The sequence below is a fragment of the Cygnus olor genome, chromosome 6 (assembly GCF_009769625.2).
Source record: "Cygnus olor isolate bCygOlo1 chromosome 6, bCygOlo1.pri.v2, whole genome shotgun sequence".
Taxonomy (NCBI): domain Eukaryota; kingdom Metazoa; phylum Chordata; class Aves; order Anseriformes; family Anatidae; genus Cygnus; species Cygnus olor.
Genome location: NC_049174.1, coordinates 31365016 through 32415531, shown reverse-complemented (window position 1 = coordinate 32415531; position 1050516 = coordinate 31365016). Strand labels below are relative to the sequence as shown.

The following is a 1050516-nucleotide window of genomic DNA, read 5'->3' as shown; positions in this document are numbered from 1 at the left end:
CTACTTCATTCTGTAACTGTTTTTTTCCCATTTTCTTTCAAGTGGTGGCATACAGGAGACAGCTCTGCGTTTTAAATCTCTGGTTTTTCTGCAAGAAAATACCATGTAGATAAAAAGTGAAGTGAAAACGATCTCTTTCTCATTCTTTCTAGGAAGAAAGCTTCATACTTGCAATTTCTATTAATGTTTGATGATGGAAAACTCAGATTTAGACACTTCTGAACTCACAAATGTAGTTAAGACTGTTTACGTAGAAGACCACAAGAGGGAGATCTCTAGGTTTCTTCTACAAAATTCAATATTCCTCAAGTTGTCTTTTTAGAGAGAAGCTCTTCAATTGCCAGAGCTTTCAGTTACTTCAGAGCATGATAAACGAGACTCCAAAACAAAGCTATATATGGAAAGCTGGAAAGCTATTTTTACAGTAAACATTACAAAACTTGGATGTGCTGGAATTGAATAGAACCTTGGTGCAAACAAACAAAAAAAGTTAAATAATTGTATTACAAAACTATTACTAATCTCTCCTGATCAATGATACATTTTTTGTATACCTGGCTTTGAAAGGTTGTCTTATAGTGACTTTTTGAGTAACTGCTGACTAATTCATGTGGTAAGACACACAGACAACAAATACATGTAGAATATATTTACTGTATATAAATAACTATATATAATATATATATTAATATATATATATATTATATATTATAGTAATATAAAACTGTATTATGATTTAGTGGCTGGATTTCCTGATACATGGCAATGACCTGAAGATAAGGCAACTTCTTAAGACAGACCCAATTTCTGGGGAAACAAATTTACTTTGAAGACTTATTCCTGAAACACAGATACTTAGATTCCTCTTATATATGTGTAAAATTGCCTGGTAGTCTTGGCAGGTAGGGAAACAGTCTCCTCCAGTAATTCCCACAGGTGCGTATGTGGGGGCCCGTATATTTTGTGGTTGAACTTTTGGAAACCAACATGACTGACAACTGGACCACATTGAGTTATGGTGGAAGAGAAGAGGTGCCACTTGCATGCCTTCATGCAGGCATGCTGCCCGTGCACTGGAGAGCAAAACCTTCATGCCAAGGCTAGCCGCTGGTTCTGTCAGTGCCTTGCTGGCTGCTGCAGGTCTTCCCTGCTGCTGGCAGAGCACATCTGGATACCTCAGGGAACTCCACGCATGGTGGGCTGCAGATGCCTGCAGCTTGGTGCAGCTCGGGCTGGGCTGGGCTGGCTTCCTGCATGCTATCGGGCACTGCTCGCAGCAAGGGGGTGGTTGGTCTGCAAACAGCTGGGTTAGAGAGCGGAGGTGTCCAAATGCTCAGAATTTGGACATGATTGGTCACAAGGAGAAGCAGGCAATTCTGTAATGTGTTTTGGCAGCTGGGCTGTCGCGGGAGGGGGGATAGGTGAGACCAGGCTGTCCCAGGAGGGGATGGTGACTTGCAGCCTGACAGTGTCAGGCAGTTCTCTTGGGTTGGGATTTCAGGAATGCCTGCTCCCCAGTGGCAGGGAGGCCTCTAGAGCTGGATTTCATGTCTGACTCAATAATAAGTGCATTGACAAACAGCGCTCACGTTAAGGAAACCAGCCAGATCATACAGGAGCTCTTTGACAGGAGAGAATTGACATTTGAGCCTGGAAGCTGTCAGGCTGAGAACAGGAGTTGCTGCCAAGTGTAAAATGGGTGGATTATTGCCTTACAGCTGTATTTTCAATGAGGGTACTGCTACAGGTACTACTGAGTTTTTAATCATGGATTTGATATGTGCAGGAGTGAGGCCAGGAGGCTTTTCCTAATCTGAGGGATGCCTCCTGCCTGCAGTGAATGAAAGCCGCTGGAGCGGTGCAGGACAGCGTGGCTTTGGGCATCCCCCGCCAAACTCTGGATCCTTGGCACAGAGGTAGGTCCCATGCTGCGACAAGAAGCTGCGTGGTCTCAGCATCACCTCACTGTGGCCGATGCTCCCAGGGAGCAGGTACCGCATATGTCCAAGTGCTGCTGCACAGTCCGTGTGCTGCATGCCTCTCAGGTGGGACGTAGCTACCTCCACAGGAATTGCAAAATCAGGGATGCAGAAGCTCAGTCTTATTAGACTTGTTTGTCCCAATGTGCGTTCGTCTTTGCTTGGCTTCAAGAGAGATGCTCTAAGCTCGTTTAGTCACTTGCGGAAGAGAAAGGAGGGGGAAGTACCCTTGCCCTTACACAACACATTTTCTTGTAGTTGTAACTGAAAATAATGTTAAACTTACCATAAAATGAAACAAGTGAGTGTCTTTCATAATGTATTTTGTATTTCTTATACCCTAGACATCATGGAGAAGGCATGCAGGCATTGCTACGTTCTCATGCACTGGGGAACTAGAAATCTATGAGCAGCTCTCATTAATGACTTGGATTGATGACTCTCTGTTCAATACTTAAACACCCAGGTGTGATATTCAATTATAGTCTTCTATGTTGGGGATAACTTGAGAAATGGCTTACATCACTCTGTGCCTATAAAGCTGGATCCAAGTCCAGGCTGCCATTTTGGTGCTGCACACATAAAACATGCCCTGCCAAGGTAATTTCAGAAAACCTTCTGCTCTTAAAATTGTACCCACTGCTGTTCTTCTGTGCTGGGTTGAATATAAAGCATCCAAAAGATTAATTGCAAAGGCAGGTGTTTAAAAAAAAATAATTGGTGTTTTTCTTCTAAAATTTGTTGTCAGGAGAGGTTACATAAAGAGACAATTAAAAAATTTGCACCCCTGTACAAATTAAGCTCTTTTTTTTTCTTGGTTTCAAAGTCGTGTTGTGCTGGTAATTAGCAGGTAGCTCGGCCCTCACCTCCCCGTGCAGCCCCCCAGGCAGGGGTACTGCTGGCACAGCGAGTGCCCAAAATGCACACAGCTGAATGGATCAGAGAAGAAATGCGAGGCAGCAAATGCAGGTCACGCTTGCTGTATAGCGGAGGGTTTAACAGGATTCAAGTTTACAGTGCATCATAAAGGAAAATCATAATTTTATTGTCTTAGTGACCAGCAGCCAAGGTAGTTATGCACGGAAAAGTCCCAGGGATGCTGAAAGCTTGAAGATTGGCCTGCCTGAACCTGGCTAGCTTTTCTAACTTCTGGGAGTTTGCTTTTCCTGGGGGAATAAATCAGAACCCCAGTTTTAATTGGCTCCGTGTGTCAAAAGCTTTTATTTCCATGTAGCTCAACTTAGAATAAACCAGAGGTCACTGCCATATCAGTTCAGGCTCATCTCATTTTATGAAAATTGCTCTTCTGAAATCCTTGGTCACATGAAAGGTTTCATTAAAATTGTATCTTAAGTATCCATGGAAACAAAGATATTTGGACCGAAACGTCCTTCCTCTCAACGTGTCACCCAAATAGAAGGCATGGTGTGGCCAAATGATGTGTTACTGGGAGAGCTGACCACAGGTGCCCACTGGACACAGGGCTGTTTGTGCCATTGCTGCTGGCTGGTAGCGAAGTGCTTTTTAAGTTTGCTGGCTGGTACCCATTTCGTTGTTTGGGCAGGCTGAACATTTGTTCACAAAACTCTTGTGGCAGTAAAATGAAGGGAAATGTGTCATTGTTTAAATATTTTTCCCCTCTCCAGAAGAAGCAAATGATGTAGGGTGGTGATTCTGTAGTCCAGATTTCACTTGTGATTTAACTTTTGACAGAGCTGTAATAATCATATCCGAGTGCAGGTCCCCTTCCCTGTTCTGGTCCATGCCTCTGGCTTCCTTGTTTTGAGCAGCAGCTGGGCCATCCAGGACAGCTCGCTGCTTCCTGAGTATTGCAGATGCCTCTAATCTCGACATTTTTATCAGAAACTTAACTAAAGGGAAAAGACAGGCTGACCTGAAATAGTTGCACGTGGAAGAAGTGTAAGGAGTGGCCTGTGTTTTGCCCCAGTGTTTCACTGTGGTTTGGAAAGCTGTCATCTGCTCCAATTCACAGTAAAATGCAGAGTGGCTGCAGGTCTGAGAAAAAGAGCTTAGAGGGGTTTTAGTGTAAATGCATTTAGTGCTAGAGAATACAGCAGCAGTGAGTTTATAGGAACCAAAAGTCACAGAATCATAGAATGGCCTGCGTTGAAAGGGAGCCGCAAGGATCATTGACTCCAACTTGTGTATGTATGGCGTAGTGTAGAACAAGTGACACCAATACTGTTTAGAAAAGAGTCAAGTAATTAAACTTTTCCTGGTTTCATGAGCTGAAAGAAACACCAGTAAAGGTGTGTCATTTGAAAGACAGACCAGTGCAGAAGCAGCATTTTTCAGTTCTCCAAAAGTGAGAAGACACCTGGTTTCATGGGCATTTAGTTTGTTTCAGGGTAAATCCTCTTAGCATCTTTTTGAAGTTGTTCCAAATTTTTATTTTAAACAAAAAAGCATTAACTGGAGCAGTGGCTGAAATTTTCTCCTTCCTGCTAGCTAACTGCCCTGACTACAAAGCTACAGGATTAGTGTTTTTACCCTGGTTCTTGTTTGCGTGACCAAGCCTGGGAGAAGGTTTGTGCTGCCACTCGGGCCTGTACCTCCTTTGTCCTGGGCTTCCCATCAGCCGAACTCAAGTTCTGTCCCCTTTGGAGGCTTGTGGGGTGTGATGGCACTAATGGTCTTAGTGGGGAGCTGCCGGCCCTTGTTCTGCTCCGGCCTGGGACCTCAGAGCCCCCTTATGTGGGTGCCGACCTGCCTGGGCCCTCTGCTCCTGCCTCCAGACCCTGGGGTTCAGCCAGGCCTCAAGAACAGTGACAAGCAGCAAGGGTTGTCCCGGGGGAATAACAGCAGGTGATGCCTACCAAGCGTCCCCATAAAACTAGGAGGAAGCCAGAACATAATGAAGATGTGAGGGTCAGGCTGTTTTAATTCAGGTTTGTGGCCAAAAGGAGCGCTGGAGGCAGGTGGTGGGCGGTTGGCCTTATCACGGGGAGGCTGTGCTTAGAGCCTTGCTTATTAATGTAATAATATTCCACCTCAGTATTTCACGGAGGTGGCTTTGGCTGACAGTTCTGAGGCAAAGTAGCGAGGGTTTCACACTTAGCCACGGGAGGGCACCTTCCCACAAGAAATCCAGCATCAGCACAGCCAGGAAAGCCTTTTAGGAGGGAGCCTGATGGAAAACGTTCAGGGAGAGGAGGGTGCCTTAGCGATGCCCAGGTGAGGAGGACTGGAGTGTTGCTGGAGCCAATAAACCAGCATCTCCCTGCAGGTGTGGGTGCCTGGACCCCTGCGAGATGCTCCAGGACAAATGGTGAGAAGTGACCCAAGGAGGCAGGGCCGGACCTGCACCCTCCACCATCGGCTTTGGTGTCCCCGTGCTGAGCCAGAGCTGAGTGTTGGGGATGCCCTGGAGGGGGATTAGCATAGGGGAAGATGCTGCACACAGTATGTAAAGCTAACTTAAGGAGCTGCCTATGAAGCTGTACTCCCATTGCAACTCAGCTCTGAATTAATTTGACCTGTCCCTGCATCTGGCCATGGGCAGGGCACAGGAGACAGCCTGGGGTGCTGTGGGTGATGCTGAGGCTTTGCAGGACCTGACACACCCATGCATGGGGGTTGAGCCAGGCAGAGTGGAGGTGAGAGAGTTTTGATAGTTTTGTTGTAGCTGGGTGCTGTTGTTGCATTGTACTTGTCACCCACAAAGTGCAGATAATGGTAATATTACCCTAATGTGATGATACTTACTGCATGGATGTCACAGGAATTTTGTCACTGTGGCTTGTCAGACATTTCTGAGCAAAATAGGCTTTTACCTGAGTGTTAGTTTATATATTAAAAAACAAAAACGTGTTTTTCAGAAGTTTACCGTTATGGTGATGCTTCTGTCAGGAAGTTTTTCTGGTCCTGGATCACGTTCCCAGCCAGGGTCTGACCTCGTGCTCCCCCAGAGAAGCCTGCGCCCTGAACATTGCCCTCCTCTTGCTATAAAGGCAGCCATGAAGGCAGGCACTACCCACATCTCACTCATGTCTCTTGTTTCCCACAGGACCCTGAAGTTGCCAAAAGAGAAATGGTAAGATATGGAGTGGGTGCAAAGATGTTGTGGGGACATGATGCTCACCATGCTGGATCCCGAAATGCAGCCTGGCTGCTTCCCTGGGGATTGTGAGAGTTCCAGGGGTGTCTTTCAGGTCCTCGCTGCAGGCATGTGCTGTGCTAGGAGGACAACCAAGCCTCTGAGTTGTGAAACTCAGGTAACAGGAGCTTCTGCAGGCACAAATGGTGCTGCCTAAATACTCGCATTTCTCGCCTGCTTCTATTCTTCCCTTCTGTGTAGGAAAAGGGTTCCTTGCCTATCATCTTTGCCTTGTGGAGCTATACAGGTCAAAATTAATGATTAAATAGCAGGAGATAATGCTTCACAAAATGTGGGGTTAATGTCTTATTTTGTAGCACTTTCTCAAGATCTAAAGACTTTCTCAAGATAGTGGTTGTCCAAGACCACACACCTGTCCTGCAGATCAAACAGCACCTTCAGGTCTTTTGGGAAGAAAGGCAATGTGTAAAAATACTGCACTGACTACAAAAAAAAAAGCATTAGATTTTTTTTATTTGTTTTTGCTTTGTCCCTGTAGCAGTGGATTTGTTTTTGGCTATATGCCAAATAAATATATATATAAAAAACCCAAACCAAGTTCTTGCTTCCTTCAGAGCCTTTTCAGTATGATTTTGTTGACCTTTTTTGGGCCCATTTTACTTAGTCATTCAATATAGAGGTTAGGTAGTGATGCTGCCGATCTTCAGTGGTCCCAACACATTTACATTTCTCCAATAATAACAGCACATTTACCTGTGTTTCAGCAAAATTGGTGGTAATTTTTATATCTTGTGCTGCATCACAGCTGGGTTTTGGACTTTTACAAAGAATCCACGGGGAAGACCCGTCCAAGGGGAATGCAACATTGGCACTAATCCAGTGTACGTTCTTACATTATCGCTTTAGAGCGGAATGCTTCTAACTGAAAAGCAAGGGAATAGTGCTGCTGTCGTGTGGGCTGGGGGCAGCAGTTGCCAACAGGGCTAGTGGGAGCAGAGGGAACCAGCTGCAGTTGTTTAATGTGGCTGGAAAATGCTATGAGTAGATAGAAATGTAAATTGCTGCTTGAGATCACTGTGCAATAACTGGTCAAAGAGCCACGTGTCCTGAAATCTACATTTTCCCTTCTATGTGTGTAAGATGTCTATTAATGCATCTTCTCTCTGTTCCTGTCTCATATCAGCTATTTTATCTGTGAAGCCTGATGTTGGACATGGATGCTGATACCGTATCGGTCAGTTCTGTAGGTTGTTCCTCTCCGCGTGTCCACTCTGCAGTGCTGCTTGGGGAAGACCACAGAGGTTTAGGGATGAGATGTGCAGTGGCAAAGCTTCCTCATCACTTCCTTGGCTCACCTGAGCTTTGAGTACAATTTTCTCTTAAACCAAGCCTGCAGACAGCTGGGTGTAATTCAGCCTGCAGCTTGTACTGCTGTAATTCAAAGAGATCAAGGTATAAAGTAGGAACCTATAACTGACCTATTTCAGCTGATGGCTTCCTGAGCAGGGTCTCACAAATACAAGTGGCCTGAAACAAATCCCAGGATAACTGTGTGCCACAGAGTAATGTCACATGCTTTCTGTACTCAGGTATCTACTGTAGCTAATGACCAACTAACATAACTGCATAGTTTGTCAGGAATTTTCACATACTGAATACTTAACAGATTTCTTGTCCCTACCTGTGTAATTTTCTCTCATCCCCAAGAGAAAGCTATATAATGTTCATCATATTTGTTTTTAGAGTTGCAATGTGCCAAAAGTGCACCTCAAACTTCCTAAACTTCAGGAGATGATGTCCTACTGCACCTCTGGTGGGGCTGCAAATGCAGGCCAGGTGGTTTTGCAAAGCAGGACCTTCACCCGGGCTTCCCCTGACACCGCACATAGCATTGGTTAGCTATAGCACAGTGGCATCACTAAATCAGCCCAAATAACCCTTGGACAACTTTTGAGATATTTAGGGTTTTCAGTTTCTTTTTTTTTTAAGGGCTGTATTTTTAAATAAAGCATGATTGAAAAATGCTTTTCCAACGTGGTCTTGAAGAGATGTGTGCTTTTTTTTCAAGAGCTTTAAGAAATACTATATTTAAATAAACAGAATGGTCACATGCATAATTATTCAGCCTACTTTATAGGCAAGTAATTCACTATTTCAGATTCCAGTTTGAGAGGAAGAAATAAATTCTGGTGGCTCTTGGAAGAAAATGAGCCTGTGTGCGTCGGTGTCTGCAGAAGGAGGGAAGGGAGCGATGTGGGTGTGAAGGGCAGAGAGCACTTGCTTGCTGAACGAGGAGGGGTGCTGCTCATGTTCATTAATCACACTGATTACAGCAGCCAAATATTTGATTAAAAGGATGCATAAAAATAGCCATTGAATCAAATAAGCTTGTGGGGTCTTTTCTGCAGTGCCAGGGCAGGGAGTAACCCTGGAACTGAAAACCCTGCAAGTGAAAACTCCCTTAAGTGCCCACCTAAGGGACCTGTGAAAATTAAACAGCCACAGCTGTGCTTGGGCAAAGGGGATGCTGCCCATCGCCTGGGGGTGCTGCCAGTGAAATGCCTCCTTCAAAATACACTGGAGAAGTTGCTGCCTTGAAAAAACATGCAAGCAAAAAAGCTTTGATGATTTGGTGGCAGAAATGGGGGAAATCAGGGCTCTAAATGTTCTTTTAAAGCTCCATTTTCATTACTACTGCTAGAGGTAGCTTAAAAAAAAGGGCCATGTCCAATGTTTTTTGCAGATAGGAAGTGTAACAAAAATCCAAACAGACATTTAACAGCAAGGAAAATTGCTATTTCTTGTGAAGAAAAGCATACTGTCTTGCTATGGACAGAAACGAGTAATTGTCTAAAAGCTGGCATTTCTGTAAGGATTTTCACACTGAAGCTACCCCAAAACTGCAGATAAAGGGAAGCACGAACGTTTCCATTCTACCTCCACAGAAGTGTGAGCCTGCTAGGGGTGATGTTCTTTGTGCTCTGTGGCCATGCTCAGGTGTGTGGTGCTCTGGCCCTGTGCCTGGAAACTGCAGGGTCCCACAGACAAATTGTCCTTGTGGCCGGGCAGGTTTCTGTGTTCATTGGGGTGACCGTCTCTTCTGCTCTCCTGCCACATGCTGCTGTCAAATTTGCTTGAGTCTCTGCTCTGGATGCTCCCAGTTTTCAAAATCCTTCAGCATGCGTCTCCTGTGTGGCCCCTCCAAGCCGGTTCTTGCTGGTCCTCAACAACTTTGCAGTCCTGCCCCTTCATCCCTCTGGTTTTGATGCTGCCCCACCACGTTCCTGCAGCTACCTCAGGGAACGGTCAGGAATCGGTGGCACCAACCAGTTTCTGCTTGTACTCGCTTCATTTGTTGTCCATTCTTCTTGGATTTCTTCTGTATTATCATTTTCCAAGCTTTGCTTTCTATCTGAATAAAAATGTCACATTTTTGGATTATATTTCCTACATATACAAGCTAGACTTTTCTCAGTCTCATTTAGCTGGTATCCATCTAACTTCATTATCCTCTCTGGACCTAGCCTCTGAATTAGTCTCTTCTACAAATGCCATGAATCTGCCACTACCTCCCTTAGCCACATCATGAGGGAGTGTGTTAAATAACTCTGGTCCTAAGCAGTCCCTTTGGCACGCTGCTAACGCTTTAGCCAGTGCTGTTGTGTTAAATAAGAGGCAATGAAGCCAGGGCCACCTCACCCTCCGAGGGAGCATGGCAAGTGCTGGCACGTGATGGGAGCTGCACTCCTTTCTTTTTGGGGCCAGGGAGAGGAGGCAGCTCATCGATGTGGCTCATCCTGCAAATCCTTCTCCTTTTCTTAAGCAGGTGACATGGCTTGCACCTATTAATTGTCTGCATTTCACATCCAGTTGAGCTAGAAGAGAAACCTTGAGTCTAAACAAGAATCGTAATAAAATAATAATTCAGCGGGGAATACAAATCCCGGGAGTGCGGGTAAAATGCAAAGCCTTTTTGCTAGATGGACTGCAGAGCCTCAGCGTATCCTGGAGAATTTCATAAATCTAATGAAGCTTTCACACCTTGGGGGACAGGGCTGGAGCTGCTGGGCTGCCTATCCATCTCGGGATCAATAGCGCAGTTAAGTAAAAATCACCTGCAAATAAAGAACACGGAGCTGGGAGTGCAGCTCATCTCTCATGGAGGAAACAGAATAATAATCAAAAAGCCTGAGCCAGCGATTTTCAAACCCAGGGCTGCATCTGTGATGGTGCTTTTTCTGTGGGATGCCCCAGCAGTATATCAGCAAAGTGGCAGCAAGCATCGCACATGTAGGAGGACCTTCTACAGAAGTGTGAAGAACACGAGTGTGGGGAGGTGTGTGAGACAGAAAAGCTGTTTGTGACCCCTGCACACCGCTTGGCTTTGGGGGCTATGGCTTCAAGGCGCTCAGCAGAAGGCAAGCTCTTGACCAAGACACCAAGCCTGGTGGAGCTGGCTTGTAGGGGCTACGCAAGACCCTTGGTAGGAGATGCCCACAGACACTGGCAATACATCCGGGATGCGCAAACATTCAGCTCTCACAGGTAGGACCCATCCTTCCCACGCAAATACAAAAAAAAAACCCTCAGATTAATCACCCAGTGACTGAGGTAGCTTACGGCACAATTTTCTGTGTTTCCCTGTGACTGTGGGATTGCTTTTCTCCCTCACACCGCGCAGCTTGGCCCTGGCAGTGGGTGAGCGCTGACATAATGGAGTGGGAAGGGGCCTGCTTTTGGAGAGCAAGTCACATTTTTGCTTTTGCCTTTGCAGGGATGGGAGAGCTGTAAATTTATTCGTCTCTTAGAGGTCATTGCCTGGCAGTGCTGTGCCTTTCACTGAAAGGAAAAAATCAACATTATATTCCAGAGGGTAAAAAGCAAGGGAGCCGACGGTGGTTAAACATGTCGTGTATCTTGGGTTATCTAGCTGGCACAGGCCTGCGTGAGGCCCGGGAGTGCAATCAGAAGGGCCTGGTGAGGGGGGAATCAGCAGAAAAAGGGACAGGAAAAGAGGTCCTGGGTGGGACATGACACAGCAGGACACAAAAACCTCAGAAATGCCAGACAGTGCCCAGAGCACACACAAATTGGAGCAAAACAATGAGTGAAGTGATTGAGGCTCTGCCACGCTGAGTTGGGGTCACGGCGAGATTTGTTTTTGTGCTTACTGCGGTAGTTGTAATTTCTAGTTTAAGTTTGTGCACAAAATCAATAGCTCCACAAGTGAAAACCTGCCAGCCTGTCTACAGGATTTATTTGACACACCGGGAACTTGAAGCTGGTGTGAGTTTGAGGCGTGGGGAGCACCGTCCTCATCCCGGCACCACAGCCATGTAGGCCGCAGCGGTGGCGAGCTCCTGGAGGCCTTCAGGGCTTGAGACCTTCTCTTCCTTAAGGAACTCTGGATTTCTACATCTAATATCTCTGCTTTGTTATATTACTTGTTATAGAGTTCATGACTTAGAGACCTGAAATCACTTTTAAGACATTTGAATACACCAAAAGGTGAGCTAGTCCCCCAGATGACACTGCACTGGACACGGTCCTTCAGGAACACAGCAGCTCTTGGGCTCACCCAGAAAGCTGCCAGGGCTGGAATTGGCTCTTGTGAGAGCTACCCAGAACTGGAGAGACACTTTTTGTCCTTCAGGGTTAAGTAACACAAGCTAAAGAGTTGGGAGGAAGGAACAAAGGTTCCTTTGCTCTTGTCAAAACAGGTGGAAGAACAAACAAAGCGAATAACTGTATAGTTACCTTTACCATCTTTCTTTACAAAGGAAGTGGGAGTTTCATTTCTTCCCTAATTAATACTTTTGACTAAATTGCTCGTGTACATAAAATGTTGGACAGTATGTCTTAGAGGAACGTTTGGCAGATGGTTTCCTTGCTCCTCTGAGCAGCTGATGTGTGACCACAGGTGACCGGTCACCCGAACACCATGGCTTTGGTTCTGTTTGCTAACTGCCAAACTTGTCCTTTACACATCGCATCCACCTGGAACTCACTGCTCTGCAGTGAAGGATGGGAAATTAAATGTATCATTGATACAGGCTCAAATTTCATGGGCCATCGGTATCCCTTGGTGCATAGGGCTGCATGTCTGAGGTTGTCAGTGAAGGGGCTGCTCACTGCAGGGAACGGGGATCAGCCATCCCTCCTTCTTCCAGAGGCTGTCTCCAGGCAGGATTTTATCTTAAGACACAAAGAATTAAATGTAACTTTTTCTCCCTCTTCTTTTTTTTTTTTTTATTTTCTTTTCCTTTTGCTTCTGTTCCCAGTCTGGCACCAAAGCTGGAACATCTACTGCTGGTAGATGTATGACATCTACAGGGGCAGCTTGTAGAAGACTAATGACTGAAAAGCACAAGATCTGCTGGTAACTGCTTAATAACACAGTGTTTTAAAGTGCTTCTCTGACACTTCCATTTTTTATTTACAGAATGTGAAATACATGCAAATATAGCATCTTCGGGATGGCATGCTGAGCCCTGGGGCATTCACAGATCCCAGCTATAAATCTGGAATAAGGCAATGCATACTGGCTATGATATTGCTGTTGCTGTAATAAACTTGATCTGTTTGCTCTTTTCACCCTTTCCCTCATTCAAGATAATGCAGATTTCTACTGCCCAGTCTGGTACAGCCACATCTAAACCATCAGGTCAGCACTGAGCTGCTTTTTTTCCCCTTAAAACCAATGGAAATTGGGGTCCAAGTTCTCAAAGGTACATCATTCCCTAGCCCCAACCGCTGTTAGTACTTATATCAGCACCAAAACCTTGTCAGAAAAATAAATTAAAATGTTGAAAAACGTAAGATCTGGGGAAAACAGAAGGGGAAATGTAATCAGTAAGATGATCATACAGTCAAGTCAGGAGGATAATGTAGAATAACAGGACTGGCAGAAATAGCAAGTGCCTGGAAATACAAAATAAATGATGAGTAATAAAATTATAGGATAGTATGAGAGGAGATGTGTAGGAGAGTGTAAGATATGATGAAATCCTATATAGCAAGCTTAAAGAGACAATAACATGTAGGATGGTGTAGACAGGATAGAGAGGAGTGATGGAGGAAGATTTAAACTGAGGGTTTCTGGGGCTGCAGAAATAATGAAGACAGATACTGTAGCTGACAGAATGAGATAGAAAAAGGATATCATGCAGAATTACACAGAAAATGGCATATTATTCTGCGCTCTCCTAAATATGAAACAGACTTAAACTTCTTGTTTGATCTCCAGAACTTGGAAAAGTCGTGTCTGCTGTCTGATGAAACAAAGTCCTGAACGCCCCAGGAAGTGACAGGAGCGCTTGATACCACTGCCTGTGGGGTGGGCTGGCCTGGGAGCAGATACAAGTGATGGTGGTCTCTGTGTGGTCTGTGGTGGCATTTTTAGTAACACCTATTCTGCCTCCAGCCTTTTCTCTGAGCTTTGTATTGGTCTTTTTGTGTTGGTCTAAGCTAAGGATTGGTCTTTTTTATTTGAAAAAGTGAGCTGGGAAGTCATGCATGAAGAGAAATCTTTGCTCAAGGAAGATCTTGAACTGGAAGCACATATCTCAGTTAAGCCCCCTTTTCCTCATTATGTGCCTCTTTCCCAGCTCTGCACCAACCGATGGCAGCGCTGGTGATCAGTGAAAGCTTTCAGCTCTCCCTCACTCAGCCGTACCCTCGTATGGATATCTCTGCATAGAAGCAGGACATATGTGCCATTTTTCTGTATGAAACTAATGGATATCAGGAAAGTTAACAATGAAATTCAGTTTGAGTTTAAATAGCCAGGAAAACAAAACACGCCAATTCAACATGTACATCTTAAATGGTGAAAATGATTCCAGCTAAAAAAACACTGCAAGAGACAGAATAAGTTCAGGAATCCAAATAAATAATATGTCAAAAATTAATAGCAATAAAATATATAGGACATCATAGCTCTTGCTGTTTTCCTTTAGAAATGAGCAAACTGCCAATAACGTTTCAGAGAAAAGGAGGGTTGTGTCTTTGAAGGGATTACTGCCCACGTCTCACAGGGTGTCTTGGATCATCAGAGAGTATTTCTTTTTAGAATAAAGTGTTCAGATATGTCACTTGGCAGTGAGACCCACTGCTGAAATCCTAAAAGAAAAGGTTTGTAGGCAGTAACCAGACTGGGCCTTAACTGGCCCAGCTGCAAGGTCTTGCCTGGGAGCACTGACAGGCAAAGCCATCACTTGGATCTGTGAGTTGTGTCCCAGCGTGACTCTTGAATGATGCCAAGGTACAAAACGCACATTTTTGGTAAAGCAAGCAGTGTGCCTGAGCCACCCTGGGGCCTTTGCTTCGCTGTGCTCCAGGCCCTGTGACTGTGTGGCTGGGGAGAAGAGGGGACCTTATTCATCCTGCCCAGGCGCACAGGGACCATGGGGCTGTGGTTGGAGGTGTGGTGCAGAGCAATTCAGAGCACCTCAGTTGGTTCAAGCTTGGAAGTGCTCACCTGTGAAGGTACCTAAAGGAAGCTCAAGAACAAACGAGTAATAGCGTACTGAAATACAAAATACAACTGAGACAATATCACCTAGAGCCCAGCCAAAATGTTCAGTTAGGGTGGAAGAAAATGTCTGTCCCAAGGGCAGCGCAATGGGACTGCCAGTGAGGAAGCTGCTGTGCCCAAGCAGGTGTGTGCCTACCAGAAATACCAGAGAGCTGGGCTTTCCTCATTCTCCCCTCTTGCAGACAAAACTAGAAAAAATATCCTCCTGGTTAACTCCACTTACAAGCATGGACATAGTTCCTGCTGCCCAGCTGCTCCTAGTAAATCTTCCACTGAGGTAACTTGTTTCTGTGTCTGAATCCCTATTTAAAGTCCAATATTTTGTGCTTACTTGCATTTCTCTAAATCTCAGCGTGCTGCAGGAAAGGAATCATTCTAGTGATCTATAACTGAGGTCTATGGAGTGAATTAAACATGCTCTGTATCGGTTGGCATTATTGCTGAAAGAAAAAAGCAGAAAACCACAAAGAGGGTAAAGAATGATCAGGCTTAGTATTTTAAACAACATTCTGAGGGGTTTTAAAATGGAAGAGTATTTCAGTTCAAAAAAAATAAGAAAATGAGAATACAACCCCCCCTAAAAACAATTATGTGAATCAGCAGCACAGGCTCAAATCTGTTCCATGTTACTTTGAATTTTCTAGTAACTTTTAAAATCCTGAGTATTGATCCAATCATTGCATCCAAAGGAGAGCCACAGCTTGCCACCGGGAGCACAGCGGCACCACGCAGGGGATGTGGCCGAGCTGCTGCTGGTCCCAAATCCAGGCTGAGGCTGGGGCAGCCCCACGAGGCACTGGGCTGCTCGGCCCTGCCAGACAGGGCCGGGTCGGGGTTTGTGCTCAAGGCCACATGAGCTAAAAACACAATGCATCTACAGAGCCGGGGGACATGTAGAGTTAAGCAGTAGCAGAGCAGGATTTTACAAAGTCACAGAACTAGATATAAATGTCTGAAGCCCACCTGAAGCACCAGAGGTTTTGCATTTGACCCCATGGCACTTTGGCGACACAGGTGGCCCACGGCACTTATGTGCTCAGGCTGAGCAGGGACACACAGGCTGGCAAGCTGGAGCCCTCAGGCTACTGTAATGTAGAGCAGTGGTATTTTGTTTTATTTTATTTTATTTTATTTTATTTTATTTTATTTTATTTTATTTTATTTTGTTTTATTTTGTTTTATTTATTTTATTTTTCTGGTAAGCCACTAATAAATTAAATTTCTTCTTTAAAAACATATGAACCTCATCTCCTTGCTATTCATGCATAAATGAGTCACGGCTGATGGGAAAAAAAAAAACCAAACGATTTTATATATCAAAAAGGTTAATTGCTAATTGCCCCATTTCTAATATGCACTGGGCATGGGAACACAGAAAGCCCTGAGAGACCCAGTGAGACCCTGTGAGACGGTGCAGCCCCGGTGGCGTTGGGGAGCAGCAGCTGGAGTGGCTTTGGGGTACAAGAGCACATTTGAGTCACTGCAGCTAAATCTAACAGGTCTCAGGACCCAGAGCACGTATTTTGCTGCTTGGTACATCAAAGCCAACCCAAGCAGCCTGCTGGGCTGCGTGTAGGAGAAACACAGTGTGTTAAACCATGCTGGAAGAGGAGGGACAGGACATGGGGCTTTGACTGCTTGCTCCCCCTGGCCTGAGCCCCAGTGGGTTTGCATGATGCGTTTGGAGTCCCCGCAATGTGGCTGCAGCTCTACAGACCTGTATCCCCCTCGCTACAGCGCTCTTCCCCCATCCCTGGGATTTTGTCCAGATTTAGCTCCAAGTTTTGACCTGATTAGCTCCAAATAAACATGCTGCCCCAAAACACAGAAGGCAGCCGGGGCTACGGTGTGCTCCCCAGGCTTCCTGCCAGGGCTTCGCTTAGTGCCACTTTTTGCTCTCTGCGGCTCCGGATGAGCATTTCTTGTAACTGTTGCTCTTCTGGGAGCAAAGAGAGCTAATTTCTGTAGCTGCAAAATGAAAAATATGTTCCAAACTTGAGAAGGCAGCAATGTAACGGCTGCACCTCTCACGCTGACAGGATGACCTAGAGGTGGAGTCATTTGAATTAAAAATCAATTCCGGTAAGTACCAGACAGAAGAAGAGTCCTCGTCCGGGAAAAAGAATAAAACCAGAAAGAGCTTTAGAAGTTCCCAAACTGTTCAAAAAATATATCTCATCACAAAGAATAAAACTGTCCAGGCTTTTAGTGCGAAGTGATAGGGAAAAGGAGAAATCAGCATGTGGCCACCCATATTTTAGCCGTGGCTGTCGGGCCGGCCGTGCCACGCACCCAGCACCCAGGCAGGTGTGTTTCCTCCAGCCCCAACGCTGCTGCTCCCGGTAGCTTTGGTTTTGTTAGCAAATAAAACTAAAATTACAGATGTGTGGTTGGAGGGGGAGGAAGGAAGACAGCTTGGCATTTGGTGGTGGCTTCTCTGATACCAAGCTTACCTCCAAAAAACAAAATCTAAACCAACTCTCTTAAAGTATTAACTGTCTCCCTCCCAGAGCACAGAAGGTCAGGCAAGGCTCCTCTATTATCTTTAGCTATAAAAATCTAAATATTAACTCGTGCTTTGCATAGTGCTGACCCCTCTGGGCCACGCAGAGGGGTATGCATGGCCAGGAACCAACTCCTGTCTGCCCGCGTGCCTCTCTGCCAGCCGCCCAGCTCTGCACACACGCCGTCCCCTATCTGCCAAATTACAAGCTACAGCAAGTGCCTGAGGAGCGGCTGCCCTGACTTAAGATGTGAGAAGCAAGGAGCTGTGGAGAGCTTCTGACAGAGACTGTTTCCCAGATGATTTCAGTGATGGAAAGATGCTGTCCTGTTATTTCCCTGAGGAAGCCCGGCAAGCTCTGCCTGGTGCTCCCATTTACAGAAGCTACCTTGTGATCAGCATGGAAATAGTGTCTTTCTGGCACTTGTTTTATTTTTATTATTTATTTTGGCTCTGCTTTCTAATTCCGCAGCTGCAGGTCCCATGAAATGTATATGCTAAAATGCATTACTTGCTCCTGATGCAAGGCATGCATAAAGGTGAATCCTGGAGGGATTTCACAAGGCACAGAGAAAATACAAACAGATCTTTCATTATAATCCCATTTTCCCTAATTTCCCCAGAGATGATCAAAATGCCATTGAATTACAAATATGAACCCCAGTGGGATAGCGTCCACAACCCTGGAGATGTTTTCTCTTCTAAATATCTGGAGTCCAGAAGGTCGGGCTGGTAGCCAGGGCCATCACCCCGTCTGCAAAAACCGGGGCTTCAGGTGCAGCAAGGGGGATTGCACGAGGTGGCAGGAGAGGTGTCAGAGGCACAGAGCAGCACCTGTGCTGCCACCCCTCATCCTTCGTCTCCCCAGTGTCCCTCCTGTGTTGTAAATTGCAAGTTTAGCTAGGCTATTAAGATTAATTAAGGAGCTATCTCTGAGCTTTCTATCTGGAACAAGGTGGATGCTCTAACAGTACTGGAAAGCAAAAAAGATAGTGCACCTGGGGAAGTATGGTAATGGAAAAATATGACACCTACTGTAGATTAAAAAAAAGGAAACCTGTAAAATGTTAAACAGCTGAAGCTGGTCTCAGCTGCACACATGCTCATCTCAGATCTCCTCATTAGCAACGTGATACTGGTGTACGGCAATGGGAGCTCAGACTGCACCAAAGACACTTCAGCAAGAAACCTGTGTGGCGCGCCTTGTTTGTTTTATTTATCATGCTGCCTGCAGAGGTAGTACACCAACAGATGCAGAGGAGTGTAAATCCCCTTGTAATACACGCACCCATCGGTCTTGTGAGATGGCTGGAGTGGATCCAGAGGGGTGCAGGGGCCCGGCTGGCCGCACTCTGCGGGGTCAGGGACAAGCCCAGGCAGTCCCTCGGCTGTCACGGGAGGGATGGGTCACAGCCACACGGAATTAGACTTAGGTAAAGGCAGATGTCACAAAAGATTAAATTTATTGGGGCACTGCACGGGCACTGGGTATGGAGCTGCCACCCAACCCAGGCAGCTGTGGGGTCAGCGGGGAGCAGCACGGCAGCACTGCTGCCCTTCATCAACGTAAATGTAACGGCACGGGCTGTGCACCTGTGGCTGACACAAAGCCAGAACTGGCACGAGGAAGGGGAAGTCTATTAAAGCTGTGCAGATCACTTGGGAAGCCGGGCTTATTTGGGCAAAATGCATTTTAATCTGATTTTAATGAGACTGATATTTTAAAAGGATGATGAAGAACACTAGTGGGGATACGGAAAAAAAGCCATTCGTAGAATTTTAGGCTGCAGGATTTTTGGGACCCACCTGAAAGTGGCAGCCTTAATGAGTTTATATTGTTTAGGTTATCAAAAACGAGATGTAGAGGTAATGTGACTACGGTATAAACCCACATGGAAAAGGTAATGGCTATGACAGAGTTAAGTGGCTCAGGAAGAAAAGGTATAAAAAGAATGAATAACTGAAAGCTGAAGCCAAATAAATTCAAATGAGAATCCCAGCACAATTTTTAGCAGTGAGGATGATTAATCACTGGAACAAATTACCAAGTGAAGCAGTTGATTCACAGTCTCTCAATGCTTTTGAATCACAACCAGTTGTCTTAAGCCCAGAGAGGATGTCTTCAGTTAAACAAAAAATATTGGGCTTAATAGAGAGGTAACAGAGTGGTATTTAATTACTCTGGTAGGTCGGGCTGGACCTGCAGATTTTGGCAATCAGACATGAGGCCCCTCCTACCTCTCTCCTTCCCCCCAGCACAGGGGTACTGGGCTCTCCTCGCGATTCCCCAGAGGGGTCCAGGGATGGGGCTGCCACTGAGACCAGGCGCAGAGGCTGCCAAAAGTCCCCTTAAACCCCACTTCTCGCAGCTCCAGCCCTGTCAGGGCCCCAGGTACCTCCTGCAGCCACCCCCATGATACCCCATCCTGCTGGATGCGTCCTCAGGGACAGCTCTTGAGAGCCACCCACCTAAACTAGCCCGGGACTTGTTTGGAAACAAGTCTGGACTTTATCTCGCTGTTGCATTGCTTGCCACTTTTTGCTCGGTTTGTTAAACACAGTTAAGTTTTAAACATTATATAGAAATTTGCACCGGAGTTCTCCCAGTCAGGAAATGCACCCAAATGCTCTGAGGGATTCCCACATGCAGGGCAATAACTGACAACTTCCATCTTTCTTCAGCTGCAGTGCAACATTTATGACATTATGCGAAGCTATGCGAGGAAATAAGTACCACAGCCATCCTCCCACAGCCTGGCACAAAGTCCATTAAGAAATCCTGTTGGCTCTCCAGAGAACACTCGAAGCACAAGCACTAAGATGCTGCTTTTAGAAAGATAATGGATAACGATGAAATCAGTTTTTCAGATGAGTCTTCTCTTTCCATAGGGGCCGTCTTTATGGTTTCAATGATGTAGAATAAAAAGAAAGAGTATTCGCTTCCTAATGAAATGAAAAATTTCATTAATTTGGGGATATTTATTCCTTTAAGAGCTTCACTCCTTGAGTTCATTAACTCTGCGGATGTGGCTTGTGCTGATGCTGCTCTGCAGTCCTTGCCAGGATCTGCTTTCTGTTCACCGCCCTGGGCCAAGACGGAGAGGGTTTGCCAACACCCAGCATAATGCCTGTGGTTACCGAGCAGATACACAGAGAGATTTCCTACACAACGATGAGACATTCTGACATTCTCAGCTACTGCCCAGGGCTGACATTTCAGTCTGGCTGACTCCTGCAGCAGTTACTGAGATCATCCTGGTCCTGCAAAGAGTCCAGAGCTTGGGAACTGGGGGAACTTCCACAGACAGCTGTGTTAGCTCTTGTTTGCCATGAACCACACAAGACGTGGCAGTGCTCCCAGGCGAGCGGTCGGGACGGGCTGTGCACCAGCACTCTGCAGAGCTGAGGCTCCTGGGGAGTGTCCGTCACGTAGACCCCCCATTAGCAACACTGAGCATTGGCTGCTGGGTCACTTCATGTACGTAGACTTCAGCGTGTGCAAGGTTTCAGAAGCAGCACGGGATTTGAAGAGTTTTTCTGTTTGTAGCAGCTGGGGTGGGCCATAGGATAAGCACAAATACTTCAATTACAAAAATGATTTGTGAAACTGATTTCTGTGTGGTTGAAATGAAGAATAACAAATGGTGAAGAGGAAGGTGCTACAGAGGGAATTTCTGATCGTCACCCTCCTCTGTCTTTTCTGTCCCATTTCTCCTAAAACACACAGCATTCTTGAGGTTTCATGGTCTTTTCTTAGCATTAGTTAAACAATTTTTTTTCTTATTCTCTTTCAAGGGATAGCAGATATTCTGTAATAAAGATGTGAAGCCTTGTGAGTTGATTAACATGCTTATGTAGCTTTGCATTGTGGAAATAATCTTCACTGTACAATTCTACAGGAAACAAACCCTAGAAATCAAAATAAATACAATTCTGGACCAAAACATGCTATTATTCCCTAAGGAAAATGTACCTTTATTGAGTGGGAGTTCAATTATCACAGGATCAGCAGGATTTGGTCTCCTGTATTCAAAGGAACTGTCATATGATAGGCATATGAAATTTTGCAGCATTTGTGGATTTTGTTTTTTAAAACTAACAAATAGTGAAAACATGTCTCCAGGAAACCAGACTTTGGTCAAAAGAAGGCCATTTATAATAAAACCAAAGGAAAATGCACTAAAGGGAATAGATTCTGAGGAACTAATTTTATTATTTATAAAATTAAAACTATTTATATCTGTCTATATATATCCACAAAACTGTCTATATACATACAGATAAATGTTTTCTGTTCTTGTTCTACCAATATTTAAAACAACAAAACAAAACACAACAACAACAAAACACAACAACAACAAAAAACAAAAGTGTATAAGTATGTTCATCTGGTTCCAAAATACTGTGATTATGTGCTTCTCACCAAACAATACTTTTGTGAGAACATGCCCTCTTACATAAAATATCTAGCCTAGAGTGATTCAGTCTATGGAAAAAAGGTGATATGAAAATCAAAATAGTGTTTAAAATATAAATGTTGGAAAGAGTATCTTTGTAATTTTGCAAACTAGTAAATGAGATCTGGGACTTAGGAACAGATCCTTGAACAAATATACAAGAATAAGAGAAGTGGTGATCGGAATTTACATAGTCAAGGTAAGCACTGGGAAGGACAAGAAAAAATGAAGTCCATTTTTTACAAGAATCTTAAGAATTATAAGATTCTTAAGAATCTGGTGTGCATACTACTCTGGGGGATAAGGAAAGGGAAGGAACCAAGGAAGGAGCTGCATTACTTCTTTGAGATCCAGAAACTCAGATGCGATAAAGCCACTGAAAGTCTCTGGATAAATGTAAAAGGAATGAAGGATACACATGGCAGTGGTAGGGGCTGAGGTAAGCATGCCAGGTAGATGGGAACTCATGTAACAGCGAATAGCATCATCTAAAGGAAGAACTGGGACTGATGGGAGACTTCATGGGAGGAACAGACTGCTCCAGAACACAGACTGGGGTTTCTGAATTAAGCTGGAGACAACTTTGGACAGAAAAGCAGAGTGGACTCATCTGGCTTTGAACCGATCAGCAGAAGGGACTTGTTAAGAACAGGATGGTGAAAGGCAGTTTTGGTAACTGTATAAAAAGATAGAGATAGTGTTCTTGGGAAGGCAAAAAGGGTGAAGATAAAAAGGATGAATTCAAGACAGCACACGTTGCTTCCCTCCAAAAATTGGTAGGATTTCTCCATGGGAAACAAATCTACAGTAAATAGGTACTCAGGAGAGTTGGCCATTCCTTAAGGAATTTGAGAGCAAAGTATCCTGCTGTGGAGAACAGGACATGAAGTTAAATTGTGAGTTTTAATGAGCTGAAATTTTAGAAGCAATTTTTACAGAAATTGGAAAGTAGGTGACAGATATTTCTAAAAAGAATATTTGAGCCACACTGAGTTACCTTCCAGCAGTTTTCCTCTGTCAGGGAAATCATGAACATCATACTCTTGTTCCTTTCCTTTCCTCTGAAATAAAAATGGCAAATATTGCAATATGTAAGTAGGTACATGGCATTTAAAATGTTTGAAGTAGTCTTTACACAGTGCTCTGGGGAAGTCTTGGCAGGTGTAATTGGTGCTGTACTTAGTAATACGAAGTAAACCTCTTCGGAGCTATGGACAGTGAGATGTATGAGCAAAGACTGAAGTGCTGCATCTGTGTCCTGTAGAGGAGAGAGGATCGATCGAAGATCTCAGCCCTGAAATACATTCGAGAAAAAAACTGCAAAGAGAAAGGAACTGTTTCCAGGCCTATGACAGCTAAAGGAAGAAGTGCTGGACTGAAGCTGCAGCAAGGAGAACCCAGGCATTAGGAAGAAATTTGTACTTTTGGGCTTGCTGATTCTAGGGGGAAGCTCAGAATACATCACAGTGAGCTAAAATATAGCCCAAATCAGCACTTCCCAGGGTGTAAGCTGGTTGATCTATCGCTCTCCCTTGGTAAAGTGGTCATAGGCAAGGATTTTATTTCTCCATGCCTCTTGTCCATTTGAACCACAACTAGGGAAGGTGTAGAACTTCCCCTGCTGAGGTTTAAGTTAGAGTTTGAGTTAGGCAGGTTTGCCAGGAATCCATCTACCTGAAAAGCAAGACGAATGACTGGATATCTGCATGTGTCAGTTTAAAGAAGAAAAAAGTAAGGATTTGGAAGCTGTAAGAGCCTGACTCCATCCAGTACTTGTGGTACTTTCGCACTGGCAGAGCTGGAAGGACATTTTCCTGGGTGTATGGCAGATATGCAAATGTTCTGGAAAGGCTGGCAGGACTTGGTGGTAACATCCCTTTTCAGGGGAAGTCTGCCCTGTGGCAGATCTGCCTTAGATCTGAGGAACCTGGCAAGGTCTGCCTGGAAATCAGCTCTGATCTGGGAACCAGGCCGAGGATTCAGCAAAACTCCGCTGAGCGCAAGATGTTGAGAGAAAAATATTTCAGTCTGCATGGCCATCGCTACCTTCTGATTAATGTTTCTGATTAAATTTGACCGGTTTATGGCAGGATCTGTTTGTTGCCTCTAATCTCAGAAATGCATTATTTAACAGCATTGAATTCCCTGGAAATCAGATGGGGAGCTGACAGGAGGCAAGACTCAGGCTCCCTGAAGCGTCAGCATGTAACGTGTGGCCTGCCATGCCATTGCAAGGGCATGTGGGCCAATAATCCTAAATGTTGTGCTTTCAGCAGCAGGGAAGGGGGAGGTATGAAACACACCATGCTGTAAATAATTCAATAAATGACTTGCAGTATGATATCCACCATTTCGGTGCGCTAAAGATGTACCGTGCACACACAGGGCTTGCTCATGCTAGCAGTGGTGGCAGCCTGTCCTGTATGCAGGTCAGGAGGTGTGTAGGGCGGCTACCTTCATACTCTGGTGTTTTGTACCCAGCACTATTTTCCTCACCCTTCACTGCTCTGTTTTGCCCTTTCTTAACTGTGCTGTCCCTGAGGTGCCACCAGCGTGGCTGAGGGGCTCAGCGGCCCTTTGCAGAGCCAGCTGGAACCAGCTGTGTCTGGCACAGAGCAGCTGCGGCATCTCCTCATAGAGCCTTCTGCCCACACACGTGCCCACATGCGTGCCTGGCATGACTTTACTAGAAACACTTGAACTTTTAGTCAAAAGTTAAAAAAAGAGCGTTACAGGTGAGCAGAGAAGTGCACTCTCAGCTGAGATTTCACAAGGTGATAGCTCCTCCTGCTCAGCCTGTGGTCCTCAGTCACATCCCTGTCACCAGGCAGGGCTGAAGGCTCGGGGAACAGTTGGCACTTTGTTGTCCAATTCTAACCTCTGTTTGAACCAAAATCCTGCAGGAGAGCTGGCGACCTCCCAGGGGGCACTGCTGTCAGGAGAGAAGCTCTGGCACTGCTCACTTTCACCTCAGTGACAGAGATCAGACAGGGAGCCCACACTCCTTTTTTTTTTTTTTTTTTTCCAGCTCTTCAATGACTCTCAGACATCCCCTTTCTTTGGGAGCTGAGTTTAGGAAAGCAGCGCTTCTTTTGAAGTAAGGCCCACACCTGTGGCTAACTCAGGTCTCTTCCCAGGTTATCCTCAAATGGCTGCCGCCATCTGGCACCCTGGCTGCCCCAACACACGGCTTCCCCAGCTGGGTTGTTTCCCCCTCCAGCAACACCTGGGCTTGCTGAGGCCGCACAGGTGAGAGGAGCTTTGGGGAGGGTCGGGGTTTATCAGCCCCTCTCAGACAGTAGCCAGTTTCCCTCAGACAGGCCTTAGGAGTGCAACAGCAGAGGTTGAGCCGAGCTGGGAAATACAGAGCCCTGTCTGAGGGAGGAAGGAAGAAATGAAGTGAAAAATAAAGGTATGTGCATGTGTGCTTTGGGAGACCCTTGCTGCATCGCATACAGAAGAAAGAAGTTGCCTATGCTGATGCCTGTGCAGAGCCAGCCTCAACTGTGTGGGACAAATAAATAAAGGTGGGCTATATTACCCCCACAGTTTTACACAAAACTTTTGAACAAATGTTCAACAGTGTCTCTCCTGAGTCTTTGGTTGGCAGTGGTCAGTGGCCTCCTGATGTCACAAAGGTCTATGTTGTCTATGGGACAGAGAAACCTACTAGCAGCCACCTGCGCAGTAGGTAACAAAGTCCCATTGTGAGCCAGCATCCCCGTGGCACTGGTAACAGAACGAGTGGTGTGCCCATGGGGCAGTGTGACCGATGGCTGGAGAGGTGTGGGGAGGCTGGGGCAGGTGGCCTCAGCACGTCAACTTGTCCTCTTCCTTCAAGCGGATCTCTGCCTTACAGCAAAGGGAGGCTGTGGAAGAAGTGACTGCTTCAGGTATGCTCAACTTGTTTTGAACTTGTACACGCTGCAGTGCTTCTCACTGATGCAAATGCCATAGTCACGAGAAAAGAAGTTAATTGAAAACACCTTTTCCTTATTATTTTAAAGCAACTATACCTGTTCATAATTACAAGAGAGACACTGTTAAAATGATAGGGGAGAAAATATATCTGAAAGGTAGCAATTAAGGCTTTAAAACTTAACATTCATATAAAAAAAAAAATCTCTGGCAAAATTTGAACTGTACTCTGAATTGTTAGCTGTATGGAGTCAAAACTTTCAAATATTTCCTATTTTATCATAGTGAAGACAGGACCGTTGAGCGCTGGCATGATGTCACAATTAGTCTAATTAAATTCGTCATTTCTTCTAATGTTAGATGTGGTCTAGCATCCAGACTGAGTAGTATGACAATTTATCATCAGTGTGGGCATTTCCAGTAAAATAGCAAATCTAATAAACCATAATTACTTCTTGGCATCGGAATTGCTATATTGAAACTCATTATAGTAATCATTGATTTCTGTCTTTAAAGATCTTGAAGTATTTGTTTAAAAAATAAAAACATCGGCAAAGCAATTTACCTGAAAAAAATTAGATTTTTTTTTTTTCCTATGATGAGGTGGCAATTGCAGCACAAGAAGTTGTGGGTCTGAGTTTCTGCAGTGTGGTCACAGCTTTGCATAGGCTGTGGCAGCAATTTGTTTCATAAAGCTGAAAACAGCAAGCAGGATGCCATTCAAATAGAAGGTGTTATAATTGGTAATAACGTTCTAGCTTACACTTTAGTTTTCTTGTATTGGGTAACTTTGTTCTTTAAGTTTTCTACTTCTCTAAGAGGTCTTGTAATTGACAGTGAAACATCTTGAGCTTTTTTCAAGCATCTGTTTTAGCTTCAGTTATGATTTTATGCAGTGGGGCAGTATTTACTTATTTAGGCTGTTATGCAGAAGCAAATGTGGAGATGCATGATAATAAAGTCAAGTTTCAGAATGCACGAAATTACAATTTCACTGCTTGGAAACAGGCAAGGATTTTTAAATTTAAGGTATCAGACTTTTTTTTCATTATCCTCAAATGAATAGATGTGTTCAAGGTCTGCTATTGTTCAAATGCTTTTATACCGAGGACCTCAGTTCAGCCAACACTTACCTCTACTTGCCTGTGAGTACTGTAGGGTTTAAGCACGTACTCATATTTAGCAGGTGTCTGGCAGCTTCTCTGAGCCTTAACAGCCTAAGATTGCCTTTCTATCAATAACACAGTGATTAAGTTACCCATACCAAAATTCCCTCCTGACTATATCTTAACAGATAAATGTATATTGTGTGCTAGCTGAGTGTGATAGCAAAATTACTTTTTCCTCTAAGTTGCTTCTTCCTTAAATGAAAGTGGCTTATTCATCCAAAAAGAGTTTAGGAAAGAAAATCTTCTGACATTTCGTCTTTGTGTTTTCAGAGACTGCTGATAAATGTAGCCATAAATGCTTTTATTTTGTGATTTAAATGAAAGTGATGGCCTAGGTATCTGTAGTCTGACAAGCTTTGCAGCTCCTGGCTGGTGAAGGCATTGGCATTTCCTTGGGGGTGCAGCGGTCCCAAGAAGGCAGGATGCTAACGTGATTGCAGTGGGAAAAAGGTTTACCAGATCGCTGCAGCAAAACACTTTTCTTTCTGAAATAATCTACCAAGTGTTACAGCAGAGATTGAGAAGACCCTACTCATCCAGCGGGGACATGGGCAACAGCTGCTGTATCTTCAAGTTGTGCGTGGGTGGCAGTGCACACGTGGGTTGGTTTCTCAGTTTGGATGGGCGCAGCAGCGAGGAGCGCTGAGTCATCTGGAGAGACTTTCTCTGAGTTTCTTTAAAATAGAAAAGGAGGGGGAGAAAAATATTGTTTCGAAGTGGTTGCTTGGAATTGCTTCTGGTAGGGGCAGATTGCAATTACAGATGTGCTGAACGCTGCCTCAGCTCTCTTGATAAATTCAGTATTTGTGCTGCTGTCCACAGTATCTATTTCAGACAGCTTGAGCCATAGCGTTCTGCCTGTAAGACAGAGTGTGAGCAGAGCTTGCAGATGCTGACAGAGCCTCATGTTTGTGTTCCTTGCTTAGATTTGCACTGATTGGTGTAATGAAGGGACCAAAGGATTTTAAAGTCAGGGCACTATCAATGTGCACTTTGCTCTGTAAGTTCTGTGTCTTTCTGTAGACAGAATGGAAATTGAAGCTTGAAGTGCACCCTTCTTTGCAGCTAGGCTGTTTAGCCTTTCCTTATATTCTGAAAGGGTTAATATTGATCTGAGGGCATTACTCCTGTTCTAGTTTTTTCTATCACGTTTTCTAGGCATCCAATTATTTGATTGGATTTTTTTGACTGTTGCTGTGCCTGGACCAGAGATTTTTTTTTTTAATTCGTCTACTCAGAAAGATGCTTTGTGAATTTAGAGTTGTGCAGCACGCACAGGTAGCTCTTGCAGAACATCTTAGCTTGCATTACTCAACACAGATACCTATCTGTCCTGTGTGAGTAGAAAGGGTAGCTAAAAACTTGAAACCTAGCTTCCTAACAGCCAGTGCTCCTAAGTGTATGCTTTCTTTTCAGGTGTGTTAGAGATGAGGAAAGTTGATGCTTCATAAAAGCCACTTGCAATTTTAACTAATCTTAACCTTAACCTTAATGTGACTTTTTTTTGACTCCACCGCTTATGGTGTTATGAGAACATTGTCTTACAGATATGGTTGATATGCACATGACAGAAAAAAAGTGGCTGACTTCAACGTACTTTTTGCATAGTATTTTTTCCTGAAAGCAGACTTTAAATCTCAGTATGGTTTGAGAAGAAATTTTCAGGAAGGTCCCTCAATACCGAGCATGCTTTTCAGTCCTTCAGAAAACAATCCTAAACTATTCTTGTAGCTATAAACTGGTTTCTTGTGAGGAGCTGTGCATTCAGACTTGGTTTGAGTCATGTTTCATTTCTAAACATGACGTAAACGAAAGTCAAGGTCCTCTGCAAGGCAATAGCACCCTTTCTGTACTGCCTTCTGTGTTACTCCCAAAGTGGCTGATGCAGGCTGCATGGCTAACAGCAGAGGATGGGACTGCATTTGGTGTCAGTCAGTAGTCTGTATCTCACCTGTTGTCAAGTGATGTGCTGTTGAACAATAAATAACACCTTAGACCAAATGCAGCCTCAGCTGAATTGCAACCGGAGAAAGGGAATGATCAGAAGGGAAGTATACATCAAAAGTCAAGAAGGTCTTTCAAAACACTCTTGAATGCTCTGCGAACCTCTAGGTAGACTGATGGTCTTTCAGATGAGAAGGGAAAGATGTGAAATAGAGGAGTGTCTTGTGTTCTGGGACATGGGGAAGGATGAAAAAGCAATTTTTCACTGCTTTGGGTTTCATAGAACTTCTGGAGTTGTATGCATTGCCTCTTCTGTCTGTTGATGATATTCTCCACCAGACAAAGAAGTAAAAAGCAATTGTCATTTAAAAATAAGTGTCTGAAGCTTAAAACTGCTGAAATACTTTTTTTTTCCCTACTTTTTTAAGGACCATTTGGTAGTTTCACTACATTGTTTTCCTCAGGTCTGTCATGGTTTACAGCCTGGTTGGAGTTGAAATTTGTGATGCGCTGAAGCTGAAAAATTTCATAGGTTCTCCTTCCTATTTTTTCATTAGGTAAAGTGGCTTACCTAATGAGATGTACCTTTAACTGAAAGTTAGTAAAGATGATAGTTTAAAGTGTTTCTACTCTGTAGGTCCGAGCGCTGTTAACCCAGGTATTTAGGATGTAATTAGAAATGAGTGCTAAAGTTTGGCTGTGTCAGTGACTACTGACCTGCCTCGTCCTGAAGATGGGTTGCAGTGGCCGTCTCTCCTGGGAGAGGAGCAAGCCAGGCCAGGGTGAGGTGGGAGATCTCCAGTGTGTGTGTGCTTGAAGGATAGTGGAAAGGAGTGCGGGCAGTCAGAAGTTGAACAAATTTGTCTGAGGCTCCTTGCAGTTGCCTTCTCACACCTGAGAATATTTTAAAATGCCAGTGAACTTTAATCCCGTATTATTACATAGCGCCTTACAAAATCTGTTTGCATTTTTGAAGTTGCTCTCTTACACGTTGCAGAGAACTGGCAGCTGCTGGATGGTCTGCACCACCAATTCTGCCACACTCTGGCACCTCTGCTTAGCCATGGCATGGTTACATATCCAGTAAGACCTAAGAATAGTTCGTATTTCTACCTTCTAAAATAAATTCATGAAGTTCACCTGCAGGCTTCTACCCTTGTTACTCCTATCTCCCACCCTTACTTCAATGCATGTTATACTAATTTGCAATTACATTGCACAGAACTAATGTAGTTATTTTGCACAACTGATTAGTGTCTAATACCCGTTTTATTTCTAATTTAAACAACCACCTTAAAATTATTCATGAGGACAGCATTGTGATGATGTTTCTAAGACTAATCCCTCCTTTGGCATTATTGGCAGTGCAGGTAACAGTTCCTGGTTGTATGTTTGTTTCTTTCCTGAGGACCATGCTTTTTCTTGCTTATAACTTTGTCCAACTACCAGTCCTTTACACAAGACTTTTTTTTAGAAGTGCTTCAACCAAAATTGTTGGATCAGAACAAAGTTCAGGGAAAAAGGATCTTGTTTTGCTCCTGCTAAAAATGTTCTTATAGCTGTTTCCAGTGGTGTTAGTAGGCTTCTCAGTCATCTGCAGGCAACAGAGCGCTGAAAGAGTCAACCTCGTATATGAAGAGATCTAACCTCAGTCGGTAGCAGGGGAGATGTTGGAAGCAAACCCCAGTGCAATCAATCTAACCTTCCCAGAATTTCAGTGAATTGATTTGTGCAGTGTAGCTAGAGAAGTGTTCCCTTGTCTGGGGGAGTGTTTCTAGCTGACAGGGTCCTGGCCCACAGTACTGAGCTCCTCCTGATGCTGCTCCTGCTGTCGCTCCTCCCTGGCTGCCGGGCAGGATGGCTGCAGGATGCCTGGCTCCCCTCTGGCTGTCCCAGCTGGGGGCTTTAGATGCCAAGTTCTGAGCGTGTACAAACTGAGGTAACAAAAGATCTGGGAGGTTTAGATGAATATGGGTACACTTTTGTCAAAATAGCAAGAAATGTATCCGTAATACTATTCTGTTCTCTTAGCTGATGCTTCTCTGCCACTTAAAAGCATGGAGACAGCTGGAAATCTCAGCTAACCACACAGGAAAATATTGCCACTGATGAAGAAACATTGTTTTTACCAGTCTTGCTTTCAGATGAGCCAAGTTTAGGAAAGACTTAAATCCAATTTAAAATAAACATCACAAAATTGTCAATCCAACTATCTACCCTAATTAGAAATGAACAGGGTGGTGCTGTCCCCTCCTGTTGGAAGTACAGACATGCCATGAGGGGGAGCACTCAGGGGAGGTGGAGACCTCTGAGAGTTAGCACCAAAGGAAGTATTGCAGTAAAGAGATGTCAGTAAAAACAGGTGAGCTGTATGTCCTTTAAGTACCTACCCTATATGTTAGGAGAAAGAACAATCAATGTTCTAGAGGAAAGTACTTCATGGGTGAAGGTGTTGGTGAGACCTTTGAGAAACAGTATCTAAACCCTCTACAAATTTGCTTTTCATTTTAGCAAGAAATAACTAGGTGTTGATCTCTGCATAATTGCTTCTATTAAAATGTCTAAATTCTGCAACTAATCAAATACACTTTGCAAATATCAAGGTTTTATTAATGTATTTCACAAGGTGTTGATGCACTAATCTTTGTTATGATAATTGCTGGTTGAATGAATTTTGTATGGTAAATTGTCTAATGGGGTTGTCCTGTTATTTTAATCTCATAACATCCTTTATAGGAAAGGTGAACAAGTTGCCACTTGAAAATCTGCCTATGTCTCTAATAGCCGTATTGCTAACAAGAAAAAATGCTGCAACTTAGGCTAACTGAAAGGATGCCGATGTCTTGAGAATAGCACAAGTGTTTTTCCCCATGCTAGTCACCACTTTTTTCCTACTGTAGACAAGTTTTTCAGCCATACAAGTGAATCTGTCTGCTTCCCTTTGTGCCGTCCCTTGTAAGCAAATAATGGCTTCTGTGCATGTGAAAGCTCTATCTTAAGCCTCTTCCTTTTTCTAAGTCCACTTGACATTGGTTCTGAAATATTAAATGATCATTCTTTACAGGTCCAGTACTACTGAAAAAAGGGAGGGCTAAGGCAAGAACAGAACAGGTTAGAGTCCCTTCTTAAATAGACCCTAGTTATAGCAGTGATGTACTCAAAGAATAAACATTTAAGATAATTAAACACAAGTTGTCATAGTTAGGTTTTTCACCCTTCTTTACCACAGGTATGATTTTACAATGTGCATCAATCACTTTTGGATGTCTTTTTATATACAGCTGTATAAAAATGCATTTTTTCCTGCTACACATGGCAATTTGGAATAAAACAAGTGCTGCCACTTAAAATGTTTTCAGTGCCCTTTTGCTGAGTTTAGGCCGTTTCAAATGACATTTCATAGGTAGCACAGGGACAAATCATCAGCAGGGCAGTCATGTTTAGCTGCTCATTAATGGAATCAGTGTTATGAAGCATGGACTGCCAGAATGAACAAAGCTAAAGCAATTACTAAACTCTCTGCAGAAATGTGTAGAAAATTGAGGGTCTCATTTAAATTGTTAACATCTTACCAATATTAGATTTGAACCCAGAAACAATTAATTTGATCATCTGCCATACATACAAATTATAATGCGGCTGAAACAGTGGAGAAGAGGCTTATATTCTCCTTTGGTGGGAAAAGGAGTAGGAAAATAATGTAATATATAGTTGGTAGGGCTGATTTTAAACTGGGAAAAGCATATCGAGTCACTTCTCTTGAGCAACTTCCCAGCTTCTCATTGTTTTATGTTATAAAGTGTTTATATAAGCTGCTCATCCTGCTCCTTACCTCTATTGAAGTCTTTTTTTTTCTTGCAGTAGTAGATGTTGAGGTCTTGCACACAATTTTTTACCAGCAGACAGATTGGTGAAGTTTTGTCCAGGTGTACATAAGTGTGATGTTTTGCTAATGTAGGTTTACCACATCTGTAAGTAATAATACTTAAAGTAAAGCAAAAAGAAATCTCTCTTTAAGGGTGTTAGCCCAAACATGTCTAACTCCTAGGAGTCAGCTCTGCTTCAGTAACGTTTTTACTTCCTGCAAGTGAATACACACCAACATATACTGCTGCTTGATGCCATGATCTCAGCATTCCTGTTACCATCTGTTTCAGATGGCATGTTTTGGCATGGAAAAGGCAATGCGTGAGGTTGGCTGAATGCAGTGTGGAATAAGGAGCTTTTTCCTACTAGTGTGTGCAGGGGGCATGGGTGACCAGAAAGCAGAAAAGCATGTGCTCTTGTGGGCATCAAAAGTGCTGTGTTGAGATGCATTGCTGAAAGCACCTGGGGAAAGATCTGTGCAGCTGAAAAGGGCTGGTGGGGTGTCCTGAAAAGCCAGAATAACTGGAGACATGCTGGGGAGGAGGTCTGTCCTGAGGGGTTAGGTGGAGGTGTTTTGTGTGTGTTGTCTTGTTCCCTTTGAAAGGGCGGAGTTGTTGGGGGGGAGAGGACATGGTGGGAAACCAAAGGGAGGGCACACAGAAGGTGCCCCTGTGCTGCACTTGGCTGCCTGTGCCTTAATTACGGTCACTAGTTGTGACCTCAGAGCAGCAGGGCTTGCTCATCAGAGCTAGCTAATCACCAGCAGAAAGCATTCCAGTCTTTCTCAGGTGTGAGTTGCAACCTGGCCAGTTACTAATCCAGAGCCCCTTGCAGGAGCCCAGGCTAGGCACCACTAACATCTCACACCACAGCAGCCAAGCGATTAATGTGCTGATTAGCAGTGGCTCTTACAAAAAGAGACCAAACAGTGCATTACTCCCAACATAAATCTCTTGCAGTGGTGCTAAATTGGGTAGGAGCAAGGGAAACAGCCCAAATGAAGCTCATACCTTGCTAACAGGCCAGTTAGATAGACAGGCTATAACTTTTGAACAGCCTGGAACAAATCTGTGGTGTATATGGTTCCTGAAATGCCTACATTATCTATTGCTTAATCAGTAGTTGTGTAAGAAATCACTGTGGTTATCGGAGCATGGGAAACAGCTTTACTGCTTCCATTAAGAAGTACCATTATGCTATAGCAACGCGTTATCTTCATAAATCATTTGTACCGGGGATATATTTGTCAGGTTTCAAACAGATTGTGTAATTATCACATAATTTTATTTCAAGGGCTCATAACAGGGAATTAGATATGACATTTGGTAATATAAACAGTGCAATTGACTCGCATAGCAGTTAGCCATAAATGTTTAAAGAACTTGGCTCTAAAGGATTTTCATAATGCTGTTCGACAGCAGGTTCTCAGAATTCATATTGTACCTATGGCATATATAAGGACAGCGTGTGAGTCGCTGGATCGGCGATGGGATGCGCTGAGCGTTGGGAGGTGAGCACAAGCACTTTGCAGCATCAGGGCTGCAAACGGTGCCCACAGTGCTCCTGATGGGAACAGCTAAAGGGGAAAAAAAGCAAGCCTAGAAAAGGTTAGAACTGTAAAACTTCTTACATTTGTTAAAGAGAACCTCTTAAACGTGGAAGATTCAGGAATTTGAGTGGTAATAGACTGGTAGTTAGAGTACTAATGATGTCGTTAATATTGCTTTGTATGCTAGATCTGTTTGTGCAATGTTTTCGCAGAAATACCTTGATGGATGTAACAAAATAACCAGTTACTTGTCCTATGTCTAGCTCTGTCACCTGCTGCTGAAACCCAGTAGTGTCCAGAAACTTTTTTCCTTCAAGTAATGGGGCTCTTCGTTTACTGTACCCTCGGTATCTTATGGAGCTGCGGTATGGCATGTAGGGGTGCCAGCCCTCCTCATGGTAATTCACTCATTTGCTGAAGTGTGGCAAAGTGTCCTTTAGCAAGTTGCTTATTTTCATTATTATTCCGTTTGTTCCTCTGTAAAATGAATGTGAAATCTTTTGCCTCCTGCAGGTGTCCAGAGAAGCTGAAGTAAGTGAAGTCCTCGGGTACCCACAGGGTAAATGCAGGGCCTTATTTTTATGGTGCGACGAGGCTGTATGGCACGTTTACAGAGGGAGAAGCTGTCTGGAAGCACAAGTACTTGCTCTAGCTCCCAGGCTGACAATAAGGCTGGATGTCCACATTCATTACCATGCACATCCTGCCTTTTGATTCCTGTATTACATTGCTAAATGTGACTGTGTGATCTCCCCAAAGTAACAGCTTCCCATCTTGTTCTCCTGGTAGCCCTTTAAATCTGTGATCCACAACCACGGAGCTGATAGCTCTGAAATTAGGATGTTTTTCTGGAATGTCTTTTTTAATAATCCTTAAGTAGGGATTGATGTCAGAACGGACATCTGCTGTTGCACTGCACCCACTGGAGTGACAGCAGGGTGCAAATAAAAATTACTGTTATTAAGCTTTTTTCTAGAAAGTTTTCATGTAAACCCTGGCCTTCACTGCTTTTGGACTGTTTGTCTCTGCATTATGTGGTACGCAGTAAATGTTTCATACTTCTCAGCATTTACAAATTAAATAGCACGGATTTCAATCATTGTTATAGCCCTGAGTAATACAACTTTCACAGAAATAGCTTTTGCTCCCCTTACGTTTCTGTAATTGCTTTAATACCCAGAGTTATGATAAAATACTAATGTGTAGCTGAGTACTCCAAATGCTGACTTCTGGTGAGAAGGGTCTGGCAGTGGTGCTTTAACCTGCTTTTCACCACGGTCCTGGCAGTGATACCAGGAGAGCAATACCCCTGTGCTCCCACCTTTTTCTGTGGGAGAATCTCAGAAAGTGAGACAGGAGTGGTCTCCTGCAGGTCCAGAAGTTCGGGCCAACGCTGCACAGGGTGTTTCCCAGAGCATCCTGCTCTACCTATATTCTGAGGTTTCCTGACATATCTCAGTCCCCCGTTGCTCTGGATAAAATCACCTATGAAATCAAGTGGCTTAAGAAACACTGATGCTTAGTTTCAGCATTATTTTTGCATTTTTTTATTTCAGAAATAGAGATCATAGCTGGCTGCTGCTGAGGCTTTTGCTAGTTCATTGTTTACCCAAGGCAATATATTTTTTTTGCTTCTGTCACTGTCAATTACAGCAAAATCCATTATCCTTGTGATTAACAACAGGGCTTTATTTCCATCTCAAAGACTAAAGGCTGCAGCAAGGAACTTGGGAGCTTGGCAAATTGGGTTGATTACAGGAGTGACACATGGGTGATGTCCTTGACACCAACATACAGATGGTGATACTGCCAGACTCTTTATGTCTGATTAATTGAGCGAAGGCCTTTAGAGAAGCAGTATATCCTGAAGGCACTATGACTTGCATCTTTGATATATTGTTCCAGTTGGCTCTCTGCAAAGATGGTTAGCATTTTATTTTTCACAAAAGCAAGTGGGATAACTTGATGCCAGAAGTTTTAACTGAAATTCCAACAGGCTAATGAGAAACAAGCTATGGCTATGTAGTTGGCCTTTCTATTATTTTGAACTTGTGTTACATTTAATTTTATGTAAAGTCACATAATAGTTGATAACCCTCTCTCTTCCCACTGTAATGGGGGCTAAAAGCAACTGAGGAAAACAAGTGTTTAAAAGGAGTGAATTCACAAAGTTTGAGAATCCTAATTAAGGAATACAACAAATAAAACTACTGCAATAAAAACATGTACTAACACACTCACAAACAAGATCTCAAACAGTGTCAGTCCAGGGAATCTGAAACATGAAAAAACACTGATGGTTGTCAACTGGCCTGCAAGGGGTAAGTCCTGCCCAGTTTCATTTATTAAACTGAAACTAAGTGGAAGTCTTATTTATTGCACTCCAGATGAACAGGAGCTTGAGGTCAGGGAGCAGGACTGCAAGGCCGAACCCTTCCTTGGTTACCGAACCGGTGAAGTGGCGCTTTGGTTACATGACTGGTGGTGCATCCGGCAGACCCACCTAACCCCCTCCCTGCTTCCAGATGTGCCAGGGCTGGCTTTGGACTGACCTTGCTACCCCCAGGTACTCTGACCTGTGCCGATCCCATCCCTCAGATGAAACTTGGTCAGGTGTGAGACAATCAGCGTGCCTGTAGCAGTTTGTCTGTGAAAGAGGGTTTTCCTCAGCATTATCCTGTTCTTCAGCTGAAGGCTGTGATCTATATTGACTTGCATTCTTGTGAAATAATGTAAGACCTTCTCAGTGGCATACTCAACTCCATTTGCATTAGTGCATCCCCACTGTTCTTTGCTGTATTTTGTCTTTGCTGTATTTTGTATTTGCTGTTTGGGATGGGAGCACGGTTTTGGTCTCTATTTGCACAGCACTCAGCACAAGGGGTCCAGGCTCAGGACCAGGTACTGTGGAAACACCCACAGGTCCTCCATGTGACGCTAGGTTAAGCAGCACTCTGCTTGTGAGGGTGAGTGAAAGAAATCAGTTTTAATGTCAGCCTCAGCTGTGTTAGGTGACTAATAGGGATTGTGTCTCTTCTGTGTGAGATATTCATGGAATTACAACACCCCTCATTCTGCAGCACTTCTTATCCCGTGTTACTTCAAGGTATTTAGCAAACCCTGGGCAGGATTTGGTGGCGTGCAGGAGGCAGAGTACCAAAGGTGCAGCCCAGGGACAGAGGGATTCATATGGCTTTGACTGCTCTGGCACCCTCTGATCGTTCACTGCTCCGGGGCTGTATGATGTGAGCCACCGCTGCATGCCAATAGCAGAGCTGCACAAAGCCACTTGCTCCTGACGCGACCTTTCCAGCAGCTGCATTCCTGGCACACCCCTGGGTTGCAGTTTGCAGGAGAGTGGCCTGGGAAGAGCCTCTGCAGGGCTCGTGTTAGGGCTCCTCTGTGCGAGCCAGTGCTTTCGTAGGTTGTTCAGAGACTTGGGCATGGCAAAGATATTCCCTTTTAGAAGTATGCCCAGTGCATAAATAATGCATGTCCCTGTGTAGCAGCAGCTGGCAAAAATGCTTGCAGCATATCAGGAGCTAAATGATACTGGTGTGAAAGACACAGAAGCAAACATTTAACTGTAGCATTTTGCTTTAGTAATTTGCTTATTCGATGTGCGCTGGGGGTAGAGAACCTTCTGTGTTGTTTTGGCCTTGTCAGACAAGATCAACATTTTAGTCACTTGGATTATTTTATTAAAGGTTTCTCATGTCTTGGGAGATCTCTGGAATCCAATATATAGCAGATCTTTACCAATTCTTTTCCACCCCAAATCAAGTAACCCACCACAAGCATGTGCGCTGAAGTAATTACCAAAATTTTTGGTCTCTGGTTCACAGGGGACTGGGTAAATATGAATTTCAAAGGCCAAGGACACTCTCTCTCTCTATATTTTTTTCTTTAGTAAGCTAACAAAGCTCATGAGCTTGACTACAGCCCCAGCAGTTATGATAGGAAATGGAGAGGTGCAAGGGTAATTTAGGGCTCTGTCTGGTAAAAACCAACATCTTTGAATCATTTGGGAACCTGCAAGAAACAGGCTTGTACTGCTTAACACACGAGCTGCCAGTTTCTTCAGGACCACTCCTAATGCAGTTATTAATCTCTTTGTAAGATGCTGAGGCACAGGTGTTTGTTACTTGGCACCTCCTCTTGCAAAGGAAGACCGAGTCTTTAGGTGACTCTTAGCAAGGAAGAGGTTGACTTGGTTGTAGTAGCTGCTTGGTCTTTCATCAGTAACTGAGAGCAGATGAGAAGCCCAGGAGGCATGTCTTTATTTGATGTCTTTATTTAGACCCTTAGAAATAGGCAGTATCTGATTTTCCATTACCACCGGGATCAGGTTATCTAGCAGCCTGTCTGTGCCATGTCGAAGCTATCAACCAGATAAGCAAGGGTGAGGGAAATGCTGGATCTCACTACAACCTTTACAATACTCGTAATCAAAACCAGAGCATACTCAGCCTAATCTCAACTCATATATGCTTTGGTGCTTTCGTTTGGAGGGGTAATGAAAGAAATGTGCAGGAATATTTGGTTTGCAGGGGCGAGTGATTGATGTTATAGCAGCAGTGACAGCATTGGTGAATAACAAGTGAGTAAGAGCAACACAGTCTCTGAGCAGCAGATGATGCTCTAGAGAAACAAGATTTTTTCTTTCTGGTCTCTGATGGGGTGAATGCTTGATGCCAAGTTTGCTCCAACTGTTTTCAGCAAGTGCTGGAAGAAAAACAGCTTGGGGTTGCCCTGATGCCTTTGCAGCCTGCAGAAGGCTGTGTGGCTGTGCCTGCTCAGCCCAAGCCAGCTGCTGTGCACTCCTGGTGTCATGCTGGGTGCAGCGTGGGGTTAACGCTGGGCAGGCAAGTTGGCCTGGACTGCTTCTCCATCGATGTGTGCCACTGTGGGATGTACAAGCTGCTGTGGTGTCTGTGCTTAAGGCTATGGTGAGGGTAGAAAGCAACTTTTAGAGTCTGCTCCTTGGCCTCCACTTTCTCAACAGCAGAGAAGTAAAATCATGTTATCTGCCTTATCTTGCTTCTTAAAGGAAGTGAAGTTATTGCAGGTAAGCCCCAGTGAAGGCTCTGTCAATGAATATACAGGGAGCTAAAACAAAATCCTCTTCCTCTGGGAAAATTCAGTATAAAATGAATGGTACCAAATCATTCCTGCCAGGGAGGATTTATCCCCGGTAACTCAGAGGTAATACCGGAGAAAGATTTTTTTTTTTTGTTGAATTGTACAGTGTAATGCTTTCTCACTGTTCTTTGACAAGATATTTTGTTCATAATTACAAAAACATCTAATCCATTACTCTCAGCTGTATTTCAAGACACAAATTGGACCCAAGGCTTCCTCATACCATTGGAATGTGGGCTTTCTTTTAAAAATAAACATCTTGGGTAATTTTTCCCTCTAATTTCATGGTATACAGCAAGATAGGGAAGGTTCTTTGGAGTGAGAAATCATAAGAACAGGTTTGCCCATTTCTTGCTGTTCCTCTACCCATGCACACGAAGCTATCAGAGACTATGGTGGGCTTCACGGAAATGCCCGGTAACTTCAATAAAAGCTACTGCAGTGCTTTGGTCTGGGTAATTCCTGCCTGTCTTTAGCCATTCAGTGTAAATGTTGAAAAACTAAAATGTCTGTGGGTAATGACTATCACACTGTACACCCAGAGTGCTGGCACCCTGGGGGTCCTAACTGGCTCCCTGCCATTATTTGAGCCTCTTCTGCAGTGCCGGAGTAGTAAAGGTGGTAATTGATATCAAAGGCATTTTGTTAGTTTGGAAGGTAATACCACTTTGCCACTACCTCTGGGAAATCTAAATGAATTTATTTTAATTGCTAATTCTGAGTGTTGATGGATTTTCTTAAAGAATTTAGAGAGAAAAGTACTTCACAAACTTCATAGACTTTCTCTGAACTGGAGATTGATTTTTCTACACGGATTTAGATGTAGACAATGAATGGGATATAACTTGATCGTTCTAATTTTTGTCCTAAGGGTTTTTGAGTTACCTTGAGGCAATTTGGCTTAACTAGTCTGTGATGTTTGTTGTCACTGTTAGGACTTTACTATGGTTTCTCAACAAATGGAGAAAGTATGTAATATAGCATTTGCTTCTAAGCATATTTCAGTTTTTGTATTATAATTCAAAGCAGGAAAAAAAATGTCCTACTTTGCTATTGAAGCTATCAGTGCTAGGCTTGTTAGAAAGTTGTTCTCAATTTTAAAATTAGGTCTTAATTTTTCTTAGCTTGGAAATCCAATATCATGTGTCTAAGTCACGTTTTAAAATACTGACCTGCTGTGCATGCAGCAGTAGTTTCCAAATCCTGATTCAAAGGAAAATCTCTGTGCAGTGTCTCAGCGCTGTTCTTTACCTGAATTTGATGTGCAGAGCTCTAGGATGGGCTGGAATCTGGGGGGCAAGAGGAGGGTGCTGGGGAGAAGTGGTTGGAGGTGGGTCAGGCACCAACTGGAAACACCTGGAGCTGCCTTTCCCCACTGCTGTGGCTGAGGCTCTGTCAGGGGGTGCGATGCTGAGGGACCCCAGCGCTGTGGGGGGGGAAAGCCCATGTTTTGGGGAGGTGACGGGGCTTTTCAAGGGCTCAGGCAATGCAATGGGAGCGGTTGGTTTGGAGCGTTTTCTTGCCTTGGCATAGTATTGTGTATTTACCACCAATTGCTTCAGTGAAGTTAGGATAATATTGTTAACATGTGTTTATGGAAATTAAACATACAGATAAAAGCATCCTGAATATCACTTAGATAGATTTACTCCCCAAAAAAGCATTTGAATATATTTGTTTCAAAGTCAGTAGCGTTAAACAGGCTAGAAGCCTATATTTAGCTCAGTCTACTCGATGAGTTTTTACCCCCCAAAACTGACTGAACAGATTACTCGGGGACAAATAATGCAATAGAATAATGTGTAAAATAAGTCTCGAGGAGAAACAGGACTGAAAAAATACAATTATACCTAAAGAAGAAACTTTATATGACAGCAACCTTTTACAAGAGGCGGCTTGTGATGAATTTCCATTCTTCTAATGGAGTCCTGGTGGATGACAATAAACACTGTCAAGATCTATTTGTGTAGCGAAATCACACTGAGTGAAGCTATTTAGAAGTTTTTTGAAGGCTCGGTTCTCCATCAGAATATGCCAATTTGTCATAAGCGAAATGCTTCACGGAAACATGCTGAATTGGATTCATTTTTCAAGGCAGGGCAGGCTGTGCTGGAAGCTCGCCCAGCTGCGGCTCTGAGCTGGGACCTGGCAGGTGCTCAGAGCTGACCTGGGCTGCATGGGCTGCTTGCAGGAATGTGTTGCAGCTGGAAGATGCTTGCTTGGGAAGATATTTTCTTGGAGAAATGTCGCTTTCTTTCTGGAAATGTCAAAATATCACAGAACTCTGAGGTTTTTTCATTTTTTTTAATTTCAATTCCATTTTTCTAGACAGCTGTAATACAGAGCTCTTCAGAGAAAACAGATGTGGGGATTAGCCTGGCTGGTTTGCCCTGACCCATGCAGCAGATAAGCAGAGAGACGATCTCTGGACATAGATATTCTCACATTAGGTTCTGTTTTGTACTGTCTGTTCTGTGAAGCAGTATCTCCCAGTGCTGGGAATGAAGCCTTTCAGCAAACATTGGAGTGGGGAAGAAACATAATTACCAGCTTCAGATGAATTATGGTGAAGAATTTATGGAAATACCCGTTTGATTTGGAAAAGAATCATATTTGGCAAACTTCAAAAAATTGTTTTCCAAAGCCATCCATTACACTTACTTTTATTGGTGAGGTGTTACTGGAGCGCAGTTCCAGGTTTCAGACTTCTGTGCTTGGGGCTCTGGCAGAAGCGGCACCACCAGGACATGTTTGCTATTGAAGGGAAAACATGAGACAAATGTTCATCCAGTCAAATGTTCTGTCTGATTAGTGCTAATCAAGCCAGCAGAGGTGATTTAGTAATACTTGGTTAAAAGGTTATAAGGCTTCATTTTGAATAATATCCAACCAGCAACTGTATTAAAAGAAAAACTGAGATTTAATTTGGCAAATAGCTTGCAGTGAATAATTAATCTCTTGCAGTTACATTTAATTTTCTCTTCTTACGTTATCCCTCAAAACATCATTGTACAGCCCTCATCTCTGTCAGCTTACTGAATTGAGCTGTATTTTGGCAAATAAGAACCACGCTGTCACTGCTTCAGCTTGGTAGCTGCTCGCAGACGTGCTGGGGAGAGCTTTGCTCTTACCGGTGCGTGGCTGTCAGCTGTGAGCCTTGGGGACGCTGGTGTCTGATACCACCTCACGCCAGCCAGCTCAGTAACTCAAGAATATCAAACAATACGAAATGCCGCTCTGAGAACAGCAGTTTGGCCCAACAGCAAGCCATGCTTATCTGTTCAGCTGTATTTTCCATTTTCCTGTGCTGCAGAGGATGGGGAGGCAGCGCTGGGGGGGACTGCTGTAGCACGTGCTGCTGCTGGAGGAGGAGGCTGCTGTCTGCCTGGAGCCATGGCCTTGGGCGTGCCGAGAGGCAGCAAAATTCAGCCTCGTCTCCTCCTCCCTTTGAAACTACTGAAACTGAGAGATTAGTAAAAATGATAGAGAAATGAGAGGTTTGACCTAGGTCTTTTAAACGCATGGAGGTGTTCTGGAGCCACTCGCTGCCTCGGAGCTTGTGATAAGAGGCTTTTAGGATTGAGGTCCTGTGAAACTTGTAGAACCTTGCAGTGAGGGCAGCTTTGCCTTCAGCTGCTGTTGCATCACTTGGAGGGTGAAACTCGGGGTGGGGAAAATCATCTCCAACAGATTTATCCTCGTCTGCGGCTGACAGCCACATCCTGCAGGAGATATGGGTCATGGTCCTAGGCCACAAGGTAATGTCCCCAAAGTTTTCTAGGAGCATTCAGCTGAGGGTAGTACATGAGAACAAAAGGAGTTCATGTGTCTTTTGGATTGTTGCTGTCTGGAAGTCTCACAGCTTTGTAAAAGTTGGAGGAGATGCTCTGCACTCATGTGCTAATGGACTCCCCTGCGAGCAGCTGTGTGGCTGAATGCCTCAGTCTCTGAAAATGGTGTTTTTTTTGTTAAACATTTTCTTAAAGTACCTGGCAAAACATGTCAACTAATAGGAGGTGAGGCAAGTACTCTTTACTCCGGCAGTGAAACCAGCTGGTTATAGATTTAAGAAAATGAGTTGTTGTGTTCTGTGTCTTAATCCTCGTTATTACTGTGTAAATGACTCCATCCAATTAAACTCTAATGTGTTGACTTTATTATGTGGTGGCAGATTGGGCTGATGCTCTAACAACCACTGTAGCTCATTGGAAAATAGGTGTGCTCAAAGCACAACAATGCTCTGTTCAGACAAACGGCACGAGTGAAATTGCTTTCTCACCGTGTGTGTTACAGGGCAGACCTTACAGAGCTCTTCCCGTTGCCTTCTCCGGGCTTGTTGTGAAGCCGGTAGGAGCCTTGCCATTGATCTCGTGGGAGTGGCACTGTGTGACACCACGGGGCGGCTTGATGGGCTTGGGTCGCCTCGCAGGGACATCCAGGGATTGAATTCTCTGACAAGTGGGGTTAAGGCTTCCTCTTCTCACTTGTTTGTCTCTACATAGACAATGCTCTGAAGTGCTTACAGTCTCTTCTTGTGGCCATGGGAGCTTCTTGTTCTGTTTTTTTTTTTTTCCCTGGCGTTTTTGAGGCTTGGTTGTAACATGCTCTTAAATTCAACTCATCAAAACATCCTTAGAAACTTTTTAGAGCTACTTATCCAGTTATCAGCCTCTGTTCCTATTGTATGCATTAAAAATTTGAAGTCTCAAAAGTTGTCTATAAATATATGCTCAGTTAATGTGAGAATGTATTGCTTCCTGAATTTGACAACACGCACTGCACTTAATCAGATAATGATGTTATGAGTGCAATTTATAGAAGTAAGTACTTGAAGTAAAGTCTTCTTTGCAGTTTTATAAATACAAAATTAATTTTGATCTGCTAATTTCCTCAAAAAATAACTATTGCAGATAGCACGCGAGTCCACGTGGATACCCACTCATCCAAATCTCTACAGCACTTGGTAGTATCAGATCAGAGACTTTAACTTCTGTTAAGATTACATCCAGCTACTTGACTGAAGTTGAAAATATTTTCCAAATTCATTAGATATTTACATGGAGCTGGAAGATAATATCTTCAAAAGAATGATTTCAAAGGTGATTTTCCCCTCTTTTGCTAATCAATGTGCAAGCTTGTTCTCGAACCAGAAATAAAACCCCATCAGAAGTTCAAAAGGAACAATCTCGGTGCATTAGAGGAAGGGTTCATCCCTGTGAAAGGCTTTGATGGGGGATGTGGGAACCTTGTTGCAAAACAGTACCTTCCTCCACATATGTTTTAGGCTGTCCCTGCTTCTTCACGGCACAGGCTAGCCTCGCAACAGGGTGTGTATGTTTAGGTTGTATCTGTGAGCCAGATAGAGGAATCCAAATACCAGGCAAAGCTGGGCAATTGGAAGGCTTGTTGTTCTGTTCACGTGCACGTCGGGAATTTTGGCTGCAGCTTCTGCTTGCCCTGGCATCATCTCCTCGGTGCTGGAGGCTCTCTGCTACGGGGAAGTCTTGTCTGAGTGGGTGAGTTACTTGTGGGGGCTGAGCGGGATGGTCTGGACCCTGCAAGCAACAAGGGTCACAGCGCTGGCAGAGCTTGGGTGCTGAGCCCATGTGCGTGCGGCTGTGCTGGTAGAGAGCCTGGGACCTCGTACCATCGGCCTCTCTACCTCTGCCTGGCTGTTTTTTATCAAAGCCTTTGAGAAATCTGGGCTGTTATCTTCAAATGGGGCTGATGGAGAGAAATGTTTTGTGTTCTCCTGATTTTCAGACCCACTGTGGATTGGTTTGTGTGTTTTCTTATGTAGGGAAGCATGCTCCTTAGGAACTATTTTCTCTGCTGTGTAACTGATAGTCACTAGCCTAGACAAACGTAGAAACCTGTTTTTTAATACAAGGTCATGCCATGCTTTTCTATAAAGTCTATTTTTATTTTTATCTTTTCAACCAAGTGCTATATCTGAAAAAGATCCATGAGATTTAAACGATTGTGACCCCAATCCAAAACCCAAGACTGAAGTTCATTTATTGCATGTTTGGGTCCTAGGTGGTTTAGTTAAGTAAACTTTCGTTATTTTATCCCTTGTAATATTTGAATATGAGTTGTAAGGCATTACTTATGCATGACTTTGTTTTAAATATATGACCAGCAACTTATTAATATTTCTGAGTTCAGATGTACCTAATAACTTGTGTTGCATTATGAATCACCCTGTTCTTTCCTGTGAGTTTCCATGGCAGGGAGGGACGCTTGGGGACTACTAATTGTAGTAAGAGATGCAGAAAATCAGAGTATGGAGCAATTTTTCAAATTTTGCACAGATTCAAATGAAATATCCCCTATTCCTTCCAGGTCATTAGTTTAAAAGGTCCTTAAGTTAGGATAACTGTGTTAGTCAGGAGAAGGCTGTATTAGGCAACTTGAAAATTGAATTTATTATCAGTGTTATGAAGAATTCTTCAAGGATGTGGAATTTTTAATAACCTTCTTTTATGTTGAACTGCCTGCTGCAGCCTTCTTGGGAAATAGGAGCTGAAGATAAAAATGAATGCTGCCGTGTCTGCTTCCTGGCTTTACCTTAGCAATTTTATAACTGGCAAGAAACACAAAATCCCTTTTTTGCTGTAAATCAGTGTCTTCAAAAAGAGCCCTGGGATGGTACAATGGGTTACAGTTATTCCGTGCTGTGCTAATGGAAAGCTTAGAACACAGTTAATTGAGAGAGCAATCACTGTACTTTTTTCAAAAGTCAAGATAAAATCATTTTTCATAATGAAAGAGGAAATAAGGAGCATTTCTGGTGTTCAATGCAGTCAAGCTTTTATCTGGCTTTCAGCTGACATCAATCTTTGTGCACAGGCCACCAAGGCTGAAACCTATCACAACCTGCCCTCCGGGGGGGCTTTGCTGGGGAGGGAATGGCGAGGAAGTAAAGGGGAGCAGCAGCTTTGCTCAGCAGCCCAGGTGGCTGTGGGCATGATGCGGGGACCTCTGGGGCTGTGCCCCAGGCGAGGGAAAGCCCGTGTCACCCCGGGGAGCTGTGTGGCTGGTGTCAAACTGAGCAGGATGCGTGCCTGGAGGCTGAGAAATACCTGGGAAAGCAGCTTTTCACCCATATTTGGTGCCTTACTGAAAACTTTGGTTTCTTGTTTCTTCCAAAAATAGACTTTTAAGTTTCAGTTATTGGGGTTTTTCTGTTCGATCCTTCCCCGTGCTTTTCCTTTGTGTATCTTGGTTTCCTTCCATGTGACCTTAGCATGTGCAAAGTCTTAGAAACGGGCATTCAAGGAGCCCCTGTTCCTGTCTGTGCTGGCTTCGTAGCATTCGTCTGAAAGCCAGCACTACAGAATTTGCAGGGGAAACGCAGCACAGCATTTAATAGTTGCAGGTCTACTGCTGATGCTTTTTGAAGTATTCCAGCTTTCAGCCTGTCGTATTAAGGGCTTTGAATAATGAAATGGGGCAGGATTCATATACAATTTGGGAAGTAGTGATGCTGAATGTTTTCTTGGATGTGGAACAAAGCAAGCTCTCTTCCTTTCATGGTTGGCTCTTGCTGATTCCTCCCTCTTGACACGGCGTCAGATTCACTCCGAGAATGCTAAATACAGCTCAGACAAATGCTGTTTTTCAGTTTTTTCAGTTCTGACAGCTTCCTATATGAAGCACTTCTGTGCTGTACACAGGCTTATGAAGTGTGTTCAGAGGTGGCTTAATTACGTGTGGTGGTATGCATGTTGAGAGAGGGTCCAGGCAGAAACAAAACTAATGGTACCTTTAAAAAAAAAAAAAGGCAGGTATAATATAAGAGTAACCAAAGAATTAAATATCTGCTTAATAGCCTTAACTGTTAAAATTTTCAAGGCCATCTATGTGATTTGAAAATTTAGCCATTGTGCAAGTGGTTGGAACTTCAGATCTAAATCCTTTGTTTGGCGTTGAAAGTCTCAGCTTGTCATGGAGGCGTGGTTCACAAAGAAAAGTAAATACAAACACTTTTTCTCATTTTCATTATGTACATAATTAAGTGGGTTTTTATTGTTATTGGCATGTGATAAGTGTTTTCTGTTGGATAGTTATTGTAATAAAGATACCGTCTGGGGGAAATCTTCATGTATTTATGGGAGAACAGCTGTCAACAGTAGCAGATAAGACTCAGACTCCTCTCCGCATGAACAGAAAGTGCTTCTGTGCTATGTCTGTGGCACTGGTTGTCCACCAGCACGGGGACCTGTGCCTGCCAGCTGCACCATCTGTTTCCCAGGTGAAAGTGATGTGACATCTGCATGCTCGCCATCAAGCTGCATCCATTACTCTTTTTCTGGTGTTCCTCTTCCAAGGCTAGTAGGGAAGCATCAAGAGCTTCTTCATGTTAACCCCTGAGGAAGTCTTTGCTGAAGCTCTTGATGGCATGCGTAGCTTAAATTTCAAAGGCCATAGTGGAATATCTGTGAAAAATTCACGTGCAACGAACTGAACAACCCTTTGGTGACTTCCAGGCATCACTGTGAAAATGGTTGTTGAGCTTCTGTTAATGTTTCCTGGTGGCTTCTCCATAAGTTTCCATTTGAGCTCATAAGAACTACTGCTCTCTTGGTGGTGCTACCTGTGGATTTAACCTCTGATTTCAAAGATTTTCTTACTTAGCACTGAGGAATTTTTCTTTCTTCCCTGAACAGGAGTCGCAAGAGCAGGAACACTAGGTGTGTTTTTCAGGCGAAACAGATTCAAGGAAAATAAACTACAAAACCTGCATGTATTTGAAAGGGATTCCCTGTTGTGCACTAACAGATGTGCGTGCACCATGTTTTTATAGCTAGAATATGTATATTTACATACTTGCATACCAGTGTAGCCGTACGACAGTGAATTGGGGGTTTGGAAATGTAAATCTTCAAAAGTATTGTTACAGAGAAATAGTCTTGGTATGCAACTATTCCATCTGTCTCTGACAAGGGGATCTCTCTGAAGTGCCAGAATAGCAAGCAGGTTTGTGCTTGGCCCGTTTTTACTGCTATGCATAAAATATATGAATGCATGTGTATGCATATATTGACATTGCTGTGTATACAGTGTGCGTTCACACCTGCAGGTTAGTAGATGGCAGCCCTTCCTTGGGCTGGATTTCCACTTCTGCTTCTGGGGTGCAGTTGCTCAAAGTCAGAACTTGCTTGGCAAAGTACAGAACTGGTGAGTGCAGGTGGGAAACCTTTTCACAGCTTGAGAATTTTCTTGGATTTTGTACCCCGCTTCTTACCGTGATCTTCAGAGATTTACGACAGAATTACCAGCTGTTTATTTTGTAATCCACAATACTTGTTAAATGTTCTTTACTTTAAGATTCAGGCTGAAGAAAATACCCAAGTGCAGAAACCTGAGGGGAAAGTGCTGATCCTGATGTCTGCTGTGCCAAAGCGCAGCATTTGATCACAGGCTTCGCCTTTTGGTGGTTATTACATTAAATAGTGTGTGCAGCTTGTAGATCAACAATAGATTTCCACTGTTTTGAGTGTTAATCTAGCTCAGAAAGACAATCTGGTCTCTCACTCTACAAGAGATCCTACACCTAGAGATAAATTCAGCCTGAATAGCTTTGGTTTTAGATTTGATAGCCACGACTCCTTTCCAGGAAGCTCGTTTAGGTTTTACTCCCCTCCATGCCAATTTAACCAGTCTTTTCTACTTGAGCTTGGCAAGCAGAAAAAGAAGCAAGAAACCAGCTTTTAAGTTGTTACCAGTGGAGAAAAAAGGTAGGACTGAATTTGAGAGAAACCTGGTCTTGGAAGGCTTTCACTTACTGCTGAGTCTTAGAGGATTTGGATAATGGTAAGAAAAACAATTAGTGAATTAGACTCCAAACCTTTAGTGTCTCTCACATGCTGTTGAATGAGGGACCAAAATACCTTTGAGTGTTTATTGCTTGATACACGTACTTAGGATGGTAGCATGGTAGAAAAGAGGTGGGAAATTTTGGACTGACTGAAGAAAGATGCAACATTAACAAATCACTGAAAGCTGTTACAAAGCATTTCTGTCCTCTCCTTGGAGAGGGTCCTGCTACTTTTCTGGTTTAAAAAGCATTGTAGACATAAATTTATAGTTCCTTGCTGTCCCAAGGTAGCTTATTCTTAAGCCATTTGACATCAAATCAAAGATTTCTGGAGCTGTTAAAAGCAACTTTGTTGAGTGCTTTGTAGTTTAGACTTTAATACCTTTTGGTAAGGCTGCTGGATTTTTCTTTTATTTCTTCTTGGGCTTCTCAGTCAATGAAACAGAAAGCACTGAGACTGTGAAACAGCCTGGAAATGTTTTCTCTTCCATCAAGAAACACAACATGTCCTTTCAAAGCTTAATTGAGCAGTACAAAGCTAATTAGCTGTCCGAAGACATGCCATTTAATTCACAATCCAGCATTAATTTGTTCTACAGACTGAGCTTATCTCATATATAAATGCCTTTGCCCTGTGGCTTTCCAAACAGCTGCAATACACAAAAAAGACTGATAACTCTGTCATTTGAATGTTGCTTGCTTCCTTCACTTGTGCATAAAATACCAAACTGCATGTGAATTGTAACTGGAAAGTTTTCACTGTCACAATGAAAAAAATAATTTGTATTTTTATTCCCTTCTAGCTGGGAATAATGTTATCACTCTGGGATGCAAAAGCCATCATTCGAGGTTTGTGCTAGATTATCATTTACAACCTGCTAATCTAATGTGTGATTTTGATGGTATGTTGAATAAATCGTTTCAAAGTTTTTTTTGTGGATAGTAACTAATTGCCTTATCGCTTTCTCTTTATTGTAAAAACCCTGAGTATATTTGTTAAGCTATTACAGCACAGATGAATTACTACAGTTAATGTGAAAGAAGTTTTATGCTGCTAATCTTTGAAGCATATAGTATCACTTTCTGAGACTATTTAACAAATTCTTTCCCTTACCCATCTTCAGTAAGAATGTCCTGATTTTCTTAGGATATGTAATGAGTGAGTTCATGAAGTATGACTTCTCATGCCCAAATACTAAAGCCTATAATGTTACACTGGCTGCTTTGCTGAACTCGTTGTTCTAGCAAATGTTTGCAATTAATTTCTCCTCCTTCGTATGAGTTGATGCCTTTGTACATTATGCTATCTGTGAAGAGACCCATTAGGAAAGATGTTCAGAGCCTCTTTCTCTTTGCAAAGCCAAATGATATGCTTGGTCCTTATAAAAACGTTTGCAGTAAGGATCTTGCCGTAAGGATATTTTTAAACATCTGTGTCCAAGATTTTGGAGGTGCTTGTCTGGGCCTCCAGGCTTTCCCCAGGCTCTGCCATATCCTCAGGGGCCAGCCACTGGCAGAACTTCCATTTTAGGATGGGTCCTAAAGGCTGAGGGGGCAGAGGTGCTGCTTTCCTGGGCTGCCAGCAACTGGGAATAGGGAAAGAGAATGTGAAGGGAGGGAGGAATGAGAGAATTGTTGTGGAAGAGGCTAGAAGAGACAAATGCGTTAATACTTTTTGCCAGTAGAGTGAGATGTAACTTCCCGAAACTTAACCCTAATCCACGTAAAGCAACTCTGGGTAGGAAATGAAGATTTATCTCTTCTATTAACATTTTTTTCATGGAACCCTTTCTCACAAATGGCTTGTATGGTCCAGCTGGCAAGCAAGTAAAATATAATTCCCTGTCAGCATCCAAGTGCATGACTGTGGGGTCTGAGTACTTTGGGGTTTGAATTTCAGCCTTGACTGGGTATGGCAGCCCAGGCCAGTGGGACTTTTCTTTCCCTTAGGTGGGCTGCAGGTTTTGGCTGCCTTGTGAAGCTGGAATCTGGGACCTGCCTTGTTCACTCAAGCCCCAGCTGTCCCCAAGGTCCCATCCCAGGTAAGGGCTTGCTGTGCTCCAGCAGGGCTGACCTTCCTCCAGGCTCACTGTGAGGGCAGCCCCAGCGGGTCACTGCTGGGCTACCTGTGTTACTGCCACTTGCTTGTCCTAGGGAAGATGGCACTATTCAGGCAAACCAGGGCAGATCTGGGGCCTATCCTCTCCCTTCTGAGACAACCCCAGTGGAGGTCTGCGTGATGTGAGATGTCTGACAGCAGATGAACTGATTGCGTTCACCAGTTGTGACTGGTGTCCTAGGAGCTGCTTACCTACACCTGTTTGAAGGGTTAATGCTTATCCACTGAGCTCAGACTTCTGGTGCAGATGCAGGAGACCACTACATGAGCTGAGGTGCAGGTTTGCAAGCGGGAAGAGGTAGGAAGGCAAGCAACAAAACTTGAGAGCAAGCTCCCATAGAAGCATTAGCAAAGGCAGATATCCTGGCCCATGCAAGCTGTGTGCTGTGCTTTATCCAACACACAAACCTGACTGTGCCTCTGATTTTGCAGCATGAGCTTTTTATTTGTAGTTATCCCTTGATTTTTTTTCCAAATGAAGACAAACTGGCAGATTGAGTTTATTAGAAGTGTGCCTAAGGGGGTCAGGCAAGCCACTGTAATGGCCACTGTAATGGTCTGTTCTGGTATGTGGATTAGAGGGAGTGGATATTAAGCTGCTGCCTGTGAGCATGCCACACTGTATTTGACTGCCCCTTGTACCCTCATTGGCATTCTCTCTGACCAATGTGTCTTTATCCTCTCCTCCAGGGAGTTTCATGTCTGCATCTTCCTTGGTCATTGAGCTGGTCAGCTCTGTGAGGGGAAAAAAATGAAATTGCATTATTATTTGCTCATATAAATTGGTTTCTCAGAGTAGACTAATGGAGTGCTAGTGATTTATAAAGCTGATATATCAAGAAAAGAGATAATGGGAAGATACTTTCCATTTTTAAACCTTAAACAAAAAAAAAAGCATCCCTATGAGTTTTATGGCTGGCTCATAATGCATCTTTCCTGTAGGTAACGTATCTCTATATTTAGAGAAGCCAGCGCTGAGTTTCAGGATTTATAGGAAGCTGTGGGCACTGTCCTCCCAACCTCAGCCTGCAGCTGCACTCAGGGATGAGGTCTCTGGGGCAGCCGGCATTCCTCAGCATTGTCTGGTCCTGTGTGCTGCCTCCTGCAACCCCACACCGTATTAACATGAAGTCTCCTGGGTGCTGAGCTCCCACCCCTGCCCTCCTGCATGCAGAAAGGTGTCTCTCCTGAACAACAGAGGTGATGGTCCAGTTGCCAGCTGGCAGGAGTGCTGGTGGAAAGGAGGATTTCTACCCGGCCGGAAGGTAACGGACAAAATTTCACCTTCCCTGGATAACAGCTGGGAAGGTGATCAGTCCATCTGCTGATCAGTTTTCTTGGTAGCATGATATCCTGCTCGTACATGTTGATGTTGTTGGTGTATTGAGCTGTAGTCTCCCTTTGTCACTGCTGGGACTGCAGCAGCTCCAACTGCGAGGCCTGGGGTGAGTAGCTGGGAAAGGACTTTGCTGCTGGGTAGAAGTCCTTCAAAGCACTTGTACACACTGTATACCTTGTCTTGTTTTACAAAAATGTTATGAGAAAATGTCAAAAAATTATAAAGTCCTGATACATTACAAAAAAGGCACTTGTCACTTTGAGGTGTTAAAGTTTGAAAGTGGATTAAATAATGCACAAAGGTCCCCTAGCTGGGAAGAAACTGAGTCTGTTAAACTGGTCAGTGCTGGGGCAGAGAGCTGAAAGGTAACCTGACTGCTGTGAGAGGCAAAACTGTGATTCTGGTTAAGACATTGTTTGGCTGTCCTGATGATTCCTACAATCTGTGTGTGTTTATCTGTGTAAGTGCTTGAGCACTCAGTCTACACACCAGCTACCTCTTGCAGATAGGTTCCTATCCATCAGTTCTTGCTGACTGTGTTTGAAAGCCGGTTTCTTCAGATTTTTGCTGTTGATTTTTTTCAGCTACTCATGACAGTAACTTCTCTTCTGCTATGTGTTTTTATAAATGTGGTGCATACCTGGCTGTGGTCACAAGAGCTGCAGACTTGAAGTAGCAGTCTCCATGGTGGTTATTTAAAGTTGGTATTTATCTCAGCAGTAGACAGAAAAATCTTGAAAGAGAAAAGAAATTTGACAACATCCTGATGGTCTGAGCTAAGCAGGACAGGACTGAGAGAAGAATGCTTCTTTGGAGATCTCCCATTCAGCCTTTTTTTAAATTTTGTTTTTCCGAGCAATTTTCTAGGTCTTTGAAATACTTGGAGAATGAGTTAAGTTTATTGCAACTATTTATATTTCAGAAGTTTGGATTATCTATCTTATAATAAGTAAATTAGTTTCTTTTTGATGCCAAACTGTTATCTGCATAAATAACTTCACTGCGCATTGTCAGTTGCAGCAATCCTTCATTTTGGCACCTACTTTAATATCATTGTTTATTTTTATCTATTATGTTCCATGTGAGATTAAGGAAAGGTTTATTTTTTTATTAAATGGCAACGTTATTGCTGATGGATGATAATTTACAGCTCTGCTACCAGTAAAAAAGAAATAAACCTTTTGTTTTTATTATGCTCTTGGAACTGATTACTGGTATAAAAGAAATAAAACTACTCATACATCCAGGAAAGCTTATTGCATTATCAGGCAATACACCTGCCTAACTGATGAATAGGACTCAGTCACACAGTTAATAAAAGCCTGGAGTTATTTCAGGCTGAAATATAGTAGAATAAAACAACACAAATATTGTCCATGACAATTTTACCATCATAAGAGAATCAGAGATGCAAGTTGAGTTGAAGGTAGTGAACATCCTGCTCTAAGTCTGGACTTCTGGCTTTAGATTAATCTTTTGTTTAGCTTTCTAAATATCATAATAATTGCTTTGACTTTAAGATATGTTTGCAACTGACTTGGTACTAATGTATGTGTTTCAAATACATAAAATCCTATACCTTTTTTTCTTAAAATGAAAAATGAAAAGATTGTCCAGATAACAGACTCCAGTCATCCCAGCAACAGCTAATCAACAATTGCAAAATTTTGCTCAGCAGTATCTTACAGCCCATCGTTAGACTACCATCTGGTGAAGGAAAATAAATATCCCAGTAGAAGCAAATCAAATTTTTCCCCTTCCGGGCCTCCACTGTTGCCCACAGCAGCAGCCCTGTATAATGGACTACACAAGTTGTACAGATGAGAAGAAAGAATGGGAGCAGGATGAAGAGAGCTCATAAAGAAAACCCAAAACAAATGATCCCCACCCCCCATCTCTAAGACAGAAATACTCTGACTCCTTGTGATACCTATCGATGTTACTGAGCTTTTGGTGAGACATCTTCATCTTGAGCCTGGGAGAGCTCAAGGGCAAGATTTTCACTCTCTCCTTTCCCTCCTTGCTGACTTCCTTGCCTTGCTGTTTGGTACCTGAAGGAAGGATTGGGCTCATGAGATGCAGTTTGAAATGATTCAAGTGTCCAGTCTCAAAATGTGGCATTACATGTCATAACATTAATGGGAAACACAAAGCCTTCTGCTATGCCACTCTACACATTTCACAAATGACAATTCTCAGCTAGTTGTTTCCATAATTGTTTGAATTACATTTGAGGGAGAGGGTGGCATTAAAATTTTTAGGTAGAAGAAATTTATGAAGGCTTTTTTATTTTCCTTGAGTGCCTAGGGCAAGGTTTCTTGGATGATCTTGCAAAGGAGAGTTGGACTTGGTAGCTTACAAAGTCAGTGAAATTTTCTCTCACCTTTTTGTCTGAAATACTTATACCTTCAAAATAATTTTTAAGTAAGCTTCTGGGCTTTCTGTGGCAATTCTCATCTCCTGCATACAGAAAACCTTAAAAGTATAAATTGTTTCTTCTGACAGCTGCACCTCCATCTCTTTTTCACTAGTGTTTATGCTGTTTTATTTGTTCCCATTGGACACCACCTTCTAATTTCTGTCCCCTTTGAACGAGGAAGGGAAACCACATTTACTTTGTAAGTAGATATTTCTCTTACTGTAATGTAATTCAGGGCATTAAAATCAGTGCAAGTCAGCTCAGTGAAAGAACAGCTAGGTGACTTCTGACCCTTTTAAAAGCAAGCTAGAGAAATTACTGGAAAGTAGCTGTCAGGTTCAGAGGTATTTGGCTCCACATGGTATGTTTGCAGCTTCCTCAGAAGCTGCAACAAATTGCTAGGTATCAGGAAAAAGCAAACTAGGGCTCAACTCCCCTTCTCTTTACATCATTCTGAAAGATTAACGCATAAATAATTGTTGGAAGCAAGCAGATTGACTATTCAATGAAATAGGAAAAGAATTATCCTCTTGGGAGGACAAGAGCATAAAAGTTACAAATCTTTGAATCATTTCTTTCCAAGAGTCAGTCCCATTTCTCTACATGACACATTCTGGCTTCTTTCAGTCTCCATTAACAAAGAAAAGGTCCAAGAATGGCACTACAAATGTGTACAGGGCATTCTTGGTATCTTTGGGGAGTGTGGTGTGGTCTTCTCTGACTTTGGTGTTCCTCACTGCTGGGCAGTGTCTGGCACAGGGCAGCCCCCAGACTCTTCTCACAGAGGCCACCCCTGCAGCCCCCCACGGCCAATCCCTGCTACCTCTACCCCATTCTACCCCATGCAAGTACCAGAATAACTCCGTGCATGCAGAGCAGGTTTCTGTTCACAGGACTGCTGCATGGAGAGTACCACAATTTTTCAGGGCTTGTACTGGGAGCTGTAGAGAGACTTTGTGGCTTTTGGTAGAACTTGAGAACTGGATGTGTTCACAACTGAAACCCAGGAATGTTTTAGTGCTTTTGATGCTAAAATGCGTTAATTTTATAACAGACTGGCTTGTTAGGCTTTGTAGAAAACTGCCCATTGAAAATGCTGATGGTTTGCATCCCCATCTTCTGAATGGCATCTAAATCATTGTTATGTTGAACTCCCATCGCCATCAATAAGGCACATCAAAAGCGAGTAGAAAGGGAAGCCAAGTTTGTTTTATATGTTTGATGCTGTAGAGTTCAGACACAAGGCCGTATATCACTTCAACATGCAGTTCCTCTCAATTTACGTTAAATAGGGTTCACTGGAGAGTTGCCTGTCTCTTCTCATTCTTATAATGGACATTGAGTTTTCTAAAAGAAGACTGACCTAATTCTCTCGACAATTTTGATGGTATTTCTAAGGCAATCGAAAGAGTATAAATGAATATATCCCCTCTCATCATAAAAATCAAAGCAAGCGCCCCTCATTAACAGCAGGCTGACCCTGGAGTTTCAGTAACCCAAGAACGGTATGCATCAGTCAGGTTTTTCATGTCGAAGTCTCCAGCTGACCTGTAAGGTCTTGGTAGGGCCTTATGTTCTTTGTAAAGAGCTGACGTTTAGATTTGACAGACTAGGACACCGAGAGCTAGAGAAGTCCAGCTTTTCCTGCTTCAGTACCACACTGAGCAGCATCAACAAAACGCTTGTCAAACCTTCGGCTGCTTTTGTGCATGGCTTTCTCTTGCTTCTTTTTAGCTCCTCACAGTACTGCATGTTGGCATATTTCCTCCAAGGCGAGAGGTTTTCAGCATCTTGAGGTGGTTCCAAGGAAAATAAACCAGCTTCTGCTAAAGCTTAGGCCATCAAACAGAGTGGAGGTGAATGTGCTTTCTCATAATGCCTTCAAGGTTGAAGCAGATGAGATTTTTAATCACTAAACTCATAAGGAGGTTTCTCTTTCCCTTTTTTAGAATTGCAAATTCTCTTTGATCAGAGGGAAACTGATTTTCTGAATGACACCTGTTTTGTACGATGATTAAGATGTAATAACCTCATTTGTTCATAGCGTGACATCTCCTAAAATAACAGTAGCAGCTTTAATACTCAACAGTTTGACATTTCCATATTGCCTTATGGAATATATTTATAAAAGAACCTGCTAGAATTGATTGTGTAACACATAGCTTAGATCTGTGCAAGTTTTAAAATCAACGGTATATTGAAATGTCTGGAATTACAGTTATTTCATAAACTTGGGGAGATTGCTAAGTGTAAGCCTGTTTTGCTCTTTTATAACTGTTTATTACTGAAGTACTTAAGAGCAATCCTATAGTAATAAATCATTCACATGTACATAATAAAATGCAAAAAATACTGTAGTGTTTTTTTTAGTCTAGGGAAGCAAATAACTTCCAGAGGATTTTAGAAATAAGGCCGGGAGAAAAAGAACAGGATTTTAAAAATGAGGAAAAACATGGCACCTGGCACCTTGATGGTATATTTAAAACCTATCAGAAGAAAAAGCTGACTATATGTGTTGTCAGTGAGTAAACAAGTTAGTAAATTTACTGTTTTTCTCATTTCTTTAGGCAGGATCTAGCCAGGTAAAGTGCTACAGCTTTTTTGTACACGGTGTTATTTGGTCCTAACACTAGGTTGTGAGGTCATTTTCCTGCACGTAGGAGTGAATGTTCGGAGAATCAGAAATTCAAGTAGTTAAATCAGAAATCAATTCCAGCCTTTTAATTGGCTGAATGTTCTTTGCTGAGTACAGAAAATTGGATGTGGTAGGTTTTTGTGGGGTCTGTTTGTACGTTTCTTCTGTGGAATTGGGTTTACCAATTCTTGTGTTCTTGTGCCTGCAACGAGCTCTATCTGAACTGCTAATGTACTGCATGCATCTCATAAGCCTTCGGTGACTGTCATCTCTAGATAAAATAATGCAATCGGTTACAGATTTCTTTTTCTTATGACTTATTACTGCTCATCATATAATGTTTTACAATTCCTTAAAATTTTGCAGCTGCTAAATGAGGAAAAATACTTCTTCCAAAGAATTTGTCTTTTACTTGCACACAATAATGCTTCTCTGTGAGCCAATGCTCTGTCTCTTCCTATAGCTGGAGAAGACATTAGGATTTGGAGAAGAAATTTTATTTTAAAATAACCTATTTTTGCATTCTTGTCCCTGAGCATTGCTGAGATGGGGGAATGGGAGAGTGAGGGGTTGCTTTAGTAAGGAATGGTAAGGAAGCACTTGGAGAAGATTTTGGTGCCTCTTCAGCTGTTGCATGTGCTGTAGGAGTATTTCAGTGATCCATACTTTTTTGGTAATTTGAACCTTCAACTCCTTTGAATCAGCTATGATAACAATAATAATATAAATCTTTCTGAACTTTGGGGCTCATTTGACAGTTAACTCCTCAAGGTGAAGTGTCTCTGGGCAGGGCTTCCAGGAACACTCATCTGCCTCTTACAGATTGTGCAAACTGGAAGGGAAGCAAACATGAACATCCAACAAGACAAGCAGATATTAATAATTCAGCTCATTAGATTCCTGTTTTCCTATTGTCTGCAATAGATTTTTTTATAGTTTGATACATTTCTGTGATGTTGTAATTCAGCAATGTGCTGCTCCCGGCAGTACTGCTGGAGCCTCAGAGGGGTCTATACACATACTTAAATATTTTGCTGAACGAAGTGAAGAGTGGATTTGTATGAGTGCTTTCAGTTCTAAAAATTGCTGCAAGTATTAACACCTACTCATATTCAGGACTTACTGAACTACAAAGGGCAAACCCAGCCCTTTGCCTAACAACCATATGAGAAGGAAAAAGAAAATCCTCAGTACGTGCTAGAAGTGTGTTTGGTTTTGTTTGGTTTCTGCCATCCCCAAGTGGTGACTGGCTGCTTCTTGAGCCATGGTGCTGCTGGCAGTGGCTTGGCTGTTCTGCACAAGGACACCCAGTCCATGAAAGGCAAAACTTAGTCTACAGCTTTCCTAGTGAGCCCAAAGCCAGCATTAAGCATCTAGCAGCAATCTAACCATGGCAGCCCAGACAGGGGGCAGAAACCCACCCAGGATTTAGCATAGATATTTCCCAACTAACACCTGTGCCATGGCAGGACTTCTGGCATCAGTGTCTCGCGCAGTTGTCTAGCGCAAGGTTGCCTGTCTGAATTACAGCCCTGTCTTTGACTGAGCTGAGGACAAGTTCTGAGCATCAAAGTCACTTTTGAAGATGAGATTTAGGGGAGATTCGAAAATTGGATTTCCCTAGCCTATTGACAGGCTTCTAAAGGACCGGCCAAGTGGGCCAGGGAACAACTTTATAAATGAAATGTTATTTACTAGTGGAACGTTAGGGTTGCCTCTGGTGAAGTGTTTTGAATAAGTTTTCCACTGAAATCATTAATGAGCTGAATTCAGAAAGAAAAGCAATGGCTTCATTAGTTGCTATGATACAAAATAATGCAAAAATTCTCACTGTTATTACTGCTGGTGCTGTAAAATAAAACACTGTGTCTTATGGATCCTACATGTTTAAACCATATTTGCAAACCTTCCAGAATATATAAGCAGCTGTTATTTTTTTCCGTATCAGGTGCTTGAAAAGCTTATTACAGTCTGTTTCTGGGGCTTAGCAGCTGCTTTATAGCACAGTGACTGGTGTTTGATATATGAATAAATCAGACAAGATACACCACGCAATATAAAAGAATCGAAATGGGAATGCTCATTACCCCGATATATGCTCTCAGAGCTGCAATGAATACCTGACTAGTACTGGAAATATATGCAAAATTTCATGAATCAGTCTGTACTCGAGTGACTTTTACCAGCAAAGTGTTTAAGCTAAGGCAATTCTTTTGTACAAGCACAGAGCTCCATGAAAGTGTTTGTATCTGAATCTGAAATGAGAAGTTAGCACACAATTGGAGAAAGGCTCAGTGTCCTAAAAGATAAAAACATCTTCATAAGGAAAATGTTATTCTTTATTATTTGCATGGCAAAGCACCTAAGGCCTCATCTGAGATCAGGAGCCCATTGTGTTAAGTTGTTTATAAGCAAAATTGTATACATTTCATTGTCCCAAGTGTTTGTGTTTTTCTCTAAAAGACGTTTCCTGCCTCAGCCAGAATTTACGAACAAGGTGCAAGAACCGTTTGGTCAAGTTGTGCTTTGGGTGAGTCAGGTGAAGGTGGCCTGGAGGAGGGAAACAGTAAAAGTAATTATTTGTGGAGAAGTTCTAGAAAATACGCTGTGTGCCTTCAGAGGAAAAAAAAAAATACTGACGGCATTCACATTTTATTGTTTCATTGTTATTTTCCTTATGACATTTGGCTAAGATTGAGACATCCTGCCATAATGGAAAATGGCACCGTAAAATCTGCATTAGTCTGTGAAGGACCTTAGTGGAACTCCTGCATTTTTGTTGGGTTTAGGAAACCAAGGGCAATTTTTAAATGGATCTGCTGAGGGGCGCTTCAAGGAACTGCAGAGGAAAAAGAAGAATATCTTTAGCCATACATACGAATCATTCTCTCCACTTAATTTCAGAGTGTTAACCTTCAGTGGGCTGTCTCTAAGAAGACTGGAAACAAGTATTTAGCTAACCTGAAAGGTAGAGGAAGAGGTAAAACTCTTTTTAAAGAAAGTGTTCAGACTTTGGTTTTTCTTACTCCTTGTAAGCGAGCAGTATCAGCACTGATATGAAATGAGTGATACTGTGATACCAGGTATTGTAACTCAGCTCAACAAACTAGATTTGGCACTAGATCAGCCTGTACTTGAAAGCAAGTAAATCTGATAGTGCGTTTGGGACTTGAAAAATGTCATATCTGAGGCAAGTTTCTTTTGAATACTTGAAATTGTTGAAGACATGGATGGTGATGAGAAGACACTGGGCGAGGCCTAGATGACACCTGCTTTATAAGCCCAACTTCGTACTTCAGAAAATGTGCTGGCACAGTGCACCTGTGGTTCATGAAAAATGTTCTCTGCCCTTCCTCCTGCCCCATCTTTTTCAGATATTGAATCCATATGAGTAGTGATCAAAAAGTCATCAGTTTTCAGATGAATTCATCTCTTTCCCATTTGAAAGTTATTCATGTGAAGGTTTTGATGTGTGCTGGTGATGCAACGCTTTCAAAGGGTCTTGCAGACTCATGTACCCAATGATGTGCTGTGCCTGGGTGCTCATTTCTGATGCCTGGTCCCTGGGGTGATTATTTGCTGGATCATGTTTTTCTCTTTTAATTTTGCTCTTGTTCAGCATTTTTCAAGCACTCCATGATCATGGAGTGCTTATTTGGATCTCTCACCTCTGAAATGGATGAACTTATCAACTCAGATACCCTATGTCACTTCTTTAGAGGTGAAGATTTCTGCTCTGATGGTCAGCAAGTGATTCAGTCTTCCTTTTTCTTGACGTTTCTGTGGCCAAGGAGTCATTCTGAAAACTGATGTTGTCTTGCACCAGAGGTTGCTTTGGCTATTCCTACCCAAGGTGGTTCCCATAACATCAGCGGGTTGGGTAGGTTAACTTGGTTAGGGTAGGACAGGATTTTTGGAAGATCTACATCTGGTAGCAGCAAATCCTCCTATTCCCTTGTGGTTTTTTTCCAAGAGCTCTGGAAATGGAAAACAGGGTAAAAGTGATACAAATCCTTTGTATTGAAGGAGGGAAAATGTCCATTAGTTGTGTGGATGCTGCTGATGATCCCTGCCTTATTTCAGCGAGATGTCTCTTTGTATCTTGAAACGTGGATTCATCTTTCCCTTATGAGTTCTCTCAGAAATTACTCTTCAAAAAAGTGTCAAGCCATGTAATAGATTTGTGTGGCTATGACAAATTACAGGAAAGAACAAAAACATTTTTTTCATCTTACTAAAAAATAGGGCAATTTTGAGACACTTTTCACCAGGAGTAGTTTTAATTTAATGACATCTCAGTAGTCAGATCTTTTTAAAGCATATTCCATGACAAAACGTGAGACATTTGCAGTGGCCTTTGTGTCATTAAAGAAAGTGAACGTATTTAGATTTCGTGATGAATGCTCCTAAAATCATTCTTCAGTGTTCCTAAGGCTGCAACAATTTTCAAAGCAGTTACCCAGTATTTTTTTCAGCAGACATTGACGTTCTTGACTGTTGCTTCAATGTGCCCAAAGATTTCAGCAGTTTACATTGTTCTTCTCAAACCTGTGTTCACTGAGAGATGTCCATAGATGTGAAAACATCGTAGTCCAGGTGCAAAGAGGTGGTCAACCATTTTGGATGGTTCTGTCCAGTAGAAAGTTACCCTATACCCATGGACTGGTACCCCAGAAGACACCTGGGGAGCAGCCTGGTTGGCTCTTGGACTGGAGCAATTGCATTGGGTTTTGTGCTTCTTGTTGCTGTGTCAGGTGGGTGTCTGTGACCTCTCCAGAATTCTCAACATCTTTGGGCTGAGGCTACCTCTGAGAGCAAGAGATGACATGGTTGTCCCTGCTGCTTCTGGGGCAATTTTGCTTACGTGCTCAGCTGAAACTGAGGAAATGGGATTTTGAAGGTGGTGTTAGCAGGACTGTTTTCATCTGTTACATGTACCCACACCTGGAATTACTTTATTTGTTGCTTTTTTAAAAATTTATTGTTTGATCCTGATGAGGATGGACAAGGGGAGCCTCTTCTGGAGTTGCTGATGTCTGCATATTGCGAGTACATCGTCCCTGGGGGTTGGATCCTGGCTATGGGCTGTGTGGGATAGCTCTGTCCTCCCATGTGTGCACAAGCAGCCATTTATATTTAAAAGGATTTTCCCAATTGTCTTTCCCCTTCTTGCCACCACCACGGATCAATAAGATTCTCCACATCTCCTCCAGCTACTGTTGGTACTTGTAGGAGAGTACTGAGAAGGAGTGAAGTGTTTCTGGTGGAAATACTGACATCAAGGTGGGCTGACCAACCCCTACCCATCTGGGTCAGTGCAGGTGTGAGCCTGAGGTCATGGGACATGCCTTGGTTCAAGGTCTGAAAGAACAGAGACTATGACCCAGCTCCAGTGGGTCTCTCTGCCTTTTCTGAGGAGAGAAAAGTGTGTGAGAAAGCTTTGTGGTCCTCTTGAAGGAAACAGAGCGGTCACAATCCAATTATATCAATTTAAAAGGGAAAAGACTTTTGTTGGAAAGGAAATTGCTGGTCTCAGAAAATCATCTTATGGAAACTCTTGAGGGTAAAATCCTACTAGTTTTGAGAATATGTACATTCTCAGGCTAGCCCTCATTGCTCTTTGTGGTAGTTTTTGCCAGCTGAAGACTTCTTCCACCTACATGCGAAAGGGAAGAACAGCTCACATAATGGTAACAATTTCCCTCTTAGCCCCCCAAAAGATTTCTGTGCATCTGTTAAAAAGCCCACATGGCCATAATTACTCCTGTTTTAAGAACGTTTTATAAAGACTGTAACATCCTAAACTTGAACATAAAATATGAAATGGTGCCCTCCAGTCCTTTATTCCTGTGACAACTGAAAATCTTTGATACTGTTTTCTGGTGTGGGAAAGATAAGAATAAAGGATCAGCATGTTCTGCTCTCTCTGTACTGTTTATAAACCTGAACGTGTCAGTGTCAAAAGATTTTGAAGATTTTCCACCTTAATTTTCATTATATTCTTGAAAAAACAAAGCCAAAAGATCACTGGGACAAGCTTTGACATATATATATTCTTACCAATATTTCTGTGTCGTGAATACTGAATTGTTAGTACAGCTTTCTTGTAATACTGTACTTGTCACTGAAATGTTTTGCTTACCAGAAGCACTACAGAGAAAATGGGTCTTGTTTGAAAGAAAATACAAAAAGTAAATTGGTAAACATTCGCATCACAAATTTGGAAAGCTTTCTTATTAAACTTTGTTATATCTTTTACCACAACACTCAAGTGAGAACACTTAATTTCACATCATTAGCTTCTAAAATCTGGCTGGTTATTGGTCCTGCCACGTATCCAGCCTGATTTACAAAGGCTGTCAATATCTTTGGCTCCCTGTGACTTAAGTGGGACTTGCAAATGCTCAGCAAATTTAAATATCAAGCCAATATTTTTTTCAGCAATTTATTTTACCCTTTGATTTTTCTAATCTTTTATGAAATGGTATTTTGGCTGACAATCTTCACTGTTGGCTTGAATCCCCTTTCCTTCCCATGGGAAAGAAGGATGCAGCCAACTTCAGATATCTCATCCAAACGGTATATTTTAGTGCTATAAATAAATTAACTTAATCAATGTAGTAAGAAAGATATCTATGAGCTGCTCTTGGTTCATTATTCCACAGGTGCCATTTTTTGCATCTTCATCTCTGTTTTTCTCTTTTTAATCCCAGTTCTTTTGGCTATTCTTTCCTTTTGGACTGTTTATGCTACTGTACATGAGTATAGTTGGAAGAAAAAAATACAGAGCATTTAGTATGCAATGCTTGTTTATTTAACATGAGGGCTGTAGGTTTTGAGATGCCTAAAGAGGCAGATGAGTCTCTAGTGGGTTTTGGAATGGTAGTTATATGCATCCCTATGCCACTAAATAGTTTTAAAATGCTGACCTTTGAGCTGTAATGTTTTACAGAAAATGACAAAAAAAAAGAAGTCACGGGAGCCCTGTTGGTGTTACCCACAGCCAGGAGCTGCCTTGAAGTGTGGAGGTGTGCAGTCAGCTAGCAGCTCTCTGAGATTTTGCTTCCTGGTAGAAACTTCTGTTTCACGCTGTGTAGCAGCAGGAGCAGACTGGCTGCTGGCTGGGATTCCTTATGGACAAGTGGGGAGTGCCCCAAACTTTGTTTTGCCCCAGGTGCTTACACTGCTTTGTCCATGCTAGGAGTGGTGCTGCTGTGCCCGTCATCTGAGGAGTTAAAGCAACACCGCTTTTTATTTGCTTCCTGAATTACCCCAGCTGCAAAGCCAGCTTTGGTGTCTCAATACTCAATCCTTTCTACAGACCAGTGTGTCCATTACAGACATGTTTCTGTGTCATTTCAGCTTATAGCAGGGTAACAGCAGCAGGGTGAGCTTGGATCTGCCTGCAAACACCATTATTGGCTTGGCCACAGATGTTTTGCTGTTCTGCAGTTTTTATCTTGACTTTGTATTTTTACTTTGTATGTAGATTCTAAAGTTCTTTCTTTCTACCCCAAATTATTCATCCTTACAAGTGTGTTATTGAGTTTTTGCAAAATGCTTGGAGGTGCAGTTTTAATGAAAGGTGTATTAAAAACTTTGTGGGATTGTAGAAGTAATGATCTCCCCGAGGTGATATTAAATTCAGTCTGTGTCTACTTTGCTAATGATGGTCTGAGATATTGGCAATTAGATCTGTGTCCGTTGATTGTTTGAGAGGAAAAGAGACCAGGAGGAGCTGACCAGGGAGGGAGCAGGAAAAGGCTACACAATGGCTCAACCTTTGAGGTGTTTTGGAAGGTGTTTGTCCCTGTCCCCATCTTGCTGGCCTGTAAAGCAGACACAGGAGTAACAGGAAATCTTCAGAAAAACATTCAGAGGGATGTAAAACAGCCACAAGTAGCTACACTTGAGCGCAGCAACTGCAACCTATTAATAAACACCCAATTTTCTTTTCATATACATTGATGTTAGTAACAGAAACCCTTATGCAAGAAGCAGACAAGGGAAAGAGGAAAAGTCAGGAAAGAGATTGATTCAGATATGGGTGTAACGAGACAGAACTGGGAGCAGGAAGCTTAAAGCACAAGAAAGGTAAAAAAGGAAATAACACTGGAGGAAATAAAAGGAAGAAAAGTGGCAAAGAAAAAAAGGGGGAAGAAAGATATGAGAAAATAGGACATCCACGTGTTGCTACCTAAAAGCTGTGCAGTGGTACCCTCAAAAGATGAAATAAAAAATAAATGTTCATCAAGAGCAATCAGGGCAATTGTGTGCCTAACTTTGGTGGCTGCGTAGATATTGGGATCTTTCTTTTCCAGGGGTAGGTTTAAATCTAATCTATCTTTCTGAGGATCAGACAGGACCTCATGCTCAGATACAGGGCCACCTCTGTGGAGGTGTCAAGGATTTTCTAATTTTTATCAAAACATTACTTGCCTTGGGTTTGTTTTGAAACTGAGCCAAATGTACTTTTTGACTTCCCATGCCAGCATGTGAAACAACAGTTTTGTTTGGCTTTACTAAAATATAGAAAAAAGCTACCCCTGATGGTTGGCATGTAAACAGTGCTTGGAAAGGCATGTAGGAAGGGAGCATGTGAGGAGTTAACACGCTTAACAATCTCTGAGGTTGTCAGAATAATTAATGCTTCCAATAAACATGCTAATTAGTTGACGTGGAGAAAAATCTTCCCGGGCACATGTTGGACTTTCTCATATTATCCAGAATGCAAACACCACCTTATCATATCCTTACCTTTGAACGCTACCTCTACATCATTTCCTGGGTTTAGACACTTGTTATTGACTATACAAAGAGCGGCAAAAAGACTTAATAAAATCTGACAGCAGGCAGCTTTTCCTGCCTGGAAAGATTAAGTGCTCAGCACTTTGCATTTCAATTACCTAAAACTAATGGAAAAAATATTTTACATTTTAGCCCCTTATTTGGCAAATTGCTTGGAGGAAAATATATTTCTGAACTCGAATTACGTTATTCTTTTAAAAGTGCTTGAAAAGTGGATTAATCTATTGGCTGCAATATATAAGGCTGCATTTTTAATTAAGCAGATATTATGCAAATTTTAATCAATACTATTGTGTCTTCTCTTTGCTAATGTGGCCACTGCCAGAATTTTAGCACTTTCCTGATCTAAAAGTATATTTTAGAACTGGTTATATAAATTGTTTCCTATAAGTCATGACTATTCTCATCTTCACAAATTAGCTAACATCATTACTTATCCCTACCAAGGCCCATAAATGAATGTAATCAGTGGAGATTTTTCTGTTTGAATGGTCATTGTATGGAAGAAAACACCAGCTTGAATTCCTGTTCTCCATTTATTCTGTTTGAACTCAAAGTTTTTCATGCAGAAAGCTGGTTATTTAAAGCAGCACATAAAAATGACTTGAATCAAACTGTTTACTGAATACTGTCTCCATAATTTATATCTTTCTTTTTCAGTATTACATATTTCCGTTATAACAGGTGCAACAAATCTCTTGGCTTATGGATAAAGGACTTGCCAATTTCAGTATCTGAAGCATTCTCTTGCAGAGCAATCATGTATTTCTCCGCAGGTACATCATACTTTAAATATTGTTAGTAAGAGGGAAAATATCATTTTGATCTTGAAACAAATGATACAGCAAGTGGCTTGAAAATATGTATGAAAAATAGTGTAATTTTAAAGGCAAAATACCTGATGTTTCTGAGTTACTCAAGCAAATGTTCCCACTGTAGTTGGCAACTATCTCTCAAGTGATATTGCCCTTTTAGCCTGGGCAGTTGCCAGCATTACTTTCATTTATTCCCTTCCTTTGGGAGAAGAATTAATGTGGGTCAAGCGTTCCTTTGGCACAGCCACGTTTATAAACATGGATTGCATGCAATTCTGTGTCTGTGAATGCAGCGGAAAATGGGCTGCCTTTGCAGCAAGTCCTGCATCGGAAGGGATAAAACTCACTCTGGCCCATGCTTGACACTGCCTCTTTCTTTGCTCTGGGCATGTCCTGTTGCAGAGCAAGGAGCTGAGCACAGACTGCAGCTGCACAGCATCTCACTGGAGCTGAGCACCAACTGCTTTTGGGAACTCCCCAGACTCTTCTAAGAGGAGCTGCTCTCAGGTGTCCAAATGCATGGCTTTGAGCAAGGTCCTCCCGCCAAGAGGAGACCAACTCTGGTGCAAGAGGCGATAGGGGAGACCTGGAGCATCCCTTTGCCCCTAACTCAGTCTGTGCAGGCACACAAACCTGTCGCTTGGTTTCTGTATTTATATTTCTGTGAGCCAGCAGCTCATGGGTTAAAACAAAAGATGAGCTTTCCTTTAAAAATTCCTGCCTAACTTTGATTTACATTTTTGTGGTTAAGTTGCAGATGCATTTCTGTAGCTAGGAACAACAAAATGATGACAAAGTAGAATAAAATGGCTTTGGTATGTTCTGGTTTTGTACAAATCAGAATTAGGTCCTCCTTTCCACTGAGCTAGTTTTTTATTAAAACTTTAAGAGTTTTCAACATAATGAGAAAGTTTAAAGTTTCATATCTCCACATTATTTCATGGGATAGAAAAGCGCCTTAATATGTAAAAAGTAATAAAGGGTTTATAAATTGCTTCATGTGGACTAAGCAGCAGTCTGTCAGATGGCAAGGTTCAGTGGCTGGTGAATAGCTTTATGTCTAGCAAATAGCTGATGGATCATGAACTATTGAGTTATCTGCTACTATATATATATATATATGTATATTCATTTTTTTAGTAATTTTCAGTTGAAGAGCATCTAATCTGATGATCACAATTGTTTTGGAAAAAAAACATAGCACAGAATGAGAAAAATGCCTTTCCTCATGCCTCAGTTGAATACAGGTTTTGACCAGTTAAATACTAAGGGGAATTCCACTGGAGCGAGGACTTGATTGAAATGTGGCTCTGGCTGAACAGAACAGTGAGAAAACCATAGAGATGGATTTTGTGAGTGGGAACCCTTTCTCCCTCCCTCTCTCTCTCTCTCTCTCTTTTCTGGTTAAATTGGAGATATAAATACATATATATCTCCCTGGACTGTACTTGATGCAAACATTTTGTACCAGTCAAGATTTCTCTGCCTATTTTACCTCGCTGCACAGTCTAACACAAAATGTTCATTTTTGTCCCTAAGATTTTATTCAGAAAGGCAAAGTAATTTAATTAATCTTTCATTAGATATGCTGGTCTTCAATGGAAATGGCTGCATGCAAATTTGTTAGGCAGAGTTTGCTATCCATTTCCCAATTGCTCTGATGTATCTACTCCTGCATAATAATCTAGAGTTCTCAATCTGCAGCGTGGCAAAGATAACAGAGTGATTTGGGACTGCTGATTTTGACAGGATCCCATTCTTGTTCCATTTTTAAATCCCTCTACAGAGATGGAGATGGTAATAGGGAAAAAAGGGTGTTCCTCAGGCAGAATAGCAATGGGCAGAAGCTGACCGATAATCTCCCGTATCTCGTAAAGCGCTCTCATTACTGACAAACAAAACGGGCCACAGAGTATGGTGGAATTGAATTACAGCTGCTGTCACCCACTTGTCATGGCAACACGCGAGCATCACCTCTGAGACCAAAGCCTTGAAGCAAATAGATAGTTTCAATTATCTAATTTTCACAATGAATGAGACCTGTTTATTGGAAATCTATAGGTGCTTGGCAATGGCAAATGGTAACTGCGAATATATACAGTTCAGAGCGAGCTGATTTACAGCCTCTTCTGAACTACAGAGTAGCAACATTATTTCTTGAAATGAACGGATGTGGTGTAAGTACCTGAGGCAGAATAAGCAAACTTTGTCTGCTCCTTAATAGCTTTAAGGAGTTTGAGCTTGTATTTATTTGTAAGTGAGCAGTGGCTGGGGATCAGGACCCTTTGTGCCAGGATGAATAACTGCAGATAATCACTGCTTTTCTGGAAGGTCAGTCACATGATATAACAAGATGCCACGTGTGGAAAACGAGCGAATAAAGGTGACATTTGCCATGCTAACAACTTAATAGAGTCAAACAAATAAGCTGGTAGCAGCTTGCAACAATTTTACTATGAATTGTTCTCAAATATGCAGAGACATTTCACTTTTAAACAGCTTATTGTTTTGTTAGTTTTTGCATGTGGTTTTACGCTATAGTCCCTACATATCTGCCTAAATGTGCCTTAGAATACGTGCACTAAAAGGATAACCAAAGACTCGTTCGTGCCCTCCGTTTGGCACAGAGGCCTTCCTGCTGTGAGGACACTCTCAAGCGTCCTGCAAAGTCAGTGAGGGGGTGCTTCCCCCTCATCGGCAGCCCTTGTGGCACAAGGTGCCATCTCATTTGGATCATGGCCTTAAACCTGAAGCACCAGGAAATCTCTGAGATACGCAAGGTGACTGGAGGATTAGGGTGGGGACCTCACTGTGGCCAGGACATCGTCTGGGCAGCCTCTGGAAAATGGAGGACATCCACACTGGCTAATAACAGTTCTTGTGGTTGTGCACTCTTCACAAGTCCTGGACGTTGATGGCTAAGTCACTGTACAGACTCTGATACATCCAATGAGGGCACACAACTTGGTGCAAAGACACTGATTGATAAATATAAACCTTCTAGTCTGTGGGGGATTGTAGAAACTGTTGTCGCTGCTGCTGCCTGACAGGAGCGGGGCACTGTTCGTGGCTAGGCAGGTACCATCAGCCACGGGAGGGACCAACCTACGTCTGCAAACTTCTCACAGTTCTTCCTCCTGCCCAGGAGTGTGGCTTCCTCTTGGTGTAGATTCAGCTTTAATCCTTTGATCTTTATAGATGGATTGATCTTCTGCTGCTCCTTGTGGGAAAAGCGTATTGTCCATGTCTTGCTGATAGGGGAGTTCAGCTATTGCCAGCTTTGCTTTCTGTTGAGATATTGAGTAGGTCTCCATAAACCAAACAGCTGTGGCACAAGCACGATTTTCCTTCACTACTCCTAGGAATGTACCTTAAAGATAAGAAACTGATTAAAGAAATTAGGCATTCCCTTGCAGCTGAGCTGCTCCCAGGGGAAGCTGCGGCCCCTCCTCACCAGGCAGGCACAGGCTGAGCCCTGGATTGCTGTGATCTGCTGAATGCCACGGGGCTGGCTTGCTACCACTGGGACTTACACCCCTACCTCGGCAGGAGGGCAAATTGTTTGGGACAGAACTGGCTGTGAGACCTGAAATAGTTTTATGGCTTGTGTGTCCGCATAACCTCAGGGACATCCAAAGTCTTTGAGAAGTGAGGATTTTTTTATTTTCAAAGTAATTCTTTTCTTTCATGTGGGATCTCGCCAATGTAAGTGCTGAAATCTCCCAGGATGATAAGTCTGGGGTATTTCACCAGAGTGGTTGCAGTGCATCCCTGAATGCCTTCTGTGGATTTGTTTGCTCTTTGGTCTATAAATGAACATCAAAGGAGCATGGTACTCTTATAAGAGACTACTGATTTCACCTCACTTGAGTGGCTATTATTAAAGCCTGTCAAGGAACCAATTTGAGCTTTGGTAAAAAAAAAAAAAAAAAAAAATACAAAGGCAGTCAAATCCTTTGAGTAAATTGTTAGAAAGGCAAATGAATAGAGTTCTGTCTGAGCTAGACAGAAAATGTAGTGTGGGAAATGGCTGCAGCCAAAGGAGTGAAGAAAAGCCTTACAGAGCCCCCAGTGGTATGTGCATTGTTGGGGCAGTGCATTCACATGGGGAGAAGAAGCCACTGATGCTCTGCTCGTCTCCTGCAGGGAGCAGGTGAGCATCCGCGTTTTTTGTTGCCTTTGTAGAGTGGCTGAAAGATGACATCTTCGACTCTTTATGGGGCCTTTTCTTCTTGCCATCTGCATGGCTTAGTTATGATGAATGAGCAGCTAAAGAGAGCATTATTTTTTTTTGTTTTTGTTTTCTTGTTTTTCCTCGTTATTTGTAACCTGAACATGTACACCTTTTGTAATGTTAAAAGGAATTTCATAGGTAAATCAAGACCAAAACCAGACATTAAACATGGGTATTCCTGGTACACTGATAGCAGAGGGCAATTTGAAGAACTAAGGTTGTGGATTTTGTTGAACAATCACAAAGACCCTAGAAGCTGCAGTTAATCTCCAGTGTCAGTTATGACACTCGTGTATTTGATTTCAGATCTATTGAGCTAAAACTGGTCATTTTTTAGTAACGGATAATCACAGTTGAGGAACAGTGAAGGAAGTCAAGTCTCTGCTCATGCCCAACATACTCTCCTTAAAACAGGAGCTGCCTGCATTGGTGTTAAGTGTAGGAAGTTTCTTATTGATACCTTGCGCCTGTTTAGATACAAAGATAATCAGTCTTTCTTTCACTAAAATGGCAGCCTGATGTCTGGGTCAATAACTGTGTCTCTCTTAGTTTGGAGGACAGAGTGGACTCACCCTTTTGCTGATATTTTGTTTACAGATATAGAAAATGCCATCCAAAAGGATTGCATCTGCCCAGCTTTCACTGAATACTGATCAAAGGGGACCTAGCGTTTGTTAACCAGGGAAATAGGCTTGAAAAGAAAGAGAAATGCGAATGTTGCATTTGAGGAGCAAAAGGCTCAGAAGGAAATGAGTCAGAGGCAAGCGAACATCCTCCTTTGCTGGGGCCACTGGTCTCACAAGTCAGCCCTGCTGTATCCTCCCAGTCCTGCTGCCTGCCCGGGGTTGGGGTGTGATGGGACATGGATCTCTTGTGTATGAGCTGCAGCCAACAGCTCCTGCATGGCACCCAGCATCTCCTGTGGGCATCTAGATCACAAAGCTATTTCCTCCCTGTGCACACAGTGCAGATAAGAAGCAATGCTAGAAATCACATTTTCAAATGTAAAATGCTGGGGAATCCTTCTCTTCAACGGCAGTTTGGCCATGATAATGACCTCAGAAGAATATAGTGGCTGATGTATTTTCACTAAGGATTAGCCCAAGCTTCAATGTAGCTATCAAGCTGCAACCTTTCCAGTGCTTAGAGCTGTTATTTCTAGCTTTAGCTTTTTTCTACATTATTCAGATGACAAATTTTATTTAAATTTGATGTAATTACATCCTTCGCCTGTAAAAATCTGCATGGATGTTCTTAAGGTCAAGGATGGTGCAGACCCCAGATAAAATCACTTAAGCTGCCTGAGAAATGTGTCCTCAGTTACAAATCTTCATGGGTTTGATATATGATAGAATAGCATAGTCTGCAGTAGCACAGGGTGAGACTTGCCACACTTAATCAAGTTTTGTAACTAACGTTGCATCCAGTCTTTTCACTGAAATGAGACATGACAAAATGCGGACCTTTCCAAAGAGAATCCCAGAAAGGTGCATAAACAAGTATTGGAACCCACTGGAAAATAGATGGTGGTAGGTAATACCTAAAGGTTTATGTAGTGTCCTGCCAAAGCACTGGATACTTGAAGATAACATGAGAGAAGAGTGGTCTGTGCCATTATGCATTTAATTTCATTTTTATGGCACAGTTCTTCATACTGTACGTGATAACTGAATGCAGCAGCTGGATTAGAAACATTCATGTCTTGTTTCCTATGGAGGGAAATCAATCCTTTCCTTTCCTTGATGTATTTCCTATGGAAGAAAATCAATTTAGTGTATTTTCTTTTATGTGAGTTAGTTAGTGATTGTAGGAGGGGGAAAATGCTATGCTTAATGTGAACATAATGAAAGCAAATTTTTATGGTTGGCAATTAAAATAATTAAATTTAAAATGAAAACAAATCCCTTTTTGAGAAGGATCCAGGAATACAGTTTCTATGAGATCTGAAATAAACTTTGTAGTCAGCCAGGCCACTCATGTGTCAGCCACTGACATTAATTCAAGGAGACTGCAAGGAAATGAGGTTTACTGAAAGCCAAATTAGACAGGTGCCTAAACGCAGCTTCAGCCTCTTGAAGATGTTCCTCTGGCTCTTACTGAGGGAGGAGAATAAAACCCAGCCCTGCTGACAAACGCCCAGAAGATCTTTATAGGAAAAAGCTGCTGCTGTCCCTGCGGTGTGATTGCCTTGTTTTCTTTTTTCCCTAGAGAATGGATGATTGAAAACAGGGAGATAACTCATCGCAGTCTGGTTCAAGGCAAGAAGATGGGATAGACAGCAATGAAAAAATGTAATACAAAATAAAAATAGCCTGATCAAAACTATCTTGATCTCCGATGGAGAACTCTGCACAGTGCTGAAGGAAATGAAGGACGGAACTTCAAACACCCCTATTGCAACCACAGCCTCCCTGTCACCCTGCAGGTGTCCTGCCTGGTGTGCAGACAGGCATGGAGCTGGGGCCAGGTAGGGACACGGCACAGAAGCTGCCTCGTGTCGCAGCAAAGTGCATAGAAATAATGCTGTTAATGGATAGTAAACTGCACAGAGAAATCATCGTTGTCCGTGGTGGTTTAGTCAACGCGTGGCTGGGGCTAGAGCTGGCTTGGACCATTTCTTCCAAAGCAAAGTGCTTTGAAATGGAAACGTTCTGTTGAAAATCTGCACTTCTGCAGAAGTTCCTCTGCAGCTTTGGCACCCTGAAACAACCAACCAAAAAGGGGTTTTGCAAGTACATTCCCCAAAGGCAAGAGCAGATACGTTCTGTCTGTGGCATAACCATCGATGATTTTTCATCATTCCCAGCCATATTAGTGCTTTATCCATTGATAATTATTCAGCTTTAAACAGCAAAGTATTATTTACATACTGCAGTAATATTCTTTAAAGTAGTTCTCATAAAATGACATTCAACTTTTCTAGCCTATAATATCTTTCATGTCTTTGCAGCAAACGTGCTGAATTCATGAGTAAATGTTTTAAATGGTTTTCATTGCAAATCCACAAATCAAGTTCCATTCTGCTTGACAGCACCTCATTTGTAAAGACGTCAGTCAGTTCTCATCTTCGGCAGCATCACTCCTATGAAACTGTCAGTTAGGGAAGATTTCAGTCAAGAAACTAGAAATCGGGCCTTGGCATCTGCACGTAGTGTATGGATGGGGATGTAATAGAGGGCTCAGCACCTGCACGCAACAGCCAACAGGTGTGAAGTTCCCCCAGATTTTTATGGTGAAGAGGAGGCAATAAAGAAAATCCTGCATTGTTCATGAATTTAATGGCAAAATTTTACTGTCCTCTCTCAGACTGAAGGATTTCTTCCAGTATTCAGACACTTTATTTAAATAACCACACTAGAGAAGATTTGGGTCTCACTGAAAAGTTTTCATGTATCTGGAATTAATGTCCTGCAAAGAGTATAGAAAATAACATGGACTTCTTTTAGTTAAATAAACAAACAGGAGCAATTGTTAGATAGTGTTGTGTCGTGTGGAAATTTTGTTTTGTGTCGAGTTTGTTTGTCTACAGTGATAATATAAATTAAATAACTAGCAGAAATCATGTTTTTAGAAAAACTCATTCACACCTGTCTTATTATTAATGACACAGTTCAGATCATTGATTTTACCTCCCATATGGCTGGCTAATGATTACAGAAAGGCCTTCAAAGAATGTAAATTAATGATATCAATTATCGCGAGCGATGGGCTTTATGGATTGTCATGAATACCAAGTGCCTCTTAGGGTAGGAACAACAGGAACAGATGACATGTGAAGTTATGCGAAGCAGTTAAGGTCATGAAAACTTAGCTTCGTATCTCTTTTTTAAAAAGGTTACTCAATTATAATAATGGTCAATTCTCAGCAGATTAAAAAAATCCTTCATCTGGTTTCCTCCTGGGCATTTAGTAATGGAGCTCCCACCTGCTGTTTAACATTTTATCATGTCATTACCAGTGAAAACAATTTGCACCGGTGGCACTAACTGAGTGGAAGCTTCCAAACGTTATTTTTATAGGAATAGCTGTGCTGAATTTTACATGTCAACCGCATTCTTCTTCGCTATCAAATTGCTTGCTCATAGTAGGATTTTTTTAAAGTCTAATTTTACTCATTTTTTTAAAAGAAGAGACTGAAAAGCAGGGACCAGCCTGTTTTAGACTAGGCAGCCTGCGATGCCACACTGGTTGTGTGGGGCATTGAGCTTTGCTGGTGCCGACCCCACAGCCCCCTGCCGTGGTGCCTGGCTTTGCGTGGGGGAGCCTGGGAGCCCTGAATGGTGCTGAGGAGCCGTTCTGCTCCAGAGTGAGAATTACCACTTGTGGTTAATTGTCCAGTAATAAGCATTGGTAGTGAACACACAATCCATCAAATTTGCCAGCTCTCTGTCATCCGCTCCAGAGGTGTGGGATACGGGAGTCTGTGGTGGTTTTATCCAGCCACGTTTTACCCTGTCACGTAAACCCAGTAAAGGGTCACCATCTGTGGGTGGCATGCTGAGGGTGTAATCCTGCTTCTTGGTGAGAAAAGGGTTTCTATGTGCACCCGAAAAGTTGTGTAGGAGAAATAAAGCAATGTCCTGCATGAACCAGCTTGGGGTATCCTCTGCACGTGGGAGTGACTGAGGTATCTGAGCTATCTTCACTGTGGGCTGTGGATAGCTCACAGATCTTATGGTATTTCAGTGTAAAAAGAAAAAAAAAAAAGAAGGAAAAACAAGTTGTCTTTTTTTTTTTTTTTTCAGGTAAGGAGATGAACCATGAGATTTTTTCTCTTAGGAGCCTTCTAAATGCTTATGAGCCCCATGGATCTGTTTGTGCTCTGTTTGGTTGTGGTTTCCCTTTGAAGAGGGAGACTTTTGATAGAAGTGATGTACTTTATGCTGTGAGTGGGATTGATGTCGCGGTAAGATGTGAAATGCCTCGGCAGGTTGGGGAGCAAGGGCTTCACGTCCCCTCCCATGCAGTGTTCAGCTCACGGGCTGTGCTTTCTGCCACTGGGGTTTTCAACAACTTGTCTCCCAGTTTAAGCTGCTTTATCCCTTCTTCTCTGCTTGCTGTGCCACAGGGCTTGCCGTGGGGCTCTGCTCTTATGGACTGGCCCAAATTCTTCCTCCTACCTGCCGGCACCCACCCGCTGCAAGTTTCTTGGCATGGCGTTATTATTGAGGTTAACCTGCAGTTCTGTCTGGGGCCGACCAGCTGGCTCTGCCCCAGCGAGGGATTTGTCTGAGCCAAGTGTCTACGTGAGGATGGCTCAGTCACGAGTATGTTTGCTCGCTTCTACTGACTTCCAGAAGAGTGATTTAAAGTGTTTGCTGACTTAGTGCCCAGCGAGACTCGACTGGGGGTAGTTTGCTGCTGATGCTCAGTTTGTAGAAGCATGGGAAGAAGTTAAATCATGTTTTGGGCTCTGCAATGGTTTCTGTGTGGCTCTGGGAAAGCTGCTTTGCTGTCTCCTTACTTGAGAAATAGAAGGCAGCGATGCTCACCAGCTTCACAGAGAGTTTGTGATGATTAATGTTTGAAGATGAAAAGCTAACTTGATTTTGTAGCTGGGTTTTGGCTTCTGTGTCTGCTGGTGGGAGACAAGAAGAGCAATAGATGAAATTGCGCAGAGACAAAATCCAAATCACTTCAAACTCCACTGAGGCTTAAATAAAGCCGCTGTAGCACATTCATTTTCTTAGGGATACGTAATAACTTAGAAAAAGTATTTTAATGGATAAATATAGATTTTAAGTCTCACTCACACTGTTCAACCTCCTTTCCTGTGCAAGGATGCTATGAATTTTCACTGTAGCCTGACGACCACTGATTTGTCTTCACAGCATCCCTCACCACTAAACTTTGGGTGAGTTTGGTTTTAAAGCAAAACTCTGAAGCAGGGTTGGAGCTGAGATGGGCCTCTTGAATTTCATGCCTGAGCTGTAGTTGTCCTATGTAGCTTTTTAATATTTACTTCAAATGCAAACTCTATTTGTACTCTATAGTCCAGTATATCATCCTGGGCCCAAACTAATAACACTACCCAGGCCATCTTCAGCTGCCTGGCTTCGATGCTTTGACACTGCCTCATTCCTCTTCTGAACTTAGTCCAGGGCAAAAAATTGTAGTGTCATCTGTAACGGTGAAAAATAACACGGTTCAAACAGATTTCAGTCCCTTCATGGATCAAAAGCTTAAAAGATGAAAACGCAGCAAGTTAGAGGGTTGGAGTGTTGATTAGAGACGTGTCAGCCTCAAATTACATGCTTCTTTCTTGCAGTTAAAATGAAGCACAAAAGCCAGGTCAGGCAGAATCCAGAGCAAAATAAAAGGTCTTCCAACCATGCTGGTAGAAATCTTGGGCCCTCTGATCCCTTCCCACGGGGCTTGTGCCAGTGGTTATTTAACGCTTGGAGAAATGCTTTCTTTTGCTTTCACCCAGCTGACGTGAGCCATCGTGCGAGAGGAAGGCGAGCGTTCGGAGGTGTGTGCGTTGACACAGCGCTGCTGTGCTGACGCAGAAAGACGTGAAGCCATTTAACGTTATTAATTGCTAGCTGGCTGATTAGATTTACAAGGACTTGTCAAATCTTAAAACCCCAAATAATCATTTCTCACAACAAAAGAATATATAGTGCCATTAACTTTGTTCCTAGCAGGTTCTCCAAAAGTGAAATCACTAACTGCTGTAAAACTTTTATTGCATATTTTAATTTATTTCTCCCTCCAGTTAGGAAATGTCTCAAAGAGTTATTCTGGTGTTCTCTACTGTCATTATTCTTATGCATAAAGAACAATATTTGTGTTTACTTATTCAATCCGTTGTGATTTTGAAACCTATGCCGCTCAGGTACTGTCAAAGGCAAAAGCTCTTTTCTCCTTTCTGCTCCCAAAGGTCAGGGACAAGAAAAATCAATCAAGATTTTAGTTTTTAGGGTTTGAATGGGAAGGACCAGTTGCCTTCTGCACATCTGTGGCAGTAGGAAGGAAGAGGATGAACATTAATTCAATTTTTCCGTGTCCTGGGCAAAATACATGGCATGAAAGCAAAGCACCAGGCTTGCTTTTTATTGTGTTTGCGTGTGAATATGGAAAAAGGACCCGTGAGTGGGATCGAATACTACAGCGTGAGACCAGCTGAGTTTTGACCTCCACAAGAGGTGCAGCGGGGGTGAATCAGCTCCCACCCGGTGGGTGCAAGGTCCTGGCAGCCTCCATTTTCAACGAGGCTGTAAGGTCTCAGCATCAAAAAGAGAGTCTCTGATACCTGCAGGAGTAACTTAAAAGCTTTTGGCAGGGAGGTACGCAAACAGAGACCCGCATGTGTTTTGGTTGTATGAATAATGAATGTTTCCCAGGTGCTCAGTGAAGGATCTTATCTCCTGTGGTATAAGGGGCATCTCTGCGGACAAACTATCTCTGTTTTTATCAAACCATTTACTGTCAATGATACTCCTGGAAGATCTCCATCCAGTTGCAAGCAGTAGCTGATGTAAGAGAATACAAAAAAGATCACCATTAAAACCATCTTTAGAGCTCAGAAAAGCTAGGCTCGGGGTCAGGTTAATTTGAGCTTCAGAAATATTAAAACAGTGAAACAATGGTTGCCTCTCGGTGGGTTTGGCAGATGGACATCTCCACTGCACCTCGTCCAGGCTGCCAAACCCTTGAAGCTTTTCCCTCATGACCTGGTATTTGCCAAGCACTTTCTGTTCCTGCCTGGAAGTTTCTGTTGTTTGCTTCAGGCTCACTCATACCCCTAAAACAGAGGGATGAATGGCTGCTCATGTGCTTGTCAGAGCTGTTATATGCTCCCGTGTCCTTCCGATAAAGATGTGATTTAGTGGGCTACAGGAGCTGCTGCTGGAGCTAGGGACTTGTGTAAAGGAGCGAGCATCTCTGACAGCTGGAGTTGTCAGACTCCAGCCTTGCCGAGGAGGGTGTATGATTGCCTTTGAAACTTACTGCATCGGTCAAATTCAGCCCACTTTCTCCTTCCACCCTGTCAGATCCTGAGCGACTGTGTTTTCCCCTGCAGCTGATTGTCACTACGAGGTGCCCAAATAGGAAGAGTACACTTCCATTACTTACGTGTCAGGCAGAGGGATGCGGAGCAGAAGGAGATGATGGCAAGTATTAAATCCTTCAAGGAAGATGCTTAGGGAAGCATTAAGACCCTGCTAAAAGCAGCTGAGTGCTACGCCTCAGCATAGCAGCAGCTCCACTAACACCCCTGTGCTCGCTGCACGGGGCTGTAAGTGGGCAGAAGGTGGATGCAGGCAAAGTGTTAAACGGCGACAGTCTTCTGAAATGCTGTGTCCTTCATCCCGTGACGGATTACACAGAGAGCTTGTATGTTAGCCTAAAGGGACATGCAAGGCCTCGCTTTCCTGCCCATGCCTGGTGATCTCTGTGCTGGGAAGAGCTGGGTGCTGGCACGCTGTGCTCACTGCCGCTTCTCTTTTGCCGTAACCTTTGTAAAAATGGCTTTGCTGCTCTGCAGAGCTGCGGCTTTTGGAGCGGACAGACCCAGAGCGCTCTGCGGTGCCCGTGCACGCAGCGTGGCAGATACAGCCGTGCCCCTGCTCTGGCGTGCTCTCAGGTGGCTTTTGTAGACAGGTGAACTCTGAATGGGGTTCAGCTGTCAAAAAAGAAACAGCAACAACAACAAGCGCCAAGAAAAACATGACATTGAACTTCATGCTGCTCACAGCATCACAGAAAATTAATGGAAGATTATTTCCCACAGCCACAGACATCCTAATCTGGGTGCTGTCAGCTGCTGTGATGTTTTACATGAGAGCATGTGCAGAATGCTTTTAGAGGAAGAAAAATCTTTCTGGCTTTTTTTTTTTTTTTAATTTTTAAATCTTCTGTGCAGTTGCACAATTAGCAGTTTCAGCCCCGAATCTGTGGTTCATGAGTATGAATGTGCAAATGCTGTGACTTCACTGGAAGTTAGCATAACGATAGGAGCAGTACGTGTGTTCGTCAGTGAGAATGAGCACATGTAATTTTCTCTCATCATGAGAGTTGTTTTTAATGTCGTTAATCCTTTTTAGAAGATGAAAAGTTGACAACACTGTTATATTACTTGTGATAAGAAGAAATGAATATTGATTAATGTGGGAGACTTAATTTAAACTGAATCGTCACGTCACAGCACTTAGATTTCTTCTGAGTGATTTTAAAAGCAAGAGAGACTTCTGTGTTACACAAATACATGGCTATTTATATTTATTTTGAATTGCTTTTTCCATCTGTCTTCTTCAAGGCTTTCTTCATCTGTATGCACGAACCTCTCATCCTTGGTAAAACTCTCACGTAATGGCTTTTATCCAACTAAACTCGCCCTCAGTGTAACACGGTAGATCTCACCCTTACAAGGCTCATTCCTCTCTTTGTATATGTGTCCATATTTTCATCATGGCATTATGCTTGACCAGATACTTCAGGGATTTCTGAGGGTGGGGTGGTAAACATCTAATTAGATTTTAAACCTTCATTCTTTGATGTGCCTGAAGAGTTAAAAAATGTATATTTACAAAACCTGCTCCAAAGTTAGGTGATTCTTTCAGTTGCTTATTCACGTGTGTTTATGCAAACTAAGAAGTTTTTATTTATGTAATTTCTTAACATTTCCCTATCTCTTCACACATATATAAAAGAGAAAAGCATGCTCTGTAATTTTAAGTTTTTTTTTGAAGGTATAGAGATGGTGACAGGCCTGAATCTGTGGTCTGTTTAGGTGGTTTTGAATTAGTCCTTCGCAGTGTCGTGTAATACCAGAAGGGGAGCACAAAAATGAGACAGTGTTTATTGGGATTTTTAGGAAACACCATGTATCACCATGGGGAGAAGATCTGAACATCTCCAAAGTTTGATAGGAGAAAGATTAGAGGGGATGCTGTAGGAAATGCTGCACAGTTTCTCCATTTCCAGTGGAAAAGTGGCAAAAATACGCGTATCAGTTGAAGAAGAAATCGTAGCATCGCTACTTCCCATGCTGTGTGACAGGCACAGACAGTGTTGTGATGCGCTGTAAGTCTGCCTTGACAATTGCTTTCTGCTTCTTGGGCTACATTTTCTAGATCTCAAATCAGCTAGAGAGTGTAATCACATGCTAAGCCTGTCTTTATTTGCGATGCTCCCGAGGATGCTTATCTTTCAGAGACTTTGGCAGGACCGAGTGTGTATTCAACGCTGAGCACGCATTTAAGTGCTTTTCCAAAGTGATGCTTCCCTGAATCAGAGCTACGAAGCACAAGTGTTTTGGGGCAGGATACAGCTCCCTGCTATCTGCTTCAGCTCCGTCGCATCCCTTTGATCTTCAGCTGTCCGTATCTCTTTAGGGGGATGCCTTCTTTCCAAGCGTGCCTACGAAGTGTCTCTTGTCACTGCAGAGCAGTGGCTGGGAAGGGGGGGTCTGGGTGCTCTGGCGTGGCTGTGCCCGTGTGCCTTGGTGCAATCCAGCTCCCTGCAGCTCTGTTTCCTTTCCAAGAGCTGTAGCACAACTAACTAATAATAACAGTGCTGTTGCTGGGGGAAAAAAACATCCTTGTGCGGGTAAGTTCACATCAGATTGAGTGGGATGTCTGCAAACTTGAAAATTAGACCGGGGAGAACAAAGCAGAAGCTGTAAGCTTATTAGCTTCACAGAGGCACTTTCGTGCGAGCTTTCCCAGCTCCCTGGCAGAAGAAGTGCTTTCAAAAGGGGTTTGATTGCTAATCTGATTAAGGCAGCTCCGAAGTTAAATTGAAACATGAAATAAATGAAGGCTTTTGGAGTTATGAATTAATTAGAAAACTAATTAGGATGGATAAAAGAAATGCAAGTCAGTGAATTGTTTTTCTTATCTCGGAATAAGAACATTTAAATGGAAAGGATGATATTAAACAAAGCCTACAAACAACTGGAATTCATGTTAGTGGAAAGATAAGCACTAATAGGGGATTTTTTTTTTTTTTAAGTCATGATAAGGCTTCTCAGAAATGGTTTCGGGAGAAGGGCTCGCAGCTCGGAGGAGCAGCTGTGGGCAGGCTCTGGGCAGCTGGGAGTGTGCCAGGGTGTCAGGGCAGAAGTATTTTGGTGCTGTCCTGAGCCCGCACCGTGCACCTCTGCACTCAGCTTGTCCTTAACATTAATATATTCATCTCTTCTGACTGCATGAACATGAGAACAAGAACCGTAGAGGTGATATATAATATTCATATTGCTTAATGTGTTACAGGAAAGTGTTCAGTCTGGAGAAAAGACAGATAAAAGGACCAGTACCAGGCAGAAAATGAACGTGCTCCTAAAACGCGTTGCAGCATTGGGTGATCGCTCAGCCTGGATGACAGAGGCTGCGTGGCAGCAACCTGGCTCCTGCTGAATGACCTGGCTACCAGCTTGCAATGCCTTGTTGAATTGTATGTTAGCGGGCAAGGTTAAAAAATAAATAAAAAAGGAAGATAATTTCCTGAAGTAGTTTCTCTCTGAGATTTCAGTGAACAGCTTGGAAACAACGTATTCAAGGAATTACAAACAGCCCATAGATTACAGATTCAAACAGGTGAAATCATTTGCAGTGGTGCCTGCAAACAGATGATCTGTTTGGATGAGCTATCAAGCATTTAACGATGATTTAAGCCCAGGCTGGGAACTGTGATTAGGGTGGGGGTGAGATGCTGGAATAGCTTTGAGGACCATCACACCTGCCTTTTGGCTAAGCCCAGGCATGCAGCTATCGGAGCTGACATGACCCCGTGTGGGTTTTGCCTGTGTGTTCTCCAGCGTGATGAGCTGGGTTTGTACCTGCTAAGACACAGGTACATTTCTGCTGCGGGTTCCCTAAGCAGAAAGGCAAGCACTGTGTTTCATGGCGTGGATGTTGCTGGTGAAGCAGCAGAAGCGGTCTGTGCTTGTTGTCCTGGGAAAGTTTCCTTTTGTTAATTGTTTTTCTCATGGACTCGGGAGGGTTTTCTCCTGAGGCTGTACAAGGTTTCGCTGGGTTTGAAAATCCATTGGCAGAACAAATCAAGGATACAAGTCAGGGAGGGTTTTTTGGATTACTGCTCAGGTTTGGATGGGATGAAGGCAGAAGGCTTGAACCCCTAACCGTGCCAAGGGTAAGCGTTGCAGAGATGAGTGCAGGTACAGGGCTGAGCTTCCTGAGTCCTCCGAGGACCTTCAGGCTGGGTGTGCCCTTATGGCTTTGTTTTTTTTGATGAAAAGCTATATGCTGCATAAAGGGGATAATTGTGTAGGAGGGCAGTGCTTAATCTTCATTATTGTTTAGTCATTAATTTTTCATCAGTAGATTTGTATGTTTTCACTTATTCCAAGTGTCCCGTGTATCACTGCTCCAACAAATTTCAATTTAAAACCCCTCTGGGTTTAGGAAACAAAAAATACCTTAAGCTTTAGAAACTTCTGTTCACAGGAGGTGCAGGAGCATGGGCCAGGAGCAGGGGTCTGAATCCTGACCACTGGGTAAATCACGAAGTGTGTTTTCTGTTTCGTTTTCCTATGCACAGGGCTGAGAAGCAGCTATTTAGAGACCAGCGAGGCTGCCTGCAGCCGGCTGCTGAACTTTGTGCTTTGCAATTGCTGGGTGAGCGGCTGTGCGCTCGAGTGGCATCTGCTTCAGTCCCATCTCACGGTGAAGTGCCTCTCTTCGGCACTTCAGGTGCTGTAGATGAATTACAGACAATAGTCAGAGGAGCCTGTTAATTTTCTCTGAGTTAATAGTAGAGTTTTTTTTATTTTTTTTGAGTGTGCTCAAAATGTCATCATAGGGATGTCATTCCTAAAGTACGGCCTGAAGGGCGGGGACAGTCCCTTGTGCTTGCCCGTGCCTTCAAACCAGGCTTCCTAGCGGAGCAATCTGGGAGGTGAACTCAAGCACAGCCGGGAGGAGACAGACGCTGCCCTGGAACAGGCTTTGCCTTGCTCCAGGTGACATAGATGATGCAGCATCTCACCCAAGCAGGGCTGCGATATCCCCTTGAGGATCAGCTTTTGGGGCTGGCTGCTGCGCTGCCCCGGGGATGGCGTCCCCATTATTGTGCTTATCGGTCCATTGGTGGAAGCCACTTCAATTAAAAATCTCAGCAGCCCCAGTGAATGTCTGTAAGGAAGACTCATGCCAGCAAGTCAGCAGGGGAATCAAAAGGTGCTCTGGAATAATAAATGTATACACGTCTTTCTTTTCTTTCTGATATTTTGCACATGACGGGAAAGTTATCCTTCCCCTGAACTGCATCTTTTGTAAATCCAGCCTCTAACATGCATGCAAAAAGGTCTTGCTTGGCAGCTTGGAGTGAATCCTCTTCTTTTGTTGCTCTTTCCCCCACATCAGGAAGTTGATAGCTAGTATCCATCACAGATTACCTGATGTTTACATGATGCTGAGTAAACAGCATTTGGTAAGAAGATTTGAATTTAGTTTCCCTGAATATGGAGGCATGTGGCGCAGCTAATTCTTCAAGGGCAGCTGCTGTTAGCAGTGACACATGAAGGTGTCCCAGTTAGTTTCAGACAGGCAAGGCTGGAGATGGGAGTGTGGCTACAAAGGCAATTTGGAGATTATATAAGCCTTTAGGGCAGCTGATTTTAATCTTGACTTGGATATCTCTCAGCTGTCCTGTAGCTGTATGATGGGCACATGAAGTGTTAATGGCTGCGTGGATCAAGGGAATGGTTTTGAGACCTTTCATCTCCAAATGGGCAAACCACACTCAAGTCAAGACTTGTGGCACACCCGAGAGAATTGGCAATGCTGGGGCAGGGCTGAAAAGAGGGTTCAACAAGGAGATGATGCAGCAGTTATAAAGCGGCTTACCTCGGTGATCCAGGAGTTAAAAGAAAACAGACAAACTTGAAGGAGAGGTGCAACAGGAATTGCTATGATAAGATACACTCTAGGAAGCCTGAGAAACTGAAGCTTGGCTTAATTGACAAAAAGTGTCAGTGAATAAAGAATGTGGTTCAATAATTGATTTTCTCACATTTTAATATTTTAGTTCTAGTCAGATATTCTGCAAACTGGAGAGAGTGAAAGACTTTTTTCAACTCTCTGTTTCTTTGAAGTTTATGATAGGTTGATAGTTGCTGTTCAAAACATTTTTCCATCGTTATAGCCCACCAAAAGTAACACAGCTTGCTTTGGTTTTAGCAGTTTAGTGGACACAGCAAGAATTTGGATAACTATCAAAGCAATACGATATGCATCATGTCTGAATGAAGTCAGTCCTATGAATCTACAAAGACATGGCAGGAAAATATGATCAGAAACTCTTTAGATCAATAGGAGCAGTAATGACAGTCAATGTCAACTTTTCAGCGAGAAAAGTTCTGTTCCAGTTAAGCTCACTTACGCTCTGAGGAAGAACTCAAATGCTATCCATATTGATTGGATAAAACAGAATGGGAAAAAGGAGGATTTGGCTTCTGAATTTATATTTTTAGCCCATGCAAACCAATCTTTTCTGATCATAATCTGCACAATAAGTTCACCACTGCTAGAACTTCAAGCTCAAAGCTTGCAGGAAGACAGTATGGGGATTAGGCAGGTTTTTAAAAGTCCCTACAGCTCCGAAAACTTCCTCAAATGCTAATCTCCAAAAGGAGTGCACTCAGTCTTGCTTTTCAATTTAAAATAGTGAAGTAGCAGAAGAGAGAACATTTTTTTTTTCTTAAATTTAGAGCTAGGGCCTCCAAAATACACATTTGTTTTGCTCTGGCTATGGACTAGGCTACTTTATGTGTCCGTGAGAGCATTTACACCTCCTGGGTGACTGAGACATTGGACTGAAGCAGCTAGATGGGGTATTTTTAGCAGGTGTTTTCACAAATACTTAGAAGGCCTATTTTGGCCAAATTTATGGCCAGTGAGGCTAGGTTTATTGTCTGATAAGGGGTGAAATGAGAAGAGCTGTGCCAGCATCTCTGATTTGCCTTCCTGCCTGACACGGCAATATTCACTGCAAAGGTGCTTACAGTACCATTAAACAAGCCTCAGACTGCAGCACGGAGGTGGGTAGTGATGCTGCAGCAACAAATACAGTTCAGAAATAGTCCCAGGGGCTACCGGAGATTAAAAAAAAAAAAAAAAAAAATACTTCTGTATCCTGAGAGAGCTTATAAGGACAGCTGGGAGAGCAGCACTGCTGTATGGGGGGGTGGGGGGTGGTACCGCATAGCAGCAGTGAAGTTGTGCACCTCGAGCCTGCTCTTGAGCTCTGAAAAGTGCCTTTGGGTGCCTCGTGTGAGCTGAAGCCAGGGTGTGGATGTGCTACGTGAGCTCCCACCCTGCAGCAGCATCCTGCTGGGGCACAGCTGGGCCCAGGGTCTTGGAATGAAGAAATATGGAATAGGGCTGCCTGGATGCGATATAAATATCCTCAGTGTATGCTGAGCAAGCTGGATGAATCCTGGCTGCCCACGGCTTCCCGCAGGCAGGGGGTAAGCTGCTGTGGTGGTGCCTCTGCCATGCCAGGAACGCGGCTTTTCTGCTTTATTGGGATTGTCAGAGGCACTTGTCACCATCTTACCATGGAGATGGGGAAGGAGAAGGGCAGGGGCTTTTGAACCACTCGACCGCTGCCTGCTGTCTGCACAGGCTTACGCGGGGCGAGATGCGATGTCTGGATACAGACTTGTGAAGTGTGCGCTGCAGAGATGCAGGCATACGATTTTAAATTGATTTTTTTGAGACCAGAATATAGGAGGTAGACTCCTTCCCCCTCACTTCACAGAGGATGACGTGTGTAATGTATATGTAGTATAAGTACATATTTATATATAAACACAGACTGTTTGAGTAAACTAACTTATGCTAGAAATCTGCTTAGTGTCAAAATAGCCAAAGTGATATTAAACCATCAGCAATTTTCATTCATTAGCCTGATTTAAAGGCGACACCAAAGACAGAAACAAGCACTAATTGGATACCAAGCACATTTCAAGCATCTGCAATAAGCAGCACTAGCAGAAAACAAAGAGTAGGTGTTGCGTTCACTTGTCAGGGTTCCTCCTTTGTGCACTTTTAAGTCCGGACCACTCCTGGCTCCTAGATGTTTTTCGGAAATATGCTTCTGAGTATTATGCAAGGGTGAAATACAAGCTCTCTGAGATTATTTATTTGATAAACCAGATAATCGACCAACTTTGAGAATCAGAGTGTTTTTTTTCTGAAGGGCAGTTTGGGCAATCAGCACGTGCCATCCCGGCACGCAGCGAGCTGAATCACTCGTGATACAGACACTAACAAAACTGGCGGTAGTTAATAAAACAGGGTGGCTTGCTTAGCTTTAAAAAGGAGAATTACTGAAGGTGCTGCATAATGCTTATGAATAAAATAGGATTCAATTTAGGAGGCTGTTGCCAGCCTGAGCAGTAGTGATAGGAGAGGAACAAATTGGCTTCCGTGTGTTTTGTGTCTGCTAAGTGAAGAGCATTTTGCACAGTCACATTTGCTTTTATTTCTGACAGTTCTATGCTACAGCATAGTGTGATTGCTAATGACACGGGTCCTTGTCTCTATTGATGTGCTATGTGCATTACATCCATTAAGTAATTTGAGAAAAGATGTCCTATAATTAAAATTACAAAACCCAAAAAGCAGCTAGCATTATTTAGCCTGGTATCTGGTTCATGGCCTTTGCAGTTTATATTAAGTGAGTGATTAAAGGATCAGGACTGGTTGCTGGATCAGATCCAAAACAGTAACACATCCATCTGTCAAAGTGTGCTGTGCGTGGTCCTAAATCCAGACCTGTGCTCCTGAAAATCCTTCCTCGGTAGTTGCTGGGCAGCGGTGACATCTGAACTGGGTGCAGCACCCTCCTCGTTACTATAGGGACCTCAGCAGGAAGCGTCATAAACAATGTCCCGTAATTAAACATTTAGCAACTGTGCTACAGACGAACGACCTCATAAAGCCTGTGTTAGTTTTCCAAGGTAATCTGGGAAGGTGCTTGAAAACCTCTCCAGAGACGTGAGGGCTGCGAGATGGGCCAGGGGCAGGGCTCTCGGTTAAACCTGCCCTGAAAAGCAGAAAAAAAAAAAAAGGAAAAAAAAATCACCTTCTAAATGTCAGTTTTCATTTACCGGAGGACAAGAATTACTATCTGCAGACTGGCATTTTCTTATGGAAAGCTGTTTTGTGGGGAGCTTTCTGAGCAGCTGGAGCAGGAGCAAGCCTTGAGCCCGGCAGGAGGCGGTGCGAGGGGAGCAGGGGCACTCAGGACGTGGTCAGGGGCACATCCTGCACCTGTACAGGGGTGTGAGTATCAGATGGGTGGTTCTGCCAGCATCTTTTTAAGATGTGATCATCCATGTTTGGACGCCTTTCTAATTCCCTGTGTTTCTGACCACAGCGGCACTTGTAGCTGGGCTCTCCACCAGAAGTAAAGCTGCGGTGCTGAGCAGCCGATCACTTTGCGAGTCACCACCTTTCTGACATCTAGCTCGGGTTTGTCATTTCATAACGGGGTAGGTGAGTGACTCACGCCTTACTTTTTGCTTTCAGAGCTGACGTTTAAGGCAGAACGTCCCCAGCAGGACGGTGATGAAGTACCTCATTTCTGAGCCCTGCTCGGGCTCAGCCTGGCTCTTGTGAGGCCGTCTTTCAGGATGCAGCCACCTAAGGGAAAACACGATGATAAAGGACTTGTTTCTGCCAGTTCATTTTATATCCATCCTTTTGTTGGCCTTTCAAAATACAGTATTATGCCAGAACTTAATTGCAGTGCTGTTAATTGCATGCAGAGCCATAAACACCGAGTTAATGTATTGCATATGACTAGGTGTGTGCAAATGTCAATTACAGATTACTTAGCTACCTTTTTAGGCATTCAATTTGTGAACGTTCCTTAGGAAAGTAATCTTGCCAATATGAAGTCTTTCTGAGCCACAGAGAATTGTAAGCCACGAGGAGAGCTTGCTTGCCTGGCTGCAAACAAATCAACATTGGCATGGAAAAGTCTAACATATTAGTAATCGATAGCTCATCTCTGGGAGAGATTCCAATATACTTCTGTGGAAATTAATGAGGAATATTTCTTATGGCTTAGCAGTAATATTTTAAGACTGCTGTCAGAAATAATTTCACAGAAAAGGTGTGCTGAGCCTCTACAAATCATGGCCGGATCTAAATATAGCATTCGCAGATGTTTGCTTTTCCTGTGATTTTTTTACTTGTGTCATCTTTGTAATGTGCTGGTGCCATTCATCCAACGTGCTCCTGTGATCCCCGTGTTTTCAAACATAGCAGCGCAGCTGTACATCTCACTGTCCGCTCCTGGTGGAGAGTTGGTGTTCACATCCCAGGTACCAACCGGGATGTGCTGTGCATGGGGCAGAGGCAAGCTTGCTTCACCCTGGCGGTGTTGTAAGGTTTGTAAAGTTCTTAAATTCCATTTTCACGTTGTGAGAGCAGGGTGGTGTGGGTCAACATCTTCTGTCAGATTTTTTTTTTTTTTTTTTTGGGTGAGTGTCTGCTTTCTGCCAAAACCATTTTTTTTTAATCAAGAATTGATTAATCCAAATTAATCCAATTAACTGCTAATCCAAAACTTGGACTATTTCTACTTAGAAATGCTTCCTTTCGGAACACCACCACCGCCAGTTTAGGATTCTGTTACCAGCTCCTCTGTTTTTAGCATCGTTTTGTACTCAGTGGCTGCTGCTGCTCTTACCAGTGACCGCCTGCCTCCCTGACGGGCTCCTGGTGTGCTGCCAGCTGCCCGCCGCCTTCCTGGATTCCCCAGAAACCTTCCTGCAACAGGGGCTTGCCAGGGGTCCCCTTCCTTTTTGGGCCAAAAAGGGGCCAAGGGTGCAGTGGGCTCTCTGCACAGCTGTCGTCTTCCAGCGGGAGGAAAAGCAGCGATGCCACGCTGGGGGAACCCCATTCCAAATTACACACCATACACAACTTAAGTATTTGTGTGCATGGAGCTCACAAGCATTTACGGATATGGCTTTTCTCAAAACAAGAAGTTATCTCTTGGGATGGAGTCAAACACATTCCTTATCAAGTCATTTTGCAGAGAATTTCCATTTTTCATGCAAAGGAGGGATGCGTTTTAATAATTCTCTTAACTTACTCAAATCCTTCCTTTAGAAAGATGGAGCCAAACCAACAGAGCACAAACCTGCTCTCACATTTCTCAAATATTCTCAAATATTTGTTTACAGTTTGCTTTGAGCATTTTCCTGACTCATTTAAGAGCGTTCAAAGACTTGATATTTGTGCAGTGAGATATTCTTACTTTAAATCCTTGTGCTTTTCTAATATGGGAACAGAAATACAGAAAGGAGGCCAGCATAAACCCCATTATAAATTTCTTATTATTCAAAGGACTTCATACCACAGAAGCTAGTCTAGAACATGCAGTGATTTAGGTAAAATACATAAGTAAACCAGGTGTAAGGAGAGAGAGTTGTTTTTTTTTTCAGGTTCACCATAGCACACTTAATTTGTTTACCTGTCTATATCATCGGGCTCTCAAAATCGGGGCTAATAATAAATCTTTAAGGCAACTGTTTTTTGAGGATTGGCATCTTCAGTATGGTCAGGCATGGTCTGGACTTCAGGGACAAGAGAAATCAGTCTTGTCATCATGGAAAGTCCACAAGATGTGCGTGGGCAAGGATCAGTTGAAATCTTTGAAAAATTAAAGGGTCCATCTCCCTGGGCACAGGTTAGGGGAGCATCAGCTGATGGAGCCTGTCCCCGGGCTCTGCCTGCAGCTCTGAGCCTCACGGTGAGGATTTGGAGCCGAATGCTCCAGCTGATGCCCAGGAGACACGACGAGCCTTTGAGCTTGCCAGCCCTCGCGTCCCGGTACAGTGCCCTGCAGTGTCCCAGAGCAGAACCCAGCACTGCCGGGGTAGCTCCGGAGCAGCAGCGCAGCACTGGTGCGGCTCTAAACAGGGGAATAATTTGGCGCACAGATTAGGTAATGCTATTGAAACACAACGGCGATGCCAAGAAAGCTGCTGCTTGGAGGAGCCGAGAGCTTGCTTCTCTTCTGACAAAGTCCCATGGTATTTAGGTGCAAGGAGTTATTATGGAGCTTGAGGAAAGGGGATTTGACAGTCGTGCCAGCCGTGCTTCATTTTGCGAGCAATTTCAGGAGCAGAGCAGGGATCAGAGAAGAGGCCCAGTCTTATTCCACGGTATGTTTAGTACTGCAGGAACACTTTCCTCTTTCCCTGCCCTCCTCTCAATAAAAACAAACAAGCAGCATTAAAACACAGTAACAGGCGCTGAATTTTTTATGCACATGTAGTTTTGCCCTTGTTTTCTCTCTTCCTTGTCAGCTCAGACACAGTTTAATGATTCAGATCTGTCCTTTATGTAACTCTATTTTCTTCAGTTAAATTAAAACAGGGGAATTAGCCCCCTTGATATTTCTCTTCCAAAGCTGCTTGGAAGTGTTGTACATGTGGAAAATGAGGTTTTAAATGGAAGGAGAATGACTCATATTAATTTTAAACCCAAAACAAGGAGATACTTGCATATACTATAACTTCTGCTATAATGAGGGGTTAGTCAGAAGTGATCACATAAATTTTAAAGTTTGAATGTGTTTACGGGTTAAATCCCGTCCTGGCTGGGGGCATCCTGCCCCCTTGGCACAGGGCTGCAGCTGGATGCCCCAGCATTGCTTGGGGTGGGCTCAAGGATTTGCTGAGGACACTTTTTGGTTCCTTTCGCACCGGTATGCTCACTGCCCCAGCTGGGCTCACCACTTTTTGCCCAATACAATTATTTTTTTCTGCTTAAAGTTTCCCAGGCTTTGGTTACAGATTTGCCCTGTGAAAGCCAAAAAGCTTTCCCTGTTATCTTCCTCTTCCCTCTTCTTTTTGACCAAGGGTTATCCATTAGTTTGTTAAAAAGAGCAATTCCCTGTACAGATTAGCAATACTCACTGCGAATACCTTTTCTGTGTGACCTCTGGAAGAGACATCCTGTTGTGGAGATCCAGTCCCTTATTGAACTGGACTTACTGGGTTGATTTGAATTACAGAGGTAGGGCTAGTTAGCAATAGTTAAGGAAAAAAACTGTTATGCTGTGCATCAGCAAGTCAAATGCCTTGCAAAAATAGGTGGCTAAACCAGTATATGGGAAGGAATGATGAAAATGGTTGGTAAAATCACAGCAAAGCTCTATGCAACTATTTATTTCCAAATGCTGTGTATGCTGGAGTCTTGTTCCATCTCCACACAAATCATTCAGTCTTGCCAGTGCTGACAAACCAGGCCTTTTCTCAGATGTAATGTTGCTTTTTGAATGCTTATACTCATCTTACTGAATTCCCAGTTCTTAAAATAAAGCAGCAAAACGCCATCTCTCCCCAGCCCCAAGCCTTCTGTTCTGTGTGTACCAGAGTAGCTGTGGTTTAAAAGCAGAGGTTAGGCTTGAAGCGTCTCAGTAGAGGAGCGGTTTCTTTCATGATCTTTACAAAACTGAGTGTAACAGCAGCTCCGATATTTTCTTAGGTCTTTTTTGTATTATTAGAAGTATTTCACTGCTCTCTCCGTGCCATGCTGTCTTCAGTCTTGGCTCTTCTTGTTGGTGGCAGGTACTTCAAGGAAGAAACGCCTCGCGATGTTTCGGTAACGTAGAAGGGCATGTTCCCATCGTGTGGCATTCAGACCTTCTGCTGACATAAAAAGAAACGTTGCTTTCACAGAGGTGTCGGCGTGACAGCTCTTACAAGATAAAACCGATATGCTGCTGCTGCAGGAGGGTTTTTTTTTCCCTAATAGAAAGATTTAGTTCAAATAAGTGCATCCTGCACGAACTGACATTGCCCAGCTGGCTGTTAGGATGGGGACTCGCTCCTTCTGCTACCTGGGGACACCCCCAGCTGTGGAAGGGATGCTCGGGTACGTTCGAACAGTAAATGGATACATATGCTCACGTCAGACATTTCTGTTTTCTGCCGCAATTTGTTACACGCTAAATCGATTTTCTGGCTTCTTTTTTCTTGCAAATTCTCTCATTAAATTAAACAGTCTGAGAGGAATAGCCATTAACCGTTCATTCCTTATTAATTAAGTGGTTTAAAATCTAGGTCTTTGAACGCTTCCCTAATTAATTGTGTAAAGCTGGGTACAAAGCGAGCAGGGAATGAAAGAGTATTACCTTGGGGAAGCGCTTCGCCAGAAACTGGCGAGCTGTTTGCCCAGCAGTGCGGGACCTGCAAGACATTTGCCTTCCTGTAAGGCCCGAAAAAACAGGGAAGGTTCCTCCCTCCCACCCTCCAGACCCTGCTGTACCCCACTGCAGGGTCCCCTGGGGCCAGGAGGACGTCGGTGCCTCTTGTTCGTGGGCTGAAGGGCTGGGGCTCATGCATGGCACCCTGCGGGGTGGCTACTAGTTGAGTGCCGTGACTTTCAGAGGGGCTGTGCTCTTGCTTTCTGTGCTTTCAGGTTGCAAGGATTCCTAAGCGGCTGCAAAGGTCGGTTACACTCATTTCATAAAACTAGAACTTCAGTTTTCATCCCTGTAGTGTTTCAGTTGCCCATTCTTGGAGGTTATTTATATATATATATATTGTTAATTACAGATCACTTTGGCTTTGAATATATTCCTGCATAGATACTGAAGTTAAAGAGGTTAAACTGCTCGAGTACCTCATTAGAAGCTACATTTCCTACTCCTGTCATTCCTGCAGCTCTCCTCTTACCCTTCCCCAGCCTTTTCTGCAGCTCCTTTAAAAAATGTGAAAAAAAAATCCTTCCTGGGCAGTTTGGGTTCTGCAGCTTACGCAGCCACAGGTTTGCTTTGCCCTCTTGGTGGCAGCTTCTCAGGTGCAGCGGTCACATTTCCGTGGGGATTTTTTTGTAATGAGTTGCTTTGTTGCCAGCATCTCTGACCGTCCCATTTCCCACCTTTAAAGGATCTTTAATACACGACATTTTGCAGTTTTAAAATCCGTGTTACTCTGCCAATTGATTTACATAATTGAGCAGTTCCCAATGTTACTGACTACATCACTCGTTTTTAACGTTACCATAAATTTTATTAATGATCACTTATATCTTCTTCTAAATACAAACTGTACAGCTGCACTGAAGTAGGACAGATACTTACATTTAAATTTATGCCGTAAGATCTATCAGTTCTACAATTTTAATCCATTTAGCGTGAACTTTTTTGCGTAGTGTCAGAGTGCTCTTTTCAGTTAGAGCATCTCTGGAAGCAAATCAAGTGAGATACAGAATTGTGTTCCAGCAGCATGGCAGAGCTTGTACCTAAATGGCAAGACAACATGGCGTTGGGTGCTGAAGACCTATTTTCCATGAAGCCACATATATTCCTAATTCTCCGTTGGTTGTATCTCAGTGGGTATTTTTGATAGTGTGATGTTTGCTCCTTCCCAGAGCTCCAGAGACCGTGGGGCTCAACATGGGAAGCTGCCGCTGATGCTGCAGGTGCCTGGCACGGAGATGGGGAAAGCAGCGCTTCTGGAAGCTGTAGAAATGCTTGGATGAATTCAGCTCCCTATAAACAACCTTTTCTCTTAAAGGAGCCCAACACAGTAAAGTTGTCTCTTGGCTGCAGGATCCTCTTTGGATCTCTCTCTTTTCCCTTCCTTCCCAGTGCTTTCATATCCTGAGAGCGTAAAAAACACTTCCATCAAAAGTGTCTGGCATTTCCCACCCACCGACTGAAAAGTTTCTGTAGCTAGAAATAAAGCTACATGAGATGAAATGTCTTATGACACAACAAAGCAATCCATCAGCTTACGGAATGGCCTTCATTATTTGGTCACCTGCAGCAGCAAGGGACTGGACTGAATGCCCCAGAAAAGTCTTTTCAGACCAGTGCAAAATGATTAGAAACAGAGGAAATGGCAAATAAACGCTTGTGTTATCAGGTCTCTGCGGTGATTCTTCATCGAAGCCCAAAGCCAGCGCGAGACCTGTTGCACTGATAATCAAAATCCACGCTATTGCCAGACCAACTTCTTGCCACGGCTGTGTGCCATGAAAGCAAGAAAACTGTGGATAAAGATTTGTAGGACCACTGGGGTCATCTAATGCACTCCCTCGCAGCCACAGCTCCATGCAATAAATCATTTTCATAAATATATGAACACAGGACAAGACTGGACTGTGGAATGAACTCCTGCATGCAGTACAGGCAGCCACAGAGCCTGTTTTATCCAGAATTTACTGCAGAGTCTTACTCTTTCAGTCCAGTATTTTTGCCCTTGCCTCCGTTAACATTCCCCAACCCAGTTTTGATGTCTTTTGTTCTTTAGATGATTTGGAGAGGATGGGAGAGAAAGGGAATGCGTTACTGATGACACTTGGGTAATGCATTTCCAGATCCAGGCTAGTCCCTTGGCAGGTATCTGTCAAAAATAGGCAGGAATGAAACAGATCAGCACTGGGTGAGATCCCCAGGTGGCACACACAGGCACAGCTTCTTTGGGCAGCTAGGAAATGAAATTGTTTTCCACCTCTTGACAATGTGAGCCACAGACTGAAGCAGGATGAAGACTGAAAAACAAATGACCCTTATATATTTGTTTTTTAGTTTCAGAATTTAGCCCAAACCAGTCTCATTATGAGGTTTGCTTTTATTCTTTTTTTTTTTTCCCCTCTTTGGCATCCGTCTCTTAACAGACCATATTGAATACTTGCAATTTCTGAGGACTCTCTAATTAAAAAAATATGTTAATTTTGTTGCCACTCCCCCCCAAAAAAAAAGAGATAAGGAAAAGAAATCCAGCATGAGGCAAAGCGATCAACCCCCTCCGGCCTCCCTTTATGAAAACTGCTTGAATAATTCACTAGTCTTGTGTGTCATTAGCGGATCAGCTGCCAGCAGCCCAGGATCATGAGGAAGGGGGAGAAATCCCACCCAGTCACTTCTGTCTGTGTTCTTTCTCAGCAAACTCCATGCTCCCTGCTGAGAGATGCTGTGGCTGCCACCCAGGACCGAAGCTGAGATGTGCCGTGCAGGCAGCTCAGATGGTAACGTTTTTCCCTGATGCTACTTTACTTTTAAAAAAATCAAACAAGCAAAACCTTCAAAAAGCAGTTATCTTTCCCTCCTTCCTAAGCCAGTAATGCTCCTGAAGCCCAGGGGTGAGGCCAGCTCCTCTCCCTGGTCAGACTGACTGCAGACGCATTAGCCATGCAGATCGGATGCTGCACTCCTGTTGCACGTGCTGTTCTCGTTCAATTCATTAAAAACCCCCATATTTCCCTGGCAGGCCAACGTACATGGTTTGGTAGAGAAACAGAGGGCTGAGCAAGGGAGAAGAGTGAGTTTCCTGACCTTGAGACTGAAGTGGTGCGTGGCATCGAGGTGTTTTGATTTGATTTCCCAATCTTAAAAGGCGGTAATAACACACAGCTACACCTTAAAATGCTGGGGTGCGCAGTGATCCTTCTGGACCTGAACAGTGCCAGGGGGCTTTGCTCTTGCTGGCATCTATAACTCCCATTACAAAAGAGATCTTGTTTTCCAAAATTATGACTTTTGGAGGTCCTACAAAGTAAACAGCTCGTGCTTTCAGAGTTTGAGTGCTCACAAAAGTTTAAAAAGAAAATTTCTTCAAAAAAGAAAGGCAAAAGTCATGGCTTGTAATATAGAGAGAGCCGATAGCCCTTTTCTATGTGCAAATTGCCTTGAAAATGTAAACAGATTACCGGTTAATTTCTGAAATACACATTAGTGCAGTTCCCCATGCTGCCTTTCACCCAGCACCCCAGGGGTGCGCTTTGGGGGTTAGGAAACCAGCAGCAATTTCACACCTACATTTTAAGGTCAGTTTGTACCTCCATGGCCCCGTATTATTGCCAGTGCTGGGACTCCAGCAAGCACCCATGGACTGGCTGCTGTAATTTGCTGAGCAGCCGGTAGGTAAAAGATGGCATTTTGGTGCTAGCACAGACAGAGCGAGGCTCTGCCCGCAGGCCAGTGTTTACCCAGAGCCCAGATGGATCACAAGTAAGTCAGAAATAAATAAAACAGGAATAGAGAAGTAAGCGTAGAACTTGAAAGCTTTCTTTCCTCTTAATCCTGGTAGTCCTGTGGGCGAGCACCTCGTAAAGCTGGGCATGACATCCGACGGGCAGTGTTGTGTGCTCTCCTTTCTTAATATCTCAAACTCACTGACTAGAATTGAAGTTCAGAGCACACATTTTGGTATGGAACGAGACTGTTCCTAAATTTGGGACAAAGGCTGTCGTGGATTTGGTTCTGACTGCTAGTAGGATAGTGAGTTGATGTAAATTTTTGGTCTGCAAAGAGCTGCAGAGTTCAGAGCATTCCTCAATTCCCAACTAGCTCCCTGCCGTTATTGTTTTCATATCAACCACATCTGTATCGTGTATAAATTGCTTTGGGATCCTTGGGGTGAAAGGCTTTAGATAAGTGTAAATTACTGTGTTGCCTGTAATTATTTTTTAAGTGGTGATTGCTGGGCCATGCTTTTTGTTTGTGTTGTGGGGGGTTATGATTCCAGCATGGAGATATGGCAGATTTGGAATCGGAGAAGAAATATGTTCTGAGACTTTGATTTATGTTTTTCTATTCTGCTCTTTGAACATAAGTAGGAGGGCAAGAAGGAGAGCATGAATGTTTAGTGAACGTGCTCCCGCAGTGTAATTTATCTTTGAGACTGAAACAGCAGGTTTATAAACCTGGTTAAGCCAGCTCCAATTTCTCTGCTCTTTTTCTTCCACCTGCTGGAATTGCTTTTGACAATTCATGTACTTTAATAAAAACATATTTTCAGAATGATTTGGAAAATACACTGAAATCAAAATAATGGCTGGATTATGTGTTTAGAGCTACTGTCCTTTTACTGTGCATGCAGGACGGCTGTGTTACGTTTGTCTCAGAAGTTATCAGCAAGTGTAATGCTCAGCACTTGCCTACCGGTATCGGAGCTGTCACTGAAACCTGCATTTTGAGGCCTTCAGAATCACAAAAAGCATAAATTTTACTATCCACCACCTCAGGTGAGAAGTTTCTGGGTTGAGTTATTGCAAGAGTGAACAATTTCTGGAGACGCTATAAGCACACATACGACTTGGTCGGTCTCTTTGACAAATTCCTCCCAGCTCTGTGAGTCCCACAGGTCTTCAGTCTCTGGCGTACTGAAATCCCAAACCACCCCTCCGGGATGTAGTAAAAACCCAGGGGAAAGAAGAAGTTGTTCCAATCTCATCTCTTGTCCTTTGGTTAGTTTAAGCACTGTGATGTTGAATGTAATTTCCACTGAGAGTCCATGGTTCATTGCAAAGTATAGGAGGGGATGATCCACACTGCTTTTTCCCACATAGTGTTCTACTTTTTTTTTTTTTTTTTTTTTTTTTTTTATAACTGGAATGTAAAAAGGATGCTAAAATATAAAGAAATTATTTCTGTGCATGTTTAAGTGATATTTGAATGAGCAGCTGGCAGCAATGTTGCGTCTCATTAACAAGGCTGTATTTCCTAACTAGTTGGAAGCGCTATTTGATGGCATTAAAACTCACTGATGTATAAGTGTGAAGGTACTTTGGTACACAGCAACGAGATGCAAACACCTCATAATTCCAGCACAAGGAAATAAAGATGTTCACAATGATTTTGGGCAGCCAAAACTTTCACAGCTTGTCAGCTGAAGCGCGGCAGCAATCATGGTGGCTGGGTAATGGAGGCTTGTGCCTGACACACTTGTGATTGAAAAGAGAAAGAGAGAGAAGGGGGAATATAAACAATTTCTTATTGAAAAGGCATCACACATCTGAAGAGACTGAGAAAAGTTATGCATAGGGAGGAAGAGGACTGTCTTCCAGGAACATGCCTGCTAGCATCAGCGGTAAAAGGTACAGCGTGTCCCAGCCCCACCTTCATCTTCATAGCCCTATGGCAAGGGTTGTATCTAAAATGTGAGGTTTCTTGCCTAATTACTCGTGCTTTGATCACGCTCTTCCTTCAAATTCCTGTGGTCTGCCTTCTCCTAGCTTCATTAAGGAGGTTGTGTAAGATTTTTCCCCACCAGTGCCTTCCCTGCACCATCATGCGTTTCCTTTACTGAAGCAACAATTAGAGATTGTGCCCAATCCTTAGTTTACCAAGTAGGTTCGCTCTCAGCTCTCAGTGCTGCCAAAATGATTGCTGGCAGCCTGCATGAGGCTGCTGCTGTTTTCAGGCTGCTCGCCCTTGCCCCAGAGGTGGGTAGGCAAAGAGCTGTGCTCGTGATGGCCACCTTGGAAATTGGAGCCACAGGCCTGCTGGCAGGGATCTTGCTGTCCTGTCTTTCTTCTCTTTTAATTAAAATGATGGTTTCTGCCATGACATAGAAACACATACACAAACCACGCCCAGACAATAAATTAATACTGTGAGGGAAGAATAAGCCAGAAGATGAACCACTCGTCTGCTGTGTTACACGTGGCAATGAGTTAGAGCCTTTGGTGTCCTGAGAGTCTTGTAAAAGCATCTTTAAAGTGGGGAGACAGGAATGCACATCTTGTAGGGAAAGAGATTTGGGGTTGGCTTAAGGGGTAGAGAAAGCATCTTTTTGTTCCTGATGGTAACCACTCCCGTGCAGTGTTTTAGGGAAAATACGTGCTTGATTGTAGGTTACCTTTCACCTATGCTAAATCCATCATGGTATGTGTTACTAGATTTACCCTGAGTGAAGGAAGGGAGAGTGTTGATCTGTTTTTCAGTAACATTGAAGTATAATGCTGGGAATAATTATGGTTTAGTATTATTCTTCTAAAGACTTTTTTCTTATGCCCACAGGTGATAGCATGCCTTTAAAATTTTGCTTAGTTTTGTATTAACCCAGAAAGATAAAGGGAAAGGGTCTATACTAGCCAATTTGCATTCTCTCTCTCTCTCTTTTTAGCTGTTGTCCTGAGCTTTTCTGTTTTTGTTTAATCTGGAAAGCATTGCTGTTTCCTGCGGCCTCTGAGATCTAATGCAAAAAACTCCATCTCCACTTCAGTCTCCATAGCTACAAACTATTAATTAAAACTTCAAACCCTTTAAATACGCAATCTTTCTTTCTGTCAGGAAGCTACCTCCACATACAAGCGTCTTGGGGTAAAATTTCTCAGCCTGACACAATGGCTCAGAGTGAATTTAGCTCGTGGGTGGTATCTTGTCCTTCAGCCCAGATGCAGAAGGAATCATGGAGCAACTTCTTCATGTTGAGGGGACAAAGATTTTAGATTGAGTTCTGTTCTAATAAGCTTGGCAACGCCTTGACAAGTTTGTAGGACTACCTATGAGGTATGTAAATACTTGGAAAGCTGAATTTGGTCTGAGGGTGGGAATTTATATAATGTTTCAGAGGTTTAGCTACTAGCTGGGGACCAACCTTTAAAAAGGGGGATTGCCTCTGCGTGGCCCGTTACACATATTGCTTAGACACAGTACCCTTGGTCTTGACTGACATTTCATTCAAGCTTGTGTCCTAATCTGGACCTTCTCTAAAGCCCCACTGCACTGTGGATTTTGGATGTGGACTCAACCAGGGGCTCAGACCTTTCTTCAGTGAGGAAGAGCGTCCCTGGAGGACCAGCGATGGACACAGCTGTCATGCTCTTGCAGTCAAAGTGTTCTGTGTGAAGTTCAGTTTTTTCCACAGCAAGAAAGATTTTAATGCTTAAAGAAGCATAAACTGGTACAGAAAGGCACTTAACACAACTTTGGGCATGTCTCCAGTGTTTTGTGACAGCTCCTGAGTGCTGTGCAGTAAGCATGGGAACATTGCAAAGCTCACAGCAGGGAGGTGGTTAGCTGGGTTCCTCCAAGTCTTCAGGTGTGCAAAAACATTACTCATCCCGGAGCTCTCTGGTGGTAGAAATATTGAATCCTGTTAGGAGTGTGAGTAATAGTTTTGCATGAAATTAAATCTGCTTCTCAAATCAGTCAGGTTCACTTTTTTCTTTTTATAATGCAATAGCTCCTGCAGATACAAAGCTAAATGAATGAGAAAATTCTTTACGAAAACAGTAAGATGGAGCCTACTCCTCCCAGGGTCTGCTATGGACTTCATGGGAGATTGAAGAAAAAGGATTTGTTCTTTTTCGCTGAAGTTCCTTGTGTGCAAAAATGTTTCTCCTCATTTTCTAGCTAGTTTGTAAATGCTGTGTGAACAGGGTACAACTTTGGTCTCAGGCCTTTAAGGAAGGGCCGTAATGGAATCAGAAAGAGAAACTTGTGGGCTAAAGCAAATTAGTATGGCCACAAATGTATTTTTTATTTTGTTTTGCTTTCTTAAATCCTTTTGGCTGTTACTCTGAAGCATCCCCTGTCGAGCCTGGTAACACCGCACTCCTGTCAATAGCTGCCAACCTGTGTGAGCACAGAATTAGGCCCTGGGTATGTGGAACAGCAGTAAAAGGGAATTTTATGTACTTGCATGGAAGAGAAAAGAAAGCAAACAGCTATTGGAAAACATGTTGTGATGAAGTACATCTAATTACCAATACACACTTTAATGTTTTATTTCTTAAAACGGAGAGTATACAAGGTAATTCAGGAATTGTGGCTCAGAAAAAAAAATAAAGCTTTGTTGTTTTTTTTTTTTGTAAGAACATAAGGTTTAGAAAGCAAGCAAGCAAGAAAGCAGCAGGGAAATGTGCAGCCAGGGAACTGTACCGGGAATCACTGGCAGCAGGTAATGACAGGACAGGGACAGTGATGGGGGCCCAGGGAGATGTACCTCCAGCAGGAGGACCGGCTGTGTGCGGCTGCTCACTGCGTTTGGGCAGCGCGGCAGGCAGGGAAATGGGGACTGGCTTTTCATTTAAACTTTCTGGATAGTTTCATCAATTTTCCTGGCTGATCATGCTGATTTCTTTACTCTTTTTAAATATTTCAAGAAGGGGGGTTGTTTAGCACGCCGAAGGGCAGCTCTGACACCAGCAGGTACCACCTGCTCTACTGCAATATGTAAGAGAGGCATCTGCTCACAGCTTTCATATTCTCCAGCATATTTTGGTAATCACTCAGTTATTTAATTGTACCCTAAGGATGCTGAAACTTTTGAACAACTGCCTTGCAGGGCTAACATGGATACTTGTGTTCGCAGTTAACATCCAGGGTGAGGTGAGTTTGCTTGGCAGCCAGGTACCCAAGAGGATTGCCCAGGATGGAGGATTGGCAGCTGCATGGAGGAGCTCAAGGGTGGCAGGGGTGGCATTTGGGGGAGCCAGCAGCGCAGACGTTCTGCTGGCATCATGTGGAAACCTGCTCTGTTAACCTAGGTTGTTTCTGAGATGTGTTGTAATAATGAATGGTGCATTTATAGAGTCATTACAACTCCTGATCACCCTCATTAGGTTCATGCTGTAATAAGGTTGCACCCGGTAAAAGCAGGAGGTGAACCAGCAAAATTTATTCCTCCTAGGAACGTATAAATTACAATTTGTAGAAGTTAATTTAAAAACAATGCCAGCAAATTATTGATCTTATCTCTGACTGACAGCTTTTTACCCAAGCTGCTTTTTTATTGTTTTCATAAGGAAGAGATTTTTCCGTTAGCTTAAAACTGTTTTTTTTTTTTTTTTTTTTTTTTTTTTTTTTTTTGTGGCTCACATGGGTCAGCCACTATGAAATGTAACATCAAGCACAAAAACTTTACACAAAGTTCCCACAGGAGCTTACAAAACTCCACAGATACTTAGTCCAACTAAAAATATTGTGAGTTCATCCTTTTGGCTTCGAGTAGTTCCCATCTGAGATTGTCAAACACAAACATATTTCAAGATGAAGAAAAATGTGTCCTTGAAGCCTCCAGGTTATCCCGAATTGCTTCAGCTCCTGGTGCTGATAACACGCAGACTTTCTTTTCGGAAAACATTTGGGTATGAAGCAGACTATGGTAAAAGTAAGAGAGACTGCTAGCCTTTGCCCCAAACTGAAGTTTGCTTGCTCTGTCCCCCTCTGTACCAACTGAGGAACCTTCAAGTCCAGTCTTCAGTCCCATTTTTTGGGTAATATAGCTCTTGGTACGGTATCTGGACCTGGAGCCTCATGCAACGAGAGGCTCCAAACCTGCTCTTTCTTTGGGAGCCCCGAGCCACGGCTGTTGGCTCTGCTCGCTCCCTTCCTTCCTCGCTTCCTCCTGGCCTACGTTGCTGTGGTCTCACACACCCCTCGGAGCCTCCTTAGGCAGTTTCTCCAAAACCAGAGGTTATTTAGGAGTGTTGTGCATGTGCGGCACACGACATTTCGCTCGCTGTCAGCCCGGGGTGTCTCGGCCTGCCCACAGCGCTTACCTGCTGCCATGCCCGCACCCCCTTGGGTCCCACCTCAGGCCAGGCCCTGTGGAGAAGCACTGTGTGCGTGCTGCCCGCCGGCCGGCTTTGCAGATTACACCCCAAAAAACCCCCCAAGGAGCCATTTGGCCGGATCAGAGCCACGTTTATCACCGAGAGGGAAGGTTTCAGCCACCCCCCTCAGCGCTGTGGCTGCCGCCGCCCCGCACCTGGCAGCGCAGCGGCGCCGCAGCGGGAGCGGTGCGGAGCCCTCAGGACCACCAGCGGCCCGGTTCGGCCCAGTTCAACCCAGTTCGGCCCGTTTCAAGCCAGTTCAGCCCAGCCCAGCCCGGCCCAGCCCCGGCCCGGCCCCGGGGCGGTGCCGGGCGTCCCCCCCCTGAGGAGCCGCCGCCGTCGCAGCCCGCTCGGAGGCGGCGGGCGCCGCAGCCGGCACCATGAACCAGACGGCGACCGTGTCGCACCAGGGGCAGTGCCAGTCCTCCAGGGCCGTCAAGGTAGGGCCGGGACCCGGGCTCGGGAGGCTGGGGGGAGCCGGGGTGGTGGCCGTGGAGAGCGTGGGGAAAGTTTTCGGTTTCCTCGCCCCCTCGGCGGCTGCCCGAAGTTTGCCCGGAGGAGCTGCCGGCGTGCCTCGGGGGGGACGGGGTCGGGGTCTTGGGGGGACCGGGGCTGGGGGTGTCGCCTCCCCTGCCCCCTGCCTCTCCCCTGTCCCCCGGATCGATCGGGAGCTGCTTCCTCGGCGAGGTGTGTGGCCATCAGATGAAGTCCCCCGGGCAGGTTTGTATTCACTGAAAAGCCTCTCTGTAGAGAGAAGTGATTTTATTATTATTGTTATTATTGTTTCTCCCTTAGAAATAAGCTGGTAACACAACCAGCGACCTGCATTTGGTTATTGATGCTTAGCTGTGAAAATCTAACACCCAGAAACTTTGCAGCAGCGATTCGGCTGCCTCCAAGCATGCTGTGGGATGGATGGGTGCCCCTCGGGGGCCGGGGCGCTGTGGGGCCTTTGCCCCAGATCAGCCCTCCAGGACAAGGCTGCTTTGTCTGGTATCTGCGGGGAATGGGATTTGGGGCCGGGAGCTGATGCAGGAGGGGATGGAAGGGGTGAATCCTCCGGTGGCACCGTCGCTTCCCTGCCAGCTGGGCTCGTGGACGGGGTGGGATGGACCTGGGGCTGTAATGACGGGTTGGGTGATGCGTGACCGTGCCCACCGCGCTGCAAACGGCCGGTCACTACATGCTCGGATGTGCAAGGTCACGGGAAGCGATGAATTACAGCTGCCCTGGTCCTCTTCAGAGTCTCAGCATATGTAATGTTACATCGCTTGAAACCATTTCATCCTCTGCAGGTCTGTCTCTGAAGGTACCGGGGACCCGAGCAGTGTGGTCCTTGCTCAGGGAAGTATTCCTGTCCCATGTTTGCTACAGCTGATGCTAATTTTTCACTGACAGCAACGTTTAGTAAATTCATTTGACTGGACTTCTAACCCAAAGCAACAGCAACAACCAATATCAATACGCCATTAACAACAACAAAAAAAAGAGCGACCCAGACGAGTCAATAGTCTTCAAAAAGAGAGAACATGAATCAGAGCCTTCTAGACGTGAGTCCGTTTTACAACCGGCACAGTAATACTGATGCCATTAGAAAACCATCCCATTTTTCTGCACTTAATTCAATCTGTCAGGTGTAAAATGTGCTTTATACATAGTTTCAAGTGCTTCCATGCTAAGCAGGTGGCTATTCTGTGAGAAAGTGTATATGACAGGTAGTAGGTGCCCTATGGTAATGAGGGCATCGTATTGGAAATTATTTCTAAAATACATCATTAGTGACCAGACAAATATAAATTGCATATTAATCATACCTTGCCAAGAAATATTGTTAATTCCAGGAATTAAGAAAATGCAAGAAAAACAGGCTACAGAAATTCTTCACACCTGATGTGAATGAGATATATGAAGTCTTCTTTTCCTCTTTTTATTATGGCTTACATTTCTGTCCAGTACAGGAACCAGTAACATCTCAGTTCCTATGCGTTACGATTAATGTAATATTGCTTCTCGGTGTTTCTGGGACCAGCTACGCACTGCTCAGTAACACAGCATAAACTTTTGAGCCCCCATCACAAAAAGCAGCCTAATCCTCTTGTCCAGTAGGTTGAATCTTGAGGACTTGCCCGGGGAGGGTTCCTGGAACCGCAGGGAGGCTGGGGGTATCCTGCCCCTTTCTCACCTCCCTGCTGTTGAGGGAGGGTGCTGTGTTTGCATCCCTGAGCCCTGAGGATGCATTGTGCTGCATCTGAAGTAGTTTCAGTGACGCAGCAACAAATTGGCAGAGGAAATCTAATATAAAGCAGAAAAAAACCCCTTGGATAAAATGCAAAATCTCCTAAAGCCTTCTTTTACCTCTAAGTCTTTTTACAGCTTTTCAGAAATGATGGCAAATCTTACCACCTTGCTGGCACTACTATGGATAATGATCATTCACTCTGAGATCTGTAAGAAAAACTTTTAGGGTCTAGCTGGGAGTGCTAAATGCGCACCTTACTTGTCATTGCAGCCTGGGCTCCAGGAGCCCCCCGCACAACAGACCCGGTTTTGTTCTTTACATTCTCACTCATCAACACTGCGAGCAAATCAGATCTTCCAGGAGCATCACTCTGCTGTTGTGCATAGTTATATTGTACAAATAGCCAAATTATTATTATTATTTTTGCCACAGAGGAAATGTCTGTTAAAACATTGTTTGACTTGTTTGGAGGAATTAAAAAAAAAAAAAACAACACAAAAAAATGCACAAAAAAACTCCAAAAAAACAGAAATAGAAAATAATTCTTAGCTGTCCAAGGTCTGCCATTAGAAATTCTTTCAAATGAAACATTTCTACAGAAATTACAGGTACTGCAGAAGAGAAACACTTATGTCTTGCTTTTAACACAGTTGGGACTACGATTTGCACTTAAAAAAAAAGGAGTTAAGCTAATATTTCTGTGGTTTTCCACATTCTTTAATAGTAAAACATTCTCCACCAAATCATGGCTCTCTGCCTGTATCAACCTAATATTGATCTGTCTGTGAGCTGGATGATGGAAGGAGTTACTAATTGGCATTTCAGAAGCACATAATTACTATGTAATATAATATGTATGTTATCCCCTTTTACTCTACTCTTGCGTCTTTGCCTTCCTTTCGCTTTTATTTATTCATTAGCTTTTAGATTGTAAACTATAAAAGGCAAGTGCAGATCTGCCATCAGCAAAAATTCTGCTGCAAGTTCTGGCAGCATCCAGGGACAGTATCAGGAATGTCCATGTTTCAGGTTATTGTAGCAGTGTTTTAACGCTCACTAATTGATGAATAGTGGTTTATGAGTAGTTGTCTTATTCACACTTAGGTAGAAGAACATATATTTGAAGGGGGGTTGTGATGTTCCCTGTGGACTTTACATTTTTACAGCAACTGGGACTTTTACGCCAAAGCTGCACCTCAGCTGCAAACATCTGCCTGCTTCTGCAGGCTGCTCTTCGTGCACCTTCTCCTAAAGCCAGGGGGATAGGAATATGTAGCTGGCCGTGTTGATGAAGACAGCCTGGTAATGCTTCTTAGGTTGAAACCTCAGGTAGTTTGATCTCTAAATGTCCACAGGATGTGCGCAAAACAGGCTTTGTGCGTGTGTGGGAATGGTTCAAATCTACCAGCTGTTTGGGAAGTAAATCCCTTAAAATGAGAACAGTCTTTCTGAAATCCATTACATCAAAACCAAGTCGCTAACAGATAATCTCAGCAAACATTCAATTATGAATTATCCAGGGTAATATATAACGAAGGGCACAAGGAGTATTGTTGGGACAGCAGATGATGGCAGCTTAATAATGTTAAAAAAAAAGAAAAAGTGATACATTTAAAACTAAGAGGTTTGCAGGGTATTTTGATTAAGGCTTTGGATGACCAGAGCATCGCCGTGCTGCGTGTTGCCCGCTGGTGCTGCAGCTCCGTGCAGCTGTCTTGAAATGCAGCCTTAGGAGAAATCAGCTCTGTCTTCATGTAGGTGCAAAGTGGTAACCTCACGCTTGTAGGGGACACCAGCAGTGATTGTCGCACTAACCAGAGAACCTGGCTTGCAGCAGGATAGAGGTGCTGTGGGTCTTGTTCCCTGAAAGCATTTTGGGCTCTTCTGCATCCTCATCATTTGCTTTTCTTCCATTTTAGGGAACTGTTTTTGATCAAGTTTGGGTTGAGAGGAGTTGCGGGCATGTTTTATTTGTATTTTATGGACCAAAAATACAGCCACGATGGAGAACAAGCTTTCTAGCGTAGTCAGGTATTGCAGGTCTCTCAACAGAAATGTAAAGGCTAACCACAGCCTCTAAATCTTCCCATTTCCACATATTACCTTTCTGTTCCAGTCTCCCTGCCAACATCTGTACCACCACAGCAGAACCGGTGCCTTTTCCTTCTAAAAACATCCCTTCCTTCATAAGAAGATGTGCAGTTACAAACAAAAAGCTGCAAGAATGAGAAAAAAATTCTGGAATATTTATGTTTTCCCCTTCCCATCTATTACAACGCAATTGCTCCATGTCAAAGGGAACATGAAGGTTTGTTTTAGTTAGGTCACTTTTGATTGGGGCTGACTGGAAGAAAAACAGCTAATTAAAAAAGCAGGACGAGTTAAAAAACAAGGAAGTGGGGACAGATGAGGGGACGAAGTGCTATCTAGTCCCATGTGTGTGCTGTGAGCACACCGTGCTCGCACAGTGGATCCCAAGGGTGACGGCCCTGCGCTCCCTACCAGGGGGTGGTCGGGGTCTGTCCTCGCAGGGGAGCCTGGCTTCATTGCCAGCCGCAAACCTGCCAGCAGGTTACGTTTCTTGGCTGTTCCTTGCACGTACAAATTGTTAATGTGCCTCCAGAACTTCGCATTCTTAATTCCCTGCTCGTTTCATAAAAACTTAAAAGCAATTAGAAAAAAGCTGCTAGATAGTAGCATATGTTAAAGTATATATACAGATCCTGTGCTGCAGACTTTATGCACGTAATAAATAAAGCCACACACGCACCCCACTGTATTCTAATACGTTTGCAATTTATAACTTTTAACGATAATGCTGGGAATTTAGAAAAGGCATTCATTGTAAAACTAATATACACGAAAACACATGAACGTTATGATGAAGTATATTTAATAAGAGGTTAGTACTTTCCTGGGTTGTAATCATATAATTCTCCTACCCCAAATCATTACTTTAGGAAATAGGGCATTAAGTTTGATTCTCTCTGAAGCCATTTAAGATACGGGTCTGTGAGTGTTAGATAACACTTCCTGAAAGGACACCACATCACGGAAAATTTAATCTTTCTCATTCTGTAATCCAAAACTGTTCTACTAAAACATGCAAAAATAATTTTGCGCTTATCTTGTTCAGTATTTCGTTCTTAAACTGAGCATGGAAAGATTTGCATGCTGTCCCTCAACTAAACATTGCTTCGGGATGTATTTAGGACCTTTCATTTCTATAGATTTTCATTTCAGGTCCTCAAAGAGATTTATAAATGTTAAATCATGCAACACCCAGGTTAGTGATTGTGCTGTGTTAATCATCTGACAGTTTTCTGGATCAATAACTTCGACGTCTCATGCGTGTTGACAACACCCAGCGCCACTGGCAGCGTGTGCCAGGAGGAAGGAGTCATCGGCCCTGCGAATTAACCTCTGTGACCCTCAAAATGGGGTACCTGGCAGTAGCAGAATGCCTCAAGGGCTTCTTGTTTCAGAGAAACACAATTAGGCATGCAGGTTCGTTATGCAGCGAACGGAGCTAAGAGTGATTCACAGCAACCCCGGGCACCCGAGGAAAGGCAACAGCGGGAGTCGGTGCTCTGCTCGATGAGGGACCCCACGGTCCTCAGCCGTGAAGGTAATGCAGCTGCCGTGGGCGAGGGCAGGATTTGTTTCATCTCGAAGTTAACCTGTGGAATAGTTTGAGTGCGTTGTGCTGTGAAATGCTCGCTTCTTGGTGCTGGCTGAGGAGGGGCAGGCAGGGCCGTGGGCTGGTGGGACCCGTGGGGCTGACCCCAGCTGGGCACCCCGAGGGGAGCGGGACGGAGTCGGAGGGCAGACGGGGTCTGAGTGCGGCTGGTGAAGGAGATGGGGCTGGGACATTGCAGCTGAGCTGCAGCTAAGGAGAGCTCCTGGAGATGCTGGCTGCTAGATTCGATTGCGTTGCTAGATGTGGCCAGCTGCACCAAAATCGTCGCAGAAAGTCTCAGCCTTAAAGAGAGAACAGGAGCCAGGAAACCTTCCTCCTGGCTTTTTATTTAGGCTACAAATTTGAAGAAAGTTTTCAAATCTCAGAGGATGAAGTTTTGGAAGTGTCAGGCAATTGGGGCAAGAAACCTGAAAAAAACATAAACACAAGGTTGGTTGTGACTGGGCCCCTTGGTTTGTGTAACAGAAACAGTAACAAAAACAAGTTTGTTGGGAAAGTTACATCAATAACTATGTAGCTTTTCCCCTTTGGGAAATGTTTTGCAAGGATACAAAAATTATTTTGTATTAAGTTGCTGGATTAAGTTGCTTGTGCAGTGGTGGTTTAGCACTGCGACAGGCAATGACGGGCAGGAGTTAAATTCATAGTCTCTTCCAAACAGTAAGTTGTTTAAAACTTATTCTGTAATGTTTTAATTCATGTAGCTTATAAAAATGAGTATTCCAATAATAACAGTAAGCTCATTATTTCTTGTAAAACGAGAGCTACCTGTGTATGTAAAAGATATCAGACCGTAAACCAGTGACATTTCTGCTCGTAGATTTCTACCAGTTCCTGTGTTAACACAATTGTGGAGAAGTCAAACCGAAAGCTGTTTGGTTAACGGGAGCGTGCAAGCTCCTGTGATTTACAGCAGCAGACTTTGGAGGTGCTTAATGGCTTGCTAAGTGTGGACAAATTGATGCTATTATATTAAAGGACAGCATTTAGGTTGTTTTATTTTCCCATAGCTTGAGAACTCGGTACCACATGCCAGCTCTTAGTATCAAATTCGCTTTGAAGCTTATGTCATTAAAGAAGATGAACTTGGTGTCGGGAGGCGCGAGGAAGCTGCACAGGCACCGGAGCTGTGCTCAGGGGCTGATCCCTCTCCCGTGGGGGAAACGACAGAGAGCGACCCGGCCCCTCGGCGTGTCCTGCGCTGGATTTGCTCATCGATGCAACACTCAGGGCACGAAGAAACTTTGTTTAAGTGCTGTTGGTTTATCAGCCTTATTTATGCTTCAGAACTTGTGGTTTCGGCAGTGTAAGGCAAGCGTCTACCCGTCAGGTTAGTTTTCCCTGGATATTACAGATGAGCAGCAGGTTAACATTTCAAAATCAACTTTTTTTCTTTTGTGAAAGCAATTGCATAGGCAGGAGAATCCCTAACTTCCCAATTAAGCTATACACCTAAAAGAAATCATTTTTTCACCCCCTTCCCTTTAGAGCACTAAGCACTCAGCTTGCAATCCACCCGTCTGCCAGCGCAGGATTAATGCCACAAACATTTCTCTTCATATTTGCTGCAGAGGTGACCTGCAGACATGAGCATCATTTTAAAAACCAGCTTTTACACATTCTCGTGTGCGATGAGCCCAGCCACTTTCAGCCTTTGTGTCTCACTGGCTCACCGAGGGAGTGGGCAGGGGGCCGGGGAGCACCCGCGGTTCCCTCTGTGCTCAGCCTCTTGTGAGCGCACAGACCTGGAGTGCCAGCACCTGAGCTAGGCTGGTCCTGCTGAGCAGTGTGTAACTGCACAAGGAAGGTCTTCGGGCTTACATTAGCTTTTTGGGTAAATTTAGGGGAGGGCAGAGACGTTTTATTACTTTTTTCTTTAACCTGTTTGCCTGTTGGCAGTGTGAGTAAGTTTAGATGTGTGTTGAGATTGCGGTCACAGCTCCTGAGCTGGAAAGGAGTCAACCCGCAGAGCTTTTTGCTTTCCCATCACTCGCGTTTTACCCATACAAGCAAATCTGGCGTGTGCGAAGCCGAGCAGCAGAGCAGGCTGGTTGCTGAGTCTCCGTCCTACCTAACCTTGCTCCTCCGTGAGGCTGGAAGGAAATTGCCGCGCATCATCCCCTTCTGGGACGTATTAGTTTCTGCTGCTTGGGAGGATCCTTTTTCTCCCTCCCCTGCTAATCCGAACCCATAAAAGCATCTGCAATGACTGACTGAAAGTTTTCCTGCTGTAATTTATACACGTATCAATAATCACTTAGGTGACCTTTTGTGTGCAGGACGCAGCGGCTGATGGCTGGAGCTGAGAACGGGAGTTGGGGCAGACTCACCAGCTGCTCCCTCTGGGGCCAGCAGCGCTCAGCCAGGCACAGATTCCGCACAGGAACCCTGGGGTGACTGTATTTTTGGGGAAAAAGGAGCAAAAACAGAAAGGATGACAAGTGGCAGGAAAATACCGAGTCAGTCGTAATAAGAGGAGGAAGAAAAGTGAATGGCTCAGTTACTCTGTGACCTCAGGAGGCGTGCTTGCTGGGGGTGTGTTGTGCAAATTGCCCTGTGTGAATTGTCTTCGTCGTGCAGGTGTTAGACTCAGCTTGATTTTTGCTTTCAACCTGGAGATGACAGGACTGTGCCCATACAAGAAATATTTTCACCAATTTTTCAGACAAAGTCTCTGACTACTGCAAGTCATAATAACAAAGGATTTTTCTGTTTAAAGCCCAGATACAAGCTACTCAGGACTTGCTTTTCTGGTGATAATTTTTGAGCTGTGAATTCCCCGTGGTTGCCTTCAGTAAAACCTCAGTTTACATCCACAAGTACATGTATTTGTATAGGTTTAGTCTGGAGTTTGAAAAATCTCAGCTTTTAAAATTCAACAGCAGTAATGTGTTTTCTGGGAACGTTAATGTCTCTGAAACTCGATTATGCAAATATTTGTGGAGGGCAAACAAAAGCTCAGTGAAAACAAATCCATAAAATAATTAAGGAAATATTGGTGTTTTTCTATTTTCACAGTATTTACTCCTCTCTAAGCATTTCCCAAACTCTCTGGATGCTTCTTTAGCCTCAGTGATTTACAGAAATCTCTGGTGACAGTAGGTGCATCCCAAGCGAGGTCACATTTGCTGAAGAAACCCATCGAGCAGCTGATGCCATTTTAAGATAGAAGCTCTTTGGCAATGTTTTACAGCTCTGAATAACGTTACCTGTGTTCATAGGTTCAGGCAGAGCGTTCAGAAGGAGTGTTCTGTGGCAGGTGGTGTGCTGAAGTAACGCTCCTGATGCTGCAGGACAGCTAGCCGATAGAAAATTTGGGTCACCCTGCCTGAGAAGATTTCTGTAATTAAAACTCCTTTTACAGAGCATATCTGCCTTTTTGTTTACATGGAATATTTGAAAAAGCTTTTAAATCTCATCTAATCTATCCCCTTTCCCTCTGAAACATATTTTTTTTATCTTCTAACGTCAATTTAAACTTAGCATCAAATTCTGATAGAGGAAAAAATCATCACAGCAGGATTTTCAAAAACTCAGCTTCTCAGGTTGAGAAAGATTAATAAATTTTATTTTATTTTATTCTGCATATGTCATCCTCTAAGTACTCTGAATACAAATCCCTACAAAATAAACCTGGCACAGGTTATGTGCTATAGAAATAAAAAAAGATTCAGCTTGACTGAAAACACATTTAAGTCTCAAGATTTTTATGTTTCATGTTTAAACTGTAATCAAAGAAAGTACTGTATACTCTCATTTGAAGAATGCTGCACACACTGCAGAAAAAACACATTGCAAGACTTTGGAAAAGTGCCTGCGACTGATACAGAGGGTTTTGGACAGAATTTTAGTTTTATGGTGCCGTATTTTTAAAAAAGCTAACAATTCTTGAGCATTGTTCTTGCTCAGCTCAATTATTTTTTGAAGAGCAGCGGACTGTGCTCATTATTTCCCACTATTTCTTTGTTGTCACTGTGGCAAAAGCAGACAGTGTGTATCTGAAACCTCGCAGATCGGTCTTTAATGACACGTAGATTCAGAGCAAAGGAGTGGAATTAGTAGCGTTACAGTTTAGCACAAATTTGTGTTTCTGTTTAATAACTGCTTGCAATAATGACTGGTGTGATCGTGCTTACACAATTTGCATTCAGATTTTAATATTTTAAAATGAAATGTTGAATATCTATCAGTATAGCATCTGTAGAGCAGCAAGTGATAATGTGATAGTTCTCTGGAATAGTTCCGTGAATGTTAGACAAAGTCTCATCATGTCAAAGCTTAAATTATTGAGTAGCTACAATTCTGCTGTAGAAAAGTGCAGTGTAGATTAATAGACATAAAAGAAATCATGTTCCAGATGAAGTATCTGGGTAAATATATCATCTAAGTGGCTGATAAAGTAGCTAAATTGCTGTAAATAAACAATAAAACGTCTTAGAGGAGATGTCTCAGAAAAGTTGCGTATTGGAACACTGAGAGATAAATGCAAACCGCAAATATATAAAGGGGAAAGGCAGGGTGGCTGTTTCTTTGGTGTAATGTGTAGGCCCTCTTGGCAACTTATCTAATAAAGTTGCTGCTGAACAGTAATGAATATCCCCTCTGACGTGGAGTCATGCCCAGCATGTGGCAGGCAGTGCACGAGCTGGATACAAACTGCTTCTGCCACCAAAGACTACTTATAATGGAAATATCTCTGTGCTGTCGTATGAAAATGTTCAGTAAAAGTAAAATGTTGAGACTTTATACCTCATTAATCAATTATAAGCCCTCTTAATGCATAACGGAGTGAGAAATGGGGGTCCCTAGGTATATTTGTTTTATGAGTGAGGCCAGTCCTGCAGGGTATTGACTCACTATATACCACACAAGTAGCTTTCTTTTCCTTTATCATTGCCTCCATTATTTGAGTTTCTAAGAAAATATCCAGGCTGGGACAGATCATCATCTGCCTCCAAGGCTGAAGATGTCAAATACATGGTTTTAAGCCAGAAGGTGTTTGTGGAGGCATCAAAGTTCTTGTCTGCCAACCACTGGCTAAATGCCATTGTTAGCAGCTGGGAGTTTTCAAGACGTAACTAAAGTAGAGCCCTGTTGTAAACTGAAGTCTCATTTACTTCACAGAGTAGAAAAAAGGAGAAAATTAAAATTACTAGCAAAGGCAGCAAGGTTGTCAAAAATATTCCCTCCCATCTAACCAGAGGCAGCCTGGAAGGGCTGGAAGAATCTGCATGTCTTGTGGGATCGTGCCTTACTTTGTGCTAACTTTTTCTCTTTCTATTGTATTTTTCATTCTACTTCCAGCTGAGGACTCTCATGTAGATCAAAAGGTTGTGGTAATGAGCAGAAACTTTCAAAAGAAAAGGGTAGGAAAAAAAGATAAAATATCGTAACTATTTTCTATAAGGGGGCTTGCCTGAAAATATTACATTTCAGTTTCTTAGTGTTTTCTCAGTTTGATGTTTAAAAATATGCCATAAGTTTCCAAGAAAATGAAGGTAGTAAGAAGTACTGAAATCACACTAATTAGTCCTCTAAATTCAGGACTATTTGATGTATTTTCTTCATTACGGTTATAGAGAACATAGATGGCAATGAAAGATGGGTAATAGACTGGTATTATGCTTTTTTTAACAGACCTACTCCCCAAATCATTATTTAATCAAAACTTACTCTTTTCAGAAGTTTTCTTGTGTGTGGTGGTTTCCCAAGTAAGGTCTGTGATACTTAGAATTTTCCATAGGAGACAGTTTACATTTTCAAAAAACACCTTAAGAAATGGTCAACATGCCAACAGGACGAACAGTTAAAAATGATGAATTCCTTTTCAGAGTGGACATTGAGGCAAAGAGAACATGAGTGTCTTGCGCAAGGCTGCAGAGGAGTTAGTGCTAAAGATGATGAGATTTTTGAGGAATCCTATCTCATTTCAATACAACAGAAATACAGCAGCAGAAATAGAAGAATATTCAGGAGGAAAAGTACCGACAGCAGTTTATAAAACCCTGAGAAAAAAGATAATCAGAAGGTGGAAACTGAGCAAAATGAAGTGTTGCCCTATTTCAACCCATCCTCACCCAACGAAAGACAACTCCCCGGTCAGCAGAAACTCAGCGGGTGTCTCACCTGAGTGGAGAGCATTTTATTCCTTAGCAGAATTGCTCGTTTGTACTAGTTATCAGTTTTGCGTGTATTAGCCAATAAATAATCACTTTGTCCTCCTACACTGTGCATGTCTTGCAGTTTTTTCTCACAGTAGAAGTTCCTGAACAAAGTGACCCAGGGAAGGAGAGTCGCACATCCTTGTATGATCAGTCTCAACCCCCCCGATCTTGTTCAGTTTAAAGACCAGTGACAAAGATCCCATTGATTTTTAAGAGGACGGAGTCCCTGGATAGGTGAGTTCTGAATTCTCGCATTAAGACACAGTTACGCTATTAAAGTAAGGCATCTGAATCTAAGATGAATCACACCTGAACAAGGAAAAGCCCTTGGTGGGGAAAATACATCAAACCCCTTCCATAGTCTGAATTTGAATGGCCTCCAAAGCATCTCCTAGAATTTAGTACTTGCTGCTAAATCTCCAGGTATCCTATGAGCTACAGGTCAGCCTTCAGCTCTCAGGCACGGTGTAGAACAACGCTCTCATGTTTCTCCCTGTTCCCCTTACCTACAATACGGCCAGGCCTGTCCCTTTGCTGGTGGCACCGTGCCGTGGGGAAGAGTGGCTCATGGCCACAATTCGTCACGTTTGCATGCTGCAGCGAGAGCAGCGATGGAATGGCAGCGTTTGTGTGTGGGAGAACCTGGAACAAATGACTTTTGGGATCACATACTGTTCATTACTACTGTGTGGAAACTCGCTTGTAAACGTCCCACTTTAAAATTGTCACTTTTCCTCTAATTTCCTATTTGACTTTATTCTTGGTCTTCATCAATAATGGTTCTGGCAAGCCAAGAGATGTTGTAAATCAGACTCTTTCACTTTCTGTCCCTAGATACATTTTATGGATTTTTCAAAAACAATATCCCAATGCCTAGTTTTGTTTGTGTTTGTTTAATACGAGCAAAAACATTACTGTAGCAGTTCTGTTCTCAAATCACTTTTTTTTTTTAAGAGTTTGTCAGGATTTGTGTTATTTATGTGATCTAAAATTGGAGGAAAATTGTGTATAAATTATACTAGTATGGATAATTTTTAATTATCTTTGCATTGCCAAAATAATGAACTGATGTAGCTATGATCGTCATTGCTGCGTGAAAAACAGTAGGGATAAAAAAAATAAGCAAGACATCTAATGAAAATCTTCCCTTACCAACCACATTTGATTGATTTGCTTGCCTTTCATTGACAAATGCCACAGAGTTGGAAAATCTGTCTGGCCAGGTCTCTGCTGAAGAGTTTGAGTTATGTTTCTTAATAACGTAGCTTTATATCTAGTGGCGACTTACAAAGATTTTGCACTTCTTTCCCTGAAGGCAGCATATGATCCAAGTTTCCTGATCAAATGAAAGGTGATGCTGTTGAGTGTAATCAACATGTGTCAAGCGATCTTATTAGGCAACTCGGTAATACAGCTTCCCAGAGCCTGACTCTGGGGCTCACTGGGCACATCATTTCTCTGTGGAATCCTGAACATGCTGGAGGAATATATAGCATGTATAATGCATGCCGTAGTACACGCTGATGAAATATGGATGGAATCAAATGGTAAAATGGGAGTAATTGTTGAAGTCTGCTGCAGATCCTGGGCGTAATTGATAAATAACTACTAATAACCAAAGCAATGACAGTTTTGCTATGCGTACGTTCAGAAGAAGTTAATGTTTAAAGGGAGGCTCGAATACAGCTGGGTTTTGCGCAGGTTTCCATGGCGAGGCTGCACCCCAGCTGCCTTGCATTGCCTTTTTGCTGCACCGCAGCCTCACGAAGCCACGTTGGGAAGGGGAAGGTGCCACACAGCAGCCTTTCTGCGCTGTGCTGAACTCAGGGGTGGGAACACACAGACGGTCATACCGATTTGGCTGATATGTGGTGACCCCATCAGCTGCTGGAACGGGATCACCTCTGACCGTGGGTTGGCACCTTCGTTACTCGAGTTCAAAAGTGTTTTTGAAAAGATGTGATTCCTCTGGTAGTGACTGCACTGAGGTCAAGCTTGGGTGGTCTCTACTGTGGGAGAAAGACTTCAAGCACATTAAAGTAATACAAAATAATGTCTGACTTTATGTTTTAGCATGATGATAGTTCCCAGTGATTCCCTCCTCCTTAATCACGTTTGAGTAGGTGGCTCTTGGACAATTAATGCTAGTGGCCTGCCAATGATTATGTCAGTTTTAATGCCAGCTTATAAATTTTATGTAATTACTGTGAGATTCATTTCAGCTTTCTGATCCAGTAGCATTTGAGTAATTAGTGACCTAACAGACATACAATACCGCAGCAGTCATTTTGATGAATATTTTTGTTGGTTAGAAGATCAGATACCTTTGCTCTACCTGTATTTGACACGGAAATAGAGGACCAGTCCAGGCAGGGGAAGATCTTGCTTCCGTAGATGTGATCTGGTGGGGCAACTGTGTCCAAGGATTTTTCTTGCCCAGCTGGAAAAGGCTGGCGTGAAGGCTGGGCTAGTGATGAGGGAGGGCTGGAGGTGCAGCCACAAAGTCTGGGAAGGAACCACTGGACCCAAATGCCATCTTACGTACTGCTAAACTGGAAATTTGCTGAAGCCTTTCTAAAACAGATGTTTATATTAAATCTCCCCATATGTGTGAGAATTGAGAAGTTACTAGTTTTGATGAGTTGTTTTGTTCCAAAGAAATTCCTGAGGGAACAAAATGAAGATTTTGCCTTTTTTTTGTATTAATACTTCAGTTAAATATTTATAAACAGAAGCTTCTCTGCTTCACTTTGAAGCCAGACTGTTTCTTAGATATGTATTAGTGTCCAAATCTGTCACTGTAACATCCTAAATCCCTTAATTAGGTTTGCCAGTTCATAAGCAAAAAAAAGTTTCTACATCAGATGTTTATTTGAGACACAGAAGACGTTTCCTTGATGTTTTGGGTTATTCAAATTTTCTGCAATGCAAATTTTAGACACAGTCTTAAAGAAGGCTAAATTAGCTTGAAAAACAGAGGTCATATCAAAACTGGTGTAGAGCTGTGGCTTGCCGTTTGGGGCTGTTTGTTGTTGCTAAATAAATCTTCAGAAGTGAAATCTCCTTCAGCTCAAGAGCTCATACAGCAGAAATTGCTGAAATTCTGGTGGCTGAAATTCTCTCGTGGCAATAGACTTCCTTCCTTTCTTTCTCCTTTATTTATTTTTAATTCAGGTGTTACAGTATAAAATTCCCTATGAATTAACAATATAAAAATATACTTAATTGATAGACACTGCTACATTTTTCAGAAGGAGCTGTAGCATTTTATAGCAAGATCTTTGCAGATGGAAAGGCTTATCAGATTCAGGGTTGTTGGCTGGGGTGTGAAGCAGCTTAGCTACCGCGATGAAAGAGTCAGAGTCAGCATGTGGCTTGACTTCCTTCTCTGACAGGGCATATGTCAAAAAATATATAGAAAGAGAAAAAAGTGATGCAAGCTTTTACAGTGGGTACGAGGATGTACTATTCCACTGGGCCCAACAACGCTTGTTGTTCCAAGGAGCAGTATTTGAAAGATAAAACGTTGGGTTGGCTCATCTCAGGGGCCCTCAAGTCAAAAGAGTAAGCAGGATTTCCTTACTTGTCTACGTTCAGAGATATTTGAGGGGTAGGAAGGTCAGGATAGATTTTTATGAAAAATATTTTCTGAGTACTTCTGTGTTTTACATCGAAGCTTACCTTTAGAGCTGTAAGTTTTTTACTTTCATCTAAAATGGAAATGGGTCTTTAAGTAGAAGCAATCACGCTTTGCACAACAATGTACTGTCATATTTTACAAGCTCTTTGTGTTGAACTGAGGTCAAATTTCACATGCTGCAAACGAAGGTAAGATTCAGCTTGTAGAGAAAAGTTGATGATCGGGAACAGCTGATTTTGGTAACCAAGCGAAGACTTCAGAAAATACATCATAATGGTTCATTTCAGCATGGTTCCAGCTCACACTGGAGAATAATGTGACCAGTTATCGGGGGAAAAAAACACCAGTGAGGAATAATTTGGCAAAGAAGTTGTGTTTACTGTACAGTCATATACATAGGAATTAAATGTGACAGAATTTCTCTTGCATCTGAAACTCTTCATGTGATCCAGCTGAAAGATGTGATATCGCCTCCTATATAAATATACAGCCTTCAGGCTGATATAAGCTCGAGGAAGACTGATGAACATTTGCTCCAGTAACAATCCCACGTGTACTTCTCCCTGCTAAGATTCAGAATAACCTGACTCCAAAAACTTAGGCTTATCTTTTGACCTGAAGGAAGCATCAAATGGGATTGTAAGTGTAGATGTGCAAAGAAAATCAGAGGTGATAAAAACAGTATTTTTTTTGAGCACAGATTATTCTAATAATAGTTTAAGGTAAGAGTCGTCTGTAAACCTTTTTGAAGCTTTGAAGACATAGAGATTAAAATGCTATAAATGCTACACTTTTGGCTCTAAAATGAATAAGAAATCTGAAAGCTGGTTGTGTAACTCCAACATGACAACCTGTTCCCCCAGCTTAAAGCCATGGGGCATGTGGAGACATTTTAAAAATAAACAAATATGTATTCATTCTCTTTCCATTCCCCTCATTTGTTAGAGTTTGTAGGATTAAACAGGTGAGCAGCAGAAGGCTTACAAGGCTTTCCAGAAGAGGACCAGAAGGGTGTTGCAGTCAAAAATCCCTTTGAAAAATGCCAAGTATCTTTTACAGAAAATACAGTCTTATTAAAGATTATTTTACTAAAAATGGTGATAAAACACCTAATGTGCCACTTAATCTGCAAAGCAAAGTAGCTAGTTTTGACATCAAAGGATCAAAATAAATTCATAATACCAGAAAATTGTGCTTTACGAGGTGCTAAAAGTCTGCAGTTTCCTTCCACTGTCTGAGATGGTCAGAAGTTTCTGAATCTGTCTTCTAAAACTCTTGTTACTGCCTCACAGCAGTGCTCATAAATACAGTCCCCTCATGGGACCTTCTGTGAGGGTCTTTCTTGGAAGTAAGACTGATGTTTTCTTTAAATTCATTCCACGGCAGCCCTGAAGATATCTTTGGTTAGTTTTTCATTGGAAACCGGAGACTTAAAAACCTAGAAGCACCATATTAGAATCATAGATTCTAAGGCTTTTGCAGTCCTGTGATGACAATGGTACAATTTCCAGCTTTCAGTGAGTATTTAACATCAGTATTGGATGTTTTTTTTCTTTCAGCTGGCTTCTCAGGATGACCGGAGTAGGTTTATGAGAGGAGCAGGTGCTGGGGCTCCTTCCAGCTGTGCCAGCTCCAGCCAAGCCACTGCGTTGTGCTGCATAGCAAATAAAGTTTTAAAATTTGAGAAACTGAGCACCTGTGCGTTGAGATGGAGCGTATTCTGTAGTATGTCCTGTAAGTTGGTTTGGGAAAAGTACGGGTCACCTATGAACCTAGCACTGCGTCTGTATATGCAGTAAAATACAGGTAGCTGGAATATTTCATCAGAAGCAGCAACACATTTCAACAGCAACAGGATTTGTATAGAAGCATGTAATACAGGCCTGGCTGTAATGGACATGTTTTTGGGCAGTCCTGAGTCCAGGGAGGCAAAATTGATGGCACATTTCTGAAGCTGATTAATCATGACATATGCATAACCTTTAATAAGCTGTTAATCAGAAAGATGCCTGCCTTTACAGCCTCAACAGATACTTCAGAGCTGTGCTCTGGAATATCTGCTTATGCCTGAGTAGCATAGACAGGCAAACAGGAGGAGCTGGCGGCAGACAGAAACTGCAGGCACAAAAATCCCAACACTTGAATAAATGCAAAGAATGCATTAGCTTTCCATGAGGAATTTGTGCTGGAATTAGCATCCAGGTCACCCAACAGTTTTTTGTCTCAGGCTGGTGTACTTCTGTCTTCACCACCCCCGTGCTGCTCTGTGGAAGGATGTCATTAGTGATTACAACTTTTACATCTTTAATTACTGAGATACTTTGATTCAATCTGATATGAAATGAACTTAAGGCTCTGTGGATTCTTACTCCACCTCTTTTTTAAAGCAGGGTTTCGTAACAGAGCCTGAAATGTAGTTCACTGTGAACCTTGTCGAAGTTGGCAGCTATCAGTGACTTTGGGCCTAGTTTTGCCCAAGGCAATTTATGATTTCAGGGGAAATCACATGAAAATTTGAGGTTTTGGAGGAGTTTCCTATTAGTCATTTACTTCATGTGACAAGGGAAAGCCCAAGGTACAAAATTTTTCAGGTTACTGTTATTTTTTAGCCTAAGTCAGGAATTGCTTCTGTCCATAAAGGCCCTCCTAAATACACAGTCTGTATCTGCATGCTAAACAGCACGAAACAGCAACGAAAATACACACAGAGAGGAAAATGACTGTAAGTGGATTCATGGAGAGGCCAAAAATACTGCTGATGTACATGCACTAGTTTTTTCTCCTCTCTTCTCCAGTCCAAAGCCTTCACCGAGCCTTCCTGTCTCTCGACTCAGATGGGTTTAAGCAGTACCAGTGGTTTTTATATATAAATGCATTTATAACATAACAGCATTATATTGACAGATGTCTAATTTAAACAGGACTCTCTTACTAGTGTGCTTTATTTGTAGCAATGCATGTATGCAACGTTCAAGTTAGACATAGGACTCCATGGAAACAGGAACTGCACGTCAAAACAGGAAAGAAACGGTGCCTGACCCTGCAGAACCTGCCATCATAGACAAGAGGGGTAGGACATGGGTATCCAGCGTTATTTGGGATAGCCTGGGGTATCCCTTTTGTTGGTGTGTATGGCACAGTACCTACAGGAAACCCATGTCCTTCTGGGTCATCAGCTGGAGGTCAACCATGAAACCCTGAAGCATATAAAATGACCCTACAGACACGTTTAAGCACCAGGTTTCCTCCAGGGATGTCCTGTACATGCAGAGGGAGGTGTTTGTGAGAAAGCAGATACCATAAAGCCATATCATTATCTTAAAGGTTTAGGGAACACTGTGTCCTTCAAACATAGCTTGTAGATGTTTACAGGGAGCTGTCTGGCCAGGGAGACAGCACTAATTTATGTGCAGAGTTGTAGTGCATATAAGCAAAAAGATTTTCCTAAACACAGTTAAATGGCATTATCATGTAGGACAACTAATGCAAAATAACAATCTGATTATCTTCCTTTTGTCTTGTGGCATTCAGTATTGATCTGACACAAAAGCAGGAGCCAGATAAAGAGCAGCAGTGAGTGAGGTGATGAGTATAACTCATCCTCGTAGTTAAGCATTTCAAGAAAGAAGTGCTTATCTGGAGTCAGAACTGCAACTGTCTCTAAATTGCTTAAAGAAATGCCCTTGGTATAACTCTTAGAAGCGTGTATTTAATTTTGTTTAAAATATGGATGCTTAGCTTTGAAATGCAAAGAACATGACATAGCATAAAAGTAATTATAGAAGGACACAAAGACACCCAGATATTCTTTATTTTGCTGTGCTCAGCAATGATATTATACCTTATACCCATACTGTACCTGCCAGGCAAATGGAGAAATGGTGACGGATGGGCTTGCTGGAAAATGTCAAGAAAGAAATGTATAAATTACTAAGGGTATCTCAGTACTTTCCTTTGAAGGTTTTCCTTTAGGAGGGAACTCTAGGCTTCCTAAGGTACTTGAGAAGAGTGAGAAATCAAAATTATGCATGGAGTGAAGGTCTAACCACAGCTAGCTAATGGAATATATTAGAAAACAAGGATTTTCCTTGAACTCTTGTCGTCCCTTTAGAGCTTTAGAGAGGACCAGAGAGACCACTGCTTTTTCTCAGCAAAGGAGTTTTGAGGGGGAAACACCTACAGCTTCATTTCGCAGGGGCTGAAATCCCATTTTGTAAATGATGCTCCATACTGGGTGTGCTTCATGACATGAAGACTGTTCCCTGTCACCATTCCCCGTGGGGCAGTGGGGCTCTCTCCCTCCTGAGCCCCACACTGCTCCTTGAACTAGTCTGTGGCTTTGGGCTCTCTGTCCCAGTCAAGTCATTTTCTTACCTTCTGCATGCTCCCAGGATGGCCAAAGTCAAAGCCAGAAGACATGTGGTCCTACACACAATACATCCAGGGTATCCTTCCATAATTGTGTATCACCAGAAACTGATGTTTCATGATAACTAACCTGGATTATCAGTGTACAACATGGTTACTCTCTGCATCAGTACCAAACTGAAATTATTTGCACAACACTCTCTGAAACTAGAACCTAAGGAAACTGGCTGGCACTGCACCTTTTTGTTACTGTCAGCACCAGCAGCAGAAAAAGCAAGAGAGCATGAAAAATGTGGTCTGTGAACCTCCTGCGGGGAGACAGAGTGGGAAAAGAGGTGCCAGACTTCAGGCATAGCTAAGGTAATTCTGCAAGGGTCAACTGACAGCCTGGCACTACAATGTATTATAAATCAGTCCTGCACAGAAGTTAGCTACTGTTTTCAGCTGCTTCTGGTGAAAGCAACACGTACACCTTACCTTACCATCTGCAAATACTTAATAATAACCTTTTTCTGTAGAAGTTGACATTTTCATTGCTTTCGTGCTACCATGGAGGAACAATATGGTACAATATATCTTTCCATTTTTACTCTTTTACTTTGCTCTGATATTATACTAGAGTCTGCTGGGAAAGGAAATATAAATCTCTGTGCTCTACTACGTAGTTAAATAGAATTTTTGATATGTAAATTGAAAAGCTAGATGGAACTGTAAGTTCATTAGCGAGGTTAAAAGTTGTTTTCACAAAACATTTAATAGACTCTAACCACTAATGTTATCACTGGATTGCACTTGCTACATATATCAGTGAAATTTAGGGAGGCTGAATAGGAGGAAAGTGCCTTGGGTTGACAAGAGCAGCGCTGCACTGGAGAGAAGATGCAGTTCATAAACAACGTCTGCCTACACAGCAGAGGAGAAGAGAACCTCAGTATTGTCAACTAAAGTCACCAGAAGCCTTTGAGGAAAGATGTCAGGTTTCCCCAGCAGGGTGGCTGCTTGCTGTGTGCTACAAGACCTTTTCCATACAGCCATTTCTGTTCCTGGGAGGGATGGATCAGCACAAGCGGTGCTGGGAGGTAGATCTCCCGCCTCTCTGATCTGTGCCAAATATTTCTGTATTCCAAGAAGGGATGCGTAAAACATCCCAACTTGAATTCTCTGCTGTCTTCATTATTATATCTCTCTGATTCACCTTTTCGAAGCCAAATATTCACATTGTTCTGAATTGTCTTTTTTGTAGTGTCACAAACTTCATGCTTGGAGGCTCCTCCAGTACCATCTCCTGTAGATAGCAGACTTTCATGTTTGGCCTAATGACTTTTGTGTTGAGTCTGGTTAATTCAGTCTGGCTGCTGCACAGAGATCCTTGGGTATATAAATACTCAGTTTGGGCTACACTGACAGCAGTGCAGAGATACCCCCATGTTCCTGCTGCTCTGACTGGGCATCAGTCAGCTGAAATTTGTAGTCTGCTTTAGCCCACGTGCTTCACTCATCCAGCGTCTCATTTCCGCTCCTGCAGTGTTAGTGCAGGTGGATGTGTGCAGTGACAAACTGGGTGTTCCAGAACAGCCTGTTAACTGACAGATGAAAATAGTAGCTGTACTTTATTTCAGCTAAAATGAAACCGTTCAACATCCCTGGACCAAGATGCTTAATTTTATCTTAGTTGTACAGTAATCCATGCCCTCACGCAATAACGCACCATGAAAGCTTTAATTTTGATGCCACCAGCCAGACTTCTCTCCTAAGGGCTGGGTTCCTAGACCATGCTACAAAGAAAAAGAAAAAGAGTCAGAGACAGAGAAAGAGAGGTTTGAAATATTTCTAGAAGACTGCTATCCTATGAAACTTCAAAGGATTATAAACCGTATCAGTAGCTACTGAAATCTTTAGTCACAAGTATTTTGTGCAGAAAATGTCAGAAAAACATCACAGAATGTGCTAACTGTGACTTTCTCTTACTGCATGATCCTGAGTGTACATGCAAGTGTTAAAAATGAGTATTTTACCCCCCAAATTGGCAGCAGAACAGCTAGCATTTTCAGCAGCAAATGTACATTTCTTTTGATGTGGAATGTGTTAGCAAGAAGGGATAATCAGAAAATATCATTTACTCACTCAGAATCGTACCATATATAATTCTTTTATAAATAATTTTCTTCATATATGACTAGTTTCACACATTTTGTTGGCATTACCTGTTGCTGGTCTGGGATATGCTGGCAGCTGTAATTTCAGGTCTTTACCATTTGTTCTGATACCCTCTGTTTCGTTATTATTAAATCTTGCCTGATTGTTTCAAAAATTCGCCGGCATGGTTTATTCCCATATTCACACTATTCCTGGTTTTGCACAGTTTATTAAAACCTCATATAACATTACATGTTAAATCACAAAGCATGCATGGTTTTCCTAACAACAGTGCCAGTCGTTTGGACACAGATCCCTTGTCTAGCAGGCATGTGACCACACCAGGGACATAAAAGCCTGAGATTGTTGCACTTGAAGAAGACCATGCAAAAGGCATTTGGGCAAAACACTTGGCAGAGAGCACAGCCCATTGTACAGGTGAGCACTCCATAAAAACTCTCTTTAGATGTAAGCTGAGATACTAAAGAAACACTCAAGAAAAATGTGAATTATTTATTTCCCCATGTCATCCTTTAAAGGCACTTTAAGATCACTCCAAAACACTCCTGTCAGCACACAGTAACCTCAGAAACAGGAGGAGACGAAAGACATACTACCTGGGAGAGGCTTTGGAGAGTGGAAGTTCAGATAACTATTGCCTAAATGGGCCGGCACTGTTTTTCTCATGTTCTTTAGACACTGTGATAGAATTGAGACATTTATTTTAATTTGCAAATAGCTTTGCTTCAAAATCCTCAGGCCCTAGTGATCACCATATGACACTGCTCAGCTTACGTCCGTGCAGAGATCTTGTTGGGCCTCAAAGCAGGGCTCAGCTCTGCTGTTAGCCCCAAATCTTTCTTCTTGCTTGGATAAGCTGAGTGAGAATGGGTTTCTGTGCCCCAAAGGGACCTGAAAGAGCGTGGATCATCGCCCAGTTTCTTCCAAGAGAGACAGGACAGGCAGCGTAACAGGCCCTGAAATGACAGAAGTAATTTCCCTACCTAGCACAGAACCATGGCACAGGCAACCCCCATTCCCTCCTGCCATTTTCAGTTTGTCCTGACAGAGTAACTTAAAACAATTCTCTGAAAAATGTGAAAACAAACTTTGCTCCCTTCTAGGTATGCTGGGACCTTGCACTGTTCCCTCTGGATCTGGCAATCAGGCTTGAAAGGTAATTAAACACCATATGAGAGGTGATCCCTGAGAGTCATGCTTGCAGTTTGTTGTTTTGGCGGTCAAGATTTGTGGCAGCATTTATTGGCATATGTATAGGGTCCCTTACCTTGCTTCGGTGCTACTGAGGCGTGAGGGTGTACTCAGGTCTTGTCACGGAGCTGTCTTCATGCCTTCTTCATTCCTTTTCATCTGCCTCGTACTAACATTTATTTTCTTCCTTAAAAAGATAAAAGGAGTAGATCAGACAATTTATTCCTAGCATATAAACAGTGTCTGTCACTTTAAATAAACGGGAAATGAAGAGGATGAAATTCTGCGATAGTAAGTTGGGTGGAAACGTTTACTGCTAATGTGTGAAATTCTAAAATTCTCATTTAAAATGATGCATTGACCTTAAGATTGTGTTTTTAAATTGGCTTTTCCATACTGCAGAGACAGTGCAAAACAATTATTTGCACGGAGTTTCAAAAATCCTAAATGCGATTTACACTCTGTTGAAAATCAGTGGGATATTTTTAAAGTACTGCTGTGCTTCTGAAATCCCACCAGGGATGTGGGCTTCCAAGGATGCCAAAGTACTCATTCAGGTACTTCGATCTGTGATATCGTTTTGAGATGAACATCTTGCTCGCTATATGGGAGAGGAGATTTAGTCTCTTAGTCAGCTTTTTGATATCTGGCAGGAGGTGTTGGTGATCCAGCATTTGTTGGTGAAAGACGCATGCCTAACCACATCTGTTTTTGACAATCCCGGCTGCAGATCAGATGGCATGAATGAGGCTGGTGGTTACAATTCTGGCTGGCTGGTGTTCGAGCGGGGTCAGTGGATGTCGTGCCTTTCCTGCCAGAGCATGGTTTTATGTTAGCTGATACGGCCAAGGTCGCAGGAGAGAATACTGCAAAATTTGGACAGTTTTGTATGTCGATCGAAGCCATCTTTTTCCTTAAGTGCCAAAGTCATTCCAGGAATATAATTGAATAGCTGATAACCTAATTTGACCTGCGTTTAGCTGCCTGAATTTCCCATTAAAAACTATGGCATTTGATGCTACTGTGAATCAGGGAAAATATTCGTAACAGAACTGCATAAATGAAAAATCCTGATCTGTCAAATTGAGAAAGGTTTATTTTCAGTGTATTATCTCACTCATGAAATGAAAGAAAAAAACTTTGAAATTGTGGGAGTATTTTAACAATTTTGTGAAAAAAAATCATAATTAGTATTCTCTGATAATTCAGTTTGACGATTAGTATATTTCTAAAAATAAGCTGAAGTCGAAATAAAACATTTACAAAATATTGAAAAGAAACACCTGTCTCTTTTGAATATATGCATACTGGTATTTAAAAAACATTTTCCTGTTTTAAGATGAGAAAAAAACTGTTTCCCTTAGCTCTACCCAAACCTCTTAAAATGAGAACAATTCAGTGCATAGATAATACCTGAAAGCACTTAAGTGTGTCAGCTTACATTATACAGAAACATAAAGCCTGACTACAAAACAAGAAAAGAATATGGACTTCCTAGAAATGTTGTTGAAATTAAAAAAAAGCAACTCTCCTTCTCTTTCCGAAGAACCCCCTACAAGTCTCTTACATCGCTAAATCAACAGCGCACTGTCATTTTTTGGAGGTGACCTTGCAAGGATTTCATTTCCCCAGGTTTTCCAGTAACCTGTGCTCATAGGTTAAACGCGCTTTTCTCTTTCGTAATAGAAATATCCAGAAGACAAACCTGTGATATTTATTGCACTTGACTGAACAGAACGCTGTATTTCCCTTCCTAAAAGAAGCAGCTGAAATTATTGCATACAGGGTGGTTTACAGACCATAAAAGATAAATTGTGGAGAAGGCTCTGTCCCCTCTGAGGCACACAAGGTTTCATATGAAAAGAAAGCCAGACAAGCCAGTAATAAATTACAATGAAATTCAATTTGCTGTAGTTAGAATGTTGTTTTCTAGATGCACTACACGTCACGTTTACAAAATGTAACGTTACACGGGGTGCAAAAATTTTAAATATGCATAACTTCTAAGAGATGTGCTAAGTAGCCCAGGACTTGTGCATCTGTCTAACAAGTTAATGAACTATGCTCATCCTTACCTGCTCTCCCAGTGTTTTGGGAAGTACTCATTGGCTGCCATCTTTTTTTTGTTTGCTTTTAGGACATAAAATTTAGCCATATCTAGATTGGTGTCAGCTTCCCTACATGTAGATGATAAGCTTTTTACTCCTCCTGAAACAGCATTCAGCAAGCAAGAGGGAAAAAAAATAAATAAGGAAATGGTTTTGCATCTACTCCTCTTGGTGTAAGCTGGGGCCCCTGAACTCACCGAAGAGTTCTCCAGTTTAACCAGATGTAAATTAGGCTCTCTGGATTTTATCATTTCTTCTGAAGATGTTTTGCCTGGAATTGAACAGTCAACCAATTTTTAAATATGGAAAATCTATGGCTTTTGAGGTTTTCCCGGGGAACAACGATTATATTTCCCATAGCTTCGGATATGGTCATTCAGTCAGAGATTTTTAATCCACCGGATAGGAAGTAGTGGTCTCAAGATAATAAGCTCCTGCAAATTTAGGAACTCATGGCCAAGTGGAAGAGAGGAGCTGGTAATGCTGCCAGAGGGAGGAAAATGTCAGCGTGAGCTCAGAGAGCACGCGACTTCCATCCGGAGACCACACTCAAAAACACCTGCAAACAGGTTTCATCAGTTTTGCTGCTTGGGGAACTACCTAGTTATCTATAAAAATGCAATCTTTTTTGGCCAGTTTTTTGTGGTAGCTCTTTTAAGCTGGTTACAGCCATGGGGGCTCATAGCAAGTGTTTGATAGCAAAAGTTGGCATGCCAGCATGTTTTTTTCCCCATTTGCAGGTTGAGACAGACTCTGTGATCATGCTAAGATTTATTTCAAAGTGCTATGTGGGTATTTTAGCGTAAATTATTGGATTAATTAATACTTAGATCATCCACTAGGCTTAAGTTGGTAAAAGACCATTTCCAGCTACCAAGGTGGAGACTTTGATTTAGTGAGATATTTGTAAAAGTGAAGTAGGTTTTTGTAATGAATAGGAAGAGACTTGAGCAAAGCCAGGAGACATCACGAAAGGCTGGGCTTTAAATCAGAGAGGGAGGTGAAAAAATGAAATATTATGTCATTCACTTTCTATACTTCCTTATGAGAACTCCCTGAAATATTTTACCATTACATGGCATAAAGAGTTGGTCCCTACCAGGTAAAAAGCGTATCCTTTTAAAAAGGAAGTGGAGAGATTATTATAACTTGCTGTAATTATGTTTCTTCACCATACATCAGTGAGGCAAAGAAGAATGCAACAAGGTGACTAGGCTGGCAGATGAGAGCAAAGCCTCACGCAGGTCCCCCACCTTCCTGGGAGACGTAGGTAATCCTCTGGCACAGGGATGCTCTGTTCATTTTTTGCCCCCAAAGTAACAAAAGTCACATGGGAATGTGTTTTTTATTAGAAATTCCAACATTCTCTATAAAAACCAAGTTGATTGCTGTATGGCAGCCATGTAGAGCTGGGTCTCCTCGCTGGCTGCTGTGGAGCACTGTTGGGAACACACAGCATCTCGCTGGCCCTACAGCAGCTCCTGTCTGGCTGACAGCTTGAGGGAAGGCACCAGCAATGAAATTAATATGCTTAATATATATTGAGGAGAGCAACAGCCTCTGCTTGAGTCTCAGCAGGCTGGAGATTGCTTAAGTGGACTTCTCTGCAGGCAGTTTTTGCCCTTGTATGAAAGTCTGTAAATCTTTAATGGCAGCTATACCTCTCTGCCTTTGCTGGCTAATTGTTTTTCATGTAGTTGGGTTTGTCTTTCGGTTCTGTGAAATGATTTACATGTGTTAGGTTAGCAAATAACTCTTGGAAAGATAAGCTTTTGCTCTGTTAGCTGGAGCATTTCTTCCCATCCAGGAGAGCATTTGCTTTGTTATGGATGCATCTGTAATTCAATCCCCTGGAAAAAAAAAGGAGCAGGGAAGACCATTTAATGGTCTCACCACTTGCATACGTGCCTTTGAAGACACATCAAAGAAGCAGTTCAAGGGGGAAAGAATAATTATTTTATTTTTGTGGAAGAAGTTTGTAAAGCCAAGTTAGTCTGGTGACTATGGCAACAAGGGAATACGTTTGCTATTTGCTCTTAAGTAGATTGGAAAAAAATGTAATTATTTTCTAATATATATGTTTTATATTGGCAAAAATCTAAACAGTGTTGCTAAATATTTTAATGCCATACCACATCGTAACTTGCACCACCATGCAATGTTTTTTTTTTAAGAAATAATAGTTCAGGAACTTTATTGAAGATCTTAGTGCAAATATAAATTGAGAATATTTGTCATTGTATTAAATAATTGAATATGAAATAACTTATTTTCACAGAATTATTCTGTGAGCTCCTAAGTAATTTCTACCTGGAAATTTAGAGGGATGTCCTAATTAATTTACATGGAAATACTCTACATGGTGAAAAAATAACATCACTCTCTTATGCTGTAGTATGAATAAATATGACAGATTAGGGTCAAAATAATTAGCTTAACACTGCCAAAACAAGCATGCTAAATTTGGTGAGTTTACCCAGGTTAATTTTCAATGCAGAGCACATGCTTTGATTTGAGCAGTTAAAAAGAATCTGATGGAGTTTTAGTTCAAATCCATGCATGGCCAAGGGATAAAAATGAAACCAGTGGCTGAAAATGCAGCAGTGTTGCTGTAAAATTTGTTGCACTGTTAAGATTTTGATTAAACCCTTCATCCATGAATACTGGCAGAAAAAAATATGACATAAGGTATAGGGGACTTGATTGTGTTTTGAAGAAGACATTAATTGGTCAAGTATCAGGCTAACAAGTGAGTGGTAGAGTATTTTTGATCCACGAAGAATACCTATATATTTCCTTCATTACCACACATATTTATCTTCCATTTTGTTCAGATATCAATAAAAATAACAGTCAGTTTCTGACCACGCATCATTTGCAATATTCGGATGTTAGCATTGTGCTTTATTAGTTGTTTTCTTCTTCTTCTAATGAGGGGGTGTTTTTCTTCTGAAAATTGCTCAGTGGCTACTTTCACACTATTTGTTTAATTAGCGCCTCTTGCTAATGAATGAGGAACACCTTGCAAAGTGTGGTGTATATAAGCTTCTCCTGCAGCACATTACCTTATTTGCCCTTCTTTTCTGGACCTGTTTACAGAGGGCAGACTTTCTTTTAGTAGGCAAATTAATAATGTGGTCTCTGTTGCTTACGGCTGTTTGGCTGGTGATAAATAGGTAGGTTGATACAAAAAAGAGCATATATTATCAATATCATCACTTTCCCCAAACTAGGAATTTGACCTGCTTATAGGTGAACACTCAAGATCTTCAAAGGTATGAAATATGTTTATATGTATATTAATATATGAGCATATATATATATTTATATATATATATAATATTCTGCAGTATAATTTAGTTGTGAACAGTGGAGGTACTTGATTCATAGCACTACATGTAGGAAATAATTCAGATGTTTTTTTGACTTGTAGACTAACTTTCAGGGAGCAGAGCCTGTGTTTATTTTTCAGTTATGTTCAGGCAAAGTAATCTGCAAAATACGGCCTTGGGAAGCCAGTGTTTCTTGTAAGATCTTTTGTAGCTGCATGGATAAAATCTGTAGCATGCACCTGCTTGAGTTAAATATTATATAACGTGGAGTGGGAAGGAGACTGTAATTACAATACTCAAGGATTGTTTATTTTTTATGCCTTGTTACTCCTAGCAAAGGGGTAAAAACTAGCCAGCTTAATATGCTAAGTGTGATTTGCATAGTTGTATATACAGCTAGAAATCTGTGAATCAGCTTGTGGAGGCTGTGTGTTGTTCAACCATGTTTTGATAGCATCTAGTATCTAAGCCAAACTTCTGTCTCTAATATTGATGTATTTAAGATGCAATAAGAAAAATCCAGTTACCCATTTTACCCATTATATCTTAGAGGCCTATAAGGAAGATAATAGAAGCAGTTATAAATCTGATGTTTTCAGCTCAGGAGGGAAAAAAAAAAAGCTTGGAAAACCAAGAAAGATTATCTTATTGCTGAAGACGTGGGGTATCTGGTTTTTGGCTGTGTGTCATCTGAAAAGATAACAGAATTGAATGTTAGAACTACTGGAAACTCTAACTCTTGCTTTAGCTTTGAAGGTGTAAGCTTCCATTTCCTTATTCTTTCTCAACAGAGTCCCTGCTTTAACTTTTGGTATAATATTAATTTTACTCTAAACTGGGATAATTCAGAATGAAACAAATTTAAAAATGTGTAGACTTTTGTTAAAATATTTAGGTATCTAAGTGATGTAGCTACTTTTGAGTTAATGTGCACTTTGAAAATGGGAGGTAGTCTCTGAACTAATTTTTTAATATTTTTTTCTGGTCAGGAATATCTTCTTTTATTTATATTTCTTTATGTAATATATGAAAATATATTTTTCCTTAGTTAAAAGTCTTAAGTCAAATCAAGATGTCATATCTGTCAAGGGCTGTGACTCTTATTTTTACTGACTTGTTTAAATATACTCAATCTCCAGATTCCAATGCATGTAAACTCGCAGTCCACCTTTCCAGTCTTAAGTTCTTAAGCAAAGTTACCTGCTGCTTTTTCTGCCTGAAAGTAAAGAAAGTGAGTTTTTGTTTTTAATTGATCTTTACCAGGAGCCGAGGAGAGACAAAGCTCCCCTGTAGCACTGTAGTAATAGCTATTGCGTGTAACAATTTCAGTGTGGTTCAGTAGTGAGTTTTATGCTCATACACCACATGAATTAATCTTATTCAAATTTGTGGTGATTGTAAAGAATGAGCTCGGTGAATGTATGTTAAATGGCTGAATAGATTTATTAATTCGTAAAGTGTTCCTTGCTTTAAGTTGACTCTGACAAATATTGGAGACAAGTTGGAGGTTTGGAGAATAGTTGGTTGGTTTAATAAAGATTAAGAAAGTTTAAAGAAAGAAATTCAATATTTTCAGAGAAGAATATTTTGAGGTTTGTTTCAGATTAACATTTTTTTTGATTTGATCATAAAAATAAGTTTCATACCTATATGGATGGAGTTCACAATTACTGGAAGACCTAGCAGAAGTAAGTGTAATATTGTAGACAGCACTGATAACCTTATAGGTGTGCAGTTAATCAGGTCAGTGAACTAAGCCATTGGAACCTAATGCAGCTGGAAAACCCAGATGCTGGTGCAGTGCAGGAGAGCTCAGGAACCATTAGCTTGGTTGGGAAGTGTAGGGCAGCTGATTATGGGGAAGCAGCAACAGGTGATGATGGTTTTTTAATGGTGCTTCCAATAGATTGTTTTTGGGATCAATCCTGTTTAATATATTCATTGATGACCTTGGCACAAATATGAGCATACTTATACAATTTGCTGAAGACATAAAAGTGAAGAGGGTTTGCCAATAAGGATTGAAAGACCCTACAGAAAGAATTACATGACCTTGATGATTATGGGAATAAAAATGAAATTCAATAGTACAAAGTGAAAGGTCATTCCCTTGGCAATTAAGAATAAAAATTTTAGGTTAGGTATAGGTTGGGAGCAAATTTTGCTGTGGGATACAGGCTTTTAAGGTACATTCAAGACTTTTTATTCCACACTTTCCTGTTTTGCTTATAAAGCAGGGGGTTGTGAAGGAAGGTTCAGCTTATAAAGCTGGGGATTGTGAGGGAAGTTAGTGTATTTTGTTTTCCTAGTTAGTCATATGACAGCTATTTGTGTGATTAATCTGATTCATTCTCTTGTATATCTTTTTGTGTATATGCGTGTGTTTATGTATCTTCTGAACCTAGTGGGATGAATGAGGCAAAGAAACTATCCCTTTTTATTGTGAGACGGACTGGGGAAAGAAAGGGAGAAGAAGCAAAAAAAAAAAAAAAAAAATTCAGCATTCATATTTGCTCAGAAGCTTATTTATGTACTAGCTGAATGTGTCTTTTTCCTCCTCAAGATCAGAAGGTTTCTGTAAGAGCTCAAGGAAGTAAAGGGATGCTGAGGAAGGCTTTGAAGTTTCACTTTAATGCTCAAATCCACACAGCCTCCTGTGTATAAACAAAGAGGCCCCACAGAAAAGTCTAGGTGGACCCTGTGTGTGTGGTTTAACTCACCAGTGTGGGCTCTCCAGGGGCTGCAGGGAAGCACAGGCCTAGTGCATGGAGCACCTCCCCTCTTCCTCCTTCTCAGCCTTAGGTGCTCACAGGGCTGTTTCTCACACTTCTCCGTACCTTCACTGCCTTGAAGTGTTTTGTCCTTTCTTAATTATGCTGTCCCCAGGGTGCTGTCAGCATGGCTGAGGGGCTCAGCTGGGATGCTGTGGAGCTGCCTGCCTCCAGCATGAGGCAGCCCCGGCCTCTCCTCACAGAGTCCCCTGCCTGCACCTGGACACGTGTGACCAGTGGTACTGGATGTCAGCAATTTGAAGCCTCTGGTGCTGAGGTGTGCATACCACCTTTATGCCACCCTTCAAGAATTGGTTGTTACAGCTTTAACTGTGGCATGGCCTAGTGACAGATGGCTGTGAACACGAGTGTCAAAGGCAAATATGCTTTTGGTAAACCACAAGAGGAGACAGAAAGCTATCTGTGACTTGGGAAATAATGGTCTCGTCTGGGGTTAGCAGCTGGAGATGTCCAAAGAAGAGTGCACAGATCTGCTTGCTGTCCTGGGATAGCTGGTGTGTGGTCTGATGCTGCTGGAAAGAGGCTGAGGTAAGGCGTTTCTGCTGGAGCTGAGGGGTGTGAAGTGCTGCTTTCAAGTGATTGAGAGCCCAGACTGGGAAAGATACAAATATTAATGTGGTCTTTAGGGGCGAGGAAAGGTGTCCATGTAGAATTGGCAAGAATTTGGCATATTTTTTCCTAAAATATTAATTTGTATCTTTAAACTGGGACAGTAAACATCTGAGAATATACTTCAACCTAATGATACTGTTGCACAGGAGAGAAGGGTAATAAATTGATCTTTATTAAATTCAAGCTGGACATAAAATGCTGTTAACAAAAAATGTATTTCAAGTTTCTTAGGTATTTTTTTCCCCAACCTACTGCAGCTGCTTTTAGCTAGAGCCTGACATGAAACAGGGTATGAGATGTGCAGTACCATACAACAGGCAATAGGTAGCTCCAACTCATATTCAGTGGAAAAAAATAACAATACATATATAGTTAAAATTGCAGCAATATGTCTTGTTGATATGGCAATGATTCAGAAGTTCCCACTCTCCTGCACCACCAGTGGTGCTCCTCCAGTTGCAAGGTGAGCCTGTTTGGTGGACAAAATCCAGCTGATAACTGCTGTGGCTGAAAAAATTTAGAGTGGTTATGCTTCAGGTTGAATATCTTCATTAATAGCTTTGACATAAATATTACTAGTCTACTTATTTTTGCTTCTTCAGCAAATTTTATAAGAAACTTTAGAAGAATAAACCTGCTGACTTGGGAGACCTTGTTCATTTTTGGATGACCTGAAAATAATTTTTTCATCTCTTTTGGTCATTGAACTGAAACTGTATTTTTCACATTGTTCTAGTAATAAGTGTTTATTTATGTACTTTCCAGCCTTTGATACAATGCTGCTAGTGGAAGCAGAGAGGGAAGATGAACACAAATGTTTGTCTATTTCTGGGAGAAATTATAAGACTAAAATAAACCAAACAGGAGGGGAAAAACAGCATGTTCCAGCTAGTAAAGAGTAAACACCATGGAGAAAAATGTATTTCACGAAAGCATCCCAACATTGACTTATCACAGTGGAGAATTTTCTTCAGGAGTAAAAGCTGTTTAAGTTTTTAGTAAGATCTTGAAAGACGCACAAGACAAACATCTAGACATGATGTGTTAGTAACTGTTTCAGCTGTCCAGGGGAAATTTTGAAATTATTCATGTGTAAAGCTGGTTGTGTGAGTGCACTTCACTTACAGTGACCTATGTCTATCATGCTTCACCTTGGATGTTCTGACTGACAAGGGGGAATTAAAGCTAAAGCTTTAATACTTCTCACTGTTTGCTTGGAGGAGTTTAGTGCACTAATAAATAGTGGTTTGCTCCAAAATGGATACAGGGATGATCTGCACATCCTGGTCCTTAAGCCAGTCCATGGATGATTGAGGCCCCCTGCTCATTCCTGAGTTTGACTACTTCAGCTGGTCAGAATCCATGTGACCAATCAGGCATGGTGGGTTGACAATGAAGTGCTGATTTGTCTTGAAAATCTTGGCAGGAATGGTTTGCTTCTGGTAGGTATTTGGACCTGTGTGAGGTGTTTTACCTTTTTGCGGTGTTCTGACCACTGCAGGCATAGCCATTGATAGGAACCAGCTGAGCAGATGTAAGCCCTGAAGAGGTGGAGAGAGAGGGAGAGCCATGACATTCCTGAGGGAAAGGGCAGGGAGGTTAAGAAGTAACCTCCACAACAGGTTCATGTTCCTGCTACGGTGCTGTACCTGTTTCTTGATGAGTGTTAGACCTGTGATTCTGGTTATGGTGTTTTAATTCTGTTGGAGGTTATAGCACATATGATGGCTCTGCAGTCACCTGAGCTAAGAAGCAGGATATATTTTGCTGAGCAGCTCTAGGATCAGTGGAGGTGACCCATGTTGGCAGCCAAGATAAAGTGCTACTTAAGGAGCACCCTAAAATAGTATTATAGCCTTTATGTAACTTCTACTTTAAAAAAAAAAAAAATACTGAGGGAAGGCTTTGGTGCTGTACAGTAGATGTGCTTTGTAAGTCTTTGAGCATATCTGATAGTTTTCAAGGTTATTTTTCTTTATTGTACATTTATAGCAGCTGTATAACGATTATTGAATAATGACTGTCTGCTTTGTCTATGCAGAATTGATTTTTTTGGTGAATTACTGATTGGATTGATTTTATGCTTTAGATAGTATTGGACAATTAAGTGTATAAGTTACTTTGATCTCTGATACTTTACTTGATCTACTGTGGCAAGATCAAGCTTTAGGCATATTTATCAGAACAATTACAGAATCTAGAATGGAAAAGGCCTCAACTCCTCCAGTCCCTTTGACTAGAGAGGAATATTTTTTTATTATGTTTATTACTACTTTTCTTCCCTGCCCCTGCAAACCTAGACTTGTCAAGGCATGTGATTTTTTTTGTTTTGTTTTGTTACTCTTAGGACTAAACTTGGACTTTAGTTGGGATGATTTTCCTGGTATTCAGATTCAGGTCTGTTAGATTTTTTTGTGCTGTTTGGGTACCATGAGAGAAAGGGGAAAGTCTGACAGTCATCCATGTTAGTGGGATGGAGAAGTGGCTGTTAGATTGGGAGAGTTACATAGGTATTAAAGCAGAAGACAAGAAGCTCGCATCCAGGCAAGGGGGAGCACGAAAAGGGATTCACAATAGGTTTGATATAGTGTGAAGAGTACTGAAGTATCTGTACTTTGTATTTTTATTTGGAGGAACAGGAGGTAACCTAGGAGCAGTAACCTATTTTTTCTAGAGTGGATTTTTCTCTCCAGTGGCTGATTTCATATGGGTAAGTAAATGAATAACCATCTGTCCTGAATAATTTGCTTAATATGTTTGTATTTCCTGGGTGTTTCATTGTTGCTGATACTTGCACAACTGTGGTGTTGTCTTATTGATAGCACCTTAACATCTGCTCTTTTTGCCCTCAGTCTATCCTCCCCTCAGGGTATTATTATACCATTACTGTAATATCCAAACACCTCAGTCTTTTATGGCTCTTTCCTGTTCCCCTATGAATAGGGCAGATGCAATTATGCTCATTTGACAAACACAGGACTGAGGCACTTAAAAGCTAAAGGTGATATGCTGAGAGATATTTAGGCACCTAAATGTGTAAAGTGCCTAATGTGATTTTTTTCTAAAGCATCTAAATACATTAAGCATCCAACTCCTGCTGACTGCAATGGAAGTTAAGTACCTAACTCATCGGATGTTGTCAAAAAAATGTGGATGGCTGCCAATCTGTCTGGCTCCTTGTTTAGGTAAATATTTGAAAATACAAGTCCATGACTTGCTCTATACTACAGAGGGAGACCCCCCAACTGATAACCTATTACATTAACATTTTTCTTCAGCTTTTGTTTTATATTGATTAGTTGTTCTACTTATAAGATCATTTATAATACTTTATCCTGAAATATCATAAGCATGGTACTTTAGCTATCAAGTTTCTTAGCAATTCAGCAACAGTACCACACTTAGATTGAATCATGTTTAGATTATATCACTCCTAAACTAGCTATTCTCTTAATGGAATTTATCAAAGCATTTTTGGAGCTGTTATGTCTAAATGCTAGTGTACTTATTCAGTTAGTAGTTGAGTAGGTAGGAAAGGGATTGCGTACCGACATTTAGGTTTCTGGATAAAAACAATGTTTCATTTTTTCTGTGCTTTTTAAATGTTAATGGTACTTGCTAAAGCAGTAAAATACAAGAATTGCGTTTTTACACTTCTGAATTGAATTACTTAAGTCTGGCACGTTGCATTATTTCATCGTTATCTCAGGGTTTCTGGGGGCCTCCAGAGGGCTGGCATGTATGGCACGTATCTCAAGGCGGTGTGAAGGTGTGCACCCCTTAGCCTGAATGCTCACCCAGCCCAGCTGACAGCTCCTGCACCAAACATTGCCAACTTAGCTGCTTTGTGAGCAGCTGCACACCCGTAGATGGCGGCAGTAGATGTAAATGCTCACTCTAAGGATAATCAGCCAGCCACAAAGTGGTATCAAAGAGTAGCTGGGAACTGAAATAAGAAAAATCACCCTAAATCCTAAATGGTATCAGTTAGAACGGTTACATCAAAACTGAGGTCATAGTGGTAAGGAGGAGCTTTATGTTGCTGCACAGAGTAAGGGCAGGCTGACAAACAGGAAAACTTGTGAAACTGTTCTTACACAATGTTCCCAGTGCAGATTCAAATTACAAGCAGATCATCCTGCTAAAGCACTACCTTTACTTATCAATGAAGGGAAAACTTTATGGGCTACCTGGCAAATTGATTATATTGGGCCATTCAAATCCTCCGTGGGATATCGATACACCCTCACAAGACTGACTGGAGGGTCTACTTACCACTGATGCTATCCAAAGTGATAACAGCTTGCGTTTCTCATGCAAGGAAGTGCAAGATTGGGTGAAATAAGAAGGAATTCAATGGGTATTTCACAATCCACACTACCCTCAATCAAATGGGCTGGCAGAAAGAGCTAATGGCTTATTGAAAAGGAATCTCGAACCACGGGAGGCTTGCTGAGGTCCACGACTTTCCAAGGTACTCTACCAATTAAATGACTGATACTTCCCGACTGGAAGGTTGGGCTTTCTTCCTAAAAACGGAGTTTAGCGCTCCACCTACTGGGAAAAGAGAATATCATACGAAATTACAGCCGGGTCTATGCTTGAGAGGGTATCTCAGATTTGTGTAGAGTATTACATCAAACCCAGTAGCAAAAAGAATTGGCTGACTTCTGGCCCTGGCTGGGGTGTCCTGAGATGAGGCATTTAGCTGTGTCTGGGTCGTGGCACATCTGAGCTTGGGGTGAGGGCTCTGGACAGAAAAGGGCTGGGGTCAGAAAATGGCACTGGCACTTGCCCTCTCCAAAAACACCAAGAAACTTCTGGATAAGGCTTTCTGCCATATTAAATAACTATATTAAATATTTGACAGGTTCAGTTGTAAGGACCCCACCTTCAGGTGGTTAGAGGTCTAAAAAGCAGACAGTTGTGTCAGTGCCACTCAATGGTAGCTTTAATCTAAGCTACAGTATCTGGTGGTTGGAAGATGACAGAGCTGTCCTCTTAGCTGCGGATACTCTTCTTGACAAGACAGCTTGTTTGGTGCTGGCTTTCTGATCTGCCATAAAGATAATGAAATTAAACAAATGCGGGTCATTTTTAATACCTATCTTTTTAAAAAGTTTCCTCAAAATGAGAAATTCTTGAGGGTGCTCTGTCTTTTGTTATTTCATTCAGGCATTATTTTTGTTACATCTTTTCCTCCTCTGTATCCACAATGTGGAAGGGACTTGCATTGGAAGATTAATATTGAAGGGACTGCAACTTCCTAAAAGTAGTACCATGTCACTTTATCAGGCAATAATTTGGTTTCCAAGTGGCTAAAACATGCCATGTCGAAGTATTATATAGCAGCAAGCAACATGCATCTGCCATTGAATTCAGGTCCGTAGCCTACAGCAGTAAAATTGCAATAAAAAAGGTAGTGAAATAGGTATTCTAATCTCCAGTTAATAGAATCTTTGTTCTTCACTAATAAGGAAACTTCTTTCTACACCCCTGCAAGTATTTAATATTACCTGGTTTCAGCCAGGTACGTATACGATAAACAAAACCCATCCATCTTAAAAATAATTTTGTGGTTAGCCACTTCCTGTTGAACCATAGTCAGAGTTCAATTAAAAATATCTAAAATCCCCTCTGGCAGTGGATTGCTTTGATAGTTTTATGTTAACGTAAATTAGGAATTTGGTAAATAATTGAATAATTCTTTCATATCTTCTGCTGCTGAATCAAAACTGAATGAATAGATTTTCTAGCAATGGTCTTAAGGCAGGCTACTTGTGATCTAAAGCAGCAAGGAAAATTCAAAGTGCAGAAACGGGCCGTGCCTCCTGGTGGCAGCACGGTGCAATTCAGTTTTCCTGTCTACTGGAAGGATTGAGTAACTCGGAAGTAGTAGGTTATGGAGTATATTTTGCTGCATGAAACAGATTTTTCTCAACTTTAAAAGCAGTCAATACAACTTCCAGCAGATAAAGGAAATCAACGTGTCTTCCATTTTGCATATGGCTTTCATATTCAATGATATTTTCAAGAGTATATACCTCATTCTTTTATCTTTTGGAATTCAAGTCTTATAATAAAATGTGACATCTGTATCTTGTGAATGGGTCTTAGCTCTGTTATGTCTCTGGAAATTGGTGCCTGAAAGGAGATGGTCATATGTTCAGCTGATGTTATGCTGCTTTTTAAATCTGTTACAGTCCAGAGATATCTCACTGGAAGGGGCAACCTCATCCTCCTCACAGAGGAAGGCCAATCCATGTAGTTGTTCAGTCAGACCAGGGCATCGTCTGGCAGAAGAGCAATCAGACAAAGCCCAGATTTCTGCCAGGGCAGCAGTAGGAGAGGGAAGGGGTGTCTCTTGGCAGCAGGGTGTTCTCTTGTACAGTGGGAGGCTGGCACTGGTGGCTGTGCTGTAGGCTTGGAAAGCCCTATGCTGTGGGACATGGCTGCTGCCCTCGGGAGATGAGAGATGCTCCTCCAAAAGGCAGTTTTTAGGAATGAAATAAGGCTATTCATCTGAAGTGCTGGCAGAGCCCATCGACTGTAGATTGAGCTGTTGCAAACTCAATCTCCATTTTCAAATATGCTCCTGGGCTGTGGAGGGTGGAGATTTATAGGTACTGAGGCAGATATGAGGGCTGCAGCAGAGGGAGTTCTGTGCACATCATTTTCAATAATATCTTACAAGAGAAAACCTGCCTTCAGCATGCACTGTGGCCACTTAGCTCCCACCAGCACATTACCCAGCATTGTTCCCATGTTCTTTATGTTCACACAGTAATGTTGCACAAGGTACTGAAAGATATTACCTTTCTGTAATTTTTTCCATCAGCAAAGAAGCTATGCCTAAAAGAATGAGATTACCCTGCTAGGTGCAGCCTCTGCTTCTGCCTCCTCTTGGCTCAAATCAGACTTTGTCCTAAGTTTCCATGCCTGCTAATTTGTCTGATGTGTTTCTAGAGCAAGGAGAGAAACTATTGTAGTAGCTGTTGTTCAAAAATGTGGCATTTCCCATAAACATCGTATTGCAGTACCTGAGGTAATGGGAATGGTTCTTACCATGTCATGAAACTCGGTATAGTGCAAAGCCTGTAGTTGCTCCTGAAAGCTTCAATGCGCAGAGCTGTTTTATTGTACCAATCTTACTGATTTCTGTCTCTTATTTTTTTCAGTAAAATATCTGCAGCTTATGAAGAGATGAGGTTCATATTTAAGGGCAGAATGAAAAGGTGGTGCTGGACAACAGCTTGGAGACTCATAGCAAGTGTGGAAAAATGTGCAAAAATAGCTTGCTTTGAAAAGTACGTTAAACTTAGAATTTCAATTTTGTATTGGGGTGTGTTAAATAGCCAAACTTTTTATCATTTATTTTTCTTTCATTGGATGTAAAGCCATCACTACATCCCCAGTGTCTAAGTAATTTCAATTAACTGTTGCATGTCATCCACAAAACTAAAACACTTTGATACTTTTTATTTTCCCTTTTCCAAAATAGGCCATGTTTCTAAGGTTAAGGTACACAAAATATACATAAATGGAGAGAACTACCAAAATATACTTGCCTTGGTACATCCTGGAATAGAATCCTTTTTCACTAATTTCAAGAGATCTTTAATTTTATAGGAAGCTTAACTTGAAAAGAAAAACAGGAAATACGTTTTCTTCAGTGCTGTGTCAGATTTTCTGCCTGTTCATAGCTTTTCAGATAAACTGAAAGCAAAGCAAAAAAAAATTGTTTTATGGAAATAAGTTGTGTGCACAGACCTGTAGCCATGCTGTTATGGCAGATAAACACTGAAATCTGACTTTTTCCAACTATCCAGTAATAGTCGGAAATAAGAGCATTTTCTGTGGGAGAAGATGCATGTAGGGGAGACAAATTAATGATGGCAGTAAAAAAAATCTGAGTTTTTCAGCTGGAAGGTGTGTGTTGTGAAATGGCAGTTACTTGTGAGGGGTAGGGGGTTTGACTTCTCTGGTTGTGGCTTCAGGTGCTGGAGGTGGCTGCGATGATTACTACACTGAGAGCGACTTCTTTCAGTTATGTTTAAATAGTCCCTGTCTGAAAGAGTAATGTAGTTTGGGGATGGGCAAGTACTTGCTGCTCTTTAACTGATCAATGTTTCTTATATTGTATGTTTGTGGCATTCCTGTGGCAGTGTAGCCATGTCTTTTATCCACTTCTTTGAAAAGGAAAAAAGAAGAGAGCTATTTTTCTCCTCTGAGTGCATCACAGTTTCTCAGTGTGGCCGCTATCGCAGACAGTGAGAGGCTTGTCCCATGGAGAATTAGTTCAGAGCATTCTGGTGAGAGGTGCTGGACACAGTGTGGTAACTAACTGCTCGTGTGGAATATTTTGGCCTTGCTCTGAAACTTCACTCCACAGTGGGGCTCCTGTTGGAGCAGGAAGCGAAGAAGTGCATGGGTCTGCTTTCTCATCAGTGGTCCTTGCCTGTTGTAATCTCCTGCACTTTTCAAGTCATCAACCTTGATTTCAGATTCCAGATGGATTATTTCTTCTCTCTCATTAATCAGATGAATTGTGAAAAATACTGCCAATGGAGGAAAAAAAAAATCAGAAGTTACTATTTTAGGTTAAAATAGGTACACATTTCTTATTCTGTGACAGCAGTTTTGTTGTGAGCTGACTGAACTACCCAGAGGGGGAAAATTGCAGGGGTGGTGCTAATGCATCTTCCTTGAAAGGCTGTTGGAATATCCTGATCTGATGAGTTCATGGCAGGTCATATGGGGCAGGGAAGAAAAAAAGCTTAGAGGGAAAAACCTTTTCTTATAACTATTCTGGAGAGTCTTTATATTACCTAAAACAATGTCCTCTCAGTTTTGTCTCATTAATTTCTGAGTAAATAAAAAAAAAACACCCAGCTGTCTGCATTTCTTTAGCAGATTCATCCTGCTAAATTGTAAAATGATTTTAAGCTATGTTGTTCATGTGGTGTGAAAACACTGTCACTTACATTGCATATTTTCCTTTTTTTTGAAGATTAGGAATAAAGATTAGCTTTTTCCAGGGCTCATCAGAGTACCTTTAGGTCACAGAAATCTTATTTCAAACTGGGCCATGTTCTTAGTTCTCCCCATAGGTGGGGTAGTGAGGGGCATATTCCCAAACATTCACCCTTTCCTTTTGTGGGTGCAGCTGGTTTGAGAGTCAGCCTCAATACTTGCAGCTCCATTTAATTGTGAGAGCATCAGACAATTAGAGGGGAAATACTTCAATATGTGCTAGCAGTGGGCTCTGTTGCAAAAATGGTAATGTAGGTATTGGCTTTGACATTGGAGGCAATGACTGTTGCTGTCATTCAGTCTTTCCTTTCCCCTTACTCTTGGTTGGGTTTTGGGTCAGTTTTTTTGGGCTGGAGAAACAGGAGGTCTTCTCTAGTTAAAAGCATGCCTTTGTTTGTGGAAGCTAAGAAATACACCATTTTTTTGTGTGTATCTAATAAGTATATTATGGCAGTAGTCTTACATGGTGTGTTGGGCCTTTCCCTTTAACATCCAGAGTTAGCGTTGTACGTCACTGGCAGCAAACCAGGCTCTGTATTAATCACCTAAGCCTGTGAAGCAAGCATCAAAGCTTTTCTGTTTTGCAAAGTGTTTTTTGCTTTTTTAAAAAAAGTCTTGTCTCACTCTACACTGTCTGCTCCTGCTGGTTATACCCTGCCAGCTCTCAATCAGTTGTCCTCATGAACAGTTTTCATTGTGCCTGTCACATCCTTTGCTGTCTTGCCTTCACTTGAAGGATTTTATCTACTATATTCATCTGCTGCTTAAATTCTTCACAGGTTTGGTTGTATGACCCTCACTTCATTTTTTCTTGGAAAGACATCTTTGTCTCACCTTTCAGACACATCTTGCCTGGCAGATGGACAGCTGCCCCTTCCCCACAGTATGCTGTTTTGTTTTTTCACCTCCAAAGTCTGTTACTTATCTCCTTTCTGTAGCCATCGCAGATCAGTCCCAGGAGAAATCTTACATATGTAATTTCTATATCTTTGGGGCTAAAATCTCTTGGTGTTATCAGCACACTGCGCTCATGGGGAAGTGTAGTAGAATGATAGATTTCTAGTAACTGAGGCTGTAAACTATTTTTTTATTGCAAACATTTGTGAATCTTCTTTGGGCTGTGGTCATCTCATCTACCTGAGGGCAGACCAGAAATTGGGGAGACTGACTAAAGTTTGTTGCTATGAGAAATACTGGCAATAAAGGAAATATCTGGACACTTTCTTGATTTTAAACTCAGCTCTTGAGGGACCCTAGTCCCGATAATGAAATGCTGAGATAACTGTACTATATTGAAGCTAGCTCTTCTGGTTTTATGCAGATATGGCCCTGTGCAATCCTTCCAGGAAGGTGACAATGCTTTTGTTCTTTTGTCAGTCTGTCCCACAGAGACCTCCAGTTGTTGCTGTCCTTTTCTTCCACTTTTGTCTGTCTATTCCCAATTTCTTACTCCGTCTTGTTCTCTCAGTCCCTCCCTCATGCTCCTAATACCCTCCTCTATCGCTGCTGGCGAGTGGTGTCCCTTGGCATGATGTCCTTGTGCATGTCTCCTCCACATGGCTCAGACTTGACTTTTTTTCAGTTCCTGCCCTACAGCACTCTGGAAAAAGCAGATGGCTCTCTGGAAGCCTACTTTAGACATCTTAATATATCTCTGAAAAACAGGAAAGTGGAAGGCAAAACAAGGGCACGGCCATTAAATGGAGCAATGCTGAACTAGTAGCAGGGTTGAGGAACAAGCTTTAAAGTGCTGTAATTAAATTGAATTCCTCTTTACCTTGGTATACAAGAATGTTTCTTAGCAAGCAACTGTATGAAGATGCATGTAATATTTAATGCTATGCATTTAGTCCTTGTGAAAGTTAATTATCAGAGCAGCCATTATAGTCAAGAGTAACATGTTTCCTCTGGAGGGTCTTTAGAACTCATCTAAACACTTATTCTAAGAAAGTTATGTTGGAAAGTCTGCCTAGTGTGTGTTGTCTCTAGAGAACTGTGGTCTGATCTTCCCTTGCTCAAAGGTGTCTACTGCCACTGGTGTGCGTTGTTAGGGTTTATAAACCTTAATCTGTATGAAGCCACTTTCTTCTACCTTTTTCAGTTTGGTAATTCAGTAAGGTGATTTAGTGACTTAGCATATTAAGACAATCAAATTATTTTTGGGTCTCAAAATGGTTCCTTTCTGAGCTTTAGATATTTTTACTTGATATTTTTTTGATGCACAACATGCTATTTCAAATAAAATCAAGACAAACTGTTTTCAAGGAAAACAGTTTAAAACGGTTGCATTGGTCTGTACTCTCATTTACGGTTGCCTGAAGGTATATGCATCTCAGTCCTGAGCACTGACAAGTGCTTCCTAGGCACTGAGGTGTCAAAGTGGGGTTTGGAGAAGTGGCTTGTGAAAATCTGAAATTACCAAACCCATCAAAGCATTTTTGAAGAAATGAAGAATCACCAAGTTTTATTTACACTTTTTAAATTTTACTGCTGCTGTGGAGTTTTCTTTCAGAACTCACTTTTTTAGAAACTCAGATTCAGAACGTATTAAATCACACATTTTTAATAGTGGATGTTGTTACCTTCTCAACGAGAATCTGTACATAAAATTATTTTGTCAGTTCTGGCACCAGTGCTACTGTTGAAATGTTTGCTGGGAGGTTAGTCTTTGATCTGTCTTTTCAGTTACTTGTACAATCCAGTGCAGTGAGAAGCTCTGAATTTAATTTGATCAAATATTTGTTTTGAATGTAATGTTTAGAACTGTGAAGTAAATGAAGCTTCTATAAATACACTGTTGAAGGATGCTGTTACTGACTCAGTTTATAAATCAGCTCTGTTTTGTGCTGCTGAATATAATCCAAACGTTGGCAAAGGAAAAAATTGTGAAAACATACATCATTGCATAATGTTAAGGTATTTTATAGCCTGGAAAATGTGGTGAATTCTATAAAAGTGACAAATAACACAACACTAACAAATAGCCATGGTTTATGGATTGTGATTTGGGATTTAGATTCAAATGGATTTTTTCAGCAGGTTGAATGACATACTCCATCTCACCACCTCTCCATGAATTATTTTGATTTCCATATATATTTATGTATTCTAATTAGTTATAGCATGCACATTTTATTAGATATAGTAAAACTTAATCATATTTAAAAGGTGCATAAAATCACTTAATGTGAAGATAATACATTAAAATATGTGTTACATGTGTACATCTCCAATAGGACAAGCTTTGTCTTCGGTTAATTCACATGCCTGGTTCGTTGTCTATGTAGAATGTCTGGCTCTTACTGAGTTGTAAGTGAATGATTCAGGTATATGATACATCTTTATCATGGTATTTAAATCCATCCTTCTGGAAAAAAATATTTTTCTTACACTTAACATAAATATTTATAGGAAAGAAGTTGTATGAAACTCAAACTTGTTAAATTGTAGGATGAGTCTTCTGGAAAACAATGTTTTGGTTGCAGTCTTACTAATACTGGACAGATTACAGGGTATTTGCAGCTGATATTTTTGCTTTAAGTGAAAATGCATAGGTAAGTATTTTAGCTGCAAAAAATTATTAGAGGGTGGAAAACTGAACCAATATCAGACTTGATACCTCTTGGCTAATTAAGCAATGTAATAAGTAATCACGAGGCTAAAATCTGTAGGCTTTAAGTTATTCCATGAGTAGTTTGACTTGTAGAGTATTGCCCAATTAGAATTTGTCTGGAATATTTTTCATGGCTGCATTGTTCCCCAATGAAAAGTAAACTTTGGCTGCAATTATATTACTATTTACCAGACTAGAACAGATCCTACTCAGCCTTGAACAAAATTAACTTCTAATGGTGCATCACATTCAGGTTCAAAACTTCACTGCTGTGGGTGAATCAGCTTGAGTTGGTGTTAATAGCACAAAAGTCTTTCAGCTGGGCTCTGTTAAAAGGGGACATCACAAGTCTGCATAATGCCAATGTGCTCTGTGACAGGGAGGAAAAATGCTTGACATTCACAGTACTAAACGCAAATAGTTTCTAAGCGTATCAGTAGACCAATGTGGTTGGTTCACAACATCAGTTTGGAAGACTACAAGACAGCGTATCTGAAAACGAAGCCCACCCTTAAGAGAATGTTTTGCACAGGAGTTGCATCAGGCTGGGCTGCAGCAGAGCTAATTGGGTGTTCTGCCTGCAACTGTTGTGAGCAATGCTCATGTCAAGAGAAAGGTACGAATAATCCTGTCAGGAAATGTAAACATCGCCTTGGAAAATGCAGCCTGTCTCCCTGAGGTTGCCTTAAATTGTGGATTGTTAGTGTTTGGAGACTTTAAGGTTTTAATTAAATCTTTACTTGTAATTCTAGGTGCTTCAGTATACTTCCTACTGCTGTAAAAAAAACAACCACATGCAAAAAAAAAAAAGCAAAAGCACATAGGCTGCTCAAAATTACACTTACAAATTGAGGAAATGGGTTGCTGAGGGAAAGATCCAATATAAACAAAATTATTATTCATGGACTGTAGTTTTTTTGGATGGAGTAGTAAAATTTCAGTGAAATAACTGAGCAAATGCATCAGACTGTTTTAAGTCTGCCTTTTAAATGTTTGTAAATAAAGCACCTGTGCAACTAGAGTAAAATAGTGGTTTTATTTTTTACTCTAGAATATTAATATGGAAAAATTACCAAAGAGGAAAAGATATGTGAAACAGATTACTGAAGGATAAAAGAAGTAAACCATTGAAACAAAACACAATCTGAAGCGTAGTGGAGAGCACAAAATTAATGTGAGTCTCCTGCACTAGAGCTCAGCTCTGTATCTCAAAGCTTGAAGTAGCACAGTGCTCTGCTGATATGCTTACCATGGGGTTTCAATATAGTAATGTTTAGGAGCAGTTTAAGTGTCCTATAAAGATGTAAAGCTTCCCGTAGCTTGAATGCCTAAGACCCTAAGGAGGTGTTTTGCCACATTTTGTGGCTATTTAAGCTCCAGGTCAGTAAACCACTTGAACTGCTCTTCATTCAGTTTAAGAAGGCTTATCTGAATACAAGTAGAGCGTGTTGAGTCGAGGCAGGGTGTGCGCTCAAATGTGCCTTGAAATCAATGTTATTTGCTTGGCTTCAAATTGCCATAATTTCCCTATTTTTCATATAAAGGCAGTGCAGCTCTGTACTTTATGTGCTCAGAGCATCATTTTCTCAGCAAAAGTATCCAACCCCTGTATCTGTATCTGATCTTGAAAGTGAAAACTTTAGCTAAAGCAGGATCCTTTGGACTTGAACTACAGGAGCTGTGAAAGTATATTTTTCACTCAAGCATATTTTTGATCTAAGGCACTTATTCTAGAATGCCAAAGCACCAATAATTTTGATTTTTTTTCTGTCCTTGATAACCACAAACTAAAAATGAACAAATATTGACTATAAATGAGCAATTAAAACATGCCGTGGCAATGGTGTGTTTCTTCATGTAAACAACTGACCTTGCAGATTATTGGCTCAAAAATCTGTTATCTTCTGAGCCAGCTGATGCAGTGCAAGTCTGTGGCACTGCATGCTGCTGCCTGGCAGTCCTGAAGCTGTATTGCAGGGCTGAGTGAGGATGGACGAGTCCTTGTGCTCCGCTGCCATCTGCTAGCGTTGGTACCTGGTGCTGCTGCTCCTCCTTTTGAGAGAAAAGGCAAAAAGAACATTCATAACAGAGCAGCAGTGATTTTTAAAGCTTTTATGGTAACAATCTTGTGTACTGTAGTATATATTATAAATTTAGATGTTCTTTCTGTGTACCATTTTTCTTTCTAGAAGAGTAATGTGCTTATAGGTAGATACTAATGGTTTTACTCTCTGTATCCAAACCTGCAAAGAGGACTCAGTCCAGAGGCAGTTGAGAGATTTGCAATTTTCGAGTACCTGCTTCATGCTGTATTTCTACAGCTAAGAGGCAAATAGGAGCTATGTATCTCATGTTCCTCATGGCATTGCTGGCAGAAAGTAATGGAAGCAATGCATCCTAAAAGCTCAACTGCTTTTTGTGCTGTGTGCATCTACAGCACACAGATGCTTTTATCTTCTACTTTTGTTTTTAAAGATTTATTGCAAAATAAATTCATGCAGATTGAGAGTTAAAGATCTCTTATATTTGTAGCTGCAAGGAGTCAGTGAGATGAAAGTTCATTCATAGTGAACTTTCTTCAGAGAATCGCAGAACATCCTGAGTTGGAAGGGACCAACAAGAGTCATCAAGTCCAATTCCTGGCTCCACACAGGACCACCCAAGACCAGACCCCATGTCTGAGAGCGGTGTCCAAACACTTCTTGAACTCTGGCAGGCTTGGTGCTGTGCCTACTTCCCTGGGGAGCCTGTCCCAGTGCCTGACCACCCTCTGGGTGCAGAACCTTTCCCTAACCCCCAGCCTGACCCTCCCCTGTCCCAGCTCCATGCCGTTCTCTCGGGTCCTGTCACTGTCCCCAGAGAGCAGAGCTCAGCGCCTGCCCCTCTGCTCTGCCTGTGAAGGAGCTGCAGGCCGCCATGAGGCCTCCCCTTGGCCTGCTCTGCCCTGGGCTGAACAAACCCAGGGACCTCAGCCGATATGCATATGTCTTCATCTGTAGCCCTTCTCCAACTGCATAGCCCTTCTTTGGACACTCAGTTCTGTGTCCTTTTTGTACTGTGGTGCCCAAGCCTGCTGACAGTACTTGAAGTGCGTAGTAGAAGTTGAAAAAGTAGTTGAAGGCTTTTATTCCTTCTAGGTGGCTTGCTTTAAATTAAGCTATTTCAAACTTTAAGCATTTAGTTCATTAAATATGAAAAAAGAACATGTTTAAATGTTGACATTACAGAATTCTTTTGACATAGAGGGAATTTCATCCTGCTGCTCTATTGTTTGACATAAAGGAGATTTCATCCTGCTGCTCTATTGCTTGCACACTGATAATTTGTCTTGAATAAATGATCAAATATAATTATATAATGAATGATTTTGCTTTAAGAAAAGTCTTCATGGAATTATTAGGTGCTTTTGTTTTTGTTGCTATTAAAAAAATACCTAAGCTTGCAAAGATGTCACTGTGCCCAGATCTTGGAGCTGTCTCCCTTGATGGCAAATCTCATTCCAGTTTTTCAAAGCAATCTTGAACAATTAAAATGTATTCTAGTACTTTACTTTTTCATGAGAAGTGGTTACCTAAAATGTCCATTAGTAAAAAGCTTTTCAGTTGTTTGACAAACTCCCTACTGAGTATCACCAGGGGTCTGATGGGGGCGAGGAGGAAGGTGGGATTTATACTTGAGGGGCTGAGGTGCAGTCAGAGCAAGAAGGGGCATAGGGCAAGAAGGGAGGGCGAGATCCCACCTGACACCAGGTGTAAGCAATCTCCAGATCAAATTTGTGAGATTTAGGCATGTTAGAGCAGTCAGTCCTCTGTCCTGCCTTCACACAAACCCCAAGCAAGCCTTCCTACGAGAACAGTTGTTTCATCAGCCTCAAATAGACAAATGAAATTTTAACGCTCAGTTAAGATACTGAAACAGGAGCAATTTTTAAAAGGATAAAAAGAGCTGGTGTAACTAAGTTGAAATAGAAATTGCTGTGCTCTTCTCTAACCTTATAAATCTTGAGCTGCTGTTAGGGCATCAGTACCACAGTGAAGTACACGTGGTGAGAAAACACGCATTAAAAAAATCCACCCACATAAAAGCAGAAGTAAATCCCCTACCTTGCATCTGAGGGACTTGCAGGAGGAGGCCAGTGGGAATGGAAATTATTTAATGCATAGAAAGCATGAAGAACAACTGCAGATTGAAAGAAAGAGCAAAGAGGAGGACTTAGGTTAAAAAGGAAAAGGTGTATGGGAAATTGGAGTTGATGGTGGTGAGCCTCTGAGATTTAGTTGCTGCATTTCTGGCAGTAACAGGCTTATCTTCGATATATTCTCTGCAGGATAGGTAGATCAAGCATAGATCTTGCACTGTTTTCTGAGCTGTCTTTTTTGTGACTGAACACTAATTTGATGGCAGACCTTAGGAGAAGGTTAAAAATGCATAGACAATTCAAGATGAGGCATATGAACGCAGGCGCTGGTGTAGATAATGGTGGTGGCTCGGACAGTGCCTACCTGAGCAAGTGATGCAGCTACATGGTGGTAGTTCTGCACAGCAGGAGGAGGGTGCTACTGAAGTCCACGCTGACAGCTTTTGTGGACCGTGGGTGTGGGACTGAGCACCCTTCAGCAGCCTTCTGTGCGCTTTTGGGGCCACCTGGGAGTGGGCTGCCCACTCAGTACTGCAACCCTAGTATAGCGAAAGGGGTGTGAGGACAAGGAGATTCCCTCAAAAATGTACTCCTAACCCAAGTTAAAATGTTAACGTAAACTTACCCGCTAGCTGTAGCATTGGAAGGTTACCTTTTGACATCCACTTGTTTTTCCCTCTTTGCATCCCTGTTGATGTTGTAACTCTGGCCTTAGCAGTGGATAGAGAAGATCAAGACAAGGAAATGTTTCTTTTTTACCACTCTGTGAATCCTTTTACTTCTGTCCGTACTCAATCAGTGGATCCACTCCGTTGAATAATTGCTTGCTGATATATGCATACTACTATTTGTACAGATGCTCATGTGGGTATCTCTATAGGTATATGGGGAAAATTAAGAATTCATTGCAGCAAATATTTACTGTACCACAATAGTCCCTTATTAAGAAGTATTAATATAATGAACAATATTATTTATTCATGTAATCATTGCTTTTACAAGATGCAGCACCATAAAATATATATTGTAATAATTTATTGAATACTTAGCATATAAATTAACTAAAAAGGCCTTGGGCAAAAGTAAAGATCGTGAATTCTTGATAGTTTTTAGCTCTACAAAAAATCAGTATCTGAGTATTCACCTTACTACGCTGAAGGACTAGAACTGCACAACAAAGCACTGGAAGTGAAGGAATTTGTCAGTTTTGGAGGAGCTACACTGCTAATGCATTTTCTATGATCAATTACTTTCCTATACTTCAGTAACAACAGTTTGGGAAGAAATTTTACAGTAGGTTGCATACTGTATGTGTTATGTACAAACTATTTTCCCCCTCTGAGGAAAGGAGGGGCTGGGGGGAAGCCATAGGAAGGTGTGTGTTTTAATTGAAAGAATTAATGTCAATCAGGAGTCGCTATCCCAGCGTCTTTCAGGTAGGTTCAGATGCTATCATTCTCCCTGCAGGAAAACTACTTTTTGCCGCTAATGGGGTACCTGGGGAAGGCAGCTTGCTCTCATGCTTCTTTAAATTGCATAGTAGCTCCCTTATTAAGCCAACACAAATGTTAGATGAAGGACAGTCATTAACAGTTAAAGCATACCCATAGGGAAATAGGAGTACAAATGAATTATGCCTGAATCTAAGACGGGATAAAGTTCAGTAAGATATCTGAAAGACCAAAATATGGATTCCCTACCTCCACAGCAAGAGGAGGGCAAGGAGATTTGGCCCTGAAGTTTAGGAGTAGTGGCAACCCTCCAGTGTGGCTTGTTGTGTGGCTTGGCCGCATCCCTCTGTTCCTCATGCTCACCTGGTCTTCCTCAGCCTTTCCTCATAGAAGTGTATAGTAGAAATAGATAAACCAAAATTTGCTAGGTTGTTGTCAGGTTTGGTGATTGTCTTTGTGTGAGGATAGAACAATGACGGAAAACTCTGGAAGATCATAGAAAAGAATTGACTAGCAAGAAAAAACAAAGCTTTCTCAAAGATGTAAAATATCTTTAGTTTTACATTGAGAATCTGCCTACCTCTCTGCTTGGCTCCCTGCTAAAGGTTTACTGTGTCCTCAGAAGGAAAGGGTTATCTAAAAAATAACGTGAAATCACAATCTGACAAGTAAAAGTATTTTAAATTCACTGGACTAAACTTGTGCATGTGAATTAAACACAGTTCCACTGTATGCAAGCCTGGCTGCTGTTTCCTTAGCTTACTGTAAATGTGGGTGGGCTTTGGGGTAATGGATCTCTCTATTCCAAACAGTTCTAAGATCTGTCTTGAACCTCCTTTATACCAGAGAAGACTGAGCTTTGGTAGTTTTTGCGTAGTCCTGTGACAAAAAAACAAGTCATGTAGGACAGGAGGCATGCATCAATGCATCCCTTCTGCTGTGTTCCCAGTCTCTTTGCAGTCATGGAAAAGGACAGGACGGAGATGGTACTCAGAAGGGAGTAGTCAGAAGAACAGGAATAAATTTAGCAGTATGAACTCTTCCTGGTAGCTAGCATGTGGGGTCAGAGCAGGCATGACATGTATCTCCTGACTGCTCCTCCTGCAGTTGTGTGAGTAGAAATCCAGTCCTGGTAAGACCAAATTCTCCCATAGACCTTTATCTCAAATACTGCCTGATAACCCAATCTTGTACTTATTTATCCAAATAATTTGCGTCTTTTTACTTATAAACAACTTGACTGGTCAGAAAAATGTGTCCTCTTCAGAAATGACTTCGTTTTGACTTTGGCACCTGCAGCACCTGATAAATGCCCTGTGGACATAATTCCAATAGGTAAAAATAGAGAATTAGGACAGTCAGAAATGTTTAAATTTTTTTAGCTGGTCTGAGATATAGTTGTATGAATCAAGTAATGTTAGGCCAGCCAGAAGTGACAAATCCACTAACTTATATAAGATTTTATATTGCTGTGGGTTCGAGATTGCTAAAGGAAATATATGCATGTGTATTTTCAGCTAATAGGGTCCATTTAAATGGATTTGTTTGGAGAATGCAAGCTTTTTCCTTTTAAATATTACTTTAACAAAATTGCTTTTGGTAGCATAGGAATGAAAAATCTATTTTCGACCCATACTTAAGAGTTAAATAACATTTAATAATTTTAAATTGCTGGTAAATTTATACTGGCTTGAATTGTCAGGATGAGAGATTATTTTAATCTCCTGTAATGACAGAAAGTAGTTTAACATTTATAGGGCCTCAATCATTCTGCCTTATAAGGAAAATGCATTTTATCCATTTAATTTTTTTTTAAACTTTATGATGTGATAGTTTGGTTTGACTGATTCATTTTGGTTCTCCTATTTCATGTGAAGGAGAGAATCACCATGATAAATTGATGTATGATGGATTTGATGAATGGTTACTTTCCATTCAGTATAATTATCAGGCGATAGTTTCAATGAAAGATGCTGGGAAATGAAACTTTTCACTTCAGATAACCATCCACCCTGTCTGGCAAGAAAAATGGAGCTCTATTTTCAACATATTACTGTGGATCAAGGCCAACAGGTAGGGCAACTGTTTGTGAGTTGTGAAGGATAGATTTGATTTGAAGAAGTGCCTGTCTAAATGAATTTGCGCAAGAAATTGTTGACAAGAAATAAAATAGTACATGAAATGTTGAGAAATCTGATTGTTTAAGAAAGATGGTTTTATTTTGTATCTGGCAGAGAAAGGATTATCCATTTATAAAAGGCACCCAAATGTAGTGGTAGCCATTATTTTTTTAATCATATAGATAAAGGTATCTCATCCATTAATAAGTAGATGGGCTTAGAGGGATGCAGAAGGGACTTTGCACATTTTTCAATGGAGCTCTTTCCTTACAGCTGGTGGTTCTGCTGTAAAGGCATCACCTGTGTGATCTGTGTGCTCACTGAAGCTCTCTGATGCTACTTTTAGGGTGGTTTCATCCAGAATATGCAGATGGTATGTTTGGAAGAGTGCATGCATATTGTTTTTCCAAATTTTGAGAGACGGTTGTGGGGAAGCTTGGTGTAAATGGAGCAAATAGAAATACCAGGATTCAATCTGCTGTCTGTAAATGGCCACTAGATTTGTTTGTGTTTTGCAAATATTTAGATAGCAATGAAAGCGTTTTTGGGAATGAGACTGTGCTTGGGAGATGTTATAGTCTTATTATTGTCATTGGTTGCATGCAATTAACAGATAGAATAATAGCACATGAACTGAGTTTACTGTGAATGGAAGTAGGATAGGAGTTGAAACTATTCTGGTGAAATCTGAGATAATGTTTGCTTCTAGTGACTTCGAGTCTCAAGAATTTCTTCTGTTATCAAAATGCAGAATTTGTCATCTGCAAGAAAAATTCCTGCATGTTAAATTCATCAGGAAGTGTTCATGAGGATAAATTCAGGAAGAAGAAAGTTCATATTTTGTCAAAGATTGTTTTCAAAACAGGAAAATGATTAATGCTTTTAGTATTTTAGCTTCATGAAAGGAAGATGAAGCTCTTCAGAGAAGAGCAAGGAAGCTGGTGAAGGGACTCGAAAATGATGTGTAAGGAGCAGCAGAGGGACCTGGGGCTGTTCAGTCTGGAGAAGAGGAGGCTGAGGGAAGACCTCATCGCTCTCTACAGCTACTTGAGTGGAGGTTGCAGCGAGGTGTGTGTTGGTCTCTTTTCTCAGGTGGCAAGTGATAGGATGTGAGGAAATGGCGTCACGTGTTGGGTGGTGGGGTTTAGATTGGATGTCAGGAAGGATTTCTTCACAGAAAGTTGTTAGGCGCTCGGCCAGGCCCCTTAGAGAAGTGGTGAGGATGCCTTCCCTGGAAGTATTAGAGATGTGTGGATGTGGCACTTAGGGACCTGGTTTAGTGGTGGACTTGATAGTGTTATGTGATGGTTGGACTTGATGATCTTATGGGTCTTTTCCAACCTAAATGATTTTATGGTTCTGTTTCTAATTTTTCAGTTCCTTTCTAAAAAATACTTGTGTTGTAGTGTTGATAATATTTCATCAAAAACCAGAGAAACAGCAGACTGGGTAAGTTTTGCTGATGTTTACTTTGCCTCTTGTTATATATATAGTTAGAATTATAAGAATTTTATCTTATGTAAAGTTTTAGGGAAAGGGTATTTTCTCGTGCAGAATTGTGCCAAGACTTGCTGAGAGATGTTCACCTTTCCTATGTTAAGAACTATTACAAATGACAGATAAAAATATTCAATTTCTAAGAAATGAAAAAGCTTCTTTTCAAATGCTATCTTGTATGACTTAAGATGCAGCAACATTTTGTACTGTAAAAATCATTTTGGGAAAATGTATCCATCTATCAATTTGTGAGCACTGAGATAAGTTCTGTGTTGAACTCCACCAGTTGAGCTATAGTGAACAGGGATGGGCTGTCAGTGACTTCTCTATTATCTAGTAATTTCCCCATAGATCTTCATTTTAAACTGCTTCTAGATTTTATTTCATCTTAAAAAATAATCATTTTTGTCCTATCAATTTGTCTCCTTGTTCTTTTAAAGCGCATATATGGTAAAATCCAGCAGAATAAAAATCACTTTTTTTTCTTTTCAATTTTTCTTCTGAGCCTTGTTGTAAGACCAACCGCATGGGGGAAAAATACTTTTCAATTTGTCTTTTTGTTCTTTTAATGATTGGATATAGAAAAACTTAGCAGGCCCTCTATCCTTGACAATATTCTACTTAAAGAAGCACCCACTCTGTGGAGCATATATATATGTAAGCAGAGAAGGAGTTGAGCAGTGAAAGCATTACTTTGTATGTGTAAGTTATTTAAAAAATATTTTCCTCAGTAACTAATATTTAGAAATGTATATACTTATAAATTCTATTGATTTACATGGAAGTTTTTTGCACGTGAAGGAAGAAAGATTTAACACGTGGTTGCTGAGTGAAACACAATGCTGCCCTGGTGGAGTTGCTTCGGTGGTTAGGTAGAACGGGACTGCTTGGATTAATGCTTGTGCTGCCATGTAGCAAGCCTTCATTCAGGGTGTGTAGGTGAAATTTAGTGGTTTTAAAATACTTAACTAACAGAACGGGAGTGATTTGTACCATGGTAAAGCTTGCAGTTTATCAGCATTAGATGGTCAATAAAAAACAAAAACAAACAACATAATCAGAATAACTAATGGTGTTTATCTGGCAGTCTAGGCTGTAGAGATCACTAAGCAAATATTTCCATTAGCAGTGACACCACAGGGGACTGTTTGCCTGGGATTTTACAGGCTGAGGATGAGTTTGCATGCAGATTTCCTCATCTGTAGTAAGGAGTGAACCTACACGGCAGCTTGTCAGCGGGAGCACTTCTCTGCTCCTACCAACAGAAGATGGAGAATTTTTTGCAGGTTTGATTGAGACTCACGTAGGTCCAAATCACATTGGGGCAGTAAGGGCACAATGACCAATAGACACCACAGGGATGATGTCCACTAACCCTGATTTTCAAGCTACTCCTGTATGTTAAGAAATGATGGAATGGGAAATTCTACGCTGGAATATTGAAATAGAATTATTACCTTATACTGCTGTGTTCCAGTAAAATTAAATTTAACACTTGATCTGTGAAGGAGGAAAAATAAGAACAAGTAATTACAGCATATGTACTAGTGACACAATACTACAGATAAAGTTTAAGCATGTAAAACCAACATGAAATTATATAAAAATAAAATTAATAATTACGACTATGATGAAACAATTCTCCATTAATATAAGAATTTGATTGAACTTCAGTTTGAGTAAACAGGCATATTTTGTGTTCTATACTACCATAAGGTTTAAATAAGGACAAGAAAAGTTTGCACTTAGTTTTTCATATAATTTTCACATTTTAATAAAAAAACAACATTGATACTCTTATTTTCTTTGTAGAAAAGGTTATTTTGCTTCCTTCTATGAATTGTATTGTACTTGTAATATTCTGTTTATTAGTAAAACAGTTGCTTATTCTGTGGGATTTCTTTGGAAGAGTGCACTGGCCAGCTTTCTCCACTAGGGTGTACAAACAGCCTGTACAACTCCTGGCGGCGGGATAAACATGATCTTAATTCTGCATAAACTTCAATAGTAACAAGCCAGCCCAAATTAATCATTATTGTATAAAACAAGCAAGCAGATGGAAAGATGTTGATGTCTGTAGCAGGAATTTTTTGAACAAAATATAGAAAACATGGCATTTCGGAGTAAATTAAAGCATATATTTCAGTCTCTGCAGCCCCTCGAAACTTGACATACTGAGAATGTTACCATGCATTTCAAATCTCTTGAAAGCTACCATCTATTATGGTAAGATTAAAGGACTGAGAGCATTGTTGGAGTAAATCTCATATCTGTTTTGAGTGGAACCCTCAAACTAGTTGGGTAGGATACTTAAAAGGGGGTATCTACACATACAGATAAGAGTGCTGATCTTTATTCCTGTACTGGAGTTAACTAGACTATTTTAATGATGATTAGGATAAGAATCATAGCTTGAATGTATTTTTAAAGAAGAAAAGGCAAAGTTCTCACAAGTGACTATGGAGTTGATGACCTGAATTTTTATTTACCCAGCTTAAGTTACCTTTAAAAACTTGTTTTTCCAGAGGATTCTTGTTGTATAGGTTGACTTGAACTGCTAGCTGCTTTAGGATATGGTAGTGAAATATTAACTCTTAGTATGCTGTGTTCCTCATTTGTTCATTAAGGGAGCCTGTGCTTGTTAGTCATCTTTCCCCTATGCTTGTACCAGGTAGCTTTACTGGGGAGCTTGCAGACAGTCTGCTGCTGCTGGAAACACTGAATTACTGCTCTTGTTTAGTGACCAGACTGGTACTTGCTGGGTCAGAAACAAGGTCGGGGATGGAGATGTGTGTGCCAGGAGATACTCAAGAGAAAGGGGAGAAGTGTGGGGCCTGATCCATTAGGGAAGTGGTGTGCTGGGGCGGCAGCAGCAGGAGAGTGAATGCAAGTGCAACTTAGTGTAGTTAAGTTCAGCCTCTTCAGGCCACTTGTCTGCTGGAGTTGAGAATATGTTGGTGCAAAAGAGCTGCATTTTATGTGCCCTGTGACCAGGCCTGCTAGGCTTTTCTCTCCTGATGTAGTGCTTAATGCATCTAGACTGAGAATGTTAATGACTTAAGGATATCTATCTTTCTAGTTGCATGATCTAATTTAGCACATTCAAATTCCACACCAGTGTGCAGCCCAAATGCTTGAAAGCTATTTAGAAGCGAGAATACCAAAACAATACATCTGCTTTTCTGTCAGAAAATTGGTAATTTAATTAATCACATGGAGACACTTGAAGAATAAGGCCAGTCTTAAGGGTTTGGGGAAGAATGGGGGCTCAAAGTGCAGAGTAACGGTGCTGGTTGCACATTTCATGCAATTCATTATCAGCTCATTATTTTAAGCTGATAACTGATGCTTCAGCTGAAAAATGAAGTCAAGGGGATACAAAAGGTACACACACAACTCTGAGAAATGCCAGTTTGCACTGTTTTGTTTGCCAACGGAAAGAAACAGCTTGTTCTTACCTGGAGCAGTGTTGTATACAACTTGAGCAGTGATGGAGAAGTTGGGAGAGAAATGACATAGCTGAGTTCTCAAACTTGCAAGTTTTTATCATCTTGGGAGACATTTTGGGAAGCTACTAGCAGATAGCAAAAGATGTAGTGTTTATTTGAATCTAGATGCAGCAGATGTTCCTTCTTTACACATACAGCTGGGACTATTACAAAACTTGCACAGCAGTAGGCTGGGCTGACCATTTGGCTACTAACTTGAAATGGAAGGACTGTGGGTGAAGGTGGACTATTGGGCTCCACACTAGCCTCTGGCTGAACAGTTGACGTGGTGTGGGATTTTATGTATTATTGAAACAGATCTACTGTAATTTATATTATTATTAGTTTTCTCAACTTCAGCATAACAACTGTTTTTCCTCAGCTGAAGCATTGGTGAAATAAGGAAATAAGACTCCTAAGAGGAGAGATGCACAGCACAGGTCTGTTGAGCCAATTTGAGCAGTACCTCTTTACTAAGGAAAAAGAAGAGATGTAATTAGCTGTTAATTTAATTATAGATGTTCTGATGAGTATTAGTATTTTAACTTTTCATCTAAAAGCTCAAATACAATATCATAAAAGTAGAGAACATCAAAAAAATCTTGAATATTTTATACTAAAATATATAGCAGAACGCTCTGATTTCCAGTGTCACTGCAAATTAAGTTTTGCACAGCTATATAGAAGACATGAAGGAGTTTTGGAGAAACAAGTAATTTACTTGTGTGCGTGTCCCTGTTAGCAACAGTAATGGCAAGTAAGACCTGTAATACCAAGATGGTTTTCTCACCCCTTTGTAATCCACCTTTATGAGTTTAGGTGGTTCTGTGCTTTTGCAGTGTTATGAGAAATGAAACGTGAAAGACAGTCTTGGCTAAATTTGAGGTAAGATCAAAGCCTCGTAATACTTTCTTTTCTAAAATCTAATTTAGGTAAAAAAAAAAAAAAGTGGACTGAAACTTTCCTTCAATGCAAATATACAAAAGAGATGGTAAAATATTGATATGAAATCTACTGATCGTTTTTCTCAAGGTAGTTTCCAAATGCTGGTAACAAATACAGTTTATTATTAAATTACAGCTGGAGGTTAAGGCAGAGGTCTGTAGTGCTCTCTACCTGTGAGTGCATGAGTGCATGTAGGATATGGGTTTCAAGAAGAACCTAGTACTTTTGCCACATTTTCATATTTGAAACATGCCTGTGTGGCATCTTTAATGTGTCAGAGTAATGTACTTTGATCAAGGCTCTCAGTCTGACTTCAGCACTGCTGGCATTGGTAAGAAATTATCTCCTTGGAAGTGTTGATTAATATCAATAATTGATTAATATCAGTATGACTGATAAGGCAGGTACATTTGGATGGTGAGGGGGTGACTTTTGATTATTATTTTCTAATATTCCTTAGTAATAAGCAGAATTTCTTATTTCTGTTGTGGTCTGGTTCCCTCCAGCCTCTTGGCAATTTTTTTCCTTCTGTTCCTTCCCCAAGACACTTTATTGTAATCCCTGCTGCCAGCACCATATAGCAGCATCGTGGTGGAGTGGAAGAAATTCCAGTTCTTCTAAGTAGTCTGCCTTAAAGGCTAAGGCTGGCTCAGTGATTTGCTGCACTTTTGTTTTTAAACAGTAAAATAGAAATGATTGTAAATAACATGAAATATTCCCATGTAGGATTATATGAGTACTCTTACTCAAACAACTCCGCCTTCTTAGCGGTTGAAAGATAGTACTTGGAGAATTTAAGTTACCTACTTGATCTTAGCAGAGAACAAAAAACTGTTTAAGCCATCAATTTCTTCTCATAAAGTGTCTTGCACTATTTCTGTGAAAGACATTACAAAAGCAGGAATAGAGAATGCTATCAGTGATGGTTAAATAGGGACAATTTGGATGAATATATTGTAGGTATTTCTTAAATTCAAATTAAAATCATTGGAAGGGTAGGCCTCAGTTTCCATTTGCATCGCTGATGTAGTTCCAGGATACAGCTGTAGTGGTGTAACTGGAAGCCAAACTAATCCTTTTGTAATGCTCTTGTAACCTAAACTACTTGCTTAAATTGTGGCTCGTAGACTGCAATATATTTTAACACAACAGACAAGGAAAGTATTTAAAAATACGCGAAGACCCAATTAAGCATGTAGTAAGTGTAAAACAAATGTTTGTAAAAAAAAAAAAAAGTTAGAATAGTCCTTCTAGAAGTGCATGAATACATTGCATTATAGGTTTATTAATCTCTTAGAGCATAAAGATTGTTTTTGAAGTTGCCACTGTTAAAACACATAGCATATGCTTTTTCCTGAAATTATTATGTTGGTAAGTAATAACTTCATAGCTGTTATACGAATAATTTTACCTTTTATAACTTGGACTATAAACTTGCAGACATATATAGGTTGCACTTAGCTCTTAAGCCCATTAACATGAATCCATTGCCCAACTAAATGGGGAAAATGATCCAAATTATACCTTTTTTAATCAAAATCATTTTTTTCCCTGATGTACATCTCCTGTATATCAAGTAATTTTTAAGGCTAGAAAACAGCGTGGTGGAAGCTGTTGTCTTCCTTTACATAGTGTTATAGCTTTGTGTTGTTAACAGCTTGGTGTTGAGAGGGCTCTGCGCTAACAATTGAAATAAAAGGAAGGGAAAACCAGAGAGGAACATTTCTGACTGATTGCAGGTACTGTTCTTCCTCCTGCATTTGTTCTGCACCACTACATCTTGTCCAGTCATGCTTTGCTTCATAGAGAGCCTATAACTCATGGGGAAAAGGCCATCTGCTTCCCCTGTATTTGGAAAGCACTTAACACGACAGGGTCTCCGGGTAAATAATGGATAACTATTCTTTTTCTTGCTGTCCTTGTTTGCATGCCATGGTTCAGCTGGCTGTGTGGAGCTGTACATTAGTCATGTGGAAGAAACTGAGCCGTAGCGTTTGGAGGTAAGTCCCGGGTTGCAGCACTGCAAGCGGCTGACTGTGGGACTTGGAGAAAGCACAGCTAACATCAGATGTGCTGGCTGAACCTGAGCTCCTTTAGCCATGGCTACCGTGGCAAATAGCCAATATTAAGTTTAGTTTCATACTTCCAGGGAAGTATTTTTAGGTGCTTGTAGAGGAATTTTATCTCCGATTCTTGTTGATGTTTACGGGAACGTCCTAGCTAAATGTATGCGCTCTGTTTCAAATGCTAACTGCGACTTACTCAGCATGTGAGCTGGAAATGAAATACGAGAGAATTTTAAGAATTCACACCAGCCATATTGCAGGCCATCCAGGTGGGTGGATCATGAGAAGCATCTTTGAAGTGATAGGGTGGGTTTAACAAAGAAATCTTCGTATTTGAGATCAGAAAGTATGCATCACAGGACACAGGATTTTATAACCATGAGCTCAACAAGGATGCTGCACGCTTTGAATTTAGTCAGCAGAGAGGAAGGATTTTCCTTTCTCATCAGTTACTTACTATGGTAGAGAGAAAGTGAAGTGTGGTCTAAAGGTTGAAATGAATGCTATCTGGTGGTCTGGATTCAGTCCTCAACCCTGAGTGACACTCAGTCAATTTCTGTGTCTGGTCTGTTTCTGCTTTAGAAAGCCCTATATGTGACTAATGTGTGAGTAGTGAAGTGAAAAGCATGAAGTAGATGTCCTAAAGATTTGTACTTAATGTGCTGTCTTGAAAGATCCTTTCATTTTTGAATCTTTCTGTAAAGAAAAAATAAAAAGAAAAAAGAAAATAGAAATTACCGTTTCCCAAAGGGCAAAAGTCTTTCAGACATCAGAAATGATGGTTTTAGTATAATGGTTACTGTTAGGGGAAGAAAAAGACAAAATCAGAATAGATAACTAGTTATCTAATAGAAGTACAGTCTTGAGAAAACTGTCATCTCTCTAAAAAGCAAACAAAGGTTAGCGGACTTGGTTCTTCAGTGAGTGCTGTAAGTGTTGATTGTTGTAGACTAGCATGTGCCTAAACTGTAAGTCAGAAATAATTGCTGTTTAAGAGCAAAACAAAAGAACTGTGAAGAATGGTAAATAGAGGTGACAGTGATGCTGGAAACCCCAGTTTAAACACACTTGTTCTTCATCAGGAATCTTATCCATCGGTGGAATGAGCTGTCATTTTCCCTTTTGCCCTCTTGTCCCTACATGAGTACTCTTACATCTGAATTCCCGCCTCACCACGAGGGTGAGATAGCAGCCCACAAAGCAGGCTTTGGTAGTGTTTCCCTTCACGGATGACGACGAGGCATCTACACTTCGTGGCATTACAGGGTGCCAGGGGTCAGTTCTCCACTTCTGATTCTCAGGTGCTGGTCACCACCCAGCCAGTAGGGTTTTTTCGCTCACAGCATGAAGACCTGTCTGGCTAAGCTGTTTTGGACAGCTTCAAAGGGCTTGTGCCACTCCGTACAGAGGTTGTTTGACCTATTTCCAATTGCTGCTTAGTGTCCCATTAAGAAACTCCTGTATTTTCTTAATTAAGATAGTTTCCTGATATTGCTTTCTGGATGTAGCTTCCTAGTGTTTTCCTTTAATTGCCCTCAAGATAGAGTTTTGTGATTGTGCTTCTCAGGTGTGGTTTCCTAATTGTTTTTCTTTAATTACACAGTAGGCATGCTTATTCTAAGGTCGCTGAATAGGTCCTGTAAACATTTTTGGTTTAATTTCTTTAGAATTCATTTTACACTGCCGTGATTCATTAACATAATTAAAATACTTTGAAATTTATTAATATCTAGAGAATAATGGCATTGTTTCTAAAATTTGCAACTTATTAAAAACTTAAATTAATTAGTTCTTTTCAGGTAACACCAATACCTGAACCTGTATTTTTATTGGAACATGAGAAAAGTTGAGAGCCTACAATAAGGTCCTGGTGTCCCCGGAGACACGTCTCTGCTTCCTGTCTGCTGTCAGGAGGCCGTAGTTGCAGGGGTTTGCTCTGCTTACTAAGGCCAGGATCTGTCAGTAGTGTTATTGGCTTTGGACAAATTTTTATAGGGTGTCAGACTGAAGGGAAAAAAATTAGTGATGAGGGGAAAGTGTTATGAGAAATCTCAGAAGGAGAGGTGTGTGTCCATGTACAAACAGGTGATAAATAAGTAGTAGTTAATGTAATAAATGATTATTGAGAAGATGTATCTGGTTGTGTCAGACTAGTAAAATTTATCCTTTGGAAATATCAAATTCATTATATGTCTCCAGAAATATATTATTTTTCTGTTTTGCTTTTGAGATGTGCAGTTGGAAGCCCCAGGGGCAGTATCAAGAGAAGATCACTTTATTACTTCTATCCTATCAGCAGTGGAAAAAGCTACATTGCTTCATCTTCATTGCCAACAGGTCAAGCAAGGAATATTTTTTACTTGTTTGTTCACTGCATTCCTGTAAGGCTAATTTAATTGGAAGAAAAATCCAATAGAGCACTTCTGGATTTTTTTGTCAATGTAAAATAGATGACCTAAATAGATGTCATGCTAATAATATTACATGAATGAAAATTATGTACAATTTTAATAATGGAATTATTGACTTTGATGCTTGGACAGACATACTACTTGTATGCGAATGTTATGTTAATATATTGATCATTTAATTGAATACAAGTGTGAAGAGTTGCGTTCTCTAGGTAAAAATGGGCGTGCAGTTTTTTCCATGCAGGTAATAAATGACTTGCTTGCAGTAGTTCTAGTAACCTGACAAACAGTACTGCGTAATTATCAGTGTTTGTAACTGGCTCACCATGTCTCTTGGTGTACCTCTGGTAGTGCTGTGGTTTTAGTTGGCATTGTTAGCCATTTCATAACCTAACAGAGGTAATTCTTAAAATGACTGTCTTAAAATTGTGGAGATTTCTCAGGATTGAGACTTGTGACTGAGGCACAGAATGGCTTTAACAGATGTAAAAATGAACTCTACCCCTTGGTGCACTTTCATCTCAACAGCCCTTGTACACATGCCTAACTTTAGGCATATGAGATCTTCCACTGGAGATTTTCTGATGTTTTACCCAATTAATGTGTTTCCATGGCATGTTTTCAAATGCTGATTTTCTTTACGTGGATTGAGAATTATTAGTTCCTTCAAAATAACAAAGTGCAAATTAGTAGCAGTATGGGGTAAGTCTTTGTAATATGAACCTTTGTGAACTTTTGGAACAAACCATAATACCTGCAGCTGATAACGTTTTGTTATTGGTTGAGAATAGATTTAAGCCTCTGTCTTTTGAGGACAGATGTTTACATCCTTCCATGCTCACTTTCCCATGGAAGCTGTGTACTGTAATATGTAAGTTGGGTAAGGTGTACAAAGGGCGCTCGCTAGATTCAGCAGTGGTAAGAGGCTACATCCAGTTCTGAGCATTGCATTTCCTGGAAGTTGCAGGGAAACAGAGAATCCAGATGAGGTCAACAAGAGTAGTCTTGAAACCATGGAAGAATTGTAGTTTATGTGAAAAAAGCAGAGATATTTACAGTCCTAAGACTGAAGAAGTTGTGAAAAGAAAAACTACACACACTGTGGATGGGACAGATGGTAATGAGATTAAGATTAAATATGGGAGGCTTAGATTTGATACTTGGAAAAACTTCTCATTAACAGTGAGGACAGTGAAGCATGAGTAGATTAAAAAGGGCAGGCTGTGAAGTCTGTCATAAGGACTTGGAAATCACACAGGTGTGACAAAAGATGGATAAGTGGTCTCTATTTGTAGATGCTGAGCATTGTTGTATTGATTGATATATACAGTGAGCATTGCTGTATTGATTGTATATGCGAATGCTTTGGGGTTAGGATACAATCCCAGCATAAACCACAGAGTTAGGATTCTGAATTTTGCTACTCCTTGGTTCATATGCATCTTCTGGGTTTTCAATTCTGTCTTTGCTGTTGAATGCAAAGCTGTCTTGGCTGTATTTAGTGAGAAAATGTTGGGAAAACTGGAGAATATTGCTGTCAGGATGTGATCTCACTGAAAATGCATTCATATTTGCCAAGCAATTGATCAACAGCATAAATTTATATAATGAGTTGCAGAGATCTCTTTAGCAAAACAAACAAAAAAACAACAAAACAAAAAAAAAAAAACCCCAATCAACCAAAAAAAACCCCACCCCAAAACAAACAAAAATGAAACAAAACTTGCAAATAAATGACCATGGACTCTTAAATGAGTGAAGAGACAATCCGTTCAAAAGATCCAAATGTTTTTTTTCTCTGGGTTCATTTCTCACAATTGCATTGATGCTGCTGTTTTGGAGGATGGCTGTGGCTGATGTCAGGGTTCCTGACAGCATTTGAACCTTCAGGTTTTTGAATGCTCTCATCTCCCGTGCTCTTGTGGCACATTTAGGAATGTACTTTGTCTCTAGTAGCTCTAAATCTGGATGCCTAAGAGGTTTCCACTGTTAGCGCTTTAAATAAAGATACTCCTGCTCAATAAAAGAATCTGAATAGAACAGGCACAGACAAATCTGAATTTGCTCCAGTGATATTTGACAGCTTGCTCAGACAGCTGTGTGTTAAATTAGCACTAATGTGGGGACTTGCTGTGTTCTCAGAGAAAAGGAGATACTTCCTGTCCTCAGGATCCCATCCCAAACCTGCCTGAATGCTTCTGTTCAGGGGATTGCATTGGTGTCAAGTTAACTGGTTACCAGAAAGCTGGTGGCTTAGCACTGCTTTTGGCAAGCCTGTGATAAGGTTTGCATATTTCTATAAATGAGTTCTGCAAAGACTGTTTAGGGATTTTAAAAAATTTTATAGAAAGACTGGATTTAAATAATAAACTGCAGCTGTGATACATTATTGATGAAAGCAGAATATTTGTTTTGGCTAGAAACAAGTACTGGTTCCCATGAGGTGCTTGGGTTGCGTGATTCTTAACTGAAACTTGTTTTTCTGGCCTGAGGTTTTGGGGTCAGCAGCCTGGTACTGTTCTGCCTTGGCTTGAATCTGCTTTCCCTTGAGTCAGTGGAAGCAGAAAGAGCCCTGAGCTGCTGCTTCTCAAAATCTGCCAGACTTGGGGTTGTCCATGCTGTGCTTTGAAGTGCAATACATAGATTTCTGAGCTGGTTACTAACCCACCTTTGGAGCTGAAATCAGTCCAAGTGAAGCTGTGACTAAGCTGATAAATCTTGCTGGGAGGTAGGTTAATTACCTTAAGTGTAATAGTGTGAAAATAGTTATATTGCCTTCAGGTCCTGAACCACCACCATCGCAGCACTGCATTAAGCTGCATGGTTTTACTGTAATAAACTTGAACTACTGTTGGGACCTTTGCACCTGCCCTGTTACATCTTGTAAATTCCCCCTTTATTCCTCGAAGATGACCTGATGTTTTAGTACTTTTTATTTTCCAGTACGTGGGGAGTTTGTAATGGGAAAAAAAAGCATTAAAAATATATATGGCTCCCTCACTTCTTTCTGGACTAGGACATCCTAAATGCAGAACTCAAAACCAACAAGTCCTCTCTACCATTAATATATATAGTTTGAGAAATATACTACATAGTATTTAACAATATTTGGAATATGTAATGTTAGTATGAACTGTAACAGTGATTAGTTAATCCCATTTGTCTGGTAGAATTTTGTTAACAGCTATTCATTACAGCCACCTAATGCGTGTGATGTATATGACATAAGTTTTAAAATAAAATATACACACGGGCATTTCAAGTTGCAGTTTCGCTGGAGCCTGTTTATATGGTTATCATTAGTTTCACATGCTTGTAAGACCCAAAGTTTATGGCTATATAAAACACTTCTGAACATTCTAAAACTCCGACCTCTTCAATGGATAACACGTGAATTGCAGTTTAAGAATTGAGGATGACTAATAAAACTCAACTGTGGTAAATTTAGAAACATGCAAGTTGCTCCAGGTCCCTTAGAGGTATTTACCCCCAGTGAGAATTGAACAATGGAGAGGGGATGAACAATTTCTTGAAAGGGGGGGGGAATTAAACGGCTTTGATTGTCTTAGTAAATCTGCTTCTTGGCAGGCTATTTCCCTAGTTTTCCAATAGGCTAGCATTGCTGCAGTAGGTAAAGAAATGGGAATGGAAGCCTTGGAGTTGGTTTGTGAGAGCAGTGAAGAGGGGTGTGTGCAAGTTTGTTTTCACTTGATTGCGAACATAACTCCCTAGTTTGAGATCCTGTATCCTCAAGGCGTGCCACTTCACAACTGTCCACCCAAAGTCATGCAAATCCTTCTGAACTTTTGTTCCTTTGCCAAATACCTGGTTTTCTGGGGAAAGTGGGAGGGGATGAAGGAAACAAGCTTGTGTGTTCTACATCTTCAGTGTTGCTGGATTTTTTTCTTCCATGTGCTTTTCCCTTCACAGTGTCACTCCTCTGTTCCTCTACAGTTGGCAATCCCATGGTGGCTGCTCCATTATTGCTGAGAAAAGGTTCTTTAAGACACTTTCACCCCTTGTTTTCTTCCTTTTCCCTTCATAGCCTCATCTTTCCCTTCTGCTTGTAGCATAAACAGTTAGCTGCTTTTGTACCCTGAAGCTGTTTATTTCCTTGCAAGGGAAGACAGAATTGTCTTTCTTAACACACTGTCAATCTTTTCTTCCAAGTTCTTTCACTAGATCCTTTTTTTTTTTTTCCCCATGGATATTGCTTTTCTTTCAGATGCTCAAAATTCCTTTTTGTTGCAATATTTGCAGGCCCCTTTAATCTCTGCTCTTCTTTCTGCCCTGAAACCTCCGAGAACCTGTCTCTGCTTCCCGTTGCTTCCCTGCTTTGCACCGTGTCCTCTCCGCAGACCCGAGCCTTCCCCTGGCAGCCCCTTCCTGCAGTGCCAGTGGGCATCGTGGAAACATTGCAACTGCTTCTCCTGGAAGTAGAATCCATATCTATCATGTAACATGCTCAGGGCTGTAGCTAAGCTAGGTATAGCCTGACATAAAAGTAGAGAAACATGAAAACATGACAATCCTGCAGCACATTTACATTTTGGATACACAAGTGTCACAATCTGAGGCATTTTTTGTTCAACGTTGTAATGAATATGTATATGGTAACAATACACTGGTTTTTGTTTCAAAAAAATTTAATATTTCAATTACTACGAAAAAGCAAGGTCTGCCACCCAATCCGTGGAAAATGTTGTAGAACATTTTTATATGGTTTCCTGGCTAAAGCAAAAGTCTATTTTAAAGTTATTAAAGTTCTATAATGAGCTACCTTTCCAAGCTCACCGATAAAAGTATAGTATTCTGTGGCTCAACGTAATAATTCAGTGAAATTAACCAAGTAAGTGGTCAATGAAGCAAATGATTAAAAAGAGGACTGAAAAATGAAGATTAGAAGGGATAAAATTGTATTTGTTATTACTGTGAGTTTTGTAGGTCATAATTAAAGCCCACTGCACAAAAAAGAAAAACACCATTTTAAAATGCAAAAAAAGTGTGTAGGGGTGCTTGCATTTTTGCCCATGGTATCAATCTGTGTAGCGTTGCTGACTTAATGCAGCATTTGTACCAGGAAGCAACAATCCTACATTTACCTCTGCTTCCATTGCTACAACATAGATGATTGCCTGGGTTCATTGGTGACCTTAATATCTTATATTCCCGATAAGCACTTCTAAGTATACAAATTGTCAAAACTGGAAGGGTTAGCTAGAACACCTGCTTATTTCACATCCTTATATGCAAAGAGGATTACGAGGTTTAGAAAGTTTGCAAGAGAATCTGGAAACCAGGGGAAAGGTGAATAAATTACTGAAATGGTCTTGGGTGGCTGTTCTAGTTTTTCTTTTTTTACTTCCCCCCCCCCACCCCCCCCCCCCCCTAAATATCCCTATCTGGATTATACAGGCATCGTGGGGTATAAGAGTGACCAATACACTTCAGGACAGAACACTTTTTTTTCAGCTTGTAATAAACATGTAGAAAAGTTATTTTATTGCCCCACGCTCCTGGATCTCTTCTTGTTCTGCACTGAGGAATGATCCATTGCACAACTACGTAGTGGTTTTGTGCAGTGGGACAGGTTGGTCTTAAAATCAGGAGACTTGCAGTGTAGAGTGAGGCTATTTCTCATTTCTGTATCTGTCAGGGTCATTTCAGGAGCACATCGTGGGTACCTTGTGGCCTATTTCCCATCCTGGGAGCTGGGGTGTGGTCAGGGCATGTACCTGCCCTTGGGACTTGAAGGGCCCACTGGGGGACACTGTTACTGAAATGTACTCTATGTCTTTAATCTGGGTTTTCCTGAACATAGTAAGGGGTCCCTTTGAGTGTCTTGGTTAGTGCCTTCTGATGTGGAGTGTACTGTGGTTTAACACCAGTTACGTTGCCTTTTCCTGGCCTTATCACAGCTGCATCTATTCCCAGTCCTCTTGAACTTTGAATGTGAAAATAGTCTCAGCCTGCTTCTTCCAAAGTCAGTGGATGTCTTCATAGCAAATCTACCAATACACCTGGTACTAATTTTTAGTTTTGGCTGTCCCAACAGAAAAGCTGAGACTTTAGTTGGTAATCTATTGTGATCAATTATTTAGCAATAGGCTTTTTATCTCTGGGAGCACTGATTCATCACCCTGTGTGTTAAAGAAACATTGACAGTAAGGTTCACAGGCCTTTTTAACACATCGTTAAAGCTGCCCTGAGCCCTGGTATTTTGTACAGAGATGGTATATCTGAAGAAGCAATGGGAGGAAGGAAAACAGTCAACCTCCAAACTGTTTGCAGTACTGTTTGGAAGCCAAACAAAGGTGGGTGTGCTTGTGTGAGCAGAGCAGCCACTAAATAGGAAGGAGAGATGCAGGGCTAGGGACCCTGCCAGAAGGGATGTCAGTGGAGGCGTGCTCGGCAGTCAGCAGGAGCTGTAACTTGACAGGCTGAGCTATTTATTTTAAGAGCTGACTGCTCTTAAATATTCAGTGCCACTCAAAATACCTTTTGATTTTTATAATGCCGAGTGTGATGAGCAGCAGTTTAGAGCCTCTCATGTGCATTTAGTGTCACTTGTTGGCTGCACTACATGGATGACCTCTTACAAAGACACTGCTATGGACTTGGTTTACAGCATCATAGGATATTGCCTCGTTGCATCTATACCTGTATTTGGGTCTTTGCTTTCATGCTATGTCTGGAGTATTGTGAAATCTGTATTTGGCAACAAAAGTCATTTATTTTAGCTCTGTACATAAATTAATAGCCTGGATTTTCAGTGTCAGGCTTCCTCAGTACCTACTGGTGTCAGTGGAAATCATTTAACACTGCTGACTTTCAAGCCGTTCACTTTATGTGTGTAAACAAGTGTCCTTGAGCAATTGGGTGCAAACATAATGGTTTGAGTTCTATAATGCAAATTCTGTGACCAATTAAGGACTATTAATAGTTTTGGCATTATTAATTTAACTAATATTTATCAATATTTCAACACTATTGGTATTAGATGGGAGTCTTTGAAAGCCTCAGTGTATCCCGTTTTCATAATTAAGTCTGATTTTTGCAGTTACCTTTAATATCCCAGCTTGGGTACCTCAATTGAATCTAATTATATTACAATTGAAAAGAAGATATTCTGCAGACTGAAGCTGTAGATCAAGGCTCATTACTAAACCAGCTCATTATTTTTAATGAGCAACTTCATTATCTGATTCTACAGAGAACGAGACATAATTTTGTTGATGCAGAGAAGCTTGTTAAGTTTTGGTAGCCAGCAGCATATAGCTAACAGTCTGAATCAGGCAACAAAGTTGAAGAAATTAAATCAAAGGACCCTAGCCTATCCCCACAGGTGAGTTACAAAAGTCAGCCTGCAGGATCATTTTCTATTTCTTTTCTTTTGGTGTGAACTTTGTTAGACCACAATAGTTGTATATTACCTTATAACTGCTCTGTTATAGAAAAGGAATTGCAATGAAAATTCACAATAAGACAATTTTCAGGAAAGTTTTAGTCTTAAAAAGAAATGTCTTTCTCCCAGTCTGAGTACCTCCTGGGAGTGTTAGAGTACATGTAATGTTCCCTAGTGCAGCATTTTGTGTTTGGTCTCTGGATTAGTTTAAGAATGCATAAAATCACGTAGCCCAACAGCCCTGTTGGGAGGATGCAAAGTAGCAAAGCATCCCAGGTAAACCTACGTTCATACAGCCTGTTGTGGGTCTTTGTGTGCCTCCTGGCAGGGAGCTTGCTGCTGGTGATCTGCACCCTCTCGGGGATCCACAGTGAGGGAACAGGAGCTCTCTTGTCTGTGCTGTGAGGAAGAGTCTGCAGATCTGCTGCTGTATTTCCGTTACTGCATTGTCGAAAAGGAATGGGTATTAATAGAAAGTGACGATATAGCTAGAAAATATGCTTACTTTTGAGTCTGATAAACCTGTTTGTCTTCTTAGAGAGAAGCTATTTGCTGAAAAATGCAAAGTCTGAACTAAATTTATTGGAGACCTGGTTTATTTGTTACTGTTCAGGGTCATAAATGATGTGGTGTTTCCAGCTTTCACACTCCAGACCTGTGGTTAAGGGAAGTTGTCTGGGGTGCAGAGAGCTCAGCATCGGTTTGCTCCCCTTTCTGCCTAGGCAATGTAGAACCAACATCAGCAGACCTGCTGATACAGGGTGTTTGGGCTTGCCTTTGTGCTCATCGTGCTTGCCCTTGGAGAAGTATTTGGAGACCCAGATGATAAGAGAACTGAAATTCTTCAATGTGAATTTTTGTCAATGGTTTTTAATTTGGGCCAGTTCATGAACCTGTTAACTGGAGGAAATTAAGGTAGAGAGTCTGTGCGATTCAGCTTCCCTGCCCCAGTGGTGGTAACATGTAAAATTGCTGCAGCAGTTAGGGCTGCAGATGTGGGCACCAGCAGAGGCTGAAGCAGCCACAATCTGCCACATATCTCACTGTGAGCTGCCCCATGTACTCTATTGTGCTAAGATCGGGTGGCTCTTTCAGCATGAGGTGACTGCCTCCAACCCACCCCTCCCACCATGCTCAAAAAAAATGGTGTTTCCTGGCTCTAGCAATAGGTACATGCTAGACCACTGTTTTCTGCCAAGTGTCAAGATCACACTCTAAGAATAGGGATATTAAGTTTTCATATAAAAGTAATGAACAAAACAATTTTTCTTCATCTTCTGGGAAATATGAATTTTTAATTAGGCTGTAAATACCCTGAAGAATACACAATGCATACATTTAGTGTAGGCAGTCCCTTTGAAGTAATAAGCAACCAAAAGCAGGGCTTTATAAGAGGAAGTGTCAGCAGGCAGTCCTATCAGCTTGGTCTGTAATATTTTTAATCATTCAGATTCTATAGAAAAAATACCTATACGCTCAGGTAGACATCTGACTTACAAATTTTAATCCTGTGTTATGGGTCTGTAACAAGAAGTGGAAGAGCTGCAATAACAGGTAATGAAGAAATGGGTGAGCAAGACTGAAGTGGATATCTTTACGTAGAAAAATATTATGACCACCAGATGCTTGTATAATTTAATTCCAAAAAGGGGAAGGAAATAGGAAGGGACAGGAAAAGAAACCACAGTGTTTCTGTAAAAGAAATTAGTTTAAATTGGCAGTTATCATGGGTTCCACAGAAAAAAGAAAGGAAAAAAGAATTTTAGAATCAGTTATTTTATTATCTACAGATTATATTGGGTGACATGGAAGATAAGGGCAAACAATATCCATCTGAAATGGAGAATAAAAATCTCAGGAAATTGCATCCAAGTTAGTCCTAAATTCAGAGTCTAGATAGACTTTGTAGCATTTTTAAAACTCACAATCTGGGGAATAAGATGGTAACAAAAAAAAAAAAAGGAAAGTCAACAGTGTTGGCTCAAGAAGGTGGCACAAGGCCCACGTAACTGCCTTTGTGACTTGTAGTTCAGTTAAAAGTAGTGATGTGATACGTGGACTTTGATACTTTCCCATATGACAATGCTATTAGTTATAAGGCAGATACAGTCCAGATAGAAATCACTGTAAGGCGATCTCACAAGAGGATGAAGAGCATTCTAGCAGTGTTTGTTGTCAATTGACAGTTTTCATCCCCCTGGGAATTTTTGGATTCAGACTTATTCAGTATTGTCATAGCATGTTATATGGTGGGATAGAGAATACACTTATTAAATTCGTAAGTAGTATTTGAACTAAATTCACTTACGTTGGAAGAAGCTCTTGGGAAACTACAGTGTATAAAATAACAAAATTGGGAAGATGAGAAAGTAAACACAATTGTGTTTTACTGTGAAGTTAAATGCACAAATAGAAGACAAGAACTTGCTGGGCAGCAATACAGTAGACATCTGGCTGTTAGAAAACAAATGAAATATATGTCAACAGTTTAATAATTCAGAAAAACAAGACTTGATGCTGGTCAAGCTCTTATTAAAATAAGTGGCAAAGCTTCTCTGTTTCAGTAAAAGTAAATTAAGGTCCTTGTTTGCTGCACTTTTCAGTGATATAGATATAAAGATGTGTTATAAATAATGCTCTTCCACTTCTCTTCCTTTCTTCCATTTTTGTCAGTTTAAGTTACTGGAGTCAGTACCTGAAATGGAGGGATTTCCTTATTGCTGTGACTGTTTCTAAAAGATCTGTCTTATTCCCCCTACTTGTGGGTGATAAACCAAACTACAAAGCATTTCACGTGCAATGCATTTAGTATTCTATTTTTTTCCCCATTTTAAGGGTACTTTTTGTTTCAGTCAGAGGTGTTAATGCGGTATGTATGACATACCAAAATTAGAGTGAATCTTGCAAGTACAAATTTCAAAATCAAAACCATAGTGTTACAGTTTATAGTAAGGGCGGTATAACGTTTGTCTGAGTTCTTGGGTGCTCATTCGGTGTTGAGTTCAAGTCCCACCTAATCTAGTAAAATCCTATTTTGATGTCACTGAAGTTGATATAATTATCCTTATTTATTTCTTCCTATGTGCAACTTTTGACATCAGTTACGACAGGAGTGCTTTGGGATCTCATTGATTTTAACAGTATCAAACCCTAATTAAATTGGCTGCACTGTCTCAAATCAATTTCATGATTTGATTTGTGACTAGAACTAATATTGTTGACCATCAGTAACAGTGCTCATATTTTGCATACATGACATTTTTATGCAAATCCCTCTAAGTGGGTAAAGACCAACAGAACTACAGCAGTGTGTTTTTACATAGAAAGGAATCAGATTTATTTTCTACCATACAAGTATGCTTTCAAGTTCTTTGAAATTCAAGTATATTTGTGCTGTCTTTTAATGTCTTAAAGCCTTCCTTCCTGTGTATCTTATTATATTAATTCTTATGCTATAACAGAGCAATTTTACAACATATAATCCTCTATTTAAGTAATTTCTTCTCAACCTAAAGCTGACTGTGCACTATTTCTGTTTTGTTGGGAAGGTTTTTTCAAATTTCTTTTTCCAAATCAGTACATGTCAGAATTAGAATTGATCAGAAGTGATGCTGCCTATTCAAGTCAGAAGCAATTATCATTAGGCTCAAAACACACCAGTATCTTCAGAGCACAGGTAGCTGATAATGAGCCAGAAATTACACTTAGAGGGTGTACCTCATGTACTGTTTTGATATGCTATAATGTGCAGTGAATACCCATACTAGCACTGAACAACATTAGAGGTCAGAGTGTTTACAGTATCAGAGCTCTCATTTCTTTGCCTTCAATTTTAAATTCTGATTTTAGGTATGCAATGCTTCTTGATGGGTCATATTTTTCACATAAGCTTTTTTCTTGTTTAGTGCTAATATTCCTCTTTCTGAGAAATTCCTTTAAGTATCTTTAAAGGGATCAGAAGTGGATTAAATCTAGGGGAAATAATTATAGTTAATCTTTCAGGCTGAATTTTGCTCATTCTTCATGTTCAGTCCTGTTCAGATCCTCCTGTTCAGTAATAAAATTCAGTAATCTATGTCCAGGTGGGCTGCAAGAAGAGCCTGTTGTCCCGATTCTTCTCCCGCCATGTCCCCTAATTGCAGCTGCTTTTGGGGGTTTGGGGCCCCCTGGAGAATCATTTAACTGATGATTCCTGCAAGACCAGGCAGATCTGGTAAGCTTACCGCCAGGTAAACCTTAAACAAAGCTCTGAATCACTGCAATGCCAGCCCTCTCCAAACTTAGAAGCCCGCAGAAACTTCTAAGCTTTTATTTGAAGAAATCACTCCGGAATCCTTCCCATACATCTCATGCAATTCTGACCCTATTGTGATTCTGTGGCTCATCAGAATTCCTGTTGGTAACACCACAGGTTCTTTGCTTGGAATAAAAAAGTCCTTGGCACTGGCCTAGGTGCAGAGTTTCTCTTCTATATATTGACACTTTTAAGGTGATGTTTCAATATGGGATGCTACCGTGCTCTTGTAGGAAATATTTCCTTCAGTTTTTCCTTCTCTTTGTAGCAATAATTTATTGCCACAAAGTAATGCATGCTACAAAATGTGGTAGTATAGGTTGCTGACAAAAAGGAAGACCTGGGTATATGTGTATAAAAAATAAATGAAGAAATGTTGCTTCTGATGACTGAAGTCAATAAACTAGAGAATCTCTAAGCACCTTATCGAATATTCATGTTTGGTAAATACTAGTTTGTGTACTATTATTCTCTAAATATGCCTGAATGGGTGGTAAGTAAGTGTTGTAGCTGAGGTGGTAAGACCCAAGAAAGTAAATGTGCAAACAAATGGTGTGCATTTCTGAGGAAGACAGTTGTATCATTAAGAATAATTTTTATAATCATGATTACCAGTAAAAAGAAACATACTGATTTTTTTAGATATGCTGCTTGCTGTTTCCCAGAATAAATTGAGATGAATGGTGTGAAGTGGGGATTATTTTTGCTTTTACAGTGAGTTTGTTAGCTACTCATCTTGTAAGTAATTTAAAGAAACCTAAAGAAAAGGACCTAAAACAAAACCTGAGTGAAGGCAGATTTTTTTTTTTTTAAAGCAGATTTTGAAGTGCTACAGTGCCAAATGAATTATTCTGAATGTAAAGCAGGTTGTCATGCAGAATCCTGAATTCAAGAGCTAGGTCTTGACTGGCAGTAGGAAAATCATTATGAAAAAAAATCAAAATTAGTGGTTGAATTAGTAGTGGCCTTAACCTAATGCCAAGTAGAATGGTCTAGTGAAACACAAGCAATACAGGGCCTGTTGCAGGCAAACAATGATTAAAATAGGTGCTGAAGTGGCATCTGGCCATGGAGATCCTGAGAAAAAAGGAAGCTAATCATTATTGGATTAGAGTTTCTTAATGTAGTCTATGGATTACTGCAGCTGTAAATATTCTTTGAAAGAGCCATGCTGCCAGGGTCGCTGTGATAAATAGATGCCCTTGGAGCTCTCCTCCAGGGAGTATTTAGAAACTGTGAAGGTAGAAATAGCATAAATAGAGTACATTCCCTTTTCAATAACTTATCCTGGCTTCACATACTGAGTTTTTTATTGGTTTGTTTTTTCAGTAGGGAAAATCTAAGAGTCCAAATAATGTTCAGCCTTGCAATATCCTATAATCACAGCTCCTTTTTGACTCAGTCTTCTGGAGGGTTTGAAGAAGGATGTCAGTGGGTCAAAGAATATTGTTTTGGTGGCTGGTTTCACCAGGTGTACTCTGAGAATAGCCTGTTATTTTCATATTTTTTCTTCTCCTAAAACCATATTTTTTGAGAAATGTTTGTATTCAGAATTAATCACTCAAAGTGGTAATGTTGTCAGTGATTAAAAAGATACTAACAAATAGCTGCAGAGTAGCCAAAAATTTATTTATCTGTAGAGACTGATACATAAAAAAAAAAATCAGTATCTGTTTTAAATAACAAAGATCAATGATAACAATATTGATGAACTGCATGCTTTTTATTTTTATCAACAAAAATACTTTTCTTCAAACATTACTGGGAAAAAGTCACAGGCAAGGGAAATATGACCTGTTTAAGTACTTATAATATGATACAAGTGACTTTTTATGGAATAAATACTAACTTTACAGAGGTCAACTGGTAGTTTTAAAAAGCAAAACTAAGTGCTAAGACTACTTTAAAGTTGTCATAATTGTAAATTTGGGAATTATTTTGCTTTGGTCTTAGTAACAGCCTTTCTGTAGTTCAACCACTTTTCTATGTTGGTCTTATTTCAGTTTTTGGTTGTCGGTGCAGTGGGTTTCCTTTATCCATTGCAGTTAAAGCAGTATGTCATTTTATTTTTTTTCAGATGTGGACCATGTATTGACTGTAAGTGTTCTTAGCAGAAATGTGCTACGCAGGGTTTACAGAAGCATGTTAACAGAGGGTTCAGCGGCTGGATGAGACCGTAGGCTGTTGGTACTTAATGATTATGTTAATTGATGTAAGGTTTTAGCACCCTTTAACCAAGACATTTCAAATATTCATATAGTTGGATGTCTGTTGGGATTTGATTAATTTCTTGAATGTTTGTCTGGACAACTTTTGAGACTGTAATATACAAGACTTTTAAGGCTTGTGGGAAAGCTCCTTTGAAGTTAACAGGCTCTTTCCAGATAGAGAAATGTACTGAGAGTTGTTTGACCCGTTTCCTTCCTATCAGCTCTCAAGTGTACATGTTATAGCAGTTGCACAAAGGAATAAAGTGCCACCTGATTGCAGCTGATCAACTGAGGAAGTAATGACTTTTTAAAACCTGAAACTATTTGAGAAATATGTTCAGTCCTATCCTTTTTTTCCTGTTAATGAAATGTTCAATTAAAACTTATGAGCGGAAGGTACATGATAAATAGACTTCATTAGGAAATCTACATTACAGAGGATATCAAGGTTTGAGTCTTCATTCACAGCAGAATAAAGACTTCCTTTCCACATAAATGTTGTCCAAATTAGATAGTCTGGAAAGAGTACTTTCTAACATACTTTCTCAGGTCAGTCTCTAATTCTCTTTTTTTGGCCAACTCTACTGCTGAAATATGTGGACATCACTTGATATTTATTTTCTGCAGTAAGTCCTGATCCAGAAAAGCCATTAAGGATAGGTGTAATATTAACCGAGTAGTCCATTGATTTAAATGGGGCAATCTTGAAGTGCAGATATTTAGCTACTTGCTTGTACTGGGACTAGTTCAGGGAATCTAAACACATCAGATTCACAAATACCTGCTGATACACTGAGCAGTAGTTAGTGCCTTCTTGACTGATGCATCAAGAAACGATAGGAAAAAAAACTAAACTATTCTCATGTGGATATCTATTTTCTCAAACTCCTGTAGCACCTCTAGCAACATCTCTTCATTTAATATCATCCTGTTCCATGAGCTCTTTGCCATCTGTTTGCATATTTTTTCTGCTATTGTGTGTATAACCAAAAAGTGGCATTGTTGCCCACTTTCTGTATCTGTAATTTGATCGATATATCACAGCCTGTTGGCTGAGCGTGTAACTCTCAAGTGCTTATTTTCTCTTTTACAATTGGTTCACGACATGTATGTGATGCAAATGCCTACCCCAGTCTTTTCACAGCCTCTATTACCTTGTTTGTTACCCTGTCCATTATGTTGGTGCCTGCTGTGGTTTTTCTCTTGTACACTATGTACTTTTGCTGGAGAACATATGTATACTTATATACAAAAACTATATATATAAGTGTATAAAAGTATGGGTGTATTTTCTATTTCGGATGTTTTAAAATTCTGTATCTTTAGTACAGAAATGTTATGTGCACTGAAATTTGCTATTAAGGATTGTCTATGAAAATAAAAATACTTAAAACATGCAAACAAACCAAAGTCTCAAACTACATCTCTCCTGAATTTTCAAAACAGGGATACCTCCATTTCTGAAAAGCTAAATTGAGGATCCTTCAGGGTATGGATTTTTTAAAGGGATCAACATGTTTGGAGAAACAATGCCTATCTTTGAGCATCTGAAAGCACTGAAACTACTAGGAGAGTTAAGCATCACCCATGGAAACACGGATGGCAGAATTTGATTAATCTGCCTCCTCTTAAATTGATTTCTGCACCATTTTGTTGCTATTCATTACAATTTTTGTCATAACTTTCTCAATATGTGATCTTCAAAAGGGAATGGCATTTTACCATCAGTATTGCACTTGAGGCTTGGAAAAGGAAGATTTAACCAGTAAGAGTTACCAAGTGACTTTACATTTAACATCCCTAAGAAATTAGGCAAATAATAATGATCAGGTTGGCAAGTAGCTATTGGGACTTATAAGCACACATCATGCATACATATATATGCATAGTTATACACACATTAAAATGCATGTAAAACCTGTATGTAGCAACTATGTCTAAATGCTAAATTGAGTATGATTACTTGTCTATTCCTTTGGGGAAAATAATTTTAATAGGTCTAGTGTTAAGAAGATGTGTGCCTTTGTCAGTTTTACTTGTTCCTACAGAACTAATTAAAACAGGATTTTTAGTCTGACTGCAATGTTCCATTCTAATATAATTACAGAAAAAATACCAAGGCTAGTATGCTTTGTCCTGGTGTCCATTGTCTTGTTTGGTTCCTTCAGCTGCAAACATTCTAGGCCAATGAAGATCACTATCTGCTTCTACAATGCCTGAAACCATAGAAGACTCTTTTGGAAAAAAAGAATTATATATTTAAAAAAAATATTAAATAATTCAAAACTATGACCCTTTTTGCAGGTTTGTAAGACTTGCATCTAATTGTCCACTGCATTTGTTTTAGCATTAGGACAAATAACAGTATTTCTGCTGTGAGGATCAAAGTGAGTCCTATTACTGAAATGACTGAAGAGCAGCAGATATAATGTGTGCTAGGAAAACGTATGTTTCACTTTTTGTTTTGCAATAACTTATAAAATTAGTCGTTTTCCTGGCTTGGTCTTCCTGCCCTAGCCTTACTCTAAGCCATGGTGAGTTTGGGCAGGCAAGGTGCCTGCTCCTTCCCTCTTATCAGCACCACTGATGAGTTTCTTCTCCTGTTTGGGGAGGAAAAAAAAAGGAGGGGGACTTCATCCTCTTGGGAAAGACCAGGACTGACTTCTTCAGCTCTGGGAGATCCTTTAGGAGTTGCAGGAAAACATTAGACATCCACATGGTTGATTCCTAGTAAGAGGTGTGAGAAGTTATGGGCTGCTGCTACCCCTCAGACACTGAGATAAATGATTTAGCATATGAACCAACTTCTTTGCCTCCTGAAGGAGGCCATATTTTTAGCAACTGTACAGACAGTCCTAATTGCCATCAGAAGATAAACAGGTATTTCCCTCTTGTAGATGACATTCCCTTGGGTAATATCTATCCCCACTTCTCTATATTCCGTGGTATTTGGGTGCATCTCAGCTGCCTTTAAGGTAGTTAGATCTGCATGGATCAGGTACACCGAGCTCTTCAAGGCACCCCATGCCCCCAGGAGGAGCACCAATCAGCCTGGTGCTCCAGGCTCTGGCACAGAGTGGGCAGCACTGCTCTGCTCATTTTGTTGCCCTCAGCAATTTGCACTTCCAGTTATCTGCCTGCTTTGTGCCTAGAGACAGTTTTGTACTTTAAAAACAGAAGAAACTCCAACAGAAGAAAAAAACAAAACCAAACCCCACCAAACACACAACAAACCACATTAAGTTCCAAATTTTAAGTTTTTTTTTTGGGAATTCTGAATAAATCAGAAGGTGTTATCAAGACTGTTTAGTGTAGAAATCTTAGTTCATTCATACTTATATATATTTTGCAAACATGGGCACAAAAAAAACCCACAACCCCTTTTTCCAAATGAGCATACCAGTAATTAGTATTGCTGCACTTGTAGCCTGACAGTAACATACTGGCTGTTTTATTTGTTCTGTAATATGGAATGGGTATTACATTTGGATTATAAAGCAACAAGATGAATGAATCGGGCTGTATCGATTGAACTTCTGCACCAGTCAGTAATCATTTTGTTTCTCAAGCTTTTCTGCTCTCAGAGTGGGAATTAAAAAATGGTTTAATTAGAACGTGGGGAAGTATCCCCTTCAGTCAGCATCTGCTAACAATAAGGAAAAAGGGCTTAAAGCAGAAAGGCCCAATGACTTGTCAAAGGAAATGGGAAGTCATGAAAGATGGTGGTGGTTGTTTCTTAATCAGACTCGAAAAAACAGTCATAATGTGTTTTGCTTAGTTTTTTTTAGCTTTTCCTTGTTTAATCATAGTATCATCTACCTAACCAGCCAACTATGATTTTTCAAGAACTGTCTTTTTTTTAAAGTCTTGTAATTAAATTGTATTCCATTTAAACAAAAAAAAGTTGGGAACATACAGTAATAGAGAATTAAGGAAATTTGTCCAAAATTAAAAAAAATAATAATAAATTAATAACCTCCATGACCAGCCTCAACCTAATATTTTTTTCTTTTATGAATTTAAACAACAAAGCAATGCACCTCAATCCTGTAGAAGTTAATGAGATATCCATAGTGATTTGTCCTTTCCATTGCTTTTTTATAGTTGACTTTTCCATTGGGCTGTCCACTAACAAAAACGTTTCTATCGAACTTAACTCCAACAGCATTCATTATAGGACTGAAATAATTCAGTAGTTTTACTTCCACATGATTTGCTGATTTTCTGTATCCTAGTAAACAAGAAAAGCATTCTGCTGTGTATGCTAATGCCATGTATGTGATATGAAACTGGATTTGCCCTATGTGTGATTATTTATCTCTACAACACTTGCAATTCAAATGCAAGAGCCACAATGCTTTTCATTTTAGAATCAGCATATTTTGAAATACCTTAGTTTGGAACAGATAAAAATACCAGTGGTGGAATTTAGTCTTCTATGGGAGACCTCACATGAAGGTCTCCCAGAGCTTCATGGGGCTTCTCAAGGCCTTTTGTTAAAGGGTTGAAAGTCACCCAAACAGAGGAAAAGTTATGAAATACAGCAGCTGAATTGTTGGTGTAGAAAACTTACCTACTGACAAAAATGACTAGCAGATTGTTCGCTTTTCTCCACAATAGGATTCAGAAATAGCTATTTAATACTCCTATTCAGCTTTTGTTGAAATGATGTTGGTTTCCTGTGCTTTGAGTTCATTCTGGTCTGTGGCAATGCTGGTGTGTTTTTTTCTTTTACCCTAAAAAAAAGAAAAAGCTCTCAAACTGGGTTGAAAGTTATTTCACAAAACCACCACCAACTACAACAAAGCAATAAATTCAGAAGTATACAACTGAAAAGTGCTTTTCTCTAGGTTATGAACTGGCTGAGGGCACTAGGTGGGAATTAAGACTCGGGGCAGAGGTGCAGCAGGTAGCAGCCAGGGGTTATTTTCTGTTGTGCATTTTGGGGCTACCTCCTGCTGCTCCTGCTCCCAGGAGCTCTCAGCACTGCTGGTGCTGCAGAGGCTAACGAGGCAGGGCTGCAGCTCAGGGTACAAGGAAGGGAGAAAACCAGCAGGGTTTAACCAAGATTACATCAAAAAGATGAGGTCTGTTTTTCTCTAAAATGACACTTGCTCTGCGTCAACTCTGGATGCTGGGGGGGGGGGGGTGGCTGGAAAGGAGGAGAGGGACATGCATTCCAGTAATGAAATTTAAGATGTAGCAGTGATTTTTTGGCAGACTTTGGCTGAACACCCTGGGACAGGGATGCAGGATGGCAGAGTTTGTTACCTAGCAACTGCGGGAAGATGATTAACTATTTGGTACCCGTCATTGCTGCCTCTCCAGCAGGCAGTGCAGAAGCTGAGTTTCTGTAGAAAAGAGGGTTGGGAAGGTTTCTTCTATTTATCTTCTATTTACAGTGTGATGTTTTATAGAGGCTATGATTAAACTGTTAGTAAAGAAAAAAATTACTGCCCTGAAACGTTGTAGTTCCTATTTAAACTACTGTAAAGCCATTGTAGGGTCTATTAGTAGGTTGTTTATAACCGTGATTGTGTCTGTCACCAGCCGTAACGTTCCTTCTGCATTTCTGCAATGTGACTTTCTGTATTGTGTAACATGGATGGGATGTCAATTAATCATTTACTAACTTCCTGCGAATGTGAATTTTGAAGATCAGAGATTCTTCTGCTGCAAATGAAAAGTACAGAATAAATTGCCTATATATTGTAGATCAGACTCCAAGCAGGAGTCAAGTTTCTGTAGTTAAGAACAGCTGCTGTTGTTCCAGTTAAATCAAAGTACCCAAAACAGTTACTAACAGCTGAGGATGTAACCAATAACATGGTGTTACTGGATAACAGAACTGTTTTTCAGACGAGAACTCCTTTTAGATGCTATGGCTTCAATAGTTTGCTAAGTGAGATGTGTGCAATGTGCAGGAAACGCAGAGGATATTTAGAGGGCAGTAGAGGACAACAGATCAGACTCAATTATGAGTCCTGTAACCCAAAATGAAGACAAGCTGAACTTAAATTACTTGTAGCCTTTGGTATTAGTGTTAGTAATCGATATCTTTGTCAGGGTGCTTGTGGATATGTGATATTATTTAGATATTCCAGAGCACAGCTAAATTGGCTTTTTGTGATAGTTAAGTAGAAACCTTGATAAGTGTTACTTAATGTTTGTTCAATTTTCCCAAACTGGGTTGTTCTTCAGGTAACAGCTATTACTTATCAATGTCACGATGATAAAACCATTTGGAGATTTTTGTGTTCTCTAAATATACAGAATTGCTAAAGTTATTTTTATGATTTTCCTAAAATTGTTGCATAGAACATATCTGCAAAGAGGCAACAGGCAAGACAGTCCGTCAATCTCCCTATCAAATAGGGGAAGAAATTCCACGGTCTGGTGGGTAGATATATGTATATACTTAGACGTTTATATATAAAGGTGAAATAAGAGGGTGTTGAACACAAATGAAGTTATCAAAATTTTGCCTAGTAGCATTCCCATATTACTTTATCAGCTGCAAATAAATATAGATTCATAAAATCTATAGTAATAGAGTTGTAGGCAGTGTGTCTTGGTAGTCTGCTACTAGTAGTCAGCCATTATAGCCTTTGTTTTGTGTGCCTCTGTTATTTTAAATGTTCTCATGAAAACTGAGAAATGGAAACTTGAATAATTTACCTTTTTTCAATCTGTTTTTTTAACTTGTTCAACCTCATCATAAACCTCATTATAGTTTTCTCACATTTGTTATGTGAGTAGCGATTTACTAATAGTAGATTCTATTATGAAAAAAAAAACGACTGAAAACAGCAATGAAAACTCGAAAGAATACCATGAATATGATGTGCTAATAGCTGCACAGACAACTTTAAATTTCATCAACACACTGTAATGTTGTTACTGTCTATATAGCTGAAACACCAATTTTGATTGTGAGTTAATATTTTGTCACAGTTTCTCATATGAGAAATAAGTAACTGAAATTCTAACTTCGGGCATATCAAACATTATTCGTCTTTTAGGTGACAGTGTAGGAGCCCCATACAAGAATATTTTTCTTTTTCATTTTATTTTCTTTATTATTCATGGTTCTGTCTGACCTGTCTGGCTTCGCACTGGAATGGAATTAAAAGTGTTCGCATGAAACCTCACTTACAGTTTACTGTTTCTATAGTGAAAGTAGTCCAGTCTTTCATCTCAGCACAGATACTTTCAGGTGAGATGAAAAAGTTCTAAGAGAGGATAAAAGTAAAGAGAATTTTGTGTTCATCTTGTTTCCTATAGCTGATGATGACAAGGAAATTGTGAGGTGGTCATTGAGATAATTGCCCCTGTTCTTCATTCCAATTTTGAACAGAAGTATAAAGTTTTGCAATATGTAATTTTCTTTGCACTGTAGAATTAACAGGCATCTGTTTGCAAGAAATGTGGGATGGTCATAGAAGTTGTAAAGCTATTGCAAGAACTCAAGACGAAAGGACAGTAGGAGTGGAGCTGTAGGAGTCTAACTGTATTTTATCTCCAGTTACATTGTGCAAACCCTACAGAAACATAGTCTAACGGTTGGCAATATTTTGTTATTATTTCTCTGAAAATGTTAATTCCTCTGAGACAGATGACTGTCGAGGCAATAGCCTGTTGAAGAGGAGGACCATTGTGCCCGTTACTGGAAGTAAGTTCTGGGCTGTTAGTAGCCAGCTCTGACATTGGTGTGAGCATCTCCTTGCATGCCAAGATGGCTGCTTCCACCAAAAGGCACTGAGTTTGTACAATTGTGCATCAAACAGTGATAATAGCATGCTGGTATCCCATTCTATTTAGTCTCCTCATTATCAGTATGGTTTTAGACCACAGCTGCAGAAAGCCCGGACTGATTTGAGGGGAGGAAACAAATAGCCAGGATATGTTAAACACAAAAGACTGAAAAATGTTTTAAAATAATTTCAAATCCTTCCGTGAAGTGGCCACATTCCAGGGTGACAAAAACTGAGTTTTAGTGATTTCTGTGAATCAGCCATCCTTGTCCTGGCAGAAGACTGGAGGCAAACAGAAATCATAATCAGTAAAAAAAAATAGCATTTTATTTCTCACTATCTGCTCTGCATTGGTACATGTTTAGACAATATAGGAATTACCAATGAACTTGATCAGTAGTTATTGTTAAAAAATCATTAGGTTTTGCATTGTGACTTGTTGGCTTTGTGATACTGTGATGCTTTCTTGTGCTCCCCAAGGGCGAGCAGCAGGAAGGTCACACTTGCCGGGAGCAATGGAGGGTGACACGCCATAGCTGGTGGCTCCATGCTGCCTTCTGGGGTGCTTGCCCTTTCGATCCTGGTCTGAGACTCATGCAGTAGGACTTTTCTTCTGAGAACCAGTGCAGTGATCCTCAAACAAGGCCATCAATCTGATAAATGCTCCTAATTTCTTAGTCCCAAAAAGGAATTTTGAACTTAGGGCCTTGCTTCTCAGTTCAGTCCTGCTGGATTCAGACCTTTACCTCCAGGGCCATACCTGCAATCCCCCAGCATGCACTGGAATGGTACCAAGTGACAACATTTATGTCACAGAGCTAGTCATTAATGTGGTTAACTTGGCACATGTATAATGAATGAAAGGGAAATGCATTTTTTCCCTGTACAGCACTGCTTTGTTGGGTGGTTAATTTGTGGTAATCATAAATATCCATGAATTTTGATGATAATTTGTTCATCTCACAGACTAAAGTCCTTGCTTTATATTTCATTTAATGGTTCAAAGTTAATTGGAGACATGCTTTGGAGCTGGCCAGGAAAAGCATGGACAGATGCAACCAAGCTATCTGTGTGTGCCTCTCAGGCTGTGCTGTTCTCTGCTCTTCCACAGAAACAGATCTCTCCAGATCTTTTCTCTATGGATGTGTAGAGCTGAATTGTTTCTTTTTTCCCTCCTGTGTTTTTTCAGTACGTGTTCTTGGCTTGGTGTTATTGTTAACGTAAAATGTTCCAAATAGGATATAATTTTCATAACGGTTATGTAAAGGAAAATTTCAATTACTCACTGTGTGACATCAGACTAAAGACTAGGTTTTCTTCCTGCTTCCTTGCAGTGTTCAGTTAAATGGTAATTAGTGAAGATTCTTTCAGCATCCTATTGAAGTAACTATTGCATTTCAAAGACACATCCCAATGTAAAACTTTAAATTGTAATAGGAAAAGAGCAAATGTTTTTCTGTGACTGAGAGTATTTGAAATGCTAAGCTACACAGATTTCTTTCCTTCCTGATTTTTCTCATTGTCCTTTCACAGACATTAACACAACTCAGGCTTAGAATATAACATGACATGAGGCAACAGCAATATAAAAGAGGTCTTTGAAGCTGTTTCTTTTTATCATGCTTTGTCCTTAACAGGGTTTCTCTGGTCTAATTCCTTTGCAGTTCTAAAGAGAATTACATTTCAAGTTCCGTAATTGCACCAGGGAATTGAAACCTTGTATTAAAAAAACAAAACCAAACAAAACCCAACAAAGTATTCTGTCCAATACTGATCTTATCATCAGCTAGACTTGTATGGTGATTTATCACAAGAAAATGTTTTGAATGTTGTAGTAAAAATTCTTCTTAATATGTGTGTCTGTGAAAAATACAAATAGTGTTAATATAACTACTTTTTGGTAGACATTTTGACCTCCACAGAATGTGTTTAAAAAATTATAGGCTAGCACAAATACCTCAAACTTCAAAAATTTTTTTTAACTGAATCTGATTTATCACTTTCATTGCTTATTGCCTAAAATATGGTATCAGTGATGTATCTTTCTGTAATTTTTTATGTTATTTGTGCACAGTTCTTCAGAAGCATTAGCTGATTTGAGGGTACTTCTTTTGGTTATTCTCGCAAGAAGTCTTGGTGATGCTCTGCAGTGTTCTGTTGATTTACATGTGTAGCAAACTTACAGATGTAGGTTGTCTTTATCTCTCCCCAAAGTGTCCAAATAATGTTGTGTTTTTTATTATATTAGGAAAAATCTTGTGTAGGTCAATCCAAAAATAAATTTATTGACAAAATGAAAAGCCCTTCCTGCAGCTGAAGCACATGTAATAGAATAACTACATTTGAATCTTTTATCTTTTTTAAGGAGAGATTTTATTTATTTTAATCTTCAGCAGTTGTGGAACCAAAATTTATTTATGGCACTGAATTGTGAGTTCATTTATCATATAAATAATGAACATATAGTCCTGGGTTCTGAAATGGCATCAGAAAACTGTTATTGTTATTAAGGAGTGAAACAGATTACAACAACCTCTAGTCATAGAGGCGTTTATTTTTTTCCTTTTGAAAATTCAGGCTGATCTCTGGTCACAGAAAACCATGGTAAATTTCCTCCCCAGCTTACAACTATGTTGTTTTCAATGGAATAACATCCAGGTATGCTACAGGTAATCTGACTGCTACTGTAATTTAAAAACACATCTGAAGGTTGAGTTATTATCTGTCCTGTTTAACAATGAATTCTGAGTTCATTTTGGAAGATGGTGCTTCAGTATTCTTTGACAACACAACAATTTAATCTATATTAGAAAGCATTAATTATATTTAAATATAGCTCATAGATAAAAAAAAAAAAAGTTGGTAGTTTACTAAAGCTATATTTGAATGGAAAAGGTGTAAATATTGGAAAAAAATGCCAATGGTCAAGCTATTCTGGATAAGCTTGTTATGTAGTATTGTAGCAGAGGTATGGAAAATGTTATTTTACTTAAAAAAAAATTACTAATAGCTGTATGGAGTATGAAAAGTTAACCCTTGGTATCCTGATATATGGAAGATGCATAGCTTACTACTTAGGCAAATGCTTCCATAAATCAGCTGAAAGTCCTGCATGTTGTGTTTCAGCTTAAGGGAGAGAACCCCTACTGACACAATCTGAGCAGTAGACATCAGATATAAATTCTTTGTTTTAGGGATAATACGAGAAAAAAATAATATAGCTAACTTTTTTTTTCTTTGCCTTTAAAAATAATTCAATTTCCATGTACTGTGAGTGTCCTTTATTATCCTTTGGGTATCTACATAGACACCACGCTATACAGAAATATCAAATTATGTTAGCGCATCATTCTTGTAAAATGTTGTAATATTATTAATAGATTTAACTATAGGAAAGCAAGGCTGAATGTCACATGAGTCCATGTTATTGCTCCAACACAGTCATATGGGAAATTACTTAGGTAAGCATTTTATATCCTTAAATAGGACTGTGGCATTCATTATTCATAGGATAAAAGCATGCATGATCTTACATTTTTACATGAATTAGATCTATACAGATGATAATATCTGTTTTTAGTGAATGCTGGAAGAAATGTATTATATAAAGACATAACTTCTAGAAAAATAATTATAATTTGGTTGTTATTCTCCGTCTATCTGTATCTAACTGTAGTCTTTTTGCTTACACCAAGATTGAATGTGTCTGCATGTTTTGGCCTACAGTGCATAGGCCCTATTGCATTAGTTTCTAAGTCTGTAATTACAGCTTTTACACGGTCATGGTTCATAACAACTTTCTTCATTCTGGGGAAAGACACTTGGCAGATGCGTTTGCCCGCATCTTTACCTCATGAAACCTACCCAGAATGAGGTATTTGCCACAATTCCACTCAGAAATTGAAAATGTGGTGGTTTCGTACTGAAAGTGCCAATCTCATTCCCGCATCCCGTCTGTTACACACTTACTTGTTACCTTCTTCCTGTATTATGAATGTTTTCCTAAGCTCTTTGCCTGATTTCACTGTAAATGGCTGATACCTGATGTCTCTTCTAAGCTGCTGGTTTCCTCTTTGATCAATGAAAATTATCTGTAGAACTGTACATTCAGCAATAGAAATTCAATTAGATTACCAGAGAAAATGATTGAAAACCAGCACAACTTTGTACTGCTGTAGTACTTTTTCTGAACATGGTTGCAGATATCATGCCCAGCTTCCCTGCTTACACTGGGCAGTTTTGCTACTCTGAGGGAAACATCTGTTCCAGAAGCGATCATGCTGACAGCAAGTCAGTGCAATGAGAGATTTGCCACGCTTGAGATTTGGATGTGAGGTTAGCCTACAGCCCTTTGTTTAATCGATTATTGAGCGTATTTAAATAGAAGGCTACAGTCTGAATAAAAAAAAAAATCTGAATTGTCTATGATATTCTTCTATCCTCCATGCAAACCTCTGCAATCACAGTTCGGCTTTTTTCTTTAGAAGCCTTAAGCTCTTGTATGTACCAGGAATCTGGTGTTTACAAGCATTGAGACTCTAAAATAGTGTCTTATTTTTATTTAATGATGGAAAAAAAAAATCCATTGAGCGAGTATTCTGAGAAACAGTGAGTGGCACTGTTGGTTTGCAGCTATGAAGCTACAAAGACGGAAGCAGAACATTAATCAACATTTAAAACAACAACAAAAAACAGTATCTGTTTTAAACGGATGGAGTTTTTCTCAGACTGTGTTGGAGCTCTTAGTGTGGCTTGCAGAAATTCTTAGGTAAAGATGACATAAAATAATAAGAAGACTGAATTTGGTCATTTCTGTCTGTCAGCATGACATTGTGGTTTGTCATAGAAGGAAAAATGCCCAGGTGACTGAGTTTGGGGTTAATGGCAGTAAAATAATTTGGCAAAAGCCCTGGAAAAGCAATGGCTTCCTCACTCAAGGCAGGCCTGTTAGCGTTTGTGGGTTTCAAGGCTTACTACAGCAAAATCATACCTACGGCAGAAGAGCAAAGGGAATATGTTCAGATTATTTGGCAACTATTTAGAGATCATCTCTAGAAAACAGGTTGTAGTTATCAAGTCTATTTTTGGGAGGTGAAAGAGTTATGCAGGCTTGGAGTTTAACAAGTAATAGCCTGGGTAATAACACCCCAGTGAAAGACACAATGAGACCTGTGGGATTCCTTTTGCTGATTGTAGAGAGCTTTGCATCAAGAGCTTAAATGCATTTAAATGTTTGCTTATTTGTTTTTGAAAAGATAAAATGCATGCATGTTTTATCTAATTTTATTTTTAAAAACATGGTACACATCTGACCATTCAATATGCCTGGGAGAAGACATGTATGGATGTTGCTAGTCTCCTCCTAAATGTGCAGTAATCTGTCCAAATCATATGCACAATTTTTTTTTTTTTTATATTGAACCAAGAATTTAGTGTGCATGGGCTCAATACCTTTATGCTTGGTCGTCAAACATTGAAATTTATTTCCTATCATGTAAATGTCATTTAAAGAGAGAGCAAAGACTGTCATTATCACCAATCCTTTTTTTTCCTGATAATGGCAATGTCTCCAAAGAGGAAAATTATTTGGAGAAGTTTTACTTGATTTTAAAGTTATGAATTCAATGTTACAGCATTTCTATAATGCACCAAATATCTAATCCCCCATGAATCATATAGAAGCTTGATGACTAGGAAACCTGCAGAGCTATATATTTGTATTTCTTTCTTCATTAGATGGAAGATACCTGTTGCAATTTCTAACAGTAATAAGAGCCTATTTGAAATTATGAAAAACTATTGGTGGATTAAAAAAAATAAATAATTAAAAAAAATAAACCCAATGGCAGGAAAGAGTAGTAGTACCCCTGTGAATAATAGCGAATAATGGAATTCAGACTGGTGCATGTAACACTACAATTTTCATAGCAAATAAGAGACAAGATACTGACTATAAAGTTATTGTTGAAAAGATTTGAAAAATATTGTTGAAAGATTTTTTTTTTATAATCATGTTTGTAAGAGGATTAGCTTCAAATCAGGCTAAGGATTTGATATTAATGAGTTAAGTTCAATCTTTTCTTAATTTTGGCAAAGAGGAAGACCCAATGGATTTAATGAGGGAAACTGCTTGCTTAAACACTTGCTTAAATTCTTGCTTAAATGAGCCATTTTTTGGGTGAAGTTTGTGTCTGTACGTGGCAGTTTTGCTACTCAGTTCACCATTCACCTTATTGCTGATAAGTTGCTCTTCTTCATCCCTCACTCTATGTTGATGAGGGGTAGGAAGCTTAAGAGGTAAAGGGTAATTCATTGTTATATTGGGGGTTATTTTGTTCTTTTCTCATGAAGACTTCTGGTTGTGTTCATGTAGATAAATGTATTCTTGTAATTTAGATTGAGGTGGTTCCACAATATTGGGGAAAGATTGATTTGGCTAGTTATAGATAAACAGTATTGTGATCAAAACCAGCAGCTTTAACTATTACTCCATTGCTGAGACTCCTTCTGCCTAGATGCACACCTTTCTTTGAAAGGTATACCTCAAAATGAAATATTCATAAACTCGTACTTTAAAATGAACTAGGTACTCATCATAGGATGCAAGTTGATTCTTTTTGGAAAAAGTACGGGTGCATCATCTGTGTTTGAGTTCTGTTTTAAGACTGCATGTGCTTTAAGAAGGGACTTGTTCTTAATTTATACTTTTTAATGCTACAGAATTACAAAATATTGATCCTATGGCTATTTAATCTGCATCCTGTAGTCATCATGAAAGAATCTTAGTTTTTACTTACCTAGACACATTCATAGTCTAATAATAAATTGCATTGGTAATGGAATTATACCACTCTGTGTTAATTTTGTGTCTCAATTCCCTGCAACATCTTTCTAGCATTTGTGCCAGCTCCAGAAATTTCATGTAATGGTCATCCTATCTACTTCTGGAGCATGTTTTTATTGCATTATGGTGTGACAAGGGATGTTTAGTGCTTCACCTGCCAAGGAAGCAATGCCACTGTTGCATACTGAGGCCATGGAGTGATCAGTTGAGCATACTTCTGCCTGCTTGTATGGATCCTTATTGCTTGTATAAGACTAATTGCCAATCTGTTTTAACTAGCAGAACTTAACTAGCCATTTCCAGCCAGGATGCAAGAGGAACAGACTTTGTCTACACCAGCCTAATTCAGGATTAGATACTAGGGAGCATTGCAACAGACAAATCCTAAACTAATGTTAGTTTTCTTCAGGGTTTCCTATACTAAAAAAGAAATAAAATAAAAAATAAAAAATTGGGCTTTCAGTGTAAGGTAGGAACTTCAATTAATGCTACCTTTGTTTTTCCTTTCTCTTTGTTTTTCTACTGCAAAACAAGGTGTTCTCTAACACAGAAACTAAGGACTCAGATAATAAGAGTGACTTGCCTTAGATTAGAATCCTTTGAGATGATGAATATGGTTGCCAATTAAAATAGTGTGGGAGGAAATGAAACAATTTAGTCATGAAGAGGAATACGAAAAGTGCAGTGGTGCAATTCGAAGAAGGAGGGGAGAAGGATAATGATGAAATAGCTAGATGAATCTAGCTTCAAAATTTAAGAAGAATGAAGAGCGAATGCAGAGCCAATCCCTTTTTCTGCTCAGATTCCCTGAGAGGAAATTGAATGCAGCCCTCTGAAATGTGAGGGGAATTAGGCTGTGCTGATAGACAAACCTCAACATGGATATCAGCCAGCAGTAAAGTAGAAAAATAAGGTTTTGTGCCAAAAACCAGACTAGAGATATTGAGTAAAAAGGCAACTTCAGTGTTGCACTTGTCCAGCTTGTAGACCCCATGCATCTTGTTTCCAAAAATGCTTTTTTGTCATTAATTTACAAGTATGCTCTGAGTGATATTTGTTATTTAATTTGTTACAAGCATATTTTCTTGGGGAAGGGCTGTAATGTAAATAGGAAATCTGCAAACATTCTCAATAGACTGAGAAGTGGCTTTATACAACTTGATGATTCCAGATTATTAAATAAGCATTTGCTCAGAGAAGTTTTGGATGCCCCATCCCTGGAGGTGTTCGAGGCCAGGTTGGATAGGGATTTGGGCAACCTGATCTAGTGGATGACATCCCCCCCTGCAGGGGGGAGATCGGAACTAGGTGATCTTTAGGTCCCTTCCAACCCAACTATTCCATGATATGCTACTTAAGTATTATTGCATAATATGGTAAATCTGGGTAGATGGCATGTTTCTATTACACGGGTGGGGTGTTACTCCACAGATGGAGTCTGTTTAAAAGCCTCATTGTTGCACCAAACCAATTCTTGGTTAATATTCTGAGTACTTCTTTTATCTAAAATTGCAAAGTCCTCACTTCAGAGTTGACATATATAAGGCTTTGCTGGGGGTGACATCCACAACAGGATAAAATGGTCAATAAGAAGTTCCAGAGCAGTGTAACACCATCCTGTAATATGTATCAGAAACCTCTGCATTTTGCATGGCTATGCTGAAGTGTGTATTTCTTCTAAAGAAAGCAGTAGTTCGGAGGGGAAAAAAAAAAAAAGATTAACAGTGATACAAGCAACAAACCCTGAAAAGTATGCAACCAATAAATGATAAGGGTGCCACACTGGCATTATGATGAGCTAAATGATGTAACAGTTTTGCAAGCCTACCTCCTGCTTACGTGTTACATACATACTAGAAGACACTCTGCAGATTTCATTGAACTTATGCTGATGTAAAATTATTATAAACAAAAGTAGATCTTATGAGTAAAATTATTTTTGGTTTGGGAGTTTCTAAAGTCTAGGTTGTATGTGGCTAGTACGTAGGGATCCATAGAGATGTGTTCTGGAAGAAGTTTTGATATCTAGTCTGATCTGCTTAAGTATGTTCTTAAACCAGATGAGTTCTGTTGAAGACTATAGGACTAGTTACACAATTAAATCTTTGGAACAGGTTGACGAGATCTGTGTGAGCCAAGAAAGACAGGTATATACAGTCACCTTGCACTGAGGTCAACGCTTCTTGGAGTTGATGGCCTCTTCCCTTCAGTAGATTTCTTTCCTCTCCTCCTCCCCAGAGTGCTTTAGGAGTCCTCAATAGCCTGTCCTTTACTGTAGGGGTTTCCAGTCAGGGAGCTGTGGTTCAATGGTGTGATTTTGTGCAAACTGGCACTCTGGGCTCTGCTTTCATACCCCAGTATTTGTTTTTACCTTTTCCATGTTTAGATCTGTCTTTATGATGAGAACTGGTTTGTGGAAATAGCTGTTCTAAGAAGGCCCTAGTGCACTTTTGTCAAGAAAGGTTTTTTTGGGCCTTGTCTGGCTTTCTATATTAAAATGTGAAATTCACCTGTATTAGCCAATAAGTTGACAGGTCAGATGAGTAGTAGATAAAGAGCATAATAGATCTCTCCTGCAGGAGCTGTCCCATTAGCAAAAGTCTATTTTTATTGAAGTAATGACCTAAGTCCTGGTTACCCACACTTGACATATTCCTAATCATTGAAGAGTCTTTTCTCGTTCTCTTCATGCTCTCTACTTCCCTATGTATACAATTTACTTGGTATGCTGGGAGAGAAACTGGAAAACAGACACAGTGAATTGGAATTTCAAATTTATGATCAAGATGACCGCTTGGACAGCTCTGGTGATCATTCAGATGACATCTCTAAACAGGACATTGTGTCCTTGGGTTAATGTCCATTTTGCTTTCAAAAAATTCAAGGTTTTGTGCTGGCTTCAGTGCAAAATGGAGTATTTTTAAAGCTTTGGATGCTCAGGAATACTGTTCATATCTAAATGAACAGATTTCAGTGCTGATTTTTGGGACTGAATGTGTTGCTTTTCAAATTGACCCCAGCCAAGGAGTGGTCTTCGTGGTAAAATGCATTCATGTCAAGATAAAACCCATTAAGTCATCCAGATGATATCAGTGTCAATGATACAAGAAACAGGGTATGGGAAGGAAATACTTCAATAAGAACACCTTTTGTAATTACAGAACTAAAAACGTGAGATATGTTTCAAAAACCAAGCAGCAAATGACTGAGTCACTGAATGTTAAGTTCTAGAGAGCTTTGACAATACTTAGTAAAAAATGTAGAGATGTATTTTGATGTATACAGTTGAACATCAGGAGGTGGCAGTAGTGCTTGCTGAATTGCAAAATAAGAATATTGGGGAGAAAACCCTAGAAGTTAAAATAACCAACTTTGTAAATTTGCCAAAGCAGATAGCGACATTCTGATTTATTAGAACCATATAAAACCATCTTATTTAATTGAGACTTTCATTGAGTATTTGATATGGTTATTAAATAATTTATCATTTCTATTTAAAAGCATTGTAAACTATGATGTTTGTTTATTCATAACATGTTATCATCATCTGGATTTGAAAGTCTTTCAAGAACAAATACATGATTTAGTCCTTGGTCAAATTTATCATTTTTGTCTCTTGAAAGGTTAAAACATCAGTCTCATTCAGGTTATAAGCTTTTAGCAGATTCAACATAAAATAGCAATCGCTCCTTAGAAGCAAAACTATATGACATTATAGTCAGTTAATTTTACTGAGTTTGTGTGTCTCAAATATGTACATGAACTCATTCTATAAAAAAAAAAATGAAAAGAGAAGCTTTTCTTTTGCGTAGAGTATCCATGTGTGATCTTTGCATTGTAAACTGCCTTCGGCTTCCTTCAGCATGTCTGATATTTGGAATTTATTTTGGAGGCTAATCACAATTTAAATGCTTTGAAATACCCCAAAGGGGGAAAGAAATCTTTTTATGAAGTTAAAGGAAGCAAGTTTTACATAAAGTGGAATTATGTTTTATTAGTGAAATATAATTCAGTGATAAGTGTTGAACAGTAGTGTATAATGGGTAGCTAATGAATAAATGAGGCTATGCCATTTTTTGTGCATCTATGGAAGATAAAATACTGAAAGTAGAGCTCAAAGTATTGTGACTCTGTTTGGTGAAAGAAAGTTCTCCTTAATTTCTCATTATTCTACAAATATTAAATGTGTCCTTAAGGCCATGAACAGCCTTGGATTTTAAAGAAAAAAACATTCCCATTATATTAAAAACTAACATTATTGAATAACAGTCCATGAAAAATATGCATTGGTGTTGCTGAGCACGAGGATAACATGCTGATGAAGCCTTTGGGTAAAACGAGCACCAGTCCAAAGCAGAGCCACCAGCAGAAGTCATTTAAGCCGCTACAGGGTCAGTGCTGTCTGGCGTTGATCCCACAGCTGCAGGGTGATCCAGACCAGGAAATGGATCCTTGAAAGCTGAAACTGAATGTGTGGATTTGTGGATTTTTATTTTTATGTATTTTTTAGACAGGGTAGGATGTGGAGACAAGGGTGACCTTCCCTTTCGGAGGGCGGCTGCACTTGGGTTGGCTTAAATCTGTCAACAGGGCTCACTCAGCTATGGCAGGTCTTGAAACTTGCGGGCTGAGCCCTGTGTGCTGTTGTTTTGTCCCAGGACTGAAGCTCATTGCTCTTCCAGTTGTGCTGCTTCAGCTATTGAAGGACCATACCAGTAGCTGTACTTTGGCAAATGCAGAAGGCTAGTTCAAAGGTTAAAAATAGATATCAGAAAAAAATAGTAATCAAACCCAAAAATCTGACAGATTTTTTGGCAGGCTTCAGGTTGGAGGCTTCCTAAACTGGAGGAGGTCACATCCAGTGTGTCATGTTAATCATCTTTGAATCTGTGTAACCAGTTTTTAAATCCATTTTCATTGTTGGCAGTGGCAATTGATCCAGCAGTTTATTTACATGTGTGTGAAAAACATTTTCCTTTTGTTCTAAACCTGCTATCTGAAAAATTCATTTGGTGTGCTTTTGCTCTTGCTTTATGAGGGGTACTGACTAATCATTCCCTATTCACTCTGTGTTATTCATCCTTTCTCACTCATCCTTTTTCCCCAGCTGAGGAGTCTCACTGTTTAAACTCTCTTGATATTGAAGCCATTATATACCTTTGATCCTTGCTGCTCTTCTCTTTTATCATGTCCTTTCTGAGATGGAGCAATCAGAACTACATGTGCAATTCAGGATGCAGGAACAATACGAATTTACATAGTGGAATAATGATATTATTTTTGTCCTTCTCTCTATTCATTTATTAAGGATTCCTGGCATTCTGGTCATCATCTTGCTGGCTTCTGAATGATGCCCTGATGTTTCAGGGAACTATCCATGAGACACCCTTCCTGAGCAGTATGAGTTAGTGTAAAGCCAAACAGTGTGTGGGCATAGCATGCTTGCTTTTCTCTCCATTTACAGTATTTTGTATACGTCAACACTGAATTTCATTTGCTATTTTATCACCCAGTCTCTCGCTACTATAAAATCCTTTTGCCATCCTTTGTAGCCTATTTTAGCTTTTTTTTTTTTTTTTTTTTTTTACTACCCTGAATAATTTTGTATCGTCAGTAAATATTATCACCTCCCTGTTCCTTCTCTTTCCAAAGCCCTTCCCTGTGCCTCAAATAGCACAGGTTCCTCTACAAGGCTGTGAATGTGACCTCCATGTTTTGTAACATCTTTTACTCCTGCTGTTCTCTACAGCTACTGTTGTTTATCCTTGCCAGCTTTTGAAGGGATAAGGAAAAAGAAAAAGGCTTTTAAAGCCATAGCTGTTAAAGTAGTTTGTTTACTCTCTGCTGTGTTTCATTCAGCTCACAATATTTCGCTCTTTTGTCTACTTGGAATTTTCTTTTGATAAATTTTGACACCAGCATGCACTGCCTCCTTTTGAAATGAGACACTTTGGTAGATTCTTCTTTTCTTTCATTTGAAACGTTGAATTTGAATACTGTGTACATACATGGTATCAGAGTGGTACTCCATTGCGTGCATTGTGAATTGTCTTGCACAATGCTTATGTCTAAATCCAGAATTGCTTCAATTCACAGGTTTTTTGGACCTGTTGCTTCAAAATAATCATTTTGTGCTTAAAGATGTTTCTTCTGCGATCTCTAATGTTTCACACTCTGTGCACTGGTTGGTTGCATTTCACTTGCATGATTGTTTTTCTTTATGCAAGTAACTGAAGTCTGTGAGAGCTCTGCAGTACTCGTTACACGCTATTTTGTTTGGTTGTATGCTTTCTTTCACAGTAAGGCTTTTCTCTGGCACAACCAATTCTGTCATTCCCACCAAGTCTGTTTTGAAATATTAGCATTCCACTTGTTTTCAGAGAAAACAATTTTGCAGTATTTTCATCATTAGCTTGTAACATAGTTGCTGAAAGCATTACTAATTTTTAAGCATTAAGACCTGACGTGTCAGTGTTACATCTCTTTGAAAATTGACATTTGGGAAGTTATATATGATGTCTGAAAGCTGTTTTGTGTGTCCTTTCTCAGCTCATGTCTGTCAGACGTTTATTGATGTCAGGTGAACTGAAAAATTTTTGATCTAACTTCGGCACATGGCTGCTATTTTTTGCTTAGGAGAAAATATTACTGCCATGTCCACTCCTGCCATTCACCACATTTCTAAGGGACACTTTTTCCTAGGCTAAGTTCTTCCTTTTTTAATACTTCTACTTACAGTAAGTGAAGCTGGAAGAGTTTGGAGAATGTAAGATATGTGTTGGGTTGTGCTTGAGAGTGTGGCTAATGAAGACAACCAACAGACAGCAATTTGCTGTGCCTGCAGAGAGGAGCCAAAACCTTGTCCAGAGACACTGGGTACACATGTACAGCAATGGTGGCGGCAGGGCACAGAGAATACAGGCCAGCAACCACCTGAGCACATCAGGGGCCTCGAGTCAGTGAGTTGCCAACCCCTCCTCTCTGGGACGCAGCCCCCTGGGACAGGGGGAGGTGACCTCCTTGCATGTTTATGGGGTTGGGAAAGGGAAGAGTCCTGTGGCAGTGAAGGCTGGAAGCTGGTGTCTTCTGGCACCAGGAGGAAGAGTTACACTCCTTGGAATGAACACTTAGTTCCTGTTATTGTTCTGAATGTTACTCAATGCTGAGAGTAATTGCAGTAATTTCAAATATCATCTTGTTTCTGATTTACTTTTAGGGAACGCTGTTGAAAAAATCACGATGAAATGTTATACAGAAGTTAGTTTTCCTGAAATCTTTTCAAATTCAGTCTAATTTTTTAATTGTGAAAGGCCATGGGTCTGTTTAAGCATTGCATTGCTCAGTGTCCTTCTTGGCGCAGTGGCAGATAATGTCAGATATTCCTGCTGAATAGTATTATTGGACATGTTCTCCTGTCAATAAACATATTGCTCTGCTAAACTAATAATACTGTTAACAATGTGCAGGATTTTGAACTCAAGTCAGTAACAAATGGTTCTGCAACTAAGTTACGGTCCAGTCAACAGAATACTGCAAAACTATTTTCACAGCAGTATTGTGAATAAATAAAAACCTGAACCTGAATAAAAATTAAGATTTTAAGTATTTCTTCAGCAGGCTTTTCTTCTTCTTTTCTGATCTCATTTCATAATTGCTTACCACTCTGAGGATATTCACTTAGAGGGTATCTCTTGTTCTCTTGCTTAATTGTATAATATGCCACTGCAGGTAGATAACAAAAATTGTATCACTAGTAATAGTTTATAAAGATTGCTGAATGCTTTCTCATGTCCTTTTTTTTGTACAGGCCCTGAATTCACATTCAGCCTTGACTGAGTGCAGTCTTTAAAGATCTAACACCTTTCCCATAGCATTTTCATGAATATGAAAATGAGGAATGCATTTCAAGTGATGAATAGTAGTGCAACTATTAGGAATAATAGTGTGACTGCATTGTATGTGCAGGGACATTGTCAAGGTGAGTAAAACCTTTTTTAGTGTATTGACTTGATTGGCATGTAACCACGGTTTTCTGCCTTCTTTCCTCCTGCTGTCCATTCACACACTTTCATTTAGTGGATGAATACACTTTACTGGAAAGAAACTGTTTTTACACTTAGAGGAAAGAGACCCAAAACAAAGCATTCCAGGAGACTGAATGGCTAAGTGAATAATGGAAGAGTTGCGAAAAATACTGTATAATTATTCTAAGGAGTTTTTATCACATCTAAGATTGGGGTGTCATTACTAGTGGCAAGACTGGCAAGTACATAGGCATCTGACATTTAAATAGTGCCAGAAATCTAAAGTTTTAAAGATGAATCTTGAGCTGTATGTTAACTATCAAGGACTATGTGTATGCCCTAGAGGCATTAATCATTCCTTTCTGTTCTCTTGTTGAATTGTGGCGAATGGAAAGAGAAGTTTCAGTTTTTATTTCTAAATAAGACCAAGAAATACAATAATTTTTGTAAATCTCTAAGTCATAAGTTGTGTCCACTTTATGTTAAATAACAAAGAATTTTGTTAACTTTTTTTTACTACTAGATGCTGTTCTTCCTTTTCTTTCTCTCTGAAGTACAGCTAAGATCTGATTACTTTCAAGTCTAGATGAGAATAAAAATAAAATCCACAAAAAGAAAAAAATCCTACTTTTAACTAAAACGCTGAAGTACAGGCAATTCTCAGAATTCAACACCACAGCTTTTGAAGTCTGTGATAAACATCTATTTGGTCCTGATAGAATTTTATCAGGTACTTACAGTAAGATTTTTATTTTGCAGTAATAAATATCATGGCATGATATGTATTAGCCATTTTTTTTCTCATGTGCTCTCTACTTTTCTGTCATCTGTTTTTAACTTTGATAGACAAAATAATTCTTGATTTCATGAGATTTCTATGTCAAGAATTATAAATATGTGAAAGATGCAATAGTATTCTCAATAGTAACACTAAAATCTTCAATCAGTAATTAAAATTGATCTGGTAAACATTTGGTTTAAGTTCAGATTTTCACAATAGAAATAACAGGCTCTATTTCATATTCTTTCTTAGATACTAGCCTTTGAGCTGTCAGTTAAAATAATCTAAACATTCAGAGCTTTTAGAGTTGATTCTTTCAATAAGATAAAGGAAAGATCTAACGTCTAGAAAGAATCATTTCTTTGGGGTATGTTGAGCTTTGTCTGTCTCAAACCTCTTGAAAATGTTAATTAGCACTACATAAAGAACAATGAAAAATGTCTGCGATCTTCCTTGGAGACTAAGATTTGGGACAAGTAATTTTGCACGTGAGTTGAATATGCAAGTGTAAAGAGATTTAAATATCTGATTTTAATAGGTTTCATCCCACTGGGAGAGACACTTTTGATTATCTATGACCTATACCAATTATTGTGATTCTCCCTGTAGGCCAGCCATAATTTTAATAACTAATCAAACTAAGCCTTGAAGGTTCTGTAAAATGCCAAATATGTACTTGCACTCTTGCTAGTTACAGAGCTCATACTTGCTACCTGACCTTGTTTCAGTTTCTTAAACTACTTATTCTCAATTCATTGAAATATTTGCCTTTTGAAGTAGAACTTATTGAAAATCAAAATAAAATTGACAAATAGTTACTTCTTTACTTTTGCTTCTGATCAAGCATAGTCATAAAATAATGTTAGACTCCAATTAAATGAAAATTGGCGTGATGGACGCTGAGGCACAAAGTGCCACTGGTATGATGGTATAAATTAAGTCAAATTCTAAAGTGGTAACTCCATTAAAATCCATATGCAGGGGGACAGCACCAACCTCATGTTGCTTGTCAGGTCAATAGATTATCTTGTCTATTAGTATCTATACTAAGAGGACTTTCTCCTGCAATGTCGGCTTCAGGAAGCCCCGTAGGATCAGAACTGAAAATAGTGCTCTGTTGATATGACAATCGGGACTATTCTTCTAAAAATGCACTTGCTAAGCCAAAACAGTTTTTTTTGCTATTATTCATCAGATAGCGGTGTAATGCTCAATCCAGGAAAAGCTGTTGGGATGTTTAGGCAGTCTAAATACCAGCTACATTTCTCTGTTCAGTCTCTGTGGCCCACTGTGCTTGGTAGTATGAATTGAAGATTTTAATGCCTCGATGTAAGAGATTGTGTTGAGCTCAAGTCGGTGTAGATCAAGTGTTAACATTTTATAAAAGTGAGGTATAGTCGAGAATTTTAACTCTATATGCAGTGTTGCATATGAATCTTAAAGTCAAACCCACTTTTTGAGGTGAAACATTTTAAGGAAGTCCCTAACGGTTGTATATAAGGTGAATGCTTGTAAAACTCATAAGAGAAGTTATATATAGTAAAAACAGCTTTTAAAGGAAGGAAATATTGTCTTTCTTGTTATTCTGTGAAGCATCATGCATACTTAAGAATACCTAAGATATGTGTTTACAAGCATCTGTAAACATCAGTGTTGAGTGTGGAGAAAGGAGCTTCATTTTCTGTGTCATTTCTGGACAGTTGTATATTTAGTTTGATATGAAACTAATAAACTGAGTGCTGGGGAGGTGATGTTAATCCCTCATGTTTTAAACCCAATGTCTCTTGGTTAGAAGATGACTCAATCCACAGTAATTAATACCTCTGTAGAAGTCTTCCCAATTACAGTTCTCCATGGCTGCAATTGTTCTTGATCTTTCTGACCAGGCTACAAGACTTTTTGTATAAATTGCATCTTTTTTTCCTCAGTTGCTCTCTTTTACGTGATTCTCACTCAGTCCTTTCTGTGGATGCCACTCCCATTTGCTCATGTGTCTTCCTGTAAGCTTTCTTCTACTCCCTTTACAGGATCCTGTTGTCTCTTGCTATGATACCAGAGATCGTGTTCATGCCAGTTATCTCTAATACCTCTCTTAACCCTTTTTGTCTTTTCTACCTGTCCTTTGTCAAGCCACACCTCCTCATGGCCCATTGTGCATTCTGCTTTGCATGACTACAACAGCACCAGACTGTGTCCTGTTGTAATACACTTGCTGCCAAAAGTCATGGTTACCGTGCTCAGAGAATGCAGACCTTGAAAGGAGATCTAGGTCTATAAAAGTAAAATCAAGTCCATAAAGTTTTTACAGGCTTCAAATTTACTTTCATGCATGTTCCCTTCCATTAAAAGAAATAGGTAACGCTTCTATCTCAGTTAGAGGTGTTTAGGAATGTAGCATTTTTTATTGTTAGTATTTCAGGCAGTAAAGTTTGCTAGCTATTTTTTTTTTTTTACTCTGCAATAGATTTCAACATGTTTTTTACTGACTTCAGCTTGAAAACTGGGGACAGACCACTGAGATTTCTTTTCCTCCCTTCACACATTTCAAGATATAGTCTATGTTCTTCTCTGCCAAATGCAAGTCCTCTCCTTGTTCTGGGGCCCAAAAATAAATTCTAGTTTTTAAGACTTTATTTTGAGGAACAATAGGAACTATCAGCACTGGAGTGAATAATGTAACTTAAGGTAGGGAACCTTATGTTTACATTGTCTTCATCTGTCAAACAACAACAACAACAAAAAAAAGCACCTTGAAACTAGTTTTTTTTCCTTCTTTTTCTTGTTGAAATAGTGTTTCCAGGTCTGTGCAGAATGTGTGCATATCTTGATCTATTCATCCATGTGAATAGCACCATTAATAAATCCAGCACAACTCACAGTAAAATCAGTGAAAACCAATTTAATAGTTGCATTTTCAGAACACCAACCTCCAAAGTGCCCCAGTGATGCTCCTGATGCAGAGCTGGCTTGCTGCTGATCAACTTGGAGTACAGGCACAGGAGATCCACCAGCTCTAAGGAGGACAGCTTTCTACCTGGCCTTGTACCTGCATCACTATAAATTCTGTATTAACTACTACCATCTGTAGTTTAATATTTCCTAGCTGATTCCTTATAAAATACTGTCCTGAAATCTGGAGAGTTTATATCTACAGTATGCTTTTTATCAAGCAAGTCAATTGTCCTTCAAAGAACATATAAATTTTATCTGGCAAATCTACATTTGTTAAATCTCTATCGGCTTTTATCTCATTTTCTGTTTACTTTCTTCAGTTGCTCATTCCTTTCAATGTGTTTTAAACTCTATGGGCTATCAAAGTCAGACTAATGGATGTGCAGTTGGATGATCATCCAACTGTTTTGTGAACTTATTCCATGTGCAGTTCGCTGACCTGCAGCTGGCTTGGTCAACTCCATTTAGGGTCAGACTGATCCAAGGTCATATTTCAGGGTTTCCAGGGTTTGTGTTATCATGCCTCAAGCATTAGAATTCAGTCTCTGAGATAGAATTATGTATCAGTAAAACAAAATATTTTATTTACTTAGAAATGTTTTTTTTTTGTTTTGTTTTTATACCCTGTTCCAAGAGAATCTTAAAAATATCTGTTCCTTAATGCACAACAGAGCATAGCAATTTGGGTTCTTCCTCTTCCTTCCTGAAAGCCTGATCTATTATTCTTGATTAATAGAAAATGAAATAGAAAATAGAAAATTAATAGAAAATTCTCTGACTCAGAAGCTGTGATTTTCTTTAATGTGGCAGGCAGGAGGATGGATGCCATATATATAGTCCCGTATTTTGAATTACTGTGGCCCAGTGGTGTTTGTGCACAAATGCACTTTGAACAAAGAAAAGTATGTAACACATTAGCTGGGTTTTGCTTAGACTCACGCTCTGACCGGACTTCATACCTTAATGGAAATAAACATTCCTGTATTAGAAAGCTTTGGCTATACCACCATATGCTTTGCTGCTGCTGCTGTTTGATTCACTTTGTGGCAGTACCTACAAAAATTACTTCACCTCTCCATTCATGGTTAATAAATCTAAATGTGCATATGGATATTACTAATAGCATTGTTGGGCTGTTAAATCATTTGGCCAAAGCTGGAAGTCTTCATTGCTTCCTCAATCATGATCTCAGAATTTGATTGGCATATCTAATCAAAGAACAGGAACAGTTTGAAAAATAATGTAGAGTAGAGGTTTGAATTGTCATAACCTTTGCTTACATTAATGCACACCATTTTTTTTCTCAAAAGTAATTTAAAATGCTCTTTCCATTTATAATTGTTTTAATTAACAACCCTAATTTTCCATAAACTTCATATGGTATTTTACGTAACTTAATAGTTTTGTTAGAATGTAGGGCATTCAGTGTAGAGTATACCTAGTTAAATGATATTTCATAGAATATATATATAAGAAAACTATTTTTAAAGAACAAATAACATGCCATTAAAGTGCATTAAGCATTTAGAAAACATTCAAAACTAAGAAAACGTCTTTGTTTTATTTAAAATTGAATATAATCAATTGTAAATATTGTAGTAAGATACAACAGAAAGGAATGTGCTGTAGAACTATATGTAGGAAGTGATGTAATACATTTTACTAGACCAAGTAAGGTAATTGGAAAAGAATTGGTGCCACTGCGAATTGAGTTGACACTTGGAGAATGCAGAATAACTTTATTGCTCAGTTACTCACTGTTGTGATTCTCTTTACATTTTTTAGTTCTAGTTCTGACTGTTGAGAATTTATATGTTGTTCCAGCACTTCTTTTACAGCTTTTAACCAATTAATCCAAGAGAGAACTTTCTTCATACCCTGGAAAGTTTACTTTCTTCAAAAGTATAGGACAAGCTGTCTCAAAAGATCTCAATGATCCAGGATATTTACACTTAAATGTAAGAGAACTAATTTGAAAATAGCAGAGTGAACAAATGAGGAGAGTAACAGGAGTTCTCAAACACAGTAGAATGTCCAGCTGAGCACTTCACTTCTAAAGTCATTTGAGGAAAGTATCAGCTTAAAAGTGGCAGTATTATAATGATAAAATTTATTCTGGAAGGAAAATAATGTTTTTTATTGCTTTATAGACCATTGTGATTTGAAAATTGTACTCCAAATATTTGGCCACAGGGTAAATGTGTTGCCTTTATCTATATAATTAGTGCTTCAAAATCAGCACAAAGTAGAATCGTATGACATCTACAAAAATCATTAAGTACATTTTCAATATATTTAGCTGCTTATATATTTTAATTCTACCCTTCATAACTTAGAGTTGGAGTTTTAGCTCCAAAAATAACCTAACAGCCCATAACAATGTCATGATTATAGTAAAAGGGGCACATAGGTTCTTATAAATTGAATGCTATGTAGTTGAAATTTTCTGAGAGGTTCAGAATGATTGAGCTCCATGGTATCAGTAAAACCTTTTACACCAAGCATTGTAGCAACAATACAGAGAGATTTCGAAATGCTATTCTTTATTAAGAATGTATTGAGCTGAATATTTCTGAAATTGAGTCACCAATACTGAGCCAGAGCCAGTATCAGCTGCCATGACTCCGTGAAGTCAATCAATAGCCTCACCTGCTTATCTTTGTTTTGCTGGAACTTGACTGACAGATGGTCAGAAACAAAAATGTCTTGGTTCACAGTTCTTCATCCTTCCTAATCAGCTCAGTTTCAGTAATGTGGAATAAACTGATATGTAGAAGTGCAGTTGAGGGTTGGTTTGGTGTCATGGTATCTGGAATAGATGGTGATAAACATAATATTGGTAGTTTGATTTAAGGTTGTCTCCCTTGAATGAGTCTCTTCTACTCTCTTTTGTTATATTTATACTGCTAAATGGAAGAGAATTGGGGATTGATCCATGCAGCTAAGTGGCAAGGCATGGTCGTACCCGTACTGTTTGGGGGCTAGCTCGCTTTGTAGCAGATTTGTACTGGAGAGAGAGAACAGGAACTGTTGAAACAGAATTAGGGAGTAAGCTAAGAATTAAGCAGTATGGATGACTGGAGATCCAGTGTTTAAGTTTGCTAACCGAAATCTTTTTTTCTTATCAATTAAGGTATAGCTAATGGCATCACCTGAGTATTAAGCAAGCAGTGTATGCCTGTATTTCATGCAGTAATCATAGTCATGTTTTCATAATCTTGATTTGGAGACTGGTTACTACCGAGCTGCTTGTGCTCTGCATTTATAGGCTGCTTAATATTTATGGCCAAGAGCTTTGCGTCTTAATTGACCTTAATGAACCTCATTGTGTGTGTTTATGTGTGTAAATATAACAAAGGCGACTGTAGAAGTCACCCACCATGCTTCTGTCTCAAACACAGCTCCCCAGCCCCTTCCACAGCTCTTTTGTCAATAATGCTATCCTTTCAAGGACAGCTGATCAGATGCCTCAAGTTGTTCGATACACTGAATCAGACGCCTGCCAGTAATCTATAAAATGTGCTGGGCAGAGCTTATGAAATCTAGTTATTTTCTCAGAAAGCAGTCTCAAGGTGAAGTGTAGGTCAATACTAGAATGACCGGGTTTAAATCTGCCCTGAACATCCCATCTTTTGCCACACAGTGCATCATCGATTTGAGATTTTACTACAGGAAAAAAGACAACTCTTTTCTCTGGGACCAAGAGCAAAGTATCACTGCTAAGGCTGCTGTACTTGACATTATCAGCCAGGGGCTTGGGGCTGATGATAGATTACTGTATGGACTCCTACTGAAGAATATACTTCTATACCAACAGAGATAATCCTACAGTAAATGAAGATTGTGTATCTCAAGCAAATAGCAGCCCCACATAAGAATAGTTGACTCCTTGTGTAATTACCCAAACACCTCTATGCAGTTAGGACTGAGTTAAAGAAATGTGTGATCTGGCATTAGAATAGTCAATAATAAGTTAGTGCTGTGCCTGACAAATAAGGTAAATTTCAGAGTTTTTCCTACTATAATTGGGTGCAAGTGTAACATTTTTTTTAACTGAATTATTTTGAGAGGAAAGGGGGAGAGGAACAGAAATCAGACAACTTTTCAGTGCATATTAGCAAGGAAAAGTGAAGTTCTTTCATCACCAGTAAATTTTAACTGATATATGGTAATTACTGATTCTAAAAGGCTGTCTGTTGACTATTCATTGTAGGTGAGGATTTTTTTTTCTTAGTGAGACAACTAAGAAGTTATAATACTTGTAACACTAATATAAATAAATAGGGGGTTATGTATAAGTTAGGTATTTTCCAGAACAAAATAATATTTGCAGTAATCATTGAAACACCTCAAACTTGAAGTTTTGATCTAAAATTTATGTTGCAATAAAAGCATTGCTGTATAGCTGAAGTAAAGAAGCATTTTTCTGTTTTACTAAGGCTGTTCTTGATTTGTTGCATTGTGTGAGAGACAAAGGTCTGTGGTTTATGCAGGTTGTTTTCTTGAATGTTATTTAAGAATATCTTGTTCTATTAAGTGTTTACTGAGTGAAAACAAATTGTGAACGATACTCCTTTTAACTTAAAATGATACATGTTTTCACGTATTTGTCACTGTAGTGTTTGGAATGTTTGAAATATTTGGTTTTGGTTTTGATTTTCTTCCTAGCTGTTAAATATGTGTGTCTCTTAAGCATGTTTGTTTTTCAAATTTTAAGATGTTCGTGAATACTGTTCTGGCTTGTTTAGCCCTGTCACTGTGAATCTTTCCTATTAAAAGACACAGATTCTTATTTTCACAGCTTAGGGTGGGGAAGGAGCTCTCCAAAACACAAACAATTCACTTTCAACGTTACCATTTGTAACTGGTTGAATGTCTCCATATACTACACAGTATGCTCCTACCTACGTGCACGTGAATGCTGCACAAGAGGATACGATCCAAAATCCTGGATCAAGTTTCGTAATTGACAATGGAATAACCATGTCAATTCTTGGGTGTCTGTGCATGCATATTTGGACTCAAAATTAGCTGAAAGTTAAACAAAATATATAATGGGGATTGAAACACATACTCAAACACTTGACTTTGTTGCTCCCAATTCAATAACCAATCATATTAAGCAGTAAGTGAATTATAAATGAGTCAATGCTCCTACATTAAAAAAAAAAAAAAAAAAAAAAAGAGCTGGTTTGTCCAGTATATGAACCTAAGAAACAATTATTCTGGCTGCAAATCAGGCACCTTCCATCACTTCAGCGGTGTGAATTCAGGAATAGTGTAACTCTAAGGACACTGTGTACTCTCTACAGGGCAATTCATGAGATAGGTATCACAAGAGGATGAGTCAGTGATACAGATGTCTGAACTGTCTTTCTGAGCTCTGTATCTCACTTATAGCAAGACTCCTAACTTAAATGTCTTAATCAAATATCTGAATTTAAGTGGGTGGCATCTGTTTTTAGGTTTGCATCGTTATCCACGTTCTGTTTGTTAGTGTATCTATTTAAATGAATGTGTTCACTTGAAACTGTAAACTTTCAAGTATTCTAAGCTGTTTATTTTCAAGATAAGAAAGAACTTCAAGTAATTTCTAGCATTCTTGTCATCTTATATGGCCTTGACATTGGTGAGTTGCCTTTCGTCATAGTGACAGGCTAACTTAGTGGAGGCCAGCAGTCTAGGTCATGAAGCAGAATGGATGGGAAGTGCTCCTTAAATTGTTTGAAATGATAGATATATGTTACTGTACAGCAAGTTCAATATGAAATTACATTGTGGGTAGTGCATACACATTTTGTTTTTTGAACTTAGTAATGCACAAAGCCCCAGTGCCTCCAAACACTTTGTGTCACCTGCTGTAATACGTGTAACTATAAATCTGAAATAATTGTGCTCAACTTGGTGGAGTTGCACCACAGTAATCATGTTCTAGATGAGTGTAAAGTTTTTTCCCTCTACTTCTTAAATTCGAGTAATGATCATTCTTTTCTAAGTTACTGTATTCAGATAATGTAATCTGGAAAAGTAGATTCAACGAATGGGACTTTTTAAAAATTATTTTATGTTTTTTATTTTGTTTTTAATATGTAGGTTTGAGAACTACAAAACCCTAGCCCTTCCTCGTGGACAGTATTTTGCTGTGCTCGGTTCATATCAGTCATGCAATACATGTTACTTAAAAATAGCTTAGAGCAGGGGAAATGACTGGTAATAATTAAGGAAGGATTATTGTCTATCCTGTTCCTTGCCAGAAAAAATATTTTAAATATTTGATAATTAAAAAGGAAGGGAGGGGGGAGAGGAATGCAGAAATATCATTTAAAGTAGCCTTTGTTCTATAATGCTGTTGTAGACCTTTTGAACAGATCTATTTTTCACGTGTATACACACTCTAAATATACCCATTTATTTCAGATTTTTTTATTTACCTTAGGTCCTGGGATTCCTCACTTGAGACTGTTCAGTTCTATCTTTTGCTTCCACAATATGTCCCCAAACTCCCCAATATCTGGGTAGAATAACTTAAAGTTAGATGACTTCATTGGTTTCTGTACAACATATAAATTGCTTTTTGTATTTCAGAAAGATTAGAGCAAGATAGATTTAAAGTTAGTATTGCTCCACTTTCCTCAGTTCTGGATGGACAGATCCTCTGGCTTCTCTATAAAGATCTTTTAAGGCAGAGGTCAGAAATATTCTGAATTACAACTGTAGAATCTATCTGAAGTCAATAGGATGGAAATAGCACTGAGAGAACAAAATTTATTTTTTTCTGTGTTTATTATGCTTGTCATATTTTAATATCATTTTTTGCATAGTCTTGAAATTAAGCTTTTTTATGTAGAAGAATTGCATTTTTGTGCAGTTTTGGCTACTGTAATATATATGGAAGTGCAGTTTTCTGACATTTTTAGTTTCAGATACCTGCACAGGTAAAGTGTAGTGCCATACAAAAACATTATTAACACACTATGCAGCATCTCTTCTACTCTGATATATTTCCTTCTGTATCTAGCCCTGAAATCCTCTGAAAAGTTTTTTTTCCCTTTTTTTCTTTCCCCCAGACTCCATAGACATTATATGAAAAGGATGTGCTTGTTTATTTTGTAATACTTAGTATACCTTGTGCACATGAAGTGAGATAGAACCTGTGAGTCAGCACATGCTACTATGTTGAGTCATATAAGTAAACTTGTTATAGAGCAAGTAAGTCTGCCATTTAAGTACAGATACGTAATATATTTGACTAATGTATAAGTATCATAGCAAAATGAAAATTTATTAAAGTTGGCTTTGGTGATTAAACAGTTATGGCTCCAGACATCTCTTGCAGTTGAGAAAGGGCTACCATCAATATTTAAGAAGTAAGGCAAACATTTAGCTGGTGTTTCAGTGAAAGCCATGAGCAGAAAAAGATGTAGAGATGGGAACTTTAGAAGGTTATTGTTCTTTGTAACAGAATGCAGAGTTTGGGCACACACAGAAGACATACCTGTCTTGCTGTGTACCTGTCTTACTGAAATGCTTTATTATAGTGGAAGTAGTTGTTAGAAGTATCCCTTTTCTGCAGTAGGACTTTGTCCTTCTGCATTCAGTATGAAACATAGAGAGTGAGGATGGTGCCTCAGTAATTCTATAAATGTCCCAGAATGTACATAGACAAATTTTTCAGTGATACCTACACGTTCATACCGTAAACTCATACTGAAACTGGTTAAAAAATGTGCATTGTTGTACAGTCTATATCTCTCTTTTTTTTTTTTTTTTTTTTTTTTTTTTTTTTTTTAACAGCATAGGACTGTATAAACTGTGTATGTTCAGGAATATTGCCTCAAAAAAATTCTTTAAATTCTCTCTAGGATTATATATAGACTGTGCACATTCGCTCTGGAAAATTTATTCTTCAGCCTCTCTGTTGTACTTAGAGGCATTATCCTTGAAGTATCAATCAGCATTTCATTGCACTACCACGTGAAATAATACAAAACCTAGCTTATGTCTCAGCCCCACATCATGACTGCTTTCAGCAGTATGTCCATGGTTACAATATAAAATGAAAATACATAATGGCAGAAGAAAAAAATCATAGTATCTTCAGATATTCCAAACTGATAAGAGAAGTATAAAGTGCATTTTTTTCCCAAATGTTTGCTAAATTTGCTGTAATTGTGTTTAGTAAATGTCCCTCCCCTGTTCCTTTTGCTTAGAAATATTCAGAAGTACTCAGCAGTGAGAGTTACTGAACTCTTAAACTTTCATAAAAAGATCAACATTCGTGCAATGAATGTAAACAACCGATCACTGGAAATTTGGAATACTTCTGTTAATGTCAGTTAAGTTGATAATAACGTGAAATAAATACAAATATTTATGATGTGATAGGCTGTCTGACTTATGCTATATTCAAGTATTCATCAGTCACTTTTGGCATGTAGTTGGAGACTTGTCTCTGGATATTTCCATGGCAGAGAAGGTTGTCTGACTGTAGATCATTATTTTGCTCATCAGTTCTCTGTAACTCTTTTCACTTGCAAGAATCCTCTCAGGATGGCCCATCCACATAATAACTATTGACTCGATAAAGACAGCAGGCTATTTGTAGCTTCCTTCTATATTGCAAGACGAGCTTTAAAATGAATATGCACATTTGATAAAAGAAACAACGTTATGTCACAGTGTGTGATGTCATCTATATATCAGTGCATACGTGAGCATATGAAACATGAAAAAATGTAAGCTTGCTTCAATTTCGTCCTTGAAAGGTAACAGAATCTCACTTGCTTTTGGCAAAATGTTATAGCAATGCTATTGCAATAGCTCAATGTTTTCTTTTGGTTTTGGCTTTTTTTTTTTCCTGTTATATGTGGGAGATAAGTGTCATGAATGAGTTAACCCTCTGTTTTTCATTGACATGGCCTCATGAACTACTTAAAATTCCTAAAATAAATGATTCATCAGAATCAAGTATTTTCAGATTTAAATATAGATTATTTACTACTTCAGTAGGCATTGGGTAGTAAGGCTGGCAGAAGGAGACTTGCTCATAGTTGCAGCACTGAGCTCTCAGGTGTCTTTGATCCAAGTTGTCTACGTTTTCCGTAAAGCACTCAGGAAGAGTTATTCTAAGAATGAGACTTGCAAAGGTCTGAATAGTTGGTAGGGAAATGGCAAACAACTAGCTGTTAACTAATTAACACAACTAATTTCATCTTATCTTGTATACTGACATTTATCTTCAACGGAGATGCTTAATTACTTTCTGTTCAGTTCCCACTTTTCACTCTGCACATGCAAGGAGAAGCAGCTGGAGGAAGATTGTCTTAAGTAGGGCCGTGTGAAATGTCTGCGGTCATGTTCAAATTTGGAATAAAATATTCCATAGCATCTCAAACAGTACAGAACTGGGATTATTTATTATTTGTCTCAATATCATAGGTTATTTAAGTATTAATAGCAAAATATCTATTTGGATTGTGGGAAATAAGTGAACTTCTCACTTCTTATAATTGTAGTAGAGATATTTGAACATTCCTTTTCTGCCAGAGTAATTCAGCGCAATTATAATTGCAATCAATAAAATTACCGATTTATAATAAAAAAATGGCAGCTAGGAAAAAAAGGAAATGGACTGATTTGCAACTTAAAATGTATCTGATATTTTTTGAGTAAAGTATTTTATGATAGTGAATAAAATTCAGCATTTTAAAACCTAGTTTGGTTGTATTAGGTCTTAGCAATAAAAAAGAAGCCAAGAACAATAAATATTTAATTGCCTTATCTATATCAGATGAATGCAGATATTTTGCTGTATAGTATACTTCAGAGCTGTTATTGAATTTTCTTTGTAGTGAGAAGAACTGAATATCTGAGAAGTTTCAATACTGGATTTTTAATATCAACTTTAGTAGGGGAAGTGTTCAGCAAAATACACAGTAAATCAAGAAAGCTTGATTTAACTGCTTGAGCATGTTATAAGTACAGTAATCAAAGAAATGAGGTAATATTTCTGGTACTAACAGTAATATTTCTTTATAAAAGTGTAGGACTACAATACACAGTGGTATTTCTGCTTTTTGGAATTTCAGATAACTCTGATCCTTCACTAGTGCTCTTTCTTCTTCCAATAAAGTTTTCAGATAAGTTGAATGTTATGAAGAAGAATTTGTCTCTTGCAGTGCCATTTTTGTTTCTGAATATGGTTATCTTGGCCAAAATGCCTTCAGATGTTCCTGTGTTTTATCTACTGTGTAAGGTTTGATTCTGATTATAGAATGCAAGAGGTGCAACTCCCCTTTCCTAGGACTGTAAAGTCTTTTTTTTTTGCATTAAGATTTTGTCTTCAACTTGAAATGTCATATATATATACAGTAATGATATGTATTTATTAAAGGAGAGGTACTGAGGTAAGTTGCTGTTAACAAGGTCTGTATTAAACCTACCTAGTTATGGTTTAATTCTTAAAAACTAGTGTGAAAAATCTCCAGTATTTAACATGCATAATGAGTGATCAAAAATTTGTAGTCTTTCTAGTATGGGAAAGCATGGCTAGTAATGGGTAGGGGTACAATTCCAGCAGTTTACTGATCCAATACCAATTTCCAGAGAGATCTTGAGCACTGAAAGCTTCACAAAGGGAAAATGTTATTGAAAGGGATTGATGAAAAAACGCTTTGGATGGCGAAGACATCTGCCTAGGTTAGGCAATCATGGATGAAATCACTGGCCATGCTTTTAAGAATCTCAAACGCCAACGCAAATAAGTGGGTCGTCTTATGAAAATTTTCCGAAAAGGTTTAACCTGATTCTGATCTCTAACCCCTGGGAAAAATTACTTATTTGTTTAATCATCATCAAATTTGTGTGACATGGAACTAATGTCTTATCTTTTGAGGGGAAAAAAATAATTAAACTATCAAATTAGTTAATTGAAAATACAGGGGAAAAATGCTGTGAATATTCTCTGGTAGACATTAGCTTTCTTTGAGTCTAGAAGCTAAAATAAAACCAATGCAAAAACAAACAACAACAAAACAAACAAACAAACAAAAACTTCACAATTGAAGTGTTCTGTCCTCATCCTCACTCGCATACTGAAAATAAAATTCAGCTTTGAATTTGCTTGTTGAATACTTCAGATTGACTTCTGGATTTGAAAAGTACATGACAAATTATAAAATTTTTGCTAAAAAAATCTGTCCTGCTCTTCCAATGAGAAGCTTAAAGGTTAGTTTAATTACTTGCATTACACTATCCTCAAATACTCTGAAAGTTAGAATTAATTTTTTCTACATCCCTTGGAGAGCTGGAGACAATTCTTAGGCCAGTTTCACTAAAAGGAATGATATTTGATTACCATTAAATGTCAGTCTAGCCATGGTGTACTAATATGTGAAATATTCTGCTACATAACACCTCCTGAGGAGGTAATGTTGTAAGATCCATTAACTTGCTTCAGTGCTGCACTATGCCTGATGGAGGAGCTGAAAGATAAAAAGAAACAGGTACACACAAAATGTGAACTTAGATGATGGGGTACAATAAAGTTGCTACACGCAGAAGTTCAGGTACTAGAAGCCTCAAGATACTAAATTTTCCTACCAAATCTCTTTTGTAGCTGTGCTGCATATTAATAGCTAAACCTAGAATTTAGTTTCCTTCTTGTGTTGGTTATGAAGCTAAATGGGCAATGTTCTGTGAATGAGAAGAGACTGAATGCTCTGGTTTAGTTTTAGGAAGATCATAGTTTATATCGGAACAGTCATCTTGCTCTACTCTTGACCACTTTGAAAATTGTGATTGATCAGTTCTCTTCCAATAGTCTTAGGTTTGGTATGGGTTAACTAAATTCCTGTTGTGAAAACGTCAGCTAGAGCATCTTATTTTCTTGAATTCTTGTTCATACTGTGATCTATAAAGCAGAATAAATATTTGGAAAACAAAAATTACAAAACAAAAAAACAAAAACAAAAAACAAAAAACCACAAACCACACCTTGGTATAGAACTTAAATGAATCATAAACAGGAGCTATGTGGGGAGTGATGTTGAATGAATTAGGGATATCAAATGAATGAAAATTCAAATTTCTCTCTTAGGATCTCTTAGTATATATATACTGCTCTTATGGATTTTGAAAAGTTTAAACTCTTTGTTATGTAAAATCCCATTCCTTCCCTCAAATTACCTTAATTCATTGCCTTCTTGCAATGATAGTTTAATTGAGTGAAGGGTATAAAGCTAATTTATTTCTCTTTCACCATCCTAATAGTTCTCACTCTCTTTATTGAAAAAGTAATTACTGCCTTTCAATACAATAACTGGGAAATTACCTTTTCTAATAACTGAGGTTATCATATCATCATAGTAAAAATCATCAATGCACCAAAAAGAGGAGAGGGTGTTATGACTAAAAATTTGTTTAAAATAACTGATAAAAAGTTACATTTCTGTTTTTACCATTTAGCCTTCTGCAACAGACTTTAATGTTTGCTACATAAGGTAATAATGTGGGGAAGTGTTGTCAGATTTACTTTTCTGATATTTCAATGTTGATGAGGTAAAAAATATACATACTGTTTTTATGTGTTAAGGAACGTATGCAATTTGTTGAGACTAAATTTGATGTTTTCACAACATTTATCCCGCTGCCCAACATCTCTGAATGATGCAAGTTAATGAAACAAAGATTTAGAGATCTAAAAGCAGATCTCTTTCGCAATTACATAGATATATGTCATAAAAGAAGTTTTAAGTGTTAAAAAAAGAACAATGCAGTATTGATAATGGCTTAAGATGATCGTGAGGTCTATGTTAACTGCTTTAAAAAAATGAGAAAGCTGACACTTAAAATCTGTATCAGAAGAATTACTATGTAAGCATTTATGCACTGGAAGTGTGAGCAATTAAAGCTGATGCAAGGATTTTTGATTGCTCAGCTTTTGCAAATTGAAGGCACAATAAGTAGTATAGAAAATAAAATGGTGAATCCTAGTGTATTTAGAATATACAACTGAATTTTCCTCTTGTGCTTGCTTAATTAGGTAATTCAATGTAGTGCATTTTTATTAACACGTTCATCAGGCAAAATAAGCTATAAATGGGATTGTTTTCCTCCCTCTGGTTTGGTTGTCAATAATTATTTTGTGTGGTAATTAAATAGCTTTCTTTAGAGGTCTATGTGTCTCAGGGTAACCTTGAAAGAGTCATTACATGGCAAGATGGGAAAGGGCTGTGCAGAACAGGTGGAGCGTGACAGGCTCCAAGTGTTGGATCTGAGGCACTTCATGGAAAGTGTGTTAAATGGAGAGAACCAGGTGATGATAAAGTTCTATAAATAATAAAGAGAAAAGTCTGTCACCTATGTTTAGGATTCAGTTCAAGATCTACAGCTGAGTTTTTCCATGAGGTCACTGGGCCAGAGTCCAAAAGACTGAATTTTTAGGTGTCATAGAACAATATACAAGTGCACATTCTTACACCTGGCATTGTTTGAGTACACTTCTCCAGAATGACACCCATTATCTTTCCAGGAGATCTGTGAAGTATCATTTCATCTGATAATTACAGACCTCTAGTAAGCTTGCTTTATTATTTCTATCATCAGGTAGGTCACCTGGCTGATAGTCAGGCACTATTCTAACAAGAGATGTATTAGTAACAGCAAGAACAGTGATGCCATGCCAGGGAGATGAAACATTTTAGGATCTCATTGTTGAAGGCTATTTTTTCTTGGAATTTGGTCACAATCTAAAATTAAGAACAAACAAATTAAACACTGAATTTTCCATGTGACAAAAGCCTTCAGAAAGTTAACTCATATGCTTATGGGTGACAATTCAATTGCATATCTATTTCTATAACCTTTGGGTAGATTGATGTGCTTGTTTAAAAAGAGTATGGAAAAAGATCAGCCAAATGTCCCAAAATGTGAAAGATTTCAGAGACCTAAGATGTAGTAATGTTCCCATTTTCTTTTTTATAAAGTTTAGTCCAAGACCAAATTGCAAGTAGCTAATAGAGAAGAGTCAGTGAAACAGGTGTGAACGCCTGTCTATGTGGTAAAACGATGTTAACATCATCTACATTTAAATATGCTCTCTGGCCAGATCCCAGCACTTGGAAAAGATATTTTCTTTATCTCTATTGAATGACTAGCTGACAAGACAAAAATGTTAATTTTAGCATTTGATTTTCTTTCACCATGACTTATATCAGTCATGAAACTTGTGCTTCTTGGGGACAGTTGCTAATACTGGTTTGGGGTGTGCTGTGGTGCTGTCGTGAGTCTCCAGCTTAACATTTGTATCTCAAGGAGCTGCTCTCTGAGTTACTTTTCCAGTGGATGCATAGTCTAATAGTCCCACTGGACTTGTTGAGAAGGAGGTTTCCAAACAGCACACAGCATATGTGTTGTTTGAGCTGTTGCAGTTCAGGTAAACAGCATTGTCCTTCAGCCTGTACTGAAACTTGGTGCCCATGACATCAGTAGCCTCTATTTCAAGGATGTTCTCTTAGCATGGGCAGAAAACTTTGCTCTTGGTGCTCCTTATCATCAAGGGTCTCCCCATGGCTTTCCACAGGTATTGATTTGATTTCATATCCTGTACTGCCATTTTTAATCTCATATTCATCATGGAAGTACATTTGTGTTAAAACCTGGGTCTCAATATTGAATGTGCGCGCGCTCTTGTGTGTGTATGCTGGCTTCCTACACAATCTGTTGCACAGAAAGATGAGGCCAGACAGTGTGAACGCGGGGATTTCCTGCTGCTCCGAGCTCTGTAACCTGTTGTCTCTGTCATCTTTGAGTGGCCTCCAGCATAAAGGATCCTCTATGCAAGGAATGGAGGATTTGGAAGAGGTGTCTTGGGACTCAAACTTCCATTATCCAGCTGGGGCTGTTCAGCCAATGCCATGTGTCTGTTACTAATAAATAGATTTGAGTCCCACTTTGAGATGCAGCACCAGTGGGTCCAAGCCTCTGTTATATCAACACAGTCTCCATGCAATTGCTGTGTTTTGTCCCAGAGGTGGGATCTGTTTAAAGCATCTTAGGATGGGAAGTAATTTGAATCTGGTGCTTCAGGAGCAGTTGTAAAACATGAAGTACAGTGGATGTTGCCTTGTATTGGCCACCTTGAATTGGGCTATGTCTTTGTATATGGCAAGATAGTAGAACTGAGCAAAAAATTAGTCATTTTATTGTCATGTGGCCACCTAACACCTAACTTTTCCCTGTTCTGTGATTTCTCAAAATACCAGAAGAAAGTAAAATCACGGAATATCTTTCTGACAGTTTCATCTCTCTGGAGACATTAAATTTAGAATTATGATCTTTAGTTGTAGTATGGTTTCTCAAGACTTATATCGATCATAATCAACCATCTGCACAGAATGCTATACAATTATTTATTGCTATTTTTTGATATAATTTTAAATAATATTGTGTACATGTAGTTCCTTGTCCTCATCTTTTCTTATTTTCACTCTAAAATTCCAGCCTTTCTATTTTTTTCTGCCCTTCTCTGCAGCAGAACACATCAATACCAGTGGTAGAAAAGAAATTATGATGCTACCACATGCTTCCCAGGAGCTTTGGCTTAGTTAATGCTAGAAGTGTATTTTTTCTTCTGCTGTGCAAGGTCATTCTCTCTTCTTTTAGTGGTAAAAGGCACCAAATGCTATGTGCAGCTTTTTGCCTAGCATATTGGTTAGGAAATAGGATACATCTCATCTCACGGATTTCCCAGTAATACACTGTATGTTTTCAGTACTTCCAAAATGAGGAAGATGGCAATAACTTTGAATCAAAGACCCTGTAGGTACAGAGGTCTTTCCCTGAAGACATATGTATCAGACGTTTAAAATGGAATGGGAAAAGACAGTAGAGAGAGTCCCTTCTGAAACATTTTGCAGTGAGCACAGTTTACCTCTGTAAAGAACAGGGCACTGCATACCAGAGAGACAAGCTAAAGCCTTGTGTTGTAATGACATCAATTGTAAAATATCACCAGGGTAATTTATCCCTGGCATAACTATTTTGACTTCAATAGCCTTATGTATTTTGCACCAGAGTTCTAATTTGCCAGAAAGGGAGGAGTATATGTTGTGACAGTTATATTATTCTAGCACAGTTCTGGCTTCAAAATATAAAGAATAATGGCAGAGATGAAAGAAAGCAGCTTTGATGCTGTTCATTACAAATAACAGAGGAAGAAAAAAGACTTGACCGTGCCTGAACAATGTAGTTCCTACTTTGAGATTTAGCTAGTAAGAACGCTTGTAACTTTATGAGGCACCTTTAATAGCAGGTGTACAAAGGTGTGTGATCTCTGCACAATCACTTTGGTGGTTCTTCAGCACTTAGAAGAGCTGGAGTCAACATCTTATGAACAGAGGTCTGAGTGGGCAGAGTTTTCAGATCCCTTGAAGGCTGGAGCAAGACTTCTCTGTAGAAGTAAAAGGAACTTAAACACATGTTGTAAACTGGTTCTTGTTCATTTGAGTGTGTGTTGGAGCAAGTCTTAGCTCAATAAGGATTTCTTTTTCCACGTTAACATACTGCAGACTGTGTTCTCTGGGGTGTTGTTTTGTACTGTGAGATTTTAACCAACATCCTTAATTTTTTAGGAGGATGTGGGAAAATTAATCACAGAGAGCCATGCTTGCTTCTGAGTTTATTGATGGGATCATCTGGAGATGTATAGCTTCTTTGAAGTAAAAACACAGATTGCTTTTTCCAGATAGTGTTCTTAATGCTATTTACCTGACTGCATGTGCATGATTTGGTGAATCTGTTGGCTTTTAAATTTGGTGAGCTGATCTATTTTTAGAATAGGATGTCTGATAATGATACCTGTTATTGTATTGTTTTATCCTTATTCTTAATAATGGGTTTTATAATTGCCAAAACACATATTAATCAAGCTTCAGCCTCTGTTATGCTAAAGAGGAACCAGACTCTGACCAGCATTTTTGTAACCAGCTAAGGCATCTTTTGAAGTTGACTTGCCATCTAAAAACATGAAAGATCCATTGGGACAGAGAGAACATAATGCGAATCATAAGACCATAGCCTAATATTCACCTGAAAGTAAATTCCTGGGTACTACCAGTGCATATTACATTCAGGTCCCCAGCAATCACATCTACCTATGAAGTTAGACCTGCTTTAAGGAGGAGGTTGCACCAGGTGACCTCCAGAGGTCCCTTTCAATCTAAATTTTCCTGTGATTTTTTATTTAAACATTTGTTAGGTCAGCTTATTCTCTATTTCATTTCTTTGGTACTCTGACCTGAGTTTCTGGAGTATGCTCTGCAGCTAACATTGTTAGTAACTTGGAATGCAAGCTGGAAGAGTGCAACAAATTGCATTTATTGGATATTTTTATAATAAAGATTCCCAGTCTCTTGGTGTGTTTTACAGAAGCAAGCAGGTTTTAAATGTTTAAAAACTCGGGAAACTTGAGAAGTTCTTTAAATATTTAGCTTGAAAATATAATTATATGCTATATCATTTCATCCTTGTAGAGGCTAAATCACAGTTCAGTGTTCAGCGGAGTCTATCTTTGAAGCTGACCTCCTAAACATTTGAGCTATGATGCAGGCTCATTTGACTCTGAAGTACAAAAGCAGATGTCAAGAAATAAGGACAAATAAATCTCAGTCATGGGCTAAGCGGAAAGCCTGGAACAAGAAATCTTGCTTGTGTGAGATTTGGCTGCAAAACACACAGATAACCATTTTACCTGCTGTGACTTTATAAACAGGAAAGAAATGATAAAGCTGGCATGTTACATCATCAAACACAATATTCTTTATGGTTATATTCATGAATTTCATTTCCCTATAGGGAAATTTTCATGATAAGAGCACAAACTTAAAGTGCTTGGAAAGTATATTTTCTATATGTGCAACTTTAATCACCAAAGAGAAAGGAATATAGAATCTACATTTATATTAGGATTGTCACACTGGCAGAAAAGAGAAGTCCCTTCCTAGCATATGTTTTTTCTGACTTAAAATTTTATAACCAGCCTTAATGCTACTGCTTTGTAAAAGATGAAGATTCAAGGTTTAATGTTATTAAGAAGCTGGACTTAAGGTATTCCCCAGATAACTATTGCAAGAATTTTAGCTGTACTGAAAATCAAAGTATTTTAGGTGAGTTTACTATTGAAACTGTTTCCTTCTGTTCAACCTTTTAAACAAATGATCTTATGCAAAATATTTACCATGCTTGCCTCAAAGTGGATTTACAATCTGTACTGCTCCTGAGAATGTCTTTTTCACAGCAAAAAATTGTTTTTCTCTACTTGTTTCCAAAAGTGTTTTTTTGTGGTGACACGAGAAATAAGTTGAATGGTAATGGCTAGGGTGAGACACAGTTTGGTGAGGTTGGTATTATTCATTGAGTTAGAAGACTAAAAGATATAAATGGTATGGAAATAATTAGAGTGATCAAAGGCTTGACGTGGTGCCCATTCAAGCAGGGAGAATCTTCCTGCTTATTTCTTTCTACTTTTGTTTGGGCTCCTCACTAGCTGTTGGGACCTTGCTTTTACATTGTGTTTACAGTTGTTGCTGCCATCTGCTCTACTCCCTATCATGAGTCATGTTCTTCATTAGATCTGTGAAGGTGACCATATCTTCTCTTGCTTTTACTATATGTGAAAGGACCCTTAATTGGACTAAGGAGTTTGGGTCCTACAGAGATAATTAACATAATTTTATATTTTCAAGTGTGCTCACTTACATGTCAGCTGTAACTATTTTAAGCACATATGTGTATCTCTTCAGGCTTGTACAGGGCACATCCAGTTGCTTAACGAACAGAAGGCTCCGATACAATGGAATTCTGTAGCTCCTTAGACATGGAAGTTGTGTAATTCAGCTTCATATCCTACCCAATTCCAAGAATTCTTGCTGACAGAACCTCAATGTGTAGTATCCAAAATTAAGCCATGTAACCAGTCTTAGCAAAGACTTAACAAAGGCTGCAGTTGTACATTTTCCAGTTAGGGTACAAATGTTGTCATGGGAATGGATTAATGTCCTACCATTTTCTGTCCTTGTTATAGTCTTTTTTTCCAAAGAGTGTCATATCAGAATGTTAATGTCTTGTATAATCTGTGAATTATATCATTGTGCTCTACTGCTTTGACCTTTTCTACATGCTATAATTTGATTGAGTAGCCATTCCACTGCTCTCTTTTTTGACTGCTTTATTATCCAATAGGGAATGTGTAGGCTAGGCAGACATTCAGAATACACTCCACCCTCATTTTGACATCAACTGTCAGCCTTTTCATTGCTTTACAGGGCTGTTACTCAGGCTTCATATTCATTAATTGGTATCTAAAAGGGAAGTAGCCTTATCAAAGAATATGTTATAAAGAGAGAGCTTTGAAGGAACGACGTGTATCAGGATATTGAAAAGTCATTTTAGTGTTGCATAGGTAACATTTTGTAAGGCAGCATAGCTATACATGTTCCCAGATGACACGGAATTAATCTCTGCTGTGATAAAGGTGATAACAAAGTGGAAAAAGAAATAATTTTTCCCAGTTCTCATTATGATCTGGAGATAGCAATCGTGGTCTTTCTCACTGCTGTAATAATAGCAAAAGGTATGATGAATGGGAGATCGCGCCAGCCATTACATTTCAAAGGGATACAGAAATAATGTTACAATGTTATCTATACTGCATTTGTGGCTGGATGAGATATAAGTATTAAAACTTTAGGAACGATAATTTGATTTTATACTCTTTTACAGAGTTTTCATTTGAAGGTTCATCATGAGAGTGAATTATTCCACTTTTTGATGCCACTGCAGACTGATGTTATATGCTTTGCAAATGCTTGTTCTCTGGCATGCATTAAGAGTGCTTTAGGTACACTTTTTCCTACTGTTTTGTTTAACTTACTCCAGCTTGTTTACTTTACATAAAATAATTTCATGAACTCTTGTATTTACCCTACACTTTGAAGCTGAAGAAAGAATGACAGAATTCTGTGTTTGCAACATGCTTTGGAAAGAAGAATCAGTTATGGCTAAGGAGAGACTGTTTTTGAAATATTGATGGATTATGAGCAGAAGTTATCTGCTGTGTACACATTAATGCTTGTCAATGGAGTCGACTGAATCAAAATTCTTAAATCCTACAATTACTGCACTTTCATCACTTAAAAAGCTTGAAACAACTTCTAACTTTACCTCATAATTAATAAAAAATGTTGATACTGTAGAATTTAAGCCAAGATATTGCAAAATTTGGAAACATTTTTCTGACTTTTCATCCAACTTCAGAACAGCAAATATTTTTAATTTCCAGCAACAAAAATATTAATTGTACAGAGAACCATCTCCTTTCACTTCCATTGCTGAGTGGCTTTAGAAAAGACAGCCTCTGGGCTTTTTCTTCCTCTTGTGCTTTGTATCTTTTTTTCCTACCTTGGAAGCCCTTGAGCACAATGTTTTCTTGTATTCCGACTCATTTAAGTATGTCTTTAGGCTGTACCATAATAAATAGAATTAATATCATCAAAACTTAAGTAGACTTCTGTCAGAAAACAGCTTTGATATGGAAGTCTTGTCTGGAGAATTGACACAATATACGTTGAATGTAATTGCGTTCAAATGCATACAGTCATCCTTCCAGACATATGCACTGCATAAACTAGTTGTCTTTCTGTAGCTAACTACACAAAAGTTGACTTCTTTGCTATATTCTATAATAGTTCCTGATTAAATGTATTCTATAACATCAAAAATTCTATTGAAACTTTACCGGGAGATGCTAGGCCTATTGTGCAAAGTAAGGCACATTTTTTGTGAAAAGGCAATTGCTGCTCTGAAAATTTTACATACAAAAAACTTACATAAGTAAAAATAAAAAGAAAACATGGTTAGGTTACCAAGGTGAATTTTTCAGTAAATGGTGTGTGTGTATATATATGTACTTTTCATTTTAAGGTGAATCAGAAAATAACACTTGTTTTCAAATTCAGTTTGTCTTAAGGGATTGTACTATTGATACTATTCTAATGAACTTGCATGTGCTGCCTGGGAGCTGGAAGTCCATTAAATTCAGATTAAATTGGTTAAAGCCAATCTTCTGTTAAATTTTAGTGAAGATCTCTTAATGACCACATCAAAGTTGTGTATTAGTAAATGAGAATATGATATGTGATGATGCAAAGAGGTATTTGAGAAGAGAGATGAAACCAGTAAAAATGAAAGGGAAGTTCCAAAAAGGTATGAAATAGAGGAGAATGGTTACATTCCAGAAACCATACATCTTTAATCTTCCAAGCAAAAAACAACAAAAAAAATCAGCTACTTTTTAACAACTCCTTTTTCAGATATGGAACAGAAGCAATGGTTACATAGCTGTCTTTGTCTATGTATCTTGGACTATGAAAGAACTGCTCATTTTTGGCTCTTAGGCTAGCAACGGCGTGCCTCTAAGCCAGAGCATCCCAAAACCCGCTTTGCCTTTCTGTTTATTAATGTATGAAGGAAGCTGTGTTAGGATCCAGTGCTAACAATGTCCCATTTCCCCTCCCTACACAGTACATGTAATGCATCATGTCCAACGTAGATGCTGTGACCCAACTTTGTGAGATCAGATCATCCTGCAGTTAATTATTCTTTGGTGACACTGCAGTCTGAACGTAGATGACAATTCTCATTACACACCTATGTCTTTTGTTTCCATGGGGTTGATGGACACAAAAGGTTTGAAAAATAATCAACCTCATTGATTGCACGAGGACTTTTCCAGTGGTCACTGGGTCTCCTTCCATTAATTTCCACTGGAAGTTATGTTCAGCACTCCTGTTTGCAGAGACCAAATCAGAGGAGAGGGGGAGAGAGGCTTTTTACTTGTAATTATAAAACAAAAATGTATTCCTGGGGTAAGAAGGATGTCTTATGGTTTCCTCCATTTCTTAGGATTAATGCTAAACAAAATAAACTTTAGGAGCTTTGTCTGCCTTCAGTTTATTCTTTTTTTAAAATGGATTCCCTCTCTTTATTGCTATTCATTTTCTGTCTTTTCCATATCTTTTGTACACTTACTAACCAATCAATCTCTCTCTCGAAACTTCCCTAGAAGATTGTCCTTTACAATAATTTGCTATAATCACTCATCTTAGTGATACACTGCAGAAGGCAGAATAGCTCCAAGAACAGACAGACAATTGGTGCTTATTTTCAGACAATTTTCATTTATGTGATTTTTTTTTATATCTTTCAAATGCCCATAAGTAACTACTTGACTTTTTCAAGGTCTCTTCGATGTGACTCTGCCTTAGGAAGATGAATCACTGCTCTGACCTTCATTTCTCTCTCCTCATTTTGATGAGGCAACTTGCCATTTTGTAAAACAGAAAGCTGTTTTCACTTGCACAATCATTTTATTGTGCCAGTCAAATTGCACAAGTCATACCAGAATGAATATCTGATTTACCATGAAGGCTAAGGGAACATTTAAAGAATCTTGCTTTGTTTGCATGCGTATTGGGCTTTTCTTGTTTGTTTTTGAAAGCCAATTCAAAATATTTTCAACACAAATCCTTTTTTTTTTTTTTTTTTTAACTAGTTTGGTAAATTTGGTGTAGATAGCTCTTAGTAGTAAGCTAAGTCAAGTGTAGAAGTCTTGAATACGCACAATCACTTTCTTTGGTATGAAGGAGATGTTCTAACAAACGTGTAAGAGTTTAGTTAAGATTAAGGGAAAATACAGTTAATGTTTCTAAAAAAAAATTATTTGCTTGATAGAACCTACTAGAAAATGTACATATTCCACACACCGGACAATTTGAATTGTGATTACTATAAATTATTGGTATGGAAGTTTGATATCTTAGGAGATCTTATCTGTTCCTCTCCAGATTATTCAGCCTTCACAAGTGAGGAGCTACTTCTCTCTTCTCTTTCTCTCCCCTCTCTTCTCCTTTCCTCTCTTGAAGAGGAGTTATAAGTTCTTTAATTAGGGTATAATACTTGGGAAAAGAGAGGTAAGAAGAGAGAAAAACAATTCGTAAGTTGTATTCTAATAAATGATCATTACTGGTATTTTGATGTGCAGTGGGTTCAAAACATCTGCTGTTGAAAAGAAACACCCTCATTTATTGCAAAGATCTCCAGTACTTTTCAATCTCTTCCATATATTATTTTCTTAACTTTCCTTGTAGGAAGCTATTCATAGTGCATTTTATTAGCTATATGTTAGGTAGCAAACACAAATGCAGATACCATTCTTTGCCATATACACAGTGTTCTGGTATTTCAAATTTATGAAACCAGTTTTAAACCTGCTTTTTCATTTTCATGCTTACAGCTTGCTCTGATTTATACTTCTGTTGAGACTTATGTAATAGGCACCTAATGTGAAGGAACTGTATTCTTCTGAGTAGTATAGCACATTTCCCATTTTCAGAGAATTCCTCTCACGCACTTGGTTTTAATTGTCAGCCCCATGTTCCTGATAGAAACAGCACTGCTGTTGTTTGAGTGCATTTCATAATTTTAAAAGTCAGGAGGGAAAACTCTGGAAGATTAAAAGAAGTAGAAAAAATATTAGTTATTCTGTGCATATGTGTTCTCCAAAAACATTGAGGCACAAGATTTCATCAAAGAACAAAATCATAATGCTACTTAATGGAGGAGGAAATTACGTTAGAGAAATACAAAGTCACTAAAATCCTAAATGCCACTTCAAATAATTTATCAGAGAAAGCTCTAAAATTGGGCTAATGGCATATCTTGATAAAGTTTTTAGAATGATGTTCTATCTTACAGAAAACTTGAATGTCAAGAAGGATACTATGTCCTTTATGCCATTCCCGTGTTGATTGCGTTGCTTCTCATTTTCTATTTCACCTCTGGATTCTTTAACTTTTTAAAAAGCAGCTGTATGGGAGATTTGTTTTAGATGCCTTTCCAGTTTAAAGTCATTACTCTCTTATGCTTTAATGATGGTGGTAATGTATTTATTTGCACATAGACCCTCTGGATCTCATAGTTTATGAATGTTTAAAACATTTAAATGGATCAATTTTATCTTGTTTCATTATTTTAATTAAATTATTTGAGCTCTCTTCTTCCCACTGACAATAATATTCACATGTACTCAGTGTTTTTTTCCTGTTTTCTCAGTTCAAGTATACAAATCCAGATCCTACCGTATGCCACATCATTAAAAACTGGCTTAATGATCATTGCCTTTCAGACTGAAATCAGAGGACATTAAGAGAAAATGCAGCCTCCTCCTATTTCAAGCCCTTCCTTCTCCTTCAAGCCCTTCAGCTGATGCCACTCTGTGTGCTAGGGTTGCCATGTCCCCGGAGGAGGTTGTAGCTCTTCTGATTTATCCAACAGTAACATCAATGTACCCGATCCTGGCCCCATACCAGAGAAAACGTCACATTGTCTGTCCTGTTTATCTCTAAAACTCTTCAATTTCTGCAGTATCCTAGCATGGTTTTCAAATGAGCTAAGACACGTATGGCTGTACTCAGTGTCCTGTACTCCCAAAGCTCTTAAACCTGTCAGCTAATTGCAGCCGAATTTGACAGAATTCTTGATGTCATTCGATCCCTATAAATTCTGCAAAACAATATCAGCGGCTACTCGGAGGTAAAGCCTGGGTTAGTGCTGCAGTGGGAGAGGCAGGCGGTGCTCCGTGTGTGCAGGGACTGAAGCTGTGGCCATCAGTGGCGTGGCCACAACCCTGCCTGCCTGTCTTCAACTTGTAGCACTGTCTGTGGAAACGTTAGTTAACTGGAGATCTTTGCAAATCGGATGTTAACTTTACAGTCATAGAATGTATTTCTTTGTGGGTGTTGAGGTCTGTATTTCAAGTGTGAGTGTATAATGATTATCCTTTCTCCAGTGTTACCTAGATCACCAATGTGCTTCCAAATTCACCAGCCAATTCAATCATTTACTTTTTTTTCTGTGCTACTTGAAAGCATGGGTGCACTAATAGCTACATGTACCTGGTGCTGTATGAACACTGAAATGCTCAGGCTGTGTCATTATGGGGCAGTGAGAAAATCAACAGTGTCTGCCTTTGGTGAGTGTGGGATCTTTCCATTAGGATTTGAATTTTCCTATTAAAGCTTCTGACTTCATAGTTACTCTGTGCTGAATCCTTACCTCTTCCTAGGTATCCCTTGAAAAACTTCAAGAACAAAATCTGGAGGAATATGCCCTCTTTTTCTTTTGTCTAAATTACCTCAGATAAGAGGATTTCCAAGGACTGAGGTTTAGTGAAATGAGCAGTCTTGGGAGCAACTTTTGATACCTGGTTATCTTACTAGATGATCCTTACCTGCCTCTGGAGTTTTGCTTCCAGTGTTTCCTTTCCTCTGGAATTGATAAGCATCTTTTGCTTGGTTGTCATTGATTTCAGTAGGAGTGGGGGTCCATATTTTAACAACAAAAAAAATATGTAAAATTGTGCAAAAGTAAGGAAAGATTATTGATTTTTTTTTTAAATATAACATTCTTTTCCATGACAGCTTTCATGGAAACTACTTATCTGACATCTGTAGCTGTCTATTTTCCAATAGATAAAATTTTCCAGTCAAAATATAAAAGTCCTTCCAAAGTGGATGGAGCCTCCCCACCAGTAATTTGTCAGAGTTAGGTTTGCATGAAAAAATCTTAACCCAGAGCTCTTATGTGTAAGTACTTATGTGTACTCTTATGTGTAAGTACTAATTTGCTGTTTACCTTCAATCTCTTTCTCTCTCTCTCTCTCTTTTTTTTTTTAATCAAACCATATTTTTCATCATCTCTGCTGTGAAACTAATGCCAGTAAAACCTGGAGGGATGGAGAGGAGCTGTAGCAAATGGTAGAAAATGTTAGGCAATGTTGAAGAGAGTAAAGCCCTATAAATGGTACATAGTATTGAAGAGAGTAAGACTCTATTTCTCCTGAATTACTTAGCCTTCCAGCAGTAGATGCATTCTGTTTGGATTTAGGAAACACAGTTTGTACTTCATTAAATAATTACTTGATGTCAGCCGTGGAGATGTAACTTTTAATATTTCATTTGGTGCCACTTCAGTGGAAAGGGAGGTAACTTGGTTTAAGTGGAAGATAGAGGCAAAAAAAAAAGAGAAATGGTAATTACTGAAAACCACTCTCTTTCTGCAAGAATGTTAGAAATAAGTTACCCTAAGTATGCAAAATAAGTTTTAAAAAGTGGTGCATTTGCCAAGTTATCTAATCCATTGCGATGTTCCTGCTCTTGCTACTGACCCATAGCAAATTAGTCAGGTTGTATAGGAATTTGTACGTCTCATACTGCTGCCTGACCTGTGATGAATTTTTGAAATCTCTGCATGAATTTTCCATCTAGTAACTTTTGTGAAAAAAATCAATGAATCCTTTTGTTCGGCGTATGTATCTGACAAGTTATCATTTCTGGTGTTCCAAGTGGCAGTGCAGGATGCTAATCTTACACCCATTTTCTATCAAAAGCAGCTTAAAAATAACTAAAAATGATTCCCCCAGTTCTGGTTCAAATCACACACATTTTCTGGGTGAGGAGAACATTTCACAAAGGCAGAAACTCCAGCTTCCAGTGAGATTGAATTGTTGAGATACTTCTGGCCTTTTAGAAAAGGTGTTCCAAAAAGAAGGATGACTTAATGGGGAATGTTCTTGCAGTTTCCTCCTGTGTAATTGAAATTCAGGCTCTATAAAGTCAGGAGGAATGCAAACTATTTGCAGAACTGTAATATAATCTAATTGTATTGCCATACTTTTGGATTTAATCATATGCTTTTTTACTTTAATTCTAGCTGGTCTGTTGAAGGACTTTGACTTTTTCTAGTTTGAGCAAAGACAACTGAAAATAGTTTTGAAGGGAAAACTGAAATTCTGTTAGAGTGATTGTAATTGAGTTTAAAGTTTAGTTTTCTTCTTGTGTTTGTTTCAGTTCCTTTTGGCACTCCTCTTAGCTGTAAATCAGTGTAGCATGTCTGGTGTGAGTCTGATGTGGTAAGGAAAATCGTCTTTGCTATTGGGATAATTCATTACTACCTTGTGAAGTTGCATTAAAAACAAAACAAAAAAGCCACCAGTCTTTTCTTCCCGTGATGTAGTTCTAAAAAAGAAGTGTCTGTAATTGGAGGAAGTGGAGACCAACATTTGCTCAGATACTGATAGGGCCACAGAAGTGTATAATGGATGTTTAGGTAGCTTTGAGTTTTACAATATATTGGAAAAAAGTATCAGGTGAGTGAGACCTCAGAGGGTTACTCTTAATAATGTTTTTATTTTCATTGCAGTCTGGTGCAGGAACTGTGTGTAAATAATTAAATTCTGATGATGGCAAACTCCTCCCTTTGTAAAACAGATGTAGCACTGCTCAGGTCTGGTGGCAGTGATGTTTAGAAGGATCGCACTTTGTGCTGGGACCTTTGCTGTTGGCTATGTGGGAAGAAATTGGTGACTTTCTTGAAATCCATTAGCTTCTTGGCTGTTGATTCTGGATATGCAGGGAGTGCTTTATATGGAGGACTTACAGAGCCTGTCAAAGCAGGCTGGGTAATGCCATAATCCTGCGATGGCACTGCACTGTGTTCCACATAAGTCTTTGTTCTGAGACGTTTTCTGGTCCCATTAATAATGATATTCTGATATGGATGTGTAAGTTTATGAAATGTGTGCTCCCCTGCCCCTCCTGCCAGAGGTTATGTTTTGAAGTTGCTTTCTGGAAAGTTTGATTCCAGTTGGGGATTCGAATTTGATGAAAAGAAAATAAGTGGCCTCCATCCTGAGGGTTAGGTGGCATTAAAATCCAGTGGGGTGTTTATGTAATGAGCATCTCAAGTTAAATGTGTTCTTATTTCCTGTTTTTAATGCACTTCAGTTTGATTGGGATCAGTAATAGAAATGGTATGCGATGCCATGCATAATGTGAATGCCTATTTGCTGTGGTCGTGTTGGACTTCTCTACTGAAATCAGCCCTCCTGGATATTCCCTCTAGTTTGGATACTGGCTTACTATGTGAACTTAACTGCTAATTTCCTGATCTATTCATTTTTCTGACTGTAAAGTGAGAAGTCCAATGTAATCACCTCTGTAGAAGGGCTGTGCTTCTCTAATGAGGGTTTTCCGAGTTATTATAGGCTTTTCATACACACTGAACGTTTTTGTGCCTACTCAAATACCCAGGCATTGATTGATTTATTTTTTTCCCATTATTTTCTCAAATTAAAAATCCTCACTGAAAAATATCCTGGGTGCTCTCCTGCACAAAATGTAAGCTATATGAAGAAGCAGTACAGAACAAGACTCCATAAAAGGAGCATAATAGCTCTGCAATATGCAACAACACATCTCTTAATGGCAGCAGCCTATGGTTTGTGAAGTGTCCTGAGTTTCACTAGCTTCTTTCTTTGTGGTCTTAGTCTTTCAGATACTGTGATAACACTTAAAGGATTTGTTGAAGCATGTCAGAGCCTCATCTCCTTTTGATGCCTTCCTTAAGTTCCTTGGCTCAAATTAAAACAGAATTTGGGAGAATATTGAGGCTCAGGAAGAAATCTGTCAGCTCATTTAACCCTCTTGTTTTTACCTGTTTTAAAAGCAGATTTTTTTTTAATTTTCAATTATGAGTGTTTGCATTCCTTTGTCTTTTTTCCTCCAATAATGCAAATCCAAAGCAGAGAAATCTGAAAAAACAGAGACCTGTTTGTCACTTTTGGGACCAGATGTCCATGTGAGTTTCAAAGCATTTATTACACTGCTTGTAAATACTAAGACAGAAGATTGCTTTGATTCGGAGTGTTTAGGTATTCAGAGTGCTATAGTCGTAGCCCTGCTGGTGACAAACGATGGGAACAGAGTTTGATGAAAATATCAAAGAACTAATTTATGGATTTCTGTTAAATTTTGATGAAGCAGAGGGAGGTGCACACTTAGTGGGAATAATACAATCAAGTCTTCATTAATTCATAAATAGTAATTTGAAGCTCATGTCCTTAAGGACATAGCGATATCATTCCTTGAACAACAGCTGTAGTTAAAAGTCTTTTTTGTGTGTGTACTAGTTGAGATCTGATAATTTTTTATTGCTTCAGAATTTTTCCTTTTGTTATAAGAAGCAGAAAATCCAGAATATAGTCAGAAGAAACCTATACGGGGCTTTGGGCAACCTGGTATAGTGGGTGGCATCCCTGACAATGGCGGGGGGTTGGAATGAGATTATCTTTAAGGTCCCTTTCAACCCTAGCCACTTTATGATTCTACAAGCTTATGTCCTGGTTTCAGCTAGGACAGAGTTAATTTTCACCCTTGTAGCTGGTATGGTGCTGTGTTTTGGATTTAGGATGAGAATAATGGTTATTAATGGTGTGTGGTATAACACAGTGATGTTTCAGTTGCTGCAGAGCGATGCTCACTGAGGCAAGGACTGTTCAGCTTCTTGTGCTGCCCTGCCAGCGAGGAGGCTGGTGGTGCACTGGGTTAAACCACACAGCTTAGAACTTGGACATTTTAGGAACTGGAGCCAATTTTTCGACCTACTGAAGATGGAATAAATCATTTCTCTTTAGGTCGAAATAAACTTTTGTGGAGCTTTTTCATACCCCATCAGATACAGTGCATGTCCACCAAAGGGCTGCTCTGTAGTCGCATAACATTGCATAGCCTTTAAAGTCGATTTGCCAGTATAGAGAAATAGAAAATCATGCCAGGAAAGTCCCGATGCCTCTTTTATGGCATCTGTGCCCTTACCTGGAAGGGCTTCACTGTTGCCTGCTTGCAGCTGCTGCAACAGGAGCTGGGTGTGGAGCAGGACTGAGCAGTGCCAGCCTATTCTGCTTCCTAGGAGCCTGTGAAGAATTAAGAGAAGAATAGAAGTGAATTGGAAATATATAGTAATTTTTCATCCAAAATGCTCTGTTTTAATATCGTTGATAAACACTTTTAATTGCCCAGTGCAGCTTTGTTGTGTGACTGCTCATAGTGGGGGAGGCAAACTAGGTCAGGAGTTTTAAGGCAGCTGCTCCATGAGTGTTTACTTTGGTCTCTTTCTTGTGCAGATCTGAAACTACGTACCTGGTGTTGGTTGCCAGGTTTTCTCATGGAAATTCTCTTTATTTCAAGTGGCTGATACAGACATTTGTGGAAGAGGATTTACTTTCAATCCTTGATGTCTCAGTGAAATTCCAAGTGGCCATGGTGTGATAAATGTGAAACTTGGTGTCCATAGCTGTCGCCCTGTGTAAAACTAAATAAATATCCCCAAAGCTTTCAGTATGCTGTGGAGTTGTGGAGTGTGCGGAGATGGCTGCAAATGTGTAGAGATTGCACCTAAGTTAATTAAAGATGGAAAAAATTTTACATAGCTGCATTGATTGGATGCATTCACCTAAATCACAGGAAAAAATAAAAGCCAGCCACAGTTAGCATTTTATGCTTAATTGCAACAAGTAGTCATTTCAGTTTTATTTTTAGAATATCCAATGTTGTTCGGTGTAGAAAAATTATTTGTCTACTGTGAGATCAGTCAAGTGAGACAAGAACACCAGTGTAACTAAATAAAGTGATACTGGAGACCATCAAGACAAATATGAGTTTTTATGTTGGATATCTTTTACTTTCTCTGTCTCTCTAAATTTAGAGTTAATTTTTAAAAGGATAACTTTTTTTTTTTTCCTTTTCATTAATTAGGTTGCAGACTAGAGCTGTGTTGTGAAATTTGCAGAGCAATTGAAGTTAATGAGTTTTCTCACAAGTGCAGCTGTGTCCTCCAAATACACCACATCGGTATAGTCTAGCCACAAGCAGGCACTGTAATCAGCCAAAGGAATTACTTGCTTTGTAGAAAATAGGTATTGGCAGGTGCTTACATATAAAATATGTAATTTATGTGTATACATAATGTGCATGTGTATGCATCAGCATTTACATATACACTGAAATGAATATTTTATGTATTAACAATATATACATTTAAGTATTTGCCGATACTTTATATATAAACATGTGAATCAGTGAATCAGAGAAATCAAAGAAATTGATGATTCTCAGTGATTCAGAGAAAAGGATGCTTTGCTCATTCAGTAGCTGCACTCAAGAAATAAAGCAATTTTGTAGGTCAAGAACAGTATTATGTAGATACCGATTTTGCCTTCTGGCCTCATTGCTATTGCCATTTTGTTAGAACTACAGAGCTTCAAGTTTGAACAGAAACTGTTTCATCTCAGTGTTTCAGAAGATTCCGAAAAATGACTAACTTTTGCAGCCACTTTTAATACCAGTACATTTTTTCAGTAACAGAGTCTACCTTTTCAAGGAAAAATCACGTCACATGAGATAGTATCTCACATAGTATATATTACTTCTATACGAAGTGATGTAAAGAACAGGAATCTAACCCTAAATATTGTAAGCATTCTAATAACCACGTGAAATCATTCTAATTCTGCTGTTACCTTAGACCATACACTGGAAAACAAGTAATTAAAAAAAATCAGATTTAACATAGAACAAATAACAGGAAATTTCTTTTGAAAGCTCACAAAGAGAGGTCTACTTAAACAAAGCATGTATAATTCTAGAACATGCAATTGAAAGGGAAGATCATAGGTTTAATTATAGCAGTCTATGGTAGTAGTTCACTTTAGAATATATCACTATATTACAAAAATATCTTGTAGCAGTTGAAAAATTGAAAGAGTAGTAGTTATATTGATCCCAGATTTTAAAAAGGAGAATAGTGGGGTGTATTAGGAGGCTGCAAAATATAGTCCGATTAGGAGAACTCAGTTAATTTATGACATCTTAAATGCTACAGGTAATGCCTTTTCAAGTTAGTGTTTCCAGTCTAATGCAGATAATAGGATAATGAGGTATTTATGTATATTGTATTTTAAAAGTTACAAATGGACTAGTTTCTAGCCAGCAAGATTGCACACACAAACAGTCATTCAGGAAATCATTAAAGGTGTTCATAGTGCAGAACAGAAGGAATTGAGCTTTGCTGGGTGTAATGGCTTTTACTTGTGTCCTAAAGGCCTCTTACATTCTTTTTAAAAATAGGTCTCCTTTCTATAGAGTAGTTACACTGTGTTTTCAAAATGTATTCTTCATCTTCTCTATCACAGGGACCAGAATTTCACACATTTTCAAATCATTTGTGGTCTTGTAGCTCCTCAAAAGATGTAGTTATTTGACATACTCATTCAGCTGCAGAGTGGCAGGTTGTTTGCGAGGTATAGTTTTCCCCATCAGCTGGTACCTCAAGTGGTGAGGCCTGGAGCGAGGTCCTTCACGTGCAGGAGCCCCACCTCGTTACGCCAAGTTGGAGTCCCTCTGACTTGTTTACTCAGCTCTGCAAACACATGATGCAGTTTTAATTTCCTTTCAGAAAGTTATTGCATGACAGGAAACTGAATTTCTTTCAGATAAATAAAGAGATAGGAGCTAGAAAAGTTTGTAGGTTTACCCTCTTTAGTAGCTGCTGGAGTAGGGTGACACAGTGGTTGAGGTCTTCTGCCATGAATTCAGAGAGATAAGCCTGTGGTTTGTCCCATGTTGTGTGCATCTGGAGGAAAAAAAATTATATCATCGAGTGGGATGGCTTCAGTCTTAAATTCATTAATCATTTAGTCAACCTTTTAAAAAAGAATAACAGATATGTGTTTTTACTGCGTGGACCTAACTGCAGAGTTAAAAAATAAATAAATAAATAATAAATGATGGTATTAATTTTATTTTTTTAAGCTGTGGAAGTTTATTACCTGTCATGATATAAGCTTTGTTCCGTGAAGTCTGCTTTCTAGCTTTCTGCTTTCAAGCATGTTTGCTTGTGCTTTGTTTATCATGCCGTAACTTTTATAAGATTCAACCTAATACTATCTTTTCCATAAATTTGAGTGGAACTGCAATAAATCTAGCATTAGTTACCAGGCAATTGCTTTTAACTTTCTGAATATTTACTTGTAATTGAGCAGTCTGTAATCTTAACACTGTAGTTCAATTTATCCTAATAAAAAAAAAAAAAAAGTAAATCAGTGATGAAAACTTGAGGAGTCTTGAACGATTATCCAGAGCAGATTATTTTAAAATATTTAGCTTATTTGATATGGTAAAACATTTACACTATTTGTGCACTGTGCTACTTCTTAGCAAAGAAGGAATATATTTGAGTTTGATGATGGCTGTTTGAATATGAATTTCTTGCTGTCATTTCTACCTTTTTTCTGTGGCTGGTAAAACATTTCCCTGCTCTGAGAATCCATTACTTCCTCAGGAAAAGAGAACTTGTTCACTTATGGACACCTATGGACAACCACTTGTCCACCTTGTCCAACTATGTCCACCATATGTCTATGTGGTTCTTCATTAGCGTTCTAGTTTTATCTCCCTTAAGATCTAGTGGTTGTGTGATTCTCTTTCCTGTTCTTTGGATGAAAGAACTGCAGATGAAGCTCACCAGAAGATGAACAGCCTAAGGCTCAGTGAAAATACTTAAAGCATGCACTTAAAAAAAAAAATCAAAACTGGCAAAATATATACATATATATTCTAGCTAATCTATATTGACCCCAGAGACAGTTTCATTATATAGAGGAATTATTCATTCTTTGCAATATAAGGCAAGCTGTAGAAATTTAATGCAGAACTTCTCTTCTGTGTTTTCTTTTTGAATAACAAATATTAAGATATTTAAGGCGATGCATCATTTTTCCTTTTCTCCTCTCCACGATGGCTTTATTTCAAGTGTAGGTTTTTAGGTTTTAATCCTTTCAGCTGATGGTGTGCTGACATTAATGTTCAGAGTATCGTTAAGGACATATTACAATAATGTATTGAGTGTAATATATTACCAATGTAATGTTCTTATCATATATCAATGAATTAATCATTATTCTGAATTGTTTGATGTATCAACGAAATGCATCATTACTTTGAACCATCTGATTTTTTTGCACTGTAATACATCATTGGTATGGTATAACCTTAATGATAAACTAGCATACTACCAGGCTTCATTATGTTAAATTATCTAAAACAAGAATCTTTATCTTGATAAATATCTCATATAAACAATCTCATTAGCTGAGAACTGAGAGATAGAAAAGACTGGTGAATTACCATATGTCTGCATGTAACAGGAGAGTAAACAGCACAATTTGATGTGTTTTGGAAACAAAATAAGTCTTAACATTTCTATGGAAATAATTAGATAAACCAGCACTTACTTCAAACATGAAACTTGTCACTATATATACTCAACACCTGTTGAGTTTAACTTTGTCATTTTGGCTTGTCAAATAAAATGGAATGATAACTGAAAAGAGTAACTGAAAATGAGTATCTGAAAAAGTTGGTATTTCCCTATATAGACATGATCATTAAGAAGGGTCAAGCCTCTGAGGTACAGACTCCTCCATTTTCTAGAAAACAGGTAACATTTCTAGTCACAGAGAGAAGAGAAATTCAATCATTTACATTAAATCAGAAATGTAATGTATTTACTTTCCTCCCAGATAATCTGCAATAGCTAAAAGAATCCAACTTCCATACACATTTGAACATTATCTGATTGATACGGAATATAAACCAGACCCACATGCCCATAAATTTGCTACATGTTAAACTGGCACCGTGAACACTACTAGCACCAAAAACATAACTCCATCTGACTAAAATCATCTACTAAATCAAGAAAATATCAGGCAGTACCTTAAAAAGTAGCAAATTAAAATAGCTGTTGACAGCAGACTATTGAGAGAGAGACAATTGACTCGTTTTAGTCATGTATATAAATAACAATGCTTATCTAAAAGTATAAAGCAAACATTTTCTCATTAAAACATGGTTTAGTAAAAAAAATAAAACTTCTCACAGGAAATTTGATTTTAAATTTTTATACAAAATTCTGACATTTTTATTTCTCATATCAGTTTTTGAGAAAAAACAAAAGTCAGTTGATTACACTCAGAACAGAATGCAGTCACTTGCAAAATCTATCTTGAAGAATTAAAATTTTGAATGGAAAAATGTCCAAATGAAAAATTTCCCTTTTAATTATTTATGGAGTAAGGAACCACTTTTAAATTAGCCCTAAACTATAGTAACTTAACCATGACATTCTATTTACATGGACCTGTTGAAATATAGCAAGATGAGGATTACAATTCATTTAGATTGCTAATAAAATATATTCTTCCCCCAAACTAGAAACTCTCTTTTGCTGTTTAATTGCTTTCAGATAAATATTTATTAGATTATGTGAAACAGCAATGTGATCTTGAAGTGTTAAATACTGTTTATTTCAGTGGAATCTATCTACAAGAAAATGGATCTATTTGCAAAGAGAAAACTTCATTCTGAAGATGAACACGCTTGTTTGTAAACATGGGCTGTTACTTCCAAATGCTGATTAACATAGGTAAAGTTAAAGCAATGTAAATGGTCATTTGGAAGGGCCACTTGTGCTATGCACCATGTGAACAGGTGAAAAAATCTGGCTTTTTAGCAAGCAGGGTTTCCTGACTTTTATGCTAAAAATTTCTGTTACAAATTTCATGTGGTGGTATGCTGTATGAATGAAGGATACTGGAATCCTTTCTCAATTTAATTATTTTTTTAATGTGGATTGGAAAGACTTGATTGCTTATATGAGAACATCTCAAATACCTGTTTGTGTTGTTTAGAGATTTAAAAATTGACATATATCCTCCCAAAAACTTTAGATGGCAAGGTAGCATCCAACAAAGTGCATCATTTTGATTGTGTCTTTATTTATTTCCTGAATTTAAATTTGAATATTAATAAGATTTGAGGAAAGTAGTTAACTAAGAAATGAAATCTAATTTAAAAAATCATGGGCTAAATAAGCAAAAGGATTTGTAGAATATAGTTAAATATTCAAACCTAATTAAAAATATCATACTAAATTAAAAATGAGAAAAATGTTTTCATGATAACTATACTACTGCAGATAAATTAACTTTTCCATTAATACTATTTGTTTAATGCTCACCATAAAGTTAATGAAATGCTGGGAGATAATTTAGGATACATAGTTTTGCTAATTTTTCTTTTTAGCTTAATCCCGTGTGCATTTTCAAGTTCCACACTGATTACTTTTTGGTAGTCTGTGAAGCTTATATCCAGTAAAAAGCTCCACAAAAGAAGATTTGCAGCAGCTATGTAAATATATTTGAAATTCAGCTCTCGCTTAAAAATTGATATAGGTGCCAACAGTTACTCTTGATATTTATTTACAAATATTTCTACATCTACAAACAAATAAAAGAAGTTACCAGATTCAGAACTGATGAGCAAAGTGTGTGCATGTATATATTTATAGATATAGAAATACCTATAAGAAATATACTTTATATCAAATACCTATATTATGTATAACATATGTATTAAATTAATATATAATACATATATAAAAGTATATTTGCCTTGTCTTGATGTTTCTCTTACCACTCAAGCTGCTGCCAATGAGAACAGGATGGTAAGTTGTTGTTGGAAAAGATCACACTTGACATCTGGTTCCACGGAGACCTGAGCAATTAAACATCTTGACAAATCTCTCACGTTTCTATTTCTGCTATTACTGTTTATTTACAATAGGGCTCAGAAACTTCAGGCAAAGATGAGTATTCTTTTTTAGATTGGCACAGGCAGGATTTGTAGCAAAGAGGACCTATGCCTGGTGCCACATCTGTCTCTCACCACCTTCTATAAGAAAAATGAGGTCAGTGGTTCAAACTCGAACAGCTGATTTCAGGATATCAATTTGACCAGTCAAAATAATACACCTTTTTTTCCCTGTGAGGAAGCAGGCTGTCTTAAACACATACATTCACACCAAAAAAACAAACAAACAAAAAAACAGTACAGAGGCCACTAATGCTTCAGCTATCTCACATTAAATTAGAGTCGTTAAGCGACAGTTTAATTACAAATTTGTAAGGTATTTCAATTACCAAGGAAATAAGCATTAGAAACAGTAGACATATTCTGTGTGATTATGAAGTGTGCCAGCTGTTGGTTAGGTCATTAACATTAAGCTAAAAAAGGAAGCCAGAGAATTTTGACACTATTTTAACCCTATTACTTTTTGATACTTGTATAAATTTTCCACAAAGTAAAAGCTCTTGTCACTCCTGAAAAAGATCCGGAATGCTTTTTTTTAAAACCTTGCAAATCCTATGAAAATAACTCTGAATATCAACAGTCTAATATATATACATACATAAAAATAATAATAATTTAATTAAAAATAATAAAAATCAACTGAATAGAAAGTTATAGTGCTTAGTGTCTTGTAGCATCATCTCTCTCTGTTTGCTTTGGCAGTATCTAGAGAATGAAATGTAAGAGGTATTGAATGTGAGAAGAATGAAATATGGAGGGTGAGTGAAGAGCCACAAGGGCTTTGTGTATGTGATGTGTTGAATGTATGTCTGTATACATATAGAAAAAGAGGCAACATGCACTCTGGAAAGGGGCCGTTGTACTTAGTTAAATGGAGTCATTGGAATTTTTTTTTTTCTGATGCCATTTTTTCCCTTTACTTAATTTCTTTCTCTTCTCTGTGAAATCTCATCAAGAAACTAATCGACAGAGTAAAAGAGCATTGGCTTAGAGTACCTTTAGTACAGCTTTTTTAATCAATCTTCAGTCATGTATTTGGATTCATATAAGACCTCCAATTAACTTGCACATTAACACTGGTGAAACAAATTTAGATCCTTAACTTATCAGAAATGCTGTATGCAAGGAATTTGAATAACTGAGCAGAATTTGTCATCACCTTTCTTCACAGTGCCCATATAAAGCCGGTCACCAAACAGAAAAGGTAACAAATGGACTGAGAACGTTGCTTTTCTGAGATTTTCAGTTCTTGAAGCGTAAATGCTCTCTGCATGTTTCACGGGATAAAACAGGTTTTCTGAAGGGAGAAGTTCTTGCTGTTCCTGTTGACTTCATTTAGGTATTCTCTACCTAAAGAAACCCATCTCATTTGGTTTTGTAATGGTTTGTAACATTTGATTTTCTATGTTAGACATCATCATACTTTATCAGTAAAGTATGTTATCAGTAAACTTCAGTTCTAAAACAATGCTTAACTTTGCCCATTGGAGTGGTGTTATCAAAGTCAGTGGAACAGCTCATACCCCTGCTGTCACTTGCTCTCTTGGGAATAAAAGCTGTTTCCTAGGTATGCCCGTATATAAAAGTTCACTTGAAAATAAGGTAATTAAGTTAATCTTCTGATAGTGAAATTTTGCAGTAAGTGCATGTATCAAATATGAAAGTAAGGAACTTAAGAAGTAATTAAAATTAATTCAGGCGTTAAATTAAGCTTCTAGCTATATGAAGTGGTAGTAATTACAGACATCAGAATTAGAACCATATTGTAATCAGAGTAACTACAGTGTAATTAATGTAACGACACCACAAAATATCTACAAAAATAAAATGTAAGGTGTTGGTTTCACAGAAAACATTACTGTTTTAACTGGAGAGCAAGTCAGTCAAAACTTGGAACAGACATCAGTACTCAAAATATGAACAAAGCTGCCTGCACTCAGGATGTGTGCAATTTTCCAAGTGCTGAACCCAAACTGCTCTTGAGTTTACAGAAAGTATAGCAATTTGGCATCCTCACCTAACTTTACTGTCCAGAGGTATACTTGTAGGGTGCACGAGCTTTGCAGACTACCTGGTACATCATGAGTTACAGGCAGGCAGAGCCTCTGCAGTTGCTTTCTGCAATTAAACTTGTCAACATCTCTCTCAGGAAAGTACTACTGGCTCATTAGGGCTAATTGCTGGCAGACACCTGATTCCCTCTGAGGAGAGGAGAGGAGAGGAGAGGAGCCAGGCTGCGGTGAGGTCTGCAATGGGTGAAGTAAGGATTGCCTGCCAGGCAGGTGGATGCAACTTTAATCATTCCTACAATTGACTTACAGCTACAGGAAACTTGACCTTTTCTTTGATTAGAAACTGAGTTGATGAAATTCCTCTCCTTCCTTCTCTGCAATCAGTTGCCACGTGAATTAGGCCATTACATATGTGTATCTACCTGTCTGCCTTAGGCATGTTGTTAATGCTGCTGTGATTAATGTAATTTATTACAAATTATTGGGTCTGAAGAGGGATCTGATAGTAAAAAGTAATATGTCAAAATAGGCATTCTAAAAGGTACAGCTAGTGTCATGCTGTGTTTTCGATTATTTTATATGGCAATACTGATGTTTTTATCTCTGGCATGAACAGTAGATTACCCATTACAGGTCTTACATTATAAGGCAACTTGTACATGATCTATGAAGCAAGGGGAACTAAAAAAAAATCTGATTACAACTCAGTCTGAAGAGAGAGTGGACCATTTTCTATGTGGTAGAAGCAGATTAAATAGTATAAGATTAGGTTTCTATGTAGTACTTTAAGCATAACCCATTTTGAGTTTGGGGGAAGGTTTCTTGCATGTTATTTATCTCTCTCCCTTTTCTTCTGTGTCCTAATTTATTTAACGTATTTGCCTGGAAGATGTTCAAGTTCTGTTTTACTACTGAGTGTTAAATTCCAGCAATTTGCCTGCAAAAAGTCCGGTATTTGTCCTACCATTTCCATTTCAGAAAGGATTTTCTTTAGACTGGCCAAATTTTTGGCCCAACACAGTTATCATGCAGCTAGACATACTAAAAGCACTAGGATGTTGCAGATGTACTGGAGACTTCATAGCCTCAATCATGCATCTGAAGGCTGATTTTTGGAACTCCAAGTGTTTGGAGATTTCTATGGGAGCATTCAGGCACACCTCTGTTCTGTGCCGAGGGTCAGAGGCACGGGGACTCTCAATAACACCTCCATGTTTCTAGGACTTGACGTAACTGCTCATTATTGACTCTAGCTGAAAAGATGTGAATTGCTTTGTGTAATTACCCAATTGAGCTACTGGAATTGCCTAAAGGATAAACTGTATATCATGTTCGTGGCATTTATTACTTTTTCATCTGACTAATAAAAAACAGCAGATTGCTGTGTAAGTCTTATCAAAATAAGGACAAGACTGTATTTATCGATAGTCATGAGTTAACACAGCGTAAACAAGATTCACAGGATAGTCTGAATTTTATGTTAAAACCTGTTTGATTACTGCATAGTGATGCATCAATGAAAATTATTGTCTTTTCTGTATTTGTGGATAATCTGGATTAAGACAATGAGTGTAAGAGCAAGGAATAAGAAAACACCATTGATTTAAAGATGTGGTTAATTCAGTGAATTGTGACCTTTCAGTATTTTCCAAAAGAAAATCAGAGCTATTTTTTTACTTGGATTTTAAGTAACTTTTAGGAGTTGGACACCTGTCCAACAAAACTGGAAAGAAGCTATTAACTATGAACTTTTTTTCCTGACAGACTTTTTTTCCCTAGTTCCTACAAAATTCTTAAAAATAAATAAATCTTTCATGTTATTTTTGTATTATTTAGGATCCACTTCTCGTGAATGAAAATCAGAAATAATATAGGTTTAGAGTTGCTCTTTTGCATGTTTTGATCATGAGGACTAATAATCTCTCCAGTTTTTGATCTGACAATGCATATATACTCCTTTATTGTCTAAATGTTTTAATTCCACCTCTTTTTCCAGTTTCCAGCTGAGCATTACAGTTTTTACTTCCAAGTGTCTTAATGTGGTTTGTAAAATTGTGGCCCAAATTTTGTGAGTGCAATGAAGTGCTGGGACTTGAAGCCAACATTAGATATGCAGGCATAAAGGGCAACGGAATTTACACCTGTGACTGAGTGCTTTTGCGATATTATAGGTACTAATGGGAAAAACCGGTTGGAAATTGTTGAAAATGTGTTGCTAATTACAGGTGTCATCATGGAAAAGGAATTGAGATTTGTGGGTATTCTCTATGCTGTGCAGAGGTTTGGAAATGCCATTAATGTGCTTCATGCTTATGCTTTACTGTGTATATCTGGGCCATTGCAAGAGGATGGTTTGTTACTTGTACTATTGTTATATTTTTCAAGCAGTCTGTTGCAAAAAATTGTAAGGATAATTCCACTGGTAGGTATTCTGAAGTTTACTAAGCAGGCAGTTAAAGCTGTAGGAACAAAACATTCCTTAAACCAAATTCTGGGGAGTCAAAATGCCATCCAGAAGACTTCAACATCTTAAACAGAAGGTATCATCATTTGTTCCTCAATGAGCAGAGGCAGTGGCTTAGTCTATCTATTTTATTTTCTATACCATCTTATTACAACAGTGAAGGAAATTTTAGTATATCTGTGTGCTGCAGTTTGGAAGGATGGATACTAAATTTTTGAGAGTCCTGATTTCTGCATGGGAGCTAACACAATTGGATACTTCTGGACATGTTTGTCTAAGTAACAGCTGCTCCCATTAGGAATTAGATTATTCCTGTGTGTCCTTGGAAGCTCCGGTGGGTGTAAATTCTTTGAGTTCTGAATAACAGGAAATCAAGAGTTACGTTTTCTTATTTTCCGAGACTTTAAGGTCCACGTTTCAGAATTTTCTCTAAAATTTTGATTGTGAAATGTCTAATACATACATATATTTAAATTCTGGTATTTGCTGACACCATAAACCTGAGGTTTAGAAGTTCATAGCTAGAAACATTGCATTTTCACTTCCATCTTAGATTTAGCTGATGCAGAGGGCATGACGCCATGGGAGCATGGGCTGATCTAACTGGTGGTGCCAGAGTGGCTCTAAGGTTAGAACCAAACCCAAATTTGCTAATCCTCTACTGTGAGTCCTTAACAGCGTCTTCAGGGCTCCAGAGCAAACAAACCAGTAACTTAGAGCTTGTCTCAGAGCTTGTTTATCTGCAGTGTGGGCAACTCTCATATAATCCATCTCAGTCCTTTTGTTCATGGCATGTGAATGACATTGGGCAGATGACACCATCCTGTGGAACCACAAGGGCCCCCAAATCACCAAGGAATGAAGAAATTTATGAGCAGTTTGAAGCTCTGAGTTGAGACTCCATAAGTGGTTGATATGGATGAATGGAACCAAGTTTTACGATTGCTATGGGCTGGCAGCCTCCCCAGGAACAGTGCAATTCAGTCTGGATTACCTCCTTGTGTGTGATTCTCGCTTATCACCAGCTGGAACGTGGTGCAATAAGACAGCTGGGGGCACTCTTTGTCTGACGCAAAAGTGAGTTGACTCGCTTCATACAGTAATGAATAGTGATCTCATTCCTAAACATTATCCTATGTACATTTGTTAGGTGAACCTCACTGATATAAATAAGGTAGCAACCACTGATCACCCCCAGTCTATTTAATTTTAACACTGTACCATGTGCACTGTAAGCTGCCTCTTGAGCAAGAGCTTTGGATGCCACGTTAGAGTGCAGTCAGGTTTCTTTTCTGCTTCCCATACGGCATGACCTGATCACCAGGACAGGTCAGCCAGAACAGAACTTCAAATTGGGTTGGATGTACCTTAAATTTAATTAGCTCCTGCTGTTTAGGCCACTTCAACCTACCTCACTTTCCAAGCTGAATGGTTTACTCGTCCACTTTCATCTCTTCAAGATGAGATGCTGGGTCCAAAGACCAGTGAATTGAAAGGACCTCAGGAAACTTTGTAGGCCATTACAATAATAATGGGGAGAGGGATGGCAGAAGCTACCTTTTGAGCTGCCACGCACCAGGTGAGAGCAAGCTCTCTGAAGTGGAGGGCAAGACTACTGGAGTGCACCATTCCTTAACTTTGTTCCTGGAGCTGGCGATGAATAAGGCCGGCTCCTGATGTCTGCTCCTTGCACAGCCAGGAGTTTCCAGTAGGGAGCAGGGAACGGGCCACAATGAATGCCAGTTCTCCAGGTTAGTCAAGGCCCTCATGATTCATCTTTGTTTTGTTCCTTACTAGAGTCACGGCTCAACAAACCTGTGTAACCAGTGGTGCTTTTAAAGTCTCTAACAGTAGCAGGCTGCCCTCCTGCCCCCAAATAAAAGGCCATGTTGGATCCTTAGAAGTTCATATTCATCTGTGTCTGGAGAACTGTACTTGCAGTTCACTCTATCATCAACCTGTCATTTGTAATGCTATCAGCTGCGTTTGAAAGGTGACCAGGCCTGCCCTTGCAAGGTATTAGAGGCCATGCTGATGTGAATAGAAGAGAGAACAGAGCTGTAGGATGGGACGAAGAACAATGAGGTGGATGGTGAGGTGTGTAAGGTTGGGATGAAGAACGGAAAAGTGTTAATGGACAATTTGTGTACAAAGAAAGCAAAAGAAGGAAAACCAATAGCAGAGAATGTTGAAGAGCAATTGAAAAGCAGTGAAAGTGTTTTACAGAATGGAAACTTTATAGAAAAATAGTATGAATAGACTTAATGAGTAAAGGAATATGTAAACAATGCCAGAAAAGTCTGATTCTAAGATTAAGGCTAAGAAAGTAACCTAGAAAAAGAGGAAAAATCCATATATGTTTATAAGAGCAAGAGAACTGTATTTCATGGAGAGCTTGCTTTAATCTTTAATTTGAATCTGTAATTTAATTACGGCTGTTTGTGTTACTTCCACTAATGCTTTCAGTAGCAAAACTGGCGCCCCCTGTGTTTTCATATGGATGTTGATTTTCTCTTGAGTAGCGACCAATTTTGAGTGCCTCAACAACTCAGATAAACTGTAATTACTGGTTCACTTATTTTTGCAGTGCACTGGAAGTGAAAGTCATGATGATGTAGAGTCCACAGTGGAAATGAGAGTTACGATGAGATCTCCTTTACCCAAGTTTTGCCCCACCACTGTGGCGCAGAACTCTACTGGTTTCCACCCCAAACTGGTGTTCAGTGCAGAGTTAAGGGATCTGTGCCATGCATACAACACAGAGTAGGTCAGCAGCACCCTGGCCATCTCTGCAGTGGACCTTGATAAACCATACCAGCACGCTGGTGGGCGTCTGTCCGCAGCCAGCTCTTCAGTCCGTAAACCAGGAGTCCTACCACTATGTTGGCTCAGAGTAATGTTATAGTGCTTAATGATTTAGTAGTTGCAGAATCACTTTTGAAATCCTTTTAACGTCAGTTATTTTACAGCGTAAATATCTCTGTTGGTGGTAGTGGTGGCAAATGGATCGCAGTAAGAGATGAAGAAAGCATTTCCATTATATGGTAGTTGTATCCAGGTGGTGTAATCTGACACTTCTGCTTTTATGTACTCTTTGAACTTGTCACTGTCATAATTTGATGAAATATTTTTCATTTGGAAAATAAAGCAGTAGAAACCAATTACTATATGGGGTAAGAAAAGAGAATACATCTGCAAAATTGCTGGATGTTACTTACAGAGGGTCTCTTTATAAAGTCTGATTTGTTAGGTATCCAGCCTTGGTTACAGAAAATAGGTTCTCAAAGTACTAATAAAGAAATAGATAATTTGTGTACTTTGCATGCTTGTTCTATCTAAGGAAGTGTCTCTGAAATAAGAGCACATATTTCTGTTTAAAATACTGAACAGGCAATTCACAGACTGATATAATATTTCTGCAGTTTATGATTCCATATGTTTACAAATATATGAATCATTTAAGAAATGACACACTGTAGTATTAGCAGCCTTTTACAGACAGAAAAAGATAAGTTTCTGGCTGATATAGTATTTTGCTAACTCTGAAAAAAGATTTTCATTTATTAAAATAAAAAAAATGTGTAAAGGAAAAACAATGTAGCTGAAAAACTGAATATTTAGATTTTGAAATCTTGACTTGTTTTGTGGAACCAATAAATGAATACTATGCTTCATGCTTACCTCTTTCTGCCTAGGTAGGACTTGCTGGTGGTCAAAAATCTCTGTAATGCACCCTCCTGTGGTTTTTTATTATTATTATTATTATTTCTTTTATTTTGGTGCCCAGCAGCCAGAGGTGCTCTGTAGCATCTGCAGCTGAGGCTTCAGATTCCCATCCAACCTCCATAAAATGGGTCAGACTTGGGCCCGCCTGTTTCCCATCACAATGCTCTAGGGAGATCATCCAAAATTTTCCCTTTCCAAACCCATTTTTCAGCAACCGTGATCCCAAGCAGAAAGAGGTTCAGGATTGAGCAGAGCCTGAATGCTCTCACCTGCCCAGAGAGGTTAGTGACACGATCAGCTGAGCCCATATAAAGCTGATAATACATTGTAAGGGACAGTGCTCCTTCAATGAACAAATAGATGTCTACATTATGCCTTCAAAAATTAGTCTTCCATCTCCATAGATCTTTTTACATGTTTTGTGTGATTTTTTTTTTGTGCCCCACATTTGTTTTGTGCCATATGTCTACTTCTTCCTCAGAATAAATGTTTCAATAGTCACTTAAAAGTACAAAAAAAATTAGTGTCTGCAGCTGAGCTCCCAAGGGCAATGATCTAATAACAAATGTGTGGATGAAAGGAAAAGACTTGATTATGCATTTCTAAACCATTATGACAGACAACAACAGCGAAGAAATGTTTTTAACCTATAAAACTTAATTAAATTTTATCTTCCCCTGTAAAATATTCTGGCTGTGATCCAAGAAGGACTTGAGCAGGAATGGCTCCGTCCTCAGTCCCTGTCTTCTCAAATGGCTTGTGTGACCCTGTGTTAAGCAAATTGGCTCCCTAAGCGCGCCATGAGAAGGGCTGGGAAGAATCAGGCTGTAGCAGAACATTACTCTCAAGTGTTGTGCTTGTTTAAGTAACCCTGTTGCTGCTGTTTGCTGCTGCCTCTCTCCCTATCACCTTTAATCTGCATCAGCTCCTGACCAGGTCCGTGATGTGTCTGTCTACAGGCAACGCTGTACGCGCACATCTCGGTGAGGTGCCAGGGGGCATGAGTGCATGAGGAGCAGAGCAGCTCTGCCTTTGAAGGAAAGCATAAGCATGGCTTTCTTTTTGCAGTACATGGAGCTGGAGGTAAAAGACAATGTGCTCTTCCTCATAAAAAGGACTTCCTAGACCTTTCCTAGCCATGTTCATGCTACTCGCCTTGTAATTCTATCTTTGAACAGCAATTTACTAGAATCCTTGTCTTACCACTATGTAAAGTGTATTTATGTCTTGTTCCTTTCACGTGTTTTGCAGACACATCACAGATAGATGATATCTGTTTCTAATGATTTCATACTAAAAGAGATATGGGAAATAGGAAAAAAAAAGATACATTCTTCTAATGGAGTTCCCATGCCATAGCAGGTGTGGGGATGAAACCAAAAGGGTGGGTGAGGAGTATTTCAGAGTTAATGGAAGGAGATTTTGGCTCAGTATCTAACTATGATAACACTTTGTCATGTCATCCTTCTGACACAGCCCTCCAGAGTCACATTGGAGCACTGAATGGAGGAAAAACGAATCATAGAAGCCCTTGGCAATCCTTCCTTGCATGAAGCAAACATCAGCTTACGGAAATAAAAGACAAGAATAGATACTCTGATAGAAATTAGAGCAGATGGGAGCTGACTAGGCCAAACTGTATTCTCCCAACATTATAAAACACTCAAATTATTTTCCTGGTTGTTGTCTGATCATTGAAATGCTTATGTAGGCGTGATAGCTCACTAAGAATGGTAAGATGTAGTAAATTTCTTTTGTTTACATTATTGAGGCTTTGAGTGGTAAATCTGTTAAACATTCTTCTGTGATGCTCTGAGAAAAATGTTTGCATTTTGCTGTCTGATACATTCCTATAATACACAGACCTGAACGGTGTCCGTTGTTGAAGAGAGATATGCACAGTCTATTGACAGTGCACTAACCCTGCATTTTCCTGACCTTCTGGAATGTAAGTTTTGTAAAAATGTCTTTCTATACAGAATTCCATTTTTTACAAAATGTTATTTCCATTATTTTTTACCCCTTCTCTGTGAGATTCTCAGACAGTACAGTGAAAATATATAAAATGATAAAGTAATGATGTAGCAATTGTGTTGTCTGATTTTCAAGGGTCGTAAAGGGCTACTTCTTTAATCTGAATTCAAGTTAGTCTCACTCTAAATTCAAGGCCAAATACTTTGTCAGCCACAATTTTCAATGTATTCTGTAGCTAGTGGGTAAGTACCATTATCCTCAGTTCACATGCATGCCTTAAAGATAGGAACTGAATTTAATCTCAGAAAGTGAGTCAGAACCAGAACTAGAACACAATTTTTGTGCATTTAGATTTGACATTTGAATACAGCTGCTGAAGCCAAAGCCCTGAGATGCTTCCACAACAATTACTGCTGTTTCAAGCATACCACTGAGATGATCCCTGCAATACAGAGATCTGCAGATCTGTATTTTTGTGCTAATTTAATGTCTGAGTGAACACCAATGTTGTGTTAGAGAAGACAAAAGTTAAAGAAATTAATTAAAAATAGGGCAAAATTCTGCTGTAACCAGAAATTCCTGTAAATCCTGATGGTGAGTGGAATACTGCCATGTGCGTGCAAGGTATGCTTAGTGCTTGAAGGAAGTTAATCTTAAAATAATTTAGTGTCTGACAAAAGCAGGTTCTGAAGTGTGTTCCTTCATGGAACGTGTAGTGAGTATAGCAAAACTAAAGTGCCCAAGAAAGGTGTTATCATCCCACAGACAGGTCCAGAATTAGATACAAGTGTCTGGGTATCACAAACAATAACAAATTATTGGTCTGTGAATTCAAAAAGAGGTGCTGGCATGGAGAATTGATCATTGGGCCTAATATGCTGAGTGAAGATTTTTTTTTTCTTTGTTGCTTCTCTCTCCTAAAGTGTTACTTGTTTATCTTGGCTATGTTCATCTGGAAACTCTCTCCCAAAAAAGTTAAGAGCTTTTTTCTTTTCTGTTTCTAGAGGTGCAGATTGTAACTCTAGAACAAACTGAGAAGCAGTTGATAGCAGTTGATACATTTTAGGACATGCTTTATCTTCCAGCAAGTTTCATTTGTCATTAGAAAGTCAGTTAAAGACTGAATAAGAGCATATTAAATTCAATTTAATACCTCAGCTGCTGCACTAAAAAATTCAGAAAAGGTTTTAGTTGAAACCTAGTTGTATTTTTTTTAAGGTTTGCATTTGATTCTCACTAGACTACAATTTTTTGTTGTTTACTTTAGAGACAGAATGGCCAGAAATATTTTTTCTGTTCAAACAAAAGCTCATTTTGTAGAAACTTGATGGGAATGCATAAAAACATGCAAACGATTTATTTCTGCAGGTCGGCTACTGATGTACTGAAGTTCAGTCTCTGAGTTAAGTGGTACTGCATAAAGCAGGGTAAGAGCACAGCAAATAAATGCAACAAGCAATGGAAGAACAGCTGTTGCAGAAGATGGATGTTTTGCTGTAATGATGCTGCTAAGATTATTAATTTATTTAATAGAATTCAGAAAGGATTCATCTGTTAGCTGTCACAATTTTATCACTGGGAGCCTGTGGGTTGCCTTAGGCTATGGGCATGCTGTTCGCCTGTTAACAACATCCAAGGGGGGTCAACTGACAAATAGCTTTGTTTATTACCATTTGGTTTATAGTTCAGGATTCGTTTGGAACGTCCCAGCTAACATTTGGTCCCTCAGTTTCCTAAGATTGCTGACACCAGCTGTAACAGTAGTCTTTCTCTCCCAGCAAATCTTTCTTCCTTTGATGAGCTTGTTCCTGTAATTGGCCTTCCCTTCTCCCGTAGATTTTATTGCTGTTTGTATCGCAAGGGTACCTGCAGAAAACATGACCTTGCTGTTTTAGCCACTGTCCACACACATCACAAAAACATATATTCTTCAAATGTGTGAGAGGTTGTTTAATACAGTACAATAGGTGGGTGAAACCCATAGATGCAAGGAGCGCAAGGTAACAGTAGGATGATAACAATTAATGTAATACGCCATCTGCCTCTAGTCACTATCAAGGACTTTAATAATAAGCTTATTTTCAAACATTGTGAGAAAAGAGATGGGATTTTTTCTTACATATTTGGTGACATAGGATGTGATTCTTTTTTTTTTTTTTTTTTTTTTTTTTTCCCCACAGCACCTTTGCTATCTTTTTTTGTTTTGGTCTTCTCATTGTTTCAATGCCACGTACTAAACAGCTTTTTCCACAGTAGTGACACCTGCCTTAAAATATGCTGGTATCATTTAGAGGCAGAGGGGTGAAGGTGACAGTGATTTATCCTGCCACATGTACTGATGGCATCCGTATAACCTCAGTTGCAAGCAGTTATTGATTGTAATCTAGGGCTGTAATTCAAGAGGTCTGATTGAATACAAAGGGTGATTATTATTATGAAGAAAATTATTATTATTATTATGAAGAAAAAATACCAGCAAGTGACAACAGAGTCATGATTCCTGTATCACCTGAAAACTGTGCAAACCAGCACCCTGTGATTTGATTTCTGAGAAGCTAATGGAAAAAGAAGTGGTAATTTCTTGTTCTTTATTCTTTATTTCTCTCTTAATTTCCTGTTCATATATATATTTTTTGGAAATACAGGAGCTTTGAATGTCTATCCTTCACCTTTTCTATCATAAATCTGTCATACCTTTAGAGAATAATTTTACTTTAATTTCAAGTGTTTTGTTTGTAAATTTTCTGGGGAATGTAAATAGCATGGTGATGCAAGCCACGTCATTAGGATCAGCTTTTCATGGAGTCTCAGGCAGATAACCCAGCTGAATTCTCTTTGTGCTTGTTGAAATAAAGTACAGTGATTCATAAAACTAAAAAGCCGTGAGTTACAGGAATTGCACGTATATATGAACTTAGCAAATAAGAAAGAGAATGAAACATAAGTTTAGTCAATTCCTGAAAAAAACAAAACAAACAAACAAACAAAAAGAAACAAAAAAAAAAGTGGGAGTGCTTGGAAAAAAAGAAAAGGCAGCTTCATATTTGTGAAGGGAAACATCTTAAGGCAGTGTTTCTAAATCTGATACCTGTGCCCTTTCAAGCTTCAAATGCATCATCACAAGCAAAAATACCTGGTATCACAGTCCCAAGACGAGGTTGAATTTTAAGCTATAGCTTGAGCATGCATTGTTGGGCAGCTCTGCTGACGTCCTTGTCATTGCTCACCTTCTCGTCCATCTTCCCATATTCCCTGCCAAGTAAATAGCACAAAACTGTGACAAAGGAATTTATTACTTCTGACTTACATATTGCAAACAAGTGAAAGAAGTATAGCAGAATTTAAAAGTCCTGTGCAGTGACAAGTACTGTGTCAGCCTGAAAAATAGCTGTACCCATGAAATTTAATCAGAACTCAAATGACCTCTTAGCACTGTGCCTTGAACAGTGGAGTAAAATCTGTCAGTCTTTCCTTGAAAGACCTCCTATCCCTGTGATTGAGCTGGTATTCACCAGCTTCATGTGGATAATTATTAATTGAAAGTATAAGCTGTGTGTGTTAGAGATCAGAGCTACTCCACTGAGGCACAGAAGCCACAAGCTTCAAGTCTTTGGTCTTTCAGCACTGATGAGTATGGTTAATATTGGGACACTGATGAAACACACATCTTTGCTCACCTTAGCAAAGCCTAAGCCCAGCTTTTTGGATACACCTGTGTGTGGAAAGCTAGGCTTGCAGAAAATGGCAACTAGTTTGTCAGTAGGGTCAAAGAGCTTAATTTAGCCATTCAAAGTGATTGTTACAAATGCACTAGGAAGAAATAAATGCATTTAAGCAACGGTCAGTATATTACAATATTTTTACTGTTAGTTAAGTAAATGGCTTTTATTATAAACATTGTGTGGATACTAATTACAAAGCTAAAAGAAGACCTGTGTATTTTTTTTTTCAGACCCGTGTACATTTTCTAGTGCTGCATTGGCACTTCCAGAGCAGTTCAGTGAGGAAACACTTGACTGGTCAGGGTGAAACCCATTTTATTTTTTATTTTTTCTAATTTATTTTTTTTAACTTCATCTCTTCTGCGGCATTTTGCATTTATTGGGTTACAAAGTAACTTAAAATACCCAGTTTTCCCTCTGTCAAAACTTGGAAAATAAAATAAAATGAATCTGTTTAAATGATTGGGAGACAAATTCATGCTGTTTAACACAGTAAGAAACATGGCATATTTGAACATAAACTGTATTCTCAGGGATTTTCTGTAAGATACTCCCTTTAAGTAAATAGCCTTATCTGTGTATGTATGTGCATGCACACACAAAAATATTTACCTGTATTTCACTGTTGTCTTCTTTTCACTGTTAAATCACAATTAATGACAGTATTCCTATAAAATACCTGGCAGTTAGGGTATTAACATGTACTGTATTTCTATGGAATTGCTGACAGATATGTAGAACTCAGATGAGGTGATAGTTAAAGAATTAGGGTCTAATATGTTTTGCTTTCTGTGTCTTAAAACAAGGTAGGTTTAGAGAGCCCTTTGAACCTCTAGAATATCATGATATCATTTAAAATAACATTGTGAGAGTATTTAGCTCTCCTGACACAGAGAGATGCAGGACTGTACCTTAAACCGGGTGTGATGGAGGTGGGTGCAGTCAGCTCCACACCTGGATTTCTGGTGTACCCGCTCAGGCTGACCTGTGCTATGCTTGTTTATGCAGGCTGAGTCTTTCTGAATAAGAAAAATGTCACTTATTTTGTAATGTATTTGATATAATAGATTAACTACAGTAACAAAATCCTACTCCGAATTTGTCAAAGCATTATGGATGTTCAGCTCCTATGTTTCAGTGAGGGCTTGTTTCTGCTTGTCACGCCTTGGGGAGATCTGGCTTATTTTCTAGAGAGAGGATGGGGGAGAAACCATGAGGGGATGCTTAAGGAAATACGAGGGATGGAGAGAGAGCCAATCTACAATGTCAGTCCAGGATATCATTGGTATCAGCCTGTTATTTACTTATTTTGTATTCTGTTTCTCTACCTAGATTAAGAAAATGATAATATCTGAAGAGTTTTTTTTGTTTTGTTTTGTTGTTTGTGAAGGATGAGAGGAAAAGACTCATCTGCATAAATTTCATCTATAGTGTAATACAGCAGATCCTAATTTAAGTGTTAATCATGTTTTTGTATTATTTGTAAAATTTTGTCTGAGACAAAATAAAGAATATTGTCTCATTAAGAAATCTGGCAGTATTACTGTGACAGTAATCACATTTTCATTCTATTTTCATAACGAAATCTTCAAAGCAGCTTGAGAAATATTCATTACTGATTCAGGCCTCAACATGCAAGTGAATAGCTGTATCAGCACTGTCATATATAATTTCAGCAATGCTATCGAGCACAAGAGAAGTTTAGCTAACTGCAGAATGAAAACAATGGAATGCTGGATAAGATTAATGCAAATGTTCCTTTAGAAGAAAATAAGCATCTTAGAAACCAAACAAAGCAAATGGTAATTTTTTATTAAAGTAGTAAATGCTGCTGTTTTATTGTTTGGTATTGATAAATTCTTTCCTTAAGGCATGTAGTCCCATGGATTTTAAAGATGATTTTTAATATTTTTTTGCTCAGAGGGATTTCTCTAGGAACAATGCAAAGGAAACAAATTCAGTAATTTGGTTACAGTTTCCATGTTTAAAAACAGTTTTGGATTCTATCTTTATTTCTGTTATCCATTTGGAAGCTTCTTTTTATCATTATTAGATGATAACTCCAAACTCTGAAACCTTTGCCTACAGTGAGAGTCTTTTTGTGTTGCTTCCACTTCCATGTGCCAGACCTAAACTTTGCCCTTTGCAACATTTGGGGTTCCCTGGCTCTGTTACCTTGAGGAAAGATGCAATAATCCTAGTTAATTTTGGATCTTGTCTGGGTTTAAGTTTTTCTTTATATATTTATATTTCTAATTCTTATTATTTACATTTAAAAATATAAGCTGGTTGAAAAATACTTACTTTAAAGATCCTTGCACAAAAGTTCTTGATGTAAAATGAAAACTGGTTGTGCAATGCTGCTCCATTTGTAGGGTGTATTTCATCACTCTAACCCTTTTGTATTACTTCTACCAACTATGATAAATAAGTTTAAAAAATGTAACTGGATAACATTTTTCTTCTATTAGAAATGGAAATTTATGAATACCTGATGGTTTTGCAAGAATATTTATGATTACTAGGGTTAGCGTGATCTCCTTGGTTCTGCAGTGTATTTGGAGGTCAGTCTAATTACTTGTAAATGGAAATCCCCATTGCACATAACCTGAAACCTCGGGGCTCTATTCCAAGCTTTGAGACATACATACATATATATACATATATTTATGTATTTTTTTTCATGATATGAGCTTCATTGTGAGTAAAACAGAGTATGATGCTTCCAAAGTGTTTCTGTTTTTGAGTACACAACAAGTGCTTTTAAAGATACTTATCTTCCTTTGTTCCACTTTCATCGGCTTAGGTGGCATTGCCCTCATCATCCCTGTTGGTCTGCAGTTAGGTGATGAGCAGCTGGTTAAAGGTTAAACATTTGCCATGGTCTACCTTGTCCTTGTGTTAATTAGTGAAAATGAGGCAGACTACAGCCCCTGCTGTCAAGATCCATTTTTATCCATTAGTGAAGGGCAAACTTCAAAGGAGACTGAGGTTTTGCCAGTTCTGGAGTAGGAATGTGATACTCCAGGGCATTACAACTCAGTGGTGAACTCTTTGGCAGAGATGCAGAATGCCACAACTGCAAACCGAGAAGCATAACGGGGGTGTGTGACCATGGTCACTGGTGAGGAGCTGGGGAAGGATACAGCTGCCCTAGGAGGGGAGCACCCAGTTGATCTCTGAGACATGCTGGGAGAAGGTGGTGAGATATGGTGATGGTGAACAGCTTGAATTGACTTATGCAATGGGGAAGTTCAAGGGAAAATTTGCTTTTCCCTCTACAGTGGGAATGGCACCAACACAGGAGCTCACTTGCATGTGATACATCTACAGAGTCTTGCCATGTCTGCATATTATTCCATCTTTTCAGTGCTATTTTTTCTCAAAATAGAATTTAACCTTAGGCTACTGGCTTGGGATTCACTAAACTGCTTGAAGGGGGAGAGGGGTAATGGTGGATTTGTCCTCTTTGTTTCCTGATGGAGTCACTAAATAAAGGAGTTGGAATTGGCACTACTATAATTTTAAAACCTGAGATGAAATGTAGCTTTTCAAAAAGTAGTTCAGAAAATTTTCAGACTAAATCCTTTTTCTGGTATTGTTCCAAGTTAAGCTTTTGCTGTCACTTCAGTGACAATGCAGCAATGCAAACCAGCATACGGTTTTGGGAATGTGAAGGAGAGGAGTAATGCTTTCTAAGTCATATTTATTGTTGTCAAAGATCACCTTGATAAGTGCAGCTATGCCCATAATATATAAATCCATAATACAAATCTGCTATGCAAGCTAAAACTGTGCCTTTGATTACTCACATGGGGATCAACCAAGTTTTACTTCAGAATGCAGTAATTTTTTTGAATATTGAAATTAATACACAACACCACGGTGTGTCCTGATTGTAACCTTGTCTGGCAAAAAAACAAAACAAAACAAAAGTCTACTTAATATTTAATGATAGTTACAGCAAATGGAAAAAGAAAACAAACTTGTGACACTGCTTGTTACTGAAGAAATGGTTGCAGATTTATTCTGCAATGTAGTGAGGTGATATTTAGAGCTGCTGTAAAGATTTATCTGCTTTTTGCCTTTAAAATTAATTTTTCATGATGACTGCAGTTCTACTTCTATTACAAATATTTAAAGAAGTCAAATTAAATAGGTGGAGTGGGAAGAAACAGTGAAGTGGGATTAGCAACAAAACCCCATGTTGGAATGCTGGAGATATCATAAGTCATATCGTATGCTCAGCTGTTTGTGATAGCAAAATAGTCCTAGGCTAAAATAAACATTATGGGGCTCTATAAAGCAAAGAAATGTAAGGAACTGTTACAAGCACTAATAGGGATTGTGTTTAGAAAGGTTTAAAAAAAAAAGGAGGAAAGTTTAGGAGTCAAAGCTTGTTCTGTTGTTTGTATAAAAAGCTTCATTTTTTTGAGATTAATAATTTTACCTTAGCACCAGTTTATTTTTTTCTGACATTTCTTCTGAAACTGTAGTGAAGCAGCAGTTTTCATGTAATATTCTCCATGCATCGCGGCTTGCTGGTGGTCCAGATCATGAGGCTTTGTCAAGTTTTACATTAATTCCCAGCTCAGTGCTAACAGGTAGAATAGTTGCTTTCCCAGTGGTTAAATTTTGGGGAAGTTACTTCACGCGTTGTAGAGGAAAGTTGTATCTCTGTTATTCAAATGCTGTACATGATTTTGACTGGGAAGTATGAAATACATGAGAGGCTCTGTTCAGTTGCAAATGTACTGCAGCTCTCCGGATGATGTGTGGTGCAGGAGCTAATGGAAAACCCTTTCTTTTGGATCAGGGCTTAGAAAACACACATTGAGTGACTTCAAAAAGAAAAAAACAAACAAAAAAATGGAGGCCTCATTTATTCCATAGCTGTTGTGCTGAGTATTACTGAATGTTTCTCTTCAGATCTTCAGATGCTTCGGCTTCTATTTAACTTCCTTCTTCAACCATTGCCTGAGCACCTGTGCATCACACCTCAGGTCTCCTGAGCAGCATGCACAGCTCACACTGGGCTTGCACAGCAGCTGGGTGAGGAGAACACAGCCACACGTGGCTGCCCGTGCTGCCACGAGATGCTGGGTGCTCTGCCCTGCCAGAAATGGACCCAGCGCTGATGGCCCCAGCACGTGCCGTATTTTGGGCATTGGCACTCATAGTTTCCTGATCCAATAACTAAAGTAGTACCTTCCTGTTTTATTAGTGCAAGCTTCCCCGAACACAGAAAGACAGCTAGCTCTGAGCTTGAAAAATCCTTTTTATTTTTTTTCCCATCTTTCTAAATGTAGTTCTCCAAGAGCCTGTGTTGTGCCGTGTTTGATGCTGACTGGAGCAGTGTTTCTCCACATCTGTCAGCTACTGAGCTCCTTTTTGTTTCAAGGCTGACCTCTAGAAAGGAACAGATCCCACTTCACTTCTCACACTGTTTTAAACAATTTAGGGAAGAGAGAACATTATTTTGCCTCCTGAGTCTTCTGCCAAGTTTCACTACTGCCAGTCACCCCCAAGGTTTTCTTATTCCTGATTCCCTTCCTTTCCTCAAACTAGGGCTTTCCGAAACAGTGCAGGGCTGTGATGTTTCTGAGAGCTGATTTTTTTAGGGAAGCACAAATGATGGCTATGTAGGGCTGTTTGAACTTGCAGGGATCACCGGGAAATATTCGTAGAGGAAAATTGGTCTTGCTACCTGGTTTCCTAAGAAAGCACTGGTTTGCTTCTGTATAACCTTCAGTTTTTATTTATTTATTTATTTATTTTCTACAGTATATTTTATAACGATACCTTAAAATTAATCTGTTGGTAACAGAAAAAGAAAGGATTAAACAAAACTAAGTAGGACCTCCGTTAAGACTTGAAAAGGAAAGGTCAGAAGAGCAGAATGTCAAAACAAGTGAGTTGTAATGTAACTGGAAGTTTCAACAAACATGGTGCACAGGAAGAGATGAATGGTTTGTGTATCTGTGTGTGCACATATGTATTTCTGGTGCATTTTTCACATACTGAAAATCAAGCATTGCCCAAAAAGAAGCAGTCCCATTTAATAAAAGAAGAAAGACGAGACCAGCATGGCTTTCAAACAGCTGTATGAATAAATAGCACCAAAAGTATAGGAAAGAGGGGCTGGCAATTATGAAGTAAAAAGAACCTTGCCAATGCTAAGAAAACTGAGAAACTGAAATGTGCATGTAAACATAATGGCCACTGATGAGAGCACGTCAGTGGTAGGGCCCAGTAGGAAATTATCTGCCTGTTAATTTGATTATTTATTTAATTTGGGAATTCAGTTTCTAAAATTGGGAAGTATTTTAGTGCCTATACACTTGATTAAACGGTGGGAGAAAAAAAAGTCACAAAAAATGAATTAGCTTTCAATAGGGCAGGAATCAGTCTGTTACCTGGTAAGATTTTGCGTTACCTAGTAAAATAATGCGATGCACATCAGAAAATAAGGCCTGGAATATAATGTAGGAGAAATATACTATGAGCAACAAACCATTTGAGTAAAATTAAAGGTGTTTTGAGCTCCCATATCCCATAAGAAAAACATAATGCTGTCCGTACTCAACAAGAATCCTGGCTAGTATGTTCTTACTCAGTCAAAGGAATATGTGTTGCCTTCAGGCATATTCCCAGCCTCTCCTGTAATTTGAAACTAATCTGGACAAAGCGCCGAGACCTTTGTCACGTGGCCTAGTTCGGTTCCAGAAGTGATGGAGGATGGCTTAGGTGACCTGAATATGCTTATTGTATCTCAGACTTTTATAATTCCATTAAAAGTGTTTTCCTCCCTGTGATTGAGCAATGTAGACACCTGTCTAATCTGTATTCCTCCATCTTGTCCTGAATGAAGTAGAGATGCTATCTGGGAAGTAAGTACACTCGTGGTCTTGCTCCCTCACAGCAGTTCTATTTCTAGGACCTCCAGTTAGTTTTCCCCAATATCATGTGTTCAAACATGACATTTGTCTGCTATCTCCAGAGCCCAGCTTTCACATTTGCAGAGACTTTAGCATTAAGGACTAAGCCAAGGCTCGTATCAGTCTGATTCCGTGCTTATCAACACAGCCCATCCCTTATCCATGACTGTAAACTGTTGCAGATGTCTGGCACACAGTGGAACAATCCTGAAATATTACCCGGTAAAGGCACTTTTATCTGCTTGCTTTATACATTTTCTGATAAACACGTAGGACGTGTCATTTTATTATTTTAACTAATTATAATGCATTTATATTAGAAAGTACAGTTACACATTTTGAGGTGAATACTGTATTGCATGAGCAAATAATTTATGCTGTTCCTTGAGCAGTGAGAATATTGTTCCATCAGATTTAACAGTGAACTTATTCACCTTCTGATTTTATCTGATTAGTCTGTTACGTCTAATGCTTTTATCTGAACTTTACTATTAGTCAACTTACTGACATCCCGTTCTATGCCTTTGTTAAAATTCTGTAACCCAGCTGTTGTAACTACAGCAATAAATGCAGCACAAAAATCACACTTGATAAGAAAGTACGGAAGGGAGGCAGGATTTTGGCCAAACTACCTGGTTTTGCTGTGAAGTGTCATGCTTTTCCAGACTTTGTCATAACAAAATCACAAAGGTTGCTCAGTTGTTGTTAGCACAATAGCCTTAAAATTAATTATTGATGTAATAATTATTCACTTCCCTGAGGTGCAGGTTAAATGCTGTAAACAGTGGAAATATGAGCCAATATTAGCACTGACACATGTTTAGAGCATTGATTTTACATCTCCTCAGCCCAGTTTGCAATATATTTGTTTAGAGTAGTTAACCTGGCAAAGTGCAAGTATTTCTTTTCTGCCTTAATGTTGAGCTAAAACGTTAGTGGGAAAGTCACTGAGAAGCTTCTCTTTTCAGCTGTCTCTCCTACATCATTTTCCTTCTTTCCTTTCTAATCTGCAGTCGGCTTCTTTTACTCCCTACTTCTTCCCTACTGGCTCTGAGTGCAGGCACACTGGAACAGACTAATGGTCCATCAGGTCCATTATCTGTCACTGGTGGTGACCTGTACCTGGGATCTGGTGCACTTTGTGATTTTGTTTTGTTATTTTGGCCTTGCTGCTTGCCAGAGAATCATTTTGCTACACAAATGCATTAAGAATTCACGGCTGTCAATTAAAAAAAAAAAAAAAAAAGACTTTTAGACCTTTCTGTTAAATAGAAATCATTTTGAATACCAACTGAAGGTGAATTGTAGCAGCTCTGTGTGCCTGAGTCTGCTGGTATTTTAATGCTGTAAAAACATCCTTACAGTTCTAGTAGGTTTGACTTCAAAATGTAATGGTCACATTATAAATAACTCCGTGACCACAACATCTGACTCCTTCCTTTGACTTTTAATACCAAATTTCTCCTACTGAAGAATCTCACACCTACTGTAGTGCCAGTGGCCAAGGGACCAGAAATCCCAGTTTTGTTTCGGACACTTTTGTTTCACATGTATGTGATCTGTGTGCAGGTACCTTGCAAGCTGCTGCTGACAAAAGCTTTATTTTTCCCTATTGTATGTGTTTGTGGTGTTGCATCTCACAGGTTAAAGGGGAGCTACATTTGGAGAAATTTATTTTTTATTGAGATTGTTCATTTTATGATCTTTATGATCTGTGAAGGAAAGATTTCTTGATTATCACAAGACCTTTTTATAAAATGTTATGTACAGTACAATATGTACATATTTTTTATGCACGTTATGGCAGTGAACAAAGACAAAATGGTCTACTCTACCCCTAGAAATGCAATGATTGTAAAGAGCAGTGTCTCATGTTCCTCCCTGTGAGGAACCTCATGTAGGTACTGGGTTCCTTGGGACAATATGGCCTCTTGGGAAGCCCTTAAATACAGCTCTTGACCTGTGTTTGACTGTGGTTTGCTTGGAAGCTTCTTTTCCACAAAAAGCAATGTTCCAGAGAGCTGTCCTAGAGGTTGCATAATTTTCCCTAAATCTCCAGAGAACAAAGCCTGCTCCTCCTGACAGCTGATGTGAGCAGCTGGGTGTTGGTATGGGCTGTGAAAGAGCTTAGCTGTCTTTTGCACAGGTACTAAAAGGGGACGGTTCCTGCTTTTCTCCAAGGAGAATGAGTTGATTGTGCATATCTGAGAGAGATGTATGTACAGAGCACAGAAAATAATGTTTTTTTTATACTTCTCTGCTAACTACTTTTGTGCTAGAGCAAGGTGCAGTCTGTGTGTAGCACACAAAGTCAGTCATTTAGCTGGCAGATATTGCAAAGTATTTATTTCTGCTTAGGATGATGTATGCTGAGTCCTGAATGGATTGTCCCTTTTCTTGATGAAACAAATGGAGACTGTCAATAAGTGAAGCAGAGATAAGATAGATAGTGGCTTGTTAGTGATTTGGGAGTGAGGTGATATGGCACAATAGATTAATGCTTTGCCGTCATTTGTTGACATTTAATCTCTAGATTTTGGTTTGTATTCACTGCACAGAGTAACTGAAAATCTCCCATTTGACACTTGTGAAGTTGATATTGGACTCTGACTTGGAATCAGCTTCCTTGATCTTTAGTATTTTTTTTTTTTTAATAGGCGTTTTAATCTTTGTTTCTGAAAACTGACATAATTCCACCATTTTCCCTCTGAGGGATTCAGTAGTTATGGCTCCATACTATATCCTCTCTTTTTTGACCTTCTTCCTCCTTTCTCTCATGAGTCTGGTCAGGGCCTGTGTGGTTTTGCTGCATTTCCTAGGTCCTTCCTTGCGTCACTCCTGCATCTAAAGAGGGTAAGGACCCTGAGGCAAACGGGCGGTTCCATTTCTGGCCATAGGATGGATGAGAGTGCCGACTTGCCGCCTTTCTAGCTGGATGGATTAAAGCTTAGAGACATTATTTGTTGTCTCAGATAATCCGGAAACCTTCTCAAAGAAAAATATTATTATTAGTCATTGATATCTTGATGTATTTGAGTCTGAAGACATCCTGGTTTCCATCTGGCCATGTGAAGGACTGAAGGTAAGTCCTCCAAAATGGACAGAGCCTTACTGTGCAAATGTGTCCCCCGTGTAGCTCTGAAAGATATAGAAGCATGCATAAGAAGAGCAAAGTGGTATCTGTTGTGTGGGTATGAATCTCAGGATATAGGGTTGTACTGTGTTACTGAAATGCTCTTTATAACAGTGTGCTGCTGAGCTGATCATGAATTCAAGTTGGGAGACACAGTACTTCTGCTTACAACTGCTGCCAGAAGCGTACATGGCAGTCTCTTTTCAAAAGATAACCATTACACGTGCAGCTTGCATTTGAGAGAGAAGCCATCTTACAATCACTGATGATCAAAGTTGTTTTTACGCAAAGAATTTGTGCAGTTTGGGCAGTAATAACTGTGAGTACAGCCTCCTCGTTTCTGTTCCAAAAAGCTTCATTAAGCTCCAGGGAATTTACATCCAATACTGAACTAGAAAGAGCAATTAACTCTGCAGATGTGGTGAAGGCTGCCAGCCCTGTTGATGCATTTGATGATGACCCTTCTCTTCTGGGAACTGCCCCTGCCTTTAAGAGATTTCCTACTTGCCAATGACTAGATGACCTCTTTCACCACAGGAGGACAGACTGGACGGTGGAGAGTGAGGCTGAGCATGGGCTGTGACCGCACACAGAGAGGGAGGGGGAGCCGTAGAATGCTTCCTCTTCCCAGCACGTCTTTTGTGCACAAATGATGGTGGTAGTCACAATTGTTCCTATCCAGCACACAATTGTCTTTACCATTGCCAAGGGTTTACAAGCACAATAGATCTCTAAGAAAAGAAATGGAGTGGCAAAATCAGGAAACTGATCTCTTCTGGCGTGGAGCAGCGTACCGACAAGCCCTGTGCAGCATGATGCTGCAGCGTGTCGTGCATAGAGTTGCGCTCTTATTAACCCAGAAAACATCAGTTGAGGCAAAAAGCCAGTTTGTTCATATATTTCCTGTGATGAAAACCGACTCCTAGATATTATCTTCTCGTAATACAAAATAAATGAATAACTATTTCATGCTCTGGATCAATGTACAAATAACATCTTGCAAGGATGACCCCTTTCCTTTGAAAACAACTGGCACTTAAATCTTTTTTTATTTCAATCAAACTTTCCCAACCATGTGTATATCTTCTGCAGCAGATTTTTCTGATGTTAATATGCATTACCATATCTGAAGATTAATTCTTCTAGTCTCCCCTAAATCAACCTTTTGTGTGCAGAAGAATGCTAATAGATTTTGTTTCTAAATCTTCTAATGTACCATGAAAAACTCTGCTACGTGGCTGACTTCTGCCTCTTAAATATTCAGATTAGTGTATTTGTCTGCACAGCCAATTTGCAGTTGTGTAGGATATGTAGCTACACAGCTATTGTAAATACTGCAAAATCCCATAATCACTAGAAAGAGCCTGAAAAATCTCTTAAGAGACTACTTAAAATAAAACTTCATGAGGTTTCCACTCAGTTCTGCTTGATTTGTTTTTAAAAAACATAGGTCACATTCCTTGTTGTGTGTCGAACCATATATCCACCATATCTTCAACAGCCTCAGATTTATCTTGACCTCCCTAAGATCAAAATCTATTATCGTTCTCCTAGGCTGCCATTCTTCTAGTTTTTAGGAAGGTCAGTTAGGATAGTTGTTTCCATACATCATCCCTTAGGAGTCTGTTAGGTTTTAAAGTTCAGCACTGTTTTCTCCATTCCCAGAACCACTTGTAATGATGATTTCCATCGGCTATCTGAAAAACTGTGTGGAGATCGGCAGTCTGTCTTCCTCGCTGCTGTCTGCTACATTCTCTCTTCTCCAGCCTCTCCTTGGGAGCCCACCATGTCCTGGGTGTCCACCCTCAGGGAGCTGGGGGACAAGTGGCTCTAATGTTGCCTTCTTGATAGTTTCCTCAGGTTAATGAATATGTTTGTGGCTTTGCTGCTGATAATCTTCCCTGGTCCCTGCTATTGTCAGGGAAGAAGAGGGCACCTCTTGGCTGCTAAGTACTGCCCTTTTCCTCTGCAGATCTCGGATCCAGCACCAAGATTTTATCAGAGTTTATAGATTTAGTTTTCTAGTCCCAAAGCATACCCTCCTTATGTCTGATGCTACTGGGTTACTTGTAATGGCTGATCCGTTGTATGTGATAATGACATTACGGGGTTGATAACAACATTCCAGCTGCTGAAACTCCCCAATAACTAGACCACGAGCTCAACCTTAGATGTAGAGACCTTGACTTATGTGTTTTGATTCAGAAAATATATATGAAACCTTGAGCAATACCATTTAGCAGCATGCATTTAACACTCTGCAGAGGATCCTCCTTTGAGGACTTCCTTTCCTCATTAGTCACAGTACAATCTGGAAAGCAGGATAAGCAGAGATGCTTTTCATGTATTTTGCATCATCATTTTTATTTCTGTACTAGCTTTTTTAGCAGTGTTGTAATTCTTTGTAGCACTATCTGAAAAAAATCCCACATTAAATTACTTTATTTAAAAGTTCTTTAATTATATCTCTTTTGGGTTTTGGTTTCTGAGTTTTATTATCTTTTTCCCCAGTATTTTTGCACTCCATTCCTTAAGATTATTCTTTTTTTCCTGTAATCCTTTCCCCGATCTGATTAGATGGTCTAACTAGGGATAGATGGCTGTGTGCAGTTTGAATCAAGGCACACAGCTATGAGAGTCTAGGCTCCTATAACAATATTGCATTGCCTGTAGAAGGACCAAAACGAGAAGAAAACAGGATTCTAAAATAGATTTTGCTCCAGTGCAGATTCGATAAACAAACTCTGCCAAAATATTTGTAATGCTGATTACAGGAAAGCTTGCAGAAATGAACAAAAAAGGTCATTTGCTGCCTTCTTGTGATGTTCATGACTCATTAATCAGAATGCAGAGTTTGCATTCATAATTTCTCTAATCAGATAGTGAAGTTGTGAAGGAGCAGGGAGCATAAAAGTATATCACAGATTTAATACTAAAATGGTTGAATATGTGTCAATTTGGCGTAAATCGGAGATTTGTAGAGGTCATGCTTTCCTCCAGCAGGGTGGAGAGGCAGTACTCCCCTACACTCCCTAGCAGTTGATTTAAAGTTGATTTACTGCTACAGTGAAAACCGTAAGTCCTTTGGTGTTTGAGGTCAGTGCCGTGGTGCAGCAGAATATAGATAAGGGAGAGAGGAAAAACTTAAGGGAATGTGGGTATTCTTTTAAAGTTTCAAAAATCCCTTTCTGCAAAAGAAGGTAAATCCCATGCAGATGGCATTTTTTATTTAAAGGCTTAATCGATTAACTGAGTCTTTGGAAGCCCCTTAGATGATGCTTTGCTAGGTCCTTCGACATGGAGAAGCATCGGGCTGTGATGTCGTTTTGAACATGCAGTGAGCAGGTAAATAAACCTAAGTTAATTTTATTTATTTATTTATTTATTTTCTCCTATGACTACATTAACTGTATTGACATCAGCCTAACAGGTCCCTGACCAGCTTCTGGACATTCATGCCAACCTAAATTATTGAATGATTGTGTGATAATATTTTTATTTCACCTTAAGAGCAAGGCAAGCATTTTAGGGGGAAAAAAATAAAAAAATAAAAATAAAAGGGTCATTGCAAAATGTGAATTGATTAAGAATTCATATTTGAACAAAAGATGTTTACAGAGAATTAATGCTGTTGACCTTTTAACATAAGCCCTCTGTTCCCTACAGTCAGTTCAGAGTGCACATTTAGTAGGCTACGTGTCTTTATGTGATTCAATAGTCTTATGGCTGCATAGGTAAGACAACACCAACACAATTTTAGGGGACCCTTGTGAGTACCAAATTAATATGTCTGACTGCTGCCAATTTTAATTTATATAATACATTATCTTATGTATAATGGCACACGTGTAGATCTTCAGTTTATTATTTCTAGTTATTTTGAATTTAAAATTCTCCTTTTCAGAGTGAGAAGAGTCCATGAGGACCTGTTGGACTTGTAGTCTACTATGAGGTTATGGGTTGAATGGCAGTTAGTTAAGATACTGCCAGAGGTGGCCACTTGTACGTGTTTTCTCAGTTCAGTTTGGCCTGTTTTGATTTTTGCTGCTTGCTGTCCTAAATATTTTATTGAATGTTTGTACAGATCCTTTAAAGAAATATAGAAGTCCAGCTAGCTTAGATGCAATGACAACAGGAGCCTGCTGCTGGTCCAATATATTTGTTTCAGAACTATAGGAATAAGATGAACAACATAAAATATATATTAAACTGATTTTTACATTCATGAATCTATATACACAGCCTGAATAAAGAAATCTAGGTAGCAGGAAAGGCCTCGGTATGTCCCTCTTCCTTTGCCTTGTCCACCACCTTACATTTGGTGAGCACACAGTGAAATTTCATTGCTAGCTGTGGAGGGGAGCCTGCTAATTCGTTAGGGAGCTCTGCCTACATTGCTCTCTGTCCACTTTCCTGCTGCCTTTTGAACTGCAGATAATGTGTGAAAGTGTGAAGCTGCTGACTTCCTCCCTTTCTGACATTAAATTGAATGAGGGCAATTTTTCTGAGGAAACCTGGGTGATTGAGAAGTTTGTAGATGTCAGGTCTGCTCAGGGTAACAGAGCTCCCAGGTGCAGGCTACTGGTGTCTGTATTTCCCCTGTGTGGTTGGGGTACCGCCTGCTAACAGGTCCTGTCTGTCCTCCTGCTGGCAGTGTCATACGCGTTTTGTAAGATTTATTTAAAATAGGAAGCAATTTTTCCTTTGAAGCTTCTGACAGCTGGGGAGATGGTTCGCAAGCTTTCCACAAACAGTTAATAAGCTATTGGAGCTGTTATGTGCGTTATTTCAAGCCAATATTGTTTACACCTAATAGATAAAATTTAGTGTTTCATTATAATGAATATTTAGAGTTTCTGTGCTCTGCATTTTATGAAAGTTTTTTTTTTTTTTCTTTTCAGTACTGTACAGGAATGCATAATATTTGCAAGAGAAATTACTAAATTTAGTCTTTTATGTCAAGAGATTTATAAAAATTACGGAAATAAATTTAATAAATGAAAATGATACTTCAACCTCGTTATTAATAATCATTTTTTGCTCTCTTTCACTCTGATTCTGACCTCAAGTTTTATCATAGCTGCTTTCTGATTTCAGCAATAATTACTCTTGACTCTAGACAGTACGGAAAGATTCAGAACCAGCTCTCAGTTCCATAACCCGAGACAAAATGTCAGTCTGAAAACTAACTCCTTTTTTTATTAGGATCAAGCAGGAATACTTCTCTTCTCACACAGTAAATCTGGCTGCTCAAAAACCTAAGCAGGATAGGAGCAATTTTAAGCACTTTTGAAAATGTCTGGGTTTTATGCTGTTCACCAGGAATGCAATGATGACTATTCTGAACAGCAACTTTCTGAGATGAATCCCTGGCATGAGCATAGCTGGGCTCTGTGCTGCCGCACCATGATGAAGAGATCCATATATTGAAGAGCCATTGCTGTGCATGTTGACTAAATGTTCTTTATATAGGTATGGAGTGTTATTGCCATTTTTTTTTTCTCTTTAATGTAAGTATAATACTTCTAAACTTCTTCACATGTTTTAAGAGTTGATCCTGAGTTTGATGACAGAAATTTTTAGAAAAGCCATAATGGTAAAGTTTTGACCTGCACAATAAGCAAGAATTTTGTAGACAAAGATGCATATCTAGACCACTTGTATGCACTAATTATGTATTGATAACCTCTTCTGGCTTCATCCTTTTGCAGTGTTGAGGTTTTAACAAATCAAATTCATTTCACAAAGCTGCTTAATGTTCTCCTTGATGTGCAAACCTTTGGAAACATTGAATATCTTCTCATGTTCTCATTGATGCGCTAATCAGCTAAAGGACACACAGGTTTTATTATAAGAACAAACAAAGTGCATCTGCTTGAGGGATCAGAGAAAGATACAAGGTTTGACAGCTATAGCCTTTTGAAACAGGCTGGACTAAAATGAAATTTTACAGAACGAGCTGTTACTGTTGTGATGATCGTTTTTCGTCTAAATAACATTTGCACCAAAGATGTCTCTGAAACAGTGACATTTTAATAAGATATCTGCATGTTTGCATTTGTGTAGTAATATAGTGGAGCTACAAATGCTCTATCAAGATCTAAAAATTGATTTTGTGATATGTCAGGAGAATATGAATGAGATAAACTAGAAATTAAAATGCTAAGGCTCAATAATAAAAAAATAATAAGCTAAAGCACAGAGGTGAGAAGCAATTATGGTATCATATTTACTTTGTATTGGCTTAAGATCCACAAAGCTAAAATGTTAATCTTATCCAGAGGTTTTAGAAATCTCACTTTTTTTTTCCAAGAACCATGATTTTTCCCTGAAAAATGTTCTTCAAAGTAACATTTTCTTGTTTTTAAACTTCTTATTCCAGTAGTAATTAACTCCATTCTTAATAAAAGATTATAAACTCCTCCTTTTAACACAGTCTATCTTAGCCATAGCTTCATTTCTAATAAGTGAAGGATATTTTTTAACATAAAAAAATTCATTTCTATGATTAAAGGCTCCCTAATATCCATATATTCCTACCAAGATGTGAAAGTACTCCTGCATTTTCTGCCTAGCCTCCCTTCCCATCTTTTTGTATCTAATCTTGAATACTGTCTCATGCCTTCCCATCAAATTCTTCTGTCATCTGTTCTTCCATCGTGGTTTCTTCTTCTAATTTTCATTTATATCAGCAGCCACTGAATTTTAGCGGTGCCATGGAGATACAAAATACATCTGTAGGCCAACGTTTGGGCAGCAATGCTATATAGCAACTGACCTTTGGGTGAGAAAAACAATACATTTATTCTTTTGTAGTCTCCAAAACTCATCATGGTGTCTAAGACCTGGGCTTTCCGATGGAACCTGGCAGAACAGAATAAACTCCTGCATTTCCATGCCATATGTGCATTCAACTTAAATACAATATAGTGTGTTGGGCTTTTTTGAAAGAGTGAGTTAGAATACATTGTTCTGCAGTATGAAAATTTTTAAAACGGGCTATGTTTTTCTGAAATATGCTGTCAATCAACTCATGTGCGTCCAGAAAAAGAGAGACCTAATAGAAAATGGCAGCTGAAAACTAATACTCCAAACTGTCACCAGCTAATTAATTTTCTCATTCATATTCTAACTACACTTCCAACTTACATGGACTTCTGCCAGGGAACTTGACAATAAAATGTTCATTTAAAATTCTTAACAATACAGAAAATATTGCAAGGTTGGAAATAAACAGAATAACCTTGGATGACACGGTTGTCTTTAGTCTGCAAATTTTACATTTGCAAGTATACAAGAATATTGCCATCCCTTTGAAACAATGGTAAAATCATAGCAGCTGAGAAGTTTGTCATATTCTGCGACAAATGGAATTGCCCTTCACAACATGTTAGCCTAATTTTAGAACTTCTCAGAACTACTGTTTTTTCTTCTTCCTGTGTCTTTAGGGTTATCAGACAAACCAATGGTTCATTATGCTCTTAAAATTTTATACTACTTATATTAAATGATTTATTTAGAGACTGGCCTGCAAGCTTGGTATCCACCTACAAGTCATTACTTTTAGTTGCAGTTACTGAATTCAACAAGATTTTTTAATGTAGTGACGTACCTAAAGGTGCAGCTAATGAGATGTATTAGAAAACATCTAAGGACCTAAATCCCTAAATACTAAAGTACTGTAGAAACAACTTGAGACGTTATCTGCATCGTTAATTATCTGTAAAACTCCAGCACAACAACGCATATAATTGTAGATTTCTGGAGTCTGGTTGTGTTCTTACTTCCCTTGAAAGCCTATTCATTTAATTACACAGTGGATAAAATTTATAGTTGTTTACGCACATGACACCTGGAATTATGCACTGGTGTTCATCAGGAAACCTGTGTATAGAATTTCTGCACTGGTAACTTTGCACACTGGTTTCTTGTGTTGTTTTGCTGTCTGGTTAAACGATGTGTTTGTGGGAGCTGTGTTGTGCTGGGATCTAATGTGACACCATAAAAACATTCCAGACAACAATGTAATTTCTGACACAGCACCTAACTTTTTCTAAGATGCTGTTTGGTTTGGAAATTGAAAAATTGTTTGAAACTATGCTAAGAATTGAAAGTAAATGAAATGGAAATACGATATATTATAATGAGACAGATGTGAGCTTGTTTTCCCTAGCGCAGGTTCATGGACTGCTCATTCACTTGGTCCGCCTGACATTTAAATTTGAGTAAATTCAGTGGTTTATAAGAAAAGCATCTGTTGTTGAAATGACAATAGCAAGATACAATACCAAGGAAAAGGAATCTAATTGTTATTAGGTATTACACCAGAATGTCAATGAAGGGGCTTTTATTGTGTTGAGATTCTGGCATCAGCCTGGATATTAAATTGTCCAGCTCATCAGGGAATATAGCACATTAGTGAGTGATTCAGCTGTGACTGAGTGTGTGCATTAAAATGTGTGACTTAGAAAGTTTCTAATGCCATAAATCAAAAAGAGATTTAATACACAACACATTCATGAAGGGAATATAAATTAGTGTGCTTTAATTCTACTAACTTTAACCTTTAATGACATTAGGCTCACTCTTTATTTATTTCTTTTTAATAGAGATCATCATGTTATTGTCATGTTTACTGTCCACGCTGTAGCACAGGTAAAAGCTTAAATTTTGCCTTAGTCAACCTGAACCAGCTGTAAAGCCTACAGATTATAGCTTTTGGTTTAAAGCTCTGTATTTGGGAACGCTCAGCAACTGAATAGTGGAGGTTGCTGTTAATGACTTTTAATTAAATCAAAAAGCTCTGAGATCATAAACCTGCTGACTTCATTTCCTTTTTCCAGTGCACTTCAAAAAAGTAATTACTGTACTGCACATATAGGCAAATCTTGTAAAATGCCCTCAAGATGCAACTTAAAATTAAGACTTCTGGTAATGAACAAAGTCTGTAATGTTTTTCAGTAAAGAAATGAAGCAAAAGTTAGGATATTCTTCAAAGCACATTTGGGGATGATCTTATTTCTGTTCTATTTTTTAAATAAAAATTCACAAGAGCCTGCATGTTCAAGCTTGGAGAAGGTTAAATGTAAATCTAATTTTTTTTTTTTTTCATGATTACTTTCTAATCACTGAAGCAAACGTAAGGCCAGTACTGTTCAAGTCTTTACGTTTGATCTTCTTAGTTTTTATCACTATAATTAGGCCAAAAACCTTATCAGGAAACACTGAGAAAGTATAGAAAATGAACACAACTTTTGTCACAGGAATGTCAAAAAAGTGAAAGGCCACAAAGATGGAGAACAACAATATAAAAATATATTCTATTTTACTCAAAATATTTGAAGCTAGTTTTCAGGTGATTTAATATCACCTCCATCGTCTCCTGTCTACCTCCTCCACCAATTTTTTAATTTTATTTTTCTTGGGCCAAAACGACATTTTGAAGTAGAAGATCTGAACATTTAAATTACCTATCAAATTTTCTTTTCTGAAATATATTTTGTGCTGGTTACATTATTTCCTGATTTTGGGAAGCATTTGTAGTCACTGCAAGCCTGCTTTTTTGGGCAGGCAAAGGTAGTTTTAATGAAAAATGTCCCCAGCTTTGTATTTTCTCAAGGAGTAATTCTTGGTACAAATTACTGTCTATGCCCTGTTTTCCCTCATACTTTTTTTTTTTTTTTTAATCTTATTTATTTATTTATTTTTACTGTAGTGGTGGGTGCAAGACACATATAGCAGTGCCCTATCACCCTAGTGCTGCATATGACCTGTAATCTCCCATGCATAGGATTCTTGTTTTGATTTAATTGTAGTATCTTTTTGTTACATGATCTACATTTTCAGCCAGATTTCTTGTGCCCTTTATTCTTCTGATATAATCAACAAGTACATGCCTTATTTTACTTTGCAGACCTCTTCTAAACAGGGGACAAACTGGTGCTTTGTATCCTCCTACTGTTTTACAGCAGTGTTTTGCCCTGGCTTTGTACAGAATGAAAAAAACATGACAATTTCTTCAGAATTTTAAGAACATGAAAAAATGTTCAATCCATGAAGTCAAGGAAGTCTGGTAGCTGAATGTCCCCCTAATAGTTTCACTTTTTCTCACTCCTCCTTGAAAATCCAGTAGGTATTTACCTTAGCAGTTAAGAACCCCATTGTTTCTATAAAATGTTTTGATCTGCATATATGCTGCTTTCTTGGTTTGTGTAAAGCTAACACATCTTTAACATTAATTTGAATAGGAGGAACAGTTTTGTGCATGGTTGCTTTTGAATTAAGACAACACTATTTTGGAGGTAGAGGTGTGAAATACTTTATTACCACCTAGCAGGTAAAAAGCAGTATCTGCACAAGGTCAGGAACCAGTACAGTTGTTGCTGGAAAGAATAAATATTTTACTCTTATGCTATTTTTATCATTTTATTTTTACGATTAGCCTAAAGCAAATGTGTGAAAAATCATGAAACAGGCAAAGTCAACTGCTCCTCCCAGATCTCCCAGCCTCTACCTCTGGAGGCCTCCTGTGACAGAAGTCACTTTTTCTTCTTTAGAAACCTCTGAGGATTTTTCTTCCCTGACCTGGCCACCTTCGCTGTGAACCGCTATAAAGCATTGGCATCTACAGTGTCCCATGGCAAGGATTTCCACAGCCTAACTACAGCTGTTTGAAGGACAAAACCTCCTTTCATTTGTTTACTGCCTGCCCCTCCTCTGTGTATTGGAAGAGGCAGTGAACGGTGGCCATCTGACCTCTCCATCCTGCTCACAAATGGCTCCTTGAGATATTTCTAGGCTGTACCTGCATTTGAGATGCATACAGATGCTTGAGAGAGCACTGTTCAGAGACGTCTCTGGTAGACAAATATGTGACATGGCAAGATATGCAGGATGGGCTCTGATGAGCACTGCCCACCAGAATCTGGTCAGGAGTCTTACAACAGCCGGGGACTGTCCTTTGGAAACGTTACCCCTATCCTTAGGCATTGCCTTCACCATATACACCACCTGGACTGTTTTTTTGTGGGACTCAGGATAGTATGTCCTGAAAGACAGCTAGTTCTTTACAGCAAGTCTCAAGGTCAGCATTCTGAATCCCTTCAAGATGATCATTTCCAACACAGGAACTAGCACTGAGGAAGAGCTCAAAGGCTGTTTCTCCCAGCTCAGGAAATGTTTCTAACCTCTGGATTATGCTATCTGCTTGTACCAGTACGATGTTACATCTTTAGCTGTAAGAAATTCTTCACAGCACAGAGGAAATTCTGTTTGCTTCATTACAATTCCAAAAAATATAATTATCTGGAAAGAACAGACACAGTGTCCCAGTTTTATAGCTTCTATTTGCACAGATAAATGTAAATGTGAACATCTCATACCTAGCAGTACCCTGCTAAGTTTGGCAGCCCCTTGAGGTTTTGTTTTGTTTTTCTGTATTTTTAAGAGAGCGGAATTAGTTGTCTAAAATGCAGGTGTGAAGGTAAAAGATGTAGCTATGCTGTTAATATTCAATTTATAATATTAGTTCGTGAGGAGATTTATAATTTGGTTGGTATTAGGAAGGCACTACAATGTACTGAAGTAAGAAGAACATTTAGAAAATGACAATGTAGGTGGAGTACTGTTTATCTTCTTATTTTTAAAATCCTTCCTCAATTTCAATCGTGACTCAATTTAAAAATTGACAATGTGTAGCCTCAGATGAAGGAGTCACCTCTAGATTAATGCTGTTGCATTGCCTCACAGTGTAACCTTTTATAATGCAGGAATTTGGAAGTCTGTTTTACCTTTAGGAAGGTAAAATACCATAATTTTATTCCAATGTAGCTTAGTCAGTGCATGCTTCAGAAATGCAGCCCATGGAGAGCAGATAGGACTACAGAGGGTCTCTCTGCTTTGAGACTACATGCTGCTGGATGTAAGGGAGACTGGTCCATGGCTGGGGACTGTGGAAATGAGTATAATTTATTGTAATTGCTATCTGACTAACACAGCTAACTTCCAAGACCGCATCTTCGTTTCCCTGCAGTACTGCTGATAACCACACTTCATCTTTCAGCAGTCTTGATTTATTGAAAGTATTCAGGTGGTATTGGACTTCAGTTAGGCGGTAATTACTGGAAGAATACTGCTCTCTTTTAAAAGACGTTTAAATACAGGCATTTATATCTGATTACTGACCATTACCTTCTGAACTGAATTACAGGCATTCACAAAGACCTTTACTAGACCACAGCAAGTGAAATTATCTGAAAATTGAAGTATTTTAACTAAAATATACCTATATTGTGCGGTTTCTAAAAAAAAAATAAAGTAAAATAAAATAATGTTTCAATTACTTGCTCAAACCTAGGCTCTCACATGTTCATGCTCTATGGAAATTAACATTTTTCTGGAATGTTCATAATTTTTAATAAATTAGATTTTTGTTTTTATCTGAAAATACGTTTTTTGGGTTCCATGGATTACTTTTTTTACTTTTGCTACCTTTCTGTCTCAGCTCCATCCCAGGGAATAATATGGGGACATTTATGACATAATGGGACATTTAATACCAGTACAATGTGGATATTTTATTTTTTGTCTGGTGAGAGCAGCTCAGTAGTAGAAACATTTTAGTAATGGTGCTTGGTTCCTTTCATCTTTCTGTGTTGAAAACATTTTGCTCAGCTGGACTACATTTTAGAAATGCAAAATACAGGATAATAGATATAGATTGTTTAGATATAAGGACTAATCTGATCTCTCTGGAAACTTACCGGTACTACTTATAGTAGCATCTGAGGAATAAACACATCGTTATTAATTATTTTAAATGGATACTAATAATAATGATTTATAAACATCTTTTAAAGAACAAGAGGACAACAAGGACTAATATTAGCAATTGCATTCTTAGCTTTCCAGTAGCACGTATCATAGACCAAAAACTTCTTTACATAAATGTCACAGTTTAGTAGGTATTTTGCTTGTAGTTCTCCCTAGGAAGGTCAATTTTTTCAGGAGGTAATATGACTAACAAAAGATTACTATTTAAATAACGAAAATACTGCATCCTTTAGGAGGAATGGAAATGTTAAAACTGCCTTTTTGTATATAAATATTTCCATGGAAATTCAGTAACAATTCTGGCCTTATGAAATGGAAACTTCTCTCCTCTGCATTTGTGTGCAGAGGTCATGGTTCCACATGCTCTGTTTGCAATGAGCCTCATGGTTCACTAGCATGGACCATCTATTTTTGTTGATAAAGAAAGTTACACTTTTCATACCGGATCCTTGCTCCTTCTGGGAAGCACCAACCAGAAGGGCATTTTTGTATGGAAGAGTGCACAGACACCAGCAAGGCAGTGCTTCTCTCTAGTCACTGTACCACAGGGGTGGTACTACGTAGAATTGAAGAAACATTGCTTTGGATGGACATACCGGCAGCACCCTTTCCAAGCAGCAATGTACATATACATATGTATATAGAAAGGACTTTCCAGTGCAGACAAAATCTTGATCTATGATGCATTTCAGTTGAATTCTATGCTAATTTTCACCAGAGCATGAGTTTGTTCAAATCAGCTTGCAACAAGTGGGATCAACAAATAGTAAAGAAGAATGAGGTTTATACAAGAATAGCAATTTATTCATTTGTCATGCAACCTTTGCTTATTAAGATTTTTCATGTATTTTCTTCCCAAAATACAGAATTCACTATTTCAAAGTAAATTATGCAGTGCTCGGTCTCATTAAGTGCTCACCGCTTTGCTTCCATGGAAAGCAGGCTCCATTAAACACCTAATGGTGTTCATGGGAAGCAAAGGTAAAAACAGGCTGACAGGAGGTGTTCTCTTCTTGACTGGAAAAGCTATATGAGATTCAATGCCTGTAATAAAATTGGCTAGGGTCAGATTAAAAAATAAATAAATAAATAATAATTCCATCATCTATTTACTCTATGTGTGTTTTAATCAATGACTAATGACTTTATAGTGCTATTCAGTAAGAAATGAATATCCATATTGGATAGTAGTTGGCAAGATGAGGAGTGTAATTACTAGAAAAATTAGATCACCTGTCTATAACATCATTTTCTAGAGTTTTACATGTAATGAGGAAGTAGCGATATTTGCAGCTGTCCTTTCTTTAAGGAAATAAAACGCTTGCAGGTGTGTAGTCAGGTGCAATATTGGTTGGAATGTCAAGCACTGGGGAGAAGGTACTATGTAATATTAACTGACATTCTCCCAAATATCATTTAAAGGGATTGATAAATGTGTCAAAGACTGAAAGAATAAATTTCAAGTTACTTCACTAAAATTGAAAAGCTGGATTTAACAATTATATATCAGCCAAACTGTATTGCTTCATTTGTTCCAAGAGAAAGTCATCATTATCTGAGAGAAGGAATGTATTAAGAAATTATGCTAGGTTTGAAACAGCGGAGCACCATTGACAGCATTCTAATTTTAAAAGTAATTAGAAAAGTCAATACTAATACGAAGAACAATTGCAAATGAAATTTTACTGAGTAAAGGGTTGTTCTGGGGAGTTTTTTTTGAAAAGATGACACCTTGGATAAATAATTGACCAAATGAGCAATTTGCAGCTTGAGAATGTAAAATGTGAATGCCAGTTCAATGAAGGGGAAAAGACAAAACAAAACCATAGCCATCACAACATCTTTACTGGCAATGTTATTCCATATGGCAGAAAGCTACTAAATCTAGCATTTTTAGCCCCACCAGTAGACTGGAATTAGAGGAAGATCTCATCATGCTTTGCTGGAAACATAACTGAGAAAATCACCGAATCAGAGAGGCTTGATTTGAAAGCTGTTAACCGACCTGCCAAAGAATATGGCCTTTCCTATTCTCTGAACCCTGAAAGTCCCGTGAAATGGATGGGATTGTGTTTATAACGAGTGAAAACTGACCCCAAACAATGACTACTATTCTTCTCTTTTCCCAGTAGTAGAAATAACAGGTGCCTTCTCCAGGACAAAGCAGGGAATGTTGCCAGCTGTTTCTTGACAAATGCTAACACGCAGATCCTGAGTATTAGATAATATCTGCCAGTACCTCCATGGTTTGTAATCGGCTGTGCCTTGGGTATGGGATGGAGGCAAAGCCTATTGTCCTAACTTGAGCTCTTTCTGGTAGGAGCAAAGACATACTTTTATAGTTCCTTAAGATGTAAATGGTGAGAACTAAGAGCAGAGTGCTTTCAGCTGGTGAAGACAAAACAGATGGAGGTAGCTGCTAGGACTCCTTTTCCTTCTATTTTTCAGCTGGGTGGCTGAAGAGCAGGTGAGAGCTCACCCTTGCTTGTTTGGGTAGAAGGAGCACCATCACCTTGTGCCTTAGCAGCATGAAGGTGTGCAGCTGTGTGTGCTTAGTGGCAACCAGAGCTAATTAAAGACAGCATGTGGGGAAGAAGGAGGGAGAGCAGGATATCAGAAAGAACCTGAGAGTGAGTACACGTTTAAGCAGCAGTGAAAGCAGCATGATTTCCAGTTGTAGCAAAGGAGACAGAGCAAGGAAGTTTTTACAAGAAGTGAGAGGAAAATGTTGAGGCTTCGACATGCTAGAAATGGTTGATGTTGGAACTGGAGACTATCTGGAATCAGACAGAAAGTAAAGTGAGTAGAGAGTTGGATTTGTGAGTGTGTGATATTAAGATAGTACTGTAAATGCTGTGTGTGAATGAAGTTACCAAGCAAATGAGGAGGGTTGAAGTATCATATGGCACTGAATAATATTAGAAGAGACTCCAGGTAAATTGGAAGACAACAGTAAATATTAAAGGAGTGTTGAGGTGGAGGAGAGGAATAATAGACAGTGAGGTGGAAGCCAGACCAAGGGAAGTTGGAGTAGCAAAGACTCTACAGGAGACACGTTTTTAGGGATAAACAGACAAATGAGCCCCCCAAAATGCTTCATTGCTCCAGACTCTAATTACGTCCAGTAGATTCGGTTCATGTGATGCTGCATGTTCTATTTCTAGTGAATGAGGAGTGATTGCACAGCTTGCAGTAAACTATCAGTGTTCACACAATACAAACACTAAGTTCCTCAATTATTTGATGGAGGCTCTCTGGGCAACTAATATAGCTTTCAAAAAATCAGAGAAAAAGCAGATGTGGTCTGCTCCTTCCCTGCCCTTTCTCTCCACAAAATTTGCACATAGGAAGAATTTTCTGCATTATCTTCCTTGTTTATTTTAGGATCTAGCTATTTATTTCACCAAATTGACGTTTAAATTCCCATCAGTTGCTAATGCGGAAGTATTTCATATTCATAGTTATGCAACCATAATAGCTTATTTAATTTTTGTCTTGATATTTTGTTCACATAATGATTTGTCTGATAAGTGTTCTTATTTTTTAAAATCAGCAAAATTTAAAATGAAATAAAAATACATTAGTCTGCCTTTTAGTTTCACCAGTATAATTAAAGGTCACTAGATAAAGACCAATACTATATACTGTAGCTGAGAGGTAAGTAGATGTTTTATAGATATAATAATTTGACTTGCTTATGCCAAGAAATATGGTATCGCTTGGTAAATATACCCTTAGTTACAGAAATGATGAACAGCTGTATTGTCCCATGGAATATATGCGGACAGGGTCTCAACAGTAGTTAAGACTCTGATTAAAGAAAAGTTTTCTGCTGAAGTTCCTGTGAAGTCTTTAGGAAAAAAAGATATTTTGGAAAATGTTGCATAATGTATTCTCTTGGTGGGAAGGTGTTTTCTATGGAACACGTGTGAGTATTTCAGGCTGCTACTGCCCAAGACTACTTCCACTGATTACCTGAGCTAGTCCTTATATTCCATACAGTAAAAAATATGTGGAAACTGTGGGTTGTGGGGAAAGAGGAAAAAATGATTTTTGTTGGTTTGAATATTATTAAGTTAAACCTAAGTGATTACATTTTTTTCCCTTTTGGCAGCTTTCAAATAGACATATTGGTTGGGAATCTGTGATATTTTTTCATGTGCTTGATAGTTAAAATTGTGTTGTAATTAGGTGTCACGTCATGAAAGCTCTTCTGCCATACACCTTGACTATTATTATCAGATTTAAAAATTAATTTACAGAAACTAATGCTAACCAGGCTGTTGAGTACTCTTAAAATTCTAGAGTAAACAGTTCTCATGATAACACTTCTGCTGTCATAATATTCATTAATTTTTAAGCAATACACAACATGTTGCAACATAAAAAGATGATCTAGTGTTGTAAAGAACATAAATACAGGCTCAAAACACATTGCAGATATTGTATATTTTAAATAACTCTTTTTCAGATGGTAAGTTTGGGTTATGATGCTTGTTGTCAAAAGAAACTCAGATTTAGCATGTGGATATAATGCAATCAAAATGGAAAAAATGATTTTTAAGTAAATGCTAGCATTCAGAGGCAATTGGGAAGTTGACACTTAATCTGGAAGCCCTGATCCTTATTGTCAGATGAGCTAAAGAGATGCTGTATGAAGTGGCTGTCAAATTACACGCTTTAGCAGTTTTTGTAATTGAAATGGTTGCACATAATAACTGTATCATGTCTGGGTACTCTGTATCTAATGCAGCACTGGAATGAATTTTGATTATTTTTTTTCCTGTATGTTTCCTTTTTCTTTCCTTGGACACCAGAATAATCACAAAAAAGATGGAATGTTACACATCCAATGAGTGTCAGAAAGTTCTGCTGTTATTACTGTTACTTGGTTGGCTTTGATTTTTTTGGGGGGGAAATCTGTTTTTCTTTCAAGTCTAGAGACATTTATTCCAAATCCATAAATGGATGAAAGACTATGGAGGTGGATCAGGGGCAGCTGTGATAACTGAAAGAAATAGTTCTTACTGGGTAGTCCCTGGCCTCTAATGGTAAGTGGAGCATTGTAATTAAGTGTAAAAGAACCTAAGTGGTTTTGTGGCTTCAGCGGGGACTCCAGTGCTGGGGTGTTTCAGATTTCGTGGGCATACAGAACCCTCTGACCTGCCATGTGGCAATAGATGAGAGAGAAGAATGAGCAAAGGCAGAGATGAGCTTCATTCATCTGTGTGCCAACATAATTTTTGTGTGTGTGCCTGTTAATCTATATGCCTGGCTCTGTCCCTAAAGGTCAGTCTTTTGCAATGTAGAAGGAGCAAGTAAAGTGTTAATCACAAGCACACGCAACAAAGGAAAATGTCTCTGAGCTCTGCAAAGAATGCTACAGGTGCATGCACCAGTCTATCAGGCTGCATAGTGCTTGGGTTTGCATACGCACAGCTTGCATCAACTGAAGAGTGAGCCTGCTTCATAGATATGGCAGTCTAAAGAAACAGGACTTGTGGATTGTGTTAATCTCAGCTTTGATCCTAATTTTTTTAGTCTGTTTTCTCTCTATGCTTATTTCTGTTGATTGTACCTTATTGTGTTCTACTTTATCTGCTTGTTTTTTCTTTCCTTTTTTTTTTTTTTGACCTCAGTTATTTTGAAACAAACTTTCTATCCTTCTGTATTGGTGGAAGGTGGAAATACTGAAGCAAAACAGAAAGCAGGGATTTATTTTCACTGAATTTGTGTGTCATAGCAGTAAATAGTTGGTATTCACCTGTTGGATGACATTAGTTTCTATAGGCTGATTCCTCTAACCGTCAATATAAAGTGATGGTACACAATTACCAAAATTTCCCTTGAAATTGGATCCCATCACTATCTGTATGTCTTGTATTATTTGTTGAACTCACAATCCTAGTATTAGTTATCTTTTTGTAAATAGAACAAAGGTTATATTATATAATATATAAATATAATATTATAATATAATAATATTATATTTATTATATATATTATTATATATATATTATATTATATATATTATATATTATAATATAATAATATTATAAATAGAGCTGCAAAATAGTTTTATTTTGAGTGATTGAGCAAGAATATGAGAAAAATACAAAGTCACTGGCAAAGCTTTTCCAAATCAGAAATGAATACACAGTTTTGTTCGAATACTGAACTGAAGTTAAGGTTAATTTAGATTTATTGTTCTGTAATGCCGTCAGGGTTATTGTGCACTGTGTGTGGTTTACTCATTTCATGAGCACACTCTTCATTGGGTCATCCACAGGGAATGAGCAGCTGCATAAGCTGGTAATACCAGCTGGTTATGTCCTCCTGGGTATGTGGCAGATATATTTATATTTTTGAATAGTTCATTTTAGTAGATACGCTTTTTTTTCCTTGTTATAAACAATCCTGTGTTCAACTTTAGGGAAATTTGTGTGTAGTGCAATCCCTGAATTGATTAACACTGGTGAGCACCTTCTTGAATAAACGGTTTCCATTGGAAAATCGTTATCAGCTCCATTTCCTAGTTCCAGAGTGGAATTTGTGGTCAGAGAGAAAAAACCTACCAGAATAACACAGTCCAGCAGTTGCTGAGAGAGAACCAGTCATTCTTTGTTTGCTCAACTGGCTAATCCCTCACTTTTAGAATGTGTGCATCATTTCAGTTTGTCTGGCTTAGCTTCCAAGCACTGGTTATTACACTGGCTTCACAACTGGATTAGGCAGTCTTTCAGTACCGAGTTTTTCTTCTTGAGCAGTACATTCACCCTCTAATGAAGTCTCCTTCCACTTGTCTTTTGGTGAGCTTAAAATCCTCTGCCTTCAACTGTAAGATGTTCTTTCTTGCCTGCAGCATATAGCTTTTAAAATTTTTAATGAAAAATAGTTGATATCGGAGCTATAACCATTTTTTTTCCGGAATCAAAAATACCTTCTTATTCATATACATTTAGTAATTACCATTTTTTAATGAGTGTTATCATGGTGGCTGTTCACATTGACTTGTTAGCACAGTGTAACTTTCCCCCTGCTCCCTTTCAGGGACCTAACCCTTCATTTTGAGAGGGTGATCACTGTACATGACACAACTTCGCATTCAGCTATGTTAAGATGCATCTTCCTTGAATGCTGCCGGCTTATGAAGCAGTTCATGTTTATTCTTATGACTGCCCCGTCCTTGATGTTTACCTTCTTGTTCTTTGCATCATCAGTGGATTTTACCAGCATAGACTTTGTTTATTTCTAAATTGTTTAAGAATATCTTGGTTACAACTACTGCTTTTCCTTAAAACCTTTTTTTTCAAATCCCTCCTTTCCAGTCTGTTTCTGAAATAAAATTCAAAAAGAGTTAATCTCATATAGCCAGCCAGTTCTTTGTCTTTGGGTTATTTCCTACTAAGAATGTTTAGGTTAGATATTTTACAAAGCTATTGCTCTATATGGTTTTCTAGTCTTCTGGAGTATATGTGTAGCCTCAAGATTTATTAAACTATAAGTCTCGAGTACAAGTGGCTCAGAAGCCATCCCAAGTAGATGACTGCTGTGTACTTTGATTACTAGTGAAGTGAGAGGTGTGCTCATCTTCTTTCCAAAGATAGATGGGAAATATAGAATTCTTCATTCCTCTCTGTTATTATTCGAAGTGTTACTGTCCTGCTTCATCATAGATCTGTATTGTTGCAATGCGTTTAGAAAAGAAACAAAAGCAAATCCTAGCCTCTCTCTGCATTGTCCTGACAGGTTTTTCCTTCTATCTCGTCAGTTTTTCTTCTTCTGTTTGTCTCCTACATTTTGAAATTTCTGTATCTTTTGTCAGCATTCCTGCCAGTCCCTGAAAGCTGACAACCTGTTTCATTGACTTGATGTCTTATAGGATCTCAGCCAAATATTGGTGTGTTGTGCTTAAAGAAACGACATGGGGTTACCTCTGGAGACTGTTCCTCACCATATCTTCATCACCTCTTTTAGACAATGGTGCCTTAATAACAGGGCTTCTGCAATAAAAAGAGGTTTCTTGTTCGTGCAGGTCATTGGAAAGAACTTTACATCATCTTCATTTGTTCCAGCAATGCTGGGAGGCAAAAAAAACAGCGTTTAAGATGTGTGAGCAGTCTGACTTCGGTAGTGGTTTAACTGAGAGGACGTGGATAAGTCAGAAGGGTTTATTTTCAGGGAGTGCTGCTAGAATTTCTTATTCTGTTTGTGCACACTGTCTTGCTGTGCCAGACAGTGTTTGCAGTGCGTGACTTAATATTGATGTACCAGTCCTCCTGACACAGGGCAGCTCCCAGAGATAAAGTGTCTCATAACAGAGGGAAAAAAAAAATGTTTTACAGCCAAGATTGTAATGAGGGGGTTTTACTGTCATCGCACTTCTTTGGACCATGTCTACTCTGTGCTGGGATATGGTAGTTGGGGCAAAATCTGTGAATTATCAGCCTACGTAAGTGATCATTTGACTGGAAAGTAGGTTGTGCTTTGAAATTGTTTTCACACAGTACTGTTGACAGGCTCAGCTAGATAGCACCAGTTCCCTTGGCGTGTGTGTGTGTGTATTTTACCTCATTGGCAAGAAATCAGTAGGCAATACATAATTATGCTGAATCTGATGAAACTGATTCTGTGTAGGAGGATGCCAGGATGGGCCCCCGGTTGTAAGGGGCAGAAGAACCCCACACAATTGTGCGTAGGTAAGAAAGACTACCATATCCCCCACATAGGAAACCATGACCTTTTATTCATCCATAGTTATTTTACTCCTATGTAAAGGAGAAGATAGAGCCCTGATGCATGTACTCCCCTCCCCGTGGGTGAGTTTTTTTCATAATCTTCCCTTTCCTAAACTTCCCTAATGATGTCAGGTGTCTGCATGACCTCTAACAGATGGCTGCACACAAACTGCACTTCTTGGGCTCTGATGTACTTTCTTCCGTGTTTAAAGTGCAGTTCTTAATAGTCGCTGTCATAATTCTGGGGTTGCTTTTTTCTTTCCTTTTTAAAACCAGAAAACAAGTGCATTTAACCATGAAAGCAGGTACAAATGTATTCCGGTTAGTGGATAATAATGAAAAGTCAGAGAGATTAATGTGCTGTTACTGTTTATTCAGTACTGCATTACTTGTGTCTAACTACAATGGATGAGACCTTCTTTCTGCCTCATTAAATAAGTTAATCATGTAAATCAGAAGCAAAAACACTTTGGATAGCGTGAGTATAGGCTGAGCATCAGATAAGCACTTTTTACCACTGGGTATTAAAGGAAAATTGACAACATACAGGTGTCCAGCTACAAAACATTAACATTGGTCTTCCGTTATCTCTAAAGTAAATGAAAACAAAATTAAAAGGTCATACTGGTGCTTGTTTCAATCAGGACTACATGGCCACTGACTGGAATTTCTCTCAGAGAAAGAGGGGAGCTTGAAAGGGAATGGAAGTACATTAAGATGATATCAAATTATAACGGGCGTCCCAATATATTCAGGGAAAAAATGTCTTTATAGATTTTGAGCTGTAAATCAAAAATATAATTTTTTATAAAATGGATTTTACTAAAAGTTCTAGGTACTGCCTTGCTGGCTAACTTGGGGATAAAACAAACATAAAGCAACAACAAAGCACAACAGTGTACTATGGGTTCAAAGCCAAAAGAATGAAAATGTAAATTAGGACATAATCTGGACAACCAGGGAAGGAATAAGAATAACATTTTTAGATGAAGCTAGCACTACAGTGGTAAAGAAATGCAGCTCTTAGTATTACAAGATAGAATTAGGAAAAAATAACTCACCTTATCATTTGTCACATTTTGTCACATTTGTGACATTTGTCACCTTATCACATTTGTCCAAAACATTTTTTGAGCCAACGCTGAGCTGCGGAGACTCAAGAAACTTCAGGGTTTGATATTTGATTTTTAATCAGACTTAGTGCTTACGTTTTGTGTTTTCAGATGAAATTGGGAAAAAAAAAAAATCGTGTTCCAAGATTTTCTTCTGTTTTCTAAACTTGAGTATTGCTAGAACTCGTCGTTGTTGTTGTTATCACAGTATTTCTAATCCACAGACATCAGATAAAGAAATCTTAAAGACTGGCTACTTCATTACAATAATAAAATGACAATGTAGATTACTGTCAGAAGCTGGATTAAAGGATACCGAAGTATTGCAAAAAGATTACCTTCCTTTTATTTATCTTTTATTTATCTTTTATTTTACTTGATTTTATTTTCTTTAGAGATAGTAGTGATCACAGAGGAAGCAAGCAAGGAAGCCTGCAAAAGAATATTGAGAAAATGCCACCACTTTATTGGTCGGAAGGAAACGAGTATGGATGTAATGCAGAACCTTCTGAAATCAATGGAAGATGATCGTTGGTTTCAGTGGTATCTGGGCAAGGTTGAATGTGAGTGTGAATATTACATAATTAGGCTTCTGACTGCTGTTTAACCCAACAAATTGTGCTTATACTTAACTCCTTTGAAAAATGGGTTATGTCTTTGCAATAGACATAATCTATAATTCAAACCACAAGTTTGTAGCTTTAGTATCAAAATCTCTTCTTCTATTTCTGGATGACAGTGTAGTAGCTAGTGTTTAGTTTTTGTTTGTGTGGCTTTTTGTGTATTTTTTGTGTAAATGCCTATGTAAGTTTGATAGTAAAACCTTATATAGAATTGTCATTGAAATGTATGAAAATATGGGTTGAAAAACTTAATTTCATAACAAAAATCTAAATGATTTGTGCAAGTGAGTAGCAATTTAAAAACGTATAACAGTTTTAAAGTTGCGTTCTAGTCAGGAGCTGGTAAATCCCTGGAGGCTTGAGCTTCATTGCAACATTACAACTAACTCAGTTTGGCCTGGAAAGCGTGAGTTTGGGGGTGGGTGGTGTTTTTTTTTCTTTGTTTTTTGTTGTTGTTGTCAATGCATTCAGTTACAGTTTGGGAAAAGTCAAAGGTGGCATCAGCTCATGTTCCACTTAGTCTGTGGTCAAATGAATCCTTTTCTCTTAATCTAACTCTGTAGTGGATTTGTCCTAAAAGAGGACCTATAACTAAAACAAATATCAGGTAAGAATGTGTAAGGACTGCTCTCCTGATGACGTTTCTATTCAAGGTAATAGAAAACAGGCCAGAACGTCTCAACTTGACACTTATACCATTACATGCAGAAATGTTTTCAGAACTGTTAATGATATTTTGATACTCTTGAAGCTAATCCTTAACTTTATTTTGTTTGTAGTGATATTCCTTTTATTGATGATTGAAAGAATATGCAACTTTATTTTCTTACAGTAAAATTAAGCACATTAATTTATTGCCATTTGTATTCTGTAGCAATGCAAATGGGAATACAATATATGGCTTACAATGACAAAAAAAAGCTTTCAATTTAATAAGTCATTTTCAATTGAAAATATAATATTTCCTACGTAAGACATATTGCAATGTGGCAGACTGTAAATATTAGGGAAGACCTACTATAAATGAAACAACGTAATTAACACTCTTTGTTCATGATAGGCAAATAAACAACCAAGGCAGGTCTTTCAGTGATGGATTACATCTTTATTAAAGAACTAATCTAGATCTCAAACCAGGATCTATCTAGTACATAAATCAGGGTCTTGTGGTTCCATTTACAATTCCTTTTACAACCTAAGTGCTGTTTATTGCCATATAGTCCAATAATTCATTGTTGAGGGATGCCAAGCCCCTTTCTCCTTTTTTTCTATTCTCACTGAAAATGGAGATGCATTTAGTACCGATAACATCACTGACTTGTGCTATTCTTACCTAGTAGCTTAAATTCTGACTGTCTAATGATAATGATATAGTTTTATTAAGAATTTTGAAGTTCTGCTGATAAAATGTATTTATATATGCTGAGTATTTGGTTCCCTCAATGGGTTTGTGAAGTCAAGGTTGCCCTGTCTGAGAGCTCCTGGGCCAGGGACCTCAGAACTTGTTCTACTGAAACATTGAAGGTTGCAATTATAAAGAGAATGCACAAAACCCGCAAAGTTATTAGCTCATGTTTGGATCTGATGGGCCAAAATTTGTTCTAGCTATTTGCTAGGTGATGTGGTCTGTGATTATTTGAGCACCTGTGGCCCCCAGTAGTTCTCTGTGCTTATACAGGTGCTTGGGAACCCCAAAGGTTTTTTCCCTTATCTGACTCGATTACAAGATGAGATCACCATTTAGAACACCAGGGATGTATATTCAAAGCTGTACTTCACCTCTCATTGGTTAATACCAGATTAAACTAAGAGACTGTGTCATAGCATTGCATGCATGTATGGTGATGTAAAATGAGTGGATATCTTGCAAAATTCCTTGGGACACTTGTGAGAGCTCTTAGTCCCGCTTCTTTTTGGTTTAAAGTACTGGTCGGGCTAAGGTTTTTAGGTTGTTTGGACCTAATGGATTTATTATACTTGGCTGTGAGCAGGCTTCTAGACTGATTACTTAAGAAATTTCTGAGATTTTTGTACTTTGATGTGCAATGGATTAGCTGATGATGTTGTTTAAAGAATTAACAGAGATTTGGGAGATCGCTACTACTGAATGGTCTCAGCAACTGTTGTTTCATGTTTCCAGTTAATGCAGGCAAATACATCTTCAGGGATTACACTATTCAGACTGTAGAACTTCCAGGGCAAACAAACATGGTAGGGTTTAAACTTAAATTTTTTATTAGTAGCAATATCTTAGTGAAAACTGAGTTTAGAAAGCATTTGAGAGGCTTGTTTACAAGATTCTCAGGCAGAAGCTTCGGCTCATTAGGGAATGCCCATATAGAAATTCTGTATCGTATTGGTCTATAAAGATTGCAGATATATCAAGGAGAAGGAGATGGATTAACATTAACAACAGTAGAAAACCTGCAGTCTCCATCATCTATTCAAAATTCATACCATCTTCCTCTGTTCATTCAGTTTGGGATCTTGAAAGAAGGAAAGCCTAAAAAGATAAAATAATTTTTAAGGACTTTTTTTATATAGGATTTTGGGAAGGAAGTGAGCTAGTGAATAGTGTAACTAATCTGGCAGTTGTGAAGTAAATTGTAAAATAAGGTGTTTTTCAGCAGAGATAAGGGAATAAGAATTTGATTTTATGCAGCCAAGCTGTTACTTTTTAAGAATATGGACATAAGATACTGCTGACGTTATTAATTTGACAAGGCTCCTGCTTCTTTATATCTCAATATCGAGGAAAATGAGGCCTAGATTTCTATAGGTACACTAATGACTGCAAGCTAACACTGAATATACCTGTTAAGACACATCACCACATTTCCTAACCCACAAAGTTCATCATCTGAAAGAAAAAATAAAATCTTTCGAATGTCACTGATGATAAGAAAGTAACAATTCACTGACAAAGCTGTGGAGTTGCCTCCGTGAGCAGGTTCATGATGGTGATTAGATTTGGAAAAAGTCTCAGAAAAAAACAACTCATGGTTTAGGTTGAGCCATTACTAATACAAATAGTATTTCACAGAAAGCAGGGGATTTTGGAAACACCCCGGTACTAGTGACCCTGTGTTTTGGTGTGAAGTCACCTAAGTTTCGTTTCCTCTCTGGATACACTGATACTTTAGCTTCTCTTAAATTTCTATTTTTATTTTTGTTACATTGCTAGTTAAATGTCTTCTGTTTCAAGTGCCTTACCTGAATACTGTCAGCAGCGGAACCATACCTTTAGTGAGTATTTGTATGGTAACAGCTCTGCTTCTGGATGATAAACAATCTCAGTATATTAAAATATAGTTAAATATGAAAAATAAAGAACCTCCTGTTTTTGGAGAACTTTGGAATTTTAACAAAAGAATGTATGGTACAAATGTGATATGCCATAAAACCTTGCTGTATTGAAACTAGAGAGCACCAAAGTTGTAATAAGATTACCCACACGGGTATTTTTAAGAAGTTCAATAGCGTGTTTCCTTGCCTAGTTGAGAAAAATAAATCTCGTTTCAGAGCACCTTACTTACATCAGTTGGTTTAAGGTACGTCATAGCTCAGGCACGTTATCTTCAATCAAGAAAGCAATAACCTTTTTATTCTAAATTTAAAAAAAAAAAGTGCAAAAGCATTCCTGATGAAAACTGTTTCAGCTAAACTGAAATCAGCAAATCACAGCTGTCTAAACTGGTGTTTAAGGTGTTATATGCCCAAATTATGGTTCACCCAGGTTTGTAATCAAAGTTCATCATGATTTTAGTGCAAAGTGTAAATAATATATTACTATGCAACATAACTGGCATTAACAGTGGAGAAACCAGGTGGTGTAAGTCCATTGGAAAAAGAAAACTTGAGTAATGGTGAAGGCTAGCAAATAAATTTCTTCCAGATTAGCAGTAAAAAAAAAAAAAAAAATTAAATCTTTGGATTAAATAAATAGACCACAGTTCTTTTGTAGGAAGCTTCTTTAATTGCTATTTTGCTTCCGTAAGTCACTGCATAAATTATATCTTCTCTATAAATTCTTTGTTTTTGGCTTTGCCTCCTGGGGTTTTAATTTATCAGAGTTGTCATCTCTTGAATATTATCACAGATTGAAATGTACAGTAGACACCTGGAGGCTTTTACATTTTTCCATCCTTGGGCTTTGTAGAAATAGGACCATCTGGCCAGCAGGTCTGGAAGCATCGACATTTACTCATTAAATGTGTCTGAAGCCCTCACTTTCAATCTGCCTCATTTAGCTACCTTAGGACTGTAGTTAGGTGGTCTGCTGCTTTCACCTGTTTACAAGTAATTTAAACGTGCGCTCCAAACTGATGCTAACATCTCAAACATCCATCTTCAGGCTTTGTTAGAGCTTGGCTACTCCTGGAATAAGAACCTGAGGGTTATGAATGGTCATTTTCCCCACATTCTTGTTACTGTTTCAGAAATGGTTATATAGCACAGAGTCTAAAGTGGACCCTGTTGGGTAATCTGGTGGGCGTTTCTTGTAACACAAACAGCAGAGAATTGTCTGCTTCTAGTAACAGCTGCTGCTCAAAATCCCTGAGGGGTGAGCGGTGCAAACCTTTCCCATGTCAAACAGGGCTCGGGATCCCCTGTGTTACCTGTCAGCCTTGGAAAGAAGAGTTTGAAGGAGAGCTCAGCTCTCTGGTAGTCTCTGGGAAGGTGCTCAATTTTTATGCTGGGAGAAAAAACATCATCTAGTTGTGAACTAGCTGAAGACTGTCATCTTGTAGTGTATCCTGGGGAAAAATTAGAGCCCAGAAAGGAGTCTTGTTTTGATTATTACAAGTGCCTTACCTGCCTGTCAGGAGATGGTGACAGGCTGTAAAACCCACTTCTATTTTGTGTGCTCTGCAAGAGTTGACAGCAGCTTATTGTGAGCTCAGAAATGATGTTGTCGCACTGTCTTGCTAATCGAGCATATTTTTTCGTCTCTGTAGCTAATAAATACCTTTTAAAACTTTCAAATAAAAGTGGAGAGTCTACAACTCTAAACAGAATCCTGTACCAATTAGCTCAGTCGTGTTCATGTGTCACCAGATGTGAATGCTCCTGTAACCAGTCTCAGTGAACGCAAAGCCAATCATTACAGGTATTTGGCCCAACCTCGCTTCTATTGAAGACTGAAAAAAAATCTCCTGTGTAAAAGAAAAACAGCCTGAAAATGTGCTGCTGTGATATGAGCATGAATAAGGACTTACTCTGAGGACCATCAGGTTGAATGAGAAGTCTCAATGTGAGCTTTTCCATTGGCTTCTCTAGGACTTAAATTAGAATAGATTTACTGAAGTGAGGCTTTATTTTCAAGCCAGCCAGATTGCTGAGGGTTGTACATTTTAGGTCCAGCCTGCGTGCAAGATGCTGGGACCTGGGGAGCCTCACTGAACTGTATGCAGCTGCAGTTATGCACATGTATATTATGCCTATGAAAGGCTGAGCCGATCATTTCTAATTAGCATTTGTGGACTGGCTTTCTTCCTTCACTTCTACTGCCTATGATTAAAAGTTGTGCCCACACTGCACAGATTGCTTTCCATGGTGACTCCAGCAGTCCACTGGCTCCTTTCTGTTTCGCTCCAAGTCTTAATTTATCATAGGGAAAACAGATTTGTAAACTTGAATTTGCACAAATAAGATTTGAACCTGTGATTGACAGCCACAGCAGTAACTTTAATAACCAGGAATTCTTGGAGAAGCAAAATAAATATTGATGTTCTCTCCTTTTTTCTTGTTTTGCCTGAAATATATGCAGGTCTATCATTTACTCAGAATAAACGTACATCTGCAAAAGCTTTGGAAGATACAAACCATTCCTGTGTGTTTGCATACTTCAGGTTTGTTTTGATATAATTTCTCTTCTTGTTTATCTCATTTTCATTGTAGGGAGATAAACTCTCAAAATTAGCATTGCTTGAGATGTTTTCAACAGCAGGTAAAATGTACCAGGTAAAATGAGTCAGTAGAATAAGTATTATGTGTAGTTTTAAGTTGCTGGCAAGTGTGGACCTGAATCATGCATTTGCCAGTCAGAGGAAGTCAGAGAAAGTTGGGGAGAAGGTAAAGCTGGAGACTTTTACCCCAATCTCCAGATACTGCTGCAGCAACAGCATGCAACACCCTATGGGGCAGCTCCGCAGGCTTTGCCCAGGCCAGTCCCATCGCCATCCTCAAGAGCATACACAGCACCAGATGTTCCTGATGTTGAATCTGGTGCTCATTCACCCCCTGTGAAACATCTCTACCCTCCTATGAGGGAATTACTGTGCCCTTGAACCTCGCACAATGTAACTGTTAGTGGTTCATGCTGACGTTGATGGCTCATCTCTGTCAGCAGAGAAAGTAGGAATGTGCAATGTGGTGACCTTATCCATTTGCCTAGAAATACTGTCTGAGCCTGAGACAACAGCCTGTTCCTGATGATTCTGCCTCTTGCAGCTGTGGTACACCTGCTTTTTTTCCTCTGATCCAACCTGTTTCCATTGCAAGGACATTTATGCAAGTGCTGGGTGGAGGTTGTGAAAAGGCGCCACTCCTCCTAGTGTGCTGGATGTCGGAAGCCTCTGTCCTTACTTCCAGCTTCAGTAAAGTCTTTCTTAAAGCTGCCTCCAACTCCAGCAGCCCTATCTGCACAAGAAATACCTGTGCTGACTGCTAAAATGCAGAAGTTTGGGGTCTGGCTTCCTTGACTACTGAAGCAGACTGTAACTTGCTGTGGGAAGGGAAGAAACATGCCCTTCTGCTGAGAAAGGGTTAGTTCTGGTGCATCAGCCACAGCTGCTCACAAGACTTGGCTCTATCCTAACTCCCAAATTTGGGGTCAGAAATTAGAAAGGCTCAGCTGACAGGAATATGGAGTTATTTCTTCTCTTCTACCATTATTAGTATTTGGCTTTGTCTATCCTCCTGAATTAAATCTCATGGAGTAGGATGAGATGTTGGTGCTTTCCACCAGGCGGTAGGTGCGTCACAGCATGAGCCATGCATCGCTGCTGCCAGAGCCCACGGCAAGGTCCCTGCCAGATCAAAGCAATGAGCTGAACAAAAGTGCTCATTTAACCCCCTGTGCTATCCTTGAGGGCTTCCTGGCTTCATAAAATGCATTTTGGTCTCTGTTATGATGATTTGATACGTGAATGATTTATGCACCTCAGGCAACAACAGTGAAATAAAAAAACTGAAATAGAAACCAGGGGCAAAATACCTGCATCAGCCTGAAAGAGCAGTGCCATTGTCTCCTTTCCAACTATTCAACTGGAGTTTGAAAATGAAGGGATAAAACTAATTTACTGCATTCCTCATAGTTATAAGAAATAAGCTCTCACTGAAGGTAGGCATGAGTGGCTATTTATAGGGTTCAATCAAGAAGAAAGTTTTGTAGTCAGTTGAGAGAGAAAGGGTAAATAAAGCATTAGCCCTTATCTGTAAATGGGAGTCTGCACTAAGGGAATCTGCTTTATAAATGGCAAAATTGAGGCACAAATTGATGTATGTGCTTCTGTGCAAACTTCCACCAGCCATAACCACCATGCTGGAGGAGCACAGAGTTTGTTCTGCCTGCGCTGTGCAGCTGGGCTGTGCGAGTGCTATGCATCTGAAGTGTTCAGGGTATGATAGACTGGGGGAAACTCTATGGAGTCAACTTGCACATGAGCAGTCACATTTTCAAATGAGTCTGCGAGGCTGGGGATTCAGCTGGAAAGCATAAAAAAATGAAAAATATTAACCTTCTGATTTTTCTGCATCAGATTTCTCATAGCTATTCAGGGAAAAATTGCATGAAAATCATTTTAATCACATCAGTAACTTGTGCGAGAACAGAAGTGGGGCTCTTGCAAAGAAAGCATTGTTTCAGATTTGAATAAATTCAAAATTAACAGTAATACCTAGTTTCAGGAATACACAATCCATCTTTTATTGGAGCTTTTTACTGTAAATGTGCATGAGTGTAATGCATGATTTTAGCTGCTTAGATCATTTTATATATATATATATATATATATATATATATACATACATACACATACAGAGAAGGTTAAGTTAATAGAGATGTTATCTAAACTTCTATACGTATAGGAAATACCTGAAATACAGTGAACAACTAGGGTGAGCTCATTCAGTCTTCTAGGCAATAATGAGGGCTGACTGCTGAAGCTATTCATTATATTGCAAACTGTTTTGTGCAGGCTCCATCCAGCTTCAGCTGAGAGAGACCCCAGAAGTTGGTATCCTACTTGCAGTACAAAAGAGTAAGTTAGAAGCCACTGTACTAGTGCCAAGTCATACCAGCCTGGACCTGGTGAGGGTGGGCAGAATAGAGCCCTCTCTGTTCACTCACTGTTTATGAATGTGAGCAAAGTATCTTGCTCTGTTTTCAAACAGAGGAAGAAAAATGGTCTGTTCACTGTTAATCTGCAAAACAGTATGAAGTGAAAGCTGCCAGTTCATTTCATAAAACTGAATAAGATAAAGGTCCAATGAATGTAAGCCTGAGACTTGAAGTAATAGTGTGACTGCTCATTGCTATATAGAAAACTAATCCAGAGTATAAAGTTAATTAGCATTAATCACAGACAAATCATTGTCTGAAACAAATGTATTCTTTGTGGATGAAGCAGACTTAGTAGCATCTACTCATCCTAATGTTCACAATTTCAGATCAAACTTTTTCTTACTATGCAAAGTCGATATCATGAATGCTTTAAAATGGGAGACATCTTATTGTAGTGTGCATAAATTCTGATAGCACTGATTTATATCAAATCCAATCTGAGCTGCGTACATGTGATTAACATTTTAAGCTAATATCCAAATCAGGTTGTTATTTTTATAACCTATCAAATGAAAATTATGAGACACTTACAAATGAAAAAAAAAAACCTCAACAGATTCATGAAGGGGATAATGAGGGAGACATTAGCTGTTTATAAAAGATAATATCTCATGCAAATTTGACATTACATGTCTTACTGAATATTATTAGATGTTCATTGGCTATGCAAATATTATTCATTTTTTGTAAATGTTGTCTGCTCTTCAATCAACATAAGGAAACATGAACTTCAGTGCTATGGTTTAGCATTTTTCAATGGAAATATAAAAGAGCTACGCTACACACTTGTCTTTGATCAATGCTTAGAATAAAAACAAAATATTAATAGTGATTTCCAGTGTTCACTTGAAGGGGACAATTGGTTGTTTAATGCCTGTTTAACTACATAAAACACTTGAAATTATAGTAAGAATAAATGAAATGTATTCATAAATTCTAAAATTGTCGTCTATCCACATTTATCATGTAGCACAAATATTTCTGAGACTTGAAGTATATGTAGATTGACAGGCATGTGGAAGACCTGACATTGACACCTTTCATTTGTTGGGTTTCAACAGGATGACTATTTTAAGGGTAGCTTGCAATAATATTTTTCAGCTGAGGAAAATGTAAAGTGTTCCATTCTTTCTTCATAAAAATTGACATGGCTACATAATGTGGGCTGGAAAAGTAATGGACATGAATTTTCTGATGATTGAGCAGACCTTTTTAAATTTTTCTAATTTAAAGATGAAATATAAGTCATGATTTAAAATACAGCTGCCAGTGAACAGTGGAGACAGGATTCCTGGAGCTTCTGGGTCATCAGAAGCAGTCCTCTGCTGTGACTTGTGAATGTATCATATAATCCTTCTCATGAATTAGATAAATCCCATCTTCAAGCTGTTCTGTGTTTTTTGCCCTAGGAGGCCATTCCAGGATCTCTATCTTCTGATAGTTTGTAATTGTCCTCTAATGTCCTGCCTAAACGTATTCAAGGCGACTTATACCCATTTGTTCCTATGCCAGTATTACTTTTTTTTTAAGCTAAAGTATATTTTCCCTTCCTGTTGTGTCCCTGAAGTGTTTTCCGAGAGCAATCATTAGCCTAAACAAGCTAGGCTTTTAGCCTTTTCTCCTAAGATTGAAGCCTTTTCCCTAATTACAATGTCTCTCTGCTTCTCCTCAGGTTTTAATTCTGTATATTTTAACCCAGTTGAACATGAATGTTCAGAGCCTTCAAAACAAAACCGGTGTCTTGTACACTGTTGATTAGTACTTACCACCTCTTCTTGGCAATATCTCTTCCCGCACAGGAACTTACTTTTTTCCTTTTCCCTACTTCCTCCACAGAAGACAAGTGCATTTTGATCCCTTACCTCCTAGGCAATTTCTTATTTCAGGATGATCAGTTTATAACCATAATTCTTGCTCATCATTATATGAGTGACCTTGTACCTAGAAGCATTAAATTACATCAATTGTCTATTTCCCCTGTTTTCAGTCATGCGATTCCTCTTGTTTGATATCCCAGCTGACTTTTATATCAATGTTACTGCAAAATTTGTGTCACCAGCAGACTCCACTAGGGCTCCTCTTTCTGTGCCAATCATTAATGAACAAAAAAGCTGTCCTCTGGTTCTCCAAGTGATCTCCCTCCGGTCAATCTCCATCTGTTTTAGACGTCTCTACTTTAGATGGTTCCTTACCCATCCATAGTCCTTCTGCAAATCTCTTGCACCTTCAGTTTAATTAACATACGACATGCAAGTGAATTATTGGAGGTCTGAAAAGTGAGATCAAATCTGTCTGTCTTGTTAAGAAAATCTACCAGGGACTAGCAGGAATTTTTGTATCTAGCTGCTCCGGAAGACACCTGTTGGTGGATTGTCTTGGATTTGCAATTTTTTCTGTTAAGATCTTCTGTAAATAACTTCTTATAACTATTTTTCCATGAAACCTTGTTTTTCACCGATCCTAAACTGACATGTCTGAAGTGGTCTATATTACTGTACTTCAGTAAAATTTTTGTGATGCCTTAATTAGTAAGGAACTGAAACTGCTAAAACAAAGTCATGCAAGAGTTTTGCAGTGCCACTTGTGGAAACTGATGTTATACGGATGGCATGTCCACACCAGAAGACAAAGCTGTCGTTTTTGCATGTGTTAACTTCCCCACGCTTCTTTAACTTAACATCTGTAAAAGTCCCGTGCAGTGTGTAGGGCATAAGTGCTCCCTGTGGGCATATTCTGGGTGGTAGCAAGCATCCTGGCACTGCGTTCCTACCTGTGCTAACTACAGACCTGCCTGTGCCTCTGCTGCCTTTGCTGTATGGACACCCAAAAGGCTGTGCCAAACTCAGCTGCCCTTCAGCATCTCCACAGTACCTCGGTAGCCTGTTTTAACTTGTGTGCTGCTGCTGCCTGGGACAGGGTTTTGTAAATCCAGTGATTCCGCAGCTCTAGCTACACTTCACCCAGGTAGTGTGCTTTAGACATCCCTAATATGCGTAGTAGATGTATTGAGCAAGAGCCAGGTAACTTAAAGAAAAGCAAATGTGTTAGCTAGCACAGAACACAGGCTGGAGCCAATCACCAGTTTTTCGGACTCTAGCACAAGCACAGACAGATCCCTTTATTTTAGAAATAACCTTGGGTTATATTTTATTCATAGAGATATTCCCTACATCATTGCCTTGCATGATTCCTGCTGTGTACAGATGCGAATATAGTGGCTTTAAATCCACCTGACTGCTGCATATGTCCTTGAATCAGCAGTCTGTAGCGCACTTAGCGGCGTTATGATAGCTATTATTTTCCTGCTTCCCAGTGGGCTACCATTCGTTCCAATCCTGACAAAGCCTCCAAGTGCCAAATCCAGAATTTTAACATTCAATTAACACTCTGTTTTGTTCAGGGAGCGTTTTACAATGGCAATATGCTGCTTGTGTGTCATTATAAGAGTAGCCTTTGCAAACACCTTGCTAGAATCTGTGTCACAAAGGACGACAAAAATGGAGCTGTAATTATATATCTTGATAAAGCATAACCATGTTGGTAGTTTATCCTAAATTTCAGCAATTCATGATTAAAAACAGTCTCTCTTTTCAATCATATTTTTCTTATACACTACTTATCCATGACAGGATTTTCTTTGCCTGCTTTTTTTTCTTTGTGAAAGTTGCTGTGATGATCTGTTAGAGAGGTTGTATGACTTGGCCTTTGCACCAACCATTATTTTCTTTGGCGGACTCCCTCTTCCTTTGGGAAGATTTAGGTTACCTAATATATGTGTCTAAAATATAAAGAACGTCTGTGTCTTTGGGTTAAATAGAGCTTCAGAAAGTATTGGAGAAAAACTTCAGCAGCTGTCCAAAGTTGAATTACAGTCTATATTTGGTTCATATGTATTAGTAGCAAGCATAAGGAATTCCAAGGCAGAGGATGAATGTGGGCTTACTTGGGCTGCGAGTGCTTTCGGCAGACCGAGATAAAATAGAATTTCATTTGGCCACTTTTCTTTGTTTATTTTCCAATATCAAATTTGTGTTTCCTGAACCTGGTTTGGTCAGTTAAATGCTTGATAAATACTAGCTCTACATTATTCGAGGAAGATGCGGTTCCCAGCTGAGGTGAGCAAACCAGGAGAGAAAACAGGTAATTAACAGGCCTAGGAAAGTGTGGACAACCAAATTATTTTCCTGTCTTGTCTTGTACGAGAGTTATACATGGATATGCAAAACCGCTGCAGTGCTACAGGGACTGGTGCAGACTGAGAGCGGATTTGTTATCTGCTCAGCACTTCCAATAGGGCTGCTGCTGTAGGACAGAAAGAACTTCAGGAAGCGATCCCAACGTTTCACCTGAGGCTTCAGATTTGCTCGAAGCTTAAATTCAACTTTTAGAAACATCACCATTTTTCCACCTATTCAGCTTGAATCTGTCAGTGTCTGCGTAGGCTTTTACCATTCTCTGTCTTGCTAGATAGTCAGTTAAGAAGATGACTGAGGTTTATTAGCTAGTACTGGCAAAATAAATAAGAAGAGCATGTAGTAAAGAATGTTGTAAGTATTGTGAGCTGTACAAGAGTGGGTGGTATGAAATGCCCTGAAAGTCCATCAATTTTTTTTTCCCCACAATTTCTCATCTGTTCTTGGTTCCTACAAGCAAAATGCCCAAATGCTTTTCTCGTCTCTAAAAAGGAATCAGATTTGCTGTATCTCTTATGATAGCAGTGACTCACTAAATTATTCTCATTTAAAAGGTCTCTTTCCTTCAATTACTCCTACGCTTTTTCTAATACTTGAAGAGGGGAAATATTCCTTCCCCATTGAAATAAAGCAGCTCAAATGGCATATTTGTATGAAGATGTTCTGCTTGGAATTCTTTTGACTCAATCTTTCAAATGCTCCCTCCTAATTTTGTCCAAAATTGAGAAACTGAGCATTTTTATCTAATGTTCTTTATATTGGATAATGGAAACTACCTGTTTGGCTTACTCAAAATGCAAACTGTATTGAAGGAAGGAATCATAAATCATTTTTCTGTCATTTTTGATACATTTGTGTGCAAATGTTAGACCTTGGGAAGCTGAGAGAGACATATGCTTCCTAGCAGGTAAGAGCAGATAGGGAAATTGGCATCAAGGAGACTTGAGTAAGGGAGAGAAGCAGGAACAGTCACACTGATTCTAAATTTCAAAGGCGGCTTCCCCTCCCTTCAGTGTCTTATGTTTTTGCTGATTTTCTCTCACTTCCACTGAGTTTCCTTTAGTGGGTAAAAAATATATACGTGTTCAAAACTTTAAAGGATTGTAAAAAATCTTCCTAATTCTGAATGCTGTAGACCAAGTAGGGAAGTACTGTATTTGAATTATTTGTTAAGGCTAGACGGAGAGTTCCGTTTCTGTATGGAACTCTGATGGATCCGTGAGATCCATCTTTATCTTTATTTAACAACAACAAAAACCAAAAAAAAAAAACTACTTCTCTCTGCACTATCCCAGAATATTGTGGAACTTCTGTGTGTGCCCACAAAAGGGTTATTTTACAAAATTTATGCATCTTGTATGTTTTCCAAATGTACGTTAGTATAAATTAACGTGGCTGGCAAACATTACACTAAACAAAAGCTGTGTGTATAATGGAGCTGAGAAAAATACATTATAATGGAGATCTTGAATAATGAAAAATGAAGTATAGATTTTTTTTAGCTTTAATTCTAATAACAGGCCTTATAGTAATTTTCAGTTGTTGTCTATTAGTAAGTAGAACAAAGCAAGTAATTCTTGAAGATATAACTCCAATCGATATAACTTCAATATTTAATTGAACTGACTCATGCCAAACTATTCGGGTGAATTAAAAAATGTTTTTGATCAAGACTGAATTTATTCAAAATTAATATTTCTTTATTCTTTGTCTTCCTGAGGGAAAACCAAGTACTCTGAACTTATAGCTATTTTTAGCAGTTATCAATAATATATTGTTATATATTTATTATTATATATTTATTTAGCTCTTACATGCTAAAGTTATAGAATTGTAACGTTGGACCAATAACCTAGAAACTATAATAGAAGGAAAAAAGAGAAAAAGTTCTAGTTCAATGAACAGAAACAAACTTCAAGCTATTTTCATGAGAAGCAATCATAATTTCTAATGTGTGGTTATACCTATTTTTCAATTGAGAATGAAGGACAGAAAGCTTAGGGGAGGTGGAGAAGAAAATCTTGGAGATGGACCATACTGGAAAAAGGAATGAAAATGGTAAATGGTTCTTACGGACTCTAAATTATTCTTATCCAGTGAGGTTAAACACAGAATCATGATCAGACTGTACTTGCAAATATAGGATTTATGCTTTGAAACTACATCAAGATTGCTCAGCATCATCTCATCTCTTTAAACTATTACCTCTGTGAGTCAAGGCTGAACAAGGCCATCGGAAAGAAGCCAGCTCTTATTATTCTCCCCTTAATATCTCATTAGGAGAGGAGCAGGAGTCAAGGGCGTAAGGATTACTTCAGTATTTCTCTTTACTTTCCTAAGGCGGAGAGCACGAGGTATTGAACGCAGTATTTTCAAGTGCCTAACGTGTCTTGTTAATACTCAAAAACAAAGAAGGATGGTTTTCAATAGCCAAATTATTAGGTACATTGGGTGTAGGATATGTTCCCAAGTCAGAGCAAAAATATCTTCTAAAGATTCAAAATCACTGTAAATGTTGCAGTGTGAGAAAGATTGGGAACCTTTGAGATTACAATTCATAGAATCCATGCTTCTTGCTGGGATGAGTCTGTGGTTTTTTTTTTTTTTTTTTTGAGGACAAATAAACAGATGCGCCATTAACCTCTTCCTTTTACCAGCAATTTATTCTTCCCAAGTGGTGAAAGAGAATTGTACCCAGAGGAACAAGATTCAGCATTTTCTCCACACCCTTCATCATTTATATACTAGAATGGATTAAATGTTAATCTCTTAATAATCCTTAATGAAGCAAGAAAGATCTTCAGAAATTAGCACGGTTTAATTGTCAGATGCCACCTCCAAGGAAATACTATTTGTTAGTCAGGGCAGGTCCTAGTCATTGCTGGTTTTGAAAATCAACTGTTTATTTCTCCAGGATGAAACTCTGCTGCAACAGCTGGAATCTATATGGTTTAAATAATTTAAATTAATAAATGATACATGTGGTGTACGGTTGTGTATCAGAGACAGGTAAATCAGCAGTTTGGAAGCTGTTGATAGCTATTTTCCCCATCTGAAAAATGGGTCAAGGCAAAAACAACATGTAGGATTAATAAAAACGGTGAAATTGGAGTATAGGAGGAGGATTGAGTGCAAAAATTACAGCCTCCCTTCTGGGGAATCCTCTGGTGTGTGGTCTAAGTGAACAAAAAAAGGGCAGCGATAAGGTTTGACTCAAGAGTGATACAGTCTTCAAATGCAACAGGGATTTAGCAACAAAAACCATCGGTGAACTATTTACTGTTTCTGTTAAAATGCACTAAACTTGAGAATGAGTTCTGAAGTCACTAAAAAAAGGAAATAGCAAACTTGCTGAAATATGTGGAATTGCCTAAAAACTTTTTGCTTAAGTAATTTAAAAATTCTTAGAGTTAAGCCTAGCAGAAAGAAAAAACTTAGAATGGAGATGTCCATGGTCTCCTTCATTTTCCTTATCAATCATGGAGCCTTTTGCACAGAGAATAAGGAGTAATAAATCCGTCAGAGAAGTAATCTTGAAGAACACATCCAAAAGAGTCTGTTATGTTTATCATGTTTTTATCTAACCCTGAGAAAATTAAGTTTTTATCTAAAGAAACTGTCTTGGTCTGTTTTCAGACTAATTCATGTCAAATGTGAAGTGTTAGCTGTATGTTTGCGTGAATTAGAGAAGCTGTTTTTTCGAATATGTTTTGGTAAAGGTGGGTAAAATATTTTTGTGTCTATAAATGAAGAGGAATTGGATTCCCCTGGAGTTGGCTGTGCAACCTCACTATTAAAAACAAATGAACAACAGCAATAGAATAACATAATTGCCAGAGGATTATTTAGTGTAGGATGTTTTTATTACTCCAAAGTCTCTCTGCTATCTTCTCAGCCTAACTGTAGTAGGAATACTGAAAATATTGCTAGAATTTCTTAGGAATAAGAATAATAAAAAAAAAATCTCCAAAGTATAAATACGTCTGTCTTTAAATAATGCAATATCCATCTTTAAATATTGTCACTTTATGCCACTTGAACAGGCATGTGAAAACGAAGCAAGGTCAACCTAATACTCTGTATCGGCCAGTATTTGCTGAAATGTAATACATTACTTTCCCTAGTGATGCATAATGCAAATAGTTAAGTCTCTAACCCGACCCCTTCTGTGATGAGAAGAGGAGGCTGAGGAGAGACCTCACTGGTCTCTATAGCTACCTGAAAGGAGGTTTCAACGAGAAGGGTGCTTGTCTTTCTTAGGTGACTTGATGAGAGGAAGTGGCCTCATATTGTGCTGGGGAGGTTTAGACTGGGCATTAGGAAGAACTTCTTCATGGGGAGGTTGGTTAAGTATTGGAACTGACTGCTTAGAGAAGTGGTGGAGTCCCTATCCCTGGAGGTATTTAAGAGACATATAGATGTGGCACTAAGGGATATGGTTTACTGATGGCGCTTGATGATCTGAAGGTCTCTTCCAACCATGATAATTTTATGATCCTCTAACTGGAGGTTTCAGAGACTAAAAAGCAGTGGGATGTGTACACCTGGTTGTCTGTTATCTCTGTCTCTAAAAATATCATAGGCAACTTGGTCTCCCTCTTCTCTGTCCCCGTCAAGCTAAACACCATTCTTCTGAATTTTTCATATATACAGCTAGGTTTAATAGACAGAATGATCTCTGTCATAAATAGGTTTTGCTAATTATCTTTTTAAAAAGAAAATAATTACGGTCATGTGGCTTCTAATATTTTTGTATGTTATTTCTATGCCTGCCTAAAATTCCTAGATAAACCATACTAGTAGAAAAAAAAAAAAAAGAAAAATCCAGTACTGGCAGTAAAGCAAAAAAATAATCAAGCAGCAAATAAGACTTTTCATATATGTAATTTGAATAGAAGTAAGGAAAGCAAAGAATGTGAAGCAGGGAAGTTTCTTATAAATAATGCTGATATACAGGAGAAAAAAAAAAAAGGAAGGTCCATGGTAAATATTATGTATTAATTTTTTTGCCTGTTCCTCATGACTTGAACAAAAACCTGTTTGTTATCTCAGAAATATTCCCACACTGCAGTTTAAAAAATCCATTGCAGAATGAGTTATATATTCATAAACAGAGAGTTCATGAGCTTGTTCTACCACTCACTCAGACCTGTCAGTTTTCCACCTTTCAAAGACCTAATAATGTCAGGACCATTTTTCTTCAGTTGCAGTGTGTCTGTGGAAGAACAGCAGATATAATTTAAGCCAGAAGAGAAGTGTGCTTATTTCAGTGTAGGAGATGTCAAACGCCAATGTTGTGCTGTTGCGTAATGCACCGTATCAATCCCCATGTAAGCCAGAAGTGAAAAGGAACAATTGCCTTGCAGAACCTGAGGGATGGGAAATGCTTTACACGAGGTGCTCTTGACTCAACTAAATCCTTGCATATTTAGATTTTTGTTTTGGACTCCTTATTACTTGTTTTCTGTAGTGGACAAAGAAAACAAGATCTTCTCTCATCTCACTAACAAGTTCAGTGGCTCCCCTAAATTAAAATGTAGTGTCTTGGAAAGTTTCTCGAGTGTTTAATGCAGTATTGCACAACATCAGTCATTGGGATCACTGTATTGTGATCTGTCAGTGCACAGAAGGTTCTCTTGTGGAACAGGATGCCATTGCTCTATGGGTTATAGTGAGCAAATTTTCTGCCCCAGGACTGTACAATCTGAAGTGTTAGACACAAAACTGTGCAATGTCTTGGTCAGCATGGCTGATGTTGAGAGATTCTAGGCACGACATTTTTTATATCTATATATATAAGAAGGGGCATCAGGTGCACTTTGAAAAATATGGGGCCTCATTTTTGTAGTAGATACTTAAGTCTTCATGTCTTATTAAATGTATAAATAATAAATCTTGAAGTGTTTCTATGAAATTCAAAATTTCTGCTGCAAAGTTGACTTTTTCATTCTCATATTATATGGTAGATAAATAGAGTTTTATTCTGATTGAGCTGTAGGTTTCTCTTAAAAAGCTCATCAACACATGGCCAATATATGTGCACTAAAATAAAATTTATTGGGCAATGAGCTCTGTTTCAAACTTAAATGAGAAAATTAAGATTTAAAAAGTTATCTCTATCTGCAGATGTAATTAATGATCAAAGATGCAATTAAACATTAAAGGAGTTTTAAACTTTGTTGAAGAGTTTCCTTAATGAGTTTCTAATAATAAGAGATAATAAATAGGCTGCTGATTTTGGCAAATATAATGCTTTAGCACACTTTATTTTAAATCAGAGAATAAAATGTATATACTAATGGAAGGTGTCCAAAACTGATCCAAGGCATATTTTCAATATCTGTTAACAATTGCTAAGATGCTAGAACTGGAAATACATAAGTGATATTGGTATGAATACCAACACTTTCGCAATATAATTGGCATAGTAAATTAAACCCCATTTTGTTGCTGGGCGATATTCCTATGACAAACTTTGCTCAATAAAATGGTACGTGAACTCAGTAAGTAGACAAAGCATTTAGAAGACGGTGAAGTAGAAGCTGCTTTTTTTTTTTTTTGAACTAGGGATGATCAGTTGAACTGTTTCCAAATTACAATTTTTAATCAAAGAACGAATATTTGCCAAAAATGAATCATTCAGATGAAAGTATATCCGTTTCTATAACAATCCTACTGGAAAATGTGAAGAAATATTTTCAAATTTAACAGTTTATTTCAGAAAAATAAAAAAAAAATATATAAAAATTAAAAAAATTCTAAAGGCAAAGGTTTTTTTTAATTGTAGTTTTTGTTCCTTCTGTTTGGGTCCTTACATTTACAGAATCTGCTTGTATTTCTTATTTTTAAATGTCATGATAAGATTACATCTTGAAGTTCTTTTGAATAATTTTTTAGTGATAGAACTCTGTCACTCAATTTAGTTCCTTTTCTCATTTGTCTAACAAAAATTAGCAGGGATTAGCACGTTTCTGGGAAGAATGCATGGGTTAATATAAATCTTTTTTTTAAAAAAAAGGACTTACCACAGTAAATATTATGTAAATATTAAATATAAATATCACGGCAAGATTACACAGGGTGTGTAGATATGATGGTGAGCTTTACACACATCTCCGTTATCTCATCTTATGCTATCACTTAAAATGTTGGATCTGAATTTCTGTGTTACGATAGGTGTTAAAACTTTGGTTTTGAAAACCAAAGAAAAGTGTTAGCTTGAGGGCTTGTGCTTTATTGTATGAGAAAGGCAAAAAGAAGAGAACTGGGAAAAAAAACAATACCAGGTGCAAACAAGATATTTGCATGGTTTCAGGGATGTGACGTTTGCTTTGATGCCACAAATGGTTTTGAAAAACCATTTTTCACTAGTTTAAATTTGGAGCTAGAAGTTTCACCCTTGGTGAGCGTGGCACAGGGAGTGTTGCTCTAAATGTTTTCCTTGAAAAGTAAAATCTGTGAGACGTTCATTTTTATTCTGCCACTTTGGTTGAACCATCCTGCGCTGAATTGAGGAATCTTAATCAGCTCATTGAAGTGATTGTTTGAAAATAGAATAAATATTTTATATTGTTAATGGCTGCTTGAAAATTACTGTAATAGAGTGGTTTAGGCTTCTTACTAGATCTTTGTTTTCACCATACAACATCAGAACTGTATCTGATGTTAATATAGTGTGAAAGTAGTTATATTTGTGGTGCTGTGTTCATGGGGATGCTCTGTTTAACCTTCTATTAAATGATGTCTGTCTTCTTTCTTTTCACATCAGGATGATATAAATGGGTGTGGTTTGCTTATGGCTTACCTAATCTATCTGGAGATAAATACTAAACAATATTTAATGAAGCACAACTAAAAACATTACACACCCAATTAGCCATTTCCTGTAACTTTAATAAAAACACGTTAAATTATACTGACGAAGAATTGCAGTGTGTTTATGACCAATTTATATGATGATAATTGGGGCAAAATTCCTGCTTTCCTTTTCTCTTGCATAAATGGAGCCTACAAGCAGAGTGTAGCCAGTGTGATGAGGCTTGGAGGGGCTTACCCAAGTAGAGGAGAAAGCAAAGGTCTGTGGAATTGCCATGTTGTGCTCAGGTACAAAAATGTACGGTGCTTAGCTCAGGCTCTTCCATTGCCTAAATTATTTGCAGATCTGCACTGTTTAATGTATGGGCTCTTCCTTCTTGATTTCGGCACTTTGGTAGGATGAGCTGGGATTTCTTCCAAGGGGAATGAAGTTTGCTATCTGTGATCAGTCTTACGTACAAAAATATCATTTCATTGAAAAGACAATATAGTACAGATGCTACAAACATTTTTTTGGCTGTATGTGAAGAACTGCTGTGTTTTGTGATTATTTTTCTCCCTTAGTCTAAAAAAAAAAAGCCAAAATTATTCCTGATATCAGTAGTTCTATTAAAGGTGTCTTTTTTTAATGTATTGCTATAAAACCTTAGAATATCTGTTTGTTTAGCCATATGAAACAGTATTTTCCTTCATAAAAGGAAAATCAATTTACACGTGTAAATTGTGGACATCATATATATATATATATATATATATATATATATATATATATATATATATATGATCGTGATATGCTGTATCTTCAGGGCTTAGAGCAAGAAAACCAAATGGAACTTTTTATTTCTTCTCCCATGATTTGAGTACCCAGTAACTATTTAAAGAGTCACCATCTTTAAATGAAGAATTCTTTTGTTTTGGCCATAGACAAACTCTGGTAGTTTTTTTGGAGGGCAGAGGTAGCTTTAGGCTGATTTCCTGCAGTAGCTTCACTCATCCAGAAGTCCACTGTTGTCAGTATTTTGAAATGAAATAATGGCTCATCAGATGCATTGTTTTATCTCCAGTTCTAGCTTTCAGTTTGTTTTCTATTTTTTCCCCTGGTCAATTGAAACTTGGCGTGAAAATGTAAAACTATTAACTATTTATTTATTTATTTGGAAGCAGAAAGGAAGGTTAAAAACCACACCATTTTGGGACATGATGCATAACACATCTATGTCCATAACGATGTCCGCAGAGTGCTGTTGGCATTAAATTTAAGGAAAAAAAATATTGCACATCGTATATATCCCTAAGGGCATTTCTTCATGCAGTAATACTAGAAGCTTGCGGTTGTTTGTCAGGTTTATTTAAATGTTGTGGTACATAGTGTTCATTTCATCTTATTGTCAAATGAACTTTTGTTAATTTTTTCTAGGAAGTTAGAATTGCTTTCAGATTAAGTATTTTAGTGCTGTCATTCTTTTTTAGGATTTAATGGTGTTTTAATGTCCTTTTTTATGAGTGACTCATATTGACTCATTGTTTCTACACAAGCTACCTCAGCAGATGCTTTGCAAATTTTCAGGGTCTCTACATATTTATGCATTCAGTCCGGTTGTACCCTGTCTTGGCAGGATCAATCCTTCTGCTATGATGATTTTGGGGACTTATTATATGGAATTATTGGTCAAGTTAGCTGGTAAAGACAAGAAAAAAAGAAGAAAAAAAAGGAGTATGAACATTCAGAAAATGAGAAGCGTGCTAAGAAAAATAAAGCATGAGCAAGGGCTGAGTGCGATGGGTCATAATCACGTTGTGCTAACTCAACCATGCAATGAGGGAGCAACCAGGTACTATACCACATGGCACAGATCCGAGCACGTAAGGACACACACATGCTTTTTGGCAGTTCTGAGGAGCGGCTTCCCTTGTGCTTCAGTATCCTGTGTGCACGTGGCTGCCGTGCCAGATGCCAGCGTCTGTCCTGGAGAAAAGCACTGAGCTGTGTTGGCTGTCAGCACTGGGGTAGCTAACATGGCTGGGGAGCAGATGTTATAGGTGAGACCTGACATTTTAAAAATAGTTAAGCGGTCAAACACAGCAATGCCAGCTTACTCCAGCTCCCCCATTTTTATGAGGATAGCATGTCAGCGTGGAGGCTGCTCCTTGCTGCAACCACACCTATGCTGCAAAGCCCCAGGCTGAAGTCAGAGGTTAGTGGATTTCCAGAAGGCTCTTGAGCAAAGAAAAAATATATAAAGGAAGTGTAAAAGATTGGGGGGGGGGGAAGGGGGGGAGATGTGGACTGGATTATTAATGCAAGTGGTAAAAAAGCATATTAACTGAATTAATTCAAAAATTGAAAAGTTACTGCAGTGTGTATATATATATGTACAAATATTAAAATCTTTCCTACTGGTATTAACAAGTACCATATCTTTCCTCAGTGGAGGGGTTTCTCTAATAACATGGCAAGTGTTGAAGTGTTGAACTGCTAGAGAGAGAACTTGCTCATATGTCTGACCTTCAGAACAGTGTCTGCATCTGCTGCTGGTTCGGGAACACTCAGTTTTTGTTAAAGTCCAATTCAGTTGTGTACTGTTTTGTGGAACATGGGTTGGTACACAGGAGTGAAGGCACATGTTATCTTGTTTTCTGATTTCTCTTTAGAAAATGTCTAACATCTGCAGCTATTAGGTGTTTAGATCACTCAGTTTATATACACAAAATTGGTCTTTAATGACTCACCATTTTTTGTTTGTTTAAAGACTTTATTTTGATTTATTTATTTATTTCTGTACACTTAGTTCCACCTGGTTTAAGGGATCAGTTCCTGGGCTATGACAGGTTCATTGCCGTGACAAGATGTTACTAGTGTTCACTTTCAATTAATGGAAGACTTTCTTTGTAGATAGTGGACATTATTTTCAATATTACAGTTGCAGCTTGGAATGGATTTTTCCTGTTAAACAATAAATAGAGAAATCAAATTAGAATACTCCCAGGGCAGAAGGGGTGTCTCATTTATACCGAGAGGGTGTCTCATTTACAGAAAGGGGGGTGGGGGCAGGAAGAAGGTTGTAGTTCACTATTTTTAGGATTGTCTTTTTGTACCAACTCTGAAAGCTCCTGTATAGGAGTCTAGAAGCATCTGAGATGCTATCTTAGCTCTAACACCAGCTAAAAACTCAGCGTAGTGCCATGCTGGAGGACTGAACTGTCAGCTTGGTTTCAGTAGCAGAGGCTTTCCTCAGAAAAGCCATAAGTCAGGGGCAGAGTAAGAGACTGATAGCAGGGTAATGTAAATCTCTATTTACTAATCTTTGTTTTCCCTTTTTTATGTATCTACTACTATAAGACTCAAAGACTGGTAAGAGTAAAACTGTCTAACATTTGAGTTTTTCTGACTTTTTAAGGGAACTCAGTGACTCTGAGGTTTGGCACACTGTTTTTCCATTATATACAAATCCATAGCATAGATCTTCCATGGACAACCTGTCTGAGTTTACCTAGACTATGTCGTTGCTTCTATATGGCCATACGTTGGAGTTCCTGTGAATCAGCAGGTAAAAGATATTTTTTACAATAACGTTGATAGATTTCATCCTCCTTATGCTGATGTTTTTGTTGTCTATTGGCTTGGATATTGCGTAGAAAATAATTGTTCTTTTTTGTGCACTCTATAGTATGCCCTGTATTCAAGCTATTAGCTGCATTCTACATTAGAAATTAGTATTTTTCTTGTGGTAGATCCTGGTTTCTCCAAGGCAAGCATACTTTCATAAAGCTTGAACTGTGTTAATCAGTCCTTTATATAGAAATATAAAATGATTGACCTTTTCGACTTGCTTCCCAAAGAATGGCTTGCTTCTCTTTTGTTCTCCTTTTTCAATTTGGAAATGACATTCTCTACCAGTGAACAATAATTTTCAAGGATAGAAGAAAGCTAGAAGTTAATAGAGCAGTTCAGAAGGAGTAATAACTATACATTGTGGGCTTGATTATCCACCGGTTTTCACCTTTTGTAATTCGCACAGTGTGATAATGTAAGAGTACATCTTGTTTGGTTTGCACAGATGTAGATGATTGCTAGAAACACACAAGAACAGCAAAGCAGGCTCAATATTTGGCATTTGTAATACTACAGAGTAAATACACTGGGCATATAGCTTGAAGAGGAGTCTAGCTTGTTTTCTTTTTTCTCCAGAAGTCAGAAATGACTATTTTAACAAAAGTGTGGTACCTTCTGCAGCCACAGAGGCAAACCCAACAGACAACTTGTCACATTAGAACAGGACAAAGCTTGAATGGTTGCTTCTGAACTGTGCAGCCTTTTTCTCATTTGATTATTGCTCTAGTTGACAAGCTCTTAAAAAAAGGTTTGAAATGTTGGTGGTCTTTCAGTTATTCTGGATTTTTCTCCTCTTGTTGTGAAGGATGGACATTGTTACATGAAGATTAAGAAGACAAAACAGTTTCACGTTTTCTTCTCCAAGAGCTCCAACAGGGAGCGCTTTCTAGATTGCCAGGTAGGCTGGTTGTAAAACCTACACTGCCCTCAACAGTTCTGCAAAAACATTATGACTTAACGACACTTCAAGCATTCAAGCAAAGTGTTTCTGTTATCACTTATAACTAATCTGGCTTTGAAGTGGCTGTCAGCTCAATCCTGTCCTACAGCAAGTCCTCTTTTATAACTCTAAGTAAGCAATTAATGATTTTCCTCATGATGGCAAATCCCTGCATTTTACACCACCTATTCTGTCCTTAGGTATAAAAATCAAAGATGTGACCCAAAGAGATGGCTGGTAGAAGGTACTCATGCAGTAGTAGGTGTATATGTGTGACAGTATGTTAAGGCTGTGAAATGCTCTCAGCATCCCGGAGATGCCAGTGCTGCCAGAGGGCATGAAGCCAGTTCTGTCCTCCATACTTAGTGGCTGCTGAGCTATACTTGAAGGCTGAGCCTGAAGTCTTATCTTTCACTTCAAACAATCCAGATATTGCACGTTTGACATGTACTTCATGGCAAATGGTTTCAGATTAAGTGCTATAAATTAACACTTCAGTCATATACATTGAGATGCTGAATTGCTAAACCAAACCTGTGGGGAGCTGGAGGCCTCTTCAGTCTGAAGTTTCGGTCCATTAACGTTTGTAGCCTTACAGTTTCTTTTGGAAATAGAGAACCTGGTTCTGCATTTGGAGGCTAAGATCAACACTGATGCAGCAAAACACCTGCTGGTGGTGGATTTGGAGGCTCCCTTCAGGTGCCAGTGTCTGAACCATGCCTGGAAGCCTTTCTGCTTCCAGAGTTGTGCTGAACAAGGCTGGAGCTGTCCCAGTTACTCTAAAGAAATGCAGGAGTCTGGAAAAGGCTTTAACTTCGGTGAACATTGTCCAGAGCAGACACTAGGAACATTTATTCCTCAATGTCCGAGTAGTCACGATTTTCTTTCTCATATTAAGCAGTAAACATGAGCATTGACTGCTGCTACTAGATAAGGCAGTGTAAACCCTAATGAAACTGTTTCATTAGCCACCTCCAAAATGTGCATTCAAGCTGTTATTTTTTAATGAAGCAGTGAAGGGCTATTTTTTGTTTCCTTCAGCTAGAGCCCTGATTTTTTTATTTATTTATTTTTAATTAAAAGGCAAGAAGCAACAAACAAGGACAAATTGTTGGTGGGAGTAAAGGCATGTTTTCGGATGTGTTATCAAACACTTTTGATCTCAAACTGTCCTTAATGCATTAAAAAAAATGTTGAATTATGACGTGACCCCAGTGGTTAAGTGCCATTTCAGAGTGTTTAATACATAAAGTACACAATTTCTATCACTTAAACCTATCTTGGCATCACTGTGATGGCCTACTGTACTTTTTCAAATTACTTTGTCTTCTTAGTGGCTTTGCAATTCTTCTTCTTGATGACATGTCACTGATAATGCCACTTTCAACAGTGACTGTATGAACGCTAAAAATTACTAATAATTTTCTGATGCTGTGTTTTTAGATAGTTTCCTGACCTCTTATTTCCTATCTTTTTTTTTCCATGATAGTATAATGCTGATAGATTTTTCTAAGAAATAATGTTTAAATCTTTGTGTTTAAATATGATTTTCTGTAATGGAAGACTGTGCTTCAAGATTAGGAAGATACTTAGACATGTCATTCTTTAAATAAAGTCAAGTTGAAAGGTGCAATGTGGAATGCCCTTGTAAAGATTTCATTCTGCAACAAGTAATTAAGCACAGCTTAAGCATACCATATAATATGCAATAAAAAAAAAAAAGACCATGCACCCTGACAAATAATATACTAAATTGCAATCCTTCAGTTTTTTTTGCCTGCTGCCATATAAGAAAACACAGATATTGACTTTTGTTGAAGGTCTTTTGATCAGATGGCTATATATTGACTGAACTGAGGTGACTGTCAATGTTGGAACCCAAGGGTCAAAATAAGTATATGTTTACTAGGTGTAAAAGAGAGAGCCAGGAAAAAAAAAGATGAAAAGCATATGGATTATCATAGATGTTTCCTCCAAAGTCATTGTAAGTTCAGTCCTGGTAGTTCTAAAGTGCCATCTATATATATGTATATTTAAGTTTAAAGCCCTCAAATATTCAGAAAGTCCTCACTTTCCTTCTGCTTTAAAATCATATTTGAGTGTGCTGGGTCAAGCTGCTTTGACCAAGCACATAGCTTGATCTGAGATTCACATGCATGTACTGCAGTGCTGTGGCCTGCAGTCACCTGTGTGTAAGGAGAAAATCAGGGGACTTTTTGCAGTGGAGTTCAGAAAATACCTCTGTGACAACAGCGTTATGCAGAAGGCTATCATTTTCATCAGTTTACTCTGAAAAAAAATGTGAACACGCTAAATGAAGGTTAGCAGTATTCTTTTGCATTCTTCTTTCCTTTTCTAGGTCTCTTTCTTACATTAGACAATTACATTCCCATACAGCAATAATTTAGACCCATGTCACTGTTGTAATGACTTTGGAAAGCTATAAAGACACAGTTTGCAGAGTTTTAAAGTATGTGCTTAAAGTATATTGCTGTTGAACAAAGCACTTAAGCATGTGCCTAATTGCAGGTATGTGGTAAAGTGTCTTTGGATTTATTTATACTGCAGTCTGCGGATGGATGAAAAGTTAATTTGCGGCCATATTCACCCGTTGTGTGGATCCAAGCGTGGGAGGGAAGGGAAGGGAAGGGAATGCCAGGGATCAGGGAAACTGAGGGAACTAAGGAACTCCTTAAAATCTGGTCCATTCCTGAAGTGCCTGTAAACCACCCCTGACAGTACTGCTCATCCAAGATCTGGTTGGTGGCAAGGGAAATTCCTTATTGTTGGAGACGTGCTCCTGAACCATGCCTGTGGTTCTTGGACTGAAGATGCTTGCATTTCCACACAGTAGACTTTACAAATCCAATTTCTTTAACTGCTCTTCAGATCTCAAGTTTCTGTAACTGCTTGCCTTATTGCTCCCTTCCCTGATTTTTTTTTTTTTAGTGCAGTGACCAAAATGAGCCACAGACCCATAGGACTGGTACTGAGAAGAGCAAATAAATTTTTTGCAAGCATGTATATGAGCCCTGCACTTCATTTGTCCCAGAACTGAAGTGTGCTTTTTTTTGGGGGGGGGAACAGCATCCCACTGCTGAGTCATATTTTTCTCATAGCTCACTGCAGCACGGAGCATGGAACAACCTTGCTGTGCTGCCTTTGGACTGCAGTTCTGCCTCTTATAGCTTTTGTGCACCTGATTGCAGTTCTGTATGGGTAGCACACATTTTGATTGAATTTCACATTGTTGGTTTTGGATCGTTTCTCCAGTTCATTAAGCCTGTTTTGAATTCTAATTTTGTTCTTGACATTATTTGTAACGCACCTTTCTATACATTCCTAAGTCTGAATGTACCTGCAAATGTCTGCAAAAATACTCTTTAATAACTGAAATAATGATGGATTTGCACACAAATCTCTGAAAGGCCCTGATTGAAAATACTTCCCCTCTTGGCAATTAAATGTTAAGAAGTAACATTTTGTGTAGTTTGTAAACCTTCTGTGCAATAACAATTTTATCTAAATCTTCTTTTCTTATGAGAAGATCACATGATAAAGTTTCTGAACTCTTGAAGTGCTTTCTCATGATTGTTCACAGATGACTAAAGAAATAAACTAGATTAACTGGATATTAACTAGTCTAGGTAAATCAGTGCTGGCTGTTCTTTTTATTACCTTTTCTGTAAGCTTAAGTTGTTTAGATTTATTTTTTTCTGAGAACTAAAGTCTCAGCTGCCTGTGTATACTTTACCTCTTCTTCCTTGTTAAAGGCAAGCACTGTTCTTGCCATTCCTCCAGAATTATTCTGTCGCTCTCAAGTTCTCAGAGAACTCTCTCAAATGGTTCAGAAATAGCTTGATGCTTCAAATATTTTTGAGTTGGATTGATTTGTTGATTTGAATATACTTGATTTGATTATTAATTTACATGGTTTATTTATTTACTTTCATATTCTGGCCTTCACAGTAGTTAGGGCATAGTTAACCAAGTATCTGGTCCCTTTTTTTTTTTTGTATGACAAGTATTAGAAATATCAGCCTTATTTCTTCTGTCTTCTTTTGAAGTGTGCCTGTGCTCAAGTCTTTTATCTTTTTTTAACCTTTTTCTTATTTTCTTTTCCTATTCATCTCATCTGAATAACTTTCCAACTTTAGATTCGTAACCAGTTTTTCATATTAACACATTTCCCTAGTGGTTTCTTCTTTCTTTTAGAAACATAAAATATGGTCCCCAATGAATGCAGAAAGTTGGCACATCATCTTTGTACGCCTATATTGCTCTTCCATCAGACCCGTATAATAAAAATCCTCCTTGACGCCTGATCCTTCTTAGGATTTTTCTGCATCTTACTAGCTTAAGTGCAGGAACGCGAGTCTTGGGATATTTGTGAAGACTCAGGTTTGCTCTTGATTTTCAAGGCTGAATAGGTAAAGAACGACTCCAATAGTATAGTACTTTTATTCATAGTCCCTTTTATCTTTACTCAGAGTCATTCGGGAAGACAGTAACTCCTTCTGACTTGTTGATCTGCAGACTTCAGGACCAGGATATGTGTTACTGATGCAGAAGCAAGGCCAGCTTTTTATCTGTTCCTTCTCTCGAACAGTTTATTACACTTCTGTAACAAAATCCAAATGTTGCAATGCATCCCGTTAATTCCATAGTGCTGTTTAAGTTCTGACTGTGTGCAAAAACTTCAGCCTTGCAGCTGTTTTTCCTTTTCCTGACATTTACATGTCACTACCTTAGATTTTTAATTATTTTCTTTTCTATAATTTAATTTCAATTTCCCAACCAAATAGTCTGCCTGAAAGTTTCATACTTTCATAATATCAACTTTTTTTGCTCATCTGTGTGATTTTTTTTAACTTTTTTACTGTACGCTCGGTTTAGCTTATGGGAGTGATGTGAAGGATAGCTCGTCTCCTCAAGAGAGCATTTTTTTCCCAAACCCACTGGATTCTGCAGGGTTAGAAGCATCAGCAATTCTTTATCTGTCTCTCCCGCCCGATAGCCTGTCAAAATCCTCAAGAGGGTTTCTGAATGTAGCTCCCAGATGAGTAATGATGCTAAGGCTGGATTTTAGATGGTTGCTTAGAATCAAAGTACTGTTGTGCCAATATTTGGTCCTCTGTAAGCCTCCTGAGAGGACAGTATCAACACGATTGGGAAGTCTGAAGTTTGTGTCCAATTCTCAAGGTTAAAAATAGTCCCAGAGTTTCTGTAACACTTCTTAATGCGTCTTCCTAATTCTCCAGTGCTATTAACTTTCCCGCCGTCTGCATTTTTCTTACAAAGTTTGCTTCTAATTAGAGATTCTTGATAATTATATTGAAAGAGAAAGAGCTCTCTTTTGCCTCAAATCACACTCTATGACTTCTGTAAGCACCCTTAAGTATCTCTGCTACCTTCTTTACTGAGCAAAAGTGCTAAAATGACTGCCAAACTGAAAATGCTGTGAAGATATTAGAGAATGTTTTCCAAAGGAAATGTCTGGTCACTGAGATCAGAACTCAGACTCAAGTGGGAGTTCAGCCACTTGAAGTCCAAATGGCAGCGTTGTATGGGGGTTACTTTTTTGTTCTTCAAATGCTTTGTTGTGTAAGCAGAGAAATCATATGAAATTATGCTTGGATAAACCCTCTGGTATGTGTAGCTTATCCAAGCCCTCCACCAGTGTTTGACTTCTCAATCATCCTCTTGAATTTACCTGCTTAGCGTCCCCCAAATGTGGTCTGTTTCCTTGTCAGGAGATGCTGGAGTGCTTCTTTCTGAGCCAGTTCTCCAGTATGAGGCTGGATTCATTGCACTGCTGTGTTTTAATAACATTCTTATAAATTCTTAATATTTAGTATTAGGATTATACCTATTATTCTTATTACTGTACTAAACATTGTTAAGAGGATACTTATTATACTTAATATTGTGATTGCCAATGTGACATCCTGCTGTATTCTTTTAAAGAACTAGGATTTTAAAAGCAAGGTTCTTCCTAAATCCCATGCATTTACATGCTGTTTACTTAATATCTTCCTTGTGGTCTTGACTGGAGAAGACTTTCTTCATTTGCTGAAGATTTTTGCTTGTATTACACAGTTGTTCTGCTTTGCTTTGGGCTTTAGCTGTGCTTCCCTGGTGGATGAATAACTTTCTGCACGGATAATTTGCATATCAGTTTGTAAAACATTTTCAGATCCTTTTGGGGAAAAAAGAGGTGTTATACAAATCTTCAATAATATATGTGTGTTATTATACAAATGTTTGATACCTTCCATTATATAATGTGTGTTATGGATGAATAGGTTCTTATCATATAGTTCTGTGACAGCTCAATTTCTTATCATAAAACCATTATGGAAAAAAGCTCAGTGCTATAACTGTGTACAAAATCTTTTATCCTTCTCTTCGATGTAGGAATAAGTGAGTAAGTCTTCCAGGATTATAAAGCCTACACTATTCAATGCCTCCTAATCAGAATTAAGGTACTGAATAGAGAACTTGCTTCAGTGATTTGCACTTCTTTCTGCCAATGTTTTAAGACATCGTAGAATTATAGAGGCCAGGCACAGTTACTGCTTTTAGAAACAAACTGTATTAGATGCTTTTTACAAATTTCAGCATAAAATGCACATAATGTCTCTGTTTTAAAGGAAAATACAGTTCTCAATAGAAAATTGGTTTGTAATCATTGTTAGCATCATAATGCTTGTTGATTCATTTGTTGAGAGAATTAGAGCTGGTTGGAAAATATTTCACAGCCCAATTGTCATGCAGGAATGAAGTCTGATCAAAAAGGTCTGTGGGATTATGCAGATTTTTACAATGTTTTAGAAAGGGGGAAGAAAGTAAAGGGCACGGGTATTGAAGTATTTTCTTTGATTTTCTGGCTTCAATTAATTTTGACTTCTGTTATTATCAGCATATACTGTTATATGTATTATATACTGTTATTATCAGCATATACTTACTACGTTGATTTTTCACTTCATAATTAGGTTTTGCAAATTTTCTCCTTGCAACATTGGTAAGGAGAAATGTTTTCTAAATATAATCAAGCAAGTTGACCAGAATTGCGGCAAGCCAAAACCTTCTCTGAGTGTATTAGATCGCTCTGGGTCGCATTAAGGACGTGCTGTGTAACCATGCCTGGCTTCTGGCTACTGTCCCCAGTGAGGTCGGGGTGGAAGGTCCTGCAGGACCCTCTGCAGGTCCAGGTACCTCCAGACATTTATAATAGCACATGGTGACCATTGCAGCCACCCGCATATCAGGCGGTGGTACTGGACGTACATGTTTGTATGTCCCCATTTCTCTTGGAAACTGCTGTGGTTTATGATTCTGTACATCATTAGGTAATCAGAGGGGGTGAAATCATGGCTCCTGTGCTCTTCTGCTACGAACCATTTCTTCAAACGCTCCTGAATGCTGACTGTGCATTTTACTGCTTAGTGAGAGGTATTTTTGGAAATATGGCCCTGTTCAGTATAGTTTAGCTGAAATATTTGCACGTGTGTTTTAATAAGTCCTGTAAGTATCTTGCTGGAATATATTTGCATTTATTTGTATTAATTCAGTGTTTGCATCAATTGCTTTTTCTAAAAGAAGATGAGAAGAGAAAAACACAAGTACAATTTATTCACAAAGAAAATAGCCTTTCACTGCAACAGACGCTAGAATATAATGTGTTCCTGAATGCAGAAGGTGACTGGAATTTTTCCCTCTAACAGAATTTCTTAAGTGGCAAATTTCAGATATTCTGTCATTTAAAACCAAAGCCCTCTGTACAAACCCACATCCTGTCTGTCAGGTTTATGTACTTCTGAGTGGTTTCCTTCTGGACAAGTATTTTTAGTTTTGGAAGCCTACAGATCCACTTACAGCACTGGCAAAGAGCAATCAGCCTAACTATTCCTGGGTTTGATTACATTAGTTTGATTTTTAAATTCACCTTTATAACTTCAAGGATTTTTTTAGCCGGGTTGCTACAGATTTAAAAGGAATCAGAAATTCATAATCAGAGTGTATTCATAAGATCTGATTTTAAAAAGCCACAGAGAAACTCTCAAGCCTTGACCTTACAGATTTCAGAAACTCCTCAGCGCCGGGATGCGTGGAGGGTGTGGGTAGGGTGACTGCAGTCTTGTCTTAGGCGGCACGATGCTGAGATGAAAAAGAGAAAAAAAAACACCTGAAGTTCCTGGCTGGCGCAGGTTGAGACTCTTTTGATCTCAGTCAATTGACTTTATGGCAAAAAAGCAGAAGCTGTTTGTAGGAATGGGTCAATTGGATGTAGAAGATTTAATGGACTTTTTATTTTTATGGCAATGCTTATAATTAGCGGTCAAGTAGTATTTACATCTTCACTGAGCTGTACAGATCTCAATTACTCAGTGCAGAGTGCCATCAAAAATAAGCAGAAAACAAAACTACCAGTTCCACTTGTCCTGGTTTTGTCCTTGGAAAATGCCCTGTAAGAAGACTTATAAAATATAAACCCCTTCCCTGAGGAAGTGATGAGACCATCATTGTGCCAGGTGCTCTGCAGGTGAATCTCTTGAGACAGGACTTCATTTAGCAGCAGATTTTGTGTCCTTACATCAGCACCTCCCAACTCACCTCCTGGGGGCACTAGAGCAGTGAGTGTGTGGCACCCATGGGTGCTCTCAGTGACTGCTCTGCCCTGAGCTGGTCACCGGCCAGGAGCACAGCGAGCCACATGGGCTACCGGGTTTCTTAAGACAGAATTTCCCTCGTTTGGTTCATCCTTTGCTTTGCACACGTGTCCTGCCCTTTTACACCCCTACCAGGCTCCTGGCTCACCTGCTGGCTGTCCAAAATCAGCACTGTGCGTGAGCCTGCTCTGCTGATGAAACGTCTGCGGTATTGAGTCGGCACACGACGTGTGCTGTGACTAGTGAGGAATGCTCCGATGGATTCCATGTTCAGTTTGTGTGGAATGTAAAATAGTTGTGTAACGTCTTGGTTTGTGCACCCAGATCTTGTGTATGATGAGGAAGATGGAGAAAATGACAAGTAGGTTGTAGGATAGCAGGTCAGTTGGTAACTTATATGAATTAATGCAATGACTCTGTAAAGAACTTAATGAGAGCACAATTCCATTTCATTCTGCAGCTATTTCACCCAAGCCTTTAGAAGGCATGTAAATGCTTTCCCTGCTGATACAATAAGGTGTTTTGGTACAAACGGTACAAGAAACTGCCATAAATACTGTACACCTTAATGGCTTTTACCCATATGGCATTAGTTTTAGTACCAGGCTCCTGTTTCAAAGATGTGTACCATTACTGGCTATAAAACAACTGTTCTTTTAAACAATCCAGTCAAATGACTTTGAACAGTAATTAAAAGGGGGAAGAAGGAAAAAAAGACCCAAATAAAATTTTGTGTGGGCAGTACTGAAAAGTACTGAATTAATTAGTTATCCCCAAACCAGCGATACTACTAACCAAAGAACCAGCATTCAAAACTGATGATAAAATGGATGATTGTTACTAATGAGATTGAGATTATTAATTAATTATTAGAGATTAATAATTAGGTATTGATTTTAAGAAGCTTTGGATCACTTGGTGTGTATAGAGCCACTCCCCAAACTCCTAGCCCCCAAATACTTGTTTCAAATAATTCAGATTGATTTCTGAATACCCAACAAGCAGCACGCATGACCTTTAATGAAACCCATGCTGCACATCTCATTCCATTATAGTGATAAAACTCACCGCGAATATCGTGAATAACCAAACTTCAGCTAAACTGACTGCTAATGTCTTTTTCCTTCTTGATTAATAGTGGAGCTCCAACACAATGGATCTCATCAAAACCAAGCTGAAAGCAATCTCTGTTTGAAACATGCCCATTCAAACCCTAAATCATTAGAATTCTTTGGCCCTGATAGGGGCTTGGTAATTAGTCGAGTTACAATAGACCTGTGCCGTAAACAGCATGAATCAGAACATGTCTGTTCCTAAGGCTTATTATTTGTATTACTGTAGCACCTAGAGGCCACAGGCAAAATCTAAGTCTCTGCCTGTTATGCGTTACCCAGAAAAAAAAAGATCCTAAGTCCTGCAGCACACAGCCAGCAGAAATGAAGGATTGGCAGCGAAGGTTGCTCTAGAGAAGTAAAGCAGAGCAGGGGGAATCGGTGTGCAAAAGATGCTGTCTCGGTTGTCCTTTTTGCTTTTTCTTTACATAGCACAATTGTTATACAAAAAGAAACAGCAGCAGAGGGCAAGAATGTAAAGGACAGGGCTGACAGCAGCAGTGGTAGAGAAGTTTGTTAAATAAGGAACTGTGAGAGAGAAAATAGGGATGTGAAATGGAGAGGTAAGGCTGGGGATGGTGTTGAGAGAAGTGCAGGAATGGTTGATTCCTGGGCTGAGACAGAACACCCGCGCAGACAGTTAGGGTCAGCAATATGTGTCCTCGCCACGAGCTCCTGAAGGTGGGTCTCATGCAGTGTGCTGCAGGTGGGTTTCAGCATCATACAGGAAAGGAAGAGATCGTCAGTAAACTTAGACAATTCTCCCACCTTAGGTGGCACCATCTGTACTCCTAGTGCTCTGGGGAGATGTTTTTATCCAGTACCTTTTAAGCATTCAACTGTTATTTCTGTATCTGCCATGAATTTGCTTTCCTTTACGCTGACTGATCCCAACAATTTTCAGCTTTTCTTCAGAGCGTGTGTTTGCCAGCCCTCTGGTTATCTTTGCCACATGTCTGTGTCACAGTGCCTCTGCTGACTCTGGCCCTGTATTTGCTGTCCAGCGCCCTGCCAGCACTGACAAAGGCAGGATTTCTCCCCGTGTCACAGAGCGCTGTAATGTTCATGATAGCAGGACACTGCCTTACGTTCAGGTCTGAGATCCTCCATAACCTCCCCCCCAGCTGCGGAAGGTGGTGTGGTGGAGACAGTCCGAGATACTCTTTTTAGCTTTATGCAGATGATGTTTCTCTACCTCAAGAAACTGTCCTGGAAGGCAGTGCTGGAAGCCCTTCTAAATCAAGATCGATGACATTTACTGCTCTCCTATCCACAGGCCTGTTACCCTATTAAGGAAAGAAATTAGATTTGTTTGACATGGTCTGCGCTTGACAAATTAATGGTGGCTATTAGTCAGCATCTACTTTTCAGCTAGGTGCTTGCAAAGTTCATCTGATTATTTTCTCTAGAACTTTTATTGGAACTTGAAACAAAATTGCATCTGTTCTTGGTGGAGGAGTCAATGCAGCGCTGGGTGATGCAGAAATAACGCTCAGTGCTCTGTGTTGTGGGGCTGACTGGGCTGTAATTCCTCAGTCCTGTGTTCCCATCGTAGGCTGAAATCTTGGTCTTTGTCACCGCTATTAATTGTGCTTGCCGTTCAGTTGGAACTGACCTTTCTTCTGAATTTGATGGAAAAGGGTGAGACCTACCCTTTCTCAGGGTATGTGCTCCAAGCTTCCCTTCTACTTGGCACTTGGAGGGACCCAGGCTCCCTGGGGCTGCTCCTGCCCCCCCCTACACTGCCGCCCCAGCACACCACCTTCCACCTGGCAACAATTCTGTTTTTCTGGACCCTACTGTGCGCTGGAGCCAGAGGCTGAACTGAAATAACAACCAGTTCAGCCCAAACCTCAGTGCTCTGACTGACTCCTTCCTTTCCAAGGCTCACGCACTCGTGGCCACCATCCCCTGGGCTACCACCTACCTTCATCTTTCCCATGCTTTCCTTCTCCCTGCTTAGAAACAACTCTCCCCCGTTATCAGCCCTTCCAAAAAAACCCCTTGTCACCGGTGCGGGCTCAGGGGACGAGCGCGAACCCCCGGGACCGCGGTCTGCGGGCACCGTGCGGCGCCTCCCGGGGTACCGGGGCCAGGGGCGGTGCGGCGGGGCCGGGGGCGGTGCAGCCCCGCCGCCCCCGTGCCGTGCTGCCGGAATGGTCTCTCCCAGGCCGGCGGGCACCGCTGTGACACCTGCTGGCTGCTCGGCGGCGGGACGAGGCGGGCCGGCCCCCGGCGGGCGGAGCGGTGCGGGAGGAGCGGGGCGCTCCGTGGCCGGCGCCCGGCGGTGATGCTCGGGCAGCCCCCGGTGCGGGACGCGGCGGGGCCGGGCGCCCCCTGAGCAGCGGAGGCGCTGCGGTAGAGGCAGCCCCGCGCCCCCCTTCTTATTTCTCCTCCTTCCTCCTCTTCCTCCTCCTCCATCCGCTGCCGCGCCACTTCCAGGGGAGGCTGGTGACATGCGGCTGGCGCCTGGGGAGGGCTGCCCGGGGCCGTAGCGGCGGCGAGAGCAGCCCAGGCGAGCCGAGCCGAGTCCCCTGCGATGACAGCCATGAAGGAGCAGCCGGCGCACCCCGGCAGGGGGAACCCGCCGCCGCCGCAGCCCGACCAGGTGGGACCCGAGGCGCCGAGGGAACGGGGAGGGGGCGGCCGCTGTCCCGGCGAAGTTGCGCCGAGATGGACGCAAGTGATGGGGTGGCACCGGGCGACCCTCGGGGCGGAGGGGCCGGTGCCCCGCCGAGCATCCCTGGGGGGCTGGGGACGGGAGGCAGCTTTGCGGGGACCCCAGCGAGGGGCAGAACCGTCGGGGGCTGCCGGGGAGCCCCGGGGTCCCGCAGGGGTCTGTGCTCCGCTTTATCGGGGTGGGGGGAGCCGTGAGCGGCGGGGTCCTGCCCCGCGGAGCCGGGATGCTGCTGGGTGCCGGGCGGAGCGGGGAGCGCCCGGTGCCGGCGGCGGAGCCGCCGTGGGGCCGGCTCCGCACCGTAGCCCGGCGGAGGGGGAGCGGCCCCGCTCGGCTCGGGGAGGGGTTCCCGGGGGGGTTTGCCCGCACCCCGGCGGCAGTCGAGCCTCTGGAAGCGGGCACCGGGACCGCGGGGCATCCCCGCTCCCGTCGGCACCGGGGCGCTGCGGAACGAGCGCGGCTCGGGCAGCATCCGCGTGGAGAGGGCGGCTGGTGGGGGCAGAGCTGAGCTGGGCGCTCAGCACTGCCAAAGCCAAGTTTATCAGCACCGGAGCCCTGCGGCTGCTGCTCCGGGGCGACGGAGCCGAGAGGGGCCGGGGGCAGCGGCCGGGCGCTGCCGATGCTGCAGGGGCGGCCCCGCGGGAGGCCCGGGCTGCGGAGCCATCCCCTGCCCGCGAACACCTGATACGGGCTAGCTCGGACCGTATTTCTGACACCAGGGGTGGTGGTTTGTTTTTTTTCCTCCCTTTTTTAGTGTTTTGAACTCTGAACGCCGGTTTGCGGAGCGTAGCTAACTGCATCTCACATTTTCAGTCTGTGTTGCGTGCCTTTGCACAGCTTAATTTTCTCCCGGTACACTGATAACGGGTGAAAAACATCACCAGTGCGAGCTGCTGTGTACGGCTGCGGTTCAGAAAGCCCATCTAGCCCGGTATCCAGTCTTGCAGGGGCTGCTCGTTAAGGTTGTGGGTAGTCCTTCCCATATCAAGGCACCCAGTGTCTGGCTTATTTAACGATGGGTGCTCTTTGCTGGAAAGCATATGCCTTCTGACACATCTCCATGTAATATTGATAAAATAATACATTTGAGTTTGAGGAGCCTTCTGGTATCTTGAATAAATTAATTGCATAAGTCGTGTTATCTGGAAAAGAAAGATGGGCAATGCATCAGTACTTAAATTTCATGCAAATACTAGAATTTATGGAAAAGTCGAGATCACTTTGGGTAGCGGAGATTCACAGAGCTCATAAATTTCACAAGCATTGTTTTGCTTTAGAGGGATACTGCTTCTAGACACAGTAAAAAGTACTTGAACTTAACCAATCTTTATTTCTTCATATTCGGTTCAGACATGCTGAATTGCCAGAACGGGTTTGTGTTGTTGGCAGGTGGAAATCTTTTCAGAGCAGTCCTAATATTATATACTAAAATGTCTGGTTTGACTGCTCTTTTAGGTCATAACGAGGAACAGCAGTAAGTTCGCCATTTAAAACACTCCAAACATTAAGAATTTGTCCTAAATATAGGAATGTTATTACCCAAACGCTCTGGAGTTCTCAGCCTCTCCCAGTGGTGGATGGGGACACTGCTGGGCTGCACCTGACTGTGTGAAGTGTGGGTGCCAAGTTTTGTGTTTGCATCAGCTTTCTCCAGACCAAGTTTGGTTTTCCTGGTAAAAGTCGATATTAAATCAGCTTTGATTGTCTGTTGCCATAGATGCCACGGCTGTCATTTTGTGCAGTAGATAATGACATCACTTACCAAACGTTACTTTCAGTGGATGACAAATTTTCCTATGGGTTTAAATGCTAGCAGTAGGGACGTGGGCCTAAATCCTGCCATGAGCTCCCTGTTGAGTGAGGCACAAACACAACATCGTGCTCCTGCACCATCGCAGCAGCCGAGATCCAGGCAGTCATAGATGAGCTCTTTCCAGGGCTTTGACATGGGTGGTATGACACCAGGTTTATGTTGGAAAACGTTCTTAGTACAGCAGGCTAAGGCCGTGACCTTAGCAGGGGGATATTATGGGTTAGAAGCTCTTTGTTGGCTTTTTGTGGTTGCTGTTATAGACTGTGAGCTGGCTGTAGCTGTGGTGGGCAAGGGCAGAAGAACAAACAGGCTCATACATCCTCCCAGTTTTCCATAGCCCATAGCTGGTCCCTCTGGCAGACGTAGCCTTCTTAGGGCCTTCAGGAAATCCATCTCCCTCAGAGTACTCTTGCTTGACATTTCATTTGGCTTGATGAGCTTGTATAAACTTGTAGTGTCAATAGAGGTGATGACTGCAGTTCACCCACTTATTTCTAAAGATAAGCCACATCTGCATGGAGAGGGCTTCTTGAGACAGCAGGAGCAGCAAAGCTTTTCTGGTATAGACGTGGTTGGACCTGTGGACAGTCTAAGAAGAAATAAGGAATTACACCAGGATTTTCTAAGAGTAAATCTTTCTGATTTCAAAGACCGGTATACAAGCACTCCTGAGAGCAGTCCTACTGAAGCTGATGCATTTGTGGTAAATTTATAGGCTTGGGACCTGAGCTGCAATTTCAAATTATAGTAGGCTAATGCTGGGACTCTCCACTTAAATAAAAGCTTGGATCGACTAATTGAAGCATCCATAGCTATCAACTTATAAATAAATTGGATACAACTTCATATCCAACACTTCCCTTGATGGTATTTTGAAAGTAGCTCTCCCTTGGGTGAAGGCATCTAATAACAACTTCCATTAACAGCACTATCGATGTTTCAGCAGTTGGTTTGATAAATTAGCCAGATTTATTCTCAACTCTTTGCTAAATGATGACTCATATTTATTGCTAAAATTACAGTTTTATATTCTGATGATATAACTGTAGAAGGGAAATAGCTGTAAATTACTTGTGTTTCTCCTCATTTCTGGAAAGCTCTATCAAAGGGCTCAGACTTGTGTTGCTTGGGCTTGTGTCAGAAGTAAATTTGGCTCCTTCTGTACAAGAGGGAATACAAAAAAGGGTGTTTCTCATCTCATAGCTTTTAGGAACTGTCCCAGGGTCTTAGACAATGATGTTTAGTGATTGTTTTTAGAAAGTACAACCATTCAGTAGTCAGTGGACACAACATATTTGAGAAATATAATGTACCTGTATGACTTGCTGGTTGATGAATGTTGCTGTCTTTACAGATGAAAAACTAAAATAATTCCTCTAGGTATTACCTTTGTGAGGCTTCAGTCTGTTTACAAAAAAACAGATGATCTACACCACCTGGTGCTGCTTGCTGTTCTTTGTATGTATAGAAGGCAGACCTTTGAAATTTATAACCATCCTCTCCTGAGCCTCTCTTACTCAGCTTAAGGACTTTTAAAAATTGATTTTAAAATACAAAAAAAAAAAAAAAAAAAAGAGAATGTTTCTTTACTGTTTGTCAGTTAGAAACTACTGCATTCTTGTGCTTCAAAACAGGTGAGCAGAAATGAAATGAGACTTCATTGTGTTGCATTAAATAGGAGAACTATTTGATAAGCATATGAATTACATGTTCAATATACATACAGGCGCAGAGCTTCATGACTGTCCTGGTTAAGAAGGTGAATTTTTTCTGTCTCAGGACCACTTTCTGTGGTTACCAGGCAAAGAACGTATTCTGAAAGTATATCTGAACATAAGAGAACAATCTGTGTTTTATTTCTCAGTGACTAAGGCTAAAATGGTTTATAGTTTTAGGTCTTCCTTCATTGTATTTCCCCAAATTAGACTCTGGTCTTGCAGTGGGAAAAATGCTGATGGATTGTTGTGTTTGTCCAGAGCAGTATTTATCTTAAGGTGGTTTTACAGAGGTGAAAGGGCTCTTCCCTGCCCCACTGAGGTAATTTTGAGCTCAGTGGGTCAGGAAAAAGCTTGAAGTCTTAATCGTATACTTACAACCGTTCCAGTAATGTGAAAGATTATTTAGGTAGTCAGATCCATGTCCTCTGCTCTTGATTGAGTTCAGAGTTAGATTCAAGCTGGGATAAGAAATTCTGTTCTAGTAGGTAACCCAAAGTGACTTCGCATTTTTCTTTCTTACCCATCTAGCAGAATTTTGTACTTGTTATATTGTGGTAATATATCAAATGTGCTGGTGTGCAAGGTTCAACATAATGTCAAAAGCATCAGGTAAAAAAAGCCAATAAAAGTGGAGAAATAAGGTTATATTATTATGCCCATAATATTTCATAAAGAGTTAACATCTGAATCTTAGCTTTAACATTTACATTCTATTTCTTACACTATATATATGCCACGCTATTCCTGTGCTGGATCCAGAAAGAAATATTACACACTTCTAGTATCTGTTGAATATATGACCGGCAGCACAAGAAGCTTATGTAGAAAGTATTAGTAGTTGGTTTGGAATATCATTCAGGATTCAGGATCTAGGGGAAGGCAAGGAGCATGCACCTTTTAAGTACTACGCATGGTCTTGATGCGCTTTCTCTTTCCCATGTGGCTGTTGAGATGTAATTCAGTCACGTACCTGATTGTAGGGATCAGCACAAAAATCCTGAAGCTCATCTTCAATCTTCATTCCATTTCTAGTCTTCTAACATGATCTCTGTGGAGAAGGGGCAAGTAGGATCTCAATTTTGGTGAAGTGCTCCTCATGTTAATTGAGAAACATCATTTCATGTGATATTTTGTAACTAGTCTATTTGCATGTAGGATCTTGTGTGGCTCAAGCAAGCAGCATTTTTTTTTTTTTTTTTAGGTGGCTGTATAGCACATAAATGCGTTTCTCTGTACCTCTCAATTTCAGAAGTAACGAGTTTCTCTTAAGAAACTCTCTTTCCTAATGCAGAATGCTTTTCAAAGAATTTCCAATGCTTGATCTGTTCAGGGCACCTGCAAGGAGCACTGCTGTGAAGAGGTCTCTTGGTGGACATAAACCAAGGTAATGGTGCCCGTGCTCTCTTGCTCCTTGCACTTTCCCTTCATGGCTCCCATGCCTTTATGCAGGTTCTCTGTGTCTCTCCATGTCTTGCTTTCAAAATAGAGTGTAGGAATCTGTATAGCATAGCTCAGCACCTGGTTACTCAGCATTTGGAGCCCTCCACTTTGCAGGTGGATTAAAGGGATTACGCACTGCAGGAATGCAAAAGCTGGGAAATAGGGTAATCTTTTTGGCTATTCTGGGTTACAGTGAGTTACAGGCTCACCGTAGGTTACATAGTAGCCTCAGATATTTGAGCATAAGTATTCCATTCGTTATTTTAAAACCTACTTTCTGTGTTTCTTTCCAATGTTTTACAACTGAAGGTATTGCTTCAGGCAAGCTATTCTGATAATTAACAAGAGGGAGGAACTCTTTAAGCACGCTGAGATGTTGTTTGATGTTGTTGTAGAATTTGAAAGCCGTCATCTTAGCATTTTTTAGTAACTTGAGGGCATTCAGAGATTACACACATGTTACTGACTCACAAACATGAACAAAGGCTTTCTTTCCATAGTGGTTGTAAGGATGCATTTAGCTTGTGATCCCTAGAGAAGTAGCTTAGTTGTTGTTACTGTTGTTCTTGTTTTTTAAACTATTAGAGCTTGAAATATGCTTCACTTATGGAAAACTTTTAAGTGTACAAGTCCATACTTCTCATGTTATACTTTCTCTAACATTGCATTGGAAGACATGGGCAGACTCTGCTGCTGAGGGAAATGCCTGTGTCCTGCTAGTGGGTAGCTGCAGTTGGTTAACGCTGTGTTTGTAACAGTTAGAAGACCCGTGTCATTTTTCAAGTCCATGCATTAGCCACAAGATCTCAGCTGTCTCAAACTCTGTAGCTTTCCTCTTTAATCATACACTTCTTTTACGCTCCACTCAGCTGCATCGAATAATGTTCATGAATATATGATAGTAAAAAGAACAATGCTGATGGTGACTGATGATGATAAATTACTGTATTTATCCATTAGGAAGGACATTGGATGACCTACAGATCTGAGGCTGAATCTAAAAGACCTTTTCTAATAGTTCTTAGCACTGCTGGCAACAGTCACATAACTTATTATGTATTATTTATGTAGAGAATCTGTAAATAGTTTCGAATGATTCTCAACCAATATAAAAGCCCTCTGATGTTTGGAGGATATTGTCTTAAGAAAATCAGTTAGGAAGCATTAAACAGCGTTATGACTTAAAGAGAATAAAGATTCTTTAAGGGCTGTGGGGCATTATTTTAGACTGTCTGGGGCAATATTTACAATTTACATTCCTTCAGGAATGAAAAAAAAACACAACATTTTATAGCTTTCCAGAAAACAAATAGGGCAGATATTAGCTTTCTTTTTGACAATAAGAACAGAATTCTAAATGCTAGTGGGAAAACCATTAAACTTGTTTGGAATGCTGGCCGAGTGCTAGAAACTAAATCAAACACTGCCAGTGCAACTGATCATTCAGCCTCCGTGTTTGTTCTTTCTGCTCCTGCCTGCACAGGGACTGTTGGCTTCCTTTCCCCTTTTCCTATCCTAAGGCTTCAGAGACTGCTTAAATCAATGCATTTAATATATATTAGGGGAGTCTTTCAGAGGAAGGATTTGAGCTTAAGTGCACTTAATTAGGAGTAATGATGTGCTGCAGTTTTAAATTTTATGGTAGAACTGTTTAAATCGGACGGTCTAATGAAAGTTCTAAACAAACACAAGATGCCTGTAAGAGTTGGGTGGTATCAGTAAGAAAATGTGCAGATTTTCTTAGTTGTCCCTGCTGGAAATCTTGTTTTAGGCATTCTTACCTTATTTATGAAGAGTCCTGCAACATCCCAGTGTGAATTGCAACACAACAAAATCCTACTGAAAAGTTTAGGCAGGGGATTTCTTGTTCTGGGGCGCAGATGATTGTATCAGGTAATTAGATGTCATCAAGCATAAATATAAATTTAAATCTTCTCAGGGTAATAAGCCCACAAAGTCAGAAACTTTGAAATGAGTGGGTAGCTGCTATGTAAGGAAATTAGTTAGAAAACGTTCCTTTTTTATTTTTAATTCAAAGGTTCATTGTATTGTGGCACATTGAATACGTTACCTTTCAGTCCCTGAGATGGTTGAAAATATTTATACATCCTAGCCCATTCCTAATGTGCTTATTTACAAGAATATTCCCCTTGAAAGCTGTGGGACTACTTATGTGAATAATGTCTACAGGACTATACATATAATTTACACCATAATCATTTTCATTATATCCTGGAAAAAAAAATAATCCTTTGGTGTATGGTAAGATGGATCAGGCTGCAGTAGTTATCCAGATTTTGTCACTGGCATTTTCTGAAGGGTTTGGTGGCAAATGTTCCGTGTAGCGGCATGTTTTCAGACTTAATGAACAGAACTACAATGCCAGTATTATAAGTCGTGCTGTGAAAAGATTCCTGAAGTCAGCTGTCACTGTAAGTAAGGGGTTTGCTCACCCATTGCCAGAAAGGCAGGGTTTCTACCTATATACAGCATATGTATTTTCTTGTATTTCTTGAAGGGTTTCTACAAGTAATTCTGTGCTGAAGAGAGGATTTGCCCCTTTTTTGTGTCCTGTCACTACAGATAGAAAAGGAGCTTGATGTTATAGTCAAAAGTAGCAGTGTTAATACCCTACACTTCTTATTTCGTGACTAGTGACAACTGAAGGAAGGAAGATGAAAGCTGAGTTGGATGAGTTCATGAAGACTCCAGTGAAGTTTCTTTTTGTTGGTCACTATTTGGATTGCATCCTCAGCTTTTATTTTGGCCCCCTTATAATCTCTTTTTAGACATGTTTTTGATGCTGTAAACTGCTCTGTTCTGCATGAGCAGTTGCAAAGCTGTCTCCCTATTTTCTCCTTTCAGTTTTATTACACCTCTGCTGTATCATACCTTTTCCCCCAGTTTCCCATCTTTAATCTTCTATACTCAGAGTTTTCCTAACACTTTTATTCCAACAGTCCTTCTGCCTTTCTTTACCAATGTTGTATTTCTCTCTGTAAGCTAAACAATGCCTTTGTCATCTTTGTCTCCTTACTCTTATTTCCTCATTGCTAATCATTTGAAGAATGTTGTCTCATTTGATTGAATGTAATGCTAGCTTTTGTAAACAGTGTAAGAGGAGTCTCCGAGTAGAAGACAATAACATATATAACAAGTGCTGTGTTTTGATACTTCCATCGCAATCCAGTGATTTCATTATATACTGGGAAGTTATGTTTGAGGATGTGGAAGAGAATATACTCATGGTAAACAACAGTGCCTTTGTGGTAATCTGTCTCAGCTGCCAGAAAGGTGTCTTCAGTGGAAACAATGGCAAACAGATAGACATTTCATATATTTTTATTCTAGTAATTTCCCATTCTAATTTCCTATCCCACAACATTAATGATGTTAATGTATATTAAGCTTGTAGCTTAAAAACTGCGCTTGTCAGCAAATGAAAATGAAGTAATCCTCATCAGAGATATCAGAGGAAGTCTAAATTCTTCTTGTGTCTGGTCTCTGCTATTTTAATTCTTGTAAATATAAAGAGATAATGTCAGAATTGTTTTTCATTGTAGATGGTATCGTCTTTGAACAGGAATTTGGAAAAAGGCAGTTCCTTCTCTTCTTCCTCATAGCATAATTGCTTGTAGCACAGAACCACCCTGCTTGTTCAAGAAGAGGAAGAATTGCAGAAAGAAGGGTTAGCATACTAACTCAGTGAGCAGCACAGCACAGTCCTTTGTGTCAGGTCAGGGTATATATTATTGCTTTATTTACATCCTGAACACCAAAACCAAAAATCTGGAGTTTCACTCCATACAATGCATACAGAGAGATGATAGATAATTTCAGAAAGAAGCCTGTGTAGGGCCATATGTCATGTCAGCAAGGGAATATATTCAGTGTGTAAAGAAAAAGTAAGTTTCTCAACTGAAAATGTTGTTTTCTTGAGCTTTGTTTATCTCCCTCATTCTGGTCACCTCCCTGCATGATTTTTTTCCTTGGGGATGGCACACCCAGCTCATCTGGGAATCTAGGTCAGGCTGGGTCTTTTTATTCTAAACAACAAAAAAAGAAGCAAGACAACAACAAAAAAGAACCAAAACCAGAACAACCCTCCTCTTCCAAAACCAACTTTGTGAATTTTCCCCTTTATCCTTTCCTTCATTCAGGTTGTACTTTCTTAAATGTTTTGTTTGTATTTAGGAAACTGTCAATTATATTCTTTATAAATCTTCCCTCACTTCTGAGTGGGTAAAATTTCCTTTCTAAAATGTAAGCTAGGCAAGTGCAATGCAATACAGTGCCACCTTCGTCTCAGTTACAGCCCAAGTGGACTTAATACCACTTCTTGCCTGAGATGAAATGGTGCTTCAGTACAGGACTTTTTCTCTTCCCTTTAACTTTAAAAAGGAACAGCAGTTTCTGCCAAAAATAAAATTCTGCCAAAATAAAGCATTGGAAGTGTAAAGTAACCTTACCTGCTGCTGTTAATATCTTTTAAACTACTATAACTTACAAAGGTGTGATTCTCTTTACTCTTAATTACTTGCTCCATTTCTTTTTGTCAGGCATCTTTCTCCCATCTCCCCTGTAGTGGGGTGGGAGAGATGCTGAATGTATTTGGGCATTGCTTACCTCTAGGGAGGAAATACTTGAAATAATATTTTCCAATTGTTTGCATGCCCTTTGGCATTCCTTTGGTCTGCAGTAATTTCAGTGTTGCATTGCAATAATGCTTGGGTAAGCCAAAGTAGCGTTTTAGATTGGATTAAAAGCATACCAGTGAAACAAATCCTGCTTGTACTTATTGAACGTTGGCTTGCACCTCACAGCAGTTTTTGTGTAAACTGGATTCCTTTAGGATGAAATTAAGCAAGGTGATGTGCTCCAGAAGAACGCTTGGGGTGTTCCAGTTGCTGATGGGTGTTTGTCTCCAGGATCAGACTAGAGCTGGCACATGCAACCCCCAGAAGCATGCAGGTTGTGGACATCAGGTCCTAAACACAAACAGCTTCTCTCTCCAGTTCTGCTCTCCTGCCTGCTAATATAAACAGAGCTTTAGAAAACACAGAAGGTGATGCATAAATGCATAGATTTAAAAGCAATTGTGTGCTTGCTTTTTTTCACTTGGTTGTAGCTCTGATACATTTGCTTTGTAAGACATTTTTCATTGCGTTACTGTCTTATTTTTCTTAAGTGTTTGGAGATATTTGCCATTTTTCAAAAACACCACTTTTTTCAAAAAAACACTGTTGACTCCCTGGTTAAGACAGAAACACGCTGGCAAAAATGAATGGGTTGCAGGTGCTGGAGAGGTCTCAGTTTCACTAGAGAGATGCTGATAGGAACAGCTCAGAATCTGGGTATGGAAGAGAGAATAGACACATGGAAAGATAACGAGTATAAATCTTGCTGGAGGTTTATAGAACATATGATGTTTTGTAATTAAGTCTTTCTTTGTCTTTTTTTAGCTTGAAAATTTCATGGTGGGGAGGGAGCATACAAGGTTTTCCATAATGCTATGTAGGTGAATGTACCTGAAAGAGTACCACTAACTTGAAAGAGGATGAAGATAAGGACATCAAAAAGTAGCAAGCCAAGAACAGAACAAGGGTTTTTGCAGGATTTCTGTATGACTTGGGTAGCTCTTTCCATTATTCTAGGAAAATACTCTTAAGTTGTAAATAATGAGAATACATTTGGTGATCAGGTAGATCCAGTATATCTTTCAATAATTGGCTATGTAGTGATTAATAGGGCTAAATTTAAGGCAGCATTTTATGTGAGTAGTTTGGGGTAGAATTAGTATCCCCTTTTTGTCTGAGCCCAGCAGATAAGGGCTGTAAGTTCATTGCCTGTTCTTGCTGTTAGCACAGTCCCACATGGCTCAGCTGAGCAGGATGGAGTCTTAATCAGTCACCCGTTCTCCAGTAACCTGAAAACATGAGCTTTTTTGTGCCTGTCTGTGTGCTCAGGGACAGTGTGCCCGAGTACAACATAGAGGAATGAGCCATAGTCATACTGACATGGAAACCATTTCCCTTAATAAGGGGAATTGAGTTGTCCATTTTACTGTAGAGGATTTCCAATAAGAGCAGGGTGTCCAGCACATTCGCCATCTAAAATATGGGCTGGTCAGAGCTCAGTGGGAAGAAGTACGTAAAATAAGAGTGATGGATGAGACAAAAGTCCCTCACTTTGACCTGCTGAGGGAGTGAACAGATACACAGTAAGTGTCCCCTTCCAGATCTGGGTTTGCACAACATTTGGTTTTCCCATCTTGCAGAAACCATAACAAGGACCAATAGCTACATTTAAAAAAAAAAAAAAAAAAAAAAAAAAGAAAAAGAAAAAAGGTAAAATAAGGAGCATATTTGTTTTTTAAGTGAGGCAATATAATCCTTATAATAGCACTGCCAAGGTAAGTTTTCAACTCTTCTGCATTCAATGCATTTTAACTAAAAATGGTTTCTGGAAATGTTCCCAAAGAAAGATTCTTGTCCTGCAGACAGAGGTATCTGAGTGAAATGTCATGGACTGGAGTCTACAGCAGACAGAATAATGGGGTTTGCTTTCGATGCCTTACAGGCTGTATGGGATTTTTAGTATTCTTATCAGACTTGATAAATGAACTCTTAGTATTAAAAAAAAACCCCACACCTTCTTTACCAATCATCTTTCTTTTTTTTTTTCCCTTCTGCTGCTTGACAATGATAGAAAATTCCTCCCTCCCTTTTTACGTGCTATTGTAAATCTTTGTCATAATAGCAAAGGAAGAATAGGTTTTCTTATCTGTGAGCTCAAGAGAACTACTAAAGAGCTGCAATTTGAAATATGAAATCCTACTCTTAGGAAAGTTTCCATGCAGCTTTTGACAAAAATTAATATATATTTATTCCTGGGTCTGAAAGCTGCAGCTGTGACTATGAAAAGTAGTTTGAAGCCTGCTTTGTTGCTGTATTCAGCGGCTAGTATTCATCCATGACCTAGTGTTAATTCTGGTTCTAGGACCCCCGTCTGGCTATCATTACAATGCCAACTTCTTTCTTCTTTTTCTTCTTCTTCTTCTTCTTCTTTCTTTTTTTTTCTTTCTCCTTTTTTTTTCTATCTGACAGCTCAAGAGTTTTAATTTTACCAAGTCTCACTTGCTACATACATGTTAAGGAAATTCTTTCTTTCTTTTTTGCTTTTAATTGCATTGGCTATTGCAGTGAAAGAGACTTCTTATGTGTCCTCTCTCCTCTCTGTAAATATATTCAGTGTTGGTTCAGTTAAAGCAGGCCTGAAAATACATTAACACTTGTTTTGTGGCTTCAGCAGGTACAAGTTAGGCTGTGCAAATGGGTAATGTTCACCTAGCATCCATCTGCTTGGCGCATCGGTTGTTCTGTACCTTGGGGTGGTATTTCCCACCCAAAAAGGAAAGCCTTGTTTTACATCTGCTATATTGGGACTTGCTTTCAAGACTGGCTCTATGGTGGTGTTTTGCCATATTGTATCTCTTTTCCCGACATTGCACATTGTATGTAGACAAGTTTCGTATTTAAAAGTAATTGCAGAAGTGGTGTTTAGCCATTGAAAATGAGTTAACTGTTTCTGTGAAGGCTCTCAGATGTAGCTGATAGATTACTGTGAGGATTTTGCCCTTAAGGATTCTTGAGGTTCTTGGTATGGAGAAAACCATGCTTTGAGATTAAATTATTCAGCAAGTGTTTTTCAAAGTAATTAAAGCTTCTAGCATTTAATGTTTTATGTATGCAGATTAAAAATGAAGGTTGATTAAATCACGACAAAAGGAAGTTTATTCACAAACAGCAGACAGTAATGCCTCCTTTGTGACTGGTGGAGCACTGTTGCGCCTACTTCATTATATTGAATGTTGGCTCCGTTCTGCTAGTGCAAGTTTTTCTAGGTGATGGCGTGGTTAAAAAGTGGAAGGCGGATTTTGATGCAGTACAGCCCTGGCTTTGCTCAGTAGTGCAGAATACTTTTATTTTTCTGTCGAGTATCTGATTTATAGGCAGCTTTTCAGCTCGTGTTTTTGAAATGGCCAGGTAAGGTATACAAAGCTCAACAAGATCAAGAAGCAGGCCAGAGTAATGATTTTCTTGTTGAAAAGTAATAGACATGTCAATATAGCATGTAATAACAGCAAGTTTTGCGGTGTGGTGCAGAACAGTAGGAATGTGAAATATACATTACATAAATTATCTGAGCATAAGTTTCTGCTGAGTTTTGGGCTATGATAACTCATTTGTTCTTTTTGTTTTTGTTTTTCTAGTCACAGAGAATTTCAATGTATAAAATCCTGCAACCCTTTAAAAATTGGACTTGGTTATCTTCTCTGGATTGAGTACCTCATGATTTGAAAATATATACTAGCTGTTCAGGAATCAGTGAATGGTCTTAATTATTCCAAATCTGCTTTCTTGGGTGCTTTGGTAAGGGCTGCTGCACTGGTGATGTTGGGGCTCTTCTGAGAGTTTTCCTTGAGAATGCATGGAGGTAGATTTTAAAGCACACCTGCAGAGATGGTGTTTTGCTTTGGTTTCACAGTAAAGTCCTGCAACACTGTTACTCCTGAAACAAACTCATACTTGTTTACCTTCCTCTACCAGTTCATGATTTTTATATATTTTACACACACACACTGCTTTCTCCTGCAGTGTCTTGTGTTTTTATTTCTGTACACATCAGCATATATAATGCATTATAACAGCTTGCTCCTCTGTTTGTGATTTGTCCACAGCAGATCTCTTTTACAACATCCAGGGAGGTGCTCTGCATTTCCTAATCATCTCTGCAAAAAGTAGACACCAGAGAGTGTTACCCATGAATATTTGTGCATAGAATAAGGGATGTATTTTTTCAGGCCAGAAGTAAGAGCCCTTATTGTTGAGGAGGGACACATGTAGAGTGTAAATCCTTAAAATTTCATGGGCATTTGAAGGATTTCCAAGCCCAATTAAATAAACTAGTGAGCTCTGTGAAATATCTTAAGGGAATCATAAGTGTCCACCAGTCCTGCAGAAAACACCTAATAGCTGTTTCTGAACCTGTAAAGGTTTCACGTTTTAATTCCACTGGGATGGACTATTCCATGTGAAATTGATGGATTCCTCCACATGGGAAAAGATTCAGCCTTTTGCATGGTTTTGTTCTACCTTTGAGAAAGGTTTGTCATTAGGTTACATTGCAGAAAAGGAAAGGAGGCTGGTGATGAAAATAATCTCTTCATGTTATGAAGATATTTTCCACATCAACTCTCTCAAAAATCCTGCTTGATGAACTAGCAACACCAATGTTTACTGATTTGTTGTTGTTTGCTATATTTCATGGCTAGCCCTGTCGTTATTATTCTTGTTACTACCAAAAAATTCCTTGCCCGTTAGCATCTGAGCCCTTCATGCATTTAGGGCTTAAATTTAAAGTAATACTTAGGGAAAATGCCTCTATTTTCTGATCATGTTCCAGTCCTCTTCTGAGAATCAGAGGTGTCTGTACCTCACCTTGAAGAGTCTGAAAACAACTCCCTGTTATCAAGATTTAACATCACTGGGGAAAAATCAGAAGTTAGTTGGCTTTTAAGATATTGCCCAAAGGCATTGCATTCTGTACGCAGCGTTCTCTGATGTTGATGAAGCGTGAAATTTAAGACTCTCCAGAATTTCCCCTTGAGTATAAGACTTCTAAGTAAAACCAGGATTTGGTGGCTGCCCAGAGGTTAACATGGGTGAGTTGTTTTCACCAGCAAAACCACGTTCCATTATGGATCTCTGAACCAGGGCTTTTGGTACTGGGGCACGCAGCTCTGAGTCTGTCAAAATTGCTGCAATATCCCATCTTTTTTAGTGATCAATGGAAGACTTTGTCCAAGGATGTAGGACCTGTCATTCTTTCTCTTCAGAGCAGTCACTGTTTTTCTGAGGGCTCCATTCTTCAACTACATGGCACCTATGACTTTATTTCTGCAGTTTTGTACTTCAGCAGTTCCAGTTTAGTTCCGAGGGAGCAAATGGCTGCTCAGTGTTTTGGAAAGGTTTGTTTATATTGTGACAGGGCTTCGATCCTCATCCGTGATTGGATTGTGCTTCTAACATCCGGGGGAAACAGAAGCATTTTCCTGAAATCCAAATAGATAGGATAAGAATTAGGCAGATGAATGATAAAACTGTTATTTCAATTTTCCATTTTTCTATTTCAGTTTTTCTAAAATGGAAGTGAATTGCTGTGGTGTGACAAACCTAACCTACCAGTTGTTTGCATTGACTCTCTCTGAAATGGAAACAGTGTCTTTCCATACAGAGGGAGACTATGGAGGGAAGAGTATTTCATCCACTTAAAGTGAATAGATTTTTTTTTTTTTTAAAGTACGACATAAATAGAAAATTGTCAAACAATCACATCAAACTGGAAAAAAGAGGCAGTATATTTGGAGAAAAAGGTAGCTGCAGGGTAGTTGAAAATCTTTAATTAAAATGGTAGGATCATTTTCATGGTGACCTTTCTTGCTCGAGAACCCTTGCTGAATACTAAAAATTTTATGCATACAGTGAATGAATTTAAATGAATATCTTTAGCATACCATGTAGTGGTAACTATCTACTTTAACACTTTATCTGTGTTATAATTATTCGTGACTTAGAAATTTTCCCTTTTAGCCACCATTGGTATCTTGAACCTCAGGGTGAATGCCTGTCCTTTTTGGCCATGATATATGTTCATCTCCTTCATGGTCCTGCTTTCCCCTAGTGTCCAGAAACCTGGGGGTTTGGGAGGGGGTCCTCAACATGAGTCACTGAAGCTGGAGGCTGCAAAAAGCCTCTGAAAACAGAGACAAACCAACCGTCACTTCTGAAAAGGATTTCACAGTTGTAACACTGGCTTTCTCTCATCCCTTTTGTGTGTGTGTGTCTCTCTTCAGTTCTTTCAAAGAGTCTAAACTTTCTGGAAGAAACAGGGTGGTTTATTCTGAGTTATTGCTGCTGAACAAAACTAGCCTTTTCATGCCTGGATTAATGATATCTAGCATGTGTAACAGCTAGTGTCTATCCTTCCCTCTTGATTCTTCTTTTTATTTTTTCAGCATACACTCACATCCCTGGAAGATGTGCTAGTGCTTACAGTTCAGTTTGGACATGTGGAGGCACCAAATCATTTGTGTTATTAAACCGAGCTGTAATTGGATGTAATGGTACCTACTTCCCAGGACAGTTTACATTCTGGTAGTTAACATTTGTGAAGCAGTTTCAAATGCTACAATGAAAGGTGCTTTGAAAATGCAAAATGTTGTTATTATTCCCAAAAATACATGGATTCTCACCAGAAGTGCTCATAAACATGTAGCTCTTACTGTTGAGATTTACTTAAGTCTTCATCTTGGGATATGTGCTGTGTAAATTCAGTTGGAGATTTTATTGATATTTTTCTTAGAAATTAATGAAGCTACAAGTAGCCCTGCTGCTTGGAGAATAGCTGTATTCTCATTCAATGTGCTACAGCTTTGAAGAAACCAGCCTTACCAAAGCATCTCCATTCATATAAGATACTGAATGGGTAAAGCTGGATGTGATTTGTATTAACGCTCTACTCTAAGCAATACAGCTTAGAACAAATAACCCTTTCCTCTAAGCAAAACCCCTTCCCCTCAGCAGAATAACCAATCTTGAAAGGAGTAACAGAACAGTGAGTAAAAAGCTTTAATCCAGTCATCAAATCCCTGAACATTAGGCTAAAGCTCCAAATCCCATTTTCCTGTTCAGAAATCGGACATAATGAAAACATTGGTTATCCGCGCGTAATCTGCCCCTTGCTCCCCTGTTGCTGGCCAGTGAGCAGGGCTCCAGCAGCAGCATGCAGGGGTGGGACATGGTACACCCATGACACATATATATTTAAAAAAAAAAACAACTGGAATGCACTTGGTATTTTTATATTATGCAGATTTTGGAAAAGGCATTGGTGGTTTAAATACTGGAGGAAGGATGTGATGTGGGTGGGTTGGGTGGCCCTGCTGTGCCCCATAGCACACAGAAAGTTTCCCATGAAGTTGTGGCTGTTTCAGTTCCCATTGGTGCTGCTGGCCTTTAGACCATGCATGGCTGTAATGGAAGATGTCAGGAAGGGAGATGGACACATGGTGGCCCAGTGTGCAAACAGGGGCAGTGCAGCACAGGTGCAGTGTCACAGGTGCTGCAGCATCACCTTGTCATTTTGGTATTGTCTCATTCTGTGTGTAGTCTTGATGCTGTTGTGGTGTTGCCATGTTACCCGTCAACAGCATGTTGAGGGCACAGCGATTCCTCTTATGTTTCCAAGTGTGAATGCAATGATTTGGGCACTGTTTGGAGCTGCAGATGCTGAAGCGTGGTTTCACCTCTCAGCCATTGGCAGAGCTGAGAAGAAAGTCCGAGACTGATTTTGCAAACTCATTTCTCTGGAGAGAAATGTGACTGATCACTATTCAGAAGTGCCAAATGTTCACAACATTCTGCTGAAGCCTGGTGTGCTTGGGCTCCTGAAAGCCACTCTAGAGGCAGAAACGATTACAAACCAGTAGACAGTAATCAATTTTCATGCCATGGTGACAAAGCCTTTTCAAATAATTACTTGAAAATACAGCTTTGAAACATGTATTTTCTGTATTTCTAGTATTATTTTTCTGATAAGCATTGAGTTGTTAAAATTAATCCTCATTTACAAACTTCTTTCAAACAAAATGCTACCACTCTGACTATTGTTGTTAATCTCATGAGTTTACCAACATGTGGACATCAGAAGGGATGTTTTGCTTTGATTGGGCTCTTGTGCATAGAAAACAGCACGCACTCTGCCCATCTGCTTCATTAAACCGTAAAACTGATTCTTTTTTTTTAACATATATTAATGCATAGGCATTAAATATTTTGTGTATTTAAATTTCTGTATTTAGATCTTGAGTAGCCACAGGGCTTTTAAAGCATACAATCTCCTATGTTAGTTTCTGGGTTGTTTTTTGTTCTTTGGGACTTATTTTAATTTCTTTTTAATTTGAAAGTCTTCTTACCTCACTTTAAGTCTTGATATGAAGTTCTTAAACCAGCAGAGAAGATGAGACAAGTTTTAGGTATTTTAACAGAACATTTCAGATCATCAGTCCTTTGCTGTTAATTATAGAGTAATCATGGGTGACTCTGCTCTTAAATTAGATGTCTACAGTGATGCTGAAAGGATTTTGGATCTTAGCATGGTGAAATGACTTCAAGTCGCAGTATTTGCAGGTTAAATCTAAAATACAAGAACTCCTTTGTTGTTGTTGCTATTAAAAATGCATTCTCAGAATCAATTTTTATAAACATTTCCTTTGCATCAAAAATAGCAATGTCTGAGCTGGCTTTTCTTCAGATGTTTCCCTGCATTTCCTTTTGAAATGGAGAGCAAACACAAGAAACCAGTTCAAAGAGGAATTATGCAAGACAGTCAGAGCCAGCTGGGGCTCCTCCGCAGTACTTTTGAACCATTGCTGCAGTGGTGTAAGAACAGTGCTGACTAAAATCACAGGAGGTACTTTGGGCCTCGTTTACATCCAAACAGAGCTGTCGTAATTATGGTGACTTATGAGAATTATGTCATTATTTCATAGCCATCTCAAGCTGCTGTATCCCAAGAGAGAAAGTGGCATTGTATCAGCGTGTCCTGGTGTCGTGACATGTAAACCTTATACAAAGGTGACTGGCAAAGATTAATGTTTTGTAATTGTGAACAAGAAAAGGAAGTTGAAGACCTTTGTACTGTGTATTTTTTAAAAACAACCAGCAAGCTGTTCGGAAAAGAATATGTGTGGATCAGCATAGGAATTAATTTATCTGTGTTAAGAGAGCCTTGGTGAATGTTTAGTAAAAATCCACTTTGCTTTGGTTGTTTCCTGGCCTTACTCATGGGAGCGCTTTGCTGTAGTAAGTGGGGAGACAGCACATGGACATCTCTGAGGCTTGTCCCAAGTCCCTGAATCTGCTTGGAGATCCACGGCTAAATTTTGTAGTGCAACTGTTATGTTTTTCACTACAGAGTTTTTTTTGTTTCCCTCCTGCCCCCCCGCCCCCCCCCCCCCCCCCCCCCCCCCCCCCCCCCCCCCGTGAAAGTTACAGGAATAACTTGTTCCTTGAAGCATTGCCCGAGCTGGTAACCATCTTGTTTTCTGTTTTAGCTGTCAGATGAAGAGAGTGGAAATCATCATTGTAGCACTTCTGCAGCTTTTAAAAGGGAAAGACAAAAGAGTTACAGTTCTCCTTGAAGCATCAGCTACAGGACGGGGTATTTTTCCCAGTGTTTTTATCAGGTTGTAGTAGAAAATTCTCAGTTACATATGTGCTTTTTGTTGAGGCTCAAAGCCAGATCCATCCTCAGGTGGCTGAAGTCAGTAAAACCAGTCCATGTGGACCATGGCAAAGCGTAACTCACTGACGTGTAGAAGGAGATAGGATTAATTCTATCTACATGACTGCCTGTGACTGAGCAGGGACATCATGGGATGAAAGCTGGCAGAGAACATAGCCCTGATACTGTAGACAGCAGGAAACAGTTAAGGAGTAATTTCTTCTTCCCAGTAATGTGTTTTTTTTTTTTTTTTTGATCATTGTTCAGTTGTGATGTGAGCACATCTTCAAGACACAACCTGTCTGTATTTTTCCCTCAAAAGAACACGGAAAAAAAAAAGCAAAACTTGTAGTCAGATAAATGCTTGATTACTTTTCATGATTTATAGACTTCTCACCCATCTCTTAACACAAGGTTCTCTAATAAATGCGATAATAATCAAGCACAGTCCAATTTTATGAAGTTTTATACTGTAGTGGGGACTTTTTTGAAAAACGTATCACAGATAACTCTATATGTCACCCAGTTAAACCAGAAGTTATTTTACCACAATAGCACCTTTGTCTTTACGTAAGATAAAGGAAATTCTGATGGAAGATATTTGTAAAACATGCATTTCTAAAACCTTTTTCAACAATGGAGCCTGTAGGACAGCCTTAGCTGATACAGCATGTTGTTGAATGAGCTTCAGACCAAAGCTGGAACAAGTTTTTATTTTTTCACCAAGCGCTCTTTCCAAGAGGTCGTCTTTGGGCACTGTCTGACTGCTGGCTTAACATGTTCAGAAAGTGAAATGCTACAAAAATTGTCTTGGTTTTGGAAATTAAAAGCTCTTAAGCTTCTTAAGTTCTAGTTGTGTTGTTTTGCCTCTGGAAAATTTTCCTTCTTTTCCATGTACCAGCGTTGGTTTCCTCAGTACCCTTCCCTCATGAGCAGCACAGCACTTACTGATACCATACGTCAACATTGCTCAGCATGCCTTTGGGCTGTATGTAGACAAGAGGCTTGTCTTCCTGAAGATATGAGCCCTAAGGCCCAGATAGTATCCTAAGAAATATTAGGGAATTTAGGAATAACTTGGGAAAAATAACAACTTGCATTCCTGAGCCATGCAAGGCCCCAGGCCTCAGGGCCTCTCTCGGTCCCACATGCAGCCGGTCCAGCGTTGTCCTGCTGCGGTGGAGGCATGGATGGTGGCGGCACTTCTGCTGTGTGGCGGTGCTGTGAAGGCCACAGGTAACCAACTTCTCCTACACTCACTGTACACAGGAAAGTGAAAATTCTCTCTCTGTGGCACTTCAAATACTAAGGACAAACCAGAAGGATTCACAGAAAATTACTTGAAGTGGAAAGGGAAATTGCTTAATATAAATTAAGGTCTGAATATTTTATCTCTTCTTACAACTAGGATTGATGGTGGATTATTTATCTATTAATCTGCATCATCATGACATGGAAGAAGCCACATGGATTAAAACTGACTGCCAGTCTGGCACGTGCCCACATGTGCCAGGCTGTGTCCTCACTGGCAGGCCTGTAGCTGTTCAAATTAATGATGCTCCTAATTTACAAGTTTCTGGGGCATATTTAACCTGAACACAGAGCTCAGTGATGGGTTTTTCTTGTGGGAGAGAGTATTTGAAGTCATACTGAAAGTGATCATAAACATATTTAATAAATTATTGGGTGTTTCTGGCCTGAAAGATTTCTTCTACAAAAATGAGCAGACATATCTATATGCATGCAGCAGATTTTTCAGTCAGCCCTTTTCTGGACGCTCATGATTTCCTGTAGTTATTTACATTCATTGAAACCAACAAGGATTTGGCTGAAAGATTTTTGTGAACTTGCTTTGGAAAGGAAAGAAGTGAAGAAGCCGGGTGAGGAGGAGGGAGATGCTGTTGAGACTCTGGGTTATTTTAGTGGGATGAAGACACTTGCTAATGATTTCTTTTCTCCGTGGATCTGGCTTAGTTGTTGCTTTCACCAGTGAAGAGGGCTATTTGCATGCACAGTCTCTTGCTTCCTTCCCCGACTTTTTTGCAGGCTGCTTTTTCCTGCGCCCTGCGCCTTAGGAAGCACTTTTCCCTGAAAGGCTTGTCAAACCGTCCTCGGTTTTATCTCCGCAGTACTTCTTTCATCTGTTTATATATAAGCAGTTTTTAAAGGGAACAAATGGCCTGTGTGATCATTCCCATGTTCATTTTTAATGTATTTAATTCTTGATGCTGAGACTTTGTTTTTCAAAGTGGGATTAGAATTGATGAGGATAAACAGGGCCAGCACTGCATACAGCAGTAGTGGGGCCTCTGTAAAGCTCAGCCAGGGTTCCTTGTTGACAAAGCCTAATTAAAAATGAATGAAGGTAAAGATTTTGCTGTTGTTAGTCAAATGGCCTTCCAGGAACTATCTCACGCAGCTGTTCTTTTGGTGGTAACACAGGGGAGCTTAAACCTCAGGTTGGTGGAAGGCTTTGATGCCAGGATCTGGTGTCTGCGGGGACTCGGAGAAACCCTGGGTTGGTGCACACCACTTCCCCATGCTGTACCGCTAACCCCGCAGCACAGTTGCCTGCTCTGCAGGTATTCTATTTAAAAGTCTTAAATCCATTTCCTGGAGCAGTTCCTCAGTGCAACCAGATTGAGCATCAAAGGATTGCCTGAAGCCCTGGGGTAGAGCTATTTATTAAGGCTGATTAACATGATGAACGTGCTATGTGTGAATTAATGGCACCCTGTAAATACTGGACCTCTGAGAGTTTGCAGCATGCCTCTGGAGAAGCTAGGTAGGAAGCAGTGGTACAGCTGCTGCTTTTGCATGTATTTTACTGCTTTTTTGTGTTATCCTGATTTCTTTGCCATTGCTACTACATTTTACGTTGTATTCAGTGGTTAAATGAATATCATCTTTATACTAGTTAAGGGGTATACAGGATGTGTTTATGAATTAAAATCATTTATTTATTTTTTACTTTTTATTTTTTTTTCTTTTCATTTTTGGAGGGAGTGGGTGAAGACTTATGAACAGCTTTGTGGTGTAGTGTGTTTTGCTTTCTGTTTACTGACGAATGGTGTTTTCTTCAACCAGCAAGCTGGCAGGGAATTGCAAACAGTGACCTCATTTATCCTACTAGCGCTCACTCTTCTTGACGGTTTCATCAGCCAGGGGGAAGGCGTTTACTGTTCAACTGCTGCCAGCAAAGCTTGCACTTATTTTTATCTCAGTGAATACTCTGAACACTGTGTCAACTAAAACAGTGTTACACTCATCTTGCAGGGTACCAAATTTTGGTGAGATAGGACCAGAAGCAGACCCACAGTGATGGAAGCAGGTTAGTTCACTGGTGTATTTTATTACAGTTTTAAGCAGCATGTGCTGTAAAGCTGTGCACTAATTTGAACCTCACTAACTGGAAACCTTTTGCAAATATAGTGCAGTACACTGGTTCATTGAACACTTTTGTAAAAGGTGGAGGAAAATCTATAGAAATGCTATATTCACTCACAAGAATGTTGTACAAAATTAAGTGTCAGTAAAGGGACCAATAGTGAAATGACTTTATAAAAGAAAAAAAAAATATATATATATATATCCCTGTTGTTTTGTTTTGTTTTGTTTTTGTTTTTTGTTTTCAAATGAGTTGCAACTCTGAACAGTTTCCTGAAGGGTCATGTGCTCGAGAGTAGTTTTCATTTTGTAGAATCATGCTTGTTAGACTTTTTGTACAATACACAACTTTTGTAAAGTGCAAAGTACTTTATTACTAGATAATACTAGATATTGAAGTATTTATTTTAATTTTATTGCCAGGTATTAGCAATGCATAATCTCTACAGTATCTGTTGTGGTAGTGAAGGACACAGTTGTCCTTGCTGCAAGCTGGCAAACATAGGCTTGTTGACTGCAGATTGGCAGGTTGCTTTTGTACATGTCCTGGCAGCGATTCTGATATGCATTTACATAAAGGAACTTCTCAGGGCATTTTGAAGAATTCATTAGTGCTGTAAGAGTCCTTATCAATAATACGTATTCAATATTGTTTAGTATAAACCTACGAATACTGATGAATAATCAGTATATAATTAATTTGAGCAAGTTTTCAGCCCTTGTCCCTTTAGAGTCATAATTAAGATATATAGCATCTTTGCTGAACCATTTTGCACTAAGTTCCAGTGGGAAGAATGATCCAGATTTGGTCATTCAGAGGTGATTTGGATGTCAGCAGCTCGTTTTGGGTTATTGGATTAGTTTGCTTTGACACATTGACGATGATTTTTAGACTTCAACTTCAGTCTTTTTTTTTTTTTTTTTTTTTTTGGTAGAAGGATTCGGGGTATAATATCCAGTATGTACAAATTCATATTTTAACATTTTGGATACATCCCTCGTGAAATTAATTTTCTAGTGGCCTTTAAAGACAAAATGGCTTGATTTGTTTTTTAATCTGTGATTGTAGAGAAAGAAACTTAATCCCAGAATGGGAAGACAGGCAGTCTGCCTCTGCTCAAATGCTTAGAGGGAGCTGTGATCTTGAGATTGGAGGAGAGAAAAGGAACAGCATCCCGGTTGTATCAGGCCAAAGCTGCTTGCTGGATAGGAAGCATATCTTTTGAGATGTTTCACTAGCAGATCATATATGAAAGAGAAAATGACTGGTAAACTGGTAGGGGAGAAGAACTGGTAGATCACCAGGTGCTGAGCCTTCAGCTGGAGTCCATGCTGGGTGGCTGCACGGTGTCTTAGGTGCCTTGCTTGCTTGTTGCACTGGCAATGAAGGCAATAATGTGCTGGTGCAAGCCTTGAGGCACTCTGTTACCCTGTGTCAGGCAGGGAAGAGGAAGAGCACTGTCAGAGAGAGCTTCCCAAGGACCTTGCTGTAACAGGATATGGGAGAATGACACCCCCCACAACTGGAATAGCCTTTGGCCAGTGTCACAAGCTGTGACACTTACTGCCTTACTGTGTTGTGTATAAGTTGTATATAAAAAATCATGTAAAATGTGTCAGATAGATGAATTGTTAGATTCATGTCACATCCTTGGCAAATTTGAGTAGATTTTTAGAGCCTTCCATGTTAAAGAAAGACAGATTACCAGTAGTAACTCAAATCTATTGAGTGTACTGTCAAGAGTTTTCTGATCATGTAATGAATTAATAGCCAAAACTTTGGACACTGTTTCTATTGAGATTACCTTTCCTGACTTGAGATTTTTCTGAAATAGGTTGAACTCTGATATTTGTTCTACAGCATACAACTGGGAGCAGATACATCCATCCCAAAGACAAGAATAGCTGATTTGCTGTGGAGGCATAATGAACTCATACTTGAATACTCATTTATTCGGTATCTGCTATTTATATCACTGTGTCAGTGCTTTATCCTTAACAAAACTGCTTGTTACTGCTCTTATTTCCTGAGTCTCAAAGAAGATGAAGACAGCATAGTCCCATACTGTCATCATACTGGACTTATAAAATATTTGCTTTGCTGTCCTGAATTTAAAAAAAAAAAAAAAAACAAAAAACAACAGTACTTTCATTTAATTGAAGTTATTTTGATGAGCTTTTTTGTCATCTGCCTCAGGAAATAGTACTTGCATTTCTGACATATGAATTATGTCCTGTGCTATACTCCTATGAATAAAGCTATCATTAGTTTCTAACTTGAGCTGCTGGTTTTCTGTAGTCACCACAATAAAATTTTTATATACTTATTTATTTTTTTTTAAATATCCTTTGATGCACACCAAGGAGACAGGGACAAGGTTACAGGACCTGACATTGCCATGCTGTTAAAATAGGGTTTTGATAAAGCAACACAGGCCTTGTTTTATTTTGGGCTCTTCACCAGGGGCTAGAAAAAAAAATGTATTCTCTATTAGTTTGAAGACTGAGGATGGCATGTAAACCATATGTTTCAGTAACTAATGGATTATTAAAACATTAGAGAGGGGAAAGTGGGAATATTCATTAGAGAAATTACAGGCAAATAATATAGCCGAAGGAAAGAGTTCAGGAGAGCTCTCTGTCGCTTGTCTTGGCTGAAGAAGTGGTGTGTGTCTGCAGTGGAGGGGAGCAAAACCATTGGTTTCCTATCCTCAGTGTCCTATAGAGGCTGTACTGGAACGGGCACAGGTTGGTTGTGTGCATTTGCTTTGCCGTAAAGCAGAGAACATGAACAGTTGCCATTAGTGTTTTACTTCAATACTTCATTCTGGCCTTAGCAGAGGACTGGTAGTTCATGGAGATCTGGAGATGTTCATTACAATTTATAAACACCGATAGCATGGTCAGTACCTAGGAATGGTAAATCCTGAATAGGAAGCCAAGATATATTTAAGAATTTGGGCAACTGTGGCATGTTCATATGAAAAATGACTTCACTAAGCAGCACTTTAAGACAGGTTTGTCTGCAAATATTTGGTGGACAAGAATAGTAACAATTTGCCAAAGAAGTATAGTAAGATACAGGAAAATGTAGAAAGTTACTACACTAAATGATAGGTAAAAAGCAGGGAAGATTAGAATAAGAAAACACGTAAGGAATTCATGCAGACACTAGCGTTGGAGGCCCTTCCCTTCATGATGTCTGCACTGAACGTTAGAAAAAATCCTACATTTTCAAAATAGAATATTGATATTGAGTAATGCTCGGTTTCATTATTGTGATGGGCACCTAGTAATCCAGATCCAAGTTTAGCACACAATAACAGTTATTTGTTCAAATGAGGGTGCATCAATTCTCAGAAGGATCGAAGAAATTGTAAGGCATTTTCTATTGTCTGAATTCCAGAGGGGTGGTTCATTTATCTTGAGAGATCTACAGAATTTAAGAAGAGAGTGTTTTAGGATGTTTGGAGAAGTCGATAAAGAATTGGCTACTTCAGAAACCTTCTTTGTTCAAGTACTGTATGAAAAGTGTTTACAGAAGTAAAGGGTCTTCAACCCTAGAAGGTTTCAGGGCTTACTCATCCAAAGCAGTAGCAGCTTTGAGGATCATCAAGGGCATAGCTTCAAAAAAATGAATTATACTGAGTCCTACCTTCAGTTTCAATCCCTACCTTCTCTGCCTGAAGCAATCAGTCTGTCTTACCATCAGCAAAGCCCTGGTCGAGGATGGGACAATCCTTTTTGTAACAACCCTTTCAGCAGGGCTCCTTCCATCTCTTCTTTAATATGTGCTGTTTTCGGTCAGAAAATTCATGATGTGGTTATGAGGTGTGGTGCTGCAGGGGAATTTGTCATTGTCTTGGAAATTAATCTTTGGGTAAACCCCTTACTTTAACCTGGTAATATAGAGTGCACTGCTCTACTCTGCCTACATTAAAAATGGTCTCAATTTGGGTTTCATCTGCACTGGAATTATCTCCTTTCATTTTAGTATTGCTACTCCAGAGTGGGAGTTGAAATCAGAATCTGGTCTACTGTGTTGTTTAAGAAGCTGTAAAAAAAATAACCCAAACTCATTAATATTGTTGTGAAAATGTATGCTGTAATGTTCAGCTTTCTGAAGTGAGATAAACCTGAATCTTCAGCTCTCTCTTGTTGTCTCTATTTTCTGTTAAGAAGTGGCAGTTAACCCTGAAGTCGTGGACTGATTTATAGTAACCTGAAAAAAAAAAAAAAAAAGGAAAAAGAAGAAGCCTTGCATCTCTCTCTCTCTCTCTCTCCCTCCCTCCCTCCCTCCCCAGTCAGAAGATGAAAAAGACCATTGTGAAAACTTCTACTGTTCATAATCTTTCTCAGAAGGCTGCTTCTTCATAATGTTTGGCAATATATGCAATCTTAGGCATTTGTATGGAATACTAATTGAGATGGTTTTAAAATTAATGTTACCTCGAACATTTTTTTGAATCTGATTCCTGTGCCTTTAATTAATCATTACTTCTCTGGCAGTGCAAATTTACATACTTTTAAGGCTGGCTCTGATCCACATTGGCATCTGAAGCCCAGACAGTGGAGCTCTTCTGAGCAACACAGTGAGGCACCAAACAGAAATATTGAAACTTGAAATGCTGCGTGAATTGTTAACTTCTGCCTAATAATAAAACTTGTAGACTTGGAAGGGTGAAGAGAGGGTACGCAGCTAGTGGAACATATTTCACTTTAAAACATGCCACGTACTGCAGCACAGGCAGTGCTCTCAGGCTCTTTTTTGCACAGGGAACTGGGCTCAGGGGAAGTTCCCAGAAAATTTTCTTGAAACTCACCAGTTCAATGTGTTCAGAAAGTAATACATGACCATTGTCCCACTATTATCTTATTTCTGTTGTCAGCGCTGTCCAAGAAAGACGTATCTTTTAGATAAGAACTAATGGAGAAAAAACATTAATAAAAATAATCTGTTCAGGGAAGATATGTCACGATGGGTACTTGTGGATGAATGGTATCTCTTGCTATACTGAGGTTAAAGAAATTATTTTCTTACTGGGAGAAAGATTTGAGAGGGGTGAGTTTGTTATGCTGTCTCCAGTGCTGCACACATGGGTGTGATGTGAGGTAGGTAACTTGTAGTTAAGAATTGTCTCTCCTGCTGCTGACATTAAGAGCAGAGGAAATGAGACCTTCCTCCAGCAGAAACTTCTGGGGAAGACGAATGATCATTCGTCCTGGTAGATTGCTTGTGCATATGTGGGTTTAAGATCTGAGGTGGCCTAACAGTCTGTGTGGTGATGGTGGAAATTGCCCTCTTTCTCGGAGAACATCAAAAGTGAGCTGCTGGCGTGCAGGTTTTTTGCAAGACTACTGAGTAGATTCAGCGTGTGTACTCCTCACTCTCTGCTAAAAAAGCACACTTTTCCCCTTTCTCATCCCATTGCCTGGCTCCATGGGGCAGGAGCTCAGTGACTTTTCCCCAGGAACAAACGTGGACGGTAACATGCTCAGGTCTTTTCTCAAGCCAGACTCTGACCTGTTACATATCCTTTTCTTTTGCTTTGTCTGTCATACGTTGCCACACTGCTCTTTCTGTGAGGTTTATTTACTATTTTCACTTTCTTGCCTTTCTGAGGAGCGCACCTCCTGTAGGCCGTGCTGTAGGCTACACTGAAGGGTTATCTTTCCCTCCTAGCTCCAAAGCAGCTGCACTGTCAGCCTGGTTGTGCTTTCTTTACCACTTAAGGAGCAGTGATGTCATGGCTTAATGACACAATAGAAATCAACTGATGCTTTGCTACCGACTCACCTATATTCTATTTCCACTGAATAGAGTTCAGCTCCTGCCATTGACCATGCTTAAAAATTTATTTTAGGTTTGTTTGGGGTCCTGTTGTTTGACACATGGGAATTATGTTTTTTTAATCAAGTACGTAGCATTTCTGTGAGTAGAGGCAGGTTTGTGAATCTGACAGCGAGGGGCTTTCTGTCCCTTGAAACAGGCATGGATCTCCTCGGCGGCTGGGGCACTGCACAGCCTTGGCTATCAGTGGCAGCACTTTGGGGCACGGCGGTGCTCACCTGCTGGGCCTGTCTGCTCCCTGCCTCACAAAATTGGGCTGCTTTGTGCTTAAGATATTCTCAGAGAAGTGTTTTGGACCCCTCCCCTGAGGGGTTGTCTATGACTCCCCTTGGTTGTCTATGACTTTAGCTTGTACCTCCGTGCTCAAGTTCAGCCCCAAATGAATCAGTTTATAGCTCACTCCCACTGCAAGTATTACTTTTCCCTTGAGAATAAAATTGCCTGTAACTTCAGCCATCACTTCTCTCTTTATAAAGTTTTAAGAGAATTGTATTTTCAGAGTTCTCAACTGCTGAAATATTTTTTTTAATGATCTGTTATATTTTAATTAAAAGGTCATATTTGAAGACGGGAGTCTATTTTTTTGTATAATGGATCTGCTTCTGGAGTGCCTTTGTTCATTAAAATTTGAAAATTAAAATAGAAAAAATAGACAAGGGAAGTAAGGCATATCATACTATTACTTTCATGTTTGGTTTTGAAGGTAAAACTATGTCAAAGTTATAATTGGATTTTGTCCTCGAAATGGCCTTGCTAGAGTAAGTGCATTGATGTAGGCAGCTCTGGTACTTCTTCCTTTCAGGAGTTACTGCGCAGGTTGCTAAGCGGAGTGCCACTCCGCTACAACTAAATTATCACACCTAAAAGCAGGATGCCTGTACACTGGAAATGTGTAGATGAGAAGTGGAAGCATCATTCTGACACAGACTCTGCAGAGTTGATTTTGCCTTGGAAACATTTTTACTAAGAAAAATGGCAATATATGTTAAAACTCTGGACTTGAGCATTTTGGCAAAATAGCATCCTTGCTAAGTTCTTTTGTTTAAATACTTTTACACCTCATTTTAAGATTATTTTTTTAAGAGCTTATGATATATATTTATCTTTGAAATATAAAAAGTATTTATATGTCCATTAAATCAGATTCACTAAATAAAAAATACACTTCCTCCAGTGGAAGAAATACAGCATCTGGATAACTTTCCACAGTGGGAAGGCACTTTTCATCCTTGAGTAGGTTGGTGTTCCTCATCTGAGCCCACCTTCAGAATGGATAAGCATCTTATCATCCTTTTTAGGGCACTGGGGGCTTCCCGTAAAGAAGTTGTCTTCCACTGCTGTGTCCATCACTGCACCACTTAAGTTTTCTGCACTGTGATTTAATTACTGATGCCCAGATATGCAGAGCAGCTGACCACCTTTAACTCCTCAGCTCGGCTTTGTAAATAAAGGATGGTTGTAGCCAGGTAGAAGGATTTCCTCACTGGAATCATAAAAACAGAAATTAGTATTTTAGCTCAAAAACTATTTTTAGCCAATACTTATGCTTTCATCTATTTATTTATTTAAAGGGAGGATGTCCATGTGATATAGGTTTGCATGCTGCTATGTGTAAGCAGTAAAGTACAGGAAAATTAAAATGCAGTGCTTTTCATTGTATTTTCACTTGGTTAGGACTTAATTGGAACTGTTTGTACTGGGGTAAAATCATCTCCATTGAAATCAAGAGGCTTAAATCAGATGCCATGAAAAGCCTGACCCTGAGAGACTGCTGAGGACTCCAGATCAGGTCCATGCTTTTGCATGATCGTTTCATAACAACTGAGCCCTTACAAAGTACGTTCAATACCAATACAATTACAGAGTAAACAGTGATTGCCTATAAACATGAATTGTTTTACCTTGTCTGATGGTTATAAATTGAAGCAGTGCTGAAGTTTCTGTGGTACCTCTTTTCCTTTTCCTTTTTTTTTCTTATTTTCCTTGTTTTCTTTTCCTTTCCTTTTTGCATTCCCTTTCCATTTCTCCATTTCTTTTTCCTTTCTCTCTCCCACTCTCTCTCTCTTTTTTTTTTTATTTTTTTTTTAAGGAAGCAGTTTTGAATTGTTAAACGCCAAATTTTTAATCATATTTTAGACAAAAGCATATTTTTTAACACTCTCCTCAAATTCAGTCTGGCATGATAATATAATTCTTCCTTCCATGCTCCTCTCAAGAATAAAATTCAAAATCAGTTTATAAAATCTTAGACTTCATTTGTGGTTTAGAGTGGAGTCCATGCCCAAAGCTGATACATGGCGATAAAAAACGAACTCAAAATTCACATCATTTCAGTCATGCCTTTGATTTGTCCCTGTGGCATCTGGTCAAGGTTGATTGACTATCGGTTATTTAAATTTTTATTTTTTTGCTTTTCATCTTAATTTCTAACATTCTGAAGTTCTGCTTGTTGCTATGGGAAGATGTCATAGTCTCATTGGCCTTCGAGGTTTGTTATGCTGTATGTTAGTTACTCATTGTGTATGCGCAAATTTACAGTATAATGTAGTGTTTCCTTGTAGGTACTGCAAACTCACATAATGTCCTACCTTCATTCAAAAATACAATATTCAAAAGAAAGAATTGACAGAAAAGATTATGTTCTAAAACAGCAAAAAATTGCATTGACTTTCTTTGATTGGCAGTGCTACTTATTTTTGACAAATCCTTTTTGATGTGAGTTAATACATATTGCAGCAGTAAGCCCTTCAGATTATCAAGTGTTTGGAGATGTTGCATACTGTCTTTGCATCGTATGCTCAAATCATGGTAGAAATACAGAGCTACTGAAGGTTATGCATGCACTTCTGTGATGAACTCACAAATTCTGACACCCAACGAGCCTTGTGGACACATCACAGTGAGCTGATTGTGGGGTCTCTCAAATGTGCTGAAGTGTTTGCAAGAACAGGAGCCGTACATCTGTCTTCTTGTAACAGTTGAAACAATCTTACCAGCTTCATAGGCTTGGAAGATCATTAAAAATATGTCTAATATTACAAGATATTACTTTATTTTTTAATTAAAATGCAGTTTATTGGCAATGAACTAGCTTCACACCACAATATTGCTCATAAATATTTTTACTTAAATTTTACCTAACATTGATCTTTTCAAATAAAGCCCTAAGTACTTATACTCATTCAAAATGTTAGAAGTTGTTATTATCACTGTGAACTTTTGATAAAACGGAGTGATCTGATTTACCTTTCTTGCTCTTAATAGTCACTGTAGGTAACAGGACTACTTATACTTCTAGACAGTAAAACAGTCAATGTAGAGAAAATGAGAGTTGTGGAAGGGAAAGGATAGAGTTCCATGGTGTCTGTAAAAAGCCTGTTCTGTAGAAAGGTAAAGATGAGAGAGACTGGAGCTTTTGAAGAAATGAACATAAGTCAAACTCTCGTTTTTCAGTGTTAGGGGCAACAAAAACAAGAGTAGGTAAGGAAGTGTAGTGACCTACATGGGAAGGAGAATCACATTGCAAAGATCAGTTACAGCAACGATCTCTACTTGAACTTGCTGTTATACAAAACAGAAGAAGAAAAATAGTTTTCCTATTCAGTTCAATGTCAATAATGAAGATTTTATCTATTTGAAGGTATGTCTTCAAAAAGTAGTGGCTAAATTCAAAAGGTTTGAGTAGACATACATGAAGACTGAATTTGGGTACTATACTGTCAAGCAGCAAGAATTTTGAATTTCTGAGCTACCTGTTTTGTTGTCTGAGATTTGTTTTTCCCCACAGGGTTTTCCACTGTTTTGTGATAACAAATTCATGACACCAGTTTGAATATAGGCTTAGATAGAAAGCTGACAATTGAGACAGAAGACCTGGAAATAAGGGGAAAAAAAAGTGGATAAGCACTACACAGTCACATTTTAGGCAGTTCCTCAGGTATAAATTATTACGTTTCTCTAAAGGAATTTTTTTCCTACTCATTCTGAATAATATTTTATTTTTATTTGACCTTGTGTCATCTGTGTTCCCTGGTTACTTGCAGTCAGACTCAGAACCCACTGAAATGGATAAAACACTTCAATTTTGGCAATGTTTATGGGGTGATTTAGGTAGAATGCAAAATAAACTGAGGGAAAAATAATATAGCTGATGTTTTGGCTACTGCTAGTGCCCATGTTTCTGTCTGTTAGTGTAATGGCAATCAATTTTTAGTGCCTTGTAGTATGTGCCACAATTTATGGAGCTTAATGAAGTTTTACCCATCCTGTGATTATTGTTCAAAAACAGGTATAAAAATAACTGTTGTAATTGCAGAAGACAGTGATGCACAGAAGATGTACAATTGGAAATCAGTTATATACTTGAAAATGTGGCCCTCACTATCCACGAGGAAATGGTTGGCGACATGCTACAGCACTTGGATGTACGCAAGTTGATGGGGCCGGATGGGATCCACCCGAGGGAACTCAGCGAACTGGCGGAGGAGCTGGCCAAGCCGCTTTCCATCATTTATTGGCAGTCCTGGCTATCAGGAGAGGTCCCAGTCGACTGGTGGCTAGCAAATGTGACGCCCATCTACAAGAAGGGCCGGAGGGTAGACCTAGGGAACTATGGGCCTGTTAGTTTGACCTCAGTGCCAGGGAAGCTCATGGAGCAGATTATCTTGAATGTCATTACGTAGCACTTGAAGGGCAACCAGGCGATCAGGTCCAGTCAGCATGGGTTCATGAAAGGTAGGTCCTGCTTGACGAACCTGATCTCCTTCTATGACCAAGTGACGCGCTTGGTGGATGAGGGGAAGGCTGTGGATGTGATCTACCTTGACTTCAGTAAGGCTTTTGACACCGTTTCCCACAACATTCTCTTCAAGAAACTGGCTGCTCGTGGCTTGGACTGGCGTACGCTTTGTTGGGTTAAAAACTGGCTGGATGGCCAGGCCCAAAGAGTTGTGGTGAATGGAGCCAAATCCAGTTGGAGGCCGGTTACTAGTGGAGTCCCCCAGAGCTCAGTGCTCTGGCTCTCAGTGCCAGTCCTCTTTAATATCTTTATCGATGACCTGGATGAGGGGATCGAGTGCACCCTCAGTAAGTTTGCAGATGACACCAAGCTAGGTGCGTGTGTCGATCTGCTTGAGGGAAGGAAGGCTCTGCAGGAGGATCTGGATAGGCTGGACTGATGGGCTGAGGTCAACTGTATGAAGTTCAACAAGGCCAAGTGCCGGGTCCTGCATCTGGGGTGCAACAACCCCAAGCAGCGCTACAGGCTGGGAGATGAGTGGTTGGAAAGCTGCCTGGCCGAGAAGGACCTGGGAATACTGGTTGATAGGCAGCTGAATATGAGCCAGCAGTGTGCTCAGGTGGCCAAGAAGGCCAACAGCATCCTGGCTTGTATAAGAAGCAGTGTGGCCAGCAGGTCTAGGGAGGTGATTGTCCCCCTGTACTCGGCTCTGGTGAGGCCGCACCTCGAGTACTGTGTTCAGTTTTGGGCCCCTCGCTACAAGAAGGACATGGAGGTGCTCAAGAGAGTCCAGAGAAGGGCAACGAAGCTGGTGTGGGGTCTGGAGAACAAGTCTTACGAGGAGTGGCTGAGGGAGCTGGGGTTGTTTAGCCTGGAGAAGAGGAGGCTCAGGGGAGACCTCATCGCTCTCTATAGGTACCTTAAAGGAGGCTGTAGAGAGGTGGGGGTTGGTCTATTCTCCCACGTGCCTGGTGACAGGACGAGGGGGAATGGGCTAAAGTTGCGCCAGGGGAGGTTTAGGTTGGATATTAGGAAGAACTTTACTGAAAGGGTTCTTAGGCATTGGAATGGACTGCCCAGGGAAGTGGTTGAGTCGCCATCCCTGGAGGTCTTTAAAAGACGTTGAGATGTAGCCCTTAGTGATATGGTTTAGTGGAGGTCTTGTTAGTGTTAGGGCAGAGGTTGGACTAGATGATCTTGGAGGTCTCTTCCAACCTAGACGATTCTGTGATTCCGTGAAATATGATCATTGTTTCTTTAAATACACATTTAAGTATTAGATCTATCTGGTAATATGTATATCTGCCCTTAATTTACCCATCATTAGCTGGCTGCTCAGATACAGCTGTCAGGATAGATGTGGGTCATGATGATACTCTCCTCTGAGATGAGAGTGGCCTTGTAATTTTTTGTATTTCTAGTAAGGAGTCTTTGGAAACACTGTCACAGAAGAGGGTGTTGCTGGGGAGGTCGAGCCGCACATGGCTGCTTGTGCTGCGTAAGACGAATGAATTTCCACTTGTTTTTCCTTCTGGCTATCAGGTCCATTCTGACACGGATTTTCAGATGCAGTCTTTTGAGTTGCAATTAGTTTTACCAATGATTTCTTCCATTCATGTGCCTAATTACCCGATGGAGCCTGCAAATCAGCTTGGCTGCAGTCAGAGCACAAGTAATTGCACCTTCAATTTAGAGCCCAAGTGGAGCACTAGTGAAGATTTGCAGCCTTAATGCATGGCCATGAAGGAAAGCACTGAGTATTGTTTGTGGGCACTTCCTGATAAACCAGCTGTAGTCAAGGCATTGATTTGATTCTTCTCCTTTGTCCTATTACAGTAGCTTGACTAGTAATCTGAATAATACGTTTGTCTTTTCTTTGCAACTTTCACATTAATGCAGTAATTATTGTGTGCCTGGCATATTACAGAACAAGAGCAGGTCTCATTCTTTCAAGATTTTATGGCCTTTTCTTGCTTGCTATGCTTAAATATTTGAAGTTGCAGTCTTAAAATAAATTGCTTGACAATAGTACCATGGGTTTCTTTCATTTTTCACTTGCAGGTTTACCTAAGTATGCAACTAATAACCTCAGGGAATGCATAGAAAACAGAAAATAAAGCATTCTTATTGCGGTGTCTTGCAGCGCATTGACTACTGACATGGATATACTCAGAGGGAGGAGGTTAAGGGGAAGGCTGCTGTGTTTGTTGGTAGACGCTGAGTGGTATATAGGCAGCTTTTGGGTAAACAGCAATTTTTGATTGTCTCTTTGACAAAGGCACACAGAAGAATTAATGTATATATTTTTAGTAGCTTCTTGTTTCAGAAGCTGACATATGCAATTACTGGTGGTGTAGCTGTATTTTGCAAAACTTTTCATTATTCTCTTGGATATTTTCGTATGTACAGTTTTTTAATTCTTTTTTTTTTCCCATTCTTTCTTAAAGAACAATCTATATTTTTGCTCGGAGTAAGATGTAAATTCTCTTTATAACTGTACACAGTAAAAACACTCATGCAATAAAGATACCAAGTCAAAATGTTGTCCTAGTTTAATTTAGTTGCAAAATCCTGTTTTCATTATGCTTAAAGGTTATTTTATCTAATATGATTATAATACTAAGTATATATGCTCCTCTCCTAATGAAAATAACGGAATTATTTCATAATTTATAATGGGATATTATTAAATATATAATATTATTAATAATATATTATTTATATTCCAGTATATAAATGGAATAATAACAACAACTGGTAATTTAGTCAGAAAAATGACTGTTATAAAATGCCCCACTTACTACCTTTCAATAATGTTGCATGCAGCTGTTTTGATATATTTTAATTAAGAATAACATCAGCAATATGGATATTTAGTTATAATTATACTGGACTACAAACTTTAGATACTTTTCCTATGAGATTTATCACCTCAATTTCTTTCACTGCATCAGGCTGGAACATCATGTGATTAAAATATCATATTGTTTTGCAAATGATTCTGTTGTAGACAGGTAGTCCTTTTGAACTGATGAGACTAATACACTTATTTCAGTTCCGAATGTGTGATAAGCCATCCTTTTTGCCCTTGAAAACTTTCTGTAGTAAGCATTAAAGGACATAGGACTCTAGGCTACTGACTGTTTTGATTTTCAAAGCTGAGCTTTTCAATTGACTCTAGTTTTCATGAAGAAAAATCAGTGTATTGTCCCCATTCATCCCAAGAAAAGTCAAGACTAAAAGACTATACACAAAAAAGAATATCTTGAACTGTTGCACAATGGGGTTATTTGCAAGACTTGTGATCACTGTAGCATGTGGATTTGGGGTAGAAATTCTAAGTTTTGAACTAGTTGGTCCATCAGACCAACTCACATCAGAGCCAGTTCTATTAGAACCACTTCTAGAACCCAAACTCCAAAACAACCACTTTATTAGAACTAAAACTCCCTATTTTTTTTTTTTTAACGTGTCTTCTAACTCTGGCGGTGGTGAACTTTGAAAGGATGGAGTTCAGTCTCTAGTTGTATTTGCCTACTCCGTGTGCTGTACAACAGCTACTTCAGTAGATGTGTTGTGTCATGTATTTGGGGATGTGGCTGCATGCCTCCATCATCCTCCACTTGTGGATTTGCTTCTTTGGAGGGCCACTGTAGCCAGAAATCACAGGTGCAGCGCGTGGCCTGCCGCTTGCTTCATCACTTGGTGTGTGTCAGACCAGCTTCGAGGATCTAATTCTTTGGGCTAGTTATTTAAAACTAATTCCGTGGAAACATCTAGAGCTGCCTAAAGGTGTAACTTCAATTGTAATATAGCTGCTCCCATAAAACTTAATAAATTGTTTACACCAATGAAAGAAGGATATAAAGGATTATTCAGTTATTCTACAGGGAAAAAGGAGCTTATAATATTATGAGCTGTAGAGAACAGGAAGAAACCTCACAGGTTTCTGAAACCTCACAGACTCAACAGCAAATGTGAAGAGTAATTTCCTGCACAAGATATTGCTAGCACTTTTGATAAACTGTGAATTAGCCAAAAAATAATTCATGGCAGGCTTCCACAAATTTGAAATGACACTTGTTAATCATTGGCACTTACATGTGAAGAAATCCACACTTACATTTCCCATAAAACATAAAAGTGGCCTTTAAAGTGTTTTATGTAGGTAGTGTTGGCCATTAAGTTAAGAAGAGTTTGTAGGCAGAAAGAATGCTGGATTTTTAAATTATCTTGAAGTATACTGTTGAAATCAATGAATCCTGTAAAACAGCCAAGAAATTCCCAATATATATTTTTTCTCCTAGTGCTGCATTTGCTTGTTAATTGAGTAGAGTATATATAAGGAGATAAGTTGGTTACCCACAGTCTTTCAATAAATACCTTTTTATAAGCTGTGTGTGTGTGTGTGCATATGAAAAATGTAATGTCATTAGTGCTGTAAGGACTTGCATTGCTTTTAAGTGAACTGTGGTCTTGGTTTCATTAGGTGATTATACATATATTATCTCTATATAGTATAGTATATAGTATCCCATCTATGAATCTCCTTCTGAGGTCTTCACCCTCTAACTGTATGCAGGAAAAAACATCTTTATTTCTGATGAATCATAATTCTCTGCTTTACATAAAGTTCTTTTATTTTTCTGTAAACCAGGTAACTTAATCATGGAGATAAATTCCTAATCAGAGCCCAGTGACACTGGCCAAATAATTTTGTTTGTTACAGCTTTGTTCACTGGTATTCATCTAAAGATATGTGTTTTGCCATTCTGCCATTACCTTGGGAAACTCATCCAACTTTCTACTACCCTGGATCCCCCTAAAAGCAGAGGTTAGGTGTTCCCTTTCCTGCCACTGATACGCTTTGGTTTATTTACATGTTGATTTCTTTATTGTAATGTTGCCTTTAAGAATCTATATCTGTGTATATATATATATACAATGAGACATTTATATGTGTGTATATATATATGCATATATGCCCACAAAAGATTAAGACATGCTTGGATTGTAATTACCTGATTACCTGTTTTATTTGCAAGCAACTTTTGTATAATCTGAACACAAGTGGAAAAATATTGATGGAAATTTGCTAAATATTCTTTAAAAATTTATTCTGTATTTTTTTATTCTGTATTTTGGTAACTCCTACATTAATATTATTGAGCTTTTTTTTTTTTTTTTTCTTTCATCCATTCTTTGGGGACTCTTAAATGGTATAAAATCAAGTGTGTGTATAAACATCTGATCAATGAGAAACTCCAGAAGGCGATTTTGGTTCTTCTGGTCTAACAATAGTCTTAGTTTAGAGTTAGACTCCTCTGCACAGCTTAGTGTTATAACACTACATATAGGGGCACTGGATTCAATTTAAATTATAAAATTATGTGGCATAAGCCTGAATTTAACTTACATTGCTGCAGTATAGTAACCTTTCCTTGTTTCTAACCCTCAATGAACAGTGATATTATGTTTTTATTAATGCCAAAATTGACTAAGTCAGTTTTAAAAGTCCTCTGTTATGGGAACTTGGAAATATAATTGAGAATTAAAAATGCATTTAAATGCCTTTTTTATTTTTAATTGCAAATCAGGCCAATTACTGTTTAGTTTCTGGGTAATGAAAATGACAAATTCCAGCAAATGACTGTTATATCTATTGAAAGGTCTGTAGGTATGCAACTTGTATAGCCTGTGTTCATCCATTTTTTATGTCTTTTTTAAAGGTATATTATTTTACTTGACTTTTTACTTGATTTTTCTTCAACATAAGAATGGAAGAAATATATTACTATCTTGTGACATTTCATTAAAGTTTGGATCAATAGGAATTTGTGAAAATACCTTTTTGGCCATAAATGACTGTGCCAGTATTTATATAGACTTCTTCCTCTACATCACAGACATCTGCAATAAAATCATGTTTGTGTCTGCTGCTTTGCCATCTTTTTCTGTCATTGGCATTACTTACTTTGGTAAAATACATTAAGAATTTTGTTTAATTATGACGAATGAAATGTTACTTTCCTGTAGATACTAATGATGCATGGGCTTACTGGAAATGAACTGTTTGTTTTATTTCCATGCAATCTTACAGGCAATCTTCAAGATACAGATTTTATTTTTTTATTTTATTTTTTAGTATATATATATATATATTCAGACAAAAATCTCATTAGCTTCAAGATCAGATTTGTGTGAAGAAGAGAAGATGTAACACAGTGTAAATATTGGAGCTTTGGTCTGATGAGGATATTGGGAAGATAACCTGCAGTCACACCAGGGTTAGCAGTGATCCTCAAACCCCCAAAGAAGGTGTGACTCCTCTTGACAACTAGCTGTATGGAGGTGAGATTCTCAGGGAAGATTGGTTGAGTGTTGCAAACAGATTTAATTAGCCAAGCAGGTGTTAAGTTATCCTACTCAGGAACTTACAAAAATCCTCAGAGGTGGCTAAATGTAACTTTAATGTACATAGGTACTTCTAAGCCTCAACATACTTACACACATCCTACCAGAACTTTGTGGTTCTCCTTAATAATCCAAATATTTCTGCTGAACTGGATAGAGTGCAGTATTTTTACTTGTGAAACTTGGAAGCAAATTGCAAAAGACCATGAACGCAAGATGAAAAGGGAGAAAAACTTTGAAATACTGAGTCACAATGAAGTTGCCTCTGAAGCTGCAATAACTCTGTGTGGCGTTGTACCTCTTTACAGAAATGTGTTACATTCAACTCAGCTCCCAAAAGTCGAAGCAATTCCCTTGTCTGCTGTAGCTTGTCTCTCCATCGTGACTGGTTTTTCTTTCAAATACAAATTAGTCTTGCCATCCATTATTATTTTATCCAAGTCTCCCTCTGCCCCAGCTACTCAGCTGTCCTTATGGACTGCTATATGGACTGATATTCCACTACCTGACTTTTACATATCTTCTAATATTGTGCACCATGAAGCTTGAGAATTCTCTCTTTTTCCTCTTGCTTTTCTGCATTGTGAGTGAGAATACTATCATATCCGTAAAAAAGTAGATGGTCACAAAATTTGACTTGTGCACATGCCATGCTGTTTTGATCAGCTGCGCTGTCCCATTTTCATCTATTTAAAACGCATCTACTGTGATTAGACCATGAACAGTGATTTTTGGTAGAATGTTTTAGAAGTTGTGCTTTTACTTGTTTTTCTAGTGTAATAGCTAACTCATTACGTTTTAGTAAATGTTACAAGGTACACTGCAAAATCAGTTGGAAGATATGAAATTCCTTCTTAATACTAACCATAATACATTGAATAGTTTCCATAAATGTTTCTGACCATTTCCGTGAGTGGCTGGAAGTAAGGGTGTTGACGTAGCTCTTCTAAAATATCGTGCAGCTCATGAACAGGCACTCGCAGTGCCAGGAGAAAAACCTCTGTGCTTAGAACAAAAATGATCAAGGCTGAAAAAAGCACAAGATGCTTCGCAGAGTTAAGAAAATACATAACCAGTGTGGGTGATTGATTATCACTTCTCCGAATGACTTATAAGTGAACATTTATTCTTTTAGTTTATTTTTTTTCAGAGACAGAGGTGGATTTTTGTCTTTGTTTTCTTTGGTTTGGATTAGGATTATTCCCCCCCCACCCCACCCCCCATTTGATTCTGCAAGTAGAGGGGTTTCTCTTATCAGCACATCCCAGAGAAATAAGAACGTGAAGTCAGATTGTTCCCACAACCAAATCCCATACCTATGCTAAGCAGTATAATTGCTAACAAGCTGCTCTCTTTTTAAAATGCCCATTATCCACAGGGCTGACAGCAAGTCATGCATTCCGGTGAAAGTGGCATTTTACAGCACCTCTGAAAGGAAGCTGAAACATTTTGATGAATGAAGATATTGACCGGAGAAAGTAATTGTGTGACCATAATCATTCAGACAAGAACTGCAGCAATAGGATCTTATAACACGGCAAATTGTAAAGGGAGCATGAGGGATGAAAATGATAGGTACTTATGCAAATGGATTGTAACTATCCTGTGCCACTCTGTGGATCTGTCTTTTAGTCTCTCTTGCTATCTAGGCCATGGGATTACTCAAAAACAGCTGGGAAGGAATGGATGCAATCATTTAATCACAAATTCTAAATGCTTTTTGTGGTAATTTTCTTGCAAATAGTAACACTACCAAATCAAGTTATGTAGTATTTAATACCAGTTGCAAGACCAGAACTCCAGAAAGTCTGTATGCTTTTTATTGTAAGTATCCTGGGTCTATCTTTTAAAACACCTGAGATACAACATGAAACTGTTTGTCTATTTAGGTTTATCACCTTTTCTTCATGTTTGGGGAATGTAAATGATAATGTTTAATGAAGTAGATGCTGGAGGAGTCATTAAGTGATATTGTCGTGATTACATCTAAGCTACAGAATGAGCCTCATTCACATTCCTACTGCAAAGCAAATTACATTTGCTTTTCATAGCCTAATGCACTTTGCCCCTGAAATTCCTGCCAAAATAAAGGAAAGCTGTGATTTAGAGCTTTCCTCTGCAGGCTTTGTCCTGGCGACAGTACAGGAACAGTTTAGGAAAAAAAAAGAAAAAGAAAAAAAGGAAGAAGACAAAAGAAAGACAAGTCATTCAAGGCTTCAGAAGATGCTGTGTTACCACAAACTAACTGTGGTCCTCTGACTGAGATCCTTTGTCTGCCCGTAGTACCCCAGCATGAATCCAGGCAACCACCAGGCACTGCTGCAGCTCAGTGCTGCTGGGTTTTCTGCTCCAAAAAACAGGGGTAAACACCAATGTGTGCACCTGTGCGCTTGTATCACTGAGCGTGGTGAACCTGGTAACGTTCACCCAAGGCTGCACAAATGTCAGAGTCTCAGCTTTAGCTTTGAGCTGTACCCATAAACATCGCAGAAATAATTAAAACTGCTGGAATTCTTGTTTGTGATTTTTATTGATGGAGGCATATTTCTGTGTTTGGGTGTTTATCAGCTAGGTCAGTCACAGCATGGGGAGGTAGTACTATGAGAAAAAGCTGTTTAGCAAAGCTCCAGCTCTCAGAAGGTTTAGTGTCTCTAAAATTTATTTTTTTTTTAATTTCTTGTCCCAACAGGGATGCTGCATTTTAACTAACCTGCCTCTCTGGCAAAAGCCTGGCAGAGGCACTCTTCAGTCCCCAGGCTTTAGATAGTGCCCTTCAGTGTGACTGCTCCCACCAGGCAGTGTCCTCCTGCTTCTGTCATTAATACTATGGTAGAAGATGTATTGTATTATGGTTTACATAAAAAGTTTTCCAAGAAGTTGGGAAAATGCTATCAAGATAATTCAAAAACCAGACACATTAATGCATCATGTTAAGGCAATATTTTCTGACATTTTGTTTTTGCCTTAGTTGTATGCATGCTTGCTGAAAAAAAATGTCTTAAAGACTTTTTATCGTCATCGATTAAGAATAAAACTGTTCAGTTTGTTAAGCTTTAACAAGGAAGATGTGATTTTCTTCTGGTTTTGCTGCTTACAAAAAGACTAAGTTTATTCAGGTGCAAATATGAAAATATTAGAGGCTGTTTCTTTTTTAAACATATCTATTAATTTTAACTGATTCTTTTTTTTCCCAAATCAATATCCCCAGTACTACTTCAAAGGAAACAGCACACTTAAATTATAAGCACTTTCATTTCTGTATCAAATGATGAAAGATATCTCTATATGAAATGAATTCAATGGAAATTAATTTCATCTTATTTCTATTGTAATAGGACATTGGGTTATATCTTGTTAGACTCAGGTGTAACATCCATTATGAAGGCAATGTTTTTTTAATTTTATTTTAAAGACAAAACATCCATGTCAGACTCTGTATTTTGTCAAAAAATAGAGACTCTCCTCAGTGTTGTTGGATGAGGTTACTCAGAAAGATTAGTCAGGGATTGGAACAGGTTGCCCAGGGAAGTGGTGGCGTCACCACTTCAGGTTCAGGGAAAGGTTGGACATTGTGCTTAGGGACATGGTTTAGTGGGTGACATTGGTGGTAGGGTGATGGTTGGACCAGATGATCTTTAAGGTCTTTTCCAACCTTAATGATTCTATAAAATAGTTTGAAATTCAAAGCCACATCCTGATAGGACTTAAAAGATTTTCATGCTTGCAGTGAATCAGTTCATCATCAGTCAGTAAATTGTGTTATATTTAGAAAGCAACCTAGTAGAGGCGAAAGAAAAATGCTTCCGCATATTTGATTTTTATTTGCCTTTTGCGTTTTCTGGATGAAATTTTCCAGCATTTAGCATTCGGCAGGAATAGGCCAAAAGCATTTTGACCTACAACACTGGTGTACTTTTCTTGTGCATGCACTAGAATAGATATTTTGTTTTGCAGATGTGTTTTAGTAAGGTATTACTCAATCACAAATTACATTCAGAAATATATATTACTTAAGGATTGTTTTTGGCAACAATGCAATTAAATGGTTCATGAAAAAGGTACTTTAAATAATGAGAATGCTTGCAATTGTATTACACTTTAGGCAGCCATTTTCTGATTTATTAGAGTTAGATTGTAAAATCTATAATAACATTATAGATAGCATTATATATAAAACACCATTTTCAGAAGTTGATATTTTTTCAAACCACTTTAATATAAGGGCCTTTTTACAAGATTAGATCCTTAAATCTCCATCTGCACGTTCTCCATCTGCCAGTTAGCAGTTAGTTATGGGAAAACGTTGCAACATCAGAAGCTTCTCATCGTACAGCTTCTTAGATATTTCCTCTTGAATGCCTCTATCTTACAAAAAATCACAGCTTCTGTCTTGGCAATGATATATGGTCTAAAAAGCTGTTTAAGTCCCTTTTGTTTATAACTTTCAAAAAGTAGTGCAAGGCTAAATATATCTTATTTATTTAACAACTTACTGTATTTTTAAACTTTGTACGTTGTTCTCAAAGAGTTGCATTGCTTAACATCAAGAAAGTTGATCAAAGATGTCCTTGATATTGATTATATTATGAGTTTCCATTACTATAGTAATTTTCTGATGTTTTATCAAATATTTTTTTAGCGTGCATTATCTTCGCAAAGGTCTTACAGAATGTTGTCTTACCATAATGTCATCCTCATTAATAACTTTTAATAAATTGGAACTAATCACTTTTATCAAGTTATTAAAACCAAGTTATCTCTTATCTCTTCTTAGAGATAAGTCTTTCTCTTTATGCCGGTCTCCAACGTTTTCAGCTAGAAAACTAGTTTCTAGCTGGAAACCTGCCTTCTTTCTCACTGTGGGTATGAGTAAGCTTTGTGTGCCATTTGATCTTTTCCTTTCAAAAATCTGTAGAAGTGTTTAAAGTAGACATTTATTTTTAGAAACCGAATGATATTCAAATCTTCAGAGAAGAACCTTCTGAATAATAAAGACTTGGTACAATTTTTAGAGGCTTCAGTACAGAGGGCATTCATCAACTTGTCCAGCTTCTGTCATTTTAATTCAATACTTTGCAGTAGCGTCTCACAGTTCTCAGGGAATAACTACTGCATTTTCACCATAGCTTGCTTATACAAACTACTAGTTTTTCTGTTACAATTGGACTCTGTTAAATGTCGTAACAATAAGGCTTATACTGTTTTGTTTAGGGTAAGTCCTAATTTTCTAGACTGTACTATGAATATCAAAGTAATTCTTACTTGAGCGAAAACAATAGCTTGGATCTCAATTTATGTCTAGGCCTTAAAAGTTTTGCAATGGGACTGTCTTGGGATCCATCCAAACCTTATAGCCAAGGGATCGAAAAACTGCGTGTGTTTGATGCTGATATACACCCTTGAAGACCCACCACCTATAAGGCTATTCAGGAATAGGCAGCAATAATTAGTGTTTAACAAGGTGGAAGTGAATCAGAAGAAGATGAAGAAAATGAGGGGAGCAGGCAGGTCTGTCAGGGGTTTGGAAACAGGGGCAATGGATGTAGAGAAAGGAGATGGATGCCATGGATTCCTGCTTGAACCATATTTTAATATATTTTTTTTTCCCCTGTCTGTGAAAAATAGGTAATTGTGAATTCAGTAAGTAAAGTATCGTCTCAAGGATGTGTTGTTGGTCAACAGTTACCAAACTTCTGTATGGCTGTGTGGTGATCCCCAGGAAAGCTGTGCATGCTGACCTTCAGTCTGAGGGTGCTGCTTGCTAGCGCTGTACTGCACTGTCCTCAGTAATTTCCTACCGTATGCTGTAATTCAACATTATTCATCTATTACCTGCTTGATATCAACACCAAAGAGAAGATTTGTGTAATGATTTTTTTTTTTTTTAAAGTACAAGTACTATTTTAGCCCCCTGGAGGGAGGGCCTGACAGGAGCTGGGGGGCATTTACCACTAGGCCTGAGTTGGCTTTAGCTGTGGGGATGTTAATGTCAGTCAGGTGAGGAAGCTGACCCTGTGAAGACCTGTGGCTTGGAGTTTAAATTGGGTAGGCGGGATGACTGCTTTTCTCCTCTGGTGAGGTGAAAATTCTCTAAAATGAGCAAGCTCAGCCAGGCCTAGGCCAGACAGGTGGAAAGAGCCTGGCAGCCATTCCAGGGCAGGGGCAGAATCACAGAATGGGAGGGATTGGAAGGGACCTCTGAAGGTCATCTAGTCCAACCCCCCTGCCGAGCAGGGTCACCTAGAAACACGTTGTGCAGGATGGCATCCAGGTGGGTTTTGAATATCTCCAGAGAAGGAGACTCCACAACCTCTCTGGGCAACCTGTGCCAGTGTTCTGTTACCCTCACAGTAAAGAAGTGCCTCCTCATATTTAGCCAGAACTTCCTCTGTTTCAGTTTGTGTCCATTGCCTCTCGTCCTGTTGCTGGGCACAACTGAAAAGAGACCAGCTCCATCCTCTTGGCACCCTCCCCTCAGATATTTATATACATTGATGATGTCTCCCCTCAGTCTTTTCTTTTCCAGGCTAAACAGGCTCAGTTCTCTCAGCCTGTTCTCGTATGACAGGTGTTCCAGTCCTCTAATCATCTTTGTAGCCCTCCTTTGAACTCGCTCCAGTAGCTCCATGTCCCTCTTGTACTGGGGAGCCTGGAACAGAATGCAGTTCTCCAGGTTTGGCCTCACCAGGGCTGAGTAGAGAGGGAGGATCGCCTCCCTTGACCTTCTGGCAACACTTCCAAATGCGCCCCAGAATACCATTGGCCTTCTTGGCCACAAGGGCACATTGCTGACTTATGGTTCCCAGGTCCCCCTTGCAGTTCCTTGCCAGGGGCTGTACTGGGTTGAGGGCCACTGCAAGACTTCCCCTGTGGAATTGCTTGCAGACTGCAAAGAGCAATTTCCCTTGAAGTTCCTCGAAAAGAAGACAAGGGAGAAAAACTGTCTCGCACAGGTAGAAATGAGCTGTTGAGGGGTTCAAAATCAAGACGCTGTTAAAGATGCTGTCCTGGGTGGTATGTGGTTTTGAAGTGGTGTATTCTAAACAAAAAAGTATAAGAACACGTCATTTTCCATTGTTAAAACAGCTCGATTTCTCAGTCATATATAATTTGGAAAACACAAATGAAATAATCCATGTGTGACAAAGTGTTAATATCTTTTTGAAAGCTTATGAAACATAGCAAGAGACGCCTTCCTTCAGGTTAGTCCTCCCTACAGAAAATGACAGAGGTGGCAGAGCCACCCTATCCATTTCGCTTACAGAAAGGGCAAAGATAAAATGATATCTTGTTGTGTGCTTGTGAGAGTAACAAACCCAGGATCTCAGATCAAATAGGAGAGACTCCAAGTAATCTCTCATATTTCTTGACAGTCCCTCCCTATGTATTTGGTGGCGGCTGCCTCACAGGGCCTTGCTGATGCAGGTCCAGGTCATGGGGAGGGGGAGAGATTGTATGTGGCCTTACTATCAAGACTGTGTGCGGGGGCTAAACTTCACATTTTTTACACCACCTGGTATTCACTGGAACTTGGTGAAAAGTTGTGCAGCATTCATGTAATATAACCCAGCTTTGTAAATAGGCTGAAATAATATCTTCAGAGATGTTTCTCTTCACAGAGAGTGTTATCACAGCAATTTAATTTTCAGATGATAATGGTATATATGGGTAAATGTGGCAGAGAGAGTGGATATAGATAGAAAAAATGTTTACTGTGGGAGCAAATTCGGATCGTGTGAGACAATTGTCTTACTGTTTTTGTCATTCTGTTGTTGGATGCTAACCTGTTGTTTGGTCTAAAATTGTACTGTGAATACAGGCAGTGCACTGTGGCTATTAACAAATTGTGTTGGGCTGGAGTTAGTAGGAGTTAAACATGAACTACAGAGAACATAGGTTTAAGCATACTAGTAGTTACAGAAGCATTCATTTAACATTAGTTACAAGCTACTGTTGATTTTTTATGAGTAATAAGGGAGCAGTTTACAGTTGAGCTACTGTAGAAGGGCTGTTCAGCTTTGGAAGGAGCCTCAGGCTGTTCTGTAAATGTTTTCTATTACAAATAAGTTTAATAGTGTACATTAAAAAGGATGTGTATTTAAACCTTTATGGTCCATACCATGTTAGGTGGAATTACAGTAAATTGCTGCGTTTCATTTCTGTAATTATCTTATAAACTGCTAGTTGATATTGTCCTGAAATTTATGTTCAGTGCGTTTTAACACCAGTCATATTTTGGATAGATTATATAAGCTCATTTTGTTGTCTCATAGGGGATATAAATTTACATGTATTTAAAAAAAAAAAAAAAAGACATTCACTAAAAAAGCATGAGTTATGCACCTCGGATATGCACCTTTGGAGTTATGTATGTGTATTGTTGAGAGGGGAGGGATAGGGATCAGCTCCCATGCTGTGATTATGAGTATGCACCGAGCAATTTTTCCTATCAATAATAGTTCTAGAAATATATGATTATGAAACATGGTCTTTTCCTTTTATTTTATTTTTTTCCATTCCTGTAGGAACTTGGAAGTAACAGCCCTCCGCAGAGGAACTGGAAAGGAATTGCTATTGCGCTGCTGGTGATTCTAGTTGTTTGTTCACTCATCACTATGTCTGTCATTCTTTTAACCCCAGGTAACCTACTTCTTTATTTTTTTCTTACTGAAGGTGTATGATTCATAATGCAGTCATTAAAATGACATATAAATGTTAAAACATCTCTTGGCCTTAAGAACTTTTAACTTCTGGCTACTATAAATTTGGTGCCTTTAGGGACTTGAGAGTTACTGGAGTCCTTGTGGAGCAGAAGCATTTGGCTTTGGCAGCAGGTTCTTAGGACTGTGTCAGCCTTGAGGTGGCTACAAGCGATCCTCATTAGCCTCAGTGGGTATGAGCCGAATGTTAAGATTTTATCACTTGTCTTAGTGTAATTTCTGATTCACAGATGAGCTAAGAGAAGGCTATGTGTCATAGAAAACTAATACTGAGAATGAAACTTACTGAATCAGAAGCATGCATCTTTCATATGTACCTGCACAATCATTTTCCCTTTTCTTTCTCTTAATAAACAACTGTGTGACCTAAAACTAAGGAAACTACTTAACAGTACACTTAAAAAAAAAAAAAAAAAAAAAAAAAAAAGTGGGGGGCAATTAATAGACAAAATAGCAATTGCACATATATAAATAATTATGCCTAATGGTTATTTTGTTCTAATTTGGTCCTGGTTATTTTCTAAAGATTTTATTGCTGGGGCAGCAACTGTTTACTTATGTGTATCTTTGAATTCCTTCTATCAGATTTGAATTCTTCCTGTCAAATTTGAACTCCTTCTATCAGATTTGAAATTATGATGTAAAGTATCTGATTTGGATGGCATGTCTAGATATTAAATATCGGTCTGCAAACATTTTGTCATGTGAGTTCAATTTGTATAAACCATTCAATTTTTATAAGCCAAAAGGCTAGCAAAATGCTCTGCATTAAATGATGGTCTCGGACCATTTGGCCACTGGATGAAGTCATCAAGGGAAGCTTGGTGGGTCCATGCCTGAGCAAGCATGCTAATAGACTGCTGCTGCTTGAAAGGAAGGTGGTAAAACTGAATGGAAAAAGATCAAAAAGCTTTGCTTCTCAGAGGTAGCAAAACAGCTACCTCTGAGAAGCAAAGCAAGTTTGTAGGAACATTCTGGGCTATTCTGCTTCCTCTGTTTTGTAGAAATATTTACTACATGCGAACGGTGCTGTCCAAGGTAATGATAAAGAAATGACTGCTTATTTCCACTTAGGACATTTTGAGAAAAATAAAAGCAAAGTTGTGCCTCTCTAGTCTCAGTGCACAGGAGTTTCTTCAGGGAATAATAAAGACAGACACAGAGGGCAAATGGTGGCATGTCATGGTACACTTTAAGACAGAAGAGTGCTTACTTTTCAGTGAGAGGTTCCTTTCTTTCATGGCTTGTAAAATCTCAGAAGTGTTATGGTGGAATTCACAATAATAAACATCAGTTCTGGCTCTTATATCTGAATAGAATTATTAATGATGTAAAAACATAAATTGAAGTCTTTGAAGGCACTTGTTGAAAAAAAGAACAAACAACCTAGGGAAATATTATTATTATTTTTGAATATGATTTAAAAAAAAACAAAAGCTCAGTGATTTACAGCATCTCTGGGGTGGTTTCAAAATCCAGCAAGCTTGCTTGAAAACTTGATGTAAGCTGGGACCTACATTTCTGTTCGAGTCATGTGAGTGAAAAGTAGTTCTGTCAGCTCAGATGTACTAAGATATCCCAAAGAGACTGTAGAACCTGATATAAATAAAAGCCTTTTTCCAAAAATGACCTAGTCTGTAAAACTGGGGTTTCTTGCAGGTTAAAAATGCTTACCAAAGAAAGCTTTGGAGGTCCATTGCGGGGGCAGCTGCTTTCCCTACTTTTGATCTTAATCAGTGCTGTTCCCCTTTCACTTTCATGATTAATATGTTTTTGGAAGATAATATTCTGATACTCTGCTGCTTTGCTGATGGGTGCTAAGCACTGTAGCTGAAGCTGTGTGGTTCTGATTATACATCCAGGATGACTTTTGGATGTCTAGCACTCAAGGAAGTGAAAAACTCTGGAGACCGTCTCACAGGTCTATTGCGAAGTGATTAGTGCTAAGGTGCTACAAATCTGTTGTTATAAATATTTGTTTTTGCAATTCATTTCTAATATTAATGTTTTTAACTATTGGATTTCTTTCTCTATTTAGTTCTGCCTGTACTGATGGGTGCCTTTTATATTTCATACAAATTCTCCTAAGCACTGTGCATCATTCTGCTTCTTTTTAGGGGTATAATGATAATTTTAGACAGTGGCTGCTCAGAAGCCTGTTTAATCTTTATAAAGCATTTCCGTGAAAGTCATGTCAAGGCAAAATTGGATTTATTGGTACGCTAAATCCAACAGAAATTATTTCTCTTGCTTATGATTTTTATACATTGTTTTATCCACAATGTGAGAAACCCTTAGGTTCACGTACGCTTTAATAGTTGTCCTTTGACTTATCTCAAGCTTTAAGAAACATCTTTCATGCCTTTTTTAGTAGGGGGATCAATGCTTTTTTGTGACCTAACCAGTTTTTAAAACAAAATTTTCTATGTAAGGTCCATGCAACAAGCTTCAAAGAGGCCTTAGCTTCAGCTAAGTAGTGTTAACACAAGTAGTGTTAAAACTAAAAGGAAATAAGTGGTATGTTTTCTAGTGTTTTTTATTATGTGAATTATTACTTGAATGTACAACATGGAGCAGGAACTGCAGTGAATAAGGGATGTATTTTGAGCTATTAATATTGTAGCTTCTGTTAAAGTACAAAATGCAGTATCTGTGTCACAATTATGGTTGTGGCTTCAGTAAACAAATAAAGATATTAGTAATATTTTGGTTCCTGTATATTGTTTTCATCCGTGATAATACTCGGAAGCTTTAGAAATGTGTTAGTTTTCTCAACAAGGAGACAGAAAAATGGAAGAACAGGCCATTTCAGTCATGTGATGGATTAGTCGTAGGGTCTGAATGGCCTCCCAGTCCTGTTACCTGTCGCTGGGACTCTTAACAGCTCTCTGTGAATGTTGCTCTGTGGATTTAGGAGGATATTTAAAAAACAAAACAAAACCATTGTGTCCACCAAATATAAATTGTTACGCTACTCTGTAGGTGCAAGTAGAAGGCTTGCAGACAGGTATCTCTGACGGTTTTCTCTGCAATTAGATAAGTGTATTGATAAAGCAAGTACATGAGGATTTCAAAGAACATAATCTTGTTAAAGTAAAGGGCTGGAGTGTGGAAGAACCTGGAGCTTCAGAGAAGAAGTCTGTCTGGGCCAACATAATTATGAATCCAGTGATTTTTTTAGTGTAATATTTGGAGAAGGTTACTGGAGAAATATATGAGAGACAATAAAAGAAAATACCTTGAGAATAACAACTTTCTTTCTTTATATTGTGAATTAATGGCCAGTGCAGAGACAGAATAGCTGTTTCTCAGATATTATCATTATATGTCTATATAAGTATAACACAGGTATCTTACTAGTTCTGTTTTGATTTTATTACATATCTGACGTTTCATCATATACCTGAACAGACTGAAATAGTCACAAGTAGACTTTCTGGGGTCAGTGCCTCACTCCTGCCTTTAAATCAGTGTGTTTTCAAACTGTGCATAATGGCAGGATGTGCCACATGGTAAGAATTATCTTAAGACCTCGTGTAAATCTGTATTTCAAAACCGAGGAATGTTCAGTTGGAAGTACTAGAAACTGAAAGCTTCTGTATTAAAAATGCTCTAAGAGGTGTCCAGACACTGCCACCTTTGTTGAGGTGTTTTGCTGCAACACTTAAGGCTGATCCTCTTTTTGGGAACGAGAGTAGTTGTACCTTCATGGTAGCTTACAGTTTCTGAAGATGTGGCAGACTTGAATGCTGTATGTGGGACTCCTTTGCTGACATATATTGATGTCAGCATTTAAACCATGTTTGCTGATGTGTGGTAATTACTGTTGAGCAGAGTGGCTTCTGAACTCTAGCGAAACATAGTTTGATTTGACGCCTCTTGATGGGGGGAAGGACAGCTTTGCAGAAAAATTCCTTTAGGGAACACATAGGTCAGCCAAACTCACAGAAAAGGTTTTTGTGAAATTGTTTGGAGTAAAGTCTAGCTTCAGGAAAGAAATCTATTGGGATAATGTCCAATGGGTAAATATTCTGTTTAGAATGGGGTTGGGACCAACCCCACCACATCATTTCTCATGTTGCTCTTTAAATGAATAGAAAATGAACTAAAAATATTTTTTGCTGAAGTAGATATTCATTACAAAAAGATTCAGGCTTCTGTTTAATTCTGTATACCTTCCATGTAGCTACCATAAATTATCAAGCAAGTTTTGATATCTGTTTTCTGTCAAGTTGTTTTTCCTTTTTCATGCAAACGTAATACAACTAAGCTAATTTCCAGTTATAGATGTTAGCTTGCACACAGTTAACTAGTGGTGTTTTTCCACTTTTCAGGCATCATTTAATATCAAGCTTTTATCTCTATTTCTAGTGTTAAAACTTTTCAAATCTCCACAGAAAATTCAGTAAGGAGTTTGACTTAATATACTGCACTAAATAATTATTAGTTTTACTTTCTAAGAAGTAAATTTTGAGGTGTTTAGACTATTTTTAACTAGTCATTTGCAAAAATAACTATAAACTCATGAAAAGTGATGAGGCTATTAAATTTCTATTTCTGCAATCTTCTAGTTTAGTAAACATGAACAGGTTTGTCATTTTGAATAAATATGCACCAGTTGTTGAACTGTTAAGGTGTTTAATTTATAATGTAGCTATTTGGTTTTTAACATTTGATTTTGTTGATATCTTTTGTAATCTTGTGTTCATTTTCTATAAGTAGTTTATGTAATTTCAGAGCAAAATATAGAAATCCATGGGAAACAGTGTGAGGACAGTGAAATATTATTCCTTCAAGGAATAATTCAATAAAATGTAAAATGGAAGAGAAAGAGAGCTAGTAGGGTATTAGGTAATGTGTTAATGAACATGAAGTGGAAAAAGGCAGACTAGAAATAAAGAGTGCTTTGCAAAATGCATACCAATTTGTGCCTGTGCTCAAGAAAGATTTACCCAGTACACTGTTTGAGAGCTCAAATGATGTGAAATTCATCTTGCTGTACATAAACTAAGGATTTGGGGAACGTAAAGTACTATTTAAATTTTTTTTTGATGTCAAATCTATATTTTACTCAAAAATTACACAATATGCAATATTGTCAGAGTGGAAAGATAGTGTCCAAGATTACAAACAAGGCTCTATTTTGGTCATGACTTTGCATTGCAAAACAACAACAGCAACAAAAGCAAAAACCAACCAACCAAAAAAACTTCCCAACTTTTCAAACATATATTAAAGTTGTCTGAAGATGCTGATTGTTTCATCTTAGGAATGCTAACATCAATTTTAAAAGTTCCTCTAAAATCCAATTTATTTCAAAATTACTTGTCAGGCTTGTGAATTACAAGACAGAAGAGCAGAACTGGTATGCCTTTCTTCTCTGATAGCCTTCCGTACACACTTGATGCATTGTTCTATTGAGTTTTATTAAAGCAGTTAAAAAACAATCTGTGATAACTAAACTGTCTTGGGCAAGATAATTTTCGGCAGTGTAACAGCTTGTGTGATCCTGATTGATAGGTTGGCAAACCAGCAGTATATGAGGGGTCACAATAAATAGAAACAGAGACTCATGAAAGGTTAGAAGGGGAATCCTTTTCGGATCACAAACAGCATCAGGACCAGGGTCTGTTATACCAGAATAGGTGATGGAAAACAGCTTGTGGGGTAGGTAGTATGCAAGGTTATGGAGAATGGGGAAAATGGGCTTATGAAGAACCCAGTATTTGATGCTGTTAAGTCTAAGGTAGTGTTTTGAAGACAGGAAATGTATTTGTGGAGCTGAGCAGAGCATATGTAACAACATATGCTTACTTTGAAGATAAAAACTCTGTGTTTGGCAGGAGGAAGAGCTAACAAAGTCCCATAATGCGTAAACAGAGGGATTAGGTATAAACCATGAGAGATGATATTACTCTGCTGTAAAGCTCTGGTAAGACTACAAGTGGAATATTCTGTCCCGTGCTGGACTTGAAGACTAAAAAACAACCCAAACAGACTATTTTGATCCCTGGAAGGTGGGAAGAGGCCAAAAAGCTTATTTAAGGATTAGAATGTTTGTCTTGTGAGAGAGGATTTGAACAACTCTGCATGTTTAGCCTCATATCATGTACAAGAGGAGCTGATTACAGTGAGTAAGTGCTTACTGAGAGCTGGGAGGGAGGCGCGTGCAAAACGCAGCAATGCCATAGAGTGAGCAGCTGCGGTGGCCTTGCATCTATCCTAAATGTGTGGTGTGCATTAAAAAGTTTATCTCCAATGCAGCAAAGATGCACCTTATGAATACTAAATGAAGTGGCTGCAGTGGGCAGTGCTGACATTTAAAAGGCCAAAAAAAAAAGAAAAGAAAAAGAAAACACAACAGAACACGTTGTCCATTTCTGTGAGCTTTCAGCCAGGCCTCTAATTGAGAAATTTGGCTGAATAAACACTGATAACTGAACAGTGCTGGACTTCATTCACTGTGAAGGGGTCATATTTTCATCTGAAAGGCAATACAGGATACCACTGCCTTTACAAAGCACATTTTCTTTGTTAAAATTGTGCTGTAGCACATTGGGTCAACATAAAGATGACAACATTGTTCCTTGATTGCTGTGATTCTAGATACTCCTTCCTATGGGTCTGTCCTCAGTGGTGATACCTAATATCAGCAATCCAGAAAGACAAAAGCTGACTATGAAAAATAAAAGCTCCTCTCACAAAGAAGGTAGTTTGGAGTGCCCATATGTTGGAAAGAAAAGCTCACAGAACAGAGGGACACTGCTGTAATCTATGACAGTCCTCCCCGATAATGATAAAATGATTAAAAGACTCAAGTAGGCAGCTGTCTGACTGATTGTCTAGGAAGTGAATAGGTGTATATTTCTGCTAGTGCACAGGGGACGTACAACACAGCTTTTGGCAACTGCTGTTCTTCTAAATAGCCTAAAGCCGTTAGGTGAAGTACGTAGCTGCTATATATGAATATTCATTGGAAGCTTTGTGTTTTGACAGCAAAATAGTATTTTTGCTTGAATACTACCTCTGATATCACACATTCCTGTGACAGTTTACCTTTCAATATCTACTACTTATTGTTTATTTAACCTAAAGCACAAGAAAAGCAGAATTTAGCAGTTTCCTTTTTCATTTCTAAAGTATGGAAATTATTTTAAAAGCTGGCACCTTAAAATAAATGTTAGCCAACTTTCCGAAGTACTTTCAGGGCCCTATCATGTTTTGGGAAAAACACAAAGCTGCTAGCCAAGGTTAAAAAAAAAAAACAAGGCTTCAGTGCTTATCACTTGAGAACAGGTACAGGCCATAAAATGTGCATTTGATTTTTTTTTCTCAACATTTGGATCCTAAAATACATGAGATTGGCTCCAAACTGATTACTTAAAGGAGTATTTTACTTAGTTTCTATTTGTAAAAGGTGATCAATATGGCCTTCATCCTGTGGCTGTGATGAAATTCTTGTATTGGTTTGAAATCAGTTTTCTTGTGGAGTAGAGGGGTGGGAGGAAGGAGCCATACCACTACATTGCGAGAATAGTAAATAGCCACACACTTCATGTTTCAGCTGTCCTGTCTGTAAGGTACCAACTACTGCTTTGTTTCCTGAAGCTCTACTGAAGAAAAATGAAACTACTTCTTCTAGTGAAAAAAGTTAGAGCAATGTAGTGTTATTGATTTCAACAGGACCTCTGAACTATGTATTCTAGTCCTCTAATTCCAGTGTTGTGCAAACTACACTAATTATATTGCTTTAATAACCATCTAAAATGATCCTGTTATTCTTATTTTAGATGAACTTGCAAATTCATCTGAAACCAGATTGTCTTTGGAAGATCTCTTCAGAAAAGATTTCATAGTTCATAATCCAGAAGCCAAATGGATTAATGGTAAGTGTATTCTCTCCCATGTAATTTGAATCTAGGTAGTCATTTTAAGAATTGAATGATGTCAGTACCCTTTGAGAAAGAATCAGTTAAAATCTCAAACTCTCTTGAAATTGGCCGGAGCCCAAGTTTTCCTTGTAATGTCTGTTTCATTAATTTTTGAAATGGTTTTCTAATTTTAAATCTCTGTCTATGCTGAAGTGTTGAATTTGATGATAACCACTTGCTTGGATACAGGTTTCTTTTGTGGCATTCAAAATCCATCTTAAGAAACTCATACAATGGAAAATAATTTTAAAGGTGTCATTCAAAATAACAGAGGATATAAGCAATCTAGTGTAAAAGTGATGAGATTGTACAGTTATAAACTAATATCTAATGAAAACTAATCTAATGAAAACAGTATTAGAAATACTATTTAATAAAGAAAGTCCTTATGTTGCATTAGCAATACAATTGTACTAATACCCAGGCTTTCTGCAGGGATGTTTTCCTCAGCCAATATGAGAATTCGTAAGCTAACACTTAAGTGTTTTCCTGTGTTTGTTTGACAAAGAAGCAACTAAGTCTAGTGATAGGAAAAAAGGGAGAGAATGGACTTTTTATCATTAGAATACATGGGGTGTGTGTGTGTGCGTGTGAAGGGAATAGGGGATAATTCTCCGAGTTTTACTAATTTTTTAGGATTTCTTATGAATGCAGAAAAATTACATATAGATTTTTATTTTATTTTATTTTACTTTATTTGAAATTTCCCAGTGTAGTCGATGCAATCAGTATTTTAGATAAAACAAAAAAATAAAAAAAAGAGGAGTCTTGTAAAGTAACATCTTTACTTCCTCTTTCTTTTTCTTTCTTCCTTTTTCTTTTTTTTTTCTTTCTTTCTTTCTTTCTTTCTTTCGACTTACTATAAGATTGTATTTCATTTTTCTACTACGGTAACATTGCAGTGGTGGCGTTATATATTTCATTCTCCATATACATATCTTAATACTCATCATTCCTTATGGAGCTGGAGGGGAGTATTTGGCACATTGCTTGGATATCGGCAGAATAAGTGCATCTGGACTCTGTACAGGAAAATTTTTGTGGAAAATTAAGTACCTACTTACTTTATGCACCTCTTAGAGTAGAATAATTTGTATCCATCTAAAAATGTTATTATCTTGACCTCCTGGGAAAGGATGGGAATAGAACCTGAAAAAATGATTCCTGCAGCAAGCAGTTTCTTCAGAATGTAGAGAATATTTTGTAGAAAAATTTCCAATCTTAAGGATTGTGAGTTCTAGATAGATTTTAGTTAAGGTCTAATGTTTACCTGTTGCCATTCAGTAAAACTTTCCATACGAAGATATTAATTTCTCTAGCATTATCTTTCTAACACAATATTGTTTCTTCCATGTTTGTAAATTCCTCCACTACAAAGATTATTGCCATGTAGTTACTTCTACTATAACCCAGTCTTAAATAAGAAAAGCTCCTATATATGTTTTTACAGTCCGTTTTCTTTTCTACTTGAAACTGAGTCCACATTTTTATGTGCTTGCCACCAGTTAATAATTCTGCAAATGTTTAAAGCTGATAGGAAGTGCTATTCTTTATCTGAGATAATCAGCTGCTGCCAAAGAAATTTTAAAAAAATAATAATTCTGAACTAGAGTTTAAAAAGTAAGAAAGTATGTTTATATTGGTCATCATTTTAAGATATATCTATGCGGACATCCTTCAGTTTCCTCTCTCACTTCCCTTTTTTTCTTTTTAACTTCAAAGGCAATTTTTAAAGGCTTGAAAATTTGCATCACATATGCGTGCATTGTCTACATACTTTTGTTTCTTTCTTGCTTTATGGATAAGGGCTAGTATTTTTCTTGAAAATAATCACTCAGCAATTTAGTAAGCTTTTTTTTTTCAATTATAAGTTGATCAATTCAACTGTATTTAAAAGGACATTAAGGAGAGCATACATAGCCATCAGTTCAATCAGCGTTATCTGAAAGAGCATTAGATTTCAGAAAGCATTGCAGTTGCTTGGCATAGTTTTGAAGAAGTGAAATGAGAGTGCATCTTTCCTTAGCATTATTGATCTTCAGATTTTCTAATAGAAAGTGAGAATTTAAAATGCTGCCAGTGAATAATAAAAGTAAGTACTTTATTACAGTACTTTTATAAGTACTTTACTACAGCGCATTGCTACTGATAAGGCCTGTTCTGTTCTGCATTAGATGGCAGAACAGCTTGCTTTACTTAGAATCACAGAATATCTTGAGTAGGAAGGGGGCCTACAAGGATCCTCGAGTCCAATTCCTGGCTCCACACAGGACCACCCAAGACCAGACCCCATGTCTGAGAGAGGTGTCCAAATGCTTCTTGAACTCTGGAAGGCTCAGTGCTGTGACCACGGCCCTGGGGAGCCTGTCTCAGTGCCCGACCACCCTCTCGGCGAAGAACTATTTCCTGACACCCAGCCTGACCCTCCCCTGTCCCAGCTCCATGCCGTTCCCTCGGGTCCTGTCGCTGTCCCCACAGAGCAGAGCTCAGCGCCTGCCCCTCCGCTCCCCTCGTGAGGGAGCTGCAGGCCGCCATAAGGCCTCCCCTCGGCCTGCTCTGCTCTGGGCTGAGCAAACCAAGGGACCTCAGCTGCTCCTCATACAGCTTGCCCTCCAGACCCTTCACAATCTTTGCTGCCCTCCTTTGGACATTGTCTAATAGTTTTATGTCCTTCATGTATCGTGGTGCCCAAAACTGTACACATTACTTGAGATGAAACAGTACCACTGTAGAGTAGAGCTGGAAGCGTAGTTTAAAATATGCAGAGTAATTAAATTTAAGAAGGTACTGCAGTTAAACTTTCTCTGGACTTTCTGTTGCCAAAAAAGCTTAAGAGATTTGTGTATCTATCATATTGCTTCTGTCTTGAATTTTAACTGCTTGTAACTGATTTTAACCCTGGCTGTTAATGACAATAAAGTTCTGAATCTTTGCTTTTATTCCTTCTGTTTTTATGGGATTTGATTTCATTTTTGCTATTTAGATAATCTTTGCCAACCTTTGCTATACATAAAAGAGTGTCCTGGATACTTGTTTGTATTCCTTCAGATGGGTATGTAGTCAGCGCAGTCATGATATTTTTCATGTATCTAAACTAAGAGTGTTGGAGAAGAGCCTGAAGTCTGAGTGACAGCCTGCAGCGGGCTGTGCCCTGGGATCCCGTGTTGTACTACTGCTCAGCAAAACACCTGAGATGTAGGTACAGATGCGCTTTCCAGAGCAGGGAGGGATGTGGGCATCTGCTTAAGGTAAAACTTCTGTAAGGTACTTTACTGAAACTGTGAGATGATAAAAGAAATATTTTTCTCCTTCTACCTTGATTGCTGCTGGAGGAGCTGTTTGTTCCCTTACTGAGTAACCCTTGCAGTACTGTGTCACAGGGAAAGCATAGGGGGACTTGGATGGCTGCTCAGCATCACATCTCTGCAGGCAAATACAGTCCTGCTGAATAAGGAGGGTAGGTTTTGGGGAAGTGAGGAAAGGACTGGGGAGGTGGCAGGTGCCAGTGAAGAGGGAATAGCTGGGATGGATTTCAGTGGCGTTTTGGGGAGGGGAGTCATTTTCCTGTTTGGATTTCGTTCCCAAAACAAACCATTTTCCATGCACATATGTCGTAAAGGCAAAGATTCTCCAACACTTTTTTTTTTTTTTTTTTTTCCTTTTACAATTTCAATGTGTTTCTTTGGAGATGATGATAAACTATTTTATCCCAAGTCAGAAGTATTTTCACTCTGCCTTTAGATTCGTATAAAGACAATAGATGAATGTGTTTTTTTTTTTTTTAACTCAAGCTCTTGCGTTTACTCGTTTTATATTTCTTTTTACACTGTTTCAGAATTTCCTGTATTAGCTTCAGTAGAGACATGGCTTTCATTTTCTGAGTAATATTTACTAGCTTTGATGATGGCATTATTTAGTTTCACATACCAATTTTATCAGCATGGAGGAGAAAGGAATGGGTGATGCCTACCCTTGGAATCAGTGGTGAAACCAATGGACTGGTTTCTGGACAAAATCCCTCTCCCCACTTCACATTTTATTTTGCAAACATTTACTATGTTTACCAGTAGAGTCTCTCATTTGTAAATATTATTATTAATATTAATATACTCTTGCTTTACAATTGAATGATCACTTCAATGCAATATTTTTTAGATTGTGTATTAAAGTTAGCACAGAAAGGTGTTACTTGGCTGAAGAAGTATTATTGCTGCTTTATTGCTTTATTCCTTAATGAGTGAATGAGACGGTGACTTCCAATGCGTTTATTTGTGATTGTCCCTAGCACGTTTTTCTAGCTGTGTTCTGCCTTTATCACCTAGGGACTGAAATGTGTACCCTTTGCTGGAGCTGGTGCTTTGCTCAAGTCTCTGTTGGCTTTGTTTTATCCTGAAAAATTAAATAAAAAGTGAATATGGGAAACTTGGCATGAAGATGGTTGAAATTGCTGTAAGAATTGCAGATAATAAAAACAAAAGTGGTTTGGGAAGCAAAGCACACTGAGATTCCATGGTACAACCTGTGCCAGCTTTGTGCAGGAAATTGTGGTTTAAACCATTTGGTGCTTTTTAAAGGAATCTTCTTCCTGTGCACGAGACAAATGTGAACTTTATTTATCAGAGCTGAGCGTGGAGTGTTGTTTGCCAATGGATATGGGTCAAGTGTAAGAAATCAGTCCATCGCTGAGCAACAAAAGAACACAGATTCTACTCCAGAAAGTTGCGGCTGAGTTGGAGCTGAAACAGGCAAATCTTTCTATTACAATTACATAGATACACGTAGCTATCGTGTTGGTGTTACTCTTGTAATTTATAATGGATGTTATTAAGAGTGAAGTCTTATTTTTGATTGTATTTTATTTTCCTCCTAAATGAGAGTCAGAAGCAGCCAGGCTGGAATGCAGCCATTGTGCATTTTCAGTGTAGCAGGATCTGTGCTTGGCATTCAGCTATTTAGGCAGTGATATGATGCATTAATGCTCTGGCAGGGACTTGGGAAGAAGTGAGAGAGGTACGTACAGTGGTACTCTTGCCAATTCTGGATATAGCTTTCATTATTTATCTGAATCTATCTGTACAGAGCCAGGAGTTTGAAGCCAGGCCAGAGAGTTGTTTTGTTGCCTGTGGTTCACTGTGAAGGGTTTATTTCTGTAAGGCAGCGCAGGGTCGGACTTTGATTCCCCATGTGGGGAAAAGCAGCATGTTGAAGAGCAAATAAAAAAATCCCAGACAGAGCTCCAATCTTTGGAAGCTTTTAGCTAAAACTCTTCTTTCATAGAACTGCAGCAGCGGTGAGAATTACACACCCAGTTTTTGCCAAATCTTAAGACCGAGTTTTGAAACAGTGCCAAAAAAATGGGGAAAGATATGTGGACTGTCTCTGGATTGATTAAACTTTCTCTCAGAAACTGCCAAATAGGGGAATAAACGTTTCGATCAGTAGTGTTCCGCTGATTTATTTATTTTTAATAACTTGTTAAATGAAAGAGTTAATGTTGTTGTAAAATTGGTTGAGATAGCAGCATGATTAATTTCTCTCATTAAGGAATTGAATGCAGGGGCTTGGGGCTGTTTTTGCACTCAGGCTGAAAGTTTCTCTTCAGGTCAGTTGTAGGTGGGTAATTGGTCATTCAGGCTAAGGTTGTGGTGGCAACTATCCCTGGTACCAGGCACAACATTTCCCATCGTGTCCCTTGATGCAGGAATTGTGGCTCCGCAAATAATGGCTGATCTTGGTTTAGGAAGAAATTTTATTTATTTATTTATTTTTAATTGAAGTTTTGCTGTAGTAGTTCTTTGGTTTTGTTTTCTCTGCATGTCTCTTGTTACAAAATGAATGTATCTTTAAATTTTATAGGTGAAGAATGCACGAAAGCAGAATATATAGGTGGCATATAAAGCTCCTAAAATGTTAATGTGAACAGGAAATAGAAACAACAAATAGAAATAAATGATTTCATGCGCTATAATAGAAGTGCAAATAAGAAAGCATGAGATAATTTGATTTGCAGGTGTGCATGAATGTAACAAAAACCCTTAAAAATGGATTCTATACATTTTTTCTGCATGGACGTGGAGATTTCATCTTGTATACTAACTTATCAGACAACAGGTGGTGGTCTTCATCAATAGTGGTTGTTATAAAGCAAATACTGATTTTCTTACATGATGCAGAGGTGCTTTTGTGCTTCAGATTCAGAGATTCAACCTTGTGCGTGAATCTGTTTTGATGTGGTTCTGTGGCCAGAAGTTGGCAAAAGAGATCTTCCCTGTGGGGAGGACAGAGAAATGTTCCTTTTATCCACTGATTCTCTGCCCTTCTTTATTGTGTTACAACCTGTGAAGTAGAGTTTTTCCCTCAGTTATTTTTTACTCTAGACTGTATGCAGTCTAACTTTTAAATAGTGATATTTAGTGGCTGTTTTAACTGGACTTTCCTTCACGACCACACTATTAGGATCTGCTGCAAATGCTATGTTTCTTTCTGTTTTTTATCGATATTATTGATGTCTCTAAGGTACCACATGATTTGGTTGCTTAAAAGTGGATCTTGGGTAATTTCTGCTCTGATCAACTGTGTTAAGTCCCACTGCTGCGTCGATACTGGTGTCAGTGTTAATGATCGTTAACAAGCATTAAATAGTGCTATGTATTCAGGGCCATTAACTTGTGTCACCATTGCATTTTGTAAATGACTTCTTAGCACACCTCTTCAGAAATCTCCCTTCCCTCACAGACATTCTTTGTACACTGATACAGCATTGTACTAGATATGACCTCTACACTGTCTTGTACCTCTCTTCACTTGACCATTACCATTATTGACTGCAAAAGTTTTTTTTCTGGGCATTTGTTTTCTGATTCTATTATTATTAATTTATTTATTTTTTCACTAGACATATTTCCTCTGCAGATTACCACAGATTTATTCTCCTGAATAGTCTTTTATTTTTTGTAACGCCTTACTTAGAGTTGTATTAAGAAAGACACGGACAGATTCCATGCTTAATGAAATCTATGGGGATGGGACAAAATCCACAGATTGTGTACATGAGGAAAAATTAAATTAAGTATTCCAGCTGGTGGAACATCAAACTACCTTTTGCCACATTTAGCCAAAAATACTCATTACAATCTTTCTTCAAATTTATGTCCCTATTGATTTTTGCCTTATTCCACAACCCAAAGCATTAAAAATTTAACAAAGAGGTCAATGTACTTACAAAATGTTTACACAGGCAGAGTGTATCTGTCATACACAGCATACTGTATTTCAGAAGATGTTAGCAGAATGGTTTACATTTTCCAAGTAATCTTTATAGATATCAACCTCATGTTCAGGGAGTAAGTACAGTAATTCTGTATGTGAACCCCTAGGAAAGTGGACCAGACGCTTAATAAATCTTAGTTCTCCCTGTTTGTTGAAGGAAAAGTCTCCTGAGTATAGTGCACATATCAAGGTTGCTATTCCAGTTACCATAGCAATGTCCATGAAAGTGGGAGACCTTTTCAAGCTAATACATTTTTGACTAAGAAAGCAGCTCTTAATGTAAAAGAGTAGAAACCTGATGTGTTACACCGTTACTCTTAGGATGCTGACCTCTAGGACAAATATTTTTACTGTACGGGAAAACCTAAATGGTGAATTGCAAGTACTGGAATGAGAACAGATGCTGTACAACAGGTCAGTGAGTTCCCTCCAGCATTCCCTCCCACTTCTTTCTATTATACAGAAGGACTCCAGAGAAGTATGTGCTCATGCATCAGCAGGCTTATATACATATGGAGTGTCTCCTTGTTCTGTTTTCCCCAGTTATCATTACTGTTCCTGAGCAGAAGGGTACCTGTTTGCTTACTGGAGCTGTAGTCATTTCACCTTGGGTTGGGATTGGAGCGAACTGCTAACTTTTCCCTTTGGAAGCTGCTGTTTACATGTGCAGCTGGTTTTATGGTCCTTCTTACAGGCTCACTTAAATCTGCTCTAATCTTTTTATCAGCAATTGGATTCTCTGCAAAGGAGAACTGCACGGGAGGGGGGATATACCTTCAGCCGTAGCTCCACGAGACAGCTCTGTTGGCTGATTCTGCCTTGTTCCCATTTGCCTAAAGCAAATCCTTTTCATTTTCTTCAGTTTTCTTACTTGTCTAAACAGACAGTCCTTTAATGACTACTGCACAGTGTCAGTGTTTTGTGGCAGATTAGTAAGCTTTACAGTGTTTAAAGTAATCTTTAAAGAACAAAACTTTATGTATCTAATCCTTGTTATGTTGTCTGTTCTGTTTTTCTTGGATTGAGGCAGCAACAATAGTGCTGTGTACACCATTCTGTGTTGTTTAAATGCTTATGTAACAGATCCATAAAAATGAATTTCTTAGGCATAGATATATCTACACAGATATATATATATAATCAATTTATTATGCCTTTAGACCTTTTTTCTTGCTATCGTAGATTCATGAATCACAGAATGGTTTGTGTTGGCAGGGGCCCTAAAGTCCATCCAGTTCTATCCCCTTGCCATGGGCAGGGACACCTCCCACCAGCCCAGGTTGCCCAAAGCCCCATCCAGCCTGGCCTTGAGCACCTCCAGGGATGGGGCATCCACAGCTTCTCTGGGCAGCCTTTGCCAGGGCCTCACCACCCTCTGAGTAAAGAACTTCTTCCTAATCTCTAATCTGAATCTGCCCTTTTTTAGTTTAAAGCCATTACTTCTTAACGTGCTTCAGATGCATGGAAATGGGTACCAGGCCAAGGTTATTCTTATGAATATGTGGTTGGTACTTGAATGGTTTTAGCTGATTATCTCTGTTGGTGTGTTGCAAAAGGAAGGACTTTTGGCTTTAGCTTGTTTGGGAAATTTGATATATCCACATAAATTTTGGTTATACATTTAAGATTCTTTCATAAGTCTATTCACTTCTGGTATTGCTTGAGTTCTCCTGGCAAATGTTTGTACTTCAGAGTTGAATAATGAGGGCATGTGTATGGCACAAATGTCAGGAGCAGGAGACAGTGCAAGCATTGCACGGTTTTGAGAAAAATGGGAAAAAACAAGGTATAGTTAAAGTGGAAGCAGGAAAAAGAACAAGAAGGGAGGGGGCAGTCCGACGGAGAGCACAAAGGCCTGTGTTAGCGCTTCACTGGTGCCATAGGGTGCATGTGTTTCCCATTACAGACATATCTCTATTCTGTAACTACAGACAGTTTCTAGGAGGACACATGGACAGTGAGAGTTTCCACCTAATCACGGTGTTCGTGGTTTTTGAGAGGCAAGTGCTGGCCCATGTGACGAGCAGGAGACATGAAGTTGGTGCTAAATGTCACTTGTGGCTCTCCCCAGAGCTGGACTAAAGCTCTACAATTGCTCTCACCCCATTGACACAGTGCCCAAGGAACATCTGGTGAGGTGACCTGCCTGCCATTCTGTCTGGCCAAAAGTTGAACTTTACAATTGCAGCTGTGTATTTATCTGGGGCAGTGAGAAATGCATTGAGAAAGAAAGTGCTATAAACTTTAAATGATTTTATTTTTGATGTTCTGACTTAATTACATTTTTAATTTACTCTTGCAGAAATCGAATGTGGCCAACATACTGTCTGTATGAGACTGATAGTTAAGACAAAACAGAGGCAAATGATATTTGCTCGTCTATCCAGTCTGACAAAGTTTCTAGGCAGTTTGTGTGAGGTATTTGCCAACTAGTAATCAGTGTAGCAACCATGTGTCTCTTTGCCAAATCATTAAATGTAGATTGATTTTGATCCATTAATGGAACTATACAAACCCGTAGCCCTCTTGTGAGATAATTGAATTCTGGGCTCTTTCTTAAAATAAAATTACCAAAACATGGGACTGGGAGATATATTCATGCTTTTGACTGAATTTAAATATTGGCCTCCCATGTTGAAAGTGCTTCAACTTTAATCCAATTTTAGCTGATGTTTTCCACGATATTTTTTCTCATGTAAAACCCTCAGGGAAAAACCCACTCGTGAGTTTTGAGTTTTTTTTTTTTTTTTTTTAATCTGCAGTTGAGAGCTTACTTGATGCATGAAGACCATCTTACATGGCCAGTGCTTCAAACAGAAATGTAGTGTGCTTTCTCTACATACAGCCTACTTAATCATATGGTTAACAAAGTTTCTTCTGCATTTGGAATATTGATTTTTAAGTTCAGCCAAAGCTACAAGTTATCTTCGGATCTGTGAATTACAAATTGAACGTAAAAATTGTAAGCACTTGAAACTTTAAAACTGTGGCCATGAAAACCCAGGAGTTTACTTCACTAATACTTACAACAAGGACTCTAAACATCAAGCTGCTAAGTTAATCTATTTTTCTGCAGGACAGGCACTACATGAGAATTAGTAATAATAGCTTCAAAAGTAATAGTAATTGACCCCATCCTAGAACAGCCATCTCAGGCATAAGAAGGCAGCTGCTTTTCTTTTTCTTCTTAGTCCTGGAGTTGTGTTATGAGTCTTGTCTGCAGAAATGGGTCAGTTTATTCTGTAATGATGATTCAGATATTTCGATGTTTGTTACTGAGAACCCGACTGAGGTGGCTCATCTCTAAAGGTCACTACCTAGCTGTCGGATGATGATAACTTTGCAGATAGTACTGGCATGAGTTAGATTCAGTGACAATTACAGTTGGCTGAAGATATTTTGTCAGAAAACTGAATTTTTCTAAGTCTTCAAGTTTTGTATGAAGGAATATGTCTGTGGAAGCTTTGTGAAAAAAGGTTAAATAGTTCACTTCAGTTTTCTTATATTTTGGATGATGCGATTTTTAAAAAATGTTAAAATCTTTTCTTTTGCGTAATCATTTTGATGTCTCTTATTTTAATGTATTTCATATTACTCGTGCACACTATTTTATTAATGTCAAAATACTTTTGACATGAATTTTGGCATTATCAGAGAGAACAATTCAACATTCTGAAACAAGTATTTCAATATATTCTGTTTGAAATTCTGAGGAATCTTTTCTTAAAATAAGAAATACAAGATTTGTGGCATACTCTAATATGGAATAAAATGCAGGCACTCTCCAATGTTTTGTTTTCTGGTCATCTCCATGGGCAATTTAAAGAAGGAGGCTCTAAGCCATATTGTCAATTATAGCTCTGAACTACATTATAAATTACCCAAACTGATGTTGTATTCTATTCATAGAAATCAATTTCAGAGTTAATATTATAACCTGCAGCATTTCCATTGATTTCTGATGGATTCCAGATGTACAGAGATATGGAAATTGGCTGCTGTTATGAGTTGTTCCAAAGGTGGAAGCTGGTTCTTTGCTTTCCAGGTAACTGCACGTGTAATGAAATTTATCTAAGTTATAAATTTTTATCTTTTTCTATTTTCATACCCAGCATTGTATCTTGTCCTCCTAGAGGCAAGGACTTACTGTTCTAGCCAGTTAGTCCTTTCTTTTTTTAGCCATTTAGAATGATCGTATAAAGTGTTACATAAATGTTCCTCTCTTTTAATACTCTGTCCTCTTTTTCAGCTATTTCTTGTGCTCCTATTAAGGTAAACTGTGTTAGCTGAAGACAATTTGGCCAGAAAACTGTATTTTTGAAGACCTTGATTAGCCTATGCACGTTATTATAATGGAAATAATAACAATAGTTCTACTGTATTATTCTGGTATATATTATAATGTTAAATTATATTTTTTACTGCCTAGCTAAAGTCAGAGGGTCAAGAGTATTGAAAAAGAGATAAAAGTGAAAGCACACTTTTTTTTTTTCTACTATAGGTGATGTTTCCTCTCCCACTCCCTTTCGTACATAGTGTATGGAGGTAGAAGATAGACAATATGCCTTTCAGAATAAATGTTTTGTATCCCATTACCATCTTCAGAGAGACTTTTTTTTAAACTAATTTTAACAAAACGTTTGTTTTTTTTTTGTACAGTATGTGTCTATCTTGAGAGCTGTAACAGATTCAAAAAGACTGTGAATTAACAATATCATTTATTCTGTTTCTCGTTATGAAAATAAACTGTGTGTTAAATAAATTGCATTCCTTTATGTGATTACTTGGAGGTTTTTTTGTTTGTTTGTTTGGTTGTTTTTTTTTTTTTTGATTAAGTAATGCTAAGCTCTGAGGAATTAAAATTACATTTGAAATACAGATTTATCTGGAAGGTAAGACCTTCCAGAAATAATAGCAAGAAAACTGTTTTATGAATAGCCTGACTTCACCTGGCAATTTTGTGGGAGTTTCTGAGCACCATGTTAAAAGCAGATTCTTTGTTGAAAAACATGAAATTTCTCAGTTCCCAGCACTGGTAAAGTGTTTCATGAAAGACATTTTAGTTCTTAGTAAGTGCATTTGTGGACATGAACTTAGTGTTTCTCTTATCCTCTGATTCAGGTTTTTGTTTAATAAAAATAGAAATCTTCAGAACAAAACTTCTCACACAATTTTATTCAATAACTTGAACTGGGTACATTGATATAACAGTAGATACTCAGCAAATACCTGTTCATTCAGTATCTAGTATTGAACTTCAGTATACTATCACAATGGAATATTTATTTATTATGGAGGTTTAAACAAGGATATTTCAATTTCAAGGAAGTCAGGATATATGGATATTCCTTTTGAATTAATTTCAAAAAGGCTTGTGAGTCACGGGTATTTCTAGTGATGTTAGTCCTCTGCTGAATTAACAGTTTGTTTCATTTGTTGAATATAAAAAACAAAGAAGCAAACCAACAAAAAAATACCCAAATATTTGTTATCAAATATTATAATAACATAAAACTTGATTTTTAGGAGTGCTGAACAATTTAAAAATACAACTTTGCAAAGTAGCATATATTCTTTCTTTGTAAAAAGATTTTAGGCAGTTCCTTGTTTGGGAGTTTCCTAACTGTTTCAGTCAATGAGGTTTAGACAAGTGTGAAGAGCTTGGGACTGAGGAAAAGTATTTCGTCTTCTAGAGAATAGGGAAATTGCTGCTGAGAAAACTCCTAATGGCCACTGATTTTGACAGTACTAGCTAGTAGTGAATGGTGCTGAGCATACGGAAACTCTGGTTTGATGTGTCAGGCAAAGATCTGTTGCATGTCTTTTCAGGAAGTTTTTGTTTTGTTGTGTTTTCACAGAACTTGTGCTGCTCCAGGCTCTGGTCTTTTTGGGGGTAGTTAGTCTTAATGAACAAATAGTGTCAGAAAGAAAAGATGGGCATCTGTCAGTCATCTTGTGCTTTCCCTGAGTTGTTCACAGCCTCCCTCTTCCCCACTCCCCAAGAAAGAGTAAAGCTTACTGGTGTATCAAAATATTTACCGAATAATTGAAAAAAAAAGCAAATATGAACATATTTTTCAGTTTATAAATGCCATTAATTCTTAATAAAGACATGACCATCTGTATATTTTATTTAGGTAATTTAGATATAAAAAAGCAGTTTGCTTTTGGACAAAATCTTAATTATTCCTTGAGAGAGTATTAAATAAAGGACCACAGACAAGAATAATCTATTTACATCTTCACCAGAACGGCAATGAAAAGTTCCTTCAATATCTTTTTTAAACCACTTACTGTGACAACCTTTAATTATAAGGGTAATTACTTTTATTACATTTTGCAATGTATGTTTTTAACATAATAGCAAGCTGATTTCCTGCATTCAGTCCTTCCAGTGAAGGAAGAATCTTTTCTAAGTGCATAATCTGAATTTAAATGAATGCAAACCTTTGTACTCAGCTTGCATAGCATGAGAGTGATAACTTAAGAAAAATACAGCTTTGTGACACACTGGTTACTTTCATAAAGATAGAAGTATATTCTCCCTTTGAGTGTGTCTAACTTCCATTAGCGCTAATGGGAGTTATGCATTTACTCTTTGAAGAGTCTACACTCCAATTAATTATAACACTTTAAAGAAAATGTGAGATGTTATTGAAGGTAGAGATTCTTTGCTGTTATTATTATTATTTTTTTTGAATTTCTATTCTGTTCTTTCTCAATCTGTGAATGCTTTGGCATTGACTGACATATTGTCATGAAATCTTGTAAATACTGGTATCTGTTTAATTGAAATTACGTTGTGACATGTCGATAGTTAAGTCATCTCACGTCTAGTTCTTTCTGAGATATCTAGCCTACCACCTGTTGGTTCTTTTTCTTCCTGTTTACCTTGAGCTGACAGCTGAATAACTGTTCCATTCAAGTTACCAATTCCAAGGTTAACCTCAGATCAGGTTTTATCTGACAGAAGTTGAGATAGACGAGTGAGCTCTGTTCCTTGTACCTTTCCTTAATTTTTCTGTTGTGAGCAGAAACCAATGAGCATCAGAAAACAAATTGTTCTCGTATCCTGTGCTACAAATCTGATTGCAAACAGGAAGCCACGCTGGAAAAAAGGCTGAATGGCTCTGCAGAAAACAAGTGTGTGTTGTTGTTGATTGCCACGCATATTGAAGGTGATGCAATAGGTTCATCTGGAAACTAAAAGCAATTAAGCAACTTGCTCTTTAAATAGGTATGTAAATGACAGGAGATCAGCACAAAGTGAAAGAAGAGGAATCAGGTTAACCGAAGAGACCTAATTATTTCTTTTCCCCAGAGCAGCTTATTAATATTGGTCTCTATTTCTTCTCCCTGATGTATGACTTTTAGAGTTGCCTAGGCATCTGACAAATCCAGTGTTAAGAGTGAAATCTCTCTGTGGAGGTTATTTGGAGGTGGAAGAGTAAAAATTGCATTCGAACTCAAGATCATGGATCTCAGATCTGAGCAATATAGATAAGAATGTAACAATTTTTATATTTATTCTTTTTCACTCACAATGTAAAATTTGCCACTCAATTTGTTGCAAGCTCGAGCTGAGCCCTCAGAAGTCTTTTGTGCTCCTGGCCTGAGAGACACTGCTGGTAGCAAATGCATCACCTGGAGTATCTGCCTGAAAGAGGCAGTGTGTTCATGGTATCTGCAAAGCAGAAGAGTAAACGTTGGGTACAGAATATGGAAAGACACAGAGGATGTACAAAGAGATCCAGGCAAAGAGATAGACTTTCTGCTTGTGTGAGGGAAAGGGAGGGAAAAAAAATAGCTTCGCTGGATAAGACATAGCAACTTTAAATCAAACCACACCAAGCCCACAACTCTAAAGTGTCTGAAAGAGTGGAAAAGCAGACGGGGAAAAAAAAGAAAACAAAGGTGCCACATGTTTCTTATCAGGCTTTCCTTTGAGTGGGGAATGCACTTTACCATTTAACTTCCTCTTGCTATAGCTGTTTGGACTCGGTTTCCATTGAATAGAAGATTGAGATTTATGGATCCAGACTACACAGAGGTTGTCAAAATTCAGCTTGTTTGATGACTAGAAAAGAAGACGATGCCTCCACTGATGCGAAAGGTGAAGAAGAAAAGCCTCTAATAGCAGCCTTGTTGAACGTAAGGTTAGATGGGACAGGTATTTCATGCCTTCTTGAAGTAAAGTATGTGGAGCAAGAAAGTTGCCAGTCCCATAGGAGAGGATGACTCCATGTATAGTTTCCTGCCTTCATGACCTTATTGAACCCTGCAGCTGCAGGCAGGTGAATGAGGTCTCCAAAGAAAGACCTGGGAATGAGGATTCCAAAACTGTTAGACTGCAAGGTCAGTTTTTGTTTCAATGACAGAAACTACAGTCTGTTGAAATGGGATTGCAAGGAGTTATCAGACTATTCTGTGTCATGGTTTTTAGGCAGGTTCATGATCTCATCACCTTACCTGCTGGCAACACGCAGAAAAATCATGGTCCTCTTGGATATGAAGAGACAATGAACTACTTGCATGGATCAGCCCCGAAGGGGAACCAGTCTTAAGATGTGTTCTTAGTGTGGAAATATTGGCTCCAAGGCCTTGACTAAGACATACAGTATTCTTTCACAAAATGCCTCACGGTCATGATGACACAAGTAACTTCTTGAGCTATGTGTGCCGAGAAGAGACCGTTGTTCTGGATAGAGCGGAGGCACCTTGTGCACTGTTGGGACAGTGTGGAGCATCAGCTTCTGCTCTGTCAGATTCAATTTTCTGCCCTGGGGGAGAGGTTTGTCCTCTCACTGGCCGCAGCTTGTGTCCTCACCAAATCCCTGGCCAAAACAGTTTTCAGAACTGAGGTGGTTCTTCATTATAGTATATGTCTAGAGCCCCATGTCTTACTGTGGCTGTTATTTATTCTTTATATTTAAAGCTAAATTTTATTATAGTACCAGAGTTTTCTAAATAGAGTTTAGGCTGAAAATATGATGCTTCATAATTTAGTTAATTCCACTTGTTTATTCTATCAATAGATAAGGACTGCATTTTAGTAGTACACGTTTTGTCTTTTCCTGACATGTTGAAGTCCATTATAGATAATGTTTCTTTGTGTCTCTATTTTCTTATTATCCACAATGCAGATTTTGTACTTTTGGAGAGATTTCTTTTATGCTTGTGTACTGAGTTTCACGAAAGAAATGTTTTCTCTTAGTGGCTCAAGTCAGGCTATTGCTTGACTGCAGAATTGATGATGAAAATCCTGACAGATCCTTTACCACAGCAGCGTGAATGTGCTGTTAAGATAGTTTAGTTAGAAAACATGTAATTATGATAATGGCAAAAGAGCAAGTCTCTATGGGGATTTAGATTTCCTCCCATAATGCAAACAAAAGGCACTCTCAAAATGTAAGTTCTGTTGTTTCATCTATTCTAATGAGCAATTAATCAAGACGCAGTTAGAAAACTATGCTGATAAGGGTAAAAGCTGGCACGTATCTTTGTAATTTGTATTGTAACAAATTGAGAGATGTAATCGCAACAGAGGAGAATGTTTAAATAAAATTAAAGCTGTGGTGTGAAATGACAACGGGAAGAAACTGAGAGTTAAGAATGGCATTTTGTCTTATTTTAACACAGCTGTGAAATGGAAAAAGACCATCTCAGTGGCATGAGTTCTGCTGAAATGAATGAGCTGTCAGCCCTAAGTACAAATTTCTGGCTTTGTATTTGGTTATGATATACCAATTGCACTAACAGACTATAGTTTTCTGCAATTTTCCTGCTTTTATTGTGTTTTAACACAACTGGAGAATGGATTAAAAGATGCTTTTATTTAAAATGGGAACAAACTGGCTAAGTTTATGTGTTAACCTGCAATGAGACTGATTTATTAGTAAACATATTATATATATTACTATCAAATGATTTGATTTTGTATCAGAAACCAAGATTGCTTGACAGCTACCGATAGTTATGGGTAGGTTAGAACTGTAACATAAGCAGAAGTCATGTTGTGACTGACTGTCATACCCGAGTTTGGAGATAAGCCAGCCTTTTTCCTGTGTGTGTAAACTAAAACTTTCTCTTAAAAGAAGAAGGGAGCAAGATGTAAATCTCAGTTTGTCGTCATTGTGTACCATAAGCTATTAAAGTCCTTGCTCTTTTAAGAGCACTTGGATACTATAATTCATATTTGTAATTACAAAAAAACAATTTTGTGGAAAAAAGTTTACGTGAACTGCCATTACCTCCTGGTTCCTTCCTTTGCATAAGTGCAAAAAGAGCTGCTTTGTTTGAGCAGGAGTATTTTATTTTTGGAGCCAGAGGACTAATGACCTCAATAAAGATATGCATCATCTAGATAGAACATTTTACTCCATAGATATTTCGGTGTTTTATCAATGAGAAGCAGAATCACTGTTCCTGGTCTATTGTGAGGAAATAAAGGTGCAGCACTGAAGAAGTGAAAACGGTAATTGAAGAGAAGAAAATTATAAACTCTTTATTTCCAGGCTTGGGATGGCAAGAGATTACTAAACAGTCTGTGTCTGGGTTAGCTAGTAGTGTGGGCCTGTAAGGGCAGGTTTTCAGAGTGAATCAGCTGGTGCTACCTGGTTTGCTATCTGGGATGTTTTATTTCAGACCAACCTATAGTCTTATCTCAGAGACAGGGAGAAAACTGCTGCTGAAGTGCATTGGGTGCCCTCTGAGAGAAAATCTTTTAGTTCGGTGTCACTGTTCAGGACTCTATCTTGTGTGCTCTGAGATTGCTCTGTGATGTGAAACAAAGCATGGCTGAAGGAACAGAGGTAAGATGAGACACGTATCTACCAGGAGTAGTTTAGGTGTAGCTGGTTCTAAGCAGGGCAGGAGAAATTGCAGGAGGAAGAGATCATGGGAAGAAAGAATTTGAGGGAGTGGAACAAATGATTTCTTGGTGTCTCTTCTGATCTTTCTTCTCTAGTGTTTTAAGTTCAGAGGCTTTTCCTAGCATCACAGGGGAAAGGAGTATTCCTGGGAAGTAAACTCAGATTTCTTCATTCCTTTTCTTGTATTATAATTATTGTAGGACACTCCTCCCCATCAGGAATATTGATTAGCATGTGAAGCCTGACATGAACCTTGTGATTTGTCTTTATACTTTTTGCATGTTATGTTGATGACTACCTTGTAATGCTAAACCCTAAAAGAAATACATTCCAGGGCTGAAAAACTTTTGGTCAAAGCAGTAGAATGACTTTACCCAAAGCTCTTCGGTAGCTCAAGGATAAAGTTTAATAATAAAAAAATCTGCTGATATAATTTATATAATATGTATATTAAATCCTAAAGGGTATGCCTACACTGTTGGTCTGTTTTAATTGGACTTAATTGATTACCAAGAGTAATCCACAAATGTTTGAGGTATGTCTAGACTGACTTTTATAGTTGTGTGCTTAACTCAGCATAATGGCTAATTAATTTGAATTAAAATAAGAATTTGTGCTGAATGCTCTTTTGCTATTTCATCTCATGATGGCTCAGAGGTGTGCCAAGGTCTTCAATCTGAAGCCATGCAGTTAATCATGCAGATACTCAGGGTGAATATGCTTCAAGAAGTGGGATGAAAAATCTTGGACTTCTTAACCTTCTTTGATAAAGCCCACATATACTGAATTACTGTCAATCCTGCAAAGCATAGTTTGTTCTGTGCTATTTTTTTTTTTTCAGGACTGAATGCAAACAAGACTAATACTCAATTGCAATACTCAAAATGGCAATTGTATGTTGTTATGTTAGCTTTTTTTTGTGTGTGTGAACACTATGTACTTCTTTTATGCATGTGCTCAAAACCTCATGAAAATTATTATTATTATTTTTTTAACAAGGCTCCTTTAAAGCGACATTTAAGTAGAAAGCTGTATTTTAAAGTATACATGGTAATTGACAGACTTTTTTAACTTGAGGTTCTTGGAAAGTGCTGGTTATTATTACAATTTTATAAAGAACATACACACTTGAGTTTCTATTGAACAAAGCTCTATAGAGATTAAATGCGTGTTGCTGGAAGGGAACCACCTCTTAACCTAGCTTCGATACACAGTAATTTCTTTGTTGGGTGGCATAAAATAATAAAGGCAAAAAAGTAATGGCAAAAAGGTTGAAGCCAATATAAGAAAAGGAATCATGGCATATATAAGGAAAGGAATCATGGCATCGTTCAATAATAATTTACAACACCGTCTAGACCTACAATTCCTTTGGTACCAAAATACCTTTAAAATGATCAATGACTGTACTTAACATACACCTAATTTTCAGTGTCTAATGCCAGCATTTAGACCTTAATGCCCCCAAAAATGTGATTGTGCTCTAATGGCAAATATAATCAGGAAACTTGGGTCAAGCTGTTTGATATGAATTGCTGTAACAAACAAATTTCAGTTGCTGTATTGCCACTCCATATTTTTCCCTGCTCCAAAATGCTGTCTGGAGAGTGGGATGGTGTAGTTTAGACCAAACATTAAATAAATAAATAAATAAATAAAAAGCAGTAGAAATCAAAAAAAAGACACAGAATTTTGGTATCCTTATATGTTATTAAAGGAAAGGGCTTTCTTCCTGAAAAGCTAAACCTTTTCACAGACATTACACCCAATGAAGCAGAGCTGCTAAAACAAACCAAAGAGTAAGCAGAATAACATCAAAATGCTCACTGGCTGTGCCCTGCTTCCTGCTGTACCTGCCAAGGTAAGCAGTATTTCCAGGAAAGGTGTTAAAGCTTTAAATGACTGTGAAGTAATTCCAAGTTGCTTTGCATAAAATGTCACTTGCCCACAGGGCGGTAGTATGAAGCCAACCCCTTACTCAGTAGTTGGTGAGGGATGGTGAAATCAGAGCAGTCTGATTCTCATGCAAGTGTATCCACAGAGAAATAAGTGCAAATTACACCCAAAGGATAAAATATTTGAGACTGGGATTTCTTTTATTTTGCAACTCTCTTAATATGTTTGGGGGATAGATATAGCTTCCTTACTTGCATTGATTTCACAGCAGCACACCTCCAGGGATTTTAAGTGTTACTTTGTTTTCTGTAGTAATAAACCTAGACCGAAATATTCATCATCTACAGGCTCACTCTTGCCTGTTGCTGGGATAACATTGAGCTTGACTAAGTCAGACCGGCATTTTTTTAATTACAAAGCTATGTGAAGAAGTGAAAAATTCAAGGAAGAGTCCTGTATATTATCATACACTGAAACAAGAAAGGTCTGCAGGAATTATCTTTTTCCAACAGCTTAAAGGTTAATAATTTAGATTTCTCAATTAAACTGTAGTGTCATCTCATCAAATGGAAATTAAGCACAATGTCATGAATGCTGAAATCTTCAAGCAGTCACTGTTCATGGAAATACCAAGATACTATGTTTCAGCAAACAAATTGAGTCCCACTTCTTTTCTTCCTGGAAGCAAGCGTAACATCTAACTCAAACCTGTGTATAGACTTCCTTCCTTACCTTCAGCTTTTGTTAGGTTTTCTCTTCAGAAAAGCCTGTCTTCCATGTTTTTATTTTCAGGTGCAAGTACCCAAAATGCTACTGGTGGAAATCCTTGTTAGCCGTGTAGAACTGCAGGATAAGCACTGTGTTAGTGCAAATAGGTGAAAGAGTTGAAAGAGGTCAGCCCTTATAGCTCTTATAAGTCATTGTGAGAAGCTTGAATCTGTTCCTTAAAGCATAATAAGACATGCTGTGCACCTGCCTATTGAAAACTACTGCAGTGACAGCCTCACTCCATCATATTTAATGTGGCAGGGATAAGTGCGGAAAACCCTTAGGTGAATATCCTGTTCAGATTCAGGATTAGTGATGTGTTTCATGGTGGGCGATTCTCCCAGAGGTTATTTGTTTTTCAGGCTTACTCTTTATGGTGTGAATCTTTAAGTAGTATTTTGCTGGGGAGATAATAGTCTTTTCTGACAGAATGAAACAAGTTGATTAAATGGCTAAGGTAAAACGGTTAGTGCTGTGGTAAATTCTTAATTCAGAAATTCGTGTGTATTATGTGTGGCCTTGCAGTGTAGAGATTTTGGATTCTGTAGGCTCAGATCAGCCATCTCATTTATGTGTTGATGCAGTAAGATGTTGGTCATAGCATGAGTTCAGACGAAATGACTGTTACTAAAAGTTATTTTTGTTAATTATCTTACTTTTCCCATCACACAAAGCGGTTGGAGGGAGATCTTTGTTTGCTAATGATCTGAGAGCAAAGATGGACGGTCTCCTGGAGAACAGGTGGGCTGACTGCATATGTAGTGCTGTAATGCTGCAACCAGGTAATGGTTGCATCTGAACCAGTAGACACCTGCACAATCTGGGTGTTCCAAAAACAAAAAAGTAGAAGTATGGAGAAACTGCATTTTCTTTCTTTTCTTTTTTTTTTTTTTTTCTTGAAAGATGTTTTTATGGGAAATGTATAACACTAAGGAGCTTGGAGAGCAGAAGAAAATTCAGTTATTAGCTAACACTTTTTATAGCACCTGTAAAGGGCAGCATCTTGTAGAGACACCTGCAAAACCAAACCTCGTCATAAAAGCCTTGCAGCCTAGATTGAGGTAACAGAAGTGACAGATCTGAGGAGCACTAATGAGCAAGATGCACTGCTACTTAGGCAGTTGGGTTTAGGGAGTAGAATAGCAGGCTGTGCAAAGAAGAATACCAGTAAACAATTCAGCATTTATGAATTGCATCAGTCTGTGTATAGCTAGAAATGTGTCGGTCATACAGCTCGGTCTTCTGAATGTACTCCTTGAAGGGTTTTCCGCTAGGTAGTGCAGCTTCTTTTTGAGGTTAGATATTCGGAGAAATCTCTTTACTGAAAGGGTCGGGCAGCGTTGGAATAGGCTGCCCAGGAATTGGTTGAGTCACCATCCCTGGAGGTCTTCAGGAAATGTGTAGATGTAGAATTTAGTAGCATGGTTTAGTGGTGGACTTTAGTACTAGGCTGGACTAGATGATCTGAGAGGTCTTTTCCAACCTGAATGATTCTGTGATTCTGTTCTCTTACTAAGAACAGGTCGTCTGTGACATGAGGTATAACAGGTCTGATAAAGTGTTGCTCTCCATTTTTTTATGAGTATTTCAGCTCTCTGTGAACAGACTACTGAAGGACTACTGGGCAAGCGTTTTCCTATTTCTTCTGAAAGTCTGATGATTACCTAATTAGTCATTTGTTAGAAGCTAATCATGTCGTAAACCTACAGAAGTATTTGTAGCTTTTGTCAGGATACCTCAAACTTAAAAGTTGTTTTTAGTGAAAACCTTTCACCCTTAGTGAAACGTAAACATAGCGTAGTTCTAGATATGTGAAATTTCTTGATTGTCTTGCATGAACAGCTCGTACTATAAAAGCTACCGGTGAACAAATACTTTATTTGATTATTATAGATATATTATAAACATGTAACCTGGTATTATAATATATACATGTGTAATAGGTAATATAAAATATATACATAAAGTATATTATATTGGTGTATATTGGTTTCCTTCAAAATCACATCACCAGTGCTCCAATGCAAGTGAGTGACAGCTGTAAGAAGGGAAAGCAGTAGGTTTGGCCCTATTTCCACTAGGCACAGTCTTGCTGTATTTATTCATGGTCGGGTGGAGGATGGTGACAGCGCTAGTGGGTGTCCTGTATGACCTGCCTCACTTCACAGCACAGTAGTGACAGAAGGATGAGCTGTTCCAGAGATGGATAGTCTTGTCTTTGGAATGATGGCCTTTGCATAAGATAAATATTTAAAAGATATGTGCAGGGTTTTAAAAGGTTTTATTAGGATTGTGAAGGTTAATTTTGTTTTCTCAATTTACAGACAGCATGAAGGTATGTAGGTAGTGGTCTGTTCTACCAGAAATTCACCCCTCCCTTCTTCCCCGCCCCGTTTCTGGGAAATACTGTTTCATTCTGATCCTGAAATTATTATTATTTATACACTAGCCATATTAAAACTGATAGGACTTCTGCCATTTTACTCGAGGTTATGCTTTCACCGTAAATCTAACTTTGCACTGTCAAATCTTTGCTCAGTCTAATTACCACTTGCCTCAAGATTTCCTATGACAGCAAGATCAAAAGGTTCATTATATTTTCTGAGAAAATCTTTATTCTATCCATATTATGTCTCCATTTTAATGTAATAAAGGAAACACTTGTCTTTACAGAGAAGGAAAACAGAGTATGAATGATTTCTTTGTTACAGTAGCTGAGGCATTATTCTATCTTTTTTTTTTTTTTCTCTGAATTGAGTATATTGTCTGTAACTTTTTAATGGAAAGTAGAAATATGTGTTTCTAACTGTGTTCTGTTTTTTTTATTATTTTATTTTTTTTTCCATGGGTCCTTTTGTGTCTTGGGTATAGAAAATAAATTGAAGATGTACCTCTATGAAATGACTGTTTTTAACATCTTTCTCAACACATCCCTTTTCCTTATGTAGTTTGACTGTCACAGTCAGATTCTGTCCTGCATTGAAAACATAATACATATGATTTTCTTCTGCTTTCTTTTCCTGAGAAATTAGAATCAATTCAGAGCTCATTCTTATACACAAATTATTAAAAAAAAAATATTCTCAGTGTGCACTCACTTGTGCTTGCCTGTGCTGATAGCATTTTGTTCCTGCAGAAGCAGACTACTGTGGTTTACTGGAAATTAGAAGGGAGAGTTGAAATGCACTGGTAGTGTTGTAATGTAATCTGTTGTCTGCATGGAAGTGTCAGGGCTGGGTTGGCTACATGGCACCAATGCAAAGCTTTTGGGATGGCCCCTGTTTAAAATAGACAGAGGCTGTGATTTCTCCCCAGCCATGGTGTGAGTTGAGGGCAGTGGCCATCGCAAACTGAAATTCTTTCCTTACTGTCCTGTGCCTACATCTTTTGGCATACGTCCCCTTCAGTGAACAGCTAGTTCTACAAGTCTTTCAGAGTCTCCAATACCTCTTCATTTCTCTCTACAATTTTTTTTTTTTTTTTTTTTTGCCTCCTGAGCTGTGAACTGTAACTCTGATCATATTGGGGGAGAAGGCTTATTCTGCTGTAGTCAATGAAATGGTGAACTGTTTTCATGCCCTTCTCGTTTTCATGATGTTTCCCTCCTAGGCCCCTTCCTGTCCTTGTGGGGATAAGCCAGCTAACACTGCCTCTTTGACTCCTGTCACTGATGTGTGTCTGCAAAGGCACATTTCTTATTGAGACACACACACTTCAGTGGGAGCGTCGCAGAGGTTCACCATCACCAAAGCTTGTGCTTTGGATTGTGTGAAAGGGTATCACACTTAAGGTGGATTTCTGAGAGGGGATGCAGACAACGTACTCTCTGTGTACAGAATAAAGAAGAAAAAATGGTTGAGAAATGGGGGGTTGAGATAAGGATAGCAAACAGAAGAAAGGGAGGAAAGCTTTGACATGATCATCTGTAGGCAGCCTCCCCTGTGCACTTATATGTGATCCGCACTGAGGGGGAAAACCTTTTGCAGCATAGGTCTTTCCCTTTATTCTTCTCAAAAATCCAAACTAAATCCAATCTGCCCTGTAGGAACTGCTGAAAGTCTAACTCCTAGTTGAACCAAGACAGGGGAATTCTGAAAGCCAACCAGGGCTTTCTGTACGTCAAACTAATTCAGATTGATATTGAAGATTGCAGTGACACAAAACACAGGAACAGCTGAGTTAAATATTTAGAAGAATTTTCACAAATTGTATCTCTGGGGTAAAAAATGAGAATCAGGAAATCTAGGATCTGTTTTTGAGCTTAATATTGATTTTTATTTAATTACTAAAATAATCAATTTATTGCAAAAGGTCGAGTGTCGTAATAATGGTGATCACCTTGGTTTCTCCATTGTTAGTCCTTGGATTTTCACTTTTAAAAATGAAATGTTTTCAGTGGTTAAGATTACATATATATGGTTTACTAAAGGTTGTAGTCCTAAAAGGACTGAATTAACAAATATGGGGAGTCACTCAGTCGAGTTGTGAAGGTCGGTCTAATCTTTTTAATTGCATTAACTTTTATGTCTTGCTGTCTGCTACTGCATCTGCTTTGTTATTTTATTTTGGCAATGTCAGACCTATAACTCATCATGTACTTTGGGTAGTAGTAATAATAGTAATAATAATAATAACAATGATAACAGTTATGTTGAAGAATTCAAGAAAAGATCAGACAGTTCTGAATCTTTGAACATCCTCTGTCCCAGAAGATGCAAATAACTTCCATAATTAATTTTAATGAATTTCTTCCAAGGTTTCTCAGTCCTTACTCCACCCATTTGTCAGAAGGAAATAGCAGGAGCTTTTGATTAACATTCCGATGACTCCTCTTTTCTTCTATTGATAGTTTCTATGATCATTCACCCTCATCACCTTTTCATAGGCCAAGTATCTTGCCCTTCCCTGGAAACTGCAAGATCAATTTGGTTCAAAGTTACTTTGAGTGCTGTTCTGTCCATAGGTGGAATGCTAGGTGTGTAAGATGCAATTAACATTTAATTTGAATATTAAGTTTCATACTCTACAATTTTATGAAGAGTTTATTTATTTATTTATTTTCTTCATGCTCTGTTGTGGTAAGCTTCAATTGTGGTAGCACAAAGATTGTAGGACATGTACGTGAAATGTCAGTTTGCCAAGGATGCTCTTCTGCTGTTGGGATTTGAACCTGACTCTCATTTCCCAGATAATTACCACCCTCTAGTATGTTCTGGAGCAGGGTTTTTTCAGTGGTTCATGCTGAAGTGGTTTCATTTTGCATATAATGATTAAGTATTCATTGATCCTGAGCGCTGCACAGATTATGTTAGGCATAGTACTTCACTATAAATTGGGTATTTGACTCCCAGACTGGATGTCAAAAGTCCACTGTATGTTTTATGTAACCTATGCATAAAATTTTAGGCTTCATAGCTCAAAATTATATAATTATACAATTTCGGCAGGGTTCCTAATACCATCTAAAATAAAAATTCAGTAAACATGGATAAGAGGTTGGTTTTTTTTTTGAGAGTTTCTAAATAGATTGAGAGTGATATTGGTGATCTTGAGAACCTATTTGTTTCTACATTGCAGACAATTGACATCTCTAAATGCTGTTGAGAAGAAAGAGGAACAAGAGGGGAAACAATTTTTTATTTTTTTTTAAAAAAAAAAAAGGAAGGAAAAAATTCTCCATAAGTGAGGTTTTGAGAAATGTTCTCTTTTCTAGTTCTCTTAAATTCTAGTTAGCTAAGTGCTTCCATGGTGGAAAAGAAAGTGGTCAGTAAGAAGCTTTTATGTAATTTAATAAAAAAGACAGCAATGCAGTGCTACAGTAGAAAAAGCTCCTGAGGTTTCTGTTTGCTGGAATGTTTGATTACGGAACTATTGTACAGTATTTTTGTACTGTAATTACATATATGTGAAATACAGCGTATACGATAACACAGTCCTTTCATACAATTTAATTTGTTCTAAAATGGCTGCTTCTTTATAAAGCTCTTAAATACCTGTTCTGATTTCAGACTGAAAGTTTCAGAGGTAGGCTGTTTAATTTATGGCCTAGCTCCCACTGAACTGAGTTGTTTGCAAGAAAAATCATCGCATTTCATCATAAGGAGGTCAAATTTATTTTTAATGTTGCTGATAGATGAATGCTGAGTAGCTATGGTTGCTAGTTCCTTTCAGTAAGTTATTTCAATTAATTTGTGGGATGTGCTCTGTAAATCTGTGATAAATGTGTTGTCACAAGCTTACTTTACCTAGACAAGGTTGTGCCAGAAGCCTACAAAATTGTCTTGAGGTTTTTATTTGCTTTCGGTGTTAAGGTATGAGATGTCAGGGAGTTGTAAAAGGGAGAAGAAAGGGACCGTCTTAGAGGTTAATATTAAAAACGTTGAGATTAATTGCTTTAGTTTTGAAAGAAAGGCTCTTCCAAAGAGAGGTCTTGTGTGCTCTGAGCTGGCTGCTGAAGGGACTTGTTTACCTGCGTTTTACTTCAGGCAGTGTCTTGGGTATAAACCCTTATATACTAAAAATCTGGTTTTAGATACCTTCCTAAATCCTCTGGTATGCCTGTGGTTTGTAATCACTGTTTTTAAGCTTTTGACTTTTCTGATTTGATGCTAGGAAACAAAGATGTCACAAATCTGAGTGGGTCAGTTTGTGTGCTCTGGAGAGAGGCTTTGTGCCTGATTTGTATGGCACAGGCACTGGCAGGTCCAGAGCTGAGAAAACCTGTGACAGTTAAAGTAAAGACAAAAATCTGCTTTCTGCTTGTCAACAGACCACTTACAACAACATTAATGTGCCAGAGTCTCAGGACTGAACTGTGAGAGGAAGTCACAACACCTGAGAATGATGTCTTATAGCCTTTGGCAGATCTCCACAGCTGCAGGATTTCTAATGGCAGAAAAAGCTCTGCATCCCAATCATCCCAGTCCCAGGCTATTTTCCCCCTATTTTTTAGGGGAATCTGCTTATTTGCAAGAGCTGAGTCTGTACACTTTTTCTAAAAATAGAAATTTATATTCTTATTTAATCCTTTATCTGCAAGATTCACTTGATGGGTGTGTATAAGAACATATAAGCACCATTAAAATCCATAAAAATATTTTTGGGAGAAATTCTTCAGGTTGAAACACCTCTAAAACATAGTTTAGGGAGTATGTTCCTGAGTATGTGCTGAACTATTTATGTTTGACTACTTTCAGTAGTCAAAAAAATCAAACATAGTCAAATGTTAACTATCATTTGTACATTTTGGCATAAAGAAGCATTATGGCTTTAAATCATTTAGATTTTTGCTTAAGACTGCACTAAAATTTCTTAACATCTGGAGGAAGAAATAACTATAACTTAGGAGACGTGATGGAAAAAAAAAAAGTGATGGTCCCAAGGCATCTGTTCAGACTTTACATAAGAGTTTTGGTATTAAAATATTTATTTGGCTGTAAATTAAAGACTTGATTACGTTGAGTTGTAAGCCTTTAGTTGTGGCTTATAATTAAACTGACAAAAGCCTCCTTAGATCTTTCATAGGATTAAGAGGGATTGATTATCTTTGTATTAATCTAACAATTTAACTAATTTGATTACAATATTGAAGTTAGCTTGCTGATTTGACCTTGATTTGATTGCAATATTGCTATATTGCTTTATTCCTGATTTAGTTTGCAGTTATTGATAGTAGTGGTTTTTTTTTCTTTTTTTCCACTTCCCCTACTGATTTTTTTTTAGAAATTATACTGTAGGGTTATATTTCTTTCCAGAAAAGTGGAACTTTGGATGACTTGATTAAAACTCAGTTTTATTTTATCAGTCATATGCTTTCTTATACTAAATAACAAAACCCTGGGACAAATTCAACAGCAGTTTTGTTTGCAGTTTGACTGTGTGGAAGGCATGTTACAGTATTATTCATACCACCTATGGTTCACTGAGCTTGCAGAAATTTCAGAAATTTTGCCATTGATTTAACCAGAATCAAAACTTCATGCACTCATAAGGCAAGAAATTTCTATGTAGTTGTTTATTTGCTCTTATCTTTTTGCTATTTTTAATTTTCTTTCTTCTACAGAAAATTAATTACAGGGAGAAAATGGATAGTATTAGTATATAATAATATTTATCTACAACATAGAATTATACAGAAATTAAATGTCAAAGGTGAAGAAAGACTTAACCATAGCAAAGAATTTGTTACAAATATAAATTCATTTTTTTACTGTTAAAATAACATTCCATTTGACCTTATGAAAAATTTTTTGTTGAGTACTTTTGTGTGTTTTTTTCCTTTTAGGTGTTTTATATTTTTCCTATTTTCCATTTAGAGTAATTATACTTCATGAGCATCCTTTCCTTCTGACTTCTTTTTTTAGTCTATTTCGTTTAATTTATTCTTATTGCAGAAAGTGGAAGTGTCTGAGATAACCCAGGATTTTCAATTTTCAGCATATTTTGTGCATTTTATTAACAATATTTTGTTTACCTTGAATAAAAATAATACATTTGCACATGGTTACAACAGTGGAAATAGTGCTTATTTTATTATTATTATTTTAAACTTTAATATTTGTTGTTGTTTTCAGAGCAAAGATACAAGGATAAATCTTTCCTGTCAGGTGACATTTTAAATTCTATTAATTGTAATGTTTTCGTTTTTAGCTTAAAAAAACCATTAAAGTTCTTTTTTTTTTTTTTTTTCCCCAACTATCCTTCTAGCCTGTATTTGGCTTCAATATACATGATTTTGGCTGAAATAAAAGCAATTTTTTTTCCTAATTCTTGCATCAATCACTAGAAAAAAATGTTTATTTTACAAATAATACCTATAAGATATCAATATTGGGATGTCTTAGTATATATCTAATGGGGTCCAAGTAAGTTTCTTATGCAAAGCATAGCTTTGCATTGGTGGCATTTTGACCAAGAGTCAATGACTGGGAAGGAATTTACCTGTGTCTGAGGTATCTGAGTCATAGAATGGCCACAGGTACTCAAGAATTGCTGCACAAATTAGGGTAATGCTTGTTTTTACGCCGTCCTTGCTAATAATCTAACAGCTTGTTTATTTGGACTGGGAATTAAAAGTAGCTCTTCATTGATAAATGTAACTTCTGCTTTTTCTAGTGGTTTACTCAGTTACTAAAAGGAGTTGGATAAAACAAGATAAAACTGTCAGAAAAACATGCATATACACTAGTGTCAAAATAATAACTCCTAGATGGCCTTGTTTTTCCCAAGACTAACCCTAGGATATTGAGGAAGATACTAAGCAGAAAGATTACATCAACCTCAGAGAGGATGGAACTGTAAAAGTGGACAAGGGATTTAGATTAGTGGTGATGGTGAAATTTCTAAAAATTGAGCACTGCTACAATCAATGGCATTTTTGTGGACTTCCGTTTGGTAACCAGGTAGCTAAGAACTATCAGGAAATGGAGAAAAAGAATTTTTTTAAAAAGAATTTTAAAAAATGAAGAAAAAAATTACAGTAGAAATGTTCAAGTTCGCAAAACCTGCAGATGGAAGTAGCTGGCATGGCTGAAATGTTTTTGGTAATGCTCGAGGGAAACTGGGATGGAAACTGGATTTGAGGGAGAGGGAGAACTACCCAGCTATTTATCACCAGTGATCTTTTGTGTATCTGTATCTCTGCTTTAGGTGATGTATTCCACCTAAGAAGAAAATTTATATTTATTGTTCTTCCTCTTCCTATTGTCCATAGCTTATGTTTATATGTGAGTCAATATATAGGAATTTCCAAGTTGTGATTTACCTATCCTTTGACTCATGGGTTTACATGGAAATTTCTCCATTTCAGTTTGTGTCCTTTGCCTCTTGTCCTGGCACTGGGCACCACTGAGAAGAGTCGGACTGTCTTCTTTACTCCCCCCATCAGTTGTTCAGAGACATTGGTAAGATCCCTCTGAGCCTTCTCTCCTCCAGGCTGTGTAACAGTCCCAGTCTCTGTCAGATGCTCCAAGCCCGCTGTCATCTTTGCAGCCCTTCACTGGACTTGCTCCAGTATATCCATGTCAGTCTTGTACTGGGGAGCTCAAAAGTGTACACAGCACTTCAGAGTTGTCTTACCAATGCTATGCAGAGATGAAGTATCACCTTCCTCAGCATGCTGGCAGTGTTCTTTTTCTCAATGTAGCAGAGGATGCCATTGACCTTCTTTACCGTGAGGGCACTCTGCTGGCTGAAGTCCTTCATGACCTTTTCTACAAAACGGATTTCCAGTCAGTTGGTGTCAGCCTGCAATGGTACCTGGGGTTATTTCTCCCCAGGGACAGGACTTGGCATTTCTCTTAGTGCTGAACTTCACAAAGTTCAACATCAACCTGCTCATTTCTCCACTCTGTTGAGGTCCATCTGAATGGCAGTGGAACCATCTGGTGTATCAACCACTCCTCCCAGTTTTGTGTCATCTGCAAACTTGATGAGGATGCAGTCTGGTACATTGCAGGTCATTAAGGAAGCTGTTAAACACTACTATTGACCCTTGGGCTATACCACTAGTGACTGGTGACCAGCTGATTTTCTGTTTCTGATCACAGCACTCTGAGCCTGGCATTTTAGCCTGTTTTTAATAGACTTCATTGTCCATGTATTTAACCTGTACTTCATCAATTTGTCAATGAGAAATTGATGGAGCACAGTGTCAAAAGCCTAACTCAAGTCAAGATAAACAACATTCACTGCTCTCCCCTCATCGGCTGAGCTGGTCATTTCACTGTAGAAGGCTGTTGGGTTGGCTAAGTACAATTATCCCTTCATAAATCTAAGTCAGCTGCTCCGAATCACCATCTTGTCCTTAATATGTTTGGAAGTAGTTTCTAGGATTAATTGCTCCATCACCTTCTCAGGGATCAAGGTGAGTCTGACCTTTCTGTGTTGCCCTGTGTCTTCCTTCTTAAAGGTGGGAGCGATATTTCCTGTTTACAGAAATGTTCCCCAGTTGCCAATACCTAACACAAGAATGTGATTTTAAAAAATATGTATTTAAAAAACAAAACAGAAGTGAAAAATGGACATTGACTTTCTACATTCTAAAACATTTCCTCAAACCAGTTGTGTCTCTTCAAGGTATAGTAGCACATGCATTATGTATCTATGAGGTATCTATAGTAAGGACTTTTCAAAAACTGAATAATATTTTTTAGAATATATACTTTAAAATGGGTAGGGCTGCAGAAGATGTCAGTGGTGGCTGACAGAGAGGTTAGAAAAAAACGGTGGAAAGGAAAATAATTCTGTTTACCTATTGTAAAATGGTATTTCTATGACTGATTGAGTTTTATAATTGGTTTTATTATCTTTTTTAGCAGGAATAGTGTATTCTTTGCAAATGCTAACCAGTAGCTAAGTAAAATAATTGATTCAAATTTATTTTCTAATTAAAGATGATAATCTTGTCTTACCTTTTTACTTACTAAGTTATATAATATACTGCCTTCATAATTTGCTACTTTAAGCAATTGGGAATATATTTTTCTTTCAGTAGTTTTTTTCATATCCTTTCAAGGAAGAAATGAAAAAAGTAGGACCGGATGTCTGTGAATTCCCTTGACAGAGTTACTTTAGGCAGAACAAAACTTGTCCTTTGTTAGTGGACACTATGGTTTTCTTCAGCATTAGAGTCAGTTGAAGGTGAAATTCACCTGCATGTTTACTACCAAAACCTCCTTGCTTGCGCACCTGGTCAGTTTTGCAGATGGAATTTACTGTGATTGAGTTTATTTAGCACTTTTAGATGTGCAGGCAACCTAGACAGATGGTGGGGACTAAAAAGTTTGGAAAAGCTATCTCTGGGCAGGAATTGTGTTGGATACCATGGATATAGCATGTGTTTTCCACCTAGGGCTGAAGGACCATACTTTGCCATTCTGTTTTCTGTGCTCAGAGCTTGGCTTGCATAGGTAGAATTGTAGTAAATGTTTTGTTGGGTGTCACTTATGTTTACCCTGCCTGGAAATTAAATAGCTCCTCTCTGCTGTTCTGCCAGATTGTGTCTATTTGGAGTAGCAGTTCAGAGGCTGGAAGGGTCAACTTGAATGGTGTCACTCTTGGTTTCTTTTCTGTGAGAGGATGTGAGTTGTCTTCATTTCTTGAATTGTCTTCAAAAGGATGTGAGTTGTCTTCGTTTCAGACTTGTCTTCATTTCTGTTTGTTGACTCTGTGAAGTACAGGACCACAATGGATTTTATTTTTATTTTTAATTTCCCACTCCTCCTTCAGAGTACAGGAGATTTAAACTAATTAAGGAAACCCTCAAAACCAACTTCAAGATAAATAAGGAGAAAAAAAAAAGAGAAGATATGCTTGGAGCCCATCACTGACAATGAGAAATACAAAATCTGTAAAAAATAGCCCTTCAGTTTATATTTCAGAGCATTTTTCTCTTTCCATAGTTTAAATAGATGCAATACTGAAGTGGAGAGAGAATAACTTTGAAAAACTGGATGAGTGAGTTCTATGTTACATTAGTGAATTTTACATCATTTAGTGAATGCTGTGATAAACCTACATTGTTAATTATTATACTACATAAGTGCAATGAAAATCTGTTAATGTAATTAGCATTTTTGTGTTCCATGTCGAGTGCTACTTTATTGAAAAATATGTACTATTACAGAAGTCTTCATTTTTTAGGAATACATCGAAAATGCTGTAAAGATTAGATATGGCTAAATGGCTTTAGATTCAGGTCATTTTATACAGCAGAAAGGACAGTGGGAGATAAAAGACAGGAAAGGGTAAAAGGATTTGTATCTACAAAGGTCTAAATAAAGTGCTTCTAGAATACAGGTCAGAATGTGAAATACTTAGAAGTCAGCACACTTGCATTTCTCCCACTAGCCACTGCAAATTTATAAATTAAGTAGATTTATTGAAATGATTCCACAAATAAAATGCTTCCTTTATTTTTTATCAGTTAATTCTGTGGAACTGTGGTTGTTAAAATACTCTATATGAGATTGTTTTAATGCTTTTAGTTGCCTCATCAGACTGTTAATGCTGTGTTACATCAGCAGTTAATGCCATATTGAAAGAACAAACATTAAGGTTTTTTTGATGTGTGTGTGAGAATAAAAACTGTAACCAAGTGCCATTTTTGAAATTGATAAATGGAAGTGCCAGTCAGCCTCTGACGATTTCGTATCTGGGGAGCTCTTCCTGGCTCAGACAAAATATATATATCAGCTTCTTGAGATGTGCTTAGAGAACTAACACACTGGGTCCTCTAGAAAGACTCAAACAGAAGGTAGGGAAAATACTGTAATCAAAGGAAAAAATGTAATTAGATTTTTTTTTTCTTTTTCCTGAGTAGATGAAGAGTGAGGATGGATTTTCCTATAGCACAAGTCTGTATGTGCTAAGACACTGTAGAAAATAGAGTAGGAAATTCTGATACTTGCACACAGAAATTATGCTTTGGGACATTGGAGCTAGAGGCAGAAAGAACATTTGTCTTCAGACATATCTGAGTGGTTAGGTATCACCAGAGGCTAAGCACAGTTCTTCTCCTACCACCCATACTACCAGGGCTTGGAAAATATCACAGTTTTTGGGGGATGGATATGTGCTTCGCAAAAGTTGCTCTTCTCGCAATTGCTCACAGTGGCACCAGTATCATCTTTGGGCTGCCTCTGCTTTGTTTCATGCTTCTCACTTGCCCTGTGCTCCTGTTCAGCCAAGGTACATCAGAGGTAGACTGTGTGCCTTTTGTGACTGGAGCCAGTGGCATAAGCAGCTCTGGAAAAATTCACTAGCTCAAACAATATCCTGTGTTTATAGGTTTATATATTTGTCTTTTTTTTTTTTTTTTCTCCTGTCAGTTTAAATAGACTGGGATAGAGAATCCATAACTATGCAAAACCAAATCAAAGTAAATTAAGCGGAATCATAAAATGAGGATATTGCTTTTTATTTTTAATGGGAATTACTCTCCTTCCTAATTCAGTTTTCTGAAGGCAGTGTTGGAACAGCTACAGGCTGAGTGGTGTTCAGGCCATGGAAAATGACAGCTCCGGAGCAGTGGTCCTAGCTGTACACTGGGAAGGCCATTCGTTATTAGGTTATTGGAGTAATCTCCTGTAGGAAGCAATTTGGAATGACTGCAATCTGTCTGCCTGTTTTCATTTTTAAATAACATTATTTTGTACAAGCTGCATGAAATGATTGCGTGCATGGTAAGCTGCTTACTAAAAAATCCTTATGAAAAAAGAGGTGCTGTGAGTTTGCATTAGGCATGCAAAAAAATTTCACTCCTTTAAACTCATTTGATAAAAATAATTTGCTTACCAGCTGAGAGACTATAGAGGGCAAGTTTCAGTGACACCAATGACATCAGTGAATATTATTATACAGATGCCTTTTAAACCCTTAAAGAAGAGGTTAAATTTTAGAAATGTTGCTTCTTGCTCTTTGGGGTCCTTGTGTCCATTCTGGCCCTGTCTCATCATCCAGCAGTTCCTTTGCCATCTCAGTGCAATCAAGAGACAGGCTGGAGACCAGCTTTACAATGTAATTAGCTTTGTGTTTTGGTGTAAACGCCATTGCCATATTACTGGAGTGCCTTACAACTGCGGAGGGAGGAGGGATGAAAATGTTTTTTTTCCCTTTTGATAACAGAGTAGATGAGTCAGAATATGAGTGATACATCTGCAACCAAGCAGGACAGTAGTGTAAGAAATTGAACTGTATTTTTTCACATTCCAGACTTGGGCCTTTAATGGGAGGTAATGCTCCTGCTGAATTGACTCTTTCCTAAACCAGGAACAACAAAAATGTGATCCATGACACACACACACACACACACCAGTCTTGTCCTACCCTCCCACCCCTCCCCCAGGGAGCAAACATATAATAAATGCCAGATAAATGCTGTTACCTTCCTGTTGCATGTCCATACAGGAAAAAAAAAAAAAATCCAACCACGATAGCATTGTTGGTTTGCATGCATATCTACATGGCTTTACTATTTTTTCTTTCAGATCTTGTCTCAGTGAAACACTGCAGCAATGATAAGGCTGTGCAGAACTGAGACTGGAGAGATATTGCTTCCCTGTTTATGAGGACTGCATTTATTGCAAAGCTGTTTCTGAAAAAGTGTTACGTATATATAGCGCTATTGGTACAAAAATTAATACAGAGAACTGTTTGTCATAGATTTCAAAGTGCTAAAGAAAGAAGAAAAAAATAAAAAAAGATATTAAAAGACCAGTTCTCGTAACTATTAGTGTTGTTTCTGACCACAGAGGTTACTGAAAACATCAGGCTTCTTTCATCATCATTTCAGTCAGGTCTCCATTCACCTTTACAAGAAGAGTGAGTTGTGTAAACCACATTAAAAGATGACTCTTTAATCTATAAGCTCTTTAATTTAACGATCGTCTTTTTTCACTTTAGGTGGTAGGTTAAAGGGCAGTCTCAAAGCTCTGATAATTTAGTTCCCTTTACTTTCCTTCCTGTTAACTGAAAGGTCATTCTTTAGGAGTTAAGTGGTTGATCCACATAACAAAGCTTATTAATAGCCTCTTTTTGAACAGGACTGTATAATATGCTTTTTGCTAGATGTCAAAAATTCCTTTGATATTAATTATGTAATTCCAAAGTCATAGTAAACTCTTTTGCTTGTGTATAATTATTATTTCAGCCTACGCTAGGGACAAGAAAAAAGAGACAGGAAAACAAGATGTCTACAGCTTACTTCTACCAGTTCTAGCCCCGCCTGTCTTTGATTTCAGTGGAGGTACTCTTGATGCATAATGGTGTGTATTATCACAAAGCAGCTGTGAATAAATTTGTGGCTATTTTCTAATCCAGCAATTTGCAAACATCTGGACCAAAGGTTCAAGCTTTCAAACTCTTAATCAGAACATAATATATCGTATGAATCATCATACATCATCATTGTGAGCCAGTTGAAGTGAAATGTTACAGCCCTTTCACAACACTCTAGATCATAATACAAATGCTGTTGGGAAGGACCTTTCTGTTGTGCCAGAAGTCTCCAGATGTTTCCCCAGGGAGGATCAGTTGTTGAATATTCTTGCGGGATGTGGGGCACTATGTTATAAGTTAGCCTTGTGAAAGTACAGAGGTAGTCTTGAGCTTCCAAGTTATGTGCGTATGTGGAAGTTTTTCAGGATGGTGGTATCTTTTGGGCATATCTACACCAAAAAAAAATAAATGGCTTTTTGCTTGGGTCAGATTTGCACTTTCAAAGTGAGTTACCCCATTACTTCCCACTTACTTTACTGAGGTTTGCATTGTGCATTGGTTCCAAAGCCTGTGAAATGGATTCTTTCAGATGAAGCTTGCTTGGTCTGTGTGATCCCAGAAGACCACACGTGTACTTCAGTCACTAATGGAAGCTCAGCCCTTCCTTTTAAATATACATGTGTGTGTGTGTGTATATATATATATATATATATATAGTTTTTGTTTGCTTTCTACTCTCTAGAAAAGTAATAAATTAGTAAGAGAGATTTGCTTTATTTATTTATTTTTTGTCTTCCCCTTCATGGCAAGTTCAGGTTTACTTTGAAAGCTTTTACATCAATGAAATTATAATCTTTGACACTGAATGTCACAAAGTGATTTTGTGTTATAACTCAGGACCTTAGCAACGTCCTAAAAGCATCGTAATTTCAAGTAACCATTACATAAATAGTCCTTATAAAGAAACATTTAATTCAGTAGCATTACTTGCATAAGAAGAAATTTGTACAATCAAAATGTTATTTGTTGATAACTTTTGTCCTTATTTTGAGATTCTGAGGACACTATAGATTGGCCAGATACAAACTCCTCAAGGTGTTACCTTGAATTGCTTTGACAAGAGTACCATTGACTTCAGTTGGCTTTGGATCAGGTGTGTCAGATTTCTAGAAATATTAGATTTTTAGATATGTTTTTGGTATTCCCTAGATTCTATGGATTTAACTGAAAGACCTCCCTTACTTTTCTTTCCTTACTCTCTTTTCTGTCTGCTTCGTGATCATGAGAGTGTTTATTCATTCTGCATCTTTGTAGTAATTGTGAAGACCAGCATGCATATGATCATGGTTTGTTTGATGTTTTCTTGCCACAAGAACATGGCTGCTGTGTCTTGCCTGTACTTGGCTCAGTTTATATAATTTCAAGAGATCTGCCATTATCCCATATTTAAAATTTATATTTAAAGAAAACCTTTCATGTAAGTCACTATACTACAAATGTTTACCATGTATATTCAGGAGGGACACATGCATAGCACAGATTATTCAGGGAATTAATTGAAACAGCTGACTGCTCTGTGTTTATCATTGTCATCTAATATTTGCAATAGTGTTGGCTAAAAACAATACAGCAAACAAACTCCTCTGCTTTTTTGCCTCAAAAAGCTGCACACACCCAAATTATGTTTGTTATTTGATGAAATACTGTTATCAGACCAAATAGTTCCATTTATCTTGGGAAATAAAGCAAAAACAGTATTTTGATCCCTGTTTAATGAAAAATATATTAAAGTTTTTAGAAAGTAAAGTCTTTTGTCTTCCCTGGATATATGCTCATCAGTGCCATATCTATAGCAGAACAGAACACAATGAATGACATGCTTTTGTGATTATAAAAATATTCATTGTATGATATTGGTTCTTACAAATTTTACTGTAGCATTTTCCTTATGCCAATAAAACAATAAAACTAAGCGGAGAATATAAACCAGATGCTAATACAGAATTCAACAGTGACTATTAAAATATAATCCATAACTCCTAAAATACATGATGGAGTCTTTTTTATTTTTTGTTTTGGAAGATTCACTAGCTTGGCACTGAAGACTTTAGACTTGATAGGTTTCAGAGAACAAAATGTGCAGACAGGTGTGCACTTCTTTCATTGAAATTTAAATTAGTTATGAATTCTAAGGAACAAAATCAGCTCTTTCTGTCAGGAGTGTCTTGCAGAATTTCACACAGAAATGGAGTTGCAATTGCCTCTGGTTATGTGAGTGTTTGTTTTGTGCTGAGACAAAACGGAAACCAAATCTCAACACAGTCAGAATGTTTGCAATAATGCATATTTAATTGAGATCGTGGAGGCCAATTTTCTCTTTATGTATTTGGAGGCATATTTTATGGTTAATTTGTTTTTAAGCATACAAAAATGTTCAAAACTCCAAGCATTTCTTCCTGGTCCCAACAGAAAATCGTTGATGAGATGGTGCACAGGGAACTCTTTAGAGGTCAGAAGGACATTAATATGCCTCATCTGTGGCTAGAGTTTTTGACAACCATATGGACCTGTGTGCCCTGAGGTACCCCAAACAAAAAAAGAAAACACCCCAAACCTACCTATACTCCTAGGAAAAATATATTTGTGTTACAATTGTACCACTATTGTGATACAATTGTATTTTGGAAAACAGTGACCCTGAGAAAAGTCTAGCTGTCATGATAAAGAAAGACAAGCGAGTTCCCAGTGTGATATTCCAGCAAAACACAACTGGGAGAAGTGGTACCATCACACAGAGTCTACAACTACTAAAGCATTTGTAGAAGTAGGGAGGTGACTGTTAGCTCAGGGTGTGGAATTGGCATAGATGATGGAATTTGGTACCTCTTGGTAGAGAATAGATTTAAAAAGTGTTTTCTGTATCCTGGCTGAATAAAAGTGTTTCTATGAAAATGTTTGTGAACAGAAGTTCCTGCTGCTCAATTTGGGAAGATCCCAGTCCTGTTACAGTTTGTTTTCAAGTGCCTGGATGGAGACCCACAGGGGGCTTTGGCAGCAGGACAGCTAATTTATTGATCAAGACTGAGGCTTGAATGCAGGTAGGCATCAGGATGCTTAGCTCTGGAAGTGTAATGAATGCTCAGAAGCAGAACTTAAAGTACATAGAGAAATATGACAATAAAAAGTTGTTCGTCATTTCGGAGTCCCTGTGTTTAGGCAGTAATTAGGGGCAAGATTTAGAATTTTGGCTTCAAGCCCTCAGGATTTGACTATATTTATTTAAAAGACTGAAGGTTCAGTGTTTTATTCTGATGGCCCCAAATAAGTTGTTTATACTCTCCTTATTACTCACCTATGTCATCCATCAAGTGAAGCCTTTTGTATTTCATTATTGTGTCACGTTTTGACAACTGAATGTTTCTGCACATCATTCTCCTAAAGAAGTGGAAAAGAAACTGTCTTAGAATGATTGGCACTTTGCTATCTACCAACTTCGGACCACGCTGAAATGATAGGTAGCTTTTCCACAAGTTACAGAAAGGCGAAGGTTCATTCAGGGAATGTAGCCAATAGCTCAAAGCCGTGGAAGGCCGGGGTCTTGAATGTACTTCCCAGCTAGTCCTGATGTTCAGAAGCATGACCTAGAATATGTGATCTGCCATAGATTTTTTTGTTCTTGATGGTTTCTGAAGTCTGGCTGGATTCCTGGTTGTACTCAGGGCCATTATGCAAACATGAACTCTAAAAATGGACAGTGTATGTCCACTTTCTGTTAAAAAGAAATAAAGTTCAGAGCTCTGAAATATGTCTTTGAAAGTTTATCTTAGAAATAAGTATTCCAGAAGGATTAAAAGAATGGTAATCTAATATTTGCATCATGAAGTAGAAGACCAGAACCCTGCTTAATAAATAAAGCACATGTGCATTGTGTTGTCATTATTGTTATAGTTCACATACTGCTTGTTTCTTCAAATTCACTAAAGAAATCACAGGTTAATGCAGGATGTGCAAATACCAATGTGTTTTGCTGTTGTCAGAGAACATTCTTTCCATTTGGCATGTTTACTGTGTGTACGCTTCTGCAAAGGCTCATGCAGTGAATGTATCTTCTCTGACGGGCTCACCTGAATGGATGAAGGAAAATGAGAAGAAGGGTTTTGTAGTCTGAACATATATTCAGGTTCTTTATATCTTCCGACTTTTTTTTTCTTTTTTTTTTTTTTTTTTTTTTAAGACAATGAACACTTTAAGTCTTTCAAGTTCCTTTGAAACTTGGCTACTCTTAGCTGTACTCACAGAAAATTGCAACTTGTTTTTTGTTTCTAAAAGATCTGGGTTGTTGAATAGCTGTCAGGCTTGTTTTTATCCTATTACACGTTCTCAGGGAGCTGAAGGCGCAGTTTGACATTTAGAGGGGAAAAAACTAAAACACCACTCTCAAGTGCTTCTTTTATCTACTATGTTCCCAGTATAACTTTTTTTTTTTTCCCCAAAAAAATCTTAACAGCCAAGTAGAGTACGTTTCTGTTTAGGCCCAGTCTCTGTATATTTGCACGTTTAGGTGTTGCAGCAATAGTAAACAGCCAGTGCAGAAGGGGCTCCGGCCATTGGTCGGACCCCAGAAAGAAGTGATGCCACTTGACAGTGAACACACTGGAACTCCTGTGGCTGCTTTGCTGGAAGATCATGCAATCGTTTATAGTGCTGCGAGGGGAATGCACCTCCTCCTCTTGCACGTTTGCAGGTGTTGCGTTCCTCACAGTTTTCTTGGTTTTGTCAATTAACCTTGAGATCTACTATACTGTCTGAGAGCTGGAAGCACAGCATGGAATAGTGATACTCTCTTGAGGACTGTAGGTTTCTAAAACAATTGCAAAGAAAAAAAACAAGCACTTCCATCTCACCTTCCAACTCTGGTGTTGCACTGGCATGTGAACGTCTTCCTTGGACTGACCCTAGTGCTTAACTGAAGGTGAGACTGGACATCTTTACAGATTAAGAATTCCCACAGTTGGCATAATGAGTTATTCAAAATTGAATTTTAATTCTAATAACAGCCTGTACAGTAAAGAGACCAGGCAGAAATATGATTAAGGGAAATTTCAGTGTTGCAGACTACTCCCTCCTCTGTGGTATATGCTGTGCAGGCAGGGCGATGTGGGCTTGTCTCTTGTGGGGAAGTAGCACAATTATCAAGACAAAAAGTACCTGTAAGTATGACTAAGCTGGGACATATATAAGAGAACTTAACATCATTGCTTAGAAAATGTTCTGCTCTGAAGAGTGAAATTCACTTTTATGTAGGCAGCCAACAAAAGCACTGCTTAAACTATATTAAAAAGCTGCGTATAAATGCTGCATAGCATTCCTGCCAACACCTAGCATGTGGATAAACACTACCTGTATTTCAAAGGAAAATACTGGCAATTTTTCTTCGGGTTCTTTCTTAAAATACATCTTGGACTTTTAAATCATTGATTAAAAAGAGTTAAACTGCAAATGAATTATGGCATGGTTACTGTTTGTATCTTTAAAATAAAAAACATATTAAAAAAGGCATATTCAAAGCTAATGCAAATGTGCATAGTGTCAGTGATGTTCGTGATGATATAGTGAATTATACTGTGGGAGATCTAATTCTGATTTTTTTTTTTTTTTAGCTTTGTATCTTTATTTTTAAGTTGGTAGAGGGAGGGATTTATTTTTCTAGTATGGCTGGAAAAGTTCTTAAATGTCACTGGACCTAATAATATCATATCATCATCTTAGATGATGATCTGCTATCACAGATGTGTAAATACAACATTTTGACCTGTAAACATGCCAGTTACAGAAATGTTTGGAAGCATAAATATTTACACTTAAAAAAAAAAAAAATCCAAAGTCAAATCAATAACTATATTGAGCTTCAACTTGAATCAGTCTTTGCTGATTAACTGAAATTGCCATAGCATTGAAAAAATTCCAAATGCTGAAGGCAGTTTTGTTCTTCAGTTTGCTGCCATTACAAATCTGTCTCAATGAATTTTGTCACAATCAAAGAATATCACCACTAGTGATGATAAAGTAGATTTCATTGCCAGTGAGAGACCAAGCGTTTAATATTTAGTAGTGAAACATGCTCAGATAACCCATGCCTTTTCAAGCTTGGAATACGTTATTCTGGGGGGAGAACAGAATGAAACATAAATTCATAGGAGACGTATATTGGAAAGAAAGGGATTTGTTTTGCTGCACATACTTTTTTGGGGCCTCTGGAGCTGATACAGTAAATTATTCATTATTCATGACACTTCTGCAAACAAAGTTGACAGCAATAAAATACATGATTAATAGACTATTCTTTAAGAAGATTATCAATATGAATAAATAGGTAATGCCCAGGTAGTATTCCCATCTGCACATATGTATTAAATATTCTCCAAATTTACTTTTTTCTTTGTCTCTGCTTTTATTGCATCTCAAATAATAGTAAAACTTAGCTCAGCTTGGGTTACCACCTCAAGTTTGCCTATTTCCATGTGTGCAGTTGATCATTGCAGTGCTAGTATTATTGCTTGATGCTGAGCTTTGTGTAATTGAGCTCAGCACACCTATCCCTATTGATCGGAGTGAACAGGATTTCACTTGTGTTCAGAATCATTGTATTCCCTCCCAATCTAGGATTTTGCACGCCTTTGAGTGACATAATAGCTGCATTATGCAAGCGCACCGTAGTTCTACAAACATTATCATGGATGGATCGTAATGGGTTTGCATCTTAGTTTTGTGACATCAAACTTGTTGGGAGGAATCATAACAATAGTAGTGATTGTGAGCAACTGCTGTGCTCTTCTGGAAACCAAATAGCAAGAAACACTATGGTTCCTTTCTCTTCCTTGTCACAGTAGTGGTGTAAATCACTGTAGTGATTGGGAGAATTGCTGGTATGCTTGATGGCCCCAAACCTACCCCCATTATAAGACCCTGGGATTTCAAGTCTCATGCTGTTTTTTGAAAGATAAAGGTAATTCTGTAGGTAACTCAGAAAAAAAGTATTCTTTCCTGCTTGGCCTGGTATCTGAACCTGCACAGGATGATTATGCTTAAGAATCCAGGCATAAAACTATGTTACCTTTTTAATGTCCTTAAATTGTCTGTTTTAATAGCTATAAGCTTATAACTGATTTTTTACAGCTCTATCACAGCTAGTACGCTGTAGGATACAGCAGTACTATATTGTCTTATATGGGAAGATCTTTTTCAGAATGAAAGTAAAAGCTTGCTAAATAATAGTCTTTGCCATCCCTGTAGCAAATCAGAATGTGACATTTTTTGGAGGAAGGAATCAGTACTTGCAAACTTTATCCTTGCAAAGGATATGAGTTAAGTGTATATGTAGTACACTGTTCATAAATATAATTTCAAATGTTTCTATACTCTTCTTCTTAGCAGGACTGTCCTTGGAAATACTGAGTGTTCAGTTCTCACTGTCTGTCAACCCAAAGAAGTATGCTATCATTTTTGGTGATTGTGTGTCAAATATGGAAATACCAGCTTTATGTTTCTGTGTTTATGGACATTTTCCTATATTATACCTGAAGCTATATCTGAAAAGCTTGGTCACTATTCATTCTTCTTTGTTCATACTCAGGAAAAAAAGGTGGTGATCCCTTCTGGTAGTGGAATTAAGGGATGTCCTTGCAGACATCACAGCCTGAAAGTCCAAGAAAAGAGCCCAGTATCCTGTGCAGCTGGTATTTCTGAGAATGCATTATTGCTAGAAACAAAAGTAGTAGTAATAAATTATTTACCTAGAAATATAAAACTGGCTTGAGAACACTGCTGAAAATAGAGGGAATTCTCGGCCTTGTGAATCATTCATGAAGCTTCATTTAATGCAGCCTTCTTTTTGTCTTCACAGACCAGTGAATTGTATTTTATATCTTTTAGGGTGTTGCAGTGTGCTTCATTCTACTCAAAAATAAGTGGTGGGTCACGGCTTCCTTCACCCACCCGAAAGCTTCTAAGGAATGCTTATAAGGAAACACTTATAAGAGTTATAATTTTATGTTTACTCTTGAGTACCTGCCTGTTTGCTTTTTTTCACAAGTAAATAGGTATGGAAAGACACGAAGTAGCGTTGTGAAGGAAGAGGAAGTTTTTTAATAGTTTCTGCTTTATCATGTAATTTGTCTGATTTTTATGGACAATGAGTGATGTGACAACACAGTACCTTTTAGCTAGTTTCGAGATTTGCTCAGCAGCTCCCACAAGTAAGCCATTATCTTCTCTGCCTCATTTTCATAATTCTAAAATAATGTTACTATTCATATGTAAGGATTTAATTAAGCAGCCCATTAAAATCTCATCTCTTACAGTGATGATAGAAAGCTATTTGTGTCAACAGTCTTTCCTTTATCAGGCCATTCCAGAGGTTGTCCCAAACAGGGGTGAAAACCAATGCACACGCAGGTTTACAAGTTATATTACAAGTTTTAGGACTTGTAATATTCCCTTTTCATGTAAATAACATGTCTTGCCTACATTAATATTTTCTTTAAAATGTGGTGAAACATCTGATTTTACTAATGACGCTTGACCCACATCTCCAAATGAGAACAAAAAGAGTCTTTCCATTAACTTGTGCAAGATCCAAATCGGGCTTTTAGAATGACATTCACACTACAACAGTTGTTTATATGTATACATGAGAATATCTAACATGAAAGATGTTGCAGGCTATTCTTTAACCATTATTATGAAAAACAAACAACAACAACAGAGTGCTCTGTTTACTTCTTAGTCAGGAGGTTTTATGAATAGCGTTTAATACGACCAAAAATTTGTTTTCATATGTACGAATATTTACACTGTTCACATTTGGAGATGCATCAGCGACTGTTGATTTGGGAAAGTTCAACTGTGAGCTTCTAATAATCTCTTTGGGACTTTTAAATATTAAATAGCTTGAAAGTTATATTGATGTAAGAATAAAAGGAAAAAAATGTGGAAACGCAATGCAAACACCTGGGACTTGATGTGCTGCCCCCCCTACTGGGGGCAGGGGCTTTTCCTTGTAAGTCAGTGCTTCCTTCAGGAATGCTGGCTGTTCAGATATGTGCCAACAGGTTTTAAGACTTTGACTTTCTCTTGCTAGGAGATGCAAGTGAAGGCCCGTGAGAAGGAATCACAGTGCACTGAGTTCTCTGTAAGCACTTCTGAAGGCTGTGCTTTGGCCCTTGCACCTGCAGAGATACTGTAAATGCCTGTTTTTACATGTGAGTTTCTGAGGTCACCTTGTTAGGATGATAGGAGGTGACCTTGTAATGCTTGTTTGAATGACATGATGAGTTAAAATATTTCTTTTAGGTGAATAGCGGTCCTTTTGTCATACTGTTGTTAAGGAAATGTGGAAATATAAGAGAAAAAAAACAACACAAGAAATCATAGCTGGATTTGAGGAAAAGAAGATAAACACTAGAAATATCAAAACCTCTCAATTTTCAGTCCTCTTCTTCTCACTGATCAAAGACGAGCTAAGACTGCTGTTTACCATCAGAGGCAGAGGTAGGATAGATCACAATGACATCCTGAGTCTTGCTTGTAGCAAGACTGCAAGCGAGTTTTGTAGTGGTGTATATGAAAAAGAAGCACACGGAAAAAACACTTGAATCTATTTAAAGGTAGTCTAATTTCAGAACAGCTTATCCAGTGAAAGACATGCAGATATGATTACATGGTATTTCTGCACATTGCATTTTCTTGTAAAAGCTCTTGTGGTGAGAGAGATGTCTCAGAAAGATTGCTCTTTGCAAATATAGATATAATAAAAAGCATACAACAGGCAACATCTGTTGGTGGATATCAGATAAATTACCTATTTGTAGCACAAGTCTGATACTAGATTTAATAGTATTTGATAAACAAATTAATCTGACTTCTTAGTGCTGGAAATTACAGATTTGTAGAGAAAATTTTAAGTAATGAATAAAGTGTATTTTTCTGTCAAATAGGTTTTCTCTACTTTGTGGCCAAGATTTCTCCACTCCATGTTAGGACAAGTCAGTCAAGTTGTTTTATCTTTGAAAGGATGAGAGGGTTGCAAGAAGTGACCCGTAGTTTGTGCGTCCTGGGGAGAGAATGGAAAAAATCTTAACAGAAAATAATTTCTGCTGGTAGCATTATTTTTTCCTACTTACATGAGGACCCTCAACAGTTGTGAGAGAAGAGTTGATCCGTATTCTCTGCTGCTTACACAATTGTTCTTCCTCAGACTTGTCAAGGAAATATCTTTAAAGCAAGAGGCTTTTAATCATCCAGATTAGCAAGAGAATATGGTCACTTATACAGTGGGAGCCTAACAGAAACATGCTAGTAGCAATAGCAAAGGTATATTCCATATGTATTTATGGTGCCTATAGAAATATACCTTTTTTTTTTTTCCTAAAGCTAATATTAGACTTCATCATCCTATGCTTTTTTTTTAGTCCATCTCCAGTGAAGCATATACATTGCATTTTTTCATTCTCTGTATGGATGGTGTTGCCATCTCTATGAGTTAAGTGCTAGGCTTAGTTACTTAAAATTGAGAAAATGTGAGTGAAAAGTTTGATGGCTTGTATGATTATTTGTATGACTGGCGTGTATCTGGAAGTTCTTTCTGCCTCTCCTTTCACAGGATTGATTGATTCAAAGCATATTAGCACTTCTCATCATTCTTTTTCAAGAGATGTGTGCAGTTAAAGCAATTTTTGGCTGCTGTGAGTCCTGAGTTGACTGTTTTGTCCTTTCTGATACTGGTACAGCAATTGCTCATTCTCAGCTGAAAAACTGACTGTGCAGTGAATGAATGTTTTGCTATAGCAACTAAACTGAAGAAAGATAGAGGGACGTAGGTGTGTATATATACGTAAAATGGTGATTGTGGTTCAGCTCAAAGATCAAGGATTTTCATCAAAGCGGAAAATTTACTTCAGGAAAAGGGGCTTTTAGTTATTTTGAACAAATATAAAGGTCTGATTCACAAAGGGTTTCAGGTACAATTCATGAAGCAGCAAAGGAAATACAGTTTCTTTTTATCTTGTAGCATTTGGGATGTTTGTTAGAGATGTGGTAAACATCTTTTGAATCTTTTCAGCTCAATCATTTTGGAAAAGTAAGACCAACCTACTCAAAAATTGAGAGAGACAGATTATCAGTAAGGCCAGTCTTGTCCTTCCTGCAACTTGAGTTAATGCTGTTTGTTGAAGTTTACGGTGAGGGCATCTGAACCTGAAATTTGTGCTCACCAAGTTCTATTGCTATGTCAGAAGGCATAGTTGGTATTAAAATATTTTCAGCTCCAGTTGAAGCAAACATCTCAATCTATTTATTTTCAAAAAGCTAGTTTAAATGGTGTTTCTTTCACCTTTCCAGTATGCAAAATACTCCCTTACTGGTAAAACTCTAAATATGGTTCACCCAAATTCAACATACTTTTAGCTTCTGTTATTAAGATAACTTTTCTTTAGGTCTACAGACTAATCTTAGGGTGCAATTTAACAAGACTCCTAACTCTGTAAATTTTATGATATAACACATTCTTCTTTTTCCTTTTCACCTTTTAGTTAGTTACTATTGTACCATTTCTGCAGCTTTTTCCGACATCTATCTTCAACCTTATGAGAAAACTGATGGAAGCTGAAGGTGCAGGAATCTTTAGTCATCCATATATTATCTAGGGAAAAGTCAGGTATCTCCTCTACTTGTGTCTTTAGGGCATCATTAAAAATAAAGATGGGAGTTTAAAGTACATTATAATGGCATTGCTGCTGTTATAGTTAGTGCTAATATCTCTGTTTTTCAGACCTGAGGAAGAAGTGCTAACAGTATATCTGCTATATATGTCATAAAAGATATTCCTTCCCATTAAAAGAAATATTGCAGGCTAGCATAACAAATGATGTGCAAATTACAGTATACAATCCGCAGAGAGTAAAACTAAATACGGTGGATTACCAGAAGGTTCAGATAATGTCCTCAACATTTCAGAATGCCAAAGCTGAATTGCAAGCCGTAAGCACCTGTTTTGTCTCTCTTGGACTACCACTGTTACCTGCAGGGGTTGTTGACATGGGTACTTCATTAAACTGGGTGTAGTATTCTGTCTCGAACAGGTTTAATTTCGATGCTCTGTGCCTTTTACTTAAATAATTATAGCCTGTGCTGCTACCGTACATCACTACTAGGGTAATCTGTGCCAAGAAATACAATGTGCAGTTAAGAACTAGACACCAAGTCATAAAGGCATGTATTAAGACCCTCCAAATGGCCTTATCTAATGGGCATTCTGCTTGGCAATATCATATACCATATTAAGTTGATTAGTATGTATCTTCAAAGGCGAAAAATACAATGGAGACGTTACATGTAGCACACACAGTACTGCATGTAGAAAATAAGAAGGTTAAAGTCATTGCAAAATTACAGAAAGCCAGTAATAAAAGTCACACAACTGGTGTTGTTGCTAATGCAAGAAATGCACATTTTTGTTTTCTAGCTGAAGAAGCACAGAAGTCACCATACTTTCCTTCCTGTCATTTGCCACCATAACTCTATCAATGCGACTTACCTGATTCAAGAGAGAATGCTGCTCCCCCAACATTTATTTATAATCATGTACAAATGCTGTCCTTCTGCAGCCACCCACTTAATGTGTTTATGACTGTGTCCTTGATTTTGCATGCAGACTCCAACACCACCATCTTTGCTGAAGGTTTGCTGGGATCTTTTCCAGGATCAGTCTCATCAAGTGTCTAGGAGAGTCTCACAGATATTGTTTCCATCTATAGAAAAATAGCAATGTGAGAAAGGAAAGGTTTGTCAGCTCATTTTATCTCCTTTAGATTTGAAGAGACTGTGAAATGTTTGCCTGTAAGCACGAATTTGCTTTTGCAATTGAATGAACTGACTTCTTCCTTTAGTGCCTTCTATTTGCTGCCCTGTAGCACTTAAATATTACTGGCATGGATCATCTGTGAATAGCAAAATCTCTTAATGTTGACTGAATGCAAAAAGGAAGCGTTACATCTTACTGAAATATTTTTAATTTGTATGCCTCACTCAGTTACAGAAATCACCAGCTGGTGATCTAAACGGATCTCTTATATAGTCTATAATGGGAGGAAAACTCTTTCTTAGCATTAGTAACTCCTGTGAGTGGAAAAGATTTGTTTAAGGAATTCACTAGTGAACTTTACAACCAAATGCAAATCTCCTCAGAATGCATTTCCGTCACCACCAATGGCACTGCAAGCAGTTGTAGAATAAAGTACTATGTAAGGAGCCCTATTTCTGTGCCCAAGCTGTTGAGGGAAATTTTTTCTAACTCAAAGGATGCAAAGCTAGGCAGGGTGCTTTACAGATGAAGTTGCTGTGGATGATGTGCAAAATACTTTGAATGGAAGTATGGTGGAAGGGCTGTAGAAAATCCCTTGCCTCTTTTACTCTCAGTGTATGCTTCTATGAATTATCAGTTAGACTGAGCGCTGTTATATTAAGCTTTAAATATTTAAACATTTCCTCTAAAACCACAATTTATTGAAATAATTAATTTTTCTTTTACAAAAAATAATTAAAATATAATTATAAACACAAAACATTTAAAGGAAAAAATATCTATTTTGCATTTTTGGAAATATTATATTTGTTAATTACATATTAGTTTTTTCAGCATCTCTAGAGCACAAATAAATTCTTTTGAATTTATATTCTGGATTAAGTGACTGGTGCTGTGCCAGCTGAGTGTGAGTTCAAGATCTGGTGGTCCCCTGGGTCACTGCAACTGCTGTGCTTCTCCTCGCTCTCTGTGAGGCTGTGCTTCTGCCTCTGCTCAGACAGCCCTTGCAGCAGCTGCTTATTCTCATAATGCTTAATGCCACCCTAGTGTCTTTTGCATGGGAATCATGCACAAGAAAGTACATTTTGAAAATTGATACTTAGAAGAAAATAATTTAATTACATTTACATTATATGAACTGCAGTTTTTCTGTTTGGTTAGTTTTTTGTTGTTTATTTTTTTAATAATCAGTATATGAAATTGTGGAATTGTGTTATTTATTTTGTTGGTGTGATATACGTTCATATTATATGGTGTGATTGAGGTTTGATTGGACATATTGAATAGTTAAGTGTATGGATCTTATTAGGCAGGCAGTACAGGAACTTCAGAATAGTATCTATTCTTATTTCTTTTAGAACTTCCTTTGCTGCTTGCTTGCAATATTCTGTTGTTTCTAAAGTATTGTTTCCCTGAAAGGCTTTATTGAATTGTCTCTGAAGTATAGTTTAAAGGGGATTAATATTATATGACCTCTTCTACATGGATATGAGAAATCTCCATGTGGTCTATGCAGTGTAGCTAACATTTATCTTTTGATAATTATTTTTAGAACTTTTTTATTGAATTTATAATGGTGTATGTGAAATGCAACACTTTAAAAAAATAAAAAAAATGAATAGCGTTAGATGCCACTTCACTTTAACATTGAACTATATATCCCACCCTCGTGTTTAACCATCTTTGCTTTTCTGCCTTGCAAGTGAAAAATAAATGTGATAGAATCACAGATACTAATTAGAAGTTGTACCTAGAAACACAATACTTTGAAACCCAGTACATTTTCACTGTGCAGAAATACTTCAAAATATTTTGTTTTAAAAGGTGTCATTTAAAAAAAATGCAGGTTATTTATTGCATTTTTTAATTCAGTGCTCTGTGGTATTTCAGAAGAGTGAGTCTATTGGCTATAGACTGCAGAGTATGGTTGATAACATTTGGCCTGTTTTTCATAACTAGAAACAAAATCATGTTCTGTAGGTAGTCTTGTAATTACTGAAATTACCGACTGTATTTTGGATGCATGCTCCCACTACAGTTCCTAGAGGTAGGAAAAGAAAGTTGTAAGTCTTGCAGTAACAGCCAGAGCCAAGCTGTGCTAAACTTTGTCAGTGACGAGCTTCAAATATTTTGAAAGTCAGTTTTCTCCCAGCTGGTCTTCTTGCTGTAGGGAGTAAGTAACCTGCTCTTGCCAAGAGCTAACTTTCTTCTTTCTTTTTTTTGAAGTGGAGAGAGTTAAGGCACTTCTCTCTCCTCTCCTCTCATCTTATCTCCCCAAAACCAAGTATGCCAAGCATGTCCTCTTTACTGTGCAGTGACTGATAGCGCTGATATTTCACACTGCAGAGGTTGGAGGCTTTCTTCTTCTGCCCTACTGCTGAGTAAGAAAAGTGGAAAGTCTTCCTTACAGTCACTGGCACCAGGCTGGGGGTTCTTGGTCCAAACTAGGCATTGCTTGGAACAAGACATCCATCCTCAAATGTAGTAGCTATTTCCTTCCTCGGTAAAGCCATCCTAGGGAACTCTTTTTTTTTTGTTTGTTTCTTTTTTTTTAGAAAATCGAATCCAATGCTACAAATCAGTGTTATATTAAGAGTAACATTGCCACTTCACTTTTTATTGCTTTTTATATTTAGGGAAATGCCGCTGTAGAGAAAGGACTGTTTGAGCTCTGTGCAGATGGAATGTGTGTTTGCGCGTGGTATAGAAATTTATACGTGCAGTAAGCCATAGGGATTGTGTAATCCATCTCTAGATACATCATTGTTATCTGTGACTTCCAGTGGCCCAACTACAAAATGTATTTTCAGAGTCATAATGAACCGTCAGCAAGTACTCAGAAGTCCATGTTTGGCCCTGAAAACTTGAATAGTGTCACTAATGGGGCCTTGCTAAAAGGTACTGCTGCTGAAAATGTGGGGGGTACAAAAGGGTGTTGGGAAAGTAGATGCAAGTTCACTACATATGCTCCTGTTTGATGGGACATGTGAGGCATAAGGAAGTGCTGAACACCTTTATTTCAGCATTCCTTTTCTGTAGGGAATTTGTGCTTTCAAATCATTCCTTGCAGCCACCCTGGCTCCATGCTTTCAGCAGTATGTGCTGGGCAGTTGTGTCGTGGAGCCAGTCCCCATGGGTTGCAGCGACAGCTGAATGTATAAATCTCTGTTGTCATTGCTGTGTAGGGATTTTTAAAGAAAGCCTACTTTCATAATTGTTTAAACTGTATTTCTCTAAGCCCTTTACTGTTTTGGAAAGCACAGATCCCGATGGAATTTATGGATTACTGCTTCCCGTGTGTAATATGTTAAAATAAATGTGCTTCCTATGTGCAAAGCTATAACAGTCAAAGGGGGGCAGTGTTTGGGGCTGTTTGCTATAATAAGTGAGGGGGAGATAGCTGAAGCTGTTTGCAAAGCTCCTGAATGGCGAAATGCTGAAGCAAGCAGCAATTTAACTGGCAGCATAGGGCCAATCCCCACTGGTATGTTCGCAGCATGATAGATCAGTTTAGATACAATTTTTATTGTTACCCTAATAGTGATTTTTTTTCAGTGACACAAACAGATTCAGACAGTGGAAGTGCTGCAGCAGGATGGAGCAGAGCAGAATGGGCTCTGAGTTCCTGCATTGCCTTAGTGGGTTTCACACTATACTGTAAAATTAAATGAATTTATCTTATTGATAGTTCCCCCTGGCATTACTATAGTGAAAAGTCATAGGTAAGATGTTAATGGTGTCATGATAGGTTTTGTTTTTCTCCTTTGTCAGCTCATATTATAATATGCTATTGTTCAATCTTTGATATTCTTCTTGAATTGTTACCGTTTAGCTAAACTTTATTTTAAATTAATTGCATAGATGAGCTGCACAAGGTGTCCCTAACATATCGCATTCACAATTTTGAAGGAAGTCAAAATACATGTCCAGTCCATACAATGACATCTGCAAAAATTGAATGCCAAAGGACATTCTGCCAGTGTTTTCAAATGTTAGTGCTAAATCTGTGTTTCCATATCTATGTTGATCAGAGACCTAAACACTCAGCATTTAATTTTCAAATTAACAGGCATGGGTATTTCCCATGAACTCCAATAGTGTGGTAAATTATGAATGCATATGAAAACAAGGCCTTTTAAGCTTACATTTCATAAATTAAATTTAGATATTCAGGATTTAATACATCTGGACAAAAATTTTAATGGCATATGTAACTTTCAAATGTCTAACTCCTGTTCAAAGTCCAGGTGACTGTTCAGTACAAAAAAAAAAAATAAAAATTTAGTCTGCTGTTTTAGGTTCACAAAAAGATATAAATAAAATAATGAAACTGCACTATGATGTGATTTACATATTTCTGGTTGCATAATAATTCTCAGGAACTAATGATCTTCATTTAATCATCATGTTTTTCTTGTAAATCAGAATGAGACACCTGCTATTTTGCAGGTTAAATAATTAAGTGTGAACAGAAAATTGCCAACCTTTTGTTTATTTTAATAATAATGTTGAATATTTTGTTTATCCTTTGGTAGTATATAATAAAAAAGCACATCCTGCTAATCATGTCATTCCGTGACATTTAGCTGCACCTGCTAAATTCTGCATCCACTGCACTGTGAAGCAAAATTCTCATTAACTCCAGCAGAGTCAGGATTTTAACAAACATGTCTAAATTCTAGCAAAGCTGTTGGATTCAGTGGAATGAAACTGAAGCACGTGGTAAAGATCTTGCAGAAAGGGGCTGAGAGTAAATATACAAAAGGTTTACTGAATTTTTTGTACCTACTACATAGTGACAAAAACTTATTAAAATCAGAAGCATTTATGTTGCACCAGATATATTAAGTTATTATTCAGGGTCAGATTTTTAGAATTCTAATTTCACTTTCAGTTGCAGCAAATTAGTAGGTGCAAGAAATGTCTTGTTATCTATGACAAAATTTCAGACTAGATCTAAACTGTATATCTAAGATCACGATCTTTCACCTATTGCTATCTAACTCTCAGACCTAAACACAAACTAATGAAAAATAGAGAGGATTGTTTTTCAAAGATAATTAGAAATCTCTTTTACCATATGTTGTCCATCTCAAATGGAATACATTGCTATCATCCAGTTGATGGTGATATCACTATTTCTAGAGGTAGAAGCTCAGACTTTAAGCTTTGAAGATTCCTAGTTCACTCTTAGCCAGAATAGCAGTTATATTAACAAATATTTCCACCAAGTGACAGCATATTTCTTGCACTGGAGGATGCTTGCATCCATGTATCCAGAACCAGAATTTTGGAACCGTTTCTATTTTTGTTGATTAATAAGCATTAATATTTCTGATATTATTAAATAAATCTGAAGCAATGTTGTCTTTAGAGTCATTTCCTGGTTTTGTTGGGTACTGAAGATTCAGTACCCTTTGTCAACGTGGATGTACCCTGTGGTATACCAGTCACAGAAAAAAAACAGTAGAGAGTCATTCAAATTAGGCTGGGTAGAATTAAATATCCTCCTGGTCACTGAATGATGAACTCCAGTAGATAATGATGATTAGTTTTATTCTTAGATTATTCTCTCCCTGTACTGACCACAGGCTAAGGTTCAAGATAGTCAACCTGTTCATTACAGAGGAAAGTTTGCTTGTGTAATGGCTAATGAGTAATTTTTTTGTGTGTCTGATGCAGCCTTACAATAGCAAAGCCAGGTGTGGTAAATTTAGTGATTTCTGTTTTTGTTATAATAGAAAGCTAGTTTTGAAGAAGAGGAGTCATTAAGAATTAAAGAAAATGGAGCAACAAAATGGAATGTTATTTGCCGCCACCATATTCTAAAAGAAAAAAAAGTTTTTAATGGGATTGATAGATTTTTTTCTTTTGGAAAAGTATATATTGTCATCTGATTTCATTGACTAAAGTTAGAGACATGATACATTGCTAGAAAGTTGTCCAGTCCTGAATGAAACATATGATAAGATCTGGGTAAAGTTAGTTTGGTAGTAAACCTATATATTTTTCTCCTTTCAATTGCCTGTGAATGCTTACTTTCCACAAAACCATCTGCAAGTTTTTGCAGTAGCAAATAATCTGTCTCTAGATTGTTCTTGCTTTCAGTTATTGTTTAAAGATCACATTGCATAATGACTTGTTCTCTACCCTCTATTTTGATTATAATCTCTTCAAGATGAAGGTTACTACATCTATACTAGACTTAGCACAATTTTCATGTACTATGGGAATGATCTGGAGAGTAGTAAATAATAAGCATCATCAATGTGAGCGTAAACCCAGCGATCCTCTGTTATGACCTCGCTTGCCTTTCACATGCTCTGCTGGGATTGCTGGGTTCTCCAGGGCTGCATTACACAGCTTGTTAAGGACAGCCTTGTGACCACTGCAATATTACGCTCGTGATCTTCTCACTGCAAGCCTTCAGCCTGAGTGGGGTGGTAGGGGTAGTGAGCCACCAGCCCTGGCTGAATCAGCTTGCTGAGACGCGTTCATGTAAACAAATGGGGGTGAGCAAACTGCAGCCTTGAGACTGGTCTCTTACTGTGATATGTGCATAGCCAGTGAATTTTAATTTTCTAACTTGTTGGGTTTGTCTATGTCACATCTAGAGTACTGCAGCAGGAACAGTGCTGAGCTGTCAGGGGTGCTTTCAAGGCACAGAAAGCTTATGTTTCTGTCGCAGGCTGAAATAGCCAGTTCTATTTGAGAATTGTAATTATATAGGACTAGAGAAGTATATAAATATTCCTACCTTGAAATCACTGTTTGTTATACAAAGTACAACCCTGCCAATAATGAGCTGTGTGAAATCTGCCCTGGGCCATGCTGCCTGTTCCAGAGGAGAGCTGTCCGTGTCCCATCTGGCTTATCCTCTTGACAGTCTCAGTAGAAGGGTCAGCTCCCAAGGCTGTCAGAGAAGTGCTGTTGTATCGAGACACCTGATTATCTGTCTGGAGAAGAGGCTGGGATATGCTGTGTGACTGAGACTGGCAATTTGTTCCCTGATTTTTTCAATAGTCCAGAGACATGTATGCTATTTGGGCAACAGCTGGCTGAGTCCATTGCCAAGCTGGCTCAATCATGGTCCTCAGTACAATTCAAGAGAGCAAGCAGAGATCACCTTTTTATTCCTGAACAAAAATATCTCCACGGAGTAGGGAAAGCCGAGCAGCTTTGTGTGAAATTTAGGAAAAGGTGGACTGTTCTGTGCTGGCAAAATTACACTACAAAATGCCCGATGTCACTGCATGATGTGGCGTGAGGAAAAATGAAGTGCTGGTGTATCTTTCTCTATTCTCCCTCTCTACAGTTTTTAGCATCTTACATAGAGTAGAATTTCCAATTTCAAGCCCGTATATTTATTTATTTATTTACAGAGGGAACAGCTAAATAAAAGCATAGGTATAGGCATATATGGTATTCAGAAGGAAGAACCTGGTGGGCCAGGCCAGCATTGTGTGGCACACAAGGCACACATGTAGCCCCTAGGAAAGCCCTCTGTCACAAATACTGTCCCTTTCTCTTGGTGCTGTATTACTGTTAATTGCATTTCAAACAAATTAGAATGGACTAATAAACTTGAGTCTATTTTCCTAGCTTTCAACACCATGAAATCATGTTCAATGCTTTCCTCTGTGGTGGGAAATGAATATCCCTAACATTTTACTCCCAGTAATGATGGAAATTTCTGCATTAAAAGAATTTCAGTGTGGAAGGTATGAGGAGGAATGGCAGAAATAGACAAATCTCGTGCTTTAGTCCATCAGCTGATTGCTGTTTAAGCTAGATAATTGCTCCCATTTATGGCAGTGCACAATTAGCATTTGCATTTTCATTTATTTTTATTCATTTCCTTTGCCGTGCTTTGCTCAGTTGTGTTCTAAACTTGTATTATAGCTGATGGGAGATTAATTATGGCATAACTCCTATTTTCTTTTAACTTTTTGTAATTATTAGTTCCTGAAATGATGTAAATTAACATCTTGCTCTCACATGGTGAACTGACCATTGCAGAAAGTTGGAGTTCAGCTGTAGCTGCATTGATCCAAGTGTGCCCTTGAAATGGAGAAAATGACAGACCCTGCTGGGGCAGCCTGGATTTGGGAAGTCTGAGTGAGCAGACCATGTAGAGGTGCTGCACTCCCTCCCAGGCTGAGTCCCAGGAGGGCAGGAGTGAACTGAAAGAAAATTTCTCCATCCAGAGAGACTGGAGATGAAATAGCTTTTACTCCATCCAACAAGGCTAGAGAAGAAATAGCTGCAGCAAGCTATTTCTGCTAGCTGCTATGGATGGCAGGACCAAAGTCCTCAAGGGGTTACAATTATTAAGTTACCAGTGAATAAATTGAAAAGCTTGTAGGAAAAACTTGGAAGTTTCTAACTTGCATCAGCTTTGTGTTATTGTGGCAATACATAGAACAGGAATGTGTCTTTCAGAAACCTGGGTGTGGTGGTTTCGTTTCTGTGAAAACTAATTTGACAGAGTACTGAGATCCCACAGCATGTCTGGATTAAGGCCCAGTAGAGTCCCTGGGACTTTTTTTCAGCTACACACTCTGTGTTTGCATGCATTGCATACTATCTAGCTATGTCTTTCATGTCTTTGCAAAATAACTCAGTTCCTTCTCTTGTGTTTACGTTTTCCCAACACATACAGAAGAAATGACTTGCTTAGGCAGTAGACAGTTTTGTTCTTCCAGCTGAGCTGGTACAGACATTACTGCCTGTGGCTGATGGTCACTGTCCACCTTATTCCCTCCCACAGCTCTGCAGTGAATATTTCATCACCTGCTTAGTTCAAACTGAAGAAGGCTTGGTTTAATTGCACTATATATTTCACTTTTTTTTTTTTTTCCTTGTAAATCAATCCTGCAGCAGATTTGTTAATACTCAGGAGCTGCCTGCTTCCTCTCTCCCATCTAAAGTGCTGGCATGGGATTATCAGTAGTTGTAATTATGAGGCAGGACCATGTGCAATGGTGTGGTAGAGAAATCTGTGATTCTGTAAATGAATTGTGCCTCTTGAGAGAGTTGTAGATTTTCATACACTGATGAAAAATACAACCAAGACCACTGAAAGTTGGCACGAGTGGAGCATGACTTTATATAACAGCTGATGGTATTATTCAGAAAAGAGGAGGAAACATTGATAAAGGATGGAGATTTTTAACTCTTCTGGCCAGTCCAGAGCAGCTGATCACTTTATTCTGGAGTTGAAGAAAGTAGGAGGATAGGTTTTGTGCAAATGCCTGCACTCCCACTTTGTGCTAGTTGCCCCTTTCTACACAAGTATACGGCATACAATAAAGCATAATTCAAAAAATTCCTGGTTGTTTTTGAATAGGCTGATGGATCCATCAATATTAGCATAACAGTCTGGATCTGCTGTCTTGGGCTCTGTCTTCCCATTAATATGACTCTGTAATAATTGCGAAGTTGACCTTCTCAGCAGAGCTAATTTGCTGGTTTCTGGAGGGATGCTACTGTGACTCTGCTGCTTCCATTTCTGTAGCTACTGTGCCATAAGATTTCCGCATGTTATTTGGTTAGTTTGTGTTGTGCATTACAAGGGAGAGAGAAGTAGAAGACTTGGGGAAGTTAGGAAGTACAGGAATTACCTGTGTCTATAACCACAAATGGTGCAAACCATTTTGAATAGGGAATTTTCTATGTAAAGGGATTAATTCTTTAGACAAGTCAGAGTTTACGTTATAAAACTAGTGCTGAATAAATATTTTCTTGAAAGCACTACTAACAAGAGCCCAAACTTTTAGAAAAGTAATGCAGATCTTGCTCAGCTGACATGTGACTTGTCTGGCATATTGAAATTTCATCTGTATCTGTAATATCTTTGTAAATGACTATTTTATTTAATTAGCAAACACTTAATTAGACAAAGATTTGTCTAGCACCTCCTGTTCATTAAATCAGAAAGCATTCTCTATTTTAATTAGCATGACATTTTCTATAATCAATTTAATGAAATGCCATCTGTAGTTCTAATAATACTGGGTATAGCAAAGGCTGATTGACATATGTGTTGACAGTAAGGTATCAACCTCCTCTTATGTTTGTATTATAAAAAAATGTCAAATGTAAGAAAAAAGATGACTCTTTTGCTAACTGTTTTGTGCTGTGAAGCAGAATTTTATTTAAACAAACAAAAGCTCAGTAAATAATTTCAATGGGAAGACAAGCACTTAGAGTCCTTAGGTTAACATTACCAATAATTTCAAAAGACTGCCCTAAGGCCTCCTCATTCTAGATACTCAGATTTTCAGCATCACTGGGATGTCTCTTCTTCTCTTTCCTCCACTTTTTAGATGCTAGTTACACTCTCAAAACTGTCTGAGAGGTTGCCTTCATATCTGATGGTTGGGTACCCAGACTGGCTGGGTACTGAGGCTGCTATATGACCAGCAAGCTCCTTCGGCCCTGATGTAAAATGGGAGCCCTGGGGATGCAGAGCAGGGAACCTGGGGCTCCTTTCCTGTCTCAACAGCAGGCACCCCCCTGCCAAGCAAAAGGCAGGCTCTGCTGGGGAGAGGGGGGATGTGTCAGCTTCTCTTGCTGTGGTCCTCACTCAATATGGAGGAAACACCTTCAGATTCCTGTTTTGTGTTATCATGAGAACATCAAGAATAAAATGAACAAAAGCTCTTCAGGTTTCTGTGATATTCACTCTTTGTAAATTAGGATGTGACTACTTAAAGAGTATCAGTGTGTGGTGCTTTTGTGCTCTTTTAGGCACACTTTGTACTAAGATTTAGTGTTAAGTACAGCAATTAGCTGTCTGTGCTCTGTGTACCTTCTTTATAGACCAGTTAATTCTTCAAACTATTTCAAGACAATAAATTCTAAACCACTGTACAGTCAGGTCCTAGCAAGTTGGACGTGGCATGTCTCCATTGAAGGTGATAATTTACTAGTTCACCCTAGTTTAATTCAGGAATTATCTTGAAACAAACCTTGTTAGCAATGAATAATTCCAATGTAGCACCTATTTTAGCAAAGTATTCTTGTTTTGTAAACAAATTTTACGTTAACAGCTGTGCAAGTTTAGTAGGAAGTAACCCCCCAAAACAAACAAACAAAAACACCCAACAAAGCAAACAAAACTCCTTGTCACTATTAGCATCTGAAGACATTATTGAAGTAAATCACAGTAAACAGAGTGGAAATGTAGATTTACAAGCTAGGCAGTTTTTGTGGTTTTGATAAGCTTGGATTGCTGTGATGGTCATAAAATCCCAGGGGAAAAACACAATGGGAAATGTACACATTATGTTAAAAACTCTGTGAATAGAATATAAAAGAATAATAATCAATAAAGTAAACCCACTGGTAGGAACATAATTCTTGCATGGGTAAGATGAAGCATGTACAGAATATTTGTAGTCTCTGACTAAGAAATCTCCTAACTCCTGTAGCTTTAGTGACTCTAAGCTCTCTCTCTGAATTTCCATAAATTCTCGGAGGCCATGCAGGGCAGGATTAATGATTTTTTGTCTGGGAATCACCACTTGTTCCTCAGGCTGTTGGATCTTTACAAGTATGACAATGATGACTCTTCCTCAATGCTTAATATGTAGTTGACTGATCCTGTCTCATATCTCCACTGGTCTGGAATCTCTTGTAACATATCCCAGATTTAGAGACCTACAGACATACTGACACATATAACATCACCTTTGTTCTTTCACATTTAGGACATGACCGGCTTTCTGTTGGCTCTTACAGCAACTATGTGTCTCTCAACAGTTTATGGCAGACACAAAATCTCTTGCAGTAACTCTATGGGAAAAAAAAGAAAAGTATTCGTGTGATCAGTAGCTTGAAGCTTTTTGTGTCATGTAATATGCAGATACCACAAATAAAAGAAGAAAATTTCCAAATAATAAAAAGTCAGATCAATACTGAGGTGAAAGTGAATCGGGCACAGGACTAAAAATGGAGACTTGAGTTCCTCACCATGCTGTTGACATCCTGCGTGACCCCAGGCAAATCACTTCAGCTCGTCTATCTTCTTCATCTGTTACCCTTTGCATTGTCTTTTCTTTTTTAGTTCTTTGCAACGCAAACCTCTGATGATGGGTAATGCAGATTCTAGCACAACAGAAGGATGTACCTGTAAAATTAAACAAGGAAAAGGCTGGTTTCTCAGGAAATAGTTGTTGTGCTGAATATTAAATGTATTCTTGTGCAGTAAGGGGTAAGGATTCTCTTTTAGTAAATCTTGTTTTTCAAGATGCTGAAAGAAAAATATAATGTTCATTTGGGGGATGTTAGCAAAAGGGAATAAAGAAATAGTGCAATAGACTAATATTTCACAACTGTCATTTAAAATAATTAGATTATTTATTTGGTAAAGCAATTATGATTGCACCAGAGCAATTACCACTTCTTATAGCATTGCTTACAGATATAATCATAGTGAGTAAAGATAATAGAGGCAGTCTTTAAACAGTAGCAAGCTTTTAAATGTTTAGAATATGGAGCTTTAGCCACAACTTAGAAGGTTAGCTTTAAAGCATATGGGCCCTTGCCCTTTCAACCTAGTCTGCATAATTTAAATTACAGTTGGAGTTGCTTAAGTTCAGTGACATGTGAAATCAGAGTCTATGCTCATCAAATAAACCACCACAATTCAGCATTCTGCTTTCAGAAAGCTAATTTGCTAAAGGCCATATAGACCCTGTGACAAATTCTTACATTAGTACATTAGGATAATTGATTTTCAGTGACATCAATATAATTCAGGGTGGGATTTAGTCCATTTTTTCCCTCCAATTTTATTTATCTTTTTTTAAAGAAAACGTGAACAGGTATGATGCCATGTGAAGCTAGTTAGAAAAGGGAATATTGCAAATGAGTTCTGTAGCATTTAGGACTTGACAGTGTTGCCAATTCAATGAATGAGGGTAAAGAAGTTGTTTCAGAATTGTCTAGGTTGGGGTTCAAGCTGCTGGTTAAATATGAAAAATTTTACATTGATTTCTTTTCACTTTGTGATATTCTGCCTGTACTTTGACATTCGCTGGAATAAGGTGTATATAACACCAAGCACAGTATAGAGCTGTAACTCCTGCCAACAGCTCATATCCTGAGCATGAGCCTTACCAGTGGTGAACCTAAAACAGGAACCATAGCCTTAGTAAGACTATGTATAAATGTGCTGCTTTTGTTTAAGAGACAATTGGGCTTGTGATGGTGCTGTATTTATGTAATAGCCCATCGCTATTGTGTAATAGCCTATCGTAAGGATTGGTTTGTTTGTCACAAATTGAAGGGGTTACTAGGTAAAACTTGCAAAGTGCAATATGTAGTGTTTATGTAGGATTTTTTTATTTATTTATCCAAATATTATTGATAGGAATGTAGAAGGAAGAAGAAGGTTTCACTTTCTTTGCCTAGAGATAGGGCAAGTGATGAAGTCTTACTTTTAAAAACATACAGAAGCATAAGGACTTAGACATTTAGCCTTACAATGTTAAAATAAATTATTGTTTGTTCTACAGACAATTTTAATACAGTTCTGTGTAAGAATGTAATATATTGCTGACTCAGGTGAAATTATTATGATGTGATAATCACAGAATAATTTTATTTTCAAGGAAGGTTTTTTTTTTTTTTTTAATTTTTTATTTAATATTGCATTCTTTGTGAAAGCAAAGAACTTTGCAGGGAACCTGTTCAGCAGCAGGTTTGGTTTACAGACCCGTATGCTCATTAGGCAGTCACTGAGTCAGCTTTAGAAATAAGATCAAAATCAAAATGGAATAAATTCCTCCCAAAGGGAGTTATCTAATAAAAAGAGCTAAACCTACCATAACCTTTTCTATCTATTGACAGAGTGACTGCTGAATTACCAAGTTTGTTACCCTGTTCTCACAGTCATTAAGTCTTCTAACAAACCCAATGAGGTTAGTTAAACTAGATACTGCAGTTCTGATGAAAAACTTTAAATATACAATAGGGGCAAAGAACAGGAAAGATATTTACAGCACTCTTTGCTGAATCCTCTGCGAACAAGTGAAACAATTTGGGAAGACATACTCAAACCATCTCTGCAGGTTTGAGTCCCAGCAAACCATACGCTGCAGGGTGCAGCATGAGATGGGAAAAAGAGGGCAGCACATTTTGTCTGCCTGGGAAGGATTATTCTTCTGAGATTCACTGAATTTGCATGCTGTGCCTTTGACCATTATAGCAAGCATACACCCACGTGGATTCTCTGAACCGAGGTGCAGCATTAACCAACACCAGTATCCCATCTGCAGCTGAGATCAATATTTGATAGTTTGTAGGAAAGTGGAGTAGAAGGCACAAACAGCAGACAAATTATGAATCAGAAGGAAAAATAAATATCCCTTGATCCCACAGGCAGTCGATTAAAAAAAAAAAAAAAAAAACAAAACCAAAGGTTTGAGATTTTTATTAAAATTGCCTTAACTCAGAGCTACAAATACAAGTTATGTCATGCAGACAGTCCTGTATTCCCAAAGATTCATTGCAGAAGGGGATGAGAAAATCAATAGAAGGAGTTAAATCTACAGATTCCAAGCCAGAAATGATCACAGAAGCTATCTGAACTCAACCTTTTATATTTTTACCCACAGTCACACTAAACTAACTCTTGACATAAAGATCCAAAGCTTATCTTTAAGAAAAAATGTCCCAGGGCTGCCAATTCTGTCATCTTTACTGAGCTCCTCCATGCTTTCCTACCTCCATGTACATCATCAGCTTTTCAGTAACTATATATATGTGACATAGATGTCTCTGAATTTTCTCTTTGTTAACCTGAATAATTTTAGCTATTTGAACCTTGCATTGTTATATTTGCCTTCTGACCCAGAGTTATACTTACAATTTCTTAGCGCTCCTCTCTACTCATTTCACATTCTTGCAGTGTGCATTCCAGGAACTGTGCATTTTCTGACAATGTCAATCTCACCAGTTTTGTGACCAGAGACAAGATCACCCTGTGACTTTTACTTGTGGCCCTTATAATGAAGAATTGCATCAACCCTTTTTACCATGATACTGCACTGGCAACACACAGTACAGTATCCATCTATATAAACCCGTAATTTTAATTTCCATATCCTATCTACAATTCTGATTGGTTAACCAGGTGAGACAGATCACTTGATAGGAGTACTCGGTCTTCCTCATTTTTCTTTGTGAGACCACTTTTGGTCCTCCTGATGTTTTCCTTTAATTCTGTATAATGTAAGTTTTGGATTCACAGTCTCATAAAACAAATCAAATGCCATGAATAAAACCCAATATACAGATTCAGCATAGTTGCCCCTATCAAATGTAACATTGTCAAAATTTGTCTGGCAAGATCTTTGTTCCATAAAATGCTATCAGGTATTAATTATACTCCTAGCTAGTATTTTGTAGGAAGAATCACAAGTTCATAATGACACTATTTTATCTGGAATTGCTGTCAGGATACAGACCCTTGGTAGTCTTTCTTCACCTTTATTAGCACAGAATAATCTTATCCATCAGAACTTTGAGAACTATTAAAAGTAGAAAGTTTTCAATTAGTAGTTTTAAAGATTGCTTTGTGTACATCATCTACAGCAGGAGACCTGAAAATATGTGGCGTTCATTATCCTTTGCTCAAGATAGAATGCTTTCTATTTTTGTGATGTCCTCAGATGGATAATATAGTTTTCAGTACTGTGTTTTCTGTCCAGACATAGGATTTTTCCATGACAGTACTCTTACTTCACTTCAAATTAAACAAGAATTTTTTGGAGGAGGAACTTTGCTCCTCTGAATGGCTTTGTGAAGTGGTAGGGATCCCTGAACTTCTTTGTTGCAAAGATAACAAGATAATAAAAATATATTTAAAAAAAAAAAAACAGTTGTTTGAATAGGCAATGTTAAGGACTGGGTATTATTTTCTACTGTAGACTTTGTGACCCTAGGTAACAAAAATTTAGAAACAAATATGTTTATGGCTCTTACTTACATCTGAGCTATCAATGAAAAAATCATCATTGTGGCCATCTACTGTCCCATTATCCAGCCTGAGAAGAGCTCTGCAAGCTATTGACTGGAATGAGACTTCTGTAGAAATTAATATGATTACTTTTGAAGACTGCATTTATGCTCAGCACTTGCATGGTATTTTGATGAAATCTTTTATCTGAGAATCTCCATGCATTTTGTAAGTGTTCATTTAGTTTATGCACTTCAGGAGTTAACTACTGAATCCAATATGCAGATGAAAGCCTGGATTCAGTGAGAGGTATAATTACTGTCCACTAAAGTCTGCCTTTTGGAGAGGTCTGACTTTCCGTTTTCTGTTCTGATCATTTGAATAAAATATGATTCTAACTTAAGAACAAAGGCTTTGCTTTATGTAATTCGTGGTATCTGCTGTTTCAAATGTTGTTGCACACCATGTGTATAACTTGTTAGAAGAGCCCTAGGACTGTGTATTTTAGCCTTGGTTCTATTAGTAATTTTAAGGGCAAGTTCTTTATGTGAATGAAATTGTCTTGGTAGGATTTGTTAATAAAGCATGATATTAAAAATCCTGTTGACCAGTTGTACATGGCATGTTGGACAGGTAGATAATTGTAAAGGAGTTATATCTTGATATTGTTGTTTGGACCCGGGTAGTGCATTAGGCTCAAATATGCATCATTCAGAGCACTGTACAAGCAGGGAGCATGAACATGAGAGCTGTTGATGGCTGTTCAGTGTCTCTAGGTTATATACACCATTTATCACATTCTGGTTTATTCATAACTGGGAACAGCACTTTGGCTAGGCAACTTTATTTTTTGCATAATATTCCTTAAAAGTGTGGAACAAGATTCTTAGGAATTTTCATTGCTAGCCTACCTTAAAAAATAAGTGCAAAAGAATCTAAAAGATGTTGTAGAAAGTTTAATATCCTGGGGTAGCCAGTAACCTGAAACCAAAGTAACTTTCTATGAATTGTTACTGCTTTTCTGTCAAAATGATTTTGAAATCTTTATTTACTAAAGTTTTAAATTTCACACTTCACAATATAATTTTTCTTCCTAGAATCCAGCTCTGATATGCCTGCCCTGAATTCCATCAATCCCACCCCACTTCCCAGCCACAATCTAAAATAGCTTAGTACACTCTTTAAATGAGGCTTCATTAATTTTTCAGAATATACCAGAGGACTTTCACTAATGCTGTATATCTGGAGCTTCTGTGCAGTCAATTAAAATACAGCTACATTTTTCTGAATAAGTGAAGCATATTTTTATGATAGCATAACCTTTTTCTCCAGTCATGTCTACTTGCTTCTTCATAAAATTCAGGCATCTGTAATGAATTTCTCAGGCATTACTGAAGATTAGTAAAGTCCTTTTGTATTTTCTTTAGGCTTAATTTAGAACTTTTCTTATGCTTTTCACATTTTTATAACAAAATAGTTTCAGTTGATTAAGTATACTTCTATTACAAGGGTTTGAAATAAACAAAGAGTAAGTGCTTGATCTCTTTTTAGAAATAGTGAGAAATTTGGAACCAACTTTTTTTTTTTTTTAATCAAGGCTCATGTAGTTATTGTGTATCATGTACTGTATCATTGCAAATACTTAAACAAACAGATACAAAGCCTTTTTCACAGGAGCCACCATTAACTTAGTAATTCATATTTTTTTCTTTAGTTCAGACGTATTTGTTTTTTGTTTTTTTATGTTATGGAAACTTATAAATCAAGTTAAGTGGTAGAAGGAAAAATCATGACAGAGTTCATTGCAGTGTTTTACATGTTTTACAAACATATTGCTTTAACCTTTTTTTCTTAACATGCCACTTATCTGATGATCTGGTATTCTTTGGCCCAGCACTAATCACACAGAAGACAGATATAGTACATATCTTTATCAATCCAGTTACCAGAGGTATAGAATAGTACAGAGGTTTTTTTAGAAACACGTTCAAGGAGTATGTGAACATGGTGTACAGTAAAAGGTTTTTGCTTTGCAAAACTTTGATTTGGTATACAGCCTTTCGATAGCGAATGCGCTCAGACCTTAAAATGTCAGAGTGGCAGTGATTTCTTGATGGAAGCATTTTTAGGTTCAGGATGTTACTTCATTCACATCAATCTCACTGGACATGTTGTCACCACATAAAATGTTTCCATTTAAATGAAATCGTATTTTTGAATGAGGTGAATATGCCATAGGGCATAAACGAATTTTTTTGAAGCTCATGAGACTGATCAACAAAACTAGTTATGATGTATGCAATTCTTCTCTCTGTCTTGTTTGAAGCTCATGAGGAAGATAACAAAACTCATTATGAATCATAAAATTGTTTGGGTTGTAAGGGACTATAAAGATCATGTAGACCCTGCTATGTGGGTTCCACTAGATTATGGCGTATGCAATTCTTCTCTCAGTCTTGTTTGTGTATTGTAATGAAGATATTCTAATGACTTTAGTATGCTTGTTTTCTCTACAGATATTTTATTAAGTAATCAATGTGTTTGCTAATTGTTAATGCCTTTGTTGTTGCAGATACAGCAGTGATATATAAAAATAGGAATGGACACGTTATTGAACTGAATGTAGAAACAAATACAACTACATTATTATTGGAAAATACAACTTTTGTAAGTAATAAGTTTTATTTCTTGTTGGAAGTCTGCTAGTCTGCTTTTTTTTTTTTTTCCTTTAACAGTGAGTGTAATATTTAAAGATTACAGAAAATGTGTTTATAATCTAGAGTAGGTTATATGTAAATGGAAAGTATGATCCATTCCTCTGTCAGTGCATGATTTCTGGCTGAAGTTATTTGTTGTTTTATTCAACTTAGGTGTAAATAACCAAATCGTTGGGGGATATGTTTCTGGCCACAGTCCATGCTTTTTTCAGGCTATTTCAACGATCATACCTGGAATGCGTGCTAGTGAAACTAGCTGATGTCTATTATAGGAAGAGACTTCATAAAATGAAGGATCTGTACCCAAAATATTGAGAGCTTTTTCCTGTCAGAAATGGAGAAAAATGTTCAAAAATCATATGAAAATTTTCCTTTAAGCAATTACAAATATAATATATATATTTCCTAGTCCTGGTATTCTCTGGTTTACCTGTTCTTCTGTGCTTTAACGTCAAACTAGATGGTTGGGGATTATTCCTCTTGACCAGAAAGCAGTATATAAGTAAGTGGTTTGCATATGTTTCTGAGTAGCAGTAATTGCTAAGAAATGTTTTATTTCTTAGTCTACATTTTCCTTTGCTTTATGTGGTTAGTTTCAGTGATACCACTTATATCCTACCCTGTAATTCTCGTTTATCAGAGCTTTGCAGCGTAAATGCATGGCGTGTCAATCAATCCTCCTAAATACTCCATACAGACCACTAGCTGTTATTGCTAATCCCTGTATTTTTAATTTAGAAAAATATTTGCACCTGCAGACCCAAAAGGTTGACTCATTTTCATCAGAGATCTTTAGCAAAGGCTGATTTTATTCCTGGCCTTTGCTGATACAGATTCCTCATTTCAAAGCATTAAGCCCCTGCTGACTTTTCCTTCTAACTCCTTGAACTAGAAAGGGGAGAGCAGAAGTTTGGGAGAATGAACTAGACACTGACTTCCCAGGTCAATGTAAAGATGAATGAGAAGGGAGGAGAGATTTGAATATTAAGAGTGCATGTGTGAGGCTCCCTTACTGTAAGCTGCACCCTTCCATATGCTGGGATGTGTCTCTATGTACTTCCTAGCCCAAAAAAGACTGGCAGGCACAAAAGTGGATGAAAAGGTGAATATCTGTCAAATACAAACCACGAAACATTGAGGAAATATTTTCCCTCTTACCTGTGTGTATCTGTGAGTGCTTTCCTGGCTAAGTAGAGGATTAACTGTGTCAGGCCTACATATTACCTTTAGCGCATAACTTGAATGCAAGTAGCCACATGGACATCTCAGGCTCTAAAATTTGACTGTAATGACAAGCCACAAGTTTCCTCATAAATTAATTCATACATTTTTGGCTGCAAGTGTTTGGCTCATGCAAAGGCTATTGCCAGCATGACAAGCTATTCGGGCCATTATGCTAAACCAGTGATGCCAAGTAATGATGGATCAGTATGGACAAGCTGCTTCACGCTGTGAGTGTCTCATCTTGTCAGAAAGTTGCTCTTTTTTTTTTTTTTTTTTTTATGGAGCTAATTCATCCTGAAGTCATGCAGACTGACAGAGCTCTAGACACTAGATATCTACACTTAATTAAATGTGGGAAACTGATCCAAGATGGATAATATTCAAGCAACCATTTAATAATTATCTACGGAACAGAGTCAAATAAAGACGTGTTTTTTCTTGTAAAGCTTCACTCTGTACACAGTCAATAGCTAAGAGTGTTAGATGTAAATACAGTGGATTTCAGCAATGACTGTTTACATGGAAGTAGAATAAAAAGTTGAAAACAGAGCAGAAGTCTCAGTAAGTTTGTTGGCATATGTTTGGCAGAGAGCAATCGGAAATGTTGCCATGCTGAGTTGTCTGTCTCTGTTGAAAAAGGTGGCCAGTGATCCTAACAGAAGATCACAATATTACAGAGGCAGACTGTGCATCTGAAATCAAAAGCTGTCCTGTTCTTATAAGATCCACTGTCCCCAAATTCATACTACTGAAAGTACTCTTCCAAGTTAGACGCCTGGCTCGTTAATCAAACATTTTCCCCACTCAGTGTCACATCTGCTTAACCACTAGTGCATAATTAGAATGGTGCTGGTTTAATGACTCTGCAGAGCTGTCTTATATTAATAAAAAATACAGCACAGATCCAATATAAGCAGTGGCAATGAAAGTTCCCTTTTTCTTCCCTATAAAAAGGTTTCAGTTGCGGAACAGTCACCTTTAGATGGGAGTGATTAGCTTGTTTTCAGTGTGCATTCCCTCTCCTGTTTGCCTGTGCTCAAGCAGCCCACAGAAGTGGCAGGCTTTTCTTAGTAATGTTGATAATTATCCACTGAAAACTGAACTGCCAAAGTAAAGTCATTGCACAGGGAGAAGGGACTAGTAATGATTCCTTGTCACTACTGATCAGGCAGTATTTGAACCAGCAGAAGACATTTTTGTTTTTCCTTATTACTAATCCTGTAAAGCAGTCTTCCACTGTGTACAGATCACTGGCTTTTGATTTGTATCTTGGAGACTGCCATTTTTTTGTGCAAAGTACATTTCTTTTATCCTTCTTTGTGTTGCTTATTGCCTAAAATCAAAGGTACTCCTACTGAAAAGCCACTATGCTTACTATGCATGGGTATTAACAAAAAAAAGCAAACTACATTTTTGTTAAAAACTTGTTATATAGAGAGGTGTTATAAAATACAGTTTTTAATTATAACTTTAAAAGTGCCCATGCACATGGAAAGAAGAAAAGCTAGGGTTTTGACATTCTAAGATGCCCATTTGTCTTCCATGGGGAAATACGTATGCAAAGTTCCTGACTTAGAGTATTTTTTTTCCAGTTTCATGAAGATTGATTCAGACAGTAGAAGAAATTACTGCACTTCATTTACCCTCTTCAAATGGAATCCTTTTCTATAATCAATCTATTAGTGAAACAATCTGACCTTTATATAATTAAACTGCTATCAAAGCAATCTTATGTGTAACGAATACAGTGTTATAAGAGAAAGGAGTAGCTTTTAAAGCATGATGAATATCTTTTAGCTTCTCTGGAGGTCATAATTTAAAGACATGTTTTCTAAACTATACCTGTCCTGTGCCTATTTTCATGTAGTGCATCCTGTTCAAGCTGCCTAATAAATAGTTAATATTCTCAGCCAGCCGCATGTAAATGTTAACAGCTGGAGGCTAGACAGGTCTTCTAGTAGATGGAGCCAAAAAAAGCCCTGGACATTAATCACTGTGTGGCATCCTGATGCTTGCACTGTTGCCTCGATAAATGATTACAATATGTTCTCTATCATCTGTCTGAGGTGCCTATCACCATGAGCCTAAGTGACTTGCTTACCAGTTATTCAGCATTTAGCAATACTTTATTGCACATTACAGTTAAAAAAAAAAAAAAAAGACATTATGCCTCATTTATCTAAGTAATTTCAGAGTTTAACAAACATTTTATTTATATTTTTTGTCATCAATCATTACAGAAAGCCACTAAAGGCAAGTTACCACTTCCCACACAACCTGGCCACAAGACCTGGGTATGCTGTAGAGGAAAGTATGGAGGAAAGGCATGGGAGGTTGTCCATCTGGTCCTTTATTATACTTCTAGCTCAGCCTCCCTTATCTGTTTTCCAGTGCTCAAACCCAAAACAAAATGAAGAAAGCAAATAGATGAGAGAAAATGTGGGTAGGGACTGTTATATGTTCTGTGTTCAAATGTGTTGTAAACCTCTGAAAGAAGCCTTTAGAAATTTTGCCTTCATATCTTTCTCTTAAAAAAGCCAGAATTATTCTGACAGTGGTAAAAATTGTTATTTGTTAGGTCTCACTTCCACTGCCTTTGTCATGGATGTATGCAAAAATAGTCAGATGCCTTGCATGCACTCAGTCCAGAATCCTTGATCAGAAATGAATCTACCATGACCCCTTATGCTTTCCCATTATAGGTGATTAGATATGCTTTGAGTCATCAAATAAAAAGCTTTTGATTTCTTTGTGATACCCAACAATATTCTAGAGTGTCCAAACTGACAACAGTTACACTTGTAAAGTCTTGTGTTATAATAGCCTTCACCCAGCTGTATGCTTTGGACTCTTCTAAAGCCCAGCCGTTGCTGACCTTCTCTCCCCATTTCTTTCTGTGCCTTTCCATGACTCTTTTCAAGCTCAAGGGGAGACTGCATCCGAGTGCACAGCAAACAAATCCTATAAGTTGCAAACCTGTTTTCAGGGGCTTGCCAGGAGTATACTCTAGAGTATGTTGTATTGTCATGTTCCTGTGGGCCATCTTTTACACAAGGGTGGAGAGAGAGGGATTGCTTCTTGCTGCCTAGTAATTAGTGGATGGCATCAGAAGGGTGAGCAGAGCAGAAGTAGTCTTGGCTCATGAGTCATGATTAGGCAGTGACAGCCCAGCTGTGAAAACCCCGCGGAAGCCTTGCAGCCAAAAGCCGAGAATGAGCGTTTTAGTATGAACAGAGCTTTTGGCAGGAACTGTTTTGTGCCGTTTCATAGAGCGTTCTTCATAAACACCCCTTCTCATTGATAGTCCTCTTTTTGATTTATTTTTGTTTTGTTGTTGTTTTGTCCCCACACACTCCCTTCTTTTGATGGGAAACTCAGTGCAGCATCTTAATGCAATTATAGTTTCTTTGTTGATTAATATAGCTTTAATTGCAAGAGTAGCTTACATGCTTATATTTTAAGAGTCTTGTATAAGAGCCTAATGAAAGGGTGAATAATGGTAAATACATTAAACAACATTATATAACCTCATAAATATTAGTAATTGTTGCAACACTGGACATTTTAATGACCCACACATGTTGTAAATAGGTTGTTATGAACACTGCAACATTATCTCCTCTCTCCCATGCTCCTCTAAATGTTAAATAACCCCCTCAGCAAAGCCTTTTCAGTAAAACCTTTTCAGGGTTTTTATGGGTTAGGGTTTATTGATGCACTGCACCACTGCACAGAGAGAGGGGAAGGCCTGACAGATGGAAGGGCTTGCTGTCACTGTGGTCTGGTGGTGGCCAGTGGTGTTTGTCCAAGTACAGGAGGCTTCAATGTATAAAATGCAATGAAGTATGTGCCATAATGTCAGGTTAGGGTAGCTCTGTGTGGGATCTCTCTAAAAAAATACCCCTGATATAGAAAAGAGTTCAGGGCTAACTATGCCAAAGATGAGGAATGAGAGGAAGAAAAATTCTGTGGTTTACTCATTAGAGGTTATTTTCTACTAGAGAAACAACGGTGCAAGGCTCTAGTGAGATTCATAGGTCTGTTCATTCTTTTTTGTAACCTACAATCACCTCTTCATCCACATGAAAACACTTGAGTGGGTTGGTTTATGTTTTTCAGAACTACCCAGGATGCCCCCTCCATAGGGTAGAGTTCAGATTGGATCATGTTTTAAGGCGTGCTCACCTTTTACACTGGATAGGAAACCTGACTGTTAACAATTACAACATATAGAATCAGAGCATTTTTGGAGGTGGACTAAATGCTCAGGTGACACGGGAAATAACGTGTTAAGAAATGTAACCTTGGAAACCCAAGTTTTTCAACATTCTAATTATGATGCATTTTCCTAATTACAACCAGACTCTCTTCTCTGAGGTCCCCTATTTTTACTGCTACAGGGTTTGCTCTTCTGCTAGGCTCCACTCTCCCCCGCTCTCTCATCTGACCTCCCAGTGGTCCATCTTCTCCTTTCAGTCACAGTCACTGGTAATGGAAGAAAAATCCCATCGCTCCCTTGATTGCTAATACCACTCTAGGAACCTGCTACATGCCAAATCCCTTCTCGTTATGCAGCTACTGTAATTCTGTCCCATCTGATTCCTCTTATGCATTGCCATTTGGTCAAAGCCTGTCTGATAAGTTGAGCTGAATACCTACCAATGAATGCTAATGAGCTGTCAAACATAGGTGTTCAGTTATATCATTAAATTAAAATTCTGATGGAGATATAGGTAGGTGATATAGAAAGATGTATAATTTGCTAGGTAGTAGTATTTCCACCAGCATTAAAGTGACAGTCTAGAACTCCTGAAATATTTTATCCTGGATGAATAACAAAAATTTTAAAAGCCTAAATATGTGTAAAAGGAGTATTAAGCAATAGAGAAGAATAATAATAGTAGTGTGAAAGATGTAAATTTCTGGGGAAAGCAGAAGTATAAGAAACTGAAACAGAAGGAAGTGTAAAACTAAAGGAAAAAACAACAAATAAGTGAATTCAGCAAAAGCAAAAATTTCCTCTAATGAGTTTGAAATGTGATGTGTTATTTCACTTAAAACTATCCAAATGAAAATATGAAAGAAGAGTAAATTGTTTGACAGGTAATAAGGATCCATTCTTACAGCTGTGGGCTAGACTGTCTTCGAGGTAACTTCTATCTGTATGCTCTGTGGCATATTTTTGAAAGTTTATGAATAAGGGACTGATTTAAATGTTATAGCAGTTTAAATCCACCAGAAGCATAAAAACAACGTTTTACAGTAGATGCAAAAAGAAATAAAAGCATGCTTATACTGAGGGGTACCCAATGTAAAGCCTCTTCTATACACAATCACAACAGGCATTTCTGTTAATAGCAAAACACACAAAATGTAAAATTAAAAAAATCAATGCAAAATATTGACTTGAGAAACGTTCACTGGAATTTTGGTTTCCATTTCAATCACCCGTGCATGAAAAGGTGGAATAATAGCCAGTTTCAGTGTGTGTGGCGGCATTATGTTTCTGTTACAGGATCTCTTTCATTTTTTCACTTTCACTCATACTGTCTCAAGCTGTTCTCATCCTCTTTTTTTCTCCATGCAAAACTACATTTTGCAAAACTTATTTGGTATCTGGACAAGAGAAGGAATCTGGAAAACTAAAGGGCAAAAGACACTATCTCCTTTTGCCTCCATTTGACTAATACCCTTGTTATCTCTGGTGGCAGTCAGACTTGCAGTCATTGCTTGTCCATGAGATCATGCATCACTGTCAGGAAAAAAAATGAAAACCCTTATCACATGAAGCATTTATTTCAAAGGAACCTGGAAATTCAGTGTTAAGTGTGGTGAGATATAATTATATAGTCAAGGGGTTTTCAATTGGGTGAGAAATGCAAGGGCAGATACAGGATCATTCTTTTATGTCTGAAAAAGTGAAATGATGTCATATTCAGCAATCTTGGAAAAAACTGATGACAAATTTGTAAATTAAGAAAGGAAGACTGTACAGGTGAAATGTGACTAATTTGGGGATAACAACAATTTATCTGCTCAAAATGTTTTATGCTTGAATACAGCTGATTGCTCTTGTAGACATTTTATGTCTTGATGTGGCTAGGTAGTACAGACAAATGTTAAGGACATAAGGAAATAACCTTTCTTTCTTCCTTGTCTTCAGCCTTTCCTCTGTTCTGGTTTGGAAAGAGGATATGGGTGTATGTGGAGTGCACAGTGCAGCACAGGGTAGGATTACCCCCAGTCTGCTAACCAGCTGATACTGTGCAGTGATGCAGAGGGAAACGAGCCCTGCTTCTGCATCCAGGGACAAAGCCTAATTAGCTGTGTTTCTCCCCGTTTCAGTGCTTATTTGTCCAGAGCTACATTTCTTACAGATCAAGAAAAGATAAGCCATGGAGGCAGAATCATAAGGGACAGCATTTAGTTCTATCATCCTGAGGAAGGCTCAGTAGCTCCTGACAAAGCAAGAAGCTTGAAAAGTTGCAGATATGCAGACATGATAGTGGAACAAGCATTCTCCAGATTTCTGATAACAAGACACTTGAGGTTATTTATTCCCACTGTTTCCAATATGATATTTTTTCAACACTTTCCTTAAAATTCAGAAAAAAATGTATTCTGGGAACAAATCCTTGAGGTCAAAGCCTTCACAAATTTATTTTTAATAAATAAATTCATCCCTGTAACAAACATCCCAATACACGATCTCCTCAGGGTTTCAGCAGCATACATCTAGTCTCCTATGGAGGGAACCAAAATTTTCTTTTAAATCCATCACCTGGTGATCTTATCTCTTCAGTCATGGAGTCGGGCTTCTGTTGGCTGATGAAATACCTTAGACATATTTATGGGGAAAAACTGAAATATTTCTTTTGTTTTAGTCAGCTCACAGTTTCTGAGCTTGCTTTCCATGTTAGGCAGGAGGAATGAGTCAGGTGGTTTCTGTTTGTTTGTTTTGTTTTTAATCAGAAAGGTTTCTTTTGCGCACACAAGTATGGTTTCTGAATTTATTGCCATGATTTTTCTTGTCTGAAAACAAAACAAAATTGGGTCACTTAAATCCCTCTGAAATTCTGTTTATTGTTCGTAAATTCAGCTTAAAAAATAGGTTGATTACGTTTTTAGGATAGTTTAAAGAAATCAGCAGTACTATCAGCCTTGACCATGAACACATGATTTTTTGTGATCTTCTAGTTTTTATTTTCTTGTTTCTTAGGTGGAATATTAAGAAAGTATAAAATAGCTTTATGATCCTCTTAGCAAGAATAATCCCATTATACCAACAAAATGAAAACTGTTTTGCTAAAACCATTACCTGCAACGAAGAGATTATAGCTCATTGGTATTGCACTTATACCATGTGTCGAAGGTATTCCTGGAAGCAAACAAAATTTTGCATGTGAGTGCAAGCTGAATGAACAAGGAAATCTTGAGTGGGATTCAAATTATTTTAAATCCCAAATTCCCAAGATTCTACCTGGATACAGAGTAAGTGAGTAGCTCTTCCTTGTGATGCCTCAGATCACCAATACTTTGCAGCTGAGCTATTCAGGTGTTTGCATTAAATGCATCATTATTTTTGTGGTGGCATAATCAGTGAAATAAGATTCTTAATAAATAGAGGAAATGGTAAGCACCACATTCCCTGAGAATGAATTTGGAAAGCTGCATGTGTTATATATTGCTTAAGACTGAAGTAGTGGGGTAATAATTAATAAACCACTACAAAGTAGAGAAATTTCCTATCTAAAATTGTTTTCAGTGATGTGCTATGTAAAGGGAATGTTGCTCATAGATTTAGTCTCTGCTTAAAGATGATTATCTCATAAAAGGCTCTTTGTACACAGTAGAAATCTATTCTGTGTACTTTTTAGATTAAAAAAACACACAACCTAAAAGCATATTTTTGTCTTCTTTCCTCAAGACTGCAGACTTATCTTCTAAGTTTTGATACTTCCATGCTCTTATACGTAGTTTGTCTTCAAAAAATTTTTTTTTCTTTAGATTTCATTTGGATAACTTGGTTCTAATTATGTTACCTAATAACTTGATTTTAATTTGTACGTCAAGATGTGGTGTCTTCCAAACTTATTGGAAGATTAGACTTTTTTTTGTTATTTAGGAGTAGCTCAGCTACTATAAATATATTGGTCTGTGATTGTTGGTTAGTGCACCTTAAACCCTTGTTGAATTCATTAGATTAGCAGTGGGATTAGGCTAAACAGAACAGGATGCTTAAGAAGCAAAATCGGGGAAAGTATTCAAAGAGGGGATAGGTGTTGTTTTGCACAACTATTTGTATGCTTTCTTTCATCTTGTATCTTTGTGGTTCTGGTTTTTTTTTTTGTTGTTGTTGTTCTTCTACATCTATTATTTCCATTTTTCACTTCTTTCTTTCCATCTCCTTCTGCAGACCTGTCTCAAGATTCATTTAAAATTATTTCCTGCAATGCCCTTTAAAGCACATTCTTATCTTCCTTTTACATTAAATGCATTAAGTTCTTTCCAATGTCAACATTACTCCTTGATTAAATTACAAGCCTGAATTCAATTGGGTGTCCTGTAATCTTAGCTAGATATAAAGCAATGTTAGTTTTATAATGGTACCTTATGTTCCACTTTATTTTCCACTAAGCATTTTATTTCTTATAAGAAAAAGAATTTTTCTTTAGTGAAAGTTGTCTTGCAAATGTTTATGTATGTGGTATTGGAAGAAAAGCAACAGAGACATATTGCAGACTTTTTTTCTTTTTCGTATGTTATCTTTAAGTTTAACCTAGTGATGAATGTCCCTTATAATCGTTCCTGAAGTACATACCAACCAAAGCATTTTCCTTCATCCTCTGTAAATGAATTGGTTATAGTTTTTATCCTTAAGCTTAGTGCCTGCAATCAAGACTAGAAACTCATCAGATTTTTAATTCATAGTTAGTGTTGATGCCAGATTGATCTGTCACCATTTTACCCATTCCAGCCTAGACTAAGAATTATTGGAGTACTTCTTTCATGAAAATTAAGTAGGTTTTACTAATCAGAACTCTTCTGAATGGGGAGTTCTTAAATTAATGGTAAGATAATTTGGAGAGAAAAAAAAATGATCCTTCTTTCTGTAAACTCACTGTAATTGTTACTTCATTTAGGTAACTTTCAAAGCATCAAGATACTCAGTTTCACCAGACTTAAGATTTGTTCTTCTTGCATATGATATAAAACAGGTAAGCCGACTATTCATTTTTAAATGAGCCTTTAAATTAAAACTCTGAAACCCTTGTTGTTTTGTTTATTTTGTATGTAATTCCACATAACATAATTTGATTCAATGACTTAATATCTCTTTCCCTAGCTTTCTAATGAAATGATGGTAAAGTGTGTATTTAAATATGCACAGAAATATTGCAATATTCTCTGTTTAGAGGTAAATTGCCATGACTTCTCTGAAGTGTCATGCCAGTTATGTAGTAGAGGTTTCATAACCCTTAAACTGTTGTGTTATGAGCTGATGATGTGAAAGCCTGTCTTCTGATACTCCTTCCTGTTTCATACAGCTGCTTGTGTCATTTATGAGCTATACTTAAAAAAAAAAAAAAAATCTAGACTGTTTCAAGTCCAATAATTTTTATCACTGGCTTCAGTAATCTGAGAGATTTTGAAGGCTACTAAATTGTTAAAAAAAAAAAAAAAGTTTCAATGAGTAATACTACATACGGGTTTTGAAAATAAATCTTGGAATACAATAAAAAATGAAAACGGTTTTATGAATTTCCTCTATGCATATAAGTGTTCATAGAAAAAGTGCTAGTAAAATGTTTCTTTTTCAATTTCAGAGCATTGAACTTCACAATTACCCGTTAATACTTGTTACCTTAATATCAGAAGTCAATGCTCAGAAATAAAAAAAAAAAAAATTACCATTATTGTGTTAGATTACAATATAGTCTTTTACTTAATGTTTCGTGTCAGTAAATAATATGATATCTGTCTCTTGATCATTGAATATTTTATTGTTCTAAGAATTTCATTTTCAGGTTAGGGTACAAAGCTTTCCAGCCTCTGCTAACATTGATTTATTGACCTGTATATCTGCAGCTTTAATAATTATATCTGCAAACTAAAAAATATGGTGAAACCTAATCTGAAATATTCTAAAAGTGTTGAGGTGAAATGATTCATTTATTTAGGACTAAATCTGAGTAGGTGATTTTCTACCAATTCTAGTGGATTGTAGATGAAACTCTTACAGTGTGTGTTGACAAATAAGCAGGAAATAGCTGCTGTTGTTAGGTTCACTGGTTTTGTTTTTGGAGGGTTCCAGTTTTATTATTGTCTGAAACGAACTTTCTCCTTGCTGTTTCCCTTCCTCATTGTTTTTTATTGTGTGCAAAAATTTATTAATTACTAATATTACTTAGTTTCCTTATTTGCTGTATTCTGATTTTTGTTTTGGATGGGTTTGATCGATTGAGATTTTCTTAGTAATTGTATACTGATACAGAAAAATGGCAAATCATGAAAATATCCATCACTTCTTATTACATATACATGCAGTCACATCAGGGCTGAATCTCTGTCCCTAAGTAAAGATGATCCACTGACATGCAAAGAATTCTCAATGCGTGCTGATTATATAACTTGGCAGGTGAAATCCCTTTCCATATTTCCTTATGGAAAGAAACATTTAATTCCTTTTACAGTCTAGTTTCTGGAAGATACATATAGGGATAAGGCTTGCAGCATTTATGTTTTGCACCTAGCTATCTCCTTTGCTCAATTATATTGATGAAAAACAGCTAAAATGGGAATGGAACTGAGTTTGGCAAACAGCATGTACTTGTAGTCCTGGTTGGCTTTGGATGAGGCTTTTGTTGCTTACTCCTGAGTGCTCCAGCTGGGCTCATGACTTTCAAAACAGAAAAATATTATGATTTTTGCATCCTCTGGAAGTGGTGGTGTCAGTGTTAAAATCGGTTAATAGCTGGGTGTTGTCAGCTAGATCCTCAGTTCTTGTAAGTAGAAATAACGCCACTGAAGTCTGTTACCTCCTGAGAAGAATCTTATCCTTAAGGTAGATAGAAGGGAAAATACACCAAGAAGCGTAAAACAATTCTTTCAAAATTTATAAAAATGAATATGTGGTAAAAAGCCATTTCTTACTCTAAAATGTTTAGTTTTTGAGAGATTTGTTAGGCTGGTGGGGCACTTCTATGTTTTTTCAAAATCTTTAAGGGAAAGGAATGCCTTGGGAAGACTCCTTTTTAATATAAGAAACAGTAGTGATGCACAAATAAGGAGAAAGTTAATGTTCATTTTCATTGGGTTACATTTTTATTCCTCGGTTTTTCCTCAGTTAAAGCCTGACTTACTGGTTCTGAGGATTTGCTTATTTTTGTGTTTGTGTGAGGGTAAAGGTTGAGGTTTTAATGCCCACTACAAGGAACAGCAAATTACCTGTAGGTGTTTAGTCGATCTCAGCACCAGCTTGTGTCATAGATCTCTGAATTTCAGGACTTCAATGCCTCTGTTTGTCCCTTATTTCTTGTGATTTAAGTATTTAATTGCACTGTAAGGTATTTGATAGGTTTTCTGCTATTACTGAATTTGAAGGCTTTATTTTTTTTAAATGATAATGGTTGTTTACGTACATTAATCTGTGGTCTTTGTAGAATACAGTGATACAGCTGGAACAGATTTATTAATCAACAGTTTTATAAATAAGCTAGTGTGCTTCAGCTGAACAGATTGAAGAAAAATAGAGACAAATGTTTCTTCAAGACATTTTGTCATGAAATTGTAATTAGAAATAAGGTTATTTTGATGTTTGGATTAAAAATAAATGTTGAGTTAAATTAAATAGTTGAATATTTATTTTACTGTTGTCAGCATTTTCTTTAATCTATTTTATGCTTAGAATGGCAAACTTTAATTAAATTTGCAGTTGTTTCAGCACAATTAAGAATGTCCTCTATGCAAAATGGGACATAAATCTGCATGAAAATAAGCCATCTTTGAATACAAAAGTAATAATTGAATGAATCATTTAAACCATGCTTAATGGAAGGAACATAACCATTTTATTTGGCATAGCATCTGTTTTAGTGTAAGTCTGTAAACTTCATATGGAAGAAATTTCTTTTATTGAAGAATTCAAAGTGGTGTTGTAAATTGATTTTTGGACATCAAGGTCCCTCCATCTTTATCATAGCAAGTCACAGAATGTAAGCCAGTGTTACTGGCATAAGCACTGGGGCTGTCTGGCATTTTCATTTCTTAACAGGAGGCTGTGGCAATTTTAGATATACTTCGTGTGTTCTTTGCTGTAGTACTCCTTGCTTCTGAAATACTTTTATCAGTTCTCTAAGTTTTTTGACTTTGCCAAAACTTGCATGAATTGACTGTGTGTAGTTCAGGCTTTTCTTCCTGTCACTCACTGTAATTCGATTGGCATCACTGAAAAAGTTTCATTTTCCAAGGCACCTGATCAGTAAGTAGGAACTAATTTGAGAAATGAACACATACATTCTTGCGGAATGTCCTGCCAACCTGATTCTTCTAGGACAGTGTGAGCGCAGCAGCAGGGAAGCCATTGTACATATTGTATGAAGAGTGGGGATAGTTTTGCAGTGGTATATCTTTTTGATTTTGATTTTACTTTGAAGATTATCAAGGTGTGAGCAGAGAATGTGATACTCTGAGAGTCTGAGCATCTAAGCCAGTTGAGATCCCAGAGGAAAGGTTATTTCACTATTGCTTTTAATAAGGGCTGTGTTAAAATGACATACAAAATTTTTCTTACTCTGCTGGTGGTAGCATTCACAACTACCAAAAAGTGATACATAGTTTTGATTAGAAAATGGAAATCAGACACTCTGTCCTTGCATTAATGGTAACGGATGGGGCAGTAAACTTGCAATTCATAGTGCAGTGAGCAGTGAGGTCCCAAGAAATTCTTACCAGTGGGGACTTTGTGTGTCCCTCAGCAGAAGGTTATGTGTTGTGAGTTGTCCATAGAGTCTGTGTGAAATGAAAGTACACTTTATACCAGATGTTAGTGATTTTTAGCTCAGACATCATAGGCATACTCTCCCCATGCTTTTGCTAGAATATAATATGTCAAAGAGAGCAAGTGAAGAAGGAAATAGGATCAGTTCCTCTCTTTCTCTGTAACTCCCCTTTTTTCCTCACTTGTTTTTAATAACCTTGTGATTGTTTTGTTTTCCTACCAACTGCCTTCTCCCTGCTTTCAAATCCCTATTGAACAGCAATTTTAATGAATTTTTCCTACTTTATTCTCTTTGTTACTAATGTTCATTTTCCTCTTTGAATGCATGTTGAATTACATGATGTTTGTTTTTAGCTTTTGGTTGAGGAAGGTGCTTAAAAACAAATTAAAGATCATCTATAGTCTAGAAGCATAAGCATTTGTACATTCCCTAAAATAGAAAATGTTTAGCTGAATTAAGGCTTCAAATTATAATCTCTTGTAGCTAAAGAATTTTAATAACACAGTGTATTTATTTTATAGCACTGTGAAAATAATAGTTCTTACGGTAAGATCAGGATGAAGACTAATCCAGTCCTCTTCACAAAGGTAGGAGAAAAGCAGAGCTGTGGCTCTAAACTTGTGTGGAATTTATCATTCGTTCAGTAGGAATGAAAAATACTTCAGAAGTTTTTCTGAATATTTGTAGTTTAGAGTATCAAAGGAAAGACAATAGTCCGACACAGCGTCTGAAGTAAAGAAACCCCAAGAGAAAGAAGTTACTTATCTGCTGTACATTGATGCCTGTAATCGCTTTGCTGCTATAATCTCAATTTTTAGAGGCTAATGATAGGGAGTACTAACCGCAGTCTACAGCGAGCGGAGAGCAAATGGCAAGAAGTGACACACTCATCAAACTTTTAGACATTGCCTCTGATAGTGGCTTACTCGAGTGTACTGAAAAATCTTCAGGAGTTTATCTGTAGATTAGAAGAATCCATGAAGGGAAAAATTCAATGAAGTCTTAAATTATGATTATCTGCTCTGCATTAAGAGATTATTTTACCACCAATTAGGTGGAAACTAAACGTTCAGTTGTTGGTAAACTTTCTGGTCAGTTAAATAAATTATTGGATTTTTTTTTTCCATGAAAAGTAAAGGATAAAGAAAATGTCTTGCGTTATTTCATATTTTTAATCAAGACACTGGTGTTAAAATATCAGAACATGTGGAAGCGTTTTCAACAAGTATTTATGAAAATCTTACTTTGAAAGCATTATCTGGAGCACTAGCTAGAGGTTGCTAACATACACAAAAAGATTAAATGAAAACTGTCTTCCAATACTAGAAACAAAGTTTTCTCAACAAGGTGTCTCCATACAAAGCAATTTCAAAAGGCTTCATATACCTGTAGTGACCTGGACAGTAGTATTTTATGTAGTGTTGTGTACCAAGTAAAGATCTAATTTAAAATTTACGCTATCAGCTTTTTCTTCAGAAATGCTTATTTCTTTAGATAAGCCTGTTCATGTGTTTCATAGGTCCTCAGGGTGATCTTTCTTTTGTTCATTTTGAGATGAGTCCGGAAGCAAACCATGAAAATGCATACTCGTGAACATAAGAGGTGATAAATAAGTCTCATCCAGACATGACTTTACCATTCTTCATCTCTTATCATGAATATGGAAGACCAACTTTTACCAGCTGTAGCACAGTGAGGAAAAAAAAATTAAGGGAATTTTAATTTTCATCCATCCCTGGTATTCAATTTTGAATTTTTACAATATATTTTATTCTTCTCAGATATCAAAAGAAGAGGTATCTAAAAGATCAGATTAAGAAATCTTTGGAAGCAGGCTGCTCATTTTTCTCCCTTTTAAAGGCTGTTGTTGTGCTTCGAGTTGAAGTTTTAACTGGGTACAAATTTGTTAAAAATTTAATAGCTAGGATCTTGGCATTTACTGCGTCTACTTGACTTTTTTTTTTTTTTTTTTTAAATATAGCTCCACAGATATGCAAGATAATTTGAAGATATAAAAAGAAAAGGCCTTTGCTGGAGGATATGGTTTTCTTTGTGGTACACTTGCAAAATGAATTTGGTGATGCTGTGTGCTCTCATAAATAGTCCCATTGAAGCGAGCATTCAGATTGTGAGTACTCAGCGCCCCACTTCTGTCTAGGCCTTCATCTAAATTACGTGGCAAAACATAATAGCCACCAGTCCTTGTAAATATAAGATAGGGAAACACAGAATTTGAGAAAATAGAAAGGGTATGTTTTATGCTGAGAATCAAGGGCATTGCTGTTTGTTTTGTATTTGTCTGATAAACAGCCTTTTCTCGTTATTTTTAATACTGAACAGGAATATTTTTAACAATGAATAAATCAAGGACATTCTTAGAAAATAACAGGGCAAAGAGTGTTAGGAGTCCTAACTGGAGACTGGATTAGTAGCTGTTAGTAGCTGAAAAAGCTTCATGGAGCTTTAATTTGGATTAAGATCTGCTGGTGTTCACCACAAGCAACTCTAGCCAGGTGATGCACCTATCTGTTTTTAAAATTTCTTTGTTCCCTGCTCCCAAGAAATATTTTCTCCCTTATTTTCAAAAGAATAGGGACTAAAATAATATTTTACACATCTCAGTTTTGACAGGTTTTACCCTAAGCATGAATCATTGGTAGTTGAACTTCTACACGTTGATTTCTCAAATACAAGTGCTGGCTCTCACATCTTCAAGTACGGTGAATAAGTGATAACTGAGGAGCAGAAACCACTTCATGGATTTGATTTTGCTGAAAATGTTTGTTTTTTTTTTTTTTAAATGATGGACATCAACATGCTCCATAATGACTAATTTCAGATCAGACATACTCTTTTCTATATGTGCTAAACATAGATGAGATTGAGTTACTTAAAGATTAACATCTTAACAAATATCTACAATCCTGTTCACGTATTCAATACACTTTGGAAGTCCATTTTAAACAACTTTTTTCTTTGTTATTGAATTTTAGATAGAGGATATAATGAAAAATTAAAAAGTGTATCTTGCTGAGAAATGTGATATGCAGTATAGTCTTCTCAATAAACTTTTAAATGAGATACTGTTAGTATTGATGAATGTCACTTAACTAGCTACTTAATCTTAACATAGTTAGTGATCGCACATTCAGAGTTGCAGTCTTTCAGCCAAACTAGTGTGTGTTTTAAGTGGCTGTGAATTTTATACTGAAAGGAATTAACCTTCTTATTTGGCTGCAAGACTACGAATTAGATTCACAAACTACCGATGACTTAGTGAGCTCCTGTTTTGTCTAAATGCAAAAACATATAGTAAAAATTTTTTGATAGATGAAATAGAATGCTTAAGCACAGTCTAGGAGCCTAGAGTTTACCAGCTTTTGAAATATTTTTTTTTGTTAATTTCTGTTTTTAAAATGATTATTTAGGAGGTAGAGTTATTCTACTATATCAATTGATGTGTTAGTTAGATTGAATTCACATTAATAGCAGAGATACTATTTTTTTTGGAATATATTTAGAAAAGCTAAACAAAAACTATGTAGAGAAGCACTGTCATTTTTTCAGATTTCTAACGTAAGTATGCACTTAAATATAAGTGTATATATTAAAATAACTATAGTTTGATATATTTATTTCAATCTAATCCAACACAAAGTAGAAGCATACACAAAAATTTAATAATTCCATAGTTTTGTCTGTGTTGTCATACATCTTTTGACTGTAGTCTACCAGTGACAGTGTCTTGAAATCAAAATCCCAAACATTACATGCATATGGTATTTCACTGGTTAAACTTAAAGTATGAAGCCGGACCAGAGCTTACCCTGAGCCACCCAGTCTTAATTCGGAGCAGAAAGTTGGACTACACACTTCCTAGGATCCTTCCAACCTGGATGAGTCTGTGAATCAATATTATCACATCAGCAATATTATTGCTTGAGATAAAGATTCTGCAGATATTCACAAAAACAAACTCTCTGCACTTGAAAACGAATCTCAAATGTTTACCCATGTTCCAGTTTCTTATTCACAAAGTGTTTAGTCACACATAAATGTTCCTTAAGCCATTCTCAATAGTATTGTTCACCATTTTCTTTTATATTCACTTAGATTTTTAATCTCCAAATGTTCTTATACCTTTGTGTATGTTGGAAAACTGATCATCTGCCTCTCTGGATAATGTGAACAAATAAACAGATAAAATTCTTAAAGTAACAATCAGATTTGCTTGGAAAAAGTTCTGAAATGTTTGTGCTCTGCAAAACGAGCAATGAGGAAAATTAACGGAAGGAAAAACCTAAGTTCTGAGTGAGGATTAACAATTACTTCATATTATGGTTAAATATTTAAACAGTCTAGACATCTCTGGAAACCAATTATTTTTTTCCCTCTCACATTTTAGGATATATCTGCTTTTTCAGCTGTGTATAATTCTGTCTCTGTCAGCAGCACACAGTGAATAATTTTTAAATTTTGTGTAGGAAATTGCAACTTTTTTTTTAATTCCAGATTGCAAGTTTCTGGTCAAAAGAATCTAATTCACAACTGCAAGTGTAACCAACGCATTCTTAATATTGTAATAAATCAGCTTTATGGTATTGAAAAGCATTATCTTTAATAGCAATACTAATTTGTTCCTTTGGCATCATTTGTTTTTCCAAAGCTGTACAGTGCTATGTTTTCCAGTTATTTGTATGTGAGTAAAAGAAACTGTACAAGCAAAGTCAAGAATCAGTCAACCCTTTTTGAATTAAAAGAATCTATTTTGCTTTCTGTTGCACGGCAAAGTCTCTTTATATATTGAAGATAGATCCTATGTGAAATTAGATGCTTTTAAAGAATTTTTACATGGAAATGTCAGCTAATCAGCATCTCTGGTTGTTTCTGTCCTAACAGTCTTTCGAGGGCATAGTCGGCTTACATAGAAGCATCATAGAATTGCTTGGGTTGGAAGGGACCTTAAAGATAGTTCAACCCCCAAGCTTCCACATCCATCTTTTGTTACAGCATTTCTACGTGATAATAGCAGCTTGCATTGTTATCTTTGTGGCAGCTTATATTTTGCTTTTGTGAAGCTGACTCCTGTGTAATACCAATACTGGAAACAAATGTCCTCAAACTGTGTTCCTCTGATAATGGTTTTAATTTGTGTGGATTCTGCTTAACTGTAGCCTCAGTTCTTTTAACTTAGCATTGCAATGTATGATGCCTGCTTGCATCTTGTGTGACTGCACTTTTACTTCCCCCCCCCCCCCCATTATTCCTGTCTGAATCTGATCTTCAGATCAAGGCCATGAAGGGGAGAAGGCAGGTTGTGATCGTTTGACAACAGTTACAGCGTATGTCCCTTCAGCAGGTATACAAGATGAGAAATATAGTTCATTATTAAAGAGCACATAATCTCAGATGTGCTCAGTTTTCATTTCAGCTTCCAAGTTAACTTTTCATCAAGTATTCATATATTTCTTCTTTTTTAGTTAATAGACATGCATGTGATCTGAGCATGTTTTTTGCTTAGGCCATCTTACATGTTAAACTTGCAAATTTAATTTCTCTTTAGAAGTTTACAAATACACAATGTTAAATTTACTATGCAATAACAGATCAATAACAGATTTTATCACATGGACATGAATATTTGGAGGCAGTATATATCAATCTGTGATAGCATGTCAAGCAGCAGAATGTTATAAGCCTGCTCGTGGAGAAGCCTGAAAGATGCATTGTTCCATGTGTCATCTTGGGCTCTCCATCAAAGTTGGAAAGGAGTGGATGTATCCACATCATATTCTTTTATCATTATTATTGCTATTTTTGAAGTAATTACCATGATTGTCTTTATCAGTTGAGCATTGTATCAGCTCTGAGCACTAAAACTGAAAGCTGGGAACTGAGTCAAGAAGAAAAGCAGACGCAGCAGAGGTCATGCTCAAGGAGTGCTCCTCAAGCACTTCTTATGGTGTTCAGCCACCTTCCATGGCCTAGCTAATAGAAGAGGTAACCTCTTCCACCTACCTGGGGCAGATCCAGAGCTGAATTCTTGCACAATGAGCTAAACAGACTCCCCAGACAGTCCTGGTTTTATATGCTCTTCAATTTATTGTTTTTAGTCTTGAAAGAGAGCCTTTCCGTATATTGCATTCCCCTAGATTTTGTGAATTGAGGAGTGCCTGGTGTTTTTTTTTTGTTTGCCTGTTTTCATGGAGGGGAAAAAAAAAAGAAAAAGAAAAAAGTAGTGTGAAATACAGAAATTGTCACCTTTTTGGAAAGCACAAGTCACTCCACTCACAAGATCAGTATCAGTACATGTGCTAAAGGAACCTGTATCAATGGCAAGTGGGCCAGAACATAAGCAAACATTTGAAAGCTGTCCCTTGGAGAATCTTTGTTCCTCTCAAATGCCCACACAAAAATGATCTCAAAGCTGGAGGGTGTTCTGTGCTGTGGGAGCTCCAAAGCTGGTTGTAACATTTCAGAGGACCAGTACAAGCACATCAGTATTTAATTTTCTTCTACAATCTTTGGCTTTCACTGTGCAGGCAATATCATTACCTTTATATTTAAGTAGCAACCTTTATCTAGCAGGCACCTAAAGTGCTTATCGCTTCTGAACTTGATGAAAATGCCATTAAAGTCAGGGGAACATTTTTTCCATTGACTTTAAAATGGATTTTTGGATGAGGTCTTGTCTACCTATCACACAAATGTAATAAAGTCATCTCTAGTGTGACAGCAACAGCAAGGTGGACAATGAACAACACACAGTATGCTGCCAGGATTTTCAGCAGGATCTTGTAGAGGATAGTTTTATCAATGTTTTCAGAGGCTCATCTGTGCTGTATTTTAATCTTCAGATCTGTAGTTTGTTCGCACCTCTGTGAACGTTAGTCATCTTGCTTCCCATGGCGCTCCCACTCTTAATGGACAGCCGTAACAGACTTCTGACAGCTCACTATCATCCTTGTTATTTTTTGTAACATTTTGAGTGCAATTCACTCGGCCCTGGGGCACTGTTAGCTTGTAGTAGTTCTAAATGCTGTTTGCAGTGTCATTATCATACAGGTTTTTTAAAGCTACACTTTTCTCCAGAGGAAAGCTTGCTGAATGTGACCCCCAGCTGCTTCTGGTGGGTGCTAGGACAAGAACTGATTAAAGTTCTTGTCACTGTCAACTTCATATGTCTGTGGTTTCTTTTAAGACCATTCCTTCCATTGTTTGTGCTGACGTGCATGTGAATGTACCGTGCTTAAGTGGTTGCACAGGAGAATGAGAGCAAGTTTATTCTTCTGCTTCTCCTTTTCCCTTATGGGGAGTTGGCATTGATTGGTACTACTGCTTACTTGCATCAGTTTATATCTCTATAGGATCTGTGATCAAGGAGAAATTATAAGATGATCAGGGCCATTGCACCCATCCCTGTTCTCCACCAGCTGCACTGGCTGGACTCGCAGAGAACAGAATTATTATAAAATACTGATATACTGTGCTAAGTGCATCTGAATCTCATCATTTCCTGTGATAATTCCTCATTTCTGTACAGTGCCCTGGGGATATCTGTGTCTGAAACTATGATCTAGCAAATTCTGCCTAACAGCCTGTGCTCCTGGACCAGTTTTGATGAGGATTTATGACTTACATAGTTCATTTCTGCTTATATTCATGTTTTCCTCAACTTAGCCTGAAGGAGGGTTGGTTAGGAAGAGTCTACACCTATCAACTGAGGAAAAGTCTGCATGTGGAAAGACTCATTTTCTCACTGTATCAGTCACATAAACTGTTGTGCACCCTCATTTGGATGTTTTTTTTTCAACTGCCAAGGCCCTACTATTGACTTAGCTCTAGCCCTTACCTTACTGACTTATGGTCCTTGTGCATTCTAAAGATGCAGCTTGCTTTTTCTGTTCCCTTTAGTCCTTCGATATTCTGTCCTCAGTAAAATACAGAAGATCAAACAGGCCGAAGTAACTTTGTGTCTTTCTAGCACATGATGCCTGTACTATTTTATTTTTGGCTCAGAAGTCTTCTTGAGTCAGCAACGCTTCCAGTAGTGGAGGTTTTGGTATGGCAGTGTAACGAAGATCTCAAAAGACATGGTCTTATATGTAGTTTTAGCTCATCAAAATGTCCTTGTGGTTAAGGGAAGATCACTGTTACTAATGTAAAATTTATTTTTTTTTAATGCTTCTTTCATGGACCACATTAACAGTTTAATTTGCTGTATGGACTTTATGCTTTGTTGTGAAGTTTATATTTGTTGTATAATGATACCTGCATGAATAGTGGTCAATGCTGAAGAGTTTCTTCTTGGAAAATGTGTCTGCCTTTGTCATGCCATCTTAAGCTGCCATTGTACCAGGAAGGTTCAGGTTACTGTAATGGCTGAAGAGCTTACTTGAAATAGTGTAAATATACTGCAGTTAGACTTGGATTAGCAAGTTGAGTTTGTACTTATTATACTTGAGTATTAGAGAACTTAGGTTGCTCTTATTTTTGAGACAGTGGTTCCTTTTTCCACGTGTCAGTCTTCACCCATGTGTGACCCCATAATGTGCCATTCTTGAGGTTCTAGAGTCTCAGTGATGTGAAAGTGATGTTATTCTGTTCATAGAAATACTGTGTATAGTAGTTTTCATCCAGAGATCCCCAAGTGATATAAAAGCATTCATGAATTATACCTCTCAAGAGTTCTACACATAAGTTTTTAAATTTAAATATAATACATATTTATATACTTAAACATTTTATGTTTTAAATGATAGAGAAATGTCACTAGCAATATATTTTTTAATGAAATTTTTTGAATATGGAAAAATGTCATCTAAATTCAACGTTTTCATGAAAAACATTCCCTCTGGGCTATTAGTATTATAAGTATTAGGCATAATTATTCAATTTGTTAAAAGATTAGGTGCATTTGGAGTGGATATTTGGTAACACTTCTACATAATAAGTATAAAAACAATAAAGCATATATATATTATATATAGTGGTTACATTGAACGTTTGGTTTACAACACCTTGAGATGTGAAAAACAACCTTATTCCCCAAAAGGCAGATTATAAAGTAAGTTTTGATGGTTAAGAAAGGACATTTTGATATTAATAGTTCTTCTCATCAGCAGAATTTCACTGTGACTCTCAGCTGTGGTATCCTTTACAACAACCATCTGTTTTGGCAGTGTCATAATTTCTTTTTCAGTATCTCAGATGAAATTAAAATCATCGTACAGTGAACACTGCTAGGAAACAAAAAAACTAAACTTGAGTGTAGCATTAAAGTTATTGCAGTTCATTGCAATTTATATCCTATATATGTACTAATCCAAAAGTAGAAGAAGAAAAAATATTTTGAATATTTGGGGAAAGGCTGTCTATTTGGGTTTTGCTTATGTTGATGTTCCAGTAATTTTTGCAACTTTACAGTGAAACAGGATTTTAGAACTTGTAAATGCGATAAGGAAATGAATGGGGAGAAACAAAATCAGACAGTATCACAGTGAGAAACAGGTTGCTGTTCTCTCCCACTCTTTTCCCTTTTGCCGATGTTCAACAGTATCTCATCATTAACTGTTATTTTTACTATACGTCTTTACAGTCTCAAGCTTTCAGGTATTTACACATACCTCCGTTCATTGTTATGTTCTGCTAAGGAATTCTTGTAGTGTTTTGAATGCTTCCATAATCAGCACCTTTTAATACCCAGCTTTCTTACAAATCTCACCCTTCCTTCTTTTCTTCCTGCTTTTTCTCCATCTTTTCTCTTCCTGCGTTTCCTTCCTCTGCCTTGTTTAGTGTTCATGAGACTTTATTTTCTGTTTCTTAGTCCCATCCCCTACCACAGAAAGCATGAACAGTATGAGCCTGCTAGACAGCATAAACTGGACGGGTGGCCTAGTTTGTTTGAATTCCTATGCAGTGCTTTCCATTGTTTTATCAAAATGGCTGAGTTCAAGTAAAAATAACAAATACAGATAAAGTACGGACAACAAATGCTGGGAGCAAAATTTGATCCTCGTTTCCACTCTTTCATACCTGATAATCTACTCCAAAAGGATAATTATTACAATAGTGGCCAATGTATCTATCAATCTATACATCTAGTTATCTTAAATAATAGGAATGAAAGTCAATTTATGAGCTGTTTGTCTTTCATAAATGCTTGAGCTTTTTTTTTCTTTCTTTTTAACCTTGACATGATTTGTATGGTAGTTTATTAAATTAGCATAAAATGTGATCACTTAGAGTGATATGTGCTCATGTGTTCCCTTAAAATGCATCAAGAATAATGAGTGGTAATTGGTTTGAGACATTAAGGAGCTGTTGACTAAATTGGAGACGTAGTTTACCACACACATGGCATATCAAGTTTCATCTATGTTTTTCATTATTATTCGAAAGATAAAATATTTTGTGAAAGTGTGTCTGGACACGTATATAGCTTTTTATGTAGTTATATACTTAAACTGTAGAAAAAAGTTCTTTGTTCAGTGGAGTTTTTTAAAGGGGTTACTCTAACATCTCCAAAAGAGTTTTCAATGGATGATTTTAGTGAAACTAGACCTTCACCTGTAACTTCTTTCATTACAGAGAATCATGGAGAGGACATGCTAGTCATGGTAAGCCTATTCATACCATGCTGAACAGAATGCATTAAGCTTACTTATGTGGTGTTAGATGTTTCCATCAAAATGAGGCTGAAATAAAGGAAACCTATTGGAAATTGCACACTAATCCCTCGTATGTTTTTCAACAGTTAGGAAATGGAGATTTTGTTGTTGTCAGCAGAAGATGATGTAGAGAACACTGTATATAAATAGATTCTCAGGGATGTGAAATGATAGATTCTCTGACATGTTTCTCATTGATTTACGCAATAAATTCTTTTTCTGATATCCCTACAAGGTGGAAGTTCAACTATGCCAAAGGAAAAATAAATAAATAAGCAGAAACTTTTGTTTTGGAAGTGTCATCATATGTTAGAAAATGGTATCCAAAACTTAACTGACATAAAGTTATTGAATTCAATGTTTTACCAGCTAGCTTTCTGCATATGTAAGAACAACAGAGTTATCTTGAATAACAGTTCCCTTGTATTGTTTTTGAGCAACATTTTATATTACAGTATTATATCATAGGGGTTTATTTTCATAAAAAAAAAAAAAAAAAAACATGGGAAAAGAAGAAATCATTCTTCATCCATACTTACTAGAAAATTACAAGAAATTGTCTTAAGAAATTATTAAAAAAAAAAAAAGATTACAGGTAATCTTAATCTGTAAAACAGATCTGCAAGTCAGTCGTGGCCTTGCACAGCAGGTTGCAGAGACAATAGACAAGAAAGGGATAGTTGTGCCAACAAGTCTTTCTCCTGACATTCTCCACTGAATATGTAATTTTTTTCATAACTTTTTAAAATGCTCTGAACAAGACTGGTCACCTTGGCTCAAGATGTGTAGAGGTAGACCATGAAAAGATTCAGGGACATCGATGTTGTTCATAAGAAGCACTAAAGTTCTTAGTTTGTTTTTATAAAAGAACAGAGTAGAGAAGTGCTTTATGTGTTAAAGGGCAATGTTGCCATGAGGGGGAAGAAAAGAAAAAGGTAAAGTACAAATAAGGAGGATGAAGAAAAAATTTTAACCTCCAGAGTACTAAGGTCATGGGACAGTCTTGCAGTAGTACATCAGGGACAACAACCTACTACTCAGTTTGAAGGGGGATTTTCATCAGTTAGTGCATTGGAGTCTGGAAGGGTATTGAGTACAATTGCTGTGGGGTACATTTGATAGAGAAGAGGTCTTTTTAAATCTTATTACTCAATAGGTGTAGTGTAGTTTACAACAAGCAGTTTTGATGATTAAAAAAAATAAGTTGTAGAATTTTAAGTAGTAGGAGAAGCTGATCAGTAAATATTTGCAGAAAAGTGGAAATTCAAAGAAAAGTCTGTAATGAAAGTAGAATATTTCTGTGTGATGAAGTAGGTGGACTGGTTGATATATGAGAAGATTTCCATGTCTAATTGCATTTGATCCCTTTGATCTTCACAGTCTGGTATGTTTCTCCCTGATGATTTTCTGCTTCCAACTGCCCTCATTTATTTCCAGTCCTACATAAAACACTCTTGCCCTCCCCTGTGTCATTGAGCTATAATCTACTACTTTTTTTTTTTCCTTAACGCCAACTGTAAAATATGTCTATTATCACTGAGAACTGTCCACTAGCAAAGTGAGTTAGCAAATAAATGTTTGTGAGCAAGCTTATCTAATAGTGCAATAACTTTTCTGGAGCTCTGCTTTAGTTAATTCCTGCCCTGTCACACTGCTATCAGTGACACAGAAGAGAACCTCTCACTTCCAGGGTATTTCAGACAAAAAAAAATAAATAATCTCTGATTCATTTCAACTTGACCATATTAGTCATGGAAAGGATTCAGTACCTTAAAAGAGACAAAAGTAGCAAATAGTAACATGAAGTCTCTACTAAGGATTTTCTTCTACATCTCAGGTTTTGAGAGTGGATAAGAGAGACTACATAATGGTGTGTTGAATCAAGTCCATAGATTCAAAATCCACAAAGATGCCTGAGCAGATTAAATAGGCCTGAAATCATAGCTGAATCAGTAATAAACTTTGGTGTAGGCCATCTCTATAAGAATACCCTGAAAACTGCCATCTTGGGAAACTGAAAATCTTGGGAAAGAGCATTCATCCACAGAAATGTGTAAAGTTAGGAAGAGTCTTTCTTTATAAATATTTAATCACTAATAAAGACTACATTGCTGTAGTGTCTTCCAGTTGTGATTTTCAAAGTGTTTTAAGAATATACAGAAGTATATTTATAGTGTGGTTTTAGTATACTATGGCTGTTCTCTCAGATAACTGATCTCTTTCTCTCAGAGATTCCTCCTTTTCAGGTTAGTTTGTATGCAGACTGTACTTTGGAGTAAAGTTTAAAAAAAAATCAGTGGGAAAGGGTAGTCATGAGTACAGGACAGTGCATGTCATGGTCCTTATACTTTGTGTGAAAGTACGTGACCAGTGAAAATTAACTTGAAGGGCAGTGAATATTGTTATGACCCCTTTGCATTTACTAGATTTTAGCTCTCTCTGTTTGGGTTAAAGATGACCTTTTACTGGAAGTAGTACACAGGTTTGATGTCATGGCCAGGTCTCCCATAGGTGGGCTGTCTCTAAGAAGGGCTGTTCTGCACATCATTATTGTGCTCCTGGTTAATTGTGCTATTTCTCTCTCATATATTATCAAGTATTATTGCAGTCTCCATTAAGTATTATTGCAAAGTGCTGTAGGTCTTTGGATTCTTCAGGGTATTTTTTTTCCTCTCTTAATTTCCTGCTTATTGCTTAAACATGACATCTCTGGTTCCACGTATGGCAAGTGGTGTTCTAGTGGCACAGCAATTTTAACGAGATAATCACTTCAGAATACACTGATTCACGCTATCTGTTTTGGCTTTTGTTCGCTTGCTCTGGAGTAGCAAATATAATATTCTAGAGGACAGTATTTTGTATTGATTTTACTTACAAAATCAATAAATAAAAATAACTTGGCACAAGAGGAAATTCTATCACAGTCTTCATGGAAATTGTTGGAAGACATAATAAAACCTTAAAATGAAGTAATACGTATAAGTAATCAAACAGTGTTGACTACATCGTTAGGAATGACAAGCTTATGATATAAAGTACTTTCTTAGTTCTGAAGGTCTATTTTTATTTTGGGACTCTGTTCCTGTTCTCATGCGCATAACGCATAAAAATGATCTATGTTGTTTATAGAAGTGTCAGAAAGGATGCTGAATCTTTCAAGAAAGTCCTAAAATATGGTCTTCATTTTTTCTTCTGCTTGTCTTGAGCTTAGTCTTCCACTCCCAATGCTTCCCAGCTCTCATTGATTCAGTGAATGCAACAAATACTACTGTACTGAGCTAATTGGCAGTGGGTTTTACTAGAGCTGTTCTGTGATACTTGTTTGGAATCAAACCACTATTAAATCAGTTAAAACAGCCGTTTTGCGTAGTAATCTGGCAAAACATGAAGTGACTGTGATCTAGACTTGCATAAGTGAAGGCAGGATAAGTTAAAGAAGACTTATAGCTGGAACAGCCGACTTTAAATCCATGTGGGGGATCTTTTGGTTGATGTAATAGGCCAGGAATCAGGAAATCACTAGCAGAAATTTTGCCCATTTCTAGTTTTGTTTTGTTGTTTTTTTTTTTTTCACTTTGCACCTGACCTACTACTCATTATGAATTCATTATAGCTGCTTAACGTAAAGAGGAAAACATACTCCTCAGTTTTACATTACAGATGAAGCAAAAAAAGATCTTATCTCTTTTGAATGTTCACCAGTCCCTGGAAGGGTGAAACATTGATAAACCTATTTGAAGGTTGGAAGTATTTAAGGAGAACAAATATAAGAGTTAGGATCTCTTGTGTGTCTGTGGAACGTGCTCCCTAAATTGTTTCCATAAGATTGAAATTGCGTGTTACAACATTTTTTAATAGAATCATAAGTCAGTTAATACATTGCATAAATAATAAAAAAAAATGCATTTGATTGAAGATTGTGGTATACTAGAGTTTGCAGCTTAAGCATATTACAACTTTGTAGTGTCAGACTTCCTGACTTAAAGAGAAATATTATTCTGTAGTTACAACCAAAAAAAAGTTCATATAGGTAGTACTTTTTTATCATTGATCTGATTTATTTCAGATTTTTCTGGCATTAAACAACACTCATTGTGCACAGAGCTGAAGTAAAACTCTTTCAAAACTCAGAATTGGATTTTGAATGAGCTTTGAGGGTGTAAAACTTTACCTGCTTTTGAATGACTCTCTCTACTACTCCAAAGGGCCAGTGGAGAGTGAATCATGGAATGAATAAATGACAGACCTATAAGCATAGCTTTTGGATTTATTCCTTTTCTTTTAGTACAAAGCAGGAGAAGTTGCCAAGACCCTTTCTGTAGCTGATGACTCCATTTATTTTTCTTTTACCTCTAACAAACATATGAACCCTGATATTTGAAATGTGTTTGTTGATTACATCAGGAATGATTTTTTCCCTCCTTATTTAAGTATTAGACTGATGCATAATTAAAGAAAATGGCTGGACCTGGTGATCTTTCAAGGTCCTTCCAACCTGTGGGATTGTATGGTTGTATGGAAATGTTTTATGTAGGCTTTACTCTTCTTGTATGGTACTGATTGAGGAATAATTTGTCATGTCCTTGCACATAATAATCTCCCCTTTGGGATTCCAGCCATTTTTGACAGGAGGAAGGTAAAGGAGAAAAGATACCTGAAGAGGGGGAATGTTGCAGCTTCTATCATTGGATCCAAACCTGCAGTTATACAAAGTGTTCTGCTATCTGGATCAAAAGAGCAAGGGCAAGGGTGCAGAAACAAGGGAATATAAGATGAAGACATAAAGAACAATTAAATCATTCAGCATTATACTTTTTGCAATGTTAAGCACAGTATTGCATACCCTACATATTGTGCACAATAATTAGATCCACGAAGATCTTAACCATGACTGTACGGAATGTATAAAATCGTCAGAGAACAGGCATCCAGACACACATTGCTAATATTCAGTCAGAAAATAACACAAGATATAAAAGGAAATGCCAAGTCATCAATAAAAAAGGTAAAAGAGAATGAAGTTCTCCTATGTTATAATATTTCACTTAAAGTTCTAACTTTTTAATTATACATTTAATGAGAAAAAGAGAATTTGTAAAAGGAACCTGTAAATCAAATGTAACTTGAATTTAATACAATGAATTTTATTTTTCCTTTTCTCTAACTAAAAAAGCAAATAATCTAAAAGCCTTAATCTAAGCCTGATCTGAAATATCAACGAATGATGGTACCTTTGGAAATTTGATTAGTGATCAGCAGATTGAGGTAGGCAAGCCAACAGTATGGGTTGAAAACATTTTCCTATTTGTTTGGAAATTATAGAATATTGAAGTCCTTAAAGTATTTGTTGGCTTAGGACTGTGGTTTTAAAAGAAAGCATAGAATTCCCAGTCATACATTAAATTTAATTCTTCTAATTATTTCTGAATAGGAATATATGGAAGCATTTTTAATAAACCCAGGTTTCTTTCTGAGCCTTGCACACATGATGCATTCTACTACAGTTGTCTCCTTTCAGGTTTGACTTAAAAATATACATTTGATAGGTTATTAATATATTACTTATTAGTTTAAAAAAAAAGGATATTTTGAGAATTGTATCTGTATTTCTTATCAGCCCCTTCAAAAATTCATGGAGAAAGGAGAAATCTTTAGAAGCTCTTCTCAGTTGTGGTCCATGAAGAAAATGGTCTTGATTAAACAGTTAAAATCATTTATTTTTTTTAAACTAGAAAAGTGAATGGATGGAAATTATATGTAGTGGACAGATATAAACTGCCATTTTAGTCACAAGTTAAATAAATCGTACTGCTTAACAGAAAGCAATTGTAAGGAGAGCTAAACATTTCAATATTTCTTTTTTTCCTGAAAGTAAGTTAAAAAAACCTTTTTTTAGAGAACAAATTCTGGATGGCAGATGTGGTAAAAATATGCATTTTTTATTATGCATTTGTATGTTTTTTCTTTATTAACATTTCGTATAAATGTCCATGTAAATTGTTTTTCAAAAATCTGGACAGGCTTTTGAGGAAGAAATGCTGAAATACCTTATTTCTTAGCCACTCAAGAAACTATATTTCTAATCTACCACTTGTTCTTCAGGTTATCTACCATGCCAGAAAGACTTTTGTTTGCTTTTATTACAACTGAAATCATGCTATCTCTGCTGGCTGTAGCGTTTTCAGGAACTGTCACTCTCATTTTCCCATTTATAAATGTGCCAAGAAAGTATCTCCATTTCCCTTCTCTTTCTAAATTCAGAGCATTATCATACTTTAATGCAGAGAGTACTTTACTTTTCAACACTGCTGTTCTCCATGGTCACATGTTCATTGTTAGAGTGCATCTCCGCATAGCTATACAAGAAAATGATTTTAATTAGAGGTGAACCTTGGGAAGGTTCAGGCTGTTTAGCTCCAAAGTACATGTGAGCCTTCCTTCATCTATGGAATAGGTAGGAACTTTCAGATGACCAAGGTTTATTTGGTGTATTTTCTTCTTTAACCAGTTTTATTGTTACTTGCAGTAATGAGAATTTTTGAGCATCACAAAATGCTTTTCCATTTTTGAGAGTGAGGAGATGGTGCTTTCTTTTTGTCTTTTTGGTTCATCCAAATTATATATTTAGAAATAATTCTGTAGTCCTCTTGTGCTTGCCACAAAATGAGCTGTAAGGGTGACATGCTGAGAATTAGAGGAGGTGAAAAATGGGAATAATTTAGTTGCATGAAAGTGGAAACAGGCACCATTAGAGCTGTGATATTTATGCAGTTCTGAGACCCACGTATTTCAAATTTCTTCTACCTTGATTGAAAATTAAAAGAAAAATGAAAGCATCTATTTCTTGTTACAAACTTCAAGAAGTTCCAATTTTAATGTAGCTACAGTCGTGTCTGTAAAGGTGTGCAGTTGAGCTTTTTTGGTTTTGTTGTTCTGGTATAAAAGTGGATGAGTACAAGTCCAAGGAACTGGAGAAACCTTTGGTGAGCTAATGCATGAAGTTAGAAGGCTGGAACACAGTCAGCTCTTGGAGTATGCAAGCAAAATGAAAAATGAAAAAAAAAAACATGCTGCAGAGAAGGGAGTTCATAATAAAGAGGTAGTGCTAAAAAGTGTTTGGTAAACACCCAAATCAGAAGAAAAAGAGTATATGATAAAAGTTATGGGATTTTTCTTTTTCTTTTTTTTTTTTTTTTTTATTTAAGCAATGTAAACCAGCATTGGCTAATTACACCCTTGTGTCTGTGGTACTTTAGCAGATATTTGTTCAACAGAATACACATGTTGCTATGGCAATCATTTTGTTTGTCAAATGTTAAGTAAACTTCAAAAAAGAAAAGCCTTGAAATATTTTTTTTCTGTTGTGACTAGTATCTCCAACCCACACACAGCTGTTCAAAAATAGCTAATAGTCTCCCAGTATATAGGATCCGCTCTCTAAAACTGGCAGTGGTATCACTGCTGTCAGAGGCGATCTCTGCAGTTCTAGGTGTATCTGTACGCCTGTCTGCAAGCACAAAACAGAAAAACCCCTTCCTCCACACAGGGTATTTTGCCCTGTGCAAGGCACTGTTTGCTCAAGATGCATTGCACTCACTTGCCTGTTTTCTGAGGGCATACCCCATATTCCCTACATGTCTAAAATCTCTTTAAGAGCCCTGTGGGATAAATCACTTTTCCTTTCATTTCCCCAATGAAAAGGATGTTTAAGCCAGTCATCATACACAGCTATGGGTAAAGCTGAGTTTTGTGAATTTATGGTTCAGGAATGGAAGTGTAGTTTCTTTGGAGGAGCTCCTACTTCCTGGCTCAGCTGCTTACATGGTAGAGGAGAAGTTAGGTTGATGTATTGCCTACTTTCCCTTCCAGGAGCGAAGAAACACTGGTAAGATCCACAAGTACTATTTGCTCATAACCATTACTGTCATCATCTCTCCTCAGAGAGCCACCACAGTCATAATGGATGAAAACTAATGCTTTGCACTTTCCTGAAATTTTCTCAGAAACTGAATATTAGTAGTATGGATTTTTGTCCCTTACTATACCAGGTAACAGTTTGCAAGGGTGTACCTAACAAATACTCTTCATACAAAGGACATTCTTCTTAAAGGAAACTGTTTTTCCTTTTTTATGAGTGCTGTCTTAAATTTTGATCTGTGAACAACATGCTTGTCTAGAAATTGATAGGAGATAATGTGAAAAGAAACCCTGGGAAATCAGGGTTCATCTTCTGTCAGCTTCACTTTACCAAGCAGATCATGCTGGATGCAATTTCAGTGGAGATTGTTACCTTACTTTGATGTCACGTGGAAGTACAGCCCATTTCTGTAGTTAGCCTTGATCTGACACTTGCATTTGAGGGAAGTGACTGTTGGTTGGCTGCTGCTCTCGACAGTCAAAGAGTATTTATGGTGACTGATTTTTAAGGGTTCTGATTCAGGCTTCAGTAAGATTAACAAAAAAGTTTCCTTCAGCACCAAATCAAGGCAGATTCAAGGACTGGATGACATTAGGCAGGGCATTGAAAATATTTTATTATTATTATTTTTAACAGTATGGGTTTAAAAAAAAAAAGCTGATAATTGCAGGCTTCTCTATACTGTGTTCCATTTTTAGACATTTCAATTGTTTGGACTTGCTTCCAACTAGTTAATAGTTTTACAACAACTGTGATTTTGTTCCTGGTCAGACAGCTGTGGTTCTCAGACACTCTAGGTAGTCGCATCACACTTACAAAGCCAATGGAAAGCAAGAATAGTCAGTATCAGATAGGGCACAGCTTCTGTGCTTTGCAGACAAGGGGCAATTAATACAGAAGAACTTTCCTATTACTCCAATCAGTATTCTTGCCCAGGACAACTGCAGACATCCCTAACTTGCAGGCCAAATCTCTCTCCGCTGTTGTTTGAAGGCTGTTGCCCATCCTTCTCCCCTTCTGTCATCTCCCCTTCTGTCCTTGCCCCTTCATTCTAATAAGTTCTTTTGGGAAAACTATACAATATTATAGCTGTGTTTACTGAAATTAAATGTGATATTTCCCAAATCCACTAGTCGTTCAATCTACTTGATAAATATCATTTTAATTTGGGGGCCTGCAGATTGTGTAAACAACACCTGAAATCCACCCTCACCCCAACCCTCCTCATTTATTTATTTAAGAACAGTGAATGTGTGTGTGTGGGAGTTTTCATTGATTTAATGTTGCTTAACATTAGTTTACTAGTATACATCTTTCCTTTACTGCATTTTATGGTATTTTACAGATAGCTTTGGTTCTCTGGTTTCGGTGCACATTTATTGAAACACTATGTTCTGAGGTTTTATTAAAATATATATATATATCAGGAACTGAGTGTAATTAGACCTACACGAACCATCCCTCTCTGCCTTCAAAGTGTTCCTTCTGCCTCTAAACTCTGAATGAAAATGGCGGGTGAACTTCAAAGAGAAATCCTGTCTCCCTCTGTCCAGGCCAGCCGCTGCCTTCAGCCACTCTAGAAAATATTGGAGTGACTTTCAAGTTTAATTGCTTTAAGTGCTGAACTGGAGTTCCTTCTGATTAGCTTACAATTTAAATATACCTTTTTTTCCTTTTTTTTTGAACTAAAACTTCAGTATCACTTCAGAAACAATTAATTATATGCAGGCTTGGCAGACCTGATGGGGAAAATAAAAAAAAAAAAAAGACTCATTTAGAAATGTGACTTTGCAGCATAGCTCTTGCTGAAACATCAAGTATTTATGATAAATATGTCTTCAGTACTGGGAAATAAATTTTAATTTTTTTGAGAGTTTTTTCATTTAGCCCATTTCTGTTTTTCTATAGTACAATACATGTAAGTGAAATGGACTGACACATGACCCACATTTAATCTGAATATCCACCAGCAATATGACTGTGACAGCATGTGTTTACTCAGAATCATACAGCAGACAACACATGCAACATAATGATAGAGCCTGCATATGTTTTTTCCACCACTGTTATATTTAAACTATCAGAATTATTACATTCACTTGGGGGGTTGTTAATCTCAGATCTTCTTGCTTTGTTTTTGTTTTGCAGTAACATTGCAGGTTTGGTCCTTAACACAGCTGGCAGAATTTCAAATGTCATACAGGTGGCTTTATCACATGAGCTATTAGATGTGAAGTTGAAGACTCTGAATGCACATATGTGCACAAATAAATGGAGGGTAAGAGAAGAAAGATGTCTTTGTATAAAAGGAGGAGTGCAATGTATTTCAGCTGTTTGTGTGTGAACACAGCTTGCACTTGGTAAAGATTTCAAGTTGGCAGAATTTTTATGTCTTTCACCAATTACCATCATCAACCCTAGTACAGCAATACAAGAAAGCCTTTTCTGTTATCTTCTGAAATAACTTATACTGGACACTTACAGCCTATTTATACACGATGTCTATTCTTATGCATAGTATCTGCAGATTTTATGGGTGCATTATAACAGCAAAAAGTGTTCCACATTGCTCAGCTCTTGCTTTACCGTCTTTGGAACAGGTAGGCTACAAGACTGGGGAAAATTTTTACACATTACTTATTTTTCCAGGTAATTAGTACACTAATCTTTTAAAGTTTGTAACTTGTTTTTAAGCTGTTAATTGAAGGAAACAACTGTGTACTGAGAAGTGAGCTTGAAGATGATATAAAGAGACACAAATCAATTCTGCGTTTCAGTGAGTCAGTTGTCTATTTCTTCTAACAGTCCTCTAGGTAGGTTTTGTTTTTTGGCATCAAAAATCTCTATTCGTCTGATTCTTCTTTTTTAAATTGGTGCCTGCATAATCTGCTGTGGATATTGGATTTCAGGCTAAAGTATGGCATAAATATCCTTGACTTGAGCAGAGTTTATTCTTAGTACCTCATCAAGTTACATACTGTGATGATGTCCTTGAAATCTGGGATTCAGTGCTTGACTTTTTAGCTTCTAAGCTCTTAAGAAATAATGTGATTAAGAGCTGGCTCCTGCTCCCATTGTCTTCATTGACTTGATTCAGTGGTGATGGATCAAGTGTTTCATGCACAACATACAAGAGTGAAATAAAGGCTTTAAAAACATTATGTCTACTCAGTTAATGGAGATCATTCTGTGACTAAATTCTCTTGAGCGGGAAGACATGGACAGGTGAGAAATTGAAGAAAGTCAAATAGAAATAGCTAAAAAGCCTGCTAATATAGCTGGTTTGAGTATGTCTGTAATACTTCAGTCTGCTATGAAAACATTTTGGAGCCAGTTGTTGGTTATAAGTGACTATACGAGGTAAAAGTAAATTTTTTTTTTTTAAATGGCAAAATCACTGTTTAAAATCAGCCTTCTCCCAGTGTGATAGTGATGAGCCGTTGCATTCCTAACTTGCATGCCATCCAGCACCATCCATGGTCTTTTGCTGTGTGGAAGTCCTAATGAGAGCAGAAGGCACTCTTCTGTTGTTGCCAAAAGTGTTGCCAAATACTTGAGTAGGATATTTGGGAATCCACATTTCCCACACGTTGTAGAAACGTGTCATGTAACAATGAGTTATTGTAAGAGCTAAGTATAGTTATTGTAAGAGCCTGTGTGCTAGAAGAACATCGGTGGTTGTAGGGAAAGTTTATATTAATTGTTTTTCATCAGAAGTTTGTTCACAAGGCAGTTGATTCTTTTCTTTCCAGGGTACTGAAATCTTATTGCAGAAATTAGAATGTTAAATGAAATCTTAATTTGAAAATCCTTAGCTTGTCAACCAGTAAGTAATAAGTGCAGATTGTCATAGTTAAAAATTTTAGGGATTTTTGTTTTGGCCAGAACTGGCATCTAAAAAAAATGGTACTACATGCAATTCTTTTAAGTTAACTACATTACAGAAACCACACGTTGTATTCAATATATAAGAACTTTAAAGGATAAGTTTTTAAACAGAAAAGCTTATGTTAATGTGATTCATAAGGTTCTTTTTTGGGGGATCTGTCCTGACTCCCATAGCAGGTGTTGACGGAGTAGAATAAATAAATAAAATCAGTCAGATGTTTAGGTGTTATTCTTCATTTTGATTAACGCTGGTCTTTGGCATCAATAGTGACAATGATTTACATTTTAAAAGTATATTTGTAACTTAGCAAAACAGAAACTTCTAAGGTCAGTAAGGTGTAAGTGGTTACAAATCTTACTGTACTGAACTTCACCCTCGGTATTGTTGCATGGGCAATGCAGATAAATTTCCCTTACTGGAGGCTTACAGCTTAATTGCTGCAACAAGTACTTACTTACCTCTGAAGCAAGAAGTGTGTGTTCATCTGCCTTATATCTTGAAACTGTCCCTTTTAAGAAATCTGAAAGCTCAGTCTTCTTTTAGTGAAGACTTCTCAACTGTCATTTCTATGGGGATTGAGGGCTTTCGCAATGGAAAAGTGTTTTGCAGATAATAAGGCTGAACTTCTAAAAATAAATACAATAAGATGTTCCTCTTTTTTTTTTTTTTTTTTTTTTTTCCTAAAAATGTGCAAGAGAACAAATCACACTCTTCAGTAGAACTGAAAAGGACATGACCAAGACCTTTCCATATAGATATGGAAAGGATACTAACATGTGGTTTTAGGTGTGAGTTTGGAGATTCTCCTCTCCAGTCTCTTTCTGTTTTCAGAGGAGGAAGAGAAACTTCTCCAGTGGATGATTCAGAGCAGAAGCTTAACTTAGTAAGTTAGTAATGAGAGGCTTTGTGCTACTTCCAATTATTGATTTTTTTATGTAAAATTCATAGTTATAAATACTTAAAGAGATCATTCCAGTTTTGTCAAACTTTGCCAGAGAAAGTTTAGTTTTTTATTATCTGGTTACTCTCAGGTTAGCAGAATGCAAATGTCTGGTTTTCTTTTTTCTACTTTAATACTGCTTGTTTTTTTCTTTTTGTTTGTTAGTTTTAATGTCATGTTAAGCAGCATAATGCCAGTCCTAAGGGATTGTAGAACACTTTCAGTTTTAGTTCAGTTTGAAATTTCAAGATGATTTCAAATACTTAGAGGTTCTGACAGAACACAGTGTCTTTTTTTTTTTTTTTTAAACCTGGATTTGTATCTTTTCCTGCATTAGATATTTTGCAACTTTTTAAGCTGTAGCTACCTGGACTGTCTTGTCTGTAAATTCCCATGGGAGTTGGTAATCTTTTTAATGCAAATACTACCCCACCAAAACTCAGAACAGTATGCCTGATAAATATTTATAGTTCATATTTTCTTGGCAATGACTTGTAATCATACAGTAGTTGTCTTTTTTTCCTGTCAATTTCTATGGTACTTTATTCTGATCTGTTTCTTTCCTTTTTTTTTAATATATATATAGTACTACTAAAAACAATGCCATTTTCAAGAAATGTTGTATAATCATTTCACTTCTTTTATTTCTCCTGCTGAAATTCAAAAGCTTATGAAAGTTGTCAACATTTCAGTTTTTAGACAGGTTTCTAAAAATAGCCATGTTTCTGTGAATTGTCTTTCAGTCATTTCTCCTCCTTTCCCATCTCTCACTCAAAGCATTAGCATTTCTTATCTGGTTTCTGTCAACTAAAAAAGAGGAGTAGAAGTTTCAAGGTTATGAACATTCTTCATCTTCCTCTACTTGTCTTCTCATTTTTATCAAGAGGTACAAATTAATGCTTGGTGGACAATCGTTCCATAAAGAAAATCAAGAAAAAAAATGCATGAGAAGTTAAATGAAAATTTAAAGATGTTTAGTCTCTTTTAATTCTGGGGATCCCAATTTGATCCTTTTTCTGTATTTGATTTTCTTTGTGTTCTTTGCATCAAGAATTTGCAAGATCTGCTGTGAGCTTTGTATCATTTCCGTTGTCTGTGCTTAGGCATACTCTCCAAACTCTAACTTTCTCCCTCTGTTTTTAGGATGTACTTCAGTTTCTCTGATATGGTATTAGCAAACTACCACTTCTAAGTGTAATGGTTTCATGAATGTTATCATCAGACATAAGAGGCCATTAGCTAGTTAGAGATTATACATCCAGTGAACTTGCCAATTCAATTTTTCATGTTCTTTTTCACATACTGCCTCTTTTCAAGTACTGTTTTATATCGATTGTTCTCAACTCTCTCTCCAGCTGTTGTTAAATCAATTTTGCTGTTTCTATGTATGGTATCTATAATATCCATTCTTTCTTTTACTTCAGCATCTTACCTGTGTTTTGTTCATCTGCCAACTTAATCGATGTATTAGAATTAACTTCTGTATTTCTTAGGAACTCATCTGCCCTGAAGGGAGATGTTACTTATGCGAAATTGATTCAGTGTAAGACAATGGAGATGGGGTTTATTTGACCAGTATATTTATCGTTATATCCTTGGTACAAATTGCAGCATTGACAAAATACAGAATGCCATGTTATCCCACAGTGTTTGGAAAGCGTTAATTTTTTCGTTGCTCCTTTAGTTAACTGAATCTTTATCTGTCTTAGCATGAAATGGCCTCAGAAACCCACAGACCTGCCTTGCTGTCACAGTCCAGAATGAAAAAAAAGCCAAATCTCCCTGACTGTATCACTATTAAAAAAAGTCATTTATTTGGCCTAACTATCTTGACTGTACCCTGTTAAGCCAGGGAATTGATTTATTTATTTTTCCTAGCTTATGGGAAGTTGTAACTGGCAGTCTGCAATTTCCTAAGCACCTGCAGTTTTTCTTATACATACATTATATTATTCATCAAACTAGCCATATATGATCATCATCTTTGGTGCTACTGTAGTATTCTCTGAATGTGCTTCTGTACATTGAACAGTCAGTGTTGGCTTTGAGAGTCAGAAATTATGCCTAGAGGCTATGACCTGTTTGATTGTTGTGAATAGTTTCTTCATGTTATTAACAATACATGCATCAACAAATGAAAGATAGAGTTGCATTAATTTGGGAGGTTCTATTAAGACGCATGATACTTTAAAAAGTACATTCTAAGTCCCAAGAGCAAGGACCTTTGGGCTAAAATTTTAGAGGCATTGAGGATGTATTATAAAACAAATTATATCCTGCTATGGTACAAATTATACCTTGGCTATAGATATACTTTCTTCTTGAATGTGGGCTAGAATGTACCTGGGAGAATTGACTTACAGAGTTACGGAAAGTGAATTAAAGATAAAACTCTGTAAATTTTAATAGCACTTTTGTACAGGTTCTGTTCTCATTATCCTTTATGAACTGTATATACTTAGGCATTTCTACCTAATTCTTTTCAATGTTTCTATATGTTTATGTATTTTTAATGCCTTCTGCTTTAAATGTTTCAAACAATCTGTTTCATCATCACCTGCTATGGGAAAAGAATATGCACATGATTGAATTTGAAATAGAGTTCAGACAAATTTAAATTATTTTAAGAGTCTACAACATATAACCATCATGTACAAAGACAGAATTTCTAATTTGTAGGAGATACTAACGTTGAAGTTGACATTTCTTTTCTCTAGAAATGATTGCGATTGCAGATTTTGCATAAATGGCACATTAAGTAAAGTGAAAGTTTAATTATAAGGGGAAACTTAATTGAATATTTCTGTTTGATTAATAATAGAGTAGCAGGAGCATCACATTTGATTTTAGACATAAGCCATGTAAAGGATGTTGAAATATTGCTGTCAGTGAGTAAAACGTGCTAAAATGCTAAGATTTGCTTTCTTTTCCTGTGTTCCTCATAACTGAGTACAGGCTATGACCTTCCTGTTTGATTTCTGTTATATGTGGAGTTAAAGCATAGTCCACCACAGACAAGATATAGGTCACAAGGCTTTTACTACATACTTTTGCAATTGGTTGTTAATATATCTTCAGTTTAGTGAATGTAGCACTGTCTCCTAAAGGAGCAATACAACAGCTTTATTTAACTAAAAACCATATCGAAGTGGTGAAAAGGCTGGGTATAGTTCTTTCCTCAAACTACCTGAGGAATAAAAGACCCAGCAAAAAATTCAGTGGGTCCAGTTCATATCTTACATAAAATCATGTGAATCCAAAATAACCACAGTAAAATCACCCTATGGGGAAACACCAAGGAGAAGCAAGATGATGCAAAAAAATATTTTTTAATATAAGGTGTTTGACTTTCTTAATTTTAATTCCTTCAATTTTAAATAAAGCATATTTTTCAGTCCAGTTGGCCACTATGAATTACTGAAAAGTGCCCATGTTCTTTCAGCCACTGGCAACATCTTCAATGCCTCCTTGCCAGGCTTTCTAACTCGAAAGCTATTAAATTAAGAGGAAGCACTATCCACTGCCAAATGGCATGTACTTTTCTCTGGGCAGACTATTTATGGGACGTAGTTCTCGGATGACTGTCACATCACTCAGATCACAGTTGTCTGCACAGCCACCTGTAGTATATGTACAGTGTTTTTTATTTTTTTTTATTTTTACTTTATCTAATATTGTGTTGTAAATAGTTAAAATACAAAATGTTACTGAATATTCATAGAATCATAGAATTATTAAGGTTGGAAAAGACCTTCAAGATCATCTGGTCCAACCATCCCCTTACCACCAATATTACCCACTAAACTATGTCCCTAAATACCGCATACAGCCTTTCCTTAAACACCTCCAGGGATGGTAACTTCACCACCTCCCTAGACAACCCATTCCAATGCCTAACCACTCTTTCTGAGAAGAAATTTTCTCCTAATTTCCAACTTGAGGAATACAAGATCTAGAAAATGCCAATTGTCAGTTGCAATATATAATTATAGTTACTACACTGAGAAAGAAATGTGAAATAAACCTACTTTTTCCAACTGAATGAGTTTACTGTGTAACTCAGTGTAATCAGCATCAGGCTTTATGCATCATAAAAGTAGTTCTCCAAAAAGCAATGTGTTTGACACAACTGTTAGTGTACTGTTTCAAATATTAAGATAAAAATTTCCTGAATAACTAAAAATGCTTTTAAGTACTTTAGTTTTCCTTGGACATTTCTGTCAAAAAAAAAACACACCCTAACTTATTACTTGGGACTGGCATCTCTCATAGTTATATGTGTAGATGTGGTCTGATGGGCCTGTGTCTCACACCCAACTCAGTCTTATGATTTTTATTTTAGGCTTGGTTTTGTGCCTGTATTTGTTTATTTTATTTTTTCTTTCAGATACAAAAGATTAGTGGGATCCAATTTTCAACACTAAAAGTTTTCTCAAAAAACTGTAGGAGAGAGCTTGTTTTAATTTCCAGTAATATTATTCAGCTTCATAGACAGATACTTGTAAATGAATGCTAGTTTTCTTACTAAATTAAAGTAAACCAAATTCAGGAGAGCACTAGCACTGCTTGACATTCTGGTAAATGAAACTGCACTTATGATGATGCTTTGAATGTGCAACTTAGGAAACTTGTACTTTCCTACATACCTACACCATATCTAACCCATGTATCTAACCTACAACATTTTGCCGTGAAATTGAAATAGAAGAATTAGAAGCCTTATATTTTGTCTGAAATGGATGCCAAGACTCCCGTTGCATAACAATAGCCCTACAGTGCTGCATGTGAACGGGAAGAAGCTGCTGAACTTTTCAGTAGGTGATTGAATGCATATTATGTCAGATAGATCATGTCACATTAGTGTAGTGTACTCTATGTTTAGGATACAGCTTTTTTTTTTTTTTTACTCATGCATAAATTGTCTCTGAACACAATTCAAAAACCTAATATTAGAGTTAACAGTGAATATTTCAAAAAAGTGAATTAGTATCTTCCAGGGAAGTAAATATAATTTATTATAGAAGCACCTACTATTGCTAGTATAATTATAGGTGTTTTTTTTTTTAAAAAAAAAAAAAAAAAAAAAAAAAACTTCTTTCATAATAAGGTTTAGCGTGGCCTGCAGCTTGGCAGGCGAAGTCTGAGCCTGAGATCTCTCCTGCATGTAGAGCACTGTGAAGGCAAGTTTGTCTCTTCTCTTGCGAGAAGCCACACACAAGTTGTGAGATTTCCAGAGATGCTGGCTTTTCTTTGTAAGTCATCTTTCTGTCATCTTAGTGTGGAACAATCCTGCCTAGGATGCATTTAAGAGAGATCTTTTGTTGCTGACAGTATCACTCACTCGAAAGGGCATGACCTGGATTCCTGCAGGCGTGGCCCTGGCAGAGCAGAAGGCAGACCCAGTCTCCCCTCACGGGGTTCAGCCACAGCACCTGCAGCTTTGGGGGCCTCTAGAAGTTGAGTGAGAATGACCCTAAACCAGGGTCTGCTCGCTACACGGGGTGCCTGCAGCCCATCGAGCTCTACTGCATGTTTCTACTACAGTGAGCACCCAGTTTTCTGTTAAGGCACTACTCATCTGTTTGTTTGCAATGTAACAGCCCACTGTCTTTTACCTGCTTTCCCTGCAACCTCTAGCAGAATGTGTCTCATGCATATGGAGCTTTCTAGCCCGAATTTGCATCATACTTACATTAGGGCTAATTCTCAGATGTTTATGTCTAGAAGAAGCTTAATTTTAACAGTAGCATTGGCAGCTGCGTAGAACAATACAGAAAGAGGGCCCTAGAAAATACTGGCTTTGCACTATAAATCTGCTTCATGAATGAGCAAAAAGTACAAAGAATTTTCCATGAAAACTATTTTGGTTCTTTGCCTTCCTGACAATAAACTAGAGGTGACATATCTGCAAGTTGCTTCTTACTGTTGTGTTAGTTTAAAAAAACTGCAAAAACCCAAACCAAACAACAACAAAAACCCTTGGTCTAATTCCATTTTCTACAACAATAGTGTATATATAATAAAAGGGTAGTAGTGCATACTGTAAATTACAAAAATAAATTCATTTCAAATTTCAAAGTTAATTATTACCCCAAGAGACATATATAAGCTTATGAGAAAATTTAAATATATTAAGTGGATGCAAATTAACCACACTGGGGTTTTGCTTTAAAATGTTGAGTTTCTTTTCTCTTATTTTATTGGAGATCTTCACTTTGTAGTCTGTAAGGACCTTGTGGTTCCTAAGAAACTGTTCCGAAACTAATAAAATGAGAACTAGAGGGAAAATGAGGTTAAATAAATGAGATGGGAAAGCAGACCTCCTCAGAGTGAGATTACTGGAAGTATTGACAAACAGAGTCAGTCTGACTGTTTAAATATCTCACAATTTCTTGTAATGTGAGCAAAATGAAAAGCAGGGAAATAATAATTAGAAATATATATGAAAACAAAAAAACATTGATTCTCGCTTCTTTAATCTGCAAGCAGGCTACCAAATTATGGTGAGCCAAAAGTGTGTCTCTGTATAAAAATAGGTAGAGATGAGAAGTGTTATTGATTTTAGGATTTGTAAAATAAGAGAAAACAGTCAGGGAATTCTGAATAATCAACTAATCCAAACGTTATTTTCCTCTGCTTTAAAATTGCTAACCCAACTTCAGTTGCTGTGATTTGATCTTTTTGGAGGGTCTAAACTAAATGGGAAAATTGTATAGAGGTAGCCTTCATCTTTAATAGAGTGTTTCTGTGTGGTCTTGCAAGCATGGAGGTTCATGCCTGTTATCTGCTAGGAAATCCCGCTTGGTGTGAAAAGTCTGGGGATTTCTAATACAGAGTGGAAATTTTTCATCCCTGCCTGCACTGCAATATCCTGAATTTTATTTTCTCACAATTTCTACATTTCCAAATATTTCCAAGTGTGGGATCATCTTGATGATAAGATGAAAAATTAAAGACATCAGGACACTTCCTTTGTTTTCCTGTAAAACCCACAGTATGGGTGGTGACTAAAGGAAAAAAAAAAAAAGACAACTGGAATAAAGAAAAAAAGGAAGGAACCTAAACATATGAGAAATTGAGATAAGTTTTAATGACAATATTAATGTGAGTGGATAAAGCAATAAAGAAGGCTGCTTTCAATATCTCTTCTCATGGCAATTTCAAGATAAGATGATGACCATAACTAAATTTTTATTTGAGTTTAATTTTAGGCATGATGCGCATCCCACTCAGTCCCTCCATATCTGGCTGAGAGTTGTGTGTTGCTGCAGGGGCACAGGTGGGCTGGGGGTCCCATCCACAGGCCTTCACCCACATAACCTGGGGCAAGCAATTGATGGGAGGATGCAGAATAGCAACAAATACAATTTTCCTTCTCAACTGATAATGGCATTTGAGTGTTACCAAATAATAAAAAAAAAATGATAATGAGTGCTTAAAAATCGGCTTAATTTAGATTTTAAAAGTCCTACTCACTCCTCACAATTCACAGCATGTATTTAAATATTACTAAAGCCAAAGGCTAATCAGATCATGAGGAAAGGGTTTTTCTTCAGAGGATATTTAGAGGATTTTTCAAAAAAAGACAAGTCAGTGTATTTGCTTTATTTTATTGATTCCATAAACTAGATAGGACTCAATGTTGTAACTCTGGGTGTAGAAAGAAGATGGGCTAGTGCTTGATTATGACAGTGACTCAATGGTTTTCTTAAAGAGATGTTCAAAACCACACAGAAATTATAGGCATGAGGTGTTAATCACTGAGTAATGTCTGCCATTAGCACATGTTTGGCAGGAGCTCAATATATATTATATAATTATAATGGTCACTTTTGGCCTTAAGAGTAGGAAAGTATAATACTATCCTTGGTGTTCAAATCTGGTAGAGGATCTCTAATTGCTGAGCTTTATTTAGACCTTGAAAGTATCAGAAATGGGATACCTTTTCTATTGCCTGCAGAAAAGTTTGTTTTCTAACTCCTTTGTAGTATATCTAGTGATCACAAATAATCGGTTTGTACAGTTCATCTTTACTTCTAATCCTTAAATTACAGTCACGCTAACTGAAATCACTGAAGGTGGCTTCCATGAATAGAGGAGGGCACGGTTCTGAAAATGGTGTTGTAATTTAAAAAGAAAGCACTTGGGAGAAAAAAACATACTTTAAAAGGCTAGTGCCTATTCCCTATTCTGTATACATTGAGCAGTATATTTATTCTCTGATAATGCCAGTTAAGCGAGCAGAATTGCTAGGTATTTTGCCTAGATAAGCTGTGGCTGTCCAGTCCCTGGAAGTGTTCAAGGTCGGCTTGGATGGGGCTATTGGGCAACCTGATCTACTGGGAGGTGTCCCTGCCCATGGCAGGGGGTTGGAACTGGATGAGCTTTAAGGTCCCTTCCAAACTTTTTTCTATGATAATTAAGATATATTAAATATGAATAAGGCTGCCATAACCTGAACTTTCAACTGATTAAATGAAAGACAGAAAATGTTGGCTGAAAATGGAACATTAAAACTACTTGGACTAATACTTCACTGCTCAATAGCTTGTGCTCTCTTTTTTTTTTTTTTTTTTTTTCAGTCGTAGATTATTTAAACACTAATACCACATTTATAGAGTAGTATTTTATACTTATTTTCCATAACTTAGAGAGTTTATAGAATCCAGTCCTAATTTACAATGTAATCAGAATATTTTATGAATATTTCTTTAATTTCTACATGCTTCTACAGTCTTCAGATTTATTTTAAATGATGAACCAATGCCAGAATCTCATGCTGTCTGTCATAGTAACCACAGACCAGTATAAGAGGAATATAAAGGAAGCATTTAAAAAGTGAAATACAGAATTAAATACAAACAATCAAAACAGCAGTGATTTTTTAAAAATATTTTAAATACAGGAAACTTTTTTTTTTGAATACTAAATAAGCGATTTCAAAATTTTTGTTTTATTTCCATGCTCTGGCAGAATATAAGAATAAAACTGAATCATCCAAGACTTCTGTCATGCAAATGAGCATAAAGAGTTTGTAGTACTCTGAAGGTGAGAAAACTCTACTGATGTTTTCAAATAATATTTCCCAGCATTTTCCTAATTAGCAGGTTAGCTTGCATCACTGAAATAATTACCATGAACTTGTTGGTATTGACAGTTATCTAAGCATCTGAGTAAACATTGGAACAACAACAACAACAAAATGTGTGTGGGCAGATCATAGAAGATACAGGAGGCAGATAGTTCTCAAAACAAAGTTTCCATTTTAGTCCCTGGTGTGCCATTGGAAAGACTTACATGGGAAGTTATGTGCAGTTGTTTGTATACATAAAGGAGTATATCTGTTTTGTACTTAATCTATGTATTTGCGTACATACATGTGTTACATATACACTGCTCTTCACCATTTCTTATTCAGGGGAGAGTCAGACCATACCCGAACCTAGATTCTTAGTAAAATTTTGTATTTCTCTTCTTCTAGGAATTCATTATGTTATTTAAGACACTTCAGTTCACAACAAAGGCAAACAACCATCTTAGGCACAGTTATCCCAGTAGTACTTTAAAACACTGAATGATGTTTGCATTTTTTGCATATTCCTTTCATCTTGTACAAAATGGGGTGTATCCTATATTACTGTGAGTAACCTATGGTAATTCCACGTCTTTCTCTTTGATTTCCTGAGATCATAAGGATATTCAGAGACTGTTTTATGTAATGGTTGGTTTAATGAATGTGGTGTCATCGAAAATGAATCTTCAATTTCTCTGCAACTAGTAATGTTTCACTCTTAGAAGATGGAATATTAAATATATATACACAATCAGTTTTCTCATTTTTCTTTCTTTATATAACTGTTTATAACTTAATTTTCAAATGAGCCCGAAATCAAATGGAAGCTTGTATAAAGAAGTTAAAGCATTTCAGTAAAAGTAATCTAACCATTCTGTAGCAGACTTTTTCCAGTGAAGGACTGCAGAATGAACATGCAATGATGTGAGTGTGCACATACGTGTATTTGGGGATCCCTCCTCTCTCCACATTGTATTTTGAATTAGTATTTTTAAGTGCAGTTCCTGCTTCCTTAGTGGAAAAATGAGTTTCTTACTGCAACCCGGGCAAATCCGGAATCTTTTCTGTTAGGCTCTGAGCCACAGGCTTACAGATGTGTGCAGGCTTTTAACACAGGTTCAGCTAACCCTGAGGAACCAGAGCTGCTTCTGGTGCTTTGAGAAATCTTTTGCTGCTGTGCTGTTGGCTGTACTCCTCCTCCTTTGCTTCAGCAAGAGTCTCCTCAGTTTGTTTTTAGAAATGGCAGAGCTGTTTTTATTGAAGACTTGAAGGAAAAGCAAGCAGTCTATTTTTTTTTTGAAAGGCCTTGGAACCAAATAAATAATATTCAAAATTTGTCAGTCCTAAGCATGTAAAACAGTGTTCCAGGAGGTGACGGCCACCTGTAACTGCAGACGTATTACAGAAAACAACTTCTACAGCTTTGTAAAATATTTAAATACTTTTGAAATGAAGTTATTCCTAACAATGAAGAATTGAGGTGAACATACCTACTTTCTTTACTTTTTTAAGTTTGAAGGGTCTTCTAATTTAAAATCAGATGCAAATTGTTTCTTGTCAGAGTATAGAATTAAAAAAAAAAAAAAATCAGCTATGGCCAAATCCATAGACCTTTTCTTGTTCTTAGTGTTTTCTCCACTTCTTGCTCATCTCTTTGTATAAAACTTGTTGTGGTTTAGCCCGGCTGGCAGTCAAACACCACACAGCCGTTCGCTCACCCTCCCCCCTCCCTCTCCGGGATGGGGGAGAGAAACGGTAAAGTGAAGTCTGTGAGTTGAGATAAAGACAGTTTATTAAGACAGGGAAAAGAATAACAACAACAACAATAATAATAATAATAGTATTAATAGTAATAATGTGTACGAAATAAGTGATGCACAATGCAATTGCTCACCACCCGTTGACCGATGCCCAGCCTATCCCCGAGCAGCCGGCCCCCCCCCCGCCTCCACCCCGGCTAGCCACCCCTATATATTGTTCAGCGTGACGTCAGATGGTATGGAATACCCCTTTGGCCAGTTTGGGTCAGCTGTCCTGGGTCTGTCCCCTCCCAGCTTCTGCTGCATCCCTAGCCTGCTTGCTAGCAGGACAGAGAGAGGCTGAAAAGTCCTTGGCTTGGTGTAAGCGCTGCTCTACAACAATTAAAACATCAGCATGTTATCAGCGCTCTTCTCATTCTAATCCAAAACATAGCACCCTGCCAGCTACTAGGAGGAAAATTAACTCTGTCCTAACTGAAACCAGGACAAACTTCATGCTCGAAGTGGATTTAATTCTGTAACGTTATCAATTTTATTGCATAACAGTTGGAGATGTTTCTCTAAATGTCAGGTATTATCAGAGCATGGCACATTTAGAAGACTTCAGACTATATAACCCCAAGGTTATATGTATTCAAATATGACTTCATTACATTTTATACAAGACAGAATGTCTCTATTTGAAAAGGCCTGTGATTTTTTTTTCTCCCATTAGTTTGCCATACTTTAAAATCAGTAGAAAAGGAGCTGCGTAAAGCATTGACATACCAATGTTGTATGTGTTTATTTAACTATGAGATACAATTCTGCATTCTCCATAATTCCAAAAAATACCTCTACAAGAACAAGCCAATTTATTCTCTGGAAAGGACTGACAAAAGAAGATATTATTTATTAGCATGAAGCCTTCTCATTTAGTATTGCAAGTTGCCTGGCTTGAAAGCAAATTTGCACAGAAAAATGTCCCTATGAGTCCAGTTTAGAATCTCTTGCTTCTTTCAAATGTCCCCCAGGTGACTCAGGAAGCTCTTCTGAGGCTGACATTGAAACGAGGGAGATCCAAATTCAAAAAGAGCTGCAGGAAGGGGTACCTCAGCCACATCCTTGGTGCCCACTTCTCACTGCATGAGTTGCAGTCTCCAGTTGAGGATCCTGCTGTATGCTCCTGCTGCCCCTGGTTGTGAATCACAGCAAGAGCCCCTGAAATCCTTGTCCTGGTGGATCCAGGAGCTCTGGTCGTGGTGGGGACAGGTCTCTGGCACAGCGCATCTGCGGGTCTCTGCAGGCAGGGAGAGAGCTCCTCTGCCTGGCTGCGGGTGCTTGTGGCAACAGGCAGGGAGAGCGCTGCGAGCTGCCTTCTTCAGCAGCATTGTAAAGGATGGCGGTGACTGCTAGGGCACGGGGTGTGAAGGTGCAGTGAATATTAGAGGATGTTCAATAGACAACAACAATGAGTTCAGACTTGGGGATATCAAATGTGTGATAGTAAAGCAATTTAGCACCTGTTTCAAAACTATGATTTTTTTTTTTCCTGAGTGTGAAGAAGTTTAATGTAAAAAGGACACCTCTGGGAGTAGTCGATAACTGAGTTTCTTCCAGTGATTCTTTTTCCCCTAGACTTGCAACATCAGGTTACAACCTAAATTTTGCCTGCAATCCACTTTACATGCCTGAGTTCTATTTTACATCTGGCTCTTAAACGCTACTGAAAAATCCATCCGGTATTCAAATAGGATTCTATCTAAAAAAATCTGACCACATGATAGAGCTAAATATTTAATTTCCATCTGAATCTTGATGCACGGGTGATTAGCTATAATGATAGTGATATTTAACATTTTGCTTAATTATTTGGATTATAGAACAGGGAGTAAACTGATGTAAATTTGAAGATTGTACCAAACTGGTTTACTGGGAGGCTGTAGAACAGGGTTAGAATTCAAAGCCATATAAACAAATTGGAGAAATGTTTAGAATATGCAGGATATTATTCAGTAGCTACAAAGGCAAGCTATTACACTTAGGTGGGAGTATGTCTAGTAAACAAGCGCACAATAGGTAACGTATTAGACAAAAAAAAATATTTTTATTATAGAAAAAATATGGGGATTACAGCAGGTCACAAATTGGACATATAAATAATGTTTCCTACTGTTTAGGAAAAAAAAAAGGAATTATCACATTTCAGTGTTTAAGCATGTGTTTTCTGTTAGACACGTGAAATCTTGAAAATATTTTTTTAACTTATGGCCTGAAAGAATTGAGTTTCCTTAGCTTCGGCAGGTGAAGTCTGGGACTGTAGGTCTTCAAATATGTAAAAGGTTCTTGCAAATAGTAAGGTGATAAACTTCTCTCTTTTCTATGTCCTTTTACTACAAAAAAAATATTATTATTATTATTTTTTTTTTTAACCTAGTTAAACTGGTATCTCCTGAATGCTTTAGGGGCAGCTCAATTCTGTTTTGAGGTGAGACTTTCACTGATTCTCATTCTGATTTTTCTATGACTTTTGCATCAAACATTGGTATGTTAGGTACTTAATTCCATCCCAACTCTCTCTGTTGCAATGCAGAGGACAGCACATATTTGAGACTTAACAAATACTCTTTTCTTCATTGATTGTAAAACCTGCTTAAATTGCATTAAATAGGATCAGAATGTTGATCAGCTCTTCCTAACTAGCAGATGAAATTGTAGCAGTCCAGCTTTTTTATTATACTGAGCTCTATTACTGAGCATTGAGCACTTTATTACACTGAGCTCTATTCCAGCAATAGCATTTTAGATAACTGTATATTAGCAAAATCTGACAGAGCACATAGAAAAAACATGCTCTGATTGGGAAAATTATGTAAGTAAGAGGAGTGAAAAAATAGCCAAAAGAAAGTAACTTAAAAGATCATAAAGTACTACTTGCCTTTGTAAATGGAAATCTGAGTTTAAAACTAATATCTTGTAACTATTGGCAGTTCTTAAATTTATTGGTGTCTGTCCTACTGAAAAGTAATACAATATGCTATATTGGCACTATATTTGTATTTGTGAATTATGATAAATTGCTCTGATTGACTCCAATTTTTTTATTCCTAGCAAATGTTCAGTTGAAGTAAAATGAAGTAGCACATGAAAAATACTCACAAGTATGTCAAACTGCAGGTATTTTTTTTTTTTTCAAGCAAAAGGGGTTGCTTTTGTCTGTTTGCATACAGCAATTTAGTCATCAGAATTAATTGGGTACTAAATTAATTAGGCAAAAAATAACCTACCAGTGTTAGAAAATTGATTATAACTTGTAACTTACTGCTAAAATGTTGTGGATGGAGCACTCTATACTTACACCACTTTATTTCTTAAAATGTATTTGTGGAATATAATGCAGCACTTGGCGGCATGATAAAAATCTTTTAGAAGATGTAAAAGTACATGTATTATTATTAGTATGTAATAAAATGGATAGTCTTGCTAGATTTAGTCTTGCTGTACAACACATTACAAAGCCTTTATCTCATCTTTGTAGTTCAGAGTTACAATCATCAAAGGGTAATTGCTTGAGAAGCACTGTGGTCAGATTAGCTGCAATGGCCACAATGGAAAGACTAGAGAATTTTCGTGTTATGTTTTATAGCTAATGGTGGACTAATAGAGGTTCATTCATGTACGATAAGGAGCTATGCCAGAAATGCAAATGGAAATTTAAAAGGGTTGGCTTGGAAATACTGGAAAATGCAGGTCCTCCTAGATTTAAAAAAAAAAAAAAAAAAAAAAGTAATGGGCTCCTGGATGTGAGTCCTGTTAGATCAGTTCTACGAGAATTAATACATATGTAAAGAAAGCACTCTTCTGTAGGAAGCCCCATCAGTTAATAACTGGAATGGATGATGAGAGCTAAAATTTCTTCTATCAAAGCATATCATTAGCAGACTGACCAACTTTACCACTTGGTAAAGTTGGTTTAGATACTGAGGGAGAAGTGTCTTCTAACAGAAAGAACTCAATACCATTTAGTTATATATGTCTTTAGGTGTCAGGTACCACTGACATAATTCATACCAAAAATAATAAATAAATAAATTAAAGAGAAAAACACAGAAGACATATTTAATACAAAATAAAGTTCTCATTAGTTATAAATTCCTAACTCACAAATGAATATGTAATTAATCATGTAGCTTACGCCTGTATATAAACCAGTAGTAGCCTGTATTATTATACTGATAGTGTTGTGCTTGTGGTGTGCACTGATCTTGCTGATTACCATTCTTAATACTAAAAGAGAGAAGGAGGAGTGATCATCTTTATAATGAGAACTAATTCTTAGGGTCACATTTAATCTCATTCCTACAGCATTAGCATGTAAACCCTATATCTCTGTGCTCACTTAATTTTCTCTGGAACGGGAGTGGTGTGTAGTCAGGTCACTCCACGGATTCTTATGAAACACTTATTTAATTACAAGCTGATTTCCACATGTGAAATAGATGCCCGAAATGTCTCTTTACATTTGTGAGGGTAGCTGGCCTCTGTACCACTGAAGACCATGGGATTTTATTTAATTAATTCAGAGAAGATCCAGACTTGGACTGAGGGTTTGGAACAGTTACATCCCTCAGTCTCAGGTCACAGAACCAGACTGAGAATAAATTTGCCCCTCAAGAGGCTGCATTTACTGTGAATCCTGTCCCTTCTTCTTACTGTGTACAAAGCTTTGCTGCTTGTGGCAATCTGACATTGTTCTGATATATATATATATATATATATATATATATATGTTATGTTTTCATTGTTATGAAATATATGTTTCTGTATATATATTTTTTAATATCAGATTCCATATTGAATTTATGGATTTCATAAGTACAATATAACTAAAGGGACTTAGGTAAGCCATTCAAAGTGCTGCAAAATTTTTGTAGTGTAAGGTTTCTGAGAAGCTTTCAGGTAACCTAATGGTCAAGATCCAGATCAAACAGAAATTAATGGTTATTCAACCTCTTGAGTAAGTGCCCTATTGCATATTTCTTCTGACAAATAAACCACTTCATTTAAAGACAAAGTGCAATATTTAAAATGAGGATGTAGATGTTCATAATGGACATAGGTCAACCGAGTCCACAGAGATAGAAAGAGGTGCAGCAACTGAGAATCTGGCTAGTAAATTATAATAAAATAGCCACCAGTTACTTAAAAATCTAAGAAACTTAATTTTATTGAACTATCATTATTATTTTTAAAAGGACATAAATGTGAATTTTACTAAGTTGTTCCTCATATTGAAGGTGCTTAAACATTTTTATAACTACCACTACTGAAATTTAAAAAAGCATTGATCTGTTTTTACTCATTATATACATAATCACTTTAGGTCTAATCATTGAATTCTGCCCATAGAATTATAAGGAAGATGAATTAAATGTCAAATAATTGGCTATATTGTGGAATTTGCTCCACTTGAGTATGTGGGAGGAATATAAGCATCAGGTATTTGATGTAAAATCACTTGGATTATTTCATGTTTTAATTATGATGGCTTTAGCACATATGGAAGGGGTAAGGGTAACAATTTCCAGTGACTGAAGTGTGTTCTAGAGGTATTTTGATGCCTAAAAGTGCAGATAACCATCATGATCTTTGAGAATCACAGTAGAGGTAAGCGTTTAATTTGTTTATTAACACGTCATTGACTTGATCTAACACTGAAATGCATCCGTCATTGGAAAGCTTTGAAGTCTATTCCCCATACATGTTTTTTGCAGAAGGAGCATATAAATAGATAAGTCAAAAATGGCCCTGAGAGGACCATGATATTATTGTTGTCCCTGCAAGAGAGCTCCCATGTGCAATAATCTGTTGAAATTATAACCCATCCTCGTGGGCACTGACTACTTTGTTAACCTCCATGACCAAATAAATCTTTAAGGTTTCATTGTGCAAATAACCCATAGTCTCCAGTTGTCACTTTATATAACGAGTAAACTACTGTGAACCTATCTTACTATCTTAATAGTACGCATTTAAATTTATTGCTTACTTGTTTATGTATACAAATCACATGTTAATGGACTAGTTAAAGTTTACAGAAGTTAATAAAAAGAATTTAATCAGAGAGATAAATTTCCTTTTCAGATACATTCACACCATAGGCTAAAAGGATAAGCAGTAATTTTTTATTTTACTTATTTATTTTTTTTATCAATAGCTAGATTTGAAAGGCCTAAAATGAGGATAGTCTTCTTTAATAGGGGATTTCTTCTTTCAAGAATCATTTCCTTTCAATTTCTCTTTGTCAGGTGATATGCCGAAATACGAATCTAGATTACTAGGTTAAGAATTTGATCTGAAACATTTATGTTGGGTTTCACAAACTATTTGATTTCAGTTTTACAGGGTGGCTATTGAGCTTTTTAGTCCTTGCTATAGCAAAACCCAGATTCTTTACTTATTTCTTGAACTATCATAGTATATCTTGAGTTGAAAGGGACCAACAAGGATCATCAAGTCCAACTTAGCTAAAACAAGTTTTAAGCAACTTATGAGAGAAATTTGAATTTTCATTCATCTGATATCCCTAATTCATTCAACATCACTCCCCACATAGCTTCTGTTTATGATTAAGTTATATGACAAGGCCTGTTGTTTTTTTTTTTTGTATTTTTTTTGTTTTTCAAATATTTATTCTGCTTTATAGATCACAAAATGAACAAGAAATCAAGAAAATAAGATACTCTAGCTGACATTTTGATAACAACAGGAATTTAGCTGTGTTACTCTTCTAATGATTATGGGTTGGGAGAATTTATATACAAATCAACGTTTCTGTTTGTTTCATCTAAAATTCACAATTCCTATGTGAAAAGCAAAGTTGTTGGTTTTTTTTTTTTTTTTTTTTTTCCTTTTTAAAACTACTATTATTAAGAAATAATAATAATAAATAAAGTTTTGGTCAGTAGACCAAAAGCTCACAAAAGAAAAAATATTCCTTTGGAGTTCACATTCAGAATCCCATTCAACTCAGTATATACAACGATAAATACCTTTGAAATGAAGCATGCTTAAAAGAAAAGCTGTAAAAAGAATGTCCCCCCTAATAAATCATAGAAAGACCTTGCTTGTTTATCAAACTCATTTATTTTTTTACTTATCTGAAGTGATTAGATTTTTCACAAAGATTTTGGGATCAGAATGAAAGGTCAGAAATGTGCAAGTGACTTGTCAGAAGGTGTTGCAAATTGACTCATAGCCCATGCAGCAGTGTTAAAGGATCAACTCTGAGTCCTTCACTTGGTGTAGTGAAGCTGGATCATGGAAACATTTAACCTACATACAAGAAAATATGTAGTGGTATTGATACTATCTTAGCTGATGACTGATGCACCGTTGACTGAAGACTTGAGCACCCTTTCTGCAGCTTTTACACAGAGATGATTAAAAAAATATGTTTAGTGTAATCACTGAAGCCACTTTGCACTCAAGATAGCAACCTGAGATTGCATCTCATAGTAGAAGGTGTCCTATACCAGCTGTAAACTGGTATTGTTCACTGTCATGGGGAAGGGCGAGCCTAGCAACCACCATGAAGTTAGTTCATGAGCATGATTCATGACCTTGTAAATCTTGTTGGTCTTGATTATCATAACAGGGCTTTAATGAAATACTTGCAAATGATGTCTCTTGATGGAAATAGGGAAAATAGTTAACAGATGGGGAATTCTATAAATACCACAAACAAAATTGTGAAATGTTGAAAGTCAAGGGAGGAAAGGTCTATCAGCACAAAAAAATTAATTCTCAAGGGAGCTATATTAACACAAGCAATACCATCTGTGTTATTAGTTGTGCTGATATGTCTATGACCTGTGCTTTTCACATATTCTGTACCAGCCAACATAGATGAATTAAATATAGATATTTTCTTGAATTCATTCTTGAAGTTAAAGTTGCCTTTTCCTGCTTTGACAAGGCAGTAGGTGAAGATGATTAATAGTGTTGTTGCCAATGCCCTTTTAAATGTCTTAGGAAAACCACAGTGTCAAACAGGAAGCAAACCGTACTGTATTTTATCAGCTCTGTTAACACGAAAGCATCCAAAGCTGTGTTACATGGAGACAGTGGAAGGAAGATGTGTGGTGGTAATGAAGAAATTTTCCTTCAGAGATACCGGTGGAAACAGCCTTGTCAGTAGTCATTGCTGTGTACACCATTAACAGTGATCTTTTGTAAGAGTGCTAAAAAAAAAAAAAAGCTGTTTTGCCATTACTTAATAAGAGCAAATATCTGATGCAATTTAACAAGTGGTCTGTTATGTCCTGTGACTGTACAATCAGAACAGAAAGTAATTCGCTGAGAAACATTTAACAGCAAGAACAAATGAAGAAGTTAATTATTTTTAAAATAGGATAAAAGACGTAGTAATAACATTATATAAAGGATGAAAATAGATTAAAAAAAAAAAAAAGTACCAGTCACTTCCCCAGAGAACAACAATAAAGAACTTAGAGAAATAAGGCAGTTAAGTATCTAGCTAGCTCTTTTATCATTGGAATCTGGAATTTGCTACTTCTTCACTGAAAGAGGGGCAGGTAACCTTAATGGAAAGTTTTTTGTCGTTGTTTTTTGTTTGTTTGTTTGTTTGTTTTTTACCTCCAGGAATATAGATTTACTTAGCCTAAAGGAAAAGGGTCAGCCTGACCCAGGTCATTGCTTAAAAAATGCTGAGGCAGAGCTGCCTTTCATTAGAAACACTATTGCAAGAACATAATTTAAGCCACCGTTTCCAGCCTTTAAAAAATGGTTGGATTTCTGTAATTGAAAACTTTGTCCTAGAGCAAATGCCCAAAGACAATAAAGGTCTGTGTGTTTTTCAGACACCTTAACCATCCCATCTTGTGACTCTCTTCTTGTAGCTCATTGTATGGCAGAGGTATCTCCTGTCTACGTTATGCATGAGGAACCCACCGTCGTTTTCAGAAGAGGCTTTGGCTGCATTCCTGGCTCCTTGATCAAAGAAAAATTGGCTGTCTCTTCTCTGACTAGGCCAATAGGTCAGTCAGAAAAGCAGATAAATCTGCTGGCATTTGCATTTCTCAACAGTGTTGAAAAGAGGAGTGATGAATAAGTGACTTCCTGCAAAACGAGAGTTAGCAGTTACTTTGGTACAGATGGAATGAAAGATCTTTTAACATACATACACAGACAGAGTTGAAATACCTTGAAGTAGATTGCAAAGACTAGACCTTCATGTAACTGTCCCAGAGAAATGTTTTAAACACATCTTTGCAAAGTTGTCTTTGTTGCACGTTATGCTTTAAACCAAGCTCTGGTCTCATGCTCTGCAGAACATGGGTAGTGTGACAGACCTACCAGATCAAATGGCTGGGTCCACTTTTTAGAGAAATATTAACATGTGCCCTTTTATTATCCAATTTTAGTGCTCTTTTTAAGTAAGGACAGGTCTTTTCAGGTATTTAAGCATGAAAGGTTGTAATCCTGGGGTCTCAGGCAATAAATTAATGTTTCAGTGAAGGCAGTCAACTATCTGCACAAGTTTAACCTTTTTAATTCTATTTATTGTCTGCAAATATAGCACCAGATTAGATGTTTCCCAGCGAGCTGAATTTGGTGTGAGGTATTCATCACTTTGTTATAGCTTCTTTGAGATCACTGTGAAGTAGTCCCTTGTACTAAATGAATAGCTCTCTTATCATGACCTTTTAATCACTTCATCATGAAGAGGTCTTTTATTTGCTGCAAGAGTCTCTACTTCATGTGGCCATTTTATGATATTACAGTTCTTTTGACAGGGGTAACGGCAGAGACTAATGTAGAAATATGGTACAATAAGAGAAAATTAGTGAGGGTAGGCCTAGTAGACTACAAGAAGCATCATGGCTTGTTAATAGGAAGTGCTGGAGTGGGTAACTGGCTGTGAGCTCAATTGTTGGAAACTGCATGGAAAGGTGGTATTTTGCTCAGTTTTGTAACAAGGTACTGTAACAGAAGGTGAACAATATAAGCCAGCTAGCAGGAGGAACAGCACCAGAGAAATCATAGAGGTAAAACTAAAGATGAAATTTAGCCTTAATTAATTTTATGGGGTTTATTCCTATGGACAGGATTTTCTTTTCATGCTGTCTTAACATAGGTATAGTTTGTTGAAGATACTGGAGTTCACAGTCCAGTACAGAAGTGATGTAAGAAGGGGAGAAATCTGGCTTCCAGTCTTTAAATCATTTGGAGAGTTTAAACAGGATTTCTAGAGGATGGTTTGGAGTGATGAACTCCCAGCCATGTTGGCTGGCTGATTCATAAAGATGCGTTGGTGGTAAAGGAACATTTAACCTTGTGGGTTTCAAATGTAATTGGAAAACCTGTTCACAGCTCAACCCGTTGGGATGTTAAGGCAGTTAAATACTCAAAAGTCAAAGCAGACAGCCATTTTCTCACAGAAACTCTGTAATACGGAATTGCATGCTATCAGGGAAAACAAAAAATGAAACAAACAAAAAAAAGTGTACAGCAAAAATCCCTGGAGATCCTTAACACCTGGAGATATGATTAAAGGTGTCCTTGTATCACTCCAGGAGACTCCTAGAGAAGGCAACAAATTATCACCTGGGAAAAACACGCTGCATTCCTGCCATTCCACGTGGTGCATCCATGCTAAGCAATTAGTGATGGTGCCAAAAAAGTATCAAAAGACAGAGGAAGTTCATGCATTCAAGTACTGTCTTTTTCACTCCTATCTTTTATCTTCAAAAGAGGAAGGCTCTACAAGTCAATCAGCTCTTCACAAATTTCCTTCATCAGTCCCAAGAGCCTGTGTTTCCAGCCACCATGCCCACATGCTGCAGATCTGCTGACTGCTTTCCCTCCCTGCTGCCTGTTCATTCTCTCTTGATCTGATTGTCTTCATTCTTTTCTTCATTGTCTTTCATTCTTTTAAGGGACTGAATTCTGCTTTGTTCTATACTTGTTTGTTCTTTTTCTTTTTATTTATTTATTTATTTTTCCCCCATTCTGGTATATTTAGCCCTATTTTTTGCTTTCTTTTTTCCATCTTCTTGCTTGCTGGTTTACCCATCTGCTTCCCCCAGTTTTGTTTTCTTTTCCATTCTCCCTTTGCATTTCGTCAGGCTCACAGGCCATTTATCTCATTGCTTATCCCTTCTTGAGCTCCATTGGGTCTTTTCATCTCCCTGTGTCATTTGTAAGCAAACAGCAGAGGAGCATTTGGTATCTGCTGTCTTACTGTTGCCAGAGCAAGTCAGATGGTCCGGAGAAGAAAAAATTAAACTGAGACTGTAGTCTTTTCTTCAAAATTTCTTGATTTCTTCAAAATCAAGGCACTGTATTCCTAGATTTTGTTTTGTATCCTCATTGTTTTGGGGTACCTTCAGCTCAGTTTTGTGCTCAGAAACTTGACATTGTTTTATATGGAATATGACTAGAAAATATTTTTCATCTTTCTTATCCATTTCTTTGTGCATATTTCACTTGAATCAGCTAATGCACATTTTTGTAAATATCGCCACTTGTACAACTGCATGTCTTTAAAACAAGGTGTTATTTTTTTCTGCCTCTTCCCATTTTCCTCTTTTGCAATCTGCTTGAATAAATACAATATGTGAGGAACATATTATCTCAGAAAAGCTGAGAATAAAAAACAAATCTTGGCTCAATTCTTTCTTCAACAGCATCTGAAAGAGCAAACTAAATTTAACGATCACGGACACTCTAAGGAGACTTGATGCAGTTCTGCTTTCAAGAATCAGTGATATAAAACATATTTAGTTCTCAATGAACAGTTTTCAATATGCATGGAGATACTCGGTATAAATTTCTCATAAGAGATGCCTCTTGTATGGGACTCAGTTTGTACTGTAAGGACCCTGTGAAGAGATCAGACTGAAGTATTGGGCAGTATTAAAGTGGTTAAATATGCATTTTTCTAAGACAGAATTGAGTTCTTCAGCTCACTTGACCAGAAGCAAGCACCTTCATCAGCCTCATATTTCTGTGGAGATAAATTTCTGGTTGTATTGTCAGAATTAATATATTGTGTTTCCCCGAATGCTAGTTGGGATCAATATATACATGCACATTGTGAATCTGCCTGTAAAGCAATTTAGAAAAAGACAAGTTTCTATAAATAATGAAATATTGGTAAAGTCAGATTTTTAGTCATACTGTATTTGAGTATGAGCATGCATGAGAATGACGTGTGAGTACATGTGTATCAGTATAAAAATGCTCATTTTATGCTCGAGGCTTACTAGCTTCACCATCATGTAACTGTGATTTCAGTGACATTACACATGTTTTTTAATGCTGAAGGTAAATAAGCCAGAAAAAAATCATATAAATTTTTGTTGTAAGTCATCTCGTACAAGACTCAAGAAACATATTTTACATGATAGTGTAACTAATAGAATTTCAAAAGGCAGTGATATATGAGGCTTTCAGAAGTAGTAATGCAGAACGATTTCTTGAATAATTCACTCATCTGAAATTATTATGTATTCAAAAATGATTGAGTTGCATATCCAAATATAGGGTGGTCTATCTCAGCCCTTGATGTATCTCAGCCCTTGAAAAAGAAGTTTCTGCAGTTATTCTCAACTGCACTTTGTATCACGTTATTGTTTGTTAGATGATCTGAGTTTAATTGATTGTGAATTAATTAACACTCTGCAGTGAATGTCTTCTTCTTGAGATAATTAATCTTATTGAAAAGTTATATGTAGAATGGTTGAAGCTTTAGCAAATTTTTTAGAGGTGCCTTTTTGTTTATGCTTCGTTGACAGCCTTTTTTTTTCTTACAGACAAATTGCATGTCTAGAAATGTCATGCTTTTATATTTATTTTAGTTTGGCAGCAAATAGTTGTTATGGCTGGTAATATTTCACACTGAAAAGTATTAATGCTAACCATAAATTATTACCAATGATATGTCATATTTCTTATCAATCAGGACAAGTAAATGATGTTGAATGAAACAAATAAATATGATGCTTTGCAAAGTAATAACCTTGTCATTTAACTCCAGTGTTGCAAATGCATCAAGCTAGCTTCGCAATTAGATAAAGAGCTTTCAGAAACAAGAAGGCCAAAAGTTATGCGAAAAATATGTAGAGATTTAGACATCAATACTGGCAAAACTTACTTCTAGTTTTTCATTTCCAAAATTGAGTAGGAACAATAGGATTCAAAGATGTGTAGAGATTCTTCGTCCTGGTATTATAGACTCTATGTTTGTTTCCCAGTGCTTTCTATGAAACCCTTTGAAGAAACCATTGGGAATCTCTGTTTGTCGTACTATTTGAAATGTGAAGTCTTAAACTGTTTTTCAGATGAAAGAGGTTGGGCATGATGATCATAACAGTACTTTCTAGCTGGATGAACTATGAAACAATGTATCAATAACTGCAGTTTGAAACTAAGGTACGCTGAAAGGATTTACTGGGTTGTGGTACAAATCCACAGTTCATGAAGGAGTTAAATTCTGAGCCTTTTGTCTAACCCAGATATAATCCATATGAAATCATTCATCAACTCAACTGATTAAACTTGTATTTAAATTCTTGCTGAATATAGGACCAGGCAAATAGTAGCCAAACATTTCACTTACCAAGAACAAAACGTGCCGCCTTACTGGAGCACAATGTGAACCATTTCTGGTGTACACCCCTGTGAGAGTTGATCTTTAGTATTAATACACAGTCTAAGATTTCACTGTAATTGTTGCCATACCTGGAAATCAGCAAATTTTGTTAACCAGCATTATTTTCGTAAATATACAGAGTCATTTTGTTATTGATCTAGAGTTTTATTTGAGCTCTTCATTTGTGATATAAGAGGTAATCCATATTGGTTTCATGTGTCTGCAGTTCTGAAATTGATGCTGCAGAGCTCTTTCTTCACTTGTTATGCATTCGAACAGCCAATTACATGAAAACCAAACTTGGCCATGCTAAATTTCAATGTTTAAGCGGTTTTATTAGAAGCTCCTGTGTTGGAGAACACATGGAGTCAGACTGGACAAGCAAATGGAGAACATTTAAAGTAAATAATAATGCAGTTTTCAATGAAGGTGGATTTCACCTAATAATGTTGTTGATAACATTATTGCATTATTTAACACACAAATTGCAAAATGGATGGAGGATTCATCCAGCAGCTGTACTTTGTTCTTAGTACTGATTTAGATATCAGTAGTCATACAGCTACTGATTTCAGCTTGTTAACTGCACCAAAGGTTTCACTAACAGGGAAGTCATACTTCTTGTAATACAAAAGGAAGAAAAGAATGTATTTTTCTTGTTTTGTGAAACTTCTGTCTCAGCACATTAGATACTGATTCCATTCTCTTTGCACTGTGGTCCTAGCAAAGTCACATGTCTTAAAGCTCATAGAAAGGAAATGAAGAATAAGAATTTGTTATGTGGATATTCTTTTTTTTTTTTTTTTTTTTTTTTTTGGGGGGGGGGGAGTACAAAAAGTTGCTGTTTTGAATCCTGATGGCATAAAACAAAGACTAACACCTTTCTGCTGTAACTCATTTGCTTTCAAGACGCTACCACAAAGGATGAAATCTAACCACAAATAATCTGGTATTTTCCAAATGTGCAGCAAATAAAGAGTTTATGTATAATATTAATGACCTGTTCAAAGTCTTTTCTCATTTTCATTGCTGGAAATCTGAATTACGCCAGTGTACGGATAGCAAAACTGTGAGTGAAATACCACTAGCTAGAAGAGAAATAATATAGGTAATAATTTGCATAATATATTTAAATAATATGTATAAGCTGTGATTTTTGTATAGAGAGTGGATTTGAATATATAGTAACTTGTCTTTTTGTAAATATGTAATAGTTATTCATTTTGGCTGGCTCGTACTACACTAGCTGAAAAATAAGTAGCAAAGGCACACCTAATATCATGCAACAGAGTATGTTGTAGGGACATCCAACCACATTTTGGTCTTAATTTGTATGCTTTTTCACTGTTTTTTGTAGTTGCTAATTTCAGTCTGAAATTCTTCATTTGGATCAATGCAGCATCATGCTTGAGAAGCCACACCAAAGCCCTGTATCATGAGCCCATGCACAACTAGTTAAGCGTTGCACTTCATTGCATTCACATTTGACTGGGGTTAAATCATGTGGAGTTAGATGGATTGTATGTGTCTGTGGTATAGATTTGCCCCCAGATCATCAGCGTAGTCTCAATCTGTCTGCTATGTCACTTGCTTTTGGTGCAACTGTCGCACAAGCATAGTGCTATAGTGCATTAATTTCAGTAATCCCTTCAAGTAGCTCTCTAACCATGCTATGCGTCTATATTTCATTGTGTTCCCCTCATATTCTCTCTACTTTGCTTCTGGTACTTTCTTATTATTTGTAGTTCATTGCATATTCTGCAGGCTCCGTTTTTCTAAAAAGACACTTTTATCCCAAAGGCAAAAAAAGAAACAATGTATGTTTCCATCTGTTTTTTTAAATTGATTTTTTGAGTCTTTAGTGAAGGTCTCTAGTTTGTTGTTTGTTTTTTTTTTTTTCAGAATCAACAGTAAATGAAGTTCCATGTGTAGTTCTGTGGGAGTATTTCCTTGCGTGAGTGATGAATGTATGATCGGTTAACTTTTATCTTGGCCTTGTAATTGCTTTACCATGGAAAAGCCTTTTGGTTTGGTTTTGAGCATAAGTAGATTTTTTCAGTAATTCTTCAAATGTGTAATTCAATTGCAGAAAAGAGTATGAAGACAAAATCCTATTCATGTTGCTATTCTTCAAGCTGTGTACAACAGCCAATAGTTCTGCGGCTGACACCTACCATGGCATTTTGAAAACATGCGTAACCGTTTCACTGATGTATTATGTACAATGTTAAAAACAGAGAAAGGCCACAGATGAATGAATAAATGAAGATTCTTGCAAGATATATTCTGGTTTATTTCAGTGTTTTGGTGTGTCCTCTCCCATGTTTTCTTGGTTCATGCTATATACTATTAAAAAAGGTTATTAATTAAGAAGCACCACTTACAGGATTTATTTATTTTTTCACCTGGGTTGAGGAATCTTTGTGTCTCAGTAACACTGTTTTTATAAATGTGATGGCTTTAATGGGTAAGTGAGACAAGATTTGTGGGAAGAGGTATTATCTTTTATTAGACCAACTGATATAACTGGAAAAAAATAGAAAAGCTTTGAGGCATGCAAAGCTCTTTCAGATTGGATTCTCTTAGCTTTGAACTGCCTAATAACTGCCTGCTGTGAAAGTGAAAGAATAAAAGCATTTTCTTGTTCTTTCTCTTTTTATGAATAATACTGTTTGGGAATCATGGAACATACCTTGGAACAGTTAAAATTTTTTTGCAACTAAAGCTGATCTTTCTAATTCTGATTCATTCTTTTAATTGTTAAAATAACAATAAAAACGATTTTCATTCAGACTAGTAATGTCTTAAAATACTAGATTTTTTTTAGAGGCGATTGGAAGTGTAAATGAACCCATAAAAGATCTGATATCTCACTGATGAATCATAAAGATCTGTATGGTTTGGAACCTAATGTGAGAAACTGCCTTTCTTTTTGTAAGTCAATGTATGTGTTTTGAGATAGGAGGGATAGGTGTAATGGCATATTCTATGTTTTTAGTTATTTGATGATACTCCTTATTTATTTATGTATTTTAAATATTAATGGGAAGAATATGGCTTCCAAATAGTCTCCTTGCTATTCACTACGTATAATACAAATAAATATATATCTACTGTTGCCTATGAGAAATAAATGCCATTTGGCTGATATACTTTGGGATAACTGAAAGTATACTGTAGATTCTAAAATTTATATTTCATATACTGTTATTTTTCATTGTTCTTCCTCAGACTGAGTGCTATTATGCCCTGAGAAAAATCTTATTTGAATCTAAAAGGGGAATTTAGAGAAAAAGAGGGTATAGCAGCACTGAGAAATGCAGAAACTAGTTCAGAGTATGGGTGTCTATGTGGGTGAAAACAAAAATAGAGAACGATCTGCTCACTACCTTGCAAAAAAGCCATGTGAGCAAGGAGGCATTATTATTGCTCTAAATAAACCAATTATATGCTTTCACATGCTATTTCTAATATAGGAAATGGATATAGGATTCATCAAGGTGTTTGGCATTTTGTGATTATAGTGCTGCAGAGTTCTAATGTCATGAGCTCTCCTCCATTTCCCAGGAGCTGAGGACACTCACCATCCTGTGGAAATACTGCTGGTGAGGTTTTCCTTGCAGATTTTTAGCACGAACACTATTCTATGTGGGATGTTTTCCAAGTTACCCAAGGACAATGAATTAATTATTTCCTGGAGTATATTACAGAAGTGTACTTGGCTAAGTGTATATTGCACATTGTTTTGCTGCATCTTGCTGGACTATGCATTGAGTTCTAAGACAATATTTCATTTTTAGCGACCTTAGAATTACAGAGTCATTCCTTGAAAGATAGAAAATATAGGACATATAAAACGCAGAACCGTATGTCATCTAAAAGTTCAGATTATGATTGATAAGTGTTTTGTTGTTGTTGTTTTGTTTTTACAGTTGGCTGTTACCTGAATAATAGATTGTTATTTCAATACGTTTTGACTAGAAGAATTTGTCTTGAAGATACTTTTTAAACCTTTTCCTGTTAGGTCCTTTGTAATATTATTCTGTAATTTAAGGTTTTCAATGCAGCTGATTTTTTTTTTAGTGTTGAACTGCATCACGTGAAAGCCTATATTCAGTTTACACATTGATGAAAGACTAAATTAAAAAAAAAAAAATGAGATGCGACAGTTGTTTCCAACTATATTTTGTGGCAAAAGAAAAATAAATTTTGTTGAAGGGGAGGTATGCTGTCAATCTTATCTAAAAAGCCATTTTCACCATTCTTAGATGAAATTTGTGTGGAATATTTTCCAGCTTATCACAGTAGAAACAGGCAAATTATTTTCTTGTCAGAAAGGCCTGAACCCTAGCAAGATACATGTAGGTAAAGATCCTCACAGGGTCCCAGCTTACCGTGTACAGTTACACTATTAAATCTTAACCAGCTTTTTCTTTTCTTCATATTCCTCCACTGGTATGTCAGTGCAGAAATTACTGTAATGCATTTAATATTTTAAAAGTCTTTGCTTTCCTACATTGCTCTACATCCTAGAGACCTTCCCTGTGTCCATATTCATTAATCAGTTCCTTTCCCTATACCTAGAAGATGACTTAAGTGTCTTTTTTTATTTTTTTTTGGACAGCTGGAGTAGTCCACTGCCCATATTCAAAACATTAGCCTTCATTTAGTCTTTTGATACCATCCTAGTGAGAAGACATAGAGTACAAGAAATGTTTGAAAACATTTCAGAATAGAAATGGTAACATTTCAGATTTGAATGCTTGAGAAGATGCAAAGCCTTCATTGTAAATGCACAGTAAGAGGGAGCAATGCAGCCCAAGCTTTACCTTTCTGAGCTCTAATCTGTTTCTTTGCAAATGCCATCATAAATTGACAAGATTTTTTTTTTCTGATTAGTACACATGCCCCATTCCTACCCCCCTCCCCCCCCCAAAAAAAAAAAAAAAAAAAAAAAAAAAGAAAAAAAGAGACTTGCAGGGCAAAATCCCCAGAGACTATGCATGCCTCTTCCAAAGAGTATTTAAAGAGGATTTGGCTGGTGGCACCAGGGAAGGTTTGGTCCTGGTATTTTGAGCCTCACTGGTATGTGAGGGTCACTATGTTTAGTGTCAGGCTTGGTGCCCTCAACTGGGCTCCTCCTGTGTGGTGCCAGATGTACATTAGGGATCAGGAGACGTGGTCCCAGCAATTGATACAGCTCTGTGCAACCTGGCTTTACTGAAATAGTGGAGATCCTAAAAATGGTATATAAGCATGACATAAACCTTTAGACAAAACTGCTAGAACCTCCTAGCAATTTAGTGCTTATTATAGATACCAGAATTGAAAAAGAGATTTTCTATACCCTCTCTCTCTCTCTTTTTTTTTTTTTTTTTAATGATTGTGTTTCAGTATGTGACTGTTGCAAGCAGGATGAATTAGGAAACTTCCTACTTGTAGCTTATTCATAGTGTTTGTATTATAAAATAAAGTTAACATGAGTAATTTGAGAAAAACCTCAGCATCCCTTCTGAAAGTGACTTCATCGTAATGTTTGTCTCCTCAGATTGTGTTCTTTCAAAGGTATCGATACTTTTAACAGCAGTTATTAATATTTCTACAGAAATGTTTAGAAAGAAATTTTATTTGAGGGTAAAAGGAATGTTCTATGTTAAATCCAAAGTGTATCTCTTGTTGTCATAACATATTTTCTCTTAAAGCTCTCAAAATGACTTACTAGTTTAGCTTTTTTGTTGTTGTTGAAATTATTCTATCTAGGAATTTACTTTGAAAATATTTCTATTAAAAACACTTTTTAGCCTTCCAAGCATTTTGTCATATACTTTTGCCTTTTCCTGGAAGGGTGAAAGACCAATTACTCTTTGCTGTAACTGGTTGTATGAGGCTGTCCCCTTTAACAGCTGTGGGCAAGTGCCCCCCTGGGTAGCCTCTGGCAGTATATGCCCTGTGCTGACACCAGTATGACATAACTGTTTATGTCCCTTTGATCTGCCATCTCTTACCTCTAGCAATGTAAGATTTAAAACAGCAAGAGCTTTGAAGCCAATAGTTTGTCTCATTGTCTTACCAGTAGTATTTAAATAACTCTGTCTTGGTAATTATCATGTTATTACCAGGTTAATTTTTTCCACAAGCCCTACTGAAATTTAAACATTATGGCATGTAAGCAAGCAGTCTACTATGCATATAAGTAAACATATAAGTATATATAGAAAAAGATGTGATAGTGGATATGTTTATGGTAGCTACTAAGAGAAAATAAGCATCAAACTTCTCAGAATACTCTTCACAGTGTCCTTCTATTTCCTACATTACAATTTGGCTCTATTTTTGTCACACTTAGAAGTTCTTGGAAGAAGTTGATACCTTGCATGATCAAAATATTTATCATAAGCTGTAATAATAACCAAAAAATCTACTTCGGGGTATAATTATTAATAAATGTTTCTTCTCATTGAAGAAATGCTGTTGATGTTAATCATCATAGACTTGGAAAATGGAACAGATTCTTGTCAAAACCAGAAATTTTATAGAAAGGTCAGTTAACAAAAAACACGTAAAGTACAGTTCCAAATCTTACAGGCCTTTGTGGACTTCTTGTAACATCAGCCAGCAAAATTCTTTCTGTATGTTGACTGGGAACTAATAATGGAAATGAATGATCCTGTTACTGAAAAACTTTCAGTCAAAATAATGACCTCTGAAACCCCTCACATGTGTTAACTGCAAATTTCAATAACTCTATTCATGTGTGATCCTCTCGTCTCTTCTCTCTGGAGAAGATGCTGAAAGATTCCTGGTACAGATAATATAAACTAAAGGGTTCTCAACAAATACTCCATATCAGGGTTTCAGCTTTGCTAATATATCTGTATTCATCTAACTGGAATTAGCATGACACTGTCCAGAAAAAAAAATAAAAAAATTTATACGCCAAGTAGAGATATAGTAACTCTGTAGATGTGAAGCTACAGTAAGTCTAGTAGATGTCACTTTATGTTTCTTTCTGAAAAGAGTTTACATTAAAAGGAACAATTTATCTTAGTACAGTGATACCTAATCACAATTATATTTTTGAACATGAAGTAATTTCAATTAATCATAATTAAATAATTGATACCACAGAGTTACGCTATTTTCATACTGTGAGACTGTTAAAGAAGTGAGCTTGGTTAAAACAGATCATCCAAGTCCAGAAGGCAGCAAAATGTCTATTACTGATGATATATATATAACAAAGTAATGTTTGACTGAAGAGTAGACATGTAATAATTTACTTTGATCTAGAAGATTTTGGCCCTTTGTCTTGATGGTTTATAACATTGTCAGCTGTACAATACTGTTCATCAGCATCAATCTTCTGCCTCCGCATACATCAGGCCCTGATATTTTGCACTTAAATGACAGTCCTTTTTATTTCACTTGACTTCAACAAAATAACAAATTAAGACAACAGCATAAGATCTGTCCCAACCAGAGAATCCTGGGCTTCCTGGGATCATAACTATAGTCTGTCGATCCAGTATTTGTATTTGTTATTCTTATGCTTTCTTTTTCTTTTTTTTTTTTTTTGTCACAGGTTTTTCATTATTCTTTTACAGCTTCATACGTGATTTACAACATACACACAAGGTAGGTCACTTTGCATTTTCAATATAGTGTCATTGTCAGTAGTTCTATAAATAAGGTGATGCCAGAGTATTCAAGTAAAAATGTTTAAATTTTTTTTCAAGGGAAGTTTTGGAGCTAAACCCTCCAGAAGTAGAGGATTCAGTATTACAGTATGCAGCATGGGGCATCCAAGGACAGCAACTGGTAAGCACAGTCATTAAAAATGCTACGGTGGAAGTAGTTCAATAATGTATTTGCTCCAGACAGACTGAAGTAAAAATGAAAATTAGAAGCCTTAAGGTATAAGCAATCTTGTTGAGTGGAAGGTGTCCCTGCCTATTGCAGGGAGGTTGGAATTAGGTGATCTTTAAGGTCCCTTCCAACCCAAGCTCTTCTAGGATTCTGCGAAGCTAAGTTTTTTTATGTATTTCTGCTGGATGCTGGTGTGGTCCTGTTGCAGATTTTAGGGGATGTTTCTATTTTTATAAAAGTCATGTAAGCATGGTTGTCTGTTTGTTGTTGTTGCTGTTTTGTGTTTTTTTGTTTGTTTACTTGTTTTTCCCCTAATAAACAAAGTCTTTAATTGTATGTTTATTGAAAGAATCACATCTTCATCCAAATATACACTCAAATAATTTTTGGAATAGCCATCTTTAAGATGTTCTTCTCTCATCTAAGAGAGAAGGAAAGTTTAAGACAGAGGTTTTCAAGTGCATGATCAATGAAAACTGTGGACAATAGCAAGAAGCCTAGCATCCAAAAGTGGATGCAATTAATTCAATCAAAAGTGTTTTCTTTTCAGTATGAAAATTACTGACAAGGTCATTTGCGCTGCATTGAATTCATAATAATAAAACCAACAATGCTGTGTTTCATATGTTGTTTTCTGTCAAAAGTTTGACCATGTTTTATGAACATGAATCACCCTTTATGACCAAACTCAATATGAGAAGAAAAAAAATAGTGGTTCTAGGAACAGCATTGATTTAAAACTGACCTGTGCTGGTAGATGAAGGCAAGAGAAAGACTTATAAAAGCACCAGTTCTGTGAATAGGGAATCACATATCCTTGATGCAATTTTCTAATAAGCTCATTAATGCTCACAGGCACGATCCTGGAGACTCTTTGAATGTGTGACTTGTTTATGCAGAGAGGTTGTAAGTTCAGTGTCTACAGAATATACCCCCTTGCTTATATCATTCATCAAGATGGTGAGAACATAAAAAGTGATTCTGGTCAGAATGTATTCTATCAAGCAAGTGGAGGCAGGAAGGCAGAAGTAGTTGGAATATGCTTGATATGTTTTAATAATTGCCAACATTAATTTATCAGTAACGAGAGCATGGAGACAGAACTGATGGGAACAAATATGCAACTTAGTTACTAGGTGGTATTATGGAATGCAGCAACCTGTGTAGGTTGTAACAGAAAGGTGATGCATTTGCAAAATGGATCAGAATTAAAAAAATATTTTAAATTAAATTGCTGTTCATAAGACTATTCCTGCGATGTTCCTCTAATCTAAAGTACATGCAGTGATTACTGAGAAAAGATATATATATATATTTTTTTTTTCCTGAAATATATTTTAAGGTCAGGGACAGACTTAACTATCAAAAGCTTCAGAAAAATAATAAATCAGAATAATGCTATGTCTGTTTTACCTAGATTGCCATTCTGGAAATAGGTATGAATAATTTCAGATACAGGCAGAAGTTGCACCCTATTAAGTCTCAGAACTGAAAAAAAAATAAAGTAGCCAGTCTCAAATTTGAAAATGTTAGTGTAATTTATACTTCAATGAATATAATATTACTCATCTTTTTAATGTCCCTAGTAAAGTTAATGTCATGCTTTAAAAATATCTTCTCCACTGTGGGCTTTATGGTGCCATGGTTTGCAGAATTAGGAAATAGTAACTTTGATTAAAACACAAAATCTTCTGTGCAATCTGAATGATACCAAGTTTCGCCATAGAGATGGAAACCTGCAATGACAGCATGCTTAGGGTCACTTTCATAAGAATCTCTAATGAAAAGAATGTTCTTTTGAAGCTATTTATATCGTAAAAGGAAGTTTCTAAAGTGGCAGAAATGCATTACCAAATTACCCTCCCACTTCAGCAGGAAGCCAAAACAATAGAAGGAGGATGAATGAACACTGTTGTGAATAATGGTTGTTGCTCCTGTCCAAAGGAACAGCTGCCTCTTTACCAGAAACAGAACAGCAGAGATCATTCCATCAGGAGAGATTAGGCAGGGGTGTGTGTGACTGAGGTCACTTCACCATATTTGTTCTCACTTATAAAACTTGTCACTGGAACAAACAATTTACCAGCGAGTTTTTAATAAAGGTGGTATAGGAAACAGTTGGCAGTCAAACTGGGTGAGGAGGAAATTTCAAAGGGAAAGATGTAAAGCCTGGTAATCCATCAGCAGTAGCTATCAGTAGCATGTATCTGAGTTGAAGCAAAGATACAGTCTTACAGATCCATATTCACCAATACATGACAATTGGTTTACCAAAGCCCGTCTCTAAACAATAATTATGTCTTTCTCATGTAATGATGGAAATAGTAGTAATTCATAATAAATAAAACAAGCAGTGAAATTAAAAAACAGAACAATTATTAGTGTATTAACCTGAGTACTCTCCAAGAGCCATTCATTACAGCTAAAGAAAAGAGAACAAATAGTGTATATATACACCAAAATTTCATCCAGAGGGGTCTATGGCACATACCCTTTGGCCATTGCAGACACAAAGTACAGGTAGACCTCTAAAATGAAGAGGAGTATTGCCCTTCCAGGGGCTGTGCAGAATACAATAGCAGTACTATAGCCATGACTGGTCAGCAAACTACTCACATGATATGTGAAACAAAAGGGACAGGTATGTCTGACTGGGTCAAAGACATTGACCAACACTGTGAATGCTTGGATGATCTGTGATTAAATCAAAATAGTGTAGAATAACACATGGACTTGGATCAACCATTTTCAGTAAATTGACTATAGTTTAATTTGTTTCCAGTCTTTAGTTCTGCAGACCTAAGTAACGATATAGCCTGTGCAGGAATCTTAATTTGAGTTCCTCAGACGTGGGGGTATTGTCAACAGGTTCAAATACATCATATAAGCAGATGAAGTGTTTGAGCAGGAAAATTCATATGAAGCCAGGAAGTGCTTATTGTACAGAGGACAAATATGATGACAGTGACATCAAGTATACAGTAATACATTACAACCATGTGAAAATCAAACATAACTCTAAGTTGTCTACTCATATGAATAATTTCTAGGGTTCTCTAATGGGACTGCAAGCCACATGTGACTGGTGAAGAACAACAATTAGGTTTGTATCAGATATTAGATGTCTGGGTTGTCATACCACTGTTTTGAAGTTACCAGAGTGGCTGTGAGTTATTTCAGTTTCTTGCTATTTACCTAGAGTAGAGGATTCTGTAAAGATTAAGAGAAAAGCACAGAGAAACATCTGCTGTTTGAGTCATGACATTTTGGTGGTAAAATTGAAAATGTTTGCCATTTGGGAGAACAAACTTTTAGCTAATGAGTTAATGTATTTTAATGTCACATAGCTGTTATTTTTGAAGACTCTTTCCAAGGTCACACTCTTTAAAATGAAATCTTTTAACTGTGTTAGATCTGTGCCAGATCTAAAATACCATTTCTGTGTGTCCTGGTATCTTAGGGAACTGTTTATGTATTTGTTAAACATTTGTCATATTTGCTCGGTCTGAAGTTTGATAAAAATTTTGAGAGGTCAGTTGATAATCTTTTTACATCACCTTTATAGAATCCATTACCGCAATATTAAGTATTTCCAGGGAAAATAAACCAGCATAAATAGATACCTAACTGGTTTCATCAACATTTATCTGCCTGATGTTTGCTTAACTAGAAACATCATTGCATGTATCTGAGAAAGAGATATCCCAGACGTGGTAGGAAGGCCTTACCAAGTAGAAGAATGGTGGTGTTGGTTTTAAAGGACCTCTGGGGTCTAAATGCTCAATTCTCATTCATTGTTCTCTCCCTTTTGGTCTTACCTTCCCCAGTAGTTTGTAGCAAAGGTTTTTATGTTTCCATGCTGGACCTGGCTTGTACCTGACGTTGTGGCAGAGACATTGAACAGCAGGAGCAGCTTTTTCTGTGTGTATCTGTCCATGGAGACATATCACAGTAGAAGCCTTAATATAAAAACTTGTCACCATTGTATGCAGAGTTTTCTATGAAAGATGTAGTGTTTCTTCACAGCATTTCTTGCAATATGGATAGTTTTTGAATTAATTAAAGTAGCTCTCAGTGAAGTGTGGTTAGAAGTTGTTAGGCTTGACATAGCTTTTTCTTAAAAGTTTTGCATAGTTTTTTCATGGTTTTTATTGCATTGAGCTTATTATTCTTGTGATATATTAAGTGGTTGTAAAGGGAACTGGAGTTATATATTTGCGTGGATCGGCATAAATTATGATCAATTGACTTATGTATGAATGTCTATGCATAAATAAACCCATATTTTAACGTAGCAGAAATAAAGAAAATGGTTTAGCTATCTAGAATACTTAAAAAAAAAATCATTTTGTAGAAGCTTGATAGTTTTCTTTGTCAGAATTTGATGATATCAAAAACAAAAACAAAAAACACAGCATTATTAAATGGTAGGACTGAAGATGAGCTTTTATTATGCTTTAATGCTGCTTAGGTCATTGTTGTGTAGAATTGCCTATTATCCTGTATACATGATGAACAATTTGTTGACTGCAGCTGAATTGTGGATGATTCAGGTTGCTCTCATCAATTTTTCAGAAAATATTTTAAATATTAGAAAAAAATAAAATTGCCCTTTTGTTAAAAAAAAAAAAAAGGAACAGGGTATCACAACCAACATGACACAGAAGCTGAAGCTTTTACAGAAAAAAAAAATGAAAAAAAATCCAATGAAAAAATACCTCACTTTATATTAAAACTACAAAAAAAAAAAAGCAAATAAACAGAAACCCAGCAACAAAACAGAGCAAAAGCTGCTTTTATCATCATATATAAATGTACTAGTTCAAGAACCTTCTGCTTTGTTCTCAATCACTGTTGCCCTAGCTGTTGTGTGGAGGCCCATTGTGCCTTCTCACCTCATCCACACCTCTTGCCCCACAAGAATGTAATTATCTTTCAGTCTCTGTTCAATTGCTCTATTACCATGACATTTCCTTACAGTTTCTGTCTCTTCAAAATTTCATTTTTTTGTGTGGTTTTTAAATACTGTTTTAGATAACAGTAGTGTAGCAAAAAAAAAACACAAAACAAACAAAAAAAAAAACGAGTTATTTGAGGTTACGTGATTTGCCGAGTACCTAGATAAGCACAAGACTAATTTTAGTAAATTAGAGAAATTAATGCGACTATGCTAGACACGTGCCCTACACAGCAGATGCTTTAAGAGCCATTAGTTGCTGAAAACTTCATTTGATATTTGCTCAGTCAAGGTTCAAATTACAACTGCTATAAAAATTGGTAACTTTTTGGAAAGAGACATTTGTCATGAGTTTTATTTTTGCATAATTAATACTGTGGGTCCTTGGCACCCCCTCCTGGCAAAAACACTTCTGCTTGCAAATGAAGAAGAAAAGATCTAAGGGTTCATGAGCCAAGTAAAAACTTAATTAATGCTAATGAATTAAGTCCTAAATAAATATATTTAATCTGCTGTTTTTATTTTCAAGGTCTTTTGGTCTTTGGACTTGCTGTATTTTAATATGAATAACTTAAAACCACATACATAAATGTCAAGGCTTTATTTCATCTTTCCTTTTAATCATGTTACTAATGAGGCAAATGGCTGTAAAACTGAGAGAAAAATGTCTGCTTGAATTTATTTTGAAAACCAGAAATAAACAACATTTTAGTGTGACATTAACCACAGGTATGATTTTTTTTATTTAAAATGTATGACAAGTTCCTTACAAAAAAAATCTATATTTTGATGATTTGGGAATACTTTGTCTATGAAGAAAGGGAATATGTATATCTGAGCATTGCCCACATAGTAGAGTCTTTAAGGAATTTGACCATAATTCTAGCAAATGCTGAAGTCACGTAAGTCATGTCTTTCTGAAGGCTAACTACTTTTTCATATAGAAACATTTGTATATGTATTTACACACAGTCACACATTTCCAAATGTTTCTATCCACATTTCTAGATTTCAGCTGGGAAACTTACGGTGTCTAATGCCAAGATCTGAAAAGAATGGTGAAAATATTTATGCAAAAGGACTGTTTTAATGGCAACTTTTTACCAGCAGTTAAAATTAGATTGTGTATTATTTTGCAAGACTGAGCATTCTTTTTTTGTTGTTGTTCAAAGATGAAATTGATATAAATGTTCAGATCCTGTTATGAAATGATAGGAAAGTCCCTTACTAGCATACTTACAAAAGGTATGTGCTGCTTCATGTTTTGATGCCAGAACTGTTTTTATTTATCAGGGTCACTGGTGAGCAGAAGCAATACAATATTTAATAAAACACATAAGAATTAGTTACCTGATACTCTTGAGTGAAACTATATTCTTCAGAATTCGCAACTACACGTTGTATTTCCTCTTGAATTTCTCAAACCACCATTGTAAAATGTAATTGTTTCTTTGCATTTCCATCTAAATTATTTAATTTAAACTATTCTTAAAAAAAAAAAAAAAAAAGATTAGTTTCTCTGAAGGTATTCTATGGAACTAACTTCCATTTTCAATTATTAATTTCTAGGTGCCCACTTCACTTATTTAATGTCTATCCTATCCTTCAACTTTGTCTATTTCTAAGTGAGGTGGGCTCCTAGAAATTAATAATTAGACAAAGTTGAAGGAGAGGATAAGCATTAAATGCACGTTGTCTGGTTTCAAAAGTGATACTCAATATGAAAGGATTTTTGTGCATCTTAGAAAAGGGAAATAGACGATGCAAGCAGTTTTGGAAAACAGGGAAGAATACCTTTTTGTATATCAAGGCTGAGTGTATTCAGTAAAGGTTTTGTGAGCTCTAGATAGCATGAACATTTACAAGTTGAAGCACGGCTAAATTGAGCATAGAAGTTGTTTCATCATTTAATTGCTTAGTGAAATGCAATGAATGTGTCCTGCTATTAAAGGTATCTTTAAAATTTTAAGTATTAAAGGTTAGGTATTGCTAGCCCTGTGTGAGAATAGCTACTTGGCTGCATCTGAAAGATGCATCTTGCTAGAAAGATAATTACTTTTTCATATAGATATTTGTATAGATATTTACACACAGTCACACAAAGGTGTGTAGAAATAGGCTTAGGTGTAAATGTTTGTAAAGGGCAATCACCAGGATTTTTCTTTGTAGCAGCCTGCAGGGAGCAATGAAAGTAGAAATACGCCCCTCTAATCTAGACTATCATGTTGTTCAACATGTGTATGTGTAACAAAGCATAACTGAATATTCACACTTTCGTCTGTTAGCTAATATTAACTGCAAATCCAATGGCTCATAAAATAAGACTGCTGTGCTTCTTGTGTGAAAATTGCATAGCTTTTGGTAATGCAGAAACAGACGTCTAAAATTCTTTAGAAACAGCCACCTATGAAAACTAAATACACAGTCAGTGAGAAGAGAGATCAAAATCGGAACCTTTTGCTAAATCAGAATTGGGAAAGATTAGGTACCAGGACGGATTATGGACTGTATTTTCACATAACTCTGAAATCCTGTCCAAAAGCATTGCAGGCAAACCTATATCCATGGATCATATATTATAATCCTTTAGTCACTTCATATTTTCATATGTACTATCAAAAAAAAAGGATATACGACAAAACAGGGTAGAAAATTTGCCTGTATTCATCTAGGAATCTCATTTTAAAGTGTTGCACTTTAATTTCTAGTTTTAAATAACCTGAGTGTTATAGCAGGTGAGTATCTTTTGGTAATGTAATGCAAATGTTGGTTTTATCTGTGAGATTAAAAATAAATAATAAATATTCTGTTCTCTATTACCTCCTTACCACCAAGGGAAAAAGAAGGGAAAGCTTGACTATGGTGAAGTGCAAAATCTCAGAACACAAGAGTTTGAAGAACTGACATGTCTAATACCTTTGGGGTTCAAGTTCTAAACCAGAGGTTGTTTTTAGATGACAGTGAACGTGAATCTAATTTACCTTCTGTAAAATTTTTGCAGAAGACTTGCGAAAGACTTCTGAGTCTCTGTGATGGTACCAGTCCCTTCAGAGTTCAGCTAAATGGGTAAAAGCTACTTAGCAGCAAAATTTGCTGAACTCTTGCTGCATGGTGCGGTTCCTCAGACTCTTGTATGTATATGCTCTTTTTCTATTTGTTGTATCATGACGTTTATTTTCTCATTTGGCATGTTGCGTCCTGCAAAAATATAGACACATTTCTCTCAGTGAAAGTGACATTGGCTTCCCTCTTTTGCAGGGTTAAGTCTCCTTTTTGCCCTATGATGTTTCTCTTTGAAAGTTGGATCTGTTTTTCCAGTGGTCAAAATATGACATCTTGGTTCTGTTCAGATCAGTCCCTTTTTATGTCAGTCAACCAGGATTTTACCCATTGCATATGGGTGATGTAGACTGTCCTTTTTTTTAAAATAAGCTGCTTTTTTGTTGTTGTAGTAATTTTATAATTCATGGTTGATGATATCATGACTCCCTGTTAAATCTCTATCAGTAAGTTAGCTGTGAGGAGGAGAAAAGAGACCCACAGAGACTGCATGTCTTCGGATATGTTCAACATTTTGTTTGGTTCTTACTCTCTCCTTTAACTCTCTCTCTTGCAAAAGAGCAATTAAACTCCATTGCCACCAACCCATAAATATATTTGCATGTTTTCAGGGCAGGTGCCAGTGGGTTTACAGAAATAGGAAAGTGTTGTGTGGAAGGAAAGCAACATTTATTTAATGTTCCTTCACAGACTATGGAATGTCCCAAACAGAATTGCTGTTATAAGTATTAGTAAGAATTTTCTCATCTCTATTTGTCTTATAAGAAGTTTTTGTTGTTTGTTTTGTTATTGGTAGTTGTTTTCTTTTTCTAGGAAAAAATGGCTTTCTTGCATTGAATGTCCTGCCTGTGGGAAGTAGTAATTGGGTCTGGAGTCTGCAAGTAGATGTCATGCACAGGTGTATATTGGCCCCTCCTAGAGACACCTGGCAACTTGACCAGTTTGCATAGCACATTACCACACAAGATAGGCTGGGTCAGCAGTAGTAGCTGAAACGACAAAGTTTTGTGTTAAATCCTGCCTGGATTTCTCATGTACAAGATGCTCAGAGGTGTCTTGGTCTGCTTCAGCTTTTGAATAATGTACAAAGTTCACAGGGATTGTCTACCACCATGGGAATAGTACAAAATGCAAATACAATCACCCTGCCCCACTTAATTGCACAGCATCTTCAATTCTGTCTTTTTTGACTTTGGTCCTTGGTTTTAGGTTGTTTCTTCATATGTTTTGTCAAAGAAAATAGAGAAAATTCCTCCTCTGGCACCAAGTCTAGACAGCTATGTTAGGTGATACTTCTCCCAATACTGTTCTTTTTGTATTTGGAGTAACTAGGCCATTTTTTTTTTCATTTTTGATTCTGTTATGGATTGATCAGTCAAGGCATAACTGAAGAATTAAAGAGATGAGTCAAAATAACAGAGATCATTTTAAAAAAATTCCTGGTAAGGTCTGATTATGATTTTATTGTAAGTCTTCAGGAGCAACCCAGTGACATTTCTGACCCTGCTCCTCTGTGTTGGTTCATTACTCAGAAGCTCTCAGTGAATATGAGCAACCAGGAGTGTGAGTTCCTGAGCATGCATAGTTTATAAATAAGTCTGTTTTACTCATCAATTACACAGACAAAGACCAAAGGGACAAGCAGACCAATCTTTCAAGACATTTGCAGTCAGTGTAGTTCTCAAGACAGCTCCATGGGGAGGAAGCAGACCATCAGTTTGGGGGCAAGGCGGTATTATTGTAATCTTCTGTGCAATCAAAAAGATTTATAAGATAGTTTTTTTGTGTAGGTCCTAGGTTAGATATTGTATGTGAAATTATTTATGTAATATATAGCACAATGTTTGCACTCATGAGTAAGTTATCATGGGATTAGTCAGGGTGTGAATTTAGTGGACATCATACTCCAGTATCATTGGAAAGGCAATATAGTTAACATGCCTCAGAACAAAACAGGGCAATGCTTTCTCGTTTTTATTGGAAAACAAGGACATAAACATCAAAATTATCATGGAGTTACTAATACTCTCTGAATTCAAGCCCTGGTTCATTCCATGACAGTAGTAACTAATCTTGTAGCTACATTATGAGTGCATCCTTGGTATTGTTTACAGTAGATTTATTTAGATAGTTTATAACAATTAAATATAATAGCCGTGTAGATAGTTTGCAGTTGTTCAGAAATGATTGTGCTAACATATTACTGTGATGCAGTGGCATTAATCTAGACAGCAAAAAAGTTGTGCTTCAGTGTTCTGTTCTTCATGCCATGTATAGCAGCTTGATTATTACAAAAATAAAATTAACATATTGCAAGTGACACAAGGGGAAAAAAAAAGAGAAAAGATTGCATGCGACATTGTACATGTTTTGAGGTCTCCATGTTCCATACTGATCAACAGCCACTGCCTCTCTGCCTTGATTACAACAAAATCAAAAGGTTTGAAAGCTTCCCCTGAGAAAATTCCTGCCTAGGTCAATCATAATCTTTAGAAAATTGGTACCTTTAAGACTGAATATAGTTATTATTGCTTACAATTATAATCATTTTGTTATTAACTATTATTTGTTTTCTGCCTCACTTGCAATGCATCTGATGATTTTGAAACAGATGATATGAGGGTAGATTTTTGCCTACTGCTACACTTTTCTTAGATGATTGTACCTCCTGTGCCTTGTATCTGTATAATTTAATGGATCGTAGTGCACATGGAACAGTGGGGTAAGAGTTGGAGGAAGTCAGAGCTGAACTGCTCAGAAAATTTTATACTGGTATAGATTGTCCTGCAAAAAAAAAAAAAAAATACAATCTTCAGAGGGGAGATCAGAGCTATTCTGCACTACTGGAGATGTTCAAAGCAGCTGTACTGCAAAATGTATCAGACATTATAGCCTGCAACTCCTATTCATGGTAGCTCACAATCTAAATAGTCTAAAATGTAGGGAAAAGAGATATAAGATAAAGCTACTTTGCAATACAATTCCATAAAAACTTCCCTGAAATTGTCTAGTAGCATACGTGATCTGGACAGAAATTTATAAGTTGTGGAAAAGGATATGGCAAAAAGTCTGTATAATAGTAACTAAGTCACTAGTGAATACTCTAACCATCTAAAATTCACACTTATGAAAGCTTTATAATCCAATTTCCTTTTTTTATATTATCCAAAATATAGTAATTCTCTTTGGTTCTGATATGTCTGCATAACTTGTAAGAAGGACATTAACAGAATAATCAATCATACCAGTGAAATTTATTAAGTCTGTTTTGGGTAACAGTCCTACCTTGCATTTTATTTGCTTCTCAAATACTCAAATAAAAGTGTGTGAGTGTGTTTGAGTTAATTTCCATTGAGCTTCTTACACAGTTTAATACCATGGTTAAGAATGGCAGCTACTAACATTTTACCTTGCTAGTTTTCCAACATGTGCAAAATATCGCTGGAAATCTTTTTGTTTGTTTGTTTGTTTGTTATTTTGTATACACTGGAACCCAATTTCACATGTATGGAATGGTAAATCAACACCTAACTTGCTCTAACCAAGTATACCCATGTTTAGAATATTGTCTCAGGCAGAGTGGTGGTGTGTCTATCATGCTTACCATGCCAGCAGCCCATGAGCAGTTTCAGTCACCCCTGTGCCACCACTTTATTCAGTAAAATTATGTTGAAGATTGAAATTATTGGAAAAAAGATTGGAATTATTCAAGTCTCAAGCTGTAGGAAGAAACAAGCTAAATGGCTTCATAACACCAGCTTATCACAGAAAACAGGAAAAGCCTCTCCTTTCCTGCAACAAAATAGAGACCTGAAGTGTTTCTGTGGCTCACTGCAGCATGTGCCCTATGGCTCTTCTATGACTCTTGGCCGTAGAGGAGTTTTGATATAGACCAAGAGGTTTGGATTGCCACCATGGAGCTTCTAACTGGGTATAAGAAACAACTCTTCCTGTATATGTCTATATGGTCAGTTCTTCTGGATGATTTTAGAAAGTATTTTCTTACCAAAATGAACTTTTTCTCCTGTGAGTGGAAGAAAGAAAATAGCAGTTATACTATTGTTGCATCAGCACACAGAACACGTAATCTTAAGGGCACCTTCTTCTTCAGTGGAAAGCTGCTTCAACTAAATGAGATTTTGCCAAGGGAAAAGGGCAGAAAGGGGTACTTGTGTTCTGTAATGGTGGGTATAAGAATGGTCTGGCAATCCCGATTTAAGTCTGTAAGTCCCAGGGGTATAGTAAGTGAAATCATAGATGGCAAGAAAACATTTGTTTGTTCGGTTTGGACCTGAATAAGAGAACAGACATTACACTGTGACTAAAAATAACACAATCAGTGTCTCTGAATGAAAAAATGCATGTATCAGGACTTTGGAGGATGTTAAACAGTAGAGAAGATGCCAAGCCAGGTCTTTATCTACAACAATAATTCAATGACAGCTGCTTTGCAATATAATTTTTAATTGGTAAAAATGAATTGTAAGTTTCTGAAGTGGAGCTATTTGTATGATTTTTCAGATCTGTGAACCCAAAAGTGGTAACAAATATGTTAGGGAATTAAATGAAAACCAAACTTGCTATCTTGACAACAAGTGTTGAAAAACTGCAACCAAATGCATTCTGTGTGGATGCAAGTTTGATTTCAATTTCTTCCTGTCCCAAGCTAGTTCAAATATTATTTACTTATCAAGGGAATTTCAAAGATCTGCATTTCCCATAACTGCAGACAAAACGACTGTGGGAATTGAACCACATTTGTGCGTGTGTGTAAAAATTACATAAAAATCATTTTTAAATGAATGATTTGATGTAAGATACCACTTATATATTTGTTCATTTAAGATCACTTGCTTGTTTTCAACTTTGTGTATGGGGCAGTGTGTTCAGGAAACTCTTTGTGTGTATGTATGTGTGTGTGTATATATTTATATGTGTGTGTATATATATATATATATATGTATGGTTGTGCGGTATGAAGACTGCCAAACAGTTTTGATTGATCTATTTAGCTTTAAGCTAATTTCTCCTCATAACATTTATGTATGAGTACACACTGTACTGATCTTTGACTGAAGGTTATAACCGCTTGTTAACTGCTGTTTAAATTGACTATATCAAAGCCATTTAATCTGTGCTTGCAGATTGCACTCCTTTAGCTGTGTCCTATATAACAAAACAAGTTATTGTCATTTCCCTGTTGCTGTGTGTTTTGTCTCACTGCATGTTCCAACATAAACTCAGGATGAGGAGAAATACAGCTGCTGTCTGTGTTGTGGGACCTTCTGGCTCTTCCCAGTATGAGGTTGAACTGTGAAACAGTCAGTGCTGTGCCAACTTAGTAGTGCCTGGAATTGGAGAAGTCATGGTTTGATCTCTGAAGGGCAAACCAAACTAAAAAACAAAATTGCTGATCAACTAAGAAAGTAACTTTTTGACTTTTTTCTATATAGTGTATAGGTGATATTATTTGTATTAACAGTTATTAGCAAGAAAACACATTTCATCTAGAAATTTTACTGACTATCTAACTAAGGAGAGTTGTATTTGGCCATGGTTAATGTGTGGTAAGACAGGAGACGGAACAAATGGTGAGAGGCAAGCCCAGATGGAAAAACATCTTGAAGCTTTTGAAGAATTAATTATCCAACTAATTAGCTGGCAGTCTCACAAGAAGAAGGGATGGAATTTTGCCTTGTGCTTAGGAATTGAAGAGGTCTGATAGATTGTATGCTGAGATGTAGCTATCAGCTGTGATTGTGGTGGAGTCATTTGGTTAGCCAGACTACCTACAGGAATCCTTAGGACTGTATTTGTTACTGTGTCAGTAAAAATACCCTTCTGCAAAGAGCAAAAAGTGCAATTGAGTCCTCTATTATGTAGAGCATTGGGCTCTGAAGACACTTGTGGTAGTCCAAAGACTGATGAACTATGTTTCCTTGCCAAGGTAACACAGGAATATGGCTGCCTGAAGATGCTTTAGGTCTTTCTTCTGCTTCATTTGTTAGTTATTAGTGACTTCAGCTATCATTTCACATCAGGTAACGTAGAAACATTAGATTGGGGATGTGCAAACTTGCATCCTGTAGGTCCACTGTACTTTGTCCTGACTTGTAGACTGTGGCCACACCACACTAAGAAGTGTGACACAGGCCAAGGCCATGGATGTGGTACAGAGTTGGGGGGAGTTGTTTCAGCTTGCGTGAAGTGTGTCATGAATGAGTATAGTTGCTTCTAGACCCAAGATGGGTCCCTTTTGTATTGGGTAACAGCAATGAAAATACATTATACCCGTAAGGTTAATGTCTGTGTAATCTATTTTAAGAAGCTCTTGCATGGCAAGCTACCTTATCATGTTTTTATATACAATAAGTTTATCATTGCGTGTGTTAGAGAAAGGACTAATGCTAGGTTGTTAGGTCTACCTCCTTAACCTCAATTTTGGGAGGCATTTTTCCTCTGCTAGTTTAGTAGCTTTTCTCTGTGAGCAAGACTAATGCCTGATTCCAGGGAAGGAGATAAGTTTTGTCAGCCAGGGCTGCAGTTCTGAGATATGTTTCTCTTCCAACGTGAAGAAAATGGCTTTTGCTTTTAACTACGAATCTGAACTCTGGTGTCTGGATGAATTTCTAGGACACATGCAAATACGTGAGAGTGACTCTGTCTCAGCTGCCAGGGCTAACCATCTGCTGGCAGCTTTTGGTGTAGGAGCTGCTCCCCCTTGCAGAGCTCAAAGCCTTGCTCCACTCACTGCTTTTGTGCAGAGTAAGTGATCGCACAGCAGCCTCCACAAAGCTCTGGGCAAGCTGCTGCTGAAGCCCAAATGGTGAGTGAAAAGCTTGTCCTGCCACTGATATGCTACTGTGGAGTCAGGGGAGTGATAGAGTGTGGATAAGCCTGGGCAGAAAGCTTCAATGGAGCACCTAATGGGAAAAGTGTTTTTTTTTTTTTTTTTTTTTTTAATGTAATTTACCAGCTTTTCTCTGCCTGGAGTGTTTGAAAGGATTAAAGACACACAGGGTCTCTCCAGGTATTGGCACTGGGTTTGCCATTCAGTTGGGTGATTGGATGTCCCTGTGTTTTCACAGCTGTCTGCCATCTGGAACTAGCTGCTTGGACTGGGTGCTCCACTTAAGACCTCAGCCTGAAATTAAATCACGCAGTTGTGACACATGTGGCGAACAGCAAATAACTGTTTTTGAAGAAATTAATTTAGATGAAGGTTTATGAAAGAATAGTTTAGAGGCTGTCAAATGTGGAAGAAGGGGAAGGATTAGTGCCATAGGTAGAACATCAAAGCAAGCAGAGCCTCTAATTCTTCACAGTCAGTAGAAATAAATATGATCATTATCAAGAATTAATCTCTCACTAATCCAAAATATTCTTGCGGATATTTTTCATTAATTGGAAAACAGTTATTGAAATAAACATAGAAATGCTGTTTTTTTTGTTGTTGTTTTTTTGTTTTTTTGTTTTTTGAGATTAGTGTGATTAGCTATGACAAATCTCTAAAAAAACAAAGTCCTGTAATTTTGAAGACCATAGATTTTTATATTTATTCCCATTTACAGCATTATTAGTTGAGGGTCTTAAATAAAAAATAATTTGAAATAGTTTAAAAATACTTGGGAAGTACTTGGTGAAGAGAGGAGGTTTAAAAAAAAAAAGTGTGATAATAATTTCTGTCTAATATAGCATAGCCTGGTTCCACTTTGTGCCTTTTTCAATTTATTTTCTTATCGTCATGCCTAAAAGCTGTGAAAGCATTTTGGGCACAAAGCCACTGATGTATTCATGAGAGTACCTGTCTGGTACACACTTAGCAACTCCTCCTTTTAGTAATGTTGGAAGTCAACATTTTAGCACTTATGATGTAGTAATTAGACTCAAGTGTATACTAAGAAAAGCCATTTTACTTTTACTTGCTCCCAGGTCTGACTGGAGATAGCCTAACAAGGGAAATATTTGGTTTGGGACATTGCTCAAAACACCGTGTACAAAGTGATGAAGTATGTGAAGTCCCTAGCCTCGAAACATTTGGGCACATGGTTAGTTTTACTTCCTGGAGTCAGGATATTAGGCACATGTATTTGCTAGATTCTGGTCCAAGAATATATATGTATATATATATATAGTTTGATCATGAAGCCTTATCACAGTGTTGTGATTTGCTATGTACATTGCAGTATTTGAGAATTTAAGTCTCTGTTGTAGGACAAGTACTAGTTTCAGTTCTTTTCCAGCTTGTTGCCTTCTCCTTCACTCAATTTTAACAACTGAACTTGGGGAAAATGCCTCATAAATTCAAGCTCCTGTATATTGCCATACTGCAACTAATCAGCAGCCAGAGCTGCCTCCTAAAAATAAAAATTTATACCTAGTCTCTGTGTTTTGAAGGAAAAGCTTGAAAACATTCTAATGCAACATAAAGTAGAGCTGTAAGGAGTTTTCTACAGATATTGTTTTCACCAGAAAGTATTGAGTTTAAATTGAGAAAGTAAGAATCAAGAAAGTAAGAAGTAATTGAGAAGTCTAAAACGTATGAACTAAAAAAAAAAAAAAAAAAAAAAAAACACAAACAAAAAAGAACTTAGGTGTTTTTTACGGGCAGGGGAGAGTTTGACAATACTGTTTAAAGACTTCCTCTCCTTCCAGGTTCTAATGTAGATTTTTTTGCACGATTCAGATGATGAATACTTCCATTTCTACTCTTAGTTTTTGGACTCAGGACAATCAACATAAAATAAAATCAGTGACCTGGCAAAGCCATAACTGTTATACACTTGCCTCTCCTTGTGGCTGTTTCAGAAGGACATAGATCCAAGATGCTTGTCTGTTGGTCAGTGTTGGGTGTTCAAAGCAAGCAAGATATGTTCACGTCTTATGAACAAAATTAATTTCAAGTAGTGATACATTACAATTTCAGTGTTTCTAGAGTTATATATGACATACCGTATAAATATGGTTGGACTTGACGATCATTGTGGATTCCTTCCAACTTAGATATTCTATGAATTATACTGGGAATTACTGTACAAAAGTAATTCCCAATAAGTGTGCCTTTTCACAGCGTCTTAGTTGGCTGCATTGCTCTGGCGGTAATGTAAAATGGGGGATTGGTTTTCATGGCTATGAAAAGTCTCTTTAAATACTTGTTCTTAATGAATCCATAGCTTGGATCTGCAGACAGCAAAGCAAAGAGCCTTGCAGGCCACTACTAGTAGCCTTCACTGTAATGTTGTCACTCCTATTACAACTCCGCTGCCTGTTTTGCTGCACTAACACAAACTGACAATTTAACTCCAAGTCCTTGTTTCCAAGTGGTGAAGGATATAAGTAATTACAGATGAGTGCTTTGACATGGTCAGTTGACATGGTCAGGAATGGAAGCGAATGCAGGCCTGACTTCAGGGGTTAGTCAGAGCTTTTGTAGGCTATGTGCATGCAGCCATTCCTGCCAGTACAAGTTGTACAATTTGTAGGCTTTAGGTGGAAAATGGCACCTCCTGAAATATAACAAATATTCAAATTACAGATGAGATTGACTACCCATAATGATGATTCTTTCTAAGATGTTTTTACAACCTCAAGCATGGGCATATTGATCTTTCAAAATGCTGCAGGCAGTGCAGAATGATACTTGCCAGTGCACCAACCCTAAATCATTGATACGGATTTACATGATGTTTAGTTATGTAGAGATTGTATTTCATAAAATGTTTTGCAAAGGGAATATAAATTCATCATTTTTAATGTAAAATGCAAGTAAGCCATGAGCCTGAGGATTGCTAGGGAGAGAGCCGCTGGAGGGTTTGGAGTTTCTAAAGAACTTTAAAATGTTCTAATCCATATATTTAAGAAAAAAAAAAGTTTTTGGGGTAGCTTTCAAAATTGAAAGAACATGTGCTACAAGTGAATTGTAGAATTGATTGAAGATGGAGACAGAGTCATTTTATGAAATGAGTGGGAAATAAACATGAGGAAACCGGCAATCAGTGGCAAAATAGTGAGTATTCCTTCTGAGATATTTACTTATCTGAAATATGTCAAATGTAATTAGCAATGCCTGCTAACTAGCAATGACAGGATTAAAACCTTTACATGCTTCAGTCATAAAGCAAGTAGTTCTTAATCCTGTACTTTGACTGACAATGATGGCTTTAAATGAAAGTTTTTCAATGCAGAAACTAGACGCTACAGGTATGTTCACCGTTAAAAATATAAATGGCCTGAAAAGGTGGGGGAGAATAAAAAATTATACTTCTGATCTTCAAAAATTGATTAGATTGAGCTCACTAGTTAAAGAAGCTGAAATAAAATCATTTGATCAGGTCAGCCTTTTTTAATCTTCTGAAAACAATTGCTTATATAAGAAGAGATTGTCAGCTGTAAGAAATCGCTCCTTACTGAGCAGTGGCCAATATAGTGGTTTCTATTACTTACACTATCTGTAATTTAGTTTGATATGAATATTTTTAGTTCACTTAAATAGCAAGTGCTTGGCTAAATTATTTTATTTTCAGAGGCTAAGCAATTAATCATGCCTTGTTATTACTTGTATTTGTTCCTTTTATCTCGGGAAAACAAAACACAACATTTTTACTGTGGAAATATACATTGGCAAGAAGTATTTTTCAATATTATTACAAAAGTCTGTTATTTCCGGAGTTCTCTAATCCTTGTTTTCTCTTGGCATTAATGCGGCATCATATGTCAACTTCCCATAAATTCTCAACTATACCAAATATTGTTTATTAAACTATAAAAGTAACTCCTGGTCAGTACAGTTTAGATTATTCAAACTGGATCAACTATTTTTACTTCGGTTTTGAACTCACTGCAGAGTTTTGAATTTCTGACAAAAAATAGTCCCAAGTCACCCTTGATTCGCAGGAATTTTGAAAATTATTGCATCACTCATGGGATGAAGAAAAAAAATCAGCTTTCTGGCTGTATGCCAGAAATCGTGAAGTGGCTACTATTAAATATCAAGAAATGTCATTAGTTTGGGGACTCAAATGGAAATCTATTTCAGATGGTACTTTAGAAGAGGCAAGAATAGCAGTAATAACGATAATAATACTTAACTCTCTGGTTAGTGTTTTCCCGTAAGTCGTTTATCATTGAAGTATGAGAGGAAAATAAACAACTAGGCTTTTAAAATGTTCTTTGGTGTAAATAAGTTTACTTAATATTAGCTGTCCCTGAGACTCTATATGTCAGTATACGTTGATGAAATCATGGTACAAGAAATTTGTATTGTGTGTTGCTTCTCTTGTGCTGCTAGCTGCATTTTCTAAGCGTTAATCAGGTTTGGTGTGCAATATGGGTATTAGGTTGATTCCACGGTTAAGCTCTGCATATGTGGCCATTGTAATTTCACAGTAAAGCAAAAAAAAAAAAAAAAAAGAAAAGTCTAAAAGCCTGAAGCCCTGACATGATTCTAGCTGAAAGAAGAATCTAGTCACAACACAGGAAACCAGGAAACTGAGGAATCAAAAGGTTTGCTAGCTGATAGGAGAAAGGTGGTGATACAGCTGAGTGTGCAATTCATCTGAGTATGCAGAATTACCATGTAATAAACCATCCTTCATCACTGCATTATTCTTTTTGAGAAAATCACTGACTTTTTTTGTCATCCTTATGTTCCTTCCTAGTCATATCTTCTTTTTATCTTTCTCTTATTGCACTTCATTGTGAAGCTTAGAGTTTAGTCTCAAAAAATGAGTAAATTTGAAACCCAGGTTAGTAGGGGAAGAAGAGACAAGGCTGAGAAATATCAATGAGTGAGAAAAGGACATCTATTCTGTCACTTGCAGGAAAAAAGAGGAGGAGTCTGCACTTCAAAGTAAAGTGTATTTTTGTAGCACAATTGAGGTAAAACATTTGTGTATCACAGTCAGAAGCTGTGTCAGGAAGTTGAGAAAAGTCAACAGCAGTGTGCAATTTATTTTTGATTTTTTTCAGTAAGTTTCCACACCATGATCTGGTGCAACTTAACATTTATGATGTATGTATTGTGCTGCATGTACTTGCAGAACTGTGTCTAATTTCATGGCTAGAAAGACAGAAGATTTTATTAGATAAACTAGAATTAATGGAAAATTTCTTTATCTATTCAGCTGTTGTACAACTTGCCTCCTGTATGATTCTGAGGAATGTAATAATGTTTCTTAAAGTTAATAAAAACATTTCAACTGGGAAAACAATTTCAAAGGAAGAATTTTGCCTGGCATAACTATTAAAAGTTTGCTTAGTTTGTCCAAATTGATAATAAAAGGAAACACGAAGTCAAAGTCAGAGGAAACTCATGATGAATTATTCTGTAGTCTGTTCTGAGCCTGAGGAAATTGTGTATTGCTTGCTGAACATTAATTTATATCTACCAAAATGTTCTTTTTTCTCTCCATGCCTCTTACCTCATCCAGATTTATATTTTTGAAAATAACATCTACTATCAGCCTGATGTAAAGAGTAGTTCATTGCGCCTGACATCTTCGGGAAAAGAAGGAATTATTTTTAATGGAATTGCAGACTGGTTATATGAAGGTAAGATGGACAAATATTTAATGTTTATTAAAACAGATGAGAGGTTCTTGTACAGACCCTACAGGACAAATCCATTCATTTCAGAAAATTGTGTTTTATGTAGAGGTTTGCAGGGCAGAGTGTTTTTTACAAATGGTGGCATGCAGTATAGCAAGGCACTTCAGTGGGATGCTCAGAAATGATCTGTCCATACCTCTTAGCACCTCAGTAGTTATGAGCAGATAGCTCACATAGGCAGTTTTGAAAATCTCTGTCCAAGTAAGCTCTGAAATTAGAATGGTAATTTGCATTCCTTAGTCACATAAATGCCTGTGTCTGATAATTACCTGCTTCCAAGGCTTTAGTGGTTTTGTTGTCTGTTTTATTTTTTTAATGAATGTTTTTGAAATGTTTTAATGTGTTGGTGCATTTCAAAATGTAAAGACAAAAAGAACCTTTGGAGTAGAAGATAATTTTATATGCTCTTCATTTTTTTCAAATCTAACACAACTGCATACAAATTGAAGAATTTAAATCTATGTAGTCATTGACATAATATATCTTTTTTTTTTTTTTTATAAAACAAAGTAAACTTAGTAAGAATGGATGCAACAGAATAACTTTGGGCCCAATTCTGTAAACATTTGGGGGCACCTTTTCAGGAGAGGGTAGCCTGTCTTTTCTGTTCTCCTTTAGGTGGAGGATGGAGCTGCCATGAATGGCATATTGCTGATCATTATACAGCTCTAGTCCATAGAACAAAATGTAATATGAGACTCTTTAAAAAATATTCCTCCCTGGTCTGCAAAGGAGCAAAAGGATGTGAGGAGGATAATTCAGGCTGGAAGGGACCACAGAAGTTTACCAGATGCAACTGCTTGGTTCTGGTATTTGCCAGGCCTTTTATTCAAGCTGTCTGGAAGGTATGCAGTAAATCCCATCTGAGAATTATATGGAAAGAAGTTTAAGACTTATTTTAGTGGAAGAAATTTGGGTTTTATACAGTTTGGATCTCTCCATTGGTAAGATCTACATCTAAGAACTAAATAGAAACAAAACTAATATTTTATTTGACACACCAATATGATGCACTTTTTAATTTCAGTTTACCTATATATTTCAGAAACATCATCTAAAGGAGGTTGTTGTAGATTTTTTGGTAACTTTATTTGTTTTAAAGATAAATGAGGCTGTTGATAAAATAAATGACTTTTCCTTTAAACTGCAAACATTTCATGAGGAACAGAAAAAGAAAATGGGGGAACGAAGAATGGAAAGAAGAGCAGCTAGCTCAATAGTGGTGATGATGCTTGTCTGAGTTATACTCCTGCTGCTTCTCTGTGTGTGCCCACCCTTCATACAGATGTATTTTATTAATTAATTTTGCGGAGTGAAAGGCTTTAAAACTTCACAGAACTTCTTCAGCTGACAAGAAAACACAGACCTCTTCACATGTACTTTGGTTCATTTTTACCTGTGAACATAGGCAGTGGTATGTAGGTCTCATACCTGGCTGATATTCAGCAAGGCCACAAGCTTGCTGATATTCGCAATTCATTCTCTGCTGGTCTTCTGTGTAAAGGGCTTTACTTATTGAGTCAGGGAGCAGAGAAGCATGACCCAGAATATATGGCTTTGAAGATAGGTCCCAGCTTAACTACAACTAACCCTAGATACGTCAACCCATTCAGACACTTCAAACCTTTCAGGATCTGATTTGCGTCTTGGAGAGTCTCTACTGACATTTTAAGTAGTTTTTGTAGGCTCTTAAATTAGGCATGGAGCCAGACCTCTGATCTGGTTAGTACATTATTCTCAATTACCTTTCCAGCCAAATTCTTAAAATCTGAATACAAAATGCTCACAAAAAAAAAAAAAAAGTTAAAATATCAAACACATTGCAAAAACATCCAAGTCTTTTCACAAATGGAAGACAGAAGACCTGCACAGGGTGATTTGGAGTTGGTTGGGAGCTGCTGTATTAGAATCCCAGGAGTTTGGGTGCTGATTTATGGCTTTTCTCTTTCATTTCTTCTTAATATGAAGTACAATGGCAATAAATGTAAGAAAACAGTGCATGACATTTTAAAGAATGACTTTAATTTGGCAGTCAAATACAGTTTGGATTTTTTTTTTTAAAGATTTTTGATTTTCAAAAAGTTATATTGCAAAAATACCAAAAATATTGAACTGTCTAAGAATTAAAACTGAGCCAAAAAGACAAAATATTACACTTCAAAAATTATTACATAAATACAACTGTGAGAGAATGTGCAGGTACCCAGCTGCCACAGCTCAGAGAAATCAGATTTAATAATATTTCAGTTACAGCAGTTACAGTCATATTTCATGTTTACAATGATTTATTGACATCAATGGAAGTATTAATTTGAGGAAGGTGGTTGAAATTTGGTATTTTGATATGCCTTGTTATCCAAACGTTCATTCAGGATAATGTGAAACTGCTGAAATTGCAACAGATACATTTGAATTAGGCAGAGAAAGAAGAAATCAATGCTAACTGAATGAGCTAGGAACTTTGTGATAGTTATTGTTATGGACCCTAAGGAGATCTGTTTTTGCAGAGGAACTTCTTCGTTCTCATATTGCCCACTGGTGGTCTCCAGATGGTGAAAGACTGGCATTCCTGACCATAAATGACTCTCTGGTGCCAAACATGGTTATTCCCCGGTTTACTGGAGGCCTATATCCAAAAGGAAAGCAGTATCCATACCCTAAGGTAAGATGAGTGTGAGTGCAGCCCCCACCTCCTGTTTTTTGTTCTTTGATAGTATTCAACCATACAGAAGGAGTGTTTCTAGAGAATAACAGAGGCTGAATTGGTTCATGCTGCTTTCCAGGAGATATTAATTATGTTTTTTTTCCAGTAGGCTTGTAACACCTTTTGCTGTAAAGAAACTATTGGGTGAGGAAGCAGCAGACAGACTGATTCATAGCAATTTCATCACTGATGCATGGTAAAATCAATGCACCACTTCTGAGAGAAGAGTAAAATGTTTGGAGAACTGCACTGAAAAATAAATACTGTCACAACTGCATTGGAGTCACACACACTGTGTGCAAAGTACAGCACAAGTTCTGCTGCAGTTATATAGATCTCAGTAAATTATGCTACTATCAATGAATGCAAAAGAGTGGCTTTGGATAAAATAAGCCACAATAACATCTTTTATTTTTTTTTTCTGGCCATCAAATTAAAACAAACAAAAATGAAAAACCCATCACTGAGTTTCAGAACAATTAGAGAAGGATTTTTTGATTCGTGTTGGGAAAAGACAGAACAGCTCAGGCAGGGATAATACCTGAAATTGCTCCTTATTTTCTGGGGATTTCCTGATCAGCTGCCTCCCTAACCATAATTTCTGTGTTAAGTACCAATGCTGATACTATCTTCCAACTTACTGATTTGTCCATATTTTGCATGCTATTTCAGAGTGCCTGAGTACATTTCTGATGATATATGTAGGTCTCTGTGTATGGTACTCCTTTAACATTTCAAGGAAAGTTCATGGAGGACTTTAAATAATATTACTGTTACCCTATTCTTGCTATCACATTTTGGAGATGAACCTTTGTTCTTAAGGAGTGGAAAGTTAGACTGTAACAGGTACTATGAAAAAATAGTATGTATGATATAACTATAATGTGTGCTGTGAAATAATACTCTGAAATAAAAAGTAATGGTGTTTTCAGAGGTAGTTGTCCTGGTTTCTTAGACAAAAGCCTTGAGTGACAGGGAAAAGAAAAAAGAAAGGAATATTTTAAAAAATGAGCTTTGTAAACAAGGAATGAGAAATTCCGTTTCATTAGCAATTCAGCATAAAAGTGATACACTACTATCTCAGTAATCTCATTAATGAAAAAGCATTATCTTTATTTAATGTCTCAATTTAATGCCAATCTAGCTACACATTAAACACCATAAATTGGCAATGAATTTTGTGGTAGAGCTACATAGATGAAAAAAGGTTGGGTCTTTATTATAAAATGAAACCATCAGAGAAAGTTATAACTATGATTAAAAAATAAAATGAAACCCATATGTGTTTGTGAATACTGAAACATGTACCTGTGTGTACATGTCCATATGCCCAGACTGTGTTCTTAAAAAAAATAAAAATAATGAGAAAGGAAGTTTATATTTTGTATAATCTGTATATACCAGAACAAAGTAGGGTTTCAATTTAGAGTTCTTTCACTTCTGAACAATTTATTATTATTGTTGTTGTTGTTATTATTATTATTATACAATGCCTATGCAATTTAGATTGCTGAGAGGCCGTTCATTGAGGGAAAAGTGTGAATTTGAGAGTCGGCTGCTTGCGTAGGACAACTACCTTCAGCTGCCTGAGTCCATTGCACGCTGCGTGCACTGCTGGTGTTTGCTCTGTGACCCCCGGGACCTCCCCAGCTGTTGGGACAGAACTTGTATAAAGCCAGAAGCTTGATAGTACTGCTGTAGAGCTGTAGCTGATCTGAGGCCCTGTGAGTGTAACCGGGGCAATATCTGATGTTCTCAAAAAACAAAACAAACAAGAAAAACATACAAAACGACCGTTGCTGTGTGCCCTGCAAGGGCAGTGAGTGCACATCCCATTGCTTTGGGTAGTCACAGGGCAGTTCCTGCCCAAAGGATCCAGAACTGCTGTTAGTGGTACCAACTCTTGCCCCATTTTCAGTCCCCGATCCCATGTCACAACACTGCCCTTTACACGTGTAAGCCAGCCGTATGTGTTCTTTGGCTGTTAAGACACACCGTGGCTGTTTGCAGCAGAGGCAGCACATTGGGGCAGGACAGTGCCGAGCGGACCTCTGACGGGCAGTCCCGTGCCACAGCCACCCGGTGCCACAGCTGGGCCAGGTGCTTCGTGCCCAGGATCTGGCTGTGCCCACTGTGAAGGCATGCTTTAGAGGGTCTCTCTACAACTTGTACTCATACAGGAGATAGGAATTACTCTTGGCAGCCCTCCCTGTGGGAGTACTTGGATGCCACTATGCAAACAATGTACAGTTCAAATGATAAAAGGAGGTAGCAGTTGTGTAGTAAGGACTTGATCTGTCAGTGGTTTTCTTCCACAGTTTTGCATCTGTATAAGCTGCTTTCATGTGGAGGATGCCTTTGAAAGACCATGTTTCTTTCAGGCAAATTTTAAAGTTTTTATGAATGAAAGTCCAGGAATCCAGTTAAATCCATTTTCTAAACTTTTCTAAGCACTAGAAAAAATACACATATCCACTTTCTACTGCCCCGTACCACTCAGAAATAAGTGTACACAGGATTCAGACTGTCTATATTTTGAGAAAAGTCCACTTTCTAAAGGAAACGTGTGGGTATATTTCAACCAAGCCCTCTTGCATTTGTAAATATCCCTGTGAAGAGTCTGATATACAGCTTTGTAGGTTATTATGATTAAATATGATTACCTTCCCTTCCAATATTAACAACTTGTTTCCATTGAAGCACACGCTTGTCGTTCCCTGTATCCCAAAGAGACAATGCAGTTGTGTGACTCCTGTGTCTTTCACAAAAAAGAGGCTTGAGTGGGAGCAGTATATTCTTGCCAGTCCTGCAGTGCCTTGCTTTCTGTCACCAGTCCTTTCTCTTCATCTCAAGAACCGCTTAGTAACGAGCTGTGTTACTGGGAGAAGGACAAGTCCTGGCTTCCTATAGATCCTCAGGATTTATCAGGCTCTTCCTGGTGGATATATATCAAACTGCCATTTTATTCTCCTTTAGCAACATGTGTTTTGTTTCTCTTAGAGCTAGCTTGCCAAAACAACAGGGTCCTGAATGGTATCAAAACCAGAGATTTTCTTCTCAGCAAGCCAGGGAAGGAAGTCCTGGGGAAACTGATAATGAAAGAGGTGGAGGAAGAGGAGGGATGTTATCTCAATTGGAAGTAGAGTAGTCTTTTGGAAAATGAGCAATAGGGGTTGGGAAAAGCTTTGCTGCAGGCTGGGTCTGACTGCTGTTTTAGGAGCTGGCTATTCTTGCAGCTGACTTTACAGGACTGGGTCAAACTACTTTCAGCATTGTTCCCTTGCTCTGCACCAGAAAGTCAGAAGATCTGCCGAAGTAAAAGGGCAGTGAATGATGCGATTAATACTTCACATTTTTATCTACGTAATTTGTATGGCTGTTTTTTTTTATTTTCAGAGCTTTCTCTTTATTGTAAACATACTTTATTATGGTAATGACTGGACCTATTTAGCTGTCACTGATTCAGTGCCACTAAAGCTCCTATTTTTATTTATTTTTTTTCAAAGGCAGGTCAAACAAACCCAACAGTAAAACTGTTTGTAGTTAATCTGTATGGACCAGCACATACACTGGAACTGATGCCACCTGACAGCTTTAAATCCAGGTATTTAATTTCATTGTTTGGTGGAATTTGTGTTTGATTTAATGTGACTCAGGCTAATTGTTGCCTTTTTACTTCAGCACAACACTTACCTTTGACTGGAATGCACTTTATCTCTGTTCTCGTGACTGGACATAATGATGGTGAAATAAAATACGGATGTATTGGATTGATGCTCCTCTTAGAAAACTCAGGGACCTGGAATTTGCTCACTTCTGATGTCCTGAGAAGCTTCAATTCTCTTGAAATATATGAAATTAGGAATCCAAAGATATTGCCAAGGGGTCTGAATGCTGCCGTGGTTCTGAGCTTGTTATGGCATTTGCCTTTACTTGCTGTGTGCCAACTTGTTGCTTTCAGTTTGTGAAATGGAATTGCAGAATGTAGAATTGTACCACAGAACACATAATCAGGATGTTCTGTCATTTAGAGAGGAATATTCTGAACTTTTTAAGTTTGGTAGATTATGGAAAGTTTTGTTTCTACCTACAACTGATGGATGCAGGGAGGTGGCAGAGGGTGAGATGCAACGCCACCAGGTAGACTAAAAGAAGGGCTGTGCTGTGCCTGATAGTGGGGTCATCAGGAGAAACTGTGTTTCAGGACCGTGGAGCCAATTTAAGAGTCCCTTTTACTTAAGAGCACTTGTAACGAGATCTGGCTGTAAATGGTAACTCTCCTGCTAAAGTTCCTATCTTAAGCTGAGCTCCTGGTTACCTGTCCTCATTTGAGGTCCCTCAAAACTTTTCTTTAAGGGCAAAAAAATGTTTATCCTTTCCCTTAGGCATATTCCAATTTGTAGAATTGCAGACATCTTGATGAAATTCCCACTGAGATTTCAGTGCACATGCTAATGATCTTCTAGCCCTAACCTGTTATACGATAGCAATAATCAAAGAGGTGCTACAGTCCACGTACAGCTGAGGTCTAAGGGCAGGGGAAGTACCACTTCCTCTCTTCTCTCCAGGCATTTTCAGGTGTGGAAGAAAAAGAAATAGGAAAGATTGTTCATCATGAAAATGATTGGCCACTGCTAGCTAAAAAAAAAAAAAACAAAACTCTGCATATAGGTTGTTGTTCTTGCAGTTCCTACAAAAGTCAAAAGATTTTACAGTAACTGTTCCCAAAGCAATCAGGATGGTAACAGTGGGTACTGATTCACAACGATTGTCACCAATTTTAAGCTGGTTTAGCTTTCTTCTGCACAAATTGAGGTATCCAAACAGTGCAGGAACAATACAGTAGTGAATTATGTCTTGCAATTATTTATGTCAGCTAGAATGCTTACTGATTGTGCTAGTGAAAGGAACTGTTTTGACTGCACTGTGCATTTTGAAGTATTTTCTTTCTGTTGATGCACTACTGCTGAAAAACAGAATAAAATCTCCTGCTGTTTGCTATCACCTCATTAATTAAAATGCTAGTATAAGATTGTAAAGAGATTCTCTGCTACCAAGGTTAACCTCTTCACTCTCTTAAACAGCATTAAAATGGTACTTTAAATGTCAGAAGATATGAAGAAGTGAAATGAGAAAGCAGTATGTAAATCCCCATGGAAAAAAATAATCTCGAAAATGTGATGGTTTCACTTCACATTTTTCAGATTCATTCTTGCTCCTTAAAGTGCTGAAAATAAAAGTAAAATCAAACAAATTAATATTGATATCTTAAAACCTTTTTTGCGTCTTGAAACTGAACGCTATCTCAGTTTGTGGAATTTCTGGTGTGAGCCTGAAGGGGTATCTTCACCAGATTTTTTGGTCCTTTATAAAGGTTTTGCAGCAGTTTAATTTAAATAATATTCATGTTCTCTGCTCTCTCTGATATGCAGGGATACTCCTTTAAATTTCAGGTTTGCTGCTTTGTCAGAAGGCTTAGTAAAACTATTTAAACCTGGAAAAAATTAGTCTCATCTTCATTTTAGCAATCAAGGTATAACTCCTGTTCTATAAAATTTAGAAAAATAGGTGCAAGCTAGGTATACTGCCAGTTTTGCATTTTGACTGGATTTGAGTAACTCTTGGTCACAAGTGACCTGTGTCAGGTCATCATATATAATACATACACACGTATCCATATATCAGTATATATGCAGGTATGAGGAGTGACCTTTGAACAGACCTTTCAAGAGTGGAAATCTTTGGACTCTATAATGGTTGGGAGAATTTTTTAAAGTATTAGCTTTTTAAATGAAAGTAGTAACTACTTTCAGTGGTCTTTTTTTTTTTTTTTCTTCCTCTCACTGCCTTTCTAATAAATTCATTGTAGAGTCTTTAGTAAGTAAGCAATAAGAGCTTTTCACAATCAAATGGAAGGGAACACCATCATACAGAGCTTTGTGGATCTTTCAGGGTAGACACATTTTGGAAATATATAATGCACAAGTCATTACCAACTCCTATTATGGGACAGATGTACTCCGACTCAGAGAAACAACACAAATGGGTAGGGAATGGGGCTTCTATTATTTATAACCCTAAGAAGTAACAGCTCTGCCCAAGCTGTGGCAAATTTTTAAATTTACTCCTTAATGTTTTATTCTGTGGAGAAATTTATTCTACTGTGCACTGGTAATATCACAAAAAGATTGTCAGACTTTCTTTTAACATGTGGTTGTATTCTGTGCAATTTCAGGTATCCCTTTGGTATTTCTATTCCATGTGTACAATTACGTTATGTTTTCATCAGTAGCAAACATGATTTTGTACTGCATTAGTGCTAGAAAGCCAATATAGAAATGAGGTGAAACATGTGTGTCTTCATATGCCACTAGCTCCTGAAGTTCCAGTTGGAAAGCTAATACTTTCTGCAACAAATCTTGAAAAAAAAACAGTGTGATGTGCAAGAGGTCAGTTCAAACCACTGTAATTTAGGACACCTGAAGAATCTTAGTAACTCATGATATTTAGATAAAAGGTTGATAATATGATATTAAGAAATTATGTAGGATGATTTTTCAAACCCCATGCTAGATTTTAGACCTGTTGAGAAGAAAAAAACCTTTCTTTTTACGAAGTGGAAATCACTAATACAGTGAAAACATGAAATACCACATTAAAGAAGGTAGTTGATTTACTAGATTACAGCTGTGCCTCCACACATGATGAAAAGATTTTTCTACTAGAACTGTGCATTGGCTCTCGAAAGTCTCAGTGTGGAGGTCATCTGCTGTTTACTTCCTCTGTTCTCAGCCACTGTGAGGAAACTGCATTGGCTCTGCAGTATTCCCAGACACTGCTGACCGTGTCATTTTAAAAGGCACTTTAAGAAATTAAGTTAGTCCTTTTTATTATTTTTTTTTCCAGTAAAGTTTCAAAGCCTAAAAATATGGTAGATGATTCTGATTCCGTATATTCCATTCTGATTTCATATATGCCTGCTTTTAAAGAGACTGAAATATACAGTCAGACCCTTTGGATTTTGTATGGCAAATTTCAAACATTTTAATTGATTTTTAATTAATCTTTTATAATGGAACTGGAGACACTTAATAAATTCAACTCACATAAATAACAGTCTTCCAGCCCTCACTATTTTTTTCTGTATCTATGCATTTCTAAATCTACAAAATTATTTGGATATTTATGTACTTCTAGTAGAAATCAGCTTATGAATCCCTAAAGGTTTTTATATTTCTGGCAGCCTTGCTATTGAAAAGAAAGCTTATTTGATTCTAACTTCATGTGGGAAAGATGCAACGGGGCAATTTGTTATTAAAAAAACAGGGTTTTGTTTTCACTTTTTCTTCGATATGCTGTCTAGTCACTTCTTTCAAGCTTCTTTCCCTCCTTTATTCTGTAACTTAGCAATAACAATGCCTACCTCACAAGGTTAATGTAAAGGATTAATTCACTACCATACCTTTTAGCAAATGGCTTTAATATATTCAGCCAAAGACTGTAAGATAAAAGTATATTCACAGACTTTTTTATTGAAGCTTTCCCACACAGTGCCAAGGTATTTATTGATTATTCCCTTTCCTGTTCAGTGGAAAGAAATGCAAGTTCTGTACATGGGGTTGAACAAGACCCACTACTTACAAGTGAAACAACATGTGTTGAACACTCTTGAGTGATGCTAAATGTTTTAGCAAACTGCTCAACTATCTCCCAAGAACTGTGATTATCTCAGTTGAGATAATCAAAATAAATGAAAAACATTCTACAAGAAAGAATGATTAAAAAAAAAAAAAAGTGTGTGTGTGTGGGACTTCAAGTTTGGCAAATGCTGATAAACACTTTTGATATCTAACGTGCTTTTTATCAGTGCTGAAAAATGAGTCCAGATTTCACCACGTTACAAGTCTTCAAAAAAAATCTAATTGTCGTATGGTCTGGAAAAGCACTTGCTTTCTTAGCAGCTACAGTTGGAGATTTTTCCGTCACTGAATAAACTCCATCCCCTTCAGGCCCCAAGAGGTCACCTGTCTTGGTGTTGCAGCACCTCCACGGCTCTTGTGAGATGTTCCAGCTCCTCCTGTTGCACTGGCTGTATACATTTTATGTTCCTGTTTCCTAAGGGAAAGCTGTACTTTCTTTAGATTGCTTGTCTTATCTAATTGCCTTAGGCTAATTCAAAGCCAAGCAACAGATTTAGATATAAAATGTGGAATTTTATATCTATTTATAAAATAGGAATATCTCTCAGTCTGGTCAAGGTGTTTTGAAGCTCTTGTTTTTATGCATCGCCTGATTACTTGCAATAAAGTGAGTCCTGTACAAGCTCCATCAGTACTGACTGATCAGTCTGACTTGAGATATGCTCCTGAAGAGGAATGGAAGTTGTCCTCTGAACGTGCAAAGTACTGTAGAGCACCTAGTTAAATGGTTTCAGACTGAGGATCTAGTGTAGTTTTTATTTCATGATTTGCTTCAGTCCTTTGTCCAGAAAGCACTCATAGTCTCTTTAAAGTGATGTTGTGAGGAAACTTTGTGTATGTACAAATGCAGAGGTTCTAGATCTAGTAATCCCTGTCCATTTGTGTATTTGGGCCTGGAGGGAAAGAGAGAGAGAGAGCTTATTTTCATTACTAGAACAATAGATTAGTTGAAAACAACCTAATAAGTTTGGAGATACAGACAGATAGCAGCTTCCTCAGAACTAAAACAGGTTTTGTCCTGAAGGCTTCCCTGTTTACATTCAACTGTAGCAGTCAGTCTAATAAAACATGATTTTTTGCTACAGAGTTTGACAAGGTTATATCTATTGATGGGCAACAACACCACTGCTCTGTATGTGTATGTGCACTGTGTCTATGAAACAAGTTAACTGGAAATTTGTGAATTATAAAGGAATATTACCTGGAGGCAGTATTTAATTTCAGGAGGATGTGTTTTGTTACATATATATACACCATACTACACTCCTGATAAACCAAGTCCTGATTTATTGACATTTGAACACATTTGTATGCATAGTTGATGAGAGGGGAGAAAAAAAATATTAAATGATCTTTTGCTTTCACTTCAGTGATCACGGAGTTTATGTCAGTGATGGAAGATGATGATATGGTTTGATTTGGACAATTAGTTACTATATCAGCTGCATTCTGAATGATTAAATCTCCTGTTTCCTTCCCTCCTTGCAGATTTTTTTGAATGGAACAGCTCAGGCTCTGTTTCATAAAATTTGGTTCTGGGATAATTCGGGCACTGGGGTCAGTGGATGCTGTTTATCTTGTGGATGCTGTCAGTGGTACTGAAGTACAGGGAGAAAAAGGCAGTTCTTAAAATACATGAAAATATGTGTTTTGAATGTATCATTTTGGCTGTCTTCAGGCTTCCGTACGCACAGTCACCGGCCTTATGAAGGTGTGACTGCAGAGGGGGAAGGAGGCAGATACTACATACCATTAGCCCCTAACTAGGAAGCCTCCCTTGCTTCACCACAGGCCTGGAGGGACAGACAATTTGTCCGATGTTATGAGCAATTTGATAAAATGGAAGCTGACACGCATGGATACTTAGTGAGACTTTGTTTTCTGTGGAGGTCTCATAATAAAATACTTGTTATTTTATAATGTGACATTCTAAAGTGATCTCACCTGCCCGTTACAGACCTTTTTTTCTGGACTGGATTCGTTTGCAAAAATATGTATATTCTGAAACAATTTTGAAAATACTGTTTTCTGTTGGAATTTAGTGTTGCTTTTTAAGCTCGCCAACAAGTACACGGCTTATGTGTGTTTGCAGACATATATTACACAAGTATATGTTTCCAGTTGGTACAGTTTATGTATTACAAATGTCTGAGAAGGAGGTGCTAACAGAGTACAAATATCCCAGGGGAACAGAATACTAGGATTGAGCATTCCTGCTTACTGCCTCCAGGAACACAGATGGTGGGCTTTTTTTTTTGTTGTTGTTTTTTGTTTTTATCTCCACCCCTTAGTGCTGATACTGTCATGCAGTACAAATATATCCATACTTTTTTATTCAGTATTCGGTGAACTGTATACCTTTTTAATGTCTAATCTGAAATAGGATTGATCTGAACATTTTGTTTTCATTGTTTACTTAGGGAATATTACATCACCATGGTGAAATGGGTAAGCAATACCAAGGCTGTGGTCAGATGGTTAAACAGACCTCAGAATATCTCTATCCTTACAGTCTGTGAAACAACAACTGGGGCTTGCAGTAGGGTAAGTCAGATTTCTTCCCAAGTTTTCCTTTCAAAGTTTCTTCCTGCATTTTGTTTTCATGTTCAGGAAAAAATAAATAAATAAATGATTTTTGGAAATCAGTTTGCAGATGCCATAGTTGCAAGCTGAATGTAATTAGTCAACAGAGAGGAAATAGAGATGTGAGAAAGTTCCAAATCTGGTGAAATGATTTTATGCAATTAGCAACTTTGAGTGACATTTTCAGAATTACTCAGCTTTGTTCATTCATTAACTTCAGTGGAAACTGCATTTGCTGAACATCATGTACTAAGGATATTGCTAGTGCAGTGGCAAGCTTGACTTCCTCCAGATATTTTCATGCTGCCTGATTTCTGCTCTCTTCCCCTATAGAGCTTCGTCTCAGATCTTTCTGTCTCTCACAGCTTATATACGTTTAAGGAAAACACGAAAATGTTGATAATTCCTGCAAATTCAACAGCAGAATTAAATAACTTTTAAAAAAATAAAATGGAAAAACAATGGGGATATTTCAGTTTGGAGAGTAATCTGAGCTGAAATACTTTTTTCTATTTGAGTTCAGCCTCATCGCATCCTTTGACCCAGATTTTGACATCTGAAATCTTGCAGTACCTCTCTCCATTTTCACAGTCACTCTCGCATCTTGAATGCAGCTGGGCACTTTCCCATTCTGAGTCATAGTCTCTTCCCTTAACCAGCTAAAAGTATAAATATTGCCTATCCATGCTAATATCAGTAACAACAGATGCTCCGAAGTAGGGGGTATAATTTGGAAGTGTAGATGCTTATGAGTGATTAATGTATGTCTGGGTTTGGCCTCTGAGTCAAAAGGCTCTCATCTGTCTGCTACTGAAGTCACTTGTGTTAAAGCGTTAGGGATCATTTCTAAGCTTGTTGCTTCTATGCAATATTGCTGCATAGTACAGGCTGCTTTTCCTGACTCAGAAGCTGATCATTAGTCCCCAGACCATGGGGTAAGGTTGTGAACATGGATATTTGTTGATTGGATTGCTGCCTGGTTCCTGTGAGTCTTCTGTCCTTTATTTCTTTATTTTTTTAAGAAAGTCAGTTTAAGAAAGTGATTTAAGTGAATCACTGTGAGCAGTTGTTTCTGAAAGGAAACCCTTATGTGCTCCAAGGTCAATTGGATTTATCCAAAGTAGGTATCCAGGGAGCTGTAATCCGGGACATAATATAAGAGGGAGGGATAGAGAAATTCCACTCCAGAAGAAATAAAGTGCAGAGAAGTGCCTTAGAGGTGGGTGAGCAAGGCCAGCAGCGCAGTGAGCACAGCTCAGACAAGGCTCGTGTTTGTAACCCTGGGCTGTGCTTATGCTGCACCCACTAGGATACGGTGATGCTTCTGAATTCAGTAACGGATGAGCAAAGGCCATAATGTGGGATTATAGCCTTCTATCATGCCGCTTGATTTCAATTCTAAACATTTCTAAACATTTTCTTCAACTGTAAACCCTTTTAAAATCATTTTGCATGTTCTCAATTCCAAAAAATGCTGTATAAAAACAGATGTGAAAGTAGCCACAGCTTTTTCATTTTTCAGGCCATGTATGTACAGATGCTTCTATAGCTAAGAAATGTTCATTACCTCAGTGTGACTGTGACAATTCACAACAGTTGACATACATTCTACATTTTTTCCAATGTGTACATGATAATTTTTTATTATTTTTTTAGGTTGCATGATTTAAAATATGAGCATGACCAATAAAAAAAAATTATTTTTTTTCCTTGTCACTGACACCAAGCTACAAACCATTAAAGAAGGGGATTGTGATTTGAAAAGGTCTAAAGGTCTTGCACTTTGAGTTTGATGCTGGCTGTTTGCCCAGTGTTGATGAAGAACCTAAAATATATCCAGTTGTCAGATGATGCCTAGAGGTAAAAAACAAATAGGACTGCATGCATAAAGCTTCTTGATAGCTAATCAAAAAGGATTGAAAAAGGCATTCTTAGGTCCCCTGTGGTGTTCTACCAAAAACTCAGAATAAAGCAGCTGACTTTGTAATTAAATTATCATTCATTTCTATGTAAGTTCCAAAGAAGAGATGTGAAGATTGTAACACAGTAGGAAAAAAAGCATGAAATAGCTAAAGACCTTTTGCTGAATGTGTGAAATATTTTTGGGCCATTCCATAAAAGCCATTTTTTTCTCTTATAGAAATACGAAATGCAGTCAGACCTGTGGCTTCCTAAACAGGTATGGTATAAATGCTGTTTCTGGGTGTATAATGTGTAATTCACAGAATCACAGAATGGTTGAGTTTGGAAGAGACCTTTGAAGATCATCTAGTCCAACCCCCCTGCCAAGTAGGCACAGGATGGCTTTCAGGCAGGTTTTGAATATCTCCAGAGAAGGAGACTCCACAACCTCTCTGGGCAACTTGTGCCAGTGCTTTGTCACCCTCACAGTAAAGAAGTGTTTTCTCATTGCTTTGTTGTCATTTTTATTTATTTATAAGCTATTTAAAATACTTTAAATACTTTAAAAGCTATTAAAATACTTCTAAAATTTGCTACTTTTTAGGATCTTTACTTTTACAGCTGAGCATTATAGAAGTGACTGTGTAAACATTCAAATGGCATCTTCTTTGGCAGTGGGAATCCTGTCACTTAACATCACACAAGACATTTTGCTATTTAGCATGTCATTGGGGGAATAAGATGCACATTTCTAGAAAGCAATTCAGCCCATTGATCTGAGGCGCCCGTCTGGGTTTCAGAGGCAATGTTCCCTTCAGTTTCTGATCTCTTTGCGTTGAGTTGGCAGGCACTTGGACAACCAGTTGTACCTACATAAGTGTTAGATGGCTAAAGATAGATGAAACAAATCCTTTTCAACACATCCTATATACTCTGCTGGTATTTTGTTGTTGTTGTTGTTGGTCTTTTATTTTATTGTTATTATTTTATCAAATTAAGCACAAAGGAGTTCAAAGATTAGAGGTCATATGGGCTAAAAGTGGAAAGAATGGGAATATTTCTAAATTCATACCCAGAACAATATATTGAGCTAATATGTCAGCAAATGGTTCCATTTTCATAGCTTCAGAAGAGCCAGCCAATAAATGGATGAAATACATTCTATTTAAAATACATTTCAGGCTTCATTTTGCAGTGTGCAAATGAGAAATCATTTTTTTAAAAATCTATGCTTTTATAGAAAACAGTTTTCCTTTAATATTTCTGTGTAAAGTTAGACATGGAGAAATGGTATCACATCAGGCTACAATTTATGGTAAGGCCACGATTCAGAATACCACTTCAATGTGCATATTTTTTTTCATACAACTTTATCAAAACTAATGAGTCTTAAGTGTGTACTTGGTAAAGTTTTTCTGAGCCCAGGCCCTGGAAACATTTTTTCTTTTCATCCGTAGTAGGATTTATTTCTGTCAATGATTGCATGCCTGTAAAAGAATGTGTCCTAGGAAATTGCAATGCATTAGGGGTGAGACTACCAGAACTTTTACTGGAAACACAATAGTAACTACCTGCATGTGCTACGTGTAGCTGTAGCCACCAGTTGTTGTTGTTGTTTGTTTGTTTGTTTTTTTGTTTTGTTTTGTTTTTAATCTTAGCAGAATAAATTTAAAATCTAAGGATTTTTTTTTCCATTTGTCTTAAGAGCATGGCAAACAACAAAAAACAAACCATCAAGAAACTCGATGATGTTTTCTTAAAAAGTTTAATTGAAAGCAAAATGATCTAAAACGTGCAATGGAAAGATGGATGAACTAAAGCAATCTTATATTTACAGAACGAAGAACCAGTTTTCTCCAGGGATGGCAGTAAATTCTTCATGACTGTGCCAGTGAAGCAGGGAGGCCGGGGTGAATTTCACCACATAGCCATGTTTCTAGTTCAGGTAAGTTTTTGGTTATTTTTAATATCCCAGAGGTTATGTGGGACTCTTACTGTGAACATCTGACCCAAGCAAAGACTTTGCACTTCAGTAGTCTCAACATTGGTTTTGTGGATGTGTGTGGTCATTTATCCTGTCCAGATTATCACTCTGTGCAGAACTTCTTGCAGAATTAGTGGAGTTCTTTCTCTTTCCTTACAGATGTGCTATGGTGGCATGTAAGATCTGTAAATGAGAAGTACTTCCAAAGTATTCTCTTTGGAATGTTTCATGTTTTGTTTGCGCCTCTATAGCCAAGCAGAGATGTTTTCTTGTTAAACTTGTCTGTCAATAATAATGTTTGATAGCCAAAGAAATTCAAGAGACCTGCAGAAATACTTTTTTTTTCTTTTATTTTTTTTTTTACCCTCGTTCTATACACTATAAACATATATGTATAATTTTAAATTTTGGTTGGGAATATTCAGAATTCTGGGTGTGCACACAACAAGAGAGGGAAACAATACCAAAAACGTATAATGCTGCAAAAATTAGGACCCTTTTATTACCCATCTCAATATTTTCCAGTGGCTTCCACTTCCCAGGGCCACTGCTTCTCCAAAGAAGAATTTGAAAGAAGATACATTTGTACTATGGCTTTGAAGGTCACTGGCATGAAGTTGTGATGACCTAATAAAGGAAATTATGCCCTGGAACAGAACACTCCAAGGCATCTATTTAAATCAGCAGAGCATTAATCCAGGTGCTTTAGCAGAGCCATATGACACAGGAGGGATTATCAAGGTACCCAAAACATCAAAACAGCAGACTTGGCACCAGGCAGCTCTATTATCTCCCTTTATGACAGTGTTCTGGTGTGAACATTATTAAGTCTGAAATATGTTCACAGTATACTGCAGACAGCAAAAGAACCTTAATGGAATTTTAACCTGAAGAAGCAAGAAGATACTCATTCACTAGAGTAAATATATTGAGGAAGAATCAGAGAACAAAAAAGGGATCAAAGACATGTCAAATTCTATCTTCTAAAGAAAACAGTAACTCAGATAAGAATCGGGTAAAGGTGTATTAAAGGAATACAAAGTTCACACCAGAACAAAGCAATTGGTCATATTTTGGCTTCATTCTGAATATGATGAATAATTATCTTTAAAAAAATAAATAATAATAATAATGATGATGTAGATCTTATAATTAACTTTCAGCATTCCCAAGGATGGTACAGATACAGTAAAATTTTCCTTAAACCTGTACGATCTGATATTTTTACTACTAAAGAACCCAGGAAACTTGATCCTAATTTGTGAAAATATTTAAACAAAAGATTAAGCCAACTCTTATTCAGTAAGATAATTAAATGTACACATACTTTTAAATGCATGTTTTTGTACAATAATGTTTAATGTCAAGCTTATGATTAGGAGTTTAGTATTCTATCCCTAGTAGGCAGAATTAGATCCCTGAGTCCTGTGCAGCTCCAAAAATAATTAAAAAAAATAAATTTGTTTTGACTGCTATAATCATGAATAAACAAGTCTAAATTGTATCACCTATGTCAAATTTGTATTTAAGTATATAGCTGCTCCTAGGAAGGCAAGGAAATGTGATATTGCAGGTAGCAACCGTTATTCATCAATGATCAACATTCTGCATGGTAATGGGGCTGGTACAGAGCAATGGAGGACTCGAAATGTGTTTATATGATGTGTTTTACACACTGCATTAATCTGATTGTCCATTATTTCTAAAGCAAACATGGAGGCATAAAAATTATATTAACCGTTACACATAAAGTCTGTTGTCCCATCAGATGTTTGTCACACCTTGTGAGAGCCACAGTGGCATGACGGGTGCACTGCAGAATGTAAAGCAGGTTGCCGGTACCCACATGATCGCATTTTTATCATGATGGAGCTCGGTTAATGTTGGAATTTGTCTCACTTCTCTGTATTATTTGGTACAGATATCAGCTCATTACCAGAAATCAGCTGAAGTTAAAGTTCAAACTGCAGGAAAGGTGAAATGATTTTACATACCCAACACGAACGGTGACATAACACGTATATAGTGTACATACAGTGACAAAAGTAAATTTTAATGGCTTGCTTTAGATTCATTTAATCATGGTTTTGTTTGTCAGTCTTCAGCACAAGTAGTAACAAATGATGGTCTGTCTTTCTTGGGCTGCATTTCTTAGCACTTTAGAAAAGCGTGTGTCAATGATATAATCAAAGCAGGTTAGCAGAAGCATCTAATTAAATCTTGAAGGGGGAGGTTTACTGTTTAAAGGTTGTTGTCTATCATAGATTATTTACTGTCTGAATGCAGAGGGCTAGATGTGTATTTTATTATGTTCAAATGCTTTTAGCAACTTATGAAATATTTAAAAGAAACTAACCTCAAAATGGGATTGAATCATATGTTATGTATCCAGAAACTTCTTACTTGGGGTTTTACAACTCTAGAAAGTCTTTTTTCTGACCACAAGAGAAGAATTATAAAGTGACTTTAATGGATCAAGGCAAGAACTTCCTGCAGGCTTCATAAATTATGTATCATGGCTGTAACCTTGAAAAATAACCATGTTTATTAACACTTGGCTGGGCTTTTTATTGTTGTTTCTTGTTAGATTCTGTAATTTTAGTATTTAAATGTCTCTTTCAGTATGTGCAGCTCGTTTATTTCCAGAAAGGAAACAGTCACTAATAGTAAAGCTGTAGTTTAGTCATTCCTGGAGACGTCACTGATTATCAGAACTTTTCTGAATTCAGGAGCCAGCATCATAAACATATGTACAGCACCTAGTACAGCATCCTCAATTCAGTTGGTACTTGCAAGACTTGTCAGTTACTAGGCCATTCCTTCCTCGAGTATCTGTTAGAAAACAGATCACTTCTAAGGGACACATTTTTGCTTTGCCATTACCAGGCATGTCTCATAGGAGTCCTTGAGTATCTTCTGCTTTCTAGGTATTGCTGCTGATGGTGTAGAACTCAGAGTTTACAGGATATGGTTGAGTAATAGAGGTATTAAAAAAAGTGTTTGGCTTTATGATTTTTGTAGGACACATAACCACTGTGGCCACTGTGATTAGGTATGGATTGGTGCTCCAAGTTCACAGAGCATAAGGCCAGACAGCACCATTAGACCCTCTATCTGACCTCCTATGTAATTCTGGAAGTTTCACCCAGTATGGCTGAAAGATAAGCTGAAGTATTACCTCTTTTCTTTACAAAGTTTTTCTTGAATTTGAAAACCTAGGAGTTTTTATATCCAGGCCTAGTACAGAAAAACACTTCAAGTGTGTTTATGTTGTAATACAGTAAGAAGTGTAGTTTTAATAGGCAGCAGCCCAAGCAAGAATTTTACCTTTTTCATTCTCAATCACCTTCAGGTGAGCTGCTCACTCTCCAGCTTTCATGGTTTTTAACCTGTGTGTGGTGAGGAGTCTGCTGCTGCTTGCTGCCAGAGAGTTTGGGTTTGCTTCAGGTTAGATATGCATTGCATCCTGTTGCTTCCTAATTCAGTTCCTGGTGCATTTGCTGGAAAAAATGCTGTCACATTCTTCATTAGATAGAAACAATTTATGAGAGGGAGCAAGCACCTAACTTGTAAGGATTTGGTTCAATTGCCAAAATTCAGTGGCTATTAAACTCTCCTTATATACCCTAGATAGAGAGAGGCTTCTGCAGAGTGCTTGTTGGAGGAGAGATTTTGATGAGATGTAGATCCTGTGAACTTCTGTGTCTGTGTTGGTGTATTGCATTCCTCATGGAGGGAGGCAGGGAAATCTCTATGACAGTGCTGTTGGTGCAGCATCTCGGTAATCTTAGCTTGCTACAAGCAGACAATAAACGTGAAAGCTTAGTGAGCACACCCTGGTGCAGACTTTGGGTTAGAGGAGTCTGAGTCAGATTCCCCTGCTATGCCACTGTAAAGGAAAAAAAAAAAAAAAAAAAAAAACAGTAAGAGAAATAAAATATGTGCAGTGGCAAGATCCTTAGCTTGAAATATAGGAATTCTATCATCTGTTGGCATATGGGCATTTTGTGCTGGAAACTGTGTTGATATTAATGGCTTTGAAAACTTTATATATGGGAGAGAAAGGATACTTAAAGTTCAGCCTGTCAAAACGTGGATTTTGTGAATTAAAGATGTTGTACATTAAAGATTAAAAAGCTCTAATCAGTAATGACATGCACAAACAATCCTGCTAGGCAAGGAAAAATGTAACAAGTAAGATGAAAGTTAATATATTCCATCTCTTTCCAGGCTAAAAGTGAACAGATCAGTGTGAGACACCTGACATCAGGAAACTGGGAAGTTATTAAAATCCTGGCATATGATGAAAATACTCAAAAGATGTAAGCACTACTCTCTTTGTCTGTTTATAAAAATATCTGAGTTATTAAAGCGGAATCCATTTAACTGGAAATAGTGTATCTAAAATTAATCAACAGTATTTCTTTCATTTTTGAGCATTATCATAAATTGTACACTCCTGAGTACATAAAATGCAGCTGTAAAACAATTTATCTGCCAGGGTATTACTGTGTGTGTCTTTATGCAGGGGGAAAAAGAACATACTGTGACATCAGTTGCCTCATTATGGTTTCTAAATACAAGAAATCAATGCACAATGCAGCAGTAATAACATTTTTGTGGCCTTTTCCTGGGTTCCAGAAAATCAAGTCATACCAAATGTTTAGTACTTGATAAAACCCCAAATACTTAAGTTTTCCAGCTTGCTTGGTTACCATGTGAAGTCTCTGGACTTCAATGATCTGACTCAAACTCTTAACATCAAATGATATGGAGAGCATTATCCAAACCCCTGATTTTCACCCAGATCATTCAAAGAAAGAGAAATTTTCCCAAAGCCCCACTTGGTATTAGAGTGGAAAGGAAATGCACCACATAACTGGTGATTCCTGGGAGCAGTAAAGAACTGACACACAATGTCTAAAGGCTCCAGATGACTTTAGTGAATCTTGGTGAGCCTTTGTGTCTATCTGCACAAAGCAAAAAATAAATACACATGTCCAATCCTGACTTTCTTTGAAGTAAATGATATTTCAGCAAGAACATTTTGTGGCTGCAACAGTGCCTGTCATCTCCAGAGTCACAGGGTGCGCTCAGCCTGCAGAGAGATGGCAGACTGCAGGTGAGTTGTCTCGACCACCTGAGAGGACTTCTTTACCCTCCTTCTGCCTTGCAAGCAGAAGCTTTTTGGGAATGTCATCTGGGACACACCAAGGACTTGCCTTGATATTATTGCAGCAACTCTACTAAGCCGCTTTCCGCCCACAGAACCTTGCCTGTAAAGCATTCCCCAGGGTGCTAGCTTCTGTCTCTAGGTAGAAGAAAGAGTCTACAGCTCAAAAAGGCTTTTGGGTATCACAATGCCTATTGTATTTTATGATATAATTTCAATGTGACCTTTTTCTGCTGCTTGGATTTCTATTGCAAACTCTTGCAGTGAAGGAAGAACTTTTTGTTCTGTATTTGTTATGTGCAGAAATGGGTCCTGGTTGGTACTGGAACTCCCGGATATTACAGAAATTGAACAGAAACCATGAAATACTATGTTTATTGCTGTTTTGATATGAAATCATATAGCATCTGAAATAACTATTCTGTATACAAAATTTTAATTTATTCTTGGGAGTTTCCAATGTAAAAAAAAAAAATTGTAATTATGTCTTGCACCAATCTAAGCACCACCCAGATCAGACTGTTTACCAAACTGAGTTTAACTTTCTTCATCTTTTGGGTGCAGTTATTTCTTAAGCACTGAAGAATCTCCAAGAGGAAGACAGCTGCACAGGTAAGAAGTACATGTGGCTGTGTTAACAGCATCTTAATCCCAAGCCACAAGTGCTAAACTGACATAATTGTTGTTTTGGGGGTTGGGTAGACTATGTAAAAATGAGTACACTTAAGCTGTAAGAAGGAAAGAATCAGAATTTTTCAAAACTAGAAAAGCTGATGATATTTTATGTTAAAAAAAAAGAAAAGGAAACTATTTTCACAAAAAATGTTTTTACGCTTATGTCTTCACTGGCACTTTAAAACCGTTGAAATAGCTGGACTAAAAGGCAATTATGTAATATGTCTGTGTTTTTAAAACTGATGAAAATCTTCCAAATACAGATAAAAAAAAAAAAACAAAAACAACAACAAAAAAACTTCTCCTTATGCAAACCTCAGTGCTTAAATCTGAAGTTAATGATGGTTTTCATGGTGTCCTGCTAATGTTGTTATTCCAGGGCACTGTCAGCTATTGAAACCCCAGTCTTGCTTTGGGTAGGTTTTGGATCCTGTCCACATTGCCGAGTTTATAGAATGGTAATTCACTCAATCCTTTGAAAACAGTTTGCATCATGCACAAACTAAGATGGTGATAGTTTGGCAGGTTTTGGGAGTGAAACAAATTCTGTCACTTTGAAAAGCTAATTCTTGGTTTATTGTATTTTATTCCAATAGAAAATGTTTCTGATGTTTTTTGTTTGTTTGTTTTTCCCAGTGTATCAACAGTGGGATCATTGAATCGTCAGTGCCTCTCGTGTAACTTCCTGAAAGACCAGTGCACATACTTCAGTGCAAAGTTTAGCCCCATGAATAGGCATTTTTTACTGCACTGTAAAGGTAGGTCAAATGCATAGCTTGTAATAATACCGTCTTTCCTTCTGAGTTAATGTATTCCTCTGAGAAGCACATTAGGCTGGAGTCTAACATTTAGCTCAGTAGTGGATTACTCAATGTTTTATACAGAGCTTATTGCAAAACAATAAGTAAGAATGTTCTGTGTAAAAGCTAAATAAACAAGAGATATCAGAAAGCTGCTTCAATCCTAGTAAAGGACATTGACTTTTAAATTCACCCTGAATAAAAATCCTTTACAAAAAATATGGGATTTTATAGTGATGGCACTGTGGTTCATAACAACGAGTGGACCAATTAACTTCATTATATTATGTATTGGGATTGATCTTCTGCAACTATAACTAGTTAAAAACAATGAGGGCCTTCTTACTATAACACTATGTCTATATAACACTGTAACACTGTGTGTGTATGGATATATAATATATATGTGTGTAGTATATCTATCTGTACATGCATGTATATATATGTGTGTATGTGTGTATCTACCAAAAACCAGGTAAGGTTTAATCCACATAGACTGATCCTCTTTATCAACTGAATTGCAATAAATAACTTTTAGCTTTTTTTGCTAGGTGCATTCCAGTAGCACTAAATGGCACCAGTTCAGAGCTGGTACGTACAAACAGAAAACTAGAGCCATTCCACACCGAGAATTTTATAACCTACACCCATGAAATAAACACTGATAAATAAGTGAGATTATAAAAAGAGGTTCAGAAAAGCACGAGACAATCAATGATAAAGTTTATAGCTAGGCCTATCAACCTTGAAACTTGTAGTATTTTACAGATAATGTTCCCCTAGTACTTTTGCTCAACTAGCATCAGAATGAAAATAGTAGAACCCGTCATCTGAAATACATGTGACTAGCCCATTCTATTCGCATGCATTTTTCTATTTCTTTTGCAACTGTACATGGTTTTACACACACACACAAAAAAATAAATAAAATCTGCCTGCTTCAGAATTGAATCTATTTGAACAAACTATGAATATATATTGGCTAAAATAAGGTGTGTTTTTGTTGTTGTTCTTTTTGTTTTTTTTGGTAGAAGTGCACCTATAATACATAGCTGATCATAAAAAATAAATATACCAACTGTATGGTTTATACATGGTTAAAGCTGTGGCAGAAGTTATGGAGCTAATCCTGAGGCCCTTATCTGAGTAAAGACAGCACCAGTAATGAGCTCCTCATTAAGCAGAGTTTTTTTACTTAAGCAGAGTTTTCCCTAGTGCTTGGCACAGTCCCTAGGGGGGGGGGGGGGATGTCTCAGATTCCTGCAAGAAGAAGCACTGGTAAATTGGGAAGAGTTTTTTGCTCTGAGTCAGCAATGTCCTAGGGCCCAAAAACATAGCTTTTTTTTTTTTTTTTTTTTCCTTTTTGTAATTTTTAATTTGTTCCTTTGGTATCAAACTGTGGATGCCAGTAGGAGCTTGCACATGAAATTCCTCACAAGCTCATGACTTCCAGTGACTTTGGAGATTCCAACTCTTTGTTTGAGCTGGAAAGACCGTAGATCACCTCCCAGGTTAAACCTATACTTCACTGAGCTGCAACCAGTAGACTGCCCTAAGCTGTGGGTGATGGGCAGGGATGATAAAACACCATCATTTTTTTTTTCCTACCTCTAACGTTAATGTGTATTAAGATTATTCAGAAGTCTTATCTTCTGTTGGCCAGTGCTTGACAGTCCTGGCAGCAGTGCAGCCCCCTTGTACAGCCACAGCTCTGTAAAATGCCTGTGATGGCGTGGATCTGTGACAGTATCGTTGACAGCAACATTACCACAGAACTGCTTGCAAGTGTACAAGGTAAACTAACTTGAGGAGACAGGTGACACCACATCTACGTGCATACACACTCATTTTCCAACAACAAAAAGCCTGTCTGAATTGTTGCGAAAGCAAGTCTACCCCAGAGATTCAAAAATCTGTGGGGAACTCTGGACTGGTTTGATCTGTGCAAGTTTCTTCCACCTTCTGTTTACCCATAAGCATATTTATTAGTATAATTTTTTCTTCCTAATTACCCTCAGCTAGATCTGTCTCAGTATACCGGTTGTATCCATCTCCAGAAGGTCTCCAGAGACACTCCTGAGTGAGGTGTTCATTTCTAGTCTGGTAGAAGGAGGACCAGCTCTCAGCCTCTCAGTCTTGGCAAGCATCACACTTTTTTTTTTTTCTAACCTGCTTGTGGATTTTTCCTTTAGCAGTTCATAAACACTGACAGATGTTAGTCTCTCCATTCAAATAAGATAGAGAGTAATTCACAAAGGAAGTAATTGCTTAGTGTTAGTTATAGGAGGTCAGTGGCAAACCCAAGAGTGTGCTTAATTCCGATAAACTTTAATGCTTTGAATGATACAGTGCCTTTAACACAAGTCTTTCTCCTTTCTGATTGGCTTTGAATCTCCTTTAATGTCTTTATTTATTTATTTATTTATTTCAAAATCTGGCATCACCCCTCCATTTTTTTAGGATGATAAATAGAGATGGCCAGGAAAATGCCAGTGCTTTCCCCTCAAAAATGGCATGTTCTGAATAACCGTTTTTCTTAAAACGGAATTCAGAGCAAAACAACACATTTAAAAGAAGTAAAATGGACTGGAAAAAAAAAAGTAAAATAAAGAGAAAAGGACAACTGAAGAAATTCTCTTCTTTAAAAGCTAAGGCAGAAAACTTTGATTTGTCAGCAATCTTCCTGTAAGATTTTTGTCAATATTCTCCCTTGAAGCAGAGAATTAAATTGATAAAAATCTTCAGTGGAGGCTGTTGGAGGCTGTGAATGGCATCATGCTATTTATTTCAGGTATTTAAGTTCCCTAGGCTTGTGCCACAATTAATTGAGGGAGACAACCTCCTCAGGATGACTCAAAACATATGAATTAAACTCTCCATGAACTGTTCTTAAGGTATTTTTTTTTTCTCCAGGGAATATATAAGGAGTTGAAAATCCTAATTTCAAAGGAGGGTCCATATCTTTATCTGCCATAGGGTTCTCAGGCATTTTGTCTTTTCTGCATCATCCTTCCTAGCCCAGTAGTAGCTACCTGTATGTAATTGAAGCTCTTGTCTTACCGAGATAAATCTAAATTTCCTCTGCACAAATTCCATGTTTGGGGGAGATGGGGAGTGGGACAACTCATGAAGTAAGATTAAATTACATTACACCTAGATTTAACTGTGATGTTGCTATTACAGAGCTGAGATACTAAAGGAGCTTCTTGAGCAGATAATTAAGTGAAATATGTGATAATTTTTCAACACCTCTGTAGTTTTTCCATAAAGAATAAAAGTGGATATTATCGTTAATTCAATTTCCCATCAACCTAAAGTTACAGCTTTGGAATGTCAAACTGCTATATTTTAGAAAGTGCCTTTAAGTGCCTCTAATTTTTATACTCTTCACTTGTTGCTAAACATGGAGATAAAAAGAAAAAAAAATCTCCTTCTAGGTGCAGGGAGTAAGACTGCTTGTTGAAGAGGCAAAATGCAGCCTCAGTTTCACACCGTTGGTCCTTGGCCTTAACCGTGTCCTTCCCAAGAGACACTGATGGAATTACTGTTGTATTTTAAGTGAAGCATATGTACAGGGCTTGTGGGATCTGGCCTTACAAGGTTCCTTGTGTTCTCATTCTTTGTTATTTACTGAAACACTGAGCACTAACCACCCTACACTTCCTCTGTTTTTTCTTGTCTTCAAAACAGGCCCAGGCATTCCAGTCGTTAGTGTGCACAGTACGAGTAACAGTGGAAGTGAGTACTCCTTATGGAATAAGTATATTTCATTTTTGTCCTTGATTGATTTCGGGACCGTGGAGGAGGAGGGGAAGACGGTTGCAAGTAAATGAAAACTAACAGATGTGTCATTCATAAAAAGTTATGTTATTTACCTTTTAACAACATACACATCTGAGAATGATATGGACAGAAGGCAATCAAATGACTAAAACTTTCCCAGGCTTTTCAGATGCATTTTATACTAAGTGCTTATCTTTCACCTTCTATTTACACCTGAGTTAATTAGATGGCAGGTTGGTCTTCATCCCTTTCACTTTCTATGTAAATTATGCTGCCATTACTGCAGACCTTCATATTTTTAGAGATGTTTTTTAAAGTTATAATCCAATTTTCTTGAAGTAAAGTACAGTCCTTGGAGGATTGGTCATAAAATCTGACCTACATACAATGAACTTAGTCCTGCTCTTACATTTCTCAAATCTGACATTTTCAGTGATGGCAAATCCAAAAATAAGGCCTTTTTAGGAAGGTATTCAATACTTCTAATTTTGAAATTTTTCTCATTACCTTCTGCATATTGACACCAAACCTATAGCCAGGTGTTTCCTGGCTGTTTGGGATACTTTGTAATAGAAGACTATCCTTGAGCAGCAGTTTTGCTCACTTAAGGTATTTCTCTAGTGCAGTAGAGGTAACAGCACTACCACCAGCTCCACTGTGGTTCCACATAGCATGAAGGTGTGGATTGGAGGAAAGGTTGAATCATTCCATTCAAATCTACTAGACCAATCCTTACCTGTCCCAATTTCATCCAATAGATTATCCCCAGAATTTTTCCCAGAATCCAAAAATTATGTACTCTGCTTGCCTGTATTCCTTTTGTCCTCGCCAGCCACAGATGACAACAACAGATGACCTAACCTTGCATGTTGAAGCAGCATACTAATCAATAGTATTGTGCTAGCAAGCATTAATTAATGTGTGCACTTCAGCTTTGTATTTTTTTTTAATGTCACTGTTGACAGTATTTGTAAATCTCAGTGCCGTGTCACACCAAGGGGAAGGAGTTTTATCCAACTCAGTAAGAGGTAGATACTGCTAAAGTAAAATTAATTGACTTCTGTAGAGCTACTCAATTCTGTGAAGGTACGCTTTGACTCTTTATTATTCGTATCTAAACTACTATTGATAGTGAATCATTGTTAAGAGATCTATGTAGAGCATCTTAAAAGAAATAAAGCAAGTCAGGATAAAGGGGTGTTGTTTGCTGTAAAAATGAGAAAGCAAATAATAAGAGAGATAATTTATCTACAGTGATTCAGTGCAAGATTAAATTATCCTCTTCAATTAATAAAACAATGATTATGGATTACTTCAATTATTTCATCCTCAGACTATAATTACACCATTTTGGTTGACTGCCCAGAAAAGGCATTCTCCTTAGACTGTTTCTTTTTGACCTAAGCGCAGGGTTTATTTTTTAATGAAAAATTTACATTTTGGAAACAAGATTGTTAATTTGAGTGAAAACAAGAAAAAAAAAAAAGACTAATCGTTCTTCCATATGCAAAAGGATTGCTTCAAATCTGTCTGCAGCTTTAAGACAAACTAAGTCTTACTCTTGGCTGAAGTGCAGAAGACAGAGAAGGACATGAAGTGATCAAGTAGAGCTGTAATGGCTAAATATTGATTTCGAATATGTAGCCTAGAGAAGTGTGCTTACTCGGGGCTTAGGATATTGCCCAGCAGACTAGTCTTTCCCCTGTGACAGCTGCTGTTAGTATTTGTCAGGGATACTACTATTCATGTTGGTCATCAGCGATTTCATTGTTAGTGCTTAACAAAAACAAAGCCTGCTGAAGCCAGAAATGAGAGTAGTTGTATATGTTCTGAATTAAAATGATTGCTCTTGAATTGCAAAGCAGTTGCATTATATATATATATATACATATATATATATACATATATATATACATATACATATATATATATATTTTAAAAAACATTTAAAGAAGGAAATAATTTACAAGAGTTGTTACTGCACATTTGTGTCCTTTCCTTTAATTTTTTTTGAATATTGATTTCTCTTTGAATGATGGTTTTCTGTACCTCTCAGCTTGTTTTTTCTTGATGTTTTCTACAGATTTTTATATTTTGGAGAATAACGCTCTGTTGAAAGAAGCTGTTTTGAAGAAAAAGAATTTCAGGACTGAAATTAAAATGCTTCACATTGAGGATTACGGTAAATTTGGCAAAATATTATTTTAACAAACCAAAAGCTTTCTTGAATTGTTACTGTTTTTCATCTGTGTAACTACCAGCCTTTAATGTCTTGCTCTTTTCTTAAAAGAACTCCCTTTACAGTTGTCACTGCCAAAAGATTTCACGGATCGAAACCAGTATGCCCTTCTATTAATAATGTAAGTATTTATATAGAATCATATAAAATAATAAAAAGTACTTCATAGAAAACATATAATTCCATAATTAGAAAATGTGTTTTTTCATTGTGTAGGAAAATTGCCTCATGGATTTGAGTTGATAAATGAAAAGACTTGTTCTCAGGAAGATTTTGTTTTAGGCACTGTCTGGAAGAGATGCCTGTTGTTTTTTTTTTGGGTGGTGGTGGTGGTGTTGATCTTGTCAAACCTAGCATGACCACTAACAAGTGGTGCCTTTCAAATTGCTCAGCTACAGCTACTTTCTTGCTTACATTTTCAGCTGTGTTACAATTGTTATTGTATTCCAGTTGCTGAAAGTTTGAAAAAGAATGCTTACTATTGTCCTTGGTAATAATGGTTTAATTGTGTATCAGTTTTGTTGGAAAGGAAATGTGATATAACATCTTGATCCAGGCTACATACACTTAGATGTATATAAAGAGAAGATAGACATTTAGAATAGTGAAGTGTTAAATATGAAGTGGTTTTTGAGCTCCATTTCAGCTGCAATTTGACAAGGGCTTATGAAAAAGAGAGGCAGGAAAGGAAGAAAGCTGATTAAAAGAGAATGTGAGTTTAAAAAGAAATTTACCTAATATATCTCTGCAGTCCAATTTAAATGCCTAGTTAGGTGTACAGAGGTTTCTGATTCTTTGTTTCCTAAGCTGGAGGGTAAATATGGCATGTAAGTTCTAACATGCTGCAGTGATTGCTTCAGAGACTCTCAAGCCTCTGGTGAAGTTTCACCTTCCCCGAGTCATACATTTTGTCAGGATCTGGTTTGCTTATGTGGTCTCAGCTCTGTCTGCAGGGCTTTTGCACTGGTGGCCAGTTTCACTCCTCTGAATAAAGTCCTTTTTTGATGGCTGAGGTTCATATTTTGACTGTAATTTCTGGTAGCAGCAAATGCTTCTGTGTAGTGTTCTGGTGCCCTCTGGATTGATAGGGTTACAATTCTAAGAAAAGTTGGAATAGAAAAAGGGAAGAAAGTTTGGTGTTATTCTCATAGTCACACAATAACAAATATATATATTTTTTCAAATCACTGAAAGCTGGTAGCCATATCAAAGGTGTATGACTATAATAAGGCTCCTACATTTATGAAAGGCACCTGCAGATAAATGTGAGCTCACAAGATATGGCACCTAGGCTGCTGAGTGTTAAGGCTGAATCTTGGAAGGGAGCCTGTGTCGGTGGATTGTGGTCCCAGCATAAAACCCAGATGCGAATGCTGTACAGCTCCATGTTGTCATAAGCTCAACTTAAGGCCTAAGCCCTAAATATCCTGTACCCTTCATGGTAAGGATTTTGTGAAGATTCATCCACTAGCAGTTGCAAAGCATGCTGCAGTGCTGAAATAGAAGATCATTGTATTGCCATGTTAAAATCTATGTTCATCTGTGTATGACCAGACTATCTAACAAATAGGTCTCATATAGAAGCCAGTTTTGTTGGTTAGAGCTGTTATTCTTCCTGGAATTGTGATGCATAGGCCATAAAATGCTAAATAGATTATAACACTCTTTTTTTTCCACTTGTTCTCCTAAACAACTAATACATTTCACACTTGGTTTCCTTCTGATATAATACATGCAGTATAGCTATAGATTAGAGAGGTGTACAGTAATTGCTTGAAAATGTGATTATCATCTCTTTTCTATATAATTAAGATCAAAGTTTAAATTCCAGATCCTTGATTTTCTCATTATAGTTCACTTTACTCATTAAAAAAGTATGATACATTCCTTAGTAACACATAGAAAATGATTAAGTAAAGATTCTGGCATTTAATCCGGGTAATAAAATGAGAGGTGATAATCATTCTTTATTTTTTCTTGAACATAATTAACCTCATTCCTTCAAAATCTTTAGGATAATGTATCTTAAATGTCAGCATTTATTATTTAACACCAGTTAAAATTGTCCAATATGTAGGTGGATATTGTAAAACCAAATCAGTGGAGAGTTTGTTCTGATTTTCAAGGGAAAGAAAACAGCAGGGTACTCTCCAAAGTAACAGTGAATTGTCTCCAAGAGGTTTCTGTTTGTTTGTTTACTTGTTGTTATATTTTGGTAATAAACAGGAATCACTTCATCTGTTACTGAAACAATGAAAGATTTAGGCCTTGCCCAAGCAATCAAATCTGTTTATGCCTCCAGTTAATACACTTTTGGGACTGATAGCATAAGACAAGACAGTAAGGTTGGAAGTGAAGACTTTTTTACAGCTTCAGGAATAACTCATTTTATAAGACTAGCAGAAACGTAGAGAGGCATAATACAAATATTGGAAGATATTCAAGATGTGGGGTATAAGGCTTTATATATTGATAGTCATGTTGCATACCTTTCAATTTTGTAAAGGATATTACTTGTTTTAACTGGCAGCTGTTGCAAGTGAAGAGTTGATGCTTGTCTACAAGGTGAAGCGTAAAGTACATGGTGAATTCCACTACTTTGGTTGCAAAATGCTTGCAAAGGAGGATGTACCTAAAAACATTTTTATTTGGCCAGTTCTTCCCCTGTGAGACAGCTGCAAAGTTTAATTTTTTGGGGATTCCTAAGTCACATGAATGATTCACTAGTTGCTTTGCAGGCCGTCCATCCAATGTCTTCGTTTTTCCTGTTTCTACCAATACAGAACAGTATTTCACTACTCTCTTGTGCTTCTGTTACATCAAAGTCTGATTTTCTTTCCTCTCCTTTGAACTTCGTAACATTTCTCATGGCCCAGAGGGAGAATTCATTTAGCTGTAGGCTAAAAGAGGGACAGGCTGGAGTTTTACTCCAGCTGTTTCATTTGCAGTAGTGGTCCCGGTGCTATGGGCCATGATCAGCCTTCTCAATCACCTTCTCTTCACTCTTGTCCCCAAAAAGGACTTAGGGAATTGTTGAGCTAAGATCTGTCCTCCTTTAGCTTCCCCTATCTTTTAGCTTCCTCCACTCCCCGCCCCCAGCAGTACACATCCTACAATGTGAATAAAATGCTTATTCAATCTTTCTTAGAGAAAGACAACAGGATATTCAAAACTTCACCTCCTTTTCTGGTAACACAACACAGTATCACATCTTTTCTCAAAATTGTATTTTCAAAATCTTCAGCCTTGAGGGTCTGAGAAAGATATTTTAAGAATAACAATTTTTTTTTCTTGTATTATGTTGTCTACTTCAGGCCTGCATATCACATGATTTTGCCCTAGTAATGGAGTAACTCCTGGTGATGTATTTTAATTTGTTTGGCCGTATCTGCAGGGAGGAGTTATAAATATGCTAACAATTTCTAGTTGTAGTCTGGTATATCTTAAAAGCGTATATGGATAGGGAGAAAATGTTTGGGATTTTCTGTTCTCAGTGTGTAAGGCTATTCAGGTTCCCTGATTTTTGACCAGTAATGGTGGGTGTGCTTGAAAGCTGAACAAGAGATGCCCATGAAATCTGAAAATGAAGTGGATTTTTCCATTGTACTAGTTTTTGCAAAATGGCATTCTTCTCCCTCTCAGTTTCACCATAAGAAAAACTTTTGTCAGTGACATTTCTTTGTCTATAGTGGGTAGATTTTATCATCTGAGGTGTAGTCTTTCTCATGTTTGCTATCAAGATGCCTTTTCCATATACTGCATCAAATCCACTGCTTGGCAGAAATAGAAAGAGATGTACAGGAAATTAAGAAGTGATAATAGCAGTTATTTTCCACATATATTTTGAAATTGTTTTCCCCTCTGTTTGGTCAACTGTATAACTTCTAAAGTTCCAATTTACAATCTTCCCACTTAGTTTTAAAATGGTGCAAAACCTGAAATAAATTTTGCTGCAGTCATGGTAGGAGATTGGCAGAGGAGTAGAACTCAGAGTACAGCAGCAACAGCCTCTCTGGTAACATTATATTATCCCCTGAAGGCTGTAACTCTAGTCATGAACAGAGACTTCAGTTAAAGCTTTTGGTTATAGAATCCAAAATAACAGATTCTTCTCTTTGCAGCAGTATATGAACTTATGATGAGCTGCCCCTTTTCCCAGACAGTCTGCAGTGTATATGACTGCCTTGCAAGAAGCATACAAACTACCCACTAAGGTCAATGATATTGGTATATTATTGATGGCTCCTGTCTGTTTAAATGGTGCCTCAATGGTGAACTTCTGCAGTTTGCCCAAGTTGTCAGCAGTTGTGCTGCCACAGAGGACTCATAATCCAGGTGTAGTCACTGTTGAAGACACAAACTAGGCAGCTCTCAAGCTTCTAACTTTGAAAGTCAGGAGGAAAAAAAAATAGTGCAAGTGCTATCACATACAAGAAGGAAAAAGAAAAGAACCAGAAAGTGTTAGGCATCTTCTTCATTTGAATCATTCTGCTCTTGTTGCTTGACTCTGAAGATGATAGGGATACTGCTCCTTAAGGAACCCCTGAGGGATGGCAAAGAAGATGTAACTTTGCATATGCATTTTGGTGTTGGCTTTGATTTTGCTGTAGTACTTTGCTTCCCTTATGTCCATCCATAGTCAGGTGGGAAGAAGACTTCTGTGTTTCTATCACACACAAGCATAAACAGAACGGACTTTCACTCAGGCTTACCAGACGGGTCATGACATAAACCTATGAACAGGGTACCACTGAACAAAAGTGAATTGTAATTGGGCTGTAAGTAATGATGAGTGCAAAACAAAAACTGACCTTTGAGAAAGCTGGAATCCCAAGACAAACTTCACAAATCAGGCTGTACATCTATTATTGCACTGCAGTAACAAACCTGCTTTGTTACAAAGCCCTCAGGGTGATGTCCAAACTTGCATAAAGGATTAATACCTTGCAGAAGCCTCTTTTAAGGGTAAAAGTGTGGCCTAAAAGGTGCATAGAATATATGCTGTCTCTCTGTGGAGAACAGAGTCACACCTCAGATAATCAGTATTATTTTAGAGTAGCAGCTGAAGAGTAAAGAGACCTTTTGATGCTAATGGGAATTTTGACATGTACCTCAATGGAAATGGCTTTAAATGCCTGTCACAGACTACTTACATGGACATTCTTGAAATAAATTAGCCACTGGAAAATTGCTTCCAAAAGCAATATGTCAAACAACCCATCATGAAGGAGAGTGGTAGATGTGTTTAAAGTCTGAGCCTAAAAGTAGCCCAGCTATGCCCTCCAGAGAAGGAGCTTGGAAAAACATTGCTGTCAGTTCTCACCCACAGAAAATCTCACTGAAGTTCTGTCTAATGTTCTTTTTTTCAATAGAAGAAATTATATGAGGGTGGCATTTTTCACTTAGAACCCTATTTTGGTTTAAAGCATCTTCTGGTACAGAAGAAAGCCTGCAAATGTCATGCTTCTTCCCCTTTTCCCAAGTGCCTAGATATCTAACACATAAATGAGAACCCTATTTGTTTTGTTCTTAATTTAGGTGGGAGGGATGTGGGCTGATTCATGATAATTTCACTTGTGTGGGGTGCATTAAACTGTTTTAAAGATAGCCAGACAGACAAGGATATTTCTGACAGATTTTCTTCTTTTGAAAAGTTAAAAGAGCTTTACTTTAAAAAATGAAAATGATTGGAGGCTTGAGGCTGCTGCTATTCTGCTATGGGAAATAGTGGTGGAAGCTCTGTGAAGCCATCTGTGTCAATGTAGAGTGCTTCTGAAAACCTTGATCTGTACAATTACCATACATTTTAAAAGAAACTTTCTGCTCCTGCTCTTTTTACAAATAATAATGATTATATACTTCTGAAACTTGTGTCTTCTGCAGAGCTCACTCGACAATCAGTATTTCCAAATTCATTGCTCTGTATTGTTTGCAGTTATTGTAGTTGTGTGTAATCACAACTGAATGGTTAAGCAAACAAAAACCACTCTTCCTTTCTTTTTATAAAGCCATATATAAAATTGTTACATAGGATAATGATGAATCAAGCACAAAATATTTTGACTAACTCTACAACTAAGTAATGCAGATGATACAGCAGCTATGTATATATGGTAGGTCTTGCTGAATTTGAAAACATATGTATTCGTCATGTGCTTGCAAATTAATAGGGAGATTACCTTGAAGGTGACATATGCTATCCACAGCCCAAAAAAAAAAAAAAAAAAAAGATAATGAATATTATCTTATTGTACATATAAGACAGCAGTTATTGTACAAGATTTTTATCTCTCTTTCCTTCCCCCAGGTTTTTATAAGCCTCTGAAGCTAAGGGTTCTCTGGCGAAATAATCATTTCTGTCTTCATCTTTCTTTCACCTTAGACAGGATATTCCCACAGACACTGTCCAATCTAATTTCCATACAGCCAGCACAGACACTTTTACATTTTAATTTGTATTCAGCTGGCAGATGCAGCCTGCATAGAAGTATTTTGCATTTTGTAGAACTTCATGGTAGCCTGCTCTCTTATTCTGCGTTTATCTTGGAGAAGAAATAATGCCAAGCTTCCTTTTTAAAACTGGCATTTTGTTTTCTTTGGAAGGAAAATAGTATATTTGCCTTCAATATAAAATGCTTATTGTTCCTCTAGACACTGCATTCTCCCATTCTTTTCCACCTTTTCTTCTCTAAAATACTTTTTTTTTTTTTTTAAAGTCATAAAATAAACTTATCATTCCTGCCTGCATCCATTTCTTGCTGTGAATTTGGATAGAGAAAATGTAATTTTCTCCAAAGTGTACTTTAGTCTTCTTTGTACAGTATTTCAGAAAATCCATTTGAGGATACAATAATGCAATTATTTCTTTTTGAAGATGGCAACCTTCTATATATAACGTATTATATATCCTACAAAATCATACTCAAGGTACTGAATGAATATTCCTTTTTGTCTATTTAGTGCAACTTAACAAATCGTACATGAGCCTTCTCAGAACTGAAATAGCCATTAGTGATTGTATTATTTTTTTTTGTTCACTTTAACCTATAAGCAGCACTGCATGCTTTGATTTTCTGTTTGTTTCTATAAAATATATTCAGCTACTGGCAACACCACAGCATAATGGTTTTAAAGTTATTTTGCTTACTGCTACTGCAGGTACAGCAGCACTAGCTAATGGGATGGTATCGATGGAAGGGACAGTAATTCAACAGGATTGCATAAACAACTGAATTCTGCCATCTAGGTTAATTAAAATATCAGAGAACAGCAAAGTGCATCACATTGTCAATAGTCTTCGTTTGTGTCTGGTGTGTTGGTATTTGCAGTGATGAAGCTCCAGGCAGCCAGTTGGTTACAGATAAGTTTCACATTGACTGGGACTCAGTGCTTGTCAACTCTGATAATGTCATCGTAGCTCGATTTGATGGCAGAGGGAGTGGATTTCAAGGCCTCAAGATCCTACAAGAAGTCCACCGATGCTTAGGATCAGTGGAAGTGAAGGACCAAATAGCAGCCGTAGAGTACGTATGTGCAAACTTTTCTTCTTTTACTCCTCTTCCACCTTGATGAAAAAACATTTTTGACTGAAACTGCCTAGAATGGTTTCTCTGCATAGTAAATAACATTAATATTTATTTTTTAATGCTGTTGCAAATGTTGAAATAGTAACCTTTTCATTACAAACAGCAAATTAAAGATCAAAGAGATGCTTGCTTTGTATGCTGGTGCTTCTCTTTGGTAAAGCTGTCCTTCGGTGTGTCATATAAATATGCCATCTATGCCACTTTGTATTTGTCTATATTGCTTAGGAAAATTTCTTACAGCACAAATGGTAATGTTTAACTGCTTTTGTGTTATAATTTTTTAGGCCTATGTGATAGGATGCTGCTCTCATTTTCACCATGGAGTTTTCAAGTGATTTTACAATGCAAATGGAGTTATAATGTTGTAAATGAGAACAAAATCTGGGCAAATGCCTACTTATTTCTCATTTGTATTGTCGTTCTTTAACTGATACAAATCCACCAGCTGCATAAGAGGGTAGTCTCTCTGTAGATTAATCACGCACAGCTTTGACAACCCTCTTTACTCAGGGTGCCGATGTCCGATAGGCTAATATCAAGGTCTGGATGGACTCTTTCTAGGGACCTTCAAGGAAAGACAAGGGCAGACTTTCAGTTAGCTATGTTTTTTGTTTGTTCATTCGTTTTCTTCTTCTTTGAAAGGGTTTAATGCTTCAACCTATGCATGAGTAGGTATCTGTGTATCTGTATCTGACATGACAGACCTGGGCACTGGGGCTCCTGGCGTTTACGTTGGTCAGGAATGGGCTGCGTTGAGCAGAGCAATTCATCTTGCAAGCGTCCAAGTGACCCTTGCAAAAGGGCTGTCAGAAGCAGGCCACAAGCTGTGCTGTGAGATCTGAGCTCTCTGCTTAAATAATAACTGGTTTAAGCTCAATGATATCTTGCCTCTTTTTGGGTGCGTTGCATGGGGAAAAGGGAGAGAGGAGGCGAGAGGAGGTACTGAAGCTGGGTTTGTCTCTTCAAAAGCAGTTGGGTTTTAGCCTCAGGTTATTTTGTCTTTTCCATATAAAATTCACCATTGCTAATTAAATGCCCTGATGAGAGAATTAATTATTTGGATAATTACCTAGACTCAGGAAGTTGCAGTCGTTTTACCTTCCTTTAACTGTCTGAAAACTAGGCAACTGGTCAAAGCCAGTCATTTAAGCTCTAGTTAATGGAAAATTCTGGCATTTCTGAAGGGTGGCTCTCCCCAGGTTGAGGGAAGTGCCTGACATGAGTGGGAAGAAAGGCTGTTTGAGAGCGCTCATCTCTCTGACAGAGGAGCAGATGTAAATGTGCAATTTAGTCAAGATGCTCAAATTCAGGTATCTAAAGTTAGGTAAAATGAGTTCAATGCCATGTGTTTGCCATATAGAGGATGAATTACAAAAAAAAAAAATCACATTTCCTGGTGCAATATCACTTTTATTGCTGTAATTTGTTCTTCTACCTTATCCACACGTATAACAGTTTCTCAAAGTACAAATAATTTTCTTTTTTACTTTGGTGAATCTAGTGTATAAAGAACTTTTTATTTCCTTTTTCTTTTTCTTTTTTTCTTGCAGATCATTACTGAAACAGCCCTTCATTGATCCTAAAAGACTGAGTATATTCGGGAAGGTAATGTGCAAAAATAGTAGGATAGTAGGATATATCAACATTATTCTTTATGAGAATCCTAGTTCATAAACAAATATATTTATCTCTTTTCCTACGACAATTTCAGTTATTAAAAGTGAGGGAAACGCTACCATAATTTACTGTAGTTTCTGTATATTTATTTCTCAGAATGGGTATTTGAGATTAATCTAATCCATTTTACGGTACTGTAGCGTTTGCTTTTCAGAAACTGAAGGACAAAATATTTGTTGAAAAACATCTGCTTTCATTAGAAATTTTTAATATGGGCTTTGGTGTTGTAAAAGCTTGTTTCTTGCACTTTTACATTTGGGCTACAGTTAAATTGACAATGTCCTTCTGATACAACTTTTATATCTGAATATTTTACTGACTGCCTAAGTTACAACTAAGTTACAAGAATTTTCTTTTGTGTCTTTGCTATTTTGTCAGCTGCTTCACTGTGTAACATGTTGTTGCCTCTAGCATGAGAGGGAGCAAGGCAAAGGCTTAACCTTTCATAACAAACTAAATAGCATTTTACTGGTCTGTTAAAAAACAGCAGTTAAACACCAAATAATTGCTGCTTCTTCTATAAACTATAAACTAGCATGTGCATCTTTTTAATTGTAATTATTATTATTAATATTTTGTTATCCTGAAAATGAAAATATTTTGTGCATTTGACCTCAAAGCAACAACAAACCATGGCCAAGTACCTAGACAACACCACAGTCACCAGTTATAGGAACAGCATGCTTTCCACTGTGATACTGATATTTAACACCAGTGTGGTAGCAATTTGGAAGACTAGTTAGTTAGTGTAGTGTAGTGAAAATGAAGTACTGGCTACTATTAACATCTCGGAAGAGAGTGACCTTCCTCGAAGATGTAAGCTCCTGCCATACTCCCTGAGCTACCGAAACTGTCATTGCAAGAGTATCAGTAGCAACAGAACAGTATTAGGTTTGCAGGGCAGCTGCCAGAGATTTTTCAGCTAAGTAGGGGTGATTTCATCCATCAAATGATCACGGCACACATTGCTATTCAGGTTTTAGTGCCTGTTACCAATGTATATGAAAATACACATGCATATAATTATATATGTTTCTCCATAGGCTCTTCCCACAAATGATTAAAAATGTTTTTTCTGAATTGAAATCACTGAACACCCCCAAAATACTCACATATTCCTAACTTCAAAAATTTCCACGTTTTCTATAGGAAATTCAACACTTCCCTAACAGTGACATGACAAGCCAAAATTACCATAAAGCAGACATAAATGCAGTTGTAGATATCTACCAATGTCTATACCATTTTTTTTTACCTCTCAGCAATTTTTAGTTTTGTTTTGTGTGTGTGTTTTCTGACAAACAAAAATTCATAAAATTGAAAAGTCAGTTTTAGAATCAGGAAAAAAAAATCTATTTAACAGCTTCCTAGGGTTAATTGTATTTTACCTCTACTCTGCTTATTTTAGAGTCAATTACAGATCTTCTTTAAAACTCATTTCCTTTTGACTGTGTACAACAATGTGATAGTGAAAGTGTTTGTTTCTATGCATTAAATTGGGTTTACTGATGGAAAAAGAATATATACTTTGCCTAAAAGTAAGATGACTTTGGAATTGCTTAATGCTAATCTTGCAAAGCTGGGCTCATGCACAAAGTCATGGAACTCTTTGAGAAGTTTTAGAACTACACAGAAGTAAAATTCTTGTCACAATCAGTAGTGTTAGCCAGTCATGAGAGTAACAAGGCTGTCCAGAGGGCACAGTGTGAAAAATACCTACTTCTGACTGCCAGGCAATGTGCCAATATCATCTCACTTATCCCTGTGAGAGGGGTACAAGCCCAAGTGATGTATGATCCAAGGGCCTTTCAGAACTGTTACACAGCAAATTGTGTTTCCATGTGGTTTGCCTCTTTGCCATGCATGGAAGTAGGAAAAGAGCTTGAAAATAAGTTGAAATTTCACAGCCAAACAGCTTTTTGAAAATAGTCAATTAAGCTGTAAGCACAGAAATCCAGCCCATGCGCAAGGCACCATATGTCCTTGCATGAGGACATAGGAACTGCTTTCTGTGTCATCATTGTGAAGTGATTCTGAAAATTTGGTCTCACAGTGTAAAGCTTTTGTCCTGGAAAGCCTGGCTGGAAGCGAGGGCACAAGCACAGAGGAAAGAAATTCCTAGGAGAACTAAACCAAGCTCTTAATGAATACATGGCATAAATAATAAATAACATGGCAATAGTTATCCTAGGATTAAAACTGTGCTGTGGAGCTACTGGAAAAGACACAAACAGAATATTAAACAACAGCAAAAATAGCGAACCCAGAGGTAGAGGAAAGTTGCTGTTCTCTTAAACTCTGTGAATTATGAAAGTTGTTGCTGCCTACTCAAAAATTCTTTCTTGACTTAAGTCTACTCCTGTATATGGACAATGCTGGGCTACTCTTGGTCTCCTTGGCTGGAATTTCTGTGGGAATAGGGATAACTCAGTTCCTCATACTCCCATGAAAATCAAGTTCTTATACTACATTTCCTTTAGTGCGTCCATTCACGTTTACTACACGTTGATTGCAAAGAACACTCCCGTTGGCCTATTTTTCTTAACAAAGGTAAAAAGATTTCCAGATATTCCAGTTCTTCCAGAGAAATCAGCTATTGATTAAATATTTAGATGTGAAGACAGGAGCAGGCTGGGTTCAAAAAATATCCACAAGAAACCTGTGTGAGCATTTGACACACTATATTCTCTTTTGGGGTTGTCTGGTGTTTTACACTTTTCTTTTCCCTGTTGTGGGATGATTTCTTCTTTCTGAAAAACAACAATGAAAAGAACTGTAAAAATCATTCTTCCAGCAGTGATGAAGGGAAAACAAAGGTGGCAAATGGAGATATTTGAACAGGCCATAATATATGAGAAAATCATTGATCCCACACTCCACAACTTAAAATTTCATTTACTGTGGGTCCAGAATGACTGTGGGGAACAGATGTGGATTGCCAATGTCATTTCAAAGAAATCTGTGGACTAAAATTAAAGCTTTCATATGAAGAGAAGCTTTCATGACTCTCTTTTGTCTCACAACTCTTCCCAAGGAGGTATGTTGTAGGCGTTGCAAGGGAGATGATGAAGAGCTGTGCATAAGGACAGAAAAATGTGGTAAGGCGAGGAGAGAGCTCCCCCTGCTCTGCCCCATGTCTCCCAGCTTCTTCATTCTGTCCACGCTCCCTGCTTTGTAACAAAGCAGCTGACCGGGTGCTCTTGTGGCCAGTAATCACATCACAGAGATTAACATAATATTGAGCAATGTGGCTACATATGGATTTTATTTCTGGAAAGCACTTCAGGACTTTTACCCCTCTGTGGGATGTTTGACAATGCTGCAGAAGAAACTTCATTAATAGCAATAGGATTTAATCTGTGAAGGTCCAAGTGCCAGGAGTAGAACATGCTGAAGTCAGTTCGACATTTTTTCCCATTCCCATACTCTGTCCTGTCAGCAAAATGCTCAGCGTTTCCCAGTAATTTGCAAATGTCTACATTAAATATATTAAAAGTGAATACTTTTTTTTTTTTTGGTAGGTTGGTTGTTGTTTTCTCTATGATTTTTGTATATTTTGCTAACTATAGGCTAGTCTGCCATGATGGAGCTGTGGAAATTAAACTGAAATATACTCAGTGTTATTAAATTGCTTAGTTTAAAGGTCATGACCAGGCCAAATAAGATCTCTATTCACTCTTAACTGTATGTTTGCATTTCCATTAAAAGCAATTCTTGCAGATATAAATGCATACTGCAGAACGATACCATCAAATTAGAGCAATGCCCTTTAACTTTATTATTGCTAAAAAGAAAGAAACAAACAGAAATCACAATATCATTTCCTTCGTTAGGGATATGGTGGCTACATCACATCGATGATCCTAAAATCCAGTGAACGGCTCTTCAAATGTGGAGCTGTGGTGGCACCAATTACAGACATGAAGTTGTATGGTGAGTATTCCCTGTCCCTCTCCTGTCTGCTAGTCTCTTCAGAATCTCTTTTATTCATCTTTACTAATTGCAGAAAATGTAGCAATATCAGCTAGGTCTAAATTCACGACCTCATTCTCTACTTTAAATGAAGGGCAGCTAACACTGGGACAGTTTACCAAAACATGCAACAGATATATTATTGGTAACAATACAGATTTTTGTCAAAATAATTCTATTTCCCATTTCCACCAAAATTCATTCAGGCACTCCATTTCCTTAGAACCCAATATATCAGCCTTAATCAAAATTTTTAATAAGAATGGAACTTTTAAAGTTAGCGGTAAAATTCCTCAGTATATCAATCACATTGTTATTCTATCACAGGAGATTTGGTTCTATGTGTGAAGTATTGGGCATATGCTGAGTTGCAGACTGTCATGCATGGGAGATCAGACCAGATTACTGTAATGCTCTGTTAGCCCCGTTTTTTAAATGTATTCTGTTTTTTAAATGAATGCCTTGTTTTCTAGTTAATGCCTTAATTAACTTGTCCTGACTGTAAGTCAGAACTGAGGAGTTTTAAAATAGACCAAATTTTGTTGAAATCATGGTTTTTTTTGTTTGTTTGTTTTTTGTTTTGTTTTGTTTTTACTTATACAGCATCAGCATTTTCAGAAAGATACCTAGGTATTCCATCAAAAGAAGAAAATACCTATCAGGTGAGTCAGCATAAACAAGTGAATTAAAATGTTAGTTTTACTTCCAAAATGCGGTTCACTCACACCTACACCTTTGTGTGTGTTTGTTTACTAGGCATCCAGTGTATTACACAATCTTCATGGTTTAAAAGAAGCAAATTTGCTAATAGTTCATGGGACAGCTGATAGTAAGTATTACAGATGCAATTACATTTGGGGTCAGAGGTTTTAACAGACATCCAAAGAGAGATCAGGCACACACCTAGCAAGGCCATTTTAGTTGTATTATGCCTCTGATAGGAGTTTTGGTATTCTGTTTTAATTGTCATTTCTAACTCTAATCTGATGATGCTTTTCTTTGCTGAATATTTGTACCTTTTAGGTGCTATATGTTCTAATTTGTTTAAATCATGTGGACGACCATCTAGCTACTGAAAAGTATTATATGAATTATTAATAGAAAACCATACATTTTTAATGGTATTTTAAATTCATAGAGATTCTGCAACTGAGGAAAGAATTATCAGTACATTTGGAGAAGTACAGTACCAAATGGGAAGTTAAACTTTTCAGCTAATTAATTACAAGGTAGTGCCAAAGCATCTGAAGCTGAAGCCATAGGGAACCTTTTAATAGCACCATTAGTTTTAATGGTAGCTTAAGACAGAAAAAAAAGGAAAACAGGGTAAGTTCTAGCACTTTTAATGTAATTACAAGATGTGTCAATCAAGAGAGACTTTGTAATTACGGATTTAAATTTACCTGCAGTATATTTTTCTGAATTTTCCTAACTGATGTAGGACTAGAGAATAAGCCTCATGCTGATGAGGGCTGTGCGGTGCAAGCCCCATCCGGTGTTTCTTCCTGGAGCTGGGGAGGAGAACAGAGGCAATGTACTGGGTGACCAAGCAGGCGTGAGGGTCTTGGGCTTTGCTGATTGTAAATGGCAGCAGCAATTTCTACCCCTCTGAACTCAGCGCTAGAGGGAATTGGGATTCTGATAGCTGTCTAGGCAATGCAGTGTGTTTGAGACTATGACTCTGATTGCCTGCTGCCCTTGCTTAATATCACATCCAGTGACACTGCCTAGCCCACTTGCAGCCTTAGCTCTGCAGGGGTAGGACATGGTAATAAAGTTGCCTGTTTTTACCACACAAAGATTAAGTTACTGATATGCTGCAGAAAGTCCATTACCTGAAGAAGTATGGGCTGTAATAACCCTGTGCAAGCAGTAGAAAATCCGATGTGCTTTCCCTTAACGCAATTATAAACCGTCATGATGTTCAAACAGAATGGTTTTACACACCTCTAATCTATCACAGTGTGTGTAAATCAAGGGTAGACAGAGGAGTCCTTGCGGAGTGCCTGGAAGGCACAGATTCCCCTGGGCTTTCAGCTCCCTCTCTAGAACCTCTTCTGTTACGTGCTGCGTCCCTTCTGCTGGTTGGGCTCTGCGTGTGTGACCACAGAGATAGTCAGCTTAAATCTGGTCATTACAGCCACTGGAAATGTTTTCAGTCAAAGCTGTTTAACAGGTAAACATTTCATATTAGCTCTGCTTTTTTCTAATAATGTCCAAATGTCATTGTATTGCAGCTAAAGTCCACTTCCAGCATTCAGCAGAACTAATTAAACATCTAATAAAAGCTGGAGTTAATTACACTATGCAGGTATGTGCAGCTATGGCATGCCCTATAAACATGGCTCAACAGTTAACCCCATATTGCTGTTTCTTCCCTTGAGAAGGACACTCCCTACCACAGCACACTGGTATTACCACAATTTGAAGCTAGAACACTGTTTCCTTACTGCTAGTATGGACATGAGGGACCATATATTCTTTGTGTTCTTCTGGGCTCTTTCTCCTCCCTTTTCTCCATCTGTTTATCCTACAACACCTTTACAGTCCCTATGCACCCTTTGTAATATGCAGATGCCACTACTTTACTCCCTTTTTACCAAAAAACCTCTCAGGTCACATGAAAGTAATTTCCTCTCCCTCTCAACACTTGAGTCTATTAAATGGCAGCTAAATTACTGGAGCTCTGCTCCCCTCTCCATGGCCGGAGGGTGAGGGTGCTGGGAGGGACAGGCTGGGGCCAGCAGGACAGGGCATGCTGCAGGCATGCAGACTTGCACAGGACAGAATCATAGTGTCCCAGGATGGCTGAGGTTGGAAGCCACCTCTGGAGGTCACCTGGTCCAGCCCCCTGCTCAGGCAGGGCCGTGGTTATATCACCTGGTGATTACCAGAGTTTAAGGTGAACATGTGGTGAATCTTTTTGCCTCAGACCACCAGAGGTCTTGTCCTAACTTCCATGGCCTGTATTTCTTCATTCAGCCTGCAAAATCCTGTTCAGCCTCCCTTGGGAGAAATTTCCAGTGGCATCTGACTTGAGATAAAACTGCCTATATCCACCTAGGAGGGAGATATGGTAGGCTTTAGGTAAAATGGGAAGACAGTTAAAAATATGAATAAAAAGTTTTTTTACTGAACACTTAGAATCTGGGATATTAAGAGAAAAGCATGAGGTAATTAATCCTCATTGAAGTTGATGGGATTCGAGTGCCTAGACACCACTGTAAGTGCCAGCTAAGTAAACTGTTGTAAGCACAGTGACTGAGCATATACAATTTTTCACTTCTGCAGAGCCCACTGCAGTGGTTGTTTTATCTAAGTTCCAAATTTCAAGAGAGAACAGATTTTGCTTTGAGTTTTATTACCTTTCCTTGATACTATAAAACTAATGTTATCGTCCTATTGTCATCTAAAACATTTTGAAGATCAGAGAAGGAAAATTAGAGCCCTAAATATTTGAAAAGCCTTTGAAAAACTATTTACTCTTTTCCTTTTTCCTCTGCTAGATCTACCCAGATGAAGGTCATAACATTGCTTCTGAGAAAAGCAAATATCACCTTTACAGCACAATCCTTGGGTTTTTTAGTGCTTGTTTAAAGGAGGAGACACCAATTTTACCACAGGAACCTGAAGAGGATGAATAAGGAAGCCTATTTGTGTAGTACTGAAGGGGACTTACTTTGCGGCTCAATAAAACCTTAAATAAAAGTGACTGTGAGATTGCAGATTCTGCAGAAGCTCAAGGGCAGCTAAAGGATATCACAGTGGAACAGCACATTTACAGACAATGAGCTAATAAACTGGAATTCGACTACAAAGTCCAGACATATTACCAAGGGACAAAACCTTTGCCTTTGTGGAAGGTCAACAGTTGGTTACAGTTTCCTGGAAGAACTTAGTTTTGCATAAGTGTAGGGTTAGTGCATGTTTGTTATGTTAAGCCTCACTGTTGGTTCTGTAAGTGGTTGCTCGTTTTTTAATTTGAATGCACATCTTTATTCATCTTTGCATAATGCACAACCTATCATAAGTATTATGGCCACTAATATTTTAAAAGGTGAGCTGCAATCTAACACTTTACTGTAATGTTACAATAAGTGCAATTCTTCCGCTGTCTATTACACATAAGAAACCACAGAGATAATAAAGGGCACGATATTTTCTCTAGTTTCTGCTCAAAGGGGATATGTTGTCTAGTGCATCATATAACATTGATATTGAAAATGATTTTTCCCCCCCAATTTCAGCATTTACTATTATTACCGTACCTACTAGTAACCAATAAGGGACTTTTTGGTAGTGTACTCTTGGTCTTCATGTATATACCCAAGACTACCTAAGCAGAAAGTCGTTCTGAGCTTGAAGAATTTTTTTCAGACATAATTAACAGCTGTATTTAAAACAATATCTGCAATTGAAATCTTTCCCCAGTCCAAAATGTATCTATTGTTTCCTTAAAATCTGTTTGAGTTGTGTTTTGGTATTGTTTATAGTAGTAAATAGTTTGCTGGTTACACTCTAATTTTAGAATATGCTACTTTCTCACATGTAAATTAGATACATAAATATTAAATTATAGTTTCCGATAAAGAAAATTTATTAACAATGTATAATGCCATTGAGTAATACTTTACTCTTCAAATGAAGAATTATTTTGTATAGTGCATGTTCCTGTTCTTCCATCTGGTCTCCAATTTAATTCTAAAGTTCCTCAAGGTGGCCACGTAGTTGAAACTCTCCATTAGTTTTTATTCTAGGGCTGCTTATTAAGTCTGTCGCAACAGGATTTAGATTCAACAGCATCTCAAAGAGGTGATATGTTTTTCATTCAAGGCAAAGGAAGATCCTGACAAGTGAAATTTTATTATTTATTCAGAGGGTGAGCCCCTCATACATGTGTTTATTTGCCAAGGTGAATTACAGCAATAGAAATTGAAACTATGAAATAAACAAGGCAGCCAGCTTGGGTTTGCAGAATATTAACTCTGATCACTGAAATCAAGTGCAATGTTGACTTAATTTGAGGTATCTTCCTGAAGGTATGTGAAAACTCCTGACAGATGCTGTGCAGCTTACATGAGAATAGCTGTAATTTCTTCTTTCTGGATATACTCCAAGTACTTTCCTACCCAATTAAGAGTTCATTTCTTTCAAGATTAAAAACAAGTATTTTTGGAAGGTAATTTACAGTATTTAAGATGCAAAGTTCTACATATTTTATGAAGAACGGAGATTGTTTTTAACATAATGAAAAATCACCTGAAGCTTTTTATTTGTTATTTTCTTCCAGAATATTTTCTTTAACTGTTAGCATTTATTATGATGCAAATAATTTGACTGAAAGATATGGCTTTATGGACCCCTGAAAAGTCTCGTTCTTTTAATGTTTAGTATTTATCTTGTTTTATTAGCATTTTTAACTATTTTTCATTTAGTTTAATACAATTTTAATGTGCAAGGAAATCTTGCCCCAGTGTCACCACAAAATATGACCTTACTCTGTGGTATTTATAGCACGTATTTTGAGTACTATGATAAGACCGTTAAAAAAAAAAGTTTCAGGCAAGTGTGCACAAGCCACATTGGGTATGCACGTGTTGAGTGTACAGCCAGGCTACGTGAGGAGGTTAATTCTTACCAACACGCACTGGCTGTTTCTCTGTGAGACAGCCAGTGTGTTCAGATTTACCACATTTCACATATATCTCCTTTAGTTATCTGCAAAAGCAAACAAGCAAGGCTTGTGTCTCAGCAATAGGGTTATGCATGTGCTCAGGAAATATTTTATCTTGGATCCATGCCTTTGGCAGTATATCCCTTATCTCTGAACCCACACCCTATCTCCTTTTTCCCCACACCGCTCTGTTTCAGGCTTCCATTCCTTACTCTTTCTACACCAGCATCTCACCTCCCATTTTGATCAATTTACCTGAATATGAAGGTGGCATGAGGACATGACTTCTGTAGAAATGTTTTTGCCAGGACTGGTATGTTTAAAAAGTATGTGTTATCTGAAATGTGGGTTATCTATGTGGAAATGTGGTCTGCTTTTAATATATTTAATATTTCTCATGCTGTCCTACAAATACAGTTATTTTTACATAAATGTGTATAAAAAGGCAAGCATCAGACCTAGATTAATTGGTTGTTATGAAATTTTTAAGTATGAGTTAAATTTAGATATTGCAAAAAGTATTTGCAGAATCAGCCTCTGATTCTAGCTAGACTAAAGGATTTGGTACAAAGTGAGGTCCAGAGCTATCTTTACTCTTGCTAACCAGTTCAAATGTTTCTTCCACTTCCAGCACAACTAAATATGGTTAACTGTCAGAATCTACATACACAGCAAATGGCAGTCACTCATTAATTAGTCTAAGTGACCTATAGTATTGAGCAGGAATTAGTACACATTGCACAGAACTGGCATGAAAATCATAGATTTTTCTGTAGCTTACCTATTGTTAAGCACTGTGATGATATTTTATGTCTGAAAAACTACTGTCTGATTCAGCTGTCCTTACAATGTGACACTTACTACACTAGACCTACTAATCTATGGAAACCTAGGGAATCAACATATCCATTTACTGCTTATTAGAGCTTATCTTTACCTTCTTGATTTCCTCTATCCTTTTTCTGCTGTAAGGACTTGCAAAATCTGTGAAAGCTGTAGGTCATATTGAAACTTCAGTTATATTACAGGATCAGGAGAAAGTGTATGTCAATTGGAATATATTTTCCAGGTTGTTGAGTATATAAAAAGGCTGATTATTTTAAATTCAGTGTTTTAATCCTTTTGCAGCAAAGACAGAAATATTAATGACTTAATTTGATCAACATTTACTATGATTTTCTGTAACCAACTGCTTGTTGTTCCTATGTTTTTGTCATATGTAGATCTACCCATGTCTGAAAATGAAGGTGATTACCTCTGTTCTCTCAGCTTTGGCACTTATTTTGAGTGTGTAGTCAGTTAGATTCATTTAGTTGAGAAAAGGTGCCTTTTAAGACAGAAGAGCTTGTATTTGATCTGAAGCCAAAGATTCTCCATGGAAAATTGGGAGCATTGAGTGTTCACTCCTTTAATAAAATGCAGAGGATGCAAGGTATGACCTAGTATCCCTCCTTGCAGGTCTGTTAGATATTACTGAAGAAACTGACACAAAGGGAAGACTGACCCAAAGAGACTGAACACAGGTTTCTTTTGCACAGCCTAAAAACACATACATAGGCAAGGTGCGGTGATCCTAGCATTTTATATTTACTTCAAGTCCTGCTGTCAAGTCAGTTGCCTCTGGGGAAGGACGAACCTCACCAGTATTGATTACTGGTACATCTTCTGCAAAACATCCTTCAGTACCATTAAGATCACTCCTCTTTTCCCTTTGAACGATTTCAAGAGTGCTTCTGAGGATTGGAAGCCCGTGGATATGGCTAAGGAGAGTCGCAACTTCCAAGGTGGCTGCATCTTTGAAAAGAAAAGAAAGGATTTATTTAAACTTATATCTGTCGCATTTCATACATGAAAGTTGAGAAGGAGCCTGGCTTCTTGGAGGTAGGTTGATGAGAAGTGTTGGTGATTCACTCACCAGGAGGTAACAAAACATGCCTCCTACAAACCCACTTCCAAAATTCTGCAGTGGTAAGTAAAATAAATGCCTGTTTTCTAGAAGGAAACCAACACCTGAAAATTACAGTGCTGTTAGATTAAGTTACTCAGCTATTTGGACAGAATTAAGAAAATTTAAACCATGTGAGTGTATATGGTCCAAAGTTTCCATTAAAGTTGGAACTAGACTTCTTGCCTGTGTAATTAGTTTAGAAATGCAATGTTCTACCTTTACATAAATCTGAATTAACAACAACAAGATTGGTTTAACGAGGACACAAATGATACATACAAGTCTTAATTAAAATATCCCATAAAATGCTAACAGCCCAATTTAAGATTTCATGACCATACAAAACATAAAAAGGAGGAAAAAATAAATAAAAAGGCTTCTGATCAATAAAACCAGCAAAGGGATTATAACTGTTAAGAAAATACTCAGGAAATATTTCCCTAAGGACAGTTGATGTCCAGAGGGCTGAGGTAGGAGGTAGGTACCTCTTACAGGTGGATAGTCCAGTCCTACACGCAGGGCAGAGCCTTTGCAGCTTTCTGTAGAGGAGCTGTCTGCTAAAGCCTCTTGCTTTGATTCTTGCACTAGATTCAGGGTCTTCTCTGCTAGTAAAGGAACACTGTAACAGGAATGCAATTTGATAGGCAAAGACATGAAATTGTTACATCAGGGATAAGAAAAACATTTTTTAAAATAACAAGTGTTATGGTGGTCTTGCTATTCTCCAACTAGTCAAAGGTGAGGAAGGGGAGCTTTGTAAGGGCACTCAGTGGCTGACTCAAAGGCACTGCAGCTGATAGACCAGCTGGCAGAAATTACAGCTCCGGCAACACCTGTAAATGCTCTAACATAACTGAATAAAGGAAAGGGAATATATGCATTGGAAAAGAAAAACTGTTAATACTGTAGAAGAGTTGGTTTAATAAATGGGCAGATCATCTCATATTCTGAATGAAGAGTAAAACAAACTAAGAATTGCATTGTTTTGTGTCCAGTGGCACCTATCACCCTTTTCCTGGTACATACATTTGACAAATGAAATAATGCATAGGATCCATTGTTAAGAGGGTTTTTACCACCATTAGAAGGGAGCTAAGTAAGTAATAGTGTGGTAAAGAGACATTTTATTGAAATATGTTGCTGTATTCAGAGCTTTCATTCTGAAATAAAGTGCTGTGCATACAAACAAACAAAAAGAAAAACAACAAAATCTAGTAACCTTAGAGACAAATGTATCAAAGGCTTGATTCAAACTTTTAACTAAAACTGGAAATCCAGAATATCCAGTTAGTTACAAAAATGATGAAGAATTATATGGTTTCTTATCGATTTTTACTCATGTATTTAATTTTAATTTGTAACCTACAGTTCAGATAGTTGTAAAACATGAATTGTTAAATATAATTCCACACTTGAAATAGGCAGTTGCAGTGAAATATTTTGTTTTGAAAAACATTAGAAATTGTTACATTTAAAGCTATTTACATTGTCAAGTTATCTGTTCTTCCCTTTTAGCTATACTAAACCCTACATTTTTTAGGCTAATGGATTGATATTATTTTTAATTGGAATGAAAATTGTACACAGGGGCTTATCTGCTTCTATAAGGATTGCTTGTAGAAGTAAAATGAAAATGAATGCTGGCAAAATATCAAATATTTTGGGAGGTTTTATAGAGCATCTGATGAAAAATACACATTATACCAGAGAAGCTGAGGACTACGATTGAAGAAACAAGATCATTTGGCAGTGTAATCAGAATTATGCAAGACAAAAGCAAAAGCATTGTGGAAAATCAATTTTAGCAGAATTTTCAGGCTTTAAAGGAGTACTGAGACAGAGTGTATCAAATTTTGTAGTTTTGATTTATCCTTCGGTTTGGGGTTCAAGAACTTCCTTCTGAGGTGGAGGCAAGGTTGTGGTCATTTTTTTTTTATTATTATTATTTTTTTCATTTTAATTTTTGTTTCGTTTTGTTTTGTTTTTCCAACAAGGATCACTCTATTCAGAAAAGCTGTGGTTACAATTTCTTGACCAAAAACCATTAAGACCCAGGGTGTAAACTAAGAGCTTAGCAATAACAAATAAGGAGAGCCTGAGATTCAGCTAATTACAATGAGTGGCACATTACTTCACAAAGAGGCCTCACCACAGTGGGAAAACAGAGCAAGGTGCTATTTAACCTGAGTGAGAAAATTGAAGTCTGGCTTACAAACAGTGTTAGGAAGAGACTATTCTGTCTTAATATGATGTAATGAGAATAGGATGAGAATGTTTAATTCCTTTGGTATGCTAATGAGTATTTATTAATTATAACAGAGACCAAAATTGTGCGGCTGAGCGCCAACTGCATCTGGTGTTATGTAGCTGCACAACACAGCATCTGACCAGAAGACAATAGACAATATGATAGTCCTCAGCTAATGGTTGGCTTTCCTTCCCATGCTGCTAGAGCAGAAAGAGGTAGAGAGCCCCTAGCTTGGGGCAGCAGCACCCCAAATGTCCCTTTGGAAAAGAGAGGAGAGAAAAGGAACTGCGTGTTTTAAAGAGAGCTTGTCTCTGCTTTCCCTCCTTGGGGAACAGGGCTCTTTCAAGGGAAGTGTTTTGGGTTGTATTCGAGGCTGGAGCTGGCTACGAGATATCCTCTCACGTCTCCATGGGGCTGTTCTGGGGCATGTGGGTGATGGAGGAGCCTGAAGTGGGCTGGGGGTGTGCTTGAGACTAAAGTGTGAAGGAATTAAGTGGGGGTTAGCCTTGCAGCGCTCGAGTGTGGGAGTCCTCACTCACCATGCTGGGAAGGCAACATTGGTGGAAAACATGGGGTTGGTGTTCTCTGTCCTGCGTTGTGAACCAGCCAGAGGCAGAGCTCTCTGGGAGAGCTCCTGCTTATCAAAGCATTAATCAGTTATGTTTTTTTGTTTGTTTGCTTTCCCATAATCAGAATTAATGCTATTTTATGTTTTCAAAATTTTTGTGTTTTTTCTGAGCCTTTAAGATACATCATAACTTTATATACATCAAAATGGTTTTACATTTTAACTGGATCAGTGTGTGTGTGTGTGAAAACAAGTTGTATCAATTTAAAATACAGTGGGTGGGGTTGTGAAACTCTACAAATACACCCCGAAGGGCACTATCTAGGAAAAATGTAAAGTAGATTTCTTCTACCCAGTATAAAAAATAAGGCTGATTGGAAGGAGGAAGCTTCCAGTTTCCTGCAAAGAAAAAACTGAATCCTCATTTTATTCCTAACAGGACAACATTTCAGGAGGAAACAAACAAACCCAACAAAACAAAGCAAAATAAAAATAATAAAAAAAGCCACTCAGGAAACCTTCAAGCCTGATTTAAACAGTATTTTTATAGAGAAATATGTAGTTAAAATGAAAACATTCCTGAAAAATAATGGGTTTTGTGTGTGTGTGTTTCTCATCTATAACACTTGTTTTAAAATAGGAATATAGAGAGAATAAATCTTGCTGTCAAGCTGGTCTATGACAAATCCATACCACCATTCTTTGGCAAAGTATCAAAAAAATGCTTTGGTGGAGAGGAGCACTATCCTTAAACGCAAGCTGTCATGAATGTATTAATAGCAAATTCTCAGTAAGGTGTCTTCATATGGAGTTTCTAAAATGTTCAAAACCTCAAAAACCTTCTTGCGGAGTAGCAAAAGAGCTACAGCTGAACTGAGCCATCACTGAACAAAAGACTCCCCACACACACTTTAAAGACAAAACAAAGCTTTGATTGGGGTATTTGATAACTCTGTTTAAACAGAAGGACTAAAATTGTGACCCAGCATCACTCAAAAATATTTCCTGGTCATTACTGTTCTGTGATTAACTGTTAGTATTGTTATGCCCATCAAAAGTGCCCAGGATGGAAGGTGGGATACGGACAGAAGCAGCCAATGGTTTAGGTCTTGTCTTACTATCTAACATGGATGCATTGCAACATTGACTGCCATCCCATGTGTTACTGGTTGTACCCAAAACTGGTAACAGCGCTAGAGACCATGCCAAAGATCTGTTACTGTCTCTTAGTTCTTAATTTTTCTCTCTGTATAACCATCCTTCAGATACGTTCTGGGTCTTGGTGCTGAGAATGGTAGGGAAGGTCTGTGCAGTGGTCTCCTCCTGTTGAGGTGAGCAGGTCACTTGAATGCTGGCTGAAGCCCTCCTTTCTCCTCTAAAAAGCTCATAGCTGGCTCATAAGGATGTGCTGCAACAGGAAGTTATATAAGCAGTTTTTGAAATCTGGTAATATCAGGCCTAAGAAACGTGCAGTATATCTTATACACATGATCCTTAGGACAGCAGGGCAGATTTGGAAAAACAGCTTCCACGCTCCAATGGGAAATTGGTGCTTCGACTGTGAAATGTTCCCATGGATAAGCCTGATAAATATGGTATATTTTAGAAACCTTTCAGGTTTATGAATTATGACATTTCTGTTAAGAATTGGATTCCTATCACATTCAGTCTGTAAATTCTGTTAAAGTCCGCTATAGCTGGACTGTCCCTCTTCCCAAAGAAACCTTATTGTTGCTGTGCTCTAAGTCTTGTTTGTGTGAAAGGCAGAAGCACCTCTTGCCACATATAAAGGCAAGAACTTATTGTCAGCATATGAATAGTATTATTTTTCTCCTGATCATGACGCTTATTAAGCACTGGGGATGGTGGCATCCTCACCTGAGCACAGCCAGCACTACCACAAGCTTTATCTGTAGGGGAGGGGGGCTTTGAAGGGGGAGCAGGGCTGGGTAGGCTGATGCTGCCCGCAGTGGGGAGATGTCCCCTGCCTCTGCCTTTTCCTCAGATGCCCAGGTGCTGCAAAGTATGAGTCTCCGGCCATTCCCCACCAGCTCCACACGCAATTTTTGCTCACCTCAGACTTGTTTGCAGCATCTACTTCTTATGCTATATTCTCGAGTTCACCCTTGCTCACTGCTTTGCATCACCCATGGGTCAGGTTTTGGTGCAGTGCCTTCACCAGGACTTTGAAAGGCACTGGTGTGGACCTGGGATGTGCAGAGCCCAGGGTTCACGCTGTGTGCAAGCCTGCTACGAGCCCGTGAGAGAGAGCCTGCACTCATGTTTGATGCCTTAGCTATGCATAGGATGCCGTGCTCTGCTTCTGTAGGCACAGACACTTGAGCAATGCCTGCAGATTAGTCACTATAAGTAATGCCTTCCTGCCTATATAACACTTATCTTCTCTGCCACAGCTCATTGCGTTTGTTCTTAATTGAATTTGTAAACCTTCTGGGGTGGTTTGCACACAAACATCAGGTGTTGCTGTGTCTCACTTTGAATGGGGCCCAGTGTGTTGCTGAGCTGCACTTTAATAATTAACATAAATGCATAGTAGTCCTATACAGTAATGATGTCCAGCAAATTTGTGCAAAGGGTGGCAAATACTCCATATATATTCTAGTGGAACAAGATATGAATCCATAGCTCATATTTACTTATTTTTACTGACTTCAGAAAGTGCAAATTGTGAATTTACTTAGGGAGGTTTATAAAGTGCAAATCCTACAGGAGTTAGGTAATTACCCTGCAAGTGGGTTGTATATGCTCTGCATGAAGTCTTTCTCACTAAACTGGTCCAAAGTGTCCTCAAATCCTGCTGGTAGGGACTCATCTTTGTCAGCTGCTCAATACTGGAGAAGATGAATGTCTCCCAGGTGTGCTGCCCCTCCTGAGTGATGGATTCAGGGCATCTGCCATATGTAGCCCCCTCAGTCCGTGAAGGATGGAAAACAAAAGCAAATCCAACCTCTTCTGGTAACTCAGTTTAGTATTACAGTTTTGATGAATAAATAATGGGGTCAGCCTGAGGACATAAAAATAAATTGAGAGATAAGCAGCCACTTATCCACTTAAAACAACATCTTATTTAATCCATCTGCAAAACTAAATTTGGCTGTCAATTGGCATGTTTCAGCAAACCCATCCTGGCTCCTCTGTAACTGTCATGGTGTGGGTACAACGCCATGGGAAGGTAAGAGAGGACATCTCAGAAATACAGGTATGGAAAATCGTGTTATAGAACATGTCTAGCAAGCTATCTTCTGAGAAACAGATCTAAGAGTTTTTTTTTTTTTTCTAGATTTCTAGCTGAAACTTTTCATCTCTACAGATAAACATGGATGTTCTTACTATAGAAGCCCCCAGTTATCCATCAACTTCTGTTTCAGGTTTTGTTCTGTGCCAGACTTTGGGGTGGAGTGGGGAAATACATGAACTTATGTTAATTGAAAACCACACCGTGGAAGTGATTTCTGTGTTAACTCTCAAGTACTGGTTCCAGCTTCCATTAGCTGAAATTTTATTGGAACTGAACACTTGAAGCCAAGCTACACCATTAACCTGTACTTCATTCAGCTACTGCAGATGGAGTCTGGAGCTACAAACATTTTGTTTGTAGAGGAAGGAAAAACAACTTGGTGCCTGCCAAGCTATCTTAGTGTATTTCCATATAAATGTATAAAAACATCTTGGTACTAATTCAAGATCTCTGCTTATTTTGGATACTAGTTTCAGAGAAGACGTCTGAAAAAAATGGAAACAGGTTTTCAGTTCCTTTTGCCTTCTTTATAGCACTGATGGAGACTGCTTATTATGGATGTTGTACTGCATTTGTATTTTGTTCCAATTAACCTGCCACCTTCCCTAAATGAAGCTTGTACAAATGTTGCCATGCGTGACCACCAAATGTCACTGCAGCTCATCACACTCAACAGAGGGTTGGCTGTTTTATATCTTTATTATAGTATTAAATTGATTATTTATATGTTGATTATTAGAGCAAGTTCATCAATTTAATGCCATAATAAACATTGTATTGAACATATTTTAAGATGTGTCAAAGTAAATATATATATATTATATGTGTGTATATATATATAGCTAGACATGTTTGAATTGCATGAATATGAACCAGGCAGAAAGCAAAAACTAAAAGCTATTTGTGACATTTAATGACCATATTAACATCCCTAATAGTAAATGACAAGGTAATTAAGGTGGAAAAGATTATCCCAACTAAAGTGGTTTAAGCAATTACAATAATGTCATGAAAGTAAAAGAACACATCCAAATGGAGGAGAGGTAGATCTCAGATTACCCAAGTAAATTGGTTATTCAAATTATCCGTGTTTCATTTAAGTACCTCTAGCTATATACTGTGTGATACGTAAACTGATACGTATGACTGTTTTAAGTGATACAGAGAATTATAAACTCCACTTGGTAATGTGGAAATATGTCTACAGGTGTTGCAGACACCATAGATACAGAATGGATTAACATGGCTGAGAAAAAAACAAAACAAAACAAAAATAACAACAAAAAACACAACAAGGAATGATGTTTTATACGTTTACTGCACTGTAGGAAATCTGTACTGGGCCCAGATTACTAGAAAATCTAAAACCAGACCTAAGGAATTTATATATAGAAAGAGGTTGTACTTGACTTAACAGTGTATTTATAAGAACTACCAAATAGCAGTACAAATGGTTGGATGACCTTGTAGCGAGGTTGTTCAACAAGAAGCTAGAGAGATGGAGATCTAGTTCTGTTGCTGTGTTGTGGTGCTTCTGGATGAAAACATGTTGATACTCCCATGTCACAGTATCTGCTGTATCTGAATGTGCTTGCTCTGTATTTTCCAGGTAGTTCTAGGCACAATGTATTTCTGTGATTTGGGTGTACAAGACATGACTTGCTCAGATATCAAAGGCAAAATGGTGAAACAGAGGTAGTGAAATTGGAAAGATATCTTTCATTTTAAAGTAGTCCACCTCCTATGGTGAAAAGGGAGAAAAAAAAAAAAAAGGAAAGTGAGGCTTCTGGAGGATGACTGTAACACAACATCAGCACTTTTTCTTCCGTCAGACCAAGGGACACATTTGTTTGCAGTTCTGCATGCCACTGATCACGAAGGAAGAGTGATACACCTGTGATACACCTCTTTCCAAGGGACCAAGCTCCTAAATATGCAATTTTAGGAAGGAGTTCAGGCCTCCAGCCTGTTCAACAGTTGCAGTAAGTAGAGAGGAAATGCTGGTACTAAAAATGGGATAGAGGACTAAAGATAAGTCTAATTTTCTGTTATCCTGAATTTCAGAAAGAAGCACTCCAAATCCTATGTTCATACCTGGATGAAAAAGCCTAGTGGCCACACACTGCTCAATAATAAATAAACCAGCTTATTCAAATAAGTCAGCTGTGTCTTTTGTTTTCAGCTTCAGTCACCCAGCTTTCAAATGACAACCTGTTGAAAGGTTGCAAGAGAAGTAAAAAGTCAACGGGAGTCAATGGCAACATTCAGTGCTATAGGAGCTGGAGACTGCTGCAGGAGTGCCCAAAAGATCTTAATTTCTTGATTAAAGCTGGGGTCTGAGACAGGCGACCTGAAGGCATTAAATATGTCAACTGCATAGCTAGGAGCAGATCTGCAAGCTGAGGAGCCTTCTCTGTTGTCTGTCTACAATAAATAAATAAATACAGTTTAAACAATGGCTCTTATTTCTCTGTGGATGACAGTAGGGTTGTGATTGTGAACCATGTAACCAGGGAGATTTGGTTGCTAAATCACTTAAAACTTGCATCTCAGAGAATCATTTCGGTAATAACACTGATACCACAGGCTTCATTCAGAGCTTACGTCCTGCCTTTTGCCTCCCTAAATTAACTGATTATATCTGGGCAGGTCCTGTGATAGTTTTCTCTGTACCAAGATGCAAATGCTACCTTGGTCCATGGAAAATAGCCTTGTGGTAGGGATCCAAGATCTGACAGTTTTCCACACTGTTCATAAACTTTCGTTTTACCCAAACCACTCTAATTTCTCTGCTCCTTGAATTCCTGTATGTAAAATGTGCATAATACTCCTGTCTTGTGTACACCTCTTTTTTTTTTTTGTCATGTGCGTTTTTATTTTGCAGCTTTGCAACAAGATCATCTCTTGCTAAATAGCTGAGAAATTGCTTAAGAGTTGTTTATCCCACCCACCTCCCTTACATCTCCCTCCACCCCCCTCACAGTTTTCTTTCTTTGATTTAATTATTTTGTTATTTGATGTTTGTATTTTCCTTACCATGCATCCTCCTTTTCAGACAAGAAGAACAGTTATATTTCTGGGTGACAGCATTTTCACAAAGTTTTTCAAAAGCACATAACCAAAGAACTTCTCACTCCCTCCAGGTGAATGAAATCACACTTTACTACACATTTCAGAATGCCTACAACATGAAACTAAAATTCTGCTGGAGATTGTAAACAGTAAAAGCCCTGTTTTTATGACAAGGTGCAGTACCTCCCCCAAAAATATCTAGAGAATGGGCCTGTTCTGTTCCTCTGCCCTCCTACATGTGTTCTTCTTTTGTCCTTCAGAAACAGGCAGGGTTCTGGCATCAGCTCCTTAACCTCTTATGATGCAAGGAATATATAGCAGAAAGGTGTCTGGATGATTTGGGAAAGAGATAGTGTGGCTATTTTATTTGTTTCTATAGCAATTAGTTTTAAAAAAAAAAAAAAAAGCATTATCTATTTTTTTTCCCGCAATATAATTGCACTTAAAACACATTCAAGCTGATTATCCTGCCTAACTTTTGTCTTGACATCTCTGCAGCTGGATTTCTGCATGTTAATAATAGCTACATCTCCTTTCAGAGTCTCTTCTTCAGCACGACACCTAAATTTAGAGCAGCTAATAGGAAAAGTATGGAAATCATTATTCTCCCACTCCCTCTCTGGTAACCCTTCTTAGCACCACGTTCATGCTTTCTGCTTGGATGGTCAACCTTGCTTCAGTCCCATTGGCACTGGTGGTCCAGCAAGCGTGAGTCCTGCTGCTCTGTGATTACATGGTGCTATGGGAAGTCATAGTATCATAGGGGGCTGTTGCATTAGAAGTCTTGTAGGAGTGCCAGTGTTTCCCAAAGAAGGACTGTGTTGAAAGACCCATGCAGTCAGCAGGTATCTTTCCTTTGACTTCAGTGGGTTCGGATCAGGCCAGTCCTATTCCCTCATCCAAAAATAAAATAAATAAAAAAAAAATAAAATAAAATCACCTATTCTGTTTGCTCAGGTACTTTTCCCAGAGTCTGAATGTGCTAGAGGAGAGCAAAGCTTCAGGATTTTAGTGAGCCGCACTCAAGTGGAGCCTGTACAAATTCAGATAGAGATTTAGGACTTTGATGGATACTGTATTTTCTCTCACTGCAAATGCTTGGTGTGAGACCGTAACTTCTTATGTGTCTCATTCTCACTTGGGACAGGGGAGATTTCTCCTGCTGTATGCTAGACACACTCTTTCTGCCAGAAGGAAAATATAGAGTAGGAACCCACATCTTGTTTACCCAACTCTAAATAGCCTTTCTGAAGAAGAACAGTGTTCAAGACAACATTTAGGAGGTTTCTCTTATTTATCAATCTCCCTAACCCATTCACAGCCATAATTAAGCAAAGCTCATCTAACCTGAAAGACCAAGCTAACGTATCCAGCGAAATGGCAAAAATAGCTTAGCTTGGAAGAACAAAGAATTTATGTTATAAAGCTTCAAATAATTCACATTTTTGACATTCATTATTTTTGACATTTTACATCATAACACACTAAGCAAAGCATCTGACTACTAGGACTTTTATTTGTCTGTATGTGAAACAGAGAATTGACAGTGGTGTTAAAAAACACCCCAAAAAAGGAGTAATTTGTTTACCTTAAATACTTAACTCTAGTGTATTGACATATTAGCTATTTATTCTGTACTAACATAGTTTTTGTGGGGACAAGGGCAAAGGGATTAAGCAAAATAAACTGTGTTATATGTATGGTTAAATAATTATTTGTATTGATCCTTAGAGCATTCCTGTTCAGCAGAAGTGTAGTACATTACTACTGTTGATTGCACTGTTTTATCAGTGGGTGGGAATAAAAAGCAGGTAAATCTTATAGCTGCCTTGCTGTTCCCAGCTGAGCGTCTCCTCCCTGGTGGCTGGTGAGACTGGGGTGTGGAGTGGAAGTGAAACACAATGACAGGGATTTTGCCTGATTGATGGTCGTCCTCACTGATGGAGAAGGTGAGCCCTGTGAGAAATAGCAAATGTCTAGCAAGAGATGAGAAGTAATATGATATGATGGTATGGACGATATGATGGTAATTAAGTGGCCCAGAAAAATGATGTTTCCAGACAAAATATCCGTTGCCTTCAGTGGCTGCAGCACTTCATCCAGTGTCTTTTGTGGTTGTTATCTGTTTCACTTCTCTTTGTTTTAACATCATGTTTTGAAATTATAACATAGGCTTGTGGGTACAGAAAAATAACTAATTTCTCTCCCACCTACTGTTTTCCACCTACCTACCTCCTGTTTACTAGTGAAGAGTAAGGCCCTTAATGCTTCCCTTTACCATCCTGATGCTCTAGGTAGGATGTGGCTAACTCGTGGTGCTAGCTTTTGTCTAAAAGCTTTGATTGTTCCATCTATCTCAATCCCCTTCAGCCCCCTTATTTATTTATTTATCTATTTATCTATCTATCTATCTATCTATTTATTTATTTATTTTGTAACTGTTTGTACCAGCTCTCATGGGTGGAAGATGGGAGAGGACCAGATAATGATGACTATGAATGCCTAAATGTTGCAGAAAGACCTGATCTCTGATCTCTCATTATCCATGGCAGAATTGGTAGAATTGACTTCTAGGTGGTATCTCCAAAGCTGCACAATTCCAAAAATCACATAGACTCTTTATATAAGTTATTTTTTCCCATTGTGTGTGGCAGCACCACTGCAGTGTAAATGGAGATTTTGGCTCCATCTGCTATCAGTGTTTGCTTTTAGACAAGTTTCATGGAAAAAAAATACCCTCCACCTGGGCAGTTATAGGACTGCTGGCATCTGCCTGGTGTGGAAAGAAGTGATATCAAGAGGTGAAGCATCCCTAAGCAGGATGTCTCCTGTCTGCAGTGTGCTGAATGTGTGACCACTGTGGTGATTCAGATGTCCAGCTTTAAAAATGAGCATTGAGTTAGGTCTTGAGTAGGTCTAGAAAGAGGAATATTTCTCCTGATCTGTCAGGGAAATTTTCAGAGGATTAATCTGTAGTGTCTTGGTTACATGAAGTATGTTTCATGTTCTGTGCGGGTGGAGGACACTTCAGAATGAGAAGAAAGTTCTCTGGATTCATTGGGATACATGAGTGTTTTGTCTCCAGAACTCAAAAAAATGCTGCCACCGTTTTTTCATATTTATATGTAAAATTCTGCCAGTGTAGAAGATTTAAATCTCTTTTCAAGAGATTGAAAGTCTCTGACATTGGTAATCAGCAGTATGAAAAATGAAGTAAGGTTTTCAAGACCTGTTCATCCTTAAGCTTCTCTCAGCGACATCCCTGCTGTCTCCTTAGAAAGCATTTCTTGAACGTTTTTTTCTTTTTTCTTATTTTTTTCTCCTGCTTTTGACATCTGTTTTCTGCCAAATTTTTTTCAACATTCTTGTATAATATTTTGAGATCTTCATCCTGATGAAAACTACTGAGATACACTAATGCTCTCTCATTTGTATTTGATGGGCATTTGAAACATAGCCTCCTGCTGTATTCATTTACAGTCATGCCCCCTGCTCTGCCCCCGGCAATCAATACTGTGAGCCAAATTCCCTGGGAGTTATGACCACTCTGTACTGTGCTGTTACCATAATCTTGTCCTAAAGCCTGCTTAACTTTCATGGACCAACTGTGTTGATTTGCCAGAGCCACAGGAGCTCAGGCTAAGCCACCTCTCTTCTTATCACACTGATCAATCAAGGGAAGCAAAATAGCTGGGATATCTGTGGGGCTGAGCTGGTTTCCAGCTACACTGGCAGCCAGTGTATGGGGCTCTGCATCCTGCAGCATTGGAGAGGTGCCCTGAAGGAGGAGGCAGAGGAAGGACAGTAAGAGGATTTCTTCCATCTGTAATGACTTCTAGTAGAGACCTTTGAAGGCACTCTAATTGATATATTCATCTAGACTTGGCCTGCCATTTTAATGCCTTTTGCTTGTACTCACAGAAGCACAGGTAGCTGTGTGAGTGGAAACTTTTGAACACCACAGGTGTTTAAGTAGCACTTGCTAAAAGGTGTAGTTAAAAGGCTATAAAATGGTGAGTGAATATTTGTTTCAATAACAAAAGTGACAGAGGCACTTGGGGGGCAAATTCAACTCTTCTTTAAACAGTCCACTTAGCTGCTTTTGATATCTTGTTCATTGTGCATCTACTGTGCACAGTACAACTTGGTATGCAGGTTTTTCTGTCTCACCAATGAAGAAAGGAGGATAACAAACTTGGTCATATGAGAACTGGTAACACTTCTTTGGATTTTTCTCTTTTCAGAGTCTCATTCAGAGTTTTTCATGGATGTGAATTAGTACTACAGCAGACAAAAGAACAAAAGCCTCCACACAGTTCAGCTTCTTCTACATGCCCCTTCTTGAAGCTGTTCTCCACTCTGTCCCTTCTGAATTGGTTTTTGGGTGCAATTGCTCATTTTTTACCTGTAGATCTGGCTGTGATACAAGTCTGGAGAAGAGAACCTTTGATTACTGAATAAGTAGAAACGATAACTGCATGTTATGCACAGTTACGCTGATTGATGAAGTGACATAAATTTGTTACTTGAAGTCAATAGTGTAGATGTGGTGGCTCCAAGTTGGATTCTTTGCTTTCCACCATCTGTTTCTGGCATTTCAGGAAGCACAAATTGCTTTACCCAAAATGCCTACAGTTCTTTAGTGGTACCGTGTTATAATTTGAAGGAATCTAAATTAGCTTTCAGATGGAATACATAGGAAATCTGATGTTCCTAAAAAGTAGATGTCTTTCCAGTGCCATGTGATATTTACTGTTTTAGGGAAGGTTAATTAATTCAGGTTACTAAATAGTAATAATTATGTGTAACATCCTGATTCTGTGCTAATTTTGGCTACTGTAATTTCTTCATTTAATTGCTGTGCTACCTGATTCACAAATGTAAATTCCCACTTGGGAAATCAGTGGAAAGAATGGAAAGAAGAGCTCACTTTGAACATGCACACCCCTGGTTTATATGTGTAAAACAATTATCCTTTGCAAATGAGGCCATGGATTTCTTGAATACCACCTTCCTCTTAGGGGATATAAAGTTACATTTCATTCCAACATCCGGAAGCGTCAGGGTTGATTTTATCCTAAGGCACTGTTTTGCTGAAGAAGCCTTCAAGAGCACAGCTGCATGTATAACACTTCAGTAAGCAATGTAGATTCCCAGAGTTTAATGTATGAGGAACCATTAAACTAGTCTTTCTATTTCCAGTCTTTATCTTTTATCTACCTGCCCAATAAATGAACCTTAAACCCAATAGCTTGGGTTTGTTTAGAAGGTAAGATTGTCTAGAGAATATGCTCCTGGAAGGAAACCAGTCTTTATTTGCAAAGATCAGGGTACAGTTTCTATTCCAGTTTTTGTAAGCAGAAAGGACAGATACCATATAGGATTTGGTGAAGAGGTGACATTTTTAGAGATGTTAATGCTTCTTTCTTGGATCAAGTAATGAGGGAAGCTGAAGAAAGAAAATCAGCTATTGATTTATTTGTGAGTGGCTCATTGAACCTTGTGTGTGATTTAGCTGTAGAAGAGCCCATCTGTATCAGTGAACGTACTACTCTTCTGTTCAACATCGTGCTAAGAGATGAAAAAGTCACACACTGAAAACCCATTACAGTAACTTTTACCTTAGGTAGGAGGAACAACACAAAATGAAGAAGTAATCAAAGGAACAGATTACAGGGGGCATGATGATTGTTTAAAGATACTTTATTAGGTGCCTGGAATAAATGTGTATTCCTCATTAAAAGAAAGTCTGTTTAGAAGGACAAAAAAAAAAGCCACCTGAGTAGAACAGCAATGTAGAAGTAATGAGGACACACTTTAACATATGAATGAAATATTTGAATGGGAAAAGTAGAAAATAAATTTAAAAGTATTAAAACACGGGGAAAATAAATAATCATAAAAAACTAAAACAAAGTTAGGTAGGAAAAATGCATGGTATAATGAAGAAAGGGTGCCATGAATTTTGCAGAAATCCCTGTTGCATTAAGAGTCAAAGTATGTTCACAGGGTTGTTCTGGTTAATACCACATGCATGGATTTCTAAAATGTTTTAGCAAGACTCTTCACCAAATTTTCTTTCTGACCTGAAGATTTATGTCACAGAAGAGTAAAAAAAGGTAGTTAAAAGATGGGAAATGGGAAACAAAGGTAGGAACAAATGATCAGATTTTAGTTATCCCAGCAAATACTCTGTTGGGTTCTGTGCTTCTCATGGTATCCATAAATTATCAGAAAAAGAAAGAAAAATGAAACCAAGAAAACAACTAGGCTGATGATACAAAATTATTGTGTTCTGACAAATCTGAAGACGACTGCCAACACATACAGAAAGATCTTGCAATCCTGGATGACTGGGCAATAAAAATTGCAGATGAAATTCAGTGGCAATAATACAAATTAATGCACAGAGGGGGAAAACTGTTCTATTTCGGTAGTCTCTAACTGTGCTATTTCTATGCAAGGGAGCGATCATGAAGACTTTCTGGATTATTCTCTGAATACTGCTTGGAGCTCAACAGCAAGAAGGGCAAGCAAAGCACTGGGGGTTATAGAGGAGGCATAAAGAATATGAAGGAAAAAATTATTATGTAGTTGTAGAAATCAGGTTTTTAGAATGCTGCCAAGAAATCTTGGACAGCATGTGTATTTTTATGCTCCCTCAAAAAGATAAGATAGAACTAGAAACGCTGATTTTCAGAAATTGTGAATATTTACTTTACAAAGCTGATGCATACAGCAAATGGACATGTATGTCCTCAACAACTAAATCCTGAGACCTTAGACAATAAAGATTTGCTAGAAATGTTTCACAAAATATATTAATCAGAATCGGCCAACATTATGAATAAAGAAAACTAAGTGGAAATTTCAAGAAATTTGTCATCCAGGTTGATTATTTTTTCTGGATAGAATTAATGCATTTTTATCCAGAATTTATTCATTCATGGATTTTTTAACCAAAATTTTATACCAAGCAGGCGTGAACGATCTGCTGAGAGAGGTGATATGTGATACTTAAATGGTAAACCAGGCATACCTGACATTACATAGAGTTAACAACTCGTTAAAGATGAAAGGAAAGACTTGGTTTGAGAGGGTTGTAACCTACAGCTTGTGGCATTTTTGCATTACTTCCTAATGGTCTAGAATTGCTTTCCTTGTTGTTTATTTCCACAAATACTGTCTTTGAACTCCTGCTATGCCAAGCACATGCCAAATGGTACAATGATACTGCTCCCTGGAGCGTCACTGTTAAGGGGTCTCATCTCTTGTGTAGCATCACAGTAAATGTCAAGCCACTGACATCCAAGGATGTTCTGAGTGCTTTATATTCTCCTGTAATTTCCAGACCTTTCAGCACTGTACTGTGCAGAAGTCTTACTTTTATACCAAAATAAGGCAGAAATAGGAAAGAAGCAGCAAGGTAGTAATTTTGCTATGCAATGGCAGAGAAGCTCACTGAAATTAATTAAGCTTAACTTTAACTAAAGTTTATATAAAACAATAAAAATCTAGGTTATGAAACAGTGTTTAATACCATGATAAGTTTTATTTCATTTTATTGATTTTCATGGTATGATTTATAAGAACTCACCAGCTCTGGCGAGGAATCACACAATGAATCACAGCTAGATGAGGCAAACTGGAAGTTAATACAACATTAAATAATTGGAAATGTTTTCCATTCCATAAAAACAGAATGGAGAAATCCTAAAGCATGCTCTAAACTGCTTCTTTCATCATGCTGTTATCCTGTCTTAATACATTATTAGAGTAAAGTGGTAATTTTTCATGTGCTTTACTGTGTAACACCCATCTGTTATGGAGCAACAACTGGATTGAAGGAAACAATCTATCGAATCAAAGACTTTAAAAATGAACAATAAAAGGCCAGTTTATACTGCATGTAAACGTAAAACAGACATGGTCTGGGGCATTTGGACAAAATATATACATCTAGAAATGTGAAGTGTCATTAATTTGCTAGGACTCTTAGACTGAAGCCTTGCTGAAACAGAGGTAAGAAAGAATTACTATTTAGCATACTCTCACGGAGACTGGGCTGCTCAACCCCCTACTGTAAATGTCGCAGATCAGATGACCTTATAGCTAGATAGCTCAGGTGCAACACATATCTAAGCATCTCAGCAAATCCTCATGACTTGTTTCCATTTTGTGGTTTAGGATCTAAAATATCCTAAATATCTAAAGTATTTTAAATATATTTAAGGACTTGTTTACCTCTCTAAGTAATGAGATACCTGAATTTTTCTAGATGCCACAGGTATTTCCATCATTCCAGTTCATTTGCTGTTTGTATATTTTACAGTAATTTGTCTAGTTTTCTAGTAGTGGCTCTCTGAGACCTGACTTGCCATGTGTTATATCAACATTGAAGTGATGGCCTTGACTTGGAAATACCACATGGATGAGAATTCAATTTCTCATTAAGAAATCTGTTGCTCAGGTGACTGGACATCTCGGTCCTGTTGAAAATTTATATAATTTTGAAAGATTTTAGATAAAAAACACTGTATGGCATAATTTAATTTTTGCTTCTACCAAAATCAGAGAGGTGCCTAGTTTACCCTTTACATCAAACCTAAGAGGAAATCTGAAAAATTACTGAAGATGAAAGGCAAAAAGACTTTAAAAAAAAAGTAACTTGAGAGCTTTAATTTTACATTTGCTTGAAATCAACCAGCTATTGGAAGTTTTTGCTCTTAAAACAAATAAGGGATAAAGAGCAAGAGCATTATTTTGGCTTGGATGATTTCTTGAAGAATATAGATACCAGGAAGAAATTACTTATAAGCCCTTTTCAAAAACACTGAACTTTGTCCTGGGTGAAAGTTTGTTCTACCAAGGAAACATTCCTCTATAACTCTCTAACTGAAATAATGACAAAAGATGGTGCTCAAGAATACATAGTAATTTTCAAAGGTGCTTTAGACCCAAGCAAAACTGTGGGAATTCATGACGGGGCTCATTCTGATCCTGCCCGGCAACGCCCATGCTATAGAGCACTTGGCCTTCTCTGGGATTCCTTTGCCAACTCTGTAGTGGCTCCCATGGTGAGACAAATGGTATATACTTTGGTCTCTGAAGTTGCAGCAGCCCTAACTTAGCATGCCTCAGCTGTCAAACTGGTTCATTGGGACACTTTACAATTAAAGGCATAGAAAATGGGCTAACAGTTACAGCATATATAGCCTATTGGCTTTTCCCTGAGCTTCACAAGAAAGAACCAACTTCTTTTTTTTTTTTTTTTTTACAACAAACAAAACCAAAAACACACAGTTCCTTAATTAAGGATGATAACAAGCTAAAGCCTTAGAGAAAACGCATCTGTGAAATGTATTCTCCTTCTAATGTGTGCTCAAGGATGAGATGGGACTGAAGCCTGCCACGAAGTACAGAAACAGTCCTTTTGGTGAGTGGATAACTTATACTGCCTACAAAAAAAGTGAAAAGATGCTGTGAAATTACTACCTTTAGATGCATATTTATACAAGTTAGGAAAGGGGAAAATGAATTTCATGAGAGGTACTTTAAGGAAAATGGTGTTTCGTATTTTGTAGCTGTTAAGGCAGAAACATGTCAGTTACTGTTACTACTATTAGACACATGATAGTAAATCGAGGCTTTTCATTAATGGATCAAAGATGAAAAATATAACTTTAAGACATTAAAAAAAAATCATTAAAAGGTCTTATGCATTTTATAATAATAGGAGAGTAGTTCTGGTTTCTTTACATCTGTAGCATAGGAAAATTTTATAGTTTCTTGAAGAAATTCAAGACACAATTACAAAAGTTGTGGCTTTTGCCTCTTCTTGGCTTTTCAGGGAAAGGCCTGGCTGTAGAAGTAGTCAAAATCACTATGTTTTGCTGTTGGTTTCCTACTTAATGACAGTTTCTGGTTGAGATTACTGTACAAAGATATCACCCAAGCACAAGATCTGTAGAAATCATTGAAAACTGTTTGCCGTTTTTTTTTCAGACACAGAATAGAAGTCTGATTATTTTAAATTTTAGGAGGATTCTTACAGTGCAGAGTTGCAATTTAAAGTGAAATATTTGGGCTTCAAAAATGCCCCCTCCCCACTCCCCTCTTTAAAAGTCAGCTGAGGAAGCTTTATGAGCCAGCTTGCTCTGTGCTTGACTCAGGAGCTTTCAGCTGAATTAAACATTAATTCTAGTACGTGTTACTCAAGGGTGCAGGCAGATGATGAATCTCAAACTGCCTAACAAAACTAGAAAGTGAAAGCACTACAGGCAATTGAACCTCAAGAAGACAATGTGGATACAGTAAATTGTTCAGACTCCTGGTTTTCTGTGTAGAATCATCCTCAGCGATTTGTATCTCAGTCTGTATCCAACATAAACAGGAAAGCCAGCCCCTGGTAAATAAGATTTTTTTTTTGAAGGTTTTAGATAACATTAGGAACCTTTGTAAGAATAAAGTTTGTCTGTGTGGAGAAAATCAAATTGTGTCTTCAGCTGTATGTCTCTGGCCCCTGTTGCATCCAGTTCCTGCTCATTTTTTCAATGAACCCTTAGGGAGACTTGTAGTGCAGAAGCTTCAAGCGTGTGAATCAGGAACATTTCCTTTATTCTCCTGTTCATTTAAAGTATTCTCTCAAGTAGTTAATAATGTTTATTTGTTTTTGTTTTGATGATTAAAGTTTATAACATTTGAATTCTTTAGAGGATGGCTAAAGCTCTTGCCTCAGTGCAGTGAATAATGGAAACATAATAGCATAAATTAAATGAGATGTGGAAAGTTTATCTTTGTTCTGTGAAACTGTTCATTTGTAATGGCTGAATTAGTTCATTTTGCATGTTGATAGAATGTCTTATTCAGTCTTGGAAACCAAGTACCGTATTTTTTTTCTCCCTTTATTAAAAATGTCTCTTGAAATACACATTAGTTTTAGTGGAAGATGGTGTTGTCAAAGGGAAAGGTTCAGGTTAAGATTCCAGTTTGACTTTGGTTTAGATTATATATATGTATACAGCTGTCTGTGGAATTACTCTGGATTTTGTCTGTAATTCAGAAAGTAAAACTGCAGTGAATCTATTTGCAGATGTCATATGAGCTTGTGAATTCTTTACCTAGCCTGAATTGTTGCTACATATATAAGTCCTGCAGGTCACCATCTGGTCCATCAAGCCTGGCTGTTATTTTTATTTTGTATCAGATTGGACACAATCCTACTCAGGATTCTTTACAGAAGTTCATCTTCTCATTTCCCTTAAGTTTGATCAAGTCAGACATTGTTGACATACGATATTTCTGGTTCTGGGTGTTTAAAGGGTCTCTGAGAATTGTGGTGTGTGAAACATTCTTAGAAAGAATGAAGCAAAATGACTTCATTAAATAAATTTAAATATATGTATATATAAACTAGGTTGAAAATACTAAAAGGTTTAATATGTTTACATATATTAAAACTAGGTTATATATGTATGGGGTGTATATATATACATGAGATATAAGATATATAGGATATGTAGAATATAGACAGAATATACAGCTAGTTATTTGACCTAATTGGCAGTTATCTATGTTCACCATAGACAATTGCATTTGAGCATGTAGCAAAGTATTTTATAAATTTCCTGATGTTCTCTGCCTCTTTTTTTTTTTCCTTTGTTGTTGTTCCTTGCTTTATTTATCCTTTGAAGCTGGGAACTGTGTCATCCCTTCTGACTTGCTGACAGAAAAATTATTGAGAGCCTACCTAAAGTAAAGGGTGATGGTGAGCAAGAACAGGAGAGGGACGGAGTGTCCTGGATGGCTTGGATCTCAAAAGTGTCTGATCAATCCAGCAATCCTCTTTCTCTGTTATTTGCATTTTTAAGAAATTAGTCCTTTCCTTTTCTCATAATACAAAAATCAGATGCATTGGGACAAATTAGCATTCAGGTACTGTGCTGCACAGCCTGCTGGAACGAGGGACTAGGTCAACAGTGCTGGAGCTGTGTGGAAAGAAGAATATATACTTTTTCATTTTTTACCTGCAGCTTCATGTTTCCCATGATGTGCTCTCTTAGTTTTGGTAAGAATTTTACACAAGCTTTGAAGATAAACCATATGACCATGGCACATATTCTAGGTTGATTCTGATGGTGGTATGTGACATGTTCTTATAAATTAAATATAATAGATTTCATTTAATATACTTGATCTCCTTGTTCATTTCATATTCCTTGACTTATTCTGACTAATTAATCTTAGAAGTACAGGAACACTCATGAAGTACTTGCCACTTATTATTTAAATAAAGCAGCATGAGAAATGGGAACAAAACCTCTAATATTTCTCTTTCTGAAATGTCCCTCAACACCCTGTTTGCTTGAATACAACCAGCTGCCCTGGGACTGTATGGTTCATTTACTCTCCTGTTTCAATAGCAGTGCTTAACGATGGAGCCACAGTACACTCTTATTTTCATCCCTTGGGATAATGATGAGCCCTGCTCATTTGTGGGTAAGATTTCACTACATTGAATGAGGAAGCAGAAAACAGGAAAAACGTTTCTTTCAAGTTTTTGTATCTATCAGCCTCTACCCATCCTGGGGTACCTTATCGCTTCTGTGGGCAAAACGATCGTTTCAATGGTAGTTTTGTGACAGTGTTGGTCACACTACAGAAAAAATAGGAGAAACTCAGGCTTAGAAGTCAAAGAGAGCTTTCACAATGTTTCTTAAAGCTGCATGATAGAAATGTGTTAGAAAAGGCAAGAATGTGCTGGCCGGAAGCAGCCTTTCTCCTAAGACTGTGTGAAGTCATTGCTGAATTTGGGGAGTGATAAGTGAATTCAAAGCACCATCCATCATGTGAGAGCAAGATCACAGAGCTTTGTGCTGAGCAAAGTGCTCCAGGTGGTGGCTGACTATAAGTCGAGGTTCTGTGATGTGAGGTGGATGTACAGGAATTCAGAATTTATGGGTATACATCTCTTCCTCACTGTGTTTAGAATTCCACCTCTGCTTTTCTTTTCAGACTAAAAATCTCTCCCTCCCTCTCTCTCAATAACAAGGTCATTGTCATTTCCACTCCTACAAAGACAAATAATTTATGCAATGGTGAAGTTATGTTGAATTTAACAAGCTGACTTATCCTCTTCAGCTGTCTGCATTACATAGTGCTTCAGAGCAGAGCTCTGTGAGCACTACTGCTGCTCAGCTTACTGTGAGCCTTTCTCAAACTGAAAGCTATGTTGGAAGTTGAATTTTGGCAATTTTTTTTTCAAACCCTTATTTTTGCTGGTTCAAAATGAATCACCTTCTGCCACTGTGTCATTTCTGACAATGACAGAGGATCCCAGAAAAATCACTTTCTGCTAAAACTGACCCAAGAAATTTATTAGAAAAAGGGAAACAGTAAAAGCTATAAAGCTACTTATTGCCTTTTCTTTTCCTTCTTTTTCTGAAGTAAAAACCTTTGTGATGCTGTTTTTTTCTCTAGCACACTTTGCTTGACCTTCTTGTACAGATTTAAATAAACAGCCACACTCAGAATGCAGCTTAATTATGCTAAATGCAGAAGCCAGACCTAAAAGCAGAAACATTTTTTTCTGATGAGAAAGGCTTATTATTCTAAAGATAATATTCATTTTTTTTTTCATCTTTCCTGCCTATTTTTTTTTCGTGTGGGGGGGGAGGAAGTTTCAGATGTCTGTATCTGAAAACTTTCTTAACCAGCCTCCCTAAATCCCCAGTGCCTTAGACGACCCTCAAGTCCTAAGACATATTTGAAAATCAAGCTACCAAACACTAATACAGCCTTTGAAGTATACTTGCTGAGAGTAAGCCAACAGTTAACCTCGGTGTAACTTCTAAAAGGTATTATTCTGTTTGAATTGTTTTACTAATGGGCTAAATAAGTTAACTTGAAAATTTGAAGATGTTCTGGAGCATTTATCATCCCAAGGGTAGCTGGACACAGGGACAGGTTGCCAAAGAGCCAGTGAGTCTCTATCCCCAGAGATTCTCAAGTTTTGTTTGGAGAAGGCCCTAAGCAAGCTGCTCCACATGGTCCTGCTTCCAGCAGGTCAGCCTCCTATTGGAGGTGTGACTTCCAGCTGAAGTCATTCCATGATTCTGACAGATTTAATAGGCATAAGGTGAATGAGCTGCTAAAAGTTTTTGTCTCTTTCATACACTTAGAAAGGTCTATGCATTTCTAGAGCCAACAAGCAACAAGGCCAAAGCAAGACAAATTCTGAGACAAGTCCACTGTAATTTAATGAGCTACTTCCAGTCCACTGATGATAAAGCAGTATTTCTTATTTCCAGTTTTAACATGAAGAGGAAGGCAAAACAGCATTATTGTATTTGTGGCTTAGAGAATACTATTTTAGCAACCAAAAGGCATCAAAAGTGGTTGCTTATAGTCATCTTTAAAAGCTGTTTTCCAAGAGTAGGCAAAAATCTGCAGTCTGAAAATGATTTAACTGCTGTATCTGGGCCACACATAAAGTTGTTTTAGTGATCAAAAAGGGTACATGTATTTTCCAAGCACACATCCCTTCTACCGTAGCAATGGGAAAAGGTGCCACACAGCCAGTCAGCATGGATGAAGTGCACGGCCACGGTGCCTTTGCAGTTGATGGATCCTGGATGAATCAGAGCAGCCCTCGAGTGCCCGCCAGCCAAAAAAAAAAAACACAACCATGTTTAGTCAGAGCTGATGACATGGTTGTTAGCATTTGTTTATCATCTCAGATTTTAGAGGTGATATATGTCTTTTGCAGTACCATACTGTCAAATCTAAATGCCCAGTCACTCTCCAGAGTGTTAAAGAGCATGTTGTGACTTTTGCTATTGGTGAGGTTAAAGTTGGCTCAGACGGCATAGCTTTGAGCCTTCTGATAAGACCACAAACTGAAAGATTTTGCACAGTACAACCCATTTACGTGTATTACGTATCACTAGATAGATGGAAAGAACCACCCTTTCTTACCGTACACTTGGTGGAAAACTTTTCTGTGAGATGAATGGTGGAGATACTGCAAAGAGAGGAGCATAAAGCTTTGTCACACAGCTTGGGGTGTGGCTGGTGTAATAGCTGCAGTTTCTCTGCTTATTGCCTTGATACATGGCTTTATTGGCCTGGGTGGTGACTTGGGTCTCTCTCTCTTCTGCCACCTGGACCTTGGATTTTCTAGTGTGCAGTAGGATAAAATATATCCTATGCCCAAGGGAGTTACTGCATCAGTAAAGCATGCTGATGTCTGGAAAACAAACAAACAAAAAACCCAGTAGTCAAATAAAGAAAAAGTATGTGATTGATATGAGTTAATCAGTTGCTCTGCCGGTAAAACAAATATTATGTTCTTTTTCCAAAACACAGAAATTAGTTCAAACTGTTCATGTTTTTGGATTGAGGCTTCTTGAATGAGTGTTGTATTTGACTGATGGGTGTAATTTAAAAGAAGAGAGGTTGCTGTAAATATTTTTAAAGCAAGCATAACTCCATCTCTGAGTATCTAAGCTTTTCTGTGTCCTAGGATGTGTGTCCTTAGGAGACAGTAAGTAAAGCACTAGTGAAGCTTTTATCTCTCCAAACCATAAAGTACAATGAAAAAAACAAGGGTTATTCACACAATATCTTACAAATAGAAAATGGCAGACCACTTAAAATGACGCTGTGAAATATATGCATCCTGTATGCTAAACCTACAATATTAATTTTACCATTTTTTTTGATTATTAATTTAATCAATCAGATGTATGTATCAGATCCTGATACATACATTTTATGTATCAGGAATACCTGAAAAGTTTTAGTGTTTTGGTGTTTGATGTGATCAATGATATATTTCAAAGGTTAGCTCGTTAACATTAAAGATGTTCCTTTTTAGGGCTGAGCTCCATAACATCCCCTCACGTTGTTGGTAGAACTACCTGTTTTGTGCTTTATGCTGATGAGGTGAGTCTACCTGGATAGGTTTATCACCCTGGAGTTTCTGAAATCAGCAATAGATGCTCACACGTAGAAAAACACAGCTCGCCAGGGCAAAGATATTAAATTTACTATATGAACAACCCAGTTCATTCACTCTCACAGGGCACCTGCTTATAATGCACCTGATTCTTATAGAAAATCCTCCAAATGTTTTTGGACTATTATACAGTTTGTTTGAAACAGTCGGTCTAAAGAGTAGGATCAAAGGAAGATAAGATTGCCTTTCATAAGCAGAACTGACAGCTGTTCAGCAATATGAGGCTAGTGTGTTATGAACCCCTGCAAGCCCGCTGTGGCTAACCCATTACTCATCACCAGATGGTCTGTGCATGGTATAGTCCCCCTTGATAAAAGATTAAGGAAGACCAATAGATTTTACCAACTGAAATTTAATGAGGAGTGAAAATAACTAGGTATGGATTTGAAAGATGTTTGCTTGAGTTTTTCCATTTTCAAAATGTCCCTGTGTTTTTAATAGGTAGAGATTAACACCAGTTATGATCCCCCAGTACCTAATGAACCAACTGGGTTCAGAAAACCTAAAGCAGTACCTAGGAAGAGTCACAGATTTTACACAGAGTATAATAATGACTTTGCAAACAAAAAGTTGATTATTTAAGGAAAGGCAGGAATGTTGTGCTTGTTCCCAAAGTGAAAGAAAATAAATCAGAAGTGGTTGCTTTCCCCAATTATTTGTTTTCGGATAAGAAACCTGAGATAGTTTTAATGACAAAACATGGAAGGACTTGGGACCTGTGTCAAGACTCATCAAATGCAGTGACTCCTGCCTGATTCTGACACAGAAGCAGTGTCCTAACTACATTTAATAGCCAACTCCTCCCAGACAGCTTATGTTCTTTGGAGTACTAATGGGGTATATTGAATTATTAGTTTTGAAACAGAGGTGTCTGTTTCAGTGAAACTATTCTGCAGGCTCTACTTAACAAAATACTTTCGTTTCAGAAGAAGAAGAGGTAGAATGTTAGAGAGAAACCATTCATTGATACATATGGCTCTTCAAGGAGTTTTGGGTAGACGGTGGAGCCCCAAATGCAACTTCTCAGTCCTGAATCCCAACCTGTGTACGCCGCAAAATGTTTCTTCCCTCTTCTCACAACAAAGGAGCGGTGCCATGTAGACTAGTAGACAAAAAAAGATGAACTTTTGAAAGACCCATTTACTTGCAGCAGCTTTGATATCCTCTTTCTTTCCTCCCTTTCCACACCGTCTAAATTAGGGAATAACTGAAATTTTTTGTGCTTGGGGGCAGTCGCAAATATATGTCTCTTTCAGACCAAATCCTACAAAATGCTGACTAACAGAGCTAGTGGATGCTAGAAAATGCTCAGGGTTTGATGTCAACTAGCATGGACAGGAGGTAACATGCAACTGTTCATTAAGAGCTCAGTTTGAATGTGCTGATACCCAAAAAAATGAAACGGAAGGATGTTCATTAGAACTGACAGCCTTAACAGGAAACACAGTCAAACTAAATGAAGACAGAGGTGGTAAATTAAAAATAAAATGGCCAAAATGCAGCTTTAAGAACTTTAGGAAGTATAAGTCAAGTAATATTTTATTTTTAAATTCCAAGGAAAGATTCTTTAAAAGGCCAGATAGAAGATTTGCATGGAATAAGCAAATTTTAAATGTTTTTAAATGTTTCAATTTATATACAGATTATAAGAAATTATATACAGATTATAAGAAATCTATCAAGTGAGATAACAGAGCAATGCAATATAAATTGTTCATATCTGCCCAGCAAATGGTTGACACCCCACCTTCTCGGTTTTCTCAAATTGTTCTAAACTAAAATATTTCAGGAAATGCTGTCATTTGTAATGAAATGATATATTCTAACTGTAATCAGGAGTAAAACAATATCCTTCTTTGGGTAAATTTTGAAGAGTGGGAAAATAAATCTTAGGTCTGATCCTATTTACACCTGAGTTGTATATTGTCTCTAATCCAGTAAAAGTTGTGGCAAGTTTGTTATTCCAACTGTTAAAAGTTTCCAAACATTGCAACATTGAAAAGTATTATATGAAGTCTTGGAGCAGTTACAACATATTCCTTGAAGTGCCATAAAAACGTGGTTGTAATGTTGTACGAATTCTGATACTTTTGCAAACTTCAATTAGAGCTGCTAATCATGCTTGGAGTGCTCTGTGGAACAGTCAAATAGAGATTAAAGATCACCGAAATAAGACTCTGCTCTGAAGGGATTTCTTCTGCTTGCCTCCAATGCGTAACAATCTGGATTTTTTTTATTTCTTTATTTTATTTTATTTTATTTTATTTTATTTTATTTTATTTTATTTTATTTATTTTTTTTTTATTTATTTTAATGTAATTTAATTTATTTTTTTTTATTTATTTATCTCTGTGATAGCTTTGGCTTATCCATGCCTGGGGAGACAGGGAATTCCTTGGCAAGCTGCTCAGTCCTGCACCGTCTGGGAAACCATCAGGGCACATCACAAGCATTTGCCAGGTTGTGAACCTGGGTTTCTGTTTTGTGGGGTCCCAGGCTGGAGGAGGAAGGTTGATGGGAGAAGGTGTTGGGCCAGGTCCCACGCTGTCTAGGGCAAGTGCACTGCTACCACCTGCAAGCATCATTTCCATGAGCTGCAGAGAAAAGAGCTGTGCTTCTACTAGGCTTTGAGTTTTTAATTACAATATGTTCAGTGTTTACTCAAGCCCATTCATCTTCCAATCAAATGGGACACGTTTTCCTAACCCAGAAAATGCTGTTGATTTTTATTAAGTGCTGTGTACATAGTTGGACTGTGATCTGGTTAAAAGCACCACAGAGGCTCCTGCAGGGCACTGCTGCAGTCTCTGTGGTGCTGATAGTGGGACTGGATGTGTCAGACAGGAAATGTGAAACATGGTTCTTGGTTGGAAATAGCTTGTGTCCTGCTGGGCTCAATGACAAGGCAGAAAAAATACATACATTTGTTGCTGTGTGCTGGAGAGATATAGTCAATATGATGCTAAAGCAGTCAAATATTCAATTTAATTTTAAACATTGAGGACAAAGTCCAAATTCAAATTCATTGTGCAAAAACTGGTGATGCTTTTATCACAAAAATAAGCTGTTTCAGCCTGTACAAAGTCAAAATGAGGAGCAACTTCCTACCCATTGGAAAGTGAGGCTCTGGGACTGCCAATAGGAGGAAAGTGAACTTGAGTTATTTTTAAAACCGACTTTAATCAGTGTATGAAAGGGGATTACAGGGTGTGTTTTTATGTGATAACAAAAGACCAGGCTCAGGGCCCAAGGAAGACTTTCTAATCCAGTTCCTGGGCTGAACCTCATCTGAGCAGGGAAGCAATTTGGGGAGAACTGGAGCTTTGTCAGAATTCAGATGTGGAATCAGAACGAAGCAAGGAAGTCCATTTTGTGATAGAAGCTTTCCATCAAGCATTGGAAGCAAAACATTGTGAATCATGTAGCATTAACAGCTGTACTTTGTCTTTGCTATTCAGGTGACATAATTTAACAACTTTTCCTCATGTTTATTATTATGTTGGGGAAAAAAATCAATCCATTGTATTGCTTGCTGCACACTGATTAAAATGAACAGAAGAGTAGGAAATTACTGGTGGAAGAGCGGGAAATGGCTGGTCTCTACCCAGCTGGCTAGGGGGTTTGTTTGGTAACTGGGATCTTCACACCAAACAGCTTATTAATTTTTGGCTAGTGATTGCAGTTGCTATTCACCTTGCAGAAATCATTCATTGTTCTCATCTCCTATCCATATGTCCTGGTACTGAGCAAATTATCAGCCAATTTTTCAGGTTAATGGTTGGTCAGTACAGAGGAGCAGATTCTGCTCAAACACCTTCACACCGTAGGAAGCCAGAAACCCATGTGTGCCCTGGGAGTCTGTCAGCCTGACATCTCCCAGGTGTTGCAGTCAGTGATGGATCCTGTCTCATGCACTCCAGCTCTTTTAGGGTCTGTCTGCATCTCGTGCCAGGTCCAAGGTTTGTTTATTATCCGGGAACTAGGTTCTGACTCTCACCTAAACAAATCCAGAGATTCCTGTATTCAGAGCTCTGTGTGACATGGTCAATATAATGCATATGTATATATTGTACGTATGCATTCAAAATATGGAAAGTGCCTGCTGACCCCTCACCACAGTGTGTTTGACTGGCTGAGTGTAAACATTTCAAGCTAGAATTCTCCTGTATGTAGATTTAACCAGTGTCTTACCGAGTATTTCATACCTATTCCTACTGCTTATCATGTTTTTTACATTCTTTTTGGCCACTAATTGCTTTTTCCATATGGTTTCTATTGTTAACAGCACCTTGTATTCAGTCCATGCTATATATCATTTATGTTGTATTTGCATGCTTTTCAATCTGTGTTTCCTCCTCCATACAATACCAGAGGTGCAAGTATAGAATTTCATTAACATTTTGACGGACTATGATATGTTTTTCCTCAGTATTAAACTGTTTTTCTGTCTCAATTTCCTCATTACTGCAGTTACACAGCTATAATAGTTAGGTCTGGCTTTTTCATAATGTTGCTCAAGCACAGAGTGAATCTCAAGCAGCCTTAGATAGGTGATAATTTTAACTTTTTTTTTTTCTCTTTTTTTCTTTTTCCTGTTCTAAGAAAATACATATCAAATGTCAATTCTCAGCAACAGGATATTCAATTATATGTCTTTCTGCTCTGGCCCAGGAGGACCATTCTGACATATCATCTATTATTCCCACCACTCAGTCAATAGAAATTAGACATGAAAAGTGATGCAGATGCCCAGTCCCAAACTTGCATTCATGAAAACTCCATTTTATCTAACTAGTCTCATCAAAATGGCAGGAATTGTTCAAAGTATCCTTGCACATATTGTTATGTCATTCAAGAAAGACACTAAAACCTGTGTTTGTAGCTGGTGCAGTATGTTGGATCCAATCCTTTTAGTGTACTTTAAAAAAAGTTTTCTGTTATTTGCAGTTTACATTTGGTTCATTGGTGTCATAACTGAGAATATGTTAATTCTGACTTTATTCCCAGTGCTTGATAATGTCCCCATTCTTTCTCTTGGTCCCTTCCCTAAAGACCTTACATCATATTTTTTATGTGAGGCATTGAGTGAATAATAAAACAATACTAATACAGGTACAGTTACAAGATCAAGAAGTGCCAGAATTTTGCATAAACAAAAATAAGTTATCAAGGCTGATGTATAATCAAATTGGAGAAGAATATTTTTCTGCCAATTTAATGCAGGAATAATAGATAATAATACAGCTTAGATAGAGTTCTGAAATCGTGCAAGAGGTTGTTTATTGTTTCGTGGCAGGACATGTCATATCTGAGCCTGGATATGGTGCATAAATGTTGTCAACTCCAAACATATCTCAGAGAAGCAGCTAGATGATGAATCATCCAGCTGGAGAGGTCCCAAGTCACCATTTATCTTTATTTACCTGCACTCTTTTCCAGACATTTGGTGTTTTGCCTCTGCAGAGAAAATGTTATTATGTGTGATCTGTCTTTTTTTCCTTTCTTTTTAATACGTTAACAGGAGAGAAACTTGGCAGAGAATGTAAAGGGCATAGCAGGCATGGGGGAATAGATATCTCCAAGAGGGAAATTCTGTTCTGCAGCCAGAGAATTAGGGAAATTTCCTTAAAAAATTGATTTTAAAAGTAAATTTTATTAAAGCATTAGGGGTATTAATTTAGAATCTTTCTAATTTGGATTATTTCCTTGTCCAGGTCCCAAGAGAGCTACATACAGAGATTAACTGAATTTCATAACTATATTTAGCTAAATTTATAGCAGCATTGCCCAGACAGTTTGATATAGGCAGTGGGGAATGCCCATGTGTAACAAGGAATGCGGTAAGTTTCCTCATGGCATGGAGTACCAAATTAAGGCAGAGAAAGATGTTTTGTCTATAAAAAACACCAACAACAAAAACAATAGTTGGAATCCCAAATAAATCTCCATGGATTTAAGAATGGTATCAGAAGGTGGCAGGTGTTCAGTAAGAGGAAGATGCAGCTATGTTAACTTATCCTGTAAAGCAGGGGACTGCCTATGAGGTGGGGTGCAATCCATTATGACTAGAAGTATTGCCATGATTTCTGCATCAGCGTGACTTCCAGAATTCAAAATTATGTCCCAGCATAAAACTGCTCAAAAGATGGATCATAAAATTAACTGTTTCTGAGGAAAAAGCCTTCACTGGACTGGTATGATGGAGAAAAGCCTCTAAATCATTAGTCAAGAGAGCAAATAATAACTTCAGCTTTTCTCAGAGTGTCCCTTAATGCTAAATCCTAAATTTAAAGATTGATTCATCTGAATGATGAAAAACTTCAGACATATGTATGAGTGGGATATATTAGTCTACATTTAAGAAAGATGAAGGAAGAAAAATGTTTTCAAGGGTTATCTCTCTTTTTGTAGGAACAGTTGAGAAAACAATCAACTGCATTCTCCTTAGCATCAGACCTATCTTAGACTGTGATCTTTGGATATCTGTTATGTAGTCTGTGCCTTGGATTTTTATCTTGTTGATGTTACTCCAGTTATTCTCTTCCACCTCCTTTCTGGAGACAATTCCAGATACCGGCGGCAGATAATTTTCCCCCTGTGTGGGATTACAAGGACAGAAGCAGATTTAAAATAATAAAGTTAGTTGTGTGTCTGAGGACAAAATGCCATCAAAACAGAACTATTGTATCCCTTGCTCCTTATGGCATTTCTGGAAATTGAATAGTTCACTGTACAGCTCAGTAGTCTATGTCCTCCTTTCAATTTCACTCCTCTAAATGAGGCACAATGCTTTGTAAATCAGTTCATTTATTCTGAGAGTGGAATATTTCCTTTAGGAACAACTTTAATAATTTTTTTTTCTCTTTTTTTTTGTTGGCAGCACTTCATTCCCTTCAGGTACAACCAAAGTCAGGAAAGTCTCTTGTTCCTAGCCCTCACACTCCAGAAGATTATCATTAAAATTCAGCACATCGTCCTCTAAGTCTGTAATTGAAAGAACTTTTGATGCACTAAATATGAAGTTCAGGTAGATGAAGAAATCCAAAGGGAATTGGCAGTACGATCCCTTCAAAATATAGAAAAGTCGATCTGTTTTCTGCGTGTTGCTCAAACCCAGGATACAGATGGCATTAGGTGAGTGAAGTAATGATGACTGATTTAGACTGGGTCTTGTGCTATATATGAGACTGGCTTTGTACAGCTAGTTGTGAGTCAAGAAATTCTGGGCAAAAGCAATGCTGATGAAATCAGGTCCAACAGCAAACAACTACTCAAATCACTTTTGGAGTCAGATGTTCAAAGACATAGTTATGTCCTACATTAAGTGTGACTTACAGACTCATCTCTAACTTTTAATATGTGTTTTGATGTATTAGATGAAAACAAGTGCTTCACAGACCATGACAGCAACAGTGCTAAGCTAAGAAATGATCCAGAAGAGTCTGTGCTTGTCCTCACATTGATTTAGAAGATGTTTTTTCTGCTGCCCTTTTCCCACTTAGTGACCCTGTCAATATTCATTGATGATTGATTTTATGATTTTACAGAAATATTTAGTGCATATTGGGATTTAAACTTTGCTTTCTGCTTTTGCTAAATGACAAAAGACTTCCTATGCATTTAAGGATATCTTTCCGACATTTACTTGCTGATGACTGTTGCAACATCCAGTTTTTAGGTATTTATCTCTCAGAATTGAGCACACAAACCTCTTCTAAGTAGCTGTACTATCTGGATAGTGCATGAGAGCTAAACTCTTCAGCATGGGATCTAGAGCCATAAAAATGAATTAGCCATAATGCAACGTGCAGGATGAGAGAAGGCCCTTGCCTTTCTCAAGACCTTATGTGTCTCATTTATCAATGACAGGGCATCCTATACCCTGGATGAATGGATTTCAGATTTTGTGGTCTGATTTCCAGGACTGTAGGGAGATATAAGTAATGTTTGTTTATGTCAGTACAATGCAAGGCCATGTCTCCAGGTGTCAAGAGTGTATTCAAGTTGTCCTCCTGTCCCCGTGGAGCCCTGAAGCCTTTACATGGAGGAATATGGGTGATCACATTTTTAGAAGGTGCTGGGAGGAGGCAGTGAATCACCACATCTGAACAGCTGGGCTGGTCATAACCTTTCTCTGTCTAAAGCGGTTCAATTGTTTGTATAAACTGCACAAACTTCTGCATACAGCAATCATTTTTAAAATGCTGCTGAAAAATATAGAGGTGGCACAGAAGAGCCATGAAGAAATTGCTTGCGATGTCTGGCAGCAGGAGACAAAATGAACCCAATCTATAATACTGACCAACATCAGCTTCACAAAGGAAGGGAGAAAAAGAGCCAATGCCAACATTTATAGAAGAAATGTAAATTAAACTTTAGGACAAAAATGAAAAGCTTTAATTAGACATGAGGGTGGGTTTTTTGGGGGTGTTTGCAGGGATAGAAGGAGAGAAGAGAAAGATTGTTTTGTGTCTCTGTAGAGAATTAATCATCAGAACAAGTTATTACAGGTGATGGTGTGTAGCAGATCTTTCCATCTCATCATATAACTACAGGATAAAACGTAGCAAGATGTACATTAAATGAGAACATATTATAGTTTGGCCAAAAGCAAGTTTTTGTGATCAATACATAGCTGGTATATAATAGTCTGACACAGAAAGTCATCTTTGATGGTTTTATGTTCCTATCAGACCTAAAATTCCTTAAATCCATTTATTTGTGAACAATTCTGTTCCCAGCAAAATATTGGCCTTTGAAGAAATCTTGTGTCAAGATTTCTTCTAGTGAAAGAAGCGTTAAGCAAATAAAAATATATCTGAGGCTGGGCAAAGTTAAAAAGAAATCATTAATCAACCATGTGTTAAAGACTTATCACTGTATATCAGTAATAGGTGTCAGAGTATCAGAGTACAGACCCTAACATTGAAGTGGGGGAGTATTTCCAAATATCCATGAGGAACAAGGCTCTTGTTCTGCCTGTAGAAATAAGACAAGAAGGTAGCCACTGTAACTCTAACTAGATTGCACTCAAGTCTAAGGTAAGGAGAGAGACAAGTGGAAAGGAATGCAGAAATTTCCAGCTTCCACCCTCACTTTCCTCCCATTTTTTTGGATGTACAAAATGTAGTTATCCTCCATAGCTGTCTAAAGGGTTCAGGGTTTTGGCTTTGCCCATGGAGCCAATCAGTAATTTTCCTCTGCCCAATATAGCTCTATTGCTACACTAAATATGGAAAAGCTGGTGTCAGCCAGCCCAATAACACCAAATCTTAAACACAAAGAAAACCTAGAGAGAGTCACCTTTTATTGTACTGCAACAAAGAAACCTCGGAGCATGATCTATGGCCAGGGAGGTCAAAAGAAATATTCCTATTGTGCTTTGGGACTAGGAGACAATTTGGTCTTCCAGTAAGGTCAGATTCTCTCCCACATCAGCAGATATAACACAAATGAAGTTGGTATCAAAGAGGTTGCACAAGCCTTAAGCAGAATAAATATTTCACTTATATGCAAGAGAGAAAATTAAATCTGTCACCTGGTGTTTCTATACAAAGTATTTTATACGTTAGAATTTGTCAGCCTTTATTATGCCTCTTTGAGTTGGTTGGTTCAAAATCCTTAAGCTAAGAATTGACATCTTGCATAAAGCATATGGTGATATACACAGAAGACAGGTCAACAGGCCAGGCAGGAATGCAGCCTGGGCAGCAAATTAACGGTGAGTTTCAGTTCTTCAGGGCACAAGATGAAGCCAGGCATTTTATGTCTCTATCCTTTTCTCTAGCAGTTTAAATATTTATGGCAATTCACTATTTCTCCAAATACAGCCATCCCATCTGAATGCTGTCGATTCAACGTAGCTTTAATGCCCATTATCCTGGACTGCAAAAATCAATGCATTTTAATATCAAGGAAAGTAAGATTAAGCCTTCAAATGAAAACTATTCCTCCACTTTTTTTTTTTTTTACTTTTTTTTTTAAACCTTCCTCAGCAATATGTACTTTCAAGCAGCTAAATATCTGGGAGAGATTTCTCCTCACATTCTTGCATTCTTCTCAGATTCCCTCTCAGTTTCTTCTTGAAAAATAATGTTGCTTTAAATTGCCTTGAAACAATATTCATCTGTATGTACGTGTGCGTATGTTATAGACACATATTTGTACAAATAATTCAATGCTCTACAGTAATATTTTACACTGGAAATCCACACTAGATCTTTGCCTAATGCCCAATAACAATAGAAATACATAAAGATAACGCATTTACAGACAGTACTGCTAATGGCCTTTTACAGACCTTTATTATGTGAATAGTGACCTGAAGAATTTACTGCAATGTGCCCATGATTTTGACAGGACTACAGAAAATATATAGTGTAAGTCTGTGGGAGTCTAGTCCTGCTTATGTAATTCCTTATTTCAGCTTTTTCCTTTATCAGCCCCAAAGTCTGTGCCATTTCTTTGTCTCAGGAAGTAAAAAAATCGAGCAAATTTTGTCTCCATAGTTCCTTTCCTTTTCAGATGCCCACATCAAAAATCATTCTTTGACACCATGAATATTATTTCATCCCAATTTAAAAAATAAAAAATAAAATCTAAGGCAATTGCAAAAATCAATTCGTTTTCCCTGTTCCCTAATGGGAAAATAATAAATGAATGGCTTTTCAGAAGACAAAATGTCTATGGAATAGTTTGGATTTTGAAACCTGATTTAGATTGGTATCAGGCACAGCACTTTGAAGAACAGATTTAAACAGTTGCTGTCCTTGGAGCTCCAGACACTGTGGATTTTGTTTGTTTGTTTGATTATTTTTTTTTTTTTACTGTTGTTTTAGGGATCTGTGTGAAACTGGAAGAGCTGGGGTGAGCAGCTATCTGGGATCTTTCTAGTTGGACAGTTTCAGAGGAGTGCATGTACCTTTATGCAGCCTGGAGTCAGAGTCAGCAAGAAGGCTGAGACACTGTCTCTGATCTGGAGGTTAGGCTGCCAACCAGCAAGGCTGGGAAGTCAGCCTGAAGCCAGGACGTGAGGTAGAAGCAGGTATTTTATTACCTTATGGTCCTCAAAGACTCTCAGTACCCAGGTTTTATGCATCTACTATGCATAACTACTTCACACTCAGAAATGTGGGAAAGTCAGTTTTACAGATATGTACAGCCCAGGGAAGTAATTAGCACCAGCCTCATTTTCATAAATGTGCTTAAGTAGCTTTCTAACTCAAATCATAATAGCCATCTGTGTATGCAAACTAAGCATTACTTCCATTTCCATGGAGTAGTTGTAGGCTCAGGAATTGTTATTACAGCTTTTTTTTTTTTTTTTTTTTTTTTCCATATCCATGTTTACTTTATTTTGAATCAGCTCTTGTCCTATATCACGCTAAGTTTGAATCACCCAACAGTAAATACATGGGAATAATTCTGCAATCACAGAGTAGATTTACTATGGTTATCTTTCTTGATAATTAATGAAACTAAGCAATTTCTTAGCATGGCTTCATACTTTATAAGTAGAATCTTTAGGAGTGGGATTTATTAACTATATTTTATTTAAGCTGTGATAATTTTCAGTCAGTAGTTAACCTTCCAATTACCTGATTTAGTTAAAATTATAACCATCAAAAAGCATACATGGTATAATTAGAGCCATTGGAGAGTTATTGCAAAGATAGAATAATAAATTATTCTTCATGTCCACTTAGAATAGCATATAAAATAATGGGATTAATTTTCAGCAGATGAGATTTAGGTTAGGCTTTAGAAGAAATTTTGTAATGATGAAGACACTTAAGCAGTAAAATGTCCTCTGGACTCTCTAGCCCTGGAGATGCCATCTTAAACAAACATTTGTTCTTAGTAGTTTAGGTATGCCCCGGCTTTTCTCAAGGGACTGTGCGCTGCACCTCCTACTTCACCCCATTTCCCATTCTTTTTAATTTTACTTTGAATTGTCAGTGTCATTGTTTTCATCATTTTTATGGTTGTTTTCTAAATTAGAAAGGTTCATGGTGCTTTTACTTTATTAAACCTTTTCTCAAAATGTATATTTCTTTATGACTAACAACAGATGTGATGTTTTGGATTCCTTTTTATGGAAATTTTGAGACTGTAAATTTTCAGTGGCATTCCTGTTTAGTGAAAAATGTTTCTGATAAACATTATTTTATTTTATTTTATTTATTTTATTTTATTTTATTTTTTTAGATGATCTTTTGGTCTCTTTATCTTAGCAAAGTGCACAGAATGAAGAGACATTCTGCAACTTAATTTAGTTTACATTGTGTTTACTTGGAACTTATTGACACCAAGAGCTTTGGAGTGAGAGTACTTAGAGAATAAAGCAGTGACCGAAATACATTACAGTTAAAGAAAAACAATTACATGTTCAGAGCATCAGGTTGCTTATTACTTATTTACTCTAGGCAATATTTTTCAGAAGTAATAGATTATTCTATCAAATCTCTTCTCTTAAACATGTATTGCAGTGTTAGGTATATAATTATTGAACAGAAGGAAAAGGGAAAAAAGGAAGAAAAATTTCTTAGGTAAATTGTGACTCTTTGGCAGTTTTATGAAATCTTTTCAGTTTCTGCGTTACATAAGTGATTCAGAAGAAAGCAGGACTTGATAAGCTTTCTTTTGTGAAGCTCTGACAATGCATCTATTCATTGCAGTTACCAAATTGTGCCAAAACTGGTTGCAATAAATAGTTGCCTTTTCATAAGACAATATATAAGAAGAGGATTGTATTAATATGTGAAGTGCTTTCCATTTATTCATTATACACTTTCTGAGATTTAAGCCTCTAGAGAATCTTTTGTGTTTAGGCCAGAAAAAAACTCAGATACTTAAAAGATATGCAAATTCTTTGTGAAGTGGGCTCAAAACACAAAAAGGACTTCCAAAATATCTTGTAGTATATTAGAAGCCTGTAAATATGGGATTATGCTATATCTATAACAGGAAGTAATGGAGACTTCAAATAAGCTTGTGTTCTTAAAAAATAAATAATTAAAAATTTCAGGATTTCAAATGTCCTCCCTATAACTAAGCTATTTATGATTAAGTCTAGAATCTCCCATGGGTTGTAGTATACCAGAACATTCATCAAGATCATTATAAACACAAAGAAACATTGAAAGGCTGATAGTGACAGTTTTCCATATTGCTGGAACACTACTAAAAAAAATGACTATAAAAAGAAAAATGACGAGCCTTTGTAATTATGGTTATCACATAATCGGCTATTTAAAAAATATATATGTATATATATCCTGAGGTTAATAAAAAAGAAAGAGCAGAACTATTTTTTTTTCTTAAATAACGTTTACCACAGGATACACTTTCAGTGTAATTAGGACTGTTTCTAATTTGCAAGACAGACTCTCATTTGTTGTTAGAGTGGAAAAGCTGAGAAGCCAATTTGTTCCTTTTTGACATAGCTGGTAGAAAAACAGAAAGATTAAAAAAAAAAAAAAAAAAAAAAAAAAAAAACACCCAAATTAGGCTTCATAAGTCTTCTCCAAAGCCCCAAAGAGTCAGAAACTGCTGATGCTCCATGATATTGAAGAGCATCTTGTACAAATTTTAGATTAAGTACAGAGAAACACATTCAAACATGGACCATTACATCCTTTGACCCGTATTTGTTTACTTTTTAACTGTGCTGTATTTTCTTGCTTCAAGTGTTGTTGAACCTAATAGTGCTTAGATTGTCTTTGATCCTGAAACAGCCTCAGCTACAAAGATACCAAAAACAATGTATTTAGGGGTATGTTCATAAGGAAAACTGTATAACTACATTACTTGAGTAATATGAAACATGACCTTTCAAAGTCCTTCTCAGGACTCAGGACTCAGACCTTTCAAAGGCCTTTAATATTTAAAGGCAGCCTTTTAATATTTAAAGGGTTCTTAAAAAAAGGATGGAGAGGGACTCTTTACTTGTGTAGATAATGACAGGACAAGGGGGCATGGCTTTAAACTGAAAGAGTTTTAGATTTAGAAGATTTAGATTGGATATTAGGAAGAAGTTCTTTACTCAGAGGGTGGTGAGGCACTGGAACGGGTTGCCCAGAGAAGCTGTGGATGCCTTATCCCTGGAGGTGTTCAAGACCAGGCTGGATGGGGCCCTGGCAAACCTGATCTAGTGGGTGGCATCCCTGCCTATGGCAGGGGGGTTGGAACTAGGTGATCTTTAAGGTCCCTTCCAACCCAAAAAATTCTATGATTCTATGAAAGTAATAGATTGCATTAAAGGAAACATCTCCCATGACCAGAGGAAGAGCAATGTCTACCAATTTCTCCATTTATTTTTAATGATTTTTTTCCTCTGTGAGTACACAAGCAAAAAGAATCAAAATATGGTAAGACAGGAGACCAGCACAGCATGTTTGATTGCCTACATGAAAGGTGGTAAACTTTTCCACCAGTCCCATGTGAGCCACTTGGATGGAGTGGATCTCTTGGATGAGAGCCCCAACACCATCTCAGTGGATGTTGTGCGTAACTGCGTAAAGTGATGTGCAATGTCTTGGCATTTTCCTGTCAGAATCCTGTTGCTTTCAGATCAAGAGACACTTCTCTATGCCCAGAAGAACCTGAGTCCCCTTCATTCCTTGTGCCCTGCTGCTTCTTGATCATTCTACTAACCACATGAAGTTTAACAAAAGCAAGTGCCAGGTCCTTCACCTGGGATGGGGCAACCCTGGCTATACGTACAGACTGGGCAACGAGACGCTGGAGAGCAGCCCTGCAGAGAGGGATCTGGGGGTTGTGGTTGACAGCAAGTTGAATATGAGCCAGCAGTGTGCCCTGGCAGCCAGGAGGGCCAACCATATCCTGGGATGCATCAAGCACTGCTAGTTGGTCGAGGGAAGTGATTGTCCCGCTCTACTCTGCGCTGGTGCGGCCTCACCTCAAGTACTGTGTGCAGTTCTGGGCACCACAGTACAAAAAGGATGTAAAACTGTTGGAGATTGTCCAGAGGAGGGCGACAAAGACAGTGAAGGGCCTAGAGGGGAAGACATATGAGGAGCGGCTGAGGTCACTGGGCCTGTTCAGCCTGGAGAAGAGGAGGCTGAGGGGGGACCTCATCACAGTCTACAACTTCCTCGTGAGAGGGAGTGGAGGGGCAGGGGACCTATTCTCCGTAAACACCAGTGATAGGACCCGCGGGAATGGTGTTAAGCTGAGGCAGGGGAAGTTTAGGCTGGACATCAGGAAGAGGTTTTTCACCGAGAGGGTGGTTGCACACTGGAACAGGCTCTCCAGTGAAGTAGTCACTGCACCAAGCCTGTCTGAATTTAAGAAGCGATTGGACTGTGCACTTAATCACATGGTCTAAACTTTTGGGCAGACCTGTGCGGTGCAAGGAGTTGGACTTGATGATCCTTATGGGTCCCTTCCAACTCGGGATATTCTATGATTCTATGATTCTATGATTTTCTGATGGAGAATTGGGCTCATGAGGAGCAGATCCCTGTGCAAACTGACGCTACACTTCCAATAGAAATGTCATCATGCCTATTTCTGCATGGCTTTCACCAATTCTCCCCCTTTGTCACCTTCCAAAAGACAAATTTCTCTTTTTTTATCCTCCTTGAGTTATCTGTTTTTTGTTTGTTTGTTTGTTTTCCTTTTCCCCTTTTCATGTCCACCTTTACTTGTTCACAGCAGCACAACTGTCTATGGTTTCTTCCTTGATGAAGCCCTGAAAGAGATTATTTTTTTTTTTTTTGATAAGCGGAATTTTACAGAATCAGGCAAAGTGCTAAAGAGTGTTTGTGTTTACAAGTTGATGCTTGCTGCTCAGAAAATACTTCACTGTAAAATTTCCACCCAGCTATAGTTATGGAAGTCCTTTAGATTTTTTTTTTTTTTTTTTTTTTGTAAGGCTCTAATCCTATTCCTAGGCTTTGTCTGAGCAGGCAGGGAGAGAAAAAAATATCACAAAGGTTTTTTTATTATTATTTTTTATTTTTTTTGCTAGCAGAGAAAAATTTAACAAAGCCAAAAAAAAAAAAAAAAAAAAAAAGGTCTATACATTGAGACTATTTTTATAGACATCTATGTTTGCAAGGCAATACATCCCTAGCTGGTGTAAATAAAGGAGAAAAATATGAACTGATTTATACAGCATGGTTCCAATTTACAATAAAATAACTTCTACAACATTACAGAAAATTATTTCTATGGCTGTTTAGTTATATTATATTATTTTATTTTTTTTCTGTGCAAGGGGAATCTTTTTTAAGAACAGGCCATGCTAAACAAATAACCAGAAGACTTGTTGGAGTTACATGGGACAGGCTTTAAAAACACTGTTTACAGTCTTCCTTCAAATGCTGCATAGACTGAAAAAAAATAAAACTTTGACAACAGCTAAATATGTAAGAAGCAGCAAGCTATCTTTCTTGATCTGAGCTGAGCAACTTAAAAATCTTGAGGATAATCTCAATTGACATGCAAATTATGCAGCCCAAACAGTGAAAAAGCTACTCCTTCATTTATTCTTGGAAAATGCAATTTGGTCTTCTGTAACTGGGGCTTTCTAAGAGATAAATTTCTCAAAATGATTAATATATCTGGCAGAAAATTATATCAGTAATAAGTGTAGAGCACAAAGGATGCTTGAAGTAAAGTAATTCCGCTCGAAATGATTTTTTTTTTTTCATAAAGGATATGGGTAGATTATGCCATCTAGTTAAACCTTTAAATATTGTAATGTGAAGCAGTATATTAAAATTCTACATTCTGCTTAAAATTCAATAAATTTCTATCTGCAGGTTTGTGAACCCTCAAGGTAGTGATTTAAAGGAAAAAGTGATATTTTGGAATAGGGTGAAATTTTAAAATACTGTCTAAAGAAGATTCTCAGTTCTTAAAATTATGTTTTGCCTTGAAAAAATGCCAATATTGCCGAGAACCTAGAAGAAGGACTTTAAAGTTTCTCTTTATTTTATTTATTTTTTATTTTTTTTAAAAAAGATCAGACTTTGCAAATCCTAAAGCTTTAATACCAGTGGAAAGGATTGGAGGACACTGCAAAAATGTTATTTTATTGAATAACACCACTAGTTCAAAACAAACTCCCCTTAAACGGTGCATAGTTGCATCTCAGCACTTATTCAGATTGGAGCTTCTCCTGAATCCCGAGTCCAGACAGGTGACCTGGACCTTAAGATTTATTTTTTTATTTTTTTAAATGAGCAAAAGGATTATTGCATCAGACATGCGAGGTTGAAGGCCAAGTGCCTATGGGATACTTTCTGTTTTACCTGAGTTAATTAGCTACAGCACAGATTTGTCAAAGAGCAGATAGATACCCTTTGCCAAGAATTTAACAACATTAACAAAATATGAAATAATAGGGTTATATCACTTTCTTCCAGGTTATTGTTTTTGCTTAATAATTAATTACAGAAATGTAAGATCAAAAGAGGATGCACACCACATAATCATGTCTCCCATACATAAGCAACATAAAAGAAAAACTAAGCAGTCCCAGGCTTGCATTGTAGAGACATTTGTGTCTTGATTCAGGAGGTGGTAGGGAGCTTTACCCATGTTTGTATCCCAAAGGAAGATTTGTAGTGCTGTGGTGAGGGTGTGCAAGCATGGCCCATGGCCCTGCTGCTGCCCCCAGAGCTACTGCTGGTCTCCCAGGTGCAGTAGCCCCAGCAGGGGAAGGCAGCCGCCAGCCAGCCCTCTGCTCTCTGGGGAGCCACCACTGCCCCTTTGCTGCCCTTCAGCACAGCTGCTCCAGTTAAAGCAGTAAAAAACAGGATGGCTGGTGTGCTGCATTTTTTAAATTACTGGAAAATAGAAAAAAAAAAATCATTTTGGCATATTTTGTTGTGCACATCTCTTCATTTCACTAAATCCTGTAGCAGATGTACAAATTAATATTGGACCAAAACCTTAACAACTCTTTAATTTTTAAGTTTTTCTCCTTTTTTTTTTTTTTAACCCAATTAAGTATTCTATATGAGGTTGCTGCTACTGGGTACTGCAGTAATTATTCAGGATATAAGGTATTTGGTGTGGATTTTGGAGATGATTACATGTTTAAGCACTGAACTTAGAGAGGAACATTTCACTATTAGATGGCAAAGGAAGAACCAGGCTCTTGTGTGTCTTTGGGCAGCACCAAAGGGCACAGCCTGGCCCTGGTACCATGTGAGGCATTTCTGAAGCACTGGAGTTGGGAATTTGTTTATCATGGGTGAGAGCAGAGAGGCAGTTCCCCCATGGCTCCTCCAGCACAGCACCGAGTGTGTTGGCTCTGCCCTGGGTGTAACCAGCTGGTGAGGACCTATGGGACCTGTCTCAGTTACCCCCTCAGAAAGAAAAATGATCACGAATTCATCACTGTGTATGCATTTGCCATCCACCTACTGTTGTATCCTGCCTTGCTAAAAGCAAGCCTTTTGGGACAAAAGCTGCATTTATTATGAGCAGGCCTTGATACATTGGAGTGTAACATGACTCACCACCAGCAGCTACTACAGTGCCACGGTGATGAAGATATTCTTCTGTCAGGATCAACAGCCACTGAGTCTTTGTAATTCTGCAGCTGGTACGCATGTCCCAGCAGGGTTGTATAAGAGTCTGCAGGCTGCTTTTCCCTGCACTGTTCCTCTGCAGCCATCAGGGTGATGCTTCTGCAGGGCTGTGCTGCACGGAACAGAATTTGGCATGGTGAGGATTGTGTTTAATGAGGTATTTGTGATTCTTGATATGAAAGATTCAAGATGTGAACAAGCAGATAAATGAGGTAAATGCTCTCCAAGAGGAAACTGCCCTAAAATACATGGGAATAAATTACCAACTGCTTTGTAATCGCTTTCTGCATGACCAAAGAGGTGTCACATGTAATGATCTTTTAGGACCAGCCTCATTTCTTTCAAGGCTGATGACGCCTCTACCTCTTCAAAACTGAAACAAAACTAGGATACGAAGAATGCTAAAAAAAGTCGCCCTTATTACCTTGCTTGCACAGTTTTTGCTACATGCACAAAATTGCAATATAAATCCTTCCCCAGAGTTATTCTGACTTATATTGGTGGGAGAGTGAGGAGAATCAGGCATGACACTGGGAAGCTGAGCTGTACTGCTTTCACTCCTTCCACACAGAAAGAGTTTGAAAGTGCTTATAAAAAAAAAAAAAAAAAGCCAGTTGCCTTTTTACAGATCAGTGCTCTGACTTACTACCTCAAATATGGTAGAAACCTGGGATGGCAATTACAACAGATGTGGTCCTTCTCTTTCTCTGGTTGATCTCTTTCTTTCTGTTTCTCCTCAAAGGGATTTGAGAACTATTCTGCATTGTCTGACTTAGGTTTTTGTTGTTGTTGTTGTTGCTGTTTTTAATGTTAGCATTATAACATCTGTAAATAATTCTTAATTACTGAAAACCAAGTCCAAAGAAGATGCCAAGCAGATACACAACCCACATGACTGTTTAATATCAATTTATTCTACCCAGAGGTGTTAAGGAATGGAGAAAGGACAGACACTGCTGCATCTTCATCTCTGCCTATCTTACTGCAACATAGCAATTTCAGTTTGCAGGTGTCTGTGCAGCGAGTTATAGTACTGCCATATTTAGACAAGTAGAGCCTGAGTATGAATTTGGAAAACTGGTCTTTGAGCTCATAAGTAATTTGTTAGATTTTTCTGCTGGTGCAGTTTTCTCCAGTTCTATCAAATTTTCATCATCTTCAGCTCACCAGATTCAATGCAGTGCTGTAAATCCACTAAACCTTTAGCAATAAATCTGTATGAATAACAGATTCTGGGAAAAAAAAAAATACCATTGGGAAAAATACATGGAGTTAAGAAACTGAGACATAGAAATAGTGTCGTGGTTGCACCCTCAACCACAGACAATCAGGTTACTGAAAGAAACAGCCTTTGTCTGTGTGGACGGACAGTATATCCATATTTCTGCCTGGCTCATATTACCAGTCATTAGTCAACTTATATCTTCTTTGTCCATCAATTTTGCTTGCTGTGCTCTGAAACTTGCTGGAAACAGACACTCACCGTCTTTTCTGAAAACCAGAATCTCCTGCAACCTCTCAGATTGAATTGTGAAGTATGGCAGTACAGATGTGTTGACTGGAATGACCTCTGCTTTGAAAGGCAAAGAGGTAATTGGGTTTCCAAATCCAAAGCTGCATCTGACATCAGTCAGTTGTCAAATTTCATTAACTCTCACACCTTGGGTTCCAGGCAGATTGACTGTACATGCCTTCATTGTTGGGAAAGCACTGAAACTCTGACAAGCTTTGATAAACAAAGTTGCTCGAGAGAATGTCTTTAATAAATGCTTGCTCACTTTTCTCAAGGCCCAGATTTATTCAGGTGAAGGCTATTATCCCAAGCTGTGAATAAATAAATAAACAGACATATAAACAATACATGTCATGTATATAGGTATATATGGAGATATATATGTCATGATGTATTTACACACACATACATATACATACATATGTGTATACATATATTAAAGAAATCCCTAGACCTTCAAAGTGCCTCTGAAAGGGAAACCTCCTATAATTAGCCAGAGGAATGGACTCACCGCAGTGATCCCCTTGTGCAGCAACAATGCTCAGGTGCTCCTATTTTAGTGGATAGGAAGAGCCAGAGGCATAGCTGTAATAAAAACATACTAAAAATACTTCCTCTTAAAAGCTTGTGTTGCAGGTGGTTAGAGTTTTGCTAAACCTGTTACTGTCCTAAAGAAGAAATTCTTCTACTTCTTTAAAAATGTTCTAGCCATGTTTCACACTGGGGTTAACAAATGACCTTGAGCAGATTCATCCATAATGAAAAGAGCAGTAATGGTGACTCTAGTGTGCCATTTGCTACTCTGTCTTCCTAAGCATTGCTGAATACTGCCAGGCATCTATTATAATGAAGTGTACTGCCAGGTCCTCTCTTATGTGCCAGACTTAAAGATGACTTCTGCTCATAATATCAATGTAGTAAGGTCTTTTATCAATAGGAGAGTCTTTATCAGGCTTCTTATTACTAACTTCCAATATATGCCCTATTCCCATGACAGCTGCAACGCTTTTTGCATAGTTTATACAGTAAACTATATTTTCTAGAGCTCACACACCCTGTTTCCATTGAAATTATGGAATAATAAATACAGATAGCTCTATTCCTGAAGGAGTCTTGGTCTCCAGTAAGAGATATTCACCACTGATGCTGGACATCTATGGACCTCCAAGAACTGCAAAAGTTCTGGCATGGAAATCAGGTGAGCAGAATTTATGTCTTTTAATTTCCTGAGAAAAGAAGTAGACAATTAAGGAATCTTAATTACCTTTCACTACACTTGTGTAATTTGTTGGGATATCTAAAAAGTATAGTATACACATGGATTTAGCAGCCTACAGAGATTCATACCGGAAGGAAATGCAATGACTCCCACCATTGTCTGATGTGATAAACAAGAACACTAGATCAATCACAAGATCAAGTAGATCTGACTTCCTCTCTTTTTTAATTAATATATTCATATTCTAATCTCAAGATTTGTTTTACTTAACTATTAAAACAAATAAAGAAACAGATTGCTTGGGCATGCTGCATCGCCTCCCTATCTTTCCTACAAGTCAACCAATCTGTCACAGATCTACTTAATATAAGTAGCTGGTTGGAACAATAGATCTATATTTTTTATGTGTGCCATTCATGTTTTCATGTTATCAAAATCTTAGAAACTCAGTTGCATATGCTTTATGCTCAGTTGTATGCATGTCAGCAGCCCAGAACTCATTTTAGATTCTGGTTATTAATGTTTATTTATGGCAATGGTTGCTTTTTTTTTTTTTTTAAGCCCCCTCTGTCATCTATTCTTCATCAAAAGTTGTGATTCCATTTCTGATTCTTGGTTGTGTGTTATAGAAATATTTTGAAGGTTTGTGTAACCTAGAGTATATCTGAAACAATCAATCTGGTTAAAAACATAAGTAACATTTTGCTAGTACTGTATTACCTTTCTACTTTTGCATTTTAAAAACCAAAGATCTTAAAATAAAAAAGTCATAATTTGATATAAGGTAGGCTCATGATTAAGGTACTCATTACAAATTCCATACACAGCGTTTGTTTGCAATGATTTTTATTTATTTATTTATTTATTTTGCTTGTTCCTCAGGCAGTAATGGTAAATTAAGGTGTGACATTTCACCAGTTCTAACTTTGAATGAGACTCGTACCATATTGCATTATAAATACTGACTTACATTAAGACCCATGTGTGCCTCTCATGTAGTAATGAAATAGACAGTATAGTCATTATTCAACTTAATTCACAATATTTATTACCCTTGGTGGATATGAATGTATTCGTTACATTCACAATAAATGACCTCTGTGTTTCAGAGATCTGTATTATATTGGGAAGAACTTACAAAATGTAAATAATCTCCTTTCCTTTCTCCCTATGAAGCCTCTATTTCTGCAGTGCCACTGTTGTGTCCTTTATCTAAATTTAAATTAAACTAATCCAAAGGAGAGCCTGCTCATGAGATGGTGTGAAACGAGTATTTGTGTAAATGCAGTGAAAAAAATGCATCCATGTGACTTGCCTTGGGAACATTCTGAGAAAAATGCCCATAAAGACTAGCTGTAGAGTAAATGTGACAGTCTTGGCAAGTGTAAAAGCTGGCATACACATTATTTCTTGGAAAAACATTCCTTCTTGCTGGGAGCTCTGCATTTGCGCAGTCCTCATCTTCCCCTTGGTTCCCTTGCTGTTATGAGGGCTCATAGGAAAGGCACTATCTTAAGAGAGAGTCTTTCTAGGTAAGAATAGGTTGTGTAAGAAAAGCACAATAAATCACTCCCATCTCTCATTGTATTCTTAACCTCAAGATCAACTTTTGTGTTTGTTTATTTGTTTGTTTGTTTGTTTGTTTTGAAATAATTCTTATTCCTTGTTCTGGCAATGTTTACAGCTTCATGAAATTTCAGTATTTAAAATGAAGAAACCTATGTAATCTGATCTTGAATAAAAAAGTTGTCTTAAACCGAGATGTTTTTGCCTATGAAAGTGAAAAAGAGCAATATGCAATTAGATTTTATTATTTTTAAGGACTTTACTAAGCTGAATTTATTCATAACATTTCCTCTTGTCCCATGTTAAACAACTGCCTAGGATGTCAACAACATGGTAATGCAAGGTGGATCAGCTATTTATTTATTTTGCCCTGCAGAACTTTCCAGAGTATTTGCTGAATGATCAGTCCTTCACCCAACTATATGATGATCAGCTCAGTTTGTACTACTTAGTACTTTGTACTACAGTATGTACTACTGCTGTACTTTGTACTACTGTACTACTGCTTTATCATAATTCATAAGTCAATGATGGTGTCATTAGATGTGTGTCTCTCAAGTATTATGGATCGACTGTGAAAAAAATCCCACAGTTCAGACTACTCCTGCTCATGACAAGTACCTGGTCTTACCAGTGGCTGAAAACAAATCCCATTGGAGACACTAGGGCCAAAGGAGGCCAGCAAAATCATCAATTAATTCTCTAAAACACCCTTTTCCTTTTGAAAAAGGATGTCCAGCAGATTTTAGAGAGGCTTCAGAGAGATGGGACTGGAGAACGCCTATGTTATCATCAGCTGGCCACTGCACGACTTTCCACTCCAGTGAGTTCTGCCCACATGACACATTACTCTTGGTTTATATTAACAAGGAGGTTAAGATGCAGCTTTGTATTAGCTTTATAAGTGATGTGTAAACATACTATATAATCTATATTGATGTTGCCTTTCCAATTATTGGACATCATTCCTAATCCTTTATTTACTGTGTTATAAGTTGTATTATATTTGTTTAAAAAAAAAAAATCCAGAACATGATATGATCACAGCAGGGAAACTTGTCTTGGTGCATGTCATAAAAACTGCAATTATTCATCATTGAATTAAAACATTTTTTGGCTGCCATAATTCATTCAATTTTTCAAGTGCAGAATTTTTATATGAAGTATGACCCTGGAAAATATACGAGCAAATAGTGAAGAATGGTTTGTGGTCAATGTTAGTTTGGTATTTAAATACACTTTTATGTCTTCTATCTATGAGTCTCTTATTAGCCATATTTTAAAAGCAGTAATGGTCAGAAAGGATGCCTGAGATAACAAAGGTAATGTGTCACAAACTGATAAGGAAATCACAGATCCCAATTTATTTCTTCTTGTGTCTTCATAGTGATTTGGCATAAAAATATATACCTGGAGTATATTTTATCTTATTTTACAAGCACTAAACAAACAGGCAAAAAGACGTCTTCGTTCTCACCTAAATGAGCAAACCTTGAGAATGCAGAGATTAGTAGCAGGAGTTTTATTGTTGAATGTTGACTAATTTACATGAATATTTTATTTTAAAAAATATGTCAACAGATCCATTTAATTGCTTCTTTTTTTCTTTCTGTTTTGATCAATGATCAAAATATAAGATACTGCAAACTACATAAATATAGTTGTTGATAGTGGCCTTAATTAGAGAGCAAACATTCTGAGTCAGAAATGCATGGTGCTATATACTAATAAAATAATAATTCAGTCTGCAATTGCAGTAACTGATAGAGTGTTTACGTTACCTAGCAAGTTATGGAAAAATGTTCAGAGAGACCTTTTATGCATTGTTGATTCCTTAAAGTTACTGACAGATACTTTGATTTCCAAGCTAGGACACCATCCACCAATGTCAGTGATGTCAGTAAAGATTATTATGCCTTAGAAAAATTAAGCTGTTAATCCCATTGAAACACAGTCTTTCCACCCACTTTAATCTGGCAATAAAACACTTGTGGTTCAAGGTTATGAAAGGGCAAGTCTCAGTTATGGGGACAGACTTCCAGGAGGTGAAGCCTCTTTTGAATAATGTGTGCTTGCTAATTAAATGATCTACAAAAGGGGCTGGTTTGACAACAAACAGAGAATTTGGATTTGAGATCTCAAGATTATTTTAAGATAAATATTAGTAAATTGGAAGTCAAGATTGGATGGCAAGGGAAAGTTTCTGTATTAAATACAAGAAAAGAAGAAAGTATCATTCTTGGAAGAAATATGTTTGGATACACCTCATCATTCTGAAAATTCTGATGTTTTTCAGCAGAAAATTCCTGTCTCACAGAAATTCATGTTGCAGAAGGTAGTTTTATTCAATTCATAAATCCTTATACCAAAGATTTTTGCTTTCCCAATTATCCAGATATTCATTTCACAGGAGATAATAAAGTATATGGTAAGTGTTTCAACTGATCTTATTTTAACAGTGCACCATCCATGTGACAAAATGACATACATAAAATCTTATATCGTGTTTTTTATTGATGTAAAAAAATGATACCTCAAAACATTATGCATGCTCATGGATGAGTGTCTAAAATCAAAAACCATAAAATGTGTTATCAGAGGCTGTGTTTTTCATGAATGGCAGCTGTGCTGCCCTCCCATAATGTCACTGCTGAAGCAAAGTGAGATAAGAGAACTAATGTTTCTTCAGCTTAATTTCTTAATAAATTTTATATATATATATATATAAATGTCACATATTTATTGCCTTATGGAAATGTTTTTTAGCACTTGATGCTTACAAAGAAGAACTACCAAATATCCTTTTGGTCTAAGACTCACAGTGGATTACTGAAATGCATCTCGGACTGGATTCTTTGCTTTTAATTCAAAATGTGGATGTTGTAATTATCAGAGGGTTATGTAAAAATTTGTAGTACGTTATCATCTGGTTCCTGTTTCTCTGAAGCAGTTACCATACAGCATAACTTAAAAAGCAGTGAAGCAAAACCTTATAATTCTAAATAGTCTGTAGTAATAGTCTTACTACACAAATACATGTAGAGATAAAAAAGCATTGCTTTAATAATAAAAAAATGTATAAAATAGGAAAATGAGTGAGAAGTTCCTGTTAAAATAGTTTGAGGACACTTAAAGAAAATTAGCTTCTTAGAATTTGAACTGTCAATATATAACTTCTCCAAATATAGACTAAAATCCCTCTGGCTCATGAGAATGGATTTTGGAGCACATTCAGGGCTCAATCTCTATTATCATGTTAACATGTGAAAATAGAAATCTCCCAAATCCTAAGTGTTTGTATCTCATGAAATTTTATTTAAGGGGAAACGTCTTACCAAGAAGCAGCTTTCCCAGAATTTGGAACCCTTGAAATTTTTGTAAAATTAGAATAGAATAGAACAGAACAGAACAGAATAGAAGAATGGAATGGAATGGAATGGAATGGAATGGAATGGAATGGAATGGAATGGAATGGAATGGCATGGCATGGAATGGCATGGAGTAGAGTAGAGTACAGTAGAGTAGAGTAGAGTAGAATAGAATAGAATAGAATAGAATAGAATAGAATAGAATAGAATAGAATAGAATAGAATAGAATAGTTCAGTTAGAAGGGACCTACAAAGATCATTCAGTCCAACTGCCTGACCACTTCAGGGCAAACCAAAACTTAAAGCATATTAGTGAGGGCATCATCCGAACACCTCTTGAACAGGCATGGGGCATCAACCACCTTGCAAGGAAGCCTGTGCCATAGTCTGCCTACCCTCATGGTAAAGAATTTTTTCCTCATGTCCAGTCTGACCCTCCCCTGGCACAGCTTTGTGCTGTTCCTGTGCATCCCATCATCAGGCACCATGGAGCAGGTACCGGCACCTCCCTGTGTGCTTCCCCTCCTCAGGAGGCTGCAGAGAGCACTGAGGCCACCTCTGAGCCTCCTTTCCTCCCAGTGAGACAACCCAAGTGTCCTCACCCTCTCCTCACAGCCTGCCAGCCCCTTTACCATCTTTGTTGCCCTACCTTGGAACTCATGGTAAGGAGGGTCAAGTTCAGAGCAAGGAATCCTATTATGTATATAGAGTAAGTATAGGTGCAGGCATCATGTTGCACTGGTGTGGTTTGCTGAAGGGACTTGTTCCTGGCAGCTCTATTACTGTTCTCCTCTTCCACTTTTCTGACCTGGCTTTGACTCTTTTATGGTCCCACTCTTCTCAATCCTGGAGCAGAATACAGCTGTAAAATATTGAGAGCTGGATGGGAACTGCATTAACAGTGACAGAATTATTGCATGACTGTTTCTGCAAATGTCTTTTTCGATATTTACTAACAAAAAAACTCACTTAAAGTCAGTTTATATGGGCATTTCTAGCGGGCTGAAGCAGCTGCATATTGAAGAGATCAGCCTTCTACTCAGATATCATCTCAGTGATACTTAAGATGTGCACATGTGTAAGATCAAGGATGCATTTCTGCTTGTTAAGAAATCTGTCCCAAAACCATCTCAGGACTCATACATCTTTAAAGCAGCACTGAAGACGCTATAAACTATGGCCATCTGGAAAAACCTGAAAAAATTGCTTCGGGCTCTAGAGGTAAACAGAAAGTAGTATCACTCTTACCACTGTATTTTGTTATGAATTAGTTTTTTTTTTTTTTTTTCTTGCTTATTTTTTTTTCCTAATTATCTGAAGATGCCATTTTTAATGTCCCATTTTCATTCCTAGGTTGCAAAGAAGCTGTGTGAATGGCTGTTCCAGGAAGTTTCACAAATTTCTCTTGTGCTTTCAACATTAAGAGCGAAATTTTAGAAGTGGTCATCTTTTTCTTGCAATTCCCCAGTAAAAATCCTAGTGACAAAAGGGAGAGGGAAGGAGGTCTTTCAGCAGTAGCTCCTCACAGCGTAAAGCATTGTGCCGTCCCAAAATACCCTCATTTTTGCTGAAGTTTGACCAAGATCAAAGCTATAAAGAGTTCTCAAATATATTTGTGAAAGTGATGAAGTAAGAACCAGAGATTTATAAGGAAGAGCAAATTCAACAGATCACTGCCTTGATCCTTGGCTCTTGGTGAGATTTGCCAGTGCATTCTAAAATGGTGTTTCCCATGAATCATCCTGCTCAGCCAAAATGCTGGGCCATTGTCTGTTTTTTAAGAAACTTAATTTCTTTCATGAAACCTTTTGACTATAAAATGAAATGGATTTATAAAGTACTCATTACTCTTGATTTTTGGCTGAATACCTTGTGTAACATCCTTCTTTATATGGTATTGTAACAGCCTTGGGCAAGATTGTAAGGCAGCACTCCTAGTGAGCCCCTCATAAAGATGCGATGTTCATCTCATCTGGCAATTGCTGAGAACAAAAAATGATAGATAAATTATTTTTAATGGTACCTGAAAATCCTACTTGCTAACAATAGAACCATAATCCCTCTCTTTTGCCTTCCTTCTCTGCTTGCTCTGTAACATCCTTAGTAATAACCTTGGGCTGGAACAGACCAATGCAATTGTGATAATGTCAGCAGAAGTGATTGTTGCATTTGCTGTTCTTTTCATGAAATAGTATGCTTTGTTTATTTGAGCTGCATATTGGGACTGAATATTTGTTGAATATCTTCAAACTTTCTAGAGAGACTTTCCCCACCTGAAACAGCCATAAAAGAGCAACTGTTAAATTTAATTTCTGCTGAAAGAGTAAGTTACTTTTTACTTTACTGGTAAAATGGACACTAAACATCTGATGAAAGATCACAGTTGGATATGAAGGAAGCTTTTGTTAATCACTTGACTTTCAAAAATCTGATGTATTCTACGTTTGTGGATAGAGACATTGATTTTATATATATACACATCTATATATCTGCTGGGGTTGTCAGATGTTAAATTTCTATATATTGCAGAAATGTGGCTTTCCATTGTTGCTATATGAGTGCATAGCAATAAAATAAAAGCAGACTGAGACTTTTAATGAAGGGTTAGGTACCAGGTGTCGCAGAAACAACATAAACCACAGTGACAATAAAATTAGAAGTTAACCCAGCTGCTGCAGGACACATTCTGCTTTCCCACCATTGATAGGTGTTAATGAATGCACAATTGAAATACTAATACTACTCCTGCACCAAGATTAGTTCACCTCCTCCAAGGTTTTGCAAAACCATGCCACCACACTAATTGTAGGTGATGTTGTGATTTAAGACCACTTTGATTAAGAATCAGGACTAGTATCGCAGCACGTAACTGGATTTCTTAGTATTTAGTATAAATGAGCTCCTTTGCTGTCAAGTAAGAAAAGAGTGACTGAGGTAATCACCTATACGAGCTCCTATGGTGCTCCAAACAGATGGCTGTGTGAGCCATGCAGATATTTCAGGCAGAGTAGTAAAGATAAAAATGAATTTGAGGCTGATTAATATAAATAGAGACATGGCAGTGAAGAGGATGCATGAATTAAAAAAAAAAAAAAAAAAAAAAAGACAATCACTCCACCAAAAACAACACACTCTTTACCAATGAAAATGCAATAGTTACTAATTCACTTATATAGTGAATATATACTAATATATATTATATATATATTATAATATATATAAACTTATAATATATATACTATATACAGATATATACTAAACTAAAAACTAAATTAAAAACTATGTTGATCTGTAACCTTTTCCAGCTGGCAACAATGGAAAAATCAACAACAAATACAAGATCTGACTGAAGAAAAAGCAAAATTTGAAAGAGAGCCTTCATACATAATAGTCAAGGAAGATTTGTTAAATGAAGGAATAATATTGCCAGGTGCTGGCAGGAGAAAAACAAAACAAAACAAAACCATAAACAACAACAACAACAGCTGAAAATATTATGGATTTTTTGAGGTACATTACAAAAAACATTACAACAAAATAAGTTATAAAGAGAAACTTTCAAAAAGTTTCTAATTGTCATCTTTGGAGATGTTCATATGAAATATAGAAAGCTTGGAAAAAAAATCTATTTTTTGAGAAAAGTTAAGATGACATAGAAGAAGAAAATGTGTGTCTTTAAGAAAGTTAGTCTTTAGTTAAAGAAAGGTAAATTGGAATGTATTTTCCTGAAATACTCTTTGTAAAAGCTGTTGGTTAGATTCAGAAATATATTAGTTTGCTTGTGAAAGAGAAGAAAGAATTAAGAAGATTTTGTTTTACTCCACAAAAACTTAATATTCAAAGGTCATTTGACAATATATCTTATAGCAATTAATGTGAAATGAGATCCATTAGAGATCCTTCATTGATGTATCTGTTACATCAAATCAGTCAGGTTTTATTTTTGTCAGATGCTGTTCAGCATGCTTGTAGAAAAACAAAAACAAAACTTTTTTTTTTTCTTTTTAGTCAGCAATCTTGATAAAAATTCCAGCTGGAAAAGGTGTGGAAATAGGATTCAGAGCTGATATAAGTTTTCCCAGTCTTTTAAAATTAAATATTGCTTACATACTTTGCTAATTTCTAAGGCTCGAAGGCAGCCAGCTAGGCAAATATTGACAAATCTCTGGATGTTCACCTTCCACTTTTACCTTTCAGATTTTTACTTCCATTGCTTCTGTGGGGAAAATAAAAAGTTCAAAACTCCTATTATAAACTATACTAAACTATTCTTATTTCAGGATATTTTTTCTAAGTTAATCTAGAACACTGTGAATTTTCATTATATGGAGTCTGTGCTTGCTTGTGATGAGGATGACAACTGCAAGGGAGGATTTGCTGATCTGTTCAGTAACCTTCATTAAGTCACTCACAATTCTCTGCTCACTTTTATTTTTCTAGCTGTTTCCTATGTCCTACCAGCCACACAGGCTGTTGTGCAGCCTGGTTATTATTTGAAGCTATGTTATAATGTTTACAGAGGACTTCAAAATCCACAAGTGAAAAATGAAATACAAGTGCAAATTATAATTATCGCTATTCTAAATTATTTAAAAAAAACCTCCAGTTAAAAAAAAAAATTACCCATCAACTGACAATATTCATGTTCTCATTGAATGTTGAAATTCATTTATTTTTTCCATTATTGGCTGCTAAACTGGAGAAGGATTTCTGATGTGAAATTTGACCCTTTCATTTCAAGTGGTATGAAAGATGTTAAAGTAATCAGGAAAGATGCACAACTATTAGTGGTAACGATTTACCAAACCAGACACTAATTTCCACCAGTAACATATTGTTCTTTTGCATATGGGGAGCCCAGATTTTGAAATTCTACAGTTAAATGGCTCTGTTCCTGAGTGTAATGCAGATAAGGACTCTGTTTTTCACTGGATATAAAAATAAACAAATAAATAAAACTCATGATAACTCTGTCACAGCTATTGCCACTGTAGGGGGAATTTCTGCGACCTGCCGAGAGAGAAGCAGTTACATGTTCAGTGCAACTCAAGCTGTATGTTAAATGAACATTGATGTATTTAGACTTCACCATTCCGTACAACTCAAAAGCCACTTTGTTTTCACTCAAGTCAGTTAAGCTTAAGTACATACTTAAGTGTTTTGTTAACTCAGGGACCAAATGGACTCTTTTTTCTTTTTCTTTTTTTTTTTTTCTTTTTTTTTTTTTTCCCCAGTAAACTGAGCAATTACATCCCATATTCCCAGCAACATGAAAAGCTGTGTTTATGAAAAACAGGATCAATGATTAGGAGAAAAACGTCTTTTTTATTGATTCGAGATTACTGTCAGCTGTTAAAATAGAGAAACTAAAAAACTGTGAAACATTAAAGGCTTGGAATTGCCACGCTGGAGAAAAATGCCTGCTGTGATTCACTGTTGACAAGGTTACTGCTATGACCAGGGGTGAGCAGGCAGACAGGCATGCAGTTACAGTTTGTTTTAATGTATAAAGTAAGATACACAGAGAGCTTGCCATATGACAGTGAAGTGTACCTATGGCAGTCCTTCCCAAACAGAATAGTTGATCTTTCTTTGATTTTTTTTTTTTGCTTTGATTTGACTTACTGACCAATAAATCCTCCAACAAATATTTATTCCTAAACACTTACAGTTTTGATTTTTTATATCTGTTCAAAATTGCTATGAAACTATTTGTTTTAAACTTGTGCATTTATTTTCTACATGCAAGATGCGTAGAAAGTATGTATTTGATTTTTGTTTCCCTTTTGTTGATGTAATGATATTTGGTTTCTCATTTTCTGATTATTTTTAATAACAGTATTTTTAATAACATAACTCGCAGTATGAAAGTGTTTCTTGCTGGGAAGATACATTTCATCCCACAAAATTCTAGACAGTGTATTTCACGATGGCAGATTTTAATGATGTGAAGATGAGTTGTTTTATTGTAAAAAAATTGATTTTAGGTCTCTTTGTTGCCCCATTCCCTAGTCAACATAATCAGAATCACTCTGTTTAAAGAGTAACTCTGTCAGAAAGAGAGGTTTTGTTGATGCTTAGAAAAAAAAAAAAAAAAAAAGAAAAAGAAAAAGAAAGTGGAATGTATGAAATACATTACAGATTATTTTTCACATTATTTTACACCTTCTTTGGCTCAGCTAGACAACATCTTAATTTCTTTAATTTATATATGTTTATCACTGTTTCATATGTAAAGAAACAAAATAGTGAAGAGATGAAGTCATCTCTTTGAAGTCAGGTTAAACCAGCAGGCAAGAAATGAGAGCAATTCCATTTTTTATCGTCTAATAATGAAAGGTAATCACCTGGGCTAGAAAAGGATGTTCTGTTTGGGCTCATCAGGTACTGATGCTAAGCCGTGGTATCCTTGAATCAACCCTACAAATGAGCTAATTCCGCTGTAACTGATACGTTTTCTACATTTTGTAAAGACTCTTTTACTCAAAGTTGTTAAACAATTTTATTGGTAAAAAATATTATTTCGGCTTATTTGAATGAAGCTTATACAGTCACGCTATTTCTACCCAATTACTCATGACCCATACAGACACCTCTCGGCTGTAAATTTCTGGACAAAGTCCTGTGGTGTGTATAAGCAGAAGTTGTATACGCAGAAGTCCTATAAATCATGTTAACTTGCAATAGTAGAAATAGGAATGCAGAAATCAAGCCTTAAAGAAAAGGCTCGAAACAAAGTCCTAAAGAAAATTATTGAAATAAGACATTCCAGTTGTTGATCATGTCTACCTCTGTGCAATGTAGAGGAGGCACTTATGTATACATGAATCTTTAATTAATATTTAATATTAATTACGCCAATAATTCCAAACAATGTGTAATGCAAGTCATGATTATATTCAGTTACTGAGATCAAAGTTTTAGTGTTTCACAATTATTCCTGAAACATTTTATTATAGAACATATCTATTGTCTGAACAACCATTTGCCTTCTAAACCTAGCCATACACAATCAAACTCTTAAAATAAAAACAAAAATAACAAAAAAAAAAGAGAAGCCATTGTCCAAATTTTCCTTTTGTTGTAATAACAAAACAAACAAACAAACAAACAAACAAAAAACACTATTGGTTTGGCCGTGAAGAAAAAAATCATAATTTGTAGTTCATAAGCAATGTATTTCATTGCTTTGTTCACTTGTTAATAATTAAACAAATTGTCCTTGGCATTTGCCAGACACCAGTTTGCTTTGTACTTTCCTGGGATGTTCCACATGTGATGAGGTCTTATAAACAAACAAACAAACAAACAAACACAGATCCATTCAATACTGGGACAAATTCAGTGGTCTGATCAGCAGGTGGATAGTAGCATGTCCATATCACAGCCTTTCTCAAGACACACAAGATTAACACAGGCTTCTTAAATCCCTAAATCCAGACAACCACATGATATATAATCCTTTTTATAAACAGATCAAAAAGTCTCTTTACTCCTTTACAGCAGTACTTTTTTTACTTTCACTGAAATGGTAAGCCTGTGACAAAGTCTTTCTGCTTTGATAGTCAGGTGTTTTTATTTTTACTGATTTCCAGATTAAAAACACTAAGAAAAAATAACATTAATTTGTTGATTTATTTTTTAGGTTAACTAGTGTTTTGTTTCCTTTTTTTTTTTTTTTTTTAATGTTTATGTCAGCTGTTTCTACAAGCAATAATCTTATCCTCTTTGATATATTCCTATATTCCTAAGCTAAACACATGACAGGTGGCCCTTCCATCTTCCATTTTCGTATGAGCTCGTCATTCCTCAGATCACTCTCATATCTCTTTTCTGTCCAATTTCCCATGTAAGCTCACCTTTACAGACAGCCTGTGTTGTAGGGGACAAGATATATCACCTGTGCTTCTCTGACACTTTATCACCTGATAGGTGACACTTTCATGGCTGATGAAGCTGAGGCTTGGAGTCATCCTATAATCCACTAATACTGCAGACCTTCCTCGAGCTAGTGTTCCCAGATCTTTATCACTCGTTGTCATTTCCAACTGATAAAGTCTCATTTTACAGCTGAAGCATGTACTGTTGGTCACCGTGTACTTGAACTTGTACTTTTTTCCTCAATTCTATGATCTCATTCCTCAAGGCTGTGCATTTTTTATATAGTAAATTTAATGCAGTGATTATTATCAGTATTGATGATGCCTTGCACCTTTTCATCATCAGCAAATCTCAGATGTACTCTTATTTTTGTGCTGATGAGGTAAATACAGATTAATGAAAGTCATATTATAGCTAGATCATCATGAAGACAGTCCTTGGCAAACTCAGTTTCAATCTTTTCTCTCTTTGGATACTTTCCCTTTGATACGTCACCTTTTGCTATTTGTATTTCTTTTATTTTTCAACTAAATCCCATATTCTCCAGCACATTTAAAAAAAAAGAAATCATCACATAGTAACACAGCAAATGCTTCATGAAACTCAGATGCAGATGAGTTACTACGTTTCCTTCAGACAATTAACATAATGTAAACAGATTTCAGTTCATTTAGCTGTATCTTTTTCCATCCAGTCCTGTTGCCTTTTCCGCTATCTGCCATTTACCTTCACATTTTTAATTCTTCTTTCAGACTCGTGGATCAAAGTCAGACTAATAGACCAAGGTCAGAAATGTTTTTCTGAACCACTTCCCTCACTCATCCCTCTTCTTAAATACAGGTACTGTGTTTGCTGCTTTTGACTCTTACAGCATCATTCACATTGTAGCACAATTATTATAGTATTACAATATCAGACCCATGCTCCCCTCAGTCTCCCAGTCCAAAGGATAGAAATAGGAACGTTGTCCTCAGTCTGCAGATGGCTTGCTGTTCCACGTTCCTCTTTTCATGTTTACAGTTCATCTGCTTTGTGATAAACAGTGATTAAAGTCTCAGTGTAGAGAGGATTTCAGTACAAACCTTCAGCAGTTCTGTACAAACCTGAGGGAAAATCCACTGAAGTCAGTCATGTGACTCAGGTGTCTAAAGGTTAATGGAGCTTAAGTGTTTTTCTGGACGGAGGCCTAGAGAACCCACAAGTTATCTTTCTACATCCTCACTATCAATACCTCTCTCTCTGCCCTGGACATGTCTCACAAGTGCTCATGCATACATGAGCACAGCATGAGCTTGGGTATTTCTTTTGCCTCCAGGTCTTCACCTTCCCTGTGCAGCATATGGATGGATGCAGCAACATCTTGAACCTATGTAGTGATTCCAGGAGAGAAAATAAGATTGTGTTCAGAGTCAGGCCTTCAGCAGTGGAAAGTTCTGTGTAAATCAGATCTTAGAGGAGTGTTTTTGTGCTGCATCATGCTAATACATGACTAATAGCTATACTAGCAAGGTAGAAAGTAAGTGATGAAGACTGTGAGCTCTGTGGATTGGCTCCAGAAGGAATCTAATCATATGCAAAACAGACTGTGTTTAAGGCATTCTGAGTACACCAAAAGATATGCTTTATTACAGGCCTTGTTAATATGAAAGGAAAATGGCCATAATTTTGACATGGTAAAATAAGAAAAACATTTTTACAGAACCATTCATTCATCTGAAGATTCACTACTTCCTTTATGCATTCACTGGAAGACATTTCATTGTTTCCTTTGTGATTTATTTCTTTGAATCTAGTCTGATTAAACACTGTAAGATTTATTTCTTCAATATTATATTCCTCATAGAATTTTAATTGTAGAACAGTGGAAAAAGAGCTGGAGCAGAATAAAAACATATTGATTTAATTCAATTTTTATATCAATTTCAAGTTATTTTACCTTTGGAGGTAAGTGTGTTTGGAGATGGTGAGGGGAATACAAGCTATAAATTCTGCTTGATTGATCAGTAATAAAAATAAATGATCTTATATAAAAATTTACAATTAAGCAATGAAATATTGAATGGTCATATTAGTTTGACAATAGATGCCATGGGGCACATATAAAAGGGAGTAATGACAGAGTAGCAAAAAACTAATTTTAGTCAAAGAACATTCTCCATTATCTCTAGAAAATATGGCTCTTTTTTGGCATACTTTTGGATTCATCTTCTTGCAAATGGAATTTTGAAATCAATACATGTTACAAAGAAAGGTCTTTTCTAAGAGTATTCTTGCAAGAAGTTGAAGAAATCAGAAGGTTTGCCCATCTTGAGGTATTTACAATAATAATTTTTCATACAAAAGTATTTATTAATGGTTCAATTTGAATCTGTCATGAAACCCTTCCATACTGGACTAGTTGCTGCTCTAATATGTAGTATATTGTGCTGGGCAAATCATTAAAGCAAAACGTTTTGGAATGACTTGCAGACACCTGAAAATCTCATGACTTCTTGCCTTCCTTCCACCTGCCCACTTCAAAGCATTTATTTCTGGTTGGGTGAAATTTATTATAAATAATTCTTGGTATTTGTGTTATTGAAGCATTTAGAGTCCTTAGGCATGGCTAGGACCAAGGGCTGCTTAGTCTTATACAGTGTAGATTAAAAAGTTGGAGTGCAACAAAAAAAGTGCTGTATTATTGATCAGCTTCACCAGCTATAGCACCCAAGCAGCTCAAACACTTTTTATTGGGCTTCTCAGCAAAGGAGAGCTTCAAAGAGGAACCCAATGGATGTTTGCTCCTGCTGGGCTGAGCTGTGACGCTGAAGATGTCAGGAAGATGCTTCATGGCAATTGCAGTGACCCTCTCATTGCAAGCTGATGCTGGGGAAAGCATCCTCCCCAAGGCAGGTATGATGAGTAAAAGGAAGAAAACTTGTGAAATCTTTGAAAGTGAGACTTTTCTCTGAAGTAACTGGGAATTGGGAGCTAGCAGGATCATGCCTGGAGAGAAGTGGCATACCAAAACTGACAAGGTAGGAAAGCCATCTGTCCAGGAGGCTAATGGAGAAAAAGTGTGTTAGAGGAGGCCAGGGAAGATTGCCTTAACAAGCAAGACACAAAACTGCAAGTCTAGACAAGAATATTCATCTCTATTGAGAACAAAGCAGTACAAATGGCAGAACAACTGAAATCCCTATCTCCCTAAAGAAAAAGTGTTCCATTTGTTGGAAAGGGTGTTTGTGTTTGTATACACAGCAAGTGCTTAAAGTTGGTATGGGCAAGACAAACTTTCACAGGTCTCATGTGGTGTCTGAGCCAGGCTAGTGTGTTCACTCTCTCATTTTGATCTGATATAAAGTCCTGAACCCAGGAAAATATATGGCATAATTTTTCATATCTATCTGTCTATTTATCTATCACTATTTCTCTCTCTCTCATCTCTATCTATATCTATATGTATTTATATGTAATGTATATCTATATACATTTTAACATGAGAGAATAGCTGCATTTCACAATTTTGTTTTGCTGTTTTGTGTCTGGATCTGGTTTCTTAAACTCTCCCACCTGCTAAATGGCAAAGAAAATATCTATATGGAGAGACTATGGGTGAGTCTGCTAAACAGTTTGAGAATAATCAGTAACATGGATTTGATATTTAGGCATGTTGAATAACTCTGTTTCCAAATAGCATTGCAAGCACCAGTAAATAGTCAATGCTAAACATGGAACTCTTTGTGTGTTGTTATTTTATTTATTTATTTATTTATTTATTTATTTTCTGGAATGATAACTGTGGGAGGAAAACAGGTATTTTTAATTTTATAATTTCAAGTTTCATCCCACATTTATTAGACATATTACAATTTCCAGACCCCTCATCTGAGCTACAAACAGGAAAATCAAGGTGTAGCCTGCACCCTTAAGAGCAAAATGTGCTCCAGCACTTTAATCTTCAGCTCTTGGAGCTTTATCACTGACTTCACAGGTATTGTGTTGCTATTCATAATTAATAAGCAAACATTTCATACAGTGTTGTCAGTGGATAATATAATTATAGTGTACATCATGCATTTAAATCAAAATAGACAAAGACTAATCTCTACTAGTATCTTAGGAGATTTTGCAGACATCAGGCAGGCTGAAAGATATCTGAACATTGTTTCTAAGCAAAAGATGAAAGTTCTTCACAAGATATTGATCTGTACCTGAGCACGAATGATTAATGCGTTTTGGTTCAACTTCAGCTGGCTTTCATTAGATAACAGCCAAGAAGTAGGCTATGATCTCATACCTATCGACAGGTCGATCAATAGATAGATAGATAGATTTATGTATGTGTATATATATATATGTATGTATAACTTTGTCATATGTTTGAGTGGAAGACCTTGCATTATAAATCAAGCCTTGGCAAAAGCAAAAGTATAAAGCTGACAGATTTCTAGATGTATATGATATTGTATTAGTTTTTATTCCTAGTATGATTCTCTTTCCATCCTTCCTCATTTTTGGCTGAGAATCACTTGATAGATACTATCATTTCTATTGAAAGACTCTCAGTGCTAGCTGAAATATATTATGGAAAGAATTCCAACTCCCCATTATTCTGCTTAAAGCAGGTGCTTATAAATAAGTTGATTTTTTAAAAAATCTCAATTTCCTTCTAATTTAAGTCAAAACAAATAAAAAGGTGAGGTTGAAATTGACTGTGAAGATAAAATGGAGGAAAATTGAGACAAAATGATTAATTCTTGAAAAGTAACAGGGACTTGTGTGAATATCTGAACTGAGCTTTGGAGACTTCATGTTTCTGGGGAGAAAGAAGAGTAAAATTAGTGCATCTCAAAGGGTGTCATTTAACATTGGTGTGTTAAGTAATGTAAATTGCTACATTACAGATCTTTTCTGGCATTTTGAATGGGAATTTAGTATTTATTTCTTCATGGAGTTCTTCAAAGAACTCTCTTTCTTGTGCTATCTTTTCCGACAAGTGAACCTCAGTATGCCAACAGAATAACTGCTTTCATTGTCATGCACAATAGATTGCTTTTAATGTGTAGATTGTGTTTCCAGTCTAACACCTAGGAAAATAAGAATTGTTCTGAGAAGCTTTCAGAATAAGTTTGTCATCTTATAACCAACTCAAACTGCAGATTTTTATTTTTTTTATTTTTTTTTTTTAATGGAATAAAACTTAGCGACTCAATACAGTTATAGCTGCCCAGAAACTTTGCACGTAAAACTGACTTCACACAGGTCCTGGGAAAACATTATGTCAAAATGATGATATAATATGTAATTTTATTATAAATATGTAATCTGAATAATTTGATTTGTTAGTGAGAAACATTATTTACCTGTAATATTTTGGATGAAGCTGCTGCTTTTGTTGAATGCTTGTTGAATACACTGTAAACCAATAATGAAAAGCAACCTTCAGAAGTAAATATGGAAATTATATTGTCTGAGGAAAACCTGTCACACTCAGTAGTGATAACCAGCTCAGTCAAGGGGAATTCAAATGGAGAAAAAGCTAATTTTGTTTTCTTGTTTTCAAACAAGAAGATAGACAAAGATGAAAATTTTCTTAGTTTAGGAAGGCCCAAGGGCTCCCCTGTTACAGAGGTCTGCAGTACCTTCAGGATGCTGCAGTGTAAATTCTACCTATATAGGTAAATTTATAAGGCAAGTTACTAGAGACACTTGGTCATCTCACAGGCTTGTGGCTGGATTATTTTTCTCTTGCAATCTCTCCCTGCCTGTTCTCCCAGCTGGCCTGCCCCAAACCAGCTGCATTTTAGCAATCTTTAGCTCTGTTTGTATCAAAATAAAATCCACCCTTTCCCCAGGGGTGGCTCAGGGGTAGCTCACACAGGTGCCCCCCCATGTCCCAGATCTCAGGAATTTGGTGCTGCATTCTGCTTTTCCCCCAGAAGCAGCTACCTGTTGGCCTGCCATGCTGACCCCCCCCATCACCCAGGCCTCTGCTTCTTCTAGAGACATCGCTTTGATATTCTTCCTGTGCTTTGGAAACCCTCTCAGTTTCGCCTCGTGTCAGAAGAAATTGTGTAGACTGGATGTGAAAATGTCCAGGACAATTGCACGGCTCACATTGTAAAGATGAAAGCAGCCTGATCTTTCTGGTGCATCTCTGCTTTGATCTACAACACACGGACAACCGAACCCCTACCCAGCAAAATGCTTCAGTCTCCTGGCATGCTGTGAGTCTTTGGGACAGAGAGATGAAACATTAAGCTTATTCGTGGTAATATTCTTCATTTTCACTGTACCCACACTCTCAAATGGGAATTAAACACTTCTTTTTTCATGATTGTGTATCATGCACCTTGAAATAAACCTGGTGCGAAGAAAGGCTGCTGAGAGCTCGATGGCAGTATTACAAATAAGCCTGCTAATGCATCCTGTTTAAAATGGATTTTTAATCAGAGGTGTCTGAGTTTCTCAAGAAAATGAAATTAAACTCATTTCACACCACCACTGATCAGTTTAGGAACAAAACAAGCCATGAATTAAACATATTTTAACTCAGGGCTTTTTGTCAGATCAGTTAAACTTGCCTCTCCTCTCTATCTATCTATCTATCTATCAATCAATAAGTCAATCATCTACCTATCGATCCATTGATCTATCTATCAGTCCTTTTGCTTGTTACATGAAAGGTGGGTATTTCTAGGACATTCTTGTGCAAATGCACACACTAATTCATGAGTGCTATTTTTTCAAGAATGTGATTTCTTCTAGAGACACTTGCATGGAGAAAAATCCAGCCAGAAGTGATGTGCAAAGTAAACAGTCATTTCAGAAATGGCTGTCTGTTGTCTTCCTCAGGATCCTCAAGCTGGAAATGTAAATCTGCTGGAATTATATTATTTCATAGCTCAGAAATTAATGTGCCACATTTCATTAGGGCCTGTGGCTGCTTCACTGCAGAATATTTTCTCTCCTTCACTACATCTGCAACTTGCAGTTCAAAATCCAGAATGGATCAGTCTGGGACACTGTTACAGCACAATACTTTCTGACAAACCACTTAATAAATGCCATGAAGAAGCGATGCACAGCCTGCTCCTAAACAGCCTTTTGCCAGATGCCAACAAAACTATCTGCATCTGTCTGATAATAGGAAACCATAATGATTTTCTTGTCACGTAGCTTGTGAATACGGAGTGAAATCTCTTCCTTAGCTGAGTTGGAGATGGCTGCTTGTACACTGATGAATGGCTCTGATGTTATTAGCCAAAGCTATTGACTTGCCTGGCCCCCGAATACCACTAAATGTAAACACGGCAGGTTTCCATTGGATTCCAATAACTGCATGGAACGAGCTGTCATTCTCGCTGGCTATAAATACACTAATAACCCTCCGTAGTGAGTTTTAGTTTTCTTTGCAGATCTGAACGCACATTGCCATTGTATTCTCATGCAAATGAACACGGAGTATGGATGGGATAAAAACTCTTAAGTGGAAAGAGGGTGTGTGATGGAAGAAATAGAAGAAACTGGAAGTTAATCTCAAAGGTAATATTTCGGTAATTAGCTCACGAGAACACTGCGGAATACTGGCAGCTTTTTGGAAAGATTTCTTGTAGGCTTTGTTCATCAAATAAAATGAAATGATATTCAGAAGAGTTTGCTACTATTTTAAAATAAATTACTAAAGGTTCTTCATGGTAATTTATTCAAGCTTTCATAACACTCTCTATCAAAATATGCACATTAAGGACCCCATAAGTGCTTTTGTTCAATATTTCATTTCAGGAAGAGGTTTACTGAGGTTGCACCAAACAATTTCACTGAAGCCTCACTGAATAATTATTCAAATATCTTCACAGGAAATCAGTGAAACCTTTCTTTTGGCATTTTATTGTTGATACTGTTTTGATGCATCAAAATGATGTATGTCATGGTGATATTTCAGCATGACATTTCAACCATAATCCTTTGTCTGCAGGTACACAGGCTTCCACTCATTCTTCCCTGAGAGCTGAAAATACAAGTGAGGAAGTTATTAAAAAAGCTAAGTAAAAATGTCTTATTTTAAGGAGTGATTCCATCTTCTAATGTAAATAGTCCATATTTGACAGTCTATCTTTGGATGAGCTATATGATGTTTACTTAGCTTATACAGCAATGGCATTTACACTATGCTGCCTTTGAAGCAAGAGACTCCCCAGACTGGCTTTACCTTTCAGCCAGAAGGCAGAGGAAGGGGAAGGCTTAAGGCTATGTCTCTCAGGAGAACCTTGCAGGGAGCTGCTAAAGACCAAAGCACAGGTAGGTGGTGTGAATAAAATGACCTTACACCATCGAAGGCTGTGGCATTACTGCAAATCTGCAAGCGAGGTCTGGCTGGATCTTATGGTGATATCGATAAATGAAAATGATGTGAATGCCCTGTAGGTATCAGGACATACATATTACAATGATATTAGAATACCTATCTTTCTTAAAACAAAAGTAAAATAAAGAGATCTACGAAATGTTTGAGTTGTGCTATGAAAGAATTTATTGCAGAATCATGATCATACTGATAAGTGAAATCACAAATTTAGAATAAAAATAGCAGAATATACCTATGAAGATGGTATTTGTATCTATAGTCCTGTACTCTCTGTGCCACACTTTTAAATCTTAACAGTTACATATCTGCTGCTGAAGCTATTAAACAGTTTGAATATTTACAGGGACAGAAACACAAACACTACTTAGATCGTGGGTGTGTTTGATATTTGTCCTTTGTTGCTTTCCATACTGTGCTGTAAGCCCTTTATACTGAAAGTACCATCCACCCATTGTGTATGGGACCTGCAACTGGGGGGTAAATCTTGAAAGGTGATCCAGATAAGCCAACCAAGTCCAGCTGCTAATCAAGTTTGGTATAAACCATCTAAAAACCTCTTTGTACCTGCTCACGTAATTTTCACCCAACAAGATTTTGAGCTCAGATGGATGAGGGCTCCCTCTTCTGTGTGAAGTGGTGAACACTTGGCAATGGAGGCACGTGATGCCCCCAAGCACTCAGCTGAAGGCTTAAAATAAGCTAAGACAAATGCCAGCTATCTGTCCACATCCCCCAAGAGAGCACAACACTCATGTTGAGCTGGCTGAACTGTGAGTTGAAAGGAAGCAAAACTATATCCATAGACAAATAAAGGAGCATTATTTCTTCTCAGTGCTCTCCATTGCTCAGCACATGCAGACACCCCTCTCCGAGGGTCTCCCAACAATGTTGAAAGAGGGCTGAATGCTTTTAAGGGTGAACTTCATGTCAGACGATTTGGAAAGTTTTCTTGGGCACCAAGGCTCTGTACATCATTCATGTCAGCATTTATGAAAACCACGGGGCTTCAGCGGTGTATATAAAGCTTTAATAATATTTGCAGTATACTTCAGACTCTCCAGATGAGAAGAAAAGCTTTTGTTTTTAATAATTCCCTATAGTACAATCCAACCCCTTGAAAAATCAGCTGGGAACCTCTCCATTTGGCAACAGCCCACTAATTAAAGACTTATATGTAATGTCCACCTTTAGTTAAAATCAAAAGCATCTCTTCTGTTGTAATATAGGCAATTATGTTATCTAGATAGTCCATTATATGGAAACAACTTTCACTACAAAAATGTCCATTCCAAAGAGTGACTTCCCTAGGACTAATATGATTCTCCTTCCTTCCTTCCTTCCTTCCTTCTTTCCTTCCTTCCTTCCTTCCTTCCTTCCTTCCTTCCTTCCTTCCTTCCTTCCTTCCTTCCTTCCTTCCTTCCAGAATTTCTTTCTGTCACATAGGCACACACAACAGAGATCTTTTCCAGACAATGTCTTCTCTATTTCTCACTCATAATTTTCTGTTATTTTTCTATCAATACCCAGCTAGAAAATTAATCTGATAATATATGATAATATAGTACCTTGGGGTGAGGAGAGAAAACAAGTTTGCCTTTCCTGCTTACGCATCAAAAAGTTAAGCTTCTCCCTGCCCTCGCAAAAAATTAAGCGAGAACTGAGCCCATGGTCCCTGGACCTTCCTATTTGCTGCAGGATGTTGAAGACGGCATTTGTCTCTTTCTTATTTTCCCTCTCTTGTTTTCTCTGAAGTACTTCTTTCTCCTCTGTGAATAAGTTATTTTTTATTTGACATGCCCTTTATAAATATTCCCTAAGGACCCTCAACTAAAATTATTTGGTATTTTAGACAGCTTTTTCCTGTTGTGATATTTAACCTTCCTCCTTGCCTAACTTGGTGGCAAAGCTGTTATTTTCAGTTCATCAGAAAAGCTTTTTTTTTTGGAGGGGGTCTTTTTTTTTTTTCTTCCCACTCTATAGCCACATTGCAGCTTTTGTAATTTATTATGGGCATAAATCCTTTCCAGTTCAGCCAAATTCCATTATAAACCTTATGTTTAGCTCTTAATAACTTTGTTTACAAATATTGATCTGCCTTGAAAATTTCCCAGGTTTATTTTTTTTAAAACAAGGGACATTTTAAAGAGTATTCTGAGGAAAAAAATCTTGACATGGCTGCCCATTTTTAATAAGTACCTGAAATTAGATTGTGCAACTGTAGTTCTACTGCTTTAAAAAAGATAGTAGTTTTGCACAGGAAATGAGTGATGAAGTCTAAAATGAGGAATTATTTTAGAATAAGACTAGACATTTTCTGTGAAATGAAGGACAGGCAAGCCATGTATGTTTGAAATGCCTAAAGGTACCTGCTTCGTGATGCTAACCAACTAAATTTGTTGGCTCTCTTCAACCCCCCCCCACCCTGAGACATTCCACTTGTGAATTACTTTATTTTTTTTTAATTAAATTAATTTAAATTCTATTCTATTCTATTCTATTTTTTTAAATACAGATTAGGCTCGGGTCTGTGCTTCACCTGGTACTTCACGGTGCTTGTAGACTTAATGTTTGATCCAAATAGCCTGGTATAAAGTGAATACATCATTTTGCAAACAGAAGGTTAAATACGTTGTGCTGAAGATGCTGAGTGGACATACAAATCAAGTGTCACGCACTTACCAAAGGTTGTCTTCAATGGGAAGTGTCAGATGTTGAGAGAGCTGGTCCCTTACATTCATACCTGACCAGAGGTATTCAGCCTGTGACTCTCAAGCTTCATTGAATCTGCCAGCAGATCAAATTCTCTTTCCATGGGGTGTTACACCAAGCAGCTCCTTAAGAGGAGTATTTTCTTCTTAAAAGTATATAAAAAATGTTAAAAAGCTTTGCTGTCTTTTTTTTTTTTTTTTCAGTTCTTCATGTTATGCTATGAAAGACCAACAAGCAAAATTAATAAGAAATAAAAATAGTCCATTGTTGAATCCCACAGTCTTTCACCTGTGATTGACCCTATAGTGAGAGTAATCTGTGATGGATTATGTATGGGGTGAGTCATGCATAACCTGTCAGCAAAGGGCTGACAAATTTTCTTTGCCAATTTTCAAAATTGATAAAAAGGCAAGGATTTATTGCAGATACAGTGTAAAGGATTTTGTGTATCCATATATAGATGGTATGTAAAAACGCAATAGATTGTAACTGAAGCAGATTGCAATCTGCATTGCAACTTTTCTGCATAAATTCTTCTGCACGTAATGTTTATATCTGGAAAGTCAGACTACTAAGTGAAAACTATTTTGGAATTACTAAAGCCAACTGAATTTTTGATATCTGAAACAGCACAGCAGAGCAGTATCCATGAAATGCAGGAAGGCCTCTTTAATTATTATTGTTAAAGTTTGATAATCCTTACTTGCAATTAGTAGCAACATTTTCTGTGAAGAGTCCTGTTGACTTTAAACAGGAACTCCTAGACATGTAAAGATATATTCAGAGCCCATTTACTATATTTAGTTATTTACCAATAACTAAAAACTACACCATGTGCAACTAAAAAAAAAAAAAAAGGTGTTTTTGTGAGGATTTTACACTATAAGTACACAAAGACGAAATAATGGAGAGCTGCTTCAGTTTTTAGTTGCTAGAGAATAAGAGAGATATCAGGGAGCATTTATGAGGGACATGTCCTTGGAGTCCTCTTAGCAAGAGAGGGAATTACTGCTAGTCTTTAGATGGGCAACGTTTTGCTTTCCTTTTAGCCTCGAGAAGAAAATAGTCTGCAAGACTATCATGCAAGAACCTTTGATGGAGAAAGAAAACAAACTGATTTTCAAGCCACAGCTTTAAATTGCGGGGACAGAAGTCAAAATGACATCAACCTTACCATGCAATTTTTTTTTTTTTTTTTTAATTAAGCAGGTTTGACCTGACACTTTAAGTAAGGAATAAATAAAACACCCCATGAAATTAGCCTCAGAACCATTTCTGTGATCATACCTGATCTTTGCTTAAAAAGCAACAAGTCTTTTACTCCCAAGCAAGTTGTTTGTTTTTACAGAACAAATGGAAATATAAGCTATAGATGTATTCCCTAGTAAGATTTTGTCTCCATTTCTATTAATATGATAATCCTTCTACATCTTTTCAATATTAAAGACTCATTATTAAGAAAAAAATATTTAACCACGTTTTACTAATTAACAAGTATATTATTTGAGTTTGCTATGACATCAGGAAACTTTCCTAAGCTATTTTGTTCCTACATATGTTTGTGGCCCGGTTTTGGCTAGGACAGAATTAATTTTGCTCCTAGTAGCTGGTATTGTGCTGTGTTTTGGATTTAGGATTAAATAATGGTGATAGAACACCAATATTTTAGTTGTTGCAGAGCAGTGCTTAGACTGAGGCAAGGACTGATCAGCTTCTCCTACTGCCCTGCCAGAAACTGGCATTTGTTTAGTCAATCCTACTCACAGTACTGTTAAGTTAATTTTACAAAATGTACAGAGAAATTGGTGAAAAAAAAAATATATCCATCGTGCTTACAAATAAACAAAACAAACAGCATAATATGGGAAAAAAAGCACTTGTCCTTTGTGAATACATTTTTTTTTTCTTATTGGTGTGGCTTGCAGGAGCAGTAGGCATGATCTATTCAGATGAGGATGCAAGTTTTACAGAGTATCTTTCATTTTCATCAGTTTTCTGGCTGCACTGAGGATTTCTCCTTACGAGTAGAAAAGGCTACGCCATTTATCCTTGGCTGAGAATCACTGATACATTTCAACAATGGAATTAGCTATTCACTGCATTACAATGACTTTCTTTCTGTAATTTGCCATTAATATGCTTCTACCTGAGCAGTGTAAATTGTGAATTAAATTGCTACAGGGAAAAATGACGAACCTATTCTTTGATTCCATCTAAAAATGTATGGTTATAGTCTCTGCCCATAATAATGTTCATTCCTCTCTTCCTGACAATTTTACTTTAACTTGTCTAAGTTTTCTTTTTAACTCATGAAAAAGGGTAGAACAGGTTTAATACTGTACTTCTACAGATATTGGTACTTCTAAGAATATACATCATTTATCAGTCAGGACCTCTGTATTTGTGTATTGATATACTGGTATAATGGTATTATATACATACCTTTCTCAGAGGCACTGGGCTTGTTGAAGCAAAAACCTCCACACAACATTTAAAGATTAAGAAGGAACATTAAGTTTGGCAAAATCTTTGCTATTGTCTAACAAAGCACATCTTTGCTTCTTTTCATAGCTGGTCTTCTTCCTTGTGAAGTCAACTGCTTAAGGTATTTAAATGGGAAAAAATCCTTACATCTGCAGCTCCACCAGCTGTCTGCCTCTTCTCTGAAACTAAGGGAAGAGAATATTTCATGGTAAACTGTAAGATGCAAATGTTCCAAATTCATAAATTTGTTCTTTGAATAACACTACCTATATAGATGATGTGTTATGCATAACATTTTTTCCTCTCAAACTGTTTGTTAGACATCTGTAAAGATCTGAGGCATTAGACTCCTTTTTATGTGATATTTCCATGTGCATTGTTAAGTGGTCTGGCTAGAAAACAAAACTAAGTGATCTGTATTGCATTTTTGATACCATACTTACAGTAGTAAATTCAGCATATTTGTGAAAACAGCAAAGGTTTTGGTAACACATTCCAAGATACAAGATAGCTAACCCTTCCCACTCGGCACTACACTATTCGCATTCCAAATCTCATAGCCCTCTAGTTTTCATTGATAAGCATTGATATGATTTTGCATATCATTTGTCACCACCATTTGAGATTTTCCCAGATCTGTTTTCAGGTACATTAGCATCCTGGGAAGCTCCTAGACCCAATGAGTCACAGTAACCTATTAGAGCTTGTTTCCAGAAGGTAAAGTTGAGATTTGGTGTCCAAATGCTGGGGTTGTTCCCAGGGGAAGGGAAAGGAGTGGAGTAGGATCATTTCTGTTTAGCAGGATACATAACATTTTCATCCTTTTCTTTTAGTTTTCTTTCCTACAATGAGAGAAATATTTTTCTCATGATGTATAACATCACATTTGAATAAATCCACCTATATCTATGTATAATTTTTTGCTTTTTATCTGCTCCTTTTGGAACACAGCACACAGAATGGGCACAGTAAATAAGTCTTTTTTTTTTTTTTTTTTTTTTTTTTTTTTTAATCAGGGAACATTCTCCCATATTAAATTTCTCATTCATTCTTGAACCTACAGGCAGCTTAAAATATGTCTCGTGTCAGTGCCGTCACAGCCTGGAGACACATTGCAAAGCCAGGAAGAGATTGACTTTCTGATAGCTATCTACTTGTTATAATAGTATAGAAGGAGTGTCAGTCATATTCCCCACATCTGTTCCAGCTAGAGAAGAAACACAGCCTAATCACTTTTATGTCTAGCATGAGACTATCGGGCAGAACTCCATCTGATAAGCAAATGTGATATTTCTCTTTCTCTCAATATATATAGTATATAAGTCTAAATATCCTATTGTCTGAAACCATTGCAGCATATACTGGTCTTTTTTTTTTTTTTTTTTTCCCCCACTGAAGTATTTCAGGATCATTACTGCCTCTCACATAATTATTGGGAAGTTATTCTCTTTAGGTCATTTATTGATTCTTCCTTCATCCCATTGAGTATTAAATGCCTTTAAAAAAGTTTCCATAAGATATACCATCTCCTTTGTTTCTTTATTCCTATTTCGCTGTTTTTAAAGTTATCAGTATTAAAAATTAGAGAAAAAATATACCAAGGCAGCTGGGGAGAATATGAATTATTAAGATTCTGAGCTACCAATAAATGAACACCTCACAATTACACTTTCATCTTCTTATGAGATGAACATCTGTGGTTCTTGGCAGTGGAGGTAGTTGCACTATGGAAGTCCTCCAAGTTTAATGGTAGTCTTTTGTTTTCCCTTCTTATTCTTCACTAATTCTTCCCTTCTCTTTCTTTTGTTCTCATTCATATTTTTTTCATGGACTCTTCTCTTCCTATGATTATGCTAGTGGCTTCAAGAGGCAATTACAGAACCTAAGCAGGTGTTTTGGGGTGAGGCAAAGCACTTTCAGAGATCAAATGACGGATAAAATGGAGAACATAGGAAGTGGGAATAAGTGGCACACATTTGGATCATGGCAAAAGAGTGATGACAGAGTACCACAGACACTGTATAGGGGTCTAGTATGGTTCACAGCTCTTTGGAAAAAAATAAGTAAAAGCAAGAGACCACTGAGAAACACCCAGGGAACCTCATGAAGCTACTTGTTTCAGCAAATGATGTTACAAGAACTTTTTGCTGAGAATTACTCTTCAGTGCACAAACGGAGGAATGAATGTGTTCAGTTTACTAGATTTTTTATTTAAAAAAAGTGGTCAAAGAAAAGACCCAGAGAATTATTTTACATATAGGGCCATAGTATAATTATCATAGCAAGGTTAGCTGTGAAGTAAAACCTATCTGTTCAGATCTTTATCCTGATGGACTTGTCTTCCTTGGAGTCAAGGCAAGATGTTCACTGATTTCAGCAAGAATGAGATTTCAGCTAAGACAGTAATTTTTTATTATCTTTTTTATTTTTTTATTTTATTTTTTTTTAACTACTAGACAGGACAGACCTTGAAAAACATCTTCCAAAAAAGGTTTGCTTTTTAATAGAAATAACATCTTCATTTTGTAGGCAAGATTCATGACAGTACAGTTCTATTAATATCTGTGCAGTCACTGCACAATGAATTTTGCCTATTATATATGCCTTGTTCATAAAATCTCACCTTTTAAACAGATTGTCCTGAACCATACCTCCAATGTGGCAGAGAAAGCTTATGTTGCTGATTTTATCATACAACAGTGAAACAGTTAGAGAATGAATTATAACTTTTCCTTCTAGTTCAGTATGGACTTCTTTGCTTTCAAATTTACACCAACAAACCCTTAAGAAACTAAATTACTTCTTTAGGTTACACAATCACACACTGAAGATGAAATTCTGGTCTCATGGCAACAAAGACACTTGCTTTTTTATTTTGAAATAAACTCTTCTTACCTTTTAAACCTCAGTACCCTAGGAAAATAAAATCTTGCATAAATAAAGTTAGCAAATGATTATCTTCAACACAAAACAAAATGATAAATATAAATATGACTGTAATACAAAAAGTTCTGCTTTATTTCTTAATATGAATTATTTGAAAAAATTACCATAATTTTATTTTATTAGACATAATTGATCTAGTCACGTAAGAATATATGGTAGTCTACCCTAAAATTTGTCAACTGCAATTAAACGCTAATCTGAAATTCTTTGTAACATATTAAAGGCCTTTCAGAATATATCCCTGGATTTAAATATAATAAAATTGCTCATGTGTCCAAATATAAAGGGCAAAATAGGCTGTGTTTGTGTAAGACTGACATACTGAAATAGAAATGGAAATTCAAATAAACTGTGCTTCACAAATGATGAGGTGAAAAGATGTAGACATTGCACAGCAGTTGCTACTGAGTCCTGAAAAAGCCCGTTAGGCACACGTGGTTTAATCAGATTTTTCTCTCCTGCTTTGAGAAGTTACATGGCACAATCAGCTCAGACACACAGGCAGAGGTATGTAATGCAAACGATACATTTTAATGAGTTGTCTGGTAGAAAAACATTTATTTCTTCAGATGTTTTCAGACAAAGACTCGAGTTGCAAAATTTCCTCTTCTTTTGCTTTATGATCATGAGTTTTCTCAGGTTACAAAGCATAAAAAGTATTTCTTTGTGAAGGCCTCCCTGCTCACCTGTAATGAAATTTCACTGACTTAAAAAGTTATGGACAGATTTCTTTAGTGGTGTCCAGCCTCCATGGACTGCCTTGCCACCAAGCTGACATAAGCTCTGCTGGAAGGAAAAGTCTTTACTCCTTTACCAGAAACACTCTATTGAATATGAAAAGAAGTATGCTGGGATTTCAGATACAATACTGAGGGAAAAAAGGCGACCACTAATTTTTTGGGTTTCAACCTAAGAGATTCCTGGTGGTCATGGTAACTCTGCTTACCTTGACCTTGAGACTAACATAGGAAGAACCTGATGCTGAGTGGTTAAAATTAGATCATGATAAGACTGAAAGGAGATTTAACTAGAACATATAAGACCTGTATATGTCAAGGACATCAATGGGAAGCTCGCATGCATGCCAAAATCTTGTGTCTTGCTAAGTGTTTAGGCAGGCCAGATGATCTGAGGTGGCTTCTGGAGCTGGGCTGCCCTCAGATCTCCTGCGTTTGGTGATTCTCTCACAAATGAATCTTGAATTCCTTCTCCATTTGAGGCTACCCAGTTCAAGGACCATTCCACAAACCCAAGCTAAGTATTTTGAGGTCAGTTCAGTCACAGGCACAGCTTCACCAATTTCTCTATTAACAAAGTCATTTTAGGAAATTATTGGCTTGCTTTATATTTCCTGAAAGCCTGTGTAAGATTGAAATTTTTGTGTCTATGTATTAGATATTACCAAATGCTAATAAAATTGATAAACATAATTCATATCTTCAAAATAGTTTCAAAATTTCGGCTGGAATTAATTTGACCTTGCAGAGTTTTCTTCACAAGTCAATACACAATTAAGATTTTATGAGGCTGATAAAGGTAACAGATAAGTAGTAAATACAAACAGAGAGTGTTATATAATTGCCTAATCTGCTTAGGACAATTTACTTTGGCTAAAACATTGCCCTTGTTTGGAAGTTTCATTGAAAAAAAGTTTCAATATTCTTCTACCACAATAACTAAATAAATACTGATGGTGCAGATGAGTTACTAGAAACTAAGGCTGTTCATTAAACTATTGTCATAAGCTAATACAATGAACTTGGAATAATAAGTATCCACAAGTTTTTCTTTGATGTGTTAATGCAATGAAAGGGAAAATAATTCATGATTAGATTTTCAAAGATTAGAAGGTGAAGAAAGATTCAAAATGAATACTAATTTGGTTTGGGAAGCCTTGAGGAAGCTATGCCCTTCATGGAAAAATTCTGTTTTTGAATTAGCAAGCTATTTTGTCTGCCAGATGAGCATAATTGAAATAAAGGGTTTAAACAGACAGAAGCCTTGTCTTTATCCTTTGCATAGCCCTTAGCTGTGGTGCCATATCATGATACGGGATCAACAGTCACAGCTGGAAGCTGGTGAGGAGGTCAGTGTTTGTGTGGAGCCATGGAAAGATTTTAATCTGGCAAGTAGCTAAGAGGAAAGAAACTACCTGGAGCTGCCTTGATTATAACGGTGGATGGTTAAATTCACAGCCTGTATCCTCTAAGCATAGATAGTGTAAAAAGCTGCAGAAAAGACCTGTCAGAAATGTCCATTCAGAGAATCGTGCAGACATGACGTAAATTTACCTTTCTGTCAGAAAAAAGTCTTTTAGAAAAGAGTTCAAGAATCTTTTTAAATCATTGGATTTCTTATCCAGTACTAGAAATCCTTTTGATGCTAATTCATGGCTTCATCAGCTCACGAAACAGTAAAACATATAACATTTAATCATATAAAATAATGACAAAGTATAGTTTTTCATCGTTGTATTTCCTGTTACTTGTCAAACTTCATATATACTTAAGATATTTTAGCACTATGATTTGATGGGTTTGCTGTGTAAATCACTATCTTCATAGTCAATTCTGTAGAGGACTTAAGTAACCTTTTGTTATGTCGGATGGCAAACAACGTTTAAAAGTAGCCAAAGTATCAATTAATATGTATTAATTAGTTTCAAACCATAATTACTTGCAAATCAAAACATATTTGCTCTTTTCCCTTTCATTTTGATTGTGATGGGTGATGAACCTTAGATAGATCCGACCTTTGTCAAGTAACAAGCAACTAAAATCAGTCTCTATGTGGTGTTCTAAGGTAGAGAATCAACTGAATCATCTGAAAACATTTTAAAATAGATATCTTTGAACTGCAGTTAGGGTTATTACAGGGTCCCCCAAACCCTGTAATAATCAGGAAAAAAAAAAAAAAAAAAGAAAAAAAAAGAAACCCCTTAGAATAACATTCTTTTTTACTTGTATGATGAGTAAATACCAATAAAATAATCCAACTAAAATAATTTCATATTTATACATAATCAAACAAAGTACACATAGAAAGTCAACATTTAGCCTGTATTTCTTATACAATACAAAATAGTGTATTTCTTTTTATAAGGTATTAGAATTTGGAACTTCTGCACTGGAAGAGCAGTGATTTAACTGTTTCCCAGAAACATTCCCACCAGTTACTACATCAAAATTAGCACTGGAGAGAAGCATTTACCATACAAATAAAACATGCCAAACTTTGAATTCACACTTTTGTCTTAGAGTTAAATGGGTTTATGGGATAATTAATGATCTGATTTATTTTTCAGTTCTCTTTTATAATGTGAATTATAATGTGAATGAGATGCCACTAAAATGGCTGGGTGGAGGTGAATGAGAAATACCTCTGACATATTAGAAACATTTCATATTATTCTCCCTAAACAATCCATGGTAAGAATTAGGCTTCTAAATTAGATTACCTGAATTAGTTATTCCAGAGCTACCTTGTTTACATTATCTGTTTATGGAATGAAGTTCCTAATTTGAAAGCAAATTTAATAAGCCAGTTGAGATATTCTGTTGCACCAAGCAAACATCAATGAATCTATACTGGTTTATCTGGGATCTTGCCTTTTAATTTGGAAAAGTTCAGCATTTTATCCCATTTTATACAAAATGATATTTCTGCTGTCATTAGGTGAAATTCACCTTTAATAGAAATACATCAAGAAAAGGTGCTAGACGAAACATGAAAATCACATTTTTAATATAAATAAATAAAAGCTTTCACGCCCACCAATGTCTATTATTTTTCTTTACAATGATTCATGTCTGCACTAAACAATATTTTTTGGCTACCATAGATATTTAAAAGACATGAAAATGATTCCACTTATTGATTTCCCTTCATACATAGCAGATAAATCAATAGGACGTGAAGATGAGGCTCCATTAAAATGATTTCTGGTGACATCACTTTTGCCTGAAAATTTCCACAAAAATGACCCTTGAGTTTCTTTCTGAGAGGTCATTCAAACAAGCGAATGCAGTAAAATCACGTCCCTTTTGAGTTTAGGTTATAATTTCTTCTTTGTAGGAGACTTTTATGTCTTAGTTAATATTTCTGCTATGACGTAGGTATGATTTGTTCAGATAAAAACAGAAAGTATAAGACAAATAAAAGCAGGTACATTATTTTATCCTGCATGTTAAATAATCCCAACTCTCAAAAAAAGTCAGCTGCTGTCTAATACAAGAAAGTCCATATAAATGCGTGTCAGAAAGGCTATATATATATAGTTGTACAGAGATGACAAAGACATCCCATCCTTTGTACAACTGTTGTGTAAGCTGTAATAAATACAGCAAAAGAGGACCTATTAACACAACTTTTTTGAGTTTTACCCCTAAAATATTCTTAATCAGAAAAATTCCTGAAGAGGATCTGGTCACCAGATTGCACAAAAAACACAAGCTGAAGTTTTTGTGGTTAACACTATTTCATTATTGTTCTAATTGACATTATAAGCATTTTCACAGGAGTGAAGATCCCTTACTGCAAGCCATTGTAGGGGGAGGAGGCTCCAGACACAAAACCATTTACAACCTGTGCGTAACGCTAAAGGTGGCAGGGAGGTACTGACAGGGTATAGAGGGAAGCAATAACTGATGCTACTCAGACAAATAAAAAAATGGTATAATGAATTCAGAACTATTGAAATGATGTTATAAGCATCATGTTCAAGGGGAATTTGGAGTGACTTACAAGGGATATAGCATGTTTTTGCATTGGTTTTGTTGACCTTTTTCTTAGCATGATTGGCAGCATGAAAAAAGTATGATGCACCTCAGTTTGTAAATGTTACAGAATGTCACAAGTGAATTCTGAAGTGCAGTATCACAATTTCTGGTTGCTCAGAATGGCTTGAAAAAGCACAAACAACTTCTGAAGATCTCTGAACTTAAAGATGAGAGAAGTTATATACCGTTCTCTTCACACACTTTATTCTCTTCACATGCATTAATGGTGAGTGGGAAAATCATCTCTTAATCACTATCTGGGGCAGTAAGAATGGGCAAGATTTGTGAATGGGCAAGGGAAAAAGCATTATTGTATGCTGAGCTTCAAGATGATGAAACTTAGATGAGATTTTTAACATGTTTGGATAGAAAAGGCAAATGTTAGAGCTGTTATGCAGACCACAAATCCTGGATAGGGGATGTAAATTGAGTTGAGTGCCCTGAGTTAAAGGCAGGCGTGCTGACAGGGAACACAGATATTTTCCATAGTGACTGAGGGTGTCAATAGCAACATAGCTTCCAGGGGCGTTCATTGAAGACCTATGCTTAATCAAATTTAGGTTGATGTCAGGTGATTATCTATCCTTAAGCAGTCAGAAAAACTTATAGAAAATGTATTTATTTATGGAAAGAGAGAGAAATAAAGTAGAGGTGTAGATCAGGTAATCATACAGTCAAAGGTGGTTTAGTTTGTGGGATTAAATGAGAATCCTGTGGAGAAAGGATGAATGAATAAGTAGTTTGGAGGAGAACTAGGAGGAAAATTGAATTATCAAGGAAGGGCAATATTTCAGGAAAAAGAGAATGGTGGCAGTATTGAAGGCAGCTGTCAGGAAGCAGAGATGAAGACAGAGTACAGGTTCTGGGACTTGGCTAAGAATAGGCCATTAAAAATTTTGGCATGAGTGCTTTGAATTGATGGAGTGCAAAGGATTCAGTGCAGAGCTAACAGGTCTGAGCATGGAATTGAGGGAATTGAAAACAGTAAATGGTAAATAAGAATAAAGATAAATGAGAATAAGAAAGGAAAATAGTCTCCACAGAAGTAAAGGGAATAAAGTATGGGATGGTTGATTTTTAATGGGGGATACCAGAGCAAGATTTTATAATGAGGAGGAATAAAATAAAAACTGCAGTATATGAGAAACTTAGGACAAAAGTAACATGACTGAATGAAAGGAAGATCAGCAGATGTGATGGAATGCAAAAGTGCACAGGTTGGAAGACATTTTTGAATCAAGATAGAAGGAGAAAGGAAAAATGAAGGATAAGCAATGAATGAAATAAGCAAGAGAGGAATAAGGTCATGTTACAGGCTTGATAATTTTATCTCTAAAGAAACTATTAAGAACCTCTGGGGTCAGAGGAGGCAGGATGCAGAAGAATTTCTGAGATTTAAATGAATTTTGTGAGGAAAATGTGCTAAAAATCAGCTGCGAGAGATGGGAGCAGTCAAGGCTTCATTGATGTTGATAGACCACAAATAAATAAAAGTCCAAGTGGTAGGATCTGATGGACTATAGAAAGTGAACGAGGACTGTACAGCAGAAATACAGTACCCAAATGGTCTGAGAGAGTTGGACAGAGTAGAGATCAATTGATCAAATTCTCTCTTACAGATGAGAAATCCAGCATTAAAATCCAGAGAGTCAGTGTAGTAGGTTCACACATTATAAGGACTTGGAGAAATTGTTTTCCTTTGCCCCCAGGTTTGCACTGACCACAGAATTTCCCTAGTGCCTGTATAAATCTGAGGGATTTGGGGGTTCAGAGATCAAGCTCAAAGATTTAAGCAGGTCCTCAGTGATCATCTTCAGATGTCTCAATGTCTTTTTGTGCTGATCAACTCCACAGATGTGAATTTTACCCAGACAGAAACAATACAAGTACTCTGGCTCCTCTGAACTTCTTTCCTTCTTGTAATGGGAGAAACTGTTATCTGACATTTCTACAGCACTGAGTAAAGGTAAGGACAGATTTAAACAACCTCAAAACATCTGGGTTATCTTATGTCTTCACTTGCCCACTGGTTTGTTATAATACACAAATGTGCAATTTCATCAGATATCTTAATATCTGTTTTAAATGGCAACTTTATCTACTTTTCTGACCATGCAACTCACACTAAGTATTCTCAAAAGAAAATTATCATTAAAATCACTGCATGTGGATTTCTGATAAACAGAAATGAAAATATTAATTAATGCAGAGCTACACACACACACAGAAAGATTGTAGGAGATTTGCTTTTGGTTTTGTTTTGTATTAGGTATCTTACAGAGAAAGCTTGAAGAGTCAGCTTCATATGAAAGCTTTATCCCAAGAAACCAGGACCATCTCCTGCAGGGAGAAAGTTATTACAAAACCAATCATTGGAAGTCTCTAATATAACAGTCTAGATGGTTTTCCCCTGAAGAAGGGCAATATTGCTTTGAATTACAGGGATCACCATCTCTGAGCTGGCCCTTTGATGTGCTGCCAGTGCCCTCCTATGGTTGACTACTACTTTCAAGGTATAGAAATTCAGAACCTCCTGAATAGGAAGATCTCACAAGCTGTGTAGAAGAGCAGCCATTCCTGTACTGCATAAAGTGCTCAACACCATGGTTAATAGCATGGCACTTTTGGAAACACTGCCCTATCAATAGTTAAGAAACACAGATCCATATGTTAATCAAGCAAAGTTTTGTAATGTAACTATGTTTCCCTGCAGGGATCTTCTAGTGTGCAGCACTATAAGATTATCTGGCTGATTTTTTTTTTTTCTCCTTCCCCCTTTTCAGAAGCAGCTGGTATCAGTTAACCTAGTCTGGTAAAGCCCATACCCTTTTGCTCATGAGAGATCTGGTCTTACTCTAGGATCAAAAACTATGTGACAAACGTATCTTACATGTGTTGTTACCTCACATACTTTGTTCAACTATAAAAGGCCTGAACCAGTGGCTCAGAGGTTATTCATTATTTTCATCCCTTCCTTAATATTTAAAAACAGACACTAGATCAAGTAGAGATCCACTGAAAAAAATCTATATTTATTGAGAGGATCTATATTATGAATTGAAACAGAAAGATCCATCCTTCAGTGGAAGCCTTTGTCAATTAAACCAGGCAAAATACCTTTCCTTTGTGTGCCAGATTCCATGGTCTCCAACATCTCATCCAATATTTGGCTGCATGTCAGCCTTCCTGTGAGAACAATAGTCAATGGATTGTGTTTTTTTCTCTTCTGACCCCTGTGGTGCCAGCTCTTCACTCAGCCCATATAATTGCTATTGAGTGCTGTCTGTCACACCAAGGCTGCTCTGGAGAATGTGCAAAATAGTTAGAAAACTTGTACAATTGTCTCTGTTCCATAGGTTTGCCACAGTCTGGAAAAAAAATATTACCCCTACAAGAGCAAAACAGATGAATGAGCTCTGTATTCTCCTTACAAGATAAATACAATAGGAGTGTGCAGGTGTCACTATCCCCTGCTGAACAACAGAAAAAGAATTGTGACCAGCTGTACAGCAGCCAGTGGCCTTCACCCGCGTTTTCCTATCACCATGATGTTCTTAGGAAATACAATGTTGAATATAGTCTGCAGATCCTTTTGGGATCATGTCTTCAGTTATTAAAGAGGTGCCAGCCCCAGTTCTGGGTCCTCAAACAATGCTATGCAAAAAAAGTAGACTTGAGTTAAGAAAGATTTGTAATAGGACAAGGCTGTTAATCTAGCATTTTGGCTTTCTCTGCTGTCATTCAGGCTGCAAATGGTGTTGCCATCTGCTTTCCTCTGTGTTGTCATCCAGACTACAAGATGTGCCCTTGAGAGAATGAAAAAAAAAAGGAAAGAATAAAAAGGACCAGCTTCATTTTAGGCTGCAGCTTGAAGTTTGTGCCAGTCATTGGCTTAACACTTTGCTTGTAGGCAGCCATGTAGTGTTAAGACAAATGGCTTTTCTGCTAGGAAAGTATTTTCCAAGAAAAATATTGGGATTTAGCCATGAGACCCTCATAGGCATAATGGAAATCAATCTGGAGGTTTTGAATGGTCTCCTTGCCTTCCTTCAAATGAGTTTTCTCCACTGACTGAAATATGTTTGCAGTCTTTTCATTTGATTGAGGGAGCTCCAGGACAATTTTTGGCACTCTGTTTTTTAGTGTTGAAACTTCAGTTACATGAGGTAGGATTGTGTAGAAACAACAAGTTCATTCTCTGTGCGTATATACACAAATTGACCTTTTCCATCTTCGAGTAGTCAATGTCCTGTAGTAGGTAGTATGTATGTAGGTAGTGACTTAGCAGAATCCTTTTCCTGAGCTCTTTGAACCAGGATCTTCAATACCAGCCTCTTAAATCTAACGTGAGTTACAATAAATTTATATTTCCCAAATCTTAAATAGCTCCAAGTTTATGGGATGCTAATTTTAAATAGCAATTCAAAGTTAAATTACATTAGGCTTTGGTTATACTGAATGGTAGCTCCCATATCACTTAATTCTATATCTCTGGTTTCTCCCACATATTAACTATTAAAATTGTTATTAGAGATACCATTAGTTTACCAAAACCTTACTCTTGGTACACCTTTTCTGTACAGAACTGCAACAATGATGTACTTTTGCTTGGAAGATCTCCAAAAAAATGGTCCTAGTTTTTGTTTGTTTGTTTTTTGCCATTTCTATTTTTTAATGGAAACATCATAAACCAAATTATCATCTCATGCATATTTGTACAGACTCTAGAATTATGATTGCTGCACATTTCTGAATCAATGTAACTGGCTCAGCATTACTGAGAAATAGCACAGGGAGAAAGGAGTTTTAAGTTATTAGGTTGCTATAGTATGTGTTCTAGCCTAAGCTTTTGAAGTAATTGAGCACCAGTCAACACAAAATCCAGGTAATGAGGAAGTCCTGTCTTCTTCCCCGTGTGCACATTGAGCTACCAATGATGCAAGCACAGTTTTAAGCACGTAACTGTTCAAAATTGACCAAACTAAACTTTTGCTGATTATTGAATTCCAGGCAGTCACAAAAGCACTTTATTTATTTTTTTTGTAACTTGATATGATATGATGATCACAAGAACTTTCTTAAAGTTTTAAATTGTTCTGCAACCTTGATCTTAAAGTTCCTCTAAGATGAAGGAGTTGGTGTTAAATACGTAATAGCCTTTAGATATATAATGACATTTTGAGGCATAAGGCAAATGCACATCTCTTGGTAGAAACAATCTGAGAAAGGAAAAAAGGAAGAAGGTATGGCTAAACTGCTCCAGAAGGTAAATCACACAAAGTGAACAGTAGTTTTCAGGAATCTGAGGTTTTGTTCAAATGAGAAAAATATGTAGAATACATATTTCTATATTCAGCTGGCAAGCTGAATGTAGAAGACATGGTAAGATGGAAAAAAAAAAAAAAGTTTGTGCTTGAAAATTATTTACTAGTAGGTTTTTATACTTTTATTACATTTTTCCTTAAACACATTAAAAGGAAAAAACTTCCAGAAGGTTTCTAGAATCAATAGATAATCAAGGCATAAAAGGAACACTTAGAGAAAAAAAGGGCAAAGCAGAAAACTACATTAATTTTCTGCCTTTGTATTCATTGTGGAAGAGCTTGGGGAGGTTCCCACACTGGAACCCTTCATTACTAGGTATTCACTGAAGATCTGAATCAAACTGAAGTGTCAATAAATTCTACAGAGCAAACAATAAAACTGAACAGGAACTAGTTGCATTAATCATCCTTTACCTAAGAATTCAAAAGGGGTTAAAAGACCAGTAAAGCGAACAAGTGTCAGTGGTATACAAAGTCTCGCTTAAAACTGCCTTCATACCTGAGAACAAAAAAGCAACAAATACAGTAAAGATGACAATTTTAAATATATATATATATGTTCTATGAAAGATCCAGGGAAATACAATTCATTAAATATAACATAAAAACAGCAAAACAGGAAAATCAGTAGAAAAAGAATGGATTTTGGAAATGTATATGTGATACATAGGGTACAATAGGGAAGAGTCAATCTTCCTTTTGAAAAGAAAGCCCTTAATGTACATGCCCAATTTGTCTGAATATACAAGGCTGATAGAACAAAAGATTCTGACTGTAAAGGATGGCAGAAGGGTACTACAAAACTGCTTCTGGGCAAGAAACTGGACAAATCGAGCTCAATCTAGATAAATGTGATGTAATGCACATGGGTGAAAAGAGGTTATTTTACATATAAAATAAGGGGGACTGTGTTGAACATTATAGCTGAGAAGACGGATCTTGGGGTTATGATGTGTCGTTCAGTTATTTTGCATAGCTCAGAAAGAGTGAAAGAAAATAGCATTCTAGAAGTTATTAGAAAAGGAACAGAGAACAAACAGAAAGCATTTATGCTGCTGTGTAAATCCATACCCTGGAGATCTCATTCTCCTCTACAAAAAGTTCAAAGAAGGACATAAACGATGGAATATTGAATAATTTCCTTACTGTGACTATGTAGACAAAGACTTACCCTACTGGAGAAAAGATGTCTGAAGGAGAATTTGACAGAACTCTGTAAAATCATGCCTGGCAAGGGCAAAAAGAGATCGATTAACCAGTCTCTCTTTCAGTACAAAAAGTAGGAGGCATCAAGTGAAATTAGCTGTGAGCATTCAAAAAACAACCAACCAAACAAAAAACAGCAACCAACCTTCTTTTATATCTCATGTGGTGGAGCTGTGGAACTCCTTGCTGCAGTACGTTGCAGATGCTAAAGGTTATAGGAAACAAAAAGAAACATGTTCATGGGGAAGAAATACAGGTGTGTTAAAAAAAAAAAAAAAGAAAGAAACACTAGCACCTGTGGCTTGGGAGGTACCTGAAGCACAAATTTTTGGAGGCTGTCTTGGGGAAACAGCCCACTATAAAGAGAACCTTTCCTAAGCTGTACACTTCTGACATATTAGGAAAAAAAAAAAAAAAAAAAAAAGGAAAGAAAAACAAAACAAAAACCTAGATCTTTTGTTTGATCTAATATCACTTTTCTCTTTAACTTACACATTTCAACCTCTCTTTCAAATGCCAAAGATAATAATGAATCAACATTGCTATTTATTTCAGAGGCTAGATAATGAAAATTTTACCTGCACACTTAATGAGGAAAGTTTCTCAGATATGCTTCTTTTCAAACCTAGAAGGAGAGAGAGAAGAGTGTGTTGTAAATAGTCTTTAAGCAATATAACAAGCACTGAGTTTGAAAACATATTATTAATATTACACAATGAGAGGCAAACAGCTATGTCAATAGACCTTGTATTTTACCTGACCTGATTCCAGTGCTTTAAGAGCAATTAAAGCATCTCTCTTTACCCAAGACATTCTTATTCATGCATTGAAGGGAAGAAGGAAAACAAAACAAAAAAAAAAAAAAAAAAAAAGACCTTACAGGCAGCCCACCATCTTGTTTTACAATATTTGTGTTTGTATTTTATTTTCTGTAATGTAGCACTTGAGTTGGGTTGGATTTGGGCTGGGTGATTTCAGGCGTCACTTTCCCGTTTATAGAAGACATTGGGTTTTAACCTAGTTTTCCAAACTGATTGTCTTCTTTCTCTATTTGATGGGCTGCGTAACCAGATGCAAAATGCTATGATTTCATCAGAGCTGTATTTTCCTATTTTGCTAATAAGACACGGAGCAGTGCTAAAATTCATTCCTAAATCAATATATGTATATAATACATTTGCTTTCTCCTTTTTATTCAGTAGGCAAGTTAGATTGTCAAAGAAAAAAATAGCTTGGACTGACATAACTGACTGACAAATCTAGTTTCATTGACTTCATTAGCTTAAGTTATCCCCTATTATTATTAGATTCTGTCCTCTTAATTTTTTTTTTTTTGGGGGGGGGCTGCAAAACTTTCATCAAACCATTTGCCATGCAGTCTACAATGTTGTTTCCTTTCATTGACATCTCCAGCAGAAAATCATGAAGTTTCCTAGATAATTTAGGAACAGTATCCATGCACATCATTCAGGAAAACAGTCATTTAGTATGAGTGATGGTATGGTTTGTTGCCAGTTTGCCTTGAGCAATGAAAACCCTAAAGCCAAGACTGTATTTCAATGTAGCAAGACCTACAAAGCTACAAAGAACATGTATGAAGCGCAGTACATACAAAGAGTGAAAGCCCATCTCCAATTTTATTGAACAAAGCAATCTAAATTGTTGAGAGTCCAAAAGCACCAATGTGCTGTTAGGCTCTGGAACAACTTCAGTAGCTTAAGAGCTGAGTAAATTATTTAATGGCTTCCTTTGCTATAAAGGAAACATAATCGCAGCTCTGCTGGGTAACACATTTAACAGTTACGATCAAAAGCCTTTTTTTCTGCTTTGTCTACTGTACCATCTGCTTATTCCTTCCAGAACTTCACTCTGGCAAGTGACCCACTTGTTGCAATGCAGATTGGCAGACAAGTGACATTACAGTGTACTTTGTCTGTGTGCGTCTCTGCACGTTTAAATTTATAAATATTCATCATGTTACCTTTTTAGTGAAATGAAGTTTACAGCAGCACAGCCCTTATCTCTATTTGCTGTTTCTGTAGTGAAACAGATTTCTTGCATTTACTTGTAAGATAAAAACAAAATGAAAATAACATTTCTAACATGGAGTTACTGATCAGGCCTTGGTAGATTTTCTAAGACTCCACAGCTATGTTTGGAAATTTGGGTTTCTAGTACAACAACTGGACTAAAATGCAGTTCCAGGAAGATTACAGGTATGCTACTAAGTTATAAAACAGACAAATTTTAAGCTAGAGATAAATTCAGTATACAACAAACTTGCCCTGTAGAGCAAGTGCCTATTTGGGAGCAGGCTATTGAGCATAAAGACTTGATTAACTTCATCACTGACACCTGGACAGATGATGATTTCCTAGTTTCTAAATAACTGACTACCATTTATTAAATCTACCTTGTCAGACATTAATAAATGGCAGAACAATACAATTTTTTTAAAAATTGGAGTTTTTCAACAAGGTTCTTAAAATGGTAACCTCTTCAGCCTCTGGGAACTTGCTCGTTGTTTTCTTTATCAAATACCAAGAAAGGTTTTAATAAATATATCTACCTGCTGTTAGCATTTATCTGAAACCCTTTGCTAGGCACCTTGAATATCATAGGTGGGTATCCTTACAAGCATGCAGCACAAAGAGGGTTTTAGATCTCTATGATATGGCAAACTAGATCAGCTGTTTGAATTTTGCAAAGAAATATTTGCAAGATGTACTTGAATTTTAACAGCTGTTTCGTTTAACCTTATTTGTGTCCCTTTTTATTCTCTATTTGAGAGCATTTTTATGGATGTTTGTAGTTTGGAGATTTTTTTCTTTACAGGAATATATGAATAGCCATACAGAATAAACCTTTACAAACAACCAAAAAGAAAAAAATGTATTTTGTCTTACGTTATTTTTCACTCTATTTTGTTTATTTTTGTTAGCCTTCGTTCATGTATACAAGTTTCAATCACACCACATCAAAAGCAGCACTTACCACATGATATAGGTGTTTGATTCATATGAATAAAACCCTGTGACCATAAAAAGCGAAAATTTTTCAGGCAGACTTTTATTAGAACTTGGTAGCTCCAAGTGTCTAGCTAACATTTGAAAAATTTTGCTTTGGGTCATAATGAGATGAATTAGTCCATGTACAATAAGTACACCCACATTCCAGCTGCTTTCCTTATTAAAACCATAAAGTTTGCTGGATTTTTTATATGTGGAACTCTTTGCTGGTGTACCTCTCTGAGCAATGTCAGTTCTGGCAGGACATGTATTCACCCTGGCTACAATGAAACAGTAAGAAGGAAGAGCAGGATTTCTCTCATTCATTTAGGAAAATAATATATTCCTCTAGATTATGAAGCTACTTATTCCCATAACCCTTCTGAGTAATAATAGAATACACAGACACCAACAATTTATATCTATGATGGAGTGACGTCTTAAGCAATGTAATCCAAAATACTAATACTGGAAACACTGACTTGGGAACAGATATCTTTATGATTCCTCATGTAAATTAATTCACTGGCTATAATGAAAGAAAAGAAATAGCATGCTGTTTCTTCACTGAAAGCTTGTCTTAACAGAAGCTGAGAATATAAACGAATACGGTCTCTTGGAATAAAAATTTCTGAAAGAGTGGTGAAATGCTGTGGATTTTATTTATTTATTTATTTATTTATTGCTGGTAGTCCTTCTAATGATTCTAAAATTTTCCCAGGGTTATATTGCATCATACATGCAAATTTACTGAAGAGTTCAGGAAATTGGAACCTACAGGTAGTTGTGACAAGCTACCTCATGAATTACATGTTATTGCAATTCATTCAAGAACCACATGGCTTTGGCTAAATCAAATATTTTCCTCATCTGAGCATTATTTTCAGTGTCCAAACTGACTTTCAAAAAGTTAGCAAAATATAAGTGTTCAGTGCCAAGAAGTGCATGGAATTTCTTTCTTATATAAGATCTTAATTTGAGAATCATGTCATTCAGTTATTTTCTGGTGTATCAATTGCACAGGTTCTGAAACTTGAACCAAACATAGTGTTCAGTATTTAGGTTTGAAAGCCTGAATAACCAGAACATGGATCTCTGGGATCTATTCTTAGCATCAACAGCTGTATAACTATAGATACAAATTAACATTTTCATTTTTTTAAATGATATAACATCTGTGCTTTGACATGATAAATTGCTGTGAAATTTTTGACTACTCATCAAATGAAAATGTGAAAGGATTTATAGTTACTTTTTTATACTATTCTGTTAAAAAAAAAATCATCTGTTTTTAGGAGTGTAGTTTTTATGGGGTCTTTTATCTACCACTCACCACTTACAGAATCCAACTATATGGCAGGGGATTTCTAGCAGCGCTTTCTCACTGACTGTACCAACAATTATAAAATTTCTTGGACTACTTTAGACAAGAAACATGTAAGATTCACCATGTTCAAAGTGTTCTGAATCACAGAAGAAAAACAAAGCAGAACAGAAAGCATGACATGATCTAAACCAGAAGGTCATGAATGAGATGAGAAGTACTGAATAGCTCACTGAATGTATAGTCTCTTCTGAGAGTGACTAAATGAATGCCTGCTAGGTATTTGTATAAGGCAACAAACGTGGTATTTTTCCAGAGTGGTCCCTCAGGTACCTCAGAGACTTTCTGAGCTGAAAATCATTTGGATATATTTAGTAATAAATGTTTTTTTCTACCATGAACCTCTTGGAGCCATATTAACATTCAGCCTCCATGATGTCTTATGTCTTGGAGATACAGGGTGTTGCACAATTAGGCACATGGAAATCCTTACATGTAGAGTCTTAAAATAGCAGATTGCAGCCAGGTTGGATGGCAACCTGATCTCGCATAAGGTGTTCCTGCCAATGGCGGGGGAGTTCAAATTAGATGATCTTTAAGGTCCCTTCCAATCCAAATCATTCTATGATTCTATGATCGTGCAGAGAAACCTAAACTTGTTCTGAGTGAGAATGGTAGGATGTCCAGAACACGGCCAAATTACCATCACGTTCCACTAGAAAATATTTGAACGTTATTTATATAATCTTAGGTATAACGAGACCTACTAATCTAGGCTGGTCCTTCCTGGGTTTTGCATTAAGACGAAATCTGTCACTAGCTGGGATTAAGTCACTTAAAGGTCTTCAGTTACCTGCTACTCGCATCCAGATTCCGAGTTTTTTCCTGTGCCGTAGGTTGGGTGATGTGATGGATATATTGCCCATTCAGGAAGGAAATATATTTTTCTGGCTATTTTTCTCCATTTTGTTTTGCCTTTCAAATTTTTATTGTAGCTTTGTGGAGCTCTGTTGAGGGTTGGAATATCACAATTATCAGGAGTTAAGAAAGTGAAAAATAAGCGGACTTTATCAGATGTCTTGGCACCCAATCATCTGATACTCCCAACAGTATATTTATAATGTTTCTAATTTAGAAGTGGAGGGAAGTAGCCATAAAACCTTTAGGAACTTTCTCAGACTGTTCTGTACAAGACTGATTTTGATGATATAATAGAGAAAGCACTGACATGTATCGTTAAGGAAACGTGTTCCATTTCAGAGGTGAAGTCATGTGCACACGTTGAGAAATCATAAACCTATCTCCTTCTTTTGCTGACATATTGTGCTATTATGACTGGCTAAAACTAGCCTGCTAATTCTCCAGAAGAAATTAATCAGGGGTACTTAAAAGGGGAGACTATTTCTTTCATTTATATCCTAATTGAAACAGTAGTTCTAAAGCCAACTACCATTTTTAACATGCCATATGATTTTTTTTCTTGTAATGGCCTGCTTGCTAAAAGAGTCTCAAGTTCTGCTTTTAGAAGAATCTGAACAGCAGATAATAAGGTGCATATTAATTAATTTTATTGCAAAGAAAATTGCATTGCCAATCATTGTTACTGACTAATGGGTAATGACATGAAATTACAGTAAGATAAATGATTATTCTTGCTAACTAGCAACTATTCTGTTTTGCAGTGCATAATTTTCTTAAATAGACAAGTATGAATGTAAAAAAAAGCTACATCATTGAAAAATTTCATTTCACAAGCTGTCAAGAAGGATGAAGATGAGAAATAATTAACAGTGAATGTATAATTGGAGATACCACTTGAAGAACATGATTTTGCTGTTTCTGGGTTTTATTCAATCTTCCCCTCCTTAGCATCTTTTTCTTGCTCAGGAATGAAGATGTGGAAAACACAAAACTTAATTTCTGACCTGAGGGTTATCAGTTCCACAGAAGGATAAGAAAGGCATTTGGACATAGGCCATAGCAGCTTATCCAAAAAAAGGTGATAGGGAGGGAGAGGGAGACAGGAAAACCACCATCACTCCTAAGCAAAGCAATAAAAAGGCTTAAAAATGTCAGCTCTAATGATTGTTGTTGACCTTCTCAAATAATAAGAACTTGAATGTGACTGGTAAGTACCACTCTCATTATATCAAGCAGAACTCCTATGTCTCAGATGTCTTTGGAATCGTGTTACAAACTGAGAAGAAAAATATATCACTTAAAGATACATAACCTGAAGATATATAGTTGCTAGTGTTTGTGAGCACATTCAGCTTATGAAGTAAAGTAACTAGCTAAAGTGCATGACAAGTACATGAAGAGAAAGTGGTTAATAATACAGAATGTTATATAATGAGTAAAGAAAGCTTTCAACCTTTGGGAATGAAAAATGTTTTTGCCTTCATTGATCTGAGGTGCTGGGCAATCACGGCTGGATTCAGTAGCCTGTATGTGGGCACCACACTGAAAATGCATACCACCAATGGCAGGAGTGACACGGGATGTATAGGATCCTTACATCAAAGTGAGCAAGGTGGGATTTACAGACAGGCCCTCAGAAGGCGAGATGTTGCACTGTGTAGTGCAAGCAAGGCAGGAGTCTGCAGTGCCATGCTCCCTGCAGCACTGTGGTGGCTGTGGGATGGAAAAGCCAGCTGAGGAAGCAGCAACTGTCATTTAACACATGAATGCACATCACTATAATTTTAATCTCAGCAAGTTTAAAGGAATTAAATATATAAAAATAAAGATATGACTCAAATTTACAGGACTTGCAGCACTGGAAGACCAATTCAGAAGAGTTTGTGTACCACAATGATTTTATAAAAGGAGTATATTTTGTGTGGAAGCCAGAAATGCTCACGATGGAAAACTTTGTAGGAGGAGATCATTTTTCTTCTCATGCTAATAGGCTTGTCATTATATAAAAAGCTTCTAGGGAGCAGTTTATAAAACAGCTACCCAGAATAAATATTTTGAGCCAATGAATAGATAGTCTATCTGAAAGGAGCTTGTATGTGACAAGCAAAGCCACCCATATTGTGAACAGAAGAAATATTTTTAAAGGCTTATCTTTCAATCAAAATAACAGGCTGTTGCTTTCTAGACACAGCAAGGCACCTGCTTAGGAAGTGAGACAGATCTCAAAGTATGTGTTTTTTTTTTGGCAGAAGAAAGTCAGCTGTAGTGAAGTATGCATCCTCCACGTTCTGCTCCCCACCTGTCTTCCTAAGAGGCAGCAGGAGATGGAAAAGCATGGTCCTTTGCTCCCATGGGGCACTTTGCCCTTGCTCAGCACTTGATGTGGCTGTGTGAAGAACAGCGTCCTCCAAGGAAACATGGTTTTAGAAGGTGATTGCAAATGAATAAGCATGCACTTAACTCACAGAGCAATTTATGAGAAATTTTGGTCTATAGTCTAGCTGTAATCCACAGTCAATAGGAGATTTCCCTCAGGCAAAAGAGAAAATAAAGCCTAAACTTACAGCTGTCCTCAGAGGTCTGTAAAGGCTATATCATCTTTTTCTCTAGAAGTCTTCAAAGAGTAAGGGATTTTGCAAGCAGGACATAATTTAAAGAGTATATGACATTTTCTTAATGTCATTCCCATGGATCATAGACTGCAGTAATGGTGTCTTTGTTCCCAGCCCCACAGGGTGCATGCAACAGCGGTTGATCTAGATAGTGTACACAGCACAAAAGTTTTGCCATTTCACTCCTTGTCACAGGGCAGCCTTGTCCAGGCTCAGTATCTACCCATCCTTTCCATGGGACATGTTCAGCCACACAATGCATTCTCAATCTTTTTGCCCACAGTCCTTCTTTCCTTGATTGTCACATTTTATTTCTAAGTTCCCACTGTTTCAAGTCTGACTATTATTTTTGGCTGACAGCAAAGAATAATAAGTGGGAAAGAAAAAAACACCACACCTTCTTCAACAACACTGCACAACATCAGCGGGAGGGTAGCTGAAAGTAGTGTCACTTTTTCCATGCGCATGCTTTCTCATCATGCCCTATATGTCATCCCCTACTGAGACTCTAACTATTGCAGGATGAGCCAGATAGTAATTATGTTCAAATTGAGCGATGTTACCTATAGAATTATTTTTTCAAATAAAATCATTCTTTCCTCTGAGACTGGCTTGCTACATGCTCCTCTGCCCTTCAAAAGAAAAGGAAAGAAAAGGAAAAAGCACAACAAAAAATCAGTCACTGAGATGAACTGATCCCCTGTAGAAGAATTGAGCCTTGAGCTTTTGGAAATTCATGCAACCTGACGCAATGCTGCAGTGGGGGCAAATTTCAGGTCCCAGGAAATATGGATACGTAGCAGTTAGCTATAGATTCTGTATACGTAGAAAAGGAATACAAAACCAATTGTTGTGGTACAAAGGATTTAACAGCAGGAGTTTGAGGTGCAGCCATTTCAGTCCAACAGCACTTTAGATAGGGAAGCCATTAGCAGTACACTGAACATACAACATTTTTATGACATTGATCTTTCCCAAAATAAATGTATTTTTTTCCTAATCTATTTTTAACAACTATATTTTAATTAGTTTTCCTAATGAGAATTTGTTTTCTTTAAAGTTCTCCCTTAACCAAACTGACGTAGCCCAGGCTCTGAACATACAGCTCATTTCATGGGAACTGGTTACTGCCAGGGTCCTCAAAAGGCAGTGGGGCTCAGGACATTAAACTGCAGTATTAGGGGTTTAAAACAACCATTGCTAGCATGAAAGACAAAAGCAAAAGCATAAGTGTCATGCATTTTCAAGGAGGTCTACTTTCCCCCTATTTAATTATCTAGTTACTCTTTTCTTCTTTCTTTTGCTTTTTATGTTCAAGTCATAGGTAGCTTTTACAGTGTGTTTTTTTGTTTGTTTGTTAATGTTTTGTTTTGGCAGACATTTTAAAACAATTGATATGACTGTAAAGGGTTAGGTAAGCTATCTCCTTCTCTACATTGCTGAAAGCAAAATAGTATCTGTCTACGCAAATGACTGAACCTCATCCCATTTCTGAAATAATTGAGATGTAACACAGGATCCACTTGTTTGCACTGGATTTTATAACACCATGCTTATGATACTGCAGATGCATCATTATTAGTTATTATAGAACAATTGCACAACCATAAAAGCATAGTAATTCTCATTTCTCAGAATAAACCATGGGAGATTTCATTGCATTTACAAATCAGAACCAAGGGAAAAAGGAGATGTATGGTTATACCAACATTTAGAGCTGACAACTGGAACTTTTCAGTGAAGCCTTGTTGTTGATAAATTCCTCTGCCTAGGTTTATCTCTGTAGTCCTCAGAAACTGTTTAATGTGTTAGAATACCTTGACATTCATGTCATTTTACTTCAGTGTGAATATGGAATCCCTATACAAATGTGACAAGACGTGTTCTAATGAAAGACTGTATCAGACTGACGAGAAATTAATTTACAGTGTAAGATTCTTGGTAGGAACAAGGAATTAAAGCCTCATTCAACTGAAATCAGTGGTGGAAATCTCATTAATTTGAGATTTCACCTGCTATCTCTGGTAACATCTCGCATGGCTCAGAACCAGGAAGCTATTCCCCAACTCCACTGTCACTGATGAAACTAACAAATGCTTATCTAATACTTATCTAATTATTACTAATTAGCTTATCTAATACTTATCATTAGATAATGCTTATCTAATACTAGATAACACTACTTACTTAGTCTCCATTTGGAACATCAATGATTCAGAGTTTTAATAACTGTGAGCGTTTGGTTTTGTTTATTGGTTTTCTTCATTTAAGTGACCATATTTTCACTTCTTCACATCACTGAAAAATGAATTCCTGTCTCTGCTCATGTCCACATATAGTCCCTACTCCCCTTTCCATAAATTCTTATGACTTCAGCATCCCTGGACTAGACTATGATGGATAAACTCTGCAACCACTTCTGTTACTAATACACATTCCAACCTCTTTCTGACACGTTTCTGAACAGAGCATAAATTTGTTTTCTTTGGACTCTTTTCAGGGCAATATTCATTCTCATCTAAATTGTCCATGTTAATTATGCCATTGCCACAGTTTTGATATTTATTAATCTAATACAAGGCACAATCAAGCTTAAGTTATATTTCCATTGAAATCCATTACCGTTAATATATATTCAAGTCCCAACATGCAGTAAAACTAGCAACCTGATCCAACAGATAATGTCTTCTCAGAGAACTCCTCCTCTCCCCCTGCCACCCTTCACCCATCCTCCAGGTCCAACAACACATTTTGACTTTTCTGGTTGCATAGGGACACAATGCTGAGTGGTACTCAGCCTGGGCATTCTTGACAGGTTCTTAAATCTGTTAAATCCAGCATTTTTGTTAATCCTATGCCACACAGTCAGCTCTACTCTGTAGTACCAGTGCAACTGAGAAGGCTTTCCAATAATTCTTCCTTTTATTGGCACTGGGGTCTCAACTCCAACTTAAACTTGAACAATCTGGCGAGGCAGATTCCATCTCATGCCTGAGGAAATAAAGTCCCCAGTGTGTTCCGGGGCTCTAATCTCAAATTTTTTGCTGCTTTGTGAAACTGTCTGGGATTCTTGCTCATCTGGAAGAGAATTATCCAGTTGGGGGACAGCGGGGGATTGAATTGCTCCTGATGTTTTCTGATATCTCACTTAGAGTAAATTTCATCCTAACCTAAATCACATTTATCACACTGAGATACAGACATTTAGACTCACAAAGAGAGCAGAACATACTTTTTTCCATTTTCTTTGATGAAATTCTTGGTAAAGAATTGCCCTTAATACAAGCTCTGTCATAGAATGTTTCTATCCACATATGCTCGTGCATTTTGAAAATAAGCCATAAAGGAGTACTGACTGTCTCTCCTGTCTGTTTCTTTTGATATTGCCTAATGTTGATAAGTGATAAGAACATGCTTCAAGCTCTGGGATTCATTCCTTTCCATTACAACTTTCATTGAGATGTTATGTTTGCAGTTACAATCTGATAGGTTTTAAGTTAATAATATCAGAAAGAACATTAATTTGTCAGTGGATGAGATGTTATTAGGAATAATGATATAATATTATCTGACGGTCTTTTCTAACATTCATTTATATGAACCGAGCAAGTATGAATATATTTAAATCATGAATGTAATTGCTTATTAAAATCATTATCAGGAATATTTGTATTTCCAATCAATTTTTTCCTCAAAGTATAGCCATAAATGGAAAGAAAACAACATTTGTATCATACATGCAAACATGTCTCCAGTTCCTCAGCTGGTATAAATCACCATTGTACAATTGCTTTCAGAGTCACACCATTCTATTTGAACTAAGGATCTGGCTTTTTCAGTCTACAGTGGTAATTGCAGTATCTTACCTTTCAACTGTCCAATGTTGGATATCAGAGATGGCAGTGATTCTCAGACAGCAGGAACCCAGCATTTTCCAGCAATCAGGCACCTCTGTGGGTGGCATTCTGGCCTCCTGCAAGTCAGTCCAATTTTCCCTCTTACTTCAGTAGGTCTGGGTTCTCCGTTAAGATAGTCCTCAGCACTTAACACTTGCAGTTATTTCATAAGGGTAACTATACATTATTATTTCTTTGGCTTTGTAGTGTGACCATTTTGGAGGAATGCAAAATAAAAAAAGACAAAAATATAAAGGGAGACAATTTTATATGTCTGATTCCATAAACAAGCCATGAAATTTACAAATAAATCTCTAAAGAAATATTTTTATGTCCATCATCTCCCAGTCCCTCCAAATCCTGGTTAATTGCACATTCTTCTCCAGAAAAACCCTGTGATGTTGGAATTGTGCAAGTAGCATAAAGTTTAAAGGTTAAATGTAGCACACTTCAGTTAAAAAAATCAGTGATGAGATGGCATCTAATTTCTTTTTAGCTCCAAAATGCTGCAAACCATTGTATTAATTCACTGCTATACTCTGTATTATCAAATGTAAATAATTGCATTAACACCTATGCTACCCCACCTTGTTTCATATCACAGGGAAGAGCAGCCTGACAGAAAAGTCACAGCAGGGCATAGCAGAGTGAGGAGAAGAATGAAGAAATAGCAGTATGATTTCTAATTAAGAGTCAGGAGTCTTAGATGACACATTATTACTGGAGCTGAACAAGGATAAAAGATGAATGTCTAATATAATAGCGTGATAGCTAACAATGAGATACAATAGCAATGCCCTTTCCATTCCAAGGATTTCCATTAATTTTGGCTGGTTGGTAGGACAGGGAATGCGTGTATGTGCAGACAATTGTGCACACTTGAGGGATGGCTGACATAAGATTTGGTAACATCAAAGTATAATAGAATTTGAAGGGTAGCCTTGGAATCAACCATGACCCCAATGGCCTGCTTTCAAACTCAGGACCAGGATTTGGTTGTGGTTCCCGAAGGCTGGTTTGTCATTGATTAGATAGGTTACCACATCTGAGATCATTTTGATTTTATGCATTTTCTGGGGAAGCATCCTTCATTCTTTGCAATATATGCATATGTATATATGTGTATGTTTGTGGGGAAGTGTTTGCTGAATTACCTGTGCATATTCAATATATGGAAAATAACTTTCAAGGGAAAATGTCACCTGTTTAAGCATTTTGAAGACATTTCAGTAGATACTCAAGCACCTTGAGTCTTATCTTTTCAACAATCCAGTGGTCTTCAGTTTTCCATTCCTGAGTATAAGCACTGAGGAAGAAGGCAGTTAGCTGATTCATCAACCTAAAATTAAAAAAAATGGTTTCATATCAGAATTATGAAATTAATCTTTGCAGATACTATATAATGAAAGAAATGTATTTTCCAAGCGTGCCCTGCTGAAATAATCAACTGATGCTACTGTGCTAACATTTCCTTACCAATTTTCATTCTTTGGGTCATTTCACACTTAAAATTATGTGGCAACCTTTTCAAACAAGAATTACATCTCTTAGTTCAGTGAACTGTCTACTATACCTTACATATTTTATTTTAAGGAAAAGTAAAGATTTCTTTGTGTTAAAGTCTTTGGTTCATAAATCCCTTTATCCATATGGCTGATTGGAGGTGGGGATACACAACACAGACAGGACAGAATGGGACAACGTTACTGAAGGATTTTTACATCTTCTGGAAAGAATATAAAATTATGTTTGGATACAGAAAAGTTCAAGAAATGAGGAGTAAAGTGGCAATTCTCACTCCAAGCACCTGTAGGATGTTCCATCGTGCCTCCTACTAGTGAGGGCTTTTCTCTGAAGAAGGAAAAACCCTTCTATTTCTCAGTTGTCAACTGATGCGAGAGGAAGAAAACTTCTAGACTAATTTCTCTTTAATCACTTACTGACTGCACATCCCTCAACTGGCAGAAAAAAAAGACTGCAGCTGTTCACTTGTGATACAAGTTACAACCCCCAGTTATTTCTTTGCATACTTTTCCATTATTTTTTTTATGTACATCATCTTCCATTTCCCCCAAATCCAGTTTGATTGCAAATTGTTCATCAAAAATAGTAACAGACTGGCTCTTGGGGGCTTGGAGGGAGTCCTGATGCTGTGCCAGTACTATGCAGCAATAGACAACACTGGAGTGATACCAGTGCTGTTCTGGCTACGAGTGCAGAGCACAGCACTGTGTGGGCTGCTGCAGGGAAAGTTAACTCCATCCCAGACAGACTCAGCACAGGTGCATGGAATCCTAAACACGGAGCTAAAAAACTGCACTGAGATTCTTCACAGGGAGCTTAACCTACGAGCATTGCAGATTTCTACTCTGAGATCTTACAGCACTTATCTATTATGCTATTGAAGTAATATATCTGTATTTATCTATATGGTATTGCAGTAATACATAGTAATATCACAGACCTTTAGAGTGTTCATGATTTCTGCATTTAACGTGTTTCATATATACAGAAAAAAACGCCAATTCTGACCTAAAGAAATCACATTTGATTTGGAAGAATAAATGGGAAGACGAACACAAAGAAAAAAAGGGGAAAATAGGTTACCACATTGCAACATTAACAGGTACTTGTGAAAACTGCATCCTAAGAATATATTTTAATCATATTTTAGGAAAAAAATGTGTAAATATTTTAAAGATGAGAAAGTGTGTAACTGAGATAAAATTCTCAACTTTACTTTTACTGTCAAGTATAAACCTTTCAAAGAACAAACAAGGCAGAATGACAAAAAACAGAACAAAAAACCTACACTCTCTCCCCCTCCCCCCAAAAATAAAACTATCCAAAGAACAGCCCATCTAAGACAGTTCTGATGTTGACTTTTCTGCAGTTCTCACAGATGCAGCAATTTGTTTTGTAAGTTTTAAAATACAACTAAAAAAATCAGGTCAAAAGGCTTTAGAGATTTTTAGTGCTTTTTAGTTTGTTAAGCTGTTCCGGAAATGAATAATGCTGATCTAAAAAGATAAAGGAAACTATATTTAATATCAAGTTTTGGATTTACTTGCTTAATTAGTAGTCTAACAATACATAGATTTCATATTGAGGGGCAGTGCATAAAGTTTATTCTGTTGAAGTGAATATATTGCTTTTCATAATTTAAAATGATATCAGCCTACTGTGTTTCTCTTTGAGAACAATAGTAAATATTCTTACAAAACAGGTTTTATGCACATATCAATTGCTGATATTATTGTGCCATCTAATTTAGATGTAGATGTAGATCCCAAAACCCATTTTTATGTCACATTCATTTCTACTTCTAGTTAAAGCCATGCTTCTTCGTGAAAGGCACACTGGTATTATAACAGATGGCTTACTTCTATTCATAGTGACTGTGGAAAATAATAATGAATCACGTAAGCAAGAACAAGCAATTCACTTGCTCTACAAGTTACTCGGTGCCTGCCAATTTGAAAAACAAGGGAGAGCTCTGGCAGAAATGCAGGCATGCTCTCCAGTTCGGCTGCAACGGTGTATCCAGTCAAGGAACAGCAAAATCAGCAAAACACAAGAGCCTAGAATCTCCCCACTTGAACATTCAGGTTCTTCCTTCTTAACAAGATGCTGAAGGAAAAGCAACATAAATCCCTACTGCTATGTCAGATTATAGTTTTAGCCAGGCACTGAATACATTGTATGTCTCCCCATCCATCTTGCTCCATGGTAGGAGACTCACGTGTCTCTGCAAAGGGTGGCTTGGGATTTCAGCCCCACAGTCAGTTACCTTCCAAGTGACTGTCGCTTCTTTCTGAAGTGGCACAGCTGTGAAGAAATGTACATTTCTTTGAAAAGGAGGAATCCATTTGCAGAATTTAATTTTGAAGAATAGAAATTCTAGTTGGTTGCCTATAGTTTATATTCTGCATAGCGTACAAGCATACAAAACATTCTCTTGACATAACTTGGGAGGCTTTGAAGAGGTGGAAGGTATCTCCTTTGTGTCTCACATTTTAATAATGTCCTGTCCACTCACACGGTTCTGCGATGCAATGCATGTTCTGAGCTCCAGAGACAGGCTCTGACGTGCTGATGGCTTCTAAATCACCACATGAACAGAAGGTGCTCCATACAGTCCTCCTTCCTCCTCTATTCTTAAGTAGCAATGTGCTAATTCTAAAATATTATAGCATGAGAAAGTAGTTATTGAATGAATAGAAACAAACATTTATTTATCACTTCTCTTTGCAATACCTAAAGTTGGCTGAATCAATGCAAAGAAACATAGGCTTCCTCTTAGGTACATACATTTTTGTTCATTTGCTTCATTTTCCTTATTTTTAGCTTGTTCCTAGAGAACAAATGGTGCTCTGTGACCTTCTTGGTCACATTATTCACAAAGTCCTCTCAGAACATAAGAATTAATACCCAAAATTAAAGCAGACGTTACCTTTTCATTGTTTTTTCTCTTCTCAGAGTAGAGAAGAGAGAGTAACAGAGTGTAGACAAAGGTGGTCAGAATAAGCAGGAAATATTTTTAATAGCATTTTAAGGAAAGACAAAAACTGAATCAGCAGTCTCTGAGATGATGTAGAAGTCTTTGTAAACACCAATTACTCTGACATGAGATTTGAACTCAGATGAAAAAAATATTACCTAAATATAAACTTTTAATGTCATCTTTTTATAGATCTGATTATCCTGTGTAAACTCCAGAAGGGCACAGTTGCCCGCTGTCCTGTGTCATACCAGTTGTACCAATCTGGAATTCTTGCATACTTGTTTGCATCTCCAATGTGGTTGGTACAGCTACGTGGGAACCTGAACTGCTTCTGCAGAAACTGAGGAATATAACCCCCAAAAGAAAAAGGAGGGTCATTATGATTCATAATGCATTTTTGCCCAGATTAGCACCCTGGATGAGAAAAATGAAAGAGAAGGAATAAGGATACAAAACAGATTGATATATTTGCTATGAATATTTTTCAAGTTAAAGTATGTTTTATTTCCACATTTCTAAATTAAACTGAATTTCACTTTTGAAAAGACATTTTTCATTCAAAAATGACACAAACCAAAAGGAAAAAAAGAGATTAAAGCAGGGAACTAAGTAGTTGAAAAGAAAGAAAGCAGATTACTTTGGACAGAAAGAACTTTTTGAGGTGATTCAAATGATTATTTTTTGTTTGGTTCTCTGCTTTAATAATACCCAAGAAATCTTTCCCTTCCAGGGCAACATGCACTGTGTGTTTTGGCTGTGAATTACGAAACTGAAAAAACGTTTTATTATTCAACTCTTTTTTCTCCCCCTTTCTGGCTCCTGCTAAACACCATCCTTTTTTCTTCTTGTCAGTGGCTACTTCGAGCATAAACGCCCAAATAGGATGTATAGATGTGAAACCCAGGCATGATTTAGTGTGTGTAGATTAAGTCACTTCTGGAGTTCACTCATAGCTAATTCTGCTCAGGAAGCTTGGGAATGACACCAGACCAGATTCTCAGCCACCATTAGCCACAAGCTTAGAAACCATGAATCAGTGTGCGTAGGCACAAATAGTTCATTCTTCTCAGTGAAGAGTTATCTGTGCTATATCTCATTACATATTTATGAATTGTGTGGGTAATGGTGGATGGGAGTCTATTGTGGCAGCAGTTTTGTTTTATCTCATTTTCTATGAATTGTTTTCATTATTTTCTTGTTTGTTTGTTTTTCTTCCCCCTTTTACTGAATACTGTACTTTTTATTGCTTCACCAGACATATTTTATTCCATTCTCTTCACACACAAGATACATACGAAGGAGCAACTGACTTTAAGCATCTAGCTTATACATCCGTATATGCTAGCAATTGAAGATGCTTTATAAATTGCAAACAACTTAACATTATAGCTTGCAGCCAGGGAGTACATTTATACATTACATCATTAAAAAAGCGACAATGTAAATATATATATTTCAGACATAAATATATTAAAAAAAAAAAAAGTATGAAAGAGTACATTAGAAATTTATTTACTTACCAAGTTGGTCAACCCACTTAGATGGTATTCTTCTCTTTAAAAGATTTTCAATTACAATGTTGATTTCTGCTGTACAACAACCTGATAGCTCTCTACATTTGACCTGCAAGTCAGATATTCAAAGAATTCTTACTGCTTTCCCTAGAAAACACTTTCCTTACATAGCACTGACTTCATACTGTTGACTGCACCCTTTAGAGAGAGGAAGGTAACTCAAGATCCACAATATATGTGTTTGGGTGGATTTTTCTGAACCAGGCTCAGGTTGGAAAACACCAGGTGCACAGCTGGAACACATTGGGTACACAGCTGGAGCGCATATTTCAATTTGGTTTGGTCCACAGAGAATTCAGTATCTGTGCTGACACTTGCTGAGTGAGACATGAATGAAAGCAGGAGTTCACAAAGTGATCAGGAAATTCAATAACCAGGAGGTTCAGAAGCATACTCCACACATTAATCCAGGTGAATCCTGTCTCAACCACATGGGCCTTACATTTCTGTCTCTACTGCTGACCTAAGGGACGTAGCTGGGACATGGAAAGGGGACACTGTTGCAGGGCACTTAGGGATTTGGCTGAGTCTTGAGGAGTGCTCTTTCTTCTCTAGATTGCACTTGCTGTACAGGGAACCTGACAGGTCTGACAGACCTTGTCAACTAAGTGACAAAAACGGAGAGCTATGTCATGCTCGATTTTTTCTACACTATTTCTACCCCACAGTAAGCAAAATATGAGATAGGTGAGATACTCTGTTACCAGTATGCAAAATTCTACCAACTAAACTAGCATCTTCCGTTTGCAAATGTGAGAAAGTTCCGTATAATTAAGAAAAAAAAAAAGGAAAAAGAAAAAAAAAGTAGATTTTGTGCAAAAGCCTATAAAACACACATGAATGATGTCTCCAGCAGGGTAATGGAATAAGTGTTCACAGGGGGCTTTGATTTGAGAAGCTCATTCATTTAATGTTATATTGATAATAAAGAGGATGTATGTGCACTGGGACACATGGTCCTTTTTGGAACTCTGTTCAGGTTATAAAATGTCCATATTCTCTGTTTTATGTTCAAAATCTAATTAAGAAATCTTTGATTTACTTACTAATTCTTGATGTACTTCCAAGATACTTTTTTGTTTTTGTTGTTGTTGTTTGTTTGTTTGAACTTGTATTCAGTATTCATACATACTTTGTTATGCAAAGGTATTCGTTACATTTTTAATGCTGATTTTAATATGCTGAATCTAGAATATGAAAGGCACTATGACAGCCTTATAATATTGCATGCATGGATCTTTGTTCACTAAATGTCATGTCCATCTCAGAATCTGCATTCAGTACATAAATTCTAACTTGTCCTTATCAGAATTCTGCTCAGAAGTATAGTGATGCATAAAAATGAGAAGAAAATGATAAATCTGGCAATTATTTTTTGATCTTGTGAAATTTCAAGTTTTTTATCAATCATTGAAAATTTACCTTGATGCTACTGTGCATGGATTTCACCTTGTGAAATGCTATTGGCTATGATTTTCACTGTATGTACATGATTATATTTCTGTAATACCCTCCTTTCCCAAAGTGAGCAAACACTCTTTTTAGAAATTCGTCCTAATGTGTGGAATTAAACAAAAAATAAACTAGTGTCACCAGAAACATCTTGAAATTGTATGTTCTTTCATTTAATGCCTCAAACATTTACAAGGTCAAGAACAGAGTGAAATTTTCAAAGCAGTTCTTTCAACATTTTAAATGTTTGCTGAAACCAGAATCTTGCTTTTTTTGAATGAACGTTGGACAGTGGAATTTCTCTGGTACAACACTATGCAGAAAAAAGTGTTAGCGTGGCTTGTGGAAATACATCAGAAATGCATATTTATCAGCTCTGTATCTATCAGCTTAGAGAATGGAAAATCTGTCTTGCAGTACAAACAACATATCAGAACTAAGCAATGTGGATTGGTCTAATTCTTCATGGTCAGCCTGTGATATAACTCAACAAATAAGCAAAATGTCAAGTATATCAGGAAAAATCACTCACAAGTGTGCTCAGGTCACAAAAAAAAAAAAAAAAAAAAAAAAGATATTTATCAGTTAAGGTCCCTGCAGTTTCCCAGCTGCTCAGCTCCAATTGTGATCCCTACCTGGCAGAAGTCACAAGTTCTTCATTTTGCTGCTTGAGGTTAATTGTTTTCCATGAACAGCAATATAATGTAATGAGAAGTGTCAAAGCTGCTCTGCTCCTGGAGTTTACAGAGCCCAGGACAAAATGTGTGGGAGCCAGAGATAAAACAAGATCAAGGGAAGAAATCTAGCAAAGGTATGCAGTCTCCAAAGAAATATGACTAATCAGAATTACTGATCCTCTTCAGGGTACATTGCAAGAATAGTTGGAGTAAATCCCCAACCTTGTACCTGGATGAACAAGAATAGGACCAGCACTGGCTGTAACCACAGAATAATGAGGAAGCTTCCCTGAGTTTAATAAGGCTCATCTTTAAAATTCAAAGTTTATTTTTTTTTATTCCATAAATTGTTTGATGTGCCTTAGGAGGCAGTGGCAGGCTATTGAGAGGACTCAGGGCAATTCTGTTGTATCTGCATATTTTTCTGTTAGCACCACATAAAGACTTTAATCCTTCTGAATCTTGATAGCTGAAATAAAGGGGGGAGAACATTTTACTGCACATATTGTTAAGTGCTTTGCCAAAGTATACTAGGCAAAGAAGTTGCTGCTTCACCAGCAGGAGTAATACACACACCGGAAAATCCCAGTTTCTTTGCTAAATGGTGTTTTAATTCACAAAAATTCCAGTGTCATGGATAAAAAAAACCTATTCTATAGTGAAATGCTTCATAGGGCATGGCTGTGCAGGGATGATAAAAATCAGAGAGCACTCAAGGTCTTATCTCCAACTCTCCAACCTGTGAACACTCTCTTGCATGGAACAACTATCTCACGTGCTCCAAGTGGAGAAAAAAAAAAAAAAAAGAGGCAATTGAGATCTGGCTGCTATAACAACTGCTTCAGCAAGTTCCTCCTCACTGGAGGAAAGTGGTCTGGCAGCCAGGGAATGGATCCTGCCCTGCCCTGCCAGGCAGCTCCTCCATCGCAGCTGGCAATATGTGCTTGCCAAAGGTCCCCCAGGGCATTGTTTCAAAGGAAAGGGAAGAAAAAATCACTTGAAGGTATACAGTTGAGCTGTAACTGCTGCAAGGAAGATATCTTTCAGGATTCCCTCTCCAGCATCTTTATCTCCTGGATGCAGAAGTTAACTCCGCTTTCTGCCTTTGTAAAGTCAAAGTCAGTGAGGATGTGCATGAGAGCTGGTGTTTCTCCCTTGAGGGCTGCAAGAGCTGTTCTCTCCTGGCATGGACGGCATTGCTGCAAGTCAGAAACTCCTGATTCCTGCCTTCTCCTACAGAGCTGTTTTAGCAGGTAGAAAGTCTGTGAGATATCTGTGGATATATATATATTTGTGTGTGTATATGAATATGAACACCCTCTTCGAGTTCCCTTTACTACCACTGAAGTCTTCTATATACTTCATTCTTTGCTACATAAACTGTGATATGAAGCATTTCTTCTTTTCTCTTTTTCTTCTCTTTGAGTGAGTTTTAACACAGGAAAAAAGTCTGCACTTTCTACTGATAAAATAAATAAATAAATATAAAACTCAGTTATACAAATGTTTGTGAACAGAAGAAAATGAGATATTAAAAAATATATTTATGTTTCCCAGAAAGGTTTAAAGACTAGAAGTGGGCGTAGCCTGCAGGAAAGTCCTTTTTTTTTTTTTTTTTTTTTTCTGGGTGGCTGGTATCATTTCAAGCTGCCATTAATCCAGTGACGACTACTGAGCAGCAAAGTCCAAGCTACGTGAGATAATACCATTTTGAGACTGTGTGCAGAGTGGAACATCAGTATATAGAAAATAAAAGGCTTCCTTGCACAGTCATATGTTGGAGTCAGAAGGTGCATGTAGGATGTTTCCTTCCCATTTAAGGGATTACTTGGAGCTGAACTCCCCATTCAGAAAGGTGACGAGGCTGTGTGCCTCTTGTACATGGGGAGCCATGTAGCACAAGGAATTGACTCAAGTCTACCAGAGGAAATTTAGAGGCAGACAGATTCATAATCTGACTCCTCTATTCTGGAGCAGGGTAGTAACTGGTTTTGGCTTGGAGCCATGGACAAATCTAAGTCAGAAAAATGGAGAAAAAATGTCCCCCAGTGAACCTATTCTTTTTGCAGGCAAGTATATCCCTCTCGTACTGTTCCTGAGGTGAGTGTGAGATAACTGTTTCTGAAAACTTTCAGCTCTTTTAGCTGAAGTTTCCTGAGTTTGTGTAGAAGTAATATCACAATGGTGTTTTCAATGTTGTCTAAATCACAATGAGATCTTAAAGCCCTGTAGGCAGTAGTCTGAGCACAATAAGTAATACACTAAATTATCCAAGACTATCAAAAGTGATGAAGTGCAGCAGGCTGTTCAAAGACAGCTCTGCACTTAGTGTTTTATAATAAAATAATTATATTCATGGAGAAAGACTTCTACACAGCTGTTTACTTTGCACAATGTCAAACAACCTTAAGAAAAATTATTACAAGGAAAATCACAAAATGTCAGTATTTCCTATTCTGGGAGTTAAATTCGGCACCCCGTAAACTCAGAGAACTTTTTGTTGTTGCTGATCCCCACAGGATGAATCTTTAGGATAAGTCTAGATTTGCATGATTTGCTGCATACTCTTTCATGCTAGCACAAGGCTGTTTATCCCTTTGTCCTTGAAGTCCAGTATGTTAGGTAAGGTAACCTATGTTATTTAGTATGTTATTAAGGGTGAACATAAATCAATTTTCTCTCTGTCTGCCCTTGTATGCAGATAGACCCTTTCCTGAATTCTCCAAAACACCTAATACATTTATGCTTGTAACATTGACAAGGGGCCAAGGAAGTTCTGTTTGTCTCAACACCACAGATTAAGAGATTCCCAATAGTAATGAGACCTAATACCTCTTCCATGTACCTTTTTGTAGGTCTATACCTATGAGACTCACACCACGTAAATAAGTATACAAAGAGCTTTCAGCTATGCTGAGATATGTGTGGACCTCCCAATACTCAGAGCTTCATCAGCAGAGCATACCCTTTCCTCCTGAGACACAACCTCAATACCAAGTGATATAAAGAACTAAAAGGATGTTATAGGAATAGAAGGATATTTCCATGCTGCCAGGTCACCAATAACTCCTCTCAGGAGAAAAATAAACTTTTTTTTTTTTTTTTCTCCCCCAATTTTCTTCAGAGTACACAGATCCATGACACAGAATTACATGATGATACAATATCTGGTATTCCCCAGAATATGCCACCCATATGACATCATCTTAGAATCACTTTATGACAAACAACATCTTGCAACGTACTACAAGTATCTATAAGAATCAATGCACAGTAAATATCCTTAAGCTTTTTCATGGGACATTGAGTTAAATTTTCTATGGGTCTAAAATCCATTTCCAAATGAAAAAAAAATAAAAAGAATCTGTTATATTCTTTGAAATTTTGCAGCCTTATTAAAAGCTAATAGAATTTATACACTTCTGGAAAAAATCCTTCCCTAACATTTTTCCAAGCAAGCCTGAGCAATGATTCAGACAAAAAGTGAGAGTAATAAAACAAAAATATTAAGTCCCTTTCATCTTTATTTTCTTACATCTACAGAAAAATATGAATCTTCAGGGTCTTTTACACAACTTTTTTCAGTGAAGCTATCAGGTAAAGCAGAAAAATAGTAGAAAAGAAAAGGAAAAGGATAAAGTATGGCACAACTGTCAGGAAAGCTCCTCAGCTCTTACTGTTTTAGGAACTATTTAAAAAATTCTTATGCTGGGTAAATGAGTAGAAAATGTAGAGCCTATTTCTGGATTAATCTTCCATTGAGAATAGCCCAGACTAATCTCTCACTGAAGTATTTTGCTTCTGCTTTCCCTTGGGCCTCAAGTAAGATTAATGTGTGAATATAGCACATTAGCTTATTTTGCTGCACAATGGTCATACTTGGTGGCAAATTATTAATATTTATGAAGAAACAGGGGTACCAGAAGGCTCTGTGCTGGATTAGCTCTCTAGGAACACATTTCAAATTCTGGGACACGTGGAAACACTTAAAATGAATAGTCAGTTTTCAAGTGTCACAACATTCAAGGCTGGAAACCAGTGGCAGCATTTTCACAACTTCTGGCCCAGTATACATCCACGTCCTTGAAAACTCTATCAGTTTTGGGAGCTATTTCAAAATGTACTCAGGTTTAGATTGTTGATCAACCCTGAACATCTCCAGTGCATGACCTGACAGCAGTAACACAGGTCTCTTCTTGCCCTCTGTATTAATCTGTCAGGCCAGTGTCAGGTTTTCTTTGCCTGTGCCTGAACGAAACCATCTTTCATTTTCAGGTGTGCTTACCCCAACAATTTACTTTGTGCTGTGAAGAAAACCACTGGGCTAAGTAGTTGTGGCCAGACTGCTCCTCAGCTTACAGATGGAAATAATAAAAGCATGGCAAAAACTCTCCATAGTGGGCAGTCTGTGTTACACGGCTGCCTGAACCTTGGAAGTATATCACAAGCCTCTCTGTCCAGAGGTCATTGTTGGTGGAACCTCACCCACCTGTATGATGCACATTATGTCACCTCCACAGTATTTCCTCTGTAAAGCTGGCAAAGAGTGTTCCATTATTTTACAAGTAAATAGGATAATCTAGCACCAAGAGATGGCCTGCAAGCTCATGCTGGCATCTAAGTGTGAGCTATCATGGCAAAAATATCCTTTCACATGTGTGTGCCTCTGCAGGAAATGGCATGCCAAGGGTCATGTACTATCTACAATGAAGCTTTAATTTGGGGCATGATGGGATCCCATTGCAGGCACTGCTAGAGCTTATAGGGGTCAGAAAAATGAATGTCCTGTGTTCCTTGTGCTGGTAAACAGCACCTATCTAAAGCACCTACTTGCTGTTTGGTTTCTGACTAAGGCTTCTCCTTCACATTAAGTGTATTGAGCAGTTTGTTGTCAGAAAGATGAAAAATGGGTCGCAGCTCTACGCTTTGCTCCCCCTGCCTTCAGTGAGGCCAAGTTAATGAACTGATTCTGGAGTATTTAAGTCAGTTCCTGTAGAGTAGGGAAATGCATGTTGTGAGAAAGGACCTAATCCTGTAGTCACTCAGGCTAACTAATTGCATGAAGGGTCATGGCCAGATTATTTTTTCAGCTTAAATTCTTTTATTACTTGAAAGCAATAAATCTAAAGCAGAAAGAAGCACCCATTCGCTAGATATAGATTTATTTTCTGCTTTGCAATTCTCAGGAATCACTCCTGAAATGGTGAACTTTTCTAAATGTCAGTTAAAAGGTTCACTGATTTCTTTGCTCATTTCCTAAAACTAATGTGTGTGTGTGTGCTCTCTGGGCCTGCTGCTTTAGCTTATCCTGCCCAGCCACTCTGTAAGCAATTCCTTTGTCCATGCTTCCGTTCAGTACTACTATCTTCTGTTCTTTCCAAGCTGTCTTTCAAAGATCAATTCATGACTTCATCATAAAAAAAAAAAAAAAAACTAATACATTTCACTGTTCATTTAACACAATAAAAATTGTTGTAAATTTTAAAACAAGTATGCATTTTCTTTGTCTTCTTTTTATTGAATATGGACTTGAAAATTCCTTACCTTTGAGGTTTCAACTTCACTTTGTCATTTTCTTGCTTTTATCTCTTCTAACTTGTTCTTCAAAAACCTCCTGGTTGCCTTCAATGTTTGGTGTCTCCCTTTTTTTCCCAATAGCATTTGCATACTCAGCCTCTTCAAGCACAAACGTAGCAGAAAAAAGACTCTGTATGCAGGGTCCCAACAATATAAAAAGACAATATAAATAAATAATATACCTTCCTTTCTTTCTCTCTTTCCTTTATTGGTAACTTGGACACTGTGAGAAGAGAATTAATTTCTGAGGCTATTAGGAGCTTTGTTCCAGTGGCTGGTGAGGGAGCACAGCCTTGGAGAGGGGCCAGGTATGTGGAAGTTGTGTGCTTCCATCAGCTCCTGAAATAAGAGGTTGGAAACCTCTTATGAACCTGCTGGATAACCAGGTAGAAAGCACAGATTTAATTTTTATGTCTGTAATTGAGTAGCCCCAAGGGGGTGAACGAAGCTTTTACCCTATGATCAATATGAGTACACCAACTGAAATACAGATTCTGCAGTCTGGCTTTGAACTTTTTATTTGTTTTTGATAGCCTGAAATTTAATTGTAGTCTTACTGTTGATATCTGAAAATTTTAGTTGTTTCCCACTTCCTCTATGTATTATTAAATTTCAGCCAAGTTTCTCTTTATTCATTTCACATTCCTTCAAAGTCTGCTTCTCTCCAAGCCCACTATATTGGCATTGCCACCTTCTCTGCAGACCTTCATCAGCACATTAAACTCGATGGAAGAGAAGAACAAGAAGTCAATGTGCTAAAAGAAGGTTTTTTTTTTTTTTTTTGTGATATATGTTTGAAAGGGATCTTTGAAATCTCAATGAGCTAAAATTGCATGCATGAAACAGCCTGCTTTCCTGAGGTCACAGGCAAGGTGAACTATTCTTATCACAACACAATAAAAGTGCCATTGTTTTATGTATAGCAATTCTGTAGTACACTCTACCTTGCGGTGAGCAATTTGTCTGAGAATAAAAGATAAGTGTTCACACTATACTTTTTATATGATCATTCCTGTTTGAGGGATCTTGCTAGCCAAACTGAGGTAAAGAAAGTGAACGTAAAGAGAAAAAAAAATTAAAAAAAAAAAAAACAGAGAGAACAGAAAATAGCATAAGTTGGAGGATAAGAAAGAAAAGACAAAAGAAAACACAGGGCTGTAGAAAATTGAAACTAAAAGGACAAATTTTGCTTTAGCAAAATTTTAGCATTAAGGGGAACTAAACCAGGCTAAACCTATCATTAGTGAATTCTACATGGCATAAAAGATTTTCAGGAGCTTTAATGGCACCACACTCTACCAGCAGTGTCCCGACCATGAGAAAGATCCTCTTATCTCAGTTTCGTGTCCCAAACAGCAGCTAATGGTGGAGGCTGAGGGACATGGGTCAGAGGAATGCCATCACATGACCGTGCTTTTCCCATATGATCTCTCAGCTCCAGAGGTTTGTGAATCAACCTGAGCCCCAGGTAATTTACATTTAATAGTCTTCCAGAGAATATTTTTCCCCCATGAACCTGTCTTATATCTCTTTCAACACAGGTAAACTTTTTTTTTTTTTCCTTAATTGTGTAGTTCATTAAGAGAAATCACAATGAAATGCAGGAGATCCATTTCCACTGGATCCACAGTCCTGGTTCAGGACTGTAAAATCATCTAAGATGAAATCTTGTTTCAAGTGTCCATAAATCCCCAAGTATTTAGTTCCAAGGACAGATTGGGTGGTGCTTTGAGCAACCTGGTCTAGTGGAAGGTGTCTCTACCCATGGCAGTCTATTTTAAGAATTAAAAAAGTCTGTTTATGCTTTCTACACTTCTTGTAAAACTAAAACCAGGCAACTTCTGGATGTAACATTATCTTTTTTTTTTAATCTTTTGCTCTTTTTTTTTTTCCTTTATGTTATGTATGTATATTTCCTTTATGTTATGTATGTATATGTATGTATATATGTATATATATATGTATGTATATATGTGTATATATATATGTATGTATGTATATGTTATGTATACATACTTATGTATGTTTCCTTTAATATGTTCACAGTACATTCACACACATCTCAAAAATAAATAAATAAATAAATAAATAAATAAATAAATCTACAGTTCCTGTAACACAGTATGAGTCCGGGAAGGCTTTAGACTTCTGGATTCAAATTACTGTAATTCTGTCTTTTAACAAAACTTGTTATTTTTCTCATTTTTCAGAGCCACAGAAATACTGCAATAAGACAATTAGAGACACATTCAGCAAATTAATTACTCTAGATGCAATTCTATGAACAGATTCAAATCTTTGACCATTTAATGATGATTGAGTATTTCATGCCACTTCCCATTAGTGGAAAAGGGCCCTCTGAACAAATTGAACTTACCTCATTGAGCAGTCACTCTCCCAGGGCAGCATATTGCACTCAGTTGAAGCTGATCTAATGCAGGCCTTCTATCACTTCAGTGTCAGGCAATCAGCATGCATTTCTGAAGATTCATGAATGGCAAAAGGGCGACTTGTATAAAGTGCTTCTCAAGAAAGACTGTCTTTCTGTTCACAAAAAAAAAAAAAATCTAAGTAAACTTACTTTTTAACCGAAAAACGTAGAACATGACTTTAGCCAGACAACTGCACGTATACATATATATATTTAAAAAAACAAAACAAAACAAAACAAAACGTGTGAGAGAGAATTAGAGCTGTGCTGGCTTTGACATTCATATTTCTACCTTAGGGTTTAGCCCCTTTGGGCCTCCCCACATATCTTCTTGAGGAGGGATGAGGAGATGTGTAGAGCAGGCAGACTTTTGGCTTGTTCTTACGGTACAGCAGGGTCAGTCAGTGAAAACTAGGATCTATTGCCTTTGCTTAAGATGCCAATTTTGAGGTATTTCTTAGGGCGTAGAACCATGAACTGTCCCTTGCACAGTTATTTGTACAGGGAAAAGCACAGTTTTCAGGAACAGGTATACAAAAAAAACATGGAGTATATTTTCATAGGAATTTCTCAACACTCTGCTTGATCTTTTTGAAAAATATTCACATCTGGCGCTGTCTTACTTGGGTCTTTCACTACCACTTTAATTTATTTGTCCCTTTCCCCCTTTATTGGATGAAGCTGCCATCCGAGCTGTGCTCCCAGAGAACTGGTGTTACGATAACGCTGCGCTGCAATATTGAGAAACACTGGGCCAAACCTCATGTGACTGTGGTGGAATTGGGCAGATGCTGATTAATAGTCAAATGCAGTATACAATGCAGTATTTAGAGCTGCTTTTAAAAAATATGTTTCCTGCATGATGTCATTAGTGACTAAATTATACATTTTATGATCTATAGCTTGTGCTCAATGTGGATAGAACAGGGCAGAGTCAGAGTTACAGGAGTGGAGCAGGCCTTAGGACCAATAAAGCTACAGGGAACAGCTACTGGAAATAATGCCTTTTCAGGCACAGAGGCAACTTTTTAGTGCTTCCTTGAGGAGTATCAAAGCAGCTGTTTGCACTGTTGCATGCTTTTTAGCTCAAGGCTTGCACGTAAGAAATGCAAGAACAAATGTTTCTCCTTGTTTAGGGTATATTTCTATTTGTCTTCACAACTAGCAGCTTTCTTCTTATAGTCAGAGTAATTTTCCTCATTCCTTTCATGGTATTCTGTGTTCTAAGGTGTAAATTGAGATCTATATATTTTTCTCATTAAGGAACAAAGCTCGCTACTTGATTACCACTAGACTGACTGCCAACTAGTGAGGAAAGCCATGGATGTAAATGAGAGCTCTGCTCTCCAAACAGCTGGGGACACTATCAGTCCAAAGAGTGCAATACTCTTTTCCGGCACTTCTTAGCTGCACAAACTTCCAATGAATCAATAAATTCTAGAAGAAGAAAATGTTGTATTAGTAGTCAGAAACAGCAAATGTTTAGCAAACCATTTTTTCAGTTGAACTTTGCATCTCCTTCAAGCCATGTATTACAGTTATTCTGCGACTTTTTTTAGGAAAAAAAAATTCAATTTAGATTATATAAAAAATACAATTTATTCTTCTACCGATAGAAGTAACTGTCCTCTTCTGTGCCTCAGACTGTTTTTTGGCTTTACTCTTTGCCTGAGAATCTAGCCCATATGGAGGCTCATGGAGGAAAGTTGCATTCTATGTCTAGGCCCACAGCAAGATTCTAAGAATCTAAATCCTTTGGTGTCATTCTAAGCTCTGGAACACCAGAAACTTCTCAGGTTAGCAGGGGAAAGTCTCTTTGTTTCGTCACTTCCAAATCCTATTTCAGTGCTTGCCTACCTTCAGATTTTCTCTGCTTTTCATGGTATATTCTGCGGAGGCTTCTAAATGCCAGGTGCTTAAGGGATGAGGTTCCCCCACCCCATCGCTAACCCTACAGTGTAATGGTAATGAAGAAAAGGAGAGATGGGTGGAAGCAGACAAGTTTTGCAAGGCTTTTCAGTATTATTTTGTTTAGTTGTATTTTCATACAAAACTAATTTAGGAACTGGATAAGTGGCTAGATTTGTGGTATATCCTTGCATAAGCTATTTCACACCATTAACGCCTGAAGCCAATCGTAGTGTTAACCAAAGCATGCACCCTGTTCCACTGCAGTCACATGCACTAAAGAAAAAGTATCATTACAGATTCTCCCACATAGATTTTCCTGTGGGAAAAGAAAAAAACTTCTATTTTCATACTGATGATTACCTGACATCCAATTCTATCTGTGTTATTTGCTTGTGGACATCCAGATGCAATAAGTACACAGGAACACACATATACAGGGCGAGGCTGAAGTAAAGTGTCACGGGACTTTGTTAAAGTGTAAGGTACAATGACAATTTAAATCATTACAAGGAATTATTTCTCTCTTTGAAGAACAGCTCTAACATAAATATATCAAGAACAACCAACAGTTGGGTAAAAGGAAGGAAAATATAAAAACATTTTATTTCTTGGTAAGGAGCCTATCTAGAAGTGTGCTGAATGGACTGTTCTCTGGGTTTTTATAATTATTCTTTAATACTTCTCTGAATCTGTCACACACACACAGAAAGCAAGCTACAGGTGGAAACCCTAGATAAGGTCCAAATATTTCATGGAGGCTGATGACATTTGCTTGGTTATATTCAGTAGCTTGTTACAAAGGTTTACAGTATGACATAGTGCATTAGAGCTAACCTGCATTATCTGGGTTATTCATCCCAGGACTTCAATATGAGTCAGTTTTATTGGTTGATTTATTTTTATCTTTTTTCTTTTTCTTTTTCTTTTTTTTTTTTTAATCTACCATATTAGCCAAATTTACTAAAGAAAGAAGAATCATTGGCAAATTTCATTCAGAAAGTGACAGAAGGAAAATAGGCCTCCAGTAGGTTCCTACAGGCCTTGCAAAAGCAGGTGAATAGCTAGAGGAAGATGATCCTCTAACTGCCCTGGTGGACAAAAGCCGACAGCAAAAGCTGACAGTATGAGATGCTGAAGAACCAACATAGCAGGAAAAACAACAACAACAAAACAGAAATGCTTGAACTGCACAGAAAACTTCAGCTAAAGTTTGCAGCCAAAAAAAGGTAAGTTGTAGATCCTCGTGAACACCAGAGAATATGATCTTTGATATATCTTCTGGCTCCAGGACTACTTTATTATACACCTAAAAACCTTCACTTATAATTTAATTTTAAGGCCGTACAGTTAAACTGCTTAGAAAACCCACTCATTCTAGGTTTTGTTTTGACTTCATCCAGTTAGCAGGCATTTGATGATAAAGCTATTGCAGCATGCTGTATTTCTTACCTTTCTCTGGTCTCTGCAAACCGCTGCAGATCTCAGCTGCGGACATAGAACTGCTGGAAGCCCTGAAGTGCAGATCTCCATAAAATAACCTGGCAGACCTAAAGTTACATATCTGTGTAAAAAATTAGCAGTCCTAACAGAAAACATTGCCCTATGCATTTTCACCTTACCCTCCAATAATTCAATCAAAGTTCCACTCAAAACAATATGCCACCTCTGATTTCCTTCACAGCTGACTATGATGCTATTTTAACTATTAAACTCTCATATTCTATTCTCTTTGTCTCACAGATTATAACACAAACAAAGAGGAGAACACTGAAGTGTGCACCAAAATGGTGACTCTTTGGCTTCACATTTTGTAATATAAAATATTATGTGCTTTCTTTCTCTGCTTGTCTCTTTTTCTCTGCTTTTTCCCATCATGAAGTCAATTCCCACAGTAATGCTTAGGGCAGAGTGTATCATTGCAGGGCCCAGATGGTTAGCTATGGAAAACTATCCTCCATCTGGTTCCTTAGTAATATCCTTAAGCGGATAAGCTTGCAGCTCTGAAACCATGTTAAGTTTTCCATGCAACTACTGTCTGTAGCGATATATGCTCTGCATCTAGTTTGTTTTTTAATTTAGGGGGAGGAGAAAGGTTAGGATGAAGCAAAGTACCACCGTAATATCAAACTCACTTACAAACAGAAGAAAAGTTACCCAGGAAAAAAAAATATATTGCTAAAAAGTGGTTTCAATTTTAAAATAAATTTAAGTCTTTTGAATTTTCATACCATTTTGTATTTCTTAATTTCCTTTCCAAAACAAAGGCAGATATTTGCTTCCTTTGTCCTTCTACGCTTACTGTGATGATACAGACTGTTCTAAATGTCTAAATACTACTGCCTAATGAAAAATGAGATGTGAAAACCTTTCTTTTTGTAATTTAAAGAGATGAAGTGATGTTGAGAACAAAGTGAAATCAGGGGTGAAGCTAACTTCCAACTAACAATTGGAAGGTCTCTCAGTGCAGCTGGAGGGAAAAAAGAGACAACCTGGATGATAATATGTGCACAGATGGGATGTTTGGACTACAGAGCAGGCAAACACCAGTAGAAAATAGAAGAATATTTTTAAGATGTCCTAGAATAAAATGGAAAAGAGATTTTTTGCACATTTGCTGTCAAACTCCTCAAGAGTTATTCCAGCTCCAATGACTCTGGATCTTACCCCAGGCTGCAACAAGCTTTGGATCATGCTATCAATTGTAATTAGAGCAAGCAAATATTAAAGGTGTTGTATATTATTTCAGAAGGATACTGTGAGAAGATTTGATCATTTTGGGAAGGCAACTCCAATCTACAAGGGTTACTGCTGTTTGTAGTTAACAACTAGAAACATTTTGTTCTGTTACCAAACAAGATTACATTGAATCATCTGCTTGTAAAATCACTGCTTGCAAATTGCTAAACCCCAACAATTAGTTCTCATAATTCTTCTTCATGAATACAATAGTCCTTTGGAGAACCAACAAATACAAGTATTTCCAATTTGCTTAAAAGAATAAGGGCACTTTTAAAGGGCTGCTGCATTTTTTAGTAACTTTACATTTTATTTAGACTGTAATGCTGTGAATAAGACGACTCATTCATGACAATATTGTCATATTTTTGCTGAAGTAAGAGAAATTGCAATTATCACTTTTAACTGATAAAAATGAAGCAATATGTGAGGATAGTTCAAACCCATGAGGGGAAGGTGTAAAAGGGGCAGAGACGCTTGCTTGCTCAAGCACAGAAAAGACGTGTTTCACCCCTGTGGGACCATGGTGTTCCCCTGCTCTGACATGGCCACCTGGAGCCCCTGGAACTGTGATGCCCACAGAAGGACTATCAGTAGCTGTATGGCACCTGAGCACTTTAGTCCATCAGAAACCTGAATTTCACCAATGTTCCTCCATTGCTGCATTTCTGAGAGGAAACAGCATTACTTGCTATCTCCTTGCTGAGACCATGAGAAGCTGAGCGTGCTCTTCCTTCACCTTGCCTGCTTCCATGCCCTAGCCATAATGGAGAAATGGGAGGTGTTTTCTGCCTGGATGGGGACAGGTGTGACAGGAGACAGGCAGTCTCCAGAACTGAGCCTGTCTGAATTCTTGATTTCTTTATACCACCAGGAGCTGAAGATGAACAGCCAGACTGCAGTGCCAAGACCAGCTGGGAAGCAAAGCATGCTGATGCCTCCGTCCTGGGGGATATCATTATCTGCAAATAATTTAGCCCTCATCACTACTGGAGCAGAGCAGGATGATTCACAATCCAGCGCTGTTTTTGGCTGAGATGGGCTAGCTGTGGAGAACTGCCATTTCTCGGCCAGCCTGCTGCCTGCTGCTCCCAGCTGCCTTTGGACAGGATAGTGCTGAGCTGGTGGTTTGCTGAGCTGGAGCCTGAGTCAAACACAAACGTAGGCAAAACCATGAACAGATGGCAGCAGGACATGGTCTCTGGTCTCATCCTTGGCCCTACGACGTGATGGAGTCATGGAGCATCCACAATCTATTGGGCCTTTGGTGGGTTACTGAGAAAGTAAGTAAACAGGTAACAAGGGGAAAAACAGAAGTAATTGTTTTATGTCTCAAACTAAATAGAATTTTACTGGATTAAAAAGAAAGAAAACAAAAAAGAAAAAAAAGACACTTTTTGATCAGGGCCCTTATTCCAGCCAAGTATCAGAAGGGTGATGCACAAGGAAGTTCTGATGCTTCTCAAAGGAGTAATCACAACAACATCTTGAATATAAAAAAATGACTATAATAATAATAATAATCAGGGACAAGTAAATTGCTATGTAAAATTAATGTCAGAATGCAAATAAACATGTAATGATTTCACGGGAATTGGGAGTTGACATGCTAAATCTACATGACCAGGGTTCTGAGGACACTGTTTGAACAGATAGTTTATGGGTGAAATGCTGAATATAAACAAGAAACAAGAAAAACAAAGGAAATTAAAGAACAAACAGAATTTAAAAAGCCCTGTGTTGCTGCTTCACATTCATGACCAAAAGAACAAAACAGATGAGAGAAAGAATTCACAGTGAATAAATAAATTCCTCCAAGCCCTTCACAGGGACCAACCTAAGAAAGGGATGAATAATAAGGAAATATTTATGAGACTTCCTCAAAGGCAAAGCACATGGGGGAGGGAAAATTAAGGTCTTCAAGAAATAAATAGAATTATTTCACTTTATAGAAAATTAAGTGAAATACACCATTCTCAGAGCTAAAGATTTATTATTTATAGCTGTCCCCAGTGCACATGCCTATACAGGAGGGAATTTTTCAGAGGTTGATTTTTATTTCTTTTCTCATTTTTGTTGTAGTATATATTTGGTGCACATCCTCAGGTCCCCACCACCTGTGGATGGTGCCAGTCAGCATGGTTCCTTTGGTGTGAATGAAGACGGGTTTTTATTCCACCTCGGGATTCTGCCCACCATCACCTCACACTGAGATTTATGATTACTTTACTACTGGTCTCTCCAAATATTTGTTTATTAAAACCACGAGGATATATATATATAGTTTTTGTATGCTATTTGCGCAACAATTTGCATAGCAGAAGTGAAGAGGGTTTTGTTTGTTTGTTTTTTGTTTTATTGTTTGCCATATTTTCTTTTTAATGTACTTGTGATCTCAATGAAAAATGAAAGAGGGGAATTTCTTAAGAATGGGAGTGATGGTAGATATGCAGAGAGCTACAGTAAAATTTAACTTCTAAAATGAGCTACATCAGACGTAGTACCCTACAGTATGTGAGGTCCTTATTGCCTTGAGAAGAAAATTCCCATACATCTTTCTTCACGTTATTCTTGGTGATAGTCATGATGACAGTCTTGTGAGCTCTAGACCCTAGAAGCAGACTTACAAGGAATATATTAATGACTTACTGTTGTACTGTCCTTACTGCATGATTTCAAATTCCAACCCTGAACTGGATCGGATGCTTTCTGAAGGATGGCTCTTGGACTAAGGTGAAGAACTTAGAAGAACTTAGAGGAAATTCACCAATAAAATGCAATCTAGAATACTTAATTAGACAAGCTTTTTGCGTCGAGTGGACAGTCACCTGAAAGACTGTGAAAAAGTATGAAAAGGTGCCAAAAGGGAAAAGTTCCCAAGAGCCTTTCAGCTCTTGTTCTGAATGCTGCACTTACAGCAGACACTGGTGTTCGGCCTTTTCATTTATAATTCCTCCCACTCCCCTGAAACAAGATACAACAGGATTATTATTATTATTTTTTTTTCTTTAAAGAGCAAAATACCATCAGTTGTGGTTTTTTGTTTTGTTTTGGTTTGGTTTTGTTTTTTGCTCTTTTCTGCTTTTGTTTCTTAAGTAGCTGACAAACCATATCTGTGCATGGTTGATCTTTCAAGGCTTGTACTTTGTTTGCATTTCAAGGAAAGTGGAAAAATAATGTGAAAGCCTGAAGGACAGCAGCTTCTGGCATATGCTACTCTTCCATATTTTGTAAAACTAATGGTGCATACCATCCTGAGCCATGAGAGATATGTTATACTGTCATCTGAACTGTCAAAAACATGTGGTGGTTTCATTTAGTCTGGAGCAACTTTGACCACTTTAGCCAAATTTCATTAGGACAAACTTGTAAATGATGCAGCTAACATGCATTACAGCTCCCGACATTGTATGCTGGAGGGACAGATATTAATGTAACTGTACAAAGCAAAGACCAGCACTATCACACAATATAAAAACTACTTAATATCATTTGCAGAAGGTACTGAACAAGTCTCGGGGTGCAGAATTATCAAATATGAAACTGAAAGAAAAAAAAAAAAAAAGGTAAAAAATAAGTGTTAAGGTAAGAAATGCACCTGGAAAGGAGCGGAATAGAAGTCTGACAGCTTCTTTGCATCTCATTGATGCCACCAAGCAATGTGCCTTGCCAGCACCTACTCATGGGATGGAAGCCATTTCTGATTTAAATGAGACAAAAATCTTAAATGACACAAGAGACTTCAGTAAGCAACCTAAGAGGTGTTGCCAATGCTCAGAGTCTCTAATTAATAGGGCCTCTATATTCCATACAGCTCTAAATCCAGATTACTTTCAGTCATCATCTGCATGTGGTTTTATGTATTCATAAAATAGGGCTTTTGTAGGATTCCCTGTAATGGTCTATACTGACACATACACAGATGTTTCAGGCTGAAAACACTACAGCATTCAAAATATATATTCATGGTATTTTACTATTCTACTTAGAGTTTATTTCTTGTAATATACTTAGTGTCTTTCTATTTTTAAGTCCACACCTGAGCTCCTTGCAGCTGCAAGATGTGTCTTAAATGGAAGAGTAAATAAATCCCAATGAACAGAACACATAGTAGTATATTAGCATAGCTTCCTTTGTGCTGCTTACTCCAGATGCGCTAAGCCACGACAGAGCCTTTCAAGTGCTTTGCAGCAGCTTCATCAGGGAAACTTTTTTTATTATCACAGTAGCTAAGTAGTTTCATCTGCACTGTGAAAAAAGTACATGACAAGCTAGGATGTGAATCTCTACCAGCTATGTTTTTTAACCCCATGTATAGATATCCAGTGTGTGCTGAGGACAGGTTTGTCATCCGTTTGGCTCTGCAGCCCTGGAAGTCTAAGTGGCCTGTGCCCTTCTCCTCTCTTCTTCCTCTCCTGATCACCCAGCTTCTCCTGACATTTCCACTTTAGGCATCCTCATACAATTGTTTGTGCCGCCATGGGGAAAACTGATCCAGGATAATAACAGCCAGTTTTGACTAGGCTATTTTTAACCAGTACCAATCACTTGAGGTGGTTCAAGGCATGGATGCAAAAACGTCGCTGCTAGCAGAGCTGAGGAAGGGTGAAGGAACAGAGACAAGCAGGCAGCATTTGCAATCAACTTCTCACCCTGTTAAATAGGTGTCGCAATTTACACCAAACTAACCAAGAAAAAAAAATGTTTTCTGCTTGTTTAGAGATCAAAAATGGCTTACCAGGTGAAACAAGCCCCAGTCCTGGTGCAAGGGAAGAGCTGGGAGCATGCAAACAGGCACGGAGAGCAGAAAGGACACAGAGGAAGTGACACCACCTTTTTGGTGGCAGCTTGCAATTTGATTTTCCTCAGCCACAGCTGAAAAATGCACCATTTGCTATTCATTTAAATGAATGTCATGAATTTATGGAACAAGTACTGGTCCAGGAAACAAGTTGTTTCTGTGGTTCCCCTTGTTAAGCTCAAACTGTTTAGGACTACTCATGTGTTCTGTTTCTCAGAAATCTGGTAGAAAGCTGATATGAGTTCCAATAGGACAGCCCCTCTCCTGGGGTGCTGGAGACTGACAGAAGTTAAATGCTTTCTGCAAGCAGAAGGTTATTCTATCTTATATTTTTCACTTAAAATTGGTAGAATCTAGTACAGTTTAACCTACTGGTTTTGACCTATTGACACTTCATCTGTGAACAACCTATGGTGTGCATCACCAATGCACTGAAGCAAACACGCATAGCAACACCTGTTAGAGCTGAGTGAATATTTTCATTTCAGTATTTTGTATAAATAGGCCATTAAGAGCAAAAGAAATTTTTCCACAGTGTACCAGTTGCCCAGAAACTAATTTAGAAAAAGAATAAGCATTGTGCTTATGTCAACATAAAATCTTTTTATTTTTCATTTAAAATTACTTTTCCAAATATTACTGGTTCCTTAAAAAAAAAAAAAAAAAAAAAAAAATTGCAAAATACCTAGACATAGGAAAAAAAATACTTGGGTTGTCTAAAAACTTTTGGACCAAAAGAACAAGATTACAAATCATAAAATTGTTAGTAAAACAGTCTGAGTCCTTCTCAGCTTTAATGACATGGCACGGAATGGTTGTGGCTCTGCACAGTTATTTGAAAGGGAAAATACCACTGGCAGTAATGCAAGAGACTTTTTCTGTTGTCAGTCATCAGGAAGCAGATGGCACGTCTTGGCTGAGTGGCTTCTTGGGCATCTTATTTTAACAACTACTTCAGCATACCTGACAGCAGAGTCAGATGTAAAACACACAGCCTAAACATGGGCTGCGATAACTCAAGTGCAATGAATTCCCAGTCACTGCAAGATTAACAGTAATCCAGAGCACAGGAGTTCTGTTTGCCCTGTATGGGAAAATACCTTCATCTTGTCTGAAGTTAAGGTACTTATCTGCAAAATCCTTAGATCATTTGCTCCTACTTTGATTATTTAGCATTAAAATGATGTTGTGTTTGTGTTTTTTTGTTTGTTTGTTTGTTTGCATGTTTGTTTTGTTTTGTTCTGGTTTGGTTTGATTAGCAGCCTAAGAATGACAAAACTAGTGCCAGAAAATAACAAAAACTTGTCACCTGTCATGTCAGCTTAAATCAACAAGAATACTTTTTAATAACTCTTGACTCATGAGGTAAAAACAGACATTTTATAGGAGGACAGTGTCACGTGCCTTTTGTTACTTAAATTATGACTCTATTGCCAGACTGTCTTTGGGATATCTCATTCTGGAGGACTACTTTGTGGAGGACTATTTTAACAGTCATTCAGAGCTTGCAGCAGAAATTACCAAATTGGTCCAAATGGTAATTTTGGCACAGGGATGTGATATTAGCCACACTTTTATCTCGAGTTTGATTGAAAAAAAGGAAAGTTTACTGTAGCGGCTTCTGGAATCCCTGTAGATTTAACTTCTCTGCTTTTTTTTTTTTTTTTTTTTTTTTTTTTTAAGAGTTACACTTGAAGCTCCAAGGATGCCTGGATGTCCAAACGCTGGGCATGGCAACAGCACGTAGGAAGAAGAACAGCAAGGGCTGACTCTCAGCAGGCTTGCTGGGCTTGGAGCTTTGCTTTCTACAGGAACTCTGAGAAATCCCATGGAAGCCAATCCCCTGCTGTTTCTGAAAATGACAATGGATGTTCACTTGCTGCTTCACATATTAAGAGAGAAAAAAATGTCCCTAGAACACTTGTCTACCATCACACACTAAATGTGTGATATGGCCAGGAGCTGAGCTCCATTTTTTTAAACAGACCAGTGCCTGCAGCACAAAGCATTCATTCTCATTCTGTTGGTCTGAAAGAAAAATTATTCTGGATATAGCCTAATCTAATAGGGATCTGCCTACTACAGCAGTCTTTAAGGGTCATTAGTCTTTAAACAGTCATTAGAAAAGCAAGATGCCTATATGGGCAGTATGTACCAAAATAACATCCGAAAGCAAATAGTCAAAATACTGTCATCAGAGGTAAACAAAGCTACAGAGCTGTATAACTCTAGAAAATAACAGAATATGTAATTTTTAAGAGGTATTGATTCTCCTTGCCCATAAACATGTATCAGTTCTCTTAAGTCTAGTACAAATCATGCATGCAAACTGGGAGAAGAAAGATCTCATTGCATGTACATACATAGGAAAAGAGACTTTAGGGGTTTGTATGAATTAAATAGGGTATAAATTGATATGCGTATGTGGAGTCCAGATATCTGAATATTTAGTTAAGCCCACATGTCTGAGTCATTTGTGGAAAGGTGTCACTTTATTTTATGCACCATATAGCAACTGAAAGACTGATTGTGAACAGGGTGAGACCATGAACCTACATATATTATCTAAGCTCAAGACCAAGCTGTAAGTACATAAAGCAACTGTAGATCAATTAAAAACCTCAATAGATAGCCAGTAAATCACTTTAGTGCCAATATTTATCACTGCATTGGATCTAATGCCATTAATTCTCTTTTGTCTCTACTGCCTCTACCAAACTGTGCATATAAAATGGGAGTTTATGCAAAAGGGAATTATTCCCATGAGACAATTAAATTACTGTAGCAAAGTTATAGGCACTTCATAGATATGTGTTGCACATGCACATTATAATTGTTAATTTTAGGGACAGTGGGTACCCCACTGAACGGAAAAGGAAAGAAAGCAAAGAAATGCAATCTGAATGCAACACAGGAACCTCTGCTGCATTTCATCAGTCTGCCACCTGAACCAACACTAGTCTATAAGAAAAAAAGACAGATAGACTCACAGTTAAGACTTCTTACTAGCCTGACCTGTGGGAGATTGAGACAGACAGACAAGGATACAAAGAGTTCACAGGCTAATTTTCCAGACTGCAGCCACTGCAACAGTCTTATTAGGGAAGGTTGCACAGAAAAGAGAAAAGCAATAAATCCATACAAGTTTTCTTTCCTCAAAGAAACTAATGCCATGGAAAAAAAAAATGCAAGAATAAGGTCCCAGGGAAGAATTATACTGACTGATAAATCTCTCACTATGCACTCAATTAAAATGAAATTTATATAAACAACAAGCCTCAACTATTAAGGTGGCTGGCCATCTGCCCACACCTACTTCAAACAACTGTTAACACTATAAACTCAGAGGGTGGGCAAAAATATTGAAGACCAAAATTAGGTGCCTTCAGCCTTTTTAATTTCTTGCAGAACTGCTAAATATGATTTATTAGGGAACGGATACTTGAAATCCATTTTAAAATTACAAATCCCTAAGAGGCTGTTCTGCCCCTCCATCACATTACATGCAGGTCGCAAAGGTACAACTGGGAAAAGAACTGGGCTCCATCAGTCAAAAACTCTATTTTCTTCTGAAACGCTAAAATGTCTCTAAGTGTGCAGTTTGAATCATCCTTAAATTCCCCGGCCCATTTAAGCACCGTGCTAATAGGATAAGAAGGTATTAAAGCATACAGTTTAATCCCAGTGCTCTTATGCTTTGGTTTCTCGGTGGCAGCCAGTGCTTGGAGCACAGCAGAAGTGACAAGCTCTGGCTCTGTCACTGTGGGATGAGGAGGGGCAAGCATCGGGGGCTGCAATATTGCCCCGCGCTTCCCCAGAGAGAGTCACAGCTGAGATTTCAGAGCCATATTCTCCACTCCATTGCTCCAATTTCACTGTAGTTTAATGTCTCCAGTTTCTACAAGGTTACTTTAAAGAGGCAGATGGTCTTAGCTTGGAAAAACAGGGGAGACAGGCTTCTCTGCATGTGCATCGTATCCCAGGGCTAAGTTCACTCTTCTGTGAAGACACTGACAGAAGTGAAGCTCAGTAACGATGCCTGGGAGAAAACTAAATCTCAGGAGCTGAAAACAGACAGGCAGATTGCCACAATTAAACCATATTCAATCTCAATATCCTGAGTCCCTCAGCTAAGGAAACGTGTGAACTTCTGATTATCCCATTGGCATGTCATGATAACCCTTGTATGGACAAGGTGCTTTGTACCTTCATCTCAGGAAATAACACATACAAAAAGGGTTATATACATACCGAATACATAGGGTTACTACATACCAGAGGGTTACTCCTCAGGTCTGACTGGTACTGTGTATGAGCTATATTTACAATGTTTTTACATGCAAACATATATTTTATAGGTGAAAATGAAATGGATTTTAAGACAGCCACAAAATCCCTTCCTCTGACAGCCATGTGACTATACATGCCCTCTCCCAGGCTTCCAACAATACCAACATTATGAGAGGGCCCACGTGAGGTTTGTAGGTGAAGTTTGCAGTATATCTGGCTGCAGGACACATTTCCCTTTTACTTCAGATGCGAGCTCCAGCCTTCTGCTGCACTTACCTGGTGAGGGGTTGCCTTAAAGCACTGCACGCAGCCACTATTCTCTGCAAAACAGATCGGCTCCTCTCCTTGAGATAACTTTGTAACTGGCCTAGAGGTTCAAAATCATAAAACTTGTATAGCCTGGATATTTCCCACAACGCAGCCATGCATCATCCAGACAGCATACCTAAGCGGCTGGTAATTGAGGGGACAAATCTTTGGCTGGGATTAATTAGTACACTTCAGCCTGTGACAACGCAGGGCCCATCAGCAGGGAACATGAACACATATGTGCCTCATAATTTTATTCAGACAGCTTTGTTCCTTACAGTATTTGTCAAATCTTAAATAATTAGATAAACTTTTACCTGATAGAACTTATTACACTAAATAATTAGGAGGAAAAAATACAGACCAATTTATTTCAGGCTCTTAGTTCCAGTTGTACCCACTGTGCACATTCTTGCCAGTACATTAAATGCAGCCAAAGAAAAGCCCATCTGTTTCCACCCCTTCAAGAAAAAGTTGAGCATGTACAACAGACCTTCAGAGCTTGGGGGATTTAAACACAATCTTCGCTACCCAGCTTTTAATGCATATGTATACCGCAACTCATTCTTGTTTAAAGTAAAAGCTTATAAGTGCAGCCAAGTCCTAACTTCTCTAGCTGGTCAGAACAAAGTCTGACCTATTCTTTCTCCAGTTTTTGTTTGTTTGGTTTTGAAGCCTGTGACATTTTTTTGCACCTAGCTTTTTCCCCAAAGGAAACATTTCAGTGGTCAGGTTTCTAACAAACAACAGCTGAGATGCCATGTACAGAAACCTTAGTATAATGCTCCTGTTCACATGAAGAGTAGAGTAAAATAAATTGTATTAAAGAACATATTGTGGATGCAGTTCTTCAAAGACTTTGCAAATAATCACTTACAAATGTGTTTTAAAGTTAATAAAGGAAGATAAATCTTTTTTCCAGTTTCCTTGTCCTTCAATAAAAAATTAGAAAATAAGGAGAAAAGACATGATAGGCAGCACAGACACTTCATATTAAAACTGAAGTAAATAAGGTTTGTTTTTGTATGTAAAACAGAGGTAAAATGAGCAGCCTTGACCTTCAAAGAAGATGAATTCCACCATTTGCATGTCAGCAAACTTCAAAAGACTTGAGCAAGTTAAAAGCAAATTAAGAAAATGGAAGAGACAGTCCCTAATTACATGTGGGCAACAATCTGGAAGGGAGACTTCATTTAAGTTGATGTTTGCTCATTAAATGGACATTAAAGCAAAAACCCTTCTCCATGCATGCCCCACAGTAAGTGCTCTGTGCCTTGTGGGGATTGCAGGACTGGGTGCCTCCTGAATATCTAACATGGCCATGGTGTGTACAGGATATCCAAGGGCCAGTTGTGGATCTTCCTGTTTAGCTAAATAGGGGAAGAAAGGAACAGAGAGCTTTGTGAGAGGCACCTTTGTCCAAACTACTGCCTTCTGTATGCATGGAAGGGAGAAGGTAGGGCTTTGATGGAAAAAAAGAGCAGGGCTTGGTTTCCCCAGGGAATAACTGAGTAGCTGAGAAGTGGCTATAATTTGATCTCTGCTCCATTTCTGGGGAAAAGCAAATACATCAAATACATGCTGCCCTTTACTCACCACAGAATGCCAACTGCCTATCAATCCCAAGCCCTGGGAGAACTGTCCAGGTGCAAACTAATGAGCAGCAAACCTGGAGTCTAGGGCTTCATGGGATTATTGATATAAATACCTAAAAGAAATGCACCCTACCTAAAGGTAATTAACACATAGGGCATGTATTAATTCTCTGCTTGATCTAATCAAATACGAAGGATGTGTGCAGGTGTATGGGTGAGTGGGTGAGAGAGAGGATGGGTGTGCATGGAATTGTTTCCACATACTTACATCCAAAATCCAGGGATGTTTCACCCCCTTATTACCAGCTGTACAGTAGAACGACCACACAGTCAGCAAAATCAATGCAATCAGCTAGTCAGTGAGAGCCATCGTTTGGGAATTCTGAGTAAAGATTACCCACAGCATAAAAGGCTGCTGCCCAGCCAGGCAAAAAACAAAGCATAAGTAAAAAATGTCCAGAGAAGCATTAAAGGCTACCCAACCAGGCGTTAACAAGACAGAATGAATGAGAAAAAAATAGCTATGCAATTTAAACAAAAGTTTTAAAAAAAGCTGTTAAAAAGTTGACAGTAACCCAAACAGAAGTTTTGTGCAAGCTTTTGCTGCTATTACTATTTCTTTTAAATTTGTTCCAGTATCAACTGGTAATATCTACCTCATGCTTCCATCATCCATCAGTTCTGTCCCTGTTTGCCAAAAGTACATTTTCACAATGTTAAATTTCAAGACAGATATTTTGGATATAGTACATTTGGCAATAGTGAAAGGAATAATTCTGAAGGGCAAACTCCCCTGCAACAGTCATTAGCAAGGTCTATTGTCTAGCAACTGATGCTTATAGGAACTTAATTCACAAATGTATGGATCTGCTTCAGTTTGATGAAGCAACAAACAGCTTGATTGTTTAGCTAAATTATTTGCAGACCTCCCTGTTTTTACCAAGCGTACACCAAGAGAAAACTTTAGGAAAGCAAATACTCAGTGATAACTTTGAGGATGGAACTTTTTACACTTTTTCCAGTCTATTGGAACACAAAGAGAGCCAAAACGGGAAAGTATATCTTGGAGAGTTAACCAATACTCTCCAAAATACTTATTTATTGATTTATTTTTATTGTGATGAAGTTCTGAACCATCTCTAGTAGCTACTGAATTCACTTTTCCATGTGTAAGTCTCAGTTCTACTGCAATTACTAAGCCACCTAAGAGGTAAAATGCCCAGCCATTTCCCAATAGAGGGAAGTCCTTAAAAGTGGCAGACATCTTCTTTTTCTTTAAAAATATCAAACTGAAACTAGAAGAAAACCAAACCGAAGAAAATTAAAATTCTTCTCACAAAGTTTGAGAATTATAACTGGAAAAATGACACACACAAACAAACAAACAAACAAACAAACAAAAAGGAGCTCATTATTTCCCCAACATGCAAAAAAAAGAAGCACAACTGCAAACGGACTTAACATGATACCTTGCACCTTAGTTTTGCAAAACCAACAAAGAAAAACCAAACCAAACCAAAATGTTGGTTTTTGAATAAATTGTTGATTTTAAAGTCGGGCAATATCCCGTGGAGAATTTGGGATGGCAAGACTCATTAAGATCTTAGAAAAGATAACCTGCTGAGGGTGGCCTTAAGGTTTGCAAGTGGTAGAAACCCACCAGAATCACCTTGGCAGGCTGTCACACCTCTGTATCCCCTTGCACACAGCTTCAGTTATGAAACTTGCATGAAATACTATTTTCTCCTTCCATGTGGTGAATAAATCGTAATCTGGTGAGGGGTAGGACTAATAGCTGTTGTTAAATTTCTATATTGGATAGTATAAAAGCAGAGGTTATCATTGTTCTCAGAAATTTCTAAACTTAGGATGTTTTTGTTGAAAGCTTGTGTGTTGGTTACAAAGAGATAAACATCACCATTACCAGTTAATTAACTTTGATTCTTTGCTACTAATATTGTTATGGAACACTATAAAAATATAGGCTATATTCATAAAGGTCCATATCACACTGACATGCATCAAGACATGAGGTTTGTAAAAAGACGGGAGAGTCACCATTAGCTTTAATTAACCCTGCAGAATTAATTAACCACTGCCAGGTGGCTACTGCCATGACATGATGGAAAACAGTTGAGACTGTGTGTGTTATTCCCAAATACAGCTTGAGCCCAGAGGCACTGTACCATGGAGCTTCAATATATGATTCTTTATCATCTTGCTAGCAAAGTCAAGGGTTCAGACACACAAGGTGTATGAGAACAATAAACAACTGGCATAGCCTATAAAAATGTATAAAACTAATGTAGAAATGAAGCGTTGTGTCATGTTGGAAGAATGCAGGTGTATAGTAACAAGTGCTAAAAAGAAGATGTGTATCACTGGGGGAGAAGTGACCTGTAACAGATCTGATTTGCAGTATCACACGCCTGATCTTACTTGCAGTCATAGATCAGAGTCAGAGAGATTTGGTCACTCACAGATACAGACAGTAACATTGAAATTAAGCAAGTTAGAGGAGGAATGATGGTTTTCTACTAGACAAAAGCACTGAAATAAAGACCAAGATCTCTACGATAAATTCCCATTTTTGCTGTTGGCTTGGGGTATATGAATCACTGAATATTGCTGTAACACTTTGACTCTTTTCTCTAGATATAATAGAAGCTTTCCAGTACAGACACTATCTTCATGTTTATTCACAAAATCTCACTGAAGTGGGCCTTAGCTTCAGTTCAGAATAATGCCGTATTAACATATATGTAGAAAAATGCATTTATTTTTACATAATATCTGCTTTTATTGTATTTTGTACACTTCCCTTTCATTAAAAAACAAACAAAAAAACAAAAATAAACTAGTTAAAAATAAAATTCTAACAAGACCAACCAAAAAGATCACTCCAGGGATTTCTGCTTTTGGTACGTCTCTTTGTTGGGATCGGTCTGCTCCTGCTCTTCCTAGTTTTATTCCTGTTTTATTTAAATTGAAATCTGACAGCCACTCCTTACTTTCAGTTCTTTTTTCTCTACCTTCACTCAACTACTCTGAATCATTGTTTTCAGCTACTAGGTAAAAGCCTCTATGAACAAAGTCCTTCAGCCTCCCTTAGGTTCCTCTGTAGAATCTGTTCTTGACTCTGCAAACCTGATTTTTTCTTAGGCCAGATTTTTTTTTTTTTTTTTTCAGTTACCTAATATTCAGAAGCTTTAATGTAGCTCATATCTGCTTGTTAAATTTCACATTTGCCGAGGGAATATCTAGATTTTGTCAGAAAAAAATAAAGATCGAGTGAATGAAAAATATACTAAAAACAAGTTACCTCAGTGTGTATTTGCTCGTCATCTGTGCAAGTGTTCACAGTTGTGAGTGAATTATATGAAACATATGACTCCCCTATTGTTCGTGTTTAAGGTAGCTACTGCATTCTTTTTACAGAAATTTTATATTAGAGTTGAGATACTTTCACCAATGGAAGTTTCATCAAAACCAATGCCTTTTTGTCAAAAGTTATGGTCTTAATGAACTGACATTTTCTGATGAAAAACTTTCCCGAAACCCCTGAACTATCTCTACATACATCCTCGTGGAATGTAGGTAACTACTGCCTTGGGCTCTTTTCTTTAATTGTATATATTTTCATCAAATCCTGGTGTCTCTTGTCAGTTTGTGCAATCTCTGAGAGATAGCTAAGACATTTACTGTATATATCTGTTCTTTGACTTAATGTGAAATTATTTCACAGCTTTGTATGTTTTTCTTCTTATTCCTGATATATTTTAACATTCAGAGATTTAGTTTGACAAAAATATGTTCAGATTCAAGAAGCTTACCAGCAAAAGAATTAAAGTCAAAACATTATATTTGGAGGCTAAAAGGCAGAATCAGAGCGGTGCCATTCAATCACTCGCATTAAATAAATGCATTAAATAAATTATTTATTTAATAAATTAAATAAATAGAACCACAGGATCATTAAGGTTAGAAAAGACCTCCAAGATCATCTGGTCCAGCCACTCCCCTACCACCAATGTCACCCACTAAACCATATCTGTAAGCACCACGTCCAACCTACCCTTAAACACCACCAGGGACTGTGACTCTACCACCTCTCCAGGCAACCCATTCCAATGCCTAACCACTCTTTCTGAGAAGAAATTTCTCCTGATTTCCGACCTTAACCTCCCCTGGTGCAACTTGAGACCATTCCCTCTTGTCCTATCGCTAGTTATCTGCGAGAAGAGGCTGACACTCAGCTTCCCACACCTTCCTTTTAGGTAGTTGCAGAGTGCAATGAGGTCTCCCCTGAACCTCCTCTTCTCCAGACCAAATAACCCCAGTTCCCTCAGCTGCTCCTCACAGGACTTGTGTTCCAGGACCTTCACCAGCTTCGTAGCCCTTCTCTGGACACATTCCAGGGCCTTGATGTCCTTCTTGTACTGAGAAGATTACTTGTCTCTTTGAGAAGTATCCAAATACCAAAATCTATAATCATGATTTAGAGGATCAGAGACTGGACTGTTTGCATATTATTTAACTTTTGTTTTAAATTAACACTTGATATGCCAGTCAAGATCCAATTCCTGTTGTATGACGTCCTGTAAGGTATGTGAGCTTACTACTGACATCCCAAATATCTTCCTGGGAAAGAGATTTCTCCTGTCTGACAGTTTTTTAACTTGTCAGTGAAAGACTTTCAGGGAAATTGTGTACAATCCTAGAGAGCAGTTCAAAAAGTGATCATCTAGAAGAATAAGATGAAGAACGGAAGTCATGCCTCACAAATCTTGCCTTCATTACTTCAGAAATTACTAACAAACTAGACATTTTAGCTTGATGGTGTGCCTATCTGTGCTTGCCTACTCATGTGACATGAGTATGTTTAGAAATTTAGAAGAATTTGTAAGTTTTCTAATTAATTAATGCTCAGTTGCATACCTTGTTTGGTTTAATACTATGAGAAGATACTTCTCCTTTAGTGAGAGGGTATATCATTCTGAAATAATTACCGCAGGTTTTTGGTATTCAACCTAAATTTCTTACTCAAATATCTGTTTATCATTCCTATTACTCATGTGTGAGTATATCTAATAATTTCTTCATCTTCCTTAAAAGTAATGAAATATTTTCATATTCACAATTGTGCCCTCAGCTTGGTTCAAACCGTGTGTGGTTACTCTGGGTTGTCTTCACTGAAGTATTCCAAAATACTAACAAGGAAACTCAGCTCAAGGACCTAAAGATTTTGAACTTTCTACAAGACTTCAATGAAAATAAATTTATTCATTCATTATTCATTATTCAAATGGCAAATGCAGTTTGGCACACGCACAATTGTACTGAACGTTTATAAATAAACTCAAGAAAAATAAAGGTGACAGTCTGGATCTTCTGTGATCAAGCCCCCAAATTTAGATCTTATTACCAGATGACTGATGGGACATCCAGGGTCTTGACTTTAGTAAGCATTGGACAAAATATTTTCTAATGCACAGAGAAGACCCTCAGTTTATAGGTAATTCAAAGCACTTCACAAATTTACCTTCTCAGTGTTTCATAAAAATCTGTCAAGAAATATTGACTTTTCTGCTACACTCTCCATATTAAGAATTGATGTGAGTTTCTCTCTTAAATAAAATAGCATGCAATACAGTTTTGACAGTGGCACAGAAAAGTGGTAGAGGTGTATATGTTTTCTTTGAATGTTTTCCTAAGGCACTAAGGCCTTAGTAGCCAACAATTCTGCAACGTTAATGTTTAACCCCTGATTAAATCTACTGGAAGTAAGAAAGATCCAACATACATTCTATAGTACTTGGTACCCAATATAAGAAAAGCAGGAAGACTTGATAGATAGGGAAAATCTACAGATGGATAGTTAGGCTCATTCCAGTTGTCAGTTCAGGTCACCCAAACTTCACACATTGCACATTACAAGTATGTGCATTTATATATTTCCTTATCATCTTAAACTGTGATCCCATTGTGCTAAAAAAAAAAAGTTTTTTTTTTTTTTTTTTTAATGCAGAAAAATCAAGGCAATATTTTCGTTGTTAAATTAAAAGTGGCTATAGTTATTCCTTGCCACTGATTAGCCTGCATCCATGCTTTTAAGTACTTTTACTCCAAACCAGAGTAACCACATTCAAACTGCCTAGTGACAAAAAGCCCTGGTACATGCCAGCTACCAGACTCTGACATATTTGAGAGTGCATTATTTGGCCTGAACCAAAATTGTAAACAAAACCACATCCTAACAGTTTAACAGCACAAGTAGTTGGTTTCCAGCAGTCAGGAACGTTCTCTGGGCATTTTTAAGTTACTAATATAAATGCACTTAGAATGTCCCAAAGAATTAAAAACACACAAACAAAGAAACAAAATACAAACATTCCTTAGAGCTTTGAAAGTCTAGAAAATTGGTTAATATACTAAAACTACTAATAGCTTTCATAAAAAGTGATACTATTAATACAATATTGTAAAAAAAAAAAAATGTCTAAAACTCTTCAGCAGCTTTAGCAAAGACACAGAGAAAGACAGAGCACACAATTTCTCAAAAAATCCCATGACAAATCTATGACAGAGCTAAAATCTCAAATCCAGACTCCTGGATTCTGTTCCAATGGTTTCATGACAAATCTTCCTCAGGAGGAGAAACAGATACAGAAAATGTTGAAACATACATATTGGCCTGGCATCCTTCAGTATTAAAATAGTTGAAGCATTTCAGTTTGTAGTGTGAAGCAGGGGTGGGCAATGTGCCTGGATATTCAACAGAAAAGGTAAAAATCTTTATTTATTTTGTGTCAGTGAAATGTATGAATTTGAAATCAGGACAGCTTGCGGTGCCATGCTGAAATGTAGTCAGTTTTCAATGTGCAGAGTCCTAGAATAACTTTCTCACAGAAACGTTAGAAAAAAAGACACTGCTTTTTTCCCTGGGCTGTTTGTACCTCTAAAATATAATTTTGCCACTAGTGAAGTGTGGTGAAAATTAAGTCACTTGTATAGACCAATATGCTCAATCAACTAACCATTATTTTTTTTTCATTGTTACTAACTCCGAGCTTTACTCAGCAATAAATTGGCTGTGGAATTCAAGCTGCTAAAAGCTTTGCAAGAGTCTTTAGCATTGCAACCATGCTGCCTTCACCAGAGCTCTAATCTATAAATCCGAGGACAGAGTAAGGTCAGGCTAAGAATGATTTCAGAGCCATAACCTTATATCATGCCTCAAAAGGCGTCTTCTACCACCACATGGCTGGTTGACATCACTGGCAGGCAGTTTTCTAGCTAATAGTGATATCACAAAGACTTAAGGAATCATATAGAAGAGGACCTCCTAACCTCTTGTTTTTCTTATATCCATTAATATTTGTAGCTTCGCTACTTCGGTAGCACAGCTGGCTGATGGAGTTCAGAGGCTAGTTTGTGCAGAGACTGCTAATAGGAACGGCTGTATCAGGGCAATGCAGTGGATCATCTGGGCCAGTAGGCTCCAACAGCTGTGAAAATCAGACAGCTAGGGAGGAATAAAGAAAGCCAGCAGTAATGCTTTCCTCACAGACTCCCTCAGCCATGATGAAATCGTCTTTTACAGGACACTGTACAACAACTTACTCACTTTTTCACTTGGGCTACATATATTTAACTATGGGCTTAGGAACCCCTACCATAAATTTCCCCTCCCCAACTCTTCTCATCAAAGCCCTGTGAAATCAGAAGAATGACCAGGCTTTTCAAACAGACTTTTCAAGGATAAGTGACTTTGTGCACCTCCCTTTGAACTCTAGGCAGTTTTTCATGACTTTTACTTACACCCACAAGAAGAAAACAATATACCACATGCAGCTGGTGATGGAAATTTCTCAGATTACATCCAAGATTATTTGGAAAAGCCTGGAAAAAAAGAATGCAGTGTGTGATGCATGGGAGGGTACCCACAGAGAGTTAACCATGGGTTTCTTTCCAAACCTCAGTTAAACAGTCTGGTCTCCTGAGACTTTTGGAAAGAGCAGCAGAGTACTAGACTAAATGGAAAAGAAAGCGACACTGACACTGCTTGCTTGCTTATCTGTCAAACAGAGATCAAGGAGAGAAGTCAGACACTTCATTTGCCTGAATCCAGAGCTACAGCATAACTTCCATTGTGTTTGCTGCTCAGATTGCTAAAGAGGCCCTGGGTATGTTAAACCTTCCCAGTGAGTCTGACCTCCTGGTGGATTAGGAAGATCCCAGTGCAAAGTATGGAGAACTCTGCTTCTTATTGCATTACTAGGGGAGTATCACGGCAACTGGTTGTAGTTTCTGTACTATAAAAATTGAATATGTTAACATTTTTTTTTCTTGGCTGAAATCTTGAAAACTGAACTCAAAATGTAGTCAGACTCTCAGGATCTCCCCAGTCAGACATGACAAAGTGCAGTAATGATCCCCGTATTCCCTCCAACACACTGGTTATTCATTGCCTTTCCCTCTCTCTTGCACCCAGAGAATTCCCTGCCCACTCCCAGCAGAAGGATGCTTGTTCTGGGAACCTCTTGACAACCTGGCACAAATTACATCTTTCTGGCACACCACCAACCTGCTCTCTCCCCAGCCTTTGCAAATACAGCATTTCACAGCTCTCTGAAATGTTCTTTCTGATGCTAGACTGCAGTTCAGCTTGCCGGCAAATATTATTGCCTGTCTCACAGCAAAACCGTGCCATGCTTAGTGCTATTGCCCAATGCTGCTCTGAATGATCATTTCTCCTCCAGCACATTGCTCACTCCATCACAGAAGAGGAGGGACTGAGGGAAATATTTTTAAATGGGCAGGAGGGGATAGCAGCACCAGAGGGTTGCAGTGACCTGGGGACACTGCCAAGACAATGCACGAGCTGCTGTGCTGGACTCATTTTACATCCTCAGGCTGTCATATCATGCTCTTTGTTTTGTCCTGTTCACCTTGCTTCCTTTTTGACCACGCTATTGTTGTTCAAGTAACAGTGAAACTGGCCCTTCCCTGCTTCACTACTTCTCTTCTCAGAGGTTACTCAAGCTTACTTATTCCTTTATAACTAAAATGGGATTTGTGCAGTTTTTGGGAGCTGTGTCTTTCTACATCTAACAGAGAACATTTCAGGCACCACCCCAGAGCAACAATAAAAGGAAATAATTCACTATAGGAGTTGATTAAAACATACTGTATTTAAAAATCTTAACCAAAATTTCCTTAAGCACAGGGATACCTCATATAGCTTATTTCTAAACACAGGAAAGACAAGCATTTCTTACTGTATTTTTAGGCTAATCAACCATAAATTTTGAATTGAATCTTCTTTCTTGAAAGAAACCTTCTGAAGACAGCTAAGAGCCATGTTTTGTTGTTTCATGTAATGTCTGGACTTCAGTAAACACCTTTCTTGCATAGGCAAAAAACAACTGGCAAAAAAAGTTTCTTTTTGACTCACTAAATAATTTATATAATATATATATATATCTCAATTATATAATATATATATTATTATATATAATATATATATCAATTATATAATATATATATATTATATTTATAAATATAATAATAGCAAATAATTTTGGAAACAATCAAGTATTAGGAAATAAAAAAGCTGAAATCTAATGAGTGGGTTTTGGAAAGAAACTTTTCCCGTGGACAGATTTTTTTTCTTCAACAATTTTCTGCCAATGGTTTCTTAGCTCTTTTCTAAGAAAAAAAAAGGGGGATAGGGGTTTATCATACTTTTTTTTTAATTAAAAAAAGAAATCCATTGGAATGTTCAATAATGTTCACTATAGTAGTGAAATGAAAGTCATGTTCTCCCACTTCATACTTTTCCCTCTGGAGAGTGGAATAATTAAAGTGTTTTTCCTGCTTGCTTAAGTAAAATTAAATTGGATTTTAAAGCACTTTGTTTTTATAACTTTCAAAATTTTCACTGCAAAATGCAAAATATTTTCATTTGGTTTTAAATGTTTTATACTTTCCAGTAATTTCCATTATCACATTGCCTAACGGTCACAGTCCAGAAAGGGACTCAGAACAAGCTACAGTAGAAATTTTCCACAGAGAAGCTCATAGTTATTCCTGCTCCAGTTGTGACTATGGTACTTTTCAATAAGAATTTCCATGCAGGGTGTTGGGGAAGTTTAGTTAATTGGCTTTTAGATTTCATTCAGTTTGTTTCCTGGGTTCACTCAATGGATAAACTCTATTTCTGTATCCTTCACTTTCTAGCCCAACTTGCTTGTTAATGTTGTCATACATTATTAAATAGCTAATATAATAGCCTTCTTAAAACCATAATGAATAACTCTAATAGTAGAGATGTCAAGCAAATATAGTGCTTACTACGAAGTTTCTAACTCATGGTGGAATTGTGATGCTTAATTAGTTAATGTTTCTAAATTTCAGATGAAAGAGTTCAAAGTATTATTATTCCTATCTTTTTCAAAATATATTATCTCTATTAATTTCAAAAAGAAATTTGCAGAGTCACAACATTTACATTTAAGCTTCATTTCTATACATACTTATTTAGTTTTTGAAGTAAACAATTAAGCTACTGGTATTGCAATTGAAGTTATCAGCCAGGCATTCATACACTGCCAAACTTAGACACACATAAAGTTTAAAGGCAAGAGTTAAAGAACCATTTCAGTTCCCAGCTATCACGGACATTATAAACAGAACAAATAGTATATAAAAACAAGAAAAACACATATTTAGCTTTGCTTGTGCAGTACACATTAAAATAGATTTGCACACTTCACTCATTGTCCACATGAGTTATACTTAGAACTTTTCCTCCTTTTCTCTTTTTCAATAAGAGCCGTTTCTACTTGAAAATACTGATTACTGAGGAATGGAGCATCACTAAGCTGTGATGCTCTTCCTTTATTCAATTCCTTCCTTTATTCAATTGTCATTTGCCTTTTTTTTTTTTTTTTGTCTTCTGAGAAACACGGGAAAAACATCACAGGGTGGCTTCTGAAGCAGAACCAAGCAAACAAGGTCACTCCTCCCTGTCTCTCTGTAGAGAGGTGTTCCTTGAGGAGGAACATGAAAAAAAAAAAAAAAAAGTGCAAAGTGTGCTAATCAATGCAGCAGCTGCTAAGACACTTAAGGAAAAGTGACAACCTATAGGTTACTATTGCATAACATGCAATGTAAGGATGTTTTCTTTTAAATCATTTTACTGAAGATTTAAGTCAAACAAAGCATTTAATAAATTTGTTGTAACTTATTTGATTTTTTTTTTGTTTTGAATTATTTTGACCGAAGTATAATTCTGAGTTAATTTAAAAGGAACTTTCTTTTTATTTTAAGATTGCATTATGCTTTAAAATCTAACTATATTTTAAAATGTTTTTGAGACAACAAATAAGAAACTTATTTCTTGTATTACACTAAACATTCCCTTTAACTCCAAACAGTATACTTAAACACATTTTAAAAAATATTAGCAGACCTAACTTTGGGTTATTTTCTCACTGCTGTAAATGAGGTTGAACATGTCCCTTATCTTATCCTAAGTGCCAGTATTAGTTATCCAGTGAGCCCAAGAGAGCTCTACAAATTCAGTATCATTTTTGCAAAACAGATCAGGAAGATCAGGACGAAATAAACAAGTATTTTTGGTTATTTATTGCAACATATTGCAATGAATTAGCATTAGAGCAAACACCAGAGACCCACAATAAGTAGATGGTGGAACAAGAAGTGACCTTCCTGTTATGCCACTGTAATTTGAGTGGCACTCCCCTGCTCAGCAATACACGTAACATACCCTGGTTTGGTTTTCATAGTACACAGGTACATTTTGAATTAGGCTGTTTTACATTTTGAAGTTTCTTCTTTTAAGGTTATCAAATCATTTCAAGATGTTCCTCAGAGAGCCAGGCTAATACCACCTCTCTGTGTACTGGTACCCAGACAGGTCAAGAGCAACTGTCAAGACTACTCAGATTTAAGACCAGATGTCAGACCTATTTATGCTGTTGAAATTCAGAATAATGCCACTCACTCCAGTGCATTGCTCCAGATTCATTATGGTGTGAAGTTATATCATCTCATTTCTATCCTATGCCAAAATGTCATCCATAGTACCTTCCAAGCTTGAATTTTCTACAATGGATTTTTTTTTTAATGTTATTTATCCTCAAAATAATTTTAAAAATGAAATGTTAAGAGGCCCCTTATAGATCTAGATTATTTGTTTGTGTCTTTCTGGCTGTATGAACTCGTTTGAGAAAACAAATGCATACAATGATGCCACTTCAAGTTTTGATTAAGCAGGGATATCTTGACCTTTAGATGAGCCACTATGTCACATTGCATTATCAAGTGGCACAACCCCATGTTCCTAATTCACAAAAGATTGTTTTCTTGTTCAAAACCAAAAGTGGCATAAACCCATTTATAATTTGAGTAAGTTACTAGCAGTTCCTAAAATGGCTTTCCTGGAGAATAATGAGATAGACCGGTGGAGTAAGAAACATGATAAGTGACTACACAATGTAAGGCATAATGAACAGTTGCTCTGTCCCTGGCAGGAGACCACAGTAGCAGAGAACCCTGTCGTGCAGTGTCTTTTATGGCAAGTCATAAATTAAAAGAGATTTTTATTGTGAAAGCTCCTGTCACTACAAGGAAGAAGAACAACACAACACCACATTTCTTTCCAGGATTGCAAACCAAGGCCAAAATCTCTCCTAATGTAAATTATGTCAATCCATTCACTTCAGCTGCATTTTACCCACATTTATCAGCAGAAACAGTCATAAACTGCTTCTGTTTTAATTTAATTAATTATTGATTCTTCAAAATTGTTATGTTAAATAGCATTTTAGTTACCAGTGTCTCCTTGTAAGAGACAATCTGGCACAAAAAGAAGATTCTGTGTATAAGTCAATAGGAATAGACAGAACAGGCATTAGGGAGATGAAAAAAAAAATGTTATCTAAATGTATAAGGCCCGAGAAGTATCTATCTTCTACTGTAATTGCCTCACATGATCAGCAAAAATTACAACAATCAATTACAGCCAGCACAGAAAAAAATCTAGCAACAGCTCCCAAATAAAACGTTACTTATTTTACTAATCTTTCTCTTTGACTTCTCATAACTTAAGGGGAATCAAAAACTTGACTTAAGTTTGGCTTAACTTAGGAAGAAATAGCAAGTTCCCAATGCATCTTCTCCAGTGTTCTAGAGGCGCCCATCAGGATAGCCAAATTTTTAACCACATTTGCAGAAGTGTGACCAACATTGTACAATGATTGACTGTGTTTGAAGGCTGACCTCACACTGGACATCCTGGACTTATGCATATATATTCGTTTGTACACACACAAGTATATTTAAAACTGGGAGGCAAGGTGAACTGACCCAAGATTCAGTCTATCCACGACTCAATTCCCTTGCTGCACAACTCTGTCAGTAAAGAAATTTCTACTAATATCCAATGGTGCAGCTAATATCCTGGTGCAGCTTGAGGCCATTTCCCCTCATCTTATTACTTGGTGCTTGGGAGAAGAGCCTGAGCTCCACCTCACTATAACCTCTCCAAGCAGCTAAGAGAATAAATTATTTATTTATCCTTCCATAGTGAAATCCAGTGGAACTCCCCTGGCCTTAAATGGAAACAGATCACATACATTTTCTGTGAGCCAGACCATGATTTATAGTTTCATATCACTAATCAGTTATTTCTCTCTTGTATTCATTTAATTATATCATATTAATAAATCTTGACTTTTAGACAGAAGCTCTGTGAGATGTATTCTCAACATGATTCATATGTAAATCCCCATAGCATCATCAGTAGTTAGGCACACATGGAAAACTGATTATAGCTCTAGGTTTCTAGCCATTGCTCACTTACACATTTTTTATATATATTTTTTTTTCCTCTGGTGATTTCTTGAGCACCAACATACGGGCTGCACATGTGCTCTTTTTGCTGAAAATACATCCTATGAACAGTATTAAGCTTATGGAAAATAGAATTTTAATCTAGAAAATGCAGATTTTAAGCACTGCATGATGAGAGAAATAACCTCAAAGTACAGCTGAAGATGTTACAGAAACAGGTCACAGAGATCTGGTTTCCTAGGGAGCTTCTGTACATTAGAAAAATGCATTAGGAAAAAAAATAAAATTAAAAAATATATACATATATTAAAAAAAAGTCACTCCAAACTGCACATGTTAAATGTATCCACAAAGGACTTTGACAGGTCTCTACAAATCTAAGACTTTCTGTCACTACAGAACGTTTCCAGCTTCGTGGCACGAATGAGGTAAGAAGTGAAATAGTTTCAGTGCAACAATTCCAGGCTGAATGACTATTCCTTTGGAAAAAATATTCATTATGCTAAAGTCACTTGAAAATCTCTGGTTAGTCAAAAAATAACTTAATTTCATATGCTACTATTTTTACTGTTTGTTTGTTTTTTTCTAAAATGGTTGGATAAAGCAGAAACAGGAATTAGTCCCTGGTGCGACTATATTACTGATATATTTGAGCTTCTGCAGAATTTAAAGTGAGATCAGAAATGTTCAAGTAATCAAGCTGAAGATCAGATGTGGGTTAACTGTTTTTGTTTGTTTGCTTGTTTTCGCACTTGTGCAGTTTTTGTACATTCAGGAACACCTGTAGACAGAGTTCTAAAATACATTCATAGTACCTATGGCTAACAAAGGTGTCCACAATAACAAGTAACTGAAGGACTGTAAAGGTTTACATTAAGTGATGGACAAGTTCTGTTTTTAGATACTAGCTTCAATCTCAACTTCCTCCACACATAAATGACAGCAAAAAGGATAACTGGAGGGACAGTGAAAGACATTTATCTCCTGGTGTGTTTTGATTCAGTTTTCTGACAGTGAAAAGTTACGTTGGAAACCATCTTTTAGGCTGTGCATCCTTGTTGATGAATGCAGTGAATTGGTATTACTTTAGTATGAGGGATTTTCATGCAGAGACAGACAGCATCTACATGTAAAATGGTAAGGCCCTGCTCAAAGCAATCATCTATAGAAACAGTCACCTTTACTATCTAGGAACATAGAAAATGGAGTGGTGGTGAATACTACTCTTTGACAGCCTTGTAAGTACGCAATGTGAAAGCATCTGACCTTCTCGCTTCTCATGATCAGCAAGCACGTAATCTGGAAACAGATGTTTAAAGAAATTGTTTCTGAGAAAAAGACTGGCCTGTGAAAATCTCTTCCTGGGACAAATTCCAGGACATGAGCTGCCCTCCAGAATGAAAACTGAGAAATCCTGCTTGGAGATTTCATCTCAGTTATGTTCAAAACCAACAAGAACAGAAGCAAGTGGATCCCAAAGCAGATCAAATATAGCAAATCAATGACTACACATAATTATGACTTCTCCAACAAAATAGTTCTGCTGTCACAAAATGCTAGCACATTCAGTTAATCTCTATAATCCTATCTCATTTTCTCATGAAGGTGAAATTTCAGGTCTGAAGTTACAGCACAAGGCAATACCCTACAGGTATCTCAAAAGTAAGTTTTCCTTTTTTTGCTAGGGGAGATTAAAGTTCAGGGTCTCCTTCTAAAAGTTCAGGTATGGATCTCTGACATCCCAGACTAGCCATCAGCTCTGAGGATTTCATTTTCTCCCCAGATGTTCCAAAAAGAGTAAGAAAGTATCTGAAATATTTAAAGCTTTCATGACTTAGGAAAGCCATTTCCCACATCAATTCACTACCAACTATTCACAGGAAGAAAATATTCATGACAACTGATAACATTTGTCCAAATGAAGGAAAGAAATGTCTAGCTCAACCCAATCTCTGTGTCTGTTAGAGAGCTGCTTCATACATGCACATAGAGGTGTAAATGCCAGAAATAAAGCAAGTCCAGAAGATTTCCCTCATCGCTAGCCCTAGAATGATGGTAGGAGAGTCTTTCTGTAGGCTGAGTAAGTAGATTCTCCCTTCTTCAATAGATTTACAGGACTCTGCACCAAATCTAAGCACTAAAATGAGAGGAGAAAACTTTACCTGCCTTTAAGTGTCCCTGCATTTTAGCTAGTGGGCACCAGAAAAGGCACATGGTTGATTTGTTCCGTTCTTTGACACCTCATAACTCGCTCTCTGTTTCTAGAAGACAGAGATCAAGAATTTGGCATATTTTTAAACGGGCAAAATTAGAATGGAAGTTTTCTCTCTTTTTGTTTGTTTTTAAGACTTACATAACTTTTGATTTATTTTGATTCTATTATTCTCTTATCCTGGCCTTCATAAATGGAGAGAGATTTCATAGAGCATAACAAACAAGAAAAATATCATACGTGTAATCTAGACTACCTTAGAATTTAAAAAAAGGTTATGTTGAAAATACTAAAAAGTAGACTCAATTATACTTCAGCTTTTCTTTCTTTTACTTTTTTTATCTTTTTTTTTTTTTTTTTTCATACCCGTTTCCTAGTACTTGGAGAGTTTGGCTCTTTAAATAAATCTCTAATGAAGATGTGATGATATTCATGTTCCTAAATGTTAATTACCTTGTGTGATTAAAAAGGAAAAAAAAAATAATTCTAAGGGTTCAGCAGAGCAAAATGTGGATTTTTTTTTCTTAATGTACTATTTACTTATTGTTAAGTTTAACAATAAAGTGTGAGCATCTTCACAAGTACATATCCTGCTGTCCCATGGACGCTGAAATATCAAGTGGTGCTTCCATGTTAGTGAATCAATATGACCATTAGAAAAATGTCATTTTCTGAAATGTGTGTTCAAGTACACGATGGTTCCAGAAATGGAAAGCATCAAAATTTATCTATAACCAGCTTAAACTGGACGTTCATTTGGTATCACTGAATGTAACTCTTTTACAGTCATCAGGAACTGAACCTATTTTATATCAGCTGAGAATCTGGATGTGAGACAGAAAGGTAACAGAAATTTAGGCATCAAATTCTGAATCTATGCCTTTGCATTAGTTTCAAATTTGTGGTTTTCAAGCAACCCGTTATACACCATTTATCTTTTTTTTATTACTATTTTTTAGCTGACAGGGTAGGAGGGATTATCTTTTTTTTTTTTTTTTTTTTTTTTTTTTTTTTTTTTTTTTTCCCTAAATGCAGTAATAAACAGTCCTCTCCGTTGCTCAGATCAAGTAAAGTAAGTCATCCATCCACAGATTTTATGAATCTAGCTACTTGGAGTTACACATTAAAAGAAGTGCTAACAGATTTGCCCTAGTCTCAGCTATTTCACAAATGGTGAGTGTTGCACACATTCTGTGCATACTCATATATAAATAAATCATATGGAAGATATCAGGGCTGATTGGTTTTGTAAGTGATAAAAATTGAAACTTAATTTAAAGGTTTGGTTTTCAAAAAATGCTGATAAGACACAGGGATCTTAGAGTGAGCAACCATAGGTAGACATCTGAAAATCATTGGATGAGATTTTGAAAATCATAAGTAAGTTAAAAGGTCACGTTGCTGTTATTTTTCTGCAGAGTGTTATTTTCCTGCAGCAATACTATGACTCTTAACTTTTTCTCAGAGCAGGACTTTGCAGTTAGTAGATCAGTGTCACACTGAATATCACTTTGCCATCGGATTATAACTGGAAGGCAAGGAAAACATCAATACTGCAGCTTCTGATATAGAAATGCAATTCAATAATTCACACTGGTGTAATTGTACATTGCAGCTGACTGATGCGTTATGGGATCTTAAAGGACTTTGTTGGAAAAACTGTAATAAAATGATCATTGTTTTAAAATATTATTCAACTAGTTCTCTTGGAAAACAATATCTTCCTCTGTTAAGAAAACATGTAGGTTTTGCTTATCTTATAACAGGTATTCCTTGTATTTGAGTTTATCTGCTTGTTTTGTACTTAAACTGCCCATTTCTAATAAAGCAAGTGTTCAGTGCTTTTTAGGAACCTAGTCCTGTTTGTTTTCTCTTTAATGTTCATTACTGCCCATGACAGATCTTTTTCTTATACTGCTAAGTAATGCAGAAGGCTAATCTAGGGCAGCATTGCTCTCCTCGGGCAATTTAGATGAGATCAATATTCATTAACATTGGTAATTCACGAGGCAATGGGACAGCGGTTAAAAAAAAAAAAAAAAAAAAAAAAAAAAAAACACTAAAAGAATGACCAGCAGAGAAGTGGGAAATGTTATCCCATGGATAAGATACACCACATTCACTTTTTGCACCTTCTTTGGACAACAAGTAAGAGCAACTGATATCTTCTACCTGGAATTGTATAATGCATTTGACACTGTCCTACATGATATCCTTGTCTCTAAATTGGAGAGACGTGGATTTGATGGATGGACCACCTGGTGGGTGAGGAATCGGCTGGATGGTTGCATTCAAAGAGTTGCGGTCAATGGCTCAAATGTCCAACAGGTGACCACTGACAAATGGCATTCCTCAAGGGTCGGTCAATACCGACTTGCATTTTTTTAACATCTTTGTCAGAGACATGGAGAGTGAAATTAAGTGCACCCTCAGCAAGGTTGCTGATGACACCAAGCTGTGTGGTGTGGTCGACATGCTGGAGGGAAGGAATGCCATCCAGAGGGAACTGGACAGGCCTGAGACGTGGGCCTGTGTGAACCTTGTGAGGTTCAACAAGGTCAAGTGCAAGGTCCTGCACCTGGGTCAGACCAATCCTAAGCACAAATACAGGCTGGGCAGAGAATGCATGGAGAGCAGCCCTCATGAGAAGGATTTGGGGGTGCTGGTTGATGGGAAGCTTAACATGAGCTGGCAATGTACGCTTGTAGCCCAGAAAGCCAACCATACCCTGGGCTGCATCAAAGAAGTGTGGCCAGCAGGTCAAAGGAGGTGATTCTCCTCCTCTGCTATGCTCTCATGAGACTCCACCTGTTGATGTAGTCTACTTAGACTTCAGCAAAGCCTTTGACACGGTCTCCCACAGTATTCTCCTAGGGAAACTGGCTGCCTGTGGCCTGGACAGGTACATTCTTCTCTGGGTAAAGAACTGGCTGGAGGACCATGCCCAGAGGGTAGTGATTAATAGAGTTAAGTCCAGCTGGCGTCCCCTTACAAGTGGTGTCCCCCAGGGGTCAGTACTGGGATATATCTTGTTTAATATCTTTACTGATGACCTAGATGAGGGGATTGAGTGTACCCTCAGTAAATTTGCAGGCAACACCAAGTTGGGACGTAGTGTCTATCTGCCTGAGGGTAGGGTGGCCCTTCAGAGGGATCTGGATAGGCTGGACTGCTGGGCTGAGGCGAATGGGATGAGGTTTAACAAGGCCAAGTGCTGGGTCCTGCACTTTGGCCACAATAACCCTATGCTATGCTATAGGCTTGGGGCAGAGTGGCTAGAAGACTGTGAAGGGGACCTGGGAGTGTTGATCGATGCTCAGTTGAACATGAGCCGGCAGTGTGCCCAGGTGGCCAAGAAAGCCAATGGCATCCTGGCCTGTATTAGAAATAGTGTAGCCAGCAGGAGCAGGGAGGTGATCGTCCCCCTGTACTCAGCTCCGGTGAGGCCGCACCTTGAGTAGTGTTCAGTTTTGGGCCCCTCACTACAAGAAGGACATCGAGGCCCTGGAGAACGTCCAGAGAAGGGCAACAAAACTGATGAGGAGTCTGGAGCACAAGTCCTGTGAGGAGCAGCTGAGGGAGCTGGGGTTTAGTCTGGAGAAGAGGAAGCTCAGGGGAGACCTCATTGCACTCTACAACTTCCTGAAGGGAGGTTGTGATGAGGAGGGGGTTGGCCTCTTCTCTCAGATAACTAATGATAGGACTTGAGGAAACAGCCACAAGTTGCACCTGAAGAGATTTAGATTAGATATCAGGAAAAACTTTTTCTCTCAAAGAGTGGTCAGGCACTGGAATGGCCTGTCCAGGGAGGTGGTGGAGTCACCGTCTCTTGTGGTGTTCAAGAAGCACCTGGACGAGGTGCTATGAGATACGATTTATTAGCTTAGTGGGAAGTATTGGTGATAGGAGGATGGTTGGACTAGATGATCTTGTAGGTCCTTTCCAACCTTGTGTTTCTATGATTCTATGATTCAGGTCTGGGGCCACCAGAGTAAGACGGTCATGGACCTGTTGGAGTAATTCCAGAGAAGTGCCACAAAGATAATGAGAGGGCTGGAGCCCCTCTCCTGTGAAAGCAGGCAGAGTTAGGGTTGCTCAGCATGGAGGACAGAAGGCTCTGGGGAGACCTCACTGCGCCCTTGCAGTACCTAAAGTGAACAGGAAGGCCTAAGGCGAACAGGAAGGCCTAAGGGGAACCAGGAAGGCCTAAGGGGAACTAGGAAGGCTTAAGGGGAACTAGGAAGGCCTAAGGGGAACCGGGAAGGCCTACAGGAAAGATGTGTAGGGTCTTTTTTCCAGGGCATGCAGTGATAGGACAAGGAGTTTAAACTGAAAGAGGGTAGATTTAGATTAGACATTAGGAAGTAATTCTTTACTATGAGGGCAGTGAGGCACTGGAACAGGCTGCCCAGAGAAGCCCCATCTTTGGAAGTATTCAGAGCCAGGCTGGATGGGGCTTTGAGCAGTGTGGTCTGGTGAGAGGTGACCCTGCGCATGGCAGGGGTTTGGAACTGGGTGAGTTTTAAGGTCCTTTCCAACCCAAACCAGTCTATGAGTCTATGAACACATCAGCATCTATTCAACTGCACAGCATTTTATTTTTCTTTTTTTTCCTTCTGTCCAGCTGGAATGTCGTTTGCAATACTCTGTGACCACTGCCTCTTGTCATTTTGCTGTTAGCCTCCTTGATCCTGTTTGCTTAATTCTTTGTTCTTCCCTGTGGTGACAACTTCTGCCTGGCTTAGTTCCAGTCTGGGCTCACTCCCAACATTTTTCCTTCTCCTGCTTATGGATTGTTTTTCTGGTAGAAATCACATGGCCACAATGATTTGCTTCATTTTACTTTCTCCAATATTGCACAATATATTTTTTTTCTTCATAACATCTCTATGGTATGACCTTTGCCATTAAAATAGGTAAAACTTTTAGTAAGATCCTACCTCTATCTTTCTCCATATTACAACATTTGTTCAGAATGGTATATTCCTGTGAAGGTCTCCATTAACTTTCCTTGAGAATGAGCTTTTTTCTTCTTAAAGTATGTTGCCAAAGTTAGGAGAAAAAAAAAAAAAAAAAAAGACAAAATTCTCTAATTCATCTCTATCCAAATAGCATATTTGGGCACACACAACTCTTTTACATTTTCTTATGCCCTATAAGACCTGACTACCTGAAACCAAAACACGTTAAAGGAAAATCTAAAATGTGGGAAGCTGTCTGTGTAATTGCACTTTACACGTTGAATATTATATGCACAAGTGTAAAGTGGCCTAAAGGACTGTGTTTTTCCTTTAACTGATGACACTGGGGAAAACAAACAAACAAACAAACAAAAAACTTTTATCTAAAAATACTGCTCTTTTTGTGTGTGTGTGTGTGTGTGTGTGAAAATAATAAAATAAAGATATAGAAAAAATGTTTGAATTTGAATGAAATGTTTCATCCTGATATGTGAGTAGATGGAGATGCTTCACTGCAATGAAATTTTAAAAACTTAAAATAGAACAGGAAGATTTTACTAAACATGTAAATGTCTTTTTCTTACAGGTGAAGAGACTGAGTAATATAATTTATCTTTATTGATAAATCTTAAAAATAATAAAAAGTTCACATTGGTTTGTAGTGTGATTTCTTTCTTTTATGAAAGAAGTAACAGATGCAGTAGAAACAGCACACTGTTACTCTTTAACAACAAAAAAAGCCATTATATATTAATGGTTACCTCTACTACAGTCTTAATTCAGTAACTCCAATGACTTCAGTGGAGTTAAACTGAGTTACTGGATTCAGAAGAGCTGACTTCTGACATATTTTAAGTTATTTATACCTTTTTCTAAGTCCCATGAGTTGCATATTTCTCATGGGCTTGAGGAACACTTGATCTGTGGGATTTTTTTTTTTTCCTTTTATCTTTTACTTTTTGCTCCTAATACATAATTAAAATGATGCCGTGGTGAGATGACAATAATAAGCCATTAGAACAACAAAAACATTACACGATACTAATACATTTATAAATCAGAGACCAGATACCAAAAACAAATTGCTAGAATGTACATATTCTTTTTTACTAATAGCTTTTCAAGCTGAATTTAATTAGAACAATGAAATAACACATGGAAAGAAAGTAAAATAAATACCATAAAAAGATAATGCCAAAAGACAATTACTGACATCCTACCAACCCTCAAGATCAATAACATGGCAACAAAAGTGAACATCCGCAAGACATTCAGCTTGACTAGATGTAGATTTGTTCCAGTCTCTCCTGCTACTTGACAGTCTATATAGATGGGGTTTTGTTATTCCATGTTGTCTTTTGGAATGTTGCCACCCACTTTGTTTTGAATATGACAATAAATTTAATATTAAACTACATGTGTCTGTTCAGTACTCTGGTTTTGGAGCAACAATATGATTTACAACAGATAAAACATTTTTCCATGTGTGAAAAAAAGTTGGAAACAAAAATCTGGATTTGAAACTGAAAACAATCCTGTAAGAACAGAAGAATTAGTTCTTTTCACACTAAAATTCTGAGAGATTTGTCAGCATATTTTGTTTATCCGAATAGTATTTGCCCATTGAGGTATTTATCAACATAAAATATATGAAAGCTATTTCCTGTTTACCAGTTTCTTTCTACGATTTTTGTGTCATATTTGTGCTCTAAACTTTCATTTTCCTATCTGTCTGCAGTCATTACCAAAAAAAGTCTACAGCATATGACAACATCCATTTCATGATGTTGCCATTTGTTAAACTCCTTCAAGATTGATTATCACCTGTTTTACTGATGGGTTTTCTTGCCAGTTTCAATACATTTGTTCGTTCCTCCAAGGTAACTGCATGTCTTTTCGCACATTACTTTAGACTGAATTAATAATGACTGTAATCTGTTGATAATTTAATAATGCATACCTCAAAATTATATTTCAGGTGCTTGGCTTTTCTGATTGGCCATGTCATTTAGCAAGAGGAATTAATTGTGAAAGACTTGCAGTTCTACATAGGTAGACATGGCAAAACATGTGTGTTATCATGGAGCAAATCTGGAGTAGCTCCCTTGAAGTTAAAGCAGATTATACATTTGAAACTGAGAAAACTGATATCTGCACACTTAAAAAGTAAATAAAAACCATAGAGAGTTTTCAGACTCTTCAATGGCTGTCAAATACTCTATGTAAATTAGATAAAGAAAGAAAGAGAGAAAGAAAGAGATAAAATTAGCGTACAGTGCTAAGTATCACTATTTATTGTTATTTTCAAATGCTTATTTCCCCCAACAGAACAAATGCCTCTTTGCATTAGCTTAGTATTGCCAGCAGTTTCTGATCAAGGGATTTCAAGGATTAATAAGTTCAGTCAAACATCTTAACTTACAGGTTAGTCTCAATTTATGTAAAGATATTGTATTTATAGCAAATATAGAAAACTAGTGCCTTCCGTCAATTTAATTGATTTCACTATCCTGTGTTCGGAAGACAGTTTTTAAGGTTCTCTCTCATGCTTGGATTGACCATGCTGCTATACCTTGCTAAAGCACGTCTAACAGGGACGTGAAGGTAATATCAAGCATAAATGAGACAATATGGAATGCATGCCGTGTCATGGCCATGCCAATAAAGCTTTTTGTGGGGCCTTATATGATTTCCTGTGAGTGAACACAGCTCTAAGTCCTCTGTGCCCTACTTTGTACTGCTACCCAGTGAGGCACACATAGATGAGTGCTGTTATACAACTTGTAATGAGTTATCATGTGATAACCCATTTGAATGTAACCACAGGGGAATGAGAAGCGCATTTTTATATGCATTAGAAAGAATGAAAGGAAATTTAAATTTCCTTAATAAGTAACAACTTTAAATAGATGGACAGATAGTACTAATTCGGCCAGTGTCCACAAGCAGCTCAACTGCATTTCAAACCCCCAGATTTTACAGATCCAAATCATACAGGTTAAAAATGCATTTAAAACTGCATCCACAGAACTTAGTTTGAGTCCAAAAGGTTTAGGAATGAAAAATGTGAATCGCAAGCCAGATTCTCAGCTGACATTAAATCAGCACGACATCAGTAGAATATCTAGCTCCAAATGTATTTTTTGTTGGCAGTGAAATGTATATATATAGCTTGATCTAACAATGAAGAATTTAGATTAAACAGAAGTTTGAAGTGCTGACTCAACATATGGCCCCATTAACTGAACTATAGTGAATTATTTTTAAAGCATAAATTATAAGTGACTGACACTCACATGTGTAACTATGCACATTGATCACCTGCAAAATGAGAAATACAAGAGTATTTGGAAGACCACAAAGCATACATATTGGTAATGTCTACAAAGACATTCTGCTAAGTGATTGAGCACAAGCTCTGGGAATGAGCAGCACACATTTGGTTTTGAACCTTCCATCTGACCGAATACTAAGCACAACCAGATGGCAAGTCATGTCCTAGAGTTAACATGTTTACTTTTCCACTTAGCTTCCACAACAATTATGACATTTCTTGATGGACCTTGAAAGATGAGTAGGTGACTTACAAATATAACATAGTTTAAACTAACATGCTTGGTGTGTGTGTGTTTTTTAGCACTACTGAAGATAACAGATTCAAACAGGGAATTTCACTGTCCTATGTCTGTGTCAATTCTGGGATCCAGGGAGTGGGGTAGCTACTGTGCTTCCCCTTTTCTTACAAAATTCCATAGACAAGTTCTGCTGCTGCAGATAGGAGAGGATGTTTCTCTTGTCGGTCAATGGCAGCAATTCTTTTCTCTTGGATAATGATTTAATTTGAAAATTAATTAAAATGTTTCATTACCAACTTCGGTTACCTATAAGTATCATTCTCTAAGACTTCAGCACAAAGACAATGAGATCTGCGACAATTCTATTTGGAGGACAGGAAGAAATATATCTGGCTAATTTAAAGGCAGAATTTTTTAAGTTTAAACTGTAGGAAAGGGCTGGAGTACATCACTCAGAACCTCCTTCTGGCTCTGTGCCCTTTCTTCACAAAACCATTACAAAACTATAAATTCTTAGTAGTCTGATGTTTCAGCACTTTCTCATCTTAAGTTGCAAATGGAGAGCTTAAAATATATTTCATTATTAAAACAATATTGTTGTGTGCAAGAAGGAAATAACACCAAACATATTATACAGAAAAATACTCATCAACACAAGCATAATGAGGATTTTATCCCTTTCCCATTTCTAGCTGAGCATTACAAATTCAAAACACCATATCTTAATGGGGGTGTTTCATCTTTCCTGACTGTAAAACTATGATGCTTCAGGACAACTATCATTTCATTTATTTTCTGAAAAGAATACTGTAACCACTACAGAATTTCAGTGTAGGAGAAAAAGGCACATTCTATACTGTCTTCTGCCTTATCTTTATCAAAAAATAAAGGCAGGCCTTGGAGACTGCAGAGTGTGCATAAGAGGGGAGAAGGGAGATTATTTTCATTATTATTATTATAGAAAAGTTGAGAAAATTAAGGATTTACTAATTTATGCAGGTCAATAAACAGACCCCCGCAAGCCTGGATTACAGTTAGTAGTCCCTTTGTACAAGTGAAAACACAATAAAGAACTGGCACAATGTTAATTAAGTTTATGTTGTGCACTAGGGAGCATTTCAGAAATACCTGAGCTAGCACTAACATGGGTTGTAATATACACAGCACCATGCTGAACAGATGCATAGCTTCTCTTTCCTGAGGAACAAGGATTCAAATATGCAACTGCTTTTGTCTACCCTATGGTTAGAATGAGATAAATAAACCCGTATGAAACTGGTCCTTTCCAAGAGTAAACATGGCCTAATTATTTGAGTACTATTAACTATACAAAGTAAGAAGAAAATACTATGGTAATTTGAATTTATAAAGAGATACTGCTTAACAGTCTGTTATACAGTCTGGGAGAATGCATTACATTGAATTTTTGTTCTTAAATATTTAGAAATGCCTTCATCCAGAAAAATCTAGCTATACATTTTCAAGGCTTGACTGCCATCTGTTCTCCACATACAAAATGCAAAACATCTGAGCTCACCAAAGCAAGTTAGCAAGGCACTCAGTAGAAACCAGATTTGCAGACACTGTCACCCCAAGAGGCAGCAGCACAGAGAATTCCAGTGCATTAAACACGGATAATAATCAAAGTTTCCTTTGGGACATACATTTGATGACAGGTAATACAGATGTTGGCCCCTCTTCCCCAATGCATGAGGGTCAGTCCTGCTGCAATGGTACCTTTTAAAGCTGAATGAAGAAGTCTTAAATATTTCCTCAGTGGCCCTGTTGCAGGTTGGAGAGAAAAAACATGCAATTCCTATAAAATGGAAGGGAGGGCTGCTTTGGGGGCCATCTGGCTACACAGCTTTTCTAATCTTTGGAATCTTTAGCTTTAGTGCACTGTGTATTTTGGGCTGCAGGAAGACAGGGAGCTACTCTGCCAAGGCACCACATTGTTGGATACCAGAACCACCATTTCAGTTCATCAGCAAGCTGAAGTTCAGAAGAATTTTTCCTGTGAATGCACAGGAAAATTAAATTCATGAGCCAACACTGTGTCTCATATGCATTTTTGAAGAGTTCAGAACAATGTGTCCAGAAAATGTCAGTGTGTTTGTTTTTTCCTGTTTCTTGCTGAGCTGCTGTAAGCTGCCACATATGACCTTTTCCTGACTTCATGCTTGGTTGACATCTGGTTACCATATGTTTGTATTGTTATTGCTCTACCCTTTTATTGTACATGGCGCAGCCTGAAAGATATCAATCTGCAGTACATGCACTCCTTTATACAGAAAGTACATTTTAGGTAAATGTCAAAAAAAAAAATAAATAGTAACAATAAAGAGCTGGAACATCTAGGAAACAATATAGCCAAAATAGAGTGTTATGGTATGAAATCAGAGAACCAATCAGTAGCAGGTTAGTTACTTTCTTGTTTGTTTGTTTTTTAACTAGATAAATAGAATTAGTTTTATGTTTTGATGAAATAGGGAAGAACTGTAGTAACATACATGCTTGAACTGAAGCAGTTCAGCTAAAGACTTATTTAGTCTTCATGATGAATGGAAAAAGAGCCATTAAAAATCAAGAATTAGTATTTAAGCTGTATTGATTCCCCACCTGAAAGATAATTCTTACTCAGGTGAACATTCCCACTAGCTTTAGCTAATTTACTTCATTAACTGTTAGTAACCTTCAACTTCATGGATGGCACAAGACAGACACAGCTCCTAAAAAACTGTGTGAAGGCATATTCCTCGACTGTGGGAGGCTGAACTAGAGTTAGTATTTTTACCATTTGGTATTATATAATATCCTAATATTTGCTGATATTCCAAAATATTGATGGCATGACAAAAAAGCATATTTCTAATGTGAGCTCCATTGGAAATCATTTGAATAAAGTAGCTCTTCATGAAGCCTAGTGTATGATTAACAGCAATTACCTATTCAGATTTGGAGATGCTCTGGCAGTCATTCCACACTTGGAGTGCCCATTGATTTTAGCAGGAATTTTGAATAACAGATGAGCTGAACACAAGGCCCTCCAGGGAAATATGTATCGTGCAAACAATAACAAGTAGATCATTCACTTTTGCTTTGAAAAATCCAGTTGTCAGTACGCTATTTTCGCAGTTGTGTGGGCAACAGAAGAAGATCTGTCTCACAGAGATACTTGTTTTTACATTGGTATTACATTGCAGAAACTCCCAAAGTTGGAAAGGGGAAAGTTTGGCTGCTGAATGTCTGGGTGATAAAGGATGGCAGTGGTGGTTGGGTGAGAGCTCTGATCTCAGTTCCTTTCCACCCTCAGTAAATTGGACTCTTCCCTACCACAGAGGACATCTGAACCACAACATTAGTCTTGATTCTGGTTTTGCCCCTCTGGCACTATGATTAACTAAAGACTACCATTTAATATTTTCAGCGTCCCAGGCGTATTCATCGGTTTGCAAAGTTTGTGCAATCACTCACGTTGACAGCTCTGCCTTGCTGATCTCTAAAGTGTCACCAAGGCAACGTGCAAGATAAACTGCTTTATAACTTTGCAGAACTTGCTGGGGAGAGAGTGCTGGAGTGAAGGATGCTGCAGAGAGCTAAATGGTTTCATCGTCCATGAGGTTCTCAGCTATCAGGCTGCAAACACAGAGGGTGACTGTCAGACAGAGCATGATGAGTCAAAAAAGAGCCATTTTACGTGACATTCCCACGTCATTCATTCTTCAGCATGTCACTCAGGCACTACAAGGAATATAGAGATCCAGCAAAGACCAGAGCAAACTTTTGACTGTCTACTATGGAAGGTTTCATGACTCTGTCTGGATTTTTATGTCTTATTACAATACTAGAGATAGTCACATTATTGTAATACATAGGGAACCAAAAAGTTTCTAAAAATAATAATAAAAAAAAAAAATGGCCCCAGAGCTTGAACATATTTTTTACCTGGCTTATGTTTCTTCAAAAATGCTTCACTAACACCTTTCCGGTGTCTTACAGCTCAGGTCTGACCTAACTTCAGTAAAGTGTACTTTCTTTCCTTGGAAATAAAATACTGTATATTTTAACAAAAAGACCATTGCTGTAGCAATTGGGCTGATATGGCACACTAATGATGTGGGGAAGGAATTAGGGCAACCAGCTACAATTGTCACATTTTCTCTGGCTGAGTTTTATCTAATTTCATTTAGCATGTTGTTTAAGGTGGTAGGGAAGTTGGATCTGGCAACCTGCACGTGCAATTCCAACCAACAAAGCAGCAATATGGAAAGTCAAAGAAGGTGTTAAAGCACCTTTTTCTGTGACCGGAGGACAGAAATCTCCTCTGAGGTCAACACTAGAAAGTGATGCCAGTCCTCCAACTTAACCTTTTGCCTAAACTTTTTGAGATAGCCATGGATTGCAAAAGTACCCATCAACAAGACTGAAGGTTTCTGTGTTACTACTGACGCCTGCTTTCTTTAAACAGAATATATTCTCTGATTTCCACTTTCTACCTTTTTCTCTTCCCATGAACTTCTGACTCAGTCACACACCTTTTCTCTGGTGTCTTTGCATTTCCTTGACTTCCGTAACAGTCCAAATATGCAGAACAGCCTTTGCACCAGCCAGTACCCTGCTAATAAATTATGCACTTCTAAAAATAACCTTTCATTTGTTTGGCCAAGGAATGGTGTGTTTGGTGGAACAAGAGTGTAATCACTGCTCCAGAGCCTGTCTGTATGTTACATTGTGCATGTTAAATAAAAACTGAAATCAATCTTATAATTTCAGATTGAAACAAAAAAAAAAAAAAAAAAAAAAAAAACAGAAAAAATATCAGAGCCTTCTCTATAGCTGTGTACTCATTTTTTAATTTTTTTTTAAAGAAATATGTGACAAACAGCATACATCTGTATCTTGTTTTGACAGATGGCTAGGATGAACATATGACAACGATGTCTTAATAGCACGTGTCCTGCACTGTGGACACTAGCAATCATAGCTTCTAGCTTGTGTTTTAAACACAGAACTATTTTTCTCTTTCCTCTATATTTCTTTCATGTCTACGGATTGTGTGAGGTATATGTATGTCTGTCAAGAATCTATCACAATATAGCAAATGACTCAGGAATAATGGATATATTTTTTTCATATTTGGAAACAAAATGACATAGAAAATGTTTAAAGAAGACACATGCTAACACTCCCACCCACCCATGATTAGGTTAATAATTATTGCTTTATGGAGAGGCGTCAGCAAAAGTTGTTTTTCAACTAAAGTCAGTTTTAGAAACAAACAAAAATGTTTCTAGGCAATAATGTTGTCAATAAATCTGTACAAAATTTAATGAACAAGATTTTTGGGAAGAGAGAGAATATGTATAAAACATGTAGGAAGAGGAGGGGAATAAACAGAAAAAAAAATATATATTTTTTTTTCCAAACAAATGTTTTAACTTTTTGCTGTAAAGTATGACTTTAAATTAGTAGCATTTTAAAAGCAATCCAAAACAGAAGAAAGGAAAAAAAAAAAAAAAAAGAAAAAAACAGTGGCAGTAAATAATTGTGATTGACATGAAAGGAATTCCCTCCACCCTCTTTTTCACATTAGCCACAAAATTGTAAAGCCCAGTACGAAACTGTAGCTGACATAAGCAAAGCAGTCACTGATCTATTTTAGGAAACTAGAGACAGACTCGTAATGCATTGCTCTTATCTTTCATACATTACTTACTACGTAATGAGTTTTGCAGGGGAACTTGCCTGCCCATATATTTCTCTTGCATTCATTGGCCTCTCCAGAGAATCCCTGTGCTGTATGTCGGAATAAGGTTCTCCTCTCCCTACTGAATTCCTGTGAACAAGGGCTGAACTGTAAGCATGACTCCTGCAGTCCAATTACTTAGTGAAACCAGCAGCTACTGTCCTGGGAGGGTGCTAACTTGCCTTAAATATTGCATCTTATGGAAAAAAAAATAATTTATATATATATTAGTATAAACACTCAGGAGAAGATCAGGAACCAAGCAACGGTTCTAGCAACATTTAATGAAACCTGAGACTATTTATATCGGCAGGAGATCTGGCCTAGAAGCAGTGCTGGTTTGGGAAATAAGGTGCTTTTATCATAACAAAATGCAACAAAAGCAAAAGCCTTAATTAAAAGGTATGATGAACTGAGAATTATGCTACTTACTGAGGAGTTTGCTGAAAATGGAAAAGTAAAGCTTCCTCTTGTGATTAAAAGTATGCAACAGGTTTACTTGCTGCATGCTTAACAAAACACATAGTGGCACTCAACAGTTTGCTTACAGATCTTAACAAGTGCATCTCCTCTGCTCTTAATGGCAGGAAAGAAACTTATACTCCCCATTATTTCAGTGCCCCTTTTGCTGTCCCAGCAGAAAAAAAGCCAGTGTCACCACAAAGCAACCACAAGCAGTAATACCTACTTTGCTATATGGAGTCCAACAGTGGATCTATATAAGTTCCTTTTATTCTGGGAGTGGATTGAGCTGTTGGAGTCAACTCTTTGTCTAAAATGCTAAGGATCGCTCCAGGATTAGCCAAAAGAACTTCAGATTCTCTCTCTGCCTTCACTGAAAGGATACAGAAGCCAAGCAGAGATGTAACAGCCAGGCTTATTTCTTATTATAGCCCTGTCTGGTCAAACAAGGACTGGGACAATTTTGCCTAATACAAACAGTCAGTGGTGGATTTGAAATTCCCATTTAGAAAGACTTCAGACCGTAAAACCATTATGCTTCTATGAAAGTTATGCTCTTAAATTAGTAAGGATTAAAAAAGAAAGCAGCTTGCTACTATATCCCAATTTAAACGCTGAAGCACCATATTTTTTCTTTCAGGATCTCTGCAAGTAAAGCATTTTCCTTTCTTTTATTGAATTCTGCTGTTCACAATAACAGACTGAAAGTTTTTTCCAACCTGAACTAATGAACAATAAATCATTTAAAGCATGCAAACGCAGTTCAGAGAAAAGGAAAAATCAATTGAAACTCATTGAGCTTCCAAAGTAGATTTTTCTGCATGATGTTTTTCATCTTAAAAAGTGTTAAGCAGCAATCATGGGCAAGGGAATGAAGCCTAGGAAGTGAAAATAAAAATTTGTCATTATTTCCATTTGGAAATATTTCATCCTTATTTTCTCTCATAAAAAAATATTTTCTCTTCCAAATTCCCCCAAGGCACTAAATAATATAGGTCCATCAGACTTATTAAAAAATCTTGGTAGCATTAGAAAAAGAAATTCAAACGACAAAGACACCCAATGGGAAAATTATGACAAATTATCTTAATTCTGTTTTACCATTCCTCTACTCTTCTCTACTACAGAATAGGAGTGCTGAAAAAAATTAATGTAGCAATAGGAAACCCAACACTAAATTATGGAAAAAGAAGTTAAGTGCAAAGTTTTCCTCTTAGAAGTATAAGCCATCCTCCAGGAATATTTTCTGTTAGTTCTTCAGTTTGCAGTTAATATCTATTTATAAATATTACAACTGGATATCCGTGCTCCTGCAGAATGATGAGCTGTGACTGCACAATATGTGACTTGTGTGTATACATTCTTTCTCTTAGTCTCTCCTGATTTTTAAAGATATTTATTTATATTCCGGAATCTTGAACTTCCTTATGCTGGCAAATATTTGCTTCTTACCCCCTCACCTGTTTTGAAGTGAAAAACCATTGTAATCCTCATTTGATGAATGCTCACTAAAACAAGTTTGGCCCTAAAATTTGAAATCTTTGTAAAGAGGAGGTCAGAGGGGGTTGATTTTCATAAGATGGGTTACCCTCAGGGGCTTTGAACTCCTTAAAACAAAATTTGGAGCCAAGTACCAGAACTTGCTGTTGACAACTCTAAATTCTTGGGTGTAACCAGTAGTGTACAATATAGAGTAAAGAGCAACACTGGACAAGACATTGCATTTGTTTCAGTTCCATGTGAATAAAAGGCAAATGAATACTACTTGTGTAAACATCACTGTTGCTTGAAAATAATGGATCTCACACGACATTCTGATAACGTGCAGTTTGCAGACCAGGGTAAATTTTGGCTTCAATAAAAAATAGTCAGCATTTAGTTTGTGACATTGCTGAACTTAGCATCTTCCCTACGAGAAAGGGTTGTAAGACCAGACCTGAATTCCTTGAGTAGCTAGACTGAGGACCTTTGAACCATGCCTGGCAGCCAGTCTTGTACCCAATGCAAACCTAAGAAAATAACCACACTTTTAGTTTTAATTGATCTATTTTCTCACATACGTAATTACGTAAACTGCATTACCTTGCTCAAGGCTTACTGTAGTATATAAACATCTAGTTTATATACATTATGTTTCCTTCAGTGTAGAAGTCATTCATGAAGAAATTGTATCCAATAAAACAGGCACTCAAAAGCAAACCTTCAGGGACTGATGCTTAATGGACCATGTGAAAAGAGGAGTATACCCAAACCGAGAGGGAAGATTCTGTTTAATTTATGAGTAATTTAGTTAATAAACACAAAGATGTATATACCTCACAGACATTTGCATGTAAACAAGGTCATCTCAAGAGCATATATTTCTCAGTTTGTATTGGCAATTTTAAGTATAAGCCACATTTTAGCAAAAATCAAAGATCCTTTTCTAACCGCTGAGAACTTGAGACTGTAAAGATGGAATACAATGTGTGGATTTAGTCCTATGCAAATGTTTTCCTGATCAAATGTGTTGTGTTTAAAACAACTGCATTAAGTACATAGAGTGAACAGTACTGTAACAATGTCAGATATTGCAGTGATAAGATTTCTTTCTGTTTTAAATAAACTTTTCCATAGCAGAATACAAGCAATAAGAAAGCTGACTTTGCTTTGAAAATGTGCTGGTTATAAAGATAAGACATCTCCTGCACCAAATGACACAACAGTCATCTTTATAGCTTCAGAGGTCAGCAAGAGATAAGGCAAGCTTTAGAAAGAAATGCTGCTGCTTTACAAAGCAACAGCAACAATACATTCATAACAAGCTCTATTCTAACCATAAATTTTCTGACTGGAAGGTAGAAGATAACAAAGAAATCATCTTTTAGGTAGTTTCAACTACTCTGTGCTTTCAAGTTATTCATTCTGAGCAAAACAGGCTTGCAGCATAATCTCTTGGACTTACAAGGAACAGCATTTTAAGGTCATTTATGTCAACTTGCTATAGCGTCATAGCTAGTACCATCTCTGAACTTGGTTCAGAAAACAATTTTTTTTTTTCCAGAGATTCCTCTTCCACAGTGGGTTGAATGGACTCAGCTCTGAAATTAGATCTGCTTATGGAGGAGCTGCACTCTTTGAGTGGGAGAAGCCTAACACAAGCAAACCTCAGTACGTACAAACTGCGGACTAGGGGAAGGATGTCAATAGGGTGCAAAAAGTCAGGTTTTATGCTCATAAGCATAATGTAGGGGAGGCTACAGTTTAAATCAGTTTTGCAGTGGCTTCTATGTTTTGCACAAAATCACAAGGATGGGAACAAATTTCAGTCTCCTTTCAGTATCTGGATTGCCCCTGGTCTTCCTCTGTCACTGCTGTGATGCTCCAATACATTATCACAGCTTCATTCTACCTGGGTCTGCACATGAAGTTCAGCAGCATCGAGCAGTTAATAGTGCCTGCAAGGTGCTTGTACAGCTTTATTTATTGAGATGCATTTTTCTGTTTCGGCATTAGATCCAGATCATTTAACCAAGAAAAAATGCAACAACCACCAGATGTTATGTTGTGCTAGTGACTAATTATCAAAGAACATGACAGACACGTCATTTTTTGAGGGTATCAGGAAAGATTTAATGAGTAGGATGATGAAAAAAAAATGGGATTAAGAACTCTTGGAATTTAGAGTTAGAGGAAACATATATACATACATACGTATATATATGAGGAATGTTATAGCCTTTCCCTACAGGGCAGAACATCAAATGACAGCTTGCTGAGGTTGGAAAGCACCCATGGAGATTGTCTAATACAACCCATTTGTTCAGATCAGAGTCACCTGGAACAGGTTACTCAGGATCATGCCCAGTCAGGTTTTGAGTATCTTCAAAGATGGAGACTCTGCGACTTCTCTGGGCAACCTGCACCAGTGTTTAATCCCCCTTACAGTAAAGGAGTTTTTCTTTACTTTACTTGTCATTTAATGTATTTCAAATTGTGCCCATTGCCCCTTGTTCTCATGCTTTGTACTACTGAGGAGTTTGAATCTGTCATCTTTGCTCCCCCTGTCAGGTATTGATTCACATTGTTAAGACCCCTCTGAGTCTTCTCCAGTATGAAGAGTATGAGCTTTTTCAGACTTTCCCTTTATATTAAATGCTCCAAGATGTTGTTATCTTCGTGGCTGGACTTGCTACAACTCAATGAGCCACTGCAATATTCCCAGCTGTGTATGTTCTTGTGAGTTTTCCTAATATCTACACACTTGTATTTGACATTTAAACACAAGATTCAGGTCAGACTTCTCTTGATGCAAGAAAGAAGAGTCCTTGCTGCAGTAGGAAGACAGCCTCCCCTCCATGGCAGCACTCACTGGCAGTCAGAGTAGGCAGGTAGAGCAGCTACAGGAAATTTTTCCGTCACTAAGACATGCCACCACCTTCACTTTTTGTTCCTGTCTTGGTTATTAAAACTTCTCCTTTGCTTATCAGGGAGTTATATTATACATTATTCTTCTGCCAATAATGTCAAAAAATAGAGTACTGGTTACATGCTCCAATTCAAAAGGCAATTCATTTCCCTTCCTGTTTTTCCACCTAGAAATTTCCCCCTGAGTTTGCCAAGCCTCTTCATTTGGACACCAGCATGTCAGACCTTGAACTCACTCATCTGCTAAATATTAAATATGTGCCTAATCATGATTCTTAGTAAGGAGTTTATATTGAAATCTTCTCTTTATGCGAGTAAATCAAGATGAATTCAGTGAAAAATTATTGGCAGTTATCTGCCAATATTTAACAGCTTTGGTGTCTGATACCGCTAAGAAGTAACCATCTCCTGGGGTTTTCAGAAGGCATTGAAGATAATCTGAATTCCTCCCTGGAGATGTTCAGAAACATCGTGAGACTCCTTCTTAATAATGAGGATTAGATGGGACACTGGTTGTGAGATCAGACTTGCTGTAATATCAGACATCAAGAGGTACAGGGTGCCACTTACCAATGATTAGTAGGTCATTTAAACTGGTTATCAGTTCTAACTGTTCACTAATCTTGTGCTGCTGATATCATTCTACTGCATTTACTTCAGCTGCATAAGCTTACTACAGAACACAGTTTAACTTGAAAAGTCTTCTAAAGTATCTAAAAGAATAAGTCTTTTCAAAATTTGGCAAAAAAATAAAAAATAAAAAAGTGTTTCTCAGTCACTGCAAGGAAATTACAAGGAACTAGTTATTTATACCTAATGTACTGTATTATATAGTCTGCGGGTGAACCCAGATGCTCTGCCATGCTTTGAACGTGTTGCAGCATTATGCCACAGTGCCTCTGCTTTATAAACTCCTACACTGCCACTCTCAAGAATCAATGTGTCGTTCACTGCTTTTACTGTCCAGATCTTGCAGAAGCTATGTGAAGTAGAGGAACCAGAGTAGATCACAGGTCCTTTGCTTTTTTTTCTGTCATTTTCTTGTTATATAATGCAGGTCATAGCTCCAGCATAGGTTAAGGCAAAATTCTTCTTTTCCTTCTTTCCCTCACAATGGCTCCAGCAGTGATATTACATTCTGATGTTTTCACAAATACATAGGAGCTAATTTCAAAGTTGATCCTTCAGGCTTAATGCCCCTGGATTTTCCTCAGGGCAAGCCATTTATTCTTTATAAAATACCCTGTTTATTGCCTGACAAAGAGCCTAGTCTTGTTAATGCAGCTGATAATTTAGAATAGGCTAGAATGTCCCAACAGAAACTTTTCTCACCTCTGTTCCCCACAATGGAAATTCACTTATTGATGGGTTACTGTATAAACAGAGTTAAAGGCAATAGAGAAATGTTTATTTTACTTCTGTCCTCTCCCTCTTTTGCTAGAGCATCACAGTCACTCCCCCTCTTCATGACTACTTAATATTTTGACAATGCTCTACATCTCCACAAAGGTGTAGAAATGTTAAATAAGTCATATTGCAAAACCTGCAAGATGGGTTTTGAGAGAGAGCCAGAAATTTTCAAGTATCATTTTCCCAGGAAATTTATTATATATTGAAAATTAAAACTGTTATTAATTTTCTAAGAAAAATCCCATTTTTCCCATTTTTGTTTTTACAATGATTTTTTTTAAATAAGAACAAAGAACTATTAAAAGAACATTTTCCTTTTTGATTGAAATAATTTGTTTTTTTAAAAAATACGTTTTAAAAAGCTTTGTTCTTAAAACAATTAAGGAAAATTAAAAAGTAAGCTACTTTACAACCATTATATATATATATATATATATGTATATTGATTTTCCAGGTCTGATTATTCTCTAGAGATTGAAAGCACGGAAATGTTCCAATTTTTTCTTACTTTGATTAGCATTGCAATAATTAGCAAATATGAAAAATTCTAGTCATAACGGAAACATTTCCCATTAAACACTTACATATTATATCACTCTACAGATAGGGATGTAGCAGACACAAGCAGAATGATTTTACAGTGTCATGCATTCAGTTGCATACCCTCCAGCAAAGCTCAAGGTTAGGGACTCTTCAGGGTTTAGGTTTAGGCCGTTATATCTCAACTGCAGAGGCTGGGATTTGACAGGACTCAGTCAGAACTACTTGTGAATGTGAGGACCACCATTTGCTTCCCCAAATAAAGGTCTAAAATTAGAGGGTTGTTACATTCTTGCTTTCAATGAAAGAAACTGTGCCTTGGACTCTCCTGTATTTTGAAGTATTGGAGCAAAGAGAGAGAAAGGAAAGAAAGTAGCAGTGCCTGTATGGCAAGCTGCTGTACTTAAAATACACAGAGCACCGAAACCATTACTGCAGAACAGCGAACATACAGCAGCTTGGGAAATCACACAGAAAGCTTCTCCTGAATATCTCCATTCACAATTGCTTTAGGAAGGTTAATCAGGTATTGTAGGATGTACCAAAATAAGTCAATTTCACAGTTATACAAAAATGGAGACAGTGATAAATGTAGTTTAAATAAAGTGGTGTGTTAGATCAACTTGCTTAGTGAGGAAACCGCACTGAATAGTCTCAAAGCTGAGATTTTGCCAGAGATAAAACTTGCATATCTCCATTTTTACATATACCTGGAATGACTAAAGTTTCTGTATTTATTCTCTGCCATTTTAAATTACCTACAATTCACTACAGAATTGAGTCACACAGCATATTATAAACACTAAATATAAAAAATAAAGTATATATTGTGCTAAACGGCCCCTCACTAAACTCTCTTAAAGTGGAAAAGAGTTTATATGTTTTGGTTTAACTGTGTTGTAAATTCTTTTCCTATAACTACCCACTCGAGTCATCTTTCCAATAGGCATTTATAAAGTAAAAGGAATACATACCAGCTCAAATTGAGATGAATAATAGTTATGACACTATCCATACAAGGGATATTATTCACAATATAAAAATAATCAAACTAATGCTGCTGTAAAGGTGATAATGTTCAGCTAGAGCACTGGGATCTCAGGAAGACTAAGGCGAGACTATATATATGCTTTAAAGGGGAAGAGATATATTAAGATCATGCAAAGTGGTGCTGTTTGCTATATCAAACAGAGCTCCCTGTACAGGACAGGGACCTATAAGAATGCAAACATCGATCATTGGGCAAATTCTGCCCTTCAGCACCTCTTTAGGACCTACTAATGGCACTAGCCATGCCACTGGCATGGTTGCTGCACCAACAAAATCGCACATAAGTACTGCTATGTGCAAATATAGGGCCCATTGATTCATATGTTAAGAGGACAAGAAGATGTGAAATATTCTCAGACCAACACCCACTGTGGTGCATAACTTCCATTGATTTTAGTACTTAAATAACTTCAGGTGATTAAAACCTTAGGTCTTCTTTCTGGCCAGCTAGGACACTAATTTATTGCTTGTTATGAGGTCTCACTCAACATGTATATGTATATATATATAGAGAGAGAGAGAGAGGATTACTCTAAAGACAAATATTAGATTCCATTGATTTAAATGTTTACAGGGATATAGAGATTTTAAGTCTTAAAGCAAAAAAAAAATAAAAAATAAAAGATTAACGAATGCTTCTAGAATTAGCACCCTCCATTTTCCCTCAAATACTCTATCAACTTCATGTCATCTTACAGCTGCCATGAGAAGATAAAGGTGTTGATATATGAGAAAAGCATAGGTACTTTAATGAAGCGCATGACTGAAAAGGCCATGAGGAAATAAAAAAGCCCGAATTTACAAAGGGGATTAGAAGATCAGCAAATAAGTCATGGTGCTACGCATTGAATAATGAGAATAAAAGGAAACACTGAATTGCTACTTATTTAGTGAGACACATTCATCCAGTGCACTGAATGAGGTAGGAGCCCCATGGAGAAAGCAGTATGCAACCAGGTAATTAAAGACTGTATCATAATGCATGCACACAAGGGAGCCAAATTAAACTTGCACAGAGCTATCAATGTAACATTTCCTAACTTTTCTGCATTTGACTTTGTAACCTTAACACTCTTAACACAGCAATTTTTGTTTGGGTTCTTTTTACATAGTCATTGGTATACATTACCCATGAACAATTTATTTTGCTCTTAATGATCTAGCATTCATGTAGCTTAGCTATAGCTTTCCAAGCACTGTGGAAACGTGGTTAGGTGATGCAGATAATCACCTACAGACTTGGTAAAAAGAAATTAAAGGCTTCAAATTAAAACTGTGAAAATGTACATTAAACCATTCACTCACATGCAACCAGATATTTTCAATCACAAAAATGAGCTACTAACTTTTCCAACAAGTTCTTACTTAAATTGATTTTCTAAAGGAACACAATTTGTGATTTTGATGACTGTTTGTCTACCTCTCTGGTTGCCAATCCTTCTCATTCTGATGAATTCTAAATCTATTTGTGAATTATAGGGCATATAAGGAAAAATAAAGGTGTTGAAGATAAAAAATTTTTTGCATATTTAATGAAAACTAAGGTTGAGACTGGTTAGGAGACTGGTTAGAGTAAGACTCTAAATTAGTGAACCGAATAAATTTCACCCAAAGTAATGGTAGACAGAACATGGCTATTATGCATTCTGCTTTTCAGTATAAATTATGGAAATATATTTCATGATATGCGAACAAGAATTCAAAAGTAAATAAGAAGTTACAATTTATTTTTTTCTTACTACGCTTTCTGTGTCCCTCACTGTTATCTGACTTCTTCATGGATTCATTCAAAACCTGAAAGAATCAGATGGACTGCCCACAGAGTGTCATCCTCACCAGGTGCTGAAGGGCACCTGGGGAGGAAACTGAGACCTGTGAGGATGATTAGGCATACCAAGGACACTAATATGAAAGATAACATTACTTGTCCTTTGCCTATGGAGCTTGGACAAGGATCCTGCACAGACAAGGTATGATGGTCTAAAAGGCTAAGAGAATAATATTCATGACTACCAAGCCATGCAAGAGTCCTAAGATCGTGACTACACTCTACGGGCTGGATAACTTGAACGCGAAGTCTGAGGAGTAGATTTCACTGCCACATAAATTTTTAACCCATCAGTGTTCACCAGTTATTTTACTGCATATTGTCTAAGACACTTCCATTCACTTTTTTTTTATTTTTATTTTTTTTTCCTTTTGTATTCATAGCCTTTTTGTAACCCTTCCCTACTCTTCTCCCCAGACATAAGGTAGTTTTTCATACTTGCTGGCTGGGCTTGCTTACAATGGCTGAGATACTTAAGTTGATTCTCATCTTCTAGTTTCGTCTTGGAGGGCTGTTTCTCTCTTAGATTTACAATAGCTTCTCACTGAAAAATGTTTTGTAATACTTTGTACAATGGAAGAGTATGCACTTTAGAAACTGTTCACTTGGCAATGTGCTGTGCATACAAATAGAAGTAATGTTTGCAAGTAACAGAAGTAATTAGACTAACCTAAATCCATCTTCCATTGACTCATTTTTAAAGCTGTGATTTTTTTCAAATCAAATCTAGCAAGTTCCTACATAAATGAAACATGCAACTGTGTTATGTCTTCCAGTTTTGAATAGTGTTCAATTGTATTTGACTGTCATATCCTGGCAAAATTTCTGTAAAGTGAAGCTGAGCAGAGGGGAAGGTTTGAATTAGCAACCTTGCTGAGATTAAACCCTCACATGTGATAGGTGAGTGCAGGCTCAGAGAACTTGTACATCCTCACCAGTCAACAAGGACTGCAACTACCTTTTTGCAAGCAGTGAACAAGGGGCATAGATGGGACTGTGCTTGGTGGGATTTTGTGGAGAACCTTGGAAAGGTATGGAAGAGATGAAGGAAAGATGTTCTAACAGCCATAAAGACACTCATGGAAAGCATATAACAAAAGATTTAATGGAAAAAAAGTTTAATTTCTCTGGAAATGAAAAACTAGATGAGAGATAGGAACCAGGTATTAGGAATAAATATTCAGTCTTAGCACAGGAAAAGTTAATAGTGAGCTAACCAAGGCTTGGTAATATACCCATTACTCTTTCATACAGACTTAATAATTTGGACAAAGGGAATGAAATAGGAGACAGGAAAATTTGCAGATGTTTACCTCCCTTTACCCAATGACTTTGGATCAAGGTCTTTGGAAGAAAAAAAAAATTTATTCAGACTTTCTATTCCTCTACTGAATTTCAGGATTCGAGTTTAGTATTATTTTTGACAGATAATGTGAGGGTGGTGAATATCTGAAAGGACAAATGACATAAAAAAGTCTGCATAGTTCAGCAGCTTGAGCTGTTTTTGCAAATTCATAAGCTGTCATCTTATACCATGCCATGTAGAAAAAGTATACAGTTTACCAGTAAAAAATATTGAGGTAAAATTAAGAACTTAATTATAATGCTGATATTATTTTGAATGTAATTTCTGATTTAAAAGTTTTATGCAGACATCATATTTCTGTTTATGCATATAGCTTGTAACTCATTAAACTTGACCATAGATTTACCTAAGTTTAGTGACATACCTAAATGAGCATGTTCCTAGATATCTTATTGCACCCAGTCCTTCCCATGCCTCCCCCTCCATAATTTCCTCTGTACACCATAACTATTATGCATTTAGATGGCAACTGATTGAACTTTTCCAGGATAAAGTATACACAATAAAGAGCACATGCAATAAGCCAAAAAACACCTTAATCATATTCAAACTTTGTAACTCAAACTGAAAACAAACAAGCGAAGAACAAAAATAATCTTAAAACCTAAAAATAATTAAAAATTAAACAGCAACAACAACAACAAAAAGAAAGCAGAAACCTTCAGGAGCTTGATAAATAGACCTTATCTCAACATCTGACTTGAAGTAATTTTTCTGTAATTCACTGAGTGTAACTCCAGTAGTTAATGTTTTGCTATGTCCATTATAAATTTTATAATTGAAAACTCTGTTGGTTCTGAAACAAGTTTTATAAGCACTGCTGAACTTAACTCCAACTCTTAGCTATGAGCAGAGATTATTAAAATACAATTTCTGTGTTCTTTGTAGAATATGGAGCAGCTTTTAGTGGCGTAGCTGACAAGGGATATCATGACAAGATCTTGAAATAATTTCTTCTGCTAGTGGTTTAATTTAAAGTCCCTGAAGTCGGGTAAGACATTAATGAGTTCTAGATCTTGCCTCAGATGTGCAAAAACCCTTGCTTGCAAAATAACACTATATGTAGATTTGGTAAAAAAAAAAAAAAAAAAAAAAAAAAAAAAAAATTGGACCTGTTTTTTTCTGGGAGACAGCATATGCTGAATCCAAAAACATTAATAAGAAAGGGTGCAGAGAGCTTTGATTCAGAATCTGCTGAGTTTTATATCACTAGGTTATATGAAGAATAAATACAAAAATACCAAAAAATATATTAGATTAAATGCATATTTAATATATAAAATTATTATATAAACAAAATGTGACTTAAATATTCCATTGTTTATTGGGGGAAAAAAATAATTCCTTTGTATAATAGAACTTATTATCAAAATAACATATCTTTTTCTATATTTGATATATCTTATATTCCATGAACACAGAAATGAAAAAGGATTATCTGTTATTTCCTTATTGGGAAAGAAAGAAAATGAAAATAAGGTCAGGAAAAAATAAAGAAAAGAAAGGAAAAAAAAAACAGCATGGCAAAACATTAGACTAAATTTAAGTCAAGATAAAAGAGAACTGAGTGATGAATAATAAATGCTGATCTCATTATATATCAAAAAGGACAAATCACAGCAGATTCAAGTTGAGTGAAATGATTAATAACACAAATTCAACTCACAGATACTTTGACTATGAGTAGGTTAAATTGCCTGGAGATGCGATGTTACAAATATACAAATGTGTGACCGTGTGGTGGAGATAAACTAGAGACAAGACCTCACCTCACAGTAACACATAACATCTTATCGTTAATTCACTGTCATTGTCCTTATTCCTTATTATTCTTTAGTAGAGGAAATAAAATAAAGATGAGTCTTAAAGGGAGTTTGAGCGTGATTATCATAAAATCAGAATGGTTTGGCTTGGAAAGGACCTTAAAACCCATCTAATTCCAATCCCTTGCCATGAGCAGGGACACCTCCCACTATATTGGGTTGCTCAAAATCCCATCCTGCCTGACCACTCTCTGCACTATAAAAAAGAAAGAAAAAAAGTTGTCTTCAGCTCATCCCATTTGATCCCATAAATAGGTACTCCATTGTTCTGCAACTGCTAGAAGTCAGACAGAAATTTCTGTGGAGGTCAGGCAATGGATGGAGTGGATGGCCCTCTAGGGATCTGTACAAAACCTTCCAGAGCTCCTCCATCACCCATCTGTATATGGTCAAGTGCAGCCAGAAGGGGGATGTCACCATCACTAACACACAAATGAGGTGAATAAAGACATCCACAGTAAAGGAATCCTACCTCTGAGGAGTCGAGTAGACTTCTTTATTTATTTAACATTTCTATCAATAATCCCCTCTGTGGCATAAAGGTTAACTAACACTAGGGATAATAGGGACAATATGTTTTGATCTCTAAAAGAGTGAGCTCTCCTGTTTCACTGTGAAACAGCTTACCTTTAGGCAGAAGGGAGACTGATAAAACAGAAATCTATAAGAGCAAACAAGTAAAAGGCATAAAAATAGGTGTGTCAGCTACTACAAGTGGGAAAAAGACAAAAAGGAAGATAAAAGCCCGATGAGTGCAAGCACTATTATGAAGCTGCAGTAATATTTTCCTGCATTTGTCATCCACTGGTCTTAACACACTTTACAAACTGTTAAATAATATGACAGAAATCTTCATTAAGTAATAATGAATATTATTACTTCATGATATAGATTTAGAGAAAAAGCTTGAGTCTATTTAGTGGATTACAGACTGAGATAAGGTAAAACTACGTCATATTTTATATATAGTGTCTAAATAGCAATTAAAGACCTCTAACATTGGGCACCCAATAACTTCCCTCCACTGCAATGCTTCAGCATTCTTATTACTGAAGTTTCATCCAGTGTTAAACTAAACTTTCAGGCTGGAATTCAAGCCTGTTGCCGCTGCAAATGAGTAATTTCCTACCATTTTCCAACAACTTTGTCTGTCCTTGGAAGCTATTATCACATTCCCTGACATTTTCTCAGCTTTAAGCTAACCAGCCCCAATTCATATTTATTTTTCTATGATGATTTTTTTAGGTCATGTTTTCTAATGTGTCAGTCATACTTGTTTCCGTTCCCTAGGCTATAGCTAGTCCTCATTTAACTTGAAGTGAGGTGCTAAAAACTGAACACAACAGTTACAACAGACCTTACCAAAACTTAGTTTTGACATCTACGGTTTCTTTTCATACAGAAATCTAAATGTACACACACATGTGCATTTATATATATATATACACATATAAGGTGTATATTCTAAACAACAATATGGCCTGCAAGACTGACTGTAAGGATTAATATAAACCTTGCAGGCTTTACTCCCATTTAGACTGTGTTCTTTATATGTGTAAGAAACATGAAGCACTGAAAAGGTCATAATCATTATATACACCAACACTGTGATTTGCCATGACACTTCAGATGTTCTATATCTGAACCTCTTTCAGACTCACCTCTAGTGCAATACTTTTTCCCAGTGTACATAGACTTATCTTTGTCCACACAGCAAGTCAAGGACAGAAGTACATATTCCCTATCTATATCCAGACAAGGAAAGCAATGAGTTATGAAACTGGAAGGCTGATTTCATATTTTTTTTTTTTAAGGAAGGCTAACTCTAGGTTCAACAGCCTTATTTACATAAACACAAAAGCTGTCAGTTCATTAACAGGTCATTAGCAACATGGAGGTGGGAAGGGCAAATTGTAAAAATCTCTGGAAAAACCGAAGAGGTTTAGCTTCTGGTTGCAAATTTGTGTTAAAACTTGACAATGTCTAGAGGCACAGGTCAAAAATTATCCTGATGAGGAGCCAGAGTTCATCTACCTTATGGTTAGAACAGTCTCACAATATTAGCATGTTTAAATCAATGCAGATTTATTTCATAAGTAAAGTTTATAGAACATGCTTCTATAGTATGTTTGTGCTTCTATAGCACAATTTCTAAGCGAAATTGTCCAGAACATGCTATTTTAACATGTGAATTAACACCAATGATTTAAAGGATTATGTTACAATGAAGTGAGCTGATGCTTCATGTGCTAAATCTGAGGTAATCAAGAGCATTCCTTCCAGCCAGCAGGTGTTATAACCAACCACTAAGCTATAATGGTGTGGGAAGTTGCTGTAGCAGTTTGATGATAGAGTTAAAAATTCTTATGCTAAAATTACAAAAGTGAGGTGAAATTCAATGCACACATCCTTTTTAAAAACTACTGACAGAGCCCAGTGGTTGTCCAATACTCACCTACATGAACAGAAACATTTTTCAGTGGTTTCCAGCAGGATTTTGATGGGCCTAGAAAGATCCTGCCATTGGAGAGGACAAAACCGGTATTCAGGGTATTTTTTTAAATTGAGATCAACTTTTAAAAATTAAGACCACATTATTTTGGCTTAAATATAAGAACCCAGAAACACAAGATTACTCCAATGCTACATTATACAAAGTTGTGAGTGAGTTTCCAGCAGGCTCTTTTCTAGAGATATTTACTAAAGTTGTCTAAAGCAGAAAATGTCAGCACGATATCAACAATGCACAGGGGGTCTATATGCCTTTTTACTCAGAATTAACTCAAGAATGATGAAAGAAAGTCACAACTTCTCTGATCTCTGATAATCTGAGGGGTGTGAATTTTGAAGTACTTTATTAGAAAACTAACTTCCATTGCTATTTAAAAGCTATAAATATTAATTGGATTTGTCATGATTTTAACATTGGGTAAAACTGTGATGGTTACAATTAGTATATTTTCTTTTTCTGGAAGAGAACACCATCCTACAAGGTCTTTCTATCAAGCTCCCAAGCGCACTTTCTGACCAGTCAGTTCCACTTACAAATGTGTTAGATATGGAAACAACTCACTATAGACAGACTTAGACAGAATTTAATACTGGATTTTACTTTTGCCAGTTGTCCACCCAACTGAAAACATTATCACGCAACGAAACCAGGACAAGTAGGTCACATAACAATAAAAAACAAGATCTCCTCTTCAAAAAGGCAGACAATATAGCTCTGGTCTAATCTTGTCTTGCAGGCAGACAATTTACAAACTGCTGCAGAATCAATTGGCAATTACTAAGAGCTTTCTGAGTAAATGGATTTGACAGCAGATGATTTCACCAAATGACAGCTATGGTTTTTAGATAATTAAACGGCTAATGCATCAACAGAGAGTAATGATGGGAAAAAAAGGTCCTGACAAAAATATTCAGTGCATCCCCCAACACATGTGCCCAAGGTTTCCTTTAATCTTCTCACTTCTGTTCATGAAGCCAAGTGACAAAAGCACTGCTGTCCTTGAGGAACCTGTATTACTACAAGACTAAGCCCTGGTACCTTGCTCCTTTACATGCCTTCTCAGTCCTCTAAAAACATTTCAAAATGCCAGCAAGTCATACTACATACCCTCAGTTCCCTGTGTTACCATATTTTTACCATAGTTCAAGTTCTTACTTCCAGCAAGTCCTCTCTGAATTTTTTTTTTTTTTCTTTGAAAAGATGAGAGACCATGAGATGTGCTTGCCTCCAGCTCTACTGAGGCTGGGCTTGGGACAGCTGCAGGCTGTCCAGAAGTGTTTTGATGTTTGTCTCAGCACTTCCTTTCTTCTCATGGTGTACCATGGAGATGTTCCCCTTGCATGTGTTTCTGTTTCTCTGGTTACACTGTGGTTGGGTATGTGAAGTACTCTCCAAAAAGGTGAAGAGATCCACAGTGTTCACCTGTCTCCAGTTGTGGAAAGGATATTTTGCTGTGTGTTGCTCGTTGCAAGAAAAACCTGTCCACAGATGTTGGGCAGCTGGCATATAACACCATTTACACCAAGACCAACCTAAGGTTCATACAGACCAGCCTCAGTTTCTGGCAGTGGCAAATAGTAGTTGCTTAGGGAAAAGTACAGAACCATATTGACTGCTGTGTCGATACTCCAGAGTGCTCCAGAGTACTTCCATTCTCCATCAGATTGTGGTTCACAGATCTCTTCAGCCAATGTCAGTGATAGAAGAAGATCTCAATGATAACAAAGTAAAGCTGTTTCCACTGGCCTAATGTCACCAGCCATATACTTTCTAAAATCTAGTGCTCTAAGTGCTGATTGGGAATATGGTTACTACACCAAAACAGATTGGAGTTTGGTCAGCATACATAGACTGTTTCAGAAATATTCCTCCTTTTCAAATTAATAATAAAGTTAGGAAGAGCCTAGAGATGCCCAGATTTCCTTATCCATTTTCAATGCAAGGAATGTTTTCACTTGTATGCAAGGAGCAGTATTTGTGGATCTGGTCCCTCAGGCTATTTAGCCAGGTTTGTTAGCATCTCATAATCAGAGTACTAAGAACTTTCCAACAATTTTTTTTTTAAAGAATTTTCAGGCAGCTGAGGTGGAAAGTTCCTTGCAGTCAGAGCTCTTCATCTAAATTTTCTGTCTGAATGAAGCTTTCAAAGGGGAATTTCTGAAGTCAAACTCAAAGAGCCGCATAATCACCATGTTGAGAACTCTACAGCGTCTCTGCTACATAAGACAGCTAGGTTCAACTCCTGTCAGCAGCTTGTGCTTGAATCATTTACCTCACCTCAGAATTAATCTTCAGTACTCAGCTTTCTCTGTTTTGACGCAGAACTGTCTAGAAGTCTTTTTTTTTTTTTCTCCAAAGAAAATATATTTTGAAAGCTAGAAACCTCTTATGAGATGAATTCCTTTCCCCTGCTCACCCCTGCCCAGCCCCTGTCATTCCAATATCTCCCAGCTGTGTTACTAATAGTATTATGTTTGGAAATAGGTCTTGTAATGGCTTTTGTAAATCAAAGTAGAAGACTTCGACTGAGACACTTTCAGCTGCCCATTTCAATAATTCATATTCTACTCAAGTCCTACAGACTTGTTCTGTCCCTTTGCTGGATGTTTTCTACAGTAATCAGTGCCCTACCTCATGTAAGTCATCATGTTGACTTATCATCAGCATACAATTGTACAGATTCTGGCAAAATGAGAGGTGTGCTGGCTGTTATGAACATTAGCAGCAAGTCATCTTTGGTAAAATGAATCTGCAACAACTAAATAGCAAATACTATTTTTTTGCCTAAAAATATTCTGACCGTATCATGTTGACAGACTGACTATGAGGTATGGGAAAAAATGGAAAAATAAAAGAAAAAGAGAGGTTATTTTTCCTTATACTAAATCAGAAGCTTCACATTAAAGCTTTGGGAGAAGCAGAATTCAATACCCACACCTTCAATGAAAGTGAACTTGGATGCTGATACAAATGCATGCTCTTAGAATCTCAATTTACACTTAATTCCCAGAACAAATAACCAAATCAAATCTCACCCCTGACATTAAATGCTTTCCGAGCAAAACACGTGTCCTGTTGCACTCAGGAGTTACAGTGCCTAAAGTAGCAGTCAGAACAGAGCTACCCTTGCCTTGGGAGGGCTGAGCTAATCTGCCCCAAGGGGTTCATGCAGGGGTTCATCCCATCCCCTGCTGTATCTCTCTGTATTGTTTTGTGACTAAACTTGATGGGCCTTGACAGAAAGCCTTCACTTCACCTCAAGAGATTCAGATACACTGGCAAATTAATATTTGCTACTTTGCTGGAGTAATTTAACAAAGTGATGCATCACAAAGTACTATTACCTTAAGGCCCTAAACTGTGTATTTTAAAGAATTCTATTCTCCTTCTGATAGCAGAATTTTCAGGAAAACATGGTAAAGGCCAAAGAGGGTCATTAAAATTGACCCCTTTTGCAATGTAACATGTCATTCTCTCAGCCTACAGTGCTTCAAATACCAGACAGATATTCATTGCTTTTCATGCAAATAAATCTGCCACAGCCCAGAAAGTAACCCTCTAGTATGGGAAACTATTAGAGACAGCACAAGAAGGGAAGTGTCTTTTCCTGCCTTCACTTTCCTAAAGTGTTAGTGGTAACCTGAACATTTCTAAAGAACATATCAGCATGTTAGTTGAAGTTTCATTATTCTTTTAATCATTTTACAGAGAACTTTTCGGCTGCAAGTGCTGCCAACCTGAAATTACCTAATGTTAAGGTTAGATTTGATTCTTTTAAACAGCCAGGTGATCCTGAATAATGAAAGAAACTAAAGCTATCAGTACATTATTTTTTGAAGCACTATAGTATGTTCATATTAAATATTTGCTATTGTGCTGTCCTCAAACTATTACAAACCAAATAAGATATTGTGCAATTGGAAATTTGTCAGTATGAACTCCCACGTTTCTGAATTCTAGAGACAGAAATGAAACACTGATATTCAGAGAATTCATTCTGATGCACTGACAGCTATTAATACAGGTTCCCTGTTCCAAGATGACAGCTCGAATAACAGGGAGTGTTAAATGTATGACACAGCACAATGCTGAAGTACCAATGGAGTTACTTCGACTGGGGCAACTTCCCTGTCCTGTGGGGTTTATTGCCACACTGTGCGACAGTCTATTGATTATGAAAATGCATGCACGAACATGTAAACACCCCTCTTGGACATTAGACCCAATTTGTGGAGGGGAAGAAACTTTCAATATCCCAATATCTAGTGAATCTAAACTCTGAAGCTGAACCTGATTGAGAAAATGCAGCACAGTTAACTGCAGTGGTTTAGCAGTTAGGAGGTGAGCATTTCAGGGGGTTTTGCTGGAGGGCAGGAGCTTCAGAGTATGGGAGAAAGGAAAGTCAGAATGGCCAATGTAAGAAATTTGTGTGTGAATCAAAGTGCAGAGGCAAAAGAGATGAATTGTGAGCCTCTGCTCATAAGCAACTCCTTACATCTTTTCCCTTTGCTAATTTGATTTCCACGACTTTAATCACACCCTTTCCAGGAATTCCAAAACATTTTGCATGAGCTGATTTCTGTAACTTATTTTAAGCATTACTATTATTGTTTAAAGATATATTTATATATTAAGCACTTAGTATTACAAAAGTTGAGACTGCATGCATATGTAGAAATGAATCATAACTTGGTCATCAGAGAAAATGCACTAACAGTGATGAGAATATATTGGAGTGTCTACAAGGACTTCAGAGAAATTGGATGACAGACCACCAATTATTATCTGATATATCTGGGATAAACAATAAGGGACAAAATTGATAAAGGTTTATGGAGTTTTTCTGCTTGGAAGTCATGTCACAGTTGGATTTGCTAGAATAAATAAGTAGAGGAATAACCACATTCCTTTGAAGAGAGAACTTTTTTAACACACAAACACAACTAAGGGAGGCTTTGTCTTATGTTGATCCATTAGCTGGGAAATGGGAAGTGATACATCTTTTGGATGAAATCTCCATAAAACCCTGGTAATCAAAGGAACATCTGAGAGGAACACTGACCATTTGGGATCTGAACGCAGATGAAACCCAACGCTTGAAAATACTTGTTGACATTATATAGTTACCAGAAACTACTCCATTTCCTTCAATGAAGGGAAATAAGAGAGATTACAAGATTTCAAGAATCAAATTATCTGTGCAATTTATGAGAATATACAATAAAAGCAGGGTAAAGACTAACTAAAAATAATTATTATTATTATTATTAATAATTGAAGAATTTATGAATTTTAACTAGTGTGAAGCTTCAAAAACATAAGCAGAGAGAAGAAGCTGTAGAAAAACAGCTGTATCATATCTGGCATAGGAAGAAATCTCAGCAGCAGGAGTAACCTCCAGCAAATCAGATGTCTCTGATAGGAAAGGATTTGAAAAGAGGACAGACCAGGATAAGGAGAGCAATAAACGCACATTTTTGCAGCCTTGATCAGATAAGCCTCAGACTAACAGAAAGCAACTGACAGAAACATAAATAAGAAGTAGTCAATGGTATTGTAGGGATAGAGATTTTGTTTCTGCTTAAATGTTTATTCTTTACTCCACAGCAGTGAGCAGGCAGCTGAAGTCATATTAATAAACTGCAGCTTTAGTAGATGTCAAAAGAGCATAGAAGATGAACTATTCCTGGCATAGTTTTAAGCAGAATATTTGCATCTTAAACCCTCCATGATTAGGACTATGTCCAAACACTGAAGCCTTTGTTCAGATGAGCGAGTAATATATATTCCGGGTTCAAGATATATGACTGTTCTGGCTTGAGTCTTTGTCCCCATTTTAAGAAGTCACAAAAGTCAGGCTTGGACTTGAGATCTGAAGGTTGGACACTGACACAGGATTTTGAACTGGAAATATTTTCACTTGCAGTGCATGGTGAAGGGCACCTTCCCCATCACACATGGGAGGAGCACATTCACATTTCTGGAAGATGCTTTTATAATCAATTGAGGAAAAAGCAGGCTTCAGTCTTGATTCCTAGGGAACACTGTCTGAAAGGAAAGCTACAGCATGTGTGTTTAAGGTGATTATTCTTATTTTTGGAGTGTTTCTTTCAAACATTTGACAGTATTCTTGGCATCAAGTCAGAATTTAAAGCGGTGGCTCAAAAGCTTCACCTACATCCATTGTTTAACATAACAGCAACTTGACAGTGACTTTCTTTTGTAAGGGAAAGCAATTTTCCCTGTGCAACTTGAGCACAATGGACACCAGTGGGGCTGGCACTGACCAATAAGAAAACAACTGCAAAATCAATAATTTAACATACAAATAAACTTTTAAATACTGTACTACAAATTGTTAGTTCTCCTTTCTTTTAGTGTAGGCCTTCTCCTGGTAGCTAGAGATTTATAGTTACTGATCTATTGGACAAACATACATGCATATGTCCTAGAAAATGATAGTTTGAATCCAAAACACAAGACAGAATTGGTTAATGGCCTTGTTGCTAAGAGTTTCATAGAATCACAGAATGGTTTGGGTTGAAAGGGACCTTAAAGACCATCTAGTTCCAATCCCCCTGCCAGGGGCAGGGTCACCTCCCACCAGACCAGGTTGCCCAAAGCCCCATCCAGCCTGCCCTTGGACACCTCCAGGGATGGGGCATCCACAGCTTCTCTGGGCAGCCTGTTCCAGTGCCTCGCCACCCTCATAGTGAAGAACTGCTTTCTAATGTCCAACCTAAATCTACCCTTTTTTAGTTTAAAACCATTACTCCTTGTCCTATCACTATGCTTCCTGACAAAGAGTCTTTCCCTGTCTTTCCTGGAGGCCCACTTTACGTAATGAAAGGCTGCTGTAAGGTCTCTCTGAAGCCTTTTTTTCTCCAGGCTGAACAACCCCAACTCACTCAGCCAGTCTTCATAGGAGAGGTGCTCAAGACCCTTGATCACCTTTATGGCCCTCCTCTGGACTCGTTCTAATACGATCCTTGGGGGCCCCAGAGCTGAACGCAGTTTTTTTGTTTGTTTGTTTTGGTTTGGTTTTTTTATATGTTGTACACAATTAATTTTTAAATTTAGCAAACCAGTCACGTTCAAGATTTTACACTGCAAATGCATGCGAGTATTGTATACCACATAGGCATACCCAGTGTGAAATTGTGTGTGTACACAGGGATGCCTGAAAGCAGGTGTGCATGCCTCATGGGCACAGCCACTGCGAGAATGTGTGCACCTGCACAATTAACTTCAAATTTAACAGCAAATATGTGAATCCATTTGTATTGGTTCCAGTAGTGTTGGCATTGCTGTATGGCAGAACTAAATCTGTTCAGCTTGGGAGCTGAACCCAAAAACAATTGATATACACCAAGCTTTGGCATAAATATTAAACAACAAAAACAGCACAGATAAATGCTGAGAGAGTAGGCTAAGAACTTTTGTAGGATTACAAGGATAATTCTTTGTTACCTCAGAAGCCCTGTTCATACATATTTGAAAACTTTTAAAAACTGTTCCCTCAGAACAGAGGTGGTGCGTGTACATTTTCTGGCCCTGTACCACCTGTCTGCTGAAAACACATGCAGTAAATATCTTTAGAATATGGAGACTACCTGAAAAACAAGGAAAGACATTTTGAAGGTCTGAGGCTTTATCAAATTGTTTTTAAGTTAGATAATTGGACTTTAAAGGGAAATTTAATTGTACCTAAAGGCAAATACGTTTAGACTGTATTATGGAGCATTCACTCAGCAATACCAAAAACTGAATTATATTATTTTTAAGTATCTTGCATAGTTTAAATGGGGTGGGAGTCAGGGGGTGAGGAAACTACATTTTTTATGGTAGCAGACATGACAAAGACAAGCCCAAAGATGAAGCCCGGCTCAGCTTAGCACTACAAACAGTGGAGCTCGACTGACCTACTTGTGCCATTTCCAGTTATTAAGTAGCACATCTGTCCTTTAAGTGGTTCACAGTAATGAACAGTAAATCAGAAGCAAGGAGGTATACCTATGTCTCAGAAGTGAATCCTCAGCAACTCATTATATCACTGAGTTCATTTAACTTTTAAGGAGAGAGCAATTAGGGCAATTACTGGGGGCTCCAGAAGAATGTGCAGATGTGGAACAGGCAGTGGATAGGAGCAAAGCCTTTTGGACCCACCTGGACCTGGGTCTCAGATTTTCACTTCTTGCACTGGAACAGCCTTGTGATTTATAGCAGCTGGGATCCAGCCCCATGCTCCCAAGCACATGAAATGCACACACTGACCAGCCAGGAGCTGGTACATCTACAACATTTATCACTCCCACTATGAGCTGGTTTTCCAGCCTTGGTTGCATACTTCAATGTTCCTGAAATTACAGTAGCGCAAGATAGAAACTCTCCATGCCAGCTGCAGGAGAAATGTTATTCCTTGAAATGCAATGGTCTTTGTAGGTGTATTGTATAATAAAATCAAAGTGGATATAGCCTTTTATTATTTACATTACAAAAGCTCCTTCATGCACCAGCCAAGGTCTACTGTCGTCACTCAGGGCAAGCACTTCTTGCCCAATAAACAAAGGCAATTTAAGCAGGTCATGAGACCTGTTAGAACCTTTCCAACAAAATCATTTACTCCCTTGAAAATAGTTTTTGCATCACTAAATTTTTAAATGAATTAAAGTCAAATCAGTTGGAGCTTGAACTGGGCAGAAGCCTAAACAAAGTTTTAAGAGGGCATTCCACGTTTCCAAAAACTGTTTCAGTGTATGGCTTGAAAGAGAATTTCATTTTTAATTTGTTTAAAGTTAATTGTAATAACAGCCTTTAAAATTTCCTAAGGAGAAATGTCTCTTTCAGACTAAATAGTTCAGTTCAGCTAAAATTAATCTAGGTATTCCAATTGCAGAGATTTTAATTTTTTAATGTAGAAATGGAAGATGTTTTTAAGAAATAGATTTAATGATGTGGCAGGGAAGAAAAGCAACAGACAATAGAATTGCTTCCCCTTTACCTCTAGTAAAGTGTATGTATTGCTGAAGGAACAAAAAGTGAGGTATTGAAGTTTTTTAAAGAGGTTTATTTTCTTGCTTGAGGGTACCCACAAAACTTTTATCCTGCCTGCATTTACATATGAAAATACCTTGAATACCAGGAGCATTGCTATTAATCTACTGATTACCAGAGAACTTTGGGGCAAACATGCATTCTAGAAAGACAAGTAGGCATAATCTCAGGAAGGAGTTTCTTCTTTGCTGAAGAGACTGAATAACTCCTGTCAATTTGAGATTATCTATCTTTTATTATTTTCCTATGCTTTCTCTCCCACCTTTGGAAAATTCAAGTGTGATTCAGGAAAACGCATAAGTAAATTCATAAATTAATACACTTAATTATATTGAGTAATTTCCTAAACTCAGGGGGTATTTCAATTAGTTAAGAATGAAAACATTTGAAAGTAATGGCTATCAATAAATGAATAAATAGTACAGCAGAAAAATTGCCCCTGCTTCTTGGGTATAGCCTGGAAAAGGGCTCTGTCTTCTCATCAGATCAGGTTCCCGTACAATGATAGTGCTAAACCAGATAATGTTGAATGACAACACACAGTGTAAGTCTGTGAAATAAACCCAAGAAATCAGAGAGCATCTTTGCTTTCCTCCTTCATTTGTGATTAAAGAACATATTGCTTTTCACAAACAATAAGAATTACCCAGGGAAAGTAAAAATGAAAAGAAGAGAAAGCTAATGAGAAAGTGTAAAAGAGAAAAAAACCGAGAGAGTTTTCAGTGTGTTCATAGACGAGAGATTTAACTAAGGAATACAGGCACTGTACCTTTCCTTAGAGAACTGGAAATATCCCTTGGACCAGTAGTTTCACCTATTTTTATGATCCATCCATATATGTAAGCACTGGGCAGACTGCTCATAAAAGAAATATTTCCTGAAGAGGACACTGCCAGTCTGGTTCTTTAAGAGCTGATATAGAAACTCTACACCACCTTAAGTGCTGCCTGTAATAAATACTTTATAAAATACCCATAAAAATATTTATATGAGAAAGTAGGGAGCTGTTAAAGTAGTATGTGTTGCCACTTCAGCTTATTTAGGGCCAAAATTCATGTTGCCAGTAAGAATTTATGACAGGACATATGTACACGCATAAAAGCACATATGAAAAGTTTAGTGTTATCACATTATTATTTGAATAAAATTTGGTTGTCTTCCTGAGGAGTTTAGAAATATGAGAAACTATATACCACAAAGTGTTTTCTCATATACCTGACATCATCTTTGAAGAATGCCACAAATGTCAGGTAAAAAATAAGGACTCAAACAATGGCCCATCTTTGCAACACCAGTTGTTTCTTTAGAGCAGCTATACATACCTGAAAATAAAAAGGAATTTTGTTCTGTAGCTTATCCCCCTGCGATTACCTTTACACAAGCTTTTCCAAATAGAAAGAACTTGATCTTCACAGCACACAACAGACTTGTCTGGGACTGGAACTCTTGCTCTGCCCACCACTTTGACAAGCACAAGCCAGTTTATCTTTTCATCTACCAAAGTACTCAGAATTGGCAAATCCCATCAAATATCATACCTGAAAACGAAGGACCAAAGGGAGCCATTTCTCTTGTGGAAGATGCAAGGATGCCTAACATTAACGCTAAAACAACTGAAAGGGAGCTCAGCACTCTCTCTTCTAATAAAGCATATACTTTTTAAAACAGGTTACCAGCACAGAAACAGAGGAGATTTTCTGATACAAAGTCAGACATGGGAGTGTTCAGATTAACAGCAATTCACCTTGCCCAACACAGTTCCTCAGTCTGGATGTGTTGCAGGCTGAAAGAAATAGTGTATGTTCAATGTTCATTATGTGGGAAACTGGGGGGAACTTATCCACGGATTCTGGACTCAAAACACTATTGGAAGGAGCAATGTTAGGATGGTGGGCACTTGACACAGTGAGAAACCCCCTGGAAATGACTTTTAATAGAAAATAAATTGCTATTTCTGAACACTGCTTCCCCCTAATCTCATATGTGTTAAAGCTGGAATCTGAGACTGGAATAGATCATTCTGACATTCAGACTCCACAGTCCTTTTCTGGGATCAGTTGACCTTCAGACTCATAACTTCACTCCACCCAAACAGACTGAAGTACAATATCCATTTCACTGTAACCCTAGCCATGCCATATGTTACTTGTTTTTATTATTTTTTTTACTACAACATACACAGTCATCTTTATCATAAGTAAAAGTGATATACATCTTATTGTGCTTTTTTTAAAAAATACAGATTACTGTACAGTAATATCAGTAATAATACAGTAATAACAGTAATATTAGATCATGAAAGAGGTCACAGTAATATCAGATCATGAAAGATCACAGTAATATCAGATCATGAAAGTACAGATCATGAAAGTACAGTAATATCAGATCATGAAAGGCTCCTTTGCCTAAGCTTTATGAATGGCAGACAACAATAACAATGGAAAGGGAAAAAGCCCTCTCATGGTGTTTTCTCAAGTGGCTCCTGTGATATTAGGACACTGCTGTTATGTAAGACAGACCAGATAGTGATGTGTAAAATCACAGTAGTTCTGAGGTCAAAAGAGCTCTGCAGAGTGACACCACCTGCAGGAGGTCCCATTGTAACTGATATTGCCCACTACAGCAGGCATAAATACAGAATTCATTAAAGCACGCATTGGCTGCTGTAGATAGTACAGCTTCATAAAAGTCAGAAGAGGTAGGACAGTAACATCTCACCACAGCTGCCATGAATGACAAAACCAAAAACTAAAATGAAGGGGATAAAGAAACAAAGGAGAATATCTGCAGCTTCTCTACAAAAGATGTGTTTTAGTAAAATGCACCTGACTAGTTACAGGAGAGAAGTAAGAGACTGAAGTACTTCGGCCTGTTGATACAGGAAGTTTAGGCAACACAATGTTTCCCTCTGGCTTTAGAGTCTCTGAAAATGTCCATTCAGTTAGGTAGGCCTTGGGTCAAGTCCCAGGAAGATTGTAGTTTCTTGTTAGTTCATTTATTTTAATACTTTGGAAGAAGTGAACTGTGGCTTTTTGCAAACACCAAAACCAATTTTGGAAGTATAATTTTTTGGAATAACATGAATTTTGGACTGTCAGGCTGTACATCTACAGTAGACATGTTCAGATTTCTGAAGCATTTCTTTTTTCATACTTCCGCAGAAGTTTTTATGAGGAAGAGGCAGTTTCTGAGACTCAGCAGACCATCTGGCTACAAAGCTTTGCTGATCTCCAAAAACTTTGGCTATTAGCAACAGTTTCACCTCATTTAAGAGCCATGAATACACTATTTCTTCCTCTACTTCTTCTTTGTGGTTATCCCAACTGAAAAAATAAACCCAAACAGCTACTATGAAGACAGCAGGAAAATTAATAGAGATAAAAATGGTATTGCTTAGATACAGCTTTAACAGTGAATGAGGTCAGGTATTTTCTGCTCATTAACAAAGATGACCTAACTGCACAACAGTAGTAAAGCCCATCACATCTCGCTAAATAAAATCTTCACTGGAAGGTGGAGGAGAGGTTAGAGGAGCTTCGTTTATGAACTTTTTATACTGCGATACTTTTGCTCTCTTCCGATCAAGTAGTACAATCCTGGCTACTTCATTCATGTAACCAGACACCCACGCCTAAACCCAATACTAAAAATTATCTGCTTCAATGGGATTATTTGCACAAACGAGGGATTGCAGAACAAAATCTTAAGATGCCAGCCTACGTGGGGTTTCTTAGGAGTCTTGGATGAAATCTTTAGAGAAGGGGGGCTTTTTACAAGTGTTGTGTAATTTTATTTAAGAGGGTAGGTCAGATGCTCAGTTGATGCAATTCGAAATAGTTATGTTGTTTTTAGTGGTTCTCTAAGGTCTTTCCTGTAAAGACATGGACTGTAGAACCAGCTGTATATTAATATTACACTATCTTTTTATCCTTCCACAACAAATAGGTTTAATAAGCAGCCATCTCTTTTCAGAGCGTTCTTGCTATGAAACTAAACAGAAATATGGTCTGCAATAACACCAAGGTCAACATGTACTGCAAAGAAACAGGAGAGTGTTTCACCAGAGAATGGAAAGGATGTTAAATATTTTAAGAATCTGCTGCTTAAATAAAAGAAATTCTCCTGTGCATTAAAAATACATTTATTGATCCTATTCAGAATTCAACAGAAGATGACTTACAACAAAAGAAAACTTAAAAGGACTTGTCTGTTGCCAAAACGGTAAGTATATAGGACAGTCTTTGGTAAATGTAGCAGAAATCATGAAACATACTTAAGAAAAATGTTTGGAGCCCTCTTTTCTATTAAATATGTAGCCTACATTACAATTTAAGCATTAACAGTATAGGGAAGGAATTTAAAGGGCAAGATGAGAAGAAAAAATGTGCATCACTTAAGCTGAACATAGCAGGCATCCTAGCTAATTTATGCATATGGAACTGTTAAACAAATAAATTAAAAAGACCCCCACTGTCTGCACTTGACAGAAATGGAAATCATCATCTTTTCTCTCAGTCTGTTCTTTTTATCTTTCTTTTCCTTCTCTGAGTGAATATGAGTCAGAAATCACCACTGGCAGAACAACCTTTGACAAATTTTCAGATCCCAAAGAAACAGAACCTGGTTTTGTGTGTGCTAATATGGAGTCTGGAAAGCCCCACCCTTTTCCCTCAAAAAAAAAGAAGTACTGGAAAACATGGGTACAATCTCTCAGCACATCACATCTGCCCCATTTTGATTCTCTCTTTTTCTCTTTGTGTTCTGGGCTTCAAGTTGTAATTTGCACTGGGAAGAAACAACTCATTTTGGACAAGAGTGAACAGCTCTGATTTTGGTACAATTAAAAAAAAAAAAAAAAAGCAAGAATTTATTCACTACCAGACAAGGAATCTGCACTGGAAATCTATGCCTTACACAAGCACTTTTCATGTTCTGATCAATATTTACCTTTCCAGGTTGGAAGAGTTCAGAAAACTATTTTTATCATCAAGGTCTGATATGACTTTGGTGTGTATTTACTGTGAAATGACTGTTGGTGATAGAGCAAACACAGCATGACCTAACCAGGATGTGTTACACTGCAAAAATGTTATTCTGAGAGGTGTAACGGCAATTTCCAACAGCAAACAGCCCATTGCAGCCCTCTTTACGCTGTATTAGAGATTTGGGTGGGCACTTCTAAGAAGCATATATGTGGACAACCCAGATTTCAGACTTTGTTCTTAAAGGGTGGATAAAAAGTTATGAACTTTATTTTTTGTTTAGTACATATCTAAACAAAAGGCCCCAGTGCTTTTAAGGGCCATATCAGTACATGTCCTGCATTTATGTTTCCAATCTTGTCTTTATTTATCTGTACATGCCCCTCAGAAAATTGCACTGCACATATAATCTGAAATGAGTTTCCACTCCAAATGACCCATAAAAATAGCTGGCTTGGACACTGTCAGACTGAGGACACTGTAGATGTGATCACAGGCTACATAGTCAAGACTTGGTATCTGGTACATGAAAGAGAAAAGCTGAAAGAATATCTTGACACATAACATTGGAACACAGGTTGTGTTCCACTTTTTATGGAACACCTCATTTAATCTGTCAAGGGTGCTAACTAATAGGGATGAGGCTTTTTGAAGACTAACATGTGAGGTCTCCCATTGACCCATATGCTTGGGTCAATAGCCCCAAGCAGGGGGTGTTGTTGACATAATCCCAGAACCATCAAAATATTGTGTGCACAAGCCTGGACATACTCCCAGAACCATCAAAATATTGTGTGCACAAGCCTGGTAGCAACACCTGCCTTCAATTCCATTTGCATTGTGGAGCACTGAAAGTATTGGGAAGAATGGGTTAGCAAGCTAACATCAGCTGCTGCTTCCAGAAGTAGTTGTTGTTAACCAGCTAGTAGCATTACAGAGACTCAAAGGTTTGAATCTTCCGTTCCAAAATTATTTCCTCATATAAATACCACAATCCAAGTGCTATGTTAACTGGGAAATTACACCCAAGTTTCCATTCTTTAAAAGTACATCCCACATTATGGAAAACTACTAGGCCAAATGAGGTCAGATTTGACATTAAGATCCAGTGCCAAACAATTTCTTCCACAGATGGCACTTGTAGGATCCACTAAAGCACAAGTCTCTCTTACATGCCTGTACTGAAAAGTAATTCATATTCATTTCAGCCATAAAAATAAATAAATAAAATTGATTATTCACCATGATGAGTCAACAGATTGTAATGGCCCTTTAAGGTACCTCTTTAAAACCAAATCAGATTTCTTGTAATTAACTATATTAATCCATTAATTAATGTGTGACTATATCAGAGAGACAAACAAACTAACAAAAATAATAAATATAAAAAGAGACAAAACAATGACAAATATAATTTAGTAATTACATTCCCAAAAGGAACACACAGATATTTCTAGCTCCATTTATTCCTCTTATTTCCAACTTCTCTATTGTATGCAAGTGATGTAGAAACCCTACAATAATTGCTGAGGTTACTCATTAAAATTCAGAATGATAGAGAAGAGAAGCATGGAAAACATTTCTGACATCTAAAGATAAGGTAAAGTTATATAAAGAAATAAGGTTGCAGACCAATCTCATGGCTAAAATACTGGTGTAAATTAGCATTCTTGTGTCAAGTATATGAAACACTAAAAATATTGAACAGGTACTTTTGCTTTCAGCAGGACAAGTATTTTGCATAAAATGAAATATTCATGTAACAACATGGCTATAAAAATAGGTAACTTATCTCTGTGATCATAAACAGCAGAGATATATCCATATAATAGGAAAGATAAGGCACATTCTGGTACAAGCTCTCTCTCAGGCCCTACTGATGTGTCCTGCAAAGCCCTTCTGTTATGCTGCTGCTGTGTCATCCTGTCTGCTAGATGTCCCAAGCATGCAGTTACAAAAATACAGCAGAGAAAAGAAAAGCTTTTTTAAATGAAATATAACACTCTTCAGAAGCTGTCTCCCAACACCCTTTTTAAAATTCTTGATATGTTTGCTTCAGCTCTGTGCAAGTTCATTTAGTATTCACATAAATGAAGGGACTGCTTCATGAGTTTGCCCACTGAAGTGTTACAGCCCTGTGAAAGACTCCTGGAAAAGAAGCATTTTGGACAAGGCAAGACACCAGGGGAAGACCAGAAAGATTTTACATTTTCCAGCACAGCTCGGTTCTGACAAGGGCTTTACTGGAACACATAGATTTGGCTATTCCTAATTGATTGGCAGTTTTATGAGGCGTACAAACATGGGACCTCAGCTGGAACTGTCATATGTTTTACCAGTTACCAAAACTGGGATTTAAGATTAGGTCTTAGATGGGAGTGGGAAGGGTTGGCAGTGGTAAATGCATTAACCCACTGACACAAGAACCTAGAGACAAAGTTTAAATAGAGTTTTCTTTAAGAACTTTAAATTATTTTTCTACTCTGTATCTTTCCTCATAAACTAAAGGCCCTGCACTAGAGAAGTTTATAAAATAAACTGTGTGTATTAATGTGCACAGAAATAATGGTTTTGCTTATTTAAACTGAAATTAAGAAAGTAGTTTTACTTGGCTGAAAGAGATAGAGAGAGGGAAGAATATGGTCCTCATTAAGGTTTAATAAAGTGTTTAACATCTTTCATGTTAAGTGAATTGACATACTTAAATTCTTCAGCTCAAGTGCAAAATATCTGTGAAGCATATGAATCTGTTTTTAATTTACCAGGTTTCTAAATTTTCCAACATAGCCTAGAAAGGTAGGGAAGAAAAAGCTACGAGTTTAAGAGAGGAAAATATTGTGAGCAATTGATAGAAATAATAATCATGGTAAGTAGAAACACATAAAACTGTAAATGGAAAATTAAGCTATTATATTCAAAAAAAGAACTCCAGTGCCTGTGGAAAATATGTGGCAAACAGTTTAGGGATGTTAAGCCAATAACACCACAATGTTTCTTTTGCTTCATATGCTGTTTTAACTTTACAACTAATGGGTTTAAAAATGTTTTCTTAACACATTTCATTTGTCATGGTAAGCGAAGAAAATGAGACTCAGCAGTATTTCAAACAAAAGCTCCAAACAATTGTAACATTACATGAGGCCTTCAAAAAACCCTGAAGTGCTGCCCCTAAATACCTGCTCATGGCCCATCCTTCTAACTCCACAGAAGTTATGTGAAGAAATAGGGCAGAAACTGACTTTTCCTCTTGAGAGCTTTGGTACATTTGCTACTATATATTTTCAAACTGTTCTTGGGTTAAAAAACCTGCTGGGAAACTTTAACCATAGTTTGAATTTTTAACATGACTCTAACAAGAGCAGGAGCAAGGTCAGTATTTCAGGCATGTTTTGCCTTGCTCTTAGGTAGGGAGGTTGGTTGAATAGAACTCATCAATAGTTGAGCAATGAATGGCAGGGAGGCATTCAGTGGTTTTGATCCCATGTAAAGATTATGTAATAGACGCAATATAAAACCTGTGAGAAAGAAGGAATCATATGCCAAGTCTCTTCAGTCATACATTCAAAGATCATTACAGGATGAAGTTTATAAATGTATTTTCTTAAAAGACTGATTTCTGCTGAAAATCTTAAGTTTATCCCAATTTTAAAGTTATGAAATTGCCAAATATTCTACTGAATTACATTCAGAGAACACAAAAATATTGTGTATGACAGTATCCATGGAATAATAAAATGGCTTTGGTTGCTTTTCTAGTTCGAACCCCCTGCCATGGGCAGGAACATCTCCCACCAGAGCAGGTTGCCCAAAGCCCCATTCTGCTTGGCCATGAATACTTCAAGGGACAGGGCACTCACAGCTTCTCTGGGCAGCCTGTTCAGTGCCTCACCTCCCCCATAGTGAGGAATTTCTTCCTCATATCTGTCTACCCTCTTTCAGTTTAAAGCCATTATTCCTTGTTCTATCAGTATACTCCTTATAAAGTGTCCCCTCTCCAGCTTTCTTCAGCTGTAGGCCCCCTTAATGGAATAAATTACTATTTATTTTATTTTATTATTTTATTTTATTTTTTAACATCCATTAAAACTTGCTTATACAGAAATCAGTTCAGATATTTCTGAACAAAAGTTCCCTAGTATAATACAAAATAACTAATGAAAATATTTTTAAAAATAAAATATTAAAAATTAAAAATATTTTTTAAAATTACTTATTTTCAGTAGAACTACACAAGTACTGTATTATTTTCCTCTAATTTAACATGAGAAATACTATCAATGAATGAGGATAGGAAATATGAAATTTTAAAAATATTTTCTAAATGTTAATCCTACAGTGTCTATTAGAATGAAACTACCTCACTCTCTGTTATAGTTTGGAAAATACCCAAAGAAGTAGGATTTTCAGCTGGGAAAAATATATAATGTAGTATGGCCTATATGTTTGTTTGTTTGTTTGTTACAGTCCCTGCAAAATAACATTTTTGCCACCTGTGCTTTTCCCAGTGTCCTGCAGGGATACAAATCAATTGCAAAAGTTTGTTATATGGCAAGAGAGAATAAAGATCTGTGTTAAGCATGTCTTATGGGATAAAATTCAGCTCAGTATAAATTTTTCGCTCTGTTGTTGCCACAATAAGTAATGGTCCAGATCCTCAGTGACCCTAAGGTGTATTTTCTATGAACAGAGAGTTATGCTGAATTTTTCCCACTGCAGATCTATCCCAAACATACCTGTCTGATTTACATTTTTTAATACAAGTCATTCTGGACTTAGGAATGTTTCTGGGTGTGAGGAATGGTGTTCCAAACAAAAGAACATGAATTATGAACACTTGGGAAAAGAAAGAAACTTCTCAGAGTATCCATGTATGGCTAATACTATTCTTTAGTAACTATTCTCTTCACTTTAATCTAGATACATTTTTCTTGTATCGGGAAAAAAATGTTCATTTTCTATAGTTAATGATAAAGGAGAGGTTTTTGTAATGGGCTTGTATTAGACTAATTTTTTTCTATTTTACTTTGTGACTACTAAAGATACAACTGTCATTTTGACTGAGAATTTCAGAGCATTAAAGGTACTTAACTAAAAGAGGAAAATGAATGTTTAAATCAACTCCCTAGTCAATAAATTAACACTAAGTTCTTCAATTTCCATGCATATACTATTTCTATTGTCTTGATAATACTACTAGTATCTTATAAAGTGCACACAGCTTTCATAAGTGTAAAGTGGCATAAGGTTCATTGTGTCTAAATATATTTTTTAATAAAACATAATGGTTAATGCCACTAAATTAATGTCTATGACTTCATTTCATACAGCCGTAAGCGCAAAGAATTTATAAAGTACTATGTCCTTCTATGACAAAAAAATAATAATAATAAATACAACAGATCTAACTTCAGAAATGAAATTACTAAAGGACTCCATCATAGTCTTAAAATTCCTGTTATAATGGTCTCATTCTATTTACAGTTCCTACACGTCTGTTAATATTCTGCATAATTTGTCAAGCATTGACAACTGCAGTAGAAGACATAAAATACAGCACAAACTGTGCCTCCTCCAGAAAAGCACAGATGCAGAAATCACAGAGAAGACAAGGAAAGTGAATGCCTTTAAAAATGTATTGCACACCTTTCTCTCTGACTTCATTCAACGCATTATGAACAGAGACACAGACTTTAGATTTTTGTGCTGCTTCAGTGAGATTCAGGAGGTGAATGAAAAGAGTGGTGTTTCCTGGCATCTCTGCACAGGAAGCCCACTGGGGAAACTCTGTTGACATTGAAGACAGTGGCAGAATGCTTCTGGACTTCAAAGAAACCACAATTTCAGTCTTGGCTTGAAGCTTTCCAAATGCCTCTGAAGAAAAAGTTGCCTACCATAAGCCAATGTGAGGATGTGATATTATAAAGTCTGCAGTTTGTCACTCACAATAAAACTATCCCCTTTCTCCCCATATCAGGTTTTGATCAGTGTTAACACCATTAAAATCACCACATTACCCAAAGGCAGTGAACTTGCACCCACCTACCCCAGCATGCTGTGCCCTCCTCCTCCACAGTCTGCTCTGCCTTGTGCATTGTTAAAATTTGTCTAATTACAGGAAATAACCACCATCTGCTTCTTCTGCTTATGTGGATGGAAAAAGAGAGAGACATGGACTGAATTTAAGTTAATTAAAATTAACTGAATGCAGTCACTGTGATTTAAGTGATAGTAGGTGGTCTGGCTACCACTTTTTACAGTTTTCAACTGGAAGGGGGCAAATACCCTACTAAGTGTGTATTCCATTTTTAAATTAGATTTTCTAAAGCTATTTACTAACTGAGGGAAAGGAAAGAGAAGGTTACTACTAAGTACCAATGGGAAAGGAGTTTCAAAACCACTCAGCGCTGAATGAACTCTGATCCCATTCAGTTAACTGGAGATACTATTATTGATTTAACCAAGAGCAATGCAAAATATCTTGCAAAATCTGATGCAAAGATGCTCCTTGTGTTGAAAAGTATTGAATGGTTATTTGTTCATTCTGTTTGTTTGTTTTTCCTGACAAGTTCCCCCTCTTGTATTCCTTCTTCAAAGCTTTGAAAAAATCAGAGGTTATAAAGAAAACTCAAATATATCTCAGGGGTATGAGGAGGGAGAAAAGAATTTCTGTATTGGCAATGTTATTTTTATAAGGTTCAGCTTAAGAGCTACAAAATATTGCAGATGCATAGGTGGAAGGGTTGGCAGGGACGTCCCATGGAGACCTGTTTTTCAAATTAAGAACCTTCTGAATCTGACTGACATACACCTGGTATCTAATCTTTCTCAGCAGCTTTACTATGAAATGAACATAAAGCAGCAGCAGAACACATCTAGTAACTGCTTTCAATTAATAATGACATTTTTAGGGAGCATAAAGCTGACAACGGCAGCTCTATCACCTGTATCCCTTGGGTTGGGGTAGATTAACCCATCCCTGGGTAAAGTGACCCACACTGGGTCGCCTGGAGACCACATCTGTGGGTGACTAACACTTGGTCAGACACCCCTGAGGGGCCGTACTACCTGCACAGAGCCCACTGAAAGGCCAGTCATGATCAGATCAAAGGAAAACTTAGACATGAACCATTTTTATCTTCTATCAACCACTTTCAAATATATCTAGAAAAAGTAGAGCAGCACCCTGCACTCCATGATACTGCATTATTGGCACTTCTCATGTGGAAACGCATTGCATCAAAACAAGTATTCAAGTCTGAATCTAAACCAAAGTTTAGATTCTGAGTCTTCAAAGTACAAAGCAGAATTTGTATCCTGTCTTCCCTGTATTTGGACAATGGTGACGGTAATTCATACTCTCCTCTGAAGGTGTTTCTGAGCTAGGACTGCAGGCTTACTGAAGTGTTTAATTCAATTAGGTCAAAATTTGATGCGGTATTACATTAGTTAAACAAACAAACAAAAACAAAACAAACAAACAAAAAAACCAAACTTGCTCAGGTCAGAAAAGTAACCAAAAAGGTAACATTATGTTGGGATCAGCAGTTTTACAAAATAGAAAGATACTTTCCATATAGCTAACTAGAATATTTTAACAACAGTATCAATTTAAATTCATTTTACTTCAGAAATAAACACTTTTTCATGTTTTTCCCCCAGCTTAGTAAACAAGATGCAGTCTGAACATTTGTCTTGATATTATTTCTCTTTCTCTCATTATCTTTCTTGGTATGAAAGCAACAACATTAAAAGAAAAAAAAAATCTGCAAAAACAAGAGAAAGAAACCCAGAAGGAAGATCAAATTTTGCTATCTTCATATTTAAAGGAAGTAGGAGGGACACTCTGACTGAAGAACATGCTTCCCCAGAGGCCTGTGCAGATCTGAGCTTCATCTGAGGTAGATGTTAAGTACAGAGGCAAGATGAAGCAGTCATGGTCAATAACATTTGCCTTTCAAAACCAAATACATGTTTCTGAATTCCTAAAAATCTTCATTTTATTTGACCCATTTCAGTATCTTGACATTGAAGATATAGCAGCTCATGTCAAACAGAAAAGGGAAAAATGGTATACAAACATGTTTTGGAGAACAAGACAACTGTTCATTTAAAAGAACATTGCCTGATAAAAAGATGGTCAAGCATATTACAAGTACTTAACAGTAGCAATACTACAGAAGGCATGCATAAAATTCTGAATTTAAGTTAAATTCTTTTTCTCTAATTTATATTTAAACCTGAATGTAACCAGATCACACTTACAGGAAACCATACCTTACTCCACATATATGAAGGATAGCAACTTACTTGCTTGGTTTCTGTGAACCCTTGACTCCACTTATTGCCTGCGATCCCCTTCTCCATTTCCATCTTTTCCAGTTTTCACCTTCATATTTCGTCTCCTCCTTTTGTCCTTACAAACCAAACTGAGTTAACTATTATAAAACAAAAAACAAAAACAAAAAAAAAAAAAAAAAGAGAGAGAGAGAGGTTTCAGATAAATAGGACACCAAAAAATCACAGAACAGGATGCTTCAGACAGCTGTGTTTGCATGTTATGCCCTTTTCCCTGTGCTTTTTTCCTCCTGCTACAAGCTCTTCAGAACAGGACCACCTCTAAATCTACATTAACAATATCTTTCGTCTCCCACCAATGTCAATAATAATTAATGAACTTTAGGGAGGTTGCAAACAGTGCTGTGAAAGCATCCAGTATCAAGGATAGTTGCAAGCAAATAAATAAATAAATATATTTATATATATAATTACTTTAGAAGCTTTTTTATTCAATGATTTGGAGGAAAGAAAGCTGTTTTGTTTCTGTACTTAGCACAGAATTTCAGATAGTACTTTCAGGGGTTTTGTTTTGTTTTGCACTATGAAGTACAAAAAAAGCACTAAGAAATATAATCTTATTCACTTCATCAACCAGGAAATAGAAATCATCAGATAGATATTGCATCTGCATCACCATGTTACTGATTCAGAAGAAGTTACAAGGTTTAGGAAGTGTTTATATTCATTACTTCCTTTGAACATTTGCTATGTTTTATGTATATAGCTGAAAAATAGATCTTGGTAAGGTCTTCAGGATGAATAGATGGAATTAGAAAAATGTGTTGAGAAAAAAACAGAAAGCTATTCCAGATTAAAAAAAAATAATAATAAATAAAGATAGTCAGTATTTAGGGGGTTGGAGGCTGTATTAATTAGGGTAATTAGAGGAAAACTTGCAGTTTGGAGAATGACAGTAATTTAGGAAATAATGGTAAACATTAAGGACTAATAAAAAAACATCCTAAATTTGAGAATGAGACACAGCAGGCAGCGGATGTTATTGAAACTGCACAGAACTAATTTCTAAGGAAAACAGAAATTTTATGATTATTTTCCAAGTGAATAAAATGTATGTTTAGAATAGGCAGAGACAAGACAAAACTATTGTGGGAGAACCTCAAAGTCTACCATGAAATATGTAGCTGAAGTAAAACCAAATGGAATTCTCTGCTGCATTGCATCAGTGTTGGTTTATTATTCCATTGACTTATTTACTGTATTATGACTGCAACTATGTTTAGGAAGATACGTATTTTCAAACAATGTTGTGAATTAATTTTTAAATTATGAGGAGAAAAAAACAAACAAACATGGATGTGTTGCACTCTTGAAGGAAGAGACTTTGCAATCCATAAGCTAAAATCTACTATATTCTGAATACTTAAATAAATACATTTAATAATGACATTGTGCAAAAAGTTGGTTCCTAAAATTATTGACCAGACAGAAGAAAAATTTCTGGAATCTCAATACAACCCCAGCAACAAATAAGTAAATCTATTGTAGTCTCTAGTCATTAATCTTAATAAATATTTGAAACATGAAACTAATTGACCTAATAATTCAAGCCTGCACTAATTTGGGTGGGGAAAAAAAAAAAAGTAAAAGGAGAAAAGAAAAAATAAGTCTAATAATATCTGTGTGAAATCTTTTACTAAATTTACTTATTTTAAAGAAAAAAGAAAACTCAGATTTTGTAAAAACAAAATTCAAAAGAAACTTTCCCTACTGATTCTAATTCTATTAGAATTAGCGCTTTTAAAGACAATTTGCATCTATAAGAAATTAAGTATTGTGACTTCAGTACTGGAAAAAAAAAGCTGTACACAAGAGCATACGAGGCCAATCAGAATAACAACTTTATCTGCATCCTCTTGATCTTTCTGAGTACACATATTTTGACTATTCATACTCACTACAAATCTGAATATGAAGAAGCCATATTAAAATCATTTTTTAGCACTAGAACCTCCCTCTCATTGAACAGCTGTAACAATGATAGATGGCGTTACTGAGAATGACTGAGAGGCCTCATAAATATATTTATCAGTTTACAGGTAGAAGCCAAAATATTCATAACTATTAAATTACAGCTCTCCATATTTCCAACTGGATCTATTTGGCAACCTTAAAAAAAAAAAAAGTTATTGTTTTAAATTTGTGTTCAAGTTTAATTTTTATTTGCATTGTCTTCTGCTGCCTAGTACTCCACACAAGCGTTATCTTCAGAAGATGAAACAGCTGAGCTGACAAATATGCTTTGCCTGTGACATCATTAATAAGGTTTTATAAATATCCACTACAACATCCTTTGGATTGTTATTTGTCAAAAGATACATTTCAATCAATTTAAAAGTATTTTCACTTTAAGGTCTTGTTCTCAGCTGAGATAAACAATGAAAAATGATGGCATATTATATTGTATTATTAACACTGGCACACACCCACATGCTCCAACCATCTTCTCTCCCATTATTATCAACCTTCTTCATCACTGGAAAGGACAGGGCAGAATTCAAACTATTCTGTATAAAATTAGACAAATTACCATGCATTTATAAACTCACATTGTTCCAATGTAGTCAGTATAATACTGACCTGGGATCTTTTGACATGAGATCATGCTTCTCCAGCTCATGAGCACCTGATTCCCTGGCACAGAGATGAAAAGAATTTAGCTATAATTTCCCCTGTGCATTTAGATATTTTTCTTGGCAAAGATTTCTGCTGCACAGTGCCGGTAGAGAGGTCAAATCTGGATCTTCCTTCAAATTCCATCATTCTATTCTTGTCGCAACAGATAGAGAATAAGCCAGCCCCCTGGCCTACTCACTGCCAGTTTCTGTGCTAACAATAAAATGCTTTTTGTGGTGTATTTTTCTGAGTCTATTTCTGGAGCATGGTGTTATGAGCCAATAGGATATACAGGCTCTGAATACCAGAACCTACCTTTGTTTGAAAGGATAAACAAAAATGTCCTCCAGCTGGGGCCAAATGCCATATAAATATTACTTGCATGGAGTACACAATAGACTTTAGGTTTTCAGCAAAATTCTCCCTGCATTTTGTCTTTGACTGGCCTGAGTAGAAAGTGAAACAAAATAAAAACAAAAATCCACAGTCCTCAAGATAAGCAGCACTCAGCAAAAATTCAGAGCAGTCACAGAGATTTTCTAATTTGTGACATATAGGAGCAGTGTTGGAAACAGCATTTACATAAAGTTCTTTAAAAAAAACTCATTACAATACAATTCTCTTAATTATATTTACATCTATCTGAAAAGTAAAAATCTAATACAAATCTAACAACGATTTGAATCTCTGGATGCAAGGAGTCTTGGAAAATTCAGAAGAAAGCTCAGATAAAATATTTTTTGGAGGAAAAAAAAAAAAAAATAGTGGTACCACTATGTTCATAAGTGAGAACAATGAAAAGCAGATGAGGTAAATAACAGTCCCTTCGAAATACTTTCCATCCATCCATGCTGTAGTATGGCTTGTGTATACTCAATTGAAACAGCTGGATAAACATTTAATTATTGCTTTATTTGTCAGGAAGCGTTCAGTACAAAATGCATAATGAACAGTACCAAACACAGAAAGAAATCACAATAATTCAATGCTATTTTGAATAAATAAACACGTTTAACGTAGGATTAATTTTAGCATGGTATTTCATTAGCTGTGATAAAATCTTCAGAATTGTTTAAGAAGCTATAGCCACTCTTTCTATTAGCTATAGCTATAACTACAAGGATTATTTTTCACTTAAAAGTAATTTTATTGAGTAAAACTGTGATATTAACAGAGGCAAACAAGATAAATGAAGAGTAAAAAATGACGTTTCACCATTTGCTGTATTTCAGTATGGTTAATTTCAATTGGCTTAACCTGTCTATGTCAGCAGACTAACCCCAGTGATTCTCTTTTATCATATTCCCATGTTTTTCAGTCTAAAAATTAATTGTCTATCTAAAAAACAGAATCATTTAAGATAGGAATTTTTCTGAGACATATCTTAGAGTGTGGCATTCACATGTACCATCCACTATCCCACATTGTGGAACCCTGACTGGGAAAAATACCTCATTTTATGATGGTATAGACTATCTTTAGTAGTTGTAGTAGTAGTAGTACCTAGAACAAATAACAGAAACATTTCTCCTTTTCTTCCTGTAGCTGTGAATAGTAACCATAATGATCAAAACAGCTGAAGATCACAGAATTCTTAATTACAGATACATTAAGCTACTGATTGTGGTCATAATGTACTTGGAGTAAATTTTTTCAAGAGTATCCAGCTGCAAAAGTATAATGAAAATGAAAGGTCTCTGGAAATCCATCAGGACTGTTTTTGATGGAAAGTGTCAGCTATTGACAAAACAAAATCTAACAAGGACATCAAAGGACATAGGGTAAAAAAAAAAAATGCAGTTGTATTTTTTGATGTTGAAAAATCTTTTGATACACCTATTGTAGTACAGTGCAGATGGCATAGCTAAAGGCTTTCTAACTGAAATAAAATTTCAAATAAAACCAAATAATTATTTCTTAATTTCATAATAAATATATGAAAATTACAGCCCAGAAACGCATGCTTTCTATTTTTTATTTTGTTGTTGATAGGAATACCTTTATTTGAGAAACAAACCTTCTAAAGTGTTTATGCATTAGATTGGTTTTTAAGAAAGATAAGGTTTCTGTATCTGTCACAAAACCTCCTGACTATTAGATGTATTGGATTGTTTCCACATAAATATCCATTGTTTAGCAAGAACTTTTGTCCTTATGCAGACTTGCATAGAATAATAAATGTAACATCCAATATTCTGCTAATGATATCCAGAAAGTAATTTGTGTGGAGATTATTTTTACTGTAAAGATGACTGCTGAAGGTGTGCGTTGCACTCCTGAGAGTGCATAACTTTACTTATTATTTACCGAAACTTGTGGACCTCAGTGATGAAACTTTAATTAAATGACTTCCTAACTAGATTCTTCTATTTGACCTTACCCAGTTTTATAGACTTAGTTTACACAAGGGAGTTCACCACTTGTCCACTCAGTTGGAATCTCATATTGTTTATTCTGATAAAATGCCTTTTTAAGGAAAGCCGGTATTTGCACAACAGCATGTGGTTTCTTTCCACCAATATTGCAGATTTACTTGTACAGAGGCACAATCTTCTACAGAAAAGACAGATGTGTCATTTAGTCTCTCCCAAAGACCTCACTATGGTTCTTTTTATTTTTATTTTTTCCCCAGAACAGAATACAGAAAATATTTCATTCAAAACTCCTCATGATGAAAAAACAGACTGCTAATTCCAACTGTACAAGATCATTTAACAGCCCAACACACACTAGCTTTAAGAGTACATTTAAACTATAGAATTAAAAAGAATTGTTTGGTCAGGAGTCTCATAAACAGAGAAGTACAGGAACAAGTTATTAACAGATATGTATAGATTCAGGAGGGAATAGTAGATATAAGAGTTGCTTACCAGGAGAAAAAAAAAAATTGGAGAGAGTAACAGGGTAAGAAAATAATAACCTTTGTTAACTGTAGTAATAAGTCATTACAATCCGAGAAAAATCATTTTAAGTCATTTATGATACTTGCTTTTTTTTCAATAATCAGATTTTTATAGTAAAAATAGATCAATAGACTTGTCCAATCGTTTTCACCTAGATTTTAAGACTTTTATGTACTTACTACCTTGTCAAAATTAAAACTATTAACCGATTACTCTTCCAATTTATTCTCTTTATTACCTCAAGCACACACACATACATATATATATACAATAATTTAAAAATGAAAACGCTTTTTCAGCCATAGAAATGGTGTTATTTGGTTGGGTTAAAACCAGAAAAAGTTGTGAAAAAATCATCACATGACACCAAAATAGCTTGAATGTTTTCCTTACAACCAGCTTCCAACTTAATATTATTAGGAGTTAAAAATAATATTTCAAGGCTTGAATTACATTCTGAATTAGAACAAAAGCTCTCTCATCCTTTGGCATGAAATATATGAAGTGAGATCATTAAAAACACCTCTGACAGGTTATATTAAGTGCTACAATTATGCCTAATTTTGGTTTAGTACATCTAGTAATTTTTAAATAGTTTAAGAGATTGTATTTATTCTATTTTGTCCCTGCTTTGAAAGTGCACTTCACTTCCACCTCAGCTTAATCATAATTTTTATATCTGAACTGGCTTCATTTCTTTATCTCACATATTGCAAAGAACAATTTAATAGACACGTTGGCCTTACATTAGTGAAGCCCATAAGGTTTTTTTTTTTGTGTTTGTTTTTTTTGGTTTTGGTTTTGTTTTTGGTAGCAAACTTAATAGCATTAATGAGAATATATAGGAGACACCCTGATTATTTTAAAATATTCTCAGCAAGATCATCATCTCTTTCCTTGGAGAACAGCAACAAAATTTGTACTACACACCTGGCAAGAAGAATTCACATTTGAGATTAAACATATAAACTATAACACTTCTGTAGCTGAATAAGTGCAAGAAATAAATGTTTCTGTAGAAGGATTTGGAGATGTGGGAACAATCTTCATGCTCTTTGTTCTGAATTTTTTTCCCTTCCTGTAAGGATCTGTAACAAGTAACTTAGCAGAGCCAATTGGAAGAGAAATTAAGGAAAATATCCACTTTTAAATTGAACAGAAATAAAAGAACTGAAGTTACAGATGGATTCATGTGAACTTCAGGTTAATTCAAAAGGTAGAGCTTCACTCTACATTTTCTTTTAAAGAGGAAAGAATAATGATTTTAATTTTCTCTTTTGAAAGGTACTATAAAACATAAATAATATAAAGCAATGTCTGCCTGGATTGAAAATTGAAAGAAGAGAGTTTGAGCTGCAAAATAACATAAAAAGTCTGATTTTGAATTCTTTAGACGAAGTCATTTAGGTTTGATGATGGATCTGTGCATGAAACCAGAAGTGGTGAACATTACTGGCTCTGCAAAGTACATACCAAAATCTTCATGTTGTCAAGAGATACAGGACACACAACATAGTCCAAAGAGCAGACGCTAACAAGGAAAAGATAAGAAGGGGTCAGTGGAAGTCTTGTCTTTTTATTATGTTCAGTATGGAAAGGATTATATAGGAACTACAGTTGAATCCTAGAACATGGCAGATGGAAACCTGTCAAGGGAGAATCCTTGAAACTCTCAGGTGAAGCTCAAGAGGGAACAGGATAATTATTCTATGTCTAATAGAAGATGAAAGGGTCAGACCTAACTCATCATCTGAAAGAGTAGTTTCAGAGAAGAAATAATAATTCTCACTATCCCTAATCCTCACTTTTTGCTCTTATTTGCCAGTTCAAGAGCAGAATTCTGATTTACCTGTACCTTTTTCAAGATTACAGGAGCAAATCCTAAATACACAGCATCCTAAGAACTTTCTGTTGATTGAAAAAAGACAAGCCATAGACAGAGATTACTTTCCTAGCTGAACTGGATGTTTGAGTCACCTTGCTGATAGAATTGCAGAAGCTTTTACTACCCTGAGAGATGGAAGAAGACTGGCAGGGAAGGGTTCTGCTCCCACGTGGGCTGTTTCTAGGTCAAACCATTTAGCAAAGATATTTGTAAGTCTTTAAATGTCAGGTGTACTGTAAACAGTCAATAAATAAAAGAAAAAATGATAATAATACACTGTGAAGTTTGAAAAGGCACTCTGTGCATCAATAAATAATCATATTATGTATCACATTACACATTCTGTCTGAACATTTCCAACTTAATCAAGACATTAACTTGACTGTCAAGCACTAAAATAGGAAGGATCTTCCACGGCAGATTCCTTCACCATGAGAAAATATTTTTGTGGCAGAGTCCCATATCATACTGGTAACTTTCCATATTCTAAAAAAATAGCCTATTAGAGAATTGCAACACATTACCAAGATTCTCATAGGATATATATATATATATATATATATATATTTAATAAAATTATAAATATTTCTTTCTTCCACCCTGGATCTTTTTTAAAAATATGTAAATATTTTATGTTAAAGATCTGATATAAATATGATCTCTTAAGAGAAATACAGCAGACAGAATGTGAACCACAACAACAGAAGTTGTAGAAAAAGCACATTAGTTTAGGAAAACATCAGTACTATTTCCACTTGAGCACCATCCTGTGACTGAGGAGAACAGTCAGTTCTTGCTGAACACTGACAGAAGAGCTCAGTGCTTAAGTGAAGTAACTTCTGATGACTTTTATCCTTTAAACATTTTCCTTTGTGTTTTCTTTGCATGCTATTTATAAGCAAAGAAGCCAGTGCTGTTTTGACCTATAAAAACTGTATTGTGAAAAGGCTAATAAAGTTTGTTCATTTGTTTGTTTTCCCTTCCCAATGTTACGGTACAGTAGTTTCCCTGGTAAATGTACTAGCTTATTGAGACTATCCTGATATTCATATATTTATTACCCAGAAGTCCCAGCAGAGTTGTGAATTTAGCGTATAAGTCCAGTAGTAGTAGGTAAGATATTTCTGAATAAAGGAACAATTTTAAGAAGCATCTGGTGGACATGATGTAAGCATGGTGCTGCAGTGCCATCACATTGAGTAAAGATCACTCACATTGAGCAAAGATCACTCACATGTCTACTGAAGGAAGTGTGTGGATTTAAATACAATTTAAACAGAAACAGCCTTTTTGCATTGCCTTCAAAATCAAAAATGTCCAATCTTCATAACACATTTAGATTTTCTTCAGTAATACTGTGGACCAATTCTTAAATTAATAGTTTATGTCAGTTACCACTATGGACATATTTCAGTTTTTGTACATGAAAATGTTTCATGTCTTAATTTTGCAACTCATGAAAATGTGTGACCTTCGTCACAAGTAGCGTTCACAGATCAAAACCAACTCTGAAATACTTCAATCCTCTAGAAGCAGAATTTTTCTTCTCATAGCACTGAGTCTGCCTGAGCACACTCACGGTTTCAGAACACTGTTTTCTTACAGCACGTCAGATTGAGGAGGACTTTGTAACTAGAGATTCCTCCAGGCAGGCATCTGGATATGCTAGCATGTCACACATCCAAGCAGGTTTTGAATGTCTCCAGAGAAGGAGGCAGAAGTTCAGATAGTGCCTTGTAATAGTCTGAGGTCCATAGAGATCTGCAAATACCTAAATACTCTTGAAAATGTCATCCTGAGGAATCAGTCAGCTGAACTGATGTCAGGAGGACAGTAGAATTTTACAGCCATTGAAAACTAGAGAAAGTATTGTATGCATTTCACAAATGAAAAACTTGAAAAAGAGAAGAGTGACCAGATAAATTCTTTAGATCCCAAACATCAATACATAGGATACTGATACAACCTACAAGATTTTTACTATATCTGAAAACTTTTTTTTTTCTGAATAATTAAATAATCCTAAAATATTGCATTTGTTTACATCTGACCCAAAGAAAAACTTTTAAGATCTATGTAGTGTGTGAGGTACAGTCCAATTTGGAAAATGAAGCATTTTAGAACATATTGTCTCAATTATCTGATGATACAAAGGGGTTGTTGATGAGGTATCTGGCAAATACTCCACATCACTGCTACTGGCATGCTTATCAAGCAGATGTTTAAAATGAAAGGCTGACAGTTTTTGTGTGATAATTAAATCTCTTTAGTTGACAACTGCAATTTAATTTAATTTTAATCAAGAGTAATAACCACCCATAATTGCTATTATGGTGTTGCTCCATTTTCACCTAGGGCCTGGAGCAAAAATGAACAAAGATTTTGCTTGTAGGGTTTCACAGAAAATCTTTCTGATCTAAGATATCCTTCTAAATATACTAATTCTGATGTACTTCCAACCAATAAAGAGATGAATAAAAAGGCAAAATCACAAATCAGTGAAAATTATTATACAAAAAGAAAGTGGGTATATGTTTAAAGACTTGATGAAGAAATATAAATCCCATTTCATTTGTATTGTTAGGAAAAGTAGAGAACATTTTATGTTACGGTTGTGATTTACTCAGTTACCAAGCTGTCATGGAGCCACATGATCCCAGTGTCTTTTGAAGACCCTAAGAAATTAGTTTAGTTATGACTCCTTCCTTTAGGGCTGTGTATTTACACCCATGGCATGTCAGCCTCCTACCCAACACCTCTCTTGCAGGGCAAGAGCTTGAATACCAATTGCTTCATTCCAGAGACCCGTGCTCAGCATGCTCCATTCAATCTGCAGTTCAGGCAAGTTCATAACACACACACTAGCTGTTCAGGGCAGGTGAGCATAAGAAAGTATCTAGTATTTAATGTTGGTAGAATTTTTGCATTTGTGTTTGCTTATCTCTGTCCTTTATGCCTAGAGAGCCATATAAAGTAAGACCTTCAGCAGAGAGAAGAAGCAGTAAAGCTTGATAGCTTGAATTATACCAAGCTATCTCTCCTCTACCAATCATGTGGGTAAACAAGATTAACCCACTTTCACTGATCAGACCCAGCAGAGCAGTCTCAGGATCACATCTAGAAAATAAGACAGAAAAGGGATAGGCCAAAAAGATCAGAAGCAGAGAGGTTCCTTTCAGGATTTCTTGCTGTGCTTTTCCTTTTCTTGCAGGCAGTTATATGACCAGGCTTCCGAGAGCTACTCTAGCTACAGTGGTCATCACTGCCAACCACAGACCTGGAATTTCTTGTAACACAAAAACGAGCATGGGGTTGAAACTTATTATCAAGAACAAGCACACTGTGAATCAGACAACTGCTGCCTGATCTCAGGAAAAGATGTGTCAGTTTATTTCAATATCAGCTAAGAGAATCCAAGACAACATAGTCTATACCTGGGCAATTTTTCCTGTGCTGAACTTTCCAGTTGGATTACAACTGGAAGAAGTTACATCTGCCTCCAGCAGATGCAAGACAGTATTGATTCTGCCCTCCCAAAGCAATGAACTCACTCCTTCCAATTTTGAAATTGCTGTAGTTTAGGAAAGAAAAAATCTCAGCCTTCTAGAAATTGATATATTTCAATTTCTAGAAATGTTTGAAATTGATCATATATAAGTTCCAACAAAAATAATGCCACTATAAGGTATAATACATCAATACAAGATTTCATGTAAATTCTTTACCACTAGCTGTTACAACTTAGATATAAATTTGTATAATTCCATTTGAAACATTAATGGCGGGGTGGGGTGGGGGGAATAAACCACGTAAAATTTAGACTGAGTACGTTGAATTAAAGAGTGGTATGATTAAAGAGTGAATGGACAGTTTAAGCTCTCATGCTACTTTCAGTTCTGTGAGTCAAAATGCATTTGGTTTGTTGCTTCAACTCTGTATAAAGAAAAAAAAAAGGCACCAGAAAATAAATAAATAAATAATCAGAAATTGGTTGGATACAAAATACATTAAAATACATTAAAAACAAACAAAGGTGGTTTTTTGGCCAAAATTACATAGTGACAAAGATGATTCTTGTTGCTTTTTCTAAGACAGTACATAGTAGAGGTCTGGAGCCCCTGAAAAAATGTTGAGTCTATGAATACAAAAGAAATAATTTCACGTGACTTGGAGTAACACTTGTTTTGAAAATGTCTTACAATTACAAAAATAATTAAGTGGAACAAAGACACTTGACATGAAAATTAAATGTTTCACATTAGGATGAATGAAAACAGTTATTTTTTTTCCTTATGTAAAGTTCTGAAAAGAAGTTCTGGCTTCACCACAAAACCGGACATAAATTATTTTTGAGTCATTAACCAGAATAACTATAACTAAAACAAATAAATAAACTCAACAACAACAACTTGGACCCAGTTCTAATTATCAGCAATTTTATATGGACAAGTAATGGCACTGAAACTTTATTTCTTATAAAAAATAAATAAATACTTAAGGGTAGTGAAGAAATACCTTTCACTCACTAATTACAACTTTTTTCGCATTATATATGTATCTAAGCAAGTAAATTGAAATGAGCATCTTAGATCCCAATCTTTAATAATCTGTATTATTGTAGCAGATACATTCGATTATTTTTCAGCTGTTTCATGCACTGAGCTTATATACTGTGTCCCATGTTAAGTGAAAATGTACTTATTCTCCCTCCTTTCAAAAAAAGAAAAAAAAAACATTATTAGAAATTTTCTGAAATAGGAGAATGTCAATATGAGAACATGATTTCTAACCTCTGAGAACTGTGAGTACTATGACTTCACCAATTTGGAGGGACTTTCAAATTTGACTTAGTACATATCTTCCAGATATAAAGTGGTAGTGTACTCCTACCCCGACCCCCAAGCTTAAGCAGGGCATCTGGCTTAAGAAGATAACCATAACTGGCAGTCATGATGTATGCAATGCACTCCGCGTCCACCCCCCCCCCCCCCCCCCCCCCACACACACACAGTGCTAGCTAGATTTGAAAGAAAGCACAATTCAAACCGAATTTGGAAGAAGACTAACATCTGTATTCAATGTGACTATGAGTCAATCACTTTACCCCATAATAGTGAGCAACCCAAGGGCCCATTGAGCTCTCCTGACACAGCAGTGGGATGCACACCAGGACCTTCCCTTGGGCATGAAAACCTCCCAAGGTTACTTCTGCAGATTTGGAGAACCCTTATCAATACAGATAGTGAGAAAGCAGATTGGGAAAGTAACAGCATGCTAACACATTGTAATGGTGCTTTGTGATCACACTTTACAATCCTAGCTAATTAGCATAAAGGATTTGTGAAATGCATACAATACTTTAGACGTAAAGTGTTGACCAAGTCTGGGACTAGGAGTGGATTGATGTAATATTGCCTAACCCAATGTCTTATGTAGTATTTGTGTAGTGTATAATGTCTTTCTTTTAGTGTCTTTGAGTAGTATAGTGTCTTTTATATAGTGCATAATTAAGTGTATCTTCTAAGTACAATCAGGTGTACCTTGCCATGATTTAATCTTTGTTAAGTTGCATAAGCTTTGTTATCAATAAATCATATAATTGCTTCTTTGTCATAAGTGAATGTATATTATTCCTCATTCCTTTTTCCACCCACAACACACTAATTAAGACTTCTTATTTCTCATCATTTTTGAAGGTATAAAATGATTCTCCAAATGAGAGAAAAAAAAAATCAACATCCAACATTTTCAAAAAGATAAAAGAAATCTTTCTGAATCTGTTTAAAAATGGTTAAGAACTTTGTTTAAAAAAAAAAAAAAGTGGGGGAATGCTAAAATGATATCACTCAAAGTTTTGTTCTATCAAGACTGTAAGTCATGACAGAATGAGAGATGGTTTGAAAGAGCCAAATTGAAACAGTTTACCTAAACCTTACCAGACTGTTCCATACTTTGTACCAGAATGGACAGAGAGGTTAGAAGACAACCAGGCAATGGGGCTTTGAAGGAAAAATAAAATTTAAAAAAAACAGAGAGGCATATTATCCTTAGTTGTCACCTCCTATTTTTTTTTGAAAGAGGCAAAAAGTATGAAGAAATCTGAGGGGCAGGAAACTAATAATATCACAGGGACCTGGAAATGTTTACTATGAATAAACATTGCTCAAAGGACAAAATATTCCAGCATTCCAGTGCTAGGCATCATGAAAGCAGATGAATGACAATTGGAAAGTTAAGTAAAGCTTATTGTAAAGCTCTTTATCATTGCTACTTTAATGCTTATCTTTGCCTGGTTATTATTGAATTTGGGATATGGGCTTAAAAATCATTATAGAAGAAAAACAGCCCTAAGACACAGAGAAGACCAGACCTAGAGTTTTGCCTTGATCTCATTCCCAGCTTCATACATTTCATGTGCAATATGGCTGTGCTGGCAGGTCAAATAATCCAGAGCACTGTGGCCAAAATGTCTTCAAACAACACTGGCAGAACATTTTCTTTACAAAAGGGTTGATTGAGTAATTCAGAATAATACCAAAGCATACAACTTTCAGTGAAGCTTATATTCACAAATGTTTTCTTGGCTCTGTTGTACAACGTCTGATCAAAATTGGGAAGAGAGAACTTTTGCTCAGCAGTAAGCCAGAGCAACTACCAGGGATATGGAGCACCAACAGTCACATCTTTGGCCTGAAAGAAGCACAGCTAAGCTCCAGATGGAAAGCAAACTGTACAAAATCTGTCCATATAAAAGATGTCTCAAAAGGAAATGTGGTTTCATAGATGATTCAGGAAAATCACTTATAAAATAAGTGGAGGCAGAGGCCTAAAGGTAAGAATTTAACTGTTATGGCACCTTTCTTGTTCACAGGCATAACTGATCCATTTTGACACAATGATTCAAGTAAAAAAACCTTCAGTAATGACTGCAGTGCGGAAATTTCAGGCAACGTGAATTAGTGAAATTTAGGGATATCCTTGGTTGTTTACTAGCAACCAAGAATGCAAACTGAAAAGGCTGGACCAGCGATGGCAACAACACAAACAATCACAGAAGTACCTCCCAAACCCAGCTGAAGTGAGTCAAGGAAGCAAGCTGGGAGACAATATTGATTTTCAGGACACTAAGGCAAGCTCAAGACTTTTCATGTTAATTAATGGAACACAAAATAAAAAAGCTAAAATCATTGAAGGAAGGTGGCTTCGAGGGAACAACACACTCCAGACTCTCACTGATAGAGGCCTGAATAAAACATCACTAAGAAGAAATATTTCTGGTACTGCTGAGCACAAAGGAGCAGCAACAAATTATAGGTCTCAATCCTCTATTGAAAAAAATGTAATAAACTGCAAAATCTTTTCTTCATTATCTTACAATTTTCAGATGTTAATGGTTAATTTTTTACCAGGGCTTTGATGGGATACATTGTATTTGTTCTTTTCTGATTAGGATGGCATCAGATATATATTTTTTTTTCTTTTCTGATTAGGATGGCATCAGATATATATTTTTTTTAATTTACTCTTGTATTTCTGAATGCAAAGCCCATTCAAAACAAGATGTATTTATCCTTTAATTACAAAAGATATCTCAGGCAATCTCTTCTCCCTTTAAAAATCTTGAAGATTTTTAATTTATTCCTTCAGGTAGAAAGCAGAGTCACATTTAACAAGCACTAATAAATGTGCCAACAGCACACAAAGAGTTAAATTTTACATTTGACAAACACAATAGATGTTAGTATCTTTGCCAGAAGATAACTTCAAAAAGCTGTTCAAGTTCTCAGTTTAGAGTTCCTGTTCATTTCTTCTACAAGGATGTATAGCATCACTGTAATAGATCACCAGGGCTGCTTTTCTCTGATGTATTGTTGCAATATATCATAAGAACTGTGTCTGCCAGGAACATGAATTTCAGACATGGGACTATTTTATATGTTTTATTTGAGGACACTCTTAAGGAAAATCAATGTGGAGTTCAAGAGCTGGCACCGGAGTTTGAGAAATTCAACTGAGCCTTAAAATGCTAGAGGCGTCACAAAAATGTTTAAGAAACTGAAAGCAGAACTAAATGGGCTACCCATAACTGTTCATTTGGTGAGTGGAATACCTAACGATTTGGCTAGTTAAATTCATCTGACTTCTAGCCCATCTGTGAGATCACTGTGGAGTCTGAAATACTTCTCTGTTGCTCAGTCTTGCTGTTCCCTCCCACAAAATAATGTTAAATAAAGTATCCAGATTGAACTGTGACAGGCAAATCATATAGGGCTTTTCATGCTTCAGAAGGGCACAAATCTTAAAAACTTGCCTAATTAACAAAGCAACAACATAAAATAGAACGTGCTTTATAGTATACCAGCAGATAATAGCTATCGGCCCCTTCTGTGTCACACCCTTGGAAATCCCTGCTACAGAAAGATTCAAAAGGGGTAAATATAGACTTGGGGTCATCTCCATGCTCAATGCCAGCCCTAATAGTGAAGTGATACTGACCCAAAACTGGATATAAACCCACAGGTATGACAATAAACATGTTAGGCTTAAAAGAAAGTCTACTATCCAAGCCACACTGACCAGCAAATAGGGCAATCAGTACATTTTATTTCACACAACTATTTACCAGTGTATTTCTCTTCAGAAAGCAATGTCATATAAGCATTTTCATAAACAAACGAGCCCAGTAAGCACTCCTCTGCCCATGCTCTTGATATGGATTTTCTATTAGTCAGGATGTGTTTCCCAAGAAAAGGTGATCAAATGTGAGAATGTGAATATTTCTGCTATCCAGCCAGGCTGGCTTGGCATTAGCCACTCCATTTGTGCAGAGAACAGAGCTGAACACATTTTATCGATAGCAGCATTCGGGAGCTGAAGTAAACCTTTCACTTTCCTGATTTGGTCTGCATGGATTTTCGGGGGATTCATAAACTTTAAGGCCAGGAGAACCATTAGATCATCAAATTCAATCTCCAGTATACCACAGGCTATTACATCCAGTTACTCCTCTATTAAACTCAATAAAGCATAACCATCTCTCTCCTAAAGCACCAGTCTTCATTTCAGGTATCAAGAGACTGACAATTTACTATTTTCATTGCTGTTTTCTATGTTCCACAGGTTAATCATGTTCACAGTTAAAACCATTTGCACAAGTTGTCATTTGAATTTCTCTAGTTCAGCTTCCAGGCATGACTCTCATCCTACTTTTCTTGGTTGAGATTAAAGGTTCTTTTTATATCCACTATTTTCTCCACATGAAAATACTTACAAACTGCAATAAAATCATGTTCTATGTTCCCGAGATGCTAAACAGATTTGAATTCTTTAAGTCTTCCACAGCAATATATCTTTTCAATTCCTAAAATCACATCTGTGATTCTTTCTGTACCAATGTGTTTCAGCAGCTTATAAAATACGTTGATACTAGGAATGTACATGGTATTGCTTCATCTGTCTCTGCAATGCTGGATAATCAGGTAAAAACAGTCCCTAAAATGCGTGCACTGTACCACTTCTTATGTCCCCAAATATAACCCATATCTTTTATTTGTGTAAATGTATTAATTTATTTTTCAGGTAGCGATGTCACATAAGGATTTCATGTTGAGCTGTCTCTTGATTCTGACTGCTAAAATTACACACTCAAATAAAATCTGAGCCTTTCTGTTTTCCTTTAGAGTAAGCCAAATGAAAATAACCTTCTGCAAAGCATTTTAGAATTTGTATTTCTCTGCTTAAAGAAAAAGGCATCAACAAAATTACAAAATCTTTCAAGAGACTGAATCTTCACCCTTTGCACAGATCAGCCTGCATTGTACAGGCCACTTTCATGGGGTTGCAGGGTACAGGACATTCAAATTTGGCCCAGGTTTGCTCAAAACACAGCCCAAACTGGTTCCCCTTTTCTCTGTCTTATGATTTTCAGGCTTTGCTTCCCAGCACACTGTGTGTGGAGGAGGTAATGCTGTCTGAAGCAAAGAGGTACCAGTCAGGGAGGACCCTGCAGAGAGCTCCAGGACTCCATTTATTGCCATGATCCTGTCCCTGCCTGATTTCTCATTTTATTTAATGTCTTATCACTTTCAGCTGCAGTTCCTCATTCAATCTGAAGTGTGTGTGTGTATATATATATACATATAAATGTAGAAAATCTCAGATCTCTAAACCTCTGAACCTGTGACTTTTGCAAAGCTCTTGTATCTGAAAAGGAAGAAGAGGATCTGAACTCATAGCCTCGCACTGTCACCACGGTATTTCTGTGGTGAACCCTCTGAAAAGAAAGGTGATGAGAATAATCAGGACAAAATAGCTGCTCTCTTATTTGAACAGCCAAGTCTGCTCAGCTGTGGCAGTTATCATTAAGCCTTTTCTCAGCCAGCAGTCAGTTTGTGCTCTGTGCGGTGACTTCAGACATAGTCCCAGGAAGATGCCTTTCCTCTGCTGAATAGTTCTATTTTCACATAACATGATGGTGCAAATACAGCTGCTGATTACCACGAGACCTGAGAGCTGGTGTGGGGGTCCTACGCTTTACACTATGGGAGCTGTAGATGGAAAAAGAATGGCTCATGCTTCAAGCAGTATAGACTTCAAACGAGTGTCTTTTCCATCATGGGGGGAAAAATGACATAAAACTCTCAACCAGTATAATTAACTCAGCATTTAAACTTTGTGTTCAAAAACCTATCTCCCTTTTAATTTTTCTGCTGATGTGTGTTGCTTTCTATAAAAGGAAAACTGGACTATTGTGAAGAAGGTGTCCGCCGTCTCCCTGCTGTCGCGGGCAGGGTCGGGCAACAACACAGCAGCAGCAATACACCAGCAGGGAGTTCTCACTGAACAGGAAAGAGGCAGCTGGCACTATTCTGCTCCATCAGCAGGGTTCAAGGAGCTCGAGTCTCTGAAGATCATCACTGGCAGTTTGGAGTTTTCTTTTCCTTTTCGAACCCTAACGAACCACCATCAGGGAAAACTTAAATCTGCATCTAAACCCCTTGTTTTGAAGATTTGCTGAAAATGACAGCAATCAATCCAAATGATGATGGTCTATAACATTTAAAAACATTCCTAATTCATACTAACTTTATAAAAAAACAACACTGCCTTTGTATAAAATTCTCTTTTTTCTTTGCTATTGCCCAGGCCTACAAAATCATATTAGTAATCTATGCTGAAGTTGTAGAATTCAAACAGCTTGTCCTGAACGCAATAGACTGTCACCAAAGCAACACCATAATGCCTTTAAAAACAACTATTTCACACATGTTCCTGGTGTTATCCTCCTGACCTTTCAAACATATTTTGACCACACCAAATCAATTACATAAATTCATTATATCACTATGAATGGAGCATGTTTCTTTCTTAAATCCTCTGAAAAATCAGTCAATGTTATTAGACTCTCAGTAAGCCCACTAGGAAAAAAAAAATGCCCCATGCCCCAAAATACAGCAATGTCAGAGTTAATGAGAATCTCAAATTTCATAGGTGAGGACAGCAAAATCAATGCAGGCACCAGAGGGGGGTTGTGATACCTGTAGACTGAGAGAGGGAAGAAGGTGACTACAAGGTGGGAAGGTGACAGTTTGTCTGTGTGGACATCTAGTTGTTATCAAGTTCCATAGAGAAAGGAGGAAAAAAAATAAATTATTCATTCACCACTGACCAGTGTCCACCTCATACAATACTTTTATCTATAGCTTTCTAAAACACAAACCACTAATAAAGGAACAGCTAACACCTAAGGGCAATATTTGAGACTAAGACTTCAAAATGCACAATGATCTCCTGATGTTCTGCACTCACTGATACCTTGAAAGGTTTTTCTCCTACATCCTGACATGCAATAAGAGATGATGGAAGGGGATATATCTCCCCTCCACCCTTTTCACAGTTGCATTTTGGGGACAGTGTCTGTTTATTCTGCTCCAAGCCTGGTGGAATGAAACAGGATGAGAAAATCAACTTGTGTAATTTAAATCATGTATTGGAGTTGAATCTTGTTCTGTCATCAAGGCACAAACCTTCTGAACTGTTATTTTTACAGCTGAGAATCTGTATCTAGGAAAGAACTTAAAAAGACATGAGCCAAGATGCATAGGACTCCAACACAAAATTTTAGGAGAAATTAAAACCAAAAGGCTGAAACAAAAATAAAATAGGGATCCTGAAGCTGATGCTAAGTCTAATAACTAGGGATCCTGAAAGTAATAGTAAAATGTTAAGGATGAGCCAGTGTTCAGTATCAATTTCTCTTTCCTTTCCCCCAAGCTTACACACTGTTCTGCAAGCCAGGGCAGCATGCTGGGAAGATTTCTCTGTGCAGCCTCTGTTTCTGATTTCCCATCAGCACATATTGGCTGCCAAGTGAAAAAGCTGTGTCCTTGGCCAAACGGGTCTTTGGTGAAACCCCTGTGGTCCTTCTCCCAGTCACACAAACATGAGAGCAATTTTCTGTGTAACTAATATTCTATGTGTTTACTTAAAAATGCATAAAACACATAGTTAATTTTGTTAATTACCGCCTGCTGTCAACAGGCAGTTACTTGAGGCAAGCACCAATATTACTGCCATTTCTGTCCTCTCCTTTCCTTCACTCATTGGAGAACGTTTCCTCCAAAACTACAGCCAGGAAAATGTCTAATACATTTCCTTAGTTGGTAATGACAGAAATTTTAAATCAGTACTTTAAAAATACCTTCTTCAGATGTTATTTTATACTTTTCAGGAAATACTTTGTATCACAGAATAAATACAGATAATGAAAAAAGAGGAACTCTTCTACCTGTTTCTTGTTTCTAGCCATCAGTTTACTCAACCATAGAGGGGAGACAGGAAAAAATAAATCAAGAAGGGAAAAGGTGACAGACGCAGTGATGAAGAATGTACACTTGTCTGTCACCTATCAATAGCTTGTCAGGGAATTACAATGAAATACATATTGTATACACATGAACAGGAACCTTGTGTGGACCCAATGCAGATCTTCTGCAGAAAAATAAGCAAACACAAATGATGGAAATAACATCCAAGCATTTATCAAATTGGTACTAAGCAATAAGTAGCCAAAGTACATAATATAAATAGATAGGTCTTCTTCTAAATATCAGGTGAATACAAAAATACAACAAAATTATTCAGGCACATCAAATGCCTTAGGCTTTTTCCATCTCTTATGTTATAAGACAGTGAGCTATTTCACCTTGTAAAAAAACATGAACATTCAGACAATCAAAAAAACAACAAAAGAATTGAAAGGTTCCCTTTTTTCCTTCTTTTCTGTTTCTGGAGGATGCTTTGACCACTACATCATTTTACCACTGATCTCCAGGAATACTAATTCATCCTCTCCTAACTGCAATGGCTTCAAAGGAGAGTTTGAGACATCACTACTTCTGGCAGACCAATGGTTCACACATTTTTTGTGAAAAGCAGATGTGACCTCAAATTGCCTCTTTTGGATATGTTTCTGTGACATGGGGGTAAAAGAATGAGGTAGGACCACTGATAGATGTATTTTGTGAAATTAACAGAATTTCTGCATATTATTTAGTTCTAAATGACGGGTGGAAAGCATCTCTTAAATCTGTGCTAGATATTCTGTTCTCCTCCAGTTATTGCATACTGCACAGCTTAGATGGGTGTCCATCCATCCCCATACATGTAGGGGGGCTGGAATTCCCCTTGGTGATAAAGCCCACAAGCCTCAGGAATCAATGTTCTTCAGATGGTTGAATCCCTGGGCTTGGATTATAAAAATCATTTATGTACCACAATCCTTAAACTTAAAAGACATTTAAATAATTCTCACTCAATTTTAAAACATGTTGAGTGCATACAATTCTCAGTGAAAACTTTAGGTATTAAGCATTCATTTAAAATAAAAATCAAATCAGAACATAGATGACTTTTTCAGCTCTGAAATATAGATTTAAAGGGATAAATTTTCCTAAAGTATTAAAATTGGGTTTAGTTATTTACCTGTACTGTCTCACTTTTTAAGATGAATATATTAATTTGATATGACCTGTAGAAATTCTCAGTGCTTTAACAATTGATGATTGGATGTGTGTTTGTATGTGAGATGAGGCTTACCTGATTGAGCACAAAAGATGCACAGAAGTTTCTCTGCTGAATGACCCCCATAGAGAAAACCAAGGTTCTTTCAGCCTTTTGGACAGTAGACTTTATGATAAATTTAAACTACAGGTGCCTTAATAAATGCCTTTATCCTGAGAATATTATATTTTCTGTTCTTCAGGGCTTCTTTTGTGGGGGTGTGTGGACATCTCTGTGTTGCATTCAAACTTAAGAGTGAAACGAGCAATCATATTTTTGGTATCTGATTTACACTTTATCATTAATATACTAGAAGCATTCTGCTGTTTGTTGGCGGCAAGACCTTTGGCTCTAAAGCTGCACCAGGATATTACTCTGAAGGCTCTCTGTCCATAAATCAATTTTAATTGTAATAGTATAGCCCAGAAAATTCTGCTTTCATATATTAACTGTATATGAAGATGAACTTCAGTAGAAACATGATTCACAGACTTCATCTGAATCTAGACCTTTTACATCTAAGATTTAATTCCTATTGTGCTTTTTACTGTACTCCATACTTGGGCATCTGACAAATACTAGAAAAGGTTTCCTTTCCTCTTAAACATTTTCTCTATCTTCCTTTACCTTCTCAGTCTATAAAATACCTAACAACAAATACCAGACAGTTCAGCCAGTGTATCTCGTTACTGAGATGCACAGAGAAAAAAATGTAGAGAACAATTTAATTTATAGATAATGCATTCCTGAAACAAAGCAGTGTGCCTCTTCAATGTCTTATTAATATAGCACAGTGTAAGCAGTTGCATTTTATTCAGGCCCATTTAGCCTATGTTCTCAAGGAGAAGAAGAAACCTGAAACACCACAGAGATGTTTACAACCTAGTTCATTCCCAGGCATTCCTAAATCATTTGTTCCCAGACTCATCCTAGCCAGCCCAAGGGGAAAGTCTTCACTTCTTTAAGCTCCTAGGATAGGATCTTTACTTGAAGAAAAACGTAAGAAAGTCTCTCTCTGGGGTCATGGGGACATACTTCTCCAGACTTTTTAACCTTTACAAAGGTTTCCAAAAATAAGCTTTTGGGGCTTGCAGACAAAAAGTAAACAGCTTACAAATAGGCTCAACCTTTTTCCTTCAGCCAAGGAACACCTACTACCAAGGTGAAGCTGATGTGCTTTGCCCTTTCCCTAACCTCTGAGCAATTCCTCTGCCAGAGGTGCTCCAGTCCAAGTGTTGGATAGACCAGGAAGCACCTCAATGAAGTTAAAGAGCAGAGCACTGGCACGAGCTGTAGCTGCAGGCCTTATGTAGAAGCAAAGCACTTTTACTGTTCAAAGGGGATGCACACTCAGTATACACAAAGAATTCCCGTTTTCATTGCTACTTGAAAGAAAGGAACATGTCAGTGAGCTTAAAGCTGGTAAGAAACAGATTTTCAACATCACAGTTCAGAGCCTGCCTGGCTCCTGCATGCCCTACAGGACCATAACATATAAAAAATATATTATAACATATATTATACATATATAGCATATATAAATGAATTTCTTTTCTTTTATCCATAGGACTCCCAGGTCTTTCTTTTTGCCACTGGTCTACATAGGTAATCATTACCATTCTTGCAGTCACATAGACCTATACATGAATATCTAATTTAGCAAGAACTCTGGTACTTTAACTGATGAGTAGAAAAGAAAACCAGACCTCTTGCTAATTTTTTTTTACTCCTCTTTATTAACGAGTGAAACTAATCAATGACTAAAACTAAGTGATTTAGCTATCCTTTGATTTTGTTGAAGCTTTTCAAAGTCATACATCAACTGGAAATAAAGCTGAAGGATTAAACACCTCCAAGACAGAAGATTAAAAGGGATCTGACTTTGTTTGGTAGGATTGAGATGGTAACACAGTCCTGGAATTAAGCAGTGTTTATGTTACTATGGGGTTAGAGAAAACAGGCAGTTGCTAACAGTGGTCTAATTAAGAAACCATTAATTTAAGATAGTAACATATCTCTGGGTTAGTCTCTTACCTTTTCATCCCAGCTGTCTAAGTTGCACCGTTTACTACAGTATCTACCAAGTCCCTACCTCTAAAATCTCTAAGTCAAGGCCTATCTTACGCAGAGGTATAAACTGTGTGAAGGGCACCTGTAGATCTCTGATCTTCAAATTACAGCCAAGCCCAGGAAGAAATGTTGATTCAAACACATTGGCAACACGGGGATATCACGCCAAAGCATCATGTCTGTTGCTCCTGCAGAAGCAGGGACCATGGCTACAGCCTTGGACATTTGAACTACCAATGGGAAAGAAGAATATCAAATACACTCTGTATGTTATACTATTAATACTTTTTTTTTGCACAAAAAGTATATTTATATGTATGTAGCATATGTCTGTATGTGTATGTATATTATATATTAATTGATAAAACAAAATACACACATCTATATATGCCATGTGTACACATACATTCTATGTTATAGTGTACTACGCTGTCTGTCAGTAGTACATTGTAAGCACCAGACACCTAAACATTTATACACACCAGCATCAACCAGTAGTAAAGAAGAGAGAATATATTCCAGGACAACTCAACCAGAAATACCCCTGAGGAAGAACTGAAAAGATCTTCCCAGGTCCAAGAGGAGCTGAGCACCAAATATCTTCATGTTTCATGTGAGCTTCACACTTATATTTCTATGTTGATGAAAACATTCACTTTCAGTCTCAACTTAAGTTTCTTTTTCATTCACATAATTTTCTGTCAAAGCACTTTTATCATCGTATCATGGCTCTTTGCTTTAGATATAATCCATCGTTCTTTCCTGCAGTTTCATTTCATATTTTCCAATAACATGACAGGCATTTCAGTTTTAGTTATGGCTTGTTTTTTAAATGTAGACTAATTTTTAAAATAAGATGCAGTTTTAGTGTAAGATAATTACATTTTTGTAAGAGAGACTGTCTCTTTTTGCTGCATCAGCTCTCCCAAACCTTTAGCAATCTGCCACTGCAGAACCACATAAAATCAATAGGTGAAGTCCAGCATGGTGAAATTTTTTTCCATTAATAAAATAACTTTATTAACCTCGAGAACCATAAATTGCTGAAACACTTTTTGATAAAATTGCCTCATCTGCATAAGAATCAACAGCAGTATTTGTAAAGTGGCTGTATTGGCTGTAAAGTTTGTGGCTATATTGGTGCAAAGTGGCTGTATACATGCACGATGATGTACCTGATAAATCTCTGCTGTATATTTTGCAATATTAAAGGGTTTCCTTTTGTTTATTTCTGTCAACTTTCTTTAGTAGAGCCAAACTTAGTGAAGTCAACTTAATGGAGTAAAATGATGTATTGCTTCCCCTGCATGTCCTGTCTTTCATCTAGGTTTTGCTCAAGCTGTTGAAGCTTTCTGGTGTCTTTCAGATACCTGCTGGTGTCAGCTGGTATTTGGGATTTAAATAAACACGGGAGAAAAAGTAGGTTGGCTACCTTGATATTTACATTTTTTTAGCTTTTTTTTTTTTTTTCTGGATATGGTAATTTTTTTTGCTGCAGCAGATTTTTGAGAGGAAACATGAAAATTATTCACTTTCTAACAGTTCCTTGGCTTAAGTTCAGAAATACAAAAGAGTCCGGAAATTATAAAGGATCTTGGTTGTTTGTTTTTGTCCCTCTGGCACAGACAAGAAATCAAATTCTGCCAGTGGTGAGAAAGCAATTTTACAATGATAAAACTGGGCTATGCTCATTGGGCTAACTTCTACCGCATCTCTGTTTCTATTTTTAGTGGCTTTCATTCCAGAAGGACCTGAAGCAAGGTACATAACGCAGCTGATATTTGTCGCTGTTATGCTGTTCACCACTTAGAAAGACTACTATTGATTTCAATAAACTTTGGTTCCGACAGCTAGAATTAGGCAATTTTCCTACTTCAGAAAAGAAAAAAAAGAAGAATTGGTCCCTGGTTAGTCTCATATGGTTGCCTCTGCTGTCTTCAGTATCAATCAGGTAGCTGCAAGCTTCCAGTGCTAAATCTAATAACATTAACCGAAAGGTTCCTACTGAATTCCATGTGCCTTAGGTCACACTTTCAGTAGTTCAAATTCAGCATATTTTATTCCAACTACTTTGAGTTGCACCCAGTTTTTGTTTAGGGAAGGAGTTTTACCTTTATGATCTGTCTTCACTCTTCCTTCGACCCCACTGGAAGTAGGAGAGAGATGTTTTCCAGGTAGTAAAGAACAACCACTGCCTTTGCCTCCAATATTTGAGCTCTGCTATTACTTTTACAACAAGGACAGGTGATTATTTGTTCTTATTCTGGAAGGACCCTCTGAAGCCTACCCATTCTTACAAGATCTTCTAGCATCCAACCTAGTTCTGAGTGGTTATTATTAGAGTGCAAGGTCTGATCCAAGTCCTCATTTTAAACATGAATAAAGTTCCTTAGCATAGCAGAACAAGTTATAATCAAAAGAAGTCAGATAAAACTTTCATCTTAAATTTCAGGTTCTCTTTGAAAGATATTTTTTTTCCAGTTTATTTTTTTTTCATCTTTTTTTTTTTTTGATTCCACTTTCTGTGTGACTAGCAGGTTAGCTTGAATAGTTAATATCCCTATCCAACATAAAAGCAGCATTACAGGTGGAGTTATAATTTAACTTATACAAGTGTAAGCACAAACCCTGAGCCTAATAAAGTCCTGCTATATTTCCAATCAACAGGTGGGAAAAAAAATTGTTTGAAAAGTGTACAGGGGTGTCAATTAAATATCCATCTGAACCAGAGGTCTAAAACTTGAGGGGAGAATTTAGGATAGCACTTGTCAATGGCAAGATACATTCCAGAACATTCTGGACCTGATGGTATATGCTTGATCGGTATAATGAAAATGTGAGTGAAACAGAAAAAAAATTTATATTTTATGGGTACTTGAAAAATTCTTCTGCTCTGTTTTTGAAAGGGCAAGCTCATTGAGCAAAGATGATGGTGTAATGCTGAACTGTTCTATCTGAGAGACATATCTTACTAGTAAAGAAATAAAATCAGAAAATTATTAGAGTTGTGAAATGAAGTATGGAAAGGAGCATAAACTAAAAAGATCTAAGATGCACTGCATTACGTGATGGCTTATGGGGCTAGGACTTAAGAGAAGTAATTTAAACTCTGATCTCAAACACCTAAAAGACCTAAGACCTGCAGTAAATTACATACTCCTCATGGTCTTTAAATTTCACAAGGATTACATGAATGTCAAATATGTTGGGCACAATCAGGTGCTTAAACAGTGAGAGGATTCAGACAGATAAGTCTCTCTGCAATAGGAAATGAGAACACAACAGTCAGAAAACAGACCTATCAAACTGACAGGCCAGCAAGCTTAAAATCTTATGCTCCTACATGTTTAGCCTCTGTTAGGACTTGCCCTGCAGTGGTTTGATTTTTTAGCATTTATGCAAATAAACATTTGAATATATACTCACTTGATAGTCAGTAGGATCAGCCTTTAAATCCAGCTGCATTCACTCTGTCCAGCCCTATTCTTAAACTCCAGTGTCAAAGACTCATTACTACATATGATGTGTATCTAAAAAATAAGATCTGGTCTATACCTCTGAGTATATTAAATATGCAACATCCAATATGGATTATCTTTCACAGAGGAGAAGTATCAACTTTTCAAAATTTAACAAGACAGTGAAATTAAACTGATACATAGAACTGTGTCTTCTAGTTGTTCAGTTTACACAAAAACGTATTTTACTGAGTATGTTTTCACTGTAAATCTGCATCAAAAGACAAAAAAAAAATACAAATTATTCCACTAGTCAATAAAAATTAAGAAATAGATATAATACCACAGCCAAACTATATTACATAGCAACATATCTTTCACATGGTTATGTACAGATATTCAGCCAGAATATTGCCTAAAAATAGGGTAGCGCTCCATTAAACATGAATTAGAGATGATCAAGAAGGAAGTAATTTCTCATCATTGTCCTAAAAGAACTCACAAAATAGATGAAAGGTTTTCCTAGAAAACCAATGCAAAAGATTGAGTAGCAAGATGAATGCCCTATTTCAGTAGTTAACGTGATGAGATTTTGACCACAGGTTATCACTTGTTACAGGAAAATGAAGAAATGTAAGATGTGTCTAAACATCTTCTGTTTTATGGTATAAGGAAAGTAGATGTGGATCCACCCACAACATACAACTTTTACGAGAGTACTTGAGATTATGGAACACTAAATTTGATGGAAGGAGAGGTTGTATCTAGCCTGCGCTCAATATTTATTTCTACAGACACTTTTCATTTCTAACTATATTTTTTTGCCTTTATCATTCAGGAGGCATGAAAAGATTACATGACCTTTGCATCATCCATTTTTAGATTCACAGCCAAAAAAAAAAAAAAGGCTCTTGAAGGTAAAACAAGTAAAAAGAGTCTTAATGACAAGGCTAGGAATGTGTCTCAGAAAACCTATTGCACATGCTGTAGCAGCAAGAGATGTGTGAAATTTTCTTATAACAACACTTTATGCAAAATTACAGACAGTCATTTTCAGATTAGAAGTTTGGACAGAGAATGCCTCAAAATACATAATTTCAAATAGCAGGCCATTAAGGTTTCTGAAAACCCACAGATGTTTCTGTTTACTCTTTGATAAAATGCTTGGCATTAAAATAAGTCTCTCCAATAGATTCTGAGATTATTTTGTACATTTCCCTAGAAATATATTGGACTTCATGCAACCTATTTGTTATAGTTGATACCAAGTCCAGCACCAGAAATGCAATTTTGGTGAAAGTTGATCAGGGAAAATTCTAGAGTCAGATACTTCTCCCTTGGGCTTGCCAGTTGTCCCTATCACTAGGGTACCAAAACAACATTTCCCATCCAGTTTGTACCTTTGAAGTAGCTTAGTGACAGCCAAAGCAGAGAAAAGCAAATGCTATTTTCAAAACCAATCATTGCCTTCCCTGATGAACTGAGGAGTTGCAGGCAACCGGCTGTTTCACTGGACCTTTGTGAGAATATCTTCTGTCCACAAACCACCAGTTTCTACAGTTACCTTTCATTGTCTGGGCAGTTCTGATTATTGGATTTATTTTTTAAATGAAAGGTACAACTACCAGTCACCTACGTATAGGTGATCCTGGTCTGATGTCTGGGATCTGAATTTAAATCTCCAGATTGAAAATCTCAAGCTGAAAAAACAGTTCTTACTCTAAAAGCTGCAATAGACTGAGAGCTTTCAGCTGCCAAAGAGGGATAAGAATTGCACAGGCATGTTCTAATGGGGGAGTCTGCAGCATCCTTGGGGACACAGAAACCAACAACCACATTGCTCAAATGCAACAGCAAACCAACACTGCCCCGACTGACCTTTCAAGCACCTTTTTACTTGCCCTTGATTCTCTACCAGCTTGTCCATCTGGAAAGGAGAAGGTGGTCAGACATTGGCTGCATTTAGTGGTGCAAACTCACTGTGGCTGGAAAGGCGCTTTTTAGCAAGGTCTAAATTCCACCACCTTTGCCACTGACTCATATAATATTAATACAGCTCAAATATGAACAAAGAAAAAGGTCTCTCAGGGCTTGTCTCTGTTCGGACTCACAAGTTCTCTTTCTTAGTGTGCATAACAAAGTTTAAGTCAAACACTGAAAGTCACAGAACAGAGAAGACTCTTAGAAAACAAGCAGCATGCACACTGAAATGTTAATGTTGTACTTGTGTGGTTATTTTTTAATGATTTGGTACTAGAAGAAATGTCCAAGGGTTTTATGCGGTCATAAACAAGACAACTGTAAAAAGAACCAACATCAGTAGAAGTTTTTGACTTTATGTTAAATATGCATATATGTCTCAGCACTTTGGTATCACCTAAGCAGTGCATTAAATGAAAAATCCCAGAAGATAATTCTGATAATTCTGTGCAAAGAGCAGCATGCCATGCATTTTATGGAAATAATAAATGCAAATAATGCAGATAATAATAATAATAAAAAAAACTAAATTCTAAATAAAAGAAAAATATTTGTTTTATTATTATTTTTATTTGCTTGTGACAGTGCTCCTACTTAGACAGTCCCTTAGCAGGAACACTAGTTTGGTAGAGAGCAAATCTCTTTCCAAACTGCGATGCAAACTATAGCAGAATACAGCTAATGCTTTAAAAATGTGTAAGATTTAATTATTTTTTTCTATATATTTTTGAATATTGAGGAGATTGTTGCAGACAGATTGTTGCCATCACATCTGCAGTCAAAATGAAGCGAGAGAGCAGAGGCATTTTAGCACAAGAAATGTCTCCTACAACACCTAGAGATCTTTTCTGACACTGACAATTCACTAAGAAAAGAATGCTATGAATAAGCCAAGCAATACAATTTTTTTTAGATAAAAATATGGTTCAAGGGCAATCAGCAGTGACCTCACTGTCAAATTTGTCAGCATCACTTGACAACACCGATCATAACTTGCTTCTGATTCATCTTAGACCTAACAAAAAGAAGAAAGAATTGCACTGAACCCTCTTTTGGGGAGATCATGACCCAGAAGATTCCAGACGTTATTTATTATGTAAAGGATGCACAGAATATATAGGATTTCTCTTGAGATCTGGCCCCTTTTCAAGACGCTCTGCAGGTTATGCAGAAAGCTGCTCACACACAACTGTGTGCACAGATTAACTGGCCCTACAGAATCAGAATAAAAGTCTGCATATTCTTGAGCACCATCTACTGGTGCCTCTTCTATTAATAATTGCACCATTCCTATAGAGCACCTTAGTAGAGACAGACAGAACGAGCACTTGCTAATTCTCCTTCCACAAGGCATCTCACTAAAGATGTTGAAAATAATACCCGTTAATTGCCTGAGCTCTATGTCAAACCCATTGGGGAAAATGAAACTATCTTTGCAAGTCTTTCTTTTTACCTCTCTTTGTTCTTTAAATTTCAGAAACCTGTCTCTTTCTCCTCTAGCTCTTCAATGATGATTTTTCAATGCAGTCTCCTTATAGCTGTATTAATTCATCTAAACCTGTTTACATTATTATTTGTTTTTCTATTTGCTAAATATAAGTCTAATTCAAAGCTCTTTACAGTTGCAGCAGCTTACCATCTGTTTATGAGTTCTTGACTAGAACTTCATTCATCAATTCTTAAGGGAAAACATGAACCAGAGTAAACATAAAATGCATCCCAAAGCCTGGGTTTATAAGATTCCAGTAAAACTTCTGGAACTTTTGCCCATGAATAAGTCTAGAAGAGAGGTTCATTCTTGGTTGCTATACCTAAAATATTAGTAAGGTACAATACCAAATATATCTTTGACAACTTTCCTTAAGGCATGATGTATCTTGGTTATGTCAGAGAAAAATCTCAGCATCTACTGAAGGGTAGAAGTATACTTGTTACCACTTTGTTTATATCATGGGATTATTGTGCTTAAGACACAGGCAGCTATCAGCAGTTGTATAGTCATTTGGGAGCATCCAAGGTCAACATCCTGCTAATGGAACAGATGTCTTGCTGTCCTTAGAGAATGCAAGAGTAGACAATACACCATTTTGTTTTTCCAAATTGCCTGTCACTGCACAATCATTCCATGAAGTCACTAGTTATGCAAATACTTTTATGTTTCAGGATTAGGTTTGGTCAGACCTAACCAAGTATTGGCTTGTATCTTGAAAAAGTTGGGGTAGAAAGTAGCAGAGCATTCTTTATAACTCTGAGCAATTCACATAATATTAAATTTCAGCAACTAAGCTGCTACTGAGAAGGAATACAAATAAATGAACATTCTTTAAATGTCAATTAAAAATCAACAATCCCTCAGCAATCTTAGTACAGCGGGGAACTGTTAGAGTGTTTGAAAGATATAAACACAGTTTATGATAAAAAAGTGAACTAAAAGTATTTTTTATAAAACCAAAAAATGGCTTTAAGATATTAACATAAATATTAAAATGGTGTGGAACATCAGAATATTATAAAAATGTTTTAAGCCAAAAGCAAATTTGAAGTATGGTTGCACATATGGGAATAGATCAAATATTGTTATTATTCAGTTTCTTACTCTCTTACCAACACATCAGACATATACGAAAGAAATTAAAAATGAAGGGTAAAACACTGGCATTTCTAAAAACTATATTACTCCAGAGATATAAAATCTGAAAACGTGCATAATAGGAAAGTAAATTACAGACTCTTGTCTTTATTATTGTTCACTGGAAGATGTGAGAAAAAATACTGTTAAAAGATATTTTGGTTTTCTAGGGTTTCTTTGAAGAAATACTGCTGAGAAATTGGAGATATATATATATATATGTGTAGGATATATATGTATAATATATCTGTGAATATAAAATGGGTATTTACAGAGCAAACTTGTTTGCAGTAACAAGGAAGCCTTACATAAAATATAAAGCTATTCAAGCATGATAAGAACAGTATATGTAAAAACGTAAGTGTTTTTCAGTTTTGCTAGGTAATTTTGTTTGCCAGTCCAGATACATCACAGCATTTTCTTTGCATGGCCTAGGCTCACAGGTTCACTTCCCCAGAAACAGAGCTGTGTACCAGCATGCCACACCAGCACACACATTCTGTCATCTGTTTTGGCAGGGGGGCCTTACTCAGAGGTGAAGGGATCATGAAGAAAAGCAGCTGCGTGGGCAGATGGAACAGATGGTTTAGGCAGTCTGAAGTGTTTCAGACTTTGCAGGTGATTAAGAGAAGATCTATAACGCAACCATGCCCATTTTTGTGTCTGTGTGCCAGAATACCCATGCCACCATCTCTAGGTTAATGACACTTCTCTTCCTTTCTGATCTCCTTGAGATCTCTTATAGGCTTAAACCTTGCACTTAACTTTTCTGCAGCTAAATGACACAATTTTCACCCCATTAGCAGGGCTCTGAGCCACCCTGTGCTGTGAACAGCCACGTTATCTCAGCAGTTCTGACTTTTCTATGTTCATGATTTTCCTCCCCAGGACAAATGGCAATGGTGACTAACGACCAGGCAGCCTTAAAAAGCAAACAACTCGTTCAACAAGATGCCCAGCCAGTAGATCTGGCTCTTAGAGTTAGATCTAGATTTTAGATCTAGATTTTAGATCTGGCTCTAAAAACTCTTAGAGTTTTTCTCACAAAGTTTGAGTTCCTGGACAGCTGCTGGCAGCTGGCCACCAACCTTTCTGTAGTTTGTTATTTCTTCAGTCAGAAGAGTTCGACTCTTCCATCTTCCAAAGTGACAGATATAGACTCCTGGGGGCAAAGATGAATTTGCCAATGCACACTAATGTGAAATTTCCTGCACAGGCCTCATCAAGGGAGAGCTTCACCCGTGAAAAATCCTTAGGCTTCTATTATCCCTCTTTGCCCTAATCAAATGCAGTAAGTTACCGAATAAGGGGAACATGGAATAAATTATTGCATTTCACAATATTTCTACACCTTTTCTAAGAAGGTTTCCATGGGATAAAAATTATTATATTTTTAATCAGTCCTACATTTGAAAAAAAAAAAAATCTCTTGCAATGTTCTATATTCTAAAACTTATATGAGGAGATTTCTCTGGCATCGATAATTTTGGGTTTCCTTTCAAATACTGTTGCCATCAAATCTAACCTTAATTGCCTGCCTATTGGCACCCATAATAAACTTAAAACCACAATTACACATTTCAGACAAAGAAAACAATCAAACCTACAGCATGCAGAAAGAATTCAGGCATCTGTAAATTAAATACAAGAGTATTTGATACCAATATAAAGAAAGATTAAATATTAACTAAAGTGCACAAAATTAGAATTGTGACAAAATCAGGGTTGATTTCACACACCTGTGTTTCTCATACTCAACTTGATACCTTTCTTCTTTGGAAATTGCTGAACTCCCAAATTCTGGAATTAAGCTAATTTTAAGGTGTCAGCCTCTGCTTTTCCAAACTCTCCTCTCTTTTTTTTTTTCTTTTTTTTTTTTTTTCCATAACAGGACATGTTTTGGAACGAGCAGAAACAAAATTATTATATCATCTTTTTTTTTTATTATTATTTAATGACAGTTACAATTATATGTTGTAACACATCACAAGAAAACACTTCTAACATAGGTCTAAAGTAATGATTCAGGAGGCATTGTGCCATGGAGGGCTTCAGCTTTTCTGGATTGCATCTTCTCAGTTTCTGTGCAGCAAAGAAGACAACAACCAACATTCTGTCTCTACATCTTTAGATTAAAACCCACTGTTTGTAAATTTATTTACGGGAAAAAGTCATTTAAATGTATATGAAATACCTAGTAAATATCTACATGGTGTAGCAGATGAAGGTATGAAGAAGCTATGATATAAAGATATTTTGTAATAACTATGGATTAGTCTTTGTTCTTTGTCCAGAACAGGAAGAAGCTACAGATACTCTAAGGATACTTTCATATCTTGATTTCTTCAAATGCAGATGAAAGAAATTGGTTGGTTCATCCCAAGAAACAGAGAATATCTGTCCTCCTGCAGTTCAAGCAGCAGTGCTAATTCAGTTATGCTGAAGGTTTCTCTACAGAAGAAATTCATTTTGTCATCAAAGCCCTGTCAGAAATCCCCTCCTGAGAGGTTAGCCTTAAACTTCCTCCATATCCTTCATGGTCAAGCCCTGTTTAAGCCTAATTCTCAGCATCTGTAAAGTTTTTGTCACAAAACAGTAAGAGTTGCTCCTCCAGGTCTTCACTAGGTATGATGTACTGTTAACTATTAACCTTTCGTAATGCATTTTTGATGACCAAAATACATAGCTTATGTATCATATTTGTTGCTACTACCTAGTGTTGAGTTATAAAGTAACTTACATTTCCATAATAGGTTTTCAAGATGGTTGTAAAAATGATATGGAACATTACTGTTACAGAAAATCATTCTGTAGACATACGTGATTTATTGGAAAACTGCTTAAGGAAAATAAATCTTCCTTTTGCAAATATGCTTATTTAATGTCATCGTACAAAAACAGTCCACAAAAAGGCTAACAAATCACAAGCTACGATAGAATGTCACATAATTGTTCTTGTATTTATTTGCTACATGACTTCTAGAGAAGAAGAATTTTTTGTTGCTCTACAAGAGGAATAAGTGAATAGATCACAGAGACCTAAATGACAAGAGTTTGCCCTTAAACTACCCACAAATTCTAGACTGAAACTATTATAGATGTCCATGATAACCAAAAGCAGCTACTTAGTTTCTGAGGAAAAGAACCATTAGCTATAGCATTTTCAACTCTGACCTTTCTATTATTAGTTATCAAAATCTATCTTTGACAGTCGTCAATTGTATAGTGTGTCTTTTCACAAAATGAGCTCCATTCCTTCTTTTCCTGTCAAAGGGAAGGGACTGATAGCACCAGAATTCACCCTGAGCCATTTCTGAGTGACCTTAGATGGGAATCAGCTAAACAGAAGGCTTACACTGTGTTTCTAACCTGGCAACTTTCAGTTGAACATTATCTTTTCATAGTAACTTGCACAATGTTGGATGAAGAGCAGAAGACTTTCTGGAGGATTTCAAAATGCAGCCTGCTGGAGAGCCAATGAGCACCTCTAGGATGCATCTCAGGGGCCTCTGGGGCTCTGCCCTCAATCAAAAGAAACAGGGCTGGAAAACAGGAGACATTGTTTCTTACTTGATTACTATTGTTTGCAATAAACCACTGCGTTTCTTCTGTAGGTTATGGCTTACTTGAAATTGCTGCTGCTTCTTACCCCAGCTCCTGTCCTGTTGGTGTCATTACATTTACCAGTATATGAAATAATATCCTTCTTTGGGCTAACTGCTTCCCTACACATAGAACCTCTCAGGTTAGCAGTCCTGCATACCTACTACCTTGGCTCTTATGGAGTTTAAAGAAGGAAGCAGCTTAGATTAAATATAATTTTGCTAATAAACCTGCTTGATTTTCTGACCTAAGACTGCAACAACAGCCACTCCCTTGGAATATTTTACAGAGTAAGGATTTGGCAGTGTTTTACAGTACTATAAAACAGAGGATGCACTTTGAGTTATTTTCATAACTCCTAAATATGTACGTGCACCTACTACTCTAACTGTAGGTGTAAAGAAAAAGCATGTTACCGTATCAGTACCTCACACTTCTCTTGTAATGTACTGTTTTCTGTTGTCATTTAGTCTTCATAGGTGGGTACTATGTCACTAAGAAACTAAATGGTCCAAACCAAAAAGACAACTTGGACGATGGAAGGAATTGATGCAACTTTTCAGAAGACCAACACTAGTATTCAAACTGGGCAGTCTATCCTTGCTGACTAATTTAGAACACTTCTCAATTAAGTTTCCTGAAAGACAAATCATTACTTGGACAAATCATCAAGACAAATATTTTCAAATAAGATCAGAAAGAGGAAGTGATTCTTGATAAAATATTTCTCTTTTTAATATGGAAGAAAATGAATGAACTACCTGCTCATACACTGTAAGCATTCTTGTTACTATAGAATCATTACTATGGAACGTGGCTATAGAATCAGGCAGGCTAAAGAAATATGGAAGATGTTGTACAGGTTGAGTTTCTTTGTTTTCTATTTTACCAAAACACAGAACATCTAAACTCTTTTTCTCTAGGTAACGTTAATTGAAGAATACTTAATAAATGCTCAGTACAGATGGACAGAATGTTACCAAATTTTATCACCTGTAATGGCTGGTCATGAAATTGTCTTTGAATCTGTACTCATCCATTTCTCTTAAAAGCTTGTCATAATAGTGTTAAGCCTTTGTTTTTCCCCCCTGTGCAGTGACTCCACAGTGAACTTTCCAGCCCCAGCAAGGGAATGAATACTCTCTTCTCTTCTCCATGCATTCCCCTTTGCTTGTGTCCATAAACCCTGACATTTCTAAACCCTTAATATTTTATTAAGTTTCTGCTTACCAAAAGCTGTAGGTCAACCCAATATTGTGTGAATGATCTGGTGCCCTCTTAAAATGTGCGTATAATCTATAACAACAACACATCTCTGTTACTCTGGTGCAAAGCTCTAGCTGAAATGGATTCTGAATTTGCCTTGTCAGTCCTTTAGTCTGTACGTGCTGAACCCCTGCTGCCTGATTCATGAGTGTCATGTTCAGACCAAAGATAAAAATGTATTGTAACCTGAATGGAAAGATCACTTTCCTCTAATCCTGGACTGCAAACACAAAAATACATGAGAAAAAATACGTTTTGTACAAATGGGTTTGTAGCGTTTAGGTACCTTATGCTTCGATTTCCATGCTTTTAAGTAAAAATTCTGTAGTCATTTGAATTTAACTATAGCTGGGTTCAGTTCAGGATTTGTGCTGCTACAATGACTGCTTGGTTTGAATTCTTTGTCATTTGTATATGTTGCCAGATTTACTTGCATTATAATATACCTTACATCTGGGAATGTCCCTCTAAAGAAATTATAGATTTCTATATGGGGAAGAAATATCTTGAAGTTTTCATGCTTTTATCTTTTGTGTGTCTATATTTAAGTAAGCATGATAAACACTACATTTCAAAGATGTCATGGTCATATTGTTGTTGATCGTTTTGACAGCATTCTCCTCAACTATAATACAGTATTGTTATTGCTAGCAACAGGCCATAAGCTATGTACTGTTTGCAAAGCCGCAGGATGGAGGCTCAACACAATTGCTTTGTATGAGCTTCTCTCTGCCAGCCTGCAGCTTTGTTACACTCAGTTTAGCCATGACAGTGGTTTTGCTAATTGAACAGGTGTTTGTGGCTAATTTGCTTTACTTTTGTTTATCTTTGTGAGCTACAACCCTAGGTTGATATATGACACTGCTATCAGTGACGAGCAGTTGTTCCATGCAGAACAACACATTTACAACTAACATCACAATGCACCATAGAGAAACACAGACTGGTACAACAGCGGGGCCCAGAGAAGTGGAGATGTGGCACAGAGGACGTTGGGCATAGGGTGATACAGGATAGGACACGGGATGGGCCTGGACACTCCATGGCTATAAACAACTCATCCATGTTTAAAGAAGTGCACACCTGAAGCTGCGCAAAACAGATTTTAGAAAGAAAACAAAGAAAAAGTATCTGAGATGTAAAAAGCACCATCTACAGTAAATACATTCAGATATGTCATGGAGCTGCAGATCAGTGCAGAAAGAAAAAGTGTAAGAGTGTAGAAGCAAATATAAAAATGATCCCAACTGAGTCATAGAACAAGGCAGAAAGCACCAAAGCAAGCATGATTCCCAACTGAAACTTGTACGTTTTCAACTATCCTTACAATAAACCTCTCTCTCTCTCTCTCTCTACATATATATATATACCAGGTGTATTTCTTCTTTGCCTGTAAACAAGGTTTTGAACATAACAATTTACAGTACTGAAAAAGGTACTCTAAAGGTATGCAGATTTTGTGCATCTTCATTCACTTGCATTTATTTATGTTAGTCCCAGGTTCAGGTAAACTGAATCATTAAACAATGCTGCTGAATATCTAAAATGAGCTGAAGAACAGAAACACTTTGGGCAAAAAAGAGAGTCAGGCTTAAGAAAATAAAAATAAAACACCATAACCTCCATATCTCCAGAGATGCACCCCAAATTCTGAATGCCAAGTTCCCCCCTAATACTGCAAGAACTGAGTTCATGCGTCTCTTTCCCATGCTGTTATCCCTGACATGGTTAGCAGTATTTGTTGGCCAACGTGTAGGACTCAACAGGTACTGATAGCCTTGGGGTTAAAAATGAGAACATAATTAAATAGAAGCTGAAAAGGAAGGAAAAAAGAACAAACACATTCCTGTCTAAAGTATAAATTTGTCTGTGGCTTCCACTTCACCTTTTCTTCAAATTTAATCCTTATTATTTCAAAAATAGTTCTAGAAATACCAGCAAGAACATTCCCAAACCCCGGAATGCAACCCAAGATCAGAAGCTCAGAGGCCAACACTTGTAATGATCATCTGTGGCTCATTCATTAATGGCACTCTCTTTCAGTCTGAATCATATGTGAAAGCAAGGGATGTCATGCAAATCTATACCAAGAAACACATTTTATCTTGTAGAGTATTTAGAAAATGTCATTTTGTTGAAGAAACTATTCCTAACTTTCAATATGTTTTTTTCCTAAAACTGTAACAGAAAAAGATGCTACAGGTAAAAGGTGTTTTTATTGGGCCAATGTTCTGTGCTTTGAAGTTAGGTAAATGTCTGGAGGCTTATTCTGCCTCTAAAACTAAAAATAAATAAATAAATAAATAAATAATAAAAAAAATAAAAATCCTAATAGTTTCTCAAATTTAGTTAATCAAATAGTCCGTTAATTATCCAAGCGATGGTTCCTTCCTTTAAACCAATACAGATGAGAAAATTCCAGTACTTGCCCTCTTTCTCCCTGAGAATAATTGATCAAGTAGATTAAGATGCTGCCACTTCATGCAGGAGAAACAAAATCAAGATAGCAACATATTTGTACTGGCTATTTTGAAGGCTGACAGACCAGATAGGAAGATAAATTCTCAGACACACCAAATGTTCTTGAGCACAACAGCAGTCCAAGGTTTTGCTGATAAACTTCATCCCTTTCCACATGTCTTTTTGCAGAAGGAGTTGGAATTATTCTGCCCCAGTACCCCAATAATAAAGTCACATCAATGATGCTCTTATTTTTTCATATATTTACATGATATCAATACTTCAAACCATTTAAATAAAAGGACAACCATGAGAGGTCATAATGATGATGGGATGTCATTATGTTGATCATAAGATGTAAATGAGATTAAATGATGTAAGGTTACAAAATGCTTTTACTTAAGTCACAGAGACTAAATAAACAAGTAACACAGTAATGGAGCACAAAAGCTGAGCAATCCTGCTGAACGGAAGCTGGACAAACTACCATATGTATAAGAAAGATAAAAGGTAGTCCTGTTTGCAGGCTGCCTTGCACATAATGTACCTAACTGGCCTATTCATACTCCATTTCCACAAATAACACTACTCTCCAGAGTTGGAGAACAGGGCAGAGAAAAAATAAAATACCTTTCTTGACCAAAGCACAAAGCAACAGGTTTTTTTCTCTTCCCCTTAAACTCCATCCAGACAACAACAGAATCAACTTTAAGGCCCTTGTACCATGTAATCAGACAAAGCAATGGTAGGACAGTGCAGTGGACCTCCAGAAACAGAAATGCTTTCCTGCTCCTTCAGCAGATAGATAACAATCTTGGCCCAGTACAAGAAATAGAGGCAGCAGCATGTCCTTTGTACAGTGCTTTGGGATGCACTGCCATGGACAACTGCAGAAGAACTGCACATCTCATTTCCAGGAATGTTGCTTCTCTGCATGTACTCACTTAACTCGAAATCAGATTTTATACCAGTGAAATACTAGAACCCAGTTCAATAAAGAAATCACTTATTCTTTATTATCAGTTTAGCTGAGTCACAATGGAGTGAGTCTTGTTTTGTTTTTAAAGTTGATTTATAAAAACACTTTTTAATCAGTTTTGGCAGCTAATTACATTATTTACACTCATCTAACTGTACTGTTTATTATAAGATCTAAAATCACAGAATCATAGAATGATTTGGTTGGAGGGGACCTTAAAGATCATCTAATTCCAACCCCCTGCCATGGGCAGGGACACCCCCCTAAAGAATTTGTCTGAAAGTGTGGTTCATTCATTTAGAGGTGAACATTAATGAGAACACACTACAGGTCTTTGGAAGAGCCAGCCAATGTTTCCTCTCCAGTTGCAGAAACAACAGCATCACAGAATCACATAATCCAGTAGGTCTTTCATGTTTCCTCTGTATCTTGGAAAAACTAAAGTGGAAAGACAACTCATAAATAATATCCCTTCAGGTCTTTCTCACATATCTTATCTGTAGAGTTTCCAAGAGCTTTTTGGACAAAAATACAGCAGAAACAGATGTAGACATGAGCTGTGCATAATTCAAAGCAGTACATTTTAGGGATCTGTTACCAAAAAGTGCTATAAATAAAATTAGTTAGGGCTTACTTGTGCCAATATAAAACTTAATCTAGCATACCAATATAACCTTTATAAGTTATTAGAGCCAAATTGTTATGCACATGCACTTTTGGGGGATGTTCTTTGGTTACACTATTCTTTATGTCAACAAGTAACAATTTTTACTTACTTTTTTTTTTCTGCTTAATACCCACAAGTCCCCAAATGCTTTTTAAGAGCTATGAGTTTATCTGTTTCTCTTTCACCAAAGGGATGCACAGAGAAGCTCTAATTCTGAGTTATTATTGGTGCAAAGAAATGAAACTACATCTTTTAACTCCCAGTCTTCCTCTCCAAACACTGACTACTGCAGTGCTCATACTCTGAGGTTCTGATATACTGAATAACAAAAGAAATTTCAGAAAAGTAAATTGTTCTAAGACCCACAATGATTCAGACTTGCATCTGATGGCATCTTAAATACTGTCAGTTTCAAATACTTATGAAAGTAGAAAGCTTGATTTCCAAAGACCATCTCTACCACTACGCTGTTCTCCTGAACACCATAACAGTTAGTTAACTAAGCGTTAATTGGGGTGAGGTCATAGTACTGGAAATGTTGATGATTACTAAGTAGGATAGTGTCTTTCTGAGAGACCTATTAAAGTCTGGCACAGAAGGTTTAACAATTATTTCAAGTTATTCCTACCCTGATTTTATGTGTTTTTTGCTATTTCAGTGAAAGCTTACTTTTTTACAGAGTAACTTTGTTCATATAAAGGTTGGTCTGGTAGAAGTAGTCAGAGAAACTGAATCTCTTTGAAGCATCAAGGGTAAAATGGGTTCATTTCAGCAAGGTCTGGTTTGCTTCTCTAGCTTCAAAGGATGTTGAATCAGATCAGCACACAGCATACTGCCACAATCTACTTCCAAACACTCACATTGCACATCTAAAAAATAAAATAAAATCTTAAACTGAACAATATTGTGAATTTTTCATCTGTGATTGGATTATTAAAAAGAAAAAAAAAAAAAGAAAGAAAGAAAAAAAAGAGGTCTGGTAGTTTACCTTTGTGGAAACTTTTAATTAAATAGCTGCTGTGTGTATTAAGAATGCCCTTAATTTGACGATAAGGGATAGAAAAACTGTTTGCTCAAACACCAGTGCAGTAAATTACTATTTTTTTTTTTTTTCCAGTGCATGTATCTCTTTCTTGGTTAGGCATTGGAATGGGTTGCCTAGGGAGATGGTGGAGTCACCGTCCCTGGTGTGTTTAAGGAAAGGTTGGATGTGGTGCTTAGGGACATGGTTTGGTGGGTGATATTCATCATAGGGGAATGGTTGGACCAGATGATCTTGGAGGTCTTTTCCAACCTTAATGATTCTCTGATTCTTCTGGGGAAAATGATGGCCTAGCAGAGCCTTCATTCAAATTTGACAACAGTCAATATTATTCTGTTTTGATATTATTTCACTGGTGCCTTTTTAGAGTTATAGATGTGAATGTGTAGCTGGTTGTAAATATAACTCCATATTTAAGGTCACATTTAAAATGAAACCTGCTGCAATAACGATCCAAAAGACCATTACACCTAGATTTCAAGAGAATGCTGTCAATTTAGGAAGTTCAACCTCCTTCTCCACAATCACCACTCCATTCATCCAGGCTAAGGCAAGTCCCTTAGGCTCTCTCTGCATTTGGGGGATTGGAGTTAGCACTTCAGAGAAGGCGGATTGCAAATTGCACAAGATTTCACATCTCAGCCCACACTGTAGCTCCCTGCAGCAACATACCAGGACATCACTAGCTTTGTACACTACTAATCTGTGCCATGCCCTCTTCAGAGAGACTCTAAATAGAAAAATAAGCTGCCATATCTTTTTATTGACTATTTTTAGTAAAATGTGTGAAATAAAACCTGGAGATGATACACTGTGTATACATGCTTCTGTAGGTAAGAAATGGTGGTGGGATATCGTCTAAAGATTACAACTCCATAGATTTTACTCACATGTGCTAACGGCATAGTTTAAAAATCAGAAGATTCTCTTCATTTCACTAAAGGCACCAAACTATATAAAAATATGCTAATGTAGTTAAAGAAGTAGAGGATTTCACTTACACTCCTGGAAAGTTTTTATTATTCAACAGAGCTGGCAGAAACAGAGGTCATGCTGTGTCACTGTCTGATGCTATTGTTGATGGCAGTCATGCTGTCCTCTCCACTTTCTCAGGAACATTTTGGGACTCTTGTTTATAATAATTCCATTAGTGTCTTCCATACAAATGTGCTGGGAACTTCAACTGCTACTTACTTTTTTGTGTAAGTTAAAGTTAATTAAATTAAACTTAAATTAAACTAAGTTAGTTAAAGTTAATTAAATATATTTCTAGGCGACATGTTCCAAAATGCTCGACTACCTTGATATATTCATTTTTGCACTTTGGAAATCATCATTTTCCATTCCACTGCATAATTTGAATTTGCCTATCTTTTGATTCAGAAGTAGCTTAGAAGAGTTTGAAGAAATTTGTAAGCACCTACCTAAAAAGCAGACTCTCAATTTCTCTCTCTGCTGTATTAGGTCCTCATCAATACCAATGGATTCGCAGAAATTTCCCTTTCACAGGGGTCACTGCAGCAGAGGAAGGAGCTATAATTAAAAGTTCTTTCTGGTTCCCACAGGTTGAAGAGAGTGTTATGCCCTGAAACACAAGGTCTCTCCTTTCCCCATGCACAGTTCTCCTTTCATGGTACAATACTGTAACTCTGCATTTTCTCATAATATAAACCATTAATCAAGGGAGCTGATGCTGAGGAATCCCATGGGTCCTTGTTTCTCAGCAAGGCATACAAAACCTAACAACCAGTGTTTGACTGGAGATCACAACAGCTCACTGCAACAAGCTCCACAGGACTTTCACTAATATAAATGTGGGAGGGAAAAGGAAACTAGAGTTTAGAAATCAGTCTGTCGCTAAAATTAGGAATGAAAAAACAAATTCCTAGCATGCCCTCAGTAACCGCCTTTTCGTTTGTGGTCCTTATCATCATAGTACCATGTTAATATGCATTCAGACATTAGCAACAGAAATAGCAGTGAATTAAGTTTCTTTACAGTTGTGGCCAGCTCTAAAAGGAAAATGATTACCAAGTTCAATTCTGCTTTTACATTTGCCATTACAATGCAGCTATTTCTTTCTATAGACTATAAATTTTGTCATTTGTCATCTAAACCATTTGGAGAAAATAAAATTGTAGTAGAGTTCTTAGTTTCAGAAAATTAGTTAGTGTACTTCTCACCAGTTTCTGAGTGCAAGGAAAGCATTTTTTCCCAAACTATTCAGATTAGGCAGCATTTTATTTTAGGTCTATCACTGCAGGTTTCTTTAAATCTGCAGAACTAGCGTGGTTATTCTCTAGAAAACTATCAACGGATATAAAGTGCAAATCTTCATACTGCTATTGACTTTGAAATGGGACCATAAATTTATTTCATCTGCAGTCTTAATTTGTTGAAAAGAATAATCCTGCCCCCAATTACTACAGACTGCTACTGCAAATTCCATTTTGTCAGTGGGATAAAATGATGGTTCTATTCCTGTGGAAATTAGTGGGAGCTTTACAGCTATATTTTTTGGTTTGCTTTTTTAGTTAACCCAAGGACAAAAAAAATACCAGCCACAGACCTAAGAGCTACTTTGAGTTTACAGGTTACCTTGGAATGTTGACATTTCTAGAGCAGGTACAATAGAAACACAAAAGGAATTATTTTATATATAATATGAAGACAACGTTCCCCTGCAAGTAACTCCTCCAAGGATTTCCATGTAAACTGAAATAAAACACGTGTTTGTCAAGCTGAACTAGCCACATGTCACCCTGCACATTGGGACTGATGCCAGCAAGGGTTTCCAGAGGAAATTCTTGGGCTGAGCACCAGGGAAGGAGTCTGAGTCTGGAAGCCTGTTTTTCTTGGGTTTGAATCACTCCTAGGACAAGGATCTTTCTGTATGACTCCTACAGCAATTTCCTCAGCCTGGTGTTATGACTGTGATAGTTGTTCTGGCTTTCTCACTAAAACAAATATTTACATTTTCTTGTGTAGGTAAGTTTACACAGAAGTTGCTAAATTCTCTTTTCATTTTAAGGGAATTTAAACTATTATTTTCAGTTGTACTTGAAAGTTTTTACTCAACTGCACATTCAAAGCTTTTAACAAACATGTTCAACTCAAAAATTTGCATTTTAAAATCTGTAAGTTTGTTTCAATTGTTGGATTTTCTTACCAGGTCTCTTTAAACTGCTAATTGTACTCGTTACTTTACTCTTGATAAAATTCTCTCTTCTTGAAAATCTACATATTACCCGCAAGCATTGATTGCATTCCATAGTTCTTTGAAATACCATTTAAACTAGGTACTTCTCTGAATTCTCATTCTTTCCATGATCAGCAATTAGTAGGATTGTATATTTGCCAGCAACATATGGACATCTGGTTTAATTTTAATTACCACTGAGATCTATATCAAAGAAAATCTAGAAGCAACATATTCCTGCTGAGCAATGTTATATTACACATGAAAAATTGTTCCTCATAATAAATAAAATGTAATTCCCAATAGAGTTATGGACATATTCCCTATTTTAACGTATTCATTATACCATTTACTCAGAACTTCAGTTATTTTAAAGAGGATGTTGCGCTTGGTGTTAGACCATCCAAAACTCTAGTCATTTCTGATGCTTTCAGGCAATTTACCAACAAACACTTTTGTGCTAAAAGTTGGTTCTCGTTGCCATACTTTCAGATCTGCCACTACTTTAGATAGACTTCCAGCTCATGAACATTGATTTCAAATAAATGTATGCAGGAAAACAATTGTAACTGATAACTGAAATCTTAGCTTTCAAATCTATTTAGCTAATGAAAGGAAGAGTGTAGGAGAAGACAGATCCAACTGTCAGCTGCTTGATCAACATGAGGACTTAAATACATGCAACTAGATTTTTATATGACACACAACAAAGAAGCAGCTAATATAACATTGACAATCCATTCATTTAAACCTTCTATAAGTAAAAGAATGAAAGAAATATATTTGCCTGTTACTTTATCTCTTTCAACCAGCACACACATTTCAAGCTCAAAACCATGCAAGGATTAGGTTACTGTCTGCAGACAGTCTAAGACATTTTAGTGTTTAAACCAGAGTCTCATTAATTCTACTTGCAACTAATATTCATTGTCCATTTTCCAAATGAAAATCACCCTGGCTCTGCAAAACAGATTTTCCCAGATATGTGTTTTCATAACAGATTGAAAGATTTTACTCTGCAATTATATCATTTTTATCATTCTATCATTATTCATGAAGATGTTGTAGAGGAACAACAAAAATAATAAAAGAAGTTGCTATGAACAACTTGTCCCTGAAACAACACGGGCTTTAATAGATATCCCCTTTTAAACAGGTCTTCAAAATAAAATGAGGATTAGCTGCTGCTCAAGAAGAAAAAAGAAACTATAGCACTTAGTAGGTGTCAGTGAACTTTAAGTAGAAGACCCAGATAGATGAAGAGAGAGACTTCGGTTGGTTGGTTGTTTTTGCCCATAAGGAAGAAAAGAAGCATCAGAAAATTACAGAAAACCTATATATCCCCAGAAACCACAAACTCTTTGCGAACTACAGATGATGTCCAGGTTGTTTTTACATTTGGTGGTCTGAACAGTGAACACTGAGATTGTGCATTTGCTACCATCACAGGGACAAAATTCTAAACAATCCAAAGGTCTACAGCACAACAGAGACGGGTGTCATCAGCCAAGATCTAACCCAGCCTCTCTGGAAGGAAGATCTACAGACTTATTAATGGATGTGGCAGAGAGATTGTGCTGGTTTCATTACATAGGCAGTCTGAGACTTTAATTTCCATTTTAGCAAGAACAATTCTTTGTTGTTCTTTGGTTTATAGGAGCACAAATTTTCATTCCAAATTTTACCATCAATGGATGTCTGCTGTCTTAGATATTTATCAGAGACAGAAACATGGCAACCAAATTTAACAGTGGGGCAGTTGTTTTTCTAGTGCCGGGATTTCACGAACTAAAAGGGAACTATGCCTATAAAGCAGGTACCTAACTGGCTGGAAAACTATATTCAGAGAACCATTTTTTCAGTAACAGAATGGAAGGTGTGAGCAGGATTCTTTGGGTTATGTCCAAAATCCAGTACTATTCAGTATTTTCCATTAGTAATCTTGATGATGGAGTAGCAAGCAAGCTTTTAAATTCACAGAAAACCTCAAACCTGGAAGGACAGAAACCTGATAAATTGGACTGACAAAGTGTGGGGGAAAATGAAATAAGATGCAGTTTCATAAAGCCAAGTGCCATGTTTTACGCAGAGACAGAAATAATCGCCTGTGTAAATTCCAGGTGAGGGACTAGAGACAATGGGGCAGATCAGCAGAGAAGCATCTAGATAATAGCATATCACAGAAGCTACTGAGGGAAAAGCAAAAAATATACTGAGATGTATGAACAAAAGACCGCGAGAGACTCGTGAAGTACAGCAATGTTCTGTTACCCAGCAGGAAGTCCTTGAAAAAATACCTCATCTAGTGTAAGGCACTACACTGATGTTCAACGGAAACTTGAAGGACAGAGCACAGAGGAGGCCAATGAGAATAGTCATTAGGTCAGGAAACGTGAGAAAATATGAAAACAAAGTCTCTAGAACGCAGTCTATTTGTGCTGGAGGAGACTGAAGAGGCACGCGATAACCCATAGTCGCGTACCTTAGTGTTTTCTGCAAAATGGGGCAAATTTGTTTGTGATAGAGTAGTTACAGTATTAAGTTGGACTAAGACAATGCTCAGGAAATTTTTCTGAATCTCTAACCTGTAGCTTTCTCCACAGTTAAGCCTTGGCATATAGGCAGTCTTCATGGCTGGAGATTTAAGAAGTTTCATCACAAATGAGGCAGATACCTCTAGATTATTTTGGAGCTGGAACATGAAATAAGTGACCCTTTGCCTTTTCCTTTAGCCTGGCTTTCTGCAATCTGAGAGCAGGGCAGTCACTTACCCCAACCATAAAAATAAGGCACTGCTTTGTGAGATTCTATTTGCAATTAAAATTATAGAAGTCATCTCACGTGAGCCTTTCACAATGAGCAAAAGGATTCAAATATTAGAAGTAAACTTCAAAGAAAAACAACCTATTCCCAGCTGTGTGTCTGCCTCCCTTTTACAAATATAACTCTCCAACTAATAACATGCAAACATTTTATTTTTTTTTAAATATAAGAAGGGGGATGAAACAGAAAACCAGTATTTGCTCTGAATTCCCTCTTTTCCTCACACATTTATGGATTTAAATTAGACCTTTATGTGAACCATAGATGGCTCACTGTCACAGTTGTTTGCTGTCTGCAAGAAGACTGTGGTAGGTAAAAGTCCCACATATAAAACAAATATATTCCATTATTAGCCTACTTTAATGCCAGGGAAAGGGATGGTGACACAAGTTACAATTTGAATTTATCTTTGAAATTTTCAAAACTTGACTTCTTTTCTACCTACCATGCAAGTAATTACTTTCTGTGAAGACTGCGGGGCCATTAGTTGTCTTCGTTATGATTCAGAAAACTAAAATGAAGCACAATTGGTAACAGTGCACACTAGTTCAGTTAGGTGCTTATTTGGAGCACAAAACAGTACTTCTGTCAATATTTGTTGCTTCATATTAAGTTTTAACTGATGTGACATTGACCCATGCTGGTTGGAGACAATTATGCATTATACAAATGTAATAGGTGAAAACTGTCAGAGCTGGTCATTAATGACAGATAAGCACTGAGTAGAAACTATTCCCTGATTAATCCTTTCTGAAAACTGCATAATCGAAAGTATAGTCAGTACTGATATCCGTAACAATAGGTATGACCTTTTTATTCAACCTGTTTTCTACTGCATAGGATTAAAATCCAGGTGATTCTGCAATACACCTCGACGCAAGCTGCTCATCCACTTTCTTTTTAAAGGAAATTGAGATATCAGGCACTCCTAGGGCAGCATTCATCTCAGCAAGATTAAATAATCCAAAGTACCTTTTCTTGTCCATCCTTTCTCAAGATTTAGAAAGGGCTCAAGACTGTATTTATAGAACTAAAATGACAAAGTTTCTGTGCACTCTGCTCACATTACTGACATAACAAACAAGTCAGCGGGCCAGCTATTTCAATATTGCATCTCCAGCTGAGCTGGTTGCTACTGAGAAGGACACAAAAAAATCTGCTGTATGAGTAGGTAAAATTTGTTACTTAAGTATGTGTCAAGCCTAACAGCAACTTTTTTTTTCCTTTTTTTTTTTTTTTTTTTTTTAACTCCCTGGGGTTTTTGTGTTTGTTAGGACACTCATCAAGATTTTTTGTGCAGCGTTTCACCTGACAGATACTAGCTAATTGCATATCACCTCACCTGATTTAATATACATGGATAAACCCTTCCATGCAACTTCATCTAAAGCTTCTTTTCAGATCATACATAATACCTACAAGGCTTGATCTCCTCAGCCATGTCTCTAAAAGCATTTCAGGTGCTGAACTTCTCAATGGCTGGGCATGACAGCTGCTCTGAGATTTATGTCTTTCCTTACTTGAGTTTGAATTTATTGAGCAATTTAGTGCTGCTCTAATTGGCATATTACTGTCACCTTCTCCTACATACAAAACCTGTTCAGTCCATTGTGTCTTACATCTAGCTTAAAAAATGAACAGGTAAGATAGCTCATACATAGATATCACAGAAATTCTGAGCCAAGTTCTTCAGTGCAGCAAGGCCCCTTTTCACTACAGACCAGAGTAATCCAGGCTTAAATATACCTCAGTTCTCCATAGACCACAGCATACAGGAGATCTCCAACAGCGTGAAGGCATCAAGCCAAGAATGATTAGGTGACAGGAGAGGCTGTATACTTGGGGTACAGCTGAAGAATACCAACTCATCAACTTCATTTTTGATATTAGGGCTTCTAATATCAGGTGTTCTAGCTAACAATACATTAAAACAATGCCATATTTGCTCCAAATATTATGGGGCAGAAATTAATATTGGTAGTGGCATGCCTTGTCTATGCAAAGGTGAATACTGCTATCTGACCAAGGCTCCTTGCCAAAACATGCACACCAGAGTCATGCCTCACCTGTAGGTTTGCAGCACACATTTAACAAGGATAACCTTTACTATCTCATAGTCCCTAAAGTGAGACTTAAAGATGGCAAGTCTTCACCTCACAGCTTGTTTCACGAATGGGGTAAAGGCCTAAGAAACCTTGTAGTATGCTCATCCTGCCTGGAGTGACCACTCCCTGAGAGATCTGACAGAATCAGTAAACACTTAAAGAAACACAAATGCATGCACACAACAGAGAAAGCAGAAACAAAAAATTAAGTTAAATTAAAAAGTTAAACAGGAAAATAAATAAATACATAAATAGAAAGGTCCTGCCCAGAAATATGAGCATTCTCACTTGTCATCTGCAAAGACAATCCAGAAATGTGCTTCTGCAGTGCATGTCTCAGTGAGGTATGCATTTCCTTTGATATGCAAGGCAGTTCATCAAAATTTCAAGTTAGTATTTCTCACAAAGAGAATAGAAAACAAATCCATAAACTAACTTCACATTCATGAAAGATAACAATGTAATTAAGAATTTTATTGCTTTCAATGTACTCCTGACTTATACCGATAACCATGGACAGCTACATTTATGGCTTGACCAGCATAAGTCACAAACCAGTGCTCAAGCTCACTGGGACACCAAAACCACAGTATTGATACTGCTGCTTAATGAACAAGTATCATACAAGGTTCATTCAGACAAATAACTGAAATATAAAGTTATAAATGTATTTTAAGGGATGTGATTAAGAGCACTTGAAAAACTTCTTAATGCACACAGCTTTTAATTGTCTTTGTGCATCTAGCCTCAAGTCTTGACTATCAGCTGTAAAAAGTAACATAATAAAAGTATTGTAATGATTCTTATTATATCAACACAAGGAACTAAATCAAACAAACTTCTAGGTTTTAATGATTTTCCAGTAGTAGTCATCTGCAAGTCTGTGCAGAGTCAAGCCACCACCCTAGAAGCAAAAGTCTCTGTACCAATTACAAGCCTCTTGAGTCAGTCAGGCCTCCAATCACTTTTACATTTCGGTTTGCCCTATCAGTTTCACTCTGCAGTGGCTCAGATCTGTACGGTTTTTCACATCTTGAGCCTCCTTCATCAATTACATTTATTTTTCAGAGTTTTTATGAGATTTCTTTATTGATTTCAACCCTTTCCACCCAGAATCAGACACACCATCTCCCTGTGTTTGCTGTCTTCCAGAGAGGCCTTACCACAGGACCCACCTCCTCCACATCAAAGCAACAAGCCTGTCCTCCACAGGATGCTGAACTTGTGAAAGGTTTTAAACAACAATGTATTCTACTGTGGAAGTAATTTAACCTTTGTGAAATTGCACTGTTTGAGTCTCCAGAATCAGCACACAGATTTTAAAATTTCTGAAATGTAATGAGAATTAGAGATGATGGGGACTGCCTTTGGGTACCAGTGAGAGTAGTACCTCTCAAATAGGAAGAAAACATCGAGAACAGTCAGTTTTCCCACAAAACTACTTTAAGAACAAAGTATTATTGTTAAAGTACAGCCATATGGTCTGTATTCAAAACTCAGAGGATTATAATAAAGTAAAAAAGAAGCATTCAGCAAGGTATTTTAAATGCATGAGACCTTGATATAGGCCATAGATCAGGGAGAAAATGTAGGAAAAAAAATCTACTGTATGCCCATTGGGAACACGTAAAAATTTATGGAGGGGTGACACCTTGGTGATTCAGGTTTTGGCTTTGTGTTAGAAATTTAGCAGTGTCATGTGCCAAGTCTGGTGTGCAATTCATGCTGTGTTCTTCAGTCATCACTCAGAACCAAGGACACTGACAGAGGTCTGCTCCCTTCCCCGTGTGGGTTTTAACTGATCAGCAGTGCTTGACAGCAGCCTCTGCATAGCATAGTGCTCCTCTCCATCTCCTCCTGCCAAAGCCTCTTTAGGTTACTGTTCCCCAAATTTCCCTTTCCCAGAAGCACACCAGCATGAAATGCTTGCTAGCATAATACAAAATTTCAGAACTTTGAAGCAGTCTATCAGCTCAGAGTAGCAAGCTGTATTTGTTGATCCCTGTGGGCTGTACAAGTCTCTGTTTCCCAGTCCTATCCCCCCTGGATCCCAACAGTACTGCTTGACATTTGGGTTTGACAGAGAAAGACCTGATATAAGATCTCCCATCTTCCTGGGTGAGAGCCCAAGATCTACAGCAATAAAAGGGTGAATAATAATAACACTCTGCATTTCCTGACAAATACAATTCTGCCTAGCTGTAAGGTGGCTTGGGGCATACCACCTAGTTAGGATCCCAGCTAGAAGAATTAAACACAGCATCAGCTGCTCAGGTGCCTACCAAAAAATCAGGTCAAACTCATAGATACCCAGTAACAGGAGCTGAACCAGGCATTCTGACTTACAGTTTTGGACACTGATAGCTAAATTTTGCCCCAATCCTTTCTTAGGCACTGAAGTCCTTTACTGATCTAGCCCAAAGAACTTGCAAAGAGTAATCTTGATTCACAAATATAATCATATATGTCATATATATTCTTCCTCATGCTACTCCATTCTCACGCCTGATTACAGATTTACAATTAATATAGGGCAGTAAAAGATCAGAATCTGATCCAGACAACATACAGAACTGTCAGTGAGGGTTATAAAACATAGCTTTCATAAAAATCCCCACTGTGGGATGTACCTACTAAATCACAGCTAAGAGTAAGTCTGGAGTTGCTCCTTCTAAAATATATATTATCTTCCTATTAGAGACGGTTTGAAACCTCACTTTTATCTCTGAAAGTCCCTGACCTCTGGCAAGTTTCAGATTCCAAATTTAGATCAGCATCTGAATTTTGCAGCTGGTCTCTCATTCATAATGAGCCAAGTCAAAACTGAATACATCTAAATTAGAGGGGAGTATCAAACTCTGGACTCACATCTGAGTTGCATAGCAGTGAGTTCTTTCTAATGCTCATCACGTACACACAACCATAACCCACAATTATCTATAAATATCATACTAGGCTTTTTTTCACAACAAACCCAGGTTATCCTGCAACTAACAGTTATTAGTAATATTCAGCATAAGCTGTCACATATATAGCAGTGTTAACACAGATTAATCAGTCTAAGCGTCTGATATACCAGATAGTTATGATTCATTGAAGGCTGCAGATCAGATCTGAACATTGATAAGATCTACTGGAAGTTAGTAAAAGAAAAAAAAATCCTTTATGTGTTTGTCATCTGCTTTGCCAGTTCTTTGCCATTTCATTCAATAAATGACAAACAAAAGACTACATAAAATTCTTCCCTTGATAGAAAACCAAGGTTCAGTTGCTCCTCCCCTTTCTGTCTGCAGCTTTCTTCTCCTAATGTCAACTCTATCTGTCTTCCACAGAACTCACTACCCTTCGAATTGTCTATTTAATCACTTGCAGGTTTATCCCTTTGTTTGGTTGTACCTGCCCTTCATTTGTCAGCTTAAGTCTTTGCTGTGCCTAGCATCCTCACTCTCCCACAACCAAAACTTTTTATTTCTTTTCAGCATATTGCATTTCATCAGGTCACTCTTCTGTTGCTCTGAGATTGCTTTAGTTCCACCCAACGTGACCCTTTTCTGTTTGGGAGGTAATACCTTTGCAAGCATATGCATCTTGTCTCTTCTATCTCTCCTCTGTCTGCTTTACAGAGCACCCTGTCTCTCATCTACTTTCTGCAATGTCCTTAGAGCCTGTTTCCCCTTCTACTGACATCTTCGTACTTATGAATAAAATAAAATAAAATAAATAAACAAATAAAACGAAATAAAATAAAACAAAATAAAATAGAATAAAATATAAACAAACAATTTTTCAGATTTTTTACCTTGAGTAGAGAAGAACTTCAGATTACAATAAGTTTGTTGCCAGCAGAAGCAATCTGTTTAGCACAGCACTGTTGCTACACAGTGATTTACTTGATTAAGAATCATTCTACATTATTAATTTCTGTATCCAATAATAATAATAATAATAAAAACACAAGAATTTTGCACTCAAACTGCATTCACTTGTGTATATACACTTCACTATAAGTGAATTCTAGCACTTACAGCATTCATCTTCTTTATTCCTATATGTAGATTCTGAACAAATACCCTCATTCCACCTCCAGTTCTGTATTAGTAGTTGCAAGTTAGCATAAAGATATTCAACTGATTTGTTAATCTTTGTGGCTTGACCCTTGACATTCTTTCTGGCTACTACAACAGACTGCCCATGGTATTTAATTTTCCAGATATAATAAGGAAAATAAATAAATCATCCTCTGTTTATTTTCACTACCTGTTTTATCATCCTCAATCCTTATAATTAGTTCAGTGTATTTAGGAGAAATAAGAATTTCTATCAATAACCAATTAGATGTGTCAGTCATATTTTGAAAGAGGCACTACTCTCTGTTCTGGAGATATTCCCTCCAGGCCCCTGGCTAGATGAATGTTTCCACAAAGATGAGAACCTGCATCCCTGGAGAATCTAATCCAGGTTTCCCCACGTTTTAATCTGAGCAGAAAGCATGATAGGATCTGAACTGAGGATTCTATTCAGATATATTCAGTAAAGCCCAGGTATGTTTTGCAATGTTCTGCCTCTATGTAAACAGCTGATGTTGCACTCCAATTGCCAGACAGAAAGAAGCTAATGAAGCTACCAAAACTACCAGCTACAACTGCAACAGGTCTTCTGTAACAGGTCTTCTTTCTCCAGCTGATCTTTGTGTCTTTTATATACCTGGAGGATCAGAACCACTCTCCAGAAATATTTCTGCACAGTGCAATTGCTATGTTGGGTGCCTCCAAAAGCAAGTTTCATAAGAAGCTTTAATTCAAAGAATTTCCACTTGTTTGAGGTATAATATTTACCTACTTTATTAAAGTAATTTTGACACTGCCAATCAGAGGGAGAAGAAAAAACAGGATGTGACTTCTGAAACACCCCTAGGTGCCACTCTGGTACCGGAGGAGATAAAAATAAAATAAAATAAAATCTATGTTTGTGGAGCTGTCTGTGCCTTGTCATTCTTGCCATCTTACTGTATGTCAAGATATATACATACATATGCATAAACATATTTCTTTTTAGAAAGAAATAAAACTGAAACTTGTAAAAGGAGTCATTCCCACAATTCAGTCATAAATTATAGCTTTAAATCTTAAGAAAATTAAATATATATATGGAATTGTGTAATGCAATCTATCTTACAGTATAAAAAAAGATGAAATGTACACAGTTGTAGACCATCATCTCTGTATCTTATGGTCACCTATGCACCCTAACTCCACCATGGCCTAAGAACACTGAAGACTCAAATTCTTCAACAAATCTTTGTGATATCTGCCATCTCTTGCCCCACCATCAGCTAGCCTGTTTCAGAGGTCAGCTATTCTAGGAACTGAGTACCACTGCAAGACTCATGGCCAGGCTTTCAAAAATACTGAAAATCCAACATGCTGAGCTCTTTGTAAGACAGGCTTATTAATTCCCATTTGAAAATTATTACTTCAGAAGATACAGAAGATTTCAGAGCTTCCCATTTACTCTCAGAGAGCTGTCTCATTCTAACAACTTCATGTGTGTCTTTTGTTGACCACAGGAGTCATAAGCACAGGCTTGTTGGCTGTTCCCTGACACTGACCAGAGCTGTGTACGCTGTACATCGAGTAATAACATTGCAGAGAAGGGTTATTCTCAACCAAAATAATTGCTCTGCCTGACCTTTTAATATGCTTGCTTTTCGAAACTGTCTGTCCTTGCATAATTAGTGTACCTAACTCAGCAATCCTTTCCTACCAAAGATTTGCTTTCTGATATGCATCGTTCCTGGCACCACCCAATTATTGCAGAATCAATTGCAGCTTAACTATAGTTATAAAAGGTAATTAGTCAAAGGGCTACAGCAATTAGAGGGTGTCTGCCTTTGCTTTCTAAAAGTCAGATGAAGAACTCTGTTTATGCTTTGCTAAGACATTTAAAAGCAAAATAAATATGTTGATTCAAATTCACATATAAATCATATTTTCATGGCTTTATTTAGTGACAATAAAAAATGAAACAGAAAATCATATACGTTATTTTAGCCAATGCTTCCATGGGTCACTGCTTTCAGATCCTGATTTCAGCCTCTAGAAACAAATTCCAACCAAAGTCAAAGCAGTCTTTACCCAAAGCTAATCATACACATTTTTATGAGCTTGGGTAGATAAGGAGAGCAAAATTTTCCTTTCTTCCCTTCTCTACAAACCTTTTATGCCTTCTCCTGTTCTTGCAGTCGGACATATGCTCTCTACCAGGTGATATTTGAGTACCTACGAACTCTTTCTACGTCACATCACTATTTTGTGACCTAATCTGGAAACTTCTCAGTGTTTTATTTTGGTCTAGCTAATGATGGAGTAACTGATTCTTAATTCCTTAATAAGAGGTCAAACACTGTAACTTGATTAAACACCCAAAGTGAAAACAGCTTGACAAGCTTTCTTGGTAGTAATGTCAGTCCTCTAATGACTAAAAATAGGCCATGAGCCTATGTAAAATAAAATTAGTTTGCTTTTATTTATAGGGGTAAAGGTGAGCAAAATATAAGATTTTGAGATTATATCATGACATAGCATCATTTGGGATTAAATCTGATTTTAACAAATCTAAGGTTATCAGTGCAGGACATTTAAGGCAAAAAAAAAAATCCATTTTTCTTACCTCGTATTTTCTATACCTCATTACATATGACTATAAAAATCATGTCAGAAGTGACCACCTTCAACTGTTATTTCCTTTTTTTTATGAGGTTTTACTTTAAGAGATATGGGAAGATTTTTTTTCCAACAAAGCCGAATCTAACTCATTAATCTATTCACTCATTAAGTTGTGTCTATCCTCTGATTTTCCCTGACTGGATGCCTGGTTTTGATACAGAATACTTAATCAGAAATGGAGATTTTTACATTCATTACAAAATACCAGTCCAGTTGGACTTGCTTATGAGTCACGTCTCACAAAAATTTCAGTAGATACCCATTTGACAAATGTAACTTCAGGGGCTAACTATATATTTTTTTAAATATTTTCTTTAAAGCTTAATGATTGTTAGTATTTTCAAATATAATTGACATCTCTGGTTTATTAGAATACTGTTTCTTCAGGATAATTTATTCTATTTGATTCAACTCTCTGGCCAGAAAAAAGAAAAAAAAAAAAAACAACTATTAAAATATTTTTAATATCCGCATACAAAGATTTTGCCTTGTTGATTTATTATAAAATTTTCAATACAAAACATCAATAATAAATTTGAGTTCTCTGATTAATCAAAATGCAGATCAGGAACTTGATCAAAGCACATTTTTGTAGATATAAAATTGCAGACTCTTAAAGTCTCATAGAGTATACCTTTCATGGATGAAATTTACTTTTACAGAGAGAGAACGTCATTTGGATGTATTTAACTGCTACTTCGAGAGAGTGGGACTGAAATCCTTCATGGGCTTGATCACCATAGAACCAAACTTTCAGGGACTGGAATGTTTCAAGCTGTAATTACGGATGTCAAATCACCTGTTCTCAGCAGCCCTTTTTCTCATATTCCTAAGGACTCTGCACAGCAAGCTTTGGCTTAGGTGATACTGCCATAAGGTAGAACAACAGTCCATATCCAGCCTCTATTTCTGTCAAGGACCTTCTGGCTTCTCTCCTGTAACATAAGCTTCCCATAAAACCCTTCCCAGATCTGATAGCAGCAGTAAGATGGTGCTGTGGCCAGAACAGTTCATACAGCTATATTTTCACCCCCAGATTTTCCCATTGTGGTAAGGAGGAAGGCTACATCTTTCACTCTGTCATTTCTATTTGGAAAAAAAAAAAAAAAAAAGGGGGGGGGGTTTATTATGGTGCACAGGTTGTGTTACACAAGCAGAATAACTGGGAGTACTTGCAGAATAGTTATGCTGCACTGGACTGCACTAGATGACTATATTGCCCAGTACAGACCCATAACAAGGTCATACATTTAGTCAAGGATAATCAAAAAAGGTCAGGAACTGCTGCTTGTTGAAAGGTTCTGGGACAAGATAGTGTGTCACTAGCTGAAAATTAAAAATACTAACATAATACTGTAAAAAAATAAAAATAAACATCTTGCTATAACGTAGATAATTTTTACTAGAAATATAGCTTGTAAGGCAAGTAAAAGAATCCTTCAGTCATCTCAGCTTTCATACGACTTCACCTAAAGGATTACAATTGACGTGGGGCACTGCAACATACAAGGCATATGCACAAATCAGAGAGAATCCAGAGGTGAACAATAAAAATGATTCTATGACTTGAAAATATTAAGTGTGAGGGAAGACTGAAAGAGCTGGTGCTGGTTAGTCCAAAGAAAAGACAGATGAATGCAGGCTGTGCCAAATGTCTTAAATACAAAAAGGCTGCTATAAAGAGGAAGTGAATAGTCTGTACTATAAGCACAGCTTGGAAGATATGAGTGAAGCAGTAAGAGGAGTCAAGCACTAGAATATATAAAGGGGGTGTCAAGCCTCTATCCCGGAGGTTCATAGAAGTTAGACAAATACCTGTGAAAGATAGTGCAACTGTAGTTGAACATGCAGGGAAAAACACTTGAAGGTCCCTCTGATTAAATCGAGAAAACAAAGATAGAGGGTTGACCCTTGGCTCCATGAGATTACCCTCTGTGGCACTTCTATCTGGTAGCACTGAAATGAAGTGAAATAAATTTGTGCAGCTGATGACTAAATATGCTAAATATGTTTTGCCTTGGCTAAGATATGCTTCAGCTACATCTATCAAAGATCGTCACAATGACGTGATGACAACTGAAACTGAATGACAAGATTATGTAGTTTGATTATAGTAACAACAACAAAAAACTAGCTGAAAGCTTTACCTTTTAAGGAGTAATTGATAAAAAAAATATATATTAAAATAGAATTTGAACAAGCAAGCAAGGTTTTTCACTTTAGTAGCAGATACTGAAATATAAAAGAAGCAAGTTATAGGCTTATCTATAGCCATCAAAATATGACTACATTTATTGTTAGGGCTGGCAGATCACTGATAACTTGTGTCTTTGGAGTCTCAAAGGATCCCTGCCAATTCAGGGAGATTAGAGTTCCTCCAAGGAATTAGTACTAAAATGGATTGAAGGCCACGTGGAGAATTAATGTTTTAGAATATTTCTCTGTTATGGGAAACTTCATTGTACCACAAGAAGCTACACCTCTGGGTCTCTAAACCCATCCAGTATTTTGCATGTTTTGGAGCTTGTAGAAAGCGTAAAGCTATGCAGCCAGGAGAGGCAGTAAGGTAAATAAGTCCCTTCTTTGCAGCTCCAAAAAGACAGAGTTTGTGATCATAACACTGATCTCTGGGAACATTTAATGGATATCAGAGTCAATCTCACTTCATTCCTGAAGAGTGAGCCAAAGCCATCTCCTCCACAGTTATTGACATTCCCAAAGAGCACAGCTAGTCAAAGAGAAGAAAATTGTCATATCCCTTTTTTGTTAGTTTCCAATTACTCATTTACTAATGAAGGGCAATGTTCTTACGTGTTTGGGATAAGTGAGAGCCTTTACAGCTGCAAGAAAGCTCATCTTCTATCCTAATGACAGGTTAAGTGATAATCATATCATAATCAAGTGATAAAGCATCCTAAGGCAACAATTGCAGCTCTATTCTGTATTCACATGATGAAAGGGGAAAAATACACAGACACCACATTTTGTTCTTCTGAGCAGGAAAGTCTGAAAATTTCCTAAGACTTGGAAGCTCTAATCAGCTCCAGAGCAACAGGCTAACATTCCTATAGTAGGTTTTTTGCACAAGCATGAGGGATAGGTTTCAGACAGACTCCATGGCATAAACAGTTGCTCACCACAAAAGGAGAACAAAGCATAAACTTTCTCCTTCCTGCTCAGCTCAATAACATCTAATCAGTGAAAGCTAATCATTAACAAAGAAGCTGCTGAGACCTGTGCAACCATTGCCTCTGACATAGCTGTAAGTCTATGGTCTCTTCCCAAAACCTAGATGTGCAGAGGTGCAGCAAACTGGCATGATTCAGTAACAACATGCGTGCCTCTAGCCAAATGCCCAAAATATAACAAAAGGCAAATTCATCATCACTCTGAATCTCTGCAGCAGCAGCTGGGCAGGAGGAAAAAAAAAAAATCTGGATAACAGTCCCGAGTCTGATGAATAAGCAGAGAAATGACCCAGCCCTCCACTAGGACATGACTCTTCGAAAGTAATCAGAGGTCTCCTTCCAAGCTATGCTTGGAAATACCACTGCTTTGGGTGGTCAAAACAAAGTTGCAAAATGCAGCTTTTTTTTCTTTTTAAGAAATAAAATAACATTTCTCACAGAATTAAAACGTTCTTAGTGCATTAGATTTGGGGTCATTCTTCCTTCAACCAATATCCATTTTTTCTCACAATTACTAATTCCAAAATAAATCTACTCAAAATTTACCTCCCCCCCCCCCCAGTTCTCTCCATACTGTTTCCTTCAGAGAATCCACAGTGTTGAATTTGTCACGGTGTTCATTTCCATGGCAACAAATGGGATGGCATAAAGTGTTTTAATTCAAGGACAGAGTGGTATAAAAGTGCTAGTTTCTGAAATAGAGAATTCTTACTCAAATACAACTGCCAAAGATAATTGCAAAGGGAATATAGAAAATTATTCACTAGGTTAATTTTCTTTTATATACATAGAAGTTTGCTTCTCTTCAAAAAGGACATTCTCACCTTGAAATGCTGAGTGCTCAGAATAATGTTTATGGGTAGAGGTGAGTTAATATGCTAATATTTATCCCATTTTCCTTGATTACATGGCATACCTCTTTTTTCTTATCAGGTGATAAGCTAGTTTATATTAAAATATGAGCAGAAGATGCTATGCTTGATTGTTCTCAGTGGCATCTGCATATTTCAGTAGGCTATGGGGTGACAATTTATGTGAGCAGAAAAGTCACACTTACAATGACTTCCAGCCTAATGTATTCCACAATCCCTTACAAACCCAGCCTCATTCAAAGGCCACTTGAACTCTTGTTGTGTGTTATCTGCATACAGGCTAACTCCTCCTACAATATGAAATTTCATTTGAAAATGTTTACTCTCCCTGTTACCCTGTTATTGCTGGCACTTGTTTCTCCTCCTCCCTCCCATAGTAGGTGATTTTCTCTCTTTCAGATCAGAAATTTCATTACGTTTTTGGTTTTAATCTTTCAAGGTTCCTGAAAAAGACTGACCATCAGGGAGATCATTTGTATCAGGGCTGTGAAATTCATCCTAAAATATGGTTTGTTCTTGAAGCCCCAGGGAGGTGCTTCCCACAGCATCCCATGGGACATGGACAAAATAAATCCAACATTTTATCCCAACTCTTTTTTGCAATATAAGCACCTTAATTAGCCTTCCCTTTATCCAACTCTTCTTGTAGATGTGAAAATAAATTGGAAAATAACAGGATTTTTATCACTGAAAACTCCCAAGACTTTCACAAAAATCCTAATAGGAAGAAAAAAAAAAAAACTCATAATGGCAATGCAGGTGTTACTCTGTGCATCCATGGTATGCTCTAAGACAAGAGATTGTTTGCTCCAAAACCTATGCTAACTTCATAATGCTAAAGAGGAAAACAACCACTGAGTTTATGTTTCTGTTTTTTTTTTTTTTTTCACTGCAAAATGATGTTAACTCGTACTCTATTGTACTTAACATCTCGTGCTCTATTGTACTCTAGCACATTTGGATTTAACAGTGAATGTACAGAACTCCAGTGTAGCTCTCAGAAAACAAAACACAGACATGGATTTTTCTAAACAATTCAAAATTAGCCAGTGACTGCAGATATAGGTTACTCAGAAAAGCTTGCTCTACCCACAGCTTAAAGACTTCAGTCAAGCTATTAACTATCAGCAAAAAAAAATGGTATAACTCATGTTCAGAAACAGCATTAAGAAGACATTAATGTTGTGACAGAGACTGGAAAAAGTGATAAAAGGAACAGTTTTTTTTTAAAAAAAAAGCTCATATTATACAATATCTTTTTTCTAATGTTTAGGCACAACAGGATATTTACTTAAATTCTTTCTTAAAGTGTCCTGATTCTCATCATAGGGCATATGGCAGAGCTCCGCACCACTGTGAGTCTCCTTTCGTGGTGCTTCATACCTCAGCCTTCATGTCCTTCTAACAACAGCTTTTGTGTTTCTATAAACAGAGCAAAGCAAAAGTAAAGAAGAACTAAGTGAGTGTTCAAAGTAAGATTTGAAGCTATCTTTGAAGTTTTGAGTGAATGAAAGGAGATTGATAAAGGATTCTTAAGGAAACTCATCAGAAACTTTATTTAACTGGAAAATAACTGTCATTTCATAAAACTGCCTAAAACAACTATCTTAATAAATCTTCCAGTAAAACAAAACTTGTTTAGTCACACAGTGCCTCAACACTGAGCAATAAATGCAGAAATGAGAACCGTATGAGACTATAACACATGAAGTAGTTTGAATACTGATTAGAATTTCATTTTTATGCTCTTCCCAAAGTGTTTCATCTCCAAAGTAATAAATTCATTTAAAATATTCTTTTTTACCATCCGATATAGCTACTGAAATGATTTACAAATAACTAAAGACACTTGCACATTTACATGATTATAAACTGCACAAGTATTTCAAAACCGTCATAACAGCGATATAGCAAAAATAGTAATAACAATGATAACAATTGCCAATAATCATCTAATTTTTTTTCAAAGTAATGTGCCTTATTCCTCATTTAAATGCCATTTCCATAGGACAATTTATCCACTGTTGTGGTTTTTTTCTGTTTTTTTAGTGAAGTGGTTTCGTATGTGCTTATTACTGAACAAATATTTTGTAGGAATTGAATCAGAATCAATATCCATCAGAACCAAAACTGTCCAGAAGACTGCGTGCTCCTGTCTGTAATCAAAATAAGAATTATTTTGAAATTCCATGCCATCTGAAAGAAACTGAAAAGAGAGCAGCAGAACAAAACCAGATATTTCTGACCAAATGTGAGTTTGAAAGTCTTGCTGTGATTAAGAATTTTTCATATTTTTTTCTGACAATAAGGCGAAAAAAAGAGAGGAAAACCTCATTATTTCAAATAAAAATCCTAATTGCCTTTTCTGCCTGTCTCAACAATTTATGGTTTGCACTGTAAGACTACAAAGCCACAAATCTGATTCTCCACTAAAAGGGAAATGTGCACCGTCTAGCCCCTTTATGTCACCTGCTAAAGAGAAAGTAATCTGTGACAGTATTGTGCTAATCTTTTGAGAGGAAGGATTCAATATTTTGTCCATCCAGATGCATAAAATAATCACAGAAGCTTGATAGTTACTAAAAATTGCTTTTTATAGGCTCCAGTGACTAGTCCACCATATGATGGTGGTCAAGACATCTGAGGAGCGGCTGAGGTCCCTTGGGTAGTTTAGCCCAGGGCAGAGCAGGCTGAGGGGAGGCCTCATGGCGGCCTGCAGCTCCCTCACGAGGGGAGCGGGGGGGCAGGCGCTGAGCTCTGTTCTCTGGGGACAGTGACAGGACCCGAGGGAACAGCATGGAGCTGGGACAGGGGAGGGTCAGGCTGGGTGTTAGGGAAAGGTTCTGCACCCAGAGGGTGGTCGGGCACTTGGACAGGGCAGTGGTGAAGGCACCGAGCCTACCAGAGTTCAAGAAGTGCTTGGACAATTCTCCCAGACATAGGGTCTGGTTTTTGGGTGGTCCTGTTTGAAGCCAGGAGTTTCTCCACATATGACTCACAGTGAACCCTCAATACTTTTGTAACACATCTACAAAAATGTGCTAAGTTATATAGGAATATTTTGTGGGTTTATGTTTTACAACTTCTAAAATGTCTAAAACAAATCACACTGTATCCCAAGGATATCATGGCACAGGTAAATGTTAGAATGGATTTATTTTAACAACTGGAAAACTTATATTCCCCATATTCTGTCTCTGTGATACTTTTATCCTAGTGATACTCTTATTGGGCTTTTGTTTCTTTTTGTTTGTTTGTTTGTTTGGGTTGTGTTTTTAATTATTCACAGTTTGTTAGGAAAAAGTTTTCTATAATACAGTATGTTAAATGTTAACCTCAGATCTATTGTGCCCCTTGCACCCAAGAAGTTACCTCATTTCTTTACATATAGTTAATAAAAAGACATTTTAAAAATACTGCAACATTAGTTTCCTTCCAGCTGAAACTGATGCAAACAAAAAACTCGTCTATCCAAAATCAAAGATTAGTTCACTTTTGTTTCATAACTGTCTCTGGTATAGCTGTACTGAAATCAATAGCTTTCTACTGGCATCACACAAGTGTAGGAATTAAGCTTTTCCTCCTTATCTACAAAGAGGTGAAGAAGCGTGATGTGCATATCAAAGTTTCTTTTTAGAGATTCAGAGCAAACTTCTAAGTCCCTGGCACAAACTGCTTCAAGTAATCTTAGCAGTAAATTGTATCTAGTTACTGAGTCTGAAGCATGTGATACATGTTCGACTGTTTCCTTGCATGGCACAGAATCTGACATATCTTGACCATAATACCTGGACTGGTTACTTCAGCCTCAGATTGGATCTTTGATCTTGCTTCAAAGGGTTCAATTAGCCACATCCATTGGGGAAAAAAAAAAAAAAAAAAAGTCAGTTTTGCTTAAAACCACTTGGTATGTGACTACACAGAATAGATTGTACCATTGTCCTCAATTTGAGCTCACAAAATGGGAGGTTATAATGGAACTGTAATCTATTATTGCTTACTAGTCACTCCTTTTTGAAAGCAAGATACGGCCATTTGGGCTGGAAAGGGCACACAGGAATGACACCTTTCTCTAGCAGAAACAAGAAGTTACAGAACAAATAGAGGCACAGGCTTCAAAGGGAACTTTATCAAACCAACTGGGCAGAATGTAGTAATATGTCCATGATTAAGCTTAGCAGCCCCAGTAGTAATACTATTGACTAGGACACCCACTGTATTATCTGTTCTTCCTGCCAAGCCCTTTAGAGTAGTCACGCAAGTACTGGTACTAACAACAAGCAAAACCTATCTTTAATATGAAATTTAAGGATGCAAAAACAAACATAAACCTCTGAATCTGTTTCTTACTTTGAAGAAAGATTAGTTGTATCAGTGTCCGAAGTCATTAAAAATTAACAAACTTGTTTTTAATTATAATACATATATGTTTAATAGCCTACAAATAACCTACCCAAGACTATATGAGACTGAAGATTTAGTCTAGGGAACCTACATTTCCTCTTGTCAAAATCAAATCAGGCTGTGTTACTGAAGAGACAGGAAACAAGATCAGTGGTCCCATAGCTTGCAGGTTATTTTTAGTCTATTTCTCCCACTGTACCAGTGTTGCCTGCCTGTAAAGTGTAAAGCAAAATAATACTTCATATAACATAAATTTTGTTACCATATTTAGCTTTTAAATTAATTTCAATATGAAAAACAATATACATCAATAATCATATTCTAAATAAATAGATAATATATATATAAACATATTTTTGCTTCTAAAAAGCCTCAAGTTACATCTTTTTGCTGAGATATTCAAAATGAGGTAGAAGATTCAAACTCAACATTTTCAATTTTAATACAAGATATGTATCTGAATTGTTCATCTAAATCCCAAGATTATTTTATAATCTCAACCCATTTTTCCTAATGACATGAGTTCACTCAATTTTATAACGATGCAAAATGATTTGGATATTTAATAATCATATCTTCTTAAATTTGTTAGTACAGAAGATCAAAGAAAATACAATACTGTATTATCTGTACATGACGTGGAACAATACAGAGTAAGAATACTTTGTCAATGCTTTGCCACACTGTAGAATGGCAGAATAGCCTTGATGATTTCTATTTAAAGGTAATTATTTAGAGAGGGTGGCAGGGTCACTGATCAAAATACCTGAGATGATGTATTTTTCATAGTCTTCATTGAATAATTCATTAATTTAAAATTCAGTCTCCATTTTACATATTTATTTTGCATGTATTTGACAGCTCCTACATTCCCTTTAATATTTAATGTTCCTAATATATCTCTGTGGGTAGATTAGCAAGAAAACCTAACTGAAATAACAGCATCATAATTTGAAAAATGTTTGTCTAAGTTTCAGTGGGTAGTAACTGTAAACAATGAAGTAATTAAGCAGTACAGGTTTAAATATAGTCAATATAGCCCTTTACAGACCCCGTCAGGGAAAATAGAATACAAAAATGCTAGATAAAAAAACGATATCCATCTAATTTTGAAACATCAGAATAAATGTTAGATACAATTATAATTCCATGACACTTTCAGCAAAAGCTGGTTGAGTCTTTTTGCTTTAATTACTTGTGGGTAGAACTTGCCAAGCTTTTACACTAAAAATGGGACACTTCATGTCTAAGCATGTGCAGGAAGGAATTAATACTGGAAACATCTCAGCAAATTAGCACTACATTTATTATGATGAGGCATTAGGGGTAACCAAGAACTGGTCAGACATAAACCAAGGGATACTTTCCATTTAGAGTACCATAAAGAGGCCATAAATGTATCAGAGAACAGCGAAGTTTGAACGCAAATCCAACCTGGTTTTTAATCACTACATTACAGACTACTCTGAATTTCTTTACTGAAGACTTTCTCAGCTTAAACCACTTGACTCATGAACGAGCTCTCTGTACAATCTATGCCCTGCTAATGTCATCTTTGTTCTGCAAAACAGCCAGGACAGCTGCTGTAATGTAGTGTTGTCTTATCAAGGTAATCAAGGCATTATCATGGTAGGTGACAATAATTGAGTTGGAGAGATGTCAAAAGCGTAAACAAAGCATGTGATTTGACTGCCTCTTTAGAGAACAGAGAATAAAAAATGTCAAAATATTTTGTGCCTTTTAAAGACACTCCACAGATGATGAAAGCTAAAGGATGTTCCCATGCTTAGGCAATTGAGAAAATACATGAGGCAAGATAGAGAGGAGGGAGAGACAGAATCAAAGGAAGTCTTTAAAGTGCTTTTCCATCTCTGTAATTAACCAGAGTGCCAAGTGTTCAGCAGGAAAGGGTGCATCTGACCTGTGATCACCTCTGTGCCTCTCAGCAGCACGTGCAAGTAAAGCTTTCAGCCTCAGAAGCTGCACTGTAAGGGAATCCAAATGTCACACATCATTCCAGAAAAGGAAGCTGAAAGTCAAAGGGTATATTCAGCCTGCTGCATGTGTGTGCTTCAGCTGAGCCATTGTCCAAATGTCAGGTGCTGATTGGTTTAGTCAGAACAGGTGAAGCCTTAAAAAAGGATCCAGAAGAGAGAAAAAAGTCAAAAGCACCAGTACAAAATAATAGGTCACCTCTCTCCTTTTTTGCATGTTGCCTTACACGTCTTTGGCCTGCCAAAGTCAAAGTAATCCACTGGCTTCTGAAGCCAAAATCAGAGGCTGATCAAATGTCTAGTGAAGTCATGCTTTTATTTCTAAGCCCTTCACAACCAAACAGCCTCACAAATGTTGCCTTTGGGTGGTTTGCGCTGCATGACTGCTTTTTAAAGAACTGCAATATATAGGACAGAATGCCAGTAGCCCTTCTGGTAAAATCATAGAGAGAGCAAATTACTTTACATTGGTGGTCTAAAGGCTGAATGGTGGAACCTGTCTCTTTAATTGAAGGCATTTAACTATGAATCTAGACACATAAACAGGGGTCTGGACTGGTACCAGTCTAAACTATCATAATGGAGGTAGCTGAGAACATATTTTGCTTTCTGATACCTGAGCTGCCCAGAAACAAGTGCCCAAAGTGATATATGAGTACTTAGCAGCTGCAAATGGGGCTCCCAACTAATTAAAAATGTTAGCTGACATCTAGCTGCTGCACTAATTTTAACTGTTAGACTGGAAAATATTAAATCTCTATTTGCTTTAATTATCATCAAGAGAACAACAAATAAGGTGTTTTTTTTTCAGGGCTTCTTTTGTCTGACATGGAACTCACTATACTCTTGGCTGCGCATGCTGTGAATGCTCCTCCAAAAATTGTCTCTGACTTAAATGATGTAGTACAGGATGTGTTCCAATGTAAATGAGTACAGAATTTAGTTCCTGAGCATTTTATATTATGACAGAGCACCACTAAGAAATGAAAATGAAACCAAAACAAGCAGCACCATATTTGTGTTCGTTGCCAAGATTGCAGGTATGCACTTGCTTCTCTCTTCAAATGCTGAAAAAGCCTGCATATAGCTAACACATCAAAGGTAACGAACTCTCTGATTTAAAAAAAAAAAAAAAAAAAAGTTATTATAATCATATTGGTGTACTAATACTAGAATTATTGAAGTTACTAGTGTTGTTGACAGTTCAAGGGTTGCCTGAGGAAAGACAGCCTAAACTATTTTGATGTTGGCTTTGCCTCTGGCTTGGAAATAACTTTCTCCTGAGTTAGTTTTAGGATACGTTTTCCAGAGGTAAAGTCAAAGCCTCTAAAACTCTTACCACCTTCCAACAGACCATTTGAAAGTAGCTATGATAGGGTTATTTCAGGCAGCTTAGCAGCATGTGACTGTATCATGGCACAGCTGCTCTAAAACTTTGTAGAGCATTCGTATTTCCATTCCCAGCAGACTCTGAGGATTTCCTCATCAGCCTGTTTGCATAGCTCAGTCCATGCTGATATCTTGATTGAGACAGATTCTGGTCACTGTAAAGACTGCTATATTCATAGTGACATATGGATATTGGCTGTACTATGTATGCGTGTGACCAAACAAAAGAGGAGACATGAAGACAAACAAGAAGTTGTGTCTAAAGAATAGGACTGGGGAAACAGCTGTTACAAAATATTCATCAGGAAATTCAAAGGCAAATGTAAACAAGCCTAAAGAAGACCAACTCACCACTACAACCACCCCCAACAAAGGAAAAAAAAAAAAAAAAAGAGCTTCTTCCCTACTTTATAATGTTCCTCCTATCAAATTATATCATATTCTTGTTTTAAATGTTGTCTTTGCAGTCAAATTCCAAAGGGAAAGTCAGTGAGACATGTTAAAATACAAATGAGGTGTTGAAGTAAAAATCTCATCTAAAACTAGGAAAAGAACTGTAAGAGTTTTAAGCATGTGATACTTTGTACTTGAAAGAGTTCACCCAAAGCACTCTGAGAAAGAATTAGAAATGAAGCTGTCATCAGTACAGTGATATCCTTCATTTTAATTTTGCTGTGAAGCAATGGAAATTCAAAGGACAATAACTCTGGTATTTTGGGGTATGATCATAAAGCTCTCTGGTTTTGGTGCATTTTTGGATGAGGTCCAGGCAACACTGGTGAGCAATCAAACTTTATTGATGACATCATGAGGCATAGTTAAAAAAACACAAGATCCATTTTCGTCTGAGTCACTAGAAATAACATTTGCACAAATTTCAGTTGAAGTAAAAAGGGTATTGTGACTGTGTTTAAATCAGTGGACCTAAAAGCACTTCCAAGATATTAAATACAAGTCTGTGTCCTTGAACATCCTTACTTATGGAGAGGAATTTTTACATGCAACAGCCATGATGCTCTAATTTCCACTGAAAGGAAACCCAGCCCACAGATCAGTATCTTCCAGACATGTCCTTGATATGGAACAACCTGATAGGCATTGTGCACAACCCAGACAGTCAGAGTCAATGCATCTGTCAACCCAAATTTCCTTCTCCAAGTAGGACTGAGCATAATCATTAAAAAAGATCAATATAAAACTATTGTGTAGCACTTTGATTTCCTCATTGCACTTGATTTGGTTTTATTTAATGTGACTTAATGAAAAAATATTTTACAAATGTCACGAAAATTTTCTGCAGGAGTGGAAAACCTGAGGCAGTTTATGCATGTAAAGACAGTGTTTTAAAAACCTCACTTTCTCAGAAAGTTTTAATTTCTCAAGGGAATCAGGATTTCCTACCCCTATACTCAGCTTATTAGTACTGCATAAATATGAGTCATGACACGCTGGATTTACAAAGGTAAACGTGTGTTCCCTGAAAAAGAAGTCATCCATATTTCATCTCAAGGACCTTTGCGCTGCCAGCAAAATGAGCAGCTAGCTGTACACCTCCACTGTGTGACACAGACCCGCCTGGAGCCCTGCCAACAGAAAAATGTTGGACGTGTCCCCAGTTGTGTAACTGGACTGAATTCATATAAAATAGAAACTTAAGTTACAAAATTTGCATGTACATTGCTTCTGGGACTGATATAAAAACAGGAGGAGAGGATTGAGCTTGTGTGGAAGTTGGAAGATGAACTCTAACATTATATGTAAGTAAACACCTTATCCTTTTTCATATTTTCATGATTGTTAAAACATCTCTACAAAAAAGTTCATAAAAAAATAAAAAGGAAAGAAAACAGTCAAATAAGGTAAAGATTTGTAGAACAACACCAATAATCTCATGGGCTTCTTCAGTGACTTTGCAGTAATTGGCAGTGTCTTGGCATAGTCAGAGGTCAATAAGTGTCTTGGCCCACCTCTCTATTCATCAGGTATTGACCATTTTTGTAGCAATGTGCATCTGTTGGTCAGCCTACTCATCGTTTTCATCCAGGGAGATATCTGAGGAGAAGAGAAGGACTGAAAGATTTTTTCATTATTTGTATCATTAGAAATTACTTCCATGGATTTTGTATTTGTATTCACAGCTCACCAAAGCTTCATTTCTTCCTTGGGCATGTTCCACCACGGAAACTCCTCCCAGGGGCACTAATGACCTTCACATACCCAGAGGTGATTTGAACTATTTTTGATAATTCCACAGTCAAAGCAGGGACTGTCATATATTGCAGATATTTTATCTATAAGCACATCAGACTGTCTGAATTTGTTATTTCTTGGTATTGTTTATATCATAAGGCATTTCTTTCCACATTGTATTCTTTTACCCTAACTGCATAAGGATAGATAAGTTAGTTATTTAGAGCACTGTCAGCAAAAATGTAGATAGAAAGGAAAAGAAATGGATTATTTTTTTTTAGTTTTTATGAAAAGATGCTATATACTTTCTCCTATAAAAGTCACTCAGCTTTCCTCAAAAAGTTCTACTAAGCTTTCAGTGTCTTTACTGGATTTGGGAAAGCCAAGATAGCTAGTCAAACCAGAATTGAGAAGCATGTATCCACACTCATAACAACATTGCTCTGATCCCTGTAACTCACCCACCAAGCTCATTCTGAGAAAGTCAGTATGAATAAACTGGTTAAGCACATACTGAAGGACAAGCAGAGAAGAACACACAAACACACACACACACAAAGCATGCAAGCATGCATCCCAGCCAGTGGAGAATGTAAATGTTTCCAAGTCCTGGAGCCAACAACGCTGCTGAAATATGAGATAATATTCAACAAAAGATCCCTACATCAGGATCTCTTTCTGAATACGACTTTCATTATTGCTTATTTTTCATAAAAGAGATAGATGGGCACAAGGTCAATGGCGTGTCAGTGTCACAATGAGAAAGTAGGTCTTGGCTCAAATGCTAGGAGTGGATATAATGAGTATAGGAAAGTATGAAATCATTCAAAGAGGGCTACAGGTGCTATCAGGGATTATGGAGTTTGAAAGCAGAAGGACCGTTTTTATATTCAGTCTTGTGCACGTAGAATGGGAAAAGAAAAGAGAAGAAGAAAAAAAAAAAAGCCCCAAAGCAGCTTCTTCAGTATTAGATTCTCTCTCAAAAGCAAGCAAATGGACTTGAAATTCATGTCTGTGGTGTAAATGCATGCAGGATCTGTGCTCCAAAGAAACACATCACCCACCTGAACAGATTACTACAGATACAGACAAACCATTTCATGGATGTACTGGGTCCAAGGCTCTGCTAGGAGGACAATTAAGGATGATGTGGGAGAAAAGGCACCTAAGTTTTACCTAAGAGATGATTACCTACTTACTAGGTAAGCCTTGTATGTATGTTTCATCCTGTCCTGTCCTGTTTCATCTTCTTCTGCCCTTACAGTTACCTTTGAATCACTTGATCAAGGATTTACCGAGTACCCTGGCAGCACTGTAGAGTGACAAGATCTTCAACCTCTCCCTCCTCAAGGAAAAACCAATATGTTTACCTTTAGGAATACGTTCAAGGACATATGTGGGACTGGCCTTCTGTATCTGAATCCCTTTACAACTAGAACTACTGGTGAAGCATCAAAAATCCTGATCTGTCATATAAATGGCAAGCAAAAATGAAGTTGTAGTTATGCCTGTTTTCTTTTAAAATCTAAGCATAAATGCACAGTATTATCTGGCACACTAACCATTATGCAAAACATATGCATTTTAGCCCTGTGTTTTCCCAGCCATACTCCATTCTCCTTTCTTCCGTTATTTCTTTCTATCCTGTAACACATTCAGGATATCTACTCTCTCTTTTGTATATATTAGTAAAGTAATTCACACAATAAAGACTTGTTTATTATTTGGCTCTGCAATTCTACTATAATGTAAAACAAAAACAAAAAATAACAAAAACTAATAATAATAATAATAAAAATAACAATAAAATATTGCCAATAGAAAAGGAGACATGGAAGAAAAACAAAGCATCTATCCCTGACTACACAAATACAAAATTAATGTGCAAATACATTCATAAATTAAAGCATTGAGTTCTGATTACTGTTATTTCTGGAGCTGTATTATTCATCGTTTGCTATGTTGTACTGAATTATATTGCAGTCTTGTATGAATTCCCTGACAGCTATGTAAAAATGTTCATTTCTCTTGCAGCTTTCATGAGTTTTAGCACAAGTAATCATTTGTGCCTAAACTGCTGTATCTGCTATACAACACATTTTTTTCTCCCCTTCTAAAATGCTTTTTTTATATATATATAATTTTAATAGAAAGAAGTACAAGAAAATTCAATATAGATACAGTGACATGCTTAGTAAATAGAGAATAGAGCAGAATAGTTTGTCAACATATCCTCAGCTGAAATAATTTGACAAACCTTTATGACTGACTAATAGAATTAAGGGAAATGAACTATTCAGTGTGATTGATTTCCAGAGTGTAAAAGAGCTAAATTCACCAGGGTAAATTTTAAGCAGATGAAATCAACCACAGATTTATTGGGTCTGCCAGATCTCTGACAGCTTCGCCAGATGAAACTGCTTTGTGAATAAGATCCAAAACCCACCCTTTCTTCCTCATGTGCTAACTGTCATTTTTATAAACTTAAATTGCAGCCTATGTTACATATGGAAGGCTCCTACTTCACACAGATGGAAGTGGAAATTGCAAAGCCATCAAGCACCATGCCCTTTACCAACATGATGCTATTTCAGAAACACCTGTGCTAACCACCTAACCTACTGTGAAAATGCACACTATTCTGCAGCCTTTAAAATTTTTCATTTGTTACCCATGGTGAGGAAAAGAGGAGGTGAAGTGGCTGCATACCAGTCTACAGAATTAACAAAAAAAAAAAACCACACTGAGACAATGGATTTTAACTCCTAGAAAGACCTTTTGATAATCTGCAAGAAAGGTACCCTGGAGATTCTTCACCTGTTGATCAATGTATCTTTGTTTCTACGTTGATATTTAATCACTTTCTAATGGGACTGGGAGGAACTTCTAAATATAACCCCAGTGAAGAATGCTTTGAAGAGCTTGTGCCCACTGTTTCTGTTACTTTCACACAGCAAACTAAGATGAATGTTAAGGCTTGCTTGTTTTATAAAATCTAAGCAACCCCACCCCATATAGGGAGAGCACATAATACGAAAGGCAAAAGATGGTTCATGAACATAAAGCATGTGGCAACGCTATCAAGCACATGAAGTTCCCCAGTAAACTATGAAGTGCTATCAGAAGAAATAACTCAGCTTTAAAGGACACTGGATTAAGCTATCAGTTTGGAGGAAATAGTTGCTTTAGTGACAGAAAAAGAGACCAAAGAATCTCAGTTAACTGCTGGCACAGTAGGCTATAAAGTGACCTGCAGAGTCTCAGCAAGAACATACTGGAATAAAAGAACAGTGAATCATTTTCATGAATGAAAAGTAAAAAGCTCCCTCAGTGAAGAGAAAAGGAAAGAAGAAAAAATGAGGAAAAAAAATGAAGAGGCTCATCAGATAACTTTCTTATCTGTATGACTTGGGACAGAAAAGGAAACCGTGAAGAAAAATGGGATCAAACATACATTACAGATTCTCAAGAAATGCTGCAATACTATGTGAAAATGTATTCTTATAAATATCAAAGCTTTAAATTTCCACAAATACTCATGTGAATACACTTATTCAGAATCTACATGCTAGGGAAAAAAAAAAAAAAATATATATATATATATATAAAACTCATGTTCATGTCCATGTGAAGCTACAGCTCCCTAATTAGGCATAAGAAACAGTTCTATCTGACTAATGCAACCAGTTGTGGAGGGTGACCAGGATTTTACAAATGAGATTTAGAAGAGCCCATTAAAAAGCAAACTGACATGCCAAAGCCAGAAACAGAAGCAAAACATGCCAGGTTTTGACAAAAAGGTGGGTACCCACCATTAGCTATATTACAGAGAATGTTTTTGATACTTCCAGCAGGAATACTCCTGCAAGTGTTTATTGACATAAGTATTCCCAGTACATTCTCTTTTTACCAATTAGTAGGCAGCCATGTATGATCTCTGCCTACAAAAAAGCTTTGTGTTGAATCTTTGACCCACAGAAGTCACTCATGCTGTTTATCCTGCTGAAATGTTCATTGGCCTGTGCTGAGCAAAAGATTTCATGTGGATCACTGTAGAGGAAGAAACAAGATCAAAAGGAAGAGGCCAATTAAGAGGTGTTGTGGCTGATGTAGTAAAGAATAAGAAAATATTTACTTCACAAGTTTTAAGTTAGACAAGATGCAATCCATAAAGCTAGAAAGAACAATGCTACAGAATATGACCAAAAGCTGGCTAATTCAAAAAATATTCATTATAAGGCTAACAAGGAAAGGGCAAACTTTACACGTGGTGTGGAAGATAGGGAAGAAGAATTCAGCCATGAATGAGAAAGGAGTTAAAAAAATTACAGGGGATCAAATTATAATCTGTTATGAACAACAATTTCATTACTTTTTCCTGGTTACCATCAGCAGATATTTTGTCCCAGAGCTGGAAAAAATGCAGTGGCTAGAAGAGTGTGGAATGGCTGACAGTGACGGAGGAGAGAAGGATCGGGGGAGAAATAATTACTGAAGAACATAGCTTTATTTAATACTGTAAATTGAATTTGGGCATGGAACACAGATCTCTAGAATGACAAAAGAATGCCCCAAAACGTAATAAAGATAATTGGAACACCAAGAAATGCCTTCATAGCTTTTCCTCCACAAATTTTTAGAGATAATTTGTCACTTTTTATAAATGTCAAGAAAACAGTTTTGTCAGAAGGATCTTTGAATTTGTTGCCAAAACTGTCACAGAAACTGCACTAGCAGTTTGATCCAAAGGTCACTGAAGTCAGCAAGAAGAATACTACTTTTTTATGGGGCTTTGGATAAAACAAAAATATGCCCTGTCCATATTTTAGTATTGAATAAATGAAATTCAACAAGAATGATAGGAAAAAAAGAGAAAGGAAAGTAAGGAACAAACAGCCCTAAAATTAGAGTCACCACATACTTCCTCTCTACCATTATAACTGTTATTTTCAGAAGAGAAGGGAACAGCAAACTCCCTTTCACTACAGCCTATTTAAGTACAGCAAGGATTGCGTTCTCACATCAGTCCTGTGTCCCCTCCTTTATTAAAGAGCCTTGCTTTGAGCTACATACTTCTGCGCTCCTCTTGGGATGGTCTAGAGCATATAATTGGATCCACTTCATATGGAGAAAAAAGCCTGTTAACCAGCAGTCAGTTGTAACAGCAGATGCTCATTCCCTTGCAAAAATAAAGACAGAAAGTTCCCATCATTCATTTGGAACTATAAACATAATAGGCTGGGTACATTTTCTGCAGCTTTCATGTGCGTGTGGTGGTGGTACACTTTCCCGTTCTGAATCAGTACTCAGGCTTTCAAAAAAATAATTCATTGCCCTTAAATAATGGTGTAACAGTTAGTAAGAATCACTAAAGTCATTCCTGCCAGTTGGCGGTAGCTCCCTAGCAATATGTCACTGAAGTAATTATATCTTGGTACAGATTAGCACAATGTATCATCCAAGTGAGAGTCCTTGATGATGTACTGATGAAGACAGGACTGTCCAAAAAGAAGAGATGGATTCAGAAGGCAGACAGCTTGTTTCTGATTATGCGAAGGGGAAAAGGACTTCCAAAGAGAGATGGAAGTTACACAGGGCATATCACTTTTGAGAATGATGTAGGTGATCTTAGTAAAGTAGGACAAAATCATGATCCTGCTGAAAGACTGCTGCCCTCTATGAAAGTAAATCCATTTCTTTCCTTGCAGCACACATATAATCCTCATCTGAGTACTCATGCTTGGGCAACTTGCACTAGGTTAAAAATGAATTTCATGGTAAAATCTCTTGTAAAGGATACTCATCTCTCTAAGGGTGTTCAGGTGACCACCGCAGTTCTGCTAATTATCAGCCTTTCTTTCTTCTTTTCTTTCTTTCTTCCTTCCTTTCTGTCTGCTTCTCTATCCAGTTAATCTACAAGCTTTCTTTATACCCTAAGTAAGTAAAATTTGGTATCAAACATGTTAATAGGGTGGACAGCACATTGCTTAAAGTAGGTAATCTCCTACAACAGCATCTCTTCCCTCAGCATTACGTGTACCACAGCACTGCAGAGTCCGGGACCAAATGTTCATCTGTGCCCCATCTGTGCAGGTAGTTGTCATGGGTAGCCGCATTCATACCCACAAATGTCTGACGCTAGGAAGCTGGTAGGGCTAAAGTAGTTCTTAAACAGCTAGAGATTTGCTTGCTGTATTCCAGGAAAAACCCTGATTAGAATGCAGAGGTGCTGGGTTTGTGGTTTTTTTTAGAAACAATATCTTTCCTAATTCCATGTGTTGAGGACTCCATTTCATCATGGTGCATAAGGAACTCAGATTTCATAGCCAGAGCTTTTCCCCCTGCATGCCAGAATGGCACCAACTGCTTTGCCTTTTGGCCTTTAGGCGCACAGAGAAAACAAACAGGATTTGGGCAACAGAGAGAAAGATTTTCTTGAAATAGCTTGTTCCCTTGGCACTATGCAAAGCCAGCACAAGACTGCAGGCAACATAAGCAGCCACCAAGGTATAGCATAAAATCAAAGCAAGTGCAGCTTTAGTGTCTAAGCTGCAAAATTCAACTAACATAGCAAAATGGGAGCATTAGCCTTAAGATTTTATACAGCATTCAAATGATTTTAAAGCCAGTTGGTAAAGTAGTTATTTTAACAAACTACTGTAGCTCAAAAGGAGGATTCTTGTTTGCCTTTTTTTTTTTTTTTTTTTTTTACATAGCTGGAGGTAGGTAGGAGGAGGATTTTTTCCCAGAAAATTCAGTTTGTAGCATAGCCAGAGAAGAGATCAAATGTTAGCCTTCTATTTCATTCTTCTACAAATCCTTCTCATAAAGAAACTGCAGATTTCAGAATAACAAGAGTTAAACAGGTCTTTTAGTCTTGATTTCTGGCCTTTCATTCTGTTTCACGCAAAAACACAGTAATGTCTCACATTTCAGAACAAATCTGAAGAGCGTGAAGGGAACGAAGTCTGTGAGTCATGGACAGGAGTTCATCACACTCTCCCTCTCAGGTCCCCCTTCCAGTTAGTTTAGTGCTGTGCTAAATACCCAGGGATAATCTATGATATAAATATATATATATATATATATATATATATATACACACAGAGAGAACTATCAGGAGCCTGCAGGGACAAGCAATCCTCCTGTGCTTGTAGCAAACCCCAGTGCTACACCGGGGCAGCACACTTGCACATGCCAGCATGCACAGCTGGGGTGCAGCAGTTTGCCTCTACGCGTGCAAATACACACACAGGCAAGCTTCCTCCCCTGTATGCACGTGTTTTCATATCCATTAGCGTCTCACAGGAATCTGGAATTCATACTCTTAGTGGTGAATATCAGTAGCCTCTTTCAAAAAACATCGTTTACCATACTGAGTAATTTTTGCTTAGATGGAAGGCTATTATTTTAAACCTCAGCATTTCTTCTCAGCAGCAGCAAGATACAGAAGCACTGATCAGTAGACAGGCAGATGCTTACTCATTAACAGGTACCATCTGGACTAATTTCTATAGGTGATGATGGACACAGTTGCTTAAAAGTCCCTGTGGAGGCTGCTTTGCAGATGGGGATTTCTTAGACACTCACGTCCTGCTGCTAAGACAACTCTGTCTGAGCAGCACTACCTCTGGGAGCTTAGGAGCTGACTCAGGAAAACAGAAAGCAGGTGGGCCACAAGACATGGTGTGAGTGCTTGGTGAAAGGGTACAGCACACAGATTTAGGTCACTTCATGGGGTTGGGGTGGCCAAGACTACCAGAAAGAACAGTGCAGAGCTGGGTAGAATCTATAACGTTTCCCATGGGGCTCTGTGTGCAACGATCCAAAGCTCGCCACACTGCAGATTAGGCAATAGGAGTAGTGATGCCTCTGACCGGTGCTTGCCACTTCCCAATAACTATTAGATGAAGGAACGAGTCAAGCAAATGCAGCTCTGTGCTGAATAATCACAAAGCATCCGTGGGTGGGCATTGGGAATTCTGCTGGAAGAGAAAACTACCATTAAAAAAAAAAAAAGCTGAACCCCAGTTCTTTCCCTCAATAAAGCCTGTTTTCTTAATGAGTCCACTGCTCAATCCATTTCTGTCCACCAGCCAAAAAACAAGATACACAAAAGCACAAGATAAATCATCAGAAATCAATTGACTATTCCCCAAATACCCCAATTTATGCCTTTGTTTTGCTACAGTAAGAAATAATGAGACTAAGAAACATACCCTCATTTATAAAGCTTAGCCTGCCAAGAGGAGGGTGTACTGTTTCTTTCAGCAAGAGGGATTTAGCAAAACAACACTAGAGAAATTAGATGCATACAGTTTTTTAACGACACATTGCTTCCTATTTATCGAGGAATATATAACTGTGCCCAGAAGAGAAACAAGAAGTCAACAACATGAAGCCTCACACAACCATTTTAATTTGACTGGCAAAACATTAAAAACCCTTCGCTGCAATGAATCCCACAAAGTCCGGGTGTGTTTTGTGTCAGGAGTGCACAAGTCCCACAATGACTGAGAGATGACAAAACTAAAGAGATGCTGAAAAAAAAAAATAATAAAAGAAAAGAGGAGTGGAGGATCTGGCCAGCCAAACAATGAGACTGCACCATACATCCATACATGCCTGATCTTTTTATTACAAGAGAAATTTAGTGGGTGTTTTGACCACATAAACACCCTGTGGAAAACTGCACTACAGATCCTCTCTTGCATCATGAAACAGAATTTTAAATAAATAATTACAATAAATATTTAATAAAACACATTAAAAAAACTTGAAAATGGTGTTCCTAGGTATTCACACCACTTCTATTTATGATTCTGAATTGATTAATAGACTATCACTTCTAACAGCAGAAAATAAAAAGTAGAGAAAAATACAACCTTTTCCACACAGCTTTACTTTGGATATGTTGAATTACTTAAATTGATCATTAGAAACACAGAAATTTAATCTCTATAATTTTGACATTAAAACAGCAGACTTGGCAATAAGAAAGACATTCTGAAATGGTGCAAACAAAACATCCATAACAAAAATCTATCAGTAAATTTTTTCACTTACTTAAAGCAACATAATGTTTTATGTTTCTAAGTTATGATTTTTTTTTTCTTTCAGAAAAAGGCAGGTTGAAAAATTAAAAGTGTCACTGTTTCTCTTTTTAGAAATGTCTACTGAATTAAGAATGCCCTTCCCACTGAAGCAGAATGACCCCAAATAACCTCAATGTTTTTCAAAACCATATTCTATATGCTATTATGCTGAAATGAGATGATCCCTGCTTAAGAAATTTTCTTTGGAATCCAGATTTCAGCACTCTTTCTCTTAACAAACAGTCATTTTCTTCAGGAAAAAATCTCATTAAAGCAAAGTTCTTAGCTAAGATATTTAAAACAATCATACCTTCTGTAACTAAGCTCTTGCTTTTGAAGCCAAGGTCTTTAAAAAAGAAAGTAAGAAAAAAAATTTTAACTTTTCTTAATGTTCACCCTTAACGGCTGTTTTGCTGAGAAGTAAAAATGGTATAGCTGTAAAAAGAAGTTCATTTTTCTCTTCCACTACTAACCTGTTTCACAAGCTACATGAAAAAATGGTCTCTGGCTCCAGCTTTCAGAACACTCAATACAAGAACTGCTGCTGTTATGGTAGGTCCAAGTCAGACACAACACGGAAACCAGGACACTGGTCATAACCTCCACCTGTGTGCTCCTCAGCTGAGAATTTCTATCAGGATATGAAGACCTACAATGCATTCTTCAGAATCTATCACTTTCTGACATTGCTTTGCACTAAGTGATTAATCTGGAAGCTTTCATTTGACATGCTCTTGCAGGTTTCAGTGATTATACGAGGTTCACAATAAAGAACTCATTAGATGACACTGATGTGCTATAGAATCAGAGAATCATTAAGGTTGGAAAAGACCTCCAAGATCATCTGGTCCAACCATCACCCTACCACCAATGTTACCCACTAAACAACGTCCCCCACCATGTCCAACCTTTCCTTAAACATCCCCAGGGACGGCAACTCCACCACCTCCAAGGCAGACAAGTCCTAGTAGTAATTCAGTAAGACTCCAGAAATGGAAACATTTCTGAAATTAAAATATTTTTTCCAGGAACTCTCCTGATCTCATTTCTTTCTAAGAGACATCTTTCTCACAATGAGAATTACCCTAGAATGTAGTTTTGTTTGCTTTTTAAATCAAGCCACAACACCTTTGGAACTCAGCACAAGATGTCTCTTTTGCAACCATCTCAGCAATCAACCCCCAACTTTTGCTTAAAAAATTCAGTGTTCCCAAAATACATTAAATAAAAACACACTAAATCCCTACCTTAAAATATTAGCAATGTAAAATATTGATATGTGAATCATTCCAGGGATCACAATTATTCCCAGCCTCTCATAAGTACAGACATTTCAATGAAACTCAGATAGGGAAGTTCTACACATCTCCAGATATGGAGGAGAAGATGGAATAACATAATTTGAAGTAAATAGCTATTAAAATATGCAGTGACAATTGGTAGGTCATATCCTTTATAGCCATATCCATGGAAATGTCCCACCTATATGTTTTTTTATCATTGCAAGCTCCAATGGTAGTTATCACTGGAACTGGTGAATATTGCTCCATCCCAGTGAGCAAGCAGTAGAGTACAACCCATGCTGCTCAGTAAGTCTGTGTCTTGTTCTAGTGGCTGGTAAAATATTAGTTATATTAAAGTTGGCAGGTTAAGGCTGGAGGCTTAAACTCTGCAAATGTACCTGCATATTTTTCAATTACCTAAGTGTTAGCAGGAGACTACAGAGGTCCCAGACAACCCTCAAGGCATCCTAATGTCTTCAGATATGCTACTTTGAGCCTAATAGACCCACAGAGACTTTGTTAGAGATGCATAAAATGATTGCCTCTGGCTCACTTTGTTCGGCCACCTCCAAATGCTGGGGTGTTGCAATGCAGAGTGTTGCAAAGTCAAAGTGCCTTTCTGGATCCATCCTTTACATCCTGAAGCAGAATCTCAGGTTGGATGCAGTTCTCATTTTAAACAGGAATTTCATCACTGGTATCACCTGGCCTTGCATTAGGACTTTAAAGGGAAATCTCCCAGTCTCACTCCTTTGTGATGACCTATATTCAAACCAGAAGAATATTTCAATTTATTTTGGTGAGTTATTACATGTATCCTTCCCCTTGACTTTTTAGCATTAGTTGTTTTACTATCATTTCTCTTATCTTACTAAATGGTGGCAAAACCTCCTACAGAAGATTTCTTAGTTGATGCTAAGCTAATGAACTTGAATGAAATTAACAGTGGGTGAGGGCAGCTTGGGGAATTCATTTTTTTTTTTTTGATACCAATTATATTTGTCCTTAATAAATATCAAACAGAGCACAGGAAAATATCCAAAGTCCCTTTTTATCTTTTGTTGGGTAAGGAATTACAAGAGTAAATGGACAAAACCTGTTACACATTTCAGGATGATTTTATTTTCTTCCACAAAAAGTGCTGCAGCCTGGTACTGTTTTTGGACTTGATGTTCCATCATATTCCAGTGCTGAAACTATCCTCCAACATAACACATTTACAGAAAACAAAAAAAGCCCCTCTCACTGGGATTTAAGTGACACAACCACATGTGTGGGCTGTCCCACTAGAGCAACTAGGCTCAGAAGGAGCCCTGCACCTAAGGCAAAGAGACATCAGTAGAGTACTCCCATAAAGGAACAAGGCCAAGACATGTAGTTTCAAGTTAAAATATTGCTTCAAATAAATTACATCAATGGCTCTGGTCTTCAGATCTCTGAAGGTCAGAATTGTTCTGATTATGGTTAAAATAGCAGAAGAGCTAGGAAAGCAAGCTTGCATGCAGCCCCAATCCTCTTTCCTTGGATTTATAATTTTACCCGAGACATGTCTTAAGTGCATTTCACAATTCACCTCCAATGTGGGTCATGTAACTACTAGCAACATTTGAATTAAAGAGATGCCTCTAAGTGTTTAGAGGAGGTTGCAGAAGGTTCACTCTGAAGTACCTTCTTTATTGCTACAAACCAGAAAAACTGCTGAAAGACAAAGAAGCCCTCCCCTCCCCTCCATTTTTTGTGGACTCGTGTTTCAAAACAAAATGAAGTTTTAAATACGAGTGCAAACACAGGTGTGGACATGTCACGCAGAGGGCCATCAGTCATTAGCAACTGGAGATAAGACTCCACGGACATCCATGGGAGTTCCATCTCCTCTTCTGGTGGAACAATGTCCCTGTTAAGGGTCTTTAACAGTATTCTTAAACAGGATTTAACAGTATTCTTAACCCTACCCTGCTGACTGCTCAATAACCTAATTTTTCCTCACTGGAAATGTGAGTTTTAAACTGTTTGTCTTGTAAACCACTAGATTATAAAGAGAACTTTCTTGCTGCCTACTTCTCTTGTTGTGGTCAAGAACTCAAGAACCCAATCTCAAGACAACATAAAAACAGTGCTTCAGACCTTATAGGACAGTTCAAGTTCTTAGGCCAGTTCAAGCAGACCATGTGTTAGATATATGAGGTTAGCAATATTCCAACCAAATGCTTCTTTCAACCAAGACCTGCAATATGTCTGTGTGGTGCAACTGCAGGTGTGCAGCACAGGCTCCAGATCTACACATGCACTTTAGAAGTGTAATGGCTGCATAAACCCCAAAATACTGCATATAATTGTGCTTATATGATCAAATAGGCTCTGTAATAGATGGCAAAGAGAAAGAAAAAAAAATCCAACAAAAGTACTAATTTTTGTGATCAGTGTTTCAAGGAGTTATTATCTACTGTCACTGTTGTGTAAGTGTTGCTTCAGAAGTTTTCACTAAACCTGAAGACATCAAAACTTAAGTGGTTGTAACTCATGTCTAAAATAAATCCATTCTTATTCACAATTCAAATGAAATGCACACTCAGTAGGTATTCATTTAGGCTCTGCTCCAGTTGAAATGGATCTTAGATGGCAGCAAGCTTCCAAGTGACTTAGATCAGAGTGCCTGTAAGCACACACAGCAACTGAAACATCAGCATCTAAGAAACGTCCTTACCCAAACTACAAGTTCCTAATAGGTTTTTGCTGCTGCAGAAACAAAGATTTTTTGGACCACCTTCACAGACTAAGGTTCCTAATTTCACCTAAATCGTGCCTTTCTGGATGTTTCCCTGACCTCCAAAATTGCTAAGCCAAGTTCAACTTTATGTCTACATTCTCTAGCTTTTGTCAGTGTCTTTCATATTCTTACTGTTATTCCTGTGTCGTTGTTTTTTATGGCTTAGTGGTTATTTTGTTGCTTAATGCAAATCAAAACCATTTGAAAAGCAGGGAAGATTCATAAATCTTGAAAAGGAAAACTGCTGGAATACTAGATATTAGCTTCCTGCCAAAGAAAGAAAAAGAACTAGTCAACAAACAAGTGTGCTCTACGCAAATTTTGCTTCCCTGAATTGACGTGCAAGAATGATTTTCTGACTTTAGCCTTTACAGCATCCTCTGAATAGTCTTTGCAAAATTGAGTATTGTACAGAAAGTACAACACCTTTTAAAGGTGTTTAGTTTTATCTGCAAACCCAAATAATGGGTTAATAAACCATAAAATTACTGAATAAGAGAGGAAAATAATGAATTGGTTAGCTTACAGGTTTTGCTCCTTCCTTAAGATAAAGATGAACCAGAAAAAAAAAATTTATATATATATATACATATATATATATTTAAAAGATAGGTTCCCTGCTACCATGGAAAATTCAAAGTGTTAATTTTATATTAAAGTTAAAACCATTAATTCTGTTTTTAATACTTGTCTTTGGTGTTAACAGTGTGGTTATAACTTGACAAGTAGAGATTATAGCCCTTATATCTTCCAAGGTGTTAGACATTAATATTGTAGGTGAGCATCACTATGGGTTATGTCAATGTATTTTAATCTAAATTTAAAAGTACCTATTAGGAGTGGTTTTGTTTGCTTTTACTGTGCTTGCATTGTACAGGGTATTTTAGATATAAAGAAAATGAGAGAGTAAAGAAACGCTCAAAAAATTGTTTATGACAAGCTGTGCAAAATTCTCAACATGAACTCTAATATTAAGAATGAGTCCGAAGAGCTCTCATTCTCTTGCTCAGTATCTCCCACACAATGGTTGTAGAAATAAAGCTCTGATACTGCAGTCTGCATGCCAACAGACTGTCTTTGAAAGCTGTGACAGAGAGGAACTGATGTGTGAGATGAAGGAAACAACAGTGAAGAAAATAAGCAATTTTAGATGACTTCTGAATGCTGAAAAATATTTCACACAGGTTATTTCATGAAAAATGAAATATTTTTCAGTCATTATTAGATCTGAGAATGATTCCCTAAAAAATGAAAGGAAAATTGCCCCAGTTACTCAAAAAGCGTAAATGCTGTAAAGATGTTATTTACCTGATCTGTTCCCTGCATGAAACTGTTCTTATCTGCTTCCTTTAACTACACAAAGAAAAGTCAGCTTTTTTCAACCTTTTTTTTTTTTTTTTTTTTAGTGGAAGATAGTTTTAACTGTCAACATAGAAAAAGGGTTGGATTTTCTATATGCTCCTGGCATTTTATCCCAGTAAGAAGACATTTTAGCCTCCTGTTATGCCTACTAACAAATAAGTGAGCATTCCACTAAAACAAACAGTTTAGTTATCATTCCTGTAAGATAAATGTTCATTCAGTGATGCACTAGATACGGCAACAAAGCCTTCAGTTCCCACATGCCCTGCTGACTTCTGGAATCTGGTGGGAGCTTTGTCTGAATATTGACAACAAGACTGGGTGAAATTGCAGTCATCCAATAGCAAGCAACCAGTCAGCACTTCATCCATTCCTCTTCCAAATCAGGAATAGAAGGATTGAAAATTAATAGGTAAAATAAACCTCTGGAAGCATTTGGAAGGACAGAGAGCCAGTAAATCATCTGCGTGTTGGTAACGTGTGACAGCATAGACTGGGGTAGGAAATGTAACATGATAGATAAGATCAAAGAAGAAAAGGTCACTGGAAAGGTTCAAATGATAAACTGCTCTATGAATATTGTGAAGATATACATATAAGACTGACCACAAATGGAAAGTGTCAAAAATATGGTTAGAGAAATACCTGGTTCTAGTATTCATTAGTGCTAATGTTACTTAATAACTTTGTGTTTCTGCATCCAACAGCTGCCATTGAAAATTTCAAGCGTTCTCTTTTAAAAGCATTTTGTACTGAATAAAAAATGAGTGAGAGCATATGAACACGTAATTGTGTCACATTAAACTTCATTAGGATACTGTAGGTGCATTAGGAACCTGTAGGTGCAAAAGGAATCACATGCTAGGTATCTTACTAGTCATTACAAGAGGAAAATCATGAAGAGATGGTTTATGTTTTCAGGAAAGGCATAATATACAATCCAAAACAATTCCTGCACACTTCATTTATAATCCTTCCTTGATTAGTTACTACCCTTTATTCAACAGAAGTACTTTTATGATTTGTGTTCTTAACAGCTGCTACTCTAGTGTAGTGGCTACTCTTGTTTAGCATCCTCACCTTTAGCACATCTTTCAGATTGAAGTAATTACATTTAATAGAAGCTGCCCATTTTTGAAGTTGCCCTTGATTTGGAGCTTCAAAGTGGAGTACTTAAATAGAATAAAAGCCATGACCTGCAAACAAAGTCTAGAACAAAGATTAGTTCATAGACCCAGTGTAACACTATCTATAAGTGGAGCGTGCCAATGAAAGAGAATGATTCCTGGAAAAGATTATACTTCATACTGAAAGAAAGCTTCATTCATATCTGAGCAAGAGGACCACCATTCTGTTGCACCATAAGCAATATGCTTTTGTTTAGGTGAATAAATAACCCTTGAAATGATCTTACCATAAAACGTTATGCTCCTTTTTATTTTTAAAACCATCATCTACCTGCTTTCTGAGTCTCTGACACAGATTTCCTTTATGGCTAGGTGGAAAGATTTGTTGCCTCAGTCATCTCCATTTGTGAAAGTGAGATTTCTGTGGCCACTTTGTCTTGTTCATTTGCACCAGTAAGGCAGAAACTGCTTCCTCCCTTGGACTTGGCATGTATCCCCTACTTTAGGGCGTGATAATATCCTAGAAATCACTCCAACCCCCTTTGTTAATAACAGTCTATCAAAACAATCTATGACAGTCACTCGTATCAGTGAAAAAACCATGATTGCCAGGGATGACCTTTTGGCTTCCAATTAAAATGGATGTATTTTACTTAGCAAAAAAAAAAATGCTCCTGAGGTCACTTCCAAAGTCCTAAACAAAGGGACTTTAACTTCCAAATGATGGTCAAATCAGCTCCATTAACAGGCACAGCTCATCCATTCAGACCAACGCAGCTCTCCCTATACCGTGAGGCTCTCTTCTGGAAATAACCACCATCCCATAGTTCAGAGTCTCCACACACTGTACGTCAAAAGCAGGCATATAATTACCCAGCTCTGCCCCCATTGAAGAGAAAAGAGGGATTTCCTGCCATCTCAGAAGACAACTGCACAGGTCAACAGACTAGACTCCTTCATTAGCCTGTTCCCTGGTCAGAAGCAAAGATTGACAGTTACTTTTCCTACAGCTGCTGATGATTAGGACAAGTTTTTCAGTCTCAGAGTTTCCCTAATATATATAGATTAGGGCACATAATTCTAATATAATTTTAACAAGAATAAATGAATTACATACCGGAATATACAATTACACTTTAATGTAAGTATATTAAATTATAAAATAGAGTAATTATAATATAAGCATATTATAACATTATACAGTGAGCTACACATGCCAGAGATGGTAATGAATATTTACTTTGCATGTGAAAGAAAACTGATATAATATTCAGCTATCTGATTAATGCTAAAATTCTTTCTTCTGTTCTCCTCCCATTAAAAGTAAAAAAATAAATAACACAGACTGAATTGATATATAACTATTGATAATACATGTACTACATGGAACAATATACAGTACAACAACATGAACATTTAACTTTTCTAATAACCTCAGTGTGGTCACGACTCTACCCAGATTGCTCAGAAAGTATCTCAGCTAAAGATGACCCTTAGTGAAAGAGATGAGAGTCATCCCACTGGAATACAGTAGGTACAAAGTATTTTTTCTTGTAATCCAGTGTTACTCATTTGGCAGCCAATAGACCAGATCTCATCCATGGTACAATTTGCCCCCATCTTTTCTGGGCAGTACGTTTGTGCTTGAAACTGCTTAAAGATGTCCAAATATCTAGTTCCATGAGCTCTGGTGAAAAAAATAGAGAGAGTTTTGTTGTTGCTGTTATTTTCAGTGTCAATATCTGATTGACATCTGTAATGTACAGGACTGATGAACGCTCTCCTGTCACACAAGGCTCTTACCTTGTGATAAGTGAAATTTAGAGTGCATTTTACAACAATGAACTAACTATACATGATTTTCAAATGGGTCTTTGAATGCCCTTAAGGTTAGTTAGAGGTTTCACAAGTGGAATTTGTGAATTTTATTTCCAACGAAATTATAGAAGTGAAAAAATGTTTGTCTTATACTGACAATACCAAAAAAAAAAATCTTTACAGTATCTGAAGGAAATTGTCAGTACAAGTAACTTTCAGCAATGAGCAAAAGACAACTGTCAGTGAAGTGGCTAAATTTTATAGCCATTCTTACTGATGAGTTCTTGAAGTATTAAAGACATTGATTTAGAAATGGAAGCAGTGGACAAGAATCTGCTAGAAAGCGGGAAATAGGGCACGACTGTGAAAATCAATGCAGTTGGCAAAGAGAGGGACAAAAATATAGAAACATGCAATCACCTTTAAAGTGGAAATGAAGGGAAACATGAAATAGGGCTCCCAAACAGAAGGAGCTAACAAGGCATCATTGCCTCAAATGAATGAGAAATGAAAAGGAAAGCAGCAACTTCTTAATTTCTACAGGGACAAGCACAACGATAAAATTATCTTATGACAACGTTTGTCAGATATCTAGGTTAAACCATTTTCTGTCAACTGAGCAACTATTTTAGACTTGCCACTGTTAAAAGGCAACTGTAGACATTTTTAGGAGTGGATATAGACAGGGTACACTTGTCTCTGTGATTGTCACCGGCACGACAGCAGAGGAAGTTGAGTCTAGTGCTGTGCTGCCCGCAAAAACCTCTGCAAACAGCTCCATTTTAAATCACAGGTAAGAAGTATTGCACTATGCATGGAGACACAGAGACAGCTCTCATGTTTGAAAGCAGACCAGGGTTAGTCAATATGTGATTTTAGTGGAGAAAGTGTTGCACTAAGAAACAGTATTTCAGGATTTCAAGTTAGCCATAAAACTCTTATATACCCTGCTAGGGTAGGATACCTGGCCACACAGACACACTTATCAAAACTTGTTTGTGCGTCTTATTAATGATTCTTATCCCATCCCTACCTGAAGAACAGGTAGGCCATGAACATATTTTTGCCTGGTGATAGTGCTAGAAGAAAATGCTCCACCACCATTGCCCCTAGCAAAACAAATCATAAAATGTATCCTAACAAACATTGCTTTGAACTTGAGTATAAATTGTCATGCGTTTCAGATAGACACTTTTTTTCTTTGCAAAGCAAATGTTTTATGTCATAATTCAAAATTACCATAAAATATCTAATAAAAATAAAGATTATCTCAAGCCATAAAATTCAGAAACTAATCACGGTCATTAGTATTATATAACAGCATAACAGTATGAGAGAATAAGATTATAGTTTCCTCTAAAATCAGAAGATATCCACTTATTTCAAAAATGTGCATACAATACACTATCTTCAACTTACAGTTGGACTTCTATCCCATTGCTAGACAACATTTTGCATGATAAATTATATCAAATAATAATGAATAAAAAAAAGTAAAATCCATATATGCAAAGTACATTAAATCTGATTGCACTTCTGTGGTTCAGCTGATTCTGTCTAGGATCTCAGACCATGACCACACACCAACTCCTTTTTCTCACTGTCTCTTTCCTCTTGTGAAACAACAGAAAGCAAGGGCACATGAGCTCCTGTTACTTAAAAATAATCTTTTCCTTCATTGCCTTTTTATCCTGCCTTCCTCTTTTCCCTACAGCTTGAGGGGGATCAAATTTTGCCATTTGACTTGCATGTTCTCCTTGGGGAAGAGCACAGAAGCCAAGAACTGCATGTAGCATAGTTAATGTTAGACACGGCCACAGAAGTTCCTCTGTGCAGAATGGCAAAAAAATGTGACAATGATTATGTCTGTTGTACCTAGCACAAACCTTTTTACAACATCATTTGGCTGAATTTTGGCCAGCAGTGCTAGGTTTTCTTTTTATTGTGCCAAATGTAACGTTGGAGTGCATGTGCCATCTTTAGGCATTTTAACGTGCTGGATGAACACCCAAGTGCCCTAAGATCTGAGCATTTAATCAGAGCTATCATTCTGCTGTTACGGATGCTACCTGGAATGCTGTAGACAGGGAAAGTGCAGGAATGGGCCGTAATATGTACTGTTTATTAAAATAAAAAGCCAAAATAAGGCTAAAGGTATGTTTAATCATTGAAATGAGAATCTCATAGTGAGACACTTTTAGAATTTATTCTAAATTATATATTAATTTACATTTTCTGCTATATGCTACTACTCTGGCCTGGATTGCTACTTGGACTGGGTACACACCAACCTGTACATGTAGAAGCCTGACCTTGCTGCTTATTTATTCTCTACTTCCTCACATAATAGTAGGAGTTCTTCAAACCTCATCCCTTTAAAGCACTGGGCAGGAGGATCAGGACTGTGTGAAATGTGTTTAAATTTTGTCTTTCGCAAAAAAAAAACAAAAAAAATACTCCCATATTGGACAAATATAAAAGCAAAAAGGACATTACTGTTCAGGTGGAGCACTTCATCAAGCTTTAGAACTGAAATATGGTTTAATCTTAAAACATCTGGGGATGGACTAGGTTATTGGCTGGTGTAAATCAGCATATTGCCCTGTTTTCTTCTGAAGCTGACAGCCTGTCCATACCCTTTATAAATATTGTTGCAGAGAACATTCAGTAAGAATAAGATTCAGAGTTTTCCATTTAGTTTTTCTCATGGCTCAAGTGAGAGTCTCAGCTATCTGCAAGTCTGCCTACGCCCTTGTGTTTGAAGGTGCCAGACCCAAATCTAATCCAATCAACCCATCTTTGACAATTACTGGGTAGGGATTTAGTAGGACATTTCTCATTATGCCAATCTAGTATTTCAGTACACTATACCCCTAGTGACTAGATGTCTTTTTTTTCACCCTCCTTTATCTCTCTCTAGTATTTCTTCTGTCTAAAGCCTTCAAATCGTATTAGCCGGCTGCTATATTTATTAGGCATCCTCAATACATTAAAACATTGTTCCCTGTGAAATGTGCTGTTAAGTATTACCTTGGTTAGCAATTTAATTTAATAGGATAGTGACAACACATTGACATTGTTCAGGTTTCTGACCTAATGATTTATGAGACAAGTTACATTTGCAGACACATTGATTTTAGTAACTGCAATGAACAAAAGTGAAGAACAATTTCACTTCATTTATTTATTTAAACATCTCTTTTTTCCTCATCTCCCAGTATTACTCTATTCATAGAATGGCCTCTTTTAAAGCTCTCTGGCAGTTTGAAAGAGGTTTTGGGTCATGGCATTACTTTTTGAAAGATGCTTAAATCTTTTGTACACTTGAGAACTTCTGTGCATCCCAACAAGTGCCAATTAACGTGTTCCACATCACTGGACCTTAGAAGTGATATGATAAAACGCACTGACTGTAGTAATCCAATTTAAATGACGGTGATAACTTTGTGCCTTGATGCTTAGACGAAATAAGGAGGACAAGCGATACAGCAATCCCATCACAAACAGAGTGCTTTCCTGCATCAGCTGGTGAGCGTGGCTGGCCAGAGCTGGCCCTGTTCACTCAGACGAATGCTACTGGGAGCATCTGAGCAGAAATCAGGATCCTTCACTGCTCATAGGAGAAATGCTCTGCCATGTCACTGTTAGCCACACTAGTCTCACCAGGTAAATCAGGTAGGGTGATCAGAATGGAGAGAAGTTAGGAAATGTTGTGGGAGGTAACCTTCTGCAAACAGGACAAGAGATGTTAAGAATTGCCCTACTTTTTTTCCGCCATCCATACCCAAGTGTCTGCGTGGAACAAAGAATACAAACTTTGTGACAAGGGAGGGAATGCACAAATATTTGCCATCAAAAATATGCTGGCATTTATGAGATGCGTGAGGACTGAGAGTGGAGATGGTGCCTGTGACAGGGCTGCAGCCAACACCCAGAGTTTTCTGCAGATGAGAAGCAACCAGTGAGCGCAACAACCCCCAGATGTAGATCAGGCAGCAAACAACTCACCTGACTGTCACTTAGTAGGGGCTGACACGGGGAGTGCACCCTGTACAGCCTGAGAGAGGGGGCCCGCACTCCCATACTGGTCCCCACCAGCAGGAATCATGAAGGACAAACTGGTGGTTAATCGAGTGTTTTCCTCTAGTGATGTGTAACTAAATTTGCCCACAGCTAGAAACTGTGCAAGAGTCAATCAAGGTTCATATAGTAAAGCCAAACAGCAAACATCTCCTTCCTTCCTTTACTCCAGGTTGAGTGAGACAAGCCATGTGCTGGTTAGACAGACTGCCAGACTGAAGCTAAATCCATGACAGACTCATGGATTACACCATACTAGGTAATACCACAACGTGGCAGTATCTATCTGAAATCTAGGTCTCTTGTTCTATCAAAACGTATCCCAGTTTAAATCTTCATGATCGATCCATGTTTTCCAGACTGATGGAATCTCTTCACCTCTTCCTCTCCCTACTTCTGTCCTCATCCTGACACCCCCAAGCATGCTACCAAAGCAAGTAACGTTCATTTGCTGTTAGCAGCTCTGCTCCTTTACTCAGTTCAACTTGCTCCAATTTATGTCATACTACCTCACATTTATATCCTTTTCACATCTATTTTAAGCTATGCTCTTTTTCTCATTAAATATCTTTTCTAGCTTTAGTCTGATTTGGATATACTAAGTCCATGACAGCATTTCAATAGAATCTTAAATACAACTTTGCCTACCTTGTAAACTCCATCATATTTCTTGCACCCTTGTCCTTTTCATTTCTTCTGATGTTTTCTAGTTAAATAACATTCTTCTAAAATGTGAAAAAGTGTGTGTTTTTCTTTTTTCAATAGCATGTCTTTCTATGCATTTATAAACTAGCAGCATCTTTCTTACACAATATTAAGAGGATTTCTACCTGTCTCAGTGCTGCATGAATGAAAACTAGCAGAGTTGGTTCTACAAAAGTCCTAATGAGAGGCAGAATACAATAGGTGACACCCGGTAAGTGTCATACTGTGTCCCATCATTTGAGCTAGCCCAGCTCATTTGAGCTATGAGTAGCTTGTGCTGTAAGTAAGCAGTGCTGTACTGTCCTTTGTAGGCATATCATAAAAGACACTTAATACCAATGTGTGAGACATAGGATTAATGATGGAGGAGATTTAAGAGAGAAATTAAACTAAGTAGAGGTAAGAAAAAAAAATGGCAGACAATGCCAGGAAGGCCTTTTGAATTCACTACTCTATTAGAGAAAAATTTCTTGTTAATACCACAAGAAGTCTAATAGTAACAACAGCAGAGAATAATTGAGAATCCTTTTCTGCACAAATATAGGACCTTATCACCAATCTTGCAGAGCCATCAATTTCCAACATCACCAATGTGAATTTTACATTGGGTTTATAAGCTAATATTCTGTTGGTTAAATAATAATATTTTAAGCAAAATGTACCTTTTTATTGCATGAGGTTAATACTTTCATCCCTCTTCTACCATTAAATTAGGTTTTACAATAAAATAATTATTAGGTTTCTCTGAAGTTATTGATGGATTGAAATGTATGTGGCTCTGTGATACACACGTCTCTGTGAATGTGACTACCCACATTTGAAGAGATCTGCAGAGATCACTGGTGTTAAACACTGCTATTCAGTTAAGATCGTTTCAGCCAAAATAATAGAATTTAAATCAATTTTTTGAATGCTATATTAATTATAAATGAACAAAAGTAGTTGTTTAGCAAGTTTATCTGCTTCCAGCTCTATCAAATGCCACTACCTCTCACTGGTGTGAGTGCTGTGAGATTAGCACTCTGGTACCCTGCCACAGACTCCTTGTGTGACCCTGAATATCTCACTTACAGACAGATCTAATTATGTGCTTAAATATTAAGTGCTGCAATCCAGAACCCAGATGGAGTCATTGAGGACCCCAGAGAGGAGGAGAAACTGTTCCAATCAGGAACTAAGCAGACAACAGCCAAAAGCTGCTGTAGCCTGATTTAATGCAGCATGGGGTACTCCCTGGGCAGGAGTCGAATCCTAGACCAGGATTTGATTCCCTCTTCTACTCTGGAGACCTTAAACTCTGATCCTCTTAAACTAGCAGACTATATAGTTTAAGTTGTTTTTCTTCTGTCCTGTCAATCAAAAATAAATAAAATTAAATAATAAAATTTTAAAAAAAAAGTAAAATAAAAAGATTCACTAGGCCAGAATAGGGAAAAACAACCAGTAGGAGCCATGTTTCCCTAGCCTTTGATACTCTGTCTCACCTCCACAAAACTGATTTAAGAACTTCACTATGGAAGCAACCTCTTTTACATGCTCTTCCCTCAAATCCTGAAAGTCTTGTCCTGAAAGTACTCATTTGTACATGGGCACAGATTCTGTAAATACCATTGCAGAATTGTGAAAGGATAAGAATAATGAGAAAAAAAAAACTTTAAAAATTACCATGAAAAAAAAAAAGAATATATTTGAAATACAACTCAAGAAGAAAAATTTTACAGAAAATCCCATATTTGCCAAGACAGAACATATGCACAGTATTTATTCCAAGGGACAAAAGTTTCCATTGTGTTTATGCAGAAAATACATCAAATGTATTTGCAGAGAAACAACCAGAAGCTCTCATCCGCTACTGTAGTTAAAAGGGGGGGGGGGGGGGGGGGGGGTGGCGGGAAAGCAGACGGTGTGGGAACTGTGTATCCCTTACAACAGTCTCTCAAGGCTAGGCACAATTCTTAAATGTCTGCTGCCTTCCTGGTACTATGACTATATATGCAGTGAAAGCAATAAGCTTAGTCAAACATACGGAAAATTAGAAATCGGAACATTTTCAATTATGGTTATTTCACTCTGAAATCGTTTAATCACTTTAGGAAAATCTTTCCAATTTTCAGACTTGTCAGTTCTATTGAAAGTCTCCCAGTATCCTAGGAAAAAAATCCTGTAATTACTACTTCATTGAAAGGCATCACAACTGTAAAGCATCACAAACATCACAGGAGTCCTCTCATTTACCTTCATTGGTTTTCGTATCATAAAAGGCTGGAAGATGCTCACAAAAAATAGAGAAGGTAAAAGGTATGATAAAATGTATGCATATAGAATCAACAGAGTAGCTGAAATTAGTTTTGGGAAGAAGTTACTTTTCTTTTACTGTAACTGATTAAAGCCAACTTAATGACTATTTTATGATTTTCTAAGCTAACACCATTTCAACTCCTTGCTGGAATTTTCCATTCCAGTAAAGAACTCATATTCGTTTTGCTTTTGAAATTATGGATTTCTTCAGAGGCTCTGGGATACTACCATATGCAGACACTGCATTGCAGGTATTCCCTTACAGAAATAGCACTGAATCTTATGCCACACCTACTCATTGATTTATTGTTTAGAGAACTTCTAATTACAGTAACACTGAGTTCACACTAAACTTAAGAATTGCTACACCAAACTTAAGATTTGCTTGTTACTAATACTGTTATTTGTTTGTGGTTTTTTTGTTTTGGATACTAATGTGCAAGCTGCCCACATCAAAAAAAATGGTAGGCCTACATGCAGAGTGAAAAGAACTGCTGCTACAAATAGATGTTATCTTCACACATCTGTAAAATGCCTATGTTTTATTCCCATTGTCAACAGTGTAACTAACAAAGAACCATACCATTTAATACAAGACAGAAAAGGGATTTCCACAAGATCACTCATGGCATCTTCAAGAGATCTGGCAAGAAAAGCCAGATCTTAGTTTCTGCCTAGTGTTATGGTGACACAATAATTTTTCTAGAGCCTACCAAATCTGATAAGAAGTCTTCTGGCCACCCTATGAGCCTTCAGAAGAAGGTTAGTCCATATCATTGTGAATTTCTACATTGTTATTTTCTGTTTAAGAGTCTTATAAAAGTATATTAACTAAGCATACGACATCTCTTTCCACAACCCATCAAGCACGTCATTTACAACAGCCTAGGAAAGTCTTACACATCAAGAACATGCCATAACATTTTTCAAAAATGTACAAATGTTTACCTTCAGTTTTAAGATGAAATCTGTGTACTGGACATGATCTATCCAACCTATCCGGAATTGATTTTTATTGAAACACTCTAGAAAAACAGTACTCAAAGTCTCCTCTGAAACGACGTATTTTTTTAAGTTTGAAGAAAAAAATCAATCCAGGGTATCACATTAGGATGTATTTTAAGCAGTTAGGTTTGGATCAGATTTGGATTTAGATCAAACATATACTCAAGAAATCAAAGAACTGTAATTTTTGTTTGTTGATTTATTATTTTTTTTTCTGAGAAAAATGTAGGTAGAGAAACTCATCTGGAATCCTATCCCCAACTGGCAAGCACCACAAAATTGACTAATAAAATTACTATACAGAAACTGTAACATCAATGACTGTGTTTTTGAAAAAGGGGCAAAATATAATTACAGAACACATTTCTCTTAGAAGTCTGGTCCAGTCCAGTGCCAAAGTGAAAGCAAAGGAAGATGCAAAACAAACTAATTACATATCAGTTATTCTAAAATGGAAATAATTAACTTCTGCAGACAGTGCAAAGTAATTGAAAGACTTGTGTTTTTTTCTCAGAATTACTTGGAAACGAAGATGACTTCCTACCTAACCGCATTTTGTTCTTAAACCATGTGTAAAATTGTAATATTAGATAAAAAGTAACCAACACGAAATCACAATTGGTTCACCTGCATTCTAGGCCCATTCTAAGCAGAGTGGAATTAATCAGTACACTGAATTTATGATACTACAGTGAACACAGCTCAGCAGTAATTGATCCAACAGCAGGTGTGTGTGTAAAATCTAAATACAGGTTTAATAAATTAGACTAGCTTGCTAATTTTTACTTTGGATTTTCATTTATAATCATAATATTTCAAACATGCATCACTACGTATCTTGAAAAGACAATTTTTGGGCTATCTACTTCTGCAAAAGTAAATCTGTTTGGCACAGTACAGTATGCTTCCATTTGTTATTAGTGAAATAAATATACACTCATGAAATTAAGATAAATTTACTGTGTCACTTTTACAGAGCAAAACATAGCATATTCCCATGGCTTCATTCATGGAACAGGCCATGCCCAATTTCTGCTTGGGGAAGGAAAAACCAACTTGGGCAGAAAGGAGATGGGGAGGAAGCCAGGCAGCATGTAGAAAAGCCAACTTCGTCCAATGAGTCTAGTAACGCCACACTTCCTATTTGCTTAATGGAAAGAGACAAGTTTCTCTAGAGAGCAATTCAGACCAGGAGCCTAATGTAGTTGTTTTGTCTCCTATCTCTCCCCACTTACTACAGAAGGTGTCTAAAAACATTAGTTTTAGTAGAGTTACCCCCACCAGCGGCTAATTGACTAAGACATGTGTTGAGACTAATTAAGACCTTGATTTTCCTTTATTTCTAGGGCATCAGAAAGCTCCAGCATCTCCAGATAACCCTAAGTTCCTGTTAGGCACGTTTAAATTATGACACTAATTTAAGACATTTTAAACTCAGGGCTAGTGGTGGACTGTTGGGGGCACTGCAGAAATCTGCTGCGCTACTCCTTTAACAATCTGCTGCATTGCCAATATCCTTCCAGTGTCAGGGGAAAGGCTCAGAGACCAGTTGTCAGAATAGATGCACGAGCAGTAAGTTCCTAAAACCAGCAAGGTGACTTACTTCTACATCATAATGCCATCTGCACTCAACTGCAGACAGTCTGGCTTCTAGAGACCCAAGCAAAAAAAAAAAAAATCACTCTTGTTCCTTTAGGGATATACCTATTGGTAAATGCCAGTAAGCAAACAAAACAGCCGACTGCCATGTTTAAATTCAATTCTGTTTGCCTAAATTATTGATTATAGTTTGTATAGCAAGTATGAAAATATGACCCACAAAGCTGGATTTGAACTATTCAAAGCATGTGAAAACTATATATTCTTATGGCACTTGTACCTGAAATTAGCCTCTGAGTACAGCAAGGAAAAGAAGCTGTGTTGAGAGAAATACTGAAAAATCATTGGCAATGGCCCTGCCTGCCAGATCTAGCCCTGGGGTCACTTCATAGCCCAAGAGGGCTAGCAAAGTGCAAGCCTGGGGAATTGCAGGAATAGTGCAAATGTGGTAGAAACGTTGCTCTGTGGGATGGACAGTAATTTCCTGTTAGTGACAAATAACTCTAGACACCAGTGGTACTCCAATAGCTTCAATCAACTAAGCATCGTTAGTTTAAAACTGATCTTTGTCAGGAAGTGTGGATCAACTGGGGTATTCAGGAAGTCTAAGCAGGAAAACTGAGAACAGGCAAAATACATCCAAAAAATTTTTTTGAAAAGCAATCTATACCAAGTAAAACTGTATCTTCAACTGCAATAAATCACTGGAATTAGAAAAGTGGAAAAATTCCATTCCTTAACACTTTTTTTTTTTCTGAATTTTCAGAATTATTCATGAAAAGTATCCAGTATCTGATAGAACAGAATGCATCCTTAACTAGAAAGATAACTGATGACATGGAACTGCTGCTGAGACAAATTTGTCTAAAAGTCTAGAAACAATATTCTTCCATGTTTTCATTGCAGTAATGTATTTGGTTTTGTACCATTTGCTGACAACAAACGGATATAATCCCATCTGTTCTATATGCCTTCCAGTGATGAATTACCAGCTGTCAGATGGGTTCTTGTTATTTGGGGGCAAACTTAAAAGAGTTTTTAATTTCATTTCAAAAAAATATCAAGTACCTCCATATTTAGCTTCCGTAATAACCCCTCTGACTCCACCTGAAAGAGTGGTCTGAAAGCATCTATATTCCTGAACACAAATAAAACAACCTACATATAGTTGATAAGTTACATTTAATATGGCTAATTAGCAATACCTGTTAAACCCCATTTACGGTTCAACAGTTTACACTGAGACTTCAGATATTCAGAAGAGATTCCTCAAACAGAAGGGCTAAAGAAGCGTGTCCGTTTTCTCACCACAGCAACTGCCTGGCACAATTTCTCAGTCCTATTAGAGTGACATCAAAGCTGCTCGGGGAGCCTGGAAGGATTGTGCGCTATCAGTGTTGTTTACTGAGAGATGTATTACAAACTACTGCAGTGTGCCCTCTGACACCCAAGGACCACAGGATTTTTCAGCCAGAAACACTGTTGCATTGCAATTGATAATTCTGTGTCTTTCAGCCAAGATATAACCTCATGGTATTGCTAAGGAACAAAGAGAATTGTATTGTCTTCTTCCTTTTGTTTAGTTCTTGCTCTTTTATTGTAATGCCAAAAGGGTACTGGACTTCAGATGCCAGCAAGGTTGGCATTTCATAAAGGACATTCAATCAGTCAACAAGCAACTTCTGCAGTTTTTAAATTATTATTCTTTGTCCCAGTTCATCTGTTGCTTCTTTGGTTGTTTGATATCATTGAAGAACGGCCAGATTATGCAGCACGGATTGCAAAATAGAAGTGCAAAATAGAAATCACAAAACAGGGTCTTCCACAACATAGCAGGCTGATCTAAAAGCTTTTTGCCCAGTGACCTTCGAACAAATCCTTACCTCAGAGCAACCACTCAATAGCATGGTAGATGTCTGTGTCTGACATTTCATTAAGGCACGACATGGTCCAGCACACCAGGGTTTCTGTGAGCAACTGTAGGTTTTTGACAAGTTTCAGAAGAAAGGTCCAGTGTCTCCCACCAGGAAGGCAATATTTACTAAAATACCTAGGTACCCCACTCTCCTAAGTGAATCCAGAAAATGTGGTATTTCACTGCATTATAGCAGCTGATAAAAGCCAATGAATGAAGAAGATGGGAATGTTTGGAAAACCTCAGGTAGGTCAGGCTCATTCTCCATTTGTGCATATTTCTTGCCTTTCATAAACACTGCATTTATCCTTGACTTAAAACTAGATCTATACCTTTGCAGAGCAGATTTTTTCAACAGGCGTCAAGGGACTGAAGTAGAATTTGCATTTTGTTACACTCAGCTTTCACTCCTCCAAGCACCCACGCACTGGGGAACCTGGGACCCAAGCAAATCAGCAGCATTTCTTACTCAGGGGTCTTGAATCCACCACTAAGAAAGCCTCTCTTCATTTTGGGAGAAAACAACTGACATGAGACAGGAGTCCTTGTCTCTGCTTGCAGAAAGGAGTTTCAGCAGCATGCCAGCAGCAAAACCTGCCTTCTCCCTTCCAGTCCTTGCTGACAACTGCAGTCCTTGGTGATAACTGCTCAAATGCTGTGGGATCCTCACTCTTACCTCTCACAAGAGAGCAGTAAAACAATTTTATATCAAAGAAGTAAACAAATACCATAATGATAAGTACATAACTTCCTCTATAAAGGGTGCATAAAATGCATATTAAGCCTACTATTTGGTATGATGGTTATTACATACATGTCTTTCTGAGTATTTTAGGTGCTTAAAAGCCTCTTATTATTAGAGTGATGCATACTCTTTCATGAATGTATCCTCAGAAGACCTTGATAGTAAGGGTAATGTTATTGCCTCCTTTTTTAACATTTGTGGGAATGAAACACAAGATGTCTATTAGGCATAAATAGATGAACTCGGGATCTTCACATGGGATTATCCCATAATAACAACAAGAAAAAAACAGAAGTCCAGATTTTTCAGTCCACAAGAACTTTTTGAGGAAAGGTCAATAAAATTACATTTGCTTAAGTTTAGAAAGAGCATATTGATTATATATATGAGTTCCACAAATTTAAGGAAGGTTAGAAGGTTAAGGAAGGTTGGAAGGTTTAAGGAAGGTTAAGGAAGGCTGAAGTACTAGACGAGACTGCCTAAATCCTAGAGTCTTTCAAGGAGAGATTAAAGCACCATTTGGCCTAGGAAGATTTAGATTAAGTTCTTTTTACTTTTGTGGAAACAGGATGGACTTACTGACCTCTGGAGGTGCTCACTGACATAAACTGAAAGTCTCTCTGTGCCTTCAGAGTGATTTAAGTCCAGATCTAGGTGACATAACTCATTAAGGATGATCTCAGTGGAAACTGAACACATCCCAGTGCCATCCTTTTAAAGTCAGTACAGCCTGCTATGGTAGTCACTGGGATGAGTAAATCCAGGCTCATCTCATGCTATCATCTCATACCAGGCTCATCTCATTCTATCATTCAACAAACTCAAAGATTTACACCACTGCTGTTGGTAGGCAATGTGCACAGAAAATGTAATCAGGCTATACAGCATATATTTAAAAGAATAAAATAATAAAATAAAAACAATAAAATAAAAAAATAAAAAATAAAATAAAATAAAATAAACAGCTGATGCATTAGCTTATTTTAACATTAGGAAATAGTCCTTTTAGATATAGTCCAACTCAGAATGTTTAGCAGCTACAGATACAACTAAATTCTCCTGAAGTTATTATAAGTTCACTGCATCTCAAAATTAGGCATTTATATGTCTGGCTACTGTGGTGATTGTTACTACTAAAAGAGAGTACAGAAGAGAGAAATAAAAAACACATTGATACTCTTGATCATTCACTTATTTCTTTCCTGTAGCACCCAATTCTATTGGTAAGAAAAAATATATCTATGCATAATAACATATTAATAGCATATTAATATTAATAACATATAATTAGCTTTTCAAGGCAACACAGCAGATGGTAATGAAATTCTGGAAGTCCATTATGTAATGACTCACATATGTACCAACATATTTTGATTTCAAATTGTTTTAGAGATTACAGAGAGAAATTGGAAGCTACAATGCTGAGATGCAGTTTCAATACTGCATGCAGACATGCAATAAGGAAAGGAAGACAACTGATGGTATTGGGAGTATAATTAACAGTTTAAATAAAATATTATCAACAATTAAAACCAAAACCAATCAGTATATTCATCAGATTAAAACAACTATGACAGCCGGCAGCACTACTGATAAATTCCTTAAAGATAAAAAAAAAAAACAGCACTAAGTCAGAAATCATTGGTAGCCTGAAGGTAGAAAAGAAAAAAAAAGCTAGAAAAGACAAAAAAAAAAAGAGAGATGAGTGAAAGTTGTGTAATTTGATAAAAACTGAGTGAAGATCTACAAACAGGGAATCAAGATCAAAGGATTAGGCCAGGAAAATTATCTATTTAAAATCCTTTAAAGTTACCAGTGTGAATTTCTAAGTCTCTATTTCTGCCTAAATGTAAAATCTCTCTCCAAGGACCCAGTTCAAAGCCAGTCAAAGTCACTGAGAGCTGTAAATTTTGGATTAGGCCTTTATGGTCATCCTGAGGATGTCTATAATTACCGTCATTGCATTGCCCTTTTGGAGGGAAAGCAAAACCAGCACATAGTGCCCCACTCTCACGTGTGCCCAGGGCCCAGAGCTGGGAATTGAACCAGACTATGACTTGTCCTCCCAAGGAGTCCCCTGGCTGCTGAACCTGTGGGCAGAAAATGAAGCCTTCCCTCCTCCCCCTGCACATGCTCAGAAAACTCCAAGGTGGTGCTTCTGGTCATATTAAATAGAGAAAATCAAAGGACAAATTTTCTGATGACCTCACTGCATGTCAAGTAGTGCTACATTGCAGGAGTGGCGTGAATTTTCACGTGCCTTTGAATTGCTGTTGTGCTGAAGCATCACATACACAGCAGTCAGATGTCTCCGGTAGTTGGGAGCAGTCACATAGCTATTTCAAGATTGCTGGTGACAGATTTACACAGCGAAAGCAGTGTAAAAAAAAATAATATATATATATATAAATATATAAAGAGTTCTCCATGATATTACTTCACCTAGCGCAGTAAATATTTTTAAGGACTGAAATAATGCAGCAATTCTAACAACTGAATTGATGCTCAGCAGCACAATTATGGTTTCTCTCTACTATTTGGAAACATTCAGTTTCAAACTCTTTGAAGTAACCTGAAAAAGAAACTGCTGCAGAAGCTCAATCCATGACCACTGTCAAAAATGTTATTGCTCACAATAAGATTACTGCAGTGACTGGGACAATTCCCACTTCTTTACAGAATGCTTAATAGTTGTTACGCATATTACCTAATAAAACATGCATTTTTTCAAGCATGGGTGGAACATAAAAATTCATGTAAGAGCTTTATGTGAAGGTGAATGAGCATAAAAATGAGCAAAATGAATGAGATAGAGTTTTATTAACATAATGAAATCTAAACCCAGCAAATTCTCCCTCATTTTAAAATTAGCAGTTAGATCTATGTTATTATTATGCGGTTCTCCTTCTTCCTTTGCCCTCAATGTATTGATTTTTCTTTTCTGCTAATGAACTAGGCACTTTGACAAATGTAAACATGCCAGTATCCAGTAATTTCAATATATGAGCGTACTAGGAAGTATTTACAGAGGTATTCCACAGTAGTCACAAAATGCTTATTTTACTAGTCATCATCAATGCCCACTACATAAATGTATATAATTGTTCAAGTGTTCCATAAGGCATTGTTCCCTGGTTGAAGAACTTGGACAAATTGTTTGACTTATGCTCTGCTCATATCCTCAGCATGCATTGGAGATGTGCCAGAGGAATAAAGTACCCAGCAGATGTTAATTGTGCACTAGACCACACGGCATGACTCTGCATTGTACATGATTTTAAATATTCCAATTACTCAAAGATACAAGGGCAGACTTTTCAGACAGACTTCTACACCTTAAAATTCTTTTCGGAAATGTGCAAGGAAAACAAAGTTAAGAGCTTCTGTAAAAGACACAAGGAATTAAGACATTTTCAATGAGTTTCCCCAAATTTTACATATTATGCTAACAGAAAGAGAAATTCAGCAAAATACAAGTAAAGAAGTTTGGGGAGGGAAGATATATAAGGACTAGCAACAACTGAAAAAGCCTGGAATAAACAAAGAGCAGAGAAAGCTTTACAATCAGCATCTCCACTGGTGAGGCAGGGGCCCTCTAAAGACCTCTGACTGCTCAAGAACTAATTCAGGAGCATAAAGTGGGGGAAAACTAGAAATCTGTGGATTCAAAGATCCACAATAGAGTTTGTGTATTTGAATTCTAAATCCAGGTTTGTAAATTTCTCCACACTAGACCTGTTAAAATACCAGGCCTAGAATACCAAAGACATAAGTCCAGATCTGTATTTTGCATCAAGATATCACCTCATCTCACAGCTTTGTTTGTTTGTTTTGGTTTAGAAAGTTTAGGTAAAACCTGTCTGATTTCCATTTTCCTTCCTCCCACATGCAATGATCATCTTGTCCAAGGTGCCAGTGCTTTGGATATTTTTTTAAAGAAACTTTTCATTCCATGATTATACAGGATATGCATAACAGGACCCTGCTCTTACTTTGGGTACCATTTTGATTTCTTGCCAATATTCTCCTTTAAGAACTCCTCCTGTATTTGGTCATTAGGTAAGCATCAAATTAAGAAGGGAGACATTTTCCAGAGTTGTTCATTTCATGAGAAAATGAATTAGGCTTCTTCCTGTAACTGCTACCTAAATATAATTAGATAGGTTTACAAAACATACTCCTATATATTTTTTTCCTCTAATGAAAATCATAATTTAAAGGAGATCTCAATGTGTAAATTTTAAGCAAAATCAAAGGAGCTCATCAACACACAAGTCTTTTATTGTCTGACAAGCATGAAAATTTCCTCTAAGTAGAGACTGATTTGATGCCAGCTTGCTGCAATTAGAAAGTAATTAGCATTCTTTCAAAGTGAGGACCAGAAGAATGGCTGGGGGTTGACATTCAATTCAGTGAATAAGCAAGAAAAATGGTGTCTCCTCCTCTTGTGTAGGTGCCGATAGGATTTGGAAATCTCTGGCTGTACTGTAATTCAACTACCTCTAAAGCCAAGCCCAAGAAGTACAAAACAGAGACCTTTTTAATTAGTGAACACATCATACCTTGACTCCTATAAAGAAGTCTGCTAGTAGGTTTTCCTTATTATTTAACATGTCTTCAGCACCTTTTAAGATGAAGATGTTGCCCCTACTGGCTTATTGACTAAAAAAACTCAGCTGTCTTATGCGCCAAGGATGGTAACATTACACAGAAGACAAGTCCAAAGACGTCATATCTTTTAAGTTCTACTCTAATGCTTTTTTCAGCTTTTTGCAGCTCTTTTTCATTTCAGTCTCTGTTCAAAGTTGTGCGACAGCATAACTTGAACAAGTGGCAAAAGACTACTTCCCCTTCACAAAATGACAAGAATCTTTAAAAACAGCCTACTGAAGTAGTTCTTACAGAAAAGCAAACCTTAAATTTCATCATGAGCTAGGACTGCATCTGACTTTAGTAAATGCAGATCTAAATACTTTACTTATACCATCACCCATTCCTTTTGTTTTCTTAAATGACATATCATTAGGAAGCTTACTGGAAGGTAAAGTTACTGAAAATGTAGAAACATTTGAAGTCATCATGAAAAGCTGCTCCATGATGGAAACAATGAAAAATGCAAACCAGTGATCTGTTTTTTTTGTTTGTTTTTTTTTTTTTTTGAAAGTTTTACATTTTTATGCCTAAACCAGGAAAGGCTGTAAAGACGAGAAGACAAAAGGTTTCTGATTCTGCACTAAAAAAGTAGTTACTTTTTCTCTCATCATCATCTTTCAATAACCTTTTCCTGGAACACAGGGATAAAGAGATTGAATTATAGTACACAGTGTAAAAGAAAACTAAATACAGGTCAGGATTAAGGAAAAACATACACAGTTTTCTTTTTCTTTTACTTGCCTATAAATATTAAATTTACCAATAGTGGCACCAGTAAACACTCTTTCACTAGAAGTAGACACGTGAACCAATTGATGACCTGACTTTTGACACCACCAGCTGGAATAGGGCTAACCACTATCACATGCTCATCATTAATGGCTCTGAATTGCTAGTAAAATAGAAAGAAATATATATTAGAAATAATAATAAATCACATAAAGCAGAAATAAAGAAGAAGAAAGAACCAGAAATAAAGTTGAAGAGAGAAGGAGCCAAATTAATTTCTCAATTAGGAAAAAAAATTAATAGAGGATTAAATTTAATTTTCTTTCTATTTAGAACTTCATTGTTCTTCAATTTTATGCAGTTATGTGGAAATTAAATCATGGTGGAGATGGTGTATAAGTCTACTTTAACGCTCACCAGCAGCCACAATAGGCTGTGACCAAAGCTGTAATTATACATGGTTTCCTGGCAGAGTTGTACAAGTTTCAGTTTCTTGGCTTTAATGACTGAAAGTAGAAAAAACTTTAGATATTAGAAAGACACCTCTCCTTTGCCAAAGACTATTTCACTTGAAAACAAACAAACAAACAAAAAACCAGACCTCACCAGAAGTGAAAATTTTAACAAGTCCTGTGCCAGGAATACATTTACTCTTACAGACTGAATGAACAATAACTGATCTGAATATAAATACGACTTCTAATGTGGCTTTCCTTATTGAAACCCCAGCCCTTCAATTAGATAGTCTGACAAGACCCAAAAACAGAATAAAATCTCATTGAGGGGAGAGAGAGAGAAAATTTAGCAGGGTACTCGGAAGAGAAAGAAGAAGAAGAAAAAAGTATGTATAGGGGAAAAAAAAAACTATATTATTCTTTTGGAAAACATACTTCAAGGAAGATGATAAAGGCTTCTGTAATCACTGATAGAAGCAAAAATAATTAACAGCCATGCTTGACACTACAGTTATAAGTGACAAATCCTTAGTACAGACACACTTTTAAGAACCATGCATGGATCACAAAGAGAAGCAGAAAAGTAATCTAAAAAATGAAAGAAATGAGCCAGCACGTAAAGAGGAAATCAGTGTTACACCCTTAGGTTTGTCCTAGAACTTGTACAGCTGTGGTAGAGCTCTGGACAGAGCACAGGACACCGTGCCTAATGAGATTCAGAAAAATAAATCACTGGTTGTTGATTTTTTCATGTGACACTCCCTTGCTATTTCTATTTTACCTAAAAGCACTGTTCATAAAGTCACATAAAGATGAGATTTCTGGCCAAAAACTCGGCCAGGGTTTGTACCTATGCTGAAGTTAATGACTTTGCCCTTCAAGGGTGACAAGCAACTCGGTAAACAATTACATGTAACTATAAAACAAATTAACGCTAAACCTTCAGCTATCCCTCACTGTTGTGGTGACATAATGCAACCTCAACAGTTCCCCACACAAATACACTCCGGTTCTGGTAGAAAACAGAGCCATCAAAAATGGATAGAAGGAGAAGAATGCAAAGAGCTCTCTAGTTTTGTAATGAAATTGTGGATCAAAATTGTGGTGAGGCTATACACACCTCAAATACTGTGTTCAGTTTTAGGCCCCTCACTACAAGAAAGATATTGAGGTGCTGAAACATGTCCAAAGAAGAGCAAAAAAGCTGGTGAAGGGTCTAGAGAACAAGTCTGATGAGGAGCAGTTGAGGGTCTGGGGCTATTTATCCTAGAGGAAAGGAGGCTCCAGGGAGACCTTATTGCTCTCTACAACTACACCAAAGGAGGCTGTAGCAAGGTGGGAGTCAGTCACTTCTCCCAAGTAATGGGACAAGAGGAAATGGCCTCAAGTTGCACCAGGGGAGGTTTACATTAGATATTAGGAAAAAAAATTCTTCACTGAAAGGATTGTGGAGTATTGGAACAGGTTGCCCTAGGAAGCGTTTGAGTCACCAGTCCTGGAGTTATCTAAAAGAAGCATAATGTGGTGTTTACGGACATGGTTTAGTGGTAGACCTGGCAGTGACTGGTTAATAGTTAGACTTGATAATCTTAGAAGTCTTTTCCAACCTAAATAATTATATGATTCTGTGAAAATCTGGGGATTAACATGTTTAAGAAGATAGATATATTTGTATTTATATGGATAAATGATTATTGGAGCATACTACCATAGAAAAAGTATGAATTTATCTTGTCTTGCTGGCTTCAGATCAAGACTAGAGACCTATTCAGAAGATATACAGGTTTAACATAAACAGGTTCAATGTAAGACGAAATTCCATGGTCTCTCTGACACAATGTCAGAGTAAATGATTGAATGTCCCAGTTTTAAAAGCCATGGGTTCATAATAAGAATCATTTTTGAAGCAATGGGAAGAAGGAAATATATAAATTTTCTACATTGATGAATGTTAAAGTGTCCTTTCCTTCTTCTTATAGGCATCAAAGCAAAAAGATTTATCTTCTAAAGCTTTGAATCAACAAAAGTGTCCCCTTTAATGTCTACTCCTTTCCTGATAAAATAACAATTGTACTCTTATGAATAATGTCCCAAAACTAATGATTTAAAACAAAACTTTTTGTTGTTGTTGTAATTACAACAGGGTTGTTACTTAGTTTTATAATTCCCACCAAGGAAAATACTTGTTTCCGCTTTGAAAAGCCCACTTCCACTGATAGACTTCCACCCCTCTGTGAATGCAGCAAATAGGTTCGTTTCCAAACATTTTAGACTACCTTGCTGCACTTGCAGACAGCTTAAATGGAAACAAAAAGACTGACAAAGAGGTGGACCTTTCTGGAGTAAATGATTACATATGATTTGACCAGTTTATTTTACAATATAGAACTTTCTTGTTTAAGTAGAAAGCTGCAATCGCTTCTAGTGTAGTATATTCTTTTTACTTTAATTATCATCTAAGCAATTTAAAGGACAAATCATCTTGTTTTCACAGTCACTGTTGCAGTCAACAGTCCCTTTGATAACAAAGTCCCCCTTGGTCTCTCATCTTCATTAAGTTTTAATTTCAAACTCATCCGAATTTTCTTCACTCTCAAATTTATCCACATGCAGGGGGTGAGACAGAGCCTTCTAAGTCATTTAAATCCCCACAGACCCTCAAAATAGAACATTAGCTGTTCATTGAACCTAATCCCCCTTAGGCAAAACAGCAATTCAACCTCCACTTATTTCTCAAAGCTACCTGTGTCATTTCTATATGGTACTTCCAGAGCTCCTCTGCCAGCTTCCATCAACATTTTACAGCCCTCAGAGGTACTCTTAGGCTAAAACCAGAGGAGCACCACTGAGAACAAGGTGAGACTGGGGTCCATATCAGCCTATGAGGCTTCATAGCCTTTTCCTGAATATTAACATATCCTGAAACTACTAGGTTGAAAGCAGACATTTTTGGGTGCGAATAACAGGAACTGCAGAAAGTGAAAGAAAGGAAATTAAGAAAGCAGATTGGAAGCTGCTCCCACAGCCACAGAAATATTGATGATGTGACAGGGAATGATTTGGGGTTACATATGGTTTGAAAGAAGCTGAGAACTGTAAGGAGTTAATGCATCTTCTATTCAATTTTTGTGTTCAGAAAAAAACAGGTTTTACTTTTTTTAATTAAATAGGATTGTATATAAAAAATAACCAGTTCCCTTACAGACATGTCTTAACAGAAGCAACCTACAAGACTCAGAGGTTTTGACTAATTGCCCATGTCAAATGGAGAGGGGGCATAATACAGCTATAAGTTTTAAGTTTTAATAATTGGATGTATTTATTAGACCAACGTCTCTGACTGTCCTTGGGATCACAATTTCTTTAGGCAATAAAGCATTCAGAAGAGTTATGGTGAATGTTATGTTTATTAAAATAATGGTACATTCTCGTTCCACAACATGCAGGAAGTGTATAATGGTGCTACATGAATTATTCATACTATGCAAGACCAAAATAATTCCTTGCTTCAGTCTTATGGATTCGTAATTTAAGATGAAGAGACAGTCCCCTCTCTTACAAGAGATGTTTATTTTGTTTATATTTAGGTTCACATGAGTCTTGTGGGACACAAGGCAGAGAATGTGACCTAACAAATCAATCAATATGAGAAAGTTAACAGCATTCTGAGCACCATGATAAACTCAGAATAAAAAGCAATATGACAGTCCCCTTTCTCACGCAAAATATCATGTGTTAGACATAACAGATGGAAAATGGCATTATATAAGCTAGCTGGTTTATAAATTCAGAGTAGGAGCACAAAGCAGTGTGTGTAGGAGCCAGTAACCTATTATTTCCTATTGTTGTTCTTTTATCTCCTGCAGCTCTAAATTTGGAAACACAGTAGCTTAAACTATTTTTGAAAGCTCAAAGAACTTAAACAACAAGCACAGCTAAGGATGAAATTTCAACCTGGTCGTTGTGACTGCCTGCACACTGAGGTTAATAAAAGAAGTGTTGACAGATCCCTACCTATGGCAGTGCTAAGATATCAATCAAAATGTCTTGTTTGCCTCAACAGCTCTTATTTTTGACCAGCTGAAGGGATGACAATTCTTTTTTCTTTTTTTCCATACAGGGTACTGAAATATAGGTTTCAGTAACGTCTCTTTGGAAATATTGTTTGTGTACTAGAAGTATTTATTGGTTTATATTCTTCTTAAATGTTATAGAACAGTATGCATTTTTGACAGATATTTGCTGATTTATTGTCTGTAAATTCAGATTTGGATCAGGCAAACTATTCAGGAATTCTTAGAGAAACTGTCTAAAACATGAAGCTGAAAAAAATCTTCAGAAACAAGGTATTCAATATTTCATTCTGACACTGTCAGATAAAATACTTGAGTTTTTATCCAAAAATATACTTTTGTTCAGAATAAAGTACTAAAAATAGAGCTTAAGTTTATTTCATTTTGGTGGAGAAATATATATATATATATAACATATATAATATTTGTATCAACCCAAACCAATTCATTCAAAAAATCATAGCAATAAAATACATCCCTGTTATTGGGCCAGCTAACCATTTGTTAAAATTCAAGTACAGAAACACTATCAAGTCCAGATCCGCTGTCTTCTGAATAGGAGGACAGCCCTTCTTGTGCCCTGCAGGACCAGGTATCCTTCCAGCCTATGAACCTGCCAGCAGCTATGAGCTTCTGCTCTATACACATTACCTTGGTTGCTTTTTAACAACGGGGAAAAAATGACCTTATTTTTCTTCATGCTTCCTCAGTTGTCGGTTTCTCAGTAATATCCCCCTTCTTTTCCTTTCCTCTTTAGGGAGGGTTTTTGTTATCAGGGCAAAACACTAGAGTTTCTGTAGCATCCCATAGGATTAGTGGCAAGTTGCAGACATTTAAGAAAAACCCTGAGAAAACAAACATGAAAGTCAGTGAACCTGACCACAGCATTCACATGTGGGGTCTGGTGATCACAGACTGAGCACTTTCCTGAGCCAGAGGATATAGAAATAAACTGTGATGCGTAGTAGAAACCCCCAAACTGTGAATTGTCTAACCCATTTTTAAATTCCTTCTCAGTTCTGGCTTCACAATTTCCATTGTGAATGAGATTTTATAAGATATTCATAAAGATTTTGCAAGATATTTAATTATCCATTAATTTATCCAGCAATATTAACTATACATAATGTGGGAACTGGCAATCCACATACCCTACAGAGTAACTGTTTTAAGCAGTCAAAGGGATTTTCAGTGTACTTTTGATGTGTAAAAGCATGTATGTCTTTCCCTCTAGCTGCACTCTGCCATACCAAGGTTGCATTATGCAACAACCTACTCAGTTGTTGTTTCTCTGAGGCACAAGTCAGATGCCAGTTTAAAACCTCTGTGAACAAACAGTCCCAAAATCAAACTATAATGTGTGCCACTTATATGTCCCTCTCCAGACTTCTAAAATTTACTTTTTAAGCATCCAGTTTGACAGGTGTTTCGATGTATAAATCATGCCCATAAATTATGTCCGAAACTGCTTTGGTGTCTGACAACAAGCAGAGAGTAAGGATGCCACTTATCTGGAAAAGTGATGAAAAATGACATGAAAGACCACCTTGCCTGTCCTTGCATGAAACACAGGCACACTCAGAGAGATGACTGCCCTGCATGAAGCAAAGTGAAAATATCTGCCCTAGCTTGACCAAGGTGGCTGAGCTCCATGTCCAGCTGAGTCTATCACCAATTCCCACACTGTTGCAGGCTCTGTTTACAAGCCACTTCATGTTCCTTTTTTAAAAGATACATCTGAACATTCTATTATCTTGTTTCCATTAAACAGAGTTCACAGCTTGTATCTATTCACACAACATTGCCATTATGCCCATTAAACATCAAGCCTAAGACAAAAAAAATTATGAATCCTTCGCATTATAATAGAATACATCTGCCCCATACTTTTATTTTATTTCACAGTTTAGTCAATGTTTCACTTCCACATGCAATTTTTACAGCACAGCAGTGGCATTTTTCCAAGTCCAAACCAAATTAGTCTTTCATTATATGAATTCAATTCAGAGTATAAAATATAATAACTTATTAGTTTTAGTGCTAGTTATTTAATCTAGGTATAAGTAAAATTACATATTTGATCATTTTTCTAGGAATTAATGTTGTGTCAGTTTTTTTGATAACAAAATTTGATCTCATTTTCATCTGTTATTAGACACTCCTAACAGTGGAACAAAAAAACATGTTTACTCATTTCAGTTAAAATTGAAGAAATGAGCTTCTCAACTGAGTCAAGAAACCATCCCCAGCAAGCAGCAAGCTTAGCACGCTTGTAGTTGTCAGGACCGTGGAGGGATGTAATCATCCCACTTACATAGCTCAGATAGAAAGAGATGGTACCATGGTATTTGAGAGAAAAGAGAAGCCAAATTCCTGAATTCTCAAGTGAATTTTATCACAGAAAGATGGCAGAGTCATACCAGAGCAAGCAGCACAACATTTTTGAGTGCAGTGCACAAATAGTCCAGATTCTGCAACTGGGCTTCAGTAGGCATGAAGTGATTGGTACTGCCTAAGAAAAATATTTGCATTTGTTTGGTTTCTTTTGGCTGGTGAGCATTTCTAAGTCAAGAAATTTTATCTTACTCTCTTTTGAAATGTGTTTTGTTACACAAGATCTGCTTTTGCCATTATGGCTGAACATCTCCCCAGCTCTTCAGGACAAGGGTAAAGTATGATCTGCATTTCTGAACAAAATTATTGTGCATGGTATAAGTCCACTCAGCTCAGATTCACAGTAGCATTAGACGGTGTTTTTGCAGCTTAATGTCTAAGATGAAAACAGACAAACTGCCCTCTCTTTCAGGAAAGCTGACAGCATCATATTGGAGATTTTCAAAATGAGGAGCTAAGTGCCCGTATAGAAAAACCCTACAGCAGTCGTATATGATCTTAATATATTAATATTTCACACACTTAAAAACAAAAATAAAAAATCTGCTCAGTGTTTCTGCAAAAGAAAAAACACCACCCTGAGGGGAGTTGCCTACCCTGTGAGCTGTACCTCATAATATCCTTGTGGAGAAACCAGGACCCACAACCTGCCCATGCAGCCCAACGAACAGCAAAATTCTTCTTGCTTCAGCATCATCTGTTTTGTTAGAAAATAGTTTGTTTGTCACATATGCTCTCTAAGTGTGAAGTCATTCAAATGAAATGAAAGACAGTCTGGTATAGCTCATTCATTAATTTTCACAGCAGTTGGTGCCCTGTTGGCATTTCAAATTAACATAAGGAAAAGTTCAAGAGATTTAGCTTCATTTCAAATCATGTCTACTATGATTTTCAAGAAATGTTACAAATAGATTAAGTTACATTAGTAAAAGCTAATTGCAGAGCAAAAGAGAAGAATATTAAATGCTAAGTAGCACACTAATTTCAAAGTAATGTAATTTTGCCAGATGAATCACCTCCTACATGAAAGACTGCACTCAAAGAGTACAGCGGTGATGGTGTGTCACTCTGCAATGCTGCAGTCCCAAAAGATGGTGGTTGCAAGACTTAACCAACAAATTGAAAGGGAAGAATTTTAGATTTGTTTTTGTACAGCTCCAGACCCTTAACACACCTTCCCTATATTTTCCAAGGGTCTAAATAAACCTCTTCAGGCCTGCAGTTCCTACACTTATAATAAGCTCTTCAGAGCTACTGAAAAAAAAAATGCAGATCTTTAGGAACATGCATGAGCTTTTATGATGGGGCTTGAGCTTCCTGACAAAGCTCCCAGTAACTTTTCATGTATTGAACTATCCTGATATGACCATTAAATAAGAAATTCACATGAAAAACCTGTGATCTGGAGATGCTGAGAGAATTAAAAAGCACCAGTTCTTCCCAAATAATAGACTATTCAACCTACTTTATGCATTACTTCCTTCCCTAGTGCATGGGGAATATCCGCATGACAATGCTGCACCTTTTAACTGAAAACACTTGAAAACTCAAAAAAAGGAACAAAATGTGATAGCACAGGGGAAACTTAGAAACTGTAGCAAGGCATTACCTACTTACACATCTGGGAGCTATTGGATGTTGGATCAGAGCTGACAAGAGGACTGAGGTGCAGTGCTTACCTGTTCCTTGAGGAGGTGAGAGTCACCTCATCCAATTCAGGTATCGCAGTGCAGATGGCTGTATTAAGCATTTCCTTCTTACTTAAGAGACAGAAATAGATTCTTCTACATTGCAATTTATCTTTCCCCTGTGAAGTCGGCAGTACTGTCAATTTTTCTTCATTACATTTTTTTTTTCCCACTGTCCATAGCCTAGATAATCTTAAAAGTTCGATGGGTTAAATCATACTCTCTGGTGTGTGCATGCTACTGAGAACCTGAAATGAGGCATCGGCACCCTCAAGAGGGTACACTGAAGGGATATTTATGAGGTAGAAAGAAAGGATGAAATTCATCATGTTTCCAGAGAAAAGTTACCTAAGGGCAGGACCTGCACTGCAGTGGCAACACATCAGTCAGGTTTATATGTGTTGACAAATAGACAAATTCTCACAGGAATAAAACATTTCATTGAAATTTTTTCTCTAAACCTTTTTTTTTCCTCTAAACAAGCCTGACTTCATGCTGAAACAGCAGCAAGAACTGTAGAGTTTCTGTGATCAGGGGAACTCAGAACTGAGTTAGATAGAGAAACAACAAATACCCCATGGTACTTCACAAATATTTTATGCCATGGGAGTAGGAGAAAACATCCATAAGGAAGCCATTTTATGCTTGTTATATTCAAAGCATGGGAGGAACACTGTGATTACAGTTCTGACCTCAGTAGACATGGAAAAGCCGCTCTGTTTTGTTTGTTTGTGAGTTTTTGTTTTTCAAAAATAGAAGCCGCATAAACAGGATCATTCATTATAATAGTTCAGTATTTACAAAGACTGCAGACCCAAAAATTGAGGAAGTGTGTACTAAAAAAAATTATAGAAAGTACATTGTAGAATATTGAATAAACGAATTAAGGAGCAAGGCTAGGAAAGAGTAGGAAAAATAAACAGCTTAGACTTCAGTGACATGAAATCATTAATGTCCATTTATATTTAAGGCAATCTGATGGTTGGCTCTTAACTAGTCTAAACCACACAAGCTTCTCTTTCTTTTCTATGCTATAACATACAACCTGCTCTTCAGCAACCTGCACATGCTCAGCTCCTCAGCATGACATGGAGATGACCCTGTCGTAAGGCACATTTCTTTGTGCCTACTGACATGAAACCCTTGAAGAAAAGTGTGTAGACCACTGTCTTTTCACAGACTTCAGAGCAACAAAGTAGAGAGCAGAAGGGCCATGAGTCAGGAAGAAGAAAGTGTGAGAGCTGTTTGTGGGTTTCTCTGTTCAAAGCTAACTGAGCAAGTCTAAGTTCCCAGAATGGTTCAGAAGCAGAAAAGCTTGGAGGAGATCACTTATGAGGTCAACGTCAGAGGGTACAGTCACATCCTATGCTGTCTCTGAATCAGACTTAAGATACAGGTCTAGCATGAGATGTGTTTTAAATGCTACAGTTGTTTGTTACTCAGCTCTGAATAACAAACAACAATACTCTTCTCTCCTTGATAACTGGTATTAACTGGTATCAGATGAATGGAACAAGCTCTATTTGGAACTTTCTGCAAATACACCGGGATGATTTAAAGGTAGCTCCCTTTTGCCTACTTTCCTCTTGGGTCCTTAAAGATGCTTTTACCTGAATTCCATCTGTTTCCTCACCACGTGCATTTATGTGGGTGCACTGCATCATCCACAGCTTCACCCACGCTCATCTGATATTTTATAATTCATAAATTATAAAAGCACCAAAAAAAGCTCTCTAGAGAGACTCTATTCAAATTTTCCGCAAACCTGTAACTTAGCTATTCAAAAACATTGATGTTGTTCAGCAGCGTGCCAACTGTACTTTTCAAATAACTTTGCATAACTACCCATTTCCACAATGATTTTGCAAGATATCTGGAATGTCTTTGACTGAATGCCGTAGCCACAAATTCTACCTGTGACATGGAAATGTTGTGTCAGTTGATCTGGGAAGAAAAGTCAGTAAGGCAGTGGAGCCACACCAATACTGCAAACTCAACTGAGTTTCCACAGATGCCACTAGGGTCAAGTTTGGATGTTTACAATGCAGATAATCCATATGGATGAACTTGAGTAATAACTTATGCTTGAACTGAGCTATGTTCAACCCAAAATCTGCAACACGGTATAAATATATTAAAAAAATAAAAAATAAAACCACTATGCAATGGAACAGTGGGATGCTTGAAATGCAAATTTAAATAATTAATTTCTGCACATACGAGACAACATGCTGTGTGAGGTTTTGACCACCTTTTAAATAAATAAGAGGGAGAAAGCAAAAAAAGCAAAAAGGGACTGTAATGATGAAACTATCATCTCAAGCTGTTATCTCATCAATCTGAACAAGGCAAAAAAAAGTCACGCTATATGAAAGGCTGGGACTGAGGATCTCCAATTGCTGCCTGACATTTAGTCATTGCAGTTTAAGCTCTGCTGTTTTGTAGTGGTCTCTGTTTTCCAAGTTAAGCCCTAAGAATATTTTTCTGTTACTTTTCCAAAGGTTACAAAGTAATGAATAAATAACAATGCATATAAATATCAAAATAAACATTGTCTGAAAATGTAATATCTGATTCAATATATACATAATGTATTAATTACTAGCACGATGTTGAGAGACAAGGCACTGCTGTCCATAACTTAGTCCCATATCAGAAAAGGGACTTAGAAATTATCATATCCAAAGAGGAAGAGATGAAGATTCACATCTAGGAAGATTTTTAAGAGCAATTGTAAAATCTTGGAGAAAGAAAAACAACCACAGGGGTCAATGGGTTCTCTAATTTTAATCGTCTACAAATGAATGTCCTCTTCAATGATTTTATAAATGATTTGGATGTAGGACTAGAAGGTGTTCTGAGCAAATTTGCCGACGACACTAAACTTAGAGGAGTTGCGGACTCGGATGAGGGTGGAAAGGTATTGCAGAGAGATCTGGACAGATTGGAGAGCTGGGGATTACCAACCACATGAAGTTTAACAAAAGCAAGTGCCAGGTCCTTCACCTGGGACGGGGCAACCCTGGCTATACGTACAGACTGGGCAACGAGACGCTGGAGAGCAGCCCTGCAGAGAGGGATCTGGGGGTTGTGGTTGACAGCAAGTTGAATATGAGCCAGCAGTGTGCCCTGGCAGCCAGGAGGGCCAACCATATCCTGGGATGCATCAAGCACGGCATTGCTAGTCGGTCGAGGGAAGTGATTGTCCCGCTCTACTCTGCGCTGGTGCGGCCTCACCTCGAGCACTGTGTGCAGTTCTGGGCACCACAGTACAAAAAGGACATTAAACTGTTGAAGAGTGTCCAGAGGAGGGCGACGAGGATGGTGAAGGGCCTAGAGGGGAAGACACATGAGGAGCGGCTGAGGTCACTGGGCCTGTTCAACCTGGAGAAGAGGAGGCTGAGGGGGGACCTCATCACAGTATACAACTTCCTCGTGAGAGGGAGTGGAGAGGCAGGGGACCTATTCTCTGTTATCACCAGTGACAGGACCCGTGGGAACGGCGTGAAGCTGAGGCAGGGGAAGTTTAGGCTGGACATCAGGAAGAGGTTTTTCACCGAGAGGGTGGTTGCACACTGGAACAGGCTCTCCAGTGAAGTAGTCACTGCACCAAGCCTGTCTGAATTTAAGAGATTGGACTGTGCACTTAGTCACACGGTCTAAACTTTTGGGCAGACCTGTGCAGTGCCAGGAGTTGGACTTGATGATCCTTATGGGTCCCTTCCAACTCGGGATATTCTATGATTCTATGAATCATGTATTTTGACAAATACTGTCATCTTAGTAGCAACAGCAGAGTCTCAAAAAATGTTGTGGTGTTTGCAGTATCTCACAAACATTTTGATTTAAAATGCTTTTCATCAGAAAATGGTGTTTCCTAATACCTAAATACTCTGTGGGAACTTATTGATTCCAATATTCCCAACAGTAAATTGGGTTGAGGATAGAATTTCTGTGAAGGTCGCAACATCCTGGGACAACTGCTACCCTGCTACTATTTAAATTTTCCATGTACAGCAATGTTTAGTGAAGCAACACTAAAACACCTTTAAAAATCCAGACCAAAGGCCTCAAATCCCATTAATCAGAGATTTTATGATGCAGATATCATGTTCTGCACAACACATTGCTTAATAAGCACACTACTACGTTTTATAACAAATAGAGTCTCTAGGGAAAACCAGCCTTCATAACATTCTCTGCAGGCCTGAAATTCCTCTTTTTCCCCAGGGAATGCCAATCAGCCAACAAAAGAAGAAATTAAAATGGATAACGCTTTGTTCTTCGAGAGATAGTGGATCTCTATATTAAGAAGATAAAAATAAGATCTAATAGTTACAGACCCTTCCATACACACCCCTTAGGAACACTAAGTAACTTCTACCAAAAATAAAAGATTGTTTTCATCCCTGAATACAATGGACCAAGACGTACCATAAGAAAATCCATCACACAATTTTGTACAGTTATTGTATGCCCTGATACTTCAAGACCATTTTTATAATTAATAATAATTCTTCACATCTAGAAAGAACTGTGGGAAAGGTCCCATAATAGGACTCCAAAATTAATACTTAATCCAACTTTGTTATTGGCAAGAAAACAGTTAATTCAGTTACTATCAGACTTTTTAGAAATGTCATGACTATCAGAAGAACAGCTGGTGTAGTTTAGAAGCTTCAATAAAACAACTTGATAGGTTGAAAGATCACAGACCTCTACACTGTAGGAAGTGAACTTTAAAGCTAAACGTATGTTGGATTGGAAGTAAAAGGGTCACCTACTAAGTTGAAGGAAGATATCTTCTGAAATACTTTTTCTCAATGACAACTCTGAATCCTACTCACAAGAAAAACACACACAGAAAACTTACAGCTAGAACTTTGGATAAGAAAGGTGTAAAAAGCTTTAAAAGGAGACTGCTTTACCAACACTTTACCAAACACTTCTTTTTCCCCACATTCTTCCATCTTCTAAGCACAGCTAAAAGCAAACCTTAGTTGTCTTATAGACTGCGTACCTGCAGATATATGCTGTTATGACAGCATAATTATGAAACAGAAATAATGTCACTAATAAAAATAAACAAGTCGAACATGCAGGTAAGAATAAGCATAGAAGTCTGATTGTAAAACTGCAATGTGATTGCAGACTTTTATATAAAGGTTGATGGAAAGATTTGTCTCAGTTCTAATGATGATGAGAAAAAAGGCTGGCACAGAGGATCTGTGCAGGAGAAGCAAAGTCCTTCCGCAGCTTTGACAACAATTTGTATCCTTAATAATGAATAAAGGCTTAACCTTTGCTATTGCATTGTATAAAACATATGTTTAACATGGTAAATGATTATGCCACCTAATTTTCATCAATAGCTTTTAATGTGCTTTTATGTATATTATATATATTTATATACATATATATATACACACACACTCCTGCCTGCATTACAGATGGCAAAACAGAAGCACCGAGAAGTGAAATGATTTGCCAAAGATCACCTAGGAGACTAAAATCTCCTGCAATGGCAGACCACAGCTTTATATCTTTAGAGCATGCAGCACAGTGGGTTGCAAGGCAGTGTTGTTGTTCTAACCAAGCCAGACTCACCGTTCCTCATCAGTTCTCTACGTAACAGAAATCGCTGCACCTGTTTACAAAATTATGGCTCCCTCTGATTCACACAATCTCCTTTAAACAACAAGGTGAGATATTTCATAGTTCAGATTACTATTTTTGTAGCCTCCTTTACTTTCTATTTTGCTGTGGAAGAAACAATGAGCAAGGACATGATATTTCCTTGCTCACATGCTTTTTGTACTTTCTACTTTACCAGTTTTCAAGAAACTACAGGCAGAAGGAAAAGAATATATATTGTTCTCTCTTCCTCAGAAAAAAAAAAGAAAATGTGTTCAGATATTCACAAGATTTACGCAGTCAACAGAACTCAATCGTATCACTTCTCTTTATTACAGTCATGCTGGAAATGTGAGCAGAGGCAGTTTGCCTTCGAAAATGACAAAGAATTATGTTCAACTCTAATTTACCAGAGAAGTTTACAGACATGTGGCTTGAGGACAATCAGTTTTTTTTCTGTCTCATGCCCCAAAGATATCCTTGACCTACAGTAATTATATACTTGAGGCCATCGGTTCCAGAAAGGTTGATGTAACTAAACTGTGGTAACAGCAAAAAACAAAGTGAGTCCATGACATCGGACAAGAAAGCAACATATACATACACACACAGGCAGCATCCAAAAAAGGGAAAGGAGACACGAAGTATGAGAACAGGACTTCAGTACCAAGATCACATTTGGCATACACAAACTATCAAGACAATAACAGACCAGCTGTCCTAAAATGACGGCCAAACTACTCTTGCTATGTGGTGCAGGCACACAGGAGCTGCTTCTCATACTTAGTGAATGTGTGAAGTGTCAGAACATGAAGGCACAGTACAGGTGGACCAGCTTTCACTGAACCAACAAACTAATTCACAAGGAGCAGAATAAACCAGACTCACTGTCATAGATTTCCATCACATGCCCATTTTTATTACTCTAGGAACCTCACCTCTCTAATCCCAGTGCAATCTATGTCCTGCTCTCCTCATCCTTTCCACCTCTTTGGTTTTCCTCCCTAAAATTTCACCCTGAATCTGCACACACACAAACATGCTCCCCTCACCTTAGCTCCTACTTTTAGCATATTCATCTGTTTCCCCTTTCTCCAGCAGGATCACAACTTCAGTGTCTTTCCAATGCCTCCCACACCTGTTTGTTCAAGCAGAAGAAAGGATACATTGGTTTAAAGCTGCTGACAACCTCACAAGCTGCCTCCTTTTGAAATTAATAGCAATTGGTACCTTCCCAACTTGCTCTCTGGTCTTTATTTGGCCTTGCTCATCTGTGCAACCACTCTTTTGCTTCAAGTTTGGAAGAACTTGATATTTTTGTAGAAGTTTGGCTAATAGATAGTTTTCAGCTTTGTGAGAAACAGTAGCTCAAAGCTGCTTATCTTTGGTATTGTTAGTCACAAGAACACCTTCAAGCCAATGTAACGCTTAATGGAAAAATGTGCAGCCTACATCAACTCTTAAATAAAGCCCCAGCAGTGGTGCAACAAGGGCTGAACCAAAGTACATGGAAAAGCTCAGAAAAAGTTCAAGGTATGCAGGCAGCATAATGAAATTTGCTTGTGAAAGTTTAATCTTATATTTTTCCAAGGGTAGCTAGAACCTGTTTGTCTACTTTCTCATTCTTTGTGGTATGCAGGAAATCTTGTCATAATCATGCAGGTCAGCATAGCTTATATTTATTAATTATGAAAGAGCAATAATGAAAATGAAAAATGGTAATATAGATTTTCAGTCATAATTTCAATGTTCCACTTTGCTAAAATGATGTAAAACACATCCTTATTAGCCAGGAAAATGCTGAAACAGCATTAAAAAATTCAAAACCCACAGCCAGGCAGTAAGCAAAAATGTTATGGACAAATTTTATAGAGTTCCCAGTTCGCTACTACATTGCAAATAAGATACCAAAATACAGATTTCTGTCTCCATAACATTATACAACACAAAAATATCTCAGACTAGCATTTACTGTATAACATCCATCTTACAGCAGTGTTTTGATATGTCCAAAACAAGGGTATGACCAAGGCTTATGACCAGACAAAAAATATATTTTATTTCTTCTTGGATTTTCTATGCAACTTCATTTATGGTAAAAAGATTGCAATTACTCGCCTTCATAGTTATATGAAATATGATTTACGTGCACCAAGGACCAAAGCATTTCTGTCACTGTGTGAAGTTGTAGTATCTAAGATGCTGCAGTCATTCTGTAATCTAAACTTCAGACACTACTGTGTTTAAATTAGAGAAAATGCTAGCATGTTAATGGAAACAGCTACACACACAAAAATCAAATTAAAACAACAAGTGTTAAAGTAGCATTAATGTTGGGAGTTTGTTTAACTTCCCTGAAAGTCAGTGCTCTCAATACATTGGAGATCAGACATCAGTAGCTAAACACACAAGGAGTAGAGAAGGTGAGGGAAGAGAAACAGTGAAATGATGCAGCTGGAGGGAGCTAGAAGAGATGTAACTGAAGGTCACAACACACTATGGCCGCTGGCTTAGACAATCAGACACTGGAAAGAAATTTTCCACTGATTTAACACCAAAGAGGAGATGATCTAGGGACAGCCATTGCTGATGCCTGCTATACTGGGGAGACACAACAGCATGCCTGTGCAGGCATCGGAAGGTCAGCGAGTAGCCTCAGGGAGCCCTGAAGTTGACAGCACAAGAGTGCCAGGCAGCTGAAATTTTTAGAAGCACAGGATAAAACAGCCTCACAAATCTTTTTACTACTGTGGCTGTGATGACAGGTGCTCTGCTCAGCAGTCCTCTCTCCAACACTTCATCTCTTCATTTATTTTGAGTACCTCTAACATTCCTTCAGTGCTCCCATCTATACACAAGAAAATAACTGCAAAAAAAGTCCTCTCTCCATTTCTGACATGCCTTATCATGGATCTCATTCACACTAAGTGGTGTTTCTGGAGGCCACAGATCCTGCCAGCTGCTGGATTTTCAGGGGGAATCTTTACAGGATGGTGAATTTGGACTGGACAGGTAAGGTGGCAAAATTCCCAAATCATTTTGTTGAGTCAGAGAGGTGTCATGGAACCTCTACAAAAACCTCTACAAAAAAAACAAAACAAAGGCATGAGCCACACCACATCATGTTATGCAAAGGCACATTTCAATTCAATGCATTGATTTACTGGGAAGTTAGTTTGACCTTATGCCTAATGTTACTGAAGTTAGAAAAGTCCCAATGGCTTTAAATTAAAAAATAAAAAATAAAAGCTACAGACAGACACACCAGAAAGTAGCACTTCCAGAAATCATTTTAGTTTACAATGTCATAAATTCTTATTAGCAGCTCCAGCGAAAACAAAGACAAGGAAGGTAGAACAGAAACACAAGCTCTTCTCTCATCTCCCTCACTATCAAGGTGGCTGGCTTTGACATAGGGTTGGATCACCCAGGGCCATTTTTTCTAGTGAGGTACAGCCAGTGCAATGGCCTGCTGTGCTTTAATCTGTTCCTTCTAACAGCTTAACCAGCCAAGGAAAGAATAATTGTTTAAAAAAATGCCCTTGCAAAGGTGAAGAGAGAGGTTAGGTGATCTTAGAGCACTCCTTCACCTTGCTGTCAGCAGAATAAGAAAGCAAGTGCAGCCATGGGAAGGTTTTGAAAGTTTTAGCACATCCAGGATTCCCTGGTGTCACCAGTATTATAAGCCACAATTTCAGCACTCCATAGGCTTTTTCCTCCTTTTTGAGGCAGAAAGTCTCTAGTGCTGCTCCATATCAGGTTGAGGACACCAGCCTACTGGCCTCCCACTTCAGCAGCTGCTGTGTGCTCTGCTTGCAGCTGAGAGATTAACATTTTGTCACCAATACATCCTGAAGTCCCTTATACTTTTTTTTTTCCCAGTTTTGGAAAAATAGGAGGAATCAGACTTCCAGACAATTTCCAGTTGTGCCATGAAGAGTCACAAGTCCTACTAACAGAAATCCCCTAAGTAAAGAGTATAGTAATTGAGGTTGTTCCCTATGTATATGATAACCGCCCACTTCATTAATTATTTTATTCACTGGTGCTGTTAATCTAGGATCTTCTATGAACATTAAACTTATTGCAATTTTTTTTTTTAAGTGATCGTAATTTCAAAGTCATCTTTGAGATGACTACTATAAGAAAAGGAAAAGATGAGCGTGGAGTAAGGTCCTTTACATGTTTCCTTTGGGACAGAAGACTAAAACCCAAACATATAATAATCCTCACTTTTTTTTTGACTTTCCCAAGAGACCTAATCAAAGCTGAAAGGGCAAAAGCAGAAGACGCTATGAAAACGTGCAGAGGCAGGAAGGGATTTTTGCAATAGCAATCAAAGAATCTAGAACTATAATGAATTGTCAGACTGTTGCAATTAGGAAAGGTGAAAGGTTTGTTTTTCTTCCATGTTTTTCTTCCAGTTTAGAGAAATTGCTTTCCATGACTTTTTCTTTGGTGTAACAATAAAAGCTTAAGAACCATTCAACTGTTCAATAGATACATAATCAAGATGAAAGTACTCTAAAGTACATGTTTCTATGCAAACTAGACAAGCAGAAACATCTTCAAAGGCATGATTCCTAGTTAAGCTATATTCTTTTCTCACATGTCTTTCAGTTTCTGGAAATTCCACGATTTTAAGCACCTCTCGCGTACTTTTCACTTTTTAGCAGCTCAAGTAGAATAATGTAGTACTATTATTCATATTTCACATATGAAAAGTTAAAGCAAGTTTAATTTTTAAGATGTCTTCAAGTCAAACAAACTCTGCTTTAATGGGAACTGAGAGTCTTAAATATTTTTATGGATCTGGAAAAAAATGATTCAGGTGATAAAGTGTGGTGGAACACACAGAATCAAAGCCAGGGATCTGCAGTTTTTCTGTGCCTAACCACACCATTTTTTTTTTTTTTGTCACCAAAGACAGCCCATCACTTTCTAGGACAAGATTTGAAGTTATTTTTTGAAGTACCTATAATCGACACCATGGGTTATCTTTTTTCATCTTCTAGATCTTTTCCTCTGCATAGCCCAAATTAATGCCTGCTCTGACTGATGTTCACCTCTAAGCTTTCTGTTCTAAAGAATTTTATATTGTTTCAATTTGTTTTTTACTGCCAAATAAACCTAACCACTACTCTTGTTACTCCTAGAGCTATAAGCACAGCACACAGCCTGCAAAAAGTGGTTTGGTAACCAAATCTAAATCTGACAATATGCTAAGTCTTTTCTGCCTTTCAACACAGCGAGTTTGCATATACCTACTTGCCTTTTAGTAGGCTATTGCACACGCAAGTATGAAACCACTTAACTTGAACTATAATCAGTTAGTACTGAACATAGCAGCATATTTGGTGAAGCAGCTCACTAAAAGCTCTCACTGACTTCCAAAAAAAAAAACCACCCACAACCATAAATACCATTGTACCAATTACCAGAGGCACACATGCGCATTAGGCAGGTCTGGTGGACTATCAGCTTCCAGAGTGAACTGAATGACTTCCCCAAGCTTACTCCATTATTTCATCATGCCCTTGAAGACCTTTGGCAGAGTATCCCTGGGCTTGGAGAGGTTCCACCATCCTTGGAGCAGGGGGAGAGGACAACATGCTGAAGATCTGATCTAGTCCATTATGATGTGTTTTCCTGAACTATTCATTATGGGATGCTATTTGCTTGCTAGGTAAGTCTAATATTATAGTGTTTATAGTGTAAATGAGCAGTGTGGTTCTCTAGCAATGACTACTTCACCCCTTTCATATGCAGAGCTGATGAACTTCTAGTTACACATTGGAGTAAAAGGTATATTAATCATTATTCTAACACTATCATATTATGCATTAACAGTAATATATTTTATTGGAATAATCATGACAGTGCATGTGGGTGGCACTACAATTTAATATTTTTCATTTTTTAGTGATGAGATTTATGATCTAAAGTTCAGCAAGTCCTCTTCAATAATTGATCTAATTTTTGTACTTTAAACACATCTGCTGCCTATTCTACAGGGACCCTCTGATTCACAAATGGAAGCTGCAATTTTAAGCTAAATTTATTTTTCGGATGAAATTCATACCACAAAGAGAAAAGATAGAGAAGGTCACCAAGTACCAACTGTGCAAGCTAAGAGGAAAAACACACTAAAATATCCTTGCCTTTTGTTATTAGTCTACTGTATTTCTTTGATAGATCTTTCATGCAGTAAATGTTATTGACGTCTAGATAGCTTATCTGTTGTTTCTGGCTTCTTGTTGCCATCTCCAGTCTTCCTCTGTCTAACTTGAAACTGCAACATCCTACTACAGGCATATTTAAACATTTGACTGATCTAACATCAATATCTTTTGTCTCTGCTCCTCCTCTCACAAGATTTTCCTCTGATAACATTATCTGGAGACTCACTCCATACCAGATCCTAATCCATTGTGTTCCATCTCTGAATGTAAAATGCCACAGGCAGCATATCAGAAGGCACAAGGTTTGGTTCACTTTTGGTTCAAGTCTGGAAGTACAGCATCATTACCAAATGCAACACATACTTTTTTTCTTTTACAGTTAATAAAAGCAGCTGAAGCTACCCAATATATCTAAAATAGTTTTTTGAGGATGTTCTTGAGGAATATTTGTGCAGTTCTTCTGAAAGTAAAATGTTTGAAGACATGTTTGTGTGCACACATTTGGTATTTTTTTTCTATTGTCAGTACTGTGCTTTGCATAAAGGTCACATATCCAAAAAAAGTGGTGATAAGAGTTATTCATTTCTATTTTCAGTCAGAGAGAAGGTATTGAGTAATTATCTCCCCACTCCCACTCCAACTGCAACCCCATGGTTATTTAAATCCTGGATGTCTTGAGAAAATCTTGTATAAATTTATACATCAGGGAGTTCTTGAAACAAGCCCATACAATTTGATTCTCTTAACTTTTGAAAAAAATACAGAAACCCACACGCCCTTCCATAGGGAGGATGATATCCCATAGCCCAGAGGGATTCAATACTGGTACAAGGAGCACTCAACCCATTGGTGAGGGTCTGAGCCAACAGCAGGAGCTGTGGGCAGGGCAGACCCTGGTCAGGAATAAGAACATTATTGGTGTTCTAAAGGATGATACAGTAGGTTTATCATGCTGTTAGTTAGCAGCTAAAAACACCATGGGTCCACTGTAATGTTAATAACCCAAGAATAGCCAGATGATAAATCAGGAGGTCTGAACAATGGAGAAGAGAGCACCTCATCTCCCAGGGTCTTGTAGGAGTTAATACTATTTATGATACTAGAATCTTACTCATATATCTGGTCTTGTCAGATTCATCACATCCTTATTCTAAATTAGCATTTCAACCTGAATTTACAAAAATGCAAAAAGCCATTCATCTCAATGCTTATTCTTTAAAAATTTAAATTCTGTGACTTGCAATGAATATAGTATTGGGTTAAATACTTGATCTGAATTTTTTTCCCCCAACGCTTTTCTTCTTACTATAAAAATAAGCCTGTCAGTGTTTTTTGAAAAGAAAAATTACTTATGTGCCTTAGAAGCCTACTTCTCTGGAAACGTCTAAAATGCCTATGTTAACTCAGAAATTCAATTCAATTCTTTAACTCACTTGGGCACATTTGAAAATATTACCCTTGATGTTACTCCTGATAGAAAGAGATTGGTGTTTTTATCAAACAACCCTGTTGAAATCAAAATTCTAACAAGTTCTCCATTTTGAAAAAAAGCTATTTTTCTCTGAAAAAATTATTTCAAATGAGTTTTCACCTGCTTGACTAAACAAAGTTTATGGATTAACACCAAGACAAAGGCAAGTTTAATTAAACATCACGTCTCAAAGTTTTACATTTCAGAAGGTTATTATACACCATCTTACCTATACATATTATTCTTGTTTAGTCATAATTCATTTACCTTCCACGTCTAATTTAAAGACTGAGAATTTAAGCAGTTTAAATCAGAGGGCATTAACAGATCTCTAGCAGAAGGGTCCTTCTCCATATGAAGAGGTTATTAAATAATTGGCCATCTCTGTTAAAGACACTGAAGTGAATATTCTTTACAGTTATTACCCTATGCTTTCAGTTTACATCATTTTTACCATTTAATACAAGTAGAAGGTAATTTATCAAGTTGGCACATAATTTTCTGATTAGCAAAAACATTTTGAATAAAGGACAAACTAAATGCAATTATCATCGGGATAAATCTTTAGACAAAGTTCAGACAGGAGCCAGTAGCTTCTATATATGAAACTAAATTTAATTACACCTAGTTAGACTGTTAAATGAGAAAGTTTGGACTAGGCTGGGAACTGGTGGATATCTTTAAGCAAATGCCCAAAAGAGATAACAGGTATTAATCCTATCTGCCTAGTCTTCCTGCACAGGTTTTGGGAAACAAAGAAAGATGGATTTTGAAGGGGATACTGCAATAACTGCTCTCACGTGTGTCATTTAGTGTACTTAGCCCAAACCCTTTCCCCAAGAGGGAAGTAATCACCAGAAGTTACAGGTCACAGTGAGACCCACAGTCTACTCCCAGGCACAACTCCACTTACCCAAAGCTGCTCCTAAGCAGCTTCTGTCCTGCAGCCCACATCACACTTTGGTCACTAAGCAAAGGCTTAATGTAGACATAAAATAACCCTAAATCAATGATGCATACCATTCTGCAGTGCCACTTCAATCTTTGACACATTCATCTTCTAAAATTATTAGATTTCTGGTAGTACAAAGCCAAAAAGATACAACTCAAAGGTCTGTACTGCCAAAGCAGATGCAAAGTGATCACCTAGCCACAGGACTTGGGCTACAAACTTTGGGGCCCTGGACTCCATATCTGTTTTCTCACATACATCCCTGTCTGTGCTAGCATACATTTTAAAGAAAACCCAAGAGAATCAATTTGTTAATCTCAGATGTTTACACATTTATTTTAAAAGGCCTTGGTGATCTGATTCAGTGGTGTCCTGCTCTTGCCTTGCAATTATCTGGCATAGGCAGTGACAGAGCTGGCCCACCACAGTGGAGAACTATGCAGGATATTTTCCTGCCTCTACAGTTGTGAGATAAGCAAAGTGAGACAAATCCTGCCAGTTAATAGCAGTGACTGATTTACCACAAAGTATAATCAAAAAAAGTTATAAAGTTTATTATACATGGGACTTGTTACACACCCTCAGAAGTGCAGTAGATATGAATATCTAGAGCATCTGCATCCTAAAAACTGATGGAAGTCAAGGACAAATATTTGAAAGAGAGCAGACACATATGGACTTGTAACCATTCAAATGAAAACACTGGTTTCAAGTTTGCATTTGCGTATTATTGAAGTCTTGTCTAGCTGGTGTGTGCTAACTGTATTAGGAAATTTAACTATACATTTTATGGACAGAGAAGTTATGTCTTTCTGATCATATAAAGTCAGTACTGTTATACTCTTTCATTTCACTGTGCTCTTGACCATGGGTGTTTTTTCCTTCAATTTTGAAGCCATCAATATATATTAATAGATATACATTTCAAATAATGCAAAATAACATTTTGAAAAGGCCTTTCTACTGTCCATACCTGTAGTTTTCCATTAATGAGTCACCGGATGCAGGCAGCTCTTGCAAAATTGTTGCCATTCTAACTGCTGCACAGCACATAAGTTATGATAACATACTTCATAGGAAATCAGTCACTACAGAAATTAGCCACCTTCCTCATCACCTTAGGCTTTTAGCTTATCACATCATTGACTAACTGCTTATAATGAGTAACACTCAGGGATTATTGTTACATACACAATTTACAGTAATTATGAGGTCACTGACAATGAAATGACTTATTAAAACTAATACTGCATCTGTTTCTCCAGGTTCCATTTAAGGAACTTGGCCTTTCTCTTGCCATTTTAAAAGCATCAATAAAGCTGTTTCCAAGTTGAACATTCATTTTCATTTGTATATAGACTATACATTTCAAAGGACAGAAACCCATTTTCATATTAGTCACAGGAACAAAATGATTTCTCATTCACCACCAAGTTTATTAAAAACAAAGTGCTTTTAATGTTGGGTGAAGATGGATTTAAAACATACATTAGCTACTGAAATTAAAATGGAGTAATTTTATTTCTTTAGTCCCCAGTCTGAGGCATCATACCATCGGAAGTGTGGATTTTTAACAGATATAATTACTGCCTTAAGAGGCAAATCTGGACTCCATGCAATTAATGTATTGAGATAGATATAGACTATAAAGGTGGATACTCATAAAGGTTTAATTATGATTTTCTTTTTTTAAAAATACCACTGCATAATACTGACTGAGCAACAGTTGGCCAGCCACCACTGATATATATTTTCCTGTTTTTCTATCATGCACAAGGAGAACACTAAAATCCCTACAGTGGCAGTAAGAATCAAAGTATCTCATTCTGCAATACTTTTTTCGCAGAACTGCCCACCAATAAAAGCACTAGTCATGAACACAGTTTAAGCAAATAATTCACAATTACATATTCAGAAGTCACTTCTGCTTGCTGCCTATCTCCATAAATAATCATTGCCTGTGTCTGTGTACATATATACACACACAGTCTATGCTTCCTCTCTGCTGTGTAGGTAATTTGTTTAGAGTACTAGTAGCTCTATGAAAACTTACACTTGCTTGAGTCATTAAGTGGTATTTCTTCATTAAGTGCCCATAAGACCCTACAAGGACTGAATCAGGCAAGAGAGACCCAGCAAGGTCATACCTTTGACTTGGTTCCCAGAGGGTGTCCCTGCCCAGTTAGACCAAGTCTGTGGCCACTTTCATCCCTAATTTAAGGACACTGAAAATTGTGGATTTAAAGACAGCATTACCAAAACAATTCCTACATAAATAAGCTTTTAGCATCTACTATTTCTGTCGAGTGTTTAAATAAAAATAATGCAAAGCAACCAAAGATGAAGTATAAAACAGCCAAACTACATTTCAGTGTACTTTGTATATTTGTATGTTGTAAGGAAGGGCAAAGTCAGATCCAACAGGGTGTTATACGGCTTCTAATTAAGCTGTCATTTAAGACAAAATTACTGATTTTTCATCTGAAAGAATGCAAGTGCTAAGCAAACACCCGTTAAACTACAAAAGTACTTTGAAGAGTCAGACTACTAATAAAGTCAAGTGCTTTTAAATGACCTGAAAAAAGGCAGACAAAAAAAACTTTTATTCTGAATTTGGTCATGTTCAAGATTGTGGTTCCCTTGTGAATCTACTATGCCATTAACAAGTTACTGCAGTGTTATTGGCAAAATAGAACAGGAACTCAGATTTCAGCAACAGACAAATCAGCAATGTAACACTTGAAACAAACAGCTGTCACAACTCACTTTCACAGCCTCTTTCAGGCTTTCTGTATTGACTTTGTAAAACAGGCAATGTTCTCCAGTAGCCAGAATGCTGTGATGTGCTTGTCTATGATTGCTCACACTGATTCCACACCACTTAGCACCTCTCCAGGAGAGCATAGAACGAAATATTTACACAAATATTAATAAGCAATATGCAATCTCATGGAAAAATCTGGACCATGTCTTCTGAGTGATGAAAAATTCATTTCAGCCAACAGAATTGAGACAGAATTCATCTCTGATTTCAGGACTCCTCAAGTCAACGAACTTGCAACAAGAGTGAAATTAGATATTTAAAGCTTTAGGTATAACCAACCAATCCTGTTTCCGTCAAGTGTAATTTGGAAAAAAAAAGGAACCAAAGACTATGATATCGAACCAATGTCTAGAAATTCTACTTGCTGTTATTCAAGCAGCAGAGGAAATGAGGAAACTCAACATGGTTTATGCAATTGCCACGTTCTTTCTAACAGAAGTGACAAAACTTTGTTTCTCACTAAGTATAAAAAAGAATTCCATAAATTTTAAAACAAAAGGCAACTACAGTGGCCCCACTGATATTTATACATCCTTTCTTATATTTTCAGTGCAATCAATGGAAAGTTGACTTTCTTGAGAGGTTGAGGGGGAGAGGCAATATTTAAACATATTGAGAGATTTACAGATTTCTCAGCTGAATTTACATTTGGCATCTAACTTACTTTATGAATCATAGCATGGGTAACTTTTTTTTTCTAAATTTCTTAAGTCAAGCACACATTATAATGTTAGTTGCTTCCTATTCAGTCTATGCTTACACTCAAGATTTGGAAATGTTGAAGCACTATGAGAAACTGTCAAGCTTTTACAAACAGCCAAAGACATAAGTCAACATATACAACAAATTTGCTTGGACAAATGAATAAACTGTACACTGACCTTAGACTCTTTGGTTAATATTAGCATCTTCTTAATATCTGATCACCCATGAGACTGATTACCTAATATTTACCAGCATCATTAAGCAATTACAACTTTATAGCAACTTTGCCAAGCGTCAGGGAAAGACACAGAAGGTCACAATTCACTGTAATTAATATTGCATTTATAGTATGTATTTTACAAACCCCTTGAAGCAGGAACTAAGACTTTATACCTAGATACAATGTAAAATGTGTCATCATACATTCAACATGCAATAGTAGGTATTTGCAGGCAGTGTTTAAGTATTTCATTCTGTAGGCAACGAAGGGACAGATTACTGTTGTCAAATTAATAACTCTTTCTTGCTCTTGTTATAGCCATCTCCCTATCAAAGTTCATCTGCTAAGTCTAAAGCAATAGCTCTGTTCTTGTTTCTATGGAGCTATACTCCTCCCTGTCACTTCCAGATAGTCACTTGCTTTATTTGAAACTAACATGAAGGGTAATACTAAACACCGAAAAAATGACTCTGGTCATAAGTCAACCATGTTCTTCTATATTTTTTTTGGATGGGGGAATAAATCAATTTTCTGAAGCAGGAATCTAATTTTCCAATTAGGACAAAGACAAAGATATAGACAGTTTAAATTTGCATCAGTTACACCCATATCATCTGTAACTCATTAATCAGTATTGCTAAGATGATTAAACAGCAAAATTTGACAGCTTGTGGAATATTTGTAATTCTATACCTATAAGTAATAGGTGAAACTAGGGATCTTTCACTTCCTGTTCTCTGCTCTGTTGTTAACATCTGTCCAGCTCCTCCATTATTCATTCTTTTTGACGCTTTTAGTGACACTTTTGTAACATTTCAGTCCTACGTGTTCTTGGCAAGTCTTTATTGGAAACTACTTCTAAATATATTTCCTGCATACTCCAGATATTAGTCCTATGTAAAATTAGTGTTTTCTGGGAGACTAACAGCTACAACATTAACAAAAATTTACAGACCTAGAGCTTATAGATAAAGTTTACACTACAGGCTTTCACATGCATTCCTGCGATTCTCTTGGGAGAAGTAAAATGGAAGATGAATTTGTAAACCACCAAATCAGTTATGATCATCTAGTTAAATCCAGCACAAAACAGACTGTCTCTAGAGCAGCACCAGTGTCAGCAAGCAAGCCATGACCTCTTACCTGTCCTGCTTGTGCCCAAGAGTCATCCTCAACATTGTTTTATCTAAGAGATATCTACATATGAGTAAAAAGCATGTATATCTTTATGTGCATGTACAGATATACTATTGATCTTCCTTGTACCTTTACCACCTTCTTATAAAGATGTAAGCTTTCTTCATTAGATAAGGTTCGTAGCTATAAATTGACAAAGTTTATTTACTAGTCTGATTCACAGAGAATATTTACCAATTTTCTAATGTGAATTGCATCACCTATAATCTGTTTGTTGATCAGTGAGAATTAGGTTTTGATTTAAACTAGGAGCACACTCAGAGGTGAGAATGATATTAAATATAATTAGCGTAACAAATTGACATCACAGTTTTCTAAGTCATGTATAGGACTGAAAATTTGCTTCCTTTTTTGTATAAGACTTGAAGACATTCATTAGCTAGCTTGAGAGAACACAAACATCCACTTTGAAATCATTGCTATAACCAGCTGATGTTCTTTCTAATGAAAAGAACATTATGCCTGGTGTAATTCTAATTACAGGATTATTATGTTTATAACACTCTGCATTTTTACAGTACACTAGCAAAATGCAGTGTGCTATAGACTAGGAGTTTGCCCTCCAAACAATTACACGCTTGAATAAGCTTTCCCTTAGAAGTTTCACTTCAATAGCTTTAATGAGACAGGTCATGTGAGCAAGATTCCTCTTATATATTAGAAGTTTTCACTCCGTACTATTTAACTTTTGAGTTGTTGGTCATTCATTACTACCCCACTACCCATTAGCTGTTTTAAATGTTTGTTTTTCCCCCTTTTTCTTTTCATTTAAGCTTTGTCTATTTTCAGTAAATTTGTATGGAAAGCATGTCTGTTTCAGACAGACACTTTTTTCATTGCCTTTTGAAAACAATATCCTACTTCATAACAAACCAAATAAAAAATACATTTTACTTTGAAAAACGTAAAGCCTCAAGTCTATAAAATGAGATTAAAATTTAATTTTCATAATAAAAACACATTCCTTTATATCTTTTCTTATTACTAAAAAAGAGTGCTAAACTTCCATTTCTTTACACCTTTTATTAAAAAATATGGTTTTCAGAACCATGTTTTCAGAATATGGTGTTTTTGCTCTGTTTTAACTATTCAGGACAAGCTTATGCCTTGCTTTCCCTGTTGGTTTGACATCCAGCAGATAGCCAAGATCTAGAACAGCAAGAGATACTGTGTTTGTTGTTGTTGTTGTTTGTTTTGTTTTTTCCTTTAACCTATTTACTGCAGTACAGCAAGCATACAGCAAAGGCTAAAAAAATCCCACTGCTATCTCAGCATACAGCAAAAAAAATCTTGAGGTTACACTGGAAATGGCTAGGTATCATCCCTGAGCAAGCGAAGATTTATCAGGACACGGCTGAGGTATTCCAGCTCCTCTTTATCCTCCCAACATATGATTAAATAGATGCTACAGGGTCACACCAGGTGGTTGTAGGCACTGGTTACCCAGATCAGCAGAGCCATCTCAGGTTTGTCCCAGCATTTGAACAAGACGGCTTCTGTTTAAGGACAGCTGACTCAAACCTCTATAAATATCTAAGGACATGGTTTATGAAGCACATTTTCAATTTGCATCTTCTCTCTAATCAAGTCACTCAAAACCTACATGTAAGCCAGTCCATAAATTGTTCACTAACTTTTCCAAAATCCTTCCAGAAGGTCTGACATAAGCCCTCGTTCTGGCATATACCTATACATCTCCAAATACATTCAGTAGGACATTCAGTAGGACTTGCATATTTATGTCTGCAGAGTAGATTTATATTATAAATTCAACATTTATAGTGCCATGCTACTTATTTACTGTTGCCCATAACTTACTCTGTTTTGTTCTTTATCTTGTGTTTCTGATGCTCTCCCCATTATTGGTTATTTATGAAACTAACTTGTGCCACCAAGAACTCTGTTCATCTTTAATAAAAAGAGCAAGCAACTAAAATTACAACTACAAAGAGAAATCAGGCTTGCTGACCCGTAACAAAGTACACTCGTAGGAAAAAAATGATTTTTAAATTGTGTATATACAATACAGTCCAATATTCATACACAGCCTTGTATATTTATTTGTTTGAATGAGCTTGAGCAGCACTTAATGGCAGTTTATATTTGCCTGGGTGATAAAAACACTTAGGTTACCACTGACAGAGGACCTGTAAGGGGGTGTCTGTGAGGGGTACAACCAGGAACACAGTGGACATTGTAAGATACACCGTTCTTTTTCTCTGACTGCCAAAGAACAGAATAGATCTGGGGGTTCATGAAGTGCCAACTGCTTGGTGAACCAAACCAGAAGACGACCTGGCAAGAGCAGAAACTGGAAATAATGGAGGCAAGTCATGTGCAACTTGGGACTGAGAGGGAAAAGGAATCAGACTGACATTCAAAGGAAAATTACTGAACAGGGAGACAGTGTGCTGCAGTACTTCTCACAAGGGGAAGCAAGCACAAAGCTTCTGTGGACAAACTCAACAACAGAGTCAAGCAGGAACACACAATGGCCCAGAGACCTCCTACAACCATTATAAAGTGCTACCATTGGCACTGTGAAAACAGGACACAGAATCCAGCAAAGGACAAAGTGCTATATGTTACGGGAATATCAGCCCAATGTTAAAATGAAGAGAGACCTCAGGAGCTTTTATCAACCAGAAAAGAGGTTAATCTTTGCTGTGGACAAGCTGTAGCAACAAGGGAGATTTTAAGCTAACAGAATAAAATGAAGCTGATAAGGTGACAAATGAAGTACTGTGAAGTCCAAGATGTCATGAACAAGCTCAGCTAAAGTAGAAAGGAAAGACAAGAAACACTTCAGTTACCACTGTATCAATGACAGGAATCTGTAAACCAAAGAAAGAATTGGAAACTCACTGGTGAGAAGAAAATTCATATAATTAGCATTAGTGAAGCCAGATGGGACGGTTCACAGCATCACTGAAATGTTAAAAATCCTGTTTTATAGCCTGCTTAAGGGCAGAATGGGCAATAGAGGTAGAAGCATATATTAAAGACATCATTACTTGTTTTACGGTTATTGATTACCATGGCGCAGAGTGTCTGGAATGAATACATAGCATTTTCAGCAACTACCTCCCGGAAGAGGCACTGGCACAGCAAGCAGGGCTGGAGAACAGGATGAGATTCTCCTTCAGCATCTACCTACAATGTCCAGGAAAAAAATATTTCTATTCTATCAGGGGGCTTCAATTTTAGATGTCTGACAAATGTTTCACATGCCCTGAAGTTTAAAGTTTGTACAAGTTATGCTTGAGGACTGATATTAAAATAAGTTAATATTAGTTAACTCTGTGTATCACCTCTTTCTGATGAAAAAATGTAGTATGCCTAATCTTGACCCCAAAGCCTGAATACACTGGGGGACAAATGATCACAGAATACGATACTTGATATAAACAAAGAAAAAGATGGTGAAATGCTAATAGTTCAGAACAGCCTGAAATACAGTTATTCAAAGTGACAATCCTGAAAAACGGTGGATTCATTTCTGTCCACATTATCATCTCAAGATTGGAGGATATCCATTTCAGAAAACTAGAAGACTCCAAGACATACTGTCTCTAAGCATAAGTAATGAACTTGGGGTGAGATGGAGTGGAATGGAGTGTATGATGCTACAGTTCTTCTTTTCTGACCATGGCTTACATCTATGAAAAATATCGAAGTTCACAGAATTGCTTTAAACATGAATCTCACAACATGGATATAAAAGATCATTTGGCTTTGGGGTTAAAAAAAAGTTTGATCAATTTGAATTTAAAACATGAAAATCATGCCTAGTAACAGGACTCTAAAGTTTGTACCTTTAGGAACAAGAAGCGTCTTCAGATCCCCAGTTATGGGGAGAGAGTATTCTAACATTGTACAGTAATATGTATATCTATCCATAGACAGCAGAGGTTTCACGCTGGTAAAAAAAATAAAAAAGAAAACCAAGTTGAAGAAAAAGTATTTTGCAATTCTAAAGCTACAGTTAAGCAAATAGGGAAGGATATGGAACCTCCCTACTACTTGATCCACAGGTCCAAACCAACCATCATATCTAAGACCCATATAGCAGACACATTGGGTCAAGAAAGATGACATGGTACTTTCCCATCAACATAGTCCCTGTAGAAAGCAAATGTGCTCTTCCCAGATTCATCCTTTCACTACAGCCATTCATATCACTGCACCATGTGGATACAATGCACAAACTCCAAGTTTTAGCCATATGGCCCAACAGATCATCTCAGGGATTAATTGCAAAAGCAGAACTCAGATTTGGGGCCTGAGTTAAGAAAAAACACTGTTTATTACCATATTATTGTATAGTTTAGTTTCATATGTTCATGTTAGAAATTTTCTGATGTTAATGCAAGTCAAAATCAGAATGCTTTCACACAGCTGCAAAATTTGTATTCTTTAGCCTTTCAGATGTTTTTAAAATTAAAAAAGAAAATACATGCATCATTAACTGGAAACCTTATTTATCTGGTAATTTGTTTTAATAAAGGTATTCTGTGGTTGCATAGCCTATATAGAATTTATCAGCAGAAACAGCTGCTGGTAAGAAAAGCTGTAAGTTTTTTCATATTGTCCTACAATGTTAACAACTCAAGGGAACTCATCATTTAAACATTACTATGCACTATGCATTAAGCACCCAACACAGCACTTGCTCTTTGCATTTTAGATTACATTATCATCACTGGAAGTCCTAGCTTCACCAGGAAAACGTATTCTAACTTGTATAAAATCTTCTCGCTAAAAACAAGATACGTTTTCAGTCTACTTCACTATAATCCCCATAGCAAAAACTCAAATACAGCATTGCATAAATTTTTGTGCCTGTACAGCGTACGCCCTAAAACATGTTATTGATCTCTTCTGTTCAATAGGAGCAACAGAGTTACAGGAACGACTCTTAACTGGAAACCACAATGTTAAGGTCATTGCTTGAAAACATAGGGTTTTGTTAAGTAGATATTACAGCAAAAACCTGCACAACTCTTGAGCACAAACTGAAATGTTTATCTCCAAGGTTATTTTGGAATTCATTTAAAGGGAGATGAAAACACTATTTCAATGTCAGCAACCATGATTAGGTACTCTGAAGGCAAAAATCAATTTTGTTAGAATTTGACTTATACACAAGCATCCAGTTCTACATGCTTTGATCCTTTGTCAGGATATTTGTTTGTTACATAGTGATAATAAGGATAATTCCAGCCTGAGCTGGAAGTCATATTTGGGAATATTAAACCATACTGAATTACAGAACCATAAAGCTAGGCTTGACCTGTCTCTGTGGTCTTACAACCACCACAGACAGAATCTTGAGGAACACACTGTTCCTTCTGTGTCTCTACCACTTCTACCACTGCCATGCTTTCATCTGCTTTATTAGGGTCCTCCCTAATAACACTACAACACTTATTACCACCACTATCCAAAGCGGAACATCAGCCCTTTAAATTAAGATCCAAAAGCACTGGGTTGAAACCTGGATGTAATAAACAACATTTTTTTGTTCTTATGAAGAATGTAATCCTATTGCTGAAGTTCTTTCATTATTCGATAAAAACACTAATATTCTGGCCATACATTTGGTAAAGTTGCTATATCTGTACAGCACCTAAGCTGGTCAGGAATGCTGTCCTTGGAAGACAGTAACCTTTTGCTTGAGGAAGTTCTAGATAAGAGAATGATTTCTTGAAGAGGCTATATGCAACTATTTCTTACACAAGTGATTTTAGGAAGTAAATAAGAAAAATAACTCAAGAAAACAAGAACATCTATAGTGAGAAGAAACCACTCAATCTCCTTGAGACAAGTTTTGTTTGTTCCACATTTTTAAACACTTTAGAAAACAAAAATCCTTGTCCTTGAAGTCAGAATAGAGGAGAGCAAACAAGAAACAAGTTTTCTTAAATCACAGAAAGACAATTTATGCAATGAGGACATTAAATGACTCAGGATGAGAGAAAAGTTTACATTTTAGTAAGACTGTCATTTAAGATTTCCCAGGTCCTAAGCTGATACTATAACTATAGTCCATCTGTTGGAGGGTTTTGATAAATGCAGAGTTTGAGAGCAGTTTAAAACACTGGAGGTTAAACTTAACTGACTAATCTGTCAGTTTTCTAATACTGCCATTTTACATAAGGGAAATTAAGCTGAAATATACTTAAGCATATTCAGATTTTCAGAAGGTATTTCATGAGATTTCACCTTCAAGGTTGATTAGCAAATTAGGAACAAAGGGGTTAGTCAGGACTTGCAACTAGATAAGCACTGGCTCAAGAACTAGAGATAACATGCTTTCCTGTGTCTTCTGAATTGTGAAGAACAGTCATTTGAAAATGTTTAGAAAATAAAAAAATACATAACAGGCCACATCAATTGTCAAGAGAAAAGTATTAAATGTAATTTTTTTCTGCTACGGAGTATGAGGCCCCATAGCTAGAGAAGTGGCATAAATTTATCACAAGCATAGCAAAGCTGGCTGCCTCTTCTACAGCAAACAGGAATGAGTGGCCCCAGCTACCTCCCACCCAAACAGAAGGGAGAGTAACAATGCATCCTGGGGCAGCCACAAACCACTCGTCTCACCCAGTACTGTCATCTGAAAGAAATACCTGAGTGGGATTTCTAACAAATCCTTCTTTAAGTATCCAGGCTCATGGTAAGCCAGTGAAAGACATGTTGAATGGGTTTCTGTGATGCTTCCTCTGGGATCTGTCTGCTACTTTCATTAATGACCTTGATGGCAGAGTAGAGAACACATTTATTAAATTTCCAGGTGACACGAACACATAAGGGCTGTGAGGATAAAAGGCTGAAGACAAGCAAAGAGAAAATTGACATACTGCAGAAATAGTTGAAAGTACACAATTCAAAAAATGTAAAAGTACATCAAAAATACTCATCCACATGGAGGTAATGGGAACAGGCTTCTTGGTCACGGTGTTTTAGAAAGAATTAATCAGTGATGACAAGTGAGCAGGAGTCACTAGCACCACACTATAATGGAAAACAATATATACACACCATAGGAGGATGCAGCCTTTCTACTCTCCACCTTCACTATTGATCAAGTGGAAACAACAGGCTTAAGCCACAGAAAGGAAAGATTTTAGGGAGATCATCGAGAAAATTGACAATGTCCAAATGGACATGAGAATCAAGAGTTTAAAGATAAGTCTCATCAGTGGAAACCTAAGAATTCATTACACAGCAATTTCTTAAGAATGGCTAATTCTTCATTCAATACCTAAGAGGAATAGTAAGTTACAGGAAAGACCTTCATCCAACCTCATTTTCTCTGATTTAGAGTGGCCTCCATCATTTACATTAGAAGGCTGCTCTCCCCACTCCCTCTGTATGGCAAGTAGAAAAAACAGGCTTTTACTCCGAAGCACTTTCCACAAAGACTGTCTCTCATGACTACAAGAAGCCTAGAGATGAGTTTTCTGATTCAGGCTGTTAATGAAATGCCTACATTTAAGCAGTGTGAACAGAATACTATGGCTCCATGTGGTTTGAAAAAACTTGTGTATGTGGCACAGCAGTTAACTGAGACCTCTGTGGCTGCCTTAATATACTTCTAAACAATAAATTGGACTTATGTTAGTAAGGGAACAAATAAGTTGTCACAAGGAGGAGGGGTAAGAAAGCTCTCACTACTGGAGAGTTCCTCCCAAATCTGCATCAACAACTGAACAATAGATGAAATACTAAGACCTGAACAGATTTCAAACATCTCTGTAATTGGTTCAACAGAAGGAGAATGCAGTTCAGTGCAAATTAATTCAGCAACAAACAACCAATCACCCTATGCACTAATCAAAAAGAGTCTGAAAGGTCTTGTGAGAAAATAGTTATGACTGGTAGTCAAACACTGTTGTAGTTTTGTTGATTATGTTGTTTTGATTTTAATAGCAGAAGAGTAGCACAGCTGTCAGATCTGTGGTGTCCTGGCCACACCACTACTGCTGGCTTAGCACCATATGACATCAAAATTTTACAGCCTTTGGAGATCAGAGTGTGAAAAGTATTTAAAGGAGCTGTATGTTTTCATTTTGGAAGGAAAAAAATTGAAAGAAAATTAAGCTGGGCTAAAAGACATGTTTAGTAATATAACTAATAAGAGTGAAAAGAAACAAAGTCAGATCATCAGATAGTGCCTGAGAGGACACAGACAAGAACACCATGAAAATTTACAATAACATCCCAAAAATCCTACAAACATTTCCAAAAAGTAATACACACTAAAATTATTTGATATGTTTAGATTTGAGTTAGCATGACTCAGATTCCTCCCTGAATATTTCCTCCTCCCCGCCACCCCCCACCCCGCCCAATATCCACAGTATCAAGTCTTATCTTTCTTATCTTCTAAATTTCATGCTAAAATTTCTAGGGGCTCCAGTAGGAAGAGCTTCAGCCAAACACATCTTTAAGGTATTCCCTTGGCAGACAAATCTGTTTCCTAAGGGCATTCCTCATTTACTGTTTTCCATCCTGTTTTATGATATCTATTCTCTTTTCTTCTGGGAAATACTTACTGCAGGCCAAGATCTTTCAGTTTGCATTTATTACAAAAATCAACAGACTGCATTTATTTGCCACTGTAGCTCTTCTGAGATAATCCAAAAACCAGAGAATAGGTTTTAGAAGAATAAATATCTTTGGTTGCCAGCCTATCAAAGAGGATGTTTCCAGAATTATACATAATAAACAGAAACAGTAGAGCTCCATCTTTGCTTTAGAGTTTCATGCATATCGGTAAACATTTTATATACACACACATTGATACCATAAGGCATGTTTTAGTCTACCTTTGTGATCATTTTCTTATGCTTTATTTCCAGTACAAATAAAAATACCACAAAATATTCATGTACTTACTACCCTTACATTTCTTAAAGCTTGTTTTCTACACTGTAGAAATATAAACAATTTGATACCATGAGATCACATGAAAGAGACGTTTCCTTGCTGTTACTTAAGTCCCACCAAAAGCAAAATGCAAAGCTATTGAAAGGAAATTCAACCTTTTCCTGAGACAGAAACCAACCTATTGAACATGAATTACAGTCAGGAAAACCATTATTACTGGGCTCTTACCTTCTCTACTTGTACTTTCACTCACCAGTGACATAAGACAGTAAGACAGACAGGTGTTATTGCCAGTATTTCACAGATAAAAGAAACTAAGTAGTAGAGCCCAGAAATTATTTGCATGAGTAATACAGGGCCAAGCATTGACTCAGATTTCTTCACTCCCAGCTTTACACTGTATGATACTAATTTTCCAGTTTCCTCTTTACTGCTTGTTGCATCCTAAATCTCCAATACAGCATGCTGGTGAAAGTCAGGGTAGATCTCTCCATGGTTATTAGGACTCCCAAGGCCATAGAAGTGGTTAGTAAATTAGAGAACATTCTTTAATTCCCTAACTACTAACCAAGATAGATGGGTATCTCTGGGTCAGACTGACCTTTCTTCCCTCTAATTTTGTTTTCCTCATTTTTCAAATGAATTCTGGCAAAAAAAAAAGCCCCTCTTCCCCAGGAAGTCTTTTTGCATGAAGAGAGCTCTAGGGACTCCAAGATGCCATCCACCACCATATATTAACAATTATATTAGGCTTCAATCCGTAGGACTTCACAAACCATACAAGGGGTTTGCAATCCTGTTTGTTAAATTTCCATCTAAGGTGAAGATATTACTGTCTTTCAGAGTAAATTCTACTGAGAAACATCTAGTTCCACCCAAACCAGGACTCCTGAGAGTCTTGTGTACCTGAAAAAAATTAAATAGGAGTATTTTGTACTTATTCAACCAAAGAGTCAATTCAGCATAAGAAAAGCATCTGTCTGTGACAGAAAATAATCTTATGTCTGATTTTACTCTGTACTCAGGAGTATCCAAAACAGTAATCATAACTAACTCTGTATGAGCTGTCAGACTGCAACAATATTTGTCTCAGTTAATTACTTTTGAGAGTTAAGATTTATTAATTTTTTCCTCCAAGATTTACACACCACTGGGATTATTTTTTTTTAATAAGACTGTCAAAGACTGAGAGCAGACACATCCAGACCATGCATAGTGACAATTCAAAGTCACTATGTAGTTCATAGAAGCAGCAACAAGATGTGGCTTTGATATGTTGGCTATAACAAATAGCTTTAAACAGAAGCTGAATTAGTAGGTGAATTACTCCAACAGCCAAAACTCACCTATCCATTTTCAAGATAAACCAGAGTTCACACAAAACAATTCTGCGCATACTTTTGTGATTTCTATTTTTGATTTTCTTCGGAAAGAGATATATCCACAGATAGAGTGTTTGTTAACATCTGCTGCATTTAGAGCATGGCTTTAATTTTTAAAAGGTAGGAAATATTTGGGATGGCTTTTGAATTCAGTGTATCATCTCTTTCTTGTCATGTCAATGAGAACTTGCCCAGCTGAAAAATTGATGTTGGCTGGAAGTCAGGGGTGAGCTCTGTGTGGCCTCATTTCAGCTGTTGTTCACCTTGTTCTGGAGCCTGGCACAGGTTTCCCTTCACTGAATCTTTGCATCATTTCTTGCATGTATTTCAAAATTATTTTTTTTAAGCTTTTGTAAATTATATGTCCCCACCAGGACCGAATGAGCCATTCACAATGAAAACTGCACCAATATGATTTCGGCTTTTTCTGTCTGCAGATTACCCGTGAACAAGTTACAGAAACCTCTAGTGAATTTATTATTCTGAAGTACTAAAAGTTTCTTATGAGTAATTAATCAGATTTGCAAGCTGCTTGCAAGTATTTCACTGAAGTTGTGCATTCTCTGCTCTGCTGGTTAGTTTTCAAAGTTGTATCATACTGCTTTTACTGTTTTATTGGGTCTGTTATGAGTTGACACCAGTTGACTTAAAAACTACGTTCACAGATACATAAGTTTTAAATTATGTACTTGAGTGTAAAAATTAAAATCCACAGATAAGAACTGGAATTATTTTACCATTTCAAAGAATATTGTAATATTTGTGCTTAACACTGTATTTCTACTAATCTGCTTGTAAAATTTCCATACCAGCTATCACAGAAACTAGCTCCCAAAGTTACAGGACAGCGGCCACTGGAAAGCCATCTTAAAATTGAAGCGACTATTTGCTATTTCAGTGTTGTGCTAGTTCTCACCTTAGTTTTTAAGGCCTAACCAAGTAAGTGATTAATACATAATCTGTATTATTAAACTGTTTTCCTTCCTCCTGGATGATTAATGAATAGACTAAAGACACCGCATTTCTTCTTAAAATCTTCAGCATAATTTTAATCCATGTTTCAGCTCTAACAGCCAAGTCAACCTGATTTTTCTCAACTATCCCAAAACTGTCAAACGTTTCCTGAAATCGGGACATTTTATGTCTGTTACACCTTAATTCAATAAAACCTCATAATTGTAAAAATCATTGTGTTGTTTTTAGTGATTAGCTCTTCATAAAAGCATCTTCATCACACTCAAGTAAAAGTAACTGCTAAAATACTGAGAACCTAAACAGCTATTCTAACTGAAATGAAGAGATTAGGCACCTGAGAATAAGATATAGCTGCTATATCCCATGACTATGGGTTAAATCCTTCTCCCTTGTCCAACAGAAAATGCTTCTCTCAGTCATGAAGAGGTGCAAACTGCAGTGGGTTCAAGCTACCCCTTGTTCTCTTCCCATCTTATTAAGGTTTCTTCAGAGACCCAGAGACTCACCGCAGCAAAATCACCACTAAGTTTCATGCAAGTACAGGTTATCATCTCAGGCAGAAAGTAACCTAACTATGCTCAACTTTTGATAATTTAGTTAGACCAACAATTCTTGAACTAATTAATTTATAAAATTAACTACATATTTTTAAATTCTACCAAAGTCAAAACTTGCTTTGCAAATGCCTTCTTCACTTGTGCTGTCAAGGCCAGCTCACACCTCAGCATTCAGAGGAGTACAAATACCCTTATCAACACCCCACCAATACCTCTTCTGAATTTCAAATATAATTGAAAGTACGTATTTTGAGAATAGACAATGGATAACTATTCTCAATGTATTTTGAGAATAGTCAAAGGACAGCTATAGATCTTTCCCCTTGAACACCTTAGTTATGATGAGACTGAACTAGCAGGATCCTGACCTGTTAGAGCAGCTGTGTGCCAGACTTTTTTATTTAAAGGAGATGGGATAGGAAATGTAAGAGGGAAAAAATTAGGCCTAACTCAGAATTAGTCCACTGATAATTTTTTGCAGTTCAGAGGAGATATAACAGTTGAGAGAAATCATTTTTCCATCCACATAAATACTTTTAAAGCCACTGATATGTCTGGAAGCATTTCTTGCACATGATTGCAGGCAGTCTGGGGAGCCCATAAAAATAGAAGCTAGTCATGAATAATTTTCACAAATTGTACAAGGACAATGAAGATAGAGAATTAGACTTAATAAGCAATACTATGAGGTTCCTTCATAGAACAATACCCTCACAACATTATGATTTATAACATCTGATACCAGCAGAACTAATGAAATACAGCTTCTCATGCGTTTATATTCCTTACTGCTATACAATCCAACATCATCAAACGCCACATTCTCCCCCACAGAAGCATGTACCCCCCGGCAGCATGTATCCCACTATTTCCCCTCCCCAGCCCACGTACTCCCTAACAACCCTCCTATCCACACAACACCCTTCATCCTGCTGACAGGCCCCATTTGCCAATGGAGCAAGCACAGAGAAGGCTGGGGCATGCAGAAGAATCATCACTGTATAGGGGCACAACTGGACACCAACCATCAAAGCCCGAGGAATGCTGATTTCGAATAAGGTCACAGTTTTAAAAACTTGTGTGAATTTACCTGTCTTTGAGACTCTTCACACTGTATCAAAGATGTCCTGGAGTTCAATGGTACGGTCAGAAAAAAGACAGAAGTCTGACGCCACCAGCTTATTTCCTTAAGAAATCCTATCAAATAAAAAGAAAAGTTAGATATTAACACACAAAAAGCACCTCGATATTATGGTACATTGTACCAAACTGCAAACATCATTACTGAACAACACAAGGGTCAGAAGTACAGGACAATGACAGAAGTTGCAGAGCAAGATGACAAAGATGATGAAATCTGCCAAAATCTGGATCACTTTGTTGTGGCAAAACTTATCCAAAAACTTCATAGCTAGCAGCTTACTGGGATGTGGAAATGGACAAATATATAAATAAGGAATGGGTTTACATGTTCAAGTCCCCTAAGAATCTGAAAAGAAATTTAATGTTTTACTCAGAAGAGGAGAACAAGAATGTTCCAAAGAGGAAGTTCAAAGGGTGAACACATTAGACCCCATTAACTGATAGAGAAGGAAGAGAAGTTTCCAGCTTATTTCTCAACCTAGAGAAAAAGCACTAAAGAAAATAAATAATAAAAAGATGAATGAAAGCTGAAATTCAGATTGAAAATGAGACATGGATTTTAAACCATGGGAAGAGTTATAATAGAAAAACATTTCCAGGAGATACAGGAGGTACTCTGCTTTCTGAAATATTTAAATAGTCTGTGGATTACTTTCAAACAGGTAATCTCTTATCCAGGAACAAGGTTGCAAGAAATAATGCAATAATCATAACTTGTTATCATGTGCTATATGAATATGACATGACCATGGTTTGGCCTTCAGTCTTTGAAGTACACTTTATTCATTTATAAATCTGTTGATATAGACACACATGAAAAATACTTTTCATCCCTTCTAGCAACAAAGAGTAGTATCCATTGTGAGATGGTCTTGTTTTATTTTGGAGAGTCAGAAGCCCTATAACAAGGCAGAAAAAAAATAGAGTAGAAAATCGAACTTATTTGAGGCTTGGTTCTAATTGATAGCCACCTTAAGAGAAGCTCAGCAGGATGCACAGCTTGCCTGGAAAATCACTGCTATGGTTGAGCAAGATGGGCAGGGGTAGAGGAGAAAACACACAGGAAGGATTCATATGCTGAAGGGAGGTGGGCGAAGAAAACAAAACCTTCATTTTTTAAAGGCATTTTTTCCCAAAAAAATCATTTTAAGTAAATATTAAATGCTGAAAGCATTACATTCTCCCTGAAAGCAAAAATAGGAGCAAGTTCACAGGACTGCAACAACTCTTCTGTAATGAAATTCAGAGCTATGAGACCAGCTCTCTTCAGAGCTCAAGATCACAAGGAGGAAAGTGCTTGGGACATCCAGACCGCAGACCTGTCAGATATAATCTGATCATGTTATTAAACAGGGGCTACGTATTCCCCACCAAAGCATAGCATGGGAGTGGATTATGACTGAATATAGCAGATTGCTTTGGGCCCTGGTATGCACCAGCCATTCACATCTAACAGGACACTCTGCTGCTTCCTTCCCAAGCAGAGGAACAGGGCACAGTCAAGTAATTTCTGTGAAAACAGAAGTGTGAATTTGAATGTCAGCTCTGGGTTTGAACAAATGTCTGCCCTTTCAAGATGACACACGTGAAAATGATACCTGACCATTTAAGCTAGGAAATCAAAACCAGCTGGACTGTGTGCTATCCACCTCACTATGCTGCTGCTTGCTGAATTTTGGCAGTGGTAAGTTCTTGACATTATCCTGATGGGCTGCTCAGAGCCATGACAGACCTTTGATTTGACAGACACTTACAGAGTAACCCACTTTACTAAATAAATCACATTTTCTCCTGATATCATATTAATCAGATCTAAAACCCCTCGATAAAGTAATAATCAAGGAAGACATACACGCACCATAAGAATATAGCATACATGAAGCAGGAAAATGCCATTTCCATGAATTAGGATTCCAAGCACTTGAGTAGTTATCATCTTCATATGAGGGAACATAGCATTTGTATGTTTAATTTCTGTGGCAACTATATAGAAAGATCTCCACTTACTGCCATTTTTAAACCACTTCAACCACCTTTTTATTAATACATGACAATTCAAATTAGATTGCTTGGGGAGTATAATTCCAATTTACGCTCAGTATGCTGAATACAGTTTTAAAAACCTTTTGTTTTCTTATTCATATTCTCATGTGTTGACATTCTTAAGTGTTGATTTTTCTCTAATAGAAAATTAATAAAGGCTTATTTCTTTTCAATTATTGTCTATGTGGTAATGTGAAAATTGTAGACTTGGTACAACTGAAAAGCCTGCAGTAGAAGAAAGCTATATATTATCTACTCCCACTATTGCAACATTTAGTCTTTAGATAAAAGGAAACATCTTACTCATTTTGGACTGGTTAATAATTACCTCTTAATACATTCTCAAGACAAATTTCCACTGAAGATCTGCACTATTAGGTTTGACAGCAATATAATGGAAATAACAAACAGCTTGCAACCCTAGATAACAATTTTATAGATACAAATTTCAGACCATATGTACTGCTGCATATTACTCCTGTTTCACCAGAAGCATGTTACTAATTTTTAGTTGCAAGTAAAATGAAATGACTGTTTAGTTATATCACTGTAAAAATAGTTTTTTGGTGAGATACACACAAAGTTTATGTCAAGTAATAATGTTTTTTAAAAATAGACATCTGAGCAACTGTGCAACTTCTAACACCAGTTATACAAGATTTTCATGTTTCTTCCCATCTCATAAAAGCATTCCCTGAAATATTATTTTTAATATAGTAAATGACACAGAAAAAAACTGAAGGACATAGGAAGTGAAGATGTGTATGAAACACACAAGAATGAAAAGCAGGTACAGAATCCAGCCACCTGGGAGAGGTTTCATAGCTCTGCCATGCAGCTTCCTACACAATTTGGACATCACATTCCAGCCAGACTCTCAGTTCCTCCTCCCATACTGGGAGATGATTGTGAATTTCTGCAACATGGCAGGCAGATATGACTATTTGCACTGTTATGCTCCCAAGAGGCAAAGCCATTGTCATTCTAGAAATCACAAAAATCACTTTTATATAGATATATATTATTGTGTGAGTGCTAAGACAGGAGCTACTTTAAGTGTCATTAGAACAACTACTCAATGCTTCGAGAAAAGCAGCTAAGCAAATTAATATATAAAGTGTCAAATGTCACTAACTGGTATTATACTTCTGTTTATAATGTTAATTAATTTGCTTGTTCTAATTTCTACATCAGTTTGTCACCTGCATATTATTCACTTAGACATTGGAAGGGATAAACCTACTCTTATTGATTGCAAATCTGAGGCAAAACCCACTGAAGTAAACAAAAAACTAAATTATTTTAAATTTCTTTATATGAATTGAATGAACTTAATAGTCAAATTATATTTCCTTAAAATATCCAGTTATTACATCAAAATTATTTCCTGTATGTGTCTTTCTTCACCTTATATGTATGGATCAATGACGTTTTACCTTTAGATTCCCCTTCTAGCTGTTAAAAACTAGATATTACTACATATTACACAATTTTTTTTAAACTATAGGAGAATTACAGTAATTAACTTTGTACCAATTACCAGGGTGCATATTAATATTCATATACTTTTACAGAAAGAATTATCTTGAAATCTCACAGCAGGGATGGTTAAAATGATTCATTAATGTTCTGCACAGGTTTCTTTTCTAATTCATTAAGAAAATATTAGCATAATCATGTGAAATTAATTTTCTTTAAAAGGTTGATATAAGCAAGGGATTAAGGGGACTGGTACTAATAAAAGAAACATGGCTTGCACCATGCTCTTGGTCTCCAGAGGCTGACTATCATAGTTGAGGTATTACTTGCCAGTGCACTTTGATAATGAAGAAGAAATCAGAGATAGATGGAGCCAGTTGAACTGAGGATTTCATTTCCACATATACGGAAAAAAAAGCTCACGCATCCCGTCATTTTATTTCTCTGTTTTGTAAAGAGGTAGAGAAAAAACACATTACTCAACATGAACAAGAGTCTGAAAGAAAATAATAAAATGAAGCAATAGGCTACAAATGAGAAAAGCATCCAGAAAATGGAATACCTAATGGTAATAAGAAGGTGAATAGAAAGTTCAGCAACAAGAAGGAAAAGCGATCCAATTGAAAGGACCAGAGAGTGAAAGGTAAATAGCCTCCCCCCAAAAAAGTTTCAAGTAAGAAGAAAAAGCAATCTCAATAACAAATGGCAGTGAGAGAGTAATAGACTTCATTCATAGATTCACATAAAAAGGCATTTAGGTTAGAAGGACATTAAGATATCTTGTACTGTAAACCACAGTGCCTCTTCATAAATACAGCTGTGAAGCATCTGGGGAAAATAAATAAATACGGTTTGGAGATTACACTGAGTTAGATTAACGTCACCAAAACAAACCCGGGGAAGAATGCATTCTGTGAGCAAGACAGAGCTTTTTGTCAATGCTACAATACATCTAGCATTGCTCTTCCATTTCCTCACGGTGACTATTCTTTCAAGTCAGCTTTTAGCTCTGTAACAACACCAAGTTCAATAACACTCAAGCATGCTCCAGAGACAGAGAGCTGGTCGTCTACGAAGAAAGGCAATAAAAGCTTTTTAATTTTCTTGGTGAGGACGGTGCCAGACTGGCGGTTTATAACCAAAGGATATTCAAGGAGCTCATTATAAAGACAGATAGTTCTTCCCTCTGACCCTGTTCCTGACATCTAATCTTGGACTGGAATAGGCCCTGGTAGACTACTAAGCAACTCCTCCTGGGATGGGAAGTTTGGCACAATGTGACATTTGACATATTACTTTGTCATTAATGACTTTTTGGTACTCAAGCCTGAGCTACCCACCTTCACTTCTGCAAACTCCCCACACATACAGTTTCCTCCCAGATAGTTTTAGGCCTTCGGTAATGCATAGTAGACATTAACCCAAGGATGCTGGGGTAGTTCTGGTCAGACAAACCTAGACCTACAAGCAGGTATGCTTTGGGGCTCACCTTCCACTCCAAAATGCAGCATTAAGTCCTTGGTTTTCTTTCAACAAATAATTGATCATCTTGAAGAGACAACATGGTGCGGGACTGTGTATGGGGATGTACCTGCATAGTCTGGGGCCACTTCAGTTCCTGCTCAAAGTGAGAGCTACCAAACTCCCAGAAGGAAGAGCACACATCTTCATATGTCAAACAGGTATAACACCTGAAATGTTGTAAAAAGAGATATTCACAGGGGAAATCTGGGTACTTGAGAGACCAGCTGGCCCTCATGACCTGAATGCATGAGCTCATTTGTTCATTAAGCCTATTACCCAACTTTCAGCTGTGCCAAATTCCTTAACCTTTTTCACAAAAGCACCATATCTAACATAAAAATAGTGGAAATAGATACATAATTATTTTTATAGTAAATTTGCAAGTTACATAGCACTTGGATCTCTGAACCAAATAAGAAAGTGCATATGGACTTAACTCTGACTTTGATGCCCTGAAAACTAATTTTTTCATTTCCTTTTTCATCAGTAATATCATAGTTAAACCTTGGTACAACTTCCCAGTGCAGTCCATTTTTTATTACCATTGAAATTATTATTCTACAGCACATATAATTTACTTGGAAAGATTGAACTATATGCACATAAGTTCCACTGATTTATGGCAGACATCAATTAATTATTATACATGCTCGTAATATTTAATCAATTGATGTGAAAAGGCTGCAACTCATTTGAAGCATCAAATCTGTATGTATAGACAGAGAATGTAGTACAGTAAGGACCCATGGAGAGGTGTGGGGGCACGATTCTGTTGGATGAATGTACAGTTAAGAGAAGAGACAAAGAATGCCTAGTGAAGTTTGTCCCTCCTCCACATTAACATAACTTAAAATATTTGAGTTTTATTCTAGTCTTCTACTTTGAAGAGTTCTTTCTTCTTAAATTTTATTTTGAAAAGTCAATATAATTAACCTCTTAATTTTAACTTTTAATAATTTTTCCTTAGAAAACATTTTAAAAAATTGTAGGGCCTAATTCCTGACTCAAGGTATTCCTCAAAAAAGTTTGTAATTCTATTGAATTTCCTCTCCAGATCTCTCAATATTGTAGTTGCATCAGGTAAGATCATTTTAGCTTTCTTCCTTCTATAATTTTGTCAATTCAAGTAAATTGCCTTTAACATAGGAAAAAAAATGCTTTCCCTAATTCATTTTTTCCACTTTATCTTACTTACAAGGCTAACATTACATTTGTCAAAAAAACACAACTTTTTTTTTTTTAAAAAAAAACATGGTCTTTTTCCTCACAAAGCTTTTCTTCTTGCAAGTTTGCCTGCTAGCTGTTGGGAAAGTATTTTTTATGGACCTTGAAAATTTTGTCAAAGCCACAAAATTTACTCTCTGAAAACTTTCAAATTACAATTTAAAGATCAAGAAGAAAATCTATGCAGATTATCCTTATCAATAAAAATCATAAAAAGTTAGGAAGACGTACATACACTTTTTTCACACTATTTTTATATTTCAATTGGGTCATTTCACCTCCTCCACTCCCTTTTCTTTACAGGGAACATTTGCTTCCTCCACACGTTTTTATTAGCATCCTATTGCTTTTCACTGTGTTATTGAAACTCAGGTTTTTAGCTTCATCTAGTAACCATGTTAGTAGAATTTCCATTCTAATTTGTGATTCATTAGTTGTTATGTATAGAGTTTTTTGTTTTTGTTTCAAATTGCTCTTGGACAACTGGACAGCTTAAAAGTAAGGACAATAAAGAAAACACAATACTCTCAATACAAACACTCATATCATACATGGAAAGGAGATGTTTCCAGGCAGTCTTAAAGAATAAAGATTAAACTGTTTTTCTGTACTAACAAGTGGGTCATGCAGCCACAGAGGTAATTTATTCTTAAGCCCTAAGCAGATCTAAACTTTTGTTACCTTTTTAAAGCCTTATGAAAACTCTAATTATAGCCATTCCGTGAATAAAACTGGAGCAAATTGAAGCAATGTTGTACTTTCAAAGTGTCCTGGTTTCAGTTAGGACAGAGTTAATTTTCCTCCTAGTAGCTGGCAGGGTGCTATGTTTTGGATTAGAATGAGAAGAGCGCTGATAACATGCTGATGTTTTAATTGTTGTAGAGCAGCGCTTACACCAAGCCAAGGACTTTTCAGCTTCTCGCTCTGTCCTGCTAGCGAGCAGGCTAGGGATGCAGCAGGAGCTGGGAGGGGACAGACCCAGGACAGCTGACCCAAACTGGCCAAAGGGGTATTCCATACCATCTGACGTCATGCTGAACAATATATATGGGTGGCTAGCCGGGGTGGAGGGGGGGGGCCGGCTGCTTGGGGATAGGCTGGGCATCAGTCAACAGGTGGTGAGCAATTGCATTGTACATCACTTATTTCATACACATTATTACTATTAATACTATTATTATTATTATTGTTATTCTTTTCCCTGTCTTAATAAACTGTCTTTATCTCAACTCACAGACTTCACTTTCCCATTTCTCTCCCCCATCCCGGAGAGGGAGGGGGGAGGGTGAGCGAACAGCTGTGTGGTGTTTGGCTGCCAGCCGGGCTAAACCACAACACAAAGACAGATTACATAAAGATATCCTCATGCTGGAAGACATAAGCACTTTTAAAAAAAATCAAGCTTTCACATACATAGACATACATATATATGCGGAAGAACAGGAAGAATTAAGAGATCAACTTTGCAGAAAAGAAAAAATGAAGTGTATGATACTATGTCAATATCCTGTGACTGCTGTAGTCTATATATGCAAAAGTGCCTCAAGCTAATTATGTACAAAAATATAGTTTCAAATCTTACATCTCATATTTCTTGGCCACTGCCAAGTTTTCCAGTAATGGCAAGAAATGCTAGTGAAATGCCAAGGAGTTGTACTTTTGTCACAGCACACAGTGCAACCACCTCATGCTCCCAGCATTACACAGCATTCAAAGGTTTTCAACGTTTCATCCAGTATCAGAGAATTATTACATCCTTATCTCATGTTCCAAGAACAAATTCTGTTTTCACCATGAGACTTAAGTATTTTGTGTTTGTTTTTATGAGAACAGCACAAGGTGAGCGTGTTTGAGTTTTGTTAAAAATGCAAAAAATAATGCATTTAACCAAAGCATTCTCCATTGGTTATTATGTCCTTGCCGTGTCTTACTGAGCTTTGCAGAAGTCCTAGAGGTCAAGCACAGATGACCCTTCTGCTACTGCTCTCAAGGTTTATCTCAGCCGTAATGTTTTAAGTGGACATACTGAAATCCTAACATGAAAATAACAGCAGTAAAACAACTCAGAAGTCTGGTGCTACAGTCTTTTCTACATATCTTCTATCTAGACTGTTCATTTTCCTCATTTATCAGCACCACTGTTTGAAAATTCATGTTCTTCCCCATTCACCAACATTTCTACAACATTTTAGCCAGTTCTAGTTTTGATCATTCTATTAAAACAGCAAGGTGACTTCCATTTTTCATGCCAAACAGATCTGTTCCTTTAGAAGTCTGAATCACTCTTTTCTAACCTGTTATCCAGGGCCAATGTCTTCTTGTTTGTTGTCTTTTATGAAATTGTAGTTCAGCGTCTCCTCACTCTCAGAGATCCTCTCTTTGCTGCACTATTTTCTCCCTTCTTATGACCCTGAAAAGGGCTCCACACCTAACAGTATAACATGTTATAACCCAAACTGTAAAGAGCATGCGAAAACCATCCTATTTCAGAATACATTCCTCTCCAAAATCAAATATTATGTTTCAACAGCCACATATAGTTTATTTGTGAGATCATCTTCAGTCACTGATTTCTCAGCTGTTGCAAAATAAAGAATATAAAGCTGTAAGATATTTTGAAACTGCTATCCTCTTCCACTGAGACAGACACCACCACCAGGAACAGGCTGACCTGTGCTGAATTATTTCTAATACATTTCAGTAGTGTCTCTGTACAAAGTCAAGCAGTACTGTCTAGAGAATTCCTAATTTGCATCCTGCTTTATTGCAAAATTCATAATGGATGCTGGAGGCTTCTATAACATCAATGTGCATAAGCTTATAGTGTTGATTACTGACAGAACTCTATAATTTGTTTTGTCTTAATAAAATGTACAAAGCAAGTAACTTTTATGTGGAATAATTCAAGAAAATGAGACAAATTAATAGTAAAAGGCAAAAATCTGTCAACGGTTCATAGGTTCCAGAGAAAACAAGAACTGCAAATCACAGCCTGGTTTTCACATAGGATAACCAGACTGATCCATAGAGGATCTTGTTTAAGAAGCTAGAGAAGTGAATTAAATAATTTAAGTAAATATGACAATAGAACTGAGGAGATATATAGTAAGATGACAAACCTCTCTGACAACAGATTCTGGAGACTGGTGAAACTTCACGTGTATAGCGACGCACATCACTCAATTTCAAATATATAATAGAACCATGATCCAGAAAAGTACAGTCTTTATCAAGTATTTCTCTAAGTGACCCTAGAAAGAGTACAAAGGTTTTTCAACATACAGAGGCATAGAAAAGCAAATTGCCCATGCACCCTTGTAGACAACCCAGTTAAAATGGGGCTATTTCACACAACCCCATAAAAATGTCTGTTTGACATTCAGTGACAGACAAAAGGTAAGGTATGTGAAGTTCTATTTAAAAGAATGAAAAAAGCTTTGAAAACATGATTTTTTTTTTTTTTTACCTATAGTTCAAAATAGAGTACACCTGAAATTGTGTCTGATTTTGGTTATCTTTAAAAAGAAAGCACTGAAGAAAACTCACTAGGTTAGAAAATTAAAGTTAAAACTAAAAAAAAAAAGAGAAAAATTAAGAAAAATAGGCCAGAAGCCAGACAAGAAGCAGACAAATAAGTACAAGTACAAGGCAGAATACTTTTTTTTTTTCACATGTCAAATAGAACCAGACAGAATAACACATCTAAACACAATGAAAGATTTTATTTTTTAAATAATGTATTGATATCCTGTGGCTGTAATAACACCAAGTTTCAATAACGCTGTTCTTAAGAACAAGAAATTGCAAATCCATCATCCTCAGTTAAACGAGCTTGGGCACAGATATGAGACCATAGCTACCATATATCTAGAAAATGAGCAAAAATGTTTGTTGTCCAGCCAACTAGACTAGCAAAGCTATGAGCTAACCTGCACATACCCATACACAGTCAGTAGCTAAGAGGTACCTTCTGCACTTACATGTTGAATACATGCATTATGACCAGAAATATATAAAGGGCATAGAGTAGCATAGGAAACAAGTGAGAAAGTACAGAAAGAATGCTAGAAGCAATGCTAGAAGCAGCCCTAATTCACTGCCTGGTGCACCAAAAGAAATGTGGATTTTTTATTTATTTATTTATTTATTTATTTATTTTTTTAACATTTCTGAGTTTGGTTGCATGGGTTGTATTCAGATTTTGGTAACATTCCTTCAAGAGCTGGTCTGCTTCATAACAAGTAGCCAAAGCAACAGCATAAATTAGAAGTTACATAGGCATGCTATTCAAGTTATGTGAACCTACAGAGCTACAATAGTGGTAGCATACAAACCCAGAAGCATCTCTCTTCACGTACTGCTTCATATAACATGCCTGCACCCTGCAGACACTGATTTCTACACTTCTTCAAACATCCATCACCTCTCAGAGTACAGATTGCCCCACTTCTACTGCACATTAGCCCAAGTTCCATTACTGCTGGACATGAGCTTATACCCAGCCTGGTATTACCTCACTCAGCTTTCACACTAGGGATATTGTGTGTGAGGTTCTGCACATACCCACACACATCCCAGAGCAGCTTGGAAGACTCACCACTACTGCTTACTGAAGCACCAAAGGGCAGCTGCTTCATCTCTCTGAATTAGACCCTCCTTGATCCTCAGAGATTATTTTAATTTTCGTTAAAACAAAACATCATGCGGTTAAGCCCCTACACTCTTTGGAATTGATGACTAACCTCTTGATAAGTTGTCATCTTAAACCACTTTGAACCTCAAAGGCAATAAAAACCCAAGCTACAGACTGCATTCAGGAACTCCTGCCTGCAAATTTATCCATTACAGAGTTTATGTTCTTTCCTCTAGACATTGTAAATTCACACTGCTGTGAATTCAAACTGATGTGCTGATGGTCTGGGGTTGTTATTTTCTTGTTTGTTTTGCTGGTGGTGGTTGTTTGCTTGTTTGTTTCTTTCTCTCGCTCCTGTTTTAAACATAAGACAATACAATCTACTTAAGACAAAAAAGTGAGAAACTGTCTCATGTAGTGACTAGGACTGGAACTGCCACTTGTAAAATTTTGATTCTAGAAAGCTACAATTCCCTCATAAATGGCTATGAAAGGGATGTATTTGTGAGCTATCTCCTTGAAAACAAATCTAAACACGCAGAAGGGCAGGTGGCTCTACAGTTGCAGTTGTCACTATGAAGTAGATATAATCAGGCTAGATTTAATGATGATCCAATTGAAAACAAGGTTTATAAAGGTGAATGTGGGCTTTTTAATAACTGGAATTGCATATAGAACAGGTTAAAACCATATGCAAATTATGGCTACTTTGCAGAACAAAAATAGAATTGTTTAGATTTAAATGGAACCATTTCAAGCCTGTTTTAAACAACGTCAGAACGTAACATTAAACTATTGTTCATTTTTATAAAATACAAGATATTGTTATGATTCAGAGCAAGCCATTATAGATAACAGGACACAATGGCACTGCACATCGTCATTACTGGAGATGTCACATTTTGCAGTGTAGTTGCTCAAAGTAACTTGTATCAGCTTACCAAAGACAGTATGACAGTTGCAATTTATTTTTGCCTTTTTTTTTTCCTGTTTGTTAATCTCACAATTTGTTATCAAGGCATTTTTTGGCTGTTTACTTCCAAGTAGCTCGTTCTTACAATATATGACATTACAAACAATTCAACTTCCCATTACATTATTACAGCAGTGGGTAATAGCAAAGCAACACATGGTGCATTGTAGGGTTATTAAATCACAGCCCTATCTCCACAGCTGCCATAGACCTGCAAACAAACATAACTAACTTTTCCCCCGTTTTCTCATTTACCCTCATATCTCCCTCTTTTTTCCTCACTTTTCTCTGCATCATCCAACACAGATAAGCAACAAAATAAATAACTTAAGAACATGTGTTATTTGTCACGGGCTACTTGACTCTAAGTAAAATTAATGACAAAACCCTCAAAGACTTCAGAGGTGCCAAGACAATTCCATTGTCCCACAGACACACTCAGTGAGCATTGCATCCTTAGACTTTCTAGTGTCCCCAAACACCTTGGAGAATCATGGAATATCCTGAGTAGGAATGAACCCACAAGGATCATTGGGTCCAACATTTGTTGTACGCTCAAAAATGTGTTTGCATCCTAACCCTTTTGTCCCTATCCTCAGGGTTTCACTTACAGCAAGTCTAAAGCAATACCAGACTTTTGACCCCTACTGAGAAAAAATAAGTATATATAAAAAGAGCTAAAGACTATCAACTATTCTTAAGCACTGTAACAGGTCTCTTTGGGTATGTCCATGTGACAGGTGTCTGAGACTGCTTTGATAAGTGAATTTGGAAACCAAAAGCAATATAGCAACATTACCCCTCACAGAGCTACTAATTAACCTCACCAAAAGTGAGATATATTTATTTGAGCAAAACACTGAACTACATCAGTCACCCTGCATGATGTTGCTGTTTGGTAGCACCAATATATCCTTACTGTCAAAGCCAGTTTATTTTCATCTGACATCTGCTCCTTTGTGAAAACACTTAAGTCCCAGTTGGGTTCCAACCAGAGAAGCACTCCCATCACCATTACCTACAGCTCATTAGCCTTTTTGCTAGTAATCTCTTAAGAAACTGATAAAAATATTGCTAAATCCATTACTGGACATTCTCACAGATCAAGTTCAGGCAAATAAAATAGGAACAGATAGTGGAGGGTAGGGAGATTTTATTTTTTTTTTTTTGTCACCAGCCCTTTTAAGTTCTCTGCTTACACAAAATAGTGACCTTCAATCTTCAAATATCAGTCTAAAGGGAATCACAAAAGGAAACCCTGTGAAGAAAGGAGACTGAAAAAATACACTGAGACTGCTAGGTCACAAGAACTTGACCAGTTCTGACATACAAGAAATGTTTTTCTTGTCCTAAGCCTTTTCACCAGCTGGATCTCTTGGGCCAAAGGGATTATATTCAGTACTTTTGTAAAGGTCAGAAAACCATTTCTAAAATCTGTTCAACTTTCTTCTTTTCTCCTTTTGAATGGTGCACAAGAGAGCAACCAAATGGGCTTAATTTTCCATTTAACATATTTTTGACATTTTGCTCCTCTGGTGATGGAAGGAAGGGCAGACAGTTAACTTCACTGGTGCTCACAAAGGAAGATATGTCAACAGAGCTTAGACCATATCTTTAGACCTGACATCAGTCTTCAGAACACCTGTGAAGAAGCCACACTAAGTACTTTGCCACATTTCTTTTTAATCATTCAATGTTCCCTGATGGATCTAGGGTTCATAATGTTTTATTTCAATTTATTTGATAAAGCTAAGTCTCAGTGCTACTACAGATAATTTTAAAAGCTCCCTTAAAATATTAACTAGCATCTTGGGTCTGCAAAAGGATAAACTTATCACCTAATCACAGCACTGCTGAATTACAGAAATTACAGAGAGAAAGGAACATCCGCTCTATCCATATGCCAGTGAAGGATTGTCCTCTAGAGTACACTTTCTACTTTTTTCACATCTAATTTAAAGCTGTCTTAAGAGATGGGTCTTTCAACACTCCTCATTCTTTCTATTCTGCACTCTGAATTTAGGTGTCATGAAGCTTCGTCATGGCATTCATCCCACATTTTATTTTTCTTAATTTCAACCCATTATTCTCAGTTATACCCCCTTTGTTCCTCTCCATAGGGATTCTTCATCATCATTGGTCTTTACTGAGCAAGTATTTCAAGATAGTTATGTCCTCTGCTCTATTTGTGTACGCAGTCTAAATATATTGCACTCCTAATATTGCCTTGCAAATCAGATCCCTTAGTCACTTAATCTTTCTGGTTGTTCTTCTGTAACTTTCCTCAGAAATGTGCACACCTCTGAGGCAGTAGCAGGCAAAGATATGAATTTTGCCTTTGGGCTATGCTCAGCCTAAAGACACCAAAGAAAGTACCAGTGTTATTTCACCAACCTCCCCTCCCCCTCCAAAAAAAAAAAAGCATTGTCTGTCATTGTTGTTCATGAGCCCTGCATTACAGCATGTTACAGCAGAAGGTAGAATAGATAGCTAGAAGATAAGTCTAGAAGATAAGTGCTGTAAAACCATGGCAAGGATAAAGGAAGAAAGGAAAATATTTTGATGGAACAGAAAATGGCAACACAGAAGATGGAAAAAGAGAAAGGAGAATGCAATCCTTCATTAACACATTCACTTTCCTATAGACAAAGTATGAAAGCAGCAACAGAAGATTAAAACAGTTTTTAGTAGTTACTATCTTAGTAAGACCAAATTTCCAATGGCAGAACAGAAAATAGTTGAAAGGTTAAAGCTGGAACAGGACTAGAGAGTGACAAAAGAGCAGAGGAAGCACAGACATTAGAGGTCCTGTTTTGGCTAAAACATTGGTGAGCAAGGCAATGAAGATTCAATCTGAATCACAGCTACCCTTCAAATTTTAAGAACCCTGAGGAACTCTAGGAATTGATGAAACAAGATCAAATACCTTTTTTAAAACCTCTCTTTTTTTCTAAGTATGAAATCTCATTGTATTGTTGTGCTCTACTGGTAAGAATTTGTCATTTGACTTTAGGCCCTAAACTAACATGCTAAACTAACATTTCTCAAAAGACTGAATTCATTGCCAACCCAGCTGTCCAGCTGGTCAGAAGTAAATGGTTTTTAGTGAATAAAGTGTTAGTTTTAATTAAAAAAAATACATCTGTTGGTACTACCGTTTTCTCAAGTATACATTTCCTTTTCTTATTTTTAAATTTTCAACTTGATTCATTATTCTTTGGAATTGGAAGAAGTCCACTTAGGACATTTTAAGTCATTCGTATATATAATCAAAATTTAATCTACAGAAATAATCAGATTACTCATGTAGAAAAGACCACTAGAGTTGACTTTGGGAAAGCGCAGTATTGCAGTTAGCAGACTACTACAGTAAGGAGAAAAAGTCATATCTTTAATTAAATGGGGGGGGTGCTTCCTGGGACATGGCTGAGTATTGCTTATTGATGGGAAGTAGATTTATTTTATTTTACTTCTGTGTTTCTGCACAGCATTTGCTTGTTTCTTCCCTCTTCCTTTTCCCTTTAATTAAATTATCCTCATCTCAACCCATGAGCTTTTTTTTTCTTCTCTCCAGCACATTTTCCTCTCCCCCTTTTCCTCTGAGGAGAGGAAGTGAGAGCACAGCTGTGGTGGAATTTGGCTGCCCATTAGGGTAAAACCACCACACCCCTCAAACTAGCAGCTCTAAGGACTGCAGACCAAATTTCAACTGGATTCAACTGGAAAGAGAAGACATCCAACAGTAGATCTTCCTTTTATATTTACAAAGTTTTCATAGTACACATGCCAAGTAATTGACTACAATTTCTGTAAAAAAAATCTCAGGTGTTTCCACAGCTCTGTCCTGAGCAACAATACAGAAGGTTTAGGAGAGGCAAGGAGCAATGACCAAAATATTTAATAGAGTACAGTGTGATACTTGTGCTTCTGATATCATACTGTATTCTATTAAATACATTAAGAACATTTAAATGAAATTGGACATTTCCTTTCTATAAGATATTGTTGTTACTTTATATATTCATAAGTGTTACATATTCTTCCCTGACAAGGACATGTTACACAACTGGAATAACTTTCAATTTTTTAAGGTTTGGTTTTCATTTTTAAACCCAAAACCAACACAAGTGACTCCCCCCATAGTTATTTTCATATCATCACATGCATTTAAAAATTGCAAAACACTCCTCAGGCTGCTTGCCTACTCCCTTATCTTTCCTGGATTTTTTTTGTGTGTGAAATTCCAGAAATGTCTTAGCTATTTAAAGCTTTTGGTCCCTAAACAATAGTGATTGATTTTGTTTGGTCTGGCAACCACAAATTATTCCATAATCATTTTAGCCTGCCAGCCATGCTTACATTGACTTGTTTGCATTTTAAGAAGAAAACACGGCAATTGTAATGAAAAATGGATAGGGCTAGAGGCAAATAAGAGATTTTTCTCTGCTGTGGAAAATGTATCTACTTTCATTGTCTACACAGAATAGGTTTGGCTTTCCTATGAAAGCAAAATTAATTTAAAGAAAAATAAAAGGGCATTTTACTTTTCCTTTAAACTTGCCTTGCAAGTAGCCAGGGTTTTATTTCCTCATTTTTCCTGTTTTATGAAAGGAGAACACACAGGCAACAGTGATGTTTCTTTTTATTTTCGATATAAAGTAGTAAAAGTTATTTGAAGAGGAAAAAAGGAACCTGGAATCAAAACCTCTGAATTCATAAAAGAAGCTTTGAGATTACATAATCGAGAGCAAAAGGAGTCAGACTAGGGCAAGGTACACTGGTGGTCATGCACCTAAACATTTATTAGAGGGCAGGCTGGCATGCTTTGCTAACAGGCTCAGGAGTCTAAAGACCAGGTCAGGACAGCAAGTGCCTGGCTGCTGAGCCTTATCAGGGGCTGCTGCATTCTGCTGTATCGCTCAGCTTATTCATTCCTCATGGCAGTGAATTCATGCATTGCTGACAGTGCTGATGATTTTTACTCACCCTGTACTGTGGTAAAGCAATACCTTCAGCATCCGTTACATGACTTGAGTTTGTGGTATGCATCAGGTTACCTGTAAGCTGTGGTGCTACAGGAGGTGCTCTTGGCTGCCAGCAACCAGTGGGGCTGAGGCCTGCACATGGGGAGGAACAAACCCAGGCACCAGGACATGTTGGGGGCCACCCAGCTGGAAAACAGTTCTGCAGAAAAGGATCTAAATCCTTTCCACCCTCAACCATTCTGTGAAGATGGTTTAAATGGGTCCTCAGAAGAGTCTGCCTCTTATTCTCAACCCAGCTTCAGGAATACATCCCTTTTCCAAATATATAAAAAATGATGGTATTGGAAATGGCACTAGCAGTAGAAGGAAAAATGCATGCAGTTCCTGGTCCAGTTGAAAATTCAGTCTGGAAGAAAAGGAGATAGATGCAAGGAAAAAGGAAAGAAAGATGGAAAAATGAGTACAGCCTACTGTTGGAAGTCATTACTGCACTTCAGAGAATGAACTGAAAGAAAATGGAAATTCACCATATTTATGGGAATGTGGAAAAAATGAAGTGTGGCAAAAAAAAGTACAGGAAGAGCCAAGCTAAACTGCTTCTGTATGGCCTAATAAACGTTAACATTATAAGCTTATTTCTGCGTGACAGACTAACTGACAAAAGCTAGTGAGGCGTCTGTGGAAGGACAAATGGGCCCAAGTTTAAACCAAGTTTGTGTTCTCTTCAAGTTTTATGCTGAAGAAGTTGGCATAAAAGCAAATTAGCTTCCAAAACTATTCTCAAAGTTTCATACAAAGTCACTTTTATTTTAAGGGAAAATTCCAGGGATTTTTTTTTCTTTTTTTAATATAGATGAAAAATTGCTCATGTTCACTCTATAACAGACACCTCTTGGAGTGAGAGCACATGTCTGTGGGTATGGGAGGAGGAATACTTATGGGAAAACAGCACACCAAAGAGGAAAAAACTCTGCATTGAGACAGCACATCAAATTCTCGCATGGATTGACAAAGCTCAGGAGCAATTTCACATCCATGGAAACTGAAACTTAGGACACCAAAACTCAGCCAAGCCTGAGCAAACTTACCAGCACACACCAGTATCAACAACAGGCCTCAACATCCAGGAAAACTGGTGGCCACTGTATGGGCAGGCTATGGGACAATCCCCACACACACTGAAGCATATACCAATACGACGGATGTCTGAGCAAACAGATAGGGTTTGCCCCTGAGAGCTTTGCTACAATGAAGTATGAACATACAAGTCAATTTGATATGAAAAACATTTTCTGCCTACTATTAATGGAATAAAGCTGTTATTAAAGAATGTGTTCCACCAGTACCATTACTGATCTACATCTCCAACCACAGTTTAATCCCCTGTTAGGGAAAAGAGAATTTGCAACACTTACATCCAACTATAATGTCACTAGATTTGAATTCCCTTACATTTCTTTAGTTTCTTGCCACAAATAACCCACATAAGCACTAAGTGCAAGTATATCCTTTGAGTTGTTTCAGGGAAGCACTACTAATATATCTTAAGAAGTTTTGTTCAAAAACAAAGGCAGCCTTTTACAGGGAGTTATCGCATCTCAGCTCCTGAAGACCTCGTAAGATGAAAGGAAGCAAGACTAAGTGCAATAAATCTATTTTTCATGTCAATACAAGGCTCATTGCTGTGGTCTATTGCATTTCATGGGAGTTTTAGGAGGTTCAGAAGCAAAACACTCACTTGAAGCTCCATCACACATAGCTACGTCAAGTTCAAGTCAGCAGTTTTGAAATGCTTTATTTAGGAAGATAGCAGACAACTAAGGTCTGTCAGATTCTCCCAAGCAATTGAACCCAGCAGCAATTCAGCAGCTGCTGCAGCTTCAGCCAGTCCAACCCAAACAAAGCCCCCTGCACTTTGCTCTTCTCCTGGGCAAGCACTCTTCTCTGGGACAGCTGGAGTGCAGACATGTACACACATCCTTTAACCATTAATACTCCCAGTTTCCTAGACTATACAGTCAGCTATTCAGGAAGCACAAAACAACCCAGTGTTGAGGCAGGCTAATCATAGCTGCCATACCAATCTAACTCCTCACTGTACCAGGTCACCCCAGGGAAAAAATAAGTCAGGAAATAATCATCTTTGGTTAGGACTCATTGGCTTTCCATTCCCATTAACCTCACATGATGTGTGGGCCCAACTTACCTCCCAAATTTTAGCTACCACACTATTACACTTTCACTATTATAAGCATCTAGAAACAAGTTGTTTCACTGTAATATATTCTTACATGCTGAGGAGTCTCAGCTAAAGATGTGCTCCTTTAGGTAAAAAGGCATTTGAGGTAACAGACAAGTTTTAAGGAGGAACATCAGAAGGAATAGAAATAGATCCACTGGTGATGCTTTAATCAGTGTTCCATAGACGTGGAGGCAGAAGACTGAAGACATACCAGCAGTCTCAAACTGGAGTTCATTAAGTGGGAGGAATGAGTGCATTTTGCAATTGTGATACTGCACCATGAGTTTTCTTTTAATGCTAGAACACAAAGTTAAGTGCAATTAAACTTTCATTAAAATGAAATTTCAGGAGAAACATTGTTTTGTCACTTCTTAAGCCCAAACTTTCTGATGTTCCTTCAGATCGAATTATTTGTGCTTCATTTCAGCAGACTGAGAAAGTGAAAATTTGTCCAGAGATTCAACTGTATTTTTATATATCTGTTGAGAGGTAATTTGCATGTGATGCACTTTTTAAACACATTTCCTATGCAGTGATGGACCTAGCCCTCTTACCTCATCATAGGCCAAGCAGCTAAAAGTAGTCTTCACAGACCTCGTACTACATTTTAAGTCTCACTGTGACTAGGGTCTGCAGCAGACGTAGCAAGTAGCCAGATCCTGCACTTATTCCCAGTAACCGACTGGGAGAATGGAAGTTCTGAGCACCAGAATAAAAAATTGAGACAAGGTAACAGTGTGAACAAATGAAATTCAGTCTTTGAATTTAACAGAAGTGTTCAGTTTCCCCGTAAGTAAATAAGTTAATAGGAAAGATCTAATAAATCTGTAGGTGCATCTTCAGAAATGTCAGAGTTCATGAATTCAGATCCATCCTTCTCTCCTACTTCCTCCTTTCTGGAAGTTTCAGTACCCCAGGTAATAACAGAATCAAGTGGGTAAGTTTCCTCCTCTTTCTGGATCATATTTTTACCATGCCTTGGAGTGTCAAGAAAGCTATTTAAAACAGTTTATACACCAATTAAGTTCATTTAAAGCAAATCCAGAAGAGATCAAACAGCCAATAAGCAAGCTACCACGGCACCCACTTTATGCTTCATAACCCACAGCAATTGCAGTTCGTCCAAGCAACAGGCACTTGGTGGGTCCGTCACTGACAGCCTAACACAGAGAAGCAACAGTAATTGATGCCAGAACAGTTTGCCTCAGAAAGTAAAGCCAAGCTCCCTTGAACACATTGCTTTCCCTTTTATAGATTAGGATGGTGAAAAAAAGAGAACACCTATTTAATTTGATTCAGACTAAGAAAGTGGCCCAAATGAAAGAAACCACAGAAAGACTTTTCATAAATGGTTTCCAGCCCTGCAACAAAAACATCCCCATCTTTCCTGGTTTGAAGACAAGGTCCCTTTGACATATCCAACCAAGAAGTCATTCAGATGTTTGACCAGAATCCAGAACAACCCCACCAACAGACCACAAAGTGCCTGAGTTGCATCCGAGGATAGCAATGACTTTCTGCCTCCCAGGCTCCCTTCTGCGCATCCACAGTCAGCAGTATTTGACAAGACCAGTCCATGGAAGATGTCTAGTCCTCTATTGACCTCTACTTAATGAAATTCTACCTAGATCAAAAGTTAGCACCAAAATCCAGGGCTCAACCTATTCATTGGAGCTAGGTTATTTACAATTTGCCCAAGAGCTCACCATTAGCCTTTTTACCACCACCCTCCGACCCCCTGCAATGTCCAGCATAGCAAGTCAGATGGGGCCCTTTCTTCTTGTCAAGAACAGGAATGAAAACAGCCCCACACGAAATATTTTAACTTGAATGTCCTTGAGGGTCACAGGCCTTTCTCACAAAGGATAGGCTGTGAGGGGGACAGCTGACTCCATGCACCCTCCTGATTCTGCAACACAGCAAATTCACAGCAGCTGCCTTGCCCACAAATTAAAGCAATAAATGTCAGCTGAAAATCTGGCTTTAAGCTGGAAGCATTTGTCTGAACTCTGACAGGAGCAAACAGCACACACTGCTGCTTAACAGCAAGCTGTTAGCAGCTGGACAGCATAGAAGTTAGAGGAAATCAAATAATGGCTATTAGAGCTGCAGTTTCTCCACTAAAGTAACCAGAGTCCTATCCCCAAACCCCAAACTTCTGTCACCACATCCCACAAGTTGTTCTGATGAGAAACACCGTGGACACTATGGGGGGCAGGGAAGGGAGGAGTACTGAGCTTTTCATTCACATTTATTAGAAACAAAATGGGAACAGATTGAAGCCCACTGCTCTGAGCTGCATCCATCTCCATTCTCCCAGCACCACAATCACTCCCCTGTGCCAAGCTGCTCATCTCAGCAGCGCAGAGTCCAGCAAGGCAGAGCCCTGGGGCATAGCAGGTAAATTATTCACAATTTGCCCAGGAAGGCTCTGAACACAATACTTCTCAGCAAGTACCTTTTCTAAAGATGACAAAGGTTATTTATATTTCTTCTTACATGCTGCAGAAGTTATCACCACCCTGCAGATGCAAAATAAAGTGAATGCTCTGTGCTCTTGGAACGAGCACTGCATTTGCACAATGCTATCAGAGCTCAGAAAGACCTTATGGTTTCTGGTAAATGCCATCCTGCACTTGTCCTTTGATAAGATGCATGTCTCTAATGTTTCAAGGATGTTCCTTAGGGCACCATTATCAAAGAGATGGAGGACGATGAAAATGCTGCGACTTCACAGATACACAACTGTAAAGACCTGCAGGAAAATAAAATAATCAGGAAGCATATTAAGAGCAATATTGTACATCTAACAATCTCTTCAAAAAGTATGTTTCAAGCCACAGATGTGAAGTTATTTGCCACTGCAGTTTGCTGTAGATGAGCTGCAGTCTGACTTGCAATCCAAACTGGGTGAATATTCCCTACTCTAAAAAGCAAAGAAAAGCACAAAACCAGCGGCAAGGAGCTGAGAATCTGGAGGGCAGCATGTCTTGCTATGATGATGCCATGGGAGATGCTGCCGCCCGCCAGCACCACAGAGGGTGACAGTCCTGGCAGCTGGTGAAAAGTAACTGTCTTAGGCATAGAAAAGTTGTGGTGGCAAGGGGGGAATAAAACTAACCACTAGCCCACAGGTATGGGGAAATAAAGCATTTTCAAGCATAGCAAGCTACATTAAAAATGGTAAGGAGCTTTTTTGCAGAGCTTTTTTTTTTAATTCTTAGCAGTTGTGGGTTTTTTCATACTTTCTAGCAGTCATGAGATACAAATGAAGAAAATACCCATATTTGCCCACAGCTACATGTCAGACCCAGCCACGTCAGCTCCCTTCTGAGTTATGAAAGGATTCTTGCTTAAAAAAAGCCAGGTGACTGCAATACATTGAAAAGATTTTCTCATACCTAGAGGATAGAAACAAGTTACTGTAACCCACAACATTTTAACTGATCTCAACTCCCAAAGGTTTAGGAGAAGAGAGAAAGAAAGTGGTAGAAGTAGCAAGTAAAACCATCCTTGATTATTGCTGGCAATGCAGGGGAACACTGCCAAACCTCATATATTTGCAAACTTATCCTAATAACTACACAATAAAATGCAGCAAAATGCAGGGGTGGGACTGAACATCCAGATTTCCATCCACAACTGTAAATGCATTGTAGATACCTCAGCTGTTCACAACATTCAACTCCCCACTCTGGTTTCCTCAAAAGTGATAGTAGGGTGTTGTATCACAGCAAAAGAAACCATCAAGGACTATTAAATACAAAAATGCAATATAGTGTCACGCTCAGAAAGCCCCTAAACTGCAGATTGCCAGAAGGTAGAAGAACCCATCAGAGTTTGCCAGTTTGACTTATTCCCTCACTCTTTCCACAGGCATCTGCTGCCGAGGCCACACAGTGGGATGGAGCGACCTGTGCTCTGAGCTGACAGGACTCTTCTCATGCTCTTCCTCACCAGTCTGGATGAAGGCTGAGACTGCGAATGGTGTCCCCAAAACATCATACGATGATGAGGAAGCAGAGATACTTTTACAAAATTAAGAGAAAGTAAAAGGTGATGGGTATTACGGGCAAAGAAAATAAAAAGTACGCCATAGACAAAGAGTTATAGACAGGAAAATGAGAGAGGATTGAAGTAAAATCAATATGTCCTTCCACAGGGAGAAGACCTGAATAAAACTGTAATCCCTTTAAAGTAAGGGATATTGAAGTGAAAGTACCTGCCTTGGAGACACCAGGTGCAGTTGACACAGGTGCTGATACAGTTAATGCCTACATTAATAATAGCCTTAGTGACCCACGAGATCAACATGAAGTGAACATGTTCCAATAAGTCTATTACACAGAATGTAAATAGGAACAGATTTATCATGATCCTATGGCTGTTGTGGTCTCACAGAAGCATGTGCCACAAGTGTGCTGTTATTTATCTAGCTCAGGAGGCACAGTTTTCATGAGGATTTAAGGCATTTCATCACATCTTTCTTAGCATAAAAAAAATTTAGTCTGTGCAGAGCAAATAGCTAGGAAAAACAATCTGTGCAAGCTTTTCATAGTAAGGGCATGATAGACAGGAGTACTCATCTCTCAACTTGAATCCTACTCTCCCAACAAGTGCTCTCAGCAGAGCTTGATTTCAAGTCCAAAGAAATCCTTCAGTCTCTCACCAGTCTCAGGAAAATGTCTTAAGGCAGATGAGGAAAAAGGAAAATCAGTCTTCAGCTTAATTCCCATCTCTAAGCATCTCTTCATAAGCATGGAGAAGATGATGCTTCAGCACTCTAAGTGAGACCTTCTCCAAGGCTGGAGCCACTGAAGGACAACTACAGAAAGAGAACCTAAAAAAATTCCAAGATTTTTTTTCATATTTTCCATGCAAACATTTTCTACTTTAGGCTGCAGGTGCTGCTGTTAGCTAGAGACATGGAACATACCTTTATCCCCTTCTAACAGTACACAAACCATGTTTCAGCTCCCAGACGTACATGGAAAAAGTTGCTGAATGAAGTGTTTTGCTTAGTAACGTTTCCATAGAACTGCAAACACAAGAGACCTGAATTATTATTGGATTTCCATAACTCAGGCCTGTAAGTATTCATAATTAACTGCTGCCCTGAGTAATTGCCCACAAGAATCTCTGCCACTGTGAGCAAAATAGAATCCAGCCTAAAGCTATACTATTGTTAAAGTAAATTTAATTAAAAGTTAAAGTATAAATAAAACCAGAAGCAAGTACTTAAAACCAGTTATCTATTTTTATTTTTCCTCCCTTTTTCCAGCAACAAAAAGTACTGGTATGTTCAACATGAAAGCATATTTTTTTCTTTCAGCAAATAGAATGGAAATAGGTCACCATTCAAAGGGAAAGAGTCACCAAACCAGACAAAATCTGAGGTGTTTCTAGGTCAGGACCTGTTGATGAGCTTGCCCCCCAGCACACTGCAGCCTGCACTGGAAATTGGGTTTTCTGCAGATACAGCCAACAAGTTCAGAAGAAAACCCTGCTGCTCACAAGGTGTAGGAAACCTTTAGTCAAACCTTTACAAAGTCCCTTCTGACCGCATAATACCAAAGCAACTCTGTACAGCCCCCTGCTCCTCCAGACTCAGCCTGGGGGGTGAGTCACAGACCAAGACAGCGATCCTAACCCAAGGATATCAATGTAATAATGACTGCTCACATTTTGTGACTTCATTAATTCCATAAGGAAGATAAGAACAGAAAAGTTACTGATATGTAAGTCATCCAGCATTGGAAAGGGCTAACAGCCCCTCCAAGAGGAATAAAACAAAACGTGTCATAAGGAAAATCCTGCCTGATATAGCTGAAGTAACATGAAACAGCTTCTGAATTGGAGAGAAAGGAGAAGAAAACAACTGATAATGGTGCCTGTGTCCACTTCATCCTCATAAAGTAAGCAGCAAAAGTCCAATACCACTTTGGAAGACAGATAAAAGAGCATCATATCACCGGGTGCTCAGAGGAAAACACCTCTCTGCACCAAATTCAGTGAATTGATACTGAACCACTATTGATTGAAGTGGCTGTGAAATGCCTGAAGTGCAGGTGTACTTAAGCCTTTTAAAATAAAGTAACAGAAGAAAAAAGTACAGTCAGGTATGGTCTAGTCACGCACAGGCGTAACAGCCAACTTCTACAGCAGTGGGTGCAACAGAAAATATACACTAACAGCAGCCTTCTTGGAGCACAGCATTAACATTCAGTTATGTACGTATAGGACAGAAACACAGAAACTGAAGAACCAGGCATGCAAAACAGCAAAAAGCTCACAACTTCTACACCTGAGAAGGATGCTAAGACAGGGTTTTCTTTAATGTTATTTTTCCTTTCAAAATTATTGTTACAAGCGTTTCTTGTTTCAAGGCCTGTTTGCACACCTCTCTATAGGTGACACACCTCAGCTTGTTTACTCACAATACCCCAGTCACACTCAGTTCTCTTCTGTCCATCTGCTTGCAATTCCTTTGAAAACACCTGGATGAGCTGTATCCATGTCTTACATCACCTTCAGGCTGAAACTTCACCAACGCACTTACTGGCAACCAGGAACTGAGAAGCACTTCTGGGTCCCACAGGTTAGATTCAGGTTTTATTTGTTACTGCTCATATACTCACATAAGTACACACAAAAAAATCAGCAACATTTAAACTCAAGTCCAACTTGCTGAGCAAGCAGAGCTGATAACACAGCATCCCAGGAGAGGCCCAAAGCTCTTGGAAATACTAGAGCAGAACTAACAATGTAATTGAATCAATGTCAGTTAACGAAAGAAATGCCACTGAATATGAATAGGCAGAGACTTCTAGCCAATTGAAAAATACTACTACAGAAAAGGATTCAATAAGAACTCCTTAATCAATAAGATTTTCCAGTATTCAGACAATTTTCTGACTAATGAATACTCTTATATGCATATTGAAGTCTAAGCATTCCCCAATACAAGCAAAATAAACCAAGAGGGAAACGCTAAGGGTCACTATCCAAGAAGAGTCTCCACTTTATATTTCATGTAAAACTTGCAATGTTATAGCTTGGAGAATTTCACGCGCTTGAAAGCTACAAAGGTTTCTGCTGAATAATTACTATCTCAAAACCACAGGGCCATCTTAAGCACCAGAGTCATAATCTTGAAAATTCAATTGTTTAACAAAAGCAGTGCAGTTCTACTGGCTGGGTTTTGATTTTTTTTTAAAAAGCACCTTAAACAGAAAGGTAGAAAAGGGAAAGTGGGAAAGTATTCATGAACTAGTTCAACATGCAGTAGAACTTCCTGTCCAGTTGGCTTGAATGATCTTCTCCAGAGTCAAGTCACTCAGACTGAGACACTGAACTGAAATACTGGGAACCAGGGAGAGATCAAAGGTAACTTCATAAGTTCCTCATATAGCACCAGCAGCTCAAGTGAGAGCTACTCAACCACAGGTAATAAGCCACTGGGGATTCAAACAGCAATGCAAAAAAAAAAAAAAGGAGCAGGAGGGGGATTTTATTCTATTTCTTAATACTGTAAATGCAACAGAAATATAAAGTAGCACATCTAAGGAGTGTGAGGAAAACTATGAAGGTTGTTGGCAAGAGCACTCAGAGCAAAGGAGATATTTTCTATTAAGACATAGGGGAAAGAAAGTCTTCAAACTGCAGTCCTTCTGCAGTACCTTCTCAGAAGGCTGCTGCATTTTCTAGATTTCTTTTGCTTCGGTGCAGAAAAGTAACCAAACGTAAATCCTTTTTATCTACAAAGTTAGACATTTAACACTGGCATTTGAATCCTGTTGTTTCCTCACAGAAACTACCAATAAAGTAAAAAAAACTCAACTTTCTGATATATTAAAAAAATCTTTGCATTAAAAAAAATGAAGTACCTTTACCATTTATATATAATAGAAAGGAGCAGAAGAACCTAACATCTCATATGCTAAGCACCTTTCTTATTTCCACCAGCTATCTCATGTTGGTTATAAATGAGGGCTACATCTGAAGAGTTTAACATCTAGTCAGAAGAGACATGAACTGTTTTAGGATTAACACCATGTAATTGGCCCCACACATCTACGGGACCAAAACAAAGACAACAAACACTGGCAACAGAACAGGATTACATGCAGGTATTGTCCAAGCATCAGATACATCCACATATTGGTGAGAGATTGATGCCACAAAAAATAAACAACTTAAGTCTAATTTTAAAATAAAAATGTAAAGACAGAAATAGCATAATGCACAACTTATGTCTGCATTCACTGTATAATCAGGACAGGGGCACACTGCCAAAAAAACCCAAGGATAGTCACAGATAGTGCCTAAACAGCAATAGGTTTGTTTCCTCCTTTCCTCTATCTGAAGATATAAAACCCACAGATTATCCCTCTGTTGCATTCACCTTTCAATCTGGACAGGAAAGTACAGCCTTTTTTTTTTTAAAAGCAGTTTGTCCTATATGCAATTTTTATTTTCCATTGATTTCCTGTTGTAACTGTACTTTATGTGAAACAGCATATAATAGAAGATATATATCTGCATTTTACTGACCCAAATTGGATTTGTGTGCTATTTCTTCTGATAGCCCGGTTTCATTTCATCCATCGTTATTTCACTCTGCTTTCAGCCTTCATTTTTTTCAAAGAGAAACTCATCCTTACACAGGAAAGCCAGCATATGGTATAACCCACATTAAAAGCTCACTAAAGCTTTATTTGGAGCTCATAGTTCGCAGCACATGGATGAATTTCACCCTCAATAAACACAAGATTTCTGGCCAAATAAAGGAGTATTCAAGCCAGTATTAAACATGTTTTCTTCAAAACAGAATCCATGCTTCATTTCAGAAATGAGCCATGCCCACATCCCGTTTCTGACTTTCAATATCTCCTGAGCTTCTCAAACAACAGACAGCTGAGGTTAGAATATTGCCTGTTAACCAACCCCTGTCACAGAGTCAAAGGTACTGGCAGCATCAATTAAGCCCTTGCTAACAATCAGAGCCTTTCTCACTAATACATAGACAGCTGTATACCTCCACACTCTTATGTCATGTGAGAATATGATCACCTACCCCAGCGTTTGCTCTGTCATGAATATATTATATCTACTTTTTGCATTTAATCCAGCCTGCTTAGAAATTGACCCCAAAAGTAAATTCTTTAGAGAAATATATATTTCTGTAATTTTAAATAAGATTTATTAGTATAGGGGAATATCTGAAACACCTAACTTCCTCAAATGAATTGCTGAATACACGCATTCCTTCAGCCTAAAAATAACTGGAATAGAACAGTGGACAGGTACATCCCAGGACATCTTGTATGTTGTCATAGGTGAAAGAAAAGGGCTCCCCACAGAAATCTCATTTTTTAAAAGAATTTCATTTCTGAATGCATTAATGATTAATTCGGTAATCAGAACAGTCAGGCTGACTCAGAAATAAAACACCACTCGCTTTTTACTGTTATCAGAGCTGACTGCTCTTTATCCTGTTTTGTTTACCTCCTTGCTTAAAACTGCTGCATGCATGAAGGAATTCCCTATGACCAAGTAGCAATCAACCTCTCAAATGAACAGGGTTAGTGCCTCCATTGGGAGGCCTCCCTTCCCTGCATCATCCCCAAGTTCAGTTCCCACTCCGCTACCCCTCTGACTCCTCAAAGGCTTCTTCAGACCACCCATGCTTACTTCATTCTGGGATTCACCTGGGTTTTTCTACCTTTAAAAAGGTATTTTTCTTTTTCTATGCCCAATGGTATTTTCTGAGCTTTGTCAAGCTGTTTCCTTTTTCTCCTCAATAAGAGGCAACCCCTCAATGTGAGATAGATGAATTACAAAGAGTCTGGTATGATGGGTTTGTACTAAACACTTCAGTCTTATTAAATATTTCCTACCTCTTAACTCAGTTACATTCAAGCAGAAATATATCTGTCTCGCGGATTTTTTTTCCTTTACAGTTTTTTTCTGCTTTCTATTTTAGTTTGACACATGGGTTGACATCTTCTGTTATTCCCTTAGACCAGAAGGGGCATCTGCAGGCCTGCAAACTGAAAATGAATCTTATTTTGCTCAACAGGGAAAAGGCACCATGGGATTCATCATGGTTTTGTATCAGAGAGACTAATTGACAGCAGACTAAAGGCATTACACGGCTGTAATTTCATGATTCCCACCACAGCTTCACAACCACTTTTTCTTTTCCTTAGAAAGAAAATAAGCATTAAAAGCAACACCAAGCAGCCAGAAGGATGAGAGTGCTGTGCATTTGTATGAATCAACCTACTGTAAATATTTGCTAAACCACAGCAATTTCATGCAATGCAATAATTTAATATAGCTAGAGTAGAAAGATTAGAAGAAGGCATTATTCTGTATTTGCAAAAGAATAATTTTTTACTTAATTTAAATGCCCACAGGCCAGAATTTACCTGTCATGTTCAAGCACTAATTTTAGTGGCAGAAAAGGCACTAAGGCACGTTTAACCTCAGACATTTCAGTGCTATTTAGTCAGAAGTAGAAAGTTAAGCACAAGTGTTTTTTTGTTGTACACATGCTGCCAATTTCCTTATCTCTATTTTGTGTGGTTTGGAAATATCATTCATGACTAAAACTATTAATTTCTTCTGAAAGTCTTCCTTTTCCACAACCAATGCATATACACCAAATCACCTAATACACAATGACAGCTGCCAAACTTTTTTCATCTCCAAAATACACAACCCTTCTATTTTAATCTGTTAGCTTCACAGTCACAGCCCTCCAAATTATTCACAAGTTCTGGATCATCCCTAACATCAGCTAGATAAAGCCGTCACTTGTGACAGCAACCCTCCTCAGTCATCCAACCAGTCCCAGCAGATGTTCCAGGTCTCTTCCTCTCAATTTCCACAGAAATCAAAGTGTCAAACCTTGGCTCTCCTCTTCTTCCATCCCCAAAATTCTCATGTGGGTTCACACCCAGTATATTTTTTTTTTACTCATACAGATAAGGTCAGAGGGCTGTGTTCTTAGACAAACTCTCTCAACCAATCACCACATTCAATTATGTTATATATGATTTATGGTTATCTGAATTTAAATATTTATGTAAACTTTAATACATTTTCTATATATTAACATCACCTAAGCGCCAACCTTATTACTAAAACTAGAATGGTCTTTTCAGGGCACTAACATAGGCAACATATTTCAAGCCCTTGCCTTGCTGCACACAAGTCAAGCAAGTGTTCAAGACTAGCTACAGAGCTATTGTTCAGTCAATATAAAAATAGACTTTTCAGAAAACTTCCTCACAACAAAGACATTAACATGCCAGTTTAAGAACATTCTCAACATCTAGAATTGTAAATGTAGTTTAGAAGAGTCTGTAACTCAAAGAGGGTGGAAAAAGCAAAGAGCACTAGCACTTTATTTAATCCAATTAATCTTTTATCACACTTTGTATTCATGTAACTAAATTATGTAGTGACAGGTGTCACAGAGTTCTTCCCTTGCAAAAAAACAGATAGAATAAAATAATTGCAAGTCCTCTTCACCAATAACAAAATGAAAGCCAGAAAAAATTAGAAAGTACAATTCAATTGCATGGGACTTTGGTTCTTTGGTAATTTTGAATTGACAATGTGACTTTAACGGGTATTTAATTTGCAGTGCTTGTTGTTCTATGTTAACATTATGTTTCCAGGAAAGCTAAAGTAACATCAATGTAAGGTGAATTTAAGTATTTGTAATGCCATAGGAAATGCACAGTGCTATTTTCATTATGATCTGCTGGAAGCAACATAGAGGAAGGACAGCTTGTCCATGAAGATGCACGTAATAGCTTCTTTGTGAGATGAACCAAGCAAGACTTAGGTGCTACAGAACTCAAACTGATACAACCCTCACTAGGCTTCCAGAAGTACCTGTCACTGCTGACACCTTTCTGAATGATTGGAAAGGCATTTCCAACAGTCTGCAGCTGTGATGCACAGGGTCCTACTAACAAAGCCAGAGAATTTTTTGATCTGTTCTGATATTTGACAACCCTCTTCTGTTAAAACTCTTCATCAAATAACACCACTTTGACTGGAGTCAACAAGTTGTAAGCCAGTTTCTCAAACATCAAGTGAGAAGTTGGTGCCACCTTCATGAAGGGATTTGGTCACCAACACCAGCCCAATGCTAACTCAGTCACAAACAATGGCCTTCTAGGGATGACACTTAAAACAAGGAACATTTGCTATCAAGATTTCAAAAGCAGCAACCAAAACCACACATTGGACTGTGATTAACTGTTGAGGGCAGGAAGCGTGGAGGAAACACATACAGAAAACCTATCTAAGGTTTAATAGACCATGCCCTTAAATCCAAAGACACAAGTAGGGCATGAAGGGTTGGAGAAGTTTGTATGAAGCCCCTAGAAAGAGTGAAAGCAGAGCACAAGAACCACATTGCCTACTATTAGTAGTACTGATGTTGAGAAAATGTTTACCCTGAATTCAAGTGATGAAAGTTATCAATGCATTCTCTGTAGACAATATTTTAAAAAATCCTTTTGAGGACTGAAAGGTTTCACAGGATATGTAAAATTAGTATTTTACATTATTTATTGTCACAGAAACCAACAGCTCTTGCTTCCATGAAAATTTTCACCTATTACACAGCCACAAGGGGCAAAGCCTACCCTATCCTTCCAAGTAGCTTCAAGACCTCCCAGACAAAGTGTATCCATACAGACCAGCAATGACAAGTGAGTACAGGAACATGCACAAGAAGATCAAAGGACCACTTGACCACTTGCTTGCCCCTTTGGTTTGTGGGAACACTAAAAAGATGCAGCTTAACAGAGAATTCTCCACTGACACGCCAAGAAAATGAACCGCAATACCCCTGACGCCACCACTATGTACAGTAATACATCTAGGTATACAAAATCTACCTTGCCTAATTATTTTAGAAAAGGGAATTTTCCTTTCAATCCCCTTACAAAGTGCATTAACCATTACTTAAGGAAATAATACAAACCAAAATGTTTGTGGCTGGCTACACTAACTTTGATAGTGCTTGAAGGAGAAAAGCCAATAAATTGATTAAACATTAGCTGTAAGAAGTTGTGTCATATTTTCCTTACAACAGAAATGGTTTTAAGCCTTACAGACTTCAGCATGAATTTAGTCTGACAGTTTCATTCAGTAAAACAGGAATACCAAGCAGATGTGCAGACTGGACAAATACAGCACATAGAAGTAGTAGCACTTACTCTGCCAGCCTAAGACAACACATTATTTCAAGCATCACATATCTCACTCCACTTAATGTTTCTCAGCAACATTTTCCTTAATACTTCAGCACTTGATATGAAGATTATTGGCATAAAAAGGCCAAATGAAAATTCAATTTTAACCTCGTCTGATGCAGTATATACTGGATATCCAGCCCTCAATCAGATATTGTGGTTCTGCTAGTTTGTATCAGATCAGAGTTGTTATTTTTAATTTGTTTAATCCAAAATTGATCCAAAACCTATCTTTTTGTCAGAGTTGCAATAATTCATTTTAGGATAATACAACTGCAGGTGGTGATGATGTGTCTATATCTGCAGGCTGCTTGGATAAGGCTTGTATGTGCTCTGAACTTGAATAGTCTCTTCAGAGATTTAAACTATTTATTAGTCATGGTTAAATGGACAACAGTTTCAAATACAGAGAGAACAGATACACTTAAGTCATAGAAATCCTGTGCACGCAATACGTGGAAGGAGAAAGGAAGATTCTCCTGCTCCAGCCATGGCAGAGACACTGAATAGCAAAACTTCCACCCTGTTTGAGGCATTGGGGTGTTACAGACGGTCCCTCCAGAAGCAAGCAGCAGCCTCTACAGATCATGCTCTGGAAGCAAATTTCTGCACCACTATGACTCTAAATGTGAGATTTAACACAGCATCTCTCTGCTGCAGGGACTTCTGGTCACAGAGCTTTATATTTACTCTTTGCTTCACTGATTTCAGAATATAATCAAACTCCTGGTCCACGAATTTCAAAAATTGAAGTCTCAGAACATCTGTGCAACATTTCTACTTGGTGTCCCCTTTATCAAGTTGATCTTCCAAGCATGATACTGATGCACCTCACTATATATGAAATACCACTGAGTGTTGCTTGACAGCTACCAAACAGTTACTGTGGTCCTCAGAGTTTTCACAGTCCATAAAATAAAAGAATGAGTAAGGGGAAGTGAGTGTGATATACCAGGACAAAAAAATGCAGCACTGAAATTAAAGGAATACAGCTCTCCTTTTAGAAGAGGATATTTTTTTCTTCATACTTGTACAGTTGTAGGAAAGTCATAAATGGCACAGTGATTTATATTCCACATAAATAGGAGTAGTTCCCTTCAGTACCTTCCCAGAAACCTAGAATTTAAATACCCTAGATACAGGGAGCAACCTTTTAGAGAAGGAAAGGGACAGTACATGTCACATGAAAGTGTGTAGAACATTGGGATGATGAGTGATCATATGTAATGGCAATACCTGTTATTAGTCCTAAAAATTAATGCAATATTACAAGGCTTGTATTCCCCATTTTCTCCTCATGGAATCCCAAGAATAGTCTGGTTAAAATCCACACTCATACCCCAATCAAAATTCAGTTTCACAAACATTATTACTCACAGGCAGATGTACTCTCAGCCTACCACTTTCCCTTTGCTGGAAGGAAAGGAAGGTTACTGCTCACTTCAGCAGTGATCAAATAGAGGAAAAAAAGTTAGACTTCACAGACCAAACAAGTTCAGACTCACACTGTGGGCTCATCTTCAAAACTGTCAAATTAGAAACAATATCTGGCGAGTCAAACTAAGGGACCAAACACATATTTGGGAGTCAGTTTTTGTCACTCACACACCCCTTATCTCAGGGAAACTGCAGTTCTGGGAAGCAAATACCCTCCTCCTCCCCAAGGCTTTCTTCAAACATAAACCTTCCTCATTTAGTGGTTTTGACCAAGGCACTGGAGTGCACCAGTGAGTTTTGCTTTCTTCCACCACACTACAGAAAACATCCTCTACAAAACAGCATTAAATATCAGAAAAAAATCTACAGTTAGATCCAGAGGAAACTGTGAAATTAAATGATACACCTATGAGACAGTAGCTCGTTTTCTTTTTTTTCTTTTTACCTAAAAGTAAATCCCATCAAATCCAAATAAAATTTTTGGCTTTTATCTGTATGAAACAGAGCAAGCAAGGTGAATGCAGAAGATCAACTGAATACAAAGTTAGTGCTGGTACAGAAAGAACTGGACCACTGTGCTACACTGAAGACAAATGCTCAAATTTGATACTCTGCAACCTCAACACCATTGTGGCTTGGGAAGGAGATTGGGGTGGTGATGACACTTGCATACTGTGGCACCTCAACGCTCCAAAGCATACATTGAAAGAGCTGTTTGAAAGGAGAGCAGAAGGTAAAATGAAACTAGAGACCACAAAACTCATAGGGTATGGGCTTTTCAGAAGTGCTCTTCACACAATGTATGTTTACAGAAGCCTCCAATGCCCCTTTTCAGAAGTCTGTTAATAGTTCATCTGTGTGCAGTAAGTCTTGGCCTAAACTGGTCTTTGACACAGACTGTAAAATACACATCTTAAAAAGACCCAATGGACAATGAAAGTCAGTATCATGATAAAATGGATGATTTCTGATGTAATCTCTTTCCACTCGTGCCTTCCATATAAAGGAGACATGGAAAATATCTTTCCCACTATAGAGATTAAGAATTGTGCTTCAATAAAAGCACACCTGGCTGCTATGGTGTTGAAGTAAGGGCTTATTAGTATTACTGCTGTTATTATGATAGCTGTTCCCAAATGAATGGTTGTCCTTTCTGAAGGAGTCAGTTGTTAGATAAGATAGCATCATCACTGTAACATACAAAATATTACTGTGAAGACAAGCTGAATCCAAAGATGCTACAGAACAGAATAGAGATAAATAGGCATTTTATCCTTTCTAGATATTTTGACACCAAAACAGCCTGATGACAAAAAAATCTTCTACAGTTAACAACTTCTGTGACAGAGGAAGCTTGAATAGGAGAAAAATAGAAGTAACTTGTTTTCTAGGCTGTCAAGTCCTTTGTCTTGACCCAACAAACCTATAGATCTACTTCAAAGCACAAAAGGAACAACAACTGTCACATTGGTATGACACAAACCAGATTTAAAAATATAAAGAGAAAAGGAAAAACAGCTTGTTTATATTCATGTGCTCTGGCTTTCCTCCTCCTCCATCATTGCACATATAAAGCACTCAAGAGGGAAACATACCTGACCCACACAGCACTGGTGGTCTTGGTCTCTTCAGGACACCAAGTCCCAAAAGCCCTCTCATCCTTACTTCCTCAAGGAGGCCAACTTTCAAAAAACAACAATGCACTTTGTCATTCACCCAGAGAACTTCTAAGCTTGCTTTGGAGGATAACATACAGGACAGGTGACACAAGTATGTGGTGGTGCATGTAGATGAAGTTAAGTCAATAATAACCAAATTTCCTGAAAAGTCAAATTCCCTGGAACTGCAGTGAGGATGTATGAAAAAGTATTATGCCGTGTAACCCTGCAAGACTGTAGGGCACTGAGGAGAAAAGATACATTTTTTTAATACCAGTTAGAGCAGCAGCTTTGAGCAGATGAACTACTGTACAAAACCTAAAGTGTTTAATGGCAAGCAGAACACAGAAAGGTGATAAGTTTATTTTTTCTTTTCTTTGACAACAACATAGAATCTACCAGACCAGATATCTCCATGTTATGGATGTTTGACAGCTAAACCCTGGATTGAGCTTTCTGAGAAAAGAGTATATTTTTAAAACGTTACCAAGAGAATATGCAGACACTGCCCCAGTGACAAAAACAACCTAGTAGATGTGTGCAGGGTGTTGGACATCTTCCTCTTGAGTCCTCCGCTACTCTTACATATAGAAAAAATTTTCCTTGGGACTCACAAGTGAAGTCGCCCTTTTTGTCTATTCTTTAGAAAATACTGGTATTAATCATATATTTAAGTTATAGAAAACAGGTGTTCTGTTCATGCTCCAAACACCCATACAAGTATTAGTGGGCCATTCAGCAAGCATTGGCCAACAAAAGGCACAAAGGAGCAGAACTCCAGATACTTTTTGTTTAAAAAAAACTGTTCATACATACCCTTCCTGCTTTCACAATATTTTCACAAAATATAAATTGTCATTTATCTTCATTTCAGGCAGTAAATAAAACAGCATTTCCTCCATAAATGCATGCATGTAGATCTAAAATTTGGCATGCAAGGACATGAAACAAAGCACAAAAACAAATTTTAAAATTTTACTTTCAAAGTCCAATTTAGCTTAACTAAAAAATCAAGTTTAATTTAGACTTTTTCTTGAACCTAAAAACATCTGACTTAAGAAATATAGGCAGATAAGTCAAAGTCCCAGAACATCTGTTAAGACAGTTTTGCTAAACAAATATGAAGTGCATATTAACATATGAAAAATAGTTAAGTGCTCAGTGTTTACTGTACCTCAGACAGCTTTGTTTTCTTTTGTTTTGTTGTTTCAGAAAAGTCCAACGAACAGCATTTTGTAACTTTGCCATTCCTGTAACAGTCTATAGTTGAACAAAAATGAATTACTATTTTGTAAGGGGAAAGAGATAACCTATTTTCTTTCTGCAAGCAATTCATGTTAGGATGTTTATTTTTATGTACTTCTCACCATTTTAAAAAATCCTTAGCTACAGCAGGAACTATTGCTTCAGTAAAAGTGGCAAAACAGCTTTAGATATAAATCTCATTTCTAGATGTACACAATTTTCGGGCATGGCCACTTGTGTGCTCTGTTTCACCAGTCTATGAGTAAAATGAATTTACTGCTTCCTTTATGAAGGAAGTCAAGTAGCACCTCCCTGTAGCTTTAAGCTCGGAAAGCTTGAAAAGATTTTTCTCACCTGGTTTAATTTCTAGTTTGTGGTAGACACTATCTACTCACAAAAACTGAAGACTAATCAGGGAATTTGTCATTACTGACTATTACTCAAATGACTAAAACACAGTTCTTCTCTCGCTAGGAATGGATCCTATATGCTCTCTAGAATTATCAATTATGCTTCTGTAGTTAGAGTGAAGTTATTTGTTAATACCTTCTCTAGAATTGCTGACTAGCCCATAGCTTAGAAAGCACAGAAAACACCACCTGAAGTTTCTGCTAACAAAGATGTGTTATTTTGTCTTTTCTCTTTGTTTCTCTGCTTTGTAGCAGCAGCTCTATAAACAAGGGGAAAGAGTCTATATTACATTTGTCAAAGAACAACTGCTTCATATAATTTATTCCCATTAAGTCACATCTTTAAGTCAGATGAAACAATAAAATTTGCGGAATCTCTTCAAGGAGTGACTTATGTTGAGACGTTCATTGTCAGGGTTGAATCTGAGTTAAAAACTAGATTTAATAAGCACTCGTATTTAAAACATAGCAAGACATACTATAGCAAGTTTAAAAGCACTGCAAAACAAAGGCAAACATTTCAATAAAATGATCCTAATTTTTAACCAGCCTTATTCATTAACTGTATCTGGTATCAGTTCCCAAGATCATACCAACTTCAGGCACAATTCTAATTTCCAACAGCAGCAGTTAAACAGCCAGACATGAAGAGGGAGAAGGAAAGAGATATTACATTTAATGGAAACTCTTGTCTTGGCAAAACCTACAGAAGTGCTGAAAAGTTAAGGTATTCCTTTCCTCCAGCTCCTTGCTGCCTGTTGACTTAAGAACTGAACTGTAAACCATGGAAGAAAAACAAGGAAAAGGAGATTTCCTTAAGATTTCCTGCAGGTTACTTGCTTATTACTTTCTCACCACTTAGATACACAACATTACTCAGACTATATCTTACTAAACAATAAAAGTGACATGGGGGCACATCGAATCAAACAGTATAATTACATGACAAAAACATGCATCACAAAGCCTAAGATTACATTGCACATATTTAATAAACAGCTACGTGCATACTACATAAATCTGTAACAGTATTACTCAGGAACAGGTTGACAGGCAACACAAAGCAGGCTATAGCCAACCTTTCCCTTTTATTTTTGGATGTGTCATGCAAGGTGGGAAACATCTGAAATAAGTTTTAAAAAAATCAGAAAATGACTGTACTTAAAAGGATTAAGTGATTCAATGGCATTTCTGCAACCCTCCAGGTAATTGAAGAGCTTTTCTTCCACCTGTCTCATGAAAAGCCCTTAACTGTAACCACTAAACAGAAATAGATTTCTGGCTAGTTTTACAAAATATGTGTTGTTATGTAGCAGCAATCCACTGCAATTTAACTCTGCAATACAGCTATAAAATGGTTGATTTAGTTTAGTGCCTTACTTCTGAAATACCTCACAAACTGCACATGGGAGCTACCATGAGAGAGGTCCAGACTCCAAAAGGAAAAAAAGTCCTGTAATTATGAACTTCTGAGGGGCTTTGGTGTTGTTATTTTGTGAAGAGAAAGATTAAAACAACACCCCACACTCTGCAAGCCTGCAGAAAACTTCATTTCCCATTAGTCCAAAGTACAATCAGAACCACTTTAGCAAACCATTAGTGTGCAAACTAGAAAATGCTAAAATATGTGGGTTGTTATATTTTTTTCCCTTCCACTCTTTGCCAAGGAATGGTATTTCTTTCCACTTTGCACCTCAGGCACTACAACAAAGCACAGTTGGAGTGAAAAGGACATTCACCCTATCACTACTAGACCATGTGCCTGCTGGGTTACATTCTTCAGAAAGGCTCATCCATGTTGCTCCCTTGCCCACACAAAGCACTGCAAATGACCACTCATCTCCATAGGGGATCCCATTCCAGCTACAAAGTGGCTAAAACAGGCTGGGGGATTCACTCACATACATCTCTCACTATTGACTCACTCCAAACAAGCTGATGGCCCTGATGCTCATTTACTCTAAAGCCAATTAGTCTGAAATTTCATTTACCCTAAACCCACACTATCATCCTGGCAGCATAAAGAGGCTTTAGAATGAGTCATGGCTTAGTTCATTCCTCCTTTACAATGCCAAAGGAGCATAAAGTGGCCTAAGTGTAGTGAAGATCATAGCCAAATGATTTCTGCCATTGATTTTGTCAAAGTAGAATTCAACCTGATTTTAACATATATTGAACTGAGCTTGAAGCCCAACTCAGCTGTGCTGGCATCAGTGAAACTGCCTGATCAGCTCAGCTAGGGATGTAAGATAACCAAGTGTCTCCAGCCACTTCATAAAGGAGTCCCAACAAGGCCTTGTTAGAGAATATATACAATTCAGAGGGTAGGCATTGAACACATTGTAACTCAAGTCCTTCTGTTAACTCATAACATGGACACCAGAAGCAGATGGGTCAAAGGTATCCAGTTGTTCCTGACCTGAATTCCTCTGATATTTTTTAATTACAAATACTACCTTAACATTAGTTAGCTAAGCATATTGCTTGATATCTCAAGATTATAATTTTTCTATACTTCTGAAACTTTTTGCCCTCTCCCATCCCCATTCCTTTGGGGGGGGGGGGGGGGCATGGGCAACTAGAGCAGAAATTATGCTAAGAGGCCTTTGACAAAGGCAATCCTTGTGTCTTTTCTCATTGTGTACATAGATCACATTTACACTGCTCTAAGCCACAAATAGTTACCATACAGCAAGCAGCAGAACATCAGAAGATACTATCAGTCTTCATCTATTCTAGGAGTCTGTTGTTAATAGCAAATTAATGTTATAACCTGTGTTCACCTGTTGTCCACTCATACCTCATGATATTACCACTAGACTTTCAGTTTGCCAATTTTTATTTAAAAAAAATCCTTTGTTGACATCCCAGCTGACACCCCCCTTAGCAACTCCATAGGTTAAATACAATTATTCCAGCATTCTCTTAGTTTTGACTCCTGGGGAGCACAATTGAAGTAGTCAAGTGGAGGGATAGTGTTTTTATCACTGCTAAAAACCACGAGCTCTTCTCATTTCCACCCATGCAATTCCTCTTGGCTAGGCTTGCCATCTGATGTTATGGTCACTATCCTGCCTGTAGAAATTAATAGCCAAAAACAACACTAGTGGTCTAGGCATATACAGTTTTTCAGTTGAAATTAGGGTGGCTAGACTAAGACAAGATCTGAAATTCCCAGTTCACTTCTGTTTCCAATATCCATTCTTAAACTGCCCCAAACCATTCATTCCTCCTCCTCAACCCTCAGACTCTTGATCAAAATCCTGCACAGTATTTTAAAAATTAAAAAACTCAACTCATGCTCTGCATGTGGAACTGCATAGAAATGAGAAATACATCGGTTGGATGTGTTTCTCAAGATATAGTGTCATATATAATAATTGTCTCCCATTTATTATGGACAGATTATACAAGTAGATTATACTATATGACTTATAGGTGATATAAATACATGCTAAAAGTAAGGCTCTTGTGAATGTTTGTAATGAAGCATCTAAGAAACTGCTGAAGAAATAACTGTTTCCATGCAACAGTCCCTCAGACAATGAGTAAAGCAGCACTATCTTTATTTTCAGCATGTATTCAAATCATTATTTCCTCTTCACCAATTATATCTGACATACAACATGACTAATCACTACTACTATCTCTGCACAGAATTAGTAGAATGTGTGGGGTTCTGGCTGGACTAGAACAAAAATTCTGAATGACATTCAGTTAGCATCAATCTCAGTTTTATTAGAGGATGTGACATACAGATTCCAAAAAAAAGTTTAACCTAAACTCATACTACTGGCAAACTGAAATCAGTAAAACAATCATTTGTTTTTTATCTTTGTTAAAAATAACGATAGTTAAAAATACTGATTACCAGGAAATGAAGTCAAAGATTTTAAGCTTTCCGTTTAAACTTCTGATATTTAACAAAAGTTTTCTTAAATTTGGGAAATAATTTGTTCTATCCGCTTTCCAAAGGAAAAAATTGTTCATTAGTTCATTGGGAAGTATTCTACATAGTATTTAAGTGCATTTTGTTATTGTGTAGACAAAAGTTTTTCATGGTAGAAGGCTTAACGCTTTCCAACCAGTACATGAGAATAAGTGATCAACAGAAGTACAAATAAAAGACTTCCCAAGTCCATCCCTGAAATCATTGCCAACCCAGACGCCTCATCTTCTATATGCCATTTTTGTCTTCAGCTTTTCCTTACTGGTTTCCTATTCTACAGGCAGCACTGAAAGTGTGCAGTTAGGCATTAAAAAAAATTAGTCCACTCCAAGTGTAAATGTACCATCTGAGAACCTGACTTGGATACATGGGAAACACTGGGTGCTCAAAACCATGTACTGTGTAAGTTTTCGTGGCAGCATCACCATTCCTCAGGCACCAGCACCTCTGCAACTTGCACAGAAATGCCTGTCCTAATTAAACATCCAGTTGAATTTATCACCATCCATTGGTGTCAAGAGTTGTTTGCATTAGAGACCCTAACTTAAACTAGTAAGTCTTTCTCCAGTCTTCAGTACACACTGCTTTGTATTTGGTATTGCTGAATTTGATCCCATTCCTACTGCTCTGTTCTCCAAGGTCATTTGTATCTTCTGTATGAGATCTTTAATAGTTCCTTTAACTTTTGATCTGCCAGGAATTTTCACTAGGCCAAACTCACTTTTTTTGGTGCTAAGGTTATTTCATATACAAGGGAAGAAAAATAGTGAAAAAGATGTACTATGAAAGTGCAGTTACTTCAATGTTTATCAGTGTTTTGTACAAGAAACTCTGTTGAGCCCTGGCTTTCCAAGTTCATTTAGACAGTTACACTGACTCTTTTAGTGTAACTCCTGCAAGTCACACACAGTGTGATGCAGCCCTTAAAAGTATATGCATCTGCATGTACATCTAGATAATTTAAGCAAAGGTTATATCAGGAAGGGCAACCCCAATATCTAAGAATCAAAATAATTAGTGGCCTCCCATTTGCAGAAAACTCATATATACAGTATTAATAAAGGACAAATTACAAGGCATATTTTACATGCCCCATTAAACTGGTAGGATTAAGTCCACACAAAATGTAATTGTCTTTTGATGTGAATAATGAACAAAGAGCCCAATCAGATGCAGTACGATCTAATTTATGACACAGCCCTAGAAATTTTGGTGATTAGTGTCACAGCATCACAGGTTTAATATATTACAGTGTTAAGAGGTACACAGCCCTGTTGTAAGTTATTTCCCTTTCTCTCCTGTACATCTGAGATGACAGGATGAAGGTAAATTTCTCCCTGACCATTTAGACAGCTCATTATTTCCCCGGAATGCTCCTGTGCCATCACTAATCTCTGCAATGGATGGATCATCATTCATTTAAAATACAATTCACTACAAACAATGCTAAACAGAACATCATTTTCTAACTTTTCAATATTTTCAAGGACAAGTTCTCAGATGAATTCTATAGAGACTGACAAACTGGAAACACCCCCAGAAACATGAAGGTAAGACCCCACTATGGGCTAGTTTCTCAGGTAATACAAGCTGGAATTGTTGCGTTCCAGCAAATGTTACACTGGGATTGGGTTAGCACCAGAGAAGAGATCAGGTACAGAAGCATTCAGAAAGCCATAGAAATCATCTCCAAGAACCCAGAATTAGGTCAATAACTTTATTTGAGGAAGAAAATATTTTTGCACATATTCATGCAGTACATAAAACAATGCATTAAGAAAGCTAGCCAGAAGTAGCACTCTGAGTAATCACTTCAGTACTGATCTGAGATCATGAGAAAAATCAGCATGGATCAGATGACACTGACGGGCTTTTATCATTGGGGAGGAGAAAGAGAATGTAGTATGCAATTAATGCGTTATTTTGATATTGGGAAATGCAACTACCTGCATAACAGCAGATCACCTACAGCAAAACAGGTATTTTTATTGTAAATTATACTCTATCATAACTGTACTCTGAATTTTTAAAGGTGTACCCTTAGGTTACCCACCATCTGAGGGTTTCAATTCTCATGTTGATGAGCATTGCACATACAATGTGATAACTGAGACACTTGAAGTTCCCAGTGCCATGCAGGGAACAAATCTTCAGTGGTATCACACAAATGATCACCACAAAAAAAAAGTGTCAACAGTTTGCAGGATCAGTCCCCATTATCAGTAGCAGAGGATTGTTTCTAGAGGAAGGGCAAACAGATGATTTTGCTTGTGGGTTTACTTAGGGAGGAGAGGACAGATGGAGCTGAATGTATCAATGAGTGATGCTCAAAAAGGAAGGCAGGTTTGTACATCCTTGTTGAGAAAAACACCAAGACTGTTGCACAAATGGCATGAGAAGAAAAAAACACAAGTCAAAAGACACTGGTGTAGCTGCGATAGAATCCTGGGAAAGCTGCAGCTTTTAAAGAGACTAATTTGACCCTGGTTGTTTCAGTTTGCTTATAAACTTGTGGGGAAAACTAGTAAGGTACTATGAAAGAAAACACATGATAAATATTTCCATTGGCTTACCGCATTACAAAGGATGGTACCTCTACAGATACATAATGAAAAAAATTATAAAAATACGTAGTAAATATCTGCAGTCTTCATGAGGCCAATGAGGGACCAAGAAGAGAGAATAAGTAATCAGGGTCAGAGTAACTGAGCCTTTGCAGGAGTCCTGAGAAACTGAAATGTTATGTGGTGAAAGAAATTCAAAACAGGATATCTTTACAACCCTTATGTTAATTTTACTTTAAATATTGAAACGGAAACACAGGCCTGCCTGGAAATGCCATCACTAAAGCCACTGCTTTAACTGGCTACAAGACACAGACTAAGATCTTATACAAGTCTGAGAAGAAAATTGTAAAGCAAGCTTCAATTTCTAAGTTTTGTTGTCAAAATCCTGTTCTTCTCTTTCAGTGCCTCTCTGGTGTCCTGAGAGTGACCTGAAAAAAGCACCCCTTTTTTAGGAAGGAAAGCCCCATCTTACAAGCCTGCTCAGGCCCTCAGCACAGAGGAGGGCTGAGTGAGACGTCTTATCTGTTACCCAGCAATCAGAGGAGATGCTCATCTAGTTTATCTCAGGCTTAACCTAAATAACAGATAATAGGCAGCTATTCACATTTTTTAAAAATGTCACAATCCTTTGTTTGCAGCAGTCAGGCTTGATTCCAAAGAATAAACAAGAAATGTGTGGAAAAATGGAGCAGCTGGAAGGTCTACAGAGAAGACAACTTCAGAAATTCAAATTTCAGTTCACTGGACATCTTATAGAATGTGTCACATTGAATAAAAGAGAAGGAAAGAAGTCAGAACATTGCAATTGTTTCTGATGTGCTGGTTTAACAGACTTCAGTTATTTCAGCCAGATAAAGCTTCCTGAAACACTTCGTCTTTGTGCACTGCCACATTTAAATTTTGTGATACTCAAATCTGAAGAAATATTAAGTATTAGAAGAGCAGGAGATTGACTGCAACAATGAAGATCAAATATAACTATTTGTAAATTAAGGTATTGAATTCAGATTGCATTTGAACCTCAAGAGAAAAAAACTAACAAAAATCCACTGTGAAAACCCTGACAAAAAAAATAGGTAACAATGAAGCCAGACAGACCAGGTTATAACTGACGGAGGCTGTGTGCTGTTTTGACACTATATGCACAACAGAATAAAAAACTGCACAGAAATGTACCAGAGGTCTGAAGTGCAACAGAGCTGGGTCAAGGAACAATATTGGTTCCGCAATGTCCTTCCTTCTGCTGGCTTGTTGGGTTTGCCTGGGTCAATCTGTTATGCCACCTGGAAAAGCTTTAAATTGTTCCAAGGGCAACAAAACTCGTCCAAAAAGAAGAGGTAAATAATGACAACATCTTTGGACTCCAGTAAAACCTCCATGGTACCTATCACACCACTTCAGGTTGATATGAATGAACTTCCAAGCTAAAAACAAGTATGACATTTGTCACTTTAAGTTGGTGCACAACTCAGTGTCTTACCAGGATTGTCAGGAGAATCTGAAGTGGAGGCACAGCTAGGAAAAAAATATGGATAAGTCTCAGGATTCACAACAGAAGAAAATAGACCCTATACACGATGTAAACAAGCATTTGGTTTTACTTCATGGAAATCAGGGGGAGAAGCCCAAAAGCTATGCCCTTATTTAAGAGGGGTATTCTACATTATCTTCTGGAATTGCTGCTTTAGGTAAGTGCTTAAAGTCATGCCCATGTTTAGGGGGTTAAGTTTTTTGTTAGAAATAACATGCATGAAAATTTCTGGCAATGAGGCACACAGAAGTAAGCAGAAATATAAGGAGGCTGAAGTGTTTGAATTTAGTCATTTAACTGCTAAACCCCAGCATTTCTCTTTCTATGCACTGCAGGGGAAAAATATTTAAATAAAAGCCACCAAAGCAGTTCAAGAGCTCAAGCTCCAAGCCAGAAACAGCAATGACACAAATTTAAAGATCAACCACAGCCAGTGAAGACAACTAAGCCCCAGAATAAAACAGTTCCAAAAGATATTTTCTTCTGTTTTCCCACCTACAATAGGATCAACACAAGGTGGGATCGGATTCAAGCTAGCAAACTCACAAGTCTGTAATGCAATGGATACAACAGGTGGGGAGCAAATTAATCCAAACACTAATTTGGTCAGTAAAAAATATCACAAAAGACATGTAGAGAAAGAAATACCCCACACTCTCCTACATCCTCTTCTGTGAGAAACTCAGGGGAACAGATTATTTATAATCTTAGAAGGCAAGTCATAAATATTCAAAATACATTATGTAACACTTGCCTTTTATCACTTAAGAACTGTGATTGCCTTGGAAAGGAGGCAGCACCTAGAGCCTGGGAAAGATGATGCAGAGGAAACATGAAATTGTGTATCCTACCAAGGAAGGATCTCTTACACTTCTGGAACATGGTGGGGAAGGGGCTATTTAAACACTATCTCAAATACAAAATTAAACTCCAAGATCCCCTTTGCCCAAGAACAGTAACTGTACTATGCTATTTCGAATTATCAGTTTGCCCAGCAACATAACTTCGATTACACCAACGTTTCTCAGCATAACCAGGAACAGAAACAAGAAGACTCCCCAGGCTACCACCTCAGCCCTGGGCTGCCTATCAACTGCCCTCAGATGCTCACTGCCTCAAATGGCATAAAACAGGAACAATTGCACTCTGTATTGCCCAATATTATACGAAAAACTTCTATTAAAACAGTTCAGAAGAATTCCTACTAATGAAAAACATCACTTTCCTTTAATCAGCCAATTCAGCTCATTCCAGAGTTTACCAGGACCAAGGCCTTGCAGTTCAAGTACAAGGGCGATTCAGGGGCTGACCCAACTTTTCCCAAAATCTGCCCAGTTTAGTGGAAACTAGAGCAACGTCCATGCCAGTGACTTTCCACTTTTCCATCTTTTCCATCACGAAGTCCACCCAAAGAAATTTGGTTTTAAACTCCTGTTTTTGATGAGAGAAAAAAGCCGCCAGCTCATGAACACCCAAACACACCTGCTTCACCACAGAGCAGTCTCATAGCAATCAGCCTCTGGGCAGCATAAGAATTATGCCTTCTGACTGCTTTCAAATTGGATTCATAATTTCCTTGCAAGAGACATTGCATGTTTCTCAATACTGGATATGGCAGATAGAGCAAAGACATTTTGCAAAATTGACCAATTTTTTTTTTATTGGCACACGGTATAATCAGTCTGCTTGCACATCAGACTGAACTTCTATTAAACAGAGCATTGCAGACTTTCAAAACACCTTCAGAAAAGAAAAGTTTCTATCAGGAGCAGCAATAACACGTCTGCTCTAAGCTGTGAAGTCCCTGAAAAGCTGGATTGATACAAAGACATGTAGCACCACCTGCTAAACACGGGAGTGATACAAGATTCCTGCCCCAAGCCTAGGCACAAAAGGGTTCTTTGTACTGCACCAAGCCTGGGCGCAACACAGAAGAGGAAAAGGAGAACTGATTTTTCAGCTTTTAAATACATTCCTAGTACTTGGGTGAAGAATTCAGCCTAAAAGAGTTGCAATAGAAGCAGCTATTCATTCATGGTTTAACCTCTCTTGTATATCAATTTCAGCACTCATATAGGTTTTAGTTCCTTATACTGAATAACTGTTCAAGCCATGAACAGTTTCAGTGGTGCTCTGAGTCAAGATGCAATGGATAAAGGCATTCATCATGACTGAAGCTACCAGGTTTATAACCTTAGGCTTCTGGAGATTTGTTTAATTTCACTGACAGCATACAGATTTAGGTTCTCCAACACAACTTGCCTGTTGAAGAACCGCTATAGATTTAATTAAAAAATAGGAAACCACAGAAACTCTGGCTTACCTATCCTTCCCTTAACTGATAAAAAATTTTTTCTTTTCTTCTAGTAGGAATTTTCATGGATAACATTGTTTGGTTGGAGCTGAGCTTTCATTTTCCTAAGGGAAAGTTTTAGTGATCTCCAAGGTTCTCCTTGGCAGACAGTGCTCATAGGCACCTTCCTAAGGACGTGGTCTGGAAAAGGTCAACCCACAGCTAATGGATTTTGTCAGGAAAGTGTTCTGTATCCTCTTGTGAAGAAAACAGTAATGACTTATCCAAAACAATTCCAATTTTACTAATGCAGATTAAAGAACTAATTCTAGACACTAGAGTTTTGTCACATAATACCTCAATTACATGATTTCCTTTGCTCAGATCAGATGGCTCAGGTAATCCACTACAGTAGCTCAAGATTCATCTTTATTAGGTCTAAAGGAACTGTCCAGTGTATTGACTTAACCTGCATAACTGAAGGGCAAAAAAAAGTCATGCCAGATTTTCCTTTTTGAGTTTTACTCCAATTCATAAAAGCAGTTTACAAATGCAAGTCTCAACAGTTTGGGAAATCTGTCCATTTAAAACTTATAATGAGTTGAATAGTTTGCTATTTCCTACATCACTGAATATTTCCATGCACAGTCAATCCGCTGTATTGAGTAAGATTCATTATAACTTCCAGGCCAGAAATAGCTGGTGGCAGGTCCGAGCAATCCTGCTTTCTAGGTGCACAAACCAGATCAAGGGGAAATCAGCTGGAAGGAGTCACATCTGCTTGACTTCCCTGTGAGAACATAGACTGAAGCAGTAGAGAAAGGTGCACAGCAACCAATGTGCTGGAATTAGCTTTTAATAAAGCAGAAAATTTAAATTCAAATAAGGCTGAAAGAAAGCATTCCCTGAGTAACAGAAACCCTTTGACCAGTAGATATCAGCAAGCTGAGAGGAAGCAGTGGTACAAGCTGGAGAGGTTTCTACAGCATGCAGCATGAATCCCCCGTTAGCAGATCTCTGGCCAGATCTGCAATTTGTCAAGGACTAAAGACTGTTTTGTTAATAAAAATCCTCTGCAAAATCTATTTTCTTTATTTTTTTTAAACATTACTGAATGGTAAAAAATAAGAACTGTAGCAACCTGAAGCAAAAGCTCTGCCAAAAGCACACCTGAGCAATCAGTGGGTCCTGGAGATCAATATCCTGCTCAAGGTGCCATTCCCAAGTTGTTGTGCCAGGGAGAGCAAGCATCAGTTTGTGGGGAGATTGTGATTAACCACTCAAAAAAAATCACATAGCTCCAAAGCATGACTTTAAATGCAGTTGTTCACAATTAGGTTTTCAGCCAGGACTGGGGTGAGAGACAGAGCCTGCAGGTTTTAAATAAGCTCCTTGCAAAGCTGAAGCACTTCAACCATATTGTTTGAAATGTTAAATATGAGATTTAAAAAACTGCATTTATCTTTAAAAACAGTCTGAAGAATTGAGCCTCTAAATCCAGGGGTGGCACCTGACTGAGCACAGCCTGCTCCCCTCATCTGGATGTTCAATTTGGGTACCTAAACATGCAGTGATCTACCTGCAGGCTCCCTGAAATATAAAAATGAGTAAGTCAGATTTCAACAGAAATCCACTGCATTTAAGCCACAAAGAACAGTGAATCACAGCTTGAGCTGAAGGAAGAACCCTGAGGGCAGGGCTTGTAACTGTAGAGTTGACAAACCCTCAGGAAAAGCAGCATTAATAAGGGGTTTCTCTACATGCTAGAGAAAAAGAAATAATGAAACACTCATCTAACAACATCTTTTTGTTTACTAATAGTAACAAACCCAAGGGACCTAGACTCTACATGTGACAGCCATACAAGCATATGCATAGCCTTTAACCAAGCACACAGAGGAAATATGACAGCGTAGTAAGTTAGAGGAAAATTTAATGTAAAGGAAATACAAGTTCACTAGATATCGAAGTACAGTAACAGCATTCACAGACTGAAATATTAGACCCTTGTTCTGCACAAATTAATTCGCTCAGCATGACTAAGTTCAGAGTTCTTAAAAAGTCTATCTACAGAAGTAAAGATAATCCTTAATGATAGTATTTTGTATTAAATTGGTCCGTCCTTTTTATCTAACCTTCCAAGGACAGTAAATACTTTGTATCCTGCACACTATTAAAACTTTGTTCTTCAACTTCAGTTGCAAGAACTGAGCATCTCCCATAAACCACACCTGATAACAACTGGTCCTCCTGTGCTCAATTAATCTCCTGACACTTTAAAAAAGGGGAAAGTGGGAACATTCCCTGCTTAAAAAGGGGAGCAGTGTCAAGGGAAAGGCTGTATGCAATAGACTCTGGTCAGTGCCAGGCTTGTCCTTCTTGTAAGCAATTGCAGCAAGTAATAAAACTTATGTAAAATATTTTATTCATTTTGCACCCCGTAGCTCTCTACAACTCTTAAGCACACACACAAGGATCCAAATAACAAGCCCTGGGATGTCCAGCTGCATACACTCCCTGCAGTACTTCAGGTTGATTGCTTACAGATGATGCCCTGCCCCCCCCCCCCCCCCAGCTTGTGCCCTTTTCTCCAAAACCCTACAGCCAGGGAACACCTAAGTTCTAGAAGGAAAAACTGTTTCCAGGGCTCACACACCTCAAAATGAGGTGAGTAAGCCAAGGTCCATAAGTAATGTTCTGGAGGACAGGTGTGAGCAATGCAGTTTATTGCATCTTACAAGTGTTCTGCTGAATTGCTGTAATTGGTACTTAGTCAAGTCAGTGAGGAAATTGCAAGCGAAATTCATAGAAGTCCAAATTTGAATTCTTAGTTCTTCATTGGCACCTTAATATTTAGCACAAATTAGCTCCTGTGCTGACAGCTTACAGTAATAACACAGATTTGATTTAAACACATTTGCACACACAAATCAATTTAGTTTACAGCATTTACTCACCAACAGCTAATGCTTACACCACCAGCTGCACAGGCACAGCAGCTCAGGTCTGCAGGGTTATAAATGCCAGCCTACCTCTGCCATGAGAGCACTCTCCACAGCCTTTTTGTTTGCATCTCTCCAAAGAGATGAAACAAAGCACTTGTTGCAAGAGAGTTTCTGAGAGCAGAGTCCCTAGTAAGTCTTATAAGGCTCTCAGCACACAGGTGCCAAGGATGAACATGGCAGCTGCACAGAGAGCCCAGCCCTAAATCCTTTGCCATTGCTTTAGCTAGAGCCTATTTGCTCAGACAGTACGGGGCATAGCTGTTCCCTCACTCCTTACCAATGATATTCCAGATATTAAATCCCATGTTACTTCTTATTTATTCAGGGTTGGATGATGGTTCAGGTGAAACCACCTCAGAAAGAACTTTAATAAAAGAAAGCATAGTGAATTTTATGAAAGTTGGGGGTTGTTTTAGTGTGGTGCAAGGTGAAGAGTACATTTTTGGCAACAGCAAGACTTTCTTTTTGGCAAGGAAATGTTAGACAATTTTTGGGGCAGGGGAAAGCTTTCATCATTAGTAATTTCTACTGCAATAAAGTCTTGGAAGATCTAGCAAAACTCAACAGAAGTCTTTATCTAACTTAAAGCAAAGATAAAATAACTGTTTAAAAAAAAAAAAAACAGAATTCTGGCCTCAATTATTTATAGTTTCTATCAAAAAGAAAAAAGAAATCCTGTGGGAGGACAGAAAGCAGTAGGTGATTTAAAAGGTGTAATAATCTCTCTTATTTGGTCCAAGAAGAGCTTTTTATTAGTTTGGCTATTGAGCGATTTTTTGATTCATTTCTGCTTCTTTCCTCTTGCCTCTATGTAATATTTCTAAAAGAAAAGTCAAGTTTAATAACAAGCAGATGTAATGTATGAACAGATACAAAAAAAGCCTTCAAGATGATAGTTTCAAGTCATTTTTTGACAAAATGTGGTGGCAAGATTATACATTGCATCTTCTTCAGCTTCTGTGAAGTAGTTACAATGAAATTGCATTGTTCCCCCTCATCTTTTTAGCATATCACCTTTAGATAGAAGTGGCTATTTTTACTTATCAAACCGTGCTAAAAAGTAGCAATATAACAGGGGAAATATCAGTTCCTCAACTACTTTTCCTTACAATACCCAAAAAGAGAAATGCAGATTAAGACAATGCAAGATGCAAGAGCTACTTGCACAAAGAAGCCATTTTTCACATGGGACTTAATACATCAGTAAGCTACTGCCACACACAAATCAAGAGTAGAGTTTAATTGTTAGCTTCCTAGGTCCCCTACCACAAATTAAACTCCCTTATTCCACCTATTTCCTTGCTCTCTTTTGATCCTTTGATGCAAAAACTACACCTTGGACATCTTGTCTGCACAACAGGGCCCAGGTAAGGAGACACATGGAAAAAGACAGAGCATAGCACATACTGCGGCTATTTCTCTGAACTGAAAACAAAGAACTCAGAAATCCACAAAGATGTTCCCAAATTCTATTTACTTAGATCAAGTCCAAAGACCATGGGATTTTTCTGTTCTTTTTGTCTTAATAGAATCTGGACCCCCATCGCACAGCCTAGGAGCTCCCCATTACTGAGCCTCTTGGCTCAATACTTTTATTCATACGTTATTTGCTTAGTATGTAATCATAGGCTGTTCTGGCAGTCTTGATAAAGCACTTAGTTCTAGCATGCTAAGCTTTGTCTCTCATTTGTCCCTGCATGACAGCTTTTGGCTCTCCTTAGATAGGCTCTGCATGCTCTTACAATTAAATCACGAACAAATATACAACCTATTTTAATCCCCTTTTAAAGTGCAAAAACACAAACGAGTGCCAAGAAGGACATTTTACAAAGAGACAAGGTACCTCAGTATCAGCTTGCGACATCCAACCGAGGACACATCCTTCACCTTCTAGCAGGCAGTTCATCAAATTTTCTCTCTCATTATCAAAGGGAAGTGTCGGAGAAGCACACGTCTTAAAAAGCAGTTTGGGTCAGCTTCTTCCTTCCCCCCACAAAACCGCTAATCCTCCAAACCCCTCCTTCTTCAATACGTGGCCACCTGCTCCAGCCCACCTTCCACGAGATGCAGGTGACTCCAGTTCTTCCAAAGCACTCAGCAATTAACCTAAACAGGTCCCAGATGTCTCTAGGACTGGTCCTGAGAGTCTTCTTATTTGCCTATGCTATATTATACATGTAATAAGTTATACATTTATCTAGGAGTGCTGTGTGTTACTACAGCATCACATATATGTTATCTGACAGATTACGCATCTCCCCAGAAACTGTCCTAGTCATAAACAAATTGAATAAGCTGCATTACTTAATACTTTTAGTTGTACTCAGTAAATACCTCAGACTCCACAAAATTCTGTAGTATTTTGGAACAATTTTGTTGGTCTTGGCCAATTCTAAAAGAAACCCTCTCAGCCTATAAATACTAAATTATCAGGACTTCTGTTTTATGTGTTTTAAGATGAATAGTGGAAGACACTGGATAAAATGGTACACACAGCCCCGGTCTGAAGTTTTTCATGCAGAAAAAAAATAATGACTGCCTAAATCCTTTATAAAATGTAAAATAACTTTGTATAAGCACCAGTCACTCACTACAAGATGCCACAGACATTTCCCATGAGTGAGAGCAAACTACGTATGTATTCGATATGTTGGACATGGTGAGCCAGTGGGGCTGCATTTCGCACTGGTTAATTGAACATCTCAGAGCTGCTGATTAGTGTGAACCACAATGAGCCAGCAACTTTGTTGTTTTTCTGTCTCATGGTTGTGCACTTGGTAGTACTGCCATGCAACAAAGTGTTTCTGTGCCTGCTACACAGGAGGATAAAAAGAGTTACTGATGGACTTAAAACAGGAGTTTAAAATCAACTTTTAGAACAGGTGAAGGGCAGAAGTCCCTTTGTTTTCCTCTGTGTGCTTGGAATTGATAGCACTTAATTTCATGCACTTGGGGGGAAAAATGTAATTAATAATCTGTAGATGGTCTGTGTTTTGGAGCTTGTAATACGCCTAAAGACACTGCTGTGGCTATTCTTGTTGAACAAGTACTGCTTAGTCAGCTCTCCTGAGCAGTGTGCCAGTAGCGTCAGCCCAAACGGTTCAGCTATTCTAAGCTGGAAGCTTCACAACCATGAGTTTTCAATTAAAAAATACAATTTTTTACTCTTTGCCTTCTGATTCTTATTTTCATCCTCATAGTTCAGTCAATGCCTATTTGCAAGTTTCTTCTCTGCAATCTCAAGAGCTTAGCAGAAGCTGCAGTTCCCATATAATTGCCAAGAACTGAAAACTGAGACCTTAAGCAGAACATTAAATGCTGTAATAAAGACAGAAGAAACTGTGAAGTTTGAGCAACTCAAGCTCCCAAAACAAGCTTATGTCTAAACTTTAAGTTCTTGATGATTCAAAATTCACAGCTAACACAGGTGTCTTGAAGCTACACATAGGCTTGTTGTTCTCGCTGCAGACCTTGATACCTATGCTTAATGTAACTGGGAATTCATACAGCGGCTACAATGGAAGTGCATTGATTGACTCCAGAAGCCGATATCAAAGTTCACCAAAAAAAAAAAAAAATATTATCTTCAGTAAAGCTTCTGTTCAGAGCTAATAAGAATCTTGGAAAAGCCCATTAAGCAGGATCTAAATACATGTACACCTTGACCCCACTTCTCTTGAAATACTTGTGCTTCATTACATAATATCAAGTTTCAGCACTTCTGAAATACGTAGTCTTTTGGGTTCCTGCTTTGGTGACAAGCTTTTTCCTTTTGATCTCAGTGCAGGAGTTTTCTCTGGCATGCTCTCTGCTCTCACATTTTTCTGGTCTACTTCCAAGAACTGAACATTTTTAGTTCTCCCATTAGATTTTAGGTTTTGTGTATTTTGCTTTATTGGAACTGGCAACAGGGTGCTATTTAAACACAGCTCCATCTGGCAGAGTCAAGTCCTGCAGGTAGGGTGTCATGTTTGATTTCATGCTTTCATTTGTTTTGTAGTTGGAGCTAAAGAAAAAAAATGTTTACTATAAAAGTTACCTTCATAAATTCCTTTGAGAGATCTTTTGCTGTTTTTGTGGGACCTACTTATGTCCTTATGAATACTGCCCCTCCTACACTGCCAGAAAGAAAAAAAGTGGGGTGCACATGGTTTGGCTTTGGTCATCGGATTTCCTTCTCCTGCAGTCCATGGCAACTGCATGTCCTAGGCATGTATGTGAATTTCTTTGTCAGCGTTACAGCTATTCAACAACATTGTAGGCCTAAAATAAAGCTGACATTTTGGAGACTGAGTTTTCAGGTTTGAAAATGAACACAGTTTTCTTTCATTGCCTTGGTCCAGATCTGTTATATAGTATGAGGTTACATCTGACACTGGGAGAAGAGATATGCTAGACTATTATACCAGCATGATAACAGTTGTACTTCACAGATGGAGCTTCTCAGCCAAAAGGTGATAAAATGGGAAGCAATGCCTAATAAACGTCACTTACTGGGGCCTTTCTGGTGAGCGTATCAAATAGATCTGGTGAACACAACTGCTTCCTTCTTAGTCTCCTAGACTGAGACATTATTTCTTCTGTTCCTTTTTCTTTTCAGAAAGACACGTCTTCTAAAAAACTCAAAAATATGATGTTAAATATGATTTGAGATATTCTCCACTTTCAATGGAGTATAGACCACCAAAGCAGACACCCAGAAGCCAGAACATAGAACGTGTTCACAGCCTCTCATTAACGGCTGTATTGAACTGGGGTGTTGGAGAAAACTGGTGTGCTGAACATAGTACAAATAGCACACAAAGAAATTAAGTTCACAGTATAAAATGGGGGAAGGTTAAAGATAGAAAGCTCGTATCTTCACAGAAAACCAGTGCTCACGTTCAAGCCTGAGCACTATTACACTACGGGTACACCAGTGCTGGCCTTGCCCAGGAGGACAGCTGGGGTTCCTGAGATCCTATTTTCTGTCTAGTAAGCTAATTCACAGCCCTCTTCCCTCTCAGGTAGTTAGCAGCTGTTCTGCACACACACAAGAAGAACTGCAGACAGCTAGAAAGCCCTCACCCTGCAAAAAGCAGTTATCAGAACTGCACTGGTCACAGCCAGCAATGACCTCATAGCCCAAGCCTGGCCCACATGGAATCTGGCTTCTGCCAACAAAAGGAGACAGCAGCAAACTTTGGGTCTTGCAGAGCTCATGCAATAGGCACTCAAGCTGATTGCACAACCGTGGAATTAAAGTGATCTTTTATGTTGTTTGCCTTCCCTGCTTATACAGCTGCAAACATCAAAGGCTGTCACGCATAGGCCAACAAGCACATTTAAGTACCAGGGTATGCTAGAACAGCTGCTGCCTGATCAGGAGAACCATCCTTCAGGGCCATCTCATTAACAATTCAGTAATCTATATTGATGGCAATGCAGGGAAACAAAACCAACTGTTGTTCAGGCACTTGCAGTCCTCAGCTGGACAGTTTGCCTTTCCCCAGGAGTTGCGTGTATCCCCCTCCAGTTTAGGGAAGGATGAAAGAAAATGGAAGATGAGAGCTGAAAAGCAGTTATCTGAGTACAACCCACATTGGCATTGGTAGATTATAGCTCACAGTGCATTCATTTTTAATGGATTTAGTAATTAATTTAGTAGTTGATGAACAAATGCATGCTGCAGTGGTTTGACCAATTCTTGTGTGCTCCAAGTTGGGCCATCCAGGTTACATGGGCTAATGCTTGGGTTGGCCTCTGAGCACCAGCAGCACTCAAGCTCTTTTTTTAACATTAGAAACTTGAGCTAACATTTTGCTTGCTTCTAAATAATGTCAGTGACTGTTGAATCAGGATTCGGGCTGAGACATTTGTCTGTAGCAAAGCATGAGCTGGCATACCCAATGTCACCAAAGAACGCTGTAAACAAAGGGAAATGGGCACAAAATGGCCTGAGCATCGTTGTCACAGTTCATGATTCTGTGTGCAGTGCTGTACCTACAGACCGAGTCTCAGCAGGGGACTAATTCCCAGTGGGCATTGTACCAAACACTAACAGACTTCCTCTTGAAGAATTGCTTTCTGATCTTCACCCTTGCATTTCTTTTATTCAGCCTTATCTTCTTGGTTTTCTTTCACTGTAAGCCACCTTTCCCCATATTGTTATTTATTACTTCTTATATTCTAGACACCTCTATTTCCAGACAGTGATGAGCTCCTTCTCACACATACATTTGTGAGCCAGCCCTGTCTGTCTCCTCTTTCTCTGCAGCTTTTGACACGGTGCTGTTTAAACAACATGGGATTAAAATAACTAGAAATGTGCTAGCATTTTTAATCAGACAGAGAAGTCTGGTAGAGCTTCAGAGACGCTATGATTCACATAGAGATTTTGAGCAGCAATTTCAGGCTCATACCAAGGTTTCCGAAACAAAATAAGCTGCACCTCATCCTCCACTTTATTGCAACTTACACCCAGCCCTCAATTTGAAGTGGACAGAGGTAGGGTGCCTAAAAATATGTAAAACATGTAAAAAAGAAGGAAGCATCCTTGACAGACGTGACCCCAAGAGGGAAAAAGATGGACTGAAGAGTTGATTAGCAAGATAATTAAACTAAACTGATTCCACTGGAAGTGAAACTATCCCATAGAAAATCATGACCACAGCTGCTCCCCAGGAAGACACTAGTTCTTCCATTGCTCTGCCACTGGGTAGGTACTAATGTCATTTTTTTGTTACCCCATGGGCAAAGGACTGTATTGTCAGTCTCTTAATGCTCACCTTTCTTTGTTATGTGCAAGTCTGACAATGCAATTTATATTCATGATATTTTACTCCAACCACTGTAGCCGGCAGCAATGCCCAGCATGCTGAATGAAGTTCACGCTTTTTTTCATGTGAAGGTATCAAAATTAAATAACAAATTTACAATGATAGGACTGACGTCATTGGATTAACAGACACTTTCGTCATTTGTTGTGATATTCCTAAATAAATCAACTTTTATTGATATTCTTATTCTAAGTTTCAGCATTGCTTTGGCTTGAATTACATTTTAACAATGCCAGTATTTTCTGTTAAAGTTTAAATAGCCTCTCTTAGCAACAAAATGTCAGTTCTCACCTTCCAGCCACTTTCTGGCTGTCTGTCACAAACAACACATTCAGAGAAGTGAAATAAGCATGAGAGATGTTTCTGTATATGAATAAAGAGGAAATTTCAACTGAAGCTTCTATTTCAGTGGCTTATTGATGCCCCCATACCAACAGATGTGACAATCCCAACACTGGAATTACATCTGACATTTAAAAAAATACAGTTAAGGGCTGCTGCAACTAACAAAATTATAGAAGACATTACATGCCCTCTATCCTTCAACGTCTAGTCTTCACTTGCGTGCTGCATATTTTCTCCCACTCTTTGAATGTCTGCTCAGAAAGTAAAGGTTCACTTGGCAATCTGCTGGCAAGAGCCAGTTCGTGACACAGCCATGTGTTTACTGCTGTCTTCTGCTTGGCCTTTGCACTAGGGAGGAGTGGCTTTTACTGACAGTGTATGAAACTCAGTGTCTGTCTTTTATCCTTTGACTACCTAGAAATGACTGGGAAATTGTTCTGGAAAGCTGTTTTTATATTTGTACTAGAAGAAGGTGCTGCCACCAAAGAAGCAATGGTGGAGAGCAGCCTACATGCCCACCTCAAAGCAGGAATCCAAGCCACTGTGCTGAAGTGCTGAGGTATGTTATGGAAGTGCTCTCAAGCTGTGGTCTGCAAGATAACAGGAGACTGGGTACATCTTTTCAAAAGGCAAACAAAGAACTTTTGGAAAACAAAATATTTTTAAGTGCCCTTCTAGCCTATTTTTTACTTGCTTATAAACAAGAAAAATTTTGAGGAACCCTCAGTTATTTTTTAAATGAGGTGAGTGGTCCCTTTATAAAAGCAATGAAGAAATACGGTGTGAAAGGTCTGGAGAGATCCTCTTCAGAGAACAGCAGAACTGATCAGTGATTTGCAAAGGCAAATGTGCTGGAGAGCTGGAACCTGGGACATCAGTCAGGTGGCTTGAAAGAACCATCTTTCTTCAGAAACATCTACAGAAGACAAGGACTCCAGATCTACTTGGGTACAAGAATTTAGCCCAGTCAGTGTGAGAATAACTATCAGGACCAGACACTATATATTGCTGCAAATCAAATATGTCAGTTGAACCAGAACATTTCCCGCTAACCCTTAAGCTTAGATGGACTAAATGCTATCTATGCTTCCAAAAAGGAAGTTAACACTATTTTACAAGATACCTTTGAAAATACAAGCCACAGTACACTTACAGTCCCTCCTTTAATTTCATTTTGGAGAGAAAAGTAAGTAAACAGGATGGTAAAATTGCAGATTTAGTTGAGTAATGGGAGAGCAATCTTAACTATTCAGATCTGCAAATGTTGGCTACATTGTAGTGCCAAAAGGATATACCAGATCTGAAGTTGATTTCTAATTGGATAGTAGTTCAGCATATTTCTAATCCCAAAATAAAAAATGTGGATGAGGTAGAAAATGTGGAAGCTTTTCACAAGTTATAACAAGTTATTAAAATAAAATAGTCTGTTCTGTATGGGAAGAAGCATAGTATTATGACAGACTTTCTCACAGCTCTGTTACAGGAGTGATTTTCTAGCTACTGATAAAAAGTGCAGCAGATTCAGAGAATTATTCAAGTGCCATTTTACCATGTAGTCCACTGTGTCAGTGGGCTGTGCTCTGACAATAAGAAGCAGGACCAGTTTGCAATCCACAAACATGTAATGTTTCAGAAGGAAGACTGAAGACTGAAAAAAATGAATCTACATGATGCTTTATCTCAAAACTGAAAAATTTCTTATTTTTTTTCCTTTTATTTTATTTTTTTTCTTTTCTTTTTTTTTTTTCTTATTTTTCTTATTTTTCTCTGTCTCTTTTTGGAGAATTCTAAGAGAAGAAAACTTCAGGTGCAGTAGCACTTCATGTACAGCTCATTCATTAACTGAGTAAATGCCTTAGTTTTCTGTCTGCCCTGTAAATCTGTTCTCTATTGGTTTAAATAATAGCAAGTGTATTGTGTATCTAGTCTTGCATGGAAATCTTAAACATTTTTTTTAGATAGGAATTCTATTATAATATTTTATCTTTTTTTATGATTTTTTTGTGTGTTTGTGTTTATATTATTACAACGATTACCATTGTCATTTCTTTTTTGATGACTGCTGATTGGTGTATAAGATGGAAAACTGGTCAGGAGTACAGATCAATTTTTATTTTCATTTTAAATAAATGTTTTGCAACTCTCAGGAGAGTAGAACCTTTCAGAACATACCAACATTTTAAAAAAAATAAATTAATTTAAAAAAAATGTATTACTGTGGGAAAGGACTAGTAGAAAAAATCTGCTGAATTAAAAGAGAAAATGACAAAAGCACTGCTCATATAAAATACTTTCATTGCTAGGAAAATGTTAACACTATTTTAAATGCTGTGCATTTCATAATTGTGTCCATAAACACAACAATGTTAATTTTATATAACAATCTGAATTGAGGCATTGACGAGATACTGAAAATGTTTTGAGAAAGAATGAGATGAATAGAGTCAAAACCAAAATATTTGGATGAATGGTCTTAATGTGAAACTGTTCACTAACATGTTCACTTCATTACCTCCATTGAATTCCCAAAAATCATACTGGCATGTAAGAAGTAAATTCAAACATTACAACTAATGCTTTTACAAGTTAAAATGGAAACTTTCTTTCTTACACTAGTATTTGTGCCAGGGAGCATCAAATGGCTGGCTGCTGCAATGAGGGAAGGTGAGCAGGAGCCAAGGTGACAGCAGGACAGGAGGGCTCAGGGACCTCACCGAGCAGAGGGCAGGATGCTGAGCAGACAGTGTAGGTCAGGATCAGGCCCAGAGGCAGGGTGAGAGCCAGTCTTAGTCCCATGATCACCAGGCAAGTCTGCAGGGAGAAAGCAAGTCTGAGGTCAAGCCAGGAAGCCAAGACAACGCTGACTGGTCTCCTCAGGCTGTGCATTCATATTCTACAAACTGCTCAACACTAAACCACTTAAAAACATCTTATCCATTATCATTAGTTTTATATTAGTTTATATTATGTTTATTATTTCAAAGTAGATTGAATTCTTAACTAAATAGCATTTTAATTAATTGAAAAGGAGAGTCAGCACATTCTTTGAAAGCTCTGACTGTGGTTCTTGCGTGCATTGGCATGAACCACACACGTGAATATTCGTATCCATCACAGACATGCTGTGAAAAACAAATCCCAGATTCCTTGAGAATGTTTGCCTATGCTGTAGGAAATCCAGGATGATTTTTCTGCTGTACCATTTTCCCATTTATCACAACTAAAAGCCTTAACTCAGAACATCATGACTGCTCCAGGAGGCAACCTTAGAAACCTTCTGACCTAAGAATGCTTTTTTAGGAATTTAGGGCAGAATTTTCTAGAATTTTTCCCTTTTAACAAGTGAGACAAGTTTTGAGGAGAAGCAGGAGTTGCTTTTCAAGAAATCTAATAACTGAAAAGAAAAATATCTAAAGCAGCTCTAAATCCTATGCAATGTAATTCACAATCTAAATGGGTAAGAATGCTGTAAAATAGTAGAAAGAAACAATTGTTCCTTGGGAGGTAGGAAACAGAGAGGTAAGGTGTCTTGCCCAGTATAAACTTTCTGAGTAACCATCTAGTACCTTACTCAGAAGGTTATTCTAAGCTTTTTAAAATGTGTTCCTCTTACTTTCTGTCCCATATAATAAACACTAGACAGCTGCTTGCATTCTCATAACTGTAAATCTTTAATTCTTCTTCTGTAATCAGTTTTAAACACTAGAGTATGATTTTACTGTGATAAAGTTCTGGAAGCATAATATATAAATCTGTTTGTGATTTGTAAATGTCAGTATAAACAGTACTTGGGCATTTGATTAGTGAATGCTTCAAGCATACAAACTAGTGTATTAAAACCTTAGCATTCTTGTCAGAATTATCTATTCTTAGTGCTTCTAAAAAAAATCCCTCCTATGCAGGAGGAATTTATTTCAAGATTTTTAAAATGTTCTTTCATTTAAGCTACTCTTTGTAAATGCCAGATTTTGTTCCAGCTGAAAACATACTCACATGGATCACATGCTCAAAGTAGTTCACCTCTTCAATTTTCAGGGACAAATATGAAACAAGCAGAAGTCTGAAAGTCTTCCAGAAAATCCCAGTCATGGTCATAAACCAGCACTGAATGCAACTCCCACATCCGTGAATATAAATAGATAGTCAGGCTAAAGCTGTGGCTGTGAAATAAAAAGAAAACTCGCTCCATCTCACCTAACAAAATTTCAAATATTCAAAAAAACACTGCAAACAAGTATCATCTAGTCTCTGCTGGTAAAATATCCTGCTCTCTCCTTAAGTGATCCATTTCTTGCTCATCTTGTCTTTTGATGGAGCCCCCCTCATCCTTCTTGGATTATTGTCAGTGGAATTCACCTTTGCCTCCCTGCTGCTATCACTGAGTGACTTTTCTAGCAGACATCTTTTTGGTTCAGTACAGACAAAAAATGAACATCATCTTCAGCTCCACAAGTTTACAATTTAAGGTAACCTCCATGAAACCCTTTTTTTTCTGTATATTCAAAAATTGGCACTTGCACAAGGAGATGCAGAGCAGTGCAAGTTTCAGGCTCCATTTCATAGGGGTACAAACTGGGAGGAACAGCTCAAGCACCTTGCCACCCCTCCATGTGTTCCAGTCTCTTCTCTCAACATAGTTTGCATTGAAAAATATAAAACAAAGTTATGTACCATAGTTTTAAGCAGAACATTTGATTTCTCCTTTCTTGTCTAAAGAGGACTACAAGATTAGAGTTTATACTATTTTTCTCAAGGCTAATTCAGTAGTAGCAATAATGTAGTAAAGATGAAAGCAGATTTTTTTTTCACTGAATAATGCACTATCCCCAGTAAAACAATCGCTCTTGGATGAATGCAGAAGAATTTTTCAACAATCTGTATTACAAAGCTGAAAAAAAAAAAAAAAAGTGTAATTCCCAGGAAGTAACTCATTTTTGTTTTGTGATTTGTTTCTCCTTTTTCTTTCCTTGTTCCTGAATTTTAAGTTTGAGCAATAGCAAAGCATCTCCTTTTCATCTAATTTGCAACTGACAGCATGACACCTCTCTGGAGAAGGCTGGATACTGAACAGTCTCTTGAATTTTATTTTAAGAATATTTTGGTTTTGTTGGTGGTTTTTTTGTTTGTTTGTTTTTTCCAAATGAAAACAAAGGATAAGCAAGCATCTTATGTAGCATTACCTGTAGTCTAAAATTCTGCTACTTGTAGAAGTCTCACTGGATCCCTGAAGAAGAATAGTAACAGTCCCTCATATTCACATTCAATTAAATGAAAAAGCCACAGGAATCTTACAATTCTTCCATGGGATAGTGGAAGGTTTCCATGGTCAGTGCAGGATATAATTAGTGAAAAACATTACTTTGGAATACATTGTCAGCAACCAGCAGGGGGAATTAGGTGTTCACAGCTGCCAGTATACTTAATTTCTCACATGCAGCATGGAAAGTTTACTCCACTGCAGCTTGAGATCAAACAATAAACAAGAGTGAACTTACACGTGTGTATTTTGTTCTGTTTTTCTGAGGAAATTTGAAGCAGGAATTACAGTGCAAAGCAGTATTAATGGACACATTCCTGTATACATTCAATTAGCTTACAGAACACAGTATAATCTTTTTAAGGAAAAAAAAATAGATTTTCCACAAGAATTAAAAATCTGTTGCAGATGTGTTTGATCCTTGGTACTTTGTATGCCTCGGTTCTGCTTCAATAAAATGGATATAACATGGGCTCCTTGGTCTCCAGGGCCTACTGAGCATTGCACTACCTCAATGCTGCAATGGTCTCTTCCTTGGTAAAGGAAGAGAAAATGTTTTAAACCTAAAGAAGAGCTCTCAAACTGCTGAGACCTCTCCACACTCCCACATGAAATTCTTGTAATATCTCCTACCTTGGTTGTCAAAGCAAAGAGCACAGATTCAATTTGGACAAATTGGGCATAAGTAGAAGAAGGAGGTGGGACACTGTGGTGTGAGTCAGTGGTGGTCATTCTGAAAGTTAATGTTGAAGCACTGTAAAATCAGCTAGTAAAAAAATGTGATGTTTCACTACTGCTTCATGGATGAATCAGTGCATGGTAAATCCAAGCCTTGCTTACCCCCTCCAAAATAGGAACTGTTGCATATGTCAACAAGGTTTATTGATTCTACAAAGGTTTCAGAATTGAAGAAAACTACCTCCAACATCCTGCTTGCACTCCCAGGGAACGCAGCAGAGAGAACCACAGAGAGAACCACTGCGTAGCTGACTACTCTAACTCTCCCATACAGAAAAGCCATAACTAGCACTTCTGAAGGAAGTGCAGTAAGGACAAGCATTAAACACCCACAGAGACTTGGATTTGGTCCTAATCTATGGTCAGAATTTTTGTACCTAAAAAGAACACTGAATCTTCATATAGGAAAGAAATAGGTGCAAATTTCTATAACCTAGATGCATTTGGTAATAAAAAAGTGGCTGAGTGGCTTCAGCAGACAGTCTTGCTCCATTTGTAGGGAAGTGTAGATTTTTTTGTTTCCTTTTTTTCTCTCTGCAGCTAGGATAACCATAAGAAAGACCCAGGATGGGATGAAATAAGCACAGAAACTTTTTTTCCTCCCAAATTCAGAAAGATTATTAAAAAAAAAAAAGTTCTCAAGCATTTTGCATTTTGCATTTTTGAAAAATAAATACATATAATTGAAAGCAAAAAGAAAAAAACACATAGTTTTGCACTTAATTACTATTTGTACAATACTCAATTATGATACACTTGTTATTACAAAATTAAATAAATTGTTCAGCCTCACTAGTGAAAATCTACACTTGTGCATGCAGTGATTATAGCAATTTCAGATTAATGGCATACAGATTCCTGGTTATTAACAATTTAACGGCTATGTGATTAGCATTTTCAATTAAGGAATACAATTCGTGAAGCTGATTAAGACAGCAGCACTCTCCATTGTGCACGTGCTGTATCTACAAGCAGTATAATCACCTGCAACACTGACGGAGGAGTTACTGATTAAGGAATTGGCCTCTACCCCTTGCCTCCTGCTGGTGACTGAAACCACGTACTAGACTTCTTAGTGAGGACTTTTTAAAATTGCTTCAGACATAAAATAAATTGATTCCTAGTTATTACAGGTTGTTGTACATTAAGCACACAAAAACCCCTAAAAACAGTGCCTGCAATTAAAAGAAAATGCTCATATATTGAGTACCTCTGCTTGGCCAAAATTTTAAATCCCAAATCCAAACAGCCTCAGGGGGCTGGATCTCATCTGTCTGTTGTGTTACAGAAAGCCCACGGTATCATCTGTTTCTTGTTATGTATTCTTTGTTAGTTCATTAAGGGATAACATACACCGTGCCTCCAACAATAAACCTGCGGATTTAATCCTTACTTCCTACAAGCCTGAATGATGGCAACTTCTCTTCAAACATCACAGACAGTAAAACTCCCAGGAGTGAATCTCTTGTTTCAATACTGAGGGCTCAATTTCTGGGACTTCACTAATCCACAATCCCTAATGTATGCACTACCAATTTATATAAGTTTCTTACTGCTCTCGTACTGTATCAAAGCAGAGTTTTTGGTGACATGTATGTCATCAACTTCTGCTGGGCTATGGAAAGGCAATTTGATGATGTCAGGCAGCCATTTTTATGGGCAGCCAAAACCAGGCAAAGACATACTAACTCTGTCTGCTACACTAGACACAGACTGATGACTACAGCAGATGCTGCACTGAAGAAAATCTGGAGGATTTTCAGAGAGGCTCTCCAGTCAAAAGAAGCTCACGGATACTTATTTTAGCCTTCATTGGTGATCTTTCTATGTCTTCATCAGAATTTACTTACCCATTATTTGCACAAGCAGAGCCAGTACAAGTGAGATCTATTCACATGAAATGAGCATTTCAATATAAATACCAGAAATTTTCACAAAGATATTGATCTTTGATTTAGCCCTGCCCCCACGTGGTCTCTTACAAAGTTTGCTTTTAATAAAAGTAACTGCCTAACTCACCTTCTATTCCTATTTTCAGTTTTCCCCAAACCCTTTTTCTATAGGTTCAGCTTGGTCTACCTACCACCTCCCCTCCTTCCCATTTTTCATTCTGTTTCATTCTGGCAGTTTCTAGTTAGATGTGTGCAAATATTCCCATCTTTTGTCTATGAGGTATGACAGTTGCTGCATCAGGTTTGGATTGGCAGTGAAATGTTAGATAGCACTACATTTCAGCAGAAATGCATCACAGTTTTAGCACTAGATTGGCAATAGAAATAGGACAAATTCTCAGGTCTGTTTCTGTAGTTGAGCTCTGCTCTCAGGATTCTCTCCTTCCTTGTGTAAAAAAAAAAATAAAATAAAATAAAATAATAAAGTAGAAGCAACAGTAACCCAAGCTTGGCAAATTCTGTATAATAGCTGCCCCGATCTGCAGATTTTCACCAAATGGTGTTTGAAGTCATAGCATGAAACAGACGGGCACACTCTTTGCACCAAGGCACTGTCTCTCCTTGCACTCAGGGGGCATGCCGGATGGCATACTCCCCAGCTTCTTGCTTTTCTATTGCTTAAGACTCCATGGAGAAATGGAGAGAAGAAGGCTGAAAGGTCTGTTTATACCAGCACTGAACAGGGAGTTATACATGTCCAAGGGATCACAACAGAGGAGAGTAAGGAAGTTACACATAGTTCAGAAATAGTGCAAGTTAAACTCCATTTGCCTGTCTTACATTCCAGCATACACACGCATCTACCAATGAAAATCACAGTATTTTATAGTGAAATAGAGAAGGCATTGAAATATATGCGATACGTATATATTTGTATTAGAAACTGAAATTTCAGGTCAGACTAGGCAGCAGTTGTTTTTACAGTGGAATTAATAGACCCTGACTTAAAACTTTAAAGTTACAGGTGGACACCTCCAGAAGACATGAAAGGCAAGTGGTACAAGACAGTACTCCCTGTATATGTCTGGAGAGATTGTATGTCATGAAAGTTGAAAGTTAATCTACACTTTATTTGATTAGCCCTCTATGTACAATAGAATATTGTACTTTAAAAAAAAAAAAATTGTTCACTGTAAAATTGTACATCTTTGTAATTGCCAAATTACAACCAGAATCAATATCTGTTGTTTGTTTGGTTTTTTACCCCCAGCTGTTACACCAGAGGTTTCCAGATAATGCTTATCCTTGACTGACTATAACTACACATCTTGATGGCCCAAACACTTCTCAGAAGGTATGGTCTAAAAGACGACTTTCCACGCCTGCTACAGCATCAAGCCCTCTATTGTATTTCTGCATTCAGAAATAACTATATGAGAGGAACCTCAAAGCTGCAGATGCAACTCTTTGAAGGCTGGGGACTCCCAGGACTGGAGCTGCATGAGCTTCTTAAAATTGTCCCCTTGGTGACTACAAACAGGAAGACACTTTGGATCAAATGGTTCAAGCTTGGCAGAATTAAGAGAATCTTAGAATAAGGTTTTGTATCTAGAAACAGAAGGCAATGTGCTTAAAAAAAAATATTAATACAACATACTTTTTTGTGTGTTCATTAAATGGCAGGAAACTAGAAAAAAACTACATTTTGACAGTCTAAATTTTCTTTTTCACTTGATTTTTCAGCTAGAAATCTGGTGGCTCTAAGTGGTAGGATGTAGGAAGCATTACTCATAGTTTACAATGTCTCTTTTTTCCCCCAAAATTCCCACTTTTCAGCAGCAAGTGAATTGGACCTGTGAATTTATTTTTTTTTCAGATAAGTTTTTTTTGTGTTAAAAAAAAAAAAAAGGACAATGAGTTAGAGACTGAAATTTAACAAAGGAAGCTTCTGATGATATACCCTGCTTATGTTCTTTTCTTAACAGGCTCATCTGGCAAAATATTGTATGATCTTCCTTACTGAATTACAGTTCACTGCAGCTCCTGAGGTACAGGACAGTTACCCTACACTCAAAGAGACTGCATTCAGGCTTCTCTAACCTATTTTAAAGGGTTCTAATGTCCCACATCATCGCTGGAGACACCATATATCCTAGTCAAATAACAACTGTACTTCTAAATAATAGCAAACTATTTTTTAAAAGCACAAAAATGTGTTTCTCCCAAATAATGTCTTCTCAGAAAATGCAGTAGCTTTTTGCAGACACCTATCTGCCAACCACATTCCTGCCTTCTGTTCTGTCCACTTGACACCAGCTCTACACCTAAAAACCTAGAGATAAATGCTGCCTGTGAAGTTGCCTGACCTCCTACTCTGATCAACAAACAGAGGTCATTCTTTCCTTTTTGCTAGCAACACACTACTTTTTTCCTGATACCTTTGTAGTCCCAGGTCCATGGACCTCTTTGCTGGAGGGATTCCACCTTTACTGATTCCACCTCGTATCTTTGCAGAAAGATTTTGCTCTCCATCCTCTTCTCCAGATGCACCACACTGATCCATCCCCAGGAGACTCTTACAGCCAAGTATTCACAGATATACTTCTCTTCAGTGTCCATTTCTTCATTTCAGGAACAGAAAAACTACATGATGTCTTGAAACAAGCAAAGCAGAAAAATCTCCTATGTAAAAGAGAGTATATTCCTTTTCCCTTCAAGAAGTTGACTATGTTATGCCCCAACGTAACCTTAGTACCAGTCAGAAATAGTTATAAATAAGTACTTATGACTACAGATGCTGACTTCTGATGATAAACTACTTAATCATTAGCTAATGGCTCTCTTCCAGTCAGCTATACCAGTGCCAGTGTCTGCTGGCTCAAGCTGCCCTGTGTGCCCTTGTGTTAATTACTTTGACTAACTACAGGAGAGACTTATTAAATTTACTGATTGCAGTGTCCATAAACCAATATTTTCTAATTCTTCTACATCAATAAGCAGAGTACTGCTCTCTTTAGCACTGATTATTTTTTATTGGCTTATACAGTCTTTGTGCAAACTCAGTGAAATTACCCTTTGTTTACAGGGCCAACACAGGGCATGCCAAGATTCAGTTGCGCGTACTTTTTATGGCCCTCTCCAGGGGGCAATTTTTCTTCCAACTTCAAGGTTTTAGCACTTGGCAATCACTAAAAAAGGCAAATACTAGATACCTTTGGTATCTTAATATATAGAACCACTAAAATATCTACCTCATTCCAGTTACATCTTCTTCCAATTTCACTGAACCATTCTCACAATTTACAGAGATGCTGTAACAGTTCAGACATCATGAACAGTGCCATTCTCAATTTCTTTCAAGTACAAGACAATGTCATATCATCATCACTGGGTATCAGTACACCCCTTGATCTGTCAATTATGAAAAGAAAAACGTTAGTTAAGTCAGACACATCTTCAGTATTACTAATTTTAATGCCAGTATATTTGTTAGTTTGCATGTGTATATCAGGAAATAAATTCTTTCAATCTGCTTCTATATTATATTTTCCATCCTCTCTCATCGCTGACTAATTTCTAAAATTCCTGTCTTTTCATTTAACCACAGGTTATTGCATTTTGGTCTTCCAAGACTGAAACTTTAAATGTTATCTTTGTTTAGCATATCTTGAAGCGTACTCCAAATGTCAGCCTTCTGCCAGGTGCATTAAACTTTGGTCTCTGAGGTCCAGAGTTGGTGACTGCCTTTCTCCACTTTTAATTAGTATAATTGCTTATCTCTGTGCTTCACCAGTTGCTGTTGGTAGAATCCGGAGAAGGGAGCTGTACAGTATTGCTTCCATTACCACAAGGTAACAAACCCAAGGTTTCACATTTGTTTGAAAGACAATCTGAAATGGAACAACTCTAATTTCTGATGCCTCTAACGCATTATCTTCCCTTTCTGTAATTCCCTTTAGCTCTTGTGATAGCTGTCTTGAGTAAGAGTCTGTGTGGCAGCACAGCCCAGACTGCTCAGTACAGGAGGATTAAGGGGTCATTAAACACCTTGGTACTCAGTTCTGGAGGGAACACAGCATAATTAGGATAAGGACCCAAGGCTTTCTAAGGTACAGTAACTTCCCATTACTGCTTTGCTTTATAGCATTGCCTAGAATTTCAGCAGAGCTCCAGCCTTCTCTAACAACCATTTGCAGTTCAACTGCCCCTGCACAGTGTGCCACATACTTTGCCAAGGAGCTTTCAGAAGGCAACACCTGATTGTACCTGAGCTGAAAGAACTTTTCACTGCCAAATGAGAGAACCTTAGAGACATTTACCTTTATTTGGAGTAAGGAATGTTAGATCACAATACATTTTTAAAAGTTATTTATACTGAAAATTATTTGTAATGTATTCCAAACATGAACAAAAGACCAAATTACTACACTACAGTTTTGTCACCCATCTGGTATTTCAGCAGGCACAGGAATGTGATAGTTACCTTGTATCATCATGCAGCACAGAGTTTCGTGAGTCCATGGTGTTCTGGAAGTAAGCCGGGCAATAAAATAATTTTGGATTTGGACGTGAGACAGAAATAAATTATCCTGAATATTAAAGAAGAAGAAAGAAATAGAGTTGACCAAAAAAAAAAAAAAAAAAAAAAAAAAGAAACATAATTGACCATGCTAGAATAAAAATCACAGTGTTTTAGAAATTACTGGTCATTTTTCTAATACTGCAGCTAGAAAGATATTGAAGAACCTAAAACCAAATGGCCTTATTTTCAGTGATTCTGGGCATTCATTCATGCAGCTAGAGTGGTTTCTGCTCAGTTTATCTGCTATTTCTTTCCTTGTACAAGAAATAATTTCCCACACTATTGTCTGTCACCTCTCACAGTGTTATGACTACAAGCCGTCAAAACCTTACAATGAAGTAGATTTCTATTAGAAAATGATGATTAGTTAAAAAAAAATGCATGTTTTATGGCGAAGGCACAGTTTTTGAAAATTTCTTAAAGCTTTTCTTCTCAGAACCTGGGTCAGGCTTTTCAACTTTGGAGTATACCCGACTTGCAATCATTTATAATGGTTCACCCAAGGAACCACAAGACTTAAGAATCCCATTGTGTATTAAAGATTTTAGGGTCAAGGCAGTACTTGGGATTTAATATATCTAGTTTCTCTGTCACAAAACCATGATATTGAAAACTACAAGCTTTCTACTTCAAGATAGTGATATTAATAATTAAATAAATAAATAAAAATATCAGGCCTACCAACTCATATCTACAATTGTCTAGTCACAAGACTAGATTTCTCAGTTGCACTGCTGCTTTTGGGAGAGCTTGCATCCAGAATTTTAATGGGGTTAACTCAAAATTGAGGCGGAAATCATAAAATGTGTTTTAGCCAAACCTTAGAGTCCTGAGCAGAAACTTCTATGTCCATAGGACAACTACCTCCACCCCAGTCTACCTTGCCTAAAAGAATGAAAGGCCCATATCCTAACTTCCCCACCAGACATTTTCCAAAGCTCACTCTGTTTTACTTCTGCCAACACTTCCTCAACTAGGAGTTGGACTCGATGATCCTTATGGGTCCCTTCCAACTCGGGATATTCTATGATTCTATGATTCTAACTACCTGATCAAAACTGTTTACTCCAAAGATTCAAAAGTTACTGACTTCTAAAACCTTCTCTGTACAAATGAATCAATGGAAAAAAATAAAATAAAATAAATAAAATAAAAATAAAATAAAAATAAAATAAAATAAAATAAAAAACATAGCTCATCACTCATTCCCATCACTCATTGACATCCACTGAGAGCGATCAGAAAAACAGAGACACTCTCAATGTTTAAGCTTCCCAGGACACATGCCAGATGGAATACCATGTGTATGGATAGATACCTGTACATCAGAGGTCTCCAAAAGCACAACATAAAAAAAATCAGCTAACACATAGGCAAGGTAGGCAATGTTTTTTACATAAATTTAAGACCTCGGGATACATTTCTAAAAGTGGTTTAAAATGTTAACTGTGATTTTCTTTTTTCCTGTTTCTTAATAGTCAGTATTGATTGGCCGGCCTTAATATAGCACTGTGCATGCAAACTAGGTACAAAATTGTTGTTAGCACTAGAAAATCACCTGCCGTTAAGCTGCATACTGCAGATGCAAATTTAGCATGCTCATAAATGGAAAGCTTGAGAGGAGTACAGAATGTCCCTAGAACTACAGCTCAGAATATTAATCAGCTTGAAATATATTTAGACTGAATGAGATGGGATTAATAATGTCTCAGAGATAATAGATCTTTTTTCTTTAGATAGTCAATCCAGGTTTTACTTTATTACTATGTTATAGCTGTTTGGTGGGCCATCTGAAACAAATGGGAGGTTCCAAAGTTTCCTAGTGAGCAGTTTTGCCCACATTTCAAGACCTCTCATCTCAAACAGCATTCGTGGTCCCAGCTGAGCAGTGAAAGGCTGAGTGAGCAAAAGCATTTCAGGGTGAGATTTCCAAAGGCTGGCTCGTGGCATTGGCTTAGACTCAGAAAGCCCTTTGCTTCTGCCCACCCACATCAAGGCTGGAGGGCTCTTACTGACTTACCCAAGATGATTCCTCCTCACCACGCCAGCACTGCCAAATTCTCCACCGCACACTGACATGGCTTCAGTAGGAGAGGCTGAGAGGAAGGGTACCTCCAGAATCCAGTGGTTACAGTGCTCTCCTGGAAAACAGAGATACAGACTTAAAACTTTGTATGCAAAGGGCAATTTGCTAAACCAGCTTACCTGATGTATGCAACCTGTGCATGACGTCAGAGGACTCATACCCTCTCCTCTTCATCCTGGAAAGTGAGGTCATGTACTAAGAGAAGGTCTAAGGTATTGGGGGTGTTAAACACAGCACAGTGCAACAGCTGTGCTAGCTGCTGTGAATCAACCTGAACTAAGGCTTCTTGCCTCAAAAGGCTGAAATCCAGCCTCATCTTCTCCCATATTTTGGCTACATGCTTCACATACTCTGGCTCTAACACTTGACTTATCCCTGAGTAAGTTGGTGCATCTGATTGAACGTGAATGCTATGCAGGAGAGAAAGTTGTCTATTTTTTGCTGAATTGGATATCTGTGGGCTTAGTAAGCAAAATGTTCTCACTAATGGGACCAGAAGATCAGCACAGATGGCAGTAGGGAAGCAGGGGAGGATACATTTTGGACTAAGCAAGGAGTGGGACATCTCTGGACACCAAGTCAGCTTAGCAGTCTCATGAAACCTTCCCCCAGATCCTTTTTTAAGTCTAACACCCCACTTGTCAGTGTTGATCTAAAGTTAAGAAGCTCTCTGAACAGCACAATTATTCTTTATGCTTCCTCCATCACATGCTTAACAGCATTCTCACAGCTCCTGCAGGCACCAGGTTACACGTTTTAAAAACAGCTTTACCTGAGACTCAGATCTCTATGGGCATTTAAGTGGACGCCTCCCACTGTTTTCAATTAAAAAGTCAAGAGCTTAAATACCTCTGAAAATTTCATCCTGTAAGTCCTCTTTCTGTAGCTCAGCCCTCAAGGTTTTACTTCCTAGGCCAGGGACTACCGTTTTTAGTTACAAAAAGCTTACATTCAGACTTTACTGATGGCATAAATGCAAGATTTCAATTTCTGAGAAGTGATTTTGAAATATGAGATAAATATGCCACAATTCCTATGCAGCATGGTTTCCAACTTCTTTTACTGCTGACTATCATCCTAAAATGAGATTTTATACAACCCAACCTAAAAATGGAAGTTTATAACAGAACTGCTGATAGACCCTTTGTAATATGTTATATGTTAATGTTTTTAAAAGTCCTTGCTTGCAATCTAATTAAAACACACACACAGAGGAGAATGAAACATGGCCACTAAGACAGTTTTTTCACTGTGAAAAGATCTTAGGGTATTTCCACTTAAATGCATTACCTGAGGGTAATTCCCCTTTCAGTTGCCAGAAAAAAAAAAAAAAAAAAAAAAAAAAAAAAAAAGAAAAAAAAAAGTGTTATCTTGATAAAATAAAATTGCCTCAAGGAACTTGACAAAAGTTGAACTCTTCTACTAATGAGATTTTAATGAGCTACCCAGTGAAGATGAGAGAATTACAGCAGGATTATTACTTTTCTCTTTTACACCTGCTGGTGTATCATGATGGACCAACTATATCTCTATAAACGTATCTGGTTTTCTTAATGGTCTTACAGTAGGGCTTAATTAGACCTTGTATTTTTTGTTGCAATTCTAAATATTAATTACAAAAACACCTTTGTTCTCTCTTCTCAAGAGCAATACCTGTTACTCTTAACACTGAGTCAACCAAGCGGATGCATTTTCCAGCTTTAATATTTAGCTAGTGTTGGCCGAACAACCTCATTTCAGTTTGTTTTTCATCATGAAAAATTTCAACACAAAGCACAACTTCATCTTAACTATGCATTAATTACAATACTTCAGCCTTTCTTCCCAGAAATCAAAAAGGATCAGCTTCTTCCTGCCTCACCTTCCTATCCCAAATTCTCAGCTTATTTTGTCAGTTTGCTCTCCTCTGAGGGTGGACTTGGGCAGATTCAGCACACTAGCATGCATGGATCAGAGATGGCATGAAGAACGCTCATTCTTCCACGGGTTGGCCAACATGTCTTGTTATCAGGATTATGATCATACACATTTGGGTGCAGAAAGGAATTTTCCTTAACATGGACTGACAAGGATCTCACGATTATGAGGGGAGAAACAAGAAAAACAGAAAGAAAATTCTCTCCTGTGGTTTTACTCGGGTGGGCAGCCGAGCTCCACCACAACCGCTCTCTCACTCCCCCTCCTCAAAGGGGATGGGGGAGAAAAATACGATGCAAAGTGCTCAAGGGTTGAGATAAGAACAGGGAGGTCGCACAGTAATTATCATGACAGGCAAAACAGACTCAGCATAGGGAGATAGTAAGTTTTATTGTTTATTACTAACAAGCTAGAGAAGCAAGAAACAAAGGAAAGAAACCAAAAAGGCCTTCCCCCGCATCCACCCTCTTCCACCTCCTCCCTCCGAGCGTCGCTCTGAAGGCATCTGGCAAATGCAGAAATATCAGGAGTAAGACAGGAAATATATTCTACAAAAATACCATTCAGGGAAAAAGCAAAACAAAACAGAACAAAAAAAGTTTCAACATGTCTCCTTCCCTCTAGAAATAGCCCAGCTGTTTCACATGGAGCTTATCTTGACCTAGCACTATTTCTCGTTCAAGTTTGTCTTGTAGTGAGACACTACAATATCTGTAAAAAAAAAAAAAAAAAAAAAAAAGTCACTCCTACCTGCTAAAAATGTGATTGGAAGCTAAGCAGGCCTTCATGTATCACTGATTTTGATGTCTGTAGTATCTCAGAGGACAAGGAGATGAAAAACTCAGCTTTTTAAAACTTCTCAGAAAAGTGCATCAGGCTTCACTTCCAGAAAATGTTTAAAATGTATTAATGTCAGTGAGATTTAAACATGTGCTTAAACTTTGCTGAATAGAGATGAGGAACGCAACAAGGTTTAGGAGTAGAGGAAGGGCTGCCCATATAAAATGAATAGCTAAAGCCAATTTAATGGCAATTTAACAGTTCCTGCTGCCCCCCAGCAAGCTTATAGTGAAGTGAAACATAGGAAGTATGTCAACACAGCCAATGTGTTATATCATCTTCTATGCATCTCAAAAATAGATAGATCATCAACCAGTGTCACTTGTCACCCTCCTTGCTACTTCCTATCTCTGTAGTTCAAAACTGATTCTAAGGACTGAGGGTACTCTGATCTCAGAAATACCCATTAGATCTAGATTTTCTGATGTTGACTTCAACTTGTTATCAATATGTCACCTATTTACTCATGTACAAACACCTTTGGGTACTTTATTCAGGGATTTATTCTGTACCATGCAGGTCTCCTTACCATGTCACCCACAGACTTTCCCACAGAATGCCAATTGCTGTTACTGGCATTCCTGAATGCTGTTACTAGAAGACTCCAGTTCCTTCTCTCCACACCCTCTCCCCAAGAAAGACAATGGGTGCACAGGGGAAAGGACTGCTGTGGGTATTCCCACTAACCGTAGGATACACAAAAAGAAGTGATTCTTATTTGGTACCTGACAAATTATGCTTAAAATCAATGAGAATCTCAACACTCACCTCAGTGGCAATAAGAAGAAGTAATCTTCTTTTATACTTAAAAATCAAGGGAGAAGAAGAAAGCAATTCTTCTTTAATCTAAGCTATTTTTAGACATCTACAGCCTCTACATACTTTTAATTCAAGATTCTCTTGTCTCCTGCCGTAGCAATTTTTAATAATAAATAAATAAATGCTACCACAAAAGTAAAATAAATAAATAAATAAAATAAAATAAAAACTACGACATAGTAATTACACACATAATTTGGGAGGAAATTGAATTGCTATGATCACTGACAGGGAAAAACAATATGACACGGTATTTGTTCAGAACAAATATAAAAGTAAAAGCCAAGAACAAACAAGATTAACATTTATCTTTGAGCTCATAGGTTGCTGGTTTTAATTAGAAACAAATAGGCAAACAGACTCAGCAGAAGCTGACCACCTCAAATAGTTCAGAAACAACTTCTTCATGTCTCTTCAGAGAATATTTACAATTGCAAATCAAATCAAAGGAAAAAAAAAAAAAAAAAGAAAAAAAGGAAAAAAAATGAGTAGCAGTAGCCTCCTCCAGTCAGAATAAAACCCAGTTCTATCGGCAGTATCGAAGCTATTTTAGGTATTTTGAATTAGTAAGTCCTCTTACACCAAAATCAACAAAAAGATGGTTAACTACTAATTTTTACTAGGCGTCTTAATATGTAATTTTCAAAGAATTTTAGAAATAAGCTAAGTGTTATTTGCTTCCTCTTACAGAAGGCTACAGCACAGAGAGATGCAATGTTACCCAAGGTCAGGAAGGTTGGCAGCAGAGCTGGAACAATGCCCAGTGGAGTGTAATATTCTATGGTCCCCTAATCCAGAAGGCAATCAGGAGACACCACTGCCCCTTGAGAACTGGTTTGGCCTGAGGAGCTATTTATACTACTGAAAACACCCTTAATCAGCTAATCTGGATGCTGTGCAGTGAGGAATCCAAAACAGGATATTTTAAGTTCTTATCCCAAGCACCTAAGTAAACAATAAACATGTTCCATTGCCTGTTCATTTTCCCTCTATACTCATCTACAGATGCACCATTTTTACCATTCTCTACCTTACTCAGTGCATTTGCATTGTTAAAAAAAAAAAAAAATGTGGAAATAATTTTTCATAAGCTACACAAAATCAGCCCTTCTCTATGATACTGTTTCCAGTGTTTGGCTTCTCCACTCTCCCACACGTTACAGATACCCTAAAATGGCAGAGGGACTCCGTTGGATATGATTTATTGCCTTGATTTATTGAACTGAGCAATGACAGAGCTCCCGCTTGACAAGTTTTCGTTTCTTCGTGGCAAGTAATTAGCCTTCATATTGCCAAAGGGCTCTTCAGCTGCCCTGTCAATGCTGTTCCAACCTAATGAAAATACAGCATCTTATCATAGTAAGACATTTACATTATTCACATACTGCTTTCCAGTGGCCTCTCATTAGCTCCAGCCTGCTTAACTTTGCTGGTTTATTTGCTGCAAAAGAACAGAAAAATACTCAGGAAGGAAAGATATCATTCAGCTGCAACTTTGCCTTGCTGCTGGGCTAAATCAAAGTCTTCTGACACCCCTATGCCAATGATTTTAAAGAGACTGTGTGAGGATACATAATCTAACACACAATTTCAGCAACACATTTACTCATTTGCCTTCATGCAGCTGCATCTTGTTATTTAGCACAACCCCAAATAACAGGTAGTGTTATAATCCACACCTCATCAGAGTCATAATCCGTTTCTACTTTGTCCTCCTGACAGGCAGTTTACAGCTATCTGATCCCAATGTTGAACTCCTCTCCTGCCAAGCTGCCAGCTCTCTAGCCAGCAAACAAAATCTATAACCACATCCCTGCCTGTTCCCTAACTACCTGGGAACGTGATAACTGACAGTAGTTCAACAACCTTGCTAACACTTTCAGGCTGGGACCAAGCCCTGCAGGCAGACAATCCAGATGGGATGGAAGAGGAGCTGTGATGGCATGGTATGCAGGCCACAGCTCTGCCAGCTTTATACAGAGGGAGATGGTCTGTTAATCCTGTCAGATCCCACAAACAGTGCTTTGTCCAGACTAGTATTAACATCCCACTGGATGTTTGTAAAATATAAAGTGCCTCAACACCTTAGAACATGTCATGCACAGACCTACCCAAACTAATAGCCAGTGCAGGTGCCAAGAGCAATTTTGTCTAGCAGCAAGATCTTCAGCAAGGCCGTACAAGACCACCTAGCTAGTGATCATTATTTAGGAAGATGTTTAGATCTGTGTGCAAGAAAAAACATATGTTGAGAGTGAATAGACAACCTGACAAAAAATATGAATTCAGCTGGGCTCTTTTATAAATTTTCAGGAATACTAAATCCTTTCAGAATTTAATTTATCTTCTTTATCTTTCCAATTCACAGATTGGGATTATTTTAGAGCACAACAAATTATTTCATGATTTGCCTTGGCTTTCTCCTGTTCCGTTTCCCCCATCTGGCAATAAATTTTGTTCTTGTTTCTCAGAGAACCCATGACACAAGACCATTGGTCTTTCCATTGACTCTCAGCCTGGACTGCTGGAGAGAGCAAGGAGGAAGCAAAGCATCATTAAGAAACTACCGAGGGGAAAAAAAAAAAAAATATATATATATATATATATATACACACGTATATATATTTCCCTGGAAAGGATGAAAGGATGCTGGAGAAATATGAATATCACCTTGTGAACTTCAAAGCTCTCAATGGATTGCTCAATACCTAGCCAACAATTTCAGTCTACCACAAACAAGTAGAAAAAAGAGGGATGAATCCTGCTAGGAAACCAGCACCTGGCAAAGATACTGCTTTAAAAAGCTATTTTCTTTGCAAAAGCTATCTTTCTTACTTACTAGCCAATGGGTTATTCAGTGTGTTTAAATTCAAGAAGCTAACTTGCATCTGGTCTACTGGAGCCTTATTCAGTTTATGCCAGATAATGGTCTAACCCTAGGTGGATGCAAAATTGTAAAATGGGGGATAAGGCCCCCACAACCATGTTATGCTGCGGCCTTCCTCAGATCCTGCCTTCCCCAGGAGACATGAGGAGGCGAAAGCAAATCCCACTGCCCTCTGCTTAATCCTAACAGAGGAAGATAGTGAGGAGAAGGTGAAATGCACTTTCAATCTCTGCTATCCCACTGGATTGCACAACTGAGAAATACAGATGGTAATATTCATGAACTGGGCATGTGACTCCCAGCACATTCCCCACCACTAAATGAGAGATAATAGAAAATAAAATTGTCCCTTAAATCCCACATTCTTCCTCACAGATCTTTTGGGGATGCTAAAGGCACGTGCAACTCCTAATTCTTGTCCATCAAAAGTTTTTCTGCTTCTGCCTTTCACCACCCATGGTATGAATAGCCTGCCTGTTACTTCTTTGTCCAATTTTATCTTTCAGGATAAAAACTTTCTGAGGTAAAACTCCTGTCCAGAAGATCAAAGCCTAAAATGGATACGGCATTCTTTCTGCCCAGGTTTATTTTTACTGGTATTGCCTTTGATACTAACACTGCATCTTCCTTTCAAACTGAAAAGCACCTAGAACATTTTCTGCACATTAAAAAAAAAAAAATAATCATAAAATGTTGCTTAGGAAGCAGTGACCAACAAAAACAGAGCTGTCCTACAGACAAGTATTCTGCCAAAAAATAAGTGTTGATTAAATTCCTACTATACACTTTAAATGTTGTTATTCCAACTGTGAGCAACTGCATACTTCATCTTGAGTTTGCTTTTCAAGGCACTACTAATGCCTTAGGAGGGTCTTTAGTCATAGCTCCTTGCTTATTTCAGAAATTTCCCCATGCTGTGCTATTGTGCATAAAGGAACTTTGGAAACTGTCAGAAGGCAGATATTGGGCTTCTAACGCTTGGGCCAAAGCCTGCAGATAAGTAAGGTTGCAGTGACCAAAGTAAACATGCTATATTTCTTCTAATTGCTTTTTTTCATTTTCAATCTGAATATTCAGTGATAAAAACCTATTGAAATGTCAGGGTAGGGGAAGGAAGAAGAGTGAGAATACAAAAGTAATTACTTTCTGTGGGCCTTTTCCAAGTTTGCTTAAGCAGTAAAGGAGGTTCAGTGGCAAAGTCTTGGAAAGGAGCGAAAGTCCTGCTTTTTCATCTGGAAGAGTGAACAGGAAAAGATAAATATGCTAAGCTTGCCTAATACTTAAATCCCAAATATAAATAGGGAAAAAAAAAAAAAAAAAGGCTGAAAGTTATGGGAAAATAAAGTACATTTGTAAGGATTTTGATGACTAAAGAATAATTTGGTAAGCTCCTTCTGTTCTTCCCTTCTGACCACTTTATTATCAATTTCATTCTTACCGTGGGTCAAACTTCTATGCCACTCCCGTAAGCACTGAGGAGCTTTCTTGCAAGCAGAGAACTTTATAGAAGATAAAAGAGGGTTCCCCAGGATGTGGGTGTTTTGCAGTCCCATTGATGCCTTTTTGTCTATCTGTTCTGCTTTTCCTTACAGTTTTTCTCCTTACACTATGACGCTTTGTTACATTTCTGCCATCTCTGACAGCCTCATTCCTGCAACTCTTTTTTTTCCAGAGAGTTTCTTTCTCTTCCTATGCCTTATACTTCATTACTTCTTCCTTTGGCCACATCAAAGGACATCTTTCTCAATTCCCTGGGATGAGGGGTTGCCATTCGCTGTTGCATTTAACCCATCCCCAATCAGTGTTGTCATTTTTCTTCTCAAGTTCATTCTACCATTCAACTTAAACCCAGAGTTGTTTGCAACAGTCCTCAATCTGGTTTCCTCATGTACTTTCAAGTACAGCCTAACTGTGAAGAGGTATCCTCAGAGATGACAATTCACGTGTAGAGAACCAGTCTCTGAAAAGCTGTTTGTACTCAGCCTGGCCCAAGAACTTGTGAAAAAGCTATTTATCAGTGAATTCTTTCAGTTCTGAATATTGTCAAAGATCTCTGAGACTAATGGTCCAATTTGCTAAACATGGGGTTCAACCAAGACCTAGATGTGCAGATACAGATGTCAGCTTAAAGGCAATGGCAGTGTAGAAGGTGAGCACTACCTATTATTGGATTTTGACAGGCCAGCACTGGCACTGAGTCCTACAAGCTGCTGAGTTAGCAATGAGTACAGGATGGGAACTGAGACATCCCTCAGGATAAAACTGATGCCCTTCTGAACCAGAGATATGAAGAATCTATTCTCAGAGAGGCTGAGTCAAGAGGAACTGCAGGTAATCAGCATCACTTAACCGCTTTTCCTCCCTAAACCATCCACAAATGTGAATCCCTTTGGATTGTTTAGCTTCTGTGAATTACCAGCTGTGTTCATCAGAAACCTTTTAAAGTACACCTTTCTCAAGCATACTCTAGCAAATATATATATATATTCTTCTTCAGAGTTCTTAACTACAGTGATATTTTCAACCCACTAATGTCTTACAGCCCACCATGCAATACATGAGTTTAATATAGAGATTCTGCTTGCTGAAGAACAACTACAAAAAAACTTAATACTTTAATCTCTTCAGTTTTAATATTTTTCAGCATTTTCCCTCTTCTTCTGTTAAAAACTCTTCTAAAAGCATTACTTGACACAAAGAGGAAAACAAAAGAGTTACAAGCATGAGCCAATTTTTATCTTCACAACTAATGCCTGAGATATCTTTGAGAAGCCCACTCCTCTAACCCATGCAGTCCAGTGAAGGATTCTCCTAAAATGCGATAGGAAGGAGTTTTGCCTTATTAAATGCCTTGGACTCCTGCAATCTCACACATAGACACATAGCTCATGAAGTAAGCTCTGAAAGTCAGAACAAAAACAGAATGGGATGTCATAACTGCTGCAAGATGGTATTTGGATTCATTTCTAATAAACAGACTTTTCTCATCACTTTGTCACATCTAGATTAGATGTCCAGCCTCTAAGAGGTTTCAGCTGCTATATACAATAAACATTTTCCATCATATGAAAAGAGATGGGACTCAAACCATAAATGATCATACATCCCAAACACCAACCAGAAGAGCTAATGAAAAACTCGCTTCTATGGGAAGAATTCCCTTATCCTATCTATGGGTCTGTCACAGAAAGCAGATTAGAGGAGTAAATATGGTACCAGACACATGGTACTGATTCATGCTGGATGACATTACTCATAGCACTAGCATGATTATGAGACTAAGATGGTGTGGGGATAATACCTCTTCTTTTTTCTTGCAATGTGTTTGTTTAATTCCAGAAATTGCATCAGAAAAAAAAAAAAAAAAAAAAAAAAAAAGAATAAAAACAGAAGATAAGTATGCTCTTCAGTAGTATTTGAGTCACAAAGTAAGGAAACAGTAAGATGAAATGCTTTTAAAGTAATTTGAGATATTAGAGTTTCTGTCACAGAAACTATATAAAGCGCAAAAGAATTAGTGCAGCTAATTCATGCATCTAATCTTTTGGACAATGTCTGTTTTATGTATGTTCCAGTTGTCCCTACTCAAAATGGCTGGTGTGAAATCCTTACAGAAGGAGCTAAACCAAAGGTTTCTATGCCTGGATCTCCATGTATTTTCTACCAGAATGAAAGTTAATCACAGAGGGTTAAAACAAACGTGTGGAAGTGTAAATTATTGGCCTGTATCTTTAGCTGCAATGACAGAAAAGAAACATAAGTACTTCTCTGAATATTTAAAATTTCTGCTATTGAAAGAAAAAGAGAAAATCCTAGCATGTCAATAAACCTTTATGTCAGTACTCATCTTTGAAATGTGTATGGCATATAAGAATTATCCGGTGCACTTTGACCAGTGTTTTCTGCTATATATTAACACTGACCTAGCTGTTTTTACAGCTACTGAAGACCCTATTTCTAACTAAGAATTTTGGCATTCCAAAACACAGTCCAAGACTTAAGAATGGAAACAAGATACATTAATAACAAAAGACTGGGTAAGAGTATTTTAAAAATTTTTATATAACTTCAAAAAGATCAGTTGATTTCTTTTGTGTCTTCTAGTAAGGGCCTATTTAAAGCAAATCAAACTATGGGAGATATTCGTTATAATAAATTATATAATAAATGTATTATAATTAGTATGTTATCACCCGTTGATTTTCTTTATCTGTTACAATGAGATGAAAAAAAAAAATTAAAAGGTCATTTTCATTAGATGTTTCTTCGTTATAATATTCCAATAAGTACTCAATTCTTAACAAAGGCTAGACAACCACGTAGTTTTATGAAGTAGGCCTAGGAAGTAATTACATCCTTTAACAAAAAAAGAAAACCAGCTTACCCTTTGCTTGTCCCTGGAAGGTGACAAGCACACAAAAATGCACATAGGTTCAGCTGTTCCTGTGTAAATCCATAGCCTCCAGCTTTTTGCAGGTCATCTTAACAATGCATTTATGTGTCATATCTAAAATGTCAATGCTTTGAAGTGCCAACAAGGATAAGAGAAATTAAATGGAGGTTAATATAAGGATCAGTAACACTGGCGGTAAAAAAAAAAAAAAAAAAAAAAAAAAAAACAGGGCCTATATGGACATGTCAATTTATAATTTATGAAGCCAGTTTGGGGTTTTCTTCTCTGATAGGTACTTCACCTGTGATCTTTGGCAAATCATTTTAAAATTTATCTGAAGGAAGACTTTGATTCCAAAGTTCTGTCTAATTTCCATTTGAGCAATGTAAATCCAAATTACAGTCCTCAGAATTACCAGTCACTGCAAGTTTACAGACTCCTAAACTTTTTACATAGGAACAATCACTAGAATCTAGCTTCCTATCTTTCTTCAAAAGCACCAACACTGAGCTAGAGATCAGCATCACTTTTTCTTTCTGGTTCTCTGAATCTTTAATTTTGCCACTCAGTGTAAACTTACATCTGCTGCTGATGGTGACTTCCTTCTCCAATCCTAACTCTACCAGTAACTTACAGGCTAGGAGACCATGCCTCTTCAGAGAGTGGAGGTGTCACTGGAGGTGCTCAGCTTTCTAACCAGACAACTACTGGCTAAACAGAAGGCACCTTCTCCAAATGGATTTTGAAGGACCTCCACTCAGCTTTTGTAGTGCTATTCCAGGAACAAGGCTGTGATCCTCAAACAGAAGGAGATGTCTCTCCATTGACCTCTGTCATCTTCTATAGCCCTTCTCCACCATTCTTCTTCTTGGGAAATAAAATAAAAAATAAAAAATAAAAATGACATTGTGTCCTGTGATCTCTCCTCTCAACCTGCTAAGCTCTGCGAGGAAATATCTAGCTTCCCCCAAGCTTTTTGATGAAGACAGTAGATGCCTGCTTTAACTTAGGTCGTAAGTGTTTAGCAGTAATTTTAAAGCCACTGCAACTCAGCTGCAAAGCTGAGCTACACTGAGCATAATATTACATGCCCAGTCAGGCAAATATTACTCCGGACAAAACAAATGAATACATGTGATCCTAAAAGTATTCTTAGAAGTGTTTTGATTGCCTTGACAATTCATGTGACAACTAGATTATATAGCCCAGCTAATACACACATGTGAAAATATCTGAAGGAACAGTATTAAAGAAAATGGCTTCAATCTTAACAAGTTTAAGAATGAAAACATGAGCACATGCAGGGAAAAAATAAGGGGTCAGCAACGGTATTATTTCACTGTATTGGTCCCTATAATATGAGGTTCTGAATGGGTGAAGGAAGCAGCAGTTGTTGCTTTCTTACCCCAATTCATGAAGACATTCATGGAAAGATAGCCACAGCTTTGTTGTTTTCAGTAGCCACAACATAGTTTAAGAAGGTGGGGAAAACAGTGCTAGAAAGTCAGAAGCAAAAGTTTCACAGAGAAAAAGGATTGAACTATGATCCCGAGCTTTTGCTCAGCTTCAGCTGTTCTCTCTTTTAGCTGGATGGTAACATGTATATAAAGTATTGATATACAGTAGGAGAAGAATGTGTGTATAGGCAGCTAACAAGGAAGACCTTAACCTATGAGACTGTGTTCATAGTCTAATCTTTAAAGAGTAGAATAAGAATATTCCCACTCACATAGAAATAGCAGTAATTAAGTAAACACAAAAACCTGAAATAATGTAGGGAGAGGAGGAAGGAAGAATGCAGGCATGTGAATTCATGAAGAAACCCCATCTGAAAAGTTTAACTCCAGCAAACGAAAAGAAAAAAAAAATCTTTAAATAAAAGTTTAGAAGAGGGAAATGAAAAAGAAATGACAATTTCACCTTCAGATAAAAGCTACTAAAGGAAAAAGAGAGTATGGAATGTAAAAGAATATTTTCTTTAAAAAAATACTTTACACATTTCAATTCTTGTATTTCCCTTGGGGTTTGCATATTTCGGTCACATAGTTATCCAATTAAAATGAAAACTCTGTATTATCCTTTAGGCGAGGACAGCTGCCAGCTGCTAAGTTTTATAAAGTCTTTAATCTTGTCCATAAATATTTAACAAGAATTGGTTGGTACACAAGCCAAAGTAAAGAAATCAAAGGCATGAGCTCTGCAGTAACCTCTGTATTGTCTGAATGGAGATGAAATGCTAGAACAAAATTATGAATTTTTCTTTTTTTATGTTAAAGTTATTATTAAAATATATGCAGGCAACTTTTCTGATCATTTTCCCATTTTCTTCTCCTCGTGTAATGTATAAAAGAAGCAAAGAACTAAAGCGATTTCAAAACTGAGATTAGTCTCTTTTTTTCCAAATTGAGTTTACAGCAAAGAAAAGAAACAATCTTTGCCACCATATTCTATATGCTTTCCATGTTAATTAGCTGCTTTTTGAGCACAGCCTTCAATAAAGGGTAACATCTTTTCATGATACATTGGATATATAGAGACTGTGTTCAATATCTGTAGGCATAAATATACCTAAAAATATAATGAGACCACAGGCATAGTCCACAATATGAGGTCTTCACAACTTCACCCTCAGCACATCTTTACAGGTGTTATGCCATCTAGATACACATTGCTTTCTCATTTAGACTGACATCAGTTTGACAACAGAGCTGGCAGCCTAAGTCACACTCAGGAACAAGGAGGAGTCCCGTGATCTGCTCTATTTCTGCAGGCTACATGCACAGGAGGCCTCCTGGGAGGAGGCAGCCTTCAGAGGCACATATCTGAGGAAATCTCTGATGCAACAGCCCGACACCAAGACAAGGAAAACTAGCAGCTTTTGGGCCCAAGAGAACAAGCTCTATGACAAGGGCCAGATGTGGCTCCTGCATGGTTAGTCCTTTTTGATCTCAGCTTCACTCATGCTTCTGCTGACTGCCAAACCTCATCTACATGGCCTGGGCTATCTGGTGCCCCAGTTCCTATTGCTATGGGACTCGGGAGTCTAGACCCCATAAGGAACAAGCGTGGAAGAGCACCTTCTGAGTCCTCTGCATCAATAATGGGCAACCTGTGGCCAAGTCAGAGAATGACAGCTGGTAGTTCACAGTTTCAGATCTCTTTTTTCAAGATGTTTGCAAACAGAACAATATGATTTGGTGCCTATGGGCACCAAAGCCTGGTTTTACCTTCACCTCAAGGAATTATCTTAGTTTAATTTTTGCTTGGATTAAGTACATATTGCTAAGTATAACCAAACTGAGGTAAAGTAATTTAGCACAGCCTTACAAACACAGTCATAATGAACAAAACCAATGTCTTGCCTATTTAATTGCCAGGCCTGTAGAAACTCGGGGTTGAAAGAAAACACAGCAAGCAGTCTCAGTCTAATAAACAAACACAATGGCAGCGACTGCTTTTAATCCTTTCAGCTTGACAGCATCTCTTTAAACATCACACTGTTTCAATGGACGGAACATCAAATAATGTAAGCACAAGCTCTTTAAGCACAGACTGCCCAAGAAGAGGGTCAGCTAGATGACCTTTTGTCTCTTTTCTACCTCTGTGGCAAAAGGAGGCATCTTTGTCAGCTGAACCCAGCCTAGGTAAGCCAGAGCGATGCTTTTGAATTGATTGTTTTTTACGAATTCAGACTCAACAGAAACAAATAAACAAAAATTTTAATTCCCAGAAAGATCACATCACTTATAAAAATCTAAAATAACTACCTGCCTCAGGATGTCAACCTTGATGTAAACAGACAGTTAGATATTGGAACTCTTCTCGGTAAGCTGAAGCTGCACATGCTATAAATTGGTTATAAGGCTCTCCCTGGCACAACGGAGCAAAGCACATGCTAGAGCTTAATCCTTGTGTTTTCCTAATCAATAGAAATGTTCTTCTCAATTTAACAGGATGGGGTGAAAACACTAGAATCAGATTCACAGAAGTGGCAGAGTGAATTGTGATGGATGTTAGAGATGAAATCAGATGAAAGGAGTTATTGCCAGGACCTTTGTGAGTGGCAAGTGCTTTTCAGAACTTAGCATTTTCAGCTTTAATCTGAAACCTGGAAATAAAGGAACCTGACTTTTCAAAGGAAGACCTTTGGCAATGTTTTTAAGACAAGGGGTGTGGAGGAAAGGGAGTCAAAGAAAAGGGTTCTTATGAGTTTTCTGGCAATTAAAACCTTGATGTATTCAAAATCACTAGGCATTAATGAAAACTAGGACTCATTCTCCCAGCTCTGTCACAGGTGAGTCAAGTAAGTTGAACAAATTGTGGTTTGAAGTCCAGGCGATTGCAAGTCTCTCTAAAGCTAACAAAAGCTGCAGAGACTGAGAACACGGTAAAAAGTCAAGTCATTACTTGCACCAAAGTTTCATATATTTAAATGCAATTCTGAGGCAGTATTGACTCCTCTTTTTCTTCTTCAAGTAAACAAAATAAGGCCTCCAAGTATATCCATAAATTTAAAAAAAAAAAAAAAATAAGCTTCAAATTCAAATTCAAGTTCTGAACAGACACTTCAAATACAAAGTCACTGGCATATTCTGCCCATTTTGTGATTAAGTTGCTATTTGAACTTTGGATCCAGACTTAAGAGGTATTAGTCCTGAGTTCTGTTAGCCCAGATAGATTAGAGCACTGTCCTTTGCAGGACTGCGAATAATTGAACAAAGGAATTAGCTGCTATGGTCAAGGTGAGCAGAACTTGATAAATATTTTTATGGAAGAACTCAACCTCATACGAAAATTTTATAGCACAGATTCATCTCTGAAATGTATTCATTATAGATGAGGGAGCTCAATGCAAAGATAAGCTATTCAAGATAGGTCCTGTGAAAGCCTCACAAAATTTGCACTTAGCCTAGCACGCAAACCCACTTTTGTCGAAGTAGAGCTCACATGCCCCTAGGGCAGAGCTAATTAAAGTTCAGAAGGAGCAGCAAGAAGTGATGAGCATGACAATTCCTCTGATGGAGGAAATAAGCCAGGGAAAACTGGTGGGAGACTGTGCACAACCACCCTGAGGTGAGATGGATCAAATCTAGGGAAGGCCATGTGAAAACTGCTGATATATGGGTGAGAAGAGCTGGGATAAACAGGAAGCAGTCCCATATTTAGCAGGGGGGAATCCATTAAACAACACTGTTTTTCTGCTTGATACAAACTTAACTTTTCTTCAACAAAAACACAGTTTGTGTGCCAAAAGACATGGTGCCTAATTGAGATCAAGCTCAGGACTAAACTTCTACGCCCACATGTTTAGTGCTTGGGCCAGAATTAGCTCTACATAGTGATATAATTCTACCTCGATATAATTCTACTTGGATAAAGCCATGGCTACTGGCAGAAATGCTGTGAGCAGGTGAGAACACATAATTCAGCTGTACAGACTACCAGGGACTCACACTTCCTATGAGCTAAAATATGGCCCGCAACTGCTATGGGACGAGGAGGAGACGGGGAGCACCTCACCTTACATCATGTCCAAAGGAGTAAATTGTTCAGCGGGGCAAAATAAGACTGGCAGAAGTGATAGCAGTATCTCACTTGTGTGCATCCAGACAGCAACTCACCATTAAGAAGCTTTGGTGAGAGGCAGACAAACACCATCACTCTCCCATTTCGGATCTCAGCTGTCAACAGCACACATAAGATATAGCACAAGACATAGAAACAAATTCAAGAGCAGCACATATTGCAGATCTACTTTTACCTGATGCTGCATCAGAAGAGATTGTTGTTACACTAGTAGAAACTCCTAAAACAACATCAACTGCCTTTAACTGATACTATTACTTTAAGTGATTCCTTCAGCGAAAAGCCAGCAATAGCCTTTATTTCCTAAGTTACTTCCCCACTACAGTAATCGAATTCTTGTTAACAATTTTCAGTTGTGGAGGAAATCTGAGCAAACTAATCTCTGATAAAGCACCTCTGTTCACAGCTGTGTAATCTGAAGTATTTCTGAAGGAAAGACATATTAAGCCTTGAAATTCTTCCATTTATTATCCTCATGCCAATGAGAAAATGGGACATTTTAATTGAGTTTTGAAACACTGTTTACAAACTGCTGACCTAGAAAGAAAGCCCTGCAAATCATTTGCCATAGATTCCTTACAGAACTAGTCAGAAACCTGATGTGAAGCAAAACAGCCGTCTGCCACAGAACTGGTGAGTGAGTAGAGCATACAGATCAAGTTAAAGGCTGTTTTTCACAAGCCTCAGCCAGAGCTATATGAAGCTTTGATTCAGGAGCAACAGAAGCATTTTGCACCATAGTATCAAATATACCATTTCAGCTTTCTTTTAAAAGTAAATAAAAAGGAAAATATAAAAACAGAAAAATAAGAACATAGATACAGATCATCTGGTTGATAATGTTTGCCTCCCAGCAGAGCACGCAGGTAGAAATTTTGCTTAAATTTTGCCTATTCACCTAATTTGGGGGATCTCTACAGAAGTTATCATAAAACTTAGCGCATATGTTCATCTCATTCTGATAAGAAGTGATTCAACAAAATTCTTTTCACTAGAGTATACACAGCACAACACCACAAGGCAGTATGCATATATCTTCTTTAATGCTAACTATCCATAATAAATGATTTGGTTTTGATTCTAAGACTGAATTTCTGATAATGAAATGTGCTACTAAACTCAGAGGTGCTTACAACTGCAGAGGAACTCACCACAATTACTAGGAAGAAAAAAATATGGAGCACTACAACATGCATTCTTGCACTTCCAGAACAGGCGATTACATTTTGGATTATCTTGACAGGCTGGATTGCAATACTTGAGATTTTGGGCAGAGTATACTTGTGTCAAATAACTGTTGTATCAGAAAATGAAAGACATTTATCAGTGAGAGACAGGTGTGAAAGCAGAGATCAAACACACAGAAGCACCTCTGTGCAGTCTCCCATAGTGGTGCTGTGATGACTTCTCATGTTAAAATATTTTTACATTACAAGTTTGACATTGTAATGCAAAAACATGTCCCTTGTAACAAAGGACATGGAAATGGCTGAGGAACTCAATGACTTCTCCACCTTGATCTTCATCGGCAATCCCATAACCATGAGATCATTGGGAAAGCCTGGAGGAACAAGGGTCAATGGGCACAAATTGAAAAACAGCAAATTCCATGTAAACATAAGTAAAAGATTTTTCACTGAGAAGGGTGTCATACTCTGGAACAAGTTTCCCAGAGAGGTTGTAGAATCTCCATCTTTGGAGCCATTCAGAAGCAGACTGAACAGGTTCCTGAGCATCCTCCTCTAGCTGACCCTGCCTTCAGAAGAGGGGGTGAAACAAATGATTTCTGGAAGTCCCTTCCAACCTCAACTATTCAGGGATTCTGTGAATTTAGCATTTTGGTTAATTGTCTAAAATATGTCAGTGCAGCAATTCAGCAAAATTGTGAGATGCCTATTATGTCATCTAAAATAACGTATGTATACTACTAAGCAGGACATATCTGATGCTGTGTTTGGCAGCTGCAGTGAGGGAAATGGTTTTAAAGTATACTTTATATTGCAGTGCATTACTGTGGCTGCTCCTGCTGTCAAGGTGCCATTATTAGATGGAAGTAACTGGAAAAATGGCTGTCATTGCTATTTCCAAAGTAATGTATTTATGAAAGAGCCCAGCCTCTTTGGTAATGCACAAAGAAATTGTAATTCATATTTTATATATTTTAAACCTTTCATAATTCAAAGATATCAGTACTTACACATTATTGATTATACTCACAACTTGTAAGTCCAAGGACTTGTTTCTCAGAGACAAGGATCACCTCTTTTCCCCTCTAATACTTCTATATTTTTTATTGAAGAAGAGATGTTTCACGCACAGGCACTTGCTTATAGCCTGTCTATTGCTGCTTCATAGCTATGACTGACCCTCTATTATTTACCCTTAGCTTTAGTACGGATCTCAACAGTAATTCTGTAATGAATAATCTTACCTAAATCTAGAGTATGTTAATTCAAATAGCATGAACACTGAATTTCAAAACACCACCACTCATTGTGGTACTTCACTGCCTTTATTTCCCTTCTGAATCTGATTTTCTCAGCGATATACTTCTTTGGAGTAAGGAGCATTTCATCTAAGGCTCACAGACACTGCTGTAACAGAAACATTAGGAAATAGGAACAATAAATCTCTCTCCCTACATACTGAAAAAAGGTCTTGGCTTCTCTGTGTATGTTCACCTTAAGAAAACAGATTGAGATTACTGAGCACAGAAAGACTGCTTTTGTGACATGAACGTGGTGAAGAGAGAATGAAATCAAGTTAGACTTGAATAAACACTTTAAAGAACAAAACTATATTCTCCCTTGAGAATTCAATATCATGACCAGCCTTCTCCACAGATTTTCTCCCAGTCAGAAGTGCTAAATGCTGCTATGGTGTCAACTTAATTGGCCAGTAATGAGTGTCTGGGATTAGACCTTATTTGGTCTCATCAGTGTTCACTAGCACTACATCATACTGCAGCAGGGAGGAGACAGAATGGGGGATGGAGATAAGATAAAAAGAAATAAGAATTAAGATAAATATTATTTCTTAAATTGCACAGTAGATTTCAATGCTAATGGATACCCTCTGCCAGACTTCATGCGAAGAAATTGGCGTAGTAAGTAGCAAAGACATTAGAATGATTATATTTATTTTTAGTGGTTATATTTTGGCAGGAATTTTGGCAGCCTCATTCCACACAGACAAGTAGACAAATCATTCACTCTGTAAACAGGCCTCCATTACAGCCAGAACAACATCTACTATTATTCTCTTCTTCTTTCTCTATGTTCCTGAGACAATACCAATTTTACCCAAATAAAGAACGAATAGGGTATCTGAGGTCTTAACAGCACTTCAGGCCCAGATTTTTTTTTTTGGTGTTAATTACCATGAGGAACATTGGACCAACTCCAGCACATATCAGCTGACATTCTTTATCTGCAAAGATCCACCAAAGATCCACCCGGAGTTTATGACAGACACAGGCAGCTCACACTGAAGCCTGTGCTGCTACAACACTGCTGCTATTGGTATTCATTCCAGCTACAGCAAACAGACTTGATTTCCCATGCTGCAATCACACCTTCCAACAGTGGTGTACACATCACATTAAAAAAAAAAGAAAAGAAAAAAAAAAAAAGTGTTTAGTATGCTTGTTATTAAAATAGTTTTAAATTCCACAAACCTATAGTTCTGCATGGCAATAAAGCCATGTTTGTTAGAGGACTGTGGTGTGTTTTTTTTTTCACCCTAAAATCACTACTTTTGCTATTTCAACTTGGGCCAAACAAATTCTTAGTTATGCCTTTAATGTCAGGTTAGCATTTTCAAGCAAAAATCCACCTTGCTAAGCATAGGGCTTGGACTGTGTAAATGCATGGTCCCCAGGAGGGACAATCACCCCATCTTCCCATGCCCTTCTGCAATTCTCATCATCCAGAGTTTCATGCTGACTATCTACATTGGCTCTTGGGGGAAAATGCTTTCACAGTTCTGGTTTCATCTCCACAGACTCACACAATAATTGTGCAAGTTAGGGGGAAGTAACAAAACAATTTATTCATTAGGATTTATGACAAGTGCATGCAATGAAGTAGGAAGCAGAACTGAAGAAACTGTAATGAATTTACAGCTTAAGATACAGGTTTAGATAAAGTTTCACTCACAGTTTCACATAGTGTTACCATGAAAAGAAAAGTCCATTCCACTTAAAACTCTTCTCTGGTAACATTGCTGGATATATCAACAGACTTCACTTTCAAACCTCATCACATAGCAATATGCAGACAGATCTATAGCTGTCTCTAAATGACTGTTTCTTTTTTTTTTCCCAGACACCAAGTCTGAAATTTTAAAAATGTCATAAAATAGAATCCCAGCAGTTTGCAGCAGATCTATTGAAAGTGATCGTAAATTTCTGATTCCCATTTGTATTGGAAATTAAAAATAAAAAATAGGCATAAGACAAGAGAAAGAGATTTGTTATTAAAATTGAAGGTCAGGAGCCCATATATCTAGGTTATATCTCTACCTTGAACCTACGATGCCTATGGATCTGCCAAAATCATATCATATTTGTGTATGTCTCTGTAAAATGAAGTATTTAATTTTCTGAAGGCTTGCAAATGTAAGGTCCCATTTATAAAGGACCTGAAATCTTCAGGTGGAAGCACAGACTGTTCTCACTGGATTGATGTTAAGTATCCATTATACGCAATAGAAACCAAGATAAATGGGAGCTATTAGGAACAAAGGCAAGCATGCAGCAATTAGTCAAAGCCAGATCAGTTGCCATGATTCCCTTCCCTTTGTAAGTCCCTTCTGTGCACTAAGGCAAGAACCCTGTTGAGAACTAATGTAGGATATTATATTTAAAACACTAGGCATATAGTTAATACTGTATGGCCAACCATAAATCTGGCATATTTCAGCCTCAAAATATCTAATTTACCAATCTCAGTAATTTCTTAATGAACTGCATTGCTCTGAATAAGATTGTTAATCTAGACAAGCATTACTTTGAAGTGGGAAGAAATATAAGTTACATAGCTTTACGTAAGTTTTAGCTGGTCCTACAGTTTACATTTCCAGTGTTAATTTTTCAGTTGTTCTGCAAACACACCTGCTAATCATACAGCCTCCTTCCATGCAGGTCTGGTTGCATTTGCCCTAAGCCACTTCTGGATTTGGAAGGTACTGAGCCCTGAAGGACTCTCAGCCCCTTGGTCAAACAAGCATCTACCAAGATACGTTGTCCATGCTGTCCCTGTCCACCCCCTCTTTCTCTCACCGCAAAACCCACATGTGATGTCTTTCCATCATCCCTAGCATAGTGTCTTGCCTGAAAGGCGCCCTGGAATACCTGCCTATCCTGGCTTCTACAACCTACACCACACCACAGCCATTAGCACCTGAAAAAGTTCCAGACACTTCATTTAATTCTTATTTGAACTAAACCATTTCTTTCTGTGAAAGAATATTCTTTCTATCTAGAAAGACAGTGAGATCTAAGCCTTACACTGGTTCTTTATTTCTTGTACAATATTATCATCAAGGGGGAAGGCTGTGTAGGTCAGAAGAGGTGCCCAGTTTCACCTGTGTAACACCTTCGCTGTCAGTGTATTTGCACAGCTGTGACTTAGCAAATGGGTCTAATGCTGAAGAGAGAAAAGGAAAGAAGTGTTTTTCTTTGTGGTACTGGCTGAGCAAACCTCACAGGCACTCTGCTAATACAGTAAAAAAAAATCATTCAGAGCTGTCTCTTGTCACACCAGTCGATGAGTATTATTCTCTGAGAGCAGCCTTGTTGAGAAGGAAGAGGCTACCCTTACAGGGATACCTTTTGATCTACAAATGCAATTTAAGGTAGAGGTACATATTTTTAAGGAAGAACACAGGGACCAGTTGAAGAAGAAAGAAAATACAGCATGTACTAGAATGAAACTAGCAATGGCAAGAAAGACAGGACTATGATGAAATACTTACTTTTACAGCATGGATACCCAGCTTCAGCATGCCCTTTGTATAGCCTTGAGGGCTGACCCAGACCCTACTGAAATGAACAGCAGACTTCCACACAGAATGTTCCTAGTCGTGCCCTGACTTGACTGCAAATACTAATACATTTCTTGCAAAAGACACAGTATCTGTACCTACTGATAATCAGCCACCAGCATTACCCTGTCTGTGGGTGACTGACTGCTTTTCCATTATGTATGTTAAACACATAGACCTAACTAGGCTGCGAAGTGGCTGCTTTCACGTACTTGTTTGTCCTTGTGGCAGTGCTGTACGATTGACATCAGAAAAATGACAGTGTAGGATCCTTCCTAAGAGTGTTTTTGCCATCGTCTCTGTGTTACAGTGGTGCAGCTGGACTCCTGTGGGTCACAAGGAAACACCAATAGGAATATCCCTGCTGGTCTCTAGAATGCATTGACCCAGTCTTGTCTTTTAGTTTCCTTTTCACAGATAGTAAAATAAACATTTTGGCTTCTTATTCTAGAGAGTCGCAACAACTAGATGGACATCACTGCAGAGCTAGTCACAGGCAGTGGTAGAAAACCAATCCAGCCCAGTCTTATCTTGCTAGAAGAATCATCACAGTGTCAAGGATAAAAAGGTCAGTGCAGTTCCAATCTGCAATATGCAATTTTATATTGCACCAAAAGCAGATATATGAATGGCACACGTGATGTGCAAAAGTGCCACTAGCTGTTATTCCAGTTCACAGAAATATGACTAGTTGGCATACAGTTTCCTCTCTAAAACTAGCATTTTTTAAAGTTGCCTCTAGAAATAAAGTTCGAGCAGGATCACACTGAGATTCAATAGTAAAATGAACAGAAATACATTTTCTGTGATTTTGAACTCGATATTTGCTAAAATATACCAGTATACTATCTTTTCCAAACCAGTCAGTTGATATGTGCAAAAATTTCTATGCTGATAGCAATAGCATGTGCCTTAATCTTGGAGCGTTCATCCTGTAACACTTTAATAAAACTTACTTCTTTTCTAGGCGAATGTTGCTGTCAGACGGACACTTATCAATCAAAGCACCAACTAGCTCCTTGCTTTGGAAAGCATGAGTCATGGGTGGGTTTTTTATTCGTCAGATCTGAGCTACAGGAAAATGTCTGTATTAGTTTCTTCCCTCTAGACCTGATGGGGTATATGGAGGGCGACAATACAGTAAGGGAAGAGGTGAGCATCTCCTGGCTCCACCATGCCAAGAGGCATGTTCTATCCAACACACTCTGTGATGAGGTAAAAGTCTATGGCTGCCTATGCAGCCTCTTTAGGTTCTGCACATTTTTCAATTCTTAGTCAAAAATTACTTCCTAAACTTGTTCACGAAAATACAGCCAAATCCAAAATAGGATTAACAAACTACCTGTTTGAGAAACTAAGCATCCTTTTTTTTGTATTTAAAAAGGAATTCAACATAATATGAAGCCAAAGGGTGCTCTTTTTATTTACAACCTCCTCATTCAGGGTGGTTTCTATGACAGCAGAAAATCTTTTTTTTGTTGTTTTCCATACACACACCCCAGAGGAACTGTTCAGCTATTGAATATAGGAAGATTCGCTTAGCCTAATAAAAATATTTTTTCTTCTTTTATGATATGCCAAAAGTGATAAAAGATCAGCTACTTATATCACATCCCACTTCAAACATGTCTTTCAATGTATCTGCAACTATTTTCCTACTGTTGTTCTGTGTTTTAAGAGTCATTTAGAGATACAGCAAGGGCATTTGATTATACAGCACCGGCTGAGGTGGGAAAATCACGTTGATTAATGACATTAAACTGAGGAGAGTCACAAAATTAGTAATAACTTCACATCAGACCTTTACAAGAAGGTAGCTCTAGGTTCATAAGAATGATTATGTTTCAGATAAACAGCTATATAGCAGATGACAATCTCTCCTATGAAAAGTATATGCATTTACATTTTTCTATTTTTATGTCTGATAGCAGAAGCTAGAATCACTGACTCATGGTACAGATATGGAAAATTCTGTTCTAAGATGTTTGAGCTAGGTAAAATCCTGGATGAAAAAAGAAAATTTATTTTAATTTATCACCTCAAAGTCATACATTAGCAGTCAACCTCAAAGACTCAAAGACTATGGTCTCTTTAGGTTGCCTATGAAAGACCAATATACTTTCAAATGGTACAATATGTAGATCTGTGTTTAAAAAAAAAAAAAAAAAAAAAAGCACAAAACCTGGCATTAAATAGTGGCAAACAACTATAAGTACAGATTTAGGAATATCAGCTCAGGATTATTTAAACTGTTAGGCACCTGCAGACTGACCTTATTCCAAATGACATCAACAAACATGCTTCTTTCCACATCCATTGTAGAGATTAGACACTTTGCCTAGTTCCCCTGTTGCTTAATATTCTTTTAGGATAGAACATGTCAATTTGCATTGCTTTCCAGCACCAGAGGTATGTATATATAATCAACATTTGATCAAACTTTTGCTCAGTCCAAACTACAACTGTGTCCACACTATGCGGATACATTTGGGTTTAGGACTGCATAAACCCTTTATGTATATTGAGACAACACAATCTTGTGAGACAAGAATCTTATTGAGACGAGAAAGGCTGGATCCCCCGCATTCTTCAAACACATCCAAACACACAGTGAGGATGGGACAGATATGCTGCATTTAACATGGCTGCTGCCCATATCCTGTTTGCTCTTGCAGCAGTGGCACACAGCCGATGTCAATAAGTCATAGCATCTACTAGGTCTTTCCTAGGATCCTTTTGTTTGCACACAGGCAAATATTGAAAGAACTCCAAGCAAATGTGCGGTATGGGCAACATTTACATAAACTTCATATACACAGCTCTAATTTTATCTTCCTCTTAGGTGTTTGCATGGCAGACTCTCTTAAATTCACAAGAGAAACAACTTTGACTTACTGAAAATTATCTATGCAGATCCACTTCACTCTTTGTAGGACATCTTCCATTTTCTCTGCAGGACCAGGCTACCTTCTGCAACATAGCAAGTAAACAAAAGCTTTATAATTTCCATGGTATTTTCAGGATGATTTAGTCATGGAAGAATGTTAGCACTAGCATGGTCTCAAGTGAAATAACATTGGTTGATGGAATTTACATTCTGTATTCATAATTATTTGCAAACCTGACCTTCTAACCTTAAGTTCTGGCATTACAAATATTTACACAGATAAGCAGTTTCTGGGATAATCCAGTTTTGCTTGAAGTGCAAAATCCCTTATACAGTACCCAGTTCAGCTACTAACATACCTAAATATTTGTGGGTACAAAATATAAATCTTTACAAAAGCTATTTAAATTGGGGCACTCTCTTTACCACACCACTGTACTTAACATGTAATATCTCTTTTTATTCAAGAGTGCCATACTGTTGAAATGTGCTCCATGTTTATTTCAAGAACCCAGCACTGCAGGAGTGGGTTTTAGTCTGGATCCTGTGATCACACTACACCTTTCACTGACCTGTATTAGGTCTGGATTGAGCTTGATAGATACATCTAGCATTGAGAAATTCTAGTGAAAAGACAGTTTTGCTTTATTTTCCAGTGAACACTTTCAGTTCTGTGACTGCTTCAGTGGAAGATTCCTCAGGTAAGAGAAGAGTGACAGCTCACTCCCACTGACTGCAGTATGAATTATACTTCATTCCTTCACAAGTTTCTCTCTTCTGTCTTTCAAATGGAAACTGCCTAATTTCTACTGGGGGAGGAGATAAAAATGCATAAAAAAGGCAACGAAGTATTAGTGATTGCCTTTTTCCCTGTCTAATGAACGCTATCCCAAAGAAGTTCTCCTCAAGTCAGATGAAAATGAATAATATATTTTAATATCACTGCAGGCTAAGTTTGACCTTTAAATATTAACATTTAAATATTAATGAAATAGCAGGTGGAAGTCAGACTGACAGGTGTAATACAAGTCAGACTAAATAGCACAGTAAAATTATATGCTGCTTTGAAATTCTCATTAGTGATAATGAGATACGCACATGTAATCCATGAGCTGAAAATGTACTCCAGAAAATCCAGGTAGCATAAATGATCAGAAAATGTTGCTAGGAGTAATTATTCTTATTTTATAACTTTGGGGGCAAATCTTTGAGAGGAAAAGTCAGATATCTGCACTTATGCATGTAATTGGACTTTTTTTTTTTAATTGTACCATTACTGGATTTGTATCCTGAAATATTTTACCGAGAATTCTATTTCCACTCAACCAGTATAAGAAAATCTTAATCTTTACACAGTTCATAGCAGCTCACCAGTCTGTTCTTTATTAATAACAGTGTTTCTCTCAAACATGCCCCGAATACTGCTTATACCACTAAAGCTGTCTGAGAATAGTAGCAAATTATATGCTGCAATTATAAACATTTTCCCCCATGAAGAGTAGTATAACAAGATAGAGACATTTTTTTTAAGTAGGATCAGTTCTTCCTTCAGGACCATCACTGCAATATAAAAAGGCAAAATCACAGAAGTCAGGTAGGGACACTGTGAGCTTTCAAATCATCCGCACTTAAAATCGTGTACAAATGGCTTTGAAAACGTGAGAAGAATCAAATAATCTGTCTTGAAACCAATGCAAACAAGAAATTAATAATGAAAGAGAGCTTAACAAATCCACAGATGCTGCATCATAGGTCTGTGTCTCTGTTAATGCTGCGCTGTTTAATGGAAAGATAACATGATGATAGGAACTGTAATTCCAAATATAACATTAAATGTAATTAAAATATTTTTAATTACTTTATTTATCCTTCTGAAAGGTATTCAACTACCTAGAAATTATAAAGGTGTGAAAGATGTACATGTGTAGAAATGCATGGTGGAGCTGAGGTTTGGCTTTCCTGGAGGAAGTAACTATTCTACACTAATATCAGGCTGGCTGGGGAATTTGATTTTTTATCTCTCTCATTGTCTCCCAGCATCACCTACAGGGACAGACTTATTCAATGCTTTATCTTCTTCTGTCAGAAAAAAAATGTTACTAACACTAATTCTGTGGCACAGAACTTACTTTTGCTTATCCAGGGCACTCATACTCCAGAGAAAGTGTCACAGCGACCAAAAGCTCTACAACATCAGCCCGTGTGAGAGTATGACTAGATCATCAGTGCAGAATATAACTAAAAATGTTACTTTCACTGGGCATATGTATTCTGAGGAGGCCAAAATCTGCACATCCTAAATCTGCCAGCATAGCAAGTTTTATTTTAAATAAGTGGAGGATCGAGAGACATATTCAGCTGCAAAATATTGAGTTTTCCTCCTTAAACAGGAACAGCCGTGATCGGGTCTTTTTTCTAGGAAACTAAGTGGCAGGTAAGGAAAAATCCATCCTTAAAATAGCTGAAGAAGAAAATAAATTAACAGTTAAGAGACCTCAGTGAACCTATTGAAATTTATAGTGTCTTGTATGTGGTCTTCAAAAATCAGGTTAAATTTAGTTACCATATTTATTTACATGTTGCTAAAAGCCTTTTTAAAGAGACACATTTTCTTTCCGGTTGTTTCCTTGTGTTCCTAAGGACATAATTACAAAGGAAACATATAAATATTCAGGGAGAGATTTCCAGATTGAGTAAAGTGTTGTAGCTCAGCTGAAAAAGAAATATGAAAATATGAATCTCACGGTGAAACTCATCCATAAAAAATGATTTTCTGTGTCAAGCACTGTTTAAGACTCCATAATCAAGAATTCAGAGACAACGTCTATGCTAGTCTGAGAGGACGCACCCTATAGTCATTCTGGTGTGGGTTTGCCCAGCCCCACTGCCCCAGCTCTGGACAGCCCTGGCTACGCAATGTGCTCTGCTCGATGGCCGAGCACCCGGCTCCACCTACACCATCCTTACTGGGCTTCTGAAATATGCCTTCCAGTACTTACAGCCTCACCACCTCACCTGCACGAGGCACAAACCCATGGCTCAACAGAAAGTCCAACAAAGCACTCTGCCAGATGGTTTGTCCTGACTTTATTGCGCCAGAGTCCTGTAACAAGCCCATGAAATTCAGGGAGAAGGACTGAGGGAGCTGAGATCTGGCATCCAGCTTATCTCAGAGACTACGTTGCCCAAACCCATGTGAGATATGGGCTTGGATGAGGCAGCCTCTATGCACAAGGAATACAGTTGACTTTAGGCCATAGATGTCTCCACTGTTCTTCATGAGCACCATTCACCAGCAGATATGTTTATTGTCCTTGATGTGAGATGATCGACAAGGAGCCATTAATTTCAGGCTGCAAATCAGGATGTTTGAGAAAACACAGGTTTATCTTTGAGGATACAGAACACGTACAAGGTGGTAACTGAAATGTGGCATGTGCTTGGATGTGAGACATGGCATTTTGGCATCAGCGAAGCACTGTCCCAGTACTGTCAGGGTCTGTGAGGCAATGTGCTCTTTTAGAAGAACATGATGACTCTTAGTGGCGCAGTAAAATTAAATCTTCTTGTTGAAGTGAACTATCACTTTTTTTCATCAAACACTTCCTTTTACTGCACTTGAAAGAGAATTTATACAACAGAAATTGTGTTCCACATTTGCTATGTAAACAGAAAACATTCTCTGAATGCTTATGCTAGCTGTGGTGTTAAGCTTTAAAGCCTAAGAAGTCCCAAAGAGATCTGCTTCATTCATCAAGACCTGCTGCACATCTGCAAAATATATGTATGTTTTATGATCCAGGTCTGCATGTGAATCTTTTTTTATTTTTTTTTATTTTTCTTGAATTGTATAAATCCCAGCTCAAGTTTTTTTTTCCTTTCTTTTCTTTTCTTCTTTTCTTTTTTCCTTTCTTTTCTTTTTTCTTTTTTCTTTTCTTTTCTTTTCTTTTCTTTTCTTTTCTTTTCTTTTCTTTTCTTTTCTTTTCTTTTCTTTTCTTTTCTTTTTTCTTTTTTCTTCTCTTTTTTTCTTTTCTCTTTTCTTTTTTCTTTTCTCTTTTCTTTTCTTTTCTTTTCTTTTCTTTTCTTTTCTTTTCTTTTCTTTTCTTTTCTCTTTTCTTTTCTTCTCTTTTCTTTTCTTTTTTCTTTTCTTTTCTTTTCTTTTCTTTTCTTTTCTTTTCTTTTCTTTTCTTTTCTTTTCTTCTCTTCTCTTCTCTTCTCTTCTCTTCTCTCCTCTCCTCTCCTCTCCTCTTCTCTTCTCTCCTCTTTTCTCCTTTCTTTTCTTTTCTTTTCTTTTCTTTTCTTTTCTTTCTTTTCTTTTCTTTTCTTTTCTTTTCTTTTTTTCTTTTCTTTTCTTTTCTTTTCTTTTCTTTTCTTTTCTTTTCTTTTCTTTTCTTTTCTTTTCTTCTTTTCTTTTCTTTTCTTTTCTTTTATTTTATTTTATTTTATTTTATTTTATTTTATTTTATTTTTTCTTCTCTTCTCTTCTCTTCTCTTTTCTTTTCTTTTTTTCTTTTCTTTTCTTTTCTTTTCTTTTCTTTTCTTTTCTCTTCTCTTCTCTTCTCTTCTCTTTTCTTTTCTTTTTTCTTTTCTTTTCTTTTCTTTTCTTTTCTTTTCTTCTCTTCTCTTCTCTTCTCTTCTCTTCTTTTCTTTTCTTTTCTTTTTTCTTCTCTTCTCTTTTCTTTTCTTTTTTTCTTTTCTTTTCTTTTCTTTTCTTTTCTTTTCTTCTTTTCTTTTCTTTTCTTTTCTTTTCTTTTCTTTTCTTTTCTTTTCTTTTCTTTTCTTTTCTTTTCTTTTCTTTTCTTTTATTTTTTGTTATCTTCTCTTCTCTTCTCTTCTTTCTTTTTTTCTTTTCTTTTCTTTTCTTTTTTTTTTCTTTTCTTCTCTTCTCTTCTCTCTTCTCTTCTCTTCTCTTCTCTTCTTTCTCTTTTCTTTTCTTTTCTTTTCTTTTCTTTTCTTTTCTTTTCTTTTCTTTTCTTTTCTTTTCTTTTCTTTTCTTTTATTTTCCCTTTCCTTTCCTTTCCTTTCCTTTCCTTTCCTTTCCTTTCCTTTCCTTTCCTTTCCTTTCCTTTCCTTTCCTTTCCTTTCCTTTCCTTCCTTTCCTTTCCTTCCTTTCCCTTTCCCTTTCCCTTCCCTTCCCTTCCCTTCCCTTCCCTTCCCTTCCCTTCCCTTCCCTTCCCTTCCCTTCCCTTCCTTCCCTTCCCTTTCCTATTTTTTACTTTTTCTGGCACTTTGCCACCTGAATCAGTTAGGCCTCTCTTGTTTTTCTTGCTTTCTTGTGTGAAATTACATAATTACACATTAATGTTTTCTGTCATTCAGGAAAGAAGTACTTCAGGCTTCATTTAAAGCCCTAAATTGCCCTTTTAAACACTATAGAGTGAGTACATTTGCTCTCTGCTTGGAGCTTTCCTGTACAGATCTGCTGCCTCCTTTTTTCCTCCTTTGCTAATATTCATTCGTGATGGACATGGATGGGAAAGAGTGAAACACACCATTAATCCAAAGAATGAGGATCACACAGAAACAATGTCATTCTGAAAATAAAACAAAATAAAAAGCCTTTCCATTTCACCCAATCTTACCTTAAAAACTTTTTTTCCCCCACTCAGTATCCCCTAGGAAAGAAATTAAGGCATATACCCCCAAAATGCCACAAAGCAAGATGAAGACCAGGATTCCTTCCTGGTGTTTGTAGAGAGCGCTGAGATAGGACAGGCTCTCTGAGAGAGCTGGGGCAAAGATTGGTTTTTACTACAGATAAGCATGCATAAATTCTACACCTATTTTCTGAGTTCCAGTCCCATAACTGAACCTCTGCAAAAAATTTCACTATATTATTAATATTGTTACTTTATACCTGCCAATTTACTCAAGAATGTTTTAACCTGTCAGAGTATGGGGGAATGTAGAAACTTGACTGTTGGCCACGGCTGAGCACTGTTTCAATCAACATGTGCTTGCTTCCTTTACTAAGACATATCTTCTAATAAAGCCCTGTTAATTCCCTTCAACAGAATTCCAGTATCTGATGTGCTGTTGCATGCTTAGTAAATGACCTGTACCATTAGTAAGTAAAGATAGAGCACCTCTCTTTGCACAACTCCACGATTTAATAATTATTAATTATTATGCCTTAGACATTATGCCTTTGAACATTTCTGGCAGAGTAACATGCATCGAACTGAACATGGTGAGCTGTAGAAAAAAGGTTGAGGACCTCTGCACACAAGCATTACAGTGAGGTCTGTTACCACTAAATCATAAATAAATACGAATACTGACAAATGTGAAAAGTAAGAATATGGTTGGACATTTGGAACAATATATTCTTTTCCTCCTCTGCTTGGACCCATGATAAACTCAGATAGCAACTGGATTATTTAAAAACATTGTCTTCCACATCTCCATACTTTATCCAGCATTGCATAAAAGTTTTTATTCTTGTTACTATTGCTATTAATCAGTGAGTGGTGAAAACAGTTTGAAATGGTTGTAAGGTACAAAGCAAGAATTTGCTCCAACAGAGGACAGACAATATCAGTCCAAACAATTTTTAAGCCTGATATTGTCATGAAAAATGTGCTCTTTCTTTCCATACATTTGTCATTTCCATGCACCTTACTGCAATTTAAGGGAAAATATGACAACAGTCACTCTCAGAGCTGAATAACAATGATGACTATGGAGATATAAAATTAATAGTTTGCTAGAATTAAATTCAGTACTGCTGCTTAGATCCAGTAAATACCGGAAGGCAGATGATGTTTTCCTAAGCTTTGAGAAGGACTGAGACAACGAGGACAAAGTGTTGATTTAAGCCACTTTTGTGCTTCCCTGCCATAGAGTCCCTGGTGCTTACTCTACAGAAAAACATACAGAAAGGTAAGAAGTACTGGTTTATATTTGCTGACAGCAGCTCAAAAGAATCTGATTACTCCTCTAGTAAGACTATACAATCACCTACCTTTGTATGTTGACATCCCACTGTGTAGGATGTCCCAGCTGATGTGGCGCTGGTTCTAGTCAGGTTACAGGCACAAAGACTAAAAGCACTGCAGCCAGTTAAAAGCATTTTGATCCCCTAACTGCACTAAGGCCAGTCCGAAGACTGGAAAGACCATAAATGTGTCCAGATTTATTTGATTGTTGAAAATCTGACACCTGAAAAGAAAGGCTCTGGAAGATTCCAGAGGGGTCAAGCATGCAATGACTTGCTGTGCTGGCAAGGCAAGAAGTGTGGCTCTTCATTTCAGTTCACATTTTTGCCTACTCTGGGGCACAAGGACAGAAATTGTAATCACCAGTATCATTCAACTCTGATCCGTTAAGAAAGACTGCCATCTCCTGGTTTCTTCCACAACAGCCTTCTACAGAAAAATGAATTGGTTTAGTTAAAGCTTACAGCTGATCATAAAGTCACGCTTGCTCTGAACCTTTAAGGGAAAATGTCACAGGTAATGAAGAGCAGGCAAGAGAAAGCTGGAAAGGCTAATGCATTATGACTACACTACATAGGTTAAGCCAACGTGTGCAATAATTATAACTATCACAGCTTGACACAGTTTATAAAGGCTTGAACCATAAAAGCTGTGAGTCCCATAACACAAGCATTCTCTTATGGAGTGCTGGCTGTTCTAGCTACCACTGAGGTTCAATCCAAAAGTGCAATACTACATAATAGACTATTAATTAACTATTCTCATTCTCAGGAACATTAGAACTCCTTTAAATGGCATTCTGAAAGGGTCTTATAAGTAAAAGTAGCTAACATTGGTTTTAAAGACTTGCCATTGCATCCTTCTATAAGCTTTTAGACTTCTAGGTACATGTATGAACACGAATCAGCCTGAAAATAACTCAGAGAAATATTGCACTCTGTTCTCCATTATCTTTTTCACTAACAGGTACCACAAACATAGGGCTACTCTACTATTCAATGAAGCCATTTCTGTCTTCAAATTTCTAGAACCTACTTTAAGACAACAATTAAAAAAAAATGCATAATAGCATTGAATTAGAAATATTCAGCGATCTGTAGAATTTTTTTTTGTTCTGAAACAGTGTTTTGTATTAGTTGAATGATTTTACCAACTTACTATCTTTTTTTAAATGAAGAATCACAATGGTCAACTTATAAAATAATAATAATAATAATAATAATAATAAATAACTTCAGCGCTTCATTCCCTTTCCTCTTCAGCTAATGTCATTTTTGTGTTGGAGCTATCTCACAGCCAGGGTGACATCTTGTGTTCATTGCATCCACAAAATGCCACAGACCTGTCTCCATTCAGCTGCCGTGCACGCAGAATGTTCAAACCTCCATCCCTCTCATTCAAATTTTATCTTCAAAGTAGCTGCTAAAAATCTTAGCTGACCATAAGTATTTCACTTATTTTCTCAGATCTCTTATTCTTTCTGAATTTAATTGTGACTTAGTATTATCTGAATAGAATTATTTTAAATGAAGACTTGTAAATGAAAAGGCAATATAAAAGGCACAATCCTTCTAAAAAGGAGACAGTAATATTTTTGCTAAGATTCTTTACATTAATAAGGACAATGTAAAAGGGAAGTATTTAATACCTGAGAAAATAATCATTTTAAAGATTATGAACCTGTCATACCGTAAGTTATAAGCTAGCTGCTACAACTGGAGTTTGATTAATTTGTTAATAAATCACTTGACCTTGCTTGTAGCCTTTGGAGTATTTTGAAAAGCCTTCAATTAGTTTTTTTCTAAAACAGAAAACATTAAAAAATGGATCCTCACACAGAAGAACTATCATGAATCTAAATGCTATCTTAATAAATGTGGTTACCTACAAAAATGCAAAATTATGCAAAAAAAAATTATGAAAAAAAAAATGCGAAAATTATTTTGCACTGTCACATACAAAACAGGCTACTTATCAACACTTAACATGGATGGAAGAATGGTTGAAACAGACATCTATAGACTTGCCCAGCTTATAGGGTCCTAAATCACAACACTCACACACTTCTGAGTAGTGAGGAACGCCTTCCAGCCCTCCAAAAATGTTCAGTCAAAAAAGGTTAGACAGTTCAAGGCCCAAATTAAGTGCCTCTGTATAAATGCACGCAGCATGGGTAACAAACAGGAGGAGCTTGTAGCCACTGGCCAGCTCGAAAACTTTGATTTGATTGCCATCATGGAAACTTGGTGGGATGGGGACCCCACTTGGAGTACTGTGTTCAGCTCTGGGCCCCCAGCATAAGAAAGACATGGACTTGTTGGAGTGGATCCAGAAGAGGGCCACAGGGATGATCAGAGGGCTGCAGCACCTCTCCTGTGAAAAAAAAAAAAAAAAAAGGCTGAGAAAGTCGGGGTTACTTAGCCTAGAGAAGAGAAGGCTCCAGAAATTCCTTAGAGCAGCCTTCCAGTATTTAAAGGGGGCTTTAAATGGGACTTCAAGGGGTCCATGGCAGGGGTGTGGAACTGGATGGGCTTTAAGGTCCCTTCCAACCCAAACTATTCTATGATTCTATTATGATTATTTCATCCATTAAAAAAAAATAAAATAAAATAAAATAAAAAGAGGCAGGTATGTTCTGAGTACCCCAAATACACTGTGTAATTTTGAATTATAAATGTCGGAAACACCTTGTTGTACATTGACAGAATAAAATAGAATCTAAAACTATTCACCTGCATACCACACATGCTTTTACACTGCAGTTATCCTCATGGTATCCTCCTGGCTGCCATTAGCATAGAACAAATTGTGCACTGCACTTGCATTATTATGTATTATTTGCTCTCTCCTTGCCTCTGTGAGAGTAAAAATGTGTATATCACCTTGTTTTCTGAGAGTATTGTGTTTTGGTTTGGGTTTTTGGTTCACAGTGTGTAGGTGTTAAATTTAAAATTACTATATATTCATCTTGGAAATGGTGAAGTTTTCTTAGCAAAAGTGAATTACGCAGTTATAACAGAAAGTCCCACTGTGACAACAAAAAGGCAGGTGATCTTTCCCTCTACTCAGCACTGGTGAGTCACATATGAAGCATAGATCGGGGCTTCCCAGTACAAGAAGGACGTGGACGTAGCAGAGCAAGTTCAACAAACAGCCACAAAGAGGATTAAGAGATTTGGGCATCTGGCATACAAGGAGAATCTGAGAAAGTGAGAAAGCTGGGGCTGTTCCGGCTGGAAAAGAAAAGGTTCAGAGTGTGTAAATTCCTGATGGGAGGGAGTAAAGATGATGAAGTCAGATTCTTCTCAGCGGTACCCAGTGACAGAACAAGAGGCAGAGGGCACAAATCAAAAAACAGCAAGTTCCATGTAAACAAAGAAGAAAAGCTTCTTCACTGAGAGAGTGGTCAAGCTCTAGTACAGGTTGTCCAGAAAGGTTGTGGAGTCTCCATCTTTGAAGATACTAGAAACCTGACTGGAGGTACTAGAAACCTGACTTGACAGAGTCCAAAGCAGTCTACTCTAGCTGACCCTGCTTGATCAGGTGAGTTGGAAAAGGCAATTACCAGAGTTGCCTTCCAATATTGGCCATTCTGGAATTCTATGATTCCAACTGTTTTCTTCATTTCAGAGAGATGTAAGCAATATTTTAGAGAATTTGGGCCCTAGTGATGATGTATTTCAGAGATGAGGTCCAAAATACTGACATTAGCTTAAATTTCTGTGAGAAGCCAATGTATAATCCCTGTTAGTGCAAGGAAGAATTACAACATTTAATGCATAGTAGCATTTGCTAAACACTGAAAATTTTTTTACCCAGAAACATCACATAGTCTAGTTCACCAGTTTAATTAAGGTGATCTCACATAATTAGCTGATCACCTCGATAGCAGCAGAGTCAATGATGTAGTTGTAGATGGGAACAAATACACACAGCTGGGCACTATCTGTAAATAACAAGCATCTGAGACCAGCTGCCAATGTGGTTGCAAGAACAGGGAATTGATTTTGGGACAGATCTGGGACAGACCTGGACTGTCCACTGGGAGTTGGAGCAGCAAGTTTGTCAGAGAACCCCTTTTTCCAGATTGTTTTTCCTTGCAACTCACGTACTCGTGCCTCTAGTGTCGAGGTCGATTTTCCATCCCATGTTCCCATGTCCTCTCCATGATCATGTAGGTAAAACCACAGGGTGGCACGGGGTGTGTACCCACTACATCATCTTCCTCACACAGAAAGATGCTTACCCCTGATAGCTGAGACACTGGTTTGTGCAGGTGGGGAGGAAGATAAATGCTCTTTAAGTTGGTGGACCTCTGCTGAATCATGTTCCAGGCGGAAAAACTCATGTTCCTGTTAACATAAAGAGCTTAATGTCTTGCTTCTGTCCTAAAGATGAGTTTTGGATTCAAACGTATCCCCTCCAAGATGAACAACTGCCTTTACTTTGTGGGGCTCATATTCTGCAGAAGAGATTTGTAACTTCAAACTTCATAATGTCTCCTCTCGATGAAGGGAGGAGGTTGCAGATGTATAAAAGTGCAAGACAACTTCCAAAAATATATTGCCTTGCCACAAAGCTACTTTAATGTATTCCTGCCAGCACAAAAACTCCTTTGTAAACTACCACAGATTAGACATTAGGGCTAAAAAGTGTGGAACACATTGTTTAACATTTTTCTGCATACTTCCAACTTGATGAGCCAGTCAAGCTGAGATGACAGCTTGAGATCCCAACTGTGGCTTAGGATATGCTGTGCACCATAGAACTTCCTCCCCAAAAGACGCCTTATTTAGGAATTACATATTCTGTGGTGACCTGACATTTGAAGTTCCTTCAAAATATTCCTAGTGTTATGTGTCATGTCACAGTGCCTTAATCCTGAACTTTTTCAGCAACTGTTATTGACTAGAAATTTTTTTTAACCATAAATAGTCAAACCAAAGATCTGGGACAGATCTGGGACAGAGGACTGCCCACTTGAAGGTGGAGCAGCAAGTTTCTCAGAGAACCCCTTTTTTCCGATTGTTTTTCCTTGCAACTCACAATTGATTTTGTGGGTTTCCAGCACTGAAAGGTCAAGTGGGTGGATGTGAAGATGGTCATTGCTATCTGTCGGGTGCATCGCTTCAGGAAGAGCCCAGACTAGTGCAGTAACCTGGACTCCTGCTATTCAGATCATGTGAGACAGCAGGATTTCATAGCCAGCCATGCTGAAGTCTGCAAGGGTGAGATTACACATTGGTCCTCTATGTGAATAAAAGAAGGGGTCATTCATTAGAACAATTAAAATTATTTCAGTTCCTTATCCTTGCATGATCCATGTTACTCCAACTCTATAATATTGTCTTCCTTTTAATGAACTAATAACAGCAATCGTGATGGCCTAACACTTCGAAGTATTAAACTGTTTCTCAGAAACACTTGAGCAGTTTTATGTTCCAGAAAATCCACAAGAACTATGTAAAATGTACAAGGTGTTCTATAAAATACAGTTCAACCACTCTCCACTTTTCATTCCGGCTGCAGGTCTGCACTGGTTTTGATTTGAAACACATTCAGAGATGCGTCAGTCTGCATTACAATTGGTACACAGAATAGCTCAAGTTGTAAAATATGGGGAAAATGAGAAATTTCCTGAAAAATTCACAGATTTGGTTTGAATCTAGCTGTTTTCCATATGCTAGACAAAGTGTGGTGATGATAGTTAAAACTGAGACAATAACTCCATATGACCCATGAGGGAGACATTATCTGGAAGCAGTATTAAACTAAAAACCTTAGAGAAAAAAATGGTGATTATGATAGCCCAGTCTGCATTTTACAAACACAGATACTCTAATTTTCTATCTTAAACTCAAAGGCATACTTTAAATTCCCTCACAGATTCAATGCTACTCAACGATACCATATGGAAATACAGTGTGCACCAGAAATTTCTAACCAGCAATTTTCAAGTTGACATCAATGTTCTGTAAATGAAGTCATCTATTCTCTATGCCATATGTCTTTATATATCTATGTCCTTATATATCTATATCTACACCACTTACACCAGTTCAGGCAGGTAATCTTTCTCTTCCAAAGTCCAGGTTTTAGAATTGTATCTCTCAAGTAAGTGGGAAATTTGATTCTTTCTGCAAACACACTTGCATACATGTACAGATCTTTTTTGCATAACTTAGACACACTTGCTAAAAAAATAAAAAGAGGTATCTGTCTATATGATACTTGATTTTAAACCCAATGCCTGTCCAGAATGTATTAGACTGACAAATAAATTTAATCTAACGGGGAACACTATAATCTGTAAAAATGAAAATATGGTTCTGAAAGGTCTTCTAGTTTGTGGCTACAAGCAATAAAAGTATTAGTTTTTTAGTTCAACATTTATAACTCAATGGTGCAGATGTTCACCAATGACATTGTTGATGGTTTGTTGTTTTTTTTTTCCATACCCAACCTAAGACACACACAAAAAAATTTTTTTCAGCAATTCTACATTTTGAAAATCAAGCCTGTCAGCCTTAACTCAGCAATGTATCACAACTTGAAGTATCCAAAAATGACTATGCACTTTTGTTTCATTATCTTTTCTGTATGAGATTTTGATAAATTATCACTATGTATCTGAACTTATGCAACTGAAATCAATGATCACTTTCATGTCGCATTGCTAATCAACATAAATAAATTAATGGTAAGTGGGAGAAAAGATTTCAATTTTGGCTTTCATGATAAATTTACTCTGGGGGATAAAATAGTGCCATCGGCAGCACATTAGGGTATTAAAGACATTTATCTTCAGAGAAAAATCTAGAGTTTCTAATATGGACTTCTTCAGCTCCATAAAGCTTAGCTAACCCAAACATGATTCCCTACAAATCTGCCTGCAAGATCACGTGTAGAAAATTTGAGATATTTTGACAGCAACTCAATAATGACTTGAGAAAATCCTATTGTTTGTAACGATTGCCCAACAAGTCAAGCAACTACAAATGAAC

General features: G+C 37.8%; 1 protein-coding gene and 4 long non-coding RNA genes across 21 annotated transcripts; 1 reads left to right on the top strand and 4 right to left on the bottom strand.

Moving 5' to 3' along the window:
- Positions 1 to 103938: 103938 nt before the first annotated feature.
- On the top strand, positions 103939 to 590539 carry DPP10 (dipeptidyl peptidase like 10). Of its 6 annotated transcripts, XM_040561195.1 has the most exons (27): positions 103939 to 104065; positions 235654 to 235706; positions 376494 to 376608; positions 384479 to 384574; positions 452539 to 452633; positions 463051 to 463125; positions 522398 to 522450; positions 522552 to 522633; positions 543127 to 543247; positions 545812 to 545966; positions 549515 to 549612; positions 556129 to 556252; positions 558432 to 558470; positions 560031 to 560138; positions 564408 to 564499; positions 565915 to 565962; positions 566662 to 566783; positions 570516 to 570563; positions 572692 to 572790; positions 572899 to 572968; positions 580176 to 580370; positions 581984 to 582038; positions 585944 to 586043; positions 586686 to 586744; positions 586839 to 586911; positions 588320 to 588393; positions 589589 to 590539. In XM_040561195.1, exons 3-27 carry the CDS (start codon positions 376584 to 376586, stop codon positions 589724 to 589726), a joined length of 2244 nt encoding a protein of 747 aa, XP_040417129.1. In that variant the 5' UTR covers positions 103939 to 104065; positions 235654 to 235706; positions 376494 to 376583; the 3' UTR covers positions 589727 to 590539. The 6 variants fall into 6 exon arrangements, with proteins under 6 accessions (XP_040417129.1, XP_040417125.1, XP_040417127.1 ...); XM_040561191.1 differs by lacking the exon at positions 235654 to 235706 and having other exon boundaries at positions 103944 to 104065; XM_040561193.1 differs by lacking the exons at positions 103939 to 104065; positions 235654 to 235706 and adding an exon at positions 156569 to 156656.
- Positions 590540 to 592636: 2097 nt separating this feature from the next.
- On the bottom strand, positions 592637 to 599645 carry LOC121072060. Its single transcript, XR_005820983.1, has 3 exons — positions 598595 to 599645; positions 594190 to 597928; positions 592637 to 593550 (listed from the first exon to the last, which is right to left on the bottom strand). It is a non-coding gene; the product is annotated as an uncharacterized LOC121072060 (long non-coding RNA).
- Positions 599646 to 690011: 90366 nt separating this feature from the next.
- Positions 690012 to 698755, bottom strand: LOC121072486. 5 transcript variants are annotated; one of them, XR_005821260.1, is made up of 6 exons: positions 698569 to 698755; positions 696584 to 696723; positions 696287 to 696372; positions 693747 to 693883; positions 692515 to 692621; positions 690012 to 691726 (listed from the first exon to the last, which is right to left on the bottom strand). It is a non-coding gene; the product is annotated as an uncharacterized LOC121072486 (long non-coding RNA). The 5 variants fall into 5 exon arrangements; XR_005821259.1 differs by having other exon boundaries at positions 696335 to 696372; positions 696586 to 696723; XR_005821258.1 differs by lacking the exon at positions 696287 to 696372 and having other exon boundaries at positions 696558 to 696723.
- A 57153-nt stretch (positions 698756 to 755908) lies between these two features.
- LOC121072476 lies at positions 755909 to 991466 on the bottom strand. 8 transcript variants are annotated; one of them, XR_005821244.1, is made up of 4 exons: positions 991326 to 991466; positions 938949 to 939055; positions 792518 to 792645; positions 755909 to 756116 (listed from the first exon to the last, which is right to left on the bottom strand). It is a non-coding gene; the product is annotated as an uncharacterized LOC121072476 (long non-coding RNA). The 8 variants fall into 8 exon arrangements; XR_005821246.1 differs by lacking the exon at positions 755909 to 756116 and adding an exon at positions 788555 to 790081; XR_005821245.1 differs by lacking the exons at positions 755909 to 756116; positions 792518 to 792645 and adding exons at positions 904482 to 905294; positions 906856 to 906983.
- Positions 991467 to 998893: 7427 nt separating this feature from the next.
- On the bottom strand, positions 998894 to 1011249 carry LOC121072529. Its single transcript, XR_005821287.1, has 6 exons — positions 1011135 to 1011249; positions 1009016 to 1009121; positions 1007784 to 1007943; positions 1006971 to 1007186; positions 1000639 to 1000805; positions 998894 to 999456 (listed from the first exon to the last, which is right to left on the bottom strand). It is a non-coding gene; the product is annotated as an uncharacterized LOC121072529 (long non-coding RNA).
- Between the last annotated feature and the right edge of the window lie 39267 nt (positions 1011250 to 1050516).

Coding starts and splice junctions, on each gene's coding strand:
- DPP10 (XM_040561190.1), top strand. CDS start 328,124: ATGACAGCCATGAAGGAGCAGCCGGCGCACCCCGGCAGGGGGAACCCG. Junction 384,575..452,538: donor AGAAGCCAAATGGATTAATG/GTAAGTGTATTC, acceptor TTGTTGTTGCAG/ATACAGCAGTGATATATAAA. Junction 570,564..572,691: donor CAGTACGAGTAACAGTGGAA/GTGAGTACTCCT, acceptor TGTTTTCTACAG/ATTTTTATATTTTGGAGAAT.